Source organism: Natator depressus, chromosome 2 (assembly GCF_965152275.1).
Source record: "Natator depressus isolate rNatDep1 chromosome 2, rNatDep2.hap1, whole genome shotgun sequence".
Lineage (NCBI taxonomy): Eukaryota > Metazoa > Chordata > Testudines > Cheloniidae > Natator > Natator depressus.
The window spans coordinates 149,450,141-150,603,573 of NC_134235.1; the positions used below are offsets into that span (position 1 = coordinate 149,450,141).

General features: G+C 43.2%; 10 protein-coding genes and 1 long non-coding RNA gene across 20 annotated transcripts; 6 read left to right on the plus strand and 5 right to left on the minus strand.

The window, feature by feature from the left end:
* The first annotated feature begins 368 nt into the window (after window positions 1-368).
* CTNNAL1 (catenin alpha like 1) lies at window positions 369-126,783 on the plus strand. The gene is made up of 19 exons (XM_074945104.1): window positions 369-578; window positions 26,942-27,131; window positions 38,023-38,210; window positions 46,323-46,442; window positions 59,609-59,698; window positions 60,009-60,179; window positions 63,208-63,408; window positions 74,415-74,501; window positions 78,945-79,103; window positions 82,781-82,873; window positions 92,896-93,046; window positions 105,219-105,256; window positions 116,495-116,545; window positions 116,650-116,804; window positions 120,123-120,171; window positions 121,653-121,709; window positions 121,872-121,991; window positions 124,688-124,771; window positions 124,848-126,783. The coding sequence occupies exons 1-19, from the start codon at window positions 453-455 to the stop codon at window positions 125,007-125,009; spliced, it is 2,292 nt and encodes a 763-aa protein (XP_074801205.1). The 5' UTR covers window positions 369-452; the 3' UTR covers window positions 125,010-126,783.
* ABITRAM (actin binding transcription modulator) lies at window positions 111,341-144,989 on the minus strand. Of its 6 annotated transcripts, XM_074945108.1 has the most exons (8): window positions 144,749-144,989; window positions 143,758-143,869; window positions 141,305-141,356; window positions 136,510-136,637; window positions 128,327-128,456; window positions 126,950-127,026; window positions 126,802-126,871; window positions 126,369-126,726 (listed from the first exon to the last, which is right to left on the minus strand). In XM_074945108.1, exons 4-8 carry the CDS (start codon window positions 136,518-136,520, stop codon window positions 126,598-126,600), a joined length of 417 nt encoding a protein of 138 aa, XP_074801209.1. In that variant the 5' UTR covers window positions 136,521-136,637; window positions 141,305-141,356; window positions 143,758-143,869; window positions 144,749-144,989; the 3' UTR covers window positions 126,369-126,597. The 6 variants fall into 6 exon arrangements, with proteins under 6 accessions (XP_074801207.1, XP_074801209.1, XP_074801211.1 ...); XM_074945110.1 differs by lacking the exon at window positions 143,758-143,869 and having other exon boundaries at window positions 144,760-144,989; XM_074945107.1 differs by lacking the exon at window positions 143,758-143,869 and having other exon boundaries at window positions 144,749-144,833.
* A 19,360-nt stretch (window positions 144,990-164,349) lies between these two features.
* Window positions 164,350-192,772, minus strand: SLC39A6 (solute carrier family 39 member 6). 2 transcript variants are annotated; one of them, XM_074945113.1, is made up of 10 exons: window positions 192,680-192,772; window positions 189,543-190,157; window positions 186,524-186,704; window positions 186,092-186,261; window positions 181,382-181,594; window positions 180,285-180,351; window positions 177,165-177,542; window positions 169,991-170,071; window positions 168,142-168,332; window positions 164,350-166,952 (listed from the first exon to the last, which is right to left on the minus strand). In XM_074945113.1, the coding sequence occupies exons 2-10, from the start codon at window positions 190,146-190,148 to the stop codon at window positions 166,800-166,802; spliced, it is 2,040 nt and encodes a 679-aa protein (XP_074801214.1). In that variant the 5' UTR covers window positions 190,149-190,157; window positions 192,680-192,772; the 3' UTR covers window positions 164,350-166,799. The 2 variants fall into 2 exon arrangements, with proteins under 2 accessions (XP_074801214.1, XP_074801213.1); XM_074945112.1 differs by having other exon boundaries at window positions 164,353-166,952; window positions 189,435-190,157.
* A 70,903-nt stretch (window positions 192,773-263,675) lies between these two features.
* On the plus strand, window positions 263,676-265,592 carry LOC141981572 (uncharacterized). The gene is made up of 3 exons (XR_012637835.1): window positions 263,676-263,758; window positions 264,229-264,322; window positions 265,450-265,592. It is a non-coding gene; the product is annotated as an uncharacterized LOC141981572 (long non-coding RNA).
* Window positions 265,593-330,495: 64,903 nt separating this feature from the next.
* TMEFF1 (transmembrane protein with EGF like and two follistatin like domains 1) lies at window positions 330,496-551,128 on the plus strand. Its single transcript, XM_074943510.1, has 10 exons — window positions 330,496-330,673; window positions 458,359-458,468; window positions 462,605-462,734; window positions 473,414-473,440; window positions 494,628-494,724; window positions 526,168-526,316; window positions 527,165-527,230; window positions 532,162-532,285; window positions 548,251-548,409; window positions 549,955-551,128. The coding sequence occupies exons 1-10, from the start codon at window positions 330,496-330,498 to the stop codon at window positions 550,037-550,039; spliced, it is 1,125 nt and encodes a 374-aa protein (XP_074799611.1). The 3' UTR covers window positions 550,040-551,128.
* Window positions 551,129-551,437: 309 nt separating this feature from the next.
* Window positions 551,438-571,611, plus strand: CAVIN4 (caveolae associated protein 4). Its single transcript, XM_074943208.1, has 2 exons — window positions 551,438-552,080; window positions 570,504-571,611. The coding sequence occupies exons 1-2, from the start codon at window positions 551,673-551,675 to the stop codon at window positions 571,158-571,160; spliced, it is 1,065 nt and encodes a 354-aa protein (XP_074799309.1). The 5' UTR covers window positions 551,438-551,672; the 3' UTR covers window positions 571,161-571,611.
* A 3,472-nt stretch (window positions 571,612-575,083) lies between these two features.
* On the minus strand, window positions 575,084-848,001 carry LOC141982777 (dynein axonemal heavy chain 5-like). The gene is made up of 77 exons (XM_074945122.1): window positions 847,757-848,001; window positions 847,174-847,339; window positions 841,967-842,067; window positions 839,367-839,555; window positions 839,191-839,265; window positions 837,374-837,463; window positions 832,279-832,350; window positions 821,037-821,138; window positions 814,891-815,077; window positions 812,989-813,154; window positions 812,792-812,885; window positions 810,726-810,824; window positions 810,097-810,278; window positions 803,549-803,668; window positions 798,163-798,364; window positions 795,819-795,914; window positions 792,460-792,633; window positions 792,277-792,366; window positions 791,505-791,660; window positions 785,294-785,433; window positions 776,476-776,627; window positions 767,893-768,100; window positions 766,953-767,040; window positions 766,708-766,831; window positions 766,443-766,606; window positions 764,874-764,966; window positions 762,814-763,017; window positions 760,572-760,652; window positions 760,088-760,492; window positions 759,810-759,928; window positions 758,525-758,661; window positions 754,864-755,026; window positions 748,943-749,054; window positions 748,486-748,614; window positions 745,910-746,109; window positions 745,660-745,813; window positions 743,209-743,475; window positions 742,858-742,986; window positions 742,238-742,453; window positions 739,863-740,009; window positions 738,332-738,504; window positions 737,895-738,073; window positions 729,853-730,040; window positions 728,759-728,953; window positions 710,455-710,589; window positions 709,238-709,427; window positions 706,486-706,703; window positions 704,918-705,229; window positions 700,696-700,785; window positions 700,362-700,598; window positions 699,671-699,838; window positions 696,273-696,479; window positions 694,122-694,451; window positions 691,623-691,829; window positions 691,293-691,535; window positions 690,076-690,230; window positions 687,654-688,318; window positions 684,471-684,751; window positions 681,912-682,127; window positions 676,814-676,981; window positions 667,415-667,633; window positions 666,230-666,406; window positions 662,424-662,618; window positions 648,922-649,077; window positions 648,492-648,674; window positions 643,733-643,903; window positions 642,389-642,767; window positions 641,382-641,653; window positions 637,801-637,965; window positions 630,318-630,585; window positions 623,112-623,233; window positions 622,015-622,362; window positions 618,130-618,318; window positions 599,132-599,264; window positions 587,950-588,158; window positions 578,261-578,482; window positions 575,084-576,452 (listed from the first exon to the last, which is right to left on the minus strand). Exons 2-77 carry the CDS (start codon window positions 847,337-847,339, stop codon window positions 576,234-576,236), a joined length of 13,977 nt encoding a protein of 4,658 aa, XP_074801223.1. The 5' UTR covers window positions 847,757-848,001; the 3' UTR covers window positions 575,084-576,233.
* An 8,756-nt stretch (window positions 848,002-856,757) lies between these two features.
* EXOC3 (exocyst complex component 3) lies at window positions 856,758-892,441 on the plus strand. Of its 2 annotated transcripts, none has more exons than XM_074945114.1 (13): window positions 856,758-856,877; window positions 865,361-865,551; window positions 869,527-869,746; window positions 870,379-871,060; window positions 877,389-877,506; window positions 878,884-879,009; window positions 882,442-882,542; window positions 883,071-883,181; window positions 884,892-885,042; window positions 886,489-886,611; window positions 888,439-888,600; window positions 891,132-891,259; window positions 891,755-892,441. In XM_074945114.1, exons 2-13 carry the CDS (start codon window positions 865,408-865,410, stop codon window positions 891,924-891,926), a joined length of 2,238 nt encoding a protein of 745 aa, XP_074801215.1. In that variant the 5' UTR covers window positions 856,758-856,877; window positions 865,361-865,407; the 3' UTR covers window positions 891,927-892,441. The 2 variants fall into 2 exon arrangements, with proteins under 2 accessions (XP_074801215.1, XP_074801216.1); XM_074945115.1 differs by lacking the exon at window positions 891,755-892,441 and adding an exon at window positions 891,526-891,682.
* A 4,644-nt stretch (window positions 892,442-897,085) lies between these two features.
* Window positions 897,086-915,223, plus strand: PDCD6 (programmed cell death 6). 3 transcript variants are annotated; one of them, XM_074945118.1, is made up of 6 exons: window positions 897,086-897,105; window positions 902,963-903,024; window positions 908,462-908,506; window positions 910,296-910,454; window positions 912,811-912,920; window positions 914,682-915,223. In XM_074945118.1, exons 4-6 carry the CDS (start codon window positions 910,298-910,300, stop codon window positions 914,778-914,780), a joined length of 366 nt encoding a protein of 121 aa, XP_074801219.1. In that variant the 5' UTR covers window positions 897,086-897,105; window positions 902,963-903,024; window positions 908,462-908,506; window positions 910,296-910,297; the 3' UTR covers window positions 914,781-915,223. The 3 variants fall into 3 exon arrangements, with proteins under 3 accessions (XP_074801219.1, XP_074801217.1, XP_074801218.1); XM_074945116.1 differs by lacking the exon at window positions 897,086-897,105 and adding an exon at window positions 897,112-897,274; XM_074945117.1 differs by lacking the exon at window positions 897,086-897,105 and adding an exon at window positions 897,112-897,274 and having other exon boundaries at window positions 910,296-910,448.
* A 13,865-nt stretch (window positions 915,224-929,088) lies between these two features.
* LOC141982774 (uncharacterized) lies at window positions 929,089-990,091 on the minus strand. Its single transcript, XM_074945119.1, has 16 exons — window positions 990,005-990,091; window positions 988,019-988,118; window positions 985,561-985,629; window positions 967,749-967,773; window positions 962,887-962,925; window positions 958,068-958,145; window positions 955,817-955,953; window positions 953,439-953,558; window positions 952,769-952,799; window positions 951,184-951,208; window positions 948,867-948,891; window positions 940,524-940,562; window positions 939,409-939,510; window positions 937,247-937,361; window positions 930,928-931,767; window positions 929,089-929,944 (listed from the first exon to the last, which is right to left on the minus strand). Exons 2-16 carry the CDS (start codon window positions 988,094-988,096, stop codon window positions 929,889-929,891), a joined length of 1,779 nt encoding a protein of 592 aa, XP_074801220.1. The 5' UTR covers window positions 988,097-988,118; window positions 990,005-990,091; the 3' UTR covers window positions 929,089-929,888.
* A 13,618-nt stretch (window positions 990,092-1,003,709) lies between these two features.
* AHRR (aryl hydrocarbon receptor repressor) lies at window positions 1,003,710-1,150,460 on the minus strand. Its single transcript, XM_074943209.1, has 11 exons — window positions 1,150,339-1,150,460; window positions 1,131,579-1,131,650; window positions 1,117,502-1,117,683; window positions 1,057,872-1,057,969; window positions 1,029,154-1,029,243; window positions 1,028,334-1,028,463; window positions 1,025,156-1,025,289; window positions 1,020,993-1,021,192; window positions 1,017,750-1,017,859; window positions 1,016,082-1,016,220; window positions 1,003,710-1,004,829 (listed from the first exon to the last, which is right to left on the minus strand). The coding sequence occupies exons 2-11, from the start codon at window positions 1,131,638-1,131,640 to the stop codon at window positions 1,003,710-1,003,712; spliced, it is 2,265 nt and encodes a 754-aa protein (XP_074799310.1). The 5' UTR covers window positions 1,131,641-1,131,650; window positions 1,150,339-1,150,460.
* Window positions 1,150,461-1,153,433: the final 2,973 nt, after the last annotated feature.

Genomic DNA, 1,153,433 nt, shown 5'->3' on the forward strand with positions numbered 1-1,153,433 from the left:
GGCCGGAGTGTCCTGTTCTCAAATCCTGTCAGCGCGAGGAGCAGGAGCGCGGGGTGCGCGGGGGCGGGAGCGGTGACTGGGTTTGTTGTTTCCCAGGGGCCAGCCTAGGCAAACGTGCGGAGGGTCCGGCGGCCGCGGCGCGCCGGGGCTGGAGGCAGCTATCGCCGGGGGCGCGGGAGAGCCCGCCAGCCGCGGGGACGTGCCCCTCACCGGGGGCTGCGTCCCGGAGCGAGGGCAGGTGTTTGCGCTCCGGCTCCGGCCCGGCCCCGCTGGGGGGCGATGTGCGCAGCCCGCCTGGCTCCTGCCCGGCCCCCGACTCGGGCGGGCGGGCCAGGAGGGCGGGGCTCGGGGCGGGGGCGGGCTCCGGGGCCGCGGCAGTGTCGGCGGGAGACGAGCGCGCTGCGGACGGGGAGAGGCGCCGCCGCGGGGCCGGTCCGGCTGTGGCTCCCGCCATGGCCATGTCCCCGTGCAGCAGCAGCGGCGTCTCCTCCTCGTCGTCCGCGGGGCTGGGCGCGGAGGCGGCGCTGGAGATCCGCACGCGCTCGGTGGAGCAGACGCTGGTCCCGCTGGTGTCGCAGGTAGAAATCCCGGCTCCGCGCGGGCCGGCCCAGGGGTCGCGGCAGCCGCGTGTGGCGGGGCCGGGCGGGTTCCCCCGCGGCCCGGAGAAGTTTGTGCGAGCGGCCCCGCGGCTCGTGTGCCCGGGCGGGAGGGGACCGCGGTGCCCCCGGCTCGGACTCCGGGGAAGCGGGGCCGGCCCGCCCGGGCAGCATCCCCGCGCTGCTTTGCCGCCGCGCCCTGGGCAGGGGGCGCAGGCTGCGGCCGGGCCGCCTCTCACCGGCCTCCGGGGTCCGTAACTTCCCCGCTCGCCCTTGGCACGATCCTGCGGAGCCCGCGGGGCGGGCGCCCGGGCCCCCCAGCTCCCCCTCTGCGTGCCCGGGCCGGGCGCCACCTGCCCCCCGCCACAAAGGGGGGTGGCCGGGCGAGGGGTTTCTAATGCTCCCGTGGCGCTACGAATCTGAGCCTGTGCGCTGCGTGCGTGCGGGGTGGCGGGTTACATAAGGGCTGCGCGGAGCCGCAGCGCTGCACACAGAGAGGTTCAATCCTGGCAGGCTGGAACCGCGAAGTTGTCAATGTAAAGTACAAAGTCAGGGTGCGCGGGGAGCTCCCTTGGCAACGTTCATTTACGCTGCATTGGCAACGTGCACAACCTCCGAGATTGTGGAAAGATGTAACTTCATGCAGCTACGTATACAGCGGAGCAATTAGAGTGGCTTCGGGAACAGGACCTTTTCAACTAGCTGGTGTTTTTGTGTTCAAGCGCCCAACTGTGGGAGCTGAACATGCTGAACAAACATGCTGTTTGTAATGCTGCCGAGAGTTGGATTAACTTCAGTGGAATTATTCACGGTGGTAAGCACCGGGCTCAGTAGTAAGTGCTTGCGTGCTGTGACCTTTAATGTTGCCTGAATGTGTGTTCTCATCACATCCAAGATAGTACTTAGCAACTACGTTTTTAAAAGTACAGGAAGTCAATATGCACATTGTGTACAGTGCTGTCTGTGCGTTGAAAATAACTTTTGGCTTTGTAGACTTCTGGGTTGGTGGGTATGAAGTGAATTTGAGGGGCTTTTTATGCACTGGTTATATAGGTCCACTGTATGTGAAAATAACTTTCAAGAAAATCAGTAACTTTGATGACTTAGAAAATTTAGAATAGATTTATTGTGTACAACAACATTATTTTGAAAAGTTGCATGGAATAGTGGACATGAGTGAGAACTGGCAATGCTGTAGTTCGGTCTTCGTACTAAATTTTTCTGCCGTATCCAATGTACGGTAAGTACCTTGTTAAGTTAATCAGCAAGCTGAGATCGCAGCAGCTGCTACCAGGAAGTTTCCTGAGTCCTGTTGTGTGTATCCCACCCTGCTCTATGGAGAAAGGGTAAGCGGCGTGCAAGAGCACGGGGGAGGGGAGACACCCTGACATTAGCCTCCCTCCCTTCCCTCAGCAAGCAGGAGGCTCTTGGGAGCTGCTCCAAGGCAGAGGGCAGGAGCAGCACATGGCAGTGGGGGGAGGGACGGCTGAACTGCCTGGCAATTGATAGCCTGCTGGACCACTGGCGCACAGGGAACTTGGGGGAGCTGATGGGGGGGGCTGCCGATCCACCCTGGTTCCAAGCCCCCACCAGCTGGCTCCAACGGTCTGCTCATCCTGCAAGCAGTGGACAAAGCAGGCGGCTGCCAAGACATCATCAGGGAGCATTGCACAACTTTAAATGAGCATGTTCCCTAATTGAGCAGCAATGTAACAAGGAAACAGTGTTAACCAGGACGACTTTAAGTGGGGAGTTACTATACTTAAAAGTGGAGTCAGTGTACTGAAAGGGGAAATGCGCATCTCTCTCTCCCACACACAGGGTGTGTCTTGCTGTCTGCCATGCTGTCTTCCCTCCCTCCATTCCTGCTGCCTTGTAGAGTGTGAGGCTAGATTAACGAGTTAACCCTTGAAGGCTCAGCCAATTGCTAGTTCATGATTTAGCAGTAAGGCATTCCCTGGGAAATATCCCACCCTCTAACTCCACCACCTCAACCAACTTCACATCATCATCGCTGTGTACAGTATTAAATTGTTTATTTAAAACTTATACTGTGTGTGTGTGTGTGTAGTCTGTCTGGCAAAAAAAAAATTTCCCTGGAACCTAACCCCCCCCCATTTACATTAATTCTTATGGGGAAATTGGATTCGCTGAACATCATTTCGCTTAAAGTTGCATTTTTCAGGAACATAACTACAACATTAAGTAAGGAGTTACTATACTCGCTTTTAAAATGGAACTTTTTAGCCAGAAGAACATTTGCTTAGCTCTGGTTTGGAAGCAGTAGTATTTTGAGTAAATATCTAATGCTTGAAAGGAAAAATGTCATTGATTGCAAGTTATAACTTTCTAATCAGGTAATGCTAGCTGTAATGAATATTCAATATTTGATTTAAAGTTATTTTTAGGAAAGATCTGGGGGTAGGGAGAGAAGACACCCCTTGAAACAGCTTGCTTAGTAAACAACTTACTAAAATGAGTGGGCAAACTTAGAATCATAGAATATCAGGGTTGGAAGGGACCTCAGGAGGTCATCTAGTCCAACCCCCTGCTCAGAGCAGGACCAGTCCCCAATTTTTGCCCCAGATCTGTAAATGGCCCCCTCAAGGATTGAACTCAGAACCCTGGGTTTAGCAGGCCATTGCTCAAACCACTGAGCTATCTTTTGGCTCGAGGGCCACATCTAGGTGGGGAAATTGCATGCAGGGCCATGAATGTAGGGCTGGGGCAGGGAGTTGGAGTGCAGGGTGTGGGAGGGGTGTGTGTGCAGGAAGGGGCTCCGGGCAAGGGGTTGGGGCAGAGGAGGGGTGCGGGGTGTACAAGGGGGCTCATGGCAGGGGGTTGGGGTGCAGGAGGGTGTGAGGTGTGGCAGAGGGTTGGGGTGCGGGAACGGCTCAGGGTGCGGGCTCTGGCCCGACGCCGCGTACCTGGAGTGGCTCCGGGGAGGCAGTGGTGTGCACTGGGGCCAGGGCAGGCTCTGCACCACGTCCCTTCGGCCCCTGGGGAATGGGGGGCAGAGGGCTCTGCGCACTGCCCTTGCCTGTGGGTACCTCCCCCAAAGCTCCCATTGGTCGCGGTTCCCCATTCCTCCCCAGGGGCCACAGGGATGTGGTGCCGGCTGCTTCCAGGAGTGGTGCGGGGCCTGTGGCACCACAGGGGTGGTAATCCCGTGGGCCAGATTCAAAGCCCTGACGGGCCGGCTCCAGCCCGCTGGCTGTAGTTTGCCCACCCCGTACTAAAACCATGAGGCTTGGCACCTGTTAATTCCCAGTATGGATGCGCTACACTAGCATAAAGTGGTGTTTACACATGTTTAGCTTAATATGGTAACACATTGAAGTAAACTGGTGTAAGCCCCCTTTTGCATTCCTGCAGCCAGTTTACATGGGGTTTGCACTGGTGTACCTACAGAGAAATATTTGCATCAGTGCAAAGGTCCTGTCTGTGTTAACTGTGACCTGTTAGTTTATATCCTTAAATACCAAAGTGGGATAGAAAGTAAAGTTCAGTGGAGTTTCTACTCCTGTGCGCTTTTACGGAAGTGTAGGGTATGTTGACTATGGGGGGCGGGGGCAGGGTAGCTAATAAAATCACCAATTTGCCTTACAAATTTTATTCTGCATTAAAAATTGACTTTTAAATTTGGAGTTGATGTGTATGAGTACATGCAGAAATTCTTTTTCTTCTCGATTACACTTTAAATCAGAAGAATTTGGCTTACTCTCAGAGCACTAAATACCATGAAGGCACCGCTATCAAGGCAAATAGAAATTTTTCCTTGGCAAGTGTGAGTGGCATTAACTTCTGTATAAATAGCATTACATTTGTGCTTTATAGTTAAATTACACTTGGAAACTTTCGTGGCCAGATTTTCAGAAGTGTTCAGTGCATCCTCCCTGCTTCACTCCCCCCAAAAATCATTCATTGTGAGTTGCTGAGTGGTGGGCACTCATGGAAATCTAGCCATTAATATTTGCCTGATGTAAAGTCTTTTAACTCTAAATTAGGATGTTGCCATGAATGAGAATTCCATTCAGGTTCAGTCTCAGATTTGCTTATTAAACTTGCCTAGTAGAATTAAAAATCAATGTGAAAGAGGGCACTGTTTCTTTTAATATATGTAGACTGTGTCAAGCACAGGTCTCACCAATTTACCATGTGTAAGTTTTCCATGTCAACTATTAGGTATTTACACAGGGATTGTGACTATGCTAGCATAGAACATTTAATATTAACAGTAAACATATGATTTGTTTTATACTTCTCTCATTTGTACATTAAATATGCAGTAGCAGCATCAACACGTAAAAGTTTGTTTTTCAGCAGAAGTTTTTCTATATACAGAATATACTTGTAGAAACAAAGTGCATTTTCTTACTAAAGTGTTCACTTTGTGGTACCCAGTTGGCATACAATGTTAGCCATTAATTTTTTTGTCATATTTCAGTCTCTGTAAGGAAAAGAAAATCTTTTTTGGTAGCATTATTTTTGGTTAATTCTGCAAGATTCATATAATATAGGAGTTTTGTCACTACTTTGTCAGTTTTTTAAAAATACTTTGGTCAGGTCAAATTATAGTTTTAAAAAAAAAATCCTTATGAGCTCCACAAGCATCCTGTAAGCACAATTTTTCAGAATTGCTTTATGTATTATTGCAGCAGAGAGAAACAAAAAGGAAACAGCGGCAGAGAGTCCTGTGGCACCTTTAGACTAACAGATGTATTGGAGCATAAGCTTTCGTGGGTGAATACCCACTTCTTCAGATGCATGTAGTAGAAATTTCCAGGAAACAACAGACTGTTGTCTGATCAGTTTAACTTTCAGATTTTCCTTCAATAAAGCCTTATGTAAACACACGTTATACTGGTTTACTAACTCAGTTTTTAAACCAGTGCAAAAGGCTGTGTAGACAATCTCTTGTTTTGTGTTAAACCTGTTCCTAATTGACTTGCCCTATAAAATCTGGCTAAAATTAATTTCGTATTTTAAGAGTCCACATGACCTTTTGTACCTCTTTGCCTAAAGTGATTTTTAGTCATACTTTTATGTAATTGGTGGAATTTTGCATGAAAAGAACCCTAAGTGTTGAAATGTTGCCAGCAGGGTAGAGGAATTCTTATTTGTTCAAGTTAAACCAGCTGCCATTAGTATTAAAGAATTAATGGAAATATTTCTTAACGTCTTAAATAGTAAGTTTTTACAACACTTACACACCTAAACATCTTGCTTGACAGTGTCCTTTTAAAGTGTAGCAACTGGTTTTGTTTTTTGTTTGTTTACTAATCAAAACCTGACAAAATAAATCTTTAGTTTTCACTGTAAATATTGTTTTAAGTATATTCCTCAGACTTTCCCCTCTGCTATTCAGACCTCCACACCCTAGGGAGTAAATTTAACATAATAGCATGGTGTACATCTTAGAGCAGACAGTTTAGGAGTGATGCTTTTAAACAGGGATTGAAAAATTTACTACCTCAGGGCAAGTAGAAATTTTTCTTGGGCAACTGTTAACTTCTGCAGAAACAGAGCTGCTACTTCAAGTATATGTCAGTATGGATCCCACTGTAGGTGCACGTGCACCTCATGCACAAGATTAGATTTTTTTTCACTAGTAGCTTTTGTTGGAGGCATGTGTTCACCCTGTGCCTTATTTTGGTCTCTTGCAAAGGCATAAAACATGGAGCATAGCCGTGATCCTCCCTCAGTTCCCTTTTACCACCCATGGCAGAAAGACAGAATTCAGCTTATGTCCGACCCAGTACTCTCTTCAGAGACCGTAAACGAGGCTTTCACAGCTTATTTGGTGTGAAATCTAGCCTCACTTTTTTCTCATAAAAGACATTTTAAAAAATTGATTGTATGCCCCCTCTGTATAACAGTGGAATGAGGTGCTACAGTTCTTCCTAACTGCCATATCTCATGGGAGAGTGCAATTCTTCAGGGTTCAAACCCTGCTCATACTGTGATGGACTGATTTCCATCAAGGATACACACAGATGATGCCTCTTCTGCCTATGAGACAGCCGCATCCCTTATAAGTGCTCTGTGGTGCAAGCCCTTCTGCAGATCCAGGGACATATGGCTCAAGATGCATTTATTTGAGCAATCCGTGTGGGTCATTTCATAACAGTCATCTTTGGATCTGACTGAAGTGAGGCTGGATTAACCAGTGTCGGCCAGCGCTCCCTCCGAGCACTCTTTATGCAGTGGAAAGAAAGTGAGGAAGGCTCTGGCAGAGTCAGCAACATTAATGCCAACCACTTCACTATTGTCAAAGTCCCTGGTGCATGAGATCTCTGTGCCAATAGCCTTGACATTGACAGTTCCAGCACTTGTAGTCCTAGTGCTGATGACTCCTTCTCCACACTAATTGCACCAGTGCTGCAGGTAGCAAAGCCAGCAACTGCATCTGCTCATAAACAGGACACTGATTTGTGTAGTTAGATCAAGCATATAGAGAGAACTCTGGAGGGGGATATGGTAATCACTCCTCCAAGGGCAAAGCCCCTAAACAGTTGGGCAGAATGAAAGAACCAGCACCATACCAGTGCCTGTAATGGAGCCAAGCAAGAACTTCAGATATGTTGTTGAGGCATCCATACTTCTTCCAGAAATATTCCCAGTGCTGAAGAGGCAGCTGGCATCAGATCTGGTACTGGCCTCGTACATTCCTCAGCACTGCCCTTCAGTGAGGAGGCACATTCCTCCTTATTAACATCAGGTAGAAATCCCTCCCCCCTGCCATTGAAGAATGAACAGAGGCTCCCCAATACCCTCCTTAGGATCACAGTGCTGTCCCATCTGGTGTGGGAGTGGCGTTGGGCTGTCCCGTCTCAGCCAGGCCACCTTGGCCTTACTGGGGACCCTCCTGCCATGTGTGGAGGAGCAGATCACCCTACTGCATGTCTAGAAAAAAAATCTTGCATCCTGGCCAAGCCACTCAAACTGAAGCTGAAAATGAGCCCAAAGGAACAGAAGAAAGTAAAGAGACAGCAGCAACCCTTGTCTCCTCCCAAGAAATCCTCTTCTTTGCCAGACAAAGCAGTAACACTAGCACCTGCCCTGGTGATAAGTTGATTTTAAAGCCTTCCAGGACCTCCTCTGTCAAAATGCAGGGAATCTGGGCATTCATGCAGGAGAAGTTTCATTAGCTCTTAGAATTAACCAGTGTCATCAGATGGATATCAAAGATCCCTTTGTTAATAAAGAGAGTGATTCTGGCCAAAGAGTTGCAAACCCTGGAAACCCTTCCTTTCACCTCCTGTGGTGAAGTGATCATGCGGCGAAGTTATCAGGTGCCACACAAGATTTTGAACACTTTTACACCCATCCAAATCCAGAGTCCTTTGTTGCATCTGCTGCACAAAAGACACTGAAGTCTACTAAAGGCACACCTATGGAGAAGGACTCCAAGAAGTTAGATCTATTTGGGCAAAAGGCATGTTCGTCAGCCTCACTGTGGCTTCGGATTGCAAATGGCCAACTACAATTACCTTTTGAGGGAGAGAAAGATCACCATGAAGAAGCAGACAGTCGTGAAAATATTGCTGCAGGTGGCCAGGGCTATCACCTGATACAGCTACAGGGCTGATGGACATAGCCATCACTAAGAGATGAGCCTGCTGGCTCCAGGCATCACGTATACCACACAAAGTACAGGCCACTTTAGAGGACTTGCCTTTTTGGGGACTGGTACTCTTAACTAGAGGAAAGATGAACAAACTAAACCTAGTTACTCAGGGGGATCCTACTCCTTGACCAACGTGGCACTCTCTCAGTGGCAGCAGATTTGATGGGTGTTTTGTGATCCACAAAAGTGTCAGCCAGAGGCTGGGAGTTGCCTTGCCCCGTTCCACAGGGTCTGGGTGACTGTCACAGCCAATTAATAGGCATTAGACATTGTTTCTCAAGCCTGTCCTGCACAGTTCTGTTCACTATGCCCACCCAATAGCCCTTCCCTGTCCCCTTTCAGGACCCTTTTCAACAAGACCCTCTTGCAATGATGCCACTTCTCTCTGTTTCACCTGGGACCCGTAGAAATGTTATCGCCGGGGAATAGGTGAAGAGGCTTCTAACCCTTATCTGAAGAATTAGGGTCTTTTGTCTTATTTCAGAAGACTGAGCAAATACATGTCACCCCAGATTAAGGATAGTAACACCTAACCTCCATTGCTCTATTTCTGCAGGCTTGAGACTGGTTTGTGGCTCTTGACTTACAGGATGTGTACTTCCACGTACTGTACACCTGGCCCACAAGAAGTACCTAAAATTCACAGTGAGGTCCAACAACTCGTAATACAAAGTTCATGGAGGATAGGTCTATCAATGGCTGTTAGTCAGGATGGGCAGGGATGGTGTCCCTGTCAGGGTTCCTTCCCCACTCTGAACTCTAGGGTACAGATGTGGGGACCTGCATGAAAGACCCCCAAGCTTATTCTTACCAGCTTAGGTTAAAAACTTCCCCAAGGTACAAACTTTGCCTTGTCCTCGAAAAGTATGCTGCCACCACCAAGCATTTTAAACAAAGAACAGGGAAAGAGACCACTTGGAGACGTCTTCCACCAAAATATCCCCCCAAGCCCTACACCCCCTTTTCTGGGGAAGGCTTGATAAGAATCCTCACCAATTTGTACAGGTGAACACAGACCCAAACCCTTGGATCTTAAGAACAATGAAAAATCAATCAGGTTCTTAAAAGAAGAATTTTAATTAAAGAAAAGGTAAAAGAATCACCTCTGTAAAATCAGGATGGAAAATATTTCACAGGGTATTCAGATTCAAAACACAGAGGATCCCCCTCTGGGCAAAACCTTAAAGTTACAGAAAACAGGAATAAACCTCCTTCTTAACACAGAGAAAATTCACATAAAACAAAAGATAAACTAATCCGCCTTGCCTGGTTTACCTATCCTGGTTGCAATATTGGAGATTTGGATTAGGATGGGTTGGAGAAGATGGATTTCTGTCTGGCCTCTCTCAGTCCCAAGAGAGAACAAACACGTAAATAAAGAGCACAAACAAAAGCCCTCTCCTCCCCCCCCCCCCCAAAAAAAAAAAAAGATTTGAAAGTATCTTGTTTCCTTATTGGTCCTTTGGGTCAGGTGCCAGCCAGGTTAGCTGAGCTTCTTAACCCTTTACAGGTAACAGGATGTTGCCTGTGGCCATGAGGGATTTTATAGCATTGTATATAGAAAGGTGGTTACTCTTCCCTTTATATTTATGACAGTCCCTAACCTCTGTTTGCCAGAAGTTGGGAATGGGCGATAGGGGGTGGATCACTTGATGATTACCTGTTTGTTTGTTTTTTTTTCATTTCCCCTCTCGTACCTGGCATTGGCCACTGTCGGAAGACAGGATACTGGGCTAGATGGACCTTTGGTCTGACCCAGTATTTCCATTATTAGGTTCTTATATTCTTTTTCTGGCATGAATGGAGCCAGGAGAACAAAGCAGGGTGGATTAAAATAATTCTTTTTAAAAAATAACTTTTTGAACTTAATTTTTAGGTCTTACACATCTATTTGAAATGGACAGCCTGCATTAAGGACTAGATTTACTGTATTCTCTTACAATTATTTAAATACAAATATTAAGCAGTACATGTTTGCTGCTGAAGTTTGAATCTTGAACCATTGAACTGGTGGAAGTTACTAGCTAACCACCTGAAGCCAGAGTGTGTTGAAGTGCTAAACCAGTTTTTGACTGAAGTAGTCTCTTCTGCAGATGCAGAGAGAATATTTTCTTCTTTTCAGTTTATTCAACTAGTTCAGTTTAATGACTAATTCGTTCAAGGTTAAGAAACCGGTTAAGAGATGGACCAGCAGGAAAGCTTGTTTTCCTTTTCCAATGTATGAATAAAAACAAGGTATGAGAGAATGAGACCCACTAGTTCGAAAATCTTCAAGGACATGCTAACTAAAAACAATCATTCGTTTTAGTTCATTAGCTACAGCTAATAGTTCCTTTTGTATAATCAATTTTAAATGGATGTGTGTTATTCTTGCGTATTCAGGACACAAAGTAGGTTCAACTTAAAATAAACACTGCCTTTTTTTATTTATGAAACTTTAACTTCAGTGCCCATCTATAGAGCTTGACACAAATCATAAATACAAATAATGTGTTCATTTTCTAATATTAAAAAATAAAAATTAGTAGTCTAAAGACATAGTAAGCTGTTTAGTTGCTTAAATAAATGCATAATGATACAGTGCATTCTTCTGGTTATGGAAAAAAGTTCCAAATGTAGTGTAAAGGCTCTATTTAGTTGCAAATCAACCTATCTTAAAGGTCACTGTACAATAAGTATCAACCTTTCTTTAGGAAGATAACTGAAAAGTAAAAAGGCAAAACAGGAAGAAAAGCAGTTTATTTAAATAAAGGTTTCCTGCTTGCTGATTTATATAATGATTAAATTGATGTGTGATGGGACACTTGCCCCGCACTGGCCTCTAAGGGGTTAATAGAGCCCTAGGGAGGCTGTGCAGAGGCAGCTAATCAGGGCCCGGCAGGTCCATATAAGAAGAGCTGCAAGGCAGAGCAGCTTCAGTAGCTGCCTGGCGCTCGAGGAGGGGAGGTCAGGCTCCTAGTAGGAGGAAGGATTGCCAGCACCCTGGACGGAGCAGTGCTGCTAGCAGCAACTGCGGGGAGCTAAAGACTGCTCCTGGGTGGCTGCAGGGATTCGCAGGCTGAGAGTCTGAGGCAAGGGCGAATAGGTTGCTGGGGAGCTGCGAGGAAGTGGCCTAGGGAAATGAACTGAAGAGTTGGAGAGGACGTAGCAAGTGGTGGCCATCTATAGGGTCCCTGGGCCAGGACCCGGAGTAGTGGGTGGGCTCTGTTCCTTCCCCCGTCCCACCACTGATGAAGTGGCCTGACAATTGGCTGCAGTTGCTACTGAGGGAAATGGCTGGACAGTGGACTGCAGTTCCCCTGGAAGGGGGGAGAACAGTGTGACACAGCCGGAAGGTCCTGGGGGTGACATGGGTCATGGAACAGAAGTGACGACAGCAAGACACCACCAGAAGAGAGTGCACTGCTAGTAGAGCTAATTCCTGGGATAGCCAGCAGGAGGCACTGCAGTGGTGAGTTGCACCCTGTCACATGATGATTTACATTAATCTACTCTGGCGAACAGAAACATCTTTAATGTGCCACTGTTAGATCTCTTGTGTAGCTGCTCCACGCTGATGGAAGAGAGCTCTCCCGTCAACATAATAATAAATAAATAATAAAACCACCTTCACGAGCAGCAGTAGCTATGTCGGCAGAGAAGAGCTCTCCTGCTGACATAGCGCTGTGCAGACTACCGCTTATGCCAGCCAAACTTACGTTGCTTAGGGGGGTGTTTTTTTTTTTTTTCTTCACCCTTGGAGTGACATAAGTTTTGCTGACATAAGTGTTGGTGTAGACATGGCCTAAGATGGAGTCTTTCAATTAGTCAGCCTTTGGGTCAGGCCCATACTGAAGTTAGTTGGTGGGCTTGAGGTTGTCCATTATATACAGCAGTGATTCTTGACCCGTGGGCTGCATGCGGCCCAAATAGCACACAGCTGCGGCCCAGCTGTGTGCTAAAAACAATTCAAAATTTGCTCTCTGGTCTGGCTTGGGTTGGGGGCTGGCTGAGGGGGAGACAGCATCAGGCAGCCCAGCTGGAGCACTCCTGCCAGCAGCAGGCCAGTGAGCACCACAGGGCAGCAGGGTGTGGGAGAGAGTGTCTCTGGGGAGGTTTGTGGGGGAGGGGGATCTGGGCAGAACAGGCACATGAACTAAGGATTTGCAGGGGTGCTGCAGCACCTCCAGTTTTTATGTGGAGCTCCACTGCTGGCCCCGTGCCTGGGGTCATGGCTGCCTCCCCTGCGCCCAGGACTCTGCTCCTGGCCTTGTAGCAGGGGTCCTGGCCCCACTCTGTGGGGGGGGCCTCTGGGCATGGGGCACTGGGCATAGGGGTGTGTGTGGAGTTTTAGCAAGTGGTTCTTAACCTGCGGCCCACAATGATAAATAGGTTGAGGACCACGGATACAGAGAATTGGATGTGTCAGTACAAACAGATCACACATTTCATTGTTCAAATTATCAGTGAAGACATTTTGGATGAATCAAGTCAGAATTCATAAGCGTCTTTGTGACTCAACAGATTACGGAACAAACAACTTGCCGATGTTTGGTGTACATCTGAAGGTAAAATTTAAGACATTTTGAGTAACATTGCATAAATAGAAATTAAATATGTGTAGCCTGCTGTAGCAACATTTGGAAGAGCAATTTCATAGTTTGAAAAGGAGTACTAGTGGCACCTTAGACACTAACCAATTTATTTGAGCATAAGCTTTCGTGAGCTACAGCTCACTTCATTGGATGCATCCGACGCATCTGTAGCTCACGAAAGCTTATGCTCAAATAAATTGTTTAGTGTCTAAGGTGCCACAAGTACTCCTTTTCTTTTTGTGAATACAGACTAACATGGCTGCTACTCTGAAAGCTCACAGTTTGAGGAATTCCTGAGCGGCTTGAATTTTAACTAATTGTGGATTGCTGGTTTTAGAACTGACTCGTATATCAGGGCTGACATCTCAAATGAGAGAGGTTTGCCGGTGATTGTGTTGTGTTGGCCTGTGGACTTAGTTTTGAATATGCTGTTCCTCCTACAGATCAAGGTGTTTATCAAAGCTTGCTAAACAGCTCTTTACTCTGCAGGATTTAGAAAATCTGGATTCCCACATCCTGTCCCTGTAGCTAAAACCTTGTCCACATTCTGGTCATCTTCCATCTTGGTAGCCCTCCCAGACCTTCTTCCTCAGCCTTGTTGATAGCTATTTCATTCCCTTCAAGTCTTTTTTCAAAGTGTAACTGCTAAAACCTGGTCCAAGCGTCTTACAGCATAGCTGTTGTCCTATCCGCCTCTCCCCGGGAGAACAACAGGCAGACAAAAGGGGAGTCTTGTTTCAATTTTAAAAAGTTCTAGCCTTCCCATTGGCTCTTTTGGTCAGGTGCCCACTCACTTCCTTTTACCTGTGCATAGCAGTGAGACTTTTTTAACCCTTTGCAGGTAGAGCAGTTAGAGAACAGCTACTAACAGGGATTTTATAGCTGCTGGCTGGCTGGGTGTTCATAAAAGGAAGCTCCCCTCTTCTCCCCCCCCCCCATTTATTGCAAATACACTGATGATTTATTTTCTTATTCAGTAAGGGCTACATTTTGTCACCCTTACTCATTATTAGGGCTGTGGATTTGTCTTGGCATTATTTTTCGGCCATGAAGCAGTCACAGAAGTTTTGTGAATTTTTTTTATTTAAAAAAATATGCTGAGATAAGTGGGGAGGAGGGGGCGCCAGAGAAGTGCTGGAGAGTGAGCTTGTCCTGCACTCCACCCTGCAGCTGTTACGCCTACAGTTTCTGCCCCATACGGGTGGATGTAGCTCCTTGTTCTAGACATTGCAGCTTGGTACATGTGGTTGCAGTGCTTCCCAGGTTTGGGCTGGCTGCCCCAATGAGGGCTGGATAGCCAGGCCAAACCTGAGCAGTGCTGCAATGCCCAGAGCCAGTTGCTGGGCTCAGCCCCCTAGGACAGACACTGCTAGGGTGAGTTTATTAAAATCATGGATGCAAAGACATCACACAGACAGACAAGTCATGAGCAAACAGGAAAATGACAGTCTCAATGATCTTTCTCGCTGACAAACCTACAGCCCTATTCATTGTCTGAGAAATACCTTACTCTCCAAATAGTCCTATTGATTTAATGGGGCTACCTTCAGATTACGGTAGTACTCAGTGTTTAATAACGATGGCAGAATCTGGCCTCAAGTCTTTAGCTGTAGATCTGTTCCATCTCTACAAACTATAATGAGAATAAACATCACTTTCTTGATTTGGAATGTAGAATAAACTATCTAATACGCAGCTAATTAACATTTAACTTTTGTTAATATAAATTCTTTGAGGATTTCAGCAGCTGGTTATAGGGAGCAAATCTTGGTCTGTTTGTTCATGCCAAAGACCAAGCTGTATTTAGTGATCAAAATTATTTTGTGGTCGGTTTCTCTCAAAGGATTATCAGACTTTTCTTTGTATAGCTGTGATAAATGAAGGGGGGGGGGTAGCTCCCTTTTAAGGACACCCAGTTAGCTATAAAGTCCCTCTTGGTGGCTGTTCTCTGCTTGCTTTATCTGTAAAGGCTTACCAGGTAAAGGAAAAGGAGTGGGCATCTGACCAAAAGAGCCAATGGGAGGCTAAACTTTTTAAAATGGAATAAAAACTTCCCATTTGTCTGTTCTCTGGAGAAGGAGACAGAGCAGCAATGCTATAAGCAGGAATGTTGTGTAAGTCTTGAACCAGGTATAAAAATTCATCTTCTGTACCTAGAAGAAATTATTGGACAGGAAATGTTTAAATAGACACCATCAGGTTTATTTCTTTATTTTGGCTTGTGGCTCTCCTCTGTGCTAACCCCAGATGCTTTTGTTTGCTTGTAACCTTTAAGCTAAAACCCCAAGAAAGCTATTTTGGGTGCTTAATTTTTTGGAATTGCTTTTTTAAAATCTAGCAAAAGCCTAAGTTTCAGATGTATTTTCTTCCTTTTTGTTTTTAATAAAGTTTACCTTTTTTAAGAACAGGATTTGATTTTTGGTGTCCTAAGAGGTTTGTGCATATGCTGTTCGATTAGCTGGTGGCAACAGCTAATTTCCTTTGTTTTCTTTCTCAGCTCTTCTCTGGATGGGGGGTGGGTGGGTGGGTGAGAGAGAAACGGCTTGAGGGTACCCCATAGGGTGGAATTCCCAAGTGTTCCTTTCTGAGTCCAAGGGGTTTTTTTGCATTTAGGTGGTGGCAGCGTTTCCCAAGCCAAGGTCAGAGAAAATCTGTAACCTTGGGAGTTTAATACAAGCCTGGAGTGGCCAGTATTAATTTTTAGAATCCTTGTGGGTCCCAACCTTCCGCACTAAAAGTGACAGAACGGGGATTCAGCTTTGACAATAGCGCAGAATGAATAAAATATAACTTCTGTTTTGTAGCAGTGTGAAAACTGAATGCATGTAGTAAGTGAAACAGTTACCCTCCTAATGAAAGATACCAGTTAAAGAAGGGGGGATGTGAGTTTGTCGTATTTGTTAGTACTCTTCTGTAGATCTGCAGCTGCTTCACATAGGTAAGTATTGCCCAAAGTTTGCAAATGTTTGAAATAGAGAAACAGTGCATGGTTTCTCTCAGGATGCTCCTTTGTAAGCAAAGATTTGCATAATACTTCAGTATTGAATAGATGTCACATTATATTTTTAAAATTCTCCATTCTTTGCTTGTCATCAGACCCCATAAAATTTTATTTTCAACTACCAGTCTTTCATCAGCATGAGTCTATGAAAATGGTCGTTGGGTTGAGCTAGAGAGAGATGGTCTTCGGATTTCTAGAGGTGGTTAACAGGTGCTTGGTCATAGCCCTAGCCTGAGGGTTAGGTGTCTTTGTATTGTCACTTTGTCAGGATCAGGATTGATGAAGTCAAGGGGAATTTAGGGTGTTTCCTTACAGATAGGTTTCAGAGTAGTAGCCGTGTTAGTCTGTATTCGCAAAAAGAAAAGAAGTACTTGTGGCACCTTAGAGATTAACCAATTTACTTGAGCATAAGCTTTCGTGAACTACAGCTCACTTCATCAGATGTATTCGATGAAGTGAGCTGTAGCTCACGAAAGCTTATGCTCAAGTAAATTGGTTAGTCTCTAAGGTGCCAAAAGTACTCCTTTCCTTACAGATAGTTGCTCTCTGGGACAACTGGATGCCTAGTGTGTGGTCACTTGCTTGACCTATGATCTGTATGCACCATAGGTTGCAAGGAATGAGTTATCTAGCCACAAAAACATTTAATTATCTGGATGTGCATATATGTGCAATAGGGAATTATTCTTGATTGACCTCTGCACATTCCCATTCTTGGAATGTGCTGATGGTGCAGTTTGGACCAGTGGCACTTGTAAGTAGCAGTTTCTATTGTAGCATTCTTGTATCCTCTGCCCCACCATCCACAGCTCTGACTGTTCAGAGGGTGGGGCCATAAAAGAGGGCATGATGTGTGGTTTTTTTTTTTTTTACATGACTAATTCAGTTTCAGGATGTGAAAAATGCAGTTAACCAAATAAATAATATTAGATGTCATGCTGTAATCTAGCCTAGTGTATTATGTAAACTTCTGATCATTGCTTGTGTTAAATGTACAGGTAAGTAGTGTTGTTTTTATGGTCCTTCAGATAAATTATATTGGATATCATATTCTTGCTACAGTGCATGCAGTAAAAGGTTTTTGTAGACTTGAATGTCAAACATCATGTGCTTTTCTGGTTAAAGGAGTCCTCATTAGGAAAAATGAGCAAATGTTGGTCCTAGGTATTACCTGAGATTTAGAGAGACATTATTTAAAGAGTGTGGTATTTGAAATTGATGTTTTGTTTCTAAATGAATCAGCTAGTCTCTCTTTAGTTACCGAGAAACTTGTCTCAAAAGCCCACATACTAAGTCCTCTGCAAGTGTCATCTAATGTGACAGAACAGTAGATTTTTATAGTGCAAACTTATGGGAGGATTTGTATGTCTTCTGTCCTATATGCGTTGCCTCAATTTTCCTATTTTAGAGAGGTTTCTTGAAATTTTTAATGAAAATGCCCTTTGTAAACAACTTGATGTAGAAGGGGGAAAAATGCAAACCAGTGTAAGAACTAGTGCTCAAGATGTACTGCAGAACTAAAACGAGTCCTTATTCCCTGTAGAAAATATCTTGAACATTTCGCTGTAGCAGGAATAAAAAACTTAGAGAATTCACTGAATAAAAATCTGGTGTAATAAGCTATATGTATGTCGTATATGTGATAGCTATAAATATTTTCTAAAACCAGGTGATGTAATCACTTAATGCTGTCCATGCTCAATGGGGTCTCTTACACTTTTTACAAAGAAACCATGAATTAAAATATAAGTGCTAAGGCCCTCATGTGAATGAGAACATTATGGACTGTATGACAGACTGAATATCTTTTTGTGGCTATAAGACATCAAGATACTATTAGACAACTTAACCAAAGAAAGTCAGAAAAGATCATTCTTCCACAGCTGCTCATAAGCAACAAATCACATGACTCCTAATCCCTGGCAAAATCCACTAAAAGGAGGCAGTGTCCACTTATTCTCAGACTGTTGGATCTCCAGAGCCTCAGACAGGTCTCTCCTGGAAATAGTACAAGAGGGCTTCTCAACAGAACTCAAACACCACCTGAGGATCTACTTCACCGAGCTCCCTTAAATAGAGGGTTGTAGAAGAATTCATTACTTACCTCAGTGAGATTTTTCAGGTGAATATTCAAACCTTTTTTCTTTTTGTCAGCAAAAAAAAATCTGGTAGTACTAGGGCAATACTTAGCCTCAAGCCATGTACTCTAGGTATGTCAATTTCAAAATTGAGACTAGATGGTTTCTTTTAATCCCCAGGGATTTCTTACCTTGACAAATCAGAAAAGGCACATTCATATTCTTGAAGAGATAGCTGAGGGTTTCCTTTATGGATCATACCATTCCATTTGGCCTTTTGTGTATTGCACACTTGTTCACAACTATCACTTGTAGCCTTGAGAGAAACGGCATTCACACTTTTTTTGAATGACATCTTCATCAAAGTGTCCCCACTAATGAAGATGAACAAACATACCTAGTGTACAGTGATCACCTTCCTCCAAGAATACTGCTTCTCCATAAACAGCTGTGAGTTATACAAAGTATTCTTCTCTGAGATTAATATCAATAAGATTGTCTCCCCTAAATCTGTGCTGTGTATCAGAAAAGTCACAACAAATCCACTGGAAACAATTGTTGAATTGATTTTGGCTATGTAGTACCACAAAGGAAGCTCATTTCTCTTGTTCAGGCGCAAGAACTTTGACCAGTCGGTTATTTCTATGGTCATAGTAGGAGTTTGCCTAAGTAGCCCTGCTTTGATCTTCTAGTTTAGGGGAGCTTTTGCAAATGTAATTCACTTCCCTTCCTTCCTTGCTTCTCTTCCCCAAGCAGTGCAGATCTACAGATCTCAGTAGAAGAGAAGTTTGAAGTAGTTAGTTCTGCAGGTGAGCGATCGGAGAAGATTACTCATGTTGTGCATGGATGGGCTTTTACTGGCATTTCTAAGGAGGGTGACTGCTTTATTGAAAGTGAAGAAGCTGGGCTTCCACAACAACTCAGCTGTCCCTAGAAAGGGAGGATCAATGGTTATCTGAGCTATAGAAAAATGTAAGACTTATCATTAAGCAGATAAGACGCTACCCAGTTTTTTATATACTGGACCAGATATCCAGTCTCTCAGGTGGGTTTCTATTGAGTCTTGCCATGTAATATTAGCTATATGTGTCTCCTCTGTCACTTGTAGTAACGAACACATACAACTAAATTATAACCATTTCACTTTTTATTAGCACCTCTGTTTGATGTCTCTGTAAGTCTTGCGTTTAGTACACAGTAAAAATCCCTTATCCTACTTAATTAGAATTTCTTTATTTAAAAGTCTCCAGTTCTTGAAAACTTAAGATTTTATTTGCCCTTGATTTGCGGGATGGCACTTACCTTAGGGTCACTTTCTCCTAAATGGATTCTACCTTCAATTTTATGTGTTTCTCTAAAACAAAAGGGATGTATCTGACTATTTGTATAATCACTTTCTCCTTCCGGAGGTTTCAAGAAGGGAAAAAGATGCTTGACTAAAATACTTCCCTCAATCATTTGTTCTTATCCACCACACAGCTGTGCTTTCTGAAGTAACAGGATATTGGGAGCAGATTTAATCTGTTCCTGCAGAACTCTTCTTATTCTTCTAATGATGCTATTTTACATTTGGTATAATTGTGATTTTATTCATTATTTTCTCTGAAATATTACTAAGCAGTAAACAAAGTTTAATATCCAAAGTCAGCCTTCTCCAGCTCTGTCCTTTTTTTTGTCATGATTTTCATAACAATCCAGTACCCAGTATTATCACAAACAGCCCTTCTAGTTTTTACACCACAACAGAATTCACTGTATCTGATGCTAACGTATTTAATTATATAAATTACACCACCATAAAATATTTCCAACTTCAGTATTTTTGTTTTTTTGTTCTGTATTTTGATTTGTGGTTCAGTTTTTACCTGACATTGAGATGTCTTAACAAAACACAGCAGTTGTCAATGTTATTTCCCTTTAACACACACAGCCCCCCATCCCTCCCAAAAACCAAACAAACTTCACCAAACATCCTTCCAACTTAAATAAATTAGAACCATCATAGTAACGACCCCAGCCTGCCCCCAAACAAATGAGGATTGTATTTTCCTATCCCATTACTTTAATCCTCAACAGATGGGGAGATGTTATTCCTCTGCATTGTAGAATCTCCTTCCCACCTTGAGTGCTATTAAGTATTTTACAGTCGGAATGAGCTAGGAGGGATTTAACTGCATGTTTTAAGAACATGCCTTCCTTCTTTTTCCCTCATATCAAAGAGCCTGTCCTGATGACAGAACATCTCTTACAAGTAATAAACTACTTATTGTAATCCCATATTACAAATGTTTGTTTTTTAAAACGCTTCACTTACCTTCCACACGTGATTGCAGATGAACATTTTCTCCTGACTCATATTCCATGGCTAACTTCTAGAGTGTTGACAACACACTTCCACAACTAAGAAACCAGTCTTTCTAGACTCTTGTTCTCTTCACAGCATGCATGGAGATCCATCAACACTGAGTAAGAAACCCAATAGTGGTAACAGAGTGAAATTGTATCCCATGCTATTGTGAACAATGTTGCTGCCAACCCCATTAAAAGTATTTTTCAAATAGTTTGAAAAACACAACTCTGATGACCCCCCCCCCCCCGCTTTCTTAGATAGCTGGGTGGCATGTCTTGCTTACATACTGATTGCCAGATTTGGGGTTGTGAAAGAATTTCCCCTCAGGTCAGATTAGCAGGGACCTTGTTTTTTTAGATTTCTTTTGCAGTCTAGGGTGTGGCTTGCCTGTTAGGATCATCTGGCCATATTCCACTGTAATGTGGCACTCATCTCTTGAGCCCCTCCTAGCAGCTGGGCGTGGTACTGCAGTCCATTTCTTTCCCCTTGTGCCCCCTGTAGACTGCCAGCTGAAACTGGCTGGTCTTCGGTGATTTAGCCCTCCAGACAAGTCTTAAAGTCCGAATGAACCCCTTCCTTGGTAGGAAAGTCTAGCAAATAAAATGGTCTTTGCTTTCGCTATGGTCTTCTGCCTTGGCTCTGGACCCTATAAATTCAGCCCTTTTCTCAGGCTTCCAAACAAGCCGTGCCCCTCTTGGGAATTATGCCACTTTACCTGGGACCAGTACAGGAACCTGATCCCACCCAGGGACTCTGTACATAGCAGCCACGTACTGCTTTCTTCAGTCCTTTGCTGCTATTTCCCTGGGCCTCTTCCTACCAGGCCCTTTTATCACTAGCCCCATCCCAAGACCAGTGTCCTCTGGTTCTTCTCCCTCTGCAATCCCAGAGTTCAGCCAGCCTTAAATTCTCTGGCTCCTTTGGACAGGATGGAGTACCCTTCTTCTCTGCTCTGGTCCCAGCCAGGAACTGACCTGCTAAGACCCCACAGCACCTTTTATCTGAGCCTGCTGGACTCTGATAGGCTGTTGCTAGCTCTTCTAGCTCTTGAAACACCAGGTCTCTCTAGCTTCCAAGATAGGGCTGCCAACTTTCTAATTCCAGAAAACTGAACAACCTTGCCCCGCCCCCACCACTTCCTGAGGCTCTGCCCCTGCTCACTCCATCCCTCCTCCCTCTGTTGCTTGCTCTCCCCCATCCTCGCTCATATGCTCATTTTCACTGCAAGGCCCAAACAGGCATATTTATTGTTTTGACAGATGTATTATTCCAAGTTCAGGTTTCATTTGTTACAGGATGCTAGAGCTGGCAGCAAAATAGCCAAAAAGGATAATTTTTTAAAAAATGAAAGTTTACAAAGGTTTTCATGATTCTTTCCTGCCGCTCTTCCAATTTTTTGTAACCAGCTCCATGTTTTTTGTTCACTAAAGTTACTGTAATTTTGTGTGTGGAATTAGGACCACACATTATCACAGCTGCAGTGGGTCCATTAAAGGCCCACTCCTGAAGCCCAAATACAAATCCATAGAGCACAACCACAGAAATGCATACCTGTCCAGATACGTAGATAAATAAATCTGTAGAAACTGACTCCCACGCCTACATGCAGATTCACACGTGTATTCATGTGTACACATCTAGCATACACTAACACGCATACTTCCACATTATTTATATATTACAATTGTTGTTTAGTGCCTAGAGATCCCAACTAAGATCAGGGCTCCAGGGTGGGAGGTGCTGGACATACACATAGAAAGAGAGTCTGCAACAAAGAGTTTATAATGTAGCTAGACAAAGGTGGGGAGAAATGTATAATACATGGCTCTTCTGCAATTACTCATCAACAGGTTTCAGAGTAACAGTCGTGTTAGTCTGTATTCGCAAAAAGAAAAGGAGTACTTGTGGCACCTTAGAGACTAACCAATTTATTTGAGCATAAGCTTTCGCGAGCTACAGCTCACTTGAACAGGATTCACTTTTTAAGAAATAATACATTTCTTTTAGAGTTCTTCTCTTTTTTAAAAACGTGTTCTGAAATGAATACACAGATAGTCTGTCATCAGTTTTTTTGTGCGCAAGCCAGCAAAAGAAATAAGTCAGTTAGGCTGCAAATTTTATTCACATAGGTATACACACATGTGGGAATACATGCATCTCCCTACACACGGTCTCTTACACACATATAATGCATGCATGCACAGACTTGCCTACACAGAGAAACTTTTTCATACACTTTTCCAGGGACTGCCTAAATCACCAAGCCAGGAAGGGAGGAGGGTGGGCTGGAAGGGAAAAGATGGGTGGAGGAGAGAGGATGGGGAGGGAAAGAGGCCAAGGATGAGAGCACTGTGGGGGTGGGGGGGCAGTGAAGGAGAGAGGAGGGGCGTGGCGGGGGGGTGGATGGGGAGGCAGAAGGCTACAGGTGCATGAGGATGTGGGGTGTATAGGGATATAATGGGAGTGCAGCAGTGTATGGAGGTGAATTGCGGGTGAGGGACATGGGGGTGGCAGCTCTGGGAGGTGGAGAGGATGGGTGGGAGAGCGCTGTAAGGGGTACAGGGCTGGGATGGGTAGGTGTGGGGGGCAGGATGGGATGGGGAGGGATGCAATGACGGGGATGGGGGAGTGGGGGCTGGGATGGGGAGGGATGCAATGATGGAGGTGCGGGGGGGGGGGGGGGTTGGGACGGGGAGGGATGCAACAGTTTAGTCTCCAGAGGACCAAAATGCTTTGATCTAACTAAAGTCACTGGGCTCAATATAGGTGAAATTTAATGGCTTTTGATATACAAGAGGACAGACTAGATGAGCTCATGATCCTCCTGGCTTTACTCCGTGAAATGTATGAAAAAATCTTATTCATATATATTTGTTTTATTATTTGTTGATAAAATATGGTGACAATACAGAGATAATTAAAATGGAAAGTTTCTAGAATACTCTATAATTTGTATCTGTCCAATTTATCTTCTGAGACTAAATACCTTCTGCCTCCTCCCTGTTAACCATTGTCATGTATATCAAGATGATTGTTGTTCACGAAATGTGAACCCTACCTTCAACAAAAATCAGTTTACCTCTAGTATACCTAACTTGCATTTTAGTCTCAGTGGCTCTGTTTTGAATTAACCAATTTGTCATCTGCTAAAAAAAAAAGTTGGTTTCAGATTTTAGAATGTGTGCTTATATTAGTGAATCTCGTGATACAAAATCCAGTTGCTTCTGTAGATACAGGGAGCACGACTCCCAGGATATAGTTGTGTCCTTCAGGTGGGATTTCAGCCTGCTGTACTTGTTTGTGGTCCTAGGTGCTCCAAAAGAGAACTAGGCCCACAGGGAACTTGATTCTGATCACTCTGAGCTAGCCAAAATATCCAAGCCTGGTGAATCTGGTTGTGGAACTTCAGTGACAAAAGATCTCCTGACACGGGACCCTATCACCTGTGACAATATGTCTAATTTCAGGTATAGGGCATGGCTATTTGGAGGGCAAACTTCAGAAATAAAGGCTTTTGCATAAGGTCATTTCAATGTTGTTCTCTTGGAATCAGTCTACTTTGGTGCAGCATTCAAGCGTTTGGGAACGTGCCAGTTCTTGCTGTGACATTCACTCTATAGTTTATACCCTTTCTGATATTTTGGAGCTTTTTCAGGGTAGTCTGCCTCATAGGGATGAATGCCAGCTCACTGATTATCCAATTACCAGTAAGTGTGACCTCACAGGGCCACTTAGATAATGTGGCGTTGGGGGCATGTTCTGGTCATATCTGGGTTCTGTGGAGAATCTTAGGCTGGTTTTCAGTTCACCTGCCACACACTGAGGATTGAACTCAGTTCTGAATGCTGTCACCAAATCACCATTCAAGCTATTATGAAGAATTCTCTGGTTCTTATCACTGAAGGTCACCATGCTGCAAGTAGTAACAGGAACTGGTAAGTTTAAAGTCATTTTCTTGAAGAGATGGAAGTGATTCATTTGGATGGAAATTAGAATTAAAAATGCACAAAAACATAATTCTAATATTATTCATTAGTTAAAACTAAAGATGCTGGATACATAAGAAGAAAGTGTATCAAATGGTTTTATTTAAAACTCCTTTATTAAACAAAGGAAGTATTATGTGTAGTTAGTGAATTGAACTTATTGTTTCTGGTCATGTCCTTCAAAATTTTACAGCAAGTAGAACTCTTCCTCTCGCACCTAGTTTTTATTTACAGAAAGAGGAAAAGAAGCTCTCCTGATTTTTGTGTCTTCTAATTGGTTTCTCAACATTGAACCAGTCATTGAATTGAACTAGTTGAATAAACTGAAATGAAGATATCCTCATCTGCAGTTGCAGAGAAGGATACTAATGTCAAAAGTTGGTTTTAGCACTTAGTCTGTTAGTCAGTGACTTGTACCAGTTCAGGTTTTTGACTTTTTTAAAAAGGCTTTAACATTGGTTGTCATAATTTCAAACTTAATTTTAAATTGATTTAGTTTTGAAAAGAAAAATATATTTCATTTAAAGTTAAAAAAAAATCAAATTAAGATTTTTTTGTAAACAAGTCTGTTTTTATCCATGCTAGTGTTCAAGACATTGCTGTTTTTTTTGTGAAAGGCTTCCTGTTTTGTTCCATTTGAACCAAAATATTACTGTCCCTCTTTGTCCTAATCCCAAGGAACAGTAATGAATGTTTGAATGTAATCAGTTTTAAGAATCATTTCTGTCTCAGAAGCTCAGATGCTTTTCATTCTGCATCAAGGCCCTAAGAAAGGACAAACAGCACCCAAGTCTACCTTGTATAATTCAATGCATCTGACGAAGTGAGCTGTAGCTCACGAAAGCTTATGCTCAGATAAAGTTGTTAGTCTCTAAGGTGCCACAAGTACTCCTTTTCTTTTTGCGAATACAGACTAACACGGCTGCTACTCTGAAACCTTGTATAATTGGATAACACATCCTCTAATGGAGGCGTATTTCAGTAAGAAGTGTCAGAAACATTCAAGTCTTACTTTATGAAATTATTGGATTTATCATGGGAAAAGTGCATAAGCAGCTCTGCTGGCAATTTGTAAAGCAACCACTGCATCATGTCACATATTTTTCAAATATTAGAGTGGATATATAGCCTCAGTAGATGCAGCATTCAGAAGGAGAATACTGCAGGCCACTGTGGGTTGCTAGTGCCTCCATTAGGGGTCTGGAATATGCTTTGGAAGGTCCCGAGCGTCAAGATTAGCATAGATGATCAAAGAGAAAATGGGGAATATCCCTTGTTTTGATTACTATCTCTCTTCAGGACATTCGTGCCAGTTCATACTCCACTTTTTTCAGACTAACATCACTCCATATAGTTTCAGTCTAAGCTTAAATTAAGTTTGGTCTTTTTACTTTAAAAGTTAGCAAATTATCATAAACCGTTCTTAGAGGTGTTAGCTGAGCTTATTGAGGGATAACCTCCCCAAAAAGGTTTTATGTACTGTCTCCATCTGCTGCAAGTATCTGAACTGGCAGAAGATCTTGAAAGAATATTATTCAGGTAAAGAAAATTTTCCATTAAGATTTTTCTGTTCAGTTTCAATGTAGTATTCTGACTAAAATTTCCGTGGAACTGTGAAATGAATGGAGCTGCGTAAGACTTTGACTGGAATATTGAAGTTGTTAATATTTAATACAAACATGTTCACTTATTTTATGCTGCTGCAAAACTAAGTTTGCTGCAGTGCAGTTAGTTCTGCTGTCTGGGGAAGTGGAGAGGGGAAAGAAGGGTTTCATAGTGGGGAGAAAGCGAGAGAGCATAAGTCCTTCTGTTACTGGAGGGAAGGTTTGGCAGCCAGAAGGATTTGTTTTTGCTAGATTGGAGTAGGGTGGGAGCATCCACTTGCACAGACCCCACACACCCAAAAGTATTTTCTTATAGCTGGGCAATGTCCTGCAGTTTTTTTACAGTAGGTAGGGGAGGTTCGTAGGTTTCCTAATCCCTCTTTCTTTCGTTTTCTTTTCACTGCTATGAAATAAGACCTATTTTGATGCAAGGCTAATGGGTCCAAAATTGAGCCTGATCTAAGAGTAATTTTTAAAAAATGTGTATCCGGTCTTGTGAGAGGTGGGTAAAGTTCTTCAAAATGTAATTTAGCTCCAGCATTGGTTACATAAATGCTTTTGCTAGGCAAATTGCTAACATTAAGATTTTAATTGGGTACATGCACATCTCTGCAAATGGCCTTTTTTCTATTTATGTGATATAGCTGTTGATTAAAATACACAAGTTCTGAATAGACAGTCAGAATGGAAAGATGGCAGGACTTGTGAATGTGTTGGCAAACCAAAACAATGCTGGTTGGTCTAGAATTACACAACAACTTTTAACAGGGACACTGTAAGTATTATTGGCCTGTCAAGTGACTTAGAATGGTTTATTTTTAGTACACCCGCTCCCATTACTACATGTGAAGTTTAAAAATAAAAGTCAATCTTTAATCTTTTATGAGAAGAGGGTGTGAGTTCAGAGGTGAAGAGGGAACTCCAAACTGCTTTTTTAATATTCAGGTTTGAATTTGTTTCCAGAAATATTTAACACATGATTCCATGTGACTCAGTGCAGTCATGTATCGGCTAATAAATTGAAGGTCTAGCCCCAGGTGTATTTCAAAACTTGCTAGTAATTTTCATATTAAAATGTTGACTAATCTGCCATCCTAACAATTAACTTTTTTTTTATTATAGATAACTACTCTTATTAACCATAAGGATAAACCAAAGCGGTCAGACAAGACGTTGCAAGCAATTCAGCGGGTGGGTCAAGCAGTTAACCTAGCAGTTGGAAGATTTGTTACAGTAGGAGAAGCCATAGCCAATGAAAATCGAGAATTGAAAGAGGAAATGAGTATTGCTTGCATTGAGGCAAAGCGAGCAGGTATGTGATTATTTAAGAAATATGCCATTTATGTTGCACCTGACATTGAAAACAAACAGAATCTACTGCTTTCATCTATTGCAGCCGTTAAACGTGATTTTGGGAGACCTTTTCAGTGATGACCCCTGCCTACATTCAATACCTGATTGGTACCAGTGCTCTCTCACTCCACCTGCTGTTTAAATGTCCACCATTATGACTAAAGTTGACAGATGATGGCATTCTTGTGTCATGCTTTATTGTGTGGAACACTTTGCCACAAGAAGATTCACTTTTCTCTTTTTAATTTAAAAAACCCCCCAGCAATCCGCCCTCAACAAACCCTAAAGTTGTTTTTAAAAGTACTTTCAGGATGACCAATGGTGAATCTACATATTTTCCCATTTCTCCCAGTAACTTTCCCTATTTCAAAATTGGAGAACCTGTATTTGTAGTTTTGATGAGGGAATCTTTAAATTAAGGAAATCAGTGAATTAAATTGTTTATTTTAAAGAAACATAATTTGATTTATATCTGGTTGAGTCTTCACAAAACTAACTTGAAAACTTGTGCTATTGCAATCTGTAATACATTTTAATATAAAACCACACTGTAAATACTGTTTTTAAATTCTTATTTTAAAGCTCCCATTTGTAGGGTATTTTCTATTTTAGTTTTACAAAGTTACTGTAAGCAAAGAACAAAACCACAAGAAAATATTAAACTTATATTTGTAACTTTTTTTTCATCCATCCAATGGAGCAAAAAACAAAATTACTAAAAACAAAATTACTTCAGTGTTAACACTGAAATGTTGTGTAGAGCTTCAAAACATGAAGAAAATCCAAATATGTGAGAACCATTTATAGAGACACGTTCATAGTGCAACATGAAGCATTACTCCAATCAATGATTTTAAAAAAAAAATTGCAGGCAGTTACCACTGGTTTGTCGTCGCTGACATTCACTTTCAAGGCCTGCAGAATTAAAATACTAGAAGGAAAACCAAACTTGAAAGCACTATTTATTCCCATGCCATATAATCTTTGTGTAATTGTCCATATGGATTCCACTCCTTGTGCTCTTCCCACCCGATGCACACATGATTACTGTCCAGAAGAATCCAGTGTCCATTGGGGCTATGAAGGACAGAGCAGGATCAGTAGGCCATCAGTTCCTCCATACCACCTGGCAGTGAGATGGAACCCTAGCACACTGGGCATTGTTAATTAGTTTGGTTAATTAGGTTAGTCACCTAGTGGCATGCCAAAAAAAAAACAACTGACATTTGTTCTTAGATAAATGTTTAGGGTAGAGCACCTACGCCTTGTTACAGTGTGATTAGCATCATGGCACAAGCAAAAACAATAGATTTAAGGCCTGTCTCTCATGGAGTGCTTTGATGCCTGTTAACAACAGGCACTCTGATGTCTGCTCTGCCTTGGAGAAGGACACATTCTGTAGCAATGTTCTGTTTGTTGCTCTTTGTCCAAGTTCACTCAGAGCAAGGAAAGCTTGCATGAAACTATTTCCCAAAAGATCGATGCAAGCTGCCTCAGATTACCGAGAAGAAGGCTATAGCCATGCCTCAGCCATCCAGTCAGTCCTTCTCTGTTAATGTCCTTGGGAGGCTGGATTCCACCCCGATATGCCGAGCCATATTTTATCAAAGGCCCCATTCATCCGCTATTACTGTATATTTATATTTTCAGACAGAAAGGAGCACTTCTCCAGAGATGAGCCAAGGCTTGGGTCATCCGTGCCCAGCAAGTTGAGACACCAGATCATCAGACTCATGATTTGTCTTGAGATCACTCTTCTGAGGGCTGGAAGCCTCAGAAGGCCTCTTCCAGTGTTCCAGTACCAAACTCAGAGACAGCATATGTGGTACTTGCTAAATCAATGGACCGTGCTAACCTTGGTACCAGCTCCTCAGCATTGACCCTGTCAAAGAGAGCCTTACTACTTGGTATTCCCAGTACTTTCCACCTTCTTGCAGACGATGTCTGTTTATACCTGTTACCGTGGAACCAACAATCTTGACACCTAAACTATATGTTATGCCACGTGACTTATCAGTGATCTGGGTACTGGAGTCCTCTCTCTTTGAGAGATTGAGGGTGGTGATATCCAAACCCAACAGTTTCAGAGTTACTGGTACATCAGATTCAGGAGGTATCCTTGGCACCCACCTCCCCCATACAGAGACAGACCCCCTTGTGGGAAGTATACTCTTCAGCTGGGCATAGCATGGACTCATCTCCAATCTGTCCATTTTCCCTTTCCTGGGTAGCACATTGTAAGTCAGGGAGGGATTCTAAAGAGGAGTCCATGAAAGGTAGAAGAAAGAGACCTTGGGCACATAGGAATCCTCCTTCTTGGGTACCCCCATGTGTTTCCCGCTTCAATATTCCTATCCTTACCATCCGTGGTCCTATTGAACAACCTGTGTTGTGCAGCCATATTCCAGAAAGCCTGCATCATCCACTTTCTCGAGGGCTAGATCAGCCGCTCCAAATAGGCAAATCAGATCATCGCCAACAAGTCTGCGGTGGGTGCATTTCGGATAATGGAGAATCAAGAGGAGGATAGTAAAGGAAGAGCATCAGCTGCAAAGTGAAGAACTTCTGCTTTCTCCTCATCTTCCCCAGATGAGGAAGTGAAACCACCCTTGCCTGCCTCATTAGATGAATTCACGGTATTCCAGGACTTCATGAATCAGATGGCAGAGACCTTGGATGTGCCCCTGGAGGTAATTAAAGCGAAATGGGACAAACTCTAGGACATCCTACGTGCTGCGGCTAATGGAACCTGCAAAAAAAAAAAAAAAATGCAGTTGATACCAGGTATCTGAAAGGGGTCTAAATATTTTTGGTTACATATATCATCAGGTTCAGGAGAAGCCAAAATGGGGACATCCTAAGTCTACACCAGGAGAGAAGAATCTAAAGAAATTGGACATCTTCAGTCACAAGTTATGCACATCAGTTAGCTCCAGATGAGGGGGCTAACTATCAGACTCTCCTCTCCAAATATGACTATTTAACATAGGACCAGTTGTCTCAGTTTATAGACAAACTCCCTGTAGACAAATTCCCTGAGGAACACCAAGAAGAGATGAAGTCTGTCATGGATGAGGGCTGACTGCTTTCCTGAAATTGACAGCTGGATGCACTGAGCTGTAGTGGAATGAGCTGTGATACAATGACACGTACTATGACCTCAGCAATAGTTATCATGGCTGCTATCCTTGGTGACCCAGTGAGGTCTAGACAACAGTCGAGGACCTGCCATTTGAAGGCAACAAACTTTTAAGTTTAGTAATGGATGAAGCCGTCACTCCTTGAGAGGCTCCAGGATGATTCTTTTTTTGGGCCTCCTTGTCTCTCTCACATTGCTCCAGAGTGGCTACTTGACAGATGCCTTTCTTATCCCCTGGACACTGGGACTAACATATGCTTTCCCACCAAGCCCCATGAGGAAACGGAGCAAGATGCTGGGTGGATGATTGATAGTCCCTAGCTGAGCTAGGCAGTTCTGGTATTAAGATCTGATAAACCTTTCAATACGGTATTCTACCAGTCCTGCCTGACAGTCTTGCAGAACAGCAGTCAGATCCTACACCTAAATACAGCCTTGTTGCATCTGACAGACTGGATGCTGGCTGGATGTCATCCACCAAAAGAAGCTGTTCAGCGGAGTTTCCAGAATATTCTGCTCTCCAAAGCAGGATATTTTCAACTAGACTGACTTACTAAGCTTAATGGAAATGATTTTCTATCTGGGCATCTCAGCACAACGTTTCTCACGTGACATTACCAATTTCAACAATATTGGACAACCTGCTAACCCTGATACAAATCTGAGCTTTCCATTAGCTCCAAAGGCACCCATCTAGCAGCAGTCTCATGTCGCCCTCCTGTCCTGGACCATATTATTTTTTTCAGGCCCTACAGTGGCAGGATTCCTTAAGGGCCTCATTCATTATTTTCCCTCGGTGTGTGAGTTCCCTCCCTCTTGGGACTTCCTATGCAGTGTTAGCGAGGTTGATTATTCCCTTCCCTCTCCTCCCCCACCAATAGCAACCTATTCCCTACACCACCTGTCTATGAAGACTGCCTTTTCAGTATCCATTACATCAGCTGTAAGAATAGGGGCAATTCAGTCCCTCATAACAGGTCTTCCTTTATCCAGTGTTTCATAAGAACAGAGTCACTTCGCCTTGGGCAGACCTCACCCCAAGTTTTTATCTCAGACTTCTCTGAAAACCAATCCATTCACATCTCATTTTGTTTTTTCACATCAGCAGAACAAAATCATTCAGGAATACACCCAGAATATTTGGGCCTTTGCTGATGGAGTTCAGGGGCTCCCTATATCCACACAGAGATTGTCTTAGGTGGGGCCATGTCTGTTGCCATTTCTACACTATGGAGCCTATATCTGCATATCTCCATAGAGTAGAATTAATGTAATCTGATAGAAGAAGCTCTACTACAGCTTAGAAATACCACCTCTGAGAAATGTTAGCTAAGACAGCAGAAGCACTCTTCTGTTGGCATATTTGCATCTCTAGTGAGGGTTTTGGTGGCGTAGTTATGTTTGTTTTTTTCTCTCCACGCTCCTAGGCTGGTATAGCTATGCCTGTATAACTTTGTAGTGTAAACTAGGCCTGGGTCTCCAACTGTAAGGGCATGCGCTACATTAACCAGGTGAGATCCAACTAGCTATATTAGAGCTTATTCCACTAGAGTTCAGGCAGCTCTGTTGCCTGTTTGAGGAATTTCCCTGTTTTGAAAATTTGTAGGGCAGCTGTGTGGATTAAGCTAGTTTACAGGACACTATTTCTTAGTGGAGGCTTCCAGATTGGATAACTGTTTTGGTAGGGCTGTCCATCAGCCATTAAATAGGACTCGGACTACTCACCCACAAGCGAATAGGCTACTGCTTGTTAGTAACCATGAGTGGAAGCCATCTGGACAGTCACTTGAAGCAAGAACGGTTACTTTCCATGCAGTAACTGTGGTTGTTTGACATATGGTGCTGCGTAGATTCCATGACCCACCAGCTTTTCCTGCTATATCATTTGGATTCTGTATTGGCAAAGGCATTGAGGGACAGTTGGGCCTACTTATCCTTTATGCTCTTGGGGGAGGAGAGCATGAGGGCATCTGGGGTGCATGCACGGCCCCAGTATTCGCTGCTGGCTGAAAGAATCCAAACTCATGCCCATGGGGTACATGCACACCAAGAATGGAATCTGTGTGGACAACACATCTTGGAGAACCACCATTACTGTAAGGTAAGTAACCATTCTTTCACCAGGCCAAATGATGAAAATAGTCTTTAAACACAGCAGAGGAAGCCATTGCGGTTTACAGCTGACATACTGCTTTCATGATTGCATCTGTTTTCTCTTGGGATATTTACCTAAGACATTAACTAATGAACAGGTATAGTGTTTTAGTATTTAATTTGAGAGCATAACTTTCTGAAATGGAGAATTATTGTTGGCAGAAACCCACTTCTAGTAGAAACTTGTATAATGCTTTCTCTGTGTGGATGCTGGTGATTGTGGAGATTAATCATCTGTTAGAAAATTACGTGGTTTTGCAACATGATCAGTGTTTTATGAATTGATATTTTTACATTACATAATTGCAAGTCAGAAAATAGATTTTTCAGGCTTCTTCCAGTCTTCAGCGGCTTCAGCAATTGAACATGAATTCTTCTGTACAGAATCAAGTACCACTGCAACTGGCATTAATATTCAGAGCAGTTCCCTAGCACAACTTGTCAAATTAATATTTGTTACTTTCTGGCAAAGACAGTATTCTGCTGCACTCCTCACAGACTTTGTGAACTCAGATGTTTGTTTCTGTCTACGTGAGGCATGACAAATATACAGACACTTTCCTGTTAATATTTGGCAAACTACAAGGTAGTTGATGCAAAATAATTTAATTGGAAGCGGGATCTTTGTTGTTCTTTCCTTTCAAGCCTTTTGACAGTAAATTTAGAATGTATATAGATGTGTATGTAGCTATTAGCTGCACTACCTTTTACAAAGATGAATCATATGGCACCTACATTCCTTGCCACTTTTGACTGTATCCTGAGTGATTGTAATCAAATATTTGGAAGAACGTGGATGACTGGAGTTATGAGTGCTAGACATGTAAATTGCTCCTCCTATAGCAGTTAATGTATCAGACACAATAGTTTATAAATGTTACTCCATATATCTATACTCGCATATATGCAGTAACTGGACGGTTTGTGAAAATGCGTATGTCCAGATCCTTCAAAAAGACTTCAGCACCTAAATAGTTCTGAGTTCAGTGGGACTACTCACATTCTTAAAGTTAATTGTGTAAATTTCTGCAGGGATCGGGCTGAAGTCTTACTGGCTTGAAACGCTTCATCCATAAAGTGCCCAGCCACTGCAGATCTGTATGGTGAAGTATAGCCTGACTGAAGCATTTCAGTTTGCTTGACTAATGGATTTCAGTATATCAGAAGGTGGTGCTGGTTGCAAATAGAATATAGGCTATTTGTAGTGCCCTTCCTGGATTCATAAGTATGACACTAGTATGTGCAAGGGACAATGGCTGGTGAGCCTGGTGCCTGCCCCACTGGGCAAGGCTGGGGTGGCACAGCAATAACGGAGGAGCTTCCGGGGCTGGGCACTGGCTCCTGTGAGCGGCAGCCTGACGTGCAGCTGCTTTTGCCACTGCAGTTGCTGGCCATGGCCCTGCTGGTCTTGCTCATTGTCACCAGAGCCCTGCAGCTCCATGGATATCCGCTTTATATCTGCAGATATAAATTATGTAGCCACACAGGACTCTAGCTGTTTGCTGATCAATTTTGTGTTTGAGTTTTGTTTTGAGCACACTGCCAGGATGTCAACGAGGTCCTGGGGCTTGTCCCTTTTGGCATAAATGAACATTTTAAGTGTGAAACTTCTTAGCAAAAAACCCCTGTCAAATCTGAAGTTCTTCTAACAATTAAACTAGTTTGGCGGGGGGGAGTACAAGCACCCACTGCAGCAATTTGACTTTAAATTGAAGTAAAGAACTAAGACTATATAAATACAAAATCTTATTTAAATGCAATTTAAAAGTTTTTATCCATCCTGATCTTACTGTTTGTTTTTGTTGTCATGCACTGTGCTTAAGGTGCTTTTGGTAAGATATTAAGGCTAAACTATATAAATAAATAAAATGGGGGGTGAGTTACTCTTGATTGGTTGAATACATTGATATGAAGTTGCATTTTTGTGTAGGTAAAAGCATGGCTATAGAGTTGGTATGGGGGGGTTTGAAGATCTGGATAGTGTTCTGGATTTTGTTTTTTTTATTCTGCTTGTTGCATTTTGTGTGTTTTGGTTTTATTGTTTGTTGCTCCAATACTAATTTAACTACAGGGTTTTGTAGCCAGTGCCTTGATTTCTATGTACAACAAGCAAAAAAAAATTTTTAATTTCTAGTGTACATAAATTAAAAAAGAGAGGAGGAGGAGTTGTGAAGACACTTTTGAATCATGATAGAATAGGGTCTAACCAGCATGGCTTTTGAACTCTGTTAGAATTTTTTGTCAATAAACATGTGAAAAAGTAGGTACACAGTGAGGAGGTAAATTTGTAGGTGTAACACAATTCTGATTAGTCAAGATTAGGGAAAACTGATGAGTCTTAAGAACAACCTTATAAAGCTACATGAATAGGCAGCATCATGGCAGATTAAATTCAATGTTGACAAGTGTATGGTAAAGCAGGTTGGAAAAAGTAATTTTAACTACTCATGCATACTTGATTCACTCAGGACCGAGTACTTGATCTGAAGAGAGGTCAATGAAAACCTCAAAGTTGTGCCATTCTGTTTCATTCTTGATACACAATGTTTTCAATATTTTCCATCAGTCACCGGGTAAACAGAACGAAGCACAGTCACCAAAACTATATAGCAGAAAAAGTGGAAAGTGGTTCAGAGGGAGATAGAGAATGATCAGTGGCATGGAGACACTGGAGCTGTTTAGGTTTGAAGTGCAAATGAATTGAATGGGACATGATGAATGGTATAGAGAAGGTAGATGGAGATGTCCTCTTTTTTTTTTTTTTTTTGCTTCTCTCCGCCTCTCCCCCCCCCCAATAATACAAGGAGATAATGAAATTAAAAAGGATTAACTTTAAACGGAGAGATACTTTCACACAGTGCATAGTTAGTCTGTGGGACTCATTGCCTGAAAATACTGCTGAGGCTAAAAAATTAACAAGATTCAAAAAAGTTTGGACATCTGTATGGATAACAAGAATATCTAGTTGTCAGTAAGGATTAAAATAAAAAACCCAAGAGTTTTGGAAGAGATATAAACTCTCATGCTTCAAGACATAAGCAGGCCTGTAAAAGATCACATTAGGAAAAAACTTACTTTACAGGTTATTCTGTAACTGTTTACTGTAGGGTTCTTGCAACTTTTTTCTGAAGCATCTGGTATTGGCCACTAAAACACAAGACATGGAACTTAGATGGACCACTTGTATGATCCACAATGACAATTGCTGTTACTGTATTTTGTCATATTTGTTAAAGTATCACTTAAGTTTCTTTTGAGTCAAAGCAGAGCTTGTTTTGCCTTTGAGTGAAAATTTAATATGAAAGGTAATTTTTTTTTAACAACTATTTGCTTTGGTGTTTAGTTTAAAAGGCTACACATACCTTCTCCCAGAAAGTACTAAAGCATTATTTACACAGGTATACACAGTGTATATACAAGCCTCTCTTACTTAAGGTAAGATGTCAGGTTGTTTGAGTCAAGCAGCCGAGATGGGGGCAGGAGGGAAGCAGAGGGTAGAGGAATGAGTATGGGCTGAGATCTGGCAACAAATCAGTGTGAGTGTGTGAGAGAGAGAGTACTTTTGAGCTCGGAGCCAGGAGGTGAAGGTATTGGACTATGATCTAGCTAGCCGTGCAATGCTCCTTTTGGGCACTGGGATAGCAGAAGGGCAGGAAGAAGGCTCCAGGTAGCAGAAGGGACCAAGGAGACTGCAGATAGCAACCCTGGGGAGGTGCAGGGAGGCCATGATGTGGCAGAATCGGGCAACTGGAGGGGGACTGGGGAAGGAAAGAGGCCAGTTGGAGTGGTGGGGAAGGAGGGGGGCTGGAGAGGACTCAGGGGACTGACCCTGAAGGACAGGGGGTGGGGAGGACACGAGGCTGGGGGGCTTCAGGGACCACTTCGGGGCAGCAGCACAAGGCTGGGGTTGGGGGGGGGGGTTCTGGAGGGGCTGTGATGTGCTTGGTGCCCTGACAAAAGCAGATTCTGCAGGAATTGGTAGGGCACTTACCAGCTGTGTTGTTCGGTAGGGCAGGGCCCATGAGTTGTGGCTCTGTGGCCCGGCCGGCCCTGCTGTCTCCATGAAAACTGGGCAATGCACAAGACAAGGTGAAGACCAAAGAAAAGTTTGACTTAGGGCCCCAACAGCACTGCCCTCTGATTAGGCTGCAGAGTGAGCACATGCCTCCCCATTGCTCCCTGATTGGAGGGCCAGGGTGTAGAGGAGACACATCAGCCAGGCTCCTACAGGACTCCAAACACAGCACCTGTGCAGCTTCTGGGGTGTGTAGAGACTATCTCTCCCACCCATCTCCCCACCCCTTCCCCCAGAACTTTACCGCTTGCAACCCTGAATGTTCCTCTGTGCCCCACAGTTTGAAAACTGGGCACTTGTCCTGTTTGCTCTTGCCAAGTGTTGATCAGTTGGCAAGAACAAATGGAACAAATGCCCAGTTTTGCCAAAGAAGTTGGGACCTCTGGGACAGGACTTAAAAAGGGGACTGTCCTGGCCAAAATGGGACATATGGTCACCTACAGATGGTGGATTTTGAGATCAGGTGTGAGAGGATTAGGTGTTTCATCTTCATGTTTTGTGCTTGGTATTGGGCTGTTAAGTTTGCTCTTAATGCACAGGAGTTACTCATTTAAAGCCATGTGAGTAATGTAGTAAATGATTGGTATTTAAAGCTGTTGTCTCAAGTTTAGTAAAAACTTGATCCACATTTTTTCAAACATGTTCTAGGTAGCTTCTGTTTTACTGATCTAGATACTTTAGATTTCATAATAGCACGTTTATTGTACGCTATGGGAGCACTGGTGTTGCATTGTGTTACAGAGATGAAAACAAACCATATTCTCTTAGCTCTTGGAGAAAGTTGCTGTAAATAGACAGTGTTGTAATTGTGAAATTTTACATTATTCAATTTTTAAAACATATTTTTCATCGTTTCTTTTCTCTGTTCTTCCTTTTTGTCTTTGACTTTGCATTGTCTTACTAAAACCTATACACAGTAGTGTCATTACAGTGCTTCCTCAGTAGCCCAACAGATACCAAACTGTTTTATTGGATATTTAAAATTCCTGTTTGGGGGCAGCTTATTCTTTACACTTGAGAATTTTTGAAGCAAAATGAAATCTACAGATCCGCTAGCTTGTGAGAATTCTAGCTGGGGCTTGACAGAATAAATGCTGGTTGGGGCTATGGGGTCTCTCCTGCTTGTTCCAGTGCTTGCATGAGCTTAATTTTTGTCATTAAAAATAAAAGTAGGAGAGAAATTCTAACTTTCATTTTTTCCAGAGCAAAATTAAACCTACAAGCTCTTGAGGGCAAAACCAAAATTTTGTTCATGTGTGAGGGAGAGAAGGAGCGAATATCAAGCAGCTGGGAGCTGAAGTGAGGAGACAGAATCATCTATAGTTAGTAATAGGAAACAAGACAAGACAAAACGGAGCAAGCAATAGGTCAGCAAGACAGGTGCCACTTATCCCTGGGCTAATTTAGGCTTTTTTTATGTTCTCAGCTTTTTTCTGTTTTAAAAGTACAAAAGTTATTTATTTATTTTTTGGGTTTTTTTAGGTGAAACAATTGCACAACTTACAGATGTAACTAACTTGGATCATCCAGAATCTGATGGCCGGATAACAATTTTTACAGACAAAACGGGAGTAGTAAAAGCTGCAAGATTGCTGCTTTCTTCAGTGACAAAGGTGCTGGTGCTGGCAGACAGAATAGTTATTAAACAAATTATAGCTTCCAGAAACAAGGTACTTAAGTGTCTTTTGTTATTTCTGAAACTATATGTGCTGGAGATGTGAGAGCATTTGGTACCAAATGAAGTAATACTTTGCATTACACTTAGTATTAAAGAACTATGTTTTTTTCCTCTTGGGTTTAACTATATATATTTTAAGCGAAGAAACTGTGAAGCTTGTAAAAAAGTCTATTTAGATTCTTTATTTCAGGAAATACGGAAACAAGAGACTTTAGGTCACATTTGCAAATAACTTTTACATACTTTGCTTTATATTCTCTTGTCTGTCAATATGGCTACATCTGTGTAATCTATTAGTGGTACTTCTTGGAGTTGGGGTGGGAAGTAAAACAAAAAAAATATATACTTTGTGGCAGTATTTAACTAATCTACCCAGTGTGTGAAGCGTGGTGGTGGTTGGGCAAGTCTCTGAAGTTATTTTGGTGACTTTGAGCATTGTGTCAAAAGACTTGAGGTGCTGTTTTGTGAGGAGAAAGATGAGGTGGTGTATTAGTGTTCATTTACTTTGGCGTGAAAAAAAATTGGCTATTATATTTCCTGTTGGGTGCAAAGGATGGCTGTCGGTAAAGTGGCCAATGAAAATCTCTTCTGTTGATCCAGCACGACATTTTTAAACATGTTTCCACCAACTGTCAGCAATAAAAATTATTACCTCATCTACCTGTGTGTCTCATATCCTGGGCCCAATATGGCTACAACAACACTGCAAACACAAATGTTATGTGATTTAACTTTTTTGAGTCTTAAATATCTTCAATTGGTGAAGTAAAAAAAAGATTTAGGAAATATACCTTAATTTTAATGTTGGTTGTTTCATATATACAATTAATCAAACTTAAGTGCAAGAAATAAAGCCAAATGGTAATACTAGCTAGGGCTGTTTAAGTGATTAAAAAAATTAATTGTGATTGATTGCGTGATTTAAACAATAGAATACCATTTATTTTAAATATTTTTGGATGTTTACTACATTTCAAATATATTAATTTCACTTACAACACAATACAAAGTGTACAGTGCTCACGTTATATTTATATTTGATTACAAATATTTGCACTGTACAAAACAAAATTATTTTTCAGTTCACCTCATACAAGTACTTTAGTGCAATCTCTTTATCATGAATGTTGAACTTACAAATGTAGAATTAGGTACAAAAAAAAACTGCATTCAAAAATAAAACAATGTAAAACTTTACATGTAAAACTACAAGTCCACTGAGTCCTACTTCTGGGTCAGCCAATCACTCAGACAAACAAGGTTGATTACAATTTGCAGGAGATAATGCTGCCTGCTGCTTGTTTACAGTGCCACCTGAAAGTGAGAACAAGCGTTCGCATGGCACTGTTGTAGCTGACGTTGCAAGATATTTACGTGCCAGATGCGCTAAAGATCCATATGTCGCTTCATGCTTCAACCACCATTCCAGAGGACATGCGTCCATGCTGATGACTGGTTCTTCTTGATAACGATCCAAAGCAGTGCAGACTGACGCATGTTCATTTTCATCATCTGAGTCAGATGCCACCAGCAGAAGGTTGATTTTAATTTTTGGTGGTTTGGGTTGTGTAGTTTCTGCATCAGAGTGTTGCTCTTTTAAGACTTCTGAAAGCATGCTCCACACCTCGTCCCTCTCAGATTTTGGAAGGCATTTCAGATTCTTAAACCTTGGGTCGAGGGCTGTGTCTCTTTTTAGAAATCTCACATTGGTACCACCTTTGCGTTTTGTCAAATCTGCTGTGAAAGTGTTCTTAAAATGAACATGTGCTGGGTCCTCCTCTTAGACTGCTATAACAAGAAATGCATGGCAGAATGCAGGTAAAACACAGAGCAGGAGACGTACCATTCTCCCCCCAAGGAGCTCAGTCAAAATTTAGTTGACCCATTATTTTTTTAACAAGCATCATCAGCACGGAATCATGTCCTCTGGAATGGTGGCCAAAGCATGAAGGGGCATACGAATGTTTAGCATATCTGGCATGTAAATACCTTGCAACGCCAGCTACAAAAGTGCCATGTGAATACCTGTTCTCACTTTCAGCTGACATTGTAAATAAGAAGCAGGAGCAGTATCTCCTGTCAATGTAAACAAACTTGTTTGTCTTAGCAATTGGCAGAATAAGAAGTAGGACTGAGTGGACTTGTAGGCTCTAAAGTTTTATGCTGTTTTGTTTTTGAGTGCAGTTATGTAACCAAAAAAAATCTGCATTTGTAAGTTACTTTCACAATAAAGAGATTGCACTTCAGTACTTGTATGAAGTGAATTGAAAACGTAGGAAAATATCTAAAAATTTAATACATTTCAGTTGATATTCTAAGTGTGATTAATAGCAATTAATTTTTTTTAATCGCTATTAATTTTTTTGAGTTAATCATGTGAATTAACTGCGATTAATTGACAGCCCTAGTTGTTAATTTTAAATTAGTAAATTTCTGCAAAGGTGAACAGTATGATGCCATTGTTGCATTAGTGACAGTAACTTGAAGGATTCTTCTTAGCAGATTCAACTATGCCTGCTCCTGCTTGGACTATCGATGGTCCTACTGCTGTCAACCATCTTTGGCAGTCAAATATGTAAATAAATGAGAATGTGATCTGGATGGCACAAGATACCAAGATAATTCCCATACTTCTTGCTTAGACTTAAACAAGAAGAACTGGAAGTATTTGTACATAAGCTAAATGCTGTGTCTTATTTGGCAGCACAGAGACTTGATGGGATCAGTCTCATGACTGGCATATTGGTACAGAGAAGTATGAATTGTTCAGGAAGAACAGGTGCAATAAAAAGGGAGTAGGTGCTGTATATAGTCTTGATGTATAATGCACTTGATTTGAGGTCCAGAAGAAGGTGAGAGGCAGAGCAGTTGAAAGTCTCTGTGAAAAGATATAAAAAGAGTTTATAAAAAAAAAAAAAAAAAAGCGGGGGGTAACATCATGGTAAGGGTCTATTGTAGACCACCAAATTGGGAAATGGTGGTGGATGAAGCATTTCTAGAACAAATAATAGAAATATTGAAAACACAAGACCTGGTTGTAATGGGGGACTTCAATGGCCCAGAGATCTGTTGGAAAAATAATACTGCAAAACACAGTATTTCCAGTACGTTTTTGGAATGTACTGGGGACAACATTTTTGTTTCAGAATGTCAGGAAGTAACCAGAGGGACAGCCATTTTAGACTTAATGCTGACCAACAGGGTGGAATTGGTGGCGACTGTGAAGGTGGAAGGCAATTTGGGTGAAAGTAATCATGAAATGGTAGCTTTCATGATCCTAAGGAAAGGAAGGAGTTAAAGCAGCAGAATGAGGATAATGGACCTGAAAGAAGCAGACTGCAGCAAACTCAGAGAACTGATGGGAAGAAAATCTAAGGGAAAAAGTTGTTCAGGGGAGCTGGCAGTTTTTCAAGGAGACTATATTAAAAGCAAAACTGCAAACTCTCATGATGCAAAGAAGAAATAGGAAAAATAGTAAGATGTCAATATGGCTCCATGAGGTGCTCTTTAATGATGTGAAAATCAAAAAGCAATCCTACAAAAAGTGGAAATGTGGATGAATTGCTTAGGAGGATTACAAAAGAAGAACACAGGCATCTAGGAATAAAATCAGAAAGACTGTAGCACAAAATGAATTACACCAAGCAAGGGACATAAAAGGAAACCAAAGAGGTTTAATACATTAGGAGCAAGAGAAAGGTGAAGCCAAGTGTAGGTCTTTCACTTAATGGGGAAGGAGAGCTAAAAATTGATGACCTCTAGAAGGCTGAGGTGTTTAATGCCTATTTTGCTGCAGTGTTCACTAAAAACATTAATGGTGCCCAGATACTCAGCATAATTATTAACAACATCAAGGTGGAAGGAACACAAACTAAAATAGGGAAAGAACAGATATCTAAAGAATATTTAGTTAAGTTAGATACACTGGACCCTCGCTAGAACATGTGGTTCGGGATCCATGCGTGATACCGCGTTATAGCAAGGGCAGCGTTACCATGGATCCCAATTTAGATATTTAAATTTGGGATCCATTGCCGCGACTGTGCTGTATGCGAATCCGCGCTCTAGCGATAGGCGCTGTAGCGAGGGTCCGCTGTATATTCAAGTTGGTAGGTCCTGATGAAATTCACCCTAGAGTCCTTAAGGAACTAGCTGAAGCAATCTCAGAACTGTTAGCAGTCATGTTTGAAAACTCATGGAGGACTGGTGAGGACCAGAGGTCTGGAGAAGAGCAAACATAGTACCAGTCTTTAAAAAGGGGAATAAAGAGGACCTGGGGCACTATAAACTAGTCAGCCTAACTTTGATACCTGGAGAGATACTGGAACACATTATTAAAAAAACAATTTGTAAGCATCTAAAGGATAATAGGGTTATAAGGACTATTCAACATGGATTTTTCAAGAACAAATCATGCCAGAACAACCTAATTTCCTTTTTTGGCAGGGTTGCTGGCCTAATGGATAGGAGGGAAGCAGTACACTGGATATATCTTGATTTTCAGTAAAGCTTTTGACACAATTTCACATGACATTGTCATAAGCAAACTAGAGAAATACGGTCTATGTGAAATTACTATAAGGTAGATGGACAACTGCTTGAAAGACCATAAAAACTGTAGTTACCAATGGTTTGCTTTCAAACTGGGTGGGCATATCTAATGGAGTTCCGTTGGGTCCAGTCTTGGGTCTGGTACTGGTCAATATTTTCATTAATGGAATGGAGTATTTATAAAATTGGCAGATGACACTAAGATGGGAAGAGGGTTGTAAGCACTTTGGAGGGCAGGATTAAAATTCCAGATGACCTTGACAGATTGGAGAATTGGTCTGAATTCAACAAGACTGAATTCAGTAAAGACGAGCAAAGTACTTCAAATGCTCAACTACAAAATAGAGAATAACTGGCTAGACAGTAGTACAGCTGAAAAAAATTGAGGGCTTATAGTGAATCAGGAGTATGAGTCATCAGTGTGACGCAGTTGCAAACAGGCTAATGTCATTCTGGGGTGTATTAACAGGAGTTTTGTATGTGAGACGTGGGAGATAATTGTCCTGCTCTACTTGGCATTGGTGAAGCTTCAGCTGGAATACTGTATCCAGTTCTGGGCACCACACTTTAGGAAAGATGTGCACAAATTCGAGAGAGTCCAAACTGTGTTCCCTCTAAGGTGTGCGCCTGCAACGCCGCACAGGAAACCATCAAGGACTGTGTACCTGATTACTACAGCCGCACAGGTGCACCCACAGGGGTGTAGCCACAGGGGAGTGTAGGGTGAGCTGGGGAATAGGGATGAGGTGGGGGGCAGTGATGGGGGAGCATGAGGCATGGAGGTCTATGGTGGGGAGACACCTGGCCCCAGCCGTGGGGCTACAGTGAGGAGAGACACCTGTCCCCCAGCTCCAGGGCTGCGGCAGGGATGGGAGAGATGCCTCTCCCCCAGCTCCATGGCTGCAAGTGGGAGAGACACCTCTCCCCCAGAGTCCCTTCTGGCCTTGATCTGAGGTTCCTGACAGTGCACCCATACAGGAGCTCACCCACACACAGCTCCACCAAGCACCCCCTCAGAAAGTGCTCACACCCTGCAGCAGACACGCACGCACACAATCTCTACTTTGCCTTTGTCCTCCTTGGCACCCGATCTCTCCGGATATCACAATAACAGATGTAAGATAAGTCTTACAGGAACCTCTCTGCTGGGCTCCCCTAATCCTGTGTCCAGGACCCTGCTGGGTTTCCTTGTTAGACAAACTGTCCACTCCTGACTCCTGGTCACTTGCGCTATCAAATCTCCTGGGCACTTTCTCCAGATGGAGAGTGCTTCACCTCTGAGAGATGTCCAAGTTTCCTTCCAAACACATGCACCAACCTGTCACCACATAAGCCCCGGCCAGCTCAGGTAGGCATTTTTCTTGCTCTCACTTTTCTGTAGCTCCCCAATAAATTATCCTGAGTAGCGCTATTCCTTTGTATAGGCTGTCAGGCCTCCAGACATTCCACATTTCAGATCTGGCAGCACCAAGGTAGGAATATATCAAAAATGTGCATTGCACATGTGTTGTTTATTAACTATTTATTTCTACCATGCAATTTTGCAATTGACAGACTTCAGGGTGTTCCGTTGTGGATTACAGAACACGCACCACACACACATTGCTTCAATTAAGTTAAGCACATACACTCTCACACCTCCTTGCTTTCATTCATCTGAGCGGTGCCTGCAATTATCTAATAACCTGTTTTATAGGTCAGACAAGAACCGTGAAGATAGGAATTGGGTAATTTACAAGAAACCTCTTTTTTTTTTTTTTTCTAAGGGAGATCCTGAGTTACAGCAATTAAATGTTTCTGTTCTTTGTTCTGCGGTACCTCTGGTTACATGTGATTTATGGGGCTAAGCAATATTTTATCTGCCAAAAATATATACCTTATTGAGTCTGAGCCACATCCTAAACCAAGATTTATACAAAACTGTGAAATACCACAAATTACTACCTTTATTACCAGAGAAAAAATACCTTCAAGACACCGTAGAGTTTTAATTTCCTTTGGGTGAGGAATCTCAGTTTAAGTTCAGCTGTGCACTGCCAGCCACTAGATTAAATTCTGAGCAAAGGGAACTGCAACCTGAAATATGGGTTGCACATTATATGATTTCATTGTTTTCTGTCCTTCAGAAAAGCCAGTTACGTTCATAAGACGTCAGTCTATGCATTTGCAATAGTGATAAGGAAGCCGTTCTAATATGATAAGCTTGAAGGGCCAAATCCTCAGCTGGTGTACAGCAGCCATGTCGTCAATGGAACTACTTCGATTTACACAAGCTGAGGTTTGGGCCCTAAATGTCAGATTCCAGGAAATGTATATGTATGTTTTGTTTCTGTTGGTGGTGCACATCTGCACGCTACCTCAGTATTGGTGCTGCACATAACAAAATTCGTTCTGCAAATGGATGGAAAAGTTAGAGGGAACACTGAGTCCAACTACCTGTAAGGGATGGTCTAAGGCAGTGGTCCCCAAACTGTGGGGCACAGGGTTCCCCCCCAGGGTGGCGCAGAGGAACATTTAGAGGGTGCGGAGGGGTAGGGAGGAGTGTCGCCCAGCCCTGCTCTGCTTATGGCCCCAGCCGTGACCGTGGTTCCCATCAGGTTCCGGGGGCGGGGGAGGGAGCAGAAAAAGTTTGGGGACCAATGGGCTAGGGTTACTTGGTTCTGTCTCAGTGCAGGGGGCTGGACTTTGATTTCTCAAGGTCCCTTCCAGCCCTACATTTCTATTATTCTTTAGAAATCTGCCCTGAAGTGTAAACCATTGGTTCTTAACGGGGGTGGGGGGCCGCGAGCCGCTTCATGCAGGTCGCAGGGCCCCATAACTGGAGCCGCAAGCCCAGCGCTCCTTTTGAGGCTAAAGCCTGGAGCAGCTGGCTAAATTCTTGAGCCTCAAGCCCAGGCACCCACCATGAGGCTAAAGCCAGGAGCTATGGGGCTAAAGCCTAGATATGGGGCTAAAGCCCAGATAAGCTAAATAGGATGCTTGGACTTCGAAAACCCTTTTTTTAAAGTAGGGAAACTGGATCTTCTAAAACTTATTTCTTCAGATACTGGGGGAAATGGTTTTGTTCTGAGAGGAAAGGGAATATAAAATGTTTATCCTTGTTGGCTTTCAGAACAAATGGGTCTCATATTTTGATTGAAACAGAATGATTTAAAATATTTTTTCATCTACAAGAAAAGAGCTTTTCTCCACCTTTTCCTTCATTTCCTACACTTGATATAATGGTCTTACATGACCCAATTGATCTGTATATAATCCAAGCACTCTGTCTCTCAACTCATAGCATTTGGTAGTCAAATTTCCTCTTTCTCTGTTTACCGAAGGAGCAGTTTTATTGCAAAGTTTTGTTAAAGATGAAATTAAGAAAGTAAATAATTACTATTCATTAATAGATAAAATGTAGCTTAATATGTAAATGTATGAAAATCTGCTTTAGAAGCTTCTGCACAACACTTTCTATGCTTTTAGGAAAATTCCTAATTTTATCTTACTCTGCTGCAGTTTTACAGGTTACAAATAGCCATCATAACTAATTTTCTTCAACATATTACAGGTTCTTGCAACAATGGAACAGCTAGAGAAAGTGAGTAGTTTTCAAGAGTTTGTGCAAATATTCAGTCAGTTTGGAAATGAAATGGTGGAGTTCGCCCATTTAACTGGAGACCGACAAAATGTAAGTACTGATGGAAAGCTTCAAGGTTTATTTCAAGTAATTGTGACTTTTGGCTCTATTCAACAGTGGTGTTTGGGTTCTTTTTTTAAAGGAAAAATGATTGTGGTGTGACTACAAAAAAACAATGAATACTTGTATCCTTATCCTGCAGACGTTTCCAAAACCCAGTTTCCTTTCCCCTCCTCTCACTGGGGAGCGCCATTCTTAGCGCATCACTTTCCAGAAGCAAGGGGTGGAGCTATGTAAATAGCCTGCTCTGGCATCTGATAACCAAATTGCCAGTATTTTATCATTTGAAAGCTGCCAAAACAGGTGCTTAACTCCATGTTCTTGTTACTTAATACCTTGCATGTAATGCAGATGAGCACCTTCACCGCAATCCCAAAGCACAGTCTTCTCAAAGAACAGCATCAAACAAGCTACAGATAATTAGGGAAACTCCAGCCTGGAAACTACAGCTTTTCCTTTTCTCCTAAGTCTCACTGGCAGTTGAACCCTGTGAAGGGACAGATATTCCCCCAGTCAGTGGCACATTAAGGCTAAATATTGCCCAGATCGAACGAAGACTGTGATCTGTTTGTGTATTTCTTGCTGAAGTTACTGCAAAATTTTGATTCTCTTTGGAGAATGTGGCCTGATCACTGATGATTAATTCTGCTTTAATCCATCAGCAACTGTTTTGAAGGACTATAAGGAAGCCCGGCCTCTTTCCTGAAATGGTCATTTTGTAGTTTGGGCTTCAATATGCTGCTGTCTCATAGTTTTATCAGGGGGAAACATCACTGTCGGTGTTTTCATTATGTTTAATAACACTAGGCGTGTGTGCAAAACTTTAGGTATGTTCATTGTTCTCAGGGTGAAATGTGAACATCTCAGAGAAACAAGGCACTGTTTCCTTCAATGTACTCTAGAGGCTTGACCTTGTGTTCTGCATTTGTTTAAGAGTTTTTAAGATCAGAAGGGACCATTGTGATGATTTATCTGCCTAACTGCGACCAGTTAATTTCACTCAGTAATTCTTGCATCAAACGCATAACTTCTGGCTGATGAAATACAATCTTGTCATAAAGCACTCTCCCTCCCTCCTTCCCCCCCCCCCTTCTTTCCCATTCCCCTCAACACTTGCTTAACTACTACAATGATCAAGGCTGACTATGATTAACTGTGAACACTTTTCCAGAAGCTTAGTGAAAACTAGTTTGGGCGTATTTACACTTTTGCTATTCAGAAAACTATGCAGTGATTGGGCTATTGAACATTACTTGATTTGTGAAAATTATGGTAGAATTATGCTAAGCATAGTAGTAATTTGTTTTTTTTTTTTTTTTATGGCTACATCTTGCAAAGGGATCCACTCTGGCAAACCCTTATGCCCACAAGGAGCCTTGTTGAAGTCAGAAGTCTGTGGATGTGGGTGCAGTTAAAGGGTTGGGGCCTTAGTAGCTTGTTATTAGACATACAGATTTAACACATGTACTGTGTGCGGGGGTGTGGATGCTGAATTTCAGAAGTAATTCAGATTTTTTTTTTAAAGCTGTGCTCTATTCAGCTGCTACTAAAGACAGGTCAAAACTGTTTACGTAACAATTATGAGTGTGTCCTGATGGAACACTGCATCTCATTCTTCCTGTAAGGATGCTGAAAATGAATTGTTTCAGCTTTACTAGAAGCCAAATAATCTTAACACTTTTTGAGGAGGACCAGTTACTGATGACCATTATCAGAAATGGGTCATTTTCCTAATAGAGACTGTCCTTGCTCTAAAGAGCTTATAGTCTAAATGCACTTAAATACCAGTAAATGTTGGGGTAAAGGAATGCAACGGAAAAGCGAAGTGATTTCACAGATGTAAGTAGCTTTGATTAGTATCACTACATTTCTATTTAAAAAAAAAAAACTGTTTCCTGCCTTTTTAAGTGTTTTCTAATTAAGTTTTCCCACCTTTTTTTTTTTTTTTTTTTTTAAGAAATTGCTTTCATATTTTTTATGTTGACAGGACAGTATTTACATAATGCTTACTAAATATTGGTAACTGGAAAAGTTGTAGACACTTAAAAACTTTTTTTTTTTTTTTTTTTTTTTTTTTTAAAAAAACCCTGAAAGCTAAAACCAGAGTGGGGTTAAAATCCCTAAAGATACCATTATTGCAGGATTCTGGCTGCTTTGTCTCAGCTCCCTGCTGTGAGACGGGCAGAACTCTACACTCGGAGCAATAAAACTTTGAAGAGCTGTGGCAGCGACCACAGAGCTCGACTCTTAGTAATTTTTAAGCCTGCCAGTCAGTTCTGTTACCTGGCCAGTGAAAGGATTCCTTCTGTAGCCTGCCACCTCTTTCTTATTTCTGGTTTTCCTTCTGATTCAATCCTTAGTATATCATAGGAGCTGCTAAATCAGGAATTATCTGGAAAGTTTCAAGGGTGGTGCTTAAGCTTTGTGGTGTTGCATTACCATGAGCAAAGAATGATTGCCCTTATAAAGAGGGGATGGCGGCCCTTTTTATGCTCCTAAAAATCTTTCAGTCTTGGTAGAGTTCTGCTTGCCTCACACTAGGGGTCTAAGACTAAAAGTGAGAATCGTGCAAGATAACATCAGAAAGGCAGAATTACAAAGATAGTGACTTTCCCTTATATTCTATGTGGATAAATTTTTCAGTAAAGTTAAGCTTCTAGCAATTGCCTAAAAAATGCCGAGTACATAATGTCATTTGCTATAGAATCAGGCTCCTGAGTTTTAAAGGGAAGAGGTCTTTGTAGCTGTCCTGCAGAATTCCTAAGACTTCCTTCTCTCCTTTAATGCAACTGAGCAGCTGGAGGAAAGGTTACTTACCTGTACCGTAACTTGAGTTCAAGGTGTTTTTGTCCTGGTGGTGCTCCACCATAGGATGTGTATGGGTCTGTGCACCTTCCACTGGAGATTGTAAATAGCAGTGTCTACAGGTCTGTGCCTGTGCAATGGATTGCCTCATGCTCCCGGGTGAGGTATTATGGGGAGGCTTGGACCCATGGCCTGTTCAGTTCCTTCTCAGCTATGGTGGCTGGAAGACTCCACAGCAGGTAGGAAGGAGGGCAGAAAGGTAGAGCACCCAGAGGGACAAAACACCTTGAGGAACTCCAAGTTACTGTACAGGTAAGTAACCTCTCCTTGGAGTGTATGTCCCTATGGGTGCTTCACCAAAGGAGCCTCCCATGCGGCATGTCAGTGTGGAGGCAGGTGCTAAGTAGGCGAATTCAAGACAGTTCAGAGGACTGCATCACCAAAGATTGTCACCTCTGGATGCATGTCTGATCGTGTAATGTTTGGCAAACATGTGAACTGAGGACCAGGTTGCAGCCCCGCAGATTTCTGCTATGGTAGCATCTTAAAGGAGGGCTATAGAGAAGGACTGAGCCCTCGTGGAGTGGGCTGTCATTGTGAGGGTGATGTATCCCACCAGTTTCATAGTAAGTTCAGATACCATGTGATACCCACTGTGACAGTCTATACCCCTATATGCACCCCTTTTACAGGACTAGGACAAATTTTGTACAAAGTATGCCTTAGGAGGTATCATTTGAAAAACGCATAATTTGCTGATCATTATTGTCCTGGTAAAATGTGTAGCGACATTGCTGTAAAGTTATAGGATTCTTCTGTATGGTATTACTAATACATGTTCCAAGTCTGGGGGGAGCAGCGACAAACCAATTCCCCAGAGAAAAAAAGGCTAACCAACACCTCAGCCAGGCGTCGTCAAAATCAAATGGACCGTCAACTGATTAAGTGGCTGTTCTTTGGCGAGAAGGAAGATGTGGGTGAAAATCTACATCTTGACAAAGAAACAGCTTGGGGTTCCCATCCACACAGACATGCTTTCTCCTGAACCTCTGCTGGTGGTGATTCCTGAAGAAGAGAAAACTATAAAAGGAGATGCCCCAAATTATTCCTCCCTTTCTCTCTATCCATGGCATCCACAGTACCTGAAGAACAAAGGAAACAGCTTTGGACTGGAGAGGGATCCTGTCTGAAAGAAATTCAGCCAGGTAGACTGTTGGAACATGTGGTGAGAGAGACTGCTTTTAATTCACTTAGCTTGTCAAGTTAGGCATTAGTTGTGTTTTACTTTTGTTTTCTTGTAACCAATTTTGACTTTTATGCCTCATTATTTGTAATCACTTAAAATCTATCCTTCTGTTGTTAATAAACTTGTTTTGTTGTTTTATCTAAACCAGTATGTCTGGATTGATGTGTTTGGGAAACTTCATTTGGTATAACAGGATTTGTCATATCATTTTCTATTAATAAAATGACAGACTTTATATGAGCTTGTATTGTCCAGGAGAGGGCTGGGCAGTACAAGACGCACCTTTCTAGGAGAAAGTCTGGGACTGGGAATTTGCTGGTTTTGCTCTGCAGTGTAATTCAGTAGTGGCTGGCCATAGCACGCACACAATATAACTGGGAGTAACTTACATGCTGGAGGCTGTGCGCGCACAGACAAGGAGTGGTAGCTCTCACAGCAAAACAGTGTAAAAGGCATCCCAGGTTGGAGAACTGAGGGGGGACAGCTATTCATCAGTCCAGATTGTACCTTGGGTAATGTCAGTTTGAGTGGAAATTGGCCATCCATTCATCTTTTTGGTAAAGGACACACAAAGTATGAGCAAGTCCTAAAGGTCTTAGTGCTGTCAAGGTAGATGGTGAGGGCCCTCCACAGATGTCAGGAGGGCCCTCACCATCTAATTTGTGGAGAATATCTTCCTCCCTTTAGGTGTGGGGCTTAGGATAAAATACTGATAAATGGATCTCTTGTGTGATATGAAATTTCACCCAGACTTTAGGAAGGAATCAAGGATGGGGGTGCAGTATGTCTTGGTCTCCGTAGAAGATGGTGTATGGTAGGTCTGCCATGAGTACCCTTAAATCACCCATTCTTTTGGCCAAGTTGATGGCAATCAGGAATGAAGTCTTGAGATAGGAGAGTGAGCAGGTAGCCATTGACACAAATGTGGGCCATTCCTCAAGGCGTTGAGGACCAGTTTGAGGTCCCATAGAGGTACAGAGTTCTGGATAAGAGGGAATACATTGTATAAACCCGTAAGGAATGTTGCCATGGTTAGACTGGCAAAGACTAAAACCCCTTTGATAGGTAAGTAGAAGGCTGTAATGGCAGCCAGGTGTACTCTAACTGAATTCATTGACAGACCTTGTGCCTTGAGGTCCAACTGGTAATATAGGATCACTGAGAGTGGCGCTTCTGAGGCTTGTCAAGGGTGGTGACAGCACCAGGAATGAGTGTTTTCACTTTTGCAGATAAGTCTTACAAGTAGTCAGTTTCCTGCTACACAAGAGGACCGACAGAACGTTAGCTGAGCAGTTCAACTCTATGCCCAAGAACTGCTGAGGAGCCATAGTTTTAGGTTCAAAGATGAGAGATTCGGATGATTCTAGGTGCTGGGACTCTGTGACAGGAGATTTCCTCCCCCAGTCCCTCCAAAGGGAAGGCAGAGAGGCATCACCACAGAGATCTGAAGCAGATCCAAGTTCCACACTTGTTTCAGCCGCGAAGGTGCAATCAAAGATAGGGCAATGGCTTTCTTACATCAATTTGATTGAGGTCCTCAGGATTGGAGGTATAGCTGTGTAGGCATAGAGCAGGATGCACGACCAAGGTAGCAGCAGGTCATCTCCCATGGAGCTGTGGCTGCATCCTTTCTTGGACCAGAAGAAGCAACATTTCACATTGGTTGAGGTTGCAAAGAGGTTTACCTTCGGGAGGCTCAGGTGGAAGAAGGAGCTGTTGAGCTCTGTTGAGCTCCCACTTGTGGTCCTGATCTGAGCTCCTGCTCACTGAGTCTGCAACTGTGTTCTAAAGGCCCTGTAGATAAACTGCAGAACTTTCTAAGTGATGGAAGAGACAACAGTTCCACGGCCTTGGTGGTTCTGCAAATAAGAATTGGGATCTTGCTCCCCTTCTTTGGTGTACGTAGTATATAGCTGTCCTGTTGTCCAATATTACCCTGATAGAAGGGCCTGCTGAGTCATGAAAGAAGTGCTGACATGCATAGCAGACTGCTCTTAGTTCCAGGATGTTGATGGGGAACAATCTCTTATGGGGACCCATTTGCCCTGTGCTCTGGCACCCTATTCATGCACCCCCCTACCCAAGAGAGAAGCATTTGTGATAAGAATTTTCAAAAGTGGTAGATGTGAAAATGGGATTCCCATTCAGGGGGTGTTTCCACTGCCTGAGAGAGTCTAGTACCTCTGGAGGCACAGTGATTCATTTGGAAAGACTGTGTCTGTTTGAGGTGTATGTAGGCCTTAGCCAGGCCTGAAGGCATCTGAGATGCAGTCGTGCATGTGGTATAATGAACATGGAGGCCAATGTGTGACCAAGGATTGTAGACAGGCCCTTGTAGTTGTTTGGGGGTTGTGCTGTAGAGCAGAGTTCAGGCTGGATGTAGTGGAAAAATCTGTCCTTGGGCTGGTAGACCCTGGTGGTTAGGGAGTCTAGTGCAGCCCTGATGAAGTCTATCTGCTGGATAGTACTGTTGGGATATTTTAGGGTTAAGTATAACAATAAGCTGCTAATGTGCTAACATGGCATTAGGGGACAAAGGCATATGTAGGCAGTATTTCTTTGTCTAATACATAAATTGCAGATTCTTTCCTTCTCTGTTGCTTGTAAGGGTTGATAAGGATGCAGCTTCAGGAGAAATGCCCTTTCTGTGAAAGAAGGTAAAAGAAATGTTATCTTCCCTTCTGTTCCTCCCTCCCCTGGGAACTGCTCACGGCCCCTTCCTCCCTCCCCGAGAACTGCTGATGAGGGAGATTTATGGCAACAGATTATTGCAAAGAAATGTATCTTCAAGGTAAAAGTGTCTGGATGAAAAGTGTAATGCTATGAGTAATATATAGGGGTGGGTTTACTAACAGTAGGTGTTTGTTACTTAAGGGTTTTTGGGGTGTTGTAGCAGACGTAGGCGTGTACATACTAACCTAAACAAAAAGGGTGTGCTGTAACTAATTCAGTGTTTACTGGACAATTGGGTCCAGGGGAACAAGTATCGCAATAAAGAAGCCTGTACTCATATCTGCCTCTGGGTCGACCTGCTCCTCCTCCTCCTAACTAGTATTAACATAGACTTCTTTTAGATTGATGCAGAGGCCCAGAAACTGAAATAGGGCTACGGCCTTGGTTGTTGCTGATTGGGCCTCGTAGGTGGAGCGGCCTCTAAGGAGCCAGTCGTCCAGATACGGAAAAAATGTGATGCCCCACTAGCACAGGTGAGATGCTATTGCTGAGACGACCTTCATAAAAACCCTCAGGGCCACGGATATCCCAAAGGGAAGGAGGCGGTATTGATAATGTTCTGAGCCTATTGCAAAAAGCAAAGAATGCTTGACGGAGGGATGACTAGACACGTGAAAATAGGCATCTTGGAGGTGGAGGGCAACGAAACACCCCCTGGATCTATGGGTGGGATTATGGTAGCTAACATCACCATCCTGAAGTACTGTAATAGGATATAGGTGTTCAGATTCCTGAGATGTAATATCAGCCTCCAACTGCCACTTTTTTGAGAACCAGGAAATGTTTGGAATAGAACCCCTTTCCAACAAATTGAGAAGGAACTCGCTTGATTGCCCCTAAGTGTGGGAGAGATTGGACTTAGTGCATTAGAAGATCCTTGTGAGAGAGATCCCTGAAGAGGAAGAATGAAAGGGAGGGTGGGCAGGACAGAATGGCAATGAATGGAGTATCTTGTAGTGACCACCCCTAGAATCCACTTGTCTGTGGTGATAAACTCCCAGGCATGTAGGAATGGAATAGGCAATCTCCAGAAGGAGAGTAGATGGCAGAATGGTGCAGTTAGAGGGTCTTTATGAAAAGATTTTTTGAGGCCCTTGACCCTATTGTCAAAATGATGACTTAGAGAAAGATGCAGGCTGGGTGGTTGTAGAGGAGGGTAATCCTCTTCTAGGGGTCTCTGTAGATCTGTTGCAGATAGTACTAGAATGGTGGCTAAGGACTGTGAAGCCATGTCAGTGTCACTGAGAGTAGCCTGCAGGGAAGCTTTAACAGTCAACTGACCCTCTGAAATGAGGGCTGGAAATTGTTCCTTTTGGTCTTGTGGCAGTTGTTCTAGAAAATGAGCAAACTTTGTATAGTTATTTAAAATCATATTTTACTTATCGAGGTCTGGTAGTTTGCAACTTGAAATTGATGAGCAGCTGACAAATAGCTTTTCCTACTCTGGAAATCTAGGTGATTAGACACCTTCTCAGAAGGAGAGAATCTGGAGCGAGCTTGACAGTCATTGACCATGTCTACAGCTAAAGAGTTGGGGAGCAATGAGAGAAGAAATACTCCATTCCCTTGACTGGAATGTAATATTTTTATCCGACTCTTTTAAGTAGATGGGATAGTGTCATAGATTACATGCTGGTGATGACAGTGCCTCATTGATGGGTAGGGATATCTTACTCTGCAGGGGGGGATGATATGTAAAATGTCCACCTGGGAATGTTGAGGCTCCTGGACTTCCTCCAATGGAATCTGGAGGGATTCCGCTGACCACTTCATTAAGTCCTGGAAGGCCCTAAAGTCATCTTCATAAGAAGGCCATGGCAGCAGCAGCATCGTTGCCTTGTCAGGGATAAGGAAGACTTGGGTGAAGGGGTGACCCTTCGTTTGGTGCCTCTCGCTTCTCGTGAGTCTTCTCGGGTAACAGGGAAACATTCAGTACTAGTGGGCTATCTTGCAGTGCCAGTGGCTGTTGCAGTACTGACAGGTTTTTCTGTTTTTTGTAGGCTGGTACTCTGTAAGATTGGGTGCCATAACCTACCCAGGCTTTCCAGTAGTCCCACTGTAGAGGTGGATAGGGGAAGAATCCCCACAGGTATTTGTGCTCAGGGAACCTAGGGCACCTGCTCGGCTCTAGAAAGTCGTCTTCAGGGTATGTCTCAAGAGGCGTGGTGTGGTAAGTGTTGAGATAGAACCCTGTATGAAAACCTCAGAGTCTGAGGATGTCATTTTCCGAGTTGAATAGTGAGTCTTTGGGCATTGGTGCCTGGTACTGGAGGCAGTGAATCAGGTCTTGTTCTTGCGAGTAAGGGTTCAGTCACTAACTGTTGAAGTGGCATTGAGGAAGAGTCTCTTACAGTGCCCCTTAGGAGAGAGTACTGCAGTTCATCTGAGATGAGATCCTTAGGAGGAGGAAATCTGGAGGGCATTGGAGGGCTATGATAATGAGCAGTAGGAGCCTGAGGTGGTACCAGGGCCTGAAATGGGGATGGTTGCAGTGCTAGAGATGCATGTGGTATTGGAGAGGTGGATGAGGTGATGTCTCAGTGCTTAGAATGGTTATGTCAAGAGGAAGATGGTAGTGGGAGAGCCAGCAGTTGGTCTGAATGGGGTCTCTGGCTCCAAGAGGTTGTCTGTACCAGTGCCCTTGAAGTGGTCTTCTTAAGAGTCTCTGGTTTTAGATGAATCTCACTGCCTAGAGGTGTCAGATGGTACAGAGGAAGGTTCCTATTGGTGCTGCTTTGTTGATGACTTCTCCAACTGAGATGACATCTAGGCCAGGGGTCTCAAACACGGGGCCCGCAGAGTTATTTCCTGCGGCCCGCCATAGGCACTGACTCCACTGGCAGTCAAGCTTCAAACATTACTGAGTGTTTATATTTTATTAAAATCCCTCTTTGCATTACAGTTTAAAAAATGTTAATACATTGACTTTTAATAGCATACTATATTACTCTTCATTTTTTACTATACTTTTGTATCATTGTATGAAAAGATTTCAGTGATGCAGCCCTCGGGCCAATGTACTAGTTCTCATGTGGCCCTCATGGTGATTTGAGTTTGAGATCCCTGATCTAGCCCATACCAAAACCTTGGTACTAGAGTCAGCTGGAGCCTGGGCTGTACCCATTGTGGCACGCAAGGTCTCCCTTGAGTCTGCTCTAAGAGGTGTCTTACTCCTCTTCCGAGAGTCTTTGGTGGGGAAAAAGGCGTTTTCTTCTCTCAGTGGGCCTCGTCTCTGAAACTGCCCCAGAGCACTGGAAGTCACTGGTATGGCCTGAGAGGTTGAGCCCGGTGTACTGGGCAGGGGAGAGGGACTCGGACTCCGCTGGAGATAAGGAGCATTCCATTAGGAAGAGCTTGAGTCTAGCTTCTCTATCCTTGTGGGACCTGCCCTTAAACTCCGTGTAGACTTTGCATTTGGATGGGATATGAGGTTCTCCAAGGACTGTAGACAACTGGAATGCCTGTTGCTGTGGTGAAAAGATTTGTGGGTAGGTTTGGTAGGACTTGTACCTTGAGGCCTTAGACATAGTCCAGGGAAGTGCCATAGACCACAAAGCCTGCAAGGTCAAGAAATTTAGGGAGGGGGAAATCCCCCAAGCACAAAATGGTACTTCAACTAAGAAAAATTAACAGAACTAGAAAAAATCATAAATTAAATAATCATTGAAACAAATAAGTAAGAAAGGTGAAAAAGCAGCTAGGAAGCAACATTCTTCAATTGCTCTATTTTGAGCCTCAGGTTGTTGGAGCAGCGGTGATCTTCATAGAGATTGTTATGATATGATTATGGCATAACTCTGTATTTTATGCGAGATAGGTCATGTCAGATATCATTGAAAAGGTTATGATTCACTTAATATGATTGTCCTATTTGTATGCATGTATCATTTTGGTATCTGAAGGTTGGAATATTATCTACAAATGTGTTTACTCCTGAGGAATGCCCACTAGGCAGAGAGCAATCAGTCTAGATGCCTGGCTGGGAAGGGCCATTAGGGAGAACAATAGGTCTTAGAAGAAGCTAATCTCCTGCCGGGGAGCCTTCCTGAGGATGCTACAAACAGCCTCCGAGTTATGGCTGCTATGACCCTACAAGGATATGTGACCGAGTCACGTGGTACTGGACTCCATCTTGGAATACCAGTGTTTTTCCACCGAAAGGCGTGGGAACTAAGCTTGGAGACACAGGGTTTCTGCTGTATGCAAAAGCTATTTAAGGTAGGGTAGTGACATCATTGTGGTTCTTCTCTGACTCCCCGTCCAAAGAGACTCCTGAAAACATCTGAGGAAGGAGGACTGAACTGGGGGGGGGAAGAGCTGAACTGAGGCTAGAGGGATTTCTAGCCTATGAAAGGGGATACATGGGGTTTTAAGCTGCAAGCAAGTGCAGCTTGCCCTTTAAGAATGTCAGCAACTGGCTTAAATCATCGTTTAGGGTGAGAATTTTGGTACTCTCATATTCAATCCCTTTAGTATATTAAGCTTAGATTGCGTTTATTTGCTAGGTAATCTGCTTTGATCTGTTTGCTATCCCTTATAATCACTTAAAAGCTATCTTTTGTATTTAATAAACTTGTTTTTGTTTTGTCTAAAGCCTATGTGTGGAATTCATAACTTGGGGCAGAAAGCTGTGTATATTCTTCTCAGCATTGAGGGAGGGAGGTGAATTTCATGAGCTTACGCTGTACAGTTCCCTGTGCTGTGCAAGACAGTATAATTTTGGGTTTACCTTCCAGAGGGGGTGTGCGCCTGAGAAGCTGGTAAGTGCCCAAGCTGTATACCCTTGCCATACAGGAGCTGGTCAGAAAGCCTGTCTGCATGTTAGTACAGGTGGTTGTCCCCCTACCTGTGTGCTGGTGAAAGTGTGAAACTGGGAGCATGTCCACAGCTTGTCACAGCATTATAGGGTGAGTGGGAGTCCAATCTGGTGGGTTGGGGGGCTCAGGGTACCCCAGTTCCAGGCAGCACCCCATGGGGAACCCATCACCCTCCTCACCCCCAGCACAAAATTGTGCTACAACTAAGAAAAATTAACAAAACTGGAAAAAATAGTCATTGAAGCAAATAAGTAAGAAAGGTGAAAACGCATCTAGGAAGCAGCATTCTGCAGTTGCTCTATTTGCTCAATTGTTCAGGTGGTTGAGCAGGAGTTGAAGTGGTGGCGAGTCTGCGGCTAGCTATATGCCCTTGCCTGGAGCACTAGGTGCTGCACTGTGCAGGCATAGACCTGTGAACGCTGCTATTTACAATTTCCAATGGAGAGTGCACAGGCAAGTGTACAGCCTACGGTTGAGCACCCACGGGATCATCTGCTCAAAGAAGAACTTAAGAGTATTTGAGCTGGAGTGATGAAAGGGCCCTCATTTCTTTAAAGATTAAGACACTATGCAACTGAGTTCTGCTGGTGTGTGGAAGACTTTTTTCATCTTTAACTCTTTGCTCTTATAATGACTTCAGTGTGTCTGGAGCATCTTTCCTCTCTCTAGCTTATATCCCTCAAATTCTCTCCTCTTGCAGGGCTTACTTTCCATGGGTTAAGTGACACACACCCCTCTCCTGGGAACTTCCTGACAAATTTCTACTGTTATTGAGTTCCTCTCCATACAAATAGATTGGTTTCTAGCTAAGCCGCTTAAGTGTTTCATCAAGTAAAATTTTATGCACTTAATATTTTAACCGCCAAGGTTGTAATTACATAATACTATTCTTTTTAAAAGAAGAATACTTTTATAGCCTCTTTCTTTACGAAGATTTCTCATTCTTTGGTTTGGCTAGTTTTTCAAAGATGACCTAACAAAAAAGTAGTTGGTTTATGCTTCTTATTTGCTTTATGATGTATTCAGGATCTGATTTCTCCCTCTACCTTTCCCTCTCACTTCCCTGCACACCATTTTATTTTGGGATGGATTTTTTTGCTTAGTTTTTACATTAAAATATCATGTCTTGCCTTCCTGTTTATTCAAGAGGACTCCTTTGGATTAGCAAATTAAAGGAGTGGGAACTTTCTTAGGACATAGCTGGAGGATCTGGGATATTGAATATATCGGAGACCTTTTCTTCCACGAGTTTGACTCAAATGGATGTTAACAGAAATAAAATATAGTTTTCAAATAGTCAGACATAAAATGTCTCCCTTCAGTTGCTCAGGTTTCTTGTTTTGTGTTTTGTGATGTCATAATTCTGCATGTATTCTAGATTTCCAAGAAATTATCTGTTGGGAATAGACTGATATTTCAAGACTCGCACATCATAAAGTAGCTGAAAAAAAAAGGACAACTTTTAACTTTTTGTTGGTTCTTTTCTTTGTTTATAACCAGCTAATTTCTTCAGCTATCATCCAAGAATACTCAGTGTTTTCATTTTCTTTACATAGGATTTAAAGGATGAAAAGAAAAAAGCTAGAATGGCAGCAGCTAGGGCTGTCCTTGAGAAATGCACCATGATGCTTCTCACTGCTTCAAAGGTAAGGCTTCTCATACTTTACTCAGTGTTGGAGAACCACAGATTATAGTAGCTGGTGGGAATAACATAACCCTGTTTCCCCAGCTATATTTATAAAGCTTGCAACAAAAGAAATTTGAACGTAAAATGATGTTGGGGAGAGGCTTTTCCATGAGTAATGCTAAAAATGTTGCCATATGCAATAGTAAGTTAATTGAAGGAATTTGTAATAACATTACACATTTTTGCTTTAGGCTGGGTATAGAAATGAGTATTTGTTTCATTATACTACATGTGGACTTTTGGGTAATATGTTAAATTTACTTTTAAAGACATGTCTGAGGCATCCTGACTGTGAATCTGCTCTTTTAAACAAAGAAGGAGTGTTTCACCGAATGAGATTAGCTTTGGAGCAAGTAATAGAGATCGTAACTGACTCTAGACCCAGTGGAGAGAATGAAATGGCCCCCATAAGTATATATACTAGCATCAAAGAATTCAAGGTAAGGATAAAGACAGTATTATTATTATTCTGTGGCTTAAAAGAATTTGATTACAGCATAAATTTCAAAAATACATATGTACACTAGGAAACTAATTTCTCTGCACCTTGAATGAGTGGCAGTTTCCAATATCAGGCCTTGCACAAAGCTCCCAGAAGTTCATTATAGTTTGAAAAAAGATGGTTATGGTTTGTCTGATCCTGCCACTGCACATCATCCTGCTAGTATTCCAACCACTTCTAACACGCAGGGGAGTAGATCAAAATGTATTCAGCTCTATATGCTATGTTGAAGTGCTGTTCTCAGCTCTCACTCCTAGGCGGCCCAGATAGTAGGGTATGTCTACACAGCACTAACTCCGGGCTCTGACATAGGTTTAACGCCAAGCCCTGCTTCTGTCCACACTGAAATCATTCACTCAGATTCACAGACCCTGCGGTGGGGGGGGAGGGGGCATGTCAGAGCCTCAGTCCCCCTTGAAATGATTCAAAGCCTCAGGCATTGCTATGTGGTTGCTAGGTCAAGTCCAGGTTGCCAGATTCAGAGTCCAACAATGATATCCCACAGTCCTCTGCGGCTGTGCTTCCTAGCCCTTCAATCCCAAAGCTTTCCACTCACTTCCCAGGAACTGAAAGCAACCTCCTGGTTCAAATGCAGCTGTTTGGCATTTAACCCTTCACTTCCACATGGACTGCTCAACTGAAAACACACTCAATGCCAGCGTGTATTTGAATGGCCAGCAGTAAGATCAAGTCCTGCATCAAGCACATTGCCAGCTGGCCTGAGAAATGGAGCTGGATTCTAGTAAAACTCTGGTGCAAGGAGAGCAAAACATTCAACTTCGTCAAGAGCACAAGAAATAGTCATGTCTACGGAACTGTATCCAAGCAGATGGCAGTGTTGGATATCAGGTGGACAACAGAACAATGTAGAGAGTGAATAAAGCAGCAAGTCAACGATGTTAACGTCCCATTCCAGGACCTTCCTACAGCTACTGAGTGTGTCGCTGAACCTTCTTTTGCTAGGTCCTCTGAAATGAGGATATAGTTTCATAAGCCATGGCAACAGGTAAGTGGGATTTCCTAGAATAAAAGTAGGGACAGTGACTCCATTTATCAGCATGTCATTCAATGGGAATAATGTCCCAGTTTCTCCATGACTGTAAAGTCTTGATCTCTGGAACACCCTGGCATCATGCACCATGCCAGTGCATGCGACATTAATGTCCATGAATCTGCCCCTGTGGTTGACCAGGGCCTGAATAACGATGGAGTAGTACCTTTGTGGTTTATGTACTCGTGCTTCCAGTGTATAATTTATAGGCATGAGTCCCTCCGTGGTCCCGGCACAGATTGGAAAACTCATTCACTGAAAGCCAGCAATTATTTCAGGAACATTTGTAATGCCCATCACCTTTGGGTACATCCTCTGCTCAGAAATCTCTGCCACAACAATCCTCACAATTGATTTGCCAATTCCAAACTGTAGCAGTCTGGGGTAGTCAGCATACTTATGGCTATAGCGACCTGTGTTTGGACCAGCATGACCTCTGTTATATGGGTGTCCTGGTGCTGGAAGATAGGGAAAGCTGATCACAAACCTCCGGAACATCTGCTTCTTCATGTGAAAGTTCAGGACCTACTGTTGGTCATTCCCATGTCCGCATGACAATGTGATCCCACCAATCTTTGCTTGCGGCCCTTCTCCAGAAGCACTGGTATAGATAGGGGAAATCTGCGGCCAAGGCAAGAGGCATAAGCAGCATCAGCTGAGTTGTTACTGAAATGACAGTACCCCTATCTCCTCTGGCTGCTGGGAGTATATGGACACAAAATAGGTTGGTAGGATGTGTTCATGGGGTAAAGCCACCGAAAACACACTCAATTAACTTCCATGGGATAGACAGACAAGTTCTCCCAACGCCCTCTGTGAACCAAGCCCTAGAGCAGCTAAAGCTGGCAAAAGTGCAATAGCCCACACACCCACAAAAGCTGAAGTTTTGACTTGGGTCTGCTTATTGTAGTATGGATGCTCCAGCATGGCTGTTAGGCCTGGGTTTCCAATGCATTGTGGATGTTCAAGGGCAGACGTGGAAATGCCAAGTCTGCAGGCATGGGTCACACAGGTCTGGGCTTAGTGTGCTGTGTAGATGTACCCATAATGTCGCAGCCAGCGTTTCCCTAAAATAAGTCATTAGGAGGTGGACTAAGGAAGCTCCTAGTTGAACATTGGTAATTAAACTTCTAACATTTTAAAAGCTACACACTAAAAACATCACCCTTCTGTGAAAAGAGTGTAAAAGAGCAAACTGTCATTTTGAAGAAACTGTTCTAATCCAAAATCATCTCTTCTGCTCATTTAATCTTGCTCTGCTAAAATTCCATTGGATATCACATCCCACCGAGAACATGTTTCTGATTAAATGGATGTCTTAGCTGAACACTTGACAGTCTGTCCTGCCCAAGATTTATTCCTCAGGATGGCAATCAGGAGAGAGGCTCTTTTGGCACTTTGCATCCTGACTTTGATCTTATCTGATATATCCGTTCCCTGGAGGTTGTGCTACTCTTCTTTCTATATCCCTGCACCTAAAATTTGGTCAAGATTCCCATGATGCCGCTGCCCAAGAATACGCACTTTACTATATGTAAAATTTTTATAAAAATTTTGAATGCAGGAGGGTGTGTAAAAGACCAAACAAAACATGAATACCACATTTATGTTTAGCAACAGTCACTAGATTGGGTTTATCTTCCTATTCGCAGCAGAACTATTATAGTACAGAAATATTGAAATATGCTTAACTTTGCTGTTTGTTTCAGTGGTGAGATACAAATTATATTGCTAATGGTGCTAGTAGGTGAAGAAACAAAATGGATGGCTGTGGGTGGGTAAAATAATTTCTCATTGGCAGAAAGTGCGAACAGTAGGCTAAAGGAAAGCTGAAGGGTGGGAGAAAAGGCACGATACATGCACTATCTGTATTTACATGAATGATTCACAGGGAACTGAATTTTATCCTTTACAGAATAAGGTGGAAGGTCTTCGGGAGAATCTTTATTTTCTCTCTAAGGAGAATCTTTCAACAATGCTGGAACTCATTCTGGAACACACAGAAGATTTTACTGATTCTGCCTACACCAGCCATGAACACAGAGAACACATCTTGGAGCAGTCCAAGCAGGCTAAAATGGAACTAGAGCAGCTGGTTTCAGTGTGGATGCAAGCTGTAAGAGCTTTTTAGCAAAGTAAATCTTTTCATCTATACTTTGGAAAGAAACATATTTTTTAGACTTTTTGTCTTTTTTGGTTTAAGAAAACAGAATGCATGTAATATATCAAAAAGCAGTTCTTTATAACAACCTCCACCCCAGTCCTCTACATTGATCTTGCAGCCTTGAGGATATTTTAGTTTTCCATTGTTTTAGTCTATCTCCTTCTCTTCCCCCATAATGCTCTGAATTCTGGCCACCATCCTTGCGGTGAACAATTGCATGGCATTCTTTTCAGAGACCGTTGTAGCTCCTTACTTGATTATCTCATTACTCAACAGTAATTCTTTTAGTTATTTTCTCTCTTCCAAAAAAAGAGAACATTAGCTTTTTAATTAAAAACAAAAGTAGTAGCCGGTGGAATATTTTAAATTAAAATATACTAATGGAATACCTAGTCGTGTCCTACTTTTCCAGTATTTTTAGTGTTCAAAAATAATTTTGTTACTTGTGGAGGTTTTAAATTGGTAGAGGTGGTCAGTTTTTTTGGTTCACTGAAATTCAGTGTACAGGCTAATCCAGAACATTCCAAACTTTTGAAAGCTAAATTCCCTTTCAGGAATATGAAAACAATTGTGCAGCCCTATCAGCCCCCCGATGTAATGTTGAAAGTCTGCTCAGAATGAGTGTCCACTCAAATGGACAGGTTTCAGAGTAGCAGCCGTGTTAGTGAGCTGTAGCTCACGAAAGCTTATGCTCAAATAAATTTGTTAGTCTCTAAGGTGCCTCAAATGGACAGACATCACGCTCATATTTGGGTCACATTTTCAAGGTTTTCTTCCTAATCTTAACAGGTGGAGACTGATGTTTTTAATGAAAGCTGAGGCTCTGGAGAATAATTGAGAGGCCTGGGTTCTCTCGAGTAGACTCCTCTGTGCTTTCCCAGGCTGTGTCCCACACTTTGGAAGATATTGGGTTAATCCAGGGGTGGGCAAACTTTTTGGCCCGAGGGCCACATCGGGGTTGTGAAATGGTATGGAGGGCCGGGTAGGGAAGGCTGTGGCTCCCCAAACAGCCTGGTCCTCTCCCCCTCCCACTTCCTGCCCCCTGACCGCCTCCCAGGAACCCCTGCCCCCTGACCGCCTCCCAGGAACCCCACCGCCTATGCAACCCCCCTGCTCCCTTTCCCCTGACTGACCTGACCCCTATCCACACCCCCGCCCCTGACAGGCTCCCCGGGACCCCCGACCCATCCACCAACCCCCACTCCTTGTCCCCTGACTGCCCCCTCCTGGGACCCATCCCTAACTGCCGCCCCAGGACCCCGTCCTCTGACTGCCCCCTACCCCCTATCCAACACCTCCCTCCCCCCACCCCCTTACCATGCCTCTCAGAGTGGCAGGACAGGCTTATTGGGAAGCCTGGGAAGTGGGCAGGCACAAGTCGCACTGCCTGCACGGCGGCGTGGCTGCAGGGGAGGGGGAACAGCGGGGAGGGGCCGGGTTCTAGCCTCCCCGGCCGGGAGCTATGGGGCCGGGTAGGACGGTCCCGCAGGCCGTAGTTTGCCCACCTCCGGGTTAATCTGTAGTCTAGTTAGAGACCTTACTTACAGTTTACTTTTTACAAAAAATTATGGACTGATATTTAAAGCTTTTGAACAAGGATCATATGTCACTCATACTCGCATGTCGAAGAATGCACAAGTAGCATTACAGAAAGCAGGGGAGGGGGGCAGGGATAGCTCAGTGGTTTGAGCATTGGCCTGCTAAACCCACGGTTGAGAGTTCAAATCCTTGAGGGGGCCATTTAGGGATCTGGGGCAAAAATTGGGGATTGGTCCTGCTTTGAGCAGGGGGTTGAACTAGATGACCTCCTGTGGTCCCTTCCAACCCTGATAGTCTGTGATTCCTTTGCATAGCACCTGACTTTCTAAGACCGTGTCCACACTGGGAATTTGGCAATGTAGCTGGACCAGTGCAAATCTCAAGCATAAACAAGGACAGCCACAATTTTCAGGTAGAGCTTACCCCAGCTTTAAATGCCTCTGTCCTGGGGCAACAGCTTAAAAGATCTTTTTTTCTTTCCTTTGTTGCTTCATGTTTAAAGTCCTCTTGCAGATGCTTCTGGGGAGTCCTAAGCAAGATAAAGCTTTACTAGCACTGTACTAGTAGTCACTAAAGTCTGACAGCAGTCTAGAAAGCTTCAGTTCCTTGGCTTTTATTTGTTCAGGACAAAGATGCTTTGTATACCCTATGGAAGGGATATTAGACTTAGACTTTCTCCCTCAGTTTCCATTCTTCCTCTTGACTCCAGTAAGAGATGGCCTTATGGGGTTCAGTTTAATGGATTTTGCATTTAGGATCCATTGTATATCTGGGCAGAAGGGACTCGGGTCCTATGTCTGCCAGTACTGATTTCCCATAATATATGGGAGATGTAGTATATTCCATCCTGTATTTGCCCCTTTCAGGGCTTGATTAAGGGATGTGCCTTCTAGGCCCATACTCCAGATCACGGAGTCACGTGATGAGATCAGAATCTGTCCTATTTTTTGTTTGTTTGTTTTAAAGTTCTTTGAGTACTTGCTCATGTCAATTCCATTTTGGGTTTTGCCAGAGATTTCTGCCTTAGTGGTATTCTTAGGGCCAGCTGTGGCGCCCTCTGGAGTAGTGCACTCATGCAACGGTATATCAGGTGCCGCTGGCCCTGCTCTCAGTTCCTTCCTACTGCCCATAGTGGTTAGTCCGAGTGCCTTTACTTGCGTAGCAAAGGCTAGCGGTTTCGTCTTGTCCACAGTGGACTTCGTGCCTTAGAGCCTTCTGTAAATAGTTTGTTGATAGTGTTACCTAAGTAACTGTTAAGTGTAGTTGTTAGTTAGCAGTTAGAGTCCCATCTGGGACTTCATCCCAAGCAGGGCATGCCCCACTCTCTCGGCTTTAAGTTGTGTTCAACATGCAGCAGACCGATGCCCATCAGCGATCCACACGACAGTTGTCTCAAGTGTCTGGGAGAAAGCCCGAGGAAGGACAAGTGTCATATTTGTAAAACTTTTTGCCCTCATACCCAGAAGGAGCAGGATCTCCACTTGAGGGCTCTCCTAATGGAATTGGCTCTTTGTCCTGCGCCGGAGTCCTCCACAGCTGACCCCGTGCTGAGTGGATTAGCTTTGGTGTGGAGCGCACTACCAGCACCAGACTCGGCTCAGACCGCTCCCCCTCACTGGTGCCCAGGAAGTGGCAGAAGAAGCGGAGCCCTTCGGCGCCGAAGGACCGTGGGCTTACGGGCAAAGGACCTATGTCAGGCCATGTGCCCACTTTGGGGCTTCAAGGGGGTATTGCGGTGGTCAGACCCTCAAGCCCGATCAGGGACCCGCCCCCCACCCCGGGCAGTGGCAGGAGCTCCCAGCCCACAGTGGGGCCTTCAGGGCCCGAAGTTTTTCCGGCGGCTAAAGAGCAAAGCCGACCGGCTCCACAGGTGCCACGCCAAGGGACTGAGTCGGCCCTGCCCCCAGCACCGAAGAGCAAATCCACCAGAGTACAGCAACATAGACTCGCGGAACACCCTCGGGCATCGGACTGCAGTTGCAGGTCTCCTTCGCCGCGATCTCTGTCCCCGCCTCAGCTCACCTACCAGAAGGCTTTCGTTCTCAGCGAGATCCCCACTGATCAGACTCTTGTAATAACTTTAATGTATATGGAGCATCTTTCCTCTCCCCAGCTCATATCCCCCAAATTCTCTCCTCTTGCAGGGCTTACTTTTCATGGGCTAAGTGACACACACCCCTCTCCTTGGAAGTTCCTGACAAATTTCTGTTACTGTTGAGTTCCTCTCTGATCTCCAGATCCTTTCTGTTGGCTATGATCTGAGACAGAGCCCTCCTGTGTCCATAGCCCTCAAACATTAGCCCAGACTTTGACATGTAAGTTAGTTTAGTTGTAGTTAGAAAGGATCACTTGCCATTTGCGCCGGCCATACCACATTGCACTAAGGGCCACCGTGGCCACGCTCGCACCAGCAGACCAACCTCCTCTGAAGACCCCAGCCAGTTCTCCCACTAAACCTCATTACACCCTTCTCAAGGACCTGGTGCCTTACCCAGACCCTGAGTTGCTGATTCTGTTAAACCTGGTTCTGGTGAGAGGCATCATTACACCATCCACATGTCATTTTATGGTCCCAAACAGTGGCTGGCCCATGGGTGCTTTGACAATGTCAAGCTGCTGGTTGCTGAGATATGCCTTTGACTGTGGTGCTACAAGACAGATGGTACCAACGGAGTTGGATGATTTACCCCATGGATGAACAGGAGGTGGTGCTGCTGGTTTCCCCAATGATTCAGACCTGGGACAGCAGCCCAGAGAGAGCATCCAGAGGCCCCTAGATCCCAGTGACATATACTGTGGAGCTAGAGATAAGTGGTACCCCCCCCATCGGGCCCACCTCCATACCCATATGATCCCACCCATTGGCCACACAGGAGCTCTTTGGATCCATGTCATCGAGCTCCAGACTGTGAGAACCCAGGGCACAGCTTTTGGCAGACAGCGCCTCTAAGAAAGGAGCCTCACACCTCTCAGAGAAAGTGGGGCAGCAAGAACAGCCAGTGTGCCAGCAGGTGTGCTGACAGCATCATCTTCTCTGGATGAGGCAGTGGTGCTGGCCTCTCCCTCCCTTCCGGATGAGAACAGACAGTGCTAGGAACTGCTGATGAGGATTGCTGAAAAAGGTTCAGGATCTCACCCATGGACATTCTTCAGTCCATAGCTCCTTCCTACGTGGCTCTCCCTAGGCCATTTTGGAGCCTGCTAGGGATATGTGGCACACAGCAGCCATCAAAGAGGGCTGAGAAAAAATGTTTTGTTCCCTCCAAAGGGGCGGGATATTGGTTTTAAACTGTAATCTGAACTTTGTTCTCCTCCATGACCACTTAGATGACAAGGGACTTCAACCCAAGTCTGCCCCTTTGGACAAGGATACCAAGAGACTAGATCTCTTCAGCATAAAGAACTTTTTGTCATCCAGGCTATTCCATATTGTGAGCTACCAAGAACTCATGTCAAAATATGATTTTATTCATTACGCCACACAGTCAGAGATCATCAGTTTATTACCACTGGAATGTAGCCTGAAACTGGGGTCTATCTTAAATGAAGGGAAGCTGGTAGCCAGATTGTCACTTGATGCAGTGGATATGGCTTCCTGTGTCAGGGCAACCTCAGTGGTTATGTGGTGGGCCTCTTGGCTGCAGCCCTCTGGGTTCCCAGTGGAGGTCCAGGAGACAACTGAAGATCTCCCCTTTGAGGGTAACAACCTTTTCAGTGAGAGAAGGTATGTCACTTCATTCCCTTAAGGATTAGTATGCCTCTGCTCCTTGCAATTATACATCCTCACGTGAAATATTCTAAGTCACTGCCGCACAGATACTGGCCAATCCCTCAGCTGTGCTACCACTAGAAGATCTGTGAGCCACCAAGAAAACACCAGTGTGTGCAGTGTGGTAGATATTGCACCACCAGCATACCCTCTCTGGACTCAGCTGCCTACCAAGAAGACATTTTGATGGAACGCTCGAGAGCTATCAACCAGTCTCCGTCCAACCTTTTGGTGGCCGCCTGGCTCGTTTCCTTCTGACATAGCAGTGTATAATACCAGGCAAATGGGTCTTAGACATCATTGCAACTGGTGCATGATTGAATTCCTGCTTCCCCTCCTCAAAAACCCCTTCCTCATCCCTATTCAGGGACACGTCTCACGAGAGGATTCTCAGCAAGGAGCTGGACTCTTTAGTTAGGGGCAATAGAGCCTCTACCCCCTTGTCACGGGAGTGGGTGGAAGAGCTTTTACTCCAAATACTTTCTAATTGGCTGGAGACCCATCCTAGACCGCAGGCAGCTGAACATTTTCATCTGCCACTCAGGATTCAGGATGATTTTATCCAGGCCACTATAATCCCCTCCCTGAATGCAGGTGACTAGTATGTGGCTCTCAATTTGAAGTACGTCTGTTTCCATATAGATACCATCCAGTGCCGAGGAAATTCCTGCGTTTCACTGTGGGCGTAAAGCATTTCCAGTACAAGGTTTTACTCTGGCCTTTTGAAGAATGTCCTTGTCATTCCCAATAACAGGAAACCCCCTAGAAGAAAGTGTTATGCTGCCAAATGGAAGCAGTTCTCCCTGTGGTGCGAGATGCATAACTTGTCTCTGGAGGAGTTTGGATTTCCTCTTGTCTTGGACAACTGTTTTTACAAAAGTCATGGCTGTGGTGGCAGCACACCAGCACCATCAGAACCACCCTATATTTCCCTACCTACAGGACTGGCTGCTCATGGGATGATTGATGCCTATATCTCCTGAAGCAGTCACCTCCTTATTTGGCCTGCGTAATTCCTTGGGATTTCAGGTAAATCCAGGAAAGTCCACTTTAACACCCACAACAACTATAGAATGTATTGGCACAAATCTGGACTCAGCTGGAGCCAGGGCCTACTTACCACCGAACAGATTCCTTGTGATGAGAGACCTCATTTAACTTCATTTCATCTCTCAGACAACAATCTATCCCTGCTAGGTCACATGGCTGCATGCATCTATGTGACCCCCCATTGCGGTCTGTGGGATTGGGTGAGGAAGGTTTGTGCTCCAAGCAGAGAAAAGTGTCTCGATTTTCCTCAGTCTCCAGACATCATTCCCCTAGTAAGACAAGAGGGACAATGTTTATATGGCGGTTTGTTTCCATCGCCCCCTTCTGTCCCCCAAACACTTGTTACAAGTGCCTCTGCTGGGCTGGGTAGCACGCCTGGATGAGCTCACAGTACCAGGACACAGAGTCCACACTCCACATCCACCTTCTTGAGCTTTGAGCACAACACAAAGTGTGCAAAAAGTTTTTGACCTTTATCCAATCCAGTAACATCCGGGTCAGGTTGGACAGCATAACCACTGTTAACTATATAAACAAAGTTGGGGGGCATGGAGGGGACCAAGGTCCACCCCACTCTGCAGGGAAATAGTCATGCTCTGGCATTGGTGCATCCAGCATCAGATCACCCTCTCTGCAGTACACCTGCTGGGGTAATGAACTCCCTAGCAGACACTCTCAGCAAAGGTTTTCTCGAGGATCACGAGTTGGTACTCGACTCATCAGTGATCCAGCAGATTTTTTCATCAGTGGGGATTCCCATCATGGGACCTCTTTGCAACCCAGGAATACCATTGCCCTGCCTGTTGCTCTCAAGATGCCCTGAGGCATGACTCCAGACAGGATGCAATGATCAGGCCCACTGATGTATGCTTTCCCTCCCATTCCCCTCCTATCTTGCACCCTCTAAAAGATCAAGTGGGACAAGGCAACAGTGATTTTAATAGCACCATGTTGGCCATGACAGTTCTGGTTCACGATGGCTGTGCAGATAGCCTCCCACCAGTGCGTTCACCTGCAGTCCTTTCTGGACCTGCTGTCACAGAGCAAAGGGAGGACTAACCATCCCTCCATCTGGTAGCCTGGTTTTTAGATGTGCAACAAGCTTAGAAATTCTTCTCAGAGTAGGTTCAATCCATCTTTCCCAATAGTAAGAAACCTTCTACAAGAAAGTGTTATGTTACCAAATGCAAACAGTTCTTCCTGTAGAGCCAGATGCATGCTTTGGGTCTGGAGGAGTCTGGATTTCCTCTTGTCCTGGACAGTCTCCTCTCCTCTCCTCTACTTGAAGTCATCAGGCCTGTACATTAGTTCGCTATGGGTACATTTAGCCTTTCATCCTGTGGTGGTGAACTGCTTAATTTTCACCCACCCTATATCAGCAATGTTCTTAAAAGACATTGTCAGAACATTCCCATCAGTATCAAGATTCGAATCTGATGCTTTTGCAGCATAGGAACCTGCCACTAGATCACTTGGCTTCCTGTACGCTATGTGACAGACCCAGACCAGTGGGGTACAGGAGTCTGGTAGAAGGCCAATATACTGGCCACTGGATGAATAGTTTTCTGTTCCCTGAGTGACCAGAGCAGGGGATGCCTTAGAGCAATCAGGAATCTGCTAGAACCAGTTAAGACAGGCGAGCCAATTAAGAGCATACTAAAATCAGTTATGGCAGGCAGATTAATCAGGACACCTGGTTTAAAAAGGACCTCCCATCAGTTAGTGGAGGGCATGCAAGGAGCAGGGAGTGAGAAGGTGTGCTGCTGGAGGATTGAGGAATGCAAGCGTTATCAGGCTTCAGGAGGAAGATCCTGCAGTGATAATAAAGAAGGTGCTGGGGGGAGACCATGGGGAAGTAGCCTAGCGAGTTGTAGGTGTCACGCAGCTGATTCAGGAGACACTGTCGACAGCTGCTATCCACAGGGCCCTGGGCTGGAACCCGGTATAGAGGGCGGGCCCGGTTCCCCTTATCCCTCCAACTCCTGATCAGACACAGGAGGAGTTGACCTGGTCTTTGAGCAACACCAGAAGGGAAGGTCTGATGTGGAAAGGGATCTGGCCTGTCCCTGACCCATTAGGTGGGACAACAGAGACTGCGGAGATTATTCCTTCTCCTGGTTCCCCATACGGAGAGGTTTTTCTCAATGTTGAATATGTTGCAGGAATATGCCAGGATCTCCAGGATTTAAGCATTATCTCACCTGACGAGACTCTATCCCTGTCAGTGACAGATATTTCCAATGCATTAGTTGTTTGGGGGACATGCACGTCCCGCAGAAGTGCAATATTAGCTCAGACTTTAAGAGCAGAGCTAGGCAAAAGTGGGAGATCCTTATGATTAAGGCTAAGATTTTGTCATGGTTATTTTTAGTAAAAATCATAGACACTAAACAAAAATGCACAGAAGCTGTGGCCTGTCTGTGACTTCTGCTGCTGCAGCTCCATGGTTTCCCCCACTGCCATGGTGGCTGGGAACTGTGGGGTTCCCCTTCTCCCCGCGGCGGTTGGAAGCTGCAGGGTGACCATATTTCCCAAAGAGAAAACAGGACATCTCCAGCCGCTTGTCCGAGGCATCCTGCTCCTCCCCCACACCCCGCATGAGGCTGTCGCCCATCGCTAGATCCCTGAGGAGGGCTTCCTCAGGAGTCCGTCATCTGTTGCTGGAACCTTGCAGGGGTCTGCCTGTCGCTGCTGTTGCCTGTCACTGGAACTCTGCTAGGGCCCCGCTGGCTGCCAGCTCCACCATCCCGCAGCCCTTGGGGCTGAAGCAGAGAATGTCATAGAGTTCCTCCATGACATAAACGTAGCCTTACTTATGATGTAATGTTTTTGCCCTGTCTCGGATCCAGGCCAGGATTCCCCCCCCGCACCCCCCACCCTTGTACATCGGCCTCTGAGTGAGCTTAGTGCCCCAGTCACCTCAGTACTGTGTTTGCCCCAACCTTTGTGGGAAAAGGCATCAGAAGGTTCTTGAAAGGCCCCTAAAAAAAAGGCGTTTTAGTTCTCATAAAGAGTCCACTTTAGGAAAAAGTCTCGGTCTTTGCAAAAATCAACTGTACGAGTGCTGAGGTCCCATGCTGGGTACTGCTGAGGTTCCAGCCTCCTTTGGTTACTGGTAACACTTCTAAGAGCCACGCTACCAAGTGTACTTCGGTACCTAAAACATCCTCAGTATCATCTAAACATGATTGTGATAGCTGAGAGAAACATTCTGCTTCCAAGAAGCTTACACCAACAGACTTTAGTATGTAACCTTCAGAACCTAGACATATGACTCCCTTTGTATCTCAGAAGTCTAAACTGCCATCTCATACCACTTGGTTACCTCTAAAGCACTCAGCATTTATCGGTACTGACAACTTCTAATGAAAGTGGCTTGTTGAAACATACAACTCCCATGGTACTGCAAATCCACCCAGTACCATAGGAGTTTGGACATTCCCAAGACTTTCTTTTCAGTTGAGCCAGCATGTCACATTCTGACAGACAAAAAATTGCTTTAAGCAGGAGCTAAATTTGAGAGAACATATCAGAAACATAAGGGTAAAAGCATTACAAGAATATTGTAATTATCCCCAAAACAAACATTACAAACTCCATTTTAATTTAATTTTTTTGCCTGTTGTTAAGGAGTACGTTTCTGGGGAAGGCAATTGAAAGAAAGTATAAAGAAATTCAAGAGACACTGAACAATCAGGAATATTGGTTTAAGATGTGTTTTAAAAGATACATTATCAGACTGGGCGGCTATTCCTTTTAAAAAAAAATTATGCCACACACAATCCAGAATCTGTGTTGTTAATCTGTTTGTAGCTGTTAGAGAGAGAGAGTCAAGATAAGGTTTAAATCTGACCACATCCATCTTGTGCTGATGCTCTTAATTAAGATAATTTTTCCCCCCATCAAGTTTTGGAGAAAGAGAAACTTTTTAGCTCCTACCTTCTCTCCCCCCCCCCCCCCCGCCCCTATGTGCATCCTCCTTCACTTTTGTGCAGGTTGTCTTGTTCTGCAAATGCACACAAATTCCAAACCCAAAAGCACTGTTTTTGTATAAATTGAATGAAAGATTCATAACAATAATTCTTACGTTACATGAACAATTGAAATTTGTACGGCATAGAAAAAGATTGTCTATTACTTATTAAGTAAACCTCTTGAATTTAAATGACAAACATTAATTTGGTGAATTACTCTTTTTTAAATAATGAGGGTTTTTATAAAATCTACTCCTGTGGGCTTTTAAAAACTGGAATAGTTGTAGCTAGTTTAACAGGATGGTTCAGGCATAAAGATTTGATAGCTCATACTAAATAAAAAAGCCCTCTTTTCTCAGAAAGGACACAATGTTCAAAACTGAAAAATCCTTCTTGAATAAAAATAAAGTTGATGGTGTGGCATCATTAATTGTTTTTTTAGTAGACTCTTAATTCAGTGATGAATAAACAAATGCAGTAGTAATAATGAATTCTTAATATAAAAAAATTTTTTTTTTTAAAGAAAATGTACTTAAAACTGGATTACTGCATTAACACAGCCTGGGATAATTTGTACATCATTTGGGGTATTTTTTTTTAAATGTTTGATTCTCTTTTCCTTGTAGCAAAGCCAGAAAACAAAGGATATCACAGAAGACTTGGAAGTAGCCATACTAAAAACATGCCAGTGTATGAATGAACTCAAAAGAGAAGTAAGCACAGCTTATATAAACACAGTCTGAAGAAGATTTTGAACCACCTTTATTTTCACGTGTAATACAAAATAAGGCCCTGACTCTGCAAAGGCATAAACATCACATTACATGCTGTGAATAGTTCTGTTGACTCAGCTGAACACTCTGGTAGTCTTAACTTTATGCCTGTAGGTAGTATCATAGAATCTTATCCTGCAACACTTAACTCAAGTGAGCGGAAATCAGTGGGACACTTCTAAGAGTAAGGACTGTTTGCATAAGTAAATGTTTATAGGATCTGATTTATAGTGAATTTCAGAGCCAGCGCTGCTGTAGAAGTCAATTAAAAACTTCTTCATAGGGAGCAGGAACAAGTAGTACATTTTCAAATGCATATATATAATCCACAGAGAGGCAAGGAAGGTGAGGTAATATCTTTTAGTGGACCAGCTTCTGTCCGAATTTGTTTAGCTCAGAGACTCTGCTTCCTTCCCCAAACCTGAAGAAGAGCTCTGTGTAGTTCGGACGCTTGTACCTTCCACCAAAAGAAGTTGGCCCAGTAAAAGATATTGCCTCATCTACCTTGTGTCTCTCATATCCTGGGTCCAACACAGCTACAACACCACCATATAATCTGCCAGTTTAGTGCCAGATTTTGCTCTTGGATGCATGCATAGCTCTGATTAAAGTTTACTGTATATAAAGGTAGTACTTACTTCACAGGATTTTTAAGAAACCAGGAGTTATGTTGACCAGTAATTATTACAGTATCCACGTGTAGTTGTGAAAACTGAATAAATGGCTTTTGCAATTTCTTTGCATTTTACTTATTGCAGTTGAGAAGAAAACTTACTTATTTTCACTATGAAATACATTAAATATGTGCCTTACAAAAACATTTTTTCAGGTATCTTGCTACAATAGATATTGTTAAAATGCAGCTTAAAAAAACTAGAAGTTAATTATTTACCAAGATAATTATTGTAGGAACTGCAATTATTCATAGTAGTATCTGACATCCTGCACATTTTTATCTTGAATTCAAAAGCACTCTAAATATTACAAACAGAAGCTGTTTTAAAATAGCTTTTTACGTGCTAAGTCAAGATCTTGAAAGTTAGAAGTGTCAGAATTTAGGTTGATCTTGAAATCTCAATTTGATCTTTGGAGCATATGTATTATGATTCAGTCTTTAATTAATGATCATATGCTGTTTTATTTTCCCCCATAGGAACTGTGCCTTGTTCAGGGCACAGGGTGGATGGTGCTCAGTGAATGAGGCAGCTATTTGGTATTCTTGTTTATCCTTATTCAGTGGATGGGTTTGTGCCTTGTTTACTGCACACAACTCAAATTCTGCATTGAATACAGAATTAGTGATTTCCTAATGGTCTTTTCTATGGTGTTCCTCACTCTAGTATCTGAGTGCCTCACAAACATATTAAGGAACTTATCTGCTCAACTCCCTGGGTGATAAGAGAATTATTGTTCCCATTTTACAGTTGGAGAAACAGAAAAAGTGACTTGCCTGAGGTTTACTCATGGGGGAATTTTGCACCACTTTGCACATGCAGAATTCGTGTTCCCTGCAGATTTTTTTTCTCTGCAAAATATAGATTCTGCTGGAGAGGTGCTGCAGTTACAGCTTTTGTCCACTAGGAGGTGCTGTGGTGCCAGAAGAGAGGGCAGCCAACTGGAGAGGCTGCATTCCTCACTGCGGTGCCAGGTGAGGGTGCACTAGACAAACAGAGAGGGGTACGCAGGGCAGCTAGGGGGTGGTGTCACAGACAGGTTCAGACCGGCTAGTGGTGGGGACAGACTAGGACGCGGGCTCAGGATCTAGTGGGGCGACTGCATTGAGCCGGGGGCTGAATGGGAAGTGGGCTGTGGGGCCACAGGGGGACAGAGGCAGATATTCCTAACTGAATGGCATAGGCTAGGAGTCTGCATGGGGGAGGCTCCCCAACTCTCTAACAATCCCGCCCCTCTCCCCCCGCCCCCCAAAGTAACCTGTTCCATGTTTTTCCCACCCACACCCAACAACCCACCAGGTTCAGTCCCAGGCTCCTTCCCTCTCCCTCGGCTCCTCTGTTACCCCTGACTCCCCCCAAGACTTTGCACTGCTTCTGTGAGGGGTGCCAGAAATACGTTTCTGTATTGTAGTTTAAATGAATTACTCAAAGTTCTGTATTAATATGCCTAGTAAAGAATCTTATTTGTCAAAAAACATTTTCTGAATTTTTTGTGTCTGTATTGTTAGACATATTTGCGGACAGATATTTTAAAATAAATTACCAAAATAATTGAAACTGGCATGATTATATTGTTATTTTGACAAATAAAATATACAGAATTTTGCTGTATTTTAAAATACTGTGCACAGAATTTTTAACTTTTTGGCACAGAATTCCCCCCAGGAGTAGAGGTTCTGCTGCAAGTCATTAGCAGAACCCTAATTTGAACTCCGAACCAACTGACTCTCATCCCTTCCATCCAGAGCTGTTGAGCATACACAGCTTCAGTTTGACTTCATTTGCAACCGACTGTTCAACGCACCCCAGGCGTGTCAAATTGGGCACCCAGAAAATGAGGAACACACAGATAGTAGCCTCCTGCCAACATTTTGATGTGACTTGCTCATCATAAGGAAGTCTGTGGCAGAGACAACAATAGAAGAGAGTTCTCCTGTGCGACATTCACCTGTTTTAACCACAAGACACCTGTCTCATTCTGTACATACCTGCCTATTCTAGAGCAAACGAAGCAGGGGCTTCTTCTGCACACAATTCTGACTTATTCCCTGACCGCCATCCATCCTGTGCACTAAAAATAGTATGTGATCATGCAGTTAACACCATCTCAATGCATATGTGTAAAGGGGCCAGATTTAATTTGCATAGGAAGTGCTTGATTTTGCAACCTTAAATAACTTTCTTATAATGTCATTTTTAATATCATTTCCATTGTTAGTCTTAAAAAAAAAATTAAAAACAAACTCTGTTTTGTACAAATGTAATGTCAACAGTTTGAACCCTGAACCTCTCAACACTGCAACACAGGCTTCTACCACTAAAGTTCGAAGATTTACTAAATTACCTGGCAGCAACAGAATAGTTATTCTCTGTAAACCAAACACTAGAAGAGGGTATATAATACATGTACCCAATGGGAACATGAGAAGCTCTGCTTTATTGACAGTGTAGCTAAGGTCAAAGATATGGCAAATTATTTGAGAGGCAGTGGAGCTAACGGGGTGTCATTGGGTTTGACATATTAGAAATCTGCATTCTACGTTCCCAGCTTTTGTAGCCTCTCTGTGGGGAATGAAGTCTTGCTTAATGAAGGGTTTGTGAAGGCTATAGAACTATTAACACCTCTCAGTAGAAGTGAGTCTAACTCAGTGCTGTCTTGGTTCCCAGCTGTTTGTGCTCCAGGGTTTCTTATCCTGCACCTGTGAAGTAGTGAAGGGGATTGGTCCTCTGGGGCCAGGTTCTGTGTCCTGGGTGCGGCTGAGAAGTCTGACCTGCCACACGCTCCCACATTCCCTGCTTCTATAAATTGATCCATCAGGAGCCAGGCTATTTCTGCTTCTGAGGGTTCCAAAACCTTGCAGCAACCCCTATATTTAGGTTGCCTTACAATTTTCAGTATGAAGGATTCAATTTTCCGAAGTTACAATACCTCCATTGTTTAAAGACCACTTTATAAACTCAGTAGGGAGATTGCTTTGGGACAGAGGACATGCCTTTTGCTTGCCTCATGAAATTCTATTTAAAGTTAGCTGATTAGTACAATAGTAGTGGGGACCTAGCCTTAGCATGTATAGAGATTATGGCACGCTGCCAAAATTATGCTGCCCGTCCCTCCTGTGATACAAGCAATATATTTGCAAGAATCATTTTATTAATCACTGCAATGAACCCAGCTCTGGGTTAAAACATGGCAATATTAAATAGCACAGGGCAACATTACCTAAGAGTTTACAGTGAGAAATGAAGAATACTACAGTTGATTGAAAACATAGCAGGAATTTAGGTAGGCAGAAGTACTGTAGGTAAGTTTATGTGAAGGCACTAATAAAAAGGCAAAAATGAAAACCGGACCACTGATCCTTGTTCACGCATAGCTGGTGGCCGCAATATCCTTATACCCTGGCCTGCCCCAACTGTTTTTTCTGTCTGCCCCCAAAAGGCTTGAATACTCAGCTTTTTTGGAGGGTGGAGTGGATTTTAGTCTGTGTATTTGAGTAGAAATTGCAGAGTAAGGCCCCTGAGGTACAAACGTTCTTTGCAGACTTCCTCTGAACTTAGTATCAGTAAGCTTCTTCTTTTTTTTTTTTTTTAAATTCCTGCCTCTTGGTCATCTGCTGAATTTACTATCATTAAAGTATTTTTATTGTAGATTATCTTCACATGTTTATCTTTCAATGCTTGTTTTCTCTTTTCCTTACTACTACTGAAGCTTCACCATGCAGCCACATCATTGGCAGCAGACCTGCTAAGATACCATGCAGATCACATGGTTCTGAAGGCATTAAAAATCAGAGGAGTAGAAGGAAATCTAGAAGCTGTAGCAGAATATACTTGTAAGCTATCAGAGCAGAAAGAGCAGCTTGTTGAGGTGAGTTAATTTTATTTTCAAATAGATTTAATGTAAAAAGTGCCAAAATCTATCTAAATGAACTGTTCTTCAGGGTGTCTTTTGTGTTTTAACCTGTAGAATGTACCTCTGGCACTTCTGGACTCTACATTCTCCTAGAAGATAGTGTCTGAGTGAAGCATGAGTTTCCTCACTGCACCAAACATTTGGGTCCACTGTTATAGAATTGGACCCACTGCCCCACCTGCGCAGTTCCTGTTGCTGCTTGCTGTGGGCACAGGAACCTCATTGCCTGATTTTTGGGGGCCTCTGTGACTGCCTATTGGGGCCAAGATTTTCATAAATAGGAGCTTAAAATTAGGCTCTTAAATCCAGATTTAAACACTTGCCTATTTTCTCAAGAATACTAAGCAACCAAGCACTTCCATTGATTTCAGTGGGAGTTTTTAGGTGCTCAGCATTCTTAAAATCAGGCAAATTCCTAAATGTGAATTCAGGAGCTTAACTTTAAGCATGCATATGCATATAAAATAAAATATGTATAATATAAAATACAGACACACACACACACACACAATAAGTAAGTACTCTATTTTTATTTCCACTTTAACATCTGCTTTTGCTGTATCTGTAGCACTGGGGATAACTTCTAAATGTGGCATTTAGATTAATCCAGCTTCTAATAAACATACCAAACTGAAAGGTAGAGAGCTTTGTGCTTGTGAGAGTGCCAGGGCCGGCTCTAGGTTTTTTGCCGCCCCAAGCAAAAAATTCGCCACCCCGAGCTCCGAGAGCGCAACTGCCCAAGCAAAAAAAAAAAAAAAGGGGGGGGGGGATTTGTAACTTTCTCATAAGTTCTTCTTTTGGGCTGACATTTTCTATGTTCCTTCTCAGCCCAAAAGTGAGTTGTTGCTTTTTAATGTTTGCTCAAAAACGAATACATTTTGCTCAGAGTATGGCAGAAAAATTCTTTTCTGCTTTAAGATCAACTTGACGCTGTTTTTGCTCAAAGATCAGTCAAAATGAGGTGAACTTTGAAATTGAAGGTTTCCATGTGATTAGTAATTACTGATTAAGTTTCTTCTTGAAAGACATTTTGTTTTCTGAGTACAGAGTTATGTTATTTACTTGGCTACGGAGGACTATATACTTTGACTACTACTTGGATAATTGCAATACTCTTGTGCAACAATTTCTTCTACAGAATTTCTTAGTTGCCAGGTTTCTTAATCTTTCATATTTATTCAACTGTGAATCTACAGTATGATATCAGTGTAGAGATGAGTATTTTTCCTTTCTTTTGGTTTTCTGTTAAGAACATAAGAACAAATGCTGTCCTGGGATGCACACTCTATGCTCCCATTGACTTCAGTGGGAATGTCGGCTCAGATAAATTAAATGCAAAAGCTCATGTAATAGAGCATTAAACTGTTGAGTTTGAAATTTAAACAACCATCAGGAAATACTAGTATGAGGACCATATTTCAACTTGATGATATTGCATATCCTGTACGTCTTATTTTTTAAAAAATAAGAACACAAAATAGTATCATTACATACAAAAAATGCACATTGAAAGAATGATTGTTACATAGTCAAGCATTTGAAAGTTAAGAAATGCCAGGGTTAAGGTTACACTTACACAAGGGGAAGAATTAAGGTTGTATTTGCACTGATAATATATGCTCATGTACTTACTGTGTATTTCCACCAACCCCCTGCCTCATTCAGGATGGGAAGTGTTCAGGGAATGAGACAGCTGTTCAATATTTTTGTGTATGGCATCTGCCATAATTACTGCACACTATCCAAAGCCTGCAGTGAATACATAAGTATTAATTTCTTGTTGTCTTTTTTAGGGTGCTCATCATTGTAGTTTTTGAGTGCCTCATAAATATTAATGAATTTATTTACACAGTTCCTCTGAAGTAAGAGAGCGTTATTAACACCATTTGACAGATGGGGACAGTTGATACAGAGATTTGCCTGAGGTCACACTGAATCGGGCAGAGATAGGCATTAGAACTTGTGAGCCCCCTAATTCACAACACTTCTCTCATTCCTATAGACCACTCTTCCTACTGGCAGAGATGCAGAGTGGCCACCATAGCTTCAGATTAACTTCAGGTGCAGTTTAGTGTTCTGCACTTGTGCAAATCTGGCCCCAGGAATCTCAGGTTGTGCACACAGAAAATGAGGAATGCACAGTAGGGGCCACCTGCCAACATTTTGGTTTGTGACTTGCTCCTGATCATACAGAAAGTCTTTGGCATAGGCATGGATAGAGCTGAGTTCTCACATTTGACATTCACCTGCCTTAACTGCAAGACCATTTTTTCTCTTTCTGCAGTCCCTTGTCCTTTTTTCTCTACACACCTGACAACTTCTACAGAGAATAGCCTCATTCACTCTACAATCCCAGTTCATTCTCTGAGTGCTCTCCATCCTGTGCAGTGAACGAGGTGGGGTCCTGTGGGGGGGAAATGTACTCAAGTAATTAAAGACTGTGTCATAATGCACACCCACAAGGATGCAGAATTAAGGTTTCACGGCCAACATAAATTCTGGAATTTAACTTTCAGGTATTAGATTTTGTAACTAAATAATGTTTTTAATGTCATGTGAGTGGATTTAATATGGGAAAATGTTTAAAAAAAAAATTGTAACAGCCCCCTCCCATCATGCACCATCAGTAGAGTCCGAACCTTGAATCCTCAGCATTGCAGCACATGTTGAGTTACAGGACTTAAGTTAACATTAGCTGGAAGCAGAAGAAGGCTGTCCCAGCATGGGTAGGGGGGGAATGGGTTGCTGGAGCCATGTGCTAAATTTGGGCTGTTGTTGGGGGAATCATCTACACCACAATTTTATAGCCCTCTGAGCTCAAGTCAACTGACCCAGGCCAGCTGCGGGTGTTTTATTGCTGGATAGACATACCCTTTGAGAGGCTGCCTGCACCTGGGGATCACAATGCAGTGTAGTGGTATTTAGTGGTGGCACAGGCCTGACCTTGCATTAAAACATCTATATTCAGTATTACTTTGACTTTCTACCAACATTTTGATGACAAGGTAAGTCACAGAAGAGGAAATAGTGATTTTCAAAAGTTTCTATCTCAGCCAGAATTTCCCTGGACATAGAAAAGACACTTCTCTGGCCTGTGGGCTTTCTCCCTGTCAAAATCCACAGGCCTGCATCAAATGATCGAAGTTTTTAGACCTTCTCAAAAAAAGGTTGCAAGAATTTTTAATGTGGAAAGTGCTAAGCAACCTAGATGTTGGAGTTGCTACCAGAAACACAAATGTATGTAAGCATAATCAGGTTAATGTTACTGTGAGGCCTGGTGACTTTCAATACCTGACCTGAAGGTCAGACAGTTACACACTGAAATGTAACTTCTTTTCTTAAAAAATTCCTGAGGTTTAGGAGGACAAAGGGGAAGGAGAAGCAAAGGGGAAAATAGCTCGATCCTTGTTTTCATGGTTTGATTTCACTTGAACCCCTTGCTGGAATTCTGACCCAATAATTCATACATCTGCTACATCAGATGCAATTTCTGGAAAATTTACTGTACCTGATAGGTTTTCACCTTTTCTCAGCAATGAAAAGAAAATAAACTTTACTGCTGTGTACGTTTCTTTAATATATCTTATTTATAATATTATTTACTCTTCAAAATATATTAACTTTTTTCTTAGACATGTCGCTTGTTGAGGCATGTTTCTGGAACAGAGTCACTTGAAATTACTTGCATACATGCAGAAGATACCTTTCAGGTCACTGGCCCACAGGTATGCCTACCTTTCATTTGATCACATTTTAAGTAGAATTTTGTAAAATGGATGTACACTAAGATAAACATTCAACATATGCTCTTGGAGGCATGCCAGTGCAGTTCACAAAGAAACATAGAGTATTACAAGTAGGAGGCAGTATAAATATTTGTAGAAACGTGTCCAAGCTAGATCTTCTGGTACATCTTGATTTGTGCTCTGGACATTTTGGAAGACTCTGCAAAGCTGGCATAAAGCTCCTACAGACCCTGTGTGCTTTTCTGGAATGTGCTGTAGCTTTAAGTCTGCTTTAAATTATGCTGGCTTATACCAGCCACTTGGGGCTGACTACTAGCCCAGGATAGATGTAGAGTAGGGGTGTCCTCACCATGGCCTCCTTTTCAGTGACTATGCACCCCTCTTGCCAGCAGCTGAGCCGCTATGCCACTGCAGGATCACTAGGGTTATCCTCCATGGGCCGTTCGCTTGAGTGCTGCGGCCAAAGTATGCTAGCAGTGCATTGCAAAGTGGTCACAACCCACCCAAAGATCTGACCAGTCAGTCTCTTATTTATGTAGGGCAATTTTCACCCCTGTGGAGAGAACCAATATAAAGCTTATGAATCATTTAATTCCTGTTTTGAGAGTTTAAATAGGACTTCATTGGTACATAGGCCTTCACTGGGCCTTTGTACAAGGATGAATTTCACAGGGATAAAAGGTATCCCTGTGTGCTAACCCAAGTATAAAATTATGCCACTATTACACATGTGTAAACAGCCCACCAGCTACTTCAGGGCCTTAACAATATTGTGCCTAATAATAGTAATTAGTATTTACACAGTGCTTTATATTTAAAATGTATTTTACAGACACTGACTAATCATGTGTAAGTACCTGTGGATAAATTTTCTTTGCAGTTGTCACACAAGTATATGCACAGGTAACTGTATATCTTTATGTAGAACAATACTGCACCAAATACTGCATCCTTACCTATGTATGGCAATACTGTACCTAATTTTGCATTCACGGTTTATTTATCTATATGCCTGCCTGCAGATACCCCTGTAAAACACAAATAGCTTCTTTTAAAGTGCTAAGTATTTATTATTCGTCATTAAGTATATTTTAGACACAAGGTGGGTGAGGTAATATCTTTTATTGGGCCAACTTCTGTCAGTGAAAGAGACAAGCTTTCAAGCTTATGTGTTAACTACTTATGCTAAACAGCCTGTTCTTTGTGTAGATGCAGCCGTGTATTCCACTTTGGTATGTGCACACTCAGCACACCAAAGCCAGAGAATTTTGCCTTGGAGTACCCGTAGAGGGGCAGCACTCTCACACCTTGTGGCCATAGCCCCTCCCCTGGCTATATGAGGCTGTGTTGCGCTGACCCTCTTTGGTTCCTTCTTACCGCCCTGGCTGGAGTTGACGCTCTGAGTAGTTCCTTACGTCACAACCTCGCTATTTTTTAGTGACTTTTCTAGTTGTATATAGCTAATCAGTACTCTTAGTATAGTGTTTGTTAGTTAGGTTTAGTTTAAATATTTCCCTGGTGACACCCTCACCAGGGTTTAAACAGTGTCTGCTGTGTGGGGTAGTGATCCCCAACAACAATCCCCACACATGGTGTTTGTTGTGCCTAGGCGAAGCCCACATCAAGGAGCGGTGTTTGATTTGCAAATCATTCACGATACTGGGTGAGGAATCTTTTGTCTAAAGCAGCACCTGCTTGAACAGGCCATTCAGCCTGCTTCAGCACTGACACCTAAGTTGGATCAGAGGTCGTCCTCGGGTTCTGATACTGCTGCTGTTTTGTGCTCTGAAGAAAGGGAGAAGTTATTCCCCATTGAGTGTGCTGAGGAAAAGGTTCATACGACGGATCCAGGTTGCATGGGGAATTGTCTGCCTCCTCCAGAAGGAGCACGAACTGGCATCATGTGAATACTGATGTAAGGGATGGAGCAGGTCCTGTCAACTGCTTCCTGGTACCGCACAAGGAGGTCAGTGACCCCACACCATTGACTCCAGTTCTGGCCCCAAAGCATCCGTCAAGTCCAGTACCAATGAGGGCAGTGCAAGCACCGGCTGTTTACACGCTGGTGGCATATCAGATGGCAATGGCCCTCCTCTTCCTGTCTGTCCCATCTCTCACTTCGTCCTGGACTTTGCTGGGGCTGCATTGTTTATAGCCCTGTTGGCTGGGCAGGCTGCTGAACCTATGGGTCTGTCGGCACAGCACCCTGATGTTTCCCTTCCATAGTCAGTGGAAGTGGGGCTGGTGCCAGGCTCTGTACAAGGGACCTGCTTGGTGCCGGGAACTTCTTCGGTGTCCCTGCTGTGGATGCCACTGTTATTACAGAGGTGGCATTCACCGCCCTGCACTTCAGCACAGTCAGTCACCTCAGTATTGCTGCCGACTTCGGGGTCGACGCCACTGCCAGCGCTCGAAATGACAAAGGCATACTGGATGCTGCCAGTACCGTTTCTGCCATCGCTGTCAGTTCCCTGTTCGTTCTGGGCTACAGTTGAGTCAGACCAATTGCTCACAACCTCAGAGCTGGCTCCACCTTTCTCCCCTGAAGCCGAGGACTCGTTGGCACCCAGGTTGGGGTTTTCCTCCTCTCGCTCTCTATCGTCTGACCTTCATCACAGGCCATTCATGGAGCACTGTGTACCAGGATTGGCACTCATCTTGTGGTCGGAATGGGGGCCAGTGGCCAACCGATGCCCTACCCATACCAGTGAACTCCATGTAATCCATTAGATGCTCCTTGGTCATGGAGGTCCCCCCTGTTGAGGTTACAGGGACAAACCATCCCGATGAGTTGAAAGAATAGTAAATATGGCAGGCGACCAGCTTGGCTTAACGGTGAAATCCTAGCGGATCTTAAACATAAAAAAGAAGCTTACAAGAAGTGGAAGGTTGGACATAAGACCAGGGAAGAGTATAAAAATATTGCTCGGGCATGTAGGAATGAAATCAGGAGGGCCAAATCGCACCTGGAGCTGCAGCTAGCAAGAGATGTCAAGAGTAACAAGAACGGTTTCTTCAGGTATGTTGGCAACAAAAAGAAAGCCAAGGAAAGTGTGGGCCCCTTACTGAATGAGGAAGGCAGCCTAGTGACAGAGGATGTGGAAAAAGCTAATGTGCTCAATGCTTTTTTTGCCTCTGTCTTCACTAACAAGGACAGCTCCCAGACTGCTGCGCTGGGCATCACAACATGGGGAGTAGATGGCCAGCCCTCTGTGGAGAAAGAGGTGGTTAGGGACTATTTAGAAAAGCTGGACGTGCACAAGTCCATGGGGCCGGACGAGTTGCATCCGAGAGTGCTAAAGGAATTGGCGGCTGTGACTGCAGAGCCATTGGCCATTATCTTTGAAAACTCGTGGCGAACGGGGGAAGTCCCCGATGACTGGAAAAAGGCTAATGTAGTGCCAATCTTTAAAAAAGGGAAGGAGGAGGATCCTGGGAACTACAGGCCAGTCAGCCTCACCTCAGTCCCCGGAAAAATCATGGAGCAGGTCCTCAAAGAATCAATCCTGAAGCACTTACATGAGAGGAAAGTGATCAGGAACAGTCAGCATGGATTCACCAAGGGTAGGTCATGCCTGACTAATCTAATCGCCTTCTATGATGAGATTACTGGTTCTGTGGATGAAGGGAAAGCAGTGGATGTATTGTTTCTTGACTTTAGCAAAGCTTTTGACACGGTCTCCCACAGTATTCTTGTCAGCAAGTTAAAGAAGTATGGGTTGGATGAATGCACTATAAGGTGGGTAGAAAGTTGGCTAGATTGTCGGGCTCAGTGGGTAGTGATCAATGGCTCCATGTCTAGTTGGCAGCCGGTGTCAAGTGGAGTGCCCCAGGGGTCAGTCCTGGGGCCGGTTTTGTTCAGTATCTTCATAAATGATCTGGAGGATGGTGTGGATTGCACTCTCTCAACAAATTTGCGGATGATACTAAACTGGGAGGAGTGGTAGATACACTGGAGGGCAGGGATAGGATACAGAGGGACCTAGACAAATTGGAGGATTGGGCCAAAAGAAATCTGATGAGGTTCAATAAGGATAAGTGCAGGGTCCTGCACTTAGGACGGAAGAATCCCATCCACTGCTACAGACTAGGGACCGAATGGCTAGGCAGCAGTTCTGCGGAAAAGGACCTAGGGGTGACAGTGGACGAGAAGCTGGATATGAGTCAGCAGTGTGCCGCTGTTGCCAAGAAGGCTAATGGCATTTTGGGATGTATAAGTAGGGGCATAGCCAGCAGATCGAGGGACGTGATCGTTCCCCTCTATTCGACATTGGTGAGGCCTCATCTGGAGTACTGTGTCCAGTTTTGGGCCCCACACTACAAGAAGGATGTGGATAAATTGGAGAGAGTCCAGCAAAGGGCAACAAAAATGATTAGGGGTCTGGAACACATGACTTATGAGGAGAGGCTGAGGGAACTGGGATTGTTTAGTCTGCAGAAGAGAAAAATGAGGGGGGATTTGATAGCTGCTTTCAACTACCTGAGAGGTGGTTCCAGAGAGGATGGTTCTAGACTATTCTCAGTGGTAGAAGAGGACAGGACAAGGAGTAATGGTCTCAAGTTGCAGTGGGGGAGGTTTAGGTTGGATATTAGGAAAAACTTTTTCACTAGGAGGGTGGTGAAACACTGGAATGCGTTACCTAGGGAGGTGGTAGAATCTCCTTCCTTGGAAGTTTTTAAGGTAAGGCTTGACAAAGCCCTGGCTGGGATGATTTAATTGGGGATTGGTCCTGCTTTGAGTAGGGGGTTGGACTAGATGACCTCCTGAGGTCCCTTCCAACCCTGATATTCTATGATTCCTCATCTCACACTAAGGTGAGATCACTGAGCACGTTTGTGGTGGTGACTGTCGCTCTGCCATGGGCCCAGCTACCAGTGAACCTTCCCATTGTGGAGCCTCCAAAGTCATCCTGTCCAGGTCTGACAGTCCTGGAGCAAGATCCAGCTCTGGCACAGTTAACTGTTTCAGCTTTGTCCCTGCACAATTCCAAGGTGCCTGTCTCTTCTTCTCCTTTGTTACTGGAAGATTTAAGGTGCATCAGTACCTTTTGCAGCACGTGGCTGCTTCCCTGGGTATTCAAGCAGAGTTGCTGCAGAATACCCATAACATGTTGGATATCCTGCAGCCATCTGCCCCGGGAGAGTCTCCCTCCTTATTAAGTGTGCTCTTAGAGCTTGCCAAGGTTCTCTGGAGTGCACCAGCTTCAGTACCGCCTACTGCAAAGCACATGGGGAAAAGCTACTTCATACAGGTGCAGGGATTTGAAGGTTTTTACTCATATCCAGCCCCAAATTCCCTGGTCTTAACCATGGTGAATGATAGAACCCAGCAGGGCAGATTTAAGTCATAAGGATAAGGATTCTGAATGGATGGACCGATGGGTAGGAGGATTTACGCCTCTTCTTTGCAGATGCACATTGCTAACCAGCTGGCATTCCTGTCCAAATACGACTTTGTGAACTGGACGGCTATGTCTTAAGTTTGTGGACCAGCTTCCAAAAGACTTGAGGGAGGAATTTCAGGCATTCATCACCGAAGGCTGTTGTTGGCTAAGACTTTGCTGCAGTCCGCACAGGACATCATGGATACTTCAGCCAGAGTTATGGCCTCGACAATGGCCATGAGAGAGAGATCCGGGCTGCAGAATTCAGATATTGTTCTCGATATGCAACAGGCCACAGAGGATTTGCCCTTCGACGGCAGAGTGCTTTTTTCAGAAAAGACACTGCACTCCTTTAAGGACTCTCAGGCTACCTTTTGGTCCTTAGGGGTGTATAAAGAGCAGTGCATAGATGCCACTTTGGTGGTTGTCAGCAGCAGCAGTATGGTCTGTAGCCTTTCTCTGAGATGGATGGACTACCCCAGAAAGGGGCATATGTCTCAGAGGAGGAGGCATTCAGATCCACAGTTTGGCCAGTCAATATGCCTTCCTCTGGCGCCATCCTCTCACCCACAAACACCCATTCTGACTCTAAGGGTAAGACGTATCCTTAGCCTTCGTGGCCTCAACAAGTGTATCAGATACATGAGGTTCCAAATGGTCACTCTATCAACTATCCTCCCTGCATTGTCTCAGAATGACTGGTTTGTTGCTCTGGACCTCCAGAAGCCTACTTTTATGTGGCAGTTTTGCTGAGACACAGAAAATCTTTTCAATTTTGTCATAGCAGAGCACCATTTTCAGTATTAGATGCTTCCTTTCAGCTTCTTTTTTGCCCCTTGGGTTTTTACCAACTGCATGGTGGTGGTGATAGCATACCTCAGGAAGAAGGGAATCCACATCTTCCCATATCTGGACGACTGGTTACTGAGGGGCAGGCCAACACTACACTGTGCTTGCTCGACCATCTGGGTCTCATCCCGAACACTGGAAAGTCAACTTTGGCTCCTACTCAGAAAATTGAGTTCATTGGGGCCCTAATAGACTCTCCAAATTCAAGAATATTTTTGCCAACTGACTGTTTTCAGGCAGTTCACCACCTTTGCCTCAGCCTCCCATCACAGTTCAGATATGCCTGAGGCTCTTTGGCCACATGGACCACCTGCATGCAAGCAGACAGTTTGCAATGTTGTCTCTTCACCCCTTTCAGTTGTAGCCCAGGACAGTTTACCATCTGATTCTTCCCTCCTTGAACAGATTGGTCTGTATCCATCCACAGGTCCTGGACTCCTTGCAGTGGTGGAAGCTTCCAGAGAATGTTTATCAGGGTGTTCCCTTCGTCTGGCCCGTTTCAACCAGGTCTGTTGTCACCGACACCTCCCTGATGGGCTAGGGAGCACATCTGGGGTTGTTGAAAGTTCAAAGTCTGGTCAGAGCAGGAGTTCTCACTGCACATCAACGTGCTGAGCTTTTGGCCATCTACAATGCATCTCATGCCTTTCTGTACTGTATCCGAGACTCATGGTTCACATACTTATCCGCAATACCACCACAATGTATTATGTGAACAGGCCAGGGGGAGCACACTCCAGGATGCTCTGCCAGTAGGTGATCAGGTTGTGGTAGTTCTCCATCAAGGAGATACTGATACTCCATCAAGGAGATACTCTAATAGGACCATCTCAGCAAGAATTTTTCCCTGAGTCACCTGTGGTCTCTGAAGACAAGCATTCTCTGGGTCATCTTCGCAGCTTGGGGAATTCCATTGATCAGCCTGGTTGCCACAAGGGACAACAGGAAATGTCATCTATTCTGCTCTAGATGGGGGCCTCGATCCGAACTCCCTGTCCAACGCTTTCTACCTCAGCTTGCCATCAGTTCTCCTGTATGCTTTTCTCCCAATCATTCCACAGGCCATCCTCAAGCTGAAGGTGGATCAGGCCCATCTCATTATCATTGCCCTGGCATGGCCAAGGCAAGTGTTGTACGATCTTCTTGTGCTGTTAATTCAGTTTCCCATACCCCTTCCTCTCCATCCTGAGCTAGTCACCCAGGATCATGGTTGCACCATATATCCTGTGCTCAGCTCCCTGTATCTCCTGGCATGGCTTGCTTCGTGGCTAAATGAGGAGAAAATGCAGTGTTCGGAGGCTGTTCAACAGATCCTATTCAACAGTACAAAGCCCTCTCCAGAACGGCCTGTTCAACTAAATGGAAGCGGTTTTCGGTGTGGCCATTGGCCCATGGAGTTCAGCTGACATTGGTTTCTATTCAGTACATCTTGGAATACTTGCTGTACCTTCAGTTGTTGGGCCTTGCACTTAGTTCGTTGAGAGTATATCTGGCAGCAATAGCACTGTTTCATCCCCCCGATCTGGGAAAATCAGTCTTCTCTAATGCCATGGTAGCAAGATTCTTAAAAGAGCTTCTTCCTCTCCATCCTCCGATCTGAGGGCCGGTTCCTCTATGGGACCTTACATGGTCCAAGTGGCTTTAATGGGACCTCCGTTCAAGTGCCTGCCATCTTGTCCCTTTCCACTTTTTGTGTCAGAAAACTGCGTTCCTGGTAGCCTGAGACGTCCCTATGTTACGGTGGCTGCCCCGGGCCCCAAGCTTTGAGGGCTCTGCGCTTTAGTGAGGAAGCAGGTGGGGAGGTGAGGTGGGTAGGTGGGGGGGGCGAGGAGGAGCCCACTACCAACCTCTGCCTATCCCCAGCACCTCCTGCCCACCGGCGGCCCCGCCGATCAGCACCTCCCCCTCCCTCCCAGCGCCTATCGCTGATCAGCTGTTTTGCAGCATCAGGAGGCACTGGCGAGTAGGGGAGAGGAGCGAGGGCGCAACGCACTCGGGGGAGGGGGTGGACCTGGGAGGAGAAGAGGTGGGGCGGGGAAGGAGCAGAGTGAGGGTGGGAAGAGGCAGTGGGGAGCACCCCCCGGAAGTGAGAAACATCTGTTCTGGGCCCTGTAGCTCCCTAGGGACAGCCCTGCTGGTTGCAGTAACATCCAAAAGGAGAGTCTCTGAATTGCAGACTCTGATGGTAGAACCTCCTTATACACAAGTCTCCAAGGACAAAGTGACTTTATGACCATACCCAAATTTTTTGTCTGAAATGGTTTCTCAATTGCATTTGAAGTAGGAGGTATATTTACCTGTGTTCTTTCCTAAGCCGCATTCATCTCCAGAAGAGCAGCATCTCTATACGTTAGATGCCAGGCAATATCTAGCCTTCTACTTGGACAGGACTAAACCTGTTTGTGTCATATGGAGATCGTATGAAAGGGAAAGCAGTCTCTTTCCAGACTATCTCTAGATGGATGACATCCTGTATCAAGACTGCAGATGAAATAGCTTTGGCAGTGCCTCTTCAGTGGTTGTGAGCTTGTTCTACGAGAGCGCAAGGGATCTCAATAGCATTCCTCAGTGACATTTCAGTATGGGACATTTGCAGGGCTTCTATGTGGTCGTCCATGCACACATTTATGCACCATTATTGCATTTTCCAGAGTGGATGAAAGTTTTGGTAGGGAGGTCCTGCAATCCTTGTTTAAGTAGACTTTGAGCCCTGCCTCCAGGGATGGGTACTGCTTGTGAGTCACCTAAGTGGAATACATGGCTGCCTATACTTGAAGAAGAAGTGGCTACTAAGTGTAATTGTGGTTCTTCGAGATATGAGGCAGGCGTGTATTCCACGACTCATTCTCCATCCCCTCTGCATTGGATTCTAGTCTCTGGGCATTCAGTGCAAAGTAATTGAGGAGGGTTGGGGTGGTGCTGCCCAAGCACCGCCCCTCTTCGGGTACTACTGTGCAAAATTCTCTGCCTCCGGTGTGTACACACATAAGTGGAATACATGTCTGCATCGCATCTCGAAGAAACACAGTTAAAGTAAGTAACCATTTCTTCCACCTTGTATTTAGTTGGGACACTTTTCCCGGACCTGAAGACGAGCTCTGTGTAAGCTCAAAAGCTTTTCTCTTTCAACAACAGAAATTGGTCCAATAAAAGAGAGATTACCTCACCCATGTTGTCTCCCTAATATCCTGGGGCCATGATGGCTACAATAACACTATAAAAAAGTTACATAATCTCAATAAACCAAACTAATTTTGATAGAATATAACAAACTAGAGTGGAGGAGTTGAAAATATCATGTACTTGGTTTTAAAAAGCAACATGTTCCGTAGGAATAGTCCTGCAGACCCTTATACATGAGTAATTCTTACTTATGAACATGGTTCTTCTGACTTCAGTGGGATTATTTGCACATGTAAGGATTATTCAAATTTGTAGCAGTTTGCAGGATATAAAACTAAAATTAGTGGGGTCACGAAATACTTGTATTCTTTTCATTCTCTTTCCTGTTGTCTAATATGCTAGAACTCTTTGTCCATGCTGATTTTTTAAAAACTGCATATTCACAAATACAGATAATACCAGAATATTCCAGCGAAAGGCCTTAGAAATATAACCCGTCTTTGGTCAACAGATGTAATATTAACTCTTTCTTACTGTTGACATTGTTTCTTGTTTTGTGTGTGGAGGCATTTGCAAATTAGCTTGTAACGTTACATGAGAAGATGGGTTTTTAACATTTGTTGCTCTGATTGCATTTTTTTTCAGATAATTTCTGCTGCAGAAACACTGACATTACATCCGTCTAGTAAGATTGCAAAAGAAAATCTTGATGTGTTCTGTGAGGCTTGGGAGTCCCAGCTGAGTGACATGTCCATGTTGTTGAGAGAAATCAATGATGTGTTTGAGGGAAGAAGAGGTAAGAGTGCTGTTCATCATAACACAAGTGCAGCATTCCGGGTATTTTACCTGTTCTACTAAGCTGCGGTCTAGCAAATATGCTGTTTTCTGCAGATGGATTAAAAAATAAACACTCCTTTTTTTAATATGACAACTTGGTATTTAAGTAATATTACATCAGTTCAGTATATTGGTTTTATAGAAACAATGGATTGGAGTATAATTATCAGATCTGCTAAATAAAATACAGAATACTTGATTTTAAAAACTAAGGCTAAAATCTAGATCCTGTAAAAACATATGCATGTGCTAAACTTCATGCACTCTGACTAGTCCCACTGTTCTCAGTACATAAAGTTAAACACTTCGTAAACCTTTGCAGGAATGGAGGCTAAAGGCTGAAGGAGTTATATGGTTTTCATACTCATCTAGTGTCATGACCTGATATGTCACTGAGTGATACTAATCAAAATTCTCATAAATTGTAAACAGAAAGTAAATTGAATTGTATGACAAGTATAGTTTCATCATAGGGATTTAGTATGGTTAGTATTAGCATTTCAGTTTTATTTTTGAAGTGTAGTCTTTGAGGTTTTCAACATTTTTCCATTCTGGTAGGCTTTTCATTGTCCAGTATTCATGGAAAATAAAATATTTATTTTAATTCTGTACTATCGGCTTGAATTTTATTCACTTCATAATGTAGTGAATGTAGCTATTTGATTTTTGAACTGCTGTCCTTTCTCCTGGATGGAATCTCTGACAACACCACACAATCTTGGGATGTTTTCTCTGGTTGGTAAGTTAACTGGTATTTGTACAACATGTAGAATGCAACCATGGAACTTTCAAGAACAAATTGGTGTTTACTCTCATTTTAGTATCCCCTCTATATGGTATTCTTTTTTCAAAATTTAAGAAAATAGCCTGGTGTTTATTTTTATGTAATTTAAATTTTCTTCAAAAAGTTTGTCTTCCGTGCAGCTTGGCATATCACTTTTGTGCAGTTAAATGCTTGTGTCATTCTTCAGGTTATAATATAGAGGTACAATGTAACATGCCATATATGTAGGCTTGGCAGAATTATGTTTATTTTTAAAAATAATTTTAATGGCAAACGTTGCTGTTTATTTTTAAGCACGTTTAAAAATTTTTATAGATTTAAATTTTCACACTTGCAGGAAATTATTGTGTGGAGGGGGGATCAGACAATAATTATTTAATGACAGGAGACGTTGAGATTCAAAAAGTTAAAGCTTCAGAAGTGTTAAAACACAAATTGTCAGAGCATGTCAGAATATACAAAGCGAATATCCATACATCAAACTCCCTAGCAAGTTCCCTAGCACCATTTTCTTGTATTTTTCTAACTTCGCCTAGCTGTAAATTTCAATCATCATGCATGGAAATGTGGGGGGGTGCGGGGGCGCGAAATCTACATTTATTGATAAAAATGTAATCCTTACAAGCCTAAATATCTTGAATCTGTTTTGTGTTTTAAGAAAAATTACTCAGGGAAGTGCAATGATTTGGTTAAAAATTAGACAAACAAAGGGATTTAACACAATTTTTTCATATCGAAGCTATCACTGTATGTTCTGAATCAGGGTAGACAGATTGTCATTACATACAGTACTTCACTAACTAACAATAGGATTCTTTCAAAGATTATCAAAGTGTCAAACTGGTAAACCTTCATTTTTGTATTTTGGTGAACTTCTGCTACAGGGAATTCACCTGAAAAATTGTTGGCTTTCTTGGTGTGAAGTCACATATTATCCGTGATGTTTTATGAAGTATGAATTAAAATGTACTAAAACTATGAACAGGGCTAAATAAGCAGCATGTGGTATAGCAAAGTTAGGCATATGAAAACAAAGGGAAACTCGTGTTCATGTTCCACCTGTTCCTCATCTTATTCCGGAACTATTGGATATGAGATCCTGTTTATGGGCCTGATCTTGTAAGAAGATGAGAGCCCTCAGACGGCATTCATTACCTCACAGGATCAGTCGCTAAACTGGGACTATTAACTTTCTCTGAGTTAAGGGAATTTATATTTTTGGAATTTCAGCAAGAACTATGTACGTAGGTTAATTCCAATTGGCAAATGCAGGTCAATTGTGCTCTTGGAAAAAACAGCTTTGTTATAATGTGACATCACAAAGAAGGCAAGTTCAGATTTATGGTTAGGGTTATAACTGAAGATATCTTTGCATGTCTTGAACAAGTTCCAATGCTTTAGAGACCATTTATCGAGGAAATCAAAATAGTTTGGGATTAGTTATGTCCGAATAACCCAACTTTCTTTCTTTAGTAGCAGAATGATTCTGTGTTTTAAATTATATTGTATCAAATGCTAACTATATTTACTACAAGTTATGTAAAAACAGAACGTTTTAAGACTGACTATGCAGTTTGAAATCTATTGAATTCTTACATATTTAGGAAATAGTCTCATGTTACCTCATTGGGATGGGGGGAAACTTTTTGGGTGTTTGTTTTGTTATATTTTAAATGTTAGAGCAGAACAGTGCTGGTTTGCAGCAAAGTATTTACTCATCACCCACAAAAATTGAATATGGGTTTTGAAGTAGGTTAGAGCAGTGCTATTCAAAGTGGTGGTCCGCAGACCGGTGCCGGTTCGCGAGCCATCGGCGGCCGGTCTGCGCACACATTGGAAAAAAAAATTGCCGATTCCCCACATCAGATAGCTTGAGAAGCACTGGGTTAGAGGACAATCCTCATGTGTCCTGTTAGCAACAGTTACTTTTCCTATAGTCTTCCATAGGCAGTGGCCACAAGCTATATGGGTTCTGTATAGCTGTACGGTTAATATGCACCATGACAGTTGGGGCCAAATTGTGGTTGCTGCCCTGGACATTCTGAAGAGGAGACTGTGCTGTCTCCCTGTTTCTTAGAGTACGTGAGCATAAGGCAGCGCATTATATGATTGCCAGACTTGGAAGTTGGGGGGAGGAGGTGGATAGCACTTGCCAGCAATCAAAGAAACCTCATACCATGTATCAGCAGGGCTGCAGTAGATGTTGGCTATTCCCGTTCTACAGGTGCAGTCAGGGACATATTTCTACATGTTTATAGCACCCAAAAAGCATTATGTTTTTAGGCATGTCTTCAGGCAGTGCCACTTGAGCAGTGTGCCTGCTCCTCCTTCCTACCATGGCTCAGCCTGCTGAGGGACACAACTGAGCCTTTTGACTCTAATTGGCTATTATAAAGGGGGGGGGGCTACCTTTTTTAAAAGGACCCTGATAGAAAAATAAAATGCGGGTGAACCCCTCTTTGTAGTCTCTATTATGTTTCACTTAATTCTCCATTATGTTTCACTTAAGTATTATCATAAGCCTCAAATCAAATTAAGTACTTATGATAGTACCTCCATGGACTTCCAAATGTGGCTTGCCTTAGTGGCAATGGCTACCAGCAATAACGCTAAAAATCACTTTACCAGTTTCAGCATTACATTGTTTTCTAGAAACAAGTTGATAATAGGTGAAGGATGAGGCTAAATATTTAATCATCACGTCGTCATGAGATGACAGAATTTGTGGATGCTTTCATCAAGTAATAATCTCATCACATTCAGTCACAGTGTAGGGCTTGATAACATATTAGCATCTGATCTAGTTTCCCCTTGTAAATTATACTACTTATTGTAAAACTGAGATTGGTAAAGTCATCTTTATTCTACTTAGTACAAATGTGAGAAATATTTTGTTCTTATGAGGAGTATGATTGAATCTGTATAATAGAAGATAAAAATGTAGGAAGATGGTGCCTTTTCTCCTTAATTCTGAAATTCAGAGTTTTTAAAATAATGTAATTTTGTATTGTCCCTCTGAAACATTTGGATTTGATATGGAGAGTATGGTAGAACTATTATTTAAAAGCCTGAGAGAAAGAAACCTTTGCTGTTGACAAACACTGAAGAGCAGCCGAATGTTCTTGGCACATCTAATAAAGTAAGCATTTTCTGTGTTGTTTCAAAGTGGTTTGTCTCATCTGTTGATTGGATAAGCAGGTATGTAATTGATTTTACATCTGTGTTTATTAAAAGTATTAGCAAGCTATGCACTTGGCAAACTGAGATTTGATAACTGACGTAGATTAAATAGAAAGCCTTCAATAAAAGGGGCCAAATTCACCCTGGAGGTAGGAAGATGCAACTCCATTTATTTCAGTGGAGTTATTCCAGATTACACCTAGGTTAAATTTGGCTAATTGTTTTTATGATAAACAGGCTTTTACAGGGCTGCAAGGGAACTGGGCCTATACCTCATGAGAGAATTACTGCACTGGTCTGCAGGACTGTCCCTACCAAACAGTTGTTTCCTGAGTAAGGGAGAGTTGAGTTCAGTGTGCCCTAGAACAGAGTGCCTGATCCAACCACTGCAGTTAGTAGATGTCTTTCTCATTGAGGGAAAGGGAGCAAGTGAGCAAAGCATTTTCCCCTTCTTCAATCTCCCTCTGCTCTGTGGTGTGTGAAGAAGAATCCTCTGACAGCTCCCCATGCCTTGAGAAGTGGTAAAAGAATACCTTCCCCTTTAGTGGTCCTCCCCCCTGTCCTCCTGTCTCTACGTGATATGAGAGAGTTGATTAGATGTTAGGATTTGTGGGGGAGAAGAGTGGTGAAGGCAAACAAAGGTGTAGTAGTTTTGGAAGGGACAGAGACTGAAGGAGCAGGGAGAAAACTGAGGAGTAGTATTGAGATGACATGTGATGGGAAAAGAGGATGACACAAGGACAAGGTGAAAAGAAAGAGACTGAAAGAAACTGAGGGGAAAATAATGATAGAAGTATTAGAAGGTGGAACAGTAACAAGGAAGATGGAAGGAGAAAGGAGAGGTGAAATGATTAAATGTTGAAAAAGAGAGAGGGGAAAAAATACATCAGTAGATAGAGAATGGAGTAAAGGAAGGTAAAGAGAAAGAAGAACCAAGGTATGGCGCACATTCTTTTTGACGATTGTATTGACAGCTGGATCCCAAAATGATTAAATGTAAATATAAAATATTTTGTGTGTACGCATAACTCATATTATAGATCTAAAATCCATGAATAAATTGATGTGGATGATCTCCTTGTCAAGGATGACTTATCTTAGGCTTGAATAATTTTGCCTTTGGAAGACATGATCTTGTATCTAGTGACTTTAAAAAAATTTTCTGAGAATAATCTTACCTGCACCTACCTTGGCAACAAAATGCACACAGAATTCTCACTCATAAGTCTTTTGCTTCCACCACAGACAAGCTGGGAACTCCTAGCTCTTAGCATTTTGCCCCTCTCAGGCACTGGTAGTTGAGCGCCTCACTTTTGTGCCTCTTTCAACTACCAATGCCCTTCTAGAGTCTTCATGCCGGTTTTTTTAGTACAGTCAGCAAAGACACTCCTCACCTGAGTTGTATGTTGGTTTTGTTTCTTCTCTTCTGATTGCTGCTGTTTCCCTTACTTTTGTTTACACTCTTTTTCTACTCAGTTCCTTTGTTGATGGTTGTGTGTATGTATGTGCATGCGCATGCAAAAGCTTCCATTTTCGTTTGGGTCTCTGTGCACTTGTGGCTATGCTGCGACAGTCTCGATGTGCCCATTTTCCTCTGACAGCAAGAGTTTTCAGCTTTTCACTTGGAAATTGCATGCATAGCACCAAGGAGGCCTCAGTATTTGACACTTTTGAACTGGGATTCTTGGTGCTACTTAGATAGCTTCTTTGATGGTTTTCTTTCTTGTTGCTTTGTACCTGCTTTCGCCATAGTACTGAGACCCCTTAATCAGACAGCTTGGCACACCTGAGATGTCATCCAGAACATTTGCTAATTTATAACACTCTTCAGTGCAAAGATTGGTCCACTTGGACAGATGTTGGGGCAGTGGAAACACCTGAATGATTTTCTGTGTTCTTCTGATCTGCTTAGGTAGACAGTTAGTGCCCTGATGCCCGCTTCACCTCTAGTGTGGGTAACTTGGCTTCTTCTTGATGGAAGTATGGTCCTGGAAAGAATGCTGGCCGACTTGTAGTGCGATTACCGTGTTAATCAGCCACCACTTTTGGAAGGAATTTTGGTTGTAGGTGAAGGACCACTTTGTCATGTATTGAAGATTGTAATAGGAGGGTCAGCCATAAGACCCTGGAACTTGTTTACCTTTTTCATGTTGTTAAGGCAATAAGCTGTGGATCCAAAAAGGGGTTTCATTACCCCAGTAAGCACTAAGTTTAAGGGCCAGGTGGTATTTGTCTTTCACCAGAGCATTCTCTATTCACTTATAGTCCATTAATAAAACATTTATCTACAAGATACCAAGCATGCTCTTGTTTTCTGCTTCTGGATTGTGAGCTCAAATGGCTGTAAGGTGCACCTTTTATAGAGGATATGGATGGTCTCATGGATGAGATGTATAATAAGTACTCTGAAATTGAGACGGGGCTGTGGTTGGAGAGAGATTTTTGTCCACAGTTATTCACATAAATAGAGATGTTTTTAACAGATGGAAGTAGATGGTGTTCTGTGATTTAGCAAGATCTCTTAAATTTGACCTGAGCAATTAAGTTTTTGAAGCAGTTAGAGACCAACAAAGACTGTTTGTCTTGAAGATTTTGGCTGAGCGGGTCCACCAGGATGTTTCCATGCCAGATGAACTATGGGATGTATCTGATGGTTTAGGCACCACTTCTACACAGTATAATGTCCTTTTTCAGAGCTACCTGGACTTGAGGGACCATCTGACTGCCGGCAGCTTTCAGATTGTGTATTTTATCCTCCTGGGTATTCCAGTATCTGTGGTTCAGTGAGCAGTCCAGGTTTGAGCATCTGAGACAACTGATCATTGTTAGTGGAGGTCACATTCTTCCGGACGTTGCTCCATTGATTCTCCCAGTGGAAAGAGTTGACACCTCTTGTGGTATCATCAGCAGAAGAGATACGTTATCTACATTGGGGATGTATTATTGCACTAACCTATGCTTCAGAGCCTCATTCTTAGTCAAGCATAAGGAGTTGCATAAATGCTTTAAGTCTTGAGGCCTATCAGTCTATGGAAGAACACCACTGGTTGACGTTACCTGTCAGTGTTTCTAGCCTTACATATTTTGAAGTACCTCTGTCCTCTGGTAGGAGTGCCTGCCTTGTATCAAATCCAAAACTATCCGAGTGAAGGTGATTCTTTGAGCTAGGGTAATGCAGGATTTTTTTCCCCTCAGTTAATCTGTTGGCCCAACTTTTTAAATAAATAGCAAGTTGTTCTCATGGAATGTTAGAGCTTATTGGGATTGGGCTCTGACCAGCCAGTCATCTAGTTGTGGGTATACATATATGCTTTGCCTTCTCAGGTGGCCTTGTCATGGCATCAGTGTCCTTTTTGTTACTTTATACCCCATGGCCAGAGCTATGTCTTAATAACCACACATGATGTAATCATTCTGTTTTATTAACCATGTGTCACAAGGAAAACTTAACTTACAAAATCAGTTTTGTCTCTTGCTCTTCTCTTAAGTTTCTTCTTTGAGTGCTTGCTCATATCCATTCCATTGTAGGTGTGTGCGCTCACCCCAGGCACCAGTGCCAGAAGATTTTCCCTTAGTGGTATCTGTAGGGGTTTGGCTCTGGCGCCCTCTGGAGTGGCACACTTGTATGCACCAGTATAAGGGGCACTGCTGGTTCCCCCTCCCTCACTCCCTTCTTACCACCAGTGATGGTGCTGGAACATCTCCTTGCCTTGGCAAGCTTTTCTGTTTCAACTCCGCTTAGTAGCGAATTCGTTGGGTATAGTTTTAAAGTTGTATAGTTGCCTTGGTGTTAAGTTAGAAGTAGTTAGTCCCATACAGGACTTAGCCTAGAGATGGGGCATGCCCTGATCCCCAGGCTTCAAGCCTTGTGACTGCTGCAAAAAACCTGTGCCAGTCAGTGATCCCCATAGAAGCTGCCTGAAGTGTTTAGGGAAAATCCACGTGAGCAACAAGTGTCACATTTGCAAGAGCTTCAGGCTGCAGACCAAAAAGGTGCAGGACATTGGTCTTAGAGCACTCCTTATGGAGTTGGCCCTTGCACTGGCCTCTGAGCCGATGAGATCAGACTCTGCTCCAAGCACCATGGCCTCAGTGCAGAGCATGCCACCAGCAGCGGTGCTGATCCCCATCCCTGGTACAGGCTAAAAAGAAAAGAAAGGCCAGGAGAGGGCATTCTCCTACATCCCATAAAGGGAAGTAGAGAGTGAGAGGAGAGCAAAGACCCACGTGGGGCAGCTCTTCCGCTTCAGATGTGAGCCAGGCTCCAGCTCCCATGGAGCTGTCGAGCCCACTTTCAGACCCACCCAACACCCTGGGAACTGGCAGAGGCACTTGGCACCTGGCGGTGCCATCCATGTTGGAGGCCTTTCAGGCCACTAAGGACATACTGTGTCTTTCAGTGCTGCCCACGTCGGCTAGTAAGGTACCCCGTTTGAGAGGTAAACCTGCCCTGGAACCCTTCCAGCGGTCTCCCATCAGTGCGGCACCACTTCCCGCTGCAGGGTGTGCCCCACCAGCCCGCAGATGCAGGTCGGTTTACCTGCCAGAGTTCCCTGCGTTGGTCTCTGGACTCTCGGCAGGGTTCCCTGGGGTCCCGGCATCAATCGCTGGAGGCACGTCACCAGTTGCCAGAGCCCAGTGCCGGGAATGCCCGAGTCGGTCTCCCAGTCCTTGGCACCGCTCCAGAGGATCGAGGTGCTGGTCCCTGGAGCCCTGTCACCGGTCTCCAGATTGCCAGTACAGATCACTGCGAGCACATCGCAGTCTCCAAGATGTCTATCCTCTTGCTCCCGCTCCCTGCAGAGCGGCACCATTCTCAAAGCGTGAGGCATCGATCACCAGGGTACCATCACCAATCTGCCAAACGCCGACACTAGTCACCGGAGTCATGGCACTGAGAGCCTTCGTGTCTATACATATGTCTCTCCCTCCTCAGGGTCTGACAGTGAGGAGGAAGACCTGCCTGCAGGCCAAGGTCACCCAGTGGGGACGTCGGCATTCCCTTCTACACTTTCTCCTCCTACACCAGTACCGCATAGCCCCAGGGCCAGTGGCCGGCCCTCTGGTTTCCCCATCCACTGCAAAAGCATTGATTGGTCTTAGGGGCATCCGAAAGACAGTCGGCGACAGTCTCCAACCCACCCCATGAGTTGAATGTGGAGTTGGAGCAAGCTCCCCAGGGACAGCCAGCCTCAGCTGAAGCTCCCCTGACAGAAGTGGTGGAGTTGGCAGACCCACCTGTACCTGCCTCCTCCTCATCTTCGCCCAATGAGGTGATAGCAGGACCTTCCCCCAGGGTGATGCAAGGGCCCACCAAGAGCTTTTGAAGAGGGTGGCAGCAAACCTGGGGAACTTGAGCCTGCTTGTTCTGGGAAAGAGATTTAGGAGGAAAACCCTCAGATGTTTGTGGGCCCTTCATAACTGATGGAAATGGAAGGGGAGTAAAGCAATGATACTGTGAACATACTTATCCTGTGTTCCAGCTGACCTTTGGATCCACTGGTCAGATCCATATTTGTTGAATCTGTCTTGCTTCCAGTTTCAGATGCCAGTCGCCATTTTAGATGCGTTGTCTTAACCCCTAGAGGTGCTGGGAGCCAGAGAGGCTCTCACTGGTCCTGCACAGAACCTGTGGAGCTGAGAGCCTCTGAACTTTAGAGCTTTTCTGCCAAGGCAATAAGACTACCTGGAGGCATTCTCTACCTCTTTCCTTGCCCTCAAGATGCAGGTCTTACATATGAAATAACATGAGGAGGACCACGCCTTTTCCAGAGAGTTGCATATGAGACTCGAAAAACTGCTGGGCAAGAGGTATAACCTGTAGAGCCTGATCTCTTTTACTGGCAGGTGCACAAAAAAGCATCTTAGGGGGCTCAAATACTAGCTAAGTGTTTTCTCTCTAAAACTTCCTAAAATTACTAAAACTATAATAAAACAAATGCTAACTATTTACAAATGCAAAAAAGAGATTTTTTTTTTTTTTTAAAGCTAGGTCTGGTGAAAGACCAGGCATGCTTTCCAGATCTGTACTCTACTGCAGTTGGAAGGAATTGAGACAGTTGTATTGCCATTTCCCCATTTTTTATACTTTGCCACCCTTATGGCTTCCAACATTCAAAAGACATGTGGGCTGCCACAACGGGCACTGTTTCTACAAGGTTCCACCAGTCTGCTGAGTCATGGGCGCATTTCCTAATAGATGAAATGTACAGTGACTTCTTGGATTGATTGGAGTTTCAGGGTCAAAGTAATTTGGGAATCGTCTCACAAGGTCTTCTAGTGTTTCCTACCTTCTTACCTTCACAAAATTATTTTTAACCAGAACTATGGCAAGTTTTGACATTTCTCCTGTTGTCTTTGTTCTTTTCATCTCAGTCTCCATGTTTTTGGGCCACCTCTTAGTACTTGCACTTCAAGTGAGCAGACCTCTTTACTTTCTTGAAATGGATTCAAATTTTTATCTTCCCCTGAAGACACAGACCTTTTCAGGACACACAATGCCATGTGTAGTGCAGAGGATCAGTACTTGAGGTGTCCTGTGAATATTTCTCTTCTCCCATTGTACCTCTGTGAGCCAGGATGACATGGATGTATATTATTGTAGCCATATACCCATGGAGCTGAAGAAGTTTGTGCTGTCAGGGAGTAGCTTATTCATCACCGTTTCTAGTTAAACAAGAGACACATCACAGCTCTTCTATCTTAGGATCAGAGTAAAAATCCAAGTTTAGTGGAATTTTGAAAAATATAGGTCTCCAATAGCTGAAGTTGCTATGCAAGGTTGTCAGCACATGGTACAGTCCCCCTTTTGTGACATGTTTATCTGTGGGAAAGCTCTTTAGCTTACTTGGATGTACTTCAAATGTATTTTCATTTTTTTTTTCTCTCCCTCTGACTCTCGTGTTCAGTTGTACTCAGAATGACTAAGGCACCTGACTTCTCAGGAAATAAAAGAAATAGTTCCAATAAAAAAATTCTAAAATTCTCTTAAACACATGTCTAAAATAGTTTTTTCTACAAAATATGTGGTATACACTGCAGTAACGTATATCTGTATATCATAAAGGTTTTATTGGCACTTATTTGGGTCAACCCTGCATAACTCACAGGGGGCTTCACTGCTGCTGTGTGATGCAGCCATTCCAGACTCATGCCAGTAAAACATATCACAATACCATGTGTTCTGCATATGTCATATTTTAAGTGTGCCTGTGCACCCATGTTCATTACTTATTTTTATATTAAGATTTCAGTTTCTTGATTGTCTTTTTATTATTTCTAGGAGTGGGTAACCTGTGATGATGGTACCTTTTAAAGAAAGGAATTAGTTACTCATAATTCTTTGTAGATATCATCTTGCAGGATTCCCACTCATGTACCCACCTCAGTTTGGGGTTCTGTTTTTGAGGCAAGGTGGTGTTTTTATTTTTTTTCCATTCTTTTGCCTGTCCATAGGTGCCGACTTCTGCTGGCACTGGTGGGTGCTCGACCCACCTCTGCCCCACCCCTGCCCCACCCCCATTCCAACCCCTTCCCCAAATCCCTGACCTGCCCCTGCCTCTTCACCACCACCTCCTCCCCCCTCCCTCCCTCCCGGAGCTTGTTACCCCGCGAAACAGCTGTTTTGCGGTGGCAAGCACTGGGAGGTAGGGAGAAGTGGGAACACGGTGCGCTTAGGGGAGGAGGCGGAGGTGAGGTGGGGCGGGGAGCTTGGCTGCCGGTGGGTGCAGAGCACCCACTAATTTTTCCCTGTGGGTGCTCCAGCCCCGGAGCACCCACGGAGTCAGCGTCTATATGCCTGTCTTCGCCTTGGGTGGAGTGGGGATGCTGTTGGTTTTTTGGTTTTGTTTTCTTTCAAGTAGTTCTGATTCCCATGCATTTCAGAATTGACTGGAAGGGTCTGGAGGCACTAGAAGTCAGAATGGAGTGAAAGGGGGGGCTTATGCTCAGCTATTGGTGACTGAGGGTTAAAATCTAAACACTAGGGGAGTTCCCAGCTTGTCTGTCTCTGGAAGCACAAGGTAAAGAGTGGAAATTCTGAGTGAACTTCAGAAAGGATTACAGATAAGTACGTTTCTTTTATAATTTAAAGTGAAGGGAGGGTGAAACTAGAAGTATTATGGTATTCATTAAAATCTGCATACAAATATTTTTATGTTGTTCATAGGAGAGAAGCGTGCCTACCTATCACTTCCCAGGCCAGGGGTAAGTTTTATGGGTTGTTACTTTTTTGTTGTTGTACATCTGTTGATAACTAACTGACCCCCACAACTTGCATATTGCTCGCGTATTAACTGCTTTGTAAAGATACAGACAATAAAACCTTGTTAATGCACACCTTGATTGTATGGCCCTTTGTGAGTTACTGAATTAGTTAGTAAATGAGTAAACATTTTAAAAAGCCAGGGTAATCCATCATAAAATATGTTTTTGTTATTTACTTTACAATTCTAGCTTAATTTTAATTAATTATAGTTTGAAATGTACAGAATATCTGACTTTATTTTTACAAGATGTACCATAGTACATTGATTATTACAGTATCATGACTGCACTGTAATATACTGTAAAAATAAGTTTTGTGACCTGACACCTCCCTGCACTATTGTCTGAGTTAGTAACTCTTTTATTGAAGGAAAAATTGACTTGTTTGTGCATACTAGGAGGTGTCCATGGTAACGAGGCTCTACTGTCTGTAAATAAAAAATTTCATTCAGACTTTGTCGTCATTTTTTTATGTGATAAATCAGTTTATTACTATGCTGCACAATAGGTCAACAGATCAATCTAGAGTATATAATACACTGTTTCTGAAAATATCCATCTCCTGGTAAACCATCTAGTAAGTCCTGTTAGTATTACTTGTAATATAGTCATAAAAACAACACAATAACATATTAGTCCTCTCATGGGGGAAGGGAAATGATAATATTGTCTCCAACTTTTTCTCTTGCCCTGATCCCTTTTCTAAACCTGTAGCATTGAGGAGTTGGTGGTATGGTATAATCACCTGTTCTTCTTCAGTCTTCTTTGAACGCTTCTGCAGCAGTTTCAGAAGCAATACTTTAACTGTTACTTTACCCTTAATGAAGAGATATAATACCTTAAAGATAAAATTCATTCATTCTTGAGCCTACTTAAGGGGTTACTTAGGATTTAAGTGGTGCTGTGCTGGGCCTTTTGCAAAGGGGTGAATGTCACCTTCTGGAAGTAGATAAGTTGGTTGAGGGGAGATGACTAGAATTTTTTTGGTTAACTGCTTCAGTGACTACAGACATATAGTTTGGCCCCAGAAGAACCATCTATGTAGGCTTTGGTTTGGGGATATAAATCATACTGCTCTGCTGTCTTTGAAAGCTCTTAGAATCATTGAATCATAGAATATCAGGGTTGGAAGGGACCTCAGGGGGTCATCTAGTCCAACCCCCTGCTCAAAGCAGGCACAATCCCCAATTTTTTTTTGCCCCAGATCCCTAAATGGCCCCCTCAAGGATTGAACTCACAACCCTGGGTTTAGCAGGCCAATGCTCAAACCACTGAGCTATCCCTGGCGTTAAAGAACAGAGCATTGCAGAAGGGTAAAAGAGTTGAGAGGTCAAGAAAGAGTACAGAGGTTGCATTGTTGAGTATTGTGAAGATAAATGGACTCTTTCCTGTTGGTTTACTGGCAAGGCGGCCCTTAGGATTTATGGGGCCCTTTGCAGTATTATTAAACTGGTGCCCCTATGCCTGACAGCAGCCTAGGCTCGCAGCCCGGTGCGGGGGAGGGACGAGGCAGCAAAGGATACCGAGCCACCCAGCCCACCTCCCGGTGGCAGACAGTCACAGTTCCCCGCAGAGACCCCCGTACCCTCTCCCTCAGGCAGAATGCGCAGCACTGGCGCATTCGACTCTCTAAATACTGCCCCTGCCTAAGAACACTGCAGCGCGTGCTAGGTGTGCGGGAGCTGACCCGCTCTTACCTGCTGTCATGGGCAGCGGTGGGTAAAGCTGCCGCTTGGGGAGGCTAACTCCCTAGCCCACCTCTTCTGCCTGTGGCCCTGCCCATACTCCACCCCTGATCTGCCCCAGGCCCCGCCCCCACTCTGCCCGGCCCCACCACTCCCCAATGTGTCTCCCTTCTCTTCCCTCTCCATCCCTGATCACCCCCGTGTGATCTCCATAACAACAGACATGTTTATGAAATTTCACCAACTTTAAAAAAATATGTTTCCAAAGATTTTAGGCATAACAAAGGATTTTATGTCTTACTAAGGTACTGATTTTGCTGGATGGTTCTCTTAAAACTAATTCATCAAATAGAAGTAAAGAAAGGAAAACTCGTTTGTCCAGCTATCTGGAAGGAAAGGGGTGTTGTCCCTTTAAGGGCTAGTCTCCCCAACAGGTGAAGGGAGAAAGGGATGGACAGAAAAGACAGGAAGATTTTGGAAGGAAGTTTTTTGTACTATAGTAATTAAAATAAAAATGTGTATTTTAGATAAGAGTGGTCTTTTGAAGGATTTATTTAATAAACTATATGTCTGAAGATCCAAGCACTACAGTAATGCACAACTGTTTTTGTTAGTAAATTCAGAAACTGACAGTATATACCTGGGGTTGGCAAATGCCTGTTAAATGGCTTCATTACCACTTGAATGGCTCTTTAACAGTTTCAATGTTGTGCTAATAGGGCTGGAAGGCTTTTTCACTTTTAAGTTACTAGATCCCCTCCAGAGTAAGAGTCACCAGGCTGCAGCAGCTAGCTGTGGGAGCCTGCAGGAAGGGTTAGAACAGGGATAGGAAGTGGCAGGACAGTGGACACTAAGACCCAGGGGTGCCCCAAATTTTCTGGTGCCCTGTGCAGCCTTGTGTGCTGCATATGCCTAAGGACGGCCCTGTTTACTAGTCAGAATTCTAGTTCCCTCTGAGGCAGCTTCATGTGTAAAAAGCTTGATATAGAAAGAAATTGAATAATCCTGGTTGGTTCCCTATTGCCAGCTCTGCACCCAGGCTGCTTGAGAACAAACACCAAACAGGCAAAAGTAGTATAAAGTATAGGGAAGAAAAAAGTGTGTGTGGTTAGGGGAGGGAGAAAAGCACTTAAAAAGGGGGGTAAGGGAAGGCGGAGTGTAGAAATGCTACAGAAAAGGAGGGAGATACAAAGACACAAAAGACTGGGACAGATTCATAGCTAAAGTAGACCTGGTCAAACATTTTCCAACAGAGCAGTTTCCTATTGGAAAATGCTGATTTGACAAAAACAAAATGTTTCATGGGAACACACTGAAACTGTCATGGGAAGTAGTCAGATATTTTGTTGTTCTTCAAGTGCTGTGTATTCCACATGTGCGCGCATGCACACCATCTGCCTGAGTCAGGAAATTCTAACCAGGGTCCATTGGCCTGCCTGCATGCAGTAGTTCTCCTCATGCTTCAGACTGAGGGCATAAGAGGCAATGTGGGCCAACGCCTCTCCAGTTCCTTCTCACCACTGCATGGCCTGAGTTGGAATCCCCGAGCCCACAGATTTTTCCTGCTTTTATCCTTAGTGGTCTGCAAATTTATAAATAATTTTTATGTAAGTAGAGTTAGTGTAAATAGTTATTTCCTCGTCCTGGTGTGGGAAAGAGTCCCCACATTCAATACAGTGTCTTCTGTCCTTGCTCCTTCTCTGAGCGATGGTCACCAAAGCTCTCTCTCCAGCTTGGGTGAGATGCATATTGCTGTGAAGTGCGACATTTGTCACTCGTTTCCACCACAAATATTCCAAGTTCATAAGCTTTGATTAAGGAAACACCTTAAGGCAGTGGTTCTCAAACTAGGGCCGCCGCTTGTTCAGGGAAAGCCCCTGGCGGGCCAGTTTGTTTACCTGCCACGTCTACAGGTTCAGCCAATCGCGGCTCCCACTGGCCACGGTTCGCTGCTCCAGGCCAGTGGGGGCTGCAGGAAGGGCAACCAGTAAATCCCTCGGCCCGCGCCGCTTCCCGCAGCCCTCATTGGCCTTAAGGAGAAGTCTGTGAGGCCTCACTCTAATCTGGGCCAGGGATGCCACCTTGTACATGTGCTGCTAGTCTAATGGGGCCCTCCTTCAAGCACATACTTAGGAATGGAGCCCACACCAGCGAAGCCTAAGGTCTCTTCTGCCATGAGGGAGCACTCACATGGTTGGAAGGACAGATCCTCATTCAAATCTGCCCATAAAAGAAGGGATTCCTCCCTGAGCACATGCAGGAGCCCATCCTCCCTGAGCCCATCCTGTTGGTCCATGACTGCAAAAGATCCCTAGGCTGGAGGGTGAAGCGCACAAGGAAAAGGATCTGTCAGTACCGTTTGGTGGCACCAGCTCCAAAACGCAAGGACTGACATCTGTTGACTCCATCCAGAAGTGCTGGACCTGATGGTTCCTTGGTATCAGCCTGCCCTTCAAGGACTGCCCAACTACAACTTCCCGGAATGTATCAGAACTGTCAATCCTGACCATTAGAAATGCCCTGAACACCTGGTCATCCTGAGACATACACGTCACTGATGCAGTCAAGTCTTCTGGTGTAGCAAAGAACAGTCCCCTCTCCAGCCCCTGGGCAAGAGCATCCACCTTCCATAACCATTGGCCCAAGCAGTGGAGACAGAGGACTTCTTAGATTCGGATGAGCTGGACACCCTGGCTGGTTCATCTCCTCATAGAGAGCTGAGTCCTGGTAAAAAGTCAAAGAACTCTGAACGCCATCCTCCCAAATACGACTTCCCAGGGACCATTGCTACCCGATGCCATGGAGTCATTTCCCCCTTTCCCCCCCGCTCCCACATACACGGTTGATCCTTCCATTTGGGCTTATTGGGGCCCCTGGAACCCCTATAGTAGGTGTCCCAGAGCTGTCCACAATCCAACCACACTACTTCTAGCTGGCGCCCACCAGATTCCTAAGAGTACAAGGAGGCGGACGTTGACCTGGGTCTGCAGGAACCGATAGTGCCAACAGGAATCTTGTCCTTGTTTCTGGATGAAGCTGTCACTCCACCTTCACCATCTCTAGTGGACGACCATGGGCAGTACGAGGGGCTCCAGTAGGGGATAGCCAATGACCTCCAGGTACCACTGGTGGAGGTCAGGGACTCCCAACATCAGCTCCTAGATATTCTGCAGCTGTAGGACTATGCAAGGTGGCGCTCCCAGTTAATGAGGATATCCAGGAGCCAGCCAGGTTGGTTTGGCACACTGCAGCCTCGTGCCCCCATGCCTAAGAGGGCTGAGAAACTGTTTTGTCCCTGCCAAAGGGGCTGAATTTCTTTTTTTCCACCTGGCAACAATGCTGTGGTTGTACATACAGCCGCAGAGAGAGAGAGACTGCAGCATCCCAGACCATGCCAGCTGACATGGGCTGAAAAAGGTTGGACCTTTGGGGACAAAAGGACTTTTCTTCTACAAGCCTACAACTCCATTTTGCTAACTATCGGGCCTTGTTAGCAAAATATGATTTTATGATTTTAACAATTACTCCAAGCTGGCCAACTTTAAGGACAAGCTTTCCTTGAGGATGGAGCCCAATTTCAGTCTTTCATAAAAGGGCAAAGAAGGGATTTCAAGCTGCTGTGGACACTGCATCCACAGGCTTGGCCACTGGTATAGTCATGAGGCATGGGTCTTGGCGTCACTCCTCAGGAAGGTCCAGTACACCATGCAGGACTTGCCTTTCGACAAGTCAGATTTGTTTAGCAGAAAATCAGATGAAAGACTCAACATTCCTATGCTTCTTGGGAATTTACACCCAGGTCCAGAGGAGAAAACACCAGAGGCAGGTGTATAAGCCAAGGCTGCCCCCTCCACAGATGTTGTGCCATAAGCATCCAGCCAAACCCCTGTGTAAGCAGAGGGTTCAGGGGCCTCTATTTTTTCAGCCCCCTTCTACTACCGGAATCTCTAACCATTCCCAGCTATCCACTAAGGGATGCTTTTGATACCTCAGTCAAGATCCACCCACCCCTACTGATGTCACCCACTTCTAATTCTCCCCTCCTTATCTTTGGGGGCTGCCTCTCACTTTGCACTCAAACTTGGGACTCTCTCTTGATAGTTGGGTATTAGAAATTATCCATCAAGCATACTCTGTAGAGTTTCCTTTCCCCCCGTCCTCACAAAACCCTTCCTGGTCCCCCTTCAGGGACCATTTTCATGAGGTGTTTGGAGGCGGACTGCCTCCTCCTACAAGAGGTAATAGAACAAGTGCCATCTCAGTATCAAGGAAGAGGGTTCTATACCCTTTATTTTTTAGTCCCCCAAAAAGACAGAGGGTGGAGACGCATTCTGGACCTTCAACAACTGAGCATCTTTATTTGAAAGCCAAATTTAAGATGGTTACACTAGCATCACTAATCTGCTCTCTACAGGAGGGAATGTAGTTTGTGGCAAGCAACATGAAGGATGCCTATTTTCATGTAGATATCCATCTGTCCCACAGAAAGTTCCTTTTGGTTTTGAATGGGTCAGGAACATTTGCAGTTCAGAGACCTTCCCTTTGGACTAGCAACAGCACCCAGAGTATTTACAGAGGTCGTCTTTGTGGTGGCAGCCCAAATGAGATGTCAGGGTTACACAGTTTTCCCATATCTCAGCAATTGGCTCGTAGTAATTCATTGCAGCCATGAGTTCAGATCAGCATCTTCGTTCTTTCTACATCTTCTAGAAGCGCTGGGTGTCTGTTTAAACAAAGAAAAGTCTTTTTCAACACCCACACAGATGATGAACTTTATCAGAGTGACACTGGACTCCACTGCAACAAGAGCTTTCCTCCCCATGGAAAGATTTTAGTTAATGAGCAACCTGATAGCACTCACAGACCAAGGACTATGGTCAGGATGTGCCTTTCTCTTCCGGGCCACATGGCCTCCTGTACTTATGACACACCATTCAGCAGGCTTCACTCTCTACGCTGCCCACTGGCCTGGCTCTAGTCAGTCTACTCACCAAACCACGATCTCATCAACACCAGAGTGACTTTTCTCATCATGGTCAGTATCTCTCTTACCAGGAGGTTGAACCCAGTACCGGGACCGCCTGGGAGGCCAGACTGCACATCCATTTACTGAAACTGAGAGCAGTCCACCTGGCATGCAGGGCTTTTTTCTCGCTCGTTCATTCTCTTCATGTCCAAGTAATGACTGACAACATCACCATGGTTTTACATAAACAAATTGGGTAGAGCAAGATGTCTTCCCCTTTTCCTAGCAGTCAGGCTTTGGAACTGGTGCATCACAAACTACATCACTGTTCCAGCCTCATACCTTCCAAATGCCCAAAACTTCCTAGCAGATAACCTGAGCAGACACTTCTCTGCAGACCATACATGGGAGATACTCCGCTCTGTCCTGAACTAGATATTCACGCAGTGGGGAACACTTCAATAGGATCTCTTCACGTCCCAAATGAACAGGAAGCTTCACTTGTACTTCTCCAGAGGAGCTATAGGTCACAGCTTCCAGGGTGATGCTCTCCTGTTGTCATGGACAGACAATCTCAGAGATGCCTTTCCTCACATTCCCGTTACCACAGGTCTTGAGAAACATCCCTCAGGACAGGGCCAGAGTCATTCTTCTCATGCCCAACTGGCCCAGATACTTTTGGTTCATGTAGCTCCTGAGAATGTCAAGCCATCCTCCTGTCAGGATCTGCCTGTTCCTGGATCTCCTTATTTCCTGGATCTCCTTATTCAGGAACGGGGCAGAATCAGACACCCCAATCCACACCCTCTCCACCTCATGGCCTAGTGTTTTGGATAGGCATCAGAACGAGAACACTCTTGCTCAGCGCCAAGCCAAGCTATTCTTACTCTAAGTAGGAAAGACTTAGAACTTGCTACCTGGCTAAAAGGAGACACTTGTCTACCTAGGCTCAGAATAAACAGCCTCCTCCAACTTCTCCAAATATCCTAGTTGTTTAAGATTATTTCCTGTTTTTAAAAAACTCAAGTCCTTCCATTAGCTCACCATGGGTCCATCTTGAAGCGGTCAGTGCCTTCCTGACAGCAAGGTTTATGAAAAGCCTAGTAAGACCTTTCTGCCAGTTGTAAAACGTACACCTGAATGTGACCTCAACCTCATCCTGTTAGCACTCACCAGGCCACCATTTGAACACGTAGTAACATGCTCCATGTCACACCTGTCCGTGAAAGTCATGTTTCTAGTTGCTACTACCTCAACCAGAAGGGTGAGTGAGATGGAGCCCTCCTGGCAGACCCACCGTATGCTGTTTTTCTCCATTCACCTACAACCTAAATTCTTCCTCAAGGTTATTTCTGAAATCCACATCAGCCAAAATATCCGCTTAGGTATTTTATTCCTGAAACCCCATGCTTCTGCTAAGGAGAGGTGACTTCATTCCCTCAACCTCAGACATACCTTAGCGTTCTACCTGCAGGGGACCACACCTGTCAGAAAGTCATTTAGGCTATTTCTTGCTATAGTGGAATGGACTCTAGGACAAGCTATATCCTCTCAGAGAATCTCTAAATTGAGTTCTGGTTACATCATCATGTGCTATGAATTACCCCATGCAGAGGGAAATGTGCTTCCCCAAGAGCATAAGCTGCCTGTACAGCATCCCTGCAGAAAGTACCAATTCTGGACATATGCAGAGTGGCTACCTGGAGCTCCATTTACAAAACATTGAGCTAATTCAGGCATCCTCTCTCACACACCCCTCACCCCCAGTCTCAACACTACTTGTCAATCACCCAGGTGTGGAATACACATAGGCGCTGGCACTTGAAGAAATGGAGGTTTACCTGTAACTGGAAGTTCTTCGAGATGTGTGGTCCCTATCTGTACTCCACTACCCCACCCTCTGTCCCGTCTGCTTCAGATCCTCCTCGAGCCACGATAGGAGGAGGAACTAGAGAGGCTTCAGCCTGCACTTCCTCTTACACGCTTGGTCTGGAGCATGAGGAGGACTACTGAGTACACACGGGCTAATGGACACGGCTTGTTAGACTTTGTGGACTGGGATGTATGGCACGCATGTGCACTCGTATGTGGAATAGTTAGGGACCACACATCTTGAAGAAGTTCCAGTTACAGGGAAGTAACCTCTATTTTTAACTTTTTCTTTTGTTATCTTATTAATTGTAATATAAAAGTCAAAACATTTAAACTTTTAGATACATGACAAATTATAATCAGAACAATGAAGTTGAAACAAAATACTTTTGGAGTATTTCACTTCATGAAGAATTCTGAGATTTTGATGTTTCTGCCCTGATAAAGGATGAAACCAAAGTAGGGACATGCTGGCCGCCGCTTCCCACAGCTCCCATTGGCCGGGAAGAGTGAACCGTGGCCACTGGGAGCTGCGGGCAGCTGTGCCTGCGGACAGTCAATGTAAACAAACTGTCTTACGACCCACCAGCAGATTACCCTGATGGACCACATGCGGCCTGTGGGCCACGGGTTGCCCACTGCTGTAGAGGGAGAAATCAGTGTTGAGGAACTTTTCTGAAACTGACACCAAAACCACACCGCTCTGCTATTATCTTATGAAGATACTTTTTCTTTTCTGTACTTATGGATGGCATATTGGGGCCCAAATCTACAAAAATGTATGAACGCTTTTGTGTGTGCTTGATATAGATATGCAGATCTCTATGTGCTCATCCTTGGATGATGGGCTGGGTCCCCAAAGGTGGTACTTCAGTAAGGTTACTGAAGCCAGCAAAATCCCCAATGAGGAACAGTAACAGGAAATGAAAGTCATTCGTAACTGAGAATTGCTATTCAAAGTATTATTCTCCTATTTGCACATTTGTGTCAATTGTCTTTAAGATAACATATCTTTATTGGGAGAAGGCAGCCTATTCTGTTATGTAGTGCCATAAATACCTCATACAGTAAGGGATCTCTATACTACCACAGCCATGTCAGGAAAGAATTCAGTTGCACAACTATGGTCCCTTTTAGAGTTAAAACATGGTTCTGTCTTTAATATAGGTAATGCTTTAACTGTGTGTGATCTGTGTTTTTCAACTGTGCTACAACCTTGGACACAGCAAAGCAGTAACATGGTTAAAGGGCACAGTTAAAACGTATTCCCTGGCTGCAGCATCATAAGCCTGCCTGCTGCTTATTGGCAACTTCCAGATAATGGCAACTTTTTGCTGCGAACCAAGAGATTGATAAGAAGCAGAATCCACTGTACATATAAAATATATTACATGAAACAAACTTAAATGACATTCAGTACTATGAATTTGTAAATTCTCTGGTGGATCATTTGGTGCCAGTGCAATTCCCCCTCCCCCCGCCCCCCCATTTCTAATACATCTGCAGAATTAGATCAGTTCTTTATAACTAAGACCCCTGAAGGTGTGTGTTGGATAGACATTCATAAAGTTTATAATAAGCCTTTGGGCACTTTGGCAGGAACTTCCATGCAAGTTAAACAACAGCAAGTGGCAAACTGTGGCAGGAGATCAGTAATAGTATTCCATTAGTGCCTAGAAACCTCAAGCAGGATTGAGGCTGCATTGTGCCTAGATGCTTTACAACAGTGGTTCTCAACTAGGGATACACCTACCCCTGGGCGTACGTGTACGTGCCAGGGGTACGTCAACACATCTAGATCAGTATTTCTCAACCTGATGGACGCAGGATGGGTTTAGGGGGGGTCGCAAGTGCAGGCCCAGTCTCGGGGGTGACAAGCAGGGTAATTGCCTGGGTCCTCGTGCCACAGGAGGCCCCACAAAGCTAAGTTACATGCCTCAGCCCCAGGTGGTGGGGTTTGGGCTTCAGGCTCCTGAAAGAGGCACAGCAGTCTGGAAAGGTTGAGAACCACTGCTTTATAAAAGAGAGGAAATCCATGGAATGAGAAAAGCAGCAGCTCCACCGAATGTGCCTGCGTTGGCCTCCAGCCATTACAGTCAATAAGGATCTGAATGGCACAGGAGGAGGAGCAGCAGCCACAGGAAGCAGCATGCCCCTTCTGGGTTTATGTGGATTTCAGTTTGGAAACCTGACAAGGAGCTGGTGATGAGTGAACCAGTAGGTAGCTCCTCTCTATAGCTTCAAAATCACCCGAGAGGCAATTAAAAAAAGGGGGGGGGGATGCAGCTATCCGCAAGGACCACTTAGCTTCTGAGCGGGTCATGCTGCCATGCAGGAGGGGGGCTATGAGGTGAATCTGGGTGAATCTTCGGCAGTCTCAGGGGCAGAACATGGCATTTCCTTGGACGCAAATCCCACTCCCACATTCCACAAGGAATGTTTCAGAAGAAACCCCAAGCAGGAAACAGTGTCCTGTTCCTTACACAGAAAAACCTCTCATATGGAACATGTAGGCCTCTGTCTTAGTTACTAAAATCCCATTCTGCAAAGTACTTCTAAAGATGACCTTATATTTTACTCCGTGACTTGTTACTAAATTGACTGCCTATACCTTTTATAAATCTTTTTCTTCCAATTATTTTTTGTTTGAAACAGAAGCATAATGCAAATCTGAAAGCATTAAAGCCAGTCAAACTTGATACTGAGGTAAGATGCTTCCCTCTATTTAGTATTGAACCTTTTAATTATTTGTTAATTTGTATAAAGAATGTAGTGAATGGAAAAAATGCAGTAAGTTTATCCATGTACAGGAACAAGCAAAACTTGGAAAACTTGGATTAGAACTGCATTTGCTCACCTCTGATGTAGACTCTGAGACTGAGAAATGGGAGGACCAGGAGAATGAGATTGTGCACCATGGACAAAGTATATCCAGCATGGCCCACTCCATGTACTTATTTACCAGGTAATTACTCTGAATACAGTTTAAAAAGAAAAAAAGTATTTGTAGGACTTACGGAACCAGAGACAGGTTTTGGCTTTATTGAGAAAGCAGAACATTTTATAGGGAACTATAATTGAGTTTCATCCATATGCCTTCTGATTTTATATTCTAGTGTATAATACTTCATCAATAAACAGCTTGGTAAGCTTTTCTAAGTGCTGGACATAATTGTGTTGGCAAGCAGCTCTTTTTAGGACCTTCTGTGAAAGAGATATATTTTTTTAAAATAAACATACACTGAAATTTTCAAAGCTGACCAAGAGACTTAGTCACAGAACTCCCATTTGAAAGGCAAACAGTAACTGTGGGACTCACTCCCTTCATCAGCTTTGAAAACGTCAATGCTTATGTTTTTTTTAAAAAAAAATTGACATTATTCAAATGTAATTTTTGTAACAATTTTTAAAAGCAAAAAAGTCACATGTTAAGGTTAATCGTCCTTTAACTTAGAAAAAAAGGTAGCTACATTCTGTTTTTCAAAATCTTGAAAGCTGCAATTAAGGTTGCAGCAGGTCTTTCATCATAACCCCATATTCCAATGTTTGTAACTTCCTGAAAAAATGTCATTCTGCACGGAGAGGTCTGTCCAGATGTGATTTTTTTCATTTTGATTTTTAATATGAGGAAAAGCCCTTGAAACTATTGAAATGATTGAAGAATGAAAAAACTACTACTTCAGCATCTTATGACCTACATTTTGATCACCAATAAACACAAATGACAGAAAAATCCCTTCAGACTTTACATTTAAATATCACTTTATATGTAATCATCTCCCCCACTTGGGTGGGGGAAAAAAGATTGGCGTTAGACTGAAAAAATCTGAAAGGTCATAACTGACAGAAAATGACAACTGGTTAGGATATTGAAAATATAAATTTTGTACAGTGTGGGCAGGTTAACATTTCAAGAACCTTTTTAATATTTGCTTTCCCTGACTTTGTTTAAATGTGTAGCTTTAATGTTAATTATTGGAGGTTTTACCTATATAATAGAATATTTACTTGAAGCAAATCAAATTGAAACAAAGGAAATTAAAACAAATAGTAAAAGATTCTTTAACTATGTAAATAAACAGAGAACAAGAAAAGATGTACAGCCACTGTGCTGTGAGGATGGGGTAGAAATCAAGGATAATGAAACTAAATGTATACTTTGCCTTAATTTTCAGTAAGGATTACAATACAGATCTTGGGGGCTGTTGCCCCTTTTCTATCTGAGGGCCTAATCAAATTTCAGAGATCTTGGAGATGTTCCAGTTGGCATTAGAAATTGATGGTCTGGTATTTTCTTTGATGAAAACTTTGTTTGTTTATAAGGAATGTACAAAGTCCTGCTCCTCTGAGTGCAGGAGGCTTTTCTTCGTTTACAGCCCCAGGCCTCTTTAGCCAACACCAGACACAAAAGTGCTCTTGCTAGCTTTTTTTCTCTGGTCGTACTGTAATCTGCAACTGTTCGTCTTATCTTACTTTTTGCATCTGCCTCTCTCTGTGTTCTGTTTATTCTGTGTGTGTGTGTGTGTGTGTGTGTGTGTGTGTGTGTGTGTGGTCTGCCCACACACACGCCCACACCTACATATCTCAGCAAAAGCCTTCTGCCCACTTAGTGCAAACTCTTGCGTGGGTTCACAACCCCCTTTTGTTTTAGGTGGGAGAGGACTTCTGATTAACTCAACCTAACAGTTACATTACTTGAAAGGCGTGTTCATACCCAGGATATTGTCTACACTGCACAGTTGTCACCAAAACCTTTGTCTTTCGCGGGTACTTAAAAAGAAAAGGAAAAAAAAAACCTGCGAAAGACACAAGTTTTGCCGACGCAAGCAGCCGTGTAAATGCAGCTTTGTCGGCAGGAGCGCTCTCCAGGCTGGAAGTACCGCAAAAGAGCCTTGTCGCTAGAAGCTGCGTAGTGTAGACAAGCCCCCAGTCTGAGGTTTGTGATCAGAGCAGTGACCAGTGCCTCTCACCATAACAGGGCAAAAGCATGACAGCTAATGGGAAGGAGTGTATAGAAATGGAAATTACTACATCCACTGTGAAAGCAAAACCCAAAGAGCTTAATGCATACAGGGTAGGGGGACGTGATGACTTCTCTCCCAGAACACTAAAAGAACTGACACATGAAATTGCAAGTCCAGTGACAAGGATTTTTAATCTGTCCAACCATATGACTAGAGAATAGCAGACATAGTACCTATATTTAAGAAAGAGAAAAAGTTATCCGGACAACTACAGACTCATTAATCTGACCCCAATAGTATGTAAGACCTCAGAACAAGACACGGAGGTAAATAGAAAATGGGTTTACCAAAGGTAAATTGTGCAAGACTAATACGATAAGTTTTTTTTTTTTTTTTTTTTTTATAAGAACTGATTTTTGGTGTTTTGTGTTGGATTTTTTTTTTAGACTAGAGAAATGTTGGATCTAATCTATCTGGACCTCACTCAACCATTTGATACAGTACCACAGGGGAAATTTATAGTTAAACTGGAGAAGATAGGGATTAGTTTAAGAATTAAGGGTGTGATTGACTGGCTATAGGGGAAATGTCAATAGGTTGTGCTGAATTGGAACTATCTGTCTGGAAAGGAGGTTCCTAGTGGAGTTCAAGGTTTGCTCTGGGGACATTGACACAGAAAGGAGGGTGCTCATAAAATCTGATGACACAAAGTTGGGAGGCATCATCAATACAGAGGAGGACTGGAATATTTCACAGGAAGAAGAGGATGACCTTGAGGACTGGAGTAATAGAAATGAGATGAGATTTAATAGTGCAAAGTGCAAGGTCATGCACTTAAGGATTTATAACAAGAATTTCTGCTATATGCTGAGGGATATATATCAGAGAGGTAAAGACCAGGGAGAGTGAAGAGCTTTTAAAGGTAAAGGACAACGCTGGCACAAGAAAAAATAGATATAAACTGTTCGTGAATAAATTTGAGCTGGAAATTAGAATGTTTCTGACCATTAGAGAAGTGAGGTTCTGGAACAGCTTCGCAATAGGAGTAGCAGGGGCAAACAACCTAACTGGTTTTAAGATGGAACTGGATCATTTGTGAAATGGGGGTTGCCTCTGATAGCAGGGGACTAGACTCTGTGACCTTGGATGTTCCTTCCAGTCCTCTGTTCAGATAAGCAGACTGGCTGTATATAATGGCTACATTTGGTGAAGTTCTAGGAGGAGAAAAAGCATGTAAACCATATTATGTAAAAAACAAGGGAACAGACTAAGCAATCACCAGCTGTACATGGTATTAATTCTGTTATTGTCTCTTTCAGAGGAGAAGGGTTGCTGAAGACTACCCAGGATTTATTTCACCAAGCAGAGGTAATTTATATTGAGAAAACAGGGATTAGTAAACTGTCTAAGATGCTGTTAATGGCCAGTTTGTGTTATTCTTGTATCTGAATTACAGAGCAATTTAAAGCTCTGCAGTTGAGGTCCTTAGCATTAAAAATTCCCAGACACCCCATAACTAAGGTAGTATTTTTCCTGAAAGTCAGCATACCTGCATTCCAGGAATTAGTTTCAGGGGCTACTATTAAAATACTAAGACAGTGCTCATCAAGCTTTGACGTTCTGTAATTTGGGTATTAGTTTGAGAAAGGTGTAAAATTTCTGTACAAATCAGTTTGCGAAAGGACTCATGTTTATTGAATCTTAATAGTCTGAGATACCAGATTAATCCCAAGGAAGCATAGGGAAGATTGTACGACCCAGATCCTACATACACTCACGGACCAAATGTGTGCTGCTGCTGCTATGGTGGCTCCTTAAAAGGCCCCTTCACTTTCTACAGGCTCGGGCATAGATTTCTCTGCTGTGTGCCACTCAGCTCAGTTGTAACTGATGTTCCATCCTCCCCTGAGCAGCATGCAGCCGCCTTTTGAGCAGGAGGAAGGGGGAAAGCAAAAGAATTTAAATAATAGAAAAGACAAGAAGGAATGCAAGAGAATATAGCATAAAAGGACATGGGATAGAAAATGAATTTTGGAGATGGAGGATGAGTGGGTAGTAGTGGCAACTCTTAGGGCAATACATGGGAACAAAGGAGCACCAGGAGGCATCCATGGACCAAATCCCTGCAAGGGACTTCAACAAAGAAATTTGGGAACCACTGAGTGAAAATGAAACCTCATCACTCTGCATCCATGTGCTGAATCTTTGCAGGGAAAGCAATTTTTTTATCTGAGAAAATGTCATTTTGTCCTGTATCGTGTAATTTCAAAATTGCCTAAAAATGCAGACAGATGTATATAATTTTAAATGTTTCCAGAGCATGGCAAAGAAATATTTCCCTCTGCCTTTAATTTACGAGCACATTGCTTTGTTGTAATACTAAGTAGTAGTCTGTTGCAATGGTTCTCAACCAGATGTATGTGTACCCCTGTGGGTACATCAGCTCATGTAGATATTTGCCTAGCTTTACAACAGGCTGCATAAAAAGCACGAGCGAAGTCAGTACAAACTAAAATGTCACACAGACAATGATTTGTGTATAGTACTCTATACTATACACGGAAATGTCACTACAATATTTATATTCCAATTGATTTATTTTATAATTCTATTGAAAATAAGCATTTTTTCATTAATAGTGTGCTGTGATACTTTTTGTATTTTTGTGTCTGATTTTGTAAGCAAGTAGTTTTTAAGTGAGATGAAACTTGGGGGTATGCAAGACAAATCAGACTCCTGAAAGAGGTACAAGAGCCTGGAAAGGTTGAGAGCCACTGGTCTATTGTTCTTGAACTATCCAATGTATTTGCAAAATAAACAAACAACTCTGAATAACTTTTTTGTTTCAGGTTTTTGCTACAGAGGGCATAAAGCTTGCTTCAGTTCTTACTGCCTTTTCTAATCAGGTAATGTATGACTAACAAATGGTACAAGTGATTATTTACTTCCCTACTTTATTACACTTGTGTTTGCCTGGAAGCTTGGGGTCACTGGTTTTCCTTGTAACTTACATATATGTTCTGTGATTGTAACACTGAATGGTTTTAACATCTTAAAATGTATTTCAGCTAGAAGACGATGACACACCTTTGCTTTTGTTGGAGATTGACAAGCTGATCCCTGTGTGCCAGCAGCTTCAGATAACAGCTAAAACCACTGTTCAGGGGAAAAATGCTACGTTTACAAAGGTAAGACATTTTTTAAAAAAAATGTTTTAGGAGAAGCATCCAAGCCTTGTTTTGAAATCTCATTTACTTGCCTACTTCAGCTGTTTGCACAAAAAACAGAACTGCTGATTTAAATCTGGTCCATTGTAGTAGGATTTTTTCTTTTATCACAAAACAGTCGTGAGTGGTGATGAAAATGTGGAACTTTCTGATCCCCCACACAAGGATATGAGCTCTGTCCCACTAATGCCTCGGTTGTGCTGTCTTGCCCAGAATGAACAGCAGAAGTTACTCCCCTTTCCTAACAAGAATATTCTGTTTAAAATTTAAACGTATTTTTAAAAAATGATATAGAATAGCCAAAATATAGAGGAGCAGAAGAACTCCTCCTCTTTCGAAGAAGCCGTTCTATCTACTGGCTCTGGAGATTTGACCCACTTGTTAACTCTACTCTGAACTGTTCGCTTCAGTTTCAGACATGTCCAGAGGAGAAGAATTTCTTCAGGAAAGATACAGTACCTCTTGCTTTCAGAGTTCCTGTAGGTGGTGGTCTCATTGCACTGTCATTTCTACCAGTGTTTTTCCTCACTAGCAGTGAAGGCTGTCATTGATGCTTGGCTGCTCTCCTATCGTTAGGCTTTATCCACACTGGGAATTGGCTTCAATTCTAGATATCAGTGGACAGCCATTGATGTACCTGAATTGTTCCAAACCATAAGTATGGACAAAGTCAAGATTTGTACAAATGGAACTTATCTCTGCTTGAAACTGGGGTAAGCTCTACCTGAAAATTGTGGCTGTCCTTGTTTATGCTTGAGATTTGCCCTGGTCCAGCTACATTGCCAGTGTGGACATAGTCTTAGAAAGTCAGGTGCTACGCAAAGGAATCATAGACTATCAGGGTTGGAAGGGACCTCAGGAGGTCATCTAGTCCAACCCCCTGCTCAAAGCAGGACCAATCCCCAATTTTTGCCCCACATCCCTAAATGACCCCCTCAAAGATTGAACTCACAACCCTGGGTTTAGCAGACCAATGCTCAAACCACTGAGCTATCCCTCCCCTCCTTAAGAAATATTGGGAAGCCAAGTTTTTCATTCCCCTGTCTCAAGGCTTAAGACAGTTCTTGGCTCCATAAACTTCTCTGAGCAATATTCCTCTGGAAACTTGAATTAATCTGGCTCACATTGACTCTAGAGCCATAGGTAGCAATTCCTACGTAAATAATAGGTCAGTTATGCATCCCTATGCTATAAACACAACCAGTGTTGATTTAGCAAATCATTGTTATCCTAAAAGTTTCCCCCATAGTTCTTGTCAGTCTGTTATGGAAAAATAGGACACAATCGCCAAATGGCTTCCCTTTCTCTGTACTTTGAAAGGTGATGAGATTATGCCACTTACTGTGAAAAGGATAAAAGATAATGCTATTTCTTTCATCTGCCATCAATGAAGACTAACTCTTGGGGAGCCTGAATTGTGGGAACCTCCTGATAAATTCAGATCTTAATAAATTGCAAATGGATGATGCCATCCTTTGGATTTCACCGTTATGAAATATTCCAGAAAAATATATTTGCCCATTAGAGGCAATTCTATTTCTGGGCTCTACATGGAAGAAGAGGGTGAATCGAGCTTTTAAAAAGAGCTTAACTTTTCTTCCACACAGTCTTCTGCTTCTGTACACTACCTTCATGCTAAGTAGGCTCTTGTTACCTCTGCTTAGGTAATACCCTGTTATTGCAAACCAGCAATATGGAGTTCAATCCAAACATTTACCACTCACTGTTCCTGCTGAAAGCTTTCATGTTGGATGCTGGTTTTGGCGGGGCTGTCCTACAAACACTGTTCAAGAAGGCTTCTGCTCACCTACCTGCTGGATAACTGCCTGTTCATTACCAAGCATGGAATTTGTGTAGAAAATCATTTGAAGAATGGTTACTTACAATTCCTGTGCATCTTTGAGATGTGTTACCCACACAGATTCCATATCCTGTTGTCTTTTCCCTACTCTTTATGTCATGGGCTATGGGAACCAAGAAGGCACAGGCGTGGTCCGAATGGATACTGCTATTCAAAATAATCCCATGTCAGGCATAAGTATGCCAACAATGGAAGTTGTGTGGACAACACATTTTAGAAGTATCCACAGCTAAGTAACTGTTCTCTCATGCTCTCAGAAAGAGAACATATTAGTGACATAGAACTGCAGTCTTGGTGTTCAGTGCATACCCTTACCAGTTATTATAAGACACATGCTATCTGTAGGCTAATGTGGAATTACTGAAAACAGCTGTCGCCTTAAATTGCATCCTTCAAGTGTTAATAAAAAATCCAGATGAGGAATTCGAGAGCTAGTATATCCTGGATGGTACTGGAAAGTTCTGAATTCTGATTGGTCCTTCCTTGTTTTGTGAAAGAAGGTAAAACCTCTACCTCCATAGATTGGATTGTCAGATCCCTCTTGCAAGTAAATTGTTCTTTCTGGAGGAAGTAGAAGACAACTAACACTTCATTTTCCAATACAGAACAGGGAAAATGTCAAAGGACAAATACTATTAATAATTCAAGCTGAGTCTGTGCCACACAGATGCATTTCATAAAAGTGTGAAGAGACTGTTCCTTGTCAATTTTAAAAAGGAAGAATCCGTTCATATTTTAAAGGGTCAGCATGTGATATTCTCATCTAATTATGATTTTTACATGAATTCTGTTTTAGGTTGACACATGCATTCGGAAAACAAAAGGTGTGATGACCATATTATCCCAAGTTCTCCCACTCAGCTGCAAGCTACTGAAAAAGGTGAGTTAATGATCCATTTGCAGCAATGAGAAAAAATAAAACAATCCTGCTTCTGCTTTTTGTTTTGTTTTTACAGTGTGGAACTGGAAATGGCTGGCTTAAATCACCTCATCCATGGAGAGAGAACAGATTACAAACAAATACAAATGACGACAGTATGGAAGGGAAAACTGATGCCTTTGGAATAAAATCCTTGGAACATCATGTAGCAAATCTGACATTTTTAGAGAGCAAATAGTAGTAGTATTTAGGAATGGAAGAATTTCATGTGGAAATTACAAACTGGCTCAAGTTTCAAAGTTGCTTTCTTTTGTGAAAGATAAAGCAGGTTATTTGAATTAAAGCTGTTGTGACCTTCTCACATCTAATAGATGTCCTGGTACTTAACAGTAACAGTTGCATCATCGGTCAGTTTTTAACTGTTCTGTATTTTTATAATGTGAATGTGTCTCCTTTGCTCAACATTAATGCTGTTATTTTTGTAACTAACACTTGTGAACATCTTAATGGAAGTTTCACCCAAAGATGCTGCTAATGGATATTTATGCAGAGAAACTGGATAGTTTGAGGATATATGCTGCATATACTACTACTGTGGAAGTTTGTCAGTCTCACTGTTGGCCAATATCCAGAAGATAATCTGGAAGGCTCTGGCCTCAAGCACTGAATGTTGCTGTCTTAACTGTGAGATACTTCTGCAATGAACGAAAGCCTCCTGCTGGTTTGCAATACACATGCCAATTTTTTTAGGCTAGTTTGATTTAAATAATTTAATTTTACTGCTGTCAATCTGAACTAATGATGTGTTCATCCTCCAGACACATTTTATATTTCCAGTGAATACTTAAGAATTCTTTGTTTTAGTGATAAATAGCTGATCTTACTGCTGCTTTTGATTTATCATCAAAACTTAGAGTAGGATTTGAAATGCATGTGAAACTACTGAAATCTTCATTTAGAATGTATGGCATATTTAAGTTTCATAAAGTAGATTTTTTACAGTGCAAGATTTAGAACGCTTAGAAAAGATATTTTGATAGCAATTAAGACCAATCGTTGTACAAAGGGCATTATTTGATTCCAAGCCACTATGCTCTAACCACAAGTGAAATATACATTTAACGTTGGAGATGCCTGTTTGCTCTTTGTACAGATGCCATACCTTATTTTGTTGGCCTTGTATATCATTAGTCTTTGTTTTATTGTTTCTTTAAAACTTAAGGTTTTTTTCCTTGTTTTACTACTTTGAGAACAGTAGAGTACTCTAAGGGATTCAGGTCTTAAGGGTATTTAATTCTTGTGGGGCATCGTCTCACCAGTAGCTCTGTGTGTGTCCTTCGCTGGTAACAGACATCACAATGGGGATGCTGGCTTTGCAGCACCAAAGAAGAAACAGCTGAAATCCTCAACACTAGGGATTGGGGATTAATCTTGATCAGTCAGAAATGGTTTTCATTTGTGTATCTGTGTAAGATGACTTAGGTGAAACTAAGGTTTTTTGCTTATGACATTAAGCTCTAGAAAGATAGTTATTTTTCTACACTGCACCTGTCAAAAAGATGCAGAAGACTTAAATGTTTAAACTGTTTATTTCTGTATGAAATAAAATGACTGTTTACTGATCACTTGTTTAAAAAACAACAAACTACTAATTTCCAGTCCCCTACATTAAGTCTGTACAATTTTACAACTCTTTCATGTTACAACTCTTGAACTATGGGATATACTGGAAGTAGATGATTACAAGTGTTATCTATGCAATACTTAATTCTGAAGCTACTCACAGTGTAGTTCAGACATTTATGTATTCAGTTAAATATAGAGCTTCATGAAGTGGAATTAAAACGTTTCAACAAAACTTCTTCATATTCCTTCTGTGTCAGAAGTCCTTGAGTTATGGTCTTACTTTCTTCAAATTTGGGTAGTACAACTGCAATGTATCCCTCAGTAGATGGCTAGAAAATAAGACCATGATATATATAGCACAGGAATAAAAAGGAAAAAAAACTCAATGTAAGCAAAATTCTTACCTTTTCTTGTAGAATAGCTGGATTATCCAGAATGTTTTCATTAACTTCCATCAACCGCCCTCTTATACAACTGCAAAGAGGTTTCAGTGTTAGTAAAACCATGCTTTGTAATCAAAATACCAAAAAAAAAAAAAAAAAAATTACTTACCTATATATAGTATATTCTTCTCCATCTGAACAAGATATCCTGCACAGAGGGGCAAGTTCTGTTAGAAACTGAGCACCCTGCATGTGAAACAAAGAATTCCTATGACTGTAAGAAGTTTTTTTTTTTTTTTTTTTCAAGTGTGGCCTTCCTAGCATATTGAGAGAAAATTCTGAACCTTGTTACAATCAGCAGTACAAAGTAGTCACATGTTCCGAGATTGTTTTAAAAGACTTTTGGTCTCAGTTTTATTTTTTTCTAAATTTTTCACATGACTAAAAGTAACTGACGTTGTTATCCACAATGCAGGAACCAAATATCCCCCTAAGGATTTCTTTTTAACAGTGTAAATGAACTGAAATAAGTGTGTGTGGACATTTACATGAAAATAAGACAGTCTTATATTAAGGCTTGGTCCACACTGGGGGCGAGGGGGGGGGGGGGAGTCTATCTAAATTATGCAACTTCAGCTATGTGAATAATGTAGCTGAAGTTGATGTACTTAGATCATGGTGTCTTTACTGCGGAAAGTTGACAGCTGACGCTCTCCCATCGACTCCGCCTGCGCCTCTTGCCTTGGTGGAGTACCGGAGTCGACAGGAGAGTGCTCGGCAGTTGATAAATCGACCCCCGCTGGTAATGTAGACAAGCCCTAAAATAAAGACGTTTATTTTGTTGTTCTTTGGGTGTAGACCAGCCCCCAGGAGTTATCTACACACATCTCTAACAGCTTACTTAAACCAAAATCGGTTTAGCTCAAACTCTGGTTCTAAATCAACATAAGCTCAATTGAAATGAGTATCCACACTACCTTTTGCACTGGTTTAACTAAAGGTGTAATTTCAATGTGACTGTTTTTAGACAACCCATAAGCTTGCCATATATATTTTCAACAAAAAGGCAGTTTTCATGTCCATTAAGTCCTTGACATCTCTGAGGAGGCTTTTAATGTTTGAGATCTAGTTTTTTTAAAATAAAAAAGACATTACACCTTTAAGCCCTATATACCGTAGGGAAAGTCTGACATTTTCCACCACTTTACACCAGCATGGGCAAACTACTTTAGACAACCCTAGCACTGGTATTGTAACAGTATTACATATTCCTCCTCAGAACAGATCTAAGGAATGAGGTGCTTAGTATAGACACTGCTGCAGGTATTTGAAGAGCAGTCTAGGTTGGAGTTCTTTAATCTTGGAGGATCTGAACCAACGTCAACAATGGTAGACAACATAAGAAATTTCTTTCTGGGAAAGGAACTCCAGCCTCTGATATAGTGGATCTCTTTTATGTTACCATTAGAGGTAAGCATTTCAAAGACTTAAATAAAACGTGAACTGACAAGATAGTTTTAAAATTAAAAAAAGAAAAAAGCCATACCCGCTTTGACTTTCCAGAGACTCTATTTTGAAGTCTACTGCAGTTGGCACTGATTTGGTAATTAATATTCTTAATTGTTTTTCCATTTTGAAGAAGAGGATGAGCTTCTGCCAGCGTGATGACACAGATTCTGCAAGAAAAGTTACAGTTACCTACTGTACTTAAGCTTCATCCCTGGGATTGTTTAGCCTTCTAATATGCAAATAACTGCCTCCCGTAGTGAGTTAGTTCTATGAAAGGCAATATTTTCTTATTCAACTCAGCTGCTACCGAGGGCATGTCTTCACCACATGGTTCACTCAGGCTCTTCATGGGGTGTTGCCCCTCACACACAAAATCCAACTTTAGTGGAGAGTTCAACACAGACTACTTGGTTCATCTGGGACTGCAGGCTAAAACTTCTGAGCCTTTCACTAGGGTTGCTCACCTGCCCCCTTTGTAGCGAGCACTTAGGCTAAGCCACTCAAGTACTGACAGTCCTCCAATACCTTCCCACAATTCAGTGGGAAAGAATGAGAGCAGTGGTCCCCAACGCAGTGCCCACGGGCGCCATTTCTTGCCACTCCTGCTTCTCAGCAGCATTTCGGTGGCGGGGTGTCTGGCGCCCACCAGAGTCTTGTGGGAATAGCAATATGCTATTCCCACAAGAAAGGTTGGGGTCCACTAAATCAGAGGCTCAACTTACAACAGAGCAAAGGACAAGGAGGTAAAGCTCCAGAAGTCTTAACGCCCACATGGTTAAGTGCAGCACCAATGCAGAGAGAGTAATTCAGGTATGGTTTTGCTGTGTGGCTGCTCACACTTGAGTGCCAATCATTCAAGTTAACTTTGCAGTGAAGACACACCCTGTATGTCAACTATACCTGCTTGCTTCCATGACAAGTTTTATATCCATTGCCCCCCTCCTACATTTTAAAATTACAACTGCAGAGCCAAATTCAACCCTCACTTCCATGTGTGCAACTCACTTGAAACTTTGGGGATTGCACAGTTGTATCGTTAGCTGGAAATTGGCCTGCAGATCTGTCATCGCTGATACACAATTCATTAAGCATCCATGCTTTATTTTCAGATGGCAGATTGAAATTGCAGAGCAGGTAGTTAAAGCCATCTTTTTACTTGCAAACTGAACAAGTTTTATACAGATGCCATATAAGAACAACTGCAAATAGGAAAAAGAAAAGGAGTACTTTGTGGCACCTTAGAGACTAACCAATTTATCTGAGCATAAGCTTTCGTGAGCTACAGCTCACTTCATCAGATGCTTTCATCCTTTTCTTTTTGTGAATACAGACTAACACGGCTGCTACTCTGAAACCTGCAAATAGGAAATTTCACAAGTCGTTTATGAGTGAAATCTATCAAACTATTATGACAGCAGTAGCAAACTTACTCAACTGACAGATCAACCAGAGTCAAGGTATGCTGATTACCTAATGTCACACATCTGCATTGCAATCTATGCTATTTTTAATCTTATATTTTACTTTTAAGTGATCTTTCCTCAAATGCAACAGCAAAGTTTCCTAGGTGACAGTATCACCTCTGTAAGGTATTTCCTTGTTTTACACATAACCATTGAATTTTAGAATGTATTTTAAAGTCAGCAGCTTTATGAGTTGTAGAAAACACTCAGACAGTGAATAGTAGAATAGGACAATTTAGTAAAAGTTAAAGAGGCATCAAGGCTATGAAATGAGAGCACAGCTAGCTAAAGTTCTAGAAATGAGTTAATCCCCTTTAATTGGCTAAGTGTTTTGGTACATTTTAAGAAGGAGGAGTTTCTTGGAGCTGACTAAGCTTTATTATAAGAGGGGATGTTTCTCAAATGAGAATCAAATAGACTTTAAATTCACTCTTATCAAGACTAGTAATGTTACAAAACATAATTTTGTATCAAAAATACATTGGAAACTGAAGGCCCTGTGGACCATGTTGTATAATTATTGATTTTTAAAGGCAGATTAAGTCAAAGTACGGTCTAGGCATTATCACCTCGTAGTAATATGCACATATTAAAAGTGAATTGGCTGTGTAACATCAGGCCTAGAGCTGAAAACCTCATTCCCTAGAAAAGGCGATGTACACTAGGGTAGTACCCAATACAAAATATGCCATGGATTTGATACAGAATTATGCTCAGCTTTTGTTTTTAAAAAGTGTTTCTAGCCCTTATGATTAGGGCTGTCGATTTAATCGCAGTTAACTTGTGTGATTAACTCAAAATTAATCATTATTAAAAAGATTAATCGCACTGTTAAACAATAGAATACCAATTGAAATGTATTAAATATTTTTGGATGTTTTTCTACATTGTCAAATATATTGATTTCAATTACAACACAGAATACAAAATGTACAGTGCTCACTTTATATTTTTTATTACAAATATTTGCACTAAAAATTATAAAATCCTATTTTTCAGTTCACTTCATACAAGTACTGTAGTGCAGTCTCTATCATGAAAGTGCAACTTACAAATGTAATTTTTTGTTACATTACTGTGCTCAAAAACAAAACAATGTAAAACTTTAGAGCCTACAAGTTCACTCAGTCCTACTTGTTCAGCAAATCGCTAAGAGACAAGTTTGTTTGCATTTACGGGAGATAATGGCCGCTTCTTAATTACAATGTCACCTGGAAGTGAGAATAGGCGTTTGTATGGCACTGTTGTAGCTGGCGTCAAAAGATATTTACATACCAGATGCGCTCAAGATTTGTATGCCTCTTCATGCTTCAGCCATCATTCCAGAGAACATGCTTCTATGCGGATAACACTCTTTAAAAAATAATGTGTTTATTAAATGTGTGACTGAACTCCTTGGGGGGAGAACTTTATGTCTCCTGCTCTGTTTTACCCGCATTCTGCCATATATTTCATGTTACAGCAGTCTTGGATGATGACCCAGCACATGTTGTTCATTTTAAGAACACTTTCACTGCAAATTTGACACCAATGTGAAATTTCTAAAGATAGCCACAGCACTTGACCCAAGGTTTAAGAATCTGAAGTGCCCTCCAAAATCTGAGAAGGATGAGGTGTGGAGCATGTTTTCAGAAGTCTTAAAAGAACAACATTCCAATGCGGAAACTACAGAACTGAACCACCAAAAAAGAAAATCAACCTTCTGATGGTGGCATCTGATTCAGATGATGAAAATGAATATGCATCAGTCCACACTGCTTTGGATCGCTATCCAGCGGAACCCATCATCAGCATGGACGCATGTCCTCTGGAAGGGTGGCTGAAGCATGAAGGGACATCTGAATCTTTAGCGCATCTGGCAAGTAAATATCTTGCAATGCCGGCTATAACAATGCCATGCAAACACCTGTTGTCACTTTCAGGTGACATTGTAAACAAGAAGCAGGCAGCATTATCTCCTGCAAATGTAAACAAACTTGTTCAGCCAATCGCTCAGACAAACAAGAAATAGGACTGAGTGGACTTGTGGGCTCTGAAGTTTTACATTGTTATTTTTGAGTGCAGTTATATTTTTGTACATAATTCTATATTTGTAAATTCAGCTTTCATGTTAGAGATTACACTACATTATTTGTATTAGGTGAATTAAAATATTTTTTGTGCAAATATTTGTAATAAATATACAGTGAGCACTGTACACTTTGTATTGTGTGGTAAATGAAATCATTTGAAAAACTAGAAAACATCCAAAAACATTTAAATAAATGGTATTCTATTATTCTTTAACAGTGCGATTAATCATGATTAATTTTTTTAATTACTTGACAGCCCTACAAACAATATAAAAAAGCAGAAGAATACGTGAAGAGGAACAAATATGTTGTATCTCAAAATAAGAGAACTGAGCGGGGCATATGAGTTGAAGATGTCAGCCATGAAAGACAAGCACAGCCAAGTAATTGAGGATGAACAAACAACGTAAAGAATATTCTGAAGAACTGTGCAACCTGCAGAATGCAGTGGATTAAACTGTCCTGGAGACGCTCCCCAGTACAAATAAGGGAGAGCAGGTGCCGGAATTTTTAGACGAAATAGCAAAGATCTTGATAGAAAGTTAGGAAAAGGTTCTGGGAAACAACAACATAACCACAGAGCTGTTCCACAAGAGAAAATGCTAAGTAAATGGGGGGAAAGTGAAAATAGTACCAAATCTATAAAGAGAGAAGACTGAATGCAAGAACTATAGAGGAACCAACTTATTGAGCATACCAGGAAAAGCATTCACTGAGATGCAGCAGAGGACAACGAAAAGGTATGTGGATGCAGCGTTTGCAGAGGAATAGGCCAGACTTCAACTAAGATAAACTATAATAAATCAGCTAATTGTGATGAGACAGATATCAGATGTATACAAAACACAACTAAACCTGTTACAACTACTTTATAAACTTCATACAAGCTTTTGATATTATTTGGCGGAAGGCATTATGGCAAGTTTTGAGAACATATGTATCCCTGAGAAATCAAACTCATAGAAGACATCTACAGCAAGTCAATAAGTGTGGTTAGAAAAGACAAGAAGTTGATGGAATCGTTCGGATGACTGTAGGAGTGAGACAAGGATGCATGCTGTCACCAGATTTGTTCAGCATGGTACTGGAAGCAGTAATGGCTGTAGCACTGAGAGATTAAATGGAAAGAGTTATGTGGAACAACAGAAAATAACCTTAGATTGGCAGATGTTACTAACCTCGTACCATTGACCAATTAAGATTTACAGAGAATTTGTAGAAGGCAGACAAGGCAAGGAAAACAGAAAATCCAGATTGAAGATCAGTAGAGATTACAAAAATTATGGCAACTGGAAGACATGAGGAAGAGATAAAGATTAAAGTCAAAGACAAAGAACTAGAACAAGGGGAAAAATATGTACCTTGGAGAGCTACTATCAAAGAATGGGAATTATGATGACGACACAGGAAGAATCAGACTAGCTGCTACTGTACTCAGAAAAGCTGCAAGATCTGGAAGGCTAATGACATGTCAATAGAAATAAAAATTAGTGTATATGAGACAGTGCCATGTCAATACCACTGTATGGGTTGGAATGTCTGGAGTATGAGGTAAGCTGATGAAAGAAAGATGTCGACTGCAGAAATGAACTGGATGAGAGTTTCAGGACAGCGGAAAATAATTTAAGTTATAAGAAAACAGCTAGGACAAGAAATGACACTGTTGCAAAAGATTCAAGACAGACAACTACAATGCTTTGGACATGTGTCAAAACAGACCTGGAAAGTATACCGTATCTGGTGATTCACACCCAGAGTGCAAAGAACTAGAAATAGAGGAAGACTGAGGATGTGCTGGATGAACACAGAAAAAAAAGTTTTAGAGACTAATTAACCTGTGAAGTGTACACAAGGCAAAAATAGTTGAAAGACTGAATTCAATGCCATCATTACTTCTGAGCCAACAGACTGGAATTGAAGAACAAGAGAAATGGTTTGTGCCACAGAGTACATGGGGCCCTGCTATTAGGAAACCTCAAATACGTAAGGGCATGTCTACACAACAAAATTTGATCAACCTAAGTTAGATTGATCTACAGCCGCCACAGCAATTAAATCAACTACCCTCCTTCTGCCAGTGGTGCGTGTCTTCACCAAACAGTGCTTGCACCGACTGAGGTGGGGTATTGTGGGGCACTGACAGCTACATGGGGCTCATAGCTGGAGCCCTCAAACCCCCCCCCCCCCCCAGGACAGAGCACAATTTCACAGCAAGGAGCCTACCACGAGTGAAATTGACATTCTTGTCAGTTTCACAGTTGCTATTATTTCACATTTTGTCTTGGGCTCCTGCTGTCAGCCCCGCATCCTGGGGCTAACAGAGCTTGATGGGAATGGGGGGGCACCTGCTGTGAGCCCCGTGCTGGGCTGACAGCCAACAGGAGATGTAAGTCATGCAGTGTCTGTTTAAACACTGCATCATCTTAACTACATCGACCTAAGCACTACGCCTCTCGAGGAGGTGGAGTTACCACATCAATGTAGTGGGCAACTTACATCAGCAGGAGCACCACTGTAATGTAGACACTTAAGAATTAGGTCAGCGTAAACAGCCCTACCTCAACCTAACTCTGTAGTGTAAACCAGGCCTAAGCAATACCACCACATAACTGAGGACTAAAGTCTAGAGAAGAGGCATCTTTGCTTAAACGGCTATAAACAAAGTTGATTCTGTTCCTTCACTCATCAAGCATTGCAGGGAGATGAGCAGTGTACTTGAAGACACTCAGTAATGCAGATTTGTAAGTCCAGTGATTCAACTATAATAGAATTGATCTAATGTTTGTATGAAGCCTGGAGATGACGATCATGGCTTAAAGGGGTTGAGCTTAATACCCAAGCTCTCTTGAGTGTCAAATTTAGACAAGAAAACCAGTGACAAAAAAATATAATTTTTATAACAATAGCACTAAATCTAATAGTTTTAGATGGAGAACATTACGCCTCAAGGAAAACAATTAAGCACAGCATGCTGAGAAGGCAATGTTGCCAATGAAGCCATCAATGTGAATAAATGTCAATCTCCTCAGATGTTAAAGTCAAAGACAACCCACACCAGGGTCGCTGACACTTGAGCCCTAGTGTCTAAGACACCCTTCCTCCTCATCGGAAAGGGCTCTGACCACTCAAAAACAACTTTATCTACACAGCTAGAAGAGTCTGAGAAAGGCAGTGTTGTAGGGAGCTACTTCAGCGCACCACCAAACTAGGGAAACCAGAGAAAAAATACAGAAATATTGCCAAAGCCACAAGGTCTGGAACCAGCCTGAGCAGCTGCAGTTCCACTAGGAGCAGCACCTTAGCTGACTGCCATCAGAAATTAAGTGAAACAATGTTCTGGGGTACCCAACCCTCGCAGCTGGTCTCAAAATGAGGCCAGCCTGCTAGTATTTCAAAGGGCCAAAAATCTTTGAGACCTAAGGCAGATCCAGCTTCTCCATTAGCATCTGGAGAATAATAATTTTCCTAAACGTCTGCCTGGGGTAAGGCAGATCAATAAGCAAGGCTAAAGTACACTGCTGGGGGAATTCTGTGCCACTGCATAACTTGTGCAGAATTAATGTTCTGCACAGAATTTTGTTGTTCCCCATAGAACTGGTGCTGCAGAGCTGCTGGCTGCCACTAGGGGCCACTGAACCCAGCAGAGTCCAGCTCACAAATACAGGACACTGCTGGGGTAGAGGGGAGGGAAGGGTGCTGGGCAGCTGTGGTTCCTGGCACATCCTGAAGGAAGAAGGCACCATGCAGGAAACTCCATACAAGCCTGAGACTCAGCATTAGGATGTTTTTCCCTTGAATCCTTAGGCTCTGTGCAGTAGGGGCTGTGGGTGTCTGGACTTGGGCCTACCCCACAGCTGGGCTCTGGGGGGTGGGTGTCTGGTCTTGGGGGCACCCTGCAGCTGGGCTCTGGGGGTGCAGGTGTCTGGGGGATAGAGGGTGTGGGTGTCTGGACTGGGGCATGGCCTGCAGCTGGGCTCAGGGGTAAGGGGTGTAGGTGCCTGGGCAACCTGCAGCAGGGTGTTAGCCGATGGCCAGGGATGTTTGGTGAGGTGCCAGCTATGCCCGTTTATACCATCCGTGACTTTAACCGCTAGGACGCACTGTCCCTTCGCGGCGGGCAGCCCGGGCTAGGCTGACGGATGCCCCAAGGTCCTAACCACCCGTGACTTTAACTGCTAGAGCTCAGAGCTCCTTCGCAGCGGGCAGTCAACACTGACTGACAGGTGCCCCAATGGCAGCACTAAGAGCCTCTCCACACCCGTGACTTTAACTGCTAGAGCTCAGAGCTCCTTCGCAGTGGGCAGTCAGGATTGACTGACAGGCGCCCCAAGAGTTTGCCCCGTGGAGGCGGCACAACTCAACGCTAGGCTCTTAGTACTCTCACCTAATGGCCAGGCTTTATAGCCAAAACGGCTGAGGTTCTTTAATTGTGTTGGCTGCTTCACAGTAAACCAGAGAAACAAGTCAGGCTTATGCACAAATGGTTACCAAAATTTATTAAACTAGATTCTAATCATGTGGTTACAAAATTGCTAGTGCCTACTTATTTAAATGTAGAGATGTTACACACACAAACAAGTTACAAAACTGAAGCTACAATCCCAAAGAAAGAAAACAAAGTATAGAGCTCTATTTCAAAATATGTGTACACTAAAGATAGGAGATCAGGTGTGGGTGCTTCTTACCCTCCTTGCATCTCTCGATTCCAGCGGTGCCAAGCCAGGATCGGTCACTCAATTCCGCGGAAAGACGAATAAGGGACAAGGCTCAGGGACCCTCTTAGCTGCAGAAGCCTTGGGAGGCTGTCACTTATCTGACCAGCAGATAGATAGTGAAAAGCACTCAAAAATCATGGTGCTGTAGGTCCCCTACTTATACCTCTGTACTCCTTTATTCTCTTTCTCCTTTCTATGCTAAATTGGGGCTGGTCTGTCGGGGTGACGCCAGCTCTCGCAAGAGTAGTTCACACTTGCAAGGGAGAAACAATAAGTTTCGACTACTGGACATTTCTTTTATCAGGGTAAATATTTTCCCACCTAGGATGTTGGTGTGTGTGCATCATGCTGTTTTAGTAGGGGCTAAGAGCCATGTCTGTCACAGCGCCTCTGCCTGCTGTGAGCCCAATTGTTGTATACGTTCCCAGAGGCACATTGTCGCAGCACACCTGTGCTTCTCTCAGCTTCAAAGGCTGTGCTGGAGTGCCCTGGTGTTTTGGCTCCCGTGTGTTTCCAGCAATGCTGGTCTGAGGGGGGGGGCTGGCTGTCTGGCTACACAGGGCTCTGCGGGGCAGCTGATGCAGATGTGTGAGCCAAGGAGTGCCCTGCAGCTGGGCAAGGGGATGTGCATGTCTGAGACCAGAGGGGCAGAGTTTTCCCCCTAAAATATGCCCAGGTGGCACATGTGAAAATACCCAAACTGAGGCACCCAACAAAAACATAACAGAGAAACAGGAACTGGGTTGTCATAGAGGCTTCTTTAACTCTCTACTTCCAGGGGAATTGGGTTTTGTCGTCTCTATTGTTACAGACATACTTGCTGACAGGGATTTGAAATAAATTACCAAAATAATTGAAAATGGTGAGATAGTGTTATTCTGACAAAATATACAGAATTTTGCAGAAATTTAAAATATTGTGCACAGAATTTTAAAATTTTTGGCACAGGATTCCCCCAGGAGTAAAAACAGTCCTCAGTCAACAGAAAAGGTTCTTTGGCAGATATTTACAGCCAGCATATAGGAGTGTTTTATGCAAGGTGAGAGGGTTCTATCTTGCTGCTGCCTAAAATTGCTTCCCTGGCAGCAGCAGAAGCAGGTTGACCTGATTATACTACTTTGAGTATATGTCCCTATGGGTGTTCCACCATAGCATGTGCGTGCACTCTCAACCAGAGAACACAGAATCTGCAGGCCTGTGCAGAGGAGTGCTTCTTACCTCCAAACGAGGGCATATAAGGAGGTGCGGACCACTGCCACCCAGTTCCTTCCCAACTGCCTATGGCTTGAAACAGAGTGGTTGCATGTCTGTTGATTCTCAGCTTCCTGCCTTTGTTAGTATACCATTTTAGTCTTCACTTTTTCCATTTACTTTATTTAGAAGGGTCCCTCCCCCAGCTTCTTTTATTGGTCCATTATCACCCAGGGTTATGCCCTGGCATGGGTCTTTTCCTATTAGTGACTAGCATTCAAGCTGAGGCCAGCTACATTCAGGAACACTAGAGACTTAAATGTCATCCTCTGTTGCTGGAAACCCTTCAGAAGAGGAGCAGCTCTAACTGCCCACTACTACTTTGCTCTTGCTTGAGATGCAGTGTGCATACCATTAAGAACAGGAAAAATGTCTACACTGCATCTGGAGAAGACAGGAAGCGGTAAGAGGAAAAACACAGGATGGCATTAGCCCTTCTGCAGAAGAAGAGAAGGGGAACAAGTTCTACCCCCTCTCAGCAGCTAGGAGTGGTCAGGGACACTTAGGCCTCCATACCAGGCCGCTGCATTTAGACCTGGCTTCAAGAATAGGGCAGGGAGAGGACATTGATATTTTCACGGGACTAGCCCTATTAGAGCAAACCTTATTAATAATATACTAATCTAAAGGGTACAAAATAAGGGGTTGAATACAAAAGATGCTGACAATATAAAAAGATTACAAGTGACTAATTTCCCATTTCAATTTATTTTCAGTGTGTATAACAAATGCAAGAAGAGAAATTATTTTTTCCATTTAATGTCATTAAAGCAACACTTTCATCTTGAATGTTAAGTATCCAAGTTGGATAGAAGGCCCTTTAATAGCATGCCTAGTGTTCTTTCTTGGAAGTGTTTTTTTTGTCGTTTGTTTTTTAACGAAGTTATTTTCAGGAAGAGAGACTGGGTGGGCCCAAGAACAGCAAAGTGGGCTCCCCTCTCTATGCACATGTGTGTCCGCCTGCTCTTCAGCAGCAGCGTAACTCCTCTCTGGGAATTGCAGAGGAGTCCCTGCAAGTAAAGAATTCCCCACTCCTTTCCTCCCCACGACCCCACCTCACTAATCCCTGCTTCATATAGGGATCTGGAGGCTTCTCTCTGTGAACTCCCTGCTTGAGAGAGAGAAGAGGGCTTCCAGGCCTTCATGGACTTCTGTTACTCCCCAGCCCCATTCATGAGGGTAGTGACTGAAGAAAGGGATTGTGTGAAACCCAGTGTTTCAGTCCTGTTGAAGAATCTAGGGAGTACATGGAGCTTCCCATCCCCTTGTTCAGGAACTTGGAGAGGAAGAGGTTCTCCACTTTGGAAGAAGCCCCAAGTACCAAAGAGTTTTAGAAGTAGGAATAAATAGCTCCTAATCCAATTTTAAAAGATTAGCTGAATCACTAGATTGTTAATGTAGTCTGTACAAAGCTGAGTATGAACGAATATGACTGTTTTCTACTTTATTATCAGCCTTATGATTTCTAGCAGGACCGGAAGATCAGAGTTGCAAGCAGACAAAGGAACAGCAGGAGTCTTCAACAGTTGTTCAATGTGACCAGTAAAGGATTTTAAAAGAGGATGCGTGTCCCTTTTGCTTCTTTGTGTTGTAAGAAACAAGACTGAAATGAGGTTTTCTGCTGTGTATTTTTCTAAAGTTCTTGATTTGTACCCAAGAAAAATCAGGAACATTAAGTCTATTCTTCCCTATTGTGCTGGAAGACTTCAGAGATGTTTATTGTCAGATCTCACACCTTAACTGGAGGGAGAAATAAATCAACAAGATACATCTTTCTTACAAATGTTTATGGTGTTAAATGAATTAAACAAAACAAAGTTGAATCTCTTGCCCTCAATTACTCAGCTTGCAGTGACTTATTAACCATTTAGATTGTGGCTGTGCCCAAGATGTGCTTGGTACATGTCCTTTGTAATGTTAATTTTACAAGTTCAAGTAACCATAAAATGTTCCAGGGTAGACATGACCTGGTGCGCTAATATTTGAAAAGAATCAGAAAAAAACCAAAACAGCCTTTTTGAATGAAGCTGGGCATTTTTTATACTTGAAAGAAACAAAATAGGACCCAGGTCCAATATCCTGCCACCCTGGAAGGTCTAATTTTTTTTTTCTCATTTAATACGACTTAATACTTCCACTTTTTGTCAGAATCAGAGACCCAATCATAATAGTAGAGCACAGACTGCTTCTAAAAACTAAGTGTTCCCTGTGTGTCTTCCTGTAGTACTGATCTTCATGTCCTGATAGGCACCATCCAGATGCCTTCCTTGGTCTGACCTAGTATGGTCATTCTTATGTTCCTTACTACAATTGTAGCCTCAAGAGATTACACAGCTTCTCAATTCACATTAATCAAAGTTTTAAAATATATTCCAATCTTTTTAAATCTGCTTTAAAAAAATTTTAAATTTAAGATAAAGTCAGTAGGTTTCCTTTAAAAAAACAGGCCTCATTGGAAAGTGGCATCATGGGACTCAATGTCATCTTAGTGATTTTTATACATATTACTAAAACTTTTACAAGTTACAATAATTTTACAGGTACCCACCCTGCAAACCTTGCCTGGGCTCTGAAACTCAAGTTATGTTCTGCCTTCTCATGCATAAATTGCTAGTAGTAGAGGTTCTGCAGGCAATGAGTAGCCCTATGGGTTAACAACTGTAATTTTGTACTCAGTTCTGTTGAGAATGCAGAAGGAATTGAATCCAACTTACACTCTGAGTTGTGCTGACTACAGGACTAACAGAACTACAAACTTAGCAACTAGTTTAAGCAGACGCAATTCCAAATATACAAAGAGAGCTGTTGAGTACCCTGATAACATTCTTACCCAATGATTTTCATGGTAAAACCGCATTTTAAAAATGGGAGGCCATTTGTTCATATTTGCAACTTACAGGAGACATACTCAGCAACATGACTAAAAAATTTTAAAATGAGACTTGTATTACAAAATAATTCCTTAAACGTTTTTGGCCCAAATGCTGTCAACTAGAGTCAGAGTAGGTATATTGTGACCAAATATAAAAACCATCATAATATCTTCTGATACTGAAATATTTTGGACTTTTTTTAAATAAGACAAGATACTTTACATTTACATATTACAACCATCAGAAATTAAAATTAACTAATCTAGTAATTTGCATTTCACTAGACTGATGAATTTGTTTTATGTTATCATACACTAGCAAAATACATATTCCAAATTTAAACCATCAAATGGAAATGTTTTAATAAAAAGGCTTGTTGAAAAAATTTCAAAAATACTCATTCATATTAGGTTTTCTAATATTAAAACCTAAATATTGTGTCTAATTTACTTAGCTATGTACTTAGGGTAACTAAAGTGTTAATAAAGAAGCTATCAAAGAATGGTGGTGCTTACTCTGAAATATAGAAAACCCAAATATCATCCTTTCAGTGTTGAAAACATTAGCTCTCTATTAAAGATGTGTTTTCAAACTGGTAGTGCAAAACAAATATCCTAAGAATTTAACCAGAGTTTACTTACCTATTAGAATGCTGCAATATACAGTGGTCCTCACATAGATTACCCTTAACATCTGTAAAAAAGAACCAAAACCAATCACTACACTAAGCTAGAAATATGCAAGAACCAATACACTGAAATATATTTCTGCATACGAAGATGGATTTATAGTTCATGAAGAAGGTTCCTACACACTTCAGTGATGAAGAGCAATCTCTGTGCCTCAGTTCTCCCATCTGTAGAACAGGAGTCATATTTTCCTCCTTTGTAAAAGCTGTGGCAGACCCACCCCCAGAAACCTCCCCCAGATGCAAGAAGCTCAGCATCCTTCCCTGCTTCCTGCCCCCACCACTCCTCAACTGCGGGGTGAGGAGTCACCGTACAGGGAGCTGCTCCCCAATCCACCCAACTCCCTTGCATCTGGACCTCCCATACCCAGATACCCCTGCCACGCCTCAGCAGGTACATCCAGAACCCCCCTAGCCCTCCATACCCAAACCCCACCCCATTGAACCTCAACCCCTGCATCTGGAGCCCTCTGCACCCAGACCCCCTGCCTCCAAACCCCCATCCCTGCACCCAGACCGCCCCTACTGAGCTCCTTGCACTCAAACCCCAACTCTGATGTCCCTTCCCCTGCACCACCTTGAGCCCCCACACCACTGACCCCCAACTAGTTGTACCCAGACCCCTGCCCCACCAAGCCCCATTCTCCCAGCAACCAGACCCCACCGCTGAGCCCCAACCAGCTTCACCTGGAAGCCTTTGCAGAGTCCCATTGCCCCTGCACCTGGAACATCCCTCTCCCCACCCCGAGCCTCTGTGCATCCACACCTATACCCCCCACTGAGCTGCCTGCACCCAGATTGTCCCACACAGAACACTCTCACCCCACACCTAGATTCCCCCCACACTTGGATCCTGCCTGGTTGAGCCTGCCTGCCCCACACCTGGTGTGCCTGGAGCAGAGGGGCAGGGCCCCAGGGCATTTCTTGGGCAGATCCAGGCCTTGTGCTATGTCAGGATCGGGTGCAGCCTCACACCGAGTCTATGTCCCAGGGGTGGGGGGCAGTTGGGTGATCTTGCACCTTCAGCAAGCCAGTGGCCTGTGATCCCCACTGCCATGCCAGAGCCTCTGCATTTATTTATTGACAAATAAAACTTGCAGAATTTTAAAATATTGTGCACAGAATTTTTAATTTTTGGTGCAGAATTTCCTCAGGAGTACTACAGTAACTCCCCACTTAACGTCCTCTCGCTTAACATTGTTTCTATCTTACATTCCTGCTCAATTACAGAATGTGCTTCATTTAAAGTTGTGCAATGCTTCACAAAAACGTCCTCTGGCTGCCTGCTTTGTCCACCGCTGACAGCCCTCCTATCAGCTCCTCTACGCCCGCCCCCACAGCGCTTCCCACCCGCCTGCAGACTGCATGGATCAGCACCTTCTCCCTCCTTCCCCCCACCTCCTGCCCACGGCAATCAGCTGGCTTGCAGCAGCCGCCACATAGCCAGGTGGAAAGAATAGGGGGAAAGAACAGGGGGAGCGATCCAAAAAAAAAAAAAAAAAAAAAAAAGAGGCCACCCACTGTGTCGCTTTTACTCACCTGGTGGCGCTCAGGCGGCGGGCCCTCACTCACTCCGGGTGTCTTCGGCCGCACCGAAGGTCCCGCCGAAGACCCAGAGCGCCGCTGAGTGAGTAAAAGCGCCGCAGCGGGTGGCACCTCTTTTTTTTTTGGATCGCTCCTCCTGTTCCCTCAACAGGTGAAAATTTAAAAGGCGCCAAGACATTGACAAGGCACCACCTGTGCTCAATGGGGGAGCGCCGCTGCCCCGCTCCCCCCCAGCTACGCTACTGGCTTGTGGTGTTCAGGATGGAGGGGGGAGGAGCAAGGATGTGGCGTGCCTCCCGCCTCCCTCCCCTGCCTCCTGCCTGCGGAAATCAGCTGGTATGCAGCATTCAGGAGGCAGGGGGAGCCTGCGCACTGTGTCCTTGCTCCTCCCCCCTGTCTCCTGAACACTGCAAGCCAGCTGATTGCTGCGGGCAGGGGAGAGGAGCTAGGACATGGCATGAGAAGTAAATGGGAAAGGGGGGGGGGGGGGGAGAAGGCAGATTAAGGGTGGGGGGTTGGGGGATGAGGTGGAGTGGGCAGGCCAGCCAATGGTTGAGCCCCCTGCCTCTGGTGCTTGCAGAGTAGGGGAAGCTGCCACTGTGCTTCTCCTAGCCTACAGCACCTTCAGCCTCCTTGCCTGCCTCATTGTCTCCTATGCCTGTGGGCTGTGCCTGTGTGGGATAACGTGGGGGCACCTCCCAACTATAGTACTATATGGCAAAAAAAAAAAATTCCCTGGAACCTAACCTCCCCCCATTTACATTCATTTTTATGAGGAAAGTAGATTCGCTTAACATAGTTTCATTTAAAATTGCATTTTTCAGGAATATAACTACAACATTAAGCGAGGAGTTACTGTACTTGTATTCTCACAGCATCTCGCAGCTCCAGTGACAGACCACCACCTCACGGCACTAGCTGATGTACAACACAGAACAAAGAGGCAGCCCTGCAGGCCCAAGGAGTTTACAATCTAAGTATAAAACAAGAGACAACAGACGGATACTACAGGCAGACTAGCAAATGAGTCCAAGAAAACCAGGAGACAACATTGGTCAGCATGAAAGGCAGCTGTCTCAGCACATCAGCAGGGAGTGTTTTCTTACCCAAATAGTTAAATATGCAGTCCTTACTGCGGGCTCAGGTAGACTGGTACAAAGCTTCCTTATAATGCTGACTTTTATTCTCTTCAGTTTACTGGAATAAGCTGTACTGGCACAAGGCACCTCTGTACCCAGATAACTGCATCTACACAAGGAAGTTACCCTGCTTCGACTATATTCGTTTCACACTGATGCCCTCAAAGTAACTGCACAGACCAGCCCTCACACGACCAGGGAAGTCTGTACAACACAGAGCCACGCACCACCCCGCCCCGCCCCGCATCACACAAAACCCGCTTCCCGCCCCCCCTCTCTGGGGCTCTCCACGGCGCGGCCTGGCTCACCCAGGGCGGCAGGCGACAGCCTGAGCGGGGCTCTCACGCCAGCCGCGAGCTCAGCCCCTTGGCAGGGAGGACAGCGGCGAAGGTGGGTACGAGCTGACAGCCCGGCCGCGGCCAGACCCGCCGCTCACCCGCCCGCAGCCGCGGGACGCGCCGCCGGGAGCCGCAGCGCACCCGCGGGCGAGGGCCGGGCTCCGCACAGGGGCGGGTCGCGCCCGGCGGGCTCTGCACGGGAGGGAGGTAGGCGGACCCTGGGCCGAGCTCTGCCACCAGCCACCAGCCCCCTCCCCCGGGCGGGGTTCGGGCAGGCCCGGCCCGGCCCATCCCCCCGTTACAGGGATTGGCCCCGTTCCCACGCGACCCCCCGCCCGGCCTCTCCACAACCCCCGCGGGGGGAGGGGCGGGTACCTGGCTTGTACCAGCGCGTGAAGTACCGCTCCGTCACCCCCGGCGCCACCGCCATGCCCGCTCCGACCTGGCGGCGGGCGCCTCCCCCTCCAGTCACGGGGTCACCGCGAGCCAATCAGCGCGCGAGTCCCTTCCTGGATTGCGTCCAGGCGGCGGCGGCGGCGGGAGGGGCTCCTGCCCCTAGGCGGGAAGAGCCGCCCCTCGCTCGGCGCCCCTGAGACACGTGCGATGGGCGGTGACCTGCCAGCACGTGGCTTCTCACCCGCAGCCGCGAGAACGGCTCGCGCTCCCCGCTGGGCGGTTACGCGCGTGCTCCGAGCTCATTCCCGCCCGGCCGGCGGCGCGTAACCGGCCTGAGCGGTTAAACAGCGCGCCACGAGGGGCCTGAGCGGAAATCCCTGTCGGCTGCAACGTCCTCCATGAATCGGGGCCTGGGGAGAGACCCTCTCAGAACAGGCGCCCCAGGGATAGCCTCCCGTGCACGTGCGTGTTCCGCACAGACACGCCCAGCCCCTGTGCACACTGGGTGCGTGTCACGCACAGTCCCACACAAGGGCTGGGTGTGTGTCATGCTAATGCACAGTCACACACCACACGCACACACTGGGTGCGTGTCACGCACAGTCACATGCGCCAGTATGTGGAGGGCCCTACCAAATTCATGGCCATGAAAAACGCATCATAGAGTCAGGGCTGGATTAAGGTTATCAGGGGTCTAAGGTTAACGGGAGGGAAGGGCCTAAGTATGAATTACATATTGCAAAAAAAAAATAATGAAGTCATCAAACATTTCTCTAGATACATATTTACATATTATTTATTTATGTAAAATTAACAAGTGTATTCTAATCTTGCTACACTCCGTCCTTCAAACAGATACTTCTGAGTAAGAGGTAGCATGAAGGATGCTACGCTGCCCTTCTCTTAGGCAGAGGTGAAAGTAAGCCAGAAGCTGGAGCCCCGGGCCCTTTAAATCGCTGCCTGAGCCCAGGGTAGAGGTGGTGGCCCGGAGCTCCAGTGGCTATTTAAAGAGCCGGAGCCCCAGGCCCTTTAAATCACTGCTGGAGCTGTGGGGAAGTGGTGATGGCAGGGAGCCCTGGGCCATTTAAATCGCTGCCTGGCCGCGCTGAAGGGCTGGCTACAGGAGTCTAGCCACAGCCCCGCCCCTTCTGCCCGAGGCTCCACCCCCCACCTTGCTCAGAACCTCGGCTGCCATGTGTCCCTTAAGTTATTTTCACCCCTGCTCTTAGGCCTCCTTCTTCCTAGGTAGTGGAGTGCTAGTCATACATATGCTGGGTACATGTGAAGTTGCACACAGCACACGCACTATGTTCATGTAATGTACAGTCCCACACAGCGTACACACACTGGGTTCATGTCACATAGAGTCACACACCGTACACGCACTATGCTGTCACACATAATGTACACACTACAAACAGTGTATAGACTACACAGCATGTACACACTCAACTACACATAGCGTACATACACAATACAGACTGTACGCTACACACAGCATATACACACTGTACACATACAAATATACAGTAAATACAAATACAGTGTGCACACCAGACACAGCATATACATCCAAAATGTAACACTGTACAATGTGTGTGTGTGTGTGCAATGAAGGAGTACTGCAGAAAAGGACCGGGGGTTATAGTAGATCACAAACTAACCGTGTCAGCAATGTAACACTGTTGCAAAAAAAAGTGAACATCACTATGGGATATATTAGCAAGACTGTTGCAAGCAAGACACGAGAAGTAATTCTTCCACTTTGCTCAGCACTGATAAGGCCTCAGCGAATACTGTGTGCAGTTCTGGGCACCACTCTGTGGAAAGGATGTGGACAAATTGGAGAAAGTCCAGAAGAGAGGAACAGAATCATTAAAGCTCTAGAAAACATGACCTGTGGGAAAAGATTGACAAAACTTGGGGGGGTTTTTTAGTCTGGAGACAAGAAAACAGACAGGGGACATGATAGCAGTCTTTAAATACATAAAAAGTTGTTATAAAGAGAAGGGTGATAAATTGTTCTTACCCACTGGGGACAGGATAAAAAGTAATAGCTTTAAATTGAAGCAAGGGAGATTTAGGTTAAATATTAGGAAAAATGTCCTAATTGTAAGGATTTTTAAGCACTGGAACACATTACCTAGGGAGGTTGTGGAATCTCCATTATTGGAGATTTTTTTAGAACAGGTTGGACAAACATTTGTCAGGAATTCTCTAGGTAATACTTAGTCCTGTGTGTCAGTGTAGGGACTGGACTAGATGACCTATTGAGGTCCCTTACAGATCTATATTTCTGTGAGTCTAGAATGTAAGCGCAATGTATGCACTGTTCACACAGTGTACACACTATTCCCACTCACAGGATATGCACACAATGTGCACACTATACACTCAATGTACACAGAATGTACATTCATATGCAGTGTACACAGAGCAAATACAATCCCTCCAGAGATATTTACAGTAACCTGTTAACCTGGATTGGTTCCCCCTGGCGCCCCCAATGCTGTCAGCTCCAAGTTGCTCCAGTTCCTACCTTCTGTTTGCACTATTATGTGATGAATGAAACAATAATAATTGTGTGGCCATCTAGACAGGGGTGACCATGCTCAGCGATCAGTAACCTGGGATCATGAGGCAGCCCTGCCTGCTTGACCTCTTTGAACAGTCACAGACCAAGTGGCCCATGGGGTGAGGTGGATATGATGCTCTTTGTAACATGTCATTGATGTGTCACAAAACCTGACTGGAAAAGTGAATTCAGACCAGCCTGTACATAGGCATTGTCATGTGAATATGGCCCGCTGATTGGCTCTAAGCAAAAGGGAGCACACAGTGAGAAGTGCTGCATTTTATTGTGTTGGTGCCCACTGCAAGGGTGGACGTCATGTTTTCACTCCTCCCTGATAAGGGAAGGGGAATAGCCTGTCCATGAGACTCATAGACCTTATTCACATCTGACGAACTTAAAAACACCATTGAGGACACTTGCAGTCACTAGTCTTTTTTTTCCCCCCTGCTACACCTTTATCGTGTTAACTTGACATATCTTCTATCTCACAGATTTTATTATGTAATCCTACAGGCCTTAGATGCATTATCTTTTATAATTAGCTGATAGTAGGGCCTCTGCTTTGTTTTTCTCCACACGGTCTCCTTAGGTACAGTCTTCTTATCATCTGAAATGGGAAGGGGTATTTGGCTGAGTAAATTTGCTGAAGGAAAATTGGTCAGTTGCATGATTTGTGGTACAACAGAACCACTAACCCAGGAACCTATCCTTGCAACAAAGTCCATTGCCAACTGTGTCCACATATCTATTCTGGGGACACCATCATAGGGCCTAATCACATCAGCCACACTATCAGAAGCTCGTTCACCTGCACATCTACCAATGTGATGTATGCCATCATGTGCCAGCAATGCCCCGCTGCCATGTACATTGGCCAAACTGGACAGTCTCTTCGTAAAAGAATAAATGGACACAAATCAGACGTCAAGAATTATAACATTCAAACATCAGTCGGAGAACACTTCAATCTCTCTGGTCACGTGATTACAGACCTAAAAGTGGCAATTCTTCAACAAAAAAACTTCAAAAACAGTCTCCAACGAGAGACTGCTGAATTGGAATTAATTTGCAAACTGGACACAATTAACTTAGGCTTGAATAAAGACTGGGAGTGGATGGGGTCATTACACAAAGCAAAACTATTCCCCCCCCCCCCCCCGCCCACTGTTCCTCAGACATTCTTGTCAACTGCTGGAAATGGCCCACATTGATTATCACTACAAAAGGTTCCCCCCCACCCCAGCTTTCCTGCTGGTAATAGCTCACCTTACCTGATCACTCTCATTTCATGTTCATGAACACCCATTTTTTCATGTTCTCTATGTATATAAGTCTCCCCACTGTATTTTCCACTGAATGCATCCGATGAAGTGAGCTGTAGCTCACGAAAGCTTATGCTCAAATAAATTTGTTAGTCTCTAAGGTGCCACAAGTACTCCTTTTCTTAAAGCTTATACTGTATTCAGTAGATGCTGAAAAAAGATTACATGAAGAAGAGCAGAGGAGAGGAAATGTATGACTAGAACAGCCTTCTAAATACCTTTGGATACTTCCCATACACAGGTCTCAGGGTATAGGCCTAGACGCTAACATAACCAATCATGCGTATTTCTGTATCCAGATAGACAACTTTTCAACATTTACTTCTTGTTTGGTACATCTTCTGAAAAATATAGTTAGTTTTTGTCACACGATTGCTCATCTGAAACAGAGGCATGCTGTACAGTTGTCAAATTAGGTCAGTTGGAATAAGAGTAAATTCAGAATATTATGTATGAGATTTTAAATGGCTTGGGGAAATATGGAGTGAATATTTCACCTTAAATGGAGTTAGTTTTAAGATTACTTAAAAACTAATCCCAGAATGAAGATTCTCTCTCTCTCCAAATGAGTGAAACCTAGCAAATATACATACTAGTTGGGCAAAACATGACCTTGTGACCTTTTGGCTATCTAGCATTCCTCCAACTGCAGCAATTACTGAACACAATGAACCTGATTCTCCATTGACTTCAGTAAAGTGTCTCCCAATTTGCACATCTGAGTAAGGGGTAAAATCAGGTCCAATAAGATTTTTTTAACATTAAATGTAAGTGTTTCTGAAGCTTCTCAAAGTAGTGTAATCCTAATTTTCAGTTTTAAAAGAAAATTATATAATAAACTGTCTTTTTGCCCAAATCCCCCCTGCAAAAAAAGTCTGTGGTAATAAATGAATTAAATTTCACTATCTCGAATGCACAGCAAAACCTAAATTCAGCTGACATGGTGGTTTTGACCAAGGAAATAGAGCCATGCTTAGAGCTATCAGAACAAAAAGATGTTCGCTCATCTGAATGGATTTTGACATGGTGAAGATGTTTCACATGCCACAGACAGGTTATAGTACACAGACAGGTCTGCACGGGCTGGTGTACTTCAGCCTCTGGATCACAAGTCAGTTGACCTGTCTAGGATGACATCTGTCAGGAATGCCCTTGACTGCTGCTACCAATCCTCCTTCACACTGGGGCACAACTACTTAATTTTCATCTTAGTCTGTCACATTTACTGCCATGATTAGCACATGATATCACAGAATATAACTAGTCAAGCTTGAAGTAAAGCAGACAGAAACCAACAATAAGAATAGGAAAGCAAGAAAATAGTGGCGAAGTAGTTACACACACAGAAGTGCATAGCAGGAATCTTAAAGACCAGAGGTTGCTTAGAATCCAGTTGATGGCCTGACATTCTAGAATCTGTTTCATTTGTGATCCAGATGTATAGGAGTATTCCCCCAGACTTCATAGCAAACGTGTTGGCTGAGGGTGAGGTGAAGATTTTCAGGATCCTAAAAAATGTTAGTGGTGTGTTCCTCTAAAATTTTGGAGAGGCGTGGTCAAGCATTGCTGTTTCATCAGGCTGATTAATTGAAAACAAAATATGATGGTCCAAACATAGGCATTTTTTTTTCTATTTCAGAGAATACCTACTCTATTTTTATGCCAACTTGTGTCCTTTATAAAAGCCCCTTGAAGGTCATGCCACCACCACACTTCAACCTAAACAAACACAATTCAGATAATTCTTTTCGCTTTGCCTTCTGCTCATTTTTATTAGCAATTCTATATAACAGGTTTATGGGTCAAGATGACCTGTCACCTTTTATCTACTTTGGCTCAGCAAGGGTCTATAAAAAGGTAACACCAAAGTTACGGTTCTTAATACAACAAAGAAAACTTCATCACAATACAACTTCTTGAAGAAAGCAGTTGAATTTTAGAGACAAAAGGAAAACAAACTCTGCATTGGGAAGGAATATTGAAGTGAAAGGAAAAGAGAGACACAGAATATACAAAAGCAGTGTGTCTTTCAGAAGAGAGAAGAAAAGAAAAAAAAATAAAACAGCAAATGAATTGGATTCTGGAAAGAGGACATCAAACTTGCTGTGATATGTTCATGTTCCAAATCTTTTACTGAAATTTTCATTGCTTGTCTGAAATGAGTCATATACATCCAAGCTGCAGGACAGATTGAAAAGAAAAAATGGAGGCGGAAGGAAAAGCCGATTTGCATTTATATCTATTTTTAAGGTCAATAGAAAACTCTCTACTAAAAATTAAACTGTTGAAACAGAAGGATGGTCAACAATTTCAGGATACTGTTTTGATTTTTTTCCCCTTACATTTTAAAGAAGTCCCTTTGGGGATGGGAAAATTTCTGCTAAAGCAAGTATTCATACAATTTTCCATTAAATACAAATGTAACTGAAATGAAGTGAAATGTAACTGAAACTGTGTGTGGTTTTTGGAGGGGGGTGAGGGGGTGAGAGAACCTGGATTTGTGCAGGAAATGGCCCACCTTGATTATCATACACATTGTGAAGAGAGTGGTCACTTTGGATGGGCTGTTACCAGCAGGAGAGTGAGTTTGTGGGGGGGGGGGGGGGGGGGCGGAGGGTGAGAAAACCTGGATTTGTGCTGGAAATGGCCCAACTTGATGATCACTTTAGATAAGCTATTACCAGCAGGAGAGTGGGGTGGGAGGAGGTATTGTTTCATGGTCTCTGTGTATATAATGTCTTCTGCAGTTTCCACAGTATGCATCCGATGAAGTGAGCTGTAGTTCACGAAAGCTCATGCTCAAATAAATTGGTTAGTCTCTAAGGTGCCACAAGTACTCCTTTTCTTTTTGCGAATACAGACTAACACGGCTGTTAGTCTGAAAACTGAAATGAAGGCCTCTTGTGGTCTTGTCTTCACTAAGAAAAAAGTTGTTGTTTTTTACTATTTGCTAGCTAACACATGGAAACTAACATGTGGTAAAATTGTAGCATGGGCAAGACAGTTTGTAGTTTTCACATGTCAGGTGGTCAAGGTAAACTCTAAGCTCACCCTACCTGTTTACCTCAACCGGCTAACATGTGAAAACTACACACTGCTTTGTCCATGCTACAGTTTTGGTAAAATTCTAATGTTACCATGTTAGCTAATGCTTTGAGTTTTTCCTAATGTGGATGTGCTTTCTGTATTCAAATGCAGCAGCTGTTTAGCAGCTGTTCTGATGCTGAGAACACAGTTCAAGTGAGGAAGTAGGAAAAAAAAATTATCCAGCTGAAGTTGCATGGGAATTGTAGGTACACAAAATTCATTCACACACACACAGAGGTTCTGCAAGGTTGTTATCGTAGTTACCAGCCTTAGAGTTGCTCGTGCCAAGGCACTGGCCAGGTGGCCTGGACACAAGGAGGGAGAAGGGCCTTGTCAGATGCACATCTGATGCTCCTGGAAGTTGATTTGCAGAATCAGACCCCAAAGTTCTCAGTTTCTAGAGTCCATTTTTATAGGAATTTATTCCTATGCCAGTCTATGGGAATTGCTTCATCATGCTGTTGCTGAATCAATCAGCAGATGGCACATTCCTGACGGCTCCGTGCTGCCAGATGTTATCTTGTTCTTCGGGTCTCCCATTCTTGAGGCTGTTAGATGGATTCCAGTCTGCCATCCGGGGGTCCTCTGGTTGTTTCCACTTGACGCCTTCTTCGGCCGATAGACAACGGATTCTTAGGCTGACACTTCCCTGATCATTCATTTATTATCCACACCAAGCATCCATTACATACATCCTCTATCTCTATTTTAATCACAATTGTTAACAAAGCGAGATTAATACAACAAAAGGGCAGAGAGTCTCTGTGTGCTGTTTCTGTTGTTACAAAGTGTTGCTTTGAGTCTGTCTCTGTGAGTAGTTGTTGTTACAAAGTATTGCTTTGAGAACAGACTCTGTCTTAGGATGTACTAACGCAATTAGCAGCTTGCAAGTTTCACACGGAGAGGGAGAGAAACAGTAAAAACAAGAGACCAAAAACCAAGAGACCTCTTAATTAGTAATACCCTGGAATTTAAACTATGGGGAATCAAACTAATTTGTGATTTTAATACAGAACTTCTTAATATGATCCAACAAACTAACAATAGGAATATTAACAATGTTAATATGTTACTACATAGGCAGGCTCCTACATTTCTGCCTCAGAGAATGAGATCAATTAACCATCAACAGCAACTTTAACGTTATTACTACACAGTCAGGCTGCTACATTTGTGCCAGAGAATGAGATCAATTAACTCAGGCAGGCTGCCACATTTCTGCTTCTAGCCTGCTTCATGCATAATAAAGAGCCCTACCCTTCCACACCAGTGAGCTGCAGTCGGAAGAGAGATGGACAGAGTCACTCTCTCCCTTGATAGTTGGCACGTGCATATGCCCAGCCCTGCTCCCCCACCCCCAACGGTGATCAATCATGCATGCACACACACCTAGCCCCCTCCCCCATCTATGAGGCTGCTCCAGGCACACTGGAACAGCCGCACTGTCTGGGCTGCCAGCGAAGAGGCGTGTGTCCCCTGGCAGATTTTTTGTGTGTTTTTCTGTGCAGGGGGCACACAAAAATGCAGGCCATAGGAATTCTAAATCTGTCAGGAGTAATTTGTGTGAGAAATGGAGTCCTTATCTGCATCTGTTGCATTCCTTGTGCTTTAAGTTTAAGAGCCTGTGGAGAGGGCAAAGGGGATCCCCTTCCTGCCTTTGAAACAGTACTTTTCTCAGGCAGAGTGGGGGCCCACGGTCTGCAAACCAGACAGGTCAGAAGCCATTACACTGCTACCAGAGACAGACAGGGCTTTATGGAAATAGCAGTCTTGAACAACAGCCCTTCCCTGCATGCCCAGACCTGCTTCAGGGTGGGAGAGGGGTTGTGCACCTCATACAGAGCACTATGAAAGAACTCTGTTTAGAAAAAAGAGCCCTGTTTTGAGAAAACCTGCAGCAAACATTCTCTCACACTGGGAGGACAAAAGGAAGAATTTAAACCCTGATTTTTATACCACTTGCATTGAAGTTACAAATAAGCAACTTATTAATTTGCTTCTGTCTGGGGACCAGAGCCTTGTTTGCAGTGCAGTGCTCTGACTGATAGTTCTCTGATTCAATGCTGTCTTGGGAACTATGGCATCAGCCGCATGGCAGACCTCGACCATGAGACCTATACTGTTGACAAGAACTTCAAAGTGGTGAACAACTTTCTATGGCCCTTCAAGTTATCTTCTCCTTGTGGTGGAATGAAGAAGAAAACTGCCCACTTTGTGGAAGGTGGAGATGCTGAACATAGGGAAGACCAGATTAACTGGCTCATAAGGAGAAGGAATTAATGGTGACATGCTCCAGACTTTCCTACTCCGTCCTTTTGTTAAAAGAATAAATACATTAAAAAGGACTGAACTGGCTGTGGGGAATCCTTGCTTTTGAACAAATCCTGCCTCTGTCAGGGGCCACTGGTCTTGAATCCTGGTCCCCAATAACCTTAAGAGCTAGGCAGACCTAACCTCCCACCCAGTGACCTTCTAACAGCTACTAGAATAGCAGTTGAATGCTAGAAGAGGACTGTAGTGCTGGGATTTGATTAGTGCAACTCCTGATTGGTCCCCAGCCTCTATGTAACCCAAGTACAGGAACAGGAAGTTGTCTATGCAGCTGGGGTCTCCCTGATTTGGAGTGTTTCCTGTGATACCTGCTCCTACTTTCTGCTGCTGATCTCCTGGTAATCTGACCCTGGCTGCCTCCTGACACCTGATTCTCAGTTTGCCCTCTGGCCCATCTCAGACTCTGACCTCCTGGTATTGCACCCAGCCTGACCCCCACCACTTGGTTAAACTGCTCACATCCTGGTTGTGACAACCTCTGGCTGAATTACGGCTTCACACAGGTATAAGACCTGGCATGCCAGGCCAGTCTGACTCTGCTCTGACAGAGGCAGAGCACAGCTTGCCTTTTGAAGCTCCTGAATAGCTGCCTTATAAATATATCACAACTTGGACTTGGCTCAATGCTTACAGGGCTTCTCTGTCATTGGACTGAGGAAAGAGGAAGCCAATTAAAGAGGGTCACCCAAAGGATTAAAGCCCCAATACTGTGGTAATTTCTCAGCTGAGGAGAGAGAGAGCAGAGCTAAAAGTGAAATGAAGTCACTACTGCACAAAAATGAATAAGAATTAAAATTATAAAACAAAGTAGTCAGGAAAAAATGAGCCACCAACCCTGCTGCCAGAGGCAGAATTTCTAGAAGCCTGATATGAGGGGCAGTGCTTAGTTTTGGAACCCCCAGCAATAGTACTGGACCTCCACCATACTCCATAGGTGAGAGGATTTGCCATTCATAAAGAGTAAGGGGGGAAGCTGTGCATCAGAATATAGAGCTGTCCTAAGAAAAATGAAACAGCAGCTTTATGACAAATATGAAATTTCCCCATTTGTGGCAGTTATATGTCAACTCTGTTACTTTCAAAGTAAGATTGTCAACTAAAGCATGTAGTTGCTGATGGAAAAATACATGTCTCATTTAGCATACATAATTACTGCAGTGGTGCACTTAGATCAGGTATTCCATATGTATGACTTTGGATCAAATAAATAAAGGGTAGAATTAGCAGTAGTCCTAAAATGACCCTGTTTAATTTTCCACTTAGTGAGGCTGAATGTGAAGTAATTTTAACTAAAGTTGCAATGATACTTGCTTTTTGTGCAACCCACTCATCAACCGTGGGAGATCTGCTTGTATGTGCCTCTGACTTAGTAGCCCCAGTTCACACCACATAAGTAAAAATATAGTTAAGGTCAGGCCCTGGAATGCTTTTGACATTGTTCCAAATCATAATCATAAACAGTAGAAAAAATTGCAGCCATCTGCATAAAGTTGCTCTTCTCATGGTAACTTTTGAGTGTGTTTTTATGATATTTATATTATACTGCAGTCCAGTGCTACAAAATACCTCAGTATGGAACACCTTACTATATACAATCATATACAAAAAAGCTACACATCATTTAGGCTGCAAAAGCAAGCACTCAAAAGGTAGGAAAAGCCAGACTTATAGTTGCCTGTACAACTTTCATTTTGCCTGTTTTCAAATCCATCCTCTACCTTGAATGAGGCAAGGGTCCTGTGGAATAAATAGTATATGATCATGTAATTAAAGATTGTATCATAATGCAAACACATAAAGAAGCTGAATGTGAACCAGTTACATTTATCAGTCATCGGAGATAGTCAGAAAGACTTGGACAAAGAAACTGCTCTGGATGACTAGGATCCTATATGGGAAAGGGCAACAGAACCAACTCATTCTCCTGGGCAGCCTCAATTGTCCTGTGTGTCTGGCAGACTCCCAAACCTGGTCCTCCCTCTCTCCTGACGGGGTCTTGGCCCAGTTAACATATTGCTCCATTGTTTCTAGAATGCAAAGCTTCTTGGTGCCCGAGACTATTTTTCCTTGGCCCCAGAGAGCATGCAGTAGGGCCCATCCACAAGAATGCTCCTGCCATGACTGCTCCAGTTTTTGGGCTGTTCAGTCTCGGCATCAATATGTAGCCCTGGTGTTGCCCCTAACCCCCTTTCTGTCCACACACAAAAACCTCTAACCCAGGCTTGAGGGCGCTTTAAACCAGAGCTGGAAGGCATAGCTGATGGTATTGGCTTGAGCCTAGGTTTTGGTTCAGCCCAGGCTGGCAACCCACTGACTTTGCAGTGAGAATGCAGGCTAATCAAGCACCTGTGCTCTTAGTCCTCCAATCCTATCTCATAATTACCCACCTAAACTATACTCTGTCTAAATCTTCCCTTGGTTTGCATTGCATTTTAACCCCATGTTTGCCTTCTCCATTTCTGCTGCACTGTCACAGCATATAGGACACAGATTTTATCCAAGAAATGCTTCTCCCCTGCTTCAGTTGGCCAGAAGCTAACACCAGCTGGCAAAGCTATGGTGTGATAGCAGCATGACCTATAATTTGAGGAAATGTACACAAAATAATATTTTTTATGTGCACTGGGAAGGAAGGAAGCAGAGAGGCAGAGATGTCAGTTGGGTGCTCTATGACTCACATTGTGATTTGCAAACTGAATTCCTTAATGACATTCTCAGTAAAAGTTCTTGCTGTTTTCTTTCTTCTTCTGAACTGTCTACATTAATGAGCAACACCGTTTGGAAGTTTAAATCAGGTATTGTTAGCATGTCACTGTCACAGACAGCAGCTCCATACTACCTGAAAGTGAGAGCACATTAAGAATGAATTCAGAGACAATCAGTTTAATGCACCACTTAGAACCATGGGATAGCCCAACAGAAAACCATCTCCTCATACAGGCTAGTACAGCAGCATTGTGGACCCAGTTACACATGTCTGGCACAGATAATACTTTGCAGTGGGAATGTGCTGCCCTTGTTGGTTAGCCCAGGCTGACTCCACAGTGAAGACATGCTCAATAATGAGTAGTAATCATTAGTCTGGTGGCTCTCTTTCCTCTGCAGGTGAGGGGGCTGAAAATTGTCTGCTAAGTAGGTGTGGCCTCCTCAACCCTCTTTGCTGTAGTTGAGCACACGAATCACATTTTGGCTAGAGATCAAAATATGGAATTAATAGATTCTGACAGTCATGTTTTCATATTATTTTATCCCCTCCCTTTGTCTTTGTATTCTTGATCCCTTTTTAATCAGGACCCCTCCTTATTTTTTCCTCTCAGAGTCCTCCCTTCCTCCCTCCTACGTCCATAAAGCTCCTTCCTTCCAAGTAAGAGTAGGAATCCATCCTCTGCAGCCTCATAAATAGTTTCACACTGTTATTATTCAACAGAAATTCTAGGTTTAGAACTTTGTATTTTTGTTGAGTCTTCTATCCAAGTATCTCAAAGCGTCACCACGAATGAATTAAAGGTAACATCCTATACAGATGAGAAAAGTAGGCACGGCAAAGAGTATGTGATCTCCCTAACTTCACTAAGGAAGTTTGTGGCACAGAGTGGATTAGAACCCCAATCTCTTGACTCTGATCTACTACAAACCACGAAGTTGGTCAATGTGCACTAGGAACTTTTAGTGTACTGTAGATTAAACTGTTCGTCTAGACAAATCCTAAAAAACATGGCACGTCCTGATTTTATTAGAATGAAATCACCCATGAACTTTAAATGGAACACTGAATTAAGCTTTGCAACAAAGTGGAATTTATTGATTCTATCAACTCTATGCAGAATGGAACTTGTGTTTTAAACAGAGGGCTACAGATAACTCAGTCAATTGTTACAAAGAATACACAAGTTACAGAAATAGTGCTGCATTTAATTAATCTAAAACAACACCATCACCTAGAGTAGTTTATTCTAATGAGGCCCTTTCTGTTTAGTTTCCCAAGCACTTCCAGAGGATCATAGGCAACTCTTTTTGGATTTCTGAAGTAGCTACAAAATTTTATAGAAATTATTGTAAAATATCACCTCCTTAATGGATAAAATTGTTGCCTAAATCTTCCTGTGAAACATTAAGGTATACTGAAATCAAGCATTGGGCATGGAATCTAAGCTGTACCTCTTAGGATGCTCAGCCCCAGAGATGTGGGTGATAAAGTGGCTGTACCATATTTGTGCTTCTTGAAGTCTGGAGGCAACTGCAAAGGACTAGAGTTGTCCCCAGTCCAAGCTAGAGCAGCACAATAATCTATTTTGCTTTTCTCTTTTTCATGTGGTTAGTTCTCCTCCGCCTTCATAAACCAAAATAACTTTTTGAGACCTCAGGTCCATAGAACAGAGGGACCTCGTCAGTACACTTAGGTTAAAAGAAAAGTCCCTCTCATCAGGAATAATGGCTTCTTCCTCATACCCATGGAGGCATTCTGCGCCAAAAAATTCTGCAAAATTCTGCAAATTTTGTCAAAATAACACTACATAATCATGCCAGTTTCAATTATTTTGGTAATGTATTCAAAATACCTGTCAGCAAGTATGTCTGTAACAATACAGACACACACACAAATTCCCCCAGGAGTAGAGAGTTAAAGAAACCCCTATGACAACCCCGTTCCTGTTTCTCTACCCCCTTCCCCCCACCCCACAACCCATCCAGGGGCCAGACACTCACAATCCCTCCCCCCTCAGAGCCCCCTTGTGGCCCCTCCCAGCCAATACACCCAAACCCGCTCCTCCCCAGAGCCCAACCACGGGGGGGCTCCCCTTCCCAAGACACTCATCCTCCTCTTCCCCAGAGCGCAGGGATCCAGAGGGAGAAACAGCCTGATGCTGGCTCTCAGGCTTGCATGAAGTTTCCTGTGCACTGCCCTCTCCTTTCCTTGGGGCATTCTGGGAACTGCAGCGGCCAGGAATCCTCTAGCTCCCTCCTGCTCCCCCTCCCCCCAGCAGTGTCTTCTATGTACGAGCTGGGCTCTTCCGAGTCCAGTGGCCCCTAGTGCTGGCTAACAGCACTGCAGCCCATTTCTGTGGGGGAAAGGAAGTTTTCTGCATGTACGTTAATCTCTGCAAAATCCTGCATTGCGCAGTGGTGCAGAATTCCCCCAGGAGGATTCCTCATCAGCATATTAAGACTAAAGTTAGAGAAAAGTAATTGGTTACAGTAGTCTATATCCTTCAAATGATGCATCATCAATAGACACTGTAGATATTTTTTTCCTTCTTAAGGTCCTCTGGTAGAATATTGATCATTTCAATGGCAACGATAGACTGATCTACTTCAGATGCTCTGAGTTAAGTTATTTAGCAGGTCTAAACTATATCAGAATAGTGGTCAATTTTCAGACTACTTTGAGAATGAAAATACTATATCGTTTATTATTTGGCACTCAGGAGCAAGTTCACCAAAGGCCCTGCCTGCAGCTGAACTGTTAAGTTCTGCCACATGGGTGGAGCAGGTCAGTATTTGAGGAGTCAAGAGAGGATCCACACATCCTGTGGAGCACAGAGCTCTATAAAGGTTCCCTGCCCGCAGCTGCTGAAGATGATTAGAGGGATTCACCAACTATACACCAAAGGTAGGCAGGGGCAGCACACAACCCTAATAGAGGATACTTCAGCTCTCAGGTTGATGTTTTTATTAAACATTGATATTGTGGTTGCACCTAACACCATAAACTGATTTGTCCCCATTATGCTAGGTGCTGTACAAACATCAGTCCCTCCCCAAAGAGCTTACAGACTAAAATGTAAGACGGACATAGAGAGGACGAACAAGCAAGCTGGGGTGGTGGGTAACAAATCTCAGTCATTTAGCAGCAGTGATCACAACTTACCACACATCTAGTCATCCGGTTGTAGTGGTCAGTGTGCATTAAGGCAGAGGTGGGTTCTGAGGAGGGTCTCTAAAGGAGGACAGGGTGGTGGCCTTACTGATTTTGATTGGGAACTTTTCCCATTTGTGAGGTGGGCAGGCCTGGGAGAAATGCAAATGCACTTGTCAGCAACTTCAGCAATGGAGACTGGCATCTTTGTTAGAATGAAGGCAGGAATTAATCTTGTAATAAGACAGTAGGTAGGGTAGGGCAACATTGCAGAGGGCTTTGAAAGTAAGGACAAGAAGTTTGAGTTTAATGCAGTGGAAGAAGGGGAGACCAGACAGGGACTTAAAGAGGAGGGAGATGTAGTCAGAGCAATGACCAAAGAACAGTGGCCATATTTTGTGTGAGCTAGAAAGGGGCACAGTTGGCAGGCATAAAATCCAGAGCAGAGTCAGGGCAAGAGATGATCAGGACTGGGACAGGAGTCTTGGCTGTGCAGAGATAGGTTAGATCTTAGAAAAGCTGTGCGGAAAGAAGTGGTAAGATATAGACACAGAGAGGATGTGTGGTTCAAAGCAGAGGGCTGAGTCGAAGATAAAGCTAAGATTATGTGTAGGCCCAGGACTTAACTCACCCTCATACTAAACTATCCTTAGGTGAAACTCAGGGATTTCACCACTAAAATTACGAGAAATGCTCAGCTGCTGCTAAGACACACCCACGTCAGGAATGCTCCGAACAAGAGTTATAACACCAAGGGTTGTAAAATAGTGACACCCGGGTGCTGGGAAGTTTAGGGAGGAAACAGAGAGGCACAACAAATGGTAAAATAGAAAATATAAACTCTGACCAGCAAATGTATGCTGACCAGCTGCACAAAGGAGGTCGTAAATAAATTACAATGTGGGCATGAGAGATAAAATGTAAAAAAGATTTGAGCAGGGAGAAGGAAACATAGATGCCAATGCATAATTGGTTAAATTTTGTTACCTAGGGGTATCAAATAACGTGATGGGTTTAATGAAATTAAAGGAGGTAGCCAGTTTTACCCATCTAATGTAAATGAAAAACAGTGCTCTTTGGGAACCATCTCCAGACTGCAGTTCAACATCAAGCTGCTGGAACTCTGATCCCTCTGCATGACCACAATATGCAGAGGCATTGCTGGAAACCTCAGATGAGTGGGTCCTGACTGACCATCAGGTGAAGTTCATCTGTATATTGGGAGTGGTGAGCATAAGAGATTTGCTTGGCATATGTATTCTGTGTGTGTTGCTAATAAATAGATGTTTAGAGCACAGCTGTGTAAGGCTCTTTCATTACGAAAAGGTGCTGCAGACCCAAAGAGCCCCATGAGAATGGGTGGGTGTTTTACACCCTGAGCCCTCGGTAGGGAAAGGGTGGGGGTGCCTAAATTAACCAGGTCATGTCTTGAGCCTTCAGTAGGATATAGGTGGGATGCTCTAGACTTTTTGTTGGTGACAATGAGCTCATGTAACAGGGTGGTTAATGGTGATATTTGGTTGATTCTCTACTGTGATAGAGAAAGAGGAGGGCTCTGAAGAGACAATTTAAGAGCTTGGTGTTGGAGATGTTACGTTTCAGTTGATGGCTGGACATCCACAAGACGGCAACAGGGATAGGCCACAATTTGAGTCTGGAGGGTGAGAGAACAGATGGGCAATTAAGGGATCAGATGTGTTAATGTAAAATTGATGTCCCCAAGGATGCGTATGGGAGACTGTCAGGAGAGGAAGAGAGCAAGCCAGGAGTCAAAAATCAGAGGAAAGTGAACATTGAAGGCATAGACAGCACTCTCACCATATTCCTTTTGGATAAGATTCAGGGTGGAGGTGTTAGGAGGACTTTATAAGAGAAAAGGACTGCTGCAACAGCACTGGATGGAAGAGCTAGAGGTGGTAAAATATGAGAGAGGTCACAGATGGCTGTAGCACCATGGAGCGGTTTTGCTACTGCCATGGAGTTTAAGGGAACAATTCCTCCCTCCACCTAAAACCCCTCAGGATCTTCTCTTGCTACCCTAACTAGTTGGTTTTGGTGTAGGACAAGATTTCCCCCTTAAAAAGTGCACAGATTTAATGAAATTGCGTAAGTGTAAAAAGAATCAAGGATATTGTGAAGCTGCCTCAATATGCTCAATCTAAGGGGTTCAAATTCGGGCTGTCAATTGCAGTTAACTCAAGCGATTAATTTTTTTGAGTTAATCAGTTTTAATTGCAGTGTTAAACAAAAGAATACCAACTGAACTGTATTAAATATTTTTGGATGTTTTCTACATTTTCTTATATATTGATTTAAATTTCAGCACAGAATACAAAGTATACAGTGCTCACTTTATATTATTACAAATATATGCACTGTAAAAATGATAAAATTGTATTTTTCAGTTCCTCATACAAGTGCCGTAATGCACTCTTTATTATGAAAGTGCAAATTACAAACGTAGATTTTTTTTTGTTACATAACTACACTCAAAAACAAAACAAACGTCCATGCTGATGACAGGTTCTGCTCAATAACGATCCAAAACAGTGCAAACCAATGCATGTTCACTTTCATCATCTGAGTCAGAGGCCATCAGCAGAAGGTTGATTTTTATTTCATGGTTTGGGTTCTGTAGTTACCACACTGGAGTGTTGCTCTTTTAATACTTCTGAAAGCATGCACCACACTTCATCCTTTTCAGATTCTTGAAGGTACTTCAGATTCTTAAACCTTGGGTCAAGTGCTGTAGCCATCTTTAGAAACCTCACATTGGTACCTTCTTTGCGTTTTGTCAGATCTGCAGTGAAAGTGTTCTTAAAATGAACAACATGTGCTGGGTCATCATCCGAGACTGGTATAACATGAAATACATATTAGAATGCAGGTAAAACAGAGCAGGAGACATACTATTCTCCCCGAAGGAGTTCAGTCAAAATTTAATTAAAGTATTTTTTTTACCGAGTGTCATCAGCATGGAAGCATGTCCTCTGGAATGGTGGCCAAAGCATGAAAGGGCATATGAATATTTAGCACATCTGGAACGTAAATACCTTACAATACCAGCTACAAAAGTGCCAAGTGAATGCCTGTTCTCACTTTCAGGTGACATTGTAAATAAGAAGTGGGCAGCATTATCTCCCACAAATGTAAACACACTTTTTTGTCTTAGCGATTGGCTGAACAAGAAGCAGGACTGAGTGGACTTGGAGGCTCTAAAGCTTTAATTTTTACTTTTGAATGCAGTTATTGTACATAATTCTACATTTGTAAGTTCAACTTTCATGATAAAGAAATTGCACTACAGTACTTGCATGAGGTGAATTGAAAAATACAATTTTTTTACAGCAAATATTTGTAATAAAAATATAAAGTGAGCAATGTAGTGTTGTGTTGTAATTGAAATCAATATATTTTAATACAGAAAACATCCAAAAATATTTAAATAAATGGTATTCTATTAACAGTGTGATTAATCACACGATTAATTGCGATTGTCTTTAATCGCTTGATTGCCCTATTTCAATCATGTGGAGCTACCTCAAAATGCTCAGTCTAAGGAGTTCAAATAGATCAAGGGCGGATCTATTTTGGTGATTGTCATCACTTTAATATTAAATGTGAAGGTGCAGCATTGCATCAGCCTGTAGCAATGGAATGCAACAAGGGGAAAAATATGGAGACAAAATAAATGTTTCCCAAAGGAGTTTTTACCCATAGAGGGCCATAGCCAGCCAGCCAGCCAATCAAATGCTACACGTATGCCCATGCAGAGTGGGTTGAGTTGGTTAGGGGCACATCACTGGTCTCCCCACCTATTTGTTTCAGGATGGAAACTGTGTAGGGATGTTAAACATAAAATATGGGAAGGGGCAAGGAAGAAGCTTTTCCCATAAATTTTTGAAATTTCTAATACAGCATCCTGGATTTTAGAAGATTTAAATACATTTCATCAGTAGACATTTTGGGGCACTACCTATGGAGCTGGAGAGAGTACATCTCTCTCCTTTCCTCTCCTGGTAAAGGAAGGGAGACCACAGGGGGTGGTTGTAATGTCCTTGTGGCCCTTGAAGTGCAGAAGGGGCTAACAACTGGGAGATTTTTTTCTTCAGAGGAAAGGAGAACAAATGGAGATTCCCAGTTGGGAATCTTTTTTTCTCTCAATTAGGTGCTGTTGCAGAAATTGCTTGTAGTGATGGAATGCCTCAAGGTGGAAAAATGGGGACAAAAACATTTCCATGTAGTAGTTCCCAATCCAGGAACCAGTTCCTCCGGCTGCTCTCACTTCAGATTCCCTGTACTGGGGAATCTTAATTTCACCAGCACTTTGACCCATGGTGAGCCCACAAGGTCTGGTCCTCATTTTTACACTCTGTTACTGCTGAGATGTCAATATTAATATATAGAATTGCATGGTTGTTGTAGCAGTGTTCGTCCCAGGAAATTAGGGAGACTAGGGGGGTGAAGGAATCTCTTTTATTGGTTCAATAAAAGGTGTTACTTCAGCCACCTTGTGTCCCTAATACTGATGTGTGGCTCTTTGAGAATTCAAAACAGAGTGAGGAATGAACTGAATTTTAGATCAGTGCTATTTTAGGTTGTTTTGGAGCGTATAATTCATACAAAAGAAATTAAACCACCGGCAATTAGAATCATCTCCTTTTATTCTCATTAATTCATGTAAAGTTGCATTACATAACTTAGGTCCAAATAGGCTGTGGGGAAGATACTGAAACCTCGGAGTGTGGCAAGTTTTAGTTTCACATTTAAAACCTACATTCTATCCAGCAACACTAAATAGACAATTTCAAATTAAACCAAGTGGTTAGCCACTTTATTACTTTGATAAGCTTCTGAAAGCTGGCTTCGAGATCAAGGATAATGAGGTTCAGAATTTCCATTTCAAGTATATAACACAAATACCACATGCATGCACAGACAATGGTAACAGAGAATACTAATGTTTTGTCAAGTGAATGTATTTCGACTAATCCAATCATCCTTACTAAAGACTTTGCACTCAATGGGCGCTTTCTCCATTATTCAGGTGTATTTATGATAGAATTTAAGACTATACCAAACCTTCCTTTCTTCCACCACATGCTAGTGAGCATGTTCATTAGTGAGATTTGAGGGAAGGGTTAATGTTCATCACACAACTGTTTAGGAAGAAAGTTTGTCTAAAGCGTAAACCTGATGAGCTAAAAGGAACTGGAACACACTGCTCAAATGGAAACGCCCTGAGCAATCACCACCATGGAGAGAAGGAAAACCATGGAGTAATACACAGTGGGACCCCGCAGAGGGGTAAAGCTACTACAGTGGATACCCTCTAGCTCCACATAGGATCCCCATTCCAACTACACAAAAAAACCCCACCACCAGCGGGCAGCATAGACAAAGCAGGCAGGGCAGGAGCTGCACTAAGCAGTATGCACTATGGAATGCTGCCCGCAGTGACATGAAGAGCAGATGCAAGTTCTCCAGTTCCCATAGAACAGGTAAAGGGAAAAAACAGCTACTGGTCTTGTAATACAAGAGAAAAAAGCTGAAGAGAAATCTAGCAAAGTCTTTCTGCAGGGCTGGTATCCACAAATTATCACCCCTATTCCGTGCACACACACACCCCGCCCATATTTCCTGCGCACCTGTGAGAAGACTGCTTGATTTCATGGTTTGGCTAAGCCAAAGTTTTTGAATTACTTTGTTCTTTCTAGATGCCTTTGCTTATGAAAGTATATAGGCTTAAATGCTGAGCTGCATCATTTAAGAAAACTGCAGAGAGATTCTTAGTGCTGTGTCAGAGAGTTCAGAATATTTAAGATAAACAAAATGGCCAAGCAGTATAGAAGATGCCCCAAAATGTTTACAGATCTCCCCTGGGTACTACCATTTTCATATTTACAAGGGAGACACCCCGCTGACATGCACCAAGCCAAGATCAGACACCGTGGGCAGCAGAAGCAGCATTTTTCAGGTAAGTTCTGTGGGTGAAATCCTGGCCCCACTGAAGCCACTGGGGCCTTGCCATAGACTTCAACCGAACCAAGATTTCACCCAGTTTCTTTGTTTGGTTTTATACAGATGCAAATATAGCACATCTCACCACACAAAATACACCATTTATCGAAAAAGAGGTGTTAATGTTTCTTGTTCCTTTTGCCTCAGCTTGTAGTTCTGGTAATTTTTCTTGTACATAGATTATACATAATATCTTCCAGCTTCATTATTGCAGCAAGCTTTGTTATGAAATTTCCATATTTTGACTCAACTTGGGCACACTTTGGATAAGCCACGTGTCTGATTTGTAACTCCCGTAATAGCTGATAGCTATATCCCATTTATTACATTTCTCTCTTCAAATATTTTCTTTTACAGTACTCACTCTGCCCACACGTTACGCGTAGTCACTGTTTCTTGAAATAGAAAAAGTGGACAAGTTTTGCATTTCATACTACAAGAAGAACATGGCCGTTTCACTTGTTTATACAGGCAAGCACCATTTAGGTAAAAGTACAAGATGCTAAAATCTCACAATTATTACATGCAGTAAATGAATCAGAGAACAATACTTTAAAATAAAAATTGTAAAAAAAGTGATACTCCTTTATGGATTTGGCACTTTTACCATGTGTAACAGTGCAGCAGTCTGACTAGCGCAGTTATCTATAGTACCTCATACAATACTGAGCATTATGTGTAAACAGTTCACACCATTCAGTTTTACTTCTGGAAAAAAAGATACATCAATAAAAAAAAATGCCTAGCCTATAAAGCCTAGAGCTCATTTACAGTAGCTAATAGAAAAAGCAGAACCATGTCTACTATAAGCTTCAATTCAACATCAGGTAACCAAAATTATAGGTTTATACTGAACACAATTTTATGTTCAAACACAGAGATAAGCAGCATAATCCCAAAACCTAACAGGATTCCAGCATTCTGTAACAGGAAATATCCCCAACGGCTACATCCGTGATCACTAGCATCATTGTGCAGCATTTCAGGCACCTAAATAAAAAAAATAATATTACCACCATCTTCAAAATAAATAGTATCCCTCATTCTGACTTGTTCACTAAGGGCCAGATTCTGTCCCCCTCACTCATGTGGAGTAGTCCCTTATTCCTTGAGCAGTCCCACTGACTTCAGTGACACCACTTGTGGCGTAAAGTGCTAGTCCTCAGGTGTAAGGATATCAGAGTCTGCCTCCAAACAGCTCATCATAACCTGGAACGTCATGATGTTGCACAGGTCTAATCAGCACCATCTATTTTCAGGAATTATACCAAATGAAATGAATGCCTTCCAATTATATTATTGGTGCACAGATGACTTATTTACAAATTAAAAATAAGAATATAATCTGATTTTCATAAACAATATAGTTCTAGAAACTGGAAACAAGAACAAGTTTGTACATTATTTCTGCCTATTAGAATAATTTCCAGTGTTGTATTACTGTACTGGTTTAATCCAGAGAAGTGCTGAAGATTTATTGCAAGTGTGCAGCATGTCTCAGGATCATGCCAATAGTGTACAACCAGGCCATTGCACCATTATCCAATACACCAGCCACAGCATCTTCATCACGAATAAACTGGTATTAAAAAGTAACAAACAGGCTGACATAGGGGGAAATGTCTCACTGAAAACAAACATCTCTACCTCCCCTCACTGTTATTTTTTTTTTTTTAAATGTCTCATGTTTTTGCCTCAATACTTACTGCCAGAGACCATTGTCCTTTACTGTTCCATTCCACCAATATCTACTATACAGAACAAATCCAGAACCTGAACAATTTTACTCAATTAAGCAACACCATTCAGGTGCCTAAAGATTCTTTACAATGTGGTTATGTGGATTCCCAGAGAATTTTGCTTTAAGCAGAAAAAAAATTCTAGTAATATTCCAATTTGGCATAAAATTTCAATTATTTGAATAGGAACTTCCAACACATTATGCTATTCACAATAATTTAATGTCTATTTACTTGTGTGTGTTCCATAATTGTGTTGAAAAGCTTCCTAAAGAACAAATTAAATGGTGTCAGTCTTTAGGTTAAGAAACGTTTAATACATGTGGTCAATGTTTTCTAAGAGGAAAGAAACCCACTTCCTATTTTATGACAAACTGATTTTGGTATTGATTCTGAATCTCAGTTATGTAAACAGCAAGTAGTTCTAGATACATACTTACCATATCAACAAGAGCCACATACATGAACAAGCCAGCAGTAAGTGCAAATATCCACATTGAAACATTGTCAGCATAGTGACCAATAAGAATCCCAGTTGCCATTCCAAGATATGCTAGCATAGCTGATAGAGCATTATAAAGAACAGCTTGTTTGACTGTCATGCCAGCTTTTAGAAGTACAGCAAAATCTCCTATAGCAAGAAAAAAAAAAGTATCTTTCACCCACTCATGTAACTACTGTAACATGCGCAGTAACATTTATTTTCACCACCTACAAAGAATATATGGAACTATTTTAGTGCCCGTTATTGGCTTTCTTCAAAGTTTTCGTCCAGAAAATAAGTTGTTCATTTATGGGGAAATAGGTCAGTCAATGAGTGAACACATGAAAACTGCTTCATAGCCACGATCTATAGTATGAAAATTTAGTCCTGCACAAGATCACATTTTTAGTTTATTTTTAATATTCTGGAAAATGCATACTGTCGGACTTACCTGATTTAATAATGTACATCATTTTAACCGAAGTATTCCACAGTATTCAGCCTCAGTGAACACTGTATAAAGTATTTTTTCCACAAACTGGCTTTAATGGATTTTGAAAAAAAATTGCTACGTGATGTGTTCTCATCATGGTTCTACCAGTTATCCAGTGACTTTTCTAAATACTGTATACTCTAGCCCAGTCATTGCTTAAGAATTTCTTTACTAATATCTATAAAAGGTGACCTTACGTATCCCAGTTTCACTAGAATGATTAACAGCAGTGCTAATCTGAAATGGGTAAGAGTAGGGAAATATCCCTGTGCCATTCCAAACTCACTGTAAAGGAAATTGCCATGTTTTGTAGTGTTTACCTATTACACACACACGTTTGCAAACCATTTCTCTCTGGGGGATGCGACTCACCTGCTAATCTCTATGTAACCCCACCATTTTATACCACAACCTGTAAAATCCTATGTCAAGGCAAATTTCCAGCCAAGACAGGCTTGATGAGATTCCTTTTTAAAATCATCCACAGAAACATTCTAAGCAATGGGCAGCCTCCGTTAGTTCAGTAAACAAAACAAGCTTCATTCTACTGAGATAAAAAAGATTAAGTGCTCAATCCAATTCCTAATGACTTCTCTGAGACAGATACCAGGCCCCAAACCTATAACCTCGTAGTATGTAAATTCTTATGTGGAAGACACAAACAGATTAATCCAATCTGACTAGAAAGACTCAAGATGTAGAGTTCCAAACAACATCCCCAAGTTAGACTTTGGATGGGAATCTTTTGCAAGATCTGAACTTGAGCTGAATAATAGTGGAAAAAGCAATCCACCAATGTTTGTTCAAACTTGAAAGTGAATTTTGATTTGATATTTGTGACCTAAGTACCCTTTCAGTAAATATTCAAGCACTTCCATATTATCCTCTGTGCACACACACAAAAATCCAGTTAAGCAGGTATTTGACAGAAACCAATTGCAAATTGCATATTCAGTTGTAAGATTCACAAGTTACACATAAGTCACACAAATTAAGGAACAGAAATATGCCATGTAATTAAACATAATACATGTTGAATATCTGCAAACTGAGTGATCTGATCAACAAAAACTTAACTTCTGAGAGTTGCAAATAATTCTAAATAGTAAATCTATTCATGAATTTTATAATCTGTTTAAAAAACAGCTGTAAACTGAGTGAACACTTCTGATCCTGGTTAGAATTATTTCCTCCTAAGACTTCAGAAAAATGTTTGCTATGCAATAAAACATTGATAAAATAAAGCATTATCCTTTAATGTCTCCCAAATTCCTAGCAAGCTATCCTTTACTAAAATATCGTGCTGTCTTACCTAACTCATGGGGTAATTCATGGCAAAATACAGCCACAGAAGTACTTAATCCACTAGATAAACCTTCAGTAAAGGCTGCGCCTGTGAAAAGAAAAAAAAACCCAAAATGTTACAGTCGAAAAAATCAAGCTTGGAAACATTGCTGTATGTGTTCATATCCGACTAGGGCAGAAATGGCCAAACAGCCGAATTCCAAAGAAAAGTGAAAGTGTTTGTGTGTCATAGATTTTAAAGCCAGAAGGGACAATCATCATCTAGTCAAACCAGTATAACAAAATAATTTAACCTTGTAATTTCTGTTTCAAGCCCATCTCTTATAGCACTTTTTCCTTAAAAAGCAAAAACCTACCATTGGTCTCAAATGCCAAAACAAAAAAAGCAGAGGATTGGTGCTTCATCGACCAACTTCACCCTACGCTTTACTCAAGCTGCTGTAGATTAAAAAAGTGTGATTTTTACTGGCCAGTTCTATATTTACTCCTGACAGCATTCTGCACCAATAAATTTAAAAATTCTACGCACAGTATTTTAAAATTCTGCAAGTTTTATTTGTCAATCAATAAATGCAGAGGCTCCAGCATGGCAGTGAGGAGCACAGGCCACTGGTTGCATGAAGGTGGGAGACCACCCTGCAGCCTCCCCACCCCAGGGACACAGACTCAGTGGTGAGGCTGCACCCAACCCTGACACAGCACAAGGCCTGAGCCTGCCCCAGTAACACCCTGGGGCCCTGCCGCTCTGCACCGGGTATAGGGCAGGCAGACTCAACCAGGCAGGATCCAAGTGTGAAGGGGCTCGGGGGGGAGGGGGAGTGTAGGCTCCAGGTGTGGGGTGAGAGGATTCTGCGTGGGACAATCTGGGTGCAGGCAGCTCAGTGGGGGGGGCGGTCCCCTAGGTGTGGGGGGATCTGGATGCACAGAGGCTTGTTGGAGAGGGGGAGGGGAGAGGCTCCAGGTGCAGGGACAATGGGACTCTGCCGGGGCTTCCAGGTGAAAGTGGTTGGGGCTCAGGAGAAGGGTTTGGGTGTCGGGGTCTCAGCAGGGGGGTCCGAGTGCAGCTAATTGGGAGTCAGGAGCATGGGAGTCTGGATGTTGGAGCTCAAGAGGTGCGCGGGGTAGGGCTTGAGTGCAAAGAGTTCAGTGGGGAGAGGTGTGAGTGCAGGGGTGGGGTTCCAGATGGACAGGTTGAGGTTCAATGGGGTGAGGTTTGGGTATGGAGAGCTGGGGGGTTCTAGATGTAGCGGGTGAGGCTTGGAAGGGGGTGTCTGGGTATGGGAGATACAGATGCACAGGGGCTGGGTGAATGGGGGAACAGCTCCCCATACAGTGACCCCTCCCCTCACAGCTGAGTGATAGGGGCAGGAAGCAGGAAAGGATGCTGAGCTTCCTGCAGCTGGGGGAGATTTCTCAGGGTAGGTCTGACACAGCCCCAGCCTGCAAGGGGAAGTCCCAGTCCCATCCTCTCCTGCCTCCAGCCCAACCAGGACTAGCAGCTAATCCTGGCTCAAGGTAGAAGCCACTGGCTGGGGTGTCCCCAGCCCTGCAGTGATTTACCATTTTTTTGCAGGGAAGCAAAGAAATCTGCAGGGAACATGAACTCTGCACACACATCATGGCGCAGAATTCCCCCAGGAGTATATAGCTCAATTTCACAAAATTTTGTCCTGAATAAATCTAGCACTGAAATAGTGAGAGGTTATTCTTGTGGTTGTGTCAACCCTGCTGTGTATCAAGAAATACTTGAAATATCACAAGAAAGCTCTTTCCGGATCAAAGGCTCAAATAAACACCAAAGAATTTGAATTCTTAGACACGTCTTAGCTTAACATTTTGTGGTTCATCTCCTGCTACTTGCAAGAAATAGTTTATACAGAGTGTATTTTATCAATTTTTGAAGGAGAAGCCCGGGATATATTCAAAGCTCTATTTGCATAATGTCTTTTGTCAAGGCCTGTACCATGGTTTATTAAAGTCTTAAGTGGATGAAAGATAACACAAAGGCAATATTGACCCCTAACTGTTATATAAAATTTATGAACATACATATGAATGGAGCTGAAAAGGCAGACACCAGGTCCTAAAATCTGATTAGGGATTTTCAAGGCTTCCGGTAAGGCTGTATAATTCTATTAACAACAAACAAAGACCTTTCCCAGACCTGAAGAGCAGCTCTGTGTAAGCTCGAAAGCTTGTCTGTCAACAACAGAAGTTGGTCCACTAAAAGACATTACCTCACCTATCTTGTCTCTCTAAAAAACCAAGATGTTAAGATGGGAGAGGTTCATACGTGGAACCAATGGATATTAGTTTTTATTGCAGTGGTGACTGGTGCTGAAAATAAGTGTGTGGGGGTGGAGGGCTGGTGGTAACAAACTGCCTGTGGCCCAGCTTCTGCCAGGGTGATTATGTTTTTCAAAGTGGAAAACTAGAAGAATGCAAAAAAAAAAAAAAAAAAAAAAGGAGTACTTGTGGCACCTTAGAGATTAACCAATTTATTTGAGCATAAGCTTTCGTGAGCGACAGAAAAGCTCACAAAAGTTTATGCTCAAATAAAATTTGTTAGTCTCTAAGGTGCCACAAGTACTCCTTTTTTTTTTTGTGGATACAGACTAACACGGTTGCTACTCTGAAACCTGGAAGAATGCAGGTGGTCATCTCAAGGAAGCATTTTGATAGGAGATATAGGGGTGAGGGGGTGGCTAGTAAAGAAGTGAGCGGGACAAAAGAGGGCACCCATTCCCTTTTCAGACTAGGACACTTTCTTGTCTGGAATAAGGAGGGGTTCCCTCTGTCATCCCTTTACTATGCTCCCTACCTTTAGACTCTTCCCCTGCATTCTAGCTTTTACTTACTCTTCCCCAGCTCTCCTTGCAGCATTCACCCACACCCTCATTCACCAACTGATTCCCTCCCGACCCCACACTCAACCCTTCAAACCCAGCCCAATTCTACTCTCTCCCCACCCAACTGAGGACCTCCCCAAACTCTCACCAGTCCCCACAACTGAACCTCCAACAACTCAGGAATGGCCACTCACCTCTTCACAGCTCAAAACCATCCCCTCAAGTCTGAACCCTCTCTCACACAACACTACAGGCCCCTTCTCCCTCTGACCAGACACACATCACCAAGAGGCTCAAAAGCAACTCAAGCTCAGAAGCTTCCCTCACTTATTACTGGCCCTGGAGAAACAGGAGCAGAAATAGCTGTGTAGGAGTGTGAGAGCAGTTTCCGGACTTCACTGGCTCATTTACCATCTTCTTAAGTTGTTGCAAAGTGAACTGATGGAACATTAAGCTGACAGTTGTGAGCTACACGCTTCCTCTGTCAGACAAACTTGAGTTAGCTGCACAGAAGCCTGTATTTCCTGCTATCTCCTCTCCTGCTGTCTGCAGTCTATGGAAGCGTATGGCACTCTGCAGGGTGGGACTGGAGATGTTTCAACCTGAAGTCCCACTGACAGCAGGAGGCACTGCACCATACAGTCCATCAGTCACATAGAAGAATCATAGAAGACAGGGTTGGAAGAGGGTCATCTAGTCCAACCCCCTGCTCAAAGCAGGACCAACCCCAACTAAATAATCCCAGCCAGGGCTTTGTCATGTAATGTCTATAGAGCAGCTGACAACTCTGGCATTATTGCTGGGGCGTAGCTACATAAAGGCCTAATGAGTAACCACCCTCCTTGACTGGATGATTATGACATGCCAAAGTTACCACTCTTTTCGGACACTGTTTTTCTGAACATTACTCTGTAATTAGCTTAAACTTGCGGTCAGAGAAAATGTTGGACAATGAGTGTACATGCGACAGGGAAGGCCAACAAGCTTCACCACCATGGGTATCACAACCTAATGGGAAAGAGTGATTTATATCACTTCATTGGGCCTCTATTCCTAATCCTGAAAGATGTCCTGATTAGGAGATGAGAAGAGAGAGGTAGAAGATATCACTGTCGCCATGGCTGTGTCCTCAGCAACTCCTGGAACGTAAACCTAGGAGTCCTACTATTACAGCCTCCACAGGGTAAGTTTCCCTCCCTTCCCATCACCTCATTTCTCCAATTGTAGGCTTCTTTCTTTTTGCCTTCTCGAGCCCGAATGACTTTGCCAGGTTCTCAATTGGCTAATAAGACTGTATACTGTGTGATTTGCCGGGGATTACCCAGCAACTAAAACTACAAACTTTAGTGAGACAGAAGCAGCATTTTCCTATCTTTCACTGTTTTATTCTCTTTGCCTTCACGTATGTTTGTCTTTTTGCTTTTTTAACAAAAGAGATTAAACTTTAACTCAAGGAGCTACTACCTAAAATGGGCTCCCTAAAACAAGGGAATTTAGTATAGTTTAAGATATGACTAAAGGGATTTTCCTTTAAAAGACTAAAATAAATGAAAAATAAGGGCGCTTGTTACAATAAAGGTTTATCTATAATTTTAAGATGTTCTACATTTTAACCATTTATTAAGAGCACATAAACAGAAGAGGGTTTTTTTTTTTTTTTTTTTTTATAGTGATGGTGGCAGGAACTTGTCCCTTTATTATATTTAATGTTGTAACAGTAATACCAGAATTCTAGTATACCTTAGTACCTTCGAGTCTTATCCCATCTCAATAAATAAAACCGGCCCACGAAAACGAAATAAATACATGCTGGAATACAGTAAGGAATCATTATGAATCTGAGAAGAACTCATTTACTGCAAATGAGAAAGTTTATTTTAGCCTAATATTTTCCCGCAACCAAAAATATTTTTTCATTCAAATACCAGGAATCTTTTTTCCTAATGGTTCCAGGATTTTCCCTCCCCATAAGATAGGCAGGTTGGGCTGTCCCATAATATGAAATTTTAGACAGACCAAAGGGAAGAAATCCATCTTTCTAGTAGTCTAGATCAGGGGTGGGCAAACTTTTTGGCCCGAGGGCCACATCGTGGGTCCAAAACTGTATGGAGGGCCGCGTAGGGAAGGCTGTGCCTCCCCAAACAGCCTGCCCCCCGCCCCCTATCCGCCCCCCTCAGAATCGCCAACCCATCCAACCCCTTCTGCTCCTTGTCCCCTGACCGCTCCCTCCCAGGACCTCCACCCGCTAACCGTGCCCTGGGACCCCACCCACTATCTAACCTCCCTGCTCCCTGACTGCCCCCACCCCATCCACACCCCTGCCCCTGACAGGCCCCGCAGGACTCTGACACCTATCCAACCCCCCATTCCCCATCCCCTGACCATTCCCCCCACCCCCCCCCGAACCTCCACCCCATCCAACTGCCCCCCTGCTCCCTGATTGCCTCCGGGAGCCCCTGCCCTTATCCAACCCCCCTGCTCCCTTACCATGCCACTCAGAGCACCAGGACTGGCAGCCGCGCCGCCCAACCAAAGCCAATCACACAGTCAAACCGCACAGTCTAGAGCAGCAGGGCAGGAGCTTGCAGTCCCACTGCCCAGAGCTCTGGCGGCACGGCAAGCTAAGGCTGTGGGGAAGGGCGGACAGCAGGGGAGGGGCTGGGGGCTAGCCTCCCCGGCCGGGAGCTCAAAGGCTGGGCAGGAGGGGCCCGCGGGCCGGATGTTACCCGTGGACCGCAGTTTGCCCACCTCTGGTCTAGATGAATCAGTTAATGAGGCCTTACTAAATTGGCTGGTCTCATTTGTTACAGACTATATTAGCCTTCCCTTGTATTTTACTTCAAGTCCACCAAATCCATCCTTTCCCAAATCTCTCTCACATATACTTAGGAAAATTGATTCTTCTTGGCTTTTATTACATGCAAATCCTCTTATTTTTCCTACCACGTTTTCACTACTGATAAGCTGGAAAATTTAGATTCGATGGTCCAATTTTTATTTTAAAAAAAGGTTATATCAGAAGCTCTCGTCACATTATATTATGAATTGGATACAGAATCTATGTTTGTTCACATTATTCTGAAGTCCAAAGAAATACTTATACACTGTCACTTATTGTAACCCTTCCTCATGCAAACAAGAAAAAGGATTTCAGCTCTGCAATGTGATTTATAGTAAAGCTACTGTCCTTGAACTGACTACAGTGCATTGTTGCAACTGACCCTACATTAAAAATGAACCCAACATCTGTAGAGCAATGAGAACATCTAAAAAACTGTTGTTAGTCTTTCGTGATCTTGACTTGTTGGTGTTGACTGCTCATTTAAAAAAAAAAAAATTTCCCTCCCATCACCATCTTACTTTACATCCAGAATTCTCATTATCCATCTTGCTAGAGAAAGGTAGGGGACAGCCAACCTGATCTCACTTGTCTAATGCCCAAAATGCCGTGCTGCATATACGGCTTTTGTGAATAGCTCATTAAATCTTTCCAAAGAAGCTATAGCATTCCAGTATCACAGAACTGAAGGAATAAAACATGCATGAGAGAAGGAATAGGTACACGAACAAACCCTGCAGGAAGTGGAGATACTGTTATACCTTTAGACAAGCTATGGTTTAAAAAAAAAAAAAAAAAAAAGTCACAGGATATACACTAAACATTCAGTCAAAAAGTTTAGGAACCCCTTCCTTAGGGGCTCTGGACATTTAAAGTATGAATCCTGATCTTGGTGAAGGTCAATGAAGCTTGAGGAAAAATATGAAAGACGATGACCTGATTAAAATGAAAACTGGAGACTACATAGACAGGCTATAGGAGTGAAGACATGGGATCACCTATTTTTATGAACACAGCACAGGGAGAATTAACATCAAGCCTGAAATCAGTGGATGCTGCTGGGTGCCCAGCACTTTTGAAACGTGAGGCCAACTACTTAAGTAACTAAATCATGAATTTAGGTGCCTATCTTTAGGCTCCTAGTTTTGAAAATCTTGGTCTGATCTTTTGGGTGTAAAATAATTAAAGCAATATTTATAACTTCCCATTGTCTGTTTCTTTAAGAAATGTCTTTTCTGTTATCTGGTCATTATCCTTATACCTTTCTCAGTTGCAACAAATAAGTTATGGTTTACTGTTTCGCACTAGCTATCCAGGTTTCCAATCTGTAACCTTGACTGATCAATTCAAAACCCACTAGCAGATCACTGGCTAATTTATTATGGCAACACTCTTATCTGATATCCTCTCGCTAGAAGTTAAGTGGCAGCAGAGGAACAATTTTACCTTGCTGTTATTACATGAGAAGGCAAAAGTATTGCATAAACACTTACCGATTGCTAAGCCATCACTGAAGTTGTGTAGTCCATCACCCATAATCACCATCCAGGCTAGAGTAGCTATCCCAGCATCCTTCAGCTCTTCGCGTGAGTAGCGCTGACTGTGGCTGTGCGGATGATGATTCTGGGTATGATGGTGATGCAGAATATGATGGTAGTCATGATGATGGTGACTCAGATGATCTGACTGTCCAAGAGTGTCATGTAAATGAGAATGGCATTTGTTTCTACACCCCCTGGATACATATTCATTGTCTGTTTCCTCTTGATGGGAATGAGCTATCATGACTTCTTCTTCTTCTTGTACCACAGGTTGCTGAGAAATGAAGTGTGATGGATCTTGTGACTCTGTCCCTAAGTAACCTTCAGGCCCTTGTAAATAATAAAATAAATAAGACTACATAACTGTACATAAAAATAATCACATACAATGTTACGTTACAATAAGAGAAAAGCAAATAAATTCAGAATTGAGACGGACATCTTCTTCCACTGTGACTAAGTATGGCAATATTTTGAATGACTTTCCACAATAGTTTCCTTTTAAATATCATCTCAAATTTCCTTAAACTCACCATGAAATTCTACAGAAATGTTACAAAATTATATATAAAAAAAGTCTTAACTCCTAACTCGTCTCTAAAGACTCATTTCCAAAAAACAAAATCTTCACAAGTTATACTGTGGTGATCTAACTTCTTTCAACTGATAAAATATATTATTTTTATAGCAACAATAGATTATACCATATTACATATTAAATCATTTGCTAGTTTTTGAACTATTTTTCTTAGGCACAAATGTGTACAGTTTTTACTTTTTAAACTTGCACAATTTGACTTGTAGCCCAATTGTTTTGAAAATTAAAAAAAGTCTGAAATCACATTGTGTGTACTTTTAATGAATTTTAGGCTGAATTATAAGCCACCAAAATCAGAGAAGTTATAATATAAGGATCAATTCTGACACTTTGTGATGATATAGATGTAATTGATCACTATATAAAAATCCGGAAGTCTGAACTTCCAAAAAATAGTCAGACATATGCACAGAAGGAAAGTATGTAATACAGAAGGACATAGCAAGTTGTATTAAACATTTAATGTCAAGATAGGTCAGTTAAGTTAAGAATTGGCTCTAACTGGCACTTCAGTTAACTTCTTTACCTGCAGTGAGTGACACTGAAAGAAGACAATTCTTGTGTCTTTGGGGGAAAAACACAAAACAAAAAACGTAATTTGCAATATAATCCTGAAATAAAAACCCCATTGACCTCAACACCAATGGGAACTGGTTTCTGCAAAATAAGATATGCTCCATATAGCCACATGAAAACTACAAATGGGGATCAGTAAAACCAAATTCCACTGTGATACCTATGCAGACAATCAGATATAGAAGAGTTCTGTTTGAGGCTACAGGATCATGTATGGCATGCAACACTAAGCCAACATATGAGCTTTTATGTATTTTCAGGAGAGCCTGGGGTTCTGTCGAATCAAATAGATAATATTAGTATTCTGGTAGTTCTGGTCAGTGTTAGATGCCTGAGGTGCTTAAAGAACAAGAGACAGAAAATTGGAGAAAAAAATACAATTAAAAGAACCCAGAGATAATTTATCATGCCAGAAACATCATCTCCTGTTAACTACAGATAAAAAGTGCTGTCTCCATATAATATGATTGCAGGAGATACACCCATGTGATTTGGGGTCCCTGCAAACTGAACAAAGTTCCTTTTTTAAACTGACTATTTTGGTACTGTTCTACTCGGTGGAGCCGTTCACACATTTTGATTCCAAGAAATGCTTCTGAAATGGTGTTTTGCTCAAGAGTCTGAAAAACGAGTTAAAGCGGTAAAAGTGAAAGTAACCCTTCTAACCCTGAACATAGAAACAGAAATAAACCCAAATCCCCATTTATTTTTTTCAATTGAGTATATGATTCAGCCTTGCAATAGGATCAAGAGGAGAGAGAGGAAGTAACAGAGGCATATAAGGGCACATCTTAAAACCTCTAATGGGGTAACTGGAGAATATGAAGTCCAGGGTTTAAAGGAGTGAGGCAAAGGGGCATAAGTCAACTTCATCTATGCTTTCAATCCACCAACTTCAGTGGGCTTTCACCAAGGATGTGTATATTTGTTCGCAGACAGAACACTGCTGTACTTGGACAAATTTTTGACATGAACTCCCCTCCAGCAAAGATCACACTAATATGCAAGACATTTTGTAATTATATTTTCACCTCAGAATTGCTTTAATCTCACTCTTGCTGAGAATGAGGTATTTTGAGCACACTATAATTTAAAACCCAGCATGAGATTACTTAATGTTAATATATCACATGCACACACACGCCCTGTTTACACCTACCTTACAATCCAAGTGCTTATCATGGGGGTATTTCAGTAGCCGAGCACACACAGTACTGAAATCAGCCTATAAAAATCAAAAAGCTCAATGTTTTATTGTAAACTTGTACCAGAAGATCTGGACGTTTGGTGGCACTCTTGTTCCATGAAATTTTTAAGGTGTTTTCATTAATGGTCTGATTTTGAGAAATGCTGAATACCTGCAGCTTCCCTCTCCCCAATTAACTTCATCTAGAATTGTGGGTGCTCAGCCCTTCTGAAAATCAAGTCCTCAGGCATTTGAAATATGTAAGCTTGAGTGCTTACGTTTTGATATCAGATTTGACACAGGGACTCTTAAAAATCCTTCCTCCATAGAGTTACAGGTACTATTAGTCTAGAAATTGGTAGATGCATAAGCATCTTAAACTTCTGTAGACAGAAGGGATTAAACAGAACAGTTTTGATTTCCAGTGCTCAATCCTGTATCACAAGAGTAGAAGCTTAAAAATTCAGAAAACACATGGACTACTTCGAACCCCTATCAACATTAAAAAAAGGTTAAAAATCAACTTACTTAGGGTCAATCCTCTGCATACCAATGTGTATCAAGATTTTGTTTCAGGAAAGATTTAATTAACCTAGCTACACAGTGATCCAGTCAACAGTAAGTGAAAGGATCAATGAGCCTTCAATAGCATAGAAAAGATTCTTTACCCTTTTGATTGATACAATTGTGCAGTAGTATTACTAAGACTTACGATAATCTGCATCTAATTTTTCTTCATTTGTTGAAAACTTCTTACTTTCTGCATCTTCATTTTTTTTCTGACTCCAAAAGAAAAATTGAAGTTATAAATATTTTACTTATTTTTCAGGATATACATGAGCAATACACAGTATATTTATAAAATTATGCAGCATGAAAATCAAGAGGACGGCATGGAGATATCCAAAGAATACATAATCAGGAACATGACTAGAATGTCAGCAGAAGCAGAGTAAGAAGCAGAGTAAAAAGGCAAAGAATTAGCTAGGGTACAGAGGAAAAAAAAAATGTCACAATGAGCAGGCATAAGGATTTATACAGAATTACACAGTAACTATAGTTCCACTTTATATTTGAAACACCTCTAAAGCCTCACAAAATGCCAATTTTTTCCCTATTGTAGTGTTTAACGCATACTCAAATTTTAAACAAATGTCTCATTAAAACATGATGAAAACCAAGCATCTGCTCTGCCTGGGAACTATTTGCCCAGAGGTACCTTGCAAAGAGCAAAGAACTTTAGCTGTAGTTATGGAGACTGATCCTGCCAACCTCATGAGTATTTCTTACCCATTTTTACACTATGCAGCTTGCTACAGTGGGCACCATTTTGTAAAATAACATTTACACCCACAGTAGTTAGAATAGGAATAACACCAACGATGCAAGTGTAAGGACTACCATAACAATCCCAATATAGTAACCACTGGGATTTTTGGAGGGAGGAGGAGGAGAATGGTGTGGTTTTTGTTGTTTTAAGATGGCACTCACTGTAAATCAGGTCTTTCACTGTAACTTCAAGGTAAACAACTGAAAGATGCAGACTGAATTATCTGCTTGTGCAAGAAAACAGTTAACAGAATTCTTTTTAGGAATATAAATACACGTCTACTCTGAAGGAGGAAAGATGGTTAGGATCACCCAAAGTATAGTACTATAGACTTATAAGCAAAAATTGAGTTGTGAGCACATTCCTCATTAGCTACCAAATCTAATCAACAAGCTGCTCTCTACAAAAGACTAATTTTAATATCCACAGACACGACTATTACATAGTGCAATGAGGCTTCAAAAATGTAATTTCCCTACCTTTTTCTTCTTGTCTTTAAACTGCTTAATTAAAGTGATCAAATGCTCAGCTAGAAACATGAAATACAGGCCTCCAAGGGCTGTCAGTCCTTTCCATGTGGAATCCAAATAAGCAGTTTCTTCTACACTTTGAAAGACAAGATGCTTGAACAGGGCATCTTTATTTTGTTCAAGTAAAAGTTTCTCTTGGTGATGGTGATGATTTCCATGAGACTAAGGGAAATTCAAAAGAAAAACATTCAAGTTCCACTAATTCAGAACAAATTTCAGTGCAACAGAAGAAAAAACTGAAAGGTGCTCTGTGGCTCATTTTTATTGATTCCAGAGACGAATCTTATTACTTTCTTAATGTGAGAAAGAACTATAAATGAAAACAACTCAAAATGGCTGTGACGTTTGTGGGTAAAGGGAAATATTTAAAGAGTACATGCAGACCCAGCCATCACCCTCTACCAAGTGTGTATATGCACCTTTCATTAGAATGGTTTGCAACATTAGGATGCTCTTGCTAAATCCTCAGCTAGTAGTGGTGGCCCAGACCACCATTTTTACTGCCTCATCTATAGCTGACAAAGAAGCTAGGAACATTCCTTTCTAATACGGACCACACAATAGCGACCCAAGCCTTTGCCTGCTCTCAGAGGACCCCATCTCTGGGGCTCTCCCCCATTGGGAGGCTACTTGAACCAGAGTTGGGCAGCTTTCAGGGCAGGAGAGAAGGACTTCTGCTTAACTTTTGCATGAGTTTGTCTTATTCCTGAAAATTCTGCTGCCAATATATTTTTGAGGTGGCAGCAGCAGTAATTTTGTTTAATGTACACGTTGATTAAATTTATGTTTTGAAACAGTAAACGGCGTTCACTTCCTATGACAATAAATAAACGGCTGGTTAAATAGAGCAGAAAGGATCAAAATAATCTGCTAGCTAAAAAAAAGATCCCCCAACTCAGGCAGATTAGTGTTAAGGTGAATCCAAGGGTGTATAATGAATAAACCATCTGACAGAAGCACCATTATGGAGACTGAATTTTAATATCGGGGAAAACAAAAATCTAGGTATTGCATTATAAGTGCTCTAAAAAGACAACTGTTTAGCACTAAAAATCAAACTATTCCCTTTCCCATTTTTTTGCCAGGTATGTTGGATCTAGGGCAGCAGTTAAACAAGTCAACTCTATTCCCAAAGTAGTCTTGATATGAGTGTGAAAGTTATTTTGCATTTTTTTTGTTTTTTGGGGGGGCGGCGGGGGAGTGAGTGGAGGGCATGCAGAGAGAATAAAATGACACCTATTTGAACAAGACAAAATCATAAGGGAAAAAATTTGATAACAATGATAAATTTACTCATTTTCACTCTCAGTTGTATAGTAGTAAATTTTACAGATGGAGATACACAAATCTAGAATTTCTGACCAGATTTAATTCCTTAGGTCAAATTTTGAGGTAGAGGTGCAGTCCCCTAAAAAGCCCCAATGCATTCCTAAAGTATAGTTTCTTGTCCAGTATGGAAGAGGAAATCCCCTGAGGTCCAGATTCAGACCTGATATAAGCATGGTGCAACTCCCATAAAACACTCTGGATCAAATGCAATAGTGACAGTGTAAGTGGGTTGGAAAATGAGTGTAAACTAAGGATGTAAAGCAGTTAAAAAAAATTAATCGCACGATGAATTGCACTGTTAAACAATAATAGAATACCATTTCTTTAAATAATTTTGGATATTTTCATTTTTAAATATATTTATTTCAATTACAACAGCACAGAAAATGTACAGTACTCACTTTATATTTATTTTTTATTATAAATATTCGCACTGTAAAAAACAAAAGAAATAGTATTTTTCAATTCACCTACTACAAGTACTGTAGTGTAATTTCTTTATCAGGAAAGTTTAACTTACAAATGTAGAATTATGTACAAAAAATAACTGCATTCAAAAAATAAAAATGTAAAACTTTAGAGCCTACAAGTCCATTCGGTCCTACTTCTTGTTCAGCCAATTGCTCAGACAAACAAGTTTGTTTATATTTGCAGGAGATAATGCTGTCCATTTCTTGTTTACAGTATCACCTGAAAGTGAGAACAGGCATTTGCATAGCACTGTTGTAGCCAGCGCTGCAAGATATTTATGTATCAGATGCCCTAAAGATTCATATGTCCCTTCACGCTTCTACCACCGTTCCAGAGGTCATGCATCCATGCTGATAACTGGTTGTGCTCGATAACCATCCAAAGCAGTGCGGACCGATGCATGTTCATTTTCACCATCTGAGTCAAATGTGACCAGCAGAAGGTGGATTTTCTTTTTTGGTGGTTCGGGTTCTGTAGTTTCTGTATCAGAATGTTGCTTATGAAAGCATGCTCTATATCTCGTCCTTCTCAGATTTTGGAAGGCAATTCAGATTCTTAAACCTTGGGTTGAGTGATGTAGCTATCTTTAGAAATCTCACATTGGTACCTTCTTTGTGTTGTGTCAAATCTGCAGTGAAAATGTTCTTAAAATGAACAACATGTGCTGCGTCATCATCCAAGACTGCTATAACACGAAATATATGGAAGAATGTGGGCAAAACAGAGCTGAAGACATAGTTCTCCCCCAAGGAGTTCAGTCACAAATTTAATTAAAGCATTATTTTTTAGCGAGCATCATTAGCATGGAGGCATGTCCTCTGGAATGGTGGCCGAAGCATGAAGGGGCATACAAATGTTTAGCATATCTGGCACATAAATACCACAGAACGCCAACTACAAAAGTGCCATGCGAATGCCTGTTCTCACTTTCAGGGGACATTGTAAATAAGAAGCAGGCAGCATTATCTCACGTAAATGAAAACAATCTTGTTTGTCTTAGCAATTGGCTGAACAAGAAGTAGGACTGAGTGGGCTTGTAGGCTCTAAAGTTTTACATTGTTTTATTTTTTGAATGCAGTTATTTTTTTGTACCTAATTCTATATTTGTAAGTTAAACTTTCATGATAAAAAGATTACACATCAGTATTTGTATTAGGTGAATTGAAAAATAATGTTTCTTTTGTTTGCCATTTTTACAGTGCAAACATTTGTAATAAAAATAAATATAAAGTGAGCACTGTCAACTTTTCATTCTGTGTTGTAACTTAAATCAATATATTTAAAAATGTAGAAAAACGTCCAAAAATATGTAGTAAGTTTCATATTCTATTGGTATTCTATTGTTTATCAGTGCAATTAAAACGGATTAATCGTGATTAATTTTTTAAATCCTGATTACTTTGAGTTAATCATATGCATTAACTGCGATTGACAGCCGTAGTGTAAACATTAAAGTAGTGTAGCTTGTACTAAACGGACATTAAGTGTGAAAAACAAATATATCTTGAACATCAAGGAACACAGGAACACAAAAAGCAACTTTCAGGAGGGTGCAGGATAAAGAAAAGCAGCCTGATAAAAGGGTCAGAGCTGTTCTTAATCAGGACCTGCTTTTCCTGCTCCACTCCCTGGTGTGAGAAAATTACTCTTACTTTACCCACCCACCAAATGCCAAATCAGTGCAAGTTTTACTACCTTAATATATGCACCCAAATTCCTGTCCCAGTTATGACATTGCTGAATTTAGGCCTGAAGGCTAGTACTTAGCACTTTTGTACACGAGAAGAGTGCTAGTGGAGGTTCTTATGAAGAAGCGTATAGGACTCAGCAGCAGTGCTGCTTTTGTTGCTTCTTTTGAAAATTTTCAAGTTAAGATACATTAGCAACCCCTTAATTGCAGCATAAGTATGGTTCAAGCATCATTGAGAATACTGCTTTCACAAAGCCAGTCTTCCATAAGGTTTGTAAGTAAAGAACATACAATAAAGCATGCTGGATTTTTAGGATACTTTCACCCCAAGCACAGAGCCCAAGTGCCTCCAGAATCTGAGAAACAGGTCAACAATATAATTAACTGAAGGGAATAAGGAAAAACCTACACATACAGAAAGCAAGGCTTTCAACTCACTGCATAACACTTAGTTTTACTGATGGAGCGTACCACAGGGTTGGACTGTCCCTGTACTATAAGTCCGGCACAGAGACTTCCCTAGAGACAGAATTTTATAGTGATTCTAGTCCAGTTCCATTCTTCACCTAAGTTGAGTCTCTTCAACCCCATCACATGGGTAAGTGGTCTGGTACTAAACCTCTTCAAGTGTTGTGTTCCCAGCATTTCTCAGATGCTCCATTCAGAGGATAAGCAGTGTCAGCATTTGAATGCTGCAATTATCTCTCTCCCATCACACTGGAAAGAGATAATGGAGCTATTTCTATTTCTCAAAAAAAAAAAAAAATCAGGAGGTAGGGAAAGAGGTTGAAAAGAAAAAAAAAATACCGAAAGGATTCTAAATTGCTGATCTACAAGTGCAACTTGTGTGTGAGGCACTGAGTAATGTATAGGAATGTTGCAAACCAACGCATGATGGTGCAACTGCATGCGTTGTGGGGAATCCTAAGTCAGATCAGAAACAGCAGCTACAGTTTTACATAGATTACTTGAAGGTAGATCATCTTTTCTTATTAGGTTAATACAAGTTTTCATTAATATCAATAAACCACTAGGTTTGGTAGACAGCCAAACCAAGTGTTAGTAGGCTTCCTAAAGCACTTGACATTGATAATAAGGTAATAAAGCCATATTTCACTAACATTTTTCAAGTTAAGATGAATGATTTAATATGAGTAAAAAATACTTACATGTGGAAGGAGATGTAAAAAAGCATCTCCACTCAGAGTCCCAACAGCCAGTGACACAAGGAAACTTAGAAGAAACTTGAAAAATACACGATTCATCAGAGGTATCAATATAACACCCAATAAAGAAAGAAAACTGATGATGGAGATTGATATAAGACCACCAATCCAAGCTGGTAAGAGAAATACAAAATATATCAGATGATGCTTGCTTTCTTCAAAACACTGATTTAGACGTTAGTAACTAAGAAAATCCCCAGGATAAGGGTGTCTAGAAAGAACTCTTTGTACAGCATATAGAAAAGTCAAGTATCTAAGAAAAAATAATAGTTTAGAATCTAAATATTTATATTAGCTATAAAAAAAAAGCAAATTTCAAGTGTGAATGATTGTTGGTAAGATTTATTCTAAATTTAAAAAGAAATTAAAACCTACCTATTTGCAAAGAATAGCTTTTTGGAGGGCTTTCAGTCTTTTCACTAGCTGCATGGATTATGCAGTGTTTGCCATCAATCTGATTAATAATTGCTGGACAAAGATAGCTGAATTCTGTAGCAGTCAACAATACTCGTGTGCTTATTCCATGAGACGTCATCAGTTTTGATACATTGAAGCACTGCAGAAAGAAAAACCCTGTTTAAGATTAATAAGAACAGAAGTACTATCATATCCTAGAAAAACTTCAAGAGCAGTCCAATACCAGTTCAAAATACAGTAGCACCTCCCTAAAATAGTTAAATCAATTTTAGCCAAGGTCGGTCGCTAAGGTTGGTAACAAGCTGACTTCAGCTACATAAACTTTTGCAAGTTTTATTCTGAAATAATTGTCAATGCACAGGCACCAAAATAGTTAAACCTATCAGTTCAAACCTTTTGTTGTTTCAGTTCAAATTTGTGTGTAGATGGAAGCAGCCTCTATTCACTACACTCTAACCAATACGACACCCTTCATTGAAGACACTGAAATCCAATCTCCCTCAAGATTCTATCCTTTCTTGGGTCTACAGTACATGTTGCATACACCTAAGGGAGGTGGACAATGCTAGCAGTACATTTCTTGTTCCATGGGCTAGCCTCAGCCTCCAGACTGGAGAGTTAATTGGACAACATTGCCAGCTGGATGCATGAGCTGACTCATTCCTAATTGAAGGAAGACAGAAATCATGCTGGAGGAAGAAGTCTTTCTTATGAGAGGCTCGTAATAAATCTTGTCAATCATATCATTTCGATCGAAAGCCATGTTCTGAACATGTTTCTTCCTGCAATTATCTTTGTACTCCACTACTTGCAGTCTTTAAAAGTCTAGTCATTCCTCTTTAGTAGGGCTGCCAGCCTTGTTTCTCCTCTACTTGTGAAAAATGAAATATGCCTCAACACTGAATTCAGAACCTGTGATTATGTGCGCACACACACACCCTGAACTATTTAGCTTAGCTACCTCAAGTAGGGTAAATAGACTTCAAAGAGGATCTGCTGATTTTTAAAGCCCTTAATGGTAAAGGATTTGGCTGTAGGAAAAGCTCTCATTACAGTGGTTTTATTTAGTGACACCAGCCAGCAGTTCCATGAGCATCCCTTTGCCCTTTTAAAAAAAAAGGGAAAAGACATTTTATTTTCATTTGGGTTTGCCTCTACAAAACCTCTCCCACCTGTTAAGAAAAGAGGTAGGATCCAGCACTCAAAAAAAAAAAAAAAAAAAAAAAAGTATGTTTGTGATTGGATTTTAATAATCTGTGCAACAGTACCAGTGGAAGGTAGTAGTGGGGTGAATATATACATATTACTTTAACAAAAACAAGATCCTTCAGAATTAATTGGACATAGTCAAAAACAGAAGCCTTCTTTTGGGGAAAAAAGCCTTACATTTTACAGAAGAGGACACTGAATGACAGCTACCATGTCCTTACTAAAGCCAAGTTTACACTACAGCGCTACATCGGCACAGCTGTACTGATGCAACTGTGCCATTGTAGTGTATCTGGTGAAGATGCGCGATGCCGATGGGAGAGCACTCTCCCATCAGCATAATTACTCCACCTTAGCGAGAAGCAGAAGCTATGTCAGCAGGAGACACAGTGCCAGTGTGGACAGCGTGCAATTTGTGTTGCTTGGGGCTGGGGGGGAGAAGAAGGCTTTTTCACACCCCTGAGCCACATAAGTTATACTGACTTAGGTATCGCTTAGGTAACGTAGACCTACCCTAAGAAGCAGGAGAAGTTAGGATACGAAGAAACAGTCTGCATTGAAATGAATGGGAAAAGCATTAAAGACACTGAAGGGTTTTTTTGTTTTTGTTTTTTTGTTTTTTTTAAAGTTTCATTACACTTAAGGCTTCCAGCTAAATTTTATATTATTGTCAGAATGGTTTCAGGAATATCTCAGTGCCCGTATGTCCCTTCCATGCTTCAAGCCCCTCGTAGACCTCATCATTCCCTCAGATCATCTGCTTGTCCTTACCTCAGGTCCATCCCACCTAAACTTGACCTTCTCAAAACCATGCTCCAACTTGAAAATACAGGGTAGCAGCAGGGAAGTGAAAGTGAAAGTGAAATGAGAGGATTATCATTTTTCAGGGACAGAGATGCAAGTATCTATGGCAGCTCTAATTACAGAAATAAAGAAAGCGCAGACAGCAGCTTTCACCAGAGAATGAGAATGTTTTACAAAGGTGATTATTTTCCCCATTTTAAAAGGGGAAAGTAAGGCACAGCAAGACTTATTTGCCTGATCACAGAAGAGTAAGCCAATTGCAGAGTGGTGAACAGAATTTAGGGCTCCCAACCTCTAGAATACAAGTTAATACCAGATTACATTTACCCAAAGATGATTAGTAAATATACATAATGAAACTTGCATAAAATCCATACTTAAGTTCCAAGGCCTCTCACTGATTTCTATGTAGGATGAATTACTTTCTGTCCTAGCCTTTTACTTCCAGCAGAAAAATGTAAGCCTACCTGAAATAAGTTCAGCAATATGCATGGTTATAGAAATGTTAACCTTTCAAAGAGTACTATTTGTTTTTAAATTTTTTTTAATCTACCCTTTTCTACACCATAAGAAAACGTAATTGTTTCCCTATAAGCAGCATCAAAAACTTTCACATACTTGTGTCAGACATTAACTAGTCTTAAAATGTTCTCCTAAAGAGAGAAACCAGAAAGAAAAAAAAAATAAATCAAATATTACAACCCAGTGTACAAACCAGAATGCATAACTATTCCACACACACACCTCTTGCATCAAGATTCCTAGAAGTTAAATGAATGTCTCTGGAAGACAAACCATACTAACACACTTCTAATGGGCATATGCCCCCAAGAAGAGTACAGAACACTGGTCTCACCTCTTGTGTATTTTGGTTTTTAAATTTATAATACATGTAACTTCCTCTTTCCGATTCCCTTAGGGAAAGAAGTGATTCATTAGTTTTTCCATTAACAAGTAAACTCACACTGCTGCTTTCTGTGACATTCACGGCACTGGGGCTGGTTAGACTTATATGAACAGGCTTCACTTCTCTGGTTTCCGAATTCTGTAACGTAGGATTGCCATCTGTAGCAGTGGTGTTGGTATATGCAGTTATTTCCATAACAGTGTTTTTGTTGCTTATCAAGTTCTGCTTGTGCTCAGCGTTTTCTATTCTTTGTAATTCATTTGCCTGACCATTACTAGGATCTTTATTTACACCACCAGATTCATGATTTGGGCAATCTGTTCTCTCTAAGTTTTTGCTTAGCATAACATGGTTATGATGAAGATGATGATCATGATCGTGGCCAATAGTGATACTTTTCACTTTATCTATTCCTATGTTTTGCAGCAACTTTCTAAATCCTTCAATAGTCAAAGTATTGTTCTCCCCATAACGTTGGAAAAGTTCCTGAAGGTGATGCTTCTGCATAAGTGCTGCCAAGTCAGTGTTGATACCAGCTGCCTTATCTGGAATTAATTTCTCAGAGGTCTGTGCAACAGTAGCCAGCTCTACTTCATGACGATGACTTTTGCAGAACAATATGGAAAATGACAAAAGAAAGGCCATCAGAAGCTCATTCTCCATTGCAGCTTCCTATAAAAAAGGAATGACAAAAGAAAGTTATGAGACAGCATATATGTGCTGTAGTGCAACTCACTGGCTAATTTAGCTGACCCGAATAATTACCAGAAAAGGTGCCATAGCGAGAGGAATATCCATCAGTTGAAACCTGGCTTATATTGGTTTAGCTTGTTGGTAAATTTACAAGAGGCAAGCTAAACCAACATAAACCAGTGAGAGAGCATCATCACGCAGAAGTTCAACTAGTTTAACGACACTGGTTTAAAGTTAAATTGGTGCAACTGTGTTTAGACCAGCCCTGTAAGATAGCGTTTGACCAAACTCAACATTGCAGTAGGGGGAACTGTGCTGCTGAAGATTTTAGAGCAGTGGTTTTAGAGCAGTGGCAACCCAGTTGAAGAAAACTGTTGATGCCAACAGGTTTGGGGTATGGGAGGAGCTCAGGGCTGGGGGTGAGGGCTGCGGCCGGGGATGAGGGGTTTGGGTGCAGGAAGGGGCTCTGGGTTTGGGGGGGCTCAGAGGAGGGGCAGGGGATTGGGCCACAGGCTTACCTCAGGCAGCTCTCTGTCAGTGGCACAGCAGGGGTGCAGAGGCAGGCTTCCTGCCTGTCTTGGGACCACAGACCACCCTGCACCCCAGAAGTGGCCAGCAGCAGGTCTGGCTCCTAGGCGGAGGTGTGCAAGCTACTCTGCGCAGCTGTTGCCTGCAGGCACCGCCCTCTCCAGCTCCCACTGGCCAGAAACTGGCCAATGGGAGTGCGGAGCCGGTGCTGGGGCAGCACACAGGGCCCAATGTCTCCCCCCCCCACCCCCCACAGGAGCTGGACCTGCTGTTGCCTGCTTCTGGGGCATGGTGTTGGAAATGGTAGGACTAGCCTGCCTTAGCTTGGCAGCACCACTGACAGAACTTTTAACGGCCCCGTCGGCAGTCCTGACCAGAGCCGCTACAACACAGTCCCTTCTATTCCGCAATCCAGTCGTGACCCATGGTTTGAAAACCCATGTTTTAGAGCAATGGAAAAGCAAGATCCTGAACTCCTCAACATTAAGACGTCATGACATACCTTATAAGAGTTAGAGTGTGAATTCATTTTCTACATACTTTAAGACTTATTCCTACATTTTGCCTAAGTTATACCTGTAGTTTAATTTTGATATAATAATCTCAATTTTTCGTAAATGGTTGTATAGTATTGCTGGGAGCTATTAAACATTACCACATTTCACTCCAAAGGTGCAGACAGAGATAAACTGGAATAGAAACTATATACAAATGTAAGTTTTAAAGTGCCTTTGGTTCTTGGACCAAGAAGTTGCTATAAACATTTGTAATGTTTCATACAAAAGGGAACATTTAATTGTCAAATGCAGTATTTATATGCTGCCTAACATTTTAAATCAGTATTATGTTGCAGCAAAGACTATACACATTTTTGAAGCCTGCTATTGCAAATAATAGTTGGTATGGGTACTTCCCCTTTTCATGTTCTCTGTATGTATAAAAATCTTCTTACTATATGTTCCATTCTATGCATCCGATGAAGTGAGCTGTAGCCCACGAAAGCTTATGCTCAAATAAATTTGTTAGTCTCTAAGGTGCCACAAGTACTCCTGTTTTTTTTTACCTAAATGTACAGTTACTCCTGTGCTGATTCCCACTAACTATAATGAAATGCCATAAGGTAGGAACTACAGATTCAGGCCCTTAAACTCTGATTCTGAAAACACTTAAGCTTGTGCTTAATTTTACACATCATGGGACTACTCAGATGCTTTGTTTGAAGCCTGTGCACGAGCATTTGCAGTATCAGACTCTTAGTTTACAAGCAGTAGACAAAGTGTTTACTTCATATTGTGAAGAAGTTGCCCCATATGCTCCATGGACCCTGAACACAAAATACTCCGTTAAGTTTCCCACTGACTAGGAACAACAGCACGTTCAAACAGTTAAGATTTGTACTTCAAAATTAGTGTGTCCACCTCTTATCAATCTAATGCAACTTTCCTCCAATTATCTCCAATACCCCGGACCAATCCCCTACCGTATCTGGTCCATTTTTAGTATTAAACAAATTGCGAAGAGGGGAAGCCAGCCCTGGACAGATGTGTGACTAAGACGACACATTAATTGCACATATGACAAACAGCAGCGCCGGGGCTTGGGGCCTATCACTGAGTGAGTACGCTAAGGCAGTGCGAAGGCAGATCCGGCCCAGCTCGGAGGACACTGCTCCCCTCCGTACAACTGGAGTGTGGGGGGCCGGGATCCCCACGCGGGCAGCCGGCTGGGCGGGGCACTTCCCCAAGCAGGAGACCGGCCTCCGCCTACGCGCCCCGCTCAGGCATCGCCCGCATGCCGGGCGTGGGCGGGGCTCGGGGCCGAGGCTCGCGGGCCGGCCGCAGTCGGAGCCAAACAAGCCCGGCACAGGCGGGCGCCATCCCCAGCAGCCCACGTGGCCTCCCCAGGGAGTCACGGCCGCGCAGGCCCGGCCCGGTCCCGCCTCCCCTCACACCGCTCCGGCGGGGACAATTCACCTCCTCCTACAGCCGCCCCGGCTCCTCAGCGCGGCCCCGCCGCCCTCTCCCCTTCCGGCTTCGTTCCCAACCCCGACAGGACTGGCAGAGTCCGGGCCCGGCCCGCCGGGCAGCCAATCAGGATGTAGCGGAATGTCACGGGTTGACTCCGAGCCAATGGGCACAGGAACCGCGGGCCCCGCCCCCTAGCGGCGAACGCAGGCCGCGCGCCGGGTCGGCGGCAGTTGGGTGAGCGGCCCGGGTTAGGCTGGTGCTTGCGGGGCCTGCTCCAGGGGGCGGGGTTCGGCTGCTCGCGCGTCCCCCTCGGCAGCCGGGGTCGGGGCCGGGGCCCGGGCTGGAGACCCCCTGGGCGGCGGCGACTGCCCGGGAGACCCCGCGGAAGGCGGAACGGCCCCAGCGCCACTGGGCTGGGCTTAGAGGGCGGCCCGGTGTCGTGCCGCGCCCCGGCGGGGCTCAGAGTCCGGGCGGGCGCGGAGGAGAAACCTGCCTGGGCGGCGTGTCGGCTCGGTGGGGCGGCTCCGCTCGCCGCCCGGCTGGGGAGACTGGGCAGGAACGGGCGCTGGGGAGCCGTTGGCGGCTGCCTCGCTGCTGCTCAGGGCGCGGAGGGAAGGCGAGGCGCGCGGGCAGGGGCGTTATAAGGCGCGGGGCGACTCGCGGTGCCGGGGGAGCGGCCGGCGCGTGGGAGCGGCCGGCGCCTGCTGATCCCACCCTCCCGGGAGCCAAAAGACCGGAGGGGGGAAGCCGCGATCCAGGCCTTGGCGTGCCCGGAGCCGTGGGGTGTGGCTCTGCCCTGCCTTGCTGGTGGGCTGGAGCCGGGGAGCTGCTTCCCGCCGCGGCGGCTGGAGCTGCTGCTGGTCCCTGGGCTGGAGGCTGGCTGCGGTGTCACTCGGGTCCCAGTTCCCCATTTGTCTTGGTAACCCTGGGGGCTGGCCTGTGTTCAGTTCAAGCTGAAGTGGGGGTACCAGGCACGTGCCTAGTGGGCCGCCTGAGCCGGGATGCGGCTTTCCCCAGTTTAGATCCACACCTCCCTGAGGCAGAACCGACTCTGACAGCTCCGCAAAGCCTGACTTCAGCGCTGTGATGTCTGCACAGCCTGTCTGGGGCATCTCAAGTGGGCTTGGAAGAGTCCCCCTCTCTTCCAAGCCCTAGTCATAGTTTTAAACTGTGGCTGTAATTTGTTTTCTAGAATTTATTCTGATTGTTAGCTGATTATAACTCTAAAACAAGTTGACCTAGACACATCCATTGTGTTTTCTTGAGTTGTGTGTGCTGAGGAGAGGTTTCTTTTAATCTTTTTGGGAGGGTGGGATTGTGGGGTGGGGGAAGATTTAGGTGTACAGGGTGAGGGTTTTTTAGTAATGGCTTATAAATATTGTTTATAAACAATCTTAATAAATATTGGATCAGTTCAGGGCACCCACACCTGTATTCTCTGTGGTCTTTCAAGGGCACCCAGTCTAGGCTCCTGGATCCTCAGCCATCTCCTCACCTGGGCAGAGACCGACATCTCTCTCCCTCCTAAGTTTTTCCCCCAGGCTGCACAATTCCCAGCCTACGCTATGATATCACCAGCAAGCCAGACTGCCTGAACAAGTCAGCATCTGTGCTTTGCTTTCTCTTCAAAGGCTATTAATGTAATTGTTAGAAGTTACAAGTTACCCCACAGCTCTTGCTAAGAAAATACCTTTTTTCTTAAGGTAAAAGCATTACAGAGAAAACAACAAAAAATCTACCATCATGCTAATAAGCTTAGCAGAGATCACCTGTCCAGTTCCGACAAAGGCTGTGGTAAAGGAGTTAGTCCTTCAAACCACCTGGGGGTTTTTCTGTGCTTACAAGTTCATAACAGCCTCAGCTCAGAATAAGCATACTGAACAGGGCAGATCACCCTTTTTCTTTATACAGCTTTTGGGCCTTTGATCTTCAGATTCTGGGAACAGGTAATTAATAGACAATGGTCCCTTCCTCAGGGCATAGCTTCAGAAGTCTGGATTTGTGCATAAAAATATTTGCATTAACCTTCCCATAGCTACTTCCCAGGAACTCCACATGTAATGTCCCAAATTACCATTCTTGTCTGCCACGTTTAATGCTGTCTGTTTGATTTTCTAAGTGCACAATAATACTTTATATTTGCATGTAATACAATGGACTGCAAAGATACTTATCAGGGTAGCCGTGATAGTGTGTATCCACAAAAACAACAAGGAGTCTGGTGGCACTTTAAAGACTAACAGATTTATTTGGGCATAAGCTTTCGTGCGTAAAACACCACTTCTTAAGATGCAGGTAGTAAAAAATTACAGACACAGGCAATATATTGACACATGAAGGGAGGGGAGTTACCTCACAAGTGGAGAACCAGTGCTGACAGGGCCAATTCTATCAGGGTGGATGTAGTCCACTCCCAATAATAGATGAGGAGGTGTCAATTCCAGGAGAGGCAAAGCTGCCTTTGTAAGGAGCCAGCCACTGACTGTCCCTATTCAAGCCCAAATTAATGGTGTTAAATTTGCAAATGATACTTGAACTTAATTAAATAATGTTTTTCAAGTATATTGTAGGAAATTGCCATATCTGTCACATCTCCCTCTGTAAAAATTGAGTGTAACTAGTGTGCTTGAGCAGCATCCTGGGGAACCCTTGACTTATTTTGTGGACAGGTTTATTCCCTGGACAGGGGTGGCAGGTTTGTAGAAATTTTGGTGGTGCCTAGAATGCCCAGAGCCTGCCCCCCCCCCCCGAACTCCGCCCCCCCACCTGCCTAAGGCTCTGTGAGGGACTTTGGGTGTGGGGAGGAGATCTGAGGTGCAGGCCCTGGGCTGGGGCAGGGGATTGGGGTGTAGGACGGTTGAGAGCTTGGGCTCTGGGATGGAGTTTGGGTGCTGGGTGCAGGCTCCGGGCAGGGGTAGAGGTGCAGGAGGGGGTGCGGGTTGCAGGTTCTGGGATGGAGTTTGGGTGTAGGCTCTGGGCTGGGGCAAGGGGTCGGGGTGCAGGCTCTAGGAGGGAGTTTGGGGGCAGGAGAGGGTGTGTGGGAAGGGGGTGGGGGTGCAGGCTCTGGGATGTAAGTTGGGTGCTGGCTGTAGGCTCCAGGCTAGGGTAGGGGGTGGGGGTGCAGGAGCGGGTGAGGGGTGCAGGCTCTGGGCTGGGGTGGGGGTCGAGGCTCTGGGAGGGAGTTTGGGGATGGGAGGGGGTGCAGGCTCTGGAATGGAGTTTGGGTGTAGGCTCTGGGCTGGGGCAAGGGGTGGGGGTGTAGGAGGGAGTTTGCAGGCTCTGGGAGGGAATTTGGGTGCGGGGGGGGGTGTGGGAAGGGGTGGGGGTACAGGCTCTGGGATGGAGTTTGGATGCAGGCTCTGGGTTGGGGGTGCAGGCTTTGGGAGCGAGTTTGGGGGTAGGAGGGGTTGCGTAGGGAGGGGGTGCAGCCTCTGGGAGGGGGTAAGGGGTATGGCACGGGGAGAGGACTGCTATCACATGTGGCTTCCTTCCTCCCCTGCTGCCTCTCACCACAGCCTCGGTAGTGGATGGGGCTGCACCTTGCCCAGCGTTGAGCAGGATTGGTGGCTGCGGGGGGCGGATCACAGGGTCAAACACTCACGGAAGCCCCAGCAGCTGCTCAGGTGAGTGAGGTCCACTCCAGCTGTCTCCCACCAGAAGCCCCCTCGGCGGCGTCTCCTCCCGGTGGGTGCAGGGGAAGGGGAGGGCTGCCAAGCATGTGTGCGCCCCTTCCCCCTCCTGAGGTTTAGCAGCAGCAGCCAGCTGCCTCAGCCTGCCACCAGCACTGCTCTTGTGCTGTGCTGTAGCCATAGGCAGCAGCAGGCAGGTGAGGCAGAGCCCTGCCGCTTTCATTCAGGCAGGGACCTCTGGGTCGGCAGGGGGGACTCTCCGGGGGCCGGGTGAGGTGTGCGAGGGGGCAGGCAGGGGCCAGGGGCTGCTCCAGGCAGGGCCAGGGGAGAGACCCAGCTCCAAACATCGGTGGCGCAGGGCCCCCAGCCCTGAATATTCCTGGACCCTGGGCACCACAGGCCCATACAACTCTCCATCCCTATCCCTGGATGGTGTTTCTGACATGACCTTTATAATTTCACATTTCAGCGATTCAGATAAACATTCTGCTGGCCCAGGATATATCCTTCAAAAAACTCTATCGAGTCTTTTGATGTTTGACAAACATCCTTCATGATTTCTCTCCTTAGAACCTCTGAGCTCTTACATGCCCTTCTTAACCTTGTTCCCCCAAAATCTTTGGGTGTGAATTTGAGACGTGATCCTCAGATTCCCACATCCCATGCAGCTTTTAGGGAATGTGTGTGGTGTCCCTTTGTCTCTCAAGGGGTCAGCTGCCCCACTGCCCCAGAAATAGCAATTCTTTGGACCAAAGGGAGTAAGGAACGGCTTCCTCCCTATGAAATGAATTTCAACCTTGCACTGCTTCTAATAACAGGGGGATTGGGCAAGACAGGTTCTTCAGACCTCCTATACAGCCAGATTCCTTTATCCCATTTCCCCAGAGGTCGGGGTCCAGGTACTCGAGTGACTTTACCTCTCCTTCTCTTGGGGGAGGGGAGGAGTATTGATCTCCTCACTGGGGTGGTCTTTTGATCCTCATATGTAGAGTCAAGGGGAGCAGAATTTATTCTCCCATCCAGCTTAGGTCTTTTACATTTTCACAGACCATCAGGCAGTTGGAGACTGTGGGAAGATCTCCCTACTCCCTACTGCTGGTAGTTACCTTTGTCGTCTCTCAAGCAGCTAATATAAGAACATAATGACCATACTGGGTCAGACCAATGGTCCATCTAGCCCAGTATCCTGTCTCTGACAGTGGCAAGTACTAGAGCTTCTGGGGGAGTGTACAGGGCAGATGGAGTGATCCACCTGTTTTCCCCCTTCTGGCTTCTGGTAGCCAGAGGTTTAGGGTTGCCCCAAGCACAAAGTTAATAGCCATTGATGGACCTATCTTCCATGAATTTATCCAGTGCTTTTTTGAACCCAGTTATACTTTTGGCCAACACATCCCATGGCAAAGAGTTCCACAGGTTAATTGTGAATTGTGTGAAAAAATACACCTTCTTGTTTGTATTAAAACCATTGCGTATTAATTTCATAGGGTGACCCCTCTTTTTTGTATTGTGGGAAAGGGAAAATAACACTTTTCTATTCACTTTTTCCACATCATTCATTATTTTATAGACCTCCATTGTATCACCCATTAATCATCTTTTTTCTAAGATGAAGAACCTTAATCTTTTTTGTCTCTTCTTTTATGAAAGCCATTCCATACCACTGATCATCTTTGTTGCCCTACTCTGAACCTTTTCCAGTTCCACTGTATCCTTTTTGAGATGGGGTAACTCGAGCTACACTCAATATTCAGGATGTGGATGCACCATGGATTTATATAGTGGCAGTATATTTTCTTATTATTTTCTATCCCTTTCCTGATAGTTCCTAATATTGTTAGTCTTTTTGAACGCTACTGTGCATTATTGACCTGAAGTTTTCAAAGAACTATCCACATGAGAAGGGCAAACATAGTGTGACACCCTGGCACCCCACTGTTTACCACTGTCGTGTAATTAGGATATGTTTTGTACAAAGTATGCCTTGTGAGGTATCATTCTAAAAGTCTTGATCTGCTAGACAGTAATATCTCGTTGGATTGTATGTGCTATAGTCAAATCTGAAATTATGCAGGTTGGCTCTGCAAGTGTTACTGAAACATGTTGTGAGATTGAAAACACTGACAAGCAGCCTTTCAGATACAACAGTAAAAAGGCCAAACAATGTTAATGTCTTATTGAAGAAATGCACACAAGGATTACCCCAGGAACTGTGTACAATAGAAACCTCTCAGAGATAGCACTACACAATGGGAACCGTTTGACCCAGGTCACACCAAAAGAGCTTTCCAGCAAGTGGGAAGAAGATATAAAAGGGGGAAAATGACATCATGATGGTATCTCACTCTCCTTACAACACCACACCTGGAAACATCTGAAGGGCAAGGACTGAACTGTGGGACGTAATGGTCCCCGGCTAGAGGGATTTTTAGCCTGTGTGTGAAAATGTGGGGAAGCCAAGGCAACTTGTGCCTTAAGAATCTGCCAGCCTGTTTATCACTCAGGGTGAGAATTTGCTAATTTATATCCTACTATCTAGTGTGTTAAACTCAGTTTGCAGTTATGTTTATTTACTAAAGTAATCTGCTTTGATCTGTTTGCTATCATTTCACTTAAAAAAATCTATGTTTTGTAGTTAATAAATTTGTTTTTGTTTTCTCTAAAACCAGTGTGTGGAAATTATAACTTGGGGCAAAAAGCTGTTGCGTATCTCTCTCCACATTGAGGGAGGGGGTGAATTTCAATGAGCTTATGCTGTATAGTTCTCTGTGCAGCGCACGATGATACAATTTTAGGTTTACACTCCAGAGTGGGAGTGCACTCGAGTGCTGGGCAATTCCTTAGCTGAGCTTTCCTATGCAGAGCTGATCTCAGCATCTGTGAAACTGCAGCTGGGTGTATCCCTACCTGTGTGTGTGCTGGAAAGGGGCTTGAGAGCCAGTCACAGCAGCACAGTATAAAGGGAACCCAGTCTGGTGGTCAGGTGGGCTCAGTGGTACCCCAGTTTCAAGTGTCATCACAGGGGTACCTAAATTAACCAGGTCACATCTTGAGCCCTTGGTAGGGTATAGGCAGCATGTCCTAGGTTTTTGTGGGTAACAATGAGCTCAAGCAACAGGGAGGTTAATGGTGATACTAGGTTGATTCTCTACTGTGATAGAGAAAGGGGAGGGCTCTGCAGAGAACACTTAAGAGCTTGGTGTTAGAGATGTTACGTTTCAGTTGATGGCTGGACATCCACAAGACGGCAACAGGGATAGGCCACAATTTGAGTCTGGAGGGTGAGAGAACAGATGGGCAATTAAGGGATCAGATGTGTTAATGTAAAATTGAAGTCACCAAGGATCCGTATGGGAGACTGTCAGGAGAGGAAGAGAGCAAGCCAGGAGTCAAAAATCAGAGGAAAGTGAACACTGAAGGCATAGACAGCACTCTCACCATATTCCTTTTGGATAAGATTCAGGGTGGGGGTGTTAGGAGGACTTTATAAGAGAAAAGGACTGCTGCAACAGCACTGGATGGAAGAGCTAGAGGTGGTAAAGTATGAGAGAGGTCACAGATGGCTGTAGCACCATGGAGCGGTTTTGCTACTGCCATAGAGTCTAAGGGGAGAATTCCTCCCTCCACCTAAAACCCCTCAGGATCTTCTCTTGCAAACCTAGCTAGTTGGTTTTGGTGCAGGACAAGATTTCCCCCTTAAAAAGTGCAAAAGTTTAATGAAATTGCAGAAGTGTAAAAAGAATCAAGGACATGAGGAGCTGCCTCAAAATGCTTAGTCCAAGGAGTTCAAATAGATCAAGGGAGGATCTATTTTGGTGATTGTCATAACTTTAATATTAATGTGAAGATGCAGCATTGCATCAGCCTGTAGCAATGGAATGCAGCAAGGGGAAAAATAGGGAGAGAAAAGAAAAGTTTCCCAGAGGAGTTCTTTTACCCATAGAGGGCCATAGCCAGCCAGCCAGCCAGCCAATCAAATGTACATGTATGTACATGCAGAGTGGGTTGAGTTGGTTAGGGGCACATCACTGGTCTCCCCACCTATTCGATTCAGGATGGCAACTGTGTAGTGATGTTAAATAAAATACGGGGAGGAGCGCTTCCCATAAATTTTTGAAATTTCTAATACAGCATCCTGGATTTTAGAAGATTTAAATACATTTCATCAGTAGACATTTTGGGGCACTACCTATGGAGCTGGAGAGAGTGCATCTCTCTCCTTTCCTCTCCTGGTAAAGGAAGGGAGACAGTACTGTGGGGTGCTAATCTCCTTGTGGCCCTTGGAGTGCAGAAGGGGCCAACAACTGGGAGAGATTTTTCTTCAGAGGAAAGGAGAATAAATGGAGATTCCCAATTGGGAATCTTCTTTTCTCTCAATTAGGCGCTGTTGCAGAAATTGCTTGTAGGGATGGGATGCCTCAAGGTGGAAAAATGGGGACAAAAATGTTTCCATGTAGTAGTTCCCAATCCAGGAACCAGTTTCTCTAACTCCAGATTCCCCTTAGTGAGGAATCTTAATTTCACCAGCACTTTGACCCCAGGTGAGCCCACAAGGTCTGGTCCTCATTTTTACACTCTGTTACTGCTGAGATGTCAATATTGATGTATAGTTGCATGGTTGTTGTAGCTGTATTGGTCCCAGGAAATTAGGGAGACTAGGTGGGTGAGGTTCAATAAAAGATATTACCTCACCCACCTTGTCTCTCTAATACTGATGTATGGCTTTGTGAGAATTCAAAACAGAGTGAGGAATTAATTGAATTTTAAATCAGTGATTATTTTAGGTTGTTTTGGAGTGTATAATTCATACAAAAGAAATCCAACCACCAGCAATTTAAAGGAGCAGATTCTATTCTCATTAATTAATGTAAAGTTGAATTACATAGCTTAGGTCCAAAAGGGCTGTGGGGAAGATATGGAAACTTAGGTGTGTGGCAAGTTTTAGTTCTGCATTTAAAACCCAGATTCTACCCAGCAAGACCAAAAAACAGCAGTAAAAAGAGCGCCTGTACCCTGTCCAGAAGTTTGCTGTTAAGGCATAAACCCTTTGCATACTATGGATCTGTCAATTACATTGGCTAACTTTTTCTCATTAAACATCAAGTTGTTTGGAAACTGAACCCCTCCCCCCACTAAATAGAGAATTTCAAATTAAACCAAGTGTTTAGCCACTTTATTACTTTGATAAGCCTCCAAAGGCTGGCTTGGAGATCAAGAATAATGAGGTTCAGAATTTCCATTTCGAGTATATAACACAAATACCAGATGCATGCACATACAATGGTAACAAAAAATACTAATGTGTTGTCAAGTGAACATATTTGGACTAAATCAATCATCTCTACTAAAGACTTTGCACTCATCCCCCATCATAGCAATGAGCTCTCTCCATTATTCAGATGTAGGTATGATAAAATCTAAGACTAATTACCAGGGGTCTCAAACTCAAATGATCACGAGGGCCACATGAGGACTATTATATTGGCCCAAGGGCCGCACCATTGACCAACCCCCACCCCCACTCCACCCCTTATGTGAGGCCCCGCCCCTGCCCCGCCTCTTCCCACTCCTTCCCTGCCCCCATTCCAACTCCTTCCCTGAAATCCCCACCCCAACTCCGCCCCCTCCTGCCCCCAGGGGGTGCAAGAGGGATGCAGGGGGCTCATGGCAAGGGATTGGGGTGCAGGAGGGGTGTGGGGTGTGTTGGGGGCTCAGGGCAGGCGGTTGGGGTGCAGGAGGAGTACAGCAAGGGGCTCAGGGCAGGCAGTCGGGGTGCAGGAGGGGTGTAGGGTGTAGCAGAGGCCTCAGGGTAGGGGTTTCAGCTGCAGGAAGGGTTCAGGGGGAGGGTCCGGCCCAGCGTGCACCGGGAGGAGGGCAGGCTCCCTGCCTGCCTACCTGCCCTGCCCCCGCACCGCTCCGGGAAGCGGCCGGGACCTGAGCATGGGGGGCACAGGGGTCTGTGTGTTGCCCTGGTCACTGCTCCAGGTACCTCCCCTGAAGTTCCCATTGGCCGGGAACAGGGAACCGCGGGGCAGGGAGCCTGCCCTGCCCCCGGTGCGTGCTGGGCCGGAGCCGCTCTAGGTAAATGCTGGGGGGCGCAGGGGTGCTGCGGGGAGCTGGCGGGCTGCAGAAAATAACCCCGTGGGCCACGTGTTTGAGACCCCTGGATTATACCAAACCTTCCTTTCTTCCACTACATGCTAGTGAGCATGTTCAGTAGTGAGATTTGAAGGTAGGGTTACTGTTCATCACACAACAGTTTAGTAAGAAAGGAGTAAAGCTACTACAGAGGATGCCCTCCAGCTCCATATAGGATCCCCTTTCCAACTACACACACACAAAAAAACCCCACCACCAGTGGGCAGCATAGACAAAGCAGGCAGGGCAGGAGCTGCACTAAGCAGTATGTACTATGGAATGCTGCCCGCAGTGAGCAGATGCAAGTTCTCCAGGTCCCATAGAACAGATAAAGGGAAAAAACAGCTACTGGTCTTGTAATACAAGAGAAAAAGGCTGAAGAGAAATCTAGCAAAGTCTTTCTGCAGGGCTGGTATCCACAAATTATCATCCCTATTCCGTGCACACACACACACACACCGCCCATATTTCCTGCGCACCTGTGAGAAGACTGCTTGATTTCATGGTTTGGCTGAGCCAAAGTTTTTGAATTACTTTGTTCTTTCTAGATGCCTTTGCTTATGAAAGTATATAGGCTTAAATGCTGAGCTGCATCATTTAAGAAAACTGCAGAGAGATTCTTAGTGCTATGTCAGAGAGTTCAGAATATTTAAGATAAACAAAATGGCCAAGCAGTATAGAAGATGCCCCAAAATGTTTACAGATCTCCCCTGGGTACTACCATTTTCATATTTACAAGGGAGACACCCCACTGACATGCACCAAGCCAAGATCAGACACCGTGGGCAGCAGAAGCAGCATTTTTCAGGTAAGTTCTGTGGGTGAAATCCTGGCCCCACTGAAGCCACTGGGGCCTTGCCATAGACTTCAACCGAACCAAGATTTCACCCAGTTTCTTTGTTTGGTTTTATACAGATGCAAATATAGCACATCTCACCACACAAAATACACCATTTATCGAAAAAGAGGTGTTAATGTTTCTTGTTCCTTTTGCCTCAGCTTGTAGTTCTGGTAATTTTTCTTGTACATAGATTATACACAATATCTTCCAGCTTCATTATTGCAGCAAGCTTTGTTATGAAATTTCCATATTTTGACTCAACTTGGGCACACTTTGGATAAGCCACGTGTCTGATTTGTAACTCCCGTAATAGCTGATAGCTATATCCCATTTATTACATTTCTCTCTTCAAATATTTTCTTTTACAGTACTCACTCTGCCCACACGTTACGCGTAGTCACTGTTTCTTGAAATAGAAAAAGTGGACAAGTTTTGCATTTCATACTACAAGAAGAACATGGCCGTTTCACTTGTTTATACAGGCAAGCACCATTTAGGTAAAAGTACAAGATGCTAAAATCTCACAATTATTACATGCAGTAAATGAATCAGAGAACAATACTTTAAAATAAAAATTGTAAAAAAAGTGATACTCCTTTATGGATTTGGCACTTTTACCATGTGTAACAGTGCAGCAGTCTGACTAGCGCAGTTATCTATAGTACCTCATACAATACTGAGCATTATGTGTAAACAGTTCACACCATTCAGTTTTACTTCTGGAAAAAAAGATACATCAATAAAAAAAATGCCTAGCCTATAAAGCCTAGAGCTCATTTACAGTAGCTAATAGAAAAAGCAGAACCATGTCTACTATAAGCTTCAATTCAACATCAGGTAACCAAAATTATAGGTTTATACTGAACACAATTTTATGTTCAAACACAGAGATAAGCAGCATAATCCCAAAACCTAACAGGATTCCAGCATTCTGTAACAGGAAATATCCCCAACGGCTACATCTGTGATCACTAGCATCATTGTGCAGCATTTCAGGCACCTAAATAAAAAAATAATAATATTACCATCTTCAAAATAAATAGTATCCCTCATTCTGACTTGTTCACGAAGGGCCAGATTCTGTCCCCCTCACTCATGTGGAGTAGTCCCTTATTCCTTGAGCAGTCCCACTGACTTCAGTGACACCACTTGTGGCGTAAAGTGCTAGTCCTCAGGTGTAAGGATATCAGAGTCTGCCTCCAAACAGCTCATCATAACCTGGAACGTCATGATGTTGCACAGGTCTAATCAGCACCATCTATTTTCAGGAATTATACCAAATGAAATGAATGCCTTCCAATTATATTATTGGTGCATAGATGACTTATTTACAAATTAAAAATAAGAATATAATCTGATTTTCATAAACAATATAGTTCTAGAAACTGGAAACAAGAACAAGTTTGTACGTTATTTCTGTCTATTAGAATAATTTCCAGTGTTGTATTACTGTACTGGTTTAATCCAGAGAAGTGCTGAAGATTTATTGCAAGTGTGCAGCATGTCTCAGGATCATGCCAATAGTGTACAACCAGGCCATTGCACCATTATCCAATACACCAGCCACAGCATCTTCATCACTAATAAACTGGTATTAAAAAGTAACAAACAGGCTGACATAGGGGGAATGTCTCACTGAAAACAAACATCTCTACCTCCTCTCACTGTTATTTTTTTTTAAATGTCTCCTGTTTTTGCCTCAATACTTACTGCCAGAGACCATTGTCCTTTAATGTTCCATTCCACCAATATCTCCTATACAGAACAAATCCAGAACCTGAACAATTTTACTCAATTAAGCAACACCATTCAGGTGCCTAAAGATTCTTTACAATGTGATTATGTGCATTCCCAGATAATTTTGCTTTATTAAGCAGAAAAGAATTCTAGTAATATTCCAATTTGGCATAAAATTTCAATTATTTGAATAGGAACTTCCAACACATTACACTACTCACAATACGATACTTACTTGTTTGTGTTCCATAATTGTGTTGAAAAGTTTCCTTAAGAACAAATTAAATGGTATGAGTCTTTAGGTTAAGAAATGCATAATACATTTATAGTTGATATCCTACCTATCTAGTGTGTTAAGATTAGTTTGTGGTTTTGTTTATTTACTAAGGTAATCTGCTTTGATCTGTTTGCTATCACTTATATTCACTTAAAATCCATCTTTTGTAGTTAACAAACTTGTTTTTGTTTAAAACTAGTGTGTGCAAATTATAATTTGTGGCAAAAAGTTGTTGCATATCTCTGTCCACATTGAGGGAGGGGGTGAATTTTATGAGCTTACGCTGTGCAGTTAGTTCCCTGTGCAGCACAAGATGGTCAGGGGTGCTGGAACAATTTTTATAGTGGGCGTGCTGACAGCCATTGAACCAAACTGTAAACCCTGTATATAATGGAAACCACTTCAAGTCAGGGGGTGCTGCAGTACCTCCTGCACCTCTAGTTCCAGCATGGTATAATTTGGGGTTTACACTCCAGAAGGGAGTATGTGCACTTGAGTACTGGGCAATTCCTTAGTTGAGCCTTCCCATGCAAAGCTGATCTCAACATCTGTGTGTCTAGCTGCATCTGGTGTGTATGTGTAAAGTGCAGTCTGACGCCTGAGGGAGGGCTTGGCTGGGAGGGAGGGCTTGGCTTGGCTGTGTAAAGGGAACCCAGGCTGGTGGGTCAGGTGAGCTCAGTGGTACCCCAGTTCCAAGCAGCACCCCGGGGGGGAGGGGAGGAGAGAAGTCATCACACATAGTACCTATCTTTAAAAAGGGGATCAAGGAGGACCCAGGGAATTATAGACTAGTCAGCCTAACTTCAATACCTAGAAAGATACTGGACCAAATTATTAAACAATCAGTTTGTAAACATCTGGAAGATGATAGGGTTGTAAGAAATAGTCAGCATGCTTTGTCAATAACAAATCATGCCAAACCAATTTAATTTATTTCTTTGATAGGATTACTGACCTAATGGGTGAGTGGCGGGAGGAGGGGGGAGCAGTAGATGTGTTATACCTTGATTTTCAGTAAGGCTTTTGACACAGTTCCACATGGCATTCTTTTAAGCAAATTAGGGAAATGTGGTCTAGATGAAATTGCTATAACATGTGTGCACAACTGGTTAAAAGACCATACTCAAAAAGTTGTTCTCAATGGTTTTCTGTCCAACTGGGAAGGTTTCTCTAGTGGGGTTCCATGGGGTCAGTCATAGGTCCAGTACTATGTAGTCATTATTTTCATTTATGACTTGGATAATGGAGTAAAGAGTGTGCTTATAAAATTTGCAGATGACATCAAGCTGGAGGGGTTGCAAGCACTTTGGAGGACAGGCTTAAAATTCAAAATGACATTGACAAATTGGAGAATTGATCTGAATTCAACAAGATGAAATTCAATAAATAGAAGTGAAGTACTTTTTACTTAGGAAGGAAAAATCAAATGCACAACTACAAAATGGGGAATAACTATCTCAACCTTTCCATACTACTATACCCCTTTCAGAAGTCTGATTTGTCTTGTGTACTTCCAAGTTTCACCTCACTTAAAAACTACTTGCTTACAAAATCAGACAAAAATATAAAAGTGTCATAGCACACTTACTGAAAAATTGCTTATTTTCTCATTTTTACCCTATCAATATAAAATCAACTGGAATGTAAACATTGTACTTACACTTCAGTATATAGAGCAGTATGAACAAGTCACTGTATGAAATTTTAGTTTGTACTGACTTTGCTAGTGTTCCTTATATAACCTGTTGTGAAGCTAGGCCTGTATCTAGATGAGTTGATGTACCCCCTGAAAGAACCCTGTGTACCCCCAGGGGTATGTGTACCCTGCTTGAGAACCACTGGTCTAGGTGGTAGTACTATGGAAAAGGATCTAGGGGTTATAATGGATCACAAAGTGAATATGAGTCGCCAATGTGATGCAGCTGAAAAAAAGGGTAATACAATTCTGGGTGTATTAACAGGAGTATTGTAGGTAAGACACAAGACATAATTGTCCTGCTCTACTCGGCACTGGTGAGGCCCCAGCTGGAGTACTGTGTCCAATTCTGGGCACCACAATTTAGGCAAGTTGTGGACAAACTGGAAAGAGTCCAGAGGAGAGCAGCAAAAATGATAAAATATTTAGAAAAACCTGACTTCTGAGGAAAGGTTGAAAAAAATTGGGCATGTTTAGTCTTGAGAAAAGTAAATTGTGGGGTGACCTGATAACAGTCTTCCAATATGTTAAGGGCTGTTATAAAGAGGACGGTGATCAATTGTTCTCCATGTTCATTAACGGTAGGACAAGAAGTAATGGGCTTAGTCTGCAACAAGGGAGATTTACATCAGATATTAGTAAAAACTTTCTAAATATAAGTAGTTAAGCTGTGGAGTAGGCTTCCAAGGGTGGTTGTGGATTCCCCATCATTGGAAAGTTTTAAAAATAAGCTGAACACCTGTCAAGGATAGTCTAGGTTTACTTTGTCCTGCCACAGCACAGGGGGCTGGATTTGACGACGTCTCAAGGTCTATTCTAGACCTACATTTCTGTGATTCTATTGTTCCAAGATCTCTTTCTTGAGAAGTATCAGATAATTTAGAACCCATCATTTTATATGTGTAGTTGGGATTATTTTGTGTTGCATTTACCTGTGTTGAATTTAATCTGCCATTTTGTTGCCCAAACACCCTGTTTTGTGAGATACCCCTGTAACTCACAGTCAGCTTTGCAATTAACTATCTTGAATAATTTTGTATCATCTGCAAATTTTACCACTTCACTGTTTACTCTCTTTTCCAGATCATCAGTGAATATGTTGTAAATTACAGGTAAAGGTATAGATCTTTGGGGGACCCCACAGTTTACCTCTCTCCATTATGAAAACTGGCCATTTATTCCTACCCTATCTTTTTTAACCTGTTACTGGTCCATGAGAAGACCTTCCGTCTTATCCCGTGACCACTTAGTTTCCTTAAGAGCCTTTGGTAAGGGATGTTGTCAAAGGCTTACACGATATCCTTATCCCCATGGTTGTTAACACGATGAAATAATTCTCATAGATTGGTGTGGCATGACTTCCCTTTACAAAAACCGTGTTGATTCTTTCCCAACAAATTGTAATAATCTATGTGTCTGATAATTCTGCTCTATACTATTGTTTCTATCAGTTTTCCTGGTACTGACAGTAGGCTTACCATGCCCATAATTGCAGGATCGCCTTTGGAGCTCTTTTTTAAAAATCAGCATTATATGAGCTACCTCCCAGTCATCTGGTGCAGATGATTGTTTCAGTGATAGGTTACATACATACTACAGTAGGTAGTTCTGCAATTTCATATTTGAGTTCCTTCAGAACTCTTGGGTGAATACCATGGGGTCCTGGGGAGTTTGTTCTAAATCCTCTTCTACGGACACATCAGTGTGGGACAGTACTATTGGCCTTGTGGATAGACAGAAAGCAAAGTTGAGGATTCTTTCTCTCTCCCCACCCATGGTAATAGAATGAATTCCCTTGGAAAACACTTCCACAGCTGCTGGGCCAAATAGCTGTGCAAGTAGCCAGCAAGTAGCCAGCAGTGGGCCAGAAGGAGGAGGACCACACAGGAGCTATTGGAGATGGGGGCAAGGAGGAGCAAAAAGCACCTTGCTTTTAAAATTGCCAAGGAGGAGAGGGACACGGTCCATAAAGAGAGACTGTTCCAGGTGTTCCTGGATGAAGAGAGCGGGGGCAGGGAGCAGGACCAATAGCTTAAGGAGAGAATGCTGGGTATATGGGCCAGCTGGGTGGTTCGTCCAGCTCACGTCACAGCGCCAGCACCACTGCATGTGCCAGCTGCAATGTCTGCAGATGCGCAGGTCCATGTAGACATGACAGTGGAATGGTGTTCCTGGTCCTGGTTCACAATGCTTGAAGGCTGGAGTTTGTGGAAGGGCCAGTGAGCAAAATTACAGATGGCGTTTGTGTTCCAAACTATTGACAGTTGTGTGTCTGAGAGAAAGATCCTCTAACCCCTGACCAAGAGATGTGCCCTGACTCCAAAACCAGTGAGGTGGCAGAGCACATACTGGTTTATGCCATACACTGCACCTTTTCTGGTGGGCCCTGAACTCTCCAGTTCCCTGATGAATGTTCTTCTGGCACTTAATAGCTTTTACATTTTCACTGTAGCGATTATTCAGACACTCAGCCAAATCGGACAGGTCCTGCTCCCATGTGGTGCCTCACTTTCCCCATCTCTGAAGTGGGGAGAATCCTGACCCACATTCAGAAAGTGTTTGATCCTCTGCTCCTGCTTTCCAAGTCCCTGCCCTCCTTGCCCAACCCTGGCTTCTGTCCTATTCCCCAAACGTCCATGCCCATGTTAGTGCCTGTCTCACCCCAAAACCTGCAAGGGCTCATACACAGTCTCCTGCCGGCAAACGGAAGCTGCCCCTGGCTCTGGTGCTGCAATTGTATGTCTTGAGTGCTGTCCTGCACCATGTTCACCATGTGCAGGTAGGTCATCAACTTCCATCTCTGTCCCAGGTGCAGAATGGCCTCTGGTACCTGCTCCCTCATGCACCTGGAGCTGCTGAGATTGGGGTGGGTTTGGTGGAACATGAGAAGAGCTGCAATGTCTGCAGGTGCGCAGGGACATGTAGACATAAGAGTGGAATGGTATTCCTGGTCCTGGTTCACAATGGTCAGAGGGCGGAGTTTGTGGCAGGGGCAGTGAGCCAATATAAAATCACTGCTGATAAGATTCGTGGGTGACAAAATACTGGCAGAGTAGTAATTACTGATGAGCACAGGGCAGTGATATAGAGTGTTTCGGATCCCTTGGTAAGCTGGACCCATTCAAATAAAACAAGTTTGAACCGAGCCAAATGCAGGGTCCTATACCTAGCAACAAAGCATGCCTGCCACACCTAGAGAATGGGGAAGTGTATCCAGGAAGGCAGTGACTCTGAAGAGGATTTTGGGGACATACTGGGCAAGCTATTCAACATGAGCTCCCAGTGTGATGCTGTGGTGAACAGGGCTAAAGCCATCATTACACATATAAGCAGAGCCATGAGTAGGATAGGGAGGTGAAATAGCATCAGTGAGACAGATATTGGAATAGTGCATCCAGTTTTAGATGTCCACCTTTGAAAAAGATGTTGAGAAATTGGAGCTGGGGCAGCAAAGAGCCACAAAATGTTCTGAGGGCTGGAGAAAAATGCCTTCCTGTGAGCTATGGAAAGAGCTCCACCTGTTTAGCTTATCAAAAGAAGATAGGTGACTTAATTGAAGTGTTGAAGTGCCTTAATGGAGAGGAAATATCAGGTATTAAAGGGCTCTTTAATCTAGCAGGGGAAGGCATAACAAGACCCAATGGCTGGAAGGTGAAAAGAGACAAATTCATACTACAAATAAGGCACAAATATCCAACAGCGAAGATGATTCACCACAGGAACAAACTACCTAGAGAAGTGGTGGATTCTTCATTTCTTGATGTTTTTGAATGAAGACTAGATGCCTTTCTGAAACGTGTTTGGTCAAAAACTAGCTACTGTGCTGTACAGGAGGCCTGTGACATGCAGAGGGTGTGATTAGATGCTCTAATGGTCCCTTCTGACCCGGAAGTCTACTAATTTATGAAAAACTGAGTGTGGCATGGAGAGCAGCCTCGGATGTTTTACTGTGTAGCCGGCTTGCTTCCTAGAATGAACACACATTGAGTGGGGTGATCCACGGGGGTTAGATCAAACATCCAAAGGGGTTAGCCATGGGCAGGACATTAGCCCTGCAGGGGAGGGATGGGTGTGGCAGTGACATCACAAGGGCCTTTGGCAGGACTTCAGCCTATTGGTTGAAAGTGGTGGGGAGGTGGTGACCTCACAGAGAGATGCTGACATCAGCCAGAAAGGACAGGGGTGCAGGGCCAGGACAACCTCAGAGACCCCTGTGGCTTTGCCTCAGCAAGTCTCCTTCTCGAGGTCTCTCCTAGAGGACTGAGAAAGTATTCTGGTTCACGTACGTGAGCACGAGGAGGACCCTCTTTTGAGTTTTCTCCTTTCCTTTTACTGATTTTACTAAGAAAACGGACGTCCCTGTTCAGAAGGTAAGAGCCTCCAGAGAGGTTTGGAACCTGTTTGGTCTTATCCACCTGGTGCTGACTGAATTCTAAGCACAAAGGTTAAGGTGGCAGAATTTTATTCCCCACCTAGGACTTTGTCCCTTAGAATCACTGGGGACATTGGGGTTTGTCTTTTTTGGTTTCCCTTTTCCTCTGTCCCTCCCTCCTTTCTCTTCTTTTCTTGCTGGGCTGGGGGAGTGCACTGCAGCTCTCATTCTGGGAGGCTCACCCAAAAATGTGGGGCTGGAATATTTACACCTACAGTTAACCCCTGTAGTGGGGACCTGGGCCATCCTTTGGGCTCTTTGGTGAGAACACTCAGCCTCCCGCCCCTCAGTCTCTACCCTGATTGGCTGAGCCAGGGGCTATTGACAGGGAGGAGACTCAGGTCCTTGTTGTTCTCTTTTAAGACCAAGCAAATCAGTCATAACCAATTCTATGTTTGACTAAATTTACTGCTTCTCTGCATTAATTGTTTCTGAGCAGTTCATGATTCTCTCTAACATTCCAGTATCAGAGGGGTAGCCGTGTTAGTCTGGATCTGTAAAAGCGGCAAAGAGTCCTGTGGCACCTTATAGACTAATGGACGTATTGGAGCATAAGCTTTCGTGGGTGAATACCCACTTCTTCAGATGCATCTGAAGAAGTGGGTATTCACCCACTAAAGCTTATGTTCCAATACGTCCGTTAGTCTATAAGATGCATCTGAAGAAGTGGGTATTCACCCATGAAAGCTTATGCTCCAATACGTCTGTTAGTCTATAAGATGCCACAAGACTCTTTGGGCTCTAACATTCCAGTTCTTCTAAAATACTTGCTGAATAATTACTATGAACAGTTGTTGGTCTATAGCTCATTTGAAAGCACTTTATTCGGGTCATTCAATGTATGAAATTCAAGAGGTGATGGTTAATTTGAAAGTCAGGACTCCTGGGTCCTATTCCCAACTCTGCCATTGACTGGCTGTGTGACCTAAGACAAGTCACTTCTCCTTTCTCAGCCTTAGTTTCTCCCTCTGTCAAGTAGAGATAACAATCCTCTCCTACCTACCTCATGGTGGGTGTAGGATGGGGATCCATTGGAGAGTGTCACTAGGAGCAGTGCATAATATGAGGTGTCCTATCACATGGAGTCATATCAGATTATAACATACTATAATAGCTGGAAGATTCTATTTTATTTGTATTTTATTATTTTGAAATTGTTAAGAGCAGCAACTACTTAGCTCAGACTGAAGCAGCTCATCTGATTGTCTAGATCACAGTGACTCCTCTTTGTGTGCGACGAGACAATTGAACACACTGTGAGGAACAGGAGATGCTTTTGTTTTGCAAACAAATATTTTTGCAAAGAGTTTTCATCCAACTTGTTACAATTTCAAGAAACAAACTGGTTTAGTTTGAATGGGATTTTCTGACAGAAAATGGTTTCCATGAAAATGTTCCCACCATCGGGATTCCTGGGCTCTATCCCTGCCTTTGGGGGGTTTCTGGTCTGATAGTTAGGACAGGAGACAGGACTGGTGGCTTTTCTATTTGGCTCGCCACTGCCTTGCTGTGTGGGACCTTGGGTAGGTCACTTCCCTCCTCTGTACCTCAGCATCCCCTTTTGTCCCATGGGAATAGGGACAATTCTCTAACTCCGGGCAGCAGTGAGCCTGGGTGAGATAAGGGGCGTTAAAGCTCTCTGCAAAGGAGAAAGGGGTGTTTCCAGGTGCTGAGCGCCAAGGAATTCTAAACTTTGCTAAAATGGCTAGTCTGTGGAAATAAGAAATGGTCGGGGACAAATTTTAACCATTTTATTTTTTAAAGCCCATTCAGGGATGTGAGTCCCACTATTTTAATCACCTGGGGCTCTTTACCAGGAGGAGAGAAGAGGTTCCTGCCTCAATTTTTGTGGCCTTAACAAACCAGGTGCTGTGCACAGCTGTCTTCTGAGATCCCAGAAAAAGAACATCTTCCCACCCATTAACAAGACAGGACCTATCTTTAAAAGCCTGGAAAGATACTGGAACAAATGATTAAACAATCAGTTTGTAAGCACCTATAGGATAATTGGGTTATTAGGACTAGTGAACATGGATTTGTCAAGAACAAATCATTCCAAACCAATCCTATTTCCCTCTTGGACAGGGTTACTGGCCTAATTGAGGTGAGTAAACAGTTGACATGATGTATCTTTGTGTTAATAAGATTTTTGACACAGTGCCATAGGACAGTCTCACAAGCAAACTAAGGAAATGAGGTCTAGATGTGATTAGTACAATGTGAGTACACAACTGGTTGGAAGCCCATACTCAGAGTCCTTCTCCATGTTTGGCTGTCCAACAGAGGGGGTGTACCTAATGGGTCTGGCAGGGATCGGTCCAGAGTCTGGTACTATTCAATATTCTCATTAATGATTTGGAAAATGGAGTGGAGAGAATGCTTCTAAAATTTGCAGATGACACCAAGAATTTTGGAGCACAGGATTGGAATAACAAATTGGAGAACTGGTCTCCTTGAGCCAAACTCCATGGCTGGGCCCTTCTCCCAGCACTTTACACGAGTGGGAAAGTATTAAATCCCCATTTGACTGCTGGAGACAGAGCCATAGAGAAGTGAACAACTTGCCCAGAGTCCCACAGGTCAATAGGAAAACCAGCAATGGAACCCAGGAGTCCTGCCTCCCAATGCCCTGGTCCAGTCACTACAGCAGAGCACACTCCCTCTCAAAGGCAGGGGGACCGGACACGAAGGTCTGGTTCTAATTGCCAGCTGTAGGAGGGAGTGTACAGCAGGGGTTAGTGAAGGGGCCTAAAAATAAGGACTACTGGGTCCTATCCATGGCTCTGACACTTGGTGACCTTGAGCCAGTAGTTTTCCCTCCTCAAGCTCCATTTCCCATCAGTAGGGTTGGGGTGCCATCCCTCCAGCCCTGGGCGTTTGGGAGGCTTCATGAAGGTGTGTAAAGTGCCAGGATGTCAGGATTTGGAGGCACCGTCACCCCTGCACTAGGGCAGTGGTCTGCACCCCCTGCTGCTGGCTGAGTTTCTCCGTCCTTTGGCAATAAGACAGATTCTATTTTTCACAGCCAGTTGATCGCCCAGTGTCATCACCCTGCCTGCTGGCTGGGCGGGGTAACTCCTCAGGTCACCACCCTCTCCAGCTTGGGGAGTGAGGAGGAGGGCAAAGGACAGCTGGCGACTCTGAACATCCTCCATCCATCACACCATCACCTAGAGCAAGTGAGTGACATTAGGGTTCCTCGGTGGCTTCCCCTGTCCATCTGGGGAGAGGCAGAAATAGGGGGAGAGAATCTCTCCCAAAGGAGATTGGATTTGCAAACAGCCCCTTGCTCTCAGACCGGGCAGGGGCTTCTCCAGAGCCATCTCTGGTGTGTTTGGAAATGTCCCAGCAATGGGACTCCCAGCCCTTCCCTTATGGGAGACTGTTACCCAGGCTGAGAGTCTCTGAGCTGGGTCAAACCCTGTGAGCTGCTAAGCATGGAAATCAGTGGGAAACGAGGGGGCCCTGGGCTTCCTGTGCCTAGGGATTTTGTGACTTTGACGTGGGGAATGGTTTCCGTGAGAAGTAAGGACCCCTGGGTTCTGTTCCTTCTCTAGCCTGGGCGGGAGTGTGGCCTGGGACGGCAGGATGGGGCTGCTTGTCCAAAGTAACCGATGGTCTTTGTGACTGATCCCACTACTCTAAAAGGATGACGCTCTTGGGGCCACTAGAGGGCGATGCTGTTCTAGTGCCAGAATTTGGAGCCTGGTTCTGGGCAATCTGCTAATGCCTCACATCCTTTTGGTGTTAGGTCTTCAGAAAGTTCTTCTCGGAGGAGCAGAGAAGATTCTTCCTCCGGATGGCAGTGCTGGCCATCCACGACCCCCTGCTGCGTGTCTGCCAGGCTGGGCTGCTCCTCACCTACTTCCTCTTGGGGGAAGCCCAGCAGTTGGTGGGGGACAAGGTAAGCAGCTGCATTAGACTCAGGAGATTGGGGTGGGGCCCGGGGCCTCATTCCCATCCTTTGCCCATTCACTGGCCTGGCAGCAAGGAGCCTGGTGGGGAATGAGAGTCAGAGCAGATGCTACTGGGATGGGAGATGAACTTACCTCCATGAGCAGGAGGGAGCCAGCTTGTCCCCGGAGCAGCTCCAACCCAGCTCTTTAGCAAGGCTAATTAATGACAAGTGTTACCTCCTCATGGACTTATGTTCTTAGGACACGGTGCTATTGCTCTTGGGAAGGGCAGCAGAGTCCCCTAAGTGCCCTCTGCGAGCCTCTCCTGTCCCACAGGGCGGCACCCAGTTCCCCGTGGCCTAGTGTCCTTGTCACCCGAGCCACCACCCAGAATTGCTCCCATCATTGGCAGCCTGGGAGGCCAAGAACTGACGGGTGATGGCGACTGACCAGGCAGGGCTGAGGCACATGGCAGACATGGGGGAAACTGGGAACAGCAGTCATGGGGGAAACCAGGGAAAACCGCAGCAAAGGTACCGGAGCAGGCCTAGCTGTTCAGTACAGGGCCTTAGGGCAGAACCTAGAATCCAGGGCAGGACTGGGTTCTCCCACTGTCCCCGAGGAAGGGGACGTACAAGGCCATAGAAAGGGCTGCCAAGCCTAGCCAAGGGCAGGCCGAGCCAAACTAAGGCTGAGGAAGAGCCCCCAAGAGGGCGGAAGGTCTTGTTTCTGTTTAAGACATGTTTGGACTTTTAGTCTGGGATGAGCGCGACCCAGGAAGGAGTGGACTAAAGGACAGTCACCTGGCTGGAGGGCTGAGTTCCCAGCCAACAAATGCCAGAGTGCCAGAGCAGCTATTGGCAGGGGTGTGAGCCCAGCAAAAAGGCTGAGACGCCAGGCCTGGCCAGGACCTATCGGTGAGTGAACTCTGGTACAAGCCTGCTTCCATGATGAAAACAGCCTGGTATTGGAGAATGGTGAGGATGGCTGGAGGGGTCATACAGGAGGGTCAGCAGGGTCCAGTGATGAGCGTAGGGAACAGGTTGTATTGCAGCCCTGCCACTGAGTGGTAAAGTGATCCTGGCCAGGTCACTCTCCCACCTGGTGCCTCACTTTCTCCATCTTTGAAGTGGGGATAATCCTGATGCAAATTAAGAAAGTGTTTGATCCTCTGCTCTTGCTTTGCAAATTTCTGCCCTCCTTGCCCCACACAGGACTCTGCCCTGTTCCTCAAACTTCCATGTCCATGTAGGTGCCTGTGTCACCCCCCCAACCGTAAGGTCTCATGTACAGTCTCCTGCCAGGAAACTGAAGCTGCCCCTAGATCCGGAACAGGATTCACAGTTCCTGTGCGCTGTCCTGCATAGATTATTGCCCATGGGCATGGGGAAGGCCAACATTCACATCCAGGTAGATCATCAACGTACTCCTCTGTCCCAGGAGCAGGAAGGCCTCTGGTCCTTGCTCTCTTCCGTAGCTGGAGCTGCTGAGTTGGGAGTGGGGTGGGCAGAGATGGGAACAGGCCATAGAATTAAAAAAGTGTCAGGGGGAGACTCCCTCTCCATGGGAGATTATGTCACCCCTCTGTGGGGGATCCCTTCCTTGCAGATGCTGTGCTTTGGTTCCTGGACTCTGCCAGGAAGCCCAGCTCCCATCCCTAACAGCTTGGCTGTTCCATACCCTGCTGTGCACCAGGCCTCCTACAGAGAACTGCTCTGGGCAAGGACTGCAGAGCCAGCTGTCACCCTGGCACATGTAGACCCAGGTTCGAGAACCGTGACCCATGGTCTCCCTTTGCTGGCAGGCTCTGAACAAGGCTTGCGCAGAGACATGGATGCCATGCTGAAGAGCTCACTGACAGCAACCCCCAGCACAAACTCCAGCACATCTTGGAGGTAAGCACAATGGGGAGGGGCAGCAGGAATTTTACCTTAACCCTGGGGAGGCCTGGAAATGAGAGACTGGATGATCCACGTTTCCATTGTGTCCTGCTACCTGAGAGCCCATTGGGCCAGCCTTGGTGAGGGCAGTCAGTGCAGTGCAGTGTTGGGGCCCTTCCTCTTTCAGGGACAGAGGGAAGGTGCTGGCGCTCGATGACAGGGCTCTGCCTGGTTCTCTTGAGCACTAACTCCAAGCCCCAGGCCAGCTTAGGAAGTGAGAGCATCAGACCCCTGTGAGGTCCAGGAGAAGGCCCTCAGAGAAGAGCCCTGGTTCCTTCCTAGGGAGCTGCTGAGATTCACAAGGAGGAAGTTAGCTTTTCTCTCCCATGGGCACAGATGACTGTAAGGAGCAGGAGGTTGTCCTTTGTCCAACAGAGACCTGTCCTAGGTCTCACCCACAAACCTGGGAGAGCGCTGGGAACTTGACTGGGTCCTACCCAGGCACTTCCCTGGTACATTCTCTTCTCCCCTCCCCCCTTGGCTATTTTACTATGGGTCAATGAACAGGAAACAAACAGGAACTTCTTCTCCATCTTTGAGGTTCTGCTCAGGACGCCCAGAACCGTCAGCCACTGTTACCCTGCTGCCTCAGCAGGTGAGAGCTTTGCTGCTGCCAAGCTGTGTCAGCTGCCAGACACGCCAGCCTCTCTGCCTTGCCAGCAAACTCTTCAAGATTCTGCCAGACTGAAACGTGCCTTGCAGGTAACAAACAGTGAATCCCAGTTCCCCAGAGACATCACCCTGCAGTGTCCAGTCCCCGTACTGGACACTCAGAGAAATTATTAGGTTTCCTGCCTCCAAAGGGACAGGGCACACCTCAGCCTGTTAGGTAGGCTGGAGACTCACACTTCACTTGAACACACAGCACTGGGATGGTTTGGAAGCGTAGTAACAAAGAACAGAGATTTAAATGATACTAAGGAAGAGAAAGAGACAAGTTTGGTTACAAACAAAACAAATCACGCTTTGTAATGATTAAAACTGAATCTTAGCAAGTCACAATCTTTGCCTCAGGAGTTTGAAGACTAACGTCAAGTTGCCAGCATCTCCAGCTGTTCCCTCTCTTCCCTATGTGATGGAGAACTCAAATGTCTTTTGCTCCTCTTCTATTGCCCAAAGTCCATTGTTGGTGCTTCCAGAGCCAGGAAAGTTTCCTGGGGTGCAGACTCTGTTACCTGGTGTGCTTCCCAAACTGTCATTTGTTAGCTTAGTTGCTTTGTTTACCTTCGATATTGATGTACTTTCATTGCCTATGGCTTACAAAGTTTGACCCAGACAGATGAATCCACATTCCTGTCTCTAAGCCAAACTTGTTTATCAAGTCTGATCCCAAAACGTAATTTAAGAACCTATTTCCAGCACACATACACAACTCATTATACCCCACCCGGACCTGCATCTCACAAGGATATTCTTGACCAGCGTGTTCTCAGCATTGCTAACAGACCTTACTTGATGTCCCTGGATGGTACAATAATTCTCTATTGAATGAGTTGATTTAATTGCTTAGTCTTTTGGTTTCAGACCCTCTGTTCTCCCTCTGGGGTGACAGAACCCTGATTGTCACATCTGTCTTCCAGCTCTGTCCCAGCCTCTCACACAGACATATCCTGCAGCCAGCCCAGCTCAGGGAGTGGTGGGGACAGGTGATCTCATCCTGTCAAACCAAGGAACATGGATCTCATTGAGGCTTAGATGGAAGATCCCATACATCTCCTGGAGGTAAGAAGCATTCACTCTTCAGGGCACTTGGGGCTTTTGCAACAAAGAAGGAGCTCCTGCTCCATAGCCTTGTTGGGAGCTTTCCCTATCCCTGGATCCCAACCCTGGTACAGAGACCTATTTGTCATCATGATATCCTTATTTTATTCTCAGAGGATGTGTCTGGGATCCTGGAGAGTGTTTCCTGCAGGTGGTTCAAGTGGGGAGAGATCACTCACTGTTATGATCCGTGGGTCTTCAACCCGGGTCTGCAGGGTTCATGGGAGCAGCCACAATCCAACCTTCCACCTGGAAGCCTGCTGACAACTATTTACCTAGGACCCAAGAAGTCCAGCCCCACTTTGAGGCTCCACCCCGAGGCCTATTGGCGAAGTCCCATAGCAGCTAATTGGTCCCCAGGCCCTCCTTAAGTCAGCAGCACGGACAGGAAGTGGTCTGAACACCCGAGCTCCTCCCTCTTCTGGACCGTGTGCTACCTGTTCCTGCTCCCACTCCTCCAGCTTGATTTCCTGGCATCCAGACTCAGTGTGACTCATGCCATCCGATTTGTGGTTCTGACTGCAATTTTGTCTTTTACTTCGGACCTTCCAGTATCCTGACCCAGCTGACTCTTGACTCCTGTCTTGTGAGTGTGGACTCTGGCTCTGACCACTAGGTCTGGCTGCCCTGACCTGGCCGTGACACTGACTTTTGTACAATTTCTCCAATGCCCTTTTCTTCTCTCCAGCTCTGCTCCCTCTACCAAGATACACCAGTACTTTGGCTCCCAGAGTCCTAGTTGCCTGCTATTCCAGGGCTGAGGGGTAGTGCTTGTATTGCCCTCACCCCCACCCCAGCTGCTTTTCCTATGGGAATCTCCCTAGAATGGAGGAGAAATCTCCTCTTCTCTTAGGATCAGTCCCGGCAGTAATTCCACCCACCCTGGCCTCAGCTGAGCTACTTTCTTTACCTGGGATCAGGGACCACGTTTGACGCCCTTGGTGTGCAGGTGTAGGTGGGGGCAGAGGCTGAAGCTCCAGCAGTTCCCACTGGAAGACACCACCCTGTCTTTCTATGGCCTGACTAGGGCTCACCATCCATCCTGGAGCTGAACACCAGATGGGAACTGATAGATTTGTCCTTGGTGGGCCATGTCCTTGCATGTGATGGAGCTGTGTGCCAGAGAGGGCCAGGAGCAGAATGGCCTGGAATGGGCTAAACAGCCTGTAATGCTAGGTGAGTACAACCATGGCCACATACAGACACCATGGGCATCCATGGGGACTGAATCTGGGACCTTTGCTACCAAGAGCACAACTCACTCTAACTTGAGCCATGACAGTGGTGACCCCTGCCAGCCCCTTTGAGGTGGGTTAGTATTATCCCTGTTAGCAGGGGCACAGGGATGGAAAGTGACTGGCTGCAAGGTCCCCCACAATGTCACTGACAGAGGCAGGACTGAAGCATGGTCCTGATACCACTCCAGCTCCAACCACTAGACCACACCCACTTCCAAAGCCAGAGAGCCCAGGAGCTCTGACTCTGACAATCGGTCCTGAAATGACAAGAGCAAATTCCCTCCCTTTCAGGAAGCCATAGAAGGGACCGTGTGCTGAGCCCCCGTCTGCAATGCCACTGTCAGAGACCATTGCTAGTGGGTGCCAAGAGACTGAGCAGGGAGCTCCTAGAGTGAATCCTAGGGGCTGCCCAGTCGTGTTTCACTGTGACCTCTGGGAGCCATGTAAAGAGTGCAGCATTGAAGAGACTCTCCTGCTCTAACAAAGGGTTTCTGTTCTCCTAGATTGTCAGCCAGTAAGGCCAGTTTGCAGAATGTGGAAGAGCTGTTTGGCGATGGAGGATTCACCATATAGGTGGCAGCAGCTGGAGTGCCTGGGGTCCCCATGGGCCAAGCCTCCACTTCCGACAGTCTTGGCTAGTCTCCCACTGCTCTCAGTGGGGCTTTGGCTTTAGCTGCTGGGTCTGCGTGCCTAGACAGAGGACTCAGGTATTTCCATCAGGCTGCTCAATGGCAAATGCAGCCATCCAAAGAAGTGAAGAATGGAAGCGAGAGAGCAAAGTGGACCATCCGCTAAGCTGCTGCAATCAAGTGAGCCGAGCCAGGGAGAGAAGAGGGAGACCTCAAAGGTGGCTGGCGGCTGTAGGGAGGAAAAGTGGTTTGGGAGCCAGGAGTGTAGAAATAAATAGTTAATGATGAATACTGCGGGCTTTGTCTTGTGTGGTGAAGGGTTTAAAATGGATCTCTTTACATTGACTTAGCTCTGTAGGGTTGGCCTTGCACTGGCCTTAGTGGATGGACTGGGCAATCCCACTGGCCACATATGGAACACCTCTTCTCACCCCCCCGTCCCAGGGTTTCTCAGTGGTGGGTTCCCTTACTTCTGGATGTGGGTTTCGGCTTGGTCCTGATCCCTGTCCTCTGATCCCACCTCATCCCTATTAGATTTTCTGCCAAACCTAGGACAACATCCACAGACTGATTTGCCTATTTCCTAGTTATAGTTACATCTCAGAGATTTCTGTCTATCAACCATGCTTTCAGATGGGGATGGCAGAGTTCTATACCCATTAATTCGTAGGCCTTATCAACAACCATGGTAACCCCCCAACCAGTTCCCCATTTTCTTACATAACCCCTAATTTGAGCTGAAACCTCAGCATCGGTCATGACCCCTTTTTTCTGCACTCCCCGAAAGCACCTCCTATACTCTTCAGGGAGCAGTATAAACTTGTTTACATCTCTCTTTCTGTTCATAAGGGTGAAAATGTTCAAAGCCTTTGTCCCTGACAGTAGTGGAACAAAGTACCATACCATGTTTTCCTTCCCTACCCTATTTCAAAAGCATTTAGAAACACATCCATGTTATCTCCCTCCCTGAAGGGAGGAAGTAATTTGGAATCTATGCCACCCACTGGGATAGGTACCTTGGGTCTGGCTTCACCTACTGGACTTATGGTTCTGCTGGCACAGTTTCTCCAACTTGAGCTGAAGGTGATGCTCTTCTTCTCTCTTGTGGTGGTGCTGGTGCACCTTCTTCTCTTTCTCATGCTGGCACTGTTGCTCCTGGTCTGCAAGCTGCTGGATTTCCAGATGCAGTTGGTTCCTCTTCAGCTGTATCCTCTGTTGGTTCACCTGTGGACCTTTCCTAGCTTCAGTGATGCATGTGGCTGGATTGTTGCTACTTCCGTCAGCCTCTTGCCTGCTTCCCTTCAGGGAGTTGGATCAAAACTTTCCCCTACCAGCTGGACACTCTGCCAATGGGCTGGATGTTCCCTGTAAATCTGGACCATCATTCCTTTTCATGTCCCCTGAGTATATAGCAAGTCTACTCGCTGTGTCTTTGTCAGTGTTGAGCTGCCTTCTCTGCATAGTTCAACCAGCAGACCTTTCTTCAGTTGTTCATAATTCAGTTTTCCTGTCTCTCTTTTTGCTGTTCTATTCCCGAAAGGACAATTGACACTTTTGTCTGTGCTTTTCCTTTCTAAGGTACTTCCTTTTGCTGCTGTTGGCACTTATGCAATTCACACTGTTATAGCTCCACAGATGCTACCTCCTTTTGTGTCACAGTTCAGGACAACTGGACCTGTATTCCCCCTCTGAGGTCCAGCAAGGACACCCACTCTCGGCTCCCAGCTCTTCAGCCATCAAATCTGTTGGTTGGAGATGCATGTCCCTCTCCTTCCTGACGGGGTGTTTCCAGGCGGCACAGCTCTCTGCCTGCACTGTGAATTCCCCAACAAGTCAGACTGCTTAAGTAGGCCTGCTTTGGTTTTCTTCTCAGATGCTATAAACAGCATGATTGCTCATAGTCGTAAGTTATCACACAGCCTTTTCTACTGAAGGTGTAAGCTTTATTGAGAAAACAATAAAAATAATAAAAGAAGCTACAGCCTGATACGGAGGATTTTTGGCTGCTCTATTTTGTTTCCTAAGCATAGCACTAAAAAACACAGCCTTGCCAGTTGCCACCATTAACTGCACATAAGGGAAAAATTAAAATAAAGTTGGTTAAATTGGCTAAATTGGTAAGAAATAGGGTGGCACCCAGTAGATCATAACATTAAGGTGTTTAAGTTAATAAACAAATATATATTAGAGAAATAAAATTGTGGTTTTTAGTTTAGAAAGTTTTAAGGTATAAGAATTAAAAGTGCAATCAAATTGGCACACTGCTAACAGTAACGAAAAAACGGGTCACTGGGCAGTTTTGAGCCAGGTGACCAATAACAATGTGGTGTTAGGCAAAGCCTGAACTGCGGTTAAGTAAAGGTCACTTTAGGCAAGAGGAGGGGTACTCTTAGCCCAGAAAGGCAGTGTCAGACAGATGGACTTAGCTCAAATTCATGTGAGGTTTAGCAGTTATGATTGGTTCATATTTGTGACCAATCAGAAAGATCAAATAGGATCCTGTAGATGATTGTGTTGGGAAAACTGGGCATGGCCACTAGGTAACTCGAGGGAATAGAAGACCACGAGTGTTGATGAAGCCCCCTCGCACTAGGCCCAAGTGTCCTTGCCCCTTCCCCCCTCCCCCGCCTGGAGGCACTCGCAGCAGCTCTGCGTACTAGGCCCAAGTGTCCTTGGCCCCCCCGCCTGGAGGCACTCACAGCAGTTATGCTGAGGATCTGCAACAATATGTTGCAGAGTCAGACTGCCTGAAACTAAACAAGGCCAAACAGGGCAGATATGGAAGAACAATGCTGAATAAAGCAGCTTTATGATTTAACAGCTGGTACAGAGAACAAGGGAACTAGCTGGTAACTGGATTGGCTGGCTATATGGATACTTAGGGCAGCTTGCTATTGGATAAGTATGCTGAAGAAAGGATGTATAAAAGCCTGTGAAACTTCCTGCTCTGTGTACAGGATTTCAGGTTCTAATCTCCCTGTACCTTTTTGAAGCTTCAGATAAACTTTTCTGCTTCTCCACCATGTTGTGATTATTGGGTGAAGCACACCGGGTAGCGAACCCCCCCCACCGCTGTTGCTCGCCTCTGGCACTGGGTGCTGGCAACAGCTGGAAGATAAGGTAGGATTGAAAAAATAGGCCAGTCAGAGCAGGCCAACAACTGTATATAAGGCAGCGAGCTGGCAGGCAAAGATCAGTCAGATCAGGAGCAGAAGGAGAAGATCAGAAACACCTAAAAGAGCAAAGAGCAGCAAGGAAGAAAACCTGAAGGAAGCAGCAGCAGCGGGCTGTTGGGACAGAGCAGAGGGAAGATAGATTCTGGAGAGTAAGTATGCCAGCTATAGTATAGGATATAGAAAAGAAGTGGGGTTAATGAATGTGTATGCTTGGGATAATAAAGCTGGATGTCTGTATGTGTATGTTTGTTACTATAAAGTTTAGAGTTTGTTAAGATTGCTCTCAGTGTCCTGCATGTGACTGATCGCCATATGCAGAACACAATCACTTAAGCCATTCCAACTGTATGCCATTGTACTTTTGGGTACTTTAGCTTGTATACCTGTGCTAAGGAATTTATGTTTATGCTTTCAATTTAAGTTTAGATTAACTATATTAGGGAAAGATTAGTTAAATAAACAAAACACGGTTTTGAAAGAATACTGCCTGAGTGTCAATACTTTTGAGTGGAGGGCTGTATCCATGTCCTCCCAAGGGGGAACAAATCTAGTTTGTTCCAAAGGGTATAGGAGAATCCCTGGTAACCCTGGGTGGGCCACCTCTGGTTACCTCATTAGACTTTAGTAAATGGGCCAAATTAAAGGGGACCTCTAGTAAGACTGAGGAGGGGCAATAGGTAAGCTATTAGGGGTAGTAGGAACAGGTAATTAGTATGATCCTTTCCTTAGGGCATAGCTTCAGCAGTCTGGGGTTTTACCTAAGTGGCAGAAGGCATTTGCATTAACCTTCCATGACATAATGTACCCCTGTGTCCACACCCTACACACTATTGTAATAATCCCTTTTACAAAGTATTCCTTGTGAGATATCATTAAAAAGTCATCATTTGCTGATCAATAATATAATGATAAAATGCATGTAGCAGAGTTAAATGTGAGGTTATAAACATAAGCTGAGATCATGACTAAACGTGTGTTTTCCAGAAAAGTCTGGTGAGTGGCCAGACCAGTTCCTCAGAGACAAAGGGTAAGCTGACGCCTCAGTCAGGTGTAAACAAGGCTGATGGGCCATTACTTGCTAAGTGGCCATCCTTTGGCAGAAAAGGAGACTGGGGCAAAACATCTACAGTGTAGCAAACAGCATGGAGTTCCCTTCCAAAGAGACTGCGTCACCTTGCTCCTAGCCAGAAATGCTTCTCAAAGGATTATAAAAAGAAGAGGCAGACACTCCAAGGTGTCTCTGTCTCTTTCTGCCCATTGATTCACTGCATCAGAAGTGACAAAGGAAGCAGCCATTAAACAGAAGACAGGGTCCTGGCCTAAGAAGTTTGGCCAGTAAGACTGTTGAGAGCATGTGGTGAGAAAAACTTTGCTTTGAGTTTAACACAGCTTGTTAAGTTAGGCACCAGTTGCATTTTATCTTTATTTTTCTTGTAACCACTTCTGACTTTTATGCGTCATTACTATATTCATTTAAAATCCATCTCTTTGTAGTTAATAGACTTGTTTTATCTAATCTAGTGTGTTTGAATTGAAGTGTCTGGGAAACTCCATTTGGGGTAACAAGATTTGTGCATATCATTTCTATTAAGAAAGTGACAGACTTTATATAAGCTTGTATTGTCCAGGAGAGGGCTGGGCACTATAGGGCATATATTTAACTGAAAATCTAGGATGGGGGTCTAGGTTTTGGTCACCCTGCAATATAATCAAGGCTGGTGAGAACCAGAGTATAATCCAAGTGTGAGTGGCAGGCTGCAGTTGCACACAGACACTCACGCTGTGGCTGGCATGCTGGAAAGGTGTTTGTGAGCAGCCCAGGTGGGAACTCCTTCAGCAAGGCATTGTAAGGCACACATGGTTACAGGACAGGCGTGACACAGCTACTCCTCAGTCTGGATTGTACCCTAGGTATGTCACACCTCCCTCTATATATTTCCTAGGAACTCCGCACACATGGTCCAAAAGACCATTCTTGTCTGCCACATTGTTCAATATCGTCCCGTGATCATCCAGGCCCACAATAATACATCATATTTGCATTTCAAACAATGGAGTCCAAAGATATTTAAATGTGAAAAACATTATTGAATTAAGAATACTCCAGGAAATTGCCATATCTGTCACAAATATAAAGAGACATTCTGATTAGGGCAGAGTAAGAGACAGGAAAATGTGGGGCAGGACAGAAATCTGGGAAGGGAGTGGAGTAGGGGCAGGGGATTTTAACAGTCATAAACTAGGTGGTGCATGGAGGGGTGGCATGCAGTTGTTCTTTGTGGTCTCAGAATAGGATGGTTTTGTGGGAGGGAAGAGCAGTTGGGGTGGACACTCATGAAGTATGGAGGTATGGTCATAAGGATGTTGCATAGGACCCCAGGAGCATAGAGGAGAGAGGTATATAAGGATATCTGGAGAGGCATAGAGGGGAACAAAGAAAGGGAGAGTGGTTGGTATAAATCAGCTGGAACAATTATGAGTGAAGGATATGTCAATGGGGAACAGGGTGGCTCCCTCAACTGTCATTTCTAGACCCTAACATTTAGGGGGTTTAAAAGGCACAGAATTTTTGCAAAGAGTGTTTGTGGTTTGAGGGTTAGAATATTGGGGATAAAAGTAAGTGTGGTGTACTGCAACTCCTTTTTTTTATACTGGCAATCTGTAGATTTACTAATTCTTGGTAAAATCGTGGAACAAATATTAAGGGGAAACATTTAGCAGACAGCTAGAAGATAGCATAACTAGTAACAACCAACATAATCAGTTTAAAAGTAAACCATTCTTTTCCCAAAATATCACTTTTTATCAAATTATATTTGTGGGAAAAGAAAATGCCCTTAATGTAACAGCATATCTAGACTTTAGTAAATCTTTTGAAGCAGTATCTCATACTTGAAAAACGTATTCAAATTGGTCTGGATATGAGCATTGTCATATGGATTAGAAACTGGGTGAATGACTGTAAACAAAGGGCCATGGTAAATGGAAAACAATTTAGTTTTTGGAAGGCATCCACCATGGTGCTACAATGATCACTGTTAGGCCTGGATTTATCATCATAATTAATGATCTGGCAGAAGTAGAAAACCACACATTAACTGACTTCACAGATGACTGAAAACAAAAACAATTCCAAAGGACCTAGAGAATTTAGACAGAGGACTTAAATCAGGCTGTTATGCCATATGAGCACTTTCCTCCAATAAGATGTACTGACTCTACTCCCTGTGTCCACTAGCAAAGGGCTTGTGGTCACGTAACAGCAACTCCTGTGTGGCCTGACAAACTCACTACATATAACACATTGCTGTCATGGTATTTATAAAAAATGTGATGTAAGGTATCATATGAATATATAATAATGGTCATCATAATCACTGTGTAGTGTATGTATGGGTAACAATTAAAAAGTTGTATGCATATATCAAGAGTATGCTCAAACCATGAAACCAGGCAGGGCTGGTAAAAAAGTTTGTCCCAGACATAGGAATTTTGAGTGGCCTGTGTGCCTGGGTCTGGGATGTAAATGGAGCAGAGTGAGCCAAAGACAGTGAGAATTATATGTACATATTGAAGTAACAAGAAAAGCAAATTAACAGAAGAATGAGAGGAGCACAGCATAGACAGCATGACATCTGCACCCCAAAGAATAAATCGGGGACGGGGGGGAGGACAGGAATTTTGCCTGGGGTGAGGATACACTTCAAAGGGTACATTTCAAAGGTTTTACTGGACTGTAAGAAGACGGGGGGAAAGTCACTGTGGTTATCCATCATTGATTCATCAAAGAGATCTTTGCATTCCTGAGCACTGGGTCCTGGCCCAGCAGGGCTTGTGATGCTGAGTGGAAGCTTTGGGTGAGAAAATTGCCTTAGACAAGGAGTGAAGTATGTTACATTTCAGTTACTAGAAAGTACATAATACTTCTATTTGTAACAAGTTTCTGTTTCTATTATCTTTGTTTAGTATCACCTGGCTCTGTTCTTTATTAATAAACTTATTCTTGGTTTTACTGTAAGTTCATCTCAGTCCAATATATTACAGTAAAGTGTACATCTTCAGCTGAGCTAATAAGCTGGTGTGTTTACTGTCTCTTTGGAGATAGCAGAGTTTGTCATTTCTGTGAGTGCCCAGTGACAGGGGCTGGGTACTGCAGAGGAACGCTTTTCCAGGGAGTTCAGGAATTGAAGTGCAACAAGTGTTACCTGCAAAGCAAAGTGGGGACTGGCAGCGTCCTAAGGATTGCAGGGAGCTGTCATGCAGTTTAGCACCAGCAAAAGTCTCTCTTGCTGAGGCAGAGGGGTAACAAGGTGACTTACAGTTCTGGCCACCAACCATCAGATTCCCCCATACCACCTTCCTCCCACTTGGTGACCTGGACCCCCACTGCCCATAAGCCTTGCAAGTGCATGTCCTGAGTTCTGTTACTGTATTTCCTGCTCCCTCCTTCCAGAACTACTCTCTCTGGCCCCCGTGTCAATTAGAATTGCTCAGAGATTGGCTTCAATGCTGCTTGCACATCCCAGCAAATACAAAGGGAAGAAATAACTCTTTCATCACTCACTTTTCAATCCCTCACCCAGTCTGTACCCATTTTTTCTACTGGAAAAAAATAAAATGTTAATTTCTTTTCATTGAAAAAACTAAAAACATTCAACCAAAATTAAATTTTCACAAATTGTTGTTTTGGTTAAAAAAAGCTATAAGAAGTTGACCAGCTGTATTCATAAACACTTTCTCTCTGTCTGGACTGCTAAAATTCTAGGTCAGACCCTTTTGGTGTCTGACACACACAACTCCCTTCAGTATATTCACAATGTAGCTTTTAGGATCAGCCTCTTGGTCCATCATTCTAGCCTATCAGATCCCTCTATTGGCTTCCCTTGTTTCAGTGCCACCAGGTCTGAGCTCCTTCCTCATTTTCAATAGTTGCATCTCTGGATTTAGTTGCTGCGCTTTGCATAATTAGTCTCCCACTATCAGCCACCACTAGCAACCTTCTCTGCCTGTTTGTCATCTTCTCCCACAATCATCTCCATGATACTTTCCACCCTGCCCCATGCAAAGTGGTTTAGATTTTCAAAAATAGAAGCCTAAAGATAGGCTCCTAATTCTGTCTGGTGCCTAATAAGTGGTCTCTTGCTGTGGCTCTGATGTAAATTAAGAGGCTCAGGAGTGAGGTACTTTGATTTGAATGGCTGGATTAGATGTGAGAAGATGGCACGGGGGACTGATTTCATGGACTGATTACTGTAACCTCTTTTTCCTACCCCCTCTCTTGCTTCTCTCTTCTCTGTACAAAATACAGCCATTCTCTATTATGATCTTCTTTGCCCATTACTTTGACTATACCTCTTACCCCTTTGAATCTCTCTGACTCCTGAATGATGTTCTAGCTTCTTGTTACTGCCTTCAGAGCCCTGCATAATAGGTATACTTAATCATGCCTCACTGCAATGGGGTGAGGTGGGGGGATGAGAATAGGGGAAATGGACTAGGTAACCTCTTGAGGTTATCTTCCAACACTGCATTTCTATGATTCTGTAATCTGACATTCACTATTTATCTGCCCTTGTCTCATTTTATTCTGTGGTCACCCCAGTCGGTCTGCTAATGATGCCAGCTTTGTGCGCCCATTTGTCAGTTTCTCTCACAAATGTCTCGTAGTCTTTTCCCATACCATCTATCAAATGAATGGGAAGCCCTTCTTGAGCTCATCTGCAAGGTACTACCCTCTCCATGTTCAAGGTCCCCATAAACACCCACTTCTGTAATAACACCTATAGGAGACTGGCTTAATAAGGGCAAGTTTGAGGACTAACTGGGAATAGTAAATGGGGCATGTCTCCATGTCTCCTTCCTTCTGTTGAGATAATTGTGTCAGGGTTCTTTTGTAAAGGACTGAGCTATCCCATGTAATCTTGGGTAACATGTTCATAATGGGGAGTACTGGCTCTTTAACACTAGTATGGGAAGCCTCCGGGGCTGGCACTGCCACAGTTACCAGTGGCATGGTAACTGCAGATGGCTGAGGAGCTGGGGTAGGATTAAAAAGCTAGGAAGTGAGAGAAGGAAAGAGCTGGCTGACAGTGGCTGGGCTGGGCCTGGGTTAGCTGCTGGCCAGGCTGCAGGCTGGCTGTGTAGGCTGGGAGAGGCTGAGAGCTGGGGCTTGCAACTCAGGGGTGGCTTGGCCTGGCAGTTGGCTGGTTTGGACATGGGACAGCTGTCTGTAAGGGGAAACTGAAGTGCGGTAAATCTGGAGGAGAACACTCGCATGTGGACTGTCTGGAAGGAACAGAGCTAAAAAGCAGCAATTCTGGGGGTAAGCCCAGTTCAGCATACAAAGGGGGTGTGGCAACAGAATGCTCCAGAGAGATACAGAAAATTAAAACTCACCCTAAGATATTATATGCAGAGGCTATCAAAAGATATTCACAGAGGAATATGCAGAAGGAAGAAAATGCCAGTGAGGGAAAAGAGCTACTGGTACAACAACACACAGTTCGGGCAGGAAAGATAACACAGAGGGAAAAGATGATGTGCTGCTTGCAGGCAAAGAGAATGTTATAGCATTTAAGATACAAGTGATTAATTGCACTTTACAGATGGGGGGAAAGACTGAAAGAATAAAAATTACAACAAAAGCCGCAGAAAAGTATTTGCATATAGGCAGTCTCTCTACAGAGCCCATTCATGCAATTTTAAATAAAGGTCATAATGTAGTTTTAACAACATGGTTCTAATGTGTGGTGTGTGTGGTTTTTTTTTTGCTGGAACTCCCATAGTCTAATAACACATGCTCACAGATTAAAAAATAGTTTTTTAAATGGAAACCAAACCTGATGTTATGTGTGTACAAGAAACATAGTGAGTGAGAGAACTTATGTTTAGACTTCCAGGATATGATGTAATCAGACATGACAGAGAATAACAAGTGGAGGAGGAGTCTGTATATTTACAAAGGAAGGTCTTAGTTATGTTGACATAGATGTTCAGAATTTAAGTTTTGAGCATAATGCTGTTTAGATTACTCTGCAGAATAATAGCTCCTTTATATGAATCTATCATGTTTACAACCCATATAAAAAACTAGACAATCAAGAATTGGAAGAGTTAGTTAAGGGTGTCAAAGGCCTGTATATTATTTGTGAAGACCTTAAGAGCCATACTAAGTTACAGTGAAGCAGGAAAACTGATTATAATGGCAAATGCCAGGAACAGTTCATTAACATGCACAACTTGGTATTGTTCAATACTGGAATGCCTGCTAGGTTTAATTTAGTAGATGGAACCTTTTCATGTTTAGATCTGGGAATTGCAACAAGCAATACTGCAAGTAAATGCAATTGGGAAATCTATAAAGAAGATGGAATGCGAAGTAATCACTTCCCTATGCTAATTACATATCAAGGCCACGGTAATGTTGAAGACACTGAAGGAATTCCTACCCGGAGCCTTAGCAAAGCAAATTGGAGACTCTTCAAGAGTAAGCGTGCTTAGTATCTAAGTGCCAATTATATAAGAGATAATCTAGAGGAATTTCATGATAATATAATAGATGGAGTTGTAGCAGCAGCCAACTTACCTATATGTAAGACACTGAATTGCCACAAACTCAGAAATCCCGTTCCCTGGTGGAATGAAAATTGTAAAGCAGCAGTTACAGGCAATAAGGCATACAAACAAGCAAAAAGTATAATGAATAGCAAGGACTTAATGACCTATAAAAGATGTAAAGCAGTGGCACAAAGAATTATTAAAAAGACAGAGACAGTATTTTGGGAAAAAGAACAAAGATTACAAGGATTTAGAAATATAAACAAGTTAAGAGAACGAATGGGATACAGAGTAAAAATAAATTTGTACCTGGTCTTATAGTAAATGATAAAGTTGAAAGTTCTAACGTAGGAAAAGTGAACATTTTAGCAAAAGAGTTCCAAAAAGCTAGTAGTGATATAATTCAAAGTAAAGAGTTATGTGGAAAACAAATATTCACTGAAGAAAATGTTGAGCTCTTGCATGGCTGGGTAGAATATAAAGATGATATACTGGATGAAAACTTCAGCATACGTGAACTCAAAGCTATAGACAAAAATAAAAATACAGCCTCAGGTAAAGATAGCATATGTAATCCAATGCTAAAGCACCTAATGGAAGGGAGTTTGAGTTTTATTGGAATAATATATGGGGGAAAAGGAATACTACTGGCAAAATGGAAGCAAGCAGTGGATATATCTGTAGGAGAAGCTGGCAAATTATACACAGGACCTGATGTATATAGACTTATTGCCCTCACGTTGTGCATGGGCAAAATTATGGAAAGAATGACAAATGAGATTGTGAGGTTGGCTGACCAGGTCATGCAAAAGTGTATTCAGGTCAATTCGCTTCTGAATTAGATCGAAGCAATTGTAAATGTATAAGTGTTTTGGGTGTTTAAACTTCATAAAACTAATCAGATGGTACATGTGTTTTCACTTATCTGTTCCTGTCATCATGTAGTTTCAGAGTGGTAGCCGTGTTAGTCTGTATTCGCAAAAAGAAAAGGAGGACTTGTGGCACCTTAGAGACTAACAAATTTATTTGAGCATAAGCTTTTGTGAGCTACAGCTCACTTCATCGGATGCATTCAGTGGAAAATACAGTGGGGAGATTTATATACATAGAGAACATGAAACAATGGGTGTTACCATACACACTGTAACCAGAGTTATCACTTAAGGTGAGCTATTACCAGCAGGAGAGCGGGGGGGACGGTGGACGGACCTTTTGTAGTGATAATCAAGGTGGGCCATTTCCAGCAGTTGACAAGAACGTCTGAGGAACAGTGGGAGGTGGGGGAGGGGGGGATAAACATGGGGAAATAGTTTTACTCTGTGTAATGACCCATCCACTCCCAGTCTCTATTCAAGCCTAAGTTAATTGTATCCAGTTTACAAATTAATTCCAATTCAGCAGTCTCAAATTGGAGTCTGTTTCTGAAGTTTTTTTGTTGAAGTATTGCCACTTTTAGGTCTGTAATCGAGTGACCAGAGAGACTGAAGTGTTCTAAACATTTACATGGTAAATACCCTCGTAATCAAATAACTCATCAGACATCAATGAAATCTAGTGAAATGCTAATGAAGGACTTAACATTTTCTGTTAAAGCCCTTAATTTCAAAGCAATTGGCTAGTAGGTGATGGTTGGAGGTAAAAAGACTAAGTGCATTTCTCATGCATGGTCTTCAAAGGAAAACCCATGTAGGTAGAGACATGTCAAGTTGCTTTCTGTGTGAAGATACTATAAATATGGATTCAAAGAAAGATCCTGTATCTCTGGGCTGTTTGGATTTTAGCAGGGCAAAACAACTGAACAAGAAGATGGAGATCCCCAGAGTTATTCTGGGTAGATCTAAAAGACTTTTGGGAAACTGGCAGTTTATTATTTCACTGCCACCATTTGGAATTATAAATTGTGATTCATCTGTTATTACATTTCACCTGCTTTAACCTCTCAATAACTCTTATTCCTTTTTTTAGCTAATAAACCTTTAGTTAGTTTACTACAGAACTGGCTGCCAGTGTTATCTTTGGTGTAAGATCCGGAGTGCCAATTGATCTGGGGTAAGTGACTGGTCCTTCGGAATTGGGAGAAATCTGATGTTGTGTGATTTTAGGTTTAAATAACCTTTTATCACAAAGTTCAGTTTGTCTGGGAGGTAAGATAGACTGGAGAGGCTAAGGGGACTGTCTCTGACTCCAGGGTAAGACTGGTATAGTGATCCAGAAGTTCACATTTGTTACAGGCCTGGTGAAATATAATTATAGAACAAGGCACTAGTTTGGGATGTCTGCCCTTGTTTTCTGACAGTTTTCCCTGAGGTAGGCACTCACAGTTGTGAGCTACTCCAGACAGCATGACAGAGATTAGTAGCATACTTGGAAAAAATAAAATTATAAACCGTACACAGTGATTTCAGGAAAGGAAGATGCACAGTTGATCATATTGTAAGATTAGAAACAAATACAAAAAACCATGAGGAACAGAGTTTGATAGTTGACTTTTTGGATATACAAAAAAGCATATAACACGCTATGGAGGGAAGGCTTGCTGTATAAACTACCCACAATTGGAATAAGAGGAAGAATGTTCTGATGGATAGAGAGTTCTTAAGTGATAGAACCATATGAGACAGGGTAGGGCAGCTTTGTCAAATATTTATAAACTTCTTAATAGCACTCCACAGGGGAGTGTTATCAGCCCAACCCTGTTTACCATTATGATTACTGACCTCCTGGTGCGTATACCAGCAGGACTAGATATTACTCTATTTGTGGATGTGACATTCCCCAGGATACAATATGGACTGTTGAAAAGCTGTGTCCCCTCAATTTGCAAAATGGGGTGCCTTTTACACTGTTTTGCTGTGAGAGTAGCCACTCCTAGCCTGTTCACACACAGCCTCTAGCGTGCAAAATCACTCCCAGTTGAATTATATGAATGCTTATAGCCAGCCACTCCTGAATTTTATTGCTGTGCCCTACCCCACGGGTCAGACACCTTTAAAACTGTTTGTTGCTCCGCCTTGCCTGAGGGCCTGAACTCCCTAGGGTGTTTATTGCTCTGCCCTGCCAGAAGGCCAGAGCCCTACAGATGGCTTGCTGATCAGCCCCAGCCAGAGGGCCAGAGCCTCATGGACTGTGTGTCGCTCGGCCCCGCCCACAGGGCCAGAGCCTCCTAGATTGCTTGTTTCTCTGCCCAAGCCGGGGGAATCAGAGCCCTGAAAATGCTAATTCCCCCTTATTTTTGTTGGGCAGCCACACAGTAGTGAGGGGGCATTGCCCCCCCACTGAAACTGAGAGGGAGGGACAACCATGGACCCTTACAGCATAATAACAGCCACATGGGTAGGTATCCTGTTGGCAATGAGCTGGATAAGGGATGTATGCCCAACCGGGACTATTATCCTATCTGGCTGTCCATCACATATAATGGCAATTAGAAAGGCACCCTCCTACACCCTAAACCCCTCATCCCCAGTCCCACCTCAGAGCCTGCACCCGCAGCCAGAGCCATCACCTCCCCCCTGCACCCGAGCCCCCTGCCCCAGCCCTGATACCCCTCCCACCCTCCAAACCCCTCAGTCCCAGCCCTGATCCCCCTCCTGCATTCTGAACCCCTTTGTCTCAGCCAGGAGCACCCTCCTGCACCCCAAATCCCTCATCCCTGACCCCACATCAGAGCCCACACCCCCCCACACCCCAACCTCTGCCCCAGCCTGGAGCCCCCTCCTGCACCCTGAACCCTCATTTCTAGCCCCATCCTGGAACCTGAACCCCTAGCCCAGAGCCCATACCTCCTCCCACACCCCAATCCCCTGCCTCAGCCCAAAGTCCCCTCCATACTCTGAACCCCTCGGCTCCACCCCCGAGCCTGGAGCCCCCTCCTGCACCTCAAACCCCTCGTCCCTGGCCCCATCCCAGACCCCACGTCCCCAGACGGAGCCCTCATCCCCTCTCACATCCCAACCCACTGCCTCAGCCTGGCGCCCCCTCCTGCACTCTGAACTCCTCATATCTGGCCCCACCCTGGAGTCTGCACCCCCAGCCAGAGCCCGCACCCCAGCCCCCTGAGCCAGCCCAGTGAAAAGGGGCGAGTGAGTCAGGGTGGGGAGAGCGAGTGACAGAGGGAGGGGGGATGGAGTGAGCGGGGATGGGACCTCTGAGAAGGGGTGGGCCATGGGCAGGGCCTCAGAGGAGGGGCAGGGCAAGGGTGTTCGTTTTTGTGCAAGTAGAAACTTGACAACCCTACCGGAGAAGGGAAGGTAAGGATTATTTTCAAAGAACTCGGCAGGTGTAGGTTCCAGGAAGTGGGTTCTAGTTCATGAATTACTAAACTGCCTGGACTTAGGTGCCTATCTCTGAGAGATAGGTGGGTCTTAGCATACACCCCTCTCATTGGTTATGTAGGCTGCTCCCTGCCTTGCATGGTGGCTTTTGTGGATTACATCCTAAAACACCTCTCTCTCTCCATTTTATGGGGAGCCTAGGTGCCTAACTCTGTTTTGTGGACTGCAGTGTTCCTGTGATTTTTTTTTCTAAGCACCTAAAAGTTAAGCGCTGTGACACTCAACATTACAACACCTAATTTCCTTCCTGGATCCTACCCATCATCCCCATCCTTTATAGCTCTGTTAAGATTTTTCCTAATGCATTGAATTCAGTTTTGGGCAAGTCAACTCAGTACCAGAAAGATGCCAAACACTGCAGAGGATTTAGAGAATGTTATTGGCAGGAGGATTGACGGGCTGAATTAATAGCTTTTATTTTCCATCTCCAATTTTTATGACAGAAAAACTACTCCTTCCCCCCTCACAGGAAGCTATATGCTATGCACTATAAATGTTCTGCAATTGGATACTGTATTCATGTGAAAAACAGTAAGTGGTTAAATTTTCCCAAGTGGCTTTCTATATCCAATGTGGAGGAGGATTTCAGATGTCATTTTATCTGAGAATCTTTACTATATATAGAAATTAAGTGATACATTTGCACAAAAAAGAGAATATTTAATCAACAATAAAGTAGGCTAAAGCTGTAATGTGTGTGGGATAATGATATGCTCATCAAAAAGAGAGAGTAGAGCCTGTAGGGGGAAGTGTATAGAATCAGTGGAAAACTTCACATTTTTATGTATTTCACTTTCATCTAAAGGTGATACTCCCCCTATCTCTACCCCCATAAGCTTCTTGACACTTTTAAATAGCTTCTGTGAATGCTACCGGCAGCAGGTATGACAAGACCCTCAAATTACATATCTCAAAACACAAAAAAGTGCCATAAAACCTGGAGCTATGTCCTTGTCAATAGTTCAAAATTTTCAAGACAGAAATCATCCAGTCTCATCACTGCAACTTATTGGAATTGATTGGGCACAAAGACATCATGGTTGGAAGAATAGACCCAACATCTCCAAGGACTTTCCTGGATATTTATGCTGGGATCTGCTTATAGTTTGAATGGGACCTACTTCAGTTGATCGATGGACGCTACTTACTGAATTCATATGGTGATTTTTCATGAGCCCTGAAGTGACATTGTCACTGTGACACGCTATTTGTTTATTTACAAAATGTACACGAGTCCTGTTTCCTTGAATAGAGGTGGTAACAAACACACAAGCATCTGCCTCTTACAGGAATCTCAGGGGACCTCTGCCCTGTCCCCAGAACCAGCTATCTTGTGCCCCGTCTCACTCCATGGCCTCACTCCAATTTCACAAATTCTGTCCCTCTTTCTTCCTCAAATCCTGAGATTCCTGGATTTTACATGGAAAAGTGCTCAACCAAGTTGTTCACCAACACCTAATGGTGCTTCCTTTTATATTGTACTCGGCAGTGCAAAGGACCTGCTGGGAGAGTACTTTAATCCACACCATACCCTTAACAGCCCTCTGGGTTCAGCCACTGTACAAGCATCTTAACTCTTCCTATGTTCCCAATGTACCTAGAACAACAGGTCCTGCATCCTGATTGGGCCATCTGTGTATGACTGCAAAAAAACCTGTTAAACATTTTATTGTAATCCCTGAGAAAATCCAAATGCCAAAGCATTTGTTGTATAGATACAGCATCAGAGAGGATGGGGGAAAGGAATGAGAAAGCAGGAAATAACCTGTAAATAAAAACAGTAAAAGTTTGTTTGGCTGTCCTCTTGTACACAACCTACCCCAAAGCCTGTATATTATTTATTTATATTGTAGTGGTGTTTAGAAGTCCCAACCCTGGAGGGGCTGGCCATAGGGTTTTGAGAAAGAAAACAAGAGCAAAATAAAGAAACACTGAGGATGAACAATATTAAAAAGCAATACAAGGAAACAGAAGATAGAGAAATGAAAATGTGAAAGAGAGAGACTTCCACACACAATGTTAGTAGTGGCTGGAATAGAGAGGCTGGAGCAAGGCCCTAGGAATGTTTGTTTGTTATTGCTCCATTTTTGACATGAGTGACTAGTTGAATTTTTGGGCCCTGAGGAAGTTCCAGCTGGAAGTAGAAATGGATGGAGTCTGATGTTTTCTTTGATGCAAAAGTACAAAATCCTGCCTCTCCAAATGCAGGAAGAAGTAAGAACAAATGGAGCAGTTAGCCTACAGCCTCAAGTCTCTTTAGCCATAGACTCAAAAGCACCCTGCCTAGCTTTTCCCAGGGTCACACAATGCTCACAAGCTACTGCTTGGATTTTTTGCTTTTTTGCTTCATCTTTCTGTTCTTGTCTGTTCCCAGTTTGTGTGTCTTCTCTCACACCCACACCCACACCACTCAATGGAACCTCCTGCACACATGGTGCTAGTTTCTGGGCAGACTTTAATAGGTCTTGTTTTAGGTGTAGGCGTAGGACCCCAAAACTGTTGCAACTAGCTTAAATCTTAAATGAAGTTTGAACAAGGTTTTAACCCATAACAAAGTTTCACCCAGCTCACTTCCCACCTCAGTTTTGCTTATTGTCCAAGATGAGGCCTAAAATGGAGACACCAACTAATCCACCCCAAACAGAAAGAAAAATAATGTAACAAATTACTAATGATACACACTTACATAAGAATGGGCATACTGGGTCAGACAAATGAGCCCAGTATCCTGTTTTCTGACAGTGGGCAGATGCTTCGGTGGGAATGAACAGAACATGACAATTTCAAGTGATCCATCCAGTCCCAGCTTCTTGAAGTTAAAGGTTTAAACTATAGGGACACCTGGAGCATGGAATTGCATCTTTGACCATCTTAGGTCAATCAACGGTAGTTACCCATCCTCCATGAACTTATCTAATTCTTTTTTGAACCCAGTTATAGTCTTGACCTTCAAAACATCCCCGGCAATGAGTTCCACAGGTTGGCTGTGCCTTGTGTGAAGAAGTACTTCCTTTTGTTTGTTTTAAACCTCCTGTCTATTAATTTCATGGGTGACCCCTAGTTCTTGTATTATGTGAAGGAGTAAATAACACTTCCTTATTCACTTTCTCCACACCATTTGTGATTTTTACAGACTTCTATCATATCCCCCCTTAGTCATCTCTTTTCTAGGCTGAACAATTCCAGTCTTCTTACTCTCTCCTCATATGGAAGTTGTTCCATACCCCTTATCACTTTTGTTTCCATTCTCTGTATCTCTTCCAATTCTAATATATTTTCTGAGATGGCGGGGGACCAGTATTGCACATAGTATTCCAAGTGGGGCATACCATGGATTTATAGAATGGCAATATATTTTCTGTCTTATTTATCCATCCCTTTCCTAATGATTCCTAATACTGTTCGCTTTTTTGACTGCCGCTGCACATTGAGCAGATGTTTTCAGAGAACTATCCATAATGACTCCAAGAGCATTCTTGAGTGGTAACAGCCAAGTTAGAATTCTTCATTTTGTACTTATAGTTGGGATTATTTTTTTCAATGTGCATTACTTTGCATTTATCAACACTGAATTTCACTTACCATTTTGTCATCTAGTGACCCAGCTTAGTGAGATCCCTTTGTAACTGTTCACAGTCAGCTTTGGACTTAACTATCTTGAGTAGGTTTGTATCATTGGCAAACTTTGCCATATCAGCATTCACCCCCTTTTCCAGATCATCTACGAATGTTTTGAAAATCACAGCTCCCAGTACAGCCCTGGAGAGCCCTGCTATTTAACTCTTTCCACTGTGAAAACTTAACATTTATTCCTACCCTTTGTTTCCTATTTTTTAACTACTTACTGATCCACAAGAGGATCTTCTCTCTTACTCTATGACTGCTTAGTTTGCTTAAGAGCCTTTGGTGAGAGCCTTTGAGAGGATCCTTCTGAAAGTCCAAGTATACTATATTGATTGGATTACCCTTGTCCACATGCTCGTTGAGGCCCTCAAAGAATTTTAATAGATTGGTGGGGCATGATTTCCCTTTACAAAAGCTGTGTTGACTCTTCCCCCAACATGTCATGTCAGTTTCTATATTTATAGCAAGGAAAAGAATTATTAGTTTCAACCACTTTGCCTGGTACTGAGGTTTGGCTAACCACACCTACACCCAGTCTTTGTCAGGATAGTTTCACATCACCAACATAAACTAATTTTATTCCCACCTAAATCTCTTTTGGGCTTTTCTTTCCATGGATTTCATTTCAATCACCAGAGAAGAATCCATTTCAGTCAACCTCTGAGGAATGCCTATTGTTTCTGTAAAATGTGCTGGTTGAGGCAGACTGTACCCATTCTGTTTGAATAGGGGATTCACCTTTGTAACAACTTTTCCCACCTCAACTTCCACAGCTACATTCTCAGATGTGGGGGTTGGGGTGAGGCAGCCAAGCTGAAATTCTGTCCCCCAAACTGTAAGCACCAGCATCTGTGTCCAACATGAAAGGGGTTTTGAAACACGGATAGTCCAAGACAGAAGTCATTTTTCACCTCTGAAAATTCTAAATCACACCCTGCTCACCACTGAAATGGTTTGTTTGCAGCATTATAGCAGTGTTGGTCTCAGGATATTAACAAGACATAGGGTATGTCTACACTACGAAATTAGGTCGAATTTATAGAAGTCGTTTTTTTAGAAATTGGTTTTATATATTCGAGTGTGTGTGTCCCCACAGAAAATGCTCTAAGTGCAGTAAGTGCATTAACTTGGTGGAGTGCTTCCACAGTACCGAGGCTAGAGTCGACTTCCGGAGCGTTGCACTGTGGATAGCTATCCCACAGTTCCCGCAGTCTCCGCTGCCCATTGGAATTCTGGGTTGAGATCCCAATGCCTGATGGGGCTAAAACATTGTCGCGGGTGGTTCTGGGTACATATCGTCAGGCCCCCGTTCCCTCCCTCCCTCTGTGAAAGCAAGGGCAGACAATCATTTCGCGCCTTTTTTCCTGAGTTACCTGTGCAGACGCCATACCATGGCAAGCATGGAGCCCGCTCAGCTCACTGTCACCGTATGTCTCCTGGGTGCTGGCAGACGTGGTACTGCATTGCTTCACAGTAGCAGCAACCCATTGCCTTGTGGCAGCAGACGGTGCAATAGGACTGGTAGCCATCACCGTCATGTCCGAAGTGCTCCTGGTCATGTCGGCCAGGAGCGCCTGGGCAGACATGGGCGCAGGGACTAAATTTGGAGTGACTTGATCAAGTCATTCTCTTTAGTCCTGCAGTCAGTCCTATTGAACCATCTTATGGTGAGCAGGCAGGCGATACGGATTGCTAGCAGTCCTATTGCATCATCTTCTGCCGGGCAAGCAAGAGATGAGGATGGCTAGCAGTCCTATTGTACCATCTTCTGCCAAGCAGCCATGAGATGTGGATGGCATGCAGTCGTTCTGCACCATCTGCTGCCAGCCAAAGATGTAAAAGATAGATGGAGTGGATCAGAACAAGAAATAGACCAGATTTGTTTTGTACTCATTTGCTTCCCCCCCTCCCCCGTCTAGGGGACTCATTCCTCTAGGTCACACTGCAGTCACTCACAGAGAAGGTGCAGCGAGGTAAATCTAGCCATGTATCAATCAGAGGCCAGACTAACCTCCTTGTTCCAATAAGAACAATAACTTAGGTGCACCATTTCTTATTGGAACCCTCCGTGAAGTCCTGCCTGAAATACTCCTTGATGTAAAGCCACCCCCTTTGTTGATTTTAGCTCCCTGAAGCCAACCCTGTAAGCCGTGTCGTCAGTCGCCCCTCCCTCCGTCAGAGCAATGGCAGACAATCGTGCTGCGCCTTTTTTCTGTGTGGATGCTATACCAAGGCAAGCATGGAGGCCGCTCAGCTCACTTTGGCAATTAGGAGCACATTAAACACCACACGCATTATCCAGCAGTATATGCAGCACCAGAACCTGGCAGAGCATCGCAACATGGGGAGTTGCGACAGGGCATCGCAACATGGGGAGTAGAAGGCCAGCCCTCTGTGGAGAAAGAGGTGGTTAGGGACTATTTAGAAAAGCTGGACGTACACAAGTCCATGGGGCCGGACGAGTTGCATCCGAGAGTGCTAAAGGAATTGGCGGATGTGATTGCAGAGCCATTGGCCATTATCTTTGAAAACTCGTGGCTAACGGGGGAAGTCCCAGATGACTGGAAAAAGGCTAATGTAGTGCGAATCTTTAAAAAAGGGAAGAAGGAGGATCCTGGGAACTACAGGCCAGTCAGCCTCACCTCAGTCCCCGGAAAAATCATGGAGCAGGTCCTCAAGGAATCAATCCTGAAGCACTTACACGAGAGGAAAGTGATCAGGAACAGTCAGCATGGATTCACCAAGGGTAGGTCATGCCTGACTAATCTAATAGCCTTCTATGATGAGATTACTGATTCTGTGGATGAAGGGAAAGCAGTGGATGTATTGTTTCTTGACTTTAGCAAAGCTTTTGACACGGTCTCCCACAGTATTCTTGTCAGCAAGTTAAAGAAGTATGGGCTGGATGAATGCACTATAAGGTGGGTAGAAAGTTGGCTAGATTGTCGGGCTCAATGGGTAGTGATCAATGGCTCCATGTCTAGTTGGCAGCCGGTGTCAAGTGGAGTGCCCCAGGGGTCGGTCCTGGGGCCGGTTTTGTTCAATATCTTCATAAATGATCTGGAGGATGGTGTGGTTTGCACTGTCAGCAAATTTGCGGATGATACTAAACTGGGAGGAGTGGTAGATACGCTGGAGGGCAGGGATAGGATACAGAGGGACCTAGACAAATTGGAGGATTGGGCCAAAAGAAATCTGATGAGGTTCAATAAGGATAAGTGCAGGGTCCTGCACTTAGGACGGAAGAACCCAATGCACAGCTACAGACTAGGGACCGAATGGCTAGGCAGCAGTTCTGCGGAAAAGGACCTAGGGGTTACAGTGGACGAGAAGCTGGATATGAGTCAGCAGTGTGCCCTTGTTGCCAAGAAGGCCAATGGCATTTTGGGATGTATAAGTAGGGGCATAGCGAGCAGATCGAGGGACGTGATCGTTCCCCTCTATTCGACATTGGTGAGGCCTCATCTGGAGTACTGTGTCCAGTTTTGGGCCCCACACTACAAGAAGGATGTGGAAAAATTGGAGAGAGTCCAGCGAAGGGCAACAAAAATGATTAGGGGTCTGGAACACATGACTTATGAGGAGAGGCTGAGGGAACTGGGATTGTTTAGTCTGCAGAAGAGAAGAATGAGGGGGGATTTGATAGCTGCTTTCAACTACCTGAGAGGTGGTTCCAGAGAGGATGGTTCTAGACTATTCTCAGTGGTAGAAGAGGACAGGACAAGGAGTAATGGTCTCAAGTTGCAGTGGGGAAGGTTTAGGTTGGATATTAGGAAAAACTTTTTCACTAGGAGGGTGGTGAAACACTGGAATGCGTTACCTAGGGAGGTGGTAGAATCTCCTTCCTTGGAAGTTTTTAAGGTCAGGCTTGACAAAGCCTTGGCTGGGATGATTTGATTGGGGATTGGTCCTGCTTTGAGTAGGGGGTTGGACTAGATGACCTCCTGAGGTCCCTTCCAACCCTGATATTCTATGATTCTATGATTCTATGAGAGCGATACCGGGCGAGGAGGTGATGTCAATGCGGTCACGTGAGTGATCAGGACATGGACACAGATTTCTCTGAAAGCATGGGCCCTGCCAATGCATGCATCATGGCGCTAATGGGGCAGGTTCATGCTGTGGAACGCCGATTCTGAGCTCGGGAAACAAGCACAGACTGGTGGGACAGCATAGTGTTGCAGGTCTGGGACGATTCCCAGTGGCTGCGAAACTTTCGCATGCGTAAGGGCACTTTCATGGAACTTTGTGACTTGCTTTCCCCTGCCCTGAAGCGCATGAATACCAAGATGAGAGCAGCCCTCACAGTTGAGAAGCGAGTGGTGATAGCCCTGTGGAAGCTTGCAACGCCAGACAGCTACCGGTCAGTTGGGAATCAATTTGGAGTGGGCAAATCTACTGTGGGGGATGCTGTGATGCAAGTAGCCCACGCAATCAAAGATCTGCTGATATCAAGGGTAGTGACCCTGGGAAATGTGCAGGTCATAGCGGATCGCTTTGCTGCAATGGGATTCCCTAACTGCGATGGGGCCATAGACGGAACCCATACCCCTATCTTGGCACCAGAGCACCAAGCCGGCAAGTACATAAACCGCAAGGGGGTACTTTTCAATAGTGCTGCAAGCTCTGGTGGATCACAAGGGACGTTTCACCAGCATCAATGTGGGATGGCCGGGAAAGGTACATGACGCTCACATCTTCAGGAACTCTGGTCTGTTTCAAAAGCTGCAGGAAGGGACTTTATTCCCAGACCAGAAAATAACAGTTGGGGATGTTGAAATGCCTATATTTATCCTTGGGGACCCAGCCTACCCCTGAATGCCATGGCTCATGAAGCCGTACACAGGCAGCCTGGACAGTAGTCAGGAGCTGTTCAACTACAGGCTGAGCAAGTGCAGAATGGTGGTAGAATGTGCATTTGGACGTTTAAAGGCGTGCTGGTGCAGTTTACTGACTCGCTTAGACCTCAGCGAAACCAATATTCCCACTGTTATTACTGCTTGCTGTGCGCTCCACAATATCTGTGAGAGTAAGGGGGAGACGTTTATGGCGGGGTGGGAGGTTGAGGCAAATCGCCTGGGTGCTGGTTACGTGCAGCCAGACACCCGGACGGTTAGAAGAGCAGAGGAGGGCGCGGTAAGCATCAGAGAAGCTTTGAAAACCAGTTTCATGACTGGCCAGGCTACAGTGTGAAAGTTCTGTTTGTTTCTCCTTGATGAAACCCCTTGCCCCTTGGTTCACTCTACTTCCCTGTAAGCTAACCACCCTCCCCTCCTCCCTTCGATCACTGCTTGCAGAGGCAATAAAGTCATTGTTGCTTCACATTCATGCATTCTTTATTCATTCATCACACAAATAGGGGGATGACTACCAAGGTAGCCCAGGAGGGGTGGTGGAGGAGGGAAGAAAAATGCCACACAGCACTTTAAAAGTTTACAACTTTAAAATTTATGGAATGCCAGCCTTCTGTTTTTTGGGCAATCCTCTGTGTTGGAGTGGCTGGTTGGCTGGAGGCCCCCCCCCACCGCGTTCTTGGGCGTTTGGGTGTGGAGGGTATGGAACTTGGGGAGGAGGGCGGTTGGTTACACAGGGGCTGTAGTGGCAGTCTGTGCTCCAGCTGCCTTTGCTGCAGCTCAACCATACACTGGAGCATACTGGTTTGATCCTCCAGCAGCCTCAGCATTGAATCCTGCCTCCTCTCATCACGCTGCCACCACATTTGAGCTTCAGCCCTGTCTTCAGCCCGCCACTTACTCTCTTCAGCCAGCCACCTCTCCTCCCAGTCATTTTGTGCTTTTCTGCACTCTGACATTATTTGCCTCCACGCATTCGTCTGTGCTCTGTCAGTGTGGGAGGACAGCATGAGCTCAGAGAACATTTCATTACGAGTGCGTTTTTTTTCTTTCTAATCTTCACTAGCCTCTGGGAAGGAGAAGATCCTGTGATCATTGAAACACATGCAGCTGGTGGAGAAAAAAAAAGGGACAGCGGTATTTAAAAAGACACATTTTATAAAACAGTGGGTAAACCTTGCTGTTAACATTACATACATAGCACATGTGCTTTCGTTACAATGTCGCATTTTGCCTCCCCCCACCACGTGGCTACCCCCTCAACCCTCCCCCCTCCCCATGGCTAACAGCGGGGAACATTTCTGTTCAGCCATAGGCAAACAGCCCAGCAGGAACGGGCTCCTCTGAGTGTCCCCTGAAGAAAAGCACCCTATTTCAACCAGGTGACCACGAATGATATCTCACTCTCCTGAGGATAACACAGAGAGATAAAGAACGGATGTTGTTTGAACGCCACCAAACATACACTGCAATGCTTTGTTGTACAATGATTCCCGAGTACGTGTTACTGGCCTGGAGTGGTAAAGTGTCCTACCATGGAGGACACAATAAGGCTGCCCTCCCCAGAAACCTTTTGCAAAGGCTTTGGGAGTACATCTAGGAGAGCCACGAATGCCAGGGCAAATTAATCCTTTCACATGCTTGCTTTTAAACCATGTATAGTATTTTAAAAGGTACACTCAGCGGAGGTCCCTTCTCCGCCTGCCAGGTCCAGGAGGCAGCCTTGGGTGGGTTCGGGGGGTACTGGCTCCAGGTCCAGGGTGAGAAACAGTTCCTGGCTGTCGGGAAAATTGGTTTCTCCTCTTGCTTGCTGTGAGCTATCTACAACCTCATCGTCATCATCATCATCTTCTTTGTCCCCAAAACCTGCTTCCGTGTTGCCTCCATCTCCACTGAAGGAGTCAAACAACACGGCTGGGGTAGTGGTGGCTGAACCCCCTAAAATGGCATGCAGCTCATCATAGAAGCGGCATGTTTGGGGCTCTGACCCGGAGCGGCCGTTTGCCTCTCTGGTTTTCTGGTAGGCTTGCCTCAGCTCCTTAAGTTTCACGCGGCACTGCTTCAGGTCCCTGTTATGGCCTCTGTCCTTCATGCCCTATGAGATTTTGACAAAGGTTTTGGCATTTCGAAAACTGGAACGGAGTTCTGATAGCACGGATTCCTCTCCCCATACAGCGATCAGATCCCGTATCTCCCATTCAGTCCATGCTGGAGCATTTTTGCGATTCTGGGACTCCATCACGGTCACCTCTGCTGATGAGCTCTGCATGGTCACCGCTGCCCATGAGCTCTGCATGGTCACCTGCAGCTTGCCATGCTGGCCAGACAGGAAATGAGATTCAAAAGTTCGCGGTTCTTTTCCTGTCTACCTGGCCAGTGCATCTGAGTTGAGAGTACTGTCCAGAGCGGTCACAATGGAGCACTCTGGGATAGCTCCCGGAGGCCAATACCGTCGAATTGTGTCTACAGTACCCCAAATTCGACCTGGCAAGGCCGATTTAAGCGCTAATCCACTTGTCAGGGGTAGAGTAAGGAAATCGATTTTAAGAGCCCTTTAAGTCGAAATAAAGGGCTTCATCGTGTGGATGGGTGCAGGTTTACATTGATTTAACGCTGCTAAATTCGACCTAAAGTCCTAGTGTAGACCAGGGCATAGTGGGTGAGGTAATATCTTTTATTGGACCAACTTCTCTTGGTGAAAGGGACAAGCGTTGAACCTACACAGAGCTCTTCTTCAGGTCTGGAGAAGGTATTCCAATTGCCACAGCTAAATACAAGGTGGATCAGATTGTTTAGCATAAGTAGTTAACACATGTTGTAAAAGACCATTCAAAGTGGCCTGCTAATACCTCTGCTGCAATCATAGGACAAAAAAAGGGGGTTAGTGGGTTACAGATTGCTGGATTGCCATAAATTCAGTGTCTCTATCAAGACCATGATTTTTAGTGTCTAGTAAAGTTATGAATTTAAGCTTCCAGGCTCGTCTTTTGAAGATGTTGCATAGAATTCCTTTGAGAATGAGGTCTGAGGGTATGTCTACACTGCAACGTAAGTCCAGGGTTTGAACTCAGCATAACTCCCCCTTCCATCTACACATACTGAAGTAACCCAGCGTTTGGACTCAGGGTGCCAGGATCCCATGGGGGTGAGGGGTCTGAGCCTGAGTCAAGCTGGGACTCAGGGTTTAAGCCCTATTGCTGTGCAGTGTAGATGCAACCCTACTGGACTTGTGCTTTGGGAGTTCACCAAAAGAATCCCACAGGCTGACTTTCCTTGTCTTCTGGACAATCAAGTTTGATGGACAGACAAGTATTCCCACACTGTATCATGACCAAAGAGCTACTGTGGCCACATTTTGGCAGCGTGCTAGGAAGTCAAGAAGTGTGGTTGGACTTGGGCCCACGTAATGCAGTGTAGCCACCAGAGCCCCCAGCTTGGGGCTCAACAATTCCTAATCAGTGGTTACAAATGTGTGTAGACACGCCAGCCCAGGATCTGCTAACTCAAGTTCTACCAACACTGGGCTTACGTTGCAGTGTAGACATACCCTGAGGGGTCAATACAGAGTGATTGCCTATGGGCGAGATGGTGTTTTATCATATTTTCTGTGTGAGCTCATTCGAGAACGTAGTGATTGTCTGGTTTCATCCACATAGTTGTTGTTCGGATGTCTAGTGCACTGAATGAGATATACCACATTTTGTGAAAGGCATGTATAGGACCCATGGATCTTGAAAGGTGTGTTTTGGGGAGTACTGATTATCATAGCAGTGGAACTATGTCTCCAGGTTTTGCATCTGTTGTTCTGGGTCTGGTACTGCTTTCAAGGCTCCTGGTCTGTGAGGAGCTTGCTTCTGATGATGAAGTTGGGGGAGGGTTGTTTGAAGGCCAGGAGAGGGGATTTGGGAAAGATTTCTTTCAGGATGTGGTCTCCATAGAGTATGGGTTGTAACTGTTTGAAACCTTGTATGGGTTCCAGTGTGACACCTAGGGGTGTGTGGCCAGAGGGAAGGAGGGTTTCTGTACTTAAGCATGTTCTCTCTGGGTATTTGGGTGGCTGATTCCATGATGTGATCTACTTCCCTGGTGGAGTGTTCTTATTTGGTGAAGGCCATTTTAAGTGTGTATCTAGACTTTTTCTTCAGAGCATATTCTGTGGTATCTGTAGAATAACAGATTTGTTGGTGTGGTTGGGGTGTTTACTGGATCTGTGAAGGAAGTGTGGTGATCTGTGGGTTTTTTGTACATAGTTGGCTGTAGGGTTCCATTGCTGAAGTTGATCATGATGTCCAGGAATTTGAGGCTGGTGTGGGAGTGTTCTAGAGAGAGTTTGATGGATGGGTGGTGGTTGTTGAAGTTGTGGGGGAAATCCTATGAGGGAGTTTATGTCATCTGTCCAGTTCCTTAAGGTGGTCTATGAAGAGGCTGGCATATTAGGGAGACATCTTAGTACCCATGGCTATTCCCATCGTTTGGAGAAAGTGTTGTTGAATGTATAACTATTACAGGTGAGGATGAAATGGATGAGTTTGATGATGTGTTTCGGGTGAATATCTGAGAGTTGTCCATTGTCTGGCAGATATTTGAGGTAGGCAGTGATGCTGTCATTGTGAGGGATGTTGGTGTATAGAGAGGTGACATCCAGGGTGGCAAGGATGGTGTTCTGAGGGAGGTTGGTAATGTTGCAGAGTTTCTGGAGGAAGTAGGTTGTGTCCTGGAGGAAGCAGGCCCTTTGAGTGGTTTTGAGCATGGTTTCTATGAGTTCTGCTATTCCTTCAGTAAGAGTGCCATGACCAGGTATGATGCGTCTTCCTGGGTTCCCTTGTTTGTGTGTCTTGGTTAGCATGCAGAAGATCCTTGGGGGATTTGTGGGTGATGAGTTTGTAGAGTTTCTCTTGGAGTTGTCTGAGGAAGGATTTTATGATATCCTTAAACTCTGTGGTGAATTTTGGTGTGAGGTCTTCTTTGAGTTCTTTATAATAGATGGTGTCAGAGTTGTTGGTTGGCCTCATTAATGTAGTCATCACAGTTAAGGACTATGATGGCATCCCCTTTGTGTGCTGGTTTGACCTCTATCTGGTGGTTGGATTTCAGGGACTATGTAACTGTTCTCACAGCAGTGGATTGATTGCAGTGGATGTGATGGTTGTTGAGGGTTTCAGTCCATTTTTTCCCTTAAGCAATCAATGTAAACCACACACTTGATCATTACTTGATATATCACTACATTGCAGTTGCAGGCTGCCTGCCAAATAAGGAAAACAAGGTTACATTGAGTCACGTTCAGAAGGTTCTTCAACCATAAGGGCTAAGAACAGTGGTCAAAACTTTACAGATACAAGTGCCTTTGAAATCAATGGGGCCAGTGGATGCCCAGCACTTCTGAAAGTCAGGCCTAAATCTGGGTTCTTATCAGTTAGGGCCCCTGTTTAAAAACATTGTCCTTAATATATTAAAATGAAAGCTTATATTCTGCAGAATCTTCGTTTGTCATGGGGGTTAGGTTTACACATGAAGCAAACTGGATCTGTCCGATGGGCCAGATGTTTGATCCGTGTAATCACTGGATCTTTTAAAAGATAAATAAAGGGGGATTATAATGACTGATGAGTCATTCCTACAGTTACAAAGGAGTGCAGGCAATGTGTCAGCCTCAAGACTGACAGCAGTTCAACTTGCTTTGTTAAGTCATCATGCTTGTTAAAGTTGGAGCTGTTTTCATACCAGTAATTCAACAATAATGATATGACACTTGACAGGTGCCACAAAAATATGTAATGTTAGGGTCATTGTAGTCTCCTCCATTTACCCTACATTAAATTTGGATAGTATAATATCTCTTGTGAAATAGAACACCACTGGATTGCTTGAAAATTGGGTACTGCAATTTTTCCCCTTATCAGGCTAATTTCTTTTAAATCTGTTTGCGCTTGAAGCAGCATCTATCAGATGCTGTCAGCAGAACAATAAGGTACCTACTGTAGATACTCTGTGGAATACCAATGAGCTCCTCATTTTACCACACTATGTAGTCACAAAACCTATTGTTTTCAGATGATGGCAGAAGGTCATTAGAACAAATGATCCTATTTCCAAACAGTGACGACAAAAACACAGCTCAATACAAAGTGGTGTATCTGTTATTGAGTACAAACAGCATGCTAAAGATTGGGCTGTACTAACTTCATCTGGTTCTTTACAGGTGGACTGATAGCAGTGTTGAAGTACTAAAGCTAAACATGCTGTTCTGATTTCTAAGGTTAAGTTGCAACCATGTTTGTCAGACAGAAGATACACAGGAACTTCTAATATAAAAAATGTCAAGTGCTGTAGCCCTTGCTTAGCTTGCAGACATTGCAGGTTAGTCCCTAGCTAGCACTTCATAACTTCATCCAAATAAACAGCTAATTGATCCATAAAGAATTCTAAATATTGGCCCTTTGTCCTGTGAGAGTCAGAATATCTGTGAATGATAAGATTTTACACTATGTTCAGAACACTGCATAGTGAGCCAGACCTGTCAAGCCTGTGGCTTTTCCCTTTAGGCTTTTGCTTTTTGGCTTGGTCCACTGGGAAACCTGACCAGTCTACTGCTTTTCCTGGTTCTGGTCCCGAGGGCGTCATACGAACTCAGAATCACGTGTATCAGGAAATGGCCCTGTTTCGTGCTGCTCTCCACCATCCATCCCTTATTTCTAAAGCCCTACTTGAAATGTGGGATGATTGGCAAAAAACTGCAGTTGAGTTGTGGCCAAGCCATGGAAAATTGTGGAAAAGTAACAATGGACCTTATTCTTTGAGGTAATAAAGTCCATTATTACTTTTCCATGATTTTTCTGCCCAGGGCTGAGAGCGGGGGCTCCCACAGTCAGCCCTGTGCACGGCAGGGCTCCCACTATCAAAATTGCAATAGAAGCCTAATATTGTGGAATCTGCAATTTCTGAAATATCACAAGTTAATTAGGGCCTTACTTATTTCAGAATTTAGATGATCTATCCAGATTCCTCAGTCTCTCACATAACGTAGTTATAAGCAAATATTTTTCTTTATTTTCTAATGTCAACACTTATGAGATTTCCCATTTCATCCCATTCAAGATTGAAATTCTTCTTGAAGGGTACAATTACTGAGATTCCTCCCTTGGGTCAGAGAGCAAACTGCTTGACACAGACACATGGGAATGCAGTTTTCTGTGCACAAGCTGAAAAGGTCATCACCAAGCTCTAAGCTAACCTGTACAAAATTGTTAGAAATACCTTGATATTTCTGATATTTCTATTGCTTGATATAAAAAAAATTGGGGTTAATTAATAAAAGTATGGATAGTGCTAACAGGCACTAATTCCCATGCCTCTTCCCCCCATTCCCCCCCCCCCCGGACTTGTGCACATGAAAAAGAGAATAGGATCAGTATTGGAAACTGGACATGGAAATAATTGTACGGTATTGACATAGTATCTCCCCACATTGCGGTTTTGTTATAACAGTTTGTCCTTTTTGTGCTATCTTGCTTTTGCTGTTTCTGTGTGTGGAACCAGATTGCTCCAAAACATAGGTGGGAACTGGGCGTAAGAAGGTGCATTTACACATAAAAAAATCCTGTGGCATTGAGTCTCAGAACCTGGGTCTAGTGTCTTGGACGGGATCTTGGGCTCTGAAGCCTGGGGACTGGGATTGGCTTCAGAGTCTGAGCTCCAGCCCAAATCACAATGTCCACATGGCTCTTTTTGACACCATAGCGCAAACCTGTAGACCCAGACTCTGAAACTCACTACTGTGTGGATTTTTATTTATTTATTTTTCCTGTGTAGACATACTGAGAGAGACTGCACTCCCAGCAATCAGAAAGGCGGTCGCTTTTCCCTCTCTCTCTCACACTCACGCAATGTTAAAAAAAAACATTAAGGTTGCAAAGTCAAGCACTCTAAATCAGGAAACTAGTCCCCTCTAACCTGTTCCAATCTTGTCTTTTCCCCACCTGAGGCTCCTCATCCCAGTCCCATTCTTTTTGCTTATCCAGTCCCAGTGTCCACTCCTCATCCCAGTCTCAGTCTCCTTGCCCAGCCAGTCATGATCTCTGCTTCCGAGCTCCTTGTTTGATTCTTAGTCTCCCCCTCTCAGTCCCAGTCTTCTTGTCCAGCCAGTCCCAATTCCTCCTTCCCTGTTCCTCATCCAATCTGTCTCTCCACCCCTTTCCCCCACTACACTGGGCTGGTACGACAGCTCTGCCTGATTGCAGGCCAGAGCCTTAACTGTGGGTTGCCCTGCCCTGCTTAAAGGCTGGGGAAATAGACTACTGCAGCTCTGCCCTGGTCACCAGCCAGAGCCCAGACTATGTACAGCCTGCCCCACTTGAAGGACAGCCCCCTGGGAATCGCTAATTCCTCCCCCCGTCTTTTTCTACTTAGAGAAGGATTTAGCAGACCCAAATTGTGGGGAGGCATGGTCCCCCTCAGACACGGATGCGGAGAGATGGCCCCGCCAGCCTACACCCTGCCTTCACTCTGCCTCTTCCCCTGAGGCCCGGCCTGCCTCTCACTCCTTTCTGCCCCCTCCCCCCCGTTGCTTGCCCTTCAGGCAGGAAAAAGGTGGGAGGGCATAACTCTGGCACTTTAAAAAGTGATGGCCTCATGGGAAGAGGTGGAGTGGGGGTGGGAAGAGGCGAAGAAAGGGCAGGGCCTCAGGGGAGGAGGCAAAGCAGAGGTGGGGTCTCGGGGCAGAGCAGGGGCCGGGCCATGGGGGGGGGAGTGGTGGCAGAGCACAGGCGGGGCCTTGGGGGGAGGGGCAGAGCGGGGGAAGCGGGGCCATGGTCTGGGTGCCGGTGGTCTCCCCACTTCTAGGGACCTTCCAGTGCTTCTGCTCCCAGGGTGAAAAGGCGGCAGGCCGGTACGCCTCCAAAGGAAGGCATCCAGCATTTGCCTCCTATTCTATATATTCTAAGCTCGGGTTTGGGGCTGACAGCAGGGAGCCCTGGCTGTGCCCACGGCTGACAGGATTTCTCAGTAAAAGTAAGCCTCGCTTTAGAGCTCTCAAACGTCAGCATTTTTTTTTTTTTCAGCTGAGTCTGAAAAAAAAGTTCTGACATTTGGGAGTTCTGTGGTGAGATCATGAGTGAGGCTTAATTTTACTCAGAAATAGCGTCTCTCGTGATCAGTTTGTGAGAGTTGGCGTGTCTGGAATTGCCAGCCTAACGCTGGCACATGCAGTGTAGCTGCTGCCTATGCCACCTACGTCTCCCCTTCCTGATCTAAAAAGGGCAAGAGAGCACGCTGGGGCAGGCAAGGAGCCTGGGGATGTGTGGTGGAGCCAGGCTATGCTTGAACCTCACTGGCATGAACTCACTAAGGCTTTACTTTATGCTCTTATTTTTTGGTTTCAGAGTAACAGCCGTGTTAGTCTGTATTTGCAAAAAGAAAAGGAGTACTTGTGGCACCTTAGAGACTAACCAATTTATTTGAGCATAAGCTTTCGCGAGCTACAGCTCACTTCATCGGATGCATACTGTGGAAAGTATAGAAGATCTTTTTATACATTTTTATACATCTTTTTATAAATTGGTTAGTCTTTAAGGTGCCACAAGTACTCCTTTTCTTTTTGCTCTTATTTTTGAAAATCTTGGGCCAAGTACATAGCGATGTCCTTTCACTGTCTTAGAAACAAAACATATGTGCAGTCACCACATATATATGGTGCATATATACGGCTACAGGACAAATGTAAGGGCTCTTAAGAGAATACCACTGGCACAAGGGCACCTACACTAGATGGTAGCACTTATTTGCTAGCACTATACTCTAGCACTTATTTGCTCGGGTGCTATCAACTCTCACCATTGTGATAAAAAGGCCTGGTATTGCCAATCCCAAGTATTCAAAAAGCATAAGTCAGGTGCCAAAAATGATAAATGTTGAGTCCTCTTGATTTGCCTTCTGGTGTTGAGCATTTAAAATTCACATTTTCAAGTTTTTCCCTGCAACCGTGGAGGCAAGAACTTACTTATTTTGTGAGACTGAAAGCAGAGTCATTCCCCCAACAATTAGTTCTGCCCCTGCAGCCTTCCAGAAACTCTGTCTCCCACCTGTTCTTCCCTCGCCTCATCTCAGCGCCTCATGTAGTTCCTGGGATTCTTCAGGGCAGGGTGTTGCAGGGAGAGAGGGAGAAGCAGTAAAGGAGCTGTCCCATTGCCCACAGGAGAGAAGAAGGGGCAGAGTCAGTCTGAGCTGCTGGGCTATTTCTGCTCACTCCTCTCCTCCTGTGAGAATGATGTCAGCTCCTGAGGGGATGAGGGTGAGCTCTGCCTGCTTTCTGCCACAGCCCTGACTGACTAATCTTCCCCACGAGGCAGGCAAGTGGGGAAAGCAGCTAATTGAAGGGGTTTCCCCCCAGGCGGGGTTAAAAAATTGCACCTGCCACCAATTTGGCTCACTTCTTAGAAATTTCATTTCCCAGGTCTGTAAGCGCTGGTGCACACTAAGCACTGCCTGAGCCAGAGGCTCCACTCACTCCTCTTGCAGAATCTGAATAGGGGAGGCCCAAACTGTGTCCACTCTATCCCTGTGTAAGCCACAGGTGTTATGTCGGATCAGTGTATTTATTTCTGCTGAAAGAAACTGAGAACGGTGGTGGGCAGAAGGAAGGACGTTCCTGAATTAGCTGTATCTCGGCTCACACGAAAGAAGCAGAGCTGGGGACTCAGCTGGAAGTGCCCAGAAACAGCCAGAAAAGAGTGTGGTAGTTACTGATTGTGCCCAGTAGGCTGCTTGAAGCCATGTGGAAATCCTCCATTGTGGACAAGCTGTCCTCACATCCATCCTCCCCCTGAGAGCTCAACTAATGGGAGCTCTGGGGGGAAATGTTATGAATACACGAGCTATTGGGAGCCCTAGAGGGCTGAAGAAGATAACGCAAGGTCAGGAGGCATGCTGTCTGTCAGGGCTGGGGTTTAACGCCTGTGTCACCTTGGTTACAGGCAGGATCTTCCTATATGACATACAAGCTGGGGAGTGTCAGCCATCTATTGGGGACTAAGAGTAGATAGGTAAGAGGGGGGTAAATATTTGTTTACTAAGTACTCTCTGAAGGTGAGCAGTTGTTCATACCTCAGTTAAAGTGTGTTAATACAATAAGCCCTGGGGTTTGAATTGTGTGCAGTGCCTTCGGGAAAGAACAGACTCTAGCCTGTGCTTTAGCCAAGTGCTGAGCTGAGGGAGTGTGAAAAAAGGGAATATAATAATAGCTGTACATAACTTGCTCACATCTCATTTAGCACTTGCAGTGGCACAGAGGCCAGTGGGGATGAGTCTCCTTAGCAAGGAGAGTAGGAGGCAGAACTAGAGTAACTTTGTGTTCACCGAGCACCACCTGGTTGTATCTCTGGAGCCAACACAGCTTCTTTCAGAGATCAGTAACTTGCATGATCAAGCCCTGTGTATGCACTTGTACAGTACTAAAACTACCTCTATTGTGGCTATGGTATTTATTCAATTATCTGAATTCCTTTTTCATTCTCATTCCTGAATTCCTTTTTGATACCCAACACACACAACAGCAGGATGTGGCCATGCACCCCTGCATTCAAAAATAATCTTAAAGCAACATACAACAGTATCTTGGAGGGGGTGGGGAGACCCACTGATATTAATAGAATCATGAATGGAAGAGCCAATGTTAATTTTTGCCAGAAGACATTCTTCTGACAGCAAATATGCATTTTAAGGCATGTTGCTACTTTCAGAAAAAGGTTAGTTTCTAATGTTTATGGTAGATTATCATAGAATTGTAAGACTGGAAGGGACTTCTAGAGGTCATCTAGTCCAGTCCCCTGCACTCAAGGCAGGTGGATTAACTATAAGAAATGGATTTCTCACAAGCTAGAAAGTTAATTTTGACTTCTATATTGTACCTTGACATTTTTGTGGCAAGATTCTTATTCTGCAGCTAAAATTGAAATGGGATGTTACTCATTTTGAAAAGAGGCACAAACTAGCAACAGCTTCTCAAGTTATTCTTTATATACTATACTATTTATTCTAATACCTAGCAGCTGAGAATGCAGCTGCAATATCGTTATACAACATATTATTATTTAATACAGACACGGCCTCTTGAATCTTTAGAATATTATAATTTAAATTGTCCCCATATCCACAAATGTTTCTGAACACCGTTAGAGACTGATAGAGACTGTGGACATGGTATTTATATCTGTTTTTCTTGGGGGGCGGGGGTAGGGGGGAAACCTCACTAGCAGGCAAGAGCTGAAAATTAGTAAACTAAAAGTGACGTTTAATCAAATCTCCCATCTTTTGTGGGGGGTTAGGGTGGGGGAAGAAGCAGCAAATGTATGTGGTAAATTTTAATAAGTGAGAGGGTAGAGCATCAATGAATTTCTGAGCCCCTACATTTTTGTTTGGGGGTGGGATTTTTGGAAGAAAATTATGTTTTTGCCTACTACCTAGGCAAAAATGAATGAAGAAAATAAAATGCTTGTTTACTTAATTTTTTCTGATATTGTGTTCATGTAGAAGTTTTACTAGCCCTCTGTTGTAAATTTGTACATTATTGTTATTCATTGCTTCTTACAAATGTGTGAAAAACAATTTACCTGCAGTTTCTTTAAACACATTTACAACCATCATTTCAGTTGAATGTTTTTCTCCACAGTTACAGAAATAAGATCTGAAATAATTCTCTCTCCTAAAGACATTTCCTTTGCTGCTCCTACAAGTGGATAATTTAAAATATTACTGTCATAGGAGGTCTGATATGGTTTTTTTATTGCTGTGAACTTCACACCCTATTTGAGAGAAATAAGTGTTCTTTTGCTTTCAACTTACAATATACTCCCTGAAGAAATAATTTGCCATGGTGTGTTGTCCATTAGCCCACATCTACATTCTCAGTTCTGCTGTTATTTCACCATAATTGATATGTTTTTGTTCAAGGCTACAACAGAATTTAGAGTCCTATAAATGGCACTATTTACTCTTCTGTTCCAATTATATCCTATCTTTCTCAAGCTCTTCCTTTAAAACTAACATCCAGTGATTTAAATAAGCTAGGATGAGGGAGGTGTACAGGAGTGTGTGTGTCACCCCTTCCTGTGTGAACCCTAAAGCCTTAAAGATAAGAAAGCAAATAAAGACTCCAGCTACGCAGTATTTCTTTTTAACAGGCTCAGTCAACTTGATGTTAATTTGAACATTTGTACTGCATAGTTCTGATTGCTGTTGAACTCGCTTGAATACGAGTAATTTCCTCAGGTATCCCATATTCAGCATAGGGAAATATGGTCACCCTAAAATAAGCAATCCCTCATGATGACCATGGTCCTCAGAAATATTACATGAAGAAAAAATTGCTTAGAGGCAGTATTGAAACAGAAGTGGTCCCACATTGTAAAATTCAGAGCTGGACCCAGGGGCTTGTTCTGGCACATTAGAGATGGAGGTTTCAGTTAAGCCAGTATCAAGATCTAGGTCTTACGTTTGGGAGTCTTTGGTGCCGTACCAAACTAAGTATAAACACTTAATTTCAAATATTTAATAGCAGTATCCAGTCTTCAATGTGGACTGAATTTTTAGGCTAAAATATGCTAAAATTGCGCATTTTCATTTAGAAACAGTTACTGAATATAATTACTTTATGGCTAGCTATCATGGTGAAAGCAACAGCAATATTAAGGAGTACTAGTGGCACCTTAGAAACTAACCAATTTATTTGAGCATAAGCTTTCGTGAGCTACAGCTCACTTCATCGGATGCATTCAGTGGATGCATCCGATGAAGTGCGCTGTAGCTCACGAAAGCTTATGCTCAAATAAATTGGTTAGTCTCTAAGGTGCCACTAGTACTCCTTTTTGCGAATACAGACTAACATGGCTGCTACTCTGAAACCTAGCAATATTAAGGTTGCCTAATACCTTCCATAATAAAAATTGGTGTGACTGTTTGATTTGCACCAGGACTTGGAAGGGGCATAGTCCATGAGGCCAGTAAAATGCACCCCGCAAAAATCTGTTCAGACTTGGCTGAGTTATAAACTGTCCAAAATAACTATTTTTTCTCTCTGCTTTATTTAGTACATCTTGGTTTTTGGCTTGCTGTCAAAACCCTCAGCATTCAATAGCAACACCATGCGCACCAGCAAGGCGTCTTGCTTCAGCATTTCACACAAAACTCAAATTCCAGATGGGTCACAGACAAAATGGATTGTCCTTCTTCTAAAATACACTTTGACCTAAAGGAATGGGAATGAGGAAATGAGTTCTAGATTCACTTCTAATCCTCTCTAATAATCCTGCACCTGTCACAACCCTTCTTATTAAGCAAGTTTTAATACTTCACTGAGGTTATGTCTACACTACGAGCTAGGGGTGTGATTTCCCCTCCGCTCATATATACACACTTGCACTAGCTTTTATGGAGTTAGGGTGAGTATAAAGAGCAATGGTTGTGGCAGTGGGGGTACAGCGGAGCCGTGTTGGGTACAAACCTGCCTGAAACCAGTGGGTTTTCACTTGGCACCACTCAGCTGTGCCTCCACCACCACCACCACCAGTGTTACCATGGCTACACGGTTATTTATACTCACCCTAATTTGATAAAAGCTACTGCAAGTATGTATATAGGAGCAGAGGGGAGCATCACACCCTGAGCTTGTAGAGTAGGCAAAGCCTGAGAAGATACATAAACTGGGAATAGAACCCAAATCTAGGGCTGACACAAATCCCATCCACTTGGCCACACTAACTCTTAGAAAGCGCCTGCCATATTTTGCTCATTGTCTATGCTATCCGTAAAATTGGACTAGACATGCACAGGTCAGCCATACATAAATCAAAATTAGATTAATAAGGAATGAGAGGTAGACAGCCTCTATGGTTCTTGTAATACTATAATACTGCCTTTGTGAATTAAATATCTAATTATTATAAAGTTCTAGCAGAACTGATGTAATATTAATTGCTAGCTTTAAAAAATGTGAACTTTGTGAATCAGGCTCATGCAAATTTCCTAACATTTATTCACTAATATGAAGATGATGAATTTACTGATAAGACACTTTCATAAATATGTAATAGACAGTAGCTTCCTATTATGAATCAGACACTTAGACAAATCTGTTCATAGCTCATAGTGTGTCCATCACTAGGAAAACTTTTCAAATTATCTATTGATGCCATAAAACTATTGTGGAAAAAAGTGAATAACAATGTTTTAAATAAACTGAAACATGAAAGAGTGAGATGCATTCATCACAAGTGTCTTGAAATTGCCAAGAGAGAGTGAGGTCACTCCCTTGGCCTCTACCAAGCAGTGGGATTACAACTGGATTCAAGGTGACATATGATACGATACACACACCAGTGATTCATACAGAATCTTGTTCAGAATGAAAGAAACTGACCATGATGAAGGAGGCTGGGAAAACCCCCAAAACACCATAACTAAGGTGGAATAAAGCAGTCCCCTGGCTGATCTAAGTTATGACAGCCTTGCATGCCTGCCTGCGGGATTCTTCACAGCCTGAATGAATAGCCAGATCATGCTTCCTTTCCTGTCTCTAGTATGCCTGCAGCCTTGCCCCTGCACTAAGGGCTGTGCAGGATGGTGGTACAGCACTGCCCAAAGAAACCCTCCTACACTGGTGGAATTCCCCAGGGGCCCACTATGCCCTTTTATGCCACAGCACAAAGTAGAATTGGAGCCCTTGTTTTGCTGAGGTATTTTTGGTCGTGTGCTGTCTTGTTTATATTTAGTCTTTAAATTTTTGCCATCTATAACAACCAACAGTGCTTATGAAGAATCTTATAATATCTGGAGAAAAGTGCAGTATCAAGGCATTCAGCTGTCCAGCTACTAGCAACCATTCCAGTGTTTTTAAATCATAACAGTATAGAAACCAAAAAAATAATTTGAGTCTTCCAGTTCTGGGAGGTGGCAGCACTGATAAAATGTATAACATATCTTGAAACATAAGATTTCAATTCTCAATTTTAGCAAGTACTGTAGGATTCTTAGGAGAAAGACATAAAATGAATACAAACTGCTTCAAATCTACCACCACCAAATAATTTCACACCCCTGGGAGACTTAAGTTTTACTGAAATAAGCGTTAGTGTAGACATGGCCTAAGTAAAACTGCAGAATACCGTTTATAAGCTAACAAACAAATGAAAAGTATGTTTACACTGCAAATAACCTGCAGCTGGTCCAAGCCAACCTGCCTTGGGCACCTGGAGCTTGGGCTAAGGGGCTGTCTAATTGCAATGTAGATATTCAGGCTGGAGCCTGAGCTCTGGGATCTTTTTTGGGGGTGGTGGGGTGGGGTGGGGAGGGTAACAAAAGCTTAAGCTAATGTTCAAAAAAAGTCTCTCAACCACTCTAGCCTCCTTCTTAGGTACATCAGAGTCTTCTCCCCAGCTCCAGCCATGAGCACTGGCTCCTAGCATCTCTCAGCAGTGTCTGTTCTCCTACAGGCTTTGGCTTGGTTCCCTTCACAAGACCTTCTACACCCTAGGCTTCCTCCCTTCTTACTGAACTCTCCTTTCCTTTTATGAGGCCCAGTTGTCCTATTACATTGTCATCTGATGCCTCTTTGGCCTCTCTAGGTGAGAAGCAATTTTAATTAATTAATTACTGCACAGGTGCAACAGATGTAATTAAGTGGCTCTTCACCCCTTTCCATCCCCTGGTTGGTTTCACCCCATCATTGGCACTTTCAATTTGAACTTTTCTAAAAAAATGGCTTTTACAAAATATTTTTCTAATTTTATAACATTCTTAAAGTAGGGAATACAGGTCATATAGAAGAATGAGGAAATGGTATAAATCATAGAAACTAGAGTCAAAATGAATCTTGGCATCCTGACAGTGAAGGCATTGTTCTTTACAGTCTATCTTTCAGTGCTTATCTAGTCCAGTTTTAAATGACAGAAGGCGATAAGACTTTGTGCTTGCCCATGAGAAAGTACACCACGCTTTAGTAGATTTTTGCCATTAGGACATGTTTCCTGATATTCAACGTTCAGCTTTCTCACTCCTCAAATTCAAAACCCAATTAATTTTATCCCTTATGTTTTAGCTGAATTCAGATTCCAAATCTTGCAGGACCCTTTCAGCTTTTACTCCTTTATTGGAAAAGCTAAACAAAGCTTTGATTAACAACTCTGACTGAAAAAAAATAATGGACGCCCAGGGGATCCGAGATTGAAGATGTGGCATTTCTCTTTGAAGTGTGAGCATTAGTTGTTACTTCTGTAAGCAGAGCCAGAGTGAGCTCTACCCTGACATCTGGTGGTGAGCTGTGGAAAAGGACTTCAGGAGCCGATCTTGTTTGCATGGGCACACCCACCCTGCCTAGCGTGATGGACTGCTTGCCCAAATGGTCACTTTGGCTGCTGTGGGATCCCCAGTCTCTTTGTTATTGGGGCAGGAGTAATAAAGGATTGTTATCCTGGTTATGTGAATCAAGGACAGTAGAACTGTACTTGGCATTTTATGACAGAGGGACTTGCCCTCAACTAAGTAGCACTCGCTAGGCAAGGGACATGGGTTCCAAAACCCAGTGAATTGAGAGAGGTGGGGTGTAGGTATGTGTATCTGGCTGTCTAGGGCCTAAACACTACTTTAAGCTCTTCACTGTATAATAATAGAGCTAATTTTGGCTCCATTAAGAGTCTTGTTATAGGCTGCAAAGCTGAAATCACTAATACTTAGGTCTAAGCATTAGGCCTACTTTGGGCTAGGAGTGCACTAGCACTGAGGCTCCCCTACTACCAGCTAAAAAATCACTGAGAGCTGAAATCACTAAAGAGCTGAAGTTGCTGACAGCTGTGTTAAGTTGGGGGGGCTGAAGACAAGTTGGTGAGCAGACAGCAAGATAGCTAGCATGTGGAGCAGAGCAGATAGCAGGGTGGCTGGCGGTGAAGTCTGCAGCAGAACCCCATGGAGAGGCGTGGCACTTGGCCATTGACCTGAGCAGTGGAGCATGTAAGATGCCCCCCATACCTCCCTCTACTTCCACCCAGGCTGGGAGGTAAACTCTGCAGATGAACTTCTGAACTCTGGGGGGGCTGCACTGACCAAGGACAGAAACTTTGGGGGAGGGGGTGACTATTGGGTTGCTGGACTTAAGACCCTGAGGGGAAAAGGACACTGCCAAACTTACTTGGGGGTGGGTCTTTTGCTCATGGTTAGTGTTATGAATTCTGTTTGTGGTGTTTCCCCAACATAATGCCGCATTGTTTCCCTCCTTTATTAAAAGGCTTTTGCTACACTCAGACTCTGTGCTTGAGAGAGGGGAAGTATTGCCTCTTAAAGGCGCCCAGGGGGAAGGTATGAAATTGTCCCAGGTCACTGGGTGGGGGCTCAAGCCAGTTTTGCATTCTGTTATTGAAACGGAACCCCTAGATAACCTGAACCCAGCCCTTGTTGCTGCCAACCCTGATGGGCAGAAGGGTTACACTTCTACATGCAGCTTTCAAGGGTTAGTTTCTGAAATATCACACAGAGCATTAATCAGCTCCCAATTTTGACATTGTCAAAAAACGAAACCCTGAAAGGTGTCCAGCTGCCTCTGTGTTGCTGGTAAACGGAGATACTGTGTGGAAAATACTGAAATAAAAATACTGCTTGGCTTTGTTGGATGATGTGGGGGGGAAGGGGTCCCCTAAAGTCCCCTCCAGATTCCACTTTAGATCCTTGTATAGTCTTTCTCTCCCCCACCCCTGAGGAGACACCCAAGAGGCTCTTAGAGTAAACAAACAAAAAAGAAAAGTCCTCTCCCCTCTTTCGTCACTTATGGTAGAGGGGAGTCTGTGGGAAACTGAAAAGAAGCAACTCAGGCAGTCTTCCTGGGTCGGCCCTTTGGGCTTACTTGACACAGGGTCCACTTCCAGCCCCTCTTCATGGGATATGCTACTCTGAGGCTGGGTCATGCAGCTTCAGGAGTGGTGTCTGTCTCCGTCTTGGTGAGCCTGTCTCAACTATCTGAGGCAGGGCAGCCTTCCCGCTGTTCACTTCCCCCTCCTGGGTCATGTTTTCCCTTTTTAAGCTCCCCCCACCAAGCAGAACAAGCCTTGCAGGCATAGGCACTGACTTTTCTTTTCCCGCACAAAGGCCATGCCCCCCACTCTGTCCCTTCCCCCGAGGGTCCACCTTTGCTCAGCCTCTGCCTGTCCGCACTCCACCTCCTCCTCCGAGGCCCCCCCCGCCCACCTGCCCGCCCGCCGCTGGCTCCTCTCCATCCTCTCCTGAGCACCTCCCGCCAGCTGCCGAACACCTGATTGGCAGCCAGCCCCAGGACTCTGCTGAACAACTATGGCTGGTGAGTGCTGAACACCCCCTGTTTTGTTTTTTACGTGTGTGCTTCAGCAATGGAGCACCCATGGAGTCGGTGTCTATGGTTGCAAGTGTGCATCACTGCTGTTGAACAGGCCCAGAGGAACACATTTAGCCCTGGTCTACCCTACAAGTTTAGGTCAAATTTAGCAACGTTAGATCGATTTAACCCTGTACCCATCCACACAACGAAGCCATTTTTGTCAACTTAATGGGCTCTTAAAATTGATTTCTGTACTCTTCCCCAACGAGGGGATTAGCACTGAAATCGACATCGCCGGGTTGAATTTGGGGTAGTGTGGATGCAATTCGATGGTATTGGCCTCCGGGAGCTATCCCAGAGTGCTCCATTGTGACTGCTCTGGACAGCACTCTCAACTCGGATGCACTGGCCAGGTAGACAGGAAAAGCCCCGCAAACTTTTGAATTTCATTTCCTGTTTGGCCACCATGGAAGCTGATCAGCACAGGTGACCGTGCAGATCTCATCAGCAGAGGTGACCATGGAGTCCCAGAATCGCAAAGGAGTTCCAGCATGGACTGAATGGGAGGTACTGGATCTGATCACTGTATGGGGAGATGAATCCGTGCTATCAGAACTCCGTTCCAAAAGATGAAATGCCAAAATATTTGAAAAAATCTCCAAGGGCATGAAGGACAGAGGCTATAACAGGGACCCGCAGCAGTGCCGCGTGAAACTTAAGGAGTTCAGGCAAGCCTACCAAAAAACCACAGAGGCAAACGCCCGCTCGGGGTCAGAGCCCCAGACATGCCACTTCTGTGATGAGCTGCATGCAATTCTAGGGGGTACCCCTACAACTACCCCACACCTGTACGTGAACCCCTGCAAGGGAGTGTCACGCAACAGGGATGAGGATTTTGGGGACGAGGAAGATAGTGCACACCAGGCAAATGGAGAAACCGTTCTCCCAGACAGCCAGGAACTGTTTATCAACCTGGAGCCAATACTCTCCCAACCCGGGCTCCCGGACCTTAAAAGGCGGAGAAGGCACCTCTGGTGCGTGTACCATTGTAAATATAATATACGGTTTAAAAGCAAGCATGTTTAATGATTAATTTGCCCTGAAGACTTGGGATGCATTCGCGGCCAGTACAGCTACTGGAAAAGTCTGTTAACATGTCTGGGGATGGAGCGGAAATCCTCCAGGGACATCTCAATGAAGCTGTCCTGGAGGTACTCCCAAAGCCTTTGCAAAAGGTTTCTGGGGAGGGCAGTCTTATTGCGTCCTCCATGGTAGGACACTTTACCACGCCAGGCCAGTAGCACGTAGTCTGCAATCATTGCATAGGAAAGCATGGCAGCATGTGGTCCCAGTGTTTGCTGGCATTCAAGCAACATCTGTTCTTTATCTCTCTATGTTATCCTCAGGAGAGTGATATCATTCATGGTCACCTGATTGAAATAGGGGAATTTTATTAAGGGGACATTTAGAGGTGGCCGTTCCTGCTGGGCTCTTTGCCTGGGGCCTAAAAGAAATCATCCCCGCTGTTAGCCATGTGGTGGGGGAAGGGGTGAAACGATCATCCCAGAGAATTGGGTGTGTGGGAGGGGCTTAGTTGGGTTTGTGCTGCATGTTGACCCAAAAACATCAGCCCCTCCTTTTAAATGGCCAATATGTCTCTCTCAGTTTTACTCTCCCATTTTTTCCTCCCACAGCTGCAAATGTTTCAATGTTGCCACTAGCATCTCCATCCCAGAGGCTAGCGCAGATAAGAAGGTGAAAAAAACGCACTTGCCATGAAATGTTCTCTGAGCTCATGAAGTCCTCCCAAACTGAAAGAGTCCAGCAGAATGCGTGGAGGCAGACAATGGCAGAGTCCAGGAAAGCACAAAATGAACGCGAGGACAGATGGCTGGAGCAACAGGAGAGGTGGCAGCAGCGTGATGAGAGGAGGCAGGATGCAATGCTGAGGCTACTGGAAGATCAAACTGAAATGCTCCAGCGAATGGTTGAGCTGCAGGAAAGACAGAGACCGCCACTGCAGCCTCTGTGTAATCAACCGCCCTCTTCCCCAGGTTCCATAGCCTCCTCACCCAGACGCCCAAGAACGCGGGGGTGGGGAGGGGAGGCTCGGCTCCAGGCACCCAACTACTCCACCCTAGAGGACTGCCCAAGCAACAGAAGGCTGGCATTCAATAAGTTTTGAAGTGCAGTGTGGCCTTGTCCTCCCCTCTTCCCTCACCCTACTCAGTGCTTCCCTCCTCCCGCACCCGTCCCAGGCTACCTTGGCAGTTATCCCCCTATTTGTGTGATGAATTAATAAAGAATGCATGAATTTGAAACAACAATGACTTTATTGCCTCTGCAAGTGGTGATTGAAGCGGGGAGGGGAGGGCGGTTGGCTTACAGGGAAGTACAGTGAATCAAGGTGGCTGGTTTTCATCAAGGAGAAACAAACAGAACTGTCACACCATAGCCTGGTCAGCCATGAAACTGGTTTTCAAAGCTTCTCTGATGCACACCGCACCCTGCTGTGCTCTTCTAATCGCCCTGGTGTCTGGCTGTGCGTAATCAACGGCCAGGCGATTTGCCTCAACTTCCCACTCCGCCATAAATGTCTTCCCCTTACTCTCACAGATATTGTGGAGCACACAGCAAGCAGTAATAACAATGGGAATATTGGTTTCGCTGAGGTCTAACCGACTCAGTAAACTGCGCCAGTGCACTTTTAAACATCCAAATGCACATTCTACCACCATTCTGCACTTGCTCAGCTTATAGTTGAACAGCTCCTGATTACTGTCCAGGGTGCCTGTGTACGGCTTCATGAGCCATGGAATTAAGGGGTAGGCTGGGTCCCCAAGGACAACTATTGGCATTTCAACATCCCTAATGGATATTTTCTTGTCTGGAAAGTAAGTCCCTGGCTGCAGCTGTTCAAACACACCAGAGTTCCTGAAGATGCGAGTGTCATGTACCTTTCCCGGCCATCCCACGTTGATGTTGGTGAAACATCTCTTGTGATCCACCAGAGCTTGCAGCACCATTGAAAAGTACCCCTTTCGGTTTACGTACTGGTTGCCTTGGTGCTCCGGTCCCAAGATAGGGATATGCGTTCCGTCTATCACCCTACCACAGTTAGGGAATCCCATTGCAGCAAAGCCATCCACTGTAACCTGCACATTTCTCAGAGTCACTACCCTTGATAGCAGCAGCTCAGTGATTGTGTTGGCTACTTGGATCACAGCAGCCCGCACAGTAGATTTGCCCATTCCAAATTGATTCCCGACTGACTGGTAGCTGTCTGGCGTTGCAAGCTTCCAGAGGGCTATCGCTACTCGCTTGTGAACTGTGAGGGCTGCTCTCATCTTGGTATTCTTGCACTTCAGGGCAGGGGAAAGCAAGTCACAAAGGTCCATGAAAGTGCTCTTACGCATGCGAAAGTTTCGCAGCCACTGGGAATCATCCCAGACCTGCAACACTATGTGGTCCCACCAGTCTGCGCTTGTTTCCTGGGCCCAGAATCGGCGTTCCATGGCATGAGCCTGCCTCATTGCCACAGGGATGGCCAAATTGCCGGGGCCCATGCTTTGAGAGAAGTCTGTTTCCATGTCCTCATCACTCCTGTCGCCGCGCTGCCATCGCCTCCTCGCCTGCTTTTGCAGGTTCTGGTTCTGCATATACTGCAGGATAATGCGTGAGGTGTTTACAATGCTCATAACTGCCGTGGTGATCTGAGCAGGCTCCATGCTTGCCGTGGTATGACGTCTGCAGGAGAGCAGAGTTGCAGGGGAAGCGGTGGTTGGATGACCAGTTTTGCAGACCTACTGCACCGTCTGCTGCCAGGACACAACAGCTGAGCGGGCTGCAAGCTTGCCGTGGTATGGCGAGACAAGAGCAGCTCAGCAGAGTTACAGCAGAAGTGGTGGATGATGACAGTCATATAGAGGGCCTGCGAGGTGGATTCATAGCACTCGATAACGACGGTTTGCAGCCCTACTGTGCCGTCTGCTGAAAGCAGTATGGCGCCCGCACCGAAAAAAGGCGTGAAACAATTGTCTGCCGTTGCTTTCATGGAGGGAAGGGTGACTGATGACATGTACCCAAAACCACCCACGACAGTGTTTTTGCCCCATCAGGCATTGGGACCTCAACCCAGAATTCCAATGGGCAGTGGAGACTGCGGGAACTGTGGGATAGCTACCCACAAGGACAGAACTCAGCTCTCCTGAATAAGGGCAGGTCTACACTATGGCAGGGATCGATCCACCGGCGGTCGATTTAGCGTGTCTAGTAAAGACCTACCAAATCGACTGCAGATCGCTCTCCAGTTAGCCCCTGTACTCTACCCCAGACAAGAAGAGTAAGGTAAGTCAATGGGAGATTTTCTCCCATTGACCCCCCGTGGTGTAGACCCGGCGGTAACTCGACCTAAGGTACATCGACTCCAGCTATGTTATTCATGGAGCTATAGGGTGACCAGATAGCAAGTGTGAAAAATTGGGACAGGGGGTGGGAAATCAGGACATCTGGTCACCCTATAGCTGGAGTTGCATAGTGTAGTGTAGGTTGACTTACTGCGGGAGTGTAGACATAGTGTCAGTTCCATGCTCTAAACCCAAAAGAACATCCTTTTTCTTCTTGCAGCCCTCTGCCTTATTCAGTCCCCAGCCTGTGTCCTGAGTAATGCAATCCTGTGATCATGTAATTAAAAACTGTATCTAATGCATACACACAAGGGGACTGAACTAAAGTTGCACAGGGGAACCTCAATACTGGTATTGTGGAATTTGAGTCCTTTATCTGATCATCTTAATGTTCTTTAACATAGCTTTTTGTATACAATTTCCTATTTTTTTTAAAATAAAAAATACCCTGATAATATATAAATTCCATTATGTGAAACCATATTGACCCCCTTGCTGCAAAGGTAGTAAGCAGAGTTTGAGTGTAAGACCTTTCGAGCCACACCACAGACCTCTACCACTTGAGCTAAAGGAGTAACTAGGATCAAGCTATCGTCTTCTGTGGACCAGCCACTAGAGGGGCACACAGGAGACACTTTGGCCAAAAAATAAACAAACAAACAAACGCCCAAGTGTTCAGACCTGTACCCTGTTTTTAAATCATGAACACCCAACAGCAAGGACTTACTATATGAGGGACCTATAACCTTGCCCTGAACACTCAGATCTCCATGCAGGCACTATTTTCCAGATTGCTTCAAGCTCACAGTACATCTTTTCCTAAGGAAGTGGAACTGCAGATGCAATTTAATGGAGAATTGCATCTTCATAGTGTGGTACGAGGGGGCACTCATCCCACACTAGCCCTGCAGGGGTTATTATAGGCAAGAGAGGTCAGTTAGCCATAAACTGCACCTGGAGGGGAGCCAGGATGCAGTGAAGCTTAATTGGGGTGCAGGCTCTGGGAGAGAGTTTGGGTACAGGAGGGGGCTCCAGGATGGGTTAGGGGGTTGGGGTGCAGAAGGGGGCTCGGGGTACAGGCTCCGGCCAGGAGGCACTTACCTGGGGCGGATCCCAGTCAGCGGTGGAGCGGGGCTAAGGCAGGCTCCCTGCCTGCCCTGGCCCTACGCTGCTCCCAGAAGCAGCCTGCAGCACCTGGGGGGAAGGGACAGGGCACCATGCGCTGCCTGTGCACCATCCCAACAGATCCCATTGGCCACAATTCCCAGCCAATGGGAACTGCGAAGTCGGCACTCAGGGCGGGGGCAGTGCACGGAGACCCCCTGCCCTCCCCCCAAGGGCCTCGGAGACATGCTGGCCACTTCCAGGAGTGGCATGGGGCCAGGGCAGGCAGGGAGCCTACCTTAGCCCAGCTGTGCTGCTGGACTTGTAGCGACCTAAAATCTCCTGGTTTGGCGTCAGTAGCCTCCGGGAGATAGGACCTAATTCCAGGAGACTCCCGGTGAAACCAGGAGGGTTGACAACCCTATAATTGAAAGGACACTCTGATAATACCCTTGAAGGGGGAGAACTTCAGTGTGACTTGGCTGGAGGACTAAGCCACAAAGAAGAAAGTGCTGCAGCTCCAGCAACGCGAGAGAGGCCACAGAGTGAGTGAGTGAGTGAGAGACAATGGGCTGAGCAATTGCAGGAAGGGGTGTCAATGTGGTGAACTTATCCCCAGATGGGCCACTAGGCGGCACCAGAGCAGTAAGAGGGCATGCCATCCCCTATCCCATATGCTTATAGAGAAATAACCATGCAGTGATTAAGCAAATGGTTGTAACCTGATGAATAATGGCTGTCAGCCAATCAGTCAGAGTACAGGGATTTGGATACTTGATAGTTCTTTAGGAACTGTATGACCATTATGCAGATCAGACACTCACAACCAGAGATCAGGGAAATGCACAGGTAATACAAAAAGTACTCTTTTTATGTATCAAGCTGAACAGCACCACTGCATTCTGATAGATGATTCCATTTCAATATAGTACATTATTTAGTTACATATTTTCCCTCATTGTTACACAGCTCACTACATTTTAAGCAATTAACTTTATTATCCAAATATATTCTATATGTAGCCAAATATTTTAGCTTGTTAAAGAAACAAAACCATGTACAGTTTTAACCCTCAGAGAGCTGGTCCTATACCTGTGGTGGATGAAGAGATGTTTTCAGTCTTCAGATTTGTAAATCTTGTACCTTTAAATGTGACTTAAATTCATTTTTTAAAGAGCATCCTGGCAGGGAATGGAAAGGGAAGAAGTATGATACAATGAGTAGAGCATAGGACTTAGTGGGAACTAACATGTTCTCTGGCTCTGCTACTGACTTCCCATATGATCGTGGGCCAGTCACTTAACCTTTCTGTTTGTTTTCACATCTGTAAAATACTGGAGAGGATACTTATCTACTGCACTAGGACTAGTGCTTGTCCCATGCAAACCTAAATGATATATTCTTTAAGAGCCTAATCTCAAAGGCCAGTGATTTCAAAGAAAAGACTGAAATTAGCCCTAACTACTTATTCAACATGTTCAAAATCTTGACATAAATGTGTACAATGAGTTAGTCTTAACTAATGACCAAGGCAGTATAAAAAAATTCAAAGTAGTACTTTGAATGCAGTGGAGGGATTCAAAGTGCATTAAACTTTATTTTATTTATAAAGAAAAAGCTAACGGCTCCTGCAACAATAATAACAATTTTATGCTTTTAGTTTAACCAACTATGACGTAAATGGAGAACACAAAGTAGGCTAGACTAAAATATTAACATGAGTTATTGTAAGAATTGGAAAAGAGAATGGGCAGCAATAATGACAGTTAGAACTCATCTCTGTTTGCTTATTCGAGACTAATGACTAGCAGTGTTTGTATTTGCTATATATGGAGAGCAACCCTAAAATAAAGTTCTCTGGGAAATTCTAAAACAGTTACAAATTATAGGTCACTATATCCAAATGAAGAAACCCCGTGTGTCCACACTACCAGCTACTGCTGTTGCTTACAAGCAACCATCTAGCCCTTAAATTTTTGTGTGTGACATACTAAGTAATGCCATAGCTGAGAACCTACAATTCCATGCTGATCTTAATTTTGATTACTGTCTAGCAATTGCTATAGCCAGCCTATTAATTTTTCCTGTATAAATGCACCTCTCTCTGTGTTCCCTGTAAGCTGCGCGGTTGGGTGGCTGCCCAAGACAGATACAAGTGTCGTGAAGCTGATGAGCAGAGTACTTATGTCCGGCAGTGTGTGTTCAGGTGCCCTCCCCCACTGCTTTGCAGCCACGTTGCTCCTGCAGCTGCTCCCAGGACCCTCCTGCTGGCTGTGCAGAGCATGGGGTGGGTGCTGATGTCAGGGTTTCACCTCCCCCTGCTCCTGTACCCCATTTCCACAGAGCAGGCAGAGGGGACAGCCTGGCTCAGAACTCGGAGCTGCTTTGGTCTGACATCTGTGAGTGAATGCCTTTCTTAAAGAGACAGCGCACTGTCTCTGAGACTTCCCCAGCACCCAGCTCACGCAGTCTCTGGGTATGCCTACACAACAAAATTAGGTCGATTTTATAGAAGTCGATTTTTAGAAATTGATTTTATACAGTCAATTGTGTATGTCCCCACTAAGTGCATTAAGTCGGCGGAGTGAGTCCTCACTACCGTGGCTAGCATCGACTCACGGAGCGGTGCACTATGGGAAGCTATCTCACAGTTCCTGCAGTTTCCACTGCCCATTGGAATTCTGGGTTAAGTTCCCAATGTCTGATGGGGCAAAAACATTGTTGCGGGTGGTTTTGGGTATATGTCGTCAGTCTCCCCTCCCTTCCTCCTTCCCTCCCTCCATGAAAGCAACTGCAGACAATTGTTTCATGCCTTTTTTCCTGAGTTACCCATGCAGACCCCAGAGCACGGCAAGCATGGAGCCCACTCAGCTCACTGCTGCTGTTACGAACATTGTAAACACTTTGCGCATTATACTGCAGTGTGTGCAGAACCTGGCTAAGAGACGGCAGCATGAGGATGATTGTGAGGAGGACATGGACACAGATGTTCCTGAAAGCACGGGATCTGGCAATCGGGACATCATGGCGACAGTGGGGCGGGTTGATACAGTGGAACACCGATTCTGGGCCTGGCAAACAAGCACAGACTGGTGGGACTGCACAGTGCTGCAGGTATGGGATGATTCCCAGTGGCTGCAAAACTTTTGCATGCATAAGGCCACTTTCCTGGAACTCTGTGAGTTGCTTTCCCCCTCCCTGAAGCGCAGGAATACCAAGATGAGAGCTGCCCTGACAGTTGAGAAACGAGTGACGATAACCCTGTGGAAGCTTGCATCGCCTGACTGCTACTGGTCAGTCAGGAATCAATTTGGAGTGGGCAAATCTACTGGAGGGACTGCTGTGATTCAAGTAGCCAATGCAATCACTGACGTTCTGCTATCAAGGGTAATGACTATGGGAAATGTGCAGGTCATAGTGGATGGCAGTTTTTTCGCCTTCTAATCTGCGATAACCTCAGGGACGGAGATCATAGGGGGACCATAGAAACATTTGCACCTATAGGGGGATAAAAAGGTAGAGTAAAATTTAAGATGATACATTTCTGAGAACAAAAGGGAGACTCTTTCACAGTGAATCAAGCAATTCACAGCAGACAGCACATGTGCTTTAGGTACAAGGTCACATTTTGCCTTTTCTATTGAGCGCCTGCCAGTATGGTGACACATCACATACAGCTGGGCAACAGAATTCGGTTTCCAGGCAGCCATGTTAAACCAAAGGGTATGCGGGTTTGGTTTCTAACGCCTTCATAACGTGTGGGAATGTTTTCAAACGGCAGCGTCTTCCTTTCCCATAGTAAGCAATGCTGGTTGGGTTTGCCATTTAAAAGCAAGGACTGCAGTTTTCGGGTGGATGTGCAGCACACACCTCCCTCCAACCCTCCACATGGCTATTTGGGATGATCCCTTCACCCCTCCCCCGCCGCATGGCTATGGGATGATCCCTTTTAGCCAAGCGCAAACCACCCAGCATAAACAGGGTCCTCTTACTGTTCCCTTACAAAAATTCCCCTATTTCAACCAGGTGACCATGAATGATATCACTCTCCTGAGGCAAACACAGAAAGATAAAGACCGAATGTTGCTTGAATGCCACCAAAACCCAGGACCATTCGCTGCCATGCTTTGTGCTGCAGTGATTCCAGATTACTTGCTACTGGCTTGGAGTGGTAAAGTGTCCTACAGTGGAGGACGAAATAAGGCAGCCCTCCCCAGAAACCTTCTGCAAAGGCTTTCGGAGTACCTCCAAGACAGCTTCATGGAGATGTCCCTGGAGGATTCCCGCTCCATCCCCAGACACATTAACAGACTTTTCCAGTAGCTGTACTGACTGCGAATGCATCCCAAGTCTTCAGGGCAAATCAAACATTAAACACTATTGCTTTTAAATCCTGTACTGTTGTTACAAATGTGTACTCACCAGAGGTGCTTTCTCTGGCTTCAGGTTCGGGGATCCTGCCTTGGGAAGGTATTGGCTCCAGGGTGATGAAAATGTCCTGACTGCCAGGGAGAATGGATTCACAGCTTGCCTGCTGTACATTCTCCTCCTCCTCCTCCTCCTCTTCCTCATCCACAAAATCCTCCTCCCTGTGGCGTGAGACTCCCCCCTTGCAGGTGTCCACGAACAGTGGTGTGGTAGTGTACCATGCAGCTGATCATAGAAGCGGCATGTATGGGGCTCTGACCCAGAGCGAACGTTTGCCTCCTTTGTCTTTTGGTAGGCTTTCCTGAGCTCCTTGACTTTCATGCGGCACTGCTGTGTGTCCCTGCTGTAGCCTCTGTCCACCATGCCCTGTGCGATTTTGGCATATATATTAGCATTTCTTCTTTTTGATTGGAGTTTGGCCTGCACAGATTCTTCTCCCCATACAACAATCAGATCCAGTGTCTCCCTTTCGCTCCATGCTGGAGCTCGTTTGCGATTCTGGGGGGTGTGCACGGTCACCTGTGCTGCTGAGCTCGCCACGCTGACCAAACAGGAAATGAAATTCAAACTTTACCGGAGCTTTTACTGTGTACCTGGCTAGTGCATCTGAGTTCAAAGTCTATTATTTTGACTTTGAACTCAGAGCGGTCACATTGGCGCACTCTGGGATAGCTCCCGGAGGCCAATAATGTTGATTTGCGTCCGCACTACCCCAAATTCGACCCAGCAAGGTTGATTTTAGCGCTATTCCCCTCGCCGGGGAGGAGTACAGCAGTAGATTTTAAGAGTCCTTTAGGTCAATGGAACAGGGTTGCTTGTGTAGACGCATTGCTTATAAAATTGACCTAACGTGGCTAAATTCGACCTAACCCTGTAGTGTAGACCAGGGCTCTGTCCCTCTCTCTCTCCCCCCACAGAGCAGGGGCAGGGGAGACAGGGCTCAGGACAGAGCAGGAGAGCTTTCAGTGAGTGCCTTAAGGAGGCAGCGCACGGCGTCTCTCAGAAACTTCCCCAGCAGCCAGCAAACACTCTCTCTCCCTCTCTCTCACACACCACACACACACAGAGTCTCTGTGACACACACACACTGTGTCACACACACACACAGAGTCTCTGTGACACACACACACAGACACTCTGTCTCTTTCACACTCAACTCCCAGCACATACTTGTATTATTGTTGTTACTTCTTGGGACTTCCTACAATGCACATATATTCTTTGTAATTTTATTCTTTCAAAGTGTTATTTTAGTGTTTTGACTGGTCTATGCATTTCATAATTTTTATTTCTCTTACCCTTCAATTTAATTCTTTGATTAGTGGGTACTAAAATGCCTAACCTGTCCTGGCTGGAGTAATTATGCCTATGGTAACTTTTAAAAAATATATATTATATCTAGGTTTTGTGTTTGTACTGGTGACATACATCCACATATACCTCAGTACGTATACAATTTATTCTGCACATGGATGGAAAAAATTAGAGGGAACATGAACCTCTCTCTCTCATCTACAGACTGCTACCATGTATAGGTGCCCACTTCAGTTACACAAATATTATCTACTGGTTATGTTACTCGTGACTACTGTAAATTGACTTGTAACTCTTTTTCATTTAGTTTATTCTCTCAAGAAATCCACTGTCTTTATTTTGAAACAGGAAAGTGATAGATTGATGAGGAATAGCTGATTTCACCTCAGCCTACTCTATGGATTATCCTAGACACAGAATGTCAGATTGAGGGAAGGTAACAAAACCCACAGATATTACCTTTTTCTGATCACTCCCTGCAAACTGCTTTATAATTCAAATAGCTGAACAGAAATTGAGCAGCTTTAATGCCTACTCATGCAGAAAAGGAAATTTATTTTTAGAAGTGTATCCATGCAGACTCCCACAGGCAGCTTTGTGAAAACCAACCAGAGGTTAAATGAAGTGGCTATTATTATCTTAAACCAAAATAGTTTGAAAGAGAATATTTGCTATAATGTTTTCAACAATGGAAATATTTTCAATGGACTGTGGAGACTACAACCTATATCCCTCCAAACATACCAAAATAATAGGGGAACTGTAAAGGAAAACCTCTAAATAAATACAGTTTGAGGGTCGGTTTGAATTATAGTTCCTATCTCTGTTCTATAAAAGCTAAAGATCAGAAAGGAAGTTTAGAATATGGCAGGATAAAGAGATCAAGAGGGTGGTAAAGTCACTGAGGCTTAACATTTTTATCATGGAAGAGAGATAAAACATGCCTACTGATTTTGACCATGTACTGGGTCAGAGAGAACTTCCTAAATAATAGCAAGATTAACAAAGCAGACATTTTAAGTAAGGGAGGAGGAATAAATCAACAAAACCAGACATGATTTATCACAGATTATTAAAGTTAACCAGGGGCAGATATTTGTTCTACTTGTAAATATGTAGGGGTACTTCCTTGCTGTGTAATATGGGATGTGTGGGTGTATGTAGGAAAGGAATGAGTGGGCGATTTGAGAGTGAATTTGACTGGATGCAAACAAATGTCCTACCACTAGTCAAGAACTGGGATTACACTAAATCACAAAAATGTGTACATATTCATCTAGATAAACAAATATATTAGCTGCCCCAAATCTTCATTAATACAGCGTTAATATTGTCCAGTGATTCCTTGTGCCCTTCCAGAACGTCAAGGTCAGCTATGCTCAAACCTCTTGAAAACCAGGAAATAGAGTTAAGGTACATGCCACCTCCACATCAGAACCTTACCTCTGCTCCCTTGGGGCTGGCACTAGCCAATGGGAATGATTCAGTAAGGGTGGTACCATAATAACTAAACACAAGGAAGGGCTATGAGAAGGTGCCATTGTTGTGTTCCACAGATTTGAATTTCAGCATTTATCTGCATGCACTCCAGCTGTTGTTCACTGTGTTCGGTGTAGCAGAATTGAATGGTGGAGGGATTATTTGGAGCAGGTTGAAAGAGTTGTCACTGTGATGGGAGAAGAGGTGCATGTGCACTTTGAGGGATCAAATATTACTCATTTCAGCACTGTGTTCTGTAGATATGTCAGTATTGGTGTTCAGGGAGTTTCTTGCCGTAGGGATCTTCAGCATTCTGGTGGCAGACATGACAGTGGTCTCCAAGGCTTAGTGAGGGGTGCGACAGCGACACTGGCAGACCAGATGTCAGCTCAGGCTGAGGCCCCGAGGCCTCAACTGAACACTGACAAATGCATAGCTGGAAACCAGTCTGTGTTAGTCTTGGTAAAATAGTTATTAGATTTATAAAAATGCGTTTAGTGTTTAGATTTTATGAAAGGCTTGTAAATTGCTGCATGCATTAATCTCATGTATAATATCTGTATGCCATGTTATAAGGTAATATTTAAGTGTTTGCTCTGAAATTCTAAACCACACAGTCAGGAGAGAAGTATAACTAGGTGTGAAATACTAGCTTACTACAAGAATTATCTCCTGCTGAGCAAAAGAAGCCACATAGACACCAGGCAAACAGTGTGGAACATCAGAGGGCAAAAAACTTTGCTGATTACTCCCCCAACACCCATAAAGATGAGACTTGTAGGAGAACTGGTTCCATCAGTGTAAAATCTGGGGGAAAGGAATAAAAACTGCTGACAGGAAGAAATTGGATCTCTTTGCTGCCTGAACTTTGGGAGGGCAAGATTTCTAAGCATAAGCAAGGGATTCCCCAGCTGCTTAGCATAGGTTAGCCTTAAAGGACATATAGAGCTTGCATATTACAGCAGCTTCTATCACCTCGGAACCTAAGACTGTAACTCTCTCTCACTCTTTGTGTGTGTGTGTGTGTGTGTGTGTTATGTGTGTTTACCTGCTTTAACCTTGTAAATAACTCTCATTTATTTTCTTAGTTAATAAAACTTTAGATATTTAATTATAGGATTGGCTACAAGCATTGTCTTTGGTGTGTGATCTAAGGTGCAGTTGACCAGTCGTTTTGGGACTGGGAATAACCTGAATATTGTGATTCTTGGTGTAAGGGACCATCTATCACAAAAGCAAGCTTACCTGGGTGGAAAGATAGATCAGAGTACCCCAAGGGACTGTCTGTGACTCCCTGGTTAGGCTGTTATAGTGCCTGAGGAGTTTACACTTGGTACCTGATGAAATCCAAGTATAGAGTTCACAACCAATTTGTGGTTTGTGCTCCGCTTAACAGTTTGCCCTGAGTCTAGTACTCACCCTCCAGAGCCACTCCAGACAACTTGACTAGGGGTAAGTGAAAACAACATTTCTGAAGGAATTCTCAGGGCAAGGGTGAAGGGGTAGTAACATTGACCAAGCCTGGGGTAGTTTGTGTGGAGCAGCCTCAGTGTTTGTGTAAGCCAGGTGTAGGTAGATCCTGTTTGCTACACCTGACTTAAACCCAAGTTTTGCCTAAGGAAAGAGAGGATATTAGGCTGTGTCTACAGTCCCTGAGGTTCTGTAGAATCTATAAGGTGTGTGTGTATGTTAGAGTGCTGGTATGTATCTTATTGGTGGGTTGGGGCATTGCTCAAAAAGGACAGAGTTAAGGTTGCATTATGGGGATGGTATACACCTAAACTCCCTATTTTGTTTGCTTTACAATAATTCTTTGATTCCTAAGTTTTGGATATTTTAATATAGCTGAACTTTAGTTCTGGAAGGGCACAAGGCACTGCTGAACCACCGTAACTCTGTGTTAATGAACTTTTGGGGCAGTCAATGTCCTTGGGTTTTTTTTAAATAATTTTTCAGCCCCCACACATTCTACAACCCAGGTCTCCCCTTCTACTGCCTCTGGCTCATTGGCAATAATTACCCCAGTCACAGAAGGCACTGGATGCACATTTATCTCTTCATTGCCTTTGCATCATCTACTTGTCTCCCATCTCTTTGCCTGTCCAGCACAGCCTATGCTCCTCTGCATCGATAATACCTCCCTACATTGTCATCAACAAATTTCATTAGCACACTCCTACCTTTTGTGTCAAGGTCATTCATGAAGATATTAAATAATATCAGTTCCAAGACTGATCCTTGAGGAACTACACTATTTACCTACCTCCATCCTGGTAGTTGTCCTTTCAGCACAATCCACTATAACCTCCCCTTTAGCTAGTCCTTACCCACCTTACAGTTCTTGTACTAACCCCCATATTCTCCATTTTAGCTAGTAAGTTCACATGTGTACTGTATCAAATGCCTTACAGAAGGGCTGATAAACTAGCTCTCCCACATTTCCCTTGCCTAGATAGTCAGTTGTCTTATCAAAGAAAGATATCAGGTTAGTCTGGCAGAGAACAATTAATGTGCACAACACAGATTCTTTAAAAGCTGCCAAAGGAAGGGCTCAGACTCTGGATATTGAACCATTTTACTGAGTTCCTCTCTTGACTCTGCTAAACTGGCTTTTCTTTGTGAATTATTTTTAATACCAATTTAGATAACCCCAAAACCCAAACACCTTCTCCCCAAACAAAGGCAAGTTTCCTCACAGCAGTCCAGACTCATTCAAAAAGATATGGCAAAGATGTTGCCTAATGCTATTTTAATGATACCATAAGCATTAATGGAAATTGGCTTTTCCTTCCAATGGTCACAATAAGTACAATAGACTTGTTGGAAAAATAATTGAGAATATATTTGCCTTGTGTTGAAGAAGATGTCTGATCTTTTTTCCTAATATATTGAAGACATTATTCTTAAAGCTGCATGCTGCTGTTGTCAGTGTAACATGGGCCAAAGTCTTCCATCCTTCCAGAAGAACTTCCAGCGTTTGGCTCTATACAGTTTGAAGTTTCCTGGCCTGCTTTAATTTACCCACCTAGTTTTTCTGGAAGTTTCAAAATTGATGGAGAAAATACATATCCTGTTCTTGTTTTCCCTCATCGACTTTATTCTATTGTTGTTCCATGCCCACAGATCCTAATGAAGTTAATGAGTAGTGTAAAAATAGTGGGAATCAGTGACTCAGCAATATTTTTAGATTTTTTTTCACAACTATGTGGACGTACCCCTTCCCATCGCCTCCAGGAAAGAAATACCATTATTACGTGATGCAATGAGATGCAATATTTAGCACTTTGCAGATTATAATATGGAAAATCCTCAAACTGTAAATGAAATGAGAATAAGGTCAGAAGAGTATAATGTTCAGTTTTGGCCATCCTTTTAATGACAACAGAATGCTCAAAGAAGTACTGTAGAGAAGTGTAATTAAGGAAGTGTTAGGAGTATGGGGAAGAATATTCTACTTTGTCTTAACTGACATCTTAAAAGAAAGGTTCTCATTTTACTATTCCAAATTACAAACACATTTAATGTCAGATCTGAGGTTTCATCAGATCAGGCAGTGGAGTTAAATGAAAGTCAAGGCAAAGAAAATAAATAAGGAGGATGTTACTTTTACTCAGAAAGCAATGAAACTTTGGAATTGCCCGCCTGATAAAGTTAAAGGAGTGAAGCCACTAAAGGAGCAACTAGGTCTTGTTCTTGGAGAATATGCTTTAACAAGGATTAACTTCATTGAGCTGAATGGCCTATTCCTCTTCTGAATCGTTCACTTTAGAGGAAAGCAAATATTATTTATTTTTCTAGCAATTTGCTAATGCCAGTAGAGACTAGCAAAGCTCTAATTTTCATATGCCATAAAACCATGCTGTGAGTTTTAATAAAGTCATTATAAATGATTACTCAGTGCTCCCAAACTTATCATTTAATTGGTTTTCATTCATACTGATAATTGTGGCTGTTTAATAGGAGCAGTTCTCTCTTTAAAATGTAATACAACTTGTCCACAAAACTATAATATTTTTGTTTCAACCATTTTTCATGTAATACCAGTTATAGAATTTAAGGAGAGAGAAATTACGATTTTTATATTTTTTTCATGATGTCCATACTCTATTTCCCATTTTAATAGATAGTTTTCTTTAAATAAGAACTTTTAACTTCTTACCTCCAGCTTAACACATTACTACATCATTTTCCCTCTTTAATAATTTCTTGGTATAATTTCTCTGATATTATGAAAGCCACTGAAAATAGAGAAACTAAGCACCTCCCACAAAAACTGTGAATAAACAACTACCCACAGCTTTGTGGAACAATATGTCTAAGCATTGCATTGTTATCCAGCATCCATTTAAAATGGAATAAGGAGTATGCTTTGGGTTTTGGAACAACCTTAGTTGCTACTTTTTGCATTGGCAAGTAAAAGGCAAAACCTGAGAGTTTAGTGTTCTGGAGATTGGATTCATAGCCTATAGAATGTAGTGAAAGCCCTGAAATCTTCCTGTTATAAAGAAAGATACTGAACTTCCAAGAAGAGGTAGTTTCAAGAACGTGTTTCAAGGAAGAACATAGGATCAGAAATTAGCAGAAACTAGAGGGTGAAGAAGGATTTGACAGATATTGCAACCACATGCAATATCTTTGAGGTCAATTGTATTAACTTTATTAACGTTATATGTACATATTATATGTATTGTTGTGGGCTAGGGATTGTATTCTACTCCATGGGGGAGGGTTACTGCAGCTTCTCTAGGAACTAAAAATCTTGTTCAAATTTTTACCGCCTGGCCATTGTTGTGCAGCATGCTATATACCCACCCTCCACTACAGAACAGACTGCATTTCTGAGCAGTTATATATTGTTATTTATTTATTTATTTTATCCTAATTGTATTCTCATAATCCCTAAGAGCCCCAGTAATAGTCCATGACCCCATTGTGCTGAGTGCTGTACAAACACTGAACAAAAAGACGGTCTCTGCCCCAAAGAGCTTCTAATCTAGTTTATAAAACACTGGGATCCTTTGGAACATAAGAAGATAAATAAAAATAATTATATATATGAACTATCTCTGTAGGTCATTTCCTCTGCACTTTCAACAATTACCTAGTTTTATATTAAACAGATGCTCAATGATGCACAGTACTTTAAAGTGATTTAAAGTAGTGTAATAAGATAAATTTGTCCAGGTTACCTTACAGTTAAGTATAAATATATTCTTATTTCTGCGTTATCAATTAATTCAAATAAGTCTGCCTTTACAATGATTCAAATCCAGAGGGTTCTCAGAATTCAAAGAGAAAATTCAAAACGATATGTTAAATACAGGGAAAGAAAATACATCTTGCTCCTGCACAGAACATACAGAAATTGCAGTGACATTTAGCATCATAGAGAACAAAGCCTGGAGTTGAATATGGCTAATAGCCCAGCCCCACTGACAAGAATAATATATGCATCGCCTAACACAGAACCACCACCCAGGGAGGCCACCAGCTGGCCTGAGCAATGTACCCAGTCAGTGAAGCATGATTTGAGTTTTAACAACATGGACTATGGCAATAACATTTCACCCCCTTAATTTTCAGATTTCACAAATGCTAACAAAAATAACTTGTCACCAAACAGACACAAAAGCTTTTGTGAAAGTTGTCTTACCAATGAAATCCCCAGTTCACACTACTAACCAAGTTAAACCAACCACTGCTATTGTATTCTGACACTGTTCCAACAAGGGGAATGTAAAATTGTTTCAGAGAGTTCTACAGTACTTACTTGCTCGACATAGCCATGTAAATAAGCTCCTGGACCACTGTTGAAGAGCTATGTGAAATAGTCATTAGTATTGTGTTGTTATTGGATATAACTCTAATTTAGTATCCATTAATATTAGAAACCTTTTTGCATCCTCTGCTGACCATCCGTTAGATTCTGACACCCTCAGGCACCGACTCAGTGGGTGCTCCAGGGCTAGAGCACCCACAGAAAAAAATTAGTGGCGCTTAGCACCCACTGGCAGCCAGCTCTCCCCACCCTCCTGCCCACCAGCGGCCCCGCAAATCAATTTCCCCCTCCTTCCCAGCCTATCTCGCCTGTCACAGTCAACTATTCTGTGGCGTGCAGGAGGCACTGGAGGGGGAAGAGGGAGGAACGGGTATGGGGTGCACTCAAGGGAGGGGGTGGGAAGAGGCAGGGCAGGGGCAGAGCAGTAGTGGGAAGAGGCAGGGCAGGGTGGGGACTTGGGGGAAGGGGTGGAGTGGGGGTGGGGGCATCAAAATCTCTCCCAGTATAAGTGTAGATTATGGAATACATGACTGTTATGTCTTTCAGCTCACAAAGAGCAGTCATATAATGTCAGAATGAAGGACTTATTTTAGATTAAGTAGAATGGCAAAAAAAAAAAAAAAGAGGAGTAAAAAGACTCCATGAGAGAGTATAGTGTGTGGGTGTGGGTGTGTGTCCGCTGTCTCAGTCCATATTGAACTGATTATAACTGCTTATCTATACAGAAAGCAATGATGGTAGAGATTCAAAGGTGCTATATGCAGAAAACCAAAAGGCATAGCAACTATGTAGCCAAAATACAAACTGCTATCTGCTTCTGAAACCCTCAGATGGAAATAGCTAAAGGAAATTGCACCTCATCTTATCCAGAACACTCTATGACCTTGATAGATTTTATGTAGACACTGGTTATTCAAGTTTCTCTCTCCTGGTTATTCAAATTTATTATAATTTTTCTCATCCTGTAAAGCTGCAGGCACAAATCCAGATTTATTTATTTATTTATTTATTTATTTGTTGCTTTATTTGATCTGGAATGACAAAAACCAGTGAGGAGTCATGTTCCAACCGTGCACTTCTCAAAATTCAGCAGTTAGGCTTCAAGATTGTCCAGCCATTATAAAACCTAGATTTTCAGCATTATGCATGTACATTTGTATGCATAATTGCCATAGTTGTATGTGAAAATTAGGCATCCAAATAAACATTTTGCACATGCAGTAATAAAAATCTGGGCCTGTATCTTCAACACACTAAAAGAATGGAAGTGGCCCGTCTGGATTTCCTTGTCTTCCAGTTGATTAATTCCACAGAAATATTTTTAACCTTTCCCCCTAGGTTTAGGATTTTCTAGAGTGCATATGTACGCTTTGTTATTAAAAGCAAATGCCCATAGCAAGTGCTATACCTTCAACTTTAAATGAAAAAAGTCAAAAATGTAGATGTTTTGCCTTGGAATATATCAGGTCTTGTGCAGCTGGCAAACTCCTCTACTACAGGACAGGCCTAACAAAGAAAATAACAGAACGCCACTAGCCGTCACCTTCAGCCCCCAACGCATTATTAAGGATCTACAACCTATCCTGAAGGATGACCCAACACTCTCACAAACCTTGGGAGACAGGCCAGTCCTTGCCTACAGACAGCCCCCCAACCTGAAGCAAATACTCACCAGCAACCACATAACAGAACCACTAACCCAGGAACCTATCCTTGCAACAAAGCCCGTTGCCAACTGTGCCCACATATCTATTCAGGGGACACCATCACAGGGCCTAATAACATCAGCCACACTATCAGAGGCTCGTTCACCTGCACATCCATCAATGTGATATATGCCATCATGTGCCAGCAATGCCCTTCTTCCATGTACATTGGTCAAACTGGACAGTCTCTACGTAAAAGAATAAATGGACACAAATCAGATGTCAAGAATTATAACATTCAGAAACCAGTCGGAGAACACTTCAATCTCTCTGGTCACGCGATTACAGACCTGAAAGTTGCGATATTACAACAAAAAAACTTCAAAACTAGACTCCAGCGAGAGACTGTTGAATTGGAATTCATTTGCAAATTGGATACAATTAACTTAGGCTTGAATAGAGACTGGGAGTGGCTAAGTCATTATGCAAGGTAACCTATTTCCCCTTGTTTTTTCCTACCCCACCCAGACGTTCTTGTTAAACCCTGGATTTGTGCTGGAAATGGCCCACCTTGATTATCATACACATTGTAAGGAGAGTGATCACTTTAGATAAGCTATTACCAACAGGAGAGTGGGTTTGTGGGGGTGGGGGGGGAGAAAACCTGGATTTGTGCTGGAAATGGCCCAACTTGATTATCATACACATTGTAAGGAGAGTGATCACTTTTAGATAAGCTATTACCAGCAGGAGAGTGGGGTGGGGGGAGGTATTTTTTCATGCTTTGTGTATATAAAAAGATCTACACTTTCCACAGTATGCATCCGATGAAGTGAGCTGTAGCTCACAAAAGCTTATGCTCAAATAAATTGGTTAGTCTCTAAGGTGCCACAAGTACTCCTTTTCTTTTTGCTCTTGGTTAACATACAGTTTCCATATTTCCAGTTGGAGATTCAAGACAGGAAAAGCTCTTAGTTTCCAGAAGCCAAACCTGGGCACAAGACAGCCCATGAGTCAATTCCCAGCTTCTTAAAAGTTTCCTCAGTACCTCTTATAGTCTCGGTCTGTAATCAGACTTTTTTATTCCCCAAATCCTGCTGCTCAAATCCTGGACACTTTATACCCACTGGGTGCAAATAAAGGGGAACTCGGCTGATGATTCTTACAGTCCTTTCAAAACTTCTGTTCATGTTTATTTTTAATTTTCAAACTACAGATTGAATGTTCTCTAGCTTTACCTGGAGAGCAGAGCAGTTTATCTGCAATTTGAGAATGATAATTAAAATTTAAGCTACTTCAAGTTAGCCATGTAAAGCTGTCATATCACCTTTGTAAAATTTTGAGGTGCACAGTAAAGCATCAAGAGTTTTCACAGAAACAGAATAGGAAAATGTTAATTTCTGTCATAATCTGAACCACCTGTGAGAAGACATTGAGCATACTGGAAGAAAATGGTATCATATTGTATGTGCAACAGAGCTTTGCTATCGTACAGAAGTTTTAGTATAAACTTAGTAAAGACTGAAGACCGATTTTATGGCTGCAGGGCAATGGACCAACCAGGGCTGGATTAAGGCATAAGGTAATTAAGCTACAGTTTAGGGCCTCACAATATGAGAAGCCTCTAAAAAAGAAAAAACTGATTCCATTCCAAATTTTATCAAAATCAGTTGATAAATAAAGGAGATATGGGAAAAAGAAGAGTCTCTCTAAATATAGACATTTTTGTTCAAATATGACAAAAATATACACATCTTGCTATACAGATAGCCTTACCCTTCACTAATTGTTCATTATTGACAAGTGGGAGGCCAGGGCTGAGGAAAAAAAATGATAATTGCACTTGTAAAATTAGTATTTCTACGAGTAAGTCTGCTATCCTTCTCTTAAGGCAGTGTTTTGTTGGCTGGCTGCTACTGGTAAAATTCTGACCATGCCTCATCATTTATTTAAATAAGTAAAATCGGCAAAGAGACCTGTGGCACCTTATAGACTAACAGACGTATTGGAGCATAAACTTTTGGGGTGAATACCCACTATTATGCTCCAATACGTCTGTTAGTCTATAAGGTGCCACAGGACTCTTTGCCGATTTTACAGATCCAGACTAACATGGCTACCCCTCTGATAAATAAATAAATAAATAGATAGATAATCTCATTGCCAATAAAATCGGGAAAACTGTGAGGTCGGAGACGGCAGTGTCGTGAAGCCGTCCTGCCACTCTCATACTCGTATGGGACTTGTCCTAGGAGTGACATCATGTATAGCATCCCTCTTGGCTGGTAATAGCCGGAAGGCCTCCATCTTTTGTTTATGGTCTAGCACGCTCAGTTGTATAGTGCCTTTGCTTCTGTTTTTCTTCATTTTATTAAGTGTTAGTGTATTCTTTCTTCTTTTGATCTGTATATACATATAACTGTGTATTTTAGTATGCACACCACTTTCTGCTTCATGCCCTGTCCATGCTTCACATGATTTGAGTTTGCAGGTGATTGTCTTATGCACTTGGGTCGAATGGATCTTGAGGAGTGAAGGAAGATATATATGTATATCAATATATTCTGAGTACTTGGTGAGCAAGTTATTTCAAACTATGTGCATATATGATTTATAGGCTATTAAAGCCTATAATATTCATTATATTTGCTTGAATATAGGCTAGTTTTTCTCACTTTCTCAATGCCTGTCTAGAGATTACCAGTCTTTTTTCTGGTTAACTTCTTTCTTTCTCTTTTGCGCATATAGCTTGTTGTCATTCTCTGGGTCTGAGTTGTTTATTTGAGATTAATTAGTGGTCCTGGGGGAGACAGAGGCTAGAGAAGCACACACGAAGAGAGACGTCTGCCTAGAAAATGCTGCAAGAAAAGATATCTGTCCTAAGCATTCTGTGCATCAAAAGTGACAAACTCTGTAGCTTATCATTTGACGACATCATCAATAACTTTGCTCTCCAAAAATTACAAAAGAAAGAAATCACAAAAGAAATTTCAGTGTTAAAATTAATATGATGTGCAAACAGATATGCTGCAGGTTGTACTGCTTCCATTAAGTAAGCTGGGCTGTGTAACTGTAACTGCTTTTGCGTTGCTGTATATATAAAGTTTTCATATCTACTAATTAAGAAATCACAGATGAAAATATGTTAATTTGAAACTATTTTATAATGCAAACAGGCATATTGCAAGACGTGTTTTAGATTATTATTCTATTTTTACAACTTTGCCTTTGTATATATGCAAATATAAAGCTTTTTGTTTATATATTCAATGTCCTTTCTGTGAAAATAATATCTACTTTTTTATGGTATGGGGCTTCTTACACTTGACATAGCTTAGGACCTCAGAATGTCATAATCTGGTCCTGGAACCAACTGCAGAATGCAGCGGATAACCAAAGACTGAGTCAGGTATGGTATTGCTCTAACAAAAGCTGATTATGGGACATAAACTCTGAGAGCTGCTGGGAATGTTATATGAAAACCCTGAAGGATAGAACAGCCACCAAGTGCATGAAAAAGCAACAACGAGAAGAGCTTCTGGAGCCTGAGCCAACCACAGGCTCATTGTTTTTTGAAAGTGCTGTCTGAAATTTTAAATGTTCTTGTTCAAGAGCTTAACTAGATGTGTGTGCCTCTACTACTGCTTGCAAGTTCTTTGTAAGAGATTGAGGAGAAAATCATTTCTGGATCTCAGCCAACCTACGACTTAAGCTCTGTAACTGAACAAAGAAAATTGAGAAAGTTAAAAGGCAGAGAAAAGAAAAGTTTAAGAAAAAATTCTCTTGACAAGCCGAAAGCAATGAATAGTGTAGCAGATGATAGCCCAGACAGATGGGAAAGTAAATGTAGCTGTGGAATATGTGCAGCCATTTTTGTGTCATGCATGAGTGGCAGAGCTTAGGTTGTGGGCTCTGGAGAATATACCGATGCAGTGTTGTTGTACACGTGGCAGTTCCAGGGTATTAGAGAGAAAAGGTGGGTGAGGTAATATCTTTTACTTTCTTGGTGAAAGAGACAAGCTTTTGAGCCATAATAAGCTTGTAAGCTTGTCTCCTCAACAGAAGTTGTTCTAATAAATGAGTATATATCTACTTTTTTTTTTTTTCAATCTGACCTCTCATGGACACAAAATAAAACTCTGCACAGCCTCTTCCACGTTTAGCAGCTCGCTGCACAGTCAAGGAGACCACAAGAACAGTTGTGCTGAACTGCACAACTTTGTACTGCAGACAAATGGGAACTGCCATTTCAAACACATTTCTGAGCATGCTTCATAAATGCTAGAGCACCTAAAATAGTGTCTGTTTCAGTAAAGGATCAGAGCTATATTATTTGTGTCCCACAGCCTAGGTTTAAGGTGTCTCAGTTTAGTTCTGATGCAAAGAATGGCATTGCTGAAACTGCCACACCGCTCACATTTACATCAATTTGAGTTTTGCATTAATTTTAATTAGGGCTGTCAAGTGATTAAAAAAATTAATTGCGATTAATCACGCGATTAATCACGCTGTTAAACAATAATAGAATACCATTTATTTAAATATTTTTGGATGTTTTCTACATTTTCAAATATATTGATTTCAATTACAACACAGAATACAAAGTGTACAGTGGCTCACTTTATATTTATTTTTTATTACAAATATTTGCACTGTAAAAAAACAAAATAAATAGTATTTTTCAATCCACCTATTACAAGTACTGTAGTGCAGTCTCTTTATCATGAAAGTTGAACTTACAAATATAGAATTTTTACAAAAAAATAACTGCATCCGGAAATAAAACAGTGTAAAACTTTAGAGCCTGCACGTCCACTCAGTCCTACTTCAGCTAATCGCTCCAACAAAGAAGTTTAGTTACAATTTGCAAAAGATAATGCTGCCCATGTCTTGTTTACAATGTCACCTGAAAGTGAGAATAGGTGTTCGCATGGCACTGTTGTAGCCGGCATCGCAAGATATTTGCGTGCCAGATGTGCTAAAGATTCATATGTCCCTTCATGCTTCAACCACCATTCCAGAGGACATGCTGGGTTCTGCTCAGTAACGATCCAAAGCAGAGCAGACCGATACATGTTCATTTTCATCATCTGAGTTAGATGCCACCAGCAGAAGGTTGATTTTCTTTTTTGGTTGTTCGGGTTCTGTAGTTTCCGCATCAGAGTGTTGCTCTTTTCAGACCTCTGAAAGTATTCTCCACACCTCGTCTCTCTCAGATTTTGGAAGGCACTTCAGATTCTTAAACCTTGGGTCGAGGGCTGTATCTATCTTTAGAAACCTCACATTGGTATCTTCTTTGCATTTTGTCAAATCTGCTGTAACAGTGTTCTTAAAATGAACATGTGCTAGGTAATCATCTGAGACTGCTATAACATGAAATACATGGCAGACTATGTGTAAAACAGAACAGGAGACATACAATTCTCTCCCAAGGAGTTCAGTCACAAATTTAATTAACGCATTATTTTTTTAACAAGCATCATCAGCATGGAAGCATGTCTTCTGGAATGGTGGCCGAAACATGAAGGCGGCATATGAATGCTTAGCTTATCTGGCACATAAATACCTTGCAATGCCAGCTACAAAAGTGCCATGCAAATGCCTGTTCTCACTTTCAGGCATTGTAAATAAGAAGCAGTCAGCAGTATCTCCTGCTCAGCAATTGGCTGAACAAGTAGTAGGACTGAGTGGACTTGTGGGTTCTAAAGTTTTACATTGCTTTGTTTTTGAGTGCAGTTATGTAACAACAAAAAAATCTACATTTGTAAGTTGCACTTTCACAACAAAGAGATTGCACTACAGTAGTTGTATGAGGTGAATTGAAAAACAGTATTTCTTTTGTTTATCATTTTTACAATGCAAATATTTTTAATAAAAATAAATATAAAGTGAGCACTGTACACTTTGTATTTTGTGTTGTAATGGAAATCAATATATTTGAAAATGTAGAAAAACATCCAAAATATTTAATAAATTTCAATTGGTATTCTATTGTTTAACAGTGCGATTAATCGCGATTAATTTTTTTGAGGTAATCACATGGGTTAAGTGCAATTAATCGACAGCCCTAATTTTGATTGAACCAGGAGGATCACACTCTGTGTAGCAACTCTTTAAAAGATAAATCAATAGAGCGGCACTAGAAGGTGGTGCTTTGTAAAGTAATCAGTAAAGCTGCAGACCTTATTGGTGCTTTGTAAGATGATAGCACAACACACAGCATACTGGACATTTCACACTAAATTCTTCCTTAAAAGCAGAATGCAAAGTTTAGAAAACAAGTAATGCCATTTGTGCTATTAGTAGATTCGTACATTAGATCATATGTGTTAAACAGGCATTAGTAAGTAAAGCAAGTCAATAGGTCTTAAAATAAAGAAGTAAAGGACGCTTAATTCAAAATGTAATGTTGGCTTGCAAGTATTGGCCAGCTAATCTCCTCCACCCCTACCCCCCATGCTGTCCCTTTCTATCCCACCTCCCATCAGCATTGGTATCCAGTAGAGGAATAGCAGCAATACACCAAGCCCATAGTACTCTTCCCACAGCAGCAGGATTTTCATCATGTTCCTTTTGGTGGCAGCCAATAAAGCACATAGGGCCCTGGAGAGGAAAGGACTCCATTCAGCAACAGAAGTATGGCAGCGCACCTTCCCTGTGCCTGCAGTGACCTGCCTGCGTCAGAGCAAATATTCCTAGAACTTTTATTTCTCTGTTATCTGACATGGATCTAGGAGTATATGGCGGGAGGGGGAGGCCAAAGAATTTGGACAAATCTCTTATCTATGTTCTAGGGCAGGGGAGGCCAAAGAATTTGGAGAAATCTCTTATCTATGTTCTAGGGCAGGGGAGGCCAAACTACAGCCTGTGGGCGGGATCTGGCCGGTCAGGGCTTTCAATCCGGCCCGCAGGATTGCCAACCCCATGGTGCAGTGGGGCTAAGGCAGGCTCCCTGCCTGCCCTGGCCCTGTGCTGCTCCCAGAAGTGGTTGGCACCATGTCCCTGTGGTTCCTGGTGGAGCAGGAGGGAGGGCAGAGGGCTCCATGCACTGCCCTTGCCTGCAGGCACCACTCCCCCACCCCTGCAGCTCTCATTGGCTGGGAATGGGGAACCGCAGCCAATAGGAGCTTCAGGGGTGGTACCCTCAGGCCAGGGCAGTGTGTGGCGGAGCCACCTGCCCCACCCCACCCCCAAAACCCACTGCCGGACATGCTGGCCACTTCCAGGAGTGGCGTGGGGCCAGGGCAGGGAGCCTGCCTTAGCCCTGCTGCGTGCCGCTGCCACTCCACAGCTGCTTGAGGTAAGTGGCTCTGGGCCGGAGCCTGAACCCTTCCTGCACCCCGCACCCTAACCCCCTGCCCTGAGCCCCCTGCCGCACCCTTCTGCACCCCAATCCCCTGCCCTGAACCCCCTCCTGCACCCCACACCCCATCCCACACCCCACACTCCATCCCGCACCCCAACATTCATGGCCATGCACACAATTTTCCCACCCAGATGTAGTCCTCGGGCCAAAACGTTTGCCCAGCCCTGTTTTAAGGAGTGAGCGGGGATGATGGTAAGTTACCACAGGGTCAATGGGACTGCTCATGTGCTTATGCATGTGTTTAAGTATCGGGGCCTTGGGGCCTTCCAGAACTAACTAAATAAGGTAGGTGAAATAGAAAAACAAGAGAAGTTTCTTTAGAACATATTAGAAAATAAAAAATAAAAAGGACCTAGAAATGAATTGTTTTTCAAACATAGATAGGAAAAGAATTTTAAGAATACCAAAGGGTTACAAACAGACAATTAAAAGGAATGAACTAAAAAAACTGGCAAGGCAAAGGCAAAAAAGAAAAGAAAGGGGGATGAATAGACAAAGCTGGAAGAAAACAACCAGAAAAAGTCCTTCATTCTTGTTCCTCCAAAGAAAAGAAAATAGGAATGGAAGAAAACATCTAGTGTTGCACCTCGTTCCTCTTCTCCTTTTTGTTTGTATTTTGTTTACTTAAACTGCAAATTCTTTGATACAGGAACCTCTTCTTCTTTGTTAAACACCTAACCCACTCTTGGCCCTGGTCTACACTATGGGGTTAGGTTGAATTTAGCCGTATTAGGTCGATTTTAAAATGAATGTGTCTACAAAACCAACCCCGTTCTGTCGACCTAAAGGCCTCTTAAAATTGACTTCTGTACTCCTCCCCAGCGAGGGGAGTAGCACTAAAATCAACCTTGCTGGGTCAAATTTGGGGTAGTGCGGACACAATTCGACGGTATTGGCCTCCGGGAGCTATCCCAGAGTGCTCTGATGTGACCGCTCTGGACAGCACTTTGAACTCAGATGCACTAGCCAGGTACACAGTAAAAGCTCCGGAAAAGTTTGAATTTCATTTCCTGTTTGGTCAGCGTGGCGAGCTCAACAGCACTGGTGACTGTGCAGACCCCCCAGAATCGCAAACGAGCTCCAGCATGGACCGAAAGGGAGACACTGGATCTGATTGTTGTATGGGGAGAAGCATCTGTGTAGGCCAAACTCCGATCAAAAAGAAGAAATGCTAATATATATGCCAAAATCGCACAGGGCATGGTGGAGAGAGGCTACAACAGGGACACGCAGCAGTGCCGCATGAAAGTTAAGGGGCTCAGGCAAGCCTACCAAAAGACAAAGGAGGCAAACGTTCGCTCTGGGTCAGAGCCCCATACATGCCGCTTCTATGATCAGCTGCATGGCATTCTGGGGGGGGACCCTACCACTATCCCACCACTGTCCATGGACACCTGCAAGGGGGGAGTCTCATGCAACAGGGAGGAGGATTTTGTGGATGAGGAGGAGGAGAATGCACAGCAGGAAAGCTGTGAATCCATTCTCCCTGGCAGGCAGGACATTTTCATCACTCTGGAGCCAATACCTTCCCAAGCCAGGATCCCTGACCCTGAAGCCAGAGAAAGCACCTCTGGTGAGTGCACATTTGTAACTACAGTACAGGGTTTAAAAGCAATAGTGTTTAATGTTTGATTTGCCCTGAAGACTTGGGATGCATTCGCAGTCAGTACAGCTACTGCAAAAGTCTGTTAATGTGTCTGGGGATGGAGCGGGAATCCTCCAGGGACATCTCCATGAAGCTGTCTTGGAGGTACTCCGAAAGCCTTTGCAGAAGGTTTCTGGGGAGGGCTGCCTTATTTCGTCCTCCACTGTAGGACACTTTACCACTCCAAGCCAGTAGCAAGTAATCTGGAATCACTGCAGCACAAAGCATGGCAGCGAATGGTCCTGGGTTTTGGTCGCATTCAAGAAACATTCGGTCTTTATCTTTCTGTGTTTGCCTCAGGAGAGTGATATTATTCATGGTCACCTGGTTGAAATAGGGGAATTTTTGTAAGGGAACAGTAAAAGGACCCTGTTTATGCTGGGTGGTTTGCGCTTGGCTAAAAGGGATCATCCAGGAGAACAGCCACGTGGCGGGGTGGGGGGAGGTGTGTGCTGCACATCCACCCAAAAACCGCAGCCCTCCTTTTAAATGTGAAACCCAACCGGCATTGCTTGCTCTGGAAAAGGAGGGCACTGCAGTTTGAAACCATTTCCACATGTTATGAAGGTGGAAGAAGCCAACCCCGCTTACCAAAAGGCTTACCATGGCTGCCTGGAAACCAAAATCTGTTGCCCAGCTGTGTGAGATGTGTCACCATACCAGCAGGCGCTCAATATAAAAGGCAAAATGCAACTTTGTACCTAAAGCACATGTGCTGTGTGCTGTGAATTGCTTGATTCACTGTGAAAGAGTCTCCCTTTTGTTCTCAGAAATGTATCATCTTAAATTTTACTCTCCCTTTTTATCTCCCTATAGGTGCAAATGTTTCTATGCTCCCCCTATCATCTCTGTCCCTGAGGTTATCGCAGATTAGAAGGCGAAAAAAAACACACTCGCGATGACATGTTTTCTGAGCTCATGCAATCCTCCCGCACAGATAGGGCACAGCTGAATGCATGGAGGCATTCAATGGCAGAGGCCAGGAAAGCAGGAAGTGAGCGCGAAGAGCAGAGGCAGGAGGCGATGCTGAGGCTAATGGGGGAGTAAATGGACATGATAAAGCATCTGTTGGAGCTGCAGAAAAGCCAACAAAAGCACAGACCACCACTACATCCACTGTATAACTGCCTGCCCTCCTCCCCAAGTTCCATATCCTCCTCACCCAGACGCCCAAGAAAGCGGGGTCGGGGGAGGCTCCGGGCAACCAGCCACTCCACTCCAGAGGATGGCCCAAGCAACAGAAGGCTCTCATTCAAACAGTTTTGATTTGTAGTGTGGCTACAATATGCAATGTGGCCTTGTCCTTCCCTCCTCCCGCACCCCACCCCACCCAGGCTACCTTATCAGTTATCTCACTTTTTTTTTAAATTAATAAAGAAAGAATGCATGGTTTCAAAACAATAAATACTTTATTTCCTTTGCCAGCTGTGATCGAAGGGGGGAGGGTGGTTGGCTTACAGGGAATTAAAATCAACAAAGGGGGCGGGTTTGCAGCAAGGAGAAACACACACAGCTGTCACACTGTAGCCTGGCCAGTCATGAAACTGGTTTTCAAACTGGTTGTGCTGAGGGCTAACCTAGTCTGCAAAGAGCGCCAGCAAGCTTTTAAACATCCAAAGGCACATTCTACAACCATTCTGCACTTGCTCACCCTATAGTTGAACTGCTCCTTACTACTGTCCAGGCTGCCTGTGTACGGCTTCATAAGCCATGGGAGCAAGGGGTAGGTGGGGTCCCCAAGGATAACTATTGGCATTTCAATATCCCCAATGGTAATTTTCTAGTCTGGGAAGTAAGTCCCTTCTTGCAACTGCTTGAACAGCCCTGAGTTCCTAAAGATGCGAGTGTCATGCACCTTTCCCGGCCATCCCACGTTGATGTTGGTGAAATGTCCCTTGTGATCCATCAGTGCTTGCAGCACCATTGAGAAGTACCCCTTGCGGTTTATGTACTGGTTGGCAAGGTGGTCCGGTGCCAAAATAGGGATATGTGTTCAGTCTACCGCCTCACCACAGTTAGGGAACCCCATTGCAGCAAAGCCATCCACTGTGACCTGCACATTTCCCAGAGTCACTACACTTGATAGCAGAACGTCAGTGATTGCATTGGCTACTTGGATCACAGCAGTCCCCACAGTAGACTTGCCCACTCCAAATTGATTCCCAACATTGATATCATCCCAAATTGATATCGCCACTCACTTCTCAACTGTCAGGGCAGCTCTCATCTTGGTGTTCCTGCGCTTCAGAGCGGGGGAAAGCAACTCACAAAGTTCCATGAAAGTGGCCTTATGCATGCGAAAGTTTCACAGTCACTGGGAATCATCCCATACCTGCAACACTATGTGGTCCCACCAGTCTGTGCTTGTTTGCCAGGCCCAAAATCAGCATTCCACTGTATCAACCAACCCCACTGCTGCCATGATGTCCCAATTGCTACAGCCCGTGCTTTCAGGAACGTCTGTATCCATGTCCTCATCACAATCATCCTCGTGCTGGCGTCACTTAGCCCGGTTCTGCACATACTCCAGGATAATGAGCGAGGTGTTTACAATGCTCACAACAGCAGCGGTGAGCTGAGCGGGCTCCATGCTTGCCGTGGTATGGCGTCTGCACTGGTAACCCAGGAAAAAAGGCGCGAAACGATGGTCTGCCGTTGCTTTCATGGAGGGAGGGAGGGAGCGAGGGGCGACTGACGACATGTACCCAAAACCACCCTCGGCAATGTTTTTGCCCCATCAGGCATTGGGAGCTTAACCCAGAATTCCAATGGGCAGCGGAGACTGCGGGAACTGTAGGATAGCTACCCACGGTGCACCGCTCTGTAAGTCAATGCTAGCCATGGTATTGAGGACACACTCACTGAATTAAAGCGCTTAGTGGGGACATACACAATCAACTGTATAAAGTCGATTTTTAGAAATTGACTTCTATAAAATCGACCTAATTTCATAGTGTAGACATACCCTTGATCACTATACAGATAATTATAAAGTATGTTAAGGTTACAAAGTCAAGCACTCAAATGTCAGTAAATGCCAGAGTTAAGGTTGTCCATGTAACCTTAATTCAGCCTCCTTGTGCATATGCATTATGAAACAGCCTTTAATTGCATGACCACAGACTATTTCCCCAGATTTTTCCTTTTTTCCATCTCCCCCTTTCCCACTCCAAGATGGGATTCATCTGATTAGGGTCCCCTCCACCTTGGGAAGTGGAGAGGATGACCAGGTCTTTTACTGAATACAAATCAAGAACATAAGTTGAGTGACAGGTCTCAGAGGAGTGGTTCTGTCTGATAGACTCATAGACATTAAGGTCAGGAGGGACCATTATGATCATCTAGTCTGACCTCCTGAACAATGCAGGCCACAGAATCTCATCCACCCACTCCTGCAATAAACCTCTCACCTATGTCTGAGCTATTGAAGTCCTCAGATCATGGTTTAAAGACTTCAAAGTGTCCTTCTCCTCTCTCTCTGCACTACCCTCCCAGTGGAAAGAAAGCATAGGATGGCCTTTAGTCCCCTGCCACATGAGCAGACACAGAGCTGTCAGAGCCGGTCTCTGTGCTTCCCTCTCTGCAGCACTCAATGCTGGGGGTGGGGTGTAGTCAGCCTGGGCAGGAATGGCAATCCCCAGCTGGCAAAAAAAAGTCCTTTGTATTTGTAGCTGGGCAGAGGATGAGGGAACCATAATCGGCTCCTTGATAGTCCCCCTGACCCTCCTGAGCATCTGGGCACAGGAGAATTTGGGCCATAACTGGGGTCTAGCCAATGTATTTAGCATCCTACAAATCTACAAGGAAGTGAATTTATCACACCTGTAATTTATTTCAATTTGAGGTTGAAAAGAATGCTGCTGAACTTTAAAGAACATTGTAGTCATAGTGATGATGAACAATGCAGATGCCCAGGAACATTTTTTAAATTAGAAAACTGGAATTATACATTTGTTATTTACTGACTGATTCCTACAGGCAACAAATACTCTGGTGGTAAAGCAATCACCACTAGTCTTATTTACAGTATTGTAAATAAAAATCCTTTCCTTTTCAGAGTTTGTATTCTTTATGATCTGTGACACGCATTAACTGTCTATATACCCAGCCCTTATGCTGGTTGATATTCAGTACAGAAAGGAGCTTTTCAGAAAGTTGATACCACTGCCCACTCAAAAAATCCCCAATTCCCTCAGTGTTTAGATACAAAATTGAAAGGCATCTTACAAATAGCTATGAAAGATGAATTCTTCTAGTTGTTCTAGCTAATTGCACCAAACACACTAACGCTTTTAAAAAGGAAACTATAGTGTTGATTTTATTCCATTTTTATGTAGAACTATTGTGAGAGAAATAATAAAAAACCTGTTAATTTATGAGGTCTGGAGAGAATGTTATGGGAGCTGTCATGATGAAAAAGCATAAGAACTAAGATAAATTATTAAATAAAATGGGATGACTTTTTTGGTTCAAAAAGTTCTTATTTTTATGACAAGAGAAATGTAACTAAATTATTAATACAGAAGAGGCATAATTCCACAATGGGAGAAAATAAAAAAATAAGTACAATAATAGAATGGCATAACACAACTATTTTAATGCCCTAATTAAGAGTGCAAGTTATATGACCAGAGAGATACTGAGGACTACATCAGGGGATAAATAATCATTTTTACATTGTGGAAATGTAACAGGCATATGAAATTTGATGTAAGTAAAATACAATATGAGACTATAAAAATATGTACGTGTCATTTACATGCTCCAGGAAATATATATTGATTTGTCAAATTGTGAGATATGAAAGGCCATTCTTCCTCAAAGAAAGAAATCTGCCCCATTTGTTATCAGCTGTTTTTTCCCCCCAATACATGACAATAACAACCACAATGACTAATTACTATTACATCTTTCCAATTAGTAATAATCACTTTTAATGCCAGAAGACTATAATAGGTTATCTTTCTAAAAGCATGACTCATTTCTGCAGAAAGAACTAACTTTTCAGGATTATAATTTGCAGATCTCAAGCTGATTATCACATTGCGACTTCTTTAATGAAATTCCAAATTGGTAACCAGAATCTGAAAGTCAAATGTCAATGAAAAGTTCTAGTTATTTACATTGACAGGAGACTCTGGTCTCTCTCTCTCTTTGTCTTTTTCTATACATTGATAACACAAGGAATTTCTGAAGTATGAAGACTATGTAAGTGGAGGATATAATTTTTTGATTTTGAAGCTCTTGTAAAATGTTACTAAACATAATTCTGGTCTGAGAATGTAAGATCCACAAAGCTCTTTGCCAAATTATCTGTCATGGCCTGCTATGAGCTGTTGGTCCAAGGCTGAGGCCAGGGTGCCAGTGGGTGTGCTTGATGAGCAGTGGTATCACCAAGAGATTGGTGAGACACGATTGTTTGAAGAGTGAACCAGGTTACACAGTCCAAGGTGCAGACAGGTTCAGCATCTGGGTGTCATTCTGGGGGCGGGGCAGGAGGGGGAAGGCAATGGATGAGCAGGCAAGGGGACAGGCTTGGCAGGATGGGGTTCAGACCGGTTGGAAGACTGGCTTGGAGAAGCAGAAGTTTGGTCCCAGGGCTGTCTGGACGGCAACTGACCTATGAGATTAGTTGCTCAGACAAGGGGTGAGACAGAAATAGGAAGTTCTATATTAAGAGGTGTCCAATTAGCAGTCTGCTGCCAGTTAGCTGATCTTGCTGAGTCAACAGGTGTAGCCCCTGCTTGGGGGATATCAGCTGCTGTTGCATTGTGGTGGTGCAAGGGATAAGGCTCTTGTGTGGCACCCCCACAAGCTTGTGTTTGAGATTTGCTGTACCTGAGCCAAGATTCAAAAGTGCTCAACATACTCAACTGGGGCCAGATTACCCTCAGGACACTTTGGAAAATCTGGCCAGTTATTTAGATGTCTAAATGGGAGCTGTTGGATGCGGAGCTGTTTCAAAAATCTGGTGGTATCTGCTTCATCCATCAACCATTTATTATAACAGTTGTGACAATTACTGTGATAGCTGATGGCAAAATGCAGCTTCTGCTATAGCACCTTCTCACCTCATTTCAGTTGTTCATAACGTTGGCAAATTAATTTCTTCTTGGCTGAAATGTTCCAAGCATACTCACAGCCCAGCAGCGCTTTCTTTTGGACTGATTCAGCAGATTCTGTTATACTATTTTGACCTCTGCAGTGTAGAAGCAGCAGCGGTGAACCCAATATTTAGGTTGCTTAACACTTTCCACTATAAAAATTCTTGCAACATTTTTAAAGAACTTCAATTCCTCCAGAGTTTTCTACAGAACCTTGACATTTGGCATGGGGCTGTCCTAAGATCAGGGAGGTGCCTTATGTTGGCCTCGTGAAAATTCATTCAGATGTTGGCTAGTTATCAGCTTTCAGAAACTGCCATTTCCCATTTATGGTTTATGTGGTACAGGTTGGTTTTGCCAGCGTGTTAGAAACCCTTAACATTGCATAGTGCTACACATGCAGAGCCCCAACATTTCACAAAGAGTTCAAGCTCCAGATGGGACACAGACAAAATGGACTATTGTCCTCCTCCTCCTCCTCCTTTCCAGGATCAAAATACATGTTGGCCTATTGAGAATGTGCACTGCTCTGGAAACCAGGAGATGAGATTTAGACTCACTTCTTCTACTGACTGGTACTAATAATTCTGTACCTCTCACAACTCTTATTATTAAAGAAGTCTCATGCCCCACAGAGAAGTTACACAAGAAGGGAGGATGACCCACCTATGATTTCTAGTTTTTGTTTTACAGTAGAACCTCAGAGTTAAATATACCTCATGAATGGAGGTTCTTTGTAACTCTGAAATGTTTGTAACTCTGCACAAAATGCTATGGTTGTTCTTTCAAAAGTTTACAACTGAACATTGACTTAATACAGCTTTGAAACTACTAGGCAGAAGAAAAATGCTGCTTTTAACCATCTTAAGTTAAATGAAACAAGCACGGAAAAGTTTCTTCGCCTTGTCAAATCTTTTTTTAAACGTTCCCTTTTTTTTTTAGTAGTTTACATTTAATACAATATTGTACTGTATTTTTTTTTAATCTCTGCTGCAGCCTGATTGCGTACTTCTGGTTCCAAATGAGGTGTGAGGTTGACACGTCAGTTTGTAACTCTGGTGTTTGTAACGCTGAGGTTCTACTGTATATTAATTACTATTGACTCTCTTTTCTTCCATTGCATCCCTTCACTTCCCCTCCAACTCTTTTTTTTTCTTCTTTTTTAAACGAAGACAGCCTTCTTCCTCACTTGTGGTGTTATGGATTTGGGGGCATTTAGTAAAGTATTCTTCAACAATTCCCAACGATAATTTGCATTTTTCTGATTACATGCTTCCTTGCAGCTGATCAGACTCATAATTGTTTTCACCTTTGTGAAATTAGTCCCTTTTAAACAACAAGCATATAGATTATTAGTTTGGACTTTATTCTGTTTGCACATTATAAGTCTTGATAACTTGTACCTAAGTTACCACTAATTTTTCGTTTTGTGATCAGTTCCTCTTTATCTGTCAAGATGTGGTCTACTATAGAATTCCCCTGTGTTGGATGCCACACTTTTTGAGTTAGGAAATTGTCATCTAGAATATTTAGAAATTTCAAGGGTGTTTTTGAGACATTCATCATATGTCACTCAGATTGAAGTTCCCCATAATCATGCAGCTTTTTCCCCTACACATTATAAATATGTGCATAAAGAGCCAGTCATCCTGTACCTTACTTTGATTTGGTGGTCTGTAGCAGACACCAAGTTATAACCCATCTTGTGTTTATCTGTTCGGACACTGATCCATAAGCATTCATGATCGTTGTCTTTCAAATTTTTAGTAACTCAGAAAGAGGTAATGCCATTTTTGACAATACAGTAACTCCCCACTTAACGTCCTCTCACTTAATGTTGTTTTGATCTTACATCCCTGCTCAGTTACAGAACTTGCTCCATTTAAAGTTGTGCAATGCTTCACTATAACATCGTTTGGCTGCCTGCCTTGTCCACAGCTGGCAGCCCTCCTATCAGCTCCCCTATACACCCCCCCCACAGTGCATCCTGGAAGACCCCACGGATCAGCACCTTCCCCCTCCTCTCCCCGCCTCCTGCCTATGGCAATCAGCTGGCTTGCGGGGTTCAGGAGGGAGGGGGGAGGAATGAGGACTTGGCGCGCAGGCTCCCCCTCCCTCCCCTGCCTCCCAAATGCCGCAAACCAGCTGATTGCCATGGGCAGCAGGCAGGGGAGAGGCTGTGAGCCAAGTCCTTGGTCCCCCCGCCCCCGAACGCCACAAGCCAACTGATTGCTGCAGGCAGGTGGCAGGGGAGGGGCGGGGAGGAGCAAGGACACAGTGTGTGGAGTAAAGGGAAGCGGGGGAAGAAGAGGCAGGTTAAGGGTGGGGGCTTGGGGAAGGGGTGGAGTGGGCAGGCCGAGGGTTGAGCTCCTCACCCCTGGTGCTTGCAGAGTAGGGGAAGCTGTTGCTGCGCAATGTGCTTCTCCTAGCCTACAGCAGCTTCAGCCTCCTTGCCTGCCTCATTGTCTCCAGTGCCAGTGGGATGTGCCTGTGTGGGGTAAGGCAAGGGCACCTCCCAACTATAGTACTGTATGGCAAAAAAAATTTCCCTGGAGCCTATCCCCCACCCCCCATTTACATTAAATCTTATGGGGAAATTGGATTTGCTTAACATCGTTTCACTTAAAAAGTCACATTTTTCAGGAACATAACTACAACTTTAAGTGAGGAGTTACTGTAGAGTGCTACTTCCCCTCCCCCCAAATCCTTCCTAAATTGGTTATTGTTGGGGGGCTTTCCCTTCACCCCTGCCCCTGGTTCTTGTTACACAGACAGAAAGCAGGAGACCAGAAGTCCGAAGTGCAGGCAATGCAATGTTTATTGGGGTTAGTTCCAAGCAAACATATCCATAGCTCTACACGCCAGCAGAGTCTGTTCCCCAGTGTTCCATTCCCAGCTCTGATGCTGCAGAGCCTTGCCTGTGTTCCCGTTCCCCATTCCCACCTCCTTCTTCTTCCCAGGTCCAAATATACCTGTGGTGCACACTCCTAGTCCCACCCCTTACAACTTATGGTTATGTTCCTTTTTGAAAGGTCGTGAGTCTGGGGTCTTTGCCCCATCTCTTTTGTATCCTATGGGAGAGGTAAGGAGTGAGGTTGTGTTCTGGCCAAGGCCAGGATTTCTTTGGTTTTTAGTGTTTCTTATGCCTCCCTTCATCCCCACTTGCCCCTCCTGGTTGCTTGACCTTGACTTGAGAGAAGAGCCAGGCAGCCTTCCAGTGTATGATCATATATTACACTTCCACCATACCCTGTAACACTTTAGTTCCATCTCTTATCTCTTTTCACCCCATCTGCTTGTGGACAGATGCAACATACAGTGTCTTGGTTCACACATATTAGTAAGGATATAAGAGTATCAAAAAGTCAAACCCAAAATTGTATCCCAGGCAAACAAACAGGCCTATATACTAACAGTTATAATAATTGATTTTAACATTGCAGTCACAGGAATCATCCCAGCAGGTTTCAGTAATACCAGTTACATCAAGTTTAGGCTCATAAATGAGCAATCCCAATTGCTCTTGTTACCCAGTGTCCTAGCATTGGTGTATAGACATTTACAGAATTTCTTCCCTTCATGTACTTTGGTTTCTTGATTAATTTTGTTCTGAACAGCTCAGTTTTGTGCTGAGTGCTCATAGCTTTCCTTTATTTACCCTCTCCAGCATTTGCTGGCTTTGGGCACACAAGCTGTGGAGCAAGGATTCCTCTATATTTTCTGCATTGCTGACACAGCACATGTTTATGGCAAAGATTGTGGTTATTCTGCTGCTCTGTGAGAATATTCTCGGTTTTTTAAATTCTTGAGATGTGACTTTAATTTCTGTGAACAACCTCAATAATTGTACCAGAGTTTCTTTATTGTGCAATGTTTTAGCATATCCATTTATTCAGCTGAGCATTCGCAAGTCCTTTTTTCTCATTGTGCTGATATTTTCTTTTCACATTCTGAGTCTTACCTATGTATATACCTGTCTAAATCTTCTTTACACTAGGGATTTTTTTCTAAAATGTCTCACTGTTGCTACTCCTACTGCAGCTCCAGCGGACACTGGCACTTTAAACACAGTGTCACGTGGACCTGCTCCAGCACAGTGAGATGGGGCTTAAAATGCTGGTGGCCACCTGGGAGACCTGACTTCACTGGGACTCCCACTGTTACTTCTACTGGTGGAGCTGCAGCAGTGTTCAGCAACAGTGGACATTTTTAAAGAAAAAAGCCCCTCTGGATATGGCCTCTGAGGTCGTTAACATGCCAAAAATAGGTGTTTTAAACTTATAAAGTCCCATGGGGAAAAACTGAGACAAGGTGATTCTGACTCTCTGTAATGGTATGGGACTTACCCCTGTGGCACCTCCTGCTGGTCATCCAGGGAATTAGCGTTCCAGGCTCTGGAGCACCCTCTGCAGGCTGGTGTCCTGCTTGCCATTGGGCCTGAGTCCCTCCTGGACCCCAGCACCCCTTGCAGGCCAGGTTGCTGCCCCCTGGCAATACCCCCACAGATCTGGGTCTCCTATCCCCACCTCAGTCTATGGCCACAGCCAGTCATCACCTAGCCCCTGTTCCCTGGGGCCAATTGCCATGTAAGTACCACTCAACATAGGCAAGGGGGGGGGGGTTGGACCTACTACCTTTGGCTGCCCCCTGCAACCCCAGTACCTATTTGGCCTTACTCTAGGCCTGCAGGGTTTCCAGTCTGGAGCTCCCCAGCTCTTCCCCCAGCCCTGCTCTACCTCAGGTATTCTTACCACTTCCTAGCAGCCAGGCCCCTCTCCCTCAGCAAGCTCAAGGAATAGTCCTTTCACTTCCTGGCTTCACTAGCCTTGATAGGGCCAGCTGGGTCTGGTTGGGGCGTGGCCCCAGCTGTGGCTGCTCCGCCAATCAGCCCAGCTTTTCCCCTGCCCCAGCGCTCTCCCAGGGATGTTTTAAGCCGTTCAGGGGGAGGAGTGGGTGACCAGGCTACTAGAGGGAGAGGGAGAGGGAGAGGGAGAGGTCAGTCTGCTTGGGTTGCCCTGCTAGTTAGAACCCTTTCTCTTCTTCTCTGGCTGCAGCTCTCTCCTTCCCTGGAGGCCTGCTGCTGGGGGGGCTTGCTGGCCTGCCCCCTTCTCTCCCCCCCCATCTCTAGAGGAAGAAGACAGGACCCCACTACTGCTGCCTGTGAGGGTCCTTCCTGCCTGGTCGCCAGGGCTGCTGGAGCTGCTGCTGCTGTGTTTGTCCTGGGGAGCTGCTGGAGCCTGGAGCAGGAAGAAGACTAAGGGGACCATTGGCTGCTGGGGGAGTGCACAGAGACTCTGGAGACTACTGTGGAGGGGGCCACTGAGGACTGAGTGGCCCCCTCCACAGTTTATTATTATTGAACTGCGCTTTTTTGTGGTCCTGACTGTTTGTGGGGATGTAGGGGGTGTGGTGTGGAGCCTGCCCCTGGTCCATCTGTGTCGTCCCCCCCCAACCCCCACCACCACCGTTGCCCCCTCCACCAGCCACATACCATCTGCCTCAAACTCCTGCTTCTAGGACTCAGCTGCTTGCCTGGCCTGCCACACCTGTTTCCACCATTTGCGCTAGCAGCAGCAGCAGCCCAGTGACTTTCCGCAAGTGCATGTGGGTGCACGTGCCCCCCCCCCTTTTGGAGTGCCCCCCCTACAATTGTAACCCTTCTGCCAGGCCAAGTTGATAGCAGCCAGGGCCGGGTTCGGTACACAGGGGTTCCCTCTCATCAAAGCAAATACAAAACTGGCTCGAGCCCCCACCCAGTGACCTGGGAAAATCTTACACACCCCCTGGGCGCCTCAAAGAGGCAATACTTCCCCTCTCGCAAGCACAGAGTCTCAGTGTAGTAGAGAATCTTTAATAACATGAGGTAAACGACATCAGCATTAAATTGGGAAAACACCACAACTAGTGTTCATTAACCAAACCATGAGCAAAGACCCACCCCAGAAAATTGGGCCACATCCTTTCCCTCGGGTTCTTAAGTCCCAGAACCCAAACGTCTCGAGTCCAGCAATCCTCAAATCACCCAAAATCCAAAAAAGTCCAGCCCCAGAGTTCAAAAGTTCATCTGCAGAGTGTTACTCCCCAGTCTGGCTAAAATGTGCCTGTGTGTGGGGGAAAGAGGTAAGGGGTACCTTACGTGTCCTGAAGCTGACTGCCCCACAGGGCTCTGCTCTGCTACGCTGTCTCACGAACGGCTCCGCTCCACCACGACCGGCTCCGCTCTGCACAGCTCGCTGTCTCACGAACAGCTCTGCTCAGCTCGCTGTCTCACGACCGGCTCCGCTCCACCACGACCGGCTCCGCTCGGCACAGCTCGCCGTCTCACGAACACACCGCTGTCTCACGAACGGCTCCGCTCCACCACGACCGGCTCCCTCTGCACAGCTCGCCGTCTCATGAACACGCCGCTGTCTCACGACCGGCTCCGCTCCACCACGACCGGCTCCACTCTGCACAGCTCGCCGTCCCACGAACAGCTCTGCTCAGCTCACCATCTCACGAACATGCCGCTGTCTCACGAACAGCACCACTGTACTCTAGATCTTCCGGCTCCCCACTACTTGACACAGTGCTCAGTGATTTCAGCTCTCAGTGATTTTAGCTCATAGTAGTGGGGGCCTTAGGGCTGGTGCACCATAAGGCCAAAGTGAATGCAGCACAGTACCTGTAGCAAGACTCTTAATAGACCCAAAATTAGCTCTGACATTCCACAGTGGCGAGAGATAGAGGTGCAATTGGTGCTTCAGGCCCTCACAAAGGGGCCCACACCACCAGGTACTAATACCTGTCTCAAGTCTCTCTCCCCTCACAGAGTTTTGGAACCCATGTCCCTTGCCTAGCCAGTGCTACTCAGTTGATGGTGAGTCCCTCCATCATAACAAAAGGCCAAGTACAGTTCCAAGCACAGTTCCCATAATCAGGGTAATAACAATTTACTCTTCCCGTCCCAATAACAAAGACACTGGGGATCCCACAACAGCCAAAGTGACCATTTGGGCAGTTATGGCCTCATTCTAGGTGGGGTGGGTGTGCCTATGCAAATTGAGATCAGCCCCTGAAGTTCTTTTCCACTACTTGCCACACCTCACCACCAGATGTCAGGGTGGAGCCCATCCTGACTCTGCTTACACAATTACAGCTGTTTACCCCCGAAGCTTCTTTGCCTAAGCCCTTTGTGAGCCCAGTTTGTTTGCCTGCCCCGCCCTTTTCCCTCTGCAGTTTGGTTTGTTTGTCCTGCCCCAGCCCTACATCTAGCCCCTTGGTTCACCTGCCCCACCCCCAGCCTGGTTGCTCCCTTTCCTTTGCAGCCGCCCTTGCCTTGATTGGCCCTCACTTTGTGTGCCCATGCCCCCTCCCATGCGCTTTTGCCCCCCCCCCCCATTTTGGTTGATCACTGCAGCCCCCTGATGTTATTTTGACCTTTGCTCCCCTAGTGCAGCTAGGGGAGCTGGACTTCCATCCTAGATCAGTGACTGACCTCCCCCCAAGTCCTTGATAGCCCCCCTATCTGCCCCCCCCCACACTTTGGCACCCTCCTCCCCTGCCTGCAGCCTAGCAGGGAGGAGCCGTTGACCTGCTTCCCCTCTCACCCCTTTCTCCGGTGTTTTTCCCCTCCCACACAGCTCATCATGGCAGGAGACACGACGGGTGGGATCCCTGGGGCGGACCCTGCCCCAGCCTACCCTGCCGAGGCCCCTCCAGCATCTACTTCAACAGCCACTGCCAAACCACCGGCTATTGCCCCTCTGGGGCGCTGGCAGCGGCGGGCAATGGGGTGACCTCCGCTGCTGCCATGTCTCTTGCCCCCTCCTGGGAAGGGCTGGAGCAAAAAGAAAGGAAAGAGCCCCGATAAAAAGACTAGGCCCTCCATGGCAGGGGCGCCCCCACTGCCACGGTGTCCCTGCCTGCTGCTCCCTCCACCAGCACCGCGGGCATCCCCCCTCCGGCCCTCAGGGCGTACGCCCAGGTGGCGGCAGTCCCCCCACCAGCTACTACGTCATCTCTCCCAGCCACCGCTGCTGTTACCATCCCTAGTGGCCAGGGCCCCTTCCCCATCGTTGCCTCCTGGTGCCTGCCTCGCCCCATGTGGAGACCTACGTGTGGGCATTGGCAAGGGTGGTGGGGTCCATGACCATCATGGAGGCCTCCAAAATGCATGGCAAGGTCGTCATCTTCCTTGCCTCAGAGGCTGCTGCCCAGGAGGCGGTGGAGAAGGGCCTGGCGGTGGGGGGCATGTTTGTCCCCCTGGAGCTGCTGGAGGACCTGGGTGCCTGTGTAGTCCTGACCTCCGTTCCTCCTTTCCTCCCCAATGCTACCTGCCCTCTCTATCCTGGGGAAACCGATCTCTGTCATCAGCCCTCTCCCGCTGGGCTGCAAAGACCCCGCCCTCCGTCACGTCCTCTCATTCCGCCGGCAGGGACAGCTTCAACTGCCGCTGGCAGCACGTGGTGGAGAGGCATTCAAGGGGTCTTTCCTGGTCCCCTACCAGGGGGCCCATTACCGGGTGCATTATTCCACGGGGGAGGCCCGGTGCTACCTCTGCCAGGCGATGGGGCGCATCCGGAGGGACTGCCCCTTGGCCCGGCAAGGGGGGGCATCTGGGACCCTGAGCCCCGGCAGGGTGCCGGCCCGTCATCGCTGGCACCCCTGGCTGCCCAGCACCCGGAGCCGCCCCTCCTCCTTCTCAGACTACCATTGCTCCCGCTCGGGCCCAAGGGGTACTCCCCGCAGTGTGCCCAGACGAGCAGGAGAGCCCTGCCTCTGCTGCATGCAGTCTGGCAGGGCCCGTACAGGAGGGTGCGGTGGGAGTATCGCCGGGCGTGGGAGAGGGCCTGCCCCAGGGGGAATCTGCCTCGTGCTGCCCCACCCTTGACTTCCCGAGTCATCATCCTTGCCCCCTGACCCGACCCCTGTTAACCAGCCCGCAGATGATGCCATGGAGGGCTGGACCCTAGTGTGGGGAAAGCAGAAGGCTCGAGCTTCGCTCCTGCCATCCGATGCAGAGGCCCCCCGGAAAACCAGGAAGGGGGCACTGCTGCCGAGACTTCTGCCCTGCCCACGGCCACGTTCCATCCACTGGTGCCGGCTGGGGAAGATGTGGCAGCACCGGAGAGGAGCACCGCCCCTCTGTCGGGGTCTCTCCCCACGGAGGCCTCTGGTAGAGCCCCTCCTGCCCCCTTAACATCCGAAGCCCCTGCGAGCCCCGAAGAGAACATCGCTCCAGGCGCTGGCGGGGAGGGCCCCAGTGTGGTGGGAGGTGATCTCCACTCCATCTATGAGGTGATCGAGGCCCTGGGTCTGACCCCAGTCACCCAAGGGGAGGACGGGCCTTGACCTGAGCGACCTCACCCCGGACCCCCCTTTCCCTGTGCCCCCTCCCCCTGACCACTGCTTCCGCTCCCGCCTCCAAGAGTCCCCTGGACTCTTTGACCTGCCCGGCCTCAGGTGGCTCTCTGCTGATGGCCGCCGAGCCTGCTGAGGCAACAGCCAATGTCTCGCAGCCGGGACCCAAGTTACCAGGAGTATCCTGGCGTGGGGCAACCGACTTCCTTCCCGGGCACGGGCCCCACTGACAATTGTCCACCTCCTGATGCCGTGGCTGTTATACCTGCTGTTGAGCCTGGCACCACTGGGGACCCACTCCTGTCCCTCAGATCCCCCCACTTCCTGGCGGCCCACTTACTGGGGCCCAGGATCCTGCCTCTGTCCCTCTCCCCGCCCCTACTCTTGACCCCTGCCCTGCCCCTACTCCTGACCCTGTCCCTATCCCCTCCACCTCCCACGATGCCATTGCCACCCCTGGGGCTGTCTCCTTCCCTTTCCCGGAGGGTGACCCCCAGGGAGCAGCCTTTGTGTTTCCCTGTCCCAACCCACTAGGGGCTGCTATCTTCCCTCTGATGCCCCCCATTGAGCCGGGGTCTGAGGCGGGCCACGTGGCGCCAGCCCGTTGGGCACCACTTTGAGGGTCTGCCCCTTGCCTGCCTGTCTTGGTGGGCCACGGGGCTGTGCCAGGGGCCACACCGGAGGATGACTGGGGGCCAGTGACCCCGCCCCCCCATCGGCTGCAAGAGAAGCTGTGGGAGTTTCTAGAAGACGTCCGTGGCTCCTGCAATAAGATGCAGCTCGCTCTGCAGCGATGGGGGGGATTTTCATCAAGTCCTCTGGGCCGTGAGGACCCTCATGGGGGAGGGTAAGAGGACTGGGAAGCAGGGCACCGCGGCTTACCATCGGGCCCACGGCTTCCGTGACTCCTTGCTCACCTGCAGGGTAGGTCACGGTTTGCTGCATGGCCCACTGGGGGCCGTGAGCGTCCCTGCTGGCGAGGATCCCCCCAGCCCTCCTCATGGCACCTATCATCTTTGCAACACTGAACACCCGGGGCTGTAGGATGGGTTTCCGCAGGTGCCAGGTGCTTTCCCACCTTCGGGAGAGGGGGTACTCTGTGGTTTTTCTGCAGGAGACCCATATGGATCCAGCCACCAAAGACATCCGGTGGCTGGAGTGGGGGGATAGGGTTTACTTTAGCCATCTCACAGTTTGTACGGCTGGAGTGGCGGCCCTGTTCTCCCCCCAACCTACGGCCCGAGGTGCTGGGGGTCGCTGAGGTTGTGCCGGGCCACCAGCTGCACCTCCTAGCCCACATGGAGGGGCTTGTAGTCAACCTCGTTAACATCTATGCCCTGACATCGGGCCCGGAGCGGCTGCATTTTTATCAGCAGGCGTCTGCCTTCCTCGGCTCCTTGGATCCTCGTGAGTGCCTGGTCCTGGGCGGGGACTTTAACGCCACCCTTGAGAAGTGGGACCGCTCAGGGACCGAGCAGAGCCTGGCCGCCACGGACATCCTCTGGGAGATTGTCGAACATCCATCCCTGGTGGACGTCTGGCATGACCACCACCCAGACGATGTCTTGATGTTTACCTATGTCCGGGTGGAGGCCCATCAGTCGTGCCACTCCCAGTTGGACCGCATCTATTTGTCACGCTTCCATCATTCACGGGCCCACTCCTCCACAATCTGGGTGGCCCCTTTTTCGGATCGCTATCTGGCCACCGTGATGGCCTCTCTCTGTGCAGAGAGGCCGCGGCTGGCCTATTGGCATTTTAACAACAGCTTGCTGGAGGATGTGGGCTTCGTGGCATTCTTCCAGGGGTTCTGGCTGGCCTGGCAAGGGCAGTGGCGTGCCTTTCCATTGGTGTGGTGGGACCTGGGGAAGGTGCGTGCTCGGCTCTTCTGCCGTGACTACACCCGGGGTGCCAGCCGATGGAGGGGTGTGGCAATAGAGCAGTTGAATGGGAGGTCTTAGAGCTAGAGAGGCATCTGGCCACCAGCCCAGAGGATCCATCCCTTTGTGGAGCATGCCAGGAGAAGCAGGAGGAGCTGCGGGCCCTCAACGACCATCGGGCCCAGGGTGCTTTTGTTCAATCCCGCATCCGCCTCCTTTGGGAGATGGATCGCGGCTCCCTCTTCTTCTACGCCCTGAAGAAAAAGAGGGGGGCCAAGATGCACGTCACCTGCCTTCTAGTTGAGGACGGCACCCCCCTCACGGATCCGGCGGCGATGTGCGAGAGGGCCAGGACCTTCTATTCACACCTTTTCTCCCCGGATCCGACCGATCCTATCACTTGCAGTGTGTTCTAGGATGGACTCCCGATGGTCAGCGTGGGCGACGGGGACCAGCTAGAGCTGCCTCTCTCTCTGGCCAAGTTCTCGGAAGCCCTCCACTGCATGCCCACCAGCAAATCTCCGGGCATGAACAGGCTGACCGTGGAGTTCTACCACATGTTCTGGGACATCCTCGGCCCAGACCTAGTCACTGTCTGGACCGAGTCATTACAAAGCGGGGTCCTCCCTCTCTTGTGCAGGCGAGCCATGCTTGCCTTATTGCCGAAGACAGGGGACCTCCGTGACTTCCGGAATTGGCGTCCCGTCTCGCTCCTCAGCACGGACTACAAAATCGTAGCGAAGGCCGTCTCGCTGCAGCTGGGGTCCATGCTGGAGGACCAGACCTACATCGTCCCGGGCCGTACCACCTTTGATAACCTGTATCTGGTCTGGGATCTCTTGGAGCTTGGGTGTAGGGATGGTCTGCCTTTCACCCTCCTGTCCCTGGATCAGGAGAAGGTGTTCGACAGGGTGGACACGGGTATCTCCTGGGCACTCTGCAAGCATTAGCCTTCGGATTCTAGTTTGTGGGTTTTCTCCAGGTGCTGTACGCTTCCGCAGAGTGTCTGGTCAGGCTCAACTGGACCCTGACCGAGCCGGTCAGCTTCAGGTGGGGAGTACAGCAGGGGTGCCCCCTCTCGGGCCAGCTGTACACTCTGGCGATAGAGCCCTTCCTCTGTCTCCTCTGCCGGAGGTTGACAGGGTTGGTGCTTCGAGAGCCGGAGCTGCGGCTGGTCCTGTCAGCGTACGCCAACGATGTGCTCCTCATGGTCCAGGACCCGGGTGACTTGGCGCGGGTGGAGGCTTGCCAGACCGTGTACTTGGCGGCCTCCTCTGCCTGGGTCAACTGGGTCAAGAACTCTGGCCTGGTCATCGGGGACGGGTGGCAGGCAAGCTCCCTCCCACCTGCGCTTCAGGCCATCCGGTGGAGCGTGGGTCGCTGCTCTATCTCGGCGTCTACCTTTCTGACACGCATTCGTCTCTGCCGGAGAACTGGCACGGTTTGCAGGGCAGGGTGATGGAGCAGCTTCGGAGCTGGACAGGACTACTCAAGTGCCTCTCCCTTCGAGGGAAGGCACTGGTACTCAATCGACTAGTCCTGTCTATGCTCTGGTACCAGCTCAACACCCTGGTCCCGGCCCTGGACTTCCTGGCCGACCTCCAGATGGCGATTCTGGAGTTCTTTTGGCCAGGACTGCACTGGGTCTCTGCAGGGGTCCTCCATCTGCTCCTGGAGGAGGGAGGGCAGGGTCTGAAGTGCCTACACACTCAGGTCCATGCCTTCCACATCCAGGCCCTGCAGAGGATCATTTATGGTGCAGGTAGTCCAGTGTGGAGAGTACTGGTGCACGTCTTCCTGCGCCGCCTCCGAAGGTTCCGATATGACCAGCAGCTCCTTTATCTTGATCTGAGAGGTCTTCCACGAGACCTGTCTGGGCTGGCGTTCTTCTACCAGGACCTCCTCTGGACCTGGAAACTGTTCTCGGTGACCAGGTCTGTGGCAGCCACCGAGGGGGCAGATCTCCTCGCGGAGCCCCTGCTACACAATCCCCAGCTCCATGCGCAGGTGGCGGAGTCCCCCTCGGTGCACCAGAGGTTGGTTCTGGCAGAAGTCACCAGAGTTGGAGACCTCCTGGATTATGACCAGGGAGACCGGCTGCATTCCCTGATGCTCGCTCAGCGTATGGGGCTCTCCAGGCCTTGTACTTCCCGGCACGTACTTCAGGAGGTGAGGGCCGCTTTACTGCCCGCTGCTCGGGCTTACCTCAACCGGGTCCTGCACAAGGGCACGCCCCGCCCACCCGCCACTCCAGGACCTCTGGACCTTTTCATCGGGCCCCTGCCCCATGGACCCAACCGGTCCCCTCTGCCCCTTTTCCATGAGCCGGCTGCACGATTTGCAGCCGGTTTGTTTCCAGACTGTGCCAAGGAAACACCTATACACGCTCGTGCTCCACACCCTTTACTTCCTCACCCTCACGTCCCGCCCCGCCACAAAGTGGTGGGAACTCCTGCCACCTCTAGAGGATGAGGAGACATGGTGGGCCAGCCTATACTCCATCCTGGTCCTGAGGCCCGCCAGGGATATCAGTTGGCAGCCCCCTCATGGGGCCATGAGCACAGGCGTGTATTTGGCATGGTTTACCACTATCCTGGACACCTGCCCCTTCTGCGGCGTGACGGAGACTCTGGTGCACGTTTACCTGGAGTGCGCCAGGTTGCAGCCCCTATTCCGGCTCCTCACAAATATCCTGGTCCATTTCTGGCTGCACTTTTCCCCTCACCTCCTTCTCTATGCTCTCCCTATCCGTGGCCCCACAAAGTCACGGGACCTCCTGGTCAACCTCCCCCTGGCCCTGGCTAAAACAGCCATCTACAAAACCAGGGAGAGGAGGTTGGCCAATGGCGATTCCTGTGACTGTGGGGCCTGTTTCCGAACCTCTAGCCATTCATGTATCCAGGCAGAGTTCCTCTGGGCAGCGTCCACTGGCTCTCTTGATGCCTTTGAGGAGCAGTGGACACTGTCCGGGGTTCTCTGCTCGGTGTCCCCGTCAGGCTCCCTTCTTTTGACCCTTTGACCGCACTCCCGTCCCTGTTATTTCATTAGTTGTCCCCCAGAATTATTCGGTTTCCAGGTCCTGTAGATCCTCCACTCCCGCCCTCCTACTTCCCGGAACCCAACAGGTACACTCTTATAAATAGATCATGTAATTACAGTAAGTCAGATGGCCTGTTACCCTTGGAAAATTATTTATCTCCTGTTTTTTCCAACTAGAAAAAACATCCATCATAAATCAATTCTTACTAAATCACTTAACTGAAAGAATGAAAGATTGATTTAGACTGGCGTAGTCAATTATTTTTTTGTCAAGCACCAAATTTCTTGGTCAAGGTATAGTCCAGGTCCAGACTACATAGAAAATAATTTAAAAATAATAACAATTTAATAGAGATTTTGGTGTCTGTTCAAAAGCAGCTGGCAGTCCAGATTTGGCCTGCGGTCTGCCTATTGCCTACCCCTGATTTAGATCTTCAGTATAATGATGTTCTGTCCATCCAGCAAAATTTCTAAATGAGCAAGTCATTGTAAATGTGTTTATAAATGGCTACACCATTCATATCCTACACTGGCCAAAAATGCCATATTTCATGGTGGGACCTCACCGACATGCACCAGATGTTAAATAGCAGATAACACTGATGCACATGATGTGTCCTGTCATTTTGAGAACCTTTGGAAGGCAGTAGGAAACATTAAGCCAGGTGGCTGATGCACTAATCAGTTTATTTCCCTAATATTTTATACACATGGACATAAGTGAACTCACACCAGACAAGTGCTTATGGAAATTCATCAGTTTACCTTTATTATTCACCAAAAGAGACATCACAAGGTTTGGAAATCTAATAAACATCCTGCTTATAAATCCTGGCTTCCAAATACTTACAGGCTTGCTCCACTGGAAAAAATACATTACTATGTTAATGGACAGGCATATGGTTTCCACAAGATTGGGGATTTCTTTCTGGATCTTTGTGAAGGAACACGATAAGAATAAATTATCATTTTGAAATGTTGTTATTCCCAGCTCCTAATCTCTCATTAACTTGAACATGCATTAAATTCCGAGGTTGGCGTTTAGCCTTATATTTCTACTTTATATGCTACAAACCTTGTACATAGCCTAAATATTATGCAACCCAATAATAAGTTAGTCCTCTCTTTTATTGAGTGTTTTATTGTTTTTTCTAAGTAGATAATTTGTTTCAAAATATTTATTTCTAAATTCTTCAAACTTCATTTTCATAATGAAAATACAGCTTTTAATAAAAAGAAGCATTCAGGAATACTTGGAAAAGTTCAACATATATTGATGGCAATCATCTAAGGATGTTAATGGAATTGGTTAATAAACTTTGAAAAGTCATGGAAAACTAGAGAGGTAAAGTACCAGGAGGCTGGAGAAAATTAGATATTGAGTTGCATTAGCTTTTTTTAAACTGACATATGGCATTGCAATTTTGGATTATAGTCACAGAGCAGGGAAATAATAGTCCTTTTCTACATGTTTATATGGCTGACAACCAGAATGCTACATTCACTTGTATGCATCTTTAAAAGAATATAGCGAGCCCCTTGACAAAAATGTCTCAGAATATTCTACAAACTACTAAAACTGGTTATGAGGGGCACTTAAATTCATCTTAAAACATATCATTCTTTAATCTGGTTACATTTTGATTAAGAATTGCAGATAGCAACATGAAGGATCTTTTCAAAGAGAGGGGCATAACTGGAAACATCCTTAGGTCCCTTATCTCAAGATTATTCTCATAACAAACTAAATAACCATCTGATTCAGAATGCAGTGAACTGTTGGAGCAAGACAGCCCAAGTCTGGTTACACTGGAGTTATAATACACTCAGATACTGGATACACTGGAGTTATATCTTTTGAAAGCCTTAAAAGTTAAAAAGTAGAATTTTAAAATCCATACAATATGTAACAAGGGAGCCAATGTAAGAAATGTAAATTCAGAATAATATATTGTCTCTTATGTCTCTATTAGAATACATGCAACTCTGTTGTAACTTGTGAATGGGTTGCACTCTAGATATAATACAGGATGAGGCCGTAGGAAACAAAGAATTGCAATAGTCAAATTTATGAAGACAAAAACATTTGTCAACTATTGGAAATCATTTTCACGGACCACAGGGCACACCTGGCAACACTTCATAGAATCATACAGTAACTCCTCACTTAACATTGTAGTTATGTTCCTGAAAAGTGCAACTTAAAGCGAAATGATGTTAAGCGAATCCAATTTCCCCATAAGAATTAATGTAAATGGCGGGGGTTAGGTTCCAGAGAAATTTTTTTGCCAGACAAAAGACATTATATATACACACACAGTATAAGTTTTAAACAAACAATTGAATACTGTACACAGCAATGATGATTGTGAAGTTTGGTTGAGGTGGTGAAGTTAGAGGGTGGAAGAGGGTGGGATATTTCCCAGGGAAGGCCTTACCGCTACATGATGAACTAGCACTTGGCTGAGCCCTCAGAGGTTAACACGTTGTTAATGTAGCCTCACATTCTACAAGGCAGCATGAATGGAAGGAGGAGACAGAATAGACGCATGGCAGTGGCTGGAAACATTCCCTGCGGAAACTGAACCTATGCTGCTGAACCCATGCTATCCCACTGAAGCGCACCACTCCCTCCACTTTCTAAAGTGGCCGGGGAGAGAGAGAGAGACAGACAGACAGACAGAGTCACACTCACACACTGTGTGTGTGTGTGAGAGAGAGACATATTGCCCCTTTAAGTACACTGACCCCACTCTAAGTACACTGCCTTTTTAAGTAGATCAGCAAGATGAGACAGCAGCGGCTGCCAGCAAGCTCCCTCCATCCTGAGCCCCGTTGTGTCCCCCCTGCTCTGTGGAGATGGGGTACAGGAGCTTGGGGAGGGGGATACCCTAACATCTGCACCCCTCTTCCCCCTCACCCCTTGCACAGCAAGCAGGAGGCTCCCGGGAGCAGCTCCAAGGCAGAGCGCAGGAGCAGCACATGGCAGTGGGGGGAGGGACACCTGAACTGTCGGCAATTGATAGCCTGCTGGGCGGCTGCCGCACAGGGAACTTAGGGGAGCTGATAGGGGGGCTGCTGGCCCACCCTGGTTCCAAGCCCCCACCAGTTATCTCCAATGGGCTGCTCTTCCTGCAAGCAGTGAACAAAGCAGGCGGCTGCCAAATAATGTTATGAAGAAGCATTGCTCAACTTTAAATGAGCATGTTCCCTAATTGATCAGCGATGAACTAATGTTAACCGGGATGATGTTAAGTGAGGAGTTACTGTAGAAGATGAGGGTTGGAAGAGATCTCAGGAGGTCGTCTAGTCCAACCCCCTGCTCAAATCAACTAAATCATCCCAGCCAGGGCTTTGTCAAGCTGGGCCTTAAAAACCTCTACGGATGGAGATTCCGCCACCTCCCTAGGTAACCCATTCCAATGCTTCACTACCCTCCTAGTGAAATAGGGTTTCCTAATATCCAACCTAGGCCTTTCCCCACTGCAACTTGAGACCATTGCTCCTTGTTCTGTTATCAGCCACCTCTGAGAACAGCCTAGCTCCATCCTCTTTGGAACTCCCCTTCAGGTAGTTGAAGGCTGCTATCAAATCCCCCCAACTTTTCTCTTCTGCAGACTAAATAAGCCCAGTTCCCTCAGCCTCTCCCCATAAATCATGTGCCCCAACCCTCTAATAATTTTCCTTGTCCTCCACTGGACTGTCTCCAATTTGTCCACATCCCTTCTGTAGTGGAGGGACCAAAACTGGATGCAATACTCCAGATGTGGCCTCGCCAGTGCTGAATAGAGGGGAATAATCACTTCCCTCGATTTGCTGGCAATGCTCCTACTAATGTAGCCCAATATGTTAGCCTTCTTGGCACACTGTTCACTCATATCCAGCTTCTCATCCACTGTAATCCCCAGGTCCTTTTCTGCAGAACTGCTGCTTAGCCAGTCGGTCCCCAGCCTGTAGCAGTGCATGGGATTCTTCCGTCCTAAGTGCAGGACTCTGCACTTGTCCTTGTTGAATCTCATCAGATCTCTTTGGCCCAATCCTCCAATTTGTCTAGGTCACTCTGGACCCTATCGCTACCCTCCAGTGTATCTACCTCTCCCCCAAGCTTAGTGTCATCCGTAAACTGGCTGAGGGTGCAATCCATCCCATCATCCAGATCATTAATGAAGATGTTGAACAAAACCGGCCCCAGGACCAACCCCTGGGGCACGCTGCTTGATACTAGCTGCTAACTAGACTGATGATCTAGCTAGCTTTCTATTCACCTTATAGTCCATTCATCCAATCCATAATTTTTTAACTTGCTGGCAAGAATACTGTGGGAGACTGTATCAAAACTTTGCTAAAGCCATGTCCACCACTTTCCCCATATCCACAGAGCCAGTTATCTCATCATAGAAGGCAATCAGGTTGGTCAGTTATGACTTGCCCATGGTGAATCCATGTTGACTGTTCCTGATTACCTTCCTCTTCTCCAAGTGCTTCAAAATGGTTTCCTTGAAGACCTGCTCCATGATTTTTCTGGGAACAGAGGTGAGTCTGACCAGTCTGTAGTCCCCCAGATTCTCCTTCTTTCCTTTTTAAAAGATGGGCACTATATTTGTCTTTTTCCAATCATCTGGGACATCCCCCGATCACCAGGAGTTTTCAAAGATTATGGCTCTGCAATCACATCAGCCAGCTCCCTCAGCACTGTTGGATGCATTGCATCTGGCCCCATGGACTTGTGCATGTCCAGATTTTCTAAATAGCCCTTGTGATGGTGCTGGCTGTGGTAGCCAGCTAAGGTCACTCAATCAGGGTGAACTGCAAACAGAACTGGGCAGACAAACCCCAAATGCTGGTGGATATTCCAATACTTAGATTTACCAAGCCAGCACAAAACAGCTTCTCTATTACCTCACTGGTTACTCAGAAGTCCAAATAATGCAGTTCCCTTAAAGTACCCAGCCTCAGGCCTCTATCCAGACACACACGTCAAACATACGATGATAAATTCTGAAAAATCTTATTTCGTCATATAAAAGAAAAGGTTCTCCTGATCCCAAAGGACCAAGCCCCAGACCCAGGTCAAATAATAACTTAGATCTTACCCCAAATACACGCTATAGTCAATTCTTACTAACTAAACTAAAATTTATTTAAAAAGAAAAGAGAGAGAGTGTTGGTTAAAAGATCACTATACATACAGACTTGAATTCAATTTTTGAGGTTCAGATACATAGCAGAGATGAGCTTGTAGTTGCCAAAAGTCCTTTTAGAAATAGTCCATAGGTTATAGTCCAATGTCCATCTTCAGGGTGACTCCAGTCAGTGACTGGGGATCTCAATCCTTATGGCTTAAGGTGTCCCCCTCTTGAAACCCAAAGCAGATCTGAGATGAAGAAGGATCGTGTCCCAAGGTTTTTATACATTTCCTGCAGCCTTTTGGCCTGAGAAAACAATAGGCTTAACATTCCTTCTTTCAAACATCATGGCAATTAGCACAGGATAATTTATCTATTAAACAGTTCAGACACAGGTTATCACAACCTTCAAAGAGACATAGACAATAATACTATTTCACTCAAGTATATGTTAATATTCCTTTTTTGATCTTTGAATCAAAACTATAGCAATAGACAAGACTTGTTTGCTTACATCACAGGACCTGAGCAAATATCTACTCTTCTATCTCTAACAATACAGGCTTGCATTTCAAAGCTCTATTCATTTACATATCTTCCTAACCAGTCTCTAAAGTTCAGCCATGGGTCAGGTCAGTGTGAGTTAATTAACTCTTTCTGGCCCTGTCACCTTTCAATGAGATATTATATTACATTCATAACATCACAGTCCTTAACCTGTTCTTTCACTACTGAGTGCTGCTCATCTCCTCCTCATACTGTGCTGCCCAGTGCAGCAGTCTGGGAGGTGACCTTGTCTGTGAAGACCGAGGCAAAAAAGGCATTGAGTACTTCAGCTTTTTCCACATCACCTGTCACTAGGTTGCCTCCCCCATTCAGTAAGGGACCCACACTTTCCCTGACCTTCCTCTTGTTGCTAACATACCTGTGGAAACCCTTCTTGTTACTTTTCACATCCCTTGCTAGCTGCAACTCCAATTGTGCTTTGGTCTTCCTGATTACACCCTGCATGCTCGAGCAATATTTTTATATTCCTCCCTAGTCATCTGTCCAAGTTTCCACTTCTTGTAAGCTTCCCTTTTGTGTTTAAGATCACCAAAGATTTCTCTGTTAAGCCAAGCTGGTTGCCTGCCATATTTGCTATTCTTTCTGCACATTGGGATGGTTTGTTCCTGCACCCTCAATAAGGCTTCCTGAAAATACTGCCAGCTCTCCTGGACTCCTTTCCCCTTCATATTAGCCTCCCAGGGGATCCTGCCCATCAGTTCCCTGAGGGAGTCAAAGTCTGCTTTTCTGAAGTCCAGGGTCCGTATTCTGCTGCTCTCCTTTCTTCCTTTTGTCAGGATCCTGCATGTGACCATCTCATGGTCGCTGCGGTCCACGTTGCCACCCATTTCTACTTCCCCTACAAATTCTTCCCTGTTTGTGAGCAGAAGGTCAAGAGGAGCACAGCCCTAGTTGGTTCCTCCAGCACTTGCACCAGGAAGTTGTCCCCAACACTCTCCAAAAACTTCCTTGTCTGTGTACTGCTGTATTGCTCTCCCAGCAGATGTCAGGGTGATTAAAGACCCCATGAGACCCAGGGCCTGTGATTTGGAAACTTCTGTTAGCTGTCCGAATAAAGCCTTGTCTACCTCATCCTCCTGGTCTGGTGGTCTATAGCAGATGCCCACCATAAGACCACCCTTGTTGCTCTCACCTCTAAACGTAACCCAAAAACTCTGAACAGGCTTTTCTTCAGTTTCTTACTGGAGCTCTGAGCAATCATACTTCTCTCTTACATACAGTGCAACTCCTCCACCTTTTCTCCCGTGTCTGTCCTTCCTGAACAGTTTGTATCCAACCATGACAGTTCTCCAGTCATGTGAGTTACCCCACCAAGTTTCTGTTATTCCAATCACATCATAGTTCCTTGACTGTGCCAGGACTTCCAATTCTTCCTGCTTGTTTCCCAGGCTTCTTGCTTTAGAAAGATGCTGATAATTTAGAGGAAGTTCCGAGAAAAGCAACAAATATGATTAATGGTCTGGAGGGACTGATTTATGAGGAAAGATCAAAAGAGCTAAATTATATCAAGTTTTACTAAATGACACTTAAAGAGTTTTTTATGTAAACTAAGAAAAGAGAATTGTTTAGAGTGGCCCAGAAGGGACCTACGATATAGAAAGGATGGTCATGTAATTGAAGCACCAGACTGGGATTCAGAAGATAGGGATTCTGTACTTGTCTTTTCTACTTCCTAGATTGACCTTTGGCAAATCATTTAATCTTTCATTGCCTCAGTTTCCCTGTCTGTACAATGGCAATAATCTTACTTCCCTACTTCACAGGGGTGTTGTGAGCATAAACTCATTAATAGTTGTGAGGTAGTCAGTGTGGTAATGAGTGCCACAGAACGGTCTGATAGTGATAGGATGAAATTTAGAAAAGTTAAATCAGTAAAAAAATTGTAATGGTGAACTCTATTAGACTATGAAATAATCCTCCTGGAAAATGATAGAAGCACACTACTTAAGACATTTTAAAATGGACTAACAAAAAACCATGTTGCAAAGAACTTGAGAGCAATTCCGCACTGATGGGGGGCAAGGAGGAGGGGTAGGGGACTATATAGTGGGTTGTGATGTGTTGAAATGGTGGGGGAAAAGTGACAAATTGAAAACACAGTAAGAAAGGGTCTTAGGATCTCATCAGTAGGAATCATTCCATTGACATGAATGGGATTTGGATCTAGTCCATAGAGAGGAGGACATATTGTGGGAAAGGACAGACAAGCTAATAGAAAGGGGAGATGTACAAGTGAGAAGCCTTCACAGGGAAGGACAACAGTTGAGAAAAGGAAAAAAACAGGTAAGAAAAGCAGAGAAACAATAGAAGAAAAATGGGGCGGGGGTGGGGGGGTGGGACAGGGGAAAGAAAAATAGGAGAGTAGTCAAAGATGAAATACCAGATAGAGAGACATAGGAAAATAAGGCAGAGACACTTTATCCTGAGAGAAACAGGCCCTCTTGCCAGAGTTGCTGCTAGTGTAAGCGGGTGGATGGTCCTGCTATTGTCCAACATTTTAGCTGGTCCCTCTGTATTACTCTCTCAGGACCTCCTCGTTCAGTCTGGATAGTGTAAACCGGCAGTTCGGGATTGTTGTGGGTGACCACAGTATGGGGGTTTGACTCCCATTTGTCCTGTATTTTATTACATCTCCAGCATCTATGCTTACGAACTGGTGCACAGTCACCAGGTCTGATGAGAACCCCACTGGACTTGCGATCATAAGTCCTTTTCCTACTTTGGGCTGTGTCTTTAGTTGTACTGAGAGCAACTTCGCCAGCTGTCGTTGGCCTGTCATGGACACCTTTGACTCAGTCATCGAAATTGGTCACCTCATCCTTAGAAAAGACTTCTTGATGCTTCTCTGGCAACACCCTTAAGTTAGCCACCTGCACAAGAATCAGCCCTTTGAGCGCCGCTTGAACTGGAACTGGCAGTCTCCCACCACATCTTTCTCAAGGAAAAGTAACTTGTCCTCCCTTCTCCCTCCTTGTCACCCGCAGCTCATTTCTGTTCTCTTCAAATGTTACCTTCACCTGAGGAACCACCTCCTCAGGCCGGCATACCTCTGCAGTTCTGATTTGAGGATGCAACTCCACAGTCGTTGCACTTGAGTTTAGAAGAATCCCTGGTACTCTTCCTTTGATGGCATTAGTCGGTACATTGGCTGGCTGGAGCTTACTAGCTAGGCTTGCCCCAGATTTAAGCTCTACAAGAGCTCGATATCCATTGGTATTTCCTGGTACCCAGCAGCATTCATCAAGGATCTTCCCTCTCCAAGGAGGAATAACAGTCTTCTGTCTTCTGTCCACTTTAACATTTCCAATCCACGCCATGGAGCCCAGGGAATGGCTCTGTCTCGCCGTTCGAGCCAGTACCCTACTCAGCAGAGCATCCTTTTTAGAGTGCCCATGATGGTTCATCCTCCTGGTTCCTTCTCCTGGCAACAGTAGCTCCTTCAGCTCACTAATGATGTTCATTTCTAGAATCCCTGTGACTCCTTCTCTCATATGGCTCCCGTTAAAGGTTTTGTCTTTCAGCATGAAGATGCATGTTCTTGGCAGTGTCTGGCCCATGCTCTTGGCAGTGTCTAGCCAGTCTCTGGCCCACTATATCTGCTTTGAGGCATCCCAACACTGGGAATTCCAGTCCATTAACTGCTGTTAGATGTACAAACCGTGTGCTGTGCATAATCAGCTCCTTGTCCTTCAAATATTTTTGAAAATGCGACTCAGTAATGGTGATGACTTCTGAGCCAGTATCTAACAAACATCTGGTCCTCACCCCTGCTATCCATACTTCAGAAGTTAGAAGTCTCCAAATGCTCACTCAATGAAGTCGCTAGCTATGCTGGCACTGTCTGTGTTCCTTTCCACACTATATACAGGGTGATTTTTCACCAGGGAGAGGCCTAGGAATCCTTCTGCCTCTGTTTGGCTTTCTACTGTAGATGGACCACTCACTCCTGTTGCCCCTTTGGTTTTGAATGCCTGGGCCTCTGTTCTCCTTCTCAGTGGACATTCTCAGCTAGTATGCCCTGGACTTTCACAAGTGTAAGAAATGTACCTTCCCAGCTTGTCCTTCAGTGGGGAATCTTTGGGATCCTGGTGTCCTTGAATACTTTGGCATACTAATGGGATTTTTTCTTTCATCACCTCGGTCATCACTTTCAGCATCTCCTCCTGTTGGATCACCAGTTTTTGGACACCTTCACTTAAACTTTCCAATTAACTGTGTTTGGGGCAGGGTCTTTTCCCCAGTAGTTGCATTTACTAGGCCCCTACTTTGTGTAGGCTTGGCCATCTCTTCCACAGGAACTTCCTTTTCTTCGGACCACATAATGGCAGCCTGCATGAGTTCATGGAACTTCTTACCAAGCTCTTCCTTAAAACTTCTTTTCATTTCATGGTGGAGGGAACCATCCCAGAGCACCAGCACCAACTGTTCTTTCAGAACCATATCTGGGTCTGGAACTCGTTGAAGGTCTTGCCGCTCCACTTTGATCATTCTCTTCTGGAGGTCATACGTGTACACCTGGACAGTTTCAGCAGACTCCTGCTTTCTCTCCAAGAACTCCTTCAGTCAGGTTCCAATAGGTACCTTGTCTCCATACACTTCTAGGAGGAATTCAGATACCTTTTCCACATCTTTCTTATCTGCCATTGCCATGAACTTTACTGTGGCCTTGGCCTGGCCCTTGAGGTGTTCTTCTATGAAGTTCACACTATCTTCTTCAGGTACTCTTAGCACACGCAGAGCGACCTTCAGAGACTTGACCCACTCTACCATAACGTCTCCTGATCTAGTAGGGAAGCCACCGAACTCTGTGACCTTCTGCTCCCGTGGGACATAAATAGTAGGGGGTTTCTTAGCTTCTGCTGCCTGTTGGTCTATTACTGCCTTAGCCAGCAATAAGGCTTCTCTCTGTTTGGTTCTAGTTTGTTGTAATGCCTCAGCTTGGTCTGATAATATGCGCTGAAGTTCAGCAAACTGGGCCTGTAGTTCTTCAGTTCCAGCCATAGTAGGGTTCTTGACCAGGCCTGGACAGTGCTACTAGAACTCAACGAGTAAACCAATGGGGTGGACCCTGGGATAGGATCCTGTTCGTGACGCGAATTATGTAAGCAGAAGAATGTAATTCAAGCAAATACACTTTATTAAACAGCAACCAATTTTAAAAAATAAGGAAAAAGTGGGAAAGGTTAAAGAAAAACATGTAACCACGCTCAGTGGCACGAGGACATCACAACCAGCAGTCTCTGGAATGTAAGGGAAGTTCAATCTGTTCCTCACATGTCCCAGGCCTCCTTCTCAGGCCCTGGCTGTGCTGCAGGGATGCTGAGGGTCGGACACTTGCTCTGGGGGTGGCCACACGCCCTCAGGCTCTAGGTGACAGGATCCTTCTTCCCAGAGTCAGCCCTCACCCCCCCTGCCCCCGCATTGGGGTTATGATCCCCCTCCCAGTCTGGCCTGCAAGGCCACTTGGCTGGAGGCCTCTCCCTGCGCTGGGACTGCTGCCCAGGGTCCCCTCCTCACATTCTCCAGCTGCTCACCGCACCCAGCTCCAGACTGCTCCAGCCCCAGATCCAGCTCCACTCTGCCTCATCACTGATGCTGCTCCGCCTTCAGTGCAGCTCCCAGGGCTGCTTCTCTGGCCCCTCTGGCTCTGGTTGCTTCAGTTCTCCTCCCAGCACAGATCTGCTCCCTGGGCTGCTTCTCTGACTTTTGTTGCTGCGATCTGCTCTGTGGACTGCTTCCCTGGTTCTTTCTGGCCAACTTGGTCCTGCTCCCCAGCTCAGCTCGGGCCCCTGCTCTCTCTTTAGCTCGGCCCCACTCCTTTCCAGGCAATTCCAGCTCACATGGAGGATGAGATCTCCCTGGCTCCCTCATTAGCCTGCCCACCTGTCAATCAGGCTGACATGGAGCATTGGCCTCTCCCCATTGCCCCTGGGGAATGTCGGTCTCAGGGTCCTGATTTCCCGTGGACCCTTCCCCTTTCTTGTGGTACTGTGAGCTAGCCGACCAAAACACCCCCCATTGAGTTTTAGTAAGGGCCTGCAGTCCCCTTACACTAGGCATTGAGAACAAAGGGACATCAAAACACTCGACCAAATTTAAAAAAGGAAAAGGAGAACCGCGGAAAAATAGTCTGCAGGAGAGCTATGTTTGATTACTGCAGTCTCAGTCCTGAGCTGATAGAATGGGGGAAACACAGTGCTAAGTCCTGGAAGCAGAATCTCTTCTCTGGTTCAACAGGAGCCTGTCCAGCTGAAAAATCCTACCTATTCAGAGAGGGGTTGGCTGCATCTTATATGAGTGCATGTCTAAATAAAATGTTTAGGGTGTTATTGATAAGACTCTGGTGGGCTGGATCTGAATTCTGTGTCAGGTTCCTGGATTCTGCACCACTCAGGCATGGCAGACTGAAAATTCTGTAGCATTGTTATATAATTTTAAGATGTAGATTTTTAATTCATGAAGTATGAAATTGAATAATACAACCAGTATAGTAGGCCCTTTGTTATTTATTTTGATATTACACTTAAGGCTGCATGTCTGTCACGGACATCACGGAAGTCCTAGATTCCATGACTTTCCGTGACCTCCGTGATTTCTGCAGCAGCCAGTGCTGGCTCAGGGTCTGCCCAAGTCGGGCAGCCCCTGGGCCAGCAGCAGCAGTTTGGGTGTGTGGGAAGAGGCTCAGGGCTGGGGTGGGGTGGGAGCTCCCTGACTCCCACCAGCATGTCCCTGTAGCTCCTAGTGGGAGGGGCCAGGGGGCTCTGCGCGCTGCTCACAAAGGTCACCCGTGCAGCTCCCATTGGCTGTGGTTCCCGGCCAATGGGAGTCATGGAGCCAGCGCTTGTGGTGGGAGCAGCGCATGGAGCCCTCCTGGCCGCCCCTCCTCCTAGGAGCTGCAGTGACATGCCAGCTGGAGCCAGGTAGGGAGCCTGCCAGCCCCGCCAACCTTCCCCTGCCTCAGCACCAGCAGGGGTCCCGGGCCACCGCCCGCCTCCTCCCCAGCACCAGGGGGGGTCCTGGGCGACCCCCCCCAGCACTTGCGGTGCCCCCCAGACTGCCCCTCCCCAGTGCACCTGCAGCCCCCCCCCGGCCCAAGTTTTAGTTATGAATATATAGTAAAAGTCATGTACAGGTCACAAGCCATGAATTTTTGTTTACTGCCCATAACCTGCCCGTGACTTTTACTAAATACCCGTGAGTAAAATGTAGCCTTAATTACACTTAATATATTTATACCATCCCTGATGCTCAGATTCAAAATTCCAAACATTTATATTGAAAATGCTTAATTGTATTATCTAAATTGTCAGGGTTCAGGTTGGTGATTTTGAGAAGGGGTTTTTGGCACCTGAGGAAGCATTGGAGACAGCTTGAAATTGTGGGATAAGCACAGTTGTAGGATGAGGTGGATGTTTCTGTTAAAAAGCTCAACATTGAAACTATTGACATGAGTCATCCTTACTGAGCTAAAGAGAGCAGTTAGCGTCTCTGAGAGCTATTGTTTCAGGCTGTTTGCAGACTCAGGAAGACAACACTATTCCAATTTACACTTATTTAGTGTTTCTGAGTTTTTCTTCACAACTACAAGTGCTAGAAACATATTTTAACAGAACAAAAACCGAGATTCATAAGTACAATTCTCTAGTAGAGTTGGGCAACTTATTTTGGACAAAACTCTTTTCCAACAAAAAACCACAAAGATTTGGGTTGACCACAATAATTCACAAATTTGGGTTGAGGAAAAATTGGGTTGGGGAGAAAAAAAAAGAAAACGCAGAAAAAAAAATCAAAAATCAAAATGTAATGCTTTGATACTTTTTAAAATATTTTGAGTTTTCAATTTGAAACACCTTTCTGATTTGAATTTTACTGCAGTTTTATTTTCAAAAAAGCATCCCCCCAAATGAAATAAAACATTTTGTTTAACCCAAACCAATTTATGTTATTTTTTACTTTTTTGGTTCACTAAAAAGTTAAAAAAATGTTTTGGGTTGCTCTCTGTCAAATTTAACTCCTCACATTGGCATCTTTGCTCTTCTCCACACCCACATAATCCTCATCTCTTTTAGTATGTGGGTTCTCCCTCACCCAGCCAAAACAGGGAGATAACAATAAAGAGAAGGTAACTCCATTAGAAGTAGACCCTTTAAATATTATCCTTTGTTGCTCAGGGCCCCTATGAGAGATGAAGATTTTAGGCACTCTAAATAAATGCCACCTTTCACACAGGACCAATTAGAGGTGAGATGAAATGTAAACATTTTTCCAGTAAATGGGGGGAAAAAAAGACAATAATTGACATAAGGTCATGTTCATTTACCAGAGACTACCACTACCAAATGCTGATAGTGTTTAACGTGATGCCATATTTGTGATTTTCTTATTGTGGAATTCCATTAGTTGCAACAAGCTATGGGTATAGGTAGAGCAGCTTGGTTAAGAATTATAATTATATACTTCAGGTTTCAGAGTAGCAGCCATGTTAGTCTGTATCCGCAAAAAGAAAAGGAGGACTTGTGGCACCTCAGAGACTAACAAATTTATTTGAGCATAAGCTTTCGTGAGCTCCTGCTCACCTCATCGGATGCACTCTTATAATTCTTCTGCTTCTTTTAATGGTCAGGGAAGCTCTTTTTAAAAAAGAAAACCAACCAACCACCACCATAATAACAAAAAAAACAGAGGGCAGAAGAAGAATGAATACCCAGAGGGCATAGTCTGAATTTGCCAAACCAATCAGGCTTCATTGTATCATCCACTGAAGGCTAGCTACTCACAACAAATTTTTTGGTGGCCTCAGAGTGTGGCCACCAACTCTTGCTGATATTTTTTCTAGAATACTTAATTAACTTTAGGAAAAACAAATACATAGGCACATATACATGTCCAAATCATTGTAATTTATTTATGTAGGTTTTTTTTACCAACTCAGTAATAAAAAAAATGTACAGACTTCTCTATTCTTTACTGGACCTAAACAGAATAGAAACATAAATAAGGTGCTTTGCATGTTCTTGTCTTTTTTCTTTTGTTTCTTTTGCTTTTTTGGTTGCTTTTTTAAAAAACTTGCTGGTTAACAAACATATAAATATCACTTTTAACAACAGACTTACGCAGCCCCGGCAAGCCTGGGGACAAAGTAAGCCCTGGATGGGGAGGTGGGTACAGAGGCAGCAGGGGCCAGGGGTGATGGGGCACTGGGGGATGCAACGGGAGCCAGGGGTGATGGAGGGGTGAGCTCAGGGCCAGAGCCCGCTACCGCACGGCTGGCAAATGGAGCCTGAAGCCCCGTGACTGGAGCCTGCCACCCGCCACCCCAGGGCTGAAGCCTGACCCCACCACCCCGGGAAGGTGGGGAACTCACACTTGTTGCCTGTTCCTCCAGCTTTTGTGTCTCCAGAGCGGGGCAGGGCTCAATCACTGCTGGCGGCCCTGGGGGAGGGTCCACTGCTTTTCCCCTGCCCCATCACTGCCCAAGAGGCTGTGGCCACAAGAAAAGCCCCTGGTGGCCACCACGGTGGCCGCATTTGAGAAACGCTGACTAAGCCTGATGTGGCTCTCCAAGTTTAAACAAATGGCAGAATTGCCAACCCCAGGAATTCAAAAATAGAATACAAACCAAAATAAAAACCATGGGACTTATTTCCATTGTGAAATGCACATAAGACCTCCTTGGTTCCCACCCCATCTCCATAGCATTCCTGCCAGTGATATCCTGAAAGGAGCAAAAAAGGTTAGGAATACCATGTGATAGAGATAGTGCTGCACTCCATTTGCCAATAGGAAATTGCTGTTCCAGTCTCGGCGGAATTGATCCTATCTTTTCACCAGCAGCCAGCCCTTCTTTAAGTTTTATGGGGAGTTTTTTAGGCTAGATCTGTCATCCTGGAGGGCTAAACCCACTTTAAGGCCCCAATCCTGCAATGGGATCTCTGCATGGCAGACTTCTGTGCCCACTTGTTGCAGGGGTAGGTCCTTAGTCCTGCCTGCAGGTATTTAATTTGTTGTTTCACCAGGGGGAGCACCCTAAGCACTCCGCAGCAGGTAGAAGAATCTGCTTGCTCTGCAATATGAATGGCTCATGTGGAAGGTTAGAGAAGGCTGCTTTTCCCAAGGACTAGCACCAAATATATGTCATAGTTTAGACTTGTCCAAGGAAAATCTTCTGTTGCATGTGTTATTTTTGTGTTATTCCTATATCAGAAACATGCATCCTGTTGCAAATGTACATTGCCCTTCAGGGCCATCTAGTAAGAACTGGTTTCAGAGTGGGCTTTAGCCCATGAAAGCTTATGCTCAGATAAATTTGTTAGTCTCTAAGGTGCCACAAGTACTCCTCGTTTTTTTTGCTAGTAAGAACTGTATCCTGTCATAAACTGCTTGCAATCTATAACCCCACATCCTGCAAACACCTGCTCAGCTTTATGTAGGTGAGTAGTCCCTTTCATTTCAAGGAGCAGTTCTGTCCCACCCACTCCAAGTGCCTCCAGGAGAGGCTGCTTTTGAGAGAAGTGACCAGAAGTGCCTTGCAAGTAGTCCCCGCATTTTCCTCAACTGTACTGACTGGGATTTGGAAATTGCTCCTGTCCCACGAGCCGGGCTGAGGGGCAGTAGCAATTACAAGCAAAGCGTCCAGTTAATCAGCAACAATTCCAGTGGGCTGTGGGCTTCCCTCCTCAGCCTCCCGCAGGCCAGCCTTGCAGAGGGCACCAAAGCGCCCCGCGGGGGTGGTGACAGCGGCACTCGCCCTGGGGATTTAGCACAGAGAGAGCTGCGCACAGTTCACCCCGCACTATTGTCGCCGCGTCCGCTGCTAGGGCCCCTCTCCTCCGGCTCCGGTGTCTGCGCGCTGCCCAGCGCCCTGCGGGGAGGGGGGGCTGCCGCTCCCCGTCAGCTCGTGGCCTCACTGGTGAAGGGTGCTGCTGCAGCCGCCCCTCACCGTGGCCTCCCTGGGGGCGGGGGCTGCTGCCCATCACCCTGGTGGGGCGGCTGCTGCCCTTTGCCCAGCGTGGGGCGGGAGCGGCGACTGTGGGCGGGGGCGGGCGAGGTGCCACCGCGCTCGCTAGGGTTCCTGGGGCAAGCCCCAGCTCCTGAGGACGAAGTCCCCTCGCCTCCCCTGTGGGGGGGGGAGGGGGGGCTGCCATCACGTGTGCGTCCTCCCCTCCTCCCTCCGCAGCAGCAGCCGCCTCAGCCCCGCTCCCTTTGTTGTAGCCGGAGCGGTGGCAGCGGCGCTGGTGGGCGCAGCGCACAAAGGAGCGAGCGGCCGGCGAGGGAGCGCAGCGGCTGCCCAGGGCGCAGGGACGCGCCGGGGGAGCCGGGAGGCGCGCGGGGGCGGCGCGGGCCGGCGGCGCCGGGTCTCTCTGGCGGTCCCGGCGGGGATGCTGAGGGCTGGCTCCGGCCCGGCGGAGAAGGGACGGTCCCTGCAGGGCAGCGCTGCCGCCGGCTCCGATTGATGCCCTGGGCCTGCCGCTCCCAGCCGCCGCCGCCACCATCCCGCTGCCGCTCCCCCCCCGCCATGGTGGCGGAGAGCCCGGCCGCCGCCCGGCCGCTGCCGGGCCCCCCCCGGGCGTGGTGCTACACCTCGGTGATCCTGGCGTTCGCCCTCGCCGCCCTGCCCCCCGGCCGCGCCTCCAACCTGCTGCCCGGCGGCGAGTGCCAGGGCGGCGGCAAGGGGAAAGGCATCAACTGCTCAGGTAATGCCCCGGCCGCGGCCGGCTCCCCCGCGGCGCGGCCCCCGGCCACACGCCGCCCCTCGCACGTGCCGGGCTGGGGGCTGCGAGCCTGTGCCCACTGCGGGCCTGCCTGTGCCCATCGTGTTTACACGGCAGCGTGGAGCCGGGGCGGGAACGGGGCTGCACGCTGCCACTTCCTCGCTCCTGCCCTACGCGCTGCTGAAAACAAAGAGCCCGGGCTCCGGTTCAGGCTGTCCGGGGCTTGGTCCCAGATGCGATTTGCGGATAACCTGAAAAGGAGGAGAAATTTTCTCCTCCGTCGGACAAAATAGGCTTCCTTAGAGAAAGAGAGGAGTTTGTGATGTGTGGACCTTTTGATTTCTTTCTGTCTGTTGGTTGTGGGCATAGGCAGGTGCATGTCAATCGCACCCCTCCCCATCTTAACCTCTAATCTTTTATTCCACTTCCTCGGTCCTGTTTAAGAAAGGGGGGGGGGGTAAATCCCAGAGGAGCCCACGTGACTGTAACCTATTAAAACAGTCACACTGAATGTTCTTATATCTGCTTCTCTGTGTTTATAAATACAGTCCAAATACAGAGCCCCTATCCCCTTCAGCTGGTTGCTATGTAGATTCATTGTTGCTCTGATGATTGTTGTGGATGCTCCACTGTATCCACAGAAAGCATTTCCAGGTCGTTCCTTATTTGAGCCACGGTAGAGGAATACTTTCTGTCATCTGCCCATGCCAAACATATATGTGCACTATCATTTTAAAGTAGAATATAAATCCTTTTTCAATTTAGATGGATTTATGAGTATAAGGGATCGCTATTTTCATAATTCTTTCGGGACATTGAACAAGTAGAAGAAAGTAGCAATATCAATGTTATAATTGGTTTTGAATACTTTAAAATGTTTGTCTTCCTCAGTAATATTTTGATAAAATAATTTTAGTTTTTCCTTATTAAAATTAGCTGTGTGTATTGAACTTCTTTTAAAATCACAGATTAATTACACTAGAATGATCACTAGTAGAAGTGTTGCAAAGTGGTTGTCCGAGGTGATGAGCATTTCCTGTGAGGTGCTAAGTGCCCTCTATTCCCGTTGTTTTTGATGAGAGTTGAGGGTAATTTGTACTTTGGAGGTGGCTATCTGCACTTTTTAGGATGGGGTCCTTATGCAGTATAACAGTTTTGAAATAATTTCAGCAACAATTTCCCTTTTAGTATATGACATTTAAATTGTATAATGTTGGCTAATGCTGGCTATCAAATTTACCACCTAGCAAACCATGTCAAAATAATTTTGCAATATAATAAATCTCATCACTGCTTGTTTGCTCTTAATTTTAGCTCGTCCTGACATCTAATATATTGCTGTGTTGTACCAAACTACTACTTTTCTATTCCTGCTTGACTTTTTTTATTCTGTTTGCATGAATGTGATGGTTATTTTTAAAGGAAGGTTAATAGGTTACTGTGTCACTAGCATTAGTGGCTTACCCAACAGAGACATGTGGGTCATTAGACCACAGCACATGCATAAATCAACGAGGTTAACTATGAGTGCTCAGTGAAGTATTTGAGGAAGTTGCTAAGGCAATGTGGGAAACATGTATATTATTCTTCTACAGAAACGATCCTCCAAATAGCATTTTTTAACCCAGAAACTGACAGAAAACTATGTGCTGTCTCAAAGCTATTCAGAATGATACAATTCTAGTTAAAACAGGCAGAGGTAGTTCTAATACTATATAAGTATACATGGGATGCACTGATTTTTAGCATAGCTTTAAAAGATGAAAGAATTGTTTTATTTAAAAAAACCTATTAATTCAATTTTTCTGTGTTAACCATTCTGTGAGGGACTGTGGGAGAATATTAAGAGGAAAATTTGTCCCAGTGAGTTTCTGTTATGTAAATCTGCATAATTCTCTTAACTTTTAGTGGATAAGCTTCTCCTAGCATAAGATGAGCTTACTGCATATTTACATATTATGGTCCAGATCCCCCGCTGGCATAAATTGACATTGCTCTCCATTCATAGTGGAGGTTCATTATATTTACTATCTGGTACCACTTTATTAACCAAAAATTAAGTAAAACATTGAGAACTCTTCTTCAAATCTACAGAACTTTATAGATTGCTTTTGTATCTATCTATATTTGGAAGAAACAGAATGGATGGCTCTTGTATTATTATTTTTCTCAGCCTCATGCTGACATCAGACTTTATCCGCTGCTCTGGAGCAGTTTCTTAAACTTTTTGACCAGATGCTGCTTTTGCAGTGTCTTATCACCAGCAGATAAAGCATCTTCCTGTGAAATCTTTGCCAGTCCTATTGTATATCTGGAATTAACTATTGTGAAGTGCTGAACTCCCCTTCCTCACCCCTTGAATATTCTGTTCAAGAAATTGTCCATAATACATCGCCCATGCAAAAGCTCATTAAAAGAATGCAGGGTTGCAAAGTGAAGAACACAAAAGTTAGGAAACATCAAAATTAAGGTAGTTTGTGAAACCTTATTTGTCTTCATTCTAAATTCTTTCCTTTCTTCATAAGCATTACAGCAGTGGTTCTCATCCAAGGGTATGCAGAAGTCTTCCAGGGGGTACATCAACTCATCTAGATATTTGCCTAGTTTCACAGCAGGCTACATAAAAAAGCACGAACAAAGTCAGTATAAACTAAAATTTCATACACACAAAACGAGAAAGTAAACAATTTTTCTATAATAGCATGCGGTGACACTTTTATGTTTTTATGTCTGATTTTGTAAGTAAGTAGTTTTTAAGTGAGGTGAAACTTGGGGTACGCAAGACAAATCAGGCTCCTGAAAGGGGTACAGTAGTCTGGAAAGACTGAGAACCACTGCATTACAGTACGGTCTTTAGTTATGTGGTAACATAGTCTCATCATCACTGAACTACTTTCTGTGAGTAAGTAGTTCACTTTGCTGCTCCTTTACAGTAGTATTTACTGGACTTATATATATGGGGTCTTATTCTGGCTTTATGTAACCATGCATACCATTTTTTGATTAGACCAAATATCTCCTTTGTGGCTCAGAGGGCACGTACTCTGCCCAGGGTTTTGACTTTCTGATATATAAAATGGGTGGTATTATACCTTCATGTAGGTTGTTGATGACTGACTGAGGCCAAGGAAAAAATAAGGACAATTTCCCTTATACAGGATTCCCTTTCTGTTAAATGTAGGGGAGCATGAATATTTACATAAGAATAACTTCAGTGGATAGAAGGGTTCTAGAAGTGTAAAGTAACTAGGAACCATGGCTGGTGGAAGGGGATTCAATCAAGTGATGATGAAAAGTTTGAACCTTATCTGCAAAGAAGTATGGAGCCAGTGAGGAGACTTGTGTGTGGATGACATGGTCAGAGCAGCAGGAGCGGAGAATTACTTTAGTTGTTGAATATATGGAGAGAGGTGAGGGTAAAAGTGATCATTGTCACTAACACTAGTGTTGTGTGTTGGTATCGGTGATGAAGGGCAGTCTTCATGAGACACTCTCTGTTAAGATGAGATCCACTCCACACTATGAAGAATTGACTTAAATTTTTTCATAGTGTGGATCCATCTTAACAGAGTGAGTATCCCATGCACCTTTCACCTCTCACTCAGGATCACACAACATCCATTTGTCAGTACATTCAGTACATATAACGTGTCTGATTATATTTACACATTAAATACCTTTATATAATATTGTCCTTAGTTTGACATTAACCTTCTTTCCCACCCTTTGTATGTTGACTGTCTTTGGGGGATGTAAAAAAATCCTGGACCATTGTGATTGAATGCTGTATCCACCTCCCTTACCTGTCACCTTTCATCTTCTTAGACTGTAAGCTCCTTGAACCATGGACTATCTTTTACTATGAGATTGCACTTTACAAAGCACCATGGACCCAGACCTTAGTTGGAGCCTTTGGGCACTGTTATTATAAATAATAAATAATATTAATCACTATAGCAATTGCTTAGATGGAAAATAGTAGAAAAGTGCTTTTGATGTATTTTTAACTCTGTACTGAAACTTATGTTTTGTCTTCTTGAAAAAGCTAAGCACACTTTCTGCTTTTGCTCTTTCCCCTTCCATCTGATTTGTCCTTCTCTCACCCCTTCTTCTCTGCCACAAGGACCTTCTCTCTTGTGCTCCTCTGCACATTCTTTGCCTGATTCTCTTCTCCCCTGAATTTCTCTTTCCATGGATGGCTCTAGTCCTATTTGCAGCTTATGGTTCCTTTTCCCTTTAGCAGCTCCTGCTGGTTGGACCCCTTCCTCCCCCATTTCCTATACTCCTCTTCTTATGTAGCAGCAGCCCATAGTGGAGGCAACCAGGCTGGCTCCTCATTGCCACATCCAGGCTCTTCTCCATCCACTATAGCTATAACTAAGACCGTATGGCTTGCCAGGTCTCTGTGGACCATCAGCAAGTGGCTCATGGTTTGAGAACACACGTGATGCAGGGAATTTCAGGAATGAGGCTGAACCAAAATTGGCAGCAGAATACTTTAAATCCACAGCCTCGATGGGAGCTTTCTCTGAAGTGGTTTTACACAAAGGATCAGTCTGTGAGAGAGAAAGAATCTGAATCTTGCTCCCCTCCTCTCCATCATATTCTAAACTACATCTTGTTAACATTGATAAACCTATTGTGGAAGAAAACAAATACAAATGAGTTTACCATATGGGAACAAGATAGCTGGCAAAGAAAATTATGACCTTTGGGGCAGATTATTAAACTAGGAGTTGGAGCAAAGGAAAAAAACACTGTCACCAAAGAGGACTCAGGCTGGACCATAAATCTACTTGTAATTGAAGAAAATAGTGAACTTGCACTACTGAACAGAGGACAATGGAAAGAACTAAGGTCAGGGAAGGGAAACACAAGAAACAGAGGTGCAGAAATCAGACAACATTGAAGCAGAGAAACTTATAGATGCTAAAAATAAAAGACCTGTTAGATCAGACATTGAAAAATTTATCAGACACCTATTAGCCTGAGGAATAAACTCACTCACCAGAGACTGGTGCAAAAGGTGAGGCTTGAATAAGCACTGTACAGGTATATGAACTAGTGAAAAGCCCTGCCTTTCCCCAACTGCTGGGAATGGGAAGGGTGCTGGGATTCCTATCAGAGTTCTATTTCTGTCCTTGTTTGGATGCTTCATCTTTGGCTAAACATTGTCTGATAAACTTAGTAGCCACCAGAACTTCCTCTGGCTGCTGGAAAGCAGGAGAATCTTTCTATCTTTCTGATTCTCCTTTCCCACCATAAAGCCTCCTAGCTGCTGTGAGACTGTGTATCTTCATGATTGTATTCCTCTCCCAGCCTTATGGCGGCTGCTCCCTCCAAAAAGATTTGACAGTTATATGTGGGTAATAAGAATATCCAGAGTTAAAATAGTAAGTATTAAAAAGAAAATAAACAAGAGCTTTGGTAGAGTTACAGACCCTTAAACTTTGGGGCATAAACCAACCTCAAACTCTTGGGGATGAGGAAAAAACTTTCCTAGGGGGTGGTTTATCCCATAACTGCCACTTGCAGGATTTCTTACTCTGCGCATCTGGAGGTGTATCTGCATTAGGCAAAAAGGTGTGTGTAATGGGTAGGAGGCCCACCACCGTGGCACCTCCTGCTGGTTGCTCCAGGAATTAGCTCTGTCCAGCTGTGGAGCGCCCTCTGCAGGTGGTGTCCCGCCCATTGTTTGCTCAGCTGTGCTGTCTGAGACCTGCGTTGCTCTCTGGCTTGCGGCATCCTCTTCTGGACACAGCCCTCCAGCTGTGCCCCACTTGGTTCTCTCCCCTTCCGCAGGTATCTGCCATCCTCACTCTGCACCTGCCCTCGTGGCCAACTGCAGCTCCTAAGTCTAGCCCCTTGCCTCAGAGGCAAGCCACAGTCTGTATTGGGCCATGCTCCTCCATGGCCTGGTGCAAGCCAACCCACTACTCTGAGTCCCTATCCAGGGACCCTCTGGAGGCAGCCATGTCCTGCCCTCCTTCTCTCCCCTCTACTGCTCGTGCTTCCTGGGACACTTCCCTTTGGCCCTTGCACCTTCTCGGTCCTTTCTTTCAGGGGCCTCATCCTGGCAGGTATCAGGCTGGAGATTTCCCTCTGCTCCCCTGAGTCTGCCAAGCACTGCTCTATCTAAGGTGCTATCCCTGGAAGCTAGTCCTCCTCCCTTGCCTGTCAGGGAGAGACTGCTGTCTCCTCTGCTTTGCAGCCTTTATATTGGGCCCAGCCTGGCTCTGATTGGCTGCTTCCAAGCCTTCTTTGATTGGCTGGGTTCTGCACAGCCACTCCAAGGGCTGCTATTAATCCTTTGTCTGCCAAAGTGGGGCAGCTGCCCCACTACAGTGTGCTTTTTGAAATATGATAGCTCAAGTTTTAATATACTAGTGTACCCAGGCCAAATTGTAGTTTTAGGATTCATCTGAACCAAAGGTACAAAATGCCTTGTCCACACTAGGATTTTAATCATATTACTGATCACACGTTAGCTATCGTAGTTTAAAAACACCCTTTGCCCAGTGTGGCAGGACCTAGTACTCACCTCTTTGTGTCTGTTGACATGGTAAAAAAAATGGTGTACTTTTAAAATCGAGTTTAAGTGGATTGAGTTAACTCTCTTGAAGAACACTTTTTTGCCTATGTAGACAAACTTTCTCAGAGACAATATACTGGACTAGGTGTACCAGTGGTCTGATCCAGGAGAGCATTACCTATGTTCCCGGGAATCAACATTTAACACACAATCTCGCTAATAAACAGGATTAAAGGGAGGGAGTAGATCTAACTTCTAAAATAAATGCTGTATCCTCAGTCATTTAGGTTACTTGGCTATTATAGTGATGAATGCTATAAAATAAAACAAATACAGATAAAAGGTAAATAAGATTATGAAAATGACATAAATAAAAAAATCACAGTAACAGATATAAATATTGTTTTTGTTTAATATGATTTTTAGAACCAAAGTGTCCCCTTAAGACAAATTTTTGTATCCTTTAAAAATAATTAGGGGATGATTAAAGTGGAGTGGAAGACGTTTCAGAACAGCTAAATAAAGATTTTGAATCAGGTTTCATTACTGAGAATGATGGGGAAATTCCTATTCCATTTATCAAAGGTTATCAAAATGTAGCCCTGACAGAGATAGAAGTTTTAAAAGGCATAGATGATGGAAAAAACTGTGAAACTTGACTGTAATATGTTTCTAGCACCAGATAACATTCATCTGAGTTCAGAAGGAGCTAATAATATATAGTTGTGCTACTAACAAAGATATATCCTTAAAAACAGCAACTAATTTTAGGGATTGGATGGAGGCCAGGTTGGTTATCATCTTGAGAATAAAAAGGAGCAAAATTTGATCATGGAAATTATAGCCAAGAGGATGTTACTTCTGTATCATATAATACCATAGTTATAATTCCCATTAAGGAGAGAATAATAAATGTCTTTATTATTGAACAATGTAACATTTTTATTGTTGTTGATGTAAGGATAAATAAATTGTGCCTGTAATCTGTTAGCTTTCTTTCAGAGTTGACAGAATAGTGGATAAAGGGAGGAGTGAATACAGTTTATTTGGCCTTTTAAAAAGCTTTTTACAAGTCCCTCAGATAATAATATTGATGATTATTCAAGTTTTTAATACAAAATAAATATAATTAAATAAGCACGGAATCATGCAGTACTGACAGGAAGGTAGATTTGCCTTTTCTCCAGAAGCAGATTATCTGGCTCCATCACTGATCAGTCAGCAAGTAGTGTTGCTGACATTGCCACCCCTATGATGAGATCTTGGAGCAGTTCCACAGGTCAGAGCAGTGGTGCCCATGATACCAATGGTTGCAAAATGGTTATTGTATCAATCTCCTGTTCTCAGTTTAGAATAACTTTCTGTAACTTTTATCTTCTGAGCTGACATTTTCTAGGGATGCCTTTGTCTTTGGGGAAAGTTTGTACAAAAACAGTCTAACTGTTTTTGAGTACAAGGAAAGTTGAAAAGAATTATTTTCCCTATTATAAGGCTTATTATGATTGTGCTGAAGCCCTTTGGTCAGTCCCTGCAGATCTCATGAGGTGAGAAAGGGTTGCGGAGGACTGTTCTGCACTTTGCAGGTGTGAGTACCCCTTTATGGAAAAAGGTCTGTAAAATTCACTAAGGTTCTCTATAAATTACTCTAAATAAATGCATTAAATGATGTAAATAGTGCTATATAAGATAAAAAAAATTATGGCTGCTACTGAAAATAATCAAAATAATCCTGTACAATTAAATATTCCTACTATAAAAATCTGTACATTGGTTTAAAAATTCTAATAGGGAATAAATATAAATGTATAACTTCTATTAACTCTATAGAACTTTTCTGTAGGGGCTGCTCTGGTGCCCTGCGGGGTTCTGCAACATTAATCTTGAGAGAGAGCCTCCGTCTTGGGGAACTTCTTCAAGTACGTGAGACAGGGCATTTTGGTGGTGTTTAGTAAATTTGTTCAGACCATTGCATTTACATATGCTGTTTTTTGCAAGTCAGTAGAGTTTGAAATTTGTGGATAATGCAGCTCTTTTATAAAAGTATTTTCTTCCTTTGCCACCTTGTTTCTTTCAGAAAAATATAAGAAACTCCACACAAAAAACAGGCTAAGAGAATTTTTCTGCTGAAGTGGGGAGTAGCATATCAGTGACATCCTTTGAGCAGCTGGTCTAGTAATAGGAAGTTCTTGCTGACTTAGCTATATCCCAGAACATCCTGGCTAGAGGATGCTAGCACCAACAGTACTGGAGGTTGCTGAAACGTTTGCCCATGTATTGTTGTGGTGGTTTTTATTCCCTTTAAGATACCAAATTAATGGGGTATTGATAGCACCACTCTGTTCTGTAAAGTTTCTGTGAAGCTGTGTCATGTTCTAAAGTGATGCTGTGAGGAGTCAGTGTTCTGCTAATGTTTACAGGATTTATTTTAAAATAATTTAAATATGTTTTTAATTTTTTGAGTTAACTGATAAGTACAGAAAAGTCGTGCTCTCCTATTAGTAACCTCTGTAGCCTGTTAGTTAGAACAACGATCCTATATCGGGGAGCTGTGTTAGTCTGGATCTGTAAAAGCGGCAAAGAGTCCTATGGCACCTTGTAGACTAACAGATGTATTGGAGCATAAGCTTTCGTGGGTCAATACCCACTTCATCAGATGCATGACAGTCCTATAGTTCTTAAAGTTGCTAGTTTAATGCAATAGGAAACTGGTTTACAAACAGAGTATGTCTACACTGCAATGTAAGCCCAGGGTTAGTGGTACTTGAGTCAGCTAACCCATGTTGGGGAACACAGGGCTTGTGCATCTACATTGTTTTTTAAGCCTATCTAAAGACTTTTCTAACCTGTGCTTGAACCTGGGGCTCTGGTGTCCACACTGCAGTGGGCAGACCCAAGTCAAACTAACGATATCCCAGAGTTCCTGGCAGCAACCCAAAATGTGGCCACACTAGCCCTAGGACCATGATGCACTGTGGGAAAACTTTACTGCCTGCCCTGTACGTTACAGGAAGTTTGAACAGCCCGCCAACACTAGAGATGAGCCATTTCCCCCTGAATGGACCTATGACAGTGAGGGGATGCTGGATCAGTACCCTCAGCCAGAAAGGGCAGCTACTGCTGCAGGAGCTGGTTGCACTTGGGTAGCAAAAGTCAGGGATGCTTTGTGTTCTCACATTATGGACTTGCATGGCCCAATGGAAGAGGAGGAATAGTACCAGTATAAATGTGCTTGTGGGGGAAAATGGCTCATTAATTTTTTTGGGGGGGGCACTGCTTGGGAGGGGTGTGGGCTTGATTGCAGTGTAAGTGTGAATGACATAATGAATAATGGATGTGAATGGGGGAGGGGCAACCTGGGTTTACAGATGGAATTTATTGAAATGTGAATTGCTATACCTAACTAAACAGAGGAATACTATTTGCTTACTAATATTTAATTGCTCCTGACCATGCTTTTAGTTTTATTATCTCAAATCATGATTGTCTGATATGATGCAGTGATAGCAATAAATGTTCTTGAAAACATAACACATTTCATTTGCAAACATGTCTTAAAATAGTACAGCACTCACAGTGTTGGGCAGGCTAGCTCCCATTTCAAAATCACCCAAACAAAAAAAGAGCGGGAAATAGTGAATACCTGACAAAATCCCCTTGCTGCTGCATGTCCACTGTCCCCACGTTCTCCTTTCCCTCCTTTCCACATTTCCCCCTCACTTGGGGGCAGAGGAGAAGTGGGAGGTTTCCAGTGGAGAGGGCTTGAAGAAGGAAGGGTACATGGGGTGTTGTTGCCATGCCCAGCTGCTCATGAGTTCTGAATGCATGTGCCAGTTGTCCAAGCCACTGCTGGAGTGAAGGTATGTTGCATGGTGATCATGCCATGGTGTGGGGGATGCAGCAGGAGACGGTGCTCTTGCAGCCATTATGGACAGGCGTTACTGAAGTAGTTCTCTCTGTTGACCTCTATCCTCCTTCCTCAGCTACAGTTCCTTTTCCAGGAACTGCTTTGCAAGTGCTCGCTCCCTCGCTGAAACCCTGTCCTCCACCTGGCAGCAAGCCTCAGCCTTTCCTCTTGCCTGTCAGCATGCCGTTGTTCCAGTCTTTTGTTGCTTTGCTTCTGGTACTGGGCCTTCTGATCTTGACTATAAATTCATCACAGAAACGCTTCTTTTTGGAACCATGCATGATGGCTCATTGAGTTCCTGCAGAACAGCAGGCAGTATTGGTTGAAGAGCCTGAGACAGACAAGAAACAGAGGATTATTGTCTGAAGCTGTTCAGTGGGGGAGCACAGAATTAATTATTGTGGAATCTCAAGGACAAAAATTGTAACATTTCTAAAGTGAACCAACACATATTGTAAGGGCAGTGCTTAACTTGTGCCAGAGCTGAGCCCCGGCACCTCTAGGCTTGGCAGTTCATAGCCTCGGCACCTCTGAGCTTGGCACATCAGTTATGAAAGTGAAAAAATGGCTTGAGCCCCGGCACCTAATTGCTTGAGCCCCGGAACCTCTTTCATTACAAATTAAGCACCGTGTAAGGGGATGCTTCAGTCTTCATACTGTCTCCAGACATAGTCTTGTTAATTGCAGTTACAGAAGTGCAGAGGCAATGGTAAGTTTAAAATAACCTTTTTTCTGTTCCATAAAAATTTCATAACTAATTGCTATATGGCCGGGGGGGAGGGATGGTGCGTATGGTTCCCTTGCTGCTTTTTCTGTCATTTCAGACCTTTCACATTTTGGAAGACGTGACTATTCTTGTGGTGCCCTATTGGCAGGGGGAGATGTTATTCCAAGTTGCTGGTGGGAAACCTGCAGTGGATGCAGCTGAAGTATTCAAACATATAGTGACCGAACAGCACATTTGTGAATGGAGTGGACTAGTCAGATTCCCGCAGCCCCCATTAGCCGGGAACGGTGAAATGCGGCCACTGGGAGCTGCAGGCAGCCGTGCAAATGTAAACAAATGGTTTGGCAGCCCTCCAGCGGATTATCCTGACGGGCCACAGGTTGCCCACCACTGTTCTAGGAGCTTTGGTTTTTATGTCCTAGACACGATTCACATCATGCAGCACCCAGACCTTTTCCCGATGAAGTTCATACAGCCTTCTTCTATGCAGAACTGAAGAAGAGACCAGAGGTATCATAGCTAAGGCTACGTTTTAGGCATGGGTATTTTTAGTACAGTAACTCCTCACTTAAAGTCATCCCGGTTAACATTGTTTCGTTGTTATGTTGCTGATCAATTAGGGAACATGCTCGTTTAAAGTTGCGCAATGCTTCCTTAGAACATTGTTTGGCAGCCGCCTGCTTTGTCCACTGCTTGCAGGAAGAGCAGCCCGTTGGAGACAACTGGTGGGGGCTTGGAACCAGGGTGGGCCAGCAGCCTCCTTATCAGCTCCCCACTCCCCTATGTTCCCTGTGCAGCAGCCGCCCAGCAGGTTATAAATTGCCGGCAGTTCAGCTGTCCCTCCCCTCCTCACCATGTGCTGCTCCTGCCCTCTCCCTTGGAGCTGCTCCCAGGAGCCTCCTGATTGCTGGGGGGGACGACGCAAGAGGGGCTAATGTCAGGGTGTCCCACTCCCCCCTGCTCTTGCCCACCGCTTACCCCTTCTCCATATAGAGCAGGGTGGGGACACGACAGGACTCAGGATGGAGAGAGCTTGCTGGCTGCAGCTGCTGTCTCAACTTCCTGATATACTTAAAAAGGTGGTGTATTTAGAGTGGGGTCAGTTTATTTAAAGGGGCAATGCACCTCTCTCTCTCTCTCCCAGGGTGTGTGTCTCTGTCTCTGTCTGCCATGCTGTCTCCCCTCCCTCCATTCATGCTGCCTTGTAGAGTGTGAGGCTACATTGACAACAATGTGTTAACCCTTGAGGACTCAACCGAATGCTAGTTCATCATTTAGCAGTAAGGCATTCCCTGAGAAATATCCCACCCTCTTCCACCCTCTAACTTCACCACCACAACCAAGCTTCACAATTGTCATTGCTGTGTACAGTATTAAATTGTTTGTTTAAAACTTATACTGTGTGTGTGTGTGTGTGTATCTATCTATCTATCTATAGTTTTTTGTCTGGTGAAAAAAATGTCCCTGGAACCTCCCCCCCCCCGATTTACATTAATTCTTATGAGGAAATTGGATTTGCTTAACATCATTTTGCTTAAAATCACATTTTTCAGGAATATAACTACAACGTTAAGCAAGGAGTTACTGTAAAAGTCATGGACAGGTCAGGGGCAGTAAACAAAAATTCATGGTCTGTGACCTTTCCATGACTTTTACTATATACCCCTAACCAAAATTTGGGCTGGGGAGTCATGGGTGCTGGGGTGTGTGTGGCCCGGGTCCCCAGCTTGCGCTGGTGGGGTGAGTGTGTGGTTGGCGGCGCATGGCCCAGGACCCCTGCAGGTGCTGGGGTGGGGGAGGGTTGGTGGGGCTGGCAGGCTTCCAACTCGGCTGTGACCATCGTGTTCCTGCAGCTCCTAGGGGAGGGGTGGCCCGGGGGGCTCTGCACGTTGCTCCCGCCACAAGCATCAGCTCTGCCACTCTCATTGGCCAGGAACCGCAGCCAACTGCAGAAGTGACGGAAAGTCATGGAATCCCCACCACAAAAATGTGTGTTTCTGCAGTGTGCAGTGACAAAGGCCCAAGTAGAGGAGTTTGTTTGGCATTAATGTAGCTTCCCCTGCACTGCTGCTCCAGATACTTAGAGAGTGTCACCGATGTCATGAGTGATTCCGTGTGTAAGTGGAAAGAGTGGAAAATTAGAGATAGGTCAGTTGCAGGAGGTACTCAACTGATTGTTTTTTAAAAAACAAAACTAAGCACCCAGCCCACAAAACATAAAGTGTGGAGTCAGGGCCGGTGCAACCAGTAGATGAACTAGGTGGTCGTCTAGGGCGCCAAGTGGTTGGGGGCGGCCAAAAGCGTGCTCCAGGGAGGCGGTGGAGCAGAGGTGAGCTGGGGCAGGGGGGCGCGGGGAGGGCCGCCTGCAGCAAGTAACGGAGTGGGGCGGCAGCGCCGCGCAGTGGAATCGCTCCCTCCCCCAGCTCACCTCTGCTCCAACTCCTCCCCTGAGCACACCGTCCTGCTCTGCTTCTCTGCCTCCCAGGCTTGCAGCGCCAAACAGCTGATTGGCGCCGCAAGCCTGGGAGGTGGGAGAAGTGGAGCAGCGGCCACGTGCTCAGGGAGTAGGTGGAGCAGAGGTGAGCTGGGGTGGGGAGCTGCCGCACGGCTCCCTGGGCCGAGGAGAGGGAGGGAAGGAGGGAGGGGTGGCGGGGAGCTGCCACATGGCTCCCTGGGCCAAGGGGGCAGCGGGGAGCTGCCGCACAGCTCCCCAGGCCGAGGGGAGGGAGGGGGCAGCGGGGAGATGCCGCACGGCTCCCCGGGCTGAGGGGAAGGAGGGAGGGGGCGGTGGGAAGCTGCCGCACGGCTCCCCGGGCCGAGGGGAAGGAGGGAGGGGGTGACGGGGAGCTGCCGCATGGCTCCCCGGGCTGAGGGGAGGGAGCAGCGGTGAGTTGCTGCACGGCTCCCTGGGCCAAGGAGAGGGAGGGGGCAGTGGGGAGTTGCCGCACGGCTCCCTGGGCCGAGGGAGAGGAGTGGGGGGTGGCGGCGGGGAGCTGCCGCAGGGGGGCGCTTCAGGGCGGGGGGGGGGATGGGGAGCTACCTCAAGGCTCGCGGCAGGTGCAAGGTGGAAGTTTCGCCTAGGGTGCGAAACATCCTTGCACCGGCCCTGACTGGAATTGTGAGTACTTAGCAAGTCAGATCCAACATGACTCAAATTGAGTCCCAAAAACTGGGACATCCAAAATTAGTGAAGGCTCTTGAAAATTTGGGCCTAACTGAATGTTTATGATTATGCTAATTAGCCTAGGTCCTGACTGGATATCTCCTTCCCCAAACCCCTGGGAGAGGCAGGGATGGTTGTGCTACATAAATTATTATTTCTAGGACATGGGTTAGCAGCAGTGAATGCTTAGAAAGGATAAGACTAAGAGAGGACTCCATGTGTAGATGCACTGACAGAGAAGCATAGTGTCTCCATACAGAGGGGTCTGTCCTCCTGCAGATTCTCTGTTCTAAAGTATTCTGAAAACTCTGCAAGACAAATCTTATGGAGTTTCCACTTTCTTACTGAACACTTTCCAAGCAGGAGCCTTTTGGGGGCTATAGTTTAAGGGAATGAAATCAAACTAGCAGGTTACCTTCATGGAAGACTTTTTCCTATTGTTTGCACATGAAACACCAGTCTTCTTGTGAAAATAGTTCCCTTAATTGTGTTAATTCTGTGTTTAAATGTAGTTCTGTCCTGGGTATGTTAGTCCATTTTAAAATGATTTCTGAGCTGAAATGATGACACCTTTTCACCTCAGAAATTTATTGTTATGGTAGTTATGGAACAGGAAGGATGAAAGGTTCTGGCTAGAAAACTGATTTCAAAGCAAGACACAAAGTGCAGCTGTAGTACATCTTTCATCAAAGTAAGAAGAGTGTAACAGGGCATCACTGGGCCCCCCTCAGTTCTGCCGCTGCCATGCCCACAAACCAGCCAGAGACCTCTGCGTTGGTGCAATCACACATGCTCTTCATTTACAATATCCTTTCCCACCAGCTTCTAGCTACAAACAACTTCAGTATTACAGCCTCAGGGACTGCTAGCTCCTGCAGCCAGCAGAGAAGCGGTCCCACTCACTCTACTTCTCTGGCTCCTCCCTTTCCCCATCCTCTCCCTTCCCCTGCTTCTTTCCTGCCAGGCTTTATGTAGCTCCTGAGGCTGGCAGCTGTTCCCCGTTTGCCAATCAGGCATGGGTTTACTCAGCCAGCTCCAATTCCCTTTTCTTGACTGGAGCTAGCATGACAGAGGCCTGGCTCAGATTTCTTTAGTCAGCACCCTGTCACAAAGAGGTTCTGAATGTAATACCTCAAGGTTCAGTGTTAAGACCTCTGTCCATAATACAGAAAAGTGATCTAGATGAGAACACTGAAAACACAACCTCCAAAGTTTGAAGGAGATATTGATAATGCAGGCTGAGCAAATAAAGAGGAACACTGCAAATCCAGAGTTTGTGTTTTAGAAGATTTTTCTAGCAGATGGCAAATGCAGTTCAAAAAATCAGTCTGGGAGCAAGGAATCAATCCTTTAATACACTGATCAAGAAAGGGATTTGGGTGTCACCGTGGAAAAATTAATGAAGCTGGCAATTCATTGCAGAGTGGCATTAAAAAACAAAACAGGATGCTATGTTATAATAGAAGAGTCCTCAAACACAAAATACAAGAAAAAAATTGTTGCTATGTTAGCTACTTTTTAAACCCCATCTGGAACAGTGCATTACATGCAAAAAACTAGAGTTAATTCAACACGAAAGTAAGAGTTGAGGCATCCAGGAGTCTGGAAATGAAGATTTAATGTTAAAAGCTGAAACTTAACTCTGCTCTCCTATTTTTCTGCCTGAATATATGGTCTCTGTGTCATCATAAATTGTCAGTTAATAAAATCATAGAATCATAGAATATCAGAGTTGGAAGGGACCTCAGGAGGTCATCTAGTCCAACCCCCTGCTCAAAGCAGGACCGATCCCCAATTAAATCCTTCCAGCCAGGGCTTTGTCAAGCCTGACCTTAAAAACTTCTAAGGAAGGAGATTCCACCCACCTCCCTAGGTAACGCATTCCAGTGTTTCACCACCCTCCTAGTGAAAAAGTTTTTCCTAATATCCAACCTAAATCTTCCTCACTGCAACTTGAGACCATTACTCCTTGTCCTGTCATCCACTACCACTGAGAATAGTTTAGATCCATCCTCTTTGGAACCACCTTTCAGGTAGTTGAAAGCAGCTATCAAATCTCCTCTCATTCTTCTCTTCTGTAGACTAAACATCCCCAGTTCCCTCAGCCTCTCCTCGTAAGTCATGTGTTCCAGTCCTCTAATCATTTTTGTTGCCCTCCGCTGGACTCTCTCCAATTTATCCACATCCTTCTTGTAGTGTGGGGCCCAAAACTGGACACAGTACTCCAGATGAGGCCTCACCAATGTCGAATAGAGGGGAACGATCACATCCCTCGATCTGCTGGCAATGCCCCTACTTATACATCCCAAAAGGCCATTGGCCTTCTTGGCTACAGGGGCACACTGTTGACTCATATCCAGCTTCTCGTCCACTGTAACCCCTAGGTCCTTTTCTGCAGAACTGCTGCCTAGCCATTCGGTCCCTAGTCTGTAGCGGTGCATTGGATTCTTCCGTCCTAAGTGCAGGACTCTGCACTTGTCCTTGTTGAACCTCAATCAGATTTCTTTTGGCCCAATCCTCCAGTTTGTCTAGGTCCCTCTGTATCCTATCCCTACCCTCCAGCATATCTACCACTCCTCCCAGTTTAGTGTCATCTGCAAAGTTGCTGAGGGTGCAATCCACACCATCCTCCAGATCATTAATGAAGATATTGAACAAAACCGTCCCTAGGACCGACCCTTGGGGCACTCCGCTTGATACTGGCTGCCAACTAGACATGGAGCCATTGATCACTACCCATTGAGCCCGACAATCTATCCAATTTTCTACCCACCTTATATATAATATAAACTGAAATTTCCTATACAACATAAAGTTACAGTACAGTAAATACAAGCTTCTTTTTTGGCATGGTTTTTAAGGCCCCAGTCCTTCAAGGAGCTCAGTGTGGGCTCAGGGGTTTGCCTGTGCAGAACTCATTGCATGACTGGGGGCCCAAGTTTCAAGATCTGTAATGCAAGCCAAATTTGAAGAAAATCAGCTCAGCAGTTTTAAAGTCATAAATGTTTCAAATGAAACTTTTTCATAAGTTTGTTTAGATGAACTGAACTCTAGAGCAGTTTAAAATATCATGGTGCTTTGAATTGGACACTTTTGAAAATGGAGGCTTGAATCACTTTCGCAAAGCTACTTAGCAAGTCAATGAGGGTTAGAATCTAGGGCAGGGATCAGCAACCTTTGCGGGAAGCAGCGCGGGCCGAGGGATGTGCTGGCCACCGCTTCCCACAGCCCCCATTGCCCTGGAGTGGCGAACTGTGGCCAGTGGGAGCCACGATCGGCTGAACCTGTGGATGCGGCAGGTAAACAAACTGGCCTGGCCCGCCAGGGGGCTTATCCTGGCGGGCCGCGGGCCAAAGGTTGCCGATCCCTGATCTAGGGGGTCTTGGTACCCAGACCTCTGATTTAAGCCACACTATTTATCTAACCATTTCTAAAATTTTGTGTCAGTGGTACTCACTTGTGGATTGAGCCAGAGAGTTGCTTTCACAGGATTTAGGGTAATTTTATTTGAAAAATCTTTGCTGCTTTTGTCAAAATATTTTGACTGTAGTGTTTTAACAGGTTTTCTTCACATTTGTTTTACAGAATAGATGTCATACTTACAGTGGAGAGAGGTGATGAGAGATGGATCTTAGCTCAGTGGGATAGCTATCTCTTTCTATAGATTGTCATTGAAAATTAGACTGTCTGGAAGAGACCTGGGACAAACAATACCTCCCCCACCAAAGAGCCACAGTCACCTGAGAATTGGGAGGTAATTAGGGTTGCCAACCCTCCAGTATTGTCCTGGAATCTCCAGGAATTAAAGCTCAAACTTTAATTAAAGATTATGTCATATGATGAAACCTCCAGGAATACATCCAACTGAAATTGGCAACTCTAGAGGGGAGCAGTGGCTGGTTTCACCTCTCCTTCCTGTGTCTGTAGCCCTTTGATTTCCTGCTGAGTGAGGAATAGGAAAAGGGGGACTTTTGTGGCAAGTTCCTTCTGCTCCTTCTGCTTGTATGGGAGTAGCCTAATCCCTCACTCTAAGGGTATGTCTACACTACGAAATTAGGTCAAATTTATAGAAGTCAGTTTTGTAGAAAGCATTTTTATACAGTCGATTGTGTATGTCCCCACACAAATGCTCTAAGTGCATGTAGTCGGCGGAGTGTGTCCACACTACCGAGGCAACCGTCGACTTCCGGAGCATTATACTGTGGGTAGCTATCCCACAGTTCCCGCAGTCTCTGCCACCCATTTGAATTCTGGGTAGAAATCCCAGTGCCTGATGGGGCTAAAACATTGTCACGAGTGGTTCTGGATACATATCGTCAGGCCCCCCTTTCCTCCCTCCTTCCGTGAAAGCAAGGGCACACAATCGTTTTGCGCCTTTTTTCTTGAGTTACCTGTGCAGACGCCATACCATGGCAAGCATGGAGCCCGCTCAGCTAACTGTCACCATATGTCTCCTGGGTGCTGGCAGACTGGTACTGCATTGCTACACAGCAGCAGTTTATTGCCTTTTGGCAGCAGACAGTGCAGTATGACTGGTAGCCATCGTCGGCATAGTCCTGGGTGCTCTTTTAACTGACCTCGATGAGGTCAGGGGCACCTGGGCAAACATGGGAGTGACTCAGCCAGGTCATTTCCCTTTTAAGTTTCGTCTCATGGCAATTGAGTCCTATCGGCAGTGCACTGTCTTTTAATCAGCAGCCAGCAGACGACGATGGCCAGTAGTCATACTGCACCATCTTCTGCCGAGCACCCAGGAGATGACGATGGCTAGCGGTCGTACTGCACAGTCTGCTGCCAGCAAGATGTATAAAGATAGATGAAGTGGCTCAAAACAAGAAATAGACCAGATTTGTTTTTTATTCATTTTCTCCTCCCTCCCTCCCTCTGTGAAATCAACGGCCTGCTAAACCCAGTGGTGAGTTCTATCCTTGAGGGGCCATTCAGTTTCTCGCAAAGCCACCCCCTTTCTTGATTTTAATTCCCTGTAAGCCAACCCTGTAAGCCATGTCATCAGTCGCCCCTCCCTCCGTCAGGGCAACAGCAGACAATCGTTTCGCCCCTTTTTTCTGTGCAGACGCCATATCACGGCAAGCATGGAGCCAGCTCAGATCACTTTGGCAATTAGGAGCACATTAAACACCACATGCATTATCCAGCCATATGTGCAGCACCAGAACCTGGCAAAGCGAAACCGAGCGAGTAGGCGACGTCAGCACGGTGACGAGAGTGATGAGGACATGGACACAGACTTCTCTCAAAGCACGAGCCCTGGCAATGTAGGCATCATGGTGCTAATGGGGCAGGTTCATGCGGTGGAACGCCGATTCTGGGCTCGGGAAACAAGCACAGACTGGTGGGACTGCAAAGTGTTGCAGGTCTGAGACGATTCCCAGTGGCTGCGAAACTTTCGCATGCGTAAGGGCACTTCCATGGAACTTTGTGACTTGCTTTCCCCTGCCCTGAGGTGCAAGAATACCAAGATGAGAACAGCCCTCACAGTTGAGAAGCGAGTGGCAATAGCCCTGTGGAAGTTTGCAATGCCAGACAGCTACCGGTCAGTTGGGAATCAATTTGGAGTGGGCAAATCTACTGTGGGGGCTGCTGTGATGCAAGTAGCCAACGCAATCAAAGATCTGCTGATATCAAGGGTAGTGACCCTGGGAAATGTGCAGGTCTAGTGGATGGCTTTGCTGCAATGGGATTCCGTAACTGTGATGGGGCGATAGATGGAACCCATATCCCTATCTTGGCACCGGAGCACCAAGCCAGCGAGTACATAAACTGCAAGGGGTACTTTTCAATAGTGCTGCAAGCTCTGGTGGATCACAAGGGACATTTCACCAACATCAACGTGGGATGGTCGGGAAAGGTACATGACGCTCGCGTCTTCAGTAACTCTGGTCTGTTTCAAAAGCTGCAGGAAGGGACTTTATTCCCAGACCAGAAAATAACTGTTGGGGATGTTGAAATGCCTATAGTTATCCTTGGGGACCCAGACTACCCCTTAATGCCATGGCTCATGAAGCCATACACAGGCAGCCTGGACAGTAGTCAGGAGCTGTTCAACTACAGGCTGAGCAAGTGCAGAATGGTGGTAGAATGCGCATTTGGACATTTAAAAGCGTGCTGGCGCAGTTTACTGAGTCGGTTAGACCTCAGTGAAACCAATATTCCCACTGTTATTACTGCTTGCTGTGCGCTCCACAATATCTGTGAGAGTAAGGGGGAGACATTTATGGTGGGGTGGGAGGTTGAGGCAAATCGCCTTGCTGCTGGTTACGCACAGCCAGACACCAGGGTGGTTAGAAGAGCACAGGAGAGCGTGGTGCACATCAGAGAAGCTTTGAAAACCAGTTTCATGACTGGCCAGGCTACGTTGTGAAAGTTCTGTTTGTTTCTCCTTGATGAAACCCCTCGCCCCTTGGTTCACTCTGCTTCCCTGTAAGCTAACCACCCTCCCCTCCTCCCTTCGATCACCGCTTGCAGAGGCAATAAAGTCATTGTTGCTTCACATTCATGCATTCTTTATTCATTCATCTCACAAATAGGGGGATAACTACCAAGGTAGTCCGGAAGGGTTGGTGGAGGAGAGAAGCACCAGAAGGGGTGGTGGAGGAGGGAAGGACAAGGCCACACAGCACTTTAAAAGTTTAAAACTTATTGAATGCCAGCCTTCTGTTGCTTGGGCACTCCTCGGGGTGGAGTGGCTGGGTGGCCGGGGGCCCTCCCACCGCGTTCTTGGGCGTCTGGGTGAGGAGGCTATGGAACTTGGGAAGAAGGGTGGTTGGTTACACAGGGGCTGTAGCGGCGGTCTGTGCTCCTGCTGCCTTTCCTGCAGCTCAGCCATACGCTGGAGCATATTAGTTTGATCCTCCAGCAGCTAAAAGCATTGAGTCCTGCCTCCTCTCATCATGCTGCCATCACCTTTCAGCTTCAGCCCTCTCTTCAGCCCGCCACCTCTCCTCCTAGTCATTTTGTGCTTTCCTGCACTCTGACATTGTCTGCCTCCACGCATTCGTCTGTGCTCTGTCAGTGTGGGAGGACAGCATGAGCTCAGAGAACATTTCATTGCGAGTGCGTTTTTTTCGCCTTCTGATCTTCACTAGCCTCTGGGAAGGAGAAGATCCTGTGATCCTTGAAACACATGCAGCTGGTGGAGAAAAAAAAGGGACAGTGGTATTTAAAAAGACACATTTTATAGAACAATGGGTACACTCTTTCACGGTAAACCTTGCTGTTAATATTACATAGATAGCACATGTGCTTTCGTTCCAAGGTCTCATTTTGCCTCCCCCCACCGCGTGGCTAGCACCTCCCCCCTCCCCGTGGCTAACAGTGGGGAACATTTCTGTTCAGCCACAGGCAAACAGCCCAGCAGGAACAGGCACCTCTGAATGTCCCCTTAAGAAAAGCACCCTATTTCAACCAGGTGACCATGAATGATATCACTCTCCTGTGGATAACACAGAGAGATAAGGAACAATGCCAGCAAACATACACTGCTATGCTTTGTTCTACAGTGATTCCCGAGAACGTGCTACTGGCCTGGAGTGGTAAAGTGTCCTACCATGGTGGATGGAATAAAGCTGCCCTCCCCAGAAACCTTTTGCAAAGGCTTTGGGAGTACATCCAGGAGAGCCGCGAATGCCAGGGCAAATGAATCATTAAACTTGCTTGCTTTTAAACCATGTATAGTATTTTAAAAGGTACACTCACCAGAGGTCCCTTCTCCACCTGGCGGGTCTGGGAGGCAGCCTTGGGTGGGTTCGGGGGGTACTGACTCCAGGTCCAGGGTGAGAAACAGTTCCTGGCTGTCGGGAAAACCGGTTTCTCTGCTTGCTTTCTGTGAGCTATCTTCCTCATCCCCAAAACCTGCTTCCATGTTGCCTCCATCTCCATTGAAGGAGTCAAACAACACGGCTGGGGTAGTGGTGGCTGAACCCCCTAAAATGGCATGCAGCTCATCATAGAAGCGGCATGTTTTGGGCTTTGACCCGGAGCGGCTGTTCGCCTCTCTGGTTTTCTGGTAGGCTTGGCTCAGCTCCTTAAGTTTCATGCGGCACTGCTTCGGGTCCCTGTTATGGCCTCTGTCCTTCATGCCCTGGGAGATTTTGACAAAGGTTTTGGCATTTCGAAAACTGGAACAGAGTTCTGATAGCATGGATTCCTTTCCCCATACAGCAATCAGATCCCGTACCTCCCATTTGGTCCATGCTGGAGCTCTTTTGCGATTCTGGGACTCCATCATGGTCACCTCTGCTGATGAGCTCTGCATAGTCACCTGCTGCTAGCCACGCTGGCCAAACAGGAAATTGAAATTCAAAAGTTCACGGGCCTTTTCCTGTCTACCTGGCCAGTGCATCTGAGTTGAGAGTGCTGTCCAGGGTGGTCACAATGGAGCACTCTGGATAGTGCATGGAGGCCAATACTGTCTAATTGTGTCCACAGTACCCCAAATTCGACCCAGCAAGGCCGATTTCAGCGCTAATCCCCTTGTCGGGGGTGGAGTAAGGAAATTGATTTTAAGAGCCCTTTAAGTCGAAAAAAAGGGCTTTGTCGTGTGGACGGGTGCAGGGTTAAATCGATTTAACGGTGATAAATTCGACCTCAACTCCTAGTGTAGACCAGAGCTAAGGCATAAGTGGAGGGGGTGAGGGATAATGATATGCCTGATCCAAGGGCTCTCTGGCAGTGAAGGAGGAGACTGGCAATGATCCTCCCTGCAGCTAGGTGATCAAAGGCTCATTCCACAGCTTGTGAAACCAGACTTGGCTCTTACTTCTCCTTCCCAAACCCTCTTTGGAGATTTTAAGAGATGTCCAGGATAGCCAGATGAGAAAGCAGGAAGGGATTAGCCCTATCTTAGAAATCTGTCTGTTTCTGGAGGGGGCACTGGAGGTATCTGTAAGGAGTAAATTGGAGAACATCTTTTTTCTAACACCAGGGAGCTTCAGGAGCTCCCTGTCAGATGTCATCAGCACACAGAAGATCTTATTCTTGAAAGCAGGCAGGGAGGTGAGAAGCTTAAGGGCTCTTCACTGCCCTCTGGTTCAAAAAGACGTCTATGGTTGTTGACTCTTTCCTTCACTCTTTTCTTTAACTAACTGAGGGTCAGTCAGGGATATAATAGGACTTTAAAGAGACACTGTCAACTTGAGTTCCCTTAAAAATGAATGAAAAGTAGTTTAAGAAATGTGACAGGGTCGGGCCAGATGGTTACAGGAGAGTGATAGAAGGCACATATATTAGCCCCAGGTTAAGCAGGTCCCTTTCCCCTGGGTAAGGTAACGGGGCAGTTTTTTTGTTTTTTTTTTATAGACTAACAAATTTATTTGAGCATAATGTGACAGGGTCAGGCCAGATGGCTACAGGAGAGTGATAGAAGGCACATATATTAGCTCCAGGTTAAGCAGGTCCCTTTCCCCTGGGTAAGGTAATGGGGCAGTTCCAGAACAATCAGGAACTTGCTGGAACCAATTAAGGCAGACAGGCTAATTAGGACACCTGGAGCCAATTAAGAAGCTGCTCGAATCAATTAGGACAGACAGGCTAATCAGGATTTTAAAAGGACCTCACTTCAGTCAGTGAGGGGTATGCAAGGAGCTGAGAATGAGAGGGTGTGCTGCTGGAGGACTGAGGAGTACAAACACTATCTGGCATCAGGAGGAAGGTCCTGTGGTGACGATACAGAAGGTGTTGGGAGGAGGCCATGGGGAAGTAGCCCAGGGAGTTGTAGCTGTCACACAGGTGTTACATGAAACACTACAGACAGCTGTGATCCACAGGGCCCTGGGCTGGAACCTGGAGCAGAGGGTGGGCCCGGGTTCCCCTTATCCCCCCAACTCCCTATTGGATACAGGAGGAGTTGACCTGGACTGTGGGTCCCACCAGAGGGGAAGGTCCCTGGCATGTCCCCTGACCCACTAGGTGGGCCAGCAGAGATTGTGGGGATTGTTCTCCTTATGTTTCCCCATGCTGGCCATTGATGAGGTTAGCTGAGTGAACAGCAGGTTTGAGCCACTAGCAAAAGTGGCCAAACTGAGGGCTGCTGTGAATCTCTGAGGTGAGCAAATCTGCCAATAAGTGCAGGACCCACCAAGGCAGAAGAGGGACTTTACCACAGGAACCACACTTACCCCAAGTTCCTCAGCCAATTGTTGTGGTTTTTAGAGTCACATTTTCCTATTTTTTTAAAAAATGACTCCTCTCTTCTGTTGCTGAGTGATTCACAAACACAGGGGAAACTGACTGACTACATGAACAGAAGAATGAAACTGACTCCTCAAGAAAGGCCTGATTTTCAGTGAAACCTCCATTTGAAACCATTGGGAGCCATGGGTACACACTGCCTCTGAAAATCAGGCCCAAAATGCTGTCAAACGTGCACAGCAGACAAAATGGAAAAAAATAATTGTAGGCATTCCTTGTAAGAACAGTATCTACCTGTCCAGGTATGTATGGCCCGCCTCATTGTAGTATCTGAGCACCTGACAATGCTCCCCTGAACTAGGGAAGGATCCATATTTTACAGATGGGGAATCTGAGGTATGGAGAGATTTAGTGGCTTGCCCACAGTTACATAGAAAGCCTTTAGTAGAGGGGGGTATTGAAGCCAAGTTTCCTGAGTGCTAGTGCTAGTAGTGTCTTAGCCAAACCTCTTGCCCTTAGGTTTGCTGTCAGAAATATGATTCTAATGCCTAAATTCTGCCTTGAATTATACCTCTGTGTGTGTGTTATACCCATTATACCAAATCTAACTAGTGTAAATGGGTGCAAACTCATCTGCAGTCAATGGGTGAATGCACATTTGTTTATATCAGGACTGAATTTTGCCTATTTCATTGGAATTGCACAGGCATAACCAAGGGCAAAATTTGGCAGTATATATATTGCAGTATTACGTTCAATTTTTCAGTGTTTCATGTTGAAAATACACAATTCTGTTAAAAGATGTCCAGTCTAATTTGTGGCCTGGGGCCACCTGTGGCACTTGTGGCTCTATATTGTCATCCTCTCGGGCAACTATGTTTAAGTAGAAAATGTTTACCTAATTGTGAATTGCAAATGTATTCCCTGAGCTATGCTGTGTGATTTTTTTTTAATCTGAAGTAGTTCTATCAGCCCTGTCACAACTGCCTCCCACTGCTTCTCCTGCAACCGCAGGAGCCACAATATCAGCCAGATGTTTTCTGAACAGCTGCTGTCCCCCATCTGCTCAACAGCTCCCACAGTGGCCACTTTCCACATTGCAGGGAGCGGAGGAGAGCTCTGCTTTGCTCCTTTTTACTTGCATACTTGACTGGCTGTTAGGGAGCACCTTGTGGGCTCCTCTCTCCAGTGCAGCCACCAAGGGTTGCCCAGGAAATGATAAAATGAGGAAAAGATGAGAACTAATAACTAGTGACAAGCTTCCTGATTCTTTGCCCCCAGCCTGGTCGCAGCAGCTCACTTATGCCAGCTGGTAAACGTCCCTCTAAGGCAACTTGGGATTGCTGGAGAGTAATGTGCTCCAACCACTTCTTCAACCCTTGCTGTCCTCTGCAGCAGGAGTGCAGGGAGGGATGCACAGATGTCTGCACTGGCCCTACCCTTGCTAGGGACTCTCCCATGTTGAGGGAATCCCCAGCAGGGGTATGGTGGGTGATTTCCGCTCCCCTTGTGCTGCCTGAGTGGCACAAAGGGAACAAACCAGTGCAGCAAATGTACCTGAAATAATTGCATCCACTTGACCTTTTGAAATAATGCTGGTCCCTCAGGCTGAGAAGCTGGAGCACTGGAGTAGTCTGTCTATCTATTTTATCTAGTCAGTGAGTGAATTTTAAAAAAAATTACAGAGATGCCATTAGCTCTGAATAAGTTGGAGTCAGTCAGATCTCCCTATTTGCAAAACTAGCAGCCTGCCCACCAACTGCGAGAATTAGAAATTAACTAATTGTATTAGTGCTACATTACCTGTGACTGTAATAGGCAGTGAGGCAGGTGAACATTTCTTATTATGCAGTCTGTGCTGGAGCACCACAGTAAATTTATAACTGCTAAAAATCCTTTTGAGAATTTCAGTAGAGATTAATCGAAGCTTTGAAAACAAACATTTCTCCTTATATTTTAGCGAGGATAAGCATCCTGGCTGAATGCGATTATTAGCTCTAGAGTCTAGATTATTAATTAACAAGATTCTGCATGGGATGGAGATATATTTCAATGGACTAGATTTATCAGTAGTGTTGGTTTTGTGTTTGAAAAGGGTAATATCTTAAACTTTTCTAGAAATACCTTGTAAGTCTCTTCTTTCTGTTCTGTAATTTATTGGCATCATTAGAATTCATTAAATAACTTGGACTGTCTCTTATTTTTCTCTTGTTTTTCCCACCTCTGACATTTATGTCACTGCTTATTTTGTTACTTTTCCAGTTTCTATTGACTATTTAATTATGGTTTTCAAAAACTGCCCTTAAGAGTTGACCAGACTTAAAGTGTATGAATATATGTAGGAGAGACTTTGCACAAAACTAATCCATCTCCACCATTTTCTTACTGTCCATGTTTCAATAATATTAGCTCTAACATTATTTATTTACTTCTTCTGTATTTGGAAAAGGATTTCAGTCACACAGCATTTTCATGCAGGCATATTTGTATATGTATTATAAGAATAAACAATGATACATTGCTAAATTATAGGTTGGTTGAGGGATTCTAATGACGTAAATGGTGTGAGTGAAATCTGAGTTGTTTGTAATAATACCACACCTCCAGATTTAACTCTTGCAAGTTGCTATCATTAGCATCATGAACTAATTTTCTTACTTAGAATTAGTTTAAGTATGATTTTTGGAAAAATTGAAGAGAGTTTCATCCTTTATGTGAAATTAGTAATTATTTAAGATATTTTATATGATAAATCCTTTATTTTGAAGTAGGCTGGCTTGGTTCTTGGGAGCCTAGAAATTTGTTTCCCTCAAGTGAAGGCATCAAGTGTGTGCTTAGTGTTTGCTTCTCTAACCAGGATTGTAATCTTTAAATGTTCAAAACTGTAATAAAAATGTGGATGAGTACTGACAATATTTGTACAATCTGTACAGTGAATGATATGTTGTTGTTTATGTCTAATGTACTGGTGTGTCTCAAGTGAGGTATAGGTGGCACCTTCGGTGCTTTTTTATAAAAAGGTAAATAAAATAATAAAGAGAAAAGAGCTTCAGATATACTATTTCCTTATCAGTTTGTTGCCATGCATTTTTTTTTATTTTAAAGAGGTCTGATATTTTTAAAATGCTTGGTGTGAGACTATAGCAGCATCAACATTAAGGCCTTTGTTATGGAGAACAACTTCTACTGAAATATTACAAAGCAACAGCTTATTTTTCTGTAGTGAAGGTTGCTGAATCATTAAACCTCTTTATAATCCCGATTGGTTTGAAAATTGGTTTATCATTTCAAGATCTTGGGTATAGTTTTGAGTGCATATTTAGGGGTCTTTTTTTCAAGGTGTTCCAGAGATACAGATTTCCCTTCTTCCTCGCCATAATTATTTTCAAAAAGTTTGAACACCAAAATATGTACAGTTAATGTCTCTCAAAGAATCCCGAAAAGAATGTTAGTGTTACAAGAATAAATAAATCTACGAAATTTACAAAAACCATGAAATACAGTTAAGGTACTTCTTCACACACAATACAATCCTACAAATTTAACCCTTACTCTATAGTGATTCCAGTACCTTGTTGTATTGTCCTAGGAACAGGGAATATTTGCCTAAACTTGTGCATTACTAGCCTCTTTAATTGTGATTGTGGAACTGGAATCAAGGAGAGAGTGTCCAAAGTGACTTCAGTCACCAATTACTCCTAATATCAATGTAGCTACATCGGTCATGTTGAGGGCCATGCTACCCTAGTAGGAGAGACAAGGTGGGTGAGAGATAATATTTTTTTTACTTGACTGACTTCTGTTGGTGAGAGAAACGAGCTTTCGAGCTTATGCAGTTTTTCTTCAGGTCAGGTCAGCTCTGTGTAAGCTCAAGAGCTTGTTTAACCAACAGAAGTTGGTCCAATAAAAGATATTAGCTCACCCACCTTGTCTATCTAGTATTCTGGGACCAACACGGCTACAGAAACACTGCATACACTAGTGGAAGTCCTGGTTGGGAATTATGGTGGGTGCAAAGAGAATGGCATTTTTGTTAGTACCTTCTTCTTCCCCTAACAAAAAAAAAAAAAAGAAAAAAAAGAAGCCATTTCTCCTGGCAACTCTTGTTACCATACAGCCTTAATTAATTTATCTTGTGCATACGCGTTAGGATACAAATTAAAACCCAGTCCAAAGCATGCTCCAAGTTATGCATGATCTTATATAAAAATGTGTTGCAATTCTAACCAGAGACAGCTGGAATGTTATACATTCAAACTTTAGTTAAAAAGCTGAATGGAAAGCTGTTTCAAGGCCCTAAATTCTGTTTCTTTAATGAGAACCAAGGTTTAAAAGAGCTAAGCTTGACTCTGGGGTATGACTCAGTTGCACACCACAGAGTATGTTTTTACCTTTTCTCTTAAACAAACTAGCTAACTAGCAAGAACCAGCCCTTGACCACTACAAAGAAAAAAAACTATGTTAAAATAAAATTATTTATGGTGCAAAGTTAAATGCTTGAAAGTTAGGATATGCTAAATGTATGGGTTGCTTGTGCAACCTTAATCTTGGAGCCTTGTGCATATGTCTTATGATAATAGTCTTTAATTACATAATCACATGCTATTTTTTCCACAGGACCCATACCTCATTCAGCCATAGGATGGATTGTGCTCACTGAATGGATAGCTGTTGAATATTTATTGAATATTTAGGCCTTATTTACTGCACATACTTCAAATCATGTATTGAATATAGAATTATTAATCATTTTCCTCATAGGCTTTTCTGTGACGCTCATCAACAGAGTATCTTAGTGGGTCACAGACATTAATGAATTTATTTTTACAACACTGCTGTTAGGTAAGATTGACTTATTATCCCCATTTTACAACTAGGGAATTGAAGCACAGAGATTTAAGGTCAAAATTGTGAAGAGTGCTCACTAATTTTGGGTGCCCAATTTGAAATGCCCTGTGGCCTGATTTCAGTGAACTTTGCATTTTTATAAAACTTCATATGTTCAAAACACAGCTCCCATTGTCTTCAGCTGCAGTTGTTTGTGCTCAACACTTCTGCATCAGACCATAGTTACGTTTTTTTACAAAAAAGATGTTCAGAAAATGAGGAACGCACCATTAGTGGCCAGGTGTGGAAAGTTTGGTTTAAGTGACTTATCTAACATCACATAGGACCTCTGTGGCAAAGACAGAGATAGACTCTAATTATTTGGAGTGATATTTGATTGCCTTAACCATACAATCATCCCTTTTCTTTCTGTACTCCCCTGCCTCATTCCACTGCACACCTTCCAACTAGGCAGTGATCCTACAGACAACAGCTTAATTCACTACATATCCCCAATTCATTCCCTGAACACTGTCTGTCCTGTGAACCAAATGAGGCAGGGGCCCTGTGAAAATAATAGTATACAATCCTGTCATTCAAAACTGTATCTTACGATATATGCATAAGGGGGTTAGAATTAAATTCATATGGGCACCCTTAATTCAGGCATTTCATAACCTTTGGGTGCTTGATTTTGCACCGTTAATGTTCTTTTAATGTAGTTTTGTTTTAATGTAATTTTATACATTCAAAATAAAATTGGAAAAAACTGAAAATCCATCATGTGTACCATATTGACCCCCACATGGATCGTCACCAAGGTTGGAACCTTTAGAACCACAGCACAAATCTCTCACATGGACTAATGGATTTACTGTAGGAGCTGAAAATAATTATCATCCAGGGATCAGCCACTAGAGAAGAAAGAGACACCCAGTTTCTTGGTTGGTTTCATAGCTGTTTACTATGGAATCAGAGGAATACTGGCCAAATTTGGTGGATTTTCACAGGGACTGAAAAAGGTACCTCTCTGACCCCCATTCAAACACCCTCCCAAATTTCAAGCCAAATGCCTTGAGACATTAGAACTTCTTAATTAAATAGTTGCATGAATATTTTTTAACATTGGCAAAACAACATATTTTCTCCCTAACCTCATGCTTTGCAATAGCTAAACTTTTTGCTGAAACTTTCTTAGAAACCATCAGCCTAAGATAGACACCTGCTAGGAAAAATACTAGCTCAAGCAGTTAAAGTTCAGCGAACTTATAAGCAACTGAAAACAGAATCTTATGATGGGATGTGTTAGGCAACTTTAACTACAGGCATTGTTGCCAGCTCTGGCCATAATTCCATTGAATAAAAAAATCTATTATAAGGAACATTAAAGTTACTCAGTTAAACAGTCAAAAGTAAGAAAATGTCAACATTTTGCTTGTCTCTAAAAAAATCACTGTTAATTCAAGTGGATGGTGGAGAAGCTATTTTTGATATTTAATGCAAATTCAGCCTCATTCGGGTGAGGTGTGGGGTACCACACTTGTCATAAGATGAAATACCTGGTCTGTTTAATTAGCAGTATCCACTCTCATTTCCCTGGAAAGGATCCTGAAAGGTCTCCTTACAGATAATCCTCCAAAAGACAAGTAACAATAACAACACACAACTTTTTCCTTTTCTACGTTAGGCTCAGTAAGGCTGGGTATTTTCTCTCATTGCTGCTGACTGTAAGAGAGATAAACAAAAATACCAAGCTCACTTGCTATCCAGTAGAAAAATTAGTCAAAAAATGTTAAATAATACCATATATTAAATCACTTTTTATAAAGTGACTTTTTACTGACAAACAGGAGGCAGGACTTATAAGTGATTCTGTAGTGACACCCAATATCAAGTTTTTATCCTACTGTCCTAATTAAGCCCAGAAGATTCACTAGGTAAAAAAATCAAGTCCTCTCTGAGAAAAATTATGACCTCTTTGCTTGCCGAGAAAGGGCATCTATTTATTCCATAAGTGCAGCAGTTTTAAAATGGTTTCTTTGAACCATTTCCATGAACAAATGTTAAAGTTTCCGACTTGTGTCTTCCTTAATTCTAGGACCACTTGAAATTGGTACAGTGGTAAATCAGTGCTATCCCCTGGATTTCATCCCTCTTCACTGAAAATATCAGTTTCAGAACCTTTTCTGTAAAATGGACAGAAATCTTGTTGGAGACTGTGACGGAGCGGACTGGCCCCGCACTGGGAATGAGAGGGTCAACCCTTCCCTGCTGGCAGAGGAAGCCATGCCCCTGAGGCTCTGCTGGGCATGCTCCAACAGAGAGTCAAGTATAAAAGCCTGCAGAGCTGCTTGGTCAGGGCTGGTGGCTGAGGAAGGAGGACGCCCAGCAGAGGCTCCAGCCCAGGAGCAGTGGCGACTCGTACAGGAGGGAGCCGAGGGGCCAGGAAGTGGGACCAGAGACTGGCAGCTGTGGGAACTCCAGGGAGCCCCAGGGACTGAGGAACCAGAAGACCTTGATGCCACAGGGACTGCTACATTTGGAGAAGTGGTAGGAAGTGACCCAGGAAAGGGAAGGGAGTGGTATCTCCCACCACTCTGAGGGCAGTATGTTGCGGTAGGATTCCCCGCTGACCCGGGGCGGATCACACCGTCAATGACAGGGCCCTGGGTTGGAGCCCAGTGAAGGCAGGTGGGCCTGGGCTCCCCTACCGGGGGTCTCTAATCCCCCCCCCTTTTTGGGATGACATAATTCAGCGACCCCTCTCTTACCCCAAAGGAGATAGATGAACTCCGGCCACTGGGCCGCAGTATCCTACAAGGGAAAGAGGACTTAGAGGGACTCTGGCATTCAGGCCACGCTGCTTTAGGAGTGCAGGGACTCTGGCCGCTAGGCTGCGCTATCCTACCAGGGGAAGAAGATTTAGAGGGACTCTGGCCATTGGGTCATACAGCCCTGACTACCAGGGAGGTTGTGGAACCGGTGTAGAAGCCGGAAGGCGGGGTTAACCTCGCCCTCCCCCCCCCGGAATCAAAGGGCTTGATGAGGTACAAAACCCTCCACAGAGACTGTCATGATTTTTCTCACCAGATTATCCAGCAGTGCATCCGTGTCTTTTCAGTGAACTAGCCAAAGTAATCTCCCTGAAAATTTTATACATTTTCTGCAGAAAATTGGATTAAATTTCCAGCTAATGCAGTAAAGTTTCCTACAGATTTCCAATATTCCTACTGATGACCTGCCTATCAGGTAGAGATGTCCAGTCATCGTTTTCAGATTGTTCATGTCTGTCATTAGAGGAATCCTGCCTGGTCTCGCACTGCTTCAGTCTCTGTGTGTAGGAACAGGCAGATACCAAAGCTTTGTTCTGGAGATATTTTGCCACATCAAAAGCTACATGTACAAATGAGGCAAATAATTTATTTCTTTAGTAAAAGTAACACTCAGAAGAAGCCTAACAAAAGAAGGAAATGCACCATATACTGTGTCTCTGTACTGGCTAGCGTGGGGATGCAAGTACTAGCTTTCCTTAAATGTAAAAGCAGTTAAGTCTCATTGTATGGAGGAAGCTAGAACCTGTAAAATAACATGGTAATATAAAGAGCAGCAGTTCCTAATGAGGTTTCTTGGGCAGTTATTACTAGCAAAAAGTAGTTAGGTCTATGACAAACAGAAAGTACTGCGAGTACTGTGTAATCAAATATTGGTGATATTGCAATTAGTTATAGCATTAGACACTGACCTGGTGGAGCTGTTCTATTTAGCATGTCTTTTATGAAGAGCAAAAGAACGAAAGGAAATAATTTCTCTGCAAAAAGTACAGGGGTTAAACCAAGGAAGTATGAGCTCACAAAAGAGAATGATCGGATTCTCAGTCAGTCAGAGAGTCTTCTATCTCAGAGGAATTTTCTTCCTCAGAATCCGACTCAGAATTTCTGTAAACATGCTTGATGGAAGATTTTAATCACCTCATCAAACAAGTAATAGAAACATTAACAATTTCTAACCTGTTCAAACTGCAGCATCGCTTGGGGGACAATTCAGCATCGGAACAGGTAAGATCTACATCTGTCAGCTTGGCTCATGGGCATAAAACAAAAGAAAAATTAGTTCTGTCTGAGAAAGTCATCCCAACCATTCTCTACTTAAGAAAGAAGGTGACTTTAAAGATGCATTATAAAGTATGGATGGTATTCTTATCAAAGTGTATAGAAAAAGGAATTAATCTAGGGAAAAATTATTCTGTTGCTAACACTGCAGTATTTTTCATAAGAATGTGTGGACAGAGAGCTAGCTGTAAGTGTTTTTCATTATTGTTCAGAAAGCCCATATCGCTGCCCTGAGGAGGAGCTTACATTCTAATTCAAAAAACCGAAATGCATGAGACAACGGTGCAAATACAGGGAGGTGTAGAGATGTGGTCTGGGAGAAAATCAGCATTGAGAAGCTCCACAAAAGAAATGGATTTTAAAGAGGGATTTGTGTGAGGAGAGGGAGGGCACTTGGCACAGAGGAAGAAAAAAGCTGCTTCAAACTGAGGGGTGGCATGGAAGAAATACAAAATTTGATTGTGTTTAGGAGGCTACAAAGAGGGGAGAGCATACAAATCTTGATGGGGTTTAGGATGAAATGAGAGCAAAGATGGTGGGGTGGAACTGAGCAGAACCTTGAAGGCAAGGAGCTTGAATTTGACATCAGAGGGTAGAAGAAGCCAGTGAAAGGGTTCAAGGAGGTGAGTAAAATGGGAGGATTGGCAAAAGACGAAGAATATCTTAGCTGTATATTGGACAGGGTGGAAAGAAGGAAAGGAGATGTGAGAATGCCGGAGAATGGGAGGTTACAGCACCAGGGACATGGCCCAGGAATTTGGTAATAGGAATGAAAAACTAAAGATGTATTTTAGAAAGAATACAGAGGGAAAGTGACAGGATTTAGCAAGAACTTGGATGTGGGGAGAGAAGGAGAAGAGTCAAACATGATAACAAGAGTGGGTGACGGAGCATGGTGCTCCTGCTGTACACAGTGATAAAGAAGAGGGAAAAAGAAATGAGGTGAGAGGGAATAATAGGATAATTTTTATACATGTTGAGATATGTATGATGGTGAGACATTCAAGAGGATTTATTTCTGGGTCAGGTGCAGATTTGTGATTGGAAAGATGGTGAAAGTGAGGAGCGGAGAAGTAGATTTGGGATCCAGCAGCATAGAGGTAGTAGCTAAACCTTCAGGATCAAATGAAATCATCCAGAGAGAGAGAGTGAAAAGGGAGAAGAGGATGGATCCAAGACAGAATGTATGTGTATTTGTGTCTGTCTGTAGAGATAGGACAAGGACTCTAGAAGTGAGGAATGGAGAAGTTCTGATTTTTTTTAAAACAAAAAGGTAAAAATGAAGGATTGGTCAGAATGTATGAGAAGAATTGGGAGAGTGCAGAGCCATGTAAAGCAAGGCTCAAATATTATGGCAGAGGAGTGACTGACTTTATTGAAGGAAACAGATTAAGGAGAATGAAGCCAGTGAGAGAAGAGGCAGTAGCATTATTATTTGCCTAGGAAGCGGACATTGCCTTTCAAAACTGGTTCAGTGGAATGAAGATGGAGAATAGAGGGGGGACAAGAAGACAAAGTTCAGGGTGTGGTGCAAATCCACCTGTACAAGGAACTGAGCAGGAAAAAGTAGGATCGAGACTGGGTGGTAGATGTAGTTGGGGTCAAAAGAGGACTTTTTGGGGATAGAAGACAGAAGATGATGTTGAAAACAGAAGGAAAGAAGGGGCTGTGGAAAGAAAAGTTAAAGATATGGGAAAGAGAAGGAACCAGCGGGCAAGTCATGTAGGAGTAAGAGAGGAGAAAAGGCAGTGGAGGGAATAGAGTTTCTTTTGGATATTGCTGATTCAATCTGATGAAACAAGCAGTATCTTTGGTGGAGGTGGTAGGAGTGTAGGAGAGAGACAAGGCAGAAGGCTTGAATTGCCAGTGGGTAGCCGTGCAGGAGATGATGAGGGGTAGAAACAGAGTTGTTCAGTTAGGGAGATAACTGAGACGAGGAAAGAAAGTACACATCTGTAGTGGTGAGAGTCAGTGGGATTTTTCTGAGGACTTTTATGAGATGCTCCATGGGCTAAATATAGAGGTGGAGGTAGCAGATATGGGAGACAGCCATGGTTGGGAGTTAGAGGTGAACAGGGTAGCTGGAAAGAAGAACAAAGGTTAGGGGCTTTTTCAGGAGCGGGGAGAGTTTTACAGATGCTGTGGAATCCACTGTGGATAGGTGCAGCAGAGAAGTCAGAGAGGCTAACTTGCCGTATGTAAAAAAAAAAATGTGACAGAATAGGAGAGTGAGCAATGATGAATAAGAAATGTCAGTGGTTAGAGCAAAGAAATATGGAGATTAGAAAGTTAGAAAGAGCAGTTAATTAATAAGAGCCGGTCAGGTGAGTGACACAGTCAGGCCAAAACAGATGAGAAGGGAGAAGAGTTGAGAGGTTCAGCAGTAGGTAAAAATAATTACAGTAAAGGTTGAAATTACTTAAGAACAGGATAGGGAACTGAGGAGACAGGAAGAGGGCAAATCAGCCATCAGAATGGGAGACAAAGGAAGAATGAACAATAGATTGGGCAATAGATGACAGCAATTTGACAGGAGGAATCAATGAAAAGTTCTAATGCACTCAGAGCAGGAAGGAACGGAATGTTTGAAGTGATGACAAAATAAGAGGACTGGCCCCTCCCAGCTTTCCGAGAGGGTAACATTTGAAATTCTCCAAAAGAGAAGATGGCCTCAGACAGAACGAGATGAACTGCAGTGAGAACCACACAAGAGAAGAGAACATGGCAGGAAGCTATCGTAGACAACAATGAAATTGCTGAAAAGGGAGCAGGAGAAATGGCAATATCAAGTTGGAGGGAATAGCGATAAATTGCAACAACGTTAGGAGCATTAGAGTTGGATAGGATAGATGGGAAAGATATTGAAAGAAGAGGAGAATGGGCTAAATGTTCCAGAGTGCAGCTATCAGCACTATAAGACCTGAGTGGAAAAATTAATTAAGGGGACTCTGTCAATGGAAAATCTAGTCAGTTTTAAAAAAAAGTTGAAAATAGATTTCGCTATTGTGCCTAATCCTAAATCCCCTTGCCAATATTGTGGTTTTACAGTGACTGTTTCTGATTTTTTAAAAATATTTTTCTCTCCCTTCTTGGTTTGAAAGACCTACACAAATAGGGGAAACTGATTGACTAGGGCCCTAATCCTGCAAACACTTATGTGTTTAATGTTAAGCACTTGAATACTCTTATTAAAGTCAGGCACCTGCATGTGTAACCCACACACCTCTTGGGTGTTTTGTTCTGTCCCCTCTAGTAGCACGGAGACCACTTAGGGCAGGGGTCTCAAACTCAAATGACTACGAGGGCCACATGAGGACTAGTACATTGGCCTGAGGGCCACACCACTGACCACCCCCCCACTGCTGTCCCAGCCCCACCCCCACTCCATCCCTTCCGTGAGGCCCCATCCCTGCTCCGCCTCTTCCCACCCCTTCCCTGCTCCCACTCCAACCCCTTCCCTGAAATCCCCACCCCAACTCCAGGGGGTGCAGGAGGGGTACAGGGTGCAGCAGGGGGTTGGGGTCCAGGAGGGGTGTGGGGTGCATCAGGAGGCTCAGAGCAGGAGGTCGGGGTGCAGGGTGGGGCAGGGGGTCAGGGTGCGGCAGGCGGCTCAGGGCAGGGGGTTCGGGTGCAGGAGGGGTGCAGGGTGCAGCAGGGGGCTCAGGGCAGGGGGTTGGGGTGCAGGAGGGGTGTGGGGTGCAGCAGGGGGCTCAGGGCAGGGGATTCGGCTGCAGGAGGGGTTCAGGGGTGGGTCTGGCCTGGTGCGCACCGGGGGCAGGGCAGGCTGTTCTTAGGACCTGTTCTTAAGTGATTAGGTCCTGTTCTTAAGTAATTTCAACCTTTACTGTGCCCGGGGGGGGGGGCACAGGGGTCTGTGTGTTGCCCTGGCCGCTCCTCCAGGTACCTCCCCTGAAGCTCCCATTGGCCAGAAACGGGGAACCGCGGCCAATGGGAGATTCAGGGGAGGTACCTGGAGGAGCGGGCAGGGCAACACAAAAGACCCCTGTGCCCTCTCCCCAGGTTCCGGCCCCTTCCCGGAGCGGCGCGGGGGCAGGGCAGGCAGGCAGGGAGCCTGCCTTGCTCCCGGTGTGCACTGGGCCGGATCCGCTCTAGGTAAATGCTGGGGGGGGCGGGGGTGCCGCGGGGAGCTGGTGGGCTGCAGAAAATAACCCCGCGGGCCGCCTGTTTGAGACCCCTGACTTAGAGATTAATGAGTCTGCTACAGCCTTAGCTAAGAGTTATGTCGCTTTTAGCTCATGCAGTAGAAGCTCATGCATTTAGCTCCAGAGGTTCTCTGGTTCGATCCCACCTGCCGATGACTGGGGTCTGTTGACGTTACAAGTGGGGGCTCACCCTGGATATCAATAGGGTTGCCAACTTTCTAATTACACAAAACTGAACACCTTTGCCAGGCCCCCTCCCCCAATCCAGTCCCCCTCCCGAGTCTCTCGCTCTCATTCACTTTCACTGGGCTGGGGCAGGGGGTTGGAGTGAGGGCTCCAAGGTGGGGTCAGAAATGAGGGGTTCAGGATGTGGGAGGGGGTTCTGGGCTGCAGCAGGGGGTTGGAGGGCAAGAGGGGGTAAGGGCTCCAGCTGGGGGTGTGGGCTCTGGGATGGGTCTTGGAATGAGGGGTTTGGGGTACAGGAGGGGGATACTGCGGCCAAGGGATTTGGAGTGTGGGAGGGGGCTCAGGACTGGGGCAGGGGGTTGGGGTGCATGAGGAGGTTCAGGGTGCAGGCTCCGGAGAAAGTTTGGGTGCGGGAGGGAGCTTGGGGTGGGGATGCAGGGTCTGGGAGGGAGTTAGGGTGAAGGAGAGGGTTCTGACCTGGGGCAGGGGAGTTGGGTGCAGGAGGGGCTTCGCGGGCTCCAGCCAGGCAGCGATTATCTTGGGTGGCTCCCAGTTGGAGGCACAGCAGGACTAAGGCAGGCTCCCTGCCTGCCCTGGTTCCACGCTGCTCCCAGAAGTGACCAGCATATCTGGACCCTAGGCAGCGTGGCCAGGCATCTCTACGTGCTGCCTGCCCCCGCAGACACCGCCCTCACAGCTCCCATTGGCCATGGTTCCTGGCCAATGGGAGCTGCGGAGCAGGTGCTGGGGGCGGGAGCAGTGCATGGAACTTTCCTGATCACCCCGTTCTAGTCGAAAACTGGATGCGTCATAACCCTAGATATCAACTGGGAAGTCTCTGAAGCTTGGGACATGCTTCCTCAGCTAGGGGAAGTGTATAACCCACTCATCTCCTGGATGTGGTGTTCTGTCCCCTCTAGTGGCACCGAGACCACTTAGAGATTATTGAGTCTGCTACAGCCTCAGCTAACAGCCATGTGGCTTTTAGTTCATGCAGTAGAGGCTCATACACTAAGCTCCAGAAGTCCCAGGTTCGATCCTGCCAAGGTTGCGGATCTCTCGAGGCATCTAGATAGACTTATGTGTCGTGCTGGGGTGGAACTGGTGGTCGTGGTACATGTAGGTACCAATGATATAGGGAAGGGTAGGAGAGACGTCCTGGAGGCTAAATTTAGGCTGTTAGGAAAGAGACTGAAATCCAGGACCTCCAGGGTGGCATTCTCAGAAATGCTACCAGTTCCATGCGCAGGGCCGGGTAGGCCGGCAGAGCTTCAGAGTCTCAATGCATGGATGAGATGATGGTGTAGAGAGGAGGGGTTTAGATTTATTAGGAACTGGGGAAACTTTTGGGATAGGGGGAACCTATACAGGAAGGATGGGCTCCATCTAAACCAAAGTGGATCCAGACTGCTGGCACTAAACATTAAAAAGGTTGCAGAGCAGTTTTTAAACTAAGAAATGGGGGAAAGCCAATTGCTGCAGAGGCGCACATGGATCGGACAGAGACTTCTCTTAGAGGAGAGTCTATTGATAGAGATTCTCTAGGTTTTAGTCAGGAGGAGGGGATGAAAGAGGACAAACTATGTGCCAGATCAGATGAGAAACATTCACATAAAGAATCTGACACATGAGAAGAGGTCAGACAAATAAATAGTGACAAGTTTTAAAAGTGCTTGTACACAAATGCTAGAAGTCTAAATAATAAGATGGGTGAACTTGAGTGCCTTGTGTTAAAGGAGGATATTGATATAATGGGCATCACAGAAACCTGGTGGAGTGAGGACAATCAATGGGACACAACCATTCCGGGGTACAAAATATATTGGAAGGTGTCAAGGTTCCTCCCCCACTCTGAACTCTAGGGTACAGATGTGGGGACCTGCATGAAAAACCTCCTAAGCTTATCTTTACCAGCTTAGGTCAAAACTTCCCCAAGGTACAAAATATTCCACCCTTTGTCCTTGGATTGGCCGCTACCACCACCAAACAAATACTGGTTACTGGGGAAGAGCTGTTTGGACACGTCTTTCCCCCCATAATACTTCCCAAAACCTTGCACCCCACTTTCTGGACAAGGTTTGGTAAAAAGCCTCACCAATTTGCCTAGGTGACTACAGACTCAGACCCTTGGATCTTAAGAACAATGAACAATCCTCCCAACCCTTGCACCCCCCCTTTCCAGGGAAATGTTGGATAAAAAGCCTCACCAATTTGCATAGGTGACCACAGACCCAAACCCTTGGATCTGAGAACAATGAAAAAGCATTCAGTTTTCTTACAAGAAGACTTTTAATAAAAATAGAAGTAAATAGAGATAAAGAAATCCCCCCTGTAAAATCAGGATGGTAGATACCTTACAGGGTAATTAGATTCAAAACATAGAGAACCCCTCTAGGCAAAACCTTAAGTTACAAAAAAGATACACAGACAGAAATAGTTATTCTATTCAGCACAATTCTTTTCTCAATGATTTAAAGAAATCATAATCTAACACATGCCTAGCTAGATTACTTACTAAAAGTTCTAAGACTCCGTTCCTGGTCTATCCCCGCAAAGACAGAATATAGACAGACACACAGACCCTTTGTTTCTCTCCCTCCTCCCAGCTTTTGAAAGTATCTTGTCTCCTCATTGGTCATTTTGGTCAGGTGCCAGCGAGGTTACCTTTAGCTTCTTAACCCTTTACAGGTGAGAGGAGATTTCCTCTGGCCAGGAGGGATTTTAAAGGGGTTTACCCTTCCCTTTATATTTATGACAGAAGGACAGAACAGGTGGTGCTGCGGGGAAGAGGGGTAGTGGCACTATATGTGAAAGAAAATGTAGACTCAAATGAAATAAAAATCTTAAATGAATCCACATGTTCCATAGAATCTCTATGGATAGTAATCCCATGCTCTAATAAGAATATAACAGTAGGGATCTATTATCGGCCACCTGACCAGGACAGTGATAGTGATGATGAAATGCTAAGGGAGATTAGAGAGGCTATCAAAATAAAAAACTCAGTAATAGTGGGGGATTTCAATTATCCCCATATTGACTGGGTACATGTCACCTCAGTATGAAATGCAGAGACAAAATTTCTCAATACTTTAAATGACTGCTTCTTGGAGCAGCTGGTATAGGAACCCACAAGGGGAGAGGCAACTCTCGATCTAGTCCTGAGTGGAGCTCAGGATCTGATCCAAGAGGTAACTATAACAGGACCGCTTGGAAATAGTGACCATAATATAATAACATTTAACATTCCTGTGGCGGGAAGAACACCTCAAAAGCCCAACACTGTGGCATTTAATTTCAGAAAGGGGAACTATGCAAAAATGAGGAGGTTCATTAAACAGAAATTAAAACGTACAGTGACTAGAGTGAAATCCCTGCAAGCTGCATGGACACTTTTCAAAGACACCATAATAGAGGCTCAACTTAAATGTATACCCCAAATTAAAAAAACACTGTAAAAGAACTAAAAAAGAGCCACTGTGGCTTTACAACCATGTAAAAGAAGCAGTGAGAAATAAAAAGGCATCTTTTAAAAAGTGGAAGTCAAATCCTAGTGAGGTAAATAGAAAGGAGCATAAACGCTGCCAAATTAAATGTAAGAATGTAATAAGAAAAGCGAAAAAGGAGTTTGAAGAACAGCTAGCCAAAAACTCAAAAGGTAATAACAAAATGTTTTTTTAAGTACATTAGAAGCAGGAAGCCTGCTAAACAACCAGTGGGACCCCTGGACAATCAAGACACAAAAGGGGCACTTAAAGACGATAAAGTCATTGTGGAGAAACTAAATGAATTCTTTGCTTCAGTCTTCATGGCTGAGGATGTTAGGGAGATTCCCAAACTTGAGCTGTCTTTTGTAGGTGACAAATCTGAGGAATTGTCACAGATTGAAGTGACACTAGAGGAGGTTTTGGAATTAATTGAGAAACTTAACAGTAACAAGTCACCGGAACCAGATGGCATTCACCCAAGAGTTCTGAAAGAACTCAAATGTGAAATTGCTGAACTATTAACTATGGTTTGTAACCTGTCCTTTAAATCAGCTACTGTACCCAATGACTAGAAGATAGCTAATGTAACGCCAATATTTAAGAAGGGCTCTAGAGGTGATCCTGGCAATTACAGACCGGTAAGTCTAACGTCGGTACCAGGCAAATTAGTTGAAACAATAGTAGAGAATAAAATTGTCAGACACATAGAAGAACATAAATTGTTGCACAAAAGTCAACATGGTTTCTGTAAAGGGAGATCATGTCTTTCTAATCTATTAGAGTTCTTTGAAGGGGTCAACAAACATGTGGACAAGCGGGATCCAGTGGCCATAGTGTACTTAGATTTCCAGAAAGTCTTTGACAAGGTCCCTCACCAAAGGCACTTACATAAATTAAGTTGTCATGGGATAAGAAGGAAGATCCTTTCATGGAGTGAGAAGTGGTTAAAAGACAGGGAACAAAGGGTAGAAATAAATAGTAAATTTTCAGAATGGAGAGGGGTAACTAGTGGTGTTCCCCAAGGGTCAGTCCTAGGACCAATCCTATTCAACCTATTCATAAATGATCTGGAGGAAGGGATAAACAGTGAGGTGGCAAAGTTTGCAGATGATACTAAACTGCTCAAGATAGTTAAGGCCAAAGCAGACTGTGAAGAACTTCAAAAAGATCTCACAAAACTAAGTGACTGGGCAACAAAATGGCAAATGAAATTTAACGTGGATAAATGTAAAGTAATGCACATTGGAAAAAATAACCCCAATTATACATGCAATATGATGGGGGCTAATTTAGCTACAACAAATCAGGAGAAGGATCTTGGAGTCATCGTGGATAGTTCTCTGAAGACGTCCACGCAGTGTGCAGCGGCAGTCAAAAAAGCAAACGGGATGTTAGGAATCATTAAAAAAGTGATAGAGAATAAGACGGAGAATATCTTATTGCCCTTATATAAATCCATGGTACGCCCAATCTTGAATACTGCGTATAGATGTGGTCCCCTCATCTCAAAAAAGATATGCTGGCATTAGAAAAGGTTCAGAAAAGGGCAACTAAAAGGATTAGGGGTTTGGAAGGGGTCCCATATGAGGAGAGATTAAAGAGGCTAGGACTTTTCAGCTTGGAAAAGAGGAGACTAAGGGGGGATATGACAGAGGTATATAAAATTGTGAGTGGTGTGGAGAAAGTGAATAAGGAAAAGTTCTTTACCTGTTCCCATAATATAAGAACTAGGGCCAACCAAATGAAATTAATGGGTAGCAGGTTTAAAACAAATAAAAGGAAGTTCTTCTTCACTCAGCGCACAGTCAACCTGTGGAACTCCATGCCTGAGGACGTTGTGAAGGCTAGGACTATAACAGGGTTTAAAAGAGAACTGGATAAATTCATGAAGGCTAAGTCCATTCATGGCTATTAGCCCGGATGGGTAAGGAATGGTGTCCCTAGCCTCTGTTTGTCAGAGGGTGGAGATGGATGGCAGGAGGGAGATCACTAGATCATTACCTGTTAGGTTCACTCCCTCTGGGGCACCTGGCATTGGCCACTGTCAGTAGACAGGATACTGGGCTGGATGGACTTTTGGTCTGACCCAGTATGGCCATTCTTATGTTCTTATGAGGTCTGTCAGTGTTACACATGCTTACCTACGTTGTTGGGTCATAGCTAGAGTGCTCAGGACCTTGTAAGATTGAGTCCAAAGTGCTGCCAAATGCACTAAGTAATCTTTCAGTTCGAGGAACCTTAGGTCTTATATCACTAATATGTTAAATAAAATTTCATGTGTGATTTCTAAGTTGATGGCATCCCTCTAAAATAGGAATATACTGAATTCTAATGGTAAGTCATTAGGGGAAAGAATTTCAAAAGTACAAAGAACACTTAGGCGCTCAATTACCATTTGTGCCTTTAAAAATCTCCCCCATAGTTTTTTAGGGCGGCAAATGAGATCAAATTCAAAATTAAACCAAGAACTACATGGTGCTAGATACAATCAACACTGAATAGACTGGTGGTCATTTAAGATAAAAAATGAATTTTAAAATGCCTGCCAACTATTTCTCTGTCATGGAGTCATCACCAGGTTGGAATACACATAGTTCAGATTTTATCTTTGCCATCAATGGGTAATTCATTTGAAGCATAGATTAATAACTGTTTAACTAATCTTATGGTCAGGGTTATTAGTATTTTTTTTCGGTACGGACTTTTAATTATTTTGCCTTAAAAAAAAAGAAGAAATAATAAAGAAGAAAGTCAAAAAGGATGAAAACATACTGTCAGGGTTTTATGAGCATACTTTAATTTTATTCTTGAACTGCAATTCCATGTTAAAATATATGAAGTGGGTAATACAGATATTTGTAAGTTCATTTAGGAAGCATGGAATTTAAAAAAACTCTTAATTTTTGCATTCTTATTTAGTTTCACAGTCTCCAAATATTCTGCTGATAAAATTAAATTGGTGACAACAAAATGAATAATGTAAAAAAAAAGTTGATAAATGTATGCATATGTGTAATTACACATACAATATGTTTTGTCTTGTGTGCATGGGGGAGAGATGCATCAATGCTGCTATAGTTTTATTTCTGTGACTTAGAAAAATAAATTTTAATAGCGTCTCTTATTATGTGATTATTACTCAGAATAAATGTTCTGTATTACACTGTGCAAAAATACTGATCTTCAGTGACTTATATCTTGGCAACCACAAGAACTTTTGGGCTAAAATTTAGTATGCTAATCTAGGTTCTCAATTCACAGTAAAAATTAGATTTAGCCATTTTGTTTGCATTTTGTAGGGTTACCATACATCCGTATTTTCCCGGACATGTCTGGCTTTTTGGTTTTTAAATCGCTGTCTGGGAGGAATTTTTAAATATCTAAAAATATCCAGGATTTTGCCATTATTATTTTTCCCCAAAGAAGAGTTGATCGTTCAAGAAAGAGAGTGAATGTTGATCATTCGAGAGAGAGTGCCTGCTTTCCCCCCCAAGTTCCCAGTGCTTGCGAGGGAGGAAGGGGGGAGGAGGGGGAACGTGGCGCGCTCAGGGGAGGAGGTGGAGTTGGGGTGGGGACTTTGGGGAAGGGGTTGGAATGGGGGTGAGGAAGGGGTGGGGAAGGGGTGGAGTTGGGGCAAGGCCGGGGCTGGGGTGGCGTTAGCAAATCCGCCCGCCCCCCGGGGAGTGTCCTCTTTTTTGAATATTCAAATATGGTAACCCTTCATTTTGAGGATCATAATATAGTGTTCAATTCTGTGGCATTTATCCATTGAAAGAGATAGGATAATTGTTTTTGAAAGGTACAAAAAAATTCACAAAGAATTACAATTTTAAACATATTCTAGGAGTTCTCAGAAAATCAAAGTAATTTCCTATAAATGTTTAAAATGTATGGTTTAAAGTGAAACACAATAACTGTCAGACTGATGCAGCAACTTAATACAAGACAGCACTTTTTGTTATATAGTACAGTAGCGGAAGAGTGCATGTTACTGAAAAAAATTACAAAAACGAATGTTTATATGTGTAACAACAGAGTTTTGGGAAGACCCTGTATGTTTACATTTAAAAGTTCTTTCAAATGTGGATTTGCCATGAATCCACCGTGAAGGACAACATGTTCTTGTGCTGTCCTAGGAGTAGCTCAGAAGACAGATTGTTACTTATGGAGTCACCGTCTCTTCCCAGTTCCCCCACTGCTCCAGGAAGGGAGTAAAAACCGGATCTATACTCATCACAGCATACGTTCCCATCTCCACATGGCCACCTGCATGAAGACAGGGCCTGTAGCAGCTCTGAGGCGCCTGCTTCCCCATCCCATGCTGCTCCCTGTGATGCAGATTGGAAGTACAATATTATAGAGGTGTGTCTTGCTCCCATTCACACCGCTGTGCCAGCTTGGCCACTATCTGGCCCTGTAGTATTTGCTCAATAACGTGATCTAAGACAAAACAAATGTTCCTGTTGGCAATAACGTTGTGTTAACAATTTCCATAGAACAACGTGAATATAATGTTCTGATATCTGGGAAGTGTGTTGTTTTTCAATTAGTTGACGAGTTGATGAAGATAGAGGTCATTAAACACTGAAAAAGTGATTTCCTGGCAAAATAATACTCAGTAATTCAGAGAAGAGAAAGTGGTTGGACTGTTTTCTATACTGCTACCTTAACAAAATATTGGGTGATAGCTTTTTAGCATGTAACACTGTATTAGCTATATTACATCAATTTATGTGCTGTACTTACTAATGCAAAATTAGGTTAGCCAGTTAGACATATTGGAGAACATTCTGGGGCCAAATTATAGAAACCTTCATTACTCGTGCTGGAGAGCACTTACTCACTTGAGAAATTCTGTGGAATTATTTAATTAAGTAGGAGCTCACCAGAGAGAGAAAGGATTCTAGGATTGAGCCCGTAATAATATATTGCACATGTGTATTTTCATATTATGTTCATGTAATTGCAAAAATAAACTAAATGAATGTTAAAGAAGAACTTTTGTAGAAATGTAACCACTTAGGGTCTCAGTTGCCCAATTTTGGAGCAAGTTGATCGCACAGTGCTCCTCCTGCAGTAATATTGTGTGCTCTTGAGCAAGAGCATGTCTGACAATCCCTCAGAGAGTGAGTCCCCTCCTCTGCAGTCTTTTAGAAATAGTTCAGTGCTGAATCCAGCTGGTGTCCCCTAACAGCCCACCCACTGAAAACCTGCTAGAATTTCCTGCCTCTCACAGTAGTAACAGCTCAGAGTTTGGAGAACTTCCACTGATCGCTGTCATTTTCTAAAGCTCATGGCTTGTGTTTAGCTAAAAACCTGTTTTATTCTTCTTTCTTGTCATGACTTCTCCTCCCTCTTCCCAGTCAGTCCATTGTCGGGTTACCATCTCTCAGGTTCCCAGAAAGAGAATGCTGTCAGAGGGGGTGGGAGGGAGAACTGGAGGGGGTATATGGGGAGTGCTAGAGGGGTGTGTGTGTACTGTGAGGGGTATTTGGGAGGTTTTGGAGGGGGTATTTGGGGGGTGCTGGATCAGTGTGTGTACTGGGGGGTATTTGGTGTGCCAGGGGCTATTTGGGGTGTGATAAAGAGGTGTGTGTACTGGGAGGCGTACCTGGTGGTCTTGGAGGGAGTACCTGCAGCCTCACTCTTGAGGTGGAGGGCAGTGTCTCTCCCTGTTATGGTGGCAGGGCAACTGGCTGTCAGCACCTCCCTGCCTCTCCTCCCCTCCAGGGCTGGGAGCTGGGAGCTTTGAGGGCAGGATCCAGCAACTGCTGCTGCAGCAGAGGGACCAATCGGGACATGGAGCCAGCTCTTTTTGAGCTGCAATGTCTGCTCTGCAAAAATCACAGACATTGCTGCTTATTTGAAAAATCTTCCCAGACAGAGGGCTGAGGGTCAAAAAAGAGGAAATGTCCAGGAAAACCCAGACATATGATAATCCACAGTCCACTGTGCTTTCCTTAGACATGTGATATTTCCATTGCTCAGCATGGCAGATATGGACACAGGAGGCAAATTCTATTCTATTCTAATTCTATTCTGTTTAGGTTCTTCCACCATGTGCATCACTGTGATACTGAAGCACCTGGCTGTCATGCATTAAGCAATGTAACTAACATTTGTCATGTGTGGTTGTCTCCTTCTTTCACTCTTCCACTCCCAAGGGGGAAATTGCATTTGGGATTTTTTTAAATGTGTGCTGTGCTGTGTGTGTTTATTAGTGAAGAAAAGGCTGAAGAAATCTGCAGACCAACAGAAATACATTGGAGGGACAGGTCAAATTCTGCTCCTCAGACACAGTAGATTGAACTATTATGGCAATGGTAAAGCTCACTTGAGCAGGAGATGGAGCTTTCTCAGGAGCCAGTCAAAGACTGTGGAACAAACTCCTGCTGGATCTAGGAACCAACACAAACCGCACCACTTTCTGCTCAAAGAGAAAAGTACATCCCCAGGTTTAGGTGTTGTGTCATGTTGCTCCCTGACGCTTGGCCCTCTATTCTGCTTCTTTCTCCTCCCTTAAAAATCCTTCCTTAAACCCCACTTTTTCCAACAATTGGTTCTACTTTTTGTTCTGCCCTATTGTTCCACGCTTTGTTTTTTGGTGATTGTAAACTCCTTGTGGCAGGGAATATGTCTTCAGTCTTCATGAAGTATGACATAAAAATAACTTCTATAGCACATTTTTTTCATCAGTAACTATAATGGGCCCAATGGTCTGGTGGCAGAGCATCAGAATTTGGAAAAGTCTGTCTTTCACTAGGTTTGGAGCACTCAAGAGGCAACACACTCATTCCCTAGGTAATGGTAAAACTTTTGTCATTCTTTAGTAACTGCTCCACCTCTGGCTGACTGAAGGAACAAATTTTTCATTGGTTCTAGACTAGTAGTTGCATCCATTGTTGCCTACCAATGAGGATGGTTGCCTAGGTGGATACTTTGAAGCTGGGGAAAGTGAACAAGAAAATATGGGAAAATCAGAACACTTTCAGGAGAAAAAAAAGGAGGTGGGGTAGCTTGAACAAAGGGTATTAGTGAGATATGTGGAGACAAGCAGAAATAGGATGTATAACAGAAGAGAAAAATGCATTATATCTGGCGGCGGGAGGGGGGAGAGGAAACAGAAAAGGAAGAGAAACTGGCATGTTACCCTTAAAAGTCTGAAAGATGTAACAGAAACACATGAATTCCTGTTACATACCACTGTACATAGATATTGGAAAGCCTTTCATATGTAGGTTATTAAAGGTTATTGGCAAAGCTCCATGTAGTCTGCAGAAAGATGGACCTAAATTATACAGCAAGGCCACTGGTTTTTACAGCACTCTGGAAATTCTTTAGCAGCTTTATTTACATTAAAAATAAGTTTTGTTCAATAAATATGAAAATGAATAATACACAGTACAGTAGCTCATGTGCTATTTATTGTGATATGAAATTTAGTAGCTCTCCACTCCGCTTGCTGTATATTTTTGTAATGACAACCCAACACTGAATGATGGGCAGTTGTAAAGGGGAAGTTGTGGCATCTGGCACTCAGGGAGGTGTGTGAGGCCATTTGGGATTGTGGGATAAGCCCATTGGCTGGATACTTTGTGGTAAAACGATAAGCAGTTAACAAAGATGACATTCAAATTGTCATCATTGGGTTTCATCATTAAGTTATTTATATGAATTAGGACAGTTCAAACCATACAGAGCTACTATGAATGACACAGACAGATGACACTGCATTGGTTTACGCTCTTTAAATGGCTGGAAGATCTTCCTTGTGAATAAAATGACTAGAAACTTAATTTAAAAAAAACACAATGAAAGCTTAGATGCTGGAGGAGAACTGGAATATCATACAAGAAGATCTGGACAACCTTGTAAACTGAAGTAATAGAAATGGGATGAAATTTAATAGTGCAAAGTCATACTTTTAGGGACTAACAACAAGAATTTTTGCTATAAGCTAGGGAGGTATCAGTCGGAAGTGACAGAGGAGGAGAAAGACTTGGATATATTGGTTAATCACAGGATGACTATACCAATGTGATGCAGCCTTGAAAAAGGCTAATGCACTCCTAGGATGCATCAGGTGAGGTATTTCCAGTAGAGACAGGTAAGAGTACCATTATACAAGGCACTGGTGAGACCTCATCTGGAATACTGTGTGCAATTCTGGTCTCCCATGTTTAAGAAAGATGAACTCAAACAGGAACAGGTGCAGAGAAGGGCTAGAAGGATGATTCAAAGAATGGAAAACCTACCTTATGAGAGGAGACTCAAAGAGCTTGGCTTATTTAGCCTAACCAAACAAAGGCTGATGAGAGATATGATTGCTCTCTCTAAATTCATCAGAGGGATAAATACCAGGGAGGGAGAGGAGTTTTTTAAGTTAAGTGCCAACATGGACACAAGGACAAATGGATATAAACTGGCAGTTAACAGGTTTAGACTTGAAATTAGATGAAAGTTTCTGACTATCGGAGGAGTGAAGTTATGGAACAGCCTTCCAAGGGGAGCAGTGGGGAAAAAAAACCTAACTGGCTTCAAGACTGAGCGTGATAAATTTATGGAGGGGATGGTATAATAAGACTGCCTACAATAGCATTTAGCTAATCAGTGACTCCTAGCTGCAAATATCCCTAGTAGCTGGCTATGGGACACTAGGTGGCGAGGGCTCTGAATTACTACAGAGAATTCTTTCTTATGTATCTGCCTGGTGGGTCTTGCCCACATGCTCAGGGTCTAACTGATCGCCATATTTGGGGTTGGGAAGGAATTTCCCCCCAGGTCAGATTGGCAGAGACCCTGGGGGATTTTCGCCTTCCTCTGCAGCATGGGGCCTGGGTCACTTGCAGGTTTCAACTAGTGTAAATGGTGGATTCTCTGTAACTTGAAGTCTTTAATCATGATTTCAAGACTTCAGTAACTCAGCCAGAGGTTAGGGATTTATTACAGGAGTGGGTGGGTGAGGTTCTGTGGCCTGCAGTGATAAGGAGGTCAGACTAGATGATCATGATGGTCCCTTTTGACCTTAAGTCTATAACTCTGTATATGAAGGAGGGCACCATAGCAAATTCTGCAGCCTCAGCCATAGTGTAAGGATTTTCAGGACTAGAACCCAGGTTTATGGAGCCTGGAGTAGCTTACATTCCTACATCACCATCAGGAGGACATGCAGAGCCATATCCAGGGAGCACTATGGAGATTTAGGTGCCATGGGAAGTACTGCTCACAGGCACCAGAGCAGTTGCACCCAGTATTATTCTGATTGGCCCAGGCTCACTATTTAACCCTTGAGGGTGCCCCAGAAAGTTGTCTGGTCAACCATACAAACTTCTGGCTTGCTGTCACCTCACCTGCTGATCTCCAGCCTCTGACCCCAGCCTGACTCTGACCCTGACACTTGCCCATTGATCCTGGCTCTTGCGATTACTCTGATGCTATCACTTTGTGACCGTTTTGACTTGGTGACACCAGCCCAGCTGTGACTGCTAGATCTGACCGCCTAGGTCTTGGTCCCTTAAAGTTTTCTCAGACACCTTTGACCTCCTCTGTGGAAGTCCCTTAGCAGTCCCTTTTCCTGCTCCGCCATTGAATGTATGCCACCAACCAGGCCAGGGTGGGACTAGTGATAAGCTTGAGAGCTGGAGAAGTAGGACAGCCCAGGAATGCCTTCCTGCAAACATTTTCTGCAATTTTTGATTAACCTTATTGTGCTTGCATAGTGAAAACGGCACTATGAAGGCTCCAGCAAGAGAGTGAGCCAGCTACCTTGTACACTGCCCAGTTCCAGAGACTCGCAGCTGAGGTTGAGTGGAACGATGCGGCCGAACTGAATCAATTTTGGTGTGTTCTTAGTGAGGAGGTAAAGGAAGAGGTAGCCTGTGTTGAGACTCTGACAAGCTTGGATGCTTTTGTTGATCTCTCTCTCCTCATCAACAGCTGGCTGCATGAGTGAAATGAGGAGAAGAGGGGAACTATCCTGCCACCTCATCCACACACCATGCTGAAAACCCAGGGTCCAACCCTGAACCAATGTAGGTTGATCAGGCCTGCCAATGCTTGACCCCAGAAGAGAAGGGGCAATAAATTATGCTTTTATTGCAGTGCACCAGGACATGGGGTCGAGGTTAATGATGGGCAAGAGGTGAGGGCGAAGAATTAGGAAACAAGCAAACCCAGGTTTGGGGGAGGGGGACAGCCTAGGTACCCCCAGACACTATGTTCTGGAACTACATCCTAACCCTAGAGGGAAACTGTTAGTATATAGGCTTGTTTGTCAGCCTGAGATAGAATTTGGGGTTTGACTTTTGATACTCTTATATCCTTACTAGGGCTGTCAATTAATCGCAATTAACTTATGCGATTAACTCAAAAAAATTAATCACGATTAAACACAGTTTTAATCGCACTGTTCAACAATAGAATACCAATTGAAATTTATTGAATATTTTGGATGTTTTTCTACATTTTTATATATATTGATTTCAATTACAACACAGAATACAAAGTGTATTTATTTTTTATTACAAATATTTGCACTATAAAAATGATAAACAATAGTATTTTTAATTCACCTCAAACAAGTACTGTAGTACAATCTCTTTGTCGTGAAAGTGCAACTTACAAATGTAGATTTTTTTTTTGTTACATAACTGTATTCAAAAACAAAACAATGTAAAACTTTTGAGCCTACAAGTCCACTCAGTCCTACTTCTTGTTCAGCCAGTTTGTTTACATTTGTGGGCAATAAAGCGAGAACAGGCATTTGCATGGCACTTTTGTAGCCGGTATTGCAAGGTATTTACGTGCCGGATATGCTAAACATTCGTATGCCCCTTCATGCTTCGGCCACCATTCCAGAGGACATGGTTCCACGCTGATGACACTTGTTAAAAATAATGCGTTAATTAAATTTGTGACACAATTCTCCCCCAAGGAGTTCAATGTCCCCTGCTCTGTTTTACCCGCATTCTGCCCTATATTTCATGTTATAGCCGTCTCGGATGATGACCCAGCACATGTTGTTTATTTTAAGAACACTTTCACTGCAGATTTCACAAAACGCAAAGAAGGCACCAATGTGAGATTTCTAAAGATAGCTAAATTACCAGAGAAGTGCCGTCCAAAATCTGAGAGGGATGAGGTGTGGAGAATGCTTTCAGATGTCTTAAACCACCAAAAAAGAAAATCAACCTTCTGCTGGTGGCATCTGACTCAGATGATGAAAATGAACATGCATCGGTCCACACTGCTTTGGATCGTTATCGAGCAGAACTGGTCGTCAGCATGGACACATGTCCTGTGGAATGGTGGTTGAAGCATGAAGGGACATATGAATCTGGCACATAAATATCTTGCGATGCCAGCTACAACAGTGCCATGAGAATGCCTGTTCTCACTTTCTGGTGACGTAAACAAGAAGCAGGCAGCATTATCTCCTACAAATGTAAACAAACTTATTTGTCTGAGCGATTGGCTGAACAAGAAGAAGGACTAAGTGGACTTGAAGGCTGTTTTATTTTTGAATGCAGTTATTTTGTACATAATTCTACATTTGTAAGTTCAACTTTCATGATAAAGAGATTGCACTACACTACTTGTATTAGGTGGATTGAAAAATATTATTTCTGCGTTTTTTTTTCAGAGCAAATACTTGTAATAAAAAATAAATATAAAGTGAGCACTGTACACTTTGTATTCTGTGGTCTAATTGAAATCAATATATTTGAAAATGTAGAAAACATCCAAAATATTAAATAAATGGTATTCTATTATTGCTTAACAGTGCGATTAATTGCACGATTAATCACGATTAATTTTTTAAATCACTTGACAGCCCTAATCCTTACTAATATGTGTGAAGAACAATGAACAAAGACATGGTGTGCCCCACTCTGGCACTTCAAGAGCAGAAGAAGGTGGGGATCCGCAAGGATTCTAAAAATTAATACTGGCCACTCCAGGCTGGTATTAAACTCCCAAGGTCACAGTTTCTCGCTGACCTTGGAGGGGTAGATGCTGCCACCCCCCCCAATGAAAAAAAAAACCTCCTTGGGACCCAGGAAGGCTCACTTGGGAATTTCTTCCTGTGGGGTACCCTCAAGCCTTTTCACGCCCCCCTCCGGGGAAGAGCTGAGAAAGAAAACAAAGGAAATTAGCTGTTGCCTCCAGCTAATTAAACAACACATGCACAAACCTCTTAGGACACCCAAACTTCAATCCTGTTCTTAAAAAAAAAAGGTAAATTTTATTAAAAATGAAAAGAAAAAAAATACATCTGGAACTTAGGCTTTTGCTAGATTTAAAAAGCCCACTTACAAAATTTAAGCAGCAAGATAGCTCTCTTGAGGTTCAGCTTAAAGGTTATAAGCAAACAAAAACATCTGGGGTTAGCACAGACATTCCCCGATTACTTACATATCTGGGGTTTCAGATAAGTAGGGTTGAGGTATGATTTGATGCTTTTTCATACCTGGTTTTAAAACTTTTTACAGTATAGCTCCAGCCCTGTCCTGCTCTTTCCCGGAGAACCACAACACACAGACAAAGGGAAGTTTTCCCCCCCAATTTTAAAAAGCTCTAACACTCCCACTGGCTCTTTTGGTCAGGTGCCCACTCCTTTCCTTTTACCTGTGGGCTTGTTAACCCTTTACAGGTAAAGCAAATAGAGGACAGCTACTAACAGGGCTTTTATAGCTAACTGGCTGGCTGGGTGTCCATAAAAGGGAGCTACCCTCCTCCCCCTTCATTTATCACAGTATTGTATTTCCCACAACCAGACAGGGCTTTTAGTACAACGAGAAAAGATACGGGATAGAGCTAATAGTGTTACAGGGTATGGTGGGAGTGTAATATATGAGCATACACTGGAAGGCTGCTTGGCTTCTCTCTCAAGCCAAGGTCAAGCAACCAGTTAGGAGGGGCAAGGGGGAATGGGGAACGGGGACACAGGCAAGGCTTTGTGGCGTCAGAGCTGGGAACAGAACACTGGGGAACAGACTCTGCCAGCATGTAGAGCTATGGATATGTTTGCTTGGAACTAACCCCAATAAACATTGCTTTGCCTGCACTTCAGACTTCTGATCTCCTTTCAGTCTGTGTGACAAGAATCAGGGGATGCAGTGAAGGGAAAGCCCCCTAACAGAAATCCCATTTAGGACATGTGGGTCCTCCCCACACTTCCATGTGTGGATACAGTGTACTTCGGATGGGGCCAAGCTGATTCCCACTCAGTGGTCCCTGATCAATTCTGGGGCTGCTGATAATTTCATAGATGCTGAAGCCACCCAAGCCTTACAATTCTGCCTCCAGTTAAAGCAGACATCAGTTCTTGCAGAGGCGATAGACAGGTCACTCCTGCCCACAGGGCCAGTGACACAGGAAACTGTCCCCTACAGGCCATACTCCAGGGACATTGGGAGGTGCTACAATTCAGCCTGACTCATTCTCCACATTCTCAGCCTTTGAAGAAAGGCTCGACGGGGGCCAACATCTGGTGCAAGTATTTTCTGAACATAAGAACCTCGAATATCTGTGTAAGTCTCGAGCCTTAAATCAAAGACAGCTCAGGTGGGTATTACTCTTCCCTCGGTTTGATTTTGTCATCACCTATCAATAAGGAACCAGGAATGAGAAAGCCAGTGCCTCATCCCGAAAAGGGGAAGGGTGAGGAACCTCACCAAGAATCACCCTGTCTCCTAAAGCCTCGCAACTTCCTTGCCTTGCAATACAGCAAGACCTGCTTGATCAAATCTGATCTCCTTTGCGGGGGTGGCCTGTTAGCCCAGGAGGTGGCGGAACAGCCTGAGCAAATGAGAGCCAAAACCAAAATACAGTGTTCTACACTGGGTGGGGTCACATACCTCATTGGGCACATATACATCCAACTGGGGTGCCTTCAGTTAGAAGTACTTCACCTCTGCCATGACGCTCTCTTGGTGGTCCATTTTGGCCACCTTAAGACATTCTGCACAGTTTTCAATTTCTTCTGGTGGTCCCGTATGTGAGCTGAAGTCCAGGACTATGTTGACTCTTGTGACCTGTGTGCACGCACCAAGATGCCTATGTCCTCTGATTGGCTTATGCTCATTATTTAACTCTGGAGGGTGCCCCAGGAAGTTGTCTGGGTAACCACCCAAACTTCTGGTCTGCTGTGACTCCAGATGGCATCTTGCTGTCTGATCTCCAGTTTCTGACTTGAGATGGACTCTGTCCCTGATTCTTGCTTATTGATCCTGGCTGTAGTGATTACTGTGATCCCTGCTCACTGACTACCACTCTGTGGCCGTCCTTTACTTGGTAACATCAGCCCAGCTGTGACTGCTAGACCAGACCGCCTATGCCTTGGTCCTTTATACACGGAATCCCAGATTACTCTTGGCCCAGACTATTGGATATTGCTCTGTTGTCTTAAAAATACTTTAATATTAAAGTAGTATGCATGCAAAATGATATGTAATCCTCTAGTCAGTGTGTGTGTCTTACTTGTTCCCCTATATGCCTGTTCCACTGAAGCTGTTAGTCTGTTACAGCTCCCACATGGAGGACTTGGTCCTATAGCTCAAGCTATATAGAATCAGGCTTTCAGCAAAGGTTCCGCTGTTGGCCATGTTGGTAGTTGTTACTAATACACATAACGGCAGGTACAGGCCCATATCAACAGGAGAACATACTTAATTTTCTTCAAATAGATTTTTTTTTTTAAAAAAATGAAGGAATGTATTAATTTAGCAGCTTTATTTTATTTGTTTCCATTTATAACTGAAGAACAACCTTACGCAGCCTCTGAGCACTCTGCCAATTGTTTAAAAGTGCAAAATCAAAACAAACATCAGTCAGCATCTCTCCTTTGACTATGCTACAAGTCGTAATCCTTACACCCCCTAATACTGAAAGAGTTGTGGTGGCTTCTCCATCAGTGGCAATTTTTAAATCGAGATTTGATATTTTTCGAAAAGCTACGCTCTAGGAATTATTTGTGGGAAGTTTTATGGTCTGTGCTATACAGGTCAGACTAGATGATCACAATAGTACTTTCTGGCCTTGGAATCTATGAATCTATAAACAATATCTCAGCCTTCTCTAACCATCCTGAAAGGCCCGGCAAAACATATTGGCCATATAGCATGCTCTGACACTTGATACATTTGGCTCTTTTGGACCCAGGCAACTAGGGCCTTTATGGATATTCCGGCTGTCCTCTCTCAACTGTTTACAAATTAAAATCCAGTCAGGCCTTGCTGAAATGGTCATAATTTGTTCTACACAGGACAAGGTACCAAAAATAAATAACATAAAAAAAAAAATAAAAAAGGCGGGGAGGAGGAAAAAGGGGGAAGGAAATGGTTTGGACTAAAATGTGACAGCACTCCCTAAAATGTAAGGGTACAATAATACACTTTCATCTTCATGGTCAAAGTTTCATATGCATAATTCCCCTAGGTGTTAGTGAGAGTGCCATACTTGCTTCCTCGAATACACATACTTACATACAAATGAATATGTGTATAAAGACATTCTGTAATTTATGGACTAAATTCTATTGTGGCAAATATCCACAGAAAATGCATGATACAAATGCTATTGTCTGTGCGACAAACTGCTATGGTACTCACAAAATTTACTTACAAAAGATGTTTTTATATATTTTTAGAAAGCAAAATAACTGGATATGCTGAAGAAATAATTTGCAAAATCTCTCTTTTCTATATCGCTTTTCTATACCGCCTATTCAGTAAGCTCCTAAATGGTCCACATGCCCATTAGTGATGAATTTTGGTCAATAGTGGTTTTTCTGAAGGCTACATTGCAGAGCTGTTCTGTCAGCTTTTAGTTATTGGATAATTAACATACAAGCCAACCATATATAGGACACTCTATATGATGTATAATTATTAGGCTCACTTGCCAACCAAATATATTGACAGGTACTACTTAGTGTGCAGCAGTTTACATTTCACATGTCCTTCACAGAATAAAAGGAAAATAAATGTGAAAAAAATACTTTATAGCATTGCAATGTTAACTGAAGACTTCCTCATCAAATGACCCAGTAAACAAATGGCTAGGAGAAAAAAAGAAAATGTTGTCTTTGTTTATAAAAAGACATCTTTAAAATCAGTGGCTATTGTAATACTGCTATTTTCTGTCTATTTCAAAAAGACGCATTCAGAGAGCAAGGGGATTTGAAAGGTTTTATGTATTTCTTCATCCTTGGCCTCATATCTAGCACAATGTTTTAAAGGATTTTTAAAAATAGCCTTGTAAAAATTGCCACTGAAAAACTATGCAGAGCATAACATAGCATTCCTCCAGAGTAGCAATATTTTGCTCTGACAATAGCATTTCAAGATTTGAATATTAAACAGCTTCCCGTGTAGTATAATTTCAGATTAATGCTGGATAATAAATCATAACCAGCAGCCAAATGCATTTGCATCATATATATTATATTAGTTTTCTTCTAACCAGAGGGGAAATATTTTTAAGACCGCAAAAAGCACTTTTAAAATAGAAAAAATTCACATGAAACTGAATTTAGAAATGGCACAGATTTTAAGGCCAGAAAGGACCATTATGTCTGTCTAGTCTGACCTCCTGCATAACATAGGCCATAGACCTTCACCCAGTAATTCCCTCATTAAGCCCATAATTTCAGGTTGAGCTAACGCATAAGTTTTAAACAAAAAATCCAATCTTGGTTTAAAGATTTCTGCTGACAGAGAATCCACATCCTCATGTAAGTCATTCCAACGGTTAATATCCTTCACCTTAAAATATGCACTTTATTTCTAGTCTGAATTTGTCTAGCTTCAGTTTCTAGCCATTGAATCTTGATAAGCCTTTGTCTTCTAGATTAGTCTTCTACTATCAGAAATCTTTTCCCCATGTAGGTACTTACAGACCATGATCAAGTCACTTTTTAACCTTCTCTTTGATAAACTGAATAATTGACCTTCCTAAGCCTATAAAGCAGGTTTGCCATATTTTGAATCATTCTTGTAGCCCTTTCCAAATTTTTAACATCCTTTTTGAAGTGTGGACATCAGAAATGAACACAGTATCCTGGTAATGGTCTTACCAATGCTGCTATATACAGAGGTCATATGACCGCCTTACTCCTACTCGATATCCCCCTGTTTACATACTGAAGAATCACATTAGCCTTCTTAGGTATAGCAATGCAGTAGGAGCTAATTTTCAGCTGGTTATGCACAATGACCTCTAAGTCCTTTTCTGAGTCACTGCTTTCCATGATACAGTCCTTTATCATGTAAGTATGACATACAATCTTTGTTCCTAGATATATGACCTTGCATATGGCTGTATTAAAAGCTCAGGTTACCACCCATCCAGATTGCTCTGTCTAACTGATCTATGCTCATCATTATTTACCATTCCATCAAATTTTGTAATCTGCAAATTTTGTCAGCAATAATTTTGTCTTTCCTCTCAGATCATTGACAAAGATATTGAATAATATTGGGCCAAGAACACATCACTGGGCTACCTCACTGGAAACACCTGTACATGGTGACAGTTCCCCATTTACCATCACCTCGTGAGATTTGTGTGTTAACCAGTTTTTAATCTATTTAATATGAGCTATATTAATTTTGTTTAGTGATGATTTTTAAAATCAGAATATCATGTGGTACTAAGTCAAATGTGCTGCAGAATTCTAAGTATATTATATCAACAAGGTTACCTTTTCAACCAAACTGGTAATCTTATTAAAAAGCAATATGAAGTTTGTTTGATCAGCCCTATTTTCCATAAAACTATGTTGATTGCCATTAATTATGCTACCATCCTTTAATTTTTTTTACTGATTGAAGCCCATATCAGCTTTTCCATGACTTTTCCCATGATCAATGTCAAGCTGTCATCAAAACCACTGATGCCTAGCTTTGCACACTGAGTTTAGAAACCCATCCAGATCTTGCAGTCACATTTCTTGTCTTTTCCCCAGGAAGACAGAACACTATTCTGCTGTCCATTTGTAAATTGCAGTATGTTGTGTGAACTCTTCCTAATATTAAATACTTGATGAGGATAGTCTGTCTCCTTAACACAATTGGAGATTTTCTCTTGGGCATCCTTGCTATCCTTGAATATTAAGCAGAGCAGCCATCCTCAGAAATGTCCTATGCAGTTCTCTCTTCCTGCTGTCCAGCTGAATCTTCAGAGGCATTCTCTATAGTTGCCATGCTGTGTCCCTGATAGAAATTGGATACTTTTAGTTGCATAGAATTCCTCCTGGTTCTTGTTACTCTGATAGTCACAAACTGCATATCCTCTTCTACTGATAGCTGTGTAGGACACCTCTTAGTTCTCTTTCCTCATGTGGCTGGCTGTGAATGGCCAATCCTCTTTTTTAGTGCCTTTCTCTTGTTGTCTCTCTCATGGTGCTGCCCAAATCTAGTTATCCAAGAACTCTTTAGCCTCTCTGATGCTAAACAGGGTCGATAGCTCTTCTTCAGGATCACAAATCTTTTCTTCCAGTATGGCCATAAACTTGTACTTCATACAAAGGAAGTTTGTTCTGTCTTCAGGCAGGAAACAGAATGTTGCACATGCCTGGCAGGTCACAATGGCCTCCCCCTTGTAGACAGGAAAGGATCAAATTCTGAGGCTTCAAAAACCTGACCTGATCAAAGCATCCGGAGGAGCTTATCTGCATGAGTCATTTAATCTTGGATTCCCCATGCCTGCCAATATCTGGGTCAAGTATAGGGGGAGGTGTGAGAATTGCATCCCATGATTCTAGGTAACTAGAATTTTGCTTTCTAAAACACCATAGGGATTTTGCATTTGTAGCAGTTTTCCTACAACCTTGATAGTAAATAAACAAGCTCCTTGGCTGCTTCTTATGGCAATCCTAAAATTTTGGTAGCAGAAGTTATCTCAGAAGTGAATAAGACTGTGAAAAAAGTATTCTGTATTGTATGCCTGCCTCCACTTAACTGGTAATTATGATTCTTTAAAAAAAATTACCACTGAAATGATGAACCAGATAAACTCTTCTCCGTTCCAAACAGTACAATGTGATCACTAGGCTTGTTTAAACCCTCTCCCCCAAACCTTCTGCATCAATTTACATCAGTATAATGTACAGTACAGAGAAATTAGTCTTAAGTGAATATTTAGATAGGATAGATGAATAAACCTGCCAGGAGAAGTAAGTTAATTATACATGCCTCCCTTGCATACAAAAGTTATAATTTAGGTTTTTTTGTATAATTGGAATAACATTAAAAAGAAGCACATTGTATTTGAATTAGCATTTTAATATCCTCTTTAAAGATTGAACATTATTGTTCAAAAGGTATTGTTCTCTTTCCTTCTCTCTAACTATTCATTCTGACTTTAAAACAACTTAAAAGAAAAGAACCTTCTGTCTTACATAACTAAACTAACAGCTACTTTTATGGGACTTGTGATAAAGAGGTCTAAAACTATTAATTGAATAGGCAGACTGCTCTGGTGAATTCTGGTAGAGAAGAACAACAAACAGCTGGCATGGCACCTTAGAGTATACAGAGTGGTCAGGGCATCAAGACTCTTGTGTTCTATCTTTGGTTTTGCCACTAACTTCTTGTATGATCTTGTGCAAATGTTTTAGTCTCTCTGGTCTTGTCTAAACTGGAGTTTTCAGTCAAGTTGTAACATAAGTTAACTGATTTTCAATTGATAGATGTCAATTAACAAAAATCGGTTAATGTGTACACTTTACAAATGTTTGTTCCATGTCTCAAGCATTTGTTCTTGGTCATGGTTAACCTTAGGCAATGAATTAACATGTGTAACAACGTGGCTGAAAAGTCAAGTCTAGACAAGGTCTCCTTGACTCATTTAAGCCATGTTTAAATAGGTCTAATAATAAAACCTACCTGGGAGGGGAGTTGTATGATTGTAAAGGGTTTTGAGACTTTCAGATAAAAGATGAAGCCATCTCCAAGAACAGGAGTGTTAGGAAAGGATTAGCCATTTCAATGGTCATTTTAATCAGGACACAGTTGCTGCTCAGTTGCTGCTTTTCTGGTTTGGCCAGTTGACAATATCCAGGAAGAAAGAAGAACCTGTAAAATTCAGGCTCCAGTGGAAGATGGAAGGGACTGCTGACTTCAGTGAGGCTGCACCTTCAATTGCTCTGACATTGCCATTGTGTCAGGCTCTCTCTTGTGACTCCAGCATTTTCAAACCTGAAACTATGTGGTTATATTTCTGTCTGATGGTGGCTGGATGAATTAGACTTCATTTTTTTCTTTCCTTTTCCCCCTCTTACTAGTAGCTTGGAAATGTAGGAGAGGGCAAGATATTGATATATGAAGTGACAAATCAACTTCTCCCTCCCCTGTCCAGAGAAACATATTCAGATGAAAAGTTAGGGACACAGGATATAATGCTGAAGTCTCATTTCAATTCAATTTAGTTATTATCTGCACAATTTGGTTAATTACATGTCTTTATGGCACTTGAAAACATAACAGAGATGGTTTAGACAAAACTGAGTAACTATGAGAAAATGGCAACAGTATTCACCAGTCAGTCAGGATGTAGTTAAGGAGTTAACAATATATTGATCAAGGAGAATGAAGTCTTAGGAAAAAGAGAACATATTAGTAAAACCCTCTTGCAAAATCATAATTTAAGGCTCCTATCTCTCCTCATGTTAAAAGCAAAACTTCAAAAATGAAATCTGAAATTAAAAAAATGTGAAACTGAACTGGCCCACCTTGATTTTCATGCACGTTGTAAGGAGAGAGTGGTCTCTTTGGATAGGCTGTTACCAGCAGGAGAGCGAGTTTGTGTGTGTGGCTTTTGGAGGGGGGTGAGGGAACCTGGATTTCTGCAGGAAATGGCCCACCTTGATTATCATACACATTGTGAAGAGAGTGGTCACTTTGGATGGGCTATTACCAGCAAGAGAGTGAGTTTGTCTGTGGGGGGGCGGAGGGTGAGAAAACCTGGATTTGTGCTGGAAATGGCCCATCTTGATGATCACTTTAGATAAGCTATTACCAGCAGGAGAGTGGGGTGGGAGGAGGTATTGGTTCATGGTCTCTGTGTATATAATAATGTCTTCTGCAATTTCCACAGTATGCATCCGATGAAGTGAGCTGTAGCTCACGAAAGCTCATGCTCAAATAAATTGGTTAGTCTCTAAGGTGCCACAAGTACTCCTTTTCTTTTTACAGAGACAGATAGTGAATGTACTGTTAGCCCTGCGCTCAGAAAAATTGAGCAAAAGATAAGAGGATTTATTTCTGGAACAAATGGAATAATTCCCTCCCTCAGTTTGTCCTTAACAAAATTAAAAATAAAAATTGGCAAGCGATCTGAATTTTCCTGGTTAAACACTGCAGCCTCTGTTTATTCAGCTCTGGGCCCAGGTGGCCCCACCCAGCGACACCTGCAAAGACTGCACAAACTGGAGGTGGAGTTTAAAACAGGAAGCAGAACAGCTGAGAAGAAGGCAAGTGGTGGGAGGGAACAGACCTCTGCTCTGAGGGCTGGGAAAATAATGGCCCAGGAGTTCTTGTTGCTTGAGATCTGACCATGCCTGCAAAGGAGAGACTGATGACTCTCTGGAAAGGTGAGAAACTTTATCTTCTGTTTGATTCTTTAATTTACTCTCAGGAGAAAAAAAGGGGAGGCAACTTAGGTAGGAATTGATCAAAGGAGGCATCTATTTACCAACCCCAGGTGCAGAACTGCCCATCATTGGGCCCTGGATCAGAGCCCAGTGGAGAGGTGGAATCAGGCTCTCTACCCAACCCCTGAAGGTGGGACAAGAATAGGAGTCCACCCCTAGGTGAAGAATCCAGTTGAGGAAGACCCAGAGTACACAACGGTCCAGACCCCAAGTCCTGGAGCTAAGGAAAAAGCCCTGAACCAGCAGGAGGACTGAGCCTCAAAAGATGGGACTGACCCCATAGGATAGAGTTGCAGAAGAAAGGGGAGATATCTGGGAAGGGGCCACGGCCACACCACTGCCTGACCACTACGCAGCACATCTGGTGAGGATCATCCTTCACACTTTCATTAAAAAACCCAGAAACTTCACGAAGTTACTTACAAAAACTGCATTGAAAGGACATTATGTTGAAAAATTAAGCATTTAAAAGAGGGAATGTAGGTAGTTAAGAATAATTTCGTTCAGAATACAGCTGTAGAAACTTCATTTAATCCTGATGTCATCTTTCTTCTACGTTTCTTCCTTAACCTTATTTGGAGGGGAGGGGGCTGAGGTAGAGACCACGGTTAGCTGTAATTATATCTTGCTTAACATTAGTAAGACACTTGACACAATCCCACATGAGATGAACAAACTAGGGAAATGCAGTCTAGGTCGGGGTGGGCAAACTATGGCCCACAGGTCGGATCCTGCCCACCAGAGCTTTGGATCCGGCCCATGGGATTGCCACCCCCATGGTGCGGCAGGGCTAAGGCAGGGGAGGGCGGGGCAGAGGTCTCCAGGCGCTGCCCTTGCCTGCAGGCACCACCCCCCAATGGGAGCTTCAGGGGAGGTACCCACAGATGAGGGCAGTGCGCAGAGCCGTCTGCCCCCACCAGGGGCTGCAGAGACGTGATGCCAGCCACTTCCGGGAGCAGCACGGGGCCAGGGCAGGCAGGGAACCTGCCTGAACCCCGTTGTGCACCACTGCCACCCCGGAGCTACTCAAGGTAAGTGGTGCCAGAGCCCACACCCATAACTCCTCCTGCACCCTAACTGCCTGCCCTGAGCCCCCTGCCGCACCACTCCTGCGCCTCAACCCCCTGTCCTGAACCTCCTCCCACACTCTGCACCCCCTCCTGGGCCCCAACTCTTGCCCTGAGCCCCTTCCTGCACACTGCACCCCCTGCACCCCAACCCCCTAGCCCCAGCCCTACATTCATGGTCCTGCATGCAATTTCCCCACTCAGATATGGCCCTTGGGCCAAAAAGTTTGCCCACTCCTGGTCTAGGTGAAATGAATATAAGGAAGGTGCACTACTGGTTGAAAGACCATACTCAGAGTAGTACGAATGGGGAGGGCATATCTAGTGGGGCCCAACAGGGGGTCAGTCCTGAGTACATCATTAGTCAGTGTTTTTCGTTAATGACTTGGATAATGGAGTGGAGGGCATGCTTATAAAGTTTGTGGATAACACCAAGCTAGAAGCAGTTGCAAGCACTTCGGAAGACTGAATTAGAATTCAAAATGACCTTGACATATTGGAGAATTGGTCTGAAATCAAGATGAAATTCAATAAAGACAAGTGCAAAATAGTTCACTTAGGAAAGAAAAAAAATCAAATGCACAACTACAAAATGGGGAATAACTGGTTAGGTAGTAGCAGTGCTGAAAATGATCTGTGGATTACAAATGAATCAACAGTGTGATGCAGTTTCACAAAAGGTTAATATCATTCTGGGGTGTATGAACAGAAGTGCTGTAACTGTCTCACTCCACTCAGCACTGGAGGAGCCTCATCCAAAGTACTGTGTCCAATTTGGAGTGATCGCTTTAAGAAAGATGAGGAAAAATTGGAGAGAGTCCATGTCAAGGTTCCTTCCCCACTCTGAACTCTAGGGTACAGATGTGGAGACCTGCATGAAAGACCCCCTAAGCTTATTCTTTACCAGCTTAGGTTAAAAGCTGCCACCATCAAAGTGTTACACAAAGAATAACAGGGGAAGTGCTTACTTGGAAACATATCCCCCCGCAAGCACTTCTTCCCCAAGAAAGGAGGGGCTTGATAAAAATCCTCACCAATTTGCATAGGTGAACACAGACCCAAACCCTTGGATCTTAAGAACAATGAAAAGCAATCAGGTTCTTAAAAGAAGAATTTTAATTAAAGAAAAAGTAAAAGAATCACCTCTGTAAAATCAGGATGGTAAATACCTTACAGGGTAATCAGATTCAAAACGTTGAGAATCCCTCTAGGCCAAACCTTAAGTTACAAAAAGACACAAAAACAGGAATATACATCCCATTCAGCACAACTTATTTTATCAGCCATGTAAACAAAACCAAATCTAACACATATCTAACTAGATTGTGTACTAACTCTTTACAGGAGTTCTGACCTGCATTCCTGCTCTGGTCCCGGTAAAAACATCACACAGACAGATAGGATCCTTTGTTCCCCCCGCAGCTTTGAAAGTGTCTTGTCTCCTCATTGGTTATTTTGGTCAGGTGCAAGCGAGGTTATCTTAGCTTCTTAACCCTTTACAGGTGAAAGAGTTTTTCCTCTGGCTAGGAGGGATTTAAAGGTGTTTACCCTTCCATTTATATTTATGATGGTCCAGAAGAGAGCAAAAAAAAAAAATGATAAAAGGTATAGAAAGCCTGGGCTATAAGGAAAGGTTAAAAATAAACTTGACATCATTAGCCTTGAGAAAAGAAGACTAAGGTGGGACCTGTTAAGTCTTCAGATATGTTAAGGAAGGTTACCAAGTGGACTGTGATCAGTTCTCCACATCCACTAAAAGGCAGGACAAGAAGTAATGGGCTTAATCTGCAGCAACTTTCAAACTGTAAGGTAGTTAAACTCTGGAATAGGTTTCCAAGGGAGGTTGCAGAATCCCTATTACTGGAGGTTTCTAAGAACAGTTTGGACAACCGCCTGTCGGGGATTGTAGCGGGGTAGCCACCGGCTCCTGTCCTTTGGGGCTTAAAACAGCCTGGAGAGGGCTGTGGCTAGGGCGAGAACCCCGGGCTGATTGGGGAAGGTAGGCTCAGCTGTAGCCATGCCCCAACCAGGCCCAGCTGGCTCCATAACAGGCTGTGAGCCAGAACCTCAGGCAGTCTCCCTCTGCTTCTAGAGGGAGAAAGACCTGTCTGCAGGGCTGGACACCCAGATTGGAGCAGGGCTGGGGAAGGCCCAGAGGGGCTGGGAGCTCTGGCCTGGAAAGCCCCAGGCTGCAGGCCTGACTACAGGCCAAATAGATGCAGGGTTGCAGAGGGGCAGCCCATGGGTAGGCAGAGGCAGCAGGTCCGAACCCCCTTGCCTGTGATGAGTGGCTGATACACTGCAGTCTGCCCAGGGAGCGGGGCTAAGTGAGGACTGGGAGTAGCCAAGACTGAGGCAAAGTGGGGATAGTGGGTGGGGAGACCCTGAGACTGAGGGGTTATTGCCAGAGAGGCAGCACACCAGACAAAAGGGCACCGGGTCTGGGAGGGACATGGGGGGCAGTGACAGACTGGATGCTGGCCTGCAGAGGGTGCTCTGGAGGCTGGTGAGCTAATTCCTGAGGACTACCAGCAGGAGGAGCCACAGGGGTGAGCTAGGTTTACTTGGTCCTGCCTCACTGCAAGGGCTGGACTTCATGACTTTGTGAGGTCCTTTCCAGCTCCATATTTCTATGATTCTATTTTTGTACTGTTCAAATGGCTAACTTTCAAACATAGCTATTTTGTAGATATCCCTTTTTATATTGCAGAACTGTTCTATTTTATAAAATAGAAATCTTGCTTCAGATATTCATGTTTATAAAATAAGCAATTACTAGGTTTATAAAAGTGGTAAGAATAAAGTTAATCTACAATCTGATCTAAAAAGATAAACATATCTATCAATTGCAACATAAAATTACATTTTTGCATCATATTTCTATGCATATCTACTGAGCCACACAGCCATTGGTTGCCATGCATCTATAATGCACAGATACGAAACTTCAGGGAAGGTCAGATGTTTAAATGAAATAGAAATATAGTAAGAATTTAAAAGTACAGTAATAATAAATATTAGATACAAAGGCTTGGTAGTTCAAAATTGCATTTCCTGGTTCATATCAAAATTTGCAAACATTCAAAATGTTATGCCAATGTTACCTATGTTTTATGCTCAATCATAAAATGGCTAATTTTTATAATTTTTTCATTATAAAGAAAATAAGCATTGCAAATGTAGAGATCCATTGGAGACAGAGAAAATACGGATGGAAGAATTTCTCATAAAACTACACCCCCTTCCCAGGATTTTAGTAGCTTCTGCTATTAAGTATACTACCCGTTGAGACCAGGTCATGAAATACTGAACAACTGACGAGTTTTTATCTATCCATGCTACCCCCCTTCTGACCTTTCAATAACTGAATTCCCCCTCTCTGACCACTACCTTATTTCTTTCAACACTGCTCATTCTCTCCCTGCCCCCACTCCTCCACCTGGCCCTTCTGTGACCTCCAATACATCAACATCCTTGACACCTAAGCACCTCCCAACACCATCCTCCCCTCTCTCAGCTCCAGCAGTTCACTTCTTGTCTCTTACCTTCATTCTCTTTTGACCCTTGACTGTCTTTCCCCTATCTCTCACAGCACTGTCTGTCCCAAACACCCAACCCCGGTTCAGACCCAGTATTTGTTTTTACTGAGTGCCTCTGGAAAAAATACTGAGATCATACAGAATTCCACCACTGAAAATGTTTCCTCCCCTTGTCCATCTTCCTTGCCTAACAGCTCTTCTTCTCCACCCTCATAGAGTCTCATGCCTACAACTCCTGTCACCTATTCAGCACTGCAACTCCCTCGCAAAACCTGCCTGCTCCCCTTCTTTGCAGGATTGTTTACTTCTTCAAAGAGACTTTTAAAAAAAAATCTGTTTCTCTCCCTCAGCCTCCCCTCTCTTTCCCTACCCCTCATAAGCTTGCTCCCTTTTCCCCCATTTCTGGACTGATGTCTATCACTTACTCTACCTTTAATACTCCTGGATCCCTATATCCCCCTCACTGCTGACCTCTTTTTTCCCCCCCTCTCCCCCCTGCATTCTCACACCATCCTTCTCCTTTTCCTCTCTCACTCCTTTGGCTCCTTTCTCACAAAATACTAGCACACTGTCTGGCTGCTTCTTTCCTTCTCAGAAACACAGGACATCTCCCACCCTTGACCCCTGATGCTTTTACAACCACTTCTCCGTCTGCCTTCTTTCCTTCACCTTTAAACTCATCTGGCTTTTGTCCTTCCCCATCACTGTAGTGCTGTCACCAAGCTGTCTAATGACCATTTAGCTGACCATACATCTTGGCCTGTACTCCATCCTCATCTTACTGGATTTCCCCATTGCTTTTGGCACAAATGCTCATACCTTTCTTCTCAATCTCTTATCCTTCCTGGTGATTTTCACAATATACTGTCCTCTCCTGTTTGTCATTCCACCTCTTTTTGGCTTTTTCTTCAGCATTTTTTGGTGGGTCCCCCCACCTAACTCTCCATCTTAATTTAGCTGTACTGCAGGTCTACACCTTCCTTTACTCAACCTCAGATCCTCAATCCCACATCATGATTCCCTTCTTCTGACTTTCTTTTTCTTTCTCATTAGGTCCACAGCATGCATCCGATGAAGTGAGCTGTAGCTCACGAAAGCTTATGCTCAAATAAATTGGTTAGTCTCTAAGGTGCCACAAGTACTCCTTTTCTTTTTTCTCATTAGGGTTGCCAACTTTGGTTGGATGAATTCCTGGAGATTTCATTATTTGACAATCTTTAATTAAAGATTAATCTTTAATTCCTGGAGACTCCAGGACAATCCTGGCAGATTGTATGTGAAATAGGGTTGCCAGAGTCCTACATCTGCTTCTTGCTGGCTGACTTTTTTCTTTCCTGAAATTACTAAATCTTTCTTTTTGAACAAGAATAAACAACACATGCACATATAGGAATATGCAGCATACACACATGACAAAGATTCTCAACAAGGCCCTCTCTGTGTGTGCTTGGGAAGCATTAGTGAATGGTCTTGTATCTAGGAGTATTCAGCTCAGTTGACTCCTTGTAGGAACAGTTTGCCCTTATCCCCTACTAAAGTCCTGGAAGAAACTAATTTCAGCAAACTTCTCCAGTACTAGGGGTATGATTCCACATTGTCACTCAGGCCTATAACATAAGCACCATCTTTAACTCTTGTCTACCCAGGCTGTGTTAAAATTCTCCTGTTTCTTCCTCCAAACCATTTCTGACCTTTTCTTTCTGTTCAGACAGGAAACACTTTTTGATCTATGCCTTTGCCTCTCTTCTTACTTATTGCTTACCTCCTCTGACTCCTAAACCACCCACTCCAAGCCATATAAAAGGCAGAGGCCAAAATCATCTGTCTTGTCTGGCATTCTGACCATGCTGTACCTCTCTCTGAATCCCGCCACTGGCTCCCCCTTCTCCTATGCATCTAGTTTAAACTTCTTGTCCTTGTCTTCAAGGCTGTACACATAACTTTCTCTCTGGGTTTATGTCCAACCTAGTCTTTTATTGTGTCTCCCCCATCTCTCTCCAGTTGGCCACTGATGGTCTGGAAGCCTCATTTATCTGCTTCTTCCACAACCATCTTTGTGCATTTATTGGTGCCAATCCCCACCTATGGAATGCATTCCTTGTTTTGGGAGGCCAGGCCAGTTACCCCTTGTCACTTAAATTCTTCTGTAAGGTCCACTTCTTCCAGGCCAACCACAGGAAGTGAGCCATTATTTATTTTTGTATGGACTGATTTTTTTTTTTTTAAGGTTCTATCCATGATGTGCACCTGCCCTAACAACTCTGATGTTAGTGCTGTCACCCCTGTCCTTCTTTCATCTACAATATCCTTCTGGTTGGTTGTACTGTTCATTGTGCTATATCTGAAATTGGATTTTAAGTTCTTTGGGGCGGGAAGCCTGTCCTTTTATACGTACGTACTTAGGTGTCTAGTAGACTTCTGGGTGATGTAAAATTCAACAATTTAAGAGTGTATATGTGAGGAGGTAATTATGGCTTGAGGATCTTTCATTTCCAGAGCTGAGGTTAGCTCCCCACTATCTGAGTTTCACCATTATAGTCTGTTTTTATGTAAGTTTTAGTTCATAATAACCAAATGGCTCACTGTCTTTAAAATTAGTTGATTTAATCACACTGTACATTTTATAAATTTTAAATAAGAGTTTAGTCAGTAATGAGTAATATACCTAGTTGAAACAATTTTTCCTTTGGACATTCTTCCATTTCATCTTTTCTTTTTTCTGGCTGTATTGCCTTCTGCACCTACAGAATTTGATTAGCCATTTTTAAATCTCCTTTGTGGTCTGTGAATCATAATCCTCTCTTTTTTTAAAAAAATTAAAAAAGGGGGGGGAATCAGAGCCTGCTCCCTGAGCTTCTGATTTTTATTTAAAATTTTTCTATTATTCCATCCCCCTAAAAGGCTCTAGCTGTTACTTCTAGTTTACATATGTTGACTTTAATTACCCAGGAAGTGTTTTGTGATCTCTCTGTTTAGATACATCGTATAAGAATATATTGCAATGCATTGTATAGTTTCTATTTGTAAATTTGACATAGTGTGACTTCTACCTGAGCAAGTTTAGCCAAGCAACTATTAGGTCAACGTAGGGAGGCTGCCGTTTAGCATGTCTGATGGAGTTGCTGTCTATAATCCCAACAGGAGTGTTCACTGCCGTTACAAATAACATGTTAGCCACTGGATGGGGGAATCCACTAATTGCTTGTCTGCTTTGGCATCTGGTTACCAGGTGACAATACCTGCTCAAATCTTGGATTTTAGATTTGACTATGTTTTAAATAAGAGGGGGAGACTTTCTCAGTTAGGATAACCACAGAACCAAAGAAATTGCACATGGGAAAAACACCTACAAAATTAAATCATCCTGTCCATTCTCAAGCAATGCAGCGTAATTTGTACAGTACAATACATATTTGCCCAATCCAGTTTTTAAGTTCTTAAATTATAGGGCTCCCTGGGGAGGCCGTTTCAATATCCAATAGAACTCACTGATAAGAATTTTTTCTTGCTATTCAGCCTAAATTTTCACTTTCTCAATTTCATTGCATTGCTCAGTTGTGTCCTTCGGAGTCACAATAGATAATTAGTCCTTCAACTTTACTCCCATTAGATGCTGCAGATGATTATTCTATCCGTCCTGAATTGACAGCTAGGATAGTTTAATCTTTCATTTTAGGAGATCTTTTCCATGCCTTTCTAGGAGGAAAGTTTTAAAAAAAAAATTAGGATTATTAGTTTGGAAAGGAAAAAAATTTAGATATAGATATGACAGTTATGGTATACTAACTATATGCGATAAAGCATATAAAGTAGTCAATGGTCAATAGAAAAATTCAGTTGAGCACTTCTAATTACCCCATCTCATAATCAAAGAAAGTTGGTACACAATAAAATTAATACATTAAGCTAAAAAAGAGTGAGTAGCATTCTTGCAAATCATATAGTTAACATGTGGAACTCGCTGCCACATGATTTTCAAGCAAAGAGTTAAGTAGAATTAATAAAACTGTCACACAACTTTGGATAAAAAATTAAGAGATTTCTAGCCTCTTGCTGTAGGACATGAGACCATCTCTAGGTGTCCGGCATTGGCCATTGTTGACAACAAAATACTAAACTAGATGGTCCCAGGAAATGCAATGCCAGTTTCAGACCAATATTTCTGTGATTACTTTTTTTTTGTGATCCTACAGGCAGTTGAAAGCATAAGCAACAATTGTGTGAGGCACTGTATCATGTTCAATAGTTCAGGGTGGTGGCAGCTCTGCCTAGTAACGATAGTTCAATTGGAGGCAGCTCCTCCTAGTGACAATAGTTTAGTGTGGCAGCAATCCTGTGTAGTGGCAATAGCAATAGCTCAGTTGGCAGCAATCCCTCTGAATAGTGATGGTTTCTGTGGCAGTAATCCTGCCTAGTGGTCACCACTTGATCAGGAGTAGGGGAACCTGGGCCCACCCTACTCCACCAAGTTGTGAGCCAGGGCCCTCGTGGGCTGACTCAGCTGGTCACCTGGCTCCACAGGGAGTTCAGTTTCCCATCAACTTCACTGGGCCATTTCCTATTCTGGTCTGTGTGCCATCTAACTGCCGCCCATCTCTGGGGAACATTGCCTTCAGGGCTCCCAGCCCTCATCCCTGCCATCAGGTGCTGAGTCTCTCCTGCTCTCCAGCCCAAGGCAGGCTCTGCTCCACTCCTCTCTGGGAGCTCCCAGGGTACATCCTTCTCCCTGGCTGGTCAGGCCCAGACTGAGCTGCCTTGCTGGCTTTTAAACCAGGCCTCCAGTTCAAGCATGCTTGACAAGGACTAAGGAACAGGATCTCCTGAGCCCGTAGCTGGACCTCTCTCGGCCAGTGAAGGGTCCATACATCCCATCACACTATTGCATTCTTCTAGTCATAAAATGTTGTAATGGGATGTTTTTCTTTGCAAGTCCATACTACCTATGGTGGTTGGTCTTCTTCTCTAGGCTTAAATTTTTTTTATATTAGTTTAATTATTTAAAAAAATTCAAACTAAACTTAGCATTTATAATGGTTACTTGATTTTTTTCCAGAGCATTAACAGCTTTCTAATTCTCTATACTTAAAAATAATTATCACTCTTTCAATCAGTGAAACAAGGTGGATGAGGTAATATCTTGTATTGGACCAGCTTCTGTTGTTGAAAGAGACAATCTTCTTTTTAGGTAGTGTCCGCATGAGTACTCCACTTTAGGTGTGCATGCACCTCTCGTCCTTCATAGGAGATTTTCCATTAGTAGCATTCATTTGGCCGGTGCATATGCTTTATACAACCTTGTGCCACACACCGAGGATGTATCGGAACGTATGGGTGAACCACCGTCAGTTTCTTCTCTACTATATTGGCCTGAGATGGAGCTTTAGCATGTCTACCTTTTGTGTGTCTCAATGTGTTTTGCAGCTGTTCTGTAGTTAATTTTTTAGTATTGTCTCATTCCAAAGAAGGAAGGAGGGTGCAGACTGATCTTAGATCTTAAATGACTGAACAAATTTGTGAAGTCTCAAAAGTTCAGGATGGTGACTCTGGCAGCTGTAATCCCTTCTCTAGAGGCCCTTGACCTACAGGATGCCTATTTCTATATGACAATACTTCCCGCACACAGAAAATGCCTACATTTCACCATGGGCCAGGATCACTTTCAATACTGAATACTTCTCTTTGGCTGCTCTTCAGTCCCAAAGGTGTTCTTAAATGTTCTAGCAGGAGTAGCTGCTTTTTTTCCATGAGAAGCAATTTTAGTCTTCCTATATATTGACAGCTGGCTACTCAAGAGACAGTACTAACTTCCAGTCAGACAGCTCTCTCCCTCTCTTCCAGGAATTGGATCTCCAGCTAAATATAAAAATTATCCACATTAGCCTCTGTACCGAGAATACAATTCATAGGGGCATATTTGGATTCATTGACAGCCAAGACCTTCCTTCCCATCGACAGATTCATAACTTTGGTGGATCTGCTCGCGACAATTCAAGGAAGCCCCTGTACTATAGTTCGGAACTGTTTTCAGCTCCTGGGTCAAGTGGCAGCTTGAACCTTCATGACCCTGCAAAACTGCATGCTTTCCAGGCATGCAGAAGGATCTGTTCCTCAACCAGTCACAGCTTGGACAAACAGGTCCCTCTCCAGGTGAAGAGCTCCCTAGACTGGTGGGAAAAAAAACAACTCAATATCTGTGTGGGTTTACCTTTCACCTGCCCACCTCTAGCAATATCTGTGACAATAGATACATCACTATTAGGGTGGGGAGCACACCTCAGTAACCTCACAACTCAGGGCAGATGAAGCCAGTCTCCATATCAACCTTTTGGAACTCAAGGGAGTCAGGAACACCTGCCTTCAGTTCCTACCCAGTATCGGGGCAAATCTGTCCATCATGAACCTGACTATGTGGCTTGCATATTTTATATCCACAAACAGGGAGGGGAAAGTTCCCCCTTCCTATGCCCCAATGTTACGAAGTTGTGGAACTGGTGTAAAGCCCATCAGATTCAGATCTCCGCCATGTACCTTCTGGGAGTCCAGAATGTCACAGCTGATGTGCTCAGCAGGTGCTTCTCCCAGGACTACGAATAGGAGTCTGACTCCTATTCTTCATGAGATATTCCAAAGGTGGGGACTTCCAGAGATGGAACTATTCGCTACATTGAACAACAAGAAGTGCCCTTCATTCTGCTCAAGAGGAGGCATAGATCACCATTCTTTGGGAGATGCCTTTCTCCTTCCCTGGAGGAAAGGCCTGTCCTACACATTCTCACGAACACCACTAATGCTAAGAGTGATGAACAAGATCAGACAGGACAAGGCCAGAGTTATAATACCAACTTGGCTGAGGCAACCTTGGTATCCTCATCTGTGTCCAACTGGCCTTCAAGCTTCCAACCATTCCTCATCTCCTCTCTCAGGATATAGGTCATGTGCTTTACCCCCAACCTAGGGTTCCTCCACACTGAAACATGGCTCCTAGATGGTTTACAGGTTTAGACTTCACCTGCTTGACAGGAGTACAACAGGTATTACTAAAGAGTATAAGAGATTCAACTTGGAAAAACTCACCATCAGAAATGGAAATGTTCAACCACTGGTGTCACCATCACCACCTTTTGCTTGAATCTTCTATGCTATTAGCCATCTTGGATTTCCTGCTGGACTTGAAAAAATTAGGGTTATCAAGCAGCTCTATTAAGGTTCATTGGCCGCAATATCTGCTTTTCATTTTCCGCTACCATGGGTGTTCTGTGCTTTTGCTCACCCTATGCCCTCTAGATTTATTAAGGGTTTGGGGAGCCTTACCTCCAGGTTAAGGATTGTACTCTGACTTGAGATTTCAACCTGGTACTCAAATACCTCATGGGACCTCCATTTGAAGCTATGGCAACCTGCTCTTTGCTTCACTTCTATGAAGATGGCCTTTTAGTAGCTATCGCATCAGCCCATAGGGTTGGGGAGATTGAGGCCTTGAAGACAGATTCCACCCCTTCCCTCCCCCCTCCAAATTTACAGTATTTTTCAAAGACATGCTCTCCTTATGACCGCATCCAAAATTTATATAAGGTGCTGTTGGATTTTCATCATAACCAATCTATTCATCTACTGGTATTTGTCCCTAAATCCACATAAATCTCAGTGTGATGCTTCCTTTCATATGATAGATGTGAGACAGGCATTGGTCTTTTATTTGGATAGGACTAAGCAAGGAAATCATCTAGACTGTCTTCATTGCAGAAAGATCTAAGGAATCCATGATTTCCTCATAGACTTTTGAGGTAGGTCTCTGAGTGTATTATTTACCACTCTAAAGGATAATAGCATACTCTACCTTATCACAGGCAACTTCCACAGCTTTATTCAAAAACATTTCAGGGTCTGAGGTACACAGAGCTCCAACATGGGCCTCTTTTAACACTATGCTTTGGTGCCCACTTGGTTCTGCAGTACTGTCTTCAGTCTTGGATTTGATTCCAAAGATCCCTCCTCCCTGTGGAGATTCTGCTCAGGAGCCACCTGAAGTGGAGCACCCATAGGGACACTATTTGAAGAGGTTACTCACCTTGTGCAGAAATTGTGGCTTTGAGATGTGTGTCCCTGTGGGTGCTCCACTACCTGGTGAGTAATCTCTTCTTCCTTTTTCAATGAGTTCATTAGCCAATTCATAGTAAATCTTTATCCTAAATATTATACAAACCAGCTGATTAGTACAAACTGTTTTTTTCCAAGTATTTTCTATATTATATTCTCAGCTATAGTTACAAAAATGTCATTACTTCCTAACTGTCCATACCTCTTTCCTTTATTTTTCCTATAATGTCTGATTTAAAAAAAAAAAAAGGCAATTGTGTGCTCAGTCACTTTAGAATCCTCTCATTTTTTATCCTTCCATATTTATTATTGGTCATAATTTCTCTAACTTCTCTCCCGCTCCCCCCCATGGTATATTTATAAGAGCCCTTTTTGTTCTCTTTTAATCACTTTAGCTAGCTTTAAATCATTTTCCTTTTCTGCTGCCCTTATTTATTCTTTTTTTCTGTGAGGCTTAACTGCCTGTATAGTCTTCTTTCATTTCCATCTCCTTTTGTCCTTTGCTCTCAGATCTTTGAGCAATTCCTCCTAAAGCCACATTAATTAGTTCCTGTTCCTTTTCCTATGGATTTGCAGTCTGTGGCTCCTTTTAGTTTTGGTTTCCCTTTAAAATGTTCAGCCTTCTTCCACGCTCATGGATTTTAATACCTTAGGTATTAGTCAGTATGATGCACATCACTTGACTGTTGCTTTTCTTTGCTTGCTTGAAATCTAATCAGTGAAACTCTTTGCTATTAAGAGTTCAAGCAGTCCATGAAAACTAGCACCAGTCCTTCCTTTTTATCATACAGGCAATTTTTGCTCTTAAGTAAGAGACCCAGTATACAACTAAAACTTCTTACACATAGGTGGACTGTTACATACAAGATTGTTCAGCCTTATTTTGGAGAGTGTCTGTCTTACGAAATGTCTCCAAATGCCTTATGGAGCTAGAAATAACAGCAAATTAGAAAACGATAGCAGAGAAAGTTGAATTAAGTAGTAAATATAGAAGTGGATGAACAGCATACATCTCTACAGTTGATCTGGTGAGCTTTGAAGTAAATATCTTTTTAAATTATCTCTAAGAAATTAAAGTGATTTTTGAGGGCATTAGTGAAATGTGCACATGTAAATCCTGTTGAGTATGAAAGCCTTGCATTGAGAGAGATTGAGCTGATAATCATAACTGCATATTTGATCAGTTAATAGAGATTTGAACAACTAACAGCACCAATAAAATGACAGAATTTTCAGAACAAATTAATACTTCGTCTCTTTTGAGCTTCATAATTTGCCCTACACAGAGTAAACAGCAGGAAGGCTTTCTCCTGTATCTCCTTCAAAATGTCTATGTTAAAGAGACTTCTGGAAGAGAGAACCCTAAAATAACATTAATCTGAGAACTAAATCAGAGAAGCAGAATTAAAAATACTGTGCTTCTTAGGTCGCAAGGCAGTGCAGCCCATAGTGTGTGTCCTCCTTGCTCACCAGAGGCTCACAAATGTACTTAAGAATAGAATTTTTGACCCACAGAATTGCTGTTACTGATGCATAGCTTGACTTCCAGGACAGAGTAAGTTTACAGGTAGAAGAGGCTGGAAAACAGAGTTTCCATCTCATGGGAAGCTTCAAAATGTTTTTTTTTTGTTCTGAATCTGGACAAAAATATCAAATTCAATTTTTCATGGAACAAAATATTCTGAACTTGGATTCAGAAGTATCAAGACTTTATTGAAATGAGACCCTTTTGAAAACGTTTATTCTGGAATAGTGAACATTTTGAATTCAATTTCTTGTGCACTAGTGATAGTCAGGGTGAGAGGAAGTCATTGACACACATACAATATAAATAAATAAAATGAAGGATGGGAGGTGAGGGTGGGGAGGTCAGAGTGAGAGAGAGGGGTTTGGAAGAGGGAATAGATGCCTCCCTCACCAGGCTACAAGAAGGAGGCTCTCCAATATTTGGGACCCTTTTACAGTGGTGGCAGGGCAGCCACACTGGGAGGCTCCCAGGCACCCAGGAGAAGGGGGTCTGGGACCAGTACCAGGTGTTGCTACATCTGCAGGAAGCACCCAGAGTGCTGGGGGATGCACCAAGAGTCCCATCCCAGAGCCAGTAGCCAAGTATTGCTAGCCACCCACTGTAACGCTGGGCTGGCTTACCAGGCCCTGCTCCCCCTAGATGCAGATCCCAACACCCCACCCAAATCTTCTCCTGGTGGAGTGGTACCAGCCGTGGTTGTGTCTGTAACCTGGTAGGAACCACAGATGATACTAGCTGGTAGGAAGCAGGCTACAGAGCTGGTATAGTCTATGGGAATGGGGGGAGAGAGAGAGAGGAGGTGTAGGCATGGGCCAATTGACATATGGGTGCGGCTGGGCGGGGGAGAAAGGAATGTTTGGTGCCTTTGGAGCACTGTAACATCTACCCCACTAGATGACGTAATCCTGTCAGCATTTTGTAGTTATTGTGATTGAAGTTGCTGAGAAGCATAGTGGTGTGAGCATGGAAATATTGCCTGTATACATAACCTTATGGCTACCTTTTAATGCTACCAGGGCTGTCTCTGTGCTGTGTGCTGGTTGGAAGCTCCATAGCAAGACATCCAGGATATTGCTTGTAATTGCATTTTGTGGTCACTACTGGCTCAATTATTGTGCCCTGAAATTTGACATTGGGGATGGAGATGGAGAAGTCTTCTGCACAGTGTGGGCTTTTTGAAGATTGGGTGGTCTTTTGTATCTTTTAAGTAGAATAGCAGGTTCACTTCTCCGAACTAGGCATTTCCATTAATAGGGGGCATAGCTGTTTTTCACTGGCTTTCACCAGCCATGTGGTGGCTATAATATTTTGAGGGCTTCTTGAGTTTCAGCAGATGTGCTAGGGCCAAACTCTGTTAACGGTGGTGGGATGGGTAATACAGTTTCGTCTGTATTAGTTTCCTTCCATGGTTAGTTCCATTTAACCTTTTCAGTAAAAGTATAAGAACTCCTTGCTGCTGCCATTTTAAGTGGAATACTAGGTGTTGTCTTTAAAGTTTAGTAGAGATGGGTGCCTTATATTTGCATCACAGAATTCTGCAGTTTCCGTAGTACTCATGCTTATTTTTTATGTGATGGTCAGACACAACACTTGCAATTAAATAAAACATGTATTAGGGTTAGTTTTGATTTTTACAAAGCAAGATCAAAAGTCTTTATTTAACAAAAAAAGAAAATGATTGTTCTTGGCAGCTTTATTTTATTTTTTTCTTTTTAAGAATAAAGGAATATATTTTTAATGACTGTGTTTCACTCACTCAAAGACTGTGTAAGAACACACACCTAATCAGAGCCCCTGTATCTCCACAATTCCATAGCCACAAATATAGTCATACTTCATGATAGCAAATTGCTCACTTGATGCAGAAAATGCACACTAAGCACCAGTAAAAACTTTCTAAATGCTATCGACTGCCTGCAGTTGGTTCTCTTCTCTGTTTCTCCCTATGTATCTTTGTGAAAGCCAGTTCTGTCATCTACTTAATTTTGTCGTTTTTACTGTAGCTTCCAGAATGAAATATAAGCCAGCCAGTGCGAATTTACTGCTTAGCTAATGCTCCTGCTGCTTTACAAAACAACTAATAAGGCATAGTATCAGAGTATGAGAAATAATAAGAGTAAAGTAAAATAGAAGCGTGATCATAGGAAAGTCACGAAGTGGTGTGGAAGACAAAGAGGAGGGAAGAAGCAGACAATGAAGAAAGGCAAGGATTTTGGAAGGAAAAATGTGTAGATCCTTTATAACATTGAATATGCTGATTTAGGTTATCTGAACAGTGGTTATGTGCCTTTTCATGTTTAAGTGAATTCAGTGCTGGTAAAAAGTGCTAGTTTTACATTGCTGGAGACTAACTGTTCAGACCCAGGATAACATAAGCAAGTGGCAGTGAAGGTTTTGCCCCACTTGGTCCTTCCAATATACCTCAATTATAACTTATTATTTAATTTCAAAGATCAGCTTTAAAATAAAATATTCCAAACTAAGTGAATGCTATCGTCACACACACATTCACATGAATTTCCTTTAGTGAGCGATGATGGGTCACTAAAAACACCTCTGAAAGAAAATGTCAAATCATTGTCCACCATAATGGTAAAACTTACCACCTGTTTTTTCACTACCCATGTAAAATACACAATAGAACAGTGACTAGGAATGGGAAAAAAAAAAATTAAATATTTTAAAGCCCCCTCAATTTTTTTTTCTTAGAATAATTTTAAATTGAATCCCCTTACCTTATGAATTTAAATGAGGTCTTCACTAATTTAAATGGTGAAGGGTTCAGTCCTGCAAAATGTAGAGCACTCTGGTCCCAATCCTGCAAAGTAGTTAAGTGTGTGTGTGTGTGTGTGTGTGTGTGTGTGAGCCTTTTGATACTGCCTCACATGACCTTCTCCTTAACAAACTAAAGAAATATAGCCTAGACAAACCTACTATAAGGTGGGTGCACAACTGACTGGAAAACCATACTCAGAGTAGTTATCAATGGCTCACAATAGAGTTGGAAGGGCATATCAATTGGAGTCCCGCAGAGATCTGTCCTGGGTCTGGTTCTATTCACAATCTTCAAAAACTATTTAAATAATGGCATAGAGAGTACAACTATAAAGTTTGTGGATGATACCAAGCTGCAACAGGTTGCAAGAGCTCTAGAGGACAGGATTAGAATTCAAAATGATCTTGACAAACTGAAGAAATGGTCTGAATTAAATGGAATGAAATTCAATAAGAGCAAGTACAAAGTACTACACATAGGAAAGAATAATCAATTGCGCACATGTAAATTGGGAAATGACTGCCTAGGCTGGAGTACTGCAGAAAAGGATCTGGGGGCGATAGTTGATCACAAACTAAATGAGTCCATGTAATACTGTTGCAAAAAACCCAAACATCATTCTGGGGGATGTATTAGCAGGACTGGAGAAGAGAAGACTGAACAGGGACATAACAGTCCTCATAAAGAGGAGGGGTGATAAATTGTTCTCCTTAACTACCAAGGACCGGACAAGAAGTAATGGGCTTAAATTGCAGCAAGAGAGACTTAGGTTAGACGTTAAGATAAGCTTCCTAATTGTAAAGGTACTTAAGCACTGGAACAAATTACCTAGGGAGGTTGTGGAATCTCTGTCATTGGAGGTTTTAAAGATTGGGTTAGACAAACACTTGTCAGGGATGGTCTAGATAATACTTGGTTCTGCCACAGTGCAGGGGACTGGACTAGATGACCTATTGAAGTCCCTTCCACTCCTACATTTCTATGATTCTGTGTGATTAATGTTAAGAACGTGAGTATTTGCACTGAACTCAGTAGACCTTAGCTGCTTAAAGTTTAAGCATCTGCTGAAGTAATTTGCTGGATTGGGGGACAGAATGCTTATCTTTCAGGATTGAGCCCCAAATAACTCAAATTAATGGTATTTTAGGTACAAGTGATCATGACTTGATCATATTTATAATATGCAAACAGAATAAAGTTCAAACCAGGAATATATAGACCTGATGTTTTAAAAGAGCCAATTTAGCAAAACTGAAAACAACTGAGGCAAGTCATCTGTGAGGAAGAATTTAATCAGAATAATGAGACTGAGCATTTAAGAGCACTTTACTAGGTGCCCCAAAAGCCACAATCAAGTAAGATCATTATACTGGTTAGAAAGCCAACCAGGTGTAGAGTGGAAGTGAAGGCAGCTATAAAAATTATATAAAACATATGGAAGATAGGGGAGTCAATAGTAATATAAACAAAAATTAAGAATTGTAGAAAATTGATAAGGGAAGCAAATGGGTGCAAGGAGACATCTACGACCAGCAGAGGACAGTAACGACCGGCAGAGGACATTAAGTTTTTTTAAAAGTATATTAGGAACAAAAAATCCTTATGATCTTGATCCATTACTAGATGGCAATGGTGGAATGATCAATAATGCAGAAAAGGTAGAAGTGTTCAATAAATATTCTGTAGTTTGGAAAAAACAGATGTTATATCATGATTGTATTCTTTCCATTCCACTAGTATCTCAGGAGCATGTTAAACAGCAGCTATTAACTTTAGTCATTTTTAAATCAGCAGGTCTAGATAATTTGCATCCAAGAGTTTTAAAAGAGCTGGCTGAGGAGTTTACTGGACCATTAATGTTGGTTGGGTTATTTTTTCAGTGTCTTGGAACACCAGGGAAGTTCCAGAACACTGGAAGAAATGTAATGTGCCAGTATTTAAAAGGGTAAATGAGATGACCTGTCAGTCTGACACCTATCCCAGACAAGATAATGGAGCAGCTGATAAAGGATTGATAAAGGAGGGTAACTATTGCCAAATCAACATGTGTTTATGGAAAATAGATTCTGTTAACCTAACTTGATACTTTTTTGATGAGATTACCAGTTTGGTTGATGAAGGCCATAGTGTTGATGTAATATACTTAGACTTATGTAAGGCATTTGACTTGGTACTGCATGACATTTTTATTTAAAAACTAGAAAGATATAAAATTAACATTAAGTAGATTAAAAACTGGTTAACTGATAAGTCTCAATATAATTGTAAACAGGGAACAGTCATTCAGTGGGTCTGTTTCCAGTGGGATCCTGCAGGGATTGGTTCTTAGCCCTACGTTATGTAACATTTTTATTAATGACCTGGAAGAAAACCTAAAACAATTACTGATAAAGTTTGCTGATTATACAAAAATTGGGGGAGTGATAAATAATGAAGAGGACAGATTACTGGTACAGAGCAATCTGGATCGCTTGGTAAGATGGGCACAAGCAAACAATGTGTATTACTATGGGTAAATGTATACATGTAGGAACAAAGAATGCAGGCCACACTTACACAGCGGGGGACTCTATTGTCAGAAATAGTTACCTTGAAAGATTTGGGGGTCATGGTAGATAGTCAGCTGACTGGGACCTCCAGTCAACTCTTTGGTCAAAAGGGCTAATGTGATCCTTGCATGCATAAACAGGGTAATCTAGAGTAGGAGTGGGGGGGGGGGGTTATTTTACCACTAGTGGATCTGGCACTAGTGGAATACTGTGTGCAGTTTTGGTGACTACGGTTCAAGAAGGATGTTGATAAATTGGAGAGGGCTCAGAGAAGAGGATATGAGAGACACAATCAGAATATCTTTTATGAACCAGCTTCAGGTCTGGAGAAGGTAGCCAGAGTGCCTAAGCTAAATACAAGGTGGGACAGATTTTAAGTATAAGGGGTTTGCACATGCTGTAGAAAACTACTTAAAATAAAGTGGGCAATTATGGTTTAGCAGGCAGTAGGGTGGACTATAAAATGTGGTAATGTTCTATAAAGCCAGTGTCCCTGGCTGTGATTTTCAGTGTTCAGCAGAGTTATGGATTTAAGTTCCAAGGCTCCTCTTTTGAAAGTGATTTTCTGTTGTTTTTTCTGTATAAATTCATTGAAGAGCATAATGACAGGTTTCAGAGTAGCAGCCGTGTTAGTCTGTATTCGCAAAAAGAAAAGGAGTACTTGTGGCACCTTAGAGACTAACACATTTATTTGAGCATAAGCTTTCGTGAGCTACAGCTCTCTTCATTAGATGCATTCAGTGGATGAAGTGAGCTGTAGCTCACGAAAGCTTATGCTCAAATAAATGTGTTAGTCTCTAAGGTGCCACAAGTACTCCTTTTCTTTTTGCGAATACAGACTAACACGGCTGCTACTCTGAAACCTGTCATTATGCTCTTCAATGAATTTATACAGAAAAAATAGTGATTTTCTGATTTAACCTACACAGGTGGTGTTGGGGCATTTGATGAAGTGGGAGAGTTACAGAACGTGTTGTGGGGGGTGTTATCATAGCAGTGAAGATACAAATGGATATAAACTGGTCATTGGGAAGTTTAGACTTGAAATTAGATGAAGGTTTCTAACCATCAGAGGAGTGAAGTTTTGGAATATTCACATTCCAAGGGAAGCAGTGGGGGCAAAAGATCTATCTGGCTTTAAGATTAAACTCGATAAGTTTATGGAGGAGATGTTATGATGGGATAACATGATTTTGGTAATTTATTGATCTTTAAATATTCATGGTATATAGGCCTAATGGCCTGTGATGGGATGGGATCAGAGTTACTACAGAGAATTCTTTCCTGGGTATCTGGCTGGTGAATCTTGCCCATATGTTCAGGGTTTAGCTGATCACCATATTTGGGGTCGGGAAGGAATTTTCCTCCAGGGTAGATTGAAAGAGGCCCTGGAGCTTTTTCGCCTTCCTCTGTAGCATGGGGCACGGGTCAGTTGCTGGAGGATTCTCTGCTCCTTGAAGTCTTTAAACCACAATTTGAGGACTTCAGTAGCTCAGACATAGGTGAGAGGTTTTTCGTAGGAGTGGGTGGGTCAGATTCTGTGGCCTGCGTTGTGCAGGAGGTCGGACTAGATGATCATAATGGTCCCTTCTGACCTTAGTATCTATGTCTGCAGGTTTTGCATCTGTTCTGGCAGGGTCTGGTGTTTCCTGGCCTCTGGGGAGCTTGCTTCTAATGTGGAGGTTCTAGAAACTTGTACTGCTAGTAGTGAAAACGTATTTTCAAGCTGGAAACACTAATCCAAAAATTGGTATCTTCTATATTACTTTACTAAGATTAGTCTTGTAAACAAATTGAGATTTGTGAATGAAACTTCAAATTAGCAGTCTGGTTATAGGGCATGGGAGCAAGAAAAGATGGATATTGGAAAATGTATCACTTTTCCAGCATGGCTATAGCAATTTAACAATGTCAGAGGAAAGCATTTATTTTACTATTCTACAATTTCAGTAGGGAATTTTTACAGGATAAAGACTGAATTTTCTATCCTATGATTGCAGCAAAAGCATTGTGGTTTTTTTTTTTTTTAAATAAAATGATGAGGGCTAATAAGAAAATCCTTACTAAGAGAACCTAAAACATAGTGTGACACTCCAAGTTATACTTTTGTATAAGGAAACTAATGACTGAGTCATATTCTACCCTCCGATAAATGCACACTTCTGATAGACTTCAGTGGGTGTTCTATGCACATAATTGAGGGTACAGTTTGACTTTTTATATTGCATTTTTTTCAAAGGAACAGCAAACCAAAATCAAGCCAGCATATTAGTTTTCTATAATAGTGAAGGAACATAAATTGTTGTTCACAGACAAAGCTGGCAGATGAGCCAGTTCAATGTGAATGAAAAGCCCCAATTTAAAAGCACGTTGTGAATTACACTTTCTGATACAGGGAGAGCCAGTGCTTTTGACAAGGCCATTTTTATGAAGATTTTTTTTCCCCATGGTTTCTGTGACACAGTAACTGAAGCAACAAAGAGGGTGTCATCTTTGTCAGTTCAGCAGCTTCCAGTATCTGTGTGGCACAGTGCTATGAACAGCACTTAAATATTTCATAAACTAGGCACTGTGGGGTGAAGCTCACATGAAGAGTCCCCTTTCCAAATGCAATGAAATCACACACAATCATCTGAATAAGGAGTGCTTTATTAGTAGAGGTATTTAAAAAAAATTAAGATTGATTGAAAGGGTAGTCCTCAGTAAAAGCTGTGTTCCTGTGAAAAATTTTAAATTATCTATAAAGTTTTACTGTTGGATAGTACAGTACACATCTTGCTTTCTAGTTCTATCTTACAAACATTACCCTGTGCAATGGTGGTATAACTGTATTGGTCCCAGGTTATTAGAGAGAAGATGGGAAGTAATTTTTTCCACTAAAAGATACAATCTCAAACATTACCCTGAAATTTCCCAGTGTTTTGTAAAACAGCCCTTTATATAATGTTTGTGTATATATACTAGGCAGTTACAAGGAAGAGACTGTTCCCTTTCTTCTTAGCCCTTCTTTGTGTAGCCCAAGTAATTTCAGCTGTTTTCTTTCACAATGCTCCTTGAGATTTATAGGATCTGAAGAGAAACTAGAGTATAGTGCCGCCACCCCCCCCCACCCCCCCCCCGTGTATCTTTCAACCTTAATGATGGCTTTGGTCTAATACTTTTGAGAGTTCTGGGCCTGATCTTATTCCCATTGGAGAAAAAGGCAAAATTCCCACTGATATGAATGTGGGGCAGGTTCAGATCCCATGTGTATAATTGCATCAGTTGACAAATGGGTCTCTTTGTTTAACTTACACAAAAAGGAATCTTCTGTTTTTTCATTATCACAGTAAATTTTGCACAATTAGGCAAAAATAAGCGTTTTTTATTAGCCTGGCATCACAGTGAATAAAACAAAGTCTTGTCCTTCAAATGATAGGGATTTTTTTCCTTCATATTTTATTTACAATATTTTTGTCTGGCCTACTTTTTATACTCATCAGAAAATTCCCCAGTACATGATTTATAATCCTCTGCTGATACAAGAATGGCAATTTTCCTCACTACAAAATGTAACCAACAAACTGGTGGTATTCCAAAACTAAATTTCTCTTATAAAGAAACAATGAGAAAAAGATGCTAAATTTTTATCTGACAACTCCTTAATCAGAGGAAGGTAATACAGGTATTATCCATGCTGTCCTACAACTTTGAGAGGGAGCCTGGAAATAGCCTATTAGGCATCAATTTAATCAGTTTTTCTCTTTTCCTCCTCACACTGCAAACATGCCATAACTTTTGGCTGCCTGATATTTCTGTTTAAATACTAAACCAATAACATTGCTTTCAGTGTCTTGTTCAGTGGGGCTCCCTCTTCCTCTTCCTTTGGATGACCCTTAGGGCTCAGTCCTTGCCACCCTTCTTTTCTCTCTACCTCCTACCTCTGGGTAATCTCATCTGCAAATGTGGCCAGCAAACAGGGGGTTTCAGAGAGAAATCTAGTTCCTCCTTGTTCCAGTTTTGTTCAACATCTTTATCAGTGATCTGGATGATAGGATGGATTGCACCCTCAGAAATCTGCAGATGACACTAAGCTGGGGGGTGAGGTAGATATGCTGGAGGGTAGGGTTAGGGTCCAGAGTAACCTAGACAAAGTAGAGGATTGGGCCAAAAGAAATCTGAGGTTCTACAAGTGCAGAGTACAGCACTTAGGGTGGAAGAATCCCATGCATCGGTATAGGCGGGGGACCGTCTGGCTAAGCAGCAGTTCTGCAGAAAAGGACCTGGGATTACAGTGAATGAGAAGCTGGATATGAGTCAGCAATGTGCCCTTTGTTGCCAAGAAGGCTAACGGCATATTGGGCTGCATTAGTAGGAGTATTGCCAGCAGATCGAGGGAAGTGATTGTTCCCCTCTATTTGGCACTGAGGCCACATCTGGAGTATTGCGTCCAGTTTTGGGTCCCCCATTACAGAAAGGATGTGGACAAATTTGGAGAGGGTCCAGCAGAGGGCAACGAAAATGATCAGGTGGCTGGGGCACATACCTTACGAGGGGAGGCTGAGAGAACAGGGCTTGTTTAGTCTGCAGAAGAGAAGAGTGAGGGGGGATTTGATAGCAGCCTTCAACTACCTGAAGGGGGTTCCAAAGAGGACAGATCTCAGCTCTTCTTAGTGGTGGCAGATGAGAGAACAAGGAGCAATGGTCTCAAGTTGCAGTGGGGGAAGTCTAGGTTGGATATTAGGAAACCCTATTTCACTAGGAGGTTGGTGAAGCCTTGGAATGGGTTACCTAGGGAGGTGTGGGAATCTCCATCCTTAGAGGTTTTTAAGGCCCAGCTTGACAAAGCCCTGGCTGGGATGATTTAGTTGGTGTTGGTCCTGATTTGAGCAGGGGGTGGGACTAGATGACCTCCTGAGGTCTCTTCTAATCCTAATCTATGATTCTGTTTAGGTATAGCTGTGCATCAGGTAGCACATACGGATGATGAGAAAACAATGGCTGTGACTTGCATTCGATGCTTTCCTTTCTACTGAAAGAGAACTGGTGCATGAAATGCAAGCTAGTGGCCAGACTGAAGGATAGGATACATGAATCTATAAATAGCATCACAATGGGAGTAAAGGCTAAGTCACAAATCTATCCCTTTGTCTTGACCTGTTTCCCTCTATCCAAACTAAATTCTCATCTTATATTTCCATCTCCTTATGAATGCCTAGCCATCAAACAAACTTAACATGGGCGAAACTGACCTCTTGATGTGTCCCACCAAAGCCCTCTCCTCTCCCTCCTTCCTGTACTATGGGAGACAACTTCACCATCCATCCTGTTGCTCAAGCCAATAATCTTGGCTTTATCATTGACTCGGCCCTTTCCTTTTAGCCACTCACCCAGGTCATGTCTGAGTCTTACTACTTTTTCTTGCACAACATCTCCAAGACCCAACTTTCCCACTCTACTCACACTGCTACACTCCTGTCCAGGCCATTATTGTTTTGTTCCTTGACTTCTACAAGCTCTTCCACTCCGGTCTTAATGCTTGCAAGTTTGCTTAATGCTTCAAATCCATTCCAAACAGGGCTGCTAGATCATCTTCTTCGTTGTTCTAACTACTAGGTCCCCCTCTCTTTCAGTTCCTACATTGAATATTTTATGGAAAATCGGATGTCTTGAGAGATCTTATGGCTGTACTTTGCTTGAAAGTGCCGTTCTGGCTCTTTGATGTGGTATGAGGAAAATGGTATAGAATGGGAGTGGGTGGAGATATGAACCCGGAAAGGACAGTCAATCTAGACATTTGAGAGAGTCCTTGAAGGGAGGAAGAGGGTTAGATATAGTACGGAGGTCAAAAATTAAAAGGAACCACTATTTTGTTGGATTTAGGTAGATTTGTTTCCTGAGTAAAAGTTAACCACCTCTCTCTCTCTCTCTCTCTCTCTCAGGGAGGCAAGGCCCAGTGTTTGAGAAATTGCAGCAATATTGATCTGACAATGTCATGGAATTTTTATTATCTCTTTGGCAATGCAATAGTTATGGTTGAGAAGACATTTTCATTATATATCCTTTTTGTTTTTTAGGTGCTTACAGCTCTCAAATTAACCTTTTTGAGCTGAAATGTGTCTACAGCAGGGGTCTCAACTGTCTTAATTTAGTACCACATTTTGAGACACTCTCATGGACCACCTTTCCTCCCATACATGATTCTGTGGCCAACCTGTCCTTCAATTTGAAATCCTAAGGCATCTAGAGCACATGGAAGAATAACTTTAGGAAATTAATTTCTGTCTTATTGCTTTTTTCAATCAAAAGGCTAATGATTTTTATATTTAAAGTTTTTGATTAAAGATTTTCAGTTGCAGTTTTTGCACCAATGTAATGTTAGTCACCTTTTTAAAAAATAGCTTTCAGTTCCAAATGTATTTAATTATCACTCAAGACCAGTGTTTTTGTGTTGAAAGTTTGATTTTAGAACTTTGCACTGATAAGCATTAGAAAGTCTCAATGCACATGTGAAGTAATGTGATTTTCTATCTTTTGAATAATTAATCATGTGACGCTGCTGCTATGCTCCAGTTATGCACATATGTGCATTTGGAGCATCACTCACTAAAATACAGTCCAGGCCATCCACGATCTTGAGCCATTCTGGACTAGAGATGGTACTGAACAATAACTTCAGATTTGAATGCCTATGAACTTCAGGACAGTTTGAATCCATATCCAAACTTTTACAGCTTAGTCCTACCTTCCCTTTAGACCCTAGCTGCACCACATCCAGCCAACTGTCCCCCTCTGTGACGTATGTATGTTTTTGTTTTTCTACAATCGTTAGATAGCACATCCAGTGCAGAATGGAACATATAGCCTTGCAGCTTGCATAGTGCATGTTGTGTCCCACCATTTGCTTGACATTTAAAATGGCAAACATTGAGAGAACTTGGATTCAGCTGGACTTTCCTCATGCCACTCTTTCTGCGTCCATCTTAAAAGTGGGGGAGGAGAGAGAAATTAGTCTTAACTGCAACTGCCTTCATTGTGATGTTGGAAGGATTCCAGCACTTCTGGTGGCTTCCTGCTAGGACCAACACACTACCACGTTCATATTTCACACACATAGGAGCATGGGAAATTTTGTGAATGCCCATTAAAATGTTTGTTTGAATGTGAACGTTATTTTCACTTCTCATTTAGTGTAGTCACACTGGTTGTAGCTTCTACTTCATTCTGCCTCCCTTCCATTCAAATTTTCAGTTGCCACAACCCCACCTTCTGTGCCCATAATGCTTCCTGTCATCCTCCTCTTTCCATCATCTTTCTACCTTCCTCCTCCTCCTCCTCCTCCTGAGTTTTCCTTTACCCAGTTCCCTCATTTGCTGCAGCAGTTGGTCTTGTTTTCCTTGCTTCAGTCAAAGTGCTGCCACAAAAAATAGTCTCCCCCAAAACTAAGTTTGTGATATAAATAAAATATGTTGGGCATGGAACTGGAGAGCAGGGGCCAGTCTTACATCTACAGAGGGGATCTCTGTACCTGCCCCGTATAGGCTGGCATAGAGATAGCAAGGGCCACAGGAGCTGCATTTAGATGGAGCAATGATGAGGGCTTCAGGGGTTGCAACGGCTACTCCAACCACATGGCTAAAGTAGCAACTGTACTAGTGATCAGTGCTATATGGTAGTCCTGCTCCTTAGCACCATTTGAGGTGGGATTAAATTCTTCTCCCTGACCTGACTAGAGTTTCAATACTTGGTCCTTTTGTGGGTGAAGTAGATTTCATCCTAAAACATTACCTCACTTGAGGTCAGAGGTATAAAGTTAACTCAACAGTTTTAATTTTTATGCTTCTCAAAAGAGTAGTCTTGAAATTTTTCCTTGATTCTTGTCTACATGCTTTTCTTTATTTTAAACAGTGGAGCTTAATTTCAAGTAACTCTACTGACAAGGGATTTGTCAATTCTGCCTTTGTAGATCTAATTAAAGAGATTAGTAATGGCTCTTCCAATTCTACTCATAGGGTGGTGGTGGTTGTGTTTTTTTTTTTTTTTTAAATACGTCAAGTCTATCTTATAGGGCTAGTTGAAAATTTTCAGTTTTTTTTTTTTTTTATTTATTAGAGAACCAACATGGAAAACTTTTCCAAATGAAAACTTGGGACGAGGGGTTGGCTAAAATCTCTCATTTTCAGTTAACTTTTCATGTGTCGAGTTTTCAGTTTGTCAAAAATGTCCAATGTTAAAACAAAACAAAACCCATTTTCTGACCAGTTTTACTATCTTGCTGAAGGATGCAGAATTTTCAAAACTGAAGTTAGGCCCAGATCAATTTAACTAACTATATTTAGTCAGGTGAGCAGATAAAAATAGGATGGTCAACAGGTAGTTCTATGATGTGTACGATAATTTCTCTGCCTAGGCATTATTTAGAGTAGACCATACACTGTTACCATCTGTCACCATTCCAGTGGCATATGGTGACTTTTGCTGTACAGACCCACTGGGGGTGGGAGGGAAGGGAACCTGCCTGCCCCCTCAATCAAAACTGGCACGAGTCATTACCAGAATTGTTGTTTTAGCAGAGACATGAGACTGAAGTATCTTCTTATACCCAAAGTTTAGCATTCCAGGTTAAGTTTCAGGCATGTTGCTGGGACAAGGTAAAGGAGTTTCCACTGTCACTTACCCACACTGTGCCTGATCTGTGAATAAATAGAAAACTTCATTGCTGCCAGACACCATGGTACAAGCATTAAATACACAGAAAACTCTCTTCTTCCTCCTCCCCAGCTAACTGCACTTGCTTTTCAGCGTCTTCATGCACATAGACATACAACCTCATACACTCGTTGGCATCCATTTTAAAGAGTGAGCCTTTAAAGCAGACTAAAATAGAGTAAATGTAACTATTTTGAAAGATCCAAGGTTTTACATAGGCCTTATAAGTATATTCGTTTTGCCATATCATCAAAAATGGGATAATACAACTTACAAACACCACAAGCAGTGTTTTTCAGTGTAGTTGCAAAGTATATTAACAGTATTTCAGTTCCATTATTAAAATAAATTGTACGTTGTCCAGGAATAATAATAGTTTTGCAATATCGTTTGCTCTTACCAAGCAAACCAAAAGAAGAAAGAATTAGTTACCATGGGAAGACAGAGATAGAAAAAGGAGATTGTAGGGTGGAGGGCAGAACACTTTGAGAAGAGAATTTTTTTGGCTTGTAATTTTTTTCTACATTAGAGAATCATCTGTTAATTGACTTTTATATTTATATAATTGTTTAGGGTTTTTTCCAATTATTTCACAAAGTATAGCTAGAGTTCAGAACACCCTTCGGTCTTATTCATGTACTTTTAGGAACCTGTAACATATCCACTATGAAACAAGCTTGTTGCACTCATTCAGTAAATGTGTGTGTTTGTGGGAGAAGGAGAGGATGACATTCTCTGTCAAATTTCTGTGGATTAAAAGTATGCCATGAAGACTAAAATACAGCTAGAGCTTTGCTCCCCCTGCTGATTTTTGAAGTCCTGCAGATCTAAAATAGACATTTCTCATGTAGCAGGGATTTGAAGTTTGGTTATTTCTTCCTATAAAATACATGATTAAAGACAAGAAGTGGGTTATCTTTGGACATTTCTGTGAAGTGTGCCTTTCTGTCAACAGTTCTAGTAAGACTTTCTTTTTAGAAATAAATTTAACAGGCTGATAGAAGGCCTCTGTGCTGTGTAGTTGTCTGAGCCTCTGTGGAAGAAAAAGAGTGACTGCATTACTGCTGGTTGGGAAGAGGACAGAGTGATCTGGATTGTTTGGTAAATGGGGAACAAGCAAACAATTATGCATTTTAATATAGTCAGATGTATGACGTTACATCTAGATCATGCTTTCAGGATGAGGGACTCTATCTTGGGGTAGTAGTGACTCTAAAAGGACTTAGAGATTCAGGATCATGGTTGATAATTAAGAGAACATGAGTGCTCAGTGCAACACTGTGGCCAAAAAGGTGAATGCAATTCATGGATGTATGAACAGGGGACTATTAAGTAGGAACAGAGACGTTGTATTACCTCTGTATTTGGCACTGGTGCAACCACTGCTGGAATATCATGTGTAGTTCTGGTGTCCATATTTCAAGAAGGATATTGGGGAAACAAGAGGGTTCAGAGGAGAGCCATGAGAATGATTAAATGATTGAGCTGCTTCAGTTTTCCAGTTGGTTTAGATTAACAAAAAAAGGTTAAGGGGTGACTTGATCAGTCTGTAAGTACCTACAGGAGGAACAGACATTTGGCAATAGAGGGCTCTTCAATCTAGTAGACAAAGGTATAATGAGATCTAGTGGATGGAAGCTGAAGCAAGACAAACTCAGACTAGAAATAAGGTGCAGGTGTAGGTAATTAACCATTGGAACAATTTACCAAGTGATGTGGTGGATTCTCCAGTGCTGGAAATTTTTTTAATCAAGTTAATCTTTTTCTAAAAGAGATGCCCTAATTGAACCAGGAATTAATTCATGGATGCCCAATGGCCTGTGTAATACAGGAGGTGAGATTAGATAATGACAATGGTCCCTTCTGGCTTTATTATCTATTAATAAAATAGGGTCCCAGGCGAACATGTATTTAGGAATATCCCCAGAGTGTTCTTCCACAAGGACACTGTAAAGGTCTTCCCTCAGGCACACAGGTATGTAAAATCAAGCCTGTTGTATCTTTTGTGCATCCAACAAAATTGTTGTATGTAGGGGCTGTTCTTAATAGCCATAATCTGTTAGCTATCTACCTACCTATCAAACTTGAAGTAAACCAAAAAATGTCATGCAGGCACAGACAGGATCTGGGATGTGGTAACAGGAAATGGAGAACTATGAAAGAAATTGTGGCACCGTGTAAAGAAGCTGACAAGAACCAGGCCCAGTTCTACCCCCTCAAATTTTTATATGCATCTGAGATAGCAGATGGCAATACTTACGTTGAGGTGAGAAGAACAAATGGCTAGGCACATGCTTTTCAGTAGATATGGCATTTGCTTTGGGAGATTTTACCACTCCCCCTTCTGAGTCATTCCCTTTCTTGTGCTAAACTTCAACTCCTGGAAGTGGGACAGGGTGTCTTCTCTCTGATAGAATGAGGAAGATGGGCTAGCCTCAGTCATCTCAGTAAGAGAAATTCAATTTGGTTCTTAGGGTGGAGCAGAGAGCCAGCTGCTGCTAAGTGCCTTACATTTGTCTCTTATAGCTTTGTCACTCATCGAATTTAAGTCCAGAAGGGACCATTAGATCATCTAGTCCAACCTTGTGTATATCAGAGGCCACCAAAACCACACAGCACCTGCACACTAAACCCAATAATGAAAATGAGACCAAAATAAATGAGACCCACAGGAGACTAGACTATTATGAGCCACAGGCAGAGTTTAGGAAGGGCTGAGGTGCACCAGTGCTCAAGGCCCCTGCAGTAGCAGGGAAGTGATTAAATGAGAGATGGCCAAATAATCCTGGCAAATGAGCCATATCTACATGCTGCAGAGAGAGACCAAAAAAACCAACAACCCCAAAGTCACTGCCAATCTGACCTGGGGGAAAGTTCCTTCCCAACACCAGACAGTGATCAGTTAATCACTAAGTAAGTGAGCAAGAACTGGCCAGCCAAGCAGCTGAAAGAGAGAATACTTGGAGCCACCTGAGAGCCCTGACCCACCTTATCTAGTGTCCCATCTCCTCCTCTGCCTATCCCTGATTGATCCTGGGTCCAGTTCTGTTCAATATCTTTATCAATGATTTAGGTAATGTAAGAGAGTACACTTATAAAGTTTGCGGACAATACCAAACTGGGCGGAGTTGCAAGTGCTTTGGAGGATGGATTAAAAATCTGATCTAGACTAACTGGAGAAATGGTCTGAAGTAAATAGGATGAAATTCAATGAGGACAAATGCAAAGTACTGCACTTAGGAAGGAACAATCAGTTGCGCGCACACACAAAATGGGAAATGACTGCCTAGGAAGGGATCTGGAGGTTATAGTGGGTTGCATGCTAAATATGAGTCAACTCAACAGTATAACACTATCACACACAGAAAAAAGCAAACATCATTCTGGGATGTATTAGCAGGAGTGTTGTAAGCAAGAAAAGAAGTAATTCTTCCACTGTACTCCAGGCTGATAAGACCTCAGCCGGAGTATTATGTCCAGTTCTAGGCACCACATTTCAGGAAAGATGTGGACAAATTGGAGGGAGTCCAGAGGATAGCAACAGAAATCATTAAAGGTCTCAAATATGACCTATCAGGGAAGATTGAAAAAATTGAGTTTTCTTAATCTGGAAAAGAGAAGAGTGAGGGGGGACATAACAGTTTTCAAGTACATAAAAGGTTGTTGCAAGGAGGAGGGAGAAAACTTCTGAGGATAGGACAAGAAGCAGTGGGCTTAAATTGCAGCAAGGGCAGTTTAGGTTGGACATTAGGAAAAACTTCCTGTCAGGATGGTTAAGCACGGGAACAAATTGCCTAAGGAGGGTATGGAATCTTCATCATTGGAGGTTTTAAGAACAAGTTAGACACAGACCTGTCAGAAATGGTCTAGTTGTTACTTAGTCCTGTCTTGAGTGCAGGGAACTGAACTAGATGACCTATTGAGGTTCCTTCCTCTCGTACACTTCTATGATTCTATATACAGTTCCCATTGACTTTAAGTGGAGCTATGAATATTCAGCACCTTTGGAAGTCAAGACCAAGGTGGCTCAAATTGTATGTCCACAAATTTTGTGTGTGTGCCTATCGACAGTACGCTGTATATTATATACACACTAATATGTATTATATGCAAGTCTTTGGGCCAGAGGCTGTCATCTGTTTATACTGTGCCTAGTATAATGGGGGCAAACCTGGTTGAGGCCTTTAGGCACTACCTTTGTATAAATGTTAAATCCTGATAGTCTTATGGTATTGCCTGGATGCCCCAGTCAGATCAAGGGCCCACTGTGCTGGGTGGTGCACAACCCATAGTAAGTGTTCCTGTCCCAAAGGGTTTATAATCTAGATTAACACAAGACATAACAAATGACTGAAGTAGGGAGAATGTGGGTGGTGAGGAGAACCCATGGCTACAAAGACTAGCTGTATGCCCGGTTTGTATTTTTTCAAGTCTTTTTTCTTTAAAAAATACAAAAACTTTTTCCTTCAGTCCCTCTAATTTACTTCCTCCTTTTGTATATCTTATGTTACATATCTTATTTCTTCCTCCCTCTTAAAATTGCTTCCTTTTCTTCCCTTAACTCTATATCCCTCTGCTGCCTCCCACTCTTTCACCCATGTACTTTTAATCTATCATTGTCTCATTCCCCAGATCGCTGCATATCAGTGGTGAGTGAAATGGGGGGTGTGTGTGTGTGTGTGTGTTTAGCAAAGTGTTTTGGGACTTGGGGGGATTTACATTTATATAAATAACAAGTACTATGATAGAAAAATTCATTATTTCATCATTATCCCAAAAATATAACATTAGATTTGTGGTAAAAAAGACTTGAAAACTTCTTGTTGAAGGAATACTGGAAGGTTAAACTCAAGAGTAAGTTTCACTTAAATAATAAAGTGTTCTAATGCTACGTGGATCATTCAAACAGTGGAAATTCTGTTCAAATGCCATTAAACCATGGGAACACAATTTATACCTGGTATTTTAAAGAAAATTTGAAATGTCAAACACACAGGAAGCATATATTGTAATGCTAGATAAAATCACATCATTTCTGTAACTCCTAACATCAAAAATACGAAACAGTTGGAATAATATTAGAGAATACTTACCTGACTATTAAAGTAGAGTTCCCTTATTTCTGAATATTATAAAGGCTTCTATTTTCAAAGCCCTGTAAAGAATTGGGTACTACACTATGGGAGGTAGTTGGGGGCAGGAGATTTGTATTTAAACTTAGTAACTGCTGTAATTTATCTAAATTTAAATCACCTATAACCGAGCAAGTGAAGGACAAAGTGAGTGAGAATTAATGTATCCCTGTAACTTTCAATAGAGTAATTGGGGCTGTATGCACAGGCAACTCCTGATGATAATGCCAGCATAAGTTTTATATTTGTGCGTGGAGAGGAATATACAACACCCTATTTATAGTTAGTATCTCCAAATATGCTTTAACTCACATGCCACTGTTGGTAAGCTTAAGGATCATTATAACTATTAAGCAGACTGATGTTAGCATAGTTGTATTAGATTTGTTTGGTTTTTTTGGTCTTATTTCATTTGCCACCCCCCTTATTCTCCATCTCCCTGTTAGCTGTTTAGAATGAGATTTGGGCTCAGAGTTGATTTTAAAACTGTGCTGCAGCTCTGCTAAGGGTAGTCTGCAGCCAAAGTGCGATGCAGTTGCTTCAGACCAGCTTCAGGCAGAACTGACAGCATCTGTAAACCTGAGTTTCAATATTAAGGTTTTTTTTTTTCATTCATTTCTTACATCATTACTTTTAAAACATTGTAGATATAGTTGTTAGTCTCTATTCCAAAGAGCTTGCATTCTCAATAGAACTACACACACATGTTTTAAAGTCAGATATGTGCTCATAGAAAAGGAGTACTTGTGGCACCTTAGACTAACCAATTGATTTGAGCATAAGCTTTCGTGAGGATGAAGTGAGCTGTAGCTCACGAAAGCTTATGCTCAAATAAATTGGTTAGTCTCTAAGGTGTCACAAGTACTCCTTTTTCTTTTTGCGAATACAGACTAACACGGCTGTTACTCTGAAATATGTGCTTTATGTGTGTTGCAGAGCAGGGAGCTATGTTAATATAAGAACAATAAGAGGAAAGGACAAACAGATGAAGAGTAGCGGAGAGGAATAAGGTGGTGGAGAAAGAATGGGTTAAAATAGACTGACTATTGACTTCAGTGGAATGCGAATTGGTCTCTTTTTTTTCATTCTCACAGATAAGCTAAGCAAATGACATAATTCTAGAGAAAATGACCCCCTTTAAATTTGCAAACGTCTGAACTCTATATTTCACCTATTTCAGTTGTGAATGCTTTTGTCCACTTCTTCAATGTATCTTGATTTTTCTTGTAATTTCAATGTTAGTTATATTATACATCTTTCCAGTTGTTTTTTAGTTGCACTAAATCAGCCTTTTGTTGCCCATGAAATTGAGAATTTATCAAGGTCACTTCCATTTATGCAAGAAGGGAACAGTACACATATCCTTACAAAGGGTTAGGAAACGCACAGATGAGTGAACTCTGAACCGAGCCGCCAAGCCTTTCAGCTGCATTCTTTAAAATAACCCTTTCTTTCTCTAGAAGAAAGCTGTCCAGCTGAGTGATGCACAGAGACAGAGGTGAAAACTCTATGGTGAGAGAGAAGAATTTGATTCCTTATCCTATTGAATCCCATTTCTTTTGATATTTTCTGTGCTTCTTGCTTTTCAAGCCAGTTAAAAGTGGCAAAGTTTAGTCCAGTATTCACTCGTCCCTACACACAGAAAAAATGACCACAGGGCAGCTTTAGTTCATGTGATCAGCCTATGATCCACTTGTTGTTGTCCTCATTACAAAACCATAACTTAAGTATGTACAGTTAGACCATATTTTTAGACAAATAAGGTGTTTCCATAAACATATCAATGAGCAGCTTATAATGGTGCATAAAATGCATTCCTTTTTCATATTAAACAGTGTACTAATAGCTACTTAAAAATCTGTACATGAAATGGGAAGAAGGGCATGAAGTTACAAACAAACTGTGGCTTACTTGAAATATAAAATTGTTTTTCACAGCATGAATATTTTATACTATGTATATTTCCAGCCCTCCAGTTGAAATCCCTCTGAAAACATACCTTTGTGAGACCTTTTGCTGATAATCCAAATACTGAATTTAAAATAAATAAAAGTATTAAGTTTTATATTTATAGTCATTTTGAAAAATTGATCCATTCAAATCTGCTCTATTGGAATAACCTCTGAAAATTTTCTCATTTTATCTACTGTTGTCTTTTTTTTCTTATTTTCCCTACCTACCAATGTATGTATTTTTCTTGTATTTCTGATCTAAATTATTATTCCTCGAGTGCTTGTTCATGTCCATTCCACATTAGGTGTGCGTGTGCCGCGTGCACGAGTGTCAAACTTTTTCCCTTAGCGGCTCCCAGCAGGCCCCCCGTGTGGCGCCACTGCGCCATGCATATAAACCCCTGCCGGCCTGACCCCCACCAGTTCCTTCTTACCATCTGTGGCAGTGTTGGATCACACACACACACACACACACACACACACACACACACACACACACACACACACACACACACACACACACACACAGAGTCCCTTAGCCTTTAGAGTAGCTGTTATCAGTTTAGTTTATGTACAGATTGTGGACACTTAAGTCATTAGGTGCTTGGAGGCCTCCAGCACCTGCCGCGGGCCCACAGCTTCAAGGCTTGTGCTACGTGCTACAAACCTATGCCAGTTAGTGACCCCCCACGACTCATGTCTACGTGGCCTGGGGGACAGACATCAGACTGAAAGGTGTAGGATTTGCAAGGTGTTTAAGCCAAGGACAAGGAAAGAAAGAGACTTTCGCCTAAAGCAACTGTTGATGGAGGCTGCATTGCAGCCGCTAGGCCCGGAGCGCCCTTCGCTGGCTCAGGCTTCCTCTGTGCGTAGTGCCCCGGAGCCGTCGAGAGACCCAGCACCGGCTAAGCACCGTAAACTGTCAGCCCCGGAGCACCAGGCTAGGCCCCAGCACTGATCGTCCTCCCCAGTGCAGCCCACGGCTGGTCGTTCCCCGTACAGGAGGCTGGCGGCTCCCAAGGCCCCGAGCGCAGACAAGAGCGGGAAGGCCGCAGTACCGGCGCTGACACAGGTGGTCCCGGCAGCACAAGCCCCACCAAGCCCAGAGCTAAGTGAGCTCAGTGCAGACGATGGGCTCGAGAGCATAACAGATCAACCCTCTACACCTGGCACCTTTGAGGCTGCAAAGGATCTCATTGAGCTGTCGGTGGTGAGCCCCCTCTGGTGTCCATGTCTTGGGTGCTGTCGAGGGATAAGCTGGCAATGGTGTGCCGCTCGAAGCCACCGTCCCGAAGTTGGTCCCGGTCAAGCTCCGACTCTGCAGACTTGCACTTGCCAGTGGCCCAGAAGGAGGTTGTGGCACCGGCAGCGGGTCAACACGAAGAAGCACCAGAAAGGGCACACTGCTCTCCGGCACTGCCCAGAGACCGGCACCGGGAGAAGTCAAGGTGGCCCTCACCAGAAGTCTCCCGCAGACGGTCCCGGTCCAGGGAATGCCAGCATTGGTCCCGGTCCCACACAGCCAGGAGCCGCTCGTTCTCCCGCTGGTGCAGATTGTTGGCGCCGCCATGGCCTTCGCAATCGGCGTCGCCGCAGTCCGGTGCCAGCTGTGGCCGCTATAGCTACCCGCACTGGGGCCCGGAAAGCAGGGACCCTCAAGGGAGCTGGTAACCTCAATGGGGGCCGCTAGGCCATTGGCCCTTCTGGACCCCCTGGGCCTATCGGGAGTGCCAAGGGGCCCTGTCCAGAGCAAGATACTCGGTGCAGCGGTCCCGGTCTCTGCACCAATGCCAGACCGTGCCAGAGGCAATAGTATCCAGGCCTCCAGCAGCCCCCCAGCATAGACCGGAGAATCCAGCACCGAGCCTGGTGCCGTCCCATGGACTCCAACCCTGGCCTGAGCCAGAGGCCCCTACCATGGGAGATGGGGAGCAGGAGTACCAACCAAAGGGGGTCAAGCAGCAGCTAACCTCTTCGTCTTCCCCCGAAGAGGCGGTGGCGGGTACAGAGGTGTCCGGCCCTCTGCCGATAGACCATAGAGCCCACCAGGAACCGTTGCGCAGTTGCCCAAAATTTGGGATTGCAGGCTGAGCAGACGGTTGAGCAGGAGGACTCCATGGTGGGCATTTTTGAGCCCCGAAGGTCCATCCAGAATAGCGCTCCCGCTCATTAAGACCATCCAGGCTAACCATAAGACTGTATGGCAGACCCCGGCCTCCAGCACTCCAACAGCTAAAGGAGTGGAGTGTAAATACTTTGCCCCATCTAAGGGCTATGAGTTCCTGTTCTGCTACCTGAGTCCATGCTCCCTAGTGGTTTTGGCAGTGAACAAAAGGGAGCGCCATGGTCAGCAGGCCCCGGCCCCTAAGGCCAAGGAGGCAAAACGCCTGGACCTTTTTGGTAGAAAGGTGTACTCATCTGGGGGCCTTCAATTGAGGATTGCTAACCAGCAGGCCATCCTCAACAGGCACAATGTCAACTCCTGGGCGGCGGTGGGGAAGTTTAAGGACAACCTCCCACAAGGTTCCCAACAGGAGTTCATGGCCCTGGTGGATGAGGGCAAGGCAGTAGCCAAGACCTCTCACTCCAGGGCCTCCCTGGATTCAGCAGACGTGGCGGCTAGAAAAATCACGTCAGGGTGGTCATGAGGTGCTTGGCGTGGCTCCAGGAGTCAGGCCTGCCCCCTGAGGTCCAGAATACACTCCAGGACTTCCCGTTCCAAGTGTCCTGGGCTCTTCTCGGACCAGACAGATGTGAGGCTGCATAGCCTCAAGGACTCGTGAGCTACGCTCAAATCACTGGATATGCACACCCCAGCAACACAGAGGAAGCCCTCTAAGCCCCAGTCTCCCCCTCAATGCCAGTACCAGCCTCGCCATAGGCATGAGCCTTACCATAGGCGAGGCAGGGATAACAGGCGCAATAACAATAATGCGCCGGGCCAGAACCAAGGCCAGCACAAACCCCAGCTGGGCACTAAGCCAGGCTTTTGAAGGTGCGCTCGAGGACAGTGTACCAGATCAGTCACCGGATCCGTCCCTTTGTTTCCTGAACCGCCTGTCTTGTTTCTCCCGTGTGTGGTCCACCATTATGTCAGACCGTTGGGTCTTGCGCACAGTGCAGAACAGGTACTCGCTGCAGTTCGCCTCCCTCCCACCCCCCTTCCCCGTTCCTCTTAAGGGACCCCTCTCACGAGCATCTCTTAGAGGAAGTCCACTCGCTGCTAGAGGCAGGGGCGGTAGGGGCGGTGCCACACAGCCTAAGGGGAAAAGGGTTCTACTGCCGGTACTTCCTCCTCCTCCCCGAGGCCAAAGGGGGCCTTCGCCCCATCCTAGACCTGCGCGGGCTCAACAAGTTCCTGGTCAAAGCCTGGTTCCACATGGTCTCACTGGGCACCATCATCCCTTCCCTGGATCTGGGGGACTGGTACGCTGCCCTCGACACGAAGGACACGTACTTTAATACCGCCATCTTCCCAGCACATTGACAGTTCCTACGCTTCACCGTGGGCTGAGAACATCACCAGTTTGCGGTTCTCCCGTTCGGTCTAGCCACGGCCCCAAGGGTGTTCACGAAGTGCGTGGTGATGATGGTGGCCTTCTTATGGAGGAGAAAATCTGGGTGTACCCGTACGTCGACAACTGGCTCCTGGCGGGCCGATCCGAGGCAGAGGTGCAGGGCCATGTGGAGGTGGCCCTGAGATTTGTTCCGTGAACTGGGGCTCCTGGTCAACATCCCCAAGTCCACGCTCGTACCCTCGCAGAGAGTGGAATTCATAGGGGCAGTCCTGGACGCGGTGCAGGCCAGAGCAAGCCTTCCGGTATCCCGATTCCGGGCTATCCAGCAAGCAGTGGCCTCCCTGCGCCAGTTTCTAATGACAACAGCCAGGTGCTGCCTGTGGCTGCTGGGCCACATGGTGGCATGCACGCACGTGGTCAGGCATGCCAGACTGAGACTCCGGACTCTGCAGGCGTGGCTCGCTCGGGTGTACCGCCCAGGCAGGGACCCCCTGGACTTGGTAGTGACAGCCCCAAGGGACGTGCTGGACTCTGCTGTGGTGGCAGTCCCAGCCTGTGTTTTGCGAAGGCATCCCCTTTGCCGCCCCACTTCTGGACCTGACGCTGGTAACGGATGTGTCAGACCATGGATGGGGGGCTCACCTGGGGGACTTCATGGGGCAGGGGTTGTGGTCGGAGGCAGAGCGGTCGCTCCATCTCAACATGAAGGAGCTCAGGGCAGTTCATCTCGCCTTCCAGACCTTTCACGCCACTCTGAGTGGTCACAGCATGACGGTTCTGACGGACAACACTACTGCCGTGTTTTATATAAACAAGCAGGGTGGGGCTCATTCCTCGCCACTCTGTCGCAAGGCTCTCCTCCTCTGGGACCTTTGCATGCCCATGCAATTCACCTCAAGGCATCCTATATCCCAGGGGTGTGGAACAAGCTGGCAGTCTCCCTCAGCATGCATGACTGGATGCTCAGGGCGGATGTCGTGTTTTCGTTCTTCCACTGGTGGGGGTTTCCCCGGGTAGATCTGTTTTGCCACCAGGGTGAACGCCCAGTGCCCATGGTTCTGCTCATTTCAGGGCCGCAGCTTGGGCTCACACGGGATTGCAAACGCGTCCGCGAGGAGAGGGGGCTTGATATATGCCTTCCCCCTGCTCCTCTTGGTGCACAAGGTCCTGCTTAAGGTGCGCAGGGACAGGGCGGTGGTGATCCTCATCGCCCTAGCTTGGGCCTGCCAACACTGGTACACATAGCTCCTAGAGCTGTCGGTGGAGGCCCCAGTAGTCCTGCCCCTGCACCGGGGCCTCATTACACAGGACGGCAGGCGACTTTTCCACCCCGACTTGCAGTCACTGCACCTGATGGCATGGAGGCTCTGTGGCTAAACACACTGGAGAGCCAGTGCTCCCTTCCTGTGCAGCAGATTCTGCTTGGCAGTAGAAAGCCCTTTCGCAGGGCAGCCTATGTGGCCAAGTGGAAAAGGTTCTCGTGTTGGTGTGAACCCCGACAGGTGTTGCCGGTGCAGGCCATTCTGGAGTACCTCCTGCACCTCAAGCAGCAAAGGCTAGCCCCATCCTCACTCAGGGTGCACCTGGCGGCTATTGAGTTGTGAAGAGAGGTGGACCCACATGTCCACTCTAATTTTTTTTTTGCCATTATAATAGGTGGCCACTTAGCCAGAATGGTGGTGTTTTACTATCCCAGTTTTGGGAGAACTGCACCTTTTGACCCCCTCTGTGGTCTGGTCAAGGAATGTAGTCTCAGGCCTCCAGTTGTCACCTCTCTCTGGCACAGGACCCATACTTATCTTCCAGACTGGGGTTTAAGTTGCAGTTGCAATGTGATTCTCCCAATGCGTCTGACTCGCTCAGCACCTGCACTTTCACCCCTCCCCACCCTCCAGGGACAATGAGTGGCTCGCCAGTTATTACAGGTGACCACCATTGCAAAGCAGAGTACATTTATTTAAGGACAAAAGCATATAGAGCAGGGGTGCTGGAACAATTTTTATAGTGGGGGTGCTGAGAGCCATAGAACCAAGCCACTTCAAGACAGGGGGTGCAGCACCACCCCCTACACCCCTAGTTCCAGCACTTTTATGATACAGAAAAAACATACAAAACAATAAAAAGATCTAAATATAGCAGAAGTCAGACTCTGGCAGGTTCAAGTTCTTGTAACTTTTCACCAGGGATGGGTACCCCCTTGGATCAAAGGTCAGATCCATTTGTGAGGGGAAAGTTCCCTGTGTCAGAATAAACTCAGCCTTTTATCCCTAAACTCTTGCTTTGTCTTGCAGCCCCTTAGAAACAGGCAAAACCAGTCACTGCTCCTCTCCCTAGGTGGTTGAGCCTCAAGGCTGGGTATCTGCATAGCCAGCCTTGGGATTTTGCATTAATCACCCTCGGTGAATCTAGATTCCACAGGAAATCCACCCAATGAGCCAGGAACATACGAATACATATATGTATTGAAACAAAGGGCTATGAATTTTCTAAAAGCTCTTATTGTCAGGCCCATCCCAATATAATGGTCTTTGAAGTTGTCATCCTGTCAAGGCTGGCTCAGACATTTTAGTTAACAGTCCTAATATTAAATGCAAAAGTCTTGTGGTTCGCCGGTGTTCATCAGATTTGTCACACACAACTTTCATGTAAGAACTATGAATGTACTTTCACTGATGTACTTTCTGTAAGTCTGTCCACACTGAGCTAGTGGTGTGATTCCCAGCTCATGTAGACCTACTCCTGCTAGTTCTCATCTGAGTAGGTATGTTAAAAGTAGTAGTGTAGCCATGGTAGCACAGACTGCAGTGGCACTGTGCTAGCTACCCCAAGCACAAACCTTCCAGTCCCCAAAGTTTTGACATACTGCAACCTGGCTGTGCATCCACACTCTCCGGAAAGCTCATTCTCTGAAGATTCTTTGCCCAATATTTATTTTCAAACTATTCATAAAATTCTGGAGTAACATTAAAAAACACAGAAGTAAATTTAGTGTTCAAAGTGCTGGATTTACAGCTGTTGTGATTGGAACACAGAATAATTGAGAGAGGCAGCAGCAAATGCAGATCTCCACATGCTGTCCTGTCACTTTGTGCCTTTGTAGAATCTCCAGGAATCTCAGAGAGGGAGTTTTCTTTCCATGTCTTTGAATTCTTTGGCAGTCCTGGTGAAACGCTCTACCAGGTACCACTTCTTGCCAATTATGGTGGTCATCTATTGGGAAGTGGGCTGAAATCACCAACTAATTTCACACTTGTTAACATTGATGGCACTGAACTAGAGGGAAAATTTATCAGCATGGGGAGTCCCAGTGTAGACAGGTCATTGGCACGTTAAACACCTTGTCATGTAACCCTCTTCTAAGCTGGTGTTTGATATGTTGTTAAAACACTGATGGCAGTTTTTGGCCTGTCTTCAATAGAGCTGTTAACAATGGTAGATTTAAACAGGTGGTTGCAACCCTTGGAAACTTCTAGTAAGGTTCCCTCGTGTAGACAACTGAAACAGCCTTCAGGTGGTAAAGAGTTTCAGTCACTACTGACTTGGGTTAGATCTGAAATGCTGACCTGGAGATGGAAAAACTCCATTTCCTATTCCCAATCCCTGAAACGGCAAGTTTTGTTTGTATTCTGAATCTTCCAGAAATAGCTTTGAAACTTGAATTTAATAGTTCCTGACAGTTAGTGCTTGTAAAACGTTTGATGGGTTCTTCAAATTCGGCAATTTTAGAATTAAGTAAAATACTTAAGATTTTTAAATCTTGATGGCTTTAAGCGCTACTTGTGGACATATTGCCATATGCACCACCTGCAGAAGCAAACTCCCCAGAATAACTTGCTCAGCACAAAGGGAAAAAGTCAACTCCAGATCTAGCAACTCTCTCCCCATGACCCTCACCATCCTGACCTAAAGTGATGGTTGAAGGCTTCTGCTGGTGGGTTGTCTCCTGTGACTTACTCTTGGGCTGGATCACTGCTGCCCAGAAAGCTCAAATGATTAAAGATACTGAGAGAGACTGTTCTGCAAACATGAAATCCTCCCATTGAACTCCAAATGCAACAACTGACAGCAGTGCAAATACTCTCAATTTTTTTTCCCCGTTATCCCCCACCACTCCCTAGACTGACAGGTTTTCCTCAGTGAAAAATGGCCTCTGCTTTGGCTGAACCCAGTTTGTGCCACCTCTTGTTTCTTTTCCTCCCCTCCCCTGCATGCAAGGTAATGATGGAACTTTAATTATACTTTCGATCTTCTGGTGAGTAAAGCTTAACCATTGCATCTCAAGGTCCCAGTTTTTTACGATGTGTATTTCTGAATAAACAAGAGGTTATTCCTAACAGAACTATTAAATGCTCCTTTGTGTTTGTATTGTATTATCTTCATTAAGCCCTATCCTAGCTGCACAGTTTGAATTCTGAGCAGTGATTATCAGCTATTTGAATATGGAATATAAATTGAACAGGCTGCATTAACACATCAGCATACCTGTTTAGGAGGGTGTTATTAGCATTAGCAAGTTAACAGAAATTCTTCTCTCTCTCAAGTGACAACTGCATATACTGGGAGTCTCTTTTTTTTTTTTTTTCCTTCCATGCTCCATTTTTTAAAATAATTTTTGCATGGGCATTTTAGACACTTTTTTTTTTTCTATGGAAAAAATGTGGGGAAGTAGAGAAAAGATGGCCTTGTATTTACGGGACTAGGTTTGAGTCTGGGCTCTCTTTTTCTTTGACCTTTGATAAGTCACTTCATTTCCCTGTGCCTCAATTCCTCATCAATAAGATGGGTATGATACTTTGTTTCTCTCACCATTTGTATGTCTTGTCTATTTATACTGTCTCCACCAATATGTGTATGCACAGTGCCTGCTTCAGCTGGGGCCTCTAGATACCACAGCAATACTTGTTGTTGTTATATCTTTATTAATACAGATGCAAATTGTATGCACTTCTTTTTAAATAAGCCACTTAGAGGCCACACTTCAGATTTCTGCTTTCAATCCCTGTTGTAGTTTCCAACATTTTCCCCTTTGAAATTGAATAATTAAGTACAGATTTATATTTTGTTTGACAACTTTGATATGTTTTCTGCTGCACTTAATGGAAGCTTTCAAATATGAAGATGAAATGGCCTCTTAAAAAGTAAGAAAAAAAATCTGTAAATGCTATAAACTTCTTTCCAAGAGAGTGAGGCCATAGTTACACTGGTTACTTATACAAAAAGTGGGCCATTAAACAACTTGATTATGGCCCTGATCCTGCAGTGCAAATAAAAACATGCTTAACCTTAAATCCCATTAAGCTCATTAGCTCTACACATGTGCATAAGGTTAAGCATGTAAATGTTTGTAGGATTGGCCCTAAAATTGTATCCCCTCTCGTGGCGGCATTTCATTTATAATCCAGTTAATTGATATTCATTCATTCAGGCCTTGTATTTGTTGCTTCCTATATCATGTTCAGAAAACGGCAAATTCTGCTTTTTCTGCCGTAGGGCAGGAGGGTCCTGCATGGGGAAGCATACCAGAAACCTGTACAGGAGGTCCATGTCTCCTTTGCACCAAGAAACTGTTTCCCCCCAGAGACTGTGCCATGGCAAAAGAAAGTTGGGTGAGAGGCAGACAGAAGGAGCAGGGCCCGTGGATCTCTATTTACACAGATCCATTATCCATTCCTCCCCCACCTGCAGGGGGAGATCATACTTGTTATGGAGGCTAGCTCAGCCATAAGGCCACAGACTGCCTTTACTGCAGCTCCAGGAGCTGGTTAGGAGGATTGTCCTCCATGTTAAGACCACAAATAATGAGTTGGCACTGGGAACAAAATTTGTACTAATCTATTTTGCAACTGAGACTTAACCTGAGCTGCTCGGATAACCTGCAGCTTTGGGGAAAAGTGCCCTGTAATGTATGATGAGACTGCTTAGTTTTGTCTCACTGCTGGTTGTGTTACAAATTAGCTACTTTTGTTTGGGGTTGTTTTGCTTTTAGGGGAGGTGCTACTGCACCATTAATTGGGTATAAGTGTAAACCAGAGATCTGGTCTCAGAATTTGTTTGTTTGAAAATTTTGTAATTCTGGTATTGGGTGTCTGGAGGCAGCCATCAGACTTTATAAACAGGCTTAAAGAGTTTGTCCTAACTTCTTCTTACCTGTAGAAAGATTTCTTCGGGGAAAAGATGCAAGTGCTTTGTCTTTAGCAGTAGAAGCAATGACTTCCCCAAGGGCAGCGTGGCTGTCCACTCTATCTTTTTATATAGGAATTGATGAAAAGAGCCAGAGGGAAGGTTCCAATTTTGTATTAGAGCCAGAGTTTGCCCCTAATAGGCAGAGCTGGGAAAGGGTCATGGAAAATTTGGAAAGGGTTATGGGTGGTCAAGCCCATTTACACTGAGGCTGAAAGACAACAGGAATGCATTATGAAAAGGAAAAGAAGTCAGATTCCCTGCAGTAGGAAGACACACTAACTCTAGCTCTGGTGGTAATTTTATATAGCAGTTGTTAGTAGTATTACAGTAGTTTCTAGAGGCCCCAGCCAAGACTGGTGCTGCATTGTGGTAGATGCTGTACATACATATTGTGTTGATGGTCAAATTAATCTTTGCTCACTAGCAGCAAATTGTTAAGAGAAAGGTTAGTGGACCAACCAGCTGGAGTTACTAATCTTAAAAACCCAACCTCAGATCACTTGTCTTACCATGTGATCCCTAATTCCGTATAAACCTTATCACCACAGAGGGAAAGGAGATGCAGAACAACCTGGTTCTCAAATGGAAAAAAGTGATCAGTTTCTTAAAGTCAGTCCAATATTTGTTCCAGCCCTATTCGGTATGAAATCCACTGTATGTAGATACACTGGGAGTGTTACCTTCTGTGCTGTCAATTGGGTGCCCATTTAGCTTTATGGAATTCGTTGTTTCTTTGAGTCACAGGGCCTTAACGGCCTTTGAACAAAGGAATTAAAATATTATAAGCTGCAAAAATCAGTTTTTGATAAGGAGGAGGGATAAGGGAGGAGCTGTTGGGGGGGGGGGGGGGTTGCCAATGAGTGCTGAGCACTCACCATTTTTTTTTTCCCCCTGTGGGTGCTCCAGCCCCCAGAGCATCCACGGAGTCAGCATCTGAGTATTCTGATAGAACTGTTGTCCATACACCCATTACAACAATGACACCTTCTGTACTTGTTCCTGTAGAGTACTGCACACCTGTGGTGGTAATGTGTGTAATTGCAGTGTGGGAGACTCTCGGATTCCAAAGCAGTGTTGTTACTCCGGCCACCTCCACTCCCCTGCACTTCTGTGGCCTTTAGACATTTAAAAATTCCCTATGCTTTCCCATTGTGTGCAGGAATTAAAATTATTTTAGCAGTGTGTATGTACGTTCTGTTTTACTTTGTTTAAATAAACTTTAAATAGGTCTCTTAAAATTTCTTCTAGAAGACAACGTTAACATATAATTGTGTAAAAGCACCCCAACTTACCCAGCTGATTGTAGTTTTACATTTAAAAAAGAATGTGAGGAGAATTCTCCCAATTAACATTTTCAAGAGCCAAGCTACAGCATTTGGATTTGTCTGCTTGATTGAGCTTTAAATATTGCCTCAAGCCACAAGACCAGTTTTATTGGTCCTCTAATACATGGCAAGGGTGTTTTGGAAGCAAACAAGTGCCTTCAGCTGTCCAAAATGTAGATTAATTTACCCATAAAACATACCCTGGAGTGTCTTAATTCTGTCAGACTATAGCTCTCTACATTTTAAGTTTAAATTTATTTTAAACAAATGTTTTGGTTTTTATTATTTCTTATAACATATCCATCCCCCATCCCCTATGAACTATTTTCTTGTAGTGGAAGAGTGAGAAGAAATAATTGGAAAAAGACAGTCACTTTAAATTAATTTGCAGTTGACATCTGGGCCATCTTCTCATTTTTTTTTCCCCCTTTCTTTCTCTTGTTGTCCTTCTCTTCTTTGGCACCTGTTTCCCCATCTGTTCTTCTCTCTCTCCTTCCCCTTCTGTCTTTTTTTTTTCTTCTTTTTTTCATTTCCTGTACAGCAAACGCTAGAAGTGATGTTCCCCAGTTAAACTGGGCTTCTTAAGAAGTGCAGGCATTAGTGAATGGACAGCTGCAAAGGGGTATGCCTTTGGTGTCCCATCTCCTGTTCAGCTGCAGTCCTTTGCAGGAAGCTAAGCTGCATCAAAGTTTAACTTCCGCAAAGCTGAGTTCAACTACTTAATTACAACTAAATTTAAAAGCAGCCCATTTGCCTCAGAAGCACTGCAGTTCAACAAGAGAAAGATCTCTGTCTGTGTGTGTGTGTGTGTGTGTGTGTGGGCAAAATATGGGGTATAGGGCCAGGTCCAGATTAACCCGTAGGCTAATAAGGCTACAGCCTTAGGCCCTCCTATTTTTAGGTCCTATTGTAGGCCCTCGATTCCATATTGAAGTAACAGCTGAGTGACCATAGCAGGGCCATCGGAAATGTTTTGTCTCATTAGATATTACTCTGTACAAATTAATCCATCAAGACTGTGAATTCAATTTATGGTGGTTGTGATTTTGTCTTTGTGAGCAAAGTAAGTGTTTGTGGGCCCAAGCAATATTGAACTTTGTACACAGTAGGCTTACGCTGGGCAATAAAAACCATGTCAAAGAAAGGAGGATGGCAGAAATTGAAGGAAGCCAAAGAAAGACAAGATGTAGTGCTGAAAGGTACTCCTTCTCGCCTAACGTTTTTTCTTCCTACTAAGTCTGGTGGTGAGTAAGTCCAGAATACCAACCCAAGTGGTGAAAAGGAGCAGCCTCCTGTGACTTCTCTGACCCCACTCCTCTGAAGACTTTCCCAGTGATAGTAATACAAAAATAGCCTTCTCCTATGATCCAGGCGACTGGGACATGACTTCTCAAGATCTCCTTGCATATTGGACTGAGAAGGGCCCAAAGAAATGCCAGAATCTAGATTCTGACTTTTAATTGACAAAGTGAGAGTACACCAATCAGAATCGTTAACTGACCAAATCAGTGTTTGAATATGTGAAGCTTAACAAACAGATTGGCACACGAGAATTGCTCATCCATTTGCCTTCTAAGAAGAAAGTGTACTGTTTTTATTTCCGCCTATTTTCTGAAACCAAAAAGTGGGGAATGTTCTGTGAAGGCTTCAGTGATTGGTAATGTATGCAGTATTCTTCCAATCATGTAATGAGTGAGCAGCATACGTTGTCAGTTAACTGAAGCTGTGAATGCAGTTGTTCTGGGATACCCCAACATCCTCGAAGCGCTAGAAAGCAGTAAGGATTATGAATCGCAAAAATCAGCAACAAAAAAAGATGCGAAGATCCTGACTGATGCAATGCACACTTTGGAAACTGGTATTTTGTGTGAGATCTGAAATGATATACTTCAGCCATTCAGCAGGTGCAGTCTAAGCTTGCAAAGTGCTCAAATTGACCTTTCTACTGCTGTAAGCCTGATGAGGAGTCTTGGAACTGTTCTTCAACAAATGTGGGATAGTTTTGATGAGTATGAAATTCAGGGGGCTGCAAGGACTGCTAACCATGAGTATAAGTCAGCCACATGCTGCAAAAGACAGATATGCAATGATGCAACTGCCCACTCATTCAGTGACAAGGAGGCCTTCAGAGTTAATATGTTCATTACAACCATCGAAAAACTGAAGAATTCATTAGAACATCAGATGGAGGCATATAAAAATATTGACAACTGTTAGTGTACGGACAAATTTTCGCCTAAAATTTCAATTTCTGAAATCAGTGAGGGTATCCAACATCTGTGTCAGAAGTACCCAGATGATCTCCCAGTAGATTTTTACTAAAGAATTTCTTCAATTTGTTGAATTCACATCACTCTCAGATATAGAGAGAAGAGAATATGAAAGCAAATCTATTCGGATGTACCGAGTTATCACTGAATCCAAGGTGAAAGAATGTCTTCCAAATGTTGAAACTGCATTGCGGCTGTATTTGTCACTAATGATCACTAACTAGTGAAGAACATTCCTTCTCTCTTCTAACAAGGGTCAAAAATGTCCTCCAACCCACCATGACTCGAGCATCTCCATGCTTTGTCCCTCTTGAGCATTGAGAATGAAATCATCAGGTCTTTGAATTACGATGACATAACATCATTGATGTTAAAGCTAAAGCTAAGGAAAAGAAATTGTTTGAAGAATTGAGTGTAGTGAGTAGAATTAACTTGTTAATTTTACATAAATATGTATGTAGATGTTTGACGTCATTTTTTTTGCAATATGTAATTCATACCTAGGTCCTTCCCTCCTATTAGCCTTAGGCTCCTCATGACCTTAATCCAGTCCTGGATCAGGCACTTGAATGGAAAAAAGGACTACAAGCAGGGCTTGTAGAAAATTTTCTGTCAAAACTATTTTGCTGGAAACATTGGGCTTTTTGACTAAATGAATCTTTTTGTGAAGTATTTTGACTTCAGTGAAAACATTAACTTTTTGTCCAAACGAACACTCAAAAACTGAAAAGTTTTGGTCAAAACATGAAAAAATGTATTTAAAAATGCTACTGAAGTGCAGTATGAGTTGTGGTACAGTTGCCCCATGGATCCATTCTCCTCTCTGGGCCTACTTCTCTGGCTAGACTACCTGTGGACCTGGTGTCATGATGGATAATCAGCTGAACATCAGCTCCCAGTATGAAGCTGTGGCCAAATGAGCTAATGTAGTCCTGGGATGCATAAATAGGGGAATCTCAAGTTGAAGAAAAGAAGTTTGGCACTGGTGCTGCCATTGCTGGAAGAATATTGTGTCCATTTCTGGGGTCTACAATTCAAGAGGAATGTTGATAAATTGGAGAGGGTTTACAGAAGAGCCATGAGATCGAATGAGGGATTAGAAAACATGCCTTCTAGTGATAGACTCAAGGAGCTAACTTTGTTTTTAGCTTAACAAAGAGAAAGTTAAGGGATGACTTGATTATAGTCTACAAGTAGCCACCTGGGGAACAAAATATTTAATAATGGGCTCTTCAGTCTAGCAGAGAAAGGTATACCAGGATCCAGTGGGTGGAAGCTGAAGCTAGACAAATTCAGGCTGGAAAGAAGGTGTACATTTTTAATGGTCAGAGTAATTAATTTACCAAGGAAAGGTTGTGATGAATTCTCCATCATTGACATTTTTTTAAACAAAGCGTGGATGTTTTTCTAAAAGATGTGCTCTAGGAATTATTTGAGGGCAGTTCTGTCACCATGTTATACAGGAGGTTAGATTAAATGATCACAGTGGTCCCTTCTCTGAATGTATGAATCTCTCGATGCACGTGGTGGCTCAGCAAGAAGGGAGATTGTGATGCATCCTGAGAGATGTAGTCTTGCCAGGGAGCCTGACCCACAGAGGAGAATGGGGACTACAATGTGCCCAAACTTTAACTCTCATGAGATACCTCCTGTGGCACTTCTGAACAGACTTTTTTTTTTCTTTTTTTTTTTCTTTTTTTTTGCTGAAAACTTGAAATATTCCATACCCCACACCATTTTCTGATCCGCTCTAGCAATAAGCTCTAGCTGACACAAATCTTTTTTTTTTTTTTTTTTTTTTTTAAGAAGGGGTCAAACATTGGGTGTAAGTCTGAGAGTGTTAGGACTGTCCTCAGACTTTTTACCTACAGTCCCAGAATATTTGTATGTTTCTGCCCAAATGATCAGCAGTGACCTAGTCAATAATACAAGCCATCATCATTAGGCTTCAGAATCAACACCTGTTGAAACGAATGTGGACAGTTCAGACTCAAAACTATTGTAGTCTAATTGTGAGAATGCACATTATTTACCAAATTGCCTGGATTTGGGTACTTTTCAAATAATACATTTTTATTCTGTTAGACAAAATAATGAATCTTTCAGAATCTTTAATTTTTGTGCACCAATTTCTGATGTGAGAGATAACTGTAGTGCCATTGAATGAGCTGTTGGGTGCAGGACTGAGCCCAAAAGGCCTCCACAAAAGATGAATAAATCAGCATTTTCACTATGTGATCTAATTTGTATAGTATGTATTAGGGTGACCAGACAGCAAATGTGAAAAATCGGGAGGGGGGGGGTAATAGGTGCCTATAATAAGAAAGACCCAAAAATTGGGACTGTCCCTATAAAATCGGGACATCTGGTCACCCTAGTATGTAGGGATACCTTTTATGCACCTAAGATATGTAGGAAAAAATAGGAGAAACTGTTAGTATTTTCCCTTTCCCATTTATTTAAAATATTTTCAAAAACATACTAAAGGCATCAGCAGAAAATGCCTCAGGCCATTGCCTGAGAACCTGGAGATTCCCCCTGTGATGGGTTGGACCCCCCTGTCTGGGTGTCACCAGATGTGCTGGGGTCCCATTGAGCCCACCGGTCCTACGAGCCTGGGTTTCCCTTGCACTGGGTTGCTGTGCCAGGCTCTCAAGCCCCTTTCCAGCACAAACCCAGACTAGGCCACACCCAGCTGCAGACACAGACTGAAATCAGCTCTGTGTAGGAGGATTCAGCTAGGGGAATGAATGGCCAGCACTCCGGAGCGCACACCATCTGGAGTGTAAACCCCCTAAAATATTGTCTTGTGCTGTATAGAGAGATCTGTACAATGCAAGCTCATAAAAATCTTCCCATCCCTCAATATGGAGGGAGATATGCACAACTTTTTGTCCTCTCCCTCCTTCTCTCTCCCCCCCACCCGATATGAATTGCACAAACTGGGTTTTGGAATAAACAAGAAATATGTTTATTAATTCCAAAAGGTAAATGTTAAGTGGTTATAAGGGATAGCAAACAGAACAAGGCAGATTACTGAGCAACTAAAACAAAACACGTAACCTAATCTTAATTCACTAAAGAAACAGGTTACAAAATGTAATTTCTCACCCTAAATGTTGTTTGTGGCAGGTTGCAGAGTTTCTGCAGTTTAGAGTTCCAGTTATTTTTCTTTACAGGCTAGACCCCTGTTCTCAGCCTGGACTCAGCCCTTGCCTTTCCCCAGCTTTAGTTCCTTTGTCTCTTCAGGTGCTTTCAGCAGCCTTCCTTCTTGGACAGGGTAGCAATGGAGAAGAGCCCTGATTGACTTACTTCCCAGCCTTAAGTAGGATTTACATAAGGTGGGAATCCTTTGTTTCCAGTGGAAAAATACCAGCAGTGTCCAAGGTGGTACTCCGTACCAGGTGACATAATCAGATGAGCCTGCAGTGTCAAAGCAACATCCCAGGACATTCCTCAGGAGGGTGGGAAATTAGTATCTTCAAAGTTCTGTTGTCCTTAAATGGCTCATTCATGCTGATTGCCTTCTGTCTGGTGGATGTTCCCCCAAATGCATACACAATTGTAGTTGTTATTCCTATCTTCAGATACAGAAATGATACATGCATACAAATTGGATAAACATATTTAGTAGATCATAACCTTTTCAATGATACCTGACATGACATGACCCATCTTGCATAAAACATATTTTTGTTATACCATATTCATATCATAATATTTCTATGAAGAATGTCACCCCGCCTCCCTTTTCCCCCCAGAAGTGCATGTGTTTTTGTTTTTAAAATTAACTTGTCTCTGCCATGCATGCAGCCAGCTGATCACTGCCTAGGTCCACTTTCAGTGTTTAATTTCTATATTTGAAAATGCTAAATTGGGAACGGTTTGGCTCATAATTCAGCTTTTTCTTAGAAAAACATAGCACAGCCAGAAGTGACTGTATTATCAGGGAAGTGATGATGAGCACTGACAAAAAAAACCTCTGTTTCCAGACTTGTTCCCTCATGTTCTCAGCATGCCGAGAATCATTCTTCCCAGTTTCTTCAAGAAAACTTCTTTGCCTGTCTGACCATTTTCAACTTTTAACTTCTACTACAGAAGCTAAATTGAGAACTGTTTAACACGGTTTATCTATCCTAAAAGAAGCTAAAGGTACCAGGAAAGAGCTATTCTTAGACTCAGTTGTTGCTGGTGTTTCACACGATCTACAAAGGAAAGCTGCTTTTCAGACTCCCCTAGTGGTTGGTTTTTGCTTCTGCAGCAGCTCCTCAAAGAGAGAGCTACTTTATAGAACCTCCTTTCCCCCACACCTCCTTTTCCTGCAGGCTCAGCCTTTTGAACAGAAACAGTTCAGGTGCCATTAATGGGTTGCTAAAGATATGGCAGCTGGGTTGTGAAGAAGGGGTGGGCAGTGGAGGTACGCAAGGGAGGAAATATTAGGAAACAATGAGTCATTTGAAGATCCAGACTAAAGCAGATGGAGGGAAGAAAAATTTTGTGCAACTGCCTGTAAATGCCATTTACCTGTATAGTTTTATCTGTACATATTTCCATAATTACCTATATACTTAACTGCAGCCTTGGTGTGTACTTACTAGTAAATGACGCATTGAAATAGAAATAAACACCTATAGAACAAAAATTAAGAGTGGAACATATTACACTTTTTTCCTATTGTCTCTTGTACTTCACAGATGAACTGTTTCTCCATAGAAGGACATCAGAACAAGGAAAATCATTTTTTTCAATATTGTTTCTTAAGAAATATTTTATATATCCATATTAGAATGACATTAAGATACATAATGTTTTATTGGTCCATTGATGCTGTCATGAATGGTTGAAGGTTCATTCAAGGATGACATAATTTCACACCCACGCACATTACACCGGGGTAGTCAATTATTTTTTGTCACGGTCCAAATGTCTCAGTCAAGGTTATAGTGAGGGTCCAGACTCCAGAGAAAAATAATACAAAAATAATAATATTGATAAGTAAAAAGATTTCGCGTTTGGCAGTCTTGATTTGGCCAGCAGTCCACCTATTGACTACTACTGCATTACACCATAGCTCTTTCTCTCTTGCCTCATCTTGTGGTTTGGAACTGGTACTAGGGGAACATCTAAAAGCAGATGTCAGAGTAGGTCTTCAATATAATTCCCACTAGCATCTTGAGAGGAATGCTGCTTGCCTGAAGACCACAAGAGGCAGAATGCCTGAGCCACTGTCATTGGTACCTCAATGATCTTTACCATGGCTGTAGCTTATATAGTCACAATAGAGCCTTTACTGATTTTGCACTGGTATGCTATTTTTCAGTTAATTGATTCTAAAAACAAAATCTGAAAAAAGTTAAATGAGGTAAACAAATTTGTTTCTCAGCTGAGACCTTGAATACCAAGCTTCAGTTGGGAGCAGGTTTGCGTGGCTAAGTTATAAACCCTTGACCAATAGGGTTTCTACTGGAAGTTCTAACAGCAGCATAAGTCAGTATTCAGATGCGAAGTGACCAAAAAAAATAACTTGGTGGACTTTTAGACTTGGCCCACTGTGTGTCACAAGACCTACAAGTTTATGGAAGGGGGAATGGTTTTCTTGAAGAAGCCAGACATTTTTGGATAGCAATGCACAATATTGCTTATAACTTCAGCTAGGTGTTTCATTCAGCAACAATTCTGGTGGTTGTGATAGATCAGGAAGTTTCTTCACTTTGGTAATATTTATGTAACCCAGGTTTTCTGATGGTCACATCATCCCAGCCTTCAGGTGTTGTTTGCATTCATCTGGGATTGGAGACTACTTGGGATTGGAGACTACTCGTGTGACCTGCCTCTGTTGTTAGAGGGGTCTTGATGGGGAGGGGATGAGGAAAGTCACTGACATCCATTTCAGGAGCCTCTCCTGGACTGGGAGGCGCTCAGAGCCTGCAAGAGGAACCTGTATAGAAAAACCAAGTTGTGTCTATATCATGTCTGGGCCTCACCCACCCCTGCTTGTCTGTTGCTGACACCATACTGTGGCACTTAGGGGAAGCCATGCGTGAGAATCCTGCCTGGATTATGTTAAGAGTTCTGAAAGGTTGGTTATATTAATGTGTTGCCCATTCTCCAAAATGTGCAGGGTCAGGTGATGCTGGCCCTGCTGCAGGGTCTCTCGCTGCTGCCTGATGGTGCACAGCTTTCAGCTGCTCCCCCAAACCCCAGCATTCCAATTTATTACTGTCCCCCCCCGCCCCCCCCCCAGCCCAGCAACTAATTGTGCTCCCTCACACCGCCACACCTGACCTCTGCTCCAGAGGTACCTCTGCTCTTCCTGCAGCTCCAGGGGTTCTTCACCCCTTCTCCCAGGCCTGGTATAGTGGGGTCTTCTCTCTCCTCCCAGGGTGTCTGGGGGCAGTTTCAAGGGTATTAACTCCTCTCTTGGGAGAGGGGTGCAGACTGGCTCTTTGTTGTTAGGAGGGGAGGCAAGAGTTGGGAGCAGAGTCACACTGAGCTTCTGGGCTCTTTCTGCTCCCCCAAAGCCACCTTCCCATCCTGTGAGAATGATGTCGGCTTTTCTTGTCTCATGGAAGGAAGGGGAGGAAGAGCTCTGCCCGCCTCCTGCAACAGCTCTTATTGGCTGCTTTCCCTCACAAGGTGGGCTATTAGGGAAGGCAACCAATTGTGAGGGGAGGGTTACCCAAGGAGGGCTGAAATTTGAGTCCGGGCTGGAGCTTCTTGGTACATTGTGAGACTGGCCACAATAGGGGCCAAAATAATGTCACTGGTAATGAGCATTGACAACGCTGCTAATAAATGTGCCATCTCACATGAGAATCCATCCGCCTTCAGAGTTGCTGGTTCTGCGTCTGCCCTAGCTTGTTTAAAATCAAACCCAGGTTTCAGTTACACCAAGCCCACCGTTTTTAACGTGTAATGTAATACCTTGGGTGTAAGGGTCGCTGCCTCTCAGATCAGTACATATTGATGGTCCGCAGGACAAATGTCAGTATCCAATTATTTGTATCTGATTATTTCTTGAGTAAAAGAGGTGCCAGTTAAAGGCAAGTGCATTAGTAAATTAAACTTCTACATTACTAATTGTAGCAGAATGTGATGTTCTAGGATGTTTGGCTGATTTGGCAGAGTCAGCTGCATGGGCAGATCCAAAATATTGAAGTTTTTACTCCATTTTTAGACATTTTCTTATTCATACAAACTCTCACTGTGAATTTTCCTGAGAGGAAAGGGGTGGGGGAGGGGAGAAGAGGGAACCTTGGATTGGGGCTTTACAGCCAGATCTCTGCAAGTTGATCTCTGCGCCTGTGCAGAACCCCATTGGCTAAAAGGGACAGATATTAACAAATCATTTCTAATACCTCCTTTCAGGTCCTTGGTCACAAATGTTACCATAAATTTGGAAGCTTTATTTAATTGTACTAATTATGTTTTTTCTCCTGGAACTTGATGAATTACTATTTACCCTTTCTGAGTAATCAATTATGCTGATATGTACTGTTATGTACAACTACTTAAAGCCTTGAAAATGAGTTGTGGTTGTTATTAAATAACCATACAAGAAATCATCCTAAATTGCATGCTACATGTTCTTACTCTTATCCATTCTGGTATATGATGGTAAATGATTCTTTCTTTCTTCTGGAAATAATTGCAGAAAATCTTCCTTATCTTTCTTTATCTGCAGGGATTTTGTTCAAGGCTGAGCATATTTTAGACGTGCCAGACATCTTCTTTTTTTTTTCTTTTTCTCCTAGCCTTTAAATTACACCATTAACACTGATTTTCATTTTTGAATAAAACACTGTAGGTGTGAAAATCATTATGGCTAACACACGTTCTTACAGCACTTGTGATTCCATCAAGTGTAATTGTATACATGTCAGGGCTCTGATTTTTACTTTTGCTTGACTGCATTTTCAAATGGATACAGGGATTAGAGGACATCTCATCAGAAATGTTAATCTAACAGAAAAATGCCCATCACCATAGTACCTAGGTGCATAATACAGCATTGGAAAAGGACCATTTGTTCCGTTTCCATGAATAGGCAGTATCTGTTCATTTCTTCCTCGATGATAGTTCTTCCCACTTGTTGTACATTTTATAACCATTACTTAGAATTGAAACCAAAAGAAACAAATATAATCTGCCCCCTAAAATTAAGCAGTATGCTTCTAATTTTTCATTCTGCCTTCCCCTTGTCTTCAGGGGATACTTTTGTGGGGCGTTGGGAGTGAGTCCATCTAGTTTTACTTTTGTTTGTTTTAATTTTGTTCTTCTCTCTTTCCCCTCTCCTGGGGCATTCATACAGAGCTACATTAGTGTCTTTGCAGTAAATCTGGTTGGTAGAAGTGGGTTCAGTTTAAAGCTACTCTCCTCCTCCAGAATCCAGTAGGTTACTGGGGCTTGTTTTGTCCTTTCCTTTGCTCATCCCCTCCTCTCCATCCCACAACTACACACAGATCTCTCCCCTCCCCCATGGACAGTGAGATCCTCTGCCTCTAGAGAAATGAGATTTGTCTCTGGAATCCTGCAGAGGGAATATCTGTCCGATAAGGATCCACATGGGGAGAAGCTATGGGCACCCTCTTGTTTGGGTGTTGGCAGAGTGGGATTCCTCCCTCTGGCCCTGCAGAACATACCCACAAAAGGTTGTATTATCTTTTCCACAGAGCTCTCTCCATAGTTAGGTCCCCTGGGAGTGAGGGGAGATTCTGGCAGTGTGGCTGCATCAAAGCCATACTGCCAAGGACTGGCTCCACAGCTGCCACAATACATAGCTGCTGCAAAGGTGAGAGGCTGCCACGTGGATGGCCCAGGCCAGGCCTACTGCTGCTCCACAGTTTGGGAGTGGGTCTCTTGGCCTGTACTGCAGGGCAAGACAGAGTGTCTGACAGATCAATATTGAGAAAAATCCATGGGGTGATACTTGCTTAGTTTTCCTCATGATGAGCACTATCTCATGCATTAAATTATGAGAGAAAGCAATAGAGCCCATGGATCGGCCGAAGGGCTGAGTAGGGAGGAGCAAGGTGAGCCCAGAGAGCAAGGACTCAGCCTTGCAGATGGGTGGAATTCTCAGCTTCAGGAGAAGTGAAAGTTTGTGGGCTACAGGATTCTTGGACTGCACAGCATACTTACAGTTCTGCTTGCATTATGGTGAAGAAAGTTACACCTTGGAAAATGACCTTGAAATTTTTATTTGCTTTAGAGAATAGGAGGCAAATTCTCTGTTATATTCTCTGCAATAGCCCCCTTATTCTGTGCTAATTGTTTATTATTAGTATTACCATAACATTCAAGTTGCAGTGGGGGAGGTTTAGGTTGGATATTAGGAAAAACTTTTTCACTAGGAGGGTGGTGAAACACTGGAATGCGTTACCTAGGGAGGTGGTAGAATCTACTTCCTTAGAAGTTTTTAAGGTCAGGCTTGACAAAACCCTGGCTGGGATGATTTAGTTGGGGATTGGCCCTGCTTTGAGCAGGGGATTGGATGAGATGACCTCCTGAGGTCCCTTCCAATCCTGATATTCTATGATCTAGGAGCACTAATCATGGACCAGGACCCCACTGTGCTAAGTACTGTACAAACAAAACAAATAAGAGTCCCTTCCCTGAACAGCTTACAATCTAGGTAAAAGACAACACATGGATACAGACAGGTTGGGGGAGCCGATGGAGGGATGCAAAGAGAGGGGTGACATGGTCAAAGTGATGGATACGAGAATGACCTTTGCATCAGCATTTTGAATGAATCTAAGTGGGGCAAGATGCATTTGTCGGTCCAGAGAAAAGGATGTTGCAGTAATCAAGATACAAGATGATAAAAACTTGGATGAGAGTTTTTTGTGTGGGTGGATGGGCAAGGCCATATCTCAGAGATGTGATGCAGAAAGAATCTGTAAGACTTAGACATAGCCTGGATGTGAGGATCTAAAGACAGGTCCAAGTTGTAGATGACACTCAGGTTATGGGTAGGGTGGCAGCATTGTCCACGGTGTTGGAGAAAGAAGGTAGCAGGAAGGGCTTGGAGTGGAGGAATATTAAGAGCTTGGTTTTAGTCATATTTAGCTTGCACTGACAGCTAGCCAGCCACATGCAGACATCAGAGAGACAGGTCAAAATGTTAATTTGGACAGAAGGAAACAGGTCTGGGATCTTCTTAGTATGGGCTAATGTAGTGCCCATCTTTAAAAAAGGGAAGGAGGAGGATCCTGGGAACTACAGGCCAGTCAGCCTCACCTCAGTCCCTGGAAAAATCATGGAGCAGGTCCGCAAGGAATCAATTCTGAAGCACTTAGAGGAGAGGAAAGTGATCAGGAACGGTCAGCATGGATTCACCAAGGGCAAGTCATGCCTGACTAATCTAATTGCCTTCTATGACAAGATAACTGGCTCTGTGGATGAAGGGAAAGCAGTGGACATGTTGTTCCTTGACTTTAGCAAAGCTTTTGACACAGTCTCCCACAGTATTCTTGCCAGCAAGTTAAAGAAGTATGGGCTGGATGAATGGACTATAAGGTGGATAGAAAGCTGGCTAGATTGTCGGGCTCAACGGGTAGTGATCAATGGCTCCATGTCTAGTTGGCAGCCGGTATCAAGTGGAGTGTCCCAGGGGTCGGTCCTGGGGCTGGTTTTGTTCAATATCTTCATAAATGATCTGGAGGATGGTGTGGATTGCACCCTCAGCAAGTTTGCAGATGACACTAAACTGGGAGGAGTGGTAGATACGCTGGAGGGTAGGGATAGGATACAGAGGGACCTAGACAAATTGGAGGATTGGGCCAAAAGAAATCTGATTGAGGTTCAACAAGGACAAGTGCAGAGTCCTGCACTTAGGACGGAAGAATCCCATCCACTGCTACAGACGAGGGACCGAATGGCTCAGCAGCAGTTCTGCAGAAAAGGACCTAGGGGTTACAGTGGACGAGAAGCTGGATATGAGTCAGCAGTGTGCCCTTGTTGCCAAGAAGGCCAATGGCATTTTGGGATTATAAGTAGGGGCATAGCCAGCAGATCGAGGGACATGATCGTTCCCCTCTATTCGACATTGGTGAGGCCTCATCTGGAGTACTGTGTCCAGTTTTGGGCCCCACACTACAAGAAGGATGTGGATAAATTGGAGAGAGTCCAGCGGAGGGCAACAAAAATGATTAGGGGACTGGAACACATGACTTACTAGGAGAGGCTGAGGGAACTGGGGATGTTTAGTCTACAGAAGAGAAGAATGAGAGGAGATTTGATAGCTGCTTTCAACTACCTGAAAGGTGGTTCCAAAGAGGATGGATCTAGACTATTCTCAGTGGTAGTGGATGACAGGACAAGGAGTAATGGTCTCAAGTTGCAGTGAGGGAGATTTAGGTTGGATATTAGGAAAAACTTTTTCACTAGGAGGGTGGTGAAACACTGGAATGCGTTACCTAGGGAGGTGGTGGAATCTCCTTCCTTAGAAGTTTTTAAGGTCAGGCTTGACAAAGCCCTGGCTGGGAGGATTTAGTCGGGGATCGGTTCTGCTTTGAACAGGGGGTTGGACTAGATGACCTCCTGAGGTCCCTTCCAACCCTGATATTCTATGATTAGTGTATGCGCAACATGCCTCAGGTGGCACGTGACCAGGATTCATCACTGAATTTGGTCCCTGGGTTGGATCATTAGTTTCACCGGCCTGGGCTGGCTACTGATGAGGAATGAGACGTGAACACTGACTGCAAAGTCCTTATATCAGGTTTGCAGCAGTGATGGAATAGGCTGCTGGCTTGTAAAGTCTCTCTGGTAACTTCCAAGAGATTGGAAGGTCCTCCGTCCATAGTTTAAGATGTTCCTTTTAGTTTGTAAATCCACAATCCAGAGAATTGGAGCAGGAAAGAGGCAAAATGGAGGTGTTTCAGGGGTCTTTTATATCCTTAGCCATGTGCATGAAAATTTACTGTCCCAAACAAAGCCCTCAGGCCCTTTATAAGGAAAGTTACTGGCCCAAGATGGAGTCCAGGGTCACATGAGCATATCCCATGTTCTTACATGGTTTGCTGAATCACAGGGAGTGGCCATTGGCTCCTCGCTGTCTGAGGCATCCACAGAAAGACCTACTGGGTGGGATGAGGGTTTTTTTTTTCATGGGCCATTATGAGACTGGAGTGTCCTTAATAGGTCATCAACACATAGATTTACATCAGGGATAGACAGCTATCTGGAGGGTGTCAGGAACAAAACATGTTTAAGATAAAAGTACGTAGCCAATATTCATAACTTCAGATATAAAGATAATTCATGCATATAAACAAGATAATCATACTTAGCAAACCATAACTTTTCCATTGACACCTTACATGATACATTTTGTATAAGATTTATGGAAATTGTGTAACCGTGGTAACAACAGTGATATAAATGGTCACCTTTCTTATACACAGCATCACAGTTATCATTTGAGAACACATGTGGTGACCTGGCTAGCCTAGCCTAGCCAAACTATGAGGAGAGGCAGAGGCAAACCAAGACAAGGGGGCTAATTTTAGATTTTTAAAACTTTATAAGGGAAAACACCAACGTTGTCTCTGGAGTATAAATAATATAGAATATTACCAAAGACTTACTATTTATAGTAATAAACTATACATTACCATCTCATTAACCTTTTGTGAGCTTGTACACGCTGTGCAGTTAGTACCACGTGCATTGTTATTAACAAGAATAAAAGAGATTTACTTTACAATACAGTGTCACTTCAGAGAAGAATCAACTTTTCCTCTCCTTGGCTGTAAGTACAGCTGCATTCTTGCTGTCCTGTTCTTTGCTTTCTTCAGCTCAAAGTGCTCCTCCAATTCAGCATTCCTGTGGCTGTCCCTCTCTTCAATGAGTTTATCCAGAAGTGGGGTTTATTCACCTAGTGGCCCTCACTTGTCCATTAGGTGCTTTTGAACTGTGTTCAGTCAATAGATGTTCACACAATCTCTCTCTCTTTCTCTCTGTGTTCATGTCTTTTAGGTCCTTTTGTGGGTGGGCTTCTGGTTGATTGCTTCCAGGATCTGTTTACATCTAGCACAGCTTTTTGATCAATTCCTTTTTTCACCAATTCCTTTCAGGTTTCTCCCTGGATATTCTCTCTGGTAAGTCTGTAGATTTGATTTCCCTCTTCTTCCCTTCTCTAACAGCATCTGCTCACGTACCCAGGTCTGCTTTTTTTCTGCTTCTCCTAGCCCAAAACCTTTCCTATTTTCCTCCTCCTCACTTCCTAGTCCTCTACTTTTATTGTCCTGTTCTTCTTTCATTTTATCCCCACACCTCCTACCCAGGCTCCAGTTCATCCGTTAGCTCAGCATCTCCAGCCTTCTCCTTCTCTAACGGCTTTTTTTTACTGCCCCTTTGGGTGGATTCTGAGCCCCCTCCCCAGCTCGAGCTGCGCTCTCCTTGGACCTCTCTCTCTCCCCAGGACAGCATTCTGTGCTGCTGCATCACAACTGCAGCAGGTGCTAGTGCCAGGGTGCGGGTTACTACACATGCACCTAGCTGGTGTGGCAACCAGGGTAGTTAACGAGCACATTAAAGTCTTCATTTATATCTTTTCATGTTTACCTAATTTGGCGGTTGCCAATGGCGCTTCATTCAGCTAATAATAGCAAGGTCTGACATAGCTCTTTTGTCTGTAGATCTCACAGCACTTTACAGATGATGGTATGTATAATTATCTCCATGTTACAGATGGGGAGGCTGGGGGACAGAGGTAGAATGACTTGCCCAAGGTCACCTCGCAGGTCGGTGCTAGTGCCAGGTGTAGAGTGTAGATCTCCTTGCTCCAAGCCCAGGGCCTAACCTATTGGTTCATGCAGCCCCCTAGAGTAACCTCATTGTAGCGTGCACTAGGTTCCACACCGCCTACCTTATAAAGTCTGGCAATATGCTTTTCCTTCTTAAACTGGCATCAAAGCATGATGCAAGTATGTTCTATGTTTTCTATTGGGTTTCCACTGCCAATGTCACCAGTGATGACATCGCCTGTGGTTTTATCCAGTGTCTGTCTCTGTGGTGCCTGAGTATTGACATTTTAGCAGGAAGGTTGCCATGAGCGTTGTCCTGTAAATGATTATCGTAACTATTTTGTTTTTAACTTTCACCTACATTTCACAGTTCCTGAAGAGTGAGAAGTTCTTTCCTTTCACTTCTGCTTTTATTCAGCCCATCCCCCTGAATACAGTTTTCTTCAAATTATTATCAAAAGTGGTAAAGAAAGTTCTGAAAAACATCAGTGTAAATGGATCTGTGTTTGTGGTTTGTACTACTGTAGAGCTCTGTAGGTCTCTAACACAAACCTAGCCCAAAGCAGGAAAGTTCCTTTTCCATTTAAAGAAATGTTATCAAGCTAAACTAGTGGCGGGGAACCTGCAGCCCATCATGGTAATCTGATTGCGGGCCGCGAGACATTTTGCTGACGTTGACCGTCCGCAGGCACGGCCACCCGCAGCTCCCATTGGTGGGAACGGTAAACCGTGGCCACTGGGAGCTGTGGAGGTCCATGCCTGCGGACGGTCAACGTCAAAGTGTCTCGCCGCCTGCAATCGGATTACCCTGATGGGCTGCGTGCGGCCCGTGGGCCACAGGTTGCCCACCACTGTGTTAAACTGTTAGAGTGGGATTTTTAAAAGCACACAGTGCTGGTCTCCCTCTGCTTCCACTGAAGTCAATGGTACAACTCCCATTGTCTTCAGTGAGATTTAAGCAGTGAGCTCTTTAAGTAATCCCCCCCCTTACTTTTCATGTTTATGTGTGGGGTTAATAATATTCAAATCCCCCCCCCTTAAAGCTCTTCTTTGATGTGATGCCTACAAAAAAAACTTAAGTTAGGCAGTTGGTGCGCTGAGACCATGCTATCATATACCTATCATGCTGATCAGTATTGTTGCTTTGTGCTCCCCAAGTCTGTTTGTCTGTCGCTCAGTCTGTTGCCTCTTGTCTTAGGCTTTGTCTCCACTATCTTGCTTTGAGCGACAGGGCCGTGCTGCTAAAAGGCACACAGTGTAGCTGCAGTTTGTCAGCAGGAGAGAGCTCTCCTGCCGACAAAAAACTTCCACCCCCCAGGAGCAGCAGTGACTTTGTCAGCAGGAGAGTGCCTCTGCCAATAAAGCGCTGTTCACACTGGTGCTTTTCATCAGTAAAACTTTTGTCATTTGGGGGTGTGGTTTTTTAACACCCCGGAATGACACAAGTTTTGCAGAGACAAAGCCTTAGAGTACTCTAAGGCATGCCTACTCTGCAATGTGAAGGTGTGATTATAGCAGGGGTAGGCCTACTTGTCTTAGCTTTTATCTAGCTAGCATGGGTAGTAATAGCAGTGTAGAATGGGTGGCCTGGGCTAGCAACCTGAGCAGGGCTTGTACTCTGGTTGCTAGCCCATGCTGAACCCCATGCCACTACGTCTACACTGCTACTCTTGCCCACGCTAGCTAGACTAAAGCTAACATGGGTACTCCTATCCCTGCTACAATCACGCCTTCACTTTGCAGTGTAAACACTTTGTTCTGTTGTTGTACCTCACCTAGCACAGTGAGGTCCTGGTCCATGACTGGGGCTCCTAGGTGCTGCCATAATACTGATCAACAATAATAATATGGTACATATTTATATGAAGGATCACAGTGTGGCTTGCAAACTGGGCTGGAATGCAGGACAGATGTTTTCTGAACAGATTCTAGCCTCCCCTAAAATCCACAGCACAGCTCCTCCTTCAGGCTTTGTGACAAGAAAAGGAGAAGGGGCAGAGGGGACATGGTCTATATATTTGTGTGTGTACCTTGACTCCTGCTATTATCTGTCTGGGGAATGGGCCGTTTGTGTATTAAGGAGAGCACTGCTAGTGAGAATATGGAAGACAATAACTCTTCTGGCTGTGTGTGTGTGTGTGTGTGTGTGTGTGTGTGTGTGCGCCTGGTTGTGTGGTGAGGCAGAATGTAGCTGTACAGACAGTGTGAGTGGAACAGCTACACCTCTGGTAGCCAGTTGGCACACAGCATCTGGAACAAGAGTGTCTACTTCTAAAAAAATATCTGTGTGGGAAAATTACCGGTTTAAAGATGAAGCTGACATTATTATACCAAAAATTAAATCATACTACATTATCCATCTTTTTTCTTTTTTTCCTTTTTACAGAATTAAATGTAAGGGAGTCTGATGTGAGAGCATGTGATGAGTCATCATGTAAATATGGGGGAGTGTGTAAAGAAGATGGAGATGGCTTGAAATGTGCATGTCAGTTTCAGGTAAGGACTTTGCACTTTTGTATCTGCTGTGATTTGAAATACTAGGCTATTTATAGGAACACTGAGAAGTGTGTTAGTTTTAAAGTTTCAGCTACCTAAACATTTGTCCAATCTGATCAGACGTGTTCTCTAGATTCTAAATATGTACTAGTACAGGTTGTGAATCACCCTGACATGGAGTTAGAGGGACTATGCTCCCAACCAACTCCCCTGCACAGCCTCATTAGGACATTCTGCGTCATAGGTCCAATGATGGGTAGGAGAGCAGGCGTTGTACATTTGATGTTCACGAGGCAGGGAGGGAGGAAAAGAATGTGTATCCTCCCCAAACTTATAACACTGACGCTGAGTATAGAATGAATTTTCTGAGATCATACAAGTAAATCCATTAGTTGTCTTAGAAATTAAATGAATTAAATAGTTCCTTTAAGACATTCGTCACCCTGCATCGGACCCTTATTTGGCCCTAATGATCCTAACAGAATAACACAGACTTGTCAAACTTACCATACAGTTAAAACGCATCAAAACCTTCAGCACAGGCTACAGCTGAACAATTTTTAAAGCATTATTGTTAGTTTTTCCCCATTATTCTCCATAACTAAAAGTTACTCCCTTAGCAAAGGATAATGTTCGACTTCAGAAAATTCTACCAAGAATTGCCCCTTTTCAAAAAGGTTACCATCTCCTACTGTTCTGAATGAGTAAAGCTACAGGTTGCCCTTATCAAATATGCCCTTCAAAACTACCTTTCTTCAAATCAAGTTTCTTGTGCCTTATCTGTATGGCCAGCTTTGTAGCGCCGGAATCTAAAATGATTGCAAGACACTCAGGTTTCTTTAGCTTTCTAAATTATTGGATACAGCGTGCTAAATTATTTTCAAGCTGCTAAATCAGTGGCCATTCTATGACCAGTTGACATTGTTGCCAAATTTCACAATTTCATTGTAAGGCTCATATTTTGGTGGTTTTTTTTCAAAATCCTGAGCTCCTGGAGTCATGTGAGAATCTCAGCTTTGATTTTTTTTTTTTTTTTTTTGATTTTTTTTTTAAGTATGCTTCTAACCATAATGGTCATATGGAAAAAAAACTTTAAAATGTAACCGGAGTGTCCTCTGAAGTCTCAAACAGAAAGCAAATGACAAGAACACAACATTTCTCACTTTTTAAAATATGATTTTAAAGACAATTTCATGATATTTTGAGGTGCCTGATTCATGATTCAAAAATCATGAAATCACAAATCACTGGTTATTCTGTCTTGTCTTATTTCTGTTTGCAATGCTCAAAGTGTTAGAACATATTGTATTTTTGTTGGTGCACATTTCCACCTCCTCAGCTTAACTTAAAAGTTGCTATTGTCAGCACACAGGAATTTACAAGCCGTAAAATCGGTTTCCACCAAAAGAAGGAAATGGAATGAGGGAATCAACAGAAAATGCCCCTTGCTTAAAATATGTGTATTTTTTTCATATGTAACAAAGAGGTTGAATATTTATTTTAAGTGCAAACCTGAACTCAACCTTAATTAAGGAGCTGCAACTTGCACCACCAAAATATCCCAAATTAAAGACTTATTAAAACAACAACCACACAGAACCAGCTTGACAGTGTCCCTTCAGCTGCTCTGCATATAAATTGAAAAGTCGTGCCTGGCAAGAGAAACAGATAATAAAAATTTCAGTCGATATTCTAGGGATGCTGCAGTTGTTTTTCAAAGATCTGTTCTATCTTGGCAGTTTCATAACTAAAGAAACTAGTCTGTATTAGCTAGCTGAAAATGTCCCTATTGAAGGACAGTTCTCAGCTGGTGTAAAGCCGATGGAGGTGGATCCACTTTACTCACCCCTTGTCCACCCCCACCCCTGTATCAGAGATGTCCTGGATGACGAATGGGATACTGTTAAACAGAGCAACTACAAAGCTGCTTTAAATAATTGCTGGCACAGATCTTCCCTCATATTCAGGGGGCTGTAACCAAGTCCCAGATGCCCCCCGCTCTCCTTGCTGAGTTGAGCTCCTCCACATGAGAGATTCTGTCCCTGAATGTATAGGAATAACCAGTGACCAACATCCCAGTCTTGTCTCGTTTCTTCTTAGGTTTTTAAACCTTTAGAAGTTTAAGTACTAACGGATCATAACTTTTCCTCTTAGAAGCCCCTTTGGAAATGACTTGCTGTCAAATATAAGGATGTCACTGAAACAAATGTAACATCATTGAAGGAATAGCGCCAGGGGGTTTAGTCCATCTATGAACAACTTTCTTTCTGTCTTCCACATCTATTGAGTTTAGGTGATATTTTGCACTTTAAGACTCCAGAATTACATTTGCAAATGAGGTTGCTTGCAAGTAGCTAGGGGGTTCTCCAGTGCTCTCCCTGCAGTGACCTTGCACATTTTTAATGATGTCCTGACATTCAGCAGCTGTAAACCTTAAAAGGATAGTTTTTGTTTTTGCGCTCACGAGGGGGAAAATGTGTTCACTACACTTTTGAAAAAGATGTTTCAGTGTTTGATCCTTGCAGAGCAATTTACAGGCTATTTTGCAGGATTTCAATAAAATAAAAATGATTGACATTTATATCATCCAAAGTTCCCAAAGCATTAAAAACACAAACTATAAAGCAGGCATTAGTTCACGTATCACTGAAATACAGTGGAAACTGGCAGCTTTTAAAGAGCACACAGCAACATCTTGATTGAACGTGGGGAATACACATAGGCACTGGAAAATTATAGTTCTCCAAAAAAACTTCTCCCATCCCAGCAATGACTAGCCCTGGCCCTGCTAGCATGAGATCTGACAGGTTCACAGGCCAGGGTAGAATGTCTGCAGGCTGCTCAATAAATTAAAAGAACCACAGAGATGCTCTGAACACTTTTCAGAGCGGTAATGTGAATTGTTTCTGTGTGTGGAGTTTATTACATTCTTGGTCACTTCTGATTGGGTGACAGGGAAGGAAGAATAATTTCCTTTAAAATTAACTTTAAAAATGAAATACTTTGATTGCTTGTATGCCAAAAGAGATTCTGATAAATTATACACATTTGAAAAATAAACAGCTGCAGTCTCAAAGAAGTTGATCCAGACATCAAAGCATTTGGGGGGCTTGTCTAAACATAAAATTTACACCAGTGCAACCTTGTGTGCAGACACTCTTGCACCAGTTTAGCTAAATCCGTTTAGCATCACACCTGTAGTTAAACAGATGCAATGTCTGTGAGTAGACCAGGCCTTAGTCCCTGTTTTTCCTTGTGGTAATATGGATCAGAAAGTGGTGTACTATGAGAGTTGGATCAGACCCTAAATAGTCATTGGGAGTTTTTTCCTTGATTTTGGTGGGGAGTGGAATGGTATTTCTTTCCCTGGGTATTTGGAAGGTGGGGATGGAGGGGTTACAGTATGTTTTCTATGTTGTTTTTATGTACACTGGGTACAGGAGACACTTACTCTGTCTTTGTTAGGCTGGGACAGCTATTACTAAAATACTGTGCCAAAGCCTTTCATGGCATCCTTTCTTTTTTTTAAATGGACCTATCCCAATATCTTTTGATATATAACAACACCACAAAAGTATTATGACAGATGTTGACTAAATTTAAGAAATCACATACTAAATAGGAGTATGAATATTCAAGGGATGGGATTTTTGCCATCTTCCTTGAAAGACAATTCCACGGTCTAAATGATCTTGCAGCCAGGAAATCTTCCCTGATGTTCACCTTTAATTTTTTCTTTGCTCAGTTTCATTCCCTTACTTCTAATTATACATTCTTGTTTTACCTTAAAGGACTTTTCTCCCTTCTTGGTGTTTTTTACCCTTCAAATACTTTGTAGATGATTATTGTATTCCCCTTAGTGATTATACAGCCTCGCTACACATATTTAATTCTTTTAATCTTTCCTACTAAATTAATCCCTGTAGCCTCTACAGAGATAGTCTGTCATTCCCATGGCCTGCGAAAGGATATTTTAAGTCATTCTTAACCAAACAGAATGATGATTTACTGTTAACTAGCAGTCTTACAGTTTACCTCTCTGCATTACTATTTTCCTATACGTTCATGTGTATCATATTAAAGATTATTCATGTGTGATTGCATGACTGAATTTATTTGGTACTTTCTTTTTTTAGTGTCATACAAATTACATTCCTGTTTGTGGATCAAATGGAGACACTTACCAAAATGAATGCTTCCTCAGGAGAGCTGCTTGCAAGCATCAAAAAGAGATAACAGTGGTAGCAAGAGGACCTTGTTATTCTGGTATGTAAGATATGATTGTGCAACATTAATAAATAAGGTTGTGGCTTTTTAATCAAAGTGCTTTTCATTTTTTTCATGCTCTTTGTAGAATTAATTTTCAAAAAATGCAGAAATCACAGATGACCTTTAATTATGAAACATTGTCACCAGCAGATATAGGGATTCTTCTGTATGTTAGCCAATCAGAACATTTTTTCCTTTTAAATATTTTTAACCTAGGAAACAATTGGTGAATGCTTTTAGTGCAAAAGAAAAATCTTGATTATCACCTAAAATGCTTAAGGCAAAATTGAGCAGGTACCGTGTTAGTCATCTCTTCATGACTCATGTCTTGCGTGTACAGAATTAAAACTATGTTCAGCAAAGGAATCCACCAAGCACATCCTTATAGCTGCGGAGTACCCCACTGAATGTAACGGAGCTCTTTGGCATGTTCCTGGGCAGGTCCATTTGCAGGATCTTGCCACATATTTACAAACAACCACATGTACCATTGCAAGGTACTGGCTAATACAACCTACTAGCAAATGGAAAGAAACTAAACGCTTTGTTATCTATTCAGGGGAGAGACCCAACTCTGTAGATTTACTATCTAGGGTAAATGGTGACTCTTCTTTAACCCTTTAGCAGTGCAGGATCTGAGAGTGTCGTCTTGTTTCCTCTTTCCCTTTACTCCTTTCTGGAGCATACTTTGGAATGGTTCAGTAGTTTTGGATTCTCCCTTTAGAGCAGAAACCTCCCTGGGAGCAAACAGCTTCTAAGTTCAGGTTCCAGTTCTGTGTCTCCATGAACAGGAGGTGATGGTAGCTTTGGATTAGGCTATTTTAGGGAGCAGGTAAATCTATTTATTGTAGACTCATGGACATCTCATGTTCTTTTTCCGAAACCCACCCACCCTCTATTTTCATTGCTTTTCTACATCAAACTGATAGTTTTATTTTCCAGTACTATAATGTTATAGTGATTTAAAATCAAAGAAAACAATATGGAAGAATTCTAGCCAAAGGCCTTGGATACAAGAAAACTTAATTGCTCGAGCTTTCCTGAACCTATATGCAGATTTCAGTCTCTTAGGCCAGTTTACTAGGATACAAGCAGGTGGCTTCCTCAAAACTGCCCATTTCAGAAGATTTCAGTGCATGATTAATGCACCAAAATCCAATCTTGGGGGACAAATCTGGCCTATATCGGATGTCCATGAAAACCTCCCATGGACCAATGTCTAAAGAAATAATTAGACTTCATTATCACTGGTTTTCACATGGCCAAACTGTAAAAGTCCAAGAGCTTTCCAATCTAACACCTCATTAGTCTCTCAAGTTCTGCTATGGACACACCAGTAACCAGAGAAAGCGGGTTTCTTTGGAGGAAACTTATTTGTGGTGTCATCCAGTGCCTTTTTCATATCGTTTAGGGGAGTAAACCATGCAGAAATGTCCAAGGTCTCCAAGTGTTAAGACTTGATATAGAATTTGTGATAAAGCTTTGTCTTGACTAGAATATATTGAAATTGGGGAAACCCCACCTCTGGACGGAGCTAAGGGAGTGAAATCTTAAATTGCAACCAAAGACCAGGCAGAGATACTGGACCCTGAAGCCAAACAATGAAGCAAGAGAAGATGCTTCTATGGTCCAGTCACTTTCTCTTCCCAACCTCTAGCTTTACCTATAGGCAACCATCAATGCTGCCTTTCATTACACTCAAGGAAGAACTGCCTGATTCTCTGAAACAAAAGTAAAATTCTCCCCCACAACCCCATACCCTACTTAGAGTCTGCAGCCTTTAGATAGAGAGGTGGAGGAAGAGGACTTAGAGCACTGAAGCAAATCCAGTGAAGTGTTTAGGCCCTAGGAGGATCAAATCATATGGGGTTTGTTCCAGGGCTGTGTCCAGCTAAGAGTACTCTCATCTTCAGATCTCTGGTTGCTAATCACCACTTCGCTTAGCTACTCCAAGGCATATGTCTCAATGCTTTGGAGAGCTTCCTTCCTTCCATCTCCTTTTTCTCAAAGATCTACACAAAAAGAAGGGAATTCAGGACATTCAGTGTCACTTTATAACAATCATCATAGTAGCTGAAGACCTGTTTTGAGACACATTGGACCAAAACATATAGAACATACGCTTGACCCTAAGGGCTTGATTCTGGCTTCACACCAGTTTTATACTAGTATAATTCCATAGATTTCAATGGAATTACTCCTGATTTACACCAACATAACTGAGATCAGAGCCAGGCCCTAAGTGTCTGCTTTTTTCCATTAAATCCTGGATCATAACACCATAAATTCCTTCCTCTGGGGCTCATCCTGTTCACATGGAGTACTTACCCTGTGATCTTAAGTAATTGTAGGTGAACGTTTTTGTGCTCTTGATCTGCATGATGCATACAGTCAAAAACAGACTCTTCAAATTACATCAAAATAAATACAATAGATGCACATTAATTTTCAACTAGCCCACCAGAATTTGCCGTGATAATTCTTTTTGTTCTGAGATGCCATTTGGAGTTCAGAGCTCTGCCTGGCTGCAGCCAATCAAATGTTCACCAACTTCATGGTGGTCCTGGCTTCAGTCCTTTTTGAAGGAAAGGCCCTTTCATCCACGCACACTTGGACAATTAAACTGGGGCCATTGATTCCTGGAAGCACAAATTGCAGGGAGGAGGGGATGGCGAAGGGAAGTAAACCAACCTTGCTCTAGCTTCTTTTCAGGAGCTGGTTTATTTGGGGACCATATTCAATACCCAGCATCCTGGAGCAGAGGGCGCAGGTGTCTGTTCTGATGCAGGTTATCAGATGGCCTGGACGGGTCTCAGAGTGTTGGGATCTGTGACAACTTGCATAAAAGTGGTTCTCTAGCTGCAGGTTCACATGCATCCTGTGGTGTTCCAACTACTCAGCCTCAGGTCATCACATTTTGTGGCTGTACACATTTGGGGCAATAATATATTTGAGACTCACTTTTCACAAACCCCAGACCTTATGCTAGCTCTCAGTTAGCGATTACAGGATGGCAAGATACACTGGGGTTACTAGGCTGGAATTCTTTCAGTAATTGCTGTTTAGGGACTATTTTATTATTACAGTATGTGAGATTTTTTTTTTAAGTCTTCTAATACCCTAAGAACAGGGCAATTCTTATTTGTAGGGGACTATTCCCACCTGAAACTATATCACAGAATTGGAAAAGGCCACACAGCATGTTTGGTCTGGCTATTAATATCTGTGGAATATCAGATTAATATCTGTGGAAATGTTTCCACAGTATGCATCCGATGAAGTGAGCTGTAGCTCACGAAAGCTCATGCTCAGATAGATTGGTTAGTCTCTAAGGTGCCACAAGTACTCCTTTTCTTTTTGCGAATACAGATTAACACGGCTGTTACTCTAAGTCCCTCTATGCCATTTAAACCTACTCCATGCCATTTTGGGATTTCCCTGTGCCAGGAAGATTCCTGAACTGCCCAGCTAAGCCAACTGTGATGCTGGTACCAAGCAGATGGAACGGGGACAGGAATTGCCACAGGTGCTTACAATGTTGAGAAATAGTCACAAAACTTTTAGTTTGCTTCCTGTCTCTCTGGTAGGAGGACATTACTCGCTTTGATTTGCATTTTATGGGTCATGAAGAAATCAAACCAGTAAATAAGAAATGAATGTTCATGATTTATTTTAATTTGTGTGTTCCTATTAATCAGTACTGCATGTGTAGATTGTTGCCAAGATTTTGATGTCTTCCAGATTTGTATTATATGCCCATCAAAATTAATCAAGCACAATGACGTAAAACTGATATTTTTATATAATGTACTCTTCAATTCACAGCTCTCAGAGGATAATATTTATTGGAAGAAACAATCTACTTCTTTTACTGGGACTTCTAAACTGAAAAAAGAACATGCTATTTGCATAATTAAAAACAAATAATATAGCTCTATTAAATTGTATTTTTTCAGTTTTTCTCTTTGACGCACTGCACTGCAGTGAAGAATGAGTCTCCTAAGATGTCTTTTAATTTAAACTGGTGTTCTTCAGTTTGAAGTAATCAAACTCTTCTTATGAATCCTGACTTCACCGGTTTTTACAGTTTGTGGGATTTTTTTCTGTAGGAGATTCACAATGAGTGTAATTAGAAGTACATATATGAAAAGAACTCCTTGTATCTGGTTTTCTCCTTACTAAACCACCAAAACAGCCTGGGAAATTCATTTATTTATTTTTGATAGCTGAGACACTGCTAGTTAAATTCTTATAAGGATCAAATACAGGAAATAAAATAAAAAAGCCTTTTTAAGAGGGCCAAATTGTCCTGTCCAGCCTGTGAGGAAGATTTGCTCCAATGCAATGTCCCATTTTTATCATTAGGAAAGAAATGGTTTGAGGGTAAACAATGGATGCTAGCATTTCATCTTCTGACCATCTGTACTACTTTTCACAATCTATAATTAAGTGAAAAAAGCTGCTACAAGGTACAAATTTGGATCAAATAATTGTAAAACTTTTCTAGGAATTTGTGCCACAGTGGACATTCTTGAGATGTAGCCTTGCAAGCCAGAGGTTAAAACCCTATATTAGGCAGCTGGAGTCCCCACAGCTGCTGGCAATTAGGCTTATGAGCATTCCTCTCAGAAAACTCCTCATATCAAAATTAAGGGTAATTGCCAGTAGGCAGCAGTGCTCCTGGAGGGTGGGGACACAGCAGGAAGAGGATTGAGTGTTGTTGCTAGGAGTTTGAGAAGACTAAATTGGCATACTTCTTAAACATATTTTGTGTCCTGTTAACTGTGTAAACCTCACTCTGCTGTCTGAGTAGCAGGAAGTTGAAGGTTTTTTTGTTGTTTGTACTAGAGCTGTGAGAGCGACCAACCTTTCTGTTCAGTAGCCAAACAAAACATTGAAAAATTCATTTTGGATTAACCTGAAACGAAATTCTTTGCAAACCAAAAAAATTGTAGGGGAAAAAAATCATTTCAGGTCACTTTGTTTGACCCAAAATTAAATATTTCATTTTCTGTTCAAGGGTTTTTTAGTTTTTTACAAAAATTAATAAAATGGAAGTAAAATTCAAAATTAAAAGTTGTTTTGAATCAAAAAGAGGACACTTTTTTCATTTTGAAATCATCAAAACAAAACATTTAGACTATTTTTGGATTTCTTGGAGGGGTGAATTAGACACACATTCACAAAATGTTTCAATCAATCTGAAACTGCATTTTTCAGGGGGGAAAAAAAAAATTGTCCTAAAAGGTATTACCCAACTGTAGTTTGCACTGTGACTGCTGAAAGCCTTCATTTGTGTGGCAGAATGAATTGGATTGTGCAGTTTTTTTTCCTTCCTAAAACACCAGTCCCTATGCTGATGACTGCTCTGACACTCTTGGTATTACATGGAACTGTGATGCTTCCAAAGGGTAAAAGGTGGAATTGCACAGAGTTGTGAGACAGCTAAAGAAAAAGTTAAAGGCCCTTGTTGAGTGCTGTGACAGATGGGTCATTCTAGTTGCTGGTGAGTAAACAGTAGCTGCAGGGTAGAGGATCCTGATGTTTGATGTCAAACTCTCCACAACTGGACCCAAATTTAACCTGGAGGCATTTCTCCTGGCCTGGAGTGAGTTGCAGAAGGCGTGCCTGGCCCAATATACACTGGGCTATTCAGTTAGTTCCATGTTGTCAGTAGTGGTGGATTAATGATTTTGCTGCCTCTATGCCCTGAAATAATTGCGCCCCCCCCCCCCAGCAGCTTCCCCTGCCCCAGTTCACCTCCACTCCCTGCCACCGCTTGTGCGTGAAACAGCTTCGCGAAGGAGGGGGGAAGAAGGGGGAACGTGGCGTGCTCAGGAGAGGAGGTGGGGCCGGGGCAGGTATTTGGGGAAGGGGACCAATGGGGGCGGGAAAGGGGTGGAGTTGGGCCAGGGCGGAGGGTGCAAACGGGCGCCAGGGGGAAGCAGCCTCTGGTTGCTATTATAAATTTGCCGCCCCTGCAAATTTGCCAGCCTGGGCATTAATATGCCCCTGGTTGTCAGGAAAAGCCCAGGTGAAATATAGGCGGCCACTGGGAATTGTGGGTGACTTGCAGAAAGCATCCAGCCTTGATCTCTTTCACCTTTGGCCTTATTGAGGAGATCTATCAAAAATATTTCCAGAACTTAACTGCCATTGAATATAAAACCTGGATGATGCTGACCATTTTATGGAAGGCTACATAGGAAAGGCTAAGTACTGGCCTGCACATGAAGGGAGCAAGCACAAGTTGGTGGAAAAGACTTTAGTTTTGCCTCTAAACAGTTTATGGGAGAAATCAGTGATCTCTACAATTGGTTTCAGAGTAGCAGCCGTGTTAGTCTGTATTCGCAAAAAGAAAAGGAGTACTTGTGGCACCTTAGAGACTAACCAATTTATTTGAGCATAAGCTTTCGTGAGCTACAGGTCACTTCATCGGCTGCAGCTTATGCTCAAATACATTGGTTAGTCTCTGAGGTGCCACAAGTACTCCTTTTCTCTCTACAATTGGGACATTCTTTTACTGTCCCTACTCTTTTTGATCATTTGAGAGGTTCTCCTTTTGTCTGTGTGGTTCCTCTTGTTACAGCTGTTCTGTGGAGACCACGCTGATAAATCCTGACTTGGCTGAAGACATGTGGAAAGAACAGGGCTGTTCCCAGGTTAAGGTTGCCAACTTTCTACTCGCACAAAACCAAACACCTTTGCCCCACCTCTGCCCCGCCCCACCTCTTCGACTGCCCAGCTCTGAAGGCAATGTAGGAAGTAAAAGTAGCAATACTGCAACGCCTTCTACAATAGCCAGATTTCATGAGGAAGACCAGATTTCATGGTCCATGACACATTTTTCACGGCCTTGAATTTGGTAGGGCCCTACTTATGAGCATTAAAAACTGGGCTGACAAAGGGAGAAACAGATCTACCCTATCATCCTCTCAAAACTCTTGAGGGTGAGAGACAATCTGTTTTATCGCTGGGCCTCAGGCACATAATCATGCTAATTTAGAGTCACTACAGATGGAAGAGCAGTTTTCATCCCCCCAGGCTGAGATGCAGAATCTAATCAGTAGCTTTTAGCACAGTCTCCAAGAACCAACCACAGTGAGACCAGCCCTAGAGCATGGATACCTCCCAGAAAATGCCAAGGAAGTATTGTTTAATTTATAATAATCCTATTGCATCTCTGTAGGCACACTAATCAAATTCATAATACACACACGAAACAGTTACTTTAAAACCTCCCAATCCACAACCCTTACAAGTTCAAAAAGAAAACCCCCACCTTACTCAACTCCCCCCCCCCCCCCAAGTGGCCTACATAAATAAATAAACCTTGCAGCATAGACTGAAAAGAAGCAAATTTGGGATTTGTCAGACCAAACAATAAAACTGGAATTCCAAAGATGGGGAACTTGCCAATGAAAACACTCTGAGACAGATCCTCTGCTGATGTACATTGATTTCAAAGGATGTACACCAGCTGAGGATCAAAACTTCTCTGCACGCAGCCGGAGTGAAATCCCAAAGAATGGAATCTTCCTCCCTCTGCTCACAGCATGCTAGTGGAATTTCTACTGCAGCCTCTAGGCTGGAATATCCTCAGCAGCATATCCCAGCCTCCATGTAAGGATGTCCCAGAGGTCGTGTGTGGTTTAGTCACAAGGTTATGGAACCATTATGTCCCCACACCTCCCCGTCTCAAAAGTGCACCTACCTGGTTGTTTAAATGAAGCCCCAGAGAGTACAGGGGACGTTTGAATACTTTCCAGGGAATTTCAACATCCTGTTCACATGCAGCAGACTTCTAGGGTGCTGCTGCCTTTGGGGCTTTCTGGGGCAGGCACTGGGGAATCAAGCTTTGAAATAATTGTATAGATTATGAAAAGTAGCTCCTTTAACACTGGAAGAATTGCAACTGGAATAATTCCAATTTCTTCAGACCTAAACATTTGTTTGTTGGACAGATTTTAGCAGCTTTTATGTCACAGGCACAGAATCAGCTCATCACACAATTTCACAATCCCAAGGATGCCTACGGGTTTAGCTTATGTATGCAGATGATGCCACCTTCAAATTTGTTAATCAAGCAATGCTGCACCATATGTCACGTTGTCTGTTCAATGGTGCAACAGTTGAACATTACACAAGGGCTGTCTGCTTTTCAGGAAATTGGGTCATTATTGATGTCAAGAAAATACCAGACAGACATTTTCCTTATGTTATCCTATTAGTTTATTTAAATAATGAGACTCCAGCGTGAGACTTGGTGTAACAGTATGGAATTAAGAAGGGAAAATGTAGGTTGAATAGCAGGAAAATCTCCATTCCAGATGACAGCCCCTGTGGTAAGAGGTTATTTTTAATGTGTGGTAGTGACCTAGTGCCATAGAATTTCACCCTGTAATTCCTGCATTGAAAGAAACAATTCTTAGAAATATAGCAAATTAGAAAAAGAATTGAACAAGCTGGGAGGTTTTCTGGCTTGAACTATGAGTTCCTGCCAGGAAGTAAGAACCCCCCTTGGGTCTGGGTGTGTAGAATTAAACAGGGCTAACTCACCTGCCTACTCTATCCCCTGAGCAACTGTGCCAGGGGAGGTGGGAAATGAGTGGAATTCTGGCCCTACTCCCCTCCTCACCTTCTGGAGTGCCTGAGCCAGTTAGTCAATTTACTGTTGGTATAGGCCAGCTGTAAATTTCTCTCCTCTTCCCCATAAGGAGTAAGGAAATAACAGAGAAGGATTGGTGGCTCAGAAGTGCATGTCTGAAGGCAGTGCGTCTTCACGGCAGTGTCAGCTCATGGTATAACTTGAGTGTTGACCATAGTCCAACTCCAGTCCACACACAAAAATCTGTATCTTGAGTTAAGTGGTACTTTAAATTCAACCTGACTGGTCTGTTGAGGGTCATTGAAGCTTGAGTGCTGCTGATGCAGTAGCCAGTAATGAAGTGAGATGCAGCTACAGGCCACAGTTTGAGTTAGTACAACGCATCAGCGGCTCATCCAATCAATTTGTATTACTAATCAAATCACTGTGCAGCTCTAGTGTTGTTTCACAGTGTGGCCACTTCAGCAGGAGGCTAGTTAACGCCAGACTAGAACAGGTAATGGAGTGAACTCTGAAATAAAGACACACCGAGTCACAATGACTCCTGAGGCCACTTCTGGAGTCATGCAATTTATGCACCATCCCTAGCCTAGGGCTGTGTTTCAAGTCAAAATGTAGCCGCTGTTAAATAGATTGCAAAAATCAAATTGTATATTATTAGTCTGTTTTTTGTTTAACAACTTGGAATCTTTTATAATTTAAAAAGGACTTAAAAGCAATATGAGAAACAAGTGAGGTGAAATGATATACAGTAACTCCTCACTTAAAGTCATCCCAGTTAACGTTGTTACGTTGCTGATCAATTAGGGAACATGCTCGTTTAAAGTTGTGCAATGCTCCCTTAGAACGTTGTTTGGCAGCCACCTGCTTTGTCCACTGCTTGCAGGAAGAGCAGCCCGTTGGAGCCAGCTGGTGGGGGCTTGGAACCAGGGTGGACCGGCAGCCCCTCTATCAGCTCCCTACTCCCCTAAGTTCCCTGTGTGGCAGCCACTCAGCAGGTTATCAATTGCTAGCAGTTCAGCTGTCCCTCCCTCCACTGCCATGTGCTGCTCCTGCCCTCTGCCTTGGAGCTGCTCCCAGGAGCCTCCTGCTTGCTGGGGGCTAGGGGGAGAAGAGGGGAGCTAATGTCAGGGTGTCCCACTCCCCCTTGCTCTTGCACCCCACTTACCCCATCTCCATAGAGCAGGGGGACACAGAACGGGGCTCAGGATGGAGGGAGCTTCCTGGCAGCAGCTGTGGTCTCAGCTTGCTGATTAACTTAATGAGGCAGTGTACTTAAGAGTGGGTCAGCGTACTTAAAGGGGAAATGCACATCTCTCTCTCTCTCTCTCTCTCTCTCTCACACACAGAGTGTGTGTCTCTGTCTCTGTCTGCCATGCTGTCTCCCCTCCCTCCATTCCTGCTGCCTTGTAGAGTGTGAGGCTACATTAACAATGAGTTAACCCCTTGAGGGCTCAGCCAATTGCTAGTTCATCATTTAGCAGTAAGGCATTCCCTGGGACATGTCCCACCCTCTGACTTCACCACCTCAACCAAGTTTCACAATCATTATTGCTGTGTACAGTATTAAATTGTTTGTTTAAAACTTATACTCTGTGTGTGTGTGTGTGTATTTTATTTATATATATATATATATACTGGCAAAAAAAAATCCCTGGAACCTAACCCCCCCCCCCCATTTACGTTAATTCTTATGGGGAAATTGGATTTGCTTAACATTGTTTCGCTTAAAGTCGCATTTTTCAGGAACATAACTACAACGTTTAAGTGAGGAGTTACTGTATTTTGTTGGTGCTACAGCTACAGACTACATGCAATTGTTTTCAGCAACTCATACAAAAAACACTGCTGCTCTCAGAGCAAATTTACCTTGACAGGTAGGGAAAAGAGTGTATGATAAGACTGGACAAATTCTAATAGTGATGCCTGATATGATGGGAGACATTGTTTTTATACTTGGCTCTTGATGTGTAATATTTGTATAGTTTTTGCAATGACAGGTTCTTGACTAAAGAGCTATTCCTGAGACAATGTTGTGATTTTTTTCCCCCTTTTATTTCCTTATCAGATAATGGTTCTGGATCAGGAGAAGGGGGTAAGTACACAGTCACAATTGCACTTGTTTTCTGTTGTTGTACATTTTTGTGTGTACTTTAAGTCTCTTTTAGTTACACTCTTTCCTGTAAATTATGAAAAACAGATAATTTTAAAATTCTTTCAGCATGAAAAACCCAGTGTGGTGTTAGTAATACACGAAAGCTGTTCTATGGCAGTTTGTACCTATCCCACAATGACTTGCACAAACTGTGGCATAATATCTGTTTGCATCCAGTTACATTTTTGGATCATTCCATTGCCTGCTTTGAACAGTTCTGCCCTGCCTGAGGGAAAGCATGTTTCATGAGGAGCTAGATGAGTCTGCAAGGTATAGAGTTACAATGGTGCTTCTCTAGCATGGACAAGGTCTTAATTACAGCTGACCTAGAGCAGATTTGAACCAATGCTCTTGGGAGAAAAATCCCCTAGGCATCCAGCACCCCTGTGTTGTTTAATATTTCAAAATATCTTTAATTACATTAAAAGTTGCTATTATGGAAAATGATTATTTACTTTGCTGTGTGACTAAACCCTAAATTGAACTCACAAGGAGTAGGAGCTAGCTTTTCTTTTTTATATACTAAGAGGGAACTGGGGCAATATTTATCCTCTTCACCAACAGGTGACAATCATCACTCCATTGCACCAGTTCCCTTTTCTACTCTGCTTTGTTGGCTTGTTGCCTCAGCAACCTCTTGCATCTCCGATATAGAGGATACAGATTATGTTAATTCACCCCATATCTCCTGATTTTAACTTGGCTTCCAGTTTTAGAAGAGCTCACGTGTTGATAGAATTCACTCTGATTTCAGTCATACAAAACAAATCTTCTTAAAATTAAGTTTAATTTTTAAAAGCATTTGGCTGGAAGATACCATATGATGACAGAATGATATAGTCTTGTTTCACTCTAGCTCTAGCTGCTTAACTGGGAGTTGCATTGTAGGAAAAGAAACTACAAAAAAAGATAAGGCTGGTCTTCAACGTGTCATGTTATTGCTCCGTGTCTGACAAAGTGATGGAATCCGTCCTTCCTTGAGTCACTGGAAAATGTTCTGGACAAGAATTCAAGAAGATTGTTAAAAAATTTTTTGATATTAAACTGAAGCTACAGTTGAGTACATATCAATAATTTAAGGTAAAGCATTACATGGATGTTGTAATAATCCTGAGAACAAATATTACAAACCCAGGAAATTCAGAGTTAAAGATAAACTTAAAAGAAATCTGAATGTTAAGGTCTTGAAGTCCACAGTTCCAACACCCAAACAGCCTTAACTCTGCCCTGTAGTGACATCATGCAAAAAGGCTTCTTAGGGTTTTTTTTTTGTTTTTTTTTTTTTTTTTAAATCTTTGTGTACATTTTATTTCTCCACACACCTCAAGATGTTAAGGGTGTTATGAGGGTAACTTTAATAAAGTTTGTGAAGCATTCATATACTGCAGTGACAGGGGAAAAGTAGGGTAGAAGAAGATGAGAGAATCCCTGGTGGAAAAGAAAGGGAGGAGACCCCACTTTGTGTTTGTGGGGGCAAGGAGAATAAACTGAAAGTGACAAAAGGAGAGCCGAACAGGGAACTTAATTTGGGGAGAAGGAGAGGAAAAAAGGGGGATATGCTAATACCATAGGAGGGAGCAATCCTGGTAGCCACCCCAGTCACAGCAGAGAGGGTAGCAAGCTACTAGTCTGTCCCTAAGAAGATCTGAACCATTGTGGTTGGTGATCTTAGCCTACCCAGGGTCGGGTGGTTTTATGCAAGACAGATACAAAGCTCGAAGAGAATTTTATGTGGTTCCAGATAAGTATTCTGGTATGTTCACAGCATACATAAAGAGAAGTTGGATAAAAAACATAAAATACTCTTGCTGGAAGGTTGCAACATAACAATATGTAATTTATTGGGGTTGCTCAGGGCCGGAGTACACCAAGCCCCCAAGATGCTAGTAGTGTGCCAGGTGTATTATGATTTGGAGGCAAGCACTGTAGGTGTTTCAACAGCTAGGCCTTGTAGATGCTAACCCTGGTGGGTCCCAGTAACCACTCTGACACATAATTAAGTGAAAGGGTATTTTACTAGGGCTGGCAGGAAAGGGAAAGGTTGCAAATACTGTACAGAGGCTTAAACAGTTAATGTTCAAAGTGAGTAATATCAATAAATAGTTGGGCCCTGGGGCAGTCCAACTGAGAGTCAGGGCTCTTTGGGCCTAGTGCATGGGATGCCCTCTCCAGTCTCTATTCGAGCAAATCGGAGCTTGCAGGTTTCCAAGCCAGGGTCACTTAGTAGTGTCTCTCTCATGGGGCCCCTCTGCACTGGCTCCCTGCCCAGCAACTGCTGCTCCCCCATAAACCCCATACAGACCTGCACCCTGCTGTAATGTCTAGCAGTCACAATTTGTTCTACACCCAGCTCTGCATACAATTCCTGGAATTCCTCTCTGCATCTGGCCCTTCTGCAGCTCCTGTAGGGTTGCCAGGTGTCTGGTTTTTTACTGAAAAGCCTGGTTGAAAATGGACCCTGGTGACTCCAGTCTGCACCGCCAATCGGGCCATTAAAAGTCCGGTCGGAGGTGTTTCAGGACTAAGGCAGGCTAGTCCCTACCTGTCCTGGCACCGCGCCACACCCTGGAAGCGGCCAGCAGGTCCGGCTCCTAGGTGGGGGGGCCACGAGGCTCTGCGCGCTGCCCCCACCCCAAGCACCAGCTCTGCACTCCCATTGGCCGGGAACCACAGCCAATGGGCGGTGCCTGAGGATGGGAGCAGCATGTGGAGTCTCCTGTCCTGTCCTGTCCTGCCCCTGCCCTGCCAGGAAAGACAGGGAGCCTGCCTTAGCCCCGCTGACCAGGATCCGCCCAAGGTAAGCCTGAGCTCCTGCCCCAGCCCTGAACCCCTCATCCCTAGCCCTACCCCAGAGCCCGCACCCCAGCCCAGAGCCCGTACCCCCTCCCACATCCCAACCCCCTGCCTCAACCCACAGCTCCCTCCTGCACTCTGAATCCCTGAGCCCCCTTCTGCACCCCAAGCCCCTCATCTCCAGCCCAACCTGAGATCCCGCAGCCCAGCCCAGAGCCCTTACCCCCTCCTGCACCCCAACCCCCTGCCCCAGCCCAGAGCCCCCTCCTGCATTCCAAATCCCTCAGCCCCACCTCCCAACCCAGAGCCCCCTCCTGCACTCTGAACCCCTAATTTCTGACCCCACCCTGGAGCCCACACCCCCAGCCCAGAGCCCTCACCCTCTCCCGCACCCTGGCCCAGCTCAGTGAAAGTGAGTGAGGGTGGGGGAGAGTGAGCCACCAAGGGAGGGGGAATATAGTGAGCGGGGGGCAAGGCCTCAGGGAAGGGGCAGGGCTAGGGTGTTTGGTTTTGTGCAGTTAGAAAGTTGGCAACCCTACTCACTAGCCATGCACCAACTCCTTCCTAACAGAGCCCATCCACTTCCTGGTTCAGGACCCTTCCGCATTCCCTTTGTCTGGCCAGAGGAAAGGGAAGTACAGTGGGGAGGAGGCTGATGGGAGTTGTTGTCATCTACTTAGCAGATCCATCACAGCTATTTTATTTCTTAGAATTCAGAAGAACGGAACAATAACACACAAGAACCCAAAATAGAGCAAAAAGCTGGGTGCTCCCAAAAACAGAGGCACAACTCACCCTCCTGTACTTTATGCTGTGTGTCTGCTAAATGACTGCCGATCTTATGCTTACCTATGGATACCCCTAGCCTGCAAGCAGGAACGGGAAGCCCCACCACTTCTTCCCCCCAAAGTGATAGCTTGCAAACTAAGTACAGTCCTCAATTCACTACAGGTTCCAATTTTCAGATGCTAATGGTGGTAAATGCCAGTTATGTATCTAACTGGTCATGTATGATAGTGTATGCTGTTGTGATAACTGCAAACACAAAGTATATATGTATAGCTGATCGTACGCAGCTCAGAAAATGTGCATGTTGCTGTCCAGGTCCATGGTAATATTAGTAGATTTTTGCACCTGAGTAGAGTAATGGTAAAAGTCTAAATTCTGCCCTACAATCACCATGAATCTGACTGTTAGGGTTTCCAGTGCTAAAAGGGGTCATTGTTCAACAGACTGCTAGCACTAGGTATGATTTAAATTTGTGGTTTTGGTTCATGTGGTTTTGTTTCAGTTGCCAATTCCTTAGTTATTCTGTAACTTGACTCAACACACAATATCCTCCTACTTGAGAATAGCATCATCTGAAATATAATGGTGTTTGTGCCAAAAGAGCAGATTTGCAACAGGAAAAAGACTTGTTCCACGGTGGATTAGCTCAGACAATGTTTCCCTAAATTGTCATGTATCACAAAAAGGCCAAAGATCATGTAACTACTCTGCTGGACTCTGCCAAATCATGTTTACTGTCACCAAGATGTTAGAATAAAGCAGTCGGAGTTGTAGCATTTTGCAGTATGCCTGACAGTGAAATGACAGTCATATCATCCACCTATTTTTTCAGCTGTGCCACACTTATCTAGGTTGCCCTCTGACATTTTGGATAAGCGATTTTCAGTCTCTTGTGCTCTCACAACACATTAGCGGTCACAAAAAAATTGCCCATGTTGCTCATGACAGAAGTCTGAACTTAAAATGCATTATTTTTATTAGCCTTATTGAATTTATGAAATTCAGCTGTAGATCACCTGTGGCTATTAGAGTCCGAAGCCACTTAATATGAGGATGGGATGTTAATTCAGAAGGTAAAGCAGTTTTGAAAATCTCATTGATATGCCTTTATGCCCCCACCTTCCCACTGAAAGGAACATTAGTTACTGAGCTCATCCCTGAAAATATTGCTTATTTGATACCACAACTGATGATTTGGAACTCTTTAGAATGCATATAAAGACAAGGGGATATTCCATTTTTGGAGGAAAAATTGATGATGGAGTTTGGGTATTTTCTTTGATGCAGTATTGTTTAATTACAAGGAATGTACAAAGTCCTGATTCTCTGAGTGTAGGAGGAACCATAGGCAAAAGGAGTAGTTTTTTAATCTACAGCCCCAAGCTTGTTTTCAGCCAGCACCCCCAACTCAGAATCTTTCTCTAAGTTTCTCTCAAGGTCACACTGTTACCAGCTGCTGCTTGGATTTCTTCATGCTGTCTCTGTCTCTCTCTAGTTCTGTGATCTCCTGCTTCCCCTCCTCCCCACCCCGCTTCTCTCACACTTCTCTCTCATCCAAAACCATAATCAGCAAACCCCCCTCTGCCCACACAATCCAAAACTCATAGGCAGGTTCACAACCCCTTTTGTCTTAGCTGGAGGATTGTGATTAATTAATCTTTACAGTTATGTTAATTGAAGGGTGCATTCATAATCATCAATCTCCAACAAAGTTTTTACTCAACCCATAACCATGTGTCACCCAGCTCATAACAATATTATTCAACAATTTTCCAGCTCTGCCGAAACACATCATCTTAATTGTTTTATATTCTTCTTCCAATAAATATGATTTGTTACTGTTGTTTTCGCTTCAGCAAAATAGAAGTTAGTTTTAAGCCCTATGTATCATTTCAGAAAATGGGACAAAGTATACCTGATTTATAACAAAATGAAATCAGTGGGGTTATATAGGTTGTAAATCTTGGCAGAATTTGATCCAGTAAATTGAGCAGGAAAATTCTTAGAATGGCTCATCCTTATGAAGAAGCTGGATGGCTAGCTTGCATGCATTTTTGTTTTTGCATACCAAGGTATTTTTTGTCTCCAGACCTTTTATTTCTAGTGGTACTTAGTGCACAAATTCTACCTAGAGTGACAGTTGTGTACATTCACTGAAGTAGCCTTGGGAAGAGTGATTTCAGTGGGATTGCATAGGAATGACTGAGAAGAGAATGTAGTCTGTTTTTTCACTGTGCTTTCTTAGTGAAAGCTCTCTAATGGATGGGAAAAGCCCAGTGAGTAGTGGCTTTTGTAGTGACTCACTGTAACTTACCTGAAGCAGCCCCGTATTTGTAGCCCCATGGTTTTAACCTACTCCAATATACCCTGCTTATTTGCTAAAGGCACTTTAGAGCCAAGCACTGCATTGGTCCTGCTGCAGGTGAGTCAACTGCAGGAAAACTATAGGGGCCATTGGACCAAATTCTGCCTGGATTTGCAACCTATGCAACCCCACTAGTTCCATTTTGTTGCAAACCAGAGATACTTTTTTCTACTTTTGTATGGCACTTGCAGTGACTAGCAACGTTCAAGTAACCAAGTCCAGATTAGTGAGCCAGTGTGTCGTGTCTGAAGTGGCTTAATGTAGGTCTGAGATGCCACTGGCAAATGATCAAAGTGGGCACTAATTTACAATGTGGTCCATATTCTGTAAATTATGGTGTCCACAGTCACACTGTGTATTCTGGCAGCTTCTAGCAGTGTAAGAGATGACAGCATGTGCCATTCGATGTTCTGAAATGGTTCAATACAGACCCTTGTTTCTGAGGAGGTTAAAGCCTGGAAGTTGTTTTGGGCGGGTCAGCAATCAGATGTTTATTCGGTATATTAGCATTATCCCATAATTCTTCCCAGTGTGCCTCAGGATTGAATGAGGACTCTTTAAGAAGGTTTGTGGGATTTCAGATGTGTCTTTGGAAGGTTCCGGAGGTCCTCAGAAGTTGGGAAGTTCAGGCTGGGATGTTCATGGTTTGATTGTACTCACGAGGTGTGTGTGTGTGTGTGTGTGTGTGTGTGTGTGTGTGTCAGAGTGGGCAACCATTGAATGGGTGTTGATTTTAATGTTCCCGTTATAATTCTCATTGCAGCATCAGGCTGCACATTGAGAAATATGGTATGTGAACTGCCTGCCCATACTGGAGTGCAATATTCAGTGGTTGAATATACCAGTGCATCGGCACCCACTTCGACCCATGACCTAGGATAGTAGGTAGGGATATGAATTTAAGTCTTTAAAGGGAACTTTTTGGGGGGTGTGGTTGGGTTCCATTTTGTAAAAGTTGTTTATTGTGATGCACAAAGGAGGATTGTAGCCAAGTCAGACAAATTAAAGGGTGTTATTCAATCTTGTCTTATTTGGAGGGCTTTCTCGGACTGCCATTGGTGGTTGGAGAGTGCAGCAGTTCTGAAGTCACCATCTTAGAGGTTTGGTTGGGCTCCAGGGGCCCATCTAAATCTACTGAGATCCCTAGTTGGTCCAAAGTGACAGACAATAGCTCATTTGAGGGGAGATCCTCTGGGCTTGTTCCCTCTGGGCAGTTCTTACTGTTTCTCCACACAGCAGAGCTGCTTCTTTTCTGGTTTCAGACAATCCTTAACTTCTCTGCTGAGACTGCCAATGAGGATTTCAATTAGTTCCTGTTTTCGTAGTGTTGCTTTTGTGCTATTGTCAGCTGTTCACTAGGAACGAGTCTGAAACCACTAATCTATGTCAGATAGGCCATCAAACAGTTATCAGACAGTAATGACTTTGTCACTTCAGGCCTGCTCTTCAGATTTAGATCACTGACCTCAAGGTGAAAGGTTCCATGTTCTAGTACCAGTGTCTTAAACCTTCTAGACCCTCAGAGGGCAAGATTTCTAAGCGTCATGCTATGCGCATAGAATTAATTTTTTTCTCTTTCGGTGTAAAAATACATATAGCAAGTGTCTGTTTACCTAAGCAAATGCATTTTATGTATTAAAATAAAATTAATTTTAGACAGATGGCAGCTGATCAATTCAGCTTTTCAAGCTGAGGAAATAACATTCTTGCAATACAGATAGCGAAGTTAATTGTTATTAAAATAATTTGTTTTGAATTCCCAATCTCTCTGAAATTTAGTATCTAAAGTATCTTGTGATGAAAGTTTGGCAGATTGCTTTTTATAATTAATAAATTGATAGACAGTATGTGCTTTTTAGTAGACTACCATCTGTTCCTTACCCTCCTTGGGCACAACAGTTACCCAGGGTTGTCACACACTCAGGCGTGTGTCAACATACAGATTTCAAAACCTTTATATTTTATAAATTTCAAAAGCTTGAATTTTTGGAGCTTTCTAAACATGTCAGTTACAGAAGGTGGAGAAGGATAATGTGACTTTGCATTTCTATAGCACCTCCAATCTGAGAGTCTGAGTGATTTACAAACATTACAGGCCTGATTCTGTCCTGAATAGTGCCTTAAACCCCTATTAGCCCCATTTATTTCTGTAAGTTAGTAAAAGTGGCAACAAAACAAAATCTCACAACACCCTTGTGAGGCAAGGAAAGGAGACAAATATAGAGGGCCTGACTGTGCAGCCTTTAGCACTTACACAAGTAGTGACTTCTGGGTGAGTGATCTCCTGGGTTAGTGCTTGCTATCCTGAGTAAGGGTATCACAATCAGGACCATGGAGAGGCTAAGAGACAGATGTCTGGCCCTTATCTGAAGGGGCAAGGAATGAGGAACCCACTCCCCACTGTGCGGTCCTTGTAAGAGCTTGGCATAATGGTATTGCCTTTGTTCATGAAAGTGCAGGGACTGCTCCCTCATCACTCTTCTGGGCATATGGTGACTTTCTGACCTCCTCACTATCATATGTTGGTGCATAGTTTGTCAAATGCATATTTTTGAAGTTGTTTAGCTTCCCTTTGGAGCATCAGGAACTGGCTCCTGAGGAAACAGATCACAGGAGTAGTTGAATATTAGTCTATTCCTCCATGGTGATTCTTATGCAGTCAGAGAAAACTCATCAAATGCTACCAGAAATGTTAACTTTGTCTGACATAACTCATTGTTAATACATAAGAACACTGTTTGTGAGTTAAGTTTGCCAGATATGTAATATACCTAACACAAAACTATAAAAGGAAGGAAAAGAAAAATGAAAGCATCTAACATACCCTCTATTCCTCCACCCTGAGTCACACGCCTCATCACTAGAACAACCGCCGGACAACACAATCCTACCTTAATTCTGCCTCAGGAGGCATGTCAGTCTTCAAATTCCCCCCTTCCCCAAACTCACAACCACACTAAACGGAGAAGATGTCTCTCCTGCCATTATCTGTAGTGATCTCATGGTCGAAGGCAAAGGTGCTGGGAGACTGGCCTCCTACTGGGGCAGAGCTAAGGTTGCTGTGTGGTATTTTATGGTGAATGATGGATGTTCCAACAGTGAGGTGTGGATCTCTGGGTGGAAGAGGAGAACTCTGCTCCTAAACTGGCTAAACAGTTTGACAGTGAACAGGATCTTCCACATTGGTAACCATTCCTTACACAAAGACTAGAGCACACAAGCCAGCAGAAAATTCAACTTTATCGAAAGATATGAAAATTCAGAATAAATATGCTGTTTTTCATATAAGACAAAGGGTATGTCTACGCTGCATTCAGAGGTGTGACTGCAGTATGTGTAGACATACCCAAGCTACCTTTGATCTAACTAGCTTGAATACCAATAGCCATGAAGCTGCAACAACAGAGGCTAGCTGCTCAAGTACATGCCCAGGTCACAAGCGGGCTTATATAGCCTATGCTGGCGCAGTTTTGTTGCTATTGTTATTGGACTTAGCTTGATCAAAGCTAGCTCAGGGATGTCTACACATGCTACAGTCAACTTCTGATTGCAAAACAGAACACAGCCTTAACTAAGGCATCATAATAGCGTTTCCATAATCTGTCAATCAGACCAGTCACTAGATCGTAGCCTTCAGCTACAGCCTGTAGTAAGGGTGTTGTGGCGCTACACTGCCTCAAGGAGGTGCACTGGGAGGCATTTTGGAGACATCCTAGTTGTGCTGAGAGGAGCACAATAGGAGACACCCGTGTTAAGGGGTGCAGCACACAACATGGTCAGCATGCAGGAGTGATAGAGCTCTGGTTCCCCCTATTTCCCAACCCCTTTTAGATAAGTCGCTCCTAAGAGGGACACCTCTCTAGCAGCATTTGTATTCAGAACGCAGAGGCTTCAGTTCTTAGTAGGGGGTGCAGGTCAGAGAGCAGTCCTTTCTGCATGGTCACATAAAGACTGGCCACAACTTAACCATAAACACTAGTCACTCCACTCTGGTACAGTGTATTTATATTTCAGTTTCATGTATTGGATTGTGACTTTAGGCACAGCCCTGAACAAAGTGTGGGTATGTATGCTGCACTATCTCGGGGTAGCCCTGGAAGCCATTCAGACTCAGAGAGTATATCTACAACAGCAAAGAAAACCCCGCGGCTGGTCACAGGGCTGTTTCAGTGGTGTGTAGACTTCCAGGCTTAGGCTGGAGCCTGATCTCTGGGACCCTGCTACCTTGCAGGGTCCTAGAGCCCGGGCTTCAGTCTGAGCCCAGACAGCTACACAGCAATGAAGCAGGTAAGCCCCATGAGCCTGAGTCAGCTGGCACAGGCCAGCCATAGAGGTCTAGTTGCTGTGTAGACATAACAAGAGAGCGACCCTGGGCTGCTGTGTATGTGTGTGTGTATGTTAATTTGATGGTGGCCTGAGACTGTGAAAAAAGGGAACAAATGAGCATTCATTGAGAACAAAATCAAGATGCTGAGAACAAAATTAATCAAGACAACACAGGATGTGAACAGAAGAAGTTCTTTAATTGCCTATGCTCCAGTGCCAGGAGCCTGGGTAATAAACAAGAGGAATTGGAATTGCTCATTTATGAGCATAAATTCAATCTAGTTGGTATTACTGAAACCTAGTGGGATGATTAGCATGACTGGAATGTAGAAATCAATTATTATAACCCATTTAGGAAGGATCGAGTAGGTAAAAGGGGAGGGAGAGTGACATTCTGTCAAAAATGGCATTACCTGTTTCTGAGTCACTGACAGCTTAGAAGAAAATGATCTTGAATGTTTATGGATCAAAGTCCCCACAGATAAAGCACAAGATTGGTACTAATTGTTGTCTGCTACAGACCACAAAATCACATTAGAGAACAGGATGACCAGCTCCCTAAGAACCTATCTTTAATGCGGGGGTGGGAGGGGTGAAAGAGGGGGGATCTCTGTGATCATGGAGGACTTTAATCTGAGTGACACATGTTTAGGCCTGGAAGGATTAGATTTTTATTAGTTAATGTTGGTAAGCATTGATTTCACTGTACACACACAAACAGATAAATATTTCTATTGATGATAATACAAATGTTAGCACAGTTTGTTTTAAGGATATTTACTGTGTATATTTTGATATGTGATGTTGACAATTTATGTTTTAACAGTTATAAAGCTTTAACTTTTTGAGTCTCCACATCTACTGTCATTAAGTTGTCTGTTCCCCCCATAATTTCTTGCAACTGTGAAAACTTAGTGATTAAAAATAGAAAATATGCATAAAAATAAGCATCAGTATTAGCCTCATGCTGAGCCGTCCTTTCGAATGAGAGGAGATATGCCTCTACGTCATCTCCTGATGTCATCTTTGGCAGACAACCAGTGGTCCTCAGGGTTCGCATCCCGTCGGACCCCGGGCCTGGGTGGTGGGGATCTTCAGCTGGTCCACCACCTCTCTCAAGAGGGCACGATCTTGATTGGTTTCCTGCTGTAGCCGCATAGACTCCTGTTATGCCATTGCCTGAACCCAGGTGGCCTCCTGCTGGGCTACCATGCCTTGTACCAGAGCTCTTACCACCTCCTCCATTGTGGTACAAAGCAAACAAACAAACCAAAATTAAAAAAAATCCAAAATCCCAGTGCACTTTTTAAAAAAAAAAAAAACCTCTTTCTTTCGCCACGCTGTGAACAAAATCCCACTCTTGACACTAGTTGTGACAAAGCTCTGTTCTTGTCTCCGTGGGTCCCGCGTTTCCTGGTGGATTTCGCTAGCCTCAGAGGCTCACTGTGACCCTCCACGTAACTGTGACCCTCGTCTCTAGCGAGAGAAGAGACTACTGAGCCATTTCATCATAAGCCAGCGAGGGAGGTGAGAAGAAGTTATCTTTCCTTGCACAGTCTCTGTTGTCTCCCAGTCTCAGTGATTAATCAGGGGGCAAAGGTGGGGGCGGGGGAGCCTGGGCCCACCCTCTACTCCAGGCTCCAGCCCAGGGACCCTAATAGTATCAGCTATGGTAGCTGACCTTTTAGAAACATGACATGTACAATTCCCTGGGCTACTTCCTCCACAGCAGGAGCAGTGGGCCAGCATTCTCGCCCCTTTTTTGTGTGGAGAGGCCCAGAAGGCCTACTTTGACTTGCCTGCCACGGATGCCACTGAATCTTCCTGTCTGAAGGCAGAGATCCTAGCACGATCGGGGTAACGGCAGCAGTAAGGACCCAGAGGTTCCATGAGTGGAAATACCAGGAGAACAAACTCTCGAGGTCCCAGCTATTCGACCTCATACACCTCTCACGGAAGTGGTTAGAGCCCGAGGCGTGCAGGCCAGAGGAGATTTTGGAGACACTGGTCATAGATCATTACATGCGGGGACTGCCGCCAGATCTCTGCAAATGGGTAGGCCAGAACGATCCATCCACGTACGACAAGATGATCACGCTGGTAGAAAGACTGATGACAGCCAGGGAACTGACCCGACTACCCAAGGAAGGCCCCTTTCAAAGCAAGCACCCGACCCCAAACCTGGAAGTTTGGGCAGCCAAACCCCGGGGAATCCTAGGTGGAAGAAGGGGGGGCCGAAAACCAGCGGGGACCCCAGAAGGAAGGGATTGGCCTGAGTGGGGGGAACCCCAGGACTAAACCCCGTAATGCCCGGGATAGGGGAGTGATTAAAAGCAATTATAGATGTTATGCATGTGGGGAGTGGGGACACACAGCAGCACAGTGTCCCAGCACTGAGGAGCCTATGCAATGTAACTTGGGGGATTGGGAGGTCCCATGCTCCCTTATCCACCTCGCAGGTGTAGCATTAGCCCCGCATAATTACACCAGGCCAGTGAGGATAAATGGAGCAGAGACTACAGCGCTTGTGGACTCTGGGAGTGCTATCACCCTCATATCGGGTAAGCTGGTAAAAAGTAGTCAGCTGCTACAAGCCAAACGCATAGCAGTGACATGCGTGCATGGGGCCGTGAGCCATTACCCCACCATCCCAGTGGAGATAGAGGTTCAGGGAAACCCCATTGAGGTGACCGGGGGCATAGTTCCTAAACTCACATATCCTGTAGTCATTGGGAGGGACTATCCAGGGTTTAATAATTTACTCCCCCTGGAGAGGCTGGAGGGAGGTGGGGACCCTGAGGACAGCAACTCGTCACCAGAAGAATGTCAACCCCCGAGGTTCGCTGAGATTTCTCAGGATCTGTTCTCGGCCACCGAAAAGACCCGAAAGACAAAAAAAGAATCAATCATAGAATATCAGGGTTGGAAGGGACCTCAGGAGATCATCTTGTCTAACCTCCTGCTCAAAGCAGGACCAATCCTCAATCTTTGCCCCAGATCCCTAAATGGCCCCCTCAAGGATTGAACTCACAACCCTGGGTTTAGCAGGCCAATGCTTTAAACCACTGAGCTATCCCTCCCCCCCGAGGAAGGCCGCAAAGGCATTGGGAACCCGGATCGTGACCCAGGGCCAGAAGATTTCCCTAGTAGGCAGATGGATGCGAGCAGCCAACAGAGAAACTTCCACCACAGAAGGTGAGCCAGAGGCTGCCCCCAGCCATGGGGGCGGCGAGCCGTTGGAAGAAGGAGAAGCCGGACCCTGGGAGCTTGGGCAGGTTAGTCCTGGGAGAGAGACTTTAGGGCGGGACCAGGCGGAGGACCCCAGATATGATAACGCCAGGAAAGAGGTGTCCAAGATCGATGGGATACCCATGGATGGGAAGGTCTGGTGTCCCGGACCTTCCTTTATGGTGAAGAAAGATCTCCTGTACCGCGTGGTGCAAATGCAGGAGCAAGAGATACAACAACTTCTGGTGCCATGAAAACATCAAAAAGCCATATTGAGTCTCGCCCACAGTCACCTGTTTGGAGGACACCTAGGGGTAGAGAAAACCCAGGCACGGATCCTGAGGAGGTTCTTCTGGCCAGGACTACATGAAGATGTCCGGCGATACTGCACCTCTTGTCCAGAGTGTCAGTTACATAGCCCTCACCCATACTTGCAGGCTCCTTTGATACCTCTTCCAATAATAGAGGTTCCTTTCAAACGGATAGCCATGGATCTGGTAGGGCCCCTAGAGAAGACAGCTTGGGACCACCAACGTGTGCTTGTTGTACTGGACTATGCAACCCGGTACCCGGAAGCTGTTCCCCTGCACAACACAGCTTCCAAGACAATAGCTAAGGAGCTAGTATAGATCTTTGCCCGGGTTGGGCTACCCAAGGAGATATTGACTGATCAAGGGACACCTTTCATGTCCAAGTTGATGAAAGATCTCTGTTCATTGCTCCATGGACAAGCCCTACGGACCTCTGTATACCACCCGCAAACAGATGGCCTTGTGGAAAGATTCAATAGGACCCCCAAGGCCATGATCAGGAAAGTGGTGAGCCGGGATGGGAAAGACTTGGATACCCTATTGCCTTACCTCATGTTTGCCATCTGGGAGGTTCTGCAAGCCTCCACGGGTTTCTCTCCATTCGAACTACTATATGGGCACCACCCTCGGGGCATATTGGATATAGCCAGAGGAGCCAAATCCTGGAAGGAACATAGTTGAGCATGTACTGCAGATGAGAGATCGGATAGTCCGAGTTACGCCCATTGTACGGGAAGACTTGGAGAGAGCACAGGAGACCCAACGAACCCACTTGGAGAAAGTTGAGGCAGTACTGCGCACCTTGAGGCGGGCTGGCCTCACTGCTAATGCGCCATAGGGCTAGCCATAGCTAATGCGTCATAGGGCTAGCAGAGGCTAGGTACCTGGGATATATTGTGGGAAGGGGCATAGTGAAGCCCCAAATGAATAAGCTAGAGGCAATTCAAAACTGGCCCTGGCCGACCCAAAAGAAGCAGGTCCGTGCTTTCCTAGGCGTGGTAGGCTACTACTGACGTTTTATTCCCCACTTCGCCACTAGGGCAAGTCCCCTAACGGACCTGGTGAAGGCCTGAGGTCCAGACATGGTAAAGTGGACCGACGCAGCAGAGGGGGCATTTACAGACCTTCGGACGGCCCTCTGTAATGACCCCGTACTCATAGCCCCGGACTTTAACAGGGAATTTATTTTACAAACAGACGCTTCCGAGGTGGGGGTGGGGGCAGTTCTGTCACAAATGGTGGGAGAAGAGGAACACCCGATGCTCTACCTAAGCAGAAAGCTTCTCCCAAGAGAACAGAAATACACAGTAGTCGAGAGAGAATGCCTTGCTGTCAAATGGGCTATGGAGACACTGCTTTATTACCTCAGGCCGGCGATTTACTCTTGTGATGGACCATGCACCCCTCCAGTGGATGCAGCAGAATAAGGAAAAGAATGCAAGGGTCACCAGGTGGTTCTTATCCCTCCAACCATTCCAGTTCCGCATATGGCACAGTGCTGGATGCCACCATGACAACGCTGATGGTCTGTCACGAGCATACTGCCTGGCATCCCAAGTTGCCCAACTCTGTGGTGTTGAGCGGGGGGGGGGGGGGATGGGATATGTGATGGGGCAAGGCCAAATGGCTATAGAAAAGTAATGGGAAATAGATATATTAGCTCCAGGCTAAACAAATCTTTGGTACCAGGATAAGTGAAATGGCAGCTGCTCCAGGTCAATTGACACCTGGGGCCAATTAAGAACTTTCCAGAAGGTAGGGAGAATGCTAGGTTGATTGGGACACCTGAGGCCAATCAGGAACTGGCTGAAACTAGTTAAAAGCTTCCCAGTTAGTCAGGTGGGTGGGCATGTCAGGAGCTGTGGGAGGAAGTTGTGCTGTTGAGAGACTGAGTAGTACACACCATATCAGGCACAAGGAAGGAGGCCCTGGGGTAAGGGTGAAGTGGAGCTTGAGGAAGTGAGGGTTGCTGTGGGGGAAGTAGCCCAGGGAATTGTACATGTCATGTTTCTAAAAGGTCAGCTACCATAGCTGATACTATTAGGGTCCCTGGGCTGGAGCCCGGAGTAGAGGGTTGGCCCGGGCTCCCCCCCCCACCTTTGCCCCCTGATTAATCACTGAGACTGGGAGACAACAGAGACTGTGCAAGGAAGGATAACTTCTCCTCACCTCCCTCGCTGGCTTATGATGAAAATGGCTCAGTAGACTGTGACCCTTGTCTCTAGAGAAAGAAGGGTTATGTGGAGGGTCACAGTGAGCCTCTGAGGCTAGCGAAATCCACCAGGAAATGCGGGACCCACGGAGGCAAGGACAGAGCTTTGTCACAATATATATCGATTAAGGTGGGCTATTATCAGCAGGAGAATAAAAACTTTTGTAGTGATAATCTGGATGGCCCATTTCAAACTGTTGACAAGAATTTTCCCCCTACTGTTACTCACACCTTCTTGTCAGCTGTTTGAAATGGGCCATCCTGATTATCACTACAAAAGTTTTTTTTTCTCCTGCTGATAATAGCCCACCTTAATCGATTAGTCTCATGAGAGTTGGTATGGCAACCCCCATTTTTTCATGTTCTCTGTATGTGTATATATATATATATCTCTTCCTACTGTATTTTCCACTGCATGCATCTGATAAAGTGGGCATTAGTCCACGAAAGCTTATGTTCAAATAAATTTGTTAGTCTCTAAGGTGCCACAAGTACTCCTCGTTCTTTTAGCTGTTTTGCTTAGCAAAGAGAAGGTTATAAGGTGATTTGATTACAGTCTATATGTTCCTACATTAGGAATAAATATTTAATAATGGGCTCTTCAGTCTAGCAAAGATATAACATGATCCAAAGGCTGGAAATTGAAAGTACACCAATTCAGACTAGACATAAAGTGTAAGTTTTTAACACTGAGGTAATTAACCATTAGAATAAGTTATCAAGGGTCATGGTGGATTCTCCATCACTGACCATTTTTAAATCAAGATGGGATGTTTTTCTAAAAGATCTGCTCTAGGAATTATTTTGGGGAAAATTCTATGGCCTGGAAGTCCTAGTCTACAGGAGGTCAGACCAGATTGTTGCAGTTGGTCCCTCTGGCCTTGAAATCTATGATAGAAGGATGTTGATAAATTGGAGAGGGTTCAGAGAAGAGCCATGGGAATAATTAAAAGATTGGAAAACATGCCTTATGGTGCAAGACTCAAGGAGCTCAGTCTATTTAGCTTAACAAAGAAAAGCTTAAGGGGTGACTTGATCACAGTTTATAAATACATATGTGGGGAATAGAAATTTGATAATAGAGGACTCTTAATCTAGCAGACAAAGGCATAATAAGATAGACAAATTCAGACTAGAAATGAGATTTGAATTTACAATAATTAGGATAATTAACCATGGAACAATTGACCCAGGGTTTGATAGATTCTCCATCTCTGGAAACTTTAAAATCAAGATTGGATGTTTTTCCAAAAGGTGTGCTCTAGTTCAAACAGGAATTGATTCAGGGAAGTCCTATGGCCTGTGCTATACAGCAGTTGTTCTCAAAGCCAGTCTGCCGCTTGTTCAGGGAAAGCCCCTGGCAGGCTGGACCGGTTTGTTTACCTGCCGCGTCTGCAGGTTCGGCCAATCGCAGCTCCCACTGGCCGTGGTTCGCTGCGCCGGGCCAATGGGGGCTGCAGGAAGTGGCGCAGGCCAAGGGACATGCTGGCTGCCCTTCCCGCAGCCCCCACTGGCCCGGAGCAGCGAACTGCAGCCAGTGGGAGCCGCGATCGGCCGAACCTGCAGACGCGGCAGGTAAACAAACCGGTCCAGCCTGCCAGTGGCTTTCCCTGAACAAGCGGCAGACCGGCTTGGAGAACCACTGCTACACAGGAGGTCAGACTAGATTATGACAGTGGTCCCTTCTGTCTTTATAATCTATGAATCTATCACTCTGAATTTATATCAACTATAAATTATTACATCCATCTCTCCTCATGCTTTTTCAGCTGTGCTGGCAACTGAGTAAGAAATGGAGCCAAGACTTTACTCATCTCTTTGTCTATCTAATCCCAGTTTATCTGCTCCAGGTGCATCTAGACCTAAGGTCCAAGAAGCCATGTATAGGTACAAGGAGGCTTCTTCCTCTTCCATACTCCCAGGCATGCTGCATTTAAGGGATACCAACAATTTAGAATTTACATTTCTGCATAATTTGTTTAACTGGCTATTGTTACAAGTAGCACACAAGACCACTATAAGAGAAGGAGATGAGAGAAAATACTTTTCTCTGTTACTAACTTTATCTTTGACAACATTTTGTATTTTGTATAGTCAATTTCACTGTTTCAGTATAGTCAGTTTCCCCTGTTTGAGTCTTTTAAAAGTCAACAAAACAGAGAAAAACACTTTAAAAGTAGGAAAATGTGGTTGTAAAAACCACCAAAATTGGCAGTGTGACTCAGGGACAGGTTAGTATCTGAAATTATTTTAAACAATTTTTTTTAATTCACTGTATTGCGATGTTTGAGGTGTTCCTTTAATGGTATTATTGAGATTGAAAATTTAGCTGCAGAACTCCAAATGTAAAAAAAAAAAAAAATACTGTAGGAAATTAAATTAACCACATTATTTTAAACTATTTTTCTGCAATATTATTTTTATTCCAGTATGGAAACAAATGTGTTCTTAAAAGGATAAAGACAGATTTAATTCTTTAAGGTGCACTGAGCATACATATAAATGTATTATAAAATATAACTAGACACAGCTTTGGTTGTGTTTGATAATTTTATATTTATATTGCCCATCTAACATTAAAATGTGTTTCATTTTTAATGTGTGTGTTTGGCTCAAGTAGATTTTATATTTAACTTTAACTTGGCCACTAATAAAGGCAAGAAAGCTGTGACAATAGTTTAGAAAAAATGTTTCATATTTCAAAGCTCACATGTTTTCATATTATGCTTTCCTGGGGAGTTTTTAATTTAGAATCAATTAACAGAAATATAAGTCATTATGGTGTATAAGGATCCTGTAGTGTGCAGAGATTCACAGTGATCTGACATGCAATGTTTGACATGTGATAATGCCTTTAAAATACACCATGTCCTTCTAACAATGCAGTACTTTTGGCCCAGTGAACTTTTTGTACCTTTGAAGATCTTAATATTCTTATGGTTACATTGTTCTGCACTTTGAATTTGAAAACTATATTTTTCTTGATCAGCTTGATATTTTTTATGAACTCGTGGAGAGAAAAAAAGAGAACACCATTCACTATGATGATCCACCAAATGTGTCATAACAGTTATAAATTGTTATAAACAGCTCAGGATTAAACAAAGACTGTGAATGACTAGCCAACTACAAAAGCAGTTTCTCCGCCCTTGGTGTTCACACCTCAATTGCTAGAAGAGGGCCTCATCCTCCCTGATTGAACTAACCTCGTTATCCGTAGCCTGATTCTTGCTTGCTTGTATTTATACCTGCCTCTGGAAATTTCCACTACATGCATCCGACGAAGTGGGTATTCACCCACAAAAGCTTATGCTCCAATACGTCTGTTAGTCTATAAGGTGCCACAGGACTCTTTGCCGCTTTTACTGATCCAGACTAACACGGCTACCCCTCTGATACTTGACAGTTATAAATTAGGCATCTATCAAATTCTAGATATCCTACATCAGAACATTGTGGATCTACATTTTCCTCCCATGTGACTGATGAGCTGTGATGTCAGTGTGAACCACAAGAATAATGCTGTTGCCTGTAGGACCAATATTTTTGAACCTTGGAGATGTGTTCTGTCTTCTACAGGAAGTTCCATTTCTATCAGTATCTTATCAGGATAATGCTCTGGGTCTTCTGTATGTCCTAAACCACTGATGATGATAAGCATGAAAGGGAATAAGGCTGGAACTATGAGAAATTAGTATAATCTAGTACAAAATAGAAGAAAATCTATCCTCAGGGACATAGAGGAAAAAATCATTACATGTAACAAGTAGTTATATGGAACTATGTCTATAATTACAGAACTTCAATTAAAATTTTTTCCTTTCTTTCTGCTTGGCTATGTATACATTCTGTACCTGAACATCATTAAATTACCAGTCAAATGGCATTAAAAGGTGCATGTTTTATATGGTGTTAGTGTCAAATAAAGTTTCCTTAAAATGAGCTAGTATGTATATTAGTGTTGGATTTAGAGAACTGAGGAAAATCAATAGCAAATCACTCTGTACAACAATAAAGGAGTAGTAAATAGCCAATGAAGCAATGGTTTTTGTTTGGTTTTTTTTTGTTTTTGTGTGCTATCTTGTAATTGTTATCACTCTATCAAACTTTAGTTGTTGCCCAATTTTGGAAGAAGTAATACTAGTGAGGCTAATGACTGTGGTATAAATATATAACAACGCTATGCCTACAAGCTGCTTTCCTGTTGAAAGGCAGGCTGTCATAAATATAAAGGGAGGGGTCACCACCTTTCTGTATACAGTGCTATAAAATCCCTCTGGCCAGAGGCAAAGTCCTTTTACCTGCAAAGGGTTAAGAAGCTCAGGTAACCTGGCTGGCACCTGACCCAAAATGACTAATGAGGGGACAAGATACTTTCAAATCTGGAGGGGGGAAAAGGCTTTTGTCTGTCTGTGTAATACCTTTGCTGGGAACAGATCAAGGATGCAAGCCCGCCAACTCCTGTAAAGTTAGTAAGTAATCTAGCTAGAAAATGCATTAGGTTTTCTTTTTTTTGGCTTGTGAAATTCGCTGTGCTGGAGGAAATGTGTATTCCTGTTTTTGTGTCTTTTTGTAACTTAAGGTTTTGCCTAGAGGGATTCTCTATGTTTTGAATCTGACTGCCTATAAGATTATCTTCCATTCTGATCTTAGAGTTGTTCTCTTATCTTTTTTGTTCTTCTAATAAAGTTCTGTTTTTTAAAGAATCTGACTGGGTTTTTTGGGCCTTAAAAATCCAAGGCTGGTCTGTGCTCATCTTGTTTATTCTCAAGCCTCCCCAGGAAAGGAGGTGTAAGGGCTTGGGGGGGATATTTTGGGGAAATAGGAACTCCAAGTGGTCCTTTCCCTGAGTGTTGGTTTGTTAAAGCACTTGGTGGTGGCAGCGTTTTACCTAATCTAAGGGCAAAGACTTTGTGCCTTGGGGAAGTTTTAACCTAAGCTGGTAAAATAAGCTTAGGGGGTCTTTCATATGGGTCCCCACATTTGTACCCTAAAGTTCAGAGTGGGGAAGGAACCCTGACACAAGCTAATTTGTGTAGACAGAGTCATAGCATAATGTGAAAGAAGTCATATTTTCTGATGACACTGCCTTGTTTTATTTAGAGTATGAAGGATCTGGAACAGAAGTTCACAGAAAACACTCCAAATGTGGGGCTTGCAAGTACAGGGCTGAGTGTGATGAAGATGCAGAAAATGTTGGGTAAGTAATAAGTTTACTTCCAAAAAAGAAAAGAAAAAGATGATGAAAAACATGATAATATTCCTGACAGTAATCTTCACCTTTAATATGTGAAATCCTGCAGCTATTTGGTAGAACTGCATGTGAATATATGTAAACAAGGAGCTACATGTAAGGATTTATTTTCTGCTTTACTTTAAAGCCTTCACAAATGGTTTATACTTCATTGGCACAAATATCGCATTTCAGCTTGATTTCTGATTAAGGGCATTATAAATACATTATTAAAATACGAATAAATAAAGGAGTCTATCAATATCATTACAATAAATAGCTTTAATGAGTTTTTTTAATTCAGGTAAGAAGGAATAAGGAATCTTTAAAAAAAGAAATCACAAAAATGTTAGTCCACTTCTCAGTTCAGATTTATTATCTACTGTAGCCTATAAAATGGTATAGGCATTTGTCAAGGCTGTCATTTCTGTCAAAATAAACTTCAGATCAAAATATTGAGCGGAACTGGGGATCTGATTCAGTAATTTTTTTCTAGGTCATTGTGACATTTGACCTCTGAAACACATCTTTGGGAAACCCCTCTTATGAAAAGAAAAATATCTGTCAGTTGTCAAAGTAAAGGACCATGCAAGGAATAGTTTTTAGAGAATTTTAAAGAAAATCCATAGTGCACAAGCAAATGTGCAAATTAGATTGCATTGAGGTCCTGATTACACTACATCATATTTATATTGCATCTAACAATATATTTAGGCTGTTAGCACTGTCCTCTAAGACAGTGGTTCTCAAAGCCAGTCTGCTGCTTTTTCAGACCTGTTTGTTTACCTGCCGCGTCCGCAGGTTCAGCCGATCGCGGCTCTCACTGGCCGCGGTTTGCCACTCCAAGCCAATGGGGGCTGCAGGAAGGGCGGCCAGCATGTCCCTTGGCCCGCGCCGCTTCCCGCAGCCCCATTGGCCTGGAGCGGCGATCGGCCGAACCTGCGGATGCAGCAGGTAAACAAACCGGTCCGGCCCGCCAGGGACTTTCCCTGAACAAACGGCAGACCAGCTTTGAGAACCACTGCTCTAAGGTACCAAACTATGTGTTGTCATGCAAGAGACAGCTCCTCAGGGTGGCCCTATGAGGCTTTAGCCCTTTAGGCTTTGGGAAGAAAGAAGTTAAAAGGTTTTGCATTCCAGATTAGCAAGTAGTCACACATTGGCATTGCAGTGCTGAAGGAGGTTATCTTTAGTGTCTGCTGTATGGTGAATACTGGCTTTATGGTTGCTGAGGCTCTGGGTGAGGTGTTGTGGGAAATATCATACCACTGCCTTCCAGGCCTCACTCTAGTTGTACAGGTTAGTGATATTTGTGATGTTGTTGTAGCCATGTTGGTCCCAGGATATGAGAGAGACCAGATGGGTGAGGTAATGTCTTTTATTGGACCCACCTCTGTTGGTGAGAGAGACGAGCTTTCGAGCTGACACACGCAGAGCTCTGCTCCAGACTTGAAGAAGTTGGTCCAAAAAAAGATACTATTTCACCCATCTTGTCTCTCAGGTTAGTGACAGGCACACACACAATCTGCCAAGTCCTCTGAGCATTCCCCTGTAGTGTCCAGCCTCTGTTCCACTGAACACTCTCAAGATTCTTAGATCCCCTTTTCCCTAAGGAAACAACTACCTCAGCTCACTAGTTTTAAGTCAGGGTCACCACTCCACTCAACACACAGCACTTAGATATATTTATACTACAAACAAAAATAAGTATATTGTCAAGGAATAGAGATTCAAATGATGGGAAGTAAGAATATTGGAAACAAATAATTACATATAAAACAAAATCATAACATCCTTTCTAGAGCCTAAACTTAACTCACAGGATGTTCCCTTTTTCCTACAGAATAGCCTACCCAAAGTCTCTGCACCCCCAGATAGACTAGACCAAACCTTTGATCTGCACCTGAAAATAGGGTCCCACGGTCTGTGCTGTTTACTTCTTCCTGTTGATTTTCCTCTGAAGTCTCCACAATCTCTGAAGTAGCTTTTGACTCAGTATGCTAACAGGTTGCTATGATAACACACACAATTGGCAGCCATGGAGATAAGTGTTTCCCAGCTCCTGTTTGGAGAAGTTTGTCTCAAGGCATGACCTTTGTTAACTGCAGACCTCAAGAACATGATTTTTAGTATCTATACCTAGCTCCTCACTCATTTTCCATACATACCTCTTGCAATGATTATGATGACCAGCGTAATATAGACTGACATTAGAAACCTTACATGACATTCTTTTGGTGAACCCAGGTGGTTCCTGTCACCCTGTGTGCTCAGCCAGTTGGCATCAAGAGGTTTCTGGGTCACAGATACGTACACACAAGGGGAAGGATTAAGATTGCCTGTGCAACCCTTAATCCTAGCGCTTCCTAACTTTTGAGTACATGACTTTTCAACATAAATAACTTCATTTTAAGACAAAGGGATTTTGTTTATGTAGTTATCAATGCTCTATCGATCTATCGATCTAAAGAGATAAAAACAAATGCTGTTGTGTGCAACTGAGTTATGCCCCAAGATTAATCTTCGCTCTTTTTAAACTTTCATTCTCATTAAAGAAACTGAATTGTGAGTCTTGAAATCGCTCTTAACTCAGCTTTTTAACTAACATTAGAGTTTATAACATTCCAGTGGTCTCTGATCAGAACTATAACACATTTTTATTATGCAAGAACATGCAGAGCTTGAAGAACTCAGGCTTTACGTTGGGTTTTGTATTTTTTTTTTCATTTTGTTTGATGCTCCAGAAAAGTTATCTAGTTAGAACATAAGTGGTAGGAGTGCATGGTAAATTAAATGCAAAAATATAAACAACTTTATCACTTTTACAGTGTCTCTGTAGAAATTGTTATTGTTGACTTTAATGTTAAGTGGACTGATTAAGAGAAAAGTGACGTCTGAGCAGATGGTTGTCACAAATGACATGCCACAGTTGGAAAATTTAATGTTCAAATAGATGCAAATTAGTATACTGTGTAATATTCCTGTATGATAATGCAGAAAGAAATTATGTTGAGGAAACATCTTAGAAATCTAATTCATCATTGTTTTTCATTTCATACATTGGTGATAATTATAATATATATTTTTAGAAGTAAACAGACTTTTATGTAAAGGCTTTTAAATACTATATAATAAGCATTAACACATGCACAAACAATCTCAAGTTTGTATGCACAAACAGAATATGGTTACAATACAGTATATTTTTATATAAGAGAGATAATGTGGCTGATGAAATGTCTTTTATTGGACCAACTTTTGTTGGTGGAAGCTTTCAAGCATTACAGAGCTCTTCCTCAGGCCTGGAGAAGATAACCAGAGTGTCTAAGCTAAATACACGATGGGACACATTGTTAAGCATAAGGTGTTCCATGTTGTAGGAGACCACTTAAAATGAAGTGAGTGATTAACAACTCTGCAATCGTGGGACAATCAAGGGTTAGCTTGCAGCAGGGTGTGTTAGAAATTGTTGTAATGGGCCATAAAACCAGTGTCTCTGCTAAATCCATGGTTCTTAGTGCCCATTATACAACAATCTCATACTACTCCAAACCTGCAGAAAACTGGACAAATTCAACAGGAATGGGTTTCATGCAGCAGCCCACAACTCTGTTAAATGAATCCCAAAACATGTATATGGGAATGAGAGTGAAGCCGCCCTCCCACCCTACTTTTTAACTAGCGGGCAGTTATTTGCATCCAGTGTGGTAAGATTATCCAGTTTAACCAAGAGGGGAAGATGGGACTCAGCCTTACCCCAGTAGCCTTCAACTGGGGACTCAGCCTGTGCTGAGATCCTTTAAACCCTCTTCTTGTATGGAGGATGAGGGTACTCAGGAAGGTGACTGAGGGTTTGTCTACTCTTTAAATGCTACAGCGGCACAGCTGCAATTGCGCCTCTGTAGCGCTTCAGTGTAGATCAGAGGTGGGCAAACTATGGCCTGCGGGCCACATCCAGACCGCAGGACCGTCCTGCCCAGCCCCTGAGCTCCCGGCTGGGGAGGCTAGCCCGTGGCTCCTCCCCTGCAGCCTCAGCAGGACACAACGCCAGCACTCCTGCCGGGCAGGGCGGTGGTATGGCTGCAAGCTCCTGCTACTCTGAGCAGCATGGTAAGGGGGGGAGGGGTTGGATAAGGGCCTGGGGGCAGTCAGGGGACAGGAGCAGGGGGCAGTTGGATGGGGGTGGGGTCCCAGGGAACGGTTAGGGGCAGGGGTCCCAGGAAGGGGCAGTCAGGGGACAAGGAGCGGGGGGGTTGGATGGGTCGGTGGTTCTGAGGTGGGCAGTCAGGGGGCGAGAAGTGGGAGGGGGAGGATAAGGGGCGGGGTCCAGGCTGTTTGGGGAGGCACAGCCTTCCCAACTCTGCCCTCCATAAAGTTTCGCAACCCGGATGTGGCCCTCAGGCCAAAAAGTTTGCCCACCCCTGGTTTAGATGCTACCTAAATTGACAGAAGGGATTCTCCTGTCCGTGTAGATAATCCACCTCCCTGAGAGGTGGTAGAATTCTTCCATCAGGAGTTAGTCAGTTTAACTACATTGCACAAGGATGGGAACTTTTCAAAGCCCTGGAGTGATGAAGCTGGGTCAACCCAACTTTTTAGTATAAACCAGGCCTCTGTCTGCGGAAACTTAAGACCACCCTTGTCCCAAACCAATTTTGGTCTGTGTCAGTCCCTCCTGAGTCTGGTGCTCAGGTCACCCTTTTAGTCCATTCGTTCACACTGGATGCTGGATGCAAGCTGTAACAAAGCTGGGTTTTGTTTTGTTTTAAATTTGTTATTCCTCTTCACTACCCTAAAGATATGTCTACGCTATAGTAGCTACAGTGGCACAGCTGCGATACTGCAGCTGTACTCCTGTAGCACCGTAGTGTAGATCAGGGATAATCAATTATTTTTGGGCAAGGTATAGTCAAGGTCCAGATTCCAGAGTAAATAATTTAAAAAGTAATAATGATAATAAGTAAATACAAAGATTTTGTGGTCCATTCAAAAGCCTCTGGCAGTCCAGATTTGGTCCACAGTCCACCTATTAACCACCCCTGGTATAGATGCTTCCTACTCAACAGAAGGTTTTTTTCTATGGATGTAGTTAATTTGCCTCTCCAAGAGGTGGTAGCTAGGTTGATGGAAGAATTCTTCTGTCTACAGTGGGGGTTAGGTTAACCAAACTATGTCACACAGGGAGTGACATTCTTCACAGTCCTGAGCAATGTAGCTAGATCAATCTAATTTTTAGGTGTAGACTTGGCCTAAGTAACCAGCCAATCCTCTGGGCTTCTGTGAGGGAGGTAAAAAACCTAGTCTGAAATAGGCCAGTCTTGACTGGTGGGGAAAATCCCTTCCCAACCACTAAAAAGGTGATCTGGCTAGGCCCACCATATCCCCAGAGATCCAGCCAGGCACATACAGACCACAAGGGAGGGCTGGGTGGGAGCTGAATGGCCAAACATTCCTAGGAGGCCTTGTATCCCTAGAGGGGGATGATGCAGGAGCCAATTGGATCCAGTAACCCATCCTCAAACTGGCTAGTCATGGATTTTCACAGGGTGGCATAGTCCCGTGCCTTGTCGCACCTGTGTAGGCATTCCTGGTGCCCATGAGGAGAGCAAACCTTGGGAAGGGAAAAGTCACAGTGCCTTCCTTAGGACCCAAAGAGTTGTCTATCCCCCGCTGGTCTGACCAAACCCCCTTCTGCACTGAATTGAAGGGGCAATGTACGACACATATAAGGGTCAAAATGGTATCATAAAAAGGTGAGAGAGGAGCAGATAGGGACAGTAGACAAGAAGAGATAAGAAAAGCTGGTACGTGTAAGCACTGGTATAGGAAACTGGCCAAAAGCTCACTGACTGTGGGCAGTAAAAAAGAACCGTGTTTTGAGTTGAATTTTGAAATGGTTTGGTGAGAAGGGGAATCGGATATGCCAATATAGCGTTTGAGGCATTCTTGGAGGTTAGTATGTTCTAAAGCTGTAAAAAAGGCTAAGGCATTTAAATAGTGTAGGGCAGCAATTGAAACCTCCATAGTTGGTTTTCCTTAGTTATACCATAGGAAAACTACATTGTAACTTTTTCCAGCATGTATTGTACTTTTCAGTGTTGTTCTGTTTGCACATGTAATAGTAAGTAACAGACAATCCTACCAATATGCAATCAACTTGCAATCAAATGTTTCAATAAATATTGAAACATTAAAACCACTGTTGCATAAATCTTAAATAAACATACGTATGTATGTAGCATATGTTTTTAATCTTTATAGTATAGGGTTTTAATCAACTACTTTTTCGGTGCAAGGAGCATTTAGGACTACATGCTTTTAATATTATTACAAGCAGCAAGAACAGTGAGTCAATTTTTTTATAGCTGAAACAAATGGCACCTGATGTAGATTTGATAAATCAAATTGAAGGCAACATAATAAATATGAATATGTTTTAAATTGGGCTGTCAAGTGATTAAAAATTAATCACGATTAATCGCACTGTTAAACAATAATAGAATGCCATTTATATAAATATTATTGGATGTTTTCTACATTTTCAAATATATTGATTTCAATTACAATACAGAATACAAAGTGTACAGTGCTCACTTTTTATTTATTTTTGATTACAAGTATTTGCACTGTAAAAAAACAAAATAAATAGTATTTTTCAATTTACCTAATACAAGTACTGTTGTGCAATCTCTTTATCACACAAGTTGAACTTAAAAATGTAGAATTATGTACAAAATCCCCTGCATTCAAAAATTAAACAATGTAAAATTTTAGAGCTTGCAAGTCCACTCAGTCCAACTTCTTGTTCAGCCAATCCCTCAGACAAACAAGTTTGTTTACAATTTGCACGAGATAATGCTGCCCACTTCTTGTTTACAATGTTACCTGAAAGTGAGAACAGGCATCCCCATGGCACTGTTGTATCCGGCATTGCAAGATATTTATGTGCCAGATGCGCTAAAGATTGATATGTCCCTTCATGCTTCAACCACCATTCCAGGGGACATGTGTCCATGCTGATGGTTCTACTCGATACCAATCCAAAGCAGTGCTGACTGACATGTGTTCATTTTCATTATCTGAGTCAGATGACACCAGCAGAACGTCGATTTTCTTTTTGGTAGTTCGGGTTCTGTAGTTTCCGCATTGGAGCGTTGCTCTTTTAAGACTTCTGAAAGCATGCTGCACACCTCGTCCCTCTCAGATTCTGGAAGGCACTTCAGATTCTTAAGCCTTGGGTGGAGTGCTGTAGCTATCTTTAGAAATCTCATATTGGTACCTTCTTTGCATTTTGTCAGATCTGCAGTGAAAGTGTTCTTAAAATGAACAACATGTCCTGGGTCATCATCCGAGACGGCTATAACGTGAAATATATGGCAGAATGCAGGTAAGACAGAGCAGGGGATATACAATTCTCCCTGAAGGAGTTCAATCACAAATTTAATTAACACATTATTTTTTTAATGAGCATCATCAGCATGGAAGCATGTCCTCTGGAATGGTGGCTGAAGCATGAAGGGGCATACGAATGTTTAGCAGACCTGGCATGTAAATAACTTCCAATGCCAGCTACAAAAGTGCCATGCAAATGTCTGTTCTCACTTTCTGGTGACATTGTAAATAAGAAGTGGGCAGCATTATCTCCTGTAAATGTAAACAAACTTGTTTGTCTTAGCGATTGGCTGAACATGTAGGACTGAGTGGACTTGTAGGCTCTGAAGTCTTCCATTGTTTGGTTTTTGCGTGCAGTTATGTAACAAAAAAAATTACATTTGTAAATTTCACTTTCATGATAAAGAGATTGCACTACAGGACTTGTATGAGGTGAGCTGAAAAATACCTTTTCTTTAGTTTATCATTTTTACAGTGCAAATATTTGTAATAAAAATAATATACACTTTGATTTCAATTACAACACAGAATACAATACGTATGAAAATGTAGAAAAGCATCAAAAATATTTAATACATTTCAATTGGTATTCTATTGTTTAACAGTGCGATGAAAACTGCGATTAATCGTGATTGATTTTTTTTAATCACAATTAATGTTTTTGAGTTAATTGCGTGAGTTACCTGTGATTAATCAACACCCTAGTTTTAAAATAAATAAAATGAGGATTTAAGGATTGTACAATTCAGCTGTCCACGTCAGTTTTGTTTCCCTTTATCTTTCTTGCGCTAGGAACAATGTAATTCCGTACAACCATCTCATATTTTGTAATATTTTTTCAGATGCAAAGTATCTTCCATCACAGAAATTAGCATATATTAATAGGGAACTAAATGAGCCTCTTCTGGTTTTTACACTCTGTTATGTGGTACATCCCCACTTTATCATGCCAAAACATTGCTTAGGGCTTGTCTGCAGAGCAAGTTGCTGTGCTGCAAGCCAGGGTCTGAATCTACAATGCACCAGCTTGCCACACAGTAACATCCCATGTCGACTCAGCTATAGTGCAGTGAAAATCTGGGACTGTAGCTGGTGGGCTATAGATTCACACCCTGGCTTGCAGTTCAGTTACTTGCTGTGTAGACAAGTCCTTAGATAACTGTATAAAATGACATGTTACACTCTAGTAACTGGCTAATTAAGGGTTAGAAAGACTTTTTATTAAAAAACCCTTTTTCCAGCCTGTCATAACTTTAGCAAAAATATTTCCAGGATGAAACATTGAGTGAAAGAGATTCTCCCCCAACTCATTTCTCTTTTTTGGCAAAAACTAATTTATCCATTTCTGAGTTAAAAGAATGCAAAACAAGATAATTTTAAGTCTCATGTATTTTTCTTACCTAACGCCAAAAACGGATTAATTGTAAAACTTCAAATATTGCATTTCATTAGTCCTGACAGAGGATTACAGTTTTACCTATTCCAGTTTTTTTTTAATGGATAAGATGTGCAAATGAGGTACTGAGCACGCTCACTCTTATTTTATAAAATGTCAAAGCCCTGTTTTGAAACATGATGTGGATTTTCAAAAAAGATTGGCAACTGATCCCTAGGAAGAGCTTTCTGGATTAATGTTCAACAAGATTCACTTTTTGAAAAGAAACATTTTTAGTGATCAATATGAATGATGTTTGACATTAAACATGTTTCTACTTTATTCAGCGACCACAAAAGAAACTTTGTGGCCCTTCTAGGTTATGACAAAGTAAAGTTTAAATAGCTGCTAATAAACATGCTCACCTTATTTTTGATGAATACAGGTCAGCCGGAATAATCCTCCTTAATTATTCCTCTTTTCTCCTGAACACTTGTTTGTAAAATTGTAAAACGTATAGGAAAACAAATCAAATTAAATAGTGGATCCATGTAAACAAATTATGTAAAATTGAGCTGCCACAGTCCAGGAATAAAAGGGGTTGTATAATAGTTTTTTTTATGGTACTGACCAGTAAAAAACTTGATTGGTGGAGAAAGCTATTACTAAGCTACTCAGGGAGAGGCTGCTCTAGATTTGATTTTAACAAATAGGGAGGAACTGGTTGAGAATTGCAAAGTAGAAGGCAGCTTGGTTGAAAGTGGTCCGACGAAGTGGGTATTCACCCACAAAAGCGTATACTCCAGTACATCTGTTAGTCTATAAGGTGCCACAGGACTCTTTGCCACTTTTACAGATCCAGACTAACAGGGCTACCCCTCTGATACTTAGATAAGTTACATTAACTGTTACAGTTATTTCTTTAAAAAAACAAAAACAAAAAAAACCTCCATGGTTTCGGACATACCTGGATCCCCAGGCTTCAAGAGATGCGCCTCCTGTAAAGATGCCATGTCCATCTCGGACGGGCATTCACAGTGTGTACGCTGTTTGGGGGAGTCTCATGTATCCCAAAAATGTGTCCACTGCAACAAATTGAAAGCGCGAACCCGCAAGGACAGGGAGCTCAGGCTTAAAAAGTTGCTCCTGGAAAACTCCCTCAGACATGCATCTGACCCTGGCCAGCAAACCTCTGTGACAGCCTCCAGAGGCAAAACAAAAGGAAAAAACATGGCCAGTTTCCTCTCCCCTCAGGAGCCGTTCCTTGAGGAAGAAGTTAAAACTGGCTCTCCTGTCACCAGTAACTGCCGCTCCACGGCTCAGCACTTTCCACGTGGCAGGCACCTCAGGCACCGACTGTGAGTCGGCTGCCCCACTACATGGTGCCGAGGCTCAGGGCTTCCAGTTGCCCGCCTCTTTCAGCTCTCCCTCGGCCTTCTCTGTCAGTACGGTGCCAAGAGCTGCTATGGTGCCGACAGTACAAGTGGCAGCTGCAGCACAACCCTTTGATCTTGCAGCGCTGCTTTTGCAGCTGCCACTCTTAGCACCGAGTCTCCTGACATCTCTAGCCTCCCTTGCAGTGCCTACCTCAGGGGCTCCTACTCCACGGAGCCAGCTTGCGCCCCCGGGACACCCTTCAGTGCTCCAGCAGATGCCCCAGCAGACTCTGCTTCCACCAGCTACACCGGCACCAACTCCTGGTCACTCAGCTCCACTGCAGTTTTTACAGCCAGAGGAATTAAGGGTGTCCCATGCTCCCGACTCTCCTCTTCTCAGCACCAGCCTCTCACTGAGACCTTTAGCACCCTACCTTCAGTACTCCCCTACCACTTCAAACCCCTCCAATGACGTGTGGGAGGACGAGGAAGAGGAATATGATGACCAGATGTTTTCCTCTCAATACTCTCCCCAGATTCAGTTACCTTCAACTGGGAGACACATTACAGCATAATCTCCATATCCTCAAGGGTATCTACACCCCCCGTATGGCAATCCCTGGATGGCCACACCGGGATCCATGGACCTACACCACACTCAGGTCTTTCACGGGCTGCCCAGAGGAAAGCTGTCAGACCCTCTCCACTGTCTGCTTCCACTGAAAACCAGATAAGACCTGAAGTGGTCGCCACCCCTACAAAGGACACTGCCCCGCACACCTCTTCTATAGTGATAACACCACAAGACGCCATGGTACCCCCACCACCTCCCACCACTGATGATGAGCTTCCTCACTTTCTAGAGTTGTTTCAGAGAGTAGCAGAAGAGCTCAAGATTACCCAAGAGGAGGTCCCTGAAACATACCACGAGCTTACCGACATCCTGCAAGCTACGACCTCCCCCAAAATAGCCCTACCAATTAATGGGGCCATTATGGAACCTGCTAAAGCTATTTGGCAGACCCCAGCTACAATAACACCCACTAGCAAGAGATTGGACCGTAAATATTTTGTCCTATCTAAGGGTTCCGAGTTTCTATTTACGCACCCCTCACCTAATTCGCTAGTGGTCGACACGGCCAATCAGAAAAACAAATACCAGCACTTCCACTCCACTCCTTCAGACAAAGATAACAAAGGAATGGACTCCTTCAGCCGCAAAGTGTATTCTTCTTCCACTTTTCAATTTAGAGTAGCGAACTATGTGGCGCGCTTAGCAAACTCTGACCACAAAAATTATGCTAAAGTAATGCAATTTATTGTGTCGGAGGATAAACGACAAGATTTTAAAGCAGTGGTGTCCGAGGGCCAATTGATCTCCCGCACAGTTCTTCAAGCTGCCCTTGATGCTGCGGACCCAGTGGCCAGATCCACAGCCACGGCTGTCGTCATGCAGCGGGCCTCATGGCTTGCTTCTTTCTCCTTTCCAAAGCAGATACAGAATACAGTCGAAGATCTCCCTTTCGATGGAGACAAGATCTTCGTCTCTACAACCAATGAGGTCCTTCACTCCATGAAGGACTCCCGTGCCACACTCCGATCCTTAGGCATCCAAATACCTGCCTCAAAGAAGAGACAATATAGATATCAGCCATACCAACGGCTGCATTACCATACCTTTGCACAACATCCACTTTTCAGACAATATGATACGCAACGCCACCAATGACATAGGCCCAGGAACCAACGATGTTGCCCTCCGCAAACAACAGCAACCCACCCTCCTAACCCAAATAAACAAATTTGAAGTCTTGGTCGAGGGTATAGAAAACCTCACACCCCCTCCAGTGCCAACTCCAACGAACCATTTTTTTTGGACACCATTTGTGTCCATTCCTGGCCAATTGGAAAACCATCACTAAGGACAGATGGGTCCTGGAAATTATCAGATTGGGTTATGCCATCCCCTTCCTTGCCTTACCTCCCACCCACCGTCCCACCCCATCCCTCTTCAGGGACCCCTCTCACGAACAGTTGCTCTGTCAAGAGGTACAACATCTCATACATCTCGAAGCAATAGAGGAGGTACCCCCTCAACACAGAGGGAAAGGGTTTTACTCCCACTACTTCTTGACAGAAAATAAAAACGGCTGTTGGCGCCCTATCCTCGATCTTCGACGTTTGAACAAGTTCATCAAGAAACAGAAATTCCAGATGGTTACTCTCCCAATGATAATTCCGAAGCTGGAACAAGGAGATTGGTTTTCAATCCTTGACCTCCAAGACGCATATTTCCATGTCTCTATCCACCCTGCCCATCAACATTTCCTCTGGTTTGCTGTGGGAGCGCAACTCTACCAATATAGAGTCCTCCCATTTGGCCTCTCCACCACACCACATGTCTTCTCCAAGGTGCTAGCAGTTGTAATAGCACATCTCAGAAAAAAAGGAATCCTCATATTTCCTTACCTGGACGACTGTCTCCTCAAGTCTCCCACTCAGTTAGAAGTGAACCACGCAACCCTTGCAACCCTTCAATGCTTCCGCACCTTGGGCCTGCAAATAAACAAAAACAAATCTACCTTACAACCTACCCAACAAATTGACTTCATCGGCACCCACCTCGATTCCACCACTGGTCTTGTATCTCTCCCCCAGGACAGATTCCACACAATGGGCATCCTTATTACCCAGATACTTGCCAGCCTACAGACTACAGTCCAAGATTCCCTACAGCTCTTAGGACATATGGCTGCTTGCACATTTGTGGTAGCAAATGCGCACCTGTACATGCGATGACTTCAGGGTTGGCTCGCCATGGTATACAAACCAAACAAGCACAGGCTAAACAGATTACTAACTATGCCCCAGAAAGTCAAGGACTAACTTCTCTGGTTGACCTCTCCCATCAGCCTCTGCACTGGAATTCCCTTCCGACAAGATCCCCCTTCAATTACCATCACCACAGATGCATCTCTCACAGGATGGGGAGCACACATCGGTCACCTCACTACTCAGGTTCTATGGGCCACTTCAGAAACCAAGCTTCACATAAATTTGCTAGAGCTCCGGGCCGTACGCAATGCCTGCCTCCATTTCCTTCCCATCATCCAAAACCGCCGAATTCGAATCATGACCGACAACATCACATGCATGTTTTATATCAACAGACAGCGGGGAGCTCGGTCACACTCCCTTTGCACAGAGGCGGTAAAACTTTGGAACTGGTGCCTTCAACACAATTATCCATATCTCCACCTCATACCTGCCAGGTTCTCAGAATCCCACCGCAGATGAGCTCAGCAGATCGTTCCCCATGCAGCACGAGTGGGAACTCAACAACTCCATTCTTTCCAACATTTTCCAGACCTGGGCCTATCCCCAACTGGATCTATTTGCCACAGCAATAAACAAAAAATGCCCAACATTCTGCTCCAGAGTAGGCCTGGGGAAACACTCACGGCGAGACGCCTTTATGTTCCCTTGGACCAAAACTCTCATGTATGAGTTCCCACCAATGCCTCTATTACACAAAGTCATTCAGAAGATACAAACAGACAGAGCTAACATCATTCTCATAACCCCAGCGTGGCCCAGGCAACCGTGGTACCCTTTCCTCCTGCGCATGTCAGTCAAGCCACCCATTCCCCTTCACCCACTCAGCAACCTCTTATCACAACACAGGGGACAACTATTTCACCCCGACATACAACGTCTCCACCTGAGGGCCTGACTGATCAATGGTTCTCTAATGTTGAGTTAACATGTTCGGACCAAGTATGCACTATCTTGCTACACAGCAGAACACACAACACACACACTACCTAGCTGCATAAATGGAAACGGTTCGCATCTTGGTGCACTGACAAGCAGACCTCTCCAGTTTCTGCTTCACTCCCACTGATACTGGATTACCTGTTACACCTTAAAACATCTGGCCTCTCTATGAGCTCACTCAAGGTCAACCTCGCGGCAATCACCGCTTCCACCATAAGATTGACAACATAACGGTCTTTGCCCATCCAATCACCAAAAGGTTCCTGATGGGTATCCAGACGTTATACCCGGACGTGAAACCATCTGCTATACCTTGGGATTTACTCCTAGTCCTCAAAGCCCTGATGAATACAGCCTTTGAACTGATGGCTACCTGCTCCCTTCTCCACCTATCCATGAAGACCACCTTCCTCATAGCAATCATGTCTGTCAGATGAGTAGGAGAAATGGGGCGCTTATGGCGGACCTTCCGTATACCACATTCTTCCATGATGAGGTCACACTCTGCACGCATCCAAGGTTCTTACCTAAGATACACTCTTCCTTTCACCTCAATGAAACTATACACCTTCCAACATTTTCCCCAAAACCTCACGCTAATGCCTTTGAACCAACAATGCACACTCTTGATGTTCACAGAGCATTATCCTTTTACCTGGGTAGAACAAAACTTTTAGAAACCCCCCCAGACTTTTTGTCTCTACTACTCAGCGCTCACAGGGAAATGCTATCTCTACCCAGAGACTTTCCAAATGGATTGCTGACTGCATACGCTTTTTTACCAACTCAGGCAAATACAACCTCCTACATCAATTAGGGGACACTCTACCAGAGCTGCCTCCACCTCCACGGCCTTTCTCCGTAATGTCTCACTGTCTGACATATGCAAGGCAGCTACCGGGGCATCGAACCTTACCTTCGCTAATCACTACGCTCTCATCCACACTGCAGCATCTCACACCAGATTGGGTAGAGCTGTTTTGTCAACAGCCTTCTTGCCTCATCCGAAGTCCCAACCATCCTAAGGAATACTGCTTTTCAGTCACCTGAAGTGGAACACCCACAGGGACATCTCTTAAAGAAGAGGAAGAGGTTACTCACCCTGTGCAGTAACTGACGTTCTTCGACATGAGTGTCCCTGTGGGTGCTCCACAACCCACCCTCCTCCCTCTACTTCGGAATTCGTAACACACTCCATTGAAGGGAAGGAACTGAGGAGCCCAGGCTCTGCACGCACTATTCAAACACTGACAGCTCGAGAGGCAGGCACAGTGCATCCGCAGCCCGTAGGGGTACTGCTGTAGAAATCTCCGATTGAAGGCGCTGAGACGCACCTTGACCTGAAGTGGAGCATCCACAGGGACACTCATCTCGAAGAACGTCAGTTACTGCACAGGGTGAATAACCTCTTCTCTTGTACTTAGTTCTACAGTCCCATAAAGGGTTTTAAAAAAAGGAGACCAGAAAAGCTAATGGAAGCTGCTGTGCCTGAATGGGTAGAGCAATCACTTTGAAATCCAAATTTTCCTGTTCAAATTTTACCTGAGAAGGATTGTTCACAAGGGAAGAAACATCAAATGAGAGTAGTCCTTCATTTGATTTCAACACACTTGGTTATCTTCCTCACTGCAATTGTAACACCTCTGTTGTTATAATTTGCCTAATTTATTCCTGCCATCATGCACTATCCATCTGCTGTTCTTGTGTATTTTGTTTAATTGTAATATTTCCTTTGTAAGTTTGTAAACAGGTGTGCCAGTAAATAAATGAATAGCTGAAGAAGATTACTGCTGCTGGAAATGTATAGTGAAGCCCAGTCCAGCAAAAATTTAATCAAATTTGTGAGCTGAGCAAGTCTCAGAAGGCCACAGATGCTGGCTCTGCAGCATGCTGACCTATTAAGAGGAAAGGTCAGCCTCTCAGAGAAGCCATCCTCAGTCCCCCCAATGTTATCTTTGCTTTGTTCTTTCTACTGTTAAAAGCTCATGGGGTACTTAAGAGAGCAAAACTTTCAATACAACATGGATATCTTGAAGTCCAGAAAGAAAAAGGAGGCCTGGAATGCTTTGGGATCTGTAGTGGGTCTAATTTATCTACTGATAATACCAACCTACTCTACACAAGCTAAATGCTGATTGGACATGTTGTATGATGGTACTATGATCGTACTGTATGATTGTACTAAACCTGGTACAGAAACTTGCTGTGCTGTTTGATCTCCTCTTGGCAGTGGTTGAAGATCAAGTGTCAATACCTTGGTTTTGCTTGGATTTTTTTTAAGATCAGTCTGCTGGCTTCTATACTGCTAAACACTAGGGGTTCAAGTCCTGGCTCTATGAGAGTCAATGGGAAAACAGCCTTTGACTTTAGGGAGACCAGGATTTCACCCACGGTTCTTTTTATGCTTTTGTTATCCCTAGCATGGCTACATGGAGTTTACCTTGAGTGGCTTCATTCCATTCTTTCCGAGGATAGCATTGGACAATTGCTCATCTGCCCAGAAGGTTTTCTTATGTGGGGAAGGAGAGGGCTCACTTGTCACTCCTATTTTTCAATGTGTATATGAGCCTGTTAACAGGGCTGTGGTATTTTCAGAAAGCTGATGGCACTCAGCTCTGACTAAGGGTATGTCTACACTACGAAATTAGGTCGAATTTATAGAAGTCAGTTTTGTAGAAAGCGTTTTTATACAGTTGATTGTGTGTGTCCCCACACAAATGCTCTAAGTGCATGTAGTCGGCGGAGTGTGTCCACAGTACCGAGGCAACCGTCGACTTATGGAGCGTTGCACTGTGGGTAGCTATCCCACAGTTCCCACAGTCTCCGCCGCCCATTTGAATTCTGGGTAGAAATCCTAGTGCCTGATGGAGCTAAAACATTGTCGTGGGTGGTTCTGGGTACATATCATCAGGCCCCCGTTCCCTCCCTCCCTCTGTGAAAGCAAGGGCACACAATTGTTTTGCGCCTTTTTTCTTGAGTTACCTGTGCAGACGCCATACCACGGCAAGCATGGAGCCCGCTCAGCTAACCGTCACCATATGTCTCCTGGGTGCTGGCAGACGTGGTACTGCATTGCTACACAGCAGCAGTTTATTGCCTTTTGGCAGCAGACAGTGCAGTATGACTGGTAACCATTGTCAGCATAGTCCTGGGTGCTCTTTTAACCGACCTCGATGAGGTCAGGCAATGCCTGGGCAAACATGGGAGTGACTCAGCCAGGTCATTTCCCTTTTAAGTTTCGTTTCATGGCAATTGAGTCCTATCGGCAGTGCACTGTCTTTTAATCAGCAGCCAGCAGAAGATGATGGCCAGTAGTCATACTGCACTGTCTTCTGCTGAGCACCCAGGAGATGACGATGGCTAGCGGTCGTACTGCACAGTCTGCTGCTAGCAAGATGTATAAAGATAGATGAAGTGGCTCAAAACAAGAAATAGACCAGATTCATTTTCTCCACCCTTCCTCCCTCTGTGAAATCAACGGCCTGCTAAACCCAGTGCTGAGTTCTAGCCTTGAGGTTTTGAGTTCTATCCTTGAGGGGGCCATTCAGTTTCTCGCAAAGCCACCCCCTTTGTTGATTTTAATTCCCTGTAAGCCAGCCCTGTAAGCCATGTCATCAGTCACCCCTCCCTCTGTCAGGGCAACAGCAGACAATCGTTTCACACCTTTTTTCTGTGCAGACGCCATATCATGGCAAGCATGGAGCCCGCTCAGATCACTTTGGCAATTAGGAGCACATTAAACACCACATGCATTATCCAGCAGTATATGCAGCACCAGAACCTGGCAAAGCGAAACCGGGCAAGTAGGCGACGTCAGCGCGGTGACGAGAGTGATGAGAACATGGACACAGACTTCTCTCAAAGCACGGGCCCTGGCAATGTGGGCATCATGCTGCTAATGGGGCAGGCTCATGCGGTGGAATGACGATTCTGGGCCCGGGAAACAAGCACAGACTGGTGGGACCACATAGTGTTGCAGGTCTGGGACGATTCCCAGTGGCTGCGAAACTTTCGCATGCGTAAGGGCACTTTCATGGAACTTTGTGACTTGCTTTCCCCTGCCCTGAGGCGCAAGAATACCAAGATGAGAGCAGCCCTCACAGTTGAGAAGCGAGTGGCAATAGCCCTGTGGAAGCTTGCAATGCCAGACAGCTACCAGTCAGTTGGGAATCAATTTGGAGTGGGCAAATCTACTGTGGGGGCTGCTGTGATGCAAGTAGCCAACGCAATCAAAGATCTGCTGATATCAAGGGTAGTGACCCTGGGAAATGTGCAGGTCATAGTGGGTGGCTTTGCTGCAATGGGATTCCCTAACTGTGGTGGGGCCATAGACAGAACCCATATCCCTATCTTGGCACCGGAGCACCAAGCCGGCAAGTACATAAACCGCAGGGGTACTTTTCAATAGTGCTGCAAGCACTGATGGATCACAAGGGACATTTCACCAACATCAACGTGGGATGGCAGGGAAAGGTACATGACGCTCGCATCTTCAGGAACTCTGGTCTGTTTCAAAAGCTGCAGGAAGGGACTTTATTTCCAGACCAGAAAATAACCGTTGGGGATGTTGAAATGCCTATAGTTATCCTTGGGGACCCAGACTACCCCTTAATGCCATGGTTCATGAAGCCGTACACAGGCACCCTGGACAGTAGTCAGGAGCTGTTCAACTACAGGCTGAGCAAGTGCAGAATGGTGGTAGAATGTGCATTTGGACGTTTAAAAGCGTGCTGGCGCAGTTTACTAACTCGGTTAGATCTCAGCGAAACCAGTATTCCTACTGTTGTTACTGCTTGCTGTGCGCTCCACAATTTCTGTGAGAGTAAGGGGGAGGCGTTTATGGCGGGGTGGGAGGTTGAGGCAAATCGCCTGGCTGCTGGTTACGCACAGCCAGACATCAGGGCGGTTAGAAGAGCACAGGAGGGCACAGTGCATATCAGAGAAGCTTTGAAAACCAGTTTCATGACTGGCCAGGCTACGCTGTGAAAGTTCTGTTTGTTTCTCCTTGATGAAACCCCTCACCCCTTGGTTCACTCTACTTCCCTGTAAGCTAACCACCCTCCCCTCCTCCCTTTGATCACCGCTTGCAGAGGCAATAAAGTCATTGTTGCTTCACATTCATGCATTCTTTATTCATTCATCACACAAATAGGGGGATAACTACCAAGGTAGCCCAGGAGGGGTGGTGGAGGAGAGAAGCACCGGGAGGGGTGGTGGGGGAGGGAAGGACAAGGCCACACAGCACTTTAAAAGTTTAAAACTTATTGAATGCCAGCCTTCTGTTGCTTGGGCAATCCTCTGGGTGGAGTGGCTGGGTGGCTGGAGGCCCCCCCACCGCGTTCTTGGGCGTCTGGGTGAGGAGGCTATGGAACTTGGGGAGGAGGGCGGTTGGTTACACAGGGGCTGTAGCGGCGGTCTGTGCTCCTGCAGCCTTTCCTGCAGCTCAGCCATACGCTGGAGCATATTAGTTTGATCCTCCAGCAGCCTCAGCATTGAATCCTGCCTCCTCTCATCACGCTGCCTCCATCTTTCAGCTTCAGCCCTCTCTTCAGCCCACCACCTCTCCTCCCAGTCATTTTGTGCTTTCCTGCACTCTGACATTGTCTGCCTCCATGCATTCGTCTGTGCTCTGTCAGTGTGAGCTCAGAGAACATTTCATCGCAAGTGCGTTTTTTTTGCCTTCTGATCTTCACTAGCCTCTGGGAAGGAGAAGATCCTGTGATCCGTGAAACACATGCAGCTGGTGGAGAAAAAAAGGACAGTGGTATTTAAAAAGACACATTTTTTTATAAAAACAGTGGATACACTCTTTCACAGTAAACCTTGCTGTTAACATTACATATATAGCACATGTGCTTTCGTTCCAAGGTTGCATTTTGCCTCCCCCCAGCACGTGGCTAACAGCAGGGAACATTTCTGTTCAGCCACAGGCAAACAGCCCAGCAGGAACAGGCACCTCTGAATGTCCCCTTAAGAAACCAGGTGACCATGAATGATATCGCTCTCCTGAGGATAACACAGAGAGATAAAGAACGGATGTTGTTTGAACGCCAGCAAATTTACACTGCAATGCTTTGTTCTACAATGATTCCCGAGTATGTGCTACTGGCCTGGTGTGGTAAAGTGTCCTACCATGGTGGATGGAATAAGGCTGCCCTCCCCAGAAACCTTTTGCAAAGGCTTTGGGAGTATATCCAGGAGAGCCACGAATGCCAGGGCAAATAAATCATTAAACATGCTTGCTTTTAAACCATGTATAGTATTTTAAAAGGTACACTCACCAGAGGTCCCTTCTTCACCTGTCAGGTCTGGGAGGCAGCCTTGGGTGGGTTCGGGGGGTACTGGCTCCAGGTCCAGGGTGAGAAACCGTTCCTGGCTGTCGGGAAAACCGGTTTCTCTGCTTGCTTGCTGAGAGCTATCTACAACCTCATCATCATCATCTTCTTTGTCCCCAAAACCTGCTTCCGTGTTGCCTCCATCTCCATTGAAGGAGTCAAACAACACGGCTGGGGTAGTGGTGGCTGCACCCCCTAAAATGGCATGCAGCTCATCATAGAAGCGGCATGTTTTGGGTTCTGACCCGGAGCGGCCGTTCGCCTCTCTGGTTTTGGTAGGCTTGCCTCAGCTCCTTAAGTTTCACGCGGCACTGCTTTGGGTCCCTATTATGGCCTCTGTCCTTCATGCCCTGGGAGATTTTGACAAATGTTTTGGCATTTCGAAAACTGGAACGGAGTTCTGATAGCACGGATTCCTCTCCCCATACAGCGATCAGATCCCGTACCTCCCATTTGGTCCATACTGGAGCTGTTTTGCAATTCTGGGACTCCATCATGGTCACCTCTCCTGATGAGCTCTGCATGGTCACCTGCAGCTTGCCATGCTGGCCAAACAGGAAATTGAAATTCAAACGTTTGCGGGCCTTTTCCTGTCTACCTGGCCAGTGCATCTGAGTTGAGAGTGCTGTCCAGGGTGGTCACAATGGAGCACTCTGGATAGCGCATGGAGGCCAATACTGTCTAATTGTGTCCACAGTACCCCAAATTCGACCCAGCAAGGCCGATTTCAGCGCTAATCCCCTTGTCAGGGGTGGAGTAAGGAAATCGATTTTAAGAGCCCTATAAGTCGAAAAAAAGGGCTTCGTCGTGTGGACGGGTGCAGGGTTAAATCGATTTAATGCTGCTAAATTCAATCTCAATTTCTAGTGTAGACCAGGGCTAACAGTGGGAAAACTCCTGTTGACTTCAGTAGGCCCAGGATTTCACCCAGAGTTTTCAATTTGTCTGACCCAGTTGTAAAAAACAATAACACTATTGGGGAAAAAAATAAAATTGTCCCATTTTAAAACAAACAAAAAACAGTTTTTTTGCAGTTGGTGCTGATGAGCGATTTACTCAGGGTATGTGTACACTTAAACTGCTACAGCAGCACAGCTTCCGTGCTGGAGCGACACTGCTGTAACACTTCAGTGTAGACACCACCTATGTCATTGGGAGGGGTTCTCCCATCAGCCTAGCTAATCTACCTTCCTGAGAGGTGGTAGCTAGGGTGACAGAAGAATTCTGGGGGTTAGGTTGGCATAGCTACATCACTCGGGATGTAGATTTTACACATCCCTAAGAGACGGCGTAGCTATGCTGATGTGAATTCCCAATGTAGACAAGCCCTAAGTATCTGGTTGAGACTGCAACTGGATGAGGTTCAACTCACAGAAGACTGAAGTAATACTGCTATGTTAGAGAAAACAACCAGAAGAAGAGCAGAGATTGTGTCGGCCCTCCTAATATGAGGAATGCATCTACTGTTACCCCTCTTTGCAGTTTGGGGATTGTTATCCTCAGATGCAACTTTTTCTTTAGGCTGCAAACCTCACTACAGTTATCTTTGTGTTTATCACCTCAAGGCCAGCATACTCTAATAAGCTCTGTTGAGCTACTCCCGGGGTACGCTTTAAGACCAACTGGAATTTTAAATGAGTGCAGAAAGCAAGTTGCAAAATTAACATGAGTTGGTCAGGAGAAAGCAATAGTAAACATTTCAGCGTTTTCTAAAGCATTTTCATTTTGTTGACTTTTAAAGCAAGGGGCTTTTTGTTTCTTTTAAAATTTGAGAATTAAAATTTTTTTCCAATAGTGTTATTGTTTTTTATCAGTTTTTCATTTTTTATCATCTGTCATTTTTGAAATAGGAAATTCAAATATTTTAAAAGAAAATCTTACCAAATTAGTAAACTGACCAGTCAAAAGTTACACAATAGCAAAAGGTGGGTAGAGGTGGGAGGCAAAAACACTTAAAACATTTATTAAAAAGGGAATGTTTGACTAGGTCTTCTTGTATAAATAATGCAGATTATACCAATTATCTTTGGTTTGAATTGGCTGCCTACTAGATTCAGGTTTTCCATCCTGCTAGCTCAATTAAGCAAGGATTCTGAAGAAATAACATAATGTGAAAATGTATTTAAAGACTTACTATCATCCCCCTGATTTACACTGCCCATGAAAACTTAATATTGTCCTCAAAAATTCCAAAAATATCCACAAAGGTCAAAATAACAGATTATTAGGAGATTATTGGAAATGAATCCCTCACACAGAAGTTGTTACCTACACACCTCTCCCCTCCCCTCCCTCATTCCCCATCTCCACTGGGACCCAGTCCTAATCTCCCTCCTCAGGATCCTCATCCAATCTCAGTGTTGCCCCTCACTCAGCTCTTTGTTTCAGTCTCGTTGCCCAGCCAGTCTCAGTTCTTCCCGTGCAATCCCACTCTTCCTTAGATCTGTGTCCCCTCTCCCTCCCCTCCTTCCTTCTATCCCACTGATTCTCAGTCTGGGTCTCCAGAGTAGTTGCCAGGCTAGTCCCAGTCTACCCCACCCTCACCCTCAGGCTTCTCATCCAGTCTGTCTACCTCCCCACCTACTGGTTCCCAGTCCCACCCCTGATTCTCTCCCACCCAACTCGCAGTCTCAGTCCACTTGGCCAGCCAATACCAGTCTGGCCCCCGCAACCCAGTCCCAGTTCACCCCCACCCCATCTCTCCTGCTCCAAGTTTTCCTCTCCCCACCCAGGCTAGCCTCCAGTTTCAAGTTTTCACCCCAGGTTGCTTGTCCCAATCTAGCCCACTCTCTCCTGCCCCTACCCCCTTGTGCACAGGTCTGACGCTTGTCTCTTCTGTATTTGAATCAGGCAGCTTATTCCTCCATGCTGCTTGTGCCCAGCACCAGGCAAACAGGCTTCCTGCTCTCATTTCAGGTTCTGGGACGCAGCACAGCCCACAGCAGTCCAGAGCTGCAATTGCATGGAAAGTCCTGCTCAGCCCTGGGCAGGAACATGCTTAGTGAATGTGGGAATTAAACTGTGAAACTCAAGTCTCTATGGAGCATGTGCAAACTGCTATATTTCAAAGGCTTACAATTTTGCCAGATTTGGGTGGATTTTTACAGGAGCAGCAAAAGATATTCCTCACAGAAAGGCACCCCCCTCCCCATGCCAAATTTCAAGTCCCTGCCCCAGAGCAAGCGGTGCAAGGGCTTTTCAAAGAAGAGGTCCTTAGAACTTCTTAGTGAGGCCAAAACAATTTATTCCCTAGTCCTTGTTCTCAGAAATGGCTGAAGCATATGGCTGAAATGTTCAAAAAACAATTCAGCCAGTGGCAGATACCTGGCATGGAAAGTTTCAGCCCAATTAGTTAAAGTTTGACAAGATTATAAGCAACTGAAATGGGGTCTTGTAATGGGAAGTGCTGGGCAACCTAAATAATAGATAATGCTATAAACCTGGCCTATACAAACATTCTGGATTTGCCAGTTGTGGTTCCATAGTTAAGCTTCAGTTGAGTTTTCAACCTAAAGGAGGAATTATTTGTTATGTATGAAGCACAAAGGTACAGTGTTTAGCCTTTGAGTACAGATTATTTTTCTAAGAATTTACAAGTTAATTTGTTAATTAGTTTATAAATTAATTTTACATGAGTCCTTTAAAAATTTACCACTTACTGTTAGATCTTTTATTGTCCTGAATTATTATAATAATGAAAAATACAGATTAATCAAACTTTCCATATAGTTAAAACCAAGTGAAGCCTTAGGTACAGGCTACATTTGAAGAATTAAGTTGTAATTAAGTTATTACTGATTTTTATATCTAATTACTATAGACGGGTCAGGTTAACTGCTTAAGACACACCTAACTGGGGCCATAGTAATATGAGAAGTAATTCAATCAATCAACATCCTTCCTCTACAGTGAATTTGAATGTTACATTTCTATTGACTGTAACGACTGTGGTATGAGGACAACTGGGCTCATGTGTCAAGAGCTCTCATTGGTTGGTTACTTGGCCCAAATGTCACTGCTGTTTAAAGTTTCCATGTCTGCATGCTGGTTTCAGCATTCACGCTTGGAATGCTCCACATGGCAGCAGTGTTGGGGGCTCAAGCAGGAGCACAGAGGAAGCTTTTAAAAAACATTCGGACTCAATGACTACCCCCCACCCTCATCACGTCTCCATTTATGTAGCACCAGTCTCCTCATCACAACCACCTTTCCCAAACATATCCCTTCTGCTCTCAGGCCCCCACGTCTCTGCTTCCCTCTTCCCCCCTCGCATCCTGTTTATCCCAATACTCTCCACATATTACCACTGCAACAGGTTCCCCCTGGGGTGCCACCTGGAACTGTGGTATCACTGAGCCCCCCTGACCCACCAACCTGGGCTCCTTTTACACTGCACTGCTGTGACAAGCTCTCTCCAGGTTCCAGCCTGCACTGTCACCAGCACCCATACGGGCAGGGACACACCCAGCTACAATTACATGCAGATGCTGTGATCAGCCCTGTATGGGAAGGCTCCAGCTAGGGAACTTCCCAGCTACTGAGGTGTGCACCTAAAATTATACCATCTTGCACTGCACAGGGGACTGTACAGCATAAGCTCATGAAATTTGCTCCTTCCCTCAATTTGGAGAGGAAATGTACAACAGCTTTCTGCCCCAAGTTATGACTCCCACACACTGGTTTTAGAAAAAGAAAAACAAGTTTATTGACTACAAAAGATAGATAGATTTTAAGTGATTATAAGGGATAGCAAACAGATCAAAGCAGATTACCTAGCAAATAAACAAAAACGCAAACTAAGCTTAGTATACTAAAGAGATTGGATCTGAATAGCAGATCCTCACCCTAAGTGATGACACAAGCAGGCTGCAGATTCTGAAGAGGCAAGCTGCACTTGCTTAAAGTTTGGAATCCCCAGGTGTTCCGTTCACAGGCTAAAAATCCCTTTAGCCTGCGTCCAACACTTCCCCCAGTTCAGTCTTTGTTTCTCTGGTGTTTCCAGGAGTCTCTTTGCGTGGGGAGTCATTGAAGAACCACAATGATGTCATAGAATCATAGAATATCAGGGTTGGAAGGGACCTCAGGAGGTCATCTAGTCCAACCCCCTGCTCAAAGCAGGACCAATCCCCAATCAAATCATCCCAGCCAAGTCTTTGTCAAGCCTGACCTTAAAAACTTCCAAGGAAGGAGATTCTACCACCTCCTAGGTAACGCATTCCAGTGTTTCACCACCCTCCTAGTGAAAAAGTTTTTCCTAATATCCAACCTAAATCTCCCCCACTGCAACTTGAGACCATTACTCCTTGTCCTGTCATCCACTACCACTGAGAATAGTCTAGATCCATCCTCTTTGGAACCACCTCTCAGGTAGTTGAAAGCAGCTATCAAATCCCCCCTCATTCTTCTCTTCTGCAGACTAAACAATCCCAGTTCCCTCAGCCTCTCCTCATAAGTCATGTGTTCCAGACCCCTAATCATTTTTGTTGCCCTTCGCTCCCCTGCCTTATGTAACTTTTGTATAGGGCGGGAACCCGTTGTTTCAAAGCTTGGTTCCCACACCAGTCAGTGGAAAAACACTGGTATCCCAAGATGGAGTCCAGCACGAGGTGACCTGGTCACATGTCCCTGTACTGTCACAACAGCCATTACTCAGAGGCTGTTTGTAGTGTCCTCAGGAAAGCTCCCCAGGTGGGAGATAAGTTTCTCCTAAGGCCTGTTGTTCTCACTAAAGGCTCATTAACTTGAATGGGCCCTTCCCAGCCAGACAGATTTTAGACTGAGAGCCTTTTGCCTAGTGAGTGTTGCCCAGGAATAGCTACATGTGAAATACATACATAGTCAATATTCATAACTTCAGATACAAAAACAATACATGCATTCAAATAAGATAATCATATTCAGCAAATCAGAACCTTTCCAATGATACCTCACATGACTTATCTTTAAGGCTACGATTTAGTCACGGATATTTTTAATATAAGTCATGGACAAGTCTAGGGCAATACTCAAAAATTCACGGGCCTGTGACCTGTCCATGAGTTATACTATAAATACCCTTGACTAAATCCTAAGGGGATCGCTGCTGAAGGGAAGCTGGGGGCTGCTGTTGGGGGGGGCACCCTCAGGGGCTGCTGCTGTGGGGAGGCCGGGTGCACTGGCTGCTGCTCAGGCAGCATGCCAGCAGCGGCTCATGCAGTTGGCTGCGGGGCTGCCAGAGTGGCTGGCTGCAGAGCTGCTCCAGCAGCGGCCGATGTGGCTATTGCCGGGGCCACCTGAGCAGCTGGCCCTGGGGTCAGGCACACTGGCCCCCGCAGAAGTTACGGAGGTCATGGAAAGTCACAGAACTCCGCTCCCCTCTCCCCCCCCCCACACCACATCTTCCTCCAGATTTTCACATCAAAATAAAAAGAAGTTAATTGCTATATCCTTTCAGCTATGGCAGTCAAGGTCCACTGCTTCCCATCCTGGACATTTGTTTTGTTCAAAAATTAATTAAAATGTTTTTAAAAAGACCAGGTATCCCAGACATTTACCCCAGTAAGTAGATTGTAAATTACTTATAATTACCATTACACCCCAGCAACTTCTTGCTGCTCTGGCAATGCAAAGCATCTATACACCCATCTTAATTGACCAGCATGCGATGGCTGCTGAGATCATTAGAAATATCATATGGTAGCCTTCCCTTTGGGTTTCTTGTTTAGTATTGCTGTATTTTTGTATTATTAATAATCATAAAAAGCAAATTCCAACACATAAACCATGTTAGGGATTTAAATATGAGAGTATATATCTGTACTTGGAGGGTAAAAAAACGTAGCAGGTATGTTGTAATCATCTCAAAAACAAACATTGCAAACTTTAGGAAATTCAGAGTTAAGGACAACCTTAATAGAAACCCGAATATACTACTGTATGCAAAAGCATGGTGAAAACTCTCAAACAACTTGAACTCTGACCTGTAGTGACACTAGGAAGATGAAAAAATGAATGTGTTAAAAATCAGTTTCACATAGTCTGCAACCACAAAGACTGAAATGTGGTAATTATAATTGTATGGTTATTGAAAGACATCACTACAGGCCAGAGTTAAGGTTTTTTGGGTGCCTTATCTATAGTTCCATCTTGATGCAGAGGATTTTGTCTGGGAACAGAAATTATATATGTATGTGGACCTGTATGCATGGCCGGCTACAGCGTTTTTGCCACCCCAAGCAGCAGAAAAACCCAAAACTTGCCGCTGAACGGGGAGCGGAATCCTGCCCGCCGAACACAGAGGCGGAGTGATGGTGCGGCCGCCGGATTGCCGCCAAGCGCGAAACGCGCTGTGACTGAGCAGCCGCCAAATTCCCGCTGCCGCCAAGGGCGGATTGCCGCCCCAGAGCCCAACCTCCTGCTGCCCCTTTACAGTGGCCGCCCCAGGCACCTGCTTGGTTCGCTGTTGTCTGGAGCCGGCCCTGCCTGTATGTATTATATATGATATTCACACCCAGCACCGGTTCCTGTGGGTTAAAAATGGGTGAATGTGAAGCAAATGTTAGTGACAAAATGGTCAATGCCATACAAACAAAAGCTGAAATAAACTTAGTAGCAGTGTCGATCTATGGGAACAATAAAACAGCTAATCTGCTAGCCTCTTATTTAGTGACAGTTCTAGTAAATCCTTAAGTGTGTGTAAGTCCCTCGTCAGATACCATTATGTGGGAACCGATATAAAATTAAAACGTAAATGTTTTACCAGTATTAGCATTTATAGCCATCCTTATTTTAGTTGTACATTTAGAAATAATAATCAGAATCCGTGTTTAACATGATAATATTTAATGGTTATAAGAATGTTTTAAGGCAGCCCAAGATACTTAAATACTTAGTGATGCAGTATCCACGCAATTTTAAAATTACAATCAGAATGGATGCACTTAGAAAGTTCATTCCAGTTTTAGCGATATTACTGGGGCTGTCAAGCGATTAAAAAAATTAATCACGATTAACCATGTGATTAATCGCACTATTAATAATAGAATACCATTTATTTAAATATTTTTGGATGTTTTGTACATTTTCAAATATATTGATTTCAATTAGAACACAGAATACAAAGTGTACAGTGCTCATTTTATATTTATTTTTTATTACAACCTAATACAAGTACTGTAGTGCAATCTCTTTATAATGAAAGTCAAACCTACAAATGTAGAATTATGTACAAAAAATAACTGCATTCAAAAATAAAACAATGTAAAACTTCAGACACTACAAGTCCACTCAGTCCTACTTCAGCCAGTCGCTCAGACAAACAAGTTTGGTTACAATTTGCAGGAGATAATGCTGCCTATGTCTTGTTTACAACATCACCTGAAGGTGAAAACAGGCTTTCGCATAGCACTGTTGTAGCCGGCATTGCAAGATATTTACATGCCAGATGCACTAAAGATTCATATGTCCCTTCATGCTTCAACCACCATTCCAGAAGACGTGTCCATACTGATGACGGGTTCTGCTCGGTAACGATCCAAAGCAGAGCGGACCGATGCATGTTCATTTTCATCATCTGAGTCAGATGCCACCAGCAGAAGGTTGGTTTTCTTTTTTGGTGGTTCGGGTTCTGTAGTTTCCGCATTGGAGAGTTGCTCTTTTAAGACATCTGAAAGGATTCTCCACACCTCATCCCTCTCAGATTTTGGAAGGCCCTTCAGATTCTTAAACCTTGAGTCTAATGCTGTATCTATCCTTAGAAATCTCACATTGGTACCTTCTTTGCGTTTTGTCAAATCAGCTGTGAAAGTATTCTTAAAACGAATGTGTGCTGGGTAATCATCTGAGACTGCTATAACATGAAATACATGGCAGAATGTGGGTAAAACAGAACAGGAGACATACAATTCTCCCCCAAGGAGTTCATTCACAAATTTAATTAACGCGTTATTTTTTTAATGAGCATCATCAGCATGGAAGCATGTCCTCTGGAATGGTGGCCGAAGCATAAAAGGGTATATGAATGGTTAACATATCTGGCACTTAAATACCTTGCAACACCGGCTACAAATGTGCCATGCAAACGCCTGTTCTCACGTTCAGGTGACATTGTAAATAAGAAGCAGTCAGCAGTATCTCCTGTAAATATAAACAAACTTGTTTGTCTTAGCAATTGGCTGAACAAGAAGTAGGACTAAGTGGACTTGTAGGCTCTAAAGTTTTACGTTGTTTTGTTTTTGAGTGCAGTTATATAACAAAAAAAATCTACATTTGTAAGTTACACTTTCACGATAAAGAGATTGCACTACAGTACTTGTATGAGGTGAGTTGAAAAATATTGTTTCTTTTGTTTATCATTTTTACAGTGCAATTATTTGTAATATAAATAATAATATAAAGTGAGCACTGTACACTTTGTATTCTGTGTTGTAATGGAAATCAATATATTTGAAAATGTAGAAAAACATCCAAAAATATTTAATAAATTTAAATTCGTATTCTATTTTTCAACAGTGCGATTAACAGTGTTTACATTTTTGAACTGCAGTTAATTTTTTTGAGTTAATCACGTGAGTTAACTGCAATTAATTGACAGCCCTAAATATTACCCAATTTATGTATAGGGAATATCACTGGAACAAATAATATCTTTAAAGCCAGGATGAATTGGGTGTGCTCACTGTACTTAATTAAAAAACAAAAGTTGTTCATAGAAAGAGAGGAGAAAAAAAGAACTAACAGTAAAACTAAGTTAAAAGATTGGCTTGTCTTATTCAGAGAACCTTGCTGGCACCAAGCATTTGCATTAGCATTTGATGTAGATGCCCAGGGGAAGTAGTAGGAACTCTGAAATCAGTACTCCATTTTTTCAGTGTTCAGTTCGAGTCTGGGGAACGATTATTTAAAGCAGTACATCTTGCACTCTAACTCAGTTCTCTAACTCAGCCTCATGTCACTGCCCACAGACTGGACTGCATTGTGGGGGAGGGAAAGCAGCTCCCCATAACGAAGGATGTATGGCCACATCAACTCTCTTCCATTAGCATACGCTCATACCCCCTTCCTCCATGCAGGAGGAGGCCAATAGAGAGCTGTTTAATCCATACCAGATGCTCTACCACACAGCTCCCTTAGTTTTGTGGTATGCCATCATCCTGAGGCACAACAGAAGATGCACAGCAGCAAGAAATACATGGAGCAAAACATTTAAAAACAAGTTGTTAATTAAATTAAAAATCACAGTATTAGTTTTATTGAATTAAACGAGGGTGACACAGACTTCAGAATTGTTAAGCTTTTCCAAGGCAGCCTCCCTGATATGAAATGTCAGGATTGAGTATTGATTCACTGCAGAACTCCACAGCAAAACTCTATCATTTAAAGGTAGTGTCCCCTGGACTATACAGTTTTCTAGTGTAGAGACAATCCTGCCCTTGTGTGGGGATGGACCTTATGTGTAGTACATCTTTTCCCCCTCTCATGGCTATGGTTTCTTTGTTACAAATGATAAAAAATGTTCTCTGCCTAAAACTAGAAATGTGTTAATTGGATACATTATGAAATAATCCAGATTGCATAACACTGTTTTAATTACAGCATAATGAACTACTGAGTTTTCAAAGGCATGAATGAATGGCTTGTTAAAGTAATACACTTGACCAAACTTATTGCTGCTGTTCAGCCTTTGAAATGAAAAATACCTAGTTTTGATTAATAGAAATGAAAGTTCATCCCCACTCCCCACAACAGTCATTCAGTTTTCTTTGCCAAAAAACAAACAGAACATGTAAAATCTTTCTTTGGTTTTACCCACATATAGGAATAGACAATGCACTAAATTGTTTTATTGTCGTAATAAACTTTCCTTGTAATATGTTGCTGTTGTTTTTTCAGAAATTAAAATAATCAGTAAGATTTATATCATATTAAACCCATGAAAAAATCAATGAAATATTGAAGGGTACACGGTAGCTTCTATTCACAACTGTATACATTCTGTCTGAAAACCTGAGATGGCAGCAAATTCTTTGGTATACATACACAATAGATTTTTCTCCCAGGTCATAGAACTGGTGCTAATGTATAAACAAATGTTTACTCAAGACACAACTTTATTTAACTGTACTTCTTTGATCTCATTGTGTGTTTTTATTAACAGGTGTGTATTTTTTATTAACAGGTGTGTATGTAATATAGACTGCAGTGGTTACAGTTTTAATCCTGTGTGTGCTTCTGATGGAAGTTCTTATAACAATCCATGTTTTGTTCGAGAAGCATCATGTTTGAGGCAGGAACAGATTGACATAAGGCACCTTGGACACTGCTTAGGTAGGTTTCATTTTAATTTTCATTAGAATTGTCTCCTGCGTCATAAAGGGCCCAAGCAGGCCCTTTAATTCTTTTTTATTTTTGTTTTAAAATTCACTGATCTTTCCTAATTGCCACCCAAAATATGTATGTATTTAGTTAGTTAGTTAGTTGCTTGTGTTGTATGTATATTATGTCTCTATCACTATGCTCTAGGTTGAGAAAAAACACATGTATTTAAAAAAATACATCTGAGCAATAGTCTAAATGTCCATGAAATCAGCCACAACGGAAACACATTACGAGAGCTCCATCCTACTAGAACACCCCAAGTCATCCTCTCACAACAGCATGAATTAGATAGGCCTTCCAGCATGCCTAGCGGCTCAATACACTTGGGCCCTGACCCTACAAATACTTATCCATTTGCTTTTTATGCATGGGAGTGCTGCCATATGCAAATCATGAGCATCAATGTTTGCAAGGTTTGGGGCCTTGGACCCTGCCCTGAGGGTATTCTGCCACCAGCTCCCTGCCACTAACATCTAGATTCTGTAAACTTGAGAATCCCAACTGGTTCAACTGTCTGGCTGAAGAACAAATGAGAGGCTATCTGTAAAATACACTCAACCACCCCGCAAAGAGCTTTTTAGCTCAAAACCAGGAAGAGCACCCAGAATTGAACTGGAAGCTGGTACAATCTCCAGGTGGTGTTTACCTAACTATAACAGAGACAAAATATTGAATCTGACTGTCTGACTGTAACTAAATTATTTTCTCAAATATCAACTTCTTACATTGTAATAATACACAATGGCCTGAAAATAAACACTTCTAAACAGATGTATTTTTATTTATTTATCATATAGAATCAGATGACACCAGCTCAGTAGGAAAGAAAGATGATGGAATGCAATATCGACCAGAGGTGAAAGGTAATGTACTGGTATTTTATGAATATGTTACATTCTCCCAAGATACCAAAATATAGCATGCATGCCCTTTCTCATCTGCTTTGCAACCGGGAGAGAAGTGAACATCTGCTTTCCTACACCACTATCACCCCATCTCTGGTGAGCAGGAGATATGACTATTCCGAGTCTGCCTGGCATGTTTCCCTAAAATGCTGAACTCCCTTCTGTATTTAGTAGGTTATAGGATTAGCATTTCGCCAATTGCTGTGCCAGTGCTTTAGCTGGCTCCAAGACTGTAGAAATGTGACTTCTATACAAGTGGCACAGGCCCCCTCTGCCCAGCCTTCCTCGATGACTTCTGAATAAGTGACAGGTTCTATATTTGCTGCTTCGGCACGTGTTGGACCACAGTGGATGAACCACGTTGTTTAAAAGATTTTTAGCCATGTAAATTAGATGGGCCAGATCCTCTGCTGCTGCTTTTGTTATTTTGTTTGTTAGGACTTTGTTTATATTAAATTTGAAATAGTTTAGATGCCACTGTGTAGCAACGAGAATGAAGTGAGAAGACAAGCTTACAACCTAATTAGAAATGTTTATGAATACAAATGAGCGTGTGTATTACCGGTTTGCTTGTGTGCTGAAAGCGCAGCATTGTGAGAGTGAGTGCATGTGGAACATTTTATCAGAAGAATTAACGAGAAATGAAGGGCGTAGGAAATTAGAACTGGATGAGACTTACTTAGTCATTAAGTCCAGTCCCCTGCGATCACAGGCAACCCCATCATATAATCCACTCATATGTTTATCAGGATTCATCTTAAAACCAGTTAGCTTGTCTGTCCCCCACGCCTCCTATGTCTATTGGGAAGCTGTTCCAGAACTTCACGCTTCTGATGATTAGAAACCTCCTTCTAATTTACAGCCTAAGTTTACTCATCACCAGTTTATATCTATTTGTTCTTCTGCCAGTGTTGTCCTTTAATTTCAGTAGCCCCTCAACTGCCTTGGTGTTTACTCCCCCTCCTCCCGATGTATTTATAGACTGCAATCATATTCCCTCTCAGCTGTCTTTGTGCTAAGCTAAACAAGCCAGACTCTTCTAGTCTCTGCTCATAAGACACGAAGACATGCCCTCCATTGCCCTGATCATCATAGCAGCCCTTCTCTGCACCTGTTCCAGGTTGAATTCACCTTTTTAAACATGGGTGAGCAGAATTGCACACAGCATTCCAGATGAGGTCTCCCTAGTGCCTTCTACAATGGCATTAATGTTTCTCTATCTCTGCTAGAAATATCTCACCTGATACTTCCTAGGATCACATTTTCCTCTTTCACAGCCACATCACAATGGTGTTTCATAGTCATGTTGTGATCACCTGGCTCTTTCTCCTTCTTGTTCACTTACAACTGCTGAGCCCCTCAGCTCAGAGCAGAAAGATTTGTTATCTGGCCCTAAGTGCACGATTTTGCACTTTGTACTGTTGCATTTCATCCCATTTCTATTACTCTAGTCAAGGTCATCTAATTCTTCCTCTATGATATTCCAGGCTGCCTCTGTTTTGATAATGCCCCCCAACTTGGTGTTATCAGCTAATTTCATTAGCACTCTCCTGCTTCTTGTGCCCAGGTCACTAATGAAAATATTTAATATAGGTCTCAAAGCAGGTCCCTGAGTCATTCCACTAATCACCTCACTCCAGCCTGGTAGTTCACCTTTCAGAACAACCTGTTGTCATCTCCCTTTTAGCCAGTTCCTTATCCACCTTACAGTTCTTATACTAATCCCCATATCCTCCAGTTTAGCTAATAATTTCCTATGTGGCACTGTGTCAAATGCTTATGGAAGTCCAGACCGATTAGATCTACTGTTAGACTAGTCACATTTTCTCAGGCTCCTTGAAAAAAAGCTCTGTTTCTGTGAAGATGGTGATATCTTCAGGAAACTGGCCTGTGCCCAGCTACAGTAACTCCTCGCTTAATGTTGTAGTTATGTTCCTGAACAATGTGACTTAAAGCGAAACGATGTTAAGCGAATCCAATTTCCCCAAAAGAATTAATGTAAATAGGTGGGGATTAGGTTCCAGGGAAATTTTTTTCACCAGACAAAAAACTATATTATATACACACAGTGTAAGTTTTAAACAAACAATTTAATAGCGTACACAGTAATGATGATTGTGAAGCTTGGTTGAGGTGGTGAAGTTAGAGGGTGGAAGAAGGTGGGATATTTCCCAGGGAATGCCTTACTGCTAAATGATGAACTAGCATTCGGCTGAGCCCTCAAGGGTTAACTCATTGTTGTCAATGTAGCCTCACACTCTACAAGGTAGCACAAATGAAGGGAGGAGAGAGAGCATGGCAGACAGAGACACACACCCTGTGTGTGGGAGAGAGAGAGAGATGTGCATTGCCCCTTTAATTATGCTGACACCATTCTAAGTAGCTTGCCTTTAAAAAGATCAGGAAGTTGAGATAGCAGCTGTGGCCAGTAAGCTCTCTCTGTCCTGAGCCCTGTCCTGTCCCTACTCTGCTCTCTATGGAGAAGGGATAAGCCGGGGGCAGGAATAGGGGGGAGGGGGATACCCTGACATTAGCCCCCTTCTTCTGCCCTCCCCTGCACAGCAAGCAGGAGGCTCCCAGGAGCAGCTCCAAGGCAGAGGGCAGGAGCAGCACATGGCAGTGGGAGGAGGGACACCTGAACTGCCCCGTAATTGATAGCCTGCTGGGAGGCTGCCACACAGGGAACTTAGGGGAGTGGGGAGCTGATAAGGGAGCTGATAAGGAGGTTGCCAGTCCACCCTGGTTCCAAGCCCCCACCAGCTGGCTGCAACGGGCTGCTCTTCCTGCAAGCAGTGGACAAAGCAGGCAGCTGCCAAACAACGTTCTAAGGGAGCATTGCGCAACTTTAAACGAGCATGTTCCCTAATTGATCAGCAACGTAACAACGAAACAACATTAACCGGGACGACTTTAAGTGAGGAGTTACTGTAGATGTCCCTTGAGGGCTAGCTACACTGAGGGTTTGGGGAGGTCACTGTGATGCACTTATGCTGAGGCGTAGGGATGGTGAGAGTCTGCTGAGAGGTAGGGCCAAGCCAAGAGTCCCGCCTGCACTGAGTCCAATTGACCCCACCTCATCTCTTCTCGGAACAACTTTATAACCTCCACCCCCACACTCTTGCTGTTAGCTGCTTCCCAGCACTGCCAGGCCCAGGCCCAGCCTCAGCATAGGGTCTATTCCAGGCCTGGAGTTCAGAATGATTTTGCTGAAGAATGAGCTGGCTACTCAGAGGTTCTGGTCATTCTGGAGTGGGACTGTTTCAGCAACTGCTGTGGTAGTCAGGGAAGGGATAGAGAGAGGGAGGAGAAATCATTCTGAAGAAGGAAAGGAGGTGGAGGAGGCCTCTTTGCAGGAAAATAGGCAGGCCATATTGGATGGGCGTGGGAAGGGCTGAGGTGCTCAGGAGGAGCCTTTGCATCCTAAAAGCCTCAGTACAATTTACTATAGTAGTCCTGGGAGTACTAAAGTTAACCCTGTGGATCAAAGAGCTGCCACCAGGAGCTGGTGCTAGACATGGGGAGACTTTTATAACTTTGAATTTATTCAAATGTTTTCCTCTGTCTTTGCTTTTAGGCCCTTCTCTCTGCTTTCACATCTCTGCTCTCAGAAGCTCCAGCAATTTGTCCTTTGTGCCCATAGGTCTCTTTCTTTTTTTGCTCCAGAGCCCTAAACTTTTTTCTGCCAGCTCTTCTACCTATTCTAAAGTCTTACTAAGTGCTCACTGTGTAACACTGACAGACTCCGGTCGTCGTCGTCAGGATTGAACTGGGGACCTCTGGAACTTAGTGCATGAGCCTCTACCGCATGAGCTAAAAGCCAACTGGCTATTATCTAAGGTAGACTCATTTAAATCTCTCTCTCTAAGTGGTCTCGGTGCCACTAGAGGGGACAGAACAGCACACCCAGGAGATGTGTGGGTTACATACTTCCCCTAGCTGAGGAAGTGCATCCCGAGCTTCAGAGACTTCCCATTTGAAATCCCAGACGAGCCCCCACTTGTAACACCGACAGACCCCAGTCGTCGGCGAGTGGGATTGAACTGGGGACCTCTGGAGCTTAGTGCATGAGCCTCTACTGCCTGAGCTAAAAGCCAACTTCCTGTTAGCTAAGGCTGTAGAGCAGACTCCTTTAACTCTCTCTAAGTGGTCTCAGTGCCTCTAGGTGGGACAGAACTTAACACCCTGGAGGTGTGTGGGTTACACCTACATCTGCTGCACCCTCGATCTTTTCTGCACCTGAGTCATTTCTCCACTTTCATTCCCTGGCCTTGTCTATGTTGCCCACTCCCTTTCGCTTTCTCCTCTTCCCTCTGCCCTCTTTTTTGTCTTTTGGATCTCTCCTCCTCTTTTGTTCCTGTCCATCTCTCTCCTCCAGGTTCTTTATCACGCTATTTTCTCCTTCTTGGCCCTCTTTTCTTTCTATTATCTCTTGTTAACTCTGGTCCTTTAGTATTCTCTTGTAACCCTATCTTGCTTTTCTCCAGAGCTCTGTTAGGCCTTGTCTACACTTCCACTTACAGCACTGAAATTTTCTTCGCTCAGGGGTGTGAAAGACACAGCTTTCCACAAGCCAAGTGCTCTGTGTGGCTGTCTACCAGCTGTTTGCCTAGACCCCACTGGCAGAACTTCAGCCCAGTATGTTGATTCTTTGTCAGGAAGGTTTTCCCCAGTTTAGGAAGCCCACAATAGCAGCAGATTTAGTTATCACTAAGGGGTAATTTACAGCGTTGAGTGAGTGTGCTGCTAAATTCCACAGGCTTCTGTGAAACTTGAGCTCTAAGCCACTGCTTTCTTAATTCTTTGTCCTGTCACCACAGAAGTTTTTGGAAGGATGCTATATGTGTGTTGGTTTTGTATATTTACTAAATCTATTTGTGTATGTTTTCAAGATGCCAGTGATCAAAGAGAAGACATTTATATTGGAAACCACATACCTTGTTCAGAAAGCTTCAATGGTTACTGTATACATGGAAAATGTGAATTCATTTATTCCACTCAGAAGGCTTCCTGCCGGTAAGTCAGTGAATGAATAAGCAGCACAGATCCTATATGCATCTGAAAGTCACTCTCATGTACTGTGTAAAGCTTTAACACAATACACATAATATTTATACACATAATATTGAAAACATTGGTTTGTGATAATGTGCTGTGGATTAGACTGTGACATTGGAGCCACATCCATGTGTAGGGGGCAGCGCAGAGCTGCCCAACCCCCGTAGGAGCATGAGGAAGGTGGGACTTGGGGGCAGGCACAGTCTCTTCCGGGGCTCATCAGCGCACACGTTAGGAAGGAGTATATTGCTCCTCCCAGGGGACCAGCCCTGTTCTGCAGGCCAGTGAACGTAGCTGCCAAGCCTTTTGTCACTCTGTGTCACATTTTATAGAAATGATTTAATTATCTAATTTGCACAAACTTATAAACTTACCAGCAACCCACCCTGCCACAAGCAGCAGTCAGGGTAGGACATGGAGCTGGACAAAACTTGGTTGCTGTGTCTAGGTGTTTGATAGATGGGGGGATTCTGGAGGGTGTCTGGGGAGGTAGTTCATTGGGGGGTGGCATCTAAGCTGGGGATAGGTGAGTGCTGGGGCAGCTGTGGATAGGTGGATATTTGGAGTTTGTGATGGGGAAGCCTATGACCTAAATTTTCCCTTTCTCAATTCCATCCCATTATCCCTAGTTTTGACACACACATCCCCATGCCTCTCCTGGTATCGTCCTAACTTGATGATTCCCAAACAATGGCCCATGAAGTGCCAGTGGTCCACAGTGTTGGTGGATTGCAGGGAGCTGGTTGGTCACATGATGCTGGTGCCTCATTTTCAGCTGCTAAATCCCATTAAAAAGAACCCACAAATACAATACTTTCCTTTTATTACTTTCCTGTGTAAGCAATTGCTGTAGTTTGCCACAAGGATATTGTATTATCATAAATGGGGGTGGGAGGAAGTGTTCATAAGATGAGATGTTAAGTGTTCTCATGACAAGATAAGTGAGGTCATATCTTTTATTGGATCCACTTCTGTCGGTGAGAGAGACAAGCTTTCAAGCTACAGAGACTTGAAGAAGAGCTCTGTTTGGCTCAAAAGCTTGTCTCACCAACAGAAGTGTGTCCAATAAAAGAAATTACCTCACCCACCTTGTCTCTGTAATATCCTGGGACCAACATGGCTACAACTACACTGTATCCAGTCTGTTAAGACGCCCACAGTACAAAAGCTTGACAACTCCTGCCCTAAATAATTCTTCTCCTTCCTTGGAGTTTGCATTCTTTGAATATTTGTAGTAATTTTTACATCACTTTTTAATCAACACTTTAACCAAGTTCTGTAAGTGCAGGTCCCTATGTGTATTCCACACATGGGTGCGCATACACATGATCTGCCTGAGTCTGGAAATTCTAACTAGCAGTGTCTGTTGGCCCACACATTTGCTGTTGTTCTCATGCTCCAGACTGAGGGCACAAAAGGCGGTGCGGGCCGATGCCCCTCCAGTTCCTTCTTCCCGCTGCATGGCCTGAGTCAGAATCCCTGTGTTCACAGATTTCTCCAGTTTTTATCCTTAGTCCATACGTTTTATCCTGTACATACATTTGTAAATAGTTTTTATAGTTTTTATATTAGTATAGTTAGTTACTGTAGCTAGTTCTTTCCCATTATTAGGGACTCCCTTGCCATGGTCTGTGACTATGCTCAGAGTTCAGGAGTTCAAGAACTGTGTTTCCTGCCCTTGCTCCTTCTCTGTGAGGTGACTATCACCAACGCTGTCTCTACTGCATATCGCTTCAAAGTGCATCATCTGTCGCTCGTTTCCAGCACAAACAGGCAAAGCTCGTGAGATTTGATTAAGGGAGAAGGCTGTGAGGCCTCACTCTGATCTCGGTCAGGGAGACCCCCTCCCATACATCGTCACCATCAGACAAGCAGCACCCCTCCGAGCACAAGCTTAGAAGCAGAGCCGACAACTGCTAAGGCAAGGAATCTTCTTCCTGGGCTTCCCTTGAGAGTAGGGGACACTTTGGTGATTGTAAGGACAGAACCCCATCCAGATTTGCTCACAAAAGAAGGGATCCCTCCCCGAGCCTGTCCAGACCGGGTGAGCCTTTACACATGGATCCGATGGGTCCAGGACTGTTAAAGACCTCCACCCTGAAAGGTAAAGTGGGCAGAAAAAGAAGGATCTGTCAGTATCATTGGTGGCGCCTGCTCCAAAACACAAGAACTAACATCTGCCGGTTCTGTCCAGAAGTGCTGAGCCTGGTTCTTTCTTGGTACCAGCCAGCAACAACCCAGGACACATTGGTCCTGACTGTCGGAACATGGTGGGATATTTTCCTCCCTTACCTTCAGTTTCCCCTCCTCTCCCGCCTGGTCCTCCCAGGAGACATTTCCACACTGGAGGATGAAACTGCATCAGTGACACAAGAACCATCCCCTCTCCAACCCTTGGGGCACGAGCATCCACCCTCTGGTGCCATTGGCCCCAGCAATGGAGACAGAGGAGTTCTTAGACTTGGATGAGTTGGACATCCTGGCCAGTTCTTCATCTCCTCCTAGAGAGCTGAGTCCTGAGAGATGGTTGAAGATCCTCCCAGATCACCCCTGGAACTGAAGATCATCCCTGGTACTGCTGGGACCTGCTGCTGTGGAGTCCCCCTCACCCACTCGATCCCTCCTTTGCACTTATTGGGGCTATTGGAACCCCTATGGCAGACGGCCTGGATTTGCCCATGAGTCATAGCACTCCTCTCCTACCCAGCACCCACCAGATCCGTTGACCTAAGAGGAGGAGAACATAGACCCAGATCTGCAGGTACTGACGGGAATCTCGTCCTCATCTCTAGATCAGTGGTCTCCAACCTTTTTATGCACAAGATAATTCCTGGCAAGTCTCTGCGGCCCCTGGGGTGGGAGTGGAGCAGCAGGTTTCCGCGCGCTCCCCGCACCTGCAAGCGCTGCGCCCACAGCTCCCATTGGCTGGGAACTGGCAAATGGGAGCTGCAGGGACAGTGCTGGGGGTGGGGGCAGCACACAGAGACGCCTCACTCCCCCCCACCCCCAGTGGCTGCAGAGATGTGCCGGAACCCAGCCTCTTCTGAGAGCAGTGTGGGGCCAGGGCAGGCAGGCAGCCTGCCTGAGCCCTGCTGCACTGCTGGACTTTTAGTGGCCAGAGATCACAATCAACTGGCAGAAGCTCCAGGATTGACCAGTCAATTGCAATCAATCGGTTGGTGACCACTGCTCCAGATGAAGCCATGGCTCCATCTTCACCATCTCTTCTGGACACCCATACGCTGTATGGTTCTCCTTCAGAGAATTGCCAATGACCTCCAGATACCACTGGAGGAGGTCCAGGACTCTCAACACCAGCTCCTGGATATTATGCAACTACAGGTTCAAGCAAGGTGATGCTGCTGGTTAATGAGGTCGTGATGGAGCCAGCAAGTGTGGTCTGGCACATCCCAGCCTCCTGTGCTCCCCACACCTAAGAGGGCTAAGAAATGTTTTTGTCTCTGCCTAATGGGCTGAATTTCTTTTCTCCCACTGAGTGCCCAATTCCCTGGTTGTACAGGCACAAAGAGAGCAAGATTGCAGCATCTCAAGACCACCCCAGCTGACAATGGCTCAAAGAGGTTAGACCTTTGGGAAAGAAAAGCCTTTTCTTCTACGAGCCTACCGTTCCATATTGCAAAGTATTGGGCCTTGTTAGGAGAATATGATTTAACAATTACTCCAGGCTGGCCGACTTTTAGGGCAGGTTTCCCCTGAGAATGGAGCCCAATTTCATTCCTCATAGAAGAGGGCAAGTTAGTAGCAAAGAATTTCTTTTAAGCTGCAGTGGACAAAGCGGACACTGCATCCAGAGGCTTGGCCACTGGCATAGTGATGAGGCATGAGTCTTAACTTCACTCCTCGGGGCTCCCCAGGAAGGTCCAGAGCACCACGCAGGACCTGCCTTTTGACGAGTTGAATTTTAACAAGAAATCAGATGAGTCCCTGTACTTGTTGAGAGACTCAAGGTCAACTCTGTGCTCCCTGGGAATTTACATCCTGGACCCAAGGAAAAAACACCAGAGGCAGGTGTATAACCCAAGCCTCCCCCCTACCCCCGACTTTTGTCAGCAACATCCAGCCAAGCCTCCATGTAAACAACAGAGAATTCAGAAGCCACATTTTTCAGCCCCCCACTACCACAACCTCTACCCATTCCCAGCTACCCACTAAGGGCTACTTTTGATGCCTTGGTCAAGATCTGCCCACCACTGTTGATACCAACCACCTCTTCCCCCCCACCCCTTATCTTTGGGGGCTGCCTCTGCCTTTGCACCCACAATTGGAACTCTATCACAACAGACAGTTGGGTTCTAGAAATTATCCATCAAGTGTGCTCTGTAGAGTTTCCCTCCCTCCTCACAAACTCCCATCCTGGTCTCTCTTGCGAAACAACTCTCATGAGGTGATTCTCCAACAGAAGGTGGACTCCCTCCTCCTAAAAGAGGCAAGAGAACAAGTGCCACCTCAGTATCAAGGAAGAGGGTTCTATATCCTTTATTGCTAGTCCCACAAAAATATGGAGGGTGGAGACTCATTCCGGACCTTCGACAACTTAACATCATTATTCAAAAGTCAAAATTCAGGATGGTTACACTAGCATCAATAATCCCTTCCCTACAGGAAGGGATGTAGTTCACGGCTTGCAACAGGGACACCTATTTCCATGTAGATATTAATCCATCCCAGAGAAAGTTTGTTTAGTTTCTAGCAGGTCAGGAACATTTCCAGTTCAGAGTCCTTCCCTTTAGAGTAGCAACAGCACCCAGAGTATTCATGGAGGTCTTCTCTGTGGCTGCAGCCCAATATCTCGATGATTGGCTCCGAGTATATTGCTCCAGCAAAGATGTCAGGTCAGCAGCTATGTTCCTGCTGCATCTTCTAGCAGCACTCGGTATCTGCATAAACAAAGAAAAGTCTGTTTTAACAACCACACAGATGATGAACTTTTTCAGCGTGACAGTGGACTCTATTGCAACAAGAGCTTTCCTTCCCATGGAAAGATATCAGTTAATGAGCAACCTGACAGCACTGATTACTTGTAGATGAAGAACTATGGTCAGGATGTGCCTTTCTCTTCCGGGCCACATGGCCTCCTGTACTTATGTGGCACCATTCGCCAGGCTTCTCCTACGCTGCCCGCAGGCCTGGCTCTGGTTGGTCTACTCACCAGACCAGGATCACATCAACACCAGAGTGACTGTTCCCACCGGGGTCAGCAACTCTCTTACCAGGAGGTTGAACCCGGATAGAGTGAGAGTTGGTGTCCCCTTTGTCACTCCCACTTTCAGCACCATCATTGTAACACACACATCCCTTATGAGGGGGTGCTCACCTGAACAGCCACACTGTACAAGGTGCCTGGACCCCCCGGGAGGCCAGACTGCACATTCATCTACTAGAACTGAGGGCAGTCTACCTGGCATGCAGGGCTTTTCTCCTGCTCATTCATTCTCTTCATGTCCAAGTAATGTCAGACAACATCACCATGGTCTTTTACCTAAACAGGGTAGAGCAAGATGTCCTTTCCTTTTTCTAGAAGCAGTCAAGCCTTGGAACTGGTGTATCACAAACCACATCACTGTCCCAGCCACATACCTTCCAGGTGCCCCAAACTCCCTTGAAGATAGGCTGAGCTGACACTTCTCTGCAGACCATGCGTGGGAGATACTCAGCTCCATCCTGAGCAAGATATTCATTCAGTGGGGAACACCTCAATGGGATCTCTTCACATCCCAAATGAACGGGCAGCTTCCCTTGTACTCAGGGGTGCTGGAACAATTTTTATAGAGGGGGTGCTGAGAGCCATTGAACCAAACTGTAAACCCTGTATATAATGGAAACTATTTCAAGCCAGAGGGTGCGGCAGCACCCCCAGCACCCCTAGTTCCAGCACCTATGCTTGTACTTCTCCAGAGGAGCTATAAGTCACAGTTCCCAGGGCAATGCTCTCCTGTTTTCATTGACAGACAATCTCAAATATGCCTTTTCTCCCATTCCCCTGTTACCACAGGTCTTGAGAAACATCTGTCAGGACAGAGCCAGAGTCATTCTCCTTGCTCCCAACTGGCCCAGACTGTTTTGGTTCCCGGAGCTCCTGAAAACATCAGTCCATCCTCTTGTTAGGGTCCACCCCTTCCCAGATCTCTTTACTCAGGAAGGGGGCAGAGTCAGACACCCCGATCCAGACCCTCTCCCCCTCATGGCTTGGTGTTTGTATGGGCATCAGAACTAGAACACTCTTGCTTGGCACCTGTCCAATCTATTCTTACTCAAAAGCTCAGTGGTTTGAGCATTGGCCTGCTAAACCCAGGGTTGTGAGTTCAATCCTTGAAGGAGCCATTTAGGAATCTGGGGCAAAAATTGGGGATTGGTCCTACCTTGAGCAGGGGGTTGGACTAGATGATCTCCTGAGGTCCCTTCCAACCCTGATATTCTATGATTTATTTATTTAAAATAGGAAGGACTCAACTAGAACCTGCTACCTAGCTAAACAGAAAGACTTCTCTGCCTAGACTCAGCATAAACAGCCTCCACCAACTTCTGCAAATATCCCAGTCATTTTAGATTATTTTTAGGGCTGTCAAGTGATAAAAAAAATTAGTCGCGATTAATCGCACCATTAAACAATAATAGAATACCATTTATTTAAATATTTTTGGATGTTTTCTACATTTTCAAATGTATTGATTTCAGTTACAACACAGAATACAGTGTACAGTGCTCACTTTATTTTTATTACAAGTATTTGCACTGTAAAAAAACAAAAGAAATAGTATTTTTCAATTCACCTAATACAAGTACTGTAGTGCAATCTCTTTATCATGAAAGTTGAACTTACAAATGAATTATGTAGAATTATGTACAAAAAACTGCATTCAAAAATAAAACTGTAAAATTTTAGAGCCTGCAAGTCCACTCAGTCCAACTTCTTGTTCAGCCAATCGCTCAGACAAACAAATTTGTTTACATTTGCACAAGATAATGCTGCCCGCTTCAGGCTTACAATGTTACCTGAAAGTGAGAACAGGTGTTCTCATGGCACTGTTGTAGCTCGCGTTGCAAGTTATTTATGTGCAAGATGCGCTAAAGAGTGATATGTCCCTTCATGCTTCAACCATCATTCCAGGGGACATGCGTCCATGCTGACGGTTCTGCTCGATAACAATCCAAAGCAGTGCGGACTGATATATTTTCATTTTCATTATCTGAGTCAGATGCCACCAGCAGAAGGTTGATTTTCTTTTTTGGTGGTTCGGGTTCTGTAGTTTCCGCATTGGAGTGTTGCTCTTTTAAGACTTCTGAAAGCATGCTGCATACCTTGGCCCTCTCAGATTTTGGAAGGCACTTCAGATTCTTAAGCCTTGGGTCGAGTGCTGTAGCTATCTTTAGAAATCTCACATTGGTACTGTCATAAATATAAAGGGAAGGGTAAACCCCTTTAAAATCCCTCCTGGCCAGAGGAAATCTCCTCTCACCTGTAAAGGGTTAAGAAGCTAAAGGTAACCTCGCTGGCACCTGACCAAAATGACCAATGAGGAGACAAGATACTTTCAAAAGCTGGGAGGAGGGAGAGAAACAAAGGGTATGTGTGTCTGTCTATATTTTGTCTTTGCCGGGGATAGACCAGGAATGAAGCCTTAGAACTTTTAGTAAGTAATCTAGCTAGGTACGTGTTAGATTATGATTTCTTTAAATGGCTGAGAAAAGAATTGTGCTGAATGGAATAACTATTTGTGTCTGTGTATCTTTTTTGTAACTTAAGGTTTTTGCCTAGAGGGGTTCTCTATGTTTTGAATCTAATTACCCTGTAAGGTATTTACCATCCTGATTTTACAGGGGGGATTTCTTTTTATTTCTACTTACTTCTATTTCTATTAAAAGTCTTTTTGTAAGAAAACTGAATGCTTTTTCATTGTTCTCAGATCCAAGGATTTGGGTCTGTGGTCACCTATGCAAATTGGTGAGGCTTTTTATCCAACATTTCCCTGGAAAGGGGGGGTGCAAGTGTTGGGAGGATTATTCATTGTTCTTAAGATCCAAGGGTCTGGGTCTGTAGTCACCTAGGCAAATTGGTGAGGCTTTTTACCAAACCTTGTCCAGGAAGTGGGGTGCAAGGTTTGGGGAAGTATTTTGGGGGGAAAGACGTGTCCAAACAGCTCTTCCCCAGTAACCAGTATTTGTTTGGTGGTGGTAGCGGCCAATCCAAGGACGAAGGGTGGAATATTTTGTACCTTGGGGAAGTTTTGACCTAAGCTGGTAAAGATAAGCTTAGGAGGTTTTTCATGCAGGTCCCCACATCTGTACCCTAGAGTTCAGAGTGGGGGAGGAACCTTGACAGGTACCTTCTTTGCGTTTTGTCAAATCTGCAGTGAAAGCGTTCATAAAGTGAACAACATGTGCTGGGTCATCATCCGAGACTGCTATAACATGAAATATATGGCAAATGTGGGTAAAATAGAGCAGGGGACATACAATTCTCCCCCAAGGAGTTCAATCACAAATTTAATTAACGCATTATTTTTTTTAACGAGCGTCATCAGCATGGAAGCATGTCCTCTGGAATGGTGGCTGAGGCATGAAGGGGCATACGATAGTGGACATATGCAGAGCGGCTACCCCAGAGTTCCGTTGACAAAACATTACCCACTAATTCAGGCCTCCACTACAGATGCAACCGTGAGAAGTACAGGACTTCAAGCATCTTTCCTGCCAGCATCCTCACACTCACCTCTAGTCTGAATACTACTGGTCAATCACCCACATGTGGAATACACTTAGAGACCAGCACTCAAAGAAGAAATGGAGGTTACTTATCTGTAACTGGAAGTTCTTCGATATGTGTGGTCCCTATCAAAGTTGCTGGCTTTTTCCTTTGCCTGGGGGTGCTCCAACCCCGCTCAACCTCATGCCCCGCCCCCATTCCACTCTTCCCCCAAGCCTCCACCCCCACCTCGCCTCTTCCTGCTCCCTCTCCGCCCCCACCCTGTATCTTCCCGCCCAGTTCCGCCATCCTCCCCGAACGCACCCCATTCCCACTCCTCCCTCTCCCTCCCAGCATCTCCTGCACACTGTGGAACAGTTGATTGCAGTGGGCGGGAGGGAGGGGGAGGAGTTGATTGGTGGATGGGAGGCACTGGGGGAGATTGGGGGAAGCTGGCTGCCAGTGGGTACTAAGCACCCGCTAATGCGCCTATAGTCCCTATCTTTATTCCACTACCTGCCCTCCGTCCCCTCTGCTTCAGAGCCTACTGGATTTGCAGTAAGAACTGGAGGGGCGTCAGCCCATGCTGCCTTTTATGTCCTCAGTCTGGAGCACAAGGAGAACTACTGTGCATGTGTGGGGCACTGCTTGTTAGAAGTGCCTCTCTCGGGCACATGGCACATGTGCACACCTGTGTGTGTTATACAGATAGGGACCAGACAGCTTGAAGAACTTCCAGTTACAGGTAACTAATCTCCATTTATACTCCATTTATATACTGATCTCTTTTAACTTTTTCTTATAAGTCAATCCCTCGTGTGACTGGTCATTATCTGTTACTCTTGTCAAAACTCCCTCTAGTTTGTCAATATTTTACTTTTAAACATTTTTTTTTATTTTATGCAATAGAAAATATTTTATAAAAAAAAGTAAACTCTATCCATTGTCTGCTCAGTATACTATGGTAACTCCGTATACTACCAAAACTTGAAATTAAACATTTCCAAAAATCTATGAATGTTTCACTTTATTTCTTTAGTTTCCAAGTAAAATTAATCCTATTTCTTCTAAAGTAAGAAGTCATTGAGGAGCATATTTAAAGAAAAATGGCCACCTTTTTTTGTGGATGGTGATGGTCTAGTAGTCATGAGCAAACATCATTAAAGAATTTTTATCCTGAGTATATGGCCCGTGGTGGTATTTTCATACTAGTGACTGATGGTTCTGTAGCTTTCTGTGGCTCTTTGCTTTACTTTTCTTCCAAAAGATCACTTGTAGAACTGCTAGAGTTCAACATATTTCCTACCTTGATCCTTGAAAGTGCTACAGTAGCCCAGAAGGGAGTAGAGGTCCCCCTCACGAGCCAGCATGGCTGGGAACACAGCCTTTTACAAATCATTATTTTCCTTTTCATCTGACCTTTTTCCTCATTACTGGGACACAATAACCTTTTCATTTGATTTTCACCCCCTTTAGTGAATGTGTCAGACTCTCTCTTCCTTTAGCAGGGATCAAGCTGCCATTTGCCGCAGCAGAGCTCTCACAACACACCCCTCCTCATTTTTGGCAAATTTGTTATGCCCCCGTCTTATTTTTCTGGTAATGAAGTGACCAGAATTGACTGCAATATCGTTCTGGATTGGGGCCTGGATTAGCATGCTCTCCATCCCATCCTCCTCATCATAAATGAAGAGATTAAACAACATGAAGTACTGAACCCATGAGAACTGACTCCATTTGGGTGCTACTGAAGAACAGCTTGCCCACCCTAACTTGACAGTGAACCTGAACTCTCCACTGGATTTTATTTTAGCCACTTGTGTATTCATCTTCTCATACTTCCATGTGGTACACGTTTCCTACCTTCACTATCAGCTGTTCTGGAACAAAAGTGGTTACATTAAAAGCTCAGCACTTAGTCACAGTAATCACACAGTAGTGTACAAGTAAAGCATTTGTCCTTCCTTCTGTATAAAAGGAAATATGGTGGGCAAATGTCAAGGGACAGATTTTCGAAAGGACTTTGCACTCTTGTGCACACCTGACTTACCTGTGTGCAAATTCTGATGCACACAAACTCATTTTTACTCACCTATGTGTATCTGCAAATCTTAGGGTACCTATCCACAATGGAGGTTTTGTGTCTGCTAGTGAGGTGTGCAGTTTTAAAACTTAGTCCTGACAGTTAGATGGTGAGCTCTGATATAGCAATGACTTACTAAATTACAGAGAATCTCAAATTCTACCTTACACAAGTAGGTGTGTAGTGATGGCTAATGGTCTCCTGGTGCATTGGGCAGTCTACGCAGCTGCTAAGCATGATTGCAGACTCTAATGCCCTGCAGGTGCCTGGTACCCCAACAGGGGTGTGGAAGGAGAGAGGACTATGACTTCATCCCCTACTCACCAGCCAGTGGAGGTGTCCGATCACATGAGGGGTATTCAGTTGCACCCCATCAAGTGATTTAGCAGCGGTCATGCTGTCTCTAAACAGCTAAACGGCCTCCAGGTGCTTGCCCTGGGACAGTGCAGCTTTGTATCACCCCCAGCGTAGGGCTGTGCCAACCACACACAGCTGAGCCCTTTGCTTGTTGTCTGAATAAAGAAATACATTAATTTAACTTGACATAATTTTATTTTGATAAACCCATGTTGCCTACCATTTATCATCTTATTTTCCAGTAAGTGCTTATAAAATGGACTGCTTTACTAGTTTACCAGATAATTAGAGGTTTGGTCTATAATACTTCATCCCCTCACCTGCCAATTCCAGTCTTGAACTCAGTATTTTCTTCGTGTTATTCCAGTCCTCCGGAATCTCTCTTGCCCTGCAGGAGTTTTCAAAAATAATTTCCAACCATTTCAGTAGTTCTGAGAATGTCTTTAGCATTCTAGGGTGACATTCATTGAACTGTAATGATTTTAATATTTTCAGATTATCTGGTTATTCTTTAACCTCTTCTTTCTTGATTCTGCTTTATAGAATGGTTCGTGTATTAAGTCTACTATGGCTACTATCTTCTTTAAAGAAGACAAAAGCAAAGTAGGGAATAAGGATTTAGCATTCTATTTGTCACCTGTTCTTTTCCTTTCTTCCTACTAGGTAATGCACAAACAGGTTCTGTTAGGGGGCTTATTCCTTCACCCACTTACTTCCCTGGTCCTTCTCGCATGAACAGAGAGCAACAATACCTGAAGTCCAAAGGTGCAAACAGTTCGATGTTTATTGGGGTGAACTTCCAGCAAGCATGATTCCAGTTTCCTTCCTTAGTATCCTCCTTCACAGCTCTGACACCACAGAGCCTTACACCTGTGTCCCTGTTCCCATTCCTGCCCTTAGCAAAACATTATTCCAATTTCCTTACCCCCATTCCCTGTTCCCATCTCCCCCTCCCACCCACACCCACTCACTTCCTCATTGACTACAGATTATATAGTAAAACTTGAGTTCTGCTTAGCTATACCTTAACCAATCATTTTCCTGAAATTTAACTAACCAGTCCTAACATATTGTAACATGATTAGCTAACCAATTATATCCCACCACCTTAATTAGTTTACACCCAGCAAAATTAATTATACAGCAGACAGAAACAATCACAGAACCAGACAGAGACCATGCCAATAAACAATAGCAAAGTGGGAACTATAATGACAAAACAATACAGAAGTGAGGATTTCACAACTACATCTATAAAGACATAAGAGTTTCCCAGCTGTGTCTATTAATAAGTGAGTTCTTACCAGACAGAAAACTATCAACCTCAATTTCCTTTTACATCTTCTAGGCACTTCCCTTTCTCTGGAGGTGATAGGCACTATCAGGACAGGATTGTATTCCTAACAGCCCAATAGCACCTTCTTTCAATGTGACTACTTTGGAATGTGAGGATGTGACCGGTCGCTTCCCAGCTTATGGCTGCCTCTGTCGCTTAGCCAAAGGCCTTAGCCTAAGAACAGGGCCTCAGACTGTCACAGTAAGAGAAGGACCTTACACTGGCAGACAGTGATTTTGATTCTTTCTTTTATACCTCTAACTAGCCAAGTGATAAGAATACACCTAAATTCTTAAAGTACAGGCCTTTACAGACAGGCCTGAATATCTATATCCTAACAGGTTCCTTTGTCATTTGCTTCCTTCTTATTAATGTACATAAATTTATCTTGGTTCCTTTCCCATCCACTGTTAATTATATCTATCGTAATGTTGTGCCTTTTTCTTAATGACGCTGTTTTTATTGGTACATATCCAATCTGTGAGCCAGTGTCTCCTGCAGAAAGCCCATAGATGAGGAAAGTGTATTCACAAGAATACATGGGTTTCATAGCACTGAAAATCCAGGGCATTTTCCCTGCATGCCTGTGGAACAGTTTTTTGCTTTCCCAAATGTAACTAATTCCTGTCTTCCATCATCATCTCACCAAGCACAGGGATGGATTTGAGGGTGAGTTGGAGTGATTCTTTGTGATACACCCAAGCGTAACTGACTTTGTTTATATCAGGGGTGTTTTGTGTGTGTGTGTGTGTGACAGATTTTTGTTACCAATCTGCCTAAGGTGACAGTTGATCAGGCTGAGGCCACAGGATCTTTAAGGGAGGAGATGATGTAACACACCAAGTGTCTAAATTTTAAAGCTTTATTGATAAAATGATAAAATAATAAAATAACAGCGAAGAGTGATGGGTGCTCCCCATGTCACTCAGAGGAAGGAAGGAAGCGTTAGTGCCCCAAGCCCTAACCCACTTTCATACTCACACACGCTCTACCCGAGGCTGGCCAAGCCTGGGTGTAACATAAGAAGAAGAGGGGGTAGGGTGGATGGGAGTACTGTCCTGGGCCCAGGTCATCCAGGGTCTGCTGTGATCTCCAAATTGCTCCAGCTCTCAGGAGGGTTTTAAGGCTTGGGCTCCTTTGAGGGTGTTCCATTCCACGACCTCTGTTCCTGGTGTTCTTTGTGCCAGCCCAAACCAGCTTTCTGTAGTCTTCTCTGCTTTCCCAAAACACAACGGCTCCAGGGACGCAAAGCTCTGCTCCCCTCCTCGTCATCTCGCCGGTGTTTTCCATCTCTGCAGCCCTGGTTCAGTGTAGTTTTTCTTTTCTCATGGCTGGCTGTGGCTGAGTGAGATAATTTTTCATCTAGTGCCGTGACCTTGGACTGGGGCCAGCTCTTATCGTCGAACTGAGCTTGCTAGCTGCAGTGTTGAGTTAACCCATTCTCTGCTCTCTTTCTCCTTCCTCCTTTGGCCTTTTGCAGCCTGCAAAAGAATCTTCCATCCCACATTCACTCACACCTTTGACTCTTCCCAAAATATCCTGCAGTGCTTGCAACAGCGTTAGCAATATACAATGCTGATCTGCCTTCCCCAGGGGACCCCTTGAGGGAGGGGGCCATTGGGGTGTGACACGTGTGTGTGCATGTATCTTTAATTCCTCTCCAGCCTGCTACTGCAAAAGTGGAGGCCAATTGCTTGTTGAATTCAACACGACTAATATGTTTACATCAGTTCATTTTCAAGGCTAACTTCACAAGGAAAATGAGCAACACATTTACGTTTTAATGTTAAAGCTGAGATTTTTTCTCTTTGTAGTTCCCCCCCCCAAGTCAGGGGTGAGGCTTCTGATCTAGCTCTGGCTGCATGGAGAGGTAGGGGTAGGGCCTGTTAGCTATGAAGAATCCACCAGGGGATGCTGGCTCCATTAATCCTGGCTAACCAACGTGGAGCTTTCCTCTCTGTGCTCTTCAGCCTCCCTCCCCTTGGCAGCATGGCTCAGTCAGGAGTGTGCTCTTGTTGTCTTCTTCTCTATGGTTGTGCCCTGCATGGATTGAAAATTTGTGTTGCTCTGATCAGTACAAACATCCACTGAATTGCCTTTGAGAAATCGGCTGGTTTGCTTGGGGAGGATGCTATTTAGAGAACAGTGCTCCTGCTCTGCCTCCTACCAGCCTGTTCAGACCCCTCCCAAATTTCCAGGGACTCCCTCAGGAGCACTGCTCACTTGTTTGAGGGGAAGTGGGGCAGCATGCTGTGTAGGACAAGTCTGTACTGCTTCCTGCCTTCCAGTAAGGTTCTGATGGGGTGCTCTGTCCTGCCTGGACATTGACTAGTGCCTGTTACTGCACTAATCTTCCTGCATGGCTTTTGAGGGGGTGCCTGGTGCAGTCCTAGAATCATCTGACTTGTGAGCCAGGACTGTTCTCAGCCTTCGTGACCTTTCTATACAGTCTTCTGGGGAACTAACCTGGCCTTTGTCTAGCATCTGCAGCCTGGAGTTCTGGCCTACTGGGTGTTTGGTGAGTCCAGGCTAAGAGCTGGCTGAGGGGAGAGCACTGGGGTAGGTTTGGGCTGAAACCCAACCATCCCGGTAAACCAGTTGGTGTCGTTGGTGCCAGTTCTTACACAAGGGCCTCGCAGCATTCTGTTCTTCTAAGTGACACAAACCAAACTCTACATGGTTTGTTCATCTCTGACAGGCATATTATAGTTATATACACACACTTCTTCCATAATATCATCATCTATTTTTCTCCATTGTTCCTCATCATTGTCTTTTGATTTGTATCGTATATTCCTGTTTTGTTCCATGCACCCTGGTCCCTGACTGAGTTTTCGGAGATCCTCTGCCCACCCGTTTTATCCCATCTGTTTATTGTTCCCTAACTTAGGCCCCAGTTCAACAAGGTACTTAAGCATGTACTTAACTTTAAGCACATGAGCCGTCCCACTGAAATCACATTCTTAAAGTCTATGCTTACTTCCTTTGCTGAACTGACACCACAGGGCCCAAGGAGCCTTACTAGGCAAAATTAGTTGTACTTGATGAAAGTGGAGGACATCCACTCTGTGCCTCCCTCTCTCCACAAAAGGAAAACCCAGGCTGCCTAAAACCTTGCACTCTACTCAGCCTCCCCACGTCCTGTGTGACAGCTACAGTCCTGCTTGCTTCATCAGAACTGGCTGAATCTCAGAGGAAATCCCTTGTGCTGTTCTCGCCTTCCAATCTCATCTGAGGTCACGGAAGTAGCAGTGCAGTGACAAGTGGGTTTCTCTCCTGCTGTCTCTATATTATCCTCCATCCTTTACATTATGTCCCAATTTTTCAAGTTTTCATCGATTCCTAGGCTTTTTGCCCTGTCCCTCAGATTACTATTTTATCTACAGAATGATTTGCATATTGATAAGACCCATATTCCATGAAATATTCCTTGTCTCTTTCAGATGTGAATCAGGATATACTGGACAGCACTGTGAAAAGACAGACTTTAGTATTCTTTATGTTGTCCCAAGCAGACAAAAGCTTACACATGTCCTTATTGCAGCAATAATTGGAGCTGTACAGATTGCCATTATAGTTGCAATTGTCATGTGCATAACAAGGTAGGTAATTACAAAAGCAATATAACACCACACATTTTTATGTATGTGTGATTATTTATTATAAATGTATTTAGGAACTTGACCGTCCCGAAGCTCTATGTGCGTAACACACGTTCTAAAAAATACAGTGATCAAATACAGAATGATTAATGTGTCCAGACTGGTTACACAATGCCTCTGTATATCACAAAATCTAAATCAGTCAGGACAATAAACTACCCCTTCACACACAAATCACTGCTAGCTGCCCCGTTCCCCTCCACCAATCCCTGTGCCAAAAGCTGAAGAGAAAAAGTGAGCTTTGCAATAGATCCCAAACATCAGCAAATTGGTTAGACCAGTGGTTCTCAAACTGTGGGTTGGGACCCCAAAGTGGGTTGGGACCCCGTTTGAATGGGGTCACCAGGGCTGGCATTAGACTTGCTGTGGCCCAGGGCCGAAGCCTGAGCCCCACCATGCAGGGCCGAAGCCGAAGCCCAAGGGCTTCAGTCCTCGGCAACGGGGCTCATGTTACAGGCCCCCTGCCTGGGGCTGAAGCCCTTGGGCTTTGCCTCTCCCCCCCACCCACCTGGGCTGGTGGGCCTCGGGCTTTGGCTTTGCCCCCCACCCCCTCCCAGGACAATGGCGCTTGGGCTGGCTCAGTCCCCCATCCTGGAGTCGTGTAGTAATTTTTGTTGTCAGAAGGAGCTCGTGGTGTAGTGAAGTTTGGGAACCACTGGGTTAGACAAAAGTGGGAGCTACTTCCAGAGTAGAAGATACCTCATGAAAAACACCATGGCCCCTTCCCCCCACCAGAGGATGGGTTGATTCAGGCCCCTCCACTGATCATAAATGCAGTGCTGACATATGGAGAAAGGGGCATCCCTCAGGTACCCAGCTGCTTAACCATTTAGGACTTTATTGGTTAAAGCCAACACCTTAAACTCCACCTAGAAATGAATATGCAGCTAGTGCTGTCTGTAGAGCGCCAGTGCAATGTGCTGTCCATGTTAAGCTCCTCTTATGAAATGAGCAGCTGAATTTTGCACTTAGTTAAGTTTCCAAGATATCTTAAGAGAGAGCCCTGTGGACACGTGAGTTGACAAAGGCACAGATAACTGGAGTGAGGTCCAGATCCTCTTCTCGTCAAAGGCCTGAGCCCATAAGGCACTGAGCACTTTTCTGATCTAACAAAGCTCTTAAGCATGTACTCACTTTTAAATATGTGAGGCGTCCCAGTGAAGTCAGTGGGGTTAATCACATGGTTAAATATTTTGTGGGATCAAGGCCAGAGTGCTTTCAGCCCTTGCAGGATCAAACTCCATATCCACATGAAAGAAATCTCTCCTGGCAACTGCTGCTACCACTGTAGTCAGGGATCTCATGGACCCTCCAAAGTGCCAGCCTACCAAACCGCCGGTGCACTTCCCCAGTCAATGATGCTGATAGACACTCTGCCATTCTTGAGATTTTTGGTTAAAAGAAGGAAGTAAAATCATGAATGCTGTTTTAAATATACAGAATAAGATTAAAATACATTTTCTTCTCCTTTTTAAAAAAATACAGAAAATGCCCTAAAAACAACAGAGGACGTCGACAGAAGCAAAACCTAGGCCATTTTACTTCAGATACATCATCCAGGATGGTTTAACGTGATGATTTTTATACCTACATTGACCATGTGATGTACATTTTTATTATATCTTTTTTTAAAGAATGGAACTATTTATTTCAGAGGCCTTATTTTTGGACATTTTTAGTGTAGCCCTGTTGGTCTGTTGTATTCTGAAAGCATCAGCTCTAACAGCTAAGGACTGTTTTAGTAATTTTCCTTTTATGTTTTTGAATACCGTAGTTCATTTTCTGTATCTGTATCACATGGTTATATAATAGATTTGTGCTTTATTCATGGAATGTAATATTTTTGAGAACACAGACTTATTTCACCAATGGTTGTAGATAAAAAACAAAAATACGCCCACATTACCTAGCAAACAAGGCATGAACTAAAGGTAAAGATGTTTACAGCTTACTTTTCTTACGAAAAACTAGGAGACACTGTGTTTAAATACCGTAGATATTTAAATGTTTTTGAAAGTTAGGAACTGATTTTTTAGACACTGCCTATCGCATGAACTGTGAAGCTGTGTGCTGTGTGTAGTTGTAACATATTCATAAGATGTATTGGCTGGGTCTAAGCACTACCGTCTTCATAAATAATTCTGACACTTTATTTTTAAAACGTAAAAATATAAATTTCATAATCCAGTAGAGCAAATGGCATAGTTCCAAAAGACGTAGGTCTTGGTAGATTTTGGTATTGTAAAAATCTGTGTTTGAATAATCAAACTCACGATTGGAATAAAGCCTACTTTATCGCTGTTAAAACTGCTTTAATACTTATTAAACTTTTTTTAAGACAATAGATGTTTTAACACCAACAAGACAGATTGTATAGTGTTTGTGATTTAAAAAAATTAAGTTAATTAATGACTAGTGCTCTTATATAGAATATTTTCAAGAGCTAAATAAAGTCCATCCAAGCTAGTCTGCTGGCTATAGTTATATTAATAGACTGTTAGTTGTTGTTTAAAAGATCCAGAGATAGAATGTGAGTAGGATGTGTTCAGCTGTTTAACATGTAGTTTAGGCTTTCAGAATTCTGCATGTAGGATTTAATAATTTGTTCAATAAAAAAAATGCTTTCAACATTTGACCTGGAGAAGCATGTCACAATACAGTGTTTTCATTATACTGCCTCTGCTTTAGTGTGTTTATTTGTTACTTGATTTTGTAGCCAGAATGATTTGAAAACCGCTGCTTTTTTCTTTTAAATACACTCGTGTTTACTTTTGAAAACTGTCTGAATTCCCCCAAAGGAAATTGCTTCATTAACATGAGAGCAACAGTAAATCTTAAATAAATATGTCAGTTGGCTTTCCTGCTTAATTAGTAAGTTGCTTAACTTTCCCGGATTAACACTAATAACTTCATTGGTACAGAAGTGTGACCCTTTAAATATATGTTTCATTCCAGACATTGCTTCCTAATTTTAGAGGTTTCATATTGCAAAAAGTATCCAAATAATCATGGAGGGATAGTCTGTAGTTATAAATATTTGACCAACCTCCAGGGATGGAGTTTCACACCCTGCTCTGAACATCTCTGAGGCCAGCTGTCAAGCTTCTTGCACAGGTGCCAGAATTGTTTCCCTACGATTTGAACAGTCATCGTGGGGAGCATTTATACTTCAGTTCCTGTAAACCTGACTGAACACAGACAAAATGGATCACCATGAAGTTACCTCAGAGGCTGATAAAATCCACCAAAATCGTCTCTCAAATGTCACAGAAGATGAAGAGCAAGATGCTGCATATACAATTGTGACAGTCCTAGATAAAGTGGCTAACATTGTACACAGTGTACAGGAGAGCCAGAAAAGAATAGAAGAGCGACACAGAGAAATGGAGAATGCTATCAAGACCATACAGATTGATATTTTAAAGCTTGCCCAGACTCATGGCAATACAGGCTACACTGTTAACAAGTTGCTTGAGAAAACCTGCAAAGTTAGTTCCCACGTTAAAGAAGTGAGGGCACGTGTGGAAAAGCAGAGTGCTAATGTGCGAAAGGTTGAAGCAAAACAAGAGGAGATGCTGAGAAAAAACAAATTTCGGGTTGTAATATACCAGGTACGCATGCACTTTAATTTATTTTACCTTTGAAGTTTTGCCACAATCTTAATAGTTACTGGGAAGTACTAGTTGTTTAACAAATCGAAAGACAGGTAACACAGTCTTCCCAGTGTAGGAGTTGTGTTATATGTTCTTTAAAATTGATTTCTGCCTCTCGGTGTCTTTCAACACGAACCCACCGATGGCAATTCACAGAGTCTATTATTAGTATTGGTTGGCTTCTCAGCCAGGAGTGTAAGATTAACTGCAGATCAGCAAGGACTATTTGTTGCCTATGTGGAAGGTCATATGAGGCAGGCACTGTAAATCTTGTCATGCTAGTCATGCCTGACAATCATCTGTTATTTTTTCACCATATTAGGTAGAAGTCCAAACAGAAAAACTATTTATGGAGGCTCCAGAATTTAGTCATTCCTTTAATGCTAAATGTAGTGTATTTTATCTGCAAAGTTATCAAGGTTTTTTGTAGCTGTGAAAAGTTTTTTCATGGTCTCAATTCATAGGAACGAATATTCAAAACTAAGTTCAGACCTGCACCCCCTTATCACACAAGCAGTCCTTTTGCGTGTAGTCTCACTGACTGACTGCTTTGGAAATACATGACTGAGGACTACTAACATGAGCAAAGTTTTGCAGGATCAAAAACAAATCATATATTTTTCTGACATTACGATTATTGTATAATGCTACTTGTTCTTGTAAATGAACAAATAGCAATTGTTCTTATTGTCTGAATGCAAGTTGCTTGTCCGTGGAGCATACAAATACAAAAAAGTTAATCCTGCTAGGGGAGTTATAAGGCTAGGCCGCTTACTGGAAAATGCTGCAATACTAGGTGTTAAGGACTTGATCCTGTGAAGTTCTAAGCATGCTCCATCAAGCTGTCCTGCAGTGACACAGGAACATGAGTACCAACCTCTGGGCAGACTGCTAGGAAGTGGGGCACAAACCCCAAATTCTGTACTTAGATTTCACCAACCAATTATCCAGCGTAAACTCCTCAGGCTCTCTAACAGCCATAACACGGAGTCTCAGACCATCCCTTTGGGTACTCCAGTCTGTCTTGACACGCAGATGGGCGGACGTATGGTCCCTGACACCAAGGATCACAGCAATGTTCAGGTTAATCCCAGTCCCAAAGGACCAGTCATTTACCCCAGGTCAAGACAATGCTTGCAGCCAATCGTATAATAAACTATCTAAAGATTTATTATATAGGAAAAGGAAATAAGAGTTCCAATCTTAAATTTAAAAAAACTAATTAAAGCTTCTATAATAAACAAGCTCCTTAGGGCCAACGCATATGAAGCACAGGGAATCTTTTGCTTATGCCTAGTGAGCCTTGCACCCCAGCGTCCAAGCAGCATAAAAGATACAGTTCCTCTTTGTTAAGGGTTTTTTATTCCCTTCCCTCCCTGTGCTTTGAGATGCAAACTCAGCTGATGAGAAGGATTCACTTGCCAGACTCATCTCCATAGAGGGGAGAGTAAACAACAGAGTCTTTTGTCCTCTTAAAGGTTCCACTCTAGTCCGTCTGGTGTTGATGGGCCTTCCTTGTCAGGCAGGACATAACTCCTGTTGGAGACCAGCATTTCACACTGGCTGTCTCCTGCCTGGTGATTTACAGTTACAGAGGCTTACAATGCAAACACGCAGATATTACCTTGTAATGTGGGATAGGATACAGACATTATAAGTGAGATTAATGCCTGCAGCAGCTCACAAGCATTCCATAAAGTCTAAACACATGCTTATCATTCTAATACCTGTGTTAACAGTACTAACACCCAGGTGAGCCAGACTGATTCCAGGTAGGTATTTGTCAGGGTTCAGTGGAGGCATGGGGATCTTGGCCTGAGCTGGCACCTGGTCTGCTAGCATCACATGCTCGGCTCCTCTAGAATTCAGTGGGAACTGAGGATGCTCAGCCCCTTACTAGGACCCTAAAAGTTTTGTTTGTGTATATCATTTATCATTACGTAGTCTTTAAAATAGCAGTGAACCCATACAAATAGCTTTTTTCATTCGAGTAGACCCATGTCCGTGATTGGGAGTATTCATCTGAGAAAAGTTATTCATGTGCATAAGTGTTTGTAGGCCATGATTTAGCTTTTAAATTATTTGATTTCTAGTAAGAGGAGGTACGAGTCAAACCTCTGGTTAGCAATGAAAACAGTGCCGGTGGAAACTGATGATGGGGGGAGAAATGTCTAATTCAATACAAAACACGATGTTTATTTTTTCCCATAGACATGTTTGTTGTCATTTATTTTCAAATAGTTCATGAAAAAGACTGTGGCAACGTCCTACCAGAGATTCACACAGAACCATAAAAGACAACTGGTGCTCTTTTTATTGTCTCTTCTTATGCTTTTCATACAAAGGAGACTTTGCCGAGACCCTCCGTGCATCCGATTTTCTTGAACAGAATCAGCATCTTGAATTATCCTCTTCACTCTTCAAATTCCCATCCCTGTTTAGATCAGCTACAGCAAGAGTGGATTCCTCTTAGCACGGATAAAAAAGCTACAGTGACACAGCTGAAACACTTCAGTGTAGACACTACTTATGCCGACAGGAGGGATTCTTCCATTGGCGTAGGTAATCCACCTCCTTGAGAGGCGGTAGTTAGGTCAACGGAAGAATTCTGTCTACACAGGAACTTAAATTGGTTTAATTGCACCACTTGCGGTGTGGATTTTTCATACCCCTGACCAATGTAGTTAAATCGGTCTTTTCTAGTGTAGTCTCCCCCCCCCCCCCGCACACACACACTCTTTAGCTAGTGGAAACTTCTCTTATTCCCGATCTGCTAATCCTTTTGGGATGCAACATTTAACACCTGGCTGGTGGGTGATAACTGTCCCCATTCCAGGAGCATTAGAGCAGAGGAACCTGCTAGGAGTGTATTGAAACTTTACACACTGCGCTGGTGCAAGTCACTTTGTACAGCAATGCAGTGCTACTACACCAGGGGCTTGGTCCAGTGCAACTACACTGATATAGTGCAACCACCCCCTTTCCCCCCACAAACCACTGCCAAGGCATTAATGGAGTAAAACTTCACTATAAGAGGAGTGACAGTCCATTGACATGCACTGAAGCAATTTGGGACTTCCATGCTACTGCACTGTATGCTACATTGCACCATAACTAAGTTCATGACTGAGTTGGATGTTGGAAGGGAAGACTTGGTCTACAGTGGAATTTTGCCTGAGAGGCATTAGGGATATTGTGAAGGACTGTGTGTAATGAGGGGAACGTGACTTACTTGTTTGGATCAATGAGTTTGTATTTCTGTAATGGCCTCTGTCAATCAGCACAGCAGGGTTCGTTTATAAAATGAACACAGAGAAAATTGCCCCAGTTAATTTTTCTTAATTAATAGTTTTGATACTATTAATAGATTGATACAATTAATAGAGGCAGAAGCAGATTAGAGGATGCTGGCCTGGAAATGATTGTCCAAGAGCCCTTAATCCCTCACAAAAAAGAGTTGCAAGAGCCCTTATGCTAAATGGAGACCTACTGAGAACCTTTGACCATGAGAGTTAGGGAAATGAGAACAAGGGGTGGTTTACTAGACATTGTTAGAATTAGGGCTGAGAAAATAGTTGGGGGTTCAGTTGGCAATCGGGTTAGCAAACTGCATAGTGTAGTTTGGCTCAGGTCAGTTGGCAGTAAAGCCGGTTCTCTTGCTGGCTTCACCTCAAACTTCCAATCGGAATGGAAACCTTCCAGACTCAATTCAAATGGGTTTGAGGCTCAATGTGAATATTTTTCACTGTTCTAGAGATGATTAATTTTTAAGCAGGCCATGTAATGGAGAGAGAGGCAGCCAGGTACCCCTGCCACCCAGACTGTTGTCATGGTTGAAGTCACAGTTTTAGTTCAAATTGGGGTACTGTGTGTCCTGTGGGTACTGCAGTAGTATAGGTTGGAGGGACACACAACAGAAAATGGAGAAGGAAGGGTAAGCAGCAGTCTCAGATAGTTTTGAGGAACAGCCCAGAGAAAGTGATGTCTGTCTGCAGTAAAGTGGTCTTTGGCTATTTTAGTCATTCCAGGTAAATAATTAAAAGATGGAATTAAAGTGTGTGCGTGCGTGTGCATGCTTTGTTTTTTTCATTTTGAAGGAATCTGTTCCTTTTTTTTTTTTAGTTATCTCTTGGAACTCTCTGGTCGAGCTGGGAGTTACCTCAGGTGAAATTTTATTGTAATTTAGAAGTTGTAATCTTAAAAGAGCCTAGGAACCAGTTAGACAAGGTGCCCGAGGTAATGGCTTTTATTTCAGGAACTAGTTACAAAGTCTAGTAGAAAAGATGTCCTATGAAAGGAATTCTGGATCTCACTCCTGGCTACTGCCTTTCACATTTGAAAATGCTTTGGCAAACAAAGTGGGCATTCCTAAAATGAGTTGGCTTTCATGTTTTTGGGTTGGCCTGCCAAACAACTTTGCATCCTTGTACCGCACAATAATTGATTCCTCTCCACCATGATCACATCACTACATACAGGGCACGGGCCTGGAATTGTGAAGAGGGTTGGTGAGTTGATTCATTGGGATACACTCCGAACCTACCTGTCTCGTTTACATGTATAGAAATAAAAATGTAAATGTGACATAGAATCATCAGGTCACCATAAAATTCCTGTTGCAGCCTGGTTGGTTGTGTATGGTTGGCTGGACACAAGTCTGGCACCCAGATGACATGATGCTGCTGCTTTTGAGGTGCTCCAAGTAAATTCCTTGAAAAATTAAGGTTTTTTTAAAGAGACAATTGTTTGACTAAGCTGATGAATGTGGTGCCAGCTTGGTCCCCAGTCACTGCAGGGTATGGTGTGCATTCTAGTGAATTTTAGCACTTACATTGTGCTGTGCAAACTTTAACTATTTACTCTTCATATTACTTGTGTGGCATAGGTGACAATATAATCCCATTTTACAGATGGGGAAACTAAGAAAGAAAAGTTAATTGCCGTAGCTAAAACCACAGAGAGACTGTGTCAGAGCAGAGCTGTAGCAAAGGAATTGCCTTCAGGGCCATCCTTAGTCCACTAAATCAGGTGGTGGTTCACACTTCTGAGCGGCCCGCACCTTTTGTGGCCAACAGCCAAGTTGGCTCTTCAGTAGCACAGCTAGCTCAGTCAGCTGTGAGTGAGCCCTAGAGTCATCAGTGGCATCTCTGGATACTGCCCCCCACAACTGTGAACTGGCCCGGGGCCCTCCTAAAACACTGGAGGCAGAGAGGGAGACCATGAATAACCTGTGCTCCTTAGAAAAAGCAGTTACACCCTGTCAATGCTGGAATGATAAATTTACCCTTTCGGGGATACGTTTACAAGGAAAGAAGCTTGAAATTGAAGGGGGGGTGGGAAAGGATGAGATTAGTCTGATCATTTATATCCCTAAAAGGCGGCTCATGGCTATGAACTTCATGGGCTCTGTTCAGATGGGATTATAAACCTGACTCCATGTATTTTCTGAACCAGTGTAATCAGACTTACCCAGATTTGCTGTTCTTCTGTGATGGTGTGAACTAGGGTGAGTTAATAATCCTCCTAGAGCCAACATAGACTTTCCCTATCCAGGAAAATGAAGCGGTGAAAACAGCTGATCTAAATTTGCATTTGTATGGGACCTGTTTTCAAAGTTTTGCTTGGGTTTGGCCTGGAAGGCACCAGAATATTGTAGTTAGATGATCACCCTCCATTTCCTATGCCACTTCCCCAAATCATGAGACAGCCTAGATAGTGATTTATCCATAGCAATTGTGGCTGATCATTATAAAAGTCTCCTTGGTGCTTATCCTTTTGTGCTGACTCCACACTGGGGAATGGAGTTCTACTTCCCTGTAACTGAACTTGCCTTTCAGGATGAGTAGCTTCTGATTTAACTCTATAAGCCAGTGAAGTCTCCTGATGTCATTTTCTTCCATGAGTGTTACAGGACTGAAGTTGCTCAAACCAGCACATTTTCAGAACTGGGGAAAATCTGAGCTCATCAATAGCATGTTACAGACCTTTAGTGGTTAGCAGCAGCACCCTGGTGTACTTAATAGATCTGCATCTCTTCCAACTGTATCTAGTCTGCAAGAACCATACCTTTTGTTATTGTGGGCCAGGACTGAAAGCAAGTTATTAGCAAAGGTCCTGTTTTATCATAGCACCTCCTGTCTGGACCCTGTCTCTGCCCCTTCTCACACATGCAGATGTTCTTTGTATCTACATTTAAAAGAGGCTGTCTAGGAAATTGCATATTTTGAGCTACTAATGACAAATTCACAGGGTTCCCTTTGCTGACACCCATTTAACATGGAACCTCCTAAGGGGTACCTACTGGACTTTCAGGGACTCCTTCAGAGGTACTGATTCACGGGCTTACTTGTTTAGCAAACTTTAAATGTGCCTCAGATGAATACACAGCTTTCTTTTGGGGCTGCAGCTGCCCTTTACATCATTCAGAAGCTGTCCCAGGGAGTGGATGAGATGGGAGATGCTCCGAATGACATTGTACAGTTGTCTAACTTCTTGATCACTGAGTTCTCATTGGATCACTCTAGTCAGTTAATGAGAGAATGGATTTCTTGATGAGATGAGGTGGGTGAGGTAATATCTTCCATTGGACCAACTTTGGTTGGTGTAAGAGAGAGAAGCTTTTGAGGTACACAGAGCTCTTCTTCGGGTCTGGGAAGATGTTCAGTGTCTCAGCTAAATACAAGATCAAACAGCTAGTTTAGCAGAAGTAGTTACAGAGTAGCAGCTGTGTTAGTCTGTATCCGCAAAAAGAAAAGGAGGACTTGTAGCACCTTAGAGACTAACAAATTTATTTGAGCAGAAGCTTTCGTGAGCTACAGCTCACTTCATCGGATGCATGCTGTGGAAAATACAGTGGGGAGATTTATATACACAGCGAACATGAAACAATGGGTGTTACCATACACACTGTAACAAGAGAGTGGTCACTTAAGGTGAGCTATTACCAGCAGGAGAGCCGGGGAGAGGAGAACCTTTTGTAGTGATAATCAAGGTGGGCCATTTCCAGCAGCTGACAAGAACATCTGAGGAAGGCGGAGGGGGAATAAACATGGGGAAATAGTTTTACTTTGTGTAATGACACATCCACCTGTGCATAACCACTTTTTACAACAGGGATGTTAATGGGTCTCTTCACCTTGCATGGCCCCTTGCAACATGTGCTAACTACCTATGCTAAATGTTTGACCTGGTATTTAGCTGTGACGTTCTGAGTAGCTGTCCCAGACCTGAAAAAGAGGTCTGTGTAAGAAGGAAAGCTTGTCTCTCTCACCAGCAGCAGTTGAGCCAATAAAAGATATTACCTACAACAACACTGAGGGCATGCATGTGGTTTGGGTTAAATTGGTAAACCCCTGTCAGAATTTAAGGAACAGGGATTGTAGCTGAAGCTTTATGAAAGTAGAATGAGGGATTTACTGTGCTGGCCAAGCTAAGCACCTTTTCATTATGTAAGAACAATTCCACATGCCAGCTGTAGCATTTGCCCCCAGAATGGCATATTTTTTGGTCTTATGAGCAGAAGAGTTTATTCAGCACGTACTTTATGGGGTGAACTCACATAGGTGCCCTTAAGAAATAATCCTATTTCGCTTCTATTTGAACAGACTTGGCCTGAGGGCAGAGATTTTAATTCCAAATCTGCAAAACTACAGCAAGATCACATGTGATTTAGTCCCATGCTTGCAGTGAAAGAGTGACACTTTTACAAAATGATGGGATGCTTTGTAATTGGGTAGTCACCAGAGGCTAAGGATTGACAGAAGGGTTAATTGCAAGGGGGCTTTAGCAGTAACATAAATTGTGTGATGCTAAGGACACTTTTTGGTCAATGGACGGGTTGTTATGGTAATTTCTGTTAACCAGCTGGCTACATGGTTAATGGGTGTATTAATAGGCATGAGGGTGATGTGGTGTTTTAGAGATTTACTTTGGGCATTGCTTTGAATAATGTACAGTCAATTTAAAATGTAAATTCCTAGGCTGTGATATTGTTTTGATTTCGTTTCTTGCCTACAAGCTGCAGATTGTTTGCAGGCCTTCCCAGTGAGGGTATTTTTGTTATTCTTCATCACGTATCAAACATTTCTAGGTTGTTTCTTTTACAAATCAGTTGTCAGCCACCACTCAGTCAACAACCCTGGCACTGGACTGCCTATTGCCTGATTTGTGCTCCAGCTTCAGGAGCGTGAGGGGTTTATTTATCCCATTTGCAATTGTTAAACATTTTTCACATGAGTATTCCCCACATCGTGTAGGCTCAGGGTGACAGGTCACTGGCCTGTTACTTTGCACTGAGCAACACAATAAAATGACATAATTCTGTATTTTTGTCTGTTTTGCCTCTAGTTTTGGTATAAGGTTGTTCTGACTTTGAGGAGGTTGAGAGTACTTTGGCTTGTAATGGTTATTATATTTTTCAGAATAGATTCTGGAACTGAAGGGATGTCATGCTATTTATTATTTTGTTTTTTCTTTGTTTTTATTTTTATTTTCTCTACTTTTTTATCATTTTTCTAACTTTTTACTTGGGGCTGGGAAATGAGTGGGAGCGTTATGAGTATTGATCATTCCAGTTTTAACGTGCAGTCTGAAAAGTGACTGTAAATAAATGGTTTTCTGGAGTTTCGTGGTATTGGCTCAATTATTTCTGGATCAGATGTTTACAAAGAAACAGATGGTCTTTTTTAACTGCCAGCCCGGCAAACTCAGTCTGGGTGCTGAGAGACAAACCTAGTGCACCTATTTAGAATTTTTTAATTCATTGAAGTCATTTCCATTTCTCCCAGTAAAAAATGACCAATTTTTCATTATTTTTGTGTTATTTAAATTGCATTCTTTTACCAAATCATCACTGAAATCATTGTGTGTTTTTCATTTACTAAAAATCCATTCTTCAGTCAACAAAAATTTTCAGTAACTGTTTTGACAACATATTTTTTATAAAAATTTGTATTAAAAAGTGGCAAAAAGGTACAAAAATGAAAATTGTTGAAAAAGTCAATAGTTTTGAACAAAACATTTTGTTTTTTAAAAAATGTCATTTTTCTGTGGAAAAAAACCATTTTGCATTCAAAAAAATTTGACCAGCTCTATAAACCAGTCACTTTTCACCTCATGGAGAAGATTATGGAATTGAACCTCTGGCAAGGTAGGTAGTGTCGGGTAGAGAGTTTTGGGGAACGTTGGTCCAGCTTTTATGGGGAGAGTGGGGTTGTTTAATTTGGATGGCCTCCACCTCAATCTCCTTGGGGACAGGCTGGCTCATGTAGTCAGGAGGGTGTTAAACTAATAGCAAAAGGGGAGGGTAAAAAGAGGCAAACTATGAGCATTCAGTGAGCACAAAATCAAGGTATTGGAAAAAAAATTAATTAAGGAACAAAAGGCAGGAAACGAAGAAATTCTTGAATTGCCCAGACACCAATTACTAGGAGCCTGAGTAATAAACAAGAGGAATTGGAATTGCTCATGGATGGGCATAAATTCAATGTTGTTTGTATTACTAAAATGTGATAGGATGATTCGCACTCCTGGAATGTTAAAATAAATGTTATAACCTATTTAGGAAGGAATAAGTATGGAAAAGTGGGAGAGGGAATGGCACTCAGCAGGTCTCTCTACATTTACAGGGGCGTGTAGCGTACAGACACAGCATGCCCAGCTAGCAATGTAAACAGTGAGGCACTATTTTGGTGAGCAGGGTAGAGACAAGCCAGTATCACAGGGTGTGGACCCTACACAGCTCCTTACCTGCCCAAACAGTGTCTCCCATGTCTACCCTGCTAGTCTACTACCTTCCCACTGCCGGAGCCTTTTCCCACCACAGTGAAAGGCTCCAGCCACAGGGAGCTGCCAGAGCCTTTTCCTGCTGCCTCCCCCACCCCCTGCCAGAGCCTTTCACTGCCACCTGAAGATACAGGTACCTGGCACATCGCTACAAGGAAAGACAAGGCCTATGTCAAAAATGGCTTTATCTGTTTCCTAGTTACACTGACAACTTGTTGGGTGAACTGCTGGTCCCATTGAAGTCAATGGAAATGTTGTCGTTAATGGGGGGCAGGTTTTTATTCTTTTTGTATTATGGTATGTCTAACAAGCTCAAGGTTCGAATTTAGGCTCAAGCCTAACCCTCCTTCCATCGACACACAAATTGCACTAATCCAGGGCTTGCACCCAGGGTCACAGGACCCCATGGGTGTACTGGGTCAAGCAGCGACCCAGGATTCAAGCTCTGTTGCTTTGCAGTGTAGACACAGCCCCTCTGGACTTGTGCTTTGGGTGTTCAGCAAACGTATCCCACAGGCCAACTTTCCTTGTCCTCAAGTTTGACAGACAGACAAGTTTTCCCACACTGCACTGTCAACAAAAGGCCAGAGCAACCACATTTTGGTAGAGTGCTAGGAAGTCTGGGAAATGGGTGTTTGGACTCAGGCTTGCACAATGCAGTGTAGGCACTGGAGCTCCAGGGTTTAACAATTCCTAACCTAAAGTTACAGATGAATGTAGACGCACCAGTCCTAGGTTAACAACCCCAGGGTCTGCTAACTCAGGTTCTACTAACCCTGGGCTTACACCGCACTGTAGCCAGACCCTTAGTTTCCTCGTATGTAAAATGTGACATATTATTCCAAAGAGCTACTAGAGGGTGGACGGGATGGATTGAAATGGAAAGATGATCTAGACAAGAGACTCATTTCTCTGGGGCTTTTTTGTATAGACTTGAACACCTTATGTCCGTGTGAAACAAGATCTTAATGTGTTTATAAGCCAATGGTTACATTATCACCCCCTTTTATTGGATGCTTGCAAGTTTGTGCAACAATCATCATTTGGGTGGACATTTTCCATGTCTGGTCTCTGCTCACATGTGTATTTTTGTCTGGCAAGATCGAACAAAATGGTTCAGTTGCTTGTGAAAACAAGGGCGGGGGGGAAAAGATCAGATTGTCTCCTTATTTAAAAAAATAAGGAAAAAGCTTCTTTTTCGAAACAACAACAACAACAACAAAAAAACACTGCAGCCAAAATAGTTGCAGCTTTTGAATCTCAATGGCACGTGAACAGGCTCAACTGAGGAGCACTGTCCAGCCTTGTGTTGGGGGATATGTGTTGTTGTCCTGGGTCTGACCCTTTCCTATTGGAAAGTCTCTCAACCTCTCTGCCCTGTGATGAGGTTACACTTGTGTACTCAAATCTCAAAAGTGCTTTGAGATAAATAGTGTTTTTTCATTACTCTACAGCTCTGCTTTATCAGTGGAATAACCGGCTTACTTGACGGGGGGTATTATGGCCTCAGTGGATTATGTACTGGGGCTGGAGCAAAGACACTTTAGTTCCAGTTCTGAAGCTGACACTTTGTTGTGTAAACTTATCCTTCAGGTTTCACCAGGTGTAAAAAGAAAATATTGAGATCTGCCTCACAGGGGCACCGGGGAGGCAGTGGGGAAAGGCTGCAGATGAATTAAGATGTATTTGTACATTTTGAAAAGGGTCTATAGTGCTTTATTCCATATAAAAACAAACAAGCCCCCCTTCCTTTAAAAGAGCTTTGTTTGCAAAAACGACGCGTTCAGAATTTAAGAGTTGGCTGAGCAGCTCTCGAGACCATTGATGTTGGTATTTAATGAAACTTGGAACACTGGCGAAGTTCCAGAGGACTGGAGGAAAACTAAAGTCACGCCAATATTTCAAGAATAAAGGGGATGACTCAGGTAATTAATTATAAGCCTGTTAGCACGACATTGATCCCAGGTAAAATAATGGAACGGCTGATACGGGATTCAGTCAATAAGGTATTGTAGCATAATTCATGTAAATCAATGTGGTTTTTATGAGAAATAGGTTTTTGTCAGACTTTATATCCTCAGATGTGACTACACATTCAGTTGATGAGATGTCTGCATGTGAACTAGCACTGCCTGACACTCTGATTAAAAAAATACTTGCACTATACAAAATCCCTGTAGCATACATTGCATTGACTAGAAAATGGCTAATAGCTAATCTGAAAATGTAATTGTTAATGGGAAAGGATCATCAAGTAGGGGATGTCGTGAGTGAGGTCCTGCAGGAATCTTGGCCAAATGCTTTTTAGTATTTTCCTCAATGAACATATAAAATAATTGATAAAGTTTTCAGATTGCCCAAAGATTGGTGGACTGGTAAATAACAAGGACAAGTCATTATACAGAATGATCTTGAGCATTCAGTAAGCTGGGTGCAAACATAAATGTATTTTAATTCAGACAAATGCAAAGACGTATATTTAAAAGCAAAGAGGACAGTAGAAGGAACTATATCTTCAAAAGCAATGACTCTGAAAAGGGTTTAGCGATCATGATGGATAACCAGCTGAACATGAATGCCCACTGCGAAGCTGAGACCAAAGACCAAAGCTGGTGATCCTTAGTTCTATAAACAGAGGACTATCAAGGAGCAGTAATGACGCGGTATTACCTCAACATACAGCCCTGGTGAGACCATTACTGCAACACTGTGTCGCAATCTGGTGGCCACACTACAAAAGCTGCTGAAAAATTGGAGAGGGTTTAGCCAAGAACGATCGGGGGTCTGGAAAACCTGCCTTACAGTGAGATACTTAAGGAGTTCAGTCTATTTAGGTTATTGAAGACAAAGTTAAAAATCGACTTATAGAAGTCTGGAATTTCCCACCTTAAAAAATAAAGGGGGAAACAAAGAAATTCCACTACTTGATAGGCAGCACGAGCATGCTCTGGAACCCCCATTATGTACAGGCAGGAGCCTTTGCCTCATTCCATGCATCCCTTTCTATAGCATATGGCAGAAGACAGGACTCATTAGGACCCCTGCTTCTTTTCCTGTGTGCCTTCACTAAGAGAAAAAGGCAGCACGGGCTAGAAGTGTCCTAAGTTGCATACACAGGCACGGACCAAGAGGACACTGGCAGACCATTAACAAATTTCATTACAAAGTCCCTGGTGCATGCATCCAAAGTACAGCTTTGATAACTTTGATTTAAATTGAAGATAAGCGCGAAGGTAGCCACAGTGGCAATGGAGCTGTCAGGTTCTGCCGGAGGGAATGGCTTTGTGTTATAAACATCAGGTTTGAAATATTTTACTCTCTGTGGGGACACCTATTCGAATGTAAGCAGTAATGGCGCAGACCTTTATCCTCAGTCTAGCTACAGCGAGTTTCATATTGTTTGCTTTGTGCTGTTCAGACCAGAGCTTAAAAACGGAAGCTCTGTTGTACCTGGCTGTTAGCAAGCTGGGGAGGCACACGGTCAGCGTAAAGTACTCAGAAGCAGGACAAACCCAAGTTGAGTTTTATGCACACAGTCTTAATGCCACTGGTGTACGCAGGCAGACCTAGAAGTATTCAATGATGTGATCGTACACTATTTCACGAGTAGCGCAAATATCGAGTAGTGTAAATACAATTTACAAAAAAAACCCCAATCTGTGTAGCATCTCTTACTCAGGCACAAGACTCTGTCACTACTCAGAGGCTATAAACGCTATTCATGCAAGGCTTGAGCTAGCAAGGTGCTGAGCACTCTGGCTCCTTTCCAGCCCAACTCTTACTCACAGGCTTAACTTTAAGCATACAGGTCATTCCCATTGACTTGCACCAGCATTCTATAACTCAAATAACACCTATCTCAGTGGCTAGCCAGCTGGCTAGGATAGGTAAGGTGAGGTGAGTACATGAATTTACATTTGGGTGGGAAGGACCCACCTTCCCTTTGTAATTTGATCTGGCTATCTTGCAAGCCATCACCTTGTGCTCCTGCTGGAAGAAGGGGGAAAGCAGGCAGGCATCTTACTCCTTTTCCCCTCGTAGGGCTGCTGCCACATCCTTGCCCAGGAGACATACTTGCCCAGTTTAGGGCGTGAGCCTGCACCAATGAAATCAATGGAACATTGTCTTTGACTTCAGGGGGAACAGGAGCAAGGTTTTAACCATCTTTCCCCACATCAGCGTCCCCCCTAGTGCTAAGACCGACTCTCCTCAGATGTTCTAACTCTGGGAGACAGAAGCTTTCATCCTCCCTCTTCCCTAGTAAACAAATGACTTTTGACAGTGTAATGCTAAAACCCATGGGTGGTTCAGAGTGGGCAGGTCCCTACCAGGCTGAAGTATAGTACTGATTTTTATTTTGAAAAACCTTCACAGTGTTGACCAGTTCCAGTAAGACAGTGCATTTCTGTAGCACCTCCCATTTAAGGATTGCAGCATGATATACAAACCTGAATGAATTTGGCCTTTGTATACCTGCTTTCTCCAGGGGAGAGGCAGAAACTGAAGAACAGAGAAATTAAATTATTTGGCAAAGGTCACACAAGGAGTCAGTTGAAAAATATTGCCCAGAACTCCTGGGTGCCAGTCCCGTGCCCTAGACACAAAACATTTATCCGATAATTTACAGTTCATAGTTTTTAATTCTAATAAATGTGTGAATGTTACAGCCAGCCCTTTAAACCAGTGAACAGTAAATCTAAATACAGCTGCGGGGAGGGAGAAACAAAGCCTCTCTCTCGGTCTGTGTGATGCTTTTGCTGGGGACAGAACAGGAATGGAGTCTTAGAACTTAGTAATCTAGCTAGATATGCGTTAGATTCTGATTTCTTTAAATAGCTGAGAAAAATAAGCTGTGCTGAATGGAATGGATATTCCTGTTTTTGTGTCTTTTTGTAACTTAAGGTTTTGCCTAGAGGGATTCTCTATGTTTTGAATCTAATTATCCTGTAAGGTATTTACCATCCTGATTTTTACAGAGGTGATTCTTTTTACTTTTCTTCTATTAAAATTCTTCTTTTAAGAAACTGAATGTTTTTTCATGGTTCTTAAGATCCAAGGGTTTGGGTCTGTGGTCACCTATGCAAATTGGTGAGTATTTTTATCAAGCCTTCCCCAGGAAAGGGGGGTAACGTTTGGGAGGATTTTGGGGGGGAAAGACGTTTCCAAACGGACTCTTTCCTAATAATAATACCGGTTAGACGTTTGATGGTGGCAGTGGAAGTCCAAGGGAAAAAGGTAAAATAGTTTGTACCTTGGGGAAGTTTTAACCTAAGCTGGTAAAAGTAAGCTTAGGAGGTTTTCATGCAGGTCCCCACATCTGTACCCTAGAGTTCAGAGTGGGGAAGGAACTCCCCCACCCCCCACTGTTCCTCAGACGTTCTTGTCAACTGCTGGAAATGGCCCACCTTGATTATCACTACAAACCCCCCCACACCCCACCCCCCGGCTCTCCTGCTGGTAATAGCTCACCTTAAGTGATCACTCTGGTTACAGTGAGTATGGTAACACCCATTGTTTCATGTTCTCTATGTATATAAATCTCCCCACTGTATTTTCCACTGAATGCATCTGATGAAGTGAGCTGTGGCTCACGAAAGCTTCTGCTCAAATAAATTTGTTAGTCTCTAAGGTGTCACAAGTACTCCTTTTCTTTTTGCGAATACACACTAACACGGCTGCTACTCTGAAAACTGAAGAGATGGCATTCAGTAGGGAACACAAGCCTGCTGGAGTCTTCTATGCACTTGAGGATGACAGTTAGTTACCCCAAATGTTGTCTAAAGAACCTAATCTCTCATTTTCTTCTTCTAGGAGAGACTCTTAAATCTCACCCTACTATACTGATCCCTGTATGGACTAAAGTTTCAGAATAGTTAGTAAGGAAATATTGTTGTCAACGTTTCAGCTAAAGGAGTGGTCTATAATTAAGAGTTTAATTGTAGAAAAGCTGCTCTACGTAAACACTATCCCTCATTTTATGAAAAGAAGCTATAACACAGCTAGGTAATAAAGTTAATTTTCACACATTAATGAAGATTATTAACAAAGAATTCTAGTTCTTGCTCATTCTGGTTTTGATATATGGAGTTAAATAAAATTCTGCTGCTCTCACAGCAAAATAATTTCCCCTTAATTTTGTTAAGCATTAACAGCCATTTTATGTTTTAAAGAAGCCGGAATAAGATGACCAAACCATAAACAGCCTTTATTTGCTGAGTGGCTTAATATATTTTTATTATATATTACTGATAGTTAATACATTGTAAAGTAAAATTAAACATGCTTTGCTACTAATCAGTCATTTTGAAAATTACAGCTGTTTTTCTGACCAGAAATCAGTTCAGTCTGCAGTGCACCATACAGGAATTCATCAGCACAAGATACATTTGAGAAACTAACTGGCACTTGGTGGACTCTCTCATTCAAACTTCTTTGGTAGTTAGAAAAGATTATTAAGCTACGGACCAAATTCTGACAAGCTCCAGGAATCAGGTGTGACACTCCCACAAATGGGAAAGGATACATTATGCAAAAGCAATATTAATATGTCATGTATTCTGCCTGAGGCTGTGTGAGGAGCTGCTCCTCGTGGGAGCATGAACAATCTTTGTGCAGCGTAGTTTGTGTGCACAAGGAGGAGATTGCTGGGGTAAGAAAGGGATGTCAGTTTCCATCTCATAGCTGCTACTGCTTTTGCGTTTTCTGCTATAGTACCAGCCAGAAATTGACTCTTATCGGGCAGATCCATAATCTCCACGGGAATCATTATACTGAGCTAATGGTTCTTGGCTCAGCTCCTGTGTGACTACGATTTACAGGTTGGGTCTACTCTTTTCAGACGTATCCCTTTATTCACCCTAAACTTTTTGCACATAAATTACCATTAAAATGACGCCCAGTAATTTACCGCCCAAAAAGAGCTTTCAGAAAAAACTTGCACGTTTCTGGCTGTTAAAATCTCTTTCTCTAGGTAGCTACAGCACCCCTATCACCATGCTATCTGAGATGCTCACCTCCTCCACAAGCATTGCCTCCCTCTGTGTCACTTCTTTTCAAAATGCAGCTACCATTCCTCACCAGCACCCTGTGAAAGAGGGTTGGGTACATTTGAAGCTGAACTCACTGACAGGGATTAGTGGATAGAGGGCAGCCAAACAAAGCCAAAGGTTTAAAGTAAATGTATTTTATCATTGGGTTTCACTGCTTAGTACGTGGTTAGAATGGCACTTATCTAGAATATGTATTTAATATTCAGTACAAATTAGCAATACTTGTGACATGGCAGGCAGTGGATACCAAGGTGATTAATGCACCGTTCAATAACCTCCCACTGAAGCCCTACTATAGAGACCCACAGATATTTGCTGATTGTTCAGCTAATGCATTAACATGGGCTAATACACTTTTACTGTTGAAAATGCCTGTAATACTAAACAATGCCATGCATGTATTTCTAAGAGTTGCTCGCCTCTACTACTGCCACCTGGAGCTTTGCTTTTGTTGCTGAACTGATAGGGGAGGAGTAAAATGTGGCACTGAAAAGTGACTATGTAAAACTGGCTTCCCATTCAGCAGATCAACTCCTGGTGTATACTGAGGCTTACCTGCTCGCGTCAGTGACATCTTACTCCTATGAACCCAACACTGCCAAGGGTGTGTTATCACTGCAGAGCTCACCCTGGCTCTTACCTGGGTTTTAGCCCAACCCGTCACCATCCACACACACAAACCTTTTACATGGGTTTGGAGGGGTTTTAAACCTGGGCTAGCGTCCCTACTTGCGAATGGATTAAAGCCCAGACTCCACTTCAACTTGGGCTGGAACCTGCCCCCTTTGCAGTGAGGACACAGGCTATGCTCCCAGTCACACATGGGCACGTACATAAGCTTTTTAGTGTGCCCACCTGCAGTCAGGCTAGGCTGACCTAGGTGCTCAGACCTGTGTACCAATCAGCTGTATTAGCTGCAGTGAAGACATACCCTAGGAGGGTCTGAGCTGGATTCTGTTCATCAACAGATTTCTCTACTAAGTTCCAGTTAATTACAACTGTGCAAACCTAATGAAAGTAAGGAGGGGTTACAAGTAATACTGAGGAGTTCATATGGAGTCAGTGAGGCTGTATGTAGGTGATGGCCAGCTTGCCCTGCATGATGCTCATTACTGGTGATGTATGAGAAGGGAAGAACCCAGCTTGACTCTCCAACCTCAGAATAGCAGGGCTGGTAGCTAGAAAAACATCCTTTCTAATTGCAAACTAAGCACATTTGAGCTGCAGACAGTCCATGGAGGCACACTAAAGTGGGACACAATGATGCTAGTTTTACATTGTTAATCCCTTTTCAGAGTAGAACCAGCCTTTAAAGCAATCTCCCTAACAGGCATGGGATTGAACAGAGGCTGCAAAATCAGAGTTTTTCCAGTCTCCTTTATCCTCAGGAGATCGTGCAAGTTCTCAGGAGAGATCCCACCTCCCTGTGCCACATGATTATAGCTCAGTTGTTGATACTTACAAATAAGAAGCCCAAAAAATGACATGCTTAAATGCTCTGCTCCCTTAAAACACTAGCGGAAAGATGTCTTTATGTTTTCATTCACAGGAGGAAACAGAATGCCCATCTTCGCTGTCTGTTATCAAAGACAGGACAAAAGGTGAAAACCTGGAGGGCCAATTCTTTCCACCTGATGACCTCTCTTCTGATGAAGAATATTATATAGATGAAAGCAGAGCATCCCGATTTAAAAAATCAGGCATCAGACGCATCGATAATATCAAAAAGGCATTTTCAAGGGAAAATATCCAGAAGACCAGACAAAATTTTGGCAAGAAGGTGAACAGGCTTCGAACTAGAATAGTGACACCGGAGAGGCGAGAGAGAATGAGGCAGTCAGGAGAGAGGCTGAAACAATCTGGGATAAGGCTCAAGAAAACTATTTCAAAAGCAGCTCCAACAAAGGAGACATTCAAGCTCAATAAGAAAGATAAAGAGCGAACAGTAGCTGAAGGGCAAGAAGGAATCCAGGAAGCTGGTGTGCGTGCAGTTTCAGCAAGTGGGGCAGAAGAACCAGTTACAGAAGAGATTTCCTACACAGAAGTGATCACTAAAGTGAAGAAAGACAAAGGCAGTGGAACAAAAGGCACGTCCCAGCCAGCAGAGAAAGTTGTGCTCACCCCTGAAAAAATCGTTCTTAAACAGGAGGCAGCAGAAGAAGGAGGTGATAACGTGCTTCTGTTGGACCTCAAGCAACCAGCATAAGTGATGGAGTAGTATATACTGTGTTATTGTACAAGAGAAAACATAGTATCTGTTTATTTGGGCAGTTTGAGAGGTGTGTGTAACTTTTTATTGTTATATATTGGTGCTGTTCTAGTGTTTGTCTGCTACACATATAATGTGTTTGTTGCCTTTTTATTACTACGCAAAGTCACATAAACAGAATGAAGGGTCTCATCTCTCCTGACGTGTACATATAACTTCAATTAATGTGAATGGGAGTTACAATTGCATATCACAAGGAGATGGAAACTCCTTGTATATTTAAATCAAAACTATGAGGCACTTAATAGCCTTGTTGCTATCTTTAGTTGTATGCACAGTGGCATTCAAAGAACATCTCCATTTATCTCATGCCAACATCAAAAAGCAAACAAGCAGCTGAGATATATGTCAGGTTTCAGAGTAGCAGCCGTGTTAGTCTGTATTCGCAAAAAGAAAAGGAGGACTTGTGGCACCTTAGAGACTAACAAATTTATTTGAGCATAAGCTTTTGTGAGCTACAGCTCACTTCATCGGATGCAGACTGTGGAAAGTGTGTATAAAAAGATCTTCTGTACTTTCCACAGTCTGCATCCGATGAAGTGAGCTGTAGCTCACGAAAGCTTACGCTCAAATAAATTGGTTAGTCTCTCAGGTGCCACAAGTCCTCCTTTTCTTTTTGCGATATATGTAGTATTTTATATTAGCAGAAGGGAAGACTACGACTAAGAGCATTGTGCTAAGACTCTTCTTGGAGCGCCTGCTCACATAGCAGGAGGAGGAAATTATTGCTTTGGAGACAGTGCAATAAAAGGCAGCAGAGACCCTAGATTTTTGAGAACTGTTCTCTGAAGTGACTAAGAGGGATTTCTAGCATTTTGAAGGGGGGATTGATGAAGTTGAGAGATGTACTTTCTGAAGCAGCAGCAGGCTAAAAACTATAGGCCATATTAAACACTGGAAAAATCTGGAGGCAATGGAGAACTCTGGTAGAATATCTGTATTATGCAAAGGTCAGTGCAAGTGTCAATTGGTACTGAGGACGGCGATGGTATAAATTAAATAAGGGAAACAAGATTAATATATGGGGACTGAGGAATAGAGAGTTAAAAACAAGAATGTGGGACTAAAGTGAATTTTGAGAAGGGCAGGCCCATTTGTCTTTTCTGTGCAAGAACTAATTAATAGTTGTTCCTCTACTCCCATCATACAAAACTAAAAACAGCTTAAGAATTAATTGCCACCGACAGAGCAGAGGAAAAACAGATCATTGTTGTTTTTTTCTTAAGGTAGCTGCTGAGATAAAAGGACCGCTGTGTTTTCTGCTCTTGACATTTTGCTGGGGTTCTAAACAATTAAAATAAATTCCATAAAAAGCTATTGACACGCAGGCGAATCCATATCCAGGTCTTTGTTTCCTTCTCATCATCACTATCGACCAGTCACAGCCAGAGAGAGTGCAAGCCAGACACTGTCTTTAAGAGTATGAAACACAGTGTGTTTGTAGCACTAAAGAGGCAGGAATCCATGCCCTGAAATGAGGTATGTTAGTAAACATAGCCATTGTACTGGCAGAATAAGTAGGGTTTAATGGGCCTCTTCTGTTTAAGTTTACTTGATGTCTCCTTAGTACTTACATAAAATTAGATCTCAGAGTGAGGCATTGATATCTGTACAATATTGACAACAGCTATGAGTTTATTTACTGTCTAAGATTCTATTTTGACAAACATTGCCCCAGGACCCATGGCTAACTGGTCAAGCTGTCATTCAAACTCAGTTTGATTGCCAATACTTTGCCTGCCAGCCCTGTGATTTAGCCCCTGGTACCTAAAATTGGAATGGTCTGAATTAGGAATTAGATATGGCAACTATGGAACACCGGTTCTAAGGGCTTAATGATATACTATGTAAATGACATGGCAAAGCTTTCAAATTGGATTCATGTTGCCGGTTTGGGATGAATGACGTCATGAGGCACTGTAAGCGAGAACGATGTTTGCATAACATCTATTGTAAATATATTCAATACTGTAATAATAAACTGTTAAAAAGAAAAAAACCCCAAAGATTCCTCAGCACATATGGAAGAAATTTTTGAAAGTTTAGCTTGCAAGCTATGTAATTTTGTAATATTTTTCTTTTTCTTTAAATCACTGGAGCCATCTTAAATTGCACAGATGGTAATGGTGGCTGTTTATGACGTTACATAGTCCGTGTTCTATTTTGCGTGAGTTGATGTTATCCTACAATAAAAAGCCCTAATAGAAACTCAGTCTATTTATTAAATACATATTTAAAGCTATCCAATTCAGCTGTTTTACTGCCATGTACAAATTGTGAAACTTGCAGTAGTTTGCGAGATACTATGTGCTAACGAATGGGCCTAGCGTTTTTTAAAAAAAGCTATTTAATTTTCTAATTTTACTATAACTTTATAAAGCAAAGGGGTGATAGAATTAGGATGAAAAGCTTTAGTTGGCCCATTACATGGAAATTCTGTCAAATTACTACATTTATTAGAAGATTTGCTTTTATAGCAAGTGAGCTCTTGAGTTGTGCAGAATATTTCAAAGTGCCATTTTCATTCTAACAGAGTGTATTCTCAACATTATTTTGTTGGCTGCTGCAGCTTATTAGGCCATCAAAGTTAATTTACTCCCCACATACAGAAAACAGTAATTGATTGGAGCCTCTAGTTCCATAGAGTGGAGCAGCCTTGTCCTGGTTAACAGCCTCTCTGATCTTTTCCATAGTTTCCCAAAGGGTCTAAGCAACGTTCTTGAAGCCTGATCCTATATCCCTTTCACACCCCAAACTCTCACGGAAGTCAATGGACACAAGCAGCTGCACTCCAAGTGGGAGGAGCGATGAGCCTTTTGACAGTGTGGTCTCATTTAGGTCTGGCGTCTCCCAGGAATTGTGCAGAGAGTTCTGTGCACAGATCAAGGGTAGAATGTGACCCTTAAGGTACAGCTTGTTCTCTGTTTTGCAGGAACAAGTCTGACACTCTGTGCTAGTTGTGGAAGTGAATTTTATTCCTCCTAAGAGTCAGAGTCCTGCAACTACTAAACATAAAATAAAACTAACTGTGTGAAAAGCTGAACCCTGTTTCTGGGCCAGTTGGCCGGATCACCATTTAAACGGACAGAAAAATCAAAGGTATCTGCACAAAAAGCAAAAACACAGAGAGAGACATTGGCAGAGCCTTCCCTGTAGGCTCTTCTTACCCTGGCCCCAACAGTAATGCCTACTACTTTGAAAGTGTCCTGGCCTGGCCAAAAAAAAAAAAAAAAGCCATACAGCTTTTCTGCCAGTGGTAGCCTTGTTTCTGTTTTCAAACCAAGCCTGTCTACACCCATCCTTGTTTTACACTGGAAGCTGCATACACACCTAATAAAAATAAACTCTGCAGCTATTTCTGGATAGAGCTTCTACTATGCCGGCTGCTGTTTCTTTCGGTTTCATCACAAATAGTGATGCAAAATACAGGTATGGGAAATAAGGCCAAGGAACCAGCAGCAGCAAAGAGGCTACAAAACTAAGATGTTCTTAAGTAAAAAGGCCTCATGTGAGGTGAGCTTGCATTTCTCTGTGAGCGCTCTGCCTGCATGCACAAAGGAGATAACTGTCAGACAGAGATATGTCTCTTTGTATGCACAATTACCCACTTTACAAATGAAATCAAAAGTAACTGCATGCAAATTAGACAGGGCTTTTTGTGTGCAGACATTTAAACTTGTGGTACATCATCAACGTTTTATTTTATTTTACTATTATAAAAATAAGGGGAGAACAGTTTAAAAAAAAACCCACAAAGAAAAAGAAAGGAAGTGGGTGGGGCAGAGAAGGGAAAGGAGAGTGACGCCTTGCACCTCACTTTCCAGTCACTAAGAATTAATCAAAGGTTTCTAAAAGTTAGACCAAATCTTTTCACATTTGTCTGAGGTCCTGTTTCTCCAAAACATTAGCTGCCAGCTTAGCCAAGTGTCTATCCCTGGAGGCAGTCTACGCTACCGTCTAAGCAATCTGAGTCATTTAAAGCAGTGCTTATAGCCAGAGAACCATTTGGATATAGCACCATCTTTCTTCAGTTATGCTGCAGCTGATGCACTTGGAACTGAAACATGGCTGCATAATTACAAATCTGTACCCCTGCTCCTTTTTGGCTCCAGAGGCCAGTCAAAGTTCAGGCCCCGAGGGCTGTTCTACTTGGAAGCAGAAATTAATGAGGGAGCTGATATTTTCTTTGATGCAGTTTTGTTTATTTACAAGGCATGCAGGAGGAATTAAAAAAACAGGATCATGTCTTTGATTACAGCCTCTTTACCCAGCACCAAACCCAGAATCTTCCTCTAGGTTTCTCCTGGCTCACCCTGTGCTTACAAGCAACTGCTTGGCTTTCTTCCTACCTCTGAGGCTTGCTCATTCTGCTTGTTCTACATGCACACACATTCACCTTACCTAGCAAAATCCCTCTGCCCACATGGTCTTTAATTCCTGGGCAGATTCACACCCCCTTTTGTCTTAGGTCGGGAGGGGGGCTTGTGATTAACTTGTCCTGACATTTATGTTAAATGAAGGGTGTATTTGTACCCACTTCCAAAGAGGTTTGTGATGGATGAAATCACCAATAACTGTCAGCATAACTGTATTATAAAGAGGAGATAAGATCTATAAAGAATCACTGTAAAATCTAGTTAGAACAGTAGTCTCAAGCAAGAGGCATTTTTAATGAGCATATATTTTGAATGTGGAATAGAGTATTTAGTAGAATGAGTTAATTTATGCAGCAAATGGGGATAGATTCAGTGCAACTAGACTTTATACCTATAATTGTTTTCCATGTTACAGATTTGAAGGTTCCCTGGTTGATGTTCCCAAGTTAAACATGTTTAATGATTCCTGCTGTGAAAAGGTCATACAAATCACCATGGAGATACAGCTGTCTCTACAAATATGATTTGCTAATGCCCATACCTCTATGAATAGAAATATACCACTGCTATGTAATAAAACCAAAGCCTGAATGCCCTTGGCTCAGTATTCCAGTTGGATCTTATAGCCATAGTGCTATTTGGAATCACAGAGTAATGCAACACCCCTTAGAGTCCAGTGGTCAGGATTTTGCACAGTTTTCAAATATAAAGAGAAAATGTATGTCAGGTCCGTTCGTCGAGGTTTTTTGTACACAGGACAGGAGTACAAGCTCCCTGGCTGTTTCTTTGGATCCAGTGGTGCGGTGGTGCTGATCGCGTACACATGGACTACAGGAAGACTTGTGAACAGCACCTAAGGGGAACATTAACAAACAACAAACCACTCAGAGAGCCATTCCAGGGACGCTGAATCCCACTAGTGACTTAAACCCGTTCGTGATGTAACAGACCAGGGCAGGGTAGGTAGCTGCCAGTGGCACAGCACTGCAGGGGACATCAAGGGGCGTGGGCCACCCCCTGACTTTTTCTGCTGCTTCTTTGCTTACAGCAGTGCTGCTGGGAAGCTGCTTTGCTGGGCTCTTAGCAGGTGCAGCAGGGAGTGGAAGCCCCATGCTGCTGCTTAGCCCTGCACGATCACAAAAATATCGTCAAGCCAGTGAAAGCCCCAGGGTGACTGGGGTTGGGAGGACCCGGAAGGTAAAGGCAGTGGGCAGGGGGACCTATAAAAGAGCCAAGAAGTAGAGGAGAGTGGGGAGATTAGGGGAGAGTGGCAGGGAGCCTTCTTCCTTCTCTTTCCCTGTCTTTTCATTAGCTTTCCTCATTCTTTCCCCACCCTCCTCCGCTTTGCTAACTGGGAGTAGTGGAGCTTCGAAGGAGAAGCTGCTACTAGCAGCCCCACTTGCCTGAGCTGTTTTGCTAGCAGTGGAGCTCCAAAGAACAAACAGGTGCCTGCTGGGTGTTTATCCAAGCCAGATCGAACTATCCGAGATTTACCCATCACTACACATTACACTTGTGAGCAGCGAACTACCTGACACCAAGGGTCAGGTTAATCACAGTTATACACCGGATTTGCTGCACAGAAACTGTATAGTATGCATTGCTTGATGACAAGAAGTTTATAAACATTTGCTTCAGTCAGTCAGGACAGGCACACACGTGGGAAACATCTTACCACGAACACAGAACGCTAGAGTTGGCTGTCACAATGGCAAAGATCTCAAAGACACAGTTCTCATCCAGTGGGAGGCGTACGTGCTTTACCAACCCCAGACAGGAATTCTCTGACCCACGACTGCAATGTAGTTACCTCTGGGGTAAAGCCTGGCAACGTTTTACAGAATACAGGAACCCTACAGAACAGTCTGGAGTGGGAATTGAAGAATACTGCACCCTGCTGATACCACAGAGGCAACTGGTTTTAGATAAACTTAATCAAACTGAAGCTTGAGAAGACCTCAGAGCTAACACATCTACTTGTGTAAAAAAATGCCAAGGACTTCAATGACCCCAAAGGTCTGGTCTTCAGTGGCTTCTATCATACCCTATCCTACTTAGCTCACAAGTTTGGATGGGAGCACAGCTTAATTTGATATGGATGCGGGCATTACTATTATGTAGCTACGTACCTGTGGCTCCCTGAAGCAGAAGAGTATGACTTTGAACTGCTACAGTTACACCCATCCCAGATGAGATCCTAAGGTTCCTCTTCACAATGGTGCTTCATTGTTCTAACCCACCCCCCATATTTATCCTTTCCTCCCTAGACAGCCCTGGACACAGCTTTCACCCCCTGGCTATGAGGGTGGCCAGTCATACACATGCCAAAACAACTCTTCCAGATGTGCAGATGAGAGGTTCTTGTGTAATCACCTTTGGCTTCCAAGAGCAGCACCTTGTGCTATGTGTTTGAGTGGTACCATTCTGGGGAGCAAAAGCTCAGGGGCTGCCTGCAAGCCCAGCGTTTCCACATTCCAGGGCACAGAGCTGCTATCAATCTACTCATGTCCCCCGGGTAGCATTTTATCCCAACTACAATATATTGTGCAATCACTGTCCCAGTCACACTGAATGTTTCCTTAAGCACCCTGCTGACCAGGTTTTATTTACTATTCTGTAACTGTGCCACACTCTCTTTGTTTCAGACAACTTGACATTAACCTTTGGTGCAGACTCCATGAGCTTGGCATTCCTGCGGTCCCAACCTGCTCCGTCCAGGAAAAGGCCATATATGTAAACCCCACCAATGTCAGCAGGAGGAGGGCCGCTAATATCTTCTTTCATCATCCTGGTTACGTCATTGTGTAAAATAACACTGTCAAGGGCCCAACCTTTTGCTAAATTCAAGCGTGTTGTTTCCTGCCGCATGGCAGTTAGGAATCCCTGTAGTGAAACAATGTTAAGTGGAGAAAGAAAAGGAAAGTTTGAGCTTTAGCCATGTCCCACTACTATTCCTTACTTGGTTATAACAGTGACTTAAAAGCATAAAGTGCTACACTACATAATGTCAGCTGCTTATCAAATCAAGTGCAATAGTGTAAACCCACTACTTTCATATATAATCACAGTGACATGCCCCATTATGTATTTGCTATTTGGGTGTGGGTGCCAAAAAGCATCCAGCAGTTAGACTTAATTTAACATATCAAACGTTACATACATAAAGGAGCCCACCTAGCAGACATACTTTACAGCTACAGATACTTTGGACAGATGGAGAGAGATCTGACAGATATGCCAGATTAATTTAATGTGGTTTGTGTCATTCCTGAACACAGGCAATTGCTTGGCCACAAATAATTTTAGTATTTCACTATATGCTCTACAGCTCTGCTTTTCCAAGAATAATATCATTAGTCATTTACACTGCAAAAGTACTTCTCATCCCACAAGGATGCCAAAGTACTTTACAAACTTAAATTGAAGTACAAAGGAAGTATGCACAGGCATCAAATCATTCCCCTGAAACGCAGCCATCACTGGGGTGAAATGCAGTCACTGCTTAATGGGTCGTTGCAAAGCTATACTAAATTATTTTATTATATTTTATTCATTTGATGCTCATTTATACAGCACAGTAAACGACACAGCATTTAGAAACACTATGAGATCCATTTCTGCCCCAAAGAGCTACAATCTAAGAGAGACAAGAAGAATAAAACAAAGGTTCAGGGAAATGAAAGATGGAGCCTGGGAAGAAATAGGTTTTAAGGACAGATTTCAAGGAATAGAGAGAGTGAGGGTTTGGCGGACAGATGTGGGAGACATGCAGGGCAGTGAGTTATAAGTATGAAACAAAGGGTGGGAGTACAAAGGGGGCAGTGAGGTTAGAGGGCTGGTGGTGTCAGTCAGGGAGAAAGAAATGAGACCATCATGGGATTGGAAGCAATGAAAGACCTTCACTGTGATATTGGAGACTGTTGGGCAAACAGGCCCATTATGATTATTCACTACTAGTAGCAGAAAGCTCATGCTGTTGCACAGGTGTAATTTGTAAAGTTGTGTGCACAAAAAAGCCAAAAATGGCTGAGAAGCTAAAACCTGGATGGTAATAGATTGCAAATCCTGGTGATGATTGAACTTGGTGCTAGCCTGAAAAAAAAAGACTCCCCCACCATGCTTGCAGTTGTATCTGTCACTTCACACTCACTCAACAGATACTCTAGGCTTCAGAGTGATGTTTGGGGCAATTGTGTACACTGGCTGCATTGTGCGGGAGTTATGTTGTGCTAGGAGAGTTATGTGGATTTGTGCAAGTGGTGAATGGGGGTGCGTGTGCAGTGATGGGTTATGTGTGTTGGGGGTTATTGTGTGTGCTGGCTGTGTTGTGTGCATGGCTTGTTGATTTGTGGTTAGGGACTGTTATACTGAGAGATTTGTGTTGATTTGTGTGGGTGGTGAATGAGAGGTGTGTGCTGTGGTGAGGTGGTGTGTGTGTTTGGGGTTATTTTGTGTGTGTGTTGCATTGTGCTGTGAGAAATGGGGGGAAGGGAGAGCTCAGTGGTTTGAGCATTGGCCTGGTAAACCCAGGGTTGTGAGTTCAATCCCTGAGGGGGCCATTTAGGGATCTGAGGCAAAAATTGGGGATTGGTCCTGCTTTGAGCAGGGGGTTGGACTAGATGACCTCCTGAGGTCCCTTCCAACTCTGATATTCTATGATTCTGTGAATTGTGTGTGTGGTGAATGGTGTGTGCTGCTGTGAGGGGCTATGTGTGTTTGAGTAATTGTGTATGCTTGTTGTGTGGGTGGTTGTGGTGATTTGTGTCTATAGGTGTTGTGCTGGGAGATTTGTGTTGTTTTGTATGGGTGTCTGTTGGGCATATGGGGGGAGCAGTTCTTAGGACAAGTAATCCACCATCTGTGCAGTCTCCCTCATATAACCAATGAAACTACTGCATGCAAATTAGATGTAGAGTTAAGAGGGTGATTGGTTGAGTTACCACTGATATCACAATGATCTAGAATTCTTGGCAGGGCATAGATACATGCCTAAATGTAGCTGGACATGTGTAATTCGTAAAGTCAGAATAACTGAGAACTTAAAAACTGGACACTACCAGACTGCAAAATCCAGTGATGATGGAACCTGGTGATATTCTGAACACAAAGAGCTCTCAAGCACACTTGTGGTGCTTCCATCACTTCACACTGACTCACCAATATTTTAAGCTTCAGAATGACACACAGAGTGACTGGAATCTTACTATTTAGATTTGTATTGCAGTAGACCAAGTTGGGCCCTTGGTTCAGTACTGCTTCCAAGGAAAGAAAGGCACCTGCTGAATGATCAGCATCTTGGCTCAAACAGGTACAGAACCCACCCACCTCTGCTACTTTTGTGAGAACTAGTGGGATTAGAGCACACAGGATATGGCTGCAGGCGCTGTTTGTCACACTACTGGATTCCTTGTTCCTAGTGCCAGTCCCAAGTCCCAATAAAGCGGGAAGGTTGGGTGATGGCCTGGCAAGCCATCCCCATAAAACATCTCTAGCTTCAGCATGTGGAAGAAATGGACATAAAACTTTGGCTACTTCACCAGCTTTGGCAGTTCCATCTGCTACTCACAACAGAACCAAGCTTCAGGATTCGTCTAAATCAATTACGTGCAGAGGAGTCAGACCGTATGATGATGGTCCTTCAATAAACCAAATATAGGGCGGAAGAGCCTGATAATAAAAAAGTACATCCACTTCTGCAGCAATGTCAGTGTCTGAGGATGGGATTGTGGAATAACTGGTCATTAAGAGCTGTTGGAAAAACGACTCTCCCGGCGGAAGAATTGGAAAGGTTGAATGTGGATATATGCAGTGTGCAGGGGTCATGGTGGAATTTGAGCAGCAAGGGCACGGCTGTGACTCTTAGAGGTCAGACCTTTTAATTGTTACATGCATGATGAGCATGCTGGTGTTGCTCTGGTTTTGTGCCTGAGGGTGCAATTGGCAATACGGACCTGGCACGCTTCATCACCACGCCTGATAGCCACCATTTTCAGTTGGAAGGTAGGATGTGTGGTAGTTATTATTGCAGATGCACGACAGGATGCTAGGCCTGATACTGAGATGCTTTTTTTTTTTTAAACCATGGTAGACGACATTGGATCCGGTACATCACCCTGACTTCATATGGTCACCATAAGGAGATATGAACATGAGAACTGGCCATGACAGAACTGGATTTGAACTGGTACTGGGACCACACAGCTTACCAGAAGAGAGATCAGATAATGACGTGCATCTATAAGAATGTGCTTCTACACACAGACTATTTTTAATGGCTACCTGGCTTCAGCAAAAGAAGTGCCATAACATTTTGATATCCATCAGGCAACAATGCAACTTTGGATCACATTTTGAAATCCTTGATTAAAATCATCCGTGGATCTATGTGTATTTAGGAGTGCTGATCTTGCTCCGGAATCTGATCATCGACTCCAAATAGTTCCATTTAAAAAAGTTCCAGAGAGGACATCTATTGCATGGAAATGCTTCAATGTTCATAAACTTCATGAAGAAATGATCACTAATAGTTACCCAGTAGTGATTTCCAACAAATATTCGATATTAGATGATCAATTGTCTTCTGCAGAGGAAGAATGGACTTTATTTGGGGATGTTATCACAGAGGTTGCTGGAAAACAACTCGGACTAAGGAGAATGAACAAGCAATGTTGGATTACAGATGACTACATCAAATTATGGGAGAGAGAAAAAAAAATGTGTGATGCCAAAGGGATGCACCTGCAGGTCAGAGCTGAGTCAGCGAAGAGACGAGGAAATGGATAATAGAGGAAAAGAAATGTCTTGAATGAGCAATCAAGAGGGCCTTTTGGAATGATCATAATCAATGTTGAAATAGTGTGGCCCAGTACATTGAGAAAGCCTCTGAAAGACATGACCAGAAATGTGTATTTGTCCTAAATGGAAGTCCATTCTTGTGGGTTCTGCAAGTTAAGGATAAAAATGGATGTTGATGCACAACTTAAGCACTTGCATGATCATTTTTGTGAATTAATGAACAGATCCCCATCAAGCTGTAAACTACAACTTAATCCAAAAATGAATCCACCAGAAAAAAGGCTGGTGACATTAGAGGAAATGATACTTGTGGTTAAACAGTTATGAGATGATAAAGCATCTGATCTTGACAATATTTTACCATAACTGCTAAAGAGAGGAAGCCTGGATTTTGTTCACTGGCTTCACAAAGTTGTCTTAAAAGTTTAAGAAATGAGTTATATTCCATGACATTGGAAAAGGGATTGCATCATCTCTTTTTTCAAAAAAAGGAGAGCAATCAGCCTGCTCAAATGATAGGGGTATATTGCTCCTGCCAGTCAGGAAGGTGTTTACGATCATATTACTGAACCAACTGAAATATTGTCTCAACCCAAAAAAGAGAGACAACCAGTGTGGTTTCCACACAACTTGATCGGCAATCCATGGTATATATTCTCTTTGGAAAATTATTGAAAACAACTAGAACAATGAAAGGAAGCGAACATCACATTTATAGACTTTGCAGCTCCTTTTTACTCAGTGCATCAAGTACTGCAGATACTGCTACACCAGCATGGGATGCGTAAGGATTTAGTGTGCTAGTGGAGGAATTGTACCTGGGTACATTTAGCTGTGGGAGGTCACGGTTGCATTACAGACTGGTTTTCAGTAGAATCAGGAGTATGCAGGGTTGCGTCTCTCACGTCGGTTATTTAATGTTCTAATAGACTATCTGATGACAAAACTGACTGAGGCCAAAGTAGGAGGTGTGAAATTTAAAGATTCATCTTTAGAGGATCTCAAATATGTGGATAATATTGCTTTACCTTTACTGACCAACCACAACTAATGCTAGAAGAGCTGCAAAAAACTGCAGAATCTATAGGATTTAAGATCAATGGTGATAAAACCAAATGCACACCTCTTCTAAACAGCAACAAAAAAATGATCTGCTAACACTGAATGCTGATGGCAGTGACACTGACCGGGTGAATAGTTTCTCTGCCTGGGTAGCTGTTTGACCACAGGAGGTTCTATATCCAGAGAAGTCACACATGGGATCGGTCTTCCATCATGGCATTTCTGCATCATCAAAGGCCTCTGGCTGTGTGACAACGAAGATACAAACATTTCCTGTGGCAGTCATGACAACTCTGTTATATGGATCAGAAACATGGCCATTAAAAACAGCCGAGGAGAGGAAACTAAACAGTTTTTAGTGTCAATAGTTAAGGCGTATTCTTAATATTCATTGGTTTGATATTGTCACAACAAGGAGACACTTAGATGATCCTGGCAAGTCACAATCCTGCACTAGTTGAGAACAAGATGACTGCAGTGGTGGGTTTATGTCTGCAGTGCACAAGAAGTTATGCTTTTACAAAAGGTTTATAGAACTGAGATCAAACGAATTAGAGCACAGGGCTGGACATGAACAAGGTTGGAAGATGGAATTTTGAGGGATTTAAGAAATCTAAATCCTCCCATACAGACTCTTACTGAAGAAGACTTGCAAGGAACAGTTCAAGGTGGAACTCCATCTTACATGCCACCATGACCACATCATAGCCATATGAATCTGCTGCTGGTGCGTTCTGTAAGTGCGTATTACTCCTCAAGTTGAGAGAGCTTGGATACATAAGATAATGCAACACACTGTCTCAGTTAATCTACATTACTACCTTCCTACTATCATTCTAGAAAGCCCAGCACAGGAACATTTTAAAGAGGTTTTGTGTCAACAAATATCATTATAATTGGGTTTGAACGAGTTGGGATCCCTATTATATAGCTAAGGGAGTTGGTAAGTAATGGCCAAATAGTGTTATCAGATACGCCCATTAGCTCAAAGCAGAACCTATGTGACGAGAATATGTTTTCCCTCTCAGTCTGTAGAAATGATCCCAGTACCAATATTTTAAAATAGAAACCTGTAAAACTAAAAGCCAAGTATCCTTATTCGGAAGGTCACAGAGAGATACCAGATACCAGATAAACTAAGAAAAGAAAGCACAGAGAAGAGATTAAAGTACAGAGGGCAGGGTGAGGAAAGTGGTTCAGATGCTTGGCCAAACAAGGAAATAGTGATGATAATAATAAATAAAATACTACTACTAATAAATCATAAGAAGGGAAGGATAGCTGTCCATTAGGAGCAAGCCTGAGACAGACGGCAGAGATCAGGTATTATCACAAAGATGGCAGGACCCATTCATTGTCTATAGCGGGGTTCTTAACACTCATCACCACACTGGAAAGAATCCTAATCAATGCAAGAGATGGGCTGATACTGAAAAGGCTGGCTGCCCAATGATTCTGCCATTACTGACAATGAATCAAGAAGCAACAGGATGTAAATCAGTGTAATAGGGGTTCGGGTTCAGTTCTTCTTCCATTTCTCTCTCCCTTGCGACAATTGACTTTCGTGTGGTGTTTTGTTTCAGTTTCTAGTGGTCTATGCCATTTTCATTCAGATTCTGAAGTAGGGCAAGATATTTAATCCCACTCATCTGCATGCCCACTCATCTCCAGCATATTCACTAGAGGCTACTGACGTAAACTGGAGTTTTGTTTTCTTTCCCTTCCAAGAACTAATACAATCTAACTTTGACTCTTTGGATGTGGAGGATCAAGACAACTGGGCTATGTGATGTGGTAGACTGAAGTCAATTATTCTTATTGTTACAATAAACATGTTTTCCTCTTCACCTCACCCAGCTAATGTGGGAGGCCTCCCTTTATGGTTTATTTCATATTTCCCAACTATGCTTGCAAAACAGAACTATCATTGTGTTACTGGGGAAATAAGTGTGCACTGGCGAATGGGGCACTGCACCTTACAGAAGAACCCTTTCCTACCGTGCCTCGAACACTAAGCCCCTGCTGTAGCAGAAAGCAGTGCTTGCGGGGTTTTTTTGTTTTTGTTTATCACTCACATTAAAACATCTTTTTTGACACAAAAACAAAACCAAAGACACCATACTAGCTTGTAGTGAAAGTGCAAGAGAGCAAGGGTACTTTTTGCTTGCTGTAGCCTGGAGGTACAAAGATGCATGAAAGGTGCTAACATTTTTTTAAACCATATTTTAATCACATTTTGTCTCACTTCTAAAAAAGATTTAGTGCTAGATTAATTCCAGGGGTGGGTGATAGTCCACGTCAGGCCTCATTTACTTGAACTGGTTTCCTTGGCCCAGTGTAAACACAAAAGGAACAGGGTTTCTTTCACATATGGACCTGATCCTCCTCTCACACCAGTATAAATCAGGAGACGTTCCCATGAAGTCACTGAAGTTACCCTAGTTTAGAACCAGCATAAGTCAGAACAGAATTGGGCCCTCTATTTTTAATGTGAGAGCACATTGTACTCTGAATGCAGCAGATTTATCTTCTTCTCTTGTGTTAACCATTACCATCATCAATAGACTGATGCAAAGAGAAGACAGCAGGCTACACAGACGGGGATAAGAAATAGATTTCTGAGATATACAAATGAGACACGTTCTTGACTATTTATAAGTTATTATTAACGAGCCAGTTTTGCCAGTAAAATTAATTCTTTATCCCTTTGAACCCATTTTTGTAGATGGGAATTCATTTTCTAAATCTCTGATCCATGTGACAGTGATTTAAAAAAATAACTATATTATCAATTATAATCATTTTAAATAAAATGTAACACAATAGAGTTTAGCAGGATACTTTCTGACTCTTACGTTTGTAATTGCTGACACAAATGAACATTAAAGTCATGTAAACATACAGTATGCAGGGATTCTTCTGTACACTTTACAGGTTTAGAAAGTTTTACAAATGTGTGTTATGTAGTGTTAAATTTGCACATTTCTGCAAGCTCTTCCTGTATTGTTGTGGTCTATTAAGTCCCAGCTTGTTTGGAGACATTTTATTCTGATTACTTGGCTTCTTACTGAGGTGTCCAGATGTCCAGAGCCAACAAGTAGGATGCCCAATTTAGCCTGGCAGAATTGTAAACCTGTCACTAGGCCAAGGCATGAACAAAGCCAGCTAACATGGCCAGAGTAAAAACTAGGTCTGTTCTTGGGCATCTTTAGTGCAAAATCTAGCAGCAGTAAGTGAAGAAAATGTCAGGAAACAGTATGAATTTTGAGATGTCTAACCATTCTCCAGACAAGTACTAGTTTACACAGTACTTCACGTTACCAAAATAGTGTATCAACACTAACTTACTGATTCTCACAGCACCCCTGGTGAGGCAGGTAAGACAGCAACTGGTCTGACAGCATAATAGCAGTTCAGGGATATTTAAAAGTGCCTGTAATGGACTCTGAGTCTTGTGGACAAAATCAAATGTTAAACTATAATAGCTTCTTTGAATCCTTGGATTCTGATGTCTGTAGGACAGGACACTGGGACTATAAAATTGTGATGGTGGACTATTTATTCTCCAAAACAGTCAGTCCAGATAGACACCTGAAGATCCTCTACCCTTAGCCCAGGAGAATATTTGCCACACCCATCTCCATTGATAATTTTTCTCTTCCTGGCAACTCCATCATCTAACATTTACATTGCTAACATCCATTGGTATTAATAAAAATACATCTTTTAAATAACTCTCTTTCGGTTCCACAAAATTGGCCATGCACTCACCCAAGACATCTCAGAATCCATCATTTCCAGATGTCACAGCTCCCAGAAATATCTGCTGCATCATGAAACTTTCATCAGTGTGCACAGCCATACAAAGTAGCCACATGATGAAGGTGTGAATTCTTCCTTCTTCCACCCTCAGCCCTTCTCTTTGTTGCTTTTCTTTTTGTTATGTCTGACCTATTCTAGACTATGCAGTGTGGGGACTGTGTTCTTTATCTCTCTGCAAATTGCCTGGCACAATTTTAGGTGCTGTATACATAATATATAACTCCACATTATGGAACTGGCCCACAAGGGCTCGGAGGCAAGTCCCACTTTACCCATAAATGGCATGTTTTTAAAACTTTCTTTTTAAAATGTAATTATTTCATACTCTAGGAAGCTTTAAATAAATGAATGACATGCAAATGACTCTTATTACAGGGCAAGGGGAGGGAAGAAAAAGAAAGAAAAAAGGGAGTAAGGAGTTGAAATGTACAGAAACTCATTGAGACTATTTATATATATTCTATTATTATTATAATAATAACTTGATGGTGCTGCTTTCTGTTATTTCAGTAACCATATTTTGGGCTAATAAACATCTCATCCTTAAGGTCTGGAGCTTATTTAACTCAGGACACAATTATAACTGAGTTAGCGGGATGCTTTCTCAAGTTATCATTTAGTTATTGCATAGGATTTAAAATACCATGCTTAAGCTAACTTGGTAACCTTACCTGTGGATTAAAGAATCCTGTCATCCAGAATTGATTTGGTCGGCCATCTAGCAGCCAGCTGCTAAATTGTTGGTTTCTTTCAAGAAGCTCAGTAAACCAAAACCCTAAAGTAGCAGATTCCCAGGAAATCTTGAACCAAAGCTTGGGAATTCTGGCATCATACATGTTATCCAAAGCATCTCGCAAGTCTTCTGACATAATAATGGTTCCTGAATTGTAAGTAAAACATGTACAGAATGAACTTCTCCCCAGCTTCCAAAGGCAATTAAAACTTCTAAACAACGTTCTAAATCCAAACGGATCTCTCTTGTTGAGCCTTAATTATACAACTGTTCAAATGAAGTCAAATTGCAACAAACATATAAGTCTCAGTCCAGAGCTAATAATGAATAAAGGACATATCTTATAATATTATGTGATGAAATAAAGAGATTTTTTTCAAACAACTTTTTTTCCCAATTTATATTCATTGTATTGACACTGTGCTTGTAAATGTGATGAATTGTTTCAATATAAGTATATTTTAATGTCTCCCTTCACACTACCAGAGAGAGATGTATGCTGTCTATGCCATCTATATTCTAATCATGTATTGACAGAGAATATATTCATTGCAATTATTTTGTTACAGATGATGAGTCCACACATTTTCATTACTAAGAGCTCCCAATAGTGAAATAGTAAAGTAATGGCAGAGATACAGTCAAATGTTTTCTTTTTGGCAGTGGTAGTCCACACACACATGCTACATACAGTACAGTGGTTTCCATTAAAAAAGGTTAGCATTTACTGCTTGTAAAATAATTAACCTCACTATGACATCCACAGTATTCTGTAAAGCAGAGGTACTCAGCCTCTGCTCTGTGGAGCACTTGCTGGTGGTCCACAGCGTGCTGGCTGTCCTCCATATTTTGAGCTCCTAAATTGTATTAAAAGACACCTATAATAAATTAAATAGAGCAACGAGCTCAATGTATCCCAGTTCCAATTAGAACCCCTAGATAGTACCACAATACAAATAACAATTATATTTCAATATAACCAACTGCTGTAGTTGCCATGGGGATTGAATGTTATTGCAGATAGAATGAGGGGGCTCACGGAATTGTACAGGGGGGAGAAAGGGAGGTGATCTGTGTGACTACGAATGGGAATGTGTGTGATCCAGCAGACTACCTCTGTGTTCTGATGTGATCCACACTATGGAAACCTCTTTCCTACACTATTCTCTGGTTCACTGAGATAAAATTTGACAAACCTGGGGTGAGAGAAAGGAGTGGTGTGCCAAGAAACCAAATTTCAGTCCATAGTTTAGGTGTACTCCTGATTCCTTGCTGACACGGCTCTCACATAGGAGCATCCATGAATACACTACGTTTATGTCATGGAGGTCAAGGAAGTCATGGAATCCGTGACTTCTGGAGATCTCTGTGACATACTCTGCTTCAGCCCCAGGAGCTGTAGGACTCTGGAGCTGGCAGTCAGCAGGGCCCTGGCAGGATTCCAGTGACAGCAGCAACAGAGGCCCCCTGCAGGGTTCCAGCGACAGGTGATCAGACTCCTGAGGGGACCCAGGGGGAGGGGGACACATTGGGCGAGGGGCTAGGAGTGTCCCATTTTCTCTTTGGGAAATATGGTCACTCTGCAGTTTCCAGCTGCCCTGGGCCAAGGGGGAACCCCACAGCTCCCAGCCACCACGGTGGTGGGGGAAAATCATGGAGCTGCAGCAGCAAAAGTCACAGACGGGTCACGGCTTCCATGAATTTTTATTTATTGCCCGTGACCTGTCCGTGACTTTTACTAAAAATAACCATGACAAAACCTTAGCCTTATCCATGAGCAGTGCTTTTTACCTTCTCCCGTTGGTTATAAGACTCCATCCCTTCCTGGCAAGCAATGACCTGGCTCAGTTTTACCTGTCTTTGTCACCTCCTGTCTGTGCAATATTCCTAGGCAAGAAGCTGTTAGCTTTTAGGAAACTCCAACTAGTACAGAATGCTACAGTGCATCTCTTCAGCAACACTGGTTTTCCATAGATCATCGAGTCAAGTTCAAGATCTCGGTCCTTACCTAGAAGATGCTCAATGGCAACGTCCAAAATATCTAAAAGATCATCTAGAACTCCGGGATGAAGAGCACTGTTGACAACTTCACTCCACAGCTACACTACGCTAAGAGGAAAGCTTGTCTGTGCAGGAGACGGGCAAGTCCGAGACTGTGGAACGAAGTCCTCCAGGAACCACCCCAAGAATAACACAAACCTCACCACCTTCTGCTCCACATTCAAGGGGTATTTCTTCAACCTGACCTTCTCTAACATAAACACAGCAGAATTTACATTACAAAAACACATCAAAACGCTCCTCTGCACGCACAATTCTCTCCTTCTAGGGTGAGGATGAGAGGGAGAAAGAACCACACATGACAGATGTTAATCATGTCACATAATACACTATTAGAAGGCACTCAGACAATACACTGATGAGGGCGGAAAACAGAATAGAAAAGTATAAGGGACCCTAAGGGACCCTCTGCCAGCGAAGGATAGCTAGAGTTCATTGCTCTCTGGCCACTCCTCCTCCCCATACTGACACAACCAACAACCAGGATCTGTGAGAGGGCTACTCCTGAGGGAATTCTGCGCCCAAAAATAAAAAAAAAGTAAAGTTACAAATACTTGGTAACCAAGACCCTGCATTCCAGGTATAATCCTGGATTTTCATTTAAATTACATTACTTTTATTTTGGTGTTTGGGTGTTCTGTAAAGTAGACTGTCGCTTTAAATTGCTCAAAGAAAAGGAGTACTTGTGGCACCTTAGAGACTAACCAATTTATTTGAGCATAAGCTTTCGTGAGCTACAGCTCACTTCATCGGATGCATACTGTGGAAAGTGTAGAAGATCTTTTATACACACAAAGCATGAAAAAATACCTTCCCCCACCCCACTCTCCTGCTGGTAATAGCTTATCTAAAGTGATCACTCTCCTTACAATGTGGATGATAATCAAGTTGGGCCATTTCCAACACAAATCCAGGTTTTCTCACCCCCCCCCCCACACAAACCCACTCTCCTGCTGACGCCACTAGCCCCCAACTAAAACCCCTCCAATGCATTATTAAGGATCTACAACCTATCCTGAAGGATGACCCAACACTCTCACAAATCTTGGGAGACAGGCCAGTCCTTGCCTACAGACAGCCCCCCATCCTGAAGCAAATACTCACCAGCAACCACATACCACACAACAGAACCACTAACCCAGGAACCTATCCTTGCAACAAAGCCCGTTGCCAACTGTGCACACATATCTATTCAGAGGACACCATCACAGGGCCTAATAACATCAGCCACACTATCAGAGGCTCGTTCACCTGCACATCCACCAATGTGATATATGCCATCATGTGCCAGCAATGCCCCTCTGCCATGTACATTGGTCAAACTGGACAGTCTCTACGTAAAAGAGTAAATGGACACAAATCAGATGTCAAGAATTATAACATTCATAAACCAGTCGGAGAACACTTCAATCTCTCTGGTCACGCGATTACAGACATGAAAGTTGCGATATTACAACAAAAAAACTTCAAATCCAGACTCCAGCGAGAAACTGTTGAATTGGAATTCGTTTGCAAATTGGATACAATTAACTTAGGCTTGAATAGAGACTGGGAGTGGCTAAGTCATTATGCAAGGTAACCTATTTCCCCTTGTTTTTTCCTACCCACCGCCCCCTCAGACGTTCTTGTTAAACCCTGGATTTGTGCTGGAAATGGCCCACCTTCATTATCATACACATTGTAAGGAGAGTGGTCACTTTAGATAAGCTATTACCAGCAGGAGAGTGGGTTTGTGGGGGGTGTGTGTGAGAAAACCTGGATTTGTGCTGGAAATGGCACAACTTGATTATCATCCACATTGTAAGGAGAGTGATCACTTTAGATAAGCTATTACCAGCAGGAGAGTGGGGTGGGGGAAGGTATTTTTTCATGCTTTGTGTGTATAAAAGATCTTCTACACTTTCCACAGTATGCATCCGATGAAGTGAGCTGTAGCTCACGAAAGCTTATGCTCAAATAAATTGGTTAGTCTCTAAGGTGCCACAAGTACTCCTTTTCTTTTTGCGACTACAGACTAACACGGCTGTTACTCTGAAACATTAAACTGCTCAGACATTCACACGTGAAAGTCATACAGTTTTACTAATCATTGTCCTGCATTTTTTTTAAATGGATAAGTAAAATAGATCCCGAGCTGTAATCTAACCCCATTGAGCCTCTCTGGCACAGGAAAAAAAGCGAGACAGCAATTAGACTTTCCTAGCTGAGGACTGCTTTACTGTCATTTACAATAAGGCTCCTTTACACCATTCTGGTAAGGTAAAATTGACCATAATTGACTAAGAATGGGAACGCCTAACTAACAATGGGAACATTAGCAGCCTGCCTGCTTAGTTGTTACATTCCTGCTCTGCCTCAGGGACAGCGCCTGCTTCACCCAGCCCTACGCGGAGAGGGATAGAGTGAGGGCTAGTCGACACTGGCAGCGTTAAAGCACTGCTGCGGCAGCACCTTAACGTGCCTTGAGTGGTCGCAGTGCTGCGCTGGGAGCTCTCCTAGCGCTCTAAAAAACCCACCTCCATGAGGGGCGCAGCTCCCAGCGCTGGTGCACTGTCTACACTGGTGCTTTACAGCGCTGAAACTTGCTGCGCTCAGGGGGGGTGTTTTTTCACACCCCCTGAGCGAGAAAGTTGCAGCGCTGTAAATTGCCAGTGTAGACAAGGCCTGAGTCTCTCTCACTCGATCACACGCAGGCATGCGCCCAGCCCCACTCCCTTAACATCTCTCCACAGACTCTTGCATGCACACCCAGCCTCCTTCCTCCCCCAGCAGTGATCTGCTCTCTGCTGCCAGCTGCTCCCAGCAGACACACCCAGACTGCCGCAGAAGGGGCATGTTCCTCACAGATTTCTTTGCTCCCCTATTTTTCTGCGGAGAAGCCAAGAAATCTGCGAAAGGTATGAATTCTGCACCCCTGCCCCCAAGGGCACGGAATTCCCCCAGGAGCAGAGGGCAGTATAGGAGCCAGCTATGCCATCTCTACACCCATTAGGCATTTCCCTATGCTGCAGCCTCCTAGTTGGTGTTTGGGGGGGGAACAGACAGACACAACCAGACTCTGCTCCCTGTGCACCATCTGAGAGACACCAAGGGAGCAGCGTGGACCAGGGAGTCTCCCACTACAACTGGAAACACTGTCCCACATGTCCATCTGTGATGACTCATGATTGTCGCTGGAAATAATAAACCAGACTTTTGTTACGAACATGAAGCAAACTTAACAAAAGAGCTGTAGAGGCTGAGAAGACGTGCTCAGTGCCCTGGCCTTGGCTACATCTCTGCATTACTATGCTGAGTGAGTGGGTGTGAGCTTTGGCAGCAGGGATATGGTGCTTGAGTTGCAGCACCAGGACAGACTGAATGCCATCTGTGGGCGTTGCTATGCATTCCTGCAGCTCAGATGCTTTGATAAAAATAAAACAGTGGGGAGAAATTAGATTAATTACCAAATGAGAGGGATAGATACATCTGTTCCAGAAAACAGAAACTCTCAAATAACAAGGACTGGAAAACAGACACAGGGAATGTTGAGTGAATAATGCAACACTATATATTTCTACTATCTAACTAATAGAAAACAGGAGGCAACCCGCTGTAAAGGGGCTGACTGAACATTTTATGAACTTAACGTGACTGGCTGTAATGTTCTATGAACTTCACTTGCCTGCTGTTTATAACAGTTATTTTTGGATTTTATGTGGTCGGGTCCCCTTTCATGGGAACAATGAAGCCCTTATTAAGATGACAGATTAAAGGTCAGATCATTTAAAGGCTCTGAAGGGGCTTTTTGATATTTCTAAAATAATTTGTACTGTAACCATACTGCACGTAGATTAGAGCTTTTAAAACAGGTTTCTACCCTGAGTTGCCCTGTCTCTGGCTATGCCTGCACTATGAAGTACGGGTGTGATTTCCCTGCTGGCATATACATACTTGTGCTAGCTCTTATTGAGCAAGGGCAAGTAGAAATCGCTGTGTAGTAGTGGTCACCCTGGCAATGGCAGCAGTGGCACAGCTGAGCTATGCCAAGCACATATACACACACAGCACCCCTAGCTCATAGTGTAGACGTAGCCTCTTTTGGCCCGTCTATATACTTCCAACCACTGTGCAGAGAAAGAGGCAAGGTAAAGCTCCTGTAGGTGTTCAATTCAATACTGGACAAGACTACAGTTTTTGTGGCTAATTAAAGTAATTATGTCAAGGGGCTGCACAGCTACATTCTAGCACATTTGTCCTAGTCTGTGATTCTGTATTTAGTGATTCACCATGGAACAGAATGAAAGCTTTGTTCCATTTATATTATCTGAGGGCTTGGCAGAGCTCAATTTCCCCCCCATAATTTTGATGGATAATGTATGTTTATTTTTTCCTATTTTTATCAATTTAAATCTTTACAGTTGCATGAAATTATGGGGTTTAAGCATTTCTTTAGTTTTTATTGATTTAAATTCTCACAATTATGGGAAATTATGGGACAGTCAGCCAATAATTATTTAATGATGGTAGACAATGAGATTCAAAAAGTTAAAGCTTTATAACTGTTAGAATACCAATTGTCAATATCACATGTCAAAATTTATAAAATAAATGTCCTTAAATCAAATGCTAATAAGTTAAGCAGCATTTTTCTTACTTTGCCTAGCTGTAAATTTTGGTTATTATAGATGGAAGTAGTTTTTAATTGATTTGTGAGTGTCCAGTGAAACTGATGTTCATTTACCGATAACAATTTAATCCTTCCAAGCCTAATTATGTGTATATAGTAGCTCCTTGTTACTACTTGGGCTCACACCTATCTCTATAATGAGCTGGATCTGAACATCCTGAAATATGGGAAGGTTCGGATTTGGACCACAGTTTTGAACCTCTTCATTTGGAAGAATTTCCCTCCAGCTATAGAGGTGAAGATCCAGATGTGCAGCTCGAACTAGCAGTTGGGATCTTAAGCTTTGGTTTCAGCAAGAGCTCAAGTTTCCAAGCCTCATTCTCTTTTCATGTGCATAGGTGTAAATCAGAAATAACTCAACTGAAACGAGGGAGTTACACAAGGATAAAACCCATGTGAATTAAAGGAGAATCAAGCCTTTAGTTCCTGTATTCTGATATTGCTCATAAACAGTTGTCATGGTTACAGGGCAAGCTGTGCTTTAGAGTCCTTTTAGTCTATCTGACATGCACCCCTCAAGAGGCAGTTTTTGCTACCTTCCATCTGGGTGGAACCACACATTCCTACCACTCTTAGACTGTGTTTCTGGGCTGCAGCCCCTCTGTTTACCAACTATATTAACCCAACAGGCCCACATGAGTTCTGCTCCTGTAAGACCTTTGCTCTGGGAGCCTGTGACGGTGGCTGATTAGAGTGACTCACAAACAGCTGCTTCAAAACAAAGCTTTATTTATTCATTCACCCAAAGGTACATAGGATGCAGAGCAAAGGGTAAAAACAATAAAGGCCCATACTCATATTTACCTTTACCTAACTTTTAATCTTTCCTTACAAGCTTTGGTAAATTCTATTCAGCCCACTTACCTCCATTTCTAGGCTGGAAGAAGCAGACTGACCTGCTGCAGCATGCTCTGTGTGTCTTCTTGCATCCCTGTCAGTGTTCACTCACACTCCCTCGGTGGCTCCTGGCAACATACACAACTCTCTTCCTTTTCTAGGCCTGAGGTCCTTTAATGGTTTAGCACCCGCTTTGATCCTGAGCTTGTGCATGGGAAGAGTAAACCTTACCAGCCTGGTTGGCGACAGGCAGGGGCACTCCCCAGTTCATAGCTTCCCCCCTAGTTCCCTCAAGGACTGTTGATATTCTCGTGGACTGTACCTTTTCTTTGCCATTGTTTTGTTTCCTGTTTGTTTCCCCCCGATTGCCTCCTTTGATTTAAGACCTTGCAGTCAGGCAGGCTACCACCAATCAGGTAAACCGAGGTGCATATATTTGTAAAAAAATAGCACACTTAACTCCCTCATTCTCCACAATAGCTATTTACTCTATTCAGTAACACTGCTGATATATTTTAAAAACAAGCGCACACAATTTATCCTGGAAAATTGTCTTGAAAATTTACCAGCACAGGCACCAAATCTACATGTCCACGCATTATCATGATGGTAGATGATACAAAAAAATTAATATTTTATGTGTGCGCACATGCACACACATACACAGAGCCTTGCCCCACACCAGCTCAGTAGAACATTGCAAAACTGTTCTGCAGCATATTTTAAAGTCTTCTGTGTTTCCTGTAGTTTATCCTAAATCTACACAATTTGCTTCTGAACACTTAGATATTCAGCATCAAGCCAAGTGTGTATATAAGATTTAGTAATATATCCAAAAGTATCTTTTATCTTTTAAAAAGAAAATCAGAGTAACCAGCTTTCCTCAGGGTGAGAAGAATAATAGACATTGGAAATTATTGGGCCAAAATGTTTTTGAGTTATGAGGTGGCAAAACACATTAGTTCTTTTTTTCCAGAAGTCTCAAAACATGAATTTTCCGATTGCCACATTTATGAATGCTTTCTTGAATGCCTCCAAACATCCCCAAATAAAATTCTCCTCTGGAATACCCTGATGACTCCTGATGTGGCTCCCATACAGTCATTGTGGGAATCAATGGAGCGAGAACAAAGGACTCTTCAGTCCAAATGCACACGCCCCATGATATGAGCTAAACAAAAATGTCATTATCTTTAGCTGCACTGGAGCTCTTTTCATCTTTGCAGGCAGCCATCAGAAGCCAATAGGATCCTAGCCCGCAGGAGACCATGCTTTTAATCTGGTTGCTAACACAGCAAGATCAACTCATTGAGCTTCAACTTCTCCCTTTGCAAAATGAAGGTAAAATTATAGTTTAGTTTACCAGGGTCTTTTGAGATCTAACTAACCTACGTTTGTAAGGTGCCATGTATAATGTGTGTAAAGCATTATGACTCACTGGAATCACAGATGGGAATAGAATTCAAAGCCTCCTGTCCTGACTGTCTTCCTCCACCTCCAACTATCATTCCTCCTGGCTACCTGGCCTACTGACTGAAAAATGATGATCCTTCATCATAGTTTTTTGGAAAGATAAAGTCAGCTTGTACAGCTACAAATCTTAGGAACTCTGTAAGGTACTTATCCTCCACATAACTCATATTATGTTTCCACAGGGGTCATGGGTACTTCAGCATTGTGGCTGTGCAGCGTAGGAAACACGTATGACACTGATGTCATATTTAAGAAGCACCTAAAGCTAGCATGCTAGCCAGCATGCATTACATAGATCAATGCAGAACTCAAAACAGATGATGAAAAGGCTTTTAATAACATATTAAATCTGCAACCGAAACCTATAAAGACTAGTGAAAGGCACCAGTACTCAGCTAGGGCAACATATTAATCTCATATTTGGGATTTCTAGACCAAGCCTTTTCTGAGTTACATTGGTCTGAAAAAGTCAGGAATGTGTCATTTTTTGGACGCCCACAGCTCTATCTCCCAGAAACTTTATCTAACTTATCTCGAGCTTTATACCCTGGCATAAATTTACGCCTGAAAAAATTCCAAATCCAGACAGGAAATTCACCAAAGTTTGGGTCATTTTGATCTGGGGGTTTGATTCAGGGCCATTCCTAGTTACTCCTAAAATGAAAAGGATATACATCCACAAAAACACGACCCCCCTCTGAAATGACTGCTCTGTGTCCAACTCACACTTATTTAGGTCACTTGAGAGGACAACGTTCACTTTTGCTTTCAGATTTATGTGGAGTATCATATCATTCCAACTGTGAAATAAATTCTGGGCAATCAGTAAGTAATTAAAACAGCACTAACGGGTGGAACGTAATAGTGAGTACAAAGCGCAGCTACAACTCTAATAACCATAATTTGAACTCAAAAATATAATCTGGATGAAAAACTGGTTGAAAAACCCTACTCAGATATCAATGGTTCACTGTCAAACTGGGGGACTTAACTAGTGGGGTCCCACACCAGTCAATCCTGGGTTCAGCACTACTCATTATCTTCATGAATGACTCAGATAATGAAGTGGAGAGTATTCTTATAAAATTTGTGGATGACACCACACTCTACTTCCACGTACTGAAAGAAATCTTAGGCTTTTCTTTTGGGAGTCTGATTTTATATTCTCCTTCCAGCTAGCCATTTTAATGATACCATATGGGCAAAATGGGATGTGAGAAGGAGGAAACAGAAAGCAACACGAGCCATCTATTCCATCGCCTTCACTCCAATGTTGCTTATCTCTTACCTTAAGCTGAACTCTCTCAGCTCCAACGTGTGCAGAATGCCACTGCCCCGCTGCTAATTAGTATGTAATTTTATAACTATGCTTCTTCTTAGCTCTATACAATTAAGCCTCAGTTTGATTCTGAATCATTTTGCCATACAGTTTATGGTCCCAATCCTACAATTCATAGCACACAGGTGCAGCAGTGCAGCTCTGCAAAGACGGATTGGCTTCAGTGGGGTTCATGTGGGTACAAAAATGATTAGGGGACTGGAACACATGACTTCTGAGGAGAGGCTGAGGGAACTGGGATCGTTTAGTCTGCGGAGGAGAAAAATGAAGGGGGATTTGATAGCTGCTTTCAACTACCTGAAAGGGGGTTCCAAAGAGGATGGATCTAGACTATTCTCAGTGGTAGCAGATGACAGAACAAGGAGTAATGGTCTCAAGTTGCAGTGGGGGAGGTTTAGGTTGGATATTAGGAAAAACTTTTTCACTAGGAGGGTGGTGAAACACTGGAATGCGTTACCTAGGAAGGTGGTGGAATCTCCTTCCTTAGATATTTTTAAGGTCAGGCTTGACAAAGCCCTGGCTGGGATGATTTAGTTGGGGATTGGTCCTGCTTTGAGCAGGGGGTTGGACTAGATGACCTCCTGAGGTCCCTAGTATTCTATGATTCTATGAGCAGTGCCGCAGGGCACAGTGAATTGCAGGACCAGGGCACCATAAATCAAGGTAGATGTGGGAACATTGTTAGTGTCACTATACTGTTATAATCCTTTAGAAATTAATGCTGTATGATTATATACTTACCATCTATGGCCAGTTTGAGATCAGTCAGTGTAGTTCGAACTCTTGATATAACACGCTGCATACGGTCAATTTCCTGACGTAGAAATATATTTAAGGGTTGAATTTCTCCCATCTTTTGAAGCTGGGCTTTCACCTAAACAGAGTTTAGGGGAAAAAACATATCTATTATTATGTAGATATACAAATATGGTAACACTTTTAAAAGCACAAAGGTACTTTTTAAAATTTTACCCATAAACCCTAAAAACCAAACTACACAGTAATGGATGGCCAATGGTCATCCTGCACCAGCTTTATGGTCTAGTATGTTGTGACTCTTCAGGCCTAGTAAAAAGGAGCTTCATCCCAATGGAGGGGAGAATGCCAGCTTTTGGAAGGGAAACAGCCTTTACTTCTACAGTAGAAGCTCAGAGTTACAAACACCAGAGTTACGAACTGACCGTTCAACCTCACACCTCATGTGGAACCGGAAGTACGCATTCAGGAATCAGCACAGACAAGAAAAAAGCAAACTCAGTACATTACTGTGTTAAATGTAAGCTACCAAAAATATAAAGGGAAAGTTAAAAAAAAGACAAAGATTTGACAAGTTAGATAGAGTTAGAATTCTAATAAAATCAAACATCAGCCTAATACAGTGGGTGCTATTTTGCCAAGGCCAAAGGTCTATTAAATGTTAATTTGTGCTTTTCTTGAAAGACACCAAGGTTTTGTAGACACAGGGAAGTTAATGCAGAGTAAGCTAGATGAATTTAAAGCACACTAGTTTTACCATACTAAGGGCTAATCTACACTTAAAATGCTGCAGGTGCGCTGCTGTAGTACTTCAGTGAAAACACTATCTATGCTGATGGGAGGGCTCCTCCAGTTGGTGTAGGTAATCCATCCACCCCACCCCCACCACCCCCGAGAGGAGGTAGCGAAGTCTATGGAAACATTCTCCCATCGACCTAGCGCTGTCTACACTGAGGCTTAGGTTGGCTTAACTGCGTCATTCATGGGTATGGATTTTTCACACCCCTGAACAACATAGTTAGATCAACCTAATTTCCTACTGTAGACCAGGCCTAACTCCACAAGTGGACATTCAAATGCCCCCAGACAGCTCAGCTTACTACACTTTAAAGGGTAATAAGTTAAAGAGCAAAAAGGCACACTTAGTGCACAGTATCCAAGTACACACGGAGTTAATGAGGAGTAGTGTTGTGACAACTGAGCCTATAAATAATGACAGGTTTCAGAGTAACAGCCGTGTTAGTCTGTATTCGCAAAAAGAAAAGGAGTACTTGTGGCACCTTAGAGACTAACCAATTTATTTGAGCATAAGCTTTCGTGAGCTACGGCTCACTTCATCGGATGCATACTGTGGAAAATACAGAATATGTTTTTATACACACAAACCATGAGAAAATGGGTGTTTATCACTAGAAAAGGTTTTCTCTCCCCCCACCCCACTCTCCTGCTGGTAATAGCTTATCTAAAGTGATCACTCTCCTTACAATGTGTATGATAATCAAGGTGGGCCATTTCCAGCACAAATCCAGGTTTTCTCCCCACCCTCCCCAACAAACCCACCCTCCTGTTGGTAATAGCTTATCTAAAGTGTTAAACCCTGGATTTGTGCTGGAAATGGCCCACCTTGATTATCATACACATTGTAAGGAGAGTGATCACTTTAGATAAGCTATTACCAGCAGGAGAGTGGGGTGGGGGGAGAGAGAAAACCTTTTGTAGTGATAAACACCCATTTTTTCATGGTTTGTGTGTATAAAAACATATTCTGTATTTTCCACAGTATGCATCCGATGAAGTGAGCCGTAGCTCACGAAAGCTTATGCTCAGATAAATTGGTTAGTCTCTAAGGTGCCACAAGTACTCCTTTTCTTTGAGCCTATAAATTTACCCTAATTGTAAGCTTAATTGTGAAAAGTATATGAAAGCTCATAAAATGTTACAATAACCTAAAATAACAACTGTTACTAGAAAGTCAGTGAAGTTGCTTTCAATAATGAATGTTATAAACAGGTGCAAAAGACCCAGACAGACTAAATTAGTCCAAACAAAAAGGCCATGTTAATATAATTCAAGGACTATGTTAAAATCATGCTTGGTTAAAAAAAAAGATTGGAAGTTAATAAACCAAACGTGGTACGTTGGAGATTAGGCCTAATCAGTGACCAAAATAATAAGGAGATGGACTATTCCACCCGCCACTCTCTTTTTGGGTCCTTAAAGAGAAAGACTTTGGAGGAAAGGAAAAAAATAGTAAAGAACAGATGGAGGCTGCTGCAGCGAGCTTCATCATCATGGCTGCCACCCACATCAGTTCCTGGGACTCTGGGCCTTCTTTATCCTAATCCTGTGGGATGCCCAGACCAGACTGGGCTGGAGAGAAAGTTCCAGATAACAATGCCACCCCTTCTAGTGCCAGCTGAATCCCAAACGCCGAAATTAAATGGGATCAGACTTTAACAATTGCAGCAAAACTCCAACTCATCTCAGTTAACTTCTCTTTTTACCCAAAAGGACAGTTATTACCATCTTTAATACGATCTAAAAGATTGTCATACACAAAGGTTTTTCCTTCTAAAACCAGCTACAGTGAAAGGGAAGAAGATATGTTGTTAAAATAAAAGTCTTATTCTATGTTTATCTTACTTTATATTTCAAATGCTTTATCTGTTTTTCCTTCTTTTCTGCATTTTTAATAAAAGGTTAAAAGAAAGTTTAATGGTTTGTTTGCCATGGTACTAAGCAGGCTGAGGTCGCTGTATATCAAACCCCAAACCTTGTTTAACATTGTTCAATGTTGGACAATGAGACTGGGTTATGTTAACATCTTTGGCTCATTTATTCTATTTAAATTAATATAACAGTAGCTAGTTCACTTGAAATTCACACCCTAGGTTTCTCCGTACTAGTTTCTCCATGTAGACAAGCCCGAAGGGTGAATGCTATTGTAACAACATAATGTTATATCTAGCACCATTCCTCTTTAAAAAGGAAGAAAAGCGTAGCACTTGAAAGGTGATACTTGATAGGACAAGAGAGTAAATGCTTTGACAGCCTCCATTTCTCAGGTTTCATCTTCAGGCCTTTGAAAATACCCTTTTAAACTTTACATGGTTTTCTCCTTGGGGGACAACCACCAGTGAGGTTATTCATTATATTTTAATCATATGCATATATGATTTTACAGAAAGGCTGTCCAACGAGTAGGTGCCAACAGATTACACTAATGCTTTCAAGTTTGACAGCTCATTCTACAGAATGAGTCAATATGCTTTTCTTTCTTTCTAAATCACTAAAAGTACTAGAGCATTTACAATTAGAGCTGGGAGAATAGTTTCCTGTGGACAATTTATTTTGTGAATAATGCCCTCTTTTCTGTTCACAAATGATTTGCAAACAGCCTTTGATTTTTAAGACTTTTACAGGAAATTCACTCCTTTTGCCCAAACAGCCAAAAGAACAACTATCAGAGGGGTAGCTGTGTTAGTCTGTATCCACAAAAACAACAAGGAGGCCGGTGGCACCATAAAGACTAACAGATTTATTTGGGCATAAGCTTTCATGGGTAAAAAACCCACTTCTTCAGATGCAAGTGTGAGGAAGTGGGGTTTTTTACTCAAAAACCATGAAAGCTTATGCCCAAATAAATTTGTTAGTCTTTAAGGTGCCAAAAGAACAACTGTTTGCTCCACTCAGTGTTTTGTCTCAGTATCCCTGTGATAAATGAAAGGGGCTAGGCTCCCTGTTATGGACACACAGCCAGCCAGTTAGCTATAAAATCCCTCTTAGGCCTGGTCTACACTACGAGTTTATGTCGGATTTAGCAGCGTTAAATCGAATTAACCCTGCACTCGTCCACACAATGAAGCCATTTTTTTCGACATAAAGGGCTCTTAAAACCGATTTCTGTACTCTTTCCCAATTAGGAGATTAGCGCTGAAATCAACATCGCCGTTTCGAATTAGGGTTCGTGTGGACGCAATTTGAAGGTATTGGCCTCCAGGAGCTATCCCACAGTGCACCACTGTGACCACTCTGGACAGTACTCTGAACTCGGCTACACTGGCCAGGTGAACAGGAAAAGCCCCGGGAACTTTTTGAATCTCATTTCCTGTTTGGCCAGGCGAGCTCATCAGCACAGGCGACCATGCAGTCCCAGAATCGAAAAAGAGCTCCAGCATGGACCGAACGGGAGGTACTGGATCTGATCGCTGTATGGGGAGAGGAATCCGTGCTATCAGAACTACGTTCCAAAAGACGAAATGCCAAAACATTTCAAAAAATCTCCGAGGCCATGAGGGACAGAGGCTACAGCAGGGACACAACACAGTGCCGCATGAAACTTATGGAGCTCAGACAAGCGTACCAGAAAACCAAAGAATCAAATGGACGCTCCGGGACAGAGCCCCAGACATGCTGCTTCTATGCTGAGCTGCATGCAATTCTAGGGGGGGCTGCCACCACGCCAGCCCTGTCCGTGGACTCCAATGATGGGGTACTTTCTGCCATGCCTGAGGATTTTGCAGACAGGGAAGATGAGGAGGACGAGCTTGAGGAGAGCACACAGCACACCATTCTCCCCGACAGCCAGGATCTTTTTATCACCCTGACTGAAATACCCTCCCAATCCAACGAAGCTGGAGAAGGGACCTCTGGTGAGTGTACCTTTTAAAATATAATACATGTTATAAAAGCAAGCGTTTTTTAATGATTAAGTAGCCTTGAGGACTTGGGATGCATTCGTGGCCAGTACAGCTACTGGAAAAGTCTGTTAACGTGTCTGGGGATGGAGCGGAAATCCTCCAGGGACATCTCCATGAAGCTCTCCTGGAGGTACTCTAAAAACCTTTGCAGAAGGTTTCTGGGGAGAGCAGCCTTATTCCGTCTTCCATGGTAGGACACTTTACCACGCCATGCTAGTAGCAAGTAATCTGGTATCATTGCATGACAAAGCCTGGCAGCATATGGTCCTGGTGTTTGCTGGCATTCAAGCAACATCCATTCTTTATCTCTCTGTGTTATCCTCAGGAGAGTGATATTGTTCATGGTAATCTGGTTGAAATAGGGGAATTTAATTAAGGGGACATTCAGAGGTGGCTGAAAAGAAATCCTCCCAGAAGTTAGCCACGCAGTGGGGTGAGGGGGCCATTGGTGCTGAGCTGTTCGCGTTTGGCTAGCAGGGATCTTCCCTGATACCAGCCACACGGTGGGGTGAGGGGTAAAGCAATCATCCCAGAAAACTGGATGGGGGGAGAGGGGGTTAGTTTGGTTTCTGCTGCTGCATGTTAACAGGAAAACCACAGCACTAAATGGCCAACTCAACATGCTTTGCTTGGTATGGGAGAGGAGGGCGCTGCGGTTATGAAAGTTGCAGAAGCCGAAAGACTATGGCTTACCATGGCTGCCTGCAAGCCGAATTCTGTTGCCCGACACTGAGTGTGTGATCTCTAACACCAAAGCTGCAGGCACTCAATATAAGATGCAAAATGCGACCTTGTACCAAAATCTCATGTGCTATGTAATGTGAATAGTGTTGTTCACCATGAAAGAGTATAGCCACTGTTCTGTAAAATGTATCTTTTTAAATACTTCACTCCCTTTATTTCCTCCAGCAGCTGCAAACATTTCAAGCCTCCCTCCTCCGTCCCAAAGGCTATCTCAAATAAGGCGGTGAAAAAAACGCACGCGCGATGAAATATTCTCTGAGCTCATGCAGTTGTCTGGCACTGACGGAGCTCAGCAGAATGTGTGGAGGGACACAACAGCAGAGTACAGGAAAGTGGCCAATGAACGTGAGGAGAGGTGGCGGCAGGAAGATCAGAGGAGGCAGGATGCAACGCTGGGGCTACTGCGGGATCAAAGGGACATGCTCCAGCGTCTGGTGGAGGTTCAGGAATGGCAGCAGGATCACAGACTGCTGCGGCAGCCCCTGTTTCACCGCCCTCCCTCCTCCCCAAGTTCCATAACCTCCACACCCAGATGCCCAAGAACGCAGTGGGGGAGGCTCCGGGCACCCAACCACTCCACCCCACTGGACAGCCTAAGCAACAGAAGGCTGTCATTCAAGAAGTTTTAAAGTGGCCTTTTCCTTCCCTCCTACCCTCCTCCCACACCCCACCCGGGCTACCTTGTGAGTTATCTCCCTATTTTTATAATCAATTAATAAAGAATACATGGTTTTTAAACAATAGTGACTTTATTTCCTTTGCAAGCAAGCTGTGATCGAAGGGGGGAGGGTGGGTGGCTTACAGGGAATTTAGAGTCAACCAAAGGGGTGGGTTTTCATCAAGGAGAAACAAATAGTGTCACACGGTTCCCTAGCAAGTCATGAAACTGATTTTCAAAGCTTCTCTGATGTGCAGCGCTTCCTGCTGTGCTCTTCTAACTGCCCTGGTGTCTGGCTCCATGTATTCAGCGACCAGGCAATTTGCCTCAACCTCCCACCCTGCCATAAACGTCTCCCCCTTACTCTCACAGAGATTGTGAAGCGCACAGCAAGCAGCAATAACAATGGGAATATTGGTTTTGCTGAGGTCTGAGCGAGTCAGTAAACTGCGCCAGTGACCCTTTAAACATCCAAATGCACACTCTACCACCATTCTGCACTTGCTCGGCCTATAGTTGAACAGCTCCTTACTACTGTCCAGGGTGTCTGCGTACGGCTTCATGAGCCAGGGCATAAAGGTTAGGCTGGGTCCCCAATGATAACTATAGGCATTTCAACATCCCCAACAGTTATTTTCTGGTCTGGGAAGTAAATCCCTTCCTGCAGTCGTTTAAACACACCAGAGTTCCTGAAGATGCGAGCGTCATGAACCTTTCCCGGCCATCCCACATTGATGTTAGTGAAATGTCCCTTGTGATCCACCAGTGCTTGCAGCACCATTGAAAAGTACCCCTGCGGTTTATGTACTGGCTGCCCTGGTGGTCTGGTCCCAAGATAGGGATATGCGTTCTGTCTATAGCCCCACCACAGTTAGGGAATCCCATTGCAGCAAAGCCATCTACTATGACCTGCACATTTCCCAGAGTCACTACCGTTGATAGCAGCAGCTCAGCTGGATTGCGTTGGCTACTTGCATCACAGCAACCCCCAGAGTAGATTTGCCCACTCCAAATTGATTCCAGACTGACTGGTAGCTGTCTGGCATTGCAAGCTTCCACAGGACTATTGCCACTCGCTTGTGAACTGTGAGGGCTGCTCTCATCTTCGTATCCTTGCGCTTCAGGGCAGGGGAAAGCAAGTCACAAAGTTCCATGAAAGTGCCCTTACGCATGCGAAAGTTTCGGAGTCACTGGGAATCATCCCCAACCTGCAACACTATGCGGTCCCACCACTCTGTGCTTGTTTCCTGGGCCCAGAATCAGCGTTCCACGGCATGAGCCTGCCCCAGTAACATCATGATCTCCAAATTGCTGGGGACTGCGGTTTTAGAGAAATCTGTGTTCATGTCCTCATCACCGCGCTGCTGTCGCCTCCTCGCCTGGTTTTTCAGGTGCTGGTTCTGCATAAACTGGATGATAATGCGTGAGGTGTTTACAATGGTCATAACTGCTGTGGTGAGCTGAACAGGCTCCATGCTTGCCATGCTATAGCGTCTGCTCGGGCAACCCAGGGAAAAGGGCACGAAATGATTGTCTGCTGTTGCTTTCACGGAGGGAGGGAGGGAGGGTTGACTGATGACATTTACCCATAACCACCTGCGACAAATTTTTGGCCCCATCAGGCATTGGAAGCTCAGCCCAGAATTCCAGTGGGCAGTGGGGACTGCGGGAACTGTGGGATAGCTTCCCACAGTGCACCACTTGGATTATCGACGCTTGCCACGGTACTGTGGACGCACACTGCTGAATTAATGTGCTTAGTGTGAACGCATGCACTTGACTTTATACAATCTGTTCTCAAAAATCGACTTCTGTAAAATTGGAGTACTTTTGTAGTGTAGACATGGCCTCAGTAACTGTTCTCTACTTGCTTTACCTGTAAAGGGTTAAAAAAGTCTCACTGCTAAGCATAGGTAAAAGGAAGTGAGAGGTCACCTGACCAAAAGAGTCAATGGGAAGGCTAGAACTTTTTAAAATTGAGGAAAAAACTTCCCCTTTGTCTGTCTGTGGTTGTTCTCCTGGGGAGAGGGGGTTAGAGCAGCGATACTGTAAGAAGCTTTGGGCCAGGTATGAAGAATCATCTGTATTATACCTAAAAACTACTCATTCAAAACCCCAGATATGTAAGTAGATCAGGAAATGTCTAGGAAGATGCAATTAGGTTTATCTCTTATTTCTTTATGGCTTGTGGATTCCTCTGTGCTAACCCCAGGTGCTTTTGTTTTGCCTGTAACCTTTCAATTGGACCTTAAGAAAGCTATTCTTGAAGCTTAATTCTTGTATTTGTTCTTTTTAAATTTAGCAATAGCCTGAGTTTTCAGGTGTATTTTCTTTCCTCTATTTTTTTTAAATAAAATTTACCTTTTTTAAGAACAGGATAGGAGTTCTGTGTCTTAAGAGGTTTGTGCACATTTTTTTTTCAATTAGCTGGTGGCAACAGCTGATTTCCTTTGTTTTTGCTGCTCAGCTTTTCCCGGGAGGGGGGAGGGCTTGAGGGTACCCCACAGGAAGGAATTCCCAAGTGCGCCTTCCTGGGTTCTCAAAGTGGTTCTGCACTTGGGTGGTAGCCGCATCTACCCATCCAAGGTCAGAGAAAAGCTGTATCTTGGGAGTTTAATACAAGCCTGGAGTGGCCAGTATTAATTTTTAGAATCCTTGCGGACCCCCACCTTCTGCACCTGAAGTGCCAGCGTGGGAATTTGGCTTTGACAATCCCAAAGAAAAAGTGTGATACATGCTAGATAGAAGAAGAGCACTTCACATAGGAGAGGTACCATGCTGCCACAACACTATAATACAGAGCAATTCCCAGGGCTTGGGAATTCTTCTAAGAAACACACATTTTTTAAAGAAATGCAAACCTCTGTATATTCCATAACAGCAATGAAATGTATCAATGCAAGAACTACACTATATTAATTCATCCATAGCTGCACTCATAGCACTCAGCCTTGACCATCAAGTACAACACAACACAAGGCTTTGAATTAATGACATACCGGTAATTCACAACCTGTCATGCCTTTGTTTTCATTGAGATGAGACTCAAATTGTGACCTCCTGTGAGTTTTGCTAATTACAGTACAGTCCTGTTCTTGGAAATCTTATTGCTAATTACATAATGAAGCGCATAAATTTTGAGTCATGATTGATTGTTTTGCATTAGATTCTTTATCAACCAACAAGATCACTCATTTCCTGATCCCTATTGTGGAATTACATTAAGAAACCAACCTGCCTGGCAGAAAGGAAACCTGAAGACAGAACCCATTAGTCAAAAGAGCCCTCTCTGAGATGAAACAAACTAATTACAAAAAGCCCAGGTAAAAATATTTCCTCACTAGTTGTATATATTTTATCAAGTCACAGTTGGATTGTGAAGTGGAATGTAAACAGATGTCTGTTAACATGAAATACAACAATTTCAGAAAGGAGGCAACAAAAATCACAGTCATACTAGTTCTTACTGTTTGTATAATGTCATGGTCCTAGCATGCATGATCCTTACTCAGATGTGCATGGGTAACACAGTACTTTGAGTTCCAGTGGAAAGGCCGTTACCATGAACCAAGATTAGTGACCAAGTATGACCGTAAGCATTGCTGATATTTCTACAAAATATGCCTTGTGAGGTATCACTTGAAAACAAGGGTGAATAGTATCATAGTGGAAGATATGTAACTATACTACATGTGGAGTTATGGATGTTCTTTGATACTATGTTTTAAAGTGAATTTGAACGAAACAGGTCTGCTCAGGTCAAATACAAATGAAGCAGGGTGACCAGTGACAATGGAGTTGCAATTTACATATGCTGTAAACAGAACCATCAAAGCTCAGAAGTTGGTTTGGGAATCAGCATGTCTGGATCATAAAGAACTGTGTATTTGCTTATCTAACCAGCCTGGGTCATCAGGCAGAGACAATGAAGGTACATTTACTGGGGATATGTTGGGGTCACTTGGCTAATAGTAACCAAGGGTGGTGGAGACCAGAATGTGGCTGTGGTGTAAGAAGCAGGCGGCTGTAGTCAGAGTTGCTGAACCAGGGCTGCTTATCACACAGAAATTCAATGCAGGCTTATATGCTGGCTGGGAGCATCCAGATAAGGGGGCTACAGCAGCAAAGCATTTTAAGGCAACCAGGATTATAGGTCAGGCAGTGACACAACTTTTCACTGGTCTGGGTTGCACCCCATAATGTGACACCAAGTAAGTTACTATAGCAGCTCAGGAATTTCAATCTGCTTCTACTTCAAAACTGCAAATTAAGATAATGCTTTGGAATCATTTTCATTAGTCTCCCCCCAGCCCCTGTACTGCCCTGTCAGTACATTTGGGGAGGACACCATTTTGAGAGGTGATATCCCCTTCCAAAATATGGTAGGGCTGTGGAGGAAAGGCAAGTTCAGGGAGATGCCCCTCCCCCTTGCCACTCCCACCACAAACAGAGCTGCTTTAGAGTGGCACCAGCAACCAGTTCAAGGTAGGAAGGATGAAATCCGGGAGGGGGATGTATACAAAATCATCCTATCATTACTGTTACAGCTCTCTTATTGGTTAAGGGGGGTCACATGGCGCTGTGGAATAACATAAAGACACCACAACAGAGGGGAATTTAAAGCTGAAATGTATTTAGAGCAAATCGTATATAGGGAAAAAATATTGTCACTTGGATTACGCAGCTGACCTCCAATCAGCAATAATGCCTTTAGAATTCCATCATTATATTCCCTAGTGATGTTTTTCAACCTGTAAGGCAATTTTTTTTCATTACTATCAGGATTCCCTCCCCACTCTGAACTCTAGGGTACAGATGTGGGGACCGGCATGAAAGACCCCCTAAGCTTATCTCTACCAGTTTAGGTTAAAACTTCCCCAATGCAAATTCTTCCTTGTCCTTGGAACGGTATCACTGCCACCACCAAGTGACAGGTTTCAGAGTAGCAGCCGTGTTAGTCTGTATTCGCAAAAACAAAAGGAGTACTTGTGGCACCTTAGAGACTAACCAATTAGACAAAGATTTAGAAAAAAGGACCACTTGGAGTTCCTGTTTCCCCAAAATATCCCCCAAAGCCCTTCACCCTCTTTCCTGGGGAGGCTTGAGAGTAAACAAGGTGAGCACAGACCAGACCCTTGGGTTTTTAGGACACTAAAAACCCCAATCAGATTCTTAAAAACAGAACTTTTATTATAAAGAAGAAAAAGTAAAAGAAACACCTCTGTAAAATCAGGATGAAGGATAATTGTACAGGGTAATAAGATTTAAAACATAGAGGATTCCCCTCTAGGCAAAACTTTAAAGTTCCAAAAAACAGGAATAAATCTTCCTCTTAGCATAGGGAAAATTCACAAGCTAAAACAAAAGATAATCTAACGCATTTCCTTCCTATTACTTAAATTTGTAATCTTAGTTGCTTAGTTCAGGTATGGCTTTAGGAGATGCATTTTCCCTGCCCTGGTTGCTTGCTGACGCAGAGAGAACACAAAGAAACAAAACAAAAACCTTCCCCCACAGATTTGAAAGTATCTTCTCCCCTTATTGGTCCTTTTGGTCAGGTGCCAACCACGTTATCTAAGCGTCTTAATCCTTTACAGGTAAAGGGAGGATTTTATGCTACCCTTAGCTGTATGTTTATGACAATTACAAACCTAACTGCATGATGAGTTGACATTTATATTTGCATCTATCCTCACACATACGGAGAGACTGGACCCTATCATTTTACTTCAGATGAGAAGGTTACTCACCCTGTGCAGTAACTGAGGTTCTTTGAGATTGTTGTCCCTGTGAGTGCTCCACTTTAGGTGTCTTGGTGCCCTGTTTTTATAATTGCAGATTTGTAGTAGCAGTGCACCAGTTGGCTGCACATGTTCGACAGCTGTCTCACGCCGCTCTGAGTGGCTACCTAGCATGCGCAGCCAACCGACCGCCAGTTCCTTCTCTACCCCAGAGGATCAGCATGACACTCTGAAGTAGAAGGGAGGAGGTGTGAAGTATATCTCGGTAGTGGAGCAGCCACAGGGACAACCATCTCAAAGAACCTCAGTTACTGCACAGCGTGAGTAACCTTCTGTTCTTCTTCGACGAGCACAGGGGTGAGTGCTCCACTTTAGGTGACTATGGAGCAGTACCCCTCAGTGGAGGGGGGGCTTTGAAGTTGGTTTATTGATGGTGGCTAGCACCGAGAGTCCAAACTGTGCATCTGCAGCTGATTGTTGCTTGAGAACGTAGTGTTTAGCAAAAGTGTGGGCAGAAGCCCAGATAGCTGGTCTGCAAATATCCAGGATGGGTATGTCATTAAAAAATGCTTCTGATGTTGATAACACTCTAGTGGAGTGTGTGTGGACTCTTGGTGGAACAGGGAGGTTGTTCCGCTGGTAACACAAATGGATACAGCCCGACAGCCATTTAGTGAGTCTCTGTTTAGAGATGGTCTGACCCTTTGATCGTTCGGTTTTAGAGAGAAAAAGACGAGACGATTTTCTAAATGTTTTTGTTCTTTCTAGGTAAAAGGCTAGTGCTCTTCGGACGTTGAATGTGTGAAGAGACGCTTCCCTGTTGTTGGCATGTGGTGTTGGGAAAAACACAGGTAAGTATGTTGGTTGATTTAGATCAGTGGTCACCAACTGGTTCATCGTGATCAACTGGTCAGTCCTGGAGACTCTCCCAGTTGATCGCGATCTCCGGTCACTAAAAGTCTGGTGCAGCAGGGCTGCTGCTAAAGCAGGCTCCCTGCCTGCCCCAGCCCCACGCCACTCCCGGAAGCAGCCAGCACACCCCCGTGGTCCCAGGGTCGGGGGGGGGGCAGGGGTCTCCACACGCTGCTCCTGCCTGTAAGCACCACCGCCTGCAGCTCCCATTGGCCAGGAATGGGGAACTGTGGCCAATGGGAGCTGCGGGGGTGGTGCCTGCAGAGAGGGGCGTTGGCCTCTTCCGGTAACGGTGTGGGGGCCCGGACAGGCAGGGAGCCCGCCTTAGCCCCACTGTGCCATCGACTGGGAGCAGCCGAAGGTAAGTGCCATCCGGGGGGAGCCCACATTCCAACCCCAGTCCCAGAGCCAGCACTCAATATGCCCACTCTGGTCCATGACCATAGAAATCAGAGTGATTAAGTTGAGGAATTGCTGATGGCGTAACCTTGCTGTTGCTGTGAGGCAATCGAGATAGGCCCCTATAAATTCCAGTTGTTGGACAGGGACCAAAGTGGACTTTTGAAGATTTATTTGAAGTCTGCAGTTCATAAAGAGGGCTATTGTGGTATGTGTGGCTTCTAGTGCTGCCCGCCGTGTTGGTGCTCTTAACAGGCAGTCATCCAGGTATGGAAAAATCATGACCCCTAGTCTGTGAAGTTGAGCTGCAGCGATGGTGAGGACCTTGGAAAAGACCCTTGGGATGGTTGTCAGTACAAAGAGTAGCACTTTGTATTGGTAATGTTGATGTCCTAGGGTGAAGTGCAGGAATCTTCTGTGCATTGGGTGAATGGTGACATGAAAGTAAGCCTCTTGCAGGTTGAGGGACAAGAGCCAATCTCCTTTCTCTAATGCTGGAATCATCATCGATAGGGCCACCATTTTGAATCGCTGTGTTCTCACAAACTTGTTGAGTTTGCATAAATGCAGAATGGGTCTCCATCCGCCGTTCTTTTTCTGAGTGAGGAAATAATGGGAATAAAATTCTCTTCTCCTGTGTTGAGCTGGTACAGCTTCCTCGGCCTCTAATTGCAGGAGGTGGTTTATTTCCTGATGTAATAGGAGCTCGTGAGAGGGCTCCCTGAAGAGGGACAGGGAAGGGGGGTGGGTAGATGGGTTAGAAATAAATGGGATCGAGTAACCCTGATGGATAATTTCCAGGACCCATCTGTCTGTGGTGATATTGTTCCAGACTGGGTAATATGGTGACAGGGGTCCCCAAACGGTGTTGAAGTGGGGTTGAGATCCGGAATTAGAGATTGTAGAGATTTCAGACCCTTGAACAGACCTTCAAAATGATGGCTTAGAAGTGGAAGGCTGGGATGTGGAAGGCTGGTCTTGATTCTGCCTCCGTCCCGTCTGCCTCCGTTTAGGCGTTGGGTATGGTGTCTTTGAGGCTGGGAGTATGGTGTAGCCTGGAATTTTTGGTTATAAAACCTGCCCTGCTTTTTCATGTTTCCAGGGACACAGATGCTGAGACTCTTTAAGGTGGGCTGGGAGTCCTTTAAAGTATGCGCAAGTACGCATTGGTGGATTTGGCAAACAGTTTCTGACCTTCAAAGGGTAGGTCCTCAACCGCAGCTTGTACCTCTCTCAGGAATCCTGAGAGGTGGAGCCAAGATGCCTGACACATGACCATGGAGGTCGCAATGGAGCATGCTGCTGTGTCTGCGGAATTGAGAGAGGCGTGGAGGGCAGTCCTTGCGATGAGAGACCCTTCGGAGATGTTGGACTTACACGCTTCTCTTGTCCTCTTATATTTTCAATAAAAGATTTTCAATAGAAGATGACATTGTAGAAAACAGGTTTTGTATGTGTATTGTGCAAGCAGTGCAGATTAATTCGTGATGTGGAATTGCAAGGTGGCGGAAAAATAGGCTTTGTGGCCAAAGAGGTATAGCCTCTTCCTGTCCTTGTCATAAGGGGTGGATCTAGATGGTTGCCATTTGCCCCTCTGATTTACTGCCTCCATGACCCGTGAATTAGGAGTGGGGTGGGTGAAGAGAAATTCAGGCCCTTTTGCTGGCACATAATATTTTTTGTCCGACCTTTTGCAGAAAGGAGGGGCCGCGGCTGGCATTTGCCAGATGGTTTTTGCAAGGTCCATTATGGCAATGTTAATAAGCAGTTCTATTTTTGTTGATGGGGATGCCTGGAGAATGTCAGTGAGCTTATGTTGGGTCTCAGGGATCTCAGACAAGGCGACGTTGAGGGAGTCTGCTACCCTCTTGAAAAGATCCTGAAAGGACTTGAAGTCATCCCCCGATGCGGAGGGTGGTGGCATGATTGTTTCATCTGGATGAGATATGTGTAGGTGGCAAGGTGTCTCCTTCAGGTGCGTCTGCCTGCTCGTCAGTCTCCTCATCCTGGGCCTCTGAAGGTGCTGGGTCCGTTGGTGCGGGAGAGCGGGGTGTTTTGGTGACCAGTGGGTTAGGTGCTCTAATGTTCTGGGCCCTATAAATGGCCCATGGGTCCCAGAATGGCCAGTTGGATGGGAGGGCCATAGGAGGTGGCAGCCAGGATGTGGGTTGACAGGCTCGCGTGTCTACCAGTTACTGGTGATATGAGAGTCCAGCTTTAGGAGTGGAGTGGCCAGGGGTGTACAGTCCTGAGTCAACCTCCTCCTCATCATCACTGGATTGAGGTGGCGCTGAAACCCCAGGGGTAATGATCTGCCTTAGTCCGCGCCTCACTGGGCTACCATCGGTACCGAATAGGGGGATCCCTGGCATAGAAGAAACTGCCAGGTACGCCTGTCTGGTGAAAAGTTGCAGTACCAGAAAGCTCGGTGCCACGGATGGCAGCGCAGTCTGAGAGGAAAGGGTCAGAACTATCAGTGCCAAGGTCTTACTGAGCTGCGTGTGTGCAGCAGGTGGTGCCATTACACTGGTCAGTGTTGGGATGTTCTTCGGCACGGTCGGTGCTGAGCTAGGGAGCTTGACTTTAGATCATGCACCTGACTGAGAGCCTGCCCATACCAGTCCTTGGCTCCTCGGGAAGTCTTGGTACCGGGGCTCTTGGTGCCGTCAGTACCGGGGAAGATTTTTCACCAGGACACCATTTCTTTTTAGGCAGATCTCGCTGTGGCGATGACTGAGACTGGTGTTTGGTCACCTTTTTGGAGACAGAGTCCTTAGAAGCAGTCTTGGTAGTGCAGCCCTTGTCTGAGGCTGCTGGCGACCGTTGGTCAAGAGGCGTCCTGGTCTCTGGGTCGGAGGCTGGCCTGAGGGATTTCTTCATCATGAGTGACTTAAGTTGGAGGTCCCTGGCCTTCAGTTTTTTACAATGAGGACACTTTTGGGGAATTGGGTCTCTTTGAGACAGCGGATGCACTGAGCACGGCCATCTGAAACTGGTATCAATAACCTGCAGGTCAGGCATTGTTAAATCCAGGAGAACCAGGCATGCCTGAGGGAGGTCCAGCACTGGAGAAAAATGGGGTAGCCCATTTTAAAGCAGTCGTCATTGGTGGAGGCTCGCCGGGTGGCGGGTGGGGGAAAACTACACTAATTTTTTTTAATATGGAGGAAATTAAAAGTAATGTTAACTGAAGTTAACTAGAATTGAGAGGATACAAGAAAAAAGGAAGGATCATGATCTATCTATGGAGTTGAAGGGGTGCTGCTGTCGCTCTGACTCAAGCCAAGGGCGGTAAAAAGGAACTGGGGGTCTGTTGGCTGCACATGCTAGGTACCTGCTTGGAGTGGCGCGAGATGGCTGCTGCGCATGCACAGCCAATCAGGGCACTGCTACTACAAATCTCCGATTACAAGCGCAGGGCACCAAGACACCAAAAGTGGAGCACCCACAGGGACACTCCTTGAAGAAGAACTCTTTGTTATCTGTTATGTAAGCCCCTGAGCGAGGAGGCTTGGAAGCAACAGAACTCTCCGGTTTCTTCTGTATGTGAAATGGGAAAACTAAAGGGGATCTTACGATGTGCAGGACAGTTTCAATTGTTTGTCACTTGTTTTGATGTAATCTCATAAAGTGTTTCAAGTTGTTTTTGTGACGGGTTGTCACCCTTGGGGTGCAGTCTGGGAGCTGTGGGAACTGCGGCATCCTTCTAAGACACACAGCTAGGTTGGGGACACATCCAGCCTCAACCCAGGCCCTGTTATCCCCCAACACAACAGCAGGTGGTGACATCCACCCAAACTGGGCTACCTGATTGCAAACAGTAGACACCAGCCAGTTTTCCAGCTCCACAGGCATGCACCCCACTCTGGAGTATAAAACCAAAATTATACCATCTTGCACTGCACAGAGATCTGTACACTGTAAGCTCATTAATATGTCTACCCCTGCAACATGAAGAATGTGTTTTATGTTTAAACAAAACCACAAACTAAGCCTAAAATACTAGAAAGATTGGATATGAATTAGCAATTTCTCACCCTGGCTGATGATACAAGCAGGCTTGCAGATTCTCAAGGCACCAGCTGCACTTGCTTTACAGCTTGGGCTCCCCACCCCCGTTCCAAGTCCTTTTCCTTTCGAGCTTCTCTTAGGTGTTGAGTTGTGGGGGAGTGAAGAACCACAGATGAGGTCACTCCCTGCCTTATATAGCTTTAACATATGGCAGAAACCCTTTGCTCTAAAAACAGTTCCCAGCCAGTTTGCGGAAAAATACAGGTACCCAAAATGGAGATCAGTGTCATGTGGTCTGGTCACATGCCCTTGCATGCCCTGCTGAGTCATAGCACCCATTACTTACAGACTGTCTGAAGCGTTCTCAGGAAGGCTCACCAGGTAGGGGATAAGCTTCTCCTAAGGCCTATCGTTTTTCCTAATGGCCCTTTACCCTGAGTAGGCCCTTCACAGCCAACTATCTAGACTGGAAGCTTCTTGCCCAGTGGGCATCACCCAGGTGTAACTACATTTGAAATATAGATACATAGTCAATATTCATAATTTTAGATACAAAAATTATACATGCATACAAATAGGATAATCATATTCAGCAAATCATAACTTTTCCAATGACACCTTACATGATGCATCTTGTACAAAATGCACCATAAGTATGCCATAATCGTATCATAATAATATTACTGGGATGAATATGGGATGTTGTGTCACAGTATTATTTGGAGATATTTTAAATTCTGTTTTTATGAGTGATGTTCTACTTATCTGAAGGGCTACAGGAGAACATCAATATATGAAGAGGCATACACCATGGGGAAAATGGGTCAGTTTGTTCTGATAGTCAGTGAGCTCAGATCAGGTAGCTGCCCCAGATGGATAAGGAAGAAGACAGGGGCTCTATCAGAGACTCTTGCTTTGTTCTAAGCTTTCAGATTATACCAGAGATGAACATTCTACCATAGCTCATGCATAGTTTGCGGTTTCTACTTTCATTTTATTACTCAATTAGATGTTTGTCTTTTTCTGTACTGAAAAGTGGGAGTCTTTGGGAATCTGGTAACACAACCAAGTATCCAGTGAGTAGGAAGAAATACCAATATATTCAGTTGTTGCTAAACTCTGTTGCTGCTTCATTCTCAGCATGTCTAGAATCTGTCCCTTCCTGTCTATTTCCCCTGCCAGAGTTCTTGGCCATGCCTTAACCAACACAATCTCTCGCTGATCTTCTTGAAACATATTTCCTTTCTTTACAGACTATCCAAACTGTTATCTCCAAGCTCTTCTTCCTTGCTTGCTGCTCCAGCTCTTTTCATGTCTCTCCACTCATACCACATCCGCTTCCTCGATAATTTAAAACTCATCTAGATTATTAAAGCTCTGCAGAGCTCTACCCTGCATTTATGTCACCATTAGTCACCTGCAACTCTGGCAAGCATATTTGGTATGAGATCCTGCTTTTGCTTGCCGCCTAAGGAGCCATCCGCACCTTTGACAAATGTTAATGTAATAAAATAAAATAACAATAATATCCACTTTCTTTTATTCAAACACTAATGCAAGACTCACCACCACTTCCAGACAGCATGTCATGTTAGTGTTTAAATACTATGTAACTAACCATTATTTCTTCATATGTAACTTTTTGATGTATATACATTTTAGATAATAAACCAGAACACTTATACTTTTAATAAAGTGTGAGTTATTTCATTAATTAAAATACTTTAAAAGTTGCACAGAGAAGTGTTTCCACATGAATGGCATATATAATAATTCATATGTATCTATGCAGCAGTGTCTTGCTTTATATATTTGTACCTCATGAGGGATGTAGTCTGGTGGCAACTTCTCCAGCATCTCATCAGCAAGACGCTGTACCATTGCTTCTCTGGTTTCCCCTCCTCCACTGCTACTGTCTTTAGGCTGAATGCTAACTATTGTGCTTAATGTCTCATTAGCCATATTAGTCTGATAAGTTATGTCTGCATTAGGGTGAAGTCCAAATACCTTAAGATAAAAAAAGGACACAATAAGAAAAAAATGAAGAATTATGTCTAAAAAAAATAGAGTGCTCTTGTTAATACACTATATTGATTTTTTAAAATATATATCAGTTAATAGTCTACACAAAAGAAAAAGACAAAGGAGCAGATCCTTAGATAGTGTAAATCAGCATAGCCTCATTAAGGTCAATGGGGTTACACTGATCTAAACTAGCTAAGCATCTGGATCAAGTTATACACAAAACTCTAACGTAAGCTGTGAATGAATGTGCACCCCCTAAAACCAGCCAAATCACCTTATCCATTTGTTTCAGAAAATGCTTTCTTTGACCTATTAATTTTAACAGAACAGTTACTAGTGACTACAGTACTGACTACTTCAGTATCTTAGTCATGTGAAAGATATGCACATGTATGGTATTGTACAAGTCATAAATATTAGTAATTATGATGTTTCCTTTATCATTACTTTTCCATCATTTTCCATTTCTGACTCCCCACCCCCAAGTTGTCTTTCTTTTTAATTTTCTCTTTTCTCTAATTTATTTGTTAGGAGTGGTACTGGTGGATTAGGTTCTAAAACATGGACAATAAAAAACAAAACCCAAACTGTATATATATTTAAAAGCACCCATACAGATGTTATGAACAGAGATATATTCTGGATGTGTTATGTCTTTCTGGTTTTAAGTCTTTTTCCCCTGGCTGTGAAGACTTGATTCTTTTATTTAGTCTGAAAGAGGTATAACATGAGCAGTGACCTATGCCCTCCCCTGCTTCAGTCCTGACCTAAAAACAGCAACCATAGAAGATAACAACAGTTCAGACTTCATGCTTATTCAATCTTTGTATTCTCTGCTGAGACTATCAGTAAGTCTTTAACTGTCCACTTGGATGGTGATTCTTGTCCACCAGGAACTGGACTGTGGACATCAGCTCATTTCATATACACAAGACACTTTTAATTATCAGTAAAATTACTCGAAGAATAAAAGGCATAAAACGATTAAATTTAATATTGTTATGCTTGCAACTTTAAAAATTCAGAGTCAGATCTTCAGCTGGTGTAAGTGCATCAAAGTTTAAACTGGAGCTGCACCAGTTTAAACCACCTGGGAATCTGGCCCTGAAAGTGTTATTGTTATAGATCCAGTTCTACTTGCAGACACAGTGTGTGCACACAATTCCCATTGAATTAGGCTCCAAGTAGGATTTAAAACATATTTCACAGATAGAACTTGTAAAGTTAATACAACCTGCGTATTTAGAAATATGTGAAAGAGTCAATGCACAGTATTACATCTGTATTGACTATCATGGAATACAATAAAGCATTTGGAGATTAAAGATGTTCATGATTTTTTGATCTCTTTTGTTGAAGAGAGCGAGATTTTCTCCGGGCAAAGGAATTAGGATATGGCTGGCAGGAACCATATCATCTTTATCATTTTAAAAACAGAAAAGCTTCATTTTTGCTAGAGTGAAGTTGTAGCAATGCCTCTGTCCTAGTTCAAAACAAGAGAAAATGTCTCCCTTTGTGTATGTAAATTATAGTCCTAAACTGAGGGCTAGATTCATCCCTGGAGTAACTTCACTGAAGTTAGTGAAGTTACTCCAGGGATGAATTTGGTTTTGTGTGCATCTTTGTGCATGCATGGGAGAATAAAGAAAAAACAGAAAAATCGTATTATCCTGGGGCAGTTCAGTGTCCTTAATCCTCCTGGACACTAATCTAGAAACTCAATTTAAAGGGTGTTTTGGATGCATAAGGAATCCAGAACTGTACCCCTTAGTTTTTCAACTGACTATTGAGTTTCAAATCCGGCCGTAAACACTCCACACCCCCCTGTCTGAAATCTAAGTGCATTTCAAAGGGATTTCTGAATTCAATAGCTCTCTTCAGAAGACAGTGTTTATTCTGATTTACTAATGCAAAGGTTGAATTTCATCAAAGGAGCAATGATACAGCAGTCAGATTTATTCAATCTGTCTTTCTTAACCAAAAATGGAGATAGGAGGAAACAAAAATTATACTGTCTTGACTAATACAATATCCTTCTTGGATCAGAGAAGACTGAGCTTAAAAGGTCAGGGGTTTCCAACAGCAATTCAGAAGGAGCTTGGAGTGACAGAAGGAAGTTGTCACTTTCCTCATGACCTGTGAGAATCTGGGTCAGTCTTTTGAAGGAGAAAGAGATCTTTGCATATTCAGGGTTCTATCCTACACCATTGAAGTGAAAGGCAGAACTCCCGTATATAAAAAAAAAACCCACAAATCTGGATTGGCAGGCAACAAAATACTGAGAAAATAAGCCCCCAAATTCTGAAGCAGGCTTCAAAACACTGACGAAAAGCAGCTGCAGGAGCCGGAACTGAGATCTGGGAAAGACCTGAAGCAGATGGGATGCAGTTCCTGTGGTGACCTGCTTCACTGACTATGATCAAAATGGATCCACTGGAATGTTGGGAGAGCAGCATTTACACTCAGCCGGGGAAGGTGCACATCAGCCAGTAGGGAGTCTGGCTTGCACTTACCCTGCTATTGCTGCCTTAAGGCTCCAAAACCTTAATAGCTAAGGGAGTTGCATTAAGAAGCTGAGACCCAGAAATGAGAATCCTGGACAGATGGTGGGTCAGAATCTCACCCAAAATCAATGGAGCTAGGGGATCTGACCAAGTATCTTTAGAGAGATATTTTATCCAGCGCTTTTCCACAGTTGCTTCTCTCCCTTCAAGAACTCAGATGATGTCATCTATTTTTGCAGCTCTTTTGCAGAATCCCGATAGTCCATTCTGTATGTTTGGAAGTACCTCTGTGGTTTCCTTTCTTGCAATTAGAAGAGGAACCTTCAGTTCTGGATTATACCACTACAAAGTAAAATTCAGGCTTTGCCTACAATGGGCTTTTTGCACGGGATAAACTGTACTGGTCTGAGCCATTACTGTAGTCACATTGCACTGTGCCTACACTAATTTTACCTCATTTTCAAACAGGAGAAAGCCACACTGGTGCAAGTCACCTTTTACAGTGGTACAGTACAATTACACTAGGGATTTGCGCCAGTGTAGCTATCTCAGCGCAGCTACACTAGCATAAAAAAACACCAGTGCAGACAAGGCATTCATGGATCAATCCCTGCAGCAACCTGCATGCAGCTTGGAGGGAGGAGCCCAGGTTGCAGGAGGAAAGAGTTTGGAGGAGGCAACAGGAAAACAATCTGTGTGCACATGGCTAGGATCCTTACTGCAGTTGCAGGATCTCTGCAAACAGTTCTCTTAATAACGAGACAGTTCAATTTTACAAGTACGGAGTCCTTTCACATTATTACCTAGCACCTGGTGGTGGTGGATTAAATAGTCTCAGAAACAAGTTTGTATATTCGGTGCATTTTAATTCCAATACATGTTATCTTCAGAGGCATTTGTAAATCTCATAGTATATGCATTATGAACAGTTAATAACAGTGATACAGAAGTCAAGAGCATCCATTTTTATTTCAACGTCAACTAACAACTTCCTGTTCTCAAAATGGAACAGGCCCAGATGATAACACTGGCTTGTTAAGTGAGAACAATTGTTTTCATTTTCATAACGTCTGTTGTCTGAGCTCTGCCCTGTTCCATATATGGATGATTAGAAAAGTCTAGCACTTTAATTAGTATAACTCTCTTAATGCTTTAAAACTTAAAACATTTTTACCTCAGGTGTATCGACCATTGGCAGCTGCTCTATGTGCTGGAGATAGTCTTCAACTGTCTTGCCTTTTGGAATAACGTAAGCTTTGTAGAAGCAAAATTTGTCAGTAAACATACTCTCTCCAAACCACACTCTGGCAAATGTATTTAGCAACATTTTGTCAAGGTCGTCTGTTACACGGCCACCATACTGTACTTCTCCAAGCATATAGCGAACACAGCTCCAGTTCACCCCACGCTTAATGTCAACCGCATCCAAATGATTCTGAATAAACTGCACACTGGCTGCAAAGTCTGCTTGGTTAAATTCATAAGGGATGTTCCAGCCCAACGGACCAAACTTTCGTCTTTCCTAATGGAGGGAGATGTTTAAAAGGGTGAAGTTTAGTAACAGAAATTCTACGTGTAAAAGAATTTGTGAAATATACTTAAAATGCAGGTTTCAGAGTGGCAGCCGTGTTAGTCTGTATTCGCAAAAAGAAAAGGAGTACCTGTGGCACCTTAGAGACTAACAAATTTATTTGAGCATAAGCTTTCGTGAGCTACAGCTCACTTCAAAATGCAATAATCCACTAACCATCAATAGAAATTAAAGGGACACTGAGCTTGATTCTAACTGTGTTTACTCCACTGACTTCAATAAAACTATTCTTGATTTACACTAGTGTGAGAACAAAATCAGCCCCAGAATTAATTAGCTGAAATCTTATTTTTTTAATATAACCCACAGGGAGAGGCAAAGGAGCAGGTATTACAAATGACTGGATAGAAATATTTTCATAATTGTTCTTAAAAAGTTCAATGACAGCCACCTGATTAATTTCTGAAAAGATCTTTCATGGAGGGTGAAGGTGTATATTATCCATTTTCCTCTCAGGTGTCTCCTGATGGAGGGATATGATCAGTGTGGGCAGGCAAGTTCAGTATTGGGGGTATGTTTCAGTTTAGGGTATGGGTGACATCTTTTGGCTGTTCTCATTTTACATGTCCAATTTTGCCCACCACATTATTTATATTTAACACAGCTTTCAAGTTCTTAATTATATTCTCATTTATGAAATATGGTTTTTTAGTGTAATTGTAAGACAGTTAATTAATAACCTGAACAGTTGTATGTAGAAATGCCACAGCATATAACAATGGTTTCCACTGTGGCATATTGCTCACTTCCAGCTGTTCCTGAGTAATAGCAGAGTATGTCCGCTTTAAACCAGCCTTTACACCTAAAAAATAAATAAATAAAATAAAAATCACACTGTATTAGTAAAAAAAGGTATAGCATCCATATCTTGGCATTTTAAGATTGATTTAGGTCTGTTGTAACAGATGGCCTTCTATGAGAAATGATTATCCCAAAACAGAGTATCATTTTTTCTATATTCTGAATCACTGAACTGTTTATTCATTTTGATACAGTATCAGTCAAATTACATTTTACATATGCTTATAGGGACAGGCTTAAATCAAAACATTGGATCTAAAATGTGAGAGTGTCAAAAATTCAAACACAGCTCCAGAGCAGAATTTTTTTTTTAAAAAAAAACCCTCTATTTTTAAAATGGGCTGACCCTACATTGCAAACTTGGAGTGTTTGAAACCAGGATCCTAGTCTAAATTTTGGAGGGAAAGCCCATTTCTAATTCTAACACTTTAAACGTTACCATCCCAAAATATGAATTTGCCCACATACAATTTTTTTTTCTCTTTGGAGGAGGGATTGATCATTTTTAATGGTCTATAAAGAACCATTGTAAAGCCCCTCATCATCATGGCTTTTGTTTTTATGTAATATACTAAATAATATGTTAAGTTATCACAAAAAGTGGGGTTTTTTTATTTAAAATATTTAAAGTGTGACCTTCTGAATTAAATGAAACAAAGGTCATCTTTGGGTAGGAGCAGTGATGCCACAATCTAAGCAAAGCAGCGAGGTGCACTTGCTCAGGCCTAGGCCTGGGAGTCCGCAGAGCTAAGTTCTGTTCTCAGCTTTGTCACTGACCTACTGTGTGACCTTGGGCAAATCACTTAACTTCTCCGCACCTCAATTTACCCAATGATTAAACAGGAATAGTGCTATTTACTCACCACTGTATGGCATTTTGATATCAATGAATGAAAAGGGCTACATGAGTTCCAAGTCTTGTTATAATTGCATGTTCTCTGGCCTACAGCAATCATGCAGTAGGCTGATATTAAGAGCATTCCAGTACAACTTTCTGCCACTTGGACTGCACAAGTATAAATACTTCTTTGATGTTGCCAATCTTGTTAAGCAATGGAAGAGAGTCCCAAAACTCTGCAGCCTAATTTCAGATAAATGATGATGCTCCAAACCTAAATTAAGCTCAGGAATCTTGAAACAATTGTTCATATTTAATCTGATTCTAAATATTAGCGATGACTGTAGATATATAAATACATACAAAAGTTAAATATACAGTTATATATATTCTGTTAACCAAGAAAGCCATCCACCATGTCTTATGAAATACAATGATACATATTAAAAAGTGTCTGTGGTTCCAATTTTCAAAGACAAGGTGAAATCCTGGCCTTACTGAAGACAGTGGTAAAATTTCCTTTGACTTTGGATTTCACCCCCGGGCCTTAACAGGGTGTCAAAATCCCACATTTGGCATATAGGCACACAAAAGGCCATTTACATCAGCACCTAACTGATGAGATGAGAATCCAGCCACTGTGTTTGGATGTTGTACTAAGGTATCTGCATTTGTTCACTGGGCTTCCTAACACAAATCTGTACAAGTCTCCTAACACAAATCTCCACCAGCCCTCTGTGGAGAAAGAAGTGGTTCGGGACTATTTAGAAAAGCTGGACGTGCACAAGTCCATGGGGCCGGATGCACTGCATCAGAGAGTGCTAAAGGAGTTGGCGGATGTGATTGCAGAGCCATTGGCCATTATCTTTGAAAACTCATGGCGATCGGGGGAAGTCCCAGATGACTGGAAAAAGGCTAATGTAGTACGCATCTTTAAAAAAGGGAAGAAGGAGGATCCTGGGAACTACAGGCCAGTCAGCTTCACCTCAGTCCCTGGAAAAATCATGGAGCAGGTCCTCAAGGAATCAATTCTGAAGCACTTAGAGGAGAGGAAAGTGATCAGGAACAGTCAGCATGGATTCATCAAGGGCAAGTCGTGCTTCACTAATCTAATTGCCTTCTATGACGAGATACCTGGCTCTGTGGATGAAGGGAAAGCAGTGGACATGTTGTTCCTTGACTTTAGCAAAGCTTTTGATTCGGTCTCCCACAGTATTCTTGCCAGCAAGTTAAAGAAGTATGGGCTGGATGAATGGACTATAAGGTGGATAGAAAGCTGGCTAGATTGTCGGGCTCAACGGGTAGTGATCAATGGCTCCATGTCTAGTTGGCAGCCGGTATCAAGGGGAGTGCCCCAAGGGTCGCTCCTGGGGCTGGTTTTGTTCAATATCTTCATAAATGATCTGGAGGATGGTGTGGTTTGCACCCTCAGCAAGTTTGCAGATGACACTAAACTGGGAGGAGAGGTAGATATGCTGGAGGGTAGGGATAGGAAACAGAGGGACCTAGACAACTTGGAGGATTGGGCCAAAAGAAATCTGATGAGGTTCAACCAGGACAAGTGCAGAATCCTGCACTTAGGATGGAAGAATCCAATGCACCACTACAGACTAGGGACCGAATGGCTCGGCAGCAGTTCAGCAGAAAAGGACCTAGGGGTTACAGTGGACGAGAAGCTGGATATGAGTCAACAGTGTGCCCTTGTTGCCAAGAAGGCCAATGGCATTTTGGGATGTATAAGTAGGGGCATTGCCAGAAGATTGAGGGACGTGATTGTTCCCCTCTATTCGACATTGGTGAGGCCTCATCTGGAGTACTGTGTCCAGTTTTGGGCCCCACACTACAAGAAGGATGTGGAAAAATTGGAAAGAGTCCAGTGGAGGGCAACAAAAATGATTAGGGGACTGGAACACATGAGTTATGAGGAGAGGCTGAGGGAACTGGGGATGTTTAGTTTGCGGAAGAGAAGAATGAGGGGGGATTTGATAGCTGCTTTCAACTACCTGAAAGGGGGTTCCAAAGAGGATGGCTCTAGACTGTTCTCAGTGGTAGCAGATGACACAACAAGGAGTAATGGTCTCAAGTTGCAGTGGGGGAGATTTAGGTTGGATATTAGGAAAAACTTTTTCACTAGGAGGGTGGTGAAACACTGGAATGCGTTACCTAGGGAGGTGGTGGAATCTCCTTCCTTAGAAGTTTTTAAGATCAGGCTTGACAAAGCCCTGGCTGGGATGATTTAATTGGGGATCGGTCCTGCTTTGATCAGGGGGTTGGACTAGATGAGCTCCTGAGGTCCCTTCCAACCCTGATATTCTATGATTCTATGAAAGGGCCAGAAATACTGTAGCATGAATTTTTAAAGGTAGGTTTCAAGTACAGTGAAATAAATGGCTAAGTCCTAGACTGATAAAACTTGAAAACTTCCTTTCTATGACACAGAAAAAAACACCAGTGTCATCTGCCATCCTTTACAACTTTTCCAAAATATATTCTAAAGGTATTAAAGGAGAATCAAAAGAATCAAGACAAAATTATCAAACCACAGTATTTAACAGCACAGTGTGCAGGCAATCTGGGACAAGATCTGAACAACATTAAAACAGTTTACATTCTACTCAAAATTAAATCATTATCCATAACACATCTCTGAATACTGTTAAAATCAAATTGCAGACTGGCTACAACCTGTCTTATAAAAGAACGAGGATATCATCTGAATACAGACAAATGCTCTAAAAAAGATGCAATATATTTAAAACAACAAAAAAGAACCTACACCAGAAACTTGGGTAACTGCCCTTGTGAGTGAAAATATCTGGGATTACTCCATAAATCAAACCACGCTGTCTTTCAGACAGATCAGAAGCAAAGCACATTTAGAATTCTTACTAACTCACCAGAAAGTTAAATAGTGAAATAAGAGGCTTAAATGACTGAGGGATCAAATTTGACCTTGGATACATATTCTCAAGCTCCCACTGACTTCAATAATTGAAACAAGCTGCAACACCTACATATAAATGAAAGGCAAACTGTTGCACGGTGCTATGGTAGTTGAAAAAAAAGGACTAGAAAATTGCAAGCATTGCAATCTAGCAGTCAAAGAAGCCTACGTTTGACAACAGCTTCCTACCACTGACAAGGTCTGGTCAGCTCCTTTCCCATCTTATCCCAGCAGCGGGCATTAGGCAAGTGGCTTCTTTAAAGGAAAACTAAGGGGTAAGCCTCTTGTGCACTCCCCTGAAAGATCCTTCCCTGTGCTAGCAAAATGCCATTGGGTACCCACTCATGGTTGACAAAACTCTACTCTGCTTCCTGCATGTCTCTCAATAGAGGACTGACTTCGTCCCTAAAACACCAAGAGCCAGACTGTAGTTGGCTGTTGCACATGTGTGCAAAGTGGAGAAAGCATAAATAGTCTTTCCTCAACCTTGCCTCCCTGTCTCCAGTGCAGAGATCAACCACGGTTGCCATTCATGCACTCTCCTGAGCATAGGGACTGCCTCTTGTTAGTGCCCCTGTGATGCAATCCTCTCAGAGACAAAGCATGACCATGGCTTAAGAGAGGCTCATTCGAGTGATAAGCCTCTGCACTGCCTCCACACATACCTTGGTCTGAAAGGCAGAGTCTGGTCCTGAGTGAGAAGCTGAGGTTTGAAAAGGGATGTAATGCTGAAAAAATTCACCTTAGCAAATAGGCTGCAACAGGCAGCTCTCTCGAGATCTTCACTATAGCTTAATGACGTGTTTTCTGTTTTTTTAATAAAGCAATCTAGTGAAAAGCAGGAACTCAATAGCCACAGTGTAAGGAAAAGTCCTATAGGATTTCATATACTGCATGCACACCTCTACACTTCATATTCTCTTAGCCACATGCGAATGAACCATGGAAACAAACTGATCTGCAAAACAAAACTAACATTAATCATTGTACGTACACTGGGGAGGAAAACATCCATGTGACGTATGATGTGATGATGCCAAAAGAATCCTCATTCTCAGTCTGATTCTCTATACACACTTTCAGTCTGATTCTCTATACACACATTCAGGAGACATTCACCTTCCCCAGCAGCTGCACTACTCCAGCTGTTTCTCTCTGCTCTTTCCCTTTGCTTGGTTAATTTGTGCCAGTGTCTTTTTCAGCACAAAGGAGGTTAGAGATAATGGAATTGCCAAGTACAGCAGTATGAAAAAATCTACACTAAAGCACAGATTCTGGAAGTAGGGGTGCTAGAGGTGTGGCAGCACTCCCTGGCTTGAAGTGGTTTCCATTATATTTAGGGGTTACAGTTTTGTTCAATGGCTTTCAGCACCCACACTATACAAATTGTTCCGCACCTATGCACCAAAGTAAAATTATATTAAAAGTTGCCAAATTTATGAGAAGCAAGAGAGTTAGCCTTCAATTTATTTATTACTTTGTGTTTTCTGAAGAAACAAAAGGTGATATTTTTGAGGGCAAAAAAAGGTGTGTGAAAACGGTAACTGTTGCCTTGAGACAAATATAAAGAAATCTGAGATTTGTTACAGAGTGCAATGTCACCAGTTATGGCAAGAAAACTCAGATTCAGTGACAAACATTAGCCCTTCAAATTTGCAAATTCTTGTGAAAATTCCTGTTTTGACATGTGAACATTTGTATATAAAAATCTCTTTCCATCTTTCAGCATAGATCAGTCCCTCATTCTTAGCAGAGAAAGACACACAGAAAAATGCATATTTAGGAATAATATCATCTCCTACAACAAACGTAGAGTGCTTCCTGTTAGGCAGGGTTGGGACCCAGAAGGGGGATCCTGGCTGATTCCTGCTGAGGTGACTCAGTCTGGCAGGTGTGGCTTATTAACGCCTACTTCCACATAAGGAAGGGGCAAGTGACTCTTTGGGTAGATGAAACTTGGATCTATGGCAGGAAACCTCTGGTGACAGCCAAGCTTAGGAAGAAAGTTCACCCTGAGGTTTATGATTTTATTCTTGTTATTATTTGAAGTACCAATACATCCAAACCCCAGGAACAGAAAAATTTGGATGAGATGCTGTGAGCCAGATTGCCCCCTCTCATATTATCTCTCTGGTGATGAGAAATTGTCTGTCCCCCCAAAAGGTAAAAGCCACTGGGGTCAACATGTGCCCCTGCAGCAGCTCTGGCCACTGGTCCTCCTGTGACACCCAGATTCCAGTCAGCACAGTGGCTTTGGAGCCATGCTTCCAAGGACTAACCCCAGCCACATCAGCTGCCACAGACCCTGGGTAGGATCTGCAGAAAAGTGAATGAGGCCTGGGGCTATGTCAACTTGTCAGTGTAATTTTTGTGGAGCTAGAGTGGGGGATGATGTCTGTCCTGCTAGCTCTTTCCTGTTGACCCTTCCCCCTGCCTGCCTGAATACAACCTCTTCCCACAGAAGACCCTGAACCACACAGAGCCTCTATAGGGTGTAAGGAGGGGAACAGTGTTGTGGATGGGTTGAAGCCCCTCTTCCAGGCAGAGAGGGAAGATCCATGGCTGCAGGAAACCTCCTTGCACGTGTCTATGTGGAAACACTCCGGCCCAATATGTGTAGTTTCAGTTCAGAGCAGGAAGGGGTTCTACCTTACCATAAAGATTTCTGTAAACAGGAACATAATTTTGTTCTCTAATGAAAACACCATTCTAAATTAGGAGGGTAAATTATAATGAACGTAAATACCCTGGAAACTTAAATATCCCAGGACTAAATGGTGGTAAAAACTTATGATCTGTGTTTCCAGCAAGATACTAAACTTGTTACAAGCCTCAAGTTCCACAGCCATCCATTCGTTGGAAAATATTTCATTATGAGAAACAGCATCTGTATATTATTGAAAATTCTGGCAGTCTTGGATGCCAAAAGTTAGGCACCTAAATTTATTTTTAAGCATCTATGTACATAGCCTGATTGCAAAAGTGCTGAGCACCACAGCTCCTGTTGATATTCAAGCCACTTATTTAGGCTCCAAAATCTACACTTAGGCATCAATTTTTAGCACTAATTGCAGATTTTGGCCTAATATTCTTCACAATTTATTATATACTGAAACAACAAGATCGCCAATAGTCTGTGTTACAAAATGAACAATGAAAATGTTCACAAAAACAGTTTAATGGTTCATGCATAATGAAATTGATTCACACAGGGTTGCATTTAGTTAACTGAAGAACAGGGAGAACATAGAGCAGCATAGAGTAATCAGTAAAAGCAGCAACTGTCAGGATGATTTTTTTTACCTTGAGGTGGTTCATTAGTAAATTTGATAGATGACTGCAAAAGATTAATAGGAAATTTTGAATGGACTTCTGTAGTAATCCACGTCCTGAAACCCTCGTTCATAGATTCTGTTGTTACGATGGTGTCCAATAATTCATCAAGGAAATCCAAGCCCAGGTGGCAGTTCTGCAGAAGGAGCCATCCTCCATCTTGCATACACTGATTTAATAAGCGCCTTGCATGGATCTCCTGGCCCTGACCCATTGAAATGGCACGACAAGGAGTATTCTGTAAGAAAAAAGTATCTTGTAATCTCTTAGGAATGATTATTAGTGTTGCTTATTATTTTTACAGCACCACAGGGGCTTATAGAACTTAACAAAGAAATGAAATGTAAGGGGGCGATCCAGTCTGCTGCACTAAAGCTGACACCTCTGAAGATCTGGGTTCTGAACAGACCCCTATCCTCTTCTCCTCCCGCACAAGCTAAGAGGAAACTACTTCTATGAACATGGTTGCAGCAGGATCCATGAAACACCCACCTTTGCTGCACTTCTCTTCTCCACAACTCTGTGGAAACCTTTCTGTGGTACAACATGGATAGGGAAGGGTGGATTGGATGTAACCAGCAGTTTTCTGCTGGATGCCCTGATACCAGTCAGCTCTGTGTTCTTGGGGAACCAGGGTGCAGTATCCAGCCTGTCTGATTCATGAAGGGCACCCCCACCCCAGTCTTCTGCTTGAACCAAAGCCGACAGAAGAAAGACTTACAGAAAGCAATGAAAAGGCGGTGGGAGACACACCTAAACCCCTCCTGACAAGGGTGACAAGATTAAGGCAACTCCCCTAGCCTCATTTGCATCAAAGATGGGACAGGGAGGCATCTCCATTAGCATACAGAATGGAGAACAGAGATTCCAAGGCAAGAACCACACTGAACTCTGGGACCAGAAAAGCAGGGACGCACTGCATCATGGGGGATCTCTGCTCCAGATGTTAATGAACCCACACCTGCACACACCCAGCTCAGCAGTCAGACTAATTCTAGTAATGAACCCTTGATTGATATCCAAAATACTGAAGCTGCCTAATTGCATTGTGAGCTCCCTTGAAGGAACACCACCCCTGAATGATCAGTTCCTATTGTCTAGCCTAAAGAAAACAGTTTACCCATAAACAAATCTAGTGTTCTCCCTTGAACCATTGTTGTTTCCCTACAAAAAACTCCTACGCACGCTCAAGTAAGTGTTCTGATGCCTGAATTCAAACTCTGCATCAGTTCCACTGGCACTTCATCTTCTCCTGACTGATCGTGCTGGGGGCTCTGCCTGTAACCACCATCACCTGGGAACCCCGACCAGTTCACGCTTCATGGAGTGGTGAGACCCCAGCTCTCTCTCTCTCTCTGTGTTTTCTTTTCTATCTCAGGTATAACTTTTTAACCCTGACTTGTTTGATCAGTTTTTGTAATCTTTAATAATGTAACTGTTATGTCTGTTTTGGCTCTCCTTGTGTGGTTATTCAAGAAATAACTTTTATGGTTAAGCTGGTTGCTTCCCTCCCTCTCTCTCTCTGAACTTTTCTCTTTAGTGTTTCTGGCTTCCCTATTTACTCCGCAGCAACGCTCCTCTTACCTAAGCTAAAGATCCCTGTAGTGCCCAAAACTACGGTGGGGTTTGCTCATCAAGTGGGTTACTACCAGAACAATTGTAATGTGAAAGTGGGGATAGTGCTGAACCTGGGACATATGAGGGTGGCAGCTTGGAAGTGCTGCTTGGCCCAGCTTATTGAGACCAGGGACATATAAGGGGTCAGCTTGAGAGTGCTGATTGACCCCATCCACTCAGACTTGCTGTGTTAGTGTGTGTGTGTGTGTGTTCATCTGATTCTGGGGCTGGAGGAACCCAGCCCTGGGGAACGTAGGTCCTGCAGGACAGCTCCATTGGGAGGGGACTCGCAGAGCTCCATATAAAAACACAAGGGACACAAGCAGTACATTAACAGAATTACAGAACCCCCTCCCCTCAGAAGAATAACCCAAATAAATGAGCGTACCCCAAAGTAATGGGCAAATCTGGTAACAGCTCCCCCATCCCTCCAGTTAAAGTACCACACATTACTGTGAGCAGGGTGTGTAGTAGCTTACTGTTTTCCCCTTCTGACACTCTGTACTTCAAAACAGCATCCTGGAACCCCCATATTCACCACTGTGATTTAATTATATGTTTTGTACAAAGTATGCCTTGTGAGCTATCATTTAAAAAGTCTTGATGTGTTGAACATTAATATCTTGTTGAATTGTAGGTTCTATCATTGTATGATAACTTAGGAAGTATTGCTATATGTTTGTTACTGAAATATGTGCTAGGTGGGAAATGCCCACAGCTAGCCTTTCAGTGGCAACAAAGGAGCAACTAATACTGACAAGACAGATTTACATCAGGACCTGCCAGACGTGTTGATGGCTCATCAAAAAGAATCCTACTCTCTCAGAGAGGGTATGTACACAATGGAGGCTACCTCCCCCCCACGTCACAGCAAAGATCTTTCTAGCACCTGGAGAGAAAGTATAAATGAGGGTCAAGGACATCACCTCTTAGCCTCTCTCCTCCCCCATCTCAATACCTGGAAGATTGTTTGGAAGACAAACACTTTGAACTAGGGAGATTGGTCCCAGGCTGAGAAGGGAATTCAGCCTGTGCATTAAGAACTGTAAAGTGCCTGGAACATCCAGTGAGCTAAGAAAAGCTGTTTGATTCAAATCTTGCTCAGTCTGTTAAAGTTAGACTGTGATTCTATTTCTTATGTAACCAACTTTGACCTCTGTACCTAACACTTATAATCACTTAAAATCTATCTTTATGTAGTTAATAAACTTATTTTAATGTTTTGTCCTTACCAGTGAGTTTGTCTAAAGTGGTTGAGGAATCTGCTCAGATTACAAAGGCTGGTGCATGTCCACTTTCCTGTCACGAAGTGGTGAACTAATTAATGAGCTTGCACTGTTCAAGAGAAGGTCTTGAGCAGTGTAAGACAGGACATCACTGGGGTGCAAGATTTGGAGGCTGGGGTCTCCCTGTATACAATTCATGAGTGGCTTAGAGAGCATTCATGCAATTCAGCTGGACATATGCCTCTACATGTTGATGGCTGCTTGATCACAGCACCTGGAGGGGTTTGCTGTTTGTCACTAGCAAAGCACTGTGAGAGACAGCCCAGGCTGCAGAGTTTAAAGGGACTCATTGGTCTTGCAGTCTAGGTTGTACCCTAAGGGTATATCACACCCCTTTATGCTGTGGAAAATCTTCAGGAGGTGTGATGGATTTGGAGCAGCTCTGTAGTGATTTATGAATACTGTATGTTGATCTGGTTATTGGGATGTTTACTGTATGACAGTATGGATTTAGTTTAATCAGGAGCTATCTGGGGAAAAAATGTAGGAAAGGAAAGTGTGGCTCAAGATAAGAAGTGAAGCTCTGTGCATGGATGTCCTTGCCACCAGCAGAGCCCCAGGATTTATGGGGGCCAAACACCCTGCCGCTAATGTGGGAGCAACCCTGCTGCCCTGAGGCAATCAGAAAGAACCTCTGCAAGTGCAATCTTGTGGAGTTTTACTCCTGGGGGAATTCTGCGCCACTGAGTGTGTGCAGAATTCATGACCCCCACAGATTTCTCTGCTTCCCTGCAGAAAAATGACTTCTGACAGGGAAACAAAGCGAAGCTGCAAGAGCAGTCACGCACTACTCCCTAGCTGCACAGGTACATCATTGATTGCACAGGTACATCATTTCTGCATCTGCACAGGTACATCATTTCAGGAACCCGGAGCAGCCAGTGGAGAGGTAAATCACCACAAGGCTGGGGACACCCCAGCCAGTGGCTCCCAACCTGAGATGGGCTCAGCTGCTAGTCCCAGCTGGGCTGGAGGCAGAAGACGGGACTTCCTCTACCCCTGAAAGGAGTGGCTGGGGCTGGGTCAGACCCACCCCCAGAAACCTCCCCCAGCTGCAGGAAGCTCAGCATCCTCCCATGCTTCCTGCCCCCATCGCTCCTCAGCTGCAGGGGAGGGCTCACTGTACGGGGAGCTGCTCCCCCATCTGCCCAACCCCCGTGCATCTGGACCTCCCACACCCAGGCACCCCACCAAGTCTCACCCCATACACCCAGAACCCCCCTAGCCCTCCATACCTGAACCCCACCTCATTGAACCTCAACCCCTGCATCTGGGTACCCCTGCCCCTAGACCTCCTGCCTCCAGACCCTCACTCCTGCACCCAAACCACCCCCCACTGAGCTCCCTGCACTCAAACCCACACCCTGAGCCCCACCTCCCTGCATCCCCCCCGAACCCTCCACACTCAAACCCCCATCCTACTGACCCCCAATTAGCTGCACCCAGACCCCCACCCCACCAAGCCCCACTCCTCCAGCACCCAGACCCCCCTGCAAAGACTCCCACACCAGAGCCCTCCACTGAGCCCCAACCACTTTCACCTGGAAGCCCCAGCAGAGTCCCATTGTCCCTGCACCTGGAACTGCCCCGACGAGCCTCTGTGCATCCAGCTCCCCCCAACATCTAGACCTCCCACTGAGCTGCCTGCCCCCAGATTGTCCCACACAGAATCCTCTCACCCCACACCTGGATCCCACCATACCGAGCCCATCCACACTTATATCCTGCCAGGTTGAGCCTGCCTGGGTGGGCCCAGGCCTTGTGTTGTGTCAGGGTTGAGTGCGTATCCCTGGCATAGGGAGGCTGCAGGATGATCTCTCACCTTCGTGTAGACAGGAGGGTTAGACTGATTAATCTCTCGTCTTCCTCTAAGTGGCTACAGCAGAGACTGAGGCTAGGTCGGCACTACAGACCTATGTCGGTATAACTACATGTGAAAAATCCACACCCCTGAGCGACATTGGTATACCAATCTTAACCCCCTGCGTAGACAGCGCTATGTCAACAGGAGAGCTGCTCCGATGCACCATTTTAAGTGTAGACCTGCCATTACTGGCAGCAAGGGAGGATGGAATGAGGCTATTATTGGCAAAACAGTAGGCCATGGAATCACAAGTATCACGAAGGCAGCCGAGAGTACTGAAAAAATCAATTTCTGGACAACACCTGCAAGACCCGCCTTGTGACAATCAGGGTCCAGACAGGGGAGAACAGGGGGCTTGAACCCCAAAGAATAAGCAGTTGAATCAACTGATTGTATACCATGTGTGCTATAAAAATATGCTGAGCAAGGTCTTTAATGAAAGCTTGTAATGTTCTAAACTCAGTGGTCATTATGAGATATGTAGACAGGCTGTGGTTATGAATTTATGTATGTGTATATGGACAACTGTGCTCATAATCTGTGGTGCAGTTCCACCTCACCCCTCAGGGTGGAGGACAGACAGGCAGGGAGGGGCTGCCTCCACAACCAGTTGAGACTAGCTCCACGCACCTAGCACTGTACCACCCAGGAAAAGACAAATGATGGGCCATTCGAGTTACTGGAAAGACACTGAGACATCCCAGCTAGAATTTCCCCAACTAAGAGTCACCATGTCTGAAGGAAAAAAAAATTGTGAACCCTTTTAAAATGGAAGGGGTTTGAAACAAAAGGCATCCAGAAACTGAAGGACAGTAACTTGGTGGTTGCTGTCCATGAAACACTGGATCCTCACTCTGCCTAAGGGGTATGCTAGGAAATGGTTCAAAAGCAATAGGTAGAAGAGGGAATGTATTAGAAAAGGGATTTTATCTAATATGGAAGTGAAACACCTCAGAATGCACATTTATGTTTATTTTCTGTGTAGCTTGTATAAGTTTCCTTTCCCTTACTATTTCATCTTTGAATCTGTGGCTTTTCTATTACATAAACCTTTTGTTTATTTCTACCCCAAGCAGGTCTCTGGTGTGCAAACTGAGTGGAGCTTGTGTCTGGGAGGCTGGTTTCACACCGTCAGGGGCTGTGAACCAGAGGGGAAAAGTCCAAGTGTCTTGTAGTTAATAGCATGGGGAGGACGGATTTGGAGAGACTCAGGACTGGACGGCCTGTTAGTGTCATCCTGCAGGGAGTAACTAGGCTGGTGGAAGCCAGGGTGAAACCTTGTGCTTGGGGGCAGGATACTGGTGTCAGGGGTCTGGACCAAAGCTGCACAGGATAAAGAAACTGAGCAGGAGGTGGCAGAACCCCTTTCTGGTCTGGATGATTCCCAAAATGTCACACCGCATCAGATCACAGTAAGGATCTTTTACACTCCAAGGAAGAACATCTTCTGATCCCTGGGGACAAGAAGGGTAGCTTGAAGATCCACACTAAAAGGTTTGGGTTTTATTTTGCTTTTAATTTTGAGATTGTCTCTTTCAAGTTAGCCCTTCAAATGCACTGCTTCCAACAAAGATACAGATCCTAGTCCCTGTCTCAGGGGTGTCTTCACAACTTCTATTTAAAAATAAAAAATTGGAGCTATACCATATCCCCCAGCTCACTCCAACTGCCTCCCTTCCACACCCAGTGATTGTGAGTTAGCTTCCTAGACCGTAAATTCTCTGGGATGGGGATCATGCCCAGAGTAATCCAACTTGTGTTCCTAAAGTTAAACCCTTAAATCTGTATCTTATTTAAGCACCTAAATAACAGTGGCCTGAATTTCAAAGGTGCTAAGCACCCAGAGGTTCGAATGAAGCTAATGGGACCTATGGATGCTCAGCACTTTGAATATCAGGCCACTCTTACCCAATTTTTATAACATTATGCATCTTTATTTGAAAATTTTGGCCAGAGTCTCACATACATCCTCATAGGCAGGCAGCATAATGGGGATCCATTATTCAGGTGAAAATTTCTTCTCGGTAAATTCATGTTTATATCTACATTTTGAACCATAAATACAAGGGACCACAACCCTTTCCAATGATGCTGTGCTGTTGGGAAGCAATTTTTCATGTATCTACCATGCAAATGTATTGAATGTTATGGTCTCCAGTTTCCTTTTGTCTTTCATCATTCACTGCAGTCACTGACACAAATGAATTGGGAACTATGGCGTGTGTATGCACAGTTCTAGTTAAGAAAGGTGGGTCTGGTTCCCCAAAACACCCTCCACATCAGCCAGGCTTCCGAGGAACATTTTCACAAATCTGTTCACCTGATGGATTAATTAAACATTGTTCTATTTCCAACTGTAACTGCCATCAGTTCACAGAACAAACAAAAGATAACAATATACACCATCAGCACTGCTTTTTTGTTACAACTAGATACCTCATGGTGATCTCTGGCACAGAAACAGCTGTCTCTTTGTACAAACTGACTGGGAAAAGTAGAACAGACCCAAAATCCATTTCCTAAGAACACAGGCATGAACCAAAGTGTGCTCATATGAATGCATGTGAAAAGTGACGAAAAGGGGTGAGCTCACTGCAAATCAACATTCGATTTCTAATTCAACAAAATATTCATCAATAAGTTTTACCACTGTTCATGCAGCTCTACTAAATACGATTTAAGATACCTTTGATTTTGCAAGACGCTCTATATTTTCAGTGGGATCAGATCCCATAGATAAAAAGCAAGTCAAGGGTGTTCGACAGTCACTTTCAGTCCACATTGCTTCCATATCAAGAATAAATCCTTCTGCATATTTCACACCGAGAGATTCTGCAATGTAGTGCCGAGCCTGCAACAAACATTTCCAAATACATATTAAATAATCTTACTTGTATACCCTTACCCACATCAATGTGTGTCACACAAACCCAATGTCTACTACCATGGAAACTGAGGAACCATTCACAGATAGCCCTGGTGGACCGGATGGAGGAGCTAGATCTAAGTTTAATTTTCAGTTTAACTTAAACCGAAGTTACAAATATTATAGCTTTAAATAGAAAATTTCTTACCTGATGCTGTCCTTTCTGGAACTGACCTATTCCCAGTCCAAGACATGTGGGCAGCACCTCTCCTGTAAATACTGGAAGCAGCTCAGATTTTATCCATAAGGCTCTGGGCCTTGCCCATACCCTTTCTGCCCTCATTTCACATGAGTACTTCCAAAGCTAACTTGAAAGAGTAAATTTTGACTGGGATATAAAACATAACCTTTTGGACAATAATGCCTCTTCAAGTGTACTAACTATATATATGAATCTTGAAGAGTCCCATTAAAGAAGGACCCGGAAGGACTTGTCTTAGGTGTGAGTGGGCTGACAGGGAACTAAATTTTTCATTACAGATCATGACCTCTCCCCCAGTCCAAGATATGTGACCTAGTGAACACATTAGGCAGACTCTGAACCGTTCTAGAACTGGTTTATCTACAGCTGTTGTGACAAAGTTCCTCCTCTGCCTTGGTGGGTCCTGTGCTTATTGGCGGATTTGCTTGCCTCAGAGATTCACGGCAGCCCTCAGTTTGGCCACTTTTGCTAGTGACTCAAACCTGCCATCCACTCAGCTAATCTCATCACTGGCCAGCATAGGGGAAACATAGAACAACCCCCGCAGTCTCTGTGTCCCACCTAGTGGGTCAGGGACAGACCAGATCCCTTTCCAATTTAGACCTTCCCTTCTGGTGTTTCTCACAGACCAGGTGAACTCCTCCTGTGTCTGATCAGGAGTTGGGAGGATGGGGGGGAACCCGGGCCCACCCTCTACACCGGGTTCCAGACCAGGGCCCTGTGGATAGCAGCTGTCTACAATATTCCCTGTATTCTACAATGTTCCCTGTATCAGCTGTGTGATAGCTACAACTCCCTGGGCTACTTCCCCATGGCCTTCTCCCAGCACCTTCTTTATCCTCACTGCAGGATCTTCCTCCCGAAGCCTGATCAAGCTTGACCTCTTCAGTCCTCCAGCACTATTCTGACTCCCTGCTCCTTGCGTACTCCCCTACTAACTGATGGGAGGTCCTTTTTAAACCAGGTGTCTAGATTAGCCTGCCTGCCATAATTGATTCTAGAAAGTTCTTAATTGGCTCCAGGTGTCTTGATTAGCGTGCCTGTCTTAATTGGTTTTAGCAGGTTCCTGATTGCTCTAGGGCATCCCCTGCTCTGGTCACTCAGGAAACAGAAAACTGTTTATCCAGTGGCCAGTATATTTGCCTTCTACCAAATTCCTGTACCCCACTGGTCTGGGTCTTTCACACTGTATAGACTTTGGTGATGCAGCTTATCCAGCTGGCAATGGGAGATTTAGAAACTTTCAGACCCCAGAATATAGGGAGAAAGGAAGTGAATAGAGGTATTTTTTCTTAACTGTTCGGTTCCACTAAGGTATATTTTAACTGTTAGTTTCACATCTAGCATGTGCCATGCTCTTTCTTTCAAAGGAAGAATGCTCTTCTATGATACATGGAATAAAGAGTTTGTCTTTGTAACGAATGTTTCTGCAGTATGCAAAAGGGCCTTGTCTTCATGGAAGAGGCAATGATGGTCATCCCTTCTAAGAGTGGAAATTCTATAACTTCTTCTTGCTGACTTGATTACAGCCTGGACCCCTCATCTCTACTCTGCCATTGGCCAGGAAATGGAGAGAAACACTCCTGAGGGTTCCCAAATCCTCCTCATGGAAGGAAGGAGATTTGGAAAGAATGCAAGACTCCTTGCCAAGTGGTTCATTTGCACACTTGAGAATGCAAGAGGGAACTGTGGACCTTTTTTTTCTGGTGGACTGGGCCAGGGGATTTACCCCACAAAGAATCCCTGATCAGTGAGGACAGAACCACCTGCTAGGTTTCAAATGCTGAAGAGGATGGATACACCATCCAGACTCAGAGTGTCTTCTCCTGGCAGAATGAGGGTCCATGGGCTGGGAGTAATTGCGGTATATAGAGAGTCCCTTCTCAGGCTCCTCCTACGCCTAAGCTGCCTAACTCCATAAGAAGGGTTCCAGGTTGTGGATCAGTGGCAGAGATAGGTGTCTCCCTGCAGCCTGGACTTAGATGCCTACCTCTAAAAGAGGGACAGAGGTTAGGACACACTTCGCTTGTTGGCATCTCCCATTGGATAGCTTAGATTGCTCCCCATCTAGTATGCTGGCTTTTGTGGATTGCATTATTGGGCGCTTATCTCTCCCCATTCCTTGTACAGGGAACCTAGGCTCCTAACTCAGGCTTTGTGGATCACAATGTTGTTCCTGTGATTTTCTAGGTGCCTAAAAGTTTGGCATTGCAATGCTGAGTGCCAAAATGTCTAACTCCTTTTGTGCATCTAGGTCTGGGGTATACAGATATTATGGTGGAGCAATCACTAGATCATAAGCACCGATTCTGTGCATGCTCCTTTGTGCTCACATCCATCAGCCACCCATCGACCAACTGTTTGGTGGGCTCCGCCGATCAGCTCCACCCCATCCTGCCCCGGCGCCTCCCGCCCACTGCCAATTAGCTGTTCAGCGGCTGCTGGGTGTATGGGGAGGAGTGGGGGAGGGGTGCGGAGGAGCCTCGGGGGAGGGTGGAGTGGGTGTGGGGCCTTGGGGGAAAACGTGGAGTGCTGGGTGTCCTCTAGATGAAGAAGGGGCGCTACTCCACAATTTACCTGTAAGAGTTGGAATAATGATAGATGAGATAGGAGAAGTGAGATGCTCCTCTTTAGTCTGGCTACACGCATAGAATTTGGAGTGAGAGTGGAAGGGATGTGATTAGAGCTGTACAAATAACAGATTTATGAGTCTGCTGGCAATTAAAAAAAAATAAAATTGTTTTGTGTCGACCTGTTCCATATTTGCAATGTGCCTTTCAGAGATTCAAACTGAACTGTTCTCTTTCCACTGCTTAAGTGAAGAAATGAGACAGTGTCTTCTTATGTGAAGAACCACAAAAGCTGTACAAATTTCAGGACTATACTGTATAGCTGTGCCACTGTGTAATCCTTCCTGGCACATAAAGCAATATAATAGCTCTAACAAATTAATTAACATATTACATATTCCTTTTTAATTTGTTATAACCAGCTATGTAAAAAGTATCCATAAAATATTTCCAAACCTTCAGAACGGGCAATTGGATTTCTACCATATATTTTGTTGCAAAACTAAAGAAACTTGTATCAATAATGCTCGCTTATGGCTTATACCATACATTAAATCTCTCCTTCTCACCTGAGCAATGGTATGATCAGGACACCAGCTCCGGATAAGGAGCAGTTTACGGAATGTATCCAGTAAACTGTCATACCCATCAGGAAGAGGGGCCTCTTCAGGTGCTTCTTTATCAAACCAGGATTTCCAGGCCTTTTCATTCCTTGTAACTTGCCCCAGAAGCTGATTAAAAGGGTACAGATTAGATAACTGTACAAGATTGAGCCATGTCATGTCAAGGATCCACTTCTTTGGTTTTGGTTGTACAGAGTTCAGATCCAAACTTGCACCTCCTGCAAGATGAAAAGCATTGTGAAGAAAGCATACATTATGTAAGCCAAAAATTTGAGTCAGCAAAGTACTTAACTCTTAGTAGTAACAATCTTATGGAATTTGCAAACAGAAATTTGGACTCCCAAAACTGCATTGCAAAACTTCGTTAATTCAGAAGGATTGTTTATAACCCAAAGTCCATAAAATGGAAGGGAGAAAAAGTGGTCTTGTATTAACACGCAGGAGGAGTCAAGAGATCTGGGCTCTTAGGGCATGACTCTGAAGTGCACAATGCCTCCTGAGGGGTAGAAGTTAAAGGTTCTCAGCAGACCACAGGGCTGTTATCTTAATTTCTCCATTATTCATTTTCCTCATCTGCAAAGTGGGAATAATTGCCTACCAAATAGGGTGCTGCATGAAAGCCCCCAGAGCGGAAGGAGAGAGGATCCGAGGACAATCTCATCCTCCTTCATCTAGGCCAGAAAACCTGGCCTAGAATGAGGAAGCACATGATGCATCCTTGTCAAGGGCATCACAATGCTCATGCTCTTCTTGCATGCCAGAAGGCACAGTAGCTGTTTCCACCACCACCCCACCAAGGCCGATAGCTTAATGCCACCACCATGGAATCCTTAACTAATGGATCTTGAGATCCTTGGATGGAAGGCACAAAATACTGGTAGTATAAATATTGCAAAGTGCTGGTTTGACAACTCATGGATATATTTAAATAGCAACATATTACAAGAAACTACCTTTGATGAGTGTCTGAAACTCATTGTGAGAAATTTTCTTGGCCTGCAAGTCAATCTTCAGTGCCATGAGCAATGTGAAGAGGAACTTGTGATTTTCATACAGCCCTCGCACAGTGTACTTGTATACTTCATAGGTGAGATGCTCAATTATGTTGGCTACTCGTTTGGCTGGGATCTGAGATTTCAATGATTTTTCCACCGATAGATCAAAAATGCCAAGGAATTGCCGTAAGGATGTTTGGTACATTACATTTACCAAGCTCATTTCCACAATTAGGAAATAAAGGATGCTGCCACGACAAGCAACTGGACGATATTCTTCACGTGCGGTGTTGATTTTCACCTCTGTCTCTGCTGCAACATTTAACTTTTCACTCACCTTAAAATACATTGAAAGACCATGTAGATTATGTTGTGTCACTTGCGATTTATACAGCAAAGATAGAAAGGAAGGTATTGATTAAGAAGATAACAGTATTTTTATTTAAATTTTACTTTTTATTGTAAGAGCTTCTGGGCAGGCACTGTGTCTTCATATGTGTTTGCACAACCACAAGCACAGTGTGCTTTGATACGGCTTGGGCCCACTAGGCATTATTTTATTAAAATGTGCCCCGCCAGAGTTGTATTTTCTGTAGAGAACGCAAGGCAGGCTTGCAGAGGGCTCCCTGTGCTGCTGTGAGGCTGCTGACACCTGATCCCTGCAGCTGTGAGTGGGAAGCTGTGACCCTAGCTTGGCAGAGCAGAGACTCCCCAGGCAATATAAGAAGAGGCTGAGGAGGAGCCCCCCAGCCACAGGGGAGGCCACCCCAACTGCTGAAGGATCCTGCCGTAGACTTGTGCTTCTCTTCCTCCCCGTTCCAGTCCCGGCTGGGGGGTCTCTGCTCTGCCCTGCCAGGACCACAGCCTTCCCCACTCACCCCCACCCAACACACCTTATGCTTCCAGAAATCGTGTGTCAGCAACCCTGGGGGCGGTGCAGGAAGCCCTCTGCAGCTCAGCTCTTATAGGAGCGAGTGAGCAGGTCCTGGGCTCCCTGCACTCTGCTACAGGGCTGGTGACACCCGATCCCTGGAGGCACAAGGTGCTGCGGCGGAAAGGAGAGAGGCTATACTTGTGCCAACTTTTATCAATTTTCCCCAGATTTCAGTGTATTTGTTGAAACTGGTGTTTACTGATCTTTAGCCATTAAAATTGATTCCTGTCAGGCCTAATTAGATTATTTATTTGTAATACAGTCAGATATTAGGTAGTATTATAAACTGTGGAACAACAGCAAAGAGGCAAGTCTGTTCAGACAATATTTAAATAACAAAATATATCCCCAATTTATTCAAAAGTCACCTCTTCTGCAGTTATTTTAGTGATTCTTAGGACTTCTATCAGAGATTCGTCTTCAACCAGAGACCCTTCTGTGCTGGTTAGACGGAAGAGAAGACTGTCTTCAAGATCCTGCATTTTCCTCTTGTTAGATGTCACTTCTTCCATCAGCTTGACTCTTTCTGCCTCCAGTTCCTACAGAAGAAAATATTAGAATCTTTAAAGTTTATTCAAAGGAGAGACGACTTATACCCATGCAGAAAATGCATGATTTCATGTATGGCAGAAAGAACGGGAATTTTTCTACTGTTTCTCTAAGACACAAAAATGTATGTAAAATGGGATGTATGCACATACTGTATTAATTTGAGTAATGGAGCATATGAATTAATGAAATAGTTGGTTGAGTATCAGGAAAACTTCCTGACAGTAACGTTATGAAGCTGTAGTAAAAGACACATTGTTTTGGATAGTTAAAATTAGACTGGACAGAAGACTGGAAAATGTAATGCAGGGACTAATCTTGCATAGGCGGGGGAACTGGATAGATGACCTTTTCCATTTCTAACTTCTATTATTCTTTGGTTTAGCAAAGTAACAATTTTCTCTCAGCTTATAAAGCAAGAGATGCTCTAGTGGCGAACATTTGTACAGTGTGACATTTCTATAATATTTCTACAAGAAAGATGGACAACGGAGCAGATCTTCAGCCCATTCAATCTGATTTGTGCTGCTTCAGTGGCATAATACAGACCCAAAGACGGCATAAGTGGCCACCTCTGGAGTCCCTTTGCATAAATGGAGTGTTGGTGTATGGGCATGGAGGGCCTCTGGGCCCAGCTGCTGGAAGACCCTCTTGACCCATCCTCTGCAGGGAGGATGCTTTGCCTCTCCTGAACTTTCAGTTTATTTAGCCTTAAAGATTAAACCTTTTATTGTAAAATTGGTATTTTTTAAACAAATTATTGGTTTATCTCTATCCATAACTCCTGACAATCTATTTTCATTCATTTCAATATGTCGTGTTACTGAGACAATGGAACTGCTGTTCTGAATGTCAAGGGGTAAGGGATTCTCCGCAAATTCTTCCCAAACACTGGAAATCTTTCACTTTGGAAAACTGTCATCTGTTGCTTTTCATTCATACCATATAGCCATGATACCTTAGAAAGTTACAAATAACTGAATCATAAGTAAAGGGATGCATGCATTTCATCTTGACTTTAAATTCTCCCCATTTTCCCCTCAACCTTTCATACCAATACAGCAGAGGGCAGGGGTTAGCTCTAAAATGTGAATTATGTGGTAGGGCCCTGTGACAGGGCTTGTAACCCTTTGCTCCCTTCTTCCTGCACAAATGGCTCTAACACCTCCAGTTTGTAACCACTACCGCTGTACATTTTATTTGTGTTATATCAAGCATCACCCCCTTACGGTCCCATGCAGCAATTCTATTTACAGTGGCATATGATCATCATCCCCTTTTGCCAGAGAGAAGAGAGGGAAGAGATCTCCCCCTGCAGAGGTCTCCCTTTACCTGGGCCAGGCCAGGCTGGGCCTCCCCATCCATCACTTCCTTCCTGTGCTCTTTTTAAAACACTTGCCTGTTAATGGACGATTTAGCTCATTAACTTCCTAACCCCACTCTTGCCTAGTAAGCAGGCACCCCCTGACCAATTAGGCCTTCTCCAGGGGAACCTAATTGCTGCCAGTAGTGCCCAGAGTACTGGCTCAAGCTCTATCTCTCAGCACTCTGTCACAGGCACTCTGTCATACTTCAGCAGAGTCTTTGAACATGTATTTATCTTTAAATATACCTTTAAATTCAATTTAATACAGTTTTCATTCCATATTTAATACTTTAATGTATATCTTCAAAAAATGGTTAAACAATTTTTCCCCCTTTGCCCCTCAATGCTAGGCTTCTGCCTGCGGAGAATTTTTATGGCTGCATTTATAATATCAGAAAATAGCAGTTTAGAACAGAAGTAGTGACAGCACCTTCACTATCATGGTGCAACAGGGTTCTTCTATCATTATCATCACGCAAGTGGTTTCAGCAACACCTTTCTAAGATGAGAAGAACACACCCTCCACTTGTTATATGTTTTATTGATTCCTGTAGCAGCCCTTAAGAATGTCAGGGCTCTTTCTTTCATTTTTAATCTGTCGCTGAAGGTCAGTAGTTGTGTACTTGCCTTCCTGATTATAACAGGAGGCCTGCTTTTCAGTTTCTCTGATACAATTTACAATTTATCATTATCAGAGAGAGCTCCCTTGGTTTTGAGTTTCTGTGGCAGAACGTTAATCTTTTCTTGAGAGAAGAGGGACAGGTACCTTAACTATTTTATCTCTGCTAAAAGGGGAGAGGTTTAATAAATGTTTATCATTTCACAATTGCATCCTAAAGCAGTAGATAGTGCTAATTCTAAACAGATATTCTGCAGCCCTAGTTAGCAAGGCATTGACTGCTAAACTTTCCAGTAAGCAGTCAATTAAACCATGAAGTGGCAGGGCAGAGATGAATAGAAAAGGTCTAAGAAGGAAAGAAATGAAGTTGCAGAACTTCACAGGGTTGATGTGAGGGAGTAAGGCTCTGCAAAACACTAGCGATAGGATTTTCAAAGCACTCAGCACTGGCCTAACTCTGTTCCCAATTAAATCAACAGGAGTTTCAAAGGGCATAGTCAGACCACAGTTGAGCACTTTTGCAAATCCCATGTTAGATTTCCTCAAACACTAGAGACAGACCTGGGTTCACAAAATTGATTTAAGTTCAGCAGCCCTTCTGCATGTAATAAACTCAATTTTTAAACATTGTGATTTATGAAAATCTTTTTCTCGTTGAACAGGAAGTCTGTGCTACATAACAGGGAACAAGGAACTGCCTCAAAACCAGGCTGGTTCAAGTGGATGCTTTAATGTATGGAATATATGTTACCCTACATCTTTATTTTTATTAGCATTTTCTCTCTCCTCAGCTCCTTCCCCCCACCATTCTCTCCTATGTGAGAGTAAGCCCAATAAAACTTACACTTTCATTCAATTTTTTGTACTCACAGTCTTTGAGTTGGTTCAGAGTTATGCAAAACAAGTGTGACACAGAGACCCATTGATTCTTCACTACTCTATCAGCAACTCTTGTCAGCTCACTACACCTAACACACTGTTGTCATGATATACAACCAAAAGTTGGCATGTAATATGCCATTGGAAAAAAATAGCTTACTGATCATTAATATTCTTACATGATGTATGTACAAGGTATGTACTAAGTGTTATAGACCCGTGCTAGTATTATGTTCTTAAAATGTGTTTGTCTAGGGCAGACTGGGCTTATGCATTGCTTGCCAGAGGAATGTGTATTTCTTTATCTGACCAGCCTGGTCGTGAGGCAAACACAATGAAGGCATATTTACATAAAAGGTAAATAAAGTCATCAACCTACCAAGTCAAGATAGCCCCTTGTGAGGGGCTGAACCTCAAATGATAAGTAATTGAAACAACTGATTGTATACATTATTACTGTTTTATACAAGTGCATCAAGTAAGGTCCATTTGGAAAGCCATTGACACACTGGTGATTAGTATCATTGTAAAACGTATGCATTAACACTATATGAGAAATTATGAATACTCACTGATACTATGCTTTAAAGTCTGTGACCACGAAGGGAGAAACAGGTTTTCTCCCAGATCGGAGGGAAGGCAGCTTTCTACCTGTCTCCATTTAAATTAAGCCAGGTGTGACCAAAAACAATGGAAGCCCAATTTACACACAAATCAGCAGGGGAATGGGAAGTCCACAGGAAGGAAAGAATAGCATGAGATCATCCAAAGCCCAGGGACAATACAGTGAGTTTGGGAAGATATAAGGGGAGAGAAGCTTCTTGGCATCCATCACTGGACAGACACCAGGGGCCAGAGCTTTTGCAAGCTGAGAAAGATGGGGCCTTCAACCAAGGGATTGAAGTCTTTGGGGTCTGACTATAAATGAAAAATCTGCTTAGGCAAAGATCTTTCACCTAGGAAGACAAGGGAAACCAGCACTGTGTACGTCTGTGGAAGGTCTTGACTAAGAGAAAGTCAGCCATGGCTGGGAAGAAAAAGATTGGTAAGAAAACTACCTTGAGCAAAGACTGTAACTTGTAAAGTTAGGTCTTAAGCACTAGAAAGAGTATTTTTTACTTTTGTTGGTTTGTAACCCATTGTACCTACAATCCCTTCTACTTGGTATCACTTAACCTATGTCCTTTTGTTAATAAATTTGTTTTACTTTTATTCAAAATCAACCTCGTGTTGTATTTGAATTGAAGTGATTGTTAACCTGTACTTTTGTCCCTTTAAAGGAGCAATGAAACTTATTGTTTCTCTGAGTGTTCCAGGAGGGAGCTGGACACTTCAGGGCAGACAGTTTGGGGAAAAATTGGGACTGGGAGTGTGTTGGGGGTCACGCTGCAAGCAGTAACCAAGGTTGGTGGAAACCACTGCAGAGCTGGTGTGTTGTAGGCAAGCTCCTAGGATCAGAACACTGAATCAGGGCTGCACATCACACAGACACTCAGGGAACCATGTGGTTGTCTGCTGGCTGTTGGTGTCCAGGCTGTGAGTCAGAGCAGCAGAGCATCTAAGGCACCCGGAGTTACAGGGCAGGTGATGACACAACTTCTCACTGTTCTGGGTTGCACCCTGAATTGTGACAAGTCAACTCAAATTGCAAATATCAAGTAAGCCTTCTTTTTATACAAGTTCAAATGTTGCTAACCCAAAGATCAGCATTTACCTGTTTTTCAGTGAGAATGACATGGCCAAGGAGCTGATCTTCCAAGCCTTTCATGGTAACAGTAAAATCAATCACAGCCGTTTTTGCACTGATTTCTGGAGTATAGGCAGGATTAGCCAATTTAGTTGTTATATAAAGGGTAAATCCCTTCATTACATCTACCTCCTTGTCACCTACTTTTACCTGAAAATAAAATATATTTTTCATTTTTTAACAGCTCACTTTCCAACAACAGTTGTTTCTTCCGATGAAAGATGATAACCTCTTAAAAAAATCAGAACAATTCGGATAAATTATTTACTTAAATAAGTGATTGCTGTCTGCTTGTCTAAACATTTCAAAGGTGCAATCACTATGGTGTCTAGTCACCAGCCGATATCAGGTATCTATGACACTGTCCTTTTATTTTCATGTTCAAAATTCATCTTACTTTATGAGTTGAGCCAGATTTTATGAAATTTTTTTCCAAAATGTTATCCAGAGCAGGGTCGAGTTCTTCTCCAACATCTTCTATTAACAAAGGTCTTCCTAGGGAAAGGCAGTCTTCTAGGTGACTCCTGAAGTATTTGTGGTTCAGAGACGTAACCTATGGAGATTTGCTTATAATAAAATCCAGTTTTGCTCTATACAGTGATCAACATAAAACCAATCAGAATTTTTTAAACATTCAGTTCACAGTGAGAGATCCATATATATCACCACAATTTTTGGGCCTACTCCTGCTCCCATTTAAATTAATAGAAGTTTTGCCGTTGACTTGAATGGGAGGAGGATCTGCCTCTTTGCTTTTCCTCATTGTTATCTATTTTATTTGCTTGCTTTACCTGGCTCCCATCACTGCAGTGCCTGAGTACCTCATAAACATTAATGACTTTATCCTCACAACACCCATGTGAGGCAGAGAAGTGTTACAGTGGATGATCGACAGGGGGCAGCTATTGTGAGGTACTGAATGCCTCCTGAGAGGTATTGAGAACCTTCAGTTGTCATTGACTTCAACAGGAGCTCAGCGCTTCACAAGATCAAATCCCTTCCCAAATCTTTGAATATCAAATGGTCTGATCATGATTTATTTATAATTCTTAAATTGCGTGCAAGTCTTTTTCAGTCTTTGGATGAAAATAGAATAGCGTTCCTCATCAGCCTGGTAAATTGTGTTTTTTCAAATGACACTAAGATACACACACAATTAAAATGAAGAAAGCCCTTGCCCAGAAGACATAGATTCATAGAAAAGTAGGACTAGAAGGGACCTCGATAAGTCATCTAGTCCAGTCCCCTGCAGTGAGGCAGGACTAAGTATTATCTAGCATCTCTATGTATACCTTTTCAATTAAAATGTTAAGAAATATAGTACATAGATATAATTAGATAAATATAAAACATATAATTGAAAAGATTACAACTATAGCTGTTCACACTTTTAGCCTTGTTAAAACTGAAGTATGTATAAAACCACCATAATAGCACTATGCCCATAGCTTCTGTCAAATTAGGTTGATGGATGAGAAGAAATTTATTGAGAAATAAGATAAACACAACAACCGCACAGGAAATGAAGATGTTCCAGATATGATGCTATGACCTAAACCCTCACTCTTCCGAGGATCTGGCCTAACCCTTTTCACCCCTTGACTCCCAGTTTGAAGGCCAACCTTACATAGGGAGGTTTGGTGTATGGTCCACAACCCCTAGACCAATGTCTGTTGAGTAGTCCCACTCCTAGAAATTATAAACACCGCTAAAACCATGTAAAAAAAACTAAAATGTAAAAAGAGATGAAGAGAGGAGGAGGAATTTTAATATACTTTCAAAGAGACCTGGAAAAGAAAAAGGGATGTTTATAAATCTAAATGTTAGCAAAAAGACCCCAGTGTGTTTTTTCACATGAAGAACTGGGGAGAAAATGTTTTTGACTTTAAATTCTGATATAACTACTGGTCTGATGTTAGAAAATTGATGAAAAAGTTATTTCAGGGCCAGTATCCCCCAAGTTCCCATGGGCATGGTGCTAGGAATATATACTGATATGTCTGAATTTAAATAAAGACAGACATCTATTCAAAATGTGTGTGGTTACACCCAATAAATGTACTTTATCACTCTGGTTCCCAAAACATGTATCCTACACAGAACCAGCATTGGAAAATTTCTTACGTATAATTTCCTTTCTGTTATCAGCATGTCCCACAATTTTGGATGCTTCAGCTACTCTCCTCTTTCTGCAGCTCATGGAGGGAGATCAGCATTTTGGCATGCAAAATTTAGCCATGCCCCCTCTGCTCCTGCTTGAGCCAAATGAGTTATTCCCAAACTGTAAAACTTGCATATTATTATTAACACATATTCCAGAGATAACGAAATAACTATATACATTAGACCAAGGAAGATGATTATATGCTAATGACTATATCTGACTCTTGACTCATGAGCCATCTAGGGAGGGCAGAATTGTGGGAAACACTGCTAGCAGGAATTAAATTATTGGCAAGAAATTTTCTTTTCTGTAGCCTTGCATCTCCCACAATTCCAGATGTTTGGGTAGTAGCGAGTAGTGATCAGGTGTAGGGAGGGATATGAAACAGAAGTTTGGTAGGAAAGAAGTACCCCCCTTTTGTAAGCTCATTCAGAAGTCTGTATTATATTTGGGCCACCGCCTGCAGTGCCCTTCTGCCAAAGGAGGCCTCTGTATTGCTGTCCATCTTGTATTGCCTAATGAAGGGGTAATTTATAGACCATGTGGCCACGTTGCAGCTGTCTGAAATTGATGCACTTGGTCATTCTGTCCATAAGGTTTCTAAGGATCTTGTGGACAGCACCTTGATCCCTTCTGGGACAGGAGCCTCTGATGATTTGTTCTACAATACACAGTCTAAATCCATCTACAAATGCAGAACGTGGAAGTTCTGAGTCCTTGCTATTTCATGTGGAAGGACGTGAATAAGGAGCTCAATCGTCTCAGGGATTCTTTATACTTGAGACAAAATTTCAATACTCTTCTGACATTTGAGGTCTGCCAACCCTTTTCAGTTGGATGTTGTGGTTTTTGACGGAACAAAAGAAACACAACTTCTTGGGAAGTGTGGAAAGATGAATTCACCTTAGAAAGAAAGAATTCTGGTGTCCTGAGCACAACCTTGCTCTTGTGGAACACGCAATATGGCTCCTGTATAGATAAGGCTGCCTGCTCTGACACTTGCCTGGAGGATGTGACAACTAATAAGAAACAAGTCTTAGTCGGTAAATAAAAGGCTGACACTGAAGTCAGATGCTCTAAGAGCTCATTAGGGCCCTCAAAACTGGCAGAAGGTCACCAGTGTGGCTTATCAAACTCCTTGAAAGAAAGTGGCTATCTGTGCATTGTCTGCCAGGGAGCCCGAGGATAACCTGCTACTAAGAGCAGACACCTGACACACAACAGCACTGGTTTGAAGGCCTCTATCTATGGCTTCTTGGAGAAGTCCAGTATGGTTGGAATTCCTGGATTTCTGGGATACACATTGTGCTCTTGGCACCAGTTGTTGAATCTGGACCAGAGCTGATAGTGTCAATACTCTCCTAGACGAAAGTAATTTTTTAATGACTCTGGTGGACTGACCAAGACCTTCTAGTTCTTCCTTTTCAACAGCAAGGCTGTTAGTTGAAGCTGTTTTTGGTCCAGATGAAGTTGACGACGTTGCAAGAGGATATCCAGTCTCCATGAAAGCTGGAGTGGAAACTCTAGTTTCAGCTCTGTAAGGTCTGGGAACCCAGGTCTCCGCAGTCAATGAGGAGTTATCACTATTACCGTAGCCTGTTCTCATTTTCTGGACCATCTTCTCCAGTAGTGGAAAGGGTAGAAATTAGAAAGTAGGCCCTGCGGCCAACTGCATGATAAGGCAACTGTCCCCATGGATCTGGGGTCTGCCTCCCTTTGAATCAATCATAGGAATGTAGGACTGGAAGGGACCTCAGTAGGTCATCTAGTCCAGTCTCCTGCACTCAAGGCAGAACTAAGCAATGACTAGACCATTCCTGACAGTTTCTTAAAAACTCTAATGACAGAGATTCCACAACATCCCTAGGCAATTTATTCCAGTGCTTAACTGGACAGGATCGAAAACCTCCTGATTCAGGTACCACTCAGAGTTTTTGACCACGCACCTAAGTCAGTCTGCCTTTTGGTTCAAGTCCCCTGTGATGTGGATTGCTTTGAGAGAAAGGAGGAACTGTTCTGCCCATCTCATTATGTCCATTGCTTCTGTGGGTAGTGCTGGACTCCTTGTTCCCCCTTGGTTGTTTAAATATGCGACCATAGTCATATTGTCTGACTGAACCAGGACACGGTTCAGCCTTTGGGTAGGCTGGAACCTTTGCAGAACTAGTTTGACAGCTCTCAGTTCTAGGAGGTTTATGCTGTGAGCCTTTTCCTCCTCGCTCCAGAGGCCCTGGGCTGTTTTGGGTTTCCAAGTGAGCTCCCCAGCCTTCCAGGTTGGATTCAGTTGCCAGGACTAAAGGAAGTGGAAGGCAGTTGGGCATGCCCTTGTGGGCACCGTAGCGGGCTCACCACTACTGTGAGGAGTTGAACATCTGTGTCAGAACCCACAACTGATCTTTCATGTGTTTCAGGGAGTGGTACCACACCTTTAGTATGATGGCTTTAAGGCTGCTGATACACCATTACATGCATTACACCAGCAGTCCTAGCACTTGGAGAAATAGTGCTAGGGTGGGCCTCCTGAAGCTCTGGATCAAGAAAATACATTCCTCGATGGAAAAAGAAAACTGTTCTTGGCATTGGTGATGAAGCTGTGCACCTGGAGGAGTTTCAACATCCGATATGTGTGGCTCTGTGCTCTGCTGATGACGACAGATTAAAATGTCATCCAGGAAGGTACAGGTGAATTTCCTGTGACCTGAGTATAGCTATTATTACCACCACCATCTCTATAAAAACCCTTGAGGCCAACGTCATGCTGAACAGGAGAGTTTAGTACTGATAAATGTTTCCTACATAGATGAATCTCGGAAGTCTGAAGTGGCACAGACTGACGGGGATATGGAGATATGCATTCGCTAGACCTACTGAAGACAAGAAGTCCTCCTGGGGTAGGGATGACACCACAGAGGCCAGGGTCTCCACCCAAAACTTCATTTTCTTTATCCACTTGTTGCGCCTTTTGAAGTTAAGACTGGCTGTGATACCTCCTCCCCCTGCCTCACCACGCACTTCTGTACAATAAAGAAGATGGAGAAGAACTTGGAGAATCTTTCCTCTGAGGAGACACTCTCTATCACTCCCATATCCAGAAGATGAGATATTTCATTCTGGATTAGATTTTGTTTTATGGGGTCATTGGAGCTGGATGACTGGATGAAGAATGGATGGGGTGAAGCCCACAGTTCGAAAGAGTATCCCTGGCTCACTATCTCCCTGACATGTCTGTGGTTAATGAAAACCATTCCTTTAGGAAATGGGAAATCCTGCCTCTTAGCTTCAGTTATAGATGGAGGTTTGTGTAAACAGTGGATTGGGGCGTGGGGGGGATCTGAGGTATGTCTGGATTACATCACACCCCTTAGGCTTTGATTCTGCTGTATTTCCTTTGGGAATCTGTTCTTCCTTCACTTATACCTTTGTGAGGAAGAGGAGTGAAAGGAGCACCTCTCTCCGAAGGGCAGTCTATATTCTTTCCTGATGGCATTTAGTGGGGAAGAAAGTGTTTGGATTTTGTCGCACAGTCATCTACCATCTTATCCAGCTTTTCTCCATAAAGCACGGAGCCAGTAAACTTGGCCAAGCATCAGACCTGCTTAGAGCCACCTTCCAGATTCAGAGCCATAGGCAATGCTGGCGCCTGGCTACTGAGCTGGAAGCCATGGTTTGTGCTGAGGAGGACCTCACTGCATCCATTCAGACATCAGCTACAAACACTGTTGCTAGGGAGACTTTCTTTAAAGTGGAGCCAAAGTCAGGGTTATCTCTGTCCTTAATGGCTTTGAGATGTTCCAGCCAGGAAAGAGATGCTCTTGCAAAGCAGGCAGCTGCCAGGGACACTCAGAGAATGATGGAGGAGGCTTGAAAGCCCTTTTGGAGAGAGGCCTCCATCTTTCTTTTATTGGATCCTTGGGATAGAACTCACAGACTGACGAAGTAACCATACCCGGCGAGGGATGCTCAATCTTCAGAGGTGTCAATCTTCAGTGTCTCAGCAATGGTGCCCTGTGGTTCTTGAATGTTATAGACCCTGAGGTCACTCTTGTTAAGGTGTTGCCCTTGTCAGGCTTGTTCCATGTACCCCTAATCACTTCCTCAAGGGACGAGTGAAGGGATATTGAAGTACTCAGCCGAGGAGCTTAAGGGGAGAAATTTACTCTGAGGCTTAATCTCAGGAGCCTGCTCAGGTTTCTGAGCCAGACAGCTCACCCTCCTCAGTAGAGGAAGAGGAGTCAGGGATATCTCATCTCCTGGATTTGTTGTGCTTCGTGTTTCCCTTTTTAGCCTTTTAAAAAAAAATGTAAACCTCTTTTACCCTTGTTGTGTGTTTTGGGAGTGCAGAAGCTTGGCTGAGGCTTTGGTGAGGCCTTTTGCAGCTTGCCTTCCTTCAGACCTGGAGCCCTCTCGAGACGTCTGTCCCAGAATCCTCCCCACTGAATCCCATTCCCCCTGGGAGGGGAGAACTCATTGTCAGAGCCCTCCTGCTTGGCTTGGGAGGGAGGAGGGCTGATTAGAAGCCCTGCTTCTTTCCCTAAAGCATTCAGAACAAACTTTAAGACTTGGGGGGGCGACTTGTGGCCCCACAAGCCTCCCCTCTTTGTTTGGCAGGGGTTCACTGGGACTTACCCTCTAAGTAGAGTGGTCAGGGTCCTCCCCACTGTTGGTGCCTCTCCCTGCTCTGCACTGGGGTTCCTGGTATATTTTCCCCCCACTGGATTCACGGCTACCTTAATGGGTAGGGGACCCCACCTGCCTGTCCAACTTGCAGCCTCAGGACCTAACAGAGTAAGGAATGGAAGGCTGGGTGGAGGCTGGGCCCAACTTGTTATCTGCCTAACCTGGACAGGCTGCCTCCCATATACAGCATTGCTTGGATTTGACCTGATGCTTTCTTGGCTGCTCTGCTGTTCCTATAAGGGGCAGGGAAGCCAGCAGGGAGATGCTGCAGTGGAGGTGTTGGGACTCGGGAGGGTTAAACCCCTGAAGGGTTGACCGACTCAGGGAGGAGGAATGCTGAGGAGCGAGAACACTGCTCCCTACAGCCCCCCAAAAAGGGCAGAAAAGCTGAAATAGAAGGATGAAGGATGAGAGCCAAAGAAGCCACCCTGTCTGCTGCTATGGAGGCAAAGAACCTAGCAGCAAGCAGGAGCAGAGGGGGCATGGCCACCTGGACAGACCATGCGGCACCAGAACTCTGATCCCACGTCCATGAGCAGCTGAGAGAGGAGAGCATCCCTGATGTCCAGAATTGTGGGAGATGCTGGGCTACAGAAAAAAAAAGAACAGAAGTGTAGTGACTTACTGCCTGTAAGAGACTAACAATGGATTTATCTGAGGAAAGATGAGACAAATGGGATTAATTGACTTTTTAAAATTCATTTAACAGAAATTTTACGAAATCAATATGAATACCTTCTGGAACGCATAACCTAGAATGTCTCAGTTCTGTTGCATTCCCTTACTCTTGGTATTTGCTTCCTCTCTTTTAAGACTTACATAAGGATATCAACAATTCTATTTATCTTTAAATAAAAAGTCTAATATTTGCCCTCTAGCAGCAAATGTGTAATAAATATATACCTTATGTCACAGGTTTAAAAAGGATCATTATAAATACCTGTCTTTTACAATTTTCTCTTCAGTTACTCTCATGGAAAATCATACTGGGGTGTTTCTGTTAACATTTGGATCTATAAAATGTCCCCTTTTCCTTCACAGGACTTTAAGTTTTTTAAAACACCTCTCTCTCTTTACATTTTATCTTTTCTCGTTAATTTAGCTGCAGTTCTTTATCCTTTCTACATGTGGTGTTACAAATCAGTCTGTACAAACTGGGTTACAGTTCTGAGTCATATGCCAAATATTACTGGCTTCCCTCTCTAGCTAAGCAGGGCCTTAGGGAACTGGTAGATTCTTGCTCAGGTACCCCTCTAGCTAAAACACAGATCGAGGTGATTTTGCTAGCCTGTTAGTAAACAAACAAAACAAAACAAAACAAAACCCCCAAAACACGTAGATTCTAACATTCATTTTTTTCTTGGCAGGTCTCTGCAGATATTTTATATCATTTTTTTCTTTTTTCTCATTTTAGTTTTGTCATGCTCTTAGCTGTGTTTCTTCGCCATATCTGGGGTGGGGGTGATGTTTCTCAATTACTGGTTTAAGGGTTTTGGGCTTGATACCAAATCCTATTGATTTCCCTCCCTAGATGATGTGGCCTTCTGTTTGGAGGTTGCAGGCACAACAGAAAGGTAAGGGTTTAGGTCATAATATCACATCTGGGACATCATCATTGCCCAGGATGTTGTTGTCCTATTCTTTTTTATTAGTCTCTTTTCTCATCCATCAACCTCATTTTGACAGGCTCTAGAGGCAGTATATTACTCACCACATTAACAGTGATGGGGTATCCATGTGATAAATTGCAATCCTCATGCACCTTCGACTGCCTCGGTGGCACTCTCCCAATAATCCATCTCCACCAGGACCACACTGGCAGACAATAGTATAAAGCTCCCATTTCTACCTCTTCAGGATCATGAGATATTGGACTTTAAATCCATCAAAGATGCAGGATTGCACTATTGCCCATCTTGCATCCTTGAGCAGTGGAGTTTGGAGAGGAGGTAAAAATTCCACACTTGTTGAGGAGAACAGAAAACTATCAAGTAAGAAATTTCTCTTCTGTTAGCAGCTTCTCTCTTGATTCACCACTAATGGATTAATGACCCCACAACTATGGAATTCAAAGGTGGTGTTGCTGGAGGCTCCAGGATTATGCTCCATCCTTCAGCTCAGGCCTACAGCAGAGTTCTTCCACAAATACAGAAAACCTCCAGCAACCAATTATTAGCATTAAGACACTATATGTCTAAATCTCTCACTAGAGAACATTTTCAATTTATATTCTGGTCATTTACCAAACTACCAGGATGGGTTGAATTCAGAGAGAAGGTGCGGACAGAAATAAAATTATCAGGTAAGAAAATTCTCATTCTGTTGCACGGCTTCTCTCCTCATTCATTACTCCTGGGAAGTAATGAGCAGTGCATACCAGATGTAGAGAGGGAAAGAGTAAGCAGAGTTCAATTATTATAGTAGAATAGTAGGCAGGAACAGATGTTTCCTCCATATAAAGCAAGAACTTTATAACTAAGGAATTATATGGGAACCAACCCAGCAGCACCTTCCTACCAAAGGATGCCTCTGCAGAGGAATGGAAACTTACTCTGCAAATACTCCTCGGATGAGGCTCATACACTCATACCCAGTACCTTTAGGGACTTCTGTGAATAGTTTCCCAACTATTCACAGAATAACATGCCAACTGGTGCAGGATTTTTACATCTTGCCTGCAGCAACTTTGAGGCTCTCGGGCCTTGGCATTATGATAGAATGAAATGAACAGGGTGCAATTGGTATATGCATTCTGTATGCTTGAAATATATCTTTAGAGCTGTAAGAATGCCTATTTATGCCACAAATCTTCCAAGGGTTAGAATACAATGATGGGAGAACTATTTCCCAGGAATTGTGGAAAGCGTAACTTACCTTGAAGAGAAAGGTTTCTGGAACTATAAGAATAACCTTTTCCTCATGACAAAGGCAGTGTGGTTTTTGTAGGGATATGGGAACTAATTCTCAAACTTACTTTTCAGAAGTAATGGTGACAAGAAAGGCCAGCTAAAGGCTCATCTAATTTGTCACTGTGATTAAACTTGGCACCTGATACTCAAATGCAAGATCTGATGTGCCTGGCTACAAAATGTCACTATGGTTGGTACCCACATTTCTATAGCGCTCAGTTGTAGGACTCCAACCAAACCTCCTGGAGAAACTCTAGTGTAGCTGAGATCACCAGATCTTTGGGGATTATAATAATATTCATATCACAACAGCACTGACAGGTCAGGGCACCACTGTGCTGGGCAATACACAGTGAGGCAGTTCCTGTCCCAAAGAGCTTTCTGTTTCCCCACAATCCTGACATGTAAATTTGGCCAGATGAGTAAATGAAATATCCTGGTTGAGTTCTGTCTGGATACGAAACTGTATCGTTGCTTAATGGAGATTCCATGCTGAACTACACTTCTCTTCCAATGCCCAAGTTGTTAAAGGTAGATGTTCCCAGTCTACATGAAGGAATCCCAGCTTCAAGATGTCTGGTCTTTTCTGAAGGTACAATGTGGGGTCCTTGCCTATTTAGCAAGTCCAAAGTATCTTCTCGGCCAGTGAAGGATAAGGAGGAGGATTTCAGCTTCTTCTTCTTCAATTTCTTCTGTATCCTTTATGTGAACTCTCCGGAAAGGCAGCAGATTCTTCTCTTCCCAGGACACTATTTCCATTGTCATGGAGAAGCTTTGGACTCTGGTTACTCCCTGGTTTTCAGAACGGATATAAACATTCATGCCTCAAAAATAAGCCAACTCTTAACAGGAAGCAGGGGGACACTTCCTCTGCAAATACCATAATTGCCTGCCATATAGTATCTTGCATCTTCCATTGAGGCAGCTGGTACTGGTCACAGTCACAGAAAGGATATGGTACTCAGTGGTCCCATCCCATATGGCCATGTTTGTGGTTTTTGCTTTTTAAAATAATCTATTTAAAGACACACCCTGATAGATGTGTCGAAATGAACTAAAAGGACACCTACGATGAGATTTTGGAAATTTGTCTTCCAAGTATGCTTGCTTCCATAGTGAGTTTGCAAGGGTCTAGCACGAATGTTGTGTTGGCTTTCAACATGTTGTTTATGCTTGCCTCCCCACAAAGGGGCACTGGATGTTACCTGAGAATAATGCTTAATTTTGCATTACATCAAGTACATGGTTTTATGTTTTCAGAAGGAATTTCAGCAGGTGTGCTTTGAGAAACCCATGAGGAATGAAGCTGATGCATGGCACTAGCAATCCTAACCATTGGAAATAACTAACTAACTACTACAAGGAGTCCTTGTGGCACCTTAGAGACTAACAAATTTATTTGGGCATAAGCTTTCGTGGGCTATAACCCACTTCATCAGATGCATGGAGTGAAAAATACAGTAGGCAGGTATAAATATACCGCACATGAAAAGATGGGAGTTGCCTTACCAAGTGGGAGGTCAGTGCTAACAAGGCCGATTCAATCAGGGTGGATGTGGCCCATTCCCAACAGTTGACAAGAAGCTGTGAGTATCAACAGAGGGAAAATTACTTTTTGTAATTACTTCTCCTGGCTGTTTACAGTGGTGAGGTAGTACACTATTTATCCTGGCCTGGGGACCTGTTGTGATAACTGGGCCCACAAACTGGGACTAATTGTGAGCTCAATTGTAAAAAGTATGTGAACGTTCATAAGATGTCACAATAACCTATAATGTTGATGGGAAAAGATACAAAAAGGAGGCAGAAAGACTAAATTAATCAAAACAAAAAGGCCTCCTGACATAACTCACGGAACGTGGTAAGATCATGCTTGGTAAATACGAAAAGTGGAAACAGAAATCAGTGAACCAAAATTGGTGTGTCAGAAACTATGCCTAATTGGTGGACAAAATAATGGGGGGGGATGGTCTGTTCCACCCACCACTTCGTTTTGGGGTCTGTGATGGGGTGTACCAGCCCTGCACTGGACAAGAAGGGGTTAACTCCATATTGTGGGTAGAGGATGTCACACCTCCTGACCACTGCTGGGCATGCTCCAATTAGAGCCTAGGTATAAAAGAGAGCAGCCCAGCTCAGTCAGGGCTGACCACTGAAGAGAGAGGACGCACATTACAGGCGCCCACCCAGCAGCTGCTGGAGCCCCAGATCACGAAGGCAAAGTGCGTTGAGAGCCAGGCAGATACCCGGCTGCCCATGGAAGCCCAAGAGGGGACAGAGTTTTTGAGAGCTTCACAGGCTGACGACCCCAGATGTCCAGGAGACCTGTGGACAGCAACATTCGAAAAGAGGGTAGGAAGTAACCCAGGGGGACTAGACATTGATCCGGTTGTGGAACTGGGACAAAGCAGCATGTTTCAGATAGATCCCCGCTGACCTAGTGGCAAATCCACTCGATGTTGACTGGGCTCTGGGTTGGGACCCAGTGGACTACGGAGGGTCTGGTCCCCCGGCCCCACCACCCAGCCCTGAGTGGCGTCCCACTTCCCCCCTGGCTTCTAGGCCACACAGCCCTGATAAGTGGGCAGCCATATTGACTCTGGCCACTGGGCCACACTGCCCCGAATAGGTGGGCAGCCATATTGACTCTGGCCACTAGGGAACACAGCCCTGCTTAAGAGGGCAGCCTCACTGACACTGGCCCTTAGGTCATACTGCCCTGGAGCTAAGGGTAGCCATTTGGACTCAGCCGTGGGGCTATAACACCCCACCTCCACCCCAAAGAGTGACAGGGTGTACCATTAACACTGTTTAATGTTGGACAGTGAGTGGCTATGTTAACACTTCTAGCCTATATATTCCATCTAAATTAATACAGCAGACCACACAACAAAGGAAGGGTATTGTTATGTATACCTCGATTGTTGAAGAAGCTTGTTAACTGACTTGGGGAGTCTGAAAGGCCTGTTCCCCCAGGCTAGCTAACACGCAGGTAAGTACTATAGGTGCAACCTAGTACCACTCGTGGCTTTCCTCAGTCAGTCAGGATCATTCTGATCATGGGAAGGGATTTCTCACTTACCTCCCTGGAAGGGGAGCTAGGTAGGAGCCCTGCTACTTTCCCCAAGGAGCAGCAGAAAGCCCCTTTCAGGACCCAGCCCAGCTCTGTTGTGGGACTTACCAGCTGAGCTGGCCAGATAGCTTCCTCCTTGTCTGTAGGCTCTCTCCCTGAAAGTTCAGAAACCCATTAGTTGGCTTTTCTGCTTTGAAGCCGGGACTCCACAGGGCATGGCAGGGACCTGACATGCCAGTCTGACTCTATGCCCCGTGCCCTGGGAAGTGGCAGGACATAATTCCCTCTCTAGAGAGCCTATAAGTGCTGCCTTGTGTAGGGAGCCCTGTTTACATTTAAGTCAGTTGTTTGCAGGACAGCTCAGCCGTGTCTGAGTTGGGACAGAAGAGTCTGGCAGTGGCACATCCAAGTGGTTGACACCACCACACTGCTATTTACCTGACACAGGGGAGGGGGAGGAGAAGGAGGAAGATTAAAACTTGCAACTGCACAAAAATGAATACAAAGATGATAAAACAAAATCACTGGGAGAAAGTGAACCGCCAATTTGTCATACTTCTGGAGGCAGAAAATCTGGTGGCCTGAGTTGAAGGGCAGAGCTTAGCCTTGCAGCCTCCAGCAACACTACTGGACCGCTGCTGAAGGGGCATTAGCCCATGAAAAATGAATGAAGAGAGAAGGTGTGCAACAGAAAGGAAACATTAACATGGAATGCGGACTGAACAAATCATCTATTTGAAGATCTCACAGATCTGGAATATAACAGTAAGTCCCAAATCCCAAAGAGGATCGACTGGTCACCAGAGTGTGGGTGAGGTGGTCAAAGGTGTAGGATAAATACAAGTTATCACATGGATATCGTCCTTTTACATAAAGGCATAATATATATGTGATCTTTACAGCATTCCTTTACATCTTTTCACCACATACAGAATATAAAATGAAGACTTGATTTGAATTACCATAGTGCACAGCCAAAATATGGTGGTGTATAATTAACTTGTATTGGTTATTATACTATTAGCAATGATCTAACATGACACAGAGATGAAAAATGATTTAAACAAAGAATGTACCTGGAGTTCGTTATTCTTTTCCTTATTCCTAATCCAGATCTTTCCTTGACCCTGTGGGTCAATCAGCAAAGGATATCGAGATGCCTTTGTGACAATGATGCCATTCTGAATTGAAAGGTCATCATTTGGAAGACCCTGGAGGCTCCATTCTCCAATTGTAGCGTTGTCAACAAGCATACTGATGAGGTTAAGATCCTAATATAAAAGCTTAAATTATAATCTGTTAGCATGCTCTTATTAAAAATGCTTAGTTGGAAGCTAAAGTTTGTGAAAAAGCAAACATACTTCATCTCGCTGGGTTTTAGAGCTTGAGCTCCAGCTTGAATGGGAATGCCTACACTGCTATTTTTAGCCCCATAGCATGAGCCCCACAAGAATTGTCTGGGGCTCTGAGACTCACTGCCATGTTTTTGTTTTTTATTTTGAAAATTAGACGCACCATAAGACAAAAAGGATAAGTGACCTGACTGGTCCAACGAAGGGAGTCAGTGTCAGAGCCAGGATTAAACTGCAGGAGCACTTTACTCCCAGTTCTGTTCTCAGTACACAACCACACTCTGTGTCACTGTTAGTGAGCTGCCCTCCTTTTTGCCAGCTCAGCTACAAGCAGCCACTTTGTAGCCACATCTGCTGTAGGCAGCCTTTGTCTTTGGTTTCATCCTGCGAAGCACTGCCCATTACAGCTATAAATTCATATCATGCCCTCCAATGGATCCAAAGGCAGGGAGCGACTATCCCACAAACTCCAAATCATAGCAATTAATTTACATTTTCAAGGGTATTTTCAAAGAAAAGGATTAGAAACTTACTGTTAAAATGTCAAGGCTTTCCCCCGCTTTCATTCTCTTTTAAGGCCTGATCCTGCAAAGATTTACTCAGATGCTTAACTTTATGTACTGTGAGTAGCCTGATTGGCTTTGATGGCCTAAGTCTCCCCAATTTAGAGGTGGTCAGAGCTAGGCTCGCTATTGCCAACCCCAAGACTTCAGAAATCATGAGTCAGGCCTCCAAAAATCAAGAGATTTTAAAAATAATATAGTTTGAGTTCTTTTATTTGCCTTCTGTTTGGGGGGCTTTTAGCATTCACATTTTCAAGTTTTCTCTGCAACTACTAGGGCTAGAAACTTCTTTATTTTTTAAATGTAAGCTGAGATTCTTACAAAAGCAGATGACTCTAGAAGATGAAGCTTTAAGAAAAACACCAAAAATTGCAAGACTTGTCATAAAATCATGAGAGTTAGCAACACTGGTGGCTGGAAGACCTAATGGCTAGTTCTATTTGCATTCCTTTGACACCTTCATTCTGACCATGTCAAAACCTTAATAATTTCACTTCAAGCTGGGAAAAGTGAGGCACAAAGAAGTTAATAGTAGGGCTGTCAAGCAATTAAAAAAATGAAAAAAAAATTAATCATGATTAATCTTGTGATTAAAAAAATGAATCGTGATTAATCGCACTGTTAAACAATTACAGAATACAATTTATTTGAATATTTTTGGATGTTTTCTACATTTTCAAATATATTGATTTCAATTACAACACAGCATACAAAGTGTACAGTGCTCGTTTTATATTTATTTTTGATTACAAATATTTGCACTATAAAAAACAAAAGAAATAGTATATTTCAATTCACCAAATACAAGTACAGTAGTGCAATCTCTATTATGAAATTTAAACTTACAAATTTAGAATTATGTACAAAAAATAATTGCATTAAATTTTTTTTTAAAACTTTAGATCCTACAAATCCACTCAGTCCTACTTCAGCCAATCACTCAGACAAACAAGTTTGGTTACAATTTGCAGGAGATAATGCTGCTCATGTCTTGTTTACAATGTCTTGTTACCTGAATGTGAGAACAGGTGTTCGCATGGCACTATTGTAGCTGGCATCACAAGATATTTACTTGCCAGATGCGCTAAAGATTCATATGTCACTTCAAGCTTCAACCACCATTCTGGAATACACGTGTCCACGCTGATGACGGGTTCTGCTCGATATCAATCCAAAGCAGAGCAGACCGAAGCATGTTCATTTTCATCACCTGAGTCAAATGCCACCAGCAGAAGGTTGATTTTCTTTTTTGGTGGTTCGGGTTCTGTACCTTCCGCATCCAAGTGTTGCTCTTTTAAGACATCTGAAAGTATTCTCCACATCTCGTCTCTCTCAGATTTTGGAAGGCACTTCAGATTCTTAAACCTTGGGTCAAGGGCTGTGTCTATTTTTAGAAATCTCACACTGGTACCACCTTTGCGTCTTGTCAAATCTGCTGTGACAGTGTTCTTAAAATGAACATGTCCTGGGTCATCATCTGAGACTGCTATAACATGAAATATATGGCAGAATGCGGGTAAAACAGAACAGGAGATATACAATTCTCCCTCAAGGAGTTCGGTCATAAATTTAATAACGCATTTTTTTTAATGAGCATCATCAGCATGGAAGCATGTTCTCTGGAATGGTGGCCGAAGCATGAAGGGGCATATTAATGTTTAGCATATCTGGCACATAAATACCTTGCAACGCCAGCTACAAAAGTGCCATGTGAACGCCTGTTCTCACTGTCAGGTGACATAGTAAATAAGAAGCACTCAGCAGTATCTCCCATAAATGTAAACAAACTTGTTTGTCTTAGCAATTGGCTGAACAAGAAGTAGGACTGAGTACACTTGTAGGCTCTAAAGTTTTACATTGTTTTGTTTTTGAGTGCAGTTATGTAACAAAGAGTTTAAAAATGAAGCATGAAGCTTGAGAAACGGAAAAGCTGTTTACTTCCTTTTTACAAACATTTTCTAGCAAATCTTGATTATCCTGATGTTATACTTAAGTAACCCTAAATCCTAGTAAACCTTATTCTGTGAGTGAGGAGTCAATTGCTTTGCCAACTTAATCTGTAAAAACAGTGGGTTAAAGTATTCATTACACAATCTGGCAGAAATATGAAACAAATAAAGGGAGCTTTCATCCAGATCCATCCTTGATATTCATGGCTTTATACTTCAGAATCATAACAACAAAATAAGTGATTCTAGGTTGACCAGATTTTTAATGTTGGTGGGAGGAATAGTGGGTAACAACAGAAAGGGGGTGGTCTTGGTGACAATAGGAAGAGGTGCTTGGGAGAGTGAGAGAAGGGAACCTCTGCTCTCCTCAGCCAAACAAGCCTCTTCCCTCTCCTACATGCCATCCTGTGGGTTTGTCACAGGAGGAGTGCGGGTTAAAGGACAAGTACAGAGGGGTGGGGGAGTCCCTGGAAAGTTCTGGCAAGAGTATGATAATCCTTTTAGGGGGAAGTCCTTGAAACACACATGTACTCATTGCTTTTAGTGAAACACACCCTGTAAACAAGGATATTTTGTTTTTTAGGGACACAATCACCCTATATATGCTGACAGGGATTTAGTGTCTAAAATTGCCGCAATTGACTTCAATGGGAGCAGGAACAGGCTCTTTTTTATATTATCTTACTGTCACGAAATACCATATATAGCTAAAGTGATTCACAGAAATGTTAACATAAGGGGTTCTCAGATTACAGTAACCTGGTTGAATTTGCTAACTCCACCATGTGATTCAGTACGTGCAGGATTTAAGATGTACTGAAGTAAAAAGAGAGGATTTTTGAATGAGATTTTTTCATATTAGCATATTTGCCAATTTTTTTTTTTTAAAGAAGGAGATGGAACTTGACAGCCGGTAAATCTTTTCAAAGGATTTCTCTGTTAAGGATTACATGTTCTTAGCAGTATTTCTCTGTGGGGCACAATAATGTATCTTTTTCTAGAATGCAGGAATACTTACGTCACTATATGGAATCCTATTTTGGTCCATCTCTGTCTTCCACAGCCGGAGCAGCAAGTTTCTATACTCCTGATTGAATGGCCCAGAGTAGGAGAGAAATCCAGTGGCTAGAAGAACATTTCCAACTAATCGAATAATTTGATCTTGAAAATTTTTGCTGCTTTCTGTCCAACGAATCTAAATTTTAAAATGTTGTAAAGAACTTTGTTAAATAGGCACAAAATTCAACTGAAGTTCAAATCAAAGCATCTATTTTTTCTTCCCAGTATATTTTTACTGCTAATTGAACCAAGAGTGTTTTGGGCTTAAAACAGTCTATTCTGAAAGCATAAGAAATTTCCTAAATCACTTTTTTAATTATTCCCTTACTGTTATGAATTTCTATTCTCATTTGTTTTGTATGCACTATGGGCCTGGTCTTACATTCTTTACTTAAACAAAACTCTCATTAAAGCCAGTGACAGTTTTGCCCAAGTGAAGATGGCAGGACCAGGCTCTGTGTATCCCCTTATCGTGCTGTCGGTCTCTGAAAGTATAGCTGACTCACAGGTCCTGAAAGATCTTACAGCTCAACACCCATGAAAACCCACCATACTGAATTGCAGACCCATGTTCAGATTTGCTCTTTCAGTTTAAGTATTGACTTAAAAATATGTAGCCGAAGCATTCAATACATTTCATATATATTTAAAACACAATAAAAAAACGACAGCTTTTTCGCCTCAAACTTCGAGACTCTGTGGATGCAATCAGGGAAGTAGTCAATACTTTGAACTACTATTCTTGGGTATATATAAAAAAGAACAATTCTTTTCACAATATTTAATTCAAATGTTTAATTAAAGACCTATTTCATGATCCTATTGAAGTTAAAGGAGTTTTGCCAGTATTGCTCCCAGTGCTTGAATCAAACCATTAGCACAACATGAATTGCAGAATAATGATCTAAATATGCATACAAAAGAGCAATATTAACTCAACAGGCTATTATAACTTTGTTATATACACACAGATCAACCAAGAATTTTTATATATATATATATAAGCAAAATACAATAACATTCACACTACAGTATATAGATGTCACTTTTTGTCTGTGAATTTATTTGGCACTATTGATTGTTGCTATGGATTGTGCTCAAAGCAATTAATTTATGCTGGATCTCTGCTCAGATGCATCAATACCTTTTCTCCACCTAATCCTTCAATTAGGGCTGTGGCATTGTTCATCTTCCGTCTGCATGCGTCAGCATCATCCAGTAAAGTTTGTTTCTCTTGCATGGTAGCATTATACATGGCTTGTACTTGGTCCAATTCCCTCTGTTTCTCATCAAGCTGGTTCTGTGCATTATTTAATTCAGTTTGCGCAACTGCTAGCCTTGCTTCCTGCAACGCTAGATTTGCCTACAAATAATTCAGAGTGAAAAATATTGAATCCCAATTATCTGACAGTTCTAACTCATAGCATTCATTCCATACTACTATAGTGTTGTATGTACTGTACAGTACTGGGGTATTATTTTAATACAATGCTTTGTTTGAAACCACAAAATTTGAATATAGTTTCTTTTTTCAATTTTAGTTATTGCTGGCAAGAAATCACAACATTAAGCAGTTTGGTGCAATATTAAACTGCTTTGATTCGTTAGTATCTTCAGGCTGATCAGTTAATCATACAATGCATCTTAATTTTCAACAGTTCAAAATCGGCAATGCACTCGAAGGCCATCATGAAACAGCTGTACGCTAGGGACTTTAGGCAATCTGTTCAGTATTACACCCAAGACTCAAACTTTTGTAATTTCTTCTCAGGGCAAGAACAAATGACAACTGTGACTTTTGAATTATGAACAGCTAATTATGGAAACTACTGATTTTCCTCCCAACTACTTCTGTGATAAAAGTAAAAGGAAGCACACTGTACCAGTTGCACTAAACATGCATTTTTGCTCTTCTGGGAGCTAAAATCCAATCAACGTGCTTCACCTAACTGTTTAATTCTTAATTACTAATATTAAATCATTGAAATCTGAGCTCATGACTAGTGCATTCCTACCATACAAAACTGATATTTATTCAATGAATTATGAAAAGTTTATTCCACTATATACATGATTGTAAAAAATCAGGGAGCAACTAAAGGAAACCCTGCTTAGTAATCACATTTATAATTAAAGAGTATTTCCAGCTGAACTGGTTATTTTGGAATTTAACAAGCATCTGGTTTAATCAGCATGTAACTTAACTCTAACTCAACTCAAAAGCTTTATTACCCGTATATATCTCATAAAAGGTCTCACTTAGGCAAATACCTCCCACCTTGCCCAAGCCAATAAACAAATAGAACATTGACACTATTAGGGTGACTCTGTAAACAGTCTAAATAAGCACTGGTTTGTAACACAGGGCTCTGCTAAGAAAATGTCCTTAATTCTGATTATAAGATGCTGAAATCCAGTAAATTGTCCTTGCTTTAATTAGTGAAATCCTTGTGAAAAAGAAAAGCCAAGTGCATGTCTTGAGATTTTATCCCAAGAGCAGGGCTGGATTTAGCAGCAGGTGACCCAGGCAACTGCCTGGGGTGCCGGGCTTGGCGGGTGCCGGGCTTGGGGTGCTGCCTGGTTTACTCAAAATCAACTGACAAAGTGTTCTGTTTTTCTTGCAAAATATTTGACAAGAGTGCCAAATTGTTGCTTATGCTTTCTGGGTACAATTACTGGCATAACTTAGCTGATGCTCTGAAGCAACATGAAAAGTCACCTGGCCATTTCGTGCCCTACTCCAAATGGATGGAGTTCGAGTCTAGGCTCAAGCTAAATAAATGCACAGACGCAGAAAACCAACGCATTATTACTGTAGAAACCCAGCATTGGAGGAACATGCTCAATTGCCCTCTTCCTTGCAAACATGGGAGGCCAGTGACCCGGCCACCCAGGGAGGCTAATGCTTGTCTCCTCCCCTTGTGCCTGAGGCCCAGCACCTCCCCTTCTGTCCCCTCTCCCCTGCAGAAGCCCAAAGCACTCCCACCGCAGCCCCCTGGCCCCAGTGCCGGATGGCCGGGGGCCGAGGGCCCAGCCCCGGTGTGCCACAACCTCAACTCCCACAGCCCCTGGGCAGCATGGCCACAGCACCCCCAACCCCGGTGCTGTGGGTGGCTGGGAAGCGCAGCTGCCGCGCCCCCAGCTCCACGACTCTAGATGTCTAGGCAGCATAGTCGCCACGTCCCCAGCCCCGGGGTCAGGTGGCCGGGCAGCACCGGCACTGCACCCCTGGCCCTGGGGCTGAAGCGGTCAGGCAGCACTGTCACCACGCCCCCAGTCCCAGTGCTCGGGTAGCCAGCCCCAGAGCACCGGGCAGGCAGCACAGCCCAGCAGCAGCTGCCCCAGTGACCCCGAGTCCCTTCAGGAGGCATGCTGGCCTGGGGGCAGGGCCATGGTAGGCTGTTTGGGGAGGCACAGCCTCCCCTTGCCTACAATACCCACCACCATGCTTGCAAAGAATAATTTGGCTTTCCAGAGTTTGTTGGATATGTTGTTCACTGAACGTAACGGTAATTTCCTTGGTTTAGTAGAGCTCCTTGGGAAATACTATAATGTCTTTCATGAGCACCTACACTGAGTAGTTCGTAAAGAAACTGTGGACCATTACTGCAGCAAAACAATTCAAAACAAATTGATTGACCTTATGGAAAGGAAGGTGCTTGATAACATATTGATGAGGCTCGGCAAAGCCAAGTACTATGACGTAATAATGGATTCCACGCTCCCCATATCGGTCACATAATGTCATTTACAGTAAGATTTGTTGATGACAAAGATGGCTGTATCCAAGTAAAGGAACATTTTATCTGTTTCCGGTCTGTGGATGAACTCTATTAGAAAAGGCCGAACAGAACTGTTCATAAATGGCTTGAACGAGAATAAAATAAAGCTTCAGGACTGCTGTGGTCAAGGCTATGACAACGGTGCGAACATGACGGGAAGAAACAATGGTGTCCAGGCAAGGATCCTTGCGCTGAATCCAAGAGCTGACTTCCTGCCTTGTGGCTGCCGTTCCCTCCACCGGGTTGTGTCTGATGCAGCATCATTTTCTTTATATTCAGTATCTCTCTTCGGAGTACTGCAAAGGCTATACATCCTGTTTTCAGCATCATTTATCAGGTGCAAGATCCTCACAGCCATGTTACAAATCTGACTGTGAAGCTGCTAAGTGATGCTCGCTGGGAGAGCTGCATTGACCGCATAAGACCAGTGAGGTACCAAGAGACTGAGGTTTATGACGTATTGATGGAACTGGCATAGTCAAATAAAGCCAAGGCCAGAGCCCAACACGAAGTGCAAAGCCTGGCAAACCAGATCACTGACTTCAAACTTCTGGTCTCAGTTGTGGTTTGGCACAATATCCTGTTCCAAGTAAACCCTGTAAGCAAGGCATTACAAACTCAGTCAATGGACATCACGACCACTACTACTTTGAAAAGAAGCTGCCTTGATTTCTTTGTAGCCATCAGAGACAACAGATTTGAAGATGCCATCACTGCTGCTAAAGAAATGGCGGAAAACTTGGGAGTTGAGCCAGTCTTCAAGGAAACTCATAGTCATCGGAAAAAGAGAGTTTGGTTACGAGAGCAGAGATGAAGTGATGGGAAGCTCAGAAGAAAAATTCAAGAGGGAGGTTTTTTTGCTCACTCTTTAACTGCTTGAGTGTCCATCGAAGAAAGGTTTGGATAAATGAAGCAGCACAAAAAGACCTCGGGGGGGAGGGGGGGTTGTATGACCTTAGTAAGCTGCCAGCAGACAGGAAAACACTTTTGGACAATTGTACAGACCTTCTCTGGGCACTGACACATGGGGAATGTTCAGACGTCGATGATAAAGACCTCTATGTCAAATTGGACAACATCTGTCACATTCTACAAAACAGGAAGCACTCTCTTTTCCAATTCATTCATGATGCAGAGCTGACAGACACTTTTCCTAATCTGTGGATAGCTTTGAGGATTCTGTTCACGCTGCCGGTCACAGTTGCAAGTGGTAAGTGCAGCTTTTTGAAGCTCAGGCTCATTAAAACATAACTTTGATTGATGATGGCTATTTTATCGCTTCAAAATGCTATTGGCCAGTCTTTGGATCTCTGTGACACTCTGACAGTTCGCAAGGGCAAAGGTGAGAAAAGCAACTTTTTGAACGAAAGGACTAGAGTTAACATTCTAAGGCTGTCACCTACTGCAACACTATTTAACGCTGGTCCACCAAAGGTTAGTGCCCAGTTCAATTTGTTGAAGTTAGTACATTTCAGTTATTCTTAAAATTAAAAAGTTTCTATAAGCTTAGAGGAAACCATTTTTATTTGCTTATATATGGCATGAATAAATACAGATTTACAGATCCTAGCATGCAAATTTATCATCGTATATGACAGGGATAAATCATGCATGCAAATCACAGAATCATAGAATAACAGAGTTGGAAGGGACCTCTGGAGGCCATCTAGTCCAACCCCCTGCCCAGAGCAGGACCAATCCCAACTAAATCATCCCAGCCAGGGCTTTGTCAAGCCTGACCTTAAAAACTTCTGAGGAAGGGGATTCCACCACCTCCCTAGGTAACGCATTCCAGTGTTTCACCACCCTCCTAGTGAAAAAGTTTTTCCTAATATCCAACCTAAATCTCCCCCACTGCAACTTGAGACCATTACTCCTTGTCCTGTCATCTGCTATCACTGAGAATAGTCTAGATCCATCCTCTTTGGATCCACCTTTCAGGTAGTTAAAAGCAGCTATCAAATCCCCCCTCATTCTTCTCTTCCGTAGACTAAACAATCCCAGTTCCCTCAGCCTCTCCTCATAAGTCATGTGTTCCAGACCCCTAATCATTTTTGTTGCCCTTCGCTGGACTCTCTCCAATTTCTCCACATCCTTCTTGTAGTGTGGGGCCCAAAACTGGACACAGTACTCCAGATGAGGCCTCACCAATGTCGAACAGAGGGGAATGATCATGTCCCTCGATCTGCTGGCAATGCCCCTACTTATACATCCCAAAATGCCATTGGCCTTCTTGGCAACAAGGGCACACTGTTGACTCATATCCACCTTCTCGTCCACTGTCACCCCTAGGTCCTTCTCTGCAGAACTGCTGCCTAGCCATTCGGTCCCTAGTCTGTAGCGGTGCATTGGATTCTTCCGTCCTAAGTGCAGGACTCTGCACTTGTCCTTGTTGAACCTCATCACATTTCTTTTGGCCCAATCCTCCAATTTGTCTAGGGCCCTCTGTATCCTATCCCTACCCTCCAGCATATCTACCACTCCTCCCAGTTTAGTGTCATCCGCAAACTTGCTGAGGGTGCAATCCACACCATCCTCCAGATCATTAATGAAGATATTGAACAAAACTGGCCCCAGGACTGACCCTTGGGGCACTCCGCTAGATACCGGCTACCAACTAGACATGGAGCCATTGATCACTACCCGTTGAGCCCGACAATCTAGCCAACTTTCTACCCACCTTGTAGTGCATCCATCCAGCCCATACTTCTTTAACTTGCTGACAAGAATACTGTGGGAGACCGTGTCAAAAGCTTTGCTAAAGTCAAGGAATAACACGTCCACTGCTTTCCCTTCATCCACAGAACCAGTTATCTCATCATAGAAGGCAATTAGATTAGTCAGGCATGACTTTCCCTTGGTGAATCCATGCTGACTGTTCCTGATCACTTTTCTCTCGTCTAAGTGCTTCAGAATTGATTCCTTGAGGACATGCTCCATGATTTTTCCGGGGACTGAGGTGAGGCTGACCAACCTGTAGTTCCCAAATCGTGCATCAAAGTCATGAAATGGACTACAAATGCAGTAAAAAATAAGGTATTCAAAATTTTAATACATGGTGGGGATCGCTGAAGATGCTCCTCGCCTGGAGCACCATATGGTCTAGAGCTGGCCCTGGCCAAGCGTGATAAAACATACAGCATGAAGTCTGGTGGGCCCTAAGAGAAACGGCTCTGTCAACAGAGAAATAGAGGAGCAAATCTGATTCATGTCAACAAAGGAAGAGTACATTGTTCCATGAATTCAACCTCCGGGGAATAGCAATGTCAACAAGAACTTCAGTACCTATTGCCACTACATCTGCTGACATACAGCAGATCACAGGGACCAGGCTGGTGATAGCAATTATTTTATAGTGGAGAAAAGCAAGGAAAAATACACACCATGACACCTAAAAGGTGAGGTGTGTGAGACTGAGAGAGAAGACTTGAGAGAGAGCTGCCCCCCACAGAATGGGGTATTTGGAGCTGAAAGCTAATCCAACACAAAGAGGCAGGTGTTTGGGAGAAAAGAACTAAATAGATCAACTGGAACAGGGAGCTTAGGTATCAGGGCCTGCAGCAGAGCGAGTTTGGAAGTAGGGCCTGCAGCTGAATCAGTCTCCAGTCAAACTAACCAGTGCAGCTGGCCTGAAGTGGGCTGCCTGATTGGCTACCTCACCTGATTGGTTGGAAGAGTCAGCAGACTGGCTCTTCAGCACAGCAACAACAGCTGTTCAGCAGCTGCTCAAAGCATTAGCCCATGGCTGTTATAGTTTTTGTGCCTGCTTGTTCCCACTCCTGTTCCTGCCTTGGACCCAGTCTTACCTCACTCCAGGTAACCCAGTCCTGACCCTTGGCTGCAATTCCTTACTTTTAGCTCTGGAATCTGACCTCTGACTCTGATTATGACCCCTAGCTCTGATTTCTGACTTCTGATTTGAACTCTGACCCTTGATTCTGGTGCCTGGCCTCTGACTCCAGCTCTGACTCTGGTCTGTGATTCCTGGCTACCGACTCCTGCTCTAACCAGTGGGCATGATCGTCCATGTCCTGATCACTGACAGTGTGCGTAGCCCAGTCACAAACAATAAAAGGACTAGGACTGATAGTGCAAGCATGGATTCGATAAAGGTCAATATCTCTCTGACAGAGACAGTGGAAGCCCTACGAGACCTTGCAAGCCCAGATTGCTGCCCTGCAGGCACAGAATACAGCCCAGTAAGCTCAAGCCATGCTACCTTCAGCAGTGACCACTGCTCCTCATGGGCTCAAGCTCCCCCTACCTGACAAGTTCCATGGAAATTCAGTGTCAGGTCATATTTCTTCTCTGCCCACAATTGCACCCTACTGACCAAGCCCGAGAGGGAATGATTATAAGCCTGCTTCCCAGGGAGGCCCTGGCTTGGGTATCTCCACTCCTGGAATAATCAAGCCCACTTCTGGGACAATTTGAGGACTTGGTTCAAGCTATGGTGATGATCTTCAGTGACCCAAGTCACAAGTGTATGGCCAAAACCATGTTTCAAGTGTTGTATCAGGAACACGGGCCAGTTGCTAAATATGTAGTGGAGTTCTGATGTTTGGTAGAAGAGACCGAGTGGAATGAGGCTGCCCAGTGTTATCATTTCCGGATCACCTTAATCAATGATATTAAAGATGAATTGGCATGGGTGGAATCCCTGTCCATTCTGGAAGCCTTATCTGACCTATGCATCAAGATTGACTATCGCTTGACCAAACACTGGCAAGAAAAAAGATGGTCCTCTTGGCTCCAGCCAGCCCTGCTGGTTCAGCCCTTCCCCCATCACCAAGCCCTTCCTTGTTGCCCAAACCCATGCAAGTCGAGGAGGCCTGACCCTGCCTCTCAACATGAAGAAGAATCAATGCTGGGCAACAGCCTATGCCTATACTGCGGGGAACTTTGCATCAAGAACACTTTGCATCAAGCAGCCTGCCAAGGTTCAATCTGTGCCCTGGTCAGGTAAACATCAAGCACCAGCCTCGATAGGGGGTCCAGGCTGGGCTGGCATCCTTCCTCTCTCCCCAAGCAGCCCACACCAACTCGTGTCTGCCAGTACCCTGGTGATGGCCAATCAGGATCCAACATATTTCCAACTCCCTCTCAGGCTCTGGCACTCTGTGATGCCCGATACCAACCTAGAGACACTGGTGGACTTGTTTGCCCTCAGGCAATTTCATGGAACTGGAGTTTGACCAACCACACAATACCCCCATCCAGTGCAAGGACTCCACCAAGTTAGTGGAGTCCATAAATGGTTCACTCCTTTTGTTGGGACTGGTCACCCACCGGATGGTTCCCCTAGAGTTAACTGCCATTTGAGGCCACCAAGAAATTTTCCAATTTGGGCTAAATTCCTGCACCAGATTCAACTGTTGTCCTTGGCATCCCCTGGTTCATCACCCACGACCCGCTGGTGGTCAGGCACAATACACTTTGACTCTGTCTTGCCAACAGTTCTGTCTCCCAAGAGTTGACTCAGGACCAGCAACCTACTGCAGTGTACTGTGTCCTCCTCCAAAGAATTCAAAGGGAGGATCCAAAGACGCAAAGGGAGGATTCAAAGGCAACTCCCATGACCTCCCCAATAGCTCCTGGGATTCCTGTTAAATATCAACACTGTGCAACATGTTCAAAAAAAAGAAAGCCGACAGCATACCGCCTCCTCACAGCTATAACTTTAGGATTATAGGAAGTCCAGATAGTGACCCCTATAGTTAAGGTTACCACCATTTTCCATTATAATAAAATGTTTGGCTTATAACTTTGCCAAACTTTAACTGTTCAGGCTGATTATTATTTTATTTTTAATCAAAAGCAGTTCAGAGAGATGAGGGAAACTTTTTCCCCATTGTAAATAATTCTTTCAAACTTTGTGTTGAGAAGCTGTAGCATCTCCATACTTTGGAGAAGGGACTTGACATTTGGCACAGAGGCACTCTGGTATCAGGAATGTATCTTTTCCCATCAAAGTGAAAAACCACCCACGTTTGCCCAAGTAAGCCTTTGAAAGATCTCACATATGCTCAGGAGAGATTTGTTAGAGTTTGGCAGCTAAATTCTCCAAAGATTCCATTTGCACCGAGCATGCTCCAGCTCCTCATAGCTTATACATGTGAACTGAACAGAGGATGCTCCATCCCAAGGCTGTGGAGGCTGAGCAGTAATTTCCTTGCAATTGCTCTTCCTAGCAGCAAGCCACAAACAACCTTTCACTAGGCCTAGGGGAGACTCATAACACAGGCCCACATCCCAACGCACACAGACACACTAATTAAAGTTTTTTTTGTCATGGTCATGGGCTTGTGGTCTTCTGGCTGAGCACCTCCCTTGGGCTGGGCCCTGGTAAAGTGTACCCATTTCCCCTCTGTATTTGGGGCCTGCCCATCAGCAGGGAGCCACTGTGACACTGTACTTTCAATATTCTTCCATGCGGGAGCCCAAGTAGAGTGAAGGAGAAGGAGAAGCTGGGCTCTGAATGAGGCGGGGTTCTGTCTAAAAAACAGTATGTGATCATGCAGTTAAAGTCTATATTATAACATATATGCATCAGAGGTCGAATTAAAGTTGCACAAGCAAACTTAATTCTGGCATTTCCCAACTTTTAAATGCTTGACTTTCCAACCTTAGTGTTCTTTTAACATAGTTTCTTTCAAAGTAAATAGTTTAGTTATTTTAAACGTGATGAGAAGTTATTTTTACCCATGTGTTTTAGCATTTTAACCCATCTCTCACTGGTGGAAAATAAATATATGAAATACCTTAAGGGGAAGGACTTCTTTATTAATACTGTAGAAGTATGCCATTGCTTGTGTCCATGAACACAGACCTGCTACATTCCCACAAACTTTTTTAGCCGTCTCCAGATTATAATCTTCCATGTCTAAATAAGGCTGTAGCAGTTCCACAATCTCTCCTGTAATTGAATCCTATTTAATAAAAAAAGAAATATATATATTTATATATACACAAACAAAACAAAATACATCATTTTATCATACATATAAAAGTAGAACACATTGTAAAGCCAAAAAACTGTAATTAGAGGATTTTATTTGCAAGAAATCTAAAGATAAAGTTAAATTATAAATTCAATTACATGATTGTGACCAATTAATTTTCAGGCAAACATGCAGTATGAACATATGATCCTTAACAAAATAATAATCACTTTACAGTGTGCATAATTATACTTATTTTAAAAACATGACTGTAAAATAATATTGTTCTTCAAAAAATGTTTTTTCTTAAAAAAGTGATTTACCATTATATGTATATTAAATCACTTCACTTCTCAACTCCTTTTCCCATTTACATGGGGCAGGAGGTGCCCACAGTTCTTCGCAACTCCTGCCAGTCCCTGGCACAGGTTCACAGGTCTTGGTGTTCCATTGTATTCTCTTCAAACTTCTCTTGACAGAGTCTTTCCATCGTATTTTCAGTCTTCCATGTCTTTTCTTGCTGCCCTCTTCCTCCCATTCTTTCTTTGCTGGTTTCTTCCATTCTTATCACATGTTCAGCCCACCTCAAGTATGCACTCTTCAGCCTGTCTATCACTGAGAGTCCCAAGTTCATCTTCCCCCTAATTTCTTCCAGGCACACTCTGTCTACCCTCTGCTTGTCTGCCATTCTCCTCAGTATATTATTTTCAACTATCTGTATCTCCTTTTCTTAGATCTCCATAAGACCCACCATTTCCAAATCACAGAGCAGGCAGGAACAAATACATGCAGCATACACTTTTCCTTTCAGTTTGTTACTTAATTGCTGGCCCTCTTTTCAATTCTCCAGATCTCTCTCCAATTGCACTAAGTGTACTTCCCAAGCACACAAATTCATTCTTCTGCTTCCCTCCTGAAACCTACCAGCATATATTAAATATCCCTATTAATTATTAATCATGTATATTACTATTGCACCCAGAGTATTGTATTTGGGTTTATATTTCACTCAGTATTGGAATATGGTACTCTACACTGTTTTTTTTTCTTTTTTAAATCTAGGTTGTACCTACATAGGATTAAGTTAGTCAAAGTTTTGCTTGGGATCTGCTCTAGAAAGATGATGGAGAATTTATATCCACCTGACTTCTATAATTTAACACCAGTTTTAAAGTGATCGATTTATGTTCTTAATTTTCTTTTTGAACTTTCCCCTGTATTCAGTACTCAGAGTGTATTGAAAAAAATTAGCAACCTATCAGATTTTGCAGAGTAGGCTTGAATTTGAAAGCAGAACACAAACAATTAAAGCAAATTATTAAAGACCAGATCACTCCTGGTTCAATATGGATGCACCAGGAGGAGGGAAGAATGCTTTTCGCACCTGTGCAGAGGCCAGCTACAATCTGACTGGGGAGCGAATGCATTCTTTTTGGCTGATGCAAGCCTCCCCAAAGGAGCAGGGAATGATGGGTGAGGGGAGGACTATGGCCACACCCACTCGTCACACTTACTAGCAAACCTACCAGTGTTGAGGGAAGTGCAGGCTGCACCCTTTCATCCTTTTTAATGGGTAGTAGAGTTGCTTCTCCTCACAGTTTGCCAGAATTTCCTCCTGCAGCCCCACTGCCACATGGCCCCATCTGTACTAACAAAGGGTTTAATCTTGAAAGCCCTATTTGGCTCTAGACGGATTGCTGATAATACTGATGCTGATCCTAAATTTTAAAAGGCATTTGTTTCAACTTTCCATTTCATTATTTTAATCTAATTTTTTCTCACAAACTATAGAGAACATTAAAAGGCAAATCAATAAAGAAATGATGATTGTGGTCCTTATATAATTATTTAAATAATGGAAAAAACTGAAACTAACCCCTTAAACAATATAATATGTACTGGTAAGGCATATATGTGGTAGGCATGACTGTTTAATGGAGGAAATATTAAATGTTTCAAACTTTATTTTACAGACAATTTATTAATATGCTTATTTTAATAAGTCTAAAAATCACCCTCCTATTCATAGCATCAAAGTAATAGATCTTTGTTCTGAAGGTACTTGACAGAAATGTCTGCCTTGCTCCTGACAGATCACTAGCTAATGTAATGGTTACAAAGACAGTCATGAAAATAGATGAAATTAGGTTTAGTTACATTATAATGAGGAAAGTTTGCTGAAATTTGGATGTTTGAAAAATATCTAGATTTTATTTCTTCCTATTCAATTTTTGGGTTTAGCAAACTAGCATAGGTGGAATAAGAACCAGTCTAAATCTCTATTTAGAGGTTTGAAACATGCAGTTAATGATTTTGCTTTTAAATAGAGGCATGTCTAAAATCCATCTGGGACCTGAAGTGACATTCCTGGCCCTGACAAAACCAGGCGATAAGGGAAATCTCTCAAAAAGTAAGATTTACATCAAATGGTTCAGATGTAGCATTGTAACCAATTCAAAACTCCAAACATTATGAGGTTTCCCCACCACTATACACACTAATGCAGAAATTCAGAGTAAGGAAAGAAGAAGGCAAGAAAATCACTTAATCAAAAATGGAAGATGTTTTCCAGTGTTTTTCATTCCATTTGCCAGTATCACTTACAACAAGAATTTAGACATTCTGATAGAAGTTGTTCTGGTTCCTTGGAGTAAAGTTAAATGCATTGAGAACTACCACTCGGAACATATATAGTATTAATAAGTGACGAACAGGACAACTCATTAGGAGTTTCAGTTGAGAGCGGAGTACATAATCAGGCCTCATTGTCTTTAATCTCATTTTCTTCTTTTTTACTTTCAGTGATTATAGAGTTTGGGAAAGATACCAGATAAAGAGTCCTAGGAACTGACTGCCTACAGAGGTGTCAGGAATAATGGCATGTAGCTGGGCCTGGGATTAACTGGCTAACTACAGCCCTGGTTAACCAGATCACCTGACTGACTGAGTGCCATTGCCAGGATTGCTGTTAAGACCAGCAGTAGCACTTGGACAGCAACTGCTCAGTGCACTCACCCACAATTGTGATCTCTCTTGCATCTGCCTTGTTCCTGCCTTACTCCCAGCTCTGCTCCTGCCTTGTTTCCAGCCTTGCTCCAGTCCTGCCTTCGCCCTGTCCCAGCCCTCTGACACTGTCTCTGGCCCTTGACTTGGCTCCTGGTTCTTGACTCTGGCTGTCAGCGCCACTGTTCCAACCACCAGTCCTGACCGCCCACCTCCTGGTCCATGACAAGATATGGCTGAACAGGTGCAGTTGAAGTTTCCTCATGCTGCCCTGCCGATATGCCTCAGGAGGGAGGGACCACCACTACTGAGGATGAAAGGAGAGTGGAGACTCCATGCACTACAAAAATTACCCATTATTGACAACGGGCATCAACCAAGTGTGCATCTGAAGCAGTGCTGAAATTAATTTAACATGACATGCAGATAAGGATAAAGTGTAGTTAGCACCATTTCAGAAACCATGGTTAAAACCTGTTCAGGTCTACTAAGTCTGCAGTTGTGTCAGGATCCTGGTTCTTCTCAAATAGATTCTGTGATCCCCACAGCTCCAGGCCTGGCTCCACAGCATCTGGGTCTTCCCAGCTCCTTGAGGCAGTCCTTTCCCCAGACAGTCACCCCACCTGGCTTTTTACTTGTGTCCAACAGCATCTCAGGTTGAGGGTGAAGCCTCAGAATCCAATTAAGCTCCTTGTAAAAAAGGGAAGATTTTCTGCCCAGACCCAGAGTAGTTGTGATTATCTTTCTTATATTCGACTTTCAGGCTTTTAATTTTTACTGTCATCAACTGCTTCTCTGGTTTACATTAAGCTCAAAACGTCACTCAGACATCCAGTTAAACACATGTTTTTTCTCCCATGCTGCTTCTAGATCTCCTCTTCACACTACAATCAGGACCCAAGTGTTGGCCTCTGGCCAGCTGGGCGCATACATATAAACTGTCTTCTTTGGGACATTGTTGTGAGATGAGAAAAAGCTATTGCAGATCTGTTGCTAGTAGAAGTTGTCTTCCCTTGAAATAGCTCACACAGCAAAGCTCCATAGTGTGTGCAGAGATATTTCTGTGAGTAAGTGGCTTCCAGTCAAATTGACCTCTGTGCAGTGGAATGCAGAAAATCAAGTGCAGGCATCTGAGCAGTGATTGGTGCACTGCAGCACAATCATGGAAGGACAATGTGTGAATGATTTGTGGTAGGATGCCAGAAACCTCTATCCACATTGGCACTAAAATGGTTCAAAATGAAACAGTTAAGACTGAACCAGTTCTTATACTTGCTGAAAGCAAGTATAATCAGAATGGCTCCTTGAATACATGCAGACCATTTGGAACACTTTTGTTGTGGATGTGAAACATTTCACAAGCTTTTAGGATGAGCAAGCAGTTCTTAGAATGGTAAATTTCTTTAGCGTAGACAAGACCTTACATGCATGTATGCAAACAGTTCTGGTAACATAATGATATGAATGGTAGGATGTTGTGGCCTGTTCCAAAAACAATAGTCCAGATCCAGCTATCCTTACTCAAATTTCAATCCATTCTTTTTTAGGCAAAGTTCCATTAAAGAATAGGAGCTTGCCTGAGTAAGAACTGAATCAAACCAGAGTAAGGATTTCAGGATTTGACCACTGCTTGGGACATTTGTGCCTACCAGCGCAACCCCCTTGCTAGACTCCTGAGCCATCCAGTTCTCTTCAGCAGAAAGGACTATAAAAATAATGATCAATGAAAAAGAAATGAGCTTACTTACATTACTGAATGTAAAAGCTATGAACTATAAAAAGCCCCAAACAGCTTTAATAAGGTCAATGTTTGAACTTCAGCTACTATGAATTATACATAATATAAACACAAAGGGCATGCTCATGTGGATCTATAGGGGTGTTATGAGGAATGATGATGTAATTTATTTGTTACCTTTTGGAAAGTAAGCAGCATGCTGAGAAATCCTGAATTATTCATTAGCTTCAGAGCTTCATTCCATGATGGCTTCACACATGTTCGTTCTGGGTCAGCTGTCACAGAATCAATTTTTCTTTGGAACAGAAGTAGCACACAATCCATGATCCGCATTATCAAGTGAGGAGGTTTACCCAGTTTGCGAACAGTAGCAATGTCAACTGGTTTAATAGTCTGAAAAATTACAAAAGAAAATGACCCTCTTATTTAAGCATCTATCCTTTCCAAACTGAAGTGCATGGGAATTAATGACTGTCTCCATCACGGACCAATGTCTCTTTGAATCCAACATAATGTAACTAAAATTCAAAATGTAGTGTATCTCTTTTAGCCTTTTACATAAAGGGCAAGACTGTGGCTTAGCCACTACCCATGATGGATAGTGGCGGTAATGATGAGGCGCTATACACTGGTGGCACCTCCCTGAAGTTCTGTGCCTCAGGTAGACACAATTGACTTGTTTTAAAGTTGTATCTGTAAAATGAGCACTGCAGCTGCAGTTTTGCAAGCAGTTCTGGTGTACCTGATTCTCCAATAGTTTTAACTTCATCAATGTACAAGCAGGGGTGCTGGAACAATTTGTATAGAGGGGGTGCTGAGAGTCATTGAACCAAACTGTGAACCCTGTATATAATGGAAACCACTTCAAGCCAGCAGGTGCAGCAGCACCCCCAGCACCCTTAGTTCCAGCACCTATGTGCACAAGTGAAGATAAGACATCCTTTGTGCAAGGGGAGGAGCTAAATGAGTGGGCCTTGCAGCCGACAACCCTATTCCCTTCTGTCCATTTTCTTGTCTGCAGCAGTGGCTTTCTGGAGCATTGTAACCCCTGGATTAGTTAATCTTACCACATTTCAGATCAGTTCAGCACAATGAAATATTCCAATTCAGGTCGAACTGACCTGAAACTAAACACTTTAATTTTCCAGGTGGAAAATCAAATATTTTTTACCAAAAATTTTGATTTTTGCAGAAACTGCATTTTCCATCAGCAAATCATTCTGGAGGAAAGTTCCCAACCAGCTCTTGTCCTGAGTGACTTTTACATGCTGAATCTACACAAACACGCTGCTGCTGCCTGTGGGCAACTCTCTGTGATGAAAGAAAAGGAGTACTTGTGGCACCTTAGAGACTAACCAATTTATTGGAGCATAAGCTTTCGTGAGCTACAGCTCACTTCATTGGATGCATGAGTCATCCCTGAGCCTGAGCTGGTGAGTCATCAGAGGCAACTGCCTGCAGGGCCTATGACAGGGGCAAGCCAATCAACAAAGGCCCAGCCAATCCACAAGCAGGTATAAAAGTTCCTAATGGAAGCAGACACTCCAGTCTCCTCAATGTTGCTATCTTGCTGGGAGATTCTCCACTACCTGGTAGTTCTGACAGACTCCCCCAGATTCAGCTTGCTCCTGCCCCAGTTTGTGTCTGTTCCTGCCCCTGTTCCAGCCTTAGCCAACCCCTCGGCTATCTGACACTCTCCCTACCATACACACAGGAAAACAGATTGCTATTTCCACGGACTATATGCCAGGCATCAATCTTATACAAAATGAGAATACAGGATAGGGAATATGAAAAGAGACACGTCTCACCAGGGAACGTCAGTTGAGCGTAGACAAGAAGAATGGCACTCCCAGGACTCGTTATTGAGCAGGGTCCCTGTACACCAGCTTTGCACTTGTGATAAAAGCAGACTTGTGGCTACTCTAGATTACACCCACCACTTATACCTGCTTTATCTAGACACTAGCCAGAGAATCAGTGCAGTGTACATTTTTGCACATTATGTCCCTTTGTGGCTACCTGCCTCCCTTTTTGAGTTTATACCTCAGCACACAGAGGCAGCCAGTGCAACTGTCACTGCACCTACTTTGTACAGGAGGAGAATCACTTCAGAAGCGTAGAATGGGTACGACTCACTTTACATTGACTCAGCAGCCTACACATAGCGCAACTCATTGAAGATATGGCCAAAGTGTGCTGAGGGAATGCACACAAAAGCAGCATCTTCTACACTGTGCACTCTCCCCTGGAGCCCACCTCTGCTGCCTGATTGTGGGAGAAGCATTGCCCACCTTTACTTCTCTGCTCCCTTCCCCAGCCTTTAGGGTTTCTGCACAGGGGTTAGCAGTCCAGTGCCAGAGCCCTCTGGACGTTGCCAGTCAGAAGAATAAAACTGAGATTGCAACTGGCCTCTGCTTAGGAGTGAAAGTTGAGAAAACAGCCTTTTAAATCTCACCCAGGGCACCTTTGCCGAGCTAGGTTCAATCTAACCCAAAGGGTAGTATGTGATTGTGTCTAGTGTAAGGTGTCCGGATGATTCAACTGCAGTCTCTGGACCTTGTATCTCACTCACAATTAATATGGCAACTGGAACCTGTCCGTTTATGCATTTTCAGCATTCTGATTTGCCTTGTTGAAGATGGACAAACATAATTAAATGCTCTAGGTTCCACACATAGTGATCATTACACTCATTATCCGTATGCGTTGTCATGGGATCAATTCAATTCTAACCTGCAGTGCTGCCTCTGCTTCCTCCAGTGCAGGCCTTGCAGCTTCAAGCTTCTCCTCAGCCGCTGCTTTATCAATGGCAATTTCATCTACAATGGCATGGGCTTTATCTTTCACCTTTTGGACCTGCATTTTCACCTTTTCAGCAGCTTGGGCTTTCATAGTCACGTCCAGTAAAACGCCATCAGCTCTTTTAGAAGCAACAGCCAAGTCTCTCTCTTTCACTGCCAGTTCTTTGGACAACTGGTTTACTGAAATCTCAGCTTCCATGAGTTTTGCAAGACCTGTTTCAATCAAATTATGACAGTATATTTATGCATCAGGAAAAAGTGAGATGTAAGCCTAAATGTTCAAACTTCGGTGCCTACAACCAGTCATCCAAATCCATATTTAGGAACCTGAGTAAGTGACCTGAAATCTGATCTCACTTATTGTAAACCTGTTTTACACCTGTGTAAATTCATTTATTTCCCTAGAGTTACCTCTGATTTTCACTGCAGTAAGGGACATCAGAATCATGCTCCAGGGTCACTTACTCAGGTTCCTAAATATGGATTTGGATGACTAATTTTAAATATTTATTTTCTTTTTATGCATGTTTTTAATTCCTTAAATCTATCAGACCACATTGCATAATGGTACTCATTCAGGCTAACAGCCATTTAATTTAATATTAGCACAGAAATATGAAGCGAGATTTTCAAACATTGTTAAAATTTAGTATTGTGATGTGCAGTTTTATAAATTTCATACGACCTGACAGGCACTTTATGAATCCATTAGAGACAAGGAGAAACAGGAACTCATTAGATTGCTCCTAAGCTCCATAGAACAGGGCAAAGCAGAGGGGCCTGGAGACTTGTGGAGCTCAGGAGATGCAGCGGACCATGTTGAGCTCCTAAGCTCAGCATTATATGGAAATCTGGAGAGGTGGGGGGAGCTAGAGACAGACAGTATGCTCCTGAGCTCTGGACTGGCTCCACATTTTTAACAAACAATGAGAGAAACAGACACAAAAAAATCACGTGTAAAAAAACTCACAAATAAACCATTACTTTGCATACTCTCCAAACAAGGATAACTCTGCATTTGTGTAGCCATCCACCGGCCATCTATAGGGGTATGATTGCACAGCTCAATTCTGCAAGGTGCTCAGCATTATTTAAGGTACTGAATATTCTTGTGAGGTTCTGAACACTCTCTTCTCCAGCTGACTACCTTGGCAGCTCAGGGGACTCAGCACACTGCAGGATCAAGACCCTAGCCCCACCCTCCTACTTCAGCAATTGGTGAAATCATTGACTGCATAAGAAAAGGTGGTACATTCTGCAAATGGGCTGATTCCCTACTCTCCTCTGTGGTAACTAAGTAATGTACTTGACGGATCTAATGAATACACTACTCTAAGGTCTGCAGGCTGCATGGGCTGACTGAAGATTGTTGTGTGAGTCCAGGTCCTGAGCTATTGTAAATCAGCATATCTCCATTGACCTCTATGGAGCTAGGCAGATTTACACCAACTAGAGAGCTGGCCTATGGTCTTTATCTGAGTGGTCGGAACTCAGTCATGAGAGGGTGGTGGATAGGAAAGCTGTAAAGAGGTTTCCAGTCTGTATAGAAAGGGTAGATAAAGTAGATTGGGTTTTCTGCCTCATTGTGCAATAGTGGACTGAGGAAATGTGGTGTTTCTCATTTTGATCACAGTGGGTTGCTGGCATGCATGGGACAGGAAAGTCTCTGGTCTGCATGTGAATGGCAAGATAGTGTGTATCTGGCTAATAATTGGTGAGTAAACTGGAGGATGGTCTGTAAACTGGAGTAAACTGGAGGATGGTCTGTGGTTGGGTCTGTAAACCTTTGGATGATTATTTGTGAGAGTTTGTAGCCCATATTGGAAATGACTATGGAGGTAGAATGGATAGGTGCAGATTTTTAGGATGAATGCTGATCAGGAACTCTGGGAACAGTTAAGCTTGGTTTTGGAAATTTTACCTGGGTATATTTATTTAACAGACTATTAATTGTGAATGTATTTGAATATTTACCTACTTTCCTTTGGTTGTTAATTTCAATACTTTTAAATGCATAATCTGTTTTGGGGTTTTTTTAGCAGTACCATTTCTTGGAATACATCCACAGTAGCAGTTTTAACTTAAAGCGAACAAAGGGTTTTTTATCTGTTAATTAATATCAATTTACAATTCACTTGTAGTCTACAAAACATATAAAGTTAATGAAGCGAAAATTTCAAGTGTTTTGTAAGCACACTGTACAATATAACTGAAAACCAATTATGGTAGCTGCCTTGCTAATAGAAATGAGCTCAATTCATTTAAATCTATACAAACAGGATAATTTTTTGAAATGCTGTGACTCAGATTCTTGTATAAAAGAGTAACTATTAATGGTATACTACCGTTCCATAAAATGTTAATTTTGCAACGTAGGTTTTAATGGTATCAAAACCATTAATTCCCCATCTAGTACAAAAGAGTTTTAGAAATAATAATGGTCTCCGACATGTTCAGCATTTTGAGAGATCTAAAGGATATGTCAAGCTGTGCAAGATCTAAGTGTGGAATGTTATATACAATTCACTTTGGACCAATTCTGGTCCCACTCCATTTTTTATCCACAGCAATGGGAGCAGGATTGGAAACTTACACTGATCTACCCTATAGGGTGAAATCTTGCCCACACCCACAACCGCAGACAAGCCAAAATGCAACAGAACCACCAGGAAGCACAAAGGGTAGCAGGAGTGAGCAAAATGGAAGTGCTGGGGGCTTCTCCAGACCCTCTTTCCCAAGCTTTGCATCATTCACTGACTCCTCCTCCATCCTTCTGCCTTCCATGTCCCCTTTTTCATCACCTCTGCTCTCATATTCTTATGTCCTCCCTGACCATCAAAAATCTTCCTTATACCCCAAAAAAGCATTGATACTTATTACATTTAAAAAGTAAGTATGTGAACTTTAGAGTTGTACATAAAACAAATTCTTGTACCACAAAGGAATAATTACACACACACACACACACCATAAAATGGAGGCACCAATTGTGACTCTGGACTCTATAGTTAAGGATGAGTTGACTTTTGCATTTAGAGCAGGAATGCAACCTCTTTATTCTTATATCTATTATACAGTATATACATATCTCTTTCTAAAAAAAAGTATATTGTACCTGTTTTCATGCGGTCAGACAAATTTCCCACACCAGCAAATTTCTCTCTGTAGATGGTTTTGTAGCCACTGATGAATGACAGATAAGACTTTGGAGTCACAAACGTTCGACGCCTGTATCGTTCGAAGTACTCAACACATTGTTCAGCTACAAGATCTTGAAACGTTCCCATAGCGTTAACAATGCTTTGTTTTACTCCATCTGTGCATTCAATTGTGTAGGAAGCTAAAAAATGCTGTGCAACAGCTACTAGAGCATCTTTAGGCCAGGGCTGGAGCCAGTCCATAGTACATCCTGAAATCAAACCCGGAAACTTCAGTGCGCGAGTTCTGAATTTTTCCCCAACAGGTGAAAAACAAAGAACCACATGCAAATTGTTGCGAACTCGAGTAAGAAAATAGTCATAGAGATTTTCACTACTAGGAGAACGTCTTGGGTACTCTTTCTTCATCACAGATATCAGGTCTTGTGTAATTTCATCTATTTCATCTCGTGCAAAAAGACTGGAAACCTCACCTGAAGCCAAAACATTGTTCATGTACTCAAGAAAAGACTCATCTCTGATTTCATTGTCTGTGAATATAAAGGTAATACCCTGTCCTTTCTGTCCAGCGGTGCGATACAGAATTTTCAGATCATCCATAAGGTTATTAATGCCATACGTTCTAAGGTAGGGAAGGGTTAAAGATGGACAAAACAAAATAAATAGATCAGTTCAGGAAACAATTTAATATTTTCTGGCTCAATCTAGTTAGGTAAAAATGTATAAATATGAAATTCATTTACAATATCTCCTTTCACAAACACAATCTATTGCATTATGTTAGGTTCTCTTACACCATTTGGACAAATTCAGCACTGGCAAAAACTGGGGCAACTTCGCTGAAATTAATGGGGTTGCCTCCTTTAATAGGGTGGCAAGACTAAGACCCTGTCTAGGAATGTGGGACTGCATTGATGAGTCACTAAGACTCAGGTGCTAAAGTTCTTCATTAAGATTCAGGGTAACTACTGCTGAGTCACACCGGAGAATGGGTCCAATTACTTCTAACCAAGATATAAAGAATGTGGGATTGTCTTTTAGGGCAACTGAGAGTTAGAACTGAGAGGATCCTTAAAGGAAAGCCCTAGGAACTTCCAAGCTTAAGGTGGAATCTTAGGCTGAGGTTTATGTTGTGTTATTCATTTTGAGTTAACAATTATGCCAAACTCCAAAAAGGGGTGAGTCTGGACACTAGCTCAGGGTCTATGTGCTCTGTTGACAACAGAGGAGGGACTCAGCTTGTTCACACATCAAATATATAAAACTGTGGTCCATATGAAGCCAACGGTCATTTTGCTATTGATTTCAGATGGCTCAATATCAGGTCAATAGTTCATAAACTGGTCTTTTTATCCATTGTATCTTTAACCAATGGAAGTTGAAATTAATATTTTCCCCTTTCCTTTATCAGTTCATCTTTGAAATGAACATTTGGTTTCTAATGTGCCTTCTAAAAGTAATAAATAATACTTGTAATATCCACATAACTAATTCTAAAGCACTTCATAACAAACCTCTGAGTCAAGGTTAAAGCAATTACCCAGCAAACATTTCTAAGTTCTGCTGCAGTTCCTTCACAATATTAACATTGCCCTGTAGCTACTGCCAGTTCTGCCACTGCGGGGCACCTGAAGCAATCCATCCGTTTAGTCTACACTTAGTGACTATGGTTATTACAGTAATTTGTGTTATACTGATCACCACAACATTTATCCATTCCTGAAAGTTTATGAAATATTTTATTCATCACATGGATATGAATGGAATCCTACAGATATAGAACTAAATTCTGTGCTGTCTTGAACCTAATTCTGTGCTGCCTTGAACCTATTTCTCTGCTTTCTCTCTTTCTTTTAGCCGATCTCTCTCCTGCTGTCTCTTTCTTTTCTACCTCTCTGAGAGGTTAGAGGGGCTTGACATGTCTTTTTTCCCTTTCCCTTGGGTACAGCTCCAAGTTGCAAGATTTTCAGTTGCAAGATTTTCACTCGAAGTGTTTATTTACAAGTGATACTGCACAGAGAGACCTAATGACGTATTCAGTCTGGTCATTTTAAAGTGAGAGATTTTTGAAGCAGGATTTAAATAGGATTTTATAGGGGAACACTGTGGGCCAGAATCACTTAAAGGAAGAAGAAAGGCTTTCTGCCAAAAGTTTTTACTGTATCTCCGTGTATTATTAAGGCAGCAGAACAGCCACCCAGTTCTGCCATCTGCCAAATGTGCATCTCAACGTGCACTTTTGGCTGAAAAATGTAGTTTACAATTCGGGCTGAAATGCTTGAAAGGCTTTGTACTATTTGAAATTAATTGTAAATGTTAATTTACATAGCAGATTAAGGTACCAATATATTAACGTCTGTGTTTATTGCATTGTGTTACCTTGTTAGAGTAATCTGAAAGCTCTGATATCCAGCAATATATGATGCTAATCTGGTCAGGCTCTGTTTTCCAGATCCACCCACACCAACCAACAAGGCATTTCCCTGCGGAGTACGGATAATTCGGGATATTTTAACCAAATGGATCATTGCATCCTGCATAAAGAAAACATTGTTAAAATGATGTGAGGACAAAAAAAAATATTGTCTATCATCTTCATGTAGAAACTCATCAGTTAGTGACTGCCTTCATTTGGAGCCAGATCCTCACCTGATGTCTACTCAGGGACCAATCCAATGCCCTATGAAATCAATGGAAAGGCTCCCATTTACTTCAATGGGCAGTAGATCTGGCCCTGAGAGAGCATCCCTATTTCATGCTCACCCAAGAGCATGTGATATGCAGTGCCTGCTCTCAGGGGACCTAAGGGGACCTGTGACTCTGAGGGTAGAGGAGGGGCAGGAAGGAAGCCTACTGAGGCTCCTAAAGACTGGTCTCTGAGGAGAAATATTTACAACCTCTCTAAACAGCAGTTTGTCTAAATAGGAAAAGTAGAAGAGCAGTGTATTTGTATTCTATTAACCATATTATTTATGCCCTAAACGGTGACAGCAATACATAAAACAAGCCTTTCTGTTAATCCGATCACACTTGAATTCAGTTCAAAACCATGCACTCAGCCCCAGGGAACAGGCCCATCCCTTGCAGTGGACATGACAAAGGACAGGATGGTGTCAGTATGGTGAGCTGATACAATCAAAAATTGGTCTGTAAGTCCACCACACCCAGACAGCAAGAAGTGTCTGTGAAGAAAAAGGGGTCAAGGGATCTTTTAGGAGGGGGTAGCCTCAATGTGTAGGAGGGTGGGGAAAATTAGTGAGGAGACGTTCTCAGTGCATGCAACAAGCTTTTGCTTTGGAGTTTCAGGGCAGGAAGAAGGAAAAGACTGGGAGCTGGAAAGTGACTGAATAACTGGTGTGAACAGAGGCAGCAGCCTGGTGGCATAAAGAGCATCCTCTATGGCTCATTTGTAAGAGATACAGGAGTTCCTCACAGAACATAGAATTGGCAGGTTTGGTCAAACTTCAATGACAATCTTGGCAGGACCATATAATATCCATGCATCATTAAATAAAGAGAAACCTACACAAGAAGGGCTGTATATTGGGGCACTTTCAATAATAACTATTTTTACTGTCAATCAGAGAAATAAATACCTTGAATAATACTAAGTCCATATGTGTTCCTCTGATGGTTTCATTGTACTGCTGCATGAACATCTGTAATCTTTCAGCCAAGTTATCAAAGGAAGGAATAGACTCATACATTTTAGGAGCTTCTAGCTCTACCTCATCAGGTTCATCCCCAGTGGCCTCTGGGGCATCACGCAAAAAATCCACAAAGTATAATTCTTTGTGGTCATTTCCTAGTAGGTCTTGACCGTGATCCTCAGAAGCAATCTACAAAAAAACGTTGTATATTACCATCATCAATTATGTTTTTGGTAAGCCTCCTTCAAAGTGAATACTGAACATTATTCATCTTACCTTTCTTATCATATCTTCAAACCAGCCTTTGTCATTTTGGTTGATGAACCTATCTGCAATAACACGACTGCATTCATGCTGGAAGAGAGCAGCCAAAACACTGGTGTTCTGGCAGACTTCAGCGGAAACTGTAAGAATTCCTTGCCAAATACGACTGAGATCTCGTAAATTAAAGATGTAATGAAATTTAGCTGGAGTTGGTAACATCTATAAAAGAATGTTAGATCCATTTTCAAGTAACTACTTAAGAAGCACTGAAATAGTTCTTTCATAATTATCCACGTGGTATTAAATGAACACTGCATTTTTTAAATCAACTTCAAAATTAATTTTGCACTAAAGACAGAAATTAATTCATGATATTTAGAACACAGTTAACATATGAAAGTAAAACAAGATTAGGATGATGATCAGCTCATAAATTACTTGTATGTGGGATATCAACTTCTCCAGAAATCTTCAAAGCCACAGTAACAAGGAATGAAGGGCAGTAAGGACAGTTCAGCCAACCATGGAATGAAAGGCCTCACAAAAAACAGCTGCAATTCTTGGCCCCTCGATCCTCTCCTCCCTCTTCCCCTGATTTTGTCTCCCTCTTTTTGTTCTTTTTGAGAACATTTGTCTTGTTCACAAGCATGAGTACAAGGAGATGAAGGGAAATGCGGGGGGGGGGGGGGAGAAGAGGAAGGAAACGAGGAAGGATAGGAAGGAGGAAAAAGAGCATGGAGGAAGATGAAGAGTGAGAGGAGTTCTTTAAACAAAAAACTTTAAAAGCAAAGTAGCCCCTTTTCCTCTTCTTCCAAAGACAGCTGAGGTAATGGATATCTTTAGCCTTTTTGTTTTATATTTAGCAAATTTGGAGTTCTAATAGTTCACAAACACACTTTTTTTTCTCCTGGTGCACCATTCCCTTTGTGGAGAGTGGGGTAAATAGTGGGGGAAAGTATTTACAAATGTTTTATCCCAATTCAGAGACATGCCCCCCTTATTTTGCTTGTGTCTCACGAGCATTCATATGAGTGAAATTTTATTCAAATGAATGTTCACAAGAAGCAAATTTCAAGCTATTAACCAATATTATTTGAATTAGAAAATGAAATTAGTTTTGTGATTCATTAAATTAATTCAGGTGGAAGTGGAGTAGTTCATGACAATTTGGTCAGCCAATCAACGAGCAAAACAAATGTCAGATGACTTTGGTGATCAGTCACAGATCTCAAATATCCTGATCATCAAATAATTGACTGACTACTCAATGCAAACAGATCACCAGTGATCTGTAATTCAAGATGTTTGTAAAATCTATGTGTTAAGCAATTTTGAACAATGAATAAACGTGTAAAAAATACAATTTCTTCTTAGACAATTCACTGACAGAAAAAAGGCCTATATTTGTTGAATAAATTGTTCACTATAAAAAGTTTGACTAGCTGTTCCTCTGTGTCTCTGCTGAGGCCCATATAATATGCACAGTTCCTTATCCCCTTTCCATACCCCTATTCTCCAGCCTCAAGTCATGGTCACAATCCTACTGACCAAGGAAGTTTATGATAGCTAGAGTTGGCTGTGAATACCTGTTCAAATTCAAAAACAATCTGTGATTCAACTGGGTTTGCGGCCTTTTCATATTCAATACCTATGAATATTTGAGCACTCAAGCTTTATTAGCATAAAAACTTGAGAAAAATATTTTAAATTTTAGCATTTGCCAGAAATGAATTTTAAATTGCATTCTATATTGTAAATCTGCCATTCCTACTGTGTGTGTTAGTTAAGCTCATCATCCAGGCAAGGGACAGAAACTCCATCATGTGATGTAAGCAGCTAGCCAGCACAGCATGGATATTGCATATTCACCATGAATCATTTGAAACAATCTGCAAACCAAAAATTATTTGCTGAAGAAATTCAAATAAATTCAAAAATTTCATAATTCATGTACAGAAAAGAGGCAAAATTTGTATGATAAGTTATTCATTGTTAATTACTTGCTCAGGTCTCCTATCATTATCTCAGAAATGCATATAAAAATACAATTTGATTACAGCTAGACTGATGGCAAGTTATGACTATTGCTTGTGATCAGCTAAGAATTACGGAGACTATTATTTTTTGTTACTCTGTTCCCACATCCCAATATTTGTCCCGCTTCTTTATTTCTTCCACCTGCAATTTTTTGTCATTTAGAGTGTAAGCTCCCTGGAGCAGGGACTTGTATTTAATAGATGTTTGTGCACTGCCTGGTACAATGGGGGCCCACCTGCATGGCTTCCAGGAGCCACCACTAATAGCATAAAATAACAAAATAATAATATCATCCCATCAGAATCATGGTCACCATCACATTTTCCAACAGACAATAGATTCTGTGGATACTGATTATCATTACAGCAGAAATTCCACAGGTACTGTGCTATAGTAAAAAAAGACATAATTCTCCCACCTTTTCATTTCATGGTGCAAATATAGGCTTGTTAACAAAAGTCACATTAGTTTTACCTTTACTTTAGTTGCTTGCCAGACTTTTCGAGTTGTAGGTACTAATGCTGATGCCAGTTTACATATTTCGTCTGGGAAGCCTCTCTGCACACAGAAATAGCCTTCAGCTACTGTTCTAAATATTTTGTCAATAGACGAATTGGAAGGTAGGGTGCAGTTATAAACACTAAATTGACGCTTGAGGCGCTGAGGAATGTCATTCCGACCTCCTCCAGGGTGAATCATGGCTGCTACAAACTGGATGTCAACCACATTAGTGAATTCTCCTGGCTTTTCCAAATTGTAGAAACCTTTCTGCTCCATCAGCTGCCTTACAATCTCATTGGTGATCTTACAGAAACATAAAGAGAATAATCAGGTATTATTTCTTGATAGTTCATCTGAATCCAAATCTCCTGCACAATAAATGAGCAAGCAAAAGAAAAAGGCACAGTACTTTGCAGTGAATCATGTTGTTTACAGAATACCATTCAGGAAAGCAACAAAAGAAAACAAATAAGTTATTCCAAATATTCTGGTCCAGTTTGGCAGATGTAACTGATTACTTGTCCAGGAATTTTCAAAACTATCTAGTAACCTCACTTATCTTTTAGAACATTAACTAGCACCTACTGTTCTTCCAAGCACCTCAGAAATGTTTATACAGGATGGTAAGTGGGACCAGCAGCTGCAGGTGCACAGGGTTGGCTGCATAGAATGGTATGTATTGTAGTCATAGCCAGGTGACCAATTGGGTTGTCACAATGCAAGAGGGTACTGGGGGCCAGGGAGAAGGAAGGTGCCTAGGAAAACTTAAGCACCTCAATGTTAGGCATGGTGAGGTGCCACCCAACTCATGAGGTGCAGGTGGGTAGAGAATCAGCCTGCAGCCACATACTAGAGACATCAGGTGGGCCAGGAAGCCCAAGAAGGGACAGAGAGAGAGACACACACATTCATACAGTGACTGGAACAGACACTTGATGAGTAAGTGGAAGTGGTTACTTCAGCAGCGGGGATGGTTATATAGGGGCTTTGGAAAGTGAGAGAGACAGGTTTTGGGGGCTGGATGGAAGGAGAGGGGGAGACATGATAGAACATGTGCTTTGGATGGGAAGGGGAAGGCTAAGGAGTAGTCCATGATGAATAACCTCTACTTCCAGAGGGAAAGAAAGCAGGAAACTGAGAAGATCCTTACTTTCCAAACCAGGTCTACAAGGCTTGCAGGACCTGGCTGGGGTTCACAGGGCTACAGATTCAGAGGTACAGGCTCAGCAAGGATGCCTGCTGTCCCAGTGTATGAGTGATTAAATTGAAGACAGACTTTCAGAAAGGGCAGGTATATAAAATATTCATTTATTAATTTTTGAAAACTCATGTAAATACCTAGGCACCTAAATACCTGTCTAAGCTATCGTGTTGGAATCCAGCTAGTGATAACTGTGCTTTAAAGTCTGGATTGATCAAGAAGGAAAGATGCTTTGACTGCTTCCTGGATTCTCATGCTCCCTTTTCCTATCTAGATAAGCATAGTTGTTTCAGTAGAAAATAGAAACTACTGCTTTACTTCCCATTGCTTTCAGTACAGCCAGTTCATAAACACCACAAGTACTACAAGTAACTGGGATGAAAGGCCTAAAAGCTACAATGGTTATCAAATAGCTTAATGTTAATTCTGACCACTTTATTCTGACAATTTCTCATCAATTATGAGGAAAAATAGCACAGAGGTATTTATAATCCAATAGATCACAGGGATATGTCATCCTATGTTATTTGCCCATCTAGTATTCATCACTTTTGCTATGCCTGGTTCTCCACAACCATCAGTAGTAATGGTAGGAACGCTGGAATTGACAGTGCTCTGGTTGCCCATTTAAACTCTGTGTTGTCTAAATGCTGTTCAGAACAAGTCTACAGATACAGCCTATAAAACACTGTTGGCCCCTGGTACCATTGCTACAAATGGTGGGGAATTTTAGGCAAAATGCCCCATTGTTGATATGGCCTAGTATTCACTGCAAACACACCCAAAGCAAAAAATATGGATTTTCAGTTCTCCTTAAAATATTTACAAAGTCTTAAAAACACCACTGTATCAAGTTGGCTTCTCCTTTATGTACACATGAAGCATCTGCATTCACTCATTACTTAGTGCTAACATTTTTTCACCTGATCACCCCATTCATTAATTACAGGCATGTTGATGTCATCAATAAATATGGTCATTTTCTTTCCAGCTGGAGGACCGTAGGTAGTGCCCATTCTTTTATCTATGTAGCTTTCCATACTCCTTTGGAACATATTTGGCAGAGTGGCAGAAGAGAAGTTTAAGCGCTTTGTCAGATGAAGTTCAGGATCATATTTGCTGGTATAACCCTATAAAATAAACACATGTTTTATATAATTCAGAACTGCAGAGCACCCACAATTCTAGGTGAAGTCAATGAGAGATACTAAGCTCAGCCCATCTGAAAAATCAGACATAAGGTATCTCAAGTTGGGCACCCATGGATAGAAGCAACCAAAATTACTGGCAACTTTTAAGAATCCTGGACTTACTATTTAGTTTAAAATATTAACAGAAGTTTATTTAAAACAAACATTATGAGCCTATAACCTGAAATTCAAAAAAACTCTTAATCAATGTATAGTATTAAAGTTTACAGGGTTTAACAGATGTCTTCAATTGTTGCCACTGTTGACATAATGCAAATAAATCTTAAACTCGTTTTTTTCTGAAGGTAAAGGGGCACTTTTGTAAATGAGAAACAGGCACATCAAAGGGACTGATATTTCTCTTTTCCTGATAATACAGAGAATCTTTGTGATTGTCTGAAAGCTTTTTACCTACAAAGACCTGGGTTCACACTCGTATTATTCCTGCTACTGTTGATGATAACCTTAAGCAGTCAAGGGGGTTCAACTCTCTGCACTGCTTTAGGTATTTGTAACATCACCAACTGTACCAAAGGTGAAATCCACAAACCCTGAATTTAAGTGAAGTCAAGGCAGGTACATTAAGGAGGAAACTGTTTTCTGATATTTTGTTTAACAGGATAAGTCGCTACATATGCTGCATTAAAAACCTGGGATTTTCAATTGTGTTTTTAACTGAACAGTTTTAAAAGATTCACTTTGCCTATAAGGATGAAAATACCAAACATAATTTAAATTCTTAAATTTATAACAGGGTTGAATGGAAATTCTCCAATTTCAGAACCTCAGAACAAAGAATATTTAGAGCTCTGCATTACTCTTAGTCACATTTTATAACTATCTGATCAACAGCAGATCTAGTGGGGTACTTCAGAAAAGAAAATCAGCTACATCAGAAAGGAAAATATTTTCCATCCCCAAAAAGATATTTTGATGAACAACATTAGGATCTCGATTTTGCTGACTGCCCAAAACCAGAATCTCCCTTTCAGAAGTGCTGCCTTTTAGAAGCACTTTTTCTGAAGAAGACACAAAAAGATGATGTTCCTCGAAGTTGGGAATATTTGGGTATACATAGTTGGGTATTTGAAGAACACCACAGGCAGCTGGTTAACTGGAGCGTTTCACTGCCCATCCCTCTCCTTATGGTATTAATAATAGCCTGTGTAACCTTACAAATGCAAGAACAATTCAAAAGAAATCCTGTCTCATTTTTTTTAGTACAAACTTTACATGGTGAGAATAATTACAGCTCAAATAATTAATGCTCATATATATATGGAATAAATAGTTTTGACTTAAATGGGTCTTCTGAGATCTCCTGTTGCAGAAGTCATGTTGCTGAAAATCATTTCTGACATCTGTAGGACAGGAACTCTCAATGTCAAGATTATTAACCGGATTCTGGGCCTGGTTCTCCACTCTACTACACCAGTGTAAATAAGGCTTTCTACTCTTAGAACAGTAGAACTCCCAACAACTACTACTATAATAAAGGTTGTAAACCAGCCTCCATTATAACCATCACCATGTATTCACACACAAAGCTTTTCCAAATTTTCAGTTAAACTCCTGAAATTTTCCATTTCAAAAAGGTGCTTTGGGATTTTTGTTTTGTTTTTTTATGAAAGCAGTTGCACATATCTGGCAATTCCTGAACACAAGGAATTCCTTTCTATAAAGTGCAGGTAATGAGCAGGGCCGGCTCTACAGTTTTTGCCGCCCCACGCAGTGAAAAAAACTGCCGCTGCAGACGGCAAAAGGAAGAAGCTGCCCCCGACTTGCCGCCGCGGTGGGCGGGACAGAGGAGCTGCCGCCAAATTGCCGCCGCGGCCGGAGGAACTGCCACCGCTTTCCAACTGCCGCCCCAAGCACCTGCTTGGAATGCTGGTGCCTGGAGCCGGCCCTGGTAATGAGTAAAGTAAAGGAGGAGGAGGAGGATCACTTGGAGAGGCAGTTTGCTATAATCCTTAATCTGAAATGAGACTGAATGGATCTTGGTGCTTTTTAAAATTATGCCTCCCTCTGTGAAGGGATATTCTTTTTCTGTTTAGAATAGATAAGAGGTAAGTCACTCCTTGGAATAAGTTCTAAGTATTTTTAGGGAGGGGAGAGGCAGCTGAAGGCTGGAGATTGTTAGCATCTGGCTGAATTCCAGTATGTAGGCTATCAGGACCAACATCCATACCACTCCCCTTCACGCGGCTAAAAGAGTTTTCCCAGCTGGTGCCAGGAACAGAAGTTGACATTATATTGGCACACATGGTGGCACCAACAGCTGAACTGAAAAAGTAGTATTAATTGCTACTGGCGTCAGTACAAACCACTTTCAGATGGGTCTTAAAATTCACATTCCAGGGGAAGCAGATTATCTAGAGGGTGCACTGGTGTTTAATCTATAATTTGGGAGTAGATCTTTTCTTCTAGTCTTTGGGTTCTTATGTAGTAAGCTATTAAATTTTGTACATGGACCATGAGACTAACTAGGGGCATTTTATAAATGAAAAAAAAAAACACGCATTGAGTACTTTAAGAGTAATTCTTGTAGCATTCCCCCCGTGGAGAAAAGAACAATAAGTAGTTTTCTATTAGCCAATGAAGAAGGCAGATAAGAACTATTAGACTTGGCCTCTGAAAAATCTCCAAGTGAAGAAAGAAGTTTTTATTTCTGTCCTTCTTAGCTTCTGAAAAAAGTCTTTGCAATGTGGACAAATAGTGTTGGGGTAAAGGATCAAAAGGATAGCTCATGCATATGTCACAGAAAGAGCATGGAGAGAAACATAAAAAATGCTCCAGCCAGAGGCAGTGTGTTAGCAAGCTCTCTAATCTAGCTTCTCGTGAGAAATCCGGAGACAGCACCTGAAAAAAGGTGACTTACCTAACAATTATGTCATGGTCCTATGATCATCACTAGCAAAATGATAAATAGCTATTATGTATCCTTTTCTGAACTACAATTTGTGTGTATTGGGCAAAATGTCTCAATGGGAATTACTGTAATTTAATGTGGTGGGCATTTAATCATATTTTCTAACCTGCCCATTTCAGTGTAACACATGCACTCAGGTCAATTATTTTTGTACCAGTGCTGTATTATTAAGATGGGAGGATTTTTTTTCTGTTCTATGTACCTTAACCATAACTGTTTTAGCTGTTCCCTGCTCTCCAATAAGTAGAACTGCTTTCCCCTGCTTCATGATAGTGTCCATTAGAAAATCTGTTCGGACATTGTCTACATTTGGAACTAGGATGGAAGTATATTCCGGCACTGACTCTTTAGGATAAACATATTCAGGTACCTGAAATAGAAATAATATAAACAATAGGTTAGACATTTTCTTCAGAACCATAAGGACACTGCATGTGAACACAAAACCAATACACTATTTCACAAGTATTTTTTCTTGAAAGCAGAGTGTTCGCTAGCATTTAGTCAGTAGGCTGCCCTGCTTTCCTGAATGGGGTGCAAGACTAATGGAGTATTTTCACTGCCCCCAGCCCGATTATCCATTTTATAGACTACTTTGGTCTTTGCTGGGGGAACTTAATTATATTATGGTGACAGGCACTGGAGAAAGCTAAGACAGGATTTTTTTTCCTGTTTCATTCCCAAACTATTTCCATTGTCTGTTCTCAATCTCTGACCCAAAATATTTGTGGTGAAAGAAAAATTCCTTCAAAAAAGAATCTTATGGTCATTTATTAGGCATAATTTTCCAAACTAAATTACAAGTTTTAGTGAGTAAAAAACAATGTTTTTCTTGTCAAATATATTTATCAGGCTTACTCAAAGAATGAACTAGTATATTACTGCATACAAACCCTCTTTGACCAGTGCTCCCACTGACCACAATCACTAATACCAAACTCAAACACGGTTTCCTCTCCATTCACGGCTGGAAGTTCCAGCGTTGTAGAATGATTCTGTAAGAACAGTTCCATTTTCACTCTGTCATCCAATTCCAGAAGAGCTCCTACTGACCACATTATAGCAAAAACAAACAAGCGAGCTAGATGCTCTTGGCTGGGCTGCTTCTCATTTCTGTCTGCCAATAAACCCTGTAAAAAAGACACAATGTGTAACCATTGCCTGCTCTGAACTATATCCAGGCACAAATAACAGAATAAGAGACAGATAACCTGATGTCATAGCTACCTGTAGGAGGTCAATAGCTTGTTTGATGTACATGCATTCTAAAACTGGCATTTTTGGTGTCACAGCAGTGAAAACAAAATCAATCAAATCCTGCAAAGGAAAGCATTACGTTCATCTGAGTATAAAGAAACCCATTTTAAAAACTCATAAATCAGTGCCATGATTTATTTTTAATACAAGTGTTCAATTGCTTTATTCTGTGACTTAAATATATTTCACTTCAGTTTCTGAGAGTACGAATATTCAGATTTAAAACATGAAAAGTCACTATTAGCAAACATCCTAAATAGGTAACTTTGATGTATCATAGTGAGTGAAATTATTCATAATGGCTACATAAAGCAATATTCAAAAGGAGCAATTCAAAAAGTGTTCTTGAGTTACATTGCGGATCTGCCATATATGTTGTGCACATTTACTGTTGCCTTTTTTTTGGTTGGCAGACAGCAACACAAAGCTTGCCATAACGATACATACATTAGACCATCTCCCTCTTTCTTCAGTATGATTCTCCTCTCACACATGCTGGTTTTTCACTAATATAACTGCAATGAGGTCCTTGGTTCAAACTGATGTGAGAGGATAATCAGGGCTATAGTTTCTAATGCACTTCAAATAAATTTCTATTACTATATTTTTAATTGCTTTCAATACATTGGAAGAAAGTAGGTTGCAAGCTCCAGGAAGATAGTTTAAATGAGTTTATCATTTATTTGGATATTTTGTTTAGACATGGAAGAACTGGAGAAATAATAAGAGGAAATGATAAAAAGTATATAAAAATATTAATTGTATTGAGAAGTTAGATCAGAAACTTCTGTTTTCCTTGTCTCAGAACACAAGAACAAGGGGACATTCAATGAAATTAAAAGGTGGCAAGTTCAAAACTGATAAAAGGAAAAAAAAATTTCTCAAGATGTGTAGACTGTGGAACTCTCTGCCACAAAAATTTAGCGAGATTCAAAAAAGGCTTGGACATTTATATTAATAACAAAAATAGCCAGAGTCGTAATAGTTAATGTTAACAAAAATTTTGGATGGGAGATTAAACTTCATGCTCCAAGGCTAATGCTATTCTTCAACTGTTAGAGATCAGGATGAGATCTAATGTGGGGACCAGATCATCTCCCATCTGTCTATTGCAGTGCTTTTACAAGTTCCTTTGAAGCACCTGTTTCTGGCCACTGTCAGAGATAGGATACTGGATTAGATGAACCTTAGCTCTGATCCAGGATGACAATTGCTCTGTATCGAATTGTACAAGAAAATGATAAAGCTCAAGTTGCCTACATCAAAGCAACAACAGATTTTACAGCTTTATATTCTCTGACAAAAAGGACCAATGCCACTAACTGAGCATCTTCTTTGTAGGATTCCTCTGATTACTTCAATCTCCAGAAACTCCCCCAGATGCTTACCTCTTGCAAAAAAGCAACTCTATCAGTTATAGGAGGCTGTATAACTCAGGGAGAGGAAATGTGCATGTAGAGCTTAGTGTTAGGATTTCAGATGTGGACAGTAAAGATTAATATTTTGAAGCCACTTCCGAGGGTCACAGTAACCTGACTGAAAAAGCTCCTATGGAAAAAAGAGACCTCAAAGATAGTCCTGATTCTATTGAAAATAGGTTTTTGTGAGTTTATTCTTCTCTTTTCTTTTGGTCTTTATATCACATTTTATATAGAAAGCTGAACTTTTGTAATTGTGTATATTTTATAAATGAGTAAATAGATACATTTTCCCCAAAGTTTCATACTGATATGTAATCTTCTTCACTTCCTGTCCTAAACTGTTGTCCACCACTGTTGTTTGCTATTAAATAGCTGCTGCAATTCCACACCACATGTGTTCAGTAGTGGGTGAAGTGGTTCTTGCACAACAAAGTGTTTTGGGATCCTTTGATAATGAAAGTAAATTTAAAATATTGGTATTATTTTTGGTCTCCTAACAGAATGTTATCATGACAAGAATTATAACAATATTCACCTTGACAGTCCCTTTACATTATGGCTTAGTACAAATTGTCAGGACATCTGTGCCAGACAAAATAATATGGCAACTCTGATTCACAGTTCTTGTTTCTGATTATGAACTGGCCCTGAGATTTCATTCTTGGATCATGTTTACCTTATATACTGATTTTTAATGCTGTATAATCAAAGAACTGATTGTTCCTTGTAAACGAACTGTAAATACTGCATTTGATCTCTCACCTAATTCGGAGCCAAATTTAGTTCAATTCGTATCGATTTAAGTGGTTTTGTATAAGTGGTAATTGAAGACAGATTCTGTCCCTTCTGTAGCATTATCAACACTGTTCTTCTACATGTTACTTACTTATAAGCTATCATCTCTGTATTTTTATCGATACTGGGTCTAATGTGAGTAATCCTGTATTTGAAGTTTGAATACTGCTGTTAGTACACTTTATTTTATGAAGTTCTCCTGTATAGTTTACTTATCCAATTTTTTATATACTGAAAAAAGTAATAAGAGAAAAAGAAGCCATCTGTATATGGAATCAGTATTATCTCCATCTGTAAAATCAGTGTTATCGCTCACATTATTTGAGAAGCAAAGCTAGCTCATTAAAAATGAAAGGAGAACTGACAGTCTGACAACTTTGGTTTACATTTGGATAGTTCCAATTACAGCCTTCAGCATGGAAAAAACTTTATATTTCACTGCTTTTCCATCTCTCAGGCTAATAAAATACACTTTTTTTCTGAAAAATGTCACTCTTATGCGTTCAGAACAAGATAAGGCATAAAATATAAAAGAAGATCATGGGACGGAAACAGTAAATTGATCCAAATATACATTATTTTGGAAGCATATTTTAAAAATTCATTATAAAAATTACCTTTTTTACCGCTGCAGGAAATATTAAGTCTGAGCATTACTTTTTGGAGGTTACAGCAAAATGAATGTAATGCCAGAAGTGGGTTTCAATGTAAATGGGAAGGAACTAAGATGAAATGTTTCTATGAGAAGTCATTTGTTAACATTCTAGCTATTGTAATAGTATATTAGTCATTGCTTTTGTCATATTTATAAACAAATTTTTTACAATGACAGGTCAAAAGGCCAGCACAAGAAAAACCTCACTTGTAGACTCCAACAAAAATGAAAAAGGTGGGGAAAAAACAACTATGGAATCTGAGGTAAATGAACAGGGAAAATTGGCAAAAGAGACAGTTAATGAGAAAGGAAAGGAAAGGAAAGGAAAGGAAAGGAAAGGAAAGGAAAGATCGGTTTCAGTTGTGCTACTACAGGTGGCAACTAAAGAAATGAGAAGAAAATTACAAAGGCAAAAAGAATACACAGCATTAACTTTCAGTAGTAATGTTTTATGAAGAAAAATTAAGTTTCAGTTGCATCAGAGATGGTCTATTACATGTAAGACTAATATACATCCACCACTGTGTAGGACTGTCCCTGGTGATTAATGAAAACTCTGTCAATTCTCAGCCTTTGCCTCGTTCATGAATATCTTGCAGAGGGTTACATATCATTTTGTACTTGTAGTATGGAAGGATAAGACATTCTGGATTTTTCCTTCTGGTCTTTTTGGATTCAGCATGACTTAGCCTAATAATTTATTAAAGAGATGCTATGTCAAAAGTATCATGCACACAAGTCTTAACTTAAAAGTGCATGGTGCTACAGAATATACACTTCACGGATCAAATGCACCCCTGCTGTAACTGAAGTTAACAGAGCTTCAATAAGGATGAATTTGGCCTGATTTTTTTCTTATTTATTTAAATATAACACAAACAAAAAAGCCCATTTAGACCCTCCTCAGCACTCTAGTGATAATTAAAATATCAAAAACAATGTTAGTCACCAAGCAGCATAAATTAATTCTGCCAGCCAGCAGCATAAAATAATCAAATGGAGATAACAATTTATCTCCAACCAGTCAACAGATTAAAAAAATAAAAACAAAGGGAAAAGCTCTCCCACCACTCAAATTAGTGGCCATATTATCCACCTAATATCGTTTCATTTAGATTATGTTAGCTATTGTTATAGGCCCTTTCTTTGTCCGCATTATGTCTTGCAGTTATCCTTCATGTCAGTTCTTTATTTTATTAAATAAATAAATGGGATAAACAACTGAAGTAGAATTTAGGAAAAATAATGCTAATTTATCCAGATGTGTTAAATAAGCAGATTGCAATTCATTTTTCTTTGTAACAAGTATTGGCCTTAATACCTGAAATACACTGTTAAAGCTGTTCCATAGGACATCAGAGTGTGTAGCAGGCAAAGTTTGCAGCCAAGCCTTTAAAATAGGCCTCCAATCTAACACTGAGGAACTCATGAAGACCATCCCATTACGAGATACTGTTGCTGGGGAAGCATTGTCAATGTTATGGGGCTCAAAAACAATCTTGCAGTTTGGGGACATTGGAATACGATCTCCATTAGCCAAAGTAAGGGTCTTGTTATCATCTAGAACGGAGTTCAGATTTTCAATCCATATTGCATCCACAGGACCATCCAAAACTATCCATATGTGTTCTCCCTAAAACATACATGTGCAAGTGTAAATACTATGATCAAAAATATAGTTTTTTTAACACATACGAGAATACATTACTTTATATAAACATTGACTTATAAATTATCTGATCTGGTGCTGAATGCTTTATTATTAATCATAATATTTCCTTTTTTTCCTTATTTACCCAGTGATTTGAAATCTCATTTCATTACTGTGTGTCATACCAAAGATTTTTTGATCAAAGTGACAAAAAGTTAACTTCAGTTTTTATATACAGAGAGATGTTGCTTTCCCCTGTGACAGCCATATGGCCTGATCCTGTTCCCACAGAAGCAGGTGAAAACAATTTCCATTAACTTCAGTGAGAACAGGAGCAGGCCTACAATCCCTTAACAGATGATACCTAATTCTTTCATATCAAGCTTTCATATTTTCCAAGGCCTAAATAAAACACAATGCAACCTTCATAACATATATGGCTCTGTGGCAGCACTGTTGGCAGGTCTGAGGAGAGAGAAGAGAAATCAGTATGCAACATTTTTCAACTGAGGCTATAACTACATTGCTCCAATATAATTACTGATCTGGAGCAGTGTGGATGTAAAACATGGGTGGGAGAGATTCCCCCACTTTGTCTCTATATTAAACCACTGAAAATCTTTGTATGGGAGTTGAAAAGAATGGAAGGACTAAAGGTTTACAGAAGATGAAAGAGGAAATAAAACCCTACAGAGCTCACTGATCCAGCCCCAGAACCTCAAGTCTGTGCTTAAGGAGGTGAGTGTTCTCTGGCATGTACTTCAGAGTAACCCTGTATACATTCCTAATGCTCAGGGCTTGTCTTCACTACCAGGGATATTGCAGCGGATGTCAATTTAGCGGGTCTAGTGAAGACCCACTAAATCAATGGCAGAACACTATCCGGTCAACTCTAGTACTCCAGCTCCATGAGAAGATTAAGGTGAGTCGACCAGAGAGCATCTCCCATAGACACAGCGCAGTGAAGACACCGAGGCAAGCTGACCTAAGCTACATCGACTCCATCTACGTTATTCATGTAGCTGGAGTAGCGTAACTTAGGTCGACTTACCGCGGTACTGAAGACAAGCCCTCAGACACAAACAATAACTAAAATATTATATTTTCAAATTTGATTTGATCAAAACAGACCCTACATATAAATGAAGCACTGAAAGGGATGTGTTGCTTTGTAATAATACCTTACAGAAACAGTATTAAATGCTATTATTGGCTGTCAGAACACAATATCCAGTTACCTTCTTTGCTTTTAAAGTTTTTCTCCATAAAGTAGAGAAAATGCCATCTGTCCAATCATTTGTAGCAACATCGAGAGTACCAAACATCTGGGAAGCTGTAATTGCCTTTGGGTTCATCCTCATCTCTTTATGAGGAGTGCCACAGTCTGTCATGGCTTTCATCAAGATATTAATGCATTTTGTCTTTCCTGCACCAGTCGGACCCAGAGTCATCATACCTTAAAACAACATAAACTTGTTTTAAAATAAAATGCCAAAATGTCAGACACCAATTTAATGATGCATTACATAAGAAACTTGTTTTTTTTTAATCAAAACTAAATTTAAAAAAGATGTTTTTCATTCCACTTTCTTGATGTTGACTGAAATTAAATTTTTAAATGTTTTATTAAATGCTTTCATAAATGCCTGATTTAGTCTGCTAGGCAAGCCAATGTGGCTCTCTATCCTCCCGTAGGCAGTTCTGTTCCTTTTTCTAATTGGAAAACACAGCTGCCTTTCGATGTTCATATGTGGTGACACTCAATTGATTGGTGGTAAACAAAAACAATCATTTTTAAATATCTTTTACAAGAAAGAGTTGTTCCAAGTGATATACAAAACTGAACATTTCTTCCTGGAGTACAAGGAACAAAAACATACACTTGCATAAACCATGAAGACATTTTTGATATATTTTTCTTAGTAACAGACAAACTTGTTATTTCATCAGTTTATACTCATGTTGCCAACTGAGTTCTTAAACAATAAATTAAAATTAGGCTATAGTTGATCCTACTCAGTTACTTTATATTAAATCAACAAAGCTGTTTGCCAAGAAACAATGACATAGTTTGAAAGCAGATGGGACATTCAGACTGAGATTTTCAAAGCCACCTAGAGATTTGGATGCCCGTTTCCCATTAATTGTAATGGAAATTGGACATCGAAATCCCATAGGTGACTTTGAAAATCTTGGATGCAAAGTTATGGAGGGATTTAGTAGCATAGAGCTTCTGACCAACATTATGGACCCAAGCATGCGTAATGCAGAGTGACTGTGACTCCCTCTAAAAGGAATAGGAGTTGTATGTGTTCAGTATCTCATAGGAGGTGCTCAGAACTGTGCAGGATCCATCCCTACATTAGGAACATAAGATCTGAGCCAAACCCATTCCAGTTAGAGAGAGACTCTCCGCTGACTCCAGTGAGCTTTGGATTAGGCCCATAATGCAGAGCATGCCTCTAGGATCTGCGCACAGAGGGGACTCTAAACATGCACAGATCTCCCTCTCTCCCTGTAGAAGAGAACAATTACCTCTGCAGCACTTTTACCATTTCACTCTGGGTCCCCTGGAGAGCTCTCATAGATCTGAAGATCCAGGAGTGGTGACGGTATTGGGAGGAACTGGAGCTACGGGAATGTGCACTGTCTCCCCTCCAATTTATAAAATTAACAGTGGAAAGTTAATACAGGTAAAGGTGATGTTAACTTTTCAGTGGTGCCTCTCTGCCTTGGCAACCACCTAAAAGGAGTATTACTAGGCCAAACATCTGCAAGGGAGTCTCTGACAGCAGATCTCACAGCTTCCTTTGGAGCTGCACTGCCAGGGAGCTGGGCCAGAGTTTCAGGGGCCCAGACCCAATATGGAGGCACTGAACAGCAGACCCTCTGCTCTCAAGAGATCTTGGGGATATGTGTGGATCTCAGGGGAATTGTGGTGTTTGCGGGTGAATGTTCAGTTTCTTGCAGTTGGACACTCCAAGAGTAAAATTCAAAGGAAATTCTACAAGGGGAACCTTGAAGTTTCCCTGGCCCTCAATTGGTATTGCCCCTAGAGGGTATTATATGAGCCCCAGATTTCATTCTGCATTAGACCAATGAATCAAGAAGAAATATTATTAGCCATAACATTATTCAGCTCTTTAGTTTAACCAGACATAATATGTGAACTGACTTTTTGAGACAGTAAAGACCACAGATTTAAATATGCTTTTGTGAAGAAAGATCTCCTTTTATTTGTTCTAAATGCACCAGGGTATTAGTTTAAGCTAGAGACCCCTGATTTGTGCACTATTGGAAAGCATAAAAAGGATCATCCTTCACAAATCCCTTCATAAATCTTGACAAATTTAATCAGAGTCCCTTTATCTCTTTTCCTTTCCAGGCTAAGTAATTCTGGTGTTTGCAATCTCCCATCATTTGTAAATCTGGCTGTACCACTGTCTTTGTTACCCTTCTATGGACTGCGTCAATTTCTATTCTATCTTTCTTCAACTGAAGAGATCAGCATTGAACAGAGAAGTTCTAATGGTGTTTGGAAGTACAACAGGCATGTGGTAGTACCCATTACAGTTAAGGATTCAAGACAGTTCATTTGCAACCTCTTCACTTTAACATGGTCATAACTATAGGAAACATTCACCTTTTGAGCTGAAAAGAGCCATGATTAGTCTCTGCCTGAATTTGACTTTTTTCAGAATATTGAGCAAAATCAGCTGTTTCTGAGTTTGGCGAGAAGATTTCCCATAAAAAGACATACCATAGCACAGCTAAATTGTCAATATTATGAGGACAAGGTGGGCTCTTTGTTTATGATAAAAATTATTCTTAACAATTTTCTCATAAAAATATCCACATGAGGCTTTAAAAACGACATCTGTTTAGTTTCAAAATACATTATTAAAGAAAAAAATCTACAATTTGTTGAAAATAAATATAAAAGCCTTTACTGCTATAATAGAGTATGAAACCCTCATTTGGCATGCTAACCATGTCGGACTCGCTGAGTTTCATACAGCTGAATAAGCTTAAGAATCCAGGGAGGATGATGAATAAGCCCTGCTTTCTCCGTCTCTTTCCGAATGGCCGACTCCAGTTCAGGATACCCAGCCTTATCAAGAGTAATTCCAGGGAATAGGTCGTTAATCAGACTCATAAACAAAGGTTCATCTTCATCTACCTGTCAATTAAAAAGTAGGAAAAAAACCCAATTATTTATTCTTTGAAATTAATTATTATTGTAATTACAATCTGCAAGAATATGTTATTTAAATGACAGTAGTAAAATAGATCTCTTTTCTAAAACAAACGTGAAAATCATGAGTGGATGTATGCTATTAAAATGACTTTCAAGCAATTTAGCCATAGATAGGAATTTCTAAATTAAATATTAACTTAAAATGTATGTGAATGTTTAAATTTTAGTACAATTCTTGTAAATCTCTCCATCCATTAGTCCTTTAGACAAACAGGCTAGATTTCCCCTTACTTCTTCTCTTGAAGTCTAATTTTTTTCCTATGTAAATCATTATAATCTAGACTGTGGTTTAAAAATGTGCATGAATTAGCAAGACAGTCAATTGTGAATCTGGTGTTTGTGTACTTTAGCAGAGGTTACACACAGTATATAATCTTCCAGCTACAGCAAAATGGAAAAAACAAAGAATTCTTTGGATAGAAGAGGGTAATGGTGGAAGAGAATAGAATAGATAAGTATTCTTTAGCTGCTTCAAAACAGCTCACTCACTATAAGTCATTCTGGTTGTTATGATGTCTGAAAAGGCAGATTGCCAAGAATTAGTGTAAATTGAAATTCTGGATTACTAGGGATCTAAAATGACAGATGAAATGTTAATTCAATGTGCTCTTTTTCCCTCTCTCTTTTGTTTGCTCTCCTTTCCATTCCATATAAAAGTAATTTAAAAATCAGGCTAGATTTTCCTCTCAGATCTTATAGGATTTCTTATTATTATTTCCTCATTTGAAGTCTTTGATTGCTGGGGGGGAGGGAGGAGAGTTGTCCTCTCTTCATAAAAAGGAAAAAATGGGTTCAGAGCCCCATCACTTTGATATGCCAGACATTAAAAGAGTAGTATCATTGCAAACGGATGTAGCCTACTGCTGAGAAAATACACTTTATTTCATACTAACACGTAATAAATATATTTTTAAAAAGCATTTTGTGAAGGTAACCAATGTTATGATACCAGCTTGGAGAGGTTCATGTCCCGTAGAACTCTCATCACCACTGTTTTCTCTGGCTCATTGGGATTGGATCTTTTTACTGCTCCAAGAGTTCTTAAGACAGATAAAATATTTCTTAATCCAAAATCATAGTGAACCTTAAAACAAAGCATGAACACAATTAGTACTGTAGAAGTTAAGCACTTTAAAATTATGGCAAAGGCTGGAAACTAAATGCATTTAAGAAGTAGCCTATTAATAAAATTTCACAGTTCTTCATCCTCACAAAAAGAGTAAAGGTTTTGTTGGTGTCAGATTCTATAAATAATTTTCATTGTTGTATCTCCAGTTATAACAAACACAATTACATTTACTTAACCTTAAAGTTGTAACACAAAGCCACAGCAAATAAAATCAAAGGTTCTATTCTTAACACTCTGTGTGATGCCCAGGATTTGACACACATATGGCACTGTAAGGAAAATCACCCATTTTCTGCTTAGAGCCCTCAACAATAGGTAGCTTCTACCAAACAGACTCAGGAGTGCGTATCCTGATTTTTTATTGCCTAATTTTGGGACTGACACACACGCACACAAGTATTTGCAAGCTTCTCAGCTGTGCAAGTAGCTGAAAGCTGTGGCTCCTGCCTTGCTGTAGAATGAACATCCAAGGAAAACAATGGCCTGCCAATGAAAGCCTTCTTCCTCTTCATCAAAAGATTCAGCCCTGCAGCCACAAACTGTTGTGATGCTGAAGGGTTGAGAGCTCGTGCAAATCACTCTCTTCCTCCTTTGCTTCACAATTCTGGATAAATCATGTGCTTTAAACTGCTGTGAAGCAAGTTGGAGTTACTTTAGTGATAGGGTGGAATAACTATCCTACATAGCAATTTAACGCAGAACAGAGTTGCTCCCACAAGCTGCCAAATATTCTTGGCTCTCCATGGGAAACATGCCTAACCCAATCTTCTACCAAGTGTGCTGCCACTCCTTTGCTCGGCAATGAAGTATTACAGCAATACCAACACTGCAGTTACAAATGCTCACTTTCATAACTTCAGGTGAAAGGTGATACAGAATGGCAAATTATTACCATTTTACTATTATTTCAGGGGAAAGGAAGTACAAAATTAACTGCAAATGTCGACCCAGAGGAGCAGAGAGAGGCAAAAAGAAGCAACTACGGGGGGAGGAAGAAGTGCAGAGTAATTCTAAACACAAAAGAGGAAATGCTGAAAGATCATTTCTTATCCAATAACATCTTTTTGAAGGCCCAGCATCTCCACTACTCCTGACTGCTCAGTGCGGGCCTCTGCTGGAATTCTGGGGGCTACTGAACTGCTGCAACCATGAAAACTGTGCCCCTCAGGCCACACCTCTTCCTCTTGGTGTACACTTGAGTATTTTCAAAACTGCGTAAATAGATTCAAGCATTAGCAGCCACACCTAATTATATTCTTTGTAACTTTAAACAAAGCTTTAAACAATTAACTGTAAACTGTGTTCAAACATGGTACAATGTCCCTCCTTCCTCTGGGTGGGATGAACTACTGCAGATGCAATTTCTAAAAAGGAAATTTTCAGATAAGAAGTTTGCCATTCTAAGGTAAGGGATCTCCTCTTCTTCTCACAGCTGAGAAATCATAGCAATAAATAAAGAATAAGGAGGGAGAGAGAGAGAAAAGAAAGATTATTAGCTAGATTAGAATATCTCCTCTCTTGAAATACTTCAGAGTTCATCTGGGAACCACTACCTGGAGCAACTTTCTCCTGAAGGACGCATCTTCAGAGGAATGTATGCCAAGTCTGTAGTGCTTACAGAAAGAGCTGAATGTCCACAACTCTGCCTTGTGTATTTTTTCTGATGTGGCCATACCTCTGTCTGCCCAGAAGATGGCTGTAGATCTAACTGTGGGAGCTGTTGTTTTCTCTGGGATGGGCTGATCTGATGACATATAAGAGTGTCTGATGCATTCCTTTCTATGTTTGGCTACTTTGAGGTCTTGTGTAATTTGCATTTAAAGTGAACTACCACAAACAGTCACATGATTTTTCTTAGCGCTTATATAGGTTTTATGTATATTAGGACTGCCCTGTGTTCAACCAGACTGTGCAAAGGTGATGTTCTGTCACAGACAGGATTAGTGCAAAAAGATGGCAGAATAATTTCCTGTGAAGGATGATGACACCTTAATGGTGAAGTCTGGTATAGTGCTCATAATTCGTCTGTCTTGGTGAAATGTTCAGCAGAGTTGTGAGGCAGACAGGGCCGATATTTCTGATACTCTTCATGCTAGGTGACTGAAGAAATGATTATCTTATCGAACTTGCAGAAATGCTGTCAGAATCATCAGAAGATAGATAGAAAAACTAGGTAGAGACTTTGGGCCAGATGCTCTGGTACACTCTGGCTGCTCTGTACCACTCAAGTGATACAAAATGATCTTAAGCCTGGCTTAATCAGTCTGCTATTTTTACAATTGCATTGCATCTCTGGAATGTCAGAAAGCAGCTGGAGCTTACTGGCAATTTTGTTCTTCTCCTTTTCATCCCAAAACATCTTTACAGACAGAGGGAGCTGTTACTCTTGCTGTTCATTCCTGTCCCTGTCTTGTTCCTCCATTAAGCCCAGTCTGGTCATGACCCTGCACACAACGTCCCATCATCTAGTCAGTGGTCAGCCTCTAGGTCAGACTGACCTTGGGTGTGTTTGCATTACAGGGAGTCCTCGGACTTACGACACAATTTGTTCCTCAGAATTGCTTTGTAAGTTGAAACGTAAGTCGAAACTGCTTTTCCCATAGGAATCAATGGTATGAAGGGGGGATTGGTTCCTGAACCAAGGCTTGATACACTATTTTCACCACAAAAAGAAAAGGAGTACTTGTGGCACCTTAGAGACTAACAAATTTATTTGAGCATAACCTTTCATGAGCTACAGCTCACTTCATTGGATGCATGCAGTAGAAAATACAGTGGGGAGATTTTATATACACAGAGAACATGAAACAATGGGTGTCACCATACACACTGTAACGAGAGTGATCAGGTAAGGTGAGCTATTACCAGCAGGAGAGATAGGTATCTCGGGGCCTCTCCTTCTGCCCCTCCACCCCCACGAACATGATAAAGTTCTGTGGTGACCTAGAATCCTATTTTTGACGTCTCCAACTCAAGGAATATTTCCAACACACCTCTGAACAACATACTAACTCACAGATACCTTCCTACCAACAGTACAGAAAGAAGGATTCTGGGTGGACTCCTCCTGAACGTCGAAACAACAGACAGGACTTCTACATAGAGTGCTTCCGCTGATGTGCACAGGCTGAAATTGTGGAAAAGCAGCATCACTTGCCCCAGAACCTCAGCCATGCAGAACACAATGCCATCCACAGCCTCAGAAACAACTCTGACATCATAATCAAAAAGGCTGACAAAGGAGGTGCTGTCGTCATCATGAATAGGTCGGAATATGAACAAGAGGCTGCTAGGCAGCTCTCCAACACCACTTTCTACAAGCCGTTACCTTCTGATCCCACAGAGGGTTATCAAAAGAAACTATGCCATTTGCTCAAGAAACTCCCTGAAAAAGCACAAGAACAAATCCGCACAGACACACCCCTGGAACCCCGACCAGGGGTATTCTATCTGCTACCCAAGACCCATAAACCTGGAAATCCTGGACACCCCATCATCTCAGGCACTGGCACCCTGACAGAGGATTGTCTGGCTATATAGACTCCCTCCTCAGGCCCTATGCTACCAGCACTCCCAGCTATCTTTGAGACACCACTGACTTTCTGAGGAAACTACAATCCATCAGTGATCTTCCTGAAAACACCATCCTGGCCACTATGGATGTAGAAGCCTTCTACATCCAACATTCCACACAAAGATGGACTACAAGCCATCAGGAACAGTATTCCCGATAATGTCATGGCAAACCTGGTGGCTGAACTTTGTGACTTTGTCCTCACCCATAACTATTTCACATTTGGGGACAATGTATGCCTTCAAATCAGCGGCACTGCTATGGGTACCCGCATGGCCCAACAGTATGCCAACATTTTTATGGCTGACTTAGAACAACGCTTCCTCAGCTCTCGTCCCCTAATGCCCCTACTCTACTTGCGCTACATTGATGACATCTTCATCATCTGGACCCATGGAAAAGAAGCCCTTGAGGAATTCCACCATGATTTCAACAATTTCCATCCCACCATCAACCTCAGCAGGGACCAGTCCACACAAGAGATCCACTTCCTGGACACTACGGTGCTAATAAGCGATGGTCAAATAAACACCACCCTATACCAGAAACCTACTGACCACTATGCCTACCTACATGCCTCCAGCTTTCATCCAGACCACACCACACGATCCATTGTCTACAGCCAAGCTCTACGGTACAACCGCATTTGCTCCAACCCCTCAGACAGAGACAAACACCTACAAGATCTCTATCAAGCGTTCTTACAACTACAATACCTACCTGCTGAAGTGAAGAAACAGATTGACAGAGCCAGAAGAGTACCCAGAAGTCACCTACTACAGGACAGGCCCAACAAAGAAAATAACAGAATGCCACTAGCCATCACCTTCAGCCCCCAACTAAAACCTCTCCAGCGCATCATCAAGGATCTCCAACCTATCCTGAAGGATGGACCCATCACTCTCACAGATCTTGGGAGACCAGTCCCAAGGCCAGTCCTTGCTTACAGACAGCCCCCCAACCTGAAGCAAATACTCACCAGCAACCACACACCACACAACAAAAACACTAACCCAGGAACCTATCCTTGCAACAAAGCCCGTTGCCAACTGTGTCCACATATCTATTCAGGGGACACCATCATAGGGCCTAATCACATCAGCCACACTATCAGAGGCTCGTTCACCTGCACATTGACCAATGTGATATGTGCCATCATGTGCCAGCAATGCCCCTCTGCCATGTACATTGGCCAAACTGGACAGTCTCTAAGTAAAAGAATAAATGGACACAAATCAGACATCAAGAATTATAACATTCAAAAACCAGTTGGAGAACACTTCAATCTCTTTGGTCACTTGATTACAGACCTAAAAGTGGCAATTCTTCCACAAAAAAGCTTCAAAAACAGACTCCAACGAGAGACTGCTGAATGGGAATTAATTTGCAAACTGGACACCATTAAGTTAGGCTTGAATAAAGACGGGGAGTGGATGTGTCATTACACAAAGTAAAACTATTTCCCCATGTTTATTTCCCCCCACCCCCCGTTCCTCACACTTTCTTGTCAACTGCTGGAAATGGCCCACCTTGATTATCACTACAAAAGGTTTTTTTTCTCTCCTGCTGGTAATAGCTCACCTTACCTGATCACTCTCCTTACAGTGTGTATGGTAACACCCATTGTTTCATGTTCTCTGTATATATAAAATCTCCCCACTGTATTTTCTACTGCATGCATCCGATGAAGTGAGCTGTAGCTCACGAAAGCTTGTGCTCAAATAAATTTGTTAGTCTCTCAGGTGCCACAAGTACTTCTTTTCTTTTTGCGGATACAGACTAACACGGCTGCTACTCTGAAACCTATTTTCACCACAATAACCCAGATTTTTGTACTAAATTAATTATAGATGACTAAGGTTGCAACATCAATGTATTTACTGTACACTGTATTTTGTAAACAGCATTCAAATAAACATATAAACTCACATATGAGGCTCAGAATCCCAACAACAAAGGCTCATAAAGCCAGAGAAAATGGCACACATGCTGAGCTTCAGCCAATCACTGTTCAAGCTTTGTGATTGGTTGAGCCTGGGGCCGGGAGCCAATCAAAAACAAGTGGCAACCCTACCCAGCAACAAGCTACCCTGCTGCCTCGAACCCAATCAGAAGCGACCCCTTCCAGCTCCATACCAATATAACGCAACCAGGAAATGATTTCAAGTGAACTTTATGCAAATCGAGCACCATAAGGATAAAACAAGAGTCGCAGGTGTGAAATGGGAAGTCAATTAAAAAAACGTCGTAAGTGGCATCCGATGTAAGTCGGGCATCGCAAGTCCAAGGACTCAGGGTTTTTTTTTACATCCTATCACCCTTTGATATCCCTCACGCTGGGATACAATGGCTTGCAGGTGGGTTGCATGGGTGGTGGATGGGGGTAGCCCATCTTGGGGAAACCTACAAGGGTTGCACCAAATATTACAAAATAAGGTGCCAGGAATCAACAGTATCTAGGAAAAGAAAAGCTCTGATTTCAAACCGGGGCAGAAAGAGCTCACTTAGCCTCTTCAGGCAAGTCTTCCCAGGAGAAGGAAAACTCTGATTTCAAATCCAAGCAACCCAAGCTCATTAGCCTTGGAAGACAAGCGGACTAGGGTGGATATACTTATATCTTATACACTTATACCTGTTCCTAGCAGGCCAGCAGGCTATGACATGGCATTCCCAGGAGCTGGATAGGGTGGATTCACTTAACAAGCTATAACCTCTGAAACACATTTGTTATAGAAACAGTACAACAAACCAAACTGATTTATATGTATTTGACCCAGGTCTGTAAGGCCTAGCAAACGGTTATTTTGCTAGTGATTGTAGTGTTACACAAGAGATCACACTGGCAAAAGACTCATCCAATGATAGGCAGAGCTGATAGTCTCCTAAGAAAGACTGCAAACAGGCATATAAGATGCTGCTGATAGCAGTGTTGTGCTTGGCTAGAGTGGGTACTTTTGGATCTAAGTTCTGTCCATCCAGAAGGTAGTTCAGTATGGCAGATATCCCCGTGTCTTCGCCCTTCTCTGTGCACAAGAAAAATAATGTTATGCTGAGGTTTGGGCAAAACCTTGTTGACTCTGCCCTTCATTCAGGATAAACGTAGAAAGAAACTGAACTCCTCTATGGAAAAGATGGCTGAAACAATAGGAGTCTCCACCCAAAACACAAGCCACATGCTAGACTGGGAGGAGTTCAGCCATGCAGCCCCAAGTCGTTTCCTGGGGTTCTGGTGATAATGCAAGGGCAGGGGGATGAATGGGTTGCAGCTGTGTATCTGTGTGCACATGAGAGAAACATCACAGAAACAAAGAGAAGGCAGCAAAAACCCATGGACAGATAGAGAAAAAATGAAGAGAGAGCTTTTGGGTAATGTGCTAAATGGAGAGTGGCATCAATCAGTGAGCAAAGAAACTGACTCCTGATGTCTGATTCCTGCTTTGCTGAGGGATACAAGACTTTGGACATTCTTTGTAAATCAACAGGATTGCATCAAAGAAATACCTCACTCCTCATCATCAATTTCTCTTCCTAAGAATGGCCCTACTGGGTCAGACCAAAGGTCCATCTAGCCCAGTATCCTGTCTTCCAACAGTGGCCAGTGCCAGGTGCCCCAGAGGGAATGAACAGAACAGGTAATCATCAAGTGATCCATCCCCTATTGCTCATTCCCAGCATCTGGCAAACAGAGGCTAGGGACACCATTCCTGCCCATTGTAGCTAATAGCCATTGATGGACCTATCCTCCATGAATTTATCTAGTTCTTTTTTTAACCCTGTTATGGTCTTGGCCTTCACAACATCCTCTGGCAAGAAGTTCCACAGGTTCCTAAAGGAAACAACCTGCAAAACCTCAAATTTTGGCTAACTGCTCAGGTGTAAAGGGATAAGAATAATTTTCTCCACACCTTTACACACGCTTCTTAAGTAGATGGTCTTCTAGAGGTGATCATGGTCTCTATTGCCTTTGAGGGAAAGGCTTTTCCTTCCAGTGTCTAGTGCCTTGGTTTGAATCGTCCTGGGTTGGTGAGGAAGCGCACTGATGAACCTTGGCTGATAAGTCCTGTAGCGGGGGCTGATTGTTTGGACGGGTCCCCAATAGAGATGCCATGTTGGAGTTCCACAGTCTTCAAGGGTTTTGGGGTTACCATAATTATTGAATATTATGCCTTAATTTTTAAAAATTATTTTTGTATGTTTTTTCTGTTAAAGGATGTGGTAGTAAAGCTGCCTTTGGCTATCTGTGAGTCAGAGCTTCTGTTTCAATGGAGTTTGGGTCTGCATCTTATGAAGTGCCTGGGGGATTTTGTATTTTTACTCATGGTCAACAGGTTCTTGTGTGGATTTTGCAAGAGGCAAAGTTTGTGAATATGTCATTCAATCTCTGCTGGGTCCACCATTATTCTGCTGATACAGTCTGCCTTTTAGTTGCTAGTTTCTTTGATGCATGTTGCCTTTATTGAAATTAGGCATTGTTCTGCCCACTATCGTCATTGATGCATGATTTGTTCTTCCCCGTCAGCTGTGTGGATACAATTATTGTGTTGTCTGACTGGATAAGAACATTCTCCCGCATTTTTAACTGAACCAGTAATGGATAGTGTGGTTGTCTTTATGTCAAGGAAATTTATCCTCCTGAGTTTGTTTGGGGGTGATCATTCCCCTGGAGCTGTTAATATGTGGAGCCCACTTCCAACACTTGACAGCTTGGCATCTATTATGGTTATTACACAGTGTGGAGAGAAGAGAGGAATTCTCAATGTGTACCTCTATCCACCATCTCAGTGAATCTGAATGTTATTCGGCATGGCCAGGGAATTATCCCACTGGTAATAGAAGCAGGGTCTGAAGTTGTCTCATGTGTAATCTTGGCCGGGGTGAGATCCTTATGCATCATACTATTGTACTTAGTAGCAGTAAGCAGAGCAGGACTGATGTGTTCTGCTTTGGTCTGATCTGTTTGCTATGCCTTTTCAGTCTGTCTGGAGCCTCCTGTTCAGCTCTGGTCACTTATTCGAATGAGGGATGAAGGGACTCTATTTTAGATGTATATGGTTGGTGTTTCCCTGTTACCTGAGTCCCCTCTGGTTCCTTTGTTGGGTCCAGAGCAAGGTTAGCAATTATTCTTCGAGACTGATATGCAATCAAAGAAATCAGGAGAGAAAAATCTCTCTGGAGTATCTTGTTCTAGGTTTATGTTATCTGACTCAGAAAGCTGGCCTTCTTCTGAGGAGGATGAGATGGATAAGTGCAGAGGAGGCTGCATCCCAGTGCCTGTACTAGTTTGGATATATGCTATAGATTCCCTATCCTGCTGGAAACTGGTAAGACTGTGGGCTATTGGCTCACGAACTGTAATTGCTGATGGCTGTAAGGATCTGTTGTTTGCCAAATTGGTTCTGAAGAGTTTGTAGGGGAGCTGTGAGGCTGCCATTCTCTTCAGGCTTTGGAGATTACAGGGGACACATGCACACATTTCAAGGCTGTACTATAGAGATTGAGCAATTATCTATTAGAAGATGAGAGGGAATGTGTCTGTATGTCTGTTGTGAGGTATAAAAATAAAACTATAAAAGTATGTTCTGTTGAAACCTTTTAGATATATTACAGTGCAAATTGGGGAAAGAATGTATATAGAACACCAACAAATTTACTACATAATAGTTTTTTAAGAAGTTATTCAAATGTATTCCAAATATTTTTTGTAAATTTTTGTGGATGTATTAAATATTTGTTCTCTAATTAATTGTATTGTTCTCTCTCTCTCTCTCTCTGAGGCTGACTGGCAGCTGTCATTAACATCTATATTCCAGGGTTTGCATACACAGCTCTGAGGTTTAATTTTGTATAGTACTCTTCTGAAAAATCCTGAAAGTCCCTCTCCAGTGCGCTGCGGACCTGGCAGGGGCAGCAAAGTGCAAACGGCCACCTCCGACGCAAGGCAGGAGCTGCCTATGCACCCCTCGTGCGGAGTGGGGGTGTCGGACGCATGGGTGTGTCTGGTCTGGGTTATGGCCGGTCTGGGTTATGGCCTAGGTCCCTGTCTCAAACCTGGGAGCCCCCCCCCCCCCCCCCCCGTCTAATGACCTTGCCTCCCAGACCTCCACCCAGGATGGGTGAAGGATCCGTGCTGCAGTTCCTCACAGCTGCCCGCCTGGCTCTTACCGTCATAGCCCTGCATGGATACAAAATTTGTATCTGCATCCATGCTGATATCTGCAAAAATGGTCCACGGATATGAAGCGGATACCCGCAGATTTTCAGGACTCTAACCAGTATCACCTGGGGATCTGTACAGATGTAATGCTCTCCTTCAAACTCCCAAAGGCCCTCAAATACAATCTTGTATCTGGCAGTCAGGCTTTCCTTGGTCATTGGCTCAGTTATTCCTAGACCATAATTTCAGCAGATTACATTCAGCACTTCAGAGGCTGTAAGTGAGGTATCTTTTCAGTGCAAGGGTAAAGCTGTAATGGTGGATCTAGTATTCAGTGTCAGCTACTCCTCTTGGCTTTATATTGGTCCCTCCAAAGGAGGGTTGCTTTAGGCAAATTGTTCCATGGTTTTTCCTTGACCTAGGTCACCAGCCATAAGAATAAACTACCCAGGTACAGGAAGTTTTCCCTGACCCTTTCTAGGCATTCAGCAGCCCCTTTTCCATAGTATGTGTGACAGGGTCAGGCCAGATGGCTATAGGAGAGTAATAGAAGGCAGATATATTAGCCCCATGTTAAGTAGGTCCCTTTTCCCTGGGTAAGGTAATAGGGAAGGTTCCGGAACAATCAGGAACCTTCTGGAGACAATTAAGACAGGCTGATTAGAACACCTGCAGCCAATCAAGAAGCTGCTAGAATCAATTAAGGCAGGCTAATCAGGGCATCTGGGTTTTAAAAAGGAGCTCACTTCAGTTTGTGGTGTGCATGTGAGGAGCTGGGAGCAAGAGACACTAGGAGCTGAGAGTGAGAATGCGGACTGTTGGAGGACTGAGGAGTACAAGCATTATCAGACACCAGGGGGAAGGTCCTATGGTGAGGATAAAGAAGGTGTTGGGAGGAGGCCCTGGGAAGTAGCCCAGGGAGTTGTAGCTGTTGCACAGCTGTTCCAGGAGGCACTCTAGACAGCTGCATTCCACAGGGCCCTGGGCTGGAACCCTGGAGCCCTGGGCTGAGGGTTCCCCCCAAATCCTCCCAATTCCTGGTCAGACATAGGAGGAGTTGACCTGGACTGTGAATTCAGAAAAACGGCCAAGCTGAGGGCTGCCGTGAAGCTCCAAGGCGAGCAAATCCGCCAATAAGCACAAGACCCACCAAGTTAGAGCAGGAACTTTGTCACATATGTCATAGATATTTTACCGCCACACTTCCAACAAACCTTTCTGTATGCAGCACAACTTCGTGGGCTGTGCACCTATGCACAGTGCTGCCCTACTTTATCCAAGTCTGGTTTGTCTCTCTCTTTACGCTTTGTTTTGAATTTCTTTACTGTGAAGGTGGTGGCATTTACCCTTTCATAGTTCTAGGGAAATGAATGACATCTAGGACTAGGGACCGAATGGCTAGGCAGCAGTTCTGCGGAAAAGGACCTAGGGGTTACAGTGGACGAGAAGCTGGATATGAGTCAGCAGTGTGCCCTTGTTGCCAAGAAGGCCAATGGCATTTTGGGATGTATAAGTAGGGGCATAGTGAGCAGATCGAGGGACGTGATCGTTCCCCTCTATTCGACATTGGTGAGGCCTCATCTGGAGTACTGTGTCCAGTTTTGGGCCCCACACTACAAGAAGGATGTGGATAAATTGGAGAGAGTCCAGCGAAGGGCAACAAAAATGATTAGGGGTCTGGAACACATGACTTATGAGGAGAGGCTGAGGGAACTGGGATTGTTTAGTCTGCAGAAGAGAAAAATGAGGGGGGATTTGATAGCTGCTTTCAACTACCTGAGAGGTGGTTCCAAAGAGGATGGTTCTAGACTATTCTCAGTGGTAGAAGATGACAGGACAAGGAGTAATGATCTCAAGTTGCAGGGGGGGAGGTTTAGGTTGGATATTAGGAAAAACTTTTTCACTACGAGGGTGGTGAAGCACTGGAATGCGTTACCTAGGGAGGTGGTAGAATCTCCTTCCTTAGAAGTTTTTAAGGTCAGGCTTGACAAAGCCCTGGCTGGGATGATTTAATTGGGGATTGGTCCTGCTTTGAGCAGGGGGTTGGACTGGATGACCTCCTGAGGTCCCTTCCAACCCTGATATTCTATGATTCTATGATTCTATGATCTGGTTACTTGTCCAGCCTGCTTGTTGGCCATTTCTCTTTGTTGTCTGGCTTCCTAGACAAGTCTCTGCTCTGGAGTAAGGGGAGGACCCATCTTGCCTCAAATAATTAAACTGCTTTAGTTAGCAAGGGCCAGATCAGATTTTCATAGATATTTAGACACTCAAAGATGAAAATAGGTGTCTACTGGGATTCTCAAAAGCCCCTAAGCAATTTAGGTACCTAACTCTCATTGAAAATCTGGCATCACGAATCCAAACATACAAAACTTACAGGGAGAGAAACATTAGGGGCACCTAACATAGCTTTTCTGTACTTGGAAGTTCAGTAAGTTGGGACTTTCAAGGGCCAGAAGCAAGTGATGTGTCCCATTGCACAGCTGGAACTCTCACCTTTTCAGTTGGTATCAAGCTCCCATTACTAGGTGGGTCATGAGATCATCATCATCATGTTCCCATTACGCCTCTGGCGTTTAGGGCAGTGACGAAGCTCCTCAGTCCTCTCTGTTTCTGGCAAGTCTTTCAGTGGCTCCCCAGCTGTGCCCCAGGTTTTTCAGCTCAGCTCTCACAGCTCTTCGCCATGTTGTTTTCGGGCAGCCTCGTTTTCACTTGTCTTCAGGTGTCCATCTTATTGCTACTCTGGTGATGGAATCAGTTTCCAAACAAAGCACATGGCCAATCCATCTCCAGCGCCTCCTGGCAATGATGGTGCTCAGATTCTCTTGGCTGCACTGTGTCAATAGATCTTGGTTTGAGATTGTTCTGGGCCAAAACATACGGAGGATTTTTCTGTGGCAGGTTGTATGGAATCAAGACAGTTTGGACATGTCATACTTTCTCATTCCCCAGCATTCTGCACTGTAAAGTAATGTTGAAAGTATGCAGCTCTGATACATCTTGAGTTTGGTTTTGGTGTTGTATTTTAATGATTTCCAGACTGTATTTAAGCTCCTGGAGGTGTTCCTGGCTTTATTGATTTTGTTCCGGATGTCCTGGCTTGTTCCACCATCCTGGCTGATGGTGCTGCCCATGTATGTGAACGTTTCTACATTGGTGACAACATAATCTTCTATCTGTACTGGTGATGGTGAGGCAATATTAAGGGTCATGATATCTGTCTTATTGCGATTGATTTTCAGTCCAATTTGCTGGCTGAATGCGTTGAGTTGAGTTGTTTTTTCTTGTATATGGTGTTGAGTATGTGATAGGACAGCGAGATCATCTGTGATGTCCAAGTCTTCAAGGGATGAGAAGAGTGTTCATTTAATGCCTCTTGGCATGTCTTCTGTTGTACGCTGCATTACCCAGTCGATGGCAAATGTTGAAGAGGATTGCAGACATGACACACCCCTGATGTACTCCTGTTTTGACTTCAAAACTGAGCTCACTGTGATCAACACTGCATGTAAAGTTGAAATAAAAGCTTTAGATGATGATGATGATATGGAGAGGGATTCCATATGCCCTCAGAATGCGCCATAGGCTGGTCCTGTGAATGCTATCAAAAGCCTTCTCAAAGTCTATGAAGTTTATGTAGAGCTGCTGTTGCCATTCTAAGCATTGTTCTATTATGTTTCGTAGAGTGAAGATCTGGTCTGTGCAACCACGCCCTTTCCAAAAACTGGCTTGCTCTTTTCCGAGAAAGCTATCAACTGCCTCTGATATATGCTGGACTATGGTCTTACACAATACTTTGGTTGGCACAGATAAACGTATGATACAAAGCCAGTTATTACAATCCCTGAGAGTTCCTTTCTTTGGTATCTTTACTATAACCTCATTGGTCCACTCATTTGGCACTTTTTCCCTTTCCCAGACTGATGTAAATAGAGTGGCCAGGATAGATGCTGCTAACTCAGGATTTACCTTGAACAGTTCTGCATTCCAGTTATCCTTACCAGGAGCTTTCCCATTTTTTAAGGATTTGATGGCTTGAATGATCTCTTCCTTAGTTGGGGTGTCAGTGTTGATATCAAGATCTTCTTCTGCCTCCTGGATGTTTGCTTCCTCTTTAGGTGGCTCCCTGTTCTGCAATTCTTTAAAATGCTCTGTCCAGCGCACTTCTTGTTCTTTTTCTGTTGTTAGTTGGTGGCTTTGTTTGTCCCTGATGAGAGTGTTTGTTGGTGTCTGCTGTTTACCATTGATAAGCCGCGTCATTTTGTAGATGGTTCCTTGTTCACCACAAGCAGCTGCATCCTCTGCTTGTGTTGCCAGATTATCAGTATAATGTCATTTGTCCGTTCTCACAAGAACATAAGAATGGACATATTGGATCCATCTAGCCCAGTATTCTGTCTTCTGACAGTGGCCAGAGCCAAATGCTTCACAGGAACAGAACATGGCAATTTTGAGTGATCCATTCCCCATTGTCCAGTCCCAGCTTCTGGAAGTTGGAAGTTTATGGACACTAGGAGCATGGGGTTACATCCCTGACTATCTTGGCTAATAGCCATTGATGGACCTGTGCTCCATGAACTTATCTAATTCTTTTCTGAAGTCAGTTGTACTTTTGGCCTTCACAACACCCCATGGCAACGAGTTCCACACGATGACTGTGCATTGTCTGAAGAAGTACTTCCTTATGTTATGCTACCTACTTATGTTATGTGAAGGGGTAATATAACCTTTCCAATTCACTCTCTCCACACTGTTCATGATTTTATAGACCTCTGTCAGATCCTCCGTTAATAGTCTCTTTTCTAAGCTGAACAGTCCCAGTCTTTTTAACCTCTCCTTGTATGGAAGCTGTTCCATATGTGAAGGGGTAATATAACCTTTCCAATTCACTCTCTCCACACTGTTCATGATTTTATAGACCTCTGTCAGATCCTCCGTTAATAGTCTCTTTTCTAAGCTGAACAGTCCCAGTCTTTTTAACCTCTCCTTGTATGGAAGCTGTTCCATATGCCTAATAACTTTTGTTGCCCTTCTCTGCACTTTTTCCAATTCTAATATACCTTTTTTGAGATAGAGTGACCAGAACTGCATGCATTATTCAAGGTGTGGGTGCACCATGCATTTATATACTGGCATTATTATTATGTTTTCCTTTCTTTTCCATACATTCCGTTACCTTTTTGACTGAGGCTGCACTTTGAGTGGATGTTTTCAAAGAACTATCCATGATGACTCCAAGATCTGTTTCTTGAGCATTAACAGCTAATTTAGACCCCATCATTTTAAATGTATAGTTGGAATTATGTTTTCCAACGTGCATTACTTCGCACTTATCAACATTGAATTTCATCTGCCATTTTGTCACTCAGTCAAGTGAGATCCTTTTTCAACTCTTCACTGTCAGGTTTGGATTTAACTATCTTGGATTATAAACTATCTATTCACATATTCATACACAGTCACAGCATGGCCCTAGTCCCACACTGGGATATTCAGGAGCTTGCCAGTCTGAATACCACAGATGCACAGAAGCTCTGGTGAGCAAACTATTTAAACAGCTGAGTAAATCCCCTCCACATCACACTATCCAGTGTTCCTCCAGTGCACACCTCTGCTAGGTTTACTACAGGTAAACTGGAAGATGGGTAGAGAGTAGATAAAAACTGGCTATGGTCATCCAGATAAGTTGTTATTCCCCTACCTAAAAGAAGCAGTACATAGGAACTCCAGCAGGTCCCTCAAGTTAATCCATCACCTTATCTGTAGCAAGCATGTTGGTACAGAAGGAGATGGTCATGCACAGGCAGGACAAGCTGGCATACTGTAATGAGCCAGCAGATGGTAGCACTTCCAAGCACCAGAAGGAAGGGACAGCTTGGAGCAAACTCTCCAATGACCAACAGTTCCCTCTGCTAATAGTAGGTACAGAAGGTCTAGCAAGGAGTAATCAGTATACCGTGCATACACACACGGTGCACTGTCCCACAGGGACCCCCTTGGAGTGTGAGGAACTGAGACACCCCAGGTACCACAGACAGGACACACAGGTAGTGAACAACCACTAACCAGCCAGAAACTTTCACATAGGACACTCATAACAAATCAACAGACAGTATCACACTCCTGACAAGGATACAGAATCATCACCTGGAGCTGGCAAGACAACCCTCCCAACATACAAGTGACCCAGCCAAATAACCACCAACACAGAGGATGTGGTGGTTGTTTCAAAAAACTCTGGGGGGCGCTCACACTGAAAAGCAAATGCCATCCCTTCTGAGGCTAGACAAAATATTAGGAGTGAAATTCCATATTGCTCCACGTACAGTTTATCATAGATCATAGATAATCATAGAATACCAGGGTTGGAAGGGACCTCAGGAGGTCATCTAGTCCAACCCCCTGCTCAAAGAAGGACCAATCCCCAATTTTTTGCCCCAGATCCCAAATGGCCCCCTCAAGGATTGAACTCACAACCCTGGGTTTAGCAGGCCAATGCTCAAACCACCGAGCTATCCCTCCCAGTTCTAATGTCTGTGAGTGTACCTCCCAGTACAGTGGAGAGAACCGTGTCCAAAACAGAAACTAACAGCAACAACACAGACAAACCATTCAGACAAGGAGAAAATCCAATACAATATCCCACTGAGACTGACCCTGGGGAAACAGGCCAGACCATGTCCAATACAATATCTCTGCAGATAACTGTGTTGCTGACCCAGGAAATGGTGCGTACACACAATATTCCTAAACTTCATGACAAATCTGCACCCAGCACAGGGTTTCTCTGCAACAAGTCATCTCACTCCACAACACCCTCTGACACAGTGAAGCCCTTTCTCCCGAGGTGCTGGAAGATGTCTCTACAGAAAACACAGTCTGGTTACCTCAAAGGGCCTGCTATAAAGCAAAAAGTGGACAGATGGCTGGCCCGATGAAGCAGGATCATAAGCAATATTTAAATTGTTACCAATTATGCTGGATCAATATATGGGACTGTATGGGAAGTTCACAGACAAGGCAGACCCTCTGGCAATATTACAGGAAAGCTAGCAACTGACGTGACCCGTCAGAAAATCAATCTGCAGCAGAGAGCTGCTATATGACCAAAATTAACCTGAAACAAAAATCAAACTAATGTTGTCAAAAATAATGAGGCAAGGCACTTCACAGAGTCTGGGGGTGGAGGTGTGGGTGGAAGAATTAATACATGGAGAGAGAAAAACATCCCAACCTGTACATTTCTTTTCTCTGAAATAATGGGTGTGATTCACCCTGGATTGCTCAAATTGTATGCCAAGATAACTCCATTGAAGTCAATGGAGATACCATGGGGTAGAACTGGAGTAATGCAGTGGTGAAGCTGGCCTAATATGACTCTTCAATGGGTCCCAAACTGCAGGACACCTAGGCTTTGGCTACACTAGCACTTTTGTCAGCAAAACTTTTGTCAGTTAGGGCTGTGACACCTCCCCCCCCCCACCGACCGACATAAGTTTCACCAACAAAAGCACCGGTGTGGACAGCGCTGTGTCAGTGGGAGACACTCTCCCGCTGACATAGCTACCACCACTCATTGGAGGTGGTTTAATTATGCTGGCAGGAGAGCTCTCTCCCACTGGTTACACGGGAGTCCTTACCGTGGTGCAGCTGCAGTGGTACAGCTGTGCTGCTGTAAGGTCTGTAATGTAGACATAGCCCTAGTTTGTGTTTTGCCTCAATGTTCACATCTCCTCTCTCTGGATAACTCCCCTTTGAGAGCCCTTAGTGGGCATCCAGGGCAGAAAACTCAGAATTCAGCTATTTCTGTATAGATTCTCACCAAAAACCTGTACCTTTGTCTGCATTTAAATAACTCTCACTAGATAAAATGGTATGTTTCAGGTAACACCCAGAAAGATGTGCCAAACACAGGAATATGATTTCTGGACATTGTAAAATTGATTATAATTCATAAAATTCAATACCCCTTTTTGACTATATATATACACACACACACACACACACACAGACACGCTCCTGTAGCAAATAACCAAAATCAGAAAGAAGAAAAAAGTTTTTAAGAGCAATGGGTGAAAAATTTGGCTTCTACCAACATATCTGCAAACTGTCCCTGATATTTAATCCCTTAAAGCTTGAGTTTTTAATTAAAAAAAAAAAACGAAAAAAACCCCACAAAAAACCCCAAATCAACAAGCTTCTGTTAGTGGGTAAAGTACTTTGAAAATTAGAATAACATGATTATTTAAGATCCAGTTGCTAGTACATTCTGAACTGTGAACTTAACCAAAAAACCAGGCTTACTCAACTTCAGAATAGTTAGTAATACACACAAAAAGTGCTATAAATTCGCTTACAGCAGTGGTTTACTCCTAAACAAATGTTTATTTCACCTGTTTAGATAACTGTTCTTCACAAAGTTTGTAGAGTGTGTAAAATTTTCGACTAAGGATTTGATTGTCTCGGAAACCTGCACTTGCCAGCTTGACTCTCATAATGATACCACGGTCAGGCACCATCATAGCTACTGTACGGAACTGAATCTTTAGATTTTCTGGAAGTTCCTGTCGCCCTGCATAACCAGGATTCTGAAAGACACAGAGTGCAAAGTAATAAATTATCACTTTAACCCTCTGCTCACACTGAGAGTATTTTTTTCTGGGTATTACCTAATATAAACACAGGAGTGAGTGCTGGAATATGACAACCAGAGCACACAGCCCTCACATACCATGATCCAATTTAATCTAAAATACTGCAGCTCATGCAATATGTAATACCACACCCACTATTCTGAGACCACAGGAATATCTAGTAAATGTGTTGTTTTGGCAAACCACAGTAATATTATTAATATTTTTAAAAGTAAACAATTTTAAAATAAAGATAAATGCCTCGATCTTCAATTATGATTGAGGAACACTCAGCACAGCTTTATGCTCCCCTGTTCCTGTACCCATTATGCTGACAGCAGAAGTTATGCACTGCTGCCCTGCCCAGGAGGAATCCTCCAGTGGTCAATTAAACTGGATCTTAGGCAGATTTGGGCCACACCTAAATTCTGGAGGACTGACACCAAAAATTCTAAATTCTGATGAAGAGCTTGATGAGACAGACTATAATGGGTCCTGAAAGAGCCGACTGTGTGTCCTTTTGTTCGTTCCGGTTTGTAAAAATATTTAGTACTTGAATTTCATCTCAGCCTGACAAGTTTTCCATATCCAATTAAAAAAAACACCCTGAAACATGTGGTTTATGATGGAAATATGACTTGTATTCAGTACAGCAAGTCCTATGTTCCTATTAGAGATAAGGGCAACAGAGGACGTCAATATTATTTATGAGCCTACACACTATCAGTCAAATCCTGATTGCTTTACTCATACAAATAGTCCCATTGACTACATACAAATAGTCCCATAAGACTATTTTGTGGGTAAAGGAAACAGGAGTCTGTCCTCTGATGCTATGATTCACACAGACATACCATAGTCAGAAATATGCCAAATTCTCTGTCCATGTCAACAACGTCACCATCAGTAAAGATGAACTGGGGCTTCTTATTTTTCTTACACTGAAGCACAATATAGATCTGCTGAGCAGCTACTGACAGAACAGGAAGTTCAATGCGATTAAATTCATCAAAGCAACCCCATGCACCCGACTGGGCTAAACCTATGAGAAAACGAGGGGGGAAACCACAAGAATTTTGTTAGACACAGTACATCAGGCCATACATAAAGTACAGTATATTTTGGATTTATAATGTAGCATGAGAAAAAACTAAGAGAATGTGATAAAACATACGGAGGAAAAACTCAAAATAAATCAGGGTTACCCATTAGAACCACCCAAGGAAACACTCCTCAATAAAATAGATGTATGAACACCTTTGCAGGGAATCCCATGCCTTTATAGCTACCATTATCAAAGCCAGGGACTGCTGTAAATATTATATTTATATATAGCACCTATGGGCAGAAAAAAAAGGCCCAACACCCTTTGCAGTGCACAGAGAGCCAAGAGTGCACGGGGCCAAGAACAGGATTGTTTGAGGGGGTTCACTTGAAGTAGAGCTTGGGACCACATCCAGATATCATTGTACTCCTGATAGCACCACAGCTGCACTCAGCTTTTTATAGTAACCAATGCACACAGCAAGAACTGAATGGAAAACAGAGTTCTCCTCCTGAAGAACTAACAATCTGAAGTCACACACCATTACAACAAATGCACGTAACAGGTCATGGAGTGGAATTGTGGCCTGATGTTATAAACCTCTTGGTACAGGTGTACTTTTAAGACGGTCAAATCCCTCCATTTCTGCATCAAGTCCAAGTCACCAGGCTTGTAGCAGGGATTTTACAGTTATGGATGAGGGAAGAAATTCTCTCCCAAGTTGTGGCGTGGCAGTGAAGGTGCTGCAGTAGCCCCTTCTCCTATTTCACTCCCACCCCAAGAGAGGCAACAGCCAATCAATGTGTGCAGGAGTTGATCCACTCTCTCCTCTCTTCAGCGGTGCAAGCAGAAATCATTTCTTGATGGTATACAGCACTCATGGGAGGGACACAAGGGGGGGGGGCACATGACCTCCCCAGGTGACCCCCCTCCTGCCCCACTCCCAGCCTTGGGCCCCACGCTCTCCCCATTCCCTCCCTATGATCCACATCCATCCCACGTTACCTGCGGTGGGGAGGGGGAGCTCTGTCCTCCTTCTGCTGCGTCAGAGACTTCTGCTATACAGACCCCAGGCAGGAGGACTCAGGAGATGCAGCTGCATGGAAGGGCTGGAGGGGCGGGGCTGGGGGCAGTACAGCCACGCCAGAGCTGCTGCTGGTGTTCTGCTCCTTTCCCCGCTGGGAACTGCAGCAGTTCCTCCAGTGGCTGTACTGCCCCCAGCCTCACACCCCCGAGCCCTGGCCTCCAGCGGGGCTGCTATACAGATGGAAGAGACACAGCTCTGTGGAAGGGCAGGGGGCAGGGTTGGGGGTGAGCTCCTCCTCTGTCTTTCCGGTACACCATACTAGCTATAAATATCTTACTGGTACGGCATACCAGACTGTACCACCGTACTTGCACCACTGCCTCTCCTCTCACAGCCCACTGCTGCCCCGTCTCCAAACCTTGATGCACTTGGATAGAGGGAACCTTAGCAGGTGGCCCCTATGGCGCGGCCTCTGTGCAGACTCACTAAACCCCGCCTGCTCTTGTGCAGCAGAATATCCCCCATTCTCCAGCAGGAAGGATCTCCATGGACATCCGGATTTAACCCAAACAGTAGTTTGGAGCTGAAGATAGCCAACTCCTGGTAACAACTGATTGGGAGGCCATTCCAAGTATAGAGTGGGGCATGGAGGAAGGTATTACACTGGGAGTGGATAAAGAAACAAGGATCATTGTGCAGTAGAGGGAGTGACCTGGGACGAGATGGGAAGAGAGAAGACTAGAGCTGTAAGCTGGAATGGAGCAGTGGAGTGCTTTAAAGACAAGGACAAATAACTCAGACTGAACACACACAAAAAGAGAAGGAGCCAGGACAAAGATTTAAGATGCAGGGAAAGAGGTGAGAGGGAAATGACATTGGTGGCATCCTTTTGCACAGAGTGTAGAGGGAAAGGATGAGGTACAGAGAGGCCAGAGGTTCAGACTGTCATGGTACCCAGGGAGGAAGAAATAGAAAATGTGGCTATTCTGCCTGAAAGACTATTTACAGCAATTTTTTAATATAGTACTATTTTATATTCTTTGTATGGAATGCTCTATTTAAAAAATGTCTCTAACATGCACCCACTATAAGAAGAAAACAGACAGGGCCCTGTATATGCCACGATTCTGCATATTCATATTCTGTATTTTTCCTTCCTAGGGTACCTTATGAATGCCATATTATCTAGCCCTTGCCACAGAACTGTCCTACAGAATCTAAGCTTTCATTTATAAATTTTGTTAGCCCTTATTGTTATGAAAAAATCTTTACAAACATAAACCACCTCTCAATCAATGTAGGGCTGCCTTCCTGCAGACAGTGTGCAACAATATCAGAGAGTTGTGTGCAGTCCTATTCATCTCCACGGGTGGCTAACAATGAAATCTAAAATGTACAATTCAAAACCTGACTCAGGTTTCTATTTCTATTCAGGAAGGGTGCCTAAGCATGTGCTCAATTTTAAGTATGTGCTTAAGTGCTTTGCTTAAAAAGGGGGGGGGGATTTAAGAGCATGCTTAAGTACTTTCCTGAATCGGGGCCCAAATGTCAACTCTGTTAACTACTTCACTGCTGATACGTTTAGCAGAAACATCCAGTTAATATGTTTATCCCACAATGCCAAGCTGCCTCTGAAAACCTCAAATATCCAAAACCCAAAATACCCCAACCCAGCTGCCAAAACTTCCAGCTTTAGCCCTGAGAATATCTAACGCAGTTACGCACTGTCCATACAGAAACATGCAGTATACTGAAAGCATTAAATGTTGAGACAGTGGAAATGGAATTTAATATCAAAATAAAATGCACAGGGGGTTTTATACTGGGTATATTTTTCCTTTTCGTACTTAATTTAAACTCTTCCTTTTTAATTTAAACAAAGTTGCTACAGAATTTTTCATCAAATGTTTTTCATCATTTTCCACCGAAGTGCTGAGGAATCCAGGGCCCTTCTGCAGAATTTAGGTCTAACTTGTCCCAGATTACATGGGGCGTAGAAAACATATGTCTCACACATATATACTAGCCAAATCTATGATGAGATATGATAACACTGGCTTTGGCAGGCCACATTTCACTTTATTAATTAAGAACCTATTTTAACTTCACCACTGGAGCTTTTAAAGAGAACATAACAGAACTAAAACTCAGAGTCTTGTAACTGGTTAGGACAAAAATGGTTAAACACATCAGGAAACCTACTCCCTGCTCCTCCCCACCCTAACCAGCAGACCTTTATCAACAAAGCATATGTCCTACAAGAGGCATTAGTGGCTCTGTGATGTTGAACTATATAGTATGTTCAGGGTTCTCAGATTTTTCATGCCAATGTTTGCCGCACAGGTGAAATAAATCAAGGGCTGATTTTATAGATTCTGCAGAAGCTGTTTCCCCACAAAATTCCAAGAAACTGAAAATACCCAGTTTTTTGTGCATATGCATTTACATACACACACAATATGCTAATATAGACTGTGTGTAAATTGCATTCTTTGAGTGAGAGCATCCCTCTGGTTTTAAAAACTGTAGCAGGGGACTGTGTGGGAAGAAATCTTTATGAGGATTTCATCACAACATCCCATGGAAAGGAGGGATTGACCTCTGCATAAAAGGCCACAGGTCCATTCCCAAACCTGGCAGATCTACATAGAAGCCCAATGCTTCTACAACAACTCTGGGCCCCAGCAGGCTGCTCCTTGTCACTCTGGCTGCAGTGGCTCCTAGGACTCCAGAGGGAGACTGTAGAAAAGTTATTACAATTTGGGGCTATATTACCTTTTCCAGGTTTCTCCACAAACCTGGACACACTGGATGATGTGCAAACCCACCTGGCCTACCCAATTTTCTCCCCACAAGTTTACCCTGCCAGGCCTCCTTAGGGTCCATGTGTGTGCCAGGATTGCGGTGGAAGAAAACCATGCCAAAGAGTGGCTGAGCCTCCTTCTGGGTAGAGAGGGGAGATCTTTCCACAGAGGGTCCTCATCATGTGTGGATCTAGGGAAGGGAGATGATCCAGTACTTTCCTTGTATCTTGTTTAGCTTGCCCATGTGAACAGCTAACTCTTTTCTAATGTGATAGCTTTTTTAAAGATATGATGGAGGCGATTCCCCACAGTGCTACACTAGTTTTATGTCAGTGAAATTCCATTAATTGTAATGGTGGTATACTGGTATAAACTGGAGGAGCATAGTGATGAATCCACCTCATACCTTTATTTAGCGGAATTCTTTTTTCTTCCTTGGCTTTTGTGAGCACATGAACAGGCACTAAAGATCCAATCCTACCCCTTTAAAAGCAGTTCAGAAACTTCCATTTTCTTCAGTGGTGCAGAATTGGATCCCTTTCTGAAGTATTTTTCCTCTATGTAGACAGAGAATTTGATGAGTTTTCAAAGATCCAGACAGAGTTAACATTGGGGACGGATTTGGCCCTACATGTTTTCTGCTTTAAGTGACATACTTTTACTGCAAGTTATCAGGTTCCACTCTAAAAACTATTTTTGCAACAATGATCACCTTGGGGAAAGAACAGGAAAAAAATAAAACATGCAATTCTTTAACATAAGTGTATGTTGCTGGATATAATATTGACATTTTATGCATACTGTGAGCTGTGTATGAAATTATCTTAAACTTACTTTGCCTTTATAATGGTGAAATTCAGTTCTGGTCAGATTTTTTTCCCCTTTGGGAGGAAATAATAATTTGTTTTGTATTGCCACCTGCTGGAAAAGTTGAGAGTGCCTAAGAATTGGGAGGCCTGACTTTCAGAGGAGCTGAGCATTCCACAACTCCCAATGAAATCTGGCCCTTGCAAAATAATTTCACTTGTGCAGAAAAGGACAGTGTGAGGGGTTATCTACCCCACACAAGGCCTGAGTAGGAAAAAGGGGCCAATTAACCCCATGACAGGCCTGGAAGAGAGTCAGGACTGATAAGGCCTAATAGCGGATGAGGCCCAGCCAGGGGAGGAGCTAGGATAGGCATGAAAAGAGAGACCAACCAGGGGGCGAGCAACTGAAAGAGAGCTAGTCTAGAGCTAATCCCCGAGATGAGCCAACAAGAGGCAGCAAGTAGTAAATGCCATGACAATTTGGTGGCAAATACGTGTATGACGGTTGCCCCTGGTACAAGGGGAGGGTGAGAGGCCATAGTAGCGAGTTTAGAAGAAAAGAGACAATGGGGCCACAGGGTCTGGGGGCCTTTTTTGGAGAAGGCCAGTTTACCCTTCTGAACTGGGCACCAGCATTTTCACTCCCATTTAACCGAGGAAGAAAAGCACCCAACGAGGATCCCGGCACTGCTTGCACAGGCCCTGCAGAACCAGCAGGGGCAGGAAGGGTATTTAATGAAACCGGTGCAACAGCAACAATTTTTTTTTAGGACCCTCCCCCAAAGCGAGCAGGGGCAGAAGAGGCTGGGAGCAGAAACGAAGTTCCAGGGCCAGGAGGCTGGTGACCAGGCCGAGAGAGTGTTATGCCTGGGGGCAGAAGGGACGTCTGGAAAGGGAATGCCCCTACATATAAGGGCAAGAAAGCTAGTCATGAAGTGAGGGATGTAGGAAAGCCTCAGAAAGTCCCAGCTGCTGAGGGAGTAGGGAAAAAAGGGACCTGTTTTTCCTTCGGGGAATGGGGACATGTGAGGAGGCATTGTCTGCTCAAGAAAAAGGAAAATAGCCAAGAAAAGGGCATAGAGTCAGTAAAGGAACAGAAGGAGGAGCCAGAGGCCCACTGTATGTGCACAGTGGTTGTAGAGAAGGCGGGGGACTTGTGAGGATGGAAGGTGAAGAGAAATTGGAGGGAAGAAAGAGTCCCCAAAAGACAAAGTTAAATGATACTGGGACCAATACAGAGGGTAATCAGAATACAGCAGGAACTCAAACCCTGATCAAAAGGGTGGTGGGAGAATCTGCGGAACAAGGGCAAAAGCTACAAGAGAAGTTAATAGCTGCAGAGCAAGCGTTGCAAATTGCTTTGCAAGACTTAGAATTTCAGCAGGATAAGTATCAGAACACAATGGAGGAGAAGGGTAGATTGCTTCTCATGGTGGACAAGCTGAAGCAGGAATGAGATGACCGGTGGGCCCAGCTCCATCAACTCCAGGGGAGAAGGCAGCCGTATTCCTGAGGGTTACAGGGTTACCTTGGAGGGTATGTGATGGGGGTCTACCCCTCACAAGACCTGAGTAGGAAAAAGGGCCAATTAACCGTGGAGGAGAGTCAAGACTGAGAAGGTCCAATAGCTGATGAAGCCCAGCTGGGGGAGGAGTTGGGATAGGCATAGAGAGAGAGAGACCACGGGGTGAACAACTGAAGCAGGGGGGCATCAGACCAGTTGAGAGCTAATCGCCAAGAGGAGCCACAAGGAACAAACTCTGTGACAGACAGGCACAGCAAGTGAACTGCCAGCCCTGTAGGACAGTAGAGCCATATTAATATCTAGGAAATATTCAGGTATATTCACGCAGCATATGATGACAGTGCTTGAATCAGCTGTAGAAGCAGACATCATTTCATGTAGAATAAAAAACTGAAAGAAACAAATAAAAAACAAGACTACACAGAGGCCATTTTCCATTTACACAATCATCCAAGGGGACTTCAATGCAATAGCAGGTGGAAATGAGGGTGAGAATGAAAAGTATGTGGGAAAATTCAGTAAAGGTTGAAAAGCCCAGATGGAGTCATACTTGAAGCTGTGGAGGTGCAGAGAAGTATAGCAGAGAGGATGGGGATGCAAAAGGAGGAGAGGAGCGAAACAGGAAGTATTCAGGGAAGATGAAGGAAAGAAAGGGGAAGCAGTTTGGAAACAGAAGGAAAGAAGAACAATCAGATATCAAGACAGTAGAGAGAATGGCAGACAGAGAGGATTCGTTAAGGAAAACAGAGAAAATGGGAATAGTGGGGAAGGAAATATAAAAGAACAAGAGGGAGAGAGGACAAGGCACAACTGGTGCTTAAAAGGAAAATGGAGACTACAGAAAAGGAAGGTAACAGAAGAGGATGGAAGATAGAACACAGTCCCTTCAGAAATTAATTATTTCCGACATCAGCTGTGTACAGTAATGTCATCAAATAGAAAATGGAGAAACAAATACACCATAGCACATGTGTGAAAACTCACTCATGAACTGGCAAATGTTCTTATTTACAGGAGTCTCTCTGACAGGGCAGTCTAGCATTACTGTTCTGTACTGCCTTGCAAGAGACCCAAATGAGATTGTTCCTGCCAGTCTATCAGCATTGGGGTGTGCAGTGTAGGGGGATGGGATGGGGAAGGTTAGGGTTCTTGGAGAACACCACCTGAGTGCATGATAAATCTCTATGGCTCAACAGGCACTGAAACAATGCTAAATGTAGAGGCACATGGCCTGATTCTACTCTTACTTATTACGGCAGTGTCACTACATTGACTGCAGTGGAATTACCCTGATTTACAGCAGAGTGACTGCAATGAGAATCAGGTTCATAGACCAGAGTGCAGATTAGGTGACTTTCAGTGCATCCACCAGTTGCCACTGAGACCCAATTCAAAGTCTGTGAAAGGAACTGTTTAAAGCATAGAGCTCTCCAAGCAGAAACTGAAATAAAAGAAGGGCAGTGAGGAGAATAGTACGGCTCTTATTTGTATCCCCAATTATTTATTTTTCCATCAAGCTAATCTTAAGCAGGCTGCTTCTGCGCTTCTTCATCCTTCTGCTGGCTGTAGACAAAGCTCACTAACCATAGGTCATTCTATTGTTTCAGTCTCACTCACAAAAACACTCCACACAGAAACGCATTTTTCTTTTAACGGCTAAAATGAATAAACAGAACAGTGTCTTACCTTTATAAATACGACCTAGGCCTCTGTAGTCCATCTGGTCTGAACAATTAAAGACAACAACGTATTTTCCCAGACATTTGCCCATGTCTTTAGTTGTCTCTGTTTTCCCAGTACCTGCGGGTCCTGCTGGAGCACCACCCATACTCATTCCCAAAGCCTGAGCCAATGTGATATAACATCTGGAGACAGATTGGAAAACAGCATTAATTTTTCTTCACTGTTATCTGCCCAACGTATAGTGACTAAGTGTAGTAACTGTTATATAAATCTGGGGGTGGGAAAGGAAAGGGAATTTCTTCCTTTCAGTACAGCTTGGTAACTCCCATTGGTGTTAACAGTAATTGGTGCATATCAGGGGACAAATCCTGCTTTTCCTTTATGTTGTTGGGAGTAGGATTTTGCCTCCAAAGTGGATTCTATACTCCTAGTGTGATTACCTGTCAGTTAAAGGAGTTATAACGAGTCTGTCTATACAGCCTAAGTATTCATTGCAGTAGCTGAACTCCACATCAGTGATTTGGATGATGCATTTGTCCACATCTTCAATAAAGTAAAACCTGGATTGTTTTTGCCATTCAAAGTCAGATGGAGATTTAATATTCATACGGACCTGTAACAAAAGCACAAAACCATTAGTGTAGACGTGATATACTGTAATAAAAAATATGAGCAGAGAAAGTGACATATCTTAAATTGTCTGCTTTCCATTTCCATCAACAGGTCAGAAAAAACACAATAGGATTAACCAATTATCGAAGGGTTAATATACAGCAGACGTCAATAATACTTGACATTGAATTAACTGATATGAAATACACATTCAAAAATACTCATAAAAATTAATGAAAAATGATGGGGACAGGAAAAAGCCTCAGGCATCATACAGAACTTGGCACTTTGACTTCTAGCTATCAGTGTTAGTTCTTTATACTTTTCTTTCCTTATTTAGAAACTCATTTGGTATTTCTCTCTGCGCAGTATATAAATCATTTAAACAATACATATTCCCCTGAATTACTGCTCTTAGTGTGCAGGATGTTTCCCTTTTTTTTTGCTTCCAATTTCTTAATCATTGTCTCATGCTTTCATATTATCTACCATAGGGAAGAGTTTGATGCACTTAAAATTTTAAAAGTAAATCTGTGTAAGTTATTGTTTACTCCTCTTCTCAAAATACATGAAACCCAGCTTCTTTAATCTTCCAGCAGCCCTTGCCTCAAATCAGGAAGTGGAGACAGGGGCTGGAAATCACAAAGCTCAATCTAAAGCTAAAAGAGAACATATTTTTGAAAAACTCCAATGATGTAAAGTCTTAAATTTTGAATCACAGGGTAAGGTCAACAGTGCTTTCCCCTTAGCAAAGACAGTTCTTGTATGCTGAAAAACAGTAATAATTTTAAAAAGGAAAACCCACAGTTTATGAGTCTGACTCTGCAAACTGATCCACATGCATGCACCCTTCCACCTGTGTGGAGTCCTGTTGACTTCAATGGAATTCCACAAGGGAGTAAAGATCTGTGTGTGTGGCTCTATTTGCAGGACTGGACTCTAAAGTTGTATGTTGTGAAGCCCTGGCCCCACGGAAGTCAATGGCAAAACTATCACTTCAGTGGGCCAAAAATTCACACTATGTTTTTAAGTCCCCAGTCCTGCAATTTGTTTCATGTGGCTGGACTGCTGCCCCTGGAGAAAGCCACAGTGAGATCAATAGGCAGCCATCAATAGTCTGCCCGTATGCAACTACTTGCAGGATCGGAATCTACATTTTTCTTAGTGAATATGTTTATGTTGTCAGCCACAAATAATTCAATACTGCAAACAAATACGATACTTGTAATGTAAATCTTTTAAGATGCAGTTAGAAAAGACAAACCCAGATAGCATGCAACTGCATGACAGTACTAACAGCAGTTAAACAAATATTTTGAAATGTTTTTCAATTAGAGAGCTCTTAAAAAAAAACCTCACCAAATCATCAAAGATATCCTTTTGATGTACATGAATAGTGATTAAAGTCTCATATTTTGTGCGCTCCATCCTTGTCAGATTACGTGTTGTCACGTCAATCAAATCATTTAAAAGGTCCAGAAACTTCTGATTTGTTGTGTGCATGACCTTTCCCATACAGCAAGAGAACAGAGTTATATTAATACAAACACCCTTTGCTCTTTCAATCTCTGGAGGATGAACAGTTGCAGACATTTACAAATATATATCCCCTGTTTTAGTTACGTTTTGCTCCAGCCTCACTTTGTATTAACTGGGGCTGCAATCCTGAATCAAGAGCTACTAGAGCATATTCCCTGAGCCCCTGTGGAGTCCCAGTGACTTTAGTGGGATGATACATGGGCTGAGGGGTCTATGCTAGCAGGTTCCATTGCAGGACAGTGGCCTAATATAGTACACCTCACCTTCACCTGGTAGAGTGTTTGTATTGTGTCCTCGTCAAAAGCAATTAAGCAATGAGACTTCAGCCTTTGGGTACTAAACTATACACATCAGCCAACCAATATGTTCACTTTTGGGAAACATGAAGCTGGGATTCTGACTCTGTCCTTAATACCACGGTAGCTTTCAGAGGAGAAAACTGGTGTAAGGGACAATTTAAATGTGCCTGAAGTGACCCTTTATTTCTGCTACAAGAGACTACGGAATAAAATAGTCTGACTTCTTACGATTATAACAGGGGCTCCACTCCTGCAGTTGCAGCGATAAGTTGGACCCCTGTCAATAACTCCAAATGGGATTCTGTGCAGGCCCAGGGGTGATAGAGTAGTTTGTAGCACTTAGGCCACAGTGAGTGCTTTGAACACATGAAGGGATGATCATATTGGGGATTGTGGGTTTTTTGAGGATATTTGCAGACCCGGACCTATTCCATATGCTGAGGAAAATTACAAATAAATGTTTTTTTAAAGGAGGAAACAAACAAACAAAACCAACAAGAAATTTTGTTTGCCAGTGACATTTGATTCTAGTTAAATTAGCTGCAATGGAACAAAAACTGGGTCCATGCCCTTTTTGGCTTTGTCTGATGTAGAAAAATGGGGGGTTAAAGTATTTCCCCCCTAGTCTGGAGACTTGTTTAATTTTAATTTAAGTTTAATTTTAGCCAGTAACATCACAATAAGGTATGCTGTTTTCTTTGGCTTTTGCCTGTGTTTATTTTCATGGTAGGACAGTGTTACTAGCTCTTAGCTTGGTACTACTGCAAATGTTCCTTACGCTGCTGTTTTAGTACTCTTGGGCTATGTCTACACTGACAATTGAATGACAAAACTTTTGCCTTTCAGAGGTGTTAACCCCCTTCCCACCCGAAAGACAAAAGTTATGTCGCAACAGGTTCCAGTGTGAACAGCGCGTTGCCAGCAGGAGCGCTCTCCTGCTGACAAGCTAACCCTGCTCGTTGGGGGTGGAAGTTTTTTGTCGGCTACACTGAACGACTTTTAGCGGCATGGCTGTGGTGACACAGCCATGTCACTAAAAGCTGTGTAGTGTAGACGAAGCCTTGAGCACTCCTCTGAGTCGCCTTCTCACATGCCTCTATATAAGTTCTAGAGGAGAGGCACTTATCAAAAACATGCTAGAAGCATCTTTCCTGGGCATAAGGTGGAACCAATCCCCCACCAAACTTGCTCCCATGCTCCCCCTTCCTCCAAAAGAGGGGGAGGACGCTAGCACTGTCCCCTCAAGCAGCTCCATGCACAAGAGAGACACTGCTATTCCCCTATACTGGTGGCTCTCACTTCCCCCAAACCAGTTTTGGGATTATAGTAGATGATGACACGCCCTTGACCCTAAACTGCCCATTGTTCCCTCCCAAAGCTTGTAGCCACTGACAAGAATGGGGGGATGGGACACAACATTAGAAACTGTTTTAAAGTTAGTTTTAAAGCAAGTGAGGATTGACCTTCTATCACTTCCTGTCATACTCCTTTCCTCACTAGTTCACAGCATCAGAGGTTCTGAGCAGTGCCTCTCCATCAGCGCCAATATGGACAGCGGATGGAAGCAGGTGGTGCACAAACCCTATAAGCTAGACCCTCAGCTTATGTAAATCAGTGTCTTGCCATTAAGATATGCTGATTTACCCCAGCTGGGGATTGGTCCCATGCCACCAGTTGTCAGGACAGGTAGCGCAGTAGTGCAAAGAGCATACAGAGAGGATGCTAATACTGTGGGTTAGTATCACCACCCTACATATCAATATGGAGGAATTAATGGGTCGTTCCAGTTACTTCCTTTTTATTTTGTCATTTTCTACCTTTTTTTTTTAACTTGCACAGAGTGCACTGATCTAAACAATGTTTTTAATTAACCCCCAAGGATTTGCTAAGTACAACCTTTTTGTCTGTTTTGGCACTGTTTAGAGCATCCTCTGCATCTCTGGTCCAAATCATTTGAATTCCCAGAAGACCTATTTGTGCAGGAAACGTTGTCTGAAAGTCATACAGCTTAAATCCTGAATCACTAATGGCTATAGATGCCTGTCTAATGATAGAGTGTATTGTTTTCTTAATCCCATTCAGCAGCTGTCCTAGCCAGAATTCCACGTTACCCTGGAAGACAAAAAAAGCACTTTTAAAGTAAACTGCTCCAACCCAGCAAAAACTCCACAGAAGACATTTCCTCCCCAGGGCTGATGTTCCCATTTCCCACTTTTCTATTCTCTCATCCTCACATTTGTGCCTGACCCGTTCTTCCAGATGCAGAGTGATGGATTTAGCAACTTCAGTGCTGCAGGGGAGACAACTAGAAGGGTTGCTACAGAATAATACAAGCCCTTCCATCCTCCCTCTGGAGCAAAAGCACTTTGCCCCTGTACTGGGCAGCTGAAGGGTCTCTACTTCAGATTCTCAAATGGAAGCATGCTGTGGTACTGCATGGAAGTGGGCCAGCCCCTTATTACACAGATTTGCTTTAAAGTAGCGAATGAAAAAAGCGTAATATATTCTTTTATTACCTGAGCTAGAACAGGCTCAATAATATTGACTTGTTCTCCTTCTTGAGATTCAAATAATAAAATCTGGTCATAGTTCTTTTCATGAAATCCCACTCGGTTAACATTGTCAAACAGACTCAGTAAATGTGCCTAGAATAAACAAACACCGGATCAGCCAAATACGACCGATAAAATGATCTATAATGTTATTTTTAAACTGCATCAAAACCTGCAAGTTTAGAAGGCTAAATGGATCTTTCCACAAATAAACAAACTTAGGTCAATTCAGTAACAAAAAGGAAATCATTTAACACCATTCCACTCAGTTATTAATACTGGCTATAAAGGAGGTTACTGCTACATAATTTATACCTGAATAGTGTGTGAATCTGATGCCTGACCAAGGATTTCCAGAAGTGCAGGATCAGATACAAAGAAAAATCTTGGAAATACTAATCGTTTCTTTTCCAAATACCCAGTTAATGATTTCTGACATATTTCCAGTTGTTCCAGCAAATGTGGTAGTAGCTGTGCCAACGTCTCATCTCCAACACAGCACTGTACTATGTTTGATGTCTCATGAGCTCTCTGAATAATCTTCTGCCAAGATTTATCAATGTTCTGAAACCTCTTGGCTTCCTGAAACACATTACAAATGCATTAGCTATTCCTGCTGCTTCCCAAAATGCTGAAAAATAAAAGTATCCTGTAAGTGAGTCTGATTCTATTAATCAGTACGTCCTTTGGATGGTCAACATTATGCATATTCTATTGGTGGATATCAAGAAAAAATGGGCCATGAGGCCAGCCTCCATCGTCCACTTATTATATTTTCAAACAAGTACCATTGTGCTTTCTCCCATGCTGTCCCTCACACTTGGGAGCACTCCTCGTAAATATCTGCCAAGCTATCTCATTATCTGCCTTCAAATTCCCCCTTAAAACTCTCCTTTGTTGTGATGTCCAGAAAAAATTCAACAGTTAGGCTGCTGGTGCTGAGACCACTACCTATCAAGCTGGCCCGCATTTTCTCATTGTTTCCTTGGACTCCCACATAAGTATCTATCTGTTGGCTCTTGTCTTAGTCTAGGACTGTAAGCTTTGTGGGGCAGGGACGAACTTTTCTGTTCTGTGTTTGTACAGTGCCTAGCATAACAGGGTCTTTGTCTGTGACTGGGGCTTGTAGGTTCTACAATAATAAATATAATAAATAAATAATAATAATCAGACAAGGTAATAGTTTAATATTCACTTTGATGCTCGTATCTGTTGAAGAGTACAGCGCGTGAATGTTTTTAGAGTGCCTTTGTAACACTGGTGGAGCCACAGAAATGCATCAGGTTGATGGGGCAGCAGTGCCTTTTGCCTTATGTCACCTGGTACTAGGCAGCACTAAAGTGGCTATACAATAGGACTTCAATCAACCTCTCAGCAGAAAAGTCAAATAGCACCCTCCTCTAAAAAAGACAAAACATTACTGACACTACGACTCTGTTTCCATTTACATCATTGCTTTTCCACACAGGCCACTCCTGAAAACAATTACTCACATGCTGCTCCAATGTTAAACAATTATTTGGGTAAGATTCAAGGGATGATCTAGAGTTCTAGACAATACTTAGTCCTGCCATGAGTGCAGGGAACGGGATTAGATGACCTCTTGAGGTCCCTTCCAGTCCTATGATTCTATGACCCATCCACAAAGTGTTGAAAGTGAATGAAGCTGAATTTTCAAATCCTCAAAAGGCAAGAAAAGAACTATTTTTCTGAGCTTTATTGTGTGATTTTCTTTTATTCTTCTTATTGCACAATGGGAATAACATTCATGCAGTATACTTACAATAAGTGGCTTCTGCAATTATCAAATTCATAAGCATTGCTGTGGTGTTTAGTCATCTGCAAAAACCGCTTATTGCCTCCATAATGAAAGTTATCCTATAAATATACTGTAGGACCTAAGAGGCAATTTATTATAATCTTAATTAACAACTAAGAAGGCTTTAGCTAATCACAGAACAAAATGTTCTGGGTTATGGAAAATGGAAACTGTAGATATTTAATTATAATGTCCTTGGCCTGAAATAAATGGAATAGTGTAGAATATTCTTGTTTTTATTAAATTATATATTTCTGACATCTTTAAGCAGTAGGTGATCCTACATACCATGTGCCAAATTCTGACTGGCTGACACACATGTAAACCTGCCAGCAGAAGCAAGAGCATGCAATGGAAGTTTATTGCTCTGATTCTGCCTAACCCAGAAAATCAGAGAGAGGTCAGTCTTTAGGTTCTCTACAACTGACATCACAGAAAGACATAACAGGGCATGGACTGGTGAAAAGTGAGCAAGATCCACATATGTATATACATATACGTGGCTGCCCAGGCCTAGCAGTGTCCCTATGCACAGCCCCTTGCAAAAGTTATTGCAACTCTTAACAGTATTGAATGCATAAATGAGGTGTATAAGGGCTAGTGTCAGGCAGAATAAGGGATTGCATTATCACAGCATTAGCCAGAATTTACCTCTCCACCAATATGTGCTATAATATCTGAATAATACAAAGTGAATTGAGGTAAGCATTTCAGCCTTAACTTTAAAGAGTCTTGCTCTTGTAGGTTTGAATCAGGCCCTAAGAGTCCAACCCTGCAGACCTCACTCTGGAAAAGCTCCCTCTGAAGTTATCTGTGGTAATTTTTCCTGAGTAAAGTATGGTATAATTAGACTTCCTCAGTATAGACTAACTTCTTTTATTTAAAAGGTACTGTGGTTTGGCTGTCTACAGTGTGCCTTCATATATTGCTATTATAAATCAACAGACCTGAGGCAGCTGTTTTGCAATGTCTCCACCAACAAAAACAGCTTCAAGGTAAATCCAGAGGTTTTGTACAGTAATCCAATTTTCAATTATTTCTGTGGTATTGGCCAATTTCTGGACCCACTGTTGGATCGTGGGCTTGAATGGTGCATTGTACCTGTTATATGAACATGAGTAAAAAAAAAAAAAGATTATGGTATTTTATTTGTACTTATTATATTTATACAATATATTCTTTTGTTAATTTTTGTACCTGTTGCTCATGAGGGATCCCAAAATCATGAGACTATCCTCCATCAGAGCTATCTTCTCGGAAGTATCTGAGCCTTTCAGAAGCAATTCTCCTCTGGTTTTGAACTGGCCAAATGTAAAGACATGAGTACTCCACTCATTGATGACATGTTTCAGTTTTGCTTCAATATCCTTTTCTTTAACAGCACTGATGCAGATATCCTAAGTAATATCAAGTTATTGTGTTTTATTACACTGAAGATAATGTAATATCTACTTATCAAACCAATTAAAACTCATGGGCCAAATTCAGAGTTCAAAGGGAATTGTACATGCTCAGAATAATAAATTAAAATGGATCAAAATGACTATATTGTAAGACTGGAATATGCTTCACCTGTTCTATGGGCCAAATTTTATCGTCAGTTACACTTAGCTAGTCACATTTCAGTGACTTAATTGGACTTTTACAAGTGCAACTGAAGGCAGAATTTGTATCTGTACATGAACTAAACCTGTCCATTCTGTGCTGGGGATGGGCGGGAATTTACATTACTGATGTGAAATTAACCAGTAAATCTTAGAAAGAGGGGAGAGTCTGTCTCCACATAAGCCCCTCCATGTGAAAATTGTGTATCTGTGTGAACACTGTGTATCTTGGGTTTGACAGAAGCTTGAGGACATGGCTCTCTGAAGGAGGGTAGAGCTGTTCTGCTAGATCTTCTAGAAGAAAACCTTGTGACAGTTTACAGCAACATTACCTTCATGTCTGCAGCTTCTGTCGCCCCTTGCAGGCACCAGTGGCATCACAGTCACTAAAATGCCCATGTTGTCAGAGGGGAGTGGGGCAGACACTCTGTGTGGATCACCCAAGATCCACCAAGTTCGGCTACCAATCATCATAGATTCCACGAAGCCCCATGACTGCAGGGTGATGTCCCTGATCCTTCCACAAAGCTAAATAATCCTGCTTCCTGTAGAAAGCATCCATACAGAGTGTTTGACTTAGTTTTTCTCCTTCCATGTTGTCATAAAAATAAAGGGAAGGGTAACCACCATTCTGTATACAGTGCTATAAAATCCCTCCTGGCCAGAGGCAAAACGCTTTCACCTATAAAGGGTTAAGAAGCTAAGATAACCTTGCTGGCACCTGACCAAAATGACCAATGAGGAGACAAGATACTTTCCAATCAGGAGGGGGGGAAACAAAGGGTCTGTCTGTCTCTGTGATGCTTTTGCCGGGAACAGATCAGGAAGGCAGACTCAGAACTTCTGTAAAGTTAGTAAGTAATCTAGCTAGAAATGCGTTAGATTTCCTTTTGTTTAATGGCTGGTAAAATACACTGTGCTGAATGGAATGTATATTCCTGTTTTTGTGTCTTTTTGTAACTTAAGGTTTTGCCTAGAGGGATTCTATATGTTTTGAATCTAATTACCCTGTAAGGTATTTACCATCCTGATTTTACAGAGGTGATTCTCTTACCTTTTCTTTAATTAAAATTCTTCTTTTAAGAATCTGATTGCTTTTCCCTTGTTCTTAAGATCCAAGGGTCTGGGTCTGTGTTCACCTGTACAAATTGGTGAGGATTTTTATCAAGCCTTCCCCAGGAAAGGGGGTGTAGGGCTTGGGGGGATATTTTGGGGGAAGACGTCTCCAAGTGGGCTCTTTCCCTGTTCTTTGTTTAACACGCTTGGTGGTGGCAGCATAGGATTCAAGGACAAGGCAAAGTTTGTATCTTGGGGAAGTATTTAACTTAAGCTGGTAAGAATAAGCTTAGGGGGTCTTTCATGCAGGTCCCCCCATCTGTACCGTAGAGTTCAGAGTGGGGCAGGAACCTTGACACATGTAGAATAAGACATCTTAGTCCATAGTGTTTAAAGGGCTAATCTCTTGGCTGACAAGCTCACAATATAATTTAAGTTTAAAAGTTTTTTTTCTCCTTTTTGCCATCCTTCTGCTCTTGCAAAAATTATCAGGCCTTGTAAATCTAACATATTTGCTGGGTGACCGTGCCCAATAAACACAGAGGCAATAGATTTGTACTGGGTGCACATCACAAAAGACTACTTGTTTGCCAGCCCCTTCTGGTCCTGTGAAATAGTGGATTTCTTGCTCTTCTTTAATATTCTCCCAAACCACCCTCAATATATTAATCTAAGACCCGATCCTGCGAAGTGCCAAGCACCCTCCAATCTCACAGAGTTCAGTGGGAGTGGAGGTTGCTCATCACCTTACAGGATCAGGCCTATAATGACCAATTTCTCTTATTCCTGCATGAGACTAGAGGCAAACAAAATTACAATAAGTAGCATCTAAAACCAGAGTTCAAATTAGCCTTACAAACAATAAGAAGAAAGAATTCTTTAGAAGTGTTAGCTTTAATCCATCCAACCACTTTTCTATTGCTCCATGATCAAAGGAAGTGAGCTAACCATTTCAGCTACAACCAGCTGCCAAATTCCATTCTCCAAATGAACTAAACAAGCAAAGTTAAATTTGTTTGCACTATTAAGCTACGTAGGAATGGAGGACTCTGAAAGTGCAGAATCCCAGATCACAAAGCTAGCCTTTAATGCCAACAGAAGAAGTATGTGTACCTCAATATCTTCCTTATATTTTAACAATGAGGCATCCATTATGTTCTTCAGAGAGAAACTTTCAGAGACGACATCAAACTTATGGCCAGTTACTTGTGCAATTCTTTCCCAGTGTCTTGGCATCATTGCCTAGAAAAGTCCACAGGCATTAGAGTACAATAACATTTTAAAATCAATATTATTTTTAGGGGGGAAATTATTATGCAATTTTCCACTGAAACAGTTCAATATCGGGAAATGTCTCAATCTTCATTCCATTAAAAGAATTACCATTCATCTAGTCAAGCTGTGAAGTATTTTGTCTTTAGTTGTCTGTAACTAATCCTAATCAGATGTTACCATGCATACAGTTGCTTTGATCTTTTAAAAATGAAAGGTTGAAAGCATCTTATACACATAACAACATTATTTTGATCATCAAGTTAATCTTATCTTTAAAGTACCATATTGAACTAACTTTGTTTGCCATCATTTCAAGCAAAGGACAACTCTCAGCAAAATCATCAATCTTCTTTTTTAGGTCGTGAAAAGCTTGCCATTCCTTCAGAGCCTTAGGCAATTTACGAATTCTAAAAAGAGAATGGAATATCAGATTTGACATACCCATCATTCATGTTCTTTTATAACTGTTATCATCATCTCACCTTTCAATTTGTGGACAAAAAGACTGTAAATAAAACACCTGAGTGCGACAAAGTGAAAACATCCCATAATATACTGAAAAAACCTTATGGAATTAAGATAAGTTTTACTGAGTTAAGTTAAACCTCATTGAATTAGAGTTAACACCGTTGTGGTACATTGTATTCAAAATGAAATTGTGAATGTGCTACTCTGGAATTGTATAGCAAAGGGGGATGAACTTCCTCAGGGCATGTCTACATTATGCGCAGGATCGACGGTCAGCCATTGATCCAGTGGGGGTCAATTTATCGCATCTCTAGTCTAGGCATGATAAATCGACTGCCAAGCACTCTCCTGTCAACTCCGGTACTCCACCAGAGCGAGAAGCATAGGTGGAGTCGACGGGGGAGTGTCAGCCATCGACTTACCACAGTGAAGACACAGCGGTAAGTAGATCTAAGTATGTCGACTTCAGCTATGTTATTCACGTAGCTGAAATTGCGTAACTTAGATCGACACTCCCCTCCCCCACCACAGTGTAGACCAGGCCTTAGTGATCAGCCTTTCAAGTCCCTCTAGAGAGGTGCAGATATACTAGTTCAAACCGGATTCTCCAGAGGCAAACAGACAAAGAAATGACTTTTGGATAAAAAGCTTGAGTTTAGGCTGACTCAGGACCTTCTTCCTGATCCCACAAATGGATAGGACCCCTGGTCTGTGGAGGGGATTGGAAAGACTGTGGGCTCATTCTGAGATGAAGCTCTGACAAATGTGTGATCACAAAGAAACCGTTACGATGGGGTGCTGTCTAGTAAGCTTATTAGCATGCATGTAGGTTCTTTTATTGTTTTTTATGTTTTCTCTGCAATGTTTTTTTACCTTAAAAATAAAGTAGCCTTGCTTTGAAAGACCTGTGTGGTAACTTATATGTGTAGCAATTACACTGTTATCCATCTCCGAAGAGAAAGTAAGCAGGTCTGTTTGGGCAGACTGCTTGTGCTGTGAATTACACAGTGAAGGCAGGCAACTGTCCAGCCTGGAAATACCCTGGTCAGAAGAGAGAGGGATGTGTGTCTCCACCCAAGAGAGGCCATAGCTGGGGAGTTGGAAGCCTGAGCGTGGGTGCCCTTGCTGGAGCACTGAGGGGAAACAGAGGTGCAGTTGCCCTGAACTGTGACATTGACCTGTATGAAAAAAATTTAAGGTAATGAAAAACTACTTGAAAATTGTTTCTCTTCCTCCCTCCTCAAAATGTAGGCCCCAATCCTGCAAAGATTTTAGCATGTATCTGTAGCTTTATAAATTTGAATAGTCCACTGACTTCAAGGAGGTTACTCACATGTGTAAAGTATGCAAGTGTTAAAGTTTTCACAGGATCATGGCCTTAATTATTAATTTGCAAATAGACCCATTTTTGCAAACATGCACAAAAGATATCAATTTTTCCAAGCAAAATGAGACCTCACGTTGGAGGGCAAACTGATGGGTTTTTGAGCAGAAAAACAGTACAGTTTCAGTCCAAATGATTTTGCATTGTTATTTTACAGGGTCCCCATCACTCTGATATTTGGACATACTTTGCATGACTTAAAGCCGGATCACTTAACTTTTCCATATTAAAGGTGTTTGCAGTGTAGCTGTAGCTGTGTTGGGCCCAAGATATTAGAGACAAGGTGGGTGAGGTAGTATCTTTTATTGGACTAACTTCTGCTGGTGAAAGAGACATGCTTTTGAGCTTACACAGAGCTCTTCTTCAGGTCTGAGAAAGGTACTCACATAAAAAGAGCAGATTCATCACTCAACTTCAAAGCGAGTACAGACACAGCCCTGGCCGAACTGGCTAAATGCCCCAGACGTCATATTCACTGGAAGCCTGACCAAAAGACATGCTTTCCTCAGGTTATGTTTTCGGAGATTTAAGATGAGACAGATGGTCAGATTCTGATCTGAATTGTATCTACTTAAATCCTGAATAACACCAGTGACTTCAGTTAAGTTATTCTGGAGTTACACTAATGTAACTGAGATCAGAATCTGTCCCAGACTGTTGATAAAGCAGTCAGATACAAGCAGAGGACAGGAGCTGCAGAAGAACAGGCTCTTACATGTACAGTACATGTACATTAGTGATCTCGGGCATGATTCTGCTTTGATCAACCTCAGTGGGAGAAGGATCAGGCCTATTATGTAAAGGGGTCAAGAAAAGACTGGTACAGAGGAGTGGACGAAGACCGAAGGGGACCAGAAAGAGACAAGACTATGATATTTTTTTCCACTAGGTGATCGAGACAAAACTCCTTCTGTTTTGAGCAACACTTTCATTAGCTTTTCAGACGCCCTGTGCATAATTTGGTTATGCTATACATTTTATAATCCCATAAACAGCAAAACATACTATGGACCTGTGACAGGGCAGCTGCCCCCCATTGGCTGGTAAAAGGTCAATAGCAGCCCTTGGAGCGGCTGCACAGAACCCAGCCAATCAGAAGAAGGCTTGAAAGCAGCCTATCGGGGCCAGGCTGGGCCCTACAAGAAGGTTGCAGGGCAGAGAGGAGCACAGTCTTTCCCTGGACAGCAAAGGAAGAAGAACTGGCTCTTAGAGAAGTATCTAAGACAGAGCAGTGGTGGGCAGGGTCAGCAGAGGCTGGGAGAGCTCTAGGTTGACCACTGCCAGACTGGGGCCACAAATGGGCAGAAAAGGTGCTGGGGCTATGGGGAAGCAGGCAGTGGAGGAGAGTTGTAGGAGGGCAGTAAGTGGCTGCCGCTAGAGGGTCCCTGGGTCAGGGCTGGGAGTAGCGGGTGGGCCTGTGTCTCCCTTTAACTCCCACTTGCCAGTGATGAGAGTGGCTAAGCCAGACTGCAGTTTGCCCTTGGAGGAAGGGACTAGACTGAGGACTGCAGTGAGCCACCGGAGGGCAGTGTCCAGAAGCGGATGCTGCGGTCTGGGAGTGACATGGGTCCGACTGTGAGGACAGTGGAAACCAAGAAAGTAACGGAGGGCAAGACACCACTAGTGAAGGCATGCTGCTGAAAGAGCTAATTCCCTAACTGAGCAGCAGGAGGAGCCGCTGTGGTGAGTCCGACCCCATTACAGGGCCATAATCCCTGCTGTGACGATGGGGGAACAGAATACCTGAAGCCTGTACATAGGGTCCGCACATTTACTGTCACAGATCTCAGTTCTTTGGCAACTCTGCCCATACCACTGTACACCAGGATTTTGAGTTAGAACAGGTATGGGTCAGAGGAGAAGCAGGAGAAAATCTAGTGGATCTGCCAGTAGCTGTAGTCACCAACCATTGATCCAGATATTGCAGAGGAGGAGTGCTAGGGGTTATTGCAGTCTTATAGATTCAGTTGTGGCCACTCCCTCGATGAAATCTTGGACCTACTGATGTCAATGGCAAAATCCCCATTGACTTCGGTGGGGTCAGGATTTCACTTCATGGCTCTACTGTGTTCCATGGTCTGTGGGAAATATTTCTCCTCTGAGCCTTCACAAAGAATCCCTATGAACCAAGCCTGGCTACTCAATCTCAACAGAGGGGGAAGGCTTTGGTTCCTATAAAAGAAAATGAAAAACTGAGGGTATAGAAATTGATAGTCACTTGACAGAATTCTGCCTAAAAAGCTCAAAGATTTTGGTTGCGAATAAAAGACCCAATTACAAAATCATAGACTCTCAGAACTGGAAGGGACCTCAAGAGGTCATCTAGCCCAGTCCCCTCTACTCATGGTAGAACTAAGTATTATCTACACCATCCCTGATAGGTGTTTGTCTAACCTACTCTTAAAAATCTTGAATGATGGAGATTCCACAACCTCCCTGGGCAATTTATTCCAGTGCTCAACCACTCTGACAATAAAGAAGTTTTTCCTAATGTCCAACTGTGATGGGGCAGTCGCCCCACCCTCTGAGAAAAGGGCTGGAACAGGCCTTTTGAGGCTGCACAGACCGGCAGCCAATCAATAAAGGCCTGTGGAGGGCCAATCAGGGAAAGGAAGAGGCAGCCAATCAGGGCTGGGCGAGGCCCTATGTAAAGGCTGCCTAGCAGAGAAGAAGGGAGTCTCTCCCTGACTAGCGAGGGAGAAGGACAGGCTCCTGAAGCAAGGAGCCAGCACCTTGGACAGAGCAGTGCTGGGCAGGCTCTGGGGAGCAGGAGAGAGCTCCAGCCCCATTACCTGCCAGGCTGCAGACCCTGCTACCAAGGGCCAAGAAGGTGCACGAGGCCAAAGGGGAAGTGGCCCAGGAAAGAATAGGCAGACAAGAAGGGAACGAAGGAGAGCAGAAAGAGGCTGCCTCTAGAGGGTCCCTGGGTCGGGACTCAAGAGTATCTGGCGGGCCCGGGTCCCCCCATTCTCCCCTTATACTGCACCTGGCCATGGAAGACGGTGGCCCATAAAGACTGCAACTTGCCCCTGAGCTAAAGGGCTAGATTTTGGGTTGTGGTTGGCCACTGAGGCAGGTGCAAGTCCCAAAGTCTGCTGTTAACACCCCCCATCCAGAAGGGAGTGAGACTGGAGTAGTGGGCACTGCTGGAGGGCAGTGTCCTGAAGAGGACGCCGCTGGGCAGGGAGCAACGCACGTCCCAAGGCAGCAGAGCAGATGATGGGCAAGGCACCACACACAGAGGGTGATCCATGATTGGACAAAGCTAATTCCTGGAGCAACTAGCGGGAGGCGCTGGCAGTGGTGAGTCTGGACCCTGTCACGCCAATCTAAACCTCCCTTGCTGCAATTTAAGCACACTGCTTCTTGTCCTATCCTCAGAAGTTAAGGAGAACAATTTACCTCTCTCCTCCTTACAACAACCTTTTATGTACTTGAAAACTTATCATGTCCCCTCTCAGTCTTAAACAAACCCAATTTTTTCAATCTTCCCTCAAAGATCATGTTTTCTAGACCTTTAATCATTTTTGTTTCTCTTCTCTGGACATTGTCCAATTTGTCCACATCAATGTGGCGCCCATATCCCTTTCCGCAGTACTCCATTTAGGCAGTCATTTCCCATTTTGTATGTGTGCAGCTGATCGTTCCTTCCTAAGTGGAGTACAATCAGCATTTGTCCTTAGTGAATTTCATCCTATTTACTGCAGACCATTTCTCCAGTTTGTCCAGATCATTTGAATTTTAATCCTATCCTCCAAAGCACTTGCAACCCTTCCCAGTTGGGTATCATCCGCAAACGTTATAAGTGTACTCTCTGTGCCATAATCGAAATCATTGTTGAAGATACTGAACAGAACCAAACCCAGAATTGATCCCTGCAGGACCCTCACTCAATATGCCCTTCCAACTTAACTATGAACCACAGATAACAGTTTTCCAACCAATTATGCACCCACCTTATAGTAGCTCCATCTAGGTTACATTTCCCTAGTTTGTTTATGAAAAGGTCATGTGAGACCATATCAAAATCAAGATATATCACATCTACCACTTGTCCCCATCCACAAGGCTTGTTACCCTGTCAAAGAAAGCTATCAGGTTGGTTTGACACTATTTGCTCTTGACAAATCCATGCTGATTGTTACTTATCACCTTATTGTGTTCAATGTATTTATATTCATGCAGCAGCTGTGTTGTTTTTTCTGCCTCCTTCTGCCTGAAATTTCTGCCTCTTGGATATTATATAAAGCCAAGATTAGAAATATATAAGCATGCTGAACAAATTCCCTAAAGGATCAGCTCTCATGAATGAAAGATGGGAGAGAAGAATTTTGATGCATTTCAACGTATACTAAATCATTTACCTGTTTTGAAAATCCAGAAGCTCACTGTTAATTTTTTCAATGTCCAAGTCACTCCAAAATATTTCATAGTATCCACTGATATTAGCATTAACTGAATTGTAAAGACCATAAAGTTTCTGAAGCAGTGTAAGCTCCCGTTTTATTTTTTGTAGTTCCGGATATTCTGTTCCAAATTTTAAAAGAAGCAAATTGTGATTATCTACTAGATTCAAACTATTTCAGAAAAATATAATCTGTGCCTTTTTAAAATGAAGTTTTAATAAACATAAAGGGTCACGTTTTGACACCATTATTCACACTGAGTAGTGAATACTCCTCAAATAGTCCCAAAAACAGTCCCATTGAGCAAAAATGTCTGGCCCACAGTAATTACTCAGTTTCCAGCCAGTGTATGACCACTTCTTTATATCATAAACCTAGCCATATTATGGAGATACAACTCATGACTTTGTACTTAAATTTGTGTTGAAGAAGGCAGCTAAAGTGGAGACTTAGTCTACCGATTTCATATGAAAACTAAAATATTTTCTTCCCAAATTTGCACCAGTTACAAAAGAGGTACAGATTTAATATTAACATTTAAAATGATCCTATAAAATATGTTAAAAGTTAGAAGCATTTAGAAATGACCCCATTTTTTAAAAAAATCACTCATTTTATCACAGTGCTTTGGGGATCCCTAGCTAAATATATTGTTAAAATTTAGAAATGTCAAACTTGCCATTTGCAGGCACATTTCTTCCTTTTTTTTTTTTGTCAAAGTTACAATAAAATATTAGCATACTTCATTGTTAATGCTACGATTGTGACGGAGGTCACAGAATCCATGACTTCCACTGACCTCAATGACATTTTCTGCCCTGGAGCTGGAGCTCCCAGCCAGCCCCGCCCCCGCAGCTGCCCAGCTGCGCTGGGTATCATCCACATGCAGATGCTGCAGCTCCCACAGCAGCGAGGGACCCAGGAGCCCCAGCAGCAGTGAGAGCTGAACCTGCCTCTCCCTTTTGTCAGGGATATTTTTAGTGAAAGTCAGAGACAGATCACGGGCTTCTGTGAATTTTTGTTTATTGCTCGTGACCTGTCCATGACTTTTATTAAACATAAAAGTGACAAAAACTTAGCCTTATTCATTGTACATTACTTACTCAGGATCAGGTTAATAATCAAAGAACCTGACTAAAGATTCTGGCTTGCTCCATGGAAAGCCTGTCTCCTCTGAGTTTGCTAAAAAAAAAAAAGGTGACCAAATTTCTGAACACCGATGAGGTTGCTCTATATAGACTTTTAATAACGTGTGAGGAGTTGACCCAGGAGCAAGCTGGAACAAATGGTTTAAATCCTAAGATCTACACACTTTTCATTCACAAATTTGTTAGTCTCTAAGGTGCCACAAGTACTCCTCTTCTTTTTGCGGATAACATGGCTACTACTCTGAAACTGAACAATTTTGATTGAAAACAATGTTGATAATAACCTAGATGAAAAGATGGGTGAGGGATTAGGACAAAGAAATGGGTCTGGATGAGTGGGTCTCTGTATGGGAAAGGGGATAAACATTTTTAATTAGTGTAGCTCATAATGAAAATGTTTATAAATTACTGTCTAGATGGCATTGGACTTCAGTTGAGATCCACCACATTTTTGCTACTAGGGAGGCGCTCTGTTGGAAGGTTGCAGGGAAAGGTGGTTGTGTCCAGAAATGAAACAGTTTTGGGAGGAAATTATTGAAAAGATCCATCTTATGACAAAATGCCAACTTCCTAGAGATCCCTCGACCTGCTTACTTAATGCCCCAGTAAAGGATCTACATTTTAAACAGAGCAACAAATTAATTTATTACTTATTGTTAATAGCTAGACTTTGTATTGCACATTATTATTAAAATGACCCCCTCCTCCTATGGAATTGTGGCATAGTAAAATACAGATGTCCTTGTAATCGAAAAGCTTTCACACCATGAAGTACCAAAAAGAGGATAGGTATGTATATATATTTCTGATGTCTCATAGGGAAAGCACTAAATTGAATATTTACAAAATAAGGTGTTTATTGCATTTTGGTCATAACTTTAATTTAAACCAAAGCATTTGTTGGGGAAGGCACTTTACTCTAGACAAGGAACATATTTTACTACAAAGAAGCTGACACTGAAAACATTTACCAGTATCACTATCAGGATTTACAGCATTACGGATAAGGTGTCAATGTCCCCTCTTTGGTCCAGAGCCTTGCTGGACCCCATCTCCCAGAGAACCTATCCCTGACATAATTTTCTGTAGCCCCATCCCTTCCTGTCAGAGCTCACTGTCCCTTATTTCTAACCCTACCCCCTGTTGTTTTTAACAACCTTGCCCTCATCACCTCTGCCAGCCCCTAGGCCTACACTCACACATACTCATATTAACCATGTACTCTTATTAACCATGCCCACTCACACAGGGACCACAAACACCTTAGTACCACACTCAATTCAACAAATTTTTATTTCAATTCATTAATACTGGACTGATAAGACAATCTACTCTAAAAGTGTCACCAAAGCGTAACAGAGAGAGAAGCTCAGGTTCTACGTGCAAGATGCCTTTCCAATCTTCAATAGCGTGCACACTGTCTCCTGGATGAGGTCACTATGGGTATGTCTACACTGCAATTCAACACCCAGGTCTGGCCTCTGTCAGCTGATTCAGGTTCACGGGACTTGGGCTAAGAGGCTGTTTAGTTGCTGTGAAGATGTTTGGGCTCAGCCCAGAGCCCATGCTCTGGGACTGCGCAGACAAGCCCAATCATCTACACAGCAATTAAACAGCCCAGTAACTTAAGTCCTGCAAGCCCGAGTCAGCTGACACAGGCCAGCTGTGTTTGTTTAATTGCAGTGCAGACATACCCTTATATTAACAAGAATTTGTCATGTTGCATCTCCTTCGGAGCTCCATTTCTCAAAAAAGCTGTCTTCTTTATGTCAGGTAGAATCTATGGTTAAACTCATTTCTGCACAGGGTTGTCTAAATCATCTGTAACTGCAAATAAAAGATTCCTTTGAGGATGTTGACCCAGATCTTCAGGTGTGTCACAATGCCTCTTTGTGCACCGGAGGAAGTCACCTTTGCAGTAACCCAGGGCCAGATTTGTAAAGGTATTTGGGCACCTAAAGATGCAGATAGGCGCTTAGTGGGATTTCAAAAGCACCTAGGCACTTTTGAAAACCACAGTAAGTATCTATTTGCATCTCTAAGTGCCTAAATACCTTTACATATGTCACCTCCAGCCCCTGGGCAACAGGGGACCAGTTTGGTATTGGATACAAACTGCTGCAACCGCTATAATTTTCCTTTGATTTTAGTTCGTGCTTTTGAAGCAGAAGTACCTGAGGTCTATTTTGTTGTCATATTGAGGTCCTAAATGGCCACAGATTTGTTAGAGATGCCTATAATAGAGTTAATCTTTTAATTTCTCCAGCTATTTGTTTAGACCTCCAGATTACAAAAGCAAATGTTGAGATGATATCCCTGTGACAATATCTGATTAGCCCTTTGTACAACTAAGACCCAAACCTTAATGGACAAAGCTGCTAGCCAGACAGCAACCACACGAACACTTGGCTAATATTATTTGCCTGACATTTATTTTGTGACGTTTTGAACTCCAACTGTGGCATCATTACCTGTGACAGAAAGACCAAATAATTCTTCCCCACCAGAAAAAGTGATATACTTTCTCCACAGTTCATCAAACTTGGCTTGGAAGACTTGTAATCTATCACTTGCTTCCCAGGGAGGAATGTCTTCCACACCAGGGCCTCTGCAAAAATCAACATAGTCAAATTCACATATATAGTAATACCAATTGTGCAGGTTTTCCAAAGAGCATCACAGAGGTACTGTTTAAAGAAATAAAAAACTCTCCTAGCGCACACTATGAAATATTTTTTAAACATAAGGGATTTTTTTTTCTGATAATTGACGTTTATCACAAAAGATCTGAGAAGAGAGACCAAAAATATAATTGTTTTGACATTAGATGTTGGTCTTTCCTAAGGGCCTTTCCTACATTTTTGGTGACAACTCGCCCAACTGCCAGCATCTGAAGTTAACAGGAACAAAAAGTTCAACAATCATTTTGTTTTGTTTCTATTGCTTTACATTAATTTTTGTTTTTAAACATATATTTTAATTAATGAGATTTTCACTTTCACTCTTCATGAAACAAGGGAGGTGGTGGAATCTCCTTCCTTAGATATTTTTAAGGTCAGGCTTGACAAATCCCTGGCTGGGATGATTTAGTTGGGGATTGGTCCTGCTTTGAGCAGGGGGTTGGACTAGATGACCTCCTGAGGTCCCTTCCAACCCTGATATTCTATGATTCTATGAAGGGAAAAATCACTACAATAGATAGCAATCAACACTCAGTGGAGAAGATTACAACAGTTAGTGCCAGAGACAAAATTAAACAATCAAGTAAATACAATGAAGGTATATGATTTTTGCCCCTAACTGTAAACTTGGATGGCTCAGAGCACTGGGTAATGGGATTCAGCAGGCCTGAATCTCCATTGACTTCAAAGGGACTATTCACACATTTAAAATTAAGCACATGCTTAAATGCTTTGCTGGATCAGGACCTTAGAACAGTTTGACTTGAGATCTGGGCTGAGGTTCTGGTTGATTCTTATATTTTCCAATCCTAATTAATTCATCTGACATTTCAGACTTGAATCTTACACTGAAATTACTGAAATGAATCTATGGCAATAATAGTATTTGCCCAACCCACACCTTTAACTGTCAAAAATATTGGGAAAAAATTGTACTTTTTGAAATTATGTATTTCTTTCAGCTGTAATGTGCTTCTTGCAGCCTCTTGTTAGTTTCCTGAAGACACCTTAGATGTACCGTTCTGGAACAATTACCAATGTAACATAATGTTGTACTGCACCATGATTCACTCACTTTTCATTATAGTCTGTGTAAAATTCCACAGCATCAATCTGGAACTTTTTAACACCATTCAGTAAATCTGTTTTCATGGATGGTTGCACTTCAAGCAGCAAGTCCTGCATCTTCAATACCTGTCATAAGTAAATATATGGCATAAAAGTGAAAATAATCAGGAGGATTTGAAATAAGTGAGTGTTTAAAATAAACTGGTTTTCCTCCAGTCATGTGGCACAAATTCTGACAAGAATGACTGTACTTTGCCTACTCTAGAAATGATAAAGCTACAATACCTGTGTGTTTAGGTTCTTCCAAGCATATGCCAACCCATCAACTCTTTCTGCATTTCCATCTTTAAACAGTAGATCATATTTATGTAGCAGAGCATAAGATTCCTCTATAGGTCCAATTGTCATGTCAATTTTAATCTCAGCCTCTCGTATTTCCTTTAGTGCTTCCATTGCTCCTCGCACATCATCAAGATCATTGACTGGCCTGTTTAATCGCTTGCTGAGATTGTCAATGAATGTGTAAATTGCATCCATGTCCATGGCAGCTTTTTTTTTTAAAGCTAATCCAAATGATCTCTGCCTCAAACGACATTCCTGAATTAAGGCCATTTTCAAAGACTCAGTTGCAAAATCCACTGATTCCAATATGCAATGACTTTGCAGTTCTCTAATTTGGATTTCTAATTGCTAAGAATAAAACAAATTATCAACTTTACTGCACTATAACTTTTCTCTGAACAGCAGAAGAATTTTAGGCAATACTTACAGAAAAGTAATTAATCTGTGTTTGGAATTCAGACATCACTGGGTTAGTCTCTAGAAACTCTTTTACTTTTTCCTCTGGATCCTGTATAAACGGAGAATTGTGTATTATTGTTTAACATTTATAGTAGCCTCCTTATCCCCCAATTGGACTAGATGCTGTTCAAACATAAATGAAGACATGGTCTCTGTCTCAAAGAGTTTAAGATCTAATTTAAGTTTTCTAAATCATTCCAACTGCTTTGTTTTTCTGTCTTCTCTCCTTTTCTCCATTACCCTTTTGAATCACATTTTCTGTATCTGTCAGCAGGAAATTGACACAGACCATGATTCCAGTTACCACTCCAAATATTTCTATGGAGTTTGATATCAAGCGACCAAAACTATGGTGGGAATTTTTAGTCTACCCATCCCCACGCATTGCAAAAAACTCATATTCACCAACACCTAGCACATCTTCATGAAGTTGAAAATACACTCCATAGCTGCCTAACAGTAGCTGAATGAATCAACAGTCCCTTCTCCCAGAAATTGTATGTTTTTTACCTACACTTTACAGCTACTAATATCAGACTAGGGCATATTCAGCACCAGATCATTTAGCATACAGTGTAGCTTGGTGGGAGGAGATACTGATAATGACACTGGCAGGATGTTCTGCTTCTATGGAGGCTGGCTGTTGGGCTCTGTACAAGTTGAAGTTGCAGTTTCACCTCCACCCTCACACCCAGATATATTTTTGGTCTTGTATAGGCTCACTTTGAACTATCTGATCTTCATGCAGGTGCTTATCTGTAGCTGGCATTGGGAGGTCTTTGTGATTACACTTTTTGCATCTGCTGAGGAGATAGAAAGCAGAGTATCACCGGTCTAGTGTTGGTTACGGAGACCATGGCAACTCACAATTTGCACAAATGGCCTCACAGAGACACTGAAGAGGAAGAAGGACAGCACTGATTCCTGCAGAACTCTATACATAAGTGCTCTTGTGGATGAAGAGCAGCTGCCATTCACAATTCTTGGGATATTACTGGAGAAACCATTTGTTTAATGGTTTAATGATTGAAACCATTACAGTGCTATATCATTCGATCTCGCAAGTCTTGTAAGTGCACCAGCAGCAACGGTGGCCAACTCTGTCAAATGCTGAGGAAAGATTAGGTAATCACTGAGGTTCAGCCCCTATTCATGGCCATGAGGTATCTCCCCATTGGGGCTTTCAGAGTGGTCTCAATGGCAATCCCTGGTCTGAAGTCTGACTGATTGTGAACGATCCAGAAAGTCAGCAGATGGCATAGACTGCTGGAGCTTGTTTGTCACAATGTACTCTATGATTTTGCTTAGGAGTGGAGGTTGGAAGTAGCCAATAGTTAGAGAGAGAGCATTCATCATGTGCAAGGATCAGACTCTCTCATTCTTTAGCATGAAGGGCTCTTTAGCATGAAGCACTAAAAGAGGCATTGACAATATATGTTTCTCTGCACTGGTTTTACTAATCAGGAGCTTCCCAGATCTATGTCACAAGTTATTACTTGCTAAGCCATTGATGGGGCCAAACTCAGAGCAAAATCCCATCCACCATCCTGGACTCTGTTCTGTTTTAAAATCTTCAGTCCTGGCTTGTTTTTCCTGTATGCAGTTTATCCTTTCTGTGAAGTTGGATGAAAGCTCCTTGCAGCAGCTGGTGCTTGTGTTTGAGGTCTCATTTATGCATTCAGGGAGGATTAGCCAGTTCACTCTTTGGAACATCTCTGCAGTCTCTGATTTCCCAGAGGCAATGGTGGAGGAGAAGATGATTCTTTTCACTTTCTATACAGCTGAGGCACATTCCTGTAGCAAGTCCTTCTGCTGTTGTCAGAAAGATTCAAAGTGGATTTTGTGCTACCAATGTTTTGTTTTTTCTATCTTCTTCTGACCAATAAAAGATATTACCTCACCACCTTGTTCTTCTGACATAGTTCATCAGTGAATTGTGCTCATTTATGTGGTCAGTAAGAAAGGAAGGGAAGTATTAGGGCTGAGGTATCAAGTTTATACTGTAAAATCTTAAGATCTAGGAAACACCTACAAAAAATAAACTTATTGCTCCTAGAAAATGTTTGAGGGGGAAAAAGCATGAAACAGTCAAAATCATCCACATTTACAGGAAACACAATTTATTCATATAACCAAAAGTAGATCACTCTACCCAGTAAAAAGTAGCATATTTTGCAATAAAGTGAGATATATTAATGTATCTATTTAACCTGATTCCAGATGCTGGAGAATTTAACAAAGCTCTTCAAAATATCCGCTGCATCAGTTTTAAGAGATAAAATTACTGTGGTAAGCTGGATCATAGCTTTGTTCACATCCTTATGTTCACTGATCTGTTTGTCCAAAGGTCTCAATGCCACCATCTTGGTGAGTTTGCTCTCATCACCTAGCTCTGTGGCAGCAGTCTGTTCCATCTGACATAAATGAAACAACAGTAAACCTGTGTCCAGTAGTTTTACTGAACATTCTACAACAAGAATGAGCAACTTATGAGTGCAGATAAAAACAAAAGAAAAACACCCTTCATGAATAACCACTTGCTCTTAGTTTGGCTCATGTCACTGAATTATAATTCTATTCTTAAAGGTGACTTTGTAAAAATTGTTTTTGTGGGGTTCCATGTTTGTCTCTCAATGATTTCTATATCAAATGTGCTGCATTTACGAGTAATGTTGTAGGGGCGGGAGTCCCCTAAACTGCCAGCCCTGCAGTTCCTGTCTGGGCTCTGAGAGCAAAGCTGAGTTTTTTCCTTCTTGCACATACAAGCTTCTGTAAGCTGCAGAGGGGTAACTGGAACATAGTAAACAATTCTGTTCTGATGATGCATAAGGAGAAATTGAATCCTACTCCCTCTCTCTTAGCTGTTTTCATGATGTAGGGTTAAGAGAAGGAAAAAGCAGTAAATCCTTTATTTTTGTCATTGAAATCTGCAGATATCACTAACTACACATGGAACAGATCTGCCAAATAAAAAGGAACCATTTTTACAAAGCCACTTTTCAGAGAATTAGCTTGGAAATGAAGCATTTTCTCTTTCCCTTTCTTGGAATTAGAGCCAGCTCCTTCCCCTCTTTGATGGTCACAACGATAGAGAATTTATTTGGACAACCCTCAATCTGATAGAGTTTTTCCTTTGACTTTCAACCTGATACAGCTGAGGCATTACACTGCAGGCGCCAAACCCCTAGATATTCCAGTACTAGCACCAGTATTTAAAAAAAAAAACACACACACACACACACACACATCCCTTACTGTATGTATTAACGAGGCTAGAAAGAACATGATTTCCACTGTCCAGTGGAGAAATGTCTTCTGTCTGCAAACCTTGCTGGAGCCCTAGGCATAACTAACAGTGTGAACCAAAGGCTGCGAACCAAAGTAGAGCTGGTGCTGGCACAATAGTAACACACTAGGTATAAGCTAACACCAGATAAGGACATTCCTGACCAGACAGGATGGCGCAAAACCACACAGATCTCTCAAGTAACTATGTTAACACATTCCTAAGAGATGGTACAAGAACACACTGACCCCTCCTAAAGATAAGGATGGAATGACAGAATAATGGATAAGGATGTTTTGTTCAAACTAGCAGGTACAAGGTATAAGGGTGGCAACTAACAACATCTGGAGTGTAATATGTAACTTGTTTGTACTAATGTATAAAAGAAGAAGTCCTAGGAGGGGCATCTTTGTATTGGCCTAGGGGACAGCATCCTATTATGCTGACTGAGCCTTTACTTTGTCACAGGCATATATGGGTTAGCGTTCCTGTGACCCACTGGACTCATTGTTCAACTCAAGTGTTCAGACTCATTTCTGACACACATTGAGCATTAGGTTTGAAAGAAGCATGCCTTTGAAAATTGTCCATGTTTCCTGAATCAACTTATCTGAAACCTGCTTTTCCTTTCCCTGTCCCTGTTATATACAGACTTGCAAACCAAAAATGTCAGGTTTCAGAGTAGCAGCCGTGTTAGTCCGTATCCGCAAAAAGAACAGGAGTACTTGTGGCACCTTAGAGACTAACAAATTTATCTGAGCATAAGCTTTCGTGAGCTACAGCTCACTTCATCGGATGCATTCAGTGGAAAATACAGTGGGGATGCAGCTGATGAAGTGAGCTGTAGCTCACAAAAGCTTATGCTCAAATAAATTTGTTAGTCTCTAAGGTGCCACAAGTCCTCCTGTTCTTCCTAACTATTTAGTTTCTTTAACCATTCTTTTTTAACATTCTAAGCAGTTTAAATTTTAAAAAGTACTCTACCTGCTGTTGTCTATGATGTAAATGAGCAAACTTCCACAGTGGGATATTTCTGGCCATCGATAATATGATATTTACTGCTTTGTTTACAGCATTCTGAAAAGAGTAAAACATTCACCCTAAACAAAGGTCAGTCCTCGCCTCAAAAAAAACAGACTGATTAATCGCAAAATTGAAGAACACACCTCTCATCTTTACATTCTTCCACTTAGCAATGCTATATTCTAGTAAGTGATATATTATAGGGTACCCCAAATAATTCATATACTTTGAGAAAGCAAAGGGGTGTTCCATAACATCCTATCCACAACAGCACAAAGTTAAACCGGATTTAAAAAATCATCTAATTTAAACATGGATTAAACCACATACTAATAATCCTTACACTTCTACATGCCTTTCATCCAAGGATTTTAAAGAGCTTTACAAACATTGATTATACCTCATAGCACATTGTGGTTTAATTATTATATCCTTTTTAAAGAGGAATAAACAGAGGCAGTTAACAGAATTAATTTAATCTTATTTCACAACCATCAGAGTGCCTTTATACATTCATTTACTCTAGTTACATATATTTGTAGCTGTACAAATGATGGCATCACACAACCCTTTCTATCTACAGTATTTAAATTTACTTCTTATTGTCTGACTTCTTGTTCACAGACCACACAGGCTGCAAATTAAATCTGACTGAGAATTCTAAGATTGATTTAGGGAGTGGCAGATCAAAATGTTGCTAGGCTGCCAGTCACATTATAACCAATTGCTTTTGGAATCCGTGTAAAATGATTCACATAGCAGTTGATTTTTAAGCATGTGCTTAAATGTTTTGATGAAATAAAATGGGATTACTCATATGCTTAAACCTAAGACTGTTCTTAAGTGTGTCACTAAATCAGAGCCTCATTGTGTGGCAACTGATATATAGCTTTCAGAGTAGCAGCCGTGTTAGTCTGTATTCGCAAAAAGAAGAGGAGTACTTGTGGCACCTTAGAGACTAACAAATTTATTTGAGCATAAGCTTTCGTGAGCTACAGCTCACTTCATTACTGAATGCATCTGATGAAGTGAGCTGTAGCTCACGAAAGCTTATGCTCAAATAAATTTGTTAGTCTCAAAGGTGCCACAAGTACTCCTTTTCTTTTTGATATATAGCTGTTATTTCACACTTATATGGTCACTGAATATTCTTCAGGAATTGTAAGTAATGGGAGCAGCCTGAGTTTTTACTGATGGCTTTGAATTCAACTTCTTTGGTTTGCACACCCTCTTTGAAAAGCTTTCCTTTTTAAAGTAGAGAATTATAGATGGGAGGTGTTAAGTTTCCAGTAGAATTATTGTTTTTATTGGCCAGTATAACATCTTGATGGATGGCTCCAGTTATCTAATTTCTCAAGATGCCATCTTGTGTATCACTGATTTTTTTTTAAATGTAGTCCTATTTTTCTCAGTTCTATTCTTATCTGAGGTTCAATAGACACACCTTCTTTTTAAAAAAACCAACTTATTTACATAAGTATGTGATACCAAGAATGATTGTGATGTGCATTTATTTTTTGTTGATGTTACCTGAATATCATCAAGACTTGGCCTCAAGACAACATTTGGAATGGCCAATTGAATTTCAGCTTTGAATAACGGAACTCTTTGATCCTTTATGAACTTGGTCATCTGATATTTAGAGTTGAGAACATGTAAGCGACGCCTTAAAGCATCTAAAGAAATCCTGGTGCCTAGATAAATGCACATTTTAGAAAAATTATAGTTGTGACCACAAGTTCAGAAATCTTTAAAATATTATAAAAATAAGTATAGTTTAAAATGAAAAACCTACATTTGACTAGAGAGTCAGCATTTTTCTGGCAAAGCTGCCCCATCAGGTTATAGTAACTACAGGACAGACATTCCTGGCAGCGTGTTTTTTGTTTCATATCAAGATGTCCACAGGCAAATGAATCCTGAAAAGTCACAGTGAAACAGCAAACAAAAAATAAAAAGGCTCCAAATAATTCATATTTAATAAATGAAATATAAGCGGCTTAAGAAATGCTTCACAATTATTTACATTTTAGATCTTACCTGCAGATTGCTTTTGTCTTCCGGTTTCAATCTGTGCTTCAGAATGTCTATCAATTCATACATGGAACGTTCCACTTGCTGGCTTTGCCTACAAAGGAACGTTATGGATTTCAGAATATAACCACCCACAAAAGAAATGGGGTGCCCAAAAGAGAAGAGACTACTACCACTCTGGTTTTCAGAACACACTATATTAAAGGGGGAATGCAGAAATACACGTAAACTGTTCAGTTCGTTTCTACTGTCTGGATGTACTACAAAATAACCAATGGATGTTAAAGTATCCTAGGGATATTATCAACATCCTATTTTGAAGATTGCAGTATATCCAGTACAACTAGATCTCCTGGATTGTTTAAAGAGGATCGGGGGGGGGGGGTTAGCTTTGGTGAGCAATCATAGACACGCATTTCATCCAGGTTGGGCATATCAGGATGGTACAGCAAGCTAACTTGATGTACAGACCAAACCATACAAAAATTATAGTAGGCTAGAAGAGAGGCAGCCTTTCATCATTCTGACATGCAAAGCACACTTAGATATGTCTCAGTGGAACACAACTGAACAAGTATTGCATGATAATGTAACAATGCAAAATATTATATGCAGCACCTAGAGAGGGAAAGAGTCTATCTTCTAGTCCTAAATCAGTTAACATTAAGAATCAATGTTACTTATCATTGCATAGATAATGGACTGATCTAAAGTTCTCTAACCAAAGGAAAGGAGAGTAAATATCAGTCAAACAAAACAGGAGTGAAATAGTATAAATGCTTTATTTTTGTTGCATTTAAGATGCCTATAGATTTTGTTGTTAAAAGTTCAGAATAAGAGTTCAACTTGGTCCAGCAGTCTTGTTACAATAGAGATTAAAATGCTAACCATACAATTTTAAATCCTACCATTATGGACTCTACAAACCACACATGAGTAGACCTACTGAGAGAGAGTTTCAGCGGCTGCAGCAGTAAGTTTTTCTGTCCTTTCCAGGAAAGCAGGTACTTCAATGGGTTCATCTTCGGGCAGAGTTACAAGAGGAATTTCGGACATACCCTGCAGAATTCTTTCAATTCTGCATTCCAGAGTGTCAGAAGCTTCTTTTACTATATATCCCACTTCTTCTAGGGAATTATAAACTTTCTCAAGGACTAAGCAAACAGAAAATAAAATGAGAACATACAAAATATAGCACATGAAATCACTTTTTAAAATATCATATTATATTGGAATACAAAAGAGTTATCTTTCTAAATGTGAATCTTAATTAATGACGACATACTGAATTAAAAGGCTGAAACCAAAGACCTGATGGGTCTCTGTGCATCTGAATCTTTAAATACAATTGTTTTGCAAGAAAAAGACATAATGGAATATTTAGTATTATAAAAATATTATATTAAAGAGGACAGTATCTAATGGAAAGGATCAATAACAGTATACCAGAAATAAAAGGAATGTTACTATTGAAAAGTTATTTCATCCTTCACACATACACCTACTTTAGGAAAAAGCAGATCTGCTCCATATTCCATCTAAACTATTCAGGGAAATTCAGTATTTCATCTTCCAAATCACCTTATGGGCAAAATTCCTCAAGGCAAATTAGTATGTAGATTATGCCACTGAATTTCTTCTTACAAATTTATTATCTAATTTATGAGTCCTCTACAAGCATTGTGAGTACTAAATCATGCCAGATAATGGTCTCAGAGACCAGGAAGTAGAGTTTTCCTCTAACTTTTCAATCTTTTTCAAACATTTATCTTCCCAACCCTCTAATCCACAAACCATTGATTTGCAACTAAGTACTATACATATTTTTGTTTTTAATAAATCTTTTGTATTTTTTCATAATGAAGAAGAGGAAAAATAAAATCACATAAAAGTACATTCAGTGCAATCACCGCACTGTGTCCCTTCATAACCATACAGCGGTCATAATTAAAAAGGCATAGTTTATCCACACAGTGGTATTGGAATTGCCAAAATTATTTCCTGTTCTAAGTAAGAAGGAATTGCTGGGGTATCTGTGATCTATCAAAATGTGATGATAGTGGGCAAACTGATATTTTTAATGGAAAATACTGAACAAGAAAACTCTCATATTTACCATGAATATCTCTTTTTAACAGACAGTTATTGAGTACACAAGCAAAAGTGAACTATGTGTGTGTTGACTGTCAAAAAAACCTACAGTATTAACTTATTAATTTTGGAATCCAGAACCAAGATGAGGGTTAACCTTCACTACTGAAAAAAATTGGACAAATGAGTCAGTCCATTCACTACACAGCATACATTTAAATTAAGCAATCCTAAACCCCTTTGCCCCTTGTTTCTCAAGTCCTACTTTAGGATGAATCCTATGTAATGATTCACATTGCTCACATCTGAACAATTCTGGGATATTCTGGATGTGTTTTAGGAATCCCACTTCTATTTTTAATTGGATGTTATTAATTAACCTGAACCTAGTTCCTTCCCCATCAGTGTGTGGTGGAGGTATGGAATGGTCTTGGAGCCCAAGCACTGGACTGACATTCTGGAGATCCGGGTTCAACTCCCACCTCTCTTACAGATGTCAGCAATTTGCCTAACCTCTGCATCTCAGTCCTTCATCTGTAAAATACATATATTGATATTTCCCTACCTCACTGGAGTGTTATGAGGATAAATTCATTCACAACTGTAGAGTGCCCAGACACAAGTGATGAGTACCATATAAGTACCTAGAGATATGGATGCTGAGTGTAATCAGGTAGCCCCCTTACAGGTAGTGATGTCTTGGGATCAGCCCACCTACCCCCATCACCTGGAATGGCCCTTTAAGATTTGGGACATTTTGATGTATACAAAGACCTAGGAAATAAGAAGGTTTGATAGAGAGGAAGACGCCCCAGGAATCAGTAGTGTTTGGGAGCAAGTCATCTATTGTTTCTTTAAGGGTCTAGAATCAGGACCCTTGCAGTGTGGATGGGGCAAGGCTCCCCTCTCACTCAACCAATTGGGGAGGAGCTGTAAGGAAGAGGACCAGCATATATGCTGCCTCCTTCCTCAGAGCATGGCAGACACCAAGGGAAGGCTATTTGCTGAATCTTCTGAGCCGGAGGACTGAGTAGGGGCGCTGGAACCATTTGTATGATGGGGGCGCTGAGAGCCATTGAAACAAACTGTAAACCCTGCATCTGATGGAAATCACTTCAAGCAGCAGCAACCCCGGTATGCCTAGTTCCAGCATCTATGCGACTGAATGCAATCCACCTGCAGAGCAACGAGGGGGCATGCTGAAGGGAAGCACCCCATGACATTGAGCAATTCACAATTGCCACTCTGTAAAGGTACAACACCTGAAAGGGGACAAGTACTTTTAACTCTCATTTAAATCAACTGGAGTTGACTGCACTCAGCACTTCACAAATGAAAATCAGCAGTTGGCAGGATGAGGCCTTTAATCGGTTTGCAGGGGTACTATTAAAGGGACATATCCTGCTTGCTGATTTTGAGGTCCAAAATTGTCCTAAGAATAGCTCAGGATGGCAGAGTTCTAGTAAAGAGATTCTGTCCTGTGAGAAATGGGAAAGAAAGACTTAAAATGATCTAATTAATATTGAAATAAAAGATGCACTTTATAAGAACCAGTGCAAAATGTACTGGATAATTAATGCTTTTAAAACCCCCATTTAACTTCTACCAAACTAAACACAAAAAGAAAGCATTTCATCCTCACTCAAGAAAAGCATGAGCTTCCAGGAAAGATTCTAATCCCCATCTCTAGTTCCTTAGAGCCACAGGAAGGCCAGCAGCAGCCACCCGCATACCCCTGCTATAACTACTAGTTCAACAGATACACAAAAAAGCTGCCACAAAAAAAGCTGACCCAAAGAACCACACAGACCACTTCAGCTGAAAGCATCAGTAAAAAACTATGTTCCAAATATTCAAACGGTAAGGTTTTAAGAGGGCAGTCACTGGATTAACATCCTTTGGGTAGTGAGGTGGGAGTTAGTAACAAATGTTTAATTTTAATTTAAATAATATTTGCAACATCTTTCTTAATAAATGATATGTTACTGTATTAACCAGTAACAAAAAATCCTTTGAGCTGAGATTGTAAAACAAAGCATGCTGCTGTTTAGTGTTATCTTGTTGTTTACATTTTAAAAAACATAAGTAAAGCCATATACCAATCTGTCTCCACTGAAAAATGATCCATAAGCATAGCCTGTTGGCTTATTGTAGAACTGCAACATACTAATTCCTCCTAATGCCTTTACATTTATGCATTTGGATCACTCATTACTGTATTATTAATAAGTTTCATGCTCTTTGAGGCAAGGGTTGTGCATCATGCTAGGTTTGTACAGTGCATGGTACGTTCTGAGCACTTACATTTAATTTTTTTAATTACTATTTGGATAGAAACCTCCATGTAGATAACTTAATGGCTAGAAACTATAATGTGGACAATGATCTTTAAAGATACTCAGCCAACATTAAAAAACATTTTAAATAAAAAATGAGATCTTCTCTTCTGATAGTTCACTGCCACCCCGATTTCAAATTTGTGCTTCATGTTGTAATCATCTCCCTCATCTCAATGGGCCAGCCCATCAGCATACTTTTCACAGAGAAATAATATCATAATAAAGGCATGTGACAAAACTCTTAATAGCTTCCTTAAGTGGTAAATCAGTTAAAAGAAAGATCAAAATAATGCTAATAGGGGTGAATGAAGCAAACTTATAAAAACAACAAATTGTTATTCTAATTTTAAAAATGAAACTTGGACAGTTAGTTTAACTCAGTACATGAAGATACATACAATTAAAATGGGATTAGACTGTGTAATAAGTAGTTTACATAACTGTACACAAATTGCCAGGTACTAGCTAAAAACGTGTGAGAAAACAAGAAATTTGAGGCCCTAGAGAATCTATACGCCAATAAAGGATTGTGTATGCCAGCTATTTAGTGTCAGATGAACAGGCCAAATTCTTCTCTGAGTTACACTGGTATAACTCTCAAGTAACTCCATTGACTTCACTGCAACTTCAGTGAAATTACTCTGGATTAACACTGGTGTAATGAAGAGCAGAATTTGATCTATATACTTGAATGGTTTACAATGTTTTCCAAAAGCCATAGTAACCTTGATTGGAAAGACTTGTTTTAATCTGTGTGATACTGCTGTACGTGCATTATTTCATAATAGTAAACAACATCTTTAAGGAGGAAAAGGGTAAGGAGTACTTTTCAGGGTGGGAGCTATTTTAATTTACAACTTTCTCAGGCTCTTCAGCAAATAACTGCACCTATGTACGTTGGGGGAACAGGTTTTAGTAGGTCTTTAGTAGGTCTTGACAGTGTAAGGTAGAGAGACAAGATGGGTGAGGTCATATCTTTTATTGCAGGGGTGAGCAAAGTACAGCTCCCGCCAGGGAGCAGGGTCAGGGACTTGCTCCACTCTGCACGTGCTGTGGCTCCGCGCAGCTCCCGGAAGCAGCGGCATGTCCCCCCTACCGCTCCTACACATAGGGGCAGCCAGGGGGCTCCGCATGCTGCCCCCACCCCAATCACCGGCTCTACAGTTCCCATTGGCCTGGAACTGCGGCCAATGGAAGCTGCAGGGGTGGCACCTGTGGACAGGGCAGCGTGCAGAGCCGCCTGGCCACCACTGCATCTCTGTGTAGGAGCTGGAGGGGGGACATGCTTCTAGGAGCTTCTAGGAGCTGTGGAGGTGGCGCCAGAGGATGGGGCAGCGTGCAGAGCCACCTGGACGCGCCTCCACATAGGAGCCAGAGAGCAGACATGCCGCTGCTTTTGGGAGCTGCGGGGGCAGCACCTGCAGACGGGGCAGAGCACAGACTCACTTGGCTGTGCCGGAGCTGGAGGGGGGACATGCTGCTACTTCCAGGAGCTGCTTGAGGTAAGCACCACCCGGAGCCTGCACCACTGACCTCCTCCCATGCCCCAACCCCCTGCCCCAGCCCTGAACCCCCTCCCACCCTGCAAACCCTTAGGTCCCAGCCTGGAGCACCCTCCTGTACCCCAAACCACCACTGACCTCCTCCTGTACCCCAAACCCATCATCTCCAGCCCCACCCCAGAGTCTGTAGCCCCAGCCAGAGCCCTCACCGCCCCCCCCCGCACTCCAACCCCCAGCCCCAGCCTGGAGCCCCCTCCCGCACCCTGAACTCCTCATTTCTGGTCCCATCCCAGAGCCCGCACCCCCAGGCAGAGCCCTCACCCCCTCCCAACTCCCAATTTCATGAGCATTCATGACCTGCCATACAATTTCCATAACCAGATGTGGCCCTCAGGCCAAAATGTTTGCCCACCCCTGTTTTATTGGATCAGCTTCTGCTGGTGAAAGAGACAAGCTTTCGAGCTTACACAGAGCTTTTCTTCAGATCAGTGTACGGTAGTCTAAATTACTGCAGGGGCATGTAGGTTACACAACCTGACACTTCCCATCTGAAGGATTCCTTCTAAAGGCTCCAAAATCTCTTTTGAAAATGGGAATTAGGCTGCTACATCACAGACAGACAGGTGGATCCTGAATCGATCTGGTGAAACTGGTCGGGATTTGTTTGTTTTAAATTTGAATTTTGGGTCATTTTTAGTTTTCATTTACCCAGGAATGGTCAGTGATCACATGGGTACACAGGCTTCAGTGGTGCAATAAGATTGTCAGAGATGGACATGCAGAGAACATCCAACCAGTGTGTCTTAAGGATGTAGCCAGAGATCAGTACTTGATCTGAAAGGAGGCTATGTCCCTTTGAGATTTGCCATAATGATGATAATAATAAGAACAGCCACAATGGGTCAGACCAATGGTCCATCTAGCCCAATATCCGGTTTTCTGACAATGGCCAGACCCAGATGCTTCAGAGGGAATTCTGAGTGATCCAGCCCCTGTCATGTAGTCCCAGCTTTTGGCTAGTTGGAGGTTTAGGAACACCTAAATCATGGGGTTGTGTCTCTAACCAACTTGGCTAATAGCCATTGATGGACCTATCCTGTATGAAAGTATCCAATTATTTTTTTTAACCTAGTTGTACTTTGGCCTTCAGAACATCCCATGGCAATGATTTCTACAGGTTGACTGTGCATTGTGTGAAGAAGTACTTTTGTTTGTTTTAAACCTGCTGCCTCTTCATTTCACTTAGTGCTTGTGTTATGTGAAGAGGTAAATAACACTTCACTATTCACTTTCTCTACACCATTCATGATTTATAGACCACTATCATATCCCTCCTTAATCATCTCTTTTCTAAGACGAACAGCACCAGTCTTTTTAATCTCTCCTCAATATGGAAGCTGTTCCATACTCCTAATAATTTTTGTTGCCCTTCTCTGCACCTTTTCCAATTCTACTGTATATTTTGAGGTGGGGTGACCAGAACTGTTTGCAGTATTGAAGGTGTGAATGTACTATGATATATTCTGTTTTATTATCTATTTCTTTCCTAATGGTTCCTGACATTCTGTTAGCTTTTTTTAACTGCCGCTACACACTGAGCACGTTTTCAGAGAACTATCCAAGGTCTCTTTCTTGAGTGGTAACAGTTAATTTAGATCCCAGCATTTTGTACGTATAGTTGGGATTGTTTTCCAATGTACATTACTTTGCACTTAACACTGAATTCATCTGTCATTTTGTTGTCCAAATTTTGTTGTCAATTTAGTGAAATCCCTTTGTAACTCATCGCAGTCAGCTTTGGACTTATCCAATTAATTTTGAATCATCTGCAAATTTTGCCACATTCATTTATGAATATGCTGAACTGCACAGGTCCCAGTACAGGTCCTTAAAGGACCCTGCTATTTACCTCTCTCCACTGAAACTTTTTATTCACATTGTAAATTAAAGTTCACACATTGTGCACCTAATCTGGATAGATGGGGCAGGCACATCCAGGCCTGACTGATGGGGCTGGACATATAAAATTTCCATCATAACCTACAATTTCCTGTCAGATTGTTACCTACAATGGCGACTGTTTCACGGGCAGTGGTTTACCGACCAAATATTCTCCTTCAGCCGCTGTACTTCAAACCCTACAGATTTGTACTCCCCTGGCCCCAAATCATGAAACTGCCATATGGTTAAATAAACATTAAATTAATAAACATTAAATTAATAAACAAAAAATTCATTGCGAAGCCATTAGGGTTGCTATACATATAAAAGATACATGACACAAACCTACATAAAAAAGGAAATGAAAAGTTAAGCCACACAATAATACGTACACTCTTCTCCTTCACCCACAGACACATACATTACCACTATCATACATCACAGAACACACACCATACCCTTAACTTTCCCCCTAGAGATCCCAAATCCTATCACACCCTTTAATTGCCCTTCTACACACAACCCTTTACCAAACTACCTTCTTCCAACACAAACTAGTCTCCAAGCATCCAGTGATAGGAGGAAAATAATCTGCTAAAGGGGAGTGCAGGAGAGGGAGAAGGGGGGTCTGAATGAAGGTGACAGTACCTGCACTGTGGAGTATGGTTGTTGTGGCAATGATAGGGTGTGCCCTTACTATTATTATCATATTATCATTATATTACCAAGGATGGATTTTAAAACCTGGATTTATGTTATAATGGGTGGTGGCAACTGTACTGATTTATTGATATGGATGTTTGGGATCTACATCTTTTTATTTAGTATTCCAATCTACCCAGATTTACTTTGAATGCTGTACAGATAACAATGTATGAATAACAGTAATGTCAGCAAATTAAAATATTTTTTAAAACTTCCTGCTGACTATTTTTGTATAAGACTAGAATTTTCTTCTCAAAAGTAAGACTCTCATGGTACAAGGAATAATTTTTTCTACAAGTTTGTATCCCTGACTGCTTTATTTTGAACAATAATCCCTCTTTCTATTAATGTAAATAGTATGGCGCAGATTGTGACTGGCCTTTCCACAGATGCATGGCTGTGTTTGAGCAAGGAGTTTTCCTCCCTCTCTTCTGAATCCTGTAAAAGGGTCAGGGACAGTTGCAGTTCATCTATTTAAGGAAGAACAGGGACAGCTCCCTCTAGACAACATTGGGTATGTATACATCACCTCAGAGAAGATTGAGAGAACTTGGGGCAATGACTCCATCCCTTATCCACACTGACCCTGCTTTCCTGGGAGCTCAGGAAGGGACTGTACTTCCCTGAGGAACAATCATTGACCGAGTCCCCACAGAGCCATGAGGCAAAGCACCACCCCATTCATGTCTTGTGCCCACCTAGCACAATCCATATAAATATAACTAAAATGTCATCACATTTACAATCAAACAAATGTAAAATATTTTAGTTTGTGTACACATACGCTATCCATCACTCACAACATGTAAAAGCAAACTGGAAAAAACTAGAGAGTGCACTGCAGAGAACAACGTTTTACTGACAGTGGGATGAACCAGAAGACCTAATAGGTCTTTCCATCTGCAAATGCTATGACTCTACGATTCGCATAGAAATAACAAAGGTCCATACATTTGTCAATGTTTGAAGAAGTCCATGATAACTGTGTCAGGCCTGGAGTAAGGGCTTCCTCAATTTGCTCCATAAATGGTTTCATCAGTGGTTCCAGAATAGCAGGAATTCCATTTACAAACTTTTTGTAATCAATCAAAAGATCCTGAAGTCTGCAAGATACAATCGTATTTTTTTAAGGCTAGCAATCATTTTTGTATTTCTTTCCATTTATTTAAAATGCACATAAATCTGGGCACATCTGCAATATTAATTAATACAAATCCATCTATTTTGGACCAACATCCAAAACTAGAAACTCTCCCTAACTGACTCAAACTAAGACTCTCAATAATAATAACAAAACAAAAATCCTTACAGACACTTTACACATCATCAAGAAGAAAGAAATGGCATATATCTTTTTTTAAAATTCCTTTGTAATTTACCTTTATTACTAGTGTGACAGATTGAGGGGGTGGGAGCAGTATGTTTGGGTCAAACTGCAAACTCCATCTTGTTTTGTGAATGTCATTTTGACTGTAACTTTCATTTTCGGGTGTATCCCTCAGAGGCACCTACCCCATGGGTGCTCTAGGCTTTAGAACCCACGGAAAAAAACTAGTGGGTACTTAGCACCCACCGGCAGCCAGCTTCCCCCTCCCCTCCCAGTGCCTCCCATCCATTGCCCAGCTCTGCCAACCAACTCTTCCCCCTCCCTCCCAGCGCCTCCCACCCACCGCAATCAGCTGTTTCACAGCATGCAGGAGATGCTGGGGGGAGGGGGAGGAGTGGGAAGAAGGCATACTCGCGGGAGGGGGTGGGAAGAGAAGGGGCAGAAAGAGGCGAGCGGGGGCTTGGGAGAAGGGCTGGGGTGGGGGTGGGGCCTGAGCGAAGTGGGGGTTTGAGCACCCCCGGGGCCCAGAGCAAGCTGGTGCCTGTGGTGACCCTCATGTGGTATTGCAACCTCCTTTGTGAATAACATCCATTTTGGAAAGAGGGCTTGATACCTAGTGGCATGTTTAAGTAGTCTGAGAAACCAGCACAAAACAATCTAGGGCCATCAACATGGAATGAGTCTTCCCTCGTAGAACTAGGGGTTTTCTATCCATAGGGCGTTTGACTTCGACTCTCTACACAGAAGCCGATGGAGGTGGGGCTGGAGCCAGGAACTTCTCCAGTGAAAGCACAAAGGTAACCAAGAGGGCCAGAGTTTTACAAGGTGGCTGCTTCTCAGAGCAAGAGGCTAGAATTCCACAACATGGGGGGGGGGGGCGGAACAGGCTAAGAGGGGAAGCCTAAGGATGCTGACCAAACCCAGGACTCCCAGGAGGGGTGAGATCAGACTTGGGGAGCTGCATTCAGGATTTTATTGTTTTTCAAAGATCTGTAACTTAGAGAAGTGACTAGTCATTACCCATATGCACGGAGTTTAGAAACACATGGGATACAGCAGTTGGGTCCACTCATAACAGATAGTATCAGTCACAAGAGGGAGACTGGGCCAGACTGTGACAACAAGCAAACTGGTATAACATAACCTATGGGCAAGACACTGAATAATATGCATAGGTGGCCATTCAAATAGCTACAAAATAACCCTATTTCTTAAACTGACATATAATTGTTTTCCAGAATCTTAGCCTTTACGGATGCAAAGAAAACTTTCAAAATGAAAACAATGTTCAGGATTTGCACAGATACATGAGCGTCTGCCTGAGTCTGCTGACCAATCCTGAAACAATCCTAGCCCTATATAAATCAACAAGAGCTTTGCCATTGACTTCAGTGGAGCCAGGTTTTCACCCACCAGACTGCCCCTTGATATTAATCTCAATGTGTGTTAACTCCGTGGACTAATAAGGACAATTTAATTGGGAGCACTCTTACTTATTTAACTACTGATCACTTCAGCGAAAACATCCAGCTGTGGTACTTATCCATCATTGGCGGATGAAGCAGCAGATATTGGGGTAAGATAACTAGCTGCTGTCAAAGAATGGGGAAGTCAAATCTCCTTCACTCAGATGTGAAGATGCCTCTGTTCCAGCCCAAAAGAGGAAGGGTAAGAACAGATGCATCCCCTCCCCACTGAAAAAGTTTCCACAGCCTCTTGAGTGCGAAAAACAAAAAGTGTCTGCTATACCTTGTTGGATACCAAAAGGGGAGGTTATTGACCTGTAACTGCAGGTTCTTCGAGCTGTGTGGCCCCTATCTGTATTCCACAGTGGGCTACACATGCACACCATGCGCCCAGAGCCGGAGAATTTGAAAGTAGTGTTCGCTGGTCCGCACATGTGCCCTGCTTCACCTCGTGTCTCCATCTGATGGGATAAAGGATGGAGCAGACTGCCTGCCTCTCCAGTTCCTTCTCTACCATCAGTCAGGTAAGATCTGAAGCAGAGGGGAAGAAGGGTGGGTAGTGGAATGAAATAGGGGCCACACATCTCAAAGAATCTCCCCTTCTTCTTTGAGTAATGGTCCCTATTGTATTCCACTGAGGGTGACTGACAAGCAGTATCTAAGTAGGAGGGGGATGCGAGGATACAGAGGATGCGAGGATGCCCCAAAGGAGGCATCAGCAGAGCAGTCCTGCTCCAGGGCATAAATGTCTTGCAAACATGTGAACGGAGCCCCACATGGCTGCTTTACAGATGTCAAGGAGGGGCACCTTCTGAAGTGATGCCATAATTGTTGCTTGTGGTGTGGTGGAATAAGCTCTTACCCCAGGGGGGTTGGGGCGGAGGAAGGTTCGATAGCGGATAGAGCATAATGTAGCCAGAAATCCATCTGGAGATTCTCTGAGTGGAGAAGGTGTGCCCCATAATTCTTTCTGCTATGGCAACAAACAGTCTCAAGGATTTCCTGATTGGCTTTGTTCTTTGCGGGTAAAAGGCCAGGGCCTGCCAAACACTGAGGGAGTGGAGTCTTCGTTCCTTTGGAGCAGGGTGCAATTTTGGGAAGAACACAAGTAACTGAATCGATTGGTTAAGGTGAAATTCTGAGACTACTTTAGGAGTGAATTTGGGGTATAGACACAGAGAAACCTTATCCTTATGCAATATAATATAAGAAGGATCTGCCATCATCACTGCAAGCTCGCCAATCCTTCTAGCTGAAGTGACAGTTACAAGGAAAGCAACCTTCGTGGAAAGGAGAGCATGAAGCAAGAAGCTAAAGGTTCTAAAGGGGGCCTATGAGTACTGAGAGAACAAGGTTTATGTCCCACTGGGGAGCAGGCTTCTGAATAGATGTGAAAGTTCTGATTAGGCCTTTCCAGAATCTATTGGTCAGTGGATGTGCAAAGACTGGGCAGCCATGAGAAGGTGGATGGTATGCACTGATTGCTGCCAAGTGGTCTTGCAAGGAGCTGATGGACAAGCCTGATGTCTTCAAAGATAGGATATAGTCCAAGATGAAGGGAATATCTGCAGTTTCTGGGAGAATGCCTCTTTGATGTACCCAAGAAGAAAAGCGCTTCCATTTAGCTCGGTAACATCTTCTAGTAGAGTCCTTTCTACTGTTCAAAAGGATGTCTCACACAGCTGTGGAGCATGAATGTTTTAAGGATGATGCCCATCCAAATACCAAGCCCTAAGACATAGAGGACACAGATTTGGGTGCTTGATCTTGCCGTTCCACTAGGTCAGGAGCTCAGGAAATGTTGGGATGAGGATTGGTGTTCAGGATGACGTGCATAGGAGGTTGGGAAACAAAAACTGTCTGGGCTAGAACGGGGCAATCAGGAAGAGCTGTGCCCTGTCCTTCTGGATTTTGCATAGAACTCATGGCAGGAGTGGTAGCAGAGGGAAGGCATAGCTGAACTGGTCCAACCAAGAAAGAAGCAGAGTGGAGGGTAGCCCTGGAGTCCTTCAGGGTATGGAGGGACTCATCAGTCTTTTGGTTGAAAAGCTGCAATTCATTGAAGGGAAGGTCCTCAGTGACATTCTGGGCCTCTCTAGGGAACCCTTACACATGGAGCCATGACTCCCTGTGCATGACAATGGCAGTAGCCATAGCTCTGGAGGAAATACCAGCAGCATTGACTGAGGATTGGAGAACGGTCTTGGCTATCAGTTTGCCTTCATCTATCAGAGCTTGGAAATGAGCTCTGTCCTGCTGCGAAAGGCTGTCGGTAAATTCCACAAACTTGGCATAGTTGAGGAAATCATATTTAGCCAGTAGCACCTGGTAATTGGCTATCCTGAACTGGAGGCTGGATGCTGAGAAGACCTTTCTCCCCAACAGATCCAAATGTTTACCCTCTTTATCAGGAGGAGTAGACCAGGCCTTTCAGAAATGGCTTGGACTACCACTGAGTTGGGAACGGGGTGAGAAAACAAAAATTCCACTCCTTTGGTTAGCACCTTTTGGTCCTAACGCTGTCCTTTTGGTCCTAACGCTTCTCTGTCCTTTTCAGGAAGTACAAGTGGCAGGGGTGTGCCAAACTGTCCCAGTTGGCTCCATTAATGGAAAGAGCTATTCTGTTGGGTCCAGATGTATGGAGAATGTCTCAGAGTTTGTGCTGGGAGTCCTAGACTTCTTCCAGACAGATCTGAAGTTCTCCAGCAACTCTGCGAAGAAGGTCCTGGAACTATCTGAAGTCATTGGCGGGTGAGGAGAGAGATGTAGAAGTCACTGCTTTGTCTGGAGATGAAGACAACAGTCTTACTGGTTCCAGCGGAACAGCAGTTTCTGATGTGTAATGTTCCTCCTCCTCTTCTGTCATATCCGGGTGCATATCTGAGTATTCCCTTAGAGAGGAGGCAAGGGGTGACTCACTAGCAAATTGGATTGACTCCAGGGGAGAACTGGTCCCAAGATCCTCAATATGGCCAGTAGGAAAGGTCAACATGTGGTCGCAGGGGCCACCATGGCATGGGGTACATCAACAGCTCCGATGAGGCAGAGGTTGGCCCCAAACCAGAGGTTGGATGAGGCAGAGGTTGGCCCCAAACTAGTGCAGGTCTTTTGGGTGGCAGAGGATACCTAGGATGGGGGGGGGGGGGAAGGTTCATTGAGTGGTTCAGAATCTCCCGATTAAGAGAAGGTTGATTCTGGTTCCAGTAGCAGTACCATCAGAGCTGTCAGAGGGAAGATATTCCCTGTACTGGATGGGTGTCAAACTCCTTCCAGCTGTCAACTCCCTCGGTGGTGGTGTTATCTCTTTGGAGATGGAGGGACCCGATGAGGAAAGGAATTGTGGATCCAGGACAGCAAAAATGTCCTGTGGAGCAGTAATGGATTCAGCTCTCCCTGGTGTGAGAAGGGTTCTACTTGTTCGAGCCACTGGAGCCAGCAAGGAAGACAGTGCCCAAAAGCTGATGATGATCGGACTTCGTACTGATTAATTCTGGGGTTTTGGAGGTGCCAAGGATGACGGTACCAACGGATCACGGTCTGGTACCAATGTAGCCCAATACTTATGAACTTTCTTGTCATGCCTCTTCGACTTAGGACGTACTAAGTCCTCATGGGCTGAGCTGATGGGCTTACTTAGAGCCAAATCCAACTTCTTTGAAGTGGATTTAGAGGAAGACTTTAGGGTATGTCTGCACTACGAAATTTGGTCAATTTTATAGAAGTCGATTTTTAGAATTCGATTTTATACAGTCGATTGCGTATGTCCACACTAAGCACATCAAGTTGGCAGACTGCATCCTCGCTACTGTGGCTAGCATTGACTTACAGAGTGGTGCACTATGGATAGCTATCCCACAGTTCCCGCAGGCTCCGCCACCCATTGGAATTCTGGGTTAAGCTCCCAATGCCTGATGGGGCAAAAACATTGTCACAGATGGTTTTGGGTACATGTCGTTAGTCATCCCTCCCTTCGGGAAAGCAACGGCAGACAATCGTTTCACGCCTTTTTTCCTGGGTTACCTGTGCAGACGCGATACCACGGCAAGCATGGAGCCCGCTCAGCTCACTGTCACTGCTGCTGTAGGACTGGTAGCTGTCCTCGTCGGACATGTAGCTTGGCCAGGGGTTCTAGGAAGTCTTCCCTGCCCAGCTCCTAGCAAGCTCCAGGGCATGGTGTACAGCTCTAGCGCTTCCGCTGCAACTCTGCTCTCCTGCGAGCTGGAGGCTTCTGCCTCAGGCTGCTCTCCCAGCTGGCAGCACTGCGCGGTCGCACCTACCCCAGCCTACCCCTTGCTCCCATGGCTCATGAAGCCTGGAGAGTAGTAAGGAGCAGTTCAACTATAGGCTAAGCAAGTGCAGAATGGTGGTAGAATGTGCCTTTGGATGTTTAAAAGCTTGCTGGCGCTGTTGGTCAGACCTCAGTGCAGCCAACAATCCCATTGTTATTGCTACTTGCTGTGTGCTCCATAATATCTGTGAGAGTAAGGGGGAGACGTTCATGGCGGGGTGGGAGCTTGAGGCAAATTGCCTGGAGTCCAATTTTGAGCAGCCAGACACCAGGGCAATTAGAAGAGCACAGCAAGGCACGCTGCGCATCAGAGAGGCTTTGAAAACCAGTTTCATGACTGGCCAGGCTTCGGTGTGACAGTTGTATGTGTTTCTCCTTGATGCAAACCCGCCCCTTTGTTGATTTTAATTCCCTGTAAGCCAACCACCCTCCCCCCTTCGAAATAAAGTAACTATTGTTTTGAAACCATGCACTCTTTCTTTATTAATTAAAAAAAATGAGATAACGGACAAAGTAGCCCGGGCGGGGTGGGGGAGGAGGGAAGGACAAGGCCAAATTGCTTATTGTAGCCACACTAAAAATCCAACTGTTTGAATGACAGCCTTCTGTTGCTTGGGCCATCCTCTGGAGTGGAGTGGCTGGGTGCCCAGAGCCTCCCACTCCATGTTCTTGGGCGTCTGGGTGAGGAGGCTATGAAACATGGGCAGGAGGGTAGGCGGTTATACAGTGGATGCAGCGGGGGTCTGTGCTCTTGTTGGCTTTCCTGCAGCTCCAACAAACTCTTCATCATGTCTGTTTGCTCCCCCAACAGATGCTTCATCATGTCCGTTTGCTCCCCCATTAGCCTCAGCATTGCGTCCTGCCTCCGCTCTTCATGCTCACTTAACTCTTTCCTGGCCTCTGCCACTGAATGCCTCCCTGCATTAAGCTGTGCCCTATCAGTGCAGGAGGACTGCATGAGCTCGGAAAACATGTCATCGCTAGTGCGTTTTTTTCCGCTTCTAATCTGCGATAACCTCAGGGACGGAGATGATACAGGGAGTGTAGAAACATTCTACGCTCTACGATTCTGGGGGGACTGCATGGGCACCTGTGCTGCTGAGTTCGTCATGCTGACCAAACAGGAAATGAAATTCAAAAGTTCCTGGGGCTTTTCCTGTGTACCTGGCTAGTGCATCGGAGTTCAAAGTGCTGTCCAGAGCAGTTACAATGGAACACTCTGGGATAGCTCCCGGAGGCCAATACCATCAATTTGCATCCGCATTACCCCAAATTCGACCCAGCAAGGTCTATTTTAGTGCTACTCCCCTTGGCGGGGAGGAGTTCAGAAGTCGATTTTAAGAGGCCTTTAGGTTGACGGAACGGGGTTGGTTGTGTGGACGCAGTCATTTTTAAACTGATCTAACGTGGCTAAATTCAACCTAACCCCATAGTGTAGATCAGGGCTTAGTCTCATGCTTATGAGAGTGCTTCCTGGATTCCTGACAAGATCCTGCCCGAGGGCCTGGGGGTGGGGGGTAGAGTCTCCCCACAACAAAGTCGGACTTCTCCATGACCTTTTCCATGAGGTATTTGTGGAGACAAAGTTCCCACCCTTCTTTGGTATGGCTGGAGAACGATTGGCAGATTGATTGGCACCTAGCTGTAATGTCGGCTTCCCCGAGGCCATAAAGGCAGCACCGGTGGTCATCACTAACTGAGGAGGATTGTGGGCAGGAAGAGCAGAGTTTGAACCCCAGAGTCCTAAGCGTAGTCCAGGACCCAAACAGAGTCCAAAACGCTAAACTGTAAAAACTGTTAAAACTATTTATAAAAGCAGATCAAATTCTTATTTTGTAGAATGAAGCTGAAGCTATGGACACAGGAGGTTCCAACCCAAAACATGCAGCGGTAAGAAGGAATTGGAAAGGAAGTCAGTCAGTCCCACCGTTTACCCCTTTGGATGGAGGCATGAAGTGAACCAGGGCACATGTAGGCCCAGGGACACTATTTTCAGATTCTCCAGCTCTGGGTGCATGCATAACCCATAGTGGAACACAACAGGGACCATCACTCAAAGATGAATCCCAATTTCCCCTTCCCAGCTGCCAAATTCCCCAGCTTTTCCCTGGCAACTTCTATAGGGCAGTTATCCATTGTCAACAGGAAAATCTTCTACACATTAATAGCTGAAAATCTGGGGACAGCATAAACTAAATTGATTTTTCACTAAAATAAAGAAATAAGTAACACAAGCAATAGTATATTGACAGTACTTTGTACTGTACCTGGATTGTAGCAGGGACAATTAGTAGGGAGAAGAACTGGAGAGCAGTGCTCCATAATTCTAGCATCAATGCAGCATAGTTTTGGCCTAATATGCCACACACGACATGGAGATTTGCGTATGAGTGAATGTCCCTGCCTTTGGAATGATTGCAAGGGTTCAAAGGGACTTTAAGGAAAAGGCATAAGAAAAGAGTATTGATGCTTTCTAATGATCAGGTATTTATGGAGATGGAAACCATGGATCACTACACTGGGGACAATATTATTAAAGATGGGTGGGCAAATGTACTTAGACGCCATTGGACTCTACTAACATCTGTCACAAGGAAAAGTTATTATAATGACCAAAAAAGCAGAGAGAAATGAGACTCAAAAGAAAATTTCCAGATAAAGATGAAATCAAGTTAAGTGTTCACTAACTTCATTTGCTGTTTTTTAATCTGTTCTTCTTCTGCACACATGCCAAGGGCAACATCTGGAACTTCAAAATTCATTCTTTTCAGGTATTTTGTTTCACACAGTACTTCGAGGACCATAGGATCCAAATTCACAAATAATTCCTTTACACACCAGAGCAGGAGGGGAGGAAAAAACAACAGTGAACACAAAGTGGCAGTTTGGTGGTCACATAGGCAGTGTGATTTTTCTGAAAAATGTATAAAATGTAGTACAGATGACTGACCAAGATTTTGAAAATGGGTGCCTACATTTAGACTCCTGAACCCAAACTCAGGCACCTCTATACTGTGACAAAGCTCTGTCCTTGCCTCCGTGGGTCCCATGTTTCCTGGCGGATTTCGCTAGCCTCAGAGGCTCACTGTGACCCTCCACGTAACCCTTCTCTCTCTAGAGACAAGGGTCACAGTCTACTGAGCCATTTTCATCATAAGCCAGCGAGGGAGGTGAGGAGAAGTTATCCTTCCTTGTACAGTCTCTGTTGTCTCCCAGTCTCAGTGATTAATCAGGGGGCAAAGGGGGGCGGGAGCCCAGGCCAACCCTCTACTCCGGGCTCCAGCCCAGGGACCCTAATAGTATCAGCTATGGTAGCTGACCTTTTAGAAACATGACATGTACAATTTCCTGGGCTACTTCCCCCACAGCAGCCCTCACTTCCTCAAGCTCCACTTCACCCTTACCTCAGGGCCTCCTTCCTTGTGCCTGATATGTTGAGTACTACTCAGTCTCTCCAACAGCACAACTTCCTCCCACAGCTCCTGACATGCACACCCACCTGACTAACTGGGAGGCTTTTAACTAGTTTCAGCCAGCTCCTGATTGGCTTCAGGTGTCCCAATCAACCTAGCATTCACCCTGCCTTCTGGAAAGTTCTTAATTGGCCCCAGGTGTCTTAATTGACCTGGAGCAGCTGCCATTTCACTTATCCTGGTCCTATTGGGATTTGTTTAGCCTGGAGCTAATATATCTATCTCCCACTACTTTTCTATAGCCATCTGGCCTTGCCCTGTCACAATACGTAACTGGATTTTCCAAGTGCTGAGCAACCAGCAGCTCCCACTGACTTCATTTTGCTCTGAATCTTTTACTGTATCTTCATCATTTGAATACAAATATTGGCTAGAATAGTCTTCTTTCTCCATACACTGTGGTTAGAAAACCCAAAACTTGCTAAGCTAGAAAATTATTCCTGCCAATATGAAAATAAAAATTAACAAAACAATTGCTTATCATCAGAAACTAACAAAACAAGTTATATTTTAGCAACAAAGCAGCCTTTGAGCTATTTGGGCACAAAAAGAGTAAAACTCAAAATAATTAATTTTTATGTCAATAACTCAAGAATAACCACAATAAAGGCCTGATCTTCCAAATGGAGAGGAGGAGGATGTTGTTACATTTGGGCACAATAAAATTTGGATGTGATTTTACCTTTTTTTTCTTTTCTTAAAAACTAGGATATTAAATTTTAAAAATGACATTAACAGAATGTTATTAAGGTTGGAAAATCTGGCACTCATAAGTTACAATTAATGTTGCCCATTCTCTCTCTTCCTCTGCCACAGAATTCCTATGTGATGTGGGCAAGTCCCTTAAATTTAATTTTGGTCAGTGGCCATTAATTGTGTGTTCATCTCTGGGTGCCTATAGTGAGGCTTTATTGGGAATCCTGGGAGGTGTGCAGGCACAAACCTGCCCACGTCTAAAGGCCCCTCCCCCAGCCTTGCGGGAGGGACCACTGGACCCAGAAACCAACTGAATGCAGGTGACAACTAATGAATAACAGGGTCAGGAGTGAAGGTCACAGGTTCAAAACTAGGGATCCAGAGGGGGACACCCAGCAGAGAACCCCGGACAGCACCCACTGCTCCTCAAAGCTGTCTAGGGAGCCAGCGGATGCTGCCCAGAGGAACTTTGCCCGGATATGTGAGATCAGGGAGGAGCGGAAATGGCCCCACACTCACAGAGCACCCCCTCTTCTAGCATCCTCCTCCTGGTGTTGAAGATGGCCACTTTGGCCAGGTCCCGGAGAAGGCTGACGAGGTGGTCTTGCAACTTCGTGGGGCCAGGGACAGGGTTTGAGAATATAAACTGGTGTAGGGAAAAGTGCAGCCAGAAGTTCAACAGAAGGAGGAGCCAGTACGCTTATCTCAAGTACACCAGCTGTAACCTGGTGTACTTGAGATAAGCGTGCCCCAGGTTTTCCCTCACGCCGCAAAAGGGGCAGGCTTTGGGGATGGGGGTGAACCACACCGGGTACACGCCCGTGCTCACGGCTCCATGAAGGAGCCACCAACCAATATCCACAGCAGGCCATGGGACCAGAGTGGAATAGAGGCTGGCTCACTGGGGTTCCTCACCCTCCACAGGTCATAGATAGTCCCGCCATTTGGTATCAGGGCGGGACAGGAGGGTAAGGAAGTGAAACGTGTGGAGCACAAGAATGTAGAATTGTTTCCTTGGCGTGGTTCAGAAGCAAACTGGCTGCAGAGCATGCAGCTGACTCGGATTGCGGAAGGAAGGGGGCCGGGAGGGCTCGCAGGACCGGGGCCCAATGAAAAGGTCCGGAGGGCCTGGGGTGATTGGGGAGCACCCTCTTGCAGTACCCACTCAAGGAAAACCCAAGAGGTGGGCGACAAGGCTGCCCCAACCTCCTGGAGCACGTGCAGGGAGGTCAGGAGGGTGGAGAGCCCCATGCACCAACTGAGCGCTCAGGGATCCACCCAGTCCCCCCGTCGTAGTCCAGGAGTCTCAGATTCTGGTGGTTTCTGCCATGACCACCCTCTGGCGCACTGAGGGGGACTCCGCTACCTGCACATGAAGGTAGGGGTTGTGTAGCAGGGGCTCCGCGAGGAGGTCTGCCCCTCAGTGGCTACAACGGATCTGGTTGCCAAAAACAGCTTCCAGCTCAGGAGGAGGTCCTGGTAGAAGACTGGCAACTCAGAGAGGTCTCGCAGAAGACCCCTCGGTTGGAGAAAAAAGAGATGCCGGTCGTATCGGAACCCTCGGAGGCAGCGGAGGAAGGCATGCGCCAACGTGCTCCACACCAGACTACCTGTGGCATAAAGGAGTCTCTGCAGGGCCTGGAGGCAGAAGACATGGACCTGGCTGTGGAGGCAGACCAGGCCCTGTCCTCCCTCCTCCAGGGGAAGACTCAGAACCCCTGCAGAGACCCAGTGCAGTCCTGGCCAGAACTCCAGAACTACCCACTGGAGCCTAGCCAGGATCCCTGGGGCCGGGCTCAGAGTGTTGGTGCCAGAGCATGGATGGGACAAGTTGGTTCAACACCAGTGCCCTCCCTTGCACTGAGAGACACCGGAGGAGTCCCGTCCATCTCTGCAGCCGCTCACCCACCCTGGCCTCCAAATCCTGCCAGTTCTCCGGCAGAGAAGGATGCATGGTGGATAGATAAACCCCAAAATAGAGCAGTGGTCCCACGATCCCCCAGATGGCTTGAAGGTGGGAGGTAACTCGGCTGCCATCTGTCTCCGACCATCAGGCCAGAGCTCTTGACCCAGTTAACCCGGGCAGAGGAGGCCACCGAACAGATCGCTTGGCAGGCCTCCACCCGCACTAGGTCGCCCGGGTCCTGGACCATGAGGAGCATGTCATCGGCGTACGCCAACAGCACCAGCTGCAACTCTGGCTCCTGAAGCGCCAAGCCCGTCAACCTCCAACAGAAGACACAGAGGAAGGGCTCGATCGCCAGTGTGTACAGCTGGCCTGACAGCAGGCTTCCCTGATGTACTCCCCGCCCAAAGCTGACCGGCTCGGTCAGGCTCCAGTTGAGCCTGACCAAACACTCCGTGGAGGCGTACAGCACCTGGAGGAAGCCCACAAACTGGGGCCTGAAGCCGGGTGCATCCTGTCCAATGCCTTCTCCTGATCCAGGGATAGGAGGGCGAATGACAGATCATCCCTACCAGACTTGAGAGTGAAAGACCACTACTCTCCCCATGGTGGACAGAACCAAACCCACCTCACCCACCTCGTCAGAAGTACTGGGGAGGGGCACGAAATAGAAAGGGAGGGCCCTGCAGTTCAGTTGCAGCTGTACCAGGGAAGGAGGCGGACGTCTCTTCTAGGGAGCCGAACCTTCTTCGGGACCCTGGACCAGCAGCCAAGCAGACAAGCAACCTACAGACTGAAGAGAGTGAGGACCCCGAGGAATGGCTGAAGTGGCCACCGCCCGACTGTGGGGCAGCCAGACGGAGCTCCAGCTTAACAGAGCAATGCCAGCTAAGTGGGGTAGGAAGTAGCCAGGGGAACCAGACTTTGGTCCAGCCGTGGTGCCAGGAAGTGAGGCACCATATTTCGGTTTCCCTGCCAACCCAGTGGCATATGACTTGGCATTGAAGACTGGGAATGAAGAAATAATTTCAGGTTTCAGAGTAACAGCCATGTTAGTCTGTATTCGCAAAAAAAAAGGAGTACTTGTGGCACCTTAGAGACTAACCAATTTATTTGAGCATAAGCTTTCGTGAGCTACAGCTCACTTCATCGGATGCATCCGATGAAGTGAGCTGTAGCTCACGAAAGCTTATGCTCAAATAAATTGGTTAGTCTCTAAGGTGCCACAAGTACTCCTTTTCTTTTTGCGAAATAATTTCATTGTTTGCTAGTAAACTTGGACAGGGAATGCTGGACAAACTGACCAAGCCCAAAAATATCAGTCTGGCCATGGCTTGACTGGAGCTCTCTTATCCAAGGTAGAGCTGGATGCTGTGTGTGTGAGGAAAAAAGTGGGTTTTTTTGGTTTTTAAAAGACTGCATCGCCAAGGCTTGGGTTTTTTTCGTTTTTTTTTTTTAAACTGACTCTGAGGGACTTTGAATCAAGCAAGTGGTTGACACCTTTTGATATCAAAATCACAAGTAATCTTATACTTGTAAGAACTACAGGATTGAGCCCAAGGAGAGTAATTGCTTGTTGCTTGACCCCAGCCAGCAGGGCCCGAGCCCAACTACTGTTGCCTGATGCAGTGTGGCGGAGTGGCCTCCCTCCCAACTGAGAGTGAGGGACCACTACACTGCCCAACCTGAGTCAAAGAAGGTCTAATATGCAAAAGAGCTAAGGACTCACAAATGCAAATGAAGTCAGTAAGAGGCATATTTGGCACATGCACATGAGGCAGCACCGTCTGGAGAAATGTGCATAGGGATGGGAATCAGGACAATTTGAGTTCTAATTCTGAATCTGTCAATGAGTCACTCTGTGGCTTTAGGTAAATCACTCTCATGTCACATCTCCATTTCCCCATCTGGGGATAATACCTACTTCAGAGGAATGATGTTGCGAGGATTAATGCCTGTACAGTGCTTTGAACATGTAAAGTGCTATAAAAATTGCTAAGTACTCTAAAAAATCAGGTTCTAGGTATCTAAAGTGGGGGTTTTCCAGCCACTGAAGCATTCAAAATTGCATATTTCGGACTTACTCTCTCTGTGCTGTAATCCCTATCTATAAAGTAAGGATAATAATACTTTCCTATCTCACCAAGTAGTTGCAATCTCAAATTCATGGATGTTTGTGAGGTACTCAGTATAGTGTTGATGAACATAGAAAAGACCATGAGGCAGTTAATAATTACATATTTGCTGCAGGTTTTGGACAATGTATAATAAATAAGACATGGGGTCTATACACGGAAAGAGTAGGATAAAAAAAAAATCAACTAGCTATATCATTCTCTGAGTATTGTCCTTTATGTGCTCTAACATAAGAACATAAGAATGGCCATACTGGATCAGACCAATGGTCCATCTAGCCCAGTATCCTGTCTTCCGACAGTGGCCAGTGCCAGGTGCCCCAGAGGGAACTAATGAACAGACAATCATCAGATGATCCATCCCCTGTCATCCACTCCCAGTTTCTGGCAAACAGGCTAGGGACACTCAGAAAATGGTGTTGCATCCCTGGCTAACAGCCATGGATGGACCTATCCTCCACTAAATGAGATAGGCATCCTGTGGGAAAAACTAGCATGTGATAAAACAATTAAAGTCTGTATTGTAATATATACACATAAGGGGGCAGAATTAAGGTCACACAGAGTATCCTTAGAGTGCTTTATTTAGCAATCTTAATGGCATTTTATAAACATAGTTTTTTGTGTGTGATTAAAGTAAAAGCAATAAACTTCACTGTCCTTTTATTCTTAACTTTTAACTTCTTTACCTTGGTTTCTTGATGTCTGACAAGTAATGAAGCACGCAGTCCATTCTTAGCTTGCTCAGCAAACCTGCACCATGCTCTGTGATAAAGAAGTTCGAATTCTAAAAGAACAGCAGCCATCTTGTTGTAGCTCCAAATTACCTTCTTCATTTCCGGAGTCTACAAATCACAAGAAATTGGTTTTTATAAATTTGCGCTCATATAATGGATTAGATTGTGCCTTTCCTCACGATGGTCAATGAAACCAAACAGGTGTGGAGTTTGTAGGCCAAGCCATTTTGGGGATCAGATGTGCCAAACAACTTAGAAAGATATTTTAAAATTCTATTAGGAAACTTTTAAAACACCTTCTTAAACTCCTTTTCTCATTTTTATCAAACTTACCTACAAAAATTCTACACTGTAATATAAGACGTGGCATGTGCAATTTCACAGTGATTTGTTTCTTTTGGGGAAGTTGAAACAATGGTCTACAGCGCAGGGCAATGTGGGGTAGGCCCAGGTGAGGACAAAAGGAGTGACCTGAGTTACCTACTAGGACCAAGCAGCAGAAGGTGATTGGGAAGCAGCTGTGATGAGCCACAGAGGGAACTGGCATTGCCACCAGAGGTCAGAAGCTAGAGTGGTCAAGTATGGCAGGAGCTACTAGGATGTGAGGGCCAGGCCTTCAAAGTTGCAGAGGAATGGATATAAGGGAGATAAAAGTAAGCTATGTTATTGGCATGTCCTTTTTTTTTTTTTCCCGAATTTAGCATTCCCCCCACTAATTTCCAACCTTCAAAAGTGCAGTCTTCTTTTTAAAAAATTTCATTGGATGATCTATTTTTCTGAACAACTGCCGGGCCCACATAATCTTCCCAGTTACCTGCAATGGAGCAAGATTTAAGTTTATGTTTTCATTAACATAAAACAGACAAAGAGTAAACATCTTTTTCTCTCGCCTTAGTTTCATCCTTACAGGTGGTACATTACGAGGCATAGGCGGATTTTCTTTTTGCTTCTGGTAGAGTTTTCGAACCAGATCTAAATCTCGGCTGTATCGCTGAAGGATGATTATATATTTTTCAGTAAGATCAATATGGTCTTTACCAATGTGTTCAAACTTCATCAGAAGTCCCAACATCTGTTCAGTCTAAAAAGAGAGATTGGAGATTTGCAGTAAATGCTACATCAAGATGGCAATCGCTTAATAAGTTGTCATTGTGTGTTTATAACTGGTTAAGTTATTTTACTGTGAATATAGAACAATCTTATCTAATAGGTTAATTTATTAAATTCTCACTTTGCTCTAATATCATGTTTAAAATAGTCTGATTTGTCAAAAGAGCTACCTACATAGGATAATGGGGCAATACTTAATTTCTCTCTGACTCTTCTCCAAATGATCAGTGTCATTTAGCCATACACAAGTCTGGTGTAGAGTACTCCTGGAATTCTGTGCCACTACACCTGGGAAGAATTCATGTCCCCCACAGATTTCTTTGCTTCTTCGCAGAAAATGATGGAGAAGCAAAGGGAAGCCACAAGATCAATGACGCACCGCTCCTCAGCAGCACAGGGGTGTCTTTTCAGGTGCTCGGAGCAGCTGGCAGAGGGGTAAATTACAGCCACCCCAACCGGTGGCTCCAACCCTGCGCAAGGCTCAGTTGCTAGTCCTGGCTAGCTGGGCAACAACAGGAGTTCCTCTTCCCTTGCAAGGAGTGGCTGGGGCCAGGACCGGGTCGGACCCACCCCAGAAATCTCCCCCGGCTACAGGAAGCTCCGCACCCCACTCCCCGTATCCTGCCCCCATCATTCCTCAGCATGGGGTGGGGCACTGTAGAGGGAGCTTCTCTTCTATATGTCCAACCCCCAGGCATCCATACCCCCCTTACCCAGACTCCCCCCCTGCATCCAGAGCCCCCCTGCACCCAGAGCCCCCCTGCACATGGAACCTCTGCCGAGCCCTACACCCCCCCCACATCTGGACCCCCACCCCACTGAGCTCCAATCAGCTGTACTTAGATCTGCACCCCACCAAACCCCACTCCCCCAGTTCTCGGACCCCCCCACCCCATTGAGCCTCTCACACCCAGACACCCCCCCAAGCCCCAACCACCTTCACCTGGACTCACCCTCCTGAGCCCTAACCACCTTCACCTGGACCCCCCTGGAGAGTTCCATTCCCCTTGCACCCGGAACTCCCCAATGAGCCCCTGTGCATCCAGATCCCCCCCTGCACTTGGACGCCCCCACCAAGCAGCCCACACTGAGATTTCCCCACATAGAACCCTCTCTCCCCACACCTGGCTCTACCCACACTAAGCCCCTAAACACTTGCATCCTGCTGTCTGAGCCTACTTGCCACACACATGGATCAGGACCTAGCGCTGGGCGTGTGTGCAAGACTCTGTCCCACTCACTTGTGAAATTGGTGTGCCTGGCGTGGAGGGGCAGGGCCCCAGGTTGTTTCTGGAGTGGGCCTGGTCCTTGCACTGTGTCAGTGCTGGGTGCAGCCTCACCTCCCAGTCTGTGTCCTGGGGGGAAGAAGGAGACCTGCAGGGTGCTCCCCACTGCCATGCTGGAGCCTCCACGTTTATTTATTGACAAATAAAATGGGTAGAATTTTAAAATATTGTGTGCAGAATTTTTTTCTTTTTTTTTTCAGAATTCCCTCAGGAGAAAGTAGAGCAGTACTTCCACCTTCATCAAGACTCCGATTCCCGACATCAGTGGGGCTCTGTGCAGGCACTGAGGTCTGCTCACATAGCTTGTTTCAGAATTGGGGCCCAAATCTAAAATCGGTCCTGATTTTAAAGACATAGCTCACAATGTTGATTTCTTTGTTTATTTCAATCTGGAAGGAGGAGCATAAGAAATGCAACTGAGAAAATATTTCAAATGAGCTGCTGGGTAATATATTTTTTAAACTGAGTACAGCTCTTTTCTGTCTTGTGCTATGTACTGGATGAAACCTTATTATGGGTTGAGTTAAAACTGATGTGTGAATGCACTCTTCACTTAAGATAGTTCTAAGAAACACTTAAGAGCCCATATCTAAACATGGCAAAACAGAGCCTGCTCAGAAACTACCACTAGGTGGGTGGAGAGTTCCACTGAGTATTGTGACTGTGTGCGTGAGTGAGACACAGATAGACGAACAGTTTAACAGAACAGAGACAGATTGAAAGGCCAAAAACGAAGCAGGAGCCTGTGAGCACAATGTATGACCTTGGAAAAAACTAGAGAAAGAACTTTTTGGCTCTGGTGTTGGCTAAAGAGGCTTGGGGACATAAGCTAATAAACTATTCTTTTGTTTCTGGTTCCTCCTATATTTAGAGTATAAAGAAACAGGATTACATTAAGGAAAATACCCGAGGCCTTCATCAATTACTATCCCAACCTGAAATATTCACAGGGCTCTGAACTTTGACTAGCAACTCAGGTCAAAAAGGGGCAACACTTGGAATAGTTTAAACTTGATTCTAATTCTTTTAAATTTCCACTTCCCATTTTCCCCCTAATAATTCTTGTAATGTAAGCACAATTAGGAATGAAAAAAAAAAGCCAGCCAACATTTTGGAAGCAACAGGGGGCCAATCTTTAATACACTTTTTAAAAGGGGGAAATATTCATCTTAACAATATCTGTCTGTCAATTTAGGTGTTTATATAAAACTGTCTTCCTTGCCAGTATAAAAGGAACAACCAACCGCTTTGCTCTGAGGCATAGAGGGGAGCATAGGCACCGTCTTTCTTAGTTACCCAGGGGTGCTTGAACCCCTGCTACACCCCAGGCCCTGCGCCCACTCCACCCCAATGTACCAATGACAAACTGTAGGCTGGAGTAGAGAGCAGAAGGACAGAAAGCACTGAAAGGAAGTAATAGAAGAAAAGCAAAACTGCAGATAGGTCTGGAGGTGCAGAGAGGAACCAGGGCCTGTGAGGTAAATTGGAGAGCTAACGACAGATGCTCCAAGAGGAGCAATTTACTATTTTGTTGCATCAGTAGGGAAGAAGTAAGAGCCTGGGGCAGAAAAGAGAAAGACGAAACAAAATGGGGAAGACGAGAGGGACAAAAGATGTGAGGAAGACAGAACAGGAAATTGGCACTTGACAATTATCAGTATTTAAATTTCCAATATTTCTGACTGAGTGCACTTGAGCTTGAAGAGTTTGCCGATACTGCTCAACTCCTCTGATATTATCTCACACCGAACAAGCATTGTGGCCTGATTTCCAAAGATCAGGAACACCTGCAGCATGCAGAGATTTCAGTAGGATTTGTGGATGCCCAGCACTTCTGAAGGTCAGGTTTTTTACTTGCAGAATTACTCACAGTTAAAGATTTCTCAAACCAAGAATCCACTAATTCTTGCATTGACTGGTGCAGACCTTCAATTTGATTCTTAAATTCAAGGTAATCTTTCTCAAACTGAAAAGGGGGAGAGGGTAACAAAACAAAAAAAACCAAAAATGGGTTATATGATGCCATTAATTTTCATGTAAAGCCACCCTCTTGGAGTCAATACAGCATTTGCATATTCTTCCCATTAAGTGTATTCAGCACTGTACAGAACAGTACAGTGACAGAGCCCATAACCCCCCAGGAGTTTACATGCTAGATCAGGCAAACACAAAACAGTTAGCAGGACTACTTTCCATAATGATTTATCTTGAATGCCCAGTGTGAAGAATCCTGTGAGATTCTGAGTGCCTTCATCATCTCACAAAAGACACCCATCAGCCTACAGGGGCAGTCCATACTATACTCTCACCCAATCATTTCATATGTAGAAATGCCAAAAAAACCATAATAGCAGTTAGAGATCTTGAAATAGCCCAAAACCTCAGCAGGCATCCAAATATGATTTTCAGTGGACAACCATACAACAAATATTGGTTTCAGAGTAACAGCCGTGTTAGTCTGTAGTCGCAAAAAGAAAAGGAGTACTTGTGGCACCTTAGAGACTAACCAATTTATTTGAGCATGAGCTTTCGTGAGCTACAGCTCACTTCATCGGATGCATACTGTGGAAATTGCGAAGACATTATATACACAGACACCATGAAACAATACCTCCTCCCACCCCTCTCTCCTGCTGGTAATAGCTTATCTAAAGTGATCATCAAGGTGGGCCATTTCCAGCACAAATCCAGGTTCTCTCACCCCCCGCCCCCCCCCCCACACAAACTCACTCTTTGTGTGTGTGTGGGGGGGTGAGAAAACCTGGATTTGTGCTGGAAATGGCCCACCTTGATTATCATGCACATTGTAGGGAGAGTGGTCACTTTGGATGAGCTATTACCAGCAGGAGAGTGAGTTTGTGTGTGTATGGGGGTGGGGGAGTGAGAAAACCTGTATTTGTGCTAGAAATGGCCCACCTTGATTTTCATGCAGGTTGTAAGGAGAGTGGTCACTTTGGATAGGCTATTACCAGCAGGAGAGTGAGTTTGTGTGTGTGGTTTTTGGAGGGGGGTGAGGGGGTGAGAGAACCTGGATTTCTGCAGGAAATGGCCCACCTTGATTATCATACACATTGTGAAGAGAGTGGTCACTTTGGATGGGCTATTACCAGCAAGAGAGTGAGTTTGTCTGTGGGGGGGCGGAGGGTGAGAAAACCTGGATTTGTGCTGGAAATGGCCCAACTTGATGATCACTTTAGATAAGCTATTACCAGCAGGAGAGTGGGGTGGGAGGAGGTATTGTTTCATGGTGTCTGTGTATATAATGTCTTCTGCAATTTCCACAGTATGCATCCGATGAAGTGAGCTGTAGCTCACGAAAGCTCATGCTCAAATAAATTGGTTAGTCTCTAAGGTGCCACAAGTACTCCTTTTCTTTTTACAACAAATATTACAGACATCAGAGCACAGTCCAGAAGTGCTCCAGGCCTGAAACATAAAGAGCGATTTTAAAAATTTGCAAACTATGAGTTAGGAAGAATGGTAGTGCAATAAGTCAAAATATTTTTCATGTGTTGTAATTATGATCCAGATCTAGCAAAGCACATGGGCCCTGATTCAAGAAACTGGTGCCTTAAATATGGGAGTAATCACACTAGCTTCCATCAGACTACTCATGTTCTTGGAGCACATGCATAACTGCTTTGATGGAACAGAGTCTAAGAACTGCTATTAAAACAATCCAGTTTGAGCTCTGTGCTTTACCACGGCACATAAAATAGTCACCTAAGTGCTAACTACAGGCCTGATTCTTCAATTCTTCCTCCTCTAATTAATCCTTACTGATGCAAGTAGTGCCACTGACTTCAGTATCAGTGCATGCATGAGTTAGGGTTTTCCAGATGGGATTCAAGGTTCATGGATCTCAAAAAAAAAGGAAAAAGTTTTGTTTTCCAATTAGCATAAAATATGCTCAAGATACAAGAAAAAGTGTTTGCACCACTGGGCCATTAAGCTGTCACATTAACAACTAGTTCACTTATCTGGGTACAACTACCAGTGGTGAATGTCTAAAAACTTAAAATTGTCTTAATAAGATAGGAACCTGTTAGAATTATAAACAAATTAATGCATATATTGTTATAAACTTTACACTGGTTCTTTTGTACACTGTTATAAAATCCACCATATTTTCAAGGAAATGCATAGTTTAAAGTGACTGATTTAGATTTTCACAAGTGTTTAACATTTCTGATTATTATTTCTGAAATACGTACCTCTTGTTTCCTGTGATCCAGAACATCATAGGTTTTTGATTTGGTGTTTGTAGCAATCATCTGGTAACGAGCACTGATCTTTTCAATACCTTCTATTTTTATATTCTGTAGCTCTAAAAGGCCTTCCATGATATTGCTTATATCTGAAATCTTTTCCAAGCGTTTACAGAATGCGTCAAATTTTCCAAATATATAGTTTTCACTGATGATAAAAAAGGCAATAGAGGGACTATCATAAACATATGGAATAAAACATACTGCAAGAATTTCTAAGATTCAGATATTTTCTTCCAGTACTTGCACAATGTTTCTCTTTTTCTAAAATGTACTCTTCTTAGTGCAGAATCAAGTAAAATACTTTTACTATAAGTATGAAGTACTTAATGCTTAATTCTTACATGTGCCAATTTTGGTCCTAATTATAATTGTTTTATTTAAAAGAGTATCTCCACTTATGTCACATTTTCAGAACATTACAATTTGGCCTTGTAATGCTAAGATGCAGGCTGAAAGCCTTGTTCGACAGTGCTGATTCAGGCAAAACTCTCATTGGCAATTGTTGTAGCAACCAGGCAAGGTACTAACAAACTTCAACAGGACTTTATTTTTAAAGTGGAAACCTCTTTACCAAGCTGCTGCTGCACCCTCAGTAGTTCTCACTCGGCCTCCTCAACTCCCCCCCGCTTCCTGTTTTCTGTCCTTTCAGACTCCCAACAGCCAGTGCTAATAATTACAAGCAGCATCTAAACACCACATTCCCTCCTCTCTTAAGAAACTCTCCCAATTGAAATAAACGTTGTTCTAACCACAGGAACAAATATGAAACAAGACACTATACTGTTGGCAGAAATATTACACTGAAAACACTGTAGATACTACATAACATAGTCTCTAGTCCAGACAGGTGGTCGTCTGGGTATGACAGGCCGTCTCTCAAGCCCGGTTCCAGTGCAATGTCTTGTTGTGTTGATACTACGGTGAAATCATCCAATACAGACTGGGTGTTAGCATAATCTCCTCTTGGTGCATAGGCAGGTGCAAGATAAGAAGCATTCCATACCTGCCCATCAGAAAGTCAATAAGTGTAAGGTCCCTTCTTCTCTATGATTTTAAGAGGAGCTATGAATTTATGGTCCCCTTTGCATAAAATTCCAGGTTTTCATATTCTAACAAAGAAACCACACCCAAACTTTGGTTCCTTAGCAGCCCGCCACTTGTCTGTGAAAGCCTTATACTTTGCTTGGTTCTGTTCAACTGTTTTTCTCATATCATCCTCGGTTGGGGCATCAGGTCATGACTTTAACAATCCAGCAATGTTCAGTTTAGTATTCATCTGTTTCCCATGCAGTAACTCTGCGGGTGATCTTTGCATTGTGGCATGTCGTGTAGCCCGATATGCTTGCAAGAAATCAGTAGTGAAGGGTATCCACAATCACCCTTCCAGTTTAGCCATTTGCAAACTCTCTTTCAAACTTCTGTTAAACCATTCTTTTTCCCCATTGGCTCGAGGGTAATATAGGGATGACCTTCTGTGTAAAATGTTCCTCTCTGCAAGAAAAGTTTCAAACTCCAAGGAAGTAAATTGACTACCATTATCTGAAACCAGTTCTTTGGGGTTACCTTCCCTGCTAAAAACGAAGAGAGGAACTTAATTACTGTAGCAGAGAGATTTGCGATGTAAACGCTACCTCAGGCCATTTACTGAAATAGTCTATTAAAGTGATGGCATAACGGCAGTCACTTGGAGCTGTATTAAAGGGTCCTAAAATGTCAATCGCCACTTTTTCCCATGCAGATTCAGGAAGAGGAACAGCCTGTAATGGAGGGATACATGTCACTGCTGTCTTATCATGCTTTTGGCAAGTGACACAGGATTTTATGAGTGCTTCAGTTTGAGAGTCCATCCCTGGCCACCAATACAGATTCCGTAGTCGTTGTCTGGTTCTGACAATTCCTTGATGAGTATCATGTGCCAGGTGTATGAGTTTTGACTGTAATTCTTCTGGCACAAGTAGCTGGTGTGTACCTCATAGCACACAGCCATCAAGCAAAGAAAGTTCATCCCGAACTCTAAAATAAGGCAGCAAAACTGGGTCAAGGTTTTTAGGGTTACTGGGCCATCTCTTTGTCAGAAATTCCCGTAGTTTTTCTTGAATTGGACACACTGAACAAGCAGCTTGAAATTGTTCTTTTGTAACTGCAGTAAGAGTGCTTGTAATAAGCACAACTACTACACCCTCATCCTCCAGTGGACCATCTGGTGCAGGCAAAGGTAGGCGAGAAAGGCAATCAGCTACCACATTTTGGTTTCCAGGCTTATATTCCAGTTCATAATTGAAAGAGAGTAGTCTTGCAGGCCATCTAGCAATACAATATCCTGCTCTTCTCAGTCCTTTCGTGGCGAGCAACGTCGTCAAAGGGCTGTGGTCTGTGCGCAACTTGAACATGCGGCCCCACAGGTAAGTTCTCCATTTTTCAGTAGCCCAGAAACAAACAAGTGCTTCTTTTTCGACTGTAGAATATTTCCTCTCAGCATAACTTAGTGTCCTTGAAGCAAATGCAACAGTCCTCTCTGTGTTGTCCTCATGAAGTTGTGTGAGGACAGCCCCAAGTCCACAATCAGAAGCATCAATAGTTACAACTGTGGGTAATGCAGGAGTGAATAGTGCAAGTGCTGGACTATGTACAATCAAGTCTTTCACCATTTCAAAACTAGCTTGTGCATCCATTGTCTACACTAAGGTTGAACTTCTCCGTAGTAATTCTCATAACGGTTCAATGACAGAAGCATAACTGGGAATGAATTTTGCATACCAGGGGGTAAGACCCAAGAAGGAACGTAAGGTTTGCAAATCTGTTGGAGGAGGAGCATTTGAAATTGCCAGGATATGATCTGGATCAGGTTCTAGTCCAGCCTGTGAAATTGTATGCCCCAGAAAGGAGAGTTCAGTTTGTCTAAATTTGCATTTGGACCTATTGAGCTTGAGGCCTGCTTTGCTGATGCAGTTTAGTAAAGACTGCAGGTTACTGTCATGCTCCTCAGAAGTATTTCCAAACACAATAATATCATCCAGATAGCACTGAACTCCATGTTGATTCTTCAGAATCAATTACATCATTTTTTGGAAGGCACTTGGGGCAGATGCGAGACCATATGGAACATGTTTAAAATGAAATAGTCCCTCGTGTAATAAATGCTGTGAGGTCTCTGCTATCTTCATACAACATAACCTGGTAGTATGTGGTCTTCAAATCAAGAACAGAAAACATCTTTGCTCCATGGAGTTCTGCAAATACTTCTTCTATGTGAGGAAGAGGATGGCTGTCAATCACAATAGCTTTATTTGGCTCCCTTAAGTCCACACAAAGGCGAATGCCTCCACCCTTCTTCTCCATCACTACTATAAGTGAAACCCATTCCGAGGAGTCAATCTCTTCAATAATGTCCTTTTGAACAAGTTTTCTACGATCCTCTGAAACAGCATCCCTGACTGAAAATGTTAAGCGCCGTAACTTCTGTCGTACAGGCATCACATTATTCCGCATTTTAACTTTATGCATAAAACCATAAGCACAGCTGAGTTTCTCCTCAACCTGGTGTTGGGTCCCAGCTGAAACTGGTGTGTGTACCGCAAGAGTGCTTTGCTGAGGAAGATCAATTCGTCCATTAACTACCCTGAGATTTAAAGCAGCCAATGAATCTCTGCCAAGGATAGGAGTGCCTTTGTGGACAATGTAGAACTCTGCAGTTACACAGCAATCACCAAAAGTAACTATTGCTGGCAGGCAGCCATGTAGTGAAATATGGTTTTTCAAATAGCACACCAAGTGAAGTTTGGGTTCAGTGAGAGGCACATCTTTAAAGTAATGCAAATAGATGGAATAAGGTAGTATAGATACTGCTAAGCCAATGTCCAACATTAGCTGAATAGAGTGTGATTTGTCTGAGGGTATGGTGGAAACATTTACAGTGCACTTTATTTGTTCTGGAATATGTGCAGTAGTGATTTTGTCCACGCTCAGCACAGTAACATCTGATATTGTAACTGCATGCACCTGTTGATTGAACTGGCTGCTGCGACATACTTTAGCAAAATGCCCAATCTTTTTGCAATGATTGCACTGAGCTACTTTTGCCGGACATCCTGTGTAGCTTGCAAGGTGTTGTGGGGATCCACAGTGAAAGCATGTTTTTACTGTATTTTGAATTTGCTGATTCGGTGGTTTTCCATTAGTTTTCCTCTTGTAATCGTTTGTCTGCAGCGATAGTGAACTTTTCTGCAAAGGAGTCACAGCCTAGACTGTGCCTCCTGTATCCATGCTCATTATTTTGGCTTCAGCTGTAGCTGACTCAATCTGAGTAACAATGGTTATTGCTTTTTCTAGTGTAAGTTGTGGTTCTAGAAGTAAGCGTTCTCTTACACGAAGCATGGTTGTTTTCTCAATGGGCTGGTCTAATCATCTCATCTGCCATATTCCCGAAGTCATAAGTTACAATCAGACTCCTCAGGGAAGCAATATACTGCATTATAGTCTCCCTTGTTTTCTGGTCACACTGGCGAAATCTGTAGTGATTAGCTACTACATTCACTTTTGGCTCAAAAATGTTCTTTAATGCAGTGAGTGCAGTCTCATTTATCATCTGCAAGGGGAAAAGCGTAAAATATACGCTGCCCTTCTGCTCCAAGGCAGTGGATTAGCAGAGCACACTTTCTTGCTTCAGCAATCTCTGTAGCAGTGATTGGAAGCAGATAAGTCTCAAACATATGGATCTAGGCAGTAAAAGCAATTGGAGGCTCACCTGGACTTTGCAGAAAGGCTGCAAGTGGGTTCAGAGGCAGAAGATCTATCCTCGTCGCCAAAATGTTGTAGCAACCAGGGAAGGTACTAACAAACTTCAACAAGGCTTTATTTTTAAAGTGGAAACCTCTTTACCAAGCTGCTGCTGCACCCTCGGTAGCTCTCACTCTGCCTCCTCAACTTCCCCCCCCCCCCCCGCTTCCTGTTTCCTTGTCCTTTCAGACTCCCAACAGCCAGTGCTCCCAGTTCTAATAATTACAAGCAGCATCTAAACTCCACAGCAATATGATTAAAGACCTGATCAAAAAGCCCACTTATGAATATGCTTAACTCTAAATTCATGCATTAGTTCAACTGAAATCCCTTTGGGCCTATATGGGTAACAAATCTGTGACAAACTCTGGCAAAACTTGTCACTGAAAAAAATTTTCTGAATAAAATCTGCAGGATCAGGTCTGGAACATGCTACAGTTTATATTTTCACTGAATGTTAAACTCTCCAGTTCATCTGAACATATGTTGATTGTGCAGTTATAAATTATATAAATGGACAAGATTTGATTCAAGGACAGAATGAATTATTTACCTGAAATCAAACTGCCGATCACTTGGATTTTCCTTTAGCTTCTCCCTTACTCTCTGAAAATATGTTTGATATTGTTCATTGAGATAAATACATTCTTGTACCCTCTTTAATAATTCTTGCCTAAAAACAAAAGTGAACAGAAGACAAACTTAATAACCATAGAGAGCTGCACAAATGATTACAATAATAGAACATTTCAGCTATGTAGACATTTTATCAAGCCCAGTACTTAGAAAATATTGTATTAACATTATAAAGAGTACCTTGATAAAATGTGGACATAGATGTATATAAATACATCATTCAAAATGTGAAAAGGATTAAATTAAAATGTTCATTTTTAAACTGTTTTACAGGCTAGAATTTTGTTTTGTTTTATGTTTTACTGTTATTGGACCAAATCTTGACCCTGTGACACTGCCCAGCACAGGCCAGATAGGAACTGCCTACACCATGTAGCCTGTTCAGTTCCTGTACTTCAGCCATTTTTTTTCTCTACAAACTGTGTCCTTGTTTCCAGGAAAGTTTGGATTCTCCTCTTCTTAGGTAGGATCAAACGTCAGAAAAGTCTCTTGTTTCCTTTAAATGTGAACATCTAGAAAGCCACAATTTCCAAGTCCACAGGCTGGGTTCAATTTATGTGCAGTAGTTTGACCAATCTTGACATAGCTACTATAGATTAAATAGTGGGCAGGGGGAGGCTGTACTTGTCCCTTTTAGTTTAAATAATGGACTGTTATTACATATATAAGCCAATTAGTTGTAAAGATCATCATTCTGTTAGGACTTTGTCACTCTGTTTCCAGAACGTTTGTCAGACCAAAGGAATCATAAATTAACAAACGTAAAACCTCATGAATTCACCATATTGACTCAGAGACTTCTGCAAACAAAGTGATAAAACAAAAAGAATTCATTAGAAATTAATTTTGTTCAAGTATGTTAAAAATTGTATTTTAATTTTATTTATGAACATTCTTTATCTTTAAGGATACAATTTAGTCACGGAGGTCAGGGAAGTCAATGATTCTGTGAATTCACCCAACCTTGGTGACTTCTGTGGCTTAATCTGTGAGCAGCTGGAGCCGGGTCACAGGCTCCCATGAATTTTTGTTTATTGCCCGTGGCCTGTCCATGACTTTTACTAAAAATTACCATGACAAAATCTTATCCTTATTTATAATGTACATACCAATATTCTGTCATGTGCTGGTTATTCTGTCGAGTGCTGGTTAAAGATAATTACGTTTTTCTACACACAAAGAGCAACTAGAAATCTTCAGCATGAATTACTTTTATGTCACTCATGCCTGTAATCTAGGGGTCATCTTTGACTTGATCCTCTCTCTAGATCCTCACATCAAGGCTGTGTCTAAATCTTGCTGTTTATTCCTGCACAAGATCTCTAAAATGCAGTCTTCTCTACCCATCCACAAAGAGAAAACTCTCGTCCAGGCTTTCACCATCTTGTTTTCACTATTGCAACATCCTCTTCTCTGGCCATAACAAATGCAATCTCTAGCCCCATTGATCAGTACATGTAGGTGAATGATGACAGATACAGGGATGGATTTAAGCAGGAGGCTACAACTTTATTAGCACTGGGGAAGGATTCTATCTGTGCGGTCTGCCCATTTCTCACATACCAGGGATTTAAGTGGGTCCAGAGCAGTGAGTTATAGGGCTCCCACCGTTTAACACGTAACTCCAGGGAGGCTCTTCTCTGCCTACCTGTAGGATTCAGCTCACTCTTCTGAATCCTCTCCCCAAAAGGGGGACAGAGGGTACCAAAGAGGTCTCTTGGGCTGTGAAGACATCAGGTTTCTCCTTCACCCATAAGCACAAGTTGCAAGTCTCTCTTAAGTCTGGAAGATGGCCCTTTGGCCTTTTATCCACACTGGACACCCTGCACAGCTTGCAATGAACTAAACATTCATTCCCATTACTAATATTAATTTCTAACTCCTATTTCTTCTTTGTGCTTTCTCCTATGCTGCCCCTCACTCGTGGGAGGAGCTTCCCATAAATATCCATAAGGCCATCTCATTGTCCTCCTTCAAATTCCTCCTTAAACTCTCCTTTGCCATGATTCTACAAAAAATTTGACGATGAGGCAGCTGGTGCTGAGACCACAGCCTATCATGCTGATCAACATTGTCTCATTGTTTCCTTGTATTCCCCCATTAGTCTGCCTGTTTCCCTTTTGTATTGCAGCAGCGCCTAAGAGTCATGGATAAGGAGCCCACTGTGCGAGGTGCTGTACAAACACAGAAAAATGGTCCCTGACCTAAACAATCTAAGGGTACGTCTACATTACAAAATTAGGTCGATATTATAGAAGTCAGTCTTTAGAAATCGATTTTATACAGTCGATTGCATATGTCCACACTAAGCGCATTAAGTCGGTGGAGTGCGTCCTCACTACCGTGGCTAGCATCGACTTACAGAGCGGTGCACTGTGGGTAGCTATCCCACAGTTCCTGCAGTCTTCACTGCCCATTGGAATTCTGGGTTAAGCTCCCAGTGCCTGGTGGGGCAAAAACATTGTCGCAGGTGGTTTTGGGCACATGTCGTCAGGCACCCCTCCCTCCGTGAAAGCAACGGCAGACAATCGTTTTGTGCCTTTTTTCCATGCAGATGCCATACCATGACAAGTGTGCAGCCAGCTCAGCTCAGCTCGCCGACATTGCCGCTGTTCTGTCCTGGGTGCTGCTGGCAGCAGACAGTGCAATAGGTCTGCTAACCATCGTCATCCACCGCTTCCGCTGCAACTCTGCTCTCCTGCAGCTCGGGGGATCCATTCTGGTCCTCCTGGGTGCTGCTAACTGTCGTCATGCACCGCTTCTGCTGCAACTCTGCTCTGCTGCTATTGTCTCAATAGCGAATTGCTGCATGTTGTCTGTCATGGGCTCCCGGGTACGTGTGTTCTTCCTTGGGAAACGTGCGCAGTGCTAACCATCGTCCTCCACCGCTTCCATGCAACTGTGCTCTCATGAATCCGCCTAGCAGGTCCTCTTGTCGTTCTCTATAAATATCTATTCTTGTGGCATCCGTCTTTAGCCACCGCTTCTGCTGCAAATCTACTCTCCTGCAGACACCATACCACGGCAAGCATGCAGCCCACTCAGATCACTGTGGCAGTTATGAGAATTGTAAACACCTCTCGCATTATCCTGCAATATATGCAGAACCAGAACCTGCAAAAGCAGGCGAGGAGGTGACAGCAGCGCGGTGACAAAAGTGATGAGGACATGGACACAGACTTATCTCAAAGCATGGGCCCCAGCAATTTGGACATCCTGGTGGCAATGGGGCAGGCTCGTGGCGTGGAACACCGATTCTGTGCCCGGGAAACAAGCACAGACTGGTGGGACTGCATAAGGAATTGTTGCAGGTCTGGGATGATTCCCAGTGACTCCGAAACTTTCGCATGCATAACGGCACTTTCATGGAACTTTGTGACTTGCTTTCCCCTGCCCTGAGGCACAAGAATACCAAGATGAGAGCAGCCCTCACAGTTCACAAGTGAGTGGCGATAGCCCTGTGGAAGCTTGCAACGCCAGACAGCTACCAGTCAGTCGGGAATCAATTTGGAGTGGGCAAATATACTGTGGGGGCTGCTGTGATCCAAGTAGCCAACGCAATCACTGAGCTGCTGCTATCAAAGGTAGTGACTCTGGGAAATGTGCAGGTCGTAGTGGATGGCTTTTCTGCAATGGGATTCCCTAACTGTGGTGGGGTGACAGATGGAACACATATCCCTATCTTGGGACCGGACCACCTTGGCAGCCAGTACATAAACCGCAAGGTGTACTTTTCAATGGTGCTGCAAGCACTGGTGGATCACAAGGGACGTTTCACCAACATCAACGTGGGATGGCCAGGAAAGGTACATGACGCTCGCATCTTCAGGAACTCTGGTCTGTTTGAACAGCTGCAGGAAGGGGTTTACTTCCCAGAGCAGAAAATAACTGTTGGGGATGTTGAAATGCCTATAGTTATCCTTGGGAACCCAGCCTACCCCCTTAATGCCATTGCTCATGAAGCCATACACAGGCACCCTGGACAGTATTAAGGAGCTGCTCAACTGTAGGCTGACCAAGTGCAGAATGGTTTATACTGCCTATAAGATGTCTACTTTGTGTACCCAGACTAATGTATTGTGTTTTGTAACTAAAGCTATACAACAATCCCAACCACATCACATTATCACCATGAAAATGTTGTTGCTTTTACTGCTGTTTAGCATAAAGTTATGCTATTGTTGCTGTAACGCATGTATTTATCATTGCCTAAACCTGCCAACCTCGGCGCAAAAAAGCAGGTGGCACTAATGATTGTAAATAAAATGTGTAACACAGTTTGGGCAAAAAAAACAAAAAAAAATAATTAACGGGCACATGGCTATAAAAGTTTAGGCCCAATCCAAAAAAAAAAGGGGGGGGTATGTGGAGGAAAAATTCAGTGGACCCAAGTAGGCCTAAATTGGTCAAGCTAACTGTGTATATGAAGCATAAGAAAAGAGTGTGGAAAATTCCATTGTAAGGCAATTGCAGCAGCACAGCTTAAGAAACGTTAACTGCAAAAGAACACCTGTCAATAACAGGAAAAGCTTGTTTTGCTATATTCCAAATAAGGTAATTAAGACGAAAGTATGTGTAATTTGTCTGTGGTTTTAAGCTTTAAAAAGCTGTGTGTGCTTTGCATCTGGGGGCAGCTATTTAGAGCTGTTACCCCCCTGCGCTTGTAATCAATAAAGGAGCTTCAGGCTTCATTCTGATTCAAACACAACGCATGGTTAATTTTTCCACCACAGATGTTTAAAAGCACGCTGGCGCAGTTTACTGACTAGGTTAGACCTCAGCGAAACCAATATTCCCATTGTTATTGCTGCTTGCTGTGTGCTCCACAATCTCTGTGAGAGTAAGAGGGAGATGTTTATGGCAGTGTGGGAGGTTGAGGCAAATCGCCTGGCCACTGATTACGCACAACCAGACACCAGGGCGATTAGAAGAGCACAGCAGGGCGCGCTGCGCACCAGAGAAGCTTTGAAAACCAGTTTCATGACTGGCCAGGCTATGGTGTGACAGTTCTGATTGTTTCTCCTTGATGAAAACCCGCCCCCTTGGTTGTCTCTAAATTCCCTGTAAGCCACCCGCCCTCCCCTCTTCGATCACAGCTTGCTTGCAAAGGAAATAAAGTCACTATTGTTTAAAAACCATGTATTCTTTATTAATTGATTATAAAAATAGGGAGATAACTCACAAAGTAGCCCGGGTGGGGTATGGGAGGAGGGTAGGAGGGAAGGAAAAGGCACAGATTCGTCTCCCCATACAGCGATCAGATCCAGTACCTCCCATTCGGTCCATGCTGGAGCTCTTTTGCGATTCTGGGGCTGCATGGTCACCTGTGCTGATGAGCTCGCCACGCTGGCCAAACAGGAAATGAAATTCAAAAGTTCCCGGGGCTTTTCCTGTGTACCTGGCTAGTGCATCTGAGTTGAAAGTGCTGTCCAGAGCGGTCACAATGGAGCACTCTGGGATAGCTCCCAGAGGCCAATACCATCAAATTGCATCCACACTACCCCAAATTCGACCCAGCGATGTTGATCTCAGCGCTAATCCCCTCATCGGGGAGGAGTACAGAAATCGATTTTAAGAGCCCTTTAAGTTGACAAAAATGGCTTCGTCATGTGGACAGGTGCAGGGTTAAATCGATCTAACGCTGCTAAATTCGACCTAAACTTGCAGTGTAGACCAGGGCTAATACTTACAACCTGTAATACTTACTTACAATCTAAGTATAAGACAAAAGACACAAATAATAGTCATAATAAATAATAAAAAGGAAGTAACAGAGCGAGGAAGAACAAAACTAAAGTCTCCAAAAAAATCAGAGTGTGTTTAACTTAACTTGCAAGCCTAATGTGGATCCAGCTTTCCTAGGTCAGGAGCTACACTGGCACCATTAAATCTGGCACAGTTAACATTTGCCATACTGAATCCCTGTAGCAATACGTGCAGAACAATAGCAGTACAAGTAAGTTACCACTCTGCTCCTAATAGAGTACATACCCACATTGAATATGGTGCAAACTTACCCCCTTTGTAGTGTTTGCCTGTATTGTTAACTTAAGTACACACAAAGCATAAACCTGAGCTTAAGCTTTCTCAGCTTGCCTGTCCCTAGGGTTTTCTCTCCGAAGAATCTATTTGTTCCTACTCCTAGTTTCCTCTGTCTGAGTGTACTTTGCATCAAGAAAGTCATGATGACAAAATAATAGCTTTTTAAATTGTTGTATTTGCATTTTAATGGCAATCTATATAGCATAAACCCTGATCCAGCAAAGACTTACACATGTGCTTAACATTATGCACTCTGAGTATTCCCGCTGAAGTGAATAGAAGCATTCAAGTGCTCCAAATTAAAAACTTATTTGCTTGGGTGAATCAGGGCTTACACAATATTACTTTGTAATAATGTTCATATTTAACCTATGAATTTTCTTAACTAAAGAAGAAGGTAAAACTAGTAAGAGGTCATGTTACCTGTCCAAGTCCCAGATTTTCAAAACACCTTCACTTAGATATATCTTGCATGTAATAATCATCTGGTTAGTGATTTTGAGGAGAAGAGAAGTCATCTGTTCTGATGTATTATAGTATGGTGATGTACTGTAAATCATACGAATACTGTTCATTAACCTGGGTATGTGATCCACCATTACTGCCTAAGACACAAAAGGGAAAGGAAAAAATCAGCAATTCAAATGTCCTAAAAACTAGTAAATATGAAAACCTACTGCAAACCTTAAAGAAATGCATGCAAGGAACTAAAGGGACAATCATATTAGACAGGTCTGCTCAATTTACTATCAGTGGCAGTTCATTTCAGCACCAGCAGCGGGTGGGGCTTGGGAGAATATTACCAGGATTTGTTCCTGCCCCTGCATTAGCACCTGGAATGGCAGATGTCTGCTACATGAGAAGCAGTATTTTTCCATTTCCGGGGGGGGGGGGGGGCGCGGTTCTTTGAAATCTATACATTCAATTGTATGGGCACTACATTTGAAAATGGAAAAGGAGAGTCATTCTCCCACTGGGAGCAATAGCCCTTTTTTCTCTTCTAAGTTTCATACCATCTAAATGCTTTATTTAAAAAAAATAAAAATACTTACAGGTGAGGCTTTACCAAGTGGACCAAAGAACTTATCCAGTGTATATAAATATTTTACATTGTCTTTAGCTTCATTGGCAGCATTTGTTACATTACCATCCTGAAAGGGAAAAGCCAACTAAAATTAATAGCATTTAGGTCAGGAAAGGGAAAACTACGGCCCACGGGCTGGATCTGGCCCATCAGGGCTTTCAATCCAGCCCATAGGCTTGCAGCCCCATGGCGCAGCTGGGCTAAGACAGGCTCCCTGACTGTCCTGGCCCCAAGCCACTCCTGGAAACAGCCAGCACCACGTCCCTGAGGTGCGGGGGGGCAGAGGGCTCCATGTGCTGTCCTCGCCTGCAGGCACCGCCCCCCGCTGCTCCCATTGGCCGGGAACGGGGAACCGCGGCCAATGGAAGCTTTGGGGGTGGTACCCACAGGTAAGGGCAGCGTGCCCCAGCCCTACATTCATGGCCCTGCATACAATTTCCCCACCGAGATGTGGCCCTCGGGCCAAAAAGTTTTCCCACCCCGATTTAGGGTTATCACACAAATCTCAGTGGGCTCACTACCTTTCCAATGCATGTTATTAAAAGAAGAATGAATACAGGAGCCAATCCTGCAAACCTTTACTTATAAAGGTACTCCCAATGAAATCTATGAGACAATTTGTTGGGAGTAAGAATTGGCAAGATCTGCCCCACTCTATATTTAATAATTGCTACCTGATGATCAGCAGCTTTTGGACAGGATTATACATCCCAATTTAGGAAAAATTCCTCCCTGAAGTTGACAGAGTTTTGCCTGATTAAACCGCAATTCTACTCTGAAAAGTAAGTGTAAAAATGGCATTCTGGGATCCAATGTTTATTGCCTTTCAGTTGTATATTTTTCAAAGCAGTGTTGGCAACTATCATCAATTTATCACAAGACAGCTCCTGCAGTCATGAGATTTCAACAGAATTTCAGCTGACATTTATTAAAGTAAATTTCTAGTCCTCATGATTTAAAAAAAAACAAACTGGAAAACATAAACCCTAAAAGCTCAAAAACTAGGAGGCAAACAAACAGAGCACAATGTTATCACTTGGTAAAATCTCATGATTTTTTAGCCAATATTATGGTTTTGGGGGCCTGACTCATTATGTTTGAATGTTCAGGACTGGCAATATTGAATGTGCTCAATTTACATAGAGACGGTTGATTTTTCTAACTGCCAGCCCTGCAAAACCAGCTCAGGCTCTAAAACATACTGGGTTCTTCCCTGCTTATACACTATCACCTTAATAAAGTAGTTCCTCAATGACACCTGTGTATCCGTTTTGTCTACAATAGCTTACACAGGTCTGACTGATTTGAACTTGATAAATAATTCTGTTGATGCTACACAGGAAGAAATGGAATCCAGCTCACTATCTCTTACATGTGTTGGCTCTGCAGGGATAACAGATCAAAAGCTATTTTTACCACAAAAAAGTCAGCAGAAATTACTCTGAGCGCACACAGCAAGATTAGTTGAGTAAGAAGGTACCATTTTTCCACAGGCTATTCTCAAAGTAGATCCACACTTTAAGGAGTAGAAGATTTTGATGGTAGACCCACTGTTTCTGCCCATCATCTCCTCTACTGGTGAATTCAGTGGCTTTTGAATCTCAGGTCACCTGCACATGGCTTGTGAGTCCATTTTTCTGGACTGTCTGCACTTTGCATTGTTAAATTTGGACCAGGTGTCCATCTGTCTGATGTAGTAAGCGCCCTTGGTAAAACCAGTTTGGGCCTGTAGCCAATACCTCCTCTATCCCCTTCCTGGCAATCCCACAGGCCTGTGTAGATATCTGTGTAACTGGCAACATAGGAGATAGGGTTGCCCCCTTCCCCCCCCCCCCCCAAATATGTGTCCTTGACTCCAAATCAAGAGAATTGGTATTACATGTTTATATCAAAGAGAAAATAAAGCCCAATACATAAAAACCATCATCCCCAAACTATTATGAGCAATGTGGGTTCATTTCCATATGTAGCATAAGCACAGCAGCGTGTTTTTAATTGACTTAAAATTATTTTTATTAAAAGCACAGTCATTACCAGTTCTTTCCACTGCTTTAATAGTCTTGATTTTGCTGCCTGAAGAATACTTAGAACTTTATTTACTCTTGGACTCTTGATCTCATCTAAAAGGCTTTGAAAAAAGAATAAATTTTAATTTTTTTCTGCCAGTGACAATTCATGTTTATAAACAAAATGCCCTTTAGCCTGCAGAAGAAATAATGCAATGCTTTAACCTGTTAAATGATGCCATCCTCGATTTCCAGTGTTCCAGTTCAGCAGCTGGGCCAATGTCATCAGCTTCTTTTCTCATTTGTTCACTTTCCACCAAAATTTGTCCAATCTGTTTGATCCAAATTACTAGCACTCCCTCAAGTTTCTCAATGACCTCGATGTTACTGCCTTTAAAACCACAAGACAAAAGTTGCATTCTACTAAGTGCCAAGAAACGTACATAGATTTAAACATTCTATAGAAGAATTCTCACCACCTGGCTCCAGATTGGATGCAGAGCTGACTTCGGAAGGCTTCTTTACCCCAAAGTAGCCAGCCCACCATTCATCCTAATCCTGGGGCAGATGACTAGAGAATCCATGCAGCAGATCCTCTATCTTGCCACTGTCTTTCCCTCCCTTGTCACCCACCTATTTCCCCTCTGTACACTGCCATGCAGGGAGCTCCGACAGTGCATGTTCCCTGCAATCCTAATTTGTTAGGAATAAATCCTAACGTCCTTGTGCAAGCTTTGCTCAGTCCATACCCAGGTAAATTCCCAACAAAGTCAAATGAAATAAAACTGAACAAGGACCACAGGCTTTAGCCCCATTAGCACATGCATAACTTCAAAATCAGATGTATACTTAAAAGGCACTGGAATATTGCTGCATTTTTCATGTGGAATTTTCATATCCAACAAAAATGCCAAGCCTAACTAACAATTTAAATTAATGTACTGGTACATTAACCATATTTAGTTCGGTTTCAGAGTAGCAGCCGTGTTAGTCTGTATTCGCAAAAAGAAAAGGAGTACTTGTGGCACATTGGAGACTAACAAATTTATTTGAGCATAAGCTTCCGTGAGCTACAGCTCACTTCATCGGATGCATCCGATGAAATGAGCTGTAGCTCACGAAAGCTTATGCTCAAATAAATTTGTTAGTCTCCAAGGTGCCACGAGTACTCCTTTTCTTTTTGCATATTTAGTTAATAACCCTACTTGTGATTAAACAAGGGTTCTCTCTTTCCCAGCCATCTCCTTCAGTGAAGTTAGAGGGCCACATTGTCCCAAAGGTGGAAGACAATCCACATAGTGACCAGGAAACTCTGCATGTTTCAAATCAAAAGGTCTTTCAGATTGTTTCATCTGCGGAGACAGTGTAGAGTTTGCCCTCTGCATTATGACCAGGGCTCCTGGCCCTTCAAACGTGCAGCTTACCTGAGATCCAAAGGGAAACCTTTCAGACCTTGTGCCATCCATTGGAGAGCAGGGCACTTGCTCAGTGACTCAGGATCCCTTAGCAGACCTGCTGCCATAGGTTTGTTTTTTTACTTGCAGCTGCCCCAAAACATACCCATTAAGGGGGTTTTAGTATGTAGCAAGGGATATGATAATGCTGATCGGATCAGCATTATTTTACACTGAAATGTCATGTGGTGACAAGGAAGGGGGGCAGGGAGGAGAGGCCACTGTTGTAGAGAGGGGCCATAGCCCAAGTCAAGCCCACTTATCCAGCTATGCCCCCTTCCAATCCCTGGATCTCAGAGCCATAGTGTACCTAGTGCACCTGAGGACCAACAAAAGTAAGGAGCATTCCATAGGTAGCAGCTGATCCTCCTTTCCATGCCATCCTCTCCAAACCCACCTTATTGAGCTTCCCTCACCCTGCAGAACTGGATGGTCATAGTGCTGATTTTATCACATCTCAGTCATTTTCAAGATCATAAACTTGGAATTATACTCCACTTCTGAGATCAAGAAGAAGAAGAAATATAGCTCTAAGAAAGAGGACGAATAAACCTTTTAAGAGAAATCATCGCTAACAGCATAGAGGACATGGAACATCTCTCTTCCTATAAATACTCTCATTTCCATGTTCTGTTTTGGAATGTATAATATTTCTCCTTTAAGAATTACTGACCTGCTGTTATGTAGTCAGAAGGGTTATACAAGTTGTTGAGGTAACTCTCAATATCCACCTTCTGTAGCTGAATTTTATCTTCTAAATTCTGTCTTGCTGATGATAAGGTACCCACAAATTTATCCACAGAATACAGGAAGTCTTGTATCTGGCTGTTCTTCAAGCCTTCTTTCACAGCTCCCCAGTGCTGATTATTTGAAAATAATGAATGCAAGAAAAAATATAAAACAAAGGTATTGTTTTTATTAGAAAAGTATTGCTTATTCACAGAACCATAGAATTTAGAGATAAATCTTTCCTGGCCAGTATGGGACCCCTTACAATATATTAGTCAGTGCTTTGGTATGCCCGATTTTAAATGGGCATATTAATTTTGTGTTTGTTGGTGTGATGGGGTGTACAAGCCCTGCAGCAAGGAGTTTAGGGTTAAGGAGCAGCTCTGGACCCAAAAAGCCATGGACAGCCGCCCCTGCTGGGCATACTTCCAGCGGAGGCTGAGCTCAAAAGGGAGCAGCTCAGATCAGTCTAGTCAGACCACAAAGGAGAGCAGTTGTGTAGTGCAGGCTCCTGCCGAGAAGCTGCTGAGGCCCCACGTGGCCAGGACCAGGCTCCATTGCTGGGTTGCTGCAGGCCCTTCAACCATGGAGGCTGACAATGACAAGCTGTGACTGAAAGAAGACGACTTTCCAGGGCGCAACCACAGAGGACTGTACAGGGGACTCTGAAACAAACCAGTGGCACCAATAGAGGAACCAAAGCCAGGATAAGAAGTGGCCCAAGTTGCAGAGATAGGAGTGGCCCAGGTTGCAGAATAGGAGCGCCCAAACCCTACGCCGAGCATTTTGAACTACAATTTACTGGGCCCTGAGCTGGAACCCAGTGGAGAAAGGAGGAACCAGGTTCCCCACCAGCCCCAGCTACAGACTCTTGCCACTGGGCAACACAGTCCAGAGTATCGCCATTATGTGGTTCTGCCAGGCTTGGACACCAGTCCCCTGACAGTTGGGTAAAAATTAGGGCTGTCAAGCAATTAAAAAAATTAATCGTGATTAATCATGCTGTTAAACAATAATAGAATACCATTTATTTAAATATTTTTGGATGTTTTCTTCATTTCTTCATTTTCTCCTGGACTCCTTTCCCCTTCATGTTAGTCCCCTGGGGGACTAACATGAAGGGGAAAGGAGTCCACGAGAGCTGGCTGTATTTCAAGGAATCCCTGTTGAGGTTACAGGGACAAACCATCCCGATGAGTCGAAAGAATAGTAAATATGGCAGGCGACCAGCTTGGCTTAATGGTGAAATCCTAGCGGATCTTAAACATAAAAAAGAAGCTCACAAGAAGTGGAAGGTTGGACATATGACCAGGGAAGAGTATAAAATATTGCTCAGGCATGTAGGAATGAAATCAGGAGGGCCAAATCGCACCTGGAGCTGCAGCTAGCAAGAGATGTCAAGAGTAACAAGAAGGGTTTCTTCAGGTATGTTGGCAACAAGAAGAAAGCCAAGGAAAGTGTGGGCCCCTTACTGAATGAGGGAGGCAACCTAGTGACAGAGGATGTGGAAAAAGCTAATGTGCTCAATGCTTTTTTTGCCTCTGTCTTCACTAACAAGGACAGCTCCCAGACTGCTGCACTGGGCATCGCAACATGGGGAGTAGATGGCCAGCCCTCTGTGGAGAAAGAGGTGGTTAGGGACTATTTAGAAAAGCTGGACGTGCACAAGTCCATGGGGCGGAACGAGTTGCATCCGAGAGTGCTAAAGGAATTGGCGGATGTGATTGCAGAGCCATTGGCCATTATCTTTGAAAACTCGTGGCGAACGGGGGAAGTCCCAGATGACTGGAAAAAGGCTAATGTAGTGCCAATCTTTAAAAAAGGGAAGAAGGAGGATCCTGGGAACTACAGGCCGGTCAGCCTCACCTCAGTCCCCGGAAAAATCATGGAGCAGGTCCTCAAGGAATCAATCCTGAAGCACTTACACGAGAGGAAAGTGATCAGGAACAGTCAGCATGGATTCACCAAGGGAAGGTCATGCCTGACTAATCTAATCGCCTTCTATGATGAGATTACTGATTCTGTGGATGAAGGGAAAGCAGTGGATGTATTGTTTCTTGACTTTAGCAAAGCTTTTGACACGGTCTCCCACAGTATTCTTGTCAGCAAGTTAAAGAAGTATGGGCTGGATGAATGTACTATAAGGTGGGTAGAAAGTTGGCTAGATTGTCGGGCTCAACGGGTAGTGATCAATGGCTCCATGTCTAGTTGGCAGCCGGTGTCAAGTGGAGTGCCCCAGGGGTCGGTCCTGGGGCCGGTTTTGTTCAATATCTTCATAAATGATCTGGAGGATGGTGTGGATTGCACTCTCAGCAAATTTGCAGATGATACTAAACTGGGAGGAGTGGTAGATACGTTGGAGGGCAGAGATAGGATACAGAGGGACCTAGACAAATTGGAGGATTGGGCCAAAAGAAACCTGATGAGGTTCAATAAGGATAAGTGCAGGGTCCTGCACTTAGGACGGAAGAACCCAATGCACAGCTACAGACTAGGGACCGAATGGCTAGGCAGCAGTTCTGCGGAAAAGGACCTAGGGGTTACAGTGGACGAGAAGCTGGATATGAGTCAGCACTGTGCCCTTGTTGCCGAGAAGGCCAATGGCATTTTGGGATGTATAAGTAGGGGCATAGCGAGCAGATCGAGGGACGTGATCGTTCCCCTCTATTCGACATTGGTGAGGCCTCATCTGGAGTACTGTGTCCAGTTTTGGGCCCCACACTACAAGAAGGATGTGGAGAAATTGGAGAGAGTCCAGCGAAGGGCAACAAAAATGATTAGGGGTCTGGAACACATGACTTATGAGGAGAGGCTGAGGGAACTGGGATTGTTTAGTCTGCAGAAGAGAAGAATGAGGGGGGATTTGATAGCTGCTTTCAACTACCTGAGAGGTGGTTCCAAAGAGGATGGTTCTAGACTATTCTCAGTGGTAGAAGATGACAGGACAAGGAGTAATGGTCTCAAGTTGCAGTGGGGGAGGTTTAGGTTGGATATTAGGAAAAACTTTTTCACTAGGAGGGTGGTGAAACACTGGAATGCGTTACCTAGGGAGGTGGTAGAATCTCCTTCCTTAGAAGTTTTTAAGGTCAGGCTTGACAAAGCCCTGGCTGGGATGATTTAATTGGGGATTGGTCCTGCTTTGAGCAGGGGGTTGGACTAGATGACCTCCTGAGGTCCCTTCCAACCCTGATATTCTATGATTCTATGATTCTATTGATTTCCATTACAACACAGAATACAAAGTGTACTATGCTCAGTTTCTATTTATTTTTATTACAAATATTTGCACTCAAAAAAACAAAAGAAATAGTATTTTTCAATTCACCTCATACAAGTACTGTAGTGCAATTTCTTTATCATGAAAGTTGAACTTACAAATGTAGAATTATGTACAATAACTGCATTCAAAAATAAAACAATGTAAAACTTTAGAGACTACAAGTCCACTCAGGCCTACTTCTTGTTCAGCTAATCGTTAAGACAAACAAGTGTGTTTACATTTGCAGCAGATAATGCTGCCCGCTTCTTGTTTACGTCACCTAAAAGTGAAAACAGGCATTCGCATAGCACTGTAGTAGCTGGCGTCGCAAGATATTTACGTGCCAGATGTGCTAAAGATTTATATGTACCTTCATACTTTATTCACCATTCCAGAGGACATGCGTCCATGCTGATGACGGGTTCTACTCACTAACCATCCAAAGCAGTGTGGACTGACGCATCTTTATTTTCATCATCTGAGTCAGATGCCACCTGCAGAAGGTTGATTTTCTTTTTTGGTGGTTTGGGTTCTGTAGTATCCGCATTGGAGTTTTGCTCTTTTAAGACTTCTGAAAGCATTCTCCACACTTCATTCCTCTCAGATTTTGGAAGGCACTTCAGGTTCTTAAACCTTGGGTTGAGTGCTGTAGCTATCTTTAGAAATCTCACATTGGTACCTTCTTCGCATTTTGTCAAATCTGCAGTGAAAGTGTTCTTAAAACATGTGCTAGGTCATCATCCGAGACTGTTATAACATGAAATATATGGCAGAATGTGGGTAAAACAGACCCAGAGACATACAATTCTCCCCCAAGGAGTTCCGTCACAATTTTAATTAACACTTTTTTTAAACGCGCATCATCAGCATGGAAGCATGTCCTCTGGAATTGTGGCCGAAGCATGAAGGGGCATACGAATATTTAGCATATTTGGCATATAAACACCTTGCAATTTACCTTGCTGACTACAAAAGTGCCACGCGAACGCCTGTTCTCACTTTCAGGTGACATTGTAAATAAGAAGAGGGCAGCATTATCTTCCGTAAATGTAAACACACTTGTTTGTCTTAGCGACTGGCTGAACAAGAAGTAGGACTGAGTGGACTTGTAGGCTCCAAATATTTACATTGTTTTGTTTTTGAGTGCAGTCATGTAACAAAAGAAATCTATGTTTGTTAGCTGCACTTTTACGATAAAGAGATTGCACTACAGTACTTGCATGAGGTGAATCAAAAAATACTGTCTTTTGTTCATCATTGTGACAGTGCAAATGTTTGTAATCAAAAATAATAAAACAAAGTGAGCACCGTACACTTTGTATTCTGTGTTGTAATGAAGTAAATATATTTGAAAATACAGAAAAAGATCCAAAATATTTAATAAAATTTCAATTGGTATTCTATTGTTTAACAGTGCGATTAAAACTGTGATTAATCACAATTAATTTTAGTTAACTGCGATCAATCAAAAGGTCTAGTAAAAATCTTATTTTTTACATAATGACAGCTGAGATTCTCATGTAACCTCTTGATTCCAACAGCTGAGGTTACAAGAAAAACACCAAACATTGTGAACGTCACAATAAAATTATGAGAGTTGGCAACACTGCATTTAGCAGCTCTGTGTATTTATAATGGTAGTCAAAATGGAGCTGTCTTGTATCAGAGTCAACCGTCTAACAAAGCATTATGGCAAGGACACAAAGTTATAAGGAAAATGTCGTCTATGCTTCTGACTGCAACTGCTGCTTCAAGAAACTGGGCTGGCCCACTCTCAGAGCTTTGGCAGGTGAGACAAAAGGCTGCAGAGGAGACAAATGAGCGCAAAGACCTCATGGAAATGAAATGTTGCTCTGAGTTCTCTCTCTGAAGGTGACTTGTTGGGCTTTCTTTTCAGCTTGACTTCAGAACAATGGCTCCCTTTGAAGGGAGGAAGTTAGATACTAATCTTTCTTCCTACTTCAGTATGAAAGAAAATCAAAAGAGCAGCATCTGGACCATGTGACACCAAATTACTTTGGAGGGGCTGAAGCTTTGGCAAGGCCCACCCTGCTATGTCCCTGCTGAAGATGGACACAATACTGCATTGTGATAAGCAGGGCACACTGAGCCACAAGGACAAGGGAGGCAAGACAACAGGAGTATGTGTGGATGAGGCAAAAGGAAAGAAGCAGCAGAGTGTAGGTGTGGAAAGGTGGCCAGAATGTCCATTTAACTGGTTCTAATCAAACCGGGGGGGAGGAATCTCAGTTTCTACTAGACACAAGGCCCAAGCTGCAAAATACAGTTTCTGATTTCAAACCCAACAACGTCTGAAGTTATTCAGATGCTGGGTTTTAATTTGGTCCCATTTCTAGTTTCAACAGACCAAATCAGGACCCCTGGGACAGACCCACAAAACCAGAAAAATTCTAGTAGGCTGGGGCTTGCAGGCTGTGCTAAAGTGCTGAAGACCCTCTAACTGTAAACGTCTCTGGATTAAATCACGGGCCTTCCTATGTTGCAACCAAGAGAAATTGACACTTCTTTTTACTCAAGCTTACCCTAGCATCACACTCACTGTTATTCTCTTGCTTTATCATGCATACCTTATTATGCTATTTTTAAGTTGTGGTATTTTTAAAAACAAACAATGAATATGAAATATGAATTTCAGACTCCCAGATAAAAATGTCAGGACCTGTGCACATCCTAATTTAGACCTTTATATCGTTCTCTGTTCCCTTTGACAGACAGTTTTGTTTTAGTTCATCTGATTTACAACTGAGATAGAAACAGCTATTAGACATAACTCAAAATAGGTTTGTTAAGAAAAGATACTGATTATTTACCTGCTGAGATTTAAGTGCTGGTACCATGACTTGGGCCAAGAAAATTTCCAGGCCCTGAAGGATATTTCCATTAGTACAATCAAACATTCCAAAATTCACCTCCTTTGGGGGGAAAAAATAGTTAACAGAATGCATTTAAATGAAACTTCTGCAGTTTTGTGACCGAGTGAACTTCAGACACTTTTAAGATGGCTGTAAATAGACTATAACCTAAACTTCTAGGAATGAGAAATTTCTTACCTAATAATATTCTGTTAGCAGCTTCTCTCGTCATTCATCACTAATGTGTTCATGATCTCCACTGTGGAATTTGGAGGCAGTTCAATGTTATTGCTGGAAGCTCCAGGACTAAGACACACCCTTCGGCTCAAGTCACCAGAAGAGTTTTTCCAAAGATAAAGGTGCTCCAGCAACCAATTATTAGCATTAAGACAATAACTTGATATAATGTATTAAATAAACTTGTGATGGGGCATCTGTTCCACACTGGCAGAGAAGGGGTTAAAAGCAGCCTACAGAGGCTGGGCAGGGAACAGTGATACCACCAGTCGAGTCATGAAGAGGATGCTGCTGTACTTGGACTGAGGCAGGTTTGCAGGCGGTGACAATGACAAGCGAGGTACCACCAAGAGAGGGCACACCAGCTAGCAGTGCTAATCCCCGAGATAGCCAGCAGGAGGTGCCACAGTGGTGAGTGAATCCCATGACAAACCTTAAGAGAATTATATTTCTAAATCTTTCTGTACAGAAAAAAGTATTCTTGTCATTTCCACACTACTAGGATGGATTGAACTCAGAGAGAAGCTGCTGACAGAAATAAAATGATCAGGTAAGAAATTTCTCATTCTGTTGCACAGCTTTTCTCCTCATTCATCTAATAGGAAGTAGCAAGCAGCGATTCAAAGACGTAATAGGGGAAAGATGAGAAGTGTTTTAATTATTATTATAGTAGAACTGCAGGCCGGAATGGGCTCTCCCCCCCCACACATATAAAGCAAGATCTTTGTACACAAAGGAGTTATGTAGGAACCAACCTAGTAGCACCTTCCTACCAAAGGATGCCTCTGCAGAGAAATGGAAACTTATGTTGCAACTCTGTCTCAGATGAGGCTCGTACACCTCTTTTCCAATGCCCAAGAGATTTCTGCAAATACTTTCACCGATGCCTAGCATGTCAACTGATGCAGGATTGTAACATCTTGCCTGAAGCAACTTTGAGGCCCTAAGGCCATGACATTTTGGATGGAATGAGATGAACAGCATACTAGCAATGCTCATTTATGTCACAGCCTATCAAATCAGCATCAAGGGTTAGAACAAAATGATGGGAGAACTATTTTGCAGGAATTGTGCAAAGAACTTACCATGGGCAGAATGCTATAACAACTGCCTTTTGCTTATGACAACAACAACATGGTTCTTGTACAGATACAGGAATTAATTCCAAAATCTGCTTTTTGAGGTAATGGGGACTAGAAAGGCTAATCATAGGTTTGTCTAATCTGTCATTCTGATTAATCGTGGCATTTTAAGATACTCAAATGAAGAGTCCAATGTGCCTACCTACAGATCACTGCTAGGGCTGATACCGTGTTTCTACGGTGCTTGGTTATAGGAATCCAACCAACCATTCTGGAGAAACTCTAGTGTAGCTGAGATCAATAATTGTGACTATTATTAAAAAGAAAAGGAGTACTTGTGGCACCTTAGAGACTAACAAATATATTTGAGCATAAGCTTTCGTGAGCTACAGCTCACTTCAGTATAGCAGCATCTGGAGGCCAAGGCCCCATTTTGCTGAGCACCGCACAAACAAAGAGGCAGTCCCTGTCCCAAAGAGCTTTCTGTTTTCCCTCACATCAGAAATGTAAATTTGACCAGATCAGTGAGTGAAATATCCTGGTTCTGTCTGGATACCAAACTGATTCTGAGGTTAATGGAGAATCCATGCTGAACTACACTTCTCTTCTGATGCCCAGGCTGTTAAGTGTAGATGTTCCTGGTCTAGATGAAGAAGTCCCTGCTTCAAGAAGTTTGGCCTTTTCTGAAGGTACAGTATGTGGTTCTTGGCTATTTAGCAAGTCCAAAGCACCTTCTAGGCCAGTAGAGGATGGGGAGAAGGACTTTAACTCTCCCTTTTCCTTCTTTTCTGTATCCTTCATGTGAACTATCTTGAAAGGTTGCAGATTCTTCTCTGCTCAGAAAACTATTTCCTTTGCCACAGAGAAGTCTGACCTCTGGTTACTCCCTAGTTTTGGAAGGGATATAAACATTCATGCCTCAATTATAAGCCAACCTCTAATGGAAAGTAGGTGACTTCTCTTCTCTTGAGGGTATTGTAATTGCACACTGCATGGTTTTTTGCACCTTCTACTGATGCAGCTGATACAGGCCACTGTCACAGTCAATATATTGGACTCTATGGCCAATTGCTCTGATACCATATGGCCACAATGGGAGAGGTGTTCTTGTTCATACATGCCACTGATAGAGATGTCAAAGTGAACCATTTAGTTCACTCTCTGAGACTTTGGAAATTTGTCTTCCAAGTATGCTCCCCATCCTGGGAAGCTTGTGCCCATAGTGAGTATGAAAGAGTCTAGAGTAAAAATCGGGTTGCCTTTCAGTGTGTTTGTACTTACCTACCCACAAAGGGACATTTGGATGTGATCTGAGAATGACACCTAATTTTGCATTGCATCAAGTACATAGTTCCATGTCTTCAGAAGGAATTTCTGCAGGCACATTTCGAAAGATCCACTCAGGAATGAAGCCAACACAAGACATGAGCAATCCTAGCCATTGAAAACAATTGGCTATGAATGACCACGGCCCGGAAATGACTGATGCAATGAAGTTTTGGTTCTTTGCTAATCTCTACCATCGTGGTAAAATTATGGCCAGATCCTCGTCTGTTTTGACCCCTCTGAGCAACTCTCAGCATTGGGATCAAAATCTCTTCTTGATTTTGAAGAAGTGGTAGCTACAAATCCTTTACAGCAGCTGCCCAGTAATGAATGGGTCTGTTTCTAAGGACAGGCTACTGATTGTTATGTTGTCTATACATGGAGTAGAAGTGTGTAAATTGTGACCTGTCCCTTGCTGTGATTACTACCAACTATTTCTTAAGGCTCTAGGTGCAAAGGATGGATAAGAAGGAAGAGTCTTGTACAGGAATTGTGAGCTCTCATTCACAAATGCTCTTTGTCTTTGTCATGCTGACAATTTTTTTGTTCTGGAGGAAAATATATTTAGATTTCTTTGGAAACTTCTGCTCCTGATTTCTCGCTCTGCCAGGGGAAGAGTCCCTTCTTGGATACCATTGGTGTTGGTAGAGACCAACGGATTGCTCTGCTGGCATTGATAACGAAGACTGAAGTCTCTGTGCACTCTCAGTTACTGATGTTTCCCCAAATGGTCCCTCACCTGTAAGTTTGGATGCAAAAGGTATCTGTTTAGGATGACTGACTGCTGTCCTGAGTGTAACATGGCTTCTTTGTACCCATCAAGTTGGAAACCATTGCACATCACAAATCACATCAAGGATTTGACCAGGACAGAACCTAAGATGTCTCACTCCAAGCCAGGATCATAACGCTAGATGATGAGCCACTTGCTTACACCAAGTGGGCTTTCCTTACTGAATATATGAAAAACCTTTGCTCTGCAAAACTTTAACTGAAGCTTTGAAATTGCTGTACAGTGTGGCATCAGTTTGATGGTCTATAGGCATTTTGGAAGGAAGTCCCTTTCTGAGGATGTGACTGTGTCTTTCACTTGTAGAGCTACAGCTGCACCAACCTTAGGCTACTCAAACTTATACCATTTCTTTGGTTTTATATGAGGTTTTAGTTTAACATTTGGTTTTAATCAGATGGCCTCATTTGGATGTTATGATGGTTCTCAAGGAGGCATCTATGTGAAACGGTGTATTTAATAATGCTTGAAAGAGAAGATGTTTTATTAATATTAATGAGTTCCTTGCAGAACACTGGCACCCTGTCTTGGAAGAGCAGGGACAGTTTTGTGGAGGGGGTTGGCGGTGCATCTGTGGTACTTCCCCTGGCTTTTTACAGGGGAGAGGTAGTATGCTATTCAACATGACCTCAAGACCACCCAACCAAGGAGGGGTAATGGACCAAATACCTCAATTGTGTAAGTAGTTTGCTAGATATCTCTGGGAGCCTGAAAGGCTGCCTGCCTGTTCCCTCAGGCTGGTTAGCATGCAAGTAAGTACTGCAGAAACAACCTAGTACTGCTCAGGACTTTACTCAGTAAACCAGGATCATTTTGAACATAGGAAGGGATTTCTCATTTACCTCTCTATAATCCCATGACGGTGCACCTCTGTGGGAACAGACAGGGCTATCCTTAGACATTTTGGGGCCCTACGCAGCCCCGCCACGGGGGGGGGGGCAAGAGCAGGCTTCAGGGACAGGGAGGAAATCACCCCCCAGCATGAGCCGGCAGCGGAGCCGCCCCCGCACTCACCAGGGGTGCAGTTGGGAGCCGGCGGAGCAGAGCGGCCTGGGGCGGGTCACTCCACTTCCTGCCACCTGGTGAGTGCAGGGCATGCCTGACCCTTGCTGCAGTCCCCCGGGATGTAGCTCAAGGGAAGGGGTGGAGTGGGGGTGGGGCTGGGGAGAAGCAGGGGTGGGAAGAGGCAGGGCTGGGAGCTTTGGGGAAGGGGTGGAGCGGGGGTGGGGCTCAGGCAGAGCAGGGGCCATGGAGAAGAGGTGGAGCAGGGGCGGGGGCAGCTATCCTGGGCGGCTCAGCTGGCCCCGGGGTACTAGGCTGGCCACTGGAGCAGCATGCAGCTGCGTAGGGCACCAGGAAATCTGGGGCAATGTGGTGCCCCAAATTTCCTGGTGTCCTACACAGCTGCGTACTTTGCATATGGGTAAGGATGGCCCTGTGAACAGAGTCCGCATGTGCCTCTGTTCTGGTCAGACATCGCCTCAAATATTCCTTTTGCTTGTCAAGCCATCCTGTGGAGTAGATATGGGGTGATCAGCAAGATAGAGACCTTTCCCTGCCTTTCAGACTCAGCCCTTTTCCTTGGCAGAGCAAAGGTTTATGGCTGATCACAAGGCACAAATCCCCTTCCACTGCTGCCTAAACCCGAACCCTTGTCTGTGACAGAGAGGATCCTTGGGTTGAGAGCCAGCCAGGCACAGTTCCAATTATGCTGCAGTCTGAGGCAGGGCTGCACAAGAGGGCCAGGCTTTTCTGCAAACCCAGACATACTGCAGGGGGCAAAGGCCGGTAAGCTTTATTCAGTGCACTGTGAGAGCCTGTGTATAGGAGAAAAGCCCCAGAAAACACTCCTTCTGGAGGGAAGGCAAAGGAAAGGGGGTTTAACCCCTGATCTTCACTTCACATGTTCATTTAAGAATACGAATTGCTGCCTTGGGAAGGACACATTTGTTTTTCCTTTTTGTGACGCAGAGTCTCTGGGGTCTGCAGCACTTAACCCTGAGTACAATGAGAATCTCCTGATTCACAGTGGGAGGAAGAGGAGCAGATTAGGAGCCATGCTTCATTCCTGAGGGAGTCACGGACCCACTTCAGTATCTGGGGGAGACCTTGGGTCCTTTCAGTGACATTTTCCCCCTCCAGCCAGGTCTGTTGCAGGACTTACCCAGTGAGCTGCCCGGATAGTGTCTTCCTTGTCCTTATATTCCCTGACCAAAAGCTCAGAGGCTCCCGATCAGGCTTTTTCATGGTGGAGTCACTGTTCCTCAGGGCAGGATGGGGACCTGACATGCCTGTCTGACTCTAAGCTCTGTGCTCTGGCAGTGTGAGGGTCAGCTGGCTGAGAACAGGCAGAGCTTAGTAAACCCTCTGTAAATCTTGTAAAAGCTGCCTCACACAGGGAACACTGCTTAGATTTAGCCTGGTGTTTGCAGGATAGCTCTGCCATACCTAAGTGGAGGAAAAGGAGTCCAGCAGGGAGGCACTGCAGTGCCGGATCCAGGTGGCTGAGACCATCACATTGGTCTTTACTCCATCCAGGGGAGGAAGCAGAGGAAGGAAGGAAGATTATAAACCACTACTGAACAGAAATTAATACAGGTGAGTGGCATCATAAGCACATTTAACTTACGCGAATTCAACTATACGCGCTTGGCAAAAAAAAAAAAGAAGAAGAAGAAGAAGAAGAAGAAGAAGAAGATACCTCTAAATAGTGTGGGCGATTCCGCCCACCATTCCACTCAATGGGCGTATGCCCCGGAGTGAGCGTGAGATGGCAGACGTGAATCTGCTGTTCCCTCAGTCGGTCTCAGTTCCCGCATGCCTCTCATAGTGTGAGCATCTCGCCGCGCTGAATGTGATTCTAGTGTTTAAAGATACATATTTTTATACAACATGGCCCCTAAACGCAAGCCAACTACTTCATCTGGTGCTCAACCGAAGAAACAGTGATCTGTTCCAACGCTGGAGGAAAAACTGGCTGTACTGGACTTATTGAGAGACGGTATGTCGGTCTCCAATGTGGCGCGTAAATATGGCCTCAATAAATCTAGCATCCATGCCATCAAGATTCGAGGGAAAGAAATTCATCAAGCCGTGGCATCAAGTGCTCCACTAAGTGCTCAGGTGATGAGCCAGGTGCGTGATAAGACTTTAGTGAAGACTGAAAAGGCATTAAACTTATGGCTGGAAGACATGAACCGTAAATGTGTGCCTATCAATGGCAACATGTTGCGAGAAAAGGCTCTTAGCCTCTACGCGCTGTTCAAACCTCCCGCCGAAGAGGAACAGCCTTCTGATGAGAAGGAATTCAAAGCCAGCAAAGGTTGGCTTAACAGTTTTAGGAACTGCTTCAACCTCAAAAATGTGCAGACTACTTATGAAGCTGCATCTGCCAATGAAGAGGCAGCAAAAGCCTACCCCAAACAATTAAAAGAAAATCATAGAAGAAAAGGGCTATCTTCCGGAATAAGTTTTTTATGCTAATGAGACTGGGCTCCTCTGGAAAAAAATGCCCAACTGCACTTACATTTCAAAATCAGAAAGACCAGCCCTTGGCCTCAAAGCAGCTAAAGACTGTGTGACTGTGTTGTTTTGTGGCAATGTGGCTGGGCATTTAATAAAGCCGGGCTTGCTCTACAGGGTTGCAAATCCCTATGCCTTAAAAGGCAAGAACAAAAATCTCCTGCCTGTGTTCTGGCAATCAAATAAAAAGGCTTGGCTGACAGCAGCATTATTCTGGATTGGTTCCACAAGTGTTTCATTCCAGAGGTCAAGCGGTACCTCGAAGAGAAAGGACTTGACTTTAAAGGGTTGCTGATCGTAGACAATGCTCCTGGTCACCCTGCGGCACTCCAGTTTGCACATAACAACCTTGAAGTCGTCTTTCTCCCCCTCAATACCACCTCCATCCTCCAACCTCTCAACCAAGGCGTGATTCGCTGTTTCAAGGCCACATACATGAGGCTTACGTTCTCACGGATACGTAGCACTATGGATGCTGATCCCAATCTTAATGTGATGGAGTGTTGTAAGTCCTTCAACATTGCCAGTTGTATCACTTATATTAAACCGGCAATGGATGCAGTCAAGCCTGAAACAGTCAATGCTTGTTGGAAAACCTATGGAAAGAATGTGAATGATTTTAAGGGTTTCCCAACCATTGACAAAGAAGTGAAACACATTGTTCAGGTGGCCAGGCAAGTGAGTGGTGATGGCTTCGTCAACATCCTTGAGGAAGAAATTGAAGAATTAATTGAAAGCCATAGAGAAACATTAACTAACGAAGAGTTAGAGGAACTGATAAAATCGTTTACAGAAGATGACAATGATGACGACGAACAGGAAGAGCCAGCAAGTTGGAATCTTCATAAATTTGCTGAAGTGTTCCAAGCAGCGAAACACTTGAATGATTTAATTTCTGAATACGATCTCTCTATGGAACGAAGCCTCAAAATCACACGTAGTATTACGGACGATTTGAGACCGTATCAAGAAATGTTTGAGCAGCTCAACAGACAACAGCGACAGTTGCCGATCACCATATTTTTCAAGAGAAAACAACCAGCAGCAGATGAACCTACAACTTCTCAAGCTGAACCAGAGCCAACCACTTCGTCTATGACTCGCTCTCCGTCACCCTCCGTCTCCTGGATCGGCATCAAGCCCTGACGACCCCCTGTAATTACCCCCTGTAATTAAAAATACAATACTGTAAAATTATATTTTGCATATGTACTCTTTATTATATGCTGTACATTACTGTATACATTATACATATTACTGTACAGGATTGTATACACAAAACCATGTACAGTATACTGTACTTTATGGGCAATTTAAGGGATTTTCAAGGGTAATTTTGACTATACATGATTTTCGCCTTACGCGCTGACTTTAGAACCTAACCCCCGCATAAGATGCGACTCCACTGTAACAATTAAAATAATAAAATAAAAAATAAAATAAAATAGTTGGGAGAAACTAAACCATCAACTTGCTCTACTGCCAAAGGCAGAAAATCTGGTAGTCACAGATGAAGGATGGGCATAGTCCTGGAGTCTCCAGCAGCAACGCTGGACCACTCCTGAAGTCCATGGGTGGGGGGCATTAATCCATTAGTGATGAATGAGGAAAGAAGCTGTGCAAAAGAATTCATCAGCTTTTACAAAAATAAATGTATCAATAGTTCGGAAGTGTATAGACTCTCACTCTCTCTTTTTTTATTTTTGTATGTTAAATTTGGCACGTTTGGATTCCCTTTATAAAGCTATTGCAGTGTTTCCTGAAAATGACAACCCCTCCAAAGGTCTTGAAATATTTTAATTGTATTTTGCTGTATAGGGTAGGGATATGCTTTGAATTATATCTTGCTTTTAGTTTTAGGGAATATCTATTTCAAAATGTTTTTAAAGGTGCATCTATTCAAGTTGTTGTTTGCATAATTTGGTTGTGCAGCTGTAAAAGAACTTGCATTGACAGTGAGTAGAGAAAAGCAAGGCTTGCAACCAATTGTTAGTAACACTTGTGTTTGTGTGTTACCAAGATTTAAACAAACATTTAAACACATGCCTAGTTTTACTCACATTAGTAGGGTGACTACTCATGTGACTAAATTTAAACACATGCATAATTGTTTGCAGGATTGGGGCACAGATGTTTAATGCACCCAGATTCAAGATGAGGGGTAAATTAAACAATTTAAAGTAAATAGTCACACCACCTTGTTTTAAAAGCAAAAATAAATTATCAATTAATTTTAAATTGTCAAAAACAAAATACAAAAACAATTTAAAATTATTAAAGAAACAAAGCCACAATTTCACCTAACTTGTGTGCTAACTTAGGCCCTGGTCAAGCAAAATACTTAAGCATTTAAGCACAAAATTAAGTCCATTCCTATTCAGAAAAGCACTTAAAGTTAAGCAAATACTTAAGTTAACATAAGTTTAATGATTGTTTTGAAAGATGGCCTTAGAGCCAGAAACGTGCTTCTATTGAAATCAGTGGTGGGGGCGGAGGGGAAGGGACACAATCCTGAGTTATGCTGAGCATCCTCAACTCCTTTTTCAAATTTCTGCTGAAAATGTCTCTCTCCCTCTTCTTCTCTGTAATGGCACTGTTATAAATCACATAATATTTTATTAGGGTGAAGGCAATCTAAGATATTTGCTGGTATTCTTGTATATTTCTTGGCTTTTAGAAAGACTAAATTCAGGAGCTTCAGTAGCTACATCCTGCAGAACTCTCTTTATTCCTGCATTCTAATGATTTATTCCCATTTGGGGTCCTTCTGACTTGTGGGTAAAGATTAAATGGGGCCTGGAAACACCAAAACTTCATGTTCTCACATCATGGAGCTGCTTTCTCAGACTCCATTCACTCATTTATCCTCATCTCTCTCAAAACAACTGTTCCTCCCTACACCAGATAGGTCTACTTCATTGTTTCCTCCAAGTGCATTCCAAAATATTGACCTCCTCGCCTACCTATAAACTTAGTGTCTCACTGACTCACTGTTGTGTTGAGTCTGCTTAGACTGGGGCGGGCAAACTGCAGCCCGCAGGCCATGTCCAGCGCGTCAGACCTTTTAATCCAGCTCTTGAGCTCCTGCTGGGGAGCAGGGTCTGGGGCTTGCCCGGCTCCACGTGGCTCTCGGAAGCAGCGGCATGTCCCCTGTCTGGCTGCTACACATAGGGGAATCCAGGGGGCTCTGCACACTGCCCCCGCCCCAAGTGCTGGCTCTGCAGCTCCCATTGGCCGTAGGAGCTGGAGGGGGACATGCCGCTGCTTCCGGGAGCTGTGTGGGTGGCGCCTGCAAATGGGGCAGCATGCAGAACCACCTAGCTGTGCCTCCACGTAGGAGCCAGAGGGGGGACATGCCGCTGCTTCCAGAAGCTGCTTGAGGTAAGCGCCACCCGAAGCCTGCACCCCTGAGCCCCTCCTGCACCCCAACCCCCTGCCCCAGCCCTGATCCCCCTCCCACCCTCCGAACCCCTTGGTCCCAGCCTGGAGCCCCCTCCTGCACCCCAAACCCTTCATCCCTAACCCCACCCCAGAGCCTGCACCCCAACCTCCTGCCCCAGCCCCGAGCCCCCTCCTGCACCCTCAACTCCTCATTTCTGGCCCCACTCCAGAGCCTGCATCCCCAGCCAGAGCTGTCATCTGCTCCCACACCCCAACCCCCAATTTCATGAGCATTCATGGCCAGCCATACAATTTCTATACCCAGATGTGGCCCTCAGGCCAAAAAGTTTGCTCACCATGGCTTAGACGTCTGGGCCTGAATCCCAAGTATCCTTCCTTAATACTCTGATTATGATTCTGGACTTAGGCCTCATCTCACAACCCTTACTCATGTGATCAGCCCCATTTACTTTATTTGGGTTACTTGCACGAGTAAGAATTAGTCATATGAGTAAAGTCTGCAGATTTAGGCCCTTAAACATTTCTCTATTGAATTTTACATTTTCACTTAGGAAAATAAGGGAATGTTACTCATACAATGGGTCATTACACCTTTGCTGATGTTCATCATAAATCCTGTGAATAGCTACCTGCATAATTATTCACATCAGAACACTGCCAGGCTGTAAATATTTTTCCAGATCATAAAGGAACATCCTAACATATCCAAGTAGCCCTTTTCATGCAAATACTCCCTGCTGCTTTATCTGACTCCATTGAGACTAGTTGTGTGAGTAAAGGTTTGTAGGATCAAATCCAAAATTTTAAGCAAGCTGTAAACATTATCTGATTTTTGCCTGACCTGAGAGATATTTGCAGTAGTTATTGCTTTATCTGTAGTCCTTAGAAAAAATGCACAAGTTCCTGTTAAGCCCTGTAAAAAAAGACAGATATAATACACATACAAGTAAAAATAATATACTCAACAAATTAGAAAGAGACAAAAACTAAATTACTCAAAAAAATATTTAACAAACTATTTCCTGAAACTACTGTACATTTATAGGCAAATAACTGGTTCTCAAATATCAATCACTCAGCTTTGTTTCTCAGCTGGCATTATTTCATTGAACATACCTGAGGAAAAGTTCAATTTTCAAGCATTTCAAGTACTTTCATAGATTCATTGTATTTTTAGGCCAGAATGAACCATTTTGGAATATTCTTTCCTTCCATTTGTTTAATTTTAAAAAATCCCTAAAAGTGTATTTTTTTCAATCCAAATACATTTTTAAATGTCTAACATCAGCTTTTTCCTTCCTGGTGGATTAGAACCATGGGCAAACTGCACTATCAGTTTCTCAGACAACACTCGGATAAATTACAAGTATCTACAGCTAAATGAGCTTACAAATAAAATGAAAATCTTATAAATCTGAATAAAATTCTGTGCTTCATGTTTCTCTTTATTATTTATTTATATTATGGTAATACTTAGGAACCCCAGTCAAAGATGAGAGCCTGACTGCACTAGACACCATACAGACATATGCAACTAGAGATGGTCAAAAATATTTGCACAAAAGTTTTTTCTGTCAGAAAATGTGGTTTTGTGAAAAAAAATTCCGCAAGAAAATATTGATTTTTGTCCAAATGTTTTATTTTCCAGTCAGAAAATTTGAATGAAAATTTTGTTCCATTACAATTTACATGACATTTTGTTAAAGTTTTTTGGAAACAAAAAACTTCAGTTTTCTAGAAAGGTTTTGGATTCTAGGGATGTTTTCACTCCTTTCTCTCCCTTCTGTTCTTTCTCCCTCCCTCCTTTTCATATGGTGAGTTGAGGAAAGCACTTTGAAAGTTTGCAGCCATAATGCAGTCACCTTTGGTTAAAGGACAGATCCATAATTGGACAATTTAATCCACAGTATGAGTGTTCTTGTTTCTTCACTGACCCTAAGTTCTCACAAAGCAGCATCCATGGGTAATGCTTTCTATGAATCTCCAGTTGGACTCCACCCCATACTCATGACCTTAGCTTATATGCCTTTGCTACCTTTCAGCTGGACTGCAGCAATACAATATATCTGGGCATGCAGGGCTGGCCTTAGTGGAAATGGTGCCCTTGGCAAACTTGTATTTTGGTGCCCACCCTCCACCTCCCACGTTCACCCTTTGCTCCTACAGGCTCCCTGGGCTCCTCCCCCCACCTCCCACCCCATCACCTCTGGGCCATTACATATACTTCATATGGAATGTCCACAGGAAAGTCCATTCAATGTAGATGGGTGTCTCCCATGGTCCACTGTGAGTTAAGTCTCCCTTGATGAGCCACTTAGTTTGACTAGTCCCTTTAAAATGTGCTGCGTAACTACCTTGTGGGTGTTACCCCAGGAGCAAACATTTGAAATACAGGTATAGAGCCAATACTCATAACTTCAAACACAAAAATGATACATGCATACGAATAGCATAAACATATTCACCAAACCATGACCTTTTCATACATGCCACATTTTGTACAAGATTTGTTGCAAATATATAACAGTGGTTGCAACAATGATCTACATGGTCATGTTTTAATCAGATAACCTCACAATGCGTAACTGCTACAACTAGCAAATTCCTAGACCACTGTCAGCAGAAGCGCAGAAGTAAGGGTGGCATGGTATATGGTGTATTGCCACACTTACTTCTGTACTGCTGCCGTGGCTTGTGGTGCCTGGCGCTTGGCCTGTGGCTCAAGGCAGGCTTTGCACTGTCACATGGGGGCTGCATCATGTCAGAGCCCATGGCCCTCCTGCAGCCCCCTAGCCACTCCTGGCTCACCACAAGCATTTTGACAGGAAGTACCAAGCAGTAATAACAACAATAATAAAACAAGTATGTGTGTGTGGATGGGTGACAGAGTGTGTATGAGAGAGAGAGACAGAGAGCCTGTGTGTGTGTGTTGTGGGACTGTGTGACAGAGTGTGTGTTGGGGAGTGTGAGACTCTGTGTGTGTGTGTGACAATCTGTGTTGGGGGACTGAGAGAGGCAGAGTGTATGGCGTGTGAGAGCCAGTCTGTGTGAAACAGACAGTGTGTGTGTGTGAGACTGTGTGAGAGCCAGTGTGTATGTTCAGGAGTGTGAGACTGTCTCACACACACACACACACACACTCTGTGTTGGGGGACTGTGAGAGACAGTGTGTATGTGGGTGTGAGAGCCTCTGTGTGTGTGTTAGGGAAGTTTGCGAGACAGTGAGCACACTGTCACTTTAAGCCCCCCCTGCCTCCCAGCTCCCCACCCCCACACCACTCATGTGGAAGTTTCGCTCCTCCTGGCCCCAGCCTGGCTGGACCCGCCGGAGACCGAGCAGCGCAGGGCCGCAGGCAGGGAGGGACTCGGCTCCGCTCTGGGCAGCAAGCAGTGGGCTGTGCTGCCAGTGACCAGCCCCGGTTGTGCCGCTCTGGGCTCCCCGGGGCTGGGGCAGAGCCGGAGCCCTCAGCTGGCTGGCTGAGGAGCGAGTGAGGGAGAGGCCAGGGGGGCGGGAGAAGCCCCCCAGCCCAGCGCAGGGGAGGGGCCGGAGAAGAGAGGAGTCCGGCCACAGCCATCCAGGGAAGCTCGAGCCCCTTGTGGCAACCTCCTGGCTACAGCCCCCTGGGCGTGGGCCCCGTTTGCCCAGCCCTAAGGCCAGCCCTGTGGGCATGAAATCATCATCCATTAGGAAACTCCAACTAGTAGAGAACACTGCAGTGCATCTCCTCAGCAACACAGGCCATCACACCTGTCCTTAGCACTCTACCCTGGCTTCCCATAAAACGTTAAGCCAAGGTCTCTGTCCTTATCTTGAAGGCACTCAATGGCCAGGGCACAGCATATCTAAAAGATTGCTAAACCTCTGGGACGAGGACCATTACTCAACTCTTTAGGCACAGCAGGACTTTCTGCAATAAGGTAAAGCTCATCTGTGCAAGAGGCTGAGCTTTCATGGTTTAGACTTCTCTACGAGCTGGTGGCCTGCACATAGCATTGCATGGATAAAAATATACTACTTTCAATACACAGAGCTAAATACTTTCATATTTGTCAGAATTCTCTACACAAATCTTAAATTGATAGAATTCAAGTTTTGACTTTTCAGTATATAGCTTTCACCTGTATTAAACAAATGCTTATTTACACGGCAGAGAAAGTATAAGGGCTAATAAGGCCATATTCCCATATTGTATTGTTAAACACTGCAAAATATATACACAAAAGTGTAATCTAATATAGGCATCAGTTCTAGAAATATAACCTTACATTTGTACAACATAATTGAGTCAGTATGAAACGACAGCTTGTTAGCACCAAGCCACCAATGGTTTTCATGAAACGTTTGAGCTTTCTTCTAGTTCCATCAGGAAGGGCTGGTTCAGCAGAATTCTCTAATCGCTGAGCAAAGAAATTGGTGCTTTCAGTACTCCAAGTCCAGAAATATAGTTCCCCAGGAATTAAAGATCATCACAAACCTCACCACTGAGTGCTCCAAGTGCAAGACACTCTTTTTTAACATGCCTTTTCTGAGGGCTTGTCTACACAAACACTTAGTTTGCAAGAAGCCGAAGTGTAAATCTACCCCACACTAACCTGCTGTGCACTACATGATCATGTGGACCCTCCTGACAAAGTCATAGAGTTTAAGGTCAAACAGGACCATTAGATATTCTAGTCTGACCTCGTGTATATCACAGACCACCAACACCACCCAGCACCCACAGACTAAACTCAACAAATCGAAACGAGAGGCAAGTATTACAACCCACAATTATGTGCCACAGACAGAGAATGGGGGGACTGAGATGCACCAGTACTCAAGGCCCCCACAATGGCAGGGAAATAGTTAAAGGAGATATATCCAGATACTTCTGCCAAGTGACTTGCACCCACACACTGAAGACAAATACAACTTCCCTCCCCTCCCCAAGATCACTGCCAATCTGATCTGGGGGGAAATTCCTTCCTGACTCACATCTGGTGATCAGTTAGACACTGAGCATATGAGCAAGAATCAGCCAGCCAAGCATCTGAGAGAGAGAATACTCGGTGCCACCTCAGAGCCCTGGCCTACTCCACCCAATGTCCCATCTCCAGCTGTGGCCATCCCTGGTGCTGCAGAAGAAAAAGATAAAAAACCTCTCTCAGAATACATTGGGGTGATTCTTTCCTGACTCCTGCTAGTGGCAGGCTGAAACCCTGAAGCATGAGCTTTAGGAACATAAGATATAATTTAGAAGTGAGCTCCAGAGCTGTTGAACCTTGCTCCCCACCATCACAAGCAACCTCATCACAAAACTGCATTCATTAATTTGTTCAGCTGTCTTAAAACTAATTAAGTTGTCTACCTCCACAACTGCTATTCGGAGCCTGAGCCCAAATGTCACTTAGTGCACTACTAGAAGATGCTCCGATATTACAGTGATGGGGGAGATATTCCCTATATAGAATAGAATAGAATCAAAACTAAAATTATTTTGTTGGAAGTATACACAAAATTTTTATCCTTTAAAATATACATTCTCAAAAAATATGTACATTTTAAAGAACAAAAATCTCTTTTTATTGTGGGTTCCACCTCTAAACTAGAAATGACGGAATAGTGAAAAATATAATTCATGAATTAAAAGCACTTGTTTAAAAAAAACTTCCAACACTTACAATACTATTAACAATGAATTATTTGACCAGCTCTCCTCCTGACAATGAGCTCTGAAACCTGTTAAACATCATTGCCTTCAAAGTCAGCTTTCCTGTAGAATTCCTGTCTCAGTTTATAATCTGGTGGGAGAATTTGTAGTTATGGAGATGTTGGTATATCTAACAATTATATAAAGCTATTTTAACATTGCACAATATTTAGCACTTACCAGTATACCACATTTTCCATCGTGAAAGCATTCACAAATTTAATATAAGGAATAAATGGATCATACCTCGGTAGAACCCATGGTAATAAATAACTTCTTCCGCAAAAGTGAACTTGGGGAAGACCCATCTGTCCTCAAAGGAACATCTGACTTTTGCTGCCAATCAAATTATAAATAAGATGTTAGTAAAATAAAAATTCCATAGAAACTATTAATCATTATGTAATTAAATGTATGAACTATAACTATAGTTTATTCTGAATCAGAGATGAATCCATAGCTCTAGACCTAATGCTTGGCTCAGTTTTATCTGAATAACGAGTACACAATCAAAGCCTCCTGAAATTGGTTTTAAAGTTCCCCTCTCACAGAAAAACTCAGAGGAGGAGGGGGGAAATGTCAGAAAACTTAGCTTGCAATGTTTCATAGGCAAGCCTCCTTCATTGGAACAAATCGTTCAAAGCCACATGGAAAGAGCAGAGAGCACAGCTCTGAACCTTTACACATCTGCTGGATCCATGGAGAATTTAGTGCCCAACCTTGTGGATCTTGGAGAAAGTGTAAGGGAACATTTGCATCCCTCCTTCTGAAAACTTTAGCTCTCACACAAGCCGTGCTGTCATTGTCTACCTTTACTGTGCTTGCACACACTACTTTCCTGTCCCTCTGAAGAAGGGGAGAAGCACAAAGGTCTGACCAAAATTTACTGCTGTGTAGATTTCTGCTCTGAAATCCACCAGACCCCCAGGTAGTGCCAGATTGTGACTGCTCCCCATCACCATTCTTGCTGCCCAAAAAACAACCCCTGCAAACCTACACACTGCACCAGGTGAACAGAATGCAGCTGAGGTGGTAAGGAGGCAAAGGAGGCTAAGGTACCTTCACAGCTCCATTGATCCTGGGATAACAGTGGTCAAATCAGTCTTCAGAACCAGTCAGAGCAGCAACAGGGCTGTTCTAACTTACATCAGCCAAAACAATCCCCAAGGGACCATTCCCTTTGACAGGGAGTGCATCACATTCCAGTTCTCCCCTTCACAGTCCCAAATGCTTCCTCTTGCCTCCAGCTGGTCTCAACATACTCCCTGTATTGGGGGACCAGAAGGGACTTGGGGAAAACCAGTGTAAGCTGGAGGAATCCTCAGCTACCCCTTTAGGGCAATTTTAAGGTCCCTTTGTGCCACTCTGGCATCACCAAATCACCTTAGTAGGGGTTAGGGATTTGGCCCTCTCTATTAATGGGGGAGCTTTAATAAGCATCCAGGGAGGGAGAAACATGGTACAGGGCACCACTCCCTCTCTCTCCACTACTTTAGTCTGCTTCTTTGCTCCCCTCCATAGTATGTAATAGAGGAGAACATGGGGGCCATTGTGATTTAGCAGGAACTGATACATTTTTCATTTTTTCTACTCTTTTGAATCAGTGCTTCCCTGTCACTAGAGCTGGGCATGGTTCAGACCAGAGGGGAAGAATGAAATAGTTGGTCCAAGTCTCCTGTTTTCACAATTAGTTCCCCTAGTTTTTGAGTGCCTTATCATAGTGAACAGTTTACCATAGTAAACAGTTTGCCAAAGTGAACAGTCAATCCCTTTTGAAATCTTGATAACTTCCTCTTTTGGCCATTTCTGAGTCTTCTGTTTTCTACTGAGATTAAGAATCAAACCGTACCATACCATATCAAGAGAGGCTGCTCCAGTTCCCACTGAAGTCAATGGGGATTTTGCCAGTGACTTCAGAGGGAGCAGAATTAGACCTATGGTTTGAAAATACAAATGTATATGTAAGAGAATGCTCTTTAAGATTTTCTGATAAATATGAAATTGCCTTTCAAAAATGTTTTAATCTAACTTTGCTATTTGCAACAGTAATGCTAGAAACATACCTGCCATGCATCTTGGTAAAAGAAAAGTAACTTTTTAAGTCCGCTCTCTGCAAAGAATTCTCCTACAAGCTGAAACTAAAACAAAATTATAGTGCTAGTTAATTATAAAATATTCTGAGAAAAATCTGATGTATGGCAATTTAGGAAGCATTTAATACATACAAAATAAGTATTACCTTTTCATCAGAAATAACAAAGTCCTCTACTTCCTGTTCATTTAAGCCTATCCCATCTGCTAATCTTAATATCAAATACTTGTGTCTGTCGTCTAACTGAGCTCTTCTCTCCTCCTTGGTGACTTTGGCCTGCTTGGCCAATTCTTTCTTAGCTTCACTGGACAGCACTACATTTTTCTTCCCATTTGGCTAGAAGATAAAAATGTTTTAGAAAATATATTATTTTTCAGCACCCTTTTTCTCATTTAACATTTAAGCAGCATATGCTGTTGCTTTTTAAGACAGTTTCAAAAATTCTTTAAACAGGGAGATTTGATGGAAGGTACATTACTTGGCTTAGTGAAATGCTTCTTAACACATTTTAAAAAGTTTTTTAAGTTCTTATTTTACAGTAATACAAATAGTTGCATAGATTGATATCTACAACATTGTACAAGAAAATACCATTAAAAAGTTAAATAAAAAAAAAAGAGAGGAACATCAGTTCTAGGGAACTCACCAAGCCAAAAATATTATACATTATAGGGCCAGTACAATTAAAACTTCACATCTGCACCCCAGAAATAGAGGTGTATTCAGACCTAAATTCACAATAAAAACATATGTCAAAACTGGACCTAATCCATAGATGCTGAACTCTGGGAATCCAGCTTCCAAACCTCTAAGTGTTCATTTCTCAGCTTTTGGTCCATGCCCATCTCTACTGTCAGCACTGTGAACTACCAATGCAAGAGTGTTACTCAACAGAAACAAACAGCTCCACAGCAAAATCACCATCATCCTCACTCTCCTTTCTCCCTGGAACATGTTTAACTGGGCTTTCAGATGTAGCTCAGAGAAGGACTGTAATAGAAATGGAAAGACAAAAGCCCACACAGACAAAGGATTTTTAAACAATCTTCAGATCTGTATAATAAGGAGGAAAGCACATGGTGAAGAAGAAATTTTGGAATAAATAGCAAATCTTTACCAATTTTATAAGAGGAAATATACACCTCATAGAAAAATGAAAAGTAAAGATTCATTCCAATGAGCCAGGTCCTCTGGTTTGTAGGATCCTCTGGCATAAAGCAGTCATACAGCCATCTTAACCACCAACCAGAGCATTCCCTTCATCTGCAGGAGACTGCTTGTGTGGTATGGGCTGCCTTAGTGGCTCTTACAACTCCCCTCCTCCCTGTTCCCAGTGCAGGAGGTATAGCTGGGGAAAATGGGATGCAGCCACAATGTCCTTCTACTCCAGCAATCTCCAGCTAATGGAACAGCTCTTGGGGTACAGGACACTGAGGCACAAATTATAGCAGCTGTTAGCATGCTCTTAATTACCTCAGAGATTGGGTTGATCCCCACTTGGTCACTGAATTGGGGAGCATAGATGTGGCCTAAAGCCATCTTTTCCCCTACCCTTTAGTCTTGCACCAGAAAATCTGTCCTGATATTTCTAAGCATCCTTTCCTACCTCTCAGAAGCATTTCCCTTACCACAGGAAGAGGAGCTAAATAACTAGTTACTAGGCAAATCTATTGTTATGCCTCTAAGAGAAGCATTTTTCTGATCCACACAGAATTCTTCTATTCATGAGCCATCTCTATTATCAACGTATCAGCTATGACTTCCATGCCAGTAACAGATTTTGTTGGTTTGTATTAGACTATGCCAAGGATGAAAGTTCCAATTCCAGTATCCCTCAAGCCAAATGTCATTCAACAAGAGTCAGAAGACTTACCACTTGAATGTATAATTATTAGTGATAATGGCGAGGTATAACAGGAGTATATATGTTTAATTTAGAGCAGTTAGTGGTGCCATTCTTAAACAGCGCTCCAGATAATGTCACTGCAGTAAGAGTTTATCATCTCTGTGATGGATTAAATACTGGAAATTCAGTCCCTCCTTGTCTCCTAATATGGTTATTAGGTGACTAATCAAGTATCATTTTATATATATCATCTGATGTACGTTTTGTTGTTGTTGTTGTTTTTTGACAATTCCACTGCTGTAGGATATTTTTAAATTCTTTTGTGAGTGAGGATTGTGACACAGAGAAGGTATACAGCAGATTGACATTTTTATTCAGATCATGAATGAAAGCAGAATGAGGATACACTCCTCAGCTGAATTATCTGGAATATATTGTAAGCTTCCTTCGCTTTGTTTGTGAAACACTTAGTCAAGTCTTCCTAGGTTATCTTTAACCTATGAAGACAAAGAAAAGGGGTGAACCAGTGTGTGACACTGAAACCAAATATAAAAATATTGTAACCACAGAAAATAACAGGTCTGCTTCTGCACATGTCATGAGGGCTTCCTAGGAACTGCTGGTCATTCAACTGCAGCAGGCTGAAGGAACTCGGCATCATCCGAAAGGCACTTAGGCCTAGATCCTCAAAGGTATGCAGGTGCCTAACTCCCATTGATTTCAATGGGAATTAAGCACCTAAATATCTTTGAGAATCCAGGCCTTAGCACCTTGCAGGTCTGTACCAAATTTAGCAACTGCATTTTGACAATGAACCCTTCAGGAATGATCTGTAAAGGAAAAGCTTTGATAGTTAAAAGACAAAAGTTAGGTGACGAGCTTTTAAAATGAAATCGCTTGCCGAAACAGCAGCAGTTGAAGATGACACTCCTATAGCTGATCCTGGCTCAGTGATCTTCTTCTTAAAGGCACCTCCATGCCTGTGGCCCTTTCCTTCACCATCTAGGATAAAGAAATGGCAAGCTATAGTTATTCATATTAACTGGCTGTAGATGCAATACAGTGCATCTTTAACACCAGCAATCACAAGTGATGATAGATGCTTTATAGCAACTTTCCTATCTTTGAAAAGGAACCCAGGAAAATTCTGGGAACTATAGATCCGCGAGCCCTTCCTTGGTGCAAGTGAAACTGAGGGAGTGTCTATTTAACAACAGAATAGTACCACACACACAATCATTTTGGAGATTTTTTTGTTACATGTTAATTGAAAAAAATTGTAACACTGCATCATACATCAAACAAATACATGCATATGTATTTGACAGGAAGAATGCAAAACTTTCCCTGAACTAATCCATAGTGCCATTACTGTCTCCTCAAGACCTACCTCTGTGACAGCGTCTCTAAGAAATCAATGCCTTTGGGCTTGATTTTGCTACCCTTACTCAAATTGTACCTTACCCTGTGAGCAGTACTTTTAATTTGGAGTGCAGCGCTCCTCAAGGAAAGTAATGTTTGCAGAATTGGACTACTTATAATTATTATTAGAAGAAAATTGAAAATGTGTAAATGTATATATTTAATTGTAACTGTCTCCCACTACTCTTTGTATGTCGCTTGTCTTGCAAGCTCGCTGTGGGAGGGATTGTGTCTTCATATATGTTTGTACAGCATCTAGAACAATGAAGCCCTGGTCCTGATTGGGCCTCTGGATGCTATCATAATACCAATATTAAATAATAATAAAATCCACTTTGCAGTCATATATATGTTCAGGATACTGAAATATATCAAGTATGTGCTATCTAGAGCAAGTTGGAATACCGTCTTTTTTCCCCAATGAAAAATTTTGATGAAAAATTAAAATTTAAAAATTCAGTCAAAAACTAAAAACTTCTGGCTGAAAACCTAACATTATCAGCCTTGCAGCTGAAAATAAACATTTTTTATTCAAAATGCCTATATAGTGCCTCATGGGAGTTGTAGTTTAGTTGAAAAACCCAATTTTCTGTTTCAGTTTTGACAGAAGTTTTTTTTACCAGTCCTAGAGCTATCCTTAAAAAACATACACCGATGCTTCATCAGTATTCTATCTCACTGGTGGGAAAGAATCCTGTACTGTGTGATTCCAGACAAATAACACAGACAGAAACTGAAATCGTGCCCCTCTAAAAATTAAAAGGACTCTGTGAACTTCGTTTTTTTTAAGTTGACTTTTTTAAAAAATTCCAGTTTCTGGATAGAGCATCCTTTATTGTTCTGAATGGTCTTTCTATCTCTTATATTAAAAATATGTTTTTCCTGCTCCCTTGATGTAATATTCCCATACATGAGGTTGCTTAAGTGCATTTCCTTTAAACACAATTATTCAAAATGAAGGAAATCACCAGGTAAACCAGTATCAACATCCATTTACATGCCTTACCACACAAATACACACACAGACTCCTCAGCCACACAACAAAGTTCCTTTCTTTTCCAAAACACAATTATCCACAATGCAAATCCTTTTCCTCACAGTCACACTAACTCACAACCTTAACATGATAAATTAATAATATCCTACAATATCCTGGACAAACCTTACTGAATTGAGTTTAATACTTTGGGGGTCCATAATATTCAAAATGTAATTGTTCAAGTGTTATTGTGAGATAATATGTAACTGCTCTCGGATGATGTCTGCAAAAGTAATTCTTTCAGTTATCAGTCCTTTGAAGCCACCTTCCTAGAGAGGTTCACATATATTGTTCAAACTGGATTCTCCAGGGACCAACAGACAAAGAGCGGATTTCTGGATAAGTAGCCTGGTTTTAAACAGCTTCAGAGCTTTTGATCTGATCCAGCAAATGGACAAGATCTTCATTCTACAGCAGGGGGAGGGTATTCGTAGGGAACGGTTGGAAGGACTGACACTCTGACCAGAGCCTTTGGCCGGGGGGGTGGAGGATGATCTCCGGTAAACTTATTAGCATGGGTAGGGGTTCTTTTATTGTTTTAATATGTTTTCTCTGTAGTGCTTTTACCTTAAGAATAAAATATGCTTGCTTAGGAAAAGCTGTGCGATAACTTATAACTGTGGGCACTCACGCTGTGTACTGTCACTGAGGGGACAGGCAAACAGGCCTGCTTAGGCAGACTCTTCTTTGCTGGGAATAACACAGTGAAGACAAGGAACTGTTCAACCTAGAGATACTCTGGTCAGGAGACAGGGACACAGGTCTCCACCCACGAAAAGCAAAGGCTGGGGAGCTGGAAGCCTGAGAATGGGTGCCTTTGCTGGACCACTGAGGGGAAATGCAGGTGCAGTTGCCCTGAGCTTGCGTGTGACTGTGAAGAACTGGATGCATGCATGGTAGGTGGCTGTATGTTGGAATAGACAGGGAGTCTGTTGTGGAATGGAAGAGTCTGTGAGTGTGTCTGGCTATTAGGACATTTGGGTGTTGAGGCCCTGAATCAGCACTATATTGTTATGCTCGATGTTGGGAGGCTCCTAGCAAACATGTCTGATCTATGGACAATCAGAAAGTGAAGCTGATGGTCATGCTAGTCACCTTCCATTCAGGTGAATGAGGGATCGATTAAATGCCCCTTCATTTAGTGATAGCTAAAACAATGAACGCCGTTGCCCAAGGACTAAAGTGAATGCAAACTCGGGTCCAGGGATTGATATGGTTGCTGCTGTCCATCAGGGCATGTGTAAATAGTGAACCAGAGAGCAGACACAAAGCAAAGAAAAAGCAGGAGAAATTCTGGTAATGTGGCTCTTGGGGCAGAGTGGTAGCTGGAAAGGCAGGCTTAGAGTTCTCCTAATGGAAACAAGCTGCCATGGGCATAGGCACCGATTCCGTGAATGCTCTGGGGCTGGAGCACCCACAGGGAAAAATTAGTGGATGCTCTGCACCCACCAGCAGCCAAGCTCCCCGCCCCTCCCCTGGCCTCACCTCCTCCTCTGCCTCCTCCCCTGAGCACAAGGCATCCCCGCTCCTCCCCTCCTCCCAGCGCTTGCCACCGCCAAACAGCTGTAGCAAGCTCTGGGAGGGAAGAGCGGGAACGTGGCACGCTCAGGAAAGGAGGCAGGGAAGAGGCAGGGCCGGGGATTTGGGGAATGAGTTGAATAGGGGCAGGGAGGGGGCGGAGTTGAGTCAGGGACTTTGGGAAAGGGGCGGGAGGGGGTGGGGCACGGCCGGGGGCAGAGGGGGGTCGAGCACCCACCAGCGCCATTAGAAGTCAGCACCTATGGCCATGGGTAGCACGTGAATCACCGGGTGGGAGAGGCTAGCCCTCTGCCACACCCCTTCCACCCAAGGCCCCGCCCCTTCCACGCCCCCCACTGGAGCTCAGAGCCCCCCCACCGGAGCCGCTAGCTCCCACCACCAGCCCAGGAACACCGGGAGGGCTGGCAGCACAGCTGCAGCCCACCCAGCCCAGGAGCACAAGGAGGGCGGGTGGCACAGCCCAAGCTGGGGCTACCCCACAGGGAAACTGGACTCCAGCCACGAGCGGGAAGCAGGCAGAAAGGAGCCTGGGGGCAGAGCATGGGTGAAACCACACCTTACTATTTGGGGACGCAGAGCAATGTCCAGAATATCTGTTAACTGCTCAGGCCAAAGGAGCAACAGTAATAAGGTCACAGTCCTGCAAAGTGCTGAGAACTCTAGCCCTGATCTAGCAAAACACTCCAGAATGTGCTCACCTTTAAGTGTATGAGTGGTCCCAATGAAGACAATGGATTTACTCAGATGGTTAAAGCTAAGCACATGCCTAAGTACACTGCTGGATCAGGGCTGATGACCTCTGAGTTCAGGACAGGTTGTTATACGTATTAATGCTAGCTTGTTGACTTCCTTTGTGGACTATGAACTAAACTCTCCCAGGCAAGGGAGGATGAGACTGAATTGTTCTGACTCTGCCTCCAAACTGTGGAGGAACATTAGGAAAACTGCACCCCAGCAGAAATGCCTGGGGAGAAAAGGATTATTTTGGTGTGAAGGTTTTTGTTTCAAATTTTATTTGAGAGGCTTCGCAGCCAGTCAGGACAGAGCAAGATGGAAATAATTAAAAAGGGCTAGCTGGGAGAAGCAGACTCAGGGTCACAGCCTGCTATGCTTCCATAGCAGTATTAATAATATCCATTAAAGAACCTACTAATACCTCCTAAATACATTTTAAAATTAAGCTGGAAAGCTGTTAGACCCTGGAATTTCACCACTTTTCATACTTGCTACTGCCTCTAAGACTCCTCTGTTATTTCTTCATCTAAATTTTCATGATCAATCTCACATATTTTTGGCAAGCCTCCTACTTCCAGTTATGTTTTAATAACTTCAGCATATGGAATAACTAGAATATGAAAGTTACTATGATTACAATGGAAAATACACATATTTCACTAGGATGTGTAACTTCCTCTTGCTGATCATTTTAACCGGTGAGACTGCTTTTGAACCCCTTCAAGTTCATGAACCAACAACTTGTCACATGTATTTTCTTTCTCATAGAAATTCTGTTATATATACGCCTTAGAGGTTTTCAGTAATGTTTATCATCAGCATATTCAATTTCCCCACAGTATTAGTTATCTATCAACATTTTTTTCTAATCTGTAGTCCTATGAATCTGTTGCTACCTATTTTTGTTGAGCTCTTTCCTCTTTTGCTCTAGTTATTAGATAACTCCTAAATATTGCTTTTCCTGTCTCCTAAAGAAGCCCTCACCTTATTGTCTTTATCATTTAACTGAAAGTACTGAACAATGTTGTCATGGATCCACAGGATCGGTGCTATGGCCCCGGCTTTGGAACAGTCTCTGGGAGGACCCCTTCAGCATGCCAGACTCCCTAGGAGTCTCACTCTTCTCCAGGATAAGCCACGCAACTTCACTGCCTCGTTAGGCTGCACCTCTGGGTTTTCAGCACCCCTGCTTCACACCATGAGCTTTGTGATTCTGAGCCTTTGTTAATTGAGGCCCTACCTTCCCTACAGCTGTAGGGGCCTGTTTTAAAGTGAAAAATTCCATTGAATAGTGAGTTTCTTTTTTTGTTCCTAGAAAACCATTTCCCAGATAGTGTCAATATAAAGCATTTCCCATTATTTCCTCCCCTACCTTTGTTGATAGTGATTAGAGGCGGACTGAGCTCAGTGTCAGGCTTGGAGACAGCTAAGGCCTCTCTTGGTTCTTGGACTGCTTCTTGCTGTGCAGGTTCAGGGGTAGCAGGGCTGAACTCAGCTCCTCCCCCTGATTCAGTCACACATCCCCCTGCCTCCTCCATCTGCAGCAGCACACAAAGTAACCAAAGACAATGAGATAGAAGATGACTGACAGCTGGACAGTGAAGTTCACAAACTCTCCTTGTAATGTTAAAAGAAAGGTGCACATTTACTACACCTTCAAGTTTTTTTCCATTTATAGCATCCAACACTACAGAACAGGGGACTTTTGACAAGCAGTAAACAAAACCACTGATCCAATTGCTTTCCATCTCAGGATTTTGCAAATTCAGTTAAAATGGTACTTAGATTCAAACTACACACAGCTTTAGTTTTGCAAAACTACTCCAACTGGTGGTTTGCAAAACAATAAAAGCCCCTCTCTATTTGTCCTTAAGACAACTATCCTGAGAGTTTTTATGATTGTCTCTATCATTATCCCTTGCTCAGATTTGCAATTATTGGAGTTAGAAACTCACCCTTTTGGGGAGAGCGTAAGCTCCTACTGTAAGCTCTGTTGCAGGTCCTGCAGAGAAGCCTGGGGCACAGGGAATTGGGAGACTTGCTTACTCTCTCAGCAGGTGTTTGAGTTTGCTGTCTTCCCGGGCGCTCTGAATTCCTCAGCTGCTACAGCAATTCTTGCAAACCCAGCTAGAACTCCAGAGCCCTGGAGACACCTCATCCCTCCCTATTCCCCACTGTGCCTGCTGAGGTTTTCATTTCATTATTGCCCATCAGTCTTTTTCATGTAATTTAATTTTCTCTGTAAGAGAAGGGAAACCTCCAGACAAACAGCTCCCTTGAGCCTCCCCACTTGCTAATGTGCTGTTGCTATGGAGCATATGTACACACAGTGGAATTGTACACTGACTCATGGGAGGGCATAGTTAGCTGTATCCCAGCAATGAAGTGTTTCTTCTTAAAAACAACCTCCCAGAGAGCTGGAAATTCTTTGTATTCTCTTCAGGTTACATTATGCAATTGCCTGTGCTCTGTACACAAAGTAAAACTATTTCCCCATGTTTATTCCCCCCCTCCACCCCCACTGTTCCTCAGACATTCTTGTCAACTGCTGGAAATGGCCCACCTTGATTATCACTACAAAAGGTTCCCCCCCACCCCCTCTCTCCTGCTGGTAATAGTTCACCTTAAGTGATCACTCTCTTGTTACAGTGTGTATGGTAACACCCATTGTTTCATATTCTCTATGTATATAAATCCCCCCACTGTATTTTCCACTGAATGCATCTGATGAAGTGAGCTGTAGCTCATGCTCAAATAAATTTGTTAGTCTCTAAGGCTCCACAAGTCCTCCTTTTCTTTTTGCGAATACAGACTAACACAGCTGCTACTCTGAAACCTGTCATTTAGCAATTACTTTCACTTGGCATTTCTCCATCTCCCTCTGCCGGGGCAAGGCTATTTAGAAATTAATATGAAATACATTCTATTGCTTTGCTATTTGTGTTGCTGCTGTAACTGACAATATCTAACATTTGTAATTTGTTTTAAATGTATTACCTGTAACCCCTCTGCGAGGTGGTGTCTGCAGGACAAGGGCTGGGTTCAATATCTTCTCGGGGCTCTCTTAACATAGCAAAACAGAAATGGCTCAAGCCTTCACCCAGTAACGTGGGAAACCTAAATACCACCCCTAAGTACCTCTAAGAGGCAACACTTCCCCACTCGCAAGCACAGAGTCTGCATATCACAAAAGAAAACTTTTATTGAAAGGGAACCCAGCATTAATTTAGGAAGACACCACAACAACAATTCAAACTATAAGTAAACACCCACCCCACAGCACATTGGGTAGTGTTCCTTTCCTCAGTTACCCACCTCTGGTGTCAAAGTCCAATGGACAAATGTTCCTTTAACATGCCACTCCCCTTTCCCTCCGCTGCACTCCTCTCACGGTTGGTTGTCTGTGTCATGCTGTCTGCAGTGGCTCACAAGCAAGAATACCAAACTCAGGGCAGACTGTTAAGAAGCAGGGTAGACACCCCAAACTGGTGGTGTGTTCTAAAATTAGATTCACCAAGGCAGTAACAAATGTGAACTCCTGGATCACAATAACAGGCTTACCATGGAGTCACAGACAGCCCCCTTAGACCAGTGGTTTTCAAACTTCGTTTCTGGGAACCAGGTTGAAGAAAATTGTTGATGCCCGCGACCCAATGGAACTGGGGATGAGGGATTTGGGGTGTGGGAGGGGCTCAGGGCTGGGGCAGAAAGTTGGTGTGCGGGGTTGAGGGCTGCAGGGTGAGGCCGGGAATGAGGGGTTCAGGGTGTGGGAGGGGGCTCTGGGCTGGGGCAGGGGGTTGCGGTCCAGGAAGGGGTCAGGGCTCTGGGCTCTGGGCTGGGGGTGTAGGCTCTGGAGTAGGGCCGGGGATGAGGGGTTTGGGTGCAGGAAGGGGTTCCAGGTTTGGGGGAGCTCAGGACTAGGGCAGAGGATTGGGGCACGGGGTTGGGATGCGGACTTACCTCTGGCGGCTCCCAGTCACCGGCGCAGCTGGGGTGCAGAGGCAGACTTCCCACCTGTCCTGGCACTGCAGACCATGCTGCACCCCGGAAACGACCAGCAGCAGGTCCGGCTCCTAGGTGGAGGCGCGCAAGCAGCTTTGCATGACTCTCGCCCACAGGACCCTTCCCCCTTCTCCCCTGTTCCCATTGGCCAGTTCCCAGTCAGTCCCTGGCCGATGCTCGGGGCGGGCACAGAGCCCCATGGCCCCCCTGCTGGCCACTTCCAGGGCACAGTGCAGTATCAAAACAGGTAGGCACCAGCCTGCCTTAGCTGGGCAGCACCACCGACGGGACTTTTAATGTCCTGGTCGGCAGTGCTGACCAGAGTGACCCAGCGCCTGACACGCCACAACCCAGTACTGGGTCGTAACCCGAAGTTTGAAAAACTCTGCCTTAGACTCTCCAGTCTATCTTGCCACCCAGACAAATTGGACTTGGTGATAAATGGTCACTCACACCAAAAATCTTACAATATTCAGGTTGCTTCCTGTCCCAAGAGACCAGTCACTTACCCAAAGATCAATTGGTACCCTAGATCTTACACCGAAGACAATGCCCATAGCCAATCCTGTAATAAACTACATAAAGGTTTATTAACTAGAGAAAAGAAATTAGAGTTATTTACAGGTTAAAGCAAGCAGACATATCCGCACAACTGAGATATCTAAACCATAAGAGTGACAGAGTTGTCATGATCTGTCAATTCAAAGTGGACCCAGGGGTAACCCCTGGGGATCTCTGCTCAGTTTAGAGTCTCTGGCCCTGTCAGAATTTAAACAACAAAGAGAGATGGAAAACTTTCCTGTCACCTTGTTTTATTTCCTTCATTCAGCTTCAAATCCACTGGACATGCTTCCTTGCACGTAGCATTTCCAGGGTGTGATATGGCCATTAACCAGTCCTTTGTATTGTGATGTTCCTTGACGGTCAATCCAATTCATAGAATCATAGAATATCAGGGTTGGAAGGGACCTCAGGAGGTCATCTAGTCCAACCCCCTGCTCAAAGCAGGACCAATCCCCAATTAAATCATCCCAGCCAGGGCTTTGTCAAGCCTGACCTTAAAAACTTCTAAGGAAGGAGATTCTACCACCTCCCTAGGTAACGCATTCCAGTGCTTCACCACCCTCCTAGTGAAAAAGTTTTTCCTAATATCCAACCTAAACCTCCCCCACTGCAACTTGAGACCATTACTCCTTGTCCTGTCATCTTCTACCACTGAGAATAGTCTAGAACCATCCTCTTTGGAACCACCTCTCAGGTAGTTGAAAGCAGCTATCAAATCCCCCCTCATTCTCCTCTTCTGCAGACTAAACAATCCCAGTTCCCTCAGCCTCTCCTCATAACTCATGTGTTCCAGACCCCTAATCATTTTTGTTGCCCTTCGCTGGACTCTCTCCAATTTCTCCACATCCTTCTTGTAGTGTGGGGCCCAAAACTGGACACAGTACTCCAGATGAGGCCTCACCAATGTCGAATAGAGGGGAACGATCACGTCCCTCGATCTGCTCGCTATGCCCCTACTTATACATCCCAAAATGCCATTGGCCTTCTTGGCAACAAGGGCACACTGCTGACTCATATCCAGCTTCTCGTCCACTGTAACCCCTAGGTCCTTTTCCGCAGAACTGCTGCCTAGCCATTCGGTCCCTAGTCTGTAGCTGTGCATTGGGTTCTTCCGTCCTAAGTGCAGGACCCTGCACTTATCCTTACTGAACCTCATCAGGTTTCTTTTGGCCCAATCCTCCAATTTGTCTAGGTCCCTCTGTATCCTATCTCTGCCCTCCAACGTATCTACCACTCCTCCCAGTTTAGTATCATCCGCAAATTTGCTAAGAGTGCAATCCACACCATCCTCCAGATCATTTATGAAGATATTGAACAAAACCGGCCCCAGGACCGACCCCTGGGGCACTCCACTTGACACCGGCTGCCAACTAGACATGGAGCCATTGATCACTACCCGTTGAGCCCGACAATCTAGCCAACTTTCTACCCACCTTATAGTACATTCATCCAGCCCATACTTCTTTAACTTGCTGACAAGAATACTGTGGGAGACAGTGTCAAAAGCTTTGCTAAAGTCAAGAAACAATACATCCACTGCTTTCCCTTCATCCACAGAATCAGTAATCTCATCATAGAAGGCGATTAGATTAGTCAGGCATGACCTTCCCTTGGTGAATCCATGCTGACTGTTCCTGATCACTTTCCTCTCGTGTAAGTGCTTCAGGATTGATTCCTTGAGGACCTGCTCCATGATTTTTCCGGGGACTGAGGTGAGGCTGACCGGCCTGTAGTTCCCAGGATCCTCCTTCTTCCCTTTTTTAAAGATTGGCACTACATTAGCCTTTTTCCAGTCATCTGGGACTTCCCCCGTTCGCCACGAGTTTTCAAAGATAATGGCCAATGGCTCTGCAATCACATCCGCCAATTCCTTTAGCACTCTCGGATGCAACTCGTCCGGCCCCATGGACTTGTGCACGTCCAGCTTTTCTAAATAGTCCCTAACCACCTCTTTCTCCACAGAGGGCTGGCCATCTACTCCCCATGTTGCGATGCCCAGCACAGCAGTCTGGGAGCTGTCCTTGTTAGTGAAGACAGAGGCAAAAAAAGCATTGAGCACATTAGCTTTTTCCACATCCTCTGTCACTAGGTTGCCTCCCTCATTCAGTAAGGGGCCCACACTTTCCTTGGCTTTCTTCTTGTTGCCAACATACCTGAAGAAACCCTTCTTGTTACTCTTGACATCTCTTGCTAGCTGCAGCTCCAGGTGCGATTTGGCCCTCCTGATTTCATTCCTACATGCCCGAGCAATATTTTTATACTCTTCCCTGGTCATATGTCCAACCTTCCACTTCTTGTAAGCTTCTTTTTTATGTTTAAGATCCGCTAGGATTTCACCATTAAGCCAAGCTGGTCACCTGCCATATTTACTATTCTTTCGACTCATCGGGATGGTTTGTCCCTGTAACCTCAACAGGGATTCCTTGAAATACAGCCAGCTCTCCTGGACTCCTTTCCCCTTCATGTTAGTCCCCCAGGGGATCTTATCCATCTGCTCCCTGAGGGAGTCAAAGTCTGCTTTCCTGAAGTCCAGGGTCCGTATCCTGCTGCTTACCTTTCTTCCCTGTGTCAGGATCCTGAACTCGACCATCTCATGGTCACTGCCTCCCAGATTCCCATCCACTTTTGCTTCCCCCACAATTTTGATAGTCCATCTGAATGGACAGAAGAGACAATTCCCATGCCTGAGTTCGCAAGTTCAGAGCAAACATTTTCAAAGTTTATAAAGCAAAATTTATGTATTTTCTTATAGCATGAAATACCGACATTACAAGTGAGATTAATGCATGAAGCAATTTACAAGCATTTCATAGCATTTAAACACTTCATACAGTCTAATAATATATTAACCTATTTTGAACAAAACTAACATATAGGCGACCTGGTCTGGTCTCCAGCTATGAGTTTTTTAGTTCTTAGCTAATTCCTGCAGCCTGGGCAAGAGCTAGCACTTGGTTTGTCAGCATCACAGTTTGAGGTCACAGAAGTCCCAGAATTCAGTGATGCATTTACATGGGTTCCCTTCTCACCCTGAAATCTGAGCAATGCCTCTACTGCTGCCGCTGCCAGCGACCACTGCCACAGTTGGCCACTGGCGGCCGCCTCTGCCACTGCTCAGCGCTGCTGCTCTCTCTAATGCTGTTTGCTGCTATCTCTGCCACCGCTTGCCACTGTTATCTCTGCCACTGCTTACTGCCACCTCTGCAAGGCCGAGTTCTGAGGTTCTGCCACTTAGCCCAGTTCTTAGTGATTTCAGCTCGATTTTACTGGGTAATGGGGAACTTCACTGCTACTCCAGCCTCTGCATTGTCTCTCACTGCAACGCTGCCTGTATAATTTGAGCAGGGGTTCTGGAAGCATAAACCCTGAAAATAGCCATTTTTTAAAAAGTTTCTAGGTGCTTTTTTTTTTTTTGCCCAGAGCTAGAATCATAAAGTCATAGAACTGGAAGGGACCTCGAGAGGTCATCCAGTCCAGACCCCTGCACTCATATTACAAATCATATTATTGATGTGGTGCAAGGTCTACATCTGTTGAGTTTTCCCCAAGATAGTGCATTGCACACACTAAATCTTTGGGGGACCCAAATTGAGAACAGTATTTAAGAAAATGTACATTTTTACACTGCCCATGCACGAGTACAGAAAAATGGCTAGAATGTTTCCAACCTGGCCATTTTATGCACTTTAAACTCAACTTCTGTAAGTGCTCCAAAATCCAAACAGTTACTCAGATTGCTTTAAATTTGGTATCCCTCATGGAAACACGAGGCAGTCCAAAGGTGAGACCAAGGGGTTTCAGGCCATCCCCCCAAAATTGTTCTCTTCTGCTGCCTTGTTCTGTTAAACTGAGATTAATGACTGGATGAATCACAGACCTCGTGATGACTGTGAATTCACCCTTCAATTAACACAACTAAGGATAAGTTCGTCAAAACCCCCACCTAAGACATAAGGAGTATTGAACTCAGTGACTGGTGGTTGCTGCAAATTTGTGAGTCATGGGTGGCAATTTCATTTTGGGGGGAACACAATCAAAAGTATTTTCTGGGAAAATATAAGATGTGAATGCTTCCCATGGGACAAGTTTTGGGGATGGAGAAGTGCGGGAAAGGGAGAGAAGGGTTTGGGGCTGCATTACGGTTTTGGGGATGGATGGTAGGCAAGTGAGAGAGATTGGGGGCTCAGGTGAAATGGGATCCCCAAGCTCTGCCCGTGCATCCCAACTCCCTGGCCCTCCCATTTCTACCATTGGACCCCATCCTTCCTGCACCCCAACCACCCTGCACCCCAGCATTACAAGTGCACTCAATGCTCCTGATCCCAACCTTCCTGTACCTCCCAGCTCTACCAGTGCACCCCAATGTCCCTGCACCACCAGCTCTGCCAGAACACATCCAATCCTGCACCCCACACTCTGCCAGCACATCCCACCCAATCCTGCATCCCATGGGCGGCACATGAACCGCCCCCAGTTCGGGGAGGCTGGCCCCCGGCCCTACCACTTCTGCCCAAGGCCCCTCCCTCACCAAAGCCCCAAGCCCCCCACCATGCATGGAGGAGACCCGCCCCAGTCACCCCAAGTCCTGACCCACAGGTACTCCCCAAGTCCCAGCCTGCTGGCTGCCCCACCCCAGTCCCGGCTCGAGTGGCCCCAGCCCCGGAGCACCGGGCAGCCCAAGCACCAGGTGGTAGGGTTACCAACTTTCTACTTGCACAAAATGAAACACCCTTGCTCCGCCCCTTCTCCAAGGCCCCACACCCACTCACTCCAACCCCCCTCCCTCAGTCGCTCACTCTCCCCCACCCTCACTCACTTTCACCAGGCTGGGGCAGGGGGTTGGGGTATGGAAGGGAGTGAGGGCTCCAGCTGGGGGTAGTGGCCCTGGGGTGGGGCCAGAAATGAGGGGTTCAGGGTGCAGGAGGGGGCTCCAGGCTGGGGATTGGGGTGCAGGGGGGGTAAGGGCTACAGCTGGGGGTGTGGGCTCTGGGGTGGGACCAGAAATGAGGGGTTTGGGATGCAGGAGGGGGCTCCAGGCTGGGGCCAAGGGGTTCAGAGTGCAGGAGGGAGTGCAGGCTCTGGCAAGGAGTTAGGGTTAGGGAGAGAGCTCTGAGCTGGGGCAGGGGGTTGGAGTATGGGATGCAGGCTCCAGCCAGGCAGCACTTACGTCAGGCGGCTCCCAGAAACAGCCAGCATGTCTGGCTCCCAGGCACAGGGCCTGGGGGCTTTGTGTGTGGCCACAGGCACCGCCATCGCAGCTCCCATTGGCCGCAGTTCCCAGCCCATGAAGGCTGCGAAGTTGTTGCTCAGGGTGGGGGCACTGTGCAGAGCCCCCGTGGCCACCTCTGTGTCTAGGAGCCTGACATGCCGGCTGCTTCCGGGAGCCACGCGGAGCTAGGGCAGGCAGGCAGCCTGCCTTAGCCCCACTGCGCCACTGACTGAACTTTTAGCAGCCCGGAGCTGCCAGTGTCCATTTTCTGCCAGATGTTCCGGTCAAAGACCAGACACCTGGCAACCCCACTGGGAAGCCTCAGCCACCGAGTGCTGGGTAGTCCTGGCAGCCCCAGCACCACATGCTTCGGGGGAGTGACTGAGCAAGGGCAGGAAGAGGAGTAGCCTGCGCTGGGGCCAAGGGAGAAGAGCAGGATGCATGAGGGGACCTTGGGGTGAAGTGTGGGCAGGGCCTGGCTGTTAGGGGAGGATTAGCCTCCCCTGGCCTACAATACTCACCACCCATGCTGTACCCCCAGCTCTGCCAGTGCACTCTAATCCCTTTGTGCCCTCCATCTCTGCCACTGCAGCCCAACCGTCCTGCATCCAACAGCTCTTCCAGTGAAGGAGACAGGTGTGCATGTGAAACTGGACTGGCACAAAGAGCCAGAGGTGGGGAAGAGACGGGCAGTGACAGGGACAAGCTGGATGTGGGGGGTGGTCAAGCTTGGTGGGAACAGGCAGAAGGCCTGTGCCCACTACAGCACACTCCCCTGTCCCCTGCACAGCCTGGCATGGAGCCCAAGATCCCTGTGTTTCATCCCACCTCTGCTGTCCAAAGACCAGTGAAACCCACTGGCAAATGTGTGTCTCACTCCCTCGGGCTGTCCGCACAGAGGATGACAGCCTACTGCTGCTGCACTCACGCCACGGGCGCGGGCAGTGGAGCCAGGCAGAGGAATAGCTTCCACGCTGCTCTCCAGGGGGACGCTTTCAAATCCCGCCCCATGAGCACAACGGGGGAAGGGCGCGAAGCCCCTCTATAGGACACCGCGAGCCCCCACACAGGTAGCATTGAAGGGCTTTCAGCGCAGGCGCAATGGAGAATTGGGAGGGAGGGAAATGGGAAAGGGTTCGGCGCAAGTGCAATAGGAGAAGCTTGGGGGGGGGGGAGAGAATTGGTTCCGCGCTTGCGCAGTGAGCCTGAGGTGCCGGACTGTCCCTCTACGATTCCGGCGTCGAGGGCGGCGCCTGCGCACTGCGCGCCTGTCAGTGGCTTCCTGGGAGCTCGCAGTGCAGGTAACGAAGTGGCAGTTTTCGAGGCCAGTGTCGCTCCGCCTGGCCCCTGCCGGGAGCCGGCTGCGGGTGGGCCCGGTGGCCTGTGGGCAGGGCCGGGCTCTGGGACCGGGGAGTCTCCCACGCGGGGCCGGGCGCGGCGAGAAGCCGCCCCCGCCACAGACCGCAGCCGGCCCGGGTGCGGGGCGGGTTGGGGGATGGGAGTGGGGGCGGGTGAGGCTGGCCCAGGTGGGTTTGGCGCCGGTGGGGGCGGGTGAGGCTGGCCCAGGTGGGTTTGGCGCTGGTGGGGGAAGATCAGGATGGTCCTGTGGTGGGTTTGGTTTGATGAGCTGTGCAGATATTGTGAGGAGCAACAGTTCTCCTTTTCCTTGTGTGTGGCGGTGTGACCCTAACTCAGGACAACCTGGGGCCCTGTGCAGGTCCCAACCACCATCAGGTCCTTTTCCTTTGTACTGTTGGGATGCAGGTGCAGTGGGATAGATCAGATAGGCCCTGTCCATGTGGTATTCTTTCAAATAGAGTTCAGGTGTCCTTGTATTATTTCTGACTTTGGAGGGCTCTGGTCTGAATTTTAGGATTTGTTATCTTTTATTTGCAGAGGCCAGTGCAGAAGAGTAGCCAGGGACTCTTTAAGCAGCCCTCTTCATTGCTCATGGCTTATGGAGTCCAAATATCACATGTGTTCAATGTGGGAAGCAGTTTTAAATGTTGCCCTGTTACTTCCCTGATGCAGTTGCTGTCCTGAAGAAGTTGTGCATTAGGAACCTCTCCTGAAGCACAGAAGAAAGAGGGGGCAGGGTGGCCCAAATTAGTCTTTACTCTTTTTTTCTCCTCTTAGTTCCTTACCACTCATGACAAAATCCCAATTCTCCCTTATATCTTGCAGCGCTCTGCTCCCCAACTCTTCTTTTCTCTGTCCCTTGAAACATGTCAGTCTCATAATTCAGTTGTACAAACTTGTTTTAAAATAAGTATTGTAACATTAATTTAGATATCTATATTAGCTCCCTTTGTGAAAGCGCCTTGGGCACTTTACATCAGTAAAAATTTTAAACAGAATATCAGAAACCTGTATTATTTTTTTCTCATTGCCCAGAACTTTGTAGTTGCAAAAAGTTCTTTCAGAATTAGTTCTTAAGTTATAGTCCACTGTTTATATTCAGCGTGATTCCAGGTTAGGACTGGAGATTTCAGCCTTGGGGCTTAAGCTTCCCCTGAATGAAGCATCAAGCAGATCTGAGATAAAAAGGATCAGGACCCAAGGGTCTTTTATACAGATCCAGGCCTTCTCTTGACAGATAAGAGTTCTTAGGTGAACAACAGGCAATCATGGGAACTTTGAAGGAGGTCTATTTCCTAAGCATTACCAGTAATTAGCTATACAAATTAACATAAGGCAATTTATCCATTAGGCTGTCTATCACAAACTTTAAAGAGGCATATAGACAAAGACATTATTTCACCCAAGTTTAATCTAAATGTTAATATTTCCTTTTGATATTTGAATCAACAGGTATAGTGACAGACAGGAACTGCCTGTTTAGATGGCTAACATTTAACAAGATATGAGTACACACTCGGGCTGTCAAGCAATTAAAAAATTACTCGCACGATTAAAAAAATTAATTGCACAATTAAACAATAATAGAATACCATTTATTTAAATATTTTTGATGTTTTCTACATTTTCAAACATATTGATTTCAATTATGACACAGTACAAAATGTACAGTGCTCACTTTATTTTTGATTACAAATATTTGCACTGTAAAAACAAAAGAAACAATATTTCAATTCACCTAATACAAGTACTGTAGTGCAATCTCTTTATCATGAAAGTTGAACTTACAAATGTAGAATTATGTACAAAAAGTAACTGCATTCAAAAATAAAACTATGTGAAACTTTAGAACCAGAAGTCCATTCAGTCTTACTTCAGCCAGTTGCTCAGACAAATAAGTTTGGTTACAATTTCTAGGAGATCATGCTGTCCACATTATGTTTACAATGTCACCTGAAAGTGAGAACAGGTGTTCGCATGGCACTGTTGTAGCCAGTGTCACAAGATATTTACGTGCCAGATGTGCTAAAGATTCACGTCCGTTCATGCTTCAACCACCATTCCAGGGGACATGCATCTATGCTGATGACGGGTTCTGCTTGATAACGATCCAAAGCAGAGCAGACCGATGCGTGTTCATTTTCATCATCTGAGTCAGATGCCACCAGCAGAAGGATGATTTTCTTTTTTGGTGATTCGGGTTCTGTAGTTTCTGCATTGGAGCGTTGCTCTTAAGACATCTGAAAGCATTCTCCACACCTCGTCCTTCTCAGATTTTGGAAGGCACTTCAGATTCTTAAACCTTGGGTTGAGTGCTGTGTCTGTACTTAGAAATTTCACATCGCGTTTTGTCAAATCTTCTGTGCAAGTGTTCTTAAAACGAACATGTGCTGGGTCATCATCCAAGCCTGCTATAACATAAAATATGTGGCAGAATGCAGGTAAAACAGAACAGGAGATATACAATTCTCCCCAAAGAAGTTCAGTCACAAATTTAATTAACGCATTTTTTTTTTTAACAAGCATCATCAGCATGAAAGCATGTTCTTTGGAACGGTGGCCGAAGCATGAAGGGGTGAATGTTTAGCATATCTGGCACGTAAAACCTTGCAACGCCGGCTACAAACATGTCATGCAAATGTCTGTTCTCTTTTGAAGTTGATATTGTAAATAAGAAGCAGTCAGCAGTATCTCCCATACATGTTGTTTGTCTTAGCAATTGGCTGACCAAGAAGTAGGACTGAGTGGACTTGTAGGCTCTAGAGTTTTACATTGTTTTGTTTTTGAATGCAGTTATGTAACAACAACAAAATCTACATTTGTAAGTTACACTTTCACGATAAAGAGATTTCACTACAGTACTTGTATGAGGTGAATTGAAAAATACTATTTCTTTTATCATTTTTACAGTGCAAATATTAGTAATAAAATAATAATATAAAGTGAGCACTGTACACTTTGTATTCTGTGTTGTAATAGAAATCAATATGTTTGAAAATGTAGAAAAATATCCAAGAATGTTTAATAAATTTAAATTGGTATTCTATTGCTTAAGAGTGCCATTAATCACAATTAATTTTTTTATCGCGATAAACTCAAAAAAATTAATCGCGTGAGTTAACTGCAATTAATCGACAGCCGTAGTACACACATACAGTTAGTGTCACCTCTAATTTCTAACAATACAGTGTAGGTTTACATTTCAAAGTTCTAGCCTTTCTACCATGGAATGGCCCTAATTACCATTTTATACTTTCTAACATGTCTCTACAGGTTGGCTCTGGTTCATTTATCCTGCAAGCTGCTTAACCCTTTCTGGCCATGCCTCACACTTTGTATAAGATTCATTGCAATTATATAACAGCAATGATTTGCATGATCATATTTTAATTAGCTAATATCACAGGGGGCATCACAGGATGTGTTATTGTGGGGGGGAGATATGACTGGGTGGAAGTTCCCTACTGTTGTCCGAGTCCAATCAGAGAGTAGAGTCTCTGTGTTAATTTTCATAGTCCAACCTCTGGCCTCCTTGGGGTGCAGAGGAAGACAGGGTAGTTGTTCCAGTGTCTGCTGCTGAGATTTCTCATAGTTTTCCCAAACAGCAGCTGAGTGAAACTGACATGATTTTTGTTAGCTTGCTGCTACCTTCAGTGTTGAGTAGTAGCAGTGAACTAAATAGTCTTGTTAATTGCACTCTGAAGCTGCTTAGGAAAACCATGAACAGCAGCAAAGGCACTGAAGTTGTCTGTCTACACTCTGAGAGAGACAATACGTCACTGGTTAATAAGTTCACATTTAGAAGATTACCTTGACAGCTCTAAATCTGAAAACCTTATTTTTAACTTAATTTTATAAAGAACTTAAACTTTAACAGCTTAGACCTTCTTACTTACCAGAATAATACCTCTTATGTGCTACTAATAAGTGAATTTTTCAAATTCTATTAAATGATGTAATAATTTACTAATAAAGCCAACAAATCCAGCATATACACTTTACTTGTGTCTGTCCAGGAGGAGATTGTCAACCATCAATGAAAATACCATCTCTATACTAAATCCACATCTGAAATTAAGTTAGTGGAGACTGAAGATCAGATTGAGATGAGTCTGGAAAGCCCGCAAAGCCCCCTTATTAAAACAGTTTGTTAAACACAGGGGTTTAGAGACAGGTGGTACTGGGACTAAGATTGTTAAAGTCAAGAAATGGTTCCTTGAAGTGGGGCCTCACCAGTACCTTTTCAAAAATGGTTGACACCCTCCCTTCACAAAGGAAAGTGTCAATGATCCTCATAGATCAGGGTGGGCAAGCTAATGTCCAGCCAAAACCTCCCTTTATGCAATTTAAGCTCATTGCTTCTTGGCCTATCCTTAGAGATTAAGAAAAACAATTTTTCTTCCTCCTCCTTGTAACAGCCTTTCACATACTTGAAAACTGTTATCATGTCCCTTCTCAGTCCTCTCTTTTCCAGACTTAACAAACCCAGTTTTTTGAGTCTTCCCTCATAGGCCATGTTTTCTAGACCTTTAATTATTTTTGTTACTCGTCTCTGGGCTCTCTCGAGTTTTTCCACATTTTTCCTGAAATGTGCCAAGAACTGGACACAGTACTTCAAATGAGGCCTAATCCGCGTGGAGTAGAGCAGAAGAATTCTCGTGCCTTGCTTACAACACTCCTGCGAATACATCCCATAATGATGTTTGCTTTTTTTGCAACAGTGTTAAATTGTTGACTCATATTTAGTTTGTGATCCACTATGATCCCCAGATCCCTTTCCGCAGTACTCCTTCCTAGGCCGTCGTTTTCCATTTTGTATGTGTGCAACTGATTGTTCCTTCCTAAATGGAGTACTTTGCATTTGTCCTTATTGAATTTCATCCCATTTACTGCAGACCATTTCTCCAGTTTTTCCAGATGATTTTGAATTTTAATCCTATCCTCCAAAGCACTTGCAGCCCCTCCCAGCTTGGTATCGTCCACAGATTTTATAAGTGTACTCTCTGTTCAATATCTTCATCAATGATTCAGATAATGGCATAGAAACGGACCCAGAACTGATCCCTGCGGGATCCCACTCGTTATGTCCTTCCACCATGACTGTGAACCACTGATAAGTACTCTCTGGGAACGGTTTTCCAACCAGTGTTGCATCCACCTTATAATAGCTCCATCTAGGTTGCATTTCCCTAGTTTGTTTATGAGAAGGTCATGCGAGACAGTATCAAAAGCTTTACTTTACTTTACTTTACGTTAATACAACTACAATACCCACCTGCTGAAGTGAAGAAACAGATTGACAGAGCCAGAAGAGTACCCAGAAGTCACCTACTACAGGACAGGCCCAACAAAGAAAATAACAGAACGCCGCTAGCCATCACCTTCAGCCCCCAACTAAAACCTCTCCAACGCATCATCAAGGATCTACAACCTATCCTGAGGGATGACCCATCACTCTCACAGATCTTGGGAGACAGGCCAGTCCTTGTTTACAGACAGCCCCCCAACCTCAAGCAAATACTCACCAGCAACCACACACCACACAACAAAAACACTAACCCAGGAACCTACCCTTGCAACAAAGCCTGTTGCCAACTGTGTCCACATATCTATTCAGGGGACACCATCATAGGGCCTAATCACATCAGCCACACTATCAGAGGCTTGTTCACCTGCACATCTACCAATGTGATATGTGCCAGCAATGCCCCTCTGCCATGTACATTGGCCAAACTGGACAGTCTCTATGTAAAAGAATAAATGGAACAAATCAGACATCAAGAATTATAACATTCAAAAACCAGTCAGAGAACACCTCAGTCTCTTTGGTCACTCGATTACAGACCTAAAAGTGGCAATTCTTGAACAAAAAAACTTCAAAAACAGACTCCAATGAGAGACTGTTGAATTGGAATTAATTTACAAACTGGATACAATTAACTTAGGCTTGAATAAAGACTGGGAGTGGATGTGTCATTACACAAAGTAAAACTATTTCCCCTTGTTTATTTCCCCCCCCCCCCCGTTCTTGTCAACGGCTGGAAATGGCCCACCTTGATTATCACTACAAAAGGTCCTGTTCCCCCCCACCCCCCGCTCTCCTGCTGATAATATCTCACCTTTCCTGATCACTCTTGTTAGTGTGTATGGTAACACCCATTGTTTCATGTTCTCTGTGTATATAAATCTCCCCACTGTATTTTCCACTGTATGCATCCGATGAAGTGAGCTGTAGCTGACAAAAGCTTATGCTCAAATAAATTTGTTAGTCTCCAAGGTGCCACAAGTACTCCTTTTCTTTGTGCAAAAGCTTTACTAACGTCAAGATATACCAAGTCTACTGCTTCCCCCCCTATCCACAAGGCTTGTTACCCTGTCAAGCTATCAGGCTGGTTTATCACAATTTGTTTTTGACAAATCCATGCTGACTGTTACTTATCACCTTGTTATCATCTAGATGTTTGCAAATTGATAGCTTAATTATTTGCTCCGTTATCTTTTCGGGTACAGAAAGAAAGCTGACTGGTTTGTAATTTCCTGGGTTGACCTTATTTCCCTTTTTATAGATCAGCACTGTATTTATTTACATTTATGAACTTGCCACTGAAATAAGTTGCTTTTTTTAACAATGCAAAAACAAATTAGGTTACGTATATTGTAATGCAATTTATAAATTAGGTGTTGGTCTTTGGCGGATTTGGGAATTTACGAGATACTTAGGGTATCTCTAAACTGCATATGGGAGTGAATTTCCCAGCCCAGGTCCACAGACTCATGTTAGTAGGGGTTGTGCTAGAATACTAAAAATAGCTGTGTAGACATTGCTTTGATGTTGTAGCTCATGCTGGAACTGGGCTGGGAGGCTTACTCCCAGATGCAATGTAGACATTCTTAGTGACAGAGTGTGAGAACATACGGTTTTCGGGTTTTGTTTTTCAGTGCATTTTTGTGTTTAGATAAAAGCCTTCAAAAATGTCAGACGACGTATATTCTTCAAATCAGTACTACATATGTGCTTGTGCTTTGTCTGGAAAAAAATGTTCTGAAATAACAAAATACTTGAAGTGTCAAAGGAGTGTATTGAGTGTTTGTGATACTTTTCCCTTTAACAGAAGGATATACTGTGTTTTTTCTTTGAATAGATTGTGTGTTCGAATATGGGAAGGGGAAGTGGAAGGATATTAATACCCAGACGAAAACTGGTAGGATGAAGTTAAGACTGAGGGTACATATCAGTAATTTAGGATAAAATACATTACAGGAATATTGTAATTATAAAAAAAAAAAAATTAGATTCCCAGGGAATTCAGAATTAAGGTTAAACTTAAAAGAAATCCAAAGATGTTAAAGTATGAAAATGCAATTTGGGTTCCCAAACAAGCTTAATTTTTCCCCATTGCAATAGAATAATCGTACAATTATGCTTAAAGTATTTGTGGTGTTGATTAAACTTATTTTTAAAAGACACATTGAATTTTTTCTCTCCCCCCCCCCCATGAGAAATCCTACAAAAATTGCTCTATATCAAAGTGGCTTCTATTATTTCCAGTGGGACAGAAGCCACAGGTTACCCTCAGTTGAGATGCCCTCTTTCAAATTAGCTTCTTCCTCCCATTTTTCTCAATAGAGGTGAAGCCAGCCTACTTTCAAGGAAGATGGTAGCTCCCAATACTGTTAAGAGGTAGAGAGCAACATGGTGAGGTGCTGGTGAATGGTGGCATTGGCCTTCTTTGTTTGCTGCTAGTAAAATGACAGACATTTTGAAAAGTGCTTTTTTTTTTTTGGTGGAATTATCTGAAGAAGAAGATTGTTGTTCAGTAAGGCTGGTGTATAAACTTTTCCCTTCTGAATGATAAAGGCAAAAATGACCATTAATCTTAAATCTTCAAATGTACCTTCTGCACAAGATTTCACTGAGTTTTAAAAACATGGGAAATTTGAAGAGAGAGCCCTCCATGATTTGCATCCCTGGGTGCTAGATCAGAGGAGTCCTTGTAGTCCTCCAAGCACAAGAATAGCTGTTTTATATGGCTCTTGCATGGAGAATTCCTCCTCATATGCCTCTCATTCCCCCTTAGCATCCACTCTAGGTGCATAATCTGAATCCTGATTTGCAAAAGGAAAATATTAGGTTTGCAATCAAATTGTTGACAAACTTAATTAGAGCAATTTGTATAGCAGTGTTTTAAGGAAGAACTATTAACCAAAGGAAATACTTAAAGTAGAGCGATACAATAAAATGCTTAATTTTTTAAAATATTTTGCTGTGTCTTACTGGTGTTTATAATAGTGATGCTATTTGTTACACTCTTGTTGCCAAAATTGGCTTTCTCTTTAAGTAATATATTGGAACTTTTTATTCAGAAGTGATAAGTAATTATCAAATTGAAATAGATTTTTCTAAACATTTTTGCTTTTCATCCAGGCCTGTTAAATTATGAAGGCTTTTGCATTTTGAGACACTGCTCAACAATGGAGGAAACAGACAGGGAAGCAGTTGCAACAGCTGTACAAAGAGTAGCTGGAATGCTTCAGCGACCTGACCAATTGGATAAAGTGGAGCAGTACCGCAGGAGGGAAGCTCGTAAGAAAGCCTCAGTGGAAGCTCGACTAAAGGTATGAAACTAATAGAGCTGAGCATCAACAAAGTGCATAACAAAGCAGAAATCTTTACTTTGTGTTCAGATTGTTCTAAGTCGTGGAGTTTAGTCTTTTTGCTCAGTACAATCAGTATGCCAAAGAACAATTGTACAATATGTGCTAAATTTTGCATGAATGAAAGCTGTATATTGATTGTAACTTCATAATTCATTGTGCTTCTAGATAATCACTCAAATACCCTGAATACCCTCAGACCCTACAACTGCTACCGTTCCGCACTAGGCACCCTCTGTTCGTTATGCATTTTAATACCTAAGCAAACAAGGCTCTGTTATAATAATTGGCAATTAATGTTTCAATAAAAGTTGAAGATTGCTTCTCAAAAAAGATCCATTCTAAAAATTTAGCCACTGATTTTACTTAGGTTTATAGAGGATCCCTGCAGATTCTAAAGAGTGTAGTATATATGATTCAGGAAGGGAAAGGCACCTGTGTCCTGTCTGAAGGCTGGAAAAATCCTTTTCCTGTTTGCCTTTATTTAAATGTTTAGATGTGTGAATTTGTTGAATTCTTATTAAATTTAAATTATTTTAAGCAACAATAATTTGCGATATGCATCTGAATATCTCTTAGTGCCAGTAGGCTCTTAAATGAGGAGTATTATTCTCCCTGTATCTGCAGAAGGTTGGGGTAGAAGGTTTTTTCAAGGAAATGAGAGTGGAACTTCATAACTTTGTTCCCCTTTCCTGAAGATCCAGTACCCTAATGATCAAAGGAGGGGAACTGACAAGAATTTCTTATCTCAGTTTTAATAATCCAGCTAAGGGAAGGTTCACAGTTATGAAAATGGAAATGAAAGTTAAGTGGCAATTCTGATGAAGTAGTAAAAGACCTGGTATCTATCTGTAGCTGTATTGGGTCTGCAGTGATGACAGAAAAATATGGTATTATAATTAAGAACTGCATATCTGACTTGGAAGACACATAGGGAGCAGATATTTAAGAATAACACTTGCAGTTCATTTGTTCTGAGGATCTCAAAATGCCTTAAAAACATCTAATTAATTTAGCCTCACAATACCTCCTTGAGGATACAAAAGTATTCAGGGCTCCCACTTGGTTCTAGAGCTTCCATTGTGCGATTGCCAATAACTTCTATAACTCTGAAGGCTTTTTGTCATGTTCAGGGTGCTGGTTTGCACGTCATGTTCAACTAAACCACTAATACCTCAGTTCCGCCAGAATACTTCAGGTCAGTTCTTTTCTGACTGAGGTAAGCAACAGAGCTTCCACTGACCTATAGTGGCTTTTGACATATCTTTTGAAGTCTCTTCCAGTTTCCAGACCTACTGTTTTCTTTTCTGATTACCCTGTTCCATCTTGGTCATTCTTCATTTTTAAAAATTACTTTATTTCGTGGTCTGACTTCCATCAACCCACTGTATTATGTTAACCCACTGTACTGGACACGCTTCGATGCATCCCAGCTGATCTTAAATGTTGTCCCACGCTGGAGACCTAATTGAAGAGTTTTTGCTTGATAGGTGCAGCTGACTGTTATAGAACTGTGAGCCACTGTTACTATCCCCCTGCCTTTACAAAAGTGAGAGCTTTGCTGCTGCTAAGCTATGTTGGCTTCCTGTCACACCAGCCTGTCTGCCATGCCAGCAAACTCTTCAAGACTCTACCAGTCTAAACCTTGCCTTGCAGGTCAGTGAACCCCAATTCCCGAGTTCCCCGGAGATTGTCCCCCCTAGAGTGTCCAGTCCTGCTCACTGGACACTCATAGAAATTAGTAGGTTTGCTGCTTCAAAAGAGGCAGAGCACACATCAGCCTGTTAAGTTAGCTGAAGACTCACACTTCAGTTTAATACACTGTACTTAGAGGATTTTGTAATAAAACAGGAATAAGTTTGTTAATAAAGAACAGAGATTTAAGTGATTCTAAGCAAGAAAAATAGAGACGGGTTTGGTTACAAACAAAACAAAATAAAACACGCTTTGTAGTGATTAAATGTAATCTTTGCCTTAGCAGTTCTTATTCTCATCGTTATCGGCATTTCCAGCCCTCCAGGCCAGGGTACCCAATATTCACAGAATCAAAAGGTGCTGTTCCCTGTATTCCATAAGTGATGGATAATTAAAATGTTATCCCCTTCTATTATCCAAAATCCATTGTCTCTGCCTTAAGAGCCAGGAAGGCATCCTGGAGTGCAGACTCTGTCCCCCAAGTGTGCACTGCAAGCTACCATTTGTTAGCTTTATTGTTTTGTTTACCTTACATGTAAAGTACTGTCATTGTCCTCTGGTTTACAAAGCTTGATCCAGATAGGTAAATCCATATTCCTTTGTCTAATGCAGGCTGGTTTATCAGCTCTGTCCCCAACATATTTTAGGAACCTATTTCCAGCACACGTACCTAACTCAGTATACACCACCCATATATACTTCATGCAATGATGTTCATAACCAGTGTGTCACTAGTTTTCCTAACAGACCTTATTCAATGCACTTTTATAGTACAATAATGCTGTATACAATTCATTGATTCAATTGCTTATTTTTTGGGGTTCAGATCCCGTGTCTGGACCCTGGTTGTCACACTGACTCATCATGTGCTGACTTGTAGTGGTTCTTGACTGTGTGGAAAATGCATCTGATGTAAAGTAACTTTTCTCTCTTGGCCCTCTCTTGGGTTGTGTCTCCCAAGGAGTCCAACTACTGTCACTTTGCAATGGAGAAATTTAATTTAGTCAGTGTGCTTGGTGATGGCTTTGGATTTAGACCCAGTTCTTATAGTGGAGACACTTCAGCTCTCCTGTTTCCTCACAGTCCTGAGGATGTTGAATGTTAAGTAGCATTGTATTGGGGCATCTCTCCTAGTTCATGAAGAGTGCTGGGTCTCTGGTTGCTTCACCGCTTTGTTTTCCTAACAAATAAGTTACATTCATGCTTTTTCCCCCCTAATATCTCTTCTCCATTTTCATCCATTGATAGGGAGAAAAAGAATTAACAGCTTTATAGAATGCTTTAGTTATAGCTACATTCTTAATAGGCATGGTATAAATAGGTGTCTGGATCATTATGGTCCTCACAGGTTTGCCAGTGCAACACTTTTAGTCTGAGCTTGTGAAGAAAGTTTAGAAAACACCTCACTCTGCCATCCCATTATCCAGTTAACAGAAAGGACATACATTTTACCCAAGGATGCAGTTGAATAATAGTTTCCAAGCATCCCTATGGCTGCTCAATTATTGAAATAGTTACGGCTTGGTCTAAATAAAGATTTTTCCCAGGATTAATTGATATGGAGTAGTGATGGTATTCATATGACTGACTGTCTTACAATCTTTCATAAATGCATTTTTGATTTTTTTCTCTCTCCTTTGATAAAAACTACCCTATAGATGCTGAAAAAAAGTTGATAATTTGTACTTTTCAGGGTTTTTTATATAGGTATATTCTTCGGTGATCTTCTTCTTTTCTTTCTCTTCTTTTTTTTTTTTTTTTTTTTTGGTAACACACATCTCATAGAATCCCAGGGTTGGAAGGGACCTCAGAAGGTCATCTAGTCCAACCCCCTGCTCAAAGAAGGACTGATCCCCAATTTTTGCCCCAGATCCCAAATGGCCCCCTCAGGGATTGAACTCACAACCCTGGGTTTAGCAGGCCAATGCTCAAACCACTGAGCTATCCCTCCCGCCACAAGAGATCTTGGAATCATCATAGATAGTTCTCTGAAAACATCTGTTTAACATATAGTGGCAGTCAAAAAAGCTAACAGAATGTTAGGAACCATTAGGAAAGGGACTGGTACCAGCAATGTTGGAAGACGAGATACTGGGCTAGAAGGACCATTGGTATGACCCAGTATGACCGTTCTTATGTATAACAATAAGATACTGGTGGAATAGTTGAAAACATAAAAAAAAGACCTTAGTTTTACAATGTTTATATATAGTAAATTTAATTTAATAACTCTCTTTACAGGCAGCAATCCAGTCACAGTTGGATGGGGTACGAACTGGTTTAAGCCAACTGCATAATGCATTGAATGACGTAAAGGACATACAGCGATCTTTGATAGATGTCAATAAAGACTGGCGACAGAGTATCAACACCATAGAAAACCTCAAAGATGTTAAGGATGCTGTAGTCCAACATAGTCAGCTGGCAGCTGCTGTAGAAAACCTCAAAAATATCTTCTCAGGTAATTCATCACTAATCTTTGATGTATGATTTGACAATCACAAATTGAAAGAAAGTATATTCAGATGGCATTAAAGACTATCTTATTGTAAAGGGAAGATGTTGAACTTAGTTTCCCTTTCTTAATTAATCATTACACTTAACCAGACCGAATTCGCCTTTGGTTATGTACATATAGCCTCAATAACTTCAGTGGGGTTGCATCGTTTGTTCGGGGGAGTTTACTGGAGGGAGTTTACTTTGCATGAGGTGCAAGAAGATCCCAACTACTGATATTATAGGGAATAGTGAGTACACTGACTATTCATACAGCTTTGTGTATTTTAAACAAAAATAAATGCCTTCTGTTGGCTATATGATTCTAGAAATCTGTGATATTGTGGTCTATAATCAAAATAAAGATTATGATTAAAGATGTAGCACAGTCATTAAAAACCTAAAAATGATTTGCAGCAATTCTTGAACGTATCTGTGAGCCATTACTTAGGGGGAACCAGACCAGCAAATAGAACTCATTAATTTTCTACTCTTGTTCTACAGTCTCTCTTGATACATTTAGGGTTTTGTAACATTTGTTTTTGTATCCTAATAGTGTCATATTACTAGTTTTTCCTTCTTGTCTTTATTTTTCAGTTCCAGAGATTGTTAGGGAGACTCAGGATTTGACTGAGCAAGGGGAACTTCTGCAAGCCCATCGAAAGCTGATGGACTTAGAGTGTTCTCGTGATGATCTGATGTATGAGCAGTATCGTATGGATAGCAAGAACACCCATGACATGAATCTCATCCATATTTACTTTGGGGATATGCAAAAACTCTCTGAGGAGCTTGCCAAACAACTCTGGATGGTGGTTCAAAGATCTCTAGTTACTGTTCGTCGAGACCCAACCTTGCTTGTCTCAGTTGTCAGGATAATTGAGAGGGAAGAGAAAATAGACAGGCGCATGCTAGACCGGAAAAAACAAACTGGGTTCATTCCTCCTGGCAGGCCAAAGAAGTGGAAAGAAAAAATGTTCAATATTTTGGACAGAACTGTAACTACCAGGATTGAAGGCACTCAAGCAGATACTAGAGAATCTGACAAAATGTGGCTTGTGCGCCATCTGGAAATCATACGCAAATATGTCCTTGATGATCTGCTAGTGGCCAAAAATCTAATGGTTCAATGTTTTCCCCCACATTATGACATTTTCAAAAAATTATTGAGCATGTACCACCAGGCTTTGTCCACACGCATGCAGGATCTCGCTTCAGAAGATCTGGAAGCAAATGAGATTGTTAGCCTTTTAACTTGGGTTTTAAATACATATAAAAGGTAAAGGCAACTTATTTATTTTAAACTGTTTTATTAGGGATAGCTTCAAATAAAAAATATTTTACATATATAATTGGATAGTATATGCAGATAAGGGTGCAGATATGTGGTGAAATATTATTATACGCTGATAGACCCATAAGTTCTTTTGTCGAGCTTATATCATGTTTTGTGCAGAATTGTTATACCTAGCTAGGCATCTAGATTTTGGGGATGCGTGTTTTTGTGTCTGTGTGTATACATATTTAAGGAATAGAGAAAGGGACTTCTTTCTAAACAGAAAGCAGTGTAATCTTAATTCAAGGTTACTGTTGCATTTCTTTGTTGCATATTCGAAGTAGCTCTCTTGCTAAACCCTAGTGCTTCTTAAATGGCTTGGTTGTGATCTGTTTGCTATCTCATATTCCTTGTAAATTTTTAGCATTTTAATGCAGTGATGCATTTGCTTGCACCTGTTAATCTGAAAAAAATCTTTGTTTGCAGATTTAGCTGAGTATTTTCTAGAGTTCAATGGACTATGTTTACATCCAAGTTTACTGAAAACATTTCCTGTAAACTTCTACATGTATTTGTGACCAAAATTTTGGGCATGGGCAACAGTCCCAGGAAATGTTTGTGGTTACCTACTTTCCACTTCCACATTCAGCAAGGGTTCTGGCTGTTCGAATTTCAGTTGGTGATTACTGCAGTGTAGAAAAGAATGTGATAACTTTCCACTGAAATTTTCTCCGTGGTGGGGAGAATGTGGTGGCTTGAATTTCTGCCCAAAAGTTGTCTCCTATGGTACAGTGAAGTTCTTTTTCTGGTTTTCTTTTATGTGGTGTGATTAATGTTAGGACAGCATCAAACACATATTTGTGATTTTTAAAAAAAAAAGTCTTATTCATAAAAGTAATTAGGAACAATAGCTTAAGGCAAAACTGTCTTGCCAGTGTGTAGGATTGGGGTTACTGATTCCTTGCTCATTTAGTTTATAAAAAAAAAGCTTTCAGGCAAACATTAGGTTTATACATGTTCTGTGGTTCCTGCCTCATGCTGTGTAAATACCATTCTTGTTTACTTAACTCTTCTCAATGGCTGGCATTGACTTGAATTGTACACCCTTTCTTTATAGCTGGTTGCTTGGTTTTGCTATAATTTTCTTTGGTTAGTTGAGTCTGGTCTAAACCTGTTAGGTATTAAGTAGTATTTGACAATGAATAGGCATGAAACATAATCACTCTGCAGAATTTTTTGTGACCAGCTCCAGGATGCATCTTGAGTCTGGAAATCTGTACTTTCAGTCTGCCTTACAAACAAACAAAAACAATAAGCAACAAAGAACAAAGGAAAAAAAACAACAATGATGAACAGGAGATATTCATACTCTTCCTAACTAGAAAAAGTTTCTAAGTTAATGCCCTGCTTCCTGTCTACTCTAGTAGTTTATTTGAATGTAAAGAAATGATAAAGAGGGCACCTGTGCGTGCTCTAGGCAAGTTGGGTGTAACTTAAAAATAAATGCAACCGATTTCAACATTATCTGCCAGTGATCATGGTTAGAAATGGAAAATTTTTCTCCACTGAAGAGAATTTACAGATCTCAGAAAGGTCATGTATAGTGCTCATATGAAATTTGGAAGACAAAGGAATTCTAAAATAGTCAAGTTTTATTTCGCTTTCCCAAAATTTGGCTCAGAAGCTGTCTGTGAATTGAATCTATGTCTAATAGCTGAGTAGAGGAGAAATTAAGTGAGGCTTGGAGTGAATTAAAAGGCTTAAATTGCTTCCTCTCAAATAAATATTTAATTCTGATAGATTAGCTGACTTTTACAACGGTCTTTTAAGGAGTTGAGATCCTTGGAGTCCTGGTGCTATTTCTTTATACAGCCAAACAAACTGCTATACAGAAAGTGTCCTAGAAATACTTTTCATGACTGCATTAGAGTCATGGCCTAAATCCAAATTTGTGTTTTAGCAGACGCTAATAAGCTGTTGACGTTAAAAATGGAGGGAGGAGAGTCAGCCGTGAGATCTAGGGGCAATGCCAGACTCTGAAGCCCAGCCACCTTCAGACACAACTGTTAGAAATCTGATTTTACCACCTGAGTGATATCCATCGCCCCTATATCTTTGCCCATGTTACAGTAGAGTTAGTTGGTGATGGCATAAATGGATGGGATTGACTCTCGCTCACCTAAGAGCCTTGTGACTGGTGAGGGTGGGGAAGTATTAACACAGTACCTTCCTCCTAATCTTCTGGGTACTGCAAGGGGAAAGAGAAGAGTCTTGTGGAGAGGAAGAATGATCTTTTGGTTAAGGACTAGGACATAGAAGGTGTGGGCTCTATTATTAGCTCTGCTATAGGCTTGCTTTGTTTGACCTTGGGTGAGTCACTTAATTTCTCTGTGCCTCAGTTCCTCATCTGTAAAATGAAGATGATGTGGGTTCCCTGAGGCTAGAAGTATTCAGGAACTGCAGTGATAGTGCCACAGAATAACCTAAATAAACAAACTCCCCTCTACCAGTCTGTTTTTGGGTCCACTTCTCCTATGAATAACACCCAGTGAACCGCAGCAAACAGAATGGAATTCAGGAGTCCGAATTGCAGCTGTGAAACTGACAAGTCTTGTGAGTTTTACTCCGCTGCTGTTTGGGAAACTGTCACCGTGCCTCAGTGGGTCACAGCTGAGAATATCAGATTCAGGACAAACTGCTGAGAAATGGGGCAGACCCACCCCAAAACTGGTAGTTATTCTTCCATAAGATATATCAAGCCGGTAACAAAAGTAAACTTCTGTCTCGCCACACAGGTTAACAAGAAGTCAGAAATGCAGTCTCCTTAGGTATCCCAGCCCTTGTTTCACCATGCATACACTAGACTTTATGGTGAGTGGTTATTTAAAACCAATTTAATCAAAAAAAGGGTTTTTCTAATCCCAAGAAATAGCCACATAGCCAGGTAAATAAATAACTCAGATTTTACCCAATAATCATGCCGTTGCCAATCCTTTAAGTATCTAATATCTAAAGGTTTATTTATAAGAAAAAAGAAAGAGGAGAGAGTTCAGATGGTTGTGGAAAACAAATACATCCATTCATTGCAAAGTTCTTGTATCAGGCTTGAAGCAGTGATGGCATAAACTGCTGGCTTGTAAAGTCTCTGGTAATTTCCAAAAGATTGGAAGGCCCTCTGTCCATTGATTGGAATGCTCCTTTTATTGTAAGTTCACAGATCAAAGCATGGAAGAGGCAAAATGGAGATGCTTCCAGGGTCTTTTATATCTTCACCCATGTGGAGGGGATGCTCTCAGTCTTAGTTTATGGAAAATTACAGGCACAAGATGGAGTCTAGGGTCATATGAGTTAGTCCCTTGCATAAATGAATGACTCAGAGGAGCACCCATTACCTGTACTATGGCTAACGTGTCCACAGGAAGGCTAACCGGGCCGGGACGAGCTTCTTCTATGGCCTACTGTGTTCTTTAATTGGGCCATCAACTTGAATAGTTCATTCACAATGTGCTGGCCAGACTGGATGTAAATTACCTTGTGGTGTTACCCCAAGAGCAAATACATTTGAAATACCAGTACATAGTCAATATTCATAACTTTAGATACAGAAGCGATACTTACATACAAACAGGATAATCATATTTGATAGATTGTGACTTTTCCATTGGTACCTTACATGACATAATTTGTAAAATATTTGTTGCAATTGTCTAACAGTGGCAATGTTAAGGATCTAAATGGTCGTGTTTCAATCATATAGTGTCACAGAAACCTCTGGATGGCAGCAGAGGCACTGGATTAGTGCTTAGATACCAACATGTTAAGCTTCTTAAAAATACCTCAGGCAAACTGCCTGCATGCTCAGGAAGACGTCACTGCATAGTTTACATTTGGAATGTTATTTTTGCAACAGTAAGGGCTAGGAACATTTTAAAATTTATTATAGTAGCACCCAGAGATCTCAGTTGGGACTGGATAATGCACACAAGCAGAAAAGAGACAATTCCTGTTCTGAAAGGATGTTTTTCTGCAGAAATTGATGGCCTAAGCACTTGGCATGGAAAATTTCCAATTTATCATTGGTGAGTAGTTTTTTTAGCTGTAGTGTTAAGCTGTATCTACACTAGCAATGTAAATAACGTTTTAAAAAAGTAAACGTTTATCCGTTAGGCTCCACTGCTGCCCCAGCATGCCTAGGGGCCGAGCTGCCGGCCTCCGGGACCCATGACGGGAGGGGCCAGGACCTATGTGGGGGGAGGGTGGGGATCCTGGGAGCGGAGTCTCGCAGCAGAGTTTAAATGTTAACTGGAATACCTTACCAATAAGACTGATGCTTGTCAGTTAACCACTTAACATTTTACATCCCTGGTCTACACTACAAGCACTACAGCGCAACTGCTGCAGTGCTTCAGCTACATTGCTGTAGTGTAGACACTTAATACAGTGAAGGAAAGGGTTTTTCTATCACATTAGTCAATCGCCCCCTTGAGAGGTGGTAGCTAGATAGACGGAAGAATTGACCTAGCATGTCTACACCAGGATTTAGGTCAGCTTAACTATGTCTCTCAGGGGTGTGAATTTTGCACACCCCCAAGTGTCATGGCTTAGCTGGCCTAAGTTTTAGGTGTAAACCAGACCTAAGACATATCTAGGAGCTACTGGAAGTGATAGTGGTGATTTGGTAGTTGGCACTCTTCCCTCTGAGTTGATCTTGAGCCAATTCCCTAGAATGGTGCTATGAAGCATTCTGTTTCTTGAAGTGCCATGTTTTTGGATGAAACCTAAAAGTAAAGTCCTGGTCACTAGCCTGTTTCTTAAGAGCAGGGATAGAATGTATGTATCCTGGCCAATGTCCAACTTTAGTAATTACACTTTGCCCATGTAAATTAGTCCCTACAGTTTCAATTGCATAAAGAAGTTTTTCACTTGCTCTCTCTGAACTCTTGCATAGTGTTGCTGTTGCAGAGTGCTGTTGGAGCGGAAATGTTTCACTTCAGAGATGGCTGCAATTCAGTAGTGAGCAAAGTGATCTCCAGAGTTTCAGTATATCACTTCAAATTTGTAAATTATCTTGCTGATATCGTGCTCGGTAAAATGGACATTGTTTATGAAGAAAGCTCCTCCTAGCTCAGTGTTGGATATATGTGAACTAAAAGATCAGTGAGGTGGACCTGGAAACGGGGATTGGTGGCTATCTTCAGAAAAGTGAAGTAGAAATAATATAAAATAGATTTTAAGATTATATTAAATATATTTATTACTCTCATTTATGTTTGCATTTTAGGAATTTTTATTTCCTTAATTTTGATTACATAATTTTTTTCATTTACAATTTACAAAACACTGTAAAAAGTTTCTTTCCAGATATTGGAACCATTTCATAATTGTAATAAAACAATTATGAAAGTGTATGCTTTCCTTGGATATCTCCATTTTGGGGTTTGGAAGATGAAGGGCTGTTGCTACTATCTTATGCTTTGGTTTTAATCACGTACAAATGCACATTTTTGTCATCTTGCTTTAATATCTTTATAGTAATATTTTAAATTCAGATGAGTTTAATTTTTGTTTTTGCCCTTGCTAAATTGCATAAATGTCAGGATTGCCCTGCTTTCTTCCTCCTAGAAAAAAGGTGACCTCTTCATCATGACTACAGCATATAGTACCACTATTGTACTGAACATTTGAGCTATATTTCTAGTTCTGTAACAATGTGTATATATACTGTCTCCTCTTTTATATTTATTGTATACTTTTAAAGAACTATGGTGTTATTGTATGGCTGCTTAAAAGAAACTAGGGAATGATCAGTATTGTTGACTGTGGATATTTTGATCATTATTGACTCCTTCCTTTCTGATGATAGGCTTCTGTGCTTAAAGCTCTGATTATGTTTAATTGTTTACACTAATATTCCCCAAAAATTTTAGAATGTATATGTTCTGTGTCTACAGTGTCTGTGTCAGAAATCCATAGTCAGCACAACAATTTAGTTTTTATGTATAAAATTGAGTGATTGCTCATTAGTAACTTTAAGTTCTAGATAAAAAATAATTTAGAAATGGATATAGGGATAAAATTTCTATATTAAAAATATATCTACGTAAATGAATTAGTACTTTAAGTATTTTTGGTTAGCCAAATAGTAGTTCTGGTTTTGAGGTTTCTTTGTACTTTCAATTAATTTATTTCCTGGATTGTTTAAGAATTTTCAGAGACTTGTAAATAATGGAAGATCACCTGTTGAAGTCGTATCAGAACGGTTTCAAATTTCTATAACTTCTTTTCTTTCTTCATTTGCGATTTATGGCTTTGTTTTATTTTTTCAATTCAGTACAGAGATGATGGGAAATTCCGAACTGGCCCCAGAAGTGGATGTAAATTCTCTAAATCCTTTAATTTCACAAAATGCGGTAGACCAGCTTCTTAGCAAGTACATGTCGACACTTACTGTAAGTAGCAGTAAACTTCTGGACTCCTTCAAATAAAAATAAGACACCTTGTGTTTGTACCTAAATTCTTAAAATGCTGTTTCATCAGAGGAAAAACTTGTGACTTTTTCTTAAACTTTAATTGGGTGTAATGAATTTTGTGAACTTCATATACATGAGCATTTGGCTTTGAACAGTTAATCAAATGATTTCATGGCTACATTTCAATAAAACACAAGGATTATTTATGCTGTATAGAAGTTATCAGCCATGAGACGTGGCCACTGTGGTGTTTTGTAATTTAACGACTCCTAAATTCACATAAATGGTTAGATTACATATAGAGGGCTGTCAATTAATTGCAGTTAATACATGCAATTAACACAAAACAAATTAATTAGATTTTAAAAAATAAGTGCAATTAATGACAGTTTTAATCACACTGTTAAACAATAATAGAATACAAATTTAAATTGGTATTCTAAATATTTTTGGATGTTTTTCTACATTTTCAAATAAATTGATTTCAATTACAACACAGAATATAAAGTGTAAAGTGCTCACTTTATATTATTATTTTTATTATAAATATTAGCACTGTAGAAAAAGATGAAGAAAAGAAATAGTATTTTTCAGTTCCCCTCATACAAGTCCACTCAGTCCTACTTCTTGTTCAGCCAATCACTAAGACTAACAAGTTTGTTTAGATTTATGGGAGATAATGCTGCCCACTTCTTATTTACAATATCACCTGAAAGTGAGAACAGCCATTTGCATGGCACAGTTGTAGCTGGTGTTGTAAGGTATTAATGTGCCAGATATGCTAAACAGTCACATGCCCCTTCGTGCTTCAACTTGTAGGCTCTAAAGTATTATGGTTTTGAGTGAAGTTACGTTAAAAGAAAAAATCTATATTTGTTGCACTTTCGTGATAAAGAGATTGCACTGCAATTACTTGTATGAGGTGAATGAAAAATACTATTTCTTTTGTTGATCTTTTTTACAGTGCAAATCTTCCGAAACTTGTTAGTGTTAGCTCTTATATATAATGTTCTATTTCTTTTTGAATTTTGGAGATCTCCCATCCAAATACTGGCCAAACTTGATTTAGTTTAGTTAGAATCTTGTGAGATTGTAGTCTGAAGTTGTATTGATCTTTTTGTACATAATCCGTGTGAATCTCAGTTTTGTATATGGCACCTCAATACTGCAGTGATTGTTGTAACAGTAGCCATGAGAGTGAGTGAAAACTGATTTTCCTTATTAGTTAAAATACCTTTAATTATGAAAAGGAATATTTGTCTAAAGGCCATGGTGGGTTTTTTTCCTATTTTGATCCCAAGTAATTTTGTCTTTGCTTTTTCCTGTTCCTTTTTAATCTAATTTTATTTATTGCAGTCCAACATCATTGGTTGGCTACGAAAAGCACTGGAGACAGATAAAAAAGACTGGATAAAAGAAACTGAGCCAGAAGCAGATCAAGATGGGTACTATCAGACTACACTCCCAGCTATTGTTTTTCAGGTATGAGTTAATTTAAAAAATTTCCCTGCTTGTTTTTTTTTTTTACATTAGAAAGTCAGGGTTTGTCAATTGTGGAAGAGTACGACTGACTGGCAAACTGGTAGGTTCATGACATCAGTGATACGAAGAATGTGAAACCTGAATGAAAAGGGAAATTATTCTTATTCAGACAGTTTAAAACTGTTCATTTGGGAGTTTTTTGTTAGCATTTCTATGCTAACACCTGTTTAACAGTCTGTTTATATTAGAGAAATTTGCACTGAAGTAACTATTCATATATCTACTTCTGTTTAAACTCCTAATGTGGATTCTCTACACTGGGGAGGGCAAACTTTTTGGCCTGAGGGCCACATCTGGGAATAGAAATTGTATCACAGGCCATGAATACTCACAAAATTGGGGTTGGGGTGTGGGAGGGGGCGAGGGCTCTGGTTGGGGGTGCAGGCTCTGGGGTAGGGCCAGAAATGAGGAGTTCAGGGTACAGGAGAGGGCTCCAGGCCGGGGGGGGGGGGAGTAGCGTGCGGGTGGGGTGGGGTAAGGGCTCTAGCTGGGGGGTGCGGATTCTGTGGTGGGGCTGGGGATGAGGAGTTTGGGGTGCAGGAGGTTGCTCTGGGCTGGGACCGAGGGGTCTGGAGGGCAGGAGGGGAATCATGGCTGGGGCAGGGGTTGGGGTGCAGGAAGAGGCTTAGAGGTGCAGGCTCTGGGCGGCGCTTACCTCAAGCAGCTCCTGAAAGCAGTGGCCATGTCTCACCTCCGCATAGGAACTGGAGTGATGGCCGGGTGGCTCTGCGCACTGCCCCGTCCACAGGCACCACCCTTGCAACTCCCATTGGCTGCAGTTCCCGGCCAATGGGAGCTGTGGGGGCGGCACTTGGGGTGGGGGCAGTGTGCAGAGCGGAGCCCCCTGGCTGCCCCTACACGTAGGAGCCGGAGCGGGGCCATGCTGCTGCTTTTGGGAGCTGCGTGGAGCGGCCCCCGACCCTGCTCCCTGGCTGGAGCGCCGGAGCAGGGCAAGCCCCAGACCCCGCTCCCCAGCAGGAGCTCAAGGGCTGGCTTAAAACGGCTGGCAGGCCAGATCCGGCCCACAGGCCATAGTTTGCCCACCCCTGCTCTACACTGATGCAAAACTACCCATGTAACTTACTTCAGGAAGCAACTGGAGTAATCATACTGGTACAGTGCATCAGTATTAGAGGTTTACACCAGGATAGCTACACCAATGCAAATTTCCTAATGTAGATAGGCCCTAAAACACTTGGGAGGAAAAGCGCTCTCTGAAGGATCCAAAAACCTCACCCTTTAAATACTACTTCAGTTAAGAGCTCCCACCAATCCACATGTGAATCATCAAAGAAGTCCTTCAGCAAAAATAGGGAAGACAGGTCTTGATGTTCCTGATGTTTCTAAGATTAAAAAAGTAGAAACAACCTCCCTTTTGTGTGTGTGTGAGCCTTTCAAACATTCTTTATAAATCATAAAAAGTAGTCACAAACCCATTTTTTTTAATTTTGCAGGTTACCTTTAAAAGTAGTTGGCAAATATCTTAAGGGAACAGATGAGAGTTTCTTTTCCCAGTCTCTCACATGTTCCCCACCTTGTCTCCATGACCTCATCTATACTAAGGTTTTCATCAAATTTATCCACACTTGTACTAGCACCAGTTCTGGTTATGCTTCTGAACAAGGCTAGAAGACAAATAGTTAAAATGCTGGTGACTGATCTACACTAGCACTACAACCATTGACCGCATCGGTGGAGCAGCTCCACTACTAATGCAACAATGAAAGTCTTTCAGAAACTTGCCAGCATAAAGGTAGCCTGTATATCCTCTCAAGTTCTCATTTATTTCCCTTCTCTTTTTCATCTGTATGTCTTCTCCCCATTCCCTTCCCACTCATACCCCACAATTTTTAGAGCACCTTCAGCTTGTGCCCAGTTGTGAGCATTCTTCTGATACCAAGTTATCTCTTGCATATGCAGGAATAGGTAGAATCATAGAATATTAGGGTTGGAAGAGACCTCAGGAGGTCATCTAGTCCAACCCCCTGTTCAAAGCAGGACCAACTCCAACTAAATCATCCCCACCAGAGCTTTGTCAAGCTGGGCCTTTAAAACCTCTAAGGATGGAGATTCCACCACCTCCCTAGGTAACCCATTCCAGTGCTTCACCACCCTCCTAGTAAAATAGTGTTTCCTAATATCCAACCTAGACCGCCCCCACTGCAACTTGAAACCATTGCTTCTTGTTCTGTCATCTGCCACCACTGAGAACAGCCGAGCTCTATCCCCTTTGGAACCCCGCCTTCAGGTAGTTGAAGGCTGCTATCAAATCCCCCGTCACTCTTCTGCAGACTAAATAACCTCAGCTCCCTCAGCCTCTCCTTGTAAGTCATGTGCCCCGGCCCCCTAATCATTTTTGTTGCCCTCCACAGGACTCTATCCAAATTGTCCACATCCCTTCTGTAGTGGGGGGGACCAAAACTGGACGCAATACTCCAGGTATGGCCTCACCAGTGCAAAATAGAGGGGAATAATCACTTCCCTTGATCTGCTGGCAATGCTCCTACTAATACAGCCCAATATGCCGCTGGCCTTCTTAGCAACGAGGGCACACTGCTGACTCATATCCAGCTTCTCGTCCACTGTAATCCCCAGGTCCTTTTCTGCAGAACTGCTGCTTAGCCAGTCGGTCCCCAGCCTATACTGGTGCATGGGATTCTTCCTTCCTAAGTGCAGGACTCTGCACTTGTCCTTGTTGAACCTCATCAGATTTCTTTTGGCCCAATCCTCCAATTTGTCTAGGTCACTCTGGACCCTATCCCTACCCTCCAGCATATCTACCTCTTCCCCCCAGTTTAGTGTCATCTGTGAACTTGCTGAGGGTGCAATTAATCCCATCATCCAGATCATTGATAAAGATGTTGATCAAAACCAGCCCCAGGACCAACCCCTGGGGCACTCCACTTGATACCGGCTGCCAACTAGACATCGAGCCGTTGATCACTACCCGTTGAGCCCGACAATCTAGCCAGCTTTCTATCCATCTTATAGTCCATTCATCCAATCCATACTTTTTTAACTTGCTGGCAAGAATACTGTGGGAAATGGTGCAGGAGCTGACTTAAAGACATTGGTCCACCATGAAGAGCAAATCAGCATTGATTTGGAGATGTGGGGATGCTTCCTCACATGGAAAATATCTGACTGCCTCTCAGTACCATTTAAAAAAATCTGACATGGATGCCTGGCAAGAAGTTACCTATTAAATTCGTGGCAATTGCTATTCTGTGGATTAGCCAGGAGAGATTTAATTAAAAAAAAAAATGCAGGGGATCTCATCTCCAAACAGCATTTTGTAGGGAATCCTGCCACGTTTGTGTCGCTATTCCAGCTATTGGTCTATCTTTATAACTAAGCTATTTCTCATTTTAGATGTTTGAGCAGAATCTTCAGGTGGCTGCTCAGATAAGTGAAGATTTGAAAATGAAGGTACTGCTTCTCTGTCTTCAACAAATGAATTCATTCCTGACAAGGTAAAAAAAAAAAAAAAAAGTACTCCTGGAGTCTCTTAATCCTCCCTCTCTCTCTGTCCCATACTCCTACCTTTGCTTCCTTGTACATGCTTCCCTATTCCCTGGTCCCCATCCTCTCCCAGATATGCTACCTTGTCCTTTTTCCACTGGACATGGTACCTTGCTGCCTTTTTTCCTTCTCCACTCCCCCTGGAAATTTTGTTCTGTTGGTGACTGGCAGCTCCAGTCCCACTGGCGGTCAAGTTCTTGAGATCAGCTCCTGACTCTATATCTTCCGCAATACAGCAATGGTTCCGAATAGAGGCAGATAGGCAGGCACATCCTTCTTGTACTCAGCTGATTTTTAAAGTCTTGTCATGGAAATCCTAAAGACCTATGGAATCAGGTGGAAACAGAGGAGATCCAATACTATGTGATCAACCAGCTTTCCACAAAACATCTGTAAATGTTCCTCAGGCTATCAGTGGGCATTTGGCTTAGGTTTGTGTAGCTTTTCATCTATTTAATACCTCTTTGGGTTTTCTACAGGTACAAAGAAGAAGCCCAATTATATAAAGAGGAGCACCTAAAAAATCGTCAGTATCCTCAGTGCTATGTTCAATATATGATTGCAGTAATCAACAACTGTCAGACCTTTAAGTAAGTTTGCACATTTATACGATATTGTAAAAAAATCCATAGTTATTTATCTGAATTTATAATGCATATAAGAAACCTAGATTGAAGGCCCCTCTTGGAGAATGCCCTTCCAGCTGTTCCTTCTTTTTTACCAAGGGGGCTTCAGCTCAAGTATCTCACCTGACAGCAGGGGGAAAAAGGCAGGTCCCAATCCATTTAAGGTGACACCAAAACTGGCCACTGAGCAAAAGCAGCTCAGGCTAATCAAGCTGTCCACCACTCAAAATAAAACCACCAACTAAGACATTGCAGAGTTTTGGAAAGAAAAATAACTTTTTTTTTTTTTTTTTTTGCCTCTCTGAGCCATGGCATGAGAATTTAAAGAAATCTTTATCAATTCGCTTTAGCCCATGGCTTCTGCCACGGGCACTCTAGCCGTTTTGCCTTATGTTTGATCTGTCATAACTCATCTGTAAACCACTGTGACCTGTGTAGGCAAAGCTGGAGAAAAGGGTCTATAGAGACCACTGTAATGATTGAGGATAAATTATTATTATAAAATCTTACCAAATGCTTGATAGGTTGATCTGGAAGAGGACCAATATAATCTCTCATGATCTTTTGGTAGTACTGTGGATTCATTACATTTTGAAGACAATCAGATCATATCCCTTGTTCTGACAGAATAGGGGTGCCCCAATCTCAAAATGTAGAAGATAATGGTTCATGAGGAGGGCCTAATTTCCAACTTTCTAACCTCCAGTTTTGGCCCAAATATTATATAAAAAGTGTGATCAACTATGGGAATGGAGCCCGTAACCATCTTTAATGGGCCTATGGTGGTCAGTGCCATGAAAACCTGAGATGATTCTAAGAATTCTTGATAGATTTTTTTCAGTCAATGAGCACTATCAGCCTTGTTTCTTCCAAGATTGCTATAGTGAAGAAGTTTATTAGATCACACAGGGATTTTGAAATACAAGAGGGAAGTTACAACTTAACTCCAGCCTGGGACTTGCATCAACAATTAAAGATGACTATCCTTTATTCAGTTCAGTTTTGGGATAGGAGACCTTCAACTTTTCAGAGTGGATGCAAAAAGAATTATGTTCCCTCTCTATCAATCCCCCTTTTGTTCATGCTGTACTAAATACCAGCCCAGTACCAACTGTTCCCAAATCAGTCCTGTGTATATTACTGAAATTTCATTATAGCTGAAGAGGAGCCCTCCTCTTTAATTAAATCATGAAGAGTTGATGTTTTAGTGACCAATCTTGCATTTAACAGCATACTTCTAAGACTGGAATCTTTTCTGACATCCCAGCTTCTTGAGAACTGACTCTAGGCCAAAATAATGCAAAAGAGATTGAATATCTAAACGTTGGTGCCAATACCATGTTTTTTCTTGCCTGGTATCCCACCTGCCCATTACTTCAGAGATCAAGGGACTCAAACCCTCACATCCATTCCTTTGGCCCTCCAGACCTCTATATCTGTAGAAAAGTAGTCACACATGCACAGCGGCACCCTAAGGTAGTCATTAAAGGGACATAGCCAGGTGCTGGAATAAAGACCTAGAGGGCAGACTTCAAAGGCCATTCATCCTCCCAAACCAACACCACCCAAAGTGTAATTCATTCATACACATGCACTCACAAACACAATTTAATAACAGTGTACTAGTACGTACATGTCATACTGGATGCTGAAAAATTTTCTTGTTTATCACAGGGAATCTATAATCAGTTTGAAAAGGAAATATTTGAAAAATGAAATGGAAGAGGGAATGTCAAGCAGCCATGCAAACATGGATGTAATTTTAGACACCATTGCCAAGGAAGGATGCTCTAGCCTGCTAGATGAAGTCTTCATGGATTTAGAGGTTGGAACTTTTTTTCCTCCAAAAAGAGACTTTTTTATTATGAAATTCAGGAATAAGGACGTTAATTAAGAAGTTATCTTGGCTGCTAGTGAGGTCGTTTTTGTATTGCATAATAGCAATATGTCAACAAACTTACCAGTGCAGGGCAATAATATATGTAGTATGTTGTGTAAAAATAAACTTGCGTACGCTTCACACCAATGATTTGAGCAGGCAGTGTGTGTCTAGCATATACTAAGTATATTGTGCTGACGTAACATTTGAGTATCCAAAGTTGTAGGGAAAATAAAGGCTAATATATTGCATTATTTGGGAAATAAGATCATGTAATGAGAGTGTATCGAGCACATGTTGAAAGGGGAAGAGTTAAGGTTGTGCCTGCAACCTTAACGGTGGCATTTCCTAACTTTTTGGTTCTGAAACATGCAACTTTAACATGGTTTCTTGTATGGCATTTCCCTTGGAACGTGGTGGGTTTTTTAAAGAAAAAAGTGGGGGAGAATAAAAAGGAGTCGACTCCTCTAGGGCTTAGTAGCTCTGCTGCTTTGCAACAAACTAGCAATAGCACTTTTGAATTCCATATTCTGTAAGTGTTTGACCACAAGCCATATCCACGCACCATGGAAGGTTCACAGAAAACTTTTTTCTTATGAACCTTAGGAGCTGCTCAGCTCCAGTTACTTATTTATCAAGAAGTATATGGGAAGTAGGAACAAAATCCTTCCATTCTAGTGATTGTCCTTAGAATTCCCCAGACATGCCCCTTGCCTCGACTTCTTAACTCCTTGTGTAGAGACTCACATTGTTCGTATGAGATATAAAATTCAATATTTTATAAAGAATATTCTTAGAGAGGGAAACGAGGAATTAAGACTTAAGAGGCAAATAAAGTAAGTGGGGAGAGGTAATGGGGAGACACAGACATTTAGGCCACCAGTTTTGGTGTGGACTTGTGGAGTTCTGGGGGAAGTAGCCAGTCAGAGGAGGAATTTGTAGTAGCCGATCATAGCTCATTCGGGAGAGGACAGATAATATTTCAGTATAAGAACAATTACAACTGTTACGTAAGTACCTTTTATCTTGGGCTAATAAACGTTTTGTTCTTTTCACCTCTGAGTTTATTTAGGACAGGATAAAATTGTTACCTTATCCATAGTAAACACCCTTAAACTGTCAATGAACTAACACAAAGCAAACACTAGAGTCAATAGTTGGCTGCTTACTTTAGTTTTTGTATGCTAATATGACAATACTGTCCTTTTTTTACTACCAGTCAGATCTATTTGTATATGTAGTTACTTATTTCGTATGAAAGACTTACAAATGGGTCTACATTTGTGGAATCAACTTTACCTGTTGTTTTGAACTTCATTTTAAGATCTGTTGGAAATGAGGTGATAGGCACCGTTCAGAAATTGTTCTGATTAGTTTTCATTGTTTTTTCAGCCACATCTCAATGAGCTGATGACAAAGAAGTGGCTGACTGGATCCAATGCTGTGGACACCATCTGTGTCACTGTAGAGGATTATTTCAATGATTTTGCAAGAATAAAAAAACCCTATAAAAAGGTATTTTGCCTAACATAATTCTCAGGTAATATGCTCTATCAAGTCAGATTAATTTATTGAACATTTTATTAATTCAGAAAATTCAGAAAAATTCAGAGTAATTCAGAAAAAAATAACATTGCTTATTCGTAAAAAACAAATCTATCACAAAAAAATCCCAATTTTCTCATGTCTCCTTTGTTCACTCAGACTCCTATTAATTCTTCCTAAGGAAGATTAAGACTAAAGGATTTAGCCCATAAAGTTCACAGGAGTTTAGAATAGCAGTATTTCACTAGATTGAGATCCTCACGCCTGTTTATATCGATCGATCGATAGATTGATTTTTGGTCTCAATGCTATCGCTGCACTTCTGCAATACATTCTTGGAATTGCATGTTCTGTAAATTCCAGAACCAATATAAAGCAATCAGCCTACTTGAGGCCATAAACCTCAAGCTAAAAGTAGAATTGTTAGAGGCATAATTTCCCAACTCAGCTCCTTTTTTTTCTGTCTGCCAATGGATCTTTGAACTGCTGCTGTACTGTAGATCAAACCTACTTTTTATTTTTTAGTTTTTAATATATTGTGTTTGGGCATTTCCCTTTAATCAGTTTAATTTTAATTCAGTTTTGTGCAGTTAAAATAATTTTTACAAGGTTTTCCTCCCAGCTTTCTAAATTATCAACATAAAATGGCTGAAGCTGACATGGAGGTCAGGGTTTAGGAAAGTTCGCTGAACATAAAATCTGATGCATTGTCTAATAATTTGGAATGATTGGAATAAGGACCTTCTTTCAAATTATATGTAGCTACACCTCCCTTACTTTTCAGGCTCAAGAGACTAGAAGAGACTGGTCAGAGTCCTTCTGAAAAAGGACTTTTAGCCCTAGTGAAGACAATTTTGGCATCTTCACCTTCCATATTTACAGGTTTGGAGGTCTAACACTTAATCATAGAACCACTTCTTAAATTAAAAAAAAAATCAGAAGAAAAAGACAAGTCATTCCTGGAATTAGTCCTAATCCAGGTATCAGCTTACTTTACAAGGATATTTCTGTGACCTTGAACCAAAAATGTTTAGCACGGAGAAGACATCTGTCTACTTCAGAGCTTGGCATTGGCTTTTCAACACACAGTCTGTATCACCATCTCATTGTAAGGGATTTGGGCCAATACAGCGTTTGACAACCAGCAGACCCTTACTTTTATCTGCTCCCTCAGCACCACCATCTGCCTTTTCATCACTGAAGACGCAGTGTAGTTTACCTCCTTGTCACCGATAGCCTGGAGGACACTGAGTTTATCAGTGTGTGGGAACCTTTGGTAAATGTTTAGGAGAGAACAAGAAGGGTCTGTATCAAGCTTCCTCTTAAGTCTTTCACAGTCATCATTTATCTACACCATTTCTTGGGAGCTTCTGAGCTCCTAAACAGTCCAGATCCATCACCAAAAGCAATCTTATCTCTACTGCCTCAACCTTACCGGTATCTGGCCCTTCCTTCAGCACAGGAGATCTGATTCTTATCTCTGCTACTCCGGTGTAAATTTAGAGCAACTCTGTGCAACTCAGTAGTATTTTACTTCGGATTTACATGTGTGTGTCTAAAACCAGATTTTGACCCAAAGACTCTGCAGCTGTTCATAAAGTTCCCCACCAGCAAAAGCAGCTTTTTGAAACTTACAAGAACCTTTCACTGCTGCTGCAGGCACTTGTGAGGGACAGCTACCTTTGGGCCAGTTGTGAGTGCAGAAGTGCATTTTTAAAGCCTGATTATACCTCTCTCCAGAAGTGACAGGTAGTTTTTTAAATTAACTGGTACAACTCTAATATTTTTCTTCCTCAGAAAATGACTGTTGAGGCCCATCGTAGAGTGGTTATGGAGTACATCAAGGCTATCATGTTAAAACGTATATCTTTCAAGAATGCAGAAGAGAGAAAAGAAGGTGCAGAAAGAATGATCAAAGAAGCAGACCAGTTCAGGTTTCTGTTTAAAAAATTAGCAGCTGTAAGTATTTATACTCTCCAATTTTGCTATTAATCTGACAGTTAACAAAGGATCAGATATGTAAATTTGACTTTTCCTAAAGATGTATAGACATTTAATTCTGGGGTAAAACACTGTATGCAAGATGTTCAGACTTGTTAATTGGTCTGAAGAGACTTTTCTGTTTTAAGTTTTCTGGGGCATTATTGCATCCTTTCTGGAATTCTGAGTGTGAATTTAGGCTGTAACGTTGGACTCCTGAATTCAGTTGTGCAGAAGTTTAATATACAAGATGGCTGCAGTATTATGTGTCATTGGACCAATTTCTAGTGGTGAAAAATACAAGCTTTCAAGCTTACACAGAACTCTTCTTCAGGTCTGGGAAAGGTACTCAGAGTGTCACAGCTAAAGACAAGATGGGACAGATGAGTTAACACATGATGCAAGAGACCATTCAAGGTGAAGTAGGCAGTTAATACCTATACAGTCATAGGACAAAGAAGGATTAGTGGGTTACAGATTATTGTAATGAGCCATAAATCCAGTGTCTTTATTAAGTCCCTAATTTTTGGTATCTAGCAGTTATGAATTTCAGATCCCAAACTCATCTTTTGAACATTTTTGTGCCAGTTTCCTTTGAGGACGAGGACTGAGAGGTCAGATATGGAGTGATTGTTTTGTGAAAAGTGTTTACAAAAGGGTGATAGGGTGTTTCTGTCATTAATCACTTTTCTGTCGAGTACATTTGAGAGCCTCCTGATTGTCTGGTTTCACTCACATAGTTGTAATTCGGGCATTTAGTGGATTTATGGCTCATTACAAGTGTAGCCCACTAACCCTACTTTGTCCTGTGATGAGCAGTTAACACCTTGAATGGTCTCTTGCAACATGTTAACTCCTTATCTGTTCCACTTGTATTTAGCTGTGACACTCTGAGGCCAGGTCTACACTACAGACCTATGTGAATATAACTACGTCCCTCAGCAGTGTGAAAAATCCATACCCCGAATGATGTAGTTATACTGACCTAACCACCTGAGGAAGACAGCGATATGTTGACGGGAGAGTTTCTCCCATTAACATAGCTACCACCTCTTGGGGAGGTGGATTAACTACACTGACAGGAGAAGCTCTCCCATTGGCATAGTAGCATCTTCACTAAAGTGCTGCGGCGGCGCATCTGCACCAGTGCAGCTGCGCTGCTGTAGCGCTGTACATAAAGACAAACCCTGAGTACCTTTCCCAGACCTGAAGAAGAGCTCTGTGTAAGCTCAAAAGCTTGTCTTTCACCAACAGAAGTTGGTCCAATAAAAGATATTCTCTGATCCACCTTGTCTCTAATATCCTGGGACCAACACAGCTTCAACAACACTGCAAACAGAAGCTTGACAGACAGTTTCAGGCACTTTGCATGTCAGTGCTGCAAGATGTATTCAGCTATGGAATAATCTTTGAATGCAAGTGGTAAAATACTTAGGACATTTTAAAACAATACTAGACCAAATATTAGAAGTGTACTGTAGGAATCAATCCTGCATCAACACAGAGGTGAACTAGATGACCTCTAATAGGCTTTTTCCATCTCTGACTTCTGTAATACACATGGGAGTGACCCTGAATAATTATTTTGAGAAGTATCCTGCTGATGACTGAGCTTTGGAAGATGAGAATCCAAGATGCCTAAATAGCATACAGAGTAAAAATTAGCTCCTTGAAAAAAATGGGGTTCTTGTCAGAGATGAGCCTAGAGGAGCCAACAGAACTGTATTACAGTAGAACCTCAGAGTTACGAACACCTCAGGAATGGAGGTTGTTCATAACTGAAATGTTCACAACTCTGAACAAAACGTTATGATTGGTCTTTCAAAAGTTTACAACTGAACATTGACTTAATACAGCTTTGAAACTTTTTACTATGCAAAACAAAAATGCTTTCTCTTTATTTTTTTAGAAGTTTACATTTAACACAGTACTGTATGTATTTGCTTTGTGTGTGTGTGTGTCTGCTGCTGCCTGATTGAATAATTCCAGTTCCAAATGAGGTGTGTGGTTGACTGGTCAATTTGTAACTCTGATGTTCTTAAGTCTGAGGTTCTACTGTACTTGAAACTGCAGGCCATCCTCTTCAGAGCCATGAATCACTAATATGTGGTGGTGGTCTGTCCTAAAGCAGACAAAAAAGTGTTAATTCCTGAATATAAGGGGGAAAGAAAAGAACATTGGTCTATGAAAGAGTATCCAGCTGAAACTAAATAAATGTTTAGACACTCAGATAACCAGGTGATGGACATGGTACAGATTAGATTAGGCAAACAATATTGATCAAGAAAAACTAAAGTAGCTTGGTCCAAACATATTGGGAAAATTGAAGACCGAGAATGAGGAAAATATCATCTGTTAAGTGGCCTTTTTTTCCTTCCAATTTTACTAATAATTTGTCTGAAATTTCAGCTGAAGTTCTGAAAATAAATAATGCAGTTAGTGTCTGTAACAAAATATTGAGAGTAAAGGTTAAAGAATTTTGTTGCTTATGTTTTTTGTTCAATTTATAGGGATCTGTAGAGGACACTGAAGGGCTTTGTGACATCATTGTAGCCATTGCAGAAGTTATCAAGCTGACTGATCCTTCTTTGCTTTATCTGGAAGTCTCAACTTTAGTTAGTAAATACCCAGACATCAGGTAATGCCACTCATACTGTGTCTTAGCTTTGAGTTTTAACAGTATTGATTCTTTAAGATTAGTTCTAGGCTAAATAGTAGTCCTGTGTGGGCTATGTATATCGTTTTATTGTTTTTTCTATTGTATGGTTTAATAACCTTCTTGTGAGATCGATACAATAAAATGCTAATATTTTAACACATATGCTAGAGTGGTGTGGGTGGATATGTACTCTGACATATCAAAGGAAATATTTTGGGAATATAGAATAAATTTATATTACACAGCATTCATCTCATAGTTTCAAAGTGGGAGGAGAGAATTCTTGACAAAGAGACTACTGAGAAGTTGACCTGTGAGCACAATATTTGAATGTCTGGAAGCCTTGCTAAGCAAAGGTACTGTGGTACTGAGTCAAAAGATAGAAAATTTGTGATATAACACATTTTGTCAAGTGCTTAATTACTTGTACAAAGGTTTGTACTGACATTTCTGGTTTGTACCTTTGTTTGGCAGGGATGACCACATTGCGGCTTTGCTGACGGTAAGAGGAGATGCCAGCAGGGACATGAAACAGACCATCATTGAAACTCTGGACCAAGGTTCAAGCCAACCAAATCCTAACTATGTGCCAATTTTTAAAGAAATTACAGTTCCTACACTAAGTGTGCCAAAACTTCTTAAGTAACTGACAAGCTAGAGCTCATGTGTCATTTTTGGTATGGGATCAACATATTTGAAATATTCAAAGGCAAATTTGGCAATGCCACTTTAAAGGACACTTAATATGATGCTGTTACTTATTGGGTATGAGTTTTTAAAAACTTTTGGTGCGGACAGTTGCAATGAAGATTCTGGAAACAACCAGCTGTAGAAATCACTAGCATGGCTGCTTGAAGAATGAAACTTTCTGATGGCCAGAGTGCTGTGTACTGACCACTTACACATTACAGCCATAGGCACCATCAGCAAATATATTTTCTCACAATTACTTAACCTCCTACTTTATGTATGTATTTACTCTGATGTAAAATTGTTTCAGAAAACAATTATGAAATTCACAAATGTTTGTCTAATAAAATGACTGAAATTTCTAGTATATAATTTGGTTCTAAGGTGAATAAATGAAAGAATTTGATACTTGAGGTACAATTTTTCATCCATTTGACTTTCACTTTGTGTGTATTAAGCACTGCCAAATGCCAATTAAATAAAATGTTACAGCTTAAACACTGTATTATTTGCACCTTTATAGATTCACTTTCTCATAACTGTGAAGGTTTAGGTAGAGCAATTTACATCATTGTTTTGTTTTGTTATAATCTAGTAGAGAATCACCCTTGGTAGTTTCTGTAGGTCAAATTTATTGCACACACCAGGAACTCATTGCATATTTCCCCCCACGATGCTCTGTGTACCATTCTCCCATTCCCTGTATTTCAGGAATTCCCTCAATTTCCCCCATCCTTTCTGGGTCCCCATTTCCCCCATAGCTAGGGCTCTGTGTGCACCTCCATTTCTCCCTCCACCACATGCCAGGGTCCCCCCACCATCCTGGATTGTGTGCCCCCTGTTCTTTCTTCCTCTGATATCACTGTTGCCTATTCTCTCCTTCCTCCTCCCATTGTAAACCCGGCACTGGCTGCAGCCGCTGAAAGAAACAGCGGAGGTTAAAACACAGAACTGCTGGAATCTTAGGCAGCAGTTAAACAGGTAATTAAGGAGGATACTGACAATCGGGAAAGGACGGCCTGCCTCCCATGTGGAGTGTCAACGCCACATCAACCAACTGCAAGACCTGCTACAGTTAGCACAGGGGTTAATGAAGGCAATTTATACTAACCCCCTGGCTGCCTTAACTATGGATTGGTGTGAGGAACATCCACCAGAACATTGGTGTGGGAAAAAGCAGCTCCCCTCTGCACCTCCAAGCTGGGAGGAGATGGAAGCTGCACAGAAAGGATGCCCGTTGGCTCCTGTGGTGACCACAGTTACCCAATTTGAAAACATTGGGCAACCCCCCCCCCCCCCCCCGGGTAAAACAGGAAAGTAAAGCTCTTACACCAGAGCAGGCTAGAGCCATAGGAAAGCACATGAGCCCTTGTAACCGAGATACAGTTCTTAACTGGCTAGCGAAATTATCTGTTACACTACATTTGACTCAAGATGATGTAATATATATAAGTTTCAGAGTAACAGCCGTGTTAGTCTGTATTCGCAAAAAGAAAAGGAGGACTTGTGGCACCTTAGAGACTAACCAATTTATTTGAGCATGAGCTTTCGTGAGCTACAGCTCACTTCATCGGATGCATACTGTGGAAATTGCAGAATACATTATTCATGGTGTCTGTGTATATAATAATGTATTCTGCAATTTCCACAGTATGCATCCGATGAAGTGAGCTGTAGCTCACGAAAGCTCATGCTCAAATAAATTGGTTAGTCTCTAAAAGGTGCCACAAGTCCTCCTTTTCTTTTTGTAATATATATACTAAGGGAATGTATGTCTAATGATGATTTTGCAGCTCTTCCTCATAATGTATAATTGATGCAAATAATGAACCATTTTCTGTTTACTCGTGTATTTTGATTGTTTTACCACATAATAATGTAATGGGCAAGGCATATTCAGAAAAGCAGAGTGTTGATGAAAGGCCAGAAAAATATTTTCTGAGGAAAAAATTGTTATTCTGGTTAGCTAGACTAGGGGTGAACCCAGGGCTGGAGTAACCACTAGGCGAACTAGATGGCTGCCTAGGGTGCCAAGATTTGGGGGTGCCAAAAAGCGGTGCCCCCAAAATTTTTTTTTACTATTGCTCAGGGGCAAGTACCTGTCAGTCTCCAGCGCTTGGCTCGCGCCAGGGCCAGCAGCCTCTTCGCCTTGAAGTCTCTCCCACTTACCCAGGGGCCACTCCTCTCAGCCTACCTGGCTGCGGCTGCCCAGGAGCCGGGAGGATGCGGGCAGGGGGCGCTGCCACAGAGACGCAAGGGGCCAGGCTCGGCTGGGGCTCTGCACCTGCCAACCAAGAGCAGCAGGAACTAGGTGCCGCTCGGCAGGAGCCGGGTGGCCCGAGGCCAGGGCAGCGGCAGCCTCTGCAGCAGCAGGGGCAGGCAGGGAGCATAGGTGCCCTGGGCTCGGGCGGCCCGGCTCCCCCTGAGTGGTGCCCGGTTCCTGCTGCTCTTGGCGGGCAGGTGTGGGGCCTCACCTGAGCCCGGCCCCTTGCGTCTCCTCTGCGGTGGCGCCGGGTGGCAGTGGCTGGGGAGCCTGAGAGGAGGAGTGGCCCCCGGCCAAGTGGGAGAGACTCCAAGGTGAAGAGGCGGCTGGCTCTGGCGCGGCCTGAGCACTGGAGACTGACAGGTACCTGCCCCTGCCCCATCCCGGCACTGCCTGCCGCCCAGCCCAGTGAGTGTTACCTGCCCCACCAGCCTCGGTGCCCTGCCCCATACTGTCAGCCACCCCAAGCTCACTGTGACACCAGCACCCCTTGGCAAAGGGCCCCCTGATCTTCATAAACAGCTGTCACCGCAGGCCTGACAAACTCACTGCACCCTACACGTGTCTTACAGGCACTTACCCACAAAGAGGAACGTGGAAGGGATCTACACAAGGCTGCTAACTTGTCAAGAGTGAGAATCATTGTGAGATGGATGCATGGGTAATATTGAAGGAATAATGTATTTACCTTAGAAGTCTGCTTTACAGACTTGGAGTAGAAATTAGTCACCAAGGGATAATGGCCCTTTGGGGCAAGGGGGATTTGTCACCCTGCCTAATCTGGCTGGTGATGCAATGCAAGGCTCAATTGTTCAGCTTTGCACAATAATAAGACTTTGAATGGGACACCAACAGAGGCAATGGCAAACAACTGAAACGCCTAAAAGGTAAAAAAAAAAAAAAAAGTTAGGACAGCCCTTACCCGTTCTTACAGGCTGTTTATAATGCTCAGTTCACTAGTTTTCGGAGGTTGTCGGCGGGGGGGGCTGCAAAGTGGAAGTTTCGGCTAGGGCGCAAAATACCTTTGCACCGGCCCTGAAACCGAAATGGGGTAATCACGTAGGATACAGTTAAGAGACTATATTGATGACATCTTCATCATCTGGACCCATGGAAAAGAAGCCCTTGAGGAATTCCACCATGATTTCAACAATTTCCATCCCACCATCAACTTCAGCCTGGTCCAGTCCACACAAGAGATCCACTTCCTGGACACTACAGTGCTAATAAACGATGGTCACATAAACACCATCCTATACCGGAAACCTACTGACTGCTATTCCTACCTACATGCCTCCAGCTTTCACCCTGACCACACCACACGATCCATCGTCTACAGCCAAGCTCTGCGATACAACCGCATTTGCTCCAACCCCTCAGACAGAGACAGACACCTACAGGATCTCTATCAAGCATTCTTACAACTACAATACCCACCTGTGGAAGTGAAGAAACAGATTGACAGAGCCAGAAGAGTTCCCAGAAGTCACCTACTACAGGACAGGCCTAACAAAGAAAATAACAGAACGCCACTATCCGTCACCTTCAGCCCCCAACTAAAACCCCTCCAACACATTATTAAGGATCTACAACCTATCCTGAAGGATGACCCAACACTCTCACAAATCTTGGGAGACAGGCCAGTCCTTGCCTACAGACAGCCCCCCAACCTGAAGCAAATACTCACCAGCAACCACATACCACACAACAGAACCACTAACCCAGGAACCTATCCTTGCAACAAAGCCCGTTGCCGACTGTGCCCACATATCTATTCAGGGGACACCATCACAGGGCCTAACAACATCAGCCACACTATCAGAGACTCGTTCACCTGCACATCCAACAATGTGATATATGCCATCATATGCCAGCAATGCCCCTCTGCCAGGTACATTGGTCAAACTGGACAGTCTCTACGTAAAAAAGTAAATGGACACAAATCAGATTTCAAGAATTATAACATTCGTAAACCAGTCGGAGAACACTTCAATCTCTTGTTTTTTCCTACCTCCCACCCCCCCGTTCTTGTTAAACCCTGGATTTGTGCTGGAAATGGCCCACCTTGATTATCATACACATTGTAAGGAGAGTGATCACTTTAGATAAGCTATTACCAGCAGGAGAGTGGGGTGGGAGGACGTATTTTTTCATGCTTTATGTGTATATGATAAGATCTTCCACACTTTCCACAGTATGCATCCGATGAAGTGAGCTGTAGCTCACGAAAGCTCATGCTCAAATAAATTGGTTAGTCTCTAACGTGCCACAAGTACTCCTTTTCTTTTTGCGAATACAGACTAACATGGCTCTGAAACCAGTTAACAGACTGAGTGAAGAGACCTTTAGGTGCAGGTTTTAGCCCCTCGGATACAGCAGAGGCCGGCCTGGGGCCTGTTTCCAACCGCCAGTGGCCGAGTAGGGCGGGACGAGGGAGTCATCGCACCGCCAGCTACACGGGGTCGGCCCCTCAGCACCCCCCGGCGCGCACTCTGGAGGGCGCTATTCCCCCGCCCCGTTCGTTCCAGGGGACAGCGGACCCGGCCCCCCCCCAACAGTGCGCGAGCGGGCTGGAGCTTGGAGAACGGTGGCGGCAGCGGGGGAAGGGGTGACGGAGTGCGCATACACCACACTGCGGAGGAGGGAGGGGCGCGTAACAGCCGCGTCAGAAAAACCGTTGCGCCTGAACGATTCGCCTGGGGGTAAGAAGGGGCGGGGTTTCTCTTAGAATCCCCACAGTGGGGTGGTGGGGGGTCGTTCCCCACCCCGCTGTGGAATCCCAGGGGCAGAGCCAGGCCGCTCGCAAGGCTGGTCAGTCATGTGATCCCCCGCAGGGACGCTGTGCCGTAGACGGGCAGGAAGCGGAAGTGAGGTAAGAGTTCGCGGTCTCGTGACCGTTGCTGAGCTGGGTCGCCGTTGGGAGCGAGCAGGGTTGTGTGGCGCGCGAGGGCGATGGCAGCGGGGTATCAGTATCGGCCCGGCGCGGGGCCCGGCGCCCCGGGTATGCAGGAGCCCAACTTCCTGTGGGGCGTGTTCCAGAGGTGAGGGCCCCCGCCAGCAGCAAACACCCTGGGGCCCCCTTCCCCTCAGCCTGCCCGGAGCCGCCGGGTTACCCCGCCCACCCGCCCGGCTCCCACCGCAGGGCACCTCCCGGGGGTGGGCTCGGGCCCCGCTACGCTGCGGCGGCCGCCCCGCAGCCGGGCTGGTTTCCTGGAGCCGCCCTTGGGTCCGACCCTGTGGGTCCCCACCCAGATGAGTCTCGCCGCCCCTCCCTCTTCAAAGGCCGCGTCTGGCCCGGTGCAGCACCGCGATCGGTGGGTCAGTTCCTCGAGCCCGGCCCCGGGGTGGAGGCGGCTGAGCCCGGGGCAGTGCGGGAATAGCCCCTGCTGGGACGGAGAGCGGCCCAACCTGTCCGCGCCGGGCCGTTCCGGTCTAGCCGCGCTGGCCTGGTTGAGGGGGGTGTGCAGACAGGCCTGAAGAGCAGCCCCTCCCATGTCAGCAGTGAGGCTGGGAGGTGTGTGAAGGCCCTCCGGAGCCGCCAGCTCTGCGGGCGGCTGAGCACGTACTGGGCGCAGCGCTACTTGCAGCTCCTGGGGACACTGTGGGACAGAATAAACGGGGGGCCTAATCCTCTTTTTGGGGGTAGGGAAAGCAACCCTGAAACAGACTGTAGGTTTTCCCACTCTGTTGCGCTCTTACTGGAGCGCTTGATGAGCATTATGCATTGTGCTCTTCTAAGATGTCTCTCATATAGGCATTAATAGCTAATACTTCGTGTTGTATGCCAAAACCTGTGATTAGGTGATTATCCCTTACTGATTATTTTTTCTCCAAAGGTTACTCTCAGTGTTTGTAGTGCTCCACCTGCTTGGTTTTAATAATATGGGTTTCTTTCATCGATTCCCTGGCGTTTCTTTTCCATTAGTTCAATGTTCATTGCACAGGTTTTCACACTCATTTTAAATATCATATTGTTGAGTTGTTTTCTGTGGCATATACCCAAACCTTTTGGGGTTTTTTTGGTGGCTTACCAGCGTCTTTGACGATTCATTCATAACTATACAGATATTCATTTCTATTCATGATTATTCTTCCTATTCCTGTAGCCCTTAATACTTTTTATCACCTAGTTAAAAGGTTTATATTTGTGATACCTGTAAAATATTTACATGTTAAGCTTTGTAATGAATGGCTTTAGAGAAGACAAGATATCTTATTTTAGCAGGCAGGATAAAAAAACAACTTTTAAAAAGGCCCCAATTCTACAAATACTTAAATATGCCTAATTTTATTACTGTGAGTAGTCCCTCTGACTTCAGTGGGACTGTGCATGCCAGTCGAGTTAAGCATGTGCGTAAGGCCTTGTTTACACTTCAGAGTTTTGTTGAGCAAGTTATGCCGACGATCGAAGAGCGGTATAATTACATCACTTGTGCATGTTCACACGACACTCCTTCCGTTGGCGGAGCACATCCACAGTTGGTGCTCTATCATCAACAGTGGATGTAGTCAACTGTGGGTAGCTATCCCACTGTGCAACTCACCACTTTCTGTAGCTAGGAGTTGTGGGAAGGCAGAGTGGATCATAGTGCATCATGGGTACAGGCTCAATGTCCCACAATACGGTGTTTTCCATCCCATCATTCCATGGGCTTCCAACTGTGTTTCGTGGCATTTTTCAATGACCTGTGTTCGCTGTGTGGCTGCCATCTCTGTCTGAAAAGATGGATCCTGCACCGCTCTCCACTGTTGTGAACACATCGTGGTTGGTCATGCAGTCTGTCATGAGCACCCAATCTGAACAGGGATCAGAGTTGCCTGACCTGCTGCATGCCCTAGAAAGAAACAACACCAGCGTACTTCTGGCATTCATGGAGCAGCAGCACATGGTGGACCTTGCTTTTGGGCTCAGGAAGCAAGCAATGAGTGATGGGATCACACTGATATGCAGGTCTGGGATGACGAGCAGTGGATGCAGAACTTTCAGATGCGGAAAGCCATCTTCCTGGAACTGTGTGCAGAGCTCACCTCAGCGGTGTAGCAAAAGGACATCAAAATGAGAGCCGCCCTCTTGGTGGAGAAGCACGTGGCAATTGCTGTGTGGAAGCTGGCAACTCCAGACTTCTACCAGTCAGTCGCAAATCAGTTTGGAGTTGGGAAGTACACTGTTGGGGCTGCGTTAAGGCAAGTGTGCAGGGCCATTAGTCTCTTCCTGCTATGAAGGACTTTGACTCTTGGAAATGTGCATGAAATAGTGGGTAGCTTTGCAGCAATTGCAATTCCCTAACTGCGGCAGGGCAGTAGATGGCACGCATATCCCAATTTTGGACCCGGACTGTCTTGCGGTGGAGTACATTAATAGAAAGGGGTACTTCTCTATGGTATTGCAGGCGCCTGTGGACCACCATGGGCGTTTCACTGACATCAACACAGGGTGGTCCGGGAAGGTATATGACACATGCATCTTCAGGAACACTGGCCTGTGTAGCAGGGGTTCTCAACCTTTTTTTTTTTTTTTTGAGGCCCCCCCCCCCCCCCCCCATGTGCTGTTAAAAACTCCACAGCCCACTTGTGCCACAACTGTTTTTCTGCATATAAAAGCCAGGGCAGGCATTAGGGGGTAGCAAGCAAGGCAATTGTGGCGTGGGTCCTGGGCAGGGGATCCCACAAAGCTAAGTTGCTCAGGCTTTGTCTTCAGCCCCAGGTGGCTTTCTGCACTGGGCCCCAGCAAGTCTAATGCTGGCCCTGCTTGGTGGACTCCCTGAAACCTACTTGGTGGACCCCCACGGGGCTGGTTGAGAACGACTGCTGTATGGAAAGCTGTAAGGAGGAACTTTCTTTCCAGACCAGAACATTCCAGTGGGGGATGTTGAAATGCCCATAGTGATTCTGGGAGACCCAGCCTGCCCCTTACACCTATGGCTTATGAAGCCTTATATGGGAAACCTGGACAGCAGCAAGGAACACTTCAACAATAGGCTGAGGAGGTGCATAATGACTATAGAATGGTATCTGCATTTGGCAGATAAAGGCAGCGCCAGCGTGCTTTTAATGGCAGATTAGACCTAAATGAGGAAGATATTCCCATGGTCCTAGCAGCCTGCTGTGCACTCCATAATATTTGTGAGGCTAAGGGTCCAAAGTTTCCCCCTGCAGTGTAGAATGCGGAGGCAGATCACCTAGCAGCTGATTTTGAGCAGCCATATACCAGGGCTACTAGAGGGACACAACAGGGTACTGTTCGAATCAGGAAGGCCTTGAGGCACCATTTTGACAATTAGCACCACTAACATCTTTTTCTATACAGCTCTCTGCCATGCTTTAAGTTATCACCTTGCATGACAATTTTAATGATTCCTGACTGTGATTTGTAGTCTGCAAATGATCCAGTTGCTACTGTGTATTAATTTCAGTAGCAACCACTGTGTGTAGGAGACAGACAAAGGTTGGTGATCTTTGAGATAATTTTTGTTTTTGTTATATATAAATAAGCAACATACGCAAAACACTTGATGGGAAGGGAGATGACAAGGAAGGGCAGGGTGGTCTCTCAGAGCTGAGTGCAAGTCCAGCTATCATTTTGGAAGCTGTCGAGTAGAGGTAGAGTGAATAGGGTATCAAGATGTCAGGAGGTTGGAAGGAATATATGGGAGGAGTTTGGGGAGAGGAGGGCAAGCAGTTATGTATTGGCTGTAGTGGGGGAGAGCACACATGAATTCTGCCTGCGGCGTGATTAGGGACTTCCAACATCTCCGTTTGGTCCTCCATCATTTTTATCATCCACTCCTGGTCTATTAAAATTTGGTACTAACTCCCCTTTTTATCCTGCCTGTCTATTTTATAATTTTCTTTTAAAGTCTCTCTCCACACCCTGCATTCTTGTTTATCGTCCTCCAAGGATTGGAGCACATCTCGAAACACGTCCTCCTTGCTCTTCCTCAGTTGCTTCCTTATCTGGTAGAAGCGCTCCACCCTGAAGGTCACATCCGCAGAAGCACAAGAAACAGAATCATGATTGTTAGTACACTCACGACATTGAATCATGCTAGTAAAATACAGCTCTTTTTACATACGACTCTGTTTCTCATTTTCTCTTGGCAAGCACAGAGCTCAGCTAATGCCTTAACCATGATTAGTTCAGCCCGGGGGGGGGAGGGGCTCAAGATAGGGCAAAGGGTTTAGGTGTTTTTTTTAAGGGGTTCACTGCAGGTGATTGGGGACAAAATTGTAAATTCTGCCACCACTTTCAACAGGCAGGGGTCATTGTAGCAGATATCTCACTCCTGAGGATAAGTAAGGATGAAAGGGTGCATCTCCTGGATGCATGCAGCTTCAGACTGGATCCCTAGGCTGCTTACGTGTATGCCACTTTGGGTCCCTGCACAAGTGACTGCCAATTGTAGGAAACCTTCCTGTGCCAATGGGGGAAGGAACAAAACAGCTCTGCCAAGGAACCTTCAGCAGAGGATTGGCGAGTACCTCCAGGAAAGTTTCCTAGAGATCTCTATGGAGGATTCCTGTGAAATCCTAGTGTGCAACAACACACTGTTCCGCAGCACTGCTTAGCTGCACAGGGGAATGTGAAGCACACGCAAACGCAGCTAGTTGTGTACATTTCTATCCCTTTACCCACTTCTAGAATATAACAAAGCAAAGAACAGCTCTACCTCATATAACTGAGCAGCATCAACTCAAAAACATCGCTTACCAGAGCTCCCTTCTCCTGTATCGTGCAGTCTAGAGACAGAGTGCTGGGACTGGCTCAAACCCTCTGGGGTCAAGATGAGGTCCTGGACAACCTTGTCCCGTCTTGTCCTCCAACTCAACCTCCTTGTCCACTACTTTGTCCTCAGGGTTGATTTCACGGTCTCCAGCCCCGCTGAAGTATCCATGGGGTTCATGGAGATGGGGTCACAGCTGAGGTTGGCATCCAGCTCCTTATAGAAGCAGCTGGTCTTCAGCAGCAGAGCAACGGTTTGCCTCTCTTGCCTTCTGGTACGCCTGCTTCAGCTCCTTGATGTTTGCTGGAGTGGAGCTGGGACTGCACAGCCTCCCCTCCTCATATACTCAGCAGATCCAACAGCTCTGGAGTGCTTCAAGTGGGACACTATTTGGTTCATGGAGCCGCCATGGTCAGATGGGAAGATGCGATATGAGCTCTCCACACCGAGCAAACAAAGCAGAATTTCAAAAATTCCTGGGCCTGTAAAGGGAGAGGGGCGGATGCCTGTGTACCTGGTTGCAGAGCAGCAGGGTTTGAGCTGCTGACTAGAGCAGTCAGGATGGGCATTTTGGGACACCACCTGGATGTCATTTATAGCAATATAACCAACCACAGTGTCCACGCTGACACTTTTTGTCAATATAACTTCACTGTAAAAAGCTCTACGCTTCTCGTCAAGGTGGTTTTATTTCGCTGGCAAAGCAGGAGAGTTTTGCTGGTGGAAGGAGCATTGAAGAGTGTGCACCTCCACTGTTTTGTCAATGAAACCTGACTTCTGTCAACAAAACTCGAATGTAGACAAGGCCTAAGGGTTTTTGTTTGGATTGTTTTTTTGTTTTTTTTCCGTGAATCTGGGCTTTAATTAGTATAAATGTTCTCCTTTTTTTAATTTTTTCTGATTAAAAACAGTTTTCAAACTATTACTGAAATAATTCTCTCATTTAAAACAATTTTTTTAAGTTACACATTTTAAGGTGAAATCTTTAAAATTTGTATTTGTTTTCAGGGTTGATAAAGACAGGAGTGGAGTAATATCTGACAGTGAACTTCAGCAGGCATTATCCAACGGTAAGTGTGACTAAGGGGGGAAAAAAATAGCTTCTTATAAATTTAGCATATGCATTTCTTATTCCCCCTTTGGTTACATGATGTAGATCTCTTCTAAGAAGTACAAAAGGAAACTGAAAATTTTAACATGTAACAGGGAGCAATTCTGCAGTGGAAGACTGAGCAAGAAGTGAATAAAAAAGGGAGCAAAACAAAAATCGGAGACAGATAAGATGTATAATTCATAGCCGCAGAAGGTTTCTTTTTTCAGACCTTAAAGAAGAACTGGATTTTTTTTTAATGTTCTCTCTTAGGTTTTTGATAGCACAAGCTCAGCTCCAGTTGTCAGTTTCTCTGCATTGGATTGTTTATTCTGGAGAGAAAAAGCATTAAGTAGAGCATCCTCCAGCTGTCCTCGTTTTCACAGAAATTAAGGTGTAATTATGATCCATATTACTCATCGCTTCTCAATGTGCCCTTCGTTTTTTTTTTTTAACCAGGACCAGTGTATAATCCAGGAAAATTTTACAGGAGCACTTCCAACCTGTCTTGATGCACATGTAATCTTTGTTGCATACCGTGGTGCAGGAAATTAGGATGGTAAGAGGTATAATGGTCAGTGATGGTTTTTAATAGAGACAGAAATAACTGGTTATTACAGAAGGAAGAAGGTGGTAAAGTGTTCTCATTAGTGCTTCACAAAGCCATTTATTTAGTCTGTCATAAGGTGGGTGAGGCAATATGTTTTATTGGACCAACTTTTGCTGGTGGGAGAGACAAGCTTTCAGGCCACACAGAGCTGCTCTTCCGATCCCACTGTAGCATTTCAAGTGTAGACAAGTCTTAGTTACAGTTGACTACGAGGTGCTGTTCATACATCTTTGATGTCTAACTACAGTGGGCAGTTTTTTCTGGTAATTTCATGCCTTTTTCTGGGACACCTGAGAGGCTTGTGTTGGGTAGCTGTTGCATTCCCTTTTCCTTTCATGTGGGATCCCTGCAAAGTTTAATTCTGTCACCCTTTCTGCACAAGGGGTCTGTGATGAAGGTGAGGCCAAGTGACATTGGGTTGTAGTGCTATCAGGAACAAAATATCATTTTTATTACTAATCATCTGACCTGGAATATACCTAGGAAACAGAACTTACTGTGGAGTACAAAATGCCATTAGTCTTCTGACTAATAGCAAAATAAATTAGTTGTTTACCTGGGATAATAGGATCTACTCACTGTATCACATATTTTTTTACCCAGTAACTAGAATAGCCTGCTTGAAAGGGTGAAACTTTAAAATTGTGGCAAAAATAGAGAAACTGAAGAAATTTGGGTCAATGTTTTTGTTCACAATTTGTTTACAATAATTTTGGAAACCTGTCTTTGCCAGCCCTTCTACTTTAAATTCCTCAAATTAACCTTTTTTTCCGCTGTGACCCACTTCAGTGTTACACAATTGCCATAATTTCTATATGCCTTTCTTCCTTGACTGTTTACAGTATTGGTTAGCAGTTTGAACATTATATATAGTTATGAGGAATAACTATATATAATGTTCTTAGGCATTGAACACTGGGAAGACTGAAAAACAGATGAGCTAGGCTGTTTATATAAATGCATTAAGATATCTTGCCCACATTCCATAAGTTTTTGTATTCTAACAAACCAAGCATCTCAACCATTCTCAATTCCACCTACTCCCTTCTCCCAGGATATAATGGCAGTTGATTCCACACAAGCTCCTTCTCTCTTTCCATTCACCAGTGATTCCACCCATTCTTCTCTAGGCTTCTAGATGGTTGTATATAAATTTACTATAGTTTCTAATGTGCGTAGTAAAAAGGGAGGTGATAAGAACATCTATGTCTTGTCTTATAGATAAAGGAGAAATATTCTAAAGATTGACATAGATACTAGAAACATTAAGATCTGGACTTTTTGAGTGAAATGCCTGCAAGCTGCTTGGAAGCTTTTTTTTTTAACCTCCATATTAGAGGTTCAAACTATATGTATACCCCCAATTAAAAACAAAAACAGAGGATCAAAAAAAAAGCATCCCTAAACTGGTATTGGACTAAAAGCTTATTCCCCTTCAGAAAGAGACCTCAACGTATTACTGTTCTTCCCAGTTCCAGCACCTGGGCCATCACACCGATAACTAATGATAGTAATATCACAAGTGGAATGTTTGTGAAAGTTAATGGGGAATTAGGTCTAGGAGTAGAGAAGAATTGTGGCACATTTACAAGACACATTTCTTATAAAGGACAACGAATATTCCTAGCCATTCAGGGAGACTTGTCCACACCACTGATAAATCCCTATTGGCTGTATCAGTTGGCCTGTGTGTGTCCGTAAACACTAAACAGTTCTATCAATTTGCCAAGGCATTTCTACTTACAATACTGGAAAGAATTCAAGCAGGTCACACTTCATCCGGAGAGAATCTTTGTGCAAAAGAGACGTGGGAGGTGGCAAATCTTGCAACTTAACAGTGCCACTGTAATTGGCAGGGCAGTAGTTCTCTTTTAGTATGAACGTATTATAGAAGCAGGTGTATTTGTAGTTTCTTGAACAGACAGTTGTGACGAAGTGGGTATTTTCCTTTATGTTGTATGTGAGCGTTACTGTTTTGCATCACTACTGCATGTGCCTCAGTTTCCCTGTGTGCTGCAGCAGTGTCTTGGTGGTAGGAATAAGATGTGAGACTTTGGCTGAGACCCTCTGGGGCAGGTGAGGCTGCTCCAGCTGCCTGTACGTATGCTATGGCCGGTGCCCTTTGTAACCTGAGACCCAGGAGGGGGTACAACCAGGTGACTCTTTGCCCCGGGAAGCAAGACAAAGACCAGGAGGAGGAGCAACGGGGGCGTTCTGAGGTCAGGTTGCTGGAAACTGGGCAGTCTGCTTGTGGGGACTGGCGGGGGGGTCCAGGACATCTGGCCTGGGATTCCAAGATGGACTTGGCTGAAAGTCACTAATTTCTGTGCCAGTAAGCTCTGTTCTGTACTGTATTCCTGTCAACTAATAAACCTTCTGTTCTACATGCTAGCTGAGAGTCATAGCTGACTGCAGAGTTGGGGTGCAGGGATCTCTGGCTTCCCCAGGAGCCCCGCCCGGGCGGACTCGCTGCAGGAAGCGCATGGTGTGGAAGGGGATGCTGAATGCTCCGAGGTCAGGCCCAGTAAGGTCGAAGCTATGTAAGCTTCTTGCCCTGGCAGCAGTATGCTCAGAGAGAGGAGGCATGCTCCCCCAGAATCCTGGCTGACTTCATGTGGAGTAGTTCCAGAGCATTGCGCCGGTGACTTTGTGGCAACAGTGAAAAGCCTATGTTCTGCCAGCAAATAGGAGACTTCCATGGAGAGCAGAGGCCTAAGCCGTTATTTTTGTAGAATTTAGGTTTTCAATATGCTTTGTGGCCCGTTTTCATTCATTACCAGTGATAAGCTCAGTTATGAGGACGACCTTCCAAACGTGAACCAATGCCATACTGACATCCAAATCTGCAGACAGCACCAATGGTTGTCACTGCTGTTCAAAAGCAGCTGGATGGTGAAAACAACTCCCCCAAGAAAAATAACCAAGTGGTGTGTTTTTTTTTGTTTTTTTTTTTGGTTCTTTTTCTTGAACTCATCACTGTGATTTACATCATCCCAACAGCCATTCATAAGAACGGCCATATGGAGTAAGACCAATGGTCCAGCTAACCCAGGGGTGGGCAAACTTTTTGGCCCGAGTGCCACATCTGGGTGGGGAAATAGCTTGCAGGGCCAGGGCAGGGGATTGGGGTGTGGGAGGGGGTGTGGTGTGCAGGAAGGGGCTCAGGGCGAGGGGTGCGGGGTGTACGAGGGGGCTCAGGGAAGGGGGTTGGGGTGGAGGAGGGGTGCAGGCAGAGGGCTCAGGGCAGAGGGTTGGGGTGCGACAGAGGGTTGGGATGCAGGCAGGGGCTCAGGGCAGGGAGTTGGCTGCAGGAGGGGGTTGGGGTGCGAGCTCCAGCCCAGCTCCACTTACCTGGAGCGGCTCCGGGGTGGCAACGGTGTGCACCGGGGCCAGGGCAGGCTCCAGGAATGGGGAACCGCGGCCAATGGGAGCTTCGGGGGAGGTACCCTCAGGCAAGGGCAGCGCACGGAGCTCTTTGCAGCCCCTGGGGGGGGGCAGGGATGTGCTGCTGGCTGCTTCCTGGAGCAGTGTGGGGCCCGTGGCACCATGGGGGTGGCAATCCCGCAGGCCAGATCCAAAGCCCTGAGGGGCCGGATCCAGCCCGCAGGCCATAGTTTGCCCACCTCTGATCTAGCTCCACAGCCTACCTTCTGACAGTACTTGGTGCCAGATGCTTAGAGGACATGAACAGAACAGGGCAATTTATCAAGTGACTGTGGATAACTATAAAACTTGAAAAAAGAAAAGGAGTACTAGTGGCACCTTAGAGACTAACCAATTTATTTGAGCATAAGCTTTCGTGAGCTACAGCTCACTTCATCGGATGCATTCAGTGGAAAAAAAACGGCTGCTACTCTGAAACCTGTAAAACTTGAAACACTGACACTGGCTTCCATGAGGAGTAATGCAGTAAATTTGGTGAAGAAAACGAAAAGGATTTTTTTTTAAAAAAAAAAATCACAGCTTCTGTGCATGCTCAGGTCAAATGTTATCAAAGGTCTTACTCTAACACTCTACACAATCTAAAGTTTGAATTCTAATGCCAGCCTAAAAGTTCTGGATAAAGTTCTGGACTGGATAAAGAACTATTGAGTTTTCTGTAATAAAATAAAAATAAAAGCAAAGCACTTAAGACTAAAATCCCTGTTTGTTTTGTATTTCACAAAGGATTCCATTGAACATTCTTCTTTTAAATGTTTAATTATATGCACATAGTATTTAACGTAATGGATGAGATGGTAAATCCAGATTTTATATTGCCAGTACTTCAAATGAAGACACACAAATATTGTCCTCTTCTTTATATGCCCCCTCCTCACTTGTGTACCAAGGGAGGAAAAAAAATTCCTTCCTGATCCATGCAGTAGTGTCTCAACAACCTGCAGAATGAGTTACTTTCCTGTTAGTGTGCAAAAGTTATAAAATGTTGGGTCTGCCTGAAACTAAGGCCACTAAGTGTACACTTGAGACCTATATTGATATAACTACATCACTCAGGAGTGTGGATGATGTCATTATAGCGACTTAACCCCCCACGTAGACAGTGCTATGTTGATGGGAGAGCTCTCCTGTTGGCATAGTAGCATCTTCTGTAAAGCGCTACAGCTGCACCATACGTGAAGACAAGGCCCTAGATACCACTGAGAAACAGCTGTATTATTTTGTGTATTGCCTCCACGAGATCTAGCTCTGAGCTTTCTAGCTAGGCTGTCATCTGGGGTGTGGTGGGTTTTTTTGTGGGTTTTTTTTTAATTATGGTTATTTTTCCTATTTAAGCTTCACCATACTGCTTTTCTGTCTGTTTCAGGAACATGGACTCCATTTAATCCAGCAACTGTCAGGTCAATTCTGTGTAAGTATAATTGTACAATGTTACATATTCAGGGTATGTCTTTTAAATAACATTTTTATTATCTCCTGTAACTGATGGCTAAGGTTTTCACATGCTGCAGCACTTAGTTACATCATTTTAGATTAACAGTAAACTGAAAGTACATGGTACAATGTATAATATATTCTTTATAGCTGATCTTTGCAGCAGCTTTGTGTAACACTGTGAACATCATTAATACAAGCTTCAGTTCTCCCTTCCGGTAACCCCGTTCCAAAAAAGCTATTCATTAGGAAGAAATAGTCCAAAGACCTAGTGACACCACCTCTGTTTTGAAAACCTATAGTCATTAGTATATTTTCTCTGTGTGTGTGTGTGCGTGCACGCGCGTGCACACACGGTTGCCCGAGCAACTGTTAGGGAAGATTACAAGACAGCTGAGAAAATGGCAAGTGTCAGAAACATAGGGGAAAAAAGTCACCAATTTTTGACAGTAGCACTGTCTTCATGTTTAATACCAGTAAGTCACTGGGAACAATTTTAAAACCTTTGTTCTAATTACAAATATCAAGCAGAAAAACTGATTCTATGTTAACCTAAAAAAAAGACCAAAATGGAGGAGGAAAAGCAGAAACCATCTGACAGGTATTGGAGTAATTCTCAGCAATGCAGAAAAAGCTGGTAGCAAGTTAGTGGTATAGCAGGAGACAAACAAATGGAACTTTAAAAATGTCTCTGTTCCTCCCTCACACAGCGTATAAACAATGTATTCATAATTATTTACTCAAATCTGTTCAAGTATATAGCTCAAATTGAATCTCAAATGTGGTGCCATTTTATATTTAGGGCCATACCAAATTCACAGCCATGAAAAACCCATCACGGACCATGAAATCTGGTCTCTTGTGCATTTTACCCTATTCTGTACAGATTTCACAGGGTAGACCAGCGTTTCTCAAACTGGGGGGGTCCTGACCCAAAAGGGAGTTACAAGGGGATCACAACATTATTTTAGGGGGTCACAGTAATTGTCACCCTTGCTTCTGTGCTGCCTTCAGAGCTGGGCAGCTGGAGAGGGTGGCTGTTGGCCAAGTGCCCAGCTCTGAAGGCAGCACCCCGCCAGCATCAGTGCAGAAGTAAGAGGAGTAGTACCATAACCTCCTCTCTCCCCACCCATAGCCTTGCAACCCACCCACCCCAACTCCTTTTTGGGTCAGAATACCTATAATTACAACACTGAAATTTCAGAGTTAAATAGCAATTTACAATTTTTAAAACCCAATGACTGTGAAATTGAGCAAAATGGACCACGAATTTGGTGGGGCCCAACTTATATTGTAAAAAAATAAATAATAAACTACTATTTTATTTATTTATAGTTGTAACAAGTCATAGAAATTTCCAGTGAGACTGATTGAATGCTAAAGAATCCTTTGGGGGGTTTTCTGTCCCCTTCTGATTTGCAATTCCTTGCAGAAGAGCAAAACCTTCATGCTAATCTGCTACTGATCCATTTGATCGCTAGGAGACTTCACTGTCACACAATTGTTCTTCCATGTTGCCTTCTTCAGTTACTTCCTTTGTTCTTTCCTATCCTCCTTTGCCATTTCACCACTTCCTCTCCTATCTGCTTTCCTGGACTCTTCTACTTTTACTTCAGGTCAGCACTATTTTCACAAATCCTCCTCCCCTTCATTTGTTTACCACCTCATCAGCCAGTCCAACCAAGCTCTTATTAAAGATGGCAAAATCTTACTAAAGACTTTAGTATAGTTTCTTATGTATTAATGCTTCAATTATGTTGTTTCAGCCATGTTTGACAGAGAGAACAAAGGTGGCGTGAACTTCAATGAATTCACTGGAGTCTGGAAGTATATCTCAGATTGGCAGAATGTTTTTCGAACGTATGATAGAGATAATTCTGGAATGATTGATAAAAATGAACTAAAGCAAGCACTAACAGGTTTTGGTAATTTTTTTTTTTATAATTATAGTTTGCTGTATAATGGCTGGTTTTGTCCAGAATTAAATTAAATATCTTTAAGGCTGTGCCACTTTGCAGTTGTGACACAATGGAATAATCAATTGTAAGCAATAATTGAGGTGGAATGTGGCTATTTCTCATTTGGATGTATGTGGCACTTCACAAAAGACTGACATCTGTGCCATGAGCAGCTTACAGATCACCTGAACTCTTTTGTTGAATAAAATTGAAAAATAATTAATGGGAATCAATGTATGCAAACTTGGTGTGACTCTTTATTAAACACCCTAAAAGTCTTACCAACGTTTCAGTTATAAATGTTTTAATTAGTGGCTCACTGTGCCATTGGTCATAAAGCATTTACAGGCTGTAGAATTTTCCCAGAACTTTAAGGAATAAATTTAATTACCTAAGAGGAAAAAATTGTTGGAGAAAGGCATAAACCTGTTTCCCTTCGCAGGGACACTTGAGGCACCTGTACATTTCTAGTGATAGTTGTCAGTATTCAACTATATTAAGTAACTTTTGAATTGTATTCTACAAATCCTGCTTTGATGAGAAGTTCTTAACCTTTATATGTAAAGTTAATATTACATATGTAACCTGTTGAAAACAAAAAAATTAAGACTCTCATTCTGCTATGGAGAAGTCACATTGTTTGGTAACTTGAATTCTTTTAAAAATGTGAATCAAATCTACTTAGAACCAATGCTCTAAAACATTTAGTTCTTCAAATTGCCACATTATATATACCTCAGAACTGCTAAAAGTTAGGCTAGTGTGTAACGCAGCTTATAGGCTAGCGAAGCGGGAGTGGGAGTAAAGGAGGAAGGGGAAGAGTTATCCCTCTTCTCCCTCCCCTCCACTCCTGTGGAAAGGGTGAAATTTTCTGAAATAGAACAACCTTAAGATTATTTTAATGGTCGTCTACTACACCTCCCCTTAGTATGTGGGCATGATCTAGAGCCCACTGAAGTCAATGGGAAGTCACCCACTGGCTTCACTGGGCTTTAGATCAGGCCCTACAAATGCTGAGATTAGGAAGCTTTTAATTTTTATCTATTTTCAGATAAAAACTGTAGAGGCTCTGAACCCTCCTTTTGATAATTCCTCTTGATTTGTTAACTGTAAATATAGCAGGTAAAACAGCCAAAGTGTCTGAATTGCTAACGCTTTCTTCACTGCCTCTTTTTCAGAGGAGAATGAATAATCCTCATGAATTTTAAAGATAAGCCAGTTCTAACCATCCCTTTTCAAGCAGCTGTGCAGAAACTATCAAATGGGTACCCCCTATATCTTCTGAAAACCTACAGCAGGTGCAGCTGTGACAGGTGCCAGTAAACTCAAATTTCCACATGGTCAAAGGGATCTTATGAGAGTCTTACTGTACACCACTGACTGTATCCCTTCGTCCATTGTACTCTGGTAGACTGCTAGTAGAACAGTTCCAGAGCTTTTCTCTGTGCCTGACGGCTTCTGCTAGAAGTGCTCCAGAGGGTCTCTTGTTTACTTGACATAAGACCTCAGAATATTTAAGTAATTCCTCTCAAACCCTCTTAACGTTATCCCCATTTCCTCATCTGTAAATAATTTGGTGGGATAATAATTTGCCCACCTTTCTAAAAACACTGTTCAGATCCTGTGATAAAAGGTGTTAATATAAGCATGAAGTATTAACATTTTCACATGCTAAGCTTACTCTTAGTGAGCTTTGTTAAAAAAGATGGTGTGTGGAGTGTTTCAAACAACAAAATATTGGTTGAAAATAATTCACTGTGTAATTAGCAAAACTCCTAGTCTTCCTGGTTGCTCCATCATGGCATTTGTATCACCTAGCAGTAATTGGAAGTTGTGACTTCAACAGAAAATGGCATTTGGAAACAACAGCTTGTGCCATCCTGTTACGGCACAGTTACATTCTCTTTTGATGCAGCAGATAACAAGTTGTTCAATTGACTTCAATGAAAAAGGATATTAAAATGTTTAATTACAAAATATATTGAGCACAGCCCTAAACGCTTGTTTTAATTTCCCTTCTAACAGCATAATCATTTAAAATTCGTTGTAGTATTTCATTTCATCGAGTTTGCAATTCATTCTTTTGTCATGTTCTTAATCATTACACGTTTTTTATATTGCTTCTATTTTGTTGGAGCATTTTCTTCAGTAGATGAATATATTGTAATATCCATTTAAGTTTGATTACTGTTCTACAACTTTTACTTAATGACTCTTGCCTGTTTGTTGCAACATACGCACATTTGCTTTTGTGTGTTATAATGCTCTTATATAAACTACCCAGCTTTGGTCATGTCAAACTTGTAATCTTTTTTCTTCTAAGGATATCGACTATCTGATCAATTCTATGATATCCTCGTTCGGAAATTTGACAGACAAGGAAGAGGACAAATTGCTTTTGATGACTTCATTCAGTGCTGTGTTGTGTTGCAGGTAATAGAAGAAATACATCTAATATCAAAATGGGAAGCCATGATTTGTACAGGAGTTGAAGCATGTGGTGGATTAGGAATTTAATTTGACATGACTAACATACTACCTCCTAGGAACGCTGTGCTTATATACACCTGTGTGTTGATCAACCTTGAAAAATCTTAAAGCTCGATCTTGAGCTGTGAAGTGCTTTGAGGCCTCTTGGCATTACTATAATACAAATAAGTACAAAATGACAGACCTCAATGTCTAAGTGCTTCCCTTTTTTAGAGTGGCTCTTGTCTGAGAAGTGACTTAGTGTCACTGAGCGAGAGATTCCATGTTTGCCTTCTAGAGAAAAGCTTGGTCTCCCCTTCACTCCCCCCCCCCTTTTTTTTTTTTAAACAAGCTTTCTGCTGGCTTTGCAAACTCATTCTGGCCTTTGAAAGCCAAGCTGAATTCTTATCTTGTGGCTTATGGCAATGAAGACTATGCAATCCAGATTCTGCCTTAGCTTACATTCATGCAACCCCAGTGTTGTGTTTTGGGGTGCACAGGGTGTAACTAAAATAGAATTTGTCCTGCTGACTAGAATCTAATTCTTATTATTTCAGTTCTTGCATAATTTTATTGGCTCTGCAAGCCCAATAAAAATATCTTTTCAGATAAAAGATTTTGCTAAGTTATAACTGACTATGCACATGAATCGTGTAAGAAGCCATCATCTTTTTGTAGCCACTCCTCGATAGAGAATTGTATTTTAAAGCTTAATTCAGAGCTGAGTTTGTCATTCAGTCAGCATTCAGATTTTTCATTTTAGTCTACACTGCAGGGCTAAACGATCTCTCACTGAAAAGCTCTCAGCGTTCCTCTGTTACCATGGTACTCAGAAAACAATCTGGAGGATTCAGTGAGACACGGTGGTGCTAAAACACCAAACTGTCTAAAGTTTTGCAGCATTCTGAGTGATGTTCCTTACTGCCAGTGTTTGTTCCACAAGGTGTGGACAAATGTGCAGCATGCAGAAAAGGGAGAGAGTGACAAGTAGTATTTCCATTTTGTTTTTTGTGGGTCATTTCCTTAGCTCTGTACTGTTGGTTCTGTCTTCCCACTGCAGAAAAATCAGTAGTTTCCTACAAACATTTGCAATGTTAATCAGCACCCACAGCCTTATGCATTGTAATTCCAAACTCTGGTTTAATATAGTAGAGATGTTTAATGATTGACAGGCATAGTCGCTGGTTATAGTGAAATTATTAAAGTGGTAACTTGTTTCCATAGTATTTTTATACTAGGCCTCTTTATTTTTATACAACACTATAACTATGCATGGTTATTTACATGCAAGTATGATGCAGCACATGACCCATCAAGTTTATAACAGATAGCAAGGTTTGCTTTTCAAACATACAAAGGTTCTTGTTGAACCAGCTTGCAAATCTTATATCTGTCCAATGGGGAAGTAATTTTGCCCCCTAAATTTCTTGGCAGTCATGTGCTAACAAACATTGAGCTGGATGCTAAACAAAACGTTCACAATTCAAAGGCTACATATTATATATAAAAGATGTAATTCAAGACATGGTATGTCACAGGGAGGTGGCGAGGGGAAAGCTTATTCATCCACCAGGTAAGAGCAAAGAGAACCACCTTTTATCTTAGTCATGGAATCTAAATTCCCAAACAATCACCCTAGGGAAAGCTCATGAATTTGTTCGTGCTGGAAATGCATCCCAAAAACCTCAGTTTACATTCATCTGAACGCTTTCTGTTTCTTTCCAGAGGCTGACTGACATATTCAGGCGCTATGATACTGATCAGGATGGCTGGATTCAAGTGTCTTATGAACAATACCTTTCCATGGTCTTCAGCATTGTATGACAGTGACCAGTGCAAATGAGATTGACCGTTAGCGATACAAAGACTGGAGTTGCCAAATCTTGTCACTTACTGAATATGACTAAAATGGATATAACTTGTTTCAATTCTCTTACATTGTGATGTCACCAGCTTCAGAATCTGTTTGTACTCAAGCTGCTCAGCTTTTATGTTGTATTACTATAGCAACAATGGCCATATCACCCCTTAGTGCAAAATTTAGAATTGTTTGAGATGTCAGTGCTAAACACTTTTTTCCAGATTATCATGCATGGGAAAAAATATTTTTTTAGAAATGCCAAATTAAAGTAATAATGCTTGTTAATTAAAAGGGATGTAAAGGTCTGACAGAAGTTGCACAACGTGGTTTGCACGTGCCTTACTTTTTTTATAAGGATTTAATGTATTAATTTTTAATACAGAATTTAAAACAGTAAAGACATTAGACAAAGTCACACTGTCCTATCCAGTTTTTGTGCATAAGGATGTTTCTCCAAAGGCAGCTCTGATAGGTCCCTGCTCTTTGAATCTTGTGCTTCATGATGTCTGAACTTAAACCTCAGGTGTGCTGAGCCATTCAATGGCCTTAGCAGCAGCAGGGGCAGGCTTGTCTTCCTGCCAGGCTCAATAGCCAGCAATTGTCCATACGCTTAGTTCTTTACTCATCATGGATGGGTGAGACTTGGAGCCTCCTTTTAACTTCTGCTCTCTGCACTCTGTTATGCCTGACCCATTTAGTTCCAGCTCGGTTTTCTTTTGTTGAGTTCTTAGCTAAGTGCAGTACTTCTTTGAGTGATGTCCCTGTGGGTGCTCCACTTCAGGTGATTCTGCACCCCTGGTGGGAGAATTCAGACAGCAGTGCCTGGCCGGGTCACACATGCACCCTCCCTGTCTCGCGCTGCCAGTAGTAGTAAACGAGCGCTGTGAGACCAAACCTCCCCTGCCCTGCCTCAGTTCTTTCTCCACCACCCTTAATCTGAGTCAGAGCTACCAGCAGTGCCTCTGTATGACTTATCTTGAGGTATAAAATAAGCCAGCATTTCCCAAACTCTTTTGGAGGTTGCCCTCAGGTTCAGAGAGTGCTGCCATTTTGCATCTTGGAGCTGGCACCTGTTTGAAGAGATGGAGAAGTTGCTGCCTGTTGAGTTTGCTGAGGAGAAGGTACAGAACACCAATCGTGGCTGCTCCAGGTTGCCTGTCTCCTGCAGGAGGAGCACAGACCAGCATGGTGTGAATACTGGTGCATGGGATGGAGCTGGTCTGTCAACCGCTCCCTGGTATCACACATGGAAGTTAGAGATCCCAATAGGACCATCTGTTCTGGCCCTGGATTATCAGTTGAGTTCTGTACCAAGGAAGGCAAGGCCAGCACCAGCTGTTCCTGTGCTGGTGGCACATCAAGTAGTAACAGACCTCCTCTGCCTTTCTATCCAATCCTTTCCCTTTGTCAAGGACTTCACAGGGCTGCATCTTTTATAACCCTATTGGCTGGGCAGGCTGCTGAACCTGTGGGTCTGTCAGCACCAAACACTGCTATTTCCCTTCTACAGTCAGTGGAAGTGGGGCTCATGCTGGGCTCACCCCAAGTCACCGCTTCAGCATCCCTGCTCTCAGCACTGCTGATGTTACCAGGGAGGCACTCACCATCCTGCATGTTGGCAGGGCTAGTCACTGCAGTACTGCTGCTGACTTTGGAGTCAACATCACTTCCAGCACCAGAAATAACAGGTGGGCTTGGTGTTGGAAGTACCATTTCCACCACTGCTGCCAGTTTTGGGCTACAGCTGAGTCAGACCAGTTGCTTACTAGGGCTGGCTCCACCTTTATCCCCTGAAGCCTAGGACTCCTCAGCATTCAGGTGGGGATCTTCCACCTGACCCACATCAGGGGCCACTCATGGATCAGTGTAGGCACCAGGATTAGCACTCACCTCACAGTTTGGACAGATTTAAATCCACTCCCAAAGATAAGGACTCTAAATGGATGCCCCTAAGGGGGAGGAAGATTTACATCTCTTGGTTACAGGTATGCATCGCTAACCACTTGCCCTTGCTGTCCAAATACAACTTTGAATTGGATGGCTGTGTCTAAATTTGCAGACCTCCTGCCCAAAGCCTCAAGGGAGGAATTTTGAGCACTTATTACAGAAGGCTGCTTGATGGCAAAGACTTCATTGCAGTCCATGCTGGACATTGCAGATACTTCAGCCAGACTCATGGCCTTGGCATGAAAAGGGCATCCCTGTGATGACAGAGTCCTTTTTGGGGGGGCAAGGTGGCTGAGACTCTGCACTCTTTCAAGGACTTAAGGCTTACCCTATGGTCCAGGGGAAGGCTGTATATGCTGGCAGGGCAGAGGCACCACTATGGTGGTCAACAGCAGCAGTATCATCCACAGTGCACATTTGGGCAGCCTTTCCCTACCCCAGGATAGCAGGACTATGCCAGAAAGGGGCATAGGTCCCAGAGGAGGCAGCATTTGGGTCCAGGGTTTGACCAGTAAACACGCCTTTCCCTGGCATGCCCCAAAGTCCATTTGGACTCCTTGGTCCAGAACAGTGCTCCAGTTATTGCTCCCTACTACCCATCCCCTCCAGTTAGGGACAGGCTGGATTGCTCTATTGACTCTGCTCCCGTGTTGTCTCAGATTGATTGGTTTGTTGCTCTGGACCTTCAGGACACATACTTCTATACGGTGGTCTTGCTAAGTCGCAGAAAGTTCCTTCAGTTTGTTGTAGCAGAGCACCACTTTCAGTAGATGATGCTTCCCTTTCTTCTAACTCTTGAGTGTTTATCAAATGGATTGTTGTCATGACAGCATACCTCAGGAAGAAAGAAATCCCCCATCTTCCCATCCGTGGCCTAGTGGTTACTGAGGGGCAAGTGCAGAGAGGAAATCCTTTCCCATGTTGACCCTACACTGTGCTTACTCGACCATCTGGGTCTCATCCTAAACAATGGAAAGTCCACTTTGAACTGTTTTCTGAGTGGGAAACGGTGGGGCCCTAATAAACTCTAGGACTTTAAGAGAGTTTTTGTTGACTGACCATTTTCAGGAGATTCATCACCTTTCCCCTAGCCTGTACTGGGGAGCACAGCTGGAGTTGCTGAAAGTTCAAGGTCTGTGTTGGAACAGAAATCTTCACTGCATATCAATGTGCTGGAGTTTGGGGCCATCTACAATTCATGTCATGTTTTCCTGGGCCATATCAGGGGCTCAGTATTTCACATGCTTACTACATTGGAATGATATTGTCTGTATGTAAACAAGCAACAGGGAGCACACTCCACAGTGCTCTGCCAAGAGGCTATCAGGTTGTGGCAGTTACTCATGGAGGAGAGTATCACACTGACCGCCAACCCCTTGTCCGGCATCAGAATTCATCTCGTGGACCATCTCAGCAGGAATTTTTCCCTGAACCACAAGTGGTCTCTGAACACACGTGTCCTCTAAGTCATCGTTGCAGCTTGGAGCATTCCAGCAATTGACCTGTTTGCCACAAGGGACATCTGCTCTGCTCTGGTCTCAAGGGTGGTCTCAGTCCAGGCTCCCTGTCTGACACTTTCCATTTCAGCTGACGGCTTTCCTTTACATGTTTCCCCCGCTCATTCCATGGGTCATCCTCAAGCTGCAGGACAAGCTCATTGTCATTGCCCTGGCATGGCGAAGGCTGCAGTGGTTCCCTGACCTTCTCAAGCTGTCAATTCAGCCTCCCATGTCCCTTCCTCTCCATGCTGACCTACTCACACAGAACAACAGTCATACCTTACATCCCCCACTCAGCTCCCTGCAACTCACAGAATAGCTGCTTCATGGCTAAATGAAGAGGAAGAGCAACAGTAGAAAGCCCTTAACCAGAATGGCCTATTCAGTGAAATAGAAGCCATTGTCAGTGTGGTCATTGGCCCACAGAATTCAGCAGATACTAGCTTCTATAGAGTACATGCTGCACCATCAGTTGTTGGGACTTGTGCTTAGCTCAGTGAAAGTGCATCTGTCAGTGATATCAGTGTTTCATTCCCCACCCCAACCCCATTTAGAGAAGGTCAGGCTTCTTTAATATCATGGTAGCAAGATTGTTAAAAGGTTTGCCTTCATCCTCCAGTCCATGAGCTGGTTCTCCTGTGGGACCTTAAGATGGTCCTAGCAGCTTTAATGGGACCTGTTGGAACTCTTGGCACCTTGTCCCTTTCCACTTTTGTGCCAAAACTGCCTTCGTGATAGCAGTAACATCTGCAGGAAGTGTGAGAGACTTGCAGGCAATGAGAGCACCTCCTTCTACATGGGTTTCAGAGTAGCAGCCGTGTTAGCCTGTATCCGCAAAAAGAAAAGGAGTACTTGTGGCACCTTAGAGACTAACAAATTTATTTGAGCATAAGCTTTCATGAGCCAGAGCTCACGAAAGCTTATGCTCAAATAAACCCGATGAAGTGAGCTGTAGCTCTCAAAAGCTTATGCTCAAATAAATTAGTCTCTAAGGTGCCACAAGTCCTCCTTTTCCTTTTACACTGTTCTCCAAGGACAAAGTGACTTTATAACCACACCCCACATTTTTGTCTGAAGTTGTTTCCCAGTTTCATGTGAATCAGGCAGTATATTTATCTGTATTCTTTCCTAAGCTGCGTTCATCTCCGAAGCAGCAGCAGCATCTCTGTACCCAGACATCAAGCAATGTCTACCCTTTCATTTGGATGGGACTAATCATTTTGTGCTTCACCTCACTTGTTTGTATCATATGCAGAGTATATCCATGGGCAAGCAGTCTCTTCCCGGACAATCTCTGAATGGATAACATCCTGTAGCAAGACTGCACATGAAATGGGGTCAGCTACGCCTCCTCAGCGGCTGCAAGCTTTTTATATGAGAGCATAAGCGAAGTCAATAGCATCCCTCAGAGCTGTCTCAATAGTGATGTTTGCAGGGTTGCTACGTGGTCAGCTGTACATACATTTACAAACCGCTGTGCTAGTGCTTCATCTTCTAGGGCGGATGCAAGTTTTGGAAGGGTGGTCCTGTAATCCTTGCTCAGGTAGACTCTGTGCCCTGCTCCCTGGAGTGGGTACTGCTTGTGAGTGATCTAAGTAGAATACATGTCTGCATCAAAGAACCACAGTTACAAGAAGTTAGTGTCTTCTTCTTTGAGCAGCTGCAGCCGTATTCCACAACCCATCCGCCATCCCCTCTGCATCAGTCTAGGCTCTGGGTGTTTAGTGCAAAGAAATGGGTGGGGTAGGGAAGAGCGTGGTGGTGCCGCATATAGCCCAGGGCCAGGCTATGGCCAGGTGCCGCATGTAGCCCAGGGAAGGGCTGTGGCCACAAGGCCTGAGCGCTGCTCCTCTATGGCTACTGCTAGGCAAAAGTCTCTGGCTACAGTGTCCTGGGACATACAACTGGAATACATGGCTGCATCACATCTTGAGACATAGTTACAGTAAAAAACCATTTCTTATGGAAACAAGACAGTACTGCAGCAGTTTATGAGGGGAAGAAAGTATCTCTAAAAGTTGATAATGGAAGCCACCGGAGTGCACAGCACAATCCCAGTCCCACATTCTTGCTTCAGTGATAGTGCTATGGATTAATGAGCTTTTGATTGTCCTTATGACACTACTGTGTGTTCTCATATTTAACCCCAACTACCACAAGTAGGGGAAGATTAGGAGAGAGGGACTGATGTCTGCAGGCCCTGAAGCACAGCACATGCCAATTTCAGATGATGCCCCCACAGATTATGCAGCACATTGGAAAATGTGGGTGGCAGGTCTAAACAGCCTATAATCAAAGAAAGGTAACCAACTATAAGACAAAAATGACAGGTTTCAGAGTAGCAGCCGTGTTAGTCTGTATTCGCAAAAAGAACAGGAGGACTTGTGGCACCTTAGAGACTAACCAATTTATTTGAGCATAAGCTTTCGTGAGCTACAGCATCACGATGCATCCGATGAAGTGAGCTGTAGCTCACGAAAGCTTATGCTCAAATAAATTGGTTAGTCTCTAAGGTGCCACAAGTCCTCCTTAAGACAAAAATGGTAAAATACGGCTCAAAGATGGTGGGGGTGGAGATATTGGTCAGTGGCAAGAAACCAAAACACAGGCAACCTGGTGGAGCAATTGCCTGGTCTCTTTGCCACTATCCACTCACAGCCCAGCCCCTGACTAATGAAATGTACTTGTCTCACATTGTTTCATCTCATTTCTTAGATGAGCCCCATAAGGCACTCACATACTGGAACATAAGTACTTGTGATACAGCGGTAGCAGAGGGCAGCAGGCGAGTGATCGATGGGAGGTTAAAAAAACCCCAGGACGATCAGAGCCTTATTCCCGGTAGACTAAGGAGAAATTACTACAGATTAATTAGTGCACCTGGAGCTAGATTTAATAAAATCCCCTGCTTCAGTCAGACAGGAGAAGGGAAGGAGAACTGTCTGTAGTTTGGAGGCATACTGGTGTTGACCAGAGGATTCGAATACCATGGAAAGGGAGACCCTCCCCAAGCAGGGCAGAGGGACACCCCCAGCACAGAAAACCAAGAGAAACCCTGTCCAGGGGGAAAGAGGGTGTGAAGCCAAAGGGGCTGGGACTGGAGTAGGGAGCAAACCTGGGTCCCCTCTCAGCCACCCTTCTCTTTCCCTCCAGGGCACTTGAGGAACCCAAGAGGAGGGGGAGGGGTAGTGCCCTGACCCACCACAATAGCATTGGCCATTTGCCACATGTGGTGTCAGGGGTGGGATTATCATGCTGTGAATTTAATCCAGGGTGAGCCACACCCCCCTCCTTCCCACAAGGAATGATGTGGTCAAGGTGCAGGTGCAAGCCACAGCAGCCCAACAGGAGGCAGTGCAGCAGGAGACCAAGCACATGCTGATGAGCCAGGCCACCCAGGACCGCGCCATGCTACAGGAAGGGCTGAACCCGGAAGTGGCTACACCCCTTGGCCTTCAGCTCCAAGAAAATGATGGAGCTGCTGGTAGTGGACTGGTGTATGAGGGCGCTACCCTCAGGCCTCCGAGCCTGGGTTGACCAGAATGATCCTTCCACCTGAGATGAGTTAGGTCAACCTTGTAGAGAGACAACTAGCAGCCTGTGAATTGTTCCAGATCCCAGGAGAGAAGACATGGTGTACCAGGAAGCCGGTCCCAACCCCAAGGCCCCAGATTATCAAGAACTCCAGGAGAACTGTGACTGGAAGGCTGGGGCAGGCTGAATAGACCAAGGCAGAGGGTGACAACTGGAGTAAGGTATCAGTGTTATTGGGGGGGGGGGGGAGGAACGACAGGACGGGACTGGAGCACATAGCAGCCCAGTGCCCCAAGCCAGAGGAGTCCATGTAGTGCACTCTAGGGGATTACAGGGAGCTATGTAGTTTAATTGGCCTGGCAGGGGTTACAACAACCCCATATGGGTACACCAGGCTGGTAAAAATGAATGGCATTGAGACCATAGCTTTGGTGGATTCTGGGAGTGCTGTCACGCTGGTCTCGGGGAAGTTAGTAGGGAAAGACCAACTGACCCGGGCCGAAACCACAGGAGTAATGTGTGTCCACAGCACCATAAATTTCTACCCCATGATCCAGTATGGATTGAGATCCAAGGAAATACTATCAGTCATCGCAGAGGTGGTCCCCAGACTCCCCTACCCAGTCTTAATTGGTAGGGACGGCCCAGGTTCAAGAACCTACTCCCCCCAATAGAGCTAGGGGAGGGTAGCAACCCCCGGACTGAAATCGAGGCACCCAGAGATAGCCCTGACCAATTTTTGCTGTACTTGCCCCAGAAAGCCCTGAAAATCTAGGCGGGAAAGGGGCAGACAAAAGGTTAGGAACCAGGATTTTGGCAGGGAACTAGAAAACTGCTTTAGTTGGTAGGCAAGCCTGTCTGGGAGGCCAGGAGACAGCTCGGACCGTTGAGGACCCAGAGGCAGTCCCCAGCACCGCGGGCAGAGTTGAAACAGACTCCACAAAATTAGGGCCGATCAACCCCGCACGTGAGAATTTCGGTTAGGACTAAGCCTATGATCCATTAAATGCAAACGGCCTGCCCATAGAGAGGAAAACCAAAGGCCCAGAGCCATACCATGTGGTCAAATGTGATCTATTGTTCGGAGCAGTGCAAATAAGAGGGGAGAAAATAGAAGCGGTATTAAACACCCTTAAACAGGCCGGCCTCACTTCCAACCCTCCCAAGTGCGCGATAGGGCTAGCTGAGGCCAGATACCTCGGGTATGTAGTAGGAAGGGGCTTGGTGAAACTCCAATGGAACAAAGAGGCAATACAGGGTTGGCCCCCAATGGTCTGCAAAAAGCAAGTCAGAGCATTTTTTGGGATAGTAGAGTAGTATTGCAGGTTCACCCTCACTTCACCATGTGGGCCTGGTCGCTGACATACATGATAAAAGCTTGGGGTCCAGATATAATAAAGTGGACCAATGCAGCGGAAGAAACATTCACAGACTTAAGGACGGCCCCTTGCAGTAATCCAGTGCTCGTAGCCCCAGACTTGGAGAAGGAATTCAGCCTACAGCTGGATCCCTCGGAGGTAGGGCTAGGGGCCATCCTCTTGCAGATGGTGGGAGAGGAGGAGCACTCAATCCTGTACCTTAGCCAGAAACTCTTCCCCAGGGAGCAACGGTATGCTGTCATCGAAAAGGAATGTCTGGCAGTTAAATGGGTCAGGGAGACTCCGCTACTAGCTCTTGGGACGGCGGTTCACCCTCGTGACAGACCACGCTCTGCTCCAGTGGATGTACAGAAACAACCCTTCCACTTCCGGGTACAGTACAGGGCCGGAAGCCTACACAGCAACACTGACTGCCTATCTTGACAGTACTGCCTCTCGTCCCCAGTAGCCCAACCCCATGGTGTTGAGCGGGAAGGGGGGAGAAATATGAAATACAGCAGGGCAAGAGGGCAGCAGGAGAGTGATAGATGGGAGGTATATAAGCCCCAGCATGATCAGAGCCTTATTCCCTGTAGACTAAGGCCACATCTAAACTACCCACCGGATTGGTGATCGATCTATCAGGGATCGATTTATCACATCTAGTGTAGTCGTGATAAATCGATCCCCGATCGCACTGCTGTCAACTCCAGAACTCCACCAGGGCAAGAGGCGGAAGTGGAGTCGACGGGGGAGCTGCGGCCGTCGATCCCACGCCATGAGGACGCGAAGTAAGTGATTCTAAGTCGATCTAAGATACGTCTACTTCAGCTACGCTATTCTTGTAGCTGAAGTTGCGTATCTTAGATCGATCCCCTCCCAGTGTAGACCAGGCCTAAGGAGAGGTTACTACAAGTTAATTAGAGCACCTGGAACCAATTAAGGCCTTGCCCAAGACCTAATAAAAACCCCTGCTTCAGTCAGACAGGAGAGGGAAGGAGAGCTGCCTGTAGTTTGGAGGTGTACTAGTGTTGACCAGAGGATTTGAATACCAAGGGAAAGGGAGACCCTGCGCCCAAGCAGGGCAGAGGGACTCCCCCAGCACAGAAAACAGATAAACCCTGCCCAGGGGGAAGGAGGATAAGAAGCCTGTGAAGCCAAAGGGGCTGGGACTGGAATAGGGGGCAAACCTGGGACCCTTCCCCACTCCCCTTCTCTCCCAGTCTTGAGGAGTCCAAGAATAGGGGCAGGGGCAGTGCCCTGACCCACCACACCAAGGAAAAGTGCTGGACCCACCACAATAGCATTGGCCATTTGCCACATACTGCATTAAAAATTAAACTGACTTCCTCAGATATTATAATGCATAATGAAAACAAGACCTAACTTTCTTCCCAATTTCATCTGTACACTTCCAAGTTAGTTTTTTAACTTCATGGACTGAAAGTGCTTTCTTATTCCTTGCACACAAAGTCCCTCCCTTCTGCCTGCCCGTAGTGATCTTTCCTATATTTCCATATTATCCTTTCTATTAATCTAGTCAAGTTGCTGCTGCTGCATTTTTGGTTGCCTCCTTCAAATACTTTTCACTCCATCAGGAGAGGGAGCTAATCCAAAGGACCAAGCAACAGCTGCAGTTCTGCTAGCATTTGCAGTGCTTGCAGAGCACCCGACAGCAGCTTCATCACCAGAATGAAAGGCCTGAAGGCCACCCTGAAGTCTGGATAATTGACACTCATTGACAACATGTGCCATTGACTGCTAGAGACCACACTGACAAAGTGGGTCATCGCACAGACCTCGTGCAGAGAATGGCTGCACATATTCCTTGGCCAGTGTTCAGCAGAGTCCATAGGTGATGTGGCAGGTCAAATCCTGAAGGTTGAACGGTTGGATCAGCAACAAGGAAACCATTCCAAATGGCTTTGGCTGACCACTTATTGTGCCATAGGGCTGCTGCTGACAGATTCCGATCTGACATTTGAGACCACAATGGATGTCTCAATGTAAATTGTGCTGTAGGGTGACTGAAGATGTCCATGTACAGAGGGAGAACTGGATTGGCATGTAGCTTTTCCATCAGTCCAGCTGCAGACTCTCTGCAACGAATGTGTGGAGGAGGTAGTTACTCAGAACTGGTAGCCGTGGATACAGGGTGCCTGTGACGATGTGCATGGTCAAGTTCAATTCGACATCGACCAATTTAGTGTAAGGTGAATGACTCCATACAGGGGCACAGTATTTCACTAAGGAATAGCACAGTGCCAGAGCTATGCTCCGTGTTGAACTGGCTAATTTGCTGATTAGATTATTTCCAGTCCTGATTTTGGCACCAGTCTTTTTTAGATGGTCGCAGTAAGTCAGAGCAGTCTGGTGTGACACCAAGGCAGACCAGTTTGCTGTTTTCTGTTGAGGTTGCTTATGTTGTGGAGTTGAAAGCTGCATAACACTGTCTTGGTCACATTTGGTTGGAGATGCCAACTGCTACAGTAGTCTGCCATCTTGGCCAGGTCAGCGTTCGTGATGTTCTCCAATTCAGTGAAAGCTGCAGTATGTCATCCCTATTCTTCCCTACACAGCTATGGCTGCCAATTAAAAGGTCAGATCAAAAGGTACAAGCTCCTCAGTACAGCCCTAAAAAAGCTGCAGTAATGTTACTTTGGTTATAATTTCTATCCTTTTTACTATGCTTTCTGCACTCATTTAGGACAACAGCTACCACTTCCATACTTTTTCAAAAAGGAAACTTTGATACTCCCTGAAGACACAGTTAAAAGGATAAGCCTCCTTATTTCCTCTCCAAAAGTCAATTTTGTCTATAACTTGTCCATACAGGTATCTAGCAATAACCATACAGCCTGAATTATTAAAACAACTTGAAATCTTTCAATTATTACAACCAGTGGGGGGGAGGAAAAACTGGATCTCTGATGACAACTACCAGCTGACCCACAAGCAAACTATTTAAGCTTCCGAGAGGAGAGCTCGAGGGTAAAGTTTAAAAGAACCATAATCAGTTCATTTGTAGCTTGTGTTAAGAAATGCCTCAGACAAACCTGTACAATATTCTATAATGGAGTATAAAAGATATTAGCGGGAAGCAATAAGATATCTCATGGAAACCTAGGATGAAGCTAGCGATGGTTTTTCAGCACCACTAGGACTTAATGCAGAAAATGAAAAGCATCATAAAAGTGGGTGAGAAGTAAAGAAAACTACACTGTCTGCATTACAACACAGAATACAGTTTCCTCAAAGGCACTGAACAGAACGGATCTTTATAATTAGCTGTCCTAGTCCCTTTTTAATTCTGTATCTAAAATCTTTAATCTCATGTTAGGCTTGATAAAACTTTGTCAATAGTTTATATTTTAGACATCTAGAGCCTGACTTTAAAAAAAAAAACATAGGTCCTGTGCATTCATAACCCCTAATGACGTCAGTTGGACTTCGGCACCGCAGGGTGGGAGGGAGAGAAATCAGAACCTCAATATGATTATGAATTGAAAAGCGTTCACTTAGTTTTTAAATTTGTGATTTTTTTTTATATTTGAACTTTACCCCAATACTGACACTGGATTTCACACAGGTTCCAATATTCCCTAGTTTGTTTTTGACAACGAAAGGAAGGATGAATTTCTATTTTGGTGTGAATCACCAATTGTCTTAAGATGGCTGGTGCTGACGTATGTGGGTTGTTCTAGGCCTAATGATGATTTTAACTGTCTCATTCTTGGTGTTCTGTGTTTTCAGTTTTTACCAATTTTCACCATTACCAGGTGGTTTTTTTTTTATTATTATTATTATTAATAAAGTAGTGCAGTTTTTTCTGATTTACACCCAATTATCAATCCACTATTTTTTTCAGGTACTTACTTTGTTAAATACTAACACTTTACATGATTGTTGTGTCCTGCAGCTCTGAGATTGCATTATGGAATTGCTTTAAAACACAGAACACAGTAGAGATCGGAAAAACTGAATGTTAATATCGCGCTAGGATTGGCTCACACGAAGACGCTACCCACCTATTTCTTTGCATCTGTTTAGTATGGCGCTGAATTTAAACAATCACTCCTTCACAGATAAAGATAAGGTAAAAGGAAACATGGGGTGAAAACACAGATCTGCGCCTGAATACCAACGAGAAAATCAGTGCTTAGAAATTTTCAAGAAAAGTAAAGCTGGGAGTGAAGAAGATGCATTGCACTGCGAGTACTGCAGCACTGAGGGTCAGTGTTCATGCTGACAGAATAAAGGAGCATGTCAAAAGCAAGCAACACAAGAAGCTTGAAGAAGAAGGTGAGCTTTGGGATAAACAGTCAATATGAGGAGCTTTCACTGGGCTTTAATGAAAGAGAGAACAAAGCATGATTGTGTCAATGAATTTGTGTGTGCTCTTTGTTTTGCTGGACAATTACTGTTAATTGCAGATGGGCCTAGTGGTGACTATCACAATACTATCCAGCAGCAAAAGCTCTTTCTAATGCAGACATCCTCACTCATACGTATCTGAAAGAAAATGATGATGCTTTAGTATGTAAACTGATGGCAATGTGGTCTCTAATCTGATTTTTGATGTGTCTTCTGATGTGTTGGACCATCTGATTGTTTTCGGTTTTTGATTTCAAAGCAAAATTGTTTTGTGCTGATGTGACATTCATTCCATCTGCTGCCACCCATTTTGTCGACACAGCAATAACTGACATGTTTGATACGTACCAACTAACTTGGGAAAACATGGCCACAACACACACAGATTCTGCTTCCTAGATGGTTAAGTTTGCATAGGAGATTAAACTCACTCAAAAACCGGAGCTGCAACGTATTACCTGTCCTGCTCATCTGATTAATGTTGCGCTGTCAGCAGTTACTGCTACAGAAGAAATGAAAGAGTTGAAATCTTGCCTCATTGGATTCAGGGCCATTTTCAAGCATGAAAACAAGATGAAGGTTTTGTTTTCCACAGTAGAAGATGAGTGCAGAGCCGACTGCTGATTACCTACCCCCTGTTGTGCCACATCGGTGGATGAGTTTGTACTTCGCTGCTGGTCATGTAAATAATGCGTCTCTAGATCATCCCAACTTTGATGGTTCTAAAGCAGAAACTCTGAAGAGACTGGAAAATAACCAGAATGACTGCCACATTCTGCATACCGAGGTAATGTTCATTGTTGAAAACATTGTGTGATAACTCCAGTGTTTTCTGCGTTTCTCAGACTACTGCCAACACATGTGCCCAAACAGAGGTTTACTGGATCCTGACAACCAAAATCTCAGGTGAACTGAACACAAAAGGTGAAGGAGAAACATATGATGAGAAAACTCAGCCATTTCTGGAAATCCTTCTGACCCCAGAACACAAGAAAACCAAAAAAGCGTTCAAAACCGTCAACTCAATGCTCAGTGAGAAATGGGAGATGCCTGTGACGCATAACCTGAACCCCAAAGTGTTTGGTGCAGAAGATTCTTTTTGGAATGTCATCCAGGTGTTGCACCCCTTCCTCAAGGTGAATTCTGCAGCAAACTATGACCAGAGCGTTTGAACCATTTGCCACTAACGATAAGATTTCAAATCTGAAAGGGGAGTTTACTACTTACATGAACTTGCCTGACCCTGACAATGCGAAACTGGATGTGTGGGCTTTTTGGAACAGTCATCAAGACATACTTCCCAACTTCAGCAAAGTAGCACAGTGAGCTCTGAGTGTACCCCCGGGATTTATTGATGCAGAGTGCACATTTTCAAAATTGGATTACCTCCAAGACAGCAAGAGGCTCAATCTGAGTGAGGATACTTGGGAGAAAATTATGGAAGCATATGCAAACCAGAATACTTGGAAAACCTACTAGCTCATAGAGAGACAAAATATCCCTTTGTACATTAAAAAAAAGTGTATACTGTAGTAAAATGTGTATATTACAAAAGGGTTTTTTTGTTTTTCTCCCCCCCCAATTTTTCTATTTTTTTATATTTTAACCCAATTTCATCCTGATTTTAATGTTTGGAAAATAAACACTGCAAAATGCTCAGATTTTTTTTTTTTTTTTAACACAAATAAAAATTGAAAATGCAGAATGCTATTCTATACAATGTAATTCTGGTTGTATTTCCATATTTGTGTGCATTTTTACAATTTAAAAATAACATTGGTTAAGTTTCTCCACTAACAAGTGTTTGCATTTTCTTATTTAAGAGCACATTTTGAGTTCACAGTAGGAGAAACGTTTTGTTTAGGGCCCATCATTTTAATGCGTTCCAAAAAGAAATTCAGTATAGTCACTTCTAAAATATATCCTAACTAGTTATAAAGTCTAAAATTAGAAGAACTGGCCATTTGGTCATATGTGAAGTAATGCACTTCTGTATTTTTCATGCAATGGAACTCTATTTTCAGTGAATATTCTTTCTAAATGGATTATAACATACAAAACCTTTTTTTGGAAAAGGGTGATTAATATTAACCAGCCCTCAAAAATCTAGAGTTTTCACTGCAATCTACTAAAAATATTTAACAAATGCATAAAAATGCCTGGACAGTATATTCATCTCCATGACAATAATTTGTGCTCCAACTACATTTTTACTGTACTAAAAACAAACCCTATCCCCTTCCACAAAAAACAAAAAAACAAATCACATCCAGAACTAAATTGTTCAGTTTCCTAAAAACTCAAAATGAAGATTCTTCAGTGTTCTGTTCATCTGTTCCAGTTCAGCTGTTTTATCTTCTTAATTTATTTCTCTAGTTTCAATTAATGCTTTGACTAATGTTTCAATATTGATTTCTGGTGAAGGAAAAAAGAAAAAATCTTTAAATTATTTATTCATTTTTATGCAACTTTGCATAAATGCATATATCAGATACCACGTTAAAAATTAGAGATTTAGCTTTCCTAATTTCCTTAACTAACTTTCCTAATTCTAATATAGTCGAATAGTTTGCATTATCTGTCCGGCAAATTCACCAACATGATGATTGGCCCCAGTTATATATTAATTCAGTTCTGCCTTAAATGTTCTAGAAATACATTTCATAAAATGGAATATTTTTCTACTATTTAAAACAAACTGCAATTCATAATGCTTATTTGTGTAGATACCAAAGCAAAATAATGTGACAAATTACCATCTCAACAGCAGTCAGAATCAATATCAAACTGTCTGTTTAAATATTTTACTAGTAAAAAAATTATCCCCAAGTGTGTTTGACACACATTTTGCATGTCTCTCTACTATTATCGCCAATGCTAGATTTCCCCCAATCCAGTTATTTGTACTCAGTCTCTCTTTAGCAGCCACTCTTGTCTGAAGCAAACTGGCTGCTTTATGAAATTTGAAACCTGGACAGCCAGACGGCCCAGACCAAAGCTCTCTTCCCCCACCCCCCAATGCATAGAATCATAGAAATCAGGGTTGGACGGGAACTCAGGAGATCATCTAGTCCAACCCCCTGCTCAAAGCAGGACCAATCCCCAACTAAAATTAGGTAGGATTCTCTCCTATTTCATAACATCACTTTCCCACAACCACATCACCAAAACAATTATATCAGTCCTCAGAAGAGTTAAACTGAGCTCCCTTCAGAGCAATATTAATGCCAATCTTGAGCTGCAAATGTGATGTTGAGGGAAGTCAACCCAAAAGCAACCCTCACAACTGAACAAGCCATGTCAGCCCTCTGCACAGTTTGAACCTTTGACTACTGCTTCGTAGCACTACAAACTAGATCAACAAGGCTTTACTAAGCTTAAAATCTTTACAATCTTACTTTGAAGTGCTGGATAATATGGAGTCAGCTGCTTGAGCATTCTGGTCATTGTAGGCACATCCTTTCCACGAAGTCTATGCAGAATGTTGGGAGTAAGACCACTGGCATTTTCATCAAACATCTTATCTGACTCTCTGCTTTGTTGCTGGCAATCTCTGTATGAATTGTGGACAGAAGAGGAGGAACGAAATGAGGCTGAACCAGTCTTGAAATTTGATTTCTGATATCTCAATTCTTCTGACCACCTAGAACCACCTCTTGATGAAGAAGTGGAATTTGCAGACTCACTCCTGTAGTACGATGAACAGCCTTGTAAAGGATAGTTTGTTGAATATCCTCCAGATGAAGGATACGTAGCAGAGGAAGAAGAATAGGTTGATCTCTGGTCAGGTAAATTCCTTGTATTTGTAAATGCTCTTTGACTCTTCCAGTTTGTACTTCCAACACCATAAGCGCTTCTGTTATCAGGTGCTGTAGTTTTGTTTCCTTGGGCACTATTAGACTTGTATTCTGTTGAATACCCACTTCCTGAATATGTGAAGTAGGGAGAGGTGCCTCCAACTGAAGTGGACTGGGAGGATACAGAAGCAGATTGGTTGAATTGCTTCAGCCATTCATTGATTCCAGTAGCAAAGCCTCCCGTCTGAAGGGCAAATGAATTACTGAGTGCAGCCATTGTTGCAGAATCATTAGGTCTTAGTCCATATGACGATGATCCATCACCTGGTTGGTAACTGTATGAACTGGCAGTGGTGAATGAAGGGTTTGCATCTAATTGTGATGTAAATTGTGCCTGTTCAGGTCTTTGAGATGAAAAATCTTGATTCCAGTTAGTATTTCCTGAAAAGAAACATGCAAGTAAACCTAAATAAAATGACAGAAAGGCCAGCAGCAGAAGTTGGTCAAACTTAACTAAGCCCATGGCGGGGAGGGTGGGTGGTAATCTGGAAGTTTACCCCCTTTGTATTTTAGGATAGTATTTAAATTATTAAAAACCACTTGTGTCTCACCACCTACTAGATGGGCAAAATGTTAAACCACCACCATTAGTTGCCTTTTCACCAGGTTTGTAATAAAATGTTAATAAAATTAATGAAGGAAAGTGGGTGAATGATTCTGACTCAAAAATAGTTAAATCACTTAAGTCACAAATATTTGAATTAAACACACTACCTTCACAGGAGAGAGAAGCATTTTCCTTAGCTGTTCTCTGAAAGTAGTTCTTGGTTGTGCACCAGTACCTAATTACTTGGCCTGGTCCACACACCATTTCTGAACAGGTATAACTATCCAGTTAGGTTTGTTATATCAGTACAACCCCAATGTGGACACCGTTCTATCCGTATAAAGGTGCCTGAAATTGTACAGCTTACTCCCCTCTTCCCTTTTGATATTATTCACCTTTATTCTGGTATAACTTAATCCATGCTAGGGTTTTCTACCACTAACTATTCCAGTACACTTAAAGCAGTAACATTTATATGTGTAGACAAGCCCTTGCACAGAACGACTGAAGACAGCAATAGTTACAGACACAAGAATACAATGTGTCAAAAGAATGTTTTTAAAATTTAAAGACCATTTTAATAGTATACTCACGTACGAGTCTGAACACTAAGGGTAGCATGAATGTACCACCAATGGATAGACAGCATATGCTAATGAAGTTTCTGACATTTCCTACAAAGAGGTTTAGTTCTAGAGAAGGAATCTAGGTGGCAAAGATTCCCAAACAGGTAACAGCCAGCGAGTCCAAAAACAAACAAAAAAACAAAAAGACGCAAATCCATGAAAATAAGCTGTGACCGTGTGCCTCACCAACTAATAGTATTGTGCTCAAATGAAGGATAGCAGAAATGTTAAAGTGCCTGAAAAACAATTATAATCTGAAGACACTGCAGGTAAAAAAAAAACCACAAAAACGTATCTGCCTCTCAGCCACCACGTTTAGAATGTATGTCCAAGATGAACCTAAGAAGGGAGTAGGTGAAACTAACACAGCACTTTGTCAGGTTTACTTTTCTCATGTCACTTTAGGCCAGTTTAGAAACTGGAATGCCAAAAATATTTAACGCAATTATTATGGAGATTTTCAGTGCTCAGCCTTTCTATTGTTTGCAGAATCTGCTTCCTCAGTGAGGTCTACATATTTGGGGACTGGATTTCCAAAAGCGCTTAGGGGTGGCCTCATTGTTCCCACTGAAGTCAGTGGTAAAACTCCAAGAGTTGTTACATCTGTTTTAACTCAAATTACTAACATTCTGATAAAGAGGAGGTCTTTGTCTTAGAAATATCAGGAATGTCACTGTTCTTTTGAAGGGGAGGCTGTTGCATTCAAAGTGGAAAAAAAGAAGGAAGGAATTTTACAAAATTAAAACCTTTACAACATAATGAATAAAATATAGATTCAAGCCTGATTTAAAATATTTTTTGCAGCTCATCTGAGAATTTTCTTCTTGGCTTTAAGCAATATCCTGTTTTCACAGAGCTTTTGAGAATCTGCTAAAATTCTAACTTTTCTCCAATTTCTATTAACCATCTCACTTTGCCTATTTAACCAAAATGCTTCAAGTTCCAAACCTATTTTTTTCTAACTAATTATATGCATCAGACATTGAAATTTTACTGCTTTATTCACTTCATTTATAGAATCACAGAACTGGAAGGGACCTCAAGAAGTTTTTTAGTCCAGTCCCCCGTGTGACACTGTATGGAATCTCGGGGACAGTTTAGGATATTATGAATACCAATATTGTAAAATTGCCATGAGTTATGCCAGATATGCCGTGTAAGGTTATCTGCAAAAATGTTATAACTTGCCAGGTATGATAATCTCGTTTATGTGTTTATATCACCTTTGTATTGTAAATTATATGTATGGTACGTCTGTAGTTCCAAACTTGTGCTATGCATCTGGGTAACACACCCAGACAGACTGGTATTAGCACTGCCTAGCCTGTTTGACAGCCCATTAAGGGACATCAGCAATACAACTGACAGAAGGCAAGGTATATGAATCAGCAAGGCATGCAGGGACATGCTTAAGAAGAGAACTCTAAGAGGCCTTTCAAAGTCATGTGCTCTCTGCTATGAATGTGTTCGAAATAAAGGAAGTATCTGACATATGGCAAAAAGACTATAAAAGACAGCTGCATCTTCTCCATTTTGTCTTTAGTCCTGCTTCTTGTCCTCAGTCCTGCTTCTTACCCCTGGAGTAACCTTCCTACAAACTTCTGAAGCTCTGAACAAAGGACTGAATGACCCATCCAAGTTGTGGATGTGTCCAGCGGGACTTTCAAGCCAGCAAACTCACTAATACTGCTAGGGACTGGATGGACTTTAAAGTCACTGTATGTGAGTGTTTTATCATTTAACACCTCTCTTGTTCTTTTTTCTTTATAATAAACCTTTAGCTTTAAGCACTAAAGGATTGGCTAGTATTTTGGGTAAGATCCAAACCTACACTGACCTGGCAATGTGGCTGACCCTTTGGGGTCAGAAGAACATTTTGTATATGTGAACAGAGTTTTTTAAGTAACTTCTCACTGTACTGGACCTAGGTGCTGACTGGGAGCCAGAAAACTGGAACGCAATAAGGGGGCTGTGAGATTCCTTTTTTGCTTCTTGATAACTAGTGTGGGGGGGTCAGAAGCACAGTTTGTGACTGGTTGGGGAGTTTAACTTCAGTGTTACCCGCCAGTCTCAGGAGTACCTGTTCTCCCTTTTGCAGCCTGCCCTGACCTTGGCATTTCCAGTGAGGGCTGCCCCAGGCACACCGGGTCAGACCCTGCACTCAAGGCAGGATTAAGTATTATCTAGACCATCCCTGCCAGGTGTTTGTCTAACCTGCTTGAAAATCTCCACTGACGGAGATTCCACAACCTCTCTAGGAAATTTCAGTGCTTAACCACCCAGACAGTTAAGAAGTTTTTTCTAATGTCCAACCTAAATTGCCCTTGCTGAAATTTAAGCCCACTGCTTCTTACCCTATCCTCAGAGGTTAATGAGAACAATTTTTCTTCCTCCTCCTTGTAACAACCTTTTATGTATTTGAAAACTGTTATGTCCCCTCTCAGTCTTCTCTTTTCCAGACTAAACAAACCCAATTTTTCAATCTTCCCTCACAGGTCATGTTTTCCAGACCTTTAATGATTTCTGTTGGTCTTCTCTGGACTTTCTCCAATTTGTCCACATCTTTCCTGAAATGTGGTGCCCAGAACTGGACACAATACTCCAGTTAAGGCCTAATGAGCACAGAGTAGAGCGGAAGAATTATTTCTTGTGTATTGCCTATAACACTCCTGCTTGCAGCCCAGAATGATGTATTCTTTATTTGCAATGTTACACTGTTGACTCTTATTTAGTTTGTGATCCATTATAACCCCCAGATCCCTTTCCACAGTACTCCTTCCTAGGCAGTCATTTTATATGTGTGCAACTAATTGTTCCTGCCTAAGTGAAGTATTTTGCATTTGTCCTTATTGAATTTCATCCTATGTACTGCAGACCATTTCTCCAGATCATTTTGAATTTTAACCCTATCCTCCAAAGCACTTGCAACCCCTCCCAGCTTCGTATCATCCGCAAAATTTGTAAGTGTACTCTATATGCCATTATCTAAATCATTGATGAAGATATTAAACAGAACTGGACCCAAATCCAATCCCTGAGGGACCCCATTTGATGCATCCTTCCAGCTTGACTGTGAACCACTGATAACTACTCTCTGGGAAGAGTTTTCCAACCAGCTATGCACCTACCTTATAGTAGCTCCATCTAAACTGTATTTCCCTAGTTTGTTTATGAGAAGGTCATATGAGACAGTATCAAAAGCCTTACTAAAGTCAAGATATACCACACCTACCACTTCCCCCCATCCACAAGACTTGTTAGTCTGTCAAAGAAAGCTATTAGGTTGGTTTGACATGATTTGTTCTTGACAAATCTATGCTGACTGTTACTTATCACTTTATTATCTGTTAGGTATCTGCAAACAGATTGCTTAATTATTTGCTCCATTATTTTTCGGGGTATTGAAGTTAAGATGACTGGTCTGTAATTTCCAGGGTTGTCTTTATTCCCTCTTTTATAGACTATAATTTTCCCCTTTTCCAGTCCTCTGGAATCTCTCCCATCTTCCATGACTTTTCGAAGATAATTGCTAATGGCTCAGATGTCTCCTAAGTCAGCTCCTTGAGTAGTCTAAGATGTATTTCATCAGGCGCTGGTGACTTGAAAACATCTAACTTGTCTAAGTAATTTCTAACTTGTTCTTTCCCTATTTTAGCCTCTGATCCTACCTCATTTTCACTGGCATTCACTAAGTTAGACGTCCAGTTGTTAAACTTTTTAGTGAAAACTGAAACAAAAAAATCATTTGCACTTCTGCCATTTCCACATTTTCTAATATCCCCCCTCCCCCACCCATTGAGTAACGGGCCTACCTTGTCTGGTCTTCCTCTTGCTTCTGATGTATTTGTAGAATGTTTTCTTGTTACCCTTTATGTCTCTAGCTAGTTATCACATTTTGTGCCTTTGCCTTTCTAATTTTGTCCCTACATACTTGTGTTATTTGTTTCTTTTCATCCTTCGTAATTTGATCTAGTTTCCACGTTTTATAGGATTCTTTTTGGAGTTTTAGATCACTGAAGATCTCCTGGTTAAGCCAGGGTGGCCTCTTGCCATGCTTCCTATCTTTCCTATGCAGTGGGATAGTTTGCTTTTATACCATGGAATCAGCTATATCTTTCTTCAGTCCCAGAATTCCCTTTAACAAATCAGACTGTTCTTCAGGTGGACGTGCAGGTTGGTATAGCACCACTCCACTCGTATTTGTTTGATGTAGTGGCTGACCCATACGTAATTTCTTTTTTTTGCCAAAATGGTTTAATAATACTTTAGAGCAGGTCACAAGCTGGGAGGCATCTTACTCTGTGCCCTTAGTGGTTCCAGACGATTTATTTCTGCTCACTGGAAAATATGGCAGACCAACCCCTCACTGAAGAAACCCTCTCATCAAAGCCAGAAGATGACAGCTCTAGCACCGCCTGTTAATCTCAGCTACTTTGGCACCACCCAATGAGATGGGCAGGTCCTCAGGTGGTCAGTACCAGAATCAGGAAGGATTTAACAGATTAAAATCCAAAACTCCTTGAATTGCACCAGACAACAAATGGAAATCACAGAGCACTTCTAAAGCACAGCATTCTAGTGGCAGAGTAGCATGATTGGGCAGAAGTTTAAGTCCTCAAATAGCATGTTCTGTGAATTCAAATCCACTTTATAAATAATATTTCGGCAAAGACACCCTGCAAAGTACCTGAATTGCCTTTGTAATTTTCATAAGACTTATAGGGTTTTTGGATGTTTTTTCCTGCTGAAAGCTCATCTTGAGATATTGACATCAATGGCCTCAGGCTGCTGGCATAATTGACCTAGGGGAAAAAAATAGCACACCTCATGGTATTTGTTCTAAAAATTTACATTTCATTTCCAACATTTCAAAAATAGCAACTTTTCCCATAGCATGCCAATAAATGTTCACTGGCAATGCTATTTTTAAGCAATGAATCTTATGTTTTGCTGTGCTGCTCAAGTTTGCTCCCTATTTTTCTCCCAACTATCAATGTGAGGAACAATGACTTCCTCCCATTTGACCTGGGTTTTGAATTAGCCATTAATCTGAGTAAAATCAACCTCAAATACACAAGTTAGGCCTTTGAGCTTTCTCTCTCTCTCTCATGCATACACACCCACGCCTTATGATACCTGTTTATCAAAATGTGCCGAGTGCTAACAAAATGAAAGCCAACCAACCATACTTACCATTTGGCTAGTATTAATACATTCTAGTTTTGACAGTGCTCATGTTTTTTTCCTTGAAAGACTTCAGTGATTATTTTCCTTATTCCCCTCTTCCTTCTCCAGTTACTGTACAGGTTTTCAAAACTTTGTTATATTTTAAAATAATATTCATGGCAATGTCATGGGTGAACATTTGAATTTCATGGGATATGCATGGCTGCTGAGTCCCCCCAGAACCAAACTGCTTCAATTTTTCCAACAGTGAGGAGGCTGTTCGTGGGGGAAAAGGGGGAGCAGGCCAGTCCCAAGCCTGTGGGGAAAGCAGAGATGGTGGGCAGGTCCTAATCCAAGGAATCGAGGGGTGGCAGGCAGGCAGCATGTCTCACCACACGGTGCTGACTGATCTGACCCAGCCCAGCATGAGGCAAGGATCAGAGCCTGGCTCACTCTGCACTCAGCTCCAGGCCAGGCTACTGCATAGTGATTAGGAGCCTCAGTGTGGCCCACACACCAGCGGCCCCTGCAGGTCCCAGGAAAAAACTAAAGCTCCAGCTGGTGAGAAACTGAGACCAGGATCCATCCACTCTATCCTCCTGCCAGGGCAGGGCCCTTCACACACCTGCTCCTGTTCCAAGCAGTGGCCGCACAGCTAAGATGTTGGTTACGGTGGAGGGATGGATCCTGGTCTCAGGTCCTGCAGTGTCTCCCTCGGGACTGCAGGAGCTACCGTGTGTAGGCAGGCCAGGCTCCCAACCATTGCGTTGCCAGAGCCAGCCCTTCTTCCCCCCTCCCAACAGCCAGACAGGAAGCAGCAACCTTGGCGGGAGCCAAACAGCGTGAACTGGGCCAGACCATCTGGAGCCATATAATGAGACACATCCCCACCCCAGCCAATCACCTCCCACGCAGAATAGGACCAACCCACCACCTCCCTGCCCCCCTCCAGAATGGGACCAGTCTGCTAACCCGCCACGAGCAGCCGTTGGTCTCAACAGGGAGAAAGCAGGGATGCCTGCTTCTGCCTCTCTGCTGTTGAAAGTCACAATACTAGGCTAATTTCACAAGTTCCATGAAACCATGATTTTCACTGATCCCTATATATAAGCTGATAGAAACAGAAGAGCAACCAGCCTAGATGTCTCTACTACAGTCTGCTGATATATGAGAAGAAGCAGCAGAAGCTGTCCTCATGGCTCAAAGCCTCAAGCAGGAACAGAGCTACATGCCACCAATGAGAACTGTCCACATGTCCAGGGGAGAAAAGAATGAAGTAATGTCACTTGAGGGGAAAACACCAAGTGGTTGAGTTAGTTCCCTTATAAGTAGCAGGAAAGCAGTGTGGTGGGAGAACAATTAGGCAACATGTAAGCATGTGCAGAAGGAAGTAAGGAGGTCAACTGCAGAGATGCACATGCAGAGGGGAGAAAAACAGGACAAAATGGGACATGGAAAAGAAATTAAAGGGAAAACACAATGCAATTAACTTCTCAACACCAAGCACACTTATACTAAAAGACAGCTACTTATATTTATTTTCTAATTTCTGTGCCAATTGCCATAATTGTTGCAGGGACGTTACATGATTATGAATGGGAGGAGTGGTTAAACAAATGGGAAAACCCTTGCAACAGAACACGACAATATAGAACTAGTCATTGAAGTAGACCGATTACTTACAGCTGCTTTCTTTTTACAAAAGGTCTTCAAAGCTTCTGTCAGATCTTGTGTAATACTAACTACAAGAGTTGCTTCTGTGTCTGAGGTGACCCGAAAAGTTTCCTGTCAAATTAAAAATAATCACACATTCAAAAAGGTTAATTAAGTTTCAAACAATAATTAAGAACACTTATCTCAAATACTCAACCGGACTTCCCCAAGGAGATCATAAATTTTGGGAAACAGATGCAAAATAGATGGATTCAGATGAAGTTCTATGACCAACTCGAGCAAAAAATTAAGGAAATGAGATTTATACAAGCAGCTGAAAACCCTGGCCAGTGGATGGTGTAATTTGTGAAGTTGTGTGTGTAAAAAAGCAAAAAAAGGTTGAGAACTTACAAACTGGATGCTAACAGGCCTCAAATCCCAGTGATGGCTGAACCAGATGATAATCTAAATAAAGAGGGTTCTCATCCACACTGGTAGCTGTTTCCACTGACGCAGACATTTTAGGATTCAGATTAAGATTCCTGGAATCTTGTTATATAGATGGGGCAAAATGGCATAAAAGAGTGGGAGAGCAGCCAGAGAGCACCACAGTAAAAACCAAAAAGGCAGGATGAAGCAGGTGTTTGAGCCTCTCTCCAAATTTTTTTTTTTTTAAAGAAAATAGTTAAGTAACCTTTTCTTCTCAGAGCTTCAAAATACAGACTAGACACTTACCTAAACAAATTACAAGCCATAATTAATCATGAACATTCTCCTTGCAAAGCATTTTAGACATTAAACATTATTAAAAACTACTACAGCAGCTAATGTTAAAATCTCTACTACAAAAAGCAGAGATATCAAGCTCTATTTCTTTGAACTCTGAAGCCGTTCAAATTCAAGTTCTAGTGTATGATGTTCTGGGCAATAGCAAGCAGCAAAGGATTTATTTATACTGCAGCTGCCCAATCTTTAAGATTTGATGAAATAAGATGTGAAGAAATATGACTTGAAAAGTAGGAATTACTGATCAAGTTCATTCATACTCTTCCCAGTGATTCATGCAAGATTTGTTCTTTCTGCAGTGGTGCAAATCCAGTGTTAAAACGTAGCAAAATCCTGGCAAAAGTACTTTTTGTACATACCAAGTATTCTAGGGCTTTCTGCTTTCGAACTGGATCATTCTGTAGGGGGGAAAAACCACCACAAGGACTGATTACAGTGTTTATATATATTCTTCTGCAAAACATCATAAAATATAACAACCAAATGCTTGAGGGAAGAAAGTATTTTACAGCAATTATAATCTTAGGTCCTTATTGCTGGTATATACAGTAACAACTGCAATATTTCCATTTTGGGCTACATAAATTTCAAAATTAAGACAGACTTCAGTCCCAAGATATAGAGTTCCTGAAAATCCTCTTCACTTTCAGCAATTACCTTTCTGTTCTCACGTTGACCATAAGAGAACAGGTCTTTTACTGTTAAATATTTAACATTTTATTTCAAATGTTACAGCTATTGATAAGTTGATATTCTTAAGGTGAAATGCTAATAGGATTTACTTTACCCTTAACATATATCATACAAGGATAATCAAAGCACCTTACAAAAAAAATAAAAAATTAGCACCTGTGAGGGATAGAAGTAATTATGCCTATTTTATAGACGGAAGTGAGGTTGAGAGGCTTGTGCATGGTCAGCGTGTCAGTGGATGAATCAGGACTCCGGGCCTCTACTCTGAACATCCAATTGCACAAGTTTAACTAAAGGTACATATACCAAAGCAAGATACAGTTATATGAGACCGTTCTAAAAACAATATAAATGTTTCCACAAAAGAGTTTGCATTAGGGTTGCCAACTTTCTGATTGCAGAAAATAGAACACACTTCCCCCATCCTCTTCCCTGAGGCCCCACCCCTATCCCAAGGCCCCTCCCCAACTCACTCCATCCCCTGCTCTCACCCACTCTAGCTCATTTTCACTGGACTGGGCCAGGGGGTTGGGGCGTGGGTGCTGGGGGTGAGCCAGAGCTGAGGGGTTTGTGACGGGCTCTGGCTGGGTGTACAGCCTCTGGGGTGGGGCTGAGGATGAGGGGTTCAGCATGTAGGAGGGGGCTCTGGGCTGGGGCAGGAGGTTAGGGTGCGGGGGGATGAGGACTCCAGCTGAAGGTGTGGGCTCTGAGGTGGGATGGGGGATGCGGGGTTTGGAGTGCAGGAGGGAGCTCAGGGCTGGGGTGCAGGAGAGGGTGCGGGGTGCAGGCTCTGGGAGGGATTTTGGGTGCAGGAGGGGGCTCAGGGCTGGGGCAGGCAGTTGGTGTGCGGGCTCTGGGAGGGAGCTGGGGTGTGGGAGTGGACTCAGGGCTGGTGGAGGAGGTTCGGGGTGCGGTGCAGGCTCTGCGCAGCACTTACCTGAGGCGGTTCCTGGAAGCAGTGACATGTCCTCTGGCTCCTAGGCGCGGGGCGGCCACGAAGGCTCCATGCACTGCCCTAGCCCGCACACACCACCCCAGCAGCTTCCACTGACCGTGATCTCAGCCAATGGGAGCTGCGGAGCCAGTGCTCAGGGTGGGGACAGTGCGCAGAGCCTCCGTGGCTGCCCCTGAGCATAGGGGCCGCAGGGACACACTAGCCGCTTCCAGGAGACACACGGAGCCAGGGCAGGCAGTGAGCCTGTCTTAGTCCCGCTGCACCTTCGATTGGACTTTTAATGGCCCTGTCAGTGGTGCTGACTGGAGCCACCAGGGTCCCTTTTTGACCGGGCGCCTGACAACCCTCGTTTGTATGGGTTTAACTAGATCAGTTTTTTAAATGTACAAGAAAGCTGCAACTGAAGAGAAGTCTAGTGGTAAATCCAAAGCTTAACAAGTGATACCAAGCCATGATGGAGAGGGAAGATGTCATATTCAAGTGTGGAATTTCTTATAATGTGTGAATATCTTCCTCCTGGAGCCAGTTTCTTCCCTGATGAGACACTGTGCCTTGATAGCTCTCATGGCACTGGCAGTTCTTCTTTGAGTAGTGTCCCTATTGGTGCTCCACTGTAGGTGTATATGTGCCCCCGCGCCTCAAATCGGAGATTTTTGGTAGCAGTGTCCAGTTGACCCCGCGCACGTGCCCTCCCTCCTTTGTGGTCTGCCTCAAGGCTATTTAGCACTGCATGGTTGAACCCCCCCTCACTTCCTTCTCAACCGCCTTTGGCCTCAGACAGAATGAACAGCTGTCCCTTCCTTATCTGTGTCATTAGCATAAGTAGTGTTTGTTTTGTTACCTTTGTTCTCCTTAAAAGTAGTTAGGCTAGTGTTTATTTTAGTTTATTCCTTTGCGTTAAAAAGAAAGAGAGAGAGAGAAAAAAAAAAAAGAATTTCAGTTTCCTGCCCTGTCTGGGGGCATTCCCCTCCAGCATCTAGTAGACTTTTTTTTAACTGAAAATAAAAAATTAAGTAAAGACAAGGTTCTCCTGCATTCCTCCCTGCTAGAGGATGACAACCACCTGCCCAGGGGCATGCCTGGCGCTCTCTGCTCCAAGCGGTGCCTCTCCTGCCAGGAGTCAGTTCCTGTAATGGCCAGACACTCTCGCTGTGCCTGGGAAAACCTCCCAGAAGTGCTTTACCTGCCACAGCTAAAACGGCAGCCTCGCAGGAGCTGAGAGCTGAAGTTAAAACTCCTCCCTATGGACAAAACACTTCAGTCTGCAGGGGACTCTGGTGGGTGCTGACCCGGGATCATTCCCCAGAGCCTTCACTTCAAAAGGGGTCGAGTTGTGAAGAGGAGGAGGAGGAGAAGAAGAAGAAGAAGGGGGGGTGGGGGGGAAGCCACCAGCAGACTCCCCCTGGAAAGGCTCATAAAAAGAGCTCCTCCGACCAACTGGCCAGCCAGAGGGGTTCCCCAGTGCGGCATCTCGGCACCAATCCAAACACGTGCATTCCTAGTAGCTGGCCAGCAGGTGGGGCTCCCCAGAGCAGCCACCTCGGTAGGAGGACACTAGCAGCTCTGAAGCATGGCACTAATAAGGGGCCGCCTTCTGTGAGCTCTGCTGCGGCACCGTGGGCACCGTCCGCACTGCAGCTCTGAAGCAGGCACCTGAGAAGGGGTCTCCTGCTGTGAGCTCTCTTGCGGCACAGTCCCCCCGGCACCGTCCCCAAGGGGCTTCCGCAGTCAGGCTCTCAGGAAACGGTACCGCCCCCTAAGGAAAGGGGACAATTACTGAATCATCTCTAAAACAGCGGCACAGAGAAACCCTTTGGTACCATGTGCAACAAAACTCCCATCTAGGAAGTGTTCTGCACCTTCCCAACCATCGACACTGACAACATGTTACAGACACTCCTCTGTGGTACCACCTGAGCCCATGGTAACACACGTGCTCTGGTACTCTGGAGACCTGTGGCCTCAGTACCCAGGGAGAGAGAGAATTACAGTACCATCTCTAAAATAGTGGTGCCAACAAACTTTCTGTGCTGGGCACAACAAAACTCTCATTTAGGGAGTGCTGTGCCCAATTATCGGTACTGACAACATACCAGGGACACTCCTCTTTGGTACCAGATGAACCTATGGTACTGCATGAGCTCTGGTACCCTGGAGACCTGATGATTGGGGAAGAACTGCAATCCCCATTACTTGGTACCAGGACCCTGGTATCGAGCACATCCTGGCACCCAGAATCACTCTTGGCACTGGGCTGTATGTATACTGCCAATACCCCAGTCAGCGCCACCCTTACCCACTGAAGAATCTGACACTGGCCAGGAGGAGATCATTTCCCTGGCCCTCATTGTGGCCCACTGTCACACTACAAGAGTCCTCCACAATTCCATCAATCGTGGTGTGGGCTCTCTGAGGTAAGCCCACTGCCCATGCCCCCCTTCCTCCTGCACCCCCCCCCCCAAGGTCATATTGTAATTCTTGGGCGACGTACAAACATGTCGTGACCATCCCTGGTGTCTCTCAGGGCGAGTCCACCAGATGGGACAGCCTGGCTGTCCAGAGCACCTGAGTCAGCACAGGAGGAAGCTTTTTCAGAACAGGAAGAAGAACCTGAAGAGGAAGCTCCCCCTCCAGCACACTTCTCCTCATCTCTCCCAGATAAGGCTGTGCTGCCCACCCCTCATCACTAGGTGAAGATTTTAAGAACTTTCTGGACCATACCAAGAGGGTGGCAGACGAGCTGCAGATTCCCCTACAGGAGGTGGCAGATACACATCACAAGTTGGTGGAAATTCTGCATACCACCTTCTCATCTAGAATTGTCCTCCCAAATAATGAGGCAATTCTAGATCCTACTAAAGTCATCTGGCAGACACCAGCTTCCATCGGACCATCCAGCAACAGAGTGTAAAAAACCCAAACCAAACAAACAAAAAACAAAAAAACCCTACATCTCTACCCAAAGAGGCAGACTTTGTTTTCAACATCTGCAATCCAACTCCATCATAGTGGAGGTGGTTAATGCATGAAGCAAGCAACATGATGTCAAGTCAACTCCATACGATCAGGCGTGGCAAGATGGCATATTCATCGACAACATTACTGTTTAGAGTAATAAATTACCAGACTGTCATGGCCAAATACAATTTTATTAATTATGGGAAACCCCATGTGTTTCTGGAACATTACCGGAAACACAAAAAGAACAGATTCAAACCATTCTTAGAGATGGTGAGTTAATAGCCAGACTGTTACTAGAGACAGCACTGGATGTAGCTGTTACAGCTGCCCGCCCAGTCTCCATGACAGTGGTACTGAAGCGGGTTGTGTTGTGGTTGGGTTATTTTGGCTACACCTCTCTAGATTGCCCAAAGAGCTACAGACTTCCAGTTTGAAGGGCCCAACTCTTTGAGGAGAAGACAGATTTTCTCTCTACATCCTGAAGGATACTTGGATCATGTTACACTTCTTAGGAATCTATACTGTGGGTCAGAAGAGAAGATATACCTCTCAACCACACCACAGGTCACAATCTTCTCAATACCCACCATCTCAGTGCTGTCATGAGCCACAGTGTAAGAGGACCAGGGCTTAAAACGGGAACAGTCTGCACCTCAGTCCGTGACCTCTCCAACTGCCTCTTATAAGCACTTTTGATGAGCTGGTCGAGTGCCTGAACAATGATACCTTACAGCATCATCTGCCATCTATACACCTGTCATGCCACTCAGAAGTCACCTTGCCCTACTTCACAGCAGTTAGGACCAGCTCTAAACTAAGGAGATTGATTTCTAGCCCTGAACCTACAGGGTGCCTACTTCCATATCTCAATACACCCATTGTACAGGAGATTTCCTACTGCTTATCTTTGGGGCAGGATCACTACCAGTACAGACTGCTCCACACAGGGTATTCTCCAAGGTTCTCTTCATTGTGGCAGCATACTAACCCCGGTACAGTGACTAGACTTTATCAGCAAATGGCCTTCCACAGAAATGACCTTCCACATGACTCTTTTGGGGCTAAGGGCTGTCAGGAGTGCCTGTGCACACTCTCTGCCTTTCATCAAAAACACCACACAAAGGTCAGGATGGAATTAATGTGACCTATATGTTTGTATAAACCGCCAAGGAGCTGCCAAATCTCCCTCCCTCTACAAGAGGGCACTCAAACTTTAGAATTGATGCACTCATCACAATGTGCTCATCTCAGCTGTCTATGTACCAGGGATACAGAACATCACAGCCGACAATAACAGTTACAATTTTCTCATGACAATGAGTGTGTACTGAATTCAGCGGTGCTTCAAGATATATCCACCCTTTAGGGAACCCTGCCTATGGATCTCTTTGTTACTTAACGGAACAAGAAAGGTCCTTGTTACTGCTCCAGGGCTGGTCTGGGGAAACATTCATTGGCAGTTGCCCTCATCTTCCCACGGGACAGGGCCCAATTGTATGTCTTTCCCCAGTTTCCTACTCTAAGATTCTGTTGAAAATTCAACGAGACAAAGCGAGAGTTATTCTAATTGCCCCTCTTGACCATGACAAGTCTGGCTCCCTTACCTGACACAGATGGCAATGCCCTCCTGTTTCTCTTCAGCCCATCCCTCACCCGCTCTCTCAAATCAATGGGCTGACCCTTTACCCCAACCTGTGAGTCCTCCACCTCTAGGCTTGGCTCCTTCTTAGTTCCAAGGCTTAGAGGCAGAATGCTCTGACAAGCTGAAAGATGTGTTGGAACACAACCAAAAGTTAACCACTCAACATACTTATCTACAAGTTTGTGTCATTTCAAACACACAGACCCAACCTCATCTTTCCTCCCTCTGATTTTGCACTACATTTTAAACTTTCACTCAGCTCCCTTAAGGTTCATCTCGCGGTGAAATCAGCTTCCCACTTGGTGTTTGCTCACCCACTAATGCATAGATTCTTTAAGGGCATTGGGAATCTCTTCCCGCATGTGACACTACCCACTTCAGCCTGGGACTTCAACCTAGTTCTCAGGGCTTTGATTAGACCTCCCTGAGAGTCCAGGGCAACTTGTTCTCTCTTACACCTATCCATGAAAACAGCATTACTAATTGCCACACCATCAGCTAGGCACATAGGAGAAAAAGCGACCCTGATGGCACATCCATCGTTCATGGCCTTTTTTTTTTTTTATTTTAAAGACAATAATTCTAAGGCCATATCCCAAGTTTCTCCCTATGTTCTCTGCACTTTCCATATGAATCAACAAATCCATCTCCCTGTTTTTTCCCAAAACCACATTGTGACAACTGGGAGATGATTATGCATATGCTAGATATTAGAAGGACATTAGCATTCTACTTGGACAGGACTAAGGACTTCAGGAAATCCCCTAAAATCTTCCTTTTGTCCACAGAAAGGTCCAAAAGCTCTCCGATATCGGCTCAAAGACCATCCAAATGGGTCTCTAGTTGCATTAATCATTTATCAAGGGCGCAACTTGCTTCTGTCCAGAGTCCATACCCACTCCACGAGGTCAGTTTCTACCTCAATCACATTCCGTAAGGATACCCCTATCTCAGCAATCTATAGAGCAACGACTTGGGCCTCTGCCCATACTTTCACAGAACATTATGCAATCACTGAAGATTTGGCTGCTGACAACATCTTCGACTCCACAGTACTTTCTGTAGTAAGACTCCACTCCGAAGTCCCAGCCTCCAGTGGTGGGTACTGCTCGGGAGTCACCTACAGCGGCGCACCCATAGGGACACTACTTGAAGAAAAAGAGGAAGTTACTCACCTTGTGCAGTAACGATGGTTCTTCAAGATGTGTGTCCCTATGGGTGCTCCACAACCCGCCCTCCTCCCCTCTACTTCGGAGTTCTCTATAGGGCTCTGTGGTAGAGAAGGAAGTGCGGGGGGTTCGCCTGTGCAGTGCTAAATAGCCGGGAGGGAGGGCACATGCGCGGGGTCAATGGGACACTGCTACCAAAAATCTCCGATTAGAGGCGCGGGGTCACATATACACCTACAGTGGAGCACCCATAGGGACACACATCTCAAAGAACCATCGCTACTGCTCAAGGTGAGTAACTTCCTCATATCCATGCCAATGAAATAGGCCACAACTAAGAGAGCCAAAAGTATCAAGACAACTGGTTGGCCTGAGACAACGCACAGTGCCAAATTCCAGAAGAATCATAGTTCTTACAGCAATGGTTCTCAAACAAAGGTACACCTACCCATGGGTGTACGCAGAGGTCTTCCAGGGGATACATCAACTCATCTAGATATTTGCCTAGTTTTACAACAGGCTACATAAAAAGCCTAGTAAAGTCAGTACAAACTAAAATTTCATACACACAAAATGAGAAAGTAAGCAATTTCTCAGTGTGTTGTGCCACTTTTGTATTTTTATGTCTGATTTTGTAAGCAAGCAGTTTTTAAGTGAGGTGAAACTTGGGATACGCAAGATAACAGTCTCCTGAAAGGAGTACAGTAGTATCGAAAGGTTGAGAACCACTGATTTACACCATATGGTGTGTCAAAGCTTTGATATTAAGATCAAGATAAGGCTGACAAAGCTGTTGGTGCCTAGTGCTTTTCAGGGCAGCATCAATATATATTAATTATTTGTATTATTGTAGCAACTAGGAGCCATGGTCGTGAACCAAGACCACATTGTGCTAGGGTACATCTTTGAGAAAAATCTAAGAATTTTTTTATTGTCCTTTTGCTACCCCAAGATTTAACAAGTTATTGAGTATAGAAGGTCTTTGATTTAAAGAAGGAGGGAATAGTGAGGAAGCAGACTGACTGACTTTTGGCTTGGGGTACAGAAACACAGCTTCCTACAAAAAAACTGATTAATATCCTTTTAGCTTCCGCCAAAGAGTGGTAAGCATCCCTTACCAACATGAAGATTTGTTATGGTAGGTTATTTCACTTTATTGTATAAAGTGGGATACAATATCAATAAAATGGGAAACTGAGTCAAAACACAGGTAGACATTCAGAAAACAAGAACAATGAAACATATCTATCATACAACACATTTCAAAATTACTAACACTTACCTCAGGCTTGTAATCATCTTCCCACCTAGAATAAAAAAGAAAGTTTCGTTGTTAAAGCAACAGCATAAAGGCTATTTTAAAAAGGATTTAGAATTTTTTTTTTTATCTAGGCCCATCCTGCACACAGATTTCAACTTCCCAAGTGACCTCAATTATTAATCAAGGCCTCCCACCAGATGGCACAGCTGTAGAACCACATTCAAAGCTAGGATATAGGATTACAGTAAGGCCACCAGAAGAGTCCAGGAACACTTTCTACAGGGCTGTCAAGAGATTAAGAAAATTAATCGTGATTAATCACGCTGTTAAACAATAGAAAACTATTTATATAAATATTGTTGGATGTTCTCCACATTTTCAAATATATTGATTTCAGTTACAAAACAGAATACAAAGTGTACAGTGCTACTTTATTTATTATAAATATTTGCACTGTAAAAATAAAAGAAATGGTATTTTTCAATTCACTTAATACAAGTACTGTAGTGCAATCTTTATCATGAAAGTTGAACTTACAAATGTAGAATTATATACAAAAAATAAAACAATGTGTTCAAAAATAAAACAATGTAAAATTTTGGATCCTACACGTCCACTCAGTCCTACTTCTTGTTCAGCCAATCAGTCAGACAAACAAACTTGTTTACATTTGCAGGAGATAATGCTGCCTGCTTCTTGCGTACAATGTCACCTGAAAGTGAGAACAGGCATTCACATGGCACTGTTGTTGCTGGTGTTGCAAGATATTTACGTGCCAGATGCACTAAAGATTCGTATGCTCCTCCATGCTTCAACCACCATTCCAGAGGACATGCGTCCATGCTGATGATGGGTTCTGCTCGACAACGATCCAAAGCAGTGCAGAACAACACATGTTCATTTTCATCATCTGAGTTAGATGCCAACAGCAGAAGGCTGATTTTCTTTTTTGGGGGTTTGGGTTCTTTAGTTTCTGCACGGAGCGTTGCTCTTTTAAGATTTCTGTAAGCATGCTCTACACCCCATACCAATCAGATTTTAGAAGGCACTTCAGATTCTTAAATCTTGGGTCAAGTGCTGTAGCTATCTTTAGAAATCTCACATTGGTACCTTCTTTTCGTTTTGTCAAATCTGCAGTGAAAGTGTTCTTAAAACAAACAACATGCTAGGTTATCATCCGAGACTGCTATAACATGAAACATATGGCAGAATGCGGGTAAAACACAGAGCTGGAGACATACAATTCTCCCCCAAGTTCAGTCTCAAATTTAATTAACGCATTTTTTTTTTTAACAAGCGTCATCAGCATGGAAGCATGTCCTCTGAAATGGTGGCCAAAGCATGAAGGGGCATACGAATGTTTAGCATATTTGGCATGTAAATACCTTGCAATGTCTGCTACAAAAGTGCCATGCGAACATCTGTTCTCACTTTCAGGTGGCATTGTAAATAAGAAGCGGGCAGCATTATCTCCTGTAAATGTAAACAAGTTTGTCTGGCTGAACAAGAAGTAGGACTGAGTGGACTTGTAGGCTCTAAAGTTTTACATTGTTTTGTGTTTGAGTGCAGTTATGTAACAAAAAAAATAAATCTACATTTGTAAATTGCACTTTCACAATAAAGACATTGCACCATGGTACTTATATAAGGTGAATTGAAAAATACTATTTCTTTTATCATTTATACAGTGCAAATATTTGTAATACAAATAATATACAGTGAGTACTGTACACTTTGTATTCTGTGTTGTAATTGAAATCAATATATTTGAAAATGTAGAAAAACATCCAAAATATCTAATACATTTCAGTTAGTATTCTATTGTTTAACAGTGCAATTAATCACGATTATTTTTCTACTATACAGACAATTAGTAACAAAGCTCCTTCACAGAACATCAGCTCCTTGAGAAGAAAAACGCTTTTATTATCTTGGTCATCTCCTTTGACTGTGTGCCATCTTTGCAACATTCTCAACCAATGCCAGCCCTGGGTGTGATGGACCATTTTGGGATATGATCTGAAGTTTCTCTATATATAAATACATCATGCTGCCATTAAATGACTCAGCACGTGCAATACATCAGAAAGTCATAGTTATACATATACATATAAGATTAAAATAACAACCTATAACTCACCGATAATCAACAAAGTTTTGTACAAGAGCAAAAACTGAACAAAAAGACAACACAGACAAAAATGTAGGATTTTTTTCTAAAGACAAGTAGCAATGGTCTGAGATAAACAAAATAAGTGACCACTTAATCATTTCAAATGTATGGTGATGTGATGGTAATAAATTTATTCATGTGGGAGTTTACTGGAGGTTTCCTCACCTTGATTTTTTCTTTGATGATGAGGCTAGAAAAAAACATTGGAAGCGGTCAGCAAGAGCATATGGTCATTATAGTATCAATGCAAACGGATCATAATATAAATTCCATATTTATCTACACTCACAGCTCAGTTAAGTACAGAACTCTTCAGCACTGGCCCTGTTCATTATGCCAATGGATCTGATTAAATTTTGTCACCATCAGCCAAATTCACTTTCCCTCTTATCTTACTATTAGGCTATTAAAATGTACCAGGTACTGTCTGCCCCCAATTGGCATCGTTCAGATTGTGTCACACCAAGATGTCCAAGATTATATAAATTTATTTGGATCAAATATTTATAGCTGACCTTTTTCATTACTAAGCTAATTTTAAAGATATAGTATTTGCAATATTCAGCTACACTTACATTCTAATGGATCAGATGACTGTTAGCATACTAAAGCCAGTTCAGAGGTTCTATAAAGAACCCATAGTTTTTCTAGTGGAGGGCAGACTGTAGAGTACATAACCAGGTAGGTCCCCTTGTCCTGGTATAAATAGCAGTGTAAATAGTGAAGCATGGCTTAGGCAAGTAAAGAAACGCCTGAAGGACAGGGGTCTGAGTCCAAGTACATGCCCTACATGGCAGTCTACTTGCCCAAGCTGTGCCTCCCTGTCTACACTGCTATTTTTAACAGCATACAGTCACATTGCCTCCCCAGTGCTAGAGAGCCTTCCCCTGCTGCAGGGAAAGACTCCAGCAGCAATGAAGAGCTCCAGTAGTGGGAAAAAGCCTCCACCCTGTCAGAGCCTCTCACTTACAGGTATAGCTATACACCGCACAGCTGGCTTTTCACTGCAGCGTATAGATACACATATCCTAGACACTACTGCCGGCAGTGTGTGGTGTAGACATAGCCCCAGTTCAGTCAGGAAGGAGAAATTTATATCAACTTATTCCAAAACAATGACATAATACTGCATTTTTCAGTTGAGTTAATGAGTACAATAACTACTAATTATGATCTTAAATAGCAGAGACAAGATGGGTGAGGTAATATTTTTTATTGAACCAACTTCTGTTGGTGAAAGACAAGCTTTCAAGTTTACGTAGAGCTCTTCTTCAGGTCTGCAAAATGTAAACAGATTGTTCCACCTTGTATTTAGCTGTGACACACTGACTACACTTCCCAGACCTGAAGAGCTCTGTGTAACTAAAAAGCTTGTCTCTTTAACCAACAGAAGTTGGTTCAATAAAAAATATTACCTCACCCACCTTGTCTCTCTAATATCCTGGGACCAACACACATACAGCAACACTACATATCTTCAATACTGCCATATGCATTTTCAGTATTTTCAGAATGTTTCAGAAATGTGAAAAATAAAACAAGATCACTTTTTGCACATCTAATTAAAACACTGGAGGATTTAAAAAAAAATTATATGCATACCAAAGCTATTGCTCTAAAATTTTACATGTTTTAAGTAATCACTAACTTTTGCGGCTATCTGTAATCTCAAGTTAGGTTCAAATATTCATTATTTGAAGTTTTATTTAAAATATATTAAAATTATATTAATGTAATTTCGCAAACTTACAAGATATACTGGGTCTTGTATAACCTTCAGTCTAGGAAGCAAAAACAAGCTTGTTTAGATTAGACGTCCTCGCTTACATATGAATTAATATTGGTTGTTTCCCCACAGTTCAAGTCCTCTGCCATGCCCAGCAGAAACTGGGGCCCCCAGAGAACCCATCTCACTATACTTTTATTTACCACTACCTATTGCACCACATAATTTTACATTTAACAAATGCTAAACATTACCAGGCAACCTTACAAATTAGCACTCGTTTTCTGAAAGAATCAAGTTTGAGATGCAAGAATTTCCTCAGGTCCTGAGGATTTCTAAAACATAAGCAATTTCAACCCTTTGCCACTATGAATCTTAATGTAATATACCCAACTTTTATCACTGAAAACAGGACTGGCTGGACAATTTCTGATCCTAAAAGTTCTAAATTTCTGTGAAAACAGCAACAAGTTTTTGGTGAAATTTTAAGGAATCCTCCTGATTTTTTGACCAGCATTAAGTGAAATACTGACTCAGGAAGATGTATGCTTTCTGAAAGCACTTTGTAAAATTAAACAGAGTTTACTACTTTTTAAAATTAAAAATTTAACAGGGCCTAGTATCTAGTTTGCCAGAACCTAGATACAGAACCAAAGAACAAATTTAGTTGCTAGTTTAAACTTATCCAATTTACCTTATAGATCTTTAAGCCTTCAGTCTTTTCTATCTCTCTTGCTATCCGTCTGAGAAACGAGACTTTGTCCTCTTTCACGCCTGGTGTGTTCTTCTTCATTTTATCTGGAAATTCTTTAGACTGTCAGTGAAAAAAGGTTTGAGACCATTTCAATACTAAATTTGACGAGTCATGCATTTTGGAAAATTTTACAATACCTGTGGAGAAAACTAAACAATAAGATTTTAGACATTATGGTCCTACATTTCCTCTACCAGAATATAACTAATTGTGATTTAATATGATAAATTTTTATTAGTTTTCATCTTTACAGAATTCAGGTAAGACACTTGACAAAAGAAACATGCTTTGTACAATGTCCTAAAGGCAACCAGACTTGGGCTCTGATGGACTAAGAGAAGGATTTGTTGTGACATGCTTCAGGAGTTTTACTAGAGAGACCTCAGCCTGCTTGGTCCCATGGCAAACACCACTAAAAATTCTTGAACCTTTATTGAAGATACAGAAAAGAAAAGTTTGAAATGTAGCTTATTAAGGCTTTCATTTTAACAGTATCCCTTACTCTTTTTCACTGTAACCATAGACAATTTTTCTATGAACCACCCCGGGTATTAAAGATGGGGAAAGAGGTACAGGGAGAAGAAAAAGCAGTTGAGATGGGTTGGAGCTGCTGCTGTTGATCTTAAAATCTGATGCCATTTCCTTGAAGACAAACTAAGATAAGCACATATAAAAGAGGAAAGAAAATAATACAAAGGTAGAAAATGAAGCTTCTGTCTTTGGCGTTGATTCTTACTCGCAAATCTCACTACTAGAGAAACACAAGGCCAACACACAGTCTTATCAGCTATTCTGAAACTTGTACCAGCGTCGGGTTGTTTAGGGTTTTGCTTATAGCTGTCTCTCTGGTCCCAGGCTCATAACAGTACTGCAAAGGTGGAGTTGTCTTAGACAGCTAAGCCAGATTCTTTTCAGACAAAACGCAAAAAGTAACAGATGGGGAAAAAAAAGATAGGGTGAAAAAGGAAAATGACACACATGGGAACGGGTTACAGCAGGAACGCAAGTCTCACACACCAGGGAGGCGGTGCTGGGGATTTAGCTGTTGTAGGTGACAATGTCATCTAGATCCCTTTCTCTGGCCCAGTCTGATCAGGACATTGATCAGAATCAGGCCTGTGATGGTCCAACAGTATCACAGTGGACCTGGGCAACCCAGAAGATGTTGGAAGTAACAATCACAATGGCATAGATTGATCCGTTCAGGCCCTGGGTTCTCCAGCCATCTAATGTTAATTTGATCCTCCTCAAGAGTCTCTCTTTTTTTTTTTTAAAGGATCTCAAAAGGAAGTGATGGACAGAATAACCCATCCCCTCATTAGATTCTCTATTAAACCTAGTTTCCGACACACCAATTTTGGTCCATTTATTTCCAGTCTCATACTCCTCTTGGTTACCAGACATGATCTTACAGTCTTTGTGTTATATCAGCAGACTTTTTAAGACTACCCAGTCTTTGGTCTCCTTTACCCATTAAAATTTGTTATAAATTATTGGAATATTTTATTAACGTTTATCCACTTTCCTTGCAGCTGAGCTCACAACTGGGTAGTCCTGTCAGCCCCAAATCACTACAATAGAGTCATTGGTGTATAAGAACTTACACTAGGGACTGAGAGCAAGACCATATTCAAGCAATAGAGAAGAGATTGTTTTAAAAACAACAACAACTGAGTGCTATATCACTTAAGGCTTTAAAAATCATAAGTTAACACACTTACACCCAGAAGCTAGTTTAGTATATAGATTTACTGATTACTCTTGGCAATCTGACCTGCTAAAATGACAAGTCTAATGGATTAAGAGAAGACAAGAGATCTAACTGGATCAGGAACAACAAATGGGCTTTATCACCATTTGCCAATCATCTGAATACAACCTGTGCCATAATATACTCAATCGCAACTGATGGGGTCCAGAAAACCACAAGTCCGGATATACGGGGAGTGGCCCAAGATTCTCAGTGACCATACCTTAAGTAGTTACTGAGCAGATGACCAGCTGTTCTCTTCAGCCACCATTAGATAGCAATGACTTTTGGTCACTAGTGTAGCTGGACATAAAATGCTCCCTATCTCATTATCAACCTCTTGAGCAAACCCTAATCACCACAAGTCTAAACAACAAAAATTAAAATGTTGCCATATCTTCTCAATTCATCTATGCTTTGGATTCCTTAGTATTCTTCATATATTATTATTAGTTCATAATGAGGCCCCTAGGAGCTATCGCAGTATAAACAACTGTTTATACAAAAGAAAATAAATGGTGTAATAGAGTATTTAAGCACTGACTCAAATGCATAAAATTTTACTTACAATATATGCTCTTCTGTGTTTATAGCCACTGAGATGTTCTATCATAGGTGCCATCTCCGTGTTAAATTCACATAGTTTGCATTCATAATGTGGCTCTCTCCTCCCTTCAAATCTGATTTCAACCACATGTTCTAAACCTATAAAATCAAAAGTTACAAGTACTTACATTTCTTTACACAGGCAATTATGAACAAATATATTCTTATTTCAGCTGTGTAGGGACAACCAATGACGAATCAATGATAAAAGATACTGATCCATTTTAGGTATTTCCTACATTTCCTCACAATCGCCCATTAAGGATTAGATTTCTTACTGGTAATATTTGTTAGTTCAAGTTTCTCTCTTCACCAGTACAGACTTTTCTCTGAGTAAAAGTTCTGTCCTTGGTAGACTGCCTGTCACAGAACTTCATATACCTAGAATCTTAAGAATATACAACCAGAAGAAAAAACAGAGGGTGCACACAAGCACATACCATAAAAGAACGTTAAGGTCAAGCACTCAAAAGTTAGGAAATGCAAGAATAAAGGTTTCCTGTGCAACCTTAATTCAGCCCCTTTATGCATGTCTATGCAGTCTTTAATTACATGACCTCCCATACTAATATTCCCACAGGATCCTTGCCTCATTCAATATACAGGATGGACCACAGTTCTGGGGATGAATCAGCATTGTGTAGACAGAAGACTCCTGTTTGTAGGATCCTGGGAGGTGTGTACTAAATGAGGCAGGAGATCACAGGAAGGGAAAGGTCTCATGGTAAAGGAACTGGAACACCATCCTGGAGAATTGGATTCTATCCCTGCCTCTGCCACAAATTCCTATGTGATGCTCAGCAGGTCACTTAAACCAAACTTCCCTTATGTGGTCAGTTATTTCTGTACTTCATTTTTTGGGTGCCCAACTTGAAACCCTGAGTTCTGAATTGCAGAAGAGCTGAGGACTCACAGTTGCAACTGAACTCAGGGGGAGCTGTGCTTAGAACCTGCACAGTGATATATAATGCTAGCTACTCTGAGGAAAAAAAAAAAAGCCCGTAAGTGTCTCAAATTGGGCACCCAAAATTAATGGACACTTTAGACCTTAATTTCTCTTAAGTTTTAGCTCCTCAGCTATAAAATGGGGATGATAATAATACATCCTACTGATGAGTGCTATAGAAAAGATTTCAGGAAATAATTCTGTTTTCACAGCAGGGACTGAAATAGTGAATGTGCAGTAAATAATGGTCTAGGCTCCATACTGAACAAGAGGATAAAGCAAAATACCAAGAAGCTGCTCACTGAATGAGCACCATCCCATGGTCATGAGTAAAAAATAGCATATCACATAGTTCAAGACTACGATAATGCATACGTGTAAGGGGGACAAATTAAGGTTGCACTGGTAACCTGAATTCTTGCATTCCCTGAAACTGTCCCCAGAGTAGCTGGGTTTAGAGGTAGGTGAGACAGGAAATGATCTCTCAATCCCACTGTTTACAACAGTAGCTCAATTTAACTCCAACGCTGAACATTTATTCTATACCAATACCATATAAGGCAGCAGTAAGCCACCAGGCATAGTGGTACTTTTTGCAGGACTGACAATGGAGGTAACATATATTTTGCACAGCTCAAGAGTTCTATTAAATCAGTTAAGAGCAGACCTTCTGTGGAGAAATAATGATCCAAGCAGCAGGAAACTTACTGCTTACAACAGAGCCCCTATTACTCAATTCAACATACTCCTCAAAGAGGCTAGCACTTGCTAGGATCATGGAGGACATTGGCTAGTAGGAAATGATAAACTGATGAAGCTGAGCTCTGCCTAGGAAAAACCATCAAGTAGAGAAAAACGGTAGTATGTCCCAGTAGATTTAATATTCTCAGGAACATCATGAGGGTAAACAATCATACAGAAAATCCTGGGCCATCAGAAAAAACTCATGTCTGGCTTTTCTTCTGCAGAACCACAGAAAGAACAATGGCATGGGGAGTTCAATGTGTCCTTCTAGAGATGGAGTACTACAGGGATGAGATGCCAGATAATCTACCAGCCTCCCAGAGTAGGTCCCATCTTCAGAGTGAAAGCTCAGACTGATGAAAGAAGTAACAGAATATTTGCTATTGGAGATTTTCCAAAAAGCATTAAATGTGGATAATATAAAAGTGATAAACAATATCTAAAATATTACTTGACTTACACCGTGATTAAAGTGATTAAAGTTCAAGCAAAGGGAATGTGTCTGACCACAAACACAACATACCAACTAGCGGTTCCTCTCTTTTGGGATCTTTCATGAAATCTTTCAGACAGGTTATGTCCTTTGTAAGCTTCCGCTTAACTAGTGAAAACAAAATAGAAATACATATTAGACAGACAAATTACAATTACCTAAGATACTGGGCATTTTGCACATAGTTTCATATGACTGAACTGACAAAATGAGTTGCTAGCCACGGTTTTTGAATGGTCAGAGTGAATTTTAGTTATGAAATATTGAAAAATATTAGTTTACAATGGAAACCGATTTCCCTTATTAGCAGTGTTCAAATGAACAGTCTATAAAAAAAATCAAAATAATTTGTATTAGTCATCCAGACTTATCCTGGCATCCCATTTTGTGCCTGAAAAACTGGGAGTTCAATATAGGTAACGGACACATCCAAGTTAATGATTTGCAGACAAAGTTAAACAGACACATTGGCATTCACAAAATTCTTCAGCCAAGTCAAAGTACCTGTAAAGGGCTTTTAAGAAGTTTAGATTTAGATTTCATCAAGCTAAGATGTTAGGGATAGAATCCCAATTCCTAGCAAAGGAAGACCTCAGTATTTTTCACACTAACTTCACTTAGGATTCATTAGGGTTACCATAAGTCCGTATTTTCCCAGACATGTCCAGCTTTGTGGTTCTTAAATTGCCATCCGGGAGGAATTTTTAAATATCTAAAAACGTCCGGGATTTTGCCTTTATTATTTTTCCCCAAAGAAGAGCTGGTCATTCAAGACATAGGCGAAGAGTTAGCACCGCCCACCTGGAGAGATCAGCTGTTGGCAACTGCCAATCAGCTATTTAGCATGCGCAGCAGCCCTCAGCCTGTGCTGCAGCCAATCAGCTGTTTGGCATGAAGTCCCTGCCTATCAGCTGTTTCCCCTGCAGCTGCTGAAGCTCAGAGGCTGCAGGCAGATGTGAGTCCTTCTAATTTTCAGGGCAGGGGGAGCTGGGCTAGGGGTGACAAGCAGCCAGGACACGGCAGCTTCTGGGCTAGCTGTGGAGGGGTGGGAGAGCTGGGGTGGGAAGCCTCTGGGCAGGGGGTTGTGGGGAGATGGGCTGGCAGCTTCTCGGCTGGCTCCAGGGGCCTGCTGGGGGGAGTACGGGCTAAGGGCCTTCTCAAGGACTGAGCCAACCATTCTCAGCCCACCCCGGTGTTTCCCCCAGGACCTGTGCTCCCCCTCCAGCCAGGAGAAACCAGCTGCGTACCCACTTAGTGCTGGGCCGGGAGACAAAGCAAAGGACATGGCTCCTTTAAGAAAAGTTTGCCCTTGTGCCTAATGAGTGAACTTGGCTGGGGCGAGCAGCTTGCCCCTTCCCCCTCCTTCACCTGTCCAGAGGGGGTTCACTGAAGCCCCAGCCCCAGCTGCAAATGAGCAGCCTCCCCAAGCCTGGGCCCTGCCTGAGCCCAGACCCCTCCCATGCGGGCTCTGGGAGCTCCCAACCCCTACAGTTCTGACCCAGGTCCCGGGGCTGCACATCCCTTCCCCATGCGTGGGGAGTCAGGAGGGGGCAACATACCACCAGTACTTCTAGCCTCAAGCTCCCCGTGGAAGCTGTCTTCCCCCTCCCCCACACCCAGATCAAGCCTGCCTGAGTGGCTTTGCCTCCCAGAGAGGAAGTTTATCCCCTCCTCCCCACGTGAGGAAGGATTGATTCCCTTCCCCTGGATCCACCCTCCCTGCCCAGCTCCCAGGGAATTCCTTCCCTTGCATCCACCCCCCTGTATCAGCTTCAAGTCAGGAGACGCTGCCTTGCTTCACCTTGGGACACCTAAGCTCCTCTTTCTTCAGGATGCTGGGCTGCTGCAGCCCAGTGGAAGAAGCAACCGCCCCTCCTCCCCCGCCTTTGGCCATGGTCCCACCAGGGGCCCCCCTCCCACAAAAGTTGTAGAGTGTGTGAGCGAGTCAGTGAACGAGCTTCAAAGTGGGGGTGGGCTGCAGCCCTGGAGAGTGGGACGAGCTGGAGCGATACAGCAACCACACAGCAGGATGAATGAATGAGTCATTTCTTTGCTGGGCTGTTGAACTAAATTTCTCTCTGTGTCAGGGCGTGTAGTTTCTGGGCTGGCCGCAGGGGGTGCGGTTCGGGGGAGATAGAGCTGCTTTGAGTGCATGGGTGAGAGGAAAGGACTCATTACATATAAAGTAGTACAGTGAACTTTAAATAATTAAATTTCACTTTTGAGGCCACAGCACTTTTTCTTATATATACTCAATATAGAAGACATGTTTTTAGTGCACAGCATATATAGCAGTATAACACCACATTAATACAACGTGAGTTGGTAGATACTGGTGAAAATACTACCCCCCCGGTGGCGTGTCCTCTTTTTTGAACGTTCAGATATGGTAACCCTAGATTCATAAAACTATTCAGGGAAAGATCAAAATAATCCAACAGTTAGTCTGTCCTGGATATGTTGGCCTGAGAAAATATCCTCAAGCAGTGCTTACATATGCAACCATTTTAGGAAGATGCCTGTATTAAACATCCTTGCGTAATAAAAAACATATACGATAGTACTTGAACAAAAAACAGTGCTCCAGTAGTACATTCAGGATCTGCTGGACAGAGATTAAGATCAGGATTCAAACTGATCCTCCTCAAATCAACACAAGGTGCTGTCACTAGACTAAGGTTTTGTTTGCTTATTTGAGAGATTTACATCTGAGTAACTGCATGATGCGAGTACTTGCCACAATGAAAAAAATATTAAAAAGCAAAGGTATCAAAGCCACATTTAAAATATTTTCTCTTCTTTGCTGACATTATGCACCTCCCTAATAGAGTCTGTTTCCATAGTTTACTCAGCATTACTACAAAATCCAGTTTTTGTTAATTTTATGGGGTTACAGTGAAACAATTAGTGAATCAGGCATCCACAGGGTGGATTTATTTATATCACCAATTTTAATCATAATTTCAATCACATTTTTCATTTGTACTTTTTAGTTCTTTTCCTAAAGAAAAGCTGAATCTCATTGATTGGTAACCATTAAAACATGTGGATTTGCAACTACATATGGCTTTTATGTTAAATTTGGTGCTTCTTTTTACTACCCAGGAGAATACACTATACTTATAAACCTTTATTTACACAGTTACATAGATTAATTTACATTTATTCAGATTCAATTTTTACATTTTTTATGTTAGAAAATAATGAATGATGCATTTCTTTTTAAATAGATTTACTTTTTACTTGTGATTTGTGTCAAGCTCTATTTGGAAGGAAATTCAAATTCAGTTAAAAATGCACAAAAGCAAAAATTAAATTTTGATTAAATATAACTACCTTTGAAAGTGCTGGATACATGAGAAAAAAGTTCTTCAAAAGACATACTGACTTTAAAAACCGGTTTATTACACAAAGGAAGTATTATCTGTAGTTGGTGAATTGAACTGATTGTTTCCGGTAACGATGTCCTTTGAGATTTTAGAACTAGTAGATCTCACACCTAGTTTTTACTCAGAGTGGAAGAGGAAAACAAGCTTCCCTGCTTCTTCAGGATCTTTTTTTTTTTGGGTCACTCAACTAGCTGAATAAACGGATGTTAAGAAAATATTCTGACCCCCAGAAGTGGCTACTGATGTCAAAATCTGGTTTAGCACTCAAACTCTAGTTCACGGTGTTTAAACTGTGACTTCCACCAGTTTAGTGGTTTGTCTTTCTTTAAAGCTTGTCAGCAAACGTGTATTAGACATTTTTTGTATTTAATTATTTTAATAATTTAGGCCTTAGCATAGGCTGTCAATTTCAAATTTAATTTTACATTTTTATATTAAAAAATAAACTTGTATTTAGTTTAAATTAAAAAAATCAAATTTAATTAAAAAATCCAACATTTTTTATTTAATAAAACCATAGGTTTTTTAAAAATCTACCCTGGGCACTTGGACTAAACTAATCATAAAGAAAGCTACTTCCTTCAAATCTCAGGAAAGTAAAACGGTATTACAATAGCGGTAGTTTAGTAAATGCTATTTTCCCCACCCCAAGGATGCCAGAACAGAGTCACGATTAAAGCTACGTAAACAGAAAATGGGATTAAAAAAACCCAAAACATCTTCTTAACTCCATTACAGGCATGGATTATCTGTGCCAACAGAAACAAAATCCAGGCTCAGGTAAGAGAAAGTTTTACCAAACTTTCACACATCTGCTGGAGGATTCATAAGCTAAAAGTCATGCTCTGTATCACAGGTTGCAAGAACATCCCAGATTTGACAAGGTTTCCTTCAATCAAAAGTCTCATATTTTGCTATGTTTTTCAGAGATTCTTAAACTGAAGAAGTTAGCCATTGCATGAAGCACTGATGGTCAAAATTTTTGATAACTCCACTTGTGCACTGTCTCTTCATGAAGTTTGGACTCTGACCATCGAAACAAAAATTTTGTTTTCTAGAAGGGCAACTCAAAGGGTCTCCTGGGGGGCCGCAGGCAGGTTTCAGGGGGTCCACCAAGCAGGGCCAGCATTTGACTTGCTGGGGCCCAGTGGAGAAAGCTGAAGACCCACCATATGGGGCTGAAACCCAGGGCCCTGAGCCCTACCACCCGGGGCTGAAACCCAGAGCCCTGAGCAACTTAGCTACGTGGGATATCCTGTGGCGTGGGGCCTCGGGCAATTGCCCTGCTTGCTACCCCCCACCCCATGCTGACCCTGGCTTTCACATGCAGAAAAACTCTTCTTGTGGCATGGGTGGGCCGTGCAGTTTTTAGAGCATGTTGGGAGGGCCTCAAAAAGAAAAAGGTTGAGAAACCCTGGTGTAACATGTTGAATTTATTCATTTATATTCAGTTTTCTTACCTGGTCTCTGTGTTTCATATATCACCGGCGCGGGAGCACCTAAGATAACATTATTTTGATGGTTATTTGTCTTTCTCCGCATAGCAGAACAGACACAGAAAATAAAATCGGTTTAAAGCGATGTCTCCCTTATTCTATGTACCTAATGTTTTCAATTTAACCTCACTAACAATATTGTTCCATCTTAGTATTTGATTTTTTGGTTTTGTATCTTTTCAGTTAGTATTTTTATTAACAATTTTTTTTAAAAAAGCATTCACCTACAAATTTCATTGCTTCCCCTACCAGGCAAAACACCAAGTATGGATCACAGAAATATTGACTAAAATATTTATTTGAAAGTTTAACTACAAAAATTATTTAATCTATGTTACTCCTATTCCAGTTATTTTCCTTATTTAATATTTATTATGATAGCTTTGAAAAACCACAACTGGGATCAAAGCCCCACTGTGCTAGATACAGTACTAAAAGGAGAGTCTACACAGTTTACAATATAATCTTTTAGGTCCAGAAGCAGTTAGGTCCTGATATTGCATCCATGAGGGGGAGACCCCTTGTACTCATGGGAAACCCCATGCAGGTTCCCAAGTCTATCCCATAGAACTGATTACCCAATCAGGCCCTTACAGGGCCTTTTCAGATATTTTCATGCTTGGTAGTATTACTTTTGCACAGTTACTTTCCCCCTTCCTGTGCCCCTCACCCAGTCCTCCACACGCTCAGACGTCCCCTTATAAATACCCAGTATAAAGCTAATTTATGGCACACATTCAAAAATTTTAAAAAAGCCCTAAGAAAAGTATCTGATAAAGTTCAATAGGCGGTATTAAAATACCCTTTTGCAGAAAATATTAAAAGTTCAACCTAGATTATAAAGCTCCTGGGGCAAGTGTCTGCCTTAAAATTGATGTAAAATACCATATTAATTTTTATGTTACCATAGATTTATAGCACACTAATGAAGCTAAGGGAACCCTGGGCTGTGAGCAGTACTGGTTCTCTTTGGCATCTGTACCAGATAAGTAGTTCAAGAGAAGATTATAGTGGATTACAATATCAAACTTATGTAAATTTGTTGCCCATTTCAAGACACTGTGCTAGTGTTTAAATTTAACAAAAGGAAAAAACGTTTTAACCAGATTTCTTCTTAGAATAATCAGGTCTCCCATTTGATTGAGTCAACCACACCCCTAAACCATCTCTCAATGAAATGGTCATTTGACTTGGTAATCCTAGTCTCTGGGCAAAGTCATAAAACATACAGGGCCAAGTCCCAAAAAATATTTCCAAGATGCTAAGTTATAACAAAACTAAAAAAAGATTTAGAAAGGGAACATACTATATTTCAAGTTGTCCTTTCATCAAGTATCACTGATCACCTGAGATCCAATTTAGGTTTCTTTAAAGAAACCCTTCAATATTTTATGGCCATATAGGTCAACACAATTAGCTTGACAAACTAGTCAAGAACAATCTTTCCTCTTGAGTGCAATTATCTCCACTATGCCTCAGGAGAGAAAGCTTACCAGCTATGTGCAACAAGTGAGATTAAAAAACTATTCAAGATAACCCAACACCACACTATTGAGTTTCCTTATATATTTCTTTTCAGGGACAAAGGAGGACAATTTGTCCTGGGAAACTGAAACAACCCTGTTCTAGGATCTAGCTCTTTATTGTCATGCTACCTTAAAGATGTGCACCATGGAAGCCTTTGGTGTTTCCCCTCTCCATCCCCCCACCCCTTTTTGTTTGCTGTATGATAATGAATAAACTCTCTGATCCTTGGCTCACCTAAGACACTGATTGAATCTTACATCCCACTCATTTCAAGCCTTTTCCATACAATCTGGTTTAACCTGAGTTTACTTTACGAATGAAGACTGGATCCTTTGAAGGCATCTAATCTTTGTGAAAAGAGCACAAATGTTTTGATCATACTTCAAGGACCACGGATGATGGATGTAGCATAAACAACAGACAGACAGGTTCAAAGTCTCTCCTGCAGAGCGGATGTCCAAAAGTAAGCCTTATTTTATATAACCAGGAAGTAGGAAGGGTACGGAATTGAGAATACAGTGCCGATAGCTAGTATTTATATTCCAGGTCTGACATTTATATGCTGATATGGACTGACAAGTGGTGCTTCTGTAAGAAATGTGTGTGTGTATAATGTAGGGAAACCTGGTTTATTCTTTTCTATTTATTGGAAGCAAGCCAGATCCTGGAGTAAATTCAGTTTGTAGATTTCATTTCTGGAAGTTGGGAAAGTTTAAACTGTTTGAAAAGCAGGCCTCTCAATTAGTGATTTTGTCTCATTACCCAGACTGAGGTCTGAGTGCAAGTCTGAACAACTGTTCAGCAAATCCCTTCAGCTGAAGGTACAGACACTGAAAACTAGTGTCTTCTTGACCACTGTGGAACAATTATTAATATTGATCATACTTTATTTTCTGTATCATTCTCTAGGACAGTTAAATCAGGAAGAGATAGCCAACACTTTCATAACATCATTGCCATGGCTTCCACTTCTTTGAGGTAGAACATATCTTGGAATTCTTCTGACTAACAGGGATACCAGGAGGACACCAAACTTCTCTGAAGACTTAGATATGAGAATAAATCATCCACTCAATCTACTCTTTGCTGACTAGCTCAAGCTCACCACTCTGAAAGTTGTGCGCCTTTTACTGAACGTTGCACATCAGTAAGACTCTTCTCTACAGAAGAAGAGGATGGATTCTTTGTGAAGACTGGTGCTTCTCATCCCTTCTTGTCTGTTGACATAACACAGTCAGGATTATAGCCAGGAAAGTCATATGAACATGTGTCCATGTAGAGTGTCTACACTGAACACATACATTCTTAGGAGCTTGCGTCTTCATGGATACTGGAGTGCTGAGTACGTAGGCTACTAACAGAATATTTTTGTTATTTTTGTTCAAAAATGCACTCTTCTCTGCCACAATCCTCTCTACCCACCACTCTAATACTATATAACACGTGTAAAGTTGTTTTCAAAGTTGCCATTGTTAATTTCCAGTTTTATATAACAATTACTAAAAACTGAAATTTTGAAAAACACACATGATATAAAAAGGACTTAGCTGACCTACATCAGGAGACATCGCTACATCAGGAGAGTTTCAGATACTCATGTTATCCCAGAATGATATGTTTTGTACTGTCTGAAGCAAACAGAAGTAGTCAGAGGTTTTTTAAAACCTTCACCTTTTTCCTATGGTAAATGCTCCTTCACAGGCGGAAGTTTCAAATGACTTGGATTTTTCATCTTCCCCAGAGTCACTTAAATTAAATCACAAGTATGTCACACTTCAATACTGCAAGTTGAAACACAGAGGTCTTTAAAACCACAATCGAAGGACTCAAAAAAGCAGAAGGAAAACACGTTTTCTTAATTGAAGAGCCACACACAGCGTATAACTTGGGATAACTGTCCAAGAATGGACTGTAATAGAGTTACAGTAGAAACTCATTCATTTCCAATCAAAACTGGGAGACCTACCACAGTTTACAAAATTTGTGAATTAAAACAAATAAATTAAAAATATTCTAGGATGCTCTAAGATTTTATTCCTCCATTTAAAAAAGCATCATTATAGTATTTAAGATATTAGACTGTATACTAATAATGTGACAAAAGTAATGATGTCTTAGTGGTGGGTCTGCTACTAAGTCTTAAAAACTGGTGTTTTGTCCCACTTCAAAATTTGCAAATCTTCCTTTGTTATTAGCAAGGCACTAGCTATATAAGTCTGACATTCCTGTTAACTTGTAGGTTCACAAAGTTATGTATTTCTTCCACGTTCACACATACTTTGTGCAGAAGAGGGAGAAGAGGACCACAAAAACTGTTTAAGAGTAGGATATATGAAGAGAGTCAGAAGCTCTCAAGCTGTGATCCATAGAACAGTGTGATCAGACAGACTGCCATCTAAGTCTAACTTGTAGCTTCATAGATACTAAGGTCAGAAGGGACCATTATGATCATCTAGTCTGACCTCCTGCACAACGCAGGCCACAGAATCTCACCCACTCACTTGTTCCCATCTGCTAAACCACTGAAAAAGAAAAAGTTAAAAATACATTACTTTCTTACTATTACTTTTCAAACAAGACACTACAGTAGTGGCCACAGGCTTGCTAAATGATCATGAATGGGAAGCAAGACGGTATGTGTGTAATCATGAGTGGAATAGGAGTTGTTCACAAGACTCTATTAAAGAGTAGTACACACAGTGACAAAGAAGTCTGATTTTCCTTTGAACGTAAGTAGATACTCTTGTGATATTTCTGAACAATTTAAGACTATAGATATCCTTTGACCCAGATGCCTCCTCACCAAGCGCGAAAAGGTCCTCATGTGAAATTTACATATGGAAATGCTTAATTACAGTTTCAAGGCAGGTAAGAATTAAACTGTCCCAGAACTGAAATATGGCTTTTATTAGGATACCAAAACCCATTAAGCTCACAGCATATCACTGAAAAAAGTAGCATAAATTCACCTCAAGACAGATATGGCTACTTCAGTTTTTACTGCATGAACACAAATTAAAATAAAAAACTGTTTCCTATACCCATTTTCATCAGTGTCATTATCTGGTAGTCCTTACTTTCATGGTATCAAAGATGCAAGCTGATTCATTAAGCATGATTTTTTTCTGTCATAATGCTAAAATGCATTGAACAGATTTGCAAAACATGCAAAACCACCACAAAATGCAGCAAGTGCTAACGCTAGCTGAAATATTGAACAAGCAATTTTATCATTTAAAAATTACAATTTGATAGCACCTATGGAAGCTTGAAGGGAAGAAGAAAAATGTCATACTTACGATAAGCATTCATGGCTCTCTCTTTCTTTAAATATGAAGATGCAAGTCATCCCAAAATAAAATAAGAAAAAAATCATTAATGTGTTAGACCATTTAAAAGAATAAATGTACTTTCTTAATGCAGCTTTTGCAGATGAACAACAATGAAGGCCAACTTTTCCATTTTTACATAGTAAAAAGTATACAGCCTTTATGATTTTCTGCAAAAGCTGGAAGTGCTGACAAAGAAGTGCTGATAACAATTAATACCAGAAGGTTAACATAAAGACAACCCTGGTATTACTTGAAGGAAAGGGATCAATTCTTAAAGATGATTAAGGCTTGACAGACTGATCTCAGGGATGCCACACAAAACCTTGATTTTTGCATGTTTGCAGCTCCTAAAATTTTAAGAGCTGTAGTTCCAAAAATCAACATTTTGGGCTAATTTGGCAAAATCCTCTGGCTAGCCAATTTCCTAAAGCTCTGATAACAACATGAAGAACAGGCAAAGCAGTTTTCATCAACTGAATCCATCACAAGTGGTTTTTTGGGAGTAGATGGAAGAAGAGGAATTGAAATTTCCAATTCAAGATATGGATAAGACTAAATATTGACTTGTTCCTAGGTCTTTCCAGGTAATAAACACACAAAGAAACAAGTTACTATTGATATTCTAACTCACCAATTTGAGAAATGAACCAATTCAACATATGTCAATGGTGCAGTTGTTTGTTGACAGCATTCCAAAAAGAGGAAGAGTTTGAATGGCACATCTGAAATATTCAGTGCCACAGAGCAGATGCTGCAAGTCATTTCGACAATTCAATAAGAGATTTTCTAATTGACACAAATAGTTAGAGGATTTGGTAAAGAAACCAAAATACTGCCACAAAAGAAAACAATGAGAGAGGCAGTACCACTGCAGACAATGCAGCTTAAGCTCAACAGCATTTTAAAAACTTAGAATCTGGGCTTTAAGAATAAGTCTCCCATCTAGCTATAGACACACAGGAATTATTACAGATAAGACCATTCTAGTCTGGTGTCTTGTGCCTGAGAGTTGCTAGCACCTGAAGTTTCAGAGGAAGGTGGAAAATGCATGTTCCCAATTGCATACTGCTGTACATGGGGGGCATTTCTTCTGGGTCATTTCTGGGCAGTCAGCTTATGCCCTTGATTGCGTTTTGATTATTGTTTTCATTAACATCAGTGAAGTGACTCCATAGTTGAGGTTGAGAGATCCATTCTATTTCTGACCCCTTTTAAAAAGCTGCGTTGGGACTGAAAATTCTCATGCTAAAATCTCAGGCCACAGGTGAAATTTCTTACAGGAAGCTGGAAATAAATTGCTCCAGCTGTTTTTGAGTTATAGGGCTCTGAGAAGTTAGTGTTTGATTTTTAACAAAGTATCTAACTTTGAGAAGCCATAACTCAAAAACTGCTGCTTTTTAGGGTTCAAACCTCCCATGCACTTTGTCCACCACAGTGCATAGGCTAGTTTTTACGGTTTACAAATTCACTTACAAAACATTTTGTTCCATGCACATAAGTAGACAAATCGTATCTCTTTATTTAAATCTTACTAAATATGCACACTTTAAATGACCTCACAGCAAGATATCAGAAATCAATATATGGAAATTCTTCACATTCCAGTTATTTAAGGACTCCTCCATAATAACCCTGAGGTTTTCCATGAAAGTGAAGCTTTCTTTAACAGAAATTTCTAAGCACTTCTGGTTGTGCAGATAACCTTCAGAGCATAAGAGGATACAGTGTTGCTTGGAATAAAATGCAACAATAGCACCAGAACAGAAGCGTAAATTTCCCCAAGTTCATTTCAATGGGGGTAGTAAACTGAAGTCTAACAACGCTGGTATTTAAGTTACCAACTGTTTCATCACTATCAGTGTCATTGACAACATCTGATTAATATGCTTATCCAGTGTGCTTGGTTTCATTTGGAAGGCCATCCCAAAGGAAATGAAGTTGTGATTGCAAATATCAAATATGCAAACATGTTCTGAAGTTTGATAATTCTGGTCTTCACCAACAAGATTTCCTCCTCTCCTCCCCCCTGCTCTATCTTTTCCACCACTGTGAGAACTGCCCTGATAGAGACAAGGAAGTTCTGGTTTCGTAGTGGCAGCAGAGTCTTGAACCCCAGAGGTTCTCTCTCTTTAGGAAGAGGGGAGACATTTGCATTTGGCTCCCCATTCTCTGGGTCAATGGGGGGAGATGGAAGAAAGGAATTCCACAATCCCACTGAGACTCCTTGATGGATGAAGGTAGCTCGACATGTGCAATTTGTAACATGTACACAGAGGGGAGGAAACCACCTCTAGGGATGGAGTGAGAGTGGCCTCTTTATCTGTACTCCAGAGAGGGGTCCCAGAGCAGGGGGACACCATTTCTCTCACACAGTGCCACACCTAACATCGACTACCCCTAGAGCCGGTGAAGAAATGGCAGACAACACTTTAGGACTCCATCCCCAGAGAAGCAGACAGGCAATAAAAGAGAACTGGTCCTTGCTCAGACATGATGCACTACATCTTATGAGCATATACATACTGCACGTGAAGACCACCACTGCCTCCCCTTTCTATCTGGAGAAGACTCTCTCAAGGTCCTGACCCCTCTCCTTCAGCTGTCAGATGCTGCCATCAAGTACCCCACTGTTTTCTAGGCTTGTTACAAAGGAAAGTGTTAGTAAACAGGTATAAATCAAGGTATATTTTTGAACCAGGTTAATATAATGGCCAAGATCACAATGATTCAATTATTCTTGAAAGCATAAGACTTAAATATAACCATGCATAAAGGCGGCTATAATCAAATCTCCTTTCTGAAAGTGTCATGCTGCATTAAACCCATGTTTATAATTTACCCGTTTAGTCATTGCTTTTTCATTAATCCACACAACAGAAAGAAAACCAATGGTATGTATCTGTATGACGATTGTTAATTTATTCATTCTGGAAAACTTGCACAACCACCTTTGGCTTTTGGCCATCCCAATCACACACACAACTTTTACACCACCATATGCCAGGTGAACCTGATCTCATGAACCACTAAAGCTAGATACAGTTACTTTGTCACCTTAGAAAGCTTGGAATCCCAGAAAGCCTTGTTTTTAGCCCTGGCTATTAGTAAGATAGCTTTCTTATCTTTTACCTCCTGTCTTAGATCAGTGCCGTCTAAACGGTAAACTTAAAATATGGTTCTATTGAACCACCTTTGTTTGCAGGTTTCTATACTGGACATTTTTTTTTTAATTTTGAAAAAAATGAAGTAATTTGAACACTGTACCTGACTTAGAATGTTACAAGTAATAACGTAGAGATGGATAATCAAGCAGAGTTCAAGACTGGTTCAAAACTGCAGGTCATGGATGTGATACAAAATAAAGGTACTTTTCACAATAAAGTATTTCCTAATTTATTTATAATTTTCAATTCATGTGAAAAACTAAGCTTTTTAGTTTTTTAGAACTTGGAAACTTCTATATTTAAACATACGTACACACCAAGATACTAGAAAGTTAATTTTGTTTCAATAATCCAAGAACTGACTGCATCCAACACAATATTAACAGTAACTTCAAAACATGATTAACTAAACTTCTTCAATAAAAATAGAATATATGACTATTATATAGTGTGGACAAAGGCAAGGTGGAGGATGGTTTGTTGAACACTTTGTTGGAGTTTATATTCAACTGCATCTCTGTTTCTAAAATGAGCAATTTACCTGCTAATCTGTTTTTTCCAAGTTCCACAATATGCCAGTCCAGACAGACGATAAGAGGCTCCAAACAGCGAAGAGAGCCAGAAAATAAAATTAAAATCTGTAGAACTTCACTCACTTATAAATGTGTAGGCTTAGTTGAATGTGCCAAGTTGTAAACTTCCCAAACAATAGTGAAGTAGTTCCATGCAGTGGAGAGTCTGAATTTATTTTAACATGAGGGTACCATGTGAAAACTGCAGCAAAGCACAGATGATTTACACAGCTCTAAAAAGGGTGAGAAAGCATTTCCCTTTTGAAACAGAAGGCAACCATGCTCCAAAAGAGACTCTCTACCTACTATGTGACAGCAGTCTTCCTTAAAGCACTCCATCACTCAATGGTCTGTAGAATCCTTAAAGGCTTGTGAATCTCTAGACATACTGTTAAACAGGTTCTTTCAGGTAGAGGGGCAATGCACTCCTCCCAACTTCAGCGGAGAAGAGCTTCATTTATTTCAGAGGGACTGACGCATAACAAGGGCAGGGAAACCATTTGAGATGTAGATGTGAGACATCAGTTTATGAAACTAATGAGTTATGACAACCACCCTATTTTTGATTGAACCTCCAAGAAGGGGTAGAGTCTGAATGACCCATCTGACCAAGCAAAGGGGAAATAAACAAACAGCGATTGAGAAGGTCACTAGAAAGTTTCTCATCACTAAGCGTTCAAAGGGTGGGCCTCTGAAGGTGTTAAGAACTAGACTGAAGTTCAAAGTGACAGGAAGGAGGGGAGTACAACTGAGTTTTTGCTTCTGCTTTTCCACAGTTTCAAAGTCTATCTTGAGGTGGGACTCACTTTGCTATGGAAGGGTTCCAAATAGTACGCTGAAGCTGTAGTGATCCAAAACTCAGGACTTTGGGCAATCCAGCCTAAAGTAACCCAAGGACTTGTTGTCTCTAAATGCACTTAGCTGGCTCTCTTTGCACAAGTCCCAACACTAATAAATTGCAGAAGCAGCCTTCTGCATCGCTTGGTCAGAGAAGCCCTTTCCCCCTCATTTGTAATCCACTCAAAGAGTCAGAATGACAAACATATGAGTCCTCATGAAGTGGCAACACTGGAACAATAGATTGTGTCTGAAAGGAAGGAACAATTTTGACAGTGACATTGAGATTTGGACAAATTTGTGAGAGAGATTCAGCCACTCTAAGAGCTTTTCCTAGATCAGTCCAAGTCTACAATAATGACCTTCTATTCAACCCCATCTATTTTCTGCAGAGTCCTGTCAATCACTTGCAAAAAAGACATGCACTGATCAGGTTAAACTCCCATGAATGACTACATTATTCACTAACAATTCCCTTAATCAGGAGAAGATCGTTATCAACATGTATTTCTAGTATAACCGTTACCAATGAATCTATGTATAAAAGAATTTTTGCTTTACTACTGACTTCTGTAGTATCCGAACACTTCAGAAGTTAAAAAAAAAACAAAAACACATTCTTCCATCCCCAACAGAAAGGAGTAAATTGCCTGAATGGCATACACAGTTTAAAATATTTTTTTAAACTATGAAATAATTGTGGGAAAGCTAAGGCTAAGAAATGAGTTTTGTATTTAGTCCAATCTGTGGCCCTTCTCTCCTCTGTCAGCAAGTTTCACAATCTTGGTCCAGCTCTTGAGAAAGTTCTGTCTGTGTTCAGGGATCTTCCCCTAGTAAACAACACAATCACCATGTGCATTTGTAAATACACATTTTCCAGATGGTGAAAATAAGATACAGAGAGCTTAAGTGATTTGACCCAGGGTCACAAAAGAAGACTGTCGCAGAAATGAAAATAGAATCCAAGGTCTCTTAAATCCTGTGCTTCAGTCACAAGAACATTCATCCTCTTCTCCTGATGTTGCACCGTCAGTTTGACTCTTCTTCGCTTTGACCTTGGTTTCTATATTTTAAGTCAGAGAATATGCAAAACTAGCCTGGTCATGAGCTATCAGAGTTCTCTCCACTAACCACTATCAACCATACACTGAAGCAGAAATAAGCCTCACCTCAAAAACCTTGCTTCTTTGATGACAGCTGCCCAATTGTGTAAGAGATGGAAGGAGAAGTAGGGGAGACTGCTGCAGAATTTATGTCTAGAAGATATATGATAATTTCAGATCTTAAGAAAATGAAAGGGCCCAATGGAGCTTTGATAGCATTGGCAAGCAACTAAGAAGCCAAAGCGATGTGGCCACTCAAAACTACACCCATGCAAATATGCCAAATTAAGCTGCTGTGACATTGTGCACTTGCAGGCATGTCCAAGCTAGACTGACGCCCCCTGCCGCAGAGTGGAAATCTGGGCCTTCCGATTAAGACCCCAAAATTTGAGTTCTTAAAGAACACTTATGCCACAATTGTGTAATTTTCCACATGACTGAACCCTACCCACAGCTAGGTGCAAGTCATCCATTTAACATATTTAAGGTATGAATAGACAAAAAAAAATCCCTTCATGAAAGGTATCAAGACTAGCTGTCCCTGCCATTTGAGCCCATTGCCAGGGTCCCTTTTCACCTAATATTTCATTTTACATTGTATAATTTCAAATGGTGATGCATGATTGTCAATCTTAGCTTCTCAATTTACTCCTCCCGGCAGCTAAGATATCAACGAACATAGACCATTCTTCCACAATGAACAGAAGCTGATGTACTGAATCAGTCTCTCCATGTGGTCTCTCTTCCCACTTACAAAACTTGTTCCTGAAGTTAAAATCGATGCACAAAAATTTACGAAGAGAAATTTAACAAAATTCGAAGGACACAAAAACCAACATTGAAATTTCACATAAAAAGGCTATGGGAGGGTGGGAAAGATCTGTATCAACTTATGAACTCTATGTTGTACTAGGAATGAAGACAAGCCCGGACATCTCGAAGACAACCTATTATACTGCATTCAAACAACTGCCCGCCCCTATGAGAGGGCAGTCTGAATGCAGTAATAATAGGGTCCTGAAAACGTGTTTACACCTCATTGAAAGACTAACATCAAAAGACATCAACACTACAATTCGGAGCCACCAACTTTGTCTCTGAACTGCGCTGTTGGCCCACCCACATGAAACAATGGCTTTTCTACACAGGGGCCGGCAGGGAGACAGGCATGAAAGAGAGAGGACTCGGGGGTAGGCTGGAGCTTCTCACGGTTGGTACATAGTTCACAACAGACCCCTATTTAAGGACAGGTTTATGCTCTGCGGAGGGGGTCCAATCATCACAACACAAAAGGAATGGGAGGTGGGGAACTATGGCCAGACTGAAACGCTGACAAGCCTCTGACTTGCAGGAGAGGTGAGATCAGAGATGGGGAGGGTGCGTCTCATGACTTTTGGTTTTTTTCAAAGATCTCTGTTGAAAAAAAACAACAAAACCTCTTGAATGCGTTCAGATTTAAAATCTCTATGGTTAAGAAATTCCTTTGCTAAGCCTGTGGTTCCTTGCTTTCCTGCCATGCCGTCCCCAAAAGGGTTAAACTAGAAGCCCAAGCTGCCCACAGCCAAGGCAAAACTCAGGTGAAGCAAGTAAAAGCAACTGACAGGTTTGGGAAGTCTCAGACACTGGTTTTGAAATATAGCGTGGCTGGGCAATGACATCGCACATCCCAAAGAAGGGTGTCAGGCAAGAGGTTTGAGCCTGGGTGTATGCCCTTTTGTCCCAGAGCTAGAAACAATGACTAGACTTTACCTGGACACATTTGGCTTAGAAGCATGTGGAATCCAGTGACTTGGTCCACTTGCAACAGACCGGTGACTAAACAATGGAGTACAGAGCCCTGTTGTAACAAAAGCAATCCACACAGTAGAGAAAAAAAATAGAGATTTATTTATTCCCGGCTTTAAGTAGATTTCAGAACATAATCTTAACTATGAAGCTGCTAATATGGCAATTCTCCTTCTGCAATTAAAAAAAAAAAAAGATCATCACTGAGCTCCCACTGCTTTTTAGACATGGGTGAATTCAGTGCTCATGAAAGATGCTCTGGTGACTGGAAAACTAAATGCAGCAAGAGCAGCAGTAATGCAAGCTTCCAGATGTTGCCGCAATAGCGTGCCTCAGCTCTGACCTGGAGCAATCAACTAAAGGGGCTAAAAAAGTAGTTTGGCCTCCATGCAATTCTTGGCTTTTCAGGCTGCCAAATGCAGTGATAGATGATCTCATCAAAAACTCTCTCTTTGGAACAGGAATGAGGACAAAAAGGAACTATAAAGTGGTACCATGTCATAAGTCAAATTCCAAACCTAAAGAAAAAAAAAAAAGGGGAAAACCCAAAAACTGAGCAAACACAACTGAGTAACAAACAGCATGCCTCGGATTTTTTAATAAAATTATAAAGTTAGTGGATGAAAGATAAGGTACATATAAAATAAGACACTTGACACAGAATCAACACTCCACTTTCAAAATTTATTAAAATTGGCATGGATAGGGACACTAACATAAATAAAAGAGTACTAAGTTCAGTGTGGGGAAGGAGAGGATGAGGAAGTACCCATAGAAACCTAAGTTAGATATGGTCCTATTTTACATCTTTATTACTGGGAACAGTTAACTCCATAATAAAATCTGCAGGTATAACCACCAATGGCGTACAAAGGAAACAGCTATTTAGAGAGTAGAAACGAACAGAAAAAAAAAGATTAATTTGGAGAAAATGCAAATTATTGTTCAGAGTTGGGTGGGGTGGAATTGGGAACAGATATTCAATGGGAGAGAAATCCGTCTGCAATTCTGAAGAAGAGCTGAGCAGTTGATAGCAAATTAGACACAAGTTTTATGCTAAAAAGGCAGAGGTGTCACATAGCAGTGAAACAACTGTCCTCTACATAGTTTTGATGCAACCACACCCAGAATACTGTACTCAGTTTAGAATGCTTCACTACTGCTACATTCAAGAAAGTTCAGAGAACTGTAATCAAAATAATCTTAAAAAAACAAAAAAACAAAAAACAAAACAGGAGTACTTGTGGCACCTTAGAGACTAACAAATTTATTTAAGCACAAGCTTTTGTGAGCTACAGCCCACTTCATCGAATGCATAGAATGGAACATATATTAAGAAGATATACACACACATACAGAGAACATGAAAAGGTGGAATAAGAGGATAATTAATTAAGATGAACTATTATCAGCAGGAAGAGAAAAAAGAAACAACCCACCTTTGTAGTGATAATCAAGATGGCCCATTTAGACAGTTGACAAGAAGGTGTGAGGATACTTAATATGGGGAAATAGATTCAATATGTGTAATGACCCAGCCACTCCCAATCTCTATTCAAACCCAAGTTAATGGTATCTAGTTTGCACATTAATTCAAGCTCAGCAGTTTCTCACTGGAGTCTGTTTTTGAAGCTTTTCTGTTGTAAAACTGCCACCTTTAAGTCTGTTACTGAGTGGTCAGAGAGGTTGAAGTGTTCTCCTACCGGTTTTTGAATGTTATTCCTGATGTCAGATTTGTGTCCATTTATTCTTTTGCGTAGAGACTGTCCAGTTTGGCCAATCTACATGGCAGAGGGGCATTGCTGGCACATGATGGCATATATCACATTGGTAGATGTGCAGGTGAACGAGCTTCAGATAGTGTGGCTGATGTGATTAGGCCCTATGATGGTGTCACTTGAATAAATATGTGGACAGAGTTGGCATCGGGCTTTGTTGCAAGGATCGGTTCCTGGATTAGTTTTTTTGTTGTGTGGTTGCTAGAGAGTATTTGCTTCAGGTTGGGGGGCTGTCTGTAAGTGAGGACTGGTCTGTCTCCCAAGATCTGAGAGATTGCGGGATCATTTTTCAGGATAGGTTGTAGATCTTTGCTGATGCGCTGGAGAGGTTTTAGTTGGGGGCTGAAGGTGACGGCTAGTGGCGTTCTGTTATTTTCTTTGTTGGGCCTGTCCTGTAGTAGGTGACTTCTGGGTACTCTTCTGGCTCTGTCAATCTGTTTTTTTAATTCAGCAGGTGGGTACTGTGGTTGTAAGAATGCTTGATAGAGATCTTGTAGGTGTTTGTCTCTCTCTGAGGGGTTGGAGCAAATGCAGTTGTTTCATAGAGCTTGGCTGTAGACAATAGATCGTGTGGTATGTCCTGGATGGAAGCTGGAGGCATGTAGGTAAGAATAGCGGTCAGTAGATTTCCGGTATAGGGTGGTGTTTATGTGGCCATTGCTTATTAGCACAGTAGTGTCCAGGAAATGGACCGCTTGTGTGGATTCGTCTAGGCTGAGGTTGATGGTGGGATGGAAATTGTTGAAATCATGGTGGAATTCCTCAAGGGCTTCTTTTCCATAAGTCCAGATGATGAAGACGTCATCAATGTAGAGCAAGCAGGGTAGGGACATTAGGGGACAAGAGCTAAGGAAGCGTTGTTCTAAGTCAGCCATAAAAATGTTGGCATACTGTGGGGCCATGCGGGTACTCATAGCAGTGCTGCTGACTTGACGGTATATATTGTCCCCAAATGTGAAATAGTTGTGGGTGAGGACAAAATAATCTAGGATCTTTAAAGAGGTTTAAGAAAAGGCTAGCACCTTATACTTTTTCAGATAAATCTGAACCATGGAAAAACTGAACTATGGATTCAACTATATAATCTGGTGGGCTATAACTACTTTGCCAAACCTTCAGGAGCATGAATAGTAGCCTAGGGCCATATCACACAAACACAAAAAAACACATTAGTTTACACTTTACATGAGTTCCTTAGACTACATAGACTTATCCCTAGCCTTAAAGAATAAATTTTGCAGTTCTGTTAGCTATTAAGATGCAAATCACCTATAAAGAGCGCACACACAGACGTTTCATCAGAGTGCTCAAAGGTTTTCTCCATCAATCTTGTGCACTGGGTTAGTGGTGGAAGAACTTCCTACATTTCGAGAGGATTGGTTAACATCCAATGCATCACTTGGTATGAACCATAAGTTAAAATGTATTTCTTCAGCTATCTATGCAATCTATACAATCCAGAAAAAAAAAATGTCTGGATTTTCAATGAGAGATGAAGCTAGAAATTCTACTGCAGAATAAACTGCTGAGTTTGACAAGGATTCTTTCCAGGACCTCTCTATTTCCAGAAGAAAAAACTTGAGAAGCCTGGTCAGCTTCCCTAAGCAGGCTCAGTTCTGAGTTTTCTTGCACCTTCTCACTTGGTCATGAGCAATCACTACTAAGGGCTTGTCTACACTTGAAACTCTACAGCAGCACACTTGCAGTAGCACTTCAGTGTAGACACTACCTATGCCAACTGAAAGGGTTCTCCCACTGGCACAAGTAATCCACCTCTTCCATTGACCTGGTGCTTTCTACGCTGGGAATTAGATTGGCTTGCATCATCATTCAGGGCTATGAATTTTTCACACCCCTGAATGACATAGCTGTGTCAACCTAACTTCTTGGTGTAGACCAGGCCTAAGTCCAACAGAGGTTCTCTGTCCTCCACAGCTGAAGTAATACAAGCCTCATTCCAAACTGACTCCAAAGTTCACTTACCCTATGTTTCTTCCACTATTCAGGATGTTTTAGCAGTAGGTTTTGTTGCCGAGACTTGAACTTTCAAGAAAATGCTAACGTACAAACGCTAAGTCAGGAACTGTAGTGGAAACCAACTATGGCTAACAGGACATCTTACCATATGATGGAGTGTTTACTTACTTTAATAGCTAGGTTCTGGGTTATCAGGCATGAACAACTGCACCAAATACCTGTCACGGTGTTGCCCACTTGAAAATTAGACTTCTGCCTCAGCAACTGGGCAAGAAAACTTGGTGACACATTTAAGTGTAAGAATAAGTGGCTGATGCATATAACAATTTTATTGTATTAATATTAATTATTTATAAAAGCTACAATGAAAGCCACTGTTTATGCACTATTCATAGCTTTAGCATGAACCTAGATTGGGAGCATTTTCTTTCTTGCTTATAGGTTTGTTTGTTTGTTTTTTTTCACTGCCATCTTAATTTTTTCCCCTTAATAGATGTTTCCATGTGCTGTTTCATGACGGTCCAAAGGAATTCAGGTAGAGACTTGGTACTCTTCTTCTGGTATCTAGAACTGACAACTGATGGTAAGCATTTGGGATGTCTCCTGGAGAAACTGTAACTCTTCAGTTTTCCTTTGTGTATTTTATGTGTCATGGTCTTCACTTTCAGTCCGCCAGCTGAGCACTGAATAACGGTTTTGCTAACAAAACCCTGTCCAGCCTTGGAATGCTGATTCTCAGAAGTCAAAAGCCAGTAACTGAACTGAAGCACTTCCAGTTCCATTTTGATATATTAAAAACAAAACATTTTACAAAGCACCTTTCATAGAATTTCTCAATTAATTCATTCACAAAGAGAAATAAAAGTGATTATGACTGGTCATCAGCTCAGAGTAAGAACCCTCCTGTGACTTGGTCAGGCCTTTTGAGCAATGTTACTAAATTGATAAACATCAATTACACACATTAGAACTAAACAATATATCAGAAGTTTCCGTATTAATTCTACCCTTGGATGGCAAGATTTATTAGAAGAAAAATAACTTGCAACTGTACAGGTTACGACAGATACTCTGTTGAAAACAGCTAGATTCCTTTTCCTATAACACCTATCCTAGCCTGCTGCAGCATGCTAATGGCATTATATTTAACAGAGAAAGCACTTTTATTCCAAATCTCCATTCTGAATAGTTTATATCAGAAGAGAGTTGACAGTTTTTCAAAGAGACATTAAGGGCCCAAGAGCAAACTATCCCACTGCATAGGAAAGACAGGAAGTATGACAAGAGACCACACTGGCATAACCAGGAGATCTTCAATTATATGAAGCTCAAAAAAAGAATCCTACAAAAGTGGAAACTAGGCCAAATTTCAAAGTATGAAAAGAAACAAATAGCACAAGTATGTAGGGAAAGGCCAAGACACAAAACGAGATTAAACTAGCTAGAAACAAAGGGTAACAAGAAAATATTCTACAAACACACTAGAAGCAAGAGGAAGACCAAGGACAAGGTAGGCCTGTCACTCAATGGGGGGGGGGGGGGGGACGGACACACAATAACAGAGAATGTGGTAATGGCAGAAGTGCCAAATGATTTTTTTGTTTTAGTTTTCCCCAAAAAGCTTAATAGCAATTGGACACCTAACAGTGAATGCCAGTTAAAATGAGGCAGGATCAGAGGCTAAAATAGGGAAAGAACACGTTAAAAATTAGACAAGTTAAATGTCTTCAAGTCATCAGGGCCTGAAATACATTCTAGAATACTCAAGGAGCTGAATGAAGAGAGATATCTGAGCCATTAGCGATTCTCTTCAAAAACTCATGGAAAATGGGAGAGATTCCAGAGGACTGGAAAGGGGCAAATATAGCACCAATCTATAAAAAAGGAAATAAGGACAGCCCAGGGAATTACAGACCAGTCAGTTTAACTTCAGTACCCAGAAAGATAATGGAGCAAATAATTAAGCAATCAATTTGCAGACACCTAGAAGATAAAAGGATCATACGTAACAGTCACCGTGTATTTGTCAAGAACAAATTGTGTCAACCAACCTAATAGCTTTCTTTGATAGGGTAACAAGCCTTGTGGATGGGGGGAAAGGTGGGATGTGGTATATCTTGACTTTAGTAAGGCTGTTGATGCGGTCTAGTATGACCTTCTCATAAACAAACTAGGGAAATACAACCTAGATGGAGCTAGCATAATATGGGTGCATAACGGGTTGGAAAACCATTCTCAGAGAGTAGTTATCAGTAATTCACAGTCAAGCTCGAAGGGCATTTCAAGTGGGGGCCCTGCAGGAATCAGTGATAGATCTGGTTCTCTTCAATATCTTCATCAATGATTTCGATAATGGCATAGAGAGTACACTCAAAGTTTGCAGAGGATACCAAGCTGAGAAGGGTTGCAAGTGCTTTGGAGGATAGGAGTAAAATTCAAAATGATCTAGACAAACTTCAGAAATGGTCTGAAGTAAATAGGATGAAATTCAATAAGGACAAATTCCAAGTACTCCACTTAGGAAGGATCAACTGCACACATACAAAATGGGAAATGACTGGCTAGGAAGGAGTACTGTGGGAAGGGATCTGGGTGGCACAGTGGATCACAAACTAAATATGAGTCAACAGTTAAACACTGTTGCAAAAAAAAACCAAACATCATTATGGGATTAGCAGGAGCATTGTAAGCAAGACACGAGAAGTAATTCTTCTGCTCTACTCCACGCTGATTAGGCCTCAACCGAAGTATCGTGCCCAGTTCTGGGCACATTTGAGGAAAGATGTGGACAAATTGGAGGAAGTCCAGAGAAAAGCAACACAAATTATTAAAGCCCTAGAAAACGTGATCTATGAGGGAAGATTGAAAACATTGTGTTTGTTTAGTCTTGAAAAAAGAGAAGAGAAGAGAAGAGAAGACTGAGGTGGGACACGATAACACTTCTCAAATACATAAAAGGCTGTTACAAGGAGAGGGGTTAATTATTCTTGTTAATCTCTGAGAATAGGGCAAGAAGCAATGGGTTAAAATGGCAGCAAGGGAGGTTTAGGTGGGACATTAGGAATAAGTTCCTGTCAGGGTAGTTAAACACTGGAATAAATTGCCCAGGGAGGTTGTGGAATCTCCACCATTGGAGATTTTTAAGAGCGGGTTAGAAAAACACCTGTCAGGAATGGTCTAGATAATATTTACTCCTGCCATGAGTGCAGGGGAGTGGACTAGATGACCTCTCAAGGTTCCTTCCAGTCCTATGATTCTATGATATTGTTGGTCCCATCACAGAGAATCCACTGCCACAAGTTAGCTCACTATCCCCAACACTGCGGGAAGGTAAACAGAGAAAATTGCGATCTCTCCCAGAGCAGTCAGAATCTGCTATTGTTGCCCACCTGTCAAGGGGAAAGAGAAAAGGGTTTTCAAAGGAAGACATGTTTTGGAGGTAAGAAAGGAAAAAACTGGGTGTTAGAAAGCAAGCAAGCAAACTAATAATTTCTGGTGGGGGAGAAAGGGAAGAAAGAGGTCTCACATTAGAAGCAAGTAGGGTATGAGGAAAAAATGATACATGACTAAAGCATTAGGGATTACTGAGAGTTACAGGGCGTTAAGAGAATAAGCCAGAAGAGGGAGTCCTAGATAGCTGTTAGGAGTGTGGCTGGGAGCTAAAGTTACACATCCAGACAACTAGTCAGTTCCACCCTGATGAAATGAAGTTAGTATCAAGTAGGCAACCAGTGGCTCTCACATCTCAAGCAAATTGAATCTGGCTCTTCCATATTCCACAACAAACCAGAGGCAAGAGTGGGGATATTTTTTCTTCATTTTGATACCCCAGACCTATTATCAGCTGGATACTCTCTCTTCATTGGATTTCTGAAATGGACTTCATATCACCCCACAACTAAATGTCATTTTCAGGTAGCACAAAAGGAGTGCACTGACACCACTTCTCCACCATCCATTATGATACACATACTAGAAGGTAGGTCAAACAAGGTTTGTATTTAGAATAGCTAAAATGGAACACTAAAGCCCCAATGCTGCAAACACACATTTGCTTAACTTTACTCACATGCCTGAAGTTAAGCATGTGCATATTCACACAATAGTGGCCTAAAAAGTACTGAGGACTGAGTTTCTGACTTTTGTAAGGTCTGAGGTCTTTTTCTGCAGCAAAAGCAGCAGCAAGAGTAAAAACAGCAGCTATGACCTAAGTTGCAGAGAGCCACATCCTCAGGTTCCATCAATTGCATCAGAACAGTGTAATATTGGGCTGTTAAGAAGGTGTTCCTGTCCTGATCGTACCCACTATCACCAGATAAAGAAACAGGTTTCAGAGTAACAGCCGTGTTAGCCTGTATTCGCAAAAAGAAAAGGAGGACTTGTGGCACCTTAGAGACTAACCAATTTATTTGAGCAGATATTAAGATGTTTAAAGAAAACTTTGATAACTTTCTGTCTGGCAAGAAACCACTTATCAACAGTTGTGATTGTAAAATCCACACTTCTCTATTGTTTTGCTATTGTTCACCTGTATGCTCCTGTCTGGTTTTTAATTATTTCTGTCTGCTGTGTAAACTGGTTTCGCAACATTTAAATTGACTCTTGTACATAGGGGGTAATTGCCTAGGATTGGTTAAAGAATTGTTTCGTAATGGGCTTTGTAGTATTTTAGTTTAAAATGATTGGTTAAAGTATAGCTAAGTAGGACCCAAGTTTTAACTATATAAACTGGGGTCCAAAAGGAAGTTCTTTGGAACCTAACTCCAGAACACAGCCCAAGATGAGAGTGGCCAAAACCATCACACCCTGCCGACCATACCATACAGAAGCTGGAGCCCCGGAAAACCTGATCCTGACTGGCCACCAGGAAAAGTTTGTCCCCCTTATTGGGAGTGGAGAGCACTGTATGCTTAGTGTCTGTATTCTGCTGATCAACTGTTAATAAACATAGGTTAAGAATATTACTGTGTAATGCTGTTTCACTGGGAAAAGGTCCCGCAAACCAGCAGAAGGTTATGCCCTGTGCCCAGGACAGGTAAGAGTGAATGCCTTATGTCCTGAGCCCAGGACAGGAAAGGATGGGGTTCCTACATTTATAGGGTTATGCCTTGAGCCCCCAGTATGGTAAAGGGGGGGTGCCCTAGATTCTGTGTGTAACACCTTATACCGTCCACAATCAGCTACTCTAGCAAAGACCTGTCCCTTCATTACTGGTCAGTTTTAAATTGCATGTTAAGTATTAGTCAGGCAATGGGATGTTTCAAATAAATTAGTAACTGCTGGGAAGTTGAAAGCCTAATTAATTATTTCAGTATTTTAATCTTTTTCCTCAGTGTTATTCTTTCATAATGATTTTTTTAAGAAGTGAAAATGGTGGTAACACTGTATCAGCAAATTTAAGAGACTGCCTGTAGAGCAATCGCAATTCTTTTTGTTTTCAAAAATTTTGCATTATATTACTAATGAGCAACAGACTCAATACAATTAAAAGCAAGTAAAGGAGGTGAGGGACAACACTTAAGTTAGACAACTGATTTGTGAAGCTGTAATAAATAAATAAAAAGTCCATTCTTTGAGAAAGGATATAAAGAAAGTCTCCCAACTGGATATTGAAGTCTTTTTAAAATGAAAAGGTTTTTTTTCCTGGTCTGAGGAAAACCCAACTTTAAGAACAAACTTGAAGTTCACACTTCTGAGACAGCTAGAGACCAGGGGAGTTACAAGATACCACGTTTGATTTCTAGTAGTACAGAAGGAAAAGAAGGTCACTAAAAGTGTCATTAAGATGGCATCCCTCACTGAGGCAGCTCTTATTGCCAAGCAAGAATGCAGTCTGATGACAGCAGACAGAAGTAACAGAAGAAAAAACACTAGCCACTGAAGTTCTATTATTATAAAGTTCTGTAATCTTAGACTAACTGAGAAAAGACTGACAACTGTTCAGTTAACCAAGAGTATGAGAACTATAGAACCTGCCTAACAACTTTGAAACCTTTCTGATTTACAGTACTTTCTAGTAGGAAGTTACCTACTTGTATCAAATTATAACAGCAACTTTCCTATTATTGGTTTTATTTATGATTATTATATTTAAACCCTTACACAAAAATGCTAATAATATTCCTTTGTAACTAGAGTTAGTTATTTCTAATTTATAATCACACTGGAGTTTTTCTCCAAATTTAAGCTCAGTTGCATGGAACCTGGGAAGTTGAGCCAGATTTTCTTTTTACATTGCAGAGAAAAAAGACTTTGCAGGTCAAGCAACCTTAAATACACACAATTCACAATACGCGCATATTAACTTCACTTAAAAGTTAAATTGTAAATATAGCTGCGTTTCAAAAAAATAATGTTCATTGTGTACATTTAACAATTTTAACAATGTTTCAAAATTGTCCAGCATTGGACAATTTTCTGGGGATTTCATTTTCAGAAAAATTGAACTGCAAATTACACAGGCATTCAAAACTTTTTTTTAAAAACAATTACTCACAATAAGTTTACAGAACATTTAGAAGTGTGAAGTTTATACTCAAGACATTAAAATCACATTAGATTACCTTTTTATGTTTTGCTCCACGGAAGTGTGACTGAAGACTTATAGAACTCATACATGGAACTTTACAAACCTAAAGAAATTAATTACATTTAGTTACGTTACAGCCAACTTTACTATAAAAATACTGTTGTGCAAACACAGCAAATAGGTTTGCAGTTATGGATGAAACCTTTCATTATATTTTACTATTTTAAGAAACTGGTGAAGGCTTCTTTGAGGAAGGCTTGTGTGAGAAATTTAAAGTAAGACACCAGTGAGTGACAAAGAGTAGTACATAACTAATCACATTAAGCCTACTTAGACATCTGGAAAGTGAAGATATTAAAAATAGCACCAGATCTGTGTAAACTGTTTAAGTTTAAAAAAAAAAAAAAAAAAACTTCTGTCAATGAACTAGTTTCTGGAATCCCCCCGGATTTTTGACAGTATCCTTTTAACTCAGTAGTTTCCACACTGTTCTGCAGAGTATTGGTGGGTGGTCTGTGCTGAAATAGATGATCACACCATGCAAAGTGCATGGAGAAGGAGCTGGAAACAAGAAGGACTGTAACACCAACACAATAATTATCATAAGATCTCACAGTATCATCAGTACAAGGTCAGCACAAAAATTGTTTACTGTTAACACAAAACAATGACTGAAGGAAGACATCAAACCTATTATTTCCTGCTGTTTTAAGGAACAGCAGCTCAAACAAGCAGAAAAAAGTGGGGAGTTGAGGCCTTAGTTTCTTGCTTCTAGAAATCAGAGCTGGATACATATATGCTGGATCTCTTCCTCCTGATGCAGATACTCTGCCTCATTTTGTCAGAGGTGATGCCTCACCCAAGGAACTCCATCAGATCGGTAGAAAACGTGTAAAAACTTCCCATAATTCAGCAAAATCAATTTATTGGATTTAGCCTGACACCCTGAGGGTGTTAAAATGCAGCACAGAACTCTATAGAGCAGTGGTCTCCAACCTTTTCACACCCAAGATCACTTTTTGAATTTAAGGGCAACCCAGGATCTATGCCACCCCTTCCCCAAGGCCCCTCCCCCCACTCACTCCTCCCCACCCTCACTCACTTTCACTAGGCTGGAGTAGGGGGTTGGGGGGGGGCGCCTCTGGGCTGGCCCTGGGACAGGGGGGTTGGAGTGCAGGAGGGAGTTCGGGGTGCAAGCTCTGAAATGGGGCTCAGGGCTGGGGTTCGGGTAGCTGGCTCCAGGATGGGGCTCAGGGCTGGGGTGCGGCCTCCCGCCCGGCGGAACTTACCTTGGGCAGCTCCCGGTTGGCAGCGCAGCAAGGCTAAGGCAGGCTCCCTGCCTACCCTGGTCCCATGCCGCTCCCGGAAGGGGCCAGCGCGCTGCTAGGGGGAACGGGGGGCACGTGGCTCCGTGCGCTGCCCCTCTCTGCAAGCACTGCCCCCGCAGCACCCATTGGCCACAGCTCCCCATTCCCAGCCAATGGGCGCTGCGGGGGCAGTGCTTGCAGAGAGGGGCAGTGTGCCGAGGGAGAACCCTGTCCCTGAACCCCAGGGGCTGCACTGGCTTCTTCCAGGAGCAGCGTGAGCGTAGGACAGGCAGGGAGCCTGCCTTAATGGCAGCCCGCCTGCCTTAATGGCAGCCCTGCTTCACCACCAGAGATCGCAATTGACTGGTTGGTGACCACTGCTGTATGGTCAACATAGACACTAATACTACACAAATAATACACAACTAGGACTCTATTCTGGGTCAGTTGAGGCTGAAGCCTTTCTAGGTTGGATTCTTATCTGATTAAGGAGAAAGTTTGAAGGACACATGACGACTTCAGGCACTCTCTAGGATTCAAGCGTTCATTGCTGAGGAAATCTTGCAGTCAAGTCAACTGTGGACCTTTTTTAATCAGAGTCGTACTTATCCTTGAAAGACTCCAATTATCTCCAATTTCTCCTGAAGCAACTTGGGTACAAGTATGAAAAAGGATCACGTTACAAAGTAGATGCCTTAATCCAGAAAGTGGAGAAGCCATCCTAGACCTATTTTCTAATTAGGAGGAAATGAATTGTGCTTACACTGATCACAAGCTACTTCAGTTCAGCACCTGAAGAAACAGGTTCATGGTACACAGCAGGACCAGGTTATTAAGATCATACCCACTCACTTTAAGAAATTAAATATGGGGCCTTACTAGAAGTGCTTAACACTCTGTTTTTTTTCAAACACAGCTGGGGCAGGGATCAACACTTAATTACTCCTGTTGTCACAAATCTAATTTTATGTTTGCTTTCTGACTCTCTTGCAGGCTACCAGCATCATCCACATTAGTGAAAAGTTACCTTGTTCCTGCACTTTGACCCCTAGGGGCTAGCAAGTGAAGACGAAAATACTGCACCGTATGACAGACCTACATTCAGGAGTAAAATGTACTCACTATATCACACAAAACTATGTTATATAATCCATACTTTAAAAAACCACCAAGAAATCCACTCACCTCACAATAAAATATCTTTTTCTCAGATTCTTGTTTAACATCCTCTGGTTTAGCATCATCCACATTGGTGGTGCTCATCTTGTAAAAGTGGATCAGAGCACTTTAAAAAAAAAAACCAATGAATTCACATCTTATTTACACATTTATTTTTTCAGCTTAAAACTAGTAGTGGAAGAATACCTATATGTAAATTATTAGAAACTTGAACTATAGAAAACATCTGAATAGAACCTCTAACACAAAGCAAAAGCATTTTCTACGGTGGTCTTAACTATGAAATATTTTTACCACAAAAACAAGGATGAATATTTAGTTAAAGTCCAGTAAGCTACTAAAAGCAATTTGATGTTATTGCATCTTAGATACATACGCTTCTTTTTAGTTATCTGTAGTTTTATGGTTTACAAACTTTTACATGTCGAAACAAGGAACACAATTAATTGAATTCATTTTCTTTAAAATGCTTGACTGCTCTATCACCACGCTTGCTTCAGTTATATCGGGGCTTTTCCGAACACAGAAGATACACCAATTTTTTAATTAAAAGTGTGACAGTTAAACCTATTTAGTTAAAACTGGTGCCACTTTGTGTCTGGACACTCATCACAAGTGCAAGCTAAACTAATAAAACACAGGTTTAAATTGATGATCTAATATGTACCCACCGTTCGAGTGTTAATTTCAATATGATAAAATTCTAAGTTTGCTCACTAGAAAAAGTACATTACCTATTGCTATACTAGCTGAAAATTTATTTCAGTTCCATGTAAATATCTGTGGTGCCTATGTTTTTCTATATCCCACATTCAACCTGTTTTCACACAACTGTGTGCCAAATTATCTCATTTTATTCTGTTTTATTGACATCAGTAAAGTATCAGGTATGTGTTACAGTTAAGGTGATCACCTGCATAACTGGCAATTCCTAATAGCTTTCAAGCCCACGGCAGAAAAACAAATTATAAACAGAAAATTATAATTTCCCCTGTTTCTTTTCAACTCCAATCCTTTTACACTTTCCTCTATATTAGAAGTGAGGTAATGATTTGTAAATACCACTATTACTCAGCATTAATAAATTTAGCCATTATTAATCAGGCTTAATAAATCCTGTCTTCTCAATGAAGAAACATTAACAAAGTCAATTCAGAAGTACATTGAACGACTAGATTTGAAACATTTTCACTGTTTGATGGTTAACAGAAAACAAGAATTATCATCCATTCACTGAAACCAAAGCTAACCAATCTCCCAGCAGACACCTCCCTGCCTCATGGCAAGGGAAAACTAGTTAGCTGGAGATGGTGACAGTTACCTTCCACCACCATGGCAAGGCTGGGACCGAGATATCAGTCCAGCACATTTGAGTGGTGGCAGAGATCACAGCCATCCCCCCACAGGACTGTGACAGTGGAGAGTGAGTAGCTACACTACAGCAGGTGCATGGGGCACCACTATTACCATGGTTCTCAGGAGGTGTTAAGCAGGCCCAGAGTACCAGCACAGAGAACAAAGTGCTGGGGAGTGGAGAGTGTCCTCCTTTCCAACCCCTGAGTTATACAGTAATATAAAAAGGCCATAGTCACCAGCTGGGGGAGAGAAGGAGTAGAACTCAGAGCCTCAGGCCAGAAAAGATGAGAGGGTGGCAGAGGAACGTGTGTGCTGCAGAGACAAGAGCCACTATGAGCTACAAGACTGACAACAACACAGTCCCCCCCGTGCCCTGCCCCCCAAGCCCTTCTCCCCCATACCTTATCTCGCAGCCCCTTCCCCGTGCCCTGCCCCCCAAGCCCTTCTCCCCCATACCTTATCTCGCAGCCCCTTCCCCGTGCCCTGCCCCCCAAGCCCTTCTCCCCCATACCTAGTCTCCCAGCCCCTTCCCCGTGCCGTGCCCTGCCCCCAAGCCCGGCTGAACTCCCTCCCAGCCCAGGCAAATGAGACTAGGGCGCCCCAGACCCACTCTCGCTTTCTCCCCGCTCCACTCACCGGCCGGCGCCGGGACGCTCCCGAAGAAGACACCAGCGACAGTGCCTTAGGTAATGCGCAACTACATCCGGGACCCCAACTCGAAACGTCACTTCCGCCCCTAACGGCGGGACCCGCGAGGCTGAGCACGATTATGGTACATGAGACGGAAGGGGGGAGGGATTGACAGCCGGACTCCCTCCCAGCCAATGAGAGAGAGTCTTACAACCAGGCAATAGGAGGGGGAGAGAGGAAGACTCTAACCAATAGCAAGAGCGGGATCTCAGGCCGCTGTTTGTTGCGGCAACAGTTGAGGCGGGTGCGGGTCCAGGGCGCCTTCTCATCGCGGGGCCTGGAAGCGGGTCTGTCTGTGGCCGCCCGCTCCGCATCGAGACGCCCCCGTGCCCAGGCGGGCTCCGAGCGGGGCGGCGGCCCGCTCTGGTGTGTCACTGCCCGGCCGCTCTGACGCAGACCGGAGACGGGGGCCGCAACTCTGGCTCGCTGGGCCCCCCTCGGTAACGCTGTAGCTGGGCGCGCCCAGCGGGCTATCGGTCGCTGCTGGCTCGGCTGGCCAGGCTCTGCTGCCCTTCCCCACGGAGCCCTTCGGGTGGGCAGGGGTCTTGCTCTCCTGACGCGCTGCTCCCCTGGGGGTGAGGGGGTGCGCACGCTGGCCCCGCTTTATTGACAGCCCCTTGGCGCAGAAACTGCCGTCGGTGATCAGACACACACCGAAATCGGTTCTAGGCAGCCCTCCTCAGAAAGTGTTCAGTCTTATTACATTACTATTGCTGTGTGTGCTGGTATACAAATATGGCCTGGCTCCCTGCCAGGGGATAGAAAAGCAACAAAGACGTCTCAGATTCATCTTGCCCTTGTGCAGTTTGAATTTCCCACTTAGTAAGAGCTGTTGTTTTGCTAATTTGACTGTAGACTTTTTATTCTTTCGAGAGAAAAGATACATGAAAAATAATAAATACGTTTTCATTTAAAAGTAAGTGTTTATCATCAAATGCTTAATTTTACATTTCTCAACAGTATTAAATGCAAACTATAATTAAAGAAATACACATGAAAGCTCTAAAAGTGGTGTGAAAAAGTACAAAATTACATTCTAGTACACATTAAAAATAAAGAAAATATAGTAACTTCATTTTAATGAAACATTTTTTCTTTCTGAAGAAAATTCCAAGATAAAAAATATACATTTTCTTGCCTGCTTTTAATTAGCTTGCTATTGATATAGTCTTTCAGTCCATTACAATTGTTGTATGCAAAGCAGCATAATATATACTATTTTAAGACAACATATTATCAAAAGATTACTGTTTACAGTTCATTTTCTTACAAGAGTTTAATTTTCCTAGACTAAACATTTAAGGCACAATTTCAAAAGTCCATTCTACCCATATTTGCATGTGTAAATAGGTATTGTCCAGAGAAAATGATTAGATGGTATAGTTACCTGAATTTTATACGTAAATGCCCATTTTGCACACAAATGTGTTTCTTGGCATCCACAAAATAGCATTTTACAAATAATGCTAGTGCAGTTAAGGATCCTTTTTTCAAAATTGTATCCCTGAAAATCTGAGACCATGTGATACCCTTTTGAAGAAAAAAGTGCTTAGGCTAAAAATGTTGGTAGAAGGCTCCACTGGGTCTTTTGAATTCACTGGTTGTGGGATTGGACTTTATTATGGCAGCAGAACTTCTACCAAACTGTATCGTTCTTTGATGATCTGGGTGTGAGTGTTTTTTGTTTTGTTTTATACCCGTAAGTAACATGTAGCCAAAAGATAGTCTCTTATGTATGGCTAGATTTAAACACTTTTTCCACAGTTCTTTATGATTTGTGCCAATCCTAAAACATACAGTGGCCTTCCTGAAAATACATATAATGCATTATTTTGTATAGGGTCTTCCATACATTCTCTCTTAAAAGGCTTTACATAATTAAAATATACAATTGCACAGTAAAAATAAAAAGTAAAAGGAAAGATATTGACAGGTAATAGCAAGAGAAGAAATGTTTTTAGATTTTGAAAATAAATACAGCGCGAGGCCTATAGATACAATAAGCATGTTTCAGATGATTGGTGTTACAGAAAGCTCTTGCATCAACAGTGATAAGATTGTGAAGGTATATAGAGAACACTGGTGTTAGGTGAATGGGTGGAACAAAGAATGGAGTAGACAAAGAAAAAGTCCAGAGGAAGGCTGTAGCAATATCTTGGAGGGAAAGGAAAGAAGCTTTGAAGTGATACCTGGAAAAAATACAGGAAGCCATTGGAGTAGTTTGAGGGTTTCAGGGTGTCAATGAGGTGATTGTGTGTTTGAATGGGTGAAAGGGAAGCTAGCAACATTCTACACCTGATGAAGTCTGAAGAGAGTCCATAGTTGCAAAGGGTTGTGAGAAGATTACTGGATGGATAAAGATTTCATTAGAGGCAGAAACTGTTTCAGAGATGGTGATATGCAGATTTGCAGACAAATAGTTGGAAGTAAGAGAATTTGGGATTAAGGATGTTGCCAAATTTAAGGACAGTGGAGGTGTAACGGGTTAACAGGTAACAGGGGTAACATCTTTGAGCAGGGTTTTTTTTTGTTTGTTTGTTGTTTTTTTGAAAGAAAAAAATAAAATTTAGAGGGGGGAGGGATAGCTCTGTGGTTTGAGCATTGGCCTGCTAAACCCAGGGTTGTGAGTTCAATCCTTGAGGGGGCCATTTAGGGGGCAAAAATTGGGGATTGGTCCTGCTTTGAGCGGGTGGTTGGACTAGATGACCTCCTGAGGTCCCTTCCAACCCTGATATTCTATGATTCTATGAATAGGAGATCAGCATAAAGAAATGCAACGGTGTTCGATTTAAAGATGCTTCTCTTGCCCTAGAGAAACAGTTCACTCTGATATGTAGCTGAAAGAAGTTAAAATAAAATCCCAGGTTTATTTGATCAAGACAGAGTGTTTGGACAGCGAGGTGCACTTTTTCATCAGAGGTGCACTTTCCATGAACAATGAAATACCAGCAGCGTAAAAGTGTTAGCTAAGGTCTTGCCTACACTTGAAAGGGTTTGCCAGTGTAGATATACCAGTAGCGCTATATTGGCAACACCTTCCAGCTTGTATCAGAAAGATAGTTCTTTAGCCATGATGGTTTAAACCAGTTCCTTGAGTGGAGTACCACTCCACTGTACCAGTTTATACAGTGGGCTTTTGCCAATGTAACTGTCTCAAGTAGGGTGGGGAAAAATCATACCCCTGACCAATGTAGCTATGCCAGCAAAACTTTTAAGTGTAGATCAGGCCTAAGTTTAAAGTTAGAGACAAGATTAGAGAGAGAGAAAGTAGACAGAAAAGGCCAGAGGGCAAGGCCACAGGAGGAGAGAAGTCATCCCAGAAATAAAGGGCCTTTTAATAGACAACAACAGAATAATTTGAGGAAGGAACCAAAGTTCGCTGGTTAGTTTAGAGGCTGTTCTGCACTCAAGGAGAATAGGGACAAAGAGCCACCTCAGTAGAGGAGGTTGTTGACTATATACAACTGAAATTTCTCTTCCCTGTGACCGATGTACAAAATCTAGATTGAATACTGTCAGTGAGATTATTGTTTGAGCACTGACTGGAGAATTGAGAAATTGTTACTTTGTCAAGCACTTGGTGAGAAAAGTCAAATTAAAACTGGAGCAGTAGTTAGAGTGTTGTTGTCTAACTTGTTTCTTAAAAATCTCATTTAACCAGAGATATTAAGGAATGTATCAGAAGTAAAGGAATGGTGACTAAGAAGGGAACAAAGGGACACATTGAAGGCAAAATGATAGGCTAGAGAAGGAGATTGGGAGTTCCCTAAGGAGTAGTTTAATAAAGCAGGAGGAAGGAGAGGGAGAGAGAACCTAAATTCTACAGCAACATTTTGGGATTCTGTGGCACTCTGGTGTGGCAGACTGGACATTCAGTGGCAGTTTCATTTAAATTTTAAAAATGTAAGGTTTTAATTAGTTAAATCAATACAAGATCAGTACAATAGCCACTTTATTTATTTTGAAATAAAATTCTATTTATTTTATGCTGTCCTAACACTTGCAGTTTTTTAGATATGATAGTTCAGACTGCATAGAAGAAGTTATAAGTGTGAATCTGGAGGTTTTGACAGTTGTGTAGGGGTCATTTGAGACTTTTTACACCTAGGGAGACATGGGAAACAGTTTGAGATTGTTGGGTAAGTACATTAGTTGGATGTTTCTGCTCAAATAATCAGCAGTTAAAATAGTCAACAGTGTTGACATCTAAATTATTATCCTAAGGTTTCAGAGTTCAAATGAGATGCACAGGGCCAATTCATGCCACACAGAGCTATTGTTTCAAGCTACAGAATGAGGAAGACAGCACTGCATTGGTTTACACTAAGACCATGTTTTCAAGGTTTTCTTTGCAATCACAAGGTTTAGAAAGTTAATTTTGTAGAAAAAAATAAAAATTTGGATTCTAGAGTACAATTCTCTGGGCAAGGAATAGATTTCATGGTGAATTCTGTGGTCATAGAATACAGGGGAGCCTGGCTGTTGTAAATCAAATTTTGTCTTAAATCTACTTTGTCTTTCTAAAAATCAGAAGAAGTACTTGAGCCTTCACCAATATGTTAAAAAAAACCCTGATTTTATATTTTAAATCACTGTTAATTTGTTCAGTGTTGTTAAATGCAACAAAAATTTTAAACTAAATGTAAAGAAACTGGAATCGGCCACCGTGCCTAATTGCTGTCATAATTTGTGAAATACTTCTTATTTTACAGACATGCATTCTGCATACCACAGCATATTGCTGCTCATCTCACATTTTGCTTATTTCAGATACACGCACAATTTCCACTCTAGTGTGTGTATTCACAAAATATTGTTATCCGTTAACACAAACCAAACACATTCTAGAAGCACAAGACTTTAAAAGATAATGCCACATGAACTGGAATATGTTTCTCATTTAATTTATACCAAAAGCTGTCTTCTCTTTTGAAATGTTATGTTGCTCACCTGAATGGGGTAGAGTTTTCTTTTATAAATTCCTGAACAATAAAAGAGTAGGTTAGAGTTTCAAGCTTACACTTTCCCCACTGGTGGCATTATTGTGCTCTATACGGTCACAGATTCAAGTATTTTATGTAATTCTCATTGTAATTAATTCTTTGCTTTATGGACCCAAAGTCCAAGCATCATTACATATCTACATCAAGTTCCTGACCATTACATTTTGCTTGCGGATCTCTTGTTTAGCTGATTGATGTGAAAACACTCATACAGATAGATAACTCTCCAATGCCTATTCATGTGCAAATGCTGAAAAGTAAAAAAAGGTTTTTTAAATTACAATCCTACAAATATGTCCAGCAGCCTTAACTTAAAGCATGTGAGTAGTCCTACTAGAGTGAATAGGACTATTCACGTGATTAAAGCCTCTTTTTAAGGTTTTGCAAGATAGGGTGGCCTTTGGCATCAACTTGTGCACCAAAATATTAATAACAAATCTAAGATATTTATGTGATTTAAGGATTTTAAAAAACTATCAACCACTTTGGGACAAACTAATACTGTACCCCCTTTTCTGTAGGTTTGTTAATACAAACACAGAGGACTTCAGGATGCCATACTTCCAGTAGACTTTGCATTTGGTATAGAGAACACCAGCAGGCCATGAAATATAGACAGGACATTTTCTGAGATTTGCACGGCATATTTTACAGCAAAATGTGTGCCTTAGTGCTCAGTTCACATAGCTGAAGACCCAAAACAGAACTTGTTCTCTCCAAAAAGTGCTGCTCTTTCCACTGATTTCTTCTTTTTCCCCTTTTGAAAGATTTTTATATGTGTTTAATGTCTTGTAATAACAATGTCAAAATAAATAAGGAAACAATAATAGAAGGATGTAAATGTTAGTCTAACACTGTCCATTCAGAAGAAATTCTCAGATACTTAAGAAGGAGAGAAATTCAAGGAGTCTGCTGAGGTAGAGAAATTGATGAAACACGTTAAGAATAAAAAAGAGTGACTGTGAACAATTAAAACAGAGAGGTGGGCAGGGGTGGAATAGCAAAGAATGGTGGAGAAAATTGGGATGGAGAGAGAGATTGGGAACAGAAATAGGTGGACTTGGGTAGAGAGAGAGAAAGAGACTCAGGAAGAGTGAGGGGAACGACAGAAGAAAACCGGAGTGTAGGTCTACAACAAAATGTACACTATGTAACATTAGATATGTGTAAAAGAGAGCCAACTCAAGGTGAAATAAATAGGGGGAGAAAAGCAGAATCACATTTTAAGAAGTCTGGAGAAAAGAGGAGAGAACAAAAATCTGGGAAGTTTAAAAATCCAGAAGATTAGCATGGGAGAAAATGCAGTCCCTGGAAACAGTAGGGACAAGATGAACCAAGAAAAAATGGAGCGAGAAAAGGGAGAGAATGAAGAACAAAAAAGAAAAGACATAGTAAATTTTTTTTAACCAAAGTTTTACGACAATGTTATATGAAGAAGTATTTACAATGCTGATATGTACTCTGTGTATATATATACACACTATATATAAAGATATATTCACAATATAGTGGCACTGACCAGGAATGTGTTGACCTGGTGGGAGCTCTGGGCCATCAGTCTACTTTAAGTAAATGAAAACTATGGGCCTCTGGCCTCAGGTTGACCAGCTGCAAAAGTCTCTACCTCTTCCTCCTAATGTTCAAGTTATTAAAATCTTCTTCCATATCCACACATCTAAGTTCACACACAGCCTTGCAAGGCCTAGAAGAGAGAAAAAACTAATGCTTCCAATGAGATATTCTCTATAAGCTGTGCCTCAGTCTGTTTTCCTCATAATCAGAAAAGAGAAGTTTTCCATCTCCAATTTGAACTTCAGTTTTAAGGAGGGCCATGGACAAATAATAGCTCGGTTCTCCATTATTTTTAATTTACATAACACTTCAAGCGAGGTGTAGTTTTTCCCTCACACAAGGGAATTAATATATTCACAAGCCTTGAAAAGTATTATCTGAAGCTGTTTCAATTTAGTGGTTATAAAATCCATTGTGAGACCTTTTCTTAAGAGATACCTGTGGTGGGTAAAATTTGACCCTGAGCAGAGGGCCAGCACAAAAGCTGTGTACTGTAGTACTAAAGATCTACTATGGCTTCAACATACGGTTAAGGAGGGCTTAAATCATGCACAGGGTGCATTTCACCCCACGGCATATTGCCTTGCCTCCTTGTTGATGCCTTCCACTTCAATAATGTCAGACCTAGGGATCTGAGGGAAGATCGGACAGGTCCTTTAAATCTCAGCATTTCAGGGCTCAGCCCTCCTCAACAGTTTATTTGCAGGTGCACAAGTTTCAGACACTTCCCATTTGGTCCAGACTCAACCCTCAGGTTTCAATTTCTAATATAGTCTAATGATCTGTATTTAGAGTGGAGAGACATGCATTTCATTACCATGTTTAAAACAGGTTCCAAGAAGGCAGTCTTTTCTATTAGAGCTTGGGTCCGATCCTTCCATTTTGCCATTTGACTACTCAAGTCCCCAAACTGATGATCTATTAAAACCAGTTTACCAAGAGCACAGTCCTACTTTTGTTCCAAGCTTTCAAAATGAGTTTCTGTTTTGGTTGCCAGAGATTGTAAAGTGAAGGGCCTTTATCTATGGTCTTGTCTATACTGTGGTTCTGCCTCAATTTCAACCACTGATGTAACTGCATCTGTCTACATTAGGAATTTGCACTACTGTACTTACTTTGGTGGCTGGCCCCAGATGGCTGAAATGGGCAAATCCCCAGAAAAGACAAGGCCTTAATGGGGAGCTTTAACAACCTTAAGAGACATCCCTGGTTGAGGATTAAGAAACATGCCCTCTAAGGGAGGCATCTCCAGCACCTTCTGGCTCAGTATGTCCTCCAGACTCAGATAACTTAAAAATGAGATTGAGGAGATAAATCCTTTCCTTTTAGCTCCTCTGGACAGGTTCTGGGTATTGAAGTTTAGGAGCTATCACTAGACAAAGATAAAAACAGAAATTATCAAGTAAACAGTAGGGCGAGGAGGAGAACTCCCTTTATCCTGAACTTAATACTCTGAGTTCATGTCAGCCAAATATTTGTCTAGATATTTCATATATAATAAGCAGCTTTTATGACCAACTTCAAAATAAACACAAAAGGAGCCTCCCCAACACAGAAGTTAGAGCAATAGTTATGGGAATATCAATTCAATACCAACTCATTAATGAAGAACTCCAAGATCAAAGGTAAAAAACTCTACTAAAAGCAAACACCTCATCCACCCTAGTGCTCTAAGCCAGTGGTTTTCAACCTTCGGTCCATGGACCTCTGCGGGTCTGCAGACTATGTCTAAGGGGTCTGCAAAAGGTGACTATGAAAATAAAGTTTCAGATCCCAAAAAAGGCATTCCTTTTTTCTGATCGATCAATAGTATGTGACTACACCTCACCTACAGGTCAAAACCTGGAAGTGTCATTACCATAGAAGCCCACAATTTAGCACCCAGCGTCACATTTATAGTTGAATTCTGTCCAGTCAGTTTTCAACCTAAGACTTCTATGATAGGGGGTCTGTGGACCACAGGTTGAATTTCCAAAAGGGTCTGGACCTCCATTTGAAATTTTTTAGGATTTGCAAATGAAAGGTTGAAAACCACTGCTCTAAGAAACAGCGATGCAAACACTGCTAGAAATAACACTTCTCCAAAGACGGCTTCTAAAATAGTGAAGTAAACCATGACCAGTGGAAGAAAGCTGTACAGTTTAAAAGTGCTGTGTCTAAAGCATTGTTTAATAATAGGTAAACTGTGAGTGCTCAGCCATTCACATTGTTTACCAATCAAACTTTCATTGGCTCCTTGACATTTTAATCTTCCATAACATTCCTGTTATAAAAGCGGTGGCAGTCCCATAGTGCAACAATGTCAGAAACCACCCTCTAGGGCAGGGGTTCTCAAACTTCATTGCACCGCACCCCCCTTCTGACGACAAAAAATATTACACGACCCCAGTATGGGGGAATGAAGCCTGAGCCTGCCCGAGCTCTGCAGCCTCAGGCAAAGGGGCCAAAGCCCAAGGGCTTCAGCCCCAGGGGAGGGGCCTGTAACCTGAGCCCCACCACACGGGGCTGAAGCCAAAGCCTGAGACCTGCTGCCCAGGGCTGAAGCCCTTGGGCTTTGGCTTCAACCCTGGGTGGTGGGGCTCAGGCTTCAGCTTCAGCCCCAGGTGGTGGGGCTCGGGCTTTGGCTTCTGCCCCAGCAAGTCTAACGCCAGCCCTGGCGACCCCATTAAAAGTGTTAAGAGTGTTCCCTCTATGTTTTTACATCCATGTGTGGAATGAATTTTGTTATGTGCACCAATACAGAGGTGATGGGGTGGGGCTGAGGGGTTTGGAGTGTGTGAGGGGGCTCAGGGCTGGGGCACAGGGTTGGGGTTCAGTGGGAGGGCTCTGGCTGGGGGGTGCAAGCTCTGGGGTGGGGCTAGGGATGAGGGGTTCAGGGTTCAGGAGGGGGCTCAGGGCTGGGGCAGAGAGTTGGGGTGTGGGAGGATGAGGGCTCTGGCTGAGGGTGTGGACTCTGGGGTGGGGTTGGGGATGAGGTTCAGGGTGCAGAAGGGGGCTCAGGCCTGGGGCAGAGGGTTAGGTGCAGGGGGTGAGGGTTCTGGCTAGGGGTGAAAGCTCTGGGGTGGGGCCGGGGGTGAGGGGCTTGGGGTGTGGGAGGGGATTCAGGCTGGGGCAGAGGGTTGGGGTGTGGCGGGTGTGGGCTCTGGGGCGGGGCTGGGGGAGAGGCATCTCTCCCCGCCGCAACCCTGAACCTCTGCGTGGGGCTTAATAGGCAGCTGCACAGCCGTGCAGCTTAGAGGGAACATAGGTCACAAATCACTTTGGGGTCCCGACCCACAGTTTGAGAACTGCTGCTCTTGGGCTATTCTGTGCTTGATGAATGAGTAACTCCTATCAATTGTGGCAGGAAAGATGTCTGTACATCAAATACACTCCCATAGTGAGGGATTCTTACTTTGTTTTTTATTGTCTCTGTTAATATTTATTATTTGCAAATCGTACTTTCCACCAGTGGCTTACAAGAAACTGATCTTCATGTACTAGCTGTAACATTTACTTCTCCCTGTCCACAGAGAGGATAAAAGCTCTCCATAGACCCATTTGTTAAGATTGTTGTATGTGTGTGAAGATTTACATTAGAAAGAATTCCATTGATAAATACAGTATCCAGTTTCTGTGTTTGAGATATCTGATAACAGCTTAGCTGTAAACCAGTGGAGCAAATTCTAAGGTGATGCAAGTTAATGTAAAGGAGTCTAATTTAGACTCTGACTCCCTCAGATGACAAAGGAGTTTAAACTGGTGTAATTTACACACCTAGGAGCCTGAAGATGTTGGTTTACTTTAACTAACACATTTATATACCCTCCCATGAGTTGTTTTTCTTGTTACACTCCTGCCTCCTGGCATCTCAGCATGTGAATTATATCATTTTAGATTCCCTTACACTCAGTCTCAGTGGGCTTGAGCCTCTACTGCCTTGCACCTTCTGTATGTAGTGTAGTTGTAGCCATGTTGGTCCCAGGATATTCAAGAGACAAGGTGGGTGAGGTAATATCTTTCATTGGACCAATTTCTGTTGGTGAGACAGACAAGCTTTCGAGCTACAGTAGAACCTCAGCATTATGAACACCGGAGTTACATACTGACCAGTCAATCACACACCTCATTTGGAACAGCAATCAAGCAACAGCAAAGACAAAAAAAAAAGAAGCAATTCTGCATAATATTGTGTTAAACATAAACTACTAAAAAATAAAGGGGAAAGCTTAAAAAAAAGATTTGACTAGGTCAGGAAACTGTTTCTGTGCTTGTTTCATTTAAAATAAGATGGTTAAAAGCAGCATTTTTCTTATGCATAGTAAAGTTTCAAAGCTGTATTAAGTCAATGTTCAGTTGTAAACTTTTGAAAGACCAACCATAACATTTTGTTCAGAGTTATGAACAACCTCCATTCCTGAGGTGTTTGTAACTCTGAGGTTCTACAGTACATAAAGAAAAAGAGCTCTGAGTAGTTTGAAAGCATTTCTCTCACCAACAGAAGTTGGTCCCATAGAAGGTATTATCTCACCCACCTTGCACCTTCTGTCGTCATTTCCATCTAACCAAAGTAAGTGTAAAATGCTACCATTCTGACCTGGTAAAATTGATGCCCACTTTGCACAGATTTAAATGACTACCCAAGGTGCAAGGCAGTGGAGAATCAGGTCCAGTGAGTCAAATTCAGAGTTGATGTGTTAGGCAGGGTGTGAGTTACCTGTTGGTAAATGGGAGAGCGTCTATGTAGGTTAGTCTAAAGGAGTCTAAAAAAAGTCTGTAGTCCCAGTCCTGGAACTTGTTCCATAAGAGCAGATCCTAGGGGCCACACAGAACCCCAGTAACTTCAGTGGGGGTCCACATGGATGGTCTGTGCAGAACAAGTTGCAGGATTGGGTCCTAAATTTAGGAAACAAACACTGAGACCCAGATGGGGGCATGGATTACGCCATCTTTAGACTAAAATCTGAATTAGTCCCAAAATTGTTATTGTAAGAGTAGAGTATGAGGGCAAGATTGTCACCGTCTGTGCCAATGCAGGGATATAAGGGGGCACAAAGTGCCCCTTACTTCCCTGTGTGGCCTACCTGTATTGCAGATGAGAGAACGGGGGTGGGACAGAGAAGTACATCCCTGCTGTACTTCTGGAGCAATGCAACTACATGCTGCCCCTTACTCAGGCCAGATTGATAACTGATGACAATCTCACCATTACTGACGAGCAGTTACTGAAATGAAAGCATTCTAAATAGTTGTAACACTTTGAATAAGAAAATGTTTACCCTAAGCTTTATAAAAATCACAAAAACATCTAACCATTTTCTTCATAATATGCCTTTTATATATGGGAAAGTGATTTAAAGTTGAAATAGTGCATTTAAAAACAATAGTGCAGGAAGCGAACAATAAAAAACAAAATAGAAGTTGTAGATTGCAGTATATTATTTTCAGCACAAGTAAATTAACTCAGCAACCTCTACATGAAAGAGACCCCGGGCAAAATTTTCACAAGCACGTAAGTGACTTAGGGCATTTCTACACTGCAATAAAATATCCACTGCACTTAGTCTCAGAGCCTGGGTCAGCAGACTCAGACTTGCAGGATTTGGGCTGCAGGGCTAAAAATTGCAATGTAGATGTTTGGGCTTGGGCTAGAGCCTGGGCTCTGAGACCCACCTCTCTTGCATGGTCTCAGAGTGCAGGCTACAACCCGAACATCTACACTGCAGTTTTATAGCCCTGCAGCCCTAAGTTCCATGAGCCCGAGATCAGCTGATCTGGGCCAGTGGGTCTTTTATTGCCATGCAGATGTACTCCTAGGTGCTTTTGAAAAATTGTTCCCATAATCATCTGAAGGCATGGGAGCTAGTCATGAAGTCAGAGGACAGCATAGTGACCAATTAAAGGGACATCATCAAATTAAAAACATTTGTCTGATTTTTTTCCTATTAATTGTACACGTAATACAATTTTTGTAAGTGTATGAATTTGTGTGTCACCATCTCCCCTGTATAATGGATAATTAGTCAAATTTTCTTCTTTTTTATGTGGATCTTCCAAACAGCAACAGGGGAGAGATTAATATTTTTAATATAGGAAATGTGATTGGTAAAACATAAAAATTGTCAGGGTAACTAAAGAAGAGGTATAGTAACTGAAAATAATTGTAGCTTGTTTTTGTAAGGTGACTGCATTTTGAGTTAACAGATTCGTAGATTCCAAGACCAGACAGGACCATTGTGATCATCTAATCTGACCTCCTGTATAACACATTTCCCCTAAATAATTCCTAGAGCATTCCTGTTAGAAAAACATCCCAACTTGATTTCAAATTGCCAATGATGGAGAATCCACCACAATCCTTTGAAATTACTCTCGCTGTTTAAACATTTATGCCTTATTTTCAGTCTGTATTAGTCTACCTTCGACTTCTAGCCATTGGATCATGTTATGCCTTTGTCTGTTAGACCGAAGAGTCCAGTATTAAATATGTGTTCCCCGCGTAAGTACTTATAGACTGTGATCAGATCACTCTTTAACCTTCTATTTGTCAGGCTAAATAGATTGCGGTCCCTGAGTCTATCACTATAATGGTCTTCCTTTAAATTAAGCAATTGTAGTTTGAGAAGCCCTTGCCTGAAGGTGATTAATGTGGGGAGAAGGCAATAGCTGAGAAACTAAAACTAAAAATATAAACCTTAGATTCACAGGTTGAAAGGCTGGTCTCAGTGAAGTGAATAGGAGTTTTGCCATTGACTTCACAGTGGGGCCAGGATTTCACCCACATCATGCCATGAACAATAGAACAAGGCAAGAGGAAGATATAGTTATACATTAATAATGCATTCATATATACAACAGATAAGAAGGGAAGCTTGAAAAAGTTAAATTGGTACACCTAAGGAGGTCTGAATTAGCACTTTGCCATGATACATGTGGTTTTACTTCACTCCGTTTCCAAAGATCCCAAAGAGAGTAATATTTTTTTAAATCTTTTCCCTTTGGTTTTTAATTGTAGTTACTCATGTAGTCCAACAGGAAGATAATTTGCAACTTTTTCTTGTTTTTCAATCTCATAAATATTCCAGATGCTACAAGATCTATTGTAAAAATGTACATTCGGTTGTTTTATGAGACACAGGACCTGGTAATGCATTTTCAGGGAAGATCATCTCTATTCCATCCTGCCCATTATCAGACAATGGTGGAGAATCCAAGGGTTCACGCTTGATTGTGTGAACCAAGCAGGGATTTTTAAACTCACATTGCATCTTAAAAATCTGGTTATTCTGCTCTTTCTCTTCTACTGAATTGGGGTTATAGAACTGATTGTAGAAGTCTGTAGGCTGAAAGTCATGGATGCTTTCCAAACATGCAGAGTTCTGGGGGCAAACCTGTGTCATCTCTTTGTTATGTAACCCTTTACATGGTCTGTTTATATTCATATTGTTGGTATGATTTGTTACAATGCATTGCCAATTGTGCGGTGTGTAAACACAGTGCGTTGGTTTTTGACAAGGAGACAGTTGCTCACTGAGGTCCGATTCTGTTTTAAGGTGCACCATGTTAGGGTAGCCAATCAGCTGCTTTTTCACCATACCATTCTCATCCAGCCAGACTTGACTTTGTGACATCATGTAGCTATCAGCTACATTTTCAGAATCAGAATCATATTCAGTTTTGATGGGAATATCTAGAGGAAATACTGTGTCATATAGAGTTTCTGGGTACATTAGTGGACGTTGTAATTTCACAGGATCTGTAGTGTAGTTCTCCACTGTAAATTGCTGTAAGCCTGAATAAGACTGGCAATTTTCTGTAGTACCCCAGTGGGAAGGACAGGTTGATGCTAAATTTAAAAGACTTTGATCTCTGTTACAGAATGGTCCAACTTTTCTGCTCGGACATGTATTCATGCGTTGATTTACAGAACAAGAACTTGATGAATTTTTTAAAGTCCAAATGTTGTTTGTGTTGCAGTTGTTTTGAACACCTAAAAGTAATGTGTTAGAATTGAGAGATTCCTCTTGCATGAAACACTTGTCATTTGTATTAGGTTCAAACTTCACTTTTATGCTATCCTGTTCATTTTTTACAGTTGTCCAGTTAAGATGCTTCATCTGTCCCAAAGTTTCAATGGCACAGTTATAGTTAAGTGCTTCCTTCTGTCCTTTCAAACTTGTGATGTTCTTTGGTACCTTCAGGTGCACATCTTCTTCCCTTTCAATAAAAGTAGAAAAAGTCAGTCAGTCAAGTATTTCTAAAATATTTTTCCTGTACTGTGTGTTACCCATGTAGAATATAGAATGGAGTGCTATGATAGAGGTTTCATTCATATTTGTTTGGTGTGATTTGGATAATTCATCTCTCATGAGTAATGCAGGAATCTCATACCCATACCAATATAATCTTATAATATATTCCATATTTATACTATGCACACACACAGTGCAAGGCCATCTCATTTAAACTACTGTATGCATGTTAAATTCCATTCCACTTTTGGTGTACATTTTACCATTACCTTAAATAAAATAGTAACAAGTTTTACTTTTATTATCTTTTTTATTAAAAAAATCACCTAATGTTCTGGGCAGAAAAATGGTTTCAATATACAGAATGGTTTATTCAACATAGATATGAGTATATGGAATGGAATGGTTTCAATAGTGTGGAATAAAACAGAGTTCATAGTAGTTTAAATGAAATAGTACTACATAGTTAGGAACTTTTTGATTTAAGTGGCTTGAGTGAGAGCTGCAGAGGTGTGTTTTTTCAGAATAGTTTGTTTTAGGAGATGAAAGAAGTGCTCAGAGGAAGTGTCCAGACTAATATTCCCAAGCATTCACTAATTTGGGTGTCTCCATTTTCATGTGTCCAACTTGAGACATCATGTGCTTGATTTTCTGAGGCTCTGTGATCCCTTAGTTCTCATTAGTTACACCTGAAGCACCCAAAACTAGTGATCATTTATGAAAAAATTGGCCATAGCTTTTGGATAACAGGTATAGTCTTGTCTTGGGACTTAGATTAATCAGAGAGGAAAGATGTGAGACGCTGAATCCAAGTTATTTAAGGTATAGAGCTGAACTGGTTTGGGGAAAAGTGGATATCAGAATTAGAAACTCAAAATGGAAGAGAGAGAAAACTGATGGGGATTTCAGAAGTTAGTTACTTAGCTCAATACTTCTAATTTTTTGTTTTGAGAATGGGTTCAGCATGTAAGTACAAGAATCCCCAGTAGGGGGAGCCCATGCTGTTATAACGTGGAAACTGTCCCATTACAACAAACATAGATTAAGGAGGGAGAGAGAAGTTGTAAGTATGTACTTATAATATTAATGGGTTTCAACTCCCTGCTAAATATTATTAAAATTTTAAATTCTTAAAACACAACTAACATGTTACTCTCTTGCAGAAATAACATCTCAGGAAGAAAGACAAGTATGATGCAGCAACAGCAGCTTTTAGAAATCAGTGAAAATTGGGGGCGTGCGGGGAAGTAACATCCAATGTAAAAAGTAAAGCAGAAGATGGGACTGTTCTGAAATAAAGCATGAAGACAAACATTATACTAAAGTATTTGTATATAAATAGGAGGAGAATGGGGAAAAGGATGCCATTTTATGGCAAACGAATTTACATTTCCAGCAAGCTACTGCACAGTTGACAAGGCAGACCCCACCAGGCAGACCTGTGGGGCAAGGATGCAAGTGATGATGAACAAAATACAAAAACAACAGTGGGTATCTGCTACAGCCCACCTGGTCTAGCTAGGGGAGAGTAAGAATGGAACTTCATGGACCAATGCTCATGGTACTCCATGCCACATGATTACCTTGCTCAATGGAGGTATTTAACTATCCACTGGGTAACAAAGGCATCCAAATATGAATCAAAGAGGTTCCTAAATTACACAGAAAACAAACACAAAAATAGAGACTTGAACAAGAAGAGAAGCCACCTTGGGTCTGCTTCTTAATGGTCCAATTCATTCCCTGGACTGGAGTAACAGATGGCAGGAGACTGTGGGAGAGGGATTCCCTGGGGAGAGATGGGGTTTCTCTCTTCATAGGCAAGATTATGGGATCCACCCCCTACAGCTGAAAGATGTCTAGAAATTCTTCTGGGGCATATGCAGGAAGCAAGAGCTATCTGTATAGAGGCCCACTGCCTCCTCTCCTGCTTCCCAGCCCCGGGACACCCAAAGCGGGGAAAGATACAGCTCATATTGTTATAAGTGGGGTTAAACCTTATTACGGGTTGTTTTAATACCTAATCGAAATTGATGTGTGAACATAACCTTCACTTAAGATAGTTGTGGGACAGTTAAGGGGCCACATCCAAAAGAAGGGCTAATAGAGCCCACCCAGGAGTTTTGGATTGCGTAGGCAGAGTGGCTTTTTGTTGAGTATTGTTTTTTGTGTGTGCACATGCATATGTGTACACATGGGAAGGGAGAACACACAGAAACTAGGGACAGATAAGAACACAGAGAAAGGCAGAGGCAAAAAACAACAAAGCCAACCAATAGCTGAAGAACAGAGTGCAACCCTGGAGAAAGCTAGAGAGTTTTTGGCTAAAGAGATTTGAAGGCTGTGAGATAAGAAACTACTCCTTTTGTTCTTGGTTCCTCCTGCATTTGGAGAAGCAGGATTTTGTACATTGTTTATAAACAAACAAGATTGCATCAAAGAAACTACCAGACTGCATCAAGTTCTGCTTCCAACTGGAAAATTCCCAGGGCCCTAAACTTTGACTAGCTGCACAGGTCGGAAATGAGTAACACTGATGTGAGGAGTGAGATCCAGTTTCCAAGGAGTGAGACTGTGAGCTGGTATTCCTGCTGAACCAAGATAGAACAAATAATGGAGGTGCTTGTAGAGATCAAAAAAGGTCAACAGGAATTATAACAGGACTAAAATGATTCAAAACAAGACCTGAAACAGGGGCTGGAGGCTTCACAACAGGGATTAAAGGAACATCTGGAGGTTTACCAGAAAGAGCTCAAAGATGACTTGCAGGCGGAGATGAGAACTCTGTTGGAGCAACAACTACAAAGCATCTGGACAGATTGGGAATTCCAGCTGCAAAACTCCCAGTCTGGAATGGTAAAATGGATTGGTGAGGTGACCAGCAATCTGACTGACATAGACCAGAAGTTTTTCCATAAAACAATGAAGACCAAGCAAGCTATAGCTAATCTGGAATTTGCTAATTGAGATGAGCTGGATCAAGGATTTATGGATTTAAAAATTCAGCTCCAGAAGGAAATTAAAGGGTCACTGACTACAGTGGAAAGCAGCCACATGGATGAGGAATTGGGCCAGCGAGAGGAATTGGGTAAGACAAGACATTTTCAACTGTTTTCTATCCTGTTTGTAACCCACGGGGCCCAAAAGGGAGAGACTGGGGGGTTGTCCCAGCTCAAATAATGAAAAAACTCAGTATCTTTCATGGCAAAATTCTGGGAGACTTATTTGGCTCAATTCAACATTATAGCTCAAATTAATGACTGGGTGGAGGGACAGAAAGGCTGGGCCCACAGAACCCCTACCATAGCAATTTGATGGGAGTCACTAGCAATTCTGGGGTTTCATGGACCAATGCTGCTTTCTATTCATGTTGCATCCCCAGAGGTACACCTCTGACCCGGCCAACATGGGCTTGGTAATCTGCCTGCTAATTGGGGGAGGTTTTGGACTGGACCTCCCCCTTGCTGGAGAGTAACAGCAGTTTTGTCAAATTGGAACTCCTTCCTCCAATCTATATGAGCGATCTTCAATGACCCACCTTGTGCACATTTAGCCAAGGCTGCTCTAAGGAAATTCTGGCAGTGGCAGGGTAACTGTTGCTTACTATGTGGCCCATTTCCATCATCTCATTGTGGCCATGGAGTGAAACAAGGCAGTGCAGCAGTACCAATTCTGGTGGGGTCTGCAGGAGAAAATCAAAGATGAACTGGCCCACATGGAGATGCCCATGGGTCTGGATACCTTCACTGACCTTGCCGTCCACATAGATACTCAGTTACAGGAATGAAGGGAGGAAAATGAGGGTCCCTCCAGCCCCCATCCACGTACTATTAACCAGTGCCTGTTTCATCTGCTGAACCAGTGCAGGTGGATCTGGCTTGTTGACAGCTCATCCCTGTCCTGTGCAAGCGCCAAGGAACCCAGGAAATGAGTCACTTCAGGGTCAGTAAGGACTGCCCTGGGCTGTGTGAAGAAAGAATTCCCCTGCACTTCAGTCCTGACTGGGACATGCACCCAGCTCCATCCAGGGGCTTCCCACTTGCAGGTGCCTATCTGGCTGCGCATCCCTGGAGATCCCCAATGGATTCCCATCTAATGAACCCTCATTGATTCAGGAGCAGCTGACAGTTTCATAGATGCAGCGACAACCCAGGCCCTGCAGATTCCTTTGTGACACAAAGCCACTCTGGACCTATGGAAAATATTGATGGCTCCCATCTGTCTTCAGGACTAGTGACGGAGGATACAGTCCACCTGGAAGCCATTATCCAGGAGCACTAAGAAATATTTCGATTCAGCATCATTCAATCCTTGCACTTCTCTCTGATTCTTGGCTTCTCTTGGCAGACTCTTCATAATCACCTCCTTCATTGGTAAGAACAGGAGGACAGTTTCCCTTCAAAATTCTGTCAGCAGTATTGTCAGAAACAAACCAATATTGCCCCAGCACTCGGGGGCTTCAGGCAGGGATGATCACCAAAGTAGGGATGCCCACCAACCCTACTTCAGAACTCCACCTTAAATATCATGACTATGCCAAAGTGTTTGAAAAGGAGATCACAGAAACCCTCCCTCTACATCAGGACTGTGACTGCCCCCACCGAATTGCAGCTGGGAGTGTAAATACCATTTGGGTGGATTTATGCCATGTCAGAACCTGAGCTAGCTGCACTAAGTAAATACCTCCAGGAGAACCTGGCTGGAGGGGTCATCCTCAAGTCAACCTCACCAGCTGGTGCACTGGTCCTTTTCATCGAGGGCAAAAAATGACAGTTTCCAACTCTATGTTGACAACTGAGCCTTAAACCAAATAATGATCAGGAACCGGTATCCACGACCCCGATTCCAGAATTACTGGACAGCGTAGGGGCCACATGTCAACAAACTGGACCTCTGGTGAGCCTTCAACTTCATGTGCATCAGGGCTGGGAACGAATGGAAGACTGCCTTCCGAACCTGCTACAGCCACTTTGAATATTTAGTGATGCCATTAGGGCTGACAAATGTGCTGGCAAACTCCCAACATTTTATTAACAATGTGTTACGAGACATATTGGATTGTGCGCCATGGTCTGTCTGGACTATATATTGGTGTTTTCAGACAATGCTGAACAACATACCATTCATGTCTGAACTGTTCTGGAGAGGCTACAATGGTCTTTATGCCAGGCTCCAGAAGTGTGCATTTGACCAGGTCTCCCAAGAGTTCTTGGATTTTATCCTGTTCCTAGAGGGAATCACGATGGACCTACACAAACTCCAGGCTGTCCATGGCTGGGCAGCTCCCCACAATATATATGACCTACAGTGTTTTTTGGGTTTAGCAAATTTCTATTGATGGTTCATTCCAAAATTTTTGAAGCAAATTGCACCCCTCACCATGGCTCACATATTGGCCCACCCAGATGTTACGCAAGCTTTTGTTGGAATTCAGCTCCAGCCTGATTCTCTCCTAAAAACACAGGCCTGAACAAGTAATGGTCCCACATACCTATTACTTTAGAAAACTTACCCCCAGACAGCATAACTGCGAGATCCTAGATAAAGAACTTCTGGCAATCAAAATAATCTTTGGGGAGTGGTGACATTACTTAGAATGGACTCATCTCTCAGTCCAAATATTTACCAACCATAAAAACCTGGAGTATTTCTGCAGGGCTAAGGCCCCGAACCAAAGACAGCTCCAGTGGGCCTCGTTCGTCTCACAATTCAGCTTTACCATTACATACTGCCCCAGGACTAAAAATGGCAAAGCCAATGCCCTGCCCCAAAAGGGAGAATATAGTACCAGCCCACGACACCTCAGCCAGCAACTGACCCACATTCTCAAGCCTTGAAACTTTCTTAATGCAACTCTCTGCCACTATCCATTCTGTCTCTGCCTCGGGGATTCCGACCAATGAACTGGCTGATATAAACAAAGAGTCGCACGACACCTGGGAAGTAACCACCTTTGCGAATAACTGTATTTACATTCCCCTGGGTCCAGCAAGAGTGGCTGTTGTACAGTTAAGCCATGACTCCCCACTGATCAGACACTTTGGGTGCTCTGTTTCAGAGTAACAGCCGTGTTAGTCTGTATTCGCAAAAAGAAAAGGAGTACTTGTGGCACCTTAGAGACTAACCAATTTATTTGAGCATGAGCTTTCGTGAGCTACAGCTCACTTCATCGGATGCATACTGTGGAAACTGCAGAAGACATTATATACACAGAGACCATGAAACAATACCTCCTCCCACCCCACTCTCCTGCTGGTAATAGCTTATCTAAAGTGATCATCAAGTTGGGCCATTTCCAGCACAAATACAGGTTCTCTCACCACCCCCCCCGCCTTTTTCCCAAAAAACACACACACACAAACTCACTCTCCTGCTGGGTGCTCTAAGAGCCAAGTGTCCTTCTTCTTCTGCTGGCCTCAAATGTGCCTGTGACAATCCGTACCAACTATGTTCACCCCTTTTACAAGACTATGATAAATTTTGTATGAAGTGCAGCTTGTGAGGTTTCATTTGAAAACTCATAATTTGCTGATCATTGTTGTCGTGGTAAAATATGTGCAGCAACATTGTATGTAAAGTTATAAAATTCTACGGTATAACATTACTGAGACATGTTCCCAGTTTAGAAAAGCATCCACAAACCAGTTCCTCGGAAACAATAGATAAACTGATGCCTCAGCCAGATGACAATGAAATTAAATGAACTATCACCTTGTTAACTGGCAGGAAAAAGGGTGTGAGTGAAAAATTTACATCTTGGCAAAGAAACAGTTTCCCACAGACTTCCTGTCTCCTAAACTCCAGCTGGAGATGATTCTCAAAGAAGAAGAAAAGTATAAGAATGGGGAACAGATGACCCAAGTTATCCCTCCTTTTTTCCTCTACCCTTGGCAGCTGCAACACCTGAGGAACAAAGAAACAGCTTTGGACTGAGGGAGGGATCCTGTCTGAAAGGATTTCAGCCAGTAACACTGCTGATGCATGGCATGAGAGAGACTTTTGCTTTGAATTTACTTAGCTGCTTGTTACATATTAGTTGCATTTTACCTTTTATTTCTTTGTTACCAATTTTGACTTTTATGCCTCATTACTTGTAATCGCTTAAAATCTATCGTTCTGTAGTTAATAAACTTGTTTTATTGTTTTATCTAAACCAGTGTGTTTGGACAAATCCATTTGAGATAACAGAATTTGTGTATCATTTTCTATTAATAAAATGATGTACTTTATATGAGCTTGTGTTTTCCAGGAGAGGGCTGGGCTGTACAAGAAACACATTTCTGGGGGAAAATCTGGGACTGGGAATTTGCTGTTGTTGTTCTGCAGTGTAATTCAAGAGTGGCTGTCCATAGCATTCATACTGTATAGCTGGGAGCAATTTACATGCTGGAGGCAGAGTGTGAGCAGACCAGGAGTGGTTACTCTCACAGCGAAGCAGTGTAAAAGGCACCGAAGGGTGGAGAATTGAGAGAACACAGCTGTTCAGCAGTCCAAATTGTATCCTGGATAATGTCACAGTGCCCCACAATGCAGGCATTCACTGCTTCCTGCGATGTATGCACCTCTATCAAGGAACTAAACCATGAACGCTGCAACTTTCTCCAACCTCTGGAAACCCCATCCTGACCCCAAACAGCCATTGCCTTAGTTTTCATCATGGAATTACCAGATTTGGACTGTGGTAGACCACTTTGCCAAGAGGGCCCACTTAATTCCTTGCACTGGTCCACCCTTTGCTGTGAAAACTGCCCAGCTATTGATAAACCACATAGTCAGTCTCCATGGCCTCCCTGATCACGTTACCACCAATCAAGGGCCACAATTCACTTCCCGGTTCTAGCGTGAAACTATGTTACTGAGGATCCATACATACCACACCTCCACCTACCATCCCAGTTGAACAGCCAGAGAAGGTGAATCAGATCCTTGAACAGTACCTGCAATGCTATGTCAATTATCACCAGGATGATTGGTCCTCACTTGGTCTATGTGGAGTTTGCATATAATAATGCAGACCAGGCATCCACGGACCCAAGTCCCCCACCCTTTTTTTTGCACTGACTCTGGGTACAACCCTGAATTTCACCGAAGCTACCCAAGACCTCCTCTAACCTGACCACCTCAGATCAGTACAATGGATCCATGAAATCCAGGAGGAAGTGAGGAACACCTCGAAAAAATGAAAGACTACTAATGGCACACATATATCAGCCTCATTAGCAGAGCCCTACGTGCTCAGTGAGACAAAAGTATGGCTCTCGACAGAGAACCTTCGCATGGACAGACTCTCTAGTAAGTTTGACTACCAATTCCTTGGCCCCTATCAAATCTGGCAACAACTTAATCTGGTTCCCTTCAAGCTCCACCTACCTCAATCCCTTAGAATCCACCTGGTGTTCTATGTATCACTCCTAAAACCATTCTCAGAGAATTCATTTCCCCACAGGACCCCTCCCACCAGTGCGTATACAGGGCATGAAGAATACATCATTCAGAAAGTCTTAGGTGCCAAACTGAAATGAGGTAGGCTCTAGCATCTAATTGACTGAGAGGGCTATGGCCTTGATGGGTGGACCTGGAGCCAGCAGAAAATGTTCATGCCCCCACCCAGGTATGAGCTTCCACAGGAACCACCTTGAGAAACCTGGACCAATGTTGCCCAGTGGATGTCTCTAGGGCATAGGGTGGTGTCACGACCCATGGGTCTCAAACCTGGGTCTGCAGGATTCCTGGCCAGGGCAGGACGACGACACATCATGCTCCAGTCTTCCACTTGATGCTTACTGGCATCAGCTAGAACTGGGACTCCTTGAAGCCCACTTTAGATAGAAGGCTCCAGCCCTGGGTCCCAACTGGTGGAACACCACTGTGCCAGATTGACCCGCTCCCCCTATTTAAGCAGGAAGGAGGAAAAGGAAGCTGCCCATATAGTTGGGCTCCACCCTGGTTCATAGTGCTCACCCAGCTGTTGTATCCTGACCTCGGGTTTCTTAAATTGCCCTTCATGGTATCTGACACTCAGTTCCTGACCTCCTTGTTTTGAACCCCAGCTATCATGAGGATCTGCCCCCACCCTACACATACCACTAGGCCCAGCCACCTATATTCCTGCCCTGACAGTCTGACTGAAAGACACTGTAAGTTTATACCATTTGTAATTTTTTAAATTATTTCTTTTTTTTTCTATTTGGGATGGATTATTGGATGGCACCTTTTAGGCCTCATCCTGATGATGGGGAGAAGCTGAGATTGCGGATGCTGTTATGAGCTGGGTTAAACCTTGTTATGTCTTTAGTTAAAAACTCATTGAAATTGATGTGTAAATGTGCCAGGCGTTTAAGATAGTTGTGAGGCAGCTAAAGGGCTACTTCTAAAACAAGACATGACAGAGTGCAAACAGGTGAGCCTGCACTCTGATCACTCAGATATGAATTAGTTCCCCTGGAGAAAACTGATGGGGGGAATTAGTTAATCAGGCTGGCCAGCTGAGCCAATTACCCCACCAGCCCAAGGCTGATAAGAAGAAGCACAGGAAGGAAGCATAAAGGGGAGAGAGGGAGGAACAGGGTTAGCTGAGCCATGCCACACAGAGGCTCAGAGTAGGGAGTCTTCTGTTCCCCTCAGGCCCTGATGAGAGGGCCAAAAGCTAGGTTAACAATGTAAATAGACTATTGCATGGGGATGGTTGTGAAAAAGGTGGAGGGAACTTTTAAAATAAAAAGATATGGTGAAGGCACCACCACTGGAGTCCGTGCAGTTTCTGCGGGGAGAAGGCGGGAGAGGAGCCACATTCCATGACACAAGGCCTAACAGAGCACCCAGGAGTTTTGGATTATGTGGGCAGAGGGGCTTTTTGCTGAGTATTGTTTTGTGTGTGCGTGCACACAGGCAGGAAAGACGAACACACAGAAACTGAAGACAGGTGAGAACAGAGAGAGGGACAGAGGCAAAAAGCAACAAAGCCAAGGGGCAACAGTCTAAATACAATTTTCACAGAGTGAGAGGGGGTTCTGGGCACATCTCCTGGCCCTGCACCCAGTCCACCCACTCTTTACCTCCTTCCTCAGCACAGACTGCAGAGAGGCCTCCTTAAGGTCCATTGGGGGGTGGGGAAGGGGTGTGTGTAAGAGACCATGCCAGAAATATGGCTGAGCCTTTTTTGTGGAGACAGGGTCTGGTCCCTCTATGTACAGTTCTATGGGCAGTCTGAGCAAATAATAGAGAATATGTGAATAGGGAGGCTTATATCGATAGTAATAAGAAATGGGTTCCGAAGATGGGCACAGATTCTACTCCCAGTGGAACCTATACCTTTTGCATTGAACACAAGCTTCCCTATTTACATCATCCCAGAAAATGTTTAAAGGGTGAGATTCAAGGATACTTTATCAGTATAATCCCTGCCTCTGACAACATCATTCAGCTATCAGCCATAAAGAGCAAGAAATGACCGTGGTTCCCAGATATTACAAAATAAGAGGACACTGGCAACCAAGGGGACAGCGAAGGCTTCCTGCAGCACACTCTGCTGGTTGCTGAGAAGAGCCTCCGTCATAGTTTTTCTTGTTCTGAGTGTGTTCCCCATACTTCAGAAGGCCAGTACCATCCCAAAATCTATAGCCACAAAAGAGAATTATTGTAGTCCAGAGCTGGATTGACTCCCAGTTGTTTCTAAGCCATAAATGGGAGGATTGAAGGTCTTAAGAATTGGGAGTTATGAAAGTCAAGTGGTAGAAAGTTATTTGCATGAACTTTCCTCCCCATCAGCTGTCTAGTAGTCTACTGAAGGGATGATTTGTTTAGGGGGTTATTCTGGCTTCCATGAGAGGCTCTTCTTGCTGCCAAATGATCCAACCTACTGTGGAGATAGGATCTGTGCACCTCTAGGAACTGCCTCTTTGAAGAATACAAATATTGTGTTGAGTAAGGCCCACTGAAAGGGCTTGTGAAATCAGTCGTCATTCATCTTAGGGTTTTGCACTAGTGGCCGTTACAATAGTACCTGAGTGCTTCCCACATAAATTACACTGGCAAAGTGACATCTCTAATGGAATTAGGCACTCTTGAAAATCCTACCTATGTGATTTCGGAGCCCAAGTCTCATTGACTTTCAGTGGGAATTGTGCTCCTAAGACACTTAAGTGCTTTGGAAAGTACTACTTTTGGTGAATAGTGTCTTTATCTTTCAGAACTACAGGAAAATGTAAATATACTTACTTTAGAGCTTGCTGTGAGGCAATGACGTATTCTGAACAGCCAGTCCTGTACAGAACTTGAGTATTAGCTTGTACCCAGACCCAGTGATCTTCATTTGTTAGTACTTTGAATAGAGAAATGCCATTTTCTCCATTGTTTGCTATAAAAATTAAAAGAAAATATATTCTAGTGCAAACAATTTTAATATTAGTTTTATATAACCTAATAAACTACCGGACACTCACAAATATGTGTGGTATCCTTAGTATCTGTTACACAGAAAAGTGCAAGTCAGAATGTATTATGGCTAAGATTAACTAGGCAAATTACAGGCAAGAATGCACACTGGAAAAAAAGATTAAATGTTCAATTTGCAAACACTTAAACTGTAATCAGTGAGATTTTGCAGTATCATCAGTTCAGTACAGGTTTTGCCTGTCTAATAATGAAAGATTCAAGAAAAACTAGACAGTGAAAGTGGCTGTGATAGAGAACTTGTATTAAAGACAGTACAATTTCAAGGTTTCAAGCCTGTACAAAAAAGAAGTTAATAGAGTTATCTGTATAGGGAAGAGGGAGAAGGGAAGGCTTGAGGAGAAATAACTATCAAAAGTCAGCAAAGAGGATTACTGAATTCTTACATTTTATATTAAACACCCTGCCAATTTGTAAAAGACAGCTATAGCAGATCATAGATTCTCACAGTAGTGTAAGTCCCAACCATTCAGAAATCATGAGTCAGATTACCAAAACACACATAAACAAAACCAAAACCCATAAAAAACCCAATACCTTTTCATTGCTTTTTATTTGCTGTCTGGTTTTGCACCTTTAGGGTACACTCACATCATGTTTTCAAGCTTTTTGCTTCAACCATGAGAAACCTCTCTTTGTTTTTAATGAATGCTAAAACTTTACACATTGCAGTGGGGCAGATCTACCAACCCCACTCAGGAGAGGGTTAAAGAGCTCCTCTGGGCACAATCAGCTGCAACCCGGCCACCTGTAAGGAATGTCAAGCCTTGAGGGGGGTGGGTCCTTAAAAGGGAGACTCCCTGCTCAGTGCAGCCTGTGTGGCACTCTGAAGGAGCAGGACTGCATCCCAGAGCTCTCCAGGCTCTGGAAGAAGGGGCTACAGACTAGGGAAACTACTTGAGAGCCTTGGCTGACCAGCCCCCCTCAGAAAAGAGAAGGGCTGATACCTTTCTCTTCAGCTTTCCAAAGGCCTTTCATGGCTGTGGAAGCATAGTGACTTTTTTGTTTGGACTACTTTAACCTTCCCCACACAAGAGGGGCTGACACCTCAGCTAGCACAGCTGGAGGGCTGTGCCCCGGCAGCTGAGGCAGGATCAATGCCCACCCTTTCCCCAGGGAGCACTAGAGATGTATAGTCTACTATATCTGTAATCACATGAATCTGGGTGCTGGAGCTTTAAGAAAACACACTTAATATCACAAGCCTTGTGATAAAATTGTGAGAACTGGTAACATTGTATTTCTAGGCAGCTAGTATTGACACCATAATCTAGCCATTCTCTATCTCATATTTGATGAATCTACATCACAATAGCAGACAATAGAAAAATGGGAAATTGGGACTAAAAGATGGAAAACTTAAATTGGGGAGGTGGGGGGAGGAAGAGTGTCTCCATAAACTGTCAGTAATGCAGAATTATTACAACCTGATACCTTTGATCTGGTTTTCAGCATTTTGTAACACATTAGTGAAAGCTGCACCTTCATGGTAACTGGTTCTTCCTTGTAATTCTGTTTCACATAGACCTGAAATAGCTTTTGAACTGCAGAGGACAGACAATGTGAAAATATTTGGTCAGTGAATGACAATTCAGCTAAGGGCAAACACACAAAACTGTGTAAGACATGACTTTTAAACTAGCAAACATGTATTAAGTAGTTATGGTTTGAATGTGTGATAATTAAAATTAAATGTTTGCCAGTAATTGCTGGATCATATGAATTTCCAATCCAGTGTTGGACTGGAATACTGTACATATTGTAAAGAAAAAATATGATTAAGAATGTTCTGCTCAGTACTTATTTCCTGGAATAACAACATTTAGATTGGATTGAAAAAAAGGGTAATGTTTCCATTCAATTCTATTCCATTAGATTCTTATACAACCAAGGTATCTGAGTGTTAGCATTAAAGATAAATCCTAGCAAATGGGCTTCAACATGTAGCAAGAATCATCACAGAGTTTAGATTTATAATCAGTCACAGTCTTTATTTTTAAATGCATTTTAGAGCTTGTGATTCGTGCCAAACTGACTTCACTGGATTCTAAGGTGATGTCTTCACTGCACAGTTAACTTGGGCTGTTACCTGGGTTTTAGCCAACCCCCTCCCCCGTCCCTCACTCCCCGCATCCACACAGAAAAACCTTTAACATAAGTTTGAAGATGCGTTAAGCCTAATTTACCTGGCTGGGGGTACAGATTAGAGCCCAGGTTCTGCTTTACCTCAATGGGAAACCTGCCCACTTTGCAATGAAGACACAGGCAAAAGTCACTTGAGTGCTGATAGTCCTCCAGTGCCTTCCCACAATTCCCCGTGAAGGACAGGTAAGTTATCCCAAAGCTGAAACAATTGATTGGGAAAGAATCCTAGATGGGGTTCTCAAACAAATTATTACATGGCCTCAGAGTGTGGTGACCAACTCTTGCTGGTGGCTGCTCTGACAATTTTTCCTAAAATACTTACTTAACTTTAGGAAAAACATATAAATATGCACATACACATGCACAAATCATTATTTTTTATGTTGAATTTTTTGCAGACTCTATAATAAAAAATATGTACAGTTGTCTCTATTCTTTACTGTACCTAAACAGATTAGAAACACAAATAAGGTGCTTTGAACATTCTTGTCTTTTTTCTCGTTGTTTCTTTTGCTTTTTTGGTTGCTTTAAGACTTGGTAGCTAGTAAGTCTGCTGTGAAAAGTGATATTAACACACATACAAATATCACTTTTCACAGCAGACTTACTCAGCCCCAGAAAGCCCAGGGACAAATTAAACCCTAGGTGGGGATGGAGGAAGTGGGAGCCAGGGACAATGGGACACTGGGCGAGACAGCAAGGGTCAGGGGTGATGGGGGGTGTGGTGAGCTCGGGGCCAGAGCCTGCCACCGCACAGCCAGGGAACGGAGCCTGAAGCCCTACGTGCAGGGGACGGAGCCTGAAGCCCCATGGCTGGAACCTGCCACCCACTACCCCAGGGCTGAAGCCTGACCCCACCAACCCCAGGAAGGTAGGGAACTCACACTGGTTGTCTGTTCCTCCAGCTTTTGTGTCTTCAGAGGGGGGGAAGGGCCCAACCACTGCTGGAGGCCACAGGGGAGGAGCCGCTGCTTCCTCCCTCCCAATCACCATCTAGGAGGCTGTGGCCACAAGAAAAGCCCCTAGTGGCCACGTGCAGCCACAGCAGCTGCATTTGAGAAACATCAAAAAGAACCATGGACTATGTCCCAAACTCACAACATGAGTGGAAGAAGAATAACGACACAGTAATATGGATAGTGCTTTGCTGTAGGAGTTCTCAGACCCAAGCCAGGCTAACCTAGGTCCCAATCTCCCACGTTAACTGTGCATGAAGACAAACCCTACCATTCTTTTTTTATTAACAGAAAAGGTAGGACATGGACATTGGCTGTGTAAGCGCCCCCACACTGCCATGCCAATGTGCCTCAACCCGGGACTGGAGGGACCCTAGAGGTGAAAGGATAGTTCATTCTGCATTCCTATTACATCCTTGCCTTTGCTGAGACTGCCAATAATGCTTATGCTATAATCAGTTCTCTAATAGGAACTGGCCCGAGATCACCAACTCATTTTACGTAGCCCACTGAAAAGCTGGCAAGTTGTAGTGACTTCTGATCACCACTGACCGGGGCTATATTCCAAATGTTGACCTAGAGATCAACTATTTCATATTCCATTATTCCCTTCAACTTTTCAACTATTCCACTGCCTTGTCAAAATGACATCAAGTGGTTAACTTGCCAGAAATATAACATATGGGTATATAGTACACATACAGCACACACAAAAACAATGCTAACAGCCAGATTCTGATAGTCGTGCGCACACTGAACAGTACCATATTCAACAAGTCGTCTGTCATCACTGGAACTCATGGTATATGGTACTATTCAGTGCAAGTTACAGAGCACAATCTAAACATTTTTGTAAGGTAACTCTCTTCTCTTCATGTGCCAATATATATTTATGCCTGTATCTGTAATTTTCACTCCATGCATCTGAAGAAGTGGGTTTTTTACCCACGAAAGCTTATGCCCAAGTAAATCCGTTAGTCTTTAAGGTGCTACCACACTCCTCGTTGTTTTAATCTAAACATTAAATCTGAGATTTAATCACAAAAGAGGCAGGAAATTTACCAAGGAGCAAACACCAGACATACTTTGTCCCGGGCTACACTGACTGCTGCATCATGTTCTGCCCCAGGACAGCTAGCACAATTGTTGACAAGTGTGTTCCATTTTACAGTGTAGATCAGGTCTGCCTCTCCCTCACATGCATCCAGATACACATAAAGGCACATTTAGCATCCAAATGTTCCCCCTTCCTCAGTTTGCTACTAAGGTTTGCCCATGGGGTCATTCTCTAAACAGTAGCCATGCTACACACTGTGGCAAGTTGAGAACTCCCTCCAAATGAATGGATATATTTTTATTTGCCACTTTTACATCTAACACAACTATTTATTATGTTGATATCTTTTGAACAATAGCAAGGAAAGAACAAAAATATTGAAAGAAGCTAGATATCGTTATTAAGATTGAGAGTTTTTAAACAGAGGGATATTTAGAATAAGTTATGCTTTTTACATGTTTAATAAATATAAATCCACAGTAAGTAATGATAAATACTAAAAGGTTCATTTGAAAATACTTTGTATCCATTGTGGCTGCATCATCAGCTTTGTGTTTTGCTTTCACAAGCAGACTTTTCATCTTCAGCTCTGTCATAGAAGGGAGCAGAAGTGGTGCCACTATGCAGAATAAGGACAACTGAGGGGGTAATATTGTTCCTGAAGAGGACTTCTTCTTTTGTCCCAAGAGAAACTTCAGTTTACCTTGAAACTGCATTGTCTGTTATGTAAAGAAACAGAATAAAATCATCATAAGCATTCAATGTATAAAACACTTAAATAGTAATATGATCTATAGACCATAATGTTCAAATAATATTGAACATATTCATGTTCTATCTGTTCTAACACATGCAGATAAACCCTTAGTATGTATTTCATTATCTTTATTATGTTTAATGTGTGGCTGTCCAAATCAACTTCTGAAACATGGAAAGGGGAGATAATACTGATTAGAATGGAGACTTTTTAACTAGCCTTTCCCCCTCCTGTTGCTGGAATAGAAGTTCTGTATCATGTTCCATTAGCCAAGTCTAGCAGCTTATGATGGCATAAGTAACAGTTTCCTGTATGCCTCAGTCTGGAGCTGGAACTGGGTTTTTTTTCCATGCTCTGATCTCTCCAGGATGAAGATACCTGAGTTTTCTTCCTCTCTCCCCCATCCCCTTGTGAAATAATTGTGTGTATTCTCTGGGAGGTGCATGGCTGGGGCAAAATGCAGAGGAACCATGCAGAGACGCAGATGGGAGGGAAGGTAGGCTCAAAATGTCAGGATACTTTGTATGGGGCAGGAAGGGAACCTTCAGTCCCTGTCTGAAGACCTTTACCCTCCACTGTATCCACAATCAGATGTCAGGGATGGGGGGAGGTTTGGAGTTTCAGTCTGGGACTAGTGCCTTCTGCGCAGTTCTGTCCTAGAGCAGGGTGCTAAGCAAAGATCAACACTGCTGCTGAGACTTGAGAAGAAAGAGTCTGGAGGGACAGACCACTGTATCTCAGGGCTTCTTCACCAGACTGGAACATACTGCAGTTCCACCCCTTTCCCTCAGCTGACATGGTCAGGAACCAGTGCAAAGGTTCAGGGAGGCATTCACCTCATTGCTCTGCCAGCTACTGGTAATGGCTTGACAGTGCAACCACTGCAGCCAGGAGGGAGCACATGACATGATTGCCTCCAAAGTGCCTGAGAAACTCCTGAGATGGGAACCTGAGCTTTCTTAGTATTATCTCTTTCCTGGTGCATCGACTTCCATTCCCTCACTTCTCCCACTTCTCCATCTCTCTTTTTATCTTCTGACTGTAAGAGCTCAGCCAACAGGACAAATCTAACCTTGCAATGCTTAGCCTGCCAAGTTGCTCACAGCTAACAGCTGTTACCAGCAGCCTGATCTCAGTAGAAGTTTGCCTACCAAAGGAAAATACAAGCATTCCAGCCAAATGTTTTCCAGAGCTACAGGAGTAATGCCCGGACCCAGAAGTAGCTAACTGGTTCATATGCTATGCCCATGGCCTAGCAGCAAGTGAACCGCAAGCATCCAAGACAGAATATTTTCCTATCTCTTGCTATTTTTCTCTCCCTGTTTTTTTGTGTGTCTTGTTTTAGCTTAAGAAGAAACAGGATTGGACTTTAATAAAAGACTCTGGAAGTTATCACCTACAACTGACTCTCTCTTATCTTCAGCAAAGTTATCTGAGACTTTTAAAAATGGGTTTTCCCTTTAAAAGGCTCTACATAAAATTAGAGAGGGAGAGGGATTATTATTGTTGTTATTTAAAATTTATATTGTGATACCATCTCAAGGCCACAGCCAGGTTGACTCCATTGTACCAGGCATTGTACAAATGTATAATAGATGACAGTCTCTGTCCCAAAGACTATACAATCTAAAAGTTGATCCTTTGAATTTTAAATATTATCACTTGTTTTTTCTTTTTTTATCTTGTATATATACTTAATAAATGTCCCCCCCCCACACAAAGTTCTTTGTTTAGTGTACAACAAATGAAACGATGCCTCCGGCAACACCTAAAATGACATCATGAAAACTCTACCAGTCCTCACAACTGTGTATATTCTGGATTGTGTTTTAGAGCTGAGTTTGTAGCTTGGAGTAGGGAGGATTATAGGAAGCCTATAGCTTACTTCAGCAGGTGCCAGGATAGTGCAGAAAGAGGAAAAAAAAAACGAGGAGTACTTGTGGCACCTTAGAGACTAACAAATTTATTTGGGCATAAGCTTTCGTGGGCTAAAACCCACTTTTTAGCCCACGAAAGCTTATGCCCAAATAAATTTGTTAGTCTCTAAGGTGCCACAAGTACTCCTCGGGGGGTTTTTTGGGGTTTTTTTTTGCTGATACAGACTAACACGGCTACCACTCTGAAACCTGCATAAAGAGAGAAGGTCTCCTTCTCCTTCAATGTCAACACTCAGGCCCTTAGACTTTATTCACTTCTTAACAGCTGACACTAGATCAGAGACCATGTGGTTCAAGGACTGTGATAAACTGAACCACATTGCTCTTGCCTACAAAAGCTGAGTGTCTGATTATCTTAAATGCCATGTAAGGAACCTAAAGAAGAGTTTTCTACAGAGAAGGTGTATTTGGTGGGGAAGGTTAGATGGAAACATTCACCTTATAATTAGCAAAGAGCCTGTCTATCTAATGAGTTAAAACATGCTTTTGTGCATTAGCACAGAGCACCACCGGGTTAAGGACAAACATTTGCTTCCATATTGGGGAGAAGGTGCTGAGAATTACATAATAAGATGGGGACTCAAACTCTGCTGTGGATCAGTGTCCTGAGCAGGGAAATCCCTTGTGTTTGGCAGTCCTCCTCTCCAGAGGCAAAGCCATAGCTAACTTTAGAGAATAGATATAAGTGTGTGTGGAATGAAGGGAGGAGCTGAAGAAGGTGAGCGAAGAGCCTTCTGGGTCAGGAAGGGAGTATCTGGAGGGAACAGCATGCTCGGATGTAGAACAGAAAGCGGAGAAGAGAATGCAGGGCCTGTTTCAAGTAAGCCAGACAGGAATCTCATGAGTCAACACTAGGGAACACAACTGAAGATTCAGACTGCCATGAAAAAATATCATTTGGTGTGAGGGGTGCTGTAACCCAGGAGGAAGACTTAGAGGAGAAGGAGAGTGTTTGCCTGTAAATGGAGGGAATGGTGAGAGCAGGAGAAGAGTTTCACAGGCACCCTTTACAAACTGATAGAAAAGTGACGGGAAAAGTGTCAGTCAGTGGCAGGAAAATGAAGGTTCTGGTGAGGCTGAGTTTGTTGTAGGGGAAGGAGAAATTACTGTGGAACCCTCAAATCCTATCAATTTTTGTGATGCCTTTCCTGGGGGGGGATTTTCCTGTTATGGTTCAGACCAAGGGACCTTTTGTAAGGGGGATCTGCAAAACTCTGCCCACCTTGCCTGAAACTTTGAGCTCAGTGCTCAGGGAAATCTTGGACCACAGCCTTTTCTCCACAGAGTTCTTCTTAGCTGATCATTTTAATCCTCATCTTTCATCTTAGCTTCCCCTTTGTTTGGGAGATGAAAGGGAAAAATGGAGGGTTCTAGGCTGGTGTACAAAAAGACTGAGCAAAATGGTCGCTTTTTGCCTCTTTAATTTTTGCTAGGTGAAGACAGTGGTCATGATGTTTATGTTTGTGGGATGGAGGAAGAGAGAATGTATGAGGTCAGGACTTTTAAACTGAACATAAATATAGAAAAGTATTTTTCAAGTACTAGTATGTATGGAAATATACTCTGGGTTTCCCAAAGAATTACAGCTCAAGTATCTTAAGAATGCCCAATACTTACTTGTGTTCTTTTCTTATATAAAGTTCTAGTCAGCTGCATGCTGGAACAATGACAAAAATTTCATACTTTATAATTGAGTGTTTACAGTGTCCTAAAATAGGAGTTGTAACATTAGTACCGATAGATCCTTAACCACAGCAGTGCTACCTGTGCCTTAACTAATAAAGATCGTCATTTGGGACAGTTCCAATGATGCAAAATCATACATAAAAACATTCAACTAATTAAAAAACTGTCAAAAATAGAAGACATCCTAAAATTGTATTTCCATATCAGTGCATGCAATTCATACAATCATGTTCAAATATCTTTAAGAGGTCATTTAAATTTGTGCTACTCAGCCACAGCTTGTTTCACAAAATTATACTTACAAGGAAACCGGAAGTACTGTCCAACAGGCAGCGGACTCGACAGATGAAACAACGAGTTAAAAAGGAAGAATAATCTGTTGGCATGCTGTCACACTCTTGTGCCTTAAACATCTTAGTGAGAATGTATTCTTCTCCTACAAACAATGTGGGTGACATATGTCAGATTATATGAACTCAGAATGAAAATTCTGTGTACATATTTGAACACACAGTTAAAGAAATTCCTAAAAAGAATATTTTGTAGTGAATATTCAGTCATGAATATTAATATCTGCTAGGAGTACATCACAAAACAACAGCTGTGCAATAAGCTTAAGTTAATTTGCCTGAGGGAACATAAACTTTCATATTTTGTGACTTTTTGTGATTTTTAACTTAGCAAAATTAATCTTACAGTAACATAGAAAAGGTTTTTCCTTTTGGTTTGCTACACTTTTCAAAGAAAAGAGACAAAAAAGGAAGAACATTAGGAGAAAATGCTTATTGGCACTGCTGACAGGCACCAGTCAGCCAAAGGTTAGCTGATGCCTCCTGAGTTCTTTTGTAAAGCATGTACCAGTTATGAGCACCAGTGCATAGTTTTTGCAGTATGCATTTCTCAAAAGAAACACGAGTACTTCTCTAGAAGTGTGAACTCTGAGACTTACTGCAATTCTCTACTGTACATACCCAGAACAAAATTTCAGAGTGTTCATCACTGCTAATTTCCAAAAAATATTGTTCAAATTTAGTTAATGTCTGCATACTGTTTTTACAGTTTGTTAAATGCCTAGTGCAGAGGTCGGCAAACTACAGCCTGTGGGCCACATACGGCCCGCGGGACCCTCCTGCCTGGCCCCTGAGCTCCTGGCCCCTCCCCTGCTGTTCCCCCTCCCCCGCAGCCTCAGCGCACTGCGCCGCCGGCGCAACGCTCTGGGCGGCCAGGCAGCGCAGTTGCAGAGCCGTGGCCTGACCCGGTGCTCTGGGAGGCATGGCTGTAGCGCCGCCAGCCACCGGTGCTCCAGACAGTGCAGTAAGGAGGCAGGGAGCAGGGGGGGTTGGATAGAGGGCAGAGGGCAGGGGAGTTGTGAGGGTGGTCAGGGGGCGGGGGTGTGGATAAGGGTTGGGGTGGTCAGAGGGCAGGGAACAGGGGGGTTGGATGGGGCAGGGGTCCCAGAGGGGCAGTCAGGAAGGAGAAGGGGTGTTGGATGGGGTGGCAGGGGGCAGGCAGGGGTGGGGGGCCCGGGGGTGGTCAGGGGACAGGGAGAAGGGGTGATTGGATGGGGCAGGGGTCCCAGGGGACAAGTCAGGAATGAGAGGGGGGTTGGATGGGGCGGCAGGGGGCAGGCAGGGGTGGGGAGTCCGGGGGTGGTCAGGGGAGAGGGAGAAGGGGTGGTTGGAAGGGGCAGGGGTCTTGGGGGACAAGTCAGGAATGAGAGGGGGGTTGGATGGGGCGGCGGGGGGCAGGCAGGTGTGAGCAGGTCCGGGGGTGGTCAGGAGACAGGGGGTGGTGGATGGGGTAGGAGTCCCAGGGGGGCCGTCAGGGGACGGGGGGATTGGATGGGGCAGGAGTCCTGGGGGAGCCATCGGGGTGAGAAGCGGGGTTGTCGGATAGGAGGCGGGGGCCGGGCCATGCCTGGCTGTTTGGGGAGACACAGAGCCCCCTATCCGGCCCTCCATACAATTTTGGAAACCTGATGTGGCGGCCAAAAAGTTTGCCCGCCCCTGGCCTAGTGCATTTTGTTCCATTGAGAGGTATTTATTTCTTCTATAAAGAAGGGACCATATTTTACAAAGTTCTCCAAAGACTGCAAGAACTCCTGTGGAAATCATAAGCTTCATGGGGACTGCTTTTGAAGTTAAAAGCCCTGTATAAATTCTCTGTATAAATTAAAAGCCAGCCATGGACTCCTGCTTCACGGTGCTGCTTGCAAGTTTCTTCCTACCCATCTGAACAGCCTATTAATGCTCCATTAGCCTTCAGTGATGTATATACATTTTACCATGGGTCTGGTGTACTTTAAGTTTGTGAAAGGTCTGAAGGACTTCATGCATTTTACCCAAATTATGACAGACTCCAGGAACTGGACAAAATGGGTTATTTCCAGTTAGTAACCCCGTGAGGTAGTTACAGTATCACTCCCATTGTCTAGAAAGGAGAACAGAGAAAGTGGGGCCAACATTTTCAGAAATGATCACTAGTTTTGGGTGCCTCCAATTTTTATGTGCCCAATTTGAGGCACCAGATTTTTCAAAGCATTCACCATTACTATTGACTTAAACTGGAGTTCTGGGTATTCAATTCCTCTGAAAGTTTTAGGCCTTGGGTAACAAAGAGCATTTTTTCACTTGTCAGAAACCGTTCTTACTTTTTTAGCTGGACAAACATAAATAAAATAAATAAAAAAACTTGGCAGACTTCATGTTCATGTGCTGAGAAGGTTCTCTGGTCTGTAGCTGGAACGTGGGCAGGTGTGGCATGTCTAAGCTAAGGCTAGAGTTGAAACCTTAACTGAACATTTTCTGTTTTCTCACATTTCTCATTAATCAAATATTATTGTTAAAAGATGTTGTATTTAAAAGGGCAATAAAGTTTCAACCTCAACTCTATATTGAAGTTTTACTGGGGATATTATTATTACCACTATTACTACCTTAGACAAGTCACAACCTCTACATACCTTAGTTTGTCTATCTATAAAATGGGAATAAAAATACTTACCTACCTTCCAGGGGTGCCCATTTATAAAGTCCTTTAAAATCTTTTAATGAAACGCTTAATACCACAAAAGTGCAAATTATTAACTGCTGTAGCAATAGTGTTCAGAAACCTTCTGCATACTGTATTTTTGTGATTGAGAGAAATATTGATATGTTATTTAAAGACAAGAGCTTAGTAGGATTAACCATTTTTATGGATGATGAGAAGATCTACAGCTACATTCAATAGGAAAAAATAAAAGTAATGTAAACTCTCACACTTCAAGGCATAAACCATTTTCTAACTGTCAAGAGTTAGGAAGAAAGATCCCCCATGGGCTCATCGTGTTGCAATTGTCCACTCTGAGGGTTTCTGCACCTTGCTTTGAGGGATCTGGCACTAGTCACTATCAAAGTCAGGCTGCTGGACTAGATGGACCACTGATCTGGATTCACTATGACAATTCCTATATCTCTAATGAATATTACACAAACCTACCTGTTTCTGTCTGCAGTTGTTGTCCAGATACCAGTTGTGGAGGATTCATGGCCCAGTGCAGTTGTTTACAGAAATCTTGGCGATCATCCACATGAATGTAATCGTATATATTTTGGTGCATTACATCAGTCTGAAATAATTACAATAAACAATGTTTAGGATGTAAGTTCATTGGCTAAGGGCTATTATCTCTATATCCCCATTAGGTGGATGGTTGGGGGGATATTGGGTCAGAGCTAAGATTGCTTGAGGAATATTATTTCTGAATTTCCTGACTCTCACGTTTACTTTTTATTTTAAACTACAGTATTGTAGTGAGGATCTTTTTAGCCTTAATTCTTAATTTCCTGACTTTTGTGCACGTGCAAAATATCCATCAATGTTGCATTAAGGTAATTTTTGCGTTTATTAAAATAATGCTTGTTCTGAATGTTAAATTGAAGGGATAAATTACAATGATGAGTGTTAGGGGTATATTCTATATTTGTAACAGTTCATGTCTTTGTTTACCAAAGATTCACAATAACAGAATAGCTCAAAATGTCTTCTAGGATGTTACATAGAATACACATTCACCTGAATTCTAAAAAAAAATAAAAATAAAAAAATAGGAAAATTACAGTACCATATCCTAATCTGAAATTGCATCATAAATATACCTTTAGTCCATTTATACTTTATATCTAGTCAACTGTAAAGGGACATGTCAAAACAGTGTACCGTACATGATTTTAGAGAGTGTATCAAAAGAAATTACAGCAAGGAAGCCATTACAAATTGTACAACATTAAGCATTCTAAATATTTTAATATATATTTACCTGATGAAAGCCTAGATAGTCCACAATAGTTGATGATGCATAAAATATCATTCCATCTGAACTCACCACCAAGGCAAAGCCATTCAGTGACTGGGAGAAGGGAGATAAAATAAAGAATAAAAAAGTCAACAAAAGACAAAACACAAGAAGTAAAACTGGTATGACATTTATTAACATATTTTCTAAGTTTTCTTTCCTAATGTTCAATTATGGAATAGCAGAAAGATGGAAACTAAAGTGTTGCTTAAAATAGACATTTATTAATTTTATTTAGCTTTACTTTGACCATGAGGTTAACAAGCAGCATCTGTACCCCACTGATTTGTCTGCTACATCATATGGACTAGTTTCTTCTGTCTTTACAGTGAGTAGTTCCATTGATATCTATAGGACTCTGATGTAAAGTTGCTGCTCAGTGCAAGAGGAGCAGACTCTGCCTCTATACAATGATGGGCTAATCAAATATTATTTATCAAATGCTAAAGAAAATAACACATGGGTGTATCCTGTCATCTTGATATATGGGGATTGATTTTCATAATCAGAATTAAATTCCTGCATATCAACATGAGGCTATAATAGTTTCAAATATAATTAGGCATTTAAATAGCTCAGAGGTTTTGAACATTACATCTGTATTGCCAAAAATATGTAACCCCTGGGTTAGTAATAGTAGGATGTTAATTATTTCAGTCCTAAGCCCTTAATACAAAGTCTGATCCTAAATTTGTTTCCACTGCCTACCACAATGTAAAGATATTTTAATTCCCCCTCCCCCGCCCCATACATTGTGGTAGTTTCCATAATTTTTCAGCAAGAGCATTCTCCTTCTTGGAATGACATTGTGGATAATGACCTGGAATGTGTTCTCTCTCCTTTTTTTAAACTTACCTTTTTTGGTTACACTTAATAGAGAGACTAATTAAAATGTAATAACAATGTGGTTAACCTTTATGATACTTGGAATTACTACTAATTCATATAACTGGAAGGTTAATGACATGAGCAAATTACTTGTCACCCATTTAATTTCAAACTTACTATATTCCACTAACTTTTCTGAATATATATTTTTGATACATGTACCTAATACAAAATCCTCTAACCAGAAAATTAACTATTGTGGGTAACACTTTAACAGTAGTACAACTACTATATAACTGCAGTCGTATTCTCAAGTGTAACCAATTTTTCAAGAACTTTAACAAAATACATATGTTGGCATAATTATATAAATAAAATAAGGAATATTTAAAGTAAGTGGACTAAGCGATGGAACTTAATGCACTAATATCATAAACCAATACACGGTAAAGAAGACAATATATGTAGAATAATATTATGCCAGGTAATGTAAGCAACAAGACAAGTATAAAAATAAGAACGGATGTAAATGAAGTACACTACACAAACATTAACACTGGTCATACCTAATCTAGATTTGTCTAATTTTGCCTACCTTCCCCTACCCCAGGACCCCCAGGACACTTTTTCACCACAGAGGGACTGTATTTCAGAGATGGATTAACTAATTCCTGCATATGGTTTATATATCAATTGGTAAAAAGCATTGGGATTGTTTGAGATTAAAGTTGTATATTGTGACAAAATTCCTCCTCTACCTTAGTGGATCTTGCGCTTATTGGTGGATTTGCTCGCCTTGGAGCTCAGTTTGGCCGTTTTCATGAACCCACAGTCCAGGTCAACTCCTCCTGTGTCTGACCAGGAGTTGGGAGGTTTGGGGGGAACCCAGGCCCACCCTCTACTCCGGGTTCCAGCCCAGGGCCCTGTGGAATGCAGCTGTCTAGAGTGCCTCCTGGAATAGCTGTGTAACAGCTACAACTCCCAGAACTACTTCCCCATGGCCTCCTCCCAACACCTTCTTTATCCTCACCACAGGACCTTCCTCCTGGTGTCTGATAATACTTGTACTCCTCAGTCCTCCAACAGTATGCGTTCTCACTCTCAGCTCCTTGCACCTCTTGCTCCCAGCTCCTTACACGTGCACCACAAACTGAAGTGAGCTCCTGTTTGAACCCAGGTGCCCTGATTAGCCTGCCTTAATGGATTCTAGCAGCTTCTTGATTGGCTGCAGGTATTCTAATCAGCCTGTCTGTCTTAATTGTCTCCAGAAGGTTCCTGATTGTTTGGGAACCTTCCCTTTACCTTACCCAGGGAAAAGGAACCTACTTAACCTGGGGCTAATATATCTGCCTTCTATTACTCTCCTGTTGCCATCTGGCCTGACCCTGTCACATATCCCCCCCCCCGCTTACCACTACGGGGTTGGGCAACTTGGGACGTCAGGCAGTGTACTTGTGACAAGCCATCTGCATTGCCATGGTGGCTTCCAGCCCGGTGTTGTATGGTGAACTGGAAAGGTTGTAGAGACAGGAACCATCTGGTCACCCTGCGTTCTTCTCTTTATTTCGCTGCATCCACTGGACGGGTGCGTGGTCGATCACAAGGGTAAACCGTTGTCCCAGAAGGTAATAACATAGTGTTTCCATGGCCCATTTCACAGCTAGGCATTCTCTTTCAACCACGGCATACTTCTGCTCTCTCAGGAGGAGTTTCCTGCTGAGGTAGAGGATTGGGTGTTCTTCATCTCCAACCATCTGGATAGGACAGCTCCCAATCCTACTTCAGAGTATCTGTTTGTAAAAATGAATTCTTTGTTGAAGTCTGGGGCTATAAGCACGGGGTTACTGCAGACGGCTGTCCATAGATCCATGAATGCTTTCTCTGCGGCATCTGTCCACTTCACCATGTTTGGACCCAGGCTTTTATCAGGTCTGTCAAGGGACTCGCTCTGATAGCAAAATGGGGAATAAATCGTCGGTAGCACCCCACCACCCCCAGGAATGCCGGGACTTGCTTTTTCTGATTCAGCCGGGGCCAATTTTGGATAGCCTCTAGTTTGTTTAGTTGGGGCTTGACCATGCCCCTTCCTACAATGTAGCCAAGGTATTTAGCCTCAGCTAGCCCTATAGCACACTTGGCTGGGTTGGCTGTGAGGCCAGCCCGTCTTAGCACGTCCAGAACCGCTTCCACCTTTTCTAAGTGGGTTTCCCAGTCGCGGGTGTGAATAATCACATCATCCAGGTATGCCACTGCATAACTGGTATGGGGCCTTAGGAGCTTGTCCATAAGACGCTGGAAAGTGGCAGGTGCCCCATGCAGTCCAAAAGGAAGAATAGTATATTGAAACAGACCCTCTGGGATAGAGAATGCCGTCTTTTCTTTCGCATCTTTGGCAAGGGGAATCTGCCAGTATCCCTTTGTTAAATCAAGGGTGGTCAAAAATTGGGCCAGGCGGTCAACTAACTCATCAATACAGGGTATGGGGTATGCATCAAATTTGGATATCTCATGCAGCCAGCGAAAGTCATTACAAAACCTAGAGGTGCCATCGGGTTTGGGCACCAACACAATCGGGCTTGACCACTGACTGTGGGACTCTTCGATGACTCCCAGCTCCAACATCCTTTTTACCTCTGCCTTGATCTCCTCCCTTTTGCTGCTGGGACGTGATAGGGCCTTAAAGTTACCTTTGTCCCAGGGTCAGTGATAATGTGGTGATATGCTTCGGTGGTCTGACCTGGTTTGGTTGAGAACACATCCTGGTATCAGTTGATCATCTCAGTTACCTCCTTCTTCTGGTTTGGTGTCATATCAGTGGATATCCTGATCTGCTCCTGCATGTTATTTCCCTGGCTCGGGGTCTCTTAGGCCACTACACACGCCTCTCGTTGGTGCCGAGGCTTTAAGAGGTTAATGTGATAAATTTGTTCTTGTTTCCGTCGTCCTGGCTGCCACACCTTGTAGGTTACTTCCCCCATGGGTTCAACCACCTCATAGGGCCCCTGCCATTGGGCCAAAGCTTGCTTTCTGCTGTGGGTACCAACACCATCACCCGATCCCCTGGTTGGAACTGTCGGACTTTTGCCTGGCTATTGTAATGGGTTCGCAGGGCCTCCTGCGCCTTTTCCAAATGTTCCCGTATAATAGGGGTGACCTGGGCTATCAGTTCTCGCATCTGCAACACATGGTCAATTATATTTCTCCCCTCATTGGGTTCCTCTTCCCAGATTTCTTTTGTGATATTTAGTATGCGATGGGGGTGGCGTCCGTATAATAATTCAAAGGGAGAAAACCCAGTTGAGGCCTGAGGTACCTCCCGGATTGCAAACATAAGGTAGGGTAGTAGGGTGTCCCAATCCTTCCCATCCCGATTTACCACTTTCCTTATCATTGCCTTGAGGGTTCGGTTAAACCTTTCTACCAGCACATCGGTCTGCAGATGATAGACTGAAGTTCTCAGGGTATGTATATGGAGCAGCGTACAGAGGTCCTTCATTAGCTTTGACATAAATGGGGTACCTTGGTCTGTTAATATCTCCTTTGGTAGCCCTACTCGGGCAAAGATCCCCACCAACTCTTTAGCTATCGTTTCAGATGCCGTGTTCCGCAGGGGGATGGCTTCTGGGTAGCGAGTAGCATAATCCAGAATGACAAGTATATATTGGTGACCCCGGGCTGTCTTCTCCAGGGGTCCCACTAGGTCCATGGCTATTCGCTCGAAGGGGAACTCTATGATGGGAAGGGGTACTAAAGGTGCCCTCAAGTGGGGACGGGGACTGTGCAGCTGACACTCCAGGCAGGACGCACAGTACCTCCACACTTCTTCATGTACTCCGGGCCAGAAGAATCGTTGCAGGACCCATGCCAGGGTCTTCTCTACCCCCAAATGGCCCCCCAAAAAGATGACTATGGGCCAGACTTAATACAGCATTCTGGTGTTTTTGAGGTACAGGGATCTGCTGTACCTTCTGCCCCTGTACTGGTGCAACCCGGTATAAGAGATTCTTCTTCATTATGAAGTAGGGTCCTGGTCCCTGGGTTTTCCCTTCCACGGGGACCCCATCTATTTCGGTCACCTCCTTCCTAATGTTGTCGTACCTTGGGTCTTCAGCCTGGTCCCATCCAAAATTTCCTCTCCTGGGGCTAATCTGCCCGAGATCTAGGGGGCCAGTCTCTGTTGCCTCTCCTGGTTCAGAGGCATTAGGGTGTGGGTCAGACTCGGGTGCTTCGCCCTCCTGGGTGGCCTCCTTTTCAGCTGCTCAGGTCCGCCAACCTAAGAGAGCGACCCTCTGGCTTTGGGCCAGTATTCGGGTTCCCAAGGCCTTAGCTGCCCTTCTTTCCCCTTTTGTCTTTCTACGCTGTCTGGGAGTGGAGAACAAATCTGGGGATATTTCAGAGAAGGTTGGGGGTTGACAGTCTACTGTGGATGCCTCACTACTTTCAGGGCTTCCCCCTTTCTCCAATTCCCCTACTGGGAGTAAGTCTCCAAACCCTGGGAAGTCCCTCCCTATGAGCACCGGCTATGGGAGTTTAGGGACTACACCTGCTGTTACCTCAGTAGTGTTCCCCTGAATCTCGATTTTTACTGGGATGGTGGGGTAATAACCAACTGTCCCATGGACGTACGTTATCCCTGATCTCTTGGTTTGGGCAGTCTAACATCACGATCCTCTTCCACCTCAGCGCTCCGACTCCTGGTGGCTTCTGGTGGGCCTTCAGCCCCTCTCTTTTTCCACCTGGGCTCTCCTGGCGGCCCAGTCACCTGAGCTCTAGGGCTTGGTGCTGCTAGTTTAACCAGGGGTGCTTCTTCCTTAACTGGTCGGGTCAGCTCCCTCGCCGTCCTTCACCTTTCTACCAGCATGACAACCTCATCGTAGGTGGAGGGTTCGTTCTGGTTTACCCAGACGTGAAGGTCTGGTGGTAGTCCTCTCATGTACCGGTCGATGACAAGAACCTCTGGTATCTCCTCCGGACTCCAGGACTCAGTTCGTAACCACTTTTGTGCGAGATGGATGAGGTGATATAATTGGGACCGCGGGGTTTTGTTTTCCTGGTACCTCCACTCATGCTATCGCTGGGCCCGCACTGTGGTCGTTACCCCAGATCTGGCCAGGATCTCTGCTTTCAGCTGGGGGTAGTCTGCCGCAGCCTCTTCAGGCAAATCATAGTAGGCCTTCTGGGCCTCCCCACACAGGAATGGAGCGAGGATGCCAGACCACTGTTCTCGGGGCCAAGCCTCCAGCAGGGCTGTCCTCTCAAAGGCCAGGAGGTATGCCTCTACATCATCCTCCCGCGTCATTTTCTGCAGCCAATTGCTGGCCCGCATGATCTGCATCCCATCATGGCCACGGTTCAGCTCTGTAAGAGCCTTTACCTGGTTTACCAGTTCCTGCAACATAGCCCAGGCTTGAGCAGCCTGGTCCATCAGCAGGCGATTAGTCTCTTGCTGCAGCCACACTGCCTCCTGTTGGGCGGCCGACTGGACACGAGTAGTCTCCTGCTGGGCAGCTGTGGCTTGCATCAGTGCCCGCACTACCTCCTCCATTGTGGTGAAAAAAAATAAAATAAACCCTCTCCTTTTTTTTTTTCCCAAACACCCTCCTTCCTCAGCTGCGCTGTGCACACCAGATCCCACTTTTAACACCAGTTTTGACAAAGTTCCTCCTCTACCTTGGTGGGTCTTGCGCTTATTGGCGGATTTGCTCGCCTTGGAGCTTCACAGCAGCCCTCAGTTTGGCCGTTTTCATGAACCCACAGTCCAGGTCAACTCCTCCTGTGTCTGACCAGGAGTTGGGAGGTTTGGGGGGAACCCAGGCCCGCCCTCTACTCCGGGTTCCAGCCCAGGGCCCTGTGGAATGCAGCTGTCTAGAGTGCCTCCTGGAATAGCTGTGTAACAGCTACAACTCCCTGAACTACTTCCCCATGGCCTCCTCCCAACACCTTCTTTATCCTCACCATAGGACCTTCCTCCTGGTGTCTGATAATACTTGTACTCCTCAGTCCTCCAACAGTATGCGTTCTCACTCTCAGCTCCTTGCACCTCTTGCTCCCAGCTCCTTACACGCGCACCACAAACTGAAGTGAGCTCCTTTTTAAACCCAGGTGCCCTGATTAGCCTGCCTTGATTGATTCTAGCAGCTTCTTGATTGGCTGCAGGTGTTCTAATCAGCCTGTCTGTCTTAATTGTCTCCAGAAGGTTCCTGATTGTTTGGGAACCTTCCCTTTACCTTACCCAGGGAAAAGGAACCTACTTAACCTGGGGCTAATATATCTGCCTTCTGTTACTCTCCTGTAGCCATCTGGCCCGACCCTGTCACTATATGTATTATATATATATATATATATATAATACTGCTACTTTTCCCTTCCCTCAACCTGTGTTTTTAATTAAAAACATGAACATTACAGTGGACAGATATATTAATTCTCATGCATTGTGGGGCCATGTTTTCAAGAGCTCAGTTCCCTTAAGGGTGAGATTTTTAAGACTGCTCAGCACCCAGCAGTTTCCTTTGTGACATTTATGGCCAGAATTTCAAAAGAGCTCAGCACCAATGTGCTGAGCTTCTCAGAACATTTGTCCGTAATGGTAGGTGCTGAGCACCTTTGAGAAATTTGGACCTGTGTGGCTACTCACCCCAGGGTGAACTATGCGTTAAAGAACCCGCGATGTGTGAAATGGATGGCTAGAGAGAGGCCCAGCAGAAAGACTTTAGGGTAGAGATCCCCAAACTGTGGGGCGCACCCCCCTAAGGGGGCGCAGAGGAACATTCTGGGGGACATGGCAGGCCAAGGCCAGCCCTCATGGGGGGTGGGGAGGGAGAGCCTCCCAGCCTCAGTGGGGCTCCTGGCCCCCACTGCAGCCCGGTTGCAGCTTTGCTCCCAGGCTCGACCCCAGCCTCAGCCCCTGGCCGCAGCTCTGTTCTCAGCCCCAGACCCACCCCCACCTACGGCCCCAGCTGAGGCCCGCTTATCCCGTCCACATTCCCACCCACCCACTCCGGGAGCCACAGCCTCGCCTCTCCTCCAGGATGGGGGCGCAGACAAGGGTAAGGGGGGGTCGCAACCCTGAAAAGTTTGGGGACCACTGCTTTAGGGCCTTGTCTACATTAGAAAATAGCACTGTTTCACCAATTGATTTAGCTGAACTGGTGCTAGCCAAGGGTTAGCTGTAAAGTAGACAAGGACAAACTGCAGTCAGGATCAGTTTAGCCAACTGGAGTTAATCCCTGCTCAGAACAGGCATTACCTCTGGCTAGCTGAACTGGTGCTGATCACTAGTTTCTCCATGGCTATTCTTCCAGTAAAACCAATTGTGGAACTGGTCCTATTTTCTTCTGTAAACAGGGCTCTAGTCTAGATGCAACATGAATCTTACTTCCTCCCATTTGTGTCTTTCACTGTGCTGAGAGTATCTCTGTGGATGGTATTCTGTCATACCCATTTACAATATCAGATGGAGACAAGAAAGGATTTTTGGCATCTTGTTTTTTTGGATTCTTCTTTGCAGCAATGAAACCACCATTGATGTGATTTCAGGAATTTTATTACATTTTAAACATCTGGTAGGGTCTTTAACTAAAACCTCCAGACTAAAAACCTCCATAAAGATAAATGGAGCATTTATGTGAGCTCCTTTATGCAGGTGACTATACTCGCAATGTGCACACGGCAAAGAACTTCCCAGTCATCAACTATTCATTAGCTGAGATAGCTAGAAATGCTGACCTTGCCATCTGCTTCAAAAAAAACAAGGTAATTTGCCTGCCCACATCTGGGAAAGCATATACGAGACCTAGAATCACTCTGAAACATAGGGCCTGATAATGCAAGGTACCGGGCGCCCTTAATTCCCATTTTTGTTGGCTTCCATGTAAGATGGAGGTATTCAGCCCTGCTAGGTGGTAGTGGACTTACCTTGTAGGAATTTTGTTAAACACTGTTCTTATGGATCAAGAAATTGCTACTCAAATTATTAAGGGATGTTCTGCACCCAATGCCACATCTAGGCCCTGCACCATATTCTACAAGAGACTGAAGTCTGCTTTTAAAATGCAGAACTAATTTCCAACTCACTCCACAGCTGTGAAACATGGATAAGCTACTGCTAATATTTCAAAGAACTGGAATGGCGTTGGAGCAGTAGGAAGGGTTTGTGTGGGAGGAGACTAAGTGAGTGTATGCATGTATAGGGAGAGGTTAGAGAAATGTGGGAGGGAAGAGGGGTGTTTGGGGGAGGGTTGGAGGAGGCGAAAGAAAGAGACGGGGGGTTGGAGGAGGTGAGAGAAAGAGAGACAGGGTGGTTGGAGGAGGTGTTCACGGGGATGGGGGTTGATGTAGTGGAGGGAGATTCAGGAGTGGAGTTCAAGGATGTGTGTATTTGGGTAGAGATGGAACAGAGTAGGGAAGTGCAGGAGATGTGTGGAGAGTGCAGTTACCCCTGTTTTTTCTTTCTTGTAACACCTACTTTCTTTTCTGCTTTTTGTGGGAAGACCTTAACTGAGAACCTCCTGGTTTCCCAATATTTAAGCCTGAGGTTTTGAAGCTCCATGTTCTGAAAGAGTACAGGGAATGGAAGGCACTATTGTGCAGCAGGAACCCTAATTCCACCTTAGCAAAGTTATGTGTGATAACTCAAGGTCCATGTTACAAAAATTGTACATTAGCTGGGAAACCTGCAGCACAATCCACACTAACTAAAAAACCAGCTGAATATGGAGCAAAACTTCAAAACTAAAGTCCAGGTATTTGGCTGTTTTTTTTAAATGTTATCTTAAAACACTACTCAATGAAAAGACATATTATCCACAGTAGAGAGGGCTCAGTACAGATGAACAGGGCAGTGCATTGTTGTGCTACCCCAGAAACAGACCAGGAATCTGCTTTCATTACCTCTTTGCTCCACAGGGGGTGACTGTGACATTGCACGCCATATGTTTATGGAAATATGTTTATAAGTGTAAATACGATGTAACTGGAGTATGCTTTATGCAAAAGGTCTCTTGTAAGGTATCATTACAAAGCTTATAATCTACTGAGTGTGGTCATCCTATTTGTATAAATGTATCATTCTTGTATCTGAAACTAGAAATATGAAATATAACTCTGAAGTCCTATTGTAATTATGCAAAGTGTGGGCCATTAATGGTGGTTTGGAATTGTGATGGCTCCCATCTACTAGGACAATTGGTTGTAAATGGCTCTGTTTACCTGCAAGCCTTCCTGTGAGTCAGGCCAGGAAGAATGAAGGCTTGGTGTCTCACAGGACATGTGATCATGTCACCTGGTACTGAAATCCATCTTAAACCTGGTGCTTTTCCATTTAGAAGGAGGGGTGGGGACCCAAAGAGACAAAAGATTCCTGCCTTGTGCCAAAACTATATAAGGGGGTGGAACAGAACAAAGGAGGTTCCAGTTATGAGAAATCCCCTAGTTACCACCTGAGCTGGAGCTAACAAGTACTGTACCAGGGGAAAGGATTGGGCCCAGACTAAGAAGGAGTCTAGTCTGTGAAAGAAGCTTATTGGAACATCTCTGAGGGTGAGATTTTATCTGTAATCAGTTTCTTAATGTATTAGGCTTAGACTTGCGTGTTTTGTTTTATTTTGCTTGGTAATTTACTTTGTTCTGTCTGTTATTACTTGGAATCACTTAAATCCTACTTTTTATACTTAATAAAATCACTTTTGCTTATTAAGTAAGTAAATAATTAATACCTGGGGGAGCAAACAGCTGTGTATATCGCTCTATCAGTGTTATAGAGGGTGGACAATTTATGAGTTTACCCTGTATAAGCTTTATACAGAGTAAAACGGATTCATCTGGGGTTTGGATCCCACTGGGAGCTAGGTGTCTGGGTGCTGGAGACAGGAGCACTTCTTAAGCTGTTTCAGTTAAGTCTGCAGCTTTGGGGCATGTGGTTCAGACCCTGGGTCAGTGTTGGAGCAGACTGGCGTGTCTGGCTCAACAAAGCAGGGTTCCAGAGGCCCAAACTGGCAGAGAAAACGGGCTCAAAGGTACTCTCAGCACATCAGGTGACAATCCCAAGGGGATTTCTGTGATCGAACCTGTCACAGTGACATACTCAGCACCAGCCCTATATTTGGCTCAGTGTGTGCATCCCCAACACAGGCTGGAATGTTGGAGATCTGCCCATTCCCTGCCCAATCTTGTCCACTCCTACCTGCATGTGTGGGGAAGGGAATATAGCAGCCCTATGGAAACTGCACAGCCCCCCACAGTATAGATAGCTGGCATCGGGGAGTAAGGGGGCACCTTGCAGGAGTGTGTGGAAGTGTAGGAAGGGCTACAGACTGGTTCTTAGATTTTAGAGAATAGAGAAATATTAAAAGACCTTCATTCTGCAATTCTTTGTCCAAGCTGTGCTTACTACATAGTAATAAATAGTGTTTTATCAATAATAGTTCAATTGCCTGCCAAAACAATTTTCAAACATTGAGTATATTTACTTTTTCAAAAGCTTTCACAGTAAAAATTTGAGCAGTGACAACTAAATACAACTTTATTATCTAAGCTGTAAAAATAAATGATTGTAAAATGCCATTTGGTAAACCATATGGATTCAATGGCAGATGGAATTTCTAATCCAAGCTAAAACTTGAAACATGTGAGACAGACTTAACTATGCACTGCAAACACTTGTTTGTTTGTGTTTGGTTTTGTTTGTTTAAGAAACTCATATTTCTTACATTGTACATGAAAAATGAAATCACTTTTTTCCAAATGGAAAAAAGGGCTTGGCATCAAACTGTGGACTGTGTTCTTTTTAAAAACAAGTACATCCAATTATGTACTCACGAAAAGCTGCACCTGCTACTTAAACAAAAAACAATTAATATGTCAGTGCAAAGCAAGTTCACAGTTACTTTAGTGCCCACAGTAGCTCTGAGATTAAAGTTATCATCCTCTTTCATTATGAGGTTTTAGAAACATTATTAATAAAAAAGTTCTCCCTGGGAATGAAGACAAATATTTTGAGAAAGATAGGACTTCCTATCTTGGCAAGATCCTTTATATATCCTGATGTTTTTTCTGGTCCCTTAACAGAGAATCAGCCAGCAAATACTTCAAAGATATTTTGGTCAAGGTCATGGCATAGTAAAAATAAGAAAAAAAGATCAGTTCCAAGCCACATTTCTCTTATTACTCTTCTTTGAAATAAAGGAAAATTCACTAGCATTGTGATCTCCAGAGACCACACTGCTATGGTTACTAAAGTACAACAGTCAAGGCCTGGAGCCGTGCCTTGCTCAGAACAGATTTTCAAGTCACGCAACACGGGTACTAAATTTCCAGTGTCAGTTGGCTTTCAGTGTATCTAGAGCTGTTTCATTTAGCAGTCTGTTGATAGTCTTTGTATCACATGTGGGGTGGAGTTATTCTTTGATGATCTGAATAATAAGCTTCTGTAAGCGGTACACTCATCCCTATCGTTCTCCATAATGATGTCTACTTAAGAATACTACTGGGAAGATGCAGTCAGCCTTCTTAATTTGTACCATAATGGATCTATCTGTTCCATTCCACTAGTGTTTTTAAAAATTCACAATTACCCTGCACAAAAATCATTTTATAATCCTTAATTAAGATGCTCTTTACAAACTAAAAAAAATCAAGTCCTTAGAACTCTGATATCAAGCTGAAACACAAAAAGACTATTCAAAGAGATACACCAATGTATCTAGTGACATGAAAGCATACCCTTTGCCAGAATAGTAGGATAATTCATAGCACTCCAAAGGTTTGTGTACATGTATTGTATCGACAAAGTTACTTCAAAGGGGCTACTTGAGCAAGTAAACACTGCCCTGCATAATTAGGGATTGCAGAATTGTACCCTTCATAAACAGTTTCTATCACAGCCTTGTGTACTAGGAAACAAAAAAGAGAGCAATTTTAAAAAAAAAAAGCAGACATGCATTTCCATCATTGTAGCCAATGGAGATAGGAAGTGTTGATGGATAATACTTTTGTCATCATGTTTTTGTATGCGTAAGCCCTTTGCACATGGGAAGCTTTATGGGTGAATCCCATGGACAAGGAATACTGTATATGGGAGCTCTTTTCATAGGCAAAACTTTGCATGGCAATGGATTTGAACAAGTTAAAAATTGCATACCAGCTGCTTTGAGCAGGGAAAACTTTCTAGGGTGAATTTACTCTCGCAAATGTCAGATTTCAGCACCGAAAAAAATGTATTCTCACTCATTCTATCACTCAATGCTACCTTCTCTTTTCCCCAGAAAAAGCCAAGTCCATGTTCCTTCCTATCGGACTCAATCCAGGTATGACTTCTCAGATCCCCAAGAAGAGTTGTGGTACTTAGAAGGTTAGCGGACCAAGTCCATTCAGTGCTAACCAGAGCAAGGTCAATCAATGCTGACCTTTCAAACATCTCTTGTGCTAATGCAGCTCGGAGAGTTTGGACACTGGACCTCAAATTTACGTTTGGACAGGAGACCTGTGCCATCTGACAGGGAGGGAGAACCTGGAAAAATTTAGCTTGCAAAGTTTTTTTCATTTATCTCATGTTTTGCCATCACATCACTATCACAAGGGAATTGGATCAACTTCAGAAATACTTGTTTGTGAGTGTGTTATTTTACATGTCGGAATTCAGTGAGCGAGCTGAAATGTGACAGCTTGTCAAGAGGGAGTAGGTGTAATCAGCATCTTGGAAATGTGGTGGGAAAGTATAAATCAATGGGCTATGGTGATTCGTAGTTACAAACTTGCACACAAACACATTAGATCACAGAGAGAGGGGGCGTGAAGGAAAATGCTACTGATGGCATGGGGTACAAACCATAGATCCCAACCATTGCCCTTCCTCTCCTTACATATCCCCATTCAGCGTGATCTTCTGAAATAACCTGAGCTCACTTAATACCTGTCAACTGTTTGGGGAAGGGGCTATCTTTTTACTATGTTTGTACATTGCCCGGCACAGTGGGACTGGGGCCCTTAGGCACTACCACAGTACAAATAAACCCCTTTACCTAAGATGGAATTGAGAACATGGTCTATACTCAGACTGGTTTGAAACATCTTATAACCCTGTACTTAGCTGTGTGACACTATGGTGCACTCTAGAAACTGATAAGTTCCATTGTGTGGATGGCCAAGGGATGAAATATACAGTATTGGGTTACAAATATTAGGTACTGGAAATTGGAATGTAGATTATGCTTCAGGCCCCCAACACAGAGCAAGAGTAAAGATTTCAGTAGGTTAATTAAAGATTAAGGAAATTGCTAAATCTGTTGATACAAAAATTATTAATGGGTAACTTTAAATACTCCAATATGAATTGGTTAAATGGCACATTTTGCTAGGTGTGATTCATTGTTACCATACATTTTTGCTTTGTAGACCAGCTTGTTTTGTTGTTTAACAGTGAGAATGTGATTCTTCTCTTTGTGTCAAGAATTACTCATGATTTACTATCGGAAGTGAATGTGGGAGCTCCACTGGACAACAGTTAACATTACTGTGACAATCCAGGTCCAGACACGCCAAGGGGACAACAGAAGGTTTAAACCGCAAATGTAAGCAGTTAAATCAACTGATTGTATACAACGTTATTGTACTATAAAATATATCAAGTCAGGTCTCTTATGAAAGCTTGTAATGCATTGAACTGAACAGTCATTTTGAGATATGTATACAGATTATAAATGTATATTAAGACCTTTTTAAATTGTAAGTGTGGTACAACAGGGAGGAGAATCAATAAGACAGGAAGGGGCACGTCTCAAACAGTTTGCACAAAACCAGCTTCAAGACAATATGGTAGACCATTAGAATTAATGGAAAGACAGTGACACAGCTTGAAACTGAAAAGAAACCCCCTGTCTTGGAAAAATAAGAAAGGCATGAGTTTTCCTCACTTTGCATATCTAGAGTGACTGAAGAAAAAAACCCTGAAAACCCTTAAAAATGGAAGTAGTTTGAACTGCAGAGCATCCACAAGTTGATGGACAGTCACTTGGCAGGTGCTGTCCATGAACACTGGCTCCCCTCTCTGGCTAGGGATATACTGGGAAACCGTTCAGAGGCAATATGTAACTTGCATTAGGAAAGGGAGTCTATAACATCTGAAAGTGTAAAGCCTGAGTTTGCATCTTTATGTTTATTTTTCTGTGTAACTTGTATATGTTTGCTATTCCTTACTATTTTATCTTTGCATCTGTGATTTTTCTATTAAATAAATTTTTCATTTATTTTTATCTCAAGCAGGTCTCTGGTGTGCAAACTGTGTGAAGTGTGAATCCCAAAGTAACCTAGTGTCTGGAGGGCTGTTTCATGCCTTCAGGGGTGATGAACCAGAGGGCAATGGTTTGAGTGTCTGGTACTTAAGAACTCAGGAAGGGCGGAATTGGGGAGACTTGGGACTGGAAGGCTGTTGGTGTCACCCTACAAGAAGTACCTCGGCTGGCGGAAGCTAGGTTGAGACCTTGTGCTTGTGGGCAGGCTACTGATGTCATGGCTCTGAATCAAAGCAGCACAGCATTAAGGCACCCAACATTACAGAGCAGGCTGTGACAGAACTCCTTACTGGGCTGGGTGATCCCCAAAACATCACACTTAGAGAGTTAGGCTTGATATTATAGTTCATGGTTATATCTTTATAATACTGTGCTGAGGCATTTGAAAAGCATAAAGCTTATCATAACAGCATGCATAATCACAGTAACTGGATGTGCAAATGACTATTTGGATATGTAACAAGTCATTTACCCATGCAATTATCACAAATGCACATTAAAATTTGACATAGTTTTGCATGTACTCTTCTTGCTACTCCTTTATAATCAATATGATGGTATACAAATTAATATGGGCTCTTCCAAGAATGGAACCCGCTAATCAGTGTTATTCCTCATTCTCATCTCTTATTATTTTTACTGGTAAAGAAAGGTTCAATTCTCACAGTACTTGCTCTTGCACAAATACTATGCCTATACTAAAACTATAATTTCTGAAGCAAAGAAACAATCTGTAATAATTTGTGTAATTTCTGTTTTGAGTTCCTCAGAAGCAGGTGTTATATTTGCAGGTAGAAGAAAAATTAGGGTAATAATATGTTTTAATTTTATCCTTTAGTTGTTCTGTAGCTAGTCTCAGTGTTTCAACTTTCTTCTCAATTATTTGTTCAATATAAAAAATGCAACCCTGAGTAGTTCTACTTGAGAACTCACAGCATAATGCACTGATTGCTCATTACTCTAAATTGGCAATAACAAACCGAGGCTAAAGAGGATACCCATCCTCATCCACAAAAATAATTCAAATCTGAAAAGAGTCTCACGTAACATTTTTCTGATGTGTAGAAAATTAAGGCATGCACAAGCAGGAGTTCTCTGGAATATTCAGCGGTGTTTCTAACATGTAGGTGAATAAAATACTGAAAAGTAGGAACTGTCATAATGTTTCATCCATAATCAGCTTCCCTCAGTTTCTGCACAGTGATAGCTATTGTAAATGACAGACATATCGTGCTGTTAGAAACAGAATCTCAAACTAGATACTGGTGATAGCCTATATTCTATAGCAGTGGTTCTCAACCTGTAGTCTGCAGACCTCGGGGGTCCACAGACTATGTCTAAGATTTCCAAAGGGGTCCGCACCTCCATTCAAAATTTTTTAGGGGTCCGCAAATGAAAAAAAGGTTGAAAACCACTGTTCTATAGCACTTCTGGAATTGCAGTTTCCCTACCTGTTTTAATTTCTGGTAGCAATTTCTCTGCTTTAGCTTTTTTTCAACTAGTGTAATTATCAATGTGTATTACTCCTGTAATTCTGAAAGGGTTTTTTAAAGAAACCAACATACTCCATGTTTTGCTTAATAACATACATTCAACTGTATGTACTAAATCATCAAACACTTTTTTTGGACAATTTCTGGTGTCATGGAGTCTGAGAAAAGCAAGAGTGTGGGGACTGTCTTAATGTTCTAGAAGAGACTTTGTAGACCGAAAGCAGAGTTTATAAAACACCCCACCCTGTTGGCAGCTGTTGATTCTGCTGGGAAAGAGCAGAGTGGGTTGTGCAGACTCAGGAAAGCAGGTGGCTCATTAGTCCATCTAGATATAAGGTAGAGGAGGTGACTTGTATGGAAGAGGATGTGGGGTGAATAGTCCAAAGAGTAGCTGCTACTACTGCTGTAAAGCTTATGTAAGTAGTGTCTGGATGAGCTCTCCCCTGACAGCTAGTGATGAGCTGTGGAAAAGGATTTCAGGAGCTGATCTCATTTACATGGGCACACCCACCCTGCCTAGTTGCTCAGCATGATGGGATGTTTGCCCAAATGATCACTTTTGGATGGTGTTGGATCCCCAGTCTCCTTGTTATTGGGGCAGGAGTGATAAAGCATTGGTATCCTTGTTGTATGCATCAAGGGCAGCAGAACTGTACTTGGCATACCCTGATTGAGGGACTCACCCTCAACTAAACAGCACTCACTGGGCAGAGGGATGTGGGTTCCAAAGCCCAGTGATTTGAGAGAGGGTGAGATAGGTATTTGTGCCTAGTGGTGTGGGTCCTGCTTAAGGGTCTTAGACACCATTTGACCTTTTTCTCTCCACTGTGTAATAAAAACAGCTAATTTAGACTCAATTGAGGATCTTGTTACATACTACCTAGGTCTAAGTGTTAGACCTGCTTGTGCACCAGGAATGAGGCTCCCCCACTAACAGCTGAAATCACTGAGAGCTGTGTTAAGGGGTGGAACCTGAAGACATCCTGGCCTATTGGCTGGCAGGATGGCCAGCAGGGTGGCTGGCGAAGAGGACCAGTGTGCAAATGCCTGGGCAGCGGAGCAAGTAAGGTGCCTTCTTACTTCTCCCACCCAGGGTGGGAGCTGAATTCTGCAGATGTACCTCTGAACTCTGGATTTGCACTGACCAAGGACAGCAACTGTGAGTGGGGTGCAGAGAAGGGACGGGAACGTTAAAGGAACTTTTGATTGCTGGACTTAAGAACCTGAAGGAAAAGGACACTGCCCAATTTACCATGAGTCTTTTGCTCTTGGTTTATATTTATGAATCCTGTTTGTGGTATTTTCCCAAATTAATGCTGAGTTACTCCCCCCCCTTTTATTAAAAGTTTCTTTGCTACACTAAGACTATGCGCTTGCGAGAAGGGAAGTATTGCCTCTTTGAGATGCCGGGGTGGTGTGTAATTGTCCCAGATCACTGGATGGGGGTTTTGTGTTGGTTTTGGTTTTGTGTTGAATTGTTGAAAAGGAACCCCTAGATACTGAAGCCGGCCCTTGTTGCTGCCAACGCTGATTGGCAGAAGGGTTACACTTAAGCAAAAGGTTGGAGTAGACCTTCATTACCTTATAGTTAAAAAAGCCAAACCTGAGGAAAGGGTGAGTTTAGACTTAGTTTCTGGACCGTGTTTGTTGAACAGATTAGGTAAGGTGCCTGTTTACACATTTCCACTAGTTTCTAAATTGTAGAGTTCGCTGAAGAACTGAAATTAGAACGGAATGTAGAAATTCTCACACTTTCCATTTTCTGCTCCTAAGATTTCAGAAAGTGTAAGTTAAGATGAGGTTAATTTTGCAAAGTTTCTGGGACTTGAGCAGCAGGCAGACATTTTAAGGAGGTCTCATTCCGATCTGTCCTCCTGCCCAAAAATGAATACACTCTCTTGGCTATTAGAGAATAGTTTATTATGCCTATTGTGCTTGCTTTGCACCCAGTTTTCCTATCAGTGCAAAGCAGTCAGGTATCTTAATCAAGTTTATTCAAACAGAAGTTCAACATCTTTATTAATGATCTAGATGATGGGATGGATTGCACCCTCAGCAAGTTTTCAGATGACACTAAGATGGGGGGAGAGGTAGATATGCCGGAGGGTAGGGATAGGGTCCAGAGTGACCTAGACAAATTGGAGGATTGGGCCAGAAGAAATATGATGAGGTTCAACAAGGACAAGGACAGAGTCCTGCACTTAGGATGGAAGAATCCCATGCACCGCTACAGGCTGGGCACCGACTGGCTAAGCAGCAGAGGGCAACGAAAGTCCAGCAGAGGGCAACGAAAATGATTCGGGGTCTGGGGCACATGACTTACGAGGAGAGACTGAGGGAACTGGGCTTGTTTAGTCTGCAGAAGAGAAGAGTTGGGGGGGGGGGATTTGATAGCAGCCTTCAACTACCTGAAGAGGGGTTCCAAAGACGATAGAGCTCGGCTGTTCTCAGTGGTGCCAGATGACAAAACAAGGAGTAATGGTCTCAAGTTGCAGTGGGGGAGGTCTAGGTTGGATATTAGGAAACACTATTTCACTAGGAGGATGGTGAAGCACTGGAATGGGTTACCTAGGAAGATGGTGGAATCTCCATCCTTAGAGGTTTTTAAGCCCGGCTTGACAAAGCCCTGGCTGGGCTAATTTAGCTTTGAGCAGGGGGTTGGACTAGATGACCTCTTGAGGTCTCTTCCAACCCTAATCTTCTATGATTCTAAGTAGGAAAAAAACAAATTATTGAAATCTATTCAAAGTGTCTCTCATAAATCCAAAGTAGCATAAAATCTTTGTCACTACAAAACAAAATTACTTCAGTGTTAACAGTGAAAAGCGTTTAAATATATTAACAAAATTAAATTTTATGAAAACCTGTATACACAGTAGCAGCAGTGTGTTATTAACCCACTGATGTTAAATTCACAATGTAATGCTTTAAACGTAAATACAATTCATGATAAAAAAATCATTTGTTATTTACTACTTAGTCCCATTATTCCAATTCTCTGAGCATGCTTGCAAGGCTGTCTCTCTACTGCCTTGAGAATGTAACCAGATCAAACCATTTCAACGTTCTTGATTTGTGAACACTGAATTTATTCAAAGGCAGTGTCAGTTATAAATATAGCATGGGCTATTGGCTTATAATTGGGTGTTTGTGTTATTCTCATAACGAAGGATGTTAATTTGAATTTGTCTTATTTTGCACAGATAAACATTTTTAATATGAAACTTCTATGTAAAATCTGAAATTCCACTAATAATTAGGAAACTAAATAAAGAAATAAGCCCAAAACTTCCACTTTAACAACATGAGATTATATAATAAGAAGAAAATAAAGACCTAGCAACACATATATAAAAACAATGTAAGCTAAAAATCACTTTACTTAAATAATGATTTTTATCCACTCCAAAATAGGACACTTATTCTGAAACAAGTATTCACATACAGACTTGCATCAAAAGAACAAAAAATGTGAATGAAAACTGATTTAGTTATTTGGGTGCAAGTTTGTAGGTAGACCAGCCCTAGTAAATGTACAGCATCTTTGCTGCTCCCATGGCACTTTGTTCAAATACATTTATTGAGTGTATCAGATGGAGAGAACAGTTGCTGAGAGATGTAGGTTCCGAAGTCAGTTGGGGAGAGAATGAAGCTGAAACAAGAGAGAATAAGTTTATAGTGGAGGAAGCTACATGGTTTCTGAATTGTCTCCAAAGATGCTCAAGTAGTATGAGAGTAGAAACAGAAAGAGGTTGTGAAAAGTGAGCCAGGATGGGTTTTGGTATGGTAGGTGCAGAAGAGGAGCATGTGAATAGGAAAGGGGAATTGAAGTAGAGCTCAGCTGGTATACAAAAGTTCAAGGATTTCTGTCTAAATATATTCAAAGAGTTAAAAAATACAGACGGGAAGTTACTGGCTAATATGCAAGGGAAAAGGCTAATCAATACATCAAATGTTCAAATACATAAGATCAATTGAAAAAAACAAAACAGTCAACTATGTTATAATTTCAGTACCATACCAGAAGGGAGTCAGTTAAAAGGAAGATAGATCTTGTAACGTTCTTTTACGTACAGTATAAAGAAGTTAAAAGAAACTTCAAACAGAATAGAGGGATTTGGTGTGGCAAATGAAATTAAGTCATTGAAATGCACCTTAACTTTACTACTGCTTGAATATTTTTTCTTATTATTGTTACAGGAAACACCAGTAATTGGTTGTTTAACTGAAAGAAATTATAGATAAATAGCTACTATTTCTTTCTTCCTCATGTGTATTTGACAACGCTCTTTGTCTAGCCAAAGTAACTATTTCCCTTTTAATAGTCAGTTAGCTTATTAGTTTTCCCCTGTTGGTTGTGTGAGTCTATCACACAGAAGCAGGGGAGAGAAATATTTTAAAAAACAATAGGATAATATGGTTGGAAAATGACAAACTTGCAGCTGTAGTATTTGAAACTTGTTGTCAAAGGGTGGCAAGGTGACTGCATAAAACTGGAGAAATTTTGTTGACTCATTCCAGCAAGTGCAGTTTCTTAATTTCACCCTAGACTTAAAGGAGACAGGAGTGACTGTCCACAGAGAGGGAAGTAGGACAAAGGAGGTGCTGAAGAGAAGTCCTATGGACAGCCCAATTCCCAGAGAAAACGTAGTCTGAGGTCTGTTGTATTATTGTTTTGAGATTACTAATAGAGTCAAATTCCAAGAAGAGGGACATTAAGACACCAACTCTGAGCCCATGTGCAACACTGAGGGCTCGGGAGAGACTAGAGCTGGTTGGAATTTTTTTTGACAAGACATTTTTCTTCAGACAAGGCAGATTTGTCAAAACCGAAGCAGGAAAGGGTTAACTTCTATTAGTTTTCTCATTTCAAACACTGTTGGAAAAAAGTTTCAAAATTGTCAAAATGTCTCTTTTCTACATTTTCAATAAGAAAAGTTCTGTTTTTTCAGTTTGAAATGATTTTTTCATTTAGAATTTGACATGAGGTATAATAAAAATTAATTTGAAAAGGTTAAAATTGGAATGAAACATTTTGATTTACCCAAACTGAATTTTTTTTAGATTGTCAGTTCATGAAGTTTTTTGAGATTTTGAATTTTCATCCTGGTATGGAACACGAAAATTTTTCAAAATTATTCCTGGAATGGGAAAACAGTTTTCTGCCAACTTCTGGTAGAGACTCAATATATTCACATTACTGTATATATTTTTAATTTTTAAATTTACTAGATTTCCAGTGGACTGTGTCCTTTTAAAGATAGACATATTCTTAATATATTCCTACTTATGACGACAACAACAGAAGGGAGGAGAAACACTGACAAGATCTCTTGTATTCTGCCTGCTACGAATTGGAAATGACAAGCGGTGCTGAACAGATGCAGAAAGTAAATGTATGTGTGCAACAGAAGATAGTGAGTCTCTCCTGACCCCAATCTAGAGGTGTCCTTTATAGCTATATTTTCCATAAATCATCCCATATGACTGAAGTCAGATCAGATTAGGTCGTCTGTGGAGGAAGTGTACCATTCACAATCAAAGGCAACTGAAGACAAAAGAATTAATACTGGGAGAATTTTTAAAAGTGGCATTAAGTTAAAAAACCACAAACATAGTCTATGAAAACTTTATACAAATACACTATTTTTGAAAATGTTCTGATCACCACACCACATTTGAAAACAATATAATACAAAGGTGAAGTAGTGAACTTAGTACAGGATTTATTCTAGTGAGAGTATGCTCTCCTAAGACTGAATTGTCAGATGTCAACATTGGTTGGAGTTGAAAAGTGATTCGTGATCACAACAGATGGTAAACTTATCCGTGACGGTTCCATCAAACTCTTAAGTGATTTCTGATGTTCCAAACCCCTTCCCCCATCACAATCCTAACCTAATAATCCTCCATTTGTGTTTGACCCCTAATTCTTCTTTTATTTTAAGTTTGTGTTTAAATAAAAAACAGGAAAACAAATTTCTTGCACTCAGACTAAAGTTCAAACTAAGCTACTTTTTTCAAGATCAGAGTTTATTAAGTACTGATTACACAAAGTTTGAAAGACGGAAATGGAATTACACTAACACTTTTAAAAAAAATTACAGGAAACTGAGTAGGAAAAAGGTTTCCTGTGTTATTTCCTTATACAAAGTGCAGAACAGCACCAATGGGATGTTTTCTACTATATCATTTCCCAATTCATCTTGGAATGAAATTTGAACATATGTTAATTTAAGTTCTGATTCAGATTGTATTAGTAGACGCCACCTGGAAATGTCTCCTTGTACTGTAGCACATATTTATTCATCTCGCTTCAAAATAGATTGCAGAAATCCTATTATTCACAGTTATTTTTCAAGTAATGCAATAATGCCTCTAATAATAAATTTCATGTGCCAGGAACCAAATCTTGGAGTCTTTACTCTGCCAAAAGGCCCCTTGACTTCAGTCAGAGTATCGACTAAGGATTTCAGGACTGCGTCCAAAAGACCTGATTCAACTTCCATTCAAGTTGATGGAAAGACTCATTGACTTCAGTGGGAGTTGGATCAGGTCCAAAGTAGTTATCCACAGTTGTCTCTCATACTGTGATTTAGAGTTAAAAAACAGATTAAGGGTCTAATTTTTCAAACAGGGCCTCAATTTTTCAGGTCTATTTTGGTGCCTATACTTAAATTGTGCCAATATTTTTGCACTGACAATGACCTACAGGCACAAATGCTGTTATAGTTAAATATCAAACAACCCAAAGGGCCCCACAAATCACCTTCTCAGATCTGAAACTGGCAGCATTTGTACCCCGCCAATGCAATTAAATGCTGGAGTAAAATAAGCTACAAAACATGGAGGCTCAGTTTGAAAATCTAGCCCTAAATAACTATATATAAATAAGATTAAGGACTGAAGTGAGACTAGGCTTATTTACATCAGTTGAAGGTAATGGTAGGAGTGCCACCTGTACCCCTCTTTGGTCTGAAATAACCTTTATCTGTTGACCTTCAGGACTTTGCGGGAGCGGTCTGTTGCTTAAGACATAACGTTGAGGAAGGGGTATGTTATTGTCAGGCTGCATAGTTATTGACATCTATGGTTATTTGTGATTTTTAAATAATTGCTAAAGGTGCCTAGAGACTGATAGATGCTAATTTTGTTTTATAAATCTAAACAAATAAAGGTGGAATATGGTACTATCAATATGAATGAAAGCGGCAGAATCGACTCCTTACTATCTAATATGCAAAATTCAATCATTCATAATGGGTCTCTCCATCATTCGTGCAAATTATGGAGGTTCAACTGTATATCACAAAACAAACAATTTAAGGCTCACTGAGACACACTAACAAGTTCCAAAGCATCAAGCAGTATGAGATTGCCTCACTCTGAAGTCTACCATTAGCCATGTGTACTAAAAGCAAATGCCTCCCGGGCTGCTCTCTTCGGGTGGTAGAATAAATGTCTATAGAACACCCCGTGGTGTGGGCAGGGTTATCCCCCACATGCTCCAACAGAATGGAGTGAGTTACAGAACCGATGTGTGCAAACGTTCTAACCCAAAGGGTATTGGAATCATTGGAATGTCAGATATTTTTTAAAGAGATCCTGGATCACTAAAATATGCAGGGAAAAAACAAGCCCAGGGATTCTGTTTTAATCAGTTGTACCCATATATTCAGCCTTCTGGAGTATGATTCCAAACTACACCTGGAAGATCACTGCCTTTCTGCTCCCTCTAAATCGTATGGGCTTTTTTAGTGGGAATAGTAACCAAATCTGCCAGTGATGTCTTATTATTGGGCCCAATGTAATAAGGAAGGAAACTATAACACTGGCCTGGAAACAAGCAGCTTCCACCTTCTGAGACAGAAGGGATACAGTGGATGGGCTATGTCACAGCAATGGGCAAACTGACGATGTCATTAAATAATAAATACCAGGACTGTGTGGTGACCGGGCAGCCTCAGAGCACCAATATGAAAATCGAGGAGGTAAAACTGTTGAACTGCACTGACTTAGAAAACTTTTTGGAAGATGAAGGTTAAACCTCATTACAGGATACAAGCCACTTGGGCGCAAAGCTAAGAAAATAGAGAAGGTCATACGAGTTGGCTACACAAGAAAAAAAACCAGAGCCTTCTTAATAAAATGGACTTTAACTTTAGTCAGAAGGGGTTTGTTTTCTCTTCTCTTCTGGGGACTGTAGAAAGGGGAGACAGGATAATAAGTGGAGCTAAGAGTAAAAACATTGGGAGAAGTGAACAACTCAAATACCCTGCAGAGGGTAAGTAGCAGCATGGGTGAAAAGAAGAGATTATGACAAACAAAATTACTGGTAAGTAATTGTCTCTTTCCCGTGCCCACACACTATAAATTTACACTGAAATCCTACACAAGGCTTGATCCTGAGAGATGCTGAGCACCTACAACTCCCTTTTGAATTTAAAGGGAATTGTAGCCTCTCAGCACCTCTAAGGATCAGGCTCACAGTTTGTATATTTAAGAAGAAAGCGGAAGAACCTCAAACAGTAATTTGTAGAGCTTTGGCCATGTCAGGAACCTTCCCCACATTGTCTAACAAGAAAATTAAAAGCCCATTAGACCTTCTGGGCAAGGTGACCTTCTTCTTTAAAATACACTTCTGCTAGTCTTTCCATCATTGATCTATTACTTAACAGAATAGTCTATTTAGAAAGTGTGATAAACATACACAGTACAGTTTAAAGGTATATTATATGCTGAAGGTCTACATTTCAAGTAGTACTTTAGAAAGATATTTGAGTTAGCTTGGAAGCATCTCAAGATAAGGACCATACCTTTTTATGTTTGTACGGCACCAAGTACACAACTGGTACTGTAAATAAAATAATCAGGCTTATATGAATCCAGGAACCAACCATGAGAGTTTGTACAGTGAAAGGTGTTTGCATGACAAGGAAAATGTAAGGACTTCTTGACACACCGAGAGGATCTTACAACAGCAGATAAAATGGCCTTATTCACGTGACTGTCCATAATACACAGTAGCTTTTCCCGCAGAGCAGCAATGAAGGCAACTACTTAGTTAAAACTCCTATTTCCACTACAGCTAATAAGATGAATTTGGGTCAACAACAAAACCCACAATTCATTGCATCCCAACAATAGAAGCGAAACTCAAACAGCTTAATGGGACTAAATCGGGGGGTCCAGATAATCTTCATCCAAGAATATTAAAGGAATTGGCACCCGAAATTGCAAGCCCATTAGCAAGAATTTTGAATGAATCTGTAAACTCAGGAGTTGTACCGTATGATTGGAGAATTGCTAATATAGTTCCGATTTTTAAGAAAGGGAAAAAAAGTGATCCGGGTAACTACAGGCCTGTTAGTTTGACATCTGTAGTATGCAAGGTCTTGGAAAAAATTTTGAAGGAGAAAGTAGTTAAGGACATTGAAGTCAATGGTAAATGGGACAAAATACAACATGGTTTTACAAAAGGTAGATCAAACCAACCTGATCTCCTTCTTTGAGAAAGTAACAGATTTTTTAGACAAAGGAAACGCAGTGGATCTAATTTACCTAGATTTCAGTAAGGCGTTTGATACGGTGCCACCTGGGGAATTTTTAGCTAAATTGGACAAGATGGGTATCAATAAGAAAATTGAAAGGTGGATAAGGAATTGGTTAAAGGGGAGACTACAACGGGTCCTACTGAAAGGTGAACTGTCAGGCTGGAGGGAGGTTACCAGTGGAGTTCCTCAAGGATCAGTTTTGGGACCAATCTTATTTAATCTTTTTATTACTGACCTTGGCACAAAAAGTGGGAGTGTGCTAATAAAGTTTGCGGATGATACAAAGCTGGGAGGTATTGTCAATTTAGAGAAGGACCGGGATATCATACAGGAGGATCTGGATGACCTTGTAAATGGAGTAATAGTAATAGGATGAAATGTAATAGTGAGAAGTGTAAGGTCATGCATTTAGGGATTAACAACAAGAATTTTAGTTATAAGCTGGGGATGCATCCATCGGAAGTAATGGAGGAGGAGAAGGACCTTGGAGTATTGGTTGACCACAGGATGACTATGAGCCACCAATGTGATGTGGCTGTGAAAAAAGCTAATGCGGTATTGGGATGCATCAGGAGAGGTATTTCCAGTAGAGATAAGGAGGTTTTAGTACCATTATACAAGGCACTGGTGAGACCTCATCTGGAATACTGTGTGCAGTTCTGGTCTCCCATGTTTAAGAAGGATGAATTCAAACTGGAACAGGTACAGAGAAGGGCTACTAGGATGATCCGAGGAATGGAAAACTTGTCTTATGAAAGGAGACTCAAGGAGCTTGGCTTGTTTAGCCTAACCAAAAGAAGGTTGAGGGGAGATATGATTGCTCTCTATAAATATATCAGAGGGATAAATACCAGAGAGGGAGAGGAATTATTTAAGCTCAGTATCAATGTGGACACAAGAACAAATGGATATAAACTGGCCACCGGGAAGTTTAGTCTTGAAATTAGACAAAGGTTTCTAACCATCAGAGGAGTGAAGTTTTGGAATAGCCTTCCAAGGGAAGCAGTGGGGGCAAAAGATCTATCTAAGTATTCCTGTAGCCATATGGCTGCCATTCAAGACCTGTAACAATTATATCTTACATGTATATGGCACTTATCACCTTAAAATATCCCAAACACAAATTAAATACAGTGGGAACCCTTAAGAATTAGACACTTACTGCTTTTGCTATTATTTATATGGACTGTATTCCTTATACATTTAGAATGGGGAACTATTGCAAATAACATTTACTTATAATCAAATGGCAGTTTTATTAAGGGCACTGTGTGTATACAGGCATTGCTTCACCTATCTGTGAAATGTAGCCATCTCTGAGGTGGACCTCAGAGGCTATTTATCAATGCATAGCAGCGCTACTTTTAAATAAGATTAGTGGGCTTGATTCTCAGTTACACTAAGGCCCCTTTATGCCACTATGGCAACAGAGAATCTTTAAGCAGATGGAAATAGTTCTGCAAGAATAACATGTTCAGAGCTCTTCCCTGATAATGCAGAGCTGGTGTAAGGGTGCTGCACTAGCCCTCCACCTAGCCCTTGTCAGAGGCAGAGTAGAAGTCTATCCAGCGTGTGTGGCTATTTTCTGCTTTCTAGTGCATACAGTGTCACATGACCAGAACATGGGCAGTTGTTCCTAGTGGTTGTAGCAGGAGTCAGGCCTAATGGTCCTAACAAGCATCAGGCCTAGTGGCTAGAACAGGAGTTGGTAGCCAGGAATTGGAGCCCAGGGTCAGAGCTGGAGTCAGAGGTCAGGAATTGGAGCCAAGGGTCAGAACTGGGTTACTTGGAGTGAGGAAATGCAGGGGCAGGGCTGGGAACAAGGCAGGAGCTATCACAGCCACAGGCACATGCTTTGAGCAGCCAGTGAACTGCTGCTGCTGGCCTTAAGAGCCAGTCTGCTGTCTCTTCCAACCAATCAGGTGTTGTAACCAGTCAGGCAGACTACAATGGGCCAGCTGCACTTGTTAGGTTGCCTGAAGATTGGCTCTACAGGGCTTGCTCCCAGAGTACTCTGCTGCAGGCCCTGACTCCTGATACGTGGGAAGCCATGGAAAGCTGTTTAAATTATAGTAGCTCTTAGGCTGCTCTAACTCACACCAGAGATCAAGCAAGTCCCTGCATAGTCCCACAGGTGTGCACACAGGCAGCTAAAATCAATCTCCGCCACCATCACATGCCTGCTGTAAGTGAGAATCAGGTCCTTGTATTTAATTGAAACTACTGGGAAATTAAGGGATGCAGAATGCAATCACCCAAGTTGGAATTTGACTAAGACTCCATAACTGATACTTTTATCCTTGCAAAAACTGCAACTGGATCTTTCGTGTCCACAAGAGTTCTGGACTTTGATTTTGCATCCCATTCAACAGCGGACACTTCTAGTAATGCAAAGTCTAACACAATGCAGGGCCATTTGCTCAATACTGGCTCAGGCTAAATAACCTTTAATAAATCACCAATATAACTAAGTTGCATGCATAATCTTAGAACCAGAAATTATAGCATTTATCACTCACTTCTAGTAGAAGTCCACCTTCTGGTATGGCAGTCTCACTGGATACATAGTCTTTTATTGTGTGACCAACTTGCTTCCTAAAGTGCTTTTCTTGAATGGCTGTTGAAAAAAGCAATTAATAATATATAAATAATACTGATGAGGGCTTTTAGTTACTGAAAACTTATTGTTGGTCCTACGGAGAGAAAAATACATTTCACAGCTCAGATGTTTTTGTATAAAGTTCTTTCCTTGCTTGTCATTATACCTATCACATTATTTTTACTGATTATGTTTTTTCCATTATTATACTCGACATATAAAAAACAACAACAAAATCATAGGAAAGCAGCAGAGAAGACAATTGATATATTGCCACACTGCTTTTGTTTACAAAAGAATACGTTATGAAAATTCTAACTAATAGCAACACTGTTCAGAAGATTGTCAGAGGGGATATGGATGAGTTTTCTTATTTTCTGTTTTGTCCTCTTGTTTGGCATGAAATGATCTTGGCCTCTCACTTCTATGAATTTGGGATTAGTTCTAAGACTCTGGTGTATATTCTTGAAATGCCTTTTTTTCAAATGTGAAGTCAAAGTTTGTTTTTTAGCATGGAAAGCATGAAAACTTTGGATTAAAATTGCAAAATTTTCTCTGGTAATACCAAGAGGCCTGACGGAAACAAACGCAGATTACTTTAGCTGACTGCTTTTCCCCTGTATAGGCTGTAAATATTCGTTCTGAAATATCTTTAGATAATCAGATTTCAGTCTCTGCCGGAATAAATATGAAGCTGAATCCCTGAAAGAGTGATGATTTCAGATCCACTCTCTTTTTTGAGGATAATGAAAGAATCACCCAGAAGACAGAGTTGATTATATACATCATCTGCTAGGTTAGTATCTGGATCATTGGGGGAGTATGGAGTGTGAAGCAAATCTTGTGATTCTGTCAATAAATAATGAAGTTAAAGATTCAGCTTCATTATTATTGCAGGGTTTTTAGTTATTTGACCTGGATCATCTTGAAAAAGCTATGATGGCTAACTGAGATGAGACATTCACCACTGTTCAAACGTACCAATCTAACACATTCAATCTACAAAAATACAGTTCTTACTTGGTTTTGCTCTGTTGATGTGAAGAGACAGTGAGAAGGGTCTGCCACTAAGTGGACCCAGGGCAGTTGGTACATATAGGCTACTCCAAATGTCAGCCCATAGGTGCTGGAACTAGGGTACTGGGGGTGCTGCTGCATCCCCTGACTTGAAGTGGTTTCCATTATATACAGGGTTTACGGTTTGGTTCAATGGCTCTCAGGACCCCGCTGTACAAATTGTTCCAACACCCCTGCATCAGCCTGGAGTAACAGCTACAGGTTAATAACCCCAAAATAGGGATGAAACAATCTGAAATAATTCATTCCACATAGGAATATTAAAAAAAAAGTCTGGAATGTTACTTGGCTCTTTGCTAAATGTAGTGATGACAACTGGATGCAATTTTTGAATAAGAGCCCAGAGTAAAAACTGAATAAAAATGTTCATGGATTTAACAGTATTAGCTGAAAATGACAAAGGGCGTGGTCCAAAGCCTATTGGAGTGATTTCTCCTTATTTCATAGGTTTTGGATCAGGTGCTTGTTAACCTGAAGCTCTACAAAGAGTCAAGAGACACGGTATCTTTTCATATCATATGATGGCAACACAGATACCACAGTTCTGGAAGTTACGTAAGAAATTTGAATTGGTTTTTAGTTCAGATAGTGAACATTTACTGCTAGTGATACTGTGGACTCATATTTCCTAAATTGTAATCTCAAGCATAGATAATAAATTCCTCACCTGAGTTGTGGAAAACACACTAGGATATCCCAAAACTATATGAAACAGGACTAAGGGTGGGTTTCTGTGCAAATTTTTCAAGCTACTATGATTTCATGTTTTCAACCCTGCAAGCCATTCTGCAAAATGGATATGAAACTTCTGTGGAAAGGTGCACATTTTTAGGGGATGGGTTTTGTAGTCGGTCTTGGTTTAAATGTTAGGTTTATTGGGAAAGGTCACATGATGTATCTTTTCCATGTCCCTGCTCAACTGAGCTTGCTCCTAGGATTAGTAAGGTCAGTCATAATGCCATTTGCCGCTGGGTATTACAAAGAGGGTGTAACTGCAATTACAATTGAGCCCCCATCCCATTGCTCCCCTAGACCCCAAAAGTACATTTTCATAATTCTCTACACAGAGGCTCTTTATCTTTGTGTAGGTTAAAGGACAGACAGGGAGTGGCAAGAGGAAATGAAGATTTATTTTTATTTTTATGAGTTCTTTTGGCTTTGTCAAACATTCCAGTGGGGCTAACTCCATCCTTAAGAGGAAAGCAACAGGCTAGGGTTCTCTGCCTGTTTGTTAGCCTTCAGGCTCACACAAACACAGCAGCAGAGGCACAAGAGATGTTTGTTCCACAGTCCATCTAGTACTAATTCCATTTCCAAATATAAAGTATTATATTGTACTGTCATATCACCTGCTAGAAGTTCCTGTATGTTTGGCCACACCCATCTGTTTCATAATACGTTGTACACATTGCCCCAAAATGTGAACAGACCCATAGCAGCGGGCAAGGCAGCCCTCCTTGTGCCAAGAAGCAGAATTCATTCCTCAGAAGCAGAAAAATTGTTCCCTGTGCCTGGATCAGCATAGCTTCCTCATCACTATATACTCCCCCTCAGGGTTGAAGACACTGCATTAAAATTAAATATGAATATAAAATCCTTAAGTGGAACCAACCCATCAGGGAAGCAGGGATCAGTCACTAATGCACAAAGAGCTCAGAAGAGAGGCTGATGTTGATGAGAGTGTGTCATTGATGAAGGCAGCAAACATGGTATCTCAGTGAGGAAGAACAGGACATATTACAGAGTGTAGAGGAGAAACTGAAAAATATTACCCCATTGGGAGTAACAGGTAAACACAAGCAACAATTAACCTCTGTTTTAGAGCCCTGCTGATGCCTTATCAGTGACTAGAGACAGGCAATTTTTTTGAACAAACTTTTCATCGAAAAATGCATTTTGGGGGGTCTGAAAGTATTTACCCAAAGTGGGTCAATTTGATGAATAGTTTCAGTTGAGAACATTTTGTCAAAAAAGAGTCAAAATATTTTGTTTTGACCATTTTGAAACATTTTGTTGACTTTCATTCAAAACAGTATTTCGGTTTCAAATTTGGCCCCAGATTTTTTTTAAAAAACCACAACAAAGAAGGGTGAAAACACCTGAAACGGGCAAATCAAAATGAAAAAATTGGTTTTATTGACTTGAAACTGATCGAAAAACAAAAATAATTTTGTTTCAGGTCAACTTGAAATGTTTGGGTGGATTCAGTTGAGATTTTTCAGTTTGATGAACATTTTTCAAAAAAATTGTTTCTGTTCATCCCAAGCCAGAGGGTATTTTTTTTCCAGATTTTTCAGTTAGGCCTCTGAACTAAAAACCCATTATTAACTCAGCTCTACCAGTGACTGAGTAGTAAGAATTGAACAGGAGTCACTAGAAAGAAAGCAGCAAGTGATCCTGACTGGTGATTTGATAGTGAGAAATCTTGTTCTGAGACACGTGTGGCCAAATTTGAAAATTAAATAGAATGCCACCTCTATGGGTACAGGACAAATGATATAACAAAAAGGATAAATGAGAGCTTGAAGAATGCCAGGGAAAAATCCTCTAGATGTCATGCATGTGGGAAAAGATTAGGGGAGATTTAATAAACTCAAGGATGATGCAGGAATCCAGGAGAGCTGAAACCTTGTAGGAATTTCATTTAGTACCAAGAACAATAGAAGGAAAGAAATTGATATTGGAGGCAAACGGATGGAGGTATAAGCTGTGTCAAGAGTTGGGGTTGAATTTATGGAGCCTGGAAAAGCCTTCCATGAAGAGACACAACTGTTTGGATTATACTGTCTCCAACTAAGGGCAGGGGACTAACCTGCCAGATTCAAAATTAGCAAAGCTGGTTAGGTAGGAAGTGGACAGAGGGGGGAGCTTTTGCTTAACACAAATTATCTGTTACATACTTCCAACATACAAAATAAAACAGAAGATGGAGCTGTTCTGCAAAAGAAGATGAAAAATAAAAGCTATGTTGATATACAAGAGTGACAAAAAAATGAAGCATAGGCAACAAATGTGAGAGGATCACAAATTCTATCAAGCCTGGTGAAATCAGAGGAAGTATCAAAATCCACAACTCTGGAAAGGCTGGAAACTACTAAAAGACACTATAATTGAAGAACATAAGAATGGCCATACTGGGTCAGACCAATGGTCCATCTAGCCTAGTCTCATGTCTCTGACTGTGGCCAATGCCAAATGCTTCAGAGGGAATGAACAGAACAGGGCAGTTATCAAGTGATCCATCCCCTGTTGTCCATTCCCAGCTTCTGACAGTTAGAGGCTGAGGACACCCAGAGCATGTGGTTGGATCCCTAATCATCTTGACTAATAGCCATTGATGGACCTATCCTCCATGAACGTATCTAGTTCTTTTCTGAACCCAGTTAGGGTTGGGCCTTCACAACATCCCCTGGCAATGAGTTCCACAGGTTGACTGTACATTGTATGAAGAAGTACTTTGTTATGTTTGCTTTAAAACTGCAGCCTATTAATTTCATTGGGTGACCCCTGGTTCTTATGTTACGTGAAGGGGGTAAATAACACTTTCACTTTCTCCATACCATTCATGATTTTATAGACCTCTATCATATCCCACTTTAGTCATCTCTTTTCCAAGCTGAAAAGTTCCAGACTTTTTACTCTCTCCTCAAATGGAGTCTGTTCCATACCCCTAATCATTTTGGTTGCCCTCCTCTGCACTTTTTCCAATTCTAATATATCTTTTTTGAGATGGCGTGGCCAGAACTGCACATACTATCCAAGGTGTGGGTGCATCGTGGATTTATATAGTGACATTATGATATTTTCTATCTTATTATCTATCCCTTTCGTAATGGTTCCTAACATTCTGTTACCTTTTTAGACTCCCGCTGCACACTGAGTCAATGTTTTCAGAGAACTATTCACAATGACTCCAAGATCTCTTTCTTGAGTTGTAACAGCTAATTTAGACCTCATCATTTTACATGTATGGTTGGGATTATGTTTTCCAATGTGAATTACTTTGCATTTATCAACATTGAATTTAATCTGCCATTTTGTTGCCCAGTCTCCCAGTTTTGTGAGATCCCTTTGTAACTCTTAGCAGTCTGCTTTGGACTTATCTTGAGTAATTTTTATCATCTGAAAATTTTACTACCTCACTGTTTACCCCTTTTCGAGATCATTGATGAGCAGCACTAGTCCCAGTACAGATCCCACAGATCCCTGGGGGAACTGCTATTTACCTCACTCCATTTTGAAAACTGACCATTAATTCCTCTGCTTTGTTTCCTGTCTGTTAACCAGTTACTGGTCTGTGACAGGACCTTCCCTCTTATCCCATAACGGCTTATTTGCTTAAGAGCCTTTGGTGAGGGACCTTGTCAAAGGCTTTCTGAAAATCCAAATACACTGAGTCCACTGGATCCCCCTTGTCCACATGCTTGTTGACCCCTTCAAAGAATTCTGATAGATTGGTGAGGCATGATTTCCCTTTACATAAGCCGCCTTGACTCTTCCCCAACAAATTGTGTTCATCTATGTGTCCGATAACTTTTTATTCTTTACTATAGGTTCAATCAATTTAGCTAGTACTGAAGTTAGGCTCACCAGCCTATAATTGCCAGGATCTCCTCTGGAGCCTTTTAAAAAAATTGGCATCACATTAGCTAACCAGTCATCTAGTACAGAAGCTCATTTAAATGATAGTTGACATGCCACCATTGGTAGTTATACAATTTCCTATTTGAGTTCCTTCAGAACTCTTGGGTGAATACCATCTGGTCCTGGTGACTTATTACTGTTTAATTTATCAATTTGTTCCAAAACCTCCTCTACGGACACCTCAATCTGCTCCAGTTCCTCAGATCTGTCACCTAAAAAGAATGGCTCAGGTTTGGGAATCTCCCGCTTATCCTTTGCATTGAAGACTGATGCAAAGAATTCATTTAGCTTCTTTGCAATGGCCTTATCTTCCCTGAGTGCTCCTTTAGTTCCTCAATTGTCCAGTGGCCCTACTGATTGTTTGGTAGGCTTTTCTTCTTGCTTCTGATGTACTTCAAGAAAATTTTGCTGTTAGTTTTTGTTTTTTACTAGTTGCTTTTCAATTTCTTTTCTGACTTGCCTGATTATACTTTTACACTTGACTTGCAGAGTTTATGCTCCTTTCTATACAGACTACAATTTCTTGTTGTTTTCTTCTTTTTCAGAGAAGTGTCCAGTGTGATTTCATGAAGGACTGTTCAGCTAGGAGGATGGAGAACCATTTCCTGGTCTGGAAATGCAAAAAGGTGAGGACACCAAAGAAGAATACAAAGTGAAGACTGATAGCTGGAGTAGCTAACTTATGATGAATGCACAAAAAACACCGAGGATGATGATTTTGGATTAGCTGAATGTTTTATGTAATGAGAGGCAACAGTTTCATTTTAATGGTCTCCTCTTTAAGCACAAGTTACCAACCTCTGTCAGGGGAATTAGTGGATTGGAGGGATATGAATAATGAAATTGCTCTAAATCAGTTAGAAAATGTACAGTTAGAGGCAGAGAGTATACTACAAAAGTATCTCATTCTTGCACTAGCATTGCCTATCTATAGACCTAAACCTCTTGATTTGAAAAATCAAATCTAGAAGACCTTGAACATATTAAAGGGGAGAAAAGCACTCTGACATCTTTAATTCCAAATTCTTGAGAAATTTACTAAAAATTGTCCTCATCAATCATTTTCTTTTGTCCCTCACTCCAGAGATCACATATTTGGTGTAAGTTACTATTTTATTTGCATTTATATAAACCTCAGAGCTCTTGTTAAAATATGATTTTAGACCAAGGGGGATTACCCTCTCCAAATCAACCCTCCAAGTCCTCTCATGGATCAGCCTTAACTCCACCCACTCAAGTTATAGTAGTGAAACAGTTTAATCCATTCCAAGAGTAGTGGGGAGACCATCTCTCTCCTGGACTGCTGCAACAGCCGTGCTGCCCCTTATGCTGGGCAGATCGTAACTTCATTTCAAACTCAATTGATCAAAAAAGAAACTGAAAATACCAAGCCTGATTGAACTATACATTATTTTGCACTCTTGAACACTGTCTCTTTTCTATACATATTAATTTCTCTTTAGAGCCAAGAATAGCTGGTCATGTGTACCCTACTGAATGGAAAAAGAACTCTGTGCATGAAATTGTCTTAAACTGAGCAATAGCCATGAATCTAATGGGACTATTCCTCTCACTACTGATGTGGAGCGCATGTTAACACTAAGGACTAGACTCTACAGACTGCACATTAAAAATCAAGTTACGTACAACATGAAGAAGAGTTATTAAACTACTGAACAATCAGAACAGCATCTTTTCATTCTGAAATGCCACAGCTCACAGTTTGCATGACTGTTTCAGGAAAGAAATCACTGACAAAATCCATTCTCAGACAGCCTGATGCTTGGAGTACAGTACTGTAGCAGGGCCCATCAGACTGCCAGATGAAATTATGCTAGCAATAATACAAAGCTTTCCTTCCCTACTTAGTGACTTTCTTAGTCTGCTTCTTCTTAAGAGACTCTTTGAAATGTGTCTGCCCTTTGAAGTTTAAGTGCAGCATGGCATTTATTTAAGGTACCAAACTCAGTAAACTGAACTACTTTCTTTTCCTTCAAAATCTCTTCCCCTCTTTCTTTCAAAATTGTTTGCCTCATTCTTAGTGAGAACTTAATGTGTTTCCCATGTACGTGAGGTATCAAAGACATGCCCTCTTCTGACAGTTACATTCTCCTCTAGCTATTTTACAGTATATTTTTTTTCTCGCAGCTTTGCATGATTAGAGCTCACAGATATCTTCACGGCATGTGGGCGGGATCTGGGCACAGAGCCACCTACCAAGTTGAAACTCCACCCTTTGCTCCCCTTCCCTCCCCAGCTGAGGAATTCCTTTTGAGAAAAAAACACCAGGGGGAGAGCAGACCTTTTGGTAAAAGCAGACTGCTCACTAACCAGAGCCTCACTGTCACGCAATCTAACCGGCTGTCAATCTTTCCTTGCATCTGACAGTGGCCTGGCTCTTGTTCAAACCATTGCGTGCAAGCAGACAAGCCACATCACCCTATGAAGTATTTCATAATAACAACAGCTGTTAAATATTGATGACTCCTGGCAAGCTCTGAATGCTTTTTGTGAAGGTTAAGCCTTCATGTAATGGAACCTAATTCCTCATTATATATTGTATCAGATATCTGGAAATTGCCTAAAAAAAGAAATGTAGCTTAAAGTAAAGAATCAGAAAATAACTCCCATTCATTAGGGAGGGGGGGAAACTGGCAAGTTAAAAGGTGAAGAATATTTCTGTCAAGTAAATTCCTTTTTACAAACAGAAAGGAAAAGGCTACAGGAAAAACGATCAAAACAATTAGTTTAGTTATATTCCACTGGGTTGGGTTTTTTTATATAAATAAGTTCTGATGAAGAAAACTTTGTAGAATAGCTGTCTGATTTATCTTGTATATTTACACAGAACACTTTAGAATGCATGAAACTGTTCATATGTTAAACACATCATAAGTGGTAAAGTACACATTTCTGTACCCCTTCCAGTACCCTCAATCCTGAGGGAACTGGCTAGTGCTGGGTTTCATGGAGGGCAGTGAGGATGCTAATGTGAAAGGTCAGAGAGGGCTTCCAGCACTGGGAAGGTAGAAAGGGGCTAGTTTTTTGTCTTGAGCAAGTCCTGACCTCCCCCAAGCCCCAGCAGAAATCTTTCATGTTCTTCAGCTTGACCTCCTAAAACAACTCGCTCTGCTAACTAGTCTCTCTTGACCTGACTCTTGACCCATCAGAAAGGGAGTCAAGTCAGGCGGAAGAACATGGCTGTTGAACTTGAGCCTTTGGGAGCGAAATGGCATGAAGCTAGAATGGGTAACACTGAGGATTCAGGCTAAAGGCAGAGGTCAGTGTGTGAGGCAAATGAAGGAACCTCACCAAGGGAAGGAAAGCAAGTTGGGGCTTTATTACGGGAGGATTATAGGAGGAATTTTTGTCTCTCTTTTGTGAGGATGTAAGAATGTGGGGAGGAGTGCAGAGGGAGGAGGACTGCAATTAGAAGAGGTAAGCTAAGAAACTGTAAACAACAATATACTTATTTTTAGCTCTATTGCAGTTCCTTGAGGAGAAGCACTGTGAAGTTTAAGAGAATTCATGGCGAAGATTACTCCACCCACCTCCCTGTCCCTATTGCTCACAATCTGGGATTCATACCAAGCAATGTAGTCTTGCATTAATATTTTTAAAACTCAGTGAGCATAACAAAGAACTACTCATTATTTATACTTTATTAAAAGCAATATTTTCTAAAGAAAGTGAACTTCTGTCTGTGAAAACCAAGATACAGCTTTTCTGCTAAATGCACTAGAAATTTTGAACTAAACTGTGTCAACTAATGAATCATAAGCTCAACTTGGTGCAAAAGAAATGTAAATATTGTAGTCATGTTAGACTCACTATAACTATGCTAGAGGAGGCACTTTAATTTCATATGTAATTTCTTATAGACTATTTGAAAGAGTTACTCTTGAAGCTGTCAGTCCAGAGGTGACTTATGTAGTATTTAGGAAGTGTGTTTAAAATTATGTTTGTCTATTTTTGAGATCTCAGGTTGAAAAATTATGATTTTTACTGAAGTTTTTCAGATGTTTTACTCTATTTTCCTCTCCCCTGTCCCAATTTTGTACACTGGAACACAGTTTAAACCAGTTAGGATGATCCAGGCTTTCACCTGCTAATCCATTTTAACTTTGACTGCCCTGAGTCTTCCTCATCATCTGGTCAGTCATCCCACTCCCTGTTTGTCTCAATGTGAGATCATCAGATTACATATTCATTTTATAGTTGCACATTCAGACTGAGATATGGAGACACCTGTAGTTTTAGCTGATAGGTAACCAGAGCTGCTGAGCATTTCCCATTCCTCCTGTCCTTGCCATTAAGATGGCACTGGAAGTTACCCAGCAGGGCTCGATGGTTATTCTGCTGGACTGTTTTTCACGTGTACAGCAGTTTAAAAAATGTATAGAGGAAATAGTCAAAACAATCCTCTATTTCTTCTGAATTCTCAGCATTTTCTCTAGAGTCACAGAATTTAGTCCATCCTCTTTCAGTGTGGCTCAAAATATTTCATTGTTCCTAAGCCATATCTTTTTTATTGAGCCCTGACCCCTAACAAGAATAGCACAAGCACGCAGACCCTTTTACCCATAAAGAGTTCCTCTGAACTCAGTAGGCTCTGCACTGGCACAAGGATCCACATGCACTGTTCTCATTGCAATATCATGACCTCGTTCTCTCAGTTTCTGGGGATGACAAGAAAGACAGAGGAACAAGAACAATGTCTGTGACATTAACTAAATAAAATATATATCATCAGCAACAATAACAGAAATCAGAGCAAGCCTTTGACCAAGCCAGTATATGACTGAATAAGAGTATGATGAAAGAATAACTTGCTATTCTATCGAACAGGAACAGCTAACGGGAGTTTTGCGAGGAGGTCTCCAGGTGCAGGAGGAGCGAGTACATGACCCTTGGGGTAAGTTTGTTGTCTGTAGTGTCTGTGTTTGTGTTTGTGGTGTGCTTGCTACCTTTCTGAAATGTACTGTGTGGTCTGTTTGTTTGGGGACCGTGTACTGAGCCTAGCGGCCTGCTAGGCAAGGCTGAGAGCTTCCTAACGAGGCTTTGATCCCTAAGCGCTTTAGCACCCATCAACCCTTAACCAGGGGGCGGGGCTAGGAAGACCAGGGCTTTAAAAAGCCCACTTCTAAGCAACTAGAGGAGCTAGTGAACAGGAGCGGCTAACAGTGGAGTTTTCCGAGGGAGTTTAGAGGGGGAGTCAGTGGCGGATTTAGAGTTAGTGGGGCCCTGTGTGCAGATTGGGGCCCCCCTTGGGGACCCAGCCAAGAAAAAGAACATTCTCTCTTATCCCCATCCTCCCCCCGTTTTTCATTCTTTTTTTCTTCATCCTCCTCCTGTATTATAAGTAATGGGAAGTAAATGAAAATAAAGTGAGGTACCTTGATTGGGGCAGGGGGTTGGGGTGCAGGAGGGGGTGAGGACTCTGGGAGGAAGTTTGGGTGCGGGGTCTGGGCTGGAGCAGGGGGTTGGGGTGTGGAAAGGGGTGAGGGGTGCGGGCTCTGGGAGGTAATTTGGGTGTGGGGTGCAGGCTCTGGGCTAGGGCAGGGGGCTGGGGTGTGGGAAGGGGTAAAGGGTGTGGGCTCTGGGAGGAAGTTTGGGTGCGGGGTGCAGGCTCTGGGCTGAGGCAGGGGGTTGGGGTGCGGGAGCGGTGCAGGGGGGCGGTGCTTACCTTGGGCTGCGCAGCTCCCAAAACGACTGGCACACCCCTCCAGCAGTGGCTCCTAGTCGGGGTGAGGGGGCCCACGCAGGGGGTCTCTGCATGCTGCTGCCCGCAGGCACCACCCCCGCAGCTCCCATTGGCCACAGTTCCCATTGGCCACAGTTCCCGGCCAATGGGAGCTATGGAATCGGTGCTCGGGGTGGGGGCAGTGCACAGAGACACACCTCCTCCCTCAGGGGCTGCAGGGACATGCTGGCCACTTCCGGGAGAGAAACCGCATGGAGGAAGGGAGGCAGAGAGGGCAGAGAGCTGCTTTAGCCCTGCTGCTGGCACATCTCTGCGCACCCCTTAGGGGGAGGAGGGGCAGCGGATCTCCATGTGCTTCCCGGCGGCGGGGGGGAACAGCACATGGAGCCACCTTGCCCCCCGCCAGGGGTGTGCAGAGACATGCCAGCAGCCAGCCACTTCCGGGAGTGGAGTGGGGCCTGCCTGCCTGAGTCCTATTGCACTGCCGGCCGGGACTCAGGGGCAGGTTGTCAGATATTTTTCCTGAATTTTGGGGGCCCCCCTGTTTTTGGAGGGCCCCCATACCACTGCACCGTTTGTTTCATGGTAAATATGCTCCTTGAGGGAGTGTGTGTGTGGGGCGGGGCTAGATGCACTTACCATTTGTAAACTTAAAGCCAAAAACACACCCTGATAAAAACAAAACAACAAAGGAACGAGCTGCAGGAGTAAAAAGATAATGCAGGCAGAAGTCCAGCAACAGAGTGGGGGCTATCCAGTTTATTGCACCCAATGCAGATGTATGATTACCTACCCTGTGGGCAGGTGGCATATATGTGCATTCAATGCAAGGAGCTCCTGGCCTTCAGAGACCATGTACGTGCTTTGGAGACTAGAGTGGCTGAACTCGAGGAGCTAAGCGAGAAAGAGAGGTATATAGATGAGACTTTTCAGAACACAGTAGAGCGGTCCCACCCCTACTCTGACAGACCCTGTGCTATTGAGGAGAATGAAAATCTCAGGGAAGGAGAACATCCAACTGGAGCATAGGGAAACAATCCCATAGTTGGGACCCTCCTTCCAGATGATGTGGTTGTATCCTCTCACACTGAGGATACCTCTCCGGGGGAGGGATTTCCAGTTATTAGGAAGAGACAGGTAATAGTCATGGGGGATTCGATCATTAGGAACATAGATAGCTGGGTTTGCAATGACCGGGAGAGCTGCATGGTGACTTGCTTGCCCGGTGCGAGGGTTGCGGATCTCTCGAGACATCTAGTTAGACTTACGTGTAGTGCTGGGGAGGAGCCAGTGGTCATGGTACATGGTAGATACAGTGACATAGGGAAGGATAGGAGAGAGATCCTGGAGGCCAAATTTAGGCTGCTAGGTAAGAGACTGAAGTTCAGGACCTCCCTGGTAGCATTCTCTGAAATGCTTCCAGTTCCAGGCGCAGGGCCAGTTAGACAGGCAGAACTGCAGGGTTTCAATGCATGGATGAGATGAGGGTGGAGGGAGGAGGGGTTTAGATTTATTAGGCACTGGGGAAACTTTTGGGAAAGGGGGAGCCTATACAGGAAAGATGGGCTTCACCTAAACCAAAATGGAACCAGACAGCTGGCACTAAAAATTAAAAAGTTAGTAGAGCAATTTTTAAAGCCGACAGGTGCGGAGGAGCATGTGGTTCAGACAGAGACATCTCTTAGGGAAGGATCTATTAATGGAGATTCCCTATGTTCTAGTAAAGAGGAGAGGATGGAAGATGATAAAATACGGGTAGGATCTGATGAGAAACAGTCAAATGAAAAAGAGACCCATTCAGTTACACCACATACAAGTTTTGAAAGTGTTTATATACAAATGCTAGAAGTCGAAATAATAAGATGGGTGAACTAGAGTGCCTCATATTAAATGAGAATAAAATATATCAGAAGGACAGAACAGGTTGTGCTGGTGGGGGAGTCACACTATATCTGCAAGAAAGTGTAGAAACAAATGAAGTAAAAATCTTAAATGAACCAAACTATACCATGGAATCTCTATGGATAGTAATTCCATGCTCTAATAATAAGAATATCGCAGAAGGGATATATTACCAACCACCTGACCATGATGGTGACAGTGACTGTGAAATGCTTAGGGAGATTACAGAGGCTATAAAAATAAAAAACTCAATAATAATGGGGGATTTCAACTATCCCCATATTGACTGGGTACATGTCACCTCAGGACGGGATGCAGAGATAAAGTTTCTTGACACCTTAAGTGACTGCTTCTTGGAGCAGCTAGTCCTGGAACCCACAAGAGGAAATTCTTGATTTAGTCCTAAATGGAGCACTTAATCTGGTCCAAGAAGAGATTATAGCTGGACCGCTTGGTAATAGTGACCATAATATAATTAAATTTAACATCCATGTGGTGGGGGGAAACACCACAGCAGCCCAGCACTGTAGCATTTAATTTCAGAAAGGGGGACTACACAAAAATGAAGAAGCTAGTGAAAAAGAAATTAAAAGGTACAGTGCCAGAAATGAAATACTTGCAAGGTGTATGGAAACTTTTTAAAGACACCATAATAGAGGCTCAACTTAAATGTATACCCCAAATTAAAAACCATAGTAAGATAACCAAAAAAGTGCCACCATGGCTAAACAAAGTAAAACAAGAAGTCAGAGAAAAAAAGGCATCCTTTAAAAAGTGGAAGTTAAATTCTAGTGAGCAAAATAGAAAGGAGCATAAATTCTGGCAAATGAAGTGTAAAAATATAATTAGGAAGGCCAAAAAAGAATTTTAAAAACAATTAGGAAAAGACTCAAAAAGTAATATCAATTTTTTTTTCAGAAGTAGGAAGCCTGCTAAACAACGAGTGGGGCCACTGCATGATCAAGATGCTAAAGGAGCACTCAAGGATGATAAGGCCATTGCAGAGAAACTAAATGAATTCTTTGCATCAGCCTTCACGGCTAAGGATGTGAAGGAGATTCCCAAACCTGAGCCATTCTTTTTAGGTGACAAATCTGAGGAACTGGACCAGATTGAAGTGTCATTAGAGGAGGTTTTGGATCAAATAGATAAACTAAACAGCAGTAAGTCATCAGGACCAGATGGTATTCACCCAGAAGTTCTGAAGGAACTCAAATGTGAAATTGCAGAACTACTAACTGTAGTCTGTAACCTATCATTTAAATCAGCTTCTGTACCAAATGACTGGAGGAATGCTAATGTGATGCCATTTTTAAATAGGGCTTCAGAGGTGATCTTGGCATTTACAGGCTGGTAAGCCTGACTTCAGTACTGGGCAAACTGGTTGAAACTATAAAAAAATAACAAAATTGTGAGACACATAGATGAACATAATTTGTTGGGGAAAAGTCAACATGGTTTTTGTAAAAGGAAATCATGCCTCACCAATGTACTAGAATTCTTAGAGGGGATCAACAAGCATATGGTAAGGGGGATCCAGTAGATATAGTGTATTTAGATTTTCAGTAAGCCTTTGACAAGGTCCCTCACCAAAGGCTCTTAAGCAAAGTAAGCTGTCATGGGAAAAGTGGGAGGGTCCTCTCATGGATTGGTAACTGGTTAAAAGATAGGAAACAAAGGGTAGAAATAAACTGTCATTTTTCAGAATGGAGAGACGTAAATAGTGGTGTCCCCTTGGGGTCCGTACTGGGCCCAGTCCTATTCAACATATTCATAAATGATCTGGTAAAGGGCTAAACAATTAGGTGGCAAAATTTGAAGATGATACAAAATTACTCAAGATAGTTATGTTCCAGGCAGACTGCGAAGAGCTACAAAAGGATCTCTCAAAACTGAGGTGACTGAGCAACAAACGGGTAGATGAAATTCAGTGTTGATAAATGCAAAGTAATGCACATTGGAAAACATAATCCCAACCATACATATAAAATGATGGGGTCTAAATTAGCTGTTACCACTCAAGAAAGAGATCTTGGAGTCATTGAGGATAGTTCTCTGAAAACATCCACTCAATGTGCAGCGGCAGTCAAAAAAGTGAACAGAATGTTGGGAATCATTAAGAAAGGGATAAATAATAGGACAGAAAATATCATATTGCCTCTATATAAATCCATGGTATGCTCACATTTTGAATACTGTGTGCAGATGTGGTTGCCCCATCTCAAAAAAGCTATCTTGGAATTGGAAAAGGTTCAGAAAAGGGCAACAAAAATGATTAAGGGTATGGAATGGCTTCCATATGAGGATAGATTAATAAGACTGGGACTTTTCAGCTTGGAAAAGAGAGAACTAACGGGGGATATGATAGAGGTCTATAAAATCATGACAGGTATGAAGAAAATAAATAAGGAAGTGTTATTTACTCCTTCTCATAACACAAGAACTAGGAGTCACTAAATGAAATTAATAAGTAGCAGGTTTAAAACAAAGAAAAAGTATTTTTTCACACAACGCACAGAATTAAAAGGTGACCATAACACATTTTTCCTCCTATGACAAAAAGAGAAAAGTCTGATGTGTTGAGTAACAAGTGTTTTACTAATTGATTGGATCATATGGTTCCATACAGCACTGAGCACAGGGAATTCTCACTTTTGCATACCCTGCTAGGAAAAATAAGGGGATACTGACACAGAGATCTAGGTTGAAAAATACCTGATCATTTTCTGCCCTAACATAACTGAGCTCAGCTCCACTTACTTCAATGGAGGTGCACTGGCTTACTCCATCATAGAATCATAGAATATCAGGGTTGGAAGGGACCTCAGGAGGTCATCTAGTCCAACCCCCTGCTCAAAGCAGGACCAATCCCCAATCAAATCATCCCAGCCAGGGCTTTGTCAAGCCTGACCTTAAAAACTTCTAAGGAAGGAGATTCCACCACCTCCCTAGGTAACGCATTCCAGTGTTTCACCATCCTCCTAGTGAAAAAGTTTTTCCTAATATCCAACCTAAACCTCCCCCACTGCAACTTGAGACCATTACTCCTCGTTCTGTCATCCGCTACCACTGAGAACAGTCTAGATCCACCCTCTTTGGAACCCCCTTTCAGGTAGTTGAAAGCAGCTATCAAATCTCCCCTCATTCTTCTCTTCCGCAGACTAAACAATCCCAGTTCCCTCAGCCTCTCCTCATAAGTCATGTGTTCCAGTCCCCTAATCATTTTTGTTGCCCTCCGCTGGATGTCTTCCAATTTTTCCACATCCTTCTTGTAGTGTGGGGCCCAAAACTGGACACAGTACTCCAGATGAGGCCTCACCAATGTCGAATAGAGGGGAATGATCACGTCCCTCGATCTGCTGGCAATGCCCCTACTTATACATCCCAAAATGCCATTGGCCTTTTTGGCAACAAGGGCACACTGTTGACTCATATCCAGCTTCTCATCCACTATAACCCCTAGGTCCTTTTCTGCAGAACTGCTGCCGAGCCATTCGGTCCCTAGTCTGTAGCGGTGCATTGGATTCTTCTGTCCTAAGTGCAGGACTCTGCACTTGTCCTTGTTGAACCTCATCAGATTTCTTTTGGCCCAATCCTCTAATTTGTCTAGGGCCCTCCCAGTTTAGTGTCATCTGCAAACTTGCTGAGGGTGCAATCCACACCATCCTCCAGATCATTAAGGAAGATATTGAACAAAACCGGCCGAGGACCGACCCTTGGGGCACTCCACTTGATACTGGCTGCCAACTAGACATGGAGCCATTGATCACTACCTGTTGAGCCCGACAATCTAGCCAGCTTTCTATCCACCTTATCGTCCATTCATCCAGCCCATACTTCTTTAACTTAATGGCAAGAATACTGTGGGAGACCGTGTCAAAAGCTTTGCTTACATCAAGGAACAACACGTCCACTGCTTTCCCCTCATCCACAGAGCCAGTTATCTCGTCATAGAAGGCAATTAGATTAGTAAGGCATGACTTGCCCTTGATGAATCCATGCTAACTGTTCCTGATCACTTTCCTCTCCTCTAAGTGCTTCAGAATTGATTCCTTGAGGACCTGCTCCATGATTTTTCCAGGGACTGAGGTGAGGCTGACTGGCCTCTGGTTCCCAGGATCCTCCTTCTTCCCTTTTTTAAAGATGGGCACTACATTAGCCTTTTTCCAGTCATCTGGGACCTCCCCCGATCGCCATGAGTTTTGAAAGATAATGGCCAATGGCTCTGCAATCACATCCGCCAACTCCTTTAGTGCTCTTGGATGCAGCGCATCCGGCCCCATGGACTTGTACTCGTCCAACTTTTCTAAATAGTCCCAAACCACTTCTTTCTTCACAGTGGGCTGATCACCTCCTCCCCATGCTGTGCTGCCCAGTGCAGCAGTCTAGGAGCTGACCTTGTTCGTGAAGACAGAGGCAAAAGAAGCATTGAGTACATTAGCTTTTTCCACATCCTCTGTCACTAGGTTGCCTCCCTCATTCAGTAAGGGGCCCACACTTTCCTTGACTTTCTTCTTGTTGCTAACATACCGGAAGAAACCCTTCTTGTTACTCTTAACATCTCTTGCTAGCTGCAACACCAGGTGTGATTTGGCCTTCCTGATTTCACTCCTGCATGCCTGAGCAATATTTTTATACTCTTCCCTGGTCATCTGTCCAATCTTCCACTTCTTGTAAACTTCTTTTTTGTGTTTAAGATCAGCAAGGATTTCACTGCTAAGCCAAGCTGGTCGCCTGCCATATTTACTATTCTTTATACACATTGGGATGGTTTGTCCCTGTAACCTCAATAAGGATTCTTTAAAATACAGCCAGCTCTCCTGGACTCCTTTCCCCCTCATGTTATTCTCCCAGGGGATCTTGCCCATCAGTTCCCTGAGGTTGTCAAAGTCTGCTTTTCTGAAGTCCAGGGTCCGTATTCTGCTCCTCTCGTTTCTTCCCTGTGTCAGGATCCTGAACTCGACCATCTCATGATCACTGCCTCCCAGGTTCCCATCCACTTTTGCTTCCCCTACTAATTCTTCCTGGTTTGTGAGCAGCAGGTCAAGAAGAGCTCTGCCCCTTGTTGGTTCCTCCAGCACTTGCACCAGGAAATTGTCCCCTACACTTTCCAAAAACTTCCTGGATTGTCTGTGCACCGCTGTATTGCTCTCCCAGCAGATATCAGGGTGATTGAAGTCTCCCATGACAACCAGGGCCTGCGATCTAGTAACTTCCATGAGTTGCCAGAAGAAAGCCTCGTCCACCTCATCCCCCTGGTCTGGTGGTCTATAGCAGACTCCCACCACGACATCACCCTTGTTGCTCACGCTTCTAAACTTAATACAGAGACACTCAGGTTTTTCTGCAGTTTCATACCGGAGCTCTGAGCAGTCATACTGCTCCCTTACATACAGTGCAACTCCCCCACCTTTTCTGCTCTGCCTGTCCTTCCTGAACCGTTTATACCCATCCATGACACTGCTCCAGTCATGTGAGTTATCCCACCAAGTCTCTGTTATTCCAATCACATCATAATTCCTTGACTGTGCCAGGACTTCCAGTTCTCCCTCCTGGTTTCCCAGGCTTCTTGCATTTGTGTATAGGCACTTGAGATAACTTGCTGTTTGTCCTGCTTTCTTAGTATGAGGCAGGAGCCCTCCCCTTTCGCGTTCTCCTGCTCGTGCTTCCTCCCAGTATCCCACGTCCCCACTTACCTCCATGACTCAGTTTGGCTCAAAAAGTTAGGGAATGCAATAAATAAATTCCTAATAGAATTCAATCTACTCAAAAATCAAATATGGAAATCCATGCAATTCAGAAAGTGTACAAAGAAGGCATTTAAAAAAACAAACAAACACTGCAATCCATTTTCCCCTCATCATTCCTGGTAATGCATTAGTTGGCTTGCTGAAGTCAAAGCAATCTTACAGTGACTTACTGATGTGTCATTTCTCTCTCTTCTGGATTTGGTCCCCTATCTGCAGACCAGTGTCACCAGCAGATCATCTCTTAGACTTTCATTCCTTCATTTCTACTGCTTTCAGAACATTCCTGCCACATATCACTCTTATTTGCTCCTTTCTGTATGAAAAGATGCAGGGCTAAATTCATACCTGGTAACTCCACTGAAGGAGGAAATTTATCCATTGTCTTTTAAAGAAAAGAGTTTCAACAACATATGTCATTAGACCAATGGATCACTCAAGAGACTGTTTAAAAATAACCAAAACACAGGCACTGGAGAGGATAAAGGAAGCCTTTAACATGAAATAAACATGTTCATTTAAAATATCCCAGCTGAGCACAAGATGTACAGAAAACTCTCTGTATCTGGCTTTATCATAGAATATCAGGGTTGAAAGGGACCTCAGGAGGTCATCTTGTCCAACCCCCTGCTCAAAGCAGGACCAATCCCCAATTTTTACCCTGATCCTTAAATGCCCCCCTGAAGAATTGAACTCATAACCCTAGGTTTAGCAGGCCAATGTTCAAACCACTGAGCTATCCCTCCCCCCAAACTTAGAGGTAAAAATATCATAGGAACAATTCCCTGTAATATTGTATTCTAGCACCCAAAAATATCATAGGAACAATTCCTTGTAATATTGCATTCTAGCACCCAAAATATACTAGGAACTTTAAAGACAAAGATGCAGACATATTGCCTCCCTGCATACTTTACAGAAAGCAACCCTCACCCTACAATGGAAAGAAAGAAGAAAAAAATCTGAAATCTTGCTCTTCAATTAGATGAATGTCATGCCACACTGTTGTATAGAAATTGATGAATTCACATTACAGTATGGGGCATTTTGTTTCCAGAGCACAGGAGAGAAGATCTGTTTTGATCTTTCTTGTTCACTGTTATCTAGTGAGACTGTCGTGTAAGGAGCTCAGTGGAAGAAGGAAGTGAAACCCACTAGTTGGGGGTAAATCTGTCTGGGAGCAGTTCCTCAAAAAAGGTCTTTTCCGGTTAAGAAAGATAAAGGAAGTGATGTGACAAGATATTAGTGAACAGAATTCTCTTTACATAACACCTTACACAATGCTTTTGACTCTTTTGACAATAGTTTTCAAGGTTTTTTTAAAATCACTCACTGACATCTCAGAAGTAGTAAACAATAAAATGAAAAATCTTACATTAAAGTTGTGAGTGTAAATGCTCAGATCAGGAAATTAAAATGGAAAATCTACTATAAGAACATTAATTTGGTCACATTGTACTTCTTGAATATTTCCTGATGTAAATTTAACAACAGAACCATGAATATATCAAGGTACACATTTAAAGTTTAATTCTGCAAAGTGATCTGCACAGGTGGACCTTCTCCCCACTTGGAGTCCCATGGAAGTGCATGAATAATAGTCTGCCCAGGCATATATTGCTTTGCAGGACTGGGTGTTTTAAACAGAAATAGCAGATATACAGAATACGTGTGTGTGTGTGCATGCGAGAGAGAGACAGAGAGATGCTCAACTTAACATTACTATGAGAAACTTAACTTTTCACTTCCTTACTTTCTCATAGCCTCTTCACATAGTATAGTGTCTATGCTGGGAAAAGGGAGCATATTAAGTAAGCTGGGAGGGGGTGCAGAGTGTCTCCCCTCTAAGACTTTAGAAATTAAGTAAAAAGATGGCAGTCCCATGAGCAAATGGCAGGACTAGGACCTTCAATATTTCTAAACCATAAGAATTATTTTCCTTCAAAATGTGTAAAATATAATTTTTGAAGATTCTGAAAGTGCAAATACAGTGCACGCAAACTGTAGCTCTGCTTTTAATTTGTTTTCCAGTTTCCAAAAAATTGCAAATATAGCGACATACAGAAATAAAATTACCATGGCCCAGATCCTCAAAAGTAGGAGTTAAACACCTAAATATCTTAGAAGATCTGGGCCCATACCATTATTACTGGGCCTAGGTCACATGTACAAAGAGAACTGCCAAGTAATATTCTGTATTAATATAATAAAGTATTAGGTCCCAGTCTCGTAACCTTTTTCTCATGTGAAAAGATCCAACTCTGAGCAGTGCCATTGAATTGAATGGGACTTCTTGGACGAGAATGACTCCTCACTTGTGGCCAAATTCTGTCTGCTTGACTCATGGGGACTATTTTAGAAGTAAGGTGAGAGTGAAGTTGGCAATATTGGGCACGTATGTGTAAGATATTGCAGGATGTGGTCCTTACTTTTGGAAATTACATGTAATTATAGCTTTCATGACGATTTGATTTCCAGTTTTTAAAGGATGTCTTTTTGCCACTGGCTTTCTCTTTTACTCTGTTTAGCCATGGTGGCAGGTTTTTGGTTCTCTTGCTGTTTTTCTTTTTATTTGGAGTATACATTTAGCTTGAGCCTTTATTATAGTGTTTTTAAGAAGTTTCCATGCAGCTTGCAGTCACTTCACTCTTGTGACTGATCCTTTTAATTTCTGTTTTAACTAGCCTCCTCATTTTTGTGTAGATCCCATTTTGGAAGTCACATGCTAGTGTGGTGGGTTTCTTTGGTATTTCCCTCCTAAAAGGATGCTAAATTTAATTATATTATGGTCAATAATACCAAGCAGTTCAGCTATATTCAACTCTTGGAGCAGATTCTGTTTGTCACTTAGGTCTAAATGAAGAATGCCTCTCCCCTTAGTGGTACCAGGACTAGCTGCTCCAAGAAGCAGTCATTTATGGTGCTTAGAAATGTTCTCTCTCCATCCCATCCTGAGGTGACATGTACCCAGTCAATATGGGATAGTTGATACCCCCCAGTGTTATTGGGTTTTCTGTTTTTTTTGCTTCTCTAATCTCCCTGAGCATTTCACAATCCCCATCACCATCCTGGTCAGGTGGTCAGTAATATATTCCTATTGCTACACTCTTACTATTTAAGCATGGAATTTGTATCCATTGAGATTCTATGGTATAGTTAGATCCATTTAAGATTTTTATTATATTTTACACTGTGCTTTCATTCACATATAGTGCCACTCCCCCACCAGCAAGACCTAGTCTGTCATTCCTATATATTTTCTATCTTGGTATTACCATGTCCCATCGATTATCATCATTCCACCAATTTTCCTAAGTACTTCTGGTCTCACATTGATTTTGCACCAGTGTAATACTATTGACTTCAGTGGATTTATTCCTGACTTGTACTGGTGTAAGAATCCAGCTCATAATCCTTGGGTCTTGACATTGTAGTTGGTTGCTGTTGACATGATTATATTGAAGAAATATTTCAGATGGAAAATAAGCACCAGAAGCTTATAACAGAGAATCAAAGATCATGTTTTCAAGCAAATGATCTTAAAGAATGGTGGGAAAGAACTATAGAAAATACACACAACAGAAGTAGAATGATTTCTAAGAGGAATGTTTTTGAAGAGGAATTATTAAATATGCATCTTATGACTGCAACAGCCTAAAGCGAAGTTGTAAATATAGAGCAAAGAAATTTTCTCGTAGCGGGGCAGAGCTGCAGAGAGGAGGCTCATTTATGCATTGCTGGTCTACCATGCAGCAGAGCTCTATTCCACTGATCAAGAGATCACTTTCATAATCACTTTTCTGAGGTCACAACTGAGTCTGCTACAGTCACGCAAGCTCCAGCTACCGGAGTTTACTATAACAATACATGTTCACAAAAACCTCTTGAAGAGGCAGTACATCCTCTCTACTGAAACAGATTTAAAGAAGACACATGTAAGCAAAATGGGCCACTTGAAGGATGTGTCATGGGCTGTTAGGTTTGGTTTAAACATTTAGCAGAAGTGGAATATGGTACTTTGGAGTTTTGTCCAGATATAACAATGTACCAGTGTACAATGTACCAGGTAGGGAAAAGTAAATCTTTGTCAAGATTAATAGTTCAAGAATGCTCTTAAGAAATGCATGCTGAAGCCTTTTTCAAATATTTATTCAAATAGTTTATAGGTTTTAAAAAAAAACAGTCCATGTCCATAAAGTATATGCTACTGTAAGTTATGTTAGTTAAGTTATTTTAAAAAGTCATGGCAAATAGTGAAACAAACATTATACACAATAAATTATAGCTAAGATTGTCTCCAAAAATCAACATTTGTTACTACTAGTCTATTATAAACAGCAGTATTGCAGAAATGTAAGGTAATTAAATGATACTACTGTCAAAAGTTTATTCAGAAAGAAATAAAATAGTAATTATGAATTATAATTCATAAAGCATAAAGACTTCTTCTTCTTCTTTTTAATTGCTAGAAAACCTCCCAAATTACTACACAATAAACTTCTGAATGGAACAGCCTGTTAGGTAATGACTGGGAGAGGTGGTAAGAGTGGATAAAGACAAATTTAAAGAAGAAAATTAACACACCATCCCCACTTCCATAAATTGAATTATAATAAGTTTAAAGGTTTAATTTGGTCTATTTCCATTGATTATATTATAGTAGCACTATAAAGACAATTTCTGTTCCATTGAGTTATCATCTTTGGCAATTATCACTTGGGGTAACATTTTTAAAAGGTCCTAAGTGACTTAGGAGCCTATATCCTATTTTTAAAAGTGACCTTAGGAATGTTGGAGCACATCTTCCATTGACTCTCAATGTGACTTAGGCTCCTAAGTGCCTACGGGTATGTCTACACTGCAGTTAGTCACCTGCAGCTGCACCATGTCAGCTGATTGAGGCTTGCGGGGCCTGGGCTAAGGGACTGTTTAACTGTGTTGTAGGCAACCAGGCTCTGGCTGGAGCCCAAGCCCTGGATCCCTGCAAGGTGGGAGGGTCCCAGAGTCCAGGCTCCAGCCCAAGAGTCTACACCACAATTATACAGCCCCTGAACCTGAACCCCAGTCAGCTCACATGGGCCAGCCACGGGTTTTTATTACAGTGTAGACATACCCACTGTCATTAAGTCACTGAAGAGCTTTTGAAAATTTTACCCTGTCTCCTGTAATTATTTTTCACTACTCCGTGTACTACTACTACAAATTTCCATGGAATGGCATTTAAAAGAGACTCGAACATCAGATCCTCTGTAAATAAACAGACTTGTTTTTGTCTGCTCTTTTTAAAGTCAGGGTAAACTTCAAAAGCTGCATCCAAAGTTAGTGAGCCTGAACTACTAATACACATGCTTAATTAATTAAGCTGACCATTTCCTTTCTTCAGTTATGCTGGAAACAGATACATCAGAGCAATACTGTGTTACTCTGCCTTATAAAAAAATTACACATGAATGTGTGTATGCCAGCAGGCTTTGCTGCTCCCTTCCGTGCATCAATTTCACAAGGTCTTTTGCTTTCCTACCCATTTCCACTGTAGCCAACTTCACCTAAGCAGATCCTCTAAGAACGCCAGTAGACACATTGCAAGCACTCTGCCTGTGACAGCTGGACAATGTAATTACATCTCAGAACATTGTTTTCACCTGAATTGAAAAATTAAAAGCACTAGCAGGGATGAACAAAGCATGGACTCCTATTCCACACTCTAACAGGACCTCAACTAATTCCGCATATACAAAAAACCTTAAGAAGTTTTACTGTAACTTCAGTGATTATATTCACATTTGATCATGAGAATAAATACAGATTATGTTGTTGCCTGTTCCTGACCAGGCAGTAATCAATGTAGGGAGAGCAATAGTCTCTCAAATATAAACACTTACATTCAGTGTGATCAGCATGACAGCCAGTCAGAGGCAGAGCCAGCTGTTGAAAGAATTAATGCTGACAGTGGGCAGAGAGCCTATATGGGCAGTGTCAGCTGCCTCTGGTGCACCCCCTCATGGTCAGGAATGGCTCTGCAGCACTCTGCCTCAGTTTCCCCTCTCAGACAACCCAAGGACTCTACACCTGGCTCTCTTGCTTAAGTACACGTCCTGGGGGTCAGTTTATTATTAAACCTAATGCAAAAGTCCCAAAATAGCAGGAACCCTCCCAGCATCTCTCCCAGGAGATAATCCTCACCAGGAGAGCATCCCTCACTCCCCCTGGTTCTCTCACTTTTACCCTGGAGCCAACTCTCCACCATGGAGACGTGTAGTGGGTAAGCCCTTCCACTGCTCCCTTGCCTTCAGACCTCTCCAGCTCCTGGCTTTTGCTCTCTGTCTTAGAGCCAGTAGACATCTCCCACTCTCTGGCCTTCAGCCCTGGCTCTCTGGCTTGGGGAGGTCAGCTGGCAAACCCCTCTTACTTTCCTGCCTTCAACCTTCCCCCAGGAACCATCTTCTGGTTTTGGCAGATCTCATCTCCTGCCAACCTCCTTTTCCTGGGCAGCTCTGACCTACTGGTCCCTCTTTAGGAGTCAGGTGCCCTTTTTTCAGCCCAATTTGTGTGAGCTGATGATGCACAAGTGCATGAGCTCTGCTCCCTCTTAAAGGGACAATGTCACCATGTGACAGGCAGATTAAAGGAACCGGCACATTTAGCAGCATTGCCTTCATCCTAGCATTGCTCCAGGTGGGAGCCCTTTAGTCTGTTCCCTCTGTAAGATTTATCATTGTAGGGAAATAGATAGCGTTGGAGCCCTCCCTATACCTCAAAGGCCACAGTTTAAACTGGGAGATATTTAAAGGTGAAATCTCCTTTTCAAAGGAGCATTAAAATTCAGTACTAACTTCTTTCATGTATTGCAAAGCATTGTGGGATTGGAAGATTATAAATCCCTTCTGATGCTGAGGTAGATGGAACTGGTTGTGTTTCGAGAAGGTCTCTTGGAGTTGGGCTGCTGTTAAGGTTTTGGTTATTTTTTGCCTTGCACTTATAAATAAATGTTGGAATTGCATCTTTCCTACCCCATTAGGTTCAAGATTTAACAAACATAGCATTTAACTTTGTTAGATAACAGCAAATGTCTATGCAAGGAATGAAACATTTTAAATTGGAACTTTAGTAGTTGTAACAGATGAAAATAAGAATAAACTAGAGCAGCTCTGAAATTCCAGTTTAAATTATTTGTAATCCAATTATTTTAGAATATACCACATTTTATCAGGTACAGTGATCAACTCCCCTTGCTTAAAAGGTGTCCATAACAGGACTTCTTTCTGACACATATACATTTCTACCACTTATCTTTTAATTTTAGGAAAAGACTTGGCTACTAATGTAATGTAGTGAAATCAGGATGCAGCACAACCTCTGTTATTCCAGTCCCCAAATTATTACAAATTTCCTCAATTTTCCTTTACAGCTCTAACTGAGATTCACAGTCTGAGTGCTTCATAACCTCTTAATGCAGACGAGAGGATGAATATAGTGATTCTTATTAGCTGCTAGTCCCCTTAAGAACATAAAAATGGCCATACTGGGTCAGACCAAAGGTCCATCTAGCCTTATCCTGTCTTCTGACAGTGGCCAATGCCAGGTGCTTCAGAGGGAATGAACATAATTGCGATTTTTAAAAAAGGGGAAAAAAGCGATCCGGGTAACTACAGGCCTGTTAGTTTGACATCTGTAGTATGCAAGGTCTTGGAAAAAATTTTGAAGGAGAAAGTAGTTAAGGACATTGAGGTCAATGGTAAATGGGACAAAATACAACATGGTTTTACAAAAGGTAGATCGTGCCAAACCAACCTGAGAAAGTAACAGATTTTTTAGACAAAGGAAACGCAGTGGATCTAATTTACCTAGATTTCAGTAAGGCGTTTGATACCATGCCACATGGGGAATTATTAGTTAAATTGGAAAAGATGGGGATCAATATGAACATTGAAAGGTGGATAAGGAACTGGTTAAATGGGCGACTACAGCGGGTCATACTGAAAGGTGAACTGTCAGGCTGGAGGGAGGTTACCAGTGGAGTTCCTCAGGGATCAGTTTTGGGACCAATCTTATTTAATCTTTTTATTACTGACTTCAGCACAAAAAGTGGGAGTGTGCTAATAAAGTTTGCAGATGATACAAAGCTGGGAGGTATTGCCAATTTAGAGAAGGACCAGGATATCGTACAGGAGGATCTGGATGACCTTGTAAATGGAGTAAGAGTAATAAGATGAAATGTAATAGTGAGAAGTGTAAGGTCATGCATTTAGGGATTAACAACAAGAATTTTAGTTATAAGCTGGGGATGCATCAATTAGAAGTTAACGGAGGAGGAGAAGGACCTTGGAGTATTGGTTGATCACAGGATGACTATAAGCCGCCAATGTGATATGGCTGTGAAAAAAGCTAATGCGGTCTTGGGATGCATCAGGAGAGGTATTTCCAGTAGGGATAAAGAGGTGTTAGTACCATTATACAAGGCACTGGTGAGACCTCACCTGGAATACTGTGTGCAGTTCTGGTCTCCCATGTTTAAGAAGGATGAATTCAAACTGGAACAGGTACAGAGAAGGGCTACTAGGATGATCCGAGGAATAGAAAACCTGTCTTATGAAAGGAGACTCAAAGAGCTTGGCTTGTTTAGCCTAACCAAAAGAAGGTTGAGGGGAGATAAGATTACTCTCTATAAATATATCAGAGGGATAAATACCGGAGAAGGAGAGGAATTATTTAAACTCAGTACCAATGTGGACACAAGAACAAATGGATATAAACTGGCCATCAGGAAGTTTAGACTTGAAATTTGATGCAAGTTTCTAACGATCAGAGGAGTGAAGTTTTGGAATAGCCTTCCAAGGGAAGCAGTGGGGGTAAAAGACCTATCTGGCTTCCAGATTAAACTTGATAAGTTTATGGAGGAGATGGTATGATGGGATAACATGATTTTGGCAATTAATTGATCTTTAACTTTTCATGGTAAATAGGCCCAATGGCCTGTGATGGGATGTTAGATGGGGTGGGATCTGAGTTACTACAGAGAATTCTTTCCTGAGTATCTGGCTGGTGAACCTTGCCCACATGCTCAGGATTCAGCTGATCACCATATTTGGGGTCGGAAAGGAATTTTCCTCCAGGGCAGATTGGAAGAGGCCCTGGGGGGTTTTCGCCTTCCTCTGTAGCATGGGGCATGGGTCACTTGCTGGAGGATTCTCTGCACCTTGAAGTCTTTAAACCATGATTTGAGGACTTCAATAGCTCATACATAGGTGAGAGGTTTATTGCAGGAGTGGGTGGGTGAGATTTTGTGGCCTGCATTGTGCAGGAGGTCAGACTAGATGATCATAATGGTCCCTTCTGACCTTAATATCTATGAGTCTATGAACTGAACAGGTAATCTTCAAGTGATCCATCTCCTGTAGCCCACTCTCAACTTCTGGCAAACAGAGGCTAGGGACACCAGAACTGGAAGAGACAACCCTTCAGGTTCTCTTTCTAGTTCTTTTGTGGAATTTCCATTTTATCTGCAAGTTCCACAGTAAAGTGCTATCTGATTCACTTTTACTCCAGATAATAACCCAAAACCAAGCCATTTGAGGTAATATAATTATAAAGTGTTAGCTAATAAATAAACCACTGGAGAGGTTTCAGATGGGGGCTGAAGATGATGGCTAGTGGCGTTCTGGAGGCAGTATGGATGTAGAAGCCCTCTACACCAACATTCCACACAAAGATGGACTACAAGCCATCAGAAACAGTATCCCAGATAATGTCACGGCAAACCTGGTGGCTGAACTTTGTGACTTTGTCCTCACCCATAACTATTTCACATTTGGGGACAATGTATACCTTCAAATCAGTGGCACTGCTATGGGTACCTGCATGGCCCCACAGTATGCCAACATTTTTATGGCTGACTTAGAACAACGCTTCCTCAGCTCTCATCCCCTAATGCCCCTACTCTACTTGTGCTACATTGATGACATCTTCATCATCTGGACCCATGGAAAAGAAGCCCTTGAGGAATTCCACCATGATTTCAACAATTTCCATCCCACCATCAACCTCAGCCTGGACCAGTCCACACAAGAGATCCACTTCCTGGACACTACGGTGCTAATAAGTGATGGTCAAATAAACAGCACACTATACCGGAAACCTACTGACCGCTATACTTACCTATATGCCTCCAGCTTTCATCCAGGACACACCACATGATCCATTGTCTACAGCCAAGCTCTACGATACAACCGCATTTGCTCCAACCCCTCAGACAGAGACAAACACCTACAGGATCTCTATCAAGCGTTCTTACAACTACAATACCCACCTGCTGAAGTGAAGAAACAGATTGACAGAGCCAGAAGAGTACCCAGAAGTTACCTACTACAGGACAGGCCCAACAAAGAAAACAACAGAACGCCACTAGCCACCACCTTCAGCCCCCAACTAAAACCTCTCCAACGCATCATCAAGGATCTACAACCTATCCTGAAGGACGGCCCTTCACTCTCACAGATGTTGGGAGACAGGCCAGTCCTTGCTTACAGACAGCCCCCCAACCTGAAGCAAATACTCACCAGCAACCACACACCACACAACAAAACCACTAACCCAGGAACCTATCCTTGCAACAAAGCCCATTGCCAACTGTGTCCACATATCTATTCAGGGGACACCATCATAGGGCCTAATCACATCAGCCACACTATCAGAGGCTCGTTCACCTGCACATCTACCAATGTGATATGTGCCAGCAATGTCCCTCTGCCATGTACATTGGACAAACTGGACAGTCTCTAAGTAAAAGAATAAATGGACACAAATCAGACGTCAAGAATTATAACATTCAAAAACCAGTCAGAGAATACTTCAATTTCTTTGGTCACTCGATTACAGACCTAAAAGTGGCAATATTACAACAAAAAAACTTCAAAAACAGACTCCAATGAGAGACTGCTGAATTGGAATTAATTTGCAAACTGGACACCATTAAATGAGGCTTGAATAGAGACTGGGAGTGGATGTGTCATTACACAAAGTAGAACTATTTCCCCATGTTTATTTTTCCCCCCTACTGTTCCTCACATATTCTTGTCAACTGCTGGAAATGGCCCACCTTGATTATCATTACAAAAGGTTTTTTTTTCCTCTCCTGCTGGTAATAGCTCACCTTACCTGATCACTCTCGTTACAGTGTGTATGGTAACACCCATTGTTTCATGTTCTCTGTGTATATAAAATCTCCCCACTGTATTTTCCACTGCATGCATCCGATGAAGTGAGCTGAAGCTCACGAAAGCTTATGCTCAAATAAATTTGTTAGTCTCTAAGGTGCCACAAGTACTCCTTTTTAAAACAACTACTCAAAGTTACACTTTCACTAAAATGATTTCCAACTGCCATGGAGAGCAATAAGAATCAACCTTTAAAGATTTTACAATTACAAAAATCATGTCAAGCATCGTTTTCCAATAAAAAGCCTGTACCCTACCACACTTGCCACATACTGTTAAGATGAACTTAGAGCTCAGCTGCTTTTGTGCCAGGTCCCAATGCTTTCTACTTGAATTTTATATGCAGTGAAGTTAAAAGTGTTCCATTTTCCAGCAGCCAAAATTGAACAAGTTCTAGGTTAGATAATACTGCAGTACATAGAATGCAGTACTACAGCCAGACCTCACTGCAATATGTAAGTGGCAAGGAGTTTCAATGGGGCAGCAAACAGAAAAATTAAATCAGTTATAGAAAATGGTTTAAAAATAGGTTGGGGCTTCACTGCAAGTGAGTCTCCCAGATGTGGCTGGGGATAGAACAATATTTAGGGCCCAATGCATTGGTGTCCCTTTGTCTATGTGCTGGCATAAAGGAGCTCTGAAGGTATCTAAGTGCCCTGCTGGGGAATTTCACAGACCGAGGGTTTCCCCAATAGACACTGAGATAATGCTGGGAGGTGCAGGGGGTGGGGGTGGGGGAGGGGAGCACGGGCATGTTGGGGAAAAGGGGCAGATCTGGGGTGTTCCTGTGCCCAATTTATTCCCTATTCCAGGATTATCCACAGGGGACACTGACAGCCAAGGATAGGTTAGGAGAGCTCCAAGAGGTCTTCTAAACTGTGCCAACGGCCAAAATGGCCGTTGGCAAATACAGCATAGGTGAGACACAAAGGTGGTATGAAGAGACCAGTGTCTATCTCTTCTCCTTCCACCCAGTCCCTCTGTCAAGCTTGGCTCTGGTGCAAGATTAATTTGGCTCACTAGCCTAATAAGATAAAATACTCCATGGGAGCAAGGTGCAGGTAGTTGCTGTGGAAACAGAAATTTTGAATTTTCTGTCTTGTTCAAAGTTTAAATTTACTACCGATTTCATATTTCCCTGCTAGCAGATGATGATGAAAGTAGATGGTTTCAAAATTACCTGCACCAGAGTACATGTGAAGGGAAGAGGAAGGATCACAAATTCATTATCTCTTTACAATCCTGCTTTTTCCTGCAACATTTAAGTTTATAACTTAAAAAAATGCTTCCATTTTTTCCATGGTGAAGACACCCTTCACAGTCTAAACAGCCATGTAGAAGCCAGCCCCATCCCTGCGAGAGGGAAGGGAGTGGGAAGAGCATCGGTCAGGACAGGACAGCTAACTCATGAACTGACTGGCCCCTAATGTCAGCCACAAAGGACTGAGAATGCTGGTGGTGGCATGAAACCTGTGGGTGGGAGAGAGGAATCAGCAGTAAACTGGCAGCCTAATGACACAGGGAGTGCTGACAACAATTCATTATTTATTCCCTGCCCGTGCTGCAATGATTCTCATTGCCTTGAAGCTAAGGTAGGAATATATGTAGGGGAGGGAAGGAAAGGTGCATTCCCTCCTTATGGCCCATGCAATGAAAGCATGAGAAGGATAACTACTTTCACCATCTCAGATCACATTGGTGAGGAACTTAGAGGCTCACAGAAAGCAGAAGGGAAAAGAGGACTACCTGACTCCTCTCATATCCAATATGATCCCCTAACCCTCCATTAATACAGGGAAATAAATGGAGAAAAGGATCTGGGATGGAAGGAAGAGTTGGAGAAGACGTTGAAAGGAAACACTGGGGAAGAAGGGAGATGACACAGGGAAAAATGCCTTGGAGATGGAGGAAGCGAGAAAACGAAACAGGGAACATGACCAAAGGAGGGAAAGAGGAAAAATAGATGGAGAAAACAAGAAGGTCCAAAGCAAAACTGAATCAGAAATGGAAAATGTTCTCAAGAAAAGGGGAGGTGGATTGTAAGAAGAATGGTTAAGGAAAAACAAATGGAAAATTCCTCAAAGTCTGAAGAAAACAGATTAAGGAACCATAGACACCAAAACACAGAAGGAAAATCACTAAGGTAAACAGTAAGGGGAAAAGGGGAGGAGGAAGGAAAAAAATAAAAGATGGTAGTTAATTAAAAGTTTAACACAAAAGCACATTGATAAGCATAGGTGCTGGAACTAGGGGTGCTGAGCATGCGGCAGCACCCCTTGACTTGAAGTGGTTTCCATTATATACAGGGTTTACAGCTTGGTTCAGTGGCTCTCAGCACCCCCACTATACACATTGTTTCAGCACCCCTGCTAATAAGATACCTAAAATTCATCAAATACATGACATGATCTCATGGCTGTGTTTTATAGGTCAGTCCGAGTCCACACCTCTGAGCACTCCCAACAGTCCCTATAGCCTTCTACCTTCGCTGCTCTGGCTACAGTGTGGCTGGCTGAAGCCCTCTTCAGATGAACTACAGCAGCAGCAAAGGTGTGACCTGACCCCTCCCACACCGTATTCATTTAAATGACATTTTAACTTCAATATCTAGAAACATGGGACCAAATTCTGAATACCTCATTTGGATAAAACTCCCAATGACATCAAAGCTGAGTAAAACTGAACAAGGAATTGAAGCTTTGCTTCATTGTCTGTATGTTCCCTCCATACCCAAACCTTTTGTTTTACCAGAATGGGCTTTTTTCCCAAATTCTCTTTAGAGCAGGTCTTTCCTGACACACTGCCTCAGTTGGAAGGGGACTGGGTTTCTCTCTGCTCTCTTTATCCTTGGAACTTACATTTCCCAGTCTCCTCTTCAGTAGTTGCAATCAAGATGAACATATTGCTTTAAAACCCCCCACTGTTGCTACAAGCTGCTGTATACATTGTTTGGCAAAGGGCTACTGGGTTGTCACAGTAAGACTTGTACTTTGCCGCTGGGGCTTGTCTCTAGTAGGAGAAATGGACAAAGCAATTCCAGTTCACTGTTCTTTCCTGAAGTAAGGTTAGGGACAACTGGAAGTTAGGTTCAGTGACTTTGTAGAAAATACATAATTTACTGAAAATGGAATATACAATATATCATATTGGTCATTGCCTGGGTGTTGTGACTCCCTCCTAACTTGTACAGAAAAAGAAGTTAAAGAAATAATGTAACTACAGTGACCTCTTGGAGTTTAGTGTCATTGCAGCTTTACTGCTATAGACAAAGCCCAACTTCTGTCCAGAAAATGAACTCTGAAGAGCTCAGCTTTGTGCCCAAGGGTAATGCCTGACTCACACTGCTGATTTTAAAGGCATTATAAATTGCCCTGACAATCCCTATAAAGAATGCAGAATGTGATAGGAGGTTTTCACTACTGGGACATATCAGGCATTACTGGTGAGCAAATCCTCAGCCTGATATTATCTCTGCTTTATTAGCTACTAATGTTAGTGACAAAACTGTGAGCATGCTCCACAATTAATATGGTAGCTGTTTATGTGTTTACCTGTTTCTGAAGTGCTTATCACTGTGGTACCAGTGGGGACTTTGAATGCTACTGGGTGGAGATAGAGATAGACAGTAGGAGAGGCTCATCTGTGGTATAACATCTCTGAATTCAACTGAGTTACATCAAGTGTGAATTTGGCCCACTAGAGCTTGGGGCAGTGAGAGTGATGAAGAAAAAATTCAAATCTAAAATGGATACACAGAAAAGTGGCTCACTCCAGTATTAATAGGGCCTTGGAAGGTGCGGAGCTCTCTTATGGGGTGTTGAACACACAACTCCCACTGAATTCTGGCACCCAACACCTTATAGGACCAAACCTTTAATAACAGTGAAGGTAAAACTTGTGTTTTTAATTTAAAATGTCTCTGTTTTTCTCATGTGGATAATGCCTTGTTCTGGGGCATGAAGATTTTTTCCCTTATGCACTAAACTGCAAGAAACAAAAAAATATATAAAGTAATTCAACCCCTGCTTTTCTGTATTTAAAATCTCAGCCATAATGTTGCATTAGCATATTTTCCATTTAATTATTGTATTCATCAGTACATGATTCATTATCTAAGATAGACTACTTGTTCACTTAGGAAATGTTTCCATAAAAATATCAGTATGTGTATTTTAACAGGCCATTCTCCCCTATAAAGTATATGAAGCTCAACTGATCTAGGATTATTCTTTGAATAAAATATTTGGAGAAAAATATCCAATTTCAGTGATAAGAGTTATAAAGCAACATTGTGAAATATAACACAACTGAGGATAGTGTGTTCTATACCAGATGTTGAAATACTCTGAGTATTTAAGATGTATGTAAGGTGATATGTACGGCTTACAAACATAGAGTTGATAAGAGAGCTATGAATCTGTAAGTTGATTAGAAAAAAAATCTAGAAACTTCCATGCTGCCTCTTACACTTGGATCTAATCCTTCTCCTCCTTCAAATCCCTCCCCGCAAGACCCATTCCTACCACAATTCCTATAAGAAATCAGCCAGTTAATCATGGTAGATTGAGGGCCATATGGGGTTAGTTGGCACTTTATTTATAATTATATGAATTGCACATACAGATAATATATATTTGATTGCATTCTCCTCCCTCCATCTTTGGTAGGTCACTTCCCTCCATATGCCTTAGTAGCGCAATGAGCTCCATGCATGCAGGCCCCTACCATCCATGTGGCTCTCCATTCAGCAGGGCTCCACGGGGAGGAAAGGGTCTTCATGCATCTTAATGCAGGACCAGGGAGTTAGATTGTAAGATTTTCAGGGCAGGAACTACACCTTTGTACGTATTTGTACAATACTTACCACCATTAACTCTATTTCCAGTTGGGACCTCTGGTCATAAAGATAATATAAATATTAAATAAGAATTAACTACTTTAAAAAAATTAAAGAGACAAAATTAGCTAGCAAAAATTTAAATATAATATAGAAGTTAGCTGAGACATTTTTCAGCAATGGAAACATTCTAAAATTAGAACATGTGTGGACAGAGACAAGAAGGAAATGATAAATTTGGCAATAAATAAATAGGCTGGGGATTAAAATTTTAAGTAGAAGAAAAAATTAGGTAATGAATATGATCTGAAACGCCTAAAAAATACCTATACTGCCCCAAAAGAAGATGAAACAATTTAACAATCTAAATTAGCACTAATATCAAGAGAAGATTTGGGGATATTAAAAAAATATGCACATGCTTAACTTTTACACATGATAAGTAGTCCCAAGACTCATATGCATAAATCTTTGCAGGATTGGAGACAGAGAGAGCAATAGTTCCTCTTGGTTAACACCTGCTACAGGAGAAATACCACTGTTAATGGGTAAGGATGCAGAATATGTGCTTCCTATTTTGGATAATTATTGTATTTTTAATTGAAATTTGTAAACAATCCATAGAAAATACAGTGATGGACACCATGTAAAAACCTGCAATATGATATATTCCATACAGATATAAAAAGGGAGGGGTGAGATTAGAAGCAAAAATGGGATTACAGTAGAATTTTAGAAAATAGAGTAAATAATTCCGTATTTGGCAAGAATATTGTATATCAGTGAACTTTCACAAAAGATAATACCACCTTCCTATGAAGGAGATTATAAGTGTTTTAAAGGAATCTTAATAAGGATCTAATTTAGTGTAATGCTGTTTTACACTACATTTTCACTTGTACCACTATGATGTCTAGATTTTAGAAAATATATCAGCTGATGGATAAACAGGAATGCACAAACAATTGTAATCATATCAAGATTATATTATAAAAGGGAAATCAACTAAACATACTCCGAGAAATTATTTAACTTGATAGAGATAAATTCTAAGTGCACTGACTTATCTGTTATTGCTACATTAGACACAGAGGAAAACTGGAATTTTAGTAAACTGGAATTTTCTTTTCAAAGCATTTCAAAAAAGGAAACTAGGACAAACATAATAAAATGGAAATACGTACCTTACACTAAACCAAATGGGCAAAGAATAGAACAAATTAGATATCTACACAATGTAAGTTTTGCAGATTGTTTGCAGTATTGTTGCTGTGTTGGTCCTAGGATATTAGGGACACAATGTGAGTGAGGTAATTTTTTTTTAAGACCATCTTCTGTTGGTGAAAGAGGCAAGCTTTCAAGCTAGCCAGAGCTCTTCTTCAGGGCTGTGAAAGGTATTCAGAGGGTATGTCTATTCTACAATTAAAAACCAGCGGCAGGCCCATGCCAACTGACTTGGGCTCACAGGGCTTGGACTAAGGAGATGTTTAATTGCAGTGTAGATGTTTGGGCTTGGGCTGGAGCTCAGGCTCTAGGACCCTGTGAGATGGGAGGGTCCCAGAGCTCAAGCTTCAGCCAAAGCTCAAATGGCTACACTGCAACTGAACAGCCCCACAGTCTGAGTCCCACCATGAGCCTGAGTCAGTTGGCACAGGCCAGTCACAGGATTTTTTTCTGTATTAAAGCAGGTTCTCTCAGGGTGGAGTGTCCTTGTTTGTTGAAGGCAGTTTTAAGTGTGTTAAGGTGCATATCCTGGACTTTCTCCTCAGAGCATATTCTGTGGTATCTGAGTGTCTGGCAGTAGATAACAGATTTCTTGGTGTGTTAGATTTGATCACTGGATCTATGAAGGCAGGTGCGGTGATCCAGGGGTTTCTCATATATAGTTGTCTGTAGGGGTCCATTGTTGAAGTTGATTGTGGTGTCCAGGAAGTTGATGCTGGTGTGGGAGTGTTCTAGAGAGAATACAATGTATGGATGGTGGTTTGAAATGGATGAATTTGTGGATGAAATTGTGGTGGAAATCTATGAGGAAGTATAGGTCGTCTATCCAGGGGATGAAAATATCATCAATGTAGCTCAGGTAGATAATTGATTTCATGGTGCATTTGTCCAGAAATTCTTCCTCCAGGTGTCCCATGAAGAGGTTAGCATACTGGGCAGCCATCCGAGTACCCATGGCTGTTCTCACTGTTTGGACAAAGTGTTTGGGTGAGTATGGGTGAGGATGAAATGAATGAGTCTGGAAATGTGTTTGGGGTGGATATCTGAGGGTTGTCCATTCTCCTGTGGATATTTGAGACAGCAGCAATGCTGTCATTGTGAGAGATGTTGGTGTATAGGGAGGCCACACAAATACCTCAAAAGAATCTCCTTGAAAAAAAAAACCTTCCAGAAAAAAACCCCACAAACTTCTGACTGCACACCCCTGCTGGGTCACCTGCCACTCCAGACAGGGGGTATCGTTAAGCAACTACAACCTATTCTCGATGGGAACCACATCCTGAAATAAATCTTCCCCAAACTCCCTCTTCTGGCTTTCAAACAACCCCCCAACCTCTCCAAGCTCATCATCCAAAGCAAGTTCCCCACAAATAGGATCCTGCTATAATAGCAAATGCAAAATGTGCAGACATATGTCACTGCTACAATGATCAATAACCCCCACAACACCCCTTTCAATATCCATAGGTACTACACATGCTATCACACCATGTGGTGTATCTTATCGTGTGCACTAAATGCCACAATTACAACTATGTGGGTGAAACCAGACAATCACTACACACTCTCGCATGAACTCACACTGAAAAACGATAAAAGACAAAAACACCTTATAACCTGTGGACGAACTTTTCAGAAATTGATCATTCCCTATCTGACTCCTCAGTCCTCAGCCTCACAGGAAACCTGCACAACATCTTAAAATATGAACCTGGGAGCTTAAATTCATAATTTTGCTAGACACTAAAAATCATGGGCTTGACAATTGCATTTCCCCTTCAAACAATGTTTCTACCACTACAAAGGCAAACAGTACATTCTCAATCAGTGATCTTACCTCTTCAGCAAGCAGTATTTTATACTTTGCACTTGTACAGTGGGATCTTAAAACACTCCAAATGTTACCATGTTTGTCCCACCAAAATTCCTCTTAGAAAGTAAAATTTTCAGGTGGGGAAACTGTAGAATGGAGAGAGGAAGGAGGGATAAATGCCTTGACAAAGATCACAGAGTGTCTCAACAGCAGAGCCAGGAACAGGATCCAGATAACATAACACTATGCTTCTTCACAGCCTCGTGTAATTATATTCTGCCTATCTAAATTTGCACTGTAGTTTCTGTTGGATAGGAGATACTGCAGTTTCTTAATACACATCTGTGTTCAAAATTAGAAATAAAACTAAATCATTTTCTTGAGAGTGAAGAAACACCTTCCCTTCCAATAAACTGAAAAGAGGTGAAAAGCAAATCAGAGTGCATGCCTCAGGCAATGCTTTCCTAATCCTGCCTCCTTTCCATTGAAGCAGTTGTTAGGGCAACATTATTGCTAGTGGCTTTCTTGAACTTTTGCAATTAAACAAATTTTTTTGGATGGCCCAAAACCACCGCACTGATTTTCAAATCCATCTGAGCTGGGATATTGCCAGGCAGCTATTTAGCTCTTCATCACACATGGACATCCACCATCTTCTTTAGACAGGAAAATGAGAGTTAAATCAGTACGTTAATGGAGTTACTCCAGGTTTACCACCAGTGTAAATGAGAACAGAATTTGACCTATAGACTGCTAACAAGTGGCCTCAGAGCCAGACTGTGACTGAAGCCATTGGTTGCAATGGAGGAGGTGAAAATGCACATTGCCCCAGCAGGAACTTATCTGAGAGCACAAGGGAGAGGGTGACCCTCTTTCACCACTGACACTGGACTCAATGGGCCAGATTCTCTCTTGCCCTGCACCTTGACAGTGTTTTACACCAGTGCAGATTGAGTGCAAAGTACATGTCAATTGTTATCAAATTAGAAATATAATAAATGGTTACACAAGGGGAAGAGCAATGGAAAAATCAGGCCTACTGGCTACATCTAAAATTGAATATTTTATTGACTTCTCCCAGCACTGGTCTAGCACTGATACAGCTCCATGGTGGGAACATTTGTGTAGACCAGCCATCATTGTTTCTACCAACATGTCATATAGTCCTGAGAGTACTCCTGTCATTCCAGCAGCAGTGCTAAACCAACCCTGGGAGAACTCCCTAGTAGCCAAAGACACCCTCCCCCTTTACCATTTCCTGCTCTTGAGGAGAGCACACAGCACACCGTTCTCCCCGACAGCCAGGATCTTTTTATCACCCTGACTGAAATACCCTCCCAACCCAACAAAGCTGGAGAAGGGACCTCTGATGAGTGTACCTTTTTAAATATAATACATGTTTTAAAAGCATGCATTTTAATGATTAATTTGCCCTGAGGACTTGGGATGCATTCATGGCCAGTACAGCTAATGGAAAAGTCTGTTAACATGTCTGGGGATGGAGCAGAAATCCTCCAGGGACATCTCCATGAAGCTCTCCTGGAGGAAATCTAAAAGCCTTTGCAGAAGGTTTCTGGGGAGAGCAGTCTTATTCCGTCCTCCATGGTAGGACACTTTACCACGCCATGCTAGTAGCAAGTAATCTGGTATCATTGCATGACAAAACCTGGCAGCGTATGGTCCCAGTGTTTGCTGGCATTCAAGCAACATCCATTCCTGATCTCTCTGTGTTATCCTCAGGAGAGTGATATTGTTCATGGTAACCTGGTTGAAATAGGGGAATTTAATTAAGGGGAAATTCAGAGGTGGCCGTTCCTACTGGGCTGTTTGCCTGCGGCTGAAAAGAAATCCTCCCAGCAGTTAGCCAAGTGGTTTGGGATGGGAGGCCATTGGCGCTGAGCTGTTTGCGTTTGGCTAGCAGGGATCTTCCCTGATACCAGCCACACGATGGGGGGAGGGGTAAAGCGATCATCCCAGAGAATTGGATGGGAATGGATTAGTTTGGTTTCTGCTGCTGCAGGTTAACACCAAAACCGCAGCACTAAATGGCCAACTCAACTGGTTTTGCTTGGTATGGGAAAGGAGGGCACTGCTGTTATGAAGGTTGCAGAAGCCGAAAGACTGTGGCTTACCATGGCCGCCTGCAAGCCGAATTCTGTTGCCGGCACTGTGTGTGTGATCTCGAACACCAAAGCTGCAGGCACTCAATATAAGATGCAAAATGCGACCTTGTACCAAAATCTCATGTGCTATGTAATGTGAATAGTGTTGTTCACCGTGAAAGAGTATAGCCATTGTTCTGTAAAATGTATCTTTTTAAATACTTCACTCCCTTTTTTTCTCCTGCAGCTGCAAATGTTTCAAGCCACCCTCCTCCAACCCAAAGGCTATCTCAGATAAGGCGGCAAAAAAAAAGCACGCGCGATGAAATGTTCTCTGAGCTCATGCAGTCATCCGGCACTGACAGAGCTCAGCAGAATGTGTGGAGGGACACAGTAGCACAGTACAGGAAAGCGGCCAATGAACGTGAGGACAGGAGGGATGATCGAGATGAGAGGTGGCGGCAGGAAGATCAGAGGAGGCAGGATGCAACGCTGGGGCTACTGTGGGATCAAACGGACATGCTCCGGCATCTGGTGGAGGTTCAGGAACGGCAGCAGGATCACAGACTGCCACTGCAGTCCCTGTTTAACCGCCCTCCCTCCTCCCCAAGTTCCATAGCCTCCTCACCCAGATGCCCAAGAATGCAGGGTAGGGGCGGTTCTGGGCACCCAACCATTCCACCCCACTGGACAGCCCAAGCAACAGAAGGCTGTCATTCAACAAGTTTTGAAGTGGCCTTTTCCTTCCCTCCTACCCTCCTCCCACACCCCACCCGGGCTACCCTGTGAGTTATCTCCCTATTTTTATAATCAATTAATAAAGAATACATGGTTTTTAAACAATAGTGACTTTATTTCCTTTGCAAGCAAGCTGTGATCAAAGAGGGGAGGGCGGGTGGCTTACAGGGAATTAGAGTCAACCAAGGGGGCGGGTTTTCATCAAGGAGAAACAAACAGAAGTGTCACATGGTTCCCTAGCCAGTCATGAAACTGGTTTTCAAAGCTTCTATGATGCACAGCGCTTCCTGCTATGCTCTTCTAATAGCCCTGGTATCTGGCTGTGAGTATTCAGCAGCCAGGCGATTTGCCTCAACCTCCCACTCCGCCATAAACGTCTCCCCCTTACTCTCACAGAGATTGTGGCGCACACAGCAAGCAGCAATAACAGTGGGAATACTGGTTTCGCTGAGGTCTGAGCGAGTCAGTAAACTGCGCCAGCGACCCTTTAAACATCCAAATGCACACTCTACCACCATTCTGCACTTGCTCAGCCTATAGTTGAACAGCTCCTTACTACTGTCCAGGATGCCTGTGTACGGCTTCATGAGCCAGGGCATTAAGGGATAGGCTGGGTCCCCAGTGATAACTATAGGCATTTCAACATCCCCAACAGTTATTTTCTGGTCTGGGAAGTAAATCCCTTCCTGCAGCTGTTTAAACAGACCAGAATTCCTGAAGATGCGAGCGTCATGAACCTTTCCCTGCCATCCCACATTGATGTTGGTCCCTTGTGATCCACCAGTGCTTGCAGCACCATTGAAAAGTACCCGTTGAGGTTTATGTACTGGCTGCCCTGGTGGTCTGGTCCCAAGATAGGGATATGCGTTCCGTCTATAGCACCACCACAGTTAGGGAATCCCATTGCAGCAAAGCCATCTACTATGACCTGCACATTTCCCCGAGTCACTACCTTTGATAGCAGCAGCTCAATGATTGCGTTGGCTACTTGCATCACAGCAACGCCCACAGTAGATTTGCCCACTCCAAATTGATTCCCAACTGACCAGTAGCTGTCTGGCATTGCAAGCTTCCACAGGGCTATTGCCACACGCTTGTGAACTGTGAGGGCTGCTCTCATCTTGGTATTCTTGCACTTCAGGGCAGGGGAAAGCAAGTCACAAAGTTCCATGAAAGTGCTCTTATGCATACGAAAGTTTCGGAGCCACTGGGAATCATCCCACACCTGCAACACTATGCGGTCCCAACAGTCTGTGCTTGTTTCCCGGGCCCAGAATCGGCGTTCCATGGCATGAGCCTGCCCCATTAACACCATGATCTCCAAATTGCCGGGGACCGCAGATTTAGAGAAATCTGTGTCCATGTCCTCATCACTCTTGTCACCGCGCTGCCATCGCCTCCTCACCTGGTTTTTCAGGTTCTGCATAAGCTGCACGATAATGCGCAAGGTGTTTACAATGGTCATAACTGCTGCGGTAAGCTGAACAGGCTCCATGCTTGCTGTACTATGGCGTCTGCTCGGGCAATCCAGGGAACAGGGCACGAAACGATTGTCTGCCATTGCTTTCACAGAGCGAGAGTTGACTGATGACATTTACCCATAACCACCCACGACAAATTTTTGGCCCCATCAGGCATTGGGAGCTCAGCCCAGAATTCCAATGGGCAGTGGGACTGCGGGAACTGTAGAATAGCTACCCACAGTGCACTGTTCGGAATGTCGATGCTTGCCACGGTACTGTGGACACACACCACCGAATTAATGTGCTTAGTGTGAACGCATGCACTCGACTTTATATAATCTGTTCCCAAAAATCAACTTCTGTAAAATCGGAGTAATTTCGTAGTGTAGACAATACCCTAACATCGGTTAACTTATGAGGCTTGACATTGTAGATGAATGTCCTCAGGCAAAATTATGTTTTTGTTGTGTGTTTGATAGCTTTTGGTAAGTAAGAGAATATGCAGGAACAAAGTAACAATCTCCTGCATAACGCTGCAGAGTGCTAACACAGTGTAAGACATCAAATACAGATAGAGCATGAAGCCATTAATTCCACAGAGAAGTCTAGAATGGAAGGCATTCTTGAGTGCCCAAACCACCTTAGTTTTTAAGTTCTGATGGCATCAGGAATATTCAGAGTGATATAAACCCCCCTTCCCCCCAAATATCAGCCACTTTTTCTGCAAGTATACCTTACTGTGACTCCCTTTATCATTGTTGCAGCTTACTATACAATTAACTTTAAAGCATTTGTAAAACTGCTGTGTAGGTCACAAACTGAAAAAGGAGCTACAGTAAAAGCATACTCAGCCTACTTAAAGGCTCAGAATAATTAAACACACTTTACTGAAGTCCAAAAGCAAACTTAGTAGTACCATACAAAACTGACATTTATTTATAATTAAGGCCACTTCTCTGCCATTATTCCATGAGTACAGAAATAGCCATGGTAATTTGGAGACAGCTTCAGAATTTGCCACTGGCATGGAGCCTTGCTCTAAAAGATTCCCTTGCTATTTGCAGATGAGGGGAATTTGTGCAGATCTCGAGTCCTCTTACCCTTCCTGGGCTCAGGCTCATTCAAAGGAAGTTAAGTCCTGCTCAGACAAGTTACTCTACTACAAAACACAGAGATGTGGAGGCTAACATGATGATTTGGGAACCTGTCTGTAAAACTTATAAATTCTGGTTGATACTGTCAAGTTATTATTATGAAATTGCTGTATCACAGGAAGCCTCTCTATGTGTATCCACCATTGTTGGCAAAGCTGTGTCACCTCCCTGCCAGATGGGGACAATCGAGGGTCATTAGAACTCAAAGCCTGCCTGTTCAGGTGGAATCACCTGAATGACAGTCAGTTGGCTGGAGGTGGAAGAAGATACTGCCCCCAACTTATCCGCAGGGAGGAAGGAAGGGGAGAGAGTGGAAAATTTCCAAACCGGACAGAAAGACAGAAGTGACAAACTAGGAATTTAAAAAGGACTCCTGGGGGAAGACTGAGAGAGCCATAGAGGAAGTTTTGGGCAGGAAAGAGGAAGGGGACAGACGAGCAAGGTCAGAGAAGGTGAGCTCAGGAGAGATGGCTCCATGTTTCAGATGCAAGCCATGCACTGCAGCCCCAGATGACTTTAGATGCTCTGGAATGGTAAGGAAACGGAGGCAGGGAAATGTGCGTCGGGTTCATTACTTTTGTATAGATCTGTGTATTTCTTATGTGATTAAGTAAAGAGTAATGGTTTTAGAATCCTGTGCAAAGTGTCAGTGCATTCCATGCACTACACCGATCACATGCCCCGTGAAGAAGAGAACTGTGGACCCAGAACACCACACAGCTGGATTCTGGAAGAGGATGTGTTTAAGCTACAGAGGAAGCCTGAGGGGCCAGCACTATTTCTACGGTCTGGGCCATGGGCTGCTTGGTCACAGCTCTTGGAGGATGAGTGCTAGACAAAGGGTCTGCATCCCAAGAGTGCCTAGGGACACCAAGACAGGCTCAGTGCCTAGACTCCATTCAGACTCTGGAGGCTTAACACACCCAGGGATTCAGCAACTGGATCACATCATAGCAGTCTGGTCAGTGGCCAAGAAGAGGCACTCAACTAGACTACCCAGCCCTGTTTCCTGTCAGAGCACACTTACTGCTGGAGGAAGGAAATCTCCACCTTCCAGCAGACAAGAGGAGGAAGTAGAGCCTCCGACTTTCTTGCAGCAGCTGGGGCACAGGCAGAGTGTCCAACCCACTCCCAGGAGTCTGGAGAATCCCCCACTCCTTCCCATCAGCCATGAGCATGTGGTGGTGTAGCAGAACCTGCCAGTTGAACCAAATGATTTCCCCAAAGAGCTGTGGGGAGGAAAAAAGTGGAACTTTGATATAAGCAGCTAGGGTGCAATAAAACTGTTCCTCTACACACAATGAGGAAAACAAAGTCGGAGTAATCCACTCTTTAGAAAGGAATGTGTGAAGGGAAAGGGGTATGCAGCCACTTCTTCAGTAACAAACCCGCCAGGCTTTCAGGAATGAGCGTGCAGAGCCAGCCTTCTTGACACTTCTAATAAATTCCACTGACCTCATGTTATAGCAGTTGATTAGATAATGACTTACAGACTGAAGAGCTTCCATCAAAGATTTACTTACGCATCATTTACTCAGTAGAACATTGTTTCCTCTTTTATTTTGTTGTGGTGTTATGAAAATGAATACAACTATATATCTAGAAAAGAAAGAGTTTGCATCTGTGAATGGTGCCTTTTCGGCTGACAAGTTCTTGATACTTCGCTACTCTGAATATTGTGGTAATATACAGCCATTGGTTTTGCCTTGGTTGTCAGCTACTCCAAGAACAGTAGTTGTATTTTTGGTGTCTTTGGTGTTAGTTGTTGTCTTCTCAGGATACCATGGATAAGTAATAGATTTATAGATTCTAAGGCCAGAAGGGACCACTGTGATTATCTAGTCTGATCAGCATAACACAGGCCATAGGACTTCCCTGAAATAATTCCTGTTTGAACTACAGCATATAGAAAAATATCTAAACTTGATTTAAAAAATTCAGTGATGGAGAATCCACCACAACCCTTGGTAATTTGTTCCAATAATTAATTATCCCCACTGTTAACAATGTATGCTTTATTTGCAGTCTGAATTTGTCTAGTTTCAACTTCCAGCCACTGGGATCGTGCAAGATTGAAGAGCCCCTTATCAAATATTTGTTCTCTATACAGGTATTGTAGACTGCCATCAAGTCACCACTTAAACGTCTCTTTCTTACAATAAACAGATTGAGCTCCTTGAGTCTATCACTATAAGGCAAAAAGAAAAGGAGTACTTGAGGCGCCACAAGTACTCCTTTTCTTTTTGCGAATACAGACTAACATGGCTGCTACTCTGAAACCTGTCACTATAAGGCAGTGATTTTCAAACTGGGGTACGAGTACCATTAGGGGTACACAAGCTCTCATCGGGGTACATGAGAAAAATCCTGTAATAGAAGACTATGCATTTTATTTAGAAAGACATGGCAATCTAACCATAGGTATATTATGCCCATAACTCAGATGGGGGTATGTGGTAGACTACATTGTTTAGAAAGGAGTACGCAGCCTAAAAAGTTTGAAAACCACTGCTATAAGGCATGTTTTCCAATCCTTTAATCATTCTCACAGCTCTTCTCTGAACCCTCTCCAATCTATAAATATTCTTCTTGAGTTGTGGTCATTATTTAATATATATATTTTTAAATGCATTGGCATACTTTAATAGTCAACATAATAAACTATTACTGTGGTCTAATACAATATGTACTCCAAAGTTTTGGGTTGGGTTTTTGTTTTGTTTTTTAAGTCACAGGTTTCTCTTTACTGAGTGAATTTACACATGTACTCAATTAGCTAAAAGAAACATTTATTTTAAACAAATATTCAAATCTACCTGCCAGGTTCTTTTTTCAGACTAACAGCTCTAACTCCAGCAATGCAACCTTCCAACCTAAACACACATGCTGGGGCTGACATTGAAAGTACAGGTTTCAGTTTAAACCAAAGATTACTATTTATAAAATTCAAATAAATTACAATGAATACAAAAACAATACTAAATAAGGAAAAATATCTTATTTTGTTTCTTCGAGTGTATATCTCCAGATAGCAGATCTTACTGATCTGTGCCATATGATCTCCCATACCAACAGCAGCATATTTACACAGAATGCAAAGAATCTGGCACTCCCAGGAAAGGCTTTAGGTGAAAACTTACCATTGATAAAATCCCCGGAAAAACAAGAATCTTGTGCTTAGACCTCCTAGGAAAGCCTGAGAACTGAAGGAATCCCTCTAGGGAACCTTGATCATTTGATAATAGAGAGAAACCCCCTAGCTGAATAAGCAGCCCTCTTGAGAATTGAGGTGGTATTGCAAAAGTCAGCCCTGTTCAAATCGCTAGGGCCACAAAGCATAATTCCCTAAACAGCCTTCCCCCCCCCCCCGCCCCCCATCAGGAGAGCCTAATCTAAAGAACTTGCACTCAAATAAAATAAGTAGGGACAACTCATACATCTTTTCTCTGGAAGATCCACAAGGCATAGAAATACGATGTGTAGATGAAAGTGGGAACAACCTATAAGTAACTGAGGTACTGGGAATAATGCCAAATGGGGAAAATTCTGTGTTTCTTTCCCCTCTCAGAGGGCCCAATCCAACTTCCATTAAAGTCAGTGGGAACTGGATTAGACCCAAAAAAGCAAGAAACTACAGAAAAGGAATTACCCTCTAACATAACAGTAGTGGCAAATCAGAAAGAACGATGGAAGTCACACAGTGTGCTAATTCTGTTCACATGAAAAAAGCTGAATCAAAGGGACTGAATATGAGAAGTTTCAGAAGTGAGAAGCTGTGTCTAAAAGGACTTTAAATGCATCCTGTAGAAACTAAGCCCCACTTTGTTAGGGGAAAGAAATGGTCTGCTATGGTTAGTAACTGTCACAGTTTAGGACAACTGCACCTACATTTCCCCCTCATTGTCCTCCAAGGGCACCTACTTGTAGGCTCCCAGCTTCTCAGCAAGCACCTCTGTTGAGAGAAGATCCGTGTCTCTCTCCCTCCTGACGAGGGTTTTTTCCAGACTGTACAGTTCCCTGCCTACACTCTGAGTTCTCCAGCAAGTCAGACACTCTAAATCATCAGCGTCTGCATGTTGTTTTCTTACCAAGGCTCTAAACAGTATAACTTCTCACAGCTATAAAGTACCACACACCTCTATCTAAGCAAGTACATTTAGTCTTAAGGTGAAAGCTTTCCAGACAAAACATATTAAAATAATAAAAGAACCTACATGCCTGCTAATAAGCTTACCCGAGATCACCCCCACTCCAATAAGGGGCTCCAGTAAGCGCAGGGTCAGCCTTAGGGGTGGGCCACCTGGGTGACCGCCTAAGGGCGCCATGGTCAAGTGGGGACCGTGCAGCAGCTCAGAGGTATGCGCTGCCAGTGTAGAGTTAGAAACTGCTCCCAGCTGGCAGGGGAGTGCCATGGGGGGCAGTGTTCCCTCTAATTTTTCCCATGCATGTGCGGAATGAATTTTGTTGTGTGACACATCACCTTCATATTGGTTCACATAACAAAATTCATGTGGTGGGGGTGGGGCTTAGGGATTCGGAGTGTGGTAGGGGGGCTCAGGGCTGGGGCAGAGGATTGCAGTGGGGGGGGGTGAGGGCTCTTGGGGGGGTTGGTGATGAGGGGCTCAAGGCTGGTGAAGAGGATTGAGGTGCAGGGGAGTGAGGGCTCCAGCTGGAGGTATGGGCTCTGGGATGGGGCCGGGGAGGAGGGGTTTGGGGTGCAGGCTGCCTGGGAGTTACAGAGGGGAGAGAGGACTCCCCCAGTTCTCTCTCCCCACAGCAGCACCTGGGCAGGGGTGGGGAAGAGGCTCCTCTCCCCCGGCCGCGGTAAGTCTGGGGCAGGTCCGTGTTGGAGCTGGCGGGGAGAGGCTCCTCTCCCCACCACGGCAGCTCCGTACTGGGCCCTAAGCCCCTGCACAGGGCTCAATAGGCAGCTGTGCAGCTGAAAGGGAATTTATCTGAGGGGGCACCCAGATTTTTCCCTGCTTCCTCCCAGTGTGGGGGGGAGTGATTACACACAGATACTTCTCCCCCTACGTTCCTCTGTGCCCCCCCATGGGTCTGTCGGGGGGGGGGAGCAAGGAGCAACAGCAAGTGCTCCTGCATCCAAGTCACTTTCCCCACCTGGGCTGTGCTGTTAAGCAAGCAACAGGAGCTGCTGCTTTGCTTCTCTCCCCTTACGCAGCCCAGGTGGGGAAAGTGACCTGGATGCAGGGAGCCCTGACATTGCTCCTTGCTCCCCCACTCACAGCCTCCTAGGGGGGCATGCAGGAGTGGCGTTGGACGGGACAGCAAGCAGCAATGCCAGCTGCTCCATGCAGCCATGTCAGTTTCCCCTTGTGGACACAGGAGGGGAGTGTAGGGGTTAGGGGCAAAGGGGGCAGAGTGCAGGGGTTAGGGGCGCAGGAGGGGAATGCAGAAGTTAGGGGCAAAGGGGGCATAATACAGGGGTTGGGACACAGGAGGCACAGGGGCACAGGAGGGGGGTGCAGGGGTTAGGGGCGCAGGAGGGGAGGCAGGGGTTGGGGCACAGGAGGGAAGTGCAGTGGTTGGGGGCAAAGGGGGAAAAGTGCAGGCGTTAGGGGCAAAGTGCAGGGGTTAGGGGTGCAGGAGGCATAGGGGCACAGGAGGGGGTGCAGGGGTTGGGGCACAGGAGGGAGGCGCAGAGGGATGCAGGAGGGGTGCAGGGGTTGGGGCAAAGGGGGCATAGTGCAGGGGTTAGGGATGTGGGGGGGGAGGCAAGGTTTTGGGGCAAAGGTGGCACAGTGCAGCGGTTAGGAGTGAAGAGGGGGGTGAGAAGGGCAAGCATTACAAATGCAGGAGGGGGTGCAGGGGTTAGGTGAAAAGGGGCCACAGTGCAGGAGTTAGGGGCAAAGGAGGGTGGGTGAGGAGGGGAAATGTCAGTCCTTCAAACCCCACCAAGGGATTTTATTCTGGTTATAAGTTCAGAACAGCTATTAGGGCAGAACAAGCACCCCATGAATCGTACATTTTTTCCTTTATACAGTTTGAGCCTTTGATCTTGTCCTAATATAACAGGTGATCAGCAGACAAAGGTCCTCTCCTCAGGACAAAAGTTTCAAAAGGCTGAGTTCTCACATAACATAACATGTAATGTTTGCATATACTCACCCCTAGAGATTTCCTGGGAAATTCCTTTTAACTTTGTTTATCCCAAAAGTTTATTCTTGTGTCGCACGTTGTTTCAGAACTCATAACACTTCCCAGGGTTTACATTGTCATATCTCCCCACTATAGAAGTTATATACAATTCCACAATAATACATAAACTTTGCATTTTTAATACAATGGACTCCAAAGCTACTTAAATTCAATGATGTTTTTCAAGGATATTGCAGGAAATTGCCATATCTGTCCCATTCACAAGCTGAATGAAGGGACCATTTCATCTTCTCAAGTGGCAAATGGCAGCAAGGATTTACAGCAGCACACAGACAAACACAGAACCTGACACTAGATGGCTGTGTACCAAGAAAATGAAACACAAAATGCTAGGCCTAGAGACACCCTAACACTTGTTCCAGTCAAGAGAAATTAATGAACAAACTATAAGACCTTGCCTTGAAACTAAGAGAAATTCATTAGAGAGAAGAGGTTTACCTGGTCCTAACTTCATACTGAGGTTCACTTGGCCCTATATTACTACACTCAAGTAGAGCCCCAATAAGGGTCAGGCCCTTGAGAGACTGTCTGTCTCTTTAACCCCTCCTGTGTCTTTGATTTCCCCTCCCCTTCACAGGGACTGATTCATTTCTGGGGAAACCTGTCAAGCAACCCCAGAAGGGGGTTGCACTCACAAGAGCATCAAAGCAAATGGCTCTTGCAACATTGTCTCTCAAGTGTTTGCCGAGAAGTGTATAGTGCATCTGGCCCTCCTGACGTTTTAATCTAGCCCTCAAGCTCCCGCTGGGAAGAGGTGTCCGGGGCTTGCCCTGCTCTGGCGCTCCAGCCGGGGAGCGGGGGTTGAGGTCTTGCCCCTCTCTGCATGGTTCCCAGAAGCAGCGGCATGTCCCCCCTCCAGCTCCTACACATAGGGGCAGCCAGGGGGCTCCGCACACTGCCCCTGCCCCAAGCACTGCCCCTGCAGCTCCCATTGTCTGGGAACCACAGCCAATGGGAGCTGAAGGGGCAGCGCCTGCGGACAGGGCAGTGCGCAGAGCTGTCTGGTCGCACCTCTGCGTAGAAGCCAAATGGGGGACATGCCACTGTTTCTGGGAGCTGCTTGAGGTAAGCGCTACCTGGAGCCTGTCCCCACCAGACTCCCTCCCACTCCCCAACCCCCTACCCCAGCCCTGATCCCCCTCCTGCCCTCTGAACCCCTCAGTCCCAGCCCAGAGCATCCTCCTGTACCCCCAACCCCTCATCCCCAGCCCCACCCCAGATGGAGCCCTCTCGCCCTCCTGCACCCCAACCCCCAATTTCGTAAGCACTCATGGCCTGCCATACAATTTCCATACCCAGGTGTGGCCCTCAGGCCAAGAAGTCCCGTCCCCCTGTCCCCCGCCCCCGGTATATTTGGATCTTTCTCCCACTTCCTGGATGTATTTCCTGACAATCCTACCATCCCCATATATTAACTCAATATATGCATACAGTAAACATCACAATAACCAGATCAAGATACAGTGTTCAGAAATTATTACAGGCAACTCCAAATTCATCACAGCACCACTACACTGAAGTAATTAACTGATGCTGCGCCCACATCCAAATATTCCCAGACTCTGGAGACATTTAGCTCTGAAGTCCATTGTGATGAGCCTTTAGCTATAATGTTTCAAACAAATAATCCTCACTCTAAACAACTACAAACTTTGGGAAAGCTTGGACAATGACCCAATTCAAATTTTGCAAATAATTTTAATGCATTTATTCCCATAGCTAATTCACCATCCTCTATGTTCTGTATGTATTCACATGCTGCTGTACCAAATTTTCAGCCTTCCAGGTAAATGCAGGACTAAATCTGGCGAGTGGATAAATGTGATTGGTCAAAGTAATATGGCAAGGATGGCTTTTAAATATGTAACCATTCATTGTTATGTAGATCATTTTAATATTCAGAATATTAGATAGGGAGGCAACACAGTACTAGTTGAAATGCAGTACATCTGCAAAAAGGACCGAAGTATTAAAAGGTATCCCTGTTCCTTCAATATTGTAAAAGAAAAATGATCCTTTATGTTTCTCAGCTAAAGCTTCGTATTTAGCAACACTCATTACCAATTTCTGAGTTTCTGTGTACAGGAATATCGATGCCAAAGAACTGAAAGTGAAAGAACACACTCATTTCGCCAACAATTGCTAGAGCAGATTCTGGTGGTTAGAGCAGTGAACTGACAATCAGTTGTGGGTTCTATTCTTGAATCAACCACTGGTTCATTGTGTCACTTGATCTCTCTTCTGTAAAATGGGAATCATAGTACCTTCCTCAGAAGTATTGGCAGGCTAAAATTAGTGTTTGTAGAAGGCCTATAGATGAAAGGTGCTATATAAGGGCAAAATATGGTTATTATATACAGAGTAGTATGATTACTTTACAGAGTTACAAACTATACATAAAGGGAATCATTTAACCCACCAACAAAATGTAGCCAATTCTGAAGTGGAACACAATATCATGATACTGGCAACAGCAAAACTACAATATGCTTTTGGTACAGGTTGTCAAGAATACCTGATCTAAATGAAGTGATAGAGAAATTTAGAAAGGCAGAATACAATTAACCAAGTTGGAATATGGCCAGGAATTTGGTGTTGCAACTCATATGAAAGGTATTTCAGTGCTCATAAGTCACCAGGGCTGTAAATATCATCTGAAAGATGACACCAACAGCAGCAGCACAGAGCCATCTAACACCAAACTGAGGCATTGGTTCGATACTGATCCAGAAGTGAGGGGTAAGGTGCTGAATCACCAGAACAACTTCCTGTAGAACCTGGTGTCTTCCAGCCTAGCACTGAGACAGCCGAATGTTGCTTTCTGTGAGAGAGCTGGTGAAATTGCAGTGATATGGCTGCAAACCACATAGGAACATTTATGAGGAATTAGTGAAATTAATAACTATGTATAGCTTGGGGGGGAAACTATTAATAGGAAAGTTGACAACTGTTTACAGATATTTGAAGCATGTAAACACCATGAATATGGACGAATTATTTTGTAGTCCAACGAAATATAAACAGGAATGGTGTGGCGGAGTTCAACAAAGAAAAAGTTAAATTGAATACTAGGAAAATCTGTCATGACAGTGATATCTACAGTTTGGAACAGGAATTACATCTTTTGCTTGTATAATTTAATGTAAAGTAGAAGTGTTAGTTACTACAAGTTATTTACCTTCATATGTTGTAGGTAACAAACTTAGCGTAGTTATTGGTGAAGGACTAGATGAGTATTTTCAATCTCTTAATTTCTAATTATCTGTGAAATTATTTTCTTTCTTGAAATCAATATGGTGAACTTGCTCCATGTACTCTAATTGGCTACTGAACTTTATAAACAGAACACTTGTGCTACCCATGGACTCGTGCTATGTTAGGCGCAGTTACTGAAAGGACACCTAGTGGTGACTAAACGTGTCTGAGTACCAGCTTCTGAAGCTGTTGAAGGTCTGTCATGAAGAGGCTAGCAAATTATTACGCTTGAGCCTTCAGGGCCATATATAAATTGTTATGATATTACTGACAAAAAGTATATTTTGGGGGACTCTGGCTGTGGTATATAATTATAACTGTACAAATCACTTCTTTTTAAACTAAAAGGCAGCTCAAATCCAGAAGACAGGGTATGTGCATGTAGTACATTACAGTGTTTTCTCCAGTCTAGTTTTAACATTGCAGGTCTACCCTACTGCAATTGTAAGAATATTGCTCAGTCTAACAGAACTCACAATGGGATATTCAGCTGATATTCAACCTAAATTTTATTTTGTTCACCTTCATCCCATATCTCCTCAATTGTGCCCATGAAGTATCCTAAACAATCCCTCCTCTTCTTTACAACACATCCTTCCTTTAAATACAAGCACATGATTGTTGTATCCAAGCTATACACATTTAATTACTATACTCTTTCTTCCTCCCACCTGTCCTATAGTCATTTATGTGCATTTACTCCAATTCCGTCCAGATGTACTAACATATTTCCAATATAGAGGTGTCCATAACTGAATGCCATATTCCAGATGTAGTCACACTGATTTTACAGCGAGAGGGACTATCACTTTCCTGTTCTGTGACATGATCCCTCTATGTATACAGGCCAAAAAACACATTTGGCTTTTTTGTTCATTCCTACTTTCCAGGTTCTTCCCCCCAAATGAACATCATTGTTTAGGATTAAGTTTTCCCACATGAATTAGCTTGCACTTCTAGGTTGATTTTCCAGGTTCATTTTTATTAGGCTATATTTCTAGCATCATTGTGTCCTTCTGCATTGTGTCTCAGTCCATTTTCATTACTTGTGTCCTCAATGGTGTTTGAAATACCTCCCAATTTAGTATCAGCCTTTAATTTAAAGAACTACAAAATAGAACAAGTATTATGTTTCTGCCCTTTTGGGTTCCTTTATTATGTCAACTGAGGGCCTAAAAGTTGTGAATGTTTGCTATTGTTTTGTTTATTTGGGGGTGGGAGGTGGGGTTTTGTAACTAAATTTTTTACTTAAAAAATCAAATTCTGACTTATTTCCACAGAAATCAACAAACTATGAAGGACTGGAACCTAATACAATGCTAGACCTGAGCTGCAGCTATTGCTCTCACCCAAAGATCAATATCTCAGGCCTTCATCAACCACACTGCAACTGGTCACCCCTTCCTCCACTCCAGTCTTCTGAGTCTCTCTGCCTCCTCCCAAGCAGGTCATTGAGCATACCTCTTTACTGGCCAGACTGAAATATAGGTCACAAAGCCCTGGTCTACACTAGCACTTTAGGTCGAATTTAGCAGCGTTAAATCGATGTAAACCTGCACCCGTCCACACGATGAAGCCCTTTTTTTTGACTTAAAGGGCTCTTAAAATCGATTTCCTTACTCCACCCCTGACAAGTGGATTAGCGCTTAAATCGGCCTTGCCGGGTCGAATTTGGGGTACTGTGGACACAATTCGACGGTATTGGCCTCCAGGAGCTAACACAGAGTGCTCCATTGTGACCGCTCTGGACAGCACTCTCAACTCAGATGCACTAGCCAGGTAGACAGGAAAAGAACCGCGAACTTTTGAATCTCATTTCCGGAGACTGCGGGAACTGTGGGATAGCTACCCACAGTGCAACACTCCGGAAGTCGACGCTTGCCTCGGTACTGTGGAAGCACTCCGCCGAGTTAATGCACTTAATGCACTTAGAGCATTTTCTGTGGGGACACACACACTCGAATATATAAAAACGATTTCTAAAAAACCAACTTCTATAAATTCGACCTAATTTCGTAGTGTAGACATACCCTAGACCTCATATGAGGGGCACAAATGCTATTTGTGCACGTAGTTTAAAGTGATGGCAATTTCTTCCTTTTGGATAAACAACTATTTCTGTTACCACAATTTCATTATACTTTATTTCTGGTGTAAATGAGTTTTAATAATAAATGTGAGGGGACACCGAATGTATGTGGAATGCAGGTAATTTTGGATGTTCCTTGAATGTGAGATGTCCCTTGAGACAAGGAACTTTTTAGAGCAGGGATCTCAAACCCAAAACACCAGGAGGGCCACATGAGGACTAGTACATTGGCCCGAGGGCCGCATCACTGAAACCTTTTCATACAACGATACAAAAGTATAGTCAAAAACGAAAAAAAGGAAGAGTAATATAGTATGCTATTAAAAGTCAATGTATTAACTTAACAGTGTGCAACTGGCGAAAGTGGCAAATAGTCAGCTGGTTGGAGGCAGCGAGGAACAGCGGCCGGCAGGGTGGCCAGGCAGTGAGGAGCAGCGGACAGAAGGGCGGCCAGCCAAAACAAGTGCTCAGATGGTGGAGTGAGCCAGGTGTCTTCTTCCCCAGGTGGAAGGTGAACTCCCACAGATACACTTCTGAAACCTGGGTCCTCACTGACCAAGGACAACCACTGAGAGTGGGGCATGGTGAGGAAGCAGAGGGGGTCACAGTAAAGGAACTGTTGGTTGTAGAACTCAAGAACATGAGGCAGAAGACTCTGCCCCAAGCACTCTGTGGTGGGTGTCCTGCTCACAGTTTTATATTTATGAATCCTGCTTGCGGCATTTTCCCTAATTAATGTCAGGTGATTTCTCTCCTTTCATTAAAAGTTTCTTTTCTACACACAGACTCTGTGCTTGCAAGTGGGGAAGTAGTGCCTCTCAGAGGTGCCCAAGGATAGTGTGTAATTTTACTGCGTGGGGGCTCAAGCTAGTTCTGTGTTGTATTGTTGAAAAGGAACCCCTAGATATTGAACCTGGCCCTGATTGCTACTGGCTCCACCTGGCAGAAGGGTTACATTATTTTGCAGAGAAAACCACTCCGATTTGGACTGAGCTGTCTACTGCCATAAAACAGAGCAGTGTCTCAGTGGGAAAATCAATGAGAGTGTTCTGCTTGATTTTCCATCAGTACTGTCCACTAAGATTATGCAGGTGCTGTAGCAGCTTCAGCCTCCAACCTGTGAGATAGATCCTTGTCCTTCCTGGCTGCTGAAGGTCACCAAGAGAAGTATTGGGTCCAGTGTTAGTGAAGACAGTAAGTATTTTCCACATGGGGGAAGGAGGACAGAGTTTTAGTAGTTCTCAGCTATCGTGAGTCCAGTGAGTAGAAAAACCAAACAGCTCTTCAAACTGCCAGTCTGGCTAAGTATAGTCTCATTTTTGGGGAAAGTCATTGTAAAGGCAGTGGCAAGACAACTCTGGCAGTTTTAGTCCTCAAATTTCCTTGACCCCAGCCAATCAGGTTATAGGCTAGGGTATGGAATAGAAAATTATTATTATTGTTTGTATTGTGATTTTGCCTTGAGGCCCTCATTAGGATTATAGCCTATTCTGCCAGGTACGGTACAAATATCTAATAAAAAGGCGGTCCCTGCTCCATTAGGATTAGCTGTTCTAGCAGTGGGCAAAGAAAGTGACATTCCTGATTCCTTTAGATCTGTCACCAGCTTTAGGTACAGTTCATCATGAAGTTTTGTCAACCCACCTTCAGTCCCTAAAAGGGGTCAGTGGAGCTGCTGGAATGGGTCCATTCTGATCTTTCTGAAGGAACCTAAAGTATATTTGTGGGCAATTTTTTTCTCTGCCCCATGGGCTGCTATGTATACAATTTGCAGGTGACACCCAGGTCTATCATGTCCAACCCAACCAGAGGGAAAAACAAAAAAACGAACAAATAGCATAATGTCTATATTGACCTTGGGGCAGGGAAGAGGAACGGCAACTTAATTTGGATAATACCATGATAATATTGGTAGGTTGAGGTAAGCATCTGGTGGAATTGGGACAGATTATATCAGTGCCCCACATGGAGGGAGTTCAGCCACCATTTATAATAAATGTGCACGGCCTACAAATTTTATTAGATCCTGGATACCCCATTGTCACCGTGGCCAAGGGCACTTTTCTTCACCTGTGTAAGGTGAGATGGGTGTGATCGTCTCTCCAATGTGGACCTCACCACAGTTATCTGAACCTTTGTCACCTCATGACTAGTCTGCTGTAATGCATTCTGCATGGGATGCTAAGTTGAGATCACCCAGAAACTGATAAAAGAACAGGAGTACTTGTGGCACCTTAGAGACTAACAAATTTATTAGAGCACAAGCTTTCATGAGCTACAGCTCACTTCATCGGATGCAATTTGTTAGTTTCTAAGGTGCCACAAGTACTCCTGTTCTTTTTGCGGATACAGACTAACACGGCTGCTGCTCTGAAACCAGAAACTGATGTTACAGCCCAATTATTAAGCAGAGTTTCATGCATGGAACACATTAGACCAGAGCCTTGAGATCTGCACTGGATTCCTACAGGTTTGGAGATGGAACTCAAGGTGTTAGTGCTAATCCATGAAGTCTTAATTGGTTAGGGACCCGGTTGCCTGAAAGACTGCTTCTCTCTCCTTCACTCGATATGTGCCTACTTTTTCTTAGGTAATTGGCATTTGCAGTTGAAGACAATACCTGCAAAAGTAGTCTCTCTATTGAATTTAATAAATTTCCCTTTATACCAGCAAAAGCTTCCCAAAAGAGCTTTGTCAACATCTGCTTATGCATAGAATACTTAAGGTTTAATATAGCATCCCAAAGGAGATCTCTGGTGAATAATAGTGTGCTATGGATATTAACTCCCAGGTCTGGGAAATCCTGATTTTGCAGATCTGGCAACAAGCAGACACAAAGCAATTAAAACCCTGTTAAGGAGTGCTATTTCCCTTCCTGATTTCCAAAACTGCTTTTATCTAAATGATCTCTCCTGGTTTTCCAGCCACCAGGGACAAAATAATGGCCCAGATCATCCCCTTGTGCTGAAAACCTGCCAGAAAGGGTGGTGGAGAGCAAATCTGCACAAGGATTCCCTCCCAGAGATCTCTCCACATCATACCATTGAAGGAGTGGTGTTTGCCTTGCCCTCAAACCTGGCAGAGCCATGCAGAGGTCCCGTATGGCTGGATTGGCTCTGGAACCTCTACCTCCCTGCTCTGGAACACCTATGGAGGAGGCAGCCCTGTGGAAAACGTAAGATGTCCTGGTGCCATAATATCTTCTGAGGTTTCTCAGCAGGGAGGGAGTAAAGGTGTGCATCCACTTATCCTTACAACTAGTCCACCTGCTTCTTCTCCTGGCCCACCCAGTCTCCACCATGTCCCCATTATCCCACAGAGGAGACTCTGCTAAGAGAAGATGCCAAAGACTTGCCTTTCACATGTCAGGGTTGGAGTGGGGGGATTCATGTGCACACTCTAGGAGTGATGATCTGGGCCATTATATCTTTCATGACCATAAGCTGCCTGACACAATCAGCCATGATTTCAATAGAAGAAGTATTAACTTGGTATTTCTCAGGCACCTTAGATTCCCAGAGAGAGGTCTGCCAGGATATAAAATTAAAAACAGCTAGGAATAGAAAGAAATGAGGATGAAAGAGAAGCAATTGTCTATTGGCATGTAGTGGGGAGCTCAAGGATTCAGTTAAAAGTGATTATCTCAGTACTCACTGATGTTCACTTTTTAGTTTCTGCATTATTGACTTACTATAAGCAGTAGAAGAGAATTTGATGAATAGCAGGCAACAGAGGCACATGCTTTATTTCCTTGGGTTTTAAGAGTAACATTTCTTGGCAGGCCAACGTTGTTATATTCCAACTTCTGTATGTAATATTTTCTGATGGTGAAATACCCATACACTTCATTAACAGAAGAAACTAGAACTGTCTGCAAATTTGGAAGAATTCTTATTACAGACATCCACACGTACACATTTGGTTTTGATTATACAGTGTGCCAGACAACAGCAAAAACAAAGTGCAGCCCATTATGGCTTTAGTCAACACTTGAGATTTCACATTTCACTTCTCCTGAAAGAAAATGATCCCTTTGGCCCCTCATCCAGGTCTATTTCCTGTTAGGCATACAGTAAATGCAGATAAAGTCACCATACAGCTGTTGCTTAACGTGTACAACATACTTAAAAGGATACTATCACCTTGACATCTAGTCATTTCAAAAAATGAGTTGAAAGTAGTTTCTGGTATTGCATGTGCCCCTGAGTCTCCCTGAAATTTTTTGTGGTTTTACAATTTTCTAAAAATACGTTTTTATCCCAACATTGTTTGAAAAACCTATAACAGAGGAAACTGATTATACTCAAAGTGGTGTCCTATGCACAAAGCAAACAAGTGGAAAAATATGTTTAAGTTAACAGTATCCCTTTAACCTCACTGAAGTGTTTGATATATTTAAGAGACTTACCTTGAAAGAAGCTTTTGACCCGGAGATAGCTGACACTAAGGCGCAAGACAGAAAGTTTGTCCAACTTGGATATTATGTCCGGTGGAAAAGGCAGGAGGCTGGCCAGATGATCTAATTCAGCATTCAGACGGTCCCTATGTCTCTTAGAAGGATTAGACTTTTCATTCCCAACGGCAGGCCTTCTGTGGTGGGAAAAAGTATTGTTAATCATTCATTACACCTGCATACAGGGACATTGATACACTATTTGCTATTCACAGAAACTTGTAGATTATCTTTTAGGTGAATGAATCCATAAAGTTATTTGAAATTTAGCCATTCTTCATTTGCCTTCCTCATTATACAAAGCATGTTTACTGTAATAGAGAAGAAAGGTTTTTAGTTTAATACAATTATTCAGTCATCAGTGGGGAATGAAGCAACAAATAAAAATGTAAGACTTCCTTCTCTAATGATCTCAGGTGACAAAGGGATTGTAATATGTACTCCTACAGCATAAAACACAGAATTGATCAATTATCTCTGCAATTACAAAGCACATAAAAAGTAATTTAATTCTCAATTAAGATTCTGATACCATTCTTGACATTTCCTGATGCACTCATATTCATTTTCCTAACAAAAACTAAAGATTTCTTACACCTTAATGCTTTCCTTATTTGGGATTCAGACCCCAAGTACACACACATACCCTGCACATAAGGGCTGGAAACATGCACAACCCACTTTGCTACAAACATAACTCTTCTCACTTCTGCAAATATATTACAATTAATATCATTAGAAGATAATACAACCTCTGCACACCCTGCCTTGCCAGATTGAAAGGCCAGACGGCCTGTATCAAGAAGGGGAATGTGGGGGGAGAGGGGTTGAGGACCAAATTCAGAGGCAAGTCTAAGCAAACCCAAGAAGTCTGGAGTGAGTCCAGTCCCCTCACTGTGTACGTTATGCCAACTTAAATTATCACAGGGCCAAATTTAGAGCTGATGTGTAAGTTACATTCCCCTTAAACACACATTGTGCTACATATATCAATTCTGACAATGTGTAAGGCAGTCTCAGTAACTAAACAAAGTGCTGCAATTTTTACACATTTATTTATTTAGAATAAGTGGACCAAAATCTGCTCTTGGACATATACAGGCAGATTCCATTGAACTTCCACATGCGAGTACAGAATTTCGGCCACTACCTGTTTCTTGTTTGTTTTTAAACCTGAACTATCTCCAGTGACAAGCCATGATCCCACCAATTGTAAAACGCCTTCCCGGGATCGAGTGGTTTGTCAATGGTATGTTTCAGCAGTCTGTCAGACAGAGGGCAGCTGGGGTTTGTAGGGGTAGGGTTTGGCAGTGAGAAGGGGGAAAGCATTGGTGATGCCCACATCTTGTTTATGTGTTACTGTCCCTGAGCAAGATTGGGTCCTCTTTACCCCTTGCTCTAAAGCATTTTTTTCCTCATTTCTATTCAATGGGTATGACCTGGATTAATAGGTGAAAAGGTGGCCTCCCCAACACTCTCCCAAGAATGGGGCACAGGTGAAGAGGCAAGGTCTTCCACCCACGACCCTGTCTCAGGAGTGGTGGGATAATGCTGTGCTATCCCCACTTTCCAGGGCATGTCAGAAAATACTTTTTTATCTATGTAGTGCGCAGCAGGGTGGGGAGAGGGTTAGGAGAGATTCAGAGGGAAACTCTGCTTCATCTAGTGGGTATACCCAGGAACATTTCAAAGCATGGAAGTACTAGAACATCTAGGGATCCTGATGGGACAGAGGATGGTTAAGGAAAGGATCTCTCCGTCCTGGCAAGCACAGGAGGGCCAGGGAGTAACATGAGGAGTCATTCTGTTGCCAAGAGCAAGAACACTTCAGGTACCTACAAATGACATTCACTCGCACCTTTGCAATCTGCGTCAGCGGTGGCAGGGATTACAATCAGGCTTATCTCCTCAGAAAATAATTTCTCCTTTCTTTTGACATTTCAATATCCATAGGATAGTCTTATGGACATTTTAATCTCTGTAATATTTAATAAAGCATGCCAGAATGGAAGGACCACCTGCGCCTATGCCAGAGCTCATAGCTGGCCAGAGAACACTGCAGGGCATCTTGCAGCAGTACACAGTGCCTCCCTTGGAGGAATTCTCCTCTAGCCTTTTACAGCCTCCATACACTGCTGCAGAAGCACATAGGCTCTCTAGCAGGGCCCACAATATGCTTTTTACACAAGGCACTTTACAATAATTAAAATGTTCAAAAAAAAATTAAAACCCAAATATATAAAAAAACTGCCCTGTCAAAACCACCCCAATGAAAATACTACTTTTCTCGAAAGAATAAATAATTGCACATTAAACAACTATGTTAAAAGAAGATTATTTAGGTTCCATAGTCAAGAGTTCTTAATTCTGCCCCCTTGTAAATCCATCTTATAGAGTGAAAAAGTCAGAGGTTCTGTGGCAAAAAACAGTATGGGATCAAGTAATTAAAGACTATTATAATGCACACACACAAAGGGGCTGAATTAAGGTTGCATGGGCAGCTGTAAATCTGGCATTCCCTAATTTTTTGAATGGTTGATTTTGTATCCTCAATAATGTTCTTTTCACACAGTTTTTGTGGGGGGGGGGGGCGGGTGTTACAAAGGAAATGGTAAAAATAAATGCAACCTCAACAGGTAATGGAGTTGCTTTCAAGCACCTGCAATAGTACAGCTGTGACTGGTGCTTAGTAAATATCTACATTTAAAGAGGAAGGGACAACATCAAACAAATTAGTCAATTAATGAAGAGGGAGGAACATTCTGTCTCCTGTCCCAGAGTTAGATATTTTTTCAGCAGCTGATGGACACACAGGGCAATATTAACTTATGAGCTAGCTCTGTATCCCAGTCATACTCACCATGATACCAAGGAATGAGAAACAGTGAAAAAATTACAAAATGTTACATCTAATATTCCTATATCACAGACTAAAGACCACAATGTACACACTTACCCTATCTTGATCTCTGAAGCAAGGCAGCAATGGAGTGAGGAAGAAATGAAATGAGTCCCAGTAAAAGGGTGCTTGATTTGACTGGAGCTCAATCGGTAAAAAATGGTCAAGAATAGCACATTGGAAATAGAAATTATGTGATTTTATTCCATAACCATAGCTGCTCTGTTAGTCTGGAGTGACAAAGAGGTGTGGACTGAGGTAATTGTAGTGCTTAATTTGTGCCAGGGCTAAGCCCTGGCACCTCTAGGCTTTGCAGTTCATAACCCCAGTGCCTCTGGGCTTGCTGCATTAGTTATGAGAGTTAAAAAATTGCTTGAGCCCCAGGCCAGAGGCAGATTAAGGTTTCCTGGGGCCCTGGGCCAGAGAGAGCCCCTCTCCAACCCTTCCACCTGCAGTTGCTGCCCCGTTCCACCCCTTCTGCTGGCGGCCCTACCCACCGCTCCACCCCTTTCTGCCCCTTCCTTGGGGCACCCCAGTTCTACAAGGGTCCCCCCATTTTGCCCCCCACTGCAGCCCCGCAACGCATTTGCTACTTTCTGCCCACCACACACACGCTGAGGCCATGGCCCTGGACTGCAGCGGGGAGTGAGAGCTCCTCCATCTCAGGGCCATAGCAGGGGTCCAGGTGCTGGGGCTTCCCCTGCCACCTCCTGTGCTTTTGCAGGGGATCAGGTTGGGGCGCTGGGGCTTCTCCTGCCCCATCCAGTGCTTCTGCCAGAGAGTGGGGTCAGGTGTGGGGGCTTCCCCTGTTGCCCCGCAGCTTCTGCCGGGGATGGGGTCGGGGCACTGAGGGCTTCCGATGCTGCCCCACAGCTTCTGCTGGGGACAAGGTTTGGGGGGGCGGGTGCTGGGGCTTCCCCCACCCAATGGCTTCTGCCAGGGTGGGGTTGGGCGACCTGGGTTCAGGGGGCTTCCCCCATTCTGCGGGTTCAGACAGGAATAGGGACAGGGTAGGGGCCACTGGGGGGGGCTTCCCCCATCCCACGGCTTCTGCTGGTGAGTGGGGTCAGGGGCCGCTGGGGCGGTTTCCCTCACTTTGCCCGCCTGGCGTTGCTGCTGCAGAGTGGGATCGGGGTGTGGGGACTTCCCCTGCTCCGCATGTCAGGCGGACGGGGCTCCGGGCTTCTGTCGCCCGGTGGTGGATTTTTTCTGGGAACCTTCAGGTGCCCCCCAGTTGGCCGGGGCCCCTGGGCACGGGTGCCGTCGGCCCAGCACCTCTGCCATTAGAAATTAAGCACTGGGTGATTGTGTTTGGATTGTGATGAGTGTGATAAGTAAAACAAGGTGAGGGAAGAAGCCAAGTGATTTCTAGGTGTCCAGTGAAAAGGTACAAAATGAAAGCAAGAGAGAGCCCCACATGGCCTCTTGCTGAGAACCTAAAGTAGTGAGGCAGCAAGGGAGTGAATCCAAATGAATGGGAGTTTTATCTAAGTGGGGATTAGGTCCTGAGTGCAATGAACTATATAGCTCAGCTACCCATAAAGAGAAGACAGCAAATAGATAGGTTCTGGATTCTATGGTATAGATTCTATACCAGATTTTGAGCAGCAAGTGGATGACAAAGTGCTGGTTTAAGCAGCAAGTGGATGACAAGGTACGCATTTTAAGGGTTGGTCTGCACTAGAACGAGATTCTCAAACTCCTCCATTGCATGGACCACATCACAATTGTGAGATTGCCTCAGAGATCACCAAATCTCCCATTCACTATCCTACCTCTTTATTCTCTACTTCTTATATAGTAGCAGCTTCTAATAAAGGCAACTGTGCTGGCACCTCCTTCTTTCTAGCTGCTTATAAAAGCCTCCAGGTTGTTATTTGCAATAGAAATCCTGGACACCTGAAGATGCTGTGAGTAAAAAGAGGAGCCAGCACCATGTAATGAGCCAGTTTTCTGTGGACTCCAATTTTGGGAACTGGTGCATTGGAAGTCTGCACTTATTTCAGAGTTAAGTGGCAAACAAGTGACGGAGCCATTTGTTCTTCAAATGGTTCAGTGTGTCTATGCTACCCATTGTAGTTAGTGTAATCCACTGCAGCAGTGGCGGATTTAGAGTTAGTGGGGCCCTGTGTGCAGCTTCATTTTCGGGGGGCCTCCCTCGGGACCCAGCCAAGAAAAAGAACATTCTCTCTTATCTCCTCACCATTTTTCATTCTTTTTTTCCCTTCATACTCCTCCTATAGGTAATGGGAAGTAAATAAAAATAAAGTGAGGTACCGTGATTGGGGCAGGGGGTTGGGGTGCAGGAGAGGGTGCGGGGGGCAGGCTCTAGGAGGAAGTTTTGGTGCGGGCTCTGGGCTGGGGCAGGGGATTGGGGTGTGGGGGGGTGTGGACTGTGGGAGTAAGTTTGGGTGCGGGGTGCAGGCTCCGGGCTGGGACAGGGGGTTGGGGTTCAGGAGAGGACCAGGGGGGCAATGCTTACCTCAGGCAGCACAGCTCTCAAAGCGACCAGCACACACACCCATCCGGCAGTGCCCAGGGTGAGGGCAGCACACGGAACCGCCTTCCCAGCCTGCCAGGGGCGTGCAGAGACATGCCAGCAGCCGGTCGCTTTCGGGAGCTGCGTGGGGCCACTGGCCACGGCATGCAGGCAGCCTGCCTGCCTGAGCCCTGCTGCGCCACTGCCTGGGGCTCGAGGGCAGATTGGCAGATATTTGTCCTGCATTTTGGGGGTCCCCTGTCATTGAGGGCCCCGTGCCACAGCACAGTTTGTTTCATGGTAAATCCTCTCCTGCACTGCAGTGTATCTACTGTGACAAAGTTCCTCCTTTGCCTTGGTGGGTCCTGTGCTTATTGGCAGATTTTCTCACCTTAGAGGTTCACGGCAGCCCTCAGTTTGGCCACTCTCGTGGCTCAAATCTGCCATTCACTCAGTTTTCCCCATGCTGCCCAGTGATGAGGCTAAGGAAGAAGAACAATGCCCACAGTCTCTGCTGATCCACCTAGTGGATCAGAGAACAGGTCAGAGATCTTCCCCTCTGGTGGAACCCACAGTCCAGGTCAACTCCTCTGGTATCAAGTAGGGAGTTGGGGGGATTTGGGGGGAACTCGGGCCCACCCTCTACTCCGGGTTCCAGCCCAGGGCCCTGTGGATTGCAGCTGTCTACAGTGGCTCCTGTAACAGCTGTGTGACAGCTACAACTCCCTGGGCTACTTCCCCATGGCCTCCTCCCAACACCTTCTTTATTCTCACCACAGGACCTTCCTCCTGATGTCTGATAATGCTTGTACACCTCAGTCCTCCAGCAGTACGAATTCTAACTCTCAGCTCCTAGTGCCTCTTGCTCCCAGCTCCTCACACGCACACCACAAACTGAAGTGAGCTCCTTTTTAAACCCAGGTGCCCTGATTAGCCTGCCTGTCTTAATTGATTTGAGCAGCTTCTTGATTGGCTGCAGTTGTTCTAATCAGCCTGTCTGCCTTAATTGTTTCCAGAAAGTTCCTGATTGTTCTGGAACCTTCCCAGGAACCTTACCCAGGGAAAAGGGACCTACTTAACCTGGGGCTAATATATCTGCCTTCTATCACTCTCCTGTCCCGAGGCCCGCCAGGGATATCAGTTGGCGGCTCCTTCACGGAGCTGTAAGCACGGGCGAGTACTTGGTGTGGTTTACCCCTATCCCAGACACCTGCCCCTTTTGTGGCGTGAGGGAAACCCTGGCAAACATATACTTGGAGTGTGCCAGGCTGCAGCCCCTATTCCGGTTCCTCACGAATATTTTGTTACATTTTTGGTTACACTTTTCCCCTCACCTTCTTATTTATACACACCCTATCCGCGGCCCCACAAAGTCACAGGATCTCCTGGTCAACCTGGCCCTAGCTAAAATGGCCATCTATAAAACCAGAGTGAGGAGGTTGGCCGATGGAGTCTCCTGTGACTGTGGGGCCTATTTCCAATCCTCCATCCATTCACGTATCCGGGCAGAGTTCCTCTGGGCGGCATCCGCTGACTCCCTTGACGCCTTTGAGGAGCAGTGGGCGCTGTCCGGGGTTTTCTGCTCGGTGTCCCCGTCCGGTTCCCTTCGTTTGACCCTTTGACCACACTCCTGTCCCTGTTATTTCATTAGTTGTCCCCTGTAAGCATTTGGTGTCCAGGTCCTGTGGATCCCCCTCTTAGGCTGGGGGGGAGGATCCTTTAGCAGTGGGCGGGTGAAGCTGGATCCCAATAGGATCACTCTCCTGTAGCCATCTGGCCTGACCCTGTCACACTACACAAGTCAGTTCCTCCAACTGTTGCTATGCCTGTGGAGTGCGATATCTATCCCACAATTCCAGGCACAACTCCCTTCCCTCTGTATTTTGTTTTTCATGAGGTGGAGATGAGTTGATATTTTAAAAAGTTTGTGAATGCATTTTAAAAAATGTTCTGGGCTGTACAAAGAGTTAAAGAGCTAAATAAAACACTCTAATCTTTTAATGTGGTGTACTATCTTTAAAAAATGGGAAGACAGGAGACACCAGTTAGATACAACAATCTGATGAATAGAGCACAGAGTAACAGTTATTAGACAATTATGGTTAGTGTACTAAACAGCACTTGCAGCTGCCTAGCCATGACTAGGCATTACTTAGGTATAATGGCATCATGGCAGAGGTGAACTTCAAAGAGGATAATATAGTGGCTTTGCAGATTTTTAGTGGCAACCCCTCCCAAACATAAGGGGTAGCATAGGACAAAGCTCAAAGGTGTTTGAGGGGAAATGGATTAAGGGTCAAAATGGCATCACTGGCAGAGCAGAGGTGAGGGTCAGCTGCTTGACAGCATATAAGAAATTATGCTAGGAACGGCAGGGCTAAGCGACAAAGGGCCTTATAAATGAAAACTAACAAACTCAGAGCAGCTGCTCCTTTTGAGGTTCATGTGTATATTAGCACTGAAATGATTCTGACTGAACTGATGTGGGCTGGAGCAGCTGTAAGTTTTGTGCCAAGCTAGGACAACTGTGATGTTACTTTAAATGATGGTAAAATGTTATAAGAACTTTTGAGTTGGGACACAAAGTGTTTTACAAGTGTTCAAGGCTGAGATGCCAGGCCCATAGAGGAAAACAGGGGTATGAGGCACTTGAACAACTCCCAGGAAGTATCACAATGGCATTTCCAAATAAAAGTTTTTGCATTTTGGACAAAAGCTTTCGGGCTTGGGGCGGAACATTTTTTGATTTTTCAATGAAAAGTTAGAATTTCCCACAGAAAGCAGGCACTGTGCAACAAAAATTCCTTTATTTCAAAACCCAGTTTTCTGGCTAAAAAACTATTTTGATGGGAAACTTTTGACCAGACCTGGTTCCTGGTGCTTGAACTGGTGCTGTAAATGCCAAACTTCTTTAGTGTAGACTACCCTTAACAGGGTTTGTCTGGAACAGGAGAGCAGCTGGGGTTTGTGACTGATTTGCACATATTGGAGGAGAACTGAACCAGATATATAGGAGCTGGGGCCCCGCAAATGTAGGGACAGATGGTCTCATTACCTCAGTGGGAGAATGGGACTGAAACATAGCAGACTCCAAATGGTGCAGTTCTTCAGCATGTTCCTCCAGCACCTCATGACCCTTCCAAACCTCTCCAAGAGAGTTGTCTATACCTGCTCCCAATTGCCCCCCAACCAACTCCATGATAAATTTCTGCCTAATTTAATGCAATAGGAGGCCACATTAACCTATTAACCTAGGTATTTCTCCATTCTGTGGTACCCCGATTTAAGAGGTAGTTCTAGGATCATCCGCTGACAGGAAGCAGAGAAACAGGGCTTCCATGCAGACAGCTTCTATAGATCCCCTGGTTTCTTTTGTGGGGGGACCAAAAATCCTACTCATTCTGTAAGAGGCAACCCCTATCCCTATCTGTTTACTCTCGCCTTCCCAGAGAATGATGCTGTGAAACCTCTCAAAGATTCCAGACTCCTACCCAGCCTAGCAGAGTGGGATGTTCTAATCCCTAGTGAAAAAACAGGTGAATCCCTGAGGGAAATCAATGCAAGAGAGAGAATACACAGAACAAGGGCAGGTCAAAAAATGTCCATCCATTTTTTGTCCTCAAATGGAAAACTGGGGTTTCCACTAAACAAACATTTTCATAGACAGCATCTGTTTTCCTTGAATAGTTTCCATTTTTCATCAGAAAACTGAACCCCCCCCAAACCAAATACATTTTTGGTTTTCAGCAACTGAAAATTTTTTCCATTTTCAACAAAATGTCAAAAAGTTCTATGTAAAGTATTGACAAAAAATGAAACAAAACTGTTTCCACTGACATTTTCCATTGAAACACCCACCCTCCTCTTCCCCATTTTCTGACCAGCTCTACCTCAAACCATTTTAGCATGGAGGCTGGCATTGGCAAGTTGCTGGGAGCCCAACTGCCATACCTAATTTAAATATATGATGGGGGGACAAGTGGAAGGGAGAGAGAGAAAAAAAAACATACTGAAAACAACACAGGCAAGATCATGTTCTGTTACAAAAATGAAACAAAAGAAACCATGAAGTGAAGTCAGAGAGGAAAGAAAGTCTAATAAGCAAGAGATACAGGTTATATAATATTCAAAATATATTACATGGAAAGAGGGTTAACAACATTACAGTTAAATATAATGCACTGTAAGCAGTACACAATTGCTTTATCCCTTTAAATACCTGGGAGAGTGGCTTTGGTATGGTGTGGTAGAACAGATACTTTTTGCCCTAACTAATAGGCTTATTCCTCAGGCTAATATGGGAGAGGTAAATTTTTCAAGCACCAGCTTAAAAAAACCCACAGAAAGCCAGATCTGGCCTCTGCTACAGCCCCTTTCTGCCAATTCAGCAGCATTCGGAGGCTGTAAGTGGTGCAGAATAGTAGCTAGAGGAATTTTCCCAGTGCACATGGCTCTGTACTGATTCCCTTGCAACTCCTGGTTTAGGGGCATGCCGGTGATGAAAGGAAATTAGGGTGGGTGAGGGAATGACTGGAACATGTTGGGCCTGTCTTCACTGCAAATGAATGGTGTATTCTTAACTAAAGCTAGCTAACTCCTGTTCATAGGATCATAGAATATCAGGGTTGGAAAGGACCTCTTGAGGTCATCTCGTCCAACCCCCTGCTCAAAGCAGGACCAATACTCAATTTTTGCCCCAGATCCCTAAATGGCCCCCTCAAGGATTGAACTCACAACCCTGGGTTTAACAGGCCAATGCTCAAACCACTGAGCTATCCCTCCCCCCTTGTTAGCTAGCTCAGATTAAAATAGCAGTCAAGACAAAGCAACTCAGCTTTTAACTCAAGTTAGCAGGTCAAATTCCACCTCAGGCTCACTATGGGCTTTAACTTGATCTGATAACCTGAGTTAAAAGCTGAGATGCCATGTCTTCACTGCTGTTTTAACCCAAGTTAGCTAATGCAAGGGAGGTAACCCAGATTAAGAACACAACTTTTTTTGGCAGTGACAATGTATCTTCTGTGGCCTGGCAATCCTGAACTCCTGAGCTGTGTATGACTTTGTGGCAGAAGCGAGCACCTCATCTGAAAGCAGCAGCATCCCTCTGAAAGCAGCAGCTACCACTATCAACATCATGTGAGCTATATTGATGGGGTTGTGCAGATATGCACCTAGGAGAACTCTATACTCCCCTCCTCACTCCCAGCAGGGATCCTGGGCACAAGAAAGAAGGAAGAAACCAACTTGTCTGAGGTCCAGTGTAGGCCAACAACTGCCAGAGGTCTTAGAAATTAGGATATATGAGTACCATCTCCGTCATAGAATCATAGAATATCAGAGTTGGAAGGGACCTTTGGAGGTCATCTAGTCCAACCCCCTGCCCAGAGCAGGACCAATCCCCAACTAAATCATCCCAGCCAGGGCTTTGTCAAGCCTGACCTTAAAAACTTCTAAGGAAGGGGATTCCACCACCTCCCTAGGTAACGCATTCCAGTGTTTCACCACCCTCCTAGTGAAAAAGTTTTTCCTAATATCCAACCTAAATCTCCCCCACTGCAACTTGAGACCATTACTCCTTGTCCTGTCATCTGCTATCACTGAGAATAGTCTAGATCCATCCTCTTTGGATCCACCTTTCAGGTAGTTAAAAGCAGCTATCAAATCCCCCCTCATTCTTCTCTTCCGTAGACTAAACAATCCCAGTTCCCTCAGCCTCTCCTCATAAGTCATGTGTTCCAGTCCCCTAATCATTTTTGTTGCCCTTCGCTGGACTCTCTCCAATTTTTCCACATCCTTCTTGTAGTGTGGGGCCCAAAACTGGACACAGTACTCCAGACGAGGCCTCACCAATGTCGAATAGAGGGGAATGATCACGTCCCTCGATCTGCTGGCAATGCCCTTACTTATACACCCCAAAATGCCATTGGCCTTCTTGGCAACAAGGGCACACTGTTGACTCATATCCAGCTTCTCGTCCACTGTCACCCCTAGGTCCTTCTCATGCCTTTCTAGCAGGAACTGAGTTATTGTTCTGCTCTGAATCTCCTAGATTACCTACAATTTGAGCAGGTCTTTGGAAATGAGTAAAAGAAGAAATAAACCTTGCCTGGGCATTTTAAAACGCAGCTGAGTAACTAAGGAAAACTCTTGCCAAGACCCCATAATCCTAGGTTGTGTGGTCCCATTCCTCTCTCTCTCTCTCGCTCTCGCTCTCTCTCTTTGTTTGTTTGTTTGTTGATTTATTTATTTGGAAGGACTTTTAGCTTCCTGTTGTAGGCCCATGCCACGTCAGTTGGAGTAAACTGTATGACCAGAGCCTCCTCTAGCCCCATAGCCCTGACTTCTTCCACCCCGAAGAGCAGTGTCATGTGACTGGGACGTGGACAGTCATGCCTAGTGTCAGGGCAGGAGCAATCTAGTGGGTAGAACAGGAGTCAGTAGCAAGGAATTAGAGCCATGGATCACTGCTGGAGTCAGAGCCCACATTCAGAACCATAGTCTGAAGCCAGAGCCAAGGGTCAGAGGTCAGGAATCACAGCTGAGTGTCAGAACTGGGTTACCTGCAGTGAGGCAAGGCTGGAGCTATCACAGTCAAGCACAAATGCTTTGAGCAGCCACTAAACAACTAGCTACAACTGGGCTTACGAGCTGGTCTGCTGACTCTGCCAACCAGTATGGGGCTGCAGCCAATCAGACAACCTATTACAGGCAGCCATACTTGTTAGGTTGCCTGAAGCCTGGATCTAATGCAGACCCTGATTCCTCACACAGAGGACCAAGGGAACGTGAAAAACCCATGGCAGAACAAGGATTGCCTGTTCTCCTGCCTCAGAGTCCTGGAGTGCCAATGTGGTCTGTCTGTGTGAAAGAAATGAAAGAAACAGATCCTGAAAGAGGCTCTGGGCATCAGAAGTGCCAGTACAGCATTTTCATTCAAGGTCTTTCAGATCAGAGAATGTTCCTGAATAACAGAGAACACATGAAGGGCTTCACACACCAGCGATCAGACCCACAGACAGACAAGCTTTGAGGAAGAGACGGACACTGCCATAGACTGAAAAGTGATCCTGATTAAATCATAAATAACATCACACAGGAAAGTGAGGGCTGCCTACAGTAGGGCAGCTAATAATTCAAAGGTGTATACTCCACCATATTTTATCCAGAGTCAAGTTTCTGGATCCATCTTACAGCTGCCCTGGCTGCCTAAAACACATGCACGGAGGTCTGGACTGAAATCCTAAATAGGTAAATAGGCTCAATGGCCTGTGATGGGATGTTAGATGGGGTGGGATCTGAGTTACTACAGAGAATTCTTTCCTGGGTATCTGGCTGGTGAATCTTGCCCATATGCTCAGGGTTTAGCTGATCACCATATTTGGGGTCAGGAAGGAATTTTCCTCCAGGGCAGATTGGAAGACGCCCTGGAGGTTTTTCGCCTTCATCTGTAGCATGGGGCATGGGTCACTTGCTGGAGGATTCTCTGCACCTTGAAGTCTTTAAACCATGATTTGAGGACTTCAATAGCTCAGACATAGGTGAGAGGTTTATCATAGGAGTGGGTGGGTGAGATTCTGTGGCCTGCATTGTGCAGGAGGTCAGACTAGATGATCATAATGGTCCCTTCTGACCTTAATATCTATGAATCTATGAATCTAAGATGTTATGAGCAACTGGAAAGAGGGAGCTTCATTGTAATGATCTTCTCATCCTTAACTGTAGTACCATGCCCATCAATGCCAGTTTGTATTTATAACTCTGAAAAATACCAAAAATATAGTTTGTTTTACAATTACATGGTACAACACAAAAGATACAGGGATCATTATAATAAAAACATTTATTTCACTGAGTGGTTTGGGGCATCTGGAAACCATTTCATATTTGAATGAAAATGACCTTTCCTTCCTTGCATTTCAAGCCATCCTGTTACTTCACAGTGCTTTTGTTCCTCCACTCCTTGCACAAAACGTAGATTCAAGTCTCCTTATTATGAAAATGATCTAATAAAATAATTATCTCAAACATTTATTCTTTATTCAAAAAGTGCCACTCACCAGTTAATTGTTTCATTTAGTTAAATTAACCCATAATATGTTCAATTTTCAAACTCATATTCAATACATTTTTAGTTCAGTTATGCCGCATACACGGCTGAGCCATGTTAGGGGAAGGATAGGAAGGCCATTGCCAGGGCATTGGTGTCAGGAGACACTGAGTCCTTTGAAAGGCATAATGCCTCCTTAGCACTGGGGAGAACGTGATGGAGAGCAGTTCTTGTTACAGCTTTAAAACGTGCAAAGGTATTCCCCCACACATAGCCAGCCTATGTGGGGTTTATGAGCAAGGGGAAGGGTCAGGACCTCCCCCATTTTCCATTTGAGGACAAAAAATGGGTGGAAATTTTTTGACCCGCCCTTGTTCTGTGTATTCTCTCTTTTGTATTGATTTCCCGCAGGGATTCACCTGTTTTTTCACTAGCACTCTTTCTGGGGCCAGTCAGCACGAACGGTACTTTCCACTGTGGGGAGACAGATTAAGCCTCTCCTGTGTGGGTGCATTGTGGAAAGAAGGGACCCCTGCAGCTTATCTCCCTTGTAGCATATCCACGCAGAGGGAGGCATAATTAGCTCATAATGAATATGATACTTAACTGTTTCTGAATGGGTTTCCTCCTTTTCCTCCCAGCATATAGACATTCCCCTGGTGGAATCATTGTCCTGGCACTGAAACAGAAAATCAATAGGTTTCAGAGTAGCAGCCGTGTTAGTCTGTATTCACAAAAAGAAAAGGAGTACTTGTGGCACCTTAGAGACTAACAATTTTATTTGAGCATAAGCTTTCATGAGCTACAGCTCACTGCATCCGATGAAGTAAGCTGTAGCTCACGAAAGCTTATGCTCAAATAAATTTGTTAGTCTCTAAGGTGCCACAAGTACTCCTTTTCTTTTTGAGAAAAGCAATAGGTGGTTCATTTTCAGAGTTTTCAGTGTTTCATACCACTTCACAACATTACAAAACCCAGGAAATTCAATTAAAGCCAATGCTCATTCCTTAAGCCATGGCATTATGTAAAGCTAAAAGGCACAGTGACATAAGAAGAAAGAAGGGTCAGGCTTCATTCTGTTTTTTAGTTTATTCCGTTTCTTAGTTATTAGAATATTGATGTTTATATTTAATTTTCATGTTTTTTAAATTAAACCAGCTGAAAAATGGTATAAAATGGGTATAAAAGACATCTTGTTTATTAGAGAGCCTGAAATAGGCTTCTTTCTTCCTTTTAAAAAAAATCTCTTGGCCAATATATATTCTAATTTCCTGGCTAATATATGTTTAGGGTCAATAATAATAAATAATATTATATATCACCTTCCATGAGGAAGGATCCCACAACTCTTGAAATATACAGGAATAATTTCTTCCATTACTGAAATTGTGCTTAGCAGGATGCAATTACTCAACCTGGAATTTGTCCAGGTCCTCACATTTAACATCTTCTACACTCTTTGAGAGGTCATTGGGTCCAATGCATAGAGCATTCTCCAGAGACAGGTTCAATTCCCAGCTTTGTGACTGTAGGCAAGTTACTTCGATGCTTGTTCTGTCTTTTCTATTTTGACAGCAAGCTCTTTGGAGCAGGAGTTGTGTCTCAGTGTTGGTACAGTGATTAGCATAATGGGGCCCTGATCTGAGTTCAGGCCTCCTGGGGTTGCTACTGTTACCACTGCTAAAGCATCTGGAGAGCTTTAATGATCACAAGTAGTCACAACATTAGGTTTGCATTTTGTAGTCCCTCCAGCAGCACAGAACCCCTCCTAGCAATATGATGGGTTGTGGATTCAAGTGACAGCTGAAACAGAAGAGTGCCACACATTGAATCACAAACACCACTTCATGCAGTACCAGGGTTTGTTTGTTTTTTGGAAGCCACCCATCCAAATATTGACCCAGCTTGCCTTTGCTTAGCTGGGGAAGAGTACAGGCCCAGCTAGTAGGAGCACACATTATGCATGTAATAATTTCAAATATTCAATATTTTAAATGTCTATTTGAGTACCCTTTTTCTATAGCACATCCAGTTTACAGTCTGGAGACTGACTGAATAGTTCAGTGACAAAAAAACCCTAACAAATAAAACAGTATTAAAGTCCAAGGCTGCAAACCCTTCCACACTTATCTACATGTGTGAATAAGGTTATATGAGGAAGTATATAGTATTGGACCCACAGTCAGTAAGTTCTCTTCCCCAAGATTTATTCCTAGGGTCTGTCTACCCTGCAAATGAATGTGTGATTGTAGTGCGGGTAGGTATACTTGCAGTAGCTTTAATCTAGCTAGTGCAGGTACCAACTGTAGTGAAGATGTGGTGGCAAGGGCTTCACCATGGGCTAGCTGCTGCAGTACAAGTCCACCAGGGATCCTGGGAAAATATTCTGGTGGCTGACACACAGCAGAGTCCATGACACCACATCTGCACTACTATTTTTACCCACGTGAGCTAGATTAAAGTTAGTGTGAGTATGCCTACCCATGCTACAATTGCACCTTCATTCGTGGTGTAGACATACCCTACATAACACACCCTAATTTGCAGTGTAGATGTACTTGTGACAGAATGACAATATCCTGAACAATCCTTATGGAATTAAGATAACATTTACAGAATTAAGTTAAACGTTATTGAATTAGGGTTAATACCTTTGGGATATAATACATTAAAATGTTGTTATGGATGTGTTATTGTGGCATTGTATGTATCTTCTCTAGTGGGAGAAAGATGCTGATATACTTCCATCCTTATCAACCCTTAGAAGCCACCTCCCTGGAGAGGTTTGCATACACTGGATTCTCCAAAGACCAACAGACAAAGAAAGTGTTTTTTAAATAAACAGCCTGGTTTTAACCTGGCTCAGGGCCTTCTTCTTGATCCAGCAAATGGACAGGTCCTCTAGTGAAGGAAGAACCCCAATCCTTTGGGAAGGGTTGGAAGGACTGGGCTTACTGACACCCCATAAGACTGAGTGCTTGTTCTGAGTTGAAGCTGTAATGAAGCACAAGGACTCCCCTTGGGTGGGGATTTGAAGGACTGCTCCTGCCAGAATCCATGTTAGAGCTGTGGGGATCTCCAGTAAGCTTATTAGCATGTGTGTAGGGTTTTTTTATTGTTTTTAGTATGTTTTCTCTGTAGTGCTTTTTACCTTAAAAATAAACTAGGCTTGCATAGAAAGAACTGTGTGGTACTTAGAACTGTAGTAATTACATCTACTAGCCATCTCTGATGAGAAAGCAAGCACGTGTCCTTGGGCAATCTGTCTGTGCTTGGAATAACATGGTGAAGGCAGGGAACTGTGCAGCCTGGAGATATCATGGTTAAGGCTGTGTGTCTGTCATGGAGGTCACAGAAGTCACAGATTCCATGACCTCCATGACTTTTGCAGCAGCTGGTGCAGATGGCTGAGGGGCTGCCGGAACACTCGGGCAGCCCCTGGGCCAGCAGCAGTTTGGGTGTGGGAGGGGACTCAGAGCTGAGGCAGCGGGTTGGAGTGTGGGGGGGAAGGGGAGGGAGCTCCTTGGAAGCGGCTGGCATGACCCTACAACTCCTGACCCCCAGCAATCGTGGCACTCCCAGACCACCCTCCTGCCCAGGGCACCCGGGGGCCCCGATACAAGTTTTAGTAAAGTTTATTTATTTAGGTAAATAGTACAAGTCATGGACAGGCCGTGAATTTTTGCTTACTGCCCATGACCTGTCCATGACTTCTACTAAAAATACCCATGACTAAAACGTAGCCTTAATCATGGTCAGAAGGGAGAAAGATGTGTGTCTCCACCCAAGAGCGGTGATAGCCAGGGAAGCCAGAAGCCTGAGAGTTTGTCCCTTTACTGGATCACTGAGGGGAAATAGAACTGCAATTGCCCTGGAATGTGACAGTACCCTTGAGAGGGCTGTGTTTACACAACAATTAAAAAAAAGTTCAGCCTAAACCAAAACTAAACAAAAAAATGACACAGTGTGGGATTCAATCTAGGCCACTTGAGGGGTATAGAGCCCACTGGCTCTCAACTAGCCACCATTATAGACCTTCCCTTATGCAAAGGCAGGGAGAAGCCGAGAGGCTGCACTTAATCTGTTTCACAAAGATCAGATAGTGTACTTACACTCTGTCACACAGCCCCTTTCTGCTTTTTCTCTGTTTAGGTGTTTGACTAAACTGGGTACTAAAGTGAACTTTAATCAAGCTGGAAAAGGCATAACAAGAATCATTGGCTGGAAGCTGATGACAGGCAAATTCACATTAGAAATTAGGCACAACCTTTTAACAGTGAAAGTGATACCCTTTGGAAAAAACTACCAAGGGAAGGAGGAGATTCGCCATCTCTTGATGTCTTGAAATCAACACTGGATGCCTTTCTGCAAGATATGCTTTAGCCAAACACAAGTTATTGGGGTAAATACAGAGATAACGGGGTGAAATGTAATGACTTGAGTTATACCTGAGGTCCAACTAAGTGATCTGCTGGGCCTTCTGGGCCTTCAAAACAATTACTCATTTTTTGTCTGTGCTCTTTTAAGCCACACAGAAGTACAATTTAAGCAGCACTGTTTAGAGGAAGAAGTTTGTGAGTCATAAATTCGAGTTTGAATCCTGACTCTTCTACTAATTGGCTGTGTAAACTTGTGAACAAAGAATGTAGGTCAAACCTAAAGAATGGGTGACTTTATTCTGGGGAGCAGTGACTTTGAAAAAGATTTGAGGGTCATGGTGGATAATCAGCTGAACATGAGATCCGAATGAGATACTGTTACCAAAAGGGCTAATGCAATCCTTGCATTTATAAGCAGGGGAATATCGTGCAGGAGCAGGGAGGTTATATTACCTCTATACTTGGCACTGGTGCAACCTCTAGTGGAATACTGTGTCCAATTTTGGTATCCATACTTCAAGAGGGATGTTGAAAAATTGGAGAGGGCTCAGAGAAAAGCCATGAGAATGATTAAAGGATTGAAAAGGGGTCTTGTAGTGACAGATTCAAGGACCTCAACATATTTAGCTTATCAAAGAGAAGTTTAGGGGATGATTTGACCACAGTGTATAAAAGTACATACTTTCAGAACCGAAATCTGGTAATACAGGGCTCGTCCAATATTTAAGCTCATCCAAAACATCCCTTTATAAGACCCAAGTTTCGGTTGTTTATAACTTTGTCCAACTTTAACCAGTGGGACTGAGATTTCCCATGCCAGGGATCTGCCTCAGTCTGAATTTTTTAGAAAACTTCACCAAAAATGGTTCAGCCATTCCCAAGAATGAGGTTAGTGTAAAATATGTTGTTTTGTTCATGTTAGAGAGTTAGTAAAACCATTTCATTGAGAAGCTTTAGCACCTCAATGCTTGGGAGCAGGGGCTTAAAATTTGGCAGGGGGGTCACCATGGTGTTAGGGATGTACCTTTAGCCATCCTCATGAAAATGTGTCCAAATTTGGCCATTACGAGCCTCTAAAAAATAGCAGTTTGCACATGCTTAAGAGACTTATTTAGATAGCAGCTAAATTCTCTGAATATTCTGTATGCAATCAGATGCTTCATTGCCTCACAACTCCTACAAGCAACTCCACTGTGCATACGCCAGCACCACACAGCCACTAAGAATGCTCCATCCCAGAGCAGCAGGGAATGAACAAGTCTTTCTCTGCAGAACTCCTCCCACCCACCAAGGGCTGCTCTGGTACCAGGCATTGAATTGAGAGCAGGGAGACTCTCTCTAATTTGTTCTCAATGCTCCCCTTGCAGGCACCTAGGCAGCAAGGAGAAGGTGGAATGCAGAGGAGTGAGGAGCTAGGTCTGGGGGGAATTATAAGGGGGTAGACCGAGATGAAGAGCAAGGAAAAGGAGAGGACTGGGATGAGAAACAGAGAGGGGGTGGTGGTAAGGGAAAATGAAACAAAGACAAGCTGGAGAGACCAGGGATAGAAGGAGTCAGGCTTTTGGGGCCTGGGGCAGAATGGTGCGTGACCTCTACAAGAATTCTCCCCTCGGAACCTGAAATAGGATTCAGGATTCCTAAGTATCAACATTCATATGCTGTTGGCTAGTAGCTGTGAAACTCACTGGAAAATATGTTTGTGAGGCAAACCAGTAGCCAGATTGGGTCTGCTCACTCCAGTACAGGGGTTCTCTGAGGGATATTAGTTGGCGGCTCCTTCACGGAGCTGTGAGCAGGGGTGTGTACCTGACATGTGGTGTACCTCACCACCCTCCCTGACACTTCCCTCTTCTGCAGCGTGAGGGAGACCCTGGCACACATTTACATCGAGTGCACGAGGCTACAGCCCCTTTTCTGGCTACTCCAGAACCGTCTCCTCAGGTTTTGGCTGCACTTCTCCCCCACGCATCCTGATCTTTGTACATCCCATCCACGAAGTTGTGAGACCTTCTCATCAACCTCCTCCTGGCATTGGCCCAGGTAGCCGTCTACCATACCAGGAGGAGGATGCTGGACAGGGAGATACTCTGCGACTGTGGGACCTATTTCTGCTCCTCCCTCAGATCACATCTCTGGGCAAAGTTCCTCTGGGCCACATCCACTAACCCCTGGATGCCTTCAAGGAGCAGTTGGGGCTATCTGGGGTTCTCTGCTCGGTGTCCCCCTCTCAATCCCTGCTTTTGACCCTGTGACTCTCACTCCCATCCCTATTTTCTCATTTGTTGTCCCTGCATTTACCTGAGCCCTGGGTCCAGTAGCTCCTCCCCTTGGCTGGGGGAGGGGCCTTTAGATGTGGGTGGGCTTGTGGCCACCTGTCCCCAGGAACATAATAGGAACAGGGGTTCTCTGGGGGATATTACTTGCCAGTTCCTTCACTGAGGCAAGAGGGAGACCCTGGCGCACATATACATCAAGAGCACCAGGTTGCAGCCCCTTTTCAGGCTCATCCAGAATCTTCTGCTCAGGTTCCGGCTGCACTTTTCCCAACACCACTTTTCGCACACCCTATCTGTGGCCCCATGACGTTGTGAGACCTCTTCATCAACCTCCTCCTAGCGCTGGCCAAGATGGCCGTCCACCATACCAGGAGGAGGATGCTGGACAGGAAGGTGCTCTGCGAGTGTTGGGCCTATATCTGCTCCTCCCATAGGTCATGTCTCTAGATAGAGTTCCTCTGGGCCATGTCCACTAGCTCCCTGGACACCTTCGAGGAGCAGTGGGCACTGTCCGGGGTTCTCTGCTCAGTGTCCCCATCTGGCTCCCTGCTTTTGACCCTGTGACCCTCACTCCCATCACTGTTTTCTCATTTGTTGTCCCACAAACTCATGTAATACTCTGGTCTGGTAGCTCCTCCTCTTAGGCTGGGGGGGGGAGGGCTTTAGCTGTGGGCGGCTTTCACCAGCCCAACCCCAGAGCCTCAATAGGTACAATAACACCCCTCCAGCAGAGTCTGCACTGTCTCATCCCTCAGGCATGCTGCAGCAACTCAGCTACATTGACTCATCCCTCAAGCAGAACCTGCAGGCATGCTGCAGCAGCTTATCCCTGGGCAGGCCCTGGGTCAGATGACCCTCTAAGCACAGGTATTTCACTCTTACTGCCAGAACCACAAAGTTAGTCTGTGCAGCAGCACCACTTGGTTAGGAACCTCCTGCTGCCTTGCAGTGTTACAGACTCCCTAGGCTTCCTTCCAGCCTGTCCTCAATTCTCTCCCTGTTCCTGCCTCAACCTTGCCCATGCCTTGTTCCAGCCTGCTTCAGCCTTGTCCATGCCCTATTCCAACCTCGCTCCAGCCCTGCACCCATCTCCTGACCCAAACCCTTGGACTGACTCCAACCCGGCTTCGACATTCAGCCTGCATCCAGACTCTGACTCTGTTCCTGATTTGGTTTGCCCCATGGACTCTGACCCCGGTTCTGACCCACAGCTTGTCCCCAGACCCCAGTTTCAGCAGTGCCCTTAGCCCGGTTCTGACTCTACATCCAGCTTCGGCCTTTGTCACCTGTTCTCGACCACAGCTCCAACCTCTAGGCTTGACTGCCCAGAACCCAGAGCCTGGCAGCGTTCCTCATCCCTCTAATGGCCAGCCCACTTAGAAAATAATTTTAAAAGAATGTTAAGTTTGCAAAGTCAAGAACTCAACTGTCAGGAAATGCTAGGATTAAGGTTGACCATACAACTTTAATTTGGCATCCTTGTGCATAGGCATTATGATACAGTCTTCAGTTACATGGTCACATACCATCTTTTTCACAGGACCCCTACCTCATTCAGTGCACAGATTAGAATAGATGATACTCAGGGAATGAATCAAGGAGGTACAGGGAATAAGGCTGTTGTCTGTAGGATCCGTATCTCATTTTCTCTGGATGGTGTGCAGATAGTGAGGTAGAGGATTGCAAGAAGAAAAGGCTGGTCTTGTGGTTAAGGCAGTTGAATACCACTCTGTAAAACGAAAAGGAGTACTTGTGGCACCTTTGAGACTAACAAATTTATTTGAGCATAAGCTTTCGTGAGCTACAGCTCACTTCATCGGATGCATTCAGTGGAAAATACAGTGGGGGGATTTTATATACACACAGAACATGAAACAATGGGTGTTACCATACAAACTGGAACAAGAGTGATCAGGTACGGTGAGCTATTACCAGCAGGAGAGCAGGGGGAGGGGGGAACCTTTTGTAGTGATAATCAAGGTGGATCATTTCCAGCAGTTGACAAGAACGTGTGAGAAATAGTGTGTGTGTGTGGGGGGGGGAAATAAACATGGGGAAATAGTTTTACTTTGTGTAATGACACATCCACTCCCAGTCTTTATTCAAGCCTAAGTTAATTGTATCCAGTTTGCAAATTAATTCCAATTCAGCAGTCTCTCATTGGAGTCTGTTTCTGAAGTTTTTTTGTTGTAATATTGCCACTTTTAGGTCTGTAATTGAGTGACCAAAGAGACTGAAGTGTTCTCTGACTGGTTTTTGAATGTTATAATTCTTGAGTCTGATTTGTGTCCATTTATTCTTTTATGTAGAGACTGTCCAGTTTGGCCAATGTACATGGCAGAGGGGCATTGCTGGCACATGATGGCATATATCACATTGGTAGATGTGCAGGTGAACGAGCCTCTGATAGTGTGGCTGATGTGATTTGGCCCTATGATGGTGTCCCCTGAATAGATATGTGGACACAATTGGCAACGGGCTTTGTTGCAAGGATAGGTTCCTGGGTTAGTGGTTTTATTGTGTGGTGTGTGGTTGCTGGTGAGTATTTGCTTCAGGCTGGGGGGCTGTCTGTAAGCAAGGACTGGCCTGTCTCCCAAGATCTGTGAGAGTGATGGGTCATCCTTCAGGATAGGTTGTAGATCCTTGATGATGCGCTGGAGAGGTTTTAGTTGGGGGCTGAAGGTGATGGATAGTGGCGTTCTGTTGTTTTCTTTGTTGGGCCTGTCCTGCAGTAGGTAACTTCTGGGTACTCTTCTGGCTCTGTCAATCTGTTTCTTCACTTCAGCAGATGGGTATTGTAGTTGTAAGAATGCTTGATAGAGATCTTGTAGGTGTTTGTCTCTGTCTGAGGGGTTGGAGCAAATGCGAAAGCTTATGCTCAAATAAATTTGTTAGTCTCTAAGGTGCCACAAGTACTCCTTTTCTTTTTGCGGATACAGACTAACACGGCTGCTACTCTGAACCCCGTAGAACGATTTTATCCCTGCCAGTACCACAGAGTTCCTATGTGATGCTGGGCAAGTCACTTAAACCAAATTTTTCACAGGTGTCCACTGTTCCTCATCATCTTCTGGATGCCCAACTTGAGACTCCGGGGTCTGATTTGCAAAAGGCCTGAGCACTCACAGCTGCAACTGAAGTCAATGAGAACTGCTGTGAACAAATAAAGTGGTATAAAACACTACGTTCTCCCTGGGCTTGTCTACACTTAAAACACTATAGCAGCACATCTGCACCTCTCTTGCTCCACCACTGTAGTGCTTCAGTGTAGACACTACCTATGCCAATGGGAAGGGTTCTCCCATCGATGGAGGAAATCCACCTCCCTGAGAAGTAGTCGCTAGGTCGACAGAAGAATTTTTCACACACCTGACTGACGTAGTTAAGCTGACCTAATTTTCTACTGTAAACCAGGCCTATGTCTTCATTTCAGGTTTAACCTGAGTTATGGACACTCAATTTACTCCTCTCAAGTTAGCGTAGCTTGAGTGAGGTCTGATCCACACTGGACACTTACACTGGTTTAGCTACATCTCTCAGGGATGTGAAAAATCCACCCCCCTGAGAGACGCAGCTATACTGAATAACTCCCAATGCAGACAGTGGAAGAATTCTTCCGTTGACCTAGCTACCGCCTCTCGGGAAGGTGGATTATCTACACTGATGAGAGAACCGCTCCCGTTGGTGTAGGTAGTATCTACACTGAAGCAGGGAAGCTGCACTGCTGTAGCATTTTAAGTGCAGACATACCCTGAGAGTGGCCATATTGCAAATTAACACCTGAGCCACACAGAGTGATGGTATTTGCAGCACAGAGTGCTTATGTTAGCAGCTGACCAGTTGTGCTCTCTCGAGCTGTTATCTATACCCCCTGAGAGGCCAACCAACACAAACAGAAAGCATCACCACATTTGAGTTAAGGGGTTTTGTGTGTGGATGGGAGTCAAATTAGGGGTAACCCTTGAGATATAACACATGGTAACTGTAGTGAAGAAAAGCCCTTAGTGTCCAAACTCACCTCCTTCCTGGGGTTTGGCTTTATTGATAAGTCAAAAGCATGAATGTAACAAACCTTGGCTGACACTTCCTCCTAGGATTTCCTTCCAAAAGCTCTTGTCCTGAGCACAAAGAGACTCTCTCACATCCCTTACATTCCCATACAAGCTAGCTGAAGTCACATGTCAACATGAGACAGCAGTAATTACCAAGACTATTAAGGAATAGTTTTGGATGCAGAACCTAGGTAACTCGCAAAAAAGCCCCAAGCATTCTACAGGGTCTCAGGCTAAGACTTCACAAGAGATATTGACCCGAAAAACTGCTTTTCGTTCTCACACCAGCTCATCTGTCGTGGTGCTAAGACTGGTGGAAGACACATAGTACACCATCACCAGCACCTGAACTGTTTTTACTATGTTCACAAAAGCTTATGCTCAAATAAATTTGTTAGTCTCTAAGGTGCCACAAGTACTCCTTTTCTTTTTGCGGATACAGACTAACACAGCTGCTACTCTGAAACCTGTTACTATGTTTCAGTTTAGCCTACTGAAAGGCAAGTGTAACCGAAATGCTGTCAGAATAATTTCTGGCCAATGAAGCCTTGTCTGTACTAGAGCTTCCACTGCACCAATTCAGCTGGACCAGTGTTAGAATGGATTAGGAGGGAGGGGATTGGTACATTTTTTACACTGTAGACAAGGCCTTAGAATTTACCAGTCAAGCAAAAAATGTCATCAATATACATTTAAGGCTGAGAACATATCCTCCCCATCCACAAAAAAGTATTCCCCCTGTGACACTCTGAGTAAGTTTCACAGACCTGGAGAAGAGCTCTCTGTAAGCTCAAAAGTTTGTCTCTTTTGCCAACAGAAGTTGGTCCAACAAACGATATTACCTCACCCACTTTGTCTCTCTAATATCATGGTACTGACATGGCTACAACACTGCATACTACAATGGAAGATATTGAATTTTGCTGTCTGAAATGGAAACTCTACAATGTGAAGAAAAAGGAAGCAAAACTTAACAGCAACATCTCTTTCCTGAGCAAATGCAAGAAGAGGAAGCTAGTCACCTTGTGCAGTAACGATGGTTCTTCGAGATGTGTACCCTTATGGGTGTCCACAATAGGTGTATCTGTGCCTCTGCACCTCTAATAAGAGATTTTAGGTAGCTGTGTGCATTCAGCCCGCACATGCACGCTCCCTCCCTCACGGTCTGCCTCTAGCACTGTGTGGGTGAACCCCCCTCAGTTCCCTCTCTACTGCAGAGACCCTTATGGAGAACTCCAAAGTAGAGGGGAGGAGGGCGGGTTGTAGAGCACCCATAGGGGGACACATCTCAAAAAACCATCGTTACTGCACCAGGTAACTTCTTCTTCTTCTTTGAGTAGTGTCCCTGTGGGTGCTTCACTGTAGGTGACTTTGCAGACGTATCTGCAACAGAGGACTGGGGCTTTGGAGTGGAGTTTGTTACTACAGAGAGTTCTGTGGAGCTGAAGATGGCATTGGAGGCTGAATCTCCAGTGATTGCATAATGTTCGGCGGAACTGTGGGGAGAGGCCCAAGTTGCTGCTCTGAAGATTTCTGATAGGGACATCTTTGAGGAATATGACTGAGGTAGAAATTGATCTCATGGAGTGCATACAGATTCTGGATGGAGGCAATAGGTGGCATCCTTGATAACAGTGATTAATGTGACCCACGACTCATTTGGATAGTCTTTCAGCTGATATTGCAGAGCCTTTGGATCTTTCTGCAAATGAAAGGAAGAGTTTAGGGGAATTCCTGAAGTCCTTAGTCCTGTCTAAGTAGAATTCTAGTACTCACCTAACATCTAGCATATGCAGAATCACCTCCCTGATGTCACTGTGTTGTTGCACTCCATATGTTTTATGGAAATATGATTATGAGTGTGAATATGATGTAACTGGAATATGCTTTATGCAAAAGGTCTCTTGTAAGGTACCATAACAAAGGTTATAACCTACTGAATATATTCCTCCTATTTGTATGAATGTATCATTCTTGTATCTGAAGCTAGAAATATGAAGTATAATGCTGAGGTCCTATTGTAATTATGCAAAGTGTGGGCCATTAATGGTGGTTTAGAATCTTGATGGCTCCCATTGACTAGGACAATTGGTTGTAAATCGTTTATTTACCTGCAAACCTTCCTGTGTACGTATGGGCCAATCCAGGAAGAATGGAGACTAGGGATCTTACAGTGACATGTAACCATGTCACATGATACTGGAATCCATATTAAACCTTGTACTTTTCCATTGATGAGGCAGGGGTGGGGACAAGCACAGATAAAGTTTCACACCTTGTGCCAAAGCTATAAAATGGTATTGAGCAGGACAAAGGAGGCTGCCAGACATGAGAAAACCCCTGCTTACCACCTGAGATGCTGCTGGAACTAACTAGGACTGTACCAGGGGAAAGGATTGGGCCCAGACTAGGAAGGAGTCTAGTCTGTGAAAGAAGCTTATTGGAACGTTTTTGAAGGTGAGATATTACCTGTAATCAGTTTCTTAATGTATTAGGCTTAGACTTGCGTGTTTTGTTTTATTTTGCTTTGTGACTTACTTTATTCTGGCTGTTATTACTTGAAACCGCTTACATCCTTCTTTTTATACTGAATAAAATCACTTTTGTTTATTAATAAACCCAGAGTAAGTGATTAATACCCGGGGGAGCAAACAGCTGTGCATATCTCTCTATCAGTGATATAGAGGGTGAATAATTTACAAATTTACCGTGTATAAGCTTTATACAGACTAAATGAATTTATCTGGGGTTTGGGAGCTGGGTGTCTGGGTGCTGGAGACAGGTAACCTGCTGAGCTGTTTTTAGTTAAAGTCTGCAGCTTTGGGGGCGTGACCCAGACCCTGGGTCTGTGTTGCAGCCGGCTAGTGTGTCTGGCTCAACGAGGCAGAGTTCTGGAGTCCCAAGCTGGCAGGGAAAATGGGCACAGAGGTAATTTAAGCACATCAGGTGACAGTCCCAAGGGGATCTCTGTGACCGAACCCGTCACAGTCACAATGTGGTTTTGGGGAGATGGATCTGTTGACTCATATGGAAAGTGGACACAACTTTAGGAAGAAATTTGGGATGTGGCCTCAGAATTACTTTGTCTTTAAAAAAGACTGTGTATGGTGGGTGTGTCATTAGGGTCTCTATTTATCCTATGCATCTAGCTGAACTGATGGTAATTAGAAATGCTGTCTTCATAGACAGGTGTAAGAGAGAGCAAGTTGCCCTGGGCTCAAAGGGAGCTCTAATCAAAGCTCTGAGAACTAGGTTAATATCCCAGGTTGGAGCGGGTGGTATCACATGTGGGAAGAGATTCCCAATGCCCTTAAGGAATACATGCATCAGCGGGTGAGCGAACACAGAGTATCCATCTACCTGACGGTGGAAAGCCATTGTGGCCACAAGATGTACCTTAAGGGAGCTGAGTGAGAGTTTTGACATCTTGAGGTTTAAAATGTAAAATGTAAAATCAGAGGGAGTGAAGATGAAGTTGGGTCTGTGTGCTTACAATGACACCAAACTTGGAATCATTGTCATTTTTGTAGGTAAGTACGTCGAGTGGTCAACTTTCAGCTGTGCAGCAACATGTCTTTCACCTTGTCAGAGCATTCTGCCTCTAAGTCCTGGAGCCAAGACTGGAGATGGTGGACCCGCAGGTTGGGGTGAAGGATCAGCCTATCACTTTGAGAGGGCAGGTGGGGAATCGGCCGAAGAGGAACCAGAGGACATATTGCCATCTGTGGCATGTAAGGGAACCAGACTTGTCTTGGCTAGGAGGGGACAATCAGAATAATTCTCGCTTTGTCTTGTCGAATTTTCAACAGGACTGTGGATAGAAGAGGAAACGGGGGGAAGGGCATACAAGACATCCATGCCCCATGGGAGGATGAGGGCGATTTATGTAAAACATACAGATCATATTGTCCATCATGACCTTTGACTGGGTGTTCTGGATGAAAGGCAGAAGGTGTGCACAGGTGTTCCTGATGCCCCTTCACTCCGAAAGATTGATATGGAGGGTCACTTCTGTGGAAGACTATTTGTCTTGACCCTTGCGGTCATAGAGGTGAGCTCTCCAGCCTATTAGGGAGGCATCCGTCATTAGAGTCAGCATCGGTGGTGGCTGCACGAATGAAACGCCTGCCCGAACATTGGATGGGTCTTTCCTCCAGTCCATGGAGTGCTTTACTGCGCAGGGCAGTGATAGCAGTTTGATTAGTCTGTGCCTGTTCAGGGAATAGACAGAAGTAAGCCACATCTGAAGACATGTCATGACCATCCGGGCGTTGGGGTGATGAAGGTGCATGCTGCCATATCACCTAGCAGCTGCAGGCAGTTCCTGGCTGATGTTTGAGTGCTGGCCTGGACTGTCTCTATGAGACTAGTAAGGATGGTAAGTTTGTATAGCGGGAGGAATGCTCCCACTTGTACTGCATCAATAAACTGCTTGTCAGCTTGTCAGCACCGATAAACTCCAGTCGCTATACCAGGATCAGTATCAATTTCTATGCAGTAAACCACTCCATGGACTGGAGGAAAGACCCATCCAATGTTTGGGCAGGTGTTTCATTCATGCAACCACCACTGATGCTGACTCTAATGACGGATGCCTCCCTAATAGAGTTGCAGATGGCAGTGGAAGATCTTCCATTTGAAAGGACAAGCTCTTCGTAGAGAAGACAGATTTTTCTCTCCACATCTTGAAGGATTCCCGGGCCACATTATGCTACACATGGGAGTCTCATGACTGCAGTCCCCTTTGTTCTGTTCCACCCCCTATATACCTTTGGCATGAGGTGGGAATCTTTTGTCTCTTTGGGTCCCCACCCCTCCTTCTAAATGGAAAACACCAGGTTTAAGATGGATTCCAGTACCAAGTGACATGGTCACATGTCCTGTGAGACCCCAAGCCTTCATTCTTTCCCAGCCTGATTCACAGGAAGGCTTGCAAGTAAACAGAGCCATCTACAGTCAATTATCCTAGTTGATGGGAGCCATCAAGATTCTAAACCACCATTAATGGCCCACACTTTGCATAACTACAATAGGACCTCAGAGTTATATTTTATATTCCTAGTTTCAGATACAAGAATGATATATTCATACAAATAGGATGACCACACTCAGTAGATTATAAGCTTTGTAATGATACCTTATAAGAGACCTTCTGCGTGAAGCATATTCCAGTTACATTATATTCACACTCATTAGCATATTTTTATAAAATCATATGGAGTGCAGCATCACATCCACCTCAAAGAATTCTATCACAACAATAACAACACAACTCACACTTACCACGTTTCACTGACAACCATAAGAAAAGAGAATTGATTGCTTCATTAAAAAAAACTGACTGTGAAATCCTTAAACAATATCACATCCACCATAATCTCTCCGCTGCCAAGAGAACCCCCATACAGTCTCTGAAATCTAACCACACACCTCTAGTTGTCACCTACCACTCCATACTGGAACCCAAATGGGGTATCATCAAACTATTACAACCCATAATTGACGGGAACCCCATCTTGAAAGAAATCTTTCCCAAATCCCCTCTTCTGGCCTTCAAACAACCCCCCAACCTCAGCAGCAGCAGCAAGCTTCCCAGAGACCAGGATACACCAACTCAAAGTAGTGCCAGACCCTGCAACTACAGATGCAAAACCTGCAGACATATCTCCACTGCTACAATCCCCCACAATACCCCTTTTAAGATCCATGGGTCTTAAACATGCTTTCACAACATGAAGTGTACCTCATCCAATGCACTAAATGCCCCAATATAAAGTATGTGGGCAAAATCAGATAATCACTACACTCTCAAATGAACTCACACAGGAAAATGAAAAAAGACAAAAACACCACATTGCCTGTGGAAAAATACTTTTCACAAAGCAATCACTCTATATCTGACCTATCAGTCCTCATCCTCAAAGGAAACCTGCACAACACTTTCAAAAGACAAGTCAGTGAGCTTAACTCATAACTTTGCTAGACACAAAAAAATCATGGACTGAATAGAAACACTGGATTTATGTTTTATTATTACAACAATTTATAACCTACTAACAACCCTCCCCAACTGCTTCTCTGCTCTTCCTTTCCTTCCTATGCCTGGAGGGGTGTTAATGGCCACTTTATCTTGAATGGTTCCTTGAAATATGTGTTTGTTTAGCAAAAGTAGCTATATCATATCATTTCTCAAACTGGGGGTCCCACCCCAAAAGGGGATCGCAAGACTACTATAGGGGGGCTCACGAGAGCAGCAGCTGCTGGCTGGGCATCCAGCTCTGAAGGCAGCACTGCTACCAGCAGCAGTGCAAAAATAAGAATTGCATGGTATAGAGCCTGAAATATTTTCAAAGGGGATCCCAGCAAAAAAAGTTTGAGAACCCCTCTATTTAACTGTGACACTCTGATCTATTTCCCACACTTGAAGGCATAGGCACTGACTTCCCCTCTTTCCCATGGGTGCTCGACCCCCCTCTGCCCTGCCCCCACTCCATGAGACCCCCACCCCTGCCCCGCCTCTTCCCAGCCCTGCCCCGCCCCCATTTCAACCCCTTCCCCAAAGTCCCTGCCCCAACTCTGCCCCCTCCCTGCCCCTATTCCAACCCCTTCCCCAAACCCCCACCCCAGACCTGCCTCTTCCCCACCTCCTCCCCTGAGCACACTACGTTCCCGCTCCTCCCTCCCGGAGCGTGCTAATGCTGCCAAATGGGGGGGGGGGGAAGAGAAGCACTGGGAAGTAGGCGGAGGAGCAGGGGAGGAGGAGATGGGGCAGGGGGAGAGGGGAGCTTGGCTGCTGGTGGGTGCAGAGCACCCACTAATTTTCCCCATGGGTGCTCCAGCCCCGGAGCGCCCATGGAGTCGGCGCCTATTCCTGAAGGAGAGCTCTGTGTAAGCTCAAAAGCTTGTCTCTCTCACCAACAGAAGATATTACCTCACCTACCTTGTCTCTCTAATATCCTGGGACCGTCACAGCTATGACAACACTGCATATTACGGATGGGTCATTTTGAATGCAGATATTAGAAATTCATACCATTCTCAATTAAAATGCAGCCACCAAGTTTAACTTTGTGCCCTGAACCTTTACCAATTCTCCATATAAAAATCTCTCTCTATTCCCGTCCACCTTCTGCAGGAGGGCTTAAAGCCATCCACGCCACAGTGTACCGTCTATCTGTACAGGCCAGAGACTCCTGTATTTTCAATTTATTCTCTACATGCAGGCTGGAGATCTCAAGTACTCACCCACTATCCCGGTACAGATTCCAGATACCCATATCTCTCTTTGGGCCTGAACATTGACTATAATCAATTAATGAAAAACTGTATTGTAGCATACATACATAATGAAGCAGAGATAAGATTGATGTGGCAGTGAAAGAAGAGGTCTTGGCCTGTATTTAGAAAATGGGCAATAGTAGGGGTGGCTCTGTAGAGGTTGCTGTTGGAACCTTAACTGACTATTTCCTAACTTCTTTAGTATTTACATTCTTGGGTACTGCATTACTCTGTAGAGAATTTTTTTAAAACCTCAACCCTGATTGTGAGTTAACCAGTGTTTTTTGCTCGTTTAATTTTGACTATGACAATCTTTAGGCCTCTTTTTGTTTAACTGCACACAAAATTAGTGCACTTACTGCTTACAAAAGTGCTTAACTGACAGCACTGAATAGTGAAGTTCTCTACCCAGCAAATCATTATGTAGCGACAGTGGCATTGTTATCTTCTCCACAGTGGCTCACAAAGATGCCTCAACGTTCTTCTGGGTAGATTACTTCTGGGTCCAATTGGATAATTCAGTTTTTATTTCAATCCAATTGTGAGTCTCTCTGCTGAGACCTTCAACTACCAATTATTGCCAAGCATGCTCGTAAATCAACTTCTGGAAACTAATTTTTAATAATATAAAAGCATAACATCTTGGTGTCCATACTCAGAAAAATGGGTTTCTAAATGAAATAACCTGGCCTTTAAACTGTGTTTTTCCTAAATACCCAAAGTTGCATGTCCACATGAAGGGCTGAAAATTCCAGTTTACAAATCAAACTGAGCCAAACTTCAAAAGTGTTGGAATCTCGCCCTGCCCCCTTCCTCTTACACCAAACTGAAACTCGGGGAGAATTTTTAGATCTAAATTATATATAGGGCTTTATAGAGGAAATGCTGACTGACCCAGAACTATAACCACCTAGTTGTTTTTATTTTTTTAAATTTTGTATATAGTCACTCCATGAAACTGTATTTCATTAACTTTTCATTTGAAGGTCTCCTAAGGCGTCCGTGACAGAAGACGGGGAAAGCCGAATCTGGGAGCCAAAGGGGCCAGTGCAAAATCCTTTTGCTTCTTATATTTTAGTTTTCACCCGCCAGGAAAATGTTCCCAGCATCATGGGTCCCGGGACCTCTGTCCTCCTCGATGCGGGCGCTCAGCACGGGAGTTTCACAGAATGCAACTCGCCTCATGCGCTAGGCTCGGCAGGCTCAGTCGCCGCCCCGAGCGCGCTTAGCCCCGCCGGGAAATGGCACCGCAAGGCACCGGCGAGCGGGGACACCGCGGCTGGGGGTTGATAGCGACGCTCTAGGTCTGCCCCGGCATCCCTGCCTACCCCACGCCCGACACTTGCCTTTATAATAAGAGACCCTCGGAGGCACCAACTCACCCAAAGCAGCAGCCACAGTCCGGGGCGCAGAGTCCCGCGCAGCGGCAGGCGAAGCACTGGGGCCGCTGGCGCAGCGGCTGTGAGCGCGGAGTGGCGGGAGATGCGCGGCCGCCGCTCCCCGGGTGACTCAGGTGGCGGGCGGGGCAGTGACAAGCGGAGCCTCCCGGCTCCCCGCTCGCACGCGATCCTCAGCCCCGCGCGCCGGCAGCAGAGGGCGCTGCGGCGCCAGGAAGGGCGCGGGGGAGGCGGCCCTGCCGCCAGTGCGCGCCCATTGGGACCGGCCGCCCCGCCCTGCCACCAACCCACCCCCACCCCCGCCCGGCTGCCCTGCCCGGGCGGGCTCGTCTCCCCCGAGCGGCGCAGGAGCGGGGCCGGGGGCCGGCGCGTGCCTCTGTCCGGGCGCCCGCCCGAGCGGGCCTGGCTGCAGCCGGCGCCGGCCCGCCCAGAGATACCCCGTCAGTCAGGGAGCGCGGCGTGACAGGCGGCGGAGGGGACCGAGCCTGCCCCCCCCCCCCGGCCAGTCCCAGCCCGACAGGCACCTGAGCCAGGTGCTGTAACTGCTCTGTTGGGCCCCTTTCAGGTGCTCTGCCCCCCACTGCCCCCGGGACACTTGCGCGGCGCTTGCCCTGTGGTGTGACATGGTGCCAGTTGTGACGGGCCCACTCGCCTGAGCACAGCTCGCCAGAGCCCGTCCCGGAAGGGCTGTCAATCAGCCGCTTGCTCGCTGACGTTCCTGCCTGCTGCTGCCCAAAGTCAGGGATTTTTTGAGTAGGCTGTGTCGGGGGCGCTCTGTCGGTCCCAGGATATTAGAGAGACAAGGTGGGTGAAGTCACATCTTAACTTACGCTTCCCCCCCACACACACACACAGAGCTCTTCTTCAGGCAGAAGGAGGAGGAGAGCTCTGTGTAGCTCCAAAGCTTGTCTCTTTCACCAGCAGAAATTGGTCCAATAAAAGATATTACCTCACTAACCTTATCTCTCTATTTTTTGATGGACATTGATCTATTTTATTAGGGTGGACGGGTTAGATTTTTATCAGTAAATGTCGGTAAGTGCCAATTTCACCATACACACACCAACCAAAACAAACATGTCCATCAATAATATTGAAATGTACAGCTAGGCAAAGTAAGAAAAATGCTGTTTGGAACTTATCACGGTTTGATTTAAGGATAATTACATATTTTTTGATGTAATGTTGACAATTTGTGTTTAAACAGATGTACAACTTTAACTTCTTGAGTCCCAACGTCTACTGTCATTATAGTTATTGTCTCCCCCCCCCTATTTCCTGCAGATGTGAAAATTTGAATGGATAAAAATTTAAAAAGTGCTTAAAATAAACATCCATCGAAATTAGGAGAAAGGAAAAATTGAATTCTGCCAAGCCTTCATATAGATTATATTGCAATGGCCTAGCTTTAGTACTTCCCATTTGTGTTTCTTATTCAATAGTTGTGTTTTGGATGCCATGTCCCAGATCAATTAACTTGCATTCTCTGTAGGGTATATAATTTGATTATTTCCTGCCCCTATTTCTAACATTTCTACTTTGTATGAGTTTTCTGTTCTCTCTAGTGTTGGAGACTAACAATTTTATTTGAGCATAAGCTTTCATGAGCTACAGCTCACTGCATCCAATGAAGTGAGCTGTAGCTCACGAAAGCTTATGCTCAGATAAATTGGTTAGTCTCTAAGGTGCCACAAGTACTCCTTTTCTTTTTGCGAATACAGACTAACACGGCTGTTACTCTGAAACCTTCATCCACAGAGCCAGTTATCTTGTCATAGAAGGCAATTAGATTAGTCAGGCATGACTTGCCCTTGGTGAATCCATGCTGACTGTTCCTGATCACTTTCCTCTCCTCTAAGTGCTTCAGAATTGGTTCCTTGAGGACCTGCTCCATGATTTTTCCAGGGACTGAGGTGAGGCTGACTGGCCTGTAGTTCCCAGGATCCTCCTTCTTCCCTTTTTTAAAGATGGGCACTACATTAGCCTTTTTCCAGTCATCTGGGACCTCCCCCGATCGCCATGAGTTTTGAAAGATAATGGCCAATGGCTCTGCAATCACATCCGCCAACTCCTTTAGTGCTCTCGGATGCAAAGCATCCGGCCCCATGGACTTGTGCTCATCCAGCTTTTCTAAATAGTCCCGAACCACTTTTCTCCACAGAGGGCTGGTCACCTCCTCCCCATGCTGTGCTGCCCAGTGCAGTAGTCTGGGAGCTGACCTTGTTCGTGAAGACAGAGGCAAAAAAAGCATTGAGTACATTAGCTTTTTCCACATCCTCTGTCACTAGGTTGCCTCCCTCATTCAGTAAGGGGCCCACACTTTCCTTGACTTTCTTCTTGTTGCCAACATACCTGAAGAAACCCTTCTTGTTACTGTTAACATCTCTTGCTAGCTGCAACTCCAGGTGTGATTTGGCCTTCCTGATTTTACTCCTGCAAGCCCGAGCAATATTTTTATACTCATCCCTGGTCATTTGTCCAATCTTCCACTTCTTGTAAGCTTCTTTTTTGTATTTAAGAGCAGCAAGGATTTCACTGTTAAGCCAAGCTGGTCGCCTGCCATATTTACTATTCTTTCTACACATCGGGATGGTTTGTCCCTGTAACCTCAATAAGGATTCTTTAAAATACAGCCAGCTCTCCTGGACTCCTTTCCCCCTCATGTTATTCTCCCAGGGGATCTTGCCCATCAGTTCCCTGAGGTGTCAAAGTCTGCTTTTCTGAAGTCCAGGGTCTGTATTCTGCTGCTCTCCTTTCTTCCTTTTGTTAGGATCCTGAACTCGACCATTTCATGGTCACTGCCTCCCAGGTTCCCATCCACTTTTGCTTCCCCTACTAATTCTTCCCAGTTTGTGAACAGCAGGTCAAGAAGAGCTCTGCCCCTAGTTGGTTCCTCCAGCACTTGCACCAGGAAATTGTCCCCTACATTTTCCAAAAACTTCCTGGATTGCCTGTGCACCGCTGTATTGCTCTCCCAGCAGATATCAGGGTGATTGAAGTCTCCCATGAGAACCAGGGCCTGCGATCTAGTAACTTCCGTGAGTTGCCGGAAGAAAGCCTCGTCCACCTCATCCCCCTGG

What these genes read in the sequence shown, in the direction of transcription:
- CTNNAL1 (XM_074945104.1), top strand. Translation starts at nt 453, where the DNA reads ATGGCCATGTCCCCGTGCAGCAGCAGCGGCGTCTCCTCCTCGTCGTCC. An exon ending in TGCTTCTCACTGCTTCAAAG is followed by an intron (nt 59,699 to 60,008) that starts GTAAGGCTTCTC and finishes TTACTTTTAAAG; the next exon opens with ACATGTCTGAGGCATCCTGA. An exon ending in TTACTGCCTTTTCTAATCAG is followed by an intron (nt 121,710 to 121,871) that starts GTAATGTATGAC and finishes AATGTATTTCAG; the next exon opens with CTAGAAGACGATGACACACC.
- ABITRAM (XM_074945105.1), bottom strand. Translation starts at nt 144,803, where the DNA reads ATGGCGGTGGCGCCGGGGGTGACGGAGCGGTACTTCACGCGCTGGTAC. An exon ending in GAAGAATATACTATATATAG is followed by an intron (nt 126,872 to 126,949) that starts GTAAGTAATTTT and finishes ACCTCTTTGCAG; the next exon opens with TTGTATAAGAGGGCGGTTGA. An exon ending in CAGCTATTCTACAAGAAAAG is followed by an intron (nt 126,727 to 126,801) that starts GTAAGAATTTTG and finishes CTTATTTTCTAG; the next exon opens with CCATCTACTGAGGGATACAT.
- SLC39A6 (XM_074945112.1), bottom strand. Translation starts at nt 190,148, where the DNA reads ATGGAGAATGAGCTTCTGATGGCCTTTCTTTTGTCATTTTCCATATTG. An exon ending in AAAACCAAAATACACAAGAG is followed by an intron (nt 186,705 to 189,434) that starts GTGAGACCAGTG and finishes TTCTTTCTGCAG; the next exon opens with TGCTTCAATGTATCAAAACT. An exon ending in CAGTGATGGCTTAGCAATCG is followed by an intron (nt 170,072 to 177,164) that starts GTAAGTGTTTAT and finishes TTCTTTTCACAG; the next exon opens with GCGCAGCCTTTACTGAAGGT.
- TMEFF1 (XM_074943510.1), top strand. Translation starts at nt 330,496, where the DNA reads ATGGTGGCGGAGAGCCCGGCCGCCGCCCGGCCGCTGCCGGGCCCCCCC. An exon ending in TTCTGGATCAGGAGAAGGGG is followed by an intron (nt 473,441 to 494,627) that starts GTAAGTACACAG and finishes TGTTTTATTTAG; the next exon opens with AGTATGAAGGATCTGGAACA. An exon ending in ATATCGACCAGAGGTGAAAG is followed by an intron (nt 527,231 to 532,161) that starts GTAATGTACTGG and finishes TATGTTTTCAAG; the next exon opens with ATGCCAGTGATCAAAGAGAA.
- CAVIN4 (XM_074943208.1), top strand. Translation starts at nt 551,673, where the DNA reads ATGGATCACCATGAAGTTACCTCAGAGGCTGATAAAATCCACCAAAAT. An exon ending in TTCGGGTTGTAATATACCAG is followed by an intron (nt 552,081 to 570,503) that starts GTACGCATGCAC and finishes TTTCATTCACAG; the next exon opens with GAGGAAACAGAATGCCCATC.
- LOC141982777 (XM_074945122.1), bottom strand. Translation starts at nt 847,339, where the DNA reads ATGGAGGAGGCAGGGGGATGTGTGACTGAATCAGGGGGAGGAGCTGAG. An exon ending in TTCTGACTACATAACAGCAG is followed by an intron (nt 813,155 to 814,890) that starts GTCAGTAATTCT and finishes GTGGTTTTAAAG; the next exon opens with GCAGTAACATCGAGGTCATT. An exon ending in CAAGTCTTGATGATATTCAG is followed by an intron (nt 764,967 to 766,442) that starts GTAACATCAACA and finishes TACTCTTTTCAG; the next exon opens with AATGCTGTAAACAAAGCAGT.
- EXOC3 (XM_074945114.1), top strand. Translation starts at nt 865,408, where the DNA reads ATGGAGGAAACAGACAGGGAAGCAGTTGCAACAGCTGTACAAAGAGTA. An exon ending in TGTTTAAAAAATTAGCAGCT is followed by an intron (nt 888,601 to 891,131) that starts GTAAGTATTTAT and finishes TTCAATTTATAG; the next exon opens with GGATCTGTAGAGGACACTGA. An exon ending in AGTAAATACCCAGACATCAG is followed by an intron (nt 891,260 to 891,754) that starts GTAATGCCACTC and finishes TTTGTTTGGCAG; the next exon opens with GGATGACCACATTGCGGCTT.
- PDCD6 (XM_074945116.1), top strand. Translation starts at nt 897,186, where the DNA reads ATGGCAGCGGGGTATCAGTATCGGCCCGGCGCGGGGCCCGGCGCCCCG. An exon ending in GCAAGCACTAACAGGTTTTG is followed by an intron (nt 910,455 to 912,810) that starts GTAATTTTTTTT and finishes TTTTCTTCTAAG; the next exon opens with GATATCGACTATCTGATCAA. An exon ending in AGTGCTGTGTTGTGTTGCAG is followed by an intron (nt 912,921 to 914,681) that starts GTAATAGAAGAA and finishes GTTTCTTTCCAG; the next exon opens with AGGCTGACTGACATATTCAG.
- LOC141982774 (XM_074945119.1), bottom strand. Translation starts at nt 988,096, where the DNA reads ATGAGCACCACCAATGTGGATGATGCTAAACCAGAGGATGTTAAACAA. An exon ending in TACAAGACCCAGTATATCTT is followed by an intron (nt 951,209 to 952,768) that starts GTAAGTTTGCGA and finishes GTTTTTTTCTAG; the next exon opens with CCTCATCATCAAAGAAAAAA. An exon ending in TCATCAAAGAAAAAATCAAG is followed by an intron (nt 948,892 to 951,183) that starts GTGAGGAAACCT and finishes TTTTTATTCTAG; the next exon opens with GTGGGAAGATGATTACAAGC.
- AHRR (XM_074943209.1), bottom strand. Translation starts at nt 1,131,640, where the DNA reads ATGATTCCACCAGGGGAATGTCTATATGCTGGGAGGAAAAGGAGGAAA. An exon ending in ACTATCTAGGCTTTCATCAG is followed by an intron (nt 1,028,464 to 1,029,153) that starts GTAAATATATAT and finishes TAATTATTTCAG; the next exon opens with ACTGATGTAATGCACCAAAA. An exon ending in GCAGCCACAATGGATACAAA is followed by an intron (nt 1,017,860 to 1,020,992) that starts GTATTTTCAAAT and finishes TGTCCTCTGCAG; the next exon opens with TTCAAAAGCTATTTCAGGTC.